This window comes from Neovison vison, chromosome 9 (genome assembly GCF_020171115.1).
Source record: "Neovison vison isolate M4711 chromosome 9, ASM_NN_V1, whole genome shotgun sequence".
Lineage (NCBI taxonomy): Eukaryota > Metazoa > Chordata > Mammalia > Carnivora > Mustelidae > Neogale > Neogale vison.
In genome coordinates, this window is record NC_058099.1 from 60,697,050 (window position 1) to 61,707,500 (window position 1,010,451).

The 1,010,451-nt window shown below is 38.7% G+C and overlaps 1 protein-coding gene, 1 non-coding gene and 3 pseudogenes across 9 annotated transcripts; 3 read left to right on the forward strand and 2 right to left on the reverse strand.

The window, feature by feature from the left end:
- Window positions 1–480,775: 480,775 nt before the first annotated feature.
- Window positions 480,776–957,079, reverse strand: KDM4C (lysine demethylase 4C). Of its 8 annotated transcripts, none has more exons than XM_044265695.1 (23): window positions 956,857–957,074; window positions 919,256–919,416; window positions 912,128–912,303; window positions 892,139–892,253; window positions 859,857–860,050; window positions 845,715–845,764; window positions 816,129–816,232; window positions 811,609–811,746; window positions 677,602–677,795; window positions 674,510–674,748; window positions 672,146–672,459; window positions 667,001–667,133; window positions 642,380–642,561; window positions 640,518–640,731; window positions 638,531–638,607; window positions 616,897–616,952; window positions 614,612–614,720; window positions 547,300–547,485; window positions 528,453–528,503; window positions 525,964–526,134; window positions 488,929–489,048; window positions 485,636–485,728; window positions 480,776–481,789 (listed from the first exon to the last, which is right to left on the reverse strand). In XM_044265695.1, the coding sequence occupies exons 2-23, from the start codon at window positions 919,397–919,399 to the stop codon at window positions 481,613–481,615; spliced, it is 3,237 nt and encodes a 1,078-aa protein (XP_044121630.1). In that variant the 5' UTR covers window positions 919,400–919,416; window positions 956,857–957,074; the 3' UTR covers window positions 480,776–481,612. The 8 variants fall into 8 exon arrangements, with proteins under 8 accessions (XP_044121630.1, XP_044121632.1, XP_044121631.1 ...); XM_044265697.1 differs by having other exon boundaries at window positions 667,025–667,133; window positions 956,857–957,073; XM_044265696.1 differs by lacking the exon at window positions 956,857–957,074 and adding an exon at window positions 956,473–956,491.
- On the forward strand, window positions 689,153–689,489 carry LOC122917609 (annotated as a pseudogene).
- Window positions 841,210–841,316, forward strand: LOC122917853. The gene has a single exon (XR_006386481.1). It is a non-coding gene; the product is annotated as a U6 spliceosomal RNA (small nuclear RNA).
- On the forward strand, window positions 900,687–908,814 carry LOC122917000 (annotated as a pseudogene).
- LOC122917817 lies at window positions 902,122–902,315 on the reverse strand (annotated as a pseudogene).
- Window positions 957,080–1,010,451: the final 53,372 nt, after the last annotated feature.

A 1,010,451-nucleotide genomic window follows, 5' to 3' on the forward strand; every position in this document is an offset into this window, starting at 1 on the left:
GCTCCCTGTCAACACTCCTGTATCTTGCACTGAGTCAAGAAATATCCCTAGTGCAAACAAATAACATTCCAGTCTGAAGCCATGCACATCTGCACAATGCAAACCCATCCATGTTTATTCCCATGAAACCCACCAAAGGATGATAGCTTAATACAGTTCTCTGTATGAGCTAAGCACATTTTTATCTCTGGCCAAGATTTGACCCTGGGATGAATTTTCTTATATTTTTCAGACCCTCGGTTCTCTATTTGGCCACTGGATTCCACCTTATCATTCACTTCAAGGACATTATGGAAACTATTAAAGTAGAATTCTTTGAATTTTTACTGGTTGAGAAATTTTAAGAAATTTAATTGTACTGGGATAATTAAAAATGTATCAGAAAGTAGGGTAAGGAATTGAGAAAAGGGGTTATATAATGAAATAAGTAAGCCAATTCATAGGTGAATTTTGAGTGTCCAATTGTTTTAGGTGGATGAGTTACTGTAAACCATTAGTAAAAATCATAATACAGAGAAAGCTTTTCAATTTAATGACATTCATTTCCATGCTCCTGCAACTTGTCTTTCTTCTATGATAAATGTATTCTGTGGTGCACCATTTTGTTTACAAAATGACACACAAAAGCAACAACACTGGAGAGCAAAAGCCAGGAGAGTCACAACCTTGAACCTGAAAGTGAGCTTTGAATGGACGCTTCTTGGAATCTGGCCAAAATCTGATGTAGTTTTCTTTCTTTTCAATCCAGTACATTTCCTCCAAAATATGAAAGCAGGCCACATGTTAAAAAAAAAAAATGGAATGGAGAGCCCCTGCAAGTGAAGACTTAAACCTTCATTCTTTTTGACTATTGTGACTTTTAACCTCAAGAAAAATCTCAGGTACCTCTGGTTCAAAAAGACAATGCCATGACCACTTCAAATAAGCCAAATGAAATTCTGTGTTCAAAGTCTTTACTCACACAAATGTTCTGAATGTCAATCAATAGTCAAGAATTTATTCAGGGTGAAAATTAACACCTAAAACTTCACCCCCTTAAACCAACCTCAGTACATCCTTCCCAGTAGCAAGTATAATTTAGTTTTTATTATTGCCTCTGGGTCCTGCAGTGTAGTGAAAGTCCAAATGTGTGTTCCATATTTTCAGCTACATGCTATACATTAACCAAGGGAATATAAAAATCTTAAGTGTATACAATTAACTCCAAGCATTTTAAATATTTTAATTATAGTTTTAGTTAAGCGAAGCAGTTAATAACTCTAGAGTGTATATACAATGATCCTACATATCTGAAATTCAGTGCAAAACGAATGCCAATTAAAGATGAGGAATAAAAAGCAAAAGCTTCAGAAATTATGCAATGATATGTATTTGTCTGTCATTGAATGCCTCTGTATCTGCATACAGTTAAAGTAAAGGCAGTAAAAGAGAGAAAAAACTTGATCTTCTTAAGACTTAATTAGGTCCCTGTCTAAATAAGACAAGTGTTTTTGGAAGTTGTGCTTTCTTCTCAAGCCAGCAGAATCTTTTTTTTTTTTTTTCCTTAGAGTTGGTAGAAGCAGAGGCCTAACTAGCCTGGGATATGGGGGTTAAGTGTGATGAGATAATCTGTCAATGGTGTCTGTCACATAAAACTGATCATTCAATGTATCTTGCAGTCTGAGTGAGTGCAATTCATATGGATACCCTGATACTTTGACTCCCCCATATATCGTCCACCAACTTTCTACCTGTCCTAAAGTATCCTTCCACATAGAGTTATTCCTTTGCCTGTGATTACTAAACATGGCTGACCATCAGATTCACCTATGGAGCTTGGTAAGCAAGAGAAACCCAGACCACAACTATCCTAGACTTACTGAACCAGAATCTTTAATGCCAGGGCATGGGGAATCTATATTTTTATTTTTATTTTTATTTTTATTTTTATTTTTTTTTTATAAGTATTTTTTTTTTAAAGATTTTATTTTTTTATTTGAGAGAGAGACAGTGAGAAAGAGCATGAGCGAGGAGAAGGTCAGAGAGTGAAGCAGACTCCCCATGGAGCTGGGAGCCTGATGTGGGACTCGATCCTGGGACTCCAGGATCACGCCCTGAGTCGAAGGCAGTCGTCCAACCAACTGCGCCACCCAGGCGTCCCAAGGGAATCTATATTTTTAACCAGTTTTCCAGATGTTTGTGATATAGTCAGTCCAGCTGACTTAGTATTTGGACGCTATTAGTTTAGAAAACAAAGAGCAAATATAGAGGAAAAAAAAGAAACTCTTCTGAAACACAAAGAACAGAGAGGGTTCCAAACCCCATCATGGTAACAGAGATGAGTTCATCAGATGAGATGGTTGTCACCTTGAGGGGCTCACAGAATGTTTCTCTCCCAGGAATCACAAACTTAAATGCCTTTACAGCAGGCAGATAATATAAATGAGTGAGGTCAGCTGAGTGGACCATATATGGCTTCTTCAGACTATATTTCATTTCTCAGTTTTGATAGAAACATAGGAACAATAAATATCTCAGGATCCTCTTAACTCTTAGAAGAAAAGCAATATTGAAAGCATGGTAATAAAGAGCCACAGGTACTCAGCTACAGTGTCCAGAGGATTGGGAGGGATGGGGACTTTGGCATCCAAAGAGTTCCTAATACAGCTGCAGTGAATGGCTACACCCAACTCCCATCAATTTTAGTGAAGGCACAGTCTGTGTAAAAGGAGTAGAATAAACAAGAACAGTTGAAAACAGAGAGGGAGAAAAACCATAGGGGACTCTTTTTTTTTTCCAATTTATTTATTTTCAGAAAAACATTACTCATTATTTTTTCACCACACCCAGTGCTCCATGCAAGCCATGCCCTCTATAATACCCACCACCTGGTACCCCAACCTCCCACCCCCACCACCACTTCAAACCCCTCAGATTGTTTTTCAGAGTCCATAGTCTCTCATGGTTCACCTCCCCTTCCAATTTACCCAAATTCCCTTCTCCTCTCTAATGCCCTCTTAACCGTAGGAAACAAACTGAGGGTTACTGGAGGGGAGGTGGGTGGGAGGAAGAAGTAACTGGGTGATGGGTATAAAGAGTGCACTTGAAGTAATGAGCCCTGGGTTTTCGATGCAACTGATGAATCACTAAATTCTACCTCTGAAATTAATAATACAGTGTATGTTAATATAAAAACATAAATAAAATAAAAAAAGAGGAGAGAGAAAATTAAAGAAAAGTTAAGCAGGAACAGGGAAACATTCTATTAAATTTGAATCTAACCTAATAGGAAGGGAAGACTTGTCCTACTATTCTTTATAGAATAGAAACAAAGAACGTAATGCATTATTATATTGAGATTTTGATGAAAGAAAGTGGGATTTGGAATTAGCTGAATCTGATAATAAATCTCAGCAACCAAATTATTGAACCTTAATCTAAGTCTCAATGTTTTCACTTTTTAAATGGGAGGTAATATCTGATTTGTATGGTTGTTTTGAGGGTTTAATGTGAAAATGCATATGAATGCAGTAAGCACATGTCCTGACACACAGCAGGTACTTAATGAATAACAGTTTTTCTTTGTTTCTTTCCTTGAACTTCTTAGAGTTGGATCATAAAACACTCCCATATTAGCTTCTTTATATCTATGGTGCTCTACAAAGACTTTAGGAAACTGGTTGCTTTATCTCAACCATTTATGGCATTTATAAAGCTGAGCTAACTCAGGCAGTGCTTCCTAAAATGTGTACAGTCTAAGATTTCTCCCAAGTATTTGAATACAGTCAGCATTAGAAGATGTTTAGTGATTTTTAAAATTTTTTTTCTTTTTTCTCTCTTTTTAAATTTAAATCCAATTAGCCAACATATGGTACCTCATTAGTTTTTTACATAGTGTTCAATGATTCATTAGCTGTTTAGAACACAACATCAGGGCCCTTCCTTAAGGCCCATCATCCAGTTACCTCATCTCCTCATAACCTTCCTTTCCACAGCTCTGTTTGTTTCCCTGACTCAAGAGTCTCTCATGGTTTGTCTCCTTCTCTAATTTCTTCCCATTCAGTTTTCCCTCCCTTCCCCTGTGGTCTTACATGTAAGGGAAATCATATGGTAATTGTCTTTATCTGATTGACTCATTTCACTTAGCATAATACCCTCCAGTTCCATCTGTGTGGATATAAATGGCAAGTATTTATTCTTTCTGATGGCTGAGTAATATTCCATTGTATGTATGAACTACATTTTCTTTATACATTCATCTGTTGAAGGACATTTCAGCTTCTTCCACAGTTTGGCTATTGTGAACATTGCTGCTATGAACATGGGAATGCATGTGCCCCTTCTTTTCACTGCATCTGTATCTTTGGGGTAAATACCCAGTAGTGCAATTGTTGGGTTGTAGGATAGCTCTATTTTTAGCTTCTTGAGGAATCTCCAAACTGTTTTCCAGAATGGCTATACCAACTTGCATTCCCACCAACAGTGTAAAAGGGTTCCCCTTTCTCCATATCCTGGCCAATATTTGTCATTCCCTGTCTTGTTAATTTTAGTCATTCTAACTGGTATAATGTGGTATCTCATTGTGGTTTGGATTTGTATTTCCCTAATGGCAAGTGACGTGGAGCATTTTTTTTTTTATGTGTCTGTAAGCCATTTGTATGTTTTCTCTGGAGAAGTGTCTGTCCATGTCTTCTGTCCATTTCTGGACTGGATTATTTGTTTTTTGGGTGTTGAGTTTGATAAGTTCTTTATAGATCTTGGATACCAGCCCTTTATCTGTTGTGTCATTTGCAAATATCTTCCCCCCTTCCTCAGGTTGCCTTTTAGTTTTGTTGACTGTTTTTTTTTTGCTGCAAAGCAGCTTTTTATCTTGATGAAGTCCCAGTAGTTCATTTTTGTTTTTGTTTCCCTTGCCTTTAGACACCTGTCTTGCAGGAAGTTGCTGTGACTGAGGTCAAAGAAGTTACGGCCTAATTGGTAATATAATTTTAGAACAATAAGAATTTATGACTTATGTTCCTCTTGATATAATCTGGAATTTATCTGGTCTTTCTCACTTGGCCATCTCACACATAAACACACACACACACACACACACACACACCCCTCAGAAAATACATGACATTATTAATTATTACCAGGTCTCTAGGATTTAATTTGCCTTTGTATTTCTCTTTATGGTATTTTAGACTTTTGTTCTCTTTATCCCCAAATAAATAGAAGTGGTAAAAGAAAGACTGTGTTCTCATAAAGAGGAAGTAAATTCCCAGTTTGCTGATCCGGGAAAACCAAGAATACCAATAGCAATGCCCATTTGATCAATTTATTCACAAGCACTAACTGAGGGATTACCATGGGTCAGAAACAATGTTTGATTCATTCATTATCCATGAGGAAATGGACATATAAGGCACTATGCAAACAAGCAATTTCAGACAGCTTCTTCAGGAATCAACACATATCTGATGACTGTAAACATGCTGCCTGATAATTTTCATGAAGGTACCATGATCACACCTTGATAATTATGCTCTTCATGTCTGCTCTATATGATGTATACTCGCTAGAATTAGAAACTAAAAAGGAAACAAAAGAAATATGGTATTAGGGGATGCCTGGGTGGATCAGTTAGTTAAACAGCTGTTTTTGGCTCAGGTCACAACCCCAGGGTCCTAGGATCCAGTTCAGCATTGGGCTCCTTGCTCAGCAGAGAACTTGCCTTTCCCTCTTCTTGCTTTGACTGCCACTCCCACTGTTTGTGCTCTTTCTCTCTGACAAATAAATAAATAAAATATTTTTAAAAAGAAATAATGGCATTAGATACAGACTCATTGTGTAATATTGTATCCAATCCTTCTCATCTTCACTAGGCTGATAGACTTCTTCCCTCTAGAATTATATTGGAATATGTCCAATATAATTGTTATTCATCTATCATTTACATCTTTCTTCTATTTTTCTTCTCTCTTTCCACTTAACTTAAATCAATATCCTTTCATACTGTGACTGAGATCCCTAGCTCTTCGCCAAAATGACTTCCTATTCTTCCCGGCAAAATAACTAAACTACACATCCCAACCTCCACTGAGGCTGAGTATGACCATGTAACTGAAGTCTAGGTCTCACCTGTACAATATCTACATCTGGCTCCTTAAAACCCTTCCACATACACCACCATTTTACATCCACAGTTCTAATATATGCCATGCGAATCCTCAGTGATGCTTAGAATGGTCTTAGAAGCCACATATTGAAAATTTAGAGCCATCATTATGCCTGGGTCACTGAATTTTTTCATGAGGAAGAGATGCCCTACCAATACAAACATATTTCCTGGACAAGAAATAGAATTGTTGTTGTTTAAGCCGCCAAAGTTGGCAATTCACTTGTTCCTACAGCCTAACAAGCCAACTTAATATATATTATTATTTAAGTGTCTCCATTCCTTTAGCACAATTGTTGAAAATCAGTTGGTCATCTAAGTGTGAATCTATTTTTAGACTCTATACTATTCCCTTGATCTATATGTGAATTCTTACACAATGCCATAGCACTTTGATTACTGTAGTTTTATAATAAGTTTTAAAATCTATTTGTGTAAGTCCTGCAATTTTTTTCTTCTTAAAAAAAATGTTAGGGGCTCCTGGGTGGCTCAGTGGGTTAAAGCCTCTGCCTTCGGCTCAGGTTCCTGGGATCGAGCCCTGCGTCAGGCACTCTGCTCAGCAGGGGGCCTGCTTCCCCCTCTCTCTCTGCTTGCCTCTCTGCCTACTTATGATGTCTCTCTCTCTCTCTGTCAAATAAGTAACATCTTTTTTTTTCCAATTTATTTATTTTCAGAAAAACATTACTCATTATTTTTTCACCACACCCAGTGCTCCATGCAAGCCGTGCCCTCTATAATACCCACCACCTGGTACCCCAACCTCCCACCCCCCCGCCACTTCAAACCCCTCAGATTGTTTTTCAGAGTCCATAGTCTCTTATGGTTCACCTCCCCTTCCAATTTATCCAAAAGCACATACCCTCCCCAATGTCCATAACCCTACCCCCCTTCTCCCAACCCCCTCCCCCCAGCAACCCACAGTTTGTTTCATGAGATTAAGAGTCACTTATGGTTTGTCTCCCTCCCTATCCCATCTTGTTTCATGGATTCTTCTCCTACCCACTTAAGCCCCCATGTTGCAACACCACTTCCTCATATCAGGGAGATCATATGATAGTTGTCTTTCTCGCTTAACTTATTTCGCTAAGCATGATACTCTCTAGTTCCATCAACAGATGAATGGATAAAGAAGATGTGGTATATATACACAATGGAATACTATGCAGCCATCAAAAGAAACGAAATCTTGCCATTTGCGACAACATGGATGGAACTAGAAGTAAAAATCTTTAAAAAAAAAAGTTAAACCATCTTAGTCCTTTGTCTTTGCATATAAATTAAAATATTTTATTTATTTATTAGAGAGAGAGAGAGAGAGAGCACAAGCAGAGGGAAGTGCAGGCAGAGGGAGAATCAGGCTTCTTAAGACTTGATCCCAGGACCCTGGATCAATACCTGAGCCAAAGGCAGATTTTTTTTTTTTTTTTGGCATGGATTGGCAGATGTTTAACTGACTGAGCCACCCAGGCATCCTTGCATATAAATTTTAAAATAAGTTTGCCAATTTCTTTTTTTAGCCTGTTGAGATTGCACTGGGTATCTAGGTCAATTTTGGAAAATTGCTATATTGAATTATTGGGTACTTAAATTCACAAAAAAATGTGGGGGAACCCATAAATATATATATATATACATCATGTGCATTCTTTTCTGGATCTTCTAGAAGAAATCAACCTTATATACATACATATCTCCTCTTTAATTCCCTCCTGCAGTCTTCTCTAGTTCTCAATATGAAGGTTTTGCACATCACTTATTAAGTCTGCACCCAAGTATTTTTATTTGGTTGTGACCTTTTTATTTTATTTCTTTTTCTAATTGACTTTTATATTGATCATGAATCCTGCAAATATGCTATTGATTTCAATATAACTTTTTTGTTTATTCTCTATCATATATAGATAGATAGATATAGATAGATAGATAGAGAGAGAGAGAGATAAAGGTATGTAGCACTATAATACACTACATGCATGGAATACACTTAAACCCAGTGTAAGAGCTGCAGAGATAGGAACCTACTTGTGCAGTTTCTATCTTCCCTCCTCCAAGTTAGTATAACTGCCTCCGATCTTTCCTTACTACCTTCTCAGTTCCTATTTATTTATTTATTTATCTTTGGCTGAACTTCTTAGTCTATTTCATGCATGTGGGGCTCAGGGATCAGAGATATGGGTAGATAGAGTTTAAGGATGTCTTCACTGGTTCCTTCCCTTATATTTCCTTACTCTTTCCAGCATTCTGTTTCCATTTTGTTTTTCTCGTTTTTCTAATCAAAATAAAGAGTCATATTGATATGAATACACTAATCATAGGAAATCTTAACACGCCTCTTTCAGAATTAGACAGATCATCGAAGCAGAAAATCAATAAAGAAACAAGAGCATTGAATGACACATTGGACCAGATGGACCTCATAGATATATACAGAACATTCCACCCTAAAACAACAGAATACTCATTCTTCTCAAGTGCACACGGAACCTTCTCCAGAATAGACCACATACTGGGTCACAAATCAGGACTCAACCGATACCAAAAAACTGAGATTATTCCCTGCATATTCTCAGATCACAATGCTTTGAAACTGGAGCTCAATTACAAGGAAAAGTTCCGAAGGAACTCAAACACCTGGAAGCTAAAGACCACCTTGCTTAAGAATGCTTGGATCAACCAGGAGATCAAAGAAGAACTGAAACAATCCATGGAAACCAATGAGAATGAAGACACTTCCGTCCAAAACCTATGGGATACAGCAAAGGTGGTCCTAAGGGAAAAATACATAGCCATCCAAGCCTCGCTCAAAAAAATTGAAAAATCCAAAACACACCAGCTGTCTCTACACCTTAAAGAACTGGAGAATCAACAACAAATCAAACCAACTCCACACATAGGAAGGGAAATCATCAAGATTAGAGCTGAGATCAATGAGGTAGAAACCAGAGATACAGTAGAACGTATCAATGAAACTAGAAGCTGGTTTTTTGAAAGAATCAATAAGATCGATAAGCCACTGGCTACACTAATCCAAAAGAAAAGAGAGAAAGCCCTAATTCATAAAATTACGAATGAAAAGGGAGAGATCACAACTAACACCAAGGAAGTAGAAACAATCATCAGAAGTTATTACGAACAGTTATATGCTAATAAGCTTAGCAACCTAGATGAAATGGATGCATTCCTGGAAAAATATAAACTACCAAAATTGAACCAGGAAGAAATCGACAACCTGAATAGACCGATAACTAATAACGAGATTGAATCAGTGATCAAAAAACTCCCAAAAAACAAGAGCCCAGGACCTGACGGATTCCCTGGGGAATTCTACCAAACCTTCAAAGAAGAAATAACACCTATTCTCCTGAAGCTGTTTCAAAAAATCGTTTTTCAAGCTGGGAAGATGGCAGACTTTCCCTCTTGTATGCCACTCTCTGCACTGTAAGGGTTAGACCCAGTTTAAAAGTAAACGAGATGAGAGGAGAAGGGAATTTGGGTAAATTGGAAGGGGAGGTGAACCATGAGAGACTATGGACTCTGAAAAACAATCTGAGGGGTTTGAAGTGGCTGGGGGGTGGGAGGTTGGGGTACCAGGTGGTGGGTATTATAGAGGGCACGGCTTGTATGGAGCACTGGGTGTGGTGAAAAAATAATGAATAATGTTTTTCTGAAAATAAATTAATTGGAAAAAAAAAAGTAAACGAGATGGGAATGACATGTGTAGTTCTCATCACCCTTCCTCCAAGGGTACACTTCCCCGTAGAGTGCCTGCATCTGTTCATTCTCCAGGACCGTCAAGGATGTGATTTTTGTATTGTGACCAAGTCATATAGTTGTTGCATGGAGCATTCATCTCATAAAGGTTTAGTTTATCATACCCAAAAGAGGAAAATAGTCAAATGTCTTAAAGCAAGGAATTTTTGCAGCTAAGGTGACTTTAGAGGTCATCCAAGTGAATAAACTTAATAAACTTAGACTCAGAGTGATTAATTGATGTTACCACAGGCACATAACTACTTAGTGATGAAAACCATTAAATAAATATATGGCCTGGTCCTATCTTAGTGAATGATGTGCCAAAAATAGCACTGTATCCTGTTCGGTTAAAAGGGGTTGAACAGTAGAGCAGGCCACTGGACAATTATCCTCATGAGGAACTAATGAATCCCCCTGAAAAGGTATTCTTAAGATACCTTAAGATACCTTATCTCAGGTATCCTAAGAGAAAGAGAGCTAAGACGAGTAGGTCTGGTCCAGTGTGTTGGTGTGATTACCCAAAGTCACGTTCCTTCCAGACTCCTAAGACTCATATCTGAGTCCCGTGACAGTTTGGGCTGTTAATACAAACAGAAAGAGTTTGGAACAGAAACCACATAGCTTTGTTAGTCTTCTAAAACAAGGTATCAAATTGGCAAGTGATTAGGACATTTTCTTTATTTTTTATTAACATATTATTTGTTTGTCTGTGATTCACAGTCTTACACAATTCACAGCACTTACCATAGCACATACCCTCTCCAATGTCCATCACCCAGCCACCTTATCAGTCGCAACCCCCTCCCATCCAGCAATCTTCAGTTAGTTTCCTGAGATTAAGAGTCTCTTATGGTTTTTCTCCCTCTCTGGTTTCATCTTGTTTCATTTATCCTCCCCTTCCCCTATAATCCTTTGTTTTGTTTCACAAATTCCTCATGTTATTGAGATTATATGAGAATGATCCTTCTCTGATTGACTTATTTTGCTTAGCATCTATGCTCTTTCCATAGTTTGGCTATTGTGGACATGTAGCAGAGTTCCACTTCAAGCAACAGTGTGTGCAGGAACAGAGGTTGTTAGAAGAAAGGGCAGTGGTATCTCTAGGATAAGGCAGTATCAAGTGGAGACAATCTGGAACAAGGAAAGGAGGAATGTCACTGGAGAAATTTGGTTTTGAGCACATTGACGAGGACCCTTAGAAGTAAGAGTTTCTCCAAATCAAACCCCTCAGATTGTTTTTCAGAGTCCATAGTCTCTCATGGTTTGAAGTGGCGGGGAGGTGGGAGGTTGGGGTACCAGGTGGTGGGTATTATAGAGGGCACAGCTTGCATGGAGCACTGGGTGTGGTGAAAAAATAATGAATACTGTTTTTCTGAAAATAAATAAATTGGAAAAAAAAAAGAAGTAAGAGTTTCTCAGGGACCTCAAAGCCAAGACGGTGATATAAGATGCATGAAACATAAATGTTTATTATCAGTGTGACCCAATTTCAAGTTTCTTGCTGATATGGCCTAAGTAAGCATAGGTTACAAATATATATATTAGTCAATTGACCAAATACAGTTGTCAATTGGGGGGATTAGGATGAACAGACAGAAAAGATGCAAGGGATACTTTTAAGCAAAGGAAATATTATATATAAAGACATGATGGTAAGAATAGGCAAATATAATTAGAAGCAGTGTCTTTTGGTGACAAAAGTTTCCCATACAACATTATCCACACCTTTAGGCCATATCAAAAATGACTAGCATTCATTCCAATACATAAGTATCCTGCTACTCAGATATCTTTATTGGTATAAACATAAAGTTCATATGCATGGAAAATACGAAATTCATCAAAGAAAGGCTAGAGACACATTCTTTAATATTTCAAAATGTAGGTGGAAATGTTTTATTTGTAGCAATATGAACACTATTCATGTAGGTCAGTAATGGAGTTCATCACTGAAGCAGGGAGACCACTATGGGAATCAAGGGAATTTAAGCCTGCATAGTGGACACAGTGAAAGCTGCTTAATGGAAGAGCCTTGAATATGAGGCTATAGCATTCAAATTCCATTCAGTAGGCAGTAGGGAGATTTCTGCTGTTTCCTGAGCAGGGGGACAGTGTGATAAGTATGCTGCTGGGAAGAGATAACATTAGTTCAGTGTGCAATGTGAAGGAAGGAAAGAGGATCCCTGAAGCTTTTTTGGTGACTCATAAAAGAGATAGGACCAGGACTGGGATGGTGGCAGTAGGAGTGAGTACAGAAAGCATAAATGTTGAGACCTGGGGATGGGATACTATCATGATTAGTATCATAGCTTCTGAAAAGCAAGCCTGCACACCATCCATTTTTGTATCCCAGGAATCAGCACAGTACTGGTGCATAGGGCAAGTGGCAACCAAGATGATTTCTAGAACATTTCTGTGTTTCTTATAATCATTTTCCCCTTTCCTCATGAAGATGCTTTGCTTTTCATATGGTGCTTGTTTGTGAGCACAGAGGCCAGAAAATAATTGGGGGATGTGCAGTCTCTGCCATGTGTTTGTCTAATGCTCTTAAAAGGGAACACATTTCAAAGATCCCTACATCCTTTTTTTCTGCCATACTTTTAGTTTCTGTCTCTCTGGTGCTTCCACCAGAGTTTTGTCATCCATGCATTTGGTTCTGCCTTGGAATTTTCATAGCAAGTCAGTTCTATCAACACCCTTACCTCCTGTTAAATGAATATCTAAGATGTTATTTTCTGGCAGCTTATCTGATGGTGCTGAGATCAAGGCACTGTGATTTTCAGCAATAGGAGGTTTGATTCCAATATGACATACAGTAGGGCTCCAGCATCATCAGAATCTCCCTGGTGGCACACTGCCAGCCAAGCTGGCCTCATCCGACTTTCTCTCAGCTTGCTGCTTACACACCCTCAGTAGCCTTAACATCAGGAAAATTCACACACAAACACACACACGCACACACACACACACACAGAAGAATGGGCTAGGAGGATAAAATAATCACTTAGAATCCATGAACTGAGATAATAGAGTAATGATTATGGATTGAGTCATTTGTTTTTGCTATCAGTGGACCGTTATTGTTTTTTAAAATTTTTTAAATTTTATATTTTTTAAATTTTTATTTATTTTTTTAATTTATTTTCAGTGTTCCAGAATTCCTTGTTTATGCACCATACCCAGTGCTCCATGCATACATTCCCTCATAATACCCATCACCAGGTTCACCCAACTCCCCACTCCTCTCCCCTCCAAAACCCTCAGTTTGCTTCTCAAAGTCCACAGTCTCTCATGGTCAAATCATGAGCAACTGTGGACCACTGTTTTTGAAGTGCTCACCTAACTACAGCCAAAAATCTCCCTCTGATGAGATGGGGATATGGCTTCATGGCTAACCTTAGCACTGGCATCAGTTTGCCAGCACCTGCACTACCATCACCACTGTCATCATTGCAGCTGTTTTTTGTTTTTTGTTTCTTGTTTTTCTGCATGCACAGAGGTAACCTCTCTTGTGTAAAAGACTGTGTTTCAGTACAGCATCATTAGGGCGTCTCTCTATTAAATATGAACCCCCAGGTAGGTCAGTGAAGGCGCTATCACTGATTCAGGAAACCACTATAAGTATGAAAAAATAATGAGTCTAGATGTGCAGAAGGTGCTCTATGGAGAAAGGTCTCAAATACTGAGCCCTACATATAGAGAAGAAGGCTGACTATCCAACTAAAGATAATATAACAGAGAAATATGGTACTAGAGATGATCATCAGTTTACTTCTGCTCACCTTCCCTGATCTACTCATACATCAAAATGGGAGGTCCTGTATATCAAGTGATCCCGAACCACATCACAGCTAATGGACCTAACCAATGACAGTCTTTCTACCAGAAATCAGAATGGGAACACAGAGACTAAGACAAGGAGACATGAGCTGAAAAGTAGTCTACCCAAAGAGACTACTTTGAATTGGCCCTGAAGAGGCCATGGGAAAACAAGAGAAAAGGAGAAACCCAGACTGCAGGGAGAGCATGAAGCAGATATGCAAAGAATGACAAGGATTAAAAAAAAAAAGTCACACAGCTCCAAAATGAAAGCCAAAGGTCTTGCAGCCTTTGCAGTTCTCCCAAGGACTAACAATACTTTCTACAATTGGGTTCTATTGGAAACTGTGGGGATAAATGTATTCTTACCTGAACTTCTTCACATGGGATTCTTTCCTTATTAATAAAACTTCATTAACTAAAGGAGAAACTTTGAAATTTATTGGTGTACCATATGAAAGAAGGGAAGACCATGAGAAATTAGTCTTCCTTCCGGTATTACAAACTCCTGAAAGAAAAGAACCATATGTAATTAGCTATTATATTCCCCTAAATGCTTAACATAATGCACAGTATGTGCTTGGTAAACGTTTGTGTTTGAAATCAGTTGTTTCGGGGCGCCTGGGTGGCTCAGTGGGTTAAGCCGCTGCCTTCAGCTCAGGTCATGATCTCAGAGTCCTGGGATCGAGTCCCGCATCGGGCTCTCTGCTCAGCAGGGAGCCTGCTTCCCCCTTCTCTCTGCCTGCTCGTGATTTCTCTCTCTGTCTAATAAAAAAAAAAAAAAAAAAAAAAAAAAGGAATCAGTTGTTTTTAAGCCACTGAGATGAGTATGTGTATGAATGAATACCAATCCACTTTGTTAAGTTGTTTATTTCCAAGTTGAAGAAACTGAAGGTTTTGAAGTCTGGTGAAAACAAAAATATACAAAGATGAAGACAAACAAAGATATATCCCATCAGAGTAAGGGAAGGTCCGAACCTTTCTTTTTTTTTTTTTAAGATTTTTATTTATTTATTTATTTATTTATTTAGAGAGAGAGAGACAGAGTGAGAGAGAGCATGAGAGGGGAGGTCAGAGGGTGAAGCAGACTCCCATGGAGCTGGGAGCCCAATGTGGGACTTGATCCCAGGACTCTGGGACCATGACCTGAGCCGAAGGCAGTTGCTTAACCAACTGAGCCACCCAGGTGCCCCCGAACCTTTCTTTTTTGAATCAACACAGCATTTCACATGTTGCTGAGCATAGGGCAGCACTCGGGAAATAAGTTTGTGGTCTGTGATTAACTTTAATGAAACAAGATGGGATAGGGAGGGAGACAAACCATAAGTGACTCTTAATCTCACCAAACAAACTGTGGGTTGCTGAGGGGAGGGGGGTTGGAAGAAGGGGGGTAGGGTTATGGACATTGGGGAGGGTATGTGCTTTTGGGTAAATTGGAAGGGGAGATGAACCATGAGAGACTATGGACTCTGAAAAACAATCTGAGGGGTTTGAAGTGGCGGGTGGGTGGGAGGTTGGGGTACCAGGTGGTGGGTATTATAGAGGGCACAGCTTGCATGGAGCACTGGGTGTGGTGAAAAAATAATGAATACTGTTTTTCTGAAAATAAATAAATTGGGAAAAAAAATAATAAAATAAAATGCACACCAATGGTCCCAATTGATCTCACTTTAGAATGAAATGTTTCCTGAAACAGATCTAGAAATGGACCATTGCTCACTATCCCTCTACCTCATCTAAGCCACCACCACGCTTTCCCTCCTAATACCCCAATGGCTTCCCTCTGCACTCATTCCAGTTCCTGTTCAATATCATGCTTTCTAGAAAACCTTCCTTGCCCACACAACAAAAAGTGTCACCCCATTTTTCTCCTTCTACTCTATTTTTCTACACTGTGCTTATCACCCTCTGATACTACATGTATCTAATAGTTTATTTGTTAGTTGTTTTCTCCAGTAGGATATATCTTTCATATAAGAGGATATCTCTCTGGTTTGTTCACTATTATAACCTCAGAACTCAAGATAATGATTAGCACATTATGGATGCCCAATAAATATGCTGAATGAATGAACAAATTTCCTCTAAAGAACCAAAAGGTCCTTGAGGAAAAACTGTATTGATACAGTACTTTCTCCATAGCAGGTGCTCGGTAAGTGCTTATCATTACATAATTTTTAGGCATTATCATACTCTTCTTAGACTTGTGAATTCAACAGTCTGAGACCTTGCCACAGACATGTTTAAGAACACTGGGTAACTTGAAATGGATTTTGAGATCTGTATGAAAAACAAAGCTTGGAGGGAGACAAACCATAAGTGACTCTTAATCTCACAAAACAAACTGAGGGGTGCTGGGGGGAGGGGGGTTGGGAGAGGGGGCTGGGGTTATGGACATTGGGGAGGGTATGTGCTTTGGTGAGTGCTGTGAAGTGTGTAAACCTGGCGATTCACAGACCTGTACCCCTGGGGATAAAAATATATTATATGTTTAGTTTATAAAAAATTTAAAAAATATTAAAAAAAAAAGAAAAACAAAGCTTGAGAATAACAGATCATGTCAATCTCCTGGAAACATTAACAGAAAGATATTACATAATGGTGACTGAGGATGACTCAAAGAACATGCTCCTCTTTTTCACCACCAGATCCGGGTTTATATCCTTCTTTTCTAAAGCAGGACATGTGTGGGTCTCTCCGCCAACCACAGTCACTTAAGCATAATAATCTGATCCTTCATCCTTGACATGTGTTCTCCCCAGGGCTTTAATGGCTCATAAGTCATTTCACTACCACCCCAGCTCACTCATCTGGGAGGTAGGAATTTTATCACTCATGAACCAGGAAAAGAAGTAATACTACTTCAACTCCCAAGGCAGAGGTTCTCGCCTACGCTGCACATGAAAGTCCTTCGAGAAGCTTTTACAAGTCTCAGTTGCCAGGCTGCCCTGAGCCCAATGAAATCAGAACCCCTGTAGGTGTGGCCCAGGCATCAGTATTTTTAAAGTTCTCCTGGGAATTCCAATGAGAAGTCAGGGCTGAAAACACTGGAAAGGCACTGTCTTTTGGGGAAGGGGGGTGGAATCTCCAGGATTCAGCATAATATAGGGCTATTCCATCCAAGTTCATACAGTCTGATGAGGAAATAGATAGAGATTAACTTTCCTGAATGACTAGGTGACTATTTCTCTTTCAGATTCCAGCAGAGACAACAGTTTTCCCTTTCATTTCATAGATTTTTATTTTCCCACCAAATATGACTGTAGACTACATGATATGGCCACAAATGTTATATACACATGTGAGCACAGAACCCTACATGTAATCTCTGCTTTCTTATCTCTATCCCTACCTTTACCTACCTTTCCCCTCCTTCTCAGGAACAGCATTTCTACCTCTTTCTCCACAGACATCTATATCTATATCCAGAACAATATTATTGGGTTGGCTGGAGACAACAATGAGAAATTCATGAAATTTCTCTGTAGGGTCTTAGAGAAAATACTGTGGGGACTTTGCCCCATAACTCTAACCCCATCTCTAAGTTCACCTGCATCTGGAACCAGCAGCTCTCCTCCTATATATATGTCATTCTATTTCTATTTCGGTAGGTGTTTTTGTTTTGTTTTGTTTTGTTTTGTTTTGTTCCCCCTCCCCAGTATCACAGGAGTTCACCCAACCTCCATATAGGGAAGGTTAGAAGTGTCAGGGATTCAATGACCCGAAGGCCATCTCAACCAATAAGAGATGGATCAACCCCAGCTTCCCTATTCTTTTTTTTTTCCCCCAATTTATTTATTTTCAGAAAAACAGTATTCATTATTTTTTCACCACACCCAGTGCTCCATGCAAGCTGTGCCCTCTATAATACCCACCACCTGGTACCCCAACCTCCCACCCCCCCCCGCCACTTCAAACCCCTCAGACTGTTTTTCAGAGTCCATAGTCTCTCATGGTTCACCTCCCCTTCCAATTTACCCAAATTCCCTACTACTCTCTAACGCCCCTTGTCTTCCATGCTATTGGTTATGCTCCACAAATGAGTGAAACCATATGATAATTGACTCTCTCTGCTTGACTGATTTCACTCAGCATACTCTCTTCCAGTCCCGTCCATGTTGCTACAAAAGTTGGATATTCGTCCTTTCTGATGGAGGCATAATACTCCATAGTGTATATGGACCACATCTTCCTTATCCATTCATCCGTTGAAGGGCATCTTGGTTCTTTCCATAGTTTGGCGACTGTGGCCATTGCTGCTATAAACATTGGGGTACAGATGGCCCTTCTTTTCACGACATCTGTATCTTTGGGGTAAATACCCAGGAGTGCAATTGCAGGGTCGTAGGGAAGCTCTATTTTTAATTTCTTGAGGAATCTCCACACTGTTCTCCAAAGAGGCTGCACCAACTTGCATTCCCACCAACAGTGGAAGAGGGTTCCCCTTTCTCCACATCCTCTCCAACACATGTTGTTTCCTGTTTTGTTAATTTTAATTCTGAAGTACATTCAACATAGGCTCTCAGAAGTCCCCAAGAGGACTACAACTGCCCACAGCAATTAATGCATCCTGTTTATCTCCTGTACCTTCCCTGTGTAACCATTCCCATTCTCTGTCTTGTACTTCCCAGAATAATTTGTCAAATAAACTACCTACACCCAATTTCTTATTTTATGGTCTGCATTTTCAAAGAACCCTAAATAAAACAAGTTTCGGACTCTGTTGTCCTGTCTTTCTCTACTTCCTCCTATCAAATTTCACTTCCCAGAGGGTCAAGAATTATAGCAGATTAAAGAAGAAAAATATGCACTATAAGAAAGAAAAGTGAGATTTCCAGGCTCTCTTTTCATTTATCAGCAGTACTGGATTGGAGAAGGTGGAGAAAACTAGAAAATCAAAATGTCTTTAGGTTGGAAAGGCTCAGAACCAGATTCCATGCATGAGCAGCCCCAGGAAGCCACTGGAATCTCCTATGGTTGGAGAATGATATGGATTCCATACTCACTCATTATAGACACATTCCATTGTATCTTTCTCTGAGTCAACAGGAATGGCAGTAAAAGTTTAAGTGCTTGCTGTTCTTTGTGGCAAAGACTATTTCTTAGGCTAACAAAGGATAATAGGAAAGTTTCTGGCCCTCTTAGTGAGGAGACTGAAGTTCCACTGAGAGCAAATTGAAGTTTGCTGGGAGCCTCAGTTAAACAGAAGCTTAAAGTTCTGTCTGACACACCAATTCCAGAACATGAGATATAAGCTCCAGCTGAATCTAAGTCCTGACACAATTATAGTCAATTGTGTAGAAGTTCACAGGTTTATTTAAAATTTTATCTAAAACACTACACATTCAAACACAAATGCTTGACATTTAGTATTTTAAATATCTAGCACATCATATTATTCCTAAATGTCAACATAGCAATAATCTTTATAATCACATCCTGGTTCTAAAATAATTTTGGAAAATTTAGTTGGTACTGATGAAAATGTGGAGAAATAGAGATTTTCCTACTTTGATAGGAGTATATGTGTATTGGTGCAATTTCTGGAGAGCAATTCAGCAATAGCTATAGAAAATGAATGTGCATTAGTTCTTGGGATGGGAAAAGCAATGATATAAAAGTTAAATGGAAGCAAGATACTGAAGAGGAAAGAATGTGGATCTGGGTTAAACTTATGACCTCATTGTGTGACACTGAATACATCACTTTAATCTCCTGATCTTCACTTTCCTCACCTCTAAACCAGGAAACACAATTCCTACGTTCTTTACCTGTTGTGAAAGTTAGAAAAAGTGTACAAAAAGTACTACTCTAGAGTCTGTCACTTTAGCAGAACAAGTTAGAGATGAGGGAATTTTTGTCTTTAAGGAACAACAACAAAAAATGTAGTGTAACAAAGGCTGGGTAGAACCTAAGAAAATAACTCAAAAGTTATTACGGTTGTTGAAGGGACTTAAACTGTCATGGGGAAAGATTTGAGCAGGAGGACTAAGACCTTACATTTATTTGTGAGAGCTTTATAGATATTTTTTATTTTCTGAAATAAAATAATAAAAAGAAACCACCAAACAGATATAATATTCATGATAGCCCATACATCTTAAATTAATATATATTTTTTAATTTCTTAAATCTTGCTCACCAGAAACTTTTCAGTATCCCTCCTTAATTTCAATAAAAATGTTTTGGTTATTGTTGCTGTTACTTTATCTAATCCATCATCCAAACATCTAATGTCTTTCTGAGGTTGGAAGTGTCAGGGATTCAATGACCCCACGGGCAATCTCAACCAATAAGAGATGGATCAACTCCAGCTTCCCTATTCTCAATTCTGAAGCATTCACTTCAGAAATGTTCCTTTTCTACAGTATGGATTTCAACAGAATTCTTTTTTTTATGCACTGTTTTTATTTTTTTTTAATCAGGGATACTGCATGCAGCATGATATTCAATAATTTATAAATTTAGGAATATTTGAGTTCAACAAAATTCTTAAAGAGTAACTTGTGTGTTTCAGGTGTAAGAATTTGAGAAAGCAATATTTAACTATCCTGTCCCTATACCATCATAGGTCCAGGAATTACCCCCAAATTCCATTTCTCAATACTTACACAAATTCTCAATTCTATCCATAATAATTGCATATCACAGAAAAATAGAACAACATTTATCTCTAGTATGGCTTTATCAGCAATTTGCCTACCCCAATCAGATACACACACAGGCACTTAACATTTATCAAACACCTACTACAGGAGTCTGGTAGGCTCTGTACTAGTCAGGGTTCAGACAGGGAGGCAGAAGCATTGTGCTTGCTGTGGGATAAGGACTTGATCAGAAGAATTAGACCTTACACAATTATGAGAGTAGCTGAAAAAGAAAACACTTGGAGGAAGACTTAGGAGAAAAGACACTAACTCATCCTCCTGAAGTACTGGTGCAAGTAGACAAGCCGGGCTTCTGGGGAAATCTGAGAAGCCAGGTACAACCAGCAGCAGAAGTTTGCGAGGTATGGTCTCTGTGTAGCTACTGATCCTGTGGGTCCATAGCCAAGCATCTGGTAGAAATACCCAGATAACAGGCCCAGCAGTTGGAAAGAAGAGCTGGATGTAAAATAAGAGAGAATGAGTACAAGCTGGGCAACTCTGTGCATGTTTGTCCCCCACTCTGAATCTTGCAGAAGCTCCTGTTTTGGCCAACTATAACCTTAAACCATTCAGGAAAGGAGATTCTTGGAAGTGTTGTACCCACCTAGATGAGCCAATCCAAAAAAGTTCAGACCTTGTCACTTTCTCACCCATATATAACTTTTTAACTGTAAATGATTTCCAAATCAGGGTAACAGCAAAATGATGCTTCTACCTAAAATGATGCAACTATCCTTAATATAATTAACAATACATAGCATTACCCCCCTTGGGTATACACCAAGTACCCTCTTTGTCCAATTGTAAATATTGTTCATTCTTCTGAGTCACAATCCTTTGATATCTATGCCTTAAGCAGTATTAATATGTTTTATGTTGAGGCGTATGAGAATGGGAAAAAGAAAAATGAAAGAAAAGAAATAGTATTTTATATATATATATACACACATACTTACAATGAAGTAAGGAAGAAATAACTACTAGGGTCTTTATTTCTGTAAATTGTCAGGCTATCATAATGGATTTATAACTACCCACTTCCATTGCCCATCTATCCTCTCTTTATGCTCAGCAAAAGCCTTGAATGGTCATGATTCTTTGCCTTATGGCAAGGATGGACCAAAACATTTGTTCCTTCAAGGTCTGTTTCATTAGGAGACATTCCTCTATTGAGTTGTTACTGTATTTCATTAATATAAACGTAAAACATGGAGGAACATTGAGGCATCCAAAGAACTTCTTGCTTTCCAAACATGCTTCTCCCTGCCCACATTGTGTTGAAGCAGCCCAATTTCTCCTTGATAATCATGATCTACAACACCTCTAATGCAATGACCTTCTTCTTTGCCTGCTAGTTCACTAGAAGGAGGTAACAAATGACCAGGTAATAGTCTCAACTTCTAGTTTAGTGTGCCTTTGTACATCCCCTGTAAAAACAGGCTTCCTGTCTTCAGTAAGAATTCTAGATCAACAGAGCTCAAAGTTGTGGAAACAAATTTTGCCAGTGGATTATTAAGGGTAACAGGAAGAACTATTTCCATTTGTCACAGATTCATAGCATACATTTATCCTAAAGAATTACACTAGTCCTGAAAAATAGTGCTAAACACATGGCACTATAACTGAGTTCTCAAAAGGACAGTCTACCATTCTCTCAGATCAATTACTTCAGGGTGATAATGATCACAGACTAGTGAATTTGGTATTTAATAATTTCCATGATGGGAAGTAATACTGTATGGAAAACTTTAATACTGAATAAGGCATTTTGGAAATCTTTGAGTGGTAATTTTGACAGAACCACAAACAGATAAGATAAATTCATATCCAGGATTTATGTCTATTCTACTGAAGGCAAAATGTTATTCCTTCCATGATGTAAGTGATCCAATGTAGTCAATCTTCCACCAACAGGTTGGTGATGTCCCTTGAGAGTACTGATATGTTGTGGCCTCAGAGTTGGTCTCTGCTGCTCATAGATTGGGCACTTCGCAGTCTCTGAAGCCAAATTGCTCTTTGTGAGCACAAGTCTATATTGCTGAGCCCACGCATTTTCTCCATTTCTGCCATCATTGTCACCTTCATCATGAGTCTACTAGGCAGGAGGAGGGATGGCTGTAGAAAGACGCTGACTAATATCCTAACATGAGTCATCATGTCCACCTGGTTATTAAGATTCACCTCTGCTAAGATTACTCATTGGTAAATAATCACATGGGACACAAATATTTTTATCCTCATGACCCTTTTGAAGAGTTCTATCCACATATTACCTCTGAGTTACTGGACATAATTTTTCCTTTGTGTTCCTTCCAGGTCTCTGACTACATACTCAAACCATCAGCTACTACCCATGAATCAGCACATCCATATATTTGGCCATTTCTCCTAGACAAAATGAACAACCAGATGCACTGTTTTAGAACTGAAAGAGGGACCAGATGCAGTAACTTCTCCCTCTCCTTGAAAGGGATATTGTTGAGAGACAAATCTGTACAGCCTTGGGGGCTCATCTCCTTCCGCTTTTGGAAGCTTAGCAGAGAGCTGGCTTAACTCCATTGAGCCAGCCTGCAGAGATAATGCCTTTGGCTTATTTTAGCATTCCATTTAGCAGGCAAGGTTGTTCACTGAGCCCTCCATATGTAGACCTTCATCTCTTTTATGTATCTTTACTAGCATTTCCTGAATACTGTCATACTTCTTTTTACTACAAGTAATCAGGAACTCTCTACCTCTTCTTAGGCTAACTTACGTAATGGGGTGAGTAAGCATGAGTTCTTTTTTTCACATTTAGCTTTCTGGCTAAAGAGAGATTGTGCTGGACTTCACAGAATAATGAAAATTCAGGGGACTGAATGTATTCTACAACTTCTCTGATTTTTTTCTCATAATAAACCCTAAATTATATCTACACTCTATGGTACTATGCTGAATACTCTTGACCCCTTTCATAGCAGACAACTCAATATGCTACAAACCACTGGGTGGCTAAAAGCTTGGTCAAATTAACATGTTCCTGCATTTTTGTGGGAAATAATTCTTACATTCTGGCACATATATGTCTAGGAGAGTGTCTGCTTCCTACTTAACAAATCCCAAACAACATGATGTCATCAACATCGTGAACCAACAAGACAAGATGTCCTTTAGAATGGAGAGGCAGGAATGTTCCTGAGAAAAAGGTTATGATAAAGGAATAAATAGATAAAATGGTTCTATAATAGAGAAGTGTATTGCTAGTTACCAGCTGAAACCAAACTGCTTCTGGTGATCTTTAATAATAGGTATTTACTAGGTTACTAGCTGAATAGTAAATTCCAAAGGGGTGTGTTGGTTAGATCGAGTAAAGAAACCATATCTGCAAGAAGTTAAAGATGGATTCCCCACCATCTGATTAAGTTTGTGGTAATCCACTCTCATTTTCCAAGATCTGCCTGCCATCTGCATGCTCCAAAAAGACAAATCGGACTGGGATGTAATAGCAATCACCACCCTTGCATCTTCCTGGTCCTTGATGGTAAGGAAAACAAAAACAAAAACAAAAAACTCTTCAATCCCACCAGTAATACAGTACTGATTATGAGTTGCTGATTTAGTAGAAAGAAGTTCTAGACAAGTTTCCATTTTGCCTTTCCTATCATAAAAGACTTCACTCCATACATCAGGGAACCAATATGGGGATTCTATCAGCTGCTTACTTGTTTATTTCAACTATACTTTACATGACCTGGAAAATAACTATTGTTTGACATAGACTACCAGTGTCCCATTTGTCAATGACAACAGGATAACTGATGCCTTTAAATCTAGTCATATCAGAGTTCTATTGCTATATGAATGGTGTATTCTTCTGGAACCACTTCTAGTGGTACCAATATTTGATTCGGTGTTCAATTAGTAGTGATATAGGATAAAAGATTTATTATAAGAATTGGACTTTATATAACTGTTGGAGGAGCTGGAGTAGTAAAAATCTGGCAGAAGGAATGGAGGATTTGAAGAAGTGACTAATTAGTCTTCTCATAAAACTTACACAGGTGAAAAAGATGGAGCTTTCAGGGAAATCTGATAAACTAGGTTTCTTCAGTCACTGAAGTAGAACTCCAAATAGGAAATTCTTTGTGAGGAAGATAGAAGCTGCTGCACCTGTGTAGCTACTAATTCGGTGCAACTATAGCCAAGCATCTAGTAGTGTGCCTGGGATCACTGAGGGTCAACAGAACAAGAAAACAAGAGGAAGAATGGACTCAGAATGAAAGAAAAATACAAGCTAGAATTTTCCAGGCAGTTTCATATTTTTCCATTACCATATCTGGCCCTGAAGTTATTCAGAGAAAAATGACAGCTTCAGTTCCACTTCTCAAATTCTTTTTTTTTTAACTTTTTTAAAAAATTTATTTATTTTCAGCATAACAGTATCATTATTTTTTCACCACACCCAGTGCTCCATGCAATCCATGCCCTCTATAATACCCACCACCTGGTACCACGACCTCCCACCCCCCACCACTTCAAACTCCTCAGATTGTTTTTCAGAGCCCATAGTCTCTCATGATTCACCTCCCCTTCCAGTTTACCCCAACCCCCTTCTCTCTAACTCCCCATGTCCTCCATGCTTTTTTTTATGCTCCACAAATAAGTGAAACCATATAATAATTGACTCTCTCTGCTTGACTTATTTCGCTCAGCATAATCTCTTCCAGTCCCATCCATGCTGCTACAAAAGTTGGGTATTTGTCCTTTCTGTACATTGACTTTGTATCCTGCCACATTGCTGAATTGCTGTATGAGTTCTAGTAGTTTGGGGGTAGAGTCTTTTGGGTTTTCCATTATAAAGAATCATGTCATCTGCAAAGAGAGAGAGTTTGACTTCTTCATTACCAATTTGGATACCTTTTATTTCCCTTTGTTGTCTGATTGCTGTTGCTAGGACTTCTTCTAACAAGAGTGGTGAGAGTGGGCATCCTTGTCGTGTTCCTGATCTCAACAGGAAGGACGCAAGCTTTTTCCCATTGAGGATGATATTTGCTGTGGGTCTTTCACAGATAGATTTTATGAAGTTCAGGAATGTTCCCTCTATCCCTATACTTTGAAGTGTTTTAATCAGGAACAGATGCTGGATTTTGTCAAATGCTTTTTCTGCATCAACTGAGAGGACCATGTGGTTCTTCTCTCTTCTCTTATTAATTTGTTCTATCACATTGATTGAATTCTATGCAAGTTCCTCTTTTGAGCAACTCTAATCTGGAACCATGGAGAAAAGGGGGTCTGTGAGTTGTAATTCCCAGCTTAACCAAGTTGACAATAGAACAATGCAACATAATAACATTGATTCAGGATACGAAAGAGAAGGGGGAGCCAGCAGAAAAGGCTGAGAGAGAACAGTCGGTGAGAAGATGCGAAAATGAAGAGGATGTAATTTATTAGGCACCATATACACAAAAAGTTCCATAAAAAAGGAGTCATCAGTAAGGAAAAGTGTAGATGAAAACTCAGAAAATGAATTCCAAGAACTGGTCACAGGATTAGAGGACATGAGAATCTTTGTGAATCTTCAGGAGAGTGGAGTGTTAGTGGTAGTGGTGGTACAAGGAGTTTCACTACAAAAAGTTGTAGAGTAATGGAATAGTAATATATACAAATATGAAATCATTATGTTGCACACATAAAATTAATATAGTGTTATATGTCAATCATATACAAAGACAAAATACGTACATACATACATACTAAAATGCTTAAAAAATTAAAGATTATCAGGATATTTTAACTTTTTCCCATAACTCCACATTGTTTTTCTCCATCTGTCTTAAATGACTTTAAATCATTTCCTATATTCAAGTTATTTTTACCTTTACATTGTATATCTTTTAAGACTTAATAGTAACATTTGATTTATGATTGTTCATAACAATTGCCATAATATAAAAAATGGAGTAGTAGCTAAGGATTTGCTTTAGATCAAGGAAGTTTATTTTTTTACTTATTTATTTATTTAAATGCAAACTCCTATGGTATTTTTATTTTTGGATGCTGATTAAATAGAGAGGCAATAATTAATAATTAAGGAAGGGATGAGAAATAATTGAAGGAGCATAGGCAAAGGAAAATGGAATGCAGTACATATGTAAAGGGGTTTGCCTTATTAGGCATATGGGCAGTCGATCTACTTTACACCAGGAAGGAAAGCTGAGCACAAATGCAGGTCAATTGGCAGATTTGCTGTTTGGGGGAAGAAGAGGCCATTCCTTTGTCGTTGCTTCTACTTTCTCAGTGAAATAAAAGTCAGGGTCATTAGGTGAAAATGACAAGGGAAGAAGAAATAAGAAGTTTCAGGAAAGATGAGAAATGATGAAATGGCTGTATAAATATAAATTGACTAAGGGAATCATATTCTCGTGCTTGGTAGAGTCTCTTGTTAGATTTGTGGGCACAAATTTAAATTGAGACCAGTCACGTTGTTTTTGTGTTTTTCTGCAGCCATGCTTCCTATTGAAGTACAGAGGGCATCTTCCTAGTCTTAAAATAATTTGGCTTTATTTTTTCCAAGAATGCAATGTTACTTCCACTAAATTCAATCTCAGTGGGGATTTATGAACAAGTACAGATGTACCTTACATAGTTATTGAACCAGGAATGGAAGGTCAGGACTCCACGTTACTCTTTCCATCTTTCTCTCTCTCCCAACTAGATTTTTTCTTTCTTTTTTCACACTTGGTAGAAAATGGTTGCCCCAGCCCAGGCAGCTTAACCTCCCAGTGGCAAAGTCTAGTGGTGGGTAACTGCAGGCTCGATGTACCATTCCAGATTGCTAAGGGGAAAGAAATCAGATTACCTTAGCTTGGTTCAGCCCTTGGGAGAGAAACCTCTGAGGAGGAAAAATTCACAAAGAAGGAAATTCACTGACCCAATTCCTAAAATCCTCAAGAAGAGTAGTTTGATATGGTTCTGGCAATTTATGGGCAACCCAAAACCTTTAGTACTGCAGAAGTGGAATATTGAAGTAAACTTATATTTCCTAGAACTTCTTGTAATTATGGAATTGAGTTTTAGGGATAGAAGTGATTATGGAATAGTTATTTTTGCTTTCCAATGAGTCCCAGTAGACTTCTAATCTTGCATCAGTACAGCTAAAAGTTAAGGAATAGCTGTCATCTAAAACGAAATGAAAGTAGGCAGAAGATGGGGCTACTTTCAAGAAGAAGTTGCTTTATTTAAGCAAAAGTTATGAGTCAAGCTTTTAAGGTCAGAACAGGTTAACATACTTTGTTAATACTGAAGACTGCCTTTTGCCATATACCTTTCAAATGAATATTTGTTTTGAGTTTATCTTTTTAGTTAAAATAAATAAGTTTTGCTTTGTGTAGGAAGTCATATGGGACAGTAGAAAAATGAGGATAGAATTAAGAAATTTGGTCTGTCTAGTCCTGGCTTGGCACTATCACCTGTCTGGCATTTATTAAGTTGTCTGAGCCTTCTGAAATACCATATCTTCAAGGGTCCCTCCAGTTTCAAATCCTGTGATCTGAGAAATTCCCTGAGAGAATGGTCCTGGGAACATAGTAACCTCAGTAAGATACAAGGACTTTTGGTAGTGTTCATACTTAATTTGCAGTACTGTTGCATCCAGCAACATCCAACAAGTAAAACAACCCAGAAGCCTGTTTGAAGCACACAGTGCTTATGCTGTGATTTCTGAATAAATAACAAAATTAAATGGTGAAAGCCTCTGTATTTGATTTAGATTAATAGCAGTGGGACAACATTTTATATTTAAGATGTGAAATCATCTTAGAAATACAAAGAATTTTTATCTGTTTGGTCTTTTGTTGTTTCTTAATGAAATATTATGAGTTTTAGCAATACAAGACAATTAAATATAATTTTTAAAAAGTACAAGACTTTTCTCCCAGTACCATGAAAGCAAGGATGTATTTTTAGCAGGCATAATGCTGATTTAGCAAGTAACTACACTGATTTTCTAAAGCATATAAGAACAAATGGGAGAGATATGTAAGGGTCTTCAAAAATGTGGGATGAGGATGGTTATTTGAATCCCAATGCACTAAAAGAAATATCTTCTTACACTACCATTCAAAAATGCAGATGTACAAGTATACCATGTTAGTTTTTTAAATTAAAAAAAAAGTAGTTTCTCAAGATACACAAGAAAATAAGACCACATGTGTTCTGAAAAGACTTAATTTATCCTCTTGGCTACAACTACATCCAAAACTATGTCTGCCCAGCATCTCTGCTATTATTGAAGACAACCAAGATAAAACAGCTCCACAGCTAGCCTCAAGAATATAACTTCAAGTTAGAAAATACTCATTCACCAGCCCTTTCTCTGTATTAAGTTAAAGCTGGTAAAACTATTAGGTATCAGAGTTCTCATGGAAAGTTCCCTGAAACATGTAAAGTGCTATTTGAAAGTAATGTGAGCATTATTTAGACATATGTGGCCAGTAAACCTCATTTTGGTTCAAGTCAGAGGGAATCAGACAGGCAAGGTGGGAGAGACAGAAAGGACCTAACCCAGGACTGATAATGACTGTCTCCAAAGGCATATTCCTTGGAAAGCAGCCAAGGTCCTGAGAAGCAAGAAACTGGAGAGTCTTCCAAGAACACTCCATCACAGTGGTAACTCAGGAATGTGTTGAAACATTGGATGGATGCCCCAATCTGCTCTAGGATCAGGAGAAAGTGAAGCATTAATATTAATAATAATATAAACATTTGTTAGAATGACTTGAATGAGCTGAAAGATGATTTTTGAATATAGGCAGGCCACGTGACAATCTGAACTGCATGTGTAAATAAAGCCACAAAGCATTTTAGCTTTGCAATGCTGAATCCATAACGACAGACTAAGGAATCATTTTTCTGTATGATAGTCCAACCATATATTGGGCCGCCGCCATATATGTGAAGATGATTACCAATCACTGCCAAGTAGAGGAAGTCCTTTTATAATGATGGACTAAAGGTACTAAAGAACTTTAAGATATTGAAAGTGGTTTCAATAAACATTGAACTCTGGACAGGAAGGCTATTGTAATAATTATAATGATAAAACTGCTGTAAATTTATACCAGTTGGCTGACTTCACACCTTCTCTAATGAAAGAACCAGTTTTCACATACATGAAGGGGTGAACACCTAACTTTGTGACTGACTTAAATTTCAGGGATGGGGAAAAGTATTCAAAGGCATTCTAGTCATAGGATAGTTGGATAGGAAAGGAGGAATGGAGGTATCTTTTTCCTATTTTAGAGGATTCGGGGGTTTGTTTTGCTTTGTTTTGTTTTGGCAAGGCCCTCTTTCTGTCCATGAGAGACAAATATTCCACTCTAGCCTGCAGTCTCTTCATGACTTAATGGATTCTCTATCTCACTGAGGAGTAAGTCATGAGCCCAGCAGGGTCTATGATTATATGTTGAGAAAAGTAGCACATGTTTGGATGAGTTATTTTCTTCCTAGCCCCACCCTCAAATCCTGTGGAAAATCCACAGCCAGAACTATGAATCATTTCCTATAGTTCCAAGAAGGTATGGCCTGCAGTATTTAATATAGGATAAATTCTTCTTTGTTGTATTGTTTGCAGTCATTTCACAGCTTCTTGAGTTGAGAGATTGGTTAAGTTTACATAATTCTCCAATTCCAACAAGAAGAAGTTAGGAAAGAATGCCAGGCTGAATCATCCACTGCTGATTCTCCAAATTAATAAAAGGTGAAGCCAAGCTGGTGCTAATGAGAAACTATGTGTCTAAACAGAAACTATGTCATTTATGCATCCAGCAAGCATTTGCTATGTGAACAATGTTATTTGATACTTCATTGATTATCCCTGCTTTTCATCATCATTTTTAGATTTGGGTGTGTTTCTTCTCCTATGCATTAGGAGAACTTCTTTACTAGAAGAGAGTGGGTGAAGCCTATCTCATAGATCTTTGATACCTGTGACTCACCATCCTTTTCCAAGAGACAATATTAAATTCCCCAACTCCTCAATGATTCCTATGTGACTGCTGTTATCACTGCTCCACAGAGTTCCAACTCTTCTTTGCCTCCTTGTGTTCTTCATTTGTGAAACACACAGGCAGGCACAGGCATGTATGCGTTCATACACACATACACTATAAAGAACACTTTACACATATTTCTTATTTACCCTTTTACATAACCCTTGAGCTAGGTACTATTTTTGCCCTTTTATAGATAAAATTCAGTGAATCAATGTGCCATACCCACACAGATAACAAGTGGCAAAGCTGAATTTGGCCCTAATTGGTGTTTTTAACCACCCCACTCTCTTAATTGTCCTCTGAAATATGTTGTCTGGGCTCTTATTTATCAGGGAGAAACTTGGGTCTAGAGAGATGAAACCAACTTTCTCAAAAGCCCAAGACTTCCTGAATCTTCCTGAATCTTTGACTGGAGGTTTCTTCCTGATTCAGTGTTGCTTTCTTCATTCCTATTTAACTATTGAGGCTCTTATAGAGGGCACGGCTTGCATGGAGCACTGGGTGTGGTGAAAAAATAATGAACAATGTTTTTCTGAAAATAAATAAATTGAAAAAAAAAAAGAGAAGAGAGTATGCTATTACCACAAAGGTACAATATATGTTACTAAACACAGCCAGAGTAATTAAATAACAGCAGCCTCTTTTTTCTGCATTATACAGATCAATAATCTGTACAGTAATCAGTAATCACAGGGAAAAAATGTATGTGACTGTGGACAAACATCAAGGAAGACCTGGCTAGGTGTTCTGACAGATTTCAAGGAAGACAGCTATTCCCTTTCTCTCTCCCAATACCCTCTGAAACAGAAGTGTTGCTTTTCTTAAGTAAGACAAGGCACATTTGTTTGAGGCAGTTACTGGGGTCTGAGTGATATGAAATAGGACACTAGGAATCATTTATGTGGTGAATCAGCCAAAGGGCTAAATGGGCAGCCCAATGTTTCCTGAGAGGTGAAGGGAGAGACATTGTTCATCTTCCTGTAAGCAGAAGAAAAGTCTCAGAGTTGACCTTCTTCTGTGTGTGTGTGTGTGTGTGCATGTGTGTATTTCTGTGTATATGTACACATGCACATGTGTGCATAAGTTTTAAGGGTAAAGAGGTATAGAAAGAAAAAATACAAGAACTATCTGAGGCAAAGAAAACTCATCTCTGCCATGGTTTGTCTTCAGGGAATTTGTGATTCTTTCAACATTTTTGTTTAGGATTTATTTTGGTATATAAAATTCCATAATTAAATGGGAAGAGCAGAGTATGTTAGGACATGAGACAAGAATCAACTTTAAGAGATAGAAATGTCTAAATTACGGAAGCAATGTTTTTTTTTCACACATTTTGCTTTACAACACATTATTTCTATAGTACTTACCAACAACTTTCATATGTCTATGAAGTCTGTGCTAAAACCACACATGCACACGTGCACACACACACACACACACACACGCACACCATTCAAGACCCATCATAATCCATTATAGCCTATCATGTCCCAGGCCCCCACACTACAACATTACATGCCTCCAGCATCCTATATCCTATCAAGACAGCAATTTCTGGTTGTTCTCTGAATGCCAAGCCTTTTGGCATCTCCTCTTCTCATGCTGTTTCCTCTGCTTTGAACGTCCTTTCCCCCTTTTCAGACTAGAATAGTCCTACACACATTTCAAAGCCCAGCTTAAGTACCACCTTTTCTGTGCACACTACAGCCCACCCCAACTACACTTGATCTCCACCCCATGCTTCTCCCTTTACAGATAGAAGCACATAACCCTGATGAATGAATTATGGATGACTATACATGCCTGTTTCTCCACACTAACTAAGCTCTAACTCTGCATATTTTAAATTCCTCCAGAGCAAATACTGTGTTTTGTACATCCCTGTATCCTGCCTATCCTACCCCCACTTGCCTTGTTAATGTCAAGTCTTTCAAGTAGGTTTAGTGAATGATGAGTGAATTGATGACTGTTTGATTGACTGAATTGAATTGAATTGAATTGAATTGAATGAACCACATTTACATATCTGTTCCCTAGCTGCAGAAATGAAATACATTGAACTAATCCAACCCTTGCCTGAAAGCAAGTCCTTGGCAATGATTTCTACCTGATCCTCTTCTCTATGATACAGAATGAGATCAAGCATATAACCATTTGAAACCCCCACCCTAAAGTTTAACTTCTATGCTGATTCTTTTCTATTTGCCCCTATAAATCCATTCTCTGTCCTGTCCTGCTCTGCTCTGTGTTCTAGAAGACCAAACACTAGGAAATTCATCTCCTGGGTTCTTTTGCCCTATATCTTTCAGCTAATGGGAGGCCCTGGAAGAACCACAGAGGATGGGAGAAAGAGGTCAGGATGTTTATTTCCTTCACTAACTTTGTTGAAATGCCAGTACCTGCTCACAGTTCCCGTCAGTCAGCTCCGCTTAAATGGTATATTAGTTTCCTGTGACTGCTTTAACAAATTACCACAACACAAATATATCCTTTTACGGTTCTGTAGATCAGAAATCCTATGCAGGTCTCAATGACTGAAAATTCGGATATTTGCAAATCTGGGTTCCACACTGGAGGCTCTAGGGGAGAGTCCATTTCCTTACCATTCGCAATTTCTAGGGGTTGCCCACACTCCTTTATTAAGGGTCCCTTTGTTCCTTCTTCAAAACCAGTAATGTTTCATCTCTGACCCTTCTTTTCTCATCACATATCTCTAAACATAGCAGAGAGAGGCTCTCTTCCTTTAAGGACCCATGTGATGCGGCTGGGTTCATGGGCATAACCTAGAATAATAATCTCCACATCCTGAGATCTCCAACTTCAATCACATATCTGAACACTTTCCCCTCTATTTGCTCCTTCAGAAGCAAATAGCTTCTAGAAGCTTCTAGAATAGCTTCTAGAAGTGGTGATGGCTCTTTGATATTGCTAATTTCTAGAGCCTCAACATTTCATGTTGGTTCCTTCACCCTACCCTCAGCTCTAAAAATAGTCTCTTCATTAAATTCTCTCCAACTAACCCTTCAAACATGCCATATGATTCTTGCTAGGATCCTGACTGATACCACTCACCCACCAGAGATAAAATGGTATGGCTGAAGTCTGGCTATAACTAATGATCCCATTAACCTATAATAATCCTTAGCAGAGTCCGAATCATCAGCTGTCTGGGTGAATTAAGACTAATTCTACCCACCACTTACTTTCCTTATACATCCGTGTGGCTTAAAAGTTGAGATGGATTTTCATATTTGGGAAATACAAAGAGATTAATTCACTCAAGATAATAGCTGAGCACCTCCATTACTTCACATACTATTTAAGATCACTTAATTCTTCCTCTAAAACCAAAAGAATGGAGCATTTCTGCAAGAAAATACATAAAGCCAAGGTTCTGTTGTCAAAGCAAGTGAAGTTCCCTCCAACACATTCTCCCTATTGAAAAACTTACTCCTCATCCTTCTACTCAACACACTGATTCGTGATTGAGAACAACTACTTTGGCAAGGCACATACCTGGGTTTGAATCTAAGTTTTATGACTTGGAAACTATTTAACATCTTTGAGACTCAGTTTCCTTATCTATAAAGTGAAGATACCATCCACAGCACGGTTGACAGATTCAATGTGCTGTATAGATCTTCACATCGTGCCTACTGCCTGGTAAACTCAATAAATTATTAGGAGTTGTATTAAATCTTGCCCATTTTTTAAGGACAAGGTCAAGTCCTCACTTCCAAAAACCCTTCTTAGATTCCTCCAGACTTCAAAGATTTCCCTTTCTTTTAAATTATTACAAACCTTATAAATAACACAATAATTATTTAGCACTTAAAAAGGCTAGTTTCCTTTGGAATGGGAGCTATGTCTTCTGCTGCTTTAGCATCTCCCTTTGGGCCTGACCTGGTGGTGGGTATAAAACAGACACTCAGGAAACATTTGTCAATTTATCATCTTCTAGATGGGCTGCTATCATGAAGAGTACATCTCCTCAATCTTTCCTCCAGTTGCTTTGGCTCCATTTATCATTCTGAAGTCAGAGAAGAAGGTAATATAGTATTGACGGAAATATAGTCCCTCCACCGTTGCCTTGTCGAATCACAGATGTCTCATAGTTTTCTAAGTCATGAAAAGTGTTTGTATTTTTAAATGCCTTAATACTAGACCATGAGTCAGGACGTGTGCTATAATTTTGAGTTCAGGAAAAGTAGCATCTTCTATACTCCTTATATTAAGTCTGGTTATGCTGTAAGAACAAATAAGCCCATGAATTCAGTTTCTTAACATAAAAAGACTTATTTTTCTCCTGTGCAAAATCTGTTGCTGACCAAGGTGACCAGGGCATCTATCCTCCATGCAACCTATTAACAATCCAGGCTAATGAAGATTCTCCATCTTCAAGCAGCACTGTCTGGAATATACTACTTCCTAACTTGTCATAATATGAAGAAAAGAGAATGCTTGAGAACCTTTGTACTGACAATTAAACCCTTAGGTGAAACTTATCACTTTAGCTTACAAGGCAATGGTGAGAACAACAGTCACATGACTCTGCCTATGGCAGAGGGCATGGGAAATTGTGACCCTTCTATTGGTCTGGAAGGAGTGAACCAGATACAGTTGAGCACTGAAGTCCCTACCACACTCCTTAAAACACCTGACCAACTCTACCTTGAATGATGATTTTCTCTGCTCCTAAACTGCAGACACCTGGAGGGCAGAGATTCTGTTTTATCCAACACTATTTCCACTCCCTCCAGTGCCTCTGCAGCATAATTCCTGATGCACTACTCAAGCATAATTATCATTTTTTATTTAACAAATAGTTATTGAATGCTTACCATGTGCTTAGCATTGTTCTATGAGAAAAAGATATGGCCCTGGACAAAATATACACAAATCCCTAACCTCATTATACTTATATTTTAGGGTTGAAGGAGAAAAAAAACAAAAAAGTAGACAGAAAGTATGCTAAGGTGGTTGTTGATGAGTACTATAGAGAAAAATAAAGCAAGGTAAGAGCTTATTATACATGTGGCAGGGGTGGAAGTGCATAATGTTGTGTGGAAACCAAACAGGGTTTGAGTTCTGAACTGCTTGTAGTAGCAAGGATAAACAAGGATAAAGATATAGCAAGATTAATCCTGAGAGTGTCAAAGCAGCCTAGGTGAAGAGGCTGTTAGTGTTACGGAATAGGAAGCTTGGAGGGCATCCCAAAGGAAGCCTGAGAATAGAAAGAAGAGGTGCAGTCTTACCAGAATCAAGAATTTAGGGGTTCCCTTTTTTAAAGAGATAATAAGGGGGGGCACAAAGGGAGAGGGAAAGATAAAATCTTCAGCAGGCTTCATGCTCAGCATGGAGCCTGATGCAGGACTCAATCTCATGACACCGAGGTCAGGACCTGAGCCAAAACCAAGAATTGAATGCTTAACTGACAGAGATGCCCAGGTGCACCGGGGGTCTCTTTTTACTCCTTCAAATACTGATGTCATATTTAGAAAAGAGCTGTAGTTTCTGATCATCCACTTGACTTGTCAACAAAGGCATGGAAGTGAATGAAAACATTTTAACTGGAACTTGTGGGTAAATTCAATTGGCTGTCTCCCATCATACATTTTCAGTCATTTTTTTTTAATTTTTTTATTTTTTTTCCAATTTATTTATTTTCAGAAAAACATTATTCATTATTTTTTCAGCACACCCAGTGCTCCATGCAAGCCGTGCCCTCTATAATACCCACCACCTAGTACCCCAACCTCCCACCCCCCCGCCACTTCAAACCCCTCAGACTGTTTTTCAGAGTCCATAGTCTCTCATGGTTCACCTCCCCTTCCAATTTACCCAAATTCCCTACTCCTCTCTAATGCCCATTTTCAGTCATTTTTTTTTTAAATTTTCTTTTCCTTATTTGACTCAAATAGAAATTCCTAATAGCATTTGTAGAGCCCATTAAGATGTCCTTTCTTAAGGCTATTAGCTGCTACTGCACACTCTCTTCACCCTAGTGTGAAATTTCTGCCTTATGAATTGATGCGAGATACTTGAAAAAACCTGTGAATTAAAAGCCCCTTTGAAGAATACACCTACTGTGTTGATGTTTCTTTTATTTTTTTTCTTTCATGCTTTTATCCTCTTCACTCCACCTAGATAATCATCTGGACCAGGGTGCTTAGGAATGCAACGTTGATATATATCTTTTGTAGATTCAACTATCTATGGCATGTGGGTGATCTTTGTTCACCTCCTGATAACTATGAATTTTTTCTTTAAAAGGATGGATCTTCAGAAGCTCTGATCCTTTTTATTAATACCTATAATACCTAAATCCTCTTCTCAGTGAGAAAAGGAGAGTAGGGAGGCAGGAGGTCCAAGTTCAGTCTCTGAGCTCTAGATAGTAAAATTCCTTGTATGCTCTTGAGCTCAGTTTCTCCTTCTGCAGTCAAATGCTCTACCACTGAGCTATACCCCCAGTTTCTCCTTCTGAAAGGTTAAGTTGATAGGTTTTAATCCTATTAGTAAATCATAATTATCATCAGTCTTATAGTCATTATTGTGACTTTTTGTTACTCTATGCAGATGTTACACTAGGTGCCTTATATGCATTACCTTTTGTTCTTTTCTTAATAGTGTAGCAGGCAGATAGTATTATCTTCACTTTATAGATGAAAAAACTGAGACTCCCAGAAGTTAATAATGTGTCCAAAATTATACAACCCCTAAGAAGTGAAAGTTTCACTAATGTATACCAAGGGTCTGCAGTAGCAGGTACTAAGGTACTAAATAAACGTATTTTATAGTGTATTATGTATTTGTGTGTAACTAACACAATCAAATACATATTATCTGAGTTAGTCTATGCTCTAAGTTCTTAGAAAAATGGTAGCTCCTATACAGACAAGATCATTTTAATTTCTAATCTTCCATACCAAACCTATTTGCTGACAGTGTTCATTCACAATTTGTCTTAATTGTCTATTAGTGCTAACAGTGGATAATATACACAGGGGTTCCTGCCCTTACTGACTTTACTATTTAGTAGACTAACTTGAGACTCCATTAAAGAATTTTTAAAAGGATTTAAAAAATTGATTACCTTCAATCAGCCCAGGCCTTCTGTAGACTAGCAGTTCTCAGCCAGGTAGTTTAGTCCCCCAGGGGACACTGAGCAATGTCTGGAGATATTTTGCATTGTCACAACAAGAGGAGGGTTGTTATTGACATCGAGTGACTAGAGGCCAGAGATGCTACTAAACAGCCTACAATGCACAGATCAGCTCCCCATAACAAAAGAATTATTCAGCCCAAAATATCAGAGTACAGAGGCTGAGAAATCCTGCCCTAGACAAACTAGAAATGGCACAGAGGAGGCTCATCTTCCTGATCTATCTGTCAGCATCACCCTCCTCACCCTACCGTGACTCCTACGTAGACAGGCAAACATATTTCCAGGGCCTTTACATTCAGCGCTCCTCTGGGATGCCTATATCTAACCACAATTCATTCTTCATAGCCTTCTGACCCTTAAAAAAATCAGTTCCCTTTTGATCCCATTCTCAAAGAGGCTTACAAGATGATTCACTAACCAATCTCATATACTAAGTACATTTAACTTAGCTTTAGCTTAAAATGAGTCATACTGTCCCATTACTAAGTGAATGGATGAGACCTAAAAAAAAGCTTAGAATAATATTTTTTCTATCATTCCCCCCTCTGGAGTATAATATTTTATTTTCATTGACCAAATGGAGCCTATCCTCCAGCCTTGTCATCTAAAATGAAAATATCCCAGTGGGCCCTCCCAGATAGCAGGTGGATGGTATAATTCAGTCAGAAGATAAGGAAAAAAGTTTAATCTCCCCAAATTGCCAAGAATTTTCCCCCTGATTAGGAAAGAGAATTCTGAAACTCTGCATAATTTAAAATATACTTCATGTGCTAATGGAAAAGAACTGAGAATAGAAATAAGTCTTTGCTATAAATAATCAATGCCATCAAAATGTCATGATAGAATGCTCCTCTGATAGGGACAAAGACAGATAGTTTTCTAGGGTTTTATCTGGAGAGCATCAGGGTATGCACCAGAGTGACTTCTTACTCATTTTGCTGATTTATTGGTTTGGATATCTGTCTCCAACTACTTCTACCAAAACCTCTACACACACACAGACACATTATATATGTGTATATACATATATATATATATATATATATATATAGTGTGTGTGTATGTATATATACATATATACATATATGTATATATGTGTGTGTGTATATATATAGTGTGTGTGTATGTATATATACATATATACATATATGTATATATGTGTGTGTGTATATATATATATATATATATATATATAATAAAGAAAGGAAGAAACAAACACATGAATAAAGTAACTGCATAGCCATCTGTGTCTTTCCAAACAACCCAAAATTGAGTGCCCAAAATGCAATGCTGACTTTGGTCCTGGGATTGCAAAAATAAGTAAAACAAAACCCCAGTTCTCAAAATACTTTGGGAAAGGAGGGTTCCTTAGCCTTCTGCTACACATTTGAATCACCTACAGAGATTTTTTTTTTTTAAATATAAAATGTATTATTTGCTTCAGGGGTACAGTTCTGTGATTCATCAGTCTTACACAATTCATAGCACTCTCCATAGCATGTACCATCCCCAGTGTCCATCACCCAGCCACCCTATCCCCCCTCCCCTCCTCTCCAGCAATCCTCAGTTTGTTTCCTGACATTAAGAGTGTCTTGTGGTTTGTCTCCCTCTCTGGTTTTGTGTTTCATTTTTCCCTCCCTTCCCCCATGATCCTCTGTCTTGTTCCTCAAAATTCTCATATCAGTGAGATCATATAACTGTCTTTCTCTGATTGGCTTATTTCACTTAGCATAATACCCTCTAGTTCCATCCATATTATTGCAAATGGCAAGATTTCATGGTTTTTTTGCAGCTGTATAGTCCCATCTTCTTTATCCATTCATCTGTTGATGGACATCTAGGCTCTTTCCATAGTTTGGCTATTGTGGACTTTGCTGCTATGAACATTCGGGTGCACATGCCCCTTCAGATCACTACATTTGTTTTAGGGTAAATACCCAGCAGTCCATTTGTTGGATCATAGGGTAGCTCTATTTTCAGCTTTTTAAGGAACCTCCATACTGTTTTCCAGAGTGGCTGCACCAACAGTATAGGAGGATTTCCACCAACAGTATAGGAGGATTCCCCTTTCCCCGAATCCTCACCAACATCTGTTATTTCCTGACTTATTAATTTTAGCCATTCTGACTGGTGTGACATAGTATTTCACTGTGGTTTTGATTTGCATTTCCCTGATGCCGAGTAATGTTTGAGCACTTTTTCATGTGTCTTTGGCCATTTGGATGTCTTCTTTGCAGAAATGACTGTTCCTGTCTTCTTCCCATTTCTTCCTTTCTTTTTTTTAAGATTTTCATTTATCTATTTGACAGACAGAGATCACAAGTAGGCAGAGAGGCAGGCAGAGATAGAGGGGGAAGCAAGCTTTCCCGCTGAGCAGAGAGCCGGATGTGGGGCTCAATCCCAGGACCCTGAGATCATGACCTGCGCCGAAAGCAGAGGCTTTAACCCACTAAGCCACCCAGGCACCCCTTCTTCCCATTTCTTCATTGGATTATTAATTCTTTAGGTGTTGAGTTTGATAAGTTTTTTTTATAAATTTTGGATATTAGCCCTTTATCTGATATGTCATTTGCAAATATCTTCTCCCATTCTGTCACTTGTCTTTTGGTTTTGTTGACTGTTTCCTTTGCTGTGCAAAAGCTTTTGATCTTGATGAAGTCTCAATAGTCCATTTTTTAAAAGATTTTATTTTTTTTATTTGACAGAGAGAGAGATCACAAGTAGGCAGAGAGGCAGGCGGGGCGGGGGGGAGCAGTTTCCCTGAGCAGAGAGCCTGAAGTGGGGCTGGATCCCAGGAACCTGAGACCATGACCTGAGAAAAAGACAGAGGCTTAACCCATTGAGTCACCCAGGCACATTTTTGCCCTGGCTTCCTTTGCCTTTGGTGATGTCTCTAGGAAGAAGTTGCTGTGGCTGAGGTTGAAGAGTTTGCTGCCTATGTTCTTTTCAAGGATTTTGATGGATTCCTGTCTCATATTGAGGTCTTTCATCCATTTTGAGTTTATTTTTGTACGTGGTGTAAGGAAATAATCCAGTTTCATTCTTCTACATGTGGCTGTCCAATTTTCCCAACACTATTTATTGAAGAGACATTTTTTCCTTTGGACATTCTTTCCTGTGTTGCTGAATATGAGTTGAGATTCTAATTTCTGGGTTCTCTATTCTGTTCCATTGATTTATGTGCCTGTTTTTGTGCCAGTACCATACTGTCTTAATGATTACAGCTTTGTAACAGAGCTTGAAGTCTGGAAAGCCACCAACTTTGGTTTTCTTTTTCAACACTCCTCTGGCTATTTGGGGTCTTTTCTGGTTCCATATAAATTTTAGGGGAGAGACTTTTAAATACTTATATCCAAGCCCTTCTCCTCCTCCAAAGCAATTAAATCAGAACTCCTAAGGATAAGGTCCATCCAGGCATCAATAGCTTTGAAAGCTCTGCAGATGGTTCCATTCAAAGTCAAAGCGGGGTCCCACTGGCTTCTAGTCTAGTGAAGGAAAGTAATGAAACCAAATGCACTGAGAAATGTCTGTAGGGTACCTTGAGTAAAGGAATGAAGGGGAATTGCATTTATTTAGCATCTACTCCATCCAAGGCAAGGCACCATGTGTTTTATGTTCGTCTCATTTCATTCTCATGACACCCTGAGGAGGTATTATTATCCACAGCTGAAAGATGAGGAAATTAAGGCACAGATGGCAGAGACATCGTCTTTGCCATAAGGAGCTTTCAAAAATCACAAAGAGAAGAACATAGGAAAAAAATATAGTGAGAAAAGGAAGAGAAACTCAAATGGAACTCAGAAGACCTGGGTTCATGTCTAAATATTACTAACTATATGAACTGGGCAAGTTACTTAGCCTGTCAAGGTCTCTGAAATGAGAGTGATAAAGTTAAAATCTAAAATTCTATTATGTTAACAAAGGTACACTAGAGACAAAAGTCAGTACTATGGTAGTTGTAATCAAAGAGAAATGACAGAGATGCCTGGGTGGCTCAGTTTGTTAAGCCTCTGACTCTTGGTCTCAGCTCAGGTCATGATCTTAGGGTCCTGAGATGGAGCCCCTCATAGGCTCCCTGCTCAGTGTGGAGTCTACTTGAGATCCTGTCTCTCCTGCCCCTGCCCCTCCCTTAAATAAATAAATCTAAAAACAAATAAAACAAAAAGAGAGATGACAGATATCACACATGGAGGGCTAGCCACTAGTCCAGCCATTAGAGGCATTAGAATCTGGCTGATCTTCCCACATTTTACAACTGGCCCTTGAACTTGGGAATTCAAAAATCTATTTGTGAGGACACTGGTTTGACTCTAAGAGATTAACACATAATAACTCAAGATTCAAGAGTCTGATATATAAACCACTCCCCCAAAGTATTGCTGCATAAAGAGAGAGATGTTTCTATCAACTTTGTTTAGGATAAGGTCACATGGTATATGAATCAAGTAAAAAAAGTTGGTGTTAAGAAATGCTCTTCCTAGTCTCTACAGCATTATTTACTTCTTTTGCCCTACAAGGGCTGTGACCATTTCCTATACCAGAGTAGATAAACACTATTTTCTTATTTCTCTCTGTGAGAGTTCTTTTGCTACATTCTATGAACACTGCCTCTAGCAATATTATCTTTCTATAATATAATTGTTATTTCAGCTTTTCATTAATCACCTTCAGATGCTTCACTATAAAGGCTTTAGTTTATACTTGATTGTGTTGCACCTTTGGTCATACACTTATGATACACCAGGTTACAGTTTCAGCTGTGTTAGTAGACTCATGTGTCCAGTGCACATCAAGTTCCTGAAAAAAACTTAGGAAGAAAAATAGAACTGAGAAGATGTGGTGACAGAGGGGCTTCTCTGGGCTCAGCCAACAGTGGCCTTACTGCCGTGGGCAAATCACATAATCTTTCTGAACACAGAGACTCCTTTGTGAAAGAGCAAGAAAAAGACTACCACTATAGCTTTTTGCATATGAGAAAAATAAATAATGCATTAATTTAACCCTCACACAATAAACACTAAGGAACTTAATATGCTTTTCTTTATTTTTACCTGATCATCTCGATTGGATTTGAGAATCTCAGACTATCTGAACCTCAGATTTACTCCAACAAATTACTGATCTCATTGGCGACACTTAAATTCTCCTGTAATGCACTTTCAGGAGTTAACTTTATCTTGACATTCCAGAGGCATTTTACTATTTCCCTTAGGTTCTGACAACCCTCTGTATAGAGCTGTACAATTTGCAATTATCTTGTATGGTTTCTTATGAACATAACGATGTCTGTAGGAAAGAAGCAGATTATATTGTTATTTCCACTTCCCAGATGACAGATAAGTGACACAGCAGGTACATGATGGACTCAAACCCCTTTCTCTTGATTCTAAGTGTTTTCTCCATGGAGCACGCTGTGAGTTCTTTGATTTTGTCCAATTTTACCAATTATTATGAGACTCTAGGAAGTCATTCCATCCCTGGGGTTCTGCTTTCCTCTCTAAGGAGGAAGCTAATAAGTTGTTTCTCCATGATGCTTAGCTTTGGTCAAATGTTTTAGGGCAGTGTTTAAGGCATGAGGCAGAAAAATGGAGAAAAACAAAAAAAATAGAATATTAACTAAAATTGATTAAAGAGTCTATAAATAAGTCCATGTGCATGAAGTTTAAGGGTTACAGTTTTGGGGTTTTTTGGTGGTTTTTTTTTGTTTGTTTTTTATATAGAAGAAAACCAAACAACAACCTCATTAAATTTCTTTCTCTACATGGAGGGTTAGGACAAGGAACAGTGAACTGTTGTCCTCTGAACTAGACATTAGAAGATATGCAACCACAGGGATTTAGGTCAGAGATTCCTTACTACAAGGATGATTAAACTTAAGAACAGAACTCAAAAGGCAAGTTTTTTGGGTAGTCACTATTCCTACTGATGTTAAAAGCCATCATCTTCATGGGTGGAAGAAGAGGGGCATAGTTGATTGAAAGACAAATCTTACTCCCACCTTGAGACATATCAGCATATCAGAGTAGTATAGGTGGGGGCAAAGGGATAGTTTTTAAAGCATATTCAATATATTTGGAAAATATTATATATTCAATATATGTAATATATATTAATTATATATTCAATTAATTATACTTTAATTACATATATTGATTATATAAGTTATATAGTATATGTTGAAATATAATTCATACATAATTAGGGGCACCTGGGTGGCTCAGTAGGTTAAAGCCTCTGTCTTCAGCTTAGGTCATGATCTCAGGGTCCTAGGATAGAGCCCCACATCAGGTGCGGGGGTGGGGGGGGTCTCTGCTCAGCGGGGAGCCTGCTTCCTTCTCTCTCTCTCTCTCTCTCTGCCTGCATCTCTGCCTACTTGTGATCTCTGTCTGTCAAACAAATAAATAAAATCTTTAAAAAAAAGAAATATAATTCATACATAATTATATATATTCAATATATTTCAATATATCTGGAAAACTCAAACAGCCTTATTTTCATAATGTAAACTTTAAAAGTGAAGTATAACAAAGATTTGTATATACCATGAGCCAGGAAAATCCTTTTTTTTTTTTTAAGATATTTATTTATTTGGGGTGCCTGGGTGGCTCAGTGGGTTAAAGCCTCTGCCTTTGGCTCAGGTCGTGATCCCAGGGTCCTGGGATCTAGCCCCACATCGGGCTCTCTGCTTAGTGGTGAGCCTGCTTCTCCCCTTTCTCTCTGACTGCCTCTCTGCCTACTTGTGATCTCTGTCTGTCAAATAAACAAATAAAATTTTAAAAAATGTATTTATTTATTTTAGAGAGAAAGAAAGAGTGGGAGGGGGCAAGGAAGAGGGAGAGAGACTCTCAAAGAGACTCCCTGCTGAGCTTCAAGCTCCACCCTAAGATCATAACCTGAGCCAAAATCAAGAGTTGGACTTGAACCTACCAAGTCACCCAGGTGCCCCTGAGCCAGGAAGATTCTTAATGGAGTAGAGGGTGAAAGTCAATACCTTGTATTTATAAAATGAGAACAGGAGTGAACAAGTTGAAAAAAAAAATTCTTTGACATCATGTTTACAATAGCAAATAGAATCAGCTTGGAGGTAGGAAACCAGACTAGGGATCCCAAGCTTGTCCGTATCAGGGGATCTACCACCAACCTGGAGGAATACCTGCTTTCTCTCATCCAGTAATCCAACATTTAATGAGTGCCCAAGTACACCAGACCTAAAGTTGGGCACTCAAGGAAATGCAAATAAAACACAATCTTTGACCTTAAAAAAAGGCTACAGTCTAGGGTTGGAAACAGATAATGACATAGGTAACAATAGGGAGTGGAAACTAATAAGAGCAATAGGTCCCAGAGGAACAAGGAACAAAGAGGCCTTGGGGTTGAGATTTACTGAGTAAAAGCAAAGTTTACCTTTCCTTGCACCAAAAATAAAGAATATGGGTTTGGAAGGAAATAAAGAAAATGGAAAAAATAACAATAATAAAACAAAAACAAAATACATCTCAATTCCTTCTGTCTAGACATGATACAGTATCACTTAGCTCAAGCAAATTTATAATCAGATATATAAAAAGTCATACACTGAGTATTAATAGAGCTATAGTGTATTTACCAAGCATAGAACCATGGAAACTCTTCCTTAAATCTAGGCTGTGAACATATAAAGTAAATTTTTGGCCACTTGAAACTGCTTTGGATATGCATATTTTAAGGAAAAATCTGAAATGACCCTATTTCCTCCCCCCTGTGAGAAACAGATGCATGGAAACTTTCAAATCTTAAATTTACTCTGTGTTGGAGTTATTCATGTGCAAAAATAATCTTAAGTGGTTTTTATGGCATAAAACTGAGGGTCTGCTTCTTTTTCTTCTTCTTTTCTTCAGCTGCCCAAGTATCAGAAGCAACTGAACAGATGTTTCCTCAACATTGAAAAACCCAAAAACCTCACCTTTGAGAAGAAATCAAGCATGAAAATTTAAAGTCCAAAGGACAATTTTTCAGCAAGTTCCAAGCATCTGAAACAAGAGAGGGAAGCCAGTGACTCTGAAATATCAAGTGCAGGATCCATGTTGGCAAAAAACCCGATGGTCAACCCACCATAATTATTCAGGTTATATAGTATATATTCAGGTAAGAGGACATCGTCCCTGCCCTAAAGTGGCTTGGATCCTAAAGAACAATTAAACAACAATATCAATTTGGGGCGCCTGGGTGGCTCAGTGGGTTAAAGCCTCTGCCTTTGGCTCAGGTCGTGATCTTAGGGTCCTGGGATTGAGCCCCACATCAGGCTCTCTGCTCCGTGGGGAAGCCTGTTTCCTCCTCTCTCTCTGCCTGCCTCTCTGCCTACTTGTGGTCTCTGTCTGTCAAATAAATAAATAAAATCTTAAAAAAATATATCAATTAGTGAAGGCAAATTCAGTGTCTTACTTTTTTAATGCCTATGTTTTTGAGAAGTTGGAGGCAAATAGTGATGTACATTCTTGGTCAGTCTTATGTGATAATTAAAGATACTATGTGTGTTGAAACCAAATTGAAGAATGCTCAACATACTGTGTGTTAAGTTAGAGTGGAAGGATATTCAAGGTATGACCTATGTATTATGTGCAAGTTGAAAGATGCTCAAGGTACCACCTGTGCATGAGTTTAATTAGTCATATTGTTAATTTTATGTGTCAACTTGACTGGGCCACGGGGTGCCCAAATTTTGGTCAAACACTGTTATGGGTGTTTCTTTGAGGGAATTTTTGGATGATATTACCATTTTAATTGGTAAAGTAAAGAATATAATGTGGGTGGGCCTCATCCAATCAGTTGAAGGTCTAAAAATAACAAAAAGATCAATTCTTCCCCAAATAAGAGAGAGTTTTCCAACAGACTTCCCTTGGACTTCCTCTGTAACATTGGCTTTTCCTGCCTCATGGCCTTGGAATAAGAACATCAACACTGCCTGCCTAATGACCTTTGAACTTGAACACTTGCTCTCCCTGGGTCTCTAGCCTGTTGGCCTACATGTAAATTGGACTTGCTAGTCTCCATAATCACATGTGCCAATGTTAATAAAGCTATCTATTATCTGTCTCTCTCTGTGTGTGTATGTATCCATTGATCATCATTCTATCTATCATTTCTTATTGGTTCTGTCTCTCCAAAGAACTTTTTTTTTTCCCCAATTTATTTATTTTCAGAAAAACAGTATTCATTATTTTTTCACCACACCCAGTGCTCCATGCAAGCCGTGCCCTCTATAATACCCACCACCTGGTACCCCAACCTCCCACCCCCCCCCCCCGCCACTTCAAACCCCTCAGACTGTTTTTCAGAGTCCATAGTCTCTCATGGTTCACCTCGCCTTCCAATTTACCCAAATTCCCTACTCCTCTCTAACGCCCCTTGTCCTCCATGCTATTGGTTATGCTCCACAAATGAGTGAAACCATATGATAATTTACTCTCTCTGCTTGACTGATTTCACTCAGCATAATCTCTTCCAGTCCCGTCCATGTTGCTACAAAAGTTGGATATTCGTCCTTTCTGATGGAGGCATAATACTCCATAGTGTATATGGACCACATCTTCCTTATCCATTCATCCATTGAAGGGCATCTTGGTTCTTTCCATAGTTTGGTGACTGTGGCCATTGCTGCTATAAACATTGGGGTAAAGATGGCCCTTCTTTTCACGACATCTGTATCTTTGGGGTAAATACCCAGGAGTGCAATGGCAGGGTCATAGGGAAGCTCTATTTTTAATTTCTTGAGGAATCTCCACACTGTTCTCCAAAGAGGCTGCACCAACTTGCATTCCCACCAACAGTGGAAGAGGGTTCCCCTTTCTCCACATCCTCTCCAACACATGTTGTTTCCTGTTTTGTTAATTTTGGCCATTCTAACTGGTGTAAGGTGATATCTCAATGTGCTTTTAATTTGAATCTCCCCGAGGGCTAATGATGATGAGCATTTTTTCATGTGTCTGATAGCCATTTGTATTTCTTGATTGGAGAAGTGTCTGTTCATATCTTCTGCCCATTTTTTGATGTGTTTGTCTGTTTCGTGTGGGTTGAGTTTGAGGAGTTCATTATAGATCCTGGATATCAACCTTCTGTCTGTACTGTCATTTGCAAATATCTTCTCCCATTCCGTTCTCCAAAGAACTTTAATACAGATGTTAAGGTACTGCCTGTATTTTGAGTGTGAGCTGAAGGATACCTTTCACATCACTCTCTCCTTTCTACATGTTTCCCCACAAGTTAGGACTTTCCTTTTATTCAGCCTAGTATGAAACCCCTACAGTTAATCAATCCTAGATTGTATTCAACCTAGGATTGTAATCAATCCTAGATTGAGCATATCTAATACACATATTACATCAAGCACAATACACTTATGAAAAAGAACTAGACAAGCACATGAGAGAACAGAGTTCCAGTTTCTGCTCTGCTATAATTCAAATGGATTAATCTTGGGAACTCTCTAAAGTATCCTTTCTGGGGTTTAGCTTTGATCAGTAAAATAGGAGTGTCTGAAGAAACAATGTATAATTTCTCGTATTGGGCAGAATATGAAAAAGTGCTTCAAAAGAGTCAAAAAGAGATTCAAGGAGATGCAAGGAGACACAGATATCATACTTTTATTGGTGAGGGGGAACTAGAGAGACTTCTGAAAGGAGGGAGTATTTGTATTAGGCCAGGGAACTTCAAGGCTGAAGGTGGTTCAAGAAAATTTGAGAAAGGCATGGTCACCATGGAAAAAGGAAGTGTTCTGATGACCACTGTCAGCAGCCTCCAAGTGACACAGAGGGACTGGGAGAGATCTAGTGGTTAAGCATGACAGGGAAGAACTTGAGCACATGGAGCAGAATGTTTTATGTTAATGGAGACCAGCAAAGGGAAACAGAGTAGGCCATATTCAAGGACAATATGATCAAGATGATAAATTATGTAGACCTGGAAAGGGAAGAATCTGGTCTTTTATCCAGCAGAGTGCTACAAGTAATAAAAAAAAAAAAAATGAACTGTAGAATCTCACCAACCAAAAAAAAATGAACTGTAGAAAACCAAAAAAAAAAAATGAACTGTAGAATCTCACCAACCAATAAGGAGACTAGAAGTGGAAAGAGAAATGGTAAGGGTCTTCTTTTATTTAAAGTGGAGAAAGAAACTTCACATGAAAATGTTCTTCCCTTGAAGGCAGGGAGAGGAACTGAGGCAGAAAAGAACAACCCACCCTATGCATCAATGAAGGGGCCACCAGAAAGGCAAGGCTCACTCCCAAAGTATGGTAGGCACCAAGATGCCTAAGGAAAAATAGTGGCTTACTGAAATATGCCAAAGGTACTTGTCAGGGAAAGGGCAGAATATGGGACTAGAAGAAGCTTTGTAGAATTCTGACATGTCCTTGGAATATAAGCCCTCTCCTTTCATCTCTGTGCCTGAAACCCCATTGAATATTACTGCAAGCCTGAAGCCTGGAGCCTGCCCTGTTTCTTAGATGGTGTGATCCCGCCTGCCATTTTCCCTCTCTTCCAGGGACTGCTGAACTTCCAACCCTGGAAAGCAAAATTCCTCCCATGCATGAGCCAAACTTTACTAGTATCTGTAATGCCAACAGTAAGATTACTGCCTGGAACACATTAATTCCTCATTGTGTTTCCTGGCAGGAATTCACCTAAAAGAATCACCTTGACTATAAAGTCATCTCCTTGATTATTCAATTATTTGTTTATTAAATGTTTACTATGATCCAGGCTCTGTTCGAGGCATCACATACACAAAGATGATTGAAAGATGATCCACAACACTCATCAGCTATCAGGCTTGAGTTATATAAAAGCAGATGAATTACTGTTTGGGTTATGGCTAGCTTCGAATAAAAATACGAGCAGAAACTATCTAATTCCTCTCTCCATCCATCTATGCATTCATTAACAATTCAGCTGATGCATATTCAGTGCCGCATATACTAAGAGTTTATATAGATGAAGAAGACATGAGTGCATGTGCTAGAGAAATTCTCCATCACAGTCACAGACAAGTGCAACACACAACAGGTGCTAATAAATGTATGTATGAAGAGCCGTGGGCATCCAGAGTAAAAACTAGGCTACTGAAGTCAAAGGGAGACTTAGAGGGAAAGAAACACAGATTCATAAACAAAATGCACATGATTTCCAAAAAAAGCATTTAGTCTTTTCTTTTTCAGTTTATAGAATTCTTAAGCACAACTTCAAGGAAAAAAAAAAAAGGAAAAAGGAAACAGTAATGCTGCTTCTTATCAAAGTGTGTGGGACTTTCAGAGAGTGAGAAACCCAGAGTCCGCTACTCAGCTTTCCTCCTGGGCCATGTGTGCCTCTGAGACCCACCACAGCAAGTCTGGGGCCCCACAGTGTGAAAATCACTGCTCTCCTTGAACAAAGAGTAGCAGACATGCTTCTTGGTTCTTTCCCAACTTTTTTGGCTGACTTGCTGGGTCACAGACCAAGCACTGTCTGACACACCTGTGCACTTGTGCCCTCAACAGGAAATGAGGAAGCTGACAGGCCCAATCCCACTTGCCTCCCAGCAATCCTGGGAGGCTAAATTAAGTACCCACCCGGTTAGTTTCTTGAGCTTCCAAGCTTCCAAGAAAAAAGAAGGAAACTTCATGGGGTTGGGGTTGAGGCCTACCTAAGGTCTCATCAACACCCGGGCTTCGATAATCCCAAAGAAGAGGCAACCTGAGTGAAACACAGTGCCCCAATTACCGAAGTCAGCAGTACTCCTCTGGAATAGAGAGACTTTGTTTAGACATTTTAGTCCAAGGCAGAGCATTTTCATGTAAGAGGGATAATTTAGGAGTCAAGAATATAGTGATTTAGTTGAAAGTAGAAAGAAAGAGATAGAAAAAAATATGCCTTTTAAAAGATCACCTCTTCTCCAGGGGTGTACATTCAATCCCCACCCAAACTGAGAAAAGCAATTTAATTGCTCATAACATTATTGACTTTATCAGGCAAACCAGCTTTACCAAACAAGTGTGTGCCTGAGGACTGTGGTATCACAGGAAGTAGATTTTGCTGTGTGACTGTTTCCCCAGACCTTTCTCTTTCTGCTTTGGTGACATGATGCTCCCCATAATGAGGCTCCCTCACATCTCTTTCCTTCACACATTTTCCACTCAGCAACAACATCTCCCTCAATTCTGGCTTGGGATTTAGGGTATTGTTTTTGTGATATAACTTATTTAAAATAACTAAAGCATGAAAATCAGTAAGTAAAATTAAGCAATTGCTTCTGGACACAATTTATTCTGTTTTATATCAAGCCAGATTTTCCTGGAAACCTTAATTTTTTACCTTTCAACTCTCAGGAAAGGGTCTTCAGAAAGTTTGGAATTCCATAAAACTTAATAAAAAAAGACGTTTCAAACCAAGATCATTACACAAATAGTGATGGTTCTTGATTCCCCATCTCCATTCCCCCAACTCCGTTTTCCTAGCCCAGGGATTAGTCAGCCTGATTTTGTACTCCACTTGTGTTTATAAGGAGAGCTTTTATAGGAGCATAGCTATTTTCATTTGTTTCTTTATTATCTGTGGTTACTTTCACACTGCAATGGCAGAGCTGAGTAGCTGCAACAAAGATTGCCTTCCTCTCAAAGTCTGAAACATTTACTATCTGGCAGTTTTGCAACCACTATATCCAAATACCTTTGGACATCTCAATATGCATGCCTTGTAGCCTCCTAAAACATGTTCAGATTTGTCATTACCTTTTTCTCAAATCTGTGCCTTCTCTAGTGTTTCTTACTTCATTAAATGTCACTACTATCAACCAGTCACCCACATGTAAAGATTGGGAGTCCAGGGGCGCCTGGGTGGCTCAGTGGGTTAAGCCGCTGCCTTCGGCTCAGGTCATGATCTCAGCAGGGAGCCTGCTTCCCTCTCTCTCTCTGCCTGCCTCTCCATCTACTTGTGATTTCTCTCTGTCAAATAAATAAATAAAATCTTTAAAAAAAAAAAAAAAGATTGGGAGTCCATTCTTGTTTCCTCCCTTTTCCTCGCCCTCAAAACAATGAACCAGTAAGCCATGACCAAGTAATTCTTCACCCTGAAGCTAGAGTGAGCTTTCTAATACATAAATATGGTTTATGTTGCTTTCCCACTTAAAATATTTTAATGCACTTCCAGGTTATGCTGGTTCCTCACTTAAAATATTTTAAGGTGTTTCCATTTTTTTTGGCCATAGATAATTGAATGTTCTCAATCTGACTTTTTAGAAGCTAGGCATAATGTGGCTCTTGTCTTGTCTGCGAGTCTCTATCCACCAGTCTTCCTTGTTGCTGTTAATTCCTTAATAAACTCACGCAGGCTCTGTCTTACCTCTGAAACTTCTCTGCATGCTATTCCGTTACTTAGAACAATCTGCCCCTTGCAGATGTTTTCTGTATCAGTCCTCAGAGTATGCTAAAAAGTACCAGGTGGTGGGTATTATAGAGGGCACAGCTTGCATGGAGCACTGGGTGTGGTGAAAAAATAATGAATACTGTTTTTCTGAAAATAAATAAATTGGAAAAATAAATAAATAAATAAATAAATAAATAAAATCTTTAAAAAAAAAAAAAAAAAGTCACTCCTTGAGGAATACCTCCTCACACATCTGGACTATGTTTGATCACCCTACTTGTGACTCTATGTTTCCCCTGCTACAATGATCACCATTCCTTACTGTTAACACCTGTTAATTGTCTGTCTTCTCAGCTATACAGTAAGTCCCCTGAGAGAAGGTATCTTATCTGTCTCATTTTTTTTTCAGAGTACTTGGAAATAGAAAATTCTGAGTACTTAACTTATTGAGTGAGTAAGTGAATCCCTCTTACTCCAGGAAACAGAAGCTTTACAGAGTGAAGGGAATTCAAAGTAACTGTTATAGGGGAAACTCAGAGAGCTCTGACTATCCTCCCAATACTTTTTTAGAAGAGTGGACTGTACAAGGCTGAGGTTGTTGTAACATGTAATGCTCTCGCAAGGAAGGGAATTGTAAGCATGTTATCCTGGGTGTGAGAAAGAAAGAAAGAGGAAAACTGATGAGATAAGAACTGGGTGGCGCAGTTGGTTAAACGACTGCCTCCGGCTCAGGGCGTGATCCTGGAGTCCTAGGATCGAGTCCCACATCAGGCTCCCAGCTCCATGGGGAGTCTGCTTCTCCCTCTGACCTTCTCCTCGCTCATGCTCTCTCTCACTGTCTCTCTCTCTCAAATAAATAAAAATAAAAAATCTTAAAAAAAAAAAATTTAAAAAAATTTAAGAATAGAAAAGTCATGGTACTACACTGGTCTTCAAGCAGTACTACTAGTGATAGATGGTACTATGATATCTTTTAAAAATTTAAGATTAGACCTCATTCTATAAGCTTGAAGATGCATTTACTATGTAAACTTTCTTTTAATTAGTCTCTTTCTCAGCTAAGCCAAGTTAAAAACAAAACTATATACCCAGATGTACTTACAGGACAGGTAAATCATCTGCTACTGCTAGTTGTACTTATAGTAGATTCCATGATGCCTCTGAACATTCATGGTTTCCTATAGGACTGTACTGTCAGATGTGTACTTGGAATTAAACCCTTTCCCCAAGATATATGGAAGAAGTAACCGTAACTTTTTAAAGTAAGTACCTCAAGAGCTTTGTGGTTTGCATTTACAGCTAAAAATATCACCTTGGTCTTCTGATTTAACATAAAAGGAGTGAATGAATAGAAAAACTAGAAAAGAAAAGCAAAATGAAACAAAACTCATGAATACACATTAAATGTGCTTTAATTTTGATTAAGTCACTGAATGGAAAGAAAAAGAAACTATTTGAAATGAATCTTCACTTTTCAGAGTAGGGCATCAAGAGGTAATTCTAAGGTTGATATGTCAAGAAATAGAGGTATGTACAAGCATGTATTTACAGATATGGAGACTATTTCTAGAACCAAAGAGACTAACAGTTCCAACTAACTATCTTACTTGAGAAAGAAGCTGTAGAAGACAATAATAAGAAAACTACAAAATTCTCCCCATAGGTTTTCAACTCCTGAAAAGGTATTGACACCATTAACACAGAAGTATTTAGATTAGAGTAAGATTTACATTAGATTAAGTTCAAGATTAGAGTAAATTCACTGAGTTCACAGTCAGGGTTGGGACAGAACCCCCACCAACTCTCTTTTGTGTTGGAGAGAAGGGGCCTTCCCAGCACAAAGTTGCATCCCCTGCCCCGCCCTTGTTAATTTATTAACTTTGGTCCACCGAATCTGGGAAGGGAGCACTGTGCCTCTCACCTGCAGCCTTCTGCTTCTGCCTGAGAGGGCAGAAGCCTTGGGTGTGGTGGCCCAGTTGGAGGTTGATCTTGCTGTTTTTGTTTCTTGTTTTTGTGTTTGGGTTCTCTGGGATTTTCTGAGAAAAAAAAATGTGAGCAAAGCAGAAGGAGGTGGGGAAAATGGGTCCATACCCCAGTATCCCCTGCCCCACCCTTTCCCTTAGTGGTGGGAAACCCTTACTTTGCAAAGTGAATGTGCCCCTTTTAGACATCTTAAGTGACGTCTAAAACCCTAGTCTTCAAACACTCAGATGCCCTGGGATCCAGAGCTTTCAAGGGCCTGTGGACCTAAATACAGCAGGGTTCACACCCAAAGTAGAACCACCAAGAAAGAGAAAGACTTCGGAGCAAAGAAATCTACAATTTACCTCTGAACACCATGAAAGATGCTCTGAACAATATCTTTGATATGGATAGATTTTTATCACAGTCACTCTTCTTATATTTGGAACTACTTGATATGTTAGAGGATAGAGGTTACTAGAATGGAATTGGTGATTAATCAACTGTGAGTCATGATACACTAGATAAAACAGAAATATCTTCAGGAGAATGTTATGAGCATATGGACCTTCCTTAATGCACTGGGTATAGATGCCATCAAATCCTAATGGCTGAGGACCTAACTGAGTGGTAGAGTGGATCAGAACATTTTGGTTGGCTACTGCACATAACCTAACTCCTAGACAAGATGGAACCTATTCAAGTTTTTAGACAGCTGTACATCTTAGATAAATTCTACGTAAGCCTCTTGGTGGTTTTACTAGGTTGTTCTCCTAATTCATCTTCATACCAAAACCAACACAGCAAATATCTCAGAGTATCTGATTGTTCTCAAAAATATTACTAGTGATATGACTTATTCACAAATTCTTTGTAACCTGAAAGAGACTGAAGCAAGCTGAAGGTTCTGAAGAGTCATAACCTCTCAGTGCATCTCTTCCAGACCTAGAACCAAGGTCCATGCATATGAAAGATGTTTGCACTTGAGCACAGTGGAAATGAAAAGATATCCAAAGATGAATGGCAGTCTCTGAGTATGAGGGAGACAACACTCACCAAAGTACTCAGGAAGTACTTCTCCCATTTGTTCAAGGTAAGTATATTTCAGACTGAGAGTTATAACCTGTTAGTGGATTATAAAACCAAATTGTTGTTTATTTTATTTTGCATTTTTAAGGATTTTGTTAATTTATATTAATAAATACTTATATTTAAATTTACTCTTTTGTGTTTCTATTTTTCACAGATACTAAAGGTAAATATTATTTTATAAATTTTTCAGTTATATATCATATGTCTGTCTACTGCATTATAATATAAAATATAATTATTACTGTGGTCATGGTGTTTATGAAGCACTGTATCTGTGTGGTTATGTTATAGCCTCCCTTACCCACTAGATAAGGCTACAGAGCGACTTCAGTTAATAGATACATGATCTCTTGTCCCATGTACCGGGTTAATTTGGATGAAAGTTGGTTCCTAAACTCAACTGCCACGGAGAGAATAATTAAGAAAAAGGTATCAGCTAAGAGAAGATGCTGAAAGAATGTTTCTATTTATTATAAGCACTTATGTACTATTTGATGTATTACCATATACATTTATTACTTTGATAAAATAAAAAATTCCCATTTCATCTTAATCCAACTAAATTAAACTCTTATTTAACTACATTCTTCCTCATCAGTAGCAAAGAGGGATATGATAATATGACAAAACTTTAGTATAGCTAAATGTCCTAATATCAAGGAGTGGAGAGAGTCTCTCAAGGCAAAGAGGCAGATTGCAGGCAGAGAAGTACAAACAAATTAGCCATCTTGGCTTTAGTCAAGTCTCCAGTGAAGTTCATAGAGAGAATCCTGGAGTACACATATGAAGAGATCATGGGGAGAGTCCTATCAGGTCCTCAAGAGTATAGAGCAAGATAATTTCTTTTCTTTCTTCTTTTTTTTTTTTGATTTAAATTCACATTAGTTAACACATGATGTATTATTTCTTTCAGCCGTAGAATTTAGTGATTCATCAGTTGCATATAACACCCAGTGCTCACTACATCAAGTGCCCTCCTTAATGCCCATCACCCAATAATCTCATCCCCCCACTCACCTCCTCTCCAGAAACCGTGTTTGTTTCCTTTAGTTAGAGTCTCTTATGGTTTGCCTCCCTCTCTGTTTTTATCTTATTTTGTTTTTTTCTTTCTTTCTAGTGTGTTCATCTGTTTTATTTCTTAAATTCTATGTATGAGTGAAATTGTATAGTATTCATCTTGCTCTGATAGACTTATTCGTTTAGCACAGTATACTCCTCTTCCATCCATGTTGTTGCAAATGTCAAGATTTCATTCTTTCTGGTGGCTGAGTAATATTCCACTATATATATACTACTTCCTTTTTATCCATTCATCCATTGATGCACATCTGGGCTCTTTTTGTATTTTGACAATAGTGGACATTGCTGCCATAAACACTGGGGTGCAGGTTCCCCTTAAAGTCACTATATTTGTATCCTCTGGATAGATATGTAGTAGTGCAATTACTGGATTGTAGGGTAATTCTAGTTTTATTTTTTTGAGGAAACTCCATATTGTTTTCCAGAATGGCTCTACCAGTTTGCATTCCCACCAACAGTGTAAAAAGGTTCCCCTTTCTCTGCATCCTCACCAACATCTGTGGTTTCTTGAGTTGCTAATTTTAGCCATTCTGACTGGTGTAAGTGGTATCTCATTGTGGTTTGGATTTGTATTTCCCTGGTGCCAAGCAATGTGGAGTGTTTTTTCATGTGTCTGTTAGTCATTTGCATATCTTCTTTGAAGAAATGTCTGTTCACATTTCTGATTGGATTTTTTTCTGATTTTCGGATTCAATTTTTTTTTCTTTGATATTGAGTTAGATCTTTATAGATTTTGGATACTAGCCCATTATCTACTGTATCATTTGTAATTATCTTCTCCCATTCCATAGGTTGCCTTTTAGTTTTGTTGATTGTTCCTTTCACTGTGCCAAAGCTTTTTATCCTGGTGAAGTTCCAATAGTTCATTTTTGCTTTTGTTTTCTTTCCTCTGGAGAGATGTATAGCAAGAAAATGCTGTGGCCAGGGTCAAAGAGGTTGCTGCCTGTATTCTCCTCTAGGATTTTGATGGGCTCCTGTCTCCCATTTAGATATTTCACCTATTTTGAATTTAATTTTGTGTATGGCCCAAGAAAGTCATCTAGTTTCCTTCTTCTGTCATGTGACTGTCTAATTTTCCCAACGCCATTTGTTGAAGAGACTATCTTTTTATCTTTGAATATTCTTTCCTGCTTTGTCGAAGATTAGTTGACCACAGAGTTTAGGGTCTATTTCTGGGTTCTGTAGTCTGTTCCATTGATCTATGTGTCTATTTTTGTGCCAGTACCATACTGTCTTGGTGATTACTTTACTGGAACTGTGATGCCTCCAGCTTTGTTTTTATTTTTCAACATTACCTTGCCTATTCAGGGTCTTTTCTGGTTCCATACAAATACAAGCTCTGTGAAAATGCTGATGTTATTTTGATAAGGATTGCACTGAATGTAGATGGCTTTGAGTGGTACAGATACTTTTTAAATATTTGTTTTTCCAATCCATGATCATGGGACGTTTTTCCATTTCTTTGTGTCTTCCTCAATTTCTTTCATAAGTGTTCTATAATTTTCAGAGTATAGATCATTTACCTCTTTGATTAGGTTTATTCCTAGGTATCTTATGGTTTTTGGAATAATTGTAAACAGGATCGATTCCTTGATTTCTCTTTCTGCTCCCTCATTGTTGGTGTATAGAAATACAACAGACTTCTGTGCACTGATTTTACATCGTGTGACTTTGCTGAGTTCCTCTATCAGTTCTAGCAATTTCTGTGTGTGTGTGTGGAGTATTTGGGTTTTCCACATAAAGTATCATGTCCTCTGCAAGGAGTGAAAGTTTGACTTCTTCCTTGCAGATTTGAATGCATTCTATTTCTTTTTTTGTCTGATTGCTGAGGCTAGGACTTCTAGTACTATTTTGAACAACAGTGGTGAGAGTGGATATCCCTGTTGTGTTCCTGACTTTAAGGAAAATCTCTCAGGTTTTCCCTATTAAAGATGATATTAGCTGTTGGTTTGCTGTATATGGCTGTTATGATGTTGAGATATGTTACATCTATATCTACTTTGTTGAAGATTTTTATCAAAAAACAATGCTGTACTTTGTAGTATGCTTTTTCTGTATGTATTGAGAGAATCATATGGTTATTATCTTTTCTTTAATATGATATATCACATTGATTGATTTACAGATGTTGACCCATCCCTGCTTCCCAGAAATAATCCCACTTGGTCATGGTGAATTATCCTTTTAATGTACTACTGGATCCTATCAGCTAGTATCTTGAGAATTTTTGCATCCATGTTCATCAGGGAGATTAGTCTGTAATTCCCTTTTTTGGTGCAATCTTTGTTTTGGGGATCCATTTTGGCCTCATAGAATGAGTATGGAAGTTTTCCTTCCATTTCTATTTTTTTGAAACAGCCTCAGAAGAATAGGTATTAATTCTTCTTTAAATGTTTGGTAGAATTCCCCTGGGAAGCCATCCAGCCCCAGACCTTTTTTTGCTGAGAGATTTTTAAATTACTGGTTCAACTTCTATGTTGGTTATGGGTCTGTTCAAGTTTTCCAGTTCTTCCTGTTTCAGTTTTACTAGTTTATATTTCTAGGAATTTATCCATTTCTTTCAGGTTGCCTAATTTGTTTGCATAAAATTTTAATAGTATCTTCTTATCATTGTTTGTGTTTCTATAGTGTTGGCTGTGATCTCTCCTCTTTCAGTCATGGTCTTATTATTTGGGTCCTTTCTCTTTTCTTTTTGATAAGTCTGATTAGGGGTTTTATAAGTCTTGTTAGTTATTTCAAAGAACCAGCTCCTAGTTTTGTTGATCTATTCTAAGGTTTTCTTTTTAAATTCTATATCATTGATTTCTGCTCTAATATTTATTATTCCCCTTCTCCTGATGGGTGTAGGCTTTATTTGCTGTTCTTTCTCCAGCTCCTTTAGGTGTAAGTTAGGTTGTATATTTGAAACTTTTCTTCCCTGTCCTTTAATCTCTATGCATGTGTTGTCCTTCCAAATTTTTTCTTGTAGTTGACTTCAAGTTTCATAAAATGAAAATATGCATGGCATGATCTCAGTCTTTGTAACGGTTGAGTTCTGATTTGTGAGCCAGTATGTGATCTATTCTGAAGAATGTTCCATGTGGAATTGAAAAGAATGTGTATTTGCTGCTTTAGGATGAAATGCTCTGAATGTCTGTTAAATCCATCTGGTCAAGTGTGTCATTCAAAGCCATTGTTTCCTTGTTGATCTTCTACTTAAATGATCTGTAAATTGCTGTGAGTGGGGAGTTAAAATCCCCTACTATTATCATATATTATCAGTGAGTTTAAGTATGTTATTAAATGATTTATATAATTGGCTACTTTTATGTTAGGGGCATAAATATTTACAATTGTTAGAACTTCTTGTTAGGTAGACCCTTTTATTACAATATAGTGTCCTTCTTCATCTCTTATTACAGTCTTTGGTTTAGAATCTAGTTTGACTGATACAATGATGGCTACTCCAGCTTTCTTTTGATGTTCAGTAGCATGATAAATGGTTCTCTACCCCCTCACTTTCAATCTGGGACTCTTTGGGTCTAAAATGCATCTCTTATAAACAGCATATTGGTGGGTATTGTTTTGTTTTGTTTTGTATTTTATCATTCCCGATACTCTATGTCTTTTTTGGAGCATTTAGTGCATTTACATTCAGAGTAATTATTGAAAGATATGAATATAGTGTCACAGTATTACCTCTAAAGTTGCTATTCCTATAGAATGTCTCTATTCCTTTATGGTCTTTGTTACTTTTGGGATCTCTCCTGACTCAAAGGAGACTCTTTAATATTTCTTACAGAGATGGTTAAGTGTTCACAAATTCCTTTGGTTTTTGTTTGTCCTAGAAATTCTTTTTCTTTCCTTCTATTCTGAATGACAGCTTTGCTGAATAAAGTATTCCTGGCTGGATATTTTGTCTATTCAGTACCTGAATATATCATCTCAGTCCTTTCGGGCCTTCCAGGTCTCTGTGGACAAGTCTGCTGCCAGCCTTACGTTTCTACCCTTTTGGCTTAAGAACCTCTTGTCCCAAGCTGCTTTCAAGATTTTCTCTTTATCTTTGAAATTTGTCAGTCTCACTATTAATATGTCACAGTGTTGCCTTTTTTTTTTTTTTTGAGTTGGACTCTGTGCCTCCTGGACTTAAATACCTGTTTCTTTCCTCATATTATGGAAGTTCTTAGCTATAATTTATTCAAATAAGCCTTCCATCCTTCTCTCCTGCTCTTCTGGGAATCCAGTATTATTTTGTTTTATGAAATTTCTGAGTTCCTTTCTGAGTTTACCTTCATGATCTAATAGTTTTCTGTCCCTCTTCTTTTCAGGTTCATTGTTTTCCATCATTGTATCTTTTTATATCACTGATTCACTCCTCTGTTTTGTCCCTTTTTGTTTTTATGTTCTCCACTTGGGACTGCATCTCAGTTACAGCACTTTTAATTTCAACCTGACAAGATTTTAGGTTTTTTAATCTTTATACTAAGGGATTTTCTAGTGTCTTCTATGCTTTTTTCAAGCCTAGTTAGTATGCTTATAACAGTTTTAAATTATAGTTCAGATAGCTTACTTATACCTGTATTGATTAAATCCCTGACTCTGAGTATTATCTCCTGTTCTTTTTTTTAAGGTGAATTTCTCCCTCCCATCATATTGTCCAGAAAACAAAAGAAGAAAGGAAAAAAAAGAAAAAGCCAGCAGCAATACAAACACTAAAGAAAACTAGATCCTGGGTGTTTTTTGGTCTGTTTGTTAAAAGAAACTAGATTCTGGGAGGGATCTAGTAACTGAGAGTTCCAGAAGGGAGGGATAATGGGGTAGCCGGGTGATGGGTATTAAGAAGGGCACGTGTTGTGATAAGCACTGGATGTTATATACAACTAATGAATCATTGAACACTACATCACAAACTAATGATGTACTACATGTTGGTTAACAGAACATAATTTAAAAGAAAGAAATTAGATTCCAAAATAAGAAAGAAATATATATAACAAATATATATTAGATATATATAATTTTATATATGTATAAAATACAATACAATAAAAGGAAACAAAAATAATATATATAAGGTATATATAAAAATAAAAAATAATTTTAAACTAAGAAAAATAAATGAAAAATAATAATTTTTTTTAAAGGATAAACATACAAAAGCAGATAGATACTATTTTCCCCTAGAGCTGAATCTCTGCAACCCTCTATGGTCAGTAACTTGATATAAGTGAGTTATTTGTGATGGTACTCTGGACCTGCTACACCGATTCTCAGGTATACGTGTCTTAGTAGAACTGTGCCTTCAATGGTGGGGAGGCAGAGCTTGATGTAAGCAGCTCTGCTGGGTGATGCTGTTTTGCTTCCTGAGGGCTTTCAGTACTGACGGGTGGGATGAATATGGTGGTGCCCAGCCCTCTAGACCCAAAGCTGAAAATTCATGCCCCCACTCTTCAGCTAGTACTCACAGAAGAGTAATCAATCACTATTGTCTCCTGGTTTCAGTCAGAACTCTTTGTTTCCCCTGCCTGTGTCTGAGCTTTTTTATCTCAAGCATGCAACTGAGTTTCAGAATTCCAAATTTTAAGGATTCCCATGGCACAGACCCATACTGTTCTTCCTGGGGATGGTCTTATCATGCTTCTGTTATTTGTTGGAGAGTGGCACTTTGCAGCTTATGGAAATACAATGCAGAATCTGGCAGAAATCTGGCAGAAATCTTATCAGCCAGCTTCCGCACTCTAAGCTAGGGAACAGTGCAACACTCAGACATCACCCATTCTTCTTGTGACCCAGGGGATCCTCTGACCACAGTATCATACCTGAGATTCTGCCCCACTTCACACCTTTAAGCCAGGCACATCCCTCATTGATAGTAAACTTCTAAAAGTTCAGATTTTTTGCTTTGCTGTTTATAATACTTTGCAGTATTATGCCTCCATAAGCAGGCTCCCTCCTTGTGACCATATCCACAGTTATATCACACCAGATTTAAGTCTCCTTACCTCCTACCCTCCAAAGGGTGGTCACTTTTCTGCTTGCAGAATTTCAGTATTTGTTTTCTCAGAACTCTCAGTAATTTCTTGGGTGTTCAGAATGATTTGATAACTATCTAGCTGTATTTGAGGGATGAGACAAACTTAGGGTTCCCCTACTCTTCTGCCATCTTAACTCCTCCCAAAGAGAATTTCTTATTGCACAAATGATCACAGTAGAATCAATGGGAATGTCATTTATTGTTAATTATCCTCATTCTACAGTTTAGATACAAGCAGAGTATAGATGGATAGAGCAAAACACCTCAGAACTTTAAGATACATGACCTAGGAGAGTGAAAATACAGAGAATAAATATGTAATGAATGAGGCAAGTATGTAGAAATGAACTCCTTAGGCTGTATCAATAAATACTGGGATGATATGGAGCTATTCCTGTCCCCATCTAGTGGGTCTTCCTCAAACTGAGGATTATAGAAAATTGGTGTTTGGAGGTTGAAAGAAATAGAGACTGGGAATCCCACCAAGACTCTCCCCAGAAAGTTGATAATCAGGCTTCATAGGAAGATTTGTCTGCTCACAAATATTATTTTGTCTACAACCAAGACTGTCCTATCCATTCAGGATAATCTGGCTAACAAGTGGTCAATGGAAAAGATTAGTGCCTAAGACATAGTTCACGGTGGCAACTACTATAACTGATATAAAAGGCAGACATTCAAATTATCCAGGCAATGCAATGCCTACCTATACCATGAATGATCTCAATGGTAAGCTAGATAGCTTTCAGAAGCTTTATGGCTAAGCTTGTTCTCAGAGCTTGAGTTTGGTGGCTTTAAGTGACTCTCAAAATGGAATTAATAAACCAAAGAGAATAGTGAGTGAAGTGTGAGGAAAAGCACCTTGATCTCTTTCAATTTCCCCATCATTTGCTTTCACTCAGTCTTGATTTTCTCTCTCTTTCCACTCCCTTCCTCACTGGTAGAACTGTTTATAAGAAAGGGCTTTCACACTGCCTTCAGCTCAGGTCCTGATCTCTGTTCAGCAGGGAGCCTGCTTCCTCCTCTCTCTCTGCCTGCCTCTCTGCCTGCTTGTCATAAATAATCTTAAAAAAAAAAAAAGAAAGGGCTTTAAAATGCATAAACATTTTATACACAATTTAGAAAGGATTGTTAGGGGCGCCTGGGTGGCTCAGTGGGTTAAAGCCTCTGCCTTCGGCTCAGGTCGTGGTCCTGGGGTCCTGGGATCCAGCCCCACATCGGGCTCTCTGCTCAGCAGGGAGCCTACTTCCTCCTCTCTCTCTGCCTGCCTCTCTGCCTACTTGTGATCTCTGTCTGTCAAATAAATAAATAAAATCTTTTAAAAAAAATTAAAAAAATAAAAAGGATTGTTAACAGACATCTATAATTTCATTTCAAAGCACCCATTGGCATACCAGCTTGACACAAATGTACAGAATCATGCCCAAACCACATTCTTACTACATATTCATCTTCCTGGAAATATATCTACTTTCTAGTCAAAACTATTTCATGATTCTGTTATTTAACTAAAGAGTCTTCCCTTGTTATTTAACTAATGACCTTACAAAATTTTTTGTTTTTGTTTTTGTTTTTTAAGTTGTCTCTGGGGAATCTAGTGAGGAAGAAAGACCCCTTCCTCACTGGTAGTATTATTAATAAGAAAGAAAGAAATAATTTCTTTAGATTGCTTCTATTCTGCTTAACTAAGGAATCCTGGATTGCATGGAATTGTAGAAGCATCCATCCCATCCCATCAGTATTTATCTACCTATGTAGTAATCTGGTGCCCCTGAAACAAGAATAAACAAAAAGCTTACTCTAGTAGAGAAGACAGACACAAGTCAAATTATCACAGACCTATACAACTAAAGTCAGTAATATGAAGAGAAAATATGGCAGCTTCTGATATCTGGAAGGCTGACAGAGCTGTCCTCAAGTAAGAGATGTTTGAGCTGAGATCAAAGTATGAGTCACAGTATAAAAAGCAAAAGAGAGCAAAGCAGAATAACTTTTCAGGGAGAGAAATAAATTGCTGCACAGGTTCTCTGGATGAATTGACAAAGGCTGATATAATTGGACACAAAAGACAAAGGGAGAATGTGATAGAACCTAAGTAGGGGAATGAGGCAGGGACCAGAGTATACATGGCCATAATAAGGAGTTTAGGCCTTATTGTAGAGGGAGTAGGAAGCAGCCACTGGCAAGATCAAATCTGTTTTTAAAAGATTATTCTGCTGCACTATGGAGAATGTAATAGATGCAGAACAAGAATCAAACCTTTAGAAACACTATTCCCTAAAATAGTATTGTGTTCCCCAACTGACATCTTGGCCAAAACACCACCCCACACATGCACACACACACAAACTCAAAAGACAAGAATACATGCTGTAATGCAAAATAAAAGCCATCATACAATATTATAAAATTTTTTCTTTAATCCCTAATTGAGCTAAATGTAAATGGGTGCTGCTATTTTTCCTCACTTCTTTTCAATCCCTTCTGTATGTGTATGTGTTTGGGAAAAGAAGTGTGTTCCCAACTTACTTGTACCCTAAGTACAGGCTCAGTCCACTTATCGGGTAACTCATTATTTAATAGAGGGAGGCAGTGGTTCAGGTGGGAGATGCTGGTGGCTTCAATGAGGATGGTGGTGATGAACTATTTAAGAGGTAATGAACTATTTAGGTGACAAATTGCTAGCTGGAAAATAAGGGAAAGGAAGGAGGTCAAAGATTACCCTCTGACTTTGGTGGGCAGCTGATGAGTAATGTCATTTCATAAGACAGAGAACAGTTGAGGAAGACTATATTTAAGAATGACTCTTAGTGATGGTCTTGTCCAAGTTCAAGAAATGGATGGCATTGAGTGCTTCTCTTACCCATGGTAGACATTGACTGTTAACCAGGGCAAACATTCTTTCCTGCTGAGCCTTTGAGTCAGTACTTCAGATAAGGCCTATTTGCCATCCCAGTTCAAATGTAAGCCCCTTATTTAGAAGGTAAATAAATTAAGACTCTTTTTTTTAATATAGTTCTACAGAAAATACCTTTGAATAAAAGTATCCCTTTGATTACTTTATTTAATTTAAAAAAATTTAATTAAAATATTTAACATAAATTCTACATATTTATATTATGTTCCTTTTACTTATATCTATAATTTAAGAAATTCACCTGGATTCAACAGTAAATGTAAAGGTATTGCTTGAATATAAATACCAATAAATATCAATAGAAGTATAAATAAATGTGTTGCTTGAGTATAAATATGAACCAGAAGGAGTCAAAGAATGTTCCATGCTTCTATCTGATATCTGATATCACAAGACTGAGTGTTACTGCTAGAAATCATCTGCTCCATTACTTTGAAGATGAGGATTGAGTTCCAGAGAGATGAAACTTCTGATTTAGAGTCACAAAGTCTGTTAGTGACAAACACCAGACAGAAACCAAATCTCCCAAGTCCCAGATCACTGCATTTTCCTGAAAACCACACTACCTCCAAACACACCCTCTAACCTGAACTGAAAGGCAAGTATGAAAAATTAGGGAACGGTCAAATGGCTGGACTATTTATAAATATTCTCAACCATTGTATGAAATTCCCTAATAGTAACAATAATACTGCTTTAACAGAAGACCTTCCTTACTCTTTCTATTATCCTAGCACTACTGTCAGCTAATACTGCCTGTCCTATAACCTACATTGAGGGTAACAAGATCTGTACTTTCATCTCCTTACCAGTTTGTAAAGTGGGGTGAAGTATAATAGAATTATGGGTGAGGATAAAACTCCATTTAAGAAAATTCAATGTTCATGTAACCAAACTTACAAAGAGACAAATTAGGGGAGATTTCTCAAACAATACCAGATTTTCTTATAGGTTTGCTTTTAATAGCATGCTCCATTAGAACTTTCTAAATATTTATAGCTCATTAAGTATTTGACATGAAGACAGGGGGTGGAAAGAAAGAGCCTTAAATTAGAGTGTTAAAATATTCAACTAACTGATGGAGAGGAATTTTTTAAAAATAAAAACTACTTCATTTATATTGTAAAACAATGGAAAATATAATTTTAAGCATAAAAATAAACTCATATAAGTTGAAAATGTTTGTTCCTTGGGGGGTTGGTGAATGAAAAACTGATGGTCTGATCCTTGCATTTTGTCCATATCCACTGCAATGGGTTCAAAGGCAGACAACAATCTGAAAGAGCTCTAAGGTAGTGCTCTAAGAATTTACTGAAATGGCCTTGTTTTTCACTTTTGGAATCTTTATTGCTCTTGTCCTAACTGCTTTAAGATCAGAAAATAATGTTATATCAGTTAGTTGTATTTGACAGAGATGTGCTGATTTGATTATTCCTTTTATTAAATTTCCCTCTGAAGTAATACATATATTCAGTCTCAGAAATACAATCTGAAACACTCTTTTTGTAGCATACCTGGTCTTCAAACCACACTCCTCTGCTTTAGGCTTTATTAATCATACACAGCTTTTGGTCCATAATAAAGTTTAGAAAGTTTCCAATGAAAAATGAGGATAAAAAATAACTGGCTTTTTGATGCATGTTTTATTTGACAGTTTCTAAATTTGTTGAAGTAATATGATGTAACCACTTTAGGAAACCAAATAGGAAAAGTGGATCCTTATCCAGAAGGGAGAAGCCTTGAAGTTTAAGAAAATTTGCAGCTTATTCTTCATTGTGAAATAGTTCAAAAACACTTGTAGGCAAAGTAAGAAAAGAAGGGGCTTGGAACTCCAAGTTGGAGGAAAGTTGGCTTGTGTGGGAAAGAAAGAATACTCCAGGACACCTAATGCTCAAAGCACATGACAAGTCATGGGAACTAAATGCAAAATGTGATCCTGGACAATATCTGGAATAGAAGAAAGAGAATGCATAAGAAAGAGAGACTGAGAAAGGGAAGGATTGAAAGAAAAAAGAAAGAAAGAAAGAGAAAGTGAAAGAGAGAAAGGGAAGAAAGAGGCAAATACTATAAAGGATATTTGGGCTAATTGCTGAAAATTGAATAGCACTGTACCAATGTCAAATTCCTTGAATTTGATAATTATGAAAAGTAAAATAATATGTTTGTTCTTTGGAGATACATGTTGACATATTCAGTAGTGAAGGGCCAAGAAGTCTGCAACTTATTGTCAAAAGTTTAGAAAAAAACAATCATCATAATAATGATATTGATGGAAATAAAAGTGATAAAGAAAATACAGCAAAAATCTTAACAATTAATAAATGTAGGTGAAAGGTATACAAATGTTCATTGTATTATTCTTGCAACTCTTCTGTAAGCTTGAATTTGTTCAAAGTTAAAAGTTCATTTAAAAACCATATAGCAGAGATATATTAAGGAGGTATATAACCCTTGTAGTTTAAATATAAGTTTAGAGCATAAGAAAAATCAAAATAAATACTTACATGGATCTCTCTCCTCAAATTATTTTAAATGGTTTATATAGACACAGAAAATATGTTAATGCATTCAAACAAAGATCACATAGATATTGGCTAAAAATACTGACTTAGGAATAAGATTGTGTGGGTTTAAATTGTGTCTCTATCATTAATAGTTATATGAGTATGAGTGTGGTCCAATTATTTAACTACCCCATGACTCAGTTTCTTCATCTATCAAATAGAGATATTTAATCAGTATAATTTTGTAAAAATTGAATGGAATAATCTCCAGTGCATGCTTATATATACCTGTCACATAAGCATTCTATAAGCATTAACTATTTTTATTTTAAAATATAAAGTAAACCAGAAAGTAAACCATATAAAGTAAAGTAAACCATAGCTAAAAAGGATATCAGTAAAAGATGAAGACAATCAATTCCAAGGAAAAGAAGATGAAAAGACAGAATGGAGGAGAAATAGGAGACCTTACTTTTGTCTGATTCCAGGAATTCAGCTACATAGCAATCAAATCATTCTGAACACCTGAAAACTCAACTGGAAATCTAAGAAAAGAATGGCTGCAACTCTACAGATAGAAAAGCAACCATTTTCTGAAAGAATAACAAGATGGGAAAACTCACTTCATAAAAGAGAACGAGAGGCAGTACTGACTGCCAGGAATGTAATCAGGGTATAGATATAGGTAAGATGTCAGAAATAGAGTTCAGAATAAGATTATAAAGATACTAGCTGGGCTTGAAAAAAACATAGAAGACAGTAGAGAACCCCTTTCTGGAGAAACAAAAGAACTAAAATCTAATCAAGTTGAAATAAAAAAGGCTATTAATGAGATCCAATAAATAATGGAGTCTCTAACTGCTAGAGATAAATGAGGCAGAAGAGAGAATTAGTGACATAAAAGACAAAATGAGGGAGAATAAAGAAACTGAGAAAAAGAGAGATAAACAACTGTTGGATCAAGAAGGGGAAAATGCAAGGGGTGCCTGGGTGGCTCAGTTGGTTAGGCCGCTGCCTTTGGCTCAGGTCATGATCTCAGGGTCCTGGGATCGAGTCCCGCATTGGGCTCTCTGCTCAGTGGGGAGCCTGCTTCCCTCTCTCTCTCTGCCTGCCTCTCCATCTACTTGTGATTTCTCTCTGTCAAATAAATAAATAAAATCTTAAAAAAAAGGGGGAAATTCAAGAAATAAGTGACACCATAGAGCTAAAATTATTAGAATAATTGTGATCTTAGAAGAACAGAAAGGGGGGGTGGAGCAGAAGGTATATCAGAGCAAATTATAGTGGAGAACTTCCCTAATATGGGGATTTGGAAACGCATTCAAGGCCAGGAGGCCAAGAAACATCCCCTCAAAACCAGTAAAAATAGGTCAACACCCCTACATATAATAGTGAAACTCACAAATCTCAGAAACAAAGAGGAAATAATGAAAGAAGCACTGACAAGAGGTCCATAACCTACAAGGGTAAAAATTTTAGATTTGCAGCAGACCTATCCAGAAACTGGGAAGACCAAAAAGAACTGGCATGATACACTCAGGGTGCTAAATGGGAAAAGTATACACCCAGGAGGAACACTTTATACAGAAAGGTTGTACTCAAAATAGGATAAATAAAAGTCAGACAAACAGAAACTAAAAAAATTTGTGATCACTAAAACATCCCAGCAACAAATATTTTAAAAAGATCCTTTCAGTAAAGAGAGAACCCAAAAGTAATATAGACCAGAGAGGAACAGGGCAAATATACAGAAGCAGTGACATTACAGGTAATACAATTGCACTAAATTCATATCTTTCAATAGTTACTCTGAATGTAAATGGGCTTAATGCCCTCGATCAAAAGACACAAGGTATCATATTGAATTAAAAAAGCAAGACCCATTTATATGCTGTCTACAGGAGATTCATTTTAGACCCAAAGACTGCTACAGATCGAAAGTGAGTAGGTAAAGAACTACTTATCATTCTACTGGCCATCAAAGTAAAGCTGGTGTAACAATCATTATATCAGACAAATTAGATTTTAAGCCAAAGACTATAATAAGAGATGAGGAAGGACATTATATCATAATTAAAAGGTCTGTCCAACAAGACGATTTAACAATTGTAAATATTTATGCCTCTAACATGGGAGTAGCCAATTATATAAACCAATTAAAAGCAAAATTAAAGAAACACATTGAGGGGACAAGATGGTGGGGTACTAGGAAGAGGCGTCTTTTCAGCTGGTACCCCAAAGTGAGCTGATTACCTACCAAAGAACTCTGATCACCCATGAAATCAGCCTGAGATCAGAATTATACACGTCTGGATCTCTACAGGGGCAGAAGACGCCAGTGAACAGGTAAAGTGGAATGGGAACAGTGGACTGATATCGGAAGATAAACAAAAGGGGGAGGGAGCCACCAGAGGCGACCGGTGCAAAAGTAATACCCCGATACGAGCGAGAGTGCCCTGCGTCTGGGGACCAGCAGTAACTTGGAGACTGGCTGAAAGCACTCCAAAAGAGCAAAGGATCTCGGGGGCAAATTGTGGGAATCGGGGCGGCTAGGGACAGGGGCTTAAGTCCCCGGTCCCAGACGGCCTCCCCGGCGTGGAGGCAGAGAGAGTGCGGCGGAGAAACCGGCTCCTGGTCCCTAAGCCGCCAGCGCGCCCCAGAGCGCGGGGGTTCCGGCTCCAGTGAGGGGATGGGAACTGCGCCGGTCTGCAGAACGCGCACTAGCCCTACCACAAAGCTTGAGATGCGCGCGCACGTCCCTCCAGCTCTCCTGGGTTTCTAAGGCCCGGGGGCGCTTCTTGACCCCCGCCATTGTTTCAAAGTCTAAGCCGCGCGCGCGCGAAACTCTTCCCCCGGACAGAGGCGTGCAAAAGCCCAGCCTGCGGCTTTCGGACCAGCGCCCCGTTCTCAGTGCCCCAGACACGTGCCCGACCCACAGCCGCCTCTGAAAAGAAGTGCACGCAAGCCGGGCACTCCCAGCCCGGGCCGGCGGCAAAATCTCAGTGTGCGATCGCTGCTTGGAACCTCTCTGGTGGTCAGGAGCTCCCAGACAGCCGCCACTGCCTTGGCTTTGGGGACGAGCAAAAGATCCTGCGCCCCCAGGGTCTTTAACTTGGAACCTGCACTGCCAGCATCCAAGGGGGAATTTATTCAGCTTCTGCACCCAGACTGAGGCTTCTCTCTGTGACGGAGATCAGGAAGTGTTCCAGGGTGCACCTTGACTGCACCAGAGTTGATACATCCAGCTACATCTGTTCAGTCTTCTCCCACCAAAATGACTAGGAGGAGGAATGCCCAACAGAAGAAAAATACAGAGGATGGACCTTCTGCAATAGAGCTAATGGCTATCAACATAGACAATATGTCAGAAAGAGAATTCAGGCTAACAATTATCCAGGCAATAGCTAGGTTGGAGAAAGCCATGGATGACCAAACAGAATTGATTAGGGCCGAACTGAAAGCGACCAGACAGGATGTTCACAATGTTAGGGCGGAGCTTAAAGCTACCAGGGAGGAGGTCCACAATGCTCTCAATGAGTTCCAATCCAATCTAAACTCTCTAAAAGCTAGGGTAACTGAGACAGAAGATAGAATTAGTGATCTGGAAGACAAACAGATAGAGAGAAAGGATCAGGAGGAAGCCTGGAACAAACAGCTTAGATCCCACAAAAGCAGAATCAGGGAAATAAATGATGCCATGAAGCATTCCAACGTCAGAATTATTGGAATCCCTGAAGGGGAGGAGAAAGAAAGAAGTCTAGAAGATATAGTGGAACAAGTCCTTCATGAAAATTTACCCAATCTCGTAAATGGAACCAACGTTCATGTACTAGAGGCTGAACAGTCTCCACCCAAGATTATACATTCCAAAAAAACATCACGACACCTGATAGTCAAATTGAGAAATTATAATTGTAGGTGTAATCTCTTGAAAGCTGCCAGGGCAAAGAGGCTCCTTACTTACAGAGGGAAGCCCATCAGAATAACGTCAGACCTGTCCACAGAGACCTGGCAAGCCAGAAGAGGCTGGCAAGATATATTCAGGGCACTAAATGAGAAGAACATGCAGCCAAGAATACTTTATCCAGCAAGACTGACATTCAAAATGGATGGAGAGATAAAGAGTTTTCAAGACTGGCAAGGCTTAAAAGACTATGCAACCACCAAGCCAACACTGCAGGAAATATTAAGGGAGGTTCTATAAAAGAGGAAAAATCCCAAGAATAGCATTGAACAGACATATAGAGACATTCTACAGAAAGAAAGACTTCAAAGGTAACTCGATGTCAATAAAAATGTATCTATCAATAATCACTCTCAATGTGAATGGCCTAAATGCACCCATAAAACGGCACAGGGTTGCAGATTGGATAAAACGACAGGACCCATCCATATGCTGTCTACAAGAGACCCATTTTGAACCTAAAGATACACGCAGACTGAAAGTGAAGGGGTGGAGAAGCATCTTTCATGCCAATGGGACTCAAAAGAAGGCTGGGGTAGCGATTCTCATATCAGATAAATTAGACTTCAAACTAAAGACTGTAGTCAGAGATATAGAAGGACACTACATAATCCTTAAAGGGACTATCCACCAAGATGATCTAACAATTGTAAATATCTATGCTCCCAATATGGGAGCAGCCAATTACTTAAGAAAACTGTTAATCAAGATAAAGAGTCATATTGATATGAATACACTAATCGTAGGAGATCTTAACATGCCTCTCTCAGAATTAGACAGATCATCGAAGCAGAAAATCAATAAAGAAACAAGAGCATTGAATGACACATTGGACCAGATGGACCTCATAGATATATACAGAACATTCCACCCTAAAACAACAGAATACTCATTCTTCTCAAGTGCACACGGAACCTTCTCCAGAATAGACCACATACTGGGTCACAAATCAGGACTCAGCCAATATCAAAAGACTGAGATTATTCCCTGCATATTCTCAGATCACAATGCTTTGAAACTGGAGCTCAATCACAAGGAAAAGTTCCGAAGGAACTCAAACACCTGGAAGCTAAAGACCACCTGGCTTAAGAATGCTTGGATCAACCAGGAGATCAAAGAAGAACTGAAACAATTCATGGAAACCAATGAGAATGAAGACACTTCGGTCCAAAACCTATGGGATACAGCAAAGGCGGTCCTAAGGGGAAAATATATAGCCATCCAAGCCTTGCTCAAAAAAATTGAAAAATCCAGAACACACCAGCTGTCTCTACACCTTAAAGAACTGGAGAATCAACAACAAATCAAACCAACTCCACACATAAGAAGGGAAATCATCAAGATTAGAGCTGAGATCAATGAGGGAGAAACCAGAGATACAGTAGAACGTATCAATGAAACTAGAAGCTGGTTTTTTGAAAGAATCAATAAGATCGATAAGCCACTGACTACACTAATCCGAAAGAAAAGAGAGAAATCCCAAATTCATAAAATTATGAATGAAAAGGGAGAGATCACAACTAACACCAAGGAAGTAGAAACAATCATCAGAAGTTATTATCAACAGTTATATGCCAATAAGCTTAGCAACCTAGATGAAATGGATGCATTCCTGGAAAAATATAAACTACCAAAATTGAACCAGGAAGAAATCGACAACCTGAATAGACCGATATCTAATAACGAGATTGAAGCAGTGATCAAAAATCTCCCAAAAAACAAGAGCCCAGGACCTGACGGATTCCCTGGGGAATTCTACCAAACCTTCCAAGAAGAAATAACACCTATTCTCCTGAAGCTGTTTCAAAAAATTGAAGCAGAAGGAAAACTTCCAGACTCTTTCTATGAAGCTAGCATTACCCTGATCCCCAAACCAGGCAAGGACCATACCAAAAAGGAGAATTTCAGACCAATATCACTGATGAATATGGATGCTAAGATTCTCAACAAGATCCTAGCAAACAGGATCCAACAGCACATTAAAAAGATTATCCACCATGATCAGGTGGGATTCATCCCTGGGCTACAAGGATGGTTCAACATTCGTAAATCAATCAATGTGATACAACAAATTAATATGAGAAGTGAGAAGAACCACATGGTCCTCTCAATTGATGCAGAAAAAGCATTTGACAAAATCCAACATCCGTTCCTGATTAAAACGCTTCAAAGTATAGGGATAGAGGGAACATTCCTGAACCTCATCAAATCTATCTATGAAAGACCCACAGCAAATATCAACCTCAATGGGAAAAAGCTTGAAGCCTTCCCATTGAGATCAGGAACAAGACAAGGATGCCCACTTTCACCACTCTTGTTCAACATAGTATTAGAAGTCCTAGCAACAGCAATCAGACAACAGAGAGAAATAAAAGGTATCCAAATTGGTAATGAAGAAGTCAAACTCTCTCTCTTCGCTGATGACATGATTCTTTATATGGAAAACCCAAAAGACTCCACCCTCAAACTACTAGAACTCATACAGCAATTCAGCAACGTGGCAGGATACAAAGTCAATGTGCAGAAATCAGTGGCTTTCTTATACACTAACAATGAAAATACAGAAAGGGAAATTAGAGAATTGATTCCATTTACTATAGCACCAAGAACCATAAGATACCTGGGAATAAACCTAACCAAAGAGGTAAAGGATCTATACTTGAGGAACTATAGAACACTCATGAAAGAAATTGAAGAAGACACAAAAAGATGGAAGACCATTCCATGCTCTTGGATCGGAAGAATAAACATTGTTAAAATGTCTATACTGCCTAGAACAATCTATACTTTTAATGCCATTCCGATCAAAATTCCACCGGCATTCTTCAAAGAGCTGGAGGAAATAATCCTAAAATTTGTATGGAATCAGAAGAGACCCCGAATCCTAAGGAAATGTTGAAAAACAAAAATAAAGCTGGCGGCATCACCTTACCTGATTTCAAGCTTTATTACAATGCTGTGATCACCAAGACAGCATGGTACTGGCATAAAAACAGACACATAGACCAGTGGAACAGAGTAGAGAGCCCTGATATGGACCCTCAACTCTATGGTCAATTAATCTTCGACAAAACAGGAAAAAATATACAGTGGAAAAAAGACAGTCTCTTCAATAAATGGTGCTGGGAAAACTGGACAGCTATATGTAGAAGAATGAAACTCGACCATTCTCTTACACCGTACACAAAGATCAACTAAAAATGGATAAAAGACCTCAACATGAGACAGGAATCTATCAGAATCTTATAGGAGAACATAGGCAGTAATCTCTTTGATATCAGCCACAGCAACTTCTTTCAAGATATGTCTCCAAAGGCAAAGGAAACAAAAGTGAAAATAAACTTCTGGGACTTCATCAAAATCAAAGCTTCTGCACAGCAAAGGAAACAGTCAAAAAAACAAAGAGGCAACCCACGGAATGGGAGAAGATATTTGCAAATGACAGTACAGACAAAAGGTTGATATCCAGGATCTATAATGAACTCCTCAAACTCAACCCACACGAAACAGACAAACACATCAAAAAATGGGCAGAAGATATGAACAGACACTTCTCCAATCAAGAAATACAAATGGCTATCAGACACATGAAAAAATGCTCATCATCATTAGCCCTCAGGGAGATTCAAATTAAAAGCACATTGAGATGTCACCTTACACCAGTTAGAATGGCCAAAATTAACAAAACAGGAAACAACATGTGTTGGAGAGGATGTGGAGAAAGGGGAACCCTCTTACACTGTTGGTGGGAATGCAAGTTGGTGCAACCTCTTTGGAGAACAGTGTGGAGATTCCTCAAGAAATTAAAAATAGAGCTTCCCTATGACCTTGCAATTGCACTCCTGGGTATTTACCCCAAAGATACAGATGTCGTGAAAAGAAGGGCCATCTTTACCCCAATGTTTATAGCAGCAATGGCCACGGTCACCAAACTATGGAAAGAACCAAGATGCCCTTCAACGGAGAATGGATAAGGAAGATGTGGTCCATATACACTATGGAGTATTATGCCTCCATCAGAAAGGACGAATATCCAACTTTTGTAGCAACATGGACGGGACTCGAAGAGATTATGCTGAGTGAAATCAGTCAAGCAGAGAGAGTCAATATCATATGGTTTCACTCATTTGTGGAGCATAACCAACAGCATGGAGGACAAGGGGCGTTAGAGAGGAGTAGGGAATTTGGGTATATTGGAAGGGGAGGTGAATCATGAGAGACTATGGACTCTGAAAAACAGTCTGAGGGGTTTGAAGTGGCGGGGGGGTGGGAGGTTGGGGTACCAGGTGGTGGGTATTATAGAGGGCACAGCTTGCATGGAGCACTGGGTGTGGTGAAAAAATAATGAATACTGTTTTTCTGAAAATAAATAAATTGGGAAAAAAAAAAAGAAACACATTGATAATAATACAATAATAGTAGGGGACTTTAACGCCCCTCTTACCGCAATGGTCAAATCATCTAAGCAGAAGATCGGCAAGGAGACAAGGGCTTTGAATAACACACTGGACCAGATGGACTTCACAGATATATTCAGAGCGTTCAATGTCAAAGCAACAGAACATGCATTCTTCTGAGTGTACATGGAACATTCTCCAGAACAGATCACCTACTGGGTCACAAGCCAGGTCTTCACTGGTGCCAAAAGATTGGGATCATTCCCTGCATATTTTCAGACCACAATGCTTTGAAACCTGAATTCAATCACAAGAGGAAATTTGGAATCAATTCAAGTAAATGGAGGCTAAAGAGCATCTTACTAAAGAATAAATGTGTCAACCAGGAAATTAACGAATTTTTAAAAATCATGGAAATAAAAGAAAGTGAAACACAACTGTTCAAAACCTTTGGGATGCAGCAAAGGCCATCCTACAAGGAAAGTACATAGCAATAAAAGACTTTCTCAAGAAATAAGAAAGTTTTCAAATATACAACCTAACCTTATACCTAAAGGAGATGGAGAAAGAACAGCAAATAGAGCCTAACCCACAGGAGAAGAGAATTAAAGATTAGAAAGAAATCAATGCCCTCTTACACTGTTGGTGGGAATGCAAGTTGGTGCAGTCTCTTTGGAGAACAGTGTGGAGATTCCTCAAGAAATTAAAAATAGGGGTGCCTGGGTGTTCAGTGGCTTAAGCCGCTGCCTTCGGCTCAGGTCATGATCTCAGGGTCCTGGGATTGAGTCCCGCATCGGGCTCTCTGTTTGGCAGGGAGCCTGCTTCCCTCTCTCTCTCTGCCTGCCTCTCCATCTACTTGTGATTTCTCTCTGTCAAATAAATAAATAAAAACTTAAAAAAAAAAAAAAGAAATTAAAAATAGAGCTTCCCTGTGACCCTGCAATTGCACTCCTGGGTATTTACCCCAAAGATACAGATGTCGTGAAAAGAAGGGCCATCTTTACCCCAATGTTTATAGCAGCAATGGCCACAGTCGCCAAACTATGCAAAGAACCAAGATGCCCTTCAACGGATGAATGGATAAGGAAGATGTGGTCCATATACACTATGGAGTATTATGCCTCCATCAAAAAGGATGAATATCCAACTTTTGTAGCAACATGGACGGGACTCGAAGAGATTATGCTGAGTGAAATAAGTCAAGCAGAGAGAGTCAATTATCATATGGTTTCACTTATTTGTGGAGCATAACAAATAGCATGGAGGACAAGGGGCGTTAGAGAGGAGTAGGGAATTTGGGTATATTGGAAGGGGAGGTGAACCATGAGAGACTATGGACTCTGAAAAACAGTCTGAGGGGTTTGAAGTGGCGGGGGGGGGGGTGGGAGGTTGGGGTACCAGGTGGTGGGTATTATAGAGGGCACGGCTTGCATGGAGCACTGGGTGTGGTGAAAAAATAATGAATACTGTTTTTCTGAAAATAAATAAATTGGAAAAAAATCATATAAAAATAAAAAATTAAAAAATTTTAAAAAAAAGATATAATTCTGAAAGCAGCAAAATAAAATGAGTTCAGCTGTGTATTGTTCTGAGAATAACTTGATCCAAGAATAGAACCTGTAGTACCTAGAGAAATAGGTGAACAGTAGGTCCTTTGAATACTTCATTCTCTTAACAGGGCTTTGTTAAAGATCAAATGACAATGATTTACCCTGTGTCAAAGACCCAGAATGGAGATGTTCTGTGTTGCTTCTGGAAAGTAGATCTTTATGGTTAGAAACAGGGCTGGGACTTGTGTGACCCTAAAAGTGAGTATCTCCTTAAATTCTGTGCCCTGGGTGCCTCTCTTGCCTTACCCTAGTCTCAGTTCTGTTTATAAAACCAATTAGTTCAAGAATAAGAATGTATAAATTATAACCACCATATTTTTTATATGTGACAATTGTTAGGAAGAGACAAAATAATGCCTCTCTTTTTCTCCACCAAAAACAAAACCATTCAGAGAGAAGATGGGGAAGACTGAGGATCAAGAATACCACCTTCTTGTTTAGTTTCCAAAATATATGAAGAACTTATACAACTCAAAACTTTAAAAAACAAATAATCCAAATTAAAAATGGGGAGAAGACCTGAACAGACATTTCTCCAAAGAAGACATGCAGATGGTCAACAGATACATGAAAAGATAGTCATTGTCAGTTATCAGGGAAGTGCAAATTGAAACTGCAATGAGATATTACCTCACATCTGTCAGAATGGTTAAAATCAACAACACAAGAAACAACAAGTGTTGGTGAGGTAATGGAGAAAGAGGACCCTCTTACACTGATAGTGGAAATGCAAACTGGTCCAGCCACTGTGGAAAACAATATAGAGGTTCCTCAGAAAATTAGAAATAGAACTATCCTACCATCCAGCAATTACATTACTGGATATTTACCCAAAGAATACAAAACCACTAATTCAAAGAGTTATATGCACCCTTATGTTTATAGCAGTGTTATTAACAATAAGAAGCCCAAGTGTTTATTGACTGATGAATGGGTAAATAAGGAGGGTATATATATATATATATATACACACATATATTTATATATATGTGTGAGTAATATTTCATTATATATCTGTATATATATGTATATCTGTATATATATGTATGTATATATTATATATCTGTATATATATATACAGACATATATAATGAAATATTACTCACACATAAAACAATTGAAATCTTACCACTTGCAATGATGTGCTAGAGAGTATAATGCTAAGTGAAATATTAGAAACAAAACAAATGAGCAAAGGAAAGATAGAGAAGGAGAGAGAAATCAAGAAATAGACTGAACTACAGAGAACATACCAGGTGGGTGGGAGAATGGGTGAAATAGGTGATAAGGATTAAGGAGTGCAGCGGTTGTGATGAGTACTGAGTATTGCATGGAAGTGTTGAACCACTATATTGTATACCTAAACTAATAAAACACTATATGCTTCAAAAAAAAAAGAATACTACCTTTTATTTAATGATTACAATTGAAGTAATGATTAATTTCCTGGTCAAAAATTCAAATGCTTTCTAACAACAGATCACTGTTGCTTCTCTTAGTGAGACCTCAGAAGGTGTTGCATTTTCTTGTTAAGAAGTTGTATCTCCACAAACAACATGGATGTGTATGTACATGCTGTACTTAGACACACACCTCTTATGTTCCATTAATGTTCTTTTAATACTGAGATCACAAGTTGGGAGGAAAAGTATCAAAAAGGAATCCTATCACCATATCATGATGCTATTCCCCCCCCAAACCCCTGAAACAGAGGTGCTTTATGACTGTCCTAACTACCATCTAAGCTCACATATTCCTTTCAGGGACAAGTGAGGTGGGGGCAACATAGAAACAATGTTAGATTTTTTACACTACATGACAAACTTAATGCTCAGAGTCTAGTTGAAGAAGGACAGGCTAGTTATGCCCTTCTCCCCTTTCACAGTGCTTAGATCCAAGATCCACAGGTCATTCAGACATGCTGAAGCAGCATTCCAGTGGGAAGCAAATTCTGGTGTGTGGTTTTGTGGTCCTAATGGAAAAAAAAAATCAAGAACCACTAAGAGAAAAAAAATCATGAAAGACATTGGGTTTTCACAATGTTGGGAGAAAACTTTTGATGAAATAGAACAGTCTAAACCTTCAGTGTTCTGGATAGAGACTCAGTAAAGATATCTTTAATATCTTATATTTATTCCAGTTGCAAAGGAAGAATCTTAATGGTACCCAGAAATGTGTAATGATCTACTGCCCTCATGTTTGTCCTGTTTGGCAATAAGGAACTACCAATTTAGAGTTACATTTTCAATAGATTAGCTCTTTAGCTAGAAATTATATGAGTATGTGTGTGTCTTTATGTGCTTGTTTGCTTTCATTTATTCAGATCATTTCTAAATATTGCCATATGGTAATTGAGTTGTAATGTTGCAGCCTCTCTGAAAGGAAGATGGAGTATGAAACCGGTCTCTAAACAATTCAGCCCAGCCGGCATAGGCCATAAAGGGGAGGGAAGAGGCGGGAAATATTCTATTTACCATCTCTCCCCTTGGAAAAATGCCGTTTCTAGGGAGGTCAGATTCCTACACTTCAGTGCCAGTCAGAATTAGAACAATCTATTCAAATGTCCTTTATGAGCCCAGAACGACTGTTGGAGCTCTGTAGAAATTGTGTGTATCAGCAAGTATTTGGAATAAAACAGCTGTGCCTGGTGGTTGCTTTACTCAGTTAACGCCGTTAATGGCTCAAACACAGAGGAAACAGGAGCCTAGGAAACACCTTCCCTTTCTTACTTGAAAGCCTCCTCCACTCCACACTTGAAATGGCTCTTTCTGCGCAGCTTTAGCAGGGCGGTGAGTGTGTAGAGGTGCAGGTTCATGGTTGGGGGGGAGGGGAAGAGTGCTGTGCATGTGCTTTTCTGCCCTTTCCCATTCTTTATAACCTTCCCTTATCCCCACCCCACCCTGGAAAAATCAGACAAGATATTAATGGTGTTTGTTTGTCTGATGTTTGTTTGCTTGCTTTGTTTGTTTTTAGCAGAAAGGATAGACAAAGAAGACATACTGTAAAATTTTGCTTATTTCCTTTCTAGTACATGCTTTAAAATTCACAGTGGGGTCACTGAATTTTCCAATGTCTAAGTGACTTCAAAAGTTCCAGTCATCTTAAAACAAAACAAAACATAAAACACAGAGAGATCTTGGTGCTTTTGAAACAACAACCATGACCAAGCATTGAAATAGAAATCCAAAAACAACAGCTGGGGATCAGGGAGGGGCAAAGAGGCTGGGGTAGGCCAGGGCTTATGTTCCAGGAAGATTTCTGAAGAGCCCCTTTGTATATATATGAATCATTCTGGGTGATAAAATGTTATCTGCAATAAAAGGCATTCTCACTTGGTTTCTGCATGCTAATGATCTCCTGATTCACATTCCCTGGGCTCAGAAAGATGGTCGAAATATCTCTTTAAACCCAAGCCAATTCTTCTCAGTAGTTGCTGACAAATATTTCAGCTGGAAGACCTGATTAAGTAGTAATTGCTAACTGGCACCCAAAGCCTTAATGCAACTTCTAGACACAAACAAACAGAAAGGCAATAGACCACTCCTTCTTTAACAAGGTAGCTTTGTAACTGAGTCCAGGCTTATTCTACTCACAATATAACGGGCCAGTAAGTCAAGAGGTAAGGTGTTGGGGTAAGGAGAGTGGCTTTATTTGGAAAGCCAGCAAATCAAGGAGATGGCAGACTGTTGTCCCAAAGAACCATCTTCCTAAGCATGATATTTGATCTTCTTTTATGTTAGCAAAAGACAGAAGTGTTAAGGGGTTGGATTCAAATGGTGACTGACATTTGTAGACATCCGAGAGAGGTCCTGTAACTTCTTTTTTCTTGTCAGTTGACCTTTGCTTATTAGAATCTGGCAATGTCCTTCCTGTAAATTTTAAACACAGCATAGTCATTCCTGTGCTCACCTCTCCTCAGGTGAGGTAGGTTTTGGGTGAAAAGTGGTTTTTGAAAATATTAGCTGTAAGCAAAATTCCTTTAATGATTAACATTCCCTTGTACAGAACTAAGCACAGGTTTATGAGCTATAGGTCACAGTAGCAAGAGTAATGGAGGCAATAAGGATTTAGCCATGCTAAGTTTCTCCCTATTACAGTTGCTCAGCCTCACCTAGCCAGCCAGGTCTCCTAGAAGGACCATGCAGACCTGGCTTCTGCCTTTAACCATTTACTTCCCCATTACTGTTTAATAGGCCTTGGTGAACTGAATGGGGAATTTGTTAACTATTCCTTTATTTCTGCTATTCCTACAAGGACAGCAAAAGAACCAAAAAAAAAAAAAAAAAAAAAAACCAAAAAACTGCTTGTCGCTTAAGTAAAGTTATTTGGACAGGTGTCTGTCAATCTATATGGGAATAGTCCACCAAAGGAAATAAAATGGCTATGAATCAAAAGAGGGATAGAAGCAGGAGTCATCTTTTGTTCCTCTCACCCAATGTATTTATAGCAAAAATCACCATCTACCCACTCGTGCTCAAACACATTAACCTTGAAATCTGTAGCTTCATGCTTTCTCTTGGAAATTAAAATAAAGCATGTTTGTGCCCTGTTCTCTTTCCATATGCTTCTCTTGTCTGCCTATTTGCCCCTCCAACTTGTTCTTTCTTGGAAAATGTACTTAGAAGGTAAGAACATAGACTGAAGTATTCTCAAGTTAGAGACTATTTGCAAGGACCTAAGACTACTCATGAAAAGCAGATCTACAGGATATAGTATTGGTTTTTTGTTTTGTTTTAAAGGTTTTACTTATTTATTTTGAGAGATAAGGCATGTGCAAGTAAGGCAAGTGGGGAGAGGCAGGAGGAGAAAGAGAGGGAACCTCAAGCTGACTCCATGCTGAGTTGGAGCCCCACAAAGAACTCAGTCCTACAACTGTGAGATCATGACCTGAGCTGAAATCAAGAATTGGATGTTCAACAGACTGAGCCACTAGATGGGCAGAAAAGGCATACAGGTGCCCCTAGTGGTGGTGTTTTTTGTTGTCATTGTTGTTGTTTTTAAGTGAATAGGAAGCATTAAAATCAATCTAGGAATATGAATATGTGCTATACTCAGCATAAATCAGACTTACCTAATCAGTTATCTCAGATCCTGCATCTTCTTCCTGGATTTTCTATCTCTGCAAATGGAACCATTACCTGCCCGGCTGCCAAGATGTACTCATGCTAGTCAACCTGGTTTTATACTTTTCACCTTCTACATTAAGTTATTCAGTAGAATAAAGACTACTTCCAAAATGTCTCAATTGTATTCCTTCAATGTCCTCTCCAGAGTAGAACCGGCCATAATATTTTCATATCAGGCAATGTTCCAGGAATCATTGATAGCTCCATTTGAGTTATTAAGAATTTACTGTGTATTCAGAGCTTTATGGGTGTCTTAGTCACTTTGAACTACTATAACAGAATACCACAGACAGGTGGCTTAAACAACGAACATTTATTTCTTACAGTTTTAGAGGCTAGAAGTTCAAGATCATGGTGCCAGCATGCTCTGGTTGTTGGTGAAGGCTCTCTTGCTATTTTACAGATTGCCACCTTCTCTTTGTACCCTCTCATGGCAGGGAGAGAGAAAGAATGCACTACCTTTCTCCCTCTTCTAATAAAGACAATAATCCTATCATGGCAACTCTCATGGCCTAACTACTTCCCAAAGGCCTCACCCCCAAATACCATCATATTAGGGTTTGGACAAATGAACTTTGAGGGAACACAAGTATGCAGTCCATAGCAATGTGAAACTACAAAAAGTAGATCATACTTTTATCTTGTCAAGCATGTATTTGTTTGATAGGGCTCCCAGAACAAAGAACCATGGACTGGGTGGCTTGAACAACATAAATTTATTTTCTCACAATTCTAGAGGCTATTAGTCTGAATTCAAGGCATCGGCATATTGGTTTCTTCTGAGGCCCCTCTCCTTGTTTTGTAGATAGCCATCTTCTCCTTGTGTCTTCCCATGGTCTTCCTTACATATTTGTCTGTGTCCAAATTTCTTCTTAAAAGATAATAGTCATATTGTATTAAGGCTCACCCTAACGACCTTATTTAACCTGAACTACCTCTTGTTAGAAGCCAGTAGAGGGACAGTAAAGTATGTCTAAACTGAGATAGCACCTTGAGACCAGAAAACAAAGCCAGTGACCCATACAGTTTATACAGAGCTTTACTAAGGGTGACTTACTGAGAGGGAGAATTGGATGGGTGATGATCCAGGCACTACACAACTATTCTCCACAAAGTCTGGACTTTAACCCACAGATTCTATAGTATGAGAGGATGTGAAGAGGGCCTTGTGGTGAGATCAAAGGGTCTAACATTTAACAGGCCACCTGTGTCTGAAGGTGGGGTAAGAAACTATGTTATCTCTACTAGTTATCTAAACAACTTTAGAGAAGACGAGAGCAGCCTTCCTGCCTTCTAGTCAGGGCATACATTAACCTCCACAGGACCTGGAACATGTAGCCCCTAGGGAGGTCATTTCATTGCACAGGCATTAACAAGATGGAGCGCCCAAGGCAGAGTCAGTATTATCATCACTCCTACATCTCTTTAAAGGTCCTATCTCCAAATACATTCACATTCTAATGTACTGGGGGTTAAAACTTCAACCTATGAATGCAGTAGGGGTAGCAAGACATGATTCATCCATAACAAAGCCTTTTCACCTTTCTCATCTTTATGTTGTCGCTTATTTTCACAAGTCTTAAAGATAATTTCTGAGGATAAAGAAAAGCATTAGTATTGGACTAATGAGAAAAACTGGAACCCAGAGAATTTGACTGGTACTCAAAGTCACCAAGTTGTTGATAGCCAGAGCCCAGATGTGACTATTCTCTCTTCTCAAACAATGCCATCTTTCTCCATTGCAGATTAAAATTCTGTTGCTGTGATTACATCATACTCCACACAATAGCATATCTTATACTATTCATTTTGAATGTCTTGTAAGCACTCCCATTATTTTTCTTAGTTCTAATTCTTGGGTGTCCTTCAGTTTTCTCTGTTAATTTCTTTCTTTTTTTTTTTTTTTCTATTTGATGTGTGTGGACTCTCCATCCTCACACATACCAAATTTCAAATGGAGCATAAAGTCATCATTTTATCTGCTATTCTTCTTCTGTGGTATTATTGTTGGAATATCAGCTTATCATCATTGTGTGTTACTCATTGAGAAATTCTACATCCTACATGCTTAATAAACTTGTAATCTACTCTCCCATTAATCCTCCTAGCTCCAGGAGGAGGAGATGACATGCATTATGATTTCCATTTCCTGAATGGAGAAACAAACACAGAAATTATAGTTAATTTTCCTATGACTATGTTCCGGAGCCAAGGGGCCAGTCAGTTTTTTGTATAGTAATTCTATTATTGCAGGTGCCTGGAGGTGAAACCAACAGTAATTTAGAACAGAGGGAGACTAACTGGTACTCATGCATTTGGGATAGGCAGACAATTGGAAAATAGCTGTGAAAAACTCACCTAATAACTAATATAATAAGCATTATAAGTTACTGTGTACTCAAATCAGGCATTACACTGAACTCTTTATTTCCTTTCTCCCTAATCCTTGTAATACTCAGATAAGGTAGTTAAGTCTAGTTCAGTATACTATTATTAAGGAGAACATAAACTTCCTGAAGGAAAAGACTATTTAATCATGTTCACCAGTTTAGAGATCTCTCTGCCCTGGACCATAAACAGTTTCATCTTCAGGTTCCAGTGAAAAATGGGAAATAGAATGCAGAAACCTAGGCCACAATAATAAAATTATAGTACCCCCAAACAGACTGACATCTTGCTGGGCAACATAGCCTTGGGTAAGTTATCTTATATAAATCTCATGTATACAACAGTGCCTAACCCACTGTAGGTGCTCAGGAAATATTTGTTGATGATACACACAAATGAGTGAATGTCTACTTTGTGAGGTGAAAAGGCAAGAAGACATCACTCTTGTCAAAAAGCAATTCACTATTATAGAAGCTATGGGTGATTATTGCCTATAGGTGCAGAGAAAAAGTCAAGATTTAACTTAGTACACCCTCATTCCTAGCTTAACTATCTACCTTTTTTCTAATAGCCACATCTATAGCAGGCTTACAATTAAATTCAAAAAGATTTAGGAACTTTATTCTTAGGGAAAGGTGAATATGGCCTAATTTTACACTGAAAAGAGGCAACTTACTCAGTAAATCTGCTTCCTATTCTGCCAAGAAATATTCTTTCCCAAAGTAAGAACTAATTGTTGATTCCTGTACAATTAGTTCTGTGCCAGGAATCCTAGGGACAGTTTGAGAATCTCAAAAACATTTACAAAACTTTCTCATTGAATCTAGAACATCTCAGAAAGGAAAATATCATGACAGAGAGAAAATCCATGGGGGGAGAGATGTCCTTTTGAGACAATGAGAGTAAGTGGATTACTGCATGGCAATTAAATGTAATGAGGAAGAATTTAAAATTCCCTGTGTGCACTGAGAAATAAACAGCTCAAGATAGGGTAACCATGCTGAGAACAAAGTCAAATGCCAAGCTAGTATCTCTTCATTGACTTTTATTACCAACAAGATTCTCTAACTCAGGATAATATACAAAACAATTAACATTACAGCACTGAATAATGAGCAATCAGAACTCACTCTGCCCACATAAAAAAATAAAATAATTTGGTCGTTTAGGTGCCTGTTGACTATCAGATACCTAAAAGATCTGCTTCATCTTCTACTCTCTTCAATTCTATTTCCAGGATAATATCCTGGCTCCCTGGCTCCCTGGCTCCCTTGGTGACATCAGAGAACCTCTCCTATTGTAATGAGGAAAGACCTCTTCTCTGGGAGTCAGATGACCTTCTCATAAGGTTCTATGACCTTATGAGAATCATTTTTCTTATATTCCATTTCTTCTTTGGTAAAGCAACATCAAGCTGGTGTTTTCCAGCAAGAGTTCTATGGGCATTGATGGGCAAGTAGCAATTGTTTCAGGTATGGGTTTGACTTGCACATGGCAGGACATTAAGCATCCATGGTCTCTGGGTACTAAGTACCAGTAGTAGCACTCCCTGGTTATTGTGACAACCCTACATTTCCCACAAATTTCCACTTTGAAAATAAGTGGAAGGCCTTTTTTAGTGTTAATCTTTCAATATTTCTCACATGCATAGTAATAGTTCTATGCCAGTGAATTCTGTTTTATTTAGCACTAGACTGTGGTCTTTGCTTGTTTTCCACAATGACAAGCTTACTGTTGCACCAGGTCAAACATTTTTGAATAGCTCCTTTACAGAGATACCAATAAGATCTTGCCATCTAGGTAAATGCTATTTTACAGTGAAAAAAGACTCAGCAACCCCATCAGGCAAGATGTAGAGCAAATCAGTGATTCTAAACTTTTTGGAGGTATATCAGCAGGGTTCAGCTACAAAAAACCAGATATTCATCTTGGTATTTTTTTATATTATTTTTATTTTATTTTTATTTATTTTTAATTTTTATAATTATATTTATTATTATTATTTATTTTAAGAATGTAATAAGATTATATTTTATACTTCCACACAGAGATCTTCATGAGATACACAATACATTCACTTGTGAAATAGGGACTCTGTAAGTGGGTTTTCTAGAATAGCAGTTGTCAAGAACTTTAGCTTGCATATTTCCTAAAGGAATTTTGAAAAAACCCTCCTCATTGTTTATAAGTCCACATCTTTTTTTGTTTGTTTGTTTGTTTTTGTTTTGTTTTGTTTTCCAATTTATTTATTTTCAGAAAAACAGTATTCATTATTTATTTCACCACACCCAGTGCTCCATGCAAGCCGTGCCCTCTACAATACCCACCACCTGGTACCCCAACCTCCCAGCCCCCGCCACTTCAAACCCCTCAGATTGTTTTTCAGAGTCCATAGTCTCTCATGGTTCACCTCCCCTTCCAATTTACCCAAAAGCACATACCCCTCCCAATGTCCATAACCCTACCCTCCTTCTCCCAACCCCCCTCCCCCCAGCAACCCGCAGTTTGTTTCATGAGATTAAGAGTCCCTTATGGTTTGTCTCCCTCCCTATCCCATCTTGTTTCATGGATTCTTCTCCTACCCACTTAAGCCCCCATGTTGCATCACCACTTCCTCATATCAGGGAGATCATATGATAGTTGTCTTTCTCCGCTTGACTTATTTCGCTAAGCATGATATGCTCTAGTTCCATCCATGTTGCCACTTGGTATTTTTAAGTAGGGTGGGACTTAAGGAGGGAGTTAAGGAGTTCTCAAATTTTAGAAGATTTAGAGGAACAGGTTCTAGGGTGGGCCTCTAGAAATGACTCCTAGAAAGATATTTTTTTAAATGGTCCATGAGAGTAGCTTTTATCTTTGCCTCTGTTGGAAAGATGGGAACTAAGAAGACCACCTCTGGATCTGTGGACTTCAAGAACATACTCTCTTGTAACAGTGATCCAAGATCAGAAAACCACTTTCTTCTCTACCACTGTCATCACACTGCCTTCTACTTCCCGTGAAGTTATTAGCTGGTCCCTGGAAAGATGAAGCAGAAAAGTTCAAATGACTACCAAAACAATTCCAGTGGAAAACACCCAAAGCAGCAGGAATATGGACTCTACCTTATTTATGCCTTCCACTTACCTGGAAGAACTGAATTTACACCCAACACCACAGCTACAAGAAAGTTTGAGAAATGTAGATTTTAGCTATCCAAACTGCAGTGCAGGAAGGCACAATAGAAGAAGCTTGATGCTAAGTGTTAATCTGCCATATACATCATAGACAGCATGGGACTCTGTCATAAGATAAAGACTATGGACTCTCCTTGGGGGGAGGAATAACAATGTACATATAAAATTTTGCATACACTTTCATTGTATTTACAAATCTCCCCAAATCCACATTGGACCCTAAGAATCTTTACACTAGGGCAGTTTGTGAACTTTGATCTGACTGACGCTTTGGGCTGAGTAAGTCTTTGAGGTGGGCTGTTCTCTGCATTGCAGAATTGTTACCAGCATCCCTGGCCTGTATCCACCAGATGGCAGAAATATGTCCCTACCACTCTACACTGTAGTTATGATAGCCAAAAATGTTACACACAATTTGCCACTGGTTGAGTCTACTTAGCTCTAAATATAATATAAATATAAATTTTGTGAGGTGGCAGCCTTCCTTGATCAATGGAGTCACATAGAGAAACACCATGAATGGCAGTAAGTAAAATTCTTACAGGAATATAAATAAATGCAATAGCATTGATGACAGGTTCAAAAATAGATCAGATAGGGAGTTTAATATTGTTATTATGCAAGTAGACCATGGGATTCAATTCAGAAGTCCTGTGTGTTGGTAAATTTTATGTCAGCTTGACTGGGCTATGGGATGCCCAGACATTTGATCAAACATTATTCTGGGTGTGTCTGGAGGGTATTTCTCAAAAATATGAACATTTAAAGAGATAAAGCAGACTGTTCCTCCCAATTTGTGTGAGCCTCATCCATTGAAGACCTGAATAGAGCAAAAAGACTGAGTTAAGAGGAAACTCCTGCTCTCTGACATCTGGAGCTGAGAGGTATTGGTATTTTTCAGCCCTGAGATTCACCCTGAAACATTGGCTCTTCTAGGGTCTCAAGCCTGCCAGTGTATAAACTGGATATTACAGCTTTAGCTCTCCTGAATCTCAGGTCTTCAGACTCACAGTCAAACTATAAGTCCATACTCCCTGGTCTACAGTTTACTGATAGGATATCTTGGGAATTGTCAGCCCCCATAATCATACAAGTCAGTTCCATATAATCAATCAATCGATCTCTCTCTCTCTCCCTCAGTCTCCTTCCGTATGTGTATACACACACACACACACACACACACACAAAGATACATTGGCATACTGTATATATCCTGTTGGTTCTGTTTCTCTGGAGAACCCTGGCTAATATGGCCCAGTTTAAGTGTTAGCTCTACTGACCAGTCTGTGAATATCAAAGTCTATTAACCTCTCTGAGCTTTAGTTTCCCCACTTATAAAATAGGAATTATGGCAATACCCATGGCACAAGATTACATTTAATTGAGGCAATGTAAACTGGAGAGTACTTTTTCCATATAATTTCTAAGACTTTTAAAGCTTTTCCCTGGGGTTTCTCCTTCCTACCAAAGCCACTTTGAGTTACTGGGTATGAGTACCTCTGGCTGCGTTTTTCCTCCCTCCTCAAAGAGTGGAATCAATTTACTCTGCTCCACTTTGCTGAATTTTAAGCCTTCTGATCCACGTGGAAATTCGATGAAGATTATTTCTATTTGGCATCATTTTTAAGGATGAATTTAGAATTGTTAAACATTCAAACCTTAACAAGTTTTCATCTTCTGGAATAAGTTTTTGTTTTTGAATTGGACACTATTAAAGAAAACAATTATTGAGGACCAAAAAAAAAAAAAAAAAAGTCATTTTTCTGCCAAACCATAAGCATTAAAATTGCTTCCTATCAATGGAAACAGTCCAAGATTTGAAAAACAAATCCCAATGAAAAACGACAAAATCAAGTTAGCAATTTCTTCTTTTAGAATTTTTTAAAGACACTATTTTTTAAATGAAATTCTCATCTTCCAGCAGAAGCCATTATTTCCACAAATCAATGCTTACTGCTGAAAAGAGAAAATGTAACGGATGAACATTGTGGTAAAAGCAAAGGAGCTTTCAAACAGATTTTAAAAGGAAATTACAATTCAGTAAATTCTCCTTCCTATCTTCTGTCTGCATTTCCATTCTCTACTTTTGCTAACTTCAAAAGTCAGATTTTCAGTCCCATTTCTCATTCTCTTGTCTTTACAACATAAGTAAGTTTTTTTGTTTTTTGTTTGTTTGTTTTTGTTTTTTTATGCAGAAGACTTTATATTGTGAGAAAGAGGTTCCATCTCTGGAATTAAAGTCTAATTTGGAGTGCAATTGCAGGGTCATAGGGAAGTTCTTTTTTTGAAAAGGATGATGTATTTTGTCAAATGCTTTTTCTGCATCAATTGAGGGGACCATACGGTCCTTCTCTCTCCTCTTATTAATGTGTTCTATCATGTTGATTGATTTGTGAATGTTGAACCACCCTTGCATCCCAGGAATAAATCCTACCTGGTCGTGATGAATAATCGTTTTAATGTACTATTGGGTCCTATTAGCTAGGATCTTGTTGAGAATTTTGGCATCTATATTCATGAGAGATATTGGTCTGAAGTTCTCCTTTTTGATGGGGTCTTTGCCTGGTTTGGGGATCAAGGTAATCCTGGCATCACAGAATGAGTCTGGAGTTTTCCTTCAGTTTCTATTTTTTCTTTTTTTTTAAAAAAAAGATTTTTTTTAAAGATTTTATTTATTTATTTGACAGAGAGAAATCACAAGTAGATGGAGAGGCAGGTAGAGAGAGAGAGGGAAGCAGGCTCCCTGCTGAGCAGAGAGCCCGATACGGGACTCGATCCCAGGACCCTGAGATCACAACCTGAGCCGAAGGCAGCAGCCTAACCCACTGAGCCACCCAGGCGCCCCCAGTTTCTATTTTTTGATACAGCTTCAGGAGAATAGATATTATTTATTCTTTGAATATTTGGTGGAATTCCCCAGGAAATCCATCCACCCCTGGATTCTTGTTTGGGAGATTTTTGATCATTACTTCAATCTTGGCACTGATCATTACTTCAATTTTGATCATTACTTCAATCTACTGGTTATTTGTCTATTCAGGTTGTCAATTCCTTCCTGTTTCAGTCTTGGTAGTTTTTATAGGTCCAGGAAAGCATCCATTTCTTCCAGGTTGCTTAATTTATTGGCATAAAGTTGTTGATAATAATTTCTGGTAATTGTTTCTATTTCCTTGGTGTTAGTCATGATCTCTCCCCTTTCATTCATAATTTTATTAATTTGAGTCCTTTCTATTTCCTTTTGGATAAGTCTGGCCAGTGGTTCCAGTTTCATTGATCTACTCTACTATGTTTCTGGTTTTGTTTCTTTTTTTTTTTTTTTTTAGATTTTATTTATTTATTTGAGAGAGCATGAGAGGGTAGGAAGTCAGAGGGAAAAGCAGACTCCCCATGGAGCTGGAAGCCCACTGTGGGACTCCACTCTGGGACTTCAGGATCATGACCTGAGCTGAAGGCAGTCGCTTGACCAATTGAGCCATCCAGGTGCCCCTCTGATTTCTAATTTATTGATCTCGACTCTAATCTTAATTAATTTTATTCTCATGCATGGCTTAGGCATCGTTTGTTGTTTTTTTCTCCAGTTCTTTAAGGTGTAAAGTTAGTTGGTGATTTGGGATTACTATTTTTTTGAGTGAGGCTTGGATAGCTATGTATTTCCCTTAGGACTGCTCCTGCCATATCCCATAGGCTTTGGACTGATGTGTTTTCATTCTCATTGTTTGGGTTCTTTGATTTCTTGGTTGACCCAAACATTCTTAAGCAGAATAATTTTTAGCTTTCAAGGGTTTGAACTTCTTTCAAACTTTTTTTTGTGATTGAGTTCCAGTTTCAAAGCACTGTGGTCTGACATTATGCAGAAATAGAGAATAATATATATAATAATATATAATAGAGAATAATAATACTATTAACGTATTATTATCAATATGTCTCTTTATTTTGGTTAACAGTTGGCTTATGTGGTTGGCTACTCCCATGTTGGGAGGTAGATATTTACAATTATTGGATCCTCTTGTTGTGTATACCCTTTAAGAGTCATATGGTGTCCTTCTGTATCTGTAACTACAGTCTTCAGCTTAAAATCTAATTTGTCTGATATGAGAATTGCTAACCAGCCTTCTTTTGAGGTGTGTTGGCATGAAAAATCATTCTCCATTCATTCACTTTCAGTCTGGATGGATCTTTAGGTTCAAAACGAGTCTCTTATAGACAGCATATGAATAGTTTCTTTTTTTTTTTTTTTTAATCCAATCTGCAACCCTGTGCCACTTCATGGGAGCATTTAGACCATTCACATTAAGAGTGATTATTGAAAGATATGATTTCATTGTCATCATGTTGCCCATCAGGTCCTTGTTCCTATAGATTGGCTCTGTGAATTTCTGTTCTATATCACTCAGGGTCTTTCTTCTTTTATAGAGACACCCCCCCTTAATATTTCTTGCAGGACTTGCTTAGTGCTCATGTATTCTTTCTGTTTCTAAGGGTTGTGGAAGCTCTTTATCTCTCCATCCATTCTGAATGACAGCCCTGCTGGATAAAGTACTCTTGGTTGCATGTTCTTCTCATTTAATGCCCTATGTCTTGCCAAAACTTTCTGGATTGCCAGGTCTCTATGGACAGGTCTGACATTATTCTAATATTCCTTCCTCTGTATGTAAGGAATCTCTTCCCCCTAACTGCTGTTAAGATGATTTTCCTGGTTCTGAGATTTGGGAGATTTACTATTACATGCCAGGGTGTTTGTCTGTTCTCCTTGATCTTAGGAGGGACTCTCTCTGTCTCTAGGACTCGAATGCTCATTTCATTCCCCAGATTAGGGAAGTTATTGGTTACAATTTGCTCAAATATATCTTCTAGTCCTCTCTCTCCACCCCCTCAGGGATCCCAATAATTCTGACATTGGAACATTTCATGGTATCATTTATTTCTCTAATTCTATTTTCATGGATTTTAAGGTGTTTCTTCCAGGCCTCCTCCTGTTCCTTCCTTCCTATCAGTTTGTGTCCTAGATCACTAATTCATCCTTCTGTTTCATTTACCCTAGCTGTAGAGTATGCGGTTTACACTGCATCTCATTTATAGCATTTTTAAGTTCAGCTTGATTAGTTCTCATTTCTGCCCTTAGAGAAGCTATGCTGACCCTAATGGTTTTCTCCAGCCTAGCTATTTTCTTCATAACTGTTATCCTGAAGTCTATCTCTGACCTCTTGCTTATGTCCATATCCATTTGGTCTGTGGGAGAGGTCATTTTCTCTGGGTCTTTTCTTTTTTTCTTTCTTTTTTTTTCTTTTCTTTTTTTTAAATTTGACAGATAGAGATCACAAGTAGGCTGAAAGGCAGGCAGAGAGAGCAGAGGAGGAAGCAGGTTCCCTGCTGAGCAGAGAGCTCAGTTTGGTGCTCGATCCCAGGAACCTGGGATCATGACCAAAGCTAAAAGCAGAGGTTTTAACCCACTGAACCACCCAGGCACCTCTGGGTCTTTTCTTTGTTGGGAGTTCCTCCTCCTAGTCATTCTGTTGAGTTGTGATTGGGTGGATGTACATCTGAAAATATCAACCACAGTCCAGGAAAGTACACCCTGGGAAAGTTCATAACAATTGGAAGTCACCACCAAAAAAACCCGGGCCAAAATAAAACCCAAGAATAAGATTTATAAAGTACAAAAACAAACAAACAATAACAAAAATCCCCACACTCAAAAACAAAAAACAATAAAAAGAGGGTGGGATGAAGGGAAGGTGGTTATAATACCTTGATGCGGGCAAGGTAAGGTGTTTCAGTTCTTCCTGGGTGTATTTTATTCTCTTTGTTAGAGAACACTACTTCCCAGAGATACAGGGAAATTAAAAAAAAGAAATATATATATATATTTTTCAAGGTAGTATTGAATAGGGAAAAAAGGACTACATTGATATATATATATACAAATATCTTGTATATTATATCTATATATATAAAAAGAAAAAAGAAAATATATGTGTGAAAATGTTCAAGTTAAAAGGTTACTGTGGAATAGGTTGTATTAAGCATCTAGTTGAAATAAGAAGAAGAAGAAGAAGAAGAAACATGAGAAATAATTAAAAGAGAGAGAGAGAAAAGTTGTGTCTAAGAAATACATGGGCCATGAAGCAACACCAGGAGTTTAATATACTATTTTCCCCTGGTGTTGGGGTTTTACAGTTTTACAGGGACCCTGGGGTTGTTATCCTCCTGTTCTTCCGGCTTGTCTTCTGGGAGAAGGGACTGCTGCATTGTTTTTCAGTCAGTCTTGCTTGGGCAGAGTTGCCCTGTTCCCTATCAAGAGACTGGGCTCTGTAGAAACCTCTTTTTGGGGCTTTTATTCTCTGGAAGCTTTTGTTCTCTGTTGGCTTTTCATGCCTTTTCAGAGGATCAAAGCAAAGGAAAATGTCCGCACCCAGACCTCCACTTCAGAGGAGAGAAGCCACAGTCTGCTCCTCTCTGAATGGTCCAGAACACACAGACTCCCCCTCTTCAGACTTCGTTGAATACCACAGCTTCCCACAGGAGGTGCACACCCCCAGCAATCCTCTCAGGAGTGGACCCCAGTCCCAGCTTGCCTCTGCCTCCTGTGCTTCCAAAACTGGAGTGATCCCAGTCTTGGTAAGCATGGGACCCTGGCGGCAGTGGTGGCTGGGCCTGGGTCTGGAGGCTCGGTACATGCTGGCTCCCCTTGAGCATGGGGAGTGGCGGCAGCTGGCCCCAGGTCCTCTGCCCAGTTCCATGCCAGGTCTTCTCCAGGGCCAGTGTGGGTGTGGGCAGTGGGCAAGGGCAGTGGCAGTGGTGCTTCCCCCCCCATCTGCGGGCTCAGGTCTGTGCCTGTGGCTGCCCTATCTCAGCATTTACCCCTTAAGTCCCTGTGTTCTGTTTGAGTGCTGTTATTATTCCCTTCCCATCCCACCACCACCACTCTCCAAGCTATCACAGGTCCCCAGGCACAAGACATTTTTTTTTTCTAGGCTATTACTTTCCAATGGCTAGCTTCTGGTGGTCTTCTCTCCCTTCTGTTTATCCTCCGACATCTGTCCACTCAATCACAACTCTATCCTTTGTACGTCTCACTGATCATCCTCTGCCCCTGCAGATATCCAGATATATAATCTTACATCTCAGGCTGATTTCATGGGTGCTCAGAGTGGCATGGTAGATATCTAACTAAATTCAGGGGACCTGTTGAAATGGAGTCCCCCACTCCTCCATCATCTTGCCTAGCTTCCATGAGCTGTATGATCTTGAGTAAATTATTTGACCTCACTAATCCTTGATTTTTCTGCTCTGTAAACTGGGCATGATAATGGTACATATTTCCTTAGGTTACTGCAATGTTTAAATGAAATGATGTTCATAGCAACATGTCTGACACACAGCAAGTGTCCAAAAACACTAAAGAAACAAATACATACATGAACCATACCAAGAAATTTCATTTACTTGCATTTCTTCTTCTGTTTTACAAATTTTCCTTTTAAATAAAGCTGTTGGATGAATTCTTTGGGAAAAGACTTTGTGAGCCTTGATAACAAGATTGAGCTAGACAAATTGATAGTCTTCAAACTTAGTCATGGCCACCACTTCAGTTGTTGTGATTGAGGTCTATCCTACAAGGGTATCACCTACCCTTTCTGAACTTTGATATTTCTGAACCTCAGTATTCAACTATCTGGCCCCTGCAAATTCCCTAGCTCCATCTCATGCCTCTTTCCCTTCTTGTTCTCTATGCCAGGATTAAGAGATCCTACCACCATCACACACACATACCCCCAGACTAGGTTAGTTACCCCCCCCATTTATTCTACTATTTCTCACACTTTAATGTAACATTATTTCTCTCCGCTGTAGTGACTGAGTCTGTGTGTTTTCCATTCTGTCCTCAACATTTGTCACAGAGTAGAACATACTGGTTGTTTGGTGAGTAAATGGCTGGTATGGAGATCCTCATGAAACCTTCCAATCTCCTCCCCATTTTGCACATACAGCACAAATCTTCAAAACATAGTCTTGCACAGTCCTAGCAAAGAGAGTGCCTACACTGTTTGAGAACACATTTTTCCATGAGCTAGTAGGAGGGAGCTAAGAATCATATTTAAAGAAAATAAGGATCCTTGAGTTTCATTACTATAAGGTTAACCCTCACACAAAGGTGTGAGGATTTCCAATTTAAGGATGCAGCTTAGAGAAGTAATTTGCCCATAGTCACATAATCAGTAAATAGAAAAGCTGGAATCCAAATCCTAGAATTTGTGACTTTTAAGCAACAGACCCTTCAATTTTCACAACACCATCCTGTCTGATTTAGATATCATAAAAAAAAAACAGAAAAATTTCTGAATATAGATATCCCAAGACGTATGATGTGCAGCAGTGCCAAAAGATCAATGCCAAGCCACATCTACAGATAAGAAGATTGAGCGCCATGTATAAACAGCAGTGTCCACAAGGGTGAGATCTTATAAGCAAAGGAATTCTCAATGCCACAGTGCTCTTTTAGCATGACAGTTTAGAAGACTGAGAAAAGGTGAGCCTCACTTTTAATCATTGTTTTATCACTTTAATGTTGTGTGATTATGTGCTAGTCCCTACCCCTTTTGAATCTCAATATTTTATCTACAAAGTAGGAATAATCTACCTGTTTGTCAGGGGTAGTGTGAGGACCCAGGGACTTCATATGTGTAAAACTGCATAATGCAACTCTGGAGGCTATTGGATACTCACTTTGTTCCCCTTATTTTTGACCAGTAGTTCCTTATAAGAAATTGTCTTCTTTCGTGAGATTAAGAGTCACTTATGGTTTGTCTCCCTCCCTATCCCATCGTGTTTCATGGATTCTTCTCCTACCCACTTAAGCCCCCATGTTGCATCACCACTTCCTCATATCAGGGAGATCATATGATAGTTGTCTTTCTCCGCTTGACTTATTTCGCTAAGCATGATACACTCTAGTTCCATCCATGTTGTCGCAAATGGCAAGATTTAGTTTCTTTTGATGGCTGCATAGTATTCCATTGTGTATATATACCACATCTTCTTGATCCATTCATCTATTGATGGACATCTAGGTTCTTTCCATAGTTTGGCTATTGTGGACATTGCTGCTATAAACATTCGGGTGCACGTGCCCCTTTGGATCACTACGTTTGTATCTTTAGGGTAAATACCCAGTAGTGCAATTGCTGGGTCATAGGGCAGTTCTATTTTCAACATTTTGAGGAACCTCCACGCTGTTTTCCAGAGGGGTTGCACCAGCTTGCATTCCCACCAACAGTGTAGGAGGGTTCCCCTTTCTCCGCATCCTCGCCAGCATCTGTCATTTCCTGACCTGTTGATTTTAGCCATTCTGACTGGTGTGAGGTGATATCTCATTGTGGTTTTGATTTGTATTTCCCTGATGCCGAGTGATATGGAGCACTTTTTCATGTGTCTGTTGGCCATCTGGATGTCTTCTTGGCAGAAACGTCTGTTCATGTCCTCTGCCCATTTCTTGATTGGATTATTTGTTCTTTGGGTGTTGAGTTTGTTAAGTTCTTTATAGATTTTGGACACTAGTCCTTTATCTGATATGTCGTTTGCAAATATCTTCTCCCATTCTGTCAGTTGTCTTTTGGTTTTGTTAACTGTTTCCTTTGCTGTGCAAAAGCTTTTGATTTTGATGAAATCCCAAAAGTTCATTTTTGCCCTTGCTTCCCTTGCCTTTGGCGATGTTCCTAGGAAGATGTTGCTGCGGCTGAGGTCGAAGAGGTTGCTGCCTGTGTTCTCCTCAAGGATTTTGATGGATTCCTTTCTCACATTGAGGTCCTTAATCCATTTTGAATCTATTTTTGTGTGTGGTGTAAGGAAATGGTCCAATTTCATTTTTCTGCACGTGGCTGTCCAATTTTCCCAACACCATTTATTGAAGAGGCTGTGGGTTGCTGGGGGGAGGGGGGTTGGGAGAAGGGGAGTAGGGTTATGGACATTGGGGAGGGTATGTGCTTTTGGGTAAATTGGAAGGGGAGGTGAACCATGAGAGACTATGGACTCTGAAAAACAGTCTGAGGGATTTGAAGTGGCGGGGGTGTGGGAGGTTGGGGTACCAGGTGGTGGGTATTATAGAGGGCACAGCTTGCATGGAGCACTGGGTGTGGTGAAAAAAATAATGAATACTGTTTTTCTGAAAATAAATAAATTGGAAAAAAAAAAAGAAATTGTCTTCTTTTTTTTTTTCTTCTCCCAATTTATTTATTTTCAGAAAAACAGTATTCATTATTTTTTCACCACACCCAGTGCTCCATGCAAGCTGTGCCCTCTATAATACCCACCACCTGGTACCCCAACCTCCCACCCCCCCGCCACTTCAAACCCCTCAGACTGTTTTTCAGAGTCCATAGTCTCTCATGGTTCACCTCCCCTTCCAATTTACCCAAATTCCCTACTCCTCTCTAACGCCCCTTGTCCTCCATGCTATTGGTTATGCTCCACAAATGAGTGAAACCATATGATAATTGACTCTCTCTGCTTGACTGATTTCACTCAGCATAATCTCTTCCAGTCCCGTCCATGTTGCTACAAAAGTTGTCTTCTTAAAGCAATACCTACCTTTGACCCTATGGGTGATCTCTCTGCTAATTAATGTTAGCATAAGGACTAGTTTGGCTTGTTGGTATCTCAGCCCTGTGAAGGAGTGAGAGGTTGGCAGAGGTAGTTAATCTTTCTTCCAAGTTGGCTTTGTACCAGAGATAACATGGAGTTTAGAAGAGAGAGAACACATTGGAATCCCATGTGCTCTGATGTAGGCTAATCCAGACCATGATGTCTGAAGGGGTCCCCAGATTGTGAAACCCAACCTTCTTCAACCTCCCCAAAAATATGCTGGTGGCTGTGTGGTCCTAGGCAACATCACTAGAGCATTCATCCATCTCTGGCCCCAGAGCTCCCAAGGCCAACTGGAAACCAAATTCCCTGACAAGGTTTAAATGAAAGGACCTTAAGTTTGAGCCATCAAGTTGAAAATGTGAGGCCTGGTAAAGACTCAGAAAAGGAACAAGAAGGAGCTTCTCTCATTTGATGATCTTTCCACTGAAGAAATATCTTTGTCACTCTAGTTTTTAGGAGTAACCTAATAAAGCCTCTGTAATGGAATTGGTCTCCACACATCAGATGCCTATTGATTTCATTAGTAATTCTTTAAAAGTTTCAATTAAAAGTGAGAAAGAAAGCAAAGCAAAATTGTGTCTAAACAGTGGGAGAACTCAGATCCAAAAAATGTGAAGCTGGAATGTTCAGCCTTCCTAAAGTGTGGTAGGATCAGAATGTAACAGAGCCAGTCAATTATGTCATTAAGACATCTCACTAAGGGAAAAAAAGAAAAGAAACTGGAAATTATTGACAAATGCAAGAAGACAGTGCATAACAAAAATGCTATTTCCTCAGTCCTTCAGGAAAATATCCTGTGCCTTTCTCCCTCAAGATCTGTATCTATCTCATTTTTTTAAAAGTTAGAGGCACCCAACTCCATACACTGACTTTATTTCTTTACTTATTCAAAATGCATACTTATATATTTAGTTTTAGTTCCTGTGTTAACGCTATAGAAAAAAATTGTGAACAAAAATAGACACAGTCTTGTTCTCAAAAAGTTCAAATTCTAATCAGGAAGCTAGACATTAATCAAATAATCAGTTTCATGAATGTTTGATTACAGATATGTAAGTGTTCTGAATGAAGAGTTCTGGTGATATGAAGGAAAATTGACCGATGCTGGAGAGGGTGTCATTAAAGGTTTCCCTAAGGAAGTGACTCATGAGCTGATATCAAAAGTATGAGTAATGAAGCAAAAGTGTATCAAAAGAGGGCTATAAGACGGGGGGGGGGGTTGGGGTACCAGGTGGTGGGTATTATAGAGGGCATGGCTTGCATGGAGCACTGGTGTGGTGAAAAAATAATGAACAATGTTTTTCTGAAAATAAATAAATTGAAAAAAAAAAAAGAGGGCTATAAGAGAAGGATGTTGTGTAACTCACCAAATATCAAGAAGCCCTAGGAATCAGCTCAGAAACCATCAGGAATTAAGGGAAACTGGTGGCAGAAATACTTCTGGACCTGCAACAACTCCTATTCAGTGATGCAACCACTGAGGCCAGCAACTGAATTTCATTTTTACTTTGTCTTTTTGTCACTATTTCCAGGTTCAAACTGTGGGTGGGAACATCTAATTGTACAAGGTTAGGTAGGGTGTTCAAGGTAAGGAGGCCCTTCTTCTATTGACACACATGATGGGAGTTCCCAAAATTAGAAGGGGGTAAATTCCAGAAAGCAAAAAGGAAAAACAGTCTATCACTGAGTCAGAAAGGAGCAGAGAACCCCTGAGAATAAAAACAGGATGCACAGTACCCTCTGTCTGAAGTGTAGAGACTGAGAAATGGATGAGGCTGGAAATCTGGGTAAAGTGGCATGGGTTCAGTGAAGACCGTATAAGGATTTGGGCCTTTACCTCAATGCAATAAGCCACTGATGAATTTATGACAAGGGAAAGGCATATTTAATTGCATTTGAGAATGATAATTTGGAGTACAGAGAACAAAGGACAGGAGAACTGGAGTGTGAGATCGGTGTGGTAGACGCTGTTGCATGCATCCCAGTTACCCTCTTTGGGACTGAGATGCATTCCCCCAGCTACACAAGTGTTGGCTGTTACAATTTACAGTTTAGAACCCTCTCTGAGAGTGGCTCTTGGCTGAAGGATGCTGCCATAGCAAAGTTATGTTCCCCCCTGGGGACAGCTGGCGGCATCAGATGAGTGAACAATGTCGCCCCAAAGGCTTTCGTTTCTATTTAGGCTCTCGAGTTCCCTATGGAACTTGAGCTGAGGCCTTGTTACAACTACATCACAGCTAAACTCTCCTGCTGAGTCCTGCTACCCTTACTCCTCACAGGTAGTGACCCCAGAGCACACTTCAATAATTCCCTTGTACACAAATCTGCATCTGAAAGTTTGCTTTCTGGGAAATCCAACCCAAGTCAGCAAGGCAGTCAGAAGATGGTAAGAACGTGGCAATGAAAACCAGTAGCTTCAGCCATGGTGGTGATGGATATTAGCGAGAGAAATGTACTGACTGAACTTTTTTTTTTTTTTTAAGATTTTATTTATTTACTTGGCAGAGAGAGAGAGAGAGAGAGAGACATCACAAGTAGGCAGAGAGGCAGACTGGGAGGTGGGGGAAGCAGGCTCCATGCAGAGCAGAGAACCCAATGCAGGACTCGATCCCAGGACCCTGAGATCATGACCTGAGCCGAAGGCAGAGGCTTTAACCCACTGAGCTACCCAGGCATCCCTGACTGAACTTTTAAAGGCCGAAGGGCCCCAGAATAATAATGAGAACAGATCATATGCAGAGTCAATGAAAGAAACTCACTAATCCCTTTCTGGACTAGATGTTTCCGAATTCCCTAGTGCTTAAATATGAGAGAGGAACAGTCATTCTTGAGCACACTGGCCCACAACACAATTTCAAAAGTTGTCCCCATTCTAATAACCACTAATGCTCCTGCTGCAGTCGGCATCTGTCACAATGTATATGATGTGTTGGGAGCTCTGCCTCCAGAGCTCAGACCCTTAAGTCTAGAGCAGCTGTTCCAGTTCAGCCTCTCCTGTCTGATGCTTTGTAGCCATACCACTAAATTTCCAAAAGTCAGTTCACTTTATGGCTTCCCCTCCCCGTCCTGTTTCTCTTTTTAGAGCTGCTGCTGCCCAATGCAGAGGCTGCCAAGAGGCTTAATTCCAAACATGGGGCTTTTAAAAGGTGACAGATGAGATGATGTCATGGCATTAAAGGTAAAAAGCTCTTTCTTCGCCCAGAGCGGTTTAACTAATAAAATTAATTTGCCTGTTTAAAATTTAAAATAAAGACAAGATGTTTCGATTTTTCAATAAAGAAGTTTGGCAGGAATAAAGGGAGTTATTTGCATGCGGATGGGCCTGGAGAGGAGCCAAAGTGCAGACATATCTTCCTGATGCCAAGCAGAAGAGTTTTGTCCCTTCCCTTCCTTCTGCTGGATGTGAGGGAGATGTAGAGATGTAGCTTTCTCCAAGGGACAAATGGGCAGGGTAGGGTGGGACCTTATGTGCTGGCCACTCACTTGGCCCTTTTGAGCTGTTAAGAAAAATGATCAATTCAGAACCATTCGCAAGAGTCATCACATGGGCCTAGTGGTGATAATCCCCCAGTGACCTGCCTCAGCTCTCTTTGCCATTTGTGGCAACCATCAAACAGATGAACTTTGCAAAGCCTCATGAATTCCTGGCAGCTCCAATGTATTACCCCCATTTCTTGTTTTCTCTCCACACTATCAATGGACTCAGCATTTCCTCCACAGCCAGGAGAGCAGAGCTCAATCTCAAAGGGGCAATTCCAGTTTCCACCCTCTGTTTCCACCTTCCAGCCTCCCCATAAACCATAGTTTAAAGAGATGGTTATCGCTCTCCACTGCAGGATGATATTGACATTGTCAATATTGAATTTGGATTTAAAGTCTTGAATATTGAAAAAGTCCAGAGCCTTGGAGGGACTTTCCAAATGACCCACTCACCCCTAATATCCCATATTTCACCAGTATATAATTAATGTGTAAGAGTTTATAACACATTCTGCCTTACAAAGTACTCTTACATACATTGAATTTGATGCACATATTATTATTCTATTTTACAGGTGAGAAAAGTGATGATCCTAGAAAAGATGAGAAGACTGAAAATTTTTTTTTGCACTGTATGCATTAGAAACTGTGTGGAATTCTCACTACATTACCCAATATTCTTCAGAACTAAGGAGTTGCATCTCATTTATATACAAGGAAAGGGAGGCTTGGCATTTTTGTGACCACCCATACTCACAAAATTGACCTCGGATATGTACTTTGGCCATGCTGGTTTGAAATTCCTCCCCTACCCTGGCTGAGAGTTTATTTCATTTTCCTGGTGGACAGATAAATCTATTTCGTCCATTCGCTCCTTAGCTGAAATGTCTAATAGGCTCCCCCTTGCAAGTATCTACTTTTGTGTCCCTGTTAAACACAAAATATCTTTAAAACACCTGGAAGTGAAAGTTATTCACACCACAGTTCTCATCTTCATTTGGCATCAAAACAGGGAATAGATCCAATATTGTCATCACCATCATCACCACCCCATTTCCCTATCATTATCATCCTTATCATCATTTTCTTCATCAAATCCTGTCTTTGGAGCTCCCTCAAGCACTTCTCTTTCCTTAGTGGGCATTTTTTAGGACACAAAACAGACACGGTCCTTGCTTTTGAGTTGCATTTTGTGGTAATGTTCAGTAAGAATTCAGTCTCTAGAGCTGGCTGAAATCAATGAACATTTAGAATAAGTGACTTAGGGAAATTCAATGGTTGAACCAAAGTAATAGGAATCTGTTTACAAGACAACCCTCATAAATACTATAAAATGAATATGCTGTTCAAAAAAGGAATTAATTAACATTTAACTACTGTGCATTTTTCTATCCATTAACTAAACATCTCTACAAATGGTTTGTGGAATGGACAATTTATTCTCACCCATTTAGTTTTCATCACTAATCGTGGAAGTGAGAGGGGCAAAATGCTTGATACATCAGCAAAACAACCACTCAGCCATGGTTCAGAAAAGTCCAGTAAGGAGTGTGAACAACACAGAATTGGATATAACCCTTTCTTCACAGCCTCCTTTCCCTTCATGCTCACTTTTAGGATAGGAGCACTTCCAGGAAATGCTGATAATTACCTGGCATACCCAACAAGGCAAGCTGCCTCCTCACCACCTAGCAGAGTTCCTTCTGTATTGTGTACATGTAATAAATACATGTTGAATTAATTAACTAATAATTAATATCAAACTCACCTCTTCTAGTTGCTCTGATAAAGCTCTCTTTGCCAACATTATTTGTTATTCCATATTCCAATTTCCACTGTTTTTCACCCAAAAAAAGCAGCTCTGAAATATGCCATGGGGCAAGAGTACATTACTTCCCCATTCTCAGTTTTTCACCTCATTAGCATTCTGAAAATAGACACAATTGCCTTGCATTTGTTCCACCTCCTCAAACCCCCAAAGCACTTCTTTCTGTCTCTCCAATGCTGCTTGCTATTGGCTTTCTTTCCCCCTACTGACTGTGAATTGGAAGACAGGGACACCATGTGGTGGCATCCTCTGCTACTTACCCAAGAATGTGTCCATAGTGGGTACTCAATGCAGGTTGTTCTTTTCTTCTTCTTTTTTTTTCCCCCCAATGGAAACATACATTCTCTAGAAACCTAAAGTTTCTCTTTATTGGGACATTGGAGATACAGCCTTTCCCAGGAGCAGAGAGACAGACTCCATGACAATGAGCTGACCCTTCCCATCAGATATGCCAAAGATTCTGCCCACTACACTGTTAGTGAGGCCAGGGTGACAGACAACCAATGCTGCAGTCCAGTCTTTCAGGCTTTAAAAATCTAAGTGATAACCCTGCAAACTGAGTTAATGGAGTCCACATCTCAAAATGATTTATATGAGTTGTCTGGGCAAAATACAAAACAAGCCCATATAAGAGGCACAGTGGTTTGGTAGAGATCAGGGAGGTCTGGAAAGTGGGGCAGAGGAACTGATTAGCACCATTTCCATTAACTTACAGAGAACCATTAGTGTTCTACTTAAGGACAAACAATTCTCTTTGGCCAAATTAATTTATTTCCCAGGTTAGGCTTTGTGATGTGTGTCTGTGTGAAAGTGTGCTAGTGTATGTAGAAGTCTTACTCGTTTCTGTTGTACAGTTGATTGTGCATGTGTCTGGGACTCATTACATCACTGAAAATCAAAAGCATCTGGAAATTCATGGGGCACAAAGACAGATTTCATTACCAGAAACATTAGAGTCATGGCCCATTGGGAGGCAAATTGTACAAAGATAAATTCATGAAGTATTTGGCCTTTGCCCCTTTTGAGCACCCTGTCAAGCTTATAATTCCCTCTAATTTTGGTTTCTACCACCCCAATATCTTTTGATTCTCTTGTTCTCATTCAATCCCTCCTTACTCAAATCATAGTCTTCAACCCACCTGGAGAATATAAATGTACTACAAGTTTCTAGAACACTCTTCTTTTCCAGCCATGTAATTTCATTGGGTAAAATCACTGAGTCCTGTTATTGTCCAGGATGTACTTCCCCAATCACATCTTCACCGCAAATCCATCATGACACAAACTTATTCCTCCTCTTGTGTTTCTATTTCAGTTGTTGACACAGGCAGGCACTCAGTTTCCTGAGATGGAGACTCCAATCTGTCTTCCATTTCTCCTGCGCTTCCAGTCTCTGGTCAAGTGAAACTGACTTTCTATTATGAACTATGTTTTTGTCTAAAAAAAATGCTTATTGTGTGCCAGGAACTGCTGTAAGCTTTACAGCCCTATGAGGAAGTTATTATAACTACCCCCATTTTAGAGGTAAGGAAATTGAGATGTTGAGAGTTAAAGCAACTTTCCCAAGGCCACACAGTTTGTAAATGGCAGAGCCACAGTTTGTAAACTCAGTCATCTTGGTTCCAGCAACCTAGTTCTTGAATCATATACTCTGCTACCTCTGTATACCCAATTCTGCCTGGTCAAGTCAGTGTCTTTCAATTAACAGTATCTCTTTATTTATCCTGTATTTGCAGAGCAGATTTTTCTTTCAAAATTACAAACTGCTTTTCTAATATCTGATGTAATTCAAGTAGATCTACTATCCACTAGCTAAAATCCAAACTTTCAAGAACATCCAACATCTTTGAAAATCTCTCCCTAGTCTACCTCCCAATCTCATCTCCTGTAACTATTCCCAACCAAACACCCTGCCTCTGTCCCCCAAACTTATTGCCTTTCCTTGATGTAGTAATATTTTTTTTCTAGCAAGAATGTGTTGAGCATCTAGGTGTATCAGTCTTTGCAATAGACACTTTATACTTTTTTTTTTCCTCTCCAGTTATCATAGCAATCTTACAGTATAAACATTATTCTTATCTCCTTGCCAGTGAGAAATTTTGGGCTCTGGAGAATTGAAACTTGCCCAAGGCCCCATTGGAAGTGGTGAGTCAGGATTTAAATAGAGAAATCAAAATTCACACCCTTTTTCCTACCAATAAATAAGTGTATATAGAAGCATCCTAATAATTCCTGAAGGTGTCCTCTGGGCCGCAAACTTCCCCTTTGACAATATTGCTGTGAGTTCATTGAAGAGTGTTCTTCAAAGAATACAAGAAAGGTCGTGGTTGTCGTAAGGGGATGGAATAGCTAACCCCCAAGGAGGAAGGAATATTGAGGAAAGGCTAACCTAAGCAGTGATGGCCAGTACTTCTGGCAACCTAGCTGCATAATCAGGAACTCTGATCCCAAAGAAACATTAGTTAATCATGATCCAAAACCAACCAACCAACCAGTGAGTAATTGATCTTATACCCTGAGCTTTGTAGCTTAAATCAGGATGGGAAATGCTCATTGCACTATGAACTCAACAGCCAGAATGTAAGTTTAAAAGCACCGTTAGAAGTTCTCCTAAAGTTTCCTTTGTCTCCTGCTGCATAAAGGAGGAAACACAACTGGCTCCCACCAATTGTGCAAAATATCCTCACATTGTAAAAGGAAGGGAAATAAAAGGGAGCTCATGAAGTTTATCTACCTGAGGCCCCTGAGCCTCCTGCTCCCCTCCTCCTCCCTCAGTTAAGCTGTACACTTCATCAACACTAGAGGGCACTCTACCTTCTAGTGGTCAAATGTGTATGGTTTCCTTCCCAAGGTGGAATTACGGAGCCCAGACCTGATGAAATCTCCTCCTGAGGGCTCCAGCCCCAATAAAGACCACCCTGACTATTATTTTTCTATTGAAAACCTCTAAGATAAAAGGTCAGGTACAGGGTATAATAGAGGAAGGGGACTTTGGAGTCCTTCTGACCATGAATAACAAACAAATAACTCATCCTCCTGTTCCATTACCATGTCCTCTTTTTACCTAAATTCCAACTTCCCACAAAGGGATCAACAGAAACAAATGCAAGTGGTGAAAGCTCACTTCAGTTCCAGAAATTGATCCTGGAACTCAGTTCCTTTCTTCCCACTTCCAACATCTACCCTTGGATAAAACCTGCCAAGCCATTGTCCTAACTATAATCCTTTCATCCTGACTAGTGTTAGGGAAAAAATGAGAAAAGGTAAAGGAAGAAAATGAATGAACTTTTATAGAGTGCTAAATATCTATGTGCTAGGTACGTTTTTGTAGTGTGTATCTGTTGCACATATGTCCTCTCAATCTTCACAGTAATCTAAATGAGGTCAATGGTATGATTCCATTTTATAGATAATAAAATTGAAGCTCCAGGAAATTAAGAAACATGCTTGATCCCAGCATAGATATGAATGACAGAATGGAAATTCAAACGGGGAAATATTTCCAAAGACCATTCTTTAACCCAGGAGTTGGCAAACTTCAAGATTTGGAAACTGAGGTTCTGTGTCATTGAAACTAAGTTTTTAGTGTTAGCACAACCATATGTACACTTACAAGCTGAAGAAACCAAGAGATTTGACTTACATATCATTCAGCTGAAGCAACGGACAATTGTAACTCCTTCCCTCAGGAGTTAGAAAATAAAATATTTTCAAGGTGTTTACCTTTTTTTTTTTTTTCTTTTTCTATAAGGTGGCTCTGGCAGCTTGGTTAAGTTTCGTTCCACTCACCCTGTGTCTATAATAATAGAACCTATAATTCTCTGTTACCTTAGGTCAAAGAGTAACAACTCCATGTATAAGCCAACCTGGCTTCTCTCCTGCATCATATGCTCTTTCTTGTGGTACAGTATCTGTAGCTTTTGTAGCTAAGTACATCTCGATTTAAATTCCAGTTATTATCTTTACAAGTTATGTTGTGTGGGTTTGAGCAATTTCTTTAGCTTCTCCAAGTCTCTGTTTCTCAATCTACAAAATAAGTAATAAAATATCTGTGTCCTGGTGAGATAGGGTACATAAATTATGTTGTATGGTGTCTTCTGTTTACCCAATAACATGCTTTCTGCTCAAAACACCCAAATGAATCATTGGTCTTATGGTGAAGGAGCCATGAGTCATCTTACTCTTCAGATTTATCTGCCTTTTGACTACCTCTAACCCATGTCCTCAGGGCTGGATCAATGACCAAAGGGGTTCCATCTCATCACCCCTACTGTTTCTACCTCCTCACCTATCTCTCACTTCCTGGGGCCTGAGTATTTTTTTTCTTTTTTTTTTTTTTTTTTAGAATTATAAGAGGGAGAATCTACTTATAAATTAGCAAGTGTAGTAACTATAAAATGACACCATGATGGAGTTCAGCTGTTTATACTTGAAGTTAAAAAGAAAGAAAGAAAGAAAGAAAGAAAGAAAGAAAGGAAGACTCACTAAATATTAGGTATCAGCAGTAGGCTACTATCTCACCCACTGGGTGAGCTCTAGACTCAGGATGTCAGAAGACACTCCAAAGCCCCTGTCTCCTCTTCCTCATTTGGTTAGTTCCATAGTTACAGTAATGGTAGATGTGGTGATAGTAAGGATGTAGCAACTATTTGTTAATCATCTGCCATATTTCACAAGTTGTGTTAGCCCTTAATATGGAGCATCTTAATCCTCTACAACTCTATAAATCAGCTGTTACTATGTTCATTTTGAGGGTGGATACTGAGGTTGACTTGCTCAATAGCTCATATATAGATGAGACAGACTTTGAATTTAGTTGTGATTTAAAACCCATGATCTTTCCTCTTTGCAACACTGCCTATCTTAAATGTAGGGCTACCACATCTTTCTTCCCCTTTATTTGTGCCCTTTTTCTCCTTATTTCTTCATCCTCATTTCTTTTCTTAAAAAGAATAGTAATCATTTCTTTAAAATCTCTTTGTTCCATTTTCTCATTTCTTTTTCCTCCTAAGAACACATTCAAGAAGGGGTGCCTGGGTGGCTCAGTGGGTTAAAGCCTCTGCCTTTGGCTCAGGTCATGATCCCATCGTCCTGGGATCGAGCCCCACATCAGGCTCTCTGCTCTGCGGAGAGCCTGCTTTCTCCTCTCTCTGCCTGCCTCCCTGCCTGCTTGTGATCTCTCTCTCTGTCAGGTAAATAAATAGAATCTTTAAAAAAAAATTTTTTCAAGAAATCATTTTTAACTATATCAAAACATTTTTTATTGGTGTTCTGCAAAAATGATAGTGGTGTCATGCCAGACACTGAAAAGCTGGTATATTATAGAAGAAAACTACTCAAACTGCAGACTCATGCTGGGTTGCCGCTCACAAATGTTTCTTTATCTGCAACCCTGGGGTTATGAATGACAACTCATAAAAATTCTTAGAAAGGTAAAGTTATGGAAAAAAGGTTGAAATCCACATTTACTTATTTAACCAATATACATTAAATTTGTATTGTGTTGCAGACTCTGTAGGAGGCACTGGGGGGTAAAATAATAATCAAGCCAGGATATCTGCCCTCATGGAGCGTTTAATCTCCTGCAGAGAGGAAAATGTAAATTGGTAATTAAAATACAATAGCTCGAATGTCATGACAGATTTGTGCAGGGTGCTATGGGAGAAGAAAAGAAACATCTCAGACACAAAGAAGATATTTATCATGATTGCAAATATGCAGTTTGGTCCGAGTCTAATGAGAAACATTTGTCTCTACTCCATGTGGTATAAACTGGGCACTTCACCCAAGGGCTGATGAGTTCCCCACCACAATGATCTACTCACAATGGCTAACAAGTTGGTGCCAACATGCAACTGGGAGCTCAACCAGGATGGGTGCCAGAGATCTCAATTCCCCTTACATGGATTTTTCTGTGTGCCCCAGGTTTCTTCAAAGTATGGAGACCAGGGTGAGTGTCCAAGGATAGAAGGCCAGAAAGAAGTTGTATCACCTCATATGACCTAATCTCAAAAGTCACATACCCTCATTTCCACCTTTTTCTGTGAGTCATGCTGAAGATGGGAGTTCCTTTCACTTCTTCCCCCAAAAAATCAATCACGACAAACATGAATCACTTCCAGAAAAAAATTATTTTAAAGGACAATGTTATGCCCCAATAATGGGCCCGTGATTAAAGGAGCAAGACTGATATAAAGCGAAGGTCAAGCAAAGCTTTATTTCGTGCCAAGCATCAAGAATCTAACTGAATGTTCAGGGACGCACCTCTTATAAGAGAGGGCAATCCTTGTCTGTTTCACAGTCTAGCTTTTAAGGGCAAAGCCCATGTGGTAGGGCCTGACCATGCACAGGTGACCAATGAGTTACAATTTACCCTAGCAGACATTTGACACAGCCTATTACACCTTGATTAGGACTGGCACCAAAAAGGCTCCCAAAGGGCGGGGGTCCATACTCCTTGGTAGTAGCTAGGGAGACAGTATGCTACCTCCCACTGACTGATGTCTCCACCTGGCCTGACCCAACCTTGTATCTGGGCTTTGTTACCTGGAGCTGGTTTTCAGGACTTATTTTTAAGTGAATCCCTTGGGAGAAGGGGAGCAGGGACAGTTTAAGGATTAAACAACAAGGTTTTTGTTTAACCTCAATGAAAGCCTCTTGCTAAAATATAAAAATATAAAATAGGTCCTTACAGACAAAAAAATAATAAATATGCTTAATATGCTCAAAACATTAAATGAAAGGATACAAATTGACAAGATGGCAGGGGAGTAGGAGGAGGCGCCTTTTCAGCCGGTACCCCAAAGTGAGCTGATTACCTACCAAAGAATTCCATTCACCCATGAAATCAGCCTAAGATCAGAGTTATACACGTCTGGATCTCTACAGGGGCAGAAGACGCCAGTGAGCAGGTAAAGCGGAGTGGGAACTGCGGACTGATATCAGAAGATAAACAAAAGGGGGAGGGAGCCACCAGAGGTGACCGGTTGGAAAGTAATACCCCAATCCGAGCGAGAGTGCCCTCCGTCTGGGGACCAGCATTAACTTGGAGACTGGTTGAAAGCACTCCAAAAGAGCAAAGGATCATGGGGGGAAATTGTGGGAATCAGGGTGGCTAGGGACAGGGGCTTAAGTCCCTGGTCCCAGGACAGCCTCCCTGGCACTGAGGCAGAGAGAGTGCCGCGGAGAAACCAGGTCGTGGTCCCTAAGCCACCAGTGTGCCCGGGAATGCGTGGGTTCTAGATCCTGTGAGGGGATGGGAGCCACACTGGTCAGCAGAACACCTGAGACCAACTACAAAGCCTGAGATAATGCGTGCACGTCCCTCATGCTCCCCTGAGTTACTGAGGCCCGGCCAGAGCTCTTTGACCGGCTCCATTGTTTCAAAGGCTAAGCTGCGTGCCCCAAACTCTCCCCTGACAGAGGTGCGCAAAATCCTAGCTTGGTGCTCTGGGACCTGCACCCCGTTTTCAGTGCCTGAGACACGCGCGTGACCCATAGCCACTCCTGAAAGAGGTGCGTGCAAGCCGGGCACTCTTAGACCCAGCAAGACCAGACACTCCCAGCTCAGGCCAGTGGCAAAATCTGTGTGCGATCGCTGCTTGGAACCTCTCTGGTGGTCCAGAGCTCCCAGACAGCCGCCACTGCCTTGGCTTTGGGTACAAGCAAAAGGTCCTGCACCCCCAGGGTCTGCAACTTGGAACCTGCTCTGCCAGTGGCCAAGGGGGAACTTATTTAGGCTCTGCACCCAGACTGAGGCTTCTCTCTGAGAGGGAGAAAAGGGTGCGGCTTGTTTTCCTCTAAAACTACAAAAACCATCAAAGGCGGTCAAGGAGAAAGAAAAAAAATGAACAAACATAAAAACTGCCAGAGAACAAAAGCCTGAAAAAAAAACCAGTTTCCTCAGAGCCCACCCCCTTGAGGGGAGCGGGAGGACTTAACTCAGGAAACATCATTGACTGACAACCCACGTGGCAGGCCCTTCCCCCAGAAAACAAACCAAGAAAGAGGAAGAAAAACAAAAACAAAAACAAAAAAACTACAAGAGAATAACCACTACTTCATAGGAAAACTTGTATTGTTCACTTGTTCCCACTATTCCGGTTCTTTTTTTTTTTTTTTACACATAGGTAATTTTTTTAACCTATTTACCATCATAGCGAGCTGTACAGTATATCAAATTCCATAATACCCTTCTAACCTGAACATTTTGATACATACACCTATGTTTTTCTTTTGCATTTTTATTTTTTGAATTCCTTTTATTTTAATTTCAGTTTAGTTTAGTCTAATTTATTCCTTTTTATTCTTATCCTCTAAAATTCATATAGAGTTAAGCTTCAAAGTAACCCCCTTTCCCCAATCAATACTACTCCTATAGGTAAACCAATTTTTAATCCCTTTTATCTTAGGAAAGTTGAGTCCTTTAACAAAAATATCAAGATACATCCAGGAAGAATCAAAACAACCTTCCTCGCACACACTGAGAATTTATAAGAACTCTCCCATCTTCTTCTTCTACCAGTGTTTCTGTGTTTTTGTGTTTGTCCTGATAGCATATAAATCTTACACTTAGGGTTCTTTTTGACACGGTTCTTCCTTTATTTGCATATATATTTTTTTTTTCTCTTCTCATATACTTGTATCAGTCTTTTTGGCTCTTTTTGTTTGTCTACTTCATAAATCTTACCTTGGGGCCAATCTGGGCTGAACCTTCTCTTTCATCGGCCCTTTCTTTCCTGTTTCTCTCTCTTTTTTTTTTCTTTACTTTTCTTTTTTTTTCTTCTTTTTCTTTTCTTTTGTCTCTCGTTTGGGTGGGGAATCCTGATTGCTCAGAAATGTTCCAAGGTGCACCTTGACTGCACCACAGTTGATACATCCAGCTACATCTGTTCAGTCATCTCCCACCAAAATGAATAGGAGGAGGAATGCCCAACAGAAGAAAAATACAGAGGATGGACCTTCTGCAACAGAGCTAATGACTATCAACATAGACAATATGTCAGAAAGAGAATTCAGGCTAACAATTATCCAGGCAATAGCTAGGTTGGAGAAAGCCATGGATGACCAAACGGAATTGATTAGGGCTGAACTAAAAGTGACCAGACAGGATGTTCACAATGTTAGAGCGGAGCTTAAAACTACCAGGGAGGAGGTTCACAATGCTCTCAGTGAGTTCCAATCTAATCTAAACTCGCTCAAAGCTAGGGTAACTGAGATAGAAGATAGAATTAGTGATCTGGAAGACAAACAGATAGAGAGAAAGGATCAGGAGGAAGCCTGGAACAAACAGCTTAGAAGCCACAAAAACAGAATCAGGGAAATAAATGATGCCATGAAGCGTTCCAATGTCAGAATTATTGGAATCCCTGAAGGGGAGGAGAAAGAAAGAAGTCTAGAAGATATAGTGGAACAAGTCCTTCATGAAAATTTTCCCAATCTTGTGAATGGAAGCAGCGTTCATGTACTAGACGCTGAAAGGTTTCCACCCAAGATTATACATTCCAAAAAAAATTCACGACAACTGATAGTCAAATTGAGGAATTATAATTGTAGGTATAATCTCTTGAAAGCTGCCAGAGCAAGGAGGCTCCTTACTTACAGAGGGAAGCCCATCAGAATAACGTCAGACCTGTCCACAGAGACCTGGCAAGCCAGAAAAGGCTGGCAAGATATATTCAGGGCACTAAATGAGAAGAACATGCAGCCAAGAATACTTTATCCAGCAAGACTGACATTCAAAATGGATGGAGAGATAAAGAGTTTTCAAGACTGGCAAGGCTTAAAAGACTATGCAACCACCAAGCCGACACTGCAGGAAATATTAAGGGGGGTTCTATAAAAGAGGAAAAATCCCAAGAATAGCATTGAACAGACATATAGAGACATTATACAGAAAGAAAGACTTCAAAGGTAACTCGATGTCAATAAAAACGTATCTATCAATAATCACTCTCAAAGTGAATGGCCTAAATGAACCCATAAAACGGCACAGGGTTGCAGATTGGATAAAACGACAGGACCCATCCGTATGTTGTCTACAAGAGACCCATTTTGAACCTAAAGATACACGCAGACTGAAAGTGAAGGGATGGAGAAGCATCTTTCATGCCAATGGGCCTCAAAAGAAGGCTGGGGTAGTGATTATCATATCAGATAAGTTAGACTTCAAACTAAAGACTGTAGTCAGAGATACAGAAGGAGACTACATAATCCTTAAAGGGACTATCTACCAAGATGATTTAACAATTGTAAATATCTATGCTCCCAATATGGAAGCAGCCAATTACTTAAGAAAACTGTTAATCAAGATAAAAAGTCATATTGATATGAATACACTAATCGTAGGAGATCTTAACATGCCTCTCTCAGAATTAGACAGATCATAGAAGCAGAAAATCAATAAAGAAACAAGAGCATTGAATGACACATTGGACCAGATGGACCTCATAGATATATACAGAACATTCCACCCTAAAACAACAGAATACTCATTCTTCTCAAGTGCACACGGAACCTTCTCCAGAAGAGACCACATACTAGGTCACAAATCAGGACTCAACCGATACCAAAAGACTGAGATTATTCCCTGCATATTCTCAGATCACAATGCTTTGAAACTGGAGCTCAATCACAAGGAAAAGTTCCGAAGGAACTCAAACACCTGGAAGCTAAAGACCACCTGGCTTAAGAATGCTTGGATCAACCAGGAGATCAAAGAAGAACTGAAACAATTCATGGAAACCAATGAGAATGAAGACACTTCGGTCCAAAACCTATGGGATACAGCAAAGGCGGTCCTAAGGGGAAAATACATAGCCATCCAAGCCTCCCTCAAAAAAATTGAAAAATCCAGAACACACCAGCTGTCTCTACACCTTAAAGAACTGGAGAATCAACAACAAATCAAACCAACTCCACACATAAGAAGGGAAATCATCAAGATTAGAGCTGAGATCAATGAGGTAGAAACCAGAGATACAGTAGAACATATCAATGAAACTAGAAGCAGTTTTTTGAAAGAATCAATAAGATCGATAAGCCATTGGCCACACAAATCCAAAAGAAAAGAGAGAAATCCCAAATTCATAAAATTACGAATGAAAAGGGAGAGATCACAACTAACACCAAGGAAGTAGAAACAATCATCAGAAGTTATTATCAACAGTTATATGCCAATAAACTTAGCAACCTAGATGAAATGGATGCATTCCTGGAAAAATATAAACTACCAAAATTGAACCAGGAAGAAATCGACAACCTGAATAGACTGATATCTAATAATGAGATTGAAGCAGTGATCAAAAACCTCCCAAAAAACAAGAGTCCAGGACCTGACGGATTCCCTGGGGAATTCTACCAAACCTTCAAAGAAAAAATAACACCTATTCTCCTGAAGCCGTTTCAAAAAATTGAAGCAGAAGGAAAACTTCCAGACTCTTTCTATGAAGCTAGCATTACCCTGATCCCCAAACCAGGCAAAGACCCTACCAAAAACGAGAATTTTAGACCAATATCACTGATGAATATGGATGCTAAGATTCTCAACAAGATCCTAGTCAACAGGATCCAACAGCACATTAAAAAGATTATCCACCATGACCAGTTGGGATTCATCCCTGGGCTACAAGGATGGTTCAACATTCGCAAATCAATCAATGTGATACAACAAATTAATATGAGAAGAGAGAAGAACCACATGGTCCTCTCAATTGATGCAGAAAAAGCATTTGACAAAATCCAGCATCCGTTCCTGATTAAAATGCCTCAAAGTATAGGGATAGAGGGAACATTCCTGAACTTCATCAAATCTATCTATGAAAGACCCACAGCAAATATCCTCAATGGGAAAACCTTGCAGCCTTCCCGTTGAGATCAGGAACACGACAAGGATGCCCACTTTCACCACTCTTGTTCAACATAGTATTAGAAGTCTTAGCAACAGCAATCAGACAACAAAGAGAAATAAAAGGTATCCAAATTGACAATGAAGAAGTCAAACTCTCTCTCTTCGCAGATAAAATGATGCTTTATATGGAAAACCCAAAAGACTCCACCCCGAAATTATAGAACTCATACAGCAATTCAGCAACATGGCAGGATACAAAGTCGATGTGCAGAAATCAGTGGCTTTCTTATACACTAACAATGAAAATACAGAAAGGGAAATTAGAGAATCGATTCCATTTACTATAGCACCAAGAACCATAAGATACCTGGGAATAAACCTAACCAAAGAGGTAAAGGATTTGTACTTGAGGAACTACAGAACACTCATGAAAGAAACTGAAGAAGACACAAAAAGATGGAAGACCATTCCATGATCTTGGATTGTAAGAATAAACATTGTTAAAATGTCTATACTGCCTAGAGCAATCTATACTTTTAATGCCATTCTGATCATAATTCCACCAGTATTCTTCAAAGAGCTGGAGCAAATAATCCTAAAATTTGTATGGAATCAGAAGAGACCCTGAATCACTAAGGAAATGTTGAAAAACAAAAATAAAGCTGGGGGCATCACGTTACCTGATTTCAGCCTTTATTACAAAGCTCTGATCACCAAGACAGCATGGTACTGGCATAAAAACAGACACATAGACCAGTGGAACAGAGTAGAGAGCCCAGATATGGACCCTCAACTCTATGGTCAATTAATCTTTGACAAAACAGGAAAAAATATACAGTGGAAAAAAGACAGTCTCTTCAATAAATGGTGCTGGGAAAACTGGACAGCTATATGTAGAAGAATGAAACTCAACCATTCTCTTACACCATACACAAAGATAAACTCAAAATAGATAAAAGACCTCAACGTGAGACAGGAATCCATCAGAATCCTAGAGGAAAACATAGGCAGTAATCTCTTCGATATCAGCCATGACAACTTCTTTCAAGATGTGTCTCCGAAGGCAAAGGAAACAAAAGCAAAAATAAACTTCTGGGACTTCATCAAAATCAAAAGCTTCTTCACAGCAAAGGAAACAGTCAAAAAAACACAGAGGCAACCCACGGAATGGGAGAAGATATTTGCAAATGACAGTACAGACAAAAGGTTGATATCCAGGATCTATAATGAACTCCTCAAACTCAACACACACGAAACAGGGAAATATATCAAAAAATGGGCAGAAGATATGGACAGACACTTCTCCAATGAAGACATACAAATGGCTATCAGACACATGAAAAAATGTTCATCATCTCTAGCCCTCAGGGAGATTCAAATTGAAACCACATTGAGATATCACCTTACACCAGTTAGAATGGCCAAAATTAATAAAACAGGAAACAGCATGTGTTAGAGAGGATGTGGAGAAAGGGGAACCCTCTTACACTGTTGGTGGGAATGTAAGTTGGTGCAGCCTCTTTGGAGAACAGTGTGGAGATTCCTCAAGAAATTAAAAATAGAACTTCCTTATGACCCTGCAATTGCACTTTTGGGTATTTACCCCAAAGATACAGATGTCGTGAAGAGAAGGGCCATCTGTACTCCAATGTTTATAGCAGCAATGGCCACGGTCACCAAACTATGGAAAGAACCAAGATGCCCTTCAACGGATGAATGGATAAGGAAGATGTGGTCCATATACACTATGGAGTATTATGCCTCCATCAGAAAGGATGAATACCCAACTTTTATAGCAACATGGATGGGACTGGAAGAGATTATGCTGAGTGAAAAGTCAAGCAGAGAGAGTCAATTATCATATGGTTTCACTTATTTGTGGAGCATAACAAATAGCATGGAAGACAAGGGGTGTTAGAGAGGAGAAGGGAGTTGGGGTAAATTGGAAGGGGAGGTGAATCATGAAAGACTATAGACTCTGAAAAACAATCTGAGGGGTTTGAAGTGGCGGGGGGTTGAGGTTGGGGTACCAGGTGGTGGGTATTATAGAGGGCACGGCTTGCATGGAGCACTGGGTGTGGTGCAAAAATAATGAATACTGTTTTTCTGAAAATAAATAAAATAATAAAAAAAATCTTTGTATAAAAAAAGGATACAAATTATTAAAAATTTAGAAATTTAAAAGGTATAAGTAGACACAAAAGAAAAACAATTAGAAATCTTAGAAATAAAAAAATGTAGTCACTGATATAGAAATTCAACAAATAGAATAAACTCCAGATTGACACAAAGAATTAGTGTGATATAAAATAGTACGAATAATTCAGATAGAGTTCAAAAACACAAGGAAATAAAATGCGATATGGAGAAGGTTTGGGGAGGCTCTAACATATATCTACCAGAATTCCAGGAAGAAAAAACAAAAGAATTTCAAATTAACTGTAAGTAGAAAAACACACTAAATTTCAACAGAACTTCCACAGCCATAGTAAGCTTGTGAATTTGAAGAGTGGGGAGTTGCCTTAGGAGTCCCCAAGGAAAAGAAGAGTATATAAAATATATATAAAACCCAGATAGAAATAACTTCCAGGAAGAAAAATTGCATACTAAGTGCTCAATGCTGAACATAGGTCTGGGACTTACTATTTTATAATACTACCAAAAAAGAGTCTTAAGAGTGAGCAAAAATAGAGGTTTCACTGATGCCTCTGCTAAGTAGTTTGGGTGAAGATTTGAACTAAAGAAGGAAGAGTTCCTCCTTGGAAATGTGGCATTAGAGCAACAGGAAGAAATATGAATGAAAAAAATTAGATATCCTGCAGAAAAAGAGAGAGAGAGAGAAAGAAACACAAGTTGCACCGATCCTTTCCCCAACACCTTCATCAACAAAAAACTATCTGTTAAGGAAATGAACTTCACTATTCTGGCACAAGAGAGTACTCATCAGTGATGAACTCGAACTCTGAAATATTTTGGAATAGGAAAAAACAAAAACAAAGACAAAAACAAAAGCTCAGGCTAACTCTGTGTGAAGCCATAATAAAAGGAAAATAAAAAGTGAGACTTAGAACATTTCTGCTGATTTTAAGCTCCTGAAAGAAAAATGACCATGAGATAAAAACCACAAACAAGTATCCCAAACTTAATTAAATTTCTTCAAACAATTGGAGATATAAAAATATCCAAAATCAGAAATTAAAAAATTGAGAACAAAAGTGAAAAATAACAAAGAAATGCAATGAACTTCAGAAAGAAATTAAAGGAAACATAAAAAAATCTTCAAAATAAAGAAAAAAATGACAGGGTATTAAATAAAACCAAATAGTTATAAGGGCAATGAATAAAAGCAAGACAACAACTAAAAGAATACAAATAAAAAAAAGTAAAATGGGTCAGAGAGAAAATGGTTGAAAAGCAAAGAAAATTCAATGTATGTATAATTGGAGTAATTAAAAGGAAAAGCATATGTATAATCTGGAAAAATTTTTCAGAAATAGGAGAATAAGAAAATCTGTATATTGAAAGGGTCCACCATGTACCTTGAAAAGTTGGTCAGAATATAAAAAAATAGATTTTAAAGACAAAAGTTTCTCAGGGCCACCAAGCAAAAGGAACTAAGTAAACAATCTGAGGGGTTTGAAGTGGCGGGGGGGGGGGGGAGGTTGGGGTACCAGGTGGTGGGTATTATAGAGGGCACGGCTTGCATGGAGCACTGGGTATGGTGAAAAAATAATGAATACTGTTTTTCTGAAAATAAATAAATTGAAAAAAAAAATCCACACAGGACAATTCAAAAAAAAAAAAAAAAGGAACTAAGTATTATAAAGTATTTTAAAAAAGTATACAAAATTACACATGCATCAGATTTCTTAAGAGAAATGTACAAAAACTAATAGCACAGTTAATCTCCCCACAATTACTTATTAACTACAAAAGGAAAAATAGTAACTATACAGTGAAGAAATTGGATAATACCTTAATGAAATCACCACAATTAACATCACCTATCAGGGGAAAATAGAAATGATGTCACTTCAGATGTAATACCCTAAGAATAATACAGTTTATTATTTATATAGTAGCTCCTTCTAAAGATGCAAAACGTGATTCTAATCATGAGGAAACGCCAGAGAAACCATCAGAGACATACTTTAAAAAAATAGCCTGATTTTTTTTTCCAAAAATGCCAATGGTACGAAAAACAAAGTAAGGCTGAGGAACTGTACCAGAGTAAAAAAAAAATAAAAATAAAAACCATTATAACTAAATGCAATATTTGATTCTGACTTGGATCTCAGAAGAGCAAAACAAAATTACTGTTAAAAGCAATTATTTGAACAATTGACAGAATTGGACAGACAATACATTCATTATATTCTAAGTGAAAAAAGAAAACCAAGACAGGAAACAATCAAAAGTGTAATACAGGAAAAAAAAAAAAGGCAAATTATCAGAATAGAAATTGATTATGTGACCTGTAGTGGTCTGAGAAATCCTGAGAAGAGACAGAATATAAATGAAGCCTTTGAGGAAGGATGGACTTGAGGTAAGCTGCAAAGGAAAAGTAAGGTTTTTCTGCACAAATACACCATCACTGTGAGCAAGGAGGTATGGAGAAACAGAGCTCACATGGTAAATTTAGAAGTCTAAGACTCAAGTGAAAAGTCATTGATGGGGAACAACAGAGAAATTATTTGATGTGTATGTGGGGAGCACCAAAAATTTCAAACAAAACTTCAATACATATCAATTTGATCATACAAACATAAGAGGTTATAAATATATTTTTTTAAATTTGGGAATCTTTAAACAGCTTGCCCAAATCTCTTTCTCTTTTTCTTTAAACAATCAATTGTATTTCTATGTATCAGCAAAAAGTAGAAGATTACATTTAAACATATTATCAATAGTATCATAAAACATCAAAAAATAGAAATAAATCCAATGAATCATGGACTAATAAGTAGTTTATTTCAATAATGTTTTGTAAAGAAGATTTATTTATTTATTTATTTACTTACTTACTTACTTACTTATTTACTTACTTATTTTGGATATTTCCAAGACGCTTTATTGTTTCCAATTTTTTTCTCTTAAGACTAAATCCTTGGGGCGCCTGGTGGATCAGTGGGTTAAGGCCTCTGCCTTCAGCTCGGGTCATGATCCCAGGGTCCTAGGATAGAGCCCCACATCAGGCTCTCTGCTCAGCAGGGAGCCTGCTTTCCCCTCCCTCTCTGCCTGTCTCTCTGCCTATTTGTGATCTCTGTCTGTGAAATAAATAAATAAAATCTTGCAAAAAATTTAAAAAAAAAAAGACTAAATCATTATTGGGACTCCTGGGTGGCTCAATTGGTTAAGCATCTGCCTTGGACTTAGATCATGATTTCAGGTTCCTGGGATTGAGTACCTGCATCAGGCTCCTTGCTCAGCAGGGAGCCTGCTTCTCCCTCAGCCATCCTCCTACCCCTCTTGTGTGCTTGCACTCTCTCTCCCTTTCTCTCTCTCTCTCTGAAAAATAAATAAATAAAATCTTTTTTTAAAAAGAGAAAAAGACTAAGTCTTTATATGGGAGATATCTCTCCACTGATGTCCAAAAATCTTTCTGTGATGGTGACAATAATATGTATCTGCAATGTCTAATACACTAACCACATTTGGCTAGTGAAACGCAGCTAGTATGACTAAGGAATTGAATATTTAATTTGATTTAATTTTAATTGCCGTAAATTTAAGTGGCCATATGTAGCCATTAGGGACTTTGCTATATTTCACAGGCATATACCAAAGCTCTCTCACAACTGGCATGAAAGATCTAGATGTATGCCATCATTCCCTTTTTAGCCTCTCAACATGTAGACACAGCTTCACCACACTCCTCCAACCCTTATTTTTAAAGGAAGTAGGGTATTGCGTAGAGTATGACAGTTTTAGTGAACTTAGAAAGTAATTAGGTCAGGGTTTCTCATTTGTAAAATATAAAGGTCAACTTAAAGGAACATGAGGATTGAAACTCTTGAAAACTAAGCAAATATGTGGAATTCCAGTTTTTTTCCTTCTTTCCTTAAGCTTATCCTCTGCCTGCTATAATGAAGTCTGCAGCTCAAGTGATCAAAAGCTTGAAGCAGCCTTCACAATGGCCTCCCACTAAAGCTCCGGCAGAAAGGACATGGGGGGTCATTGGGCTGGCAGTTCTTTCACTGTGATCTCAGCTCCTTAAGCCCCATTGAAGAGTAGCAAATTAAACTGCCCTTCTAAAAATTCAGGTCCCAAAATTTTGGCACATTTAGGTTTTTCCTTGGATATAAAAATTCTTCAGGCCCTTATGCTCAAGAAAGTACATTTTCTTTCCTAAAAATAAGTGAGCAGCAGGTGCCATACCAAACAAGTCTTAAATTATTTAAGTTGCAGTTGGGAAGGCTCCATAATGTAATTCATTCCAGTTACTGCTCATTTGGAACTGGGGGAGGCTTTTGATCTAGCTGCATTAATTTCAGATCATTTCCATTGGACAGTTATAATTTTGTTATCAGTCTTTGTAAGTTGAACTTATAGTCCATTTGGAGTAATGAGCATGCACAAGCACATACACATCCCTATCAAAGGTCAACATCACTCAGTGCTACTAAGAATAGGTAATATTCAATATTTAAGGGTTAGTTCTAATTCCTTTCCAACGTTCCTTATGACATTTTATGACCTGGCTCTATTTTATCACTGCTAGAAAAATGCCATAAATAATTAGTTGGGGATGAGCAAGGGAATGTACACAGCCAAGCCAAGCATTTTGTGCAAGATAAAATCCAAATTCTAAATATTTCTGTTCCCTATTGTTCCCATCAAAACATGCCAGCAAGTCCCATGTTGTTTTGCAAATCAGCATTACTACACCTTCAATATACTTAAGTCCCCAAAAAGGATGGCCAAGTAGAATAGACAATAACAGGTCAAACAAAACCTGTTGTTTTCTTGAAAACATGCTCACATTAGTTCAGATTATACTTGTTTATAACTCTGTATCTGATATTAACATGCAAATGATATATAAGAGAATATCAAATAGGAAAAGTTAGTTGCTGCAACCTATGGAAGGCTGAAGATCTAGCCTCACAGTCTTGGATGACACCTGCAGTTTTCATGGACAGGGAGCAAATTATACTGGAAAAAGAGACCCTATGGAGACATTTTGCTAATGAGCACAAGCTCCCACTTGAACTTGGAATGAGTGACAAAGGTGGCAAGTGGAGACCGGAGGAACTCGTGGGGGTAAGGCAACATGGAATGCTTCTGTTTCCTCATACCACAAATCCTACAGAGGTGATATTAAATCAATTTATTTAGAGTTTCAACTTTATTCATGTATAGTTTCCTCTCAAAATGCCTTTGTCTGTACCCCACACCTGAAGTGACTAGCTCTGAAGCATTTGAATGAATATTTCAATTCCAAAAGTGATTGAAAATAGTTCCATGATTTGATACAAAGTAAAAATTTAAATCTCACTAGTTATGTCATATACAAACAAAAAGTATTCAGTTCCATCACTGCCCTCCTCTAAAATGAACACAATCCTAATTCTAGACAACACAAGGTCCTTTTGCTAATTCGCATAATGGCACTGCATAAGCTAGTGATGGTTTGGCTGGTTCTGCTTAGAGATATCTCTTCCAGCAGAATTGGCCTCCCTGTTGCTCTAACACAATAGACCACTGGACAAAGAATATACTAATAAAATATGGTCAACATCATTTGAAATCGGGAAACTGAAAGTCATGATTCAGCTGTGGTGAATCATGTTATTTCCCCAAATTCTTTACTCCTCCCAGGATTCATTCACCTCCTTTGCCACTTAACTTTCTGGTTTCTACCACTAAAAGAGAAGAGTGTATTTCCCCAAACCCTGACATCAGGTTGAGATGCGTGAATTGTTTTGGTCAGTAGAATGAGGGAGAAATGACAGTGTCAGTTCCAAGCCTATATTTAAGAAGCTTTGTGTATTTCCACATGTCCTCTTATGCCTCAGGCATTGCTGTGAGAACATCCTACATCTTGCACACTGGTCCCAAACATATGATGAACCATGTGGAGCAGAGCTGCGCCAGTAACTGCAGACTGAGCGCCTCCCCAGCCAAGCTGGACACCTGCAGTCGGTAGATCCACACAGCTGAGCACAGAGTAGATCAGTCAAACCCAGTAGAACTTCTGTTGTATGAGCAATTCTAAGTGATTGCTGTTTTAAGTCACCATGCGTTATTTGCATGTGTGTGTGTATGTGCGTGTGTGTTGAGAACTGTTAAAATCTAACCCCTAGAAAACTTCATTTATACAATACAGTACTATTAACTATAATATGGAGTAAGAAAAATAGGGAGATATTTGTCAAAGGGTGCAAACTTTCAGTTAAGCCATTGTGTTTTGCAGTGGTCTGACATACAAGATTATCGTCGCAGCAGAAACCAGTATCAACCTCCACAGGATTCTCACATCCAGTACTTCAGGTACTGTCCGTGGGGCTGTGGTGCCCCATGGACATGACCATCTGACAAGAACTGTGGTTTGATGGCAGACTCTAGCAAGGCACAGGGCAAAGGAGCCTGTTGATGATATCTGTACTTGACAGCTTTTCAGGACAGAGATCAAGGTGGAGAGAGGGTCTGAAAGGGCATAGTTTAACCAGTACATCAGGTCACAGGAAGCAACTCCCAAAAAGATACTGTCTTAGCCTACTGATAGAGACATGCTCACAAATGTAATGATAACTCTTAACAAGAAAAATTCCCCCGCCCCCCTTGGAATATCCTGGGCATTTGGAATCTGAATCATGTTAGATTCAGATTTCCTGGGAGACTCCCCTACAAATCCGAATGGTATTAGAGAAGATGAGCCCTTGCCAGGATGCAGTAGGCTGGAAAGTGAAGTATAAATGAGGAATTCTGGGCTCTTTCCACAACTTTCCTCCAGGGAAAAAATGCAGGTAATGGTCCTCAAATTATCTCCCTTCTAGCCCTGCTTGTTTATGGTCAGAAGAAGTTCTGCCAAAACACCCCATAAAGGAAGGAAAAAGGACATGATGACATTATTTCTTAGCTAAACTGCTACGTAAAGTCTTAAACATCCTCAAATTGGACTATTTTCATGCTAGTTAAAACAGTTGGCACAGGATATTTTTCATGACCCTATTGTACTAAATCTTTACCTCCAGATTTTCCTGGTGGGAGGTGAAGTTCATTGCTTCCAGTGGGACCTTATACTTTCTGCCAACATAATTGTGGGCTGTGGTGCCATTTGGAAATAACAATCATCTTCTTTGGGTTGAACATGGCTCCAAAGAGATAGTGATATTTTGGCATTTTCAGTTCCTTGTTTCCAAAATGCATTAGCTTGTATGCATACATATTTGCTTTCCAATTCAAAATGATGCTTTTGGTTATAATCCAAGTAAGTTTTCCATCCTTGCCTGCAAACTCCAAATGATTTCATTGCCATTATTTTCTTAGCTTCATCTGTGGTTGAGAATGCAAATAAAATTTCAGGTCCTTCCTGACATTTCTGATTCTCTCAAGGTTTTATTTATACTAGCATAATAGGGATTGATTGTACAATAGGATAAACAACCTTCAACTTATGTAGGAATGTTTTCAATATCCCATTTCCCATTTGCACATGTTCTCAATAAGTAACTCATCAACTAATTCTTATTTTCTGTTCTCTTTAATGCTCGCCTTAGGGCCTGTTCTTTTTCCTGATATTGCAAGGTAGTAGCAAATAATGTCACAGTTAAGATTTCAAAGGCACAACATTATAACCTTCTCATCTCTATTGCCTATAATGAAAATCTATATTGCAGCTGTAGTTTTCCAAGAGACTGTCTCATAATTAAATGATATCCTTTTTAAAAATTTATCTTCTGCATTTTTCTTTTTATATCTGAATCCTCTACTTAAAAATGTTTGATGGCATCCAGTCCCTTTTGGGATTAATGCCAACCTTGAATGGGTAATGGGGATTAAGGAGGGTACTTGTGGTGATAAGCACTGCATGTTATATGGAAGTGATGAATCACTGAATTCTTCTCCTGAAACTAACATTACACTACATGTTAACTAACTGGATTTTTTTTTAATATTTTATTTATTTATTTGACACAGAGAGAGAGATCACAAGTAGGCAGAGAGGTAGGCAGAGAGAGGAAGGGAAGCAGGCTCCCTGCTGAGCAGAGAGCCCAATGCGGGGCTCGATCCCAGGACTCTGGGATCACGACCTGAGCCGAAGGCAGAGGCTTTAACCCATTGAGCCACCCAGGCACCCCAACTAACTGGAATTTAAATAAAAACTTCAAACAAACAAACAAAACAAATAACAAAAGAAACTGAAACAAACAAGCCCAATCTTCTCACTATGCCATTGATGCATTTTACAAACATTTATTGGGAGCCATCTCTGTGACAGGCACTATTATAGGCATAGAGGACATTGTAAATACCATTCACAATGAGCTCCTTGCCTTTCAACAACATTCAACTTTTCCTCAACCACTTGATTTTATTAACTATGCTGTCTATCAATGCACACTTCCAAATCACTTCTTCCCATTTTCCTAGAAATGCCTATTCCTCCTTCAGTGCTCTCCTAAACCAACCTTCTGTGAGCATCTATCCCAACCCCTCTGGCATAGTTCAACACTCCTTCCTCTGATCCTACAGAGCAGAGTTCTTCATCTTTATCATATCCCTTGTCACACTTTCTGAGATTGTAAATATGTCTGCCTCCTCCAATCTGGAAGATTCTTGAGAGAAATGTTGGAATTTTGTTCATCCTATGTATCTAGCACAGTGTATGTGCTCAAAGATTTGCTCAATGAATGAATTAATGAATCCAAAAGGTGGACAACAAAGCCCTAATTGAAACTCTGAGACTAAGTTCTTTCACCCAAAATTAATTACTCATCTGAGGACCTAATGTTTAGCATGGTGACTGTAGTTGATGTACTATATTATGATTAAAAAATTGCTAGCACAGTTGAACCTAAATATTCTCACAAAGAAAGAAAGAAAGACACAGTGAATATGTGAGATGATAGATGTGTTAACTAACTTGATAAAGGGAATTCTTTCACAATGTATACGAATATCAAACATGTTGTATGCTTTAAATATTTTATAATTTTATTTGTTAATTATGCATCAATAAAACTGGAAATTTTATTCATTTATTCATTCATTCTTTTAAAAACATAATTACTGAGCTGGAACTAAAAGCCATTATTAAGACCACGAATTATTTGGAGACTTTTCAGCTCAAGGTGACAAGCTGATAAACTCAGTGTGGAAGGAATTACAAATCCTAACATGTATATTACTTGTTCCATATCCATCCTGCCCACAGTATAGCCACAGTGGCTATGTCTTCTGGAAAACTCTTCAGCAGAAAGGACAACCTCAAAGACAAGGGCAGAAGCCGGCCACAAGGCATCCTAACCTCTATGAACATGTGCACTGGGTCATTGTCTCTCCAACCAGACAGTAGGATTCTCCAAGAAAAGAGATTATATCTTGAACTTCTACATTTCCCTTTCCCCTAATCCTTTGTTGCACACAGGATTAAACACAGTTCATGCTTAATAGAATTATTTTATAGAATAAAATATTTCTGGATAAGAGAAAAGGAGGACAAAATTGTGTTAGTTAAGGAATACCAGCTGCTGTAACAAATACATCCCCAAACATCAGGGGTCTCATCACAGGAGAAATTTTTCTCTCACTGTGTAATAATCCAATGCAAGTTTACTACTCAATACACAGCTTTCCTCTAGGCAATGATCCAGAGACCCTGACTTCCCTTTTGTGGTATCACTAGCAGGAGCTACAGCATTTTCTTCATCCCTCCAGTGGAAAGGCAAAGAAAACCTGAAGGGGACACACCCCTTGTTTAAAAGCCTCAGCCCAGAATAGCACACATTACTCCTGTTTCTGTTCCATTGGTAAAAACTAGTGGCATGACACAGGACTCTTTATTGAGGAAGGGGCAATAAAGAAATATACTCCCATGAAATCAATCCCATTTCTCCAGAAATGAAGCTAATTGTGACCATAAATACAACCTTCCAATTCATCTATCATTTCTATATAACCCACTTCTCCTGCTACGATTGCTACTTAACTTCTGAGACTCTCCATTATGAATAAGAGCTTTGATTTGACAGTACAGAGATCATTCTCTCAAAGATTATTCTGGATAAGGTACAGCATTTTCCAAATTTTGTTCAGCAAAACACTGTCATATTCATGTAATAAACTGCGTTTGAAAATCCAACATGCTGTATTTCCTTCTTAGATGTTCATATGCATTTTAACACAAAAATTTTGAGTAATGCTATAGTAAAGAAATCTGTTCCAGTTTGTTCAAATAAGCATTCCTCAAACTTATTTAACCACAAATTTTATATTTTTAAGAACACCTATTAACCCCAAAATGCTGTGTAAGAGGACAAAGTAATAAAAATAAGAGCATTTACCATTCATGTGTTAGATACATGCCACCTAGTTAAGTGATAACAAACCCACACAAAGTGGGACTCATTTAATGATGAAGAAAATTAAGCTCAAAGTATGAAAATATCCATTAAATATTGAAGTTCCATCATTAAAATGTAATCTGTTGGGGTGCCTGGGTGGCTCAGTGGGTTAAAGCCTCTGCCTTCGGCTCAGGTCATGATCTCAGGGTCCTGGGATCCAGCCCCACATCAGACTTTCTGCTCAGCAGGGAGCCTGCTTCACCCCCCTCTCTCTGCCTACCTCTCTGCCTACTTGTGATCTCTCTCTCTGTCAAATAAATAAAATCTTAAAAAAAAAAAAAAGTAACCTATTTGCATCATTGAGAAAATTGACCAAGGGATTATGTATGTCTGTCCTTTTAAAGATGCCATCTATGAAAATAACACAAAAAATGTCCAAGTCCCCGCTTAATGTCAGATGCACAGTGGGGATTCACCCAGAGATCTGCAAAGCCAGTTCAGCAAAACTCCACAAGAAATGAGCTTGTAACTTTCTACCCATAGTTTTCTAGCCAGGCTCTCCTGACATATGATGCAGTAGAAAGAATGAAAGAAAAACAGAGGGAGGTCCCAAGCCCTAAACACAAAATTTCCCACAGAAAGAGGTTGCTCCCTCTGGGACCAATAAGGTCCAGTTCCCCAGAAGTGCTGGGACTATATGGAAACTAAATTTCTACCAATAGCCTTGCCAGGTAACAGTAACACCTCATTAAGTTGCATAGGCTTACTCTTAAAATTCTTAGGTATTCACATGGGGAACCGAAAGAGTAGACATTTTGTTCCCATTTACCACCCCCGTCTCCTAGAAATGCCTGGATTTCCTGAAATTATGATTGTGTCATTTCCATCTTGCATTCATTTTGGGAAAGAAACTGTTCAGAGGATTGGAAAGGTCATTTGATCAGAAATCAGGGTATCTTGTCTCTAGCCTCAATTCAGCCAATAACATTTGTGTGACTTTGAACAAGCCTACATTAACAACTATTATTAGTTTTTATTACTGCTTCTATTTTCATCTGCTAGATATTATGGTAAGAAGTCTTCATTTATTATCTCATTTAATCTTTACTTCCCTTTAAAGTGGGCCTTTATCATCCTCATTTCACAGGTAAGAAAACCGAGGATCAGAGAGACCAAATAACTTGCACAAAGTCACACAGACAGTGGGAGAACTTTGGCTGTGTGATTCCATGATCCATGTGCATGGATTTGAAGACCCACAGTCTTAACCAGTTCTCCACACTGACTCCCCTTGGGCTTTTCTTTTTATCCCAGAGTTGAGGGGTCTTTATTTTATTCTCTAAAGCTTCTTCCTACTAAAATCTTCTGTGGTCTTAAAAAAAAAACACACTTTAAAATTGTTTACTACTTCTAGGACGAAGCTAAAATTTCTGGTAACTGCCATTAAATGGGCATTAGTAGCATTCTGGATTATGACACGAAATCTTAGATATTAACTCCTGTTACATGGGATTTCCGTTATTAAATATTCACATGGGGAAATGTTTGTGGATCAGTAAAGCAAATGATGTCAATATTGTTATTTCTCCAAAAATTTTACTCAATCAAAATGGTATACACAACAAAGGCAATGTAGGTTTACTGTCAATATAATAAGGCTAAATAAAGTCTCCAAGGAATTTTTAATCAGTAATTTTTATATCTTTTTTTTTAAAGAGGGTTCTCCAATTGTATAAGCTTCAGGATCCACGAAACTCAGACCTATCACTGTTTAGTGGCTTCACACTCAGTCTGACTTGGATATAACTCCTGCTTCACCACTTAATAGCTGTATGACCTTGACTGCATTACTTTACTTCTCTGTGTTTCGATTTTCTCTTTTGAAACATGGAGATTATAACAGAAAACAGATCATGGGATTACTGTGTGGATTAATTAATTTATTACAACAAAGCCCCTAGAACAGAGCACATGAAGTGACCAATAAATGTAAGTTATTATGTATATATTTATTAATTTTTTTATTTCTTTAAAATCTATTTATTTTTTTAATTAATTTTTTATTTTTTATAAACATATATTTTTAACCCCAGGGGTACAGGTCTGTGAATTGCCCGGTTTACACACTTCACAGCACTCACCAAAGCACATACCCTACCCAATGTCCATAACACCACCCCCCCTTCTCCTAACCCCCCTCCCCCCAGCAACCCTCAGTTTGTTTTGTGAGATTAAGAGTCACTTATGGTTTGTCTCCCTCCCAACCCCATCTTGTTTCATTTATTCTTCTCCACCCACTTAAGCCCCCATGTTGCATCACCACTTCCTCATATCAGGGAGATCATATGATAGTTGTCTTTCTCCGCTTGACTTATTTCGCTAAGCATGATACGCTCTAGTTCCATCCATGTTGTCACAAATGGCAAGATTTCGTTTCTTTTGAAGGCTGCATAGTATTCCATTGTGTATATATACTACATCTTCTTTATCCATTCATCTGTGGATAGACATCTAGGTCCTTTCCATAGTTTGGCTATTGTGGACATTGCTGCTATAAACATTCGGGTGCACGTGCCCCTTTGGATCACTACATTTGTATCTTTAGGGTAAATACCCAGTAGTGCAATTGCTGGGTTATAGGGCAGTTCTATTTTCAACATTTTGAGGAACTTCCATGTTGTTTATGAGAGTGGTTGCACCAGCTTGCATTCCCACCAACAGTGTAGGAGGGTTCCCCTTTCTCCGCACCCTCGCTAGCATCTGTCATTTCCTGACCTGTTGATTTTAGCCATTCTGACTGGTGTGAGGTGATATCTCATTGTGGTTTTGATTTGTATTTCCCTGATGCCGAGTGATATGGAGCACTTTTTCATGTGTCTGTTGGCCATCTGGATGTCCTCTTTGCAGAAATGTCTGTTCATGTCCTCTGCCCATTTCTTGATTGGATTATTTGTTCTTTGGGTGTTGAGTTTGCTAAGTTCTTTATAGATTTTGGACACTAGTCCTTTATCTGATATGTTGTTAGCAAATATCTTCTCCCATTCTGTCAGTTGTCTTTTGATTTTGTTAACTGTTTACTTTGCTGTGCAAAAGCTTTTGATCTTGATGAAATCCCAATAGTTCATTTTTGCCCTTGCTTCCCTTGCCTTGGTGATGTTCCTAGGAAGATGTTTCTGCAGCTGAGGTCGAAGAGGTTGCTGCCTGTGTTGTCCTCAAGGATTTTGATGGATTCCTTTCTCACATTGAGGTCCTTCATCCATTTTCAGTCTATTTTTGTGTGTGGTGTAAGGAAATGGTCCAATTCATTTTTCTGCATGTGGCTGTCCAATTTTCCCAACACCATTTATTAAAGAGGCTGTCTTTTTTCCATTGGACATTCTTTCCTGCTTTGTCAAAGATTAGTTGACCATAGAGTTGAGGGTCTAATTCTGGGCTCTCTATTCTGTTCCATTGATCTAAGTGTCTGTTTTTGTGCCAGTACCATGCTGTCTTGATGATGACAGCTTTGTAATAGAGCTTGAAGTCCAGAATTGTGATGCCACCAACTTTGGCTTTCTTTTTCAATATCCCTTTGGCTATTTGAGGTCTTTTCTGGTTCCATATAAATGTTAGAATTATTTGTTCCATTTCTTTGAAAAAGATGGATGGTACTTTGATAGGAATTGCATTAACTGTGTAGATTGCTTTAGGTAGCATAGACATTTTCACAATATTTACTCTTCCAATCCAGGAGCATGGAACATTTTTCCATTTCTTTGTGTCTTCCTCAATATCTTTCATGAGTACTTTATAGTTTTCTGAGTATAGATTCTGTGCCTCCTTGGTTAGGTTTATTCCTAGGTATCTTATGGTTTGGGGTGCAATTGTAAATGGGATGGACTCCTTAATTTCTCTTTCTTCTGTCTTGTTGTTGGTGTAGAGAAATACAACTGATTTCTGTGCATTGATTTTATATCCTGACATTTTACTGAATTCCTGTACAAGTTCTAGCAGTTTTGTAGTGGAGTCTTTTAGGTTTTCCACATATTGTATCATACCATCTGCGAAGAGTGATATTTTGACTTATTCTTCGCCAATTTGGATGCCTTTAATTTCCTTTTGTTGTCTGATTTCTGAGGCTAGGACTTCTAGTACTATGTTGAATAGCAGTGGTGATAATGGACATCCCTGCCATGTTCCTGACCTTAGTGGAAAAGCTTTCAGTTTTTCTCCATTGAGAATTATATTTGCGGTGGGTTTTTCATAGATGGCTTTGATGATATAGAGGTATGTGCCCTCTATCCCTACACTTTGAAGAGTTTTGATTAGGAAGGGATGCTGTACTTTGTCAAATGCTTTTTCAGCATCTATTGAGAGTATCATACGGTTCTTGTTCTTTGTTTTATTCATGTGTTGTATCACATTGACTGATTTGCGGATGTTGAACCAACCTTGCAGCCCTGGAATAAATCCCACTTGGTCTTGTAAATAATCCTTTTAATGTACTGTTGAATCCTATTGGCTAGTATTTTGGCGAGAATTTTTGCATCTGTGTTCATCAAGGATATTGGTCTATAGCTCTCTTTTGTGATGGGATCCTTGTCTGGTTTTGGGACCAAGGTGATGCTGGCCTCATAAAATGAGTTTGGAAGTTTTCCTTCCATTTCTATTTTTGGCAGAGTTTCAGGAGATTAGGGATTAGTTCTTCTTTAAATGTTTGGTAGAATTCCCCTGGGAAGCCTTCTGCCCTGGGCTTTTATTTGTTTGGAGATTTTTAATGACTGTTTCAATCTCCTTACTGGTTATGGGTCTGTTCACGCTTTCTATTTCTTCCTGGTTCAGTTGTGGTAGTTTATATGTTTCTAGGAATGCATCCATTTCTTCCAGGTTGTCAAATTTGTTGGCGTAGAGTTGCTCATAGTATGTTCTTATAATAGTTTGTATTTCTTTGGTGTTAGTTGTGATCTCTCCTCTTTCATTCATGATTTTATTTATTTGGGTCCTTTCTCTTTTCTTTTGGATAAGTCTGGCCAGGGGGTTATCAATTTTATTAATTCTTTCAAAGAACCAGCTCCTAGTTTCGTTGATTTGTTCTATTGTTTTTTTGGTTTCTATTTCATTGATTTCTGCTCTGATCTTAAGATTTCTCTTCTCCTGCTCTGCTTAGGGTTTCTTTCTTGTTCTTTCTCCAGCTCCTTTAGGTGTAGGGTTAGGTTGTGTACCTTAGACCTTTCTTGTTTCTTGAGAAAGGCTTGTACCCCTATATATTTTCCTCTCGGGACTGCCTTTGTTGTGTCCCACAGATTTTGAACTGTTGTATTTTCATTATCATTTGTTTCCATGATTTTTTTCAATTCTTCTTTAATTTCCTGGTTGACCCATTCATTCTTTAGAAGGATGCTGTTTAGTCTCCCATGTATTTGGGTTCTTTCCAAACTTCCTCTTGTGGTTGAGTTCTAGCTTCAGAGCATTGTGGTCTGAAAATATGCAGGGAATGATCCCAGTCTTTTGATACCGGTTGAGTCCTGATTTAGGACCGAGGATGTGATCTATTCTGGAGAATGTTCCCTGTGCACTAGAGAAGAATGTGTATTCTGTTGCTTTGGGATGAAATGTTTTGAATATATGTGTGATGTCCATCTGGTCCAGTGTGTCATTTAAGGCCTTTATTTCCTTGTGCATCTTTTGCTTGGATGATCTGTCCATTTCAGTGAGGGGAGTGTTAAAGTCCCCTACTATTATTGTATTATTGTTGATGTGTTTCTTTGATTTTGTTAATTGTTTTATATAGTTGCTGCTCCTACGTTGGGGCCATAGATATTTAAAATTGTTAGATCTTCTTGTTGGACAGACCCTTTGAGTATGATATAGTGTCCTTCCTCATCTCTTATTATAGTCTTTGGCTTAAAATCTAATTGATCTGATATAAAGATTGCCCCTCCTGCTTTCTTCTGATGTCCATTAGCATGGTAAATTCTTTTCCACCCCCTCACTTTAAATCTGGAGGTGTCTTTGGGCTTAAAATGAGTTTCTTGGAGGCAACATATAGATGGGTTTTGTTTCTTTATCCATTCTGATACCCTGTGTCTTTTGATTGGGGTTTTAGCCCATTAACATTCAGGGTAACTATTGAGAGATATGAATTTAGTGCCATTGTATTGCCTGTAAGGTGACTGTTACTGTATATTATCTCTGTTCCTTTCTGATCTACCACTTGTAGGCTCTCTCTTTGCTTAGAGGACCCCTTTCAATATTTCCTGTAGAGCTGGTTTGGTGTTTGCAAATTCTTTCAGTTTTTGTTTGTCCTGGAAGCTTTTAATCTCTCCTTCTATTTTCAATGATAGCCTAGCCGGATATAGTATTCTTGGCTGCATGTTTTTCTTGTTTAGTGCTCTGAATATATCATGGCAGCTCTTTCTGGCCTGCCAGGTCTCAGTGAATAAGTCAGCTGTCAATCTAATATTTTTACCATTGTATGTTACAGACTTCTTTTCCTGGGCTGCTTTCAGGATTTTCTCTTTGTCACTAAGGCTTGTAAATTTTACTATTAGGTGACGGGGTGTGGGTCTATTCTTATTGATTTTGAGGGGCGTTCTCTGAATCTCCTGAATTTTGATGCTTGTTCCCTTTGCCATATTGGGGAAATTCTCCCCAATAATTCTCTCCAGTATACCTTCTGCTCCCCTCTCTCTTTCTTCTTCTTCTGGAATCCCAAATATTCTAATGTTGTTTCGTCTTACGGTGTCACTTATCTCTCGAATTCTCCCCTCGTGGTCCAGTAGCTGTTTGTCCCTCTTTTGCTCAGCTTCTTTATTCTCTGTCATTTGGTCTTCTATATCACTAATTCTTTCTTCTGCCTCATTTATCCTAGCAGTGAGAGCCTCCATTTTTGATTGCACCTCATTAATAGCTTTTTTGATTTCAACTTGGTTAGATTTTAGTTGTTTTATTTCTCCAGAAAGGGCTTTTATATCTCTGGAGAGGGTTTCTCTAATATCTTCCATGCCTTTTTCAACCCTGGCTAGAACCTTGAGAATTGTGATTCTGAACTCTAGATCTGACATATTACCAATGTCTGTATTTCTTAGGTCCCTAGCCTTCGGTACTGCCTCTTGTTCTTTTTTTTTTGTGGTGAATTTTTCCACCTTGACATTTTGTCCAGCTAAGAGTATATGAAGGAGCAAGTAAAATACTAAAAGGGTGGCAGCAACCCCAGGAAAATATGCTTTAACCAAATCAGAAGAGATCCTAAATCATGAGGTGGGAGAAAGGGGATAAAAAGAGGTTCAAAAAGAAAGAAAATAAAAAAAAGAATAGAATTAAAAAAAGAAAATGAATAAAGAAAAGTATAAAAAAGAAAATATATATATATATTAGATAAACTAGTTTAAAACGTTAAAAAAGAAAAGGGTAAAAGTTAAAAAAAAATTTTAGCATTAGAAGAGAAAAAAATGAAAAAGAAAAAAATTAAATTAACTGCAAGACTAAAAAATCACAGGGAGAAAGCCATGAGTTCCGTGGTTTGTTTTCTCCTCCTCTGGAATTCTGCTGCTCTCCTTGGTATTGAAACTGCACTCTTTGGTAGGTGAACTTGGTCTTGGCTGGATTTCTTGTTGATCTTCTGGGGGAGGGGCCTGTTGTAGTGATTCTCAAGTGTCTTTGCCCCAGGAGGAATTGCACCGCCCTTACCAGGGGCCCCGGGCTGAGTAATCCCTTCGGGTTTGCTTTCAGGAGCTTTGGTTTCCTGGGCGCTTTCCGTAGAGTTCCAGAGGACGGGAATACAAATGGCGGCCTCCTGGTCTCCGGCCCGGACGAGCCGAGAGCCCAGGGCCCCACTTCTCAGTGCGCCCTCAGAGAACAGCGCCCACTTACTCCCGTTTGCCTGACCTCCGGCTGCGCTCCGAGCTCACCGAGCCTGTGGCCGGTTCAAGGTAACACCGAGCTCTGAGTTTACTGTCGGCTCTGTCTCTGTAGCCGGCTTTCCCCTTCCAATACCCGCAAGCTCTGTGACACTCAGACACCCCTGATCCTTCTGTGACCTGCGGGACCTGAGGCCACGCTGACTCTGCGTGGGCTTTGCCCTGGTTTAGTCTCTGGAGCGATGTCCCTCAGCGGAACAGACTTTTAAAAGTCCTGATTTTGTGCTCCGTTGTTCTGCCACTGGCCGGGAGCTGGCCCCTCCTCCCGGGGTCTGTCTTCCCATCGCTTTGGATTCACTTTCCCGCCAGTCCTACCTTTCAGAAAGTGGGTTTTTTTTTTTGTTTCTAGAATAGCTGTTCTTCTTCTCTTCGATCTGCCGATGGATTTGCAGGTGTTTGCAATCTTTAGATAAGCTCTCTAGCTGATCTACTGCTAGCTGAAGTAGTCTCAGCCTGCTACTTCTCCGCCATCTTGACTCCTCCTCTATATTTATTAATTTAAAAGCATACATAAATGCTGACAGCATATATACCATTTGAGCAAAATTTGATTATCTGAATATGTATACACAATTGCGACTTTCCCTAGCAAGAGTGCCACTGTTAACAATCACCATTTAAAGAATTACTTTCACTCAGACCTAATAAGGATGCATACTCTGATTCAAACTTTCTACAATATATTCGCCATTGATAGACTTAGCTGTATCAAATCACTTTAATCTAGTTGGCCTTAGGCAAGGGCTACTTTGGGGTTCTTTACTTTTCTAACAAGTCCTTGAATCAGCTCTCCTGAAGGCTGAGTTCCTTGGTTTTTGGAATTAAAAATCCACTATCTTTTGTCCAAAGTTACATACTAAACACATTTTACTTTGGTTTATTTTCCAGTTTAGTTGGCAGCATACTAAATTACTCATTTTCTCCTAACCTTTATAAGTGCAAATAATGAGGATGACTACCTCATTGGCTTGGCATTTTATAATAATGCATCTAACTTTTATAACATTGTTTATGATACAGTCCAGACAAGCACTGCTATTCCATCTTATACCAAAGAACTGGAGTTCATAGTAGTGACATGGCTTGTCCAAAGTAACAGAGAAAATTAGTAGGGAATGAGAGACATGTATTCAAGGGGACAACACATTTTTTCTACATAATGTATCAAACGCATGAACAGAAGTAGACCAGAAAGGATATCAATAAATGCATGTCATACTCTTCTCATGATTATTAATAATTTGAGGCATTGCAACCTCTGGGAAATTTCTCATTTGATAAGCACCATTGCAAAAGCCAGCTTTCTCTTTCTCTATGTATAGATATAATGGAAATTGTCTTGTGAACATTATTTGTGTAAATTACTTGGAACATTATTTGGGGAAAACCTCCCACCAAAGAGACCTCCTGTCCAGACTTATGACCATGTTAGAGAGCCTGCTGTTATTCCTCTTGGGTTAAGACATTACTGATAAAGGACAGTTAGTTTTCAGGTAGAAAACTCATTGAACTAGTCAACCATTTAATAGCTACCAAAGACAATTCTGTATTAATGCCAAAGAAGTAGGCACATTAGAACTATAATAAAGAAGGAGACATGACAATTAAAAAAAAAAAAGGGTTACAGAATTTAGATTTAAAAGATCTGAGTTTTAATCCTACTTTGTTTATTTTTCCACTCTAACATGCTGCTTCTGAACTTAATACAGACCTTTTTAAGGCACCAATTACTGCTGTCACATTCAGATTAGTATTCCTGGATCTTTTGACCTACAGACTTATTTTTTCTAAATACTTTAATCAATCCCATTAGTGATCTTAAAGAAAAGACAAATAGCACACTGATGAAATTTTCATCTGATTTTTTTAGGAGGCAATAGAACATCACTGAGGACAAATAAATACTGCAAACTCTCTGGCAAAGATATATTAAGTTCTAATTTAGGAGGGAAATGTGTATTTCCATAGGAGACAAATCTAAAATGCCAGTGATCAGAAGAAGCAAAATAAACTTGGTCATAAAATCAAAACACATAGGCTAGGAAAATGAAAACATATTTGCCATCACCAATAACTAAAGAAGCTGTAAAACCACTCTAGGCCAGGAAGAGTTTGATATCATAAAATAGTACCCCATGAATCAAGGCCCTGAATAAAGTCATTATTAACAGGAAGAATGACTTTCAGCCTAAGAACCAAGAACAGGTTATCACATTTTGGAGCAGAAAAAATAGTAAGAAAACTTGTAATTGTCACAGTAATACTACTGTTACTACTCAAAACAACAACAATAGTAATAATTAAAAATAATAAAGCCATCTGTCTAATTAGCACTTTACAATTTTGAAAGCACTTTCACATACATGATCCTCAAAACAGCTTGTGATAAACAAGAAAATAATTATAATTCTGTTTTCAGGAGAGAAGATTAGAAGTTAAGATGGGGAAGAAATTTCTACAAGGTTCTTTAATTCATGAATCCAATGCCAATACAGCAATTCAGAATTTGATTACTCCTTAAAAACATTTAGTCCAACTCCCTCTTTTACATATTGGGAAACTGAGTCTTAGAGCAAGTGACTTTCTCTAGGAGAATGGAGTTAATTAGTTGCAAAGCAAGCATTTAAACCCAAAGATAAGTGAATTATCTTTTCACCAAACTCTGTTGCTTCCTAGATGGTCTTGAAAGGAAAGGATGATTAAATAGGTCCAGGTTGGTTATGAAATTTTTCAGGAAGAGTTTTAATGTTAGATAAGAAAGAAAGATTATCACTAAAGTATTTGCAATAGTAGTGACACTTGCAGTGGAATAAATGGATGCAGTTTTGAACACCTCTGACTCAGAAAGATATAGATCAAATAGGCAGAGGAGCAAAAATGACACCAACAATGTGGGCATTGATTTATGAAGATAGTCTGGAAGATTATAAGCACTAAATATGCATGACTTGGCTAATGACTGAGGAAAGACAAGGAAGTCTATAAATATTTGAAGGGTACAAATGCTATAGAGGAATCAAAAATATTTTAAAAGTAAGGGGGGAAAAGCTAACACTGTTAGATTAATAAAACCCAATGAAGAAAGGGAAAAATAAGAGTTGAACATAAGGAAATACTTAAAAATGAGATTTATTATTTCCTAGATTTCTTTTCCAAGATCAAAGGTGAAATCTATCATTTGGAATATTTAAAATCTGATTGGACTTGAAATACCTAAGCCAATGACACAGGAAGTCATGTTCCATGGGTACATGGAGCTGGAGCCCATGCCCTCACAAGGCTTTTCCAGCTCTCAGTTTTGTAGTCTTGGAACCACAAAACATTGCTTTGGTTTGCATTCATTTTGAGTACTGAGGCTGTGGAGCTGTGTATGGGAAGAATAATGGACTCTCTGAGTGTTTAACTTCTCTGCTCAGTGCAGGGCCGTAGAGATGAGTTTGCCAATTCAACCAAATAGGAGGAAATCCAAATTGACATTATAACACTGTTTCCCAAATAACTGAGATAATTAAAAATAGCAGCTTCGTGGGGCGCTTGGGTGGCTCAGTGGGTTAAAGCCTCTGCCTTCGGCTCAGGTCATGATCCCAGGGTTCTGGGATCGAGCCCCACGTCGGGCTCTCTGCTCCGCAGGGAACCTGCTTTCTCCCCTCTCTCTCTCTGCCTGCCTCTCTTCCTACTTGTGATTTCTCTCTGTCAAATAAATAAAATCTTTAAAAAAAAAATAGCAGCTTCGTGTTGTATTAGGTATGTATGACCTGTTTTCACTCAGTGTCACCCATTCTCCTGCTCCCACCTGAACAATCAAGTAGGACTAGCTCTTGCACCAGCAAAGAACATATAAGAAACACCCTGGCAGAGTAAAAGGTCATATCATTATCATTGCCTCCTTGCTGGTAATTTACATATGTTGTCTAGTTTGGTAGCCCAGGTGCCAAGTTCAGAGGTATTCTATGCTCACCATTACAAGATTCCTGTTTGTCCTGGGCCTGCCTTATCTTGTTCTCAACACCTATGCCCTTCTGGATCCTGATTCTGTGGTCAACTATTGCTCTGCCCTACTTCTTAGTACTCATGTGATTTGATATTGAAATGTAGCTGTGGTAATAAAAATAATATTTTTATTATTTTATTTTATTATTTTGTTATAATTACTGTGGTAATAAAAATAATAGAACTGAGAATTAGCAATATGCCTGCTAAGTGAGGAGACAAAACAGTTAAGTATTCAGAAGTCCCTTCATGTTCTAAGCTTGAAAGGCTTCTGTCTGCCTTTCCTAGAGCCATGACTTTGGCTGCTTACTCCTCCCTTCCCTAGACCATGTCTATATTGCTCTATATTGTATGTCTATACTTATGAAGCACCATACCTGATTTGAAGTGAGTGTTTAATAAATATTGGTTAAATGAATAAATGAATTCTGTACTGCTTGGTTCACTGAGGTTTAACCATCCTACTCTTTATATTTCCAATCTTGCGTAAACTCAGGCACTGGAGGGATCCTGACTGTACCACCTGGAATATTGACATTCAACTCTCTTTAAATAACATTATTTCCCAGAACCTGGGAACAATTTCCTAGTGGTTAGGCCCTACTTACCATACTGGAATTATGTAGACTCTGGCACTAGCCTTCATAAAACCCTAGTTTAGGGTTGCCTGGGTAGCTAGTTGGTTAGGCATCTGCCTTTGGTTCAGGTCATGATCCCACAATCCTGGGATTGAGCCCACATCAGACTCCTTGCTCAGTGGGGAGCCTAGTTCTTCCTCTGCCTTTGTCTGAGGTTCCCTCTACTTGTGCTCTCTCTCTCTCACTAACTCTCTCTCTGTGTCAAATAAATAAATAAATAAAAGCTACAATTAATAAAAAAATAAAACCTCAGCTTATCCCATTACTTTAACCCATGTGATTTGGTTATGTGGTCACTTCCAAGGTTCTCTGTGGGTTAATGTTCCAGAGCTGACCCTTCCAGCTTCCTCCTCCCCAAATACTTATGGAATGCCACCCTATCTCCCAGCAGAAACCATGTCACTTATGAAAACAAAACACTTTTTTCTTTTAAATCTTTTTTCTCTCCTTTTCTTCTTCCGGAGACTCATTTGTTCTTTTAAAAACAAAAAGATTACTGAGATTCTCAGTTAGAATTCTGGTTACCATCACATTTCAGACAATTCATTAACAATGTGGTATGGAAAACCACTGAAGATCATTACAGCTGTAGTTGGAAGCCAATGTGCCGGGATAATGAAAAACAATTCTGCAGTTCCCCATGCTCTGTTAGTTGTGTTTGTCATAAATGAGTTGTGGAGATTTGGAGTGAATGATCCATATCATATTGAACTGTCCTTTTTTATCGCTGACAATTGAAGGTGACTGAGAAGCAGGGCCAGTGTCAGACTGTATCTAATTGGAAACCTTCTCTCATTAATGTCTGATGTTGACTTGTATTACTTGATGAAATTAGGACCACAGTAGAATGGATTTATTATACAGAATGAGCTGGTTGAGCTCTCTTCCATTCAGTGTTTTTTTAACCTCACCCCACCCCTAATTCTGTGGCAGAAGGGGCTCAGCAGAGCAGGAATTTTGAGTAAGGCAGGTCTGAGCACAAACAAAACAAAAATGGTCATGTAGTAAAGGAAATTGAAACCATATGGACTTTTATACCACATATGTTTGAGCAGTTCTTGGGGACTGCTGAGGAACCATAGGACCAGGGAGACCTCTGGGAAGTCACCTTGGCACCAGAACTCCAGGGTTAAGTGCCCCTAACCCAACCGAGGCAGATGAGAAATTAACTTTCATGTAAAAGATATGATATGGTGAAGAACACCAACATCCTCCATCTATCCTTTCCCAGTCATTTGCTGCCCTGATAAAATGCACTCTTGAGGGTTCTCTTTGAAGGTCTGGGTCCTTAGGTGAGGTATTATTTCCAAGAGAAAAGAATATTTGGATCAAGGAATGAGAATTCTACTCTAGCTATATTCTCTCTTCCTTGACCCTGAGATCAGAGGAATCGGGGATGGATAAGGGGAGGTGAAAATTAGAATAAGAAAAACTTTAGACCTTCCAGCAAAGAGACAAAACAAACTTGCTTTGAATAATGAAAACATACCAATGTTCACAGTATGATTTTTTAATAAGTATATGTTAGTGTCATAGAGGCTAAAGGACTGAAGTCTGATTTTTGAAGAACCACAGACAGACCAACTGATTTTTTTTTTTGTTCATAGCTCTGTCAGCTTACAGTAAACTAAGGCTGAAATAGCAACCCATTTTCTGAACAATTAATTGATCATTTTGCAAACGTAAAAATGCTTTCAAAAACTTAACAACTCAAAGTTCAGGAACGTCATCTGGAAACATCACAAACCATTACCTACAGATTTATTTTATTTCTCTAAATCCCTCCTAGTATTAGAAATATGGCCTTTTAGAATACACATGTATTGATTCAGAGATATAAACAGTTATCTTCAGTTTCAGAAAATGAAGTAATGGTTAATTTAAGATATCTTGATGCTTAATTAATGCTCAGAGCCTTTTCAGTCTTTGATTCTTCTAACCTTGAGACACTATGATCTAGCAGAATTGAAGATAGAAAGGGGGCTTGGTCCCCTCTACTGGTATTGTGATACAATAAACTTACTCCTCTGGGCCCCTTCATCCTCTTTCCATGTCTTTTTCATTCCTCTCCACCCAGTGTCAGTCACCAGAGCCCCCCAGCTATGGCAGTGCATAAGAACCACCTTTCCCATCTCAAGTTTTTTTAATGTTTCCTATGTCCACTTTCAAACCATATTCATCATGCACTTCTTGGTAAGAATTAACTCTCTTAACAAACTCTTTTCAGAATATTAGTGGCACTATCATATGTAATACATTGCTATCCTAGAAACATCTGGAAGTAAACAGAACCACTAATTCATTGTGGAAGGTCTCTTATTACCTCTATGGAATTTCTTCCTCAAGCAGCAATCTGGACTCAATGTTATAACATTGATTACATCTCATTGATCACCTCCTGGGTTTTAGCAAATTACAGATTGTTAGAACCTCAGTTGTATGTCATAATTTTTCAGGTAAGAAAATGGAAGCCTATAGAGTAGTGACCTGATACCCAGGTCACTTAAAGAGCCAGCAAAAGAACTGGCTCCAATGCTCAAATCTTGACTCCTAATCCAATGCTCTTGCCACCATAACACATTAGTGACTCCACTCTCTACTCTTTCAGACCCCAAATACTTCACTCAGTGCTACCATGAAACTTCTCTTGGACAAAGGAGAGTTCTTTGACTAAGTAAAATATGATAGAAAGGACACTGCCATGTTAGTCCAAAATCTCCACTGTTGTATCTTGAATCCAGAATATCTAACTGATATGCTCCAAAGAAAACTCAATGCAGGAATATTCCATACCAGGAAAACATACTGAAATGTTGTGCTCATGCTAACACATTTTTGCATTGCTACTTCCACTACTAGCATCTTTGCCAAAGATGTCTTTGTAGAAAAGGGAATCAAACAGGGCTACGAAAACATTATAGGTAAGTAAAGTAAGCAGGATTCCATCTAAGAATGAAAAAATATATTAATATGAGAAGAACTTCCTATAAACTAGATGTGATTGGGGGCCTCAGAAGAATGCCCTCTTAAAGGGTCTATTCACACAGTGCTTAGTGGATACCGAACATCTGACCAGAGAGAAAACCATTCAGTCAATCAACCAGATGTTTAGTCTATCCTCTGCCAAACATCTGGGTGATTGATGGGATCATTTTCTTTTCATTAGGGAGCTTGGCCACAGTGACCCAGATGTGCAATCACAGCATGAGAACATGGCATGACAATGACAAATATCTTGACCCACCAGGATCCCCAGAGTGAGACATTTTTCAGGTCTGTGTAAGTCAATTCAACATCACTTTACCTTGAGATTTGTTGGCTGTTTGTTGTTCTGAAACACTTTGATATCGGCACATCTTTAAATCTCTACTTCATAAAAAGCGGAGGTCTTGAGTTGAAAAAGAACACCTTACTGACATTCAAGGATAGGAAGCCATTGGCTGAAAGCTGTACCGGTTTCCTCCCAAATTGTCATTAAGTGACCTTCCTCTGCTGTTTCAGCTGCTGTTGGGGAAAAGGTGCCGACATTCTGTTGGCACTGGCCTGGAGAATCATAATGAGTATAGAACTTGGCTCCATTATAAAACATAATCCATCTGACAAAGGGAAATCATTTAATGGGCACTCTCTTAATTATAATAATTTGGAAGAGAAAGAAGTTGAGGACAATAGCAGAAAGCATAACAAGGTCAGTTAATGAGAATTTTGTCTTTGAACTCCTTTCTGGTAGACCGGCATCCCCAAGGGTTTGAGAGAAAAATCATTTACCAATATTTTCTTCATCAATTCTAGTCAAAGGCAAGGAAGAAAAAAAGGAATAAGAGAATAGGGACAAGTAAAAAAAAAAAAAGGAAATAAAAGGCTTAATTTTCTTATATATTGAGAAATAAAAGGATGGCTATGACAGAATCTTCAGAAAATTAGATCTACAACTTTGCTAAGAGCCCATCCCTTTAAAGAGTAGAGTACTATCATAGTTTGCCTTCCTTGCTTATAGTAATAATGGTAATGCTTTACAGGTGTTCAAAATTTTGTTGTTTTCAAAGTGCTTCCATACAGATGACTTCTTTTGATCCTTGCAGTTTAAAGTGAAAAATTCAATTTAATGGAAACAGAAGAGAAAATATAATCAAGTATGTGCTCTATGCTTATTACTTTCCAGACACTTTGCTAAGCACTTTCACATGGCACTGTATTCAGGCTATGCAAGCCCAGGGCATATATGTTTTTACCTCCTTTCTAACTAAAGAGAAGATTGGGCTAGGAAAGACCAAATAATTTGCTCAAAATTACCCAGCCCATGAAGGCCTGGATTGGAATTTGAACCCAAGTCTTTCTCAAAGCCCACACTTTATTATGCTATGCTGTGACCATAGTTAATAATACTTTAAATTTTCCAAGACAAAACAATGCAAAACCTTCACTATAGCATTTATAAGCCGAAATGTAATTTAATTTAATTAATGTAATTTTAATGTAATCTAATTTAATGTAATCTATTTAGTAACATACACACACACACACACACACATAAACACACATATAATTGAACCATATTTGACATTAGACCATCTCTAGAGAGTCTGAATAAAATCAAAGATAACCAGTTTGCTAACATTCATTTAGCCAGTCATTGAAAAATCTATAGAACAACTACCACGTACTTAGTTATGTATATTGTGCTAAGAACAAAAAAGAAATGGATGATGATCCTTGTCTTCAAGAAAAATATGATTTAGTCAAAGAGACTAATTAATATCCTGTATATAGTAGTACTTAAGTTAATACTTGAATTTTTCAGATTGACATGAGAAACTACTATGCAGAGTAAGATGGAGTAGAGATATAAGTTTTAACTTGTTTGTCCATATGATAATTACTCTATAAATCTGGATAAGATCAAAAAGTACAGGAGTGAGACCTGAGGAAAAAGAAAGTAATTTTTTAAAGTTCTATCCCATCTGGGGATCTCTCTAAGATAAAATTGGAGGTTAGTTCCAGGTCACATTCCAGGACCTATAAGTAATCAATTCATAGCAACTCTGTGTAAAGGTGTTATTACCTTTATTTTACAGATGAGGAAACTGAAGTAAAGACAGAATTTAAACAGTGATCTATCTAATTTCAAATATTAGACTCTCATAATCTCAGAAAGACAGAATTTTAAAAGATTAAAAAAATAAGTATATTTTGGGTGAAGGTTTCAGAAAATCTGGGAAGTAAGACTGAGGGAGGCATATTTGTTACACAGAGGAGTTAGCTGGATTGAAATAAGAGCCTACACTTTAGGAAAATAATGTGGGTGAGTTAGGCAATAGCCAAATTTCAGAGGGCCTGAAAGAAAAACAAGATTTTGCTATAGGAAATGAGAAAGCATTGTCAATTCTTGAGCAGAATCTTATTTGATTAAACTGATATGGCAACAGAATGCATTGGAGTGAAGAAATTTAAGAAAGAAAGAAACCAGGTTTTTTTAGAAGGCCATTGTAATAATAAACTCTTCTTAATAATGAGAGCAGTCCATTCAGAACAGACCTGTGCCCACATGTAATGCACAGTTCACTCCAGATGCCTTGCTAGCCAGATCTAAGGAGGGAGGTTGGGTGGAACCTCACCACTGAGAGGAGTTGATTAGTACCTTTTAAATAAGGTTTATTGAGGCATAGTTTATATATAATAAAGTTCATTATTTTAGGTGTAGAGTTTTATTAGTTTAAATTTACTCATTTACATGAATGGGTATAGCTTTATTTCTTTCATTCTAATTTTTTTTTTTAATCTAAATCTTAAGTGAGGATTTGAGTCTCCATGTCCAGGAAGACATTTTCTGAGCACCAATTAGCATGTACTATGAACCCAGGGTAAAATCGCTGAAGCAAACTCTCTCCTTGAAGTTTTTATTTTCATTCCTCTATTCTTTTCTGAACTACCTGGCAGCCCATTACAGTTGGCTTTCAGAGACCATCCCTCTGTCCTCAAATGTTCAGCCATCTCAACCTTGCTCTAAGCCGATCATGAATGCCTTCTGACCCTCAACTACATAAAAATCATGGAATCCATCCCTCCTTCTATTGGGCACTAACATGGTCCAGTCTAAATCCATTCATCTCCCACTTAGCACAGCTCTCCCCATGCATTTAACACAATTCCTTCCTCCTTTTGAAACATTTTTCCACCACAATCACTACTACCACCACCACCCACCCCAGGCTATAATGCTATTTCTCTTTGGTTTCAGATCTAAACCTTGTTTCGCTTCTTCTTCCTGACTTTTACAGATTGAAATATTCAGCAGCTTAGGCCTCAAATCTCTTTTCTTTATCTACTCTCAACTCCTAGGTAATCTTCCTCAGTTCTATGGCTCTAAATACCATCTATACACTAATGATTCCCAAATTTGTACTTCCAGAAATAATCTCTACCTTGACTTCAGACAAATATATGAAAGTATTAGCTCAACATTTTCACTTGGATGTCTAAAGGTTATCTCAAATTTTAACGTGTCTGAAATCACACTTTAATACATCCCCTTTCTCAATATGCTCCTTGTACTTGCATAATCTCAATACATAGCAACTCCATTTCACCAGATGTTCTGGCCAAAACTCCTTAAATTATTCATGCCTCCACTCTTCTACACTTCACACCCAATCCATCAGCAAATCTTTTTAGACTACCTTCAAAATAGATCCAAGCCCCCTCCTGCCTTAAGGTCTTTGCATTCACTAATGCAATAGTCTTCCTCTAGATATATGTATGGGTCATTCCCTTATTTTTTAAAGATATTTACTCCAAGATCTCCTCTTCAGAGAGAACTTTCCTAACCATGTTATGCTCAATAGTTCCATCTTCCAGCTATTGCTCTATATGCTTCATTATTCTTTTAACACTTATTCCCATCTAATCTATTATTAGATCAAGATGACATGATCTTATATATAGAAAACCCTAAAGACTCCACCAAAAAAACATGTAAGAAGGTATTAGTGTACCTTCAGTGGTTGATGATGTCCTACCTATATCCTTGATCATATCCTTGGTGCAGCCCCGGAGGTCACCACAGGTACTTCCCTTATAGCCAATGGCTTTCTTTGTCTCTCTGACAAATGCTATTATTGCTTTTCTCTAGCAATGGAAACATATTCAGCCTATGTGCAAGGCAAGTCAGAAATTGTGAGCAATTAGCACCCTAGGAATGAAGGAGGGATGAGAGTTTTGTCCCCGACATTTTGTCCCTCAAAAGGAAAACATTGAGTAGCCTTTCATGCTGACTTCTTGAGGGCCCTCAGTGGGATTCAACCACAGTTACCCACAGTGGTAACCCACTCCTTAATGTACTCTTTATTGATTTCCCCACCTTCTCTGATTCACTCTCTACTTCATCATTGTGCTTCATGAAGTTACCTCCTAAATAAACTATTTGCATCCAAATCCATTTTTCAGGGTCTGTTTTTTGGAGAACCAAAATGAAAATACATTTTATATATTTATTTGTTTAGTATCTGTATACCCCACTACAGTGTAAGTTCCACCAGAAGAGTAAAGGGGTTTTGCTCTTATTTGTACCCCTAATATTTATGTGCCTGACACATAGAAAGCACTTTATCACTTTTCGTGGAATGAATGTGAATGAATGAACCTGATCTCCATTGCATTCAACTTTATCCCCTGTGTTTTCTTGTCATTGGACTGCAACATCATGAATTGGAAAATCTGTGCTATCATCATGACAAAGAAGACAGAATGAAAGAAGGCAAGTGAGACTGGGAGAGCTGAAATAGAGAAGAAAGAAAATCACATGCTTTCTCACAAGTCTTTCAAGGGTCACAAAGGCAGGCCTTAGATAAATAGTACCCAGATCTTAACTGGGTCAGGTTACAACAGGGTCACTGAACTTGGACACATCAAAAGGGCCACATACCCAGAGTTGCAGTAGTCTCTATTACTGGATCAGTAGCATGGCCAGCTGGGAAAAGAAAGTTTAACAAAGTCCTTTTCTTCTTCTAGTGCTTTCTTTCTCTGGTCACTGACCTTTCTCCAGCATCTAAGGCATAGTCTGCTTCTGAATGGCAGGCATGATCTGCTGGTCACTAAGCTGAGAAGAGGTAAGAAGCAGTGTATGTATTTGTTCTCGACCCCAGTGGACACCTTTTTATTTAGGATAAATCCATTGTTCCAAGAACACAGGCAGGGCCCCACTCAAGTAATAAAGAAAAAGTGGTTGATTGAAATGTCCCAGAAAGACATCTGTACTGAGAATATAAAAGATGAGTGCTTTAGGATAAACCCCATTAGTGTACCTTCAGCTTCACACACATGGTTGATACACCTATTCAACATTATACTACAAGTTCTAGCCAAAGAAGTTAGACAAGAAAAAAAAAAGGCATCCAAATCAGAAAGGAAGAAGTAGAATTGTCTCTTTTTGAAGATGACATGATCTTATATATAGAAAACCTTAAAGACTCCACCAAAACAAATGTAAGAATGAATATATGAATTCAGTAAAATTTTAAGATATGAAATAAACATATAAAAATCAGTTGTATTGCTATATACTAACAATGAACTATCTGAAAAAGATATAAAGGAAATAATTTCATGTAAAATAACAGCAAAACAGTTAGGAATAAATCTCACCAAGGAGGTAAAAGATACTAAAAATTTAAATCATTAATGAAAGAAACTGAAGACACACAAATAAATGGAAATATATCCTGTGTTCATGAATTAAAGAATTATTGTTAAAATAGCCAAACTATCCAAAGTAATCTACAGATTCAATGCAATCCCTAACAAAATTCCAATGGAATTTTTTGCAGAAATAGGAAAAAAAATTTGAATGGAAAAATGAAAGCTCCCAAATAGACAAAACAATCTTGAGAAAGAACAAACCTGAAGGCACCACATTATATATATAATATATATAATATATAATATATATTATATATATATTATTATAACATATATATATTATTATAACACTGTAGTAATCAAACAGCATGGCATTGGCATGAATCAACAGAATACAATCAAGAGCCTGGGGGGGAGAATGCACATGCAGTTAACAAATATTAAACAAGGGAATTAAGAAAGAGTAATCCCTATTCACAATAGGGAAAAAATAGTCTCTGCAGTAAATGAGGTTGGGATAGCTAGATAATCAATAATCACATCCAAAGCATGAAACTGGACCCCTATCTTACACCACATACAAAAATTATTTCAAAATGAGTTAAAGACTTAAATGTAAAACCTGAAACTCTAAAACTCCTGGAAGAAAAATATAGAGGAAAACTCCTTGACACCGGTCTCAGCAGTAATTTTTTGGATATGATGTACAAATCACATACAATACAAGGGAAACAAGTGGGACTACATCAAACTAAGAAGATTCTGCACAACAACAGAAATGATCAACAAAACAAAAAGGCAACCAATAAAATGGGAGAAAATGTTTGCAAGCCACATATCTGATAAGACATTAGTATCCAAAACATGTAAAGAATTCATACAATTAAATAGCAAAAAAATTAAACAACCTGATTTAAAAATGGGCAAAGGACATAAACATAAATATTTTCCAAAGAAAACAAAGAGTCAAAGGTACACAGAAATGTATGTAATTCAAAATCACAATGAGAGATTACCTCACACCTGTTAGAATGGCCATTAGCAAAATAGATAAGAAATAACAAATGCTGATAAGGTTTTGGAGAAATGGGAACACTGTGCACTGTTGGTGGGATTGTAATTTGGTATGGCCATTATGGAAAACAGTATGGAGGGTCCTCAAAATATTAAAAAATAAAACTAACATATGATCCAGCAATCCCAGTTCTGGGTATATATTAAAGGAAATGAAATTACTATCTCTAAGTGCTATCTGCACCTCCCTTATCCTTTGCAGCTTTATGCACAATAGCCAAGATATAGAATACAACCTAAGTTTCCACTGATGAATGAATAGAGAAATGTAATATATTTCACTATATATATATATACACATATATATATAAAAGGAACTATATAATAATACATATAACAGATATTATATATAATATATAATGAGAAAAATATTATATATATTTATCACATATTTATATATTATATAATATTTCATATATATCAGAAGATATATATATATATCAGAAGGAAATTCTGCCATTTGTAGCAAGGTGGATGAACCTTGCGGGCATTACACTAAATGAAGTAAGTCAAACAAAGACAGACAAATATTGTTTGATATCACTTATATGTGGAATCTGAAACATTCAAACACATAGAGGGATACCTCTGTGGCTCAGTTGGTTAAGTGTCTACCTTCACCTCAGGTAGTGATCCTGGGGTCTGAAATCCAGTCCCACATCTGGCTCCCTGCTCAGTGGGGAACCTGCTTTTCCGTCTCCCTGCCTCTCATGCTCTCTCTTGCTCTCTCCCTCTCTCTCAAATAAATGAATAAAATATTTTTAAATAAATAGACATGGAAACTCTTAAGTACATGGTCAAAGCCCTAAATGACACTCAAAATAACATTTCTCTATTAAACACTAAAGTAATACAAATATGTAAAGCAGCTTTACAAAACAGAACGGGATTAGATGTTTTAACTGTTACACAAGGTGAAACTTACACTAGCTAAAAAACAGAAGGCTGTATATACAGTCTAGGTTACTACAAAATACTTCTGGGTTTCTAACTGACATGAATACTCAAATTGGTGCTTTAAATAATCTCTTTGGTGACTGCTTTAAACTCCCGGACTGGAGGAAAATTATCAAAGTTCAACTATCAAAGGACTTTTACTCAGATTTCTCTTTCTCATTACAATACTAACCTTATTCTGTTGTCCTTTCTGGTGTCTCCCTTCCCAGTGTCAAGACTCTTTCACTGCCATAACTTCCAGCTGATAGATGATCCCTTTTACTCAAGGAGGTTCAAATACGTTGACTGCTTTGGATTCAGCTGCCTCCCCTTTCTATGCCCTTATTCAGCAGGAGGAAGTTACAGAAGATGAGGCCTTCCACCTTGAACCTTAAAAATCTAAGGGTCAAAATTGTTCAGGGAGAAATGATGAGGGAACAGAAGGCAAGGGGAAGACAAAGCACAAGCTGACACCATACGATCTCCCCCCACTGCACTCCTGGGTGGGACCCCTGTGACTTTCTTCCAGGAATCTCCCAACCATCTTAATGTTAATGCCTTGCTAGAGTGGAAAACAACCTTAACCTGACAATGGAAAGGCCTCTGGTTATCTCTTTAGCATATGAAAGTTCTTTTGAAACCTCCCTTTTTCCTTACCTCCCCCAACCCCTTCTTATATAATCAGCCACCCCTCATAACCCTGGTGCAACAGCTCTTTTTGCCCATGGGTCCTGTCTCTGTGCTTTAATAAACCACCATTTTGCAACCTCCGAAAACAAATAAATAAATTTAAATAAGAATTAATTAATTAATTAATTAATTAATACATACGTTCAAACTCAGAGAAACAGAGAGTAGATTTGTGGTTGGCAGGGACTGGGGAAGGCAATGCAGAAATAATGGTCAAAGAGTACAAACTTTCAGTTTTAAGATAAGTTCTGGGGATCCTCTATACAGCATGGCAACTACATATGTGAAATTTGCTAGGAAGTGTAATAGATCTTAAATATTTTCACTCCAAAAAAATAAAAAAAGAGGCAAAAACAAAACAAAACAAAAAACAAAAGCATGGTAACTCCATGAGATGATAAATGTGTTAGCTAATCTTATCATCATAACCATTTAACTCCTCTATATGTGTATCATATCATCACATTTTGCACCTTAAATTTATATTATTTGTCAATTATATCTCAAAAAATCTGGGAAATAACAAACAGATGGCTGGTGAAAATTGTGGCAATTTTCTTTTCTTGAGATTGTGTCTCAGATATTTCAGTGTCTCCAGTGACAGTTGTGAAGTCCCAGGTAGAGGAATGGACAGTTAGAGCTGAGAGTGGTCACCAGCAGTCACTGACACTGACAGGTGGTACAACCCTGGAGAACCCCTTTCACATAACCAAATCTCAGCTTCAAAATCATAAAATGAGACAAATATGTCCTGTCTCACAGCGTTGCTGTCAGAATTTTTAAAAATCACATAAAGAAATGTCCTGGCACACCAAGGCACTCAACACATGTTTGCCAAAGTGCTAAAATGCTCCTCGTTGCTGCTCCAAATACCACCTGCATTAGGTGGAACCACTGCTTGCTTCCTGTGAGTTCCACCCTCCCAGTCCTAAAATGTTTCCTCTTTCAAGGGAACTGGTGATAAAGAAGCAAGTCTGAGAGTCTGAAAAGATAGTAAATAGAAATGAATGTGAGCAGGAGATGGGAAGGGAAGAGGGTGTCAAAATCTGTGCCTGCGCATTGTCTGTCTGAGAAGGCCTACTCCTAGAGCACAGAGCTAAAGACCTTTTCTCTTCCTTCCCTATACTACTACTCTACACCAGGATCATACAAATTTATGGTCATAAATACCAATTCCAGGGATGGCGGAGAAATAGCTGGCTGAAACAACATCAGGTAGCAGGAGATCAGCTAGATAGCCTATCAAACCATTGCAAACACCTACAAATCCAACAGCAGATCGAAGAGAAGAACAGCAATTCTAGAAACAGAAAATCAACCACTTTCTGAAAGGTAGGACCAGCAGCGAAGTGAATCCAAAGCCACGGGAAGATAGACCGCGGGGTGAGAGGCCGGCTCCTGGCAAACGGCGGAGCAATGGAACACAAAATCAGGACTTTTAAAAGTCTACTCCACTGAGGGACATTGCTCCAAGGCTAAACTGGGGAGAAGCCCATGTGGGGCCAACGTGGCTCTAGGTCCTGCAGGGTTACAGAAGGATCAGGGGCATCAGAGTGTCACGGAGCTCACAGGTATTAGAACAGGGAAGCCAGCTACAGAGACAGAGCCGAGGAGTGAGCTCTTAGCTCAGGGTTACCTTGAACCGATCACAGTCAGGGTGAGCTCAGAGCACAGCCAGAGGCCAGGGAGACGGGAGTGATTGGGCTCTTTTCTCTGAAGGTGCAATGAGGAACTGGGCCCCGAGCTCTCAGCTCCTCCGGACCAGAGACTGGGTGGCCGCCATTTTCATTCCTGTCCTCCAGAACTCTATGGAAAGCGTTCAGGGGACAAAAGCTCCTGAAAGCGAACCCAAGCAGATTACTTAGCCTGGCCCCTGGTAAGGGTGGTGCAATTCTACCTTGGGCAAAGAAACGTGAGAATCACTACAGCGGACCCCTCCCCCAGAATATCAAGAAATCCAGCCAAGACAAAGTTCACCTAACAAGGAGAGCAGCAAAATTCCAGTGGAGGAGAAAGCAAAACAGGGAACTCATGGCTTTCTCTCCATGATTCTTTAGTCTTGCGGTTAATTTAATTTATTTTTAATTTTATTTTTTTCTTCTGCTAAATTTATTTAACTTTTACCCTTTTCTTTTTTAACTTTTTTTATCTAGTTTAACTAATATATATATTTTTTTCTTTTTTACATTATTTCTTTGTTTTCTTTTTTTAATTATTTTTTTTGTTTGGAACTTCTTTTTATCCCCTTTTTCCCTCCCACGATTTGGGGTCTCTTCTGATTTGGTTAAAGTGCATTTTCCTGGGGTCTTTGCCACCCTTTCAGTATTTAATTTGCTCCTTCATATACTCTTATCTGGACAAAATGACAAGGTGGAAAGTCACCACAAAAAAAAAAAAAAAAAGAACAAGAGGCAGTACCAAAGGCTAGGGACCTAATCAATATAGACATTGGTAATATGTCAGATATAGAGTTCAGAATGACCATTCTCAAGGTTCTAGCCAGGCTCGAAAAAGGCATGGAAGATAAGAGAAACCCTATCTAGAGAGAGAAAAGCCCTTCTAAAGAAATAAAAGAACTAAAATCTAACCAAGTTGAAATAAAAGAGCTATTAATGAGGTACAATAAAAAATGGAGGCTCTTACAGCTAGGGTAAATGAGGCAGAAGAAAGAATTAGTAATACAGAAGACCAAATGACAGAGAGTAAAGAAACTGAGCAAAAGAGGGACAAACAGCTACTGGACCATGAGGGGAGAATTCAAGAGATAAGTGACACCATTAGACAAAACAACATTAGAATAACTGGGATTCCAGAAGAAGAAAAAAAAGAGAGGGGAGCAGAAGGCATATTGGAGAGAATTATTGGAGAGAATTTCCCTACTATGGCAAAGGGAACAAGCATCAAAATCCAGGAGGTACAGAGAGGCCCCCTCAATATCAACAAGAATAGGTCCACACCCTGTCACCTAATAGTAAAATTTACAAGTCTTAGCAACAAAGAGAAAAATCCTGAAAGCAGCCCAGGAAAAGAAGTCTGTAACATACAATGGTAAAAATATGAGATTGGCAGTGGACTAATCCACAGAGACCTGGCATGCCAGAAAGAACTGGCATGATACATTCAGAGCACTAACAAGAAAAACATGCAGCCAAGAATACTATATCCAGCTAGGCTACCATTGAAAATAGATGGAAAGATAATAAGCTTCCAGGACAAACAAAAACTGAAAGAATTTGCAAACACCAAACCAGCTCTACAGGAAATATTGAAAGGGGTCCTCTAAGTAAAGAGAGACCCTACAAGTAGTAGATCAGAAAGGAACAGAGACAATATACAGTAACAGTCACCTTACAGGCAATACAATGGCACTAAATAAATATCTCTCAATGGTTACCCTGAATGTTAATGGCCTAAAGTCCCCATCAAAAGACACAGGGTATCAGAATGGGTAAAAAAACAAAACCCATCAATATGTTGCCTACAAGACACTCATTTTAGACCTGAAGACACCTCCAGATTTAAAGTGAGGGGGTGGAAAAGAATTTACCATGCTAATGGACATCAGAAGAAAGCTGGGGTGGCAATCCTTATATCAGATCAATTAGATTTTAAGCCACAGACTATAATAAGAGATGAGGAAGGTCACAATATCATACTCAAAGTATCTGTCCAACAAGAAGATCTAACAATTTTAAATATCTATGCCCCCAACCTGGGAGCAGCAGACTATATAAACCAATTAATAACAAAATCAAAGAAACACATCGACAATAATACAATAATAGTAGGGGACTTTAACACTCCCCTCACTGAAATGGACAGATCATCCAAGCAAAAGATCAACAAGGAAATAAAGTTCTAAAATGACACACTGGACAAGATGGACATCACAGAAATATTCAAAACATTTCATCCCAAAGCAACAGAATACACATTCTTCTCTAGTGCACATGGAACATCCTCCAGACTAGATCACATCCTGGGTCATAAATCAGGTCTCAACTGGTATCAAAAGATTGGGATCATTCCCTGCATATTTTCAGACCACAATGCTCTGAAGCTAGAACTCAATCACAAGAGGAAATTTGGAAAGAACACAAATACATGGAGACTAAACAGCATCCTTCTAAAAAATGAATGGGTCACCAGGAAATTAAAGAAGAATTGAAAAAATTCATAGAAACAAATGATAATGAAAACACAATAGTTCAAAATCTGTGGGACACAGCAAACTCAGTCCTGAAAGGAAAATATATAGCGATACAAGGCTTTCTCAAGAAACAAGAAAGGTCTCAAATAAACAACCTAACCCTACACCTAAAGGAGCTGGAAAAGAACAACAAAGAAAGCCTAAATCCAGCAGGAGAAGAGAAATAATAAATATCAGAAAATCAGAGCAGAAATCAATGAAATAGAAACCAAAAATACAATAGAACAAATCAACGAAACTAGGAGCTGGTTCTTTGAAAGAATTAATAAGATTGATAAACCCCTGGCCAGACTTATCAAAAAGAAAAGAGAAAGGACCCAAAAAAATAAAATCATGAATGAAAGAGGAGAGATCACAACTAACACCAAAGAAATACAAACTATTATAAGAACATACTATGAGCAACTCTACGCCAACAAATTTGACAATCTGGAAGAAATGGATGCATTCCTAGAAACATATAAACTACCAAAATTGAACCAGGAAGAAATAGAAAACCTGAACAGACCCACAACCAGTAAGGAGATTGAAACAGTCATCAAAAATCTCCAAACAAACAAAAGCCCAGGGCCAGATAGCTTCCCAGGGGAATTCTACCAAACATTTAAAGAAGAACTAATTCCTAGTCTCCTGAAACTGTTCCAAAAAATAGAAATGGAAGGAAAACTTCCAAACTCATTTTAAGAGGCCAGCATTACCTTGATCCCAAAACCAGACAAGGATCCCATCAAAAAAGAGAATTATAGACCAATATCCTTGATGAACACAGATGCAAAAATTCTTGCCAAAATACTAGCCAATAGGATTCAACAGTACATTAAAAGGATTATTCACCATGACCAAGTGGGATTTATTCCAGGGCTGCAACTTTGGTTCAACATCCGCAAATCTATCAATGTGACACCACACATGAATAAAAGAAAGAACAAGAACCATATGATACTCTCAATAGATGCTGAAAAAGCATTTGATAAAGTACAGCATCCCTTCCTGATCAAAACTCTTCAAAGTGTAGGGAGAGAGGGCACATACCTCAATATTATCAAAGCCATCTATGAAAAACCCACCACAAATATCATTCTCAATGGAGAAAAACTGAAAGCTTTTCTGCTAAGGTCAGGAACATGGAAAGGATGTCCATTATCACCACTGCTATTCAACATAGTACTAGAAGTCCTAGCCTCAGCAATCAGACAACAAACAGAAATTAAAGAAATTGGCAAAGAAGAAGTCAAACTATCACTCTTCACAGATGATATGATACTCTATGTGGAAAACCCAAAAAACTCCACTCCCAAACTGCTAGAACTTGTACAGGAATTTAGTAAAATATCAGGATATAAAATCAATGCACAGAAATCAGTTGCATTTCTCTACACCAACAACAAGACAGAAGAAAGAGAAACTAAAGAGTCAATCCCATTTACAATTGCACCCAAAACTATAAGCTACCTAGGAATAAACCTAACCAAAAAGGCAAAGAATCTATATTCAGAAAACTACAAAGTACTCATGAAAGAAATTGAGGAAGACACAAAGAAATGGAAAAATGTTCCATGCTCCTGGATTGGAAGAATAAATATTATGAAAATGTCTATGCTACCTAAAGCAATCTACACATTTAATGAAATCCCTATCAAAATCCCACCGATTTTTTTCAAAGAAGTGCAACAAATAATCCTAAAATTTACATGGAACCAGAAAAGACCTCGAATAGCCAAAGGAAGATTGAAAAAGTAAGCCAAAGTTGGTGGTGGCATCACAATTCTGGACTTCAAGCTCTATTACAAAGCTGTCATCAACAAGACAGTATGGTACTGGCACAAAAACACACACATAGATCAATGGAACAGAATAGAGAGCTCAGGAATAAACCCTCAACTCTGTGGTCATTTAATCTCCAACAAAGCAGGAAAGAATGTTCAATGGAAAAAAGATAGCCTCTTCAACAAATGGTGTTGGGAAAATTGGACAGCCACATGCAGAAAAGTGAAATTGAACCATTTTCTTACAACACACACAAAAATAGACTCACAATGGATGAAGGACCTCAATGTGAGAAAGGAATCCATCAAAATCCTTGAGGAGAACACAGTCAGCAACCTCTTCGACATCAACCGCAACAACTTCTTCCTAGGAACATTGTTAAAGACAATAAAAGCAAGGGCAAAAATGAACTATTGGGATTTCATCAAGATCAAAAGCTTTTGCACAGGAAAGGAAACAGTTAACAAAACCAAAAGACAAGTGACAGAATGGGAGAAGATATTTGCAAAAGACATATCAGATAAAGGGCTAGTGTCTAAAATCTATAAAGAGCTTAGCAAACCCAACACCCAAAGAGCAAATAATCCAATCAAGAAATGGGCAGAAGACAGGAACAGACATTTCTGCAAAGAAGACATCCAGATGGCCAACAGACACATGAAAAAGTGTTCCACATCACTCAGCAACAGGGAAATACAAATCAAAACCACAGTGAGATATCACCTCACACCAGTCAGAAAGGCTAAAATTAACAAGTCAGGAAATGACAGATGCTGGCGAGGATGTGAAGAAAGGGGAACCCTCCTACCCTGTTGGTGGGACTGCAAGCTGGTGCAACCACTCTGGAAAACAACATGGAGGTTCCTCAAAAAGTTGAAAATAAAACTACCCTATGACCCAGCAATTGCACTACTGGGTATTTACCCTAAAAATACAAATGTAGTGATCCGAAGGGGCACGTGCACCACAATGTTTACAGCAGCCATGTCTACAATAGCCAAACTATGGAAAGAACCTAGATGTCCATCAACAAATGAATGGATAAAGAAGATGTGATATATATATATATATACACACACACACACAATGGAATACTATGCAGCCAATAAAAGAAATGAAATCTTGCCATTTGCAATGATGTGGATGCAACTAGAGGGTATCATGCTTAGTGCAATAAGTCAATCAGAGAAAGACAATTATCATATGATCTCCCTAATATGAGGAAGTGGAGATGCAATGTGGGGGTTGGGGGGATAGGAGAAGAATAAATGAAACAAGATGGGATCAGGAGGGAGACAAATCAAAAGTGACTCTTAATCTCACAAAACAAACTGAGGGTTGCTGGGGGGCAGAAGGGTCAGGAGAGGGGGGTGGGGTTATGGACATTGGGGAGGGTATGTGCTATGGTGAGTGCTGTGAAGTGTGTAAACCTGGCGATTCACAGACCGGTACCCCTGGGGATAAAAATACATTATATGTTTATAAAAAAGTAAAAAATAAAAAATAGAGATGGGGCACCTGGGTGGCCCAGTGGGTTAAAGCCTCTGCTTTCAGCTCAGGTCATGATCTCAGGGTTCTGGGATCAAGGCCCACATCGGGCTCTCTGCTCAGCAGGGAGCCTGCTTCCTCCTCTCTCTGCCTGCCTCTCTGCCTACTTGTGATCTCTGTCTGTCAAATAAATAAATAAAAATCTTAAAAAAAATAGAGATGGAAAATAAATAAATTAATAAATAAATACCAATTCCTGATTGATGACATCTGTGATGCTGTGTCTCCCACTCTTCTCCCCAGGTGTGAAAGGACAGCTTCCTCAGACATGTCTGACTTCATGCTCCTCTGCTTTCACACTGGGCAAGGTGGGTTGGGAGAAGCTGTGGAGAGAGAAAGGGAGGCAGAACTGTTGATGGTTTTCCCACTGCCCAGGCATCTCTGTGTCCCTGTGGAAAGGACACATTGCACTCAGTGGAGGAACAGCTATGGGCCATGGAAGGATAATGGAAATTTAAGGATTTCTCATGGACTTCCCTTCCAGGGTGGAGGAATCTCTTGAGGAAGGCAGGAAGAAATTGGCCTACAGAAGTACCAAGTCTATGACAAAGTGGCTTAGCTAGTCAAAGACCCATCCTATGTTAGAATTTCCTAAAATTACTTTCAGGGCTTTAAGAAATCAAGGAGAAAGAGGGTATAAGAAAGAGGGTTTCTTCTGTGCAAGAAGAAACTTTCCCAAAATTACACAGTAAATGTACCTCTTTCACTTCAGCCCACCATTCAAGAAATTCAGTTTGCCAAATATCCCCCCTCCCTATTGCAGTGAGTCATGTGTCACCCAGGGCAGGCCATTTTGCCTTCTGAGGTAGGCATTTTGGTTGGACTCTGCATGACACTGCTTGATAGTCAAGTGCATCAAAACAGCATTATTAATGGGTATGCATAGGCAAGTGCTGGGGTCTGTCTCCACTCATGATAGGGGAATGATCATCGAGAACAAGAGATGGAAAAGAGCCCCTTGCTGGGTAAGGGGCAAATTGACATTGTGAAAAAGACAACTGTAAAGACATCATCAAAATATTATGAACTAGGATTCCTCTCGAGAAAATCCACAAAGCATAAACTGTGTGCAGCTCGCCCTGTTAACTGTAACAGAAGACAAGGTCATGCTTACAATACCATAAGCTCAGAGATCCTAGAAGACGTTCCCTGGCCTGTAGAAAATGTCACTAAGAGAGTCTAAATGAAAAGGCCAAATATCTTTGATGGGGGAGAATTCAGTCAGAAAGAGAGTAAGGACCTGTTCTCTCCTCCCCTGCTCCCAATTTCACAGCCTTCCACCAGGTCCCCAGTCCTCATGCCCTTCCCCCTGGGTGCATGCTCCATAACACCTGGCTTTCCAGTACCACAAATTTCAGTGCTGCCAGGCAACACCCTTTGTAGTAGCAAGAATACAGTACTTGGCATGGCAGAGCTTCAGTTAAATCATGGCACCCACCTTCACAAGGAAGGAGAGCAAAGACAAGTCACTTAACCCTCTGAATTTCAGTTTTCTCACCTGAGACAAGAGAAGGTTTTTAAGAGAATTAAATGACATATCACCAGAAAGTCAGCCAACACTGCTCAATGAATAGTCTCAGCTATTGGATTATTATTTCTCTTCTGATTCTGAAGTTTTATACAAGCTTAAGTGTTGAGCTGTCTGAGGGGGATGAAGAGGGGTCATAAACTGGCAGAGCCACTCCATGCTCATCCATCCTCTGATAGTGTCTGGGTCCCAAGAATCCAGGGATCCATGACCCACATTATCTCTGAAGAAGCAGGTCCAGAATTAGGTTTTCAAGTTCCTACCAGTGTGACTGTGGCAATGGGCATGGAGAAAAGGAGCAAAGAAATTTTTCTATAAATGGAAGACAGAATCATACACAGCCCCACAATAGCCTGGGGGCCAGTGTGAGGTCTAGGCTTTGGCCAGCTTCACCATGCAACACTATGAGCTACCAACCTCACTGTGAGGCAAAGGTCAAAGCCAACTGACATCCTTTTATCAAAATATCTAGGCTTGTTTAGGGCACTACCCCAGGAAAAATCCCTGAGGGGCCTCAGTCTGCCTTGTGGATAGAGTGAAGAAAGTACAAAGGAATGAAGCAGTGAAAATGGTTGCTAACCCCCAGATAGATTAAGGTAAGGGACAGAACTAAGTGGGAATTCACAAAATGGGTTCAATCATCAGTCCTCCCACTTATAGGCTGGTTTAAGTCTTTTGAGCCTCAATCTTTCTATGTATAAAATGGGATGACTACTGTTCCTTCTACTTCTAAAATGAAGTCTTAGGATAAAAAGGATGATAAGATTTTTTTTTAAGTGAGTAAGCCAGTTAAAATAGTTTTATGGGTCCCACAGGGCTACCTACTCTGTTGCAGAGTACACTAAAGGACAGAAATTGCATTGGTCCTCAGTTTATAATTTCATCCTCATGTTAAGGGCTGATAGAATAGTCTAATACAATATGCAATGATAGAATGAAATCTGGACTAGGAATCAGAAGACCTGACTCAGAAACCTGGATCCCTTTCCTCCAGCTGTGCATCTTTTGGCATGTCACCTGAGCATTAACATCCCCTTTTGACTACTCCTCAGTTTTATAAAATGCAGTCATGAACATGGACATATTTTGCACCGGTATAGCCTATACAAACACAAGATTTCACTATTATCATTGTCATCCTTTTGTTGTGACTTACTCATCAAAGCACACCACAATATTTCTACCAAACCTGGATTATAAAATGTTCCTGATACCATTGTACATTAATTGAACATAACATTGTGGTCAAAGACCAATCCACCTCAGCCTTGGACAATTTTCTCAGTCCCAGAGCTGTGAGTCTAAATGTGACAGGTAGACAAGTCATAGCCATGGAGAGAGAGTGACATCTACTCTCTAGGGATTAGGAGTCCATTGAGTAGCAGAGGAATTAAGAGCACTCCCAATTAGTTTGGGCCATATTTAGAGGTACTTTGTGGCAGAGATCTCCCAGAAGGAGCTGGTCTCAATAAGGTTTAGACAAAGGAATCACAGCAGTTTGGTCAATAGACATTAGAGTATTCTTGCAAAGGTGGTAGACTCACCAAACAGCACAATAAAAAAACTTTGCCCTACCTCCTACTCCCAGCCAAGAAGCCAGCAAGGAGCTCAGAAGCTGAAGTCTTCAGGAAGTACTGAGAGTCAGAAGCTTTGTAGTACCGACCTTAGGTGGCTATGTATGTCATCCTGAGGCTGCCCAGGGTCCTTTGCTATGGTGCCTATGGCAAACCTGTTGTCCCTGATAACAGGGCCCCATTAGCTAATCTTCCTTTAACACTGGAACTGGTTGGCCACCCACCCCAATCAGTCAGTCAGGTAGCTCTTAACTGGTTATGGTGCTGGTTAGTTCACTCAGATCAAAGGCATGATCTAAAACCAAAACCAAGTCTATGCGTACACTAAATCCATAAGCTGGGAAACTAGTAGAAGCCAAGTTCCTAAAGCCAAGAGAGAAATTCAACAACTAGCCAAGTAAAATGCACAAGCCAAATTCAAGAGCTGAGATGATAAATCCAATACCTGAGTTGCCAAACCAATACTGTATTCAAAGCCACCTGAGGCCCATAGCTGGTTGGAAAGTTTAGATCATCATGGGCAGTAAAGCTCTACCACAAAGAACAGCCAGGAGAATGGAAGGAGTTATTTTGAAGTTGCCATGTGCTTAGCTGCCCCAAGTTTACTTTCTTTTTTTTTTCCCCAATTTATTTATTTTCAGAAAAACAGTATTCATTATTTTTTCACCACACCCAGTGCTCCATGCAAGCCGTGCCCTCTAAAATACCCACCACCTGGTACCCCAACCTCCCACCCCCCCGCCACTTCAAATCCCTCAGATTGTTTTTCAGAGTCCATAGTCTCTTATGGTTCACCTCCCCTTCCAATTTACCCAAAAACACATACCCTCCCCAATGTCCATAACCCTACCCCCTTCTCCCAACTGCCCTCCCCACAGCAACCCACAGTTTGTTTCGTGAGATTAAGAGTCACTTATGGTTTGTCTCCCTCCCTATCCCATCTTGTTTCATGGATTCTCCTACCCACTTAAGCCCCCATGTTGCATCACCACTTCCTCATATCAGGGAGATCATATGATAGTTGTCTTTCTCCGCTTGACTTATTTTGCTGAGCATGATACGCTCTAGTTTCATTTAGTCCTTACATTCATGAATAAAGTAAAGAGATCAGCAAGAAATGTTACTATGTGACCAGCTCCATTTTCTTCTCTTCCTATTCCTAGACTAGAAGGAAATGCATCGAAGTGTTGCAAGAGGGGATAGAATACTACATTTTATAATCCATAAAAATATATAAGGCACTTTAAATACATAAAAAGAAGAATGTTTACCATTAAGTATGTTTTCCCTGCTAGGTAGATCCAGTAAATATTTCCTAAAGCGCTTTGGACAGTACTGATATGCCCAATTCCAGTGCCACATACCTCTCCTGACAAAAAAAAAAAAAAAAAAAAGAAGGACCTGTCTCCAAATAATAATGATTCAAGCTACTGTAGGAAGATGGCAGGACTGTATTTCTTAAGTAATCAGGACTTTTGGATCCCTTCAAATTATACCCCAAGAGCAGGCTTCCCATTGGTCAAATATACTCCTTCTCTCTGATTCTTCAGACTGAGGAAAAAAGGGAAAGAAGAGAAATCAAGGAGATGGTTGTTAGTACATGTTTGACCTAATTGTGCACCCATTGGATGAATATCTCCACTGAAGGAATGCATCTCTGCGACCCAAAGCATAACTTGAGAATAAATGGAGAAGAGCCTAGAGAAACATTTCCTTCACTCAGCAACTTCAGTTAATTCTACATGTACAACCAATTCTGCTAGAACACTTGCTTTGAACACTTAAATTTGTCCCAATATGATTGATATAATCAAAAACAATTTGAGCATAACATGAATTTCACCTTTGCTTATGTGTGACTTTATGGGCAAGTAACACTAGGTAAATGTGGAAAACTGTACCTAGCTGAACCAAGCATAGAGATTTACAACACACACACATACACACACATACACACACACTCCTCAAACATCGACTCATTAATGGAGTTCATTGTGTGTTATGAGCCACACCCATACACATCTGGTATTACGTCTTTCATCCTATTTCCAGTCCATTTTCTTCCATTACTTCCATAGCTCACAGCTGCAACTCTTCTAGTGCCCAACCCCAGAAGCAAATCTAGGTCTTTTTCAAAGTGAAGGGTCATATATATCGTGGTATTTATATTTAGTACTCATATAATTTATTGTAGTATATTATATGTAGTATCTTTATATCTTTATTATTTAACTCTGCATAAAATTGTGCTACTCTTCTATTTGGTTATCTTTCTTTTATATGTCATTGATCAAGTTTTTGAGTGTTATATCCTTGTCTCTATTCTTCCACAGAAGTTCTGTGATTTTTTGCATGACTTTGCACATCACAGCAATTTTTGGGAATGTATATGTCACATTATATAACTGTACAAGGCTTTGCTCTACATATGATGACGAAAACAGACACTACCCAAATAGTGGGTTCATGCAGGAACTCCTTCCTGACATTACTTAGGAAATTTATACTTTTCTGAATGTCAAATCCCGATAAAAATCAAATCCCAAGAGAAATTGGGAAAATAGGAGAAAGTGTTAAAATTCTTCTGTGAGAATTAAAGCTTAACAACTAATTTGGAGATATTACTGGCTCCATGGAATGCACTGACACATGGAATCAAGTCATAGTCAATGTTTCTAGGAACTGGAAGAAAAAATACATGAGGGAGAGAGGTCAAGATCTAAACTCTTGATCCTGCTTGTGGTCATTGACCATTTGTCAGAATGTGTATCACTGTCTAGCTGCGTACATCAAAATAAATACTACAAACATTTAATTTATTTAATATCAGTAAGCACAAGTTATGCTTGCATGAAAATAAATGTTACTAAGTTTATATGGGTAGTATAGTTTATACAAATCCTATGAGTGGTGCTCAAAGAAATAAGTTTTAGAAGAAAAATTAGTCTTTAATTGGCAATTCACTCTTTATGCTGCTAGGAGACACAGAAACTGTTATTTGAACACTGTATCTTAATTATGTTACTGGTGTTTTCCAGTGTTTGATTATTCATTACAGATTATATTTTTTGGTAAGTGATACTAAAATATTTCTTACATTAGCTCGTAAATATTCATAGTAACAAGTAAACAGTATGAGAAATATTTGATATATGTTTTAAGAATAACTTATGATTTTAGGCATACCTGAAAATGTCTATGAATTCTGACTTCTCATTCCAAAATCTTGAAGATTAATATCTGTCTGAAATTTAAAAGTGCTAAGTCCAGGCATGGTACTCTGCCAAAATAAAGCCTGGGATCTATGAAACCTGAATAAACATGTTCATCAGAGACACATTATGGCCTTGAAATGAGGGGTTCAATGTCCCAGGAACCATATGCCATACCCCACAGTTGTTTTCAAATTTTTCTTGGCCAATTATCTGAGATAACTAGGGCTAGAATTCAGGATTTGTTTATCAAAATATATTATGTATATGCATGTGTGGTGGCAGGCTGTAGATGGGAAATCTCTGAGGCTTCCTCTCATTTTGATGTGAATCTAAAATGCTCTAAAAAGTAAAGTCTATTAAACACAAACACAGAATCTCAGGCTTGAGATTTAATGTGCAACACACATACACAGAGATACCAAATTATAAAAAATTCCTTGGTTTGTTAAAAGAGCAGCTTCCCTTGGCCCACATGTCCCAGTCCCAGTATACATGATGGATGGAGGCTTCCATTTCTCACTCACAAACACGCATCCAGCTCTTTATCAGAGTCCCTTAATCTCAGAGGAAGAAGGCATTTCTTAGCAAGGCCTGTTTGAGGTTCACAAAGACTCAGCAGCCATAAATCAAACATTGGTGGCATTAGTGCAGTCGAGGAATAGTGCTGCAGGTGACATTTTCCTGACCCTGCTGAGAGAGGGGCAAGTCTAGAGTTTAATGAAATGAAATCTCTTCGTGGGGAACACAAATAAGACTGCTGGAGTAGTGCTTTCTTGAAATGACTTTCAACTGGCTTGTGAGAAGGTTAAGCCCCATCCCCAAATCCAGAGGCAGAAGTAGCCTTAATTCTCCGTCTAGAGAGATAACCAAAGGAAAACTGTGTTTGAAGCCCAGAGCTCTGTGCAAAACTGACTAAAGCTGCAATTCCTTGAGGGCACTGAGGGGGAAAAAAGAAAGAAAGAAAGAAACAGAAAAGAAACAAACAAAGGAACATGACTTCAGAAAGAACCCAGCTCATTTCTTTCTCCTGGGCAGTACTTTACCTCCACAGGAAAAGTGAAAACTCATCATTGAAGATGAACTGAGAACAGGACAGCGTGGTCTGTCTTCAGTACTCTAGATTCAAAGTTGACTTCTCTCCAACTTGTAGATGAATTAAGTTGTGAGTGGATGGAAAGATGTTGTGGTTATCTATACGGTGCAATTATCTAGAGAGATGTATCAAAATACTCCAATATGGACAAATGCCCATTGAGTTGAACTTAAATTTCGAACCTTATATCAAAGATGTTTGTTTGTTTTTGTTTTTTAGCCACCAGACAATTTGATCCTGGATAATTACAGATTAATAAGGTACAAAGGCAGAGGTGGCTTCTATAACAGAATTTTTTTCTCCCTTTCTTCTCACTATCTGGAAAGTAGCAAAAGAACAAGGAGGAGGACAAAGAACATTTCTAATGTCTTGACACTACCATTGGTGAAGAAAGGAGTCCCCATCTTCTCAATGTTCTTTTCTTCTAAGCTATATTAGGCTGGTCCTAATGGTTTTACTCGATTTGTAAAACAAATATTTCTGAAGTTGAAATAGTCCACCTTGGGAAGACATGCTTCAAGTTTTTATCCTCTCTTTTGGGTATGTTCCTGAACTATGAACTCTATTCAAATGGTTGCAGATGTTAAACTGTGTGGGGGGGGGCGGGGGGGTTGGTCCTATCTGCCTTTAACTTTTGATAAGGACTCTTTACCATGACAACTAGTTCTTGGTGACTTTTACAGATAATATTACTCTGGGCCTTCTCTTGACTCCTAACTACACTTAACTTCTTTGTTATCATATATAACTATATAAGAAAGTGGTATGAACCTTGAAGAATTCATCAGCTCCTTTTGGAATGCCTCCTAAAACCTCCTGTACCTAAGAGTTATGAACACTATCGATTTTACTAAAGACTTCTTAAGAGAGATAGAGAAGGAATATGATGTCACTAGTTCTATATTCTGCTCCACACAAAAACAAGATTATCTTTGGGCAAATTCTTCACTTCTGCTTACCTGTATCTCCTTCTTCCTCTGCTGGCTTTGCTTGACTCCACTTCCCTCTCCGACCTATATTTTAAAAGTGCCTTCTTTCTTCTGGATGTTAGGGACCTGTGTACCACCTGGACTTTCCCCAACACATGCTTCCCAACACTTCTTCTTGACATTATTCATCTTTCTCCGGAAAACAATTTTCATACTACTGCTAAAAAGATAAAAATTTCTTCTTGTTAGCTCTGATTTATTTTCCTTCCCAATTGGTGATACTTGTCATAGAAAAAGAAAAAGATTAAAACCCCAGTCAGCAACCTGAGGCACAGATCTGTGTCTGGAAACTTATGATTCTCTACTCATGGGCCTTAACACAATTTCCCAAATCATAAAATTGTGAACTACTGCAAGGGAAAATACACCTAGACCAAAGGAAAGAATGACACATCTGATGTCTACTGTAATAAAAAATAATATTTGACAATAAAAAACCCAACCATGTGATTTATGAAAAGGAGGCTTCACTAGGGCTTTTTAAACCTAGAGCCTAAATTTGACTGTACATTTTGCTTTAGGGTTTGGATTTAGTTCACAAAAATTGGATATGACTGCTAAAGCTTTAGAAAGTTTTTGTTTATTTATTTTTTCTCTTGAATTGTCCCAATGGGACTGGATATATAGAGTGAAAATTGCTTGTTTGATTGGCCAGCATCCATATTCTTTTTCTGCAACAATTTTACCTTAATTTTTCTTTGTGGCATTCGCCTCTTCTCCCACTTTTTGCCACTGCTGTATGGAAAGGCATTGAGACTTGAGCTAATTTGCCTAGCCCAGCCCCTTGGCCACAGGGGTTAGTCCAGAGATTAGCACAGAACCCAGTTAGAGCTGAATAAGACATTTGTATAGGTTTTGGGGGGAAAAAAACATTCTTTTTTCCTCAGGCCATAGTAGAAGGAGTGTCTGCTGTAGCCGCCTCAATTATGTAAGGGGAGCTAGGCTGTGGATAAATCCAAAACCTAGAGGAAACAGAGCTCACATATATCTTCTGGCATTCGGTCTGAACCCTGAATCAAGCCACTCCTGAAGCCTGACTTCCCCAGAATTTTTAATTACATGAACCAAGAAGTACATTTTTACTTAAACTAATTTGAGTTTCTTTTGCTTACAATATAAAAAGTCCTCACAGATACAATGTAAGTCTATAGCATCTAAGAAAAGAATTCATTCAGTACATGTTTGCTCACTCATTTATTTTTTAAGTGTTTAATGTCTACCTATTAAATACCAGGAATTGGAAATTTAAAAAATGAATATTACCCAGATCTTGGCCCTCAAAAAGGGTAAGAGAGAGGTGTGAGGATATACAATACTATGAAACATGAGAGATAGAGGGAGGTAATATGGGAAGATAGAGAACAAAGAGATTATTTCAGTTGAAAAATGTCTTTAAGATGTTTAGCAGGCAGGGAGGGAACATTCTAGAAGGAGCAAATTGCACAGGCAAAGATCCGTTGGTATGAGGCAGCATAGATCTTCTGGGGAATCACCAAGAGTCTGAGGCTTCCATATGGGTTACCACTCTAAGCACAGAGAGCTGTGGTTTGGAATTCAATTATAAAGGGATTTGTACATCTGGTCATCAGAGGATGTCATGGTCAGATCTGAATTTGAGAATAATGTAGGCAACATCCACAAGAGGCACGAGTGGGCTTCCTTTGTCTAATCTCTCCAAAGCTGCCTGGCTCCTGGAGTTCCTCACTGAAGCTGGAGTTACCCTTGTCAGTAGGCCTCTCCTGTCTCCCTTACTCTACTGCCAAGAGGGATTATAAGGTGGATGCTGACACTGTCCTGTGCTATTGTGCACTTCAGATATTCATCTGTGCTCTGGAAAATGGCTTGAAATTCTCCATGGAGAGTGCAGACAGAAAGGTCAACAATTATGCAAAATGAATAATGGGCTTAGAGCAATCAGGCCACGCAGCTGCTGCAATGAATTCTCTGAAACCCACCTGCCAAGTGTCTGTGTCCCTGCCCAGTGGCCCAGCCAGGCTTCTGCAGCCAAGTCCTTAGCTAACTAGTATTCCTAGACAGCTAGGGGAGATTTGAATGAAAGAAGAAAAGCCAACGAAACCACAGTTCTGATCATGGAGAAACATCTTCTTAATGCTTCCTCTAAAGCTCAATGAATGACCTATTCTCAAAGAGGAGGGGCCACACAAGGAATGAAGAGTCAAAAACCAACTAGGGAGCAGCCAAGCTTCAGTCTGCAACCACAAGTTCCTGAGGCAGTTTTTGTTCTGGGAGGACACAACTTAGTCACAGCTTTCCCTGGGAATACCAGTCAAGTAGGATCCCATTGTTGCATGTCTACTATGTGAAATATGCTGGGGAAATGCAAAGATGAATAACACTCAATGCATGAAGGCATGAAGACTCTTTACTAGATAAAGCTCAGCCCTCCAACCAAGGTTTCTGAAGTTCTGCCAAAGGCCCAGAACAAGAAAGGGCACATCTTTCTGTGCCACTTTTATTGAAAAAGTTACTAGGCAATGCTGATAGCCAGTCCAGGGACCATAGTTTGTGAACCACTGTCTGTCTAGACAGCAGACAAGCGTACAGCTTTCAAACCAACTAGGTTGTTGGAATCCTGTCTTTTCCAGCTACACCCTGAGTAACCTAAAAGTAACTCCTGTTTCTTCAGACCTCATCTATAGAATTAGGATATCAATAGCACCAAATTCACAGGATTGTCCTGAGTTAAATTAGTTAATGCATATAAAGTGCTTAGAACAGTGCCTGGCACATAATCAGCTCTCAAAAGAATGTTATCTCTTGTTAAATGTTAGCTAATATTGTCCCATTTAATTTTCCAAACAACCCAGATATATAGATCCGCTGGTCATTTAATATATAAGGTAGCCGGGGCACAAGGGGTTAAATGTGTTGCCCACAGCACAGAGCTGCTAAATGGCAAACTGGGAATGAAGCCCAGGGCCCCAGAATTGAGAGGTAATACCTTTACCCTCAGCTCAGTTCCTTCCCAGCACCCAGAGCAAAGACAGTGTCTCCATGAGGCCCACAGGATCATAAGAGGCAGGGGCCTGTTAGCCTGTTAGCCTGCTGTAATCCTAGGTGTTTGCCTAGAACTCAAGTGTGAACTGGGCTCTTCTGACTCTAGCATCCTCCCATTCTTCATCTGGCTACAGTTGTGCCAAAGAACAAAGGAGATCTCCAATTCCATCCAGACCGGGACACTCCTGTTCTGTTGGAAGCCCTGGCCTGCACATGATTACCCTGAACTAGGTCTGGAAGTCTTATGAAAACACTTACTAGCAGTAGACTAGATGTTTCACCTATATTTTCTTATCCAATCTCCAGTATAGTTCCGTATGTGAGGGCTATTATTTTTCCCATTTAACAAATGAGGAAACTGAGGATTAACAAAGTTGAGTTAAGCCATGAGCAAGAAGAATGCCAAGGCAGGGCAGGTCTGAATGTTTTCCAAGTTTTTATTCTTTCCAATTCCATCATCTTGCCTCTTTAAAAGGTATGAGAAGTAAAGCCTGAAAGGGAGCACTAGAAGTTAGTGCTTAGAGCAAAAGACTTGAAATGCCCAAAATGTGGTTTTATCTCTTTGGCAATTTTGGTCAATTTCTCTGAAAAATATGAATAAGCTTAAGTAAATCACACCATTCAGGCACAGATGCATTTGCAAATGTACTCTTGCCAATTTGAAACAGGAAAAAGCTATGCAAGTCTTGCTCTCATGTGGGTGGCTTTTATGAGAAGAGGGAGGGAGACTTTTATGAGAAGAAAGGCAGAACTGGAGTGGCTTTGACCCCTTATCCTTAAAAATAAAAAGGAAGAATAATCAAATGTACGCTGAAAATGTAACAGCAAACAAGCTCTGAAGTGACATTTGGACTGTGTGGTTTTCTTCCGGCTGTGTGACAATGAGTGCCTGTTCAGCTGGCTTTTCCCAAAGCCAGAGAAAGGTCTCTTAGCTAAAATGTCACAGTGCATCTTATTTTCCATTTTCAGCAAGCGTTCCAAGGGGAGACTGACACCCTACCCTGCCCTCACGCACCACTTTGAAAATCACAACAGCAAAGCACAAAGAAAGGTAAGAAGGAAGGGGACAGGTTGCAGCTAGCTCAAGACATCTGACTTCCATTTGCAGAGGGTGTGAGCTCTGGGTGCGGAGAGGCAGGGAGGATGAGAGAATGGCTGTGACTAAACCCCAAGTGAACACTTCTGAGAAGTAACAGCAGAGACATTCAGCCCTTTTTGGCACAATCATGTGATGCTCTAGAAAGTGATTGTTAGACTTATATTTAGAATTTAGAAGATTTTATTGCCCAGTTTAGTGGTTATAACTAAAGTTCTTTGGTCCAATGAATAGCCATCACTCAGTGACCTAGAGTTTGAGCTCTGCCTCAAAACAAAGCATGACCCTCCTTCTTTCTAACACTTCCCCACCCCCCAATTTGGACATCCAGGACCACATATACTCTGGCCCCTACCAACATCTCCAGCCTTCTCTCTCACTACTCAATCCCCATTCTGTATTCTGCTCTGGATTTTGTGGTTTTATTATTAGCAACAGAGGATCCATCCATGTAGTTCCTTCTTCCTAGAATATCCTTTCAACACCTCACACCCACCTTCCACTACCTTCATCTCCTTAACTCCTACACATCAATAATCCTTGTGAATCTGGGCCCTATTGTCTAATCTCAAGTGTATTTATGGCCAGTGAAACATAACCCAGAACCAAAATGTACTTCCAAAATTACTCAAGTTTTTCATTTACACAACAAATCCTGATACTGTCATCTTCTTCCAATAGAATTATTACAATGACCAACCAACTGGTTAATGCATGTGCTAACTTCCCCCATTTTATTCCACACATTACCATGTCGCCTGCCACTGGAGTGATCTTTCCAAACACGAGTCAAGTTTCATCTACTGACTTTGAGTCTTATCACCCAGCTACACTTAACACATTTCAATCTCTAAATGTTTCATCCATTCTCATATGCCTATGCTTTTGCTTTTGTCGTTCTCTTGAGCTGGATTAACATATTCCCTTCTTTGCCTGTCCAAACTCTAATCATCTTTCAAGACCCAATTCAATTCCTTTATAAGCATTTCAACATCAGACACTGTCACTTTCTCCTCTGTTGCTTCTGTTGCCCTCTCTTATAGGGCTTGCAGCATAACTTACAATACTGTTATTCGTTTGTACGCCTCCCTCTTCCTCTAGAGAAAGAAGTCCTTAAAGTCAGGGGTTTCTAGTTACTCCTCTCAGGGTCTCTAGCAAAGTGGTATGTATGGCTGGTGCTCATTATATATTTGCTGAATTTAAAATCATATAACATTTGGGGTGCCTGGGTGGCTCAGTGAGTTGAGCCACTGCCTTCAGCTCAGGTCATGATCTCAGGGTCCGGGGATCGAGTCCTGCATCGGGCTCTCTGCTCATCAGAGAGCCTGCTTCCCCCTCTCTCTCTGCCTGCCTCTCTGTCTACTTGTGATCTCTCTCTGTCAAATAAATAAATAAAATCTTTAAAAAATCATATAACATTTTAGTATTTACATTGTAGTCTCACACACACATTCACTCACTGTTCGTTCTGACAGGTTTATGAGAAATATATTATTCCAACTTTAAGATGAGAAAATTGAGGCTCAAAAAACAAGTGACTACTCTGAGGTGGCACAGCCTGTCAGTCACTGACCTAGACTGGTGAAGCAGATTACTCTTGCAGCTCTGAACTTCTCTGATTCTATAATTTTATTCAAAATTGTTTGCCAGAAAGGAGAGGAGTATAATTATTTCATTACATGCGTGCAGAGAAAAGAAGGCTGGCAAATCGTCTTATTTGCAAAGTTGTATTATGCCCCATTGGAAATGAACACTATGAACATTAGCTCCAAAAGTATAACCTAACAGCAGCTTCTTTTATTATCATTGCTCAAACATTTGGATAGTAAACAGGAACACCTCATCTAACATATGTTCTCAGTCAAACATACATCCTCTCTGCAAATTTTGTGGGGTTATCTTTATTGGGATTTATTTATTCTAATTCTAATAAGTGCAGAAAATAATGAACAATACTGACTATGGAAAAACAGTTTAATTATGTAGACCAAAAGTGTTCTTAACCAGATAGCCATAAAGGCTCAGTGGCATTCAAAAGCTTCTTTACAAAAATGGGGGGTCCTGGCATAGGTATATGCATATATTACCTCCTGGCATATTAAAATGAGAGCTAACTATTATAGAACTATTTTACATAAAGTCCCCAAGATGGCAGAAATCTTTACCTGTGGCTTGAGAATGTCAAAATCAGTACAATAAAGAACATGTGGAGGTATGAAAAAGAAATTTTTGTATTCTGAAGATCTTCATTTGAAACCCCTCTCTGCCACCTACTATCTGGGTGACCTGGGACAGCTAGTTCATCTTTCTGAGTCCCCTCATTCTGATCTTTCTGTGAAATGACCATAATATTGAACCCAAGTTTATGTTTATTACTGGGAAGATTAACTGATAAAACCTAAGTAGCAAGAAAATTCAGAATATTGTACATACTCATTTAATTAAGACACATTATTGTCGCTCTAGTTGCATAAGGATGTAAACCTCTCCTAAACATGGGTTTCCAATGAAAGCTGTAGGTAAGTTACAGAAAATTTGAGAAGATGTATTCATCCTTTATTTCTATTCCAGACTCTAAAATTCTCATCCTGAAGTATCCTTTGGATTTAATTTTCCTGGTTTCTTAAGAACAAAAGTCCTAGGATCTCCAGGTACTCACTTCTGCTGTATTAGGAACAGAGAAATTCAAGATAAGGATGGAGGAGAGGAAGAATTAAACTACAAAGGATGTAAAGCAAATAGATGTTTTCTCCCTTTTTCCACTATATAACTCTTCCCAGTCAACTTAATCTAGATCCAACTAGAACAGTATTTCCCAACAGGAGTTGATTGGTTCCCCAGGGGACATTTGACAATGTCTGGAGACATATTCAGTTGTCCCACTGAGGGGTGAAACTGCTTTCTAGTGGACGGAGATGAGAGATGCTGCTAACCACCCGGCAGTGTGTAGGATAGTCTCCCCTCAATACCCACAATAAAGAATTATTTGATCCAAAATGTGATTGGTGCCAAGGTGGAGAGACCTTGAAAGAATAGCTATTATTAAACTGGACATGGGAAAAAGAAAAGGGCCTTGATCCAATCCAAGCAAACCTATTGGTAAGATTTGCTCTAGGTGTAAAGACCTTTACTAGAAGCTAGAAAAAGTGATCCAAGAAGTTCAGAAGAGCTTAAAAGCAAGAAAGGAATTTGGCAGTTGGGAGTCGATATTTATGTGGAAAATTCATGATCAGGACTCTGATTCCCCTAGAATTAGATTCACGGGATTTTTTTTGCAATAGGATACAGTAACAGTTTATGTCAGAGAGAATTTGTAAAAATTGCAGGTTTTAGGGAGTAATTAAAAGAAGTCTTTATATGCAAATTACCAGCTTCACTTAGCTAGAAACTATCTCTGGGTAGAATTGCCTAAAGGGGGAACTTTTAACTGTTTTAAACATTAATTGAAAAGTTAACTATTTCTGACTGGGAAGTAAATGGACAAGAAGTTTAGTTTGAGGTCATAGTCTTATTTGGGGGGATGGAGTTGTGGGATTTGTTTTTCTATACTCTAATCCCCAGTGCTGTAATGTGATGCTTTGTTTTGTTTTGTTTTGTTTAGCTTCTATCACAGAAAAAAAAAAAAAAGTAAGGAGTAAGAAATGGGGAAGGAGCTAAAGATCAGGTGGTAAGTCTCTATTCCCCTGGGGAGTTCTTTCTCCAGAAAGGGAAAGAGACTAGGAAAGATTTTGTGAGATAAATAGCCCGGGTTGTCTCTCTCATATTCTCCAGACTCTTCTAGCTTCAGAACACAGCATCAAGGTGACAGACGCATAACCAGCACCACTAATAGCTGGTTGACTTGATTAGGGAGAATTTTGAAGTTAAAATGTAGGATCTCAGAGCCAAGAATAAAAATTCAAGTTCTTAAAATACCAATGGTTGTTAGAGATCTGACATCAAATAGGCTAGGTATAGTTGGTCATAAAGCACATTCCAGAATCATGTTAAAACAGTGTTGGACATGGAGCATTTAAAGACTTACAGTATCTACAATGGACACAAAAAAAGCACAACACTACGGCCTGCTGGACCTTCTCAGCTAAGCATAACACATGGATGAGGAGGGGTTTATAAGACCCAGTCACAAGGACCACAAGGTATGGCAGATGGATACATACATCTGAGCAAACATTAGTAGAATTGACTTAAAGTTGAAATGGGGCACAGGTAAGAGGCAAACAAAAATTTAGGAATCAGACATACTTGTTTTGGATTTGGAGAGAGTCTTGGAAGGGCAGTAAGGGCTCCTCCTGTTGCAGGAAGGCCAACCTGACTAGCTCTCCGTGTGGCCACTGACCACTAAGGACTGGTGGAGAAGGGAAGGGTTTATAGGAACTCCCACAGAAACTTGAGCTATTATGGGGCTGAGTGAGACCATATCCAGAGATAGGAATATTAGATTGTTGGGATTCAGAGACCAAGTAGACAAACAGAATAAGTGGGTGAGGTATTTTTGTTCACTGATTTAACAAATATTTATTCTGAATACTAAGGAATACAATCAGACCCATAGAGGACTTCATAGAACCCTAAATCTATTGGGTTGTGGGGAATCCCAGAATTCTGTCAACAGGAAAGCTTTCAATAGGTTAAAAAAAAAAAAAAGTGATCTAGTAGTAAACGAGCATCCAATCATGGCAGATGGAAAATCTTTTACATTTATTGAGCAACTACAATGTAAACTCATCTATCAATCCTACAACCTTATTACAATTACACCATTGTATTGATTAAGAACACTGAAGCTCAGAGACATTAAAAACAAGTTTTCACAGGTGAACAGAGGCAGGAGAAGTTCAACTTATCTTTAGCTCCAAAGACTGTTCTTTCCTTTCTCTGCATTGAACTGAAACTAGAGTTTCTTGCATAGGAAGGCATCAGGAAGGCCTGGAGGTAAATGATAGGGACTCACCCAAGGCATTTTCTTTGGGTAGAGCATTCTAGTCCCCGAGGCATGAGTAGAAAAGGCCAACCCCAACTTTTCACAGAACTAGAACATTATGTAAAGAATCAAGAGTCCTTGGGGCGCCTGGGTGGCTCAATGGGTTAAAGCCTCTGCTTTCAGCTCAGGTCATGGTCCCAGGGTCCTGGGATTGAGCCCCACATCGGGCTCTCTGCTCAGCGGGGAGCCTGCTTCCTTCTCTCTATGCCTGCCTCTCTGCCTGCTTGTGATCTCTGTCTGTCAAATAAATAAAATCTTAAAAAAAAAAAAAAGAATCAAGAGTCCTTCAAGTAAGAAGGAACAAGGCATGATCCAGTTACTGAGTGAGCCTGGGAGAAAGCCAATAGAGAGGCGAGAGTAAAGCTAAGCCACCAATCTCCTGACCTAGGTCTTACATCCACCTGAGAGCATAATTACTTAGGGTTGCCAGATAACAGATAGTATGCCCACTTAAATGTGAATTTTAGATAAATAATCTTTTTAGTATTAGTAACTTTTTAATATTGTGAGGGATGTGCATTTAAAATTGTTTCTTTACCTGAAATTCAAATTAAACTGGGCATTTTATAATTTTGTTTGCTACATCTGGCAACCCTAGTAATTGAGCCCAGACATGGGCTGAGCCACAGATGAAGACAAGGGGCCTCAGCTATGAAGGAACCTAGGAGAATAGCTATTGAAATAACACCTCATCCCCATTTTCTTACTTAAAAGTTTTTCATCATTACAGTTTAATAATTACAAAAAGAAGACATGAGGTAAGACTCCAAATGTATTCTTAATAATTACCAAAAAATAGGAATGGCAGGCTTTATCATGATAAACATGATGAACATTGATCTGAACAACAGTCAACTCATCTTTGGAATCACTATGGAGGGGGGTCTGTGCTGGAGCTTTTAGAAGTACAAAAACAGAGGGTATCCTCACTGTACAAATCGTACAATGCCTGCTCTACTGAAACTATAATCTTTGGTGGTTTGAGTGTAGGGATATTACAAATTAAGGGGATTTTTGCAGTCTGTCCAGCTGATCATATATAATGGTCTTTCTCTAAGTCAATGTCTTCCAAGTTCCCTGCAATGATCTTACAAATGAGCTTTGACAATACAATCTGTTGCTGAGTGGGTCTCTCTATACAACCTTGCACAATTTGGCACATGTTCTGCTGCCCAGCCCCTCCCAGGACAGCCTCCCCTAGCTTAGCCCACTCTGGTTATGGTCTCCTCTTTCAGTCCTAGAACTCCACAAGCTTAAGAGCATTTCAGTCCTACAACACCACCTGCTTAAGAGCATTTGTCCAGGGGCGCCTGGGTGGCTCAGTGGGTTGGGCCGCTGCCTTCGGCTCAGGTCATGATCTCAGGGTCCTGGGACTGAGTCCCGCATCAGGCTCTCTGCTCGGCAGGGAGCCTGCTTCCTCCTCTCTCTCTCTCTGCCTGCCTCTCTGCCTACTTGTGATCTCTCTCTGTCAAATAAATAAAATCTTAAAAAAAAAAAAAAAAAAGAGCATTTGTCCAAACTATCCACCTCTGTGCAACTCTCTGTCTCTGGTTCCTGGCATGGCTCCTTCTTTTCCTGAAGGTCTCCCCAAACAGGTCTTCCTTAATAACTGCATTATCTCAATATCATCCATCTAAGAACCCTGAAAATTACCTTCACTTTTATCAATTTATAAATTGATACTGATTGTCCCCTCTTGTCAAGGGCAAGCACCATCTCTATTTCACTTCCCACTCTATATTCAGAATATAACATAGTGTGTAGCACAAAATAGGTTTTTAATAAAATGAATATGATGTGTAAAAAAATGAGTGAATTATCAGATGAGTTAGTGAGTCAATGAATGAATGCATGTATCCTATCCCTGCAGCTACATTTTATTCCTAATTTATGATTAAAACAAGATCTCAGCTTATTTTAGCATATCTTAATTGCATTCATGCATGATCAATTCATCTAGTCATTTATCTTTCCATCATCTGAGGGCCCCTTATGTATCAGACACTATGCATATTCTGTCCTCTTGAACTGTGACAAACCAAATTCAACTCAAAGTAAAATCAGAAAACATGTAACATGATGGCAAACATCACGGGCTATCATGGGTCAACAATGTATTTTACATAAATCAATTCCTCTTCCCACATGCACTTCTCAAAACCCATGTTCATTAATTAGAACTTTTGCCTCCAGCGCCGGTGCTTTCTGGCTCAAATTTGAAATCTTTTCAGAAGACGGAATTGCCATAAAAGGCTTCAAGGTAGAAATGTACAAAACGAAGGAAGGAGGTGTTCAGATGAGACATGAAGAACAAGCAGAAGACAGAGTTCCAAGGAATTGTGCTGTCATTTGCTGGAGCCAACCTGATCAAACTGACAACTTTCCCCTAACACCCTCTGTAATCACAGAACCTGACCTTGCACCTTTCTTCCTTAGTGTTAGCAACATGGTAACCACTGAATGTCTTGACGATCTCTAGCCTAATTTGTAGAAGTAATTTGTGCCTCTGTTTTCCCAGCTTTTCCAAGCCTGATGGCCCCCAAGTTCTCCTTAGAAAAACTGTAATGGCTTAACTCTAACCTGCTATCTGTTGACTTCAGCATTCCATCAAGTAAAGCTCTCTTCCTTTCCGGCAGCCTACCTCTTGGAGAACGTTTCAAGATAAACAGGACTGGCCTCTTAATGGGCCTGAATCTTTATATCCTAGAATAGGTGTTTCAGAACAGAAATGAAAAAGAAAATTATGAAAAAGTAAGTGAAAGGGGAAAAAAACAGAGCTGCTGTGAAGGTCACCAGCATATTTTTGGTGCAGGATTGCCCTAGGTGAAATTATTTTAATTTACCAATTTGCAGAGATAAAAAATATCCCACTGTGAGAACCACAGATTCACAGTAGCGTGTGGCACTGATGAGCTGCACCATATGATAAAGCAAATTGAGATCCGGCATTTGCAAGACCATTTCATTGTGGGGGGAAAATCATATGAAGAGTTATAATATGGTTAATGGCATTGCAAGGCTGGTCTCACTAATTTTACAATTCTCTTTTATGCATAGGTTATCATACTAATTAGCTACATATGGAATATTTGTCATTTTAATAGAGCGATTTTGCATTTCCCTTTGCTCTAGTTCGGCAGCCTCCAACCTGATGTTCAGAGGTTCCAATAAGTTTTAGCACATCAAATGTTTTGGATGATTTGAAACAAGTCACCTTGGAGTGAGAAACCTTTGAGGATGGCATGGTGGAAAGAGGCTTGACAAACACATGTGTCGATTAGGATGGCAGTATAGATGTCAGCAATTAATCTCTGAAAGTGTTTCATTAGAAATGGAAATACAGAACTACCAGCAGCCTTATTGTAAGGATTAAAATAATCCCTCTCACATGTCTAACATATAGTTCAAAAAGTGGTCCACATACAGTAATAATAAAGCATGATTTTTTTTCTGTTCTTTTGATGGTTGCAAGGTTCATGTAAGTAGACCTTGTAAGGAATCAGAAAATTAAAAGATATTGGTAAAAATAGCTTCATACCCCAGAAGTTTCAAACCATTTTTTTACTCCTTTCCCACTCTTCTTGGATAAATCAGAGGCTTTGCAACTAATGGCAGTGTAGTAGAAACTGATGCTTCTCAAAGAGGAAGCCAACAATTTGCCATAATGAGAAACAAAACTTTTAGATGAGAAAATAAAAATCACTGACCTTGTTTTCAAATCCAAGGCACATTTAAATATGCTACTATCCTCTGGACACTTTCTGAGAAACTAGATCTAGGACTACCTTTTAATCACATGTACATGTAGGTGACATGCATCATGGAAATGGGAGAGTTTAGAATGCTAGGTTATAAGCCTGTATTGCTGTACAGTATTCTACTAATGTCGAGTATTATTATTGTTGTTATTGTTAAACTAAAGGTGGAATCTGGGAAATCTGCCAACGATAACAATGATTATTATTCCTAAAGTACTAACAAAAGCAGGAGGAGATAAAATCTTTTAAAAAAAAAAAAAAAAGGGACGCCTGGGTGGCGCAGTTGGTTAAACGACTGCCTCCGGCTCAGGGCGTGATCCTGGAGTCCCGGGATCGAGTCCCACATCAGGCTCCCAGCTCCATGGGGAGTCTGCTTCGCTCTCTGACCTTCTCCTCGCTCATTCTCTCTCTCACTCACTGTCTCTCTCTCTCAAATAAATAAAATAAAATCTTTAAAAAAAAAAAAAAGCAGGAGGAGAAAACTGCAAAAATGTGGTTCACTTACATAAAACTCATACCCATTACCATTGTAACCATTTGGAGAGCTTATCATTTATCCTTAGTATTTTCCTCCAGAAATTAATACCAGCATGAAATCTGAAAATGCAATATAATAAAATAGGGGCTGAGCTACATTCTTGACAATTATTGCTTATGAAAATTTTGAAACTTTCTGCTGTCTCATCCTGAGATTCTCCACCTGTCTCAGTACAATGTGGATACCCAAGAGCTCTCATCTCTATCTTTGTTTCAAGTGACTCCATCAGTGTTTATTTTCTTTTTTGGGAAAAGCGGTTAATCAATGTCTCCTTTCCCACACCATTAATGCATATCTCCTTACACGAAGAAAATTGGACAGAAGCTTTAAAAACATGGCAGAGAAACAATATGTAGTAAATCCCAAGTACAGTTTTCTAGGCTAAAGGGGATTAGTCTACAGTTTAAGCTATAATGGAAGTAACCACTAGACGCAAAAATCCTTTATGATTTTGTCCCTTACTGTTTCTGCCTCACATATTTGAACCCTCAGTAGGTCCTGAAAGGAATCCTCCTTGATTTCACTCTCAGACATTGAACAGAATCCCAATGTTAGAACATTTTTTCTCCTCTGTCTTCAACCAAGTAACTCTTATCTATCTTTCATCTTTCAGCTTAGCCATTCCTCCAGAAAACCTTCCTGAACTACTGCCTGCCACCACTGACCACCACAACCAAGACTGGTTTTAGTATTCTTCCTATGTGTTCCTGTAACAACAATCAGAAAGAATCTAGATGACCTTTTAACAAATCTGTTTCTTTTTCTAGACCATAAACTGCTGTGAGCAAGGCCTAAATCTGCCTTTCTGTTTTGTTTGCACCTTGCAGAGAGCAAGCACACAATACAAATTAGTTGAATTAATGAGTTTTAGGAATCCCATCTTGAAAGCATTCACAACAGATAAGCTGATTCTCCAAGAGTACAAAGCAAATTGTTCATCATCCAGCTAATTTCAATGATGTAGGCTACCTAAAAGGATAATTTGGCCTTGGATTACAGGGTTTGCTTTTGATAAAACTTATCAGCCATCACCTTATCACTACTTTCCTTTGCTGTGTAGACACTGCCCTGACATTATCTTTTTATGATTTAGTTTCTGATCAAAACAGGAACAACCAAGATATGAGAGCAAGAATGTACTGGCTTTGCCATTAACCTTGGTGGCTTACTTGACACCTCCCCCCTCAAGCTTCCAAGTGCTCTGTCACTGTCCACCCTCCCCTAGCATGTTCCCAGAAGGCAGATCAAGACTGAATGTAAAGGTCCAGAGTGAATCCTTGGAGCCATACACAGGACTGTCATGGGGATAAATAAGAGTATTTTTATAGCTAAATATTTTTGGCCTTCAATATCACAACCTCTTCACATTCTATCACTTCCCCTGAAATATTCATGTTGGCTTCCACTGTTCCTCTATGGGTCTGAGAAGCAGGTCAGCTCTCTGCTTAGATTTTATAACCCCATGCACAAACTCCTGCTAACCAAACCCAGAAGGTCAATACCTTTTGAACCCAACTTCAGCTACTCCCCTAGCAGGCCAATTAAAGAGCCCACCTGCTGTAGATTGTGTTGCCTCCCAGAATATGATCACATATGGATTCTTTAAAGGGGTGGTGAGGGAGTGATGAATGGCAAAAACACATGTTTATACTTAAACCTGTTATGCGTAAGAGCTTTCAACTGTTGGGTAAGAGAGTTTCAGTGGGGTAATATGTGTGTATCTGCTGCCTATAAGAATGATTGTCTGTCAAGTGGTTTTGCAGACTGCACAGATTCCCTAAGGGAAGTAGGGAAAAAGCAGAGGGATTGTAACTTGGAAACCAGAACAAGTTGAGGATTCATTCTCACCTTGTGACATCTGCAGTCTGGGAATGGGAAAGCTGCAGAATGATCTCATTCACTTGAAGCCTGAGACTCACACCTCCTCCCTTTCCCCTCTGCATATCATCTGTCTGCTTTTAAAGGCAAAGAATCTGACATGTACTTCAAAAACCTCAAGTGATGCTTGCAAAAGCCAAAGTCTCTGGTTCAATGACTGGATCTCCAGAGAGAAGAGCTGGAGCTTCAGCTTTGCTTTCTGTGTCTTCCAGACCATGCAGGAAAAGGCATTAGTAGTCATTTGAGAACTGTCATTGGGGTTTTTCTCAGCTACTCTCAGTGCCTTCCTTCAGGTTCCAGAGAGCAGGCACTTTGGTCAGGAGCAGAGGTCACTTGGTCTTTTTAACTAACCCTCTAAGCCTGGTAATCCTAAGTGAGTAATCCTTCGTTTTTCCTCCTCACAAAAAGTTCATCTTGCATTCTGTATTAACCGTATACTTTGTATAAGTACCCAAGATACACAACTGAGACAAATCTTGTTTCTGCCACCAAACCTATAAGAAAAAAGCACAACAGTTTTACCTTACTTTGCCAGCAGGAGGAACATTATAGGATTTCAACAGGTCCACTTACCCTTATTTCCTTTTAAAAGTAGCTTGGTGTCTATCCTTACAATAAGACAAGTATTTGTTAGGGGAAAACAAAAACAAAACAAAACAAAAAATAGGAAATTCTAAATAGGAGGTTAAATGAATTAGTGAAGGTAAAGAGATAGAGTGCTTTCCCGTCCCCAGCTCTTCTATTTCCTCAGATCACTGGTTCAAAGTCTCAGGTCAATGGTGCCACTGAGGTCTGAAAATAAGCCTCATTTTCTTAATCTATAAGGCAGAGGGAGTGAGAGTGGAAGGACTAGATGATCTTTAAGGCAGAGCATCCCAACTGCTGTACCACTCTGGTATGTCTCAAATAGGTCACAAGTGTGCCATGACTTTCATCAACCTTCATGATGACTGGGCATGGTCTTGGACAGCAAGAGCCTCTAGGCCAGACATTTCCAACCTCAAGCATGTTTCTCCATTTATTCCAGGATGTTGTAAAATTACCTACATTTTATATGTTTGCTGTGATGTGAAAAAATGTTAGAAAACACTGGTTTAAAGTCTCTTTCAACCCTGTTATTCAACTATTCCCTTGAGGGACATTTTCATGGAAACCTAACCAGATCTCTCTATATATAACACAATAAAACATTAGAAGAAATAAAGAGTAGATGCAAAAGCTCCCACTTAACTCTTAGGAAGGTTCTAAGCCAGGCAGGTATCCTTCCCTCTATAGAACAAGTAAACTGAGGAGCTCACATTCAGTAGGGACTGAATGTTCAATTGCAGAGGGAAGAGATCATTTGGAAACAGAAGTATGTGGATACTTATATTTTCCTTTCACCCAAGCATCAGGGAACTGGATTTCCTCAAAAACCAAGGGCTATAGCAAATGAAAGAACCAGCTCAAATTAAAAGAGCCGCAAACACCAGGAACACTTCAAGAACTGAGAACAGAAGAGCACCTCAATCCCAGTAGAAGAACTGTACCGCCAAGTGGGAAAAAGGTGCTTCCAGCCATAAGCAACAGGAATTGCTACAGCAGAGCCATGAAGATAGATGGGAGTAGGGACATCAAGGTGGAAAAACAAGTGTAACACTTTGAAAGGTTCATATATGTGCCAATGGGATAAGGTACATGCAGGACTTGGGAGGCCTTCAGATTCACACTTGCCATCATGAACCCAAATAAAAAAGCTGAAGGCACAGAAAATATTATCTCTTATTATTATATGGAATTTTTTGTTATTCACTAACTGTAATTTGTTATATAGTTATTATTTGTTAACAAATTAAATATAACTTGTTAACTATAATTTGTTAACTATATTTTCGTTATTTGTTAATTATAATCTTGCTTAATTTTAAAAGACATGCATACTCATTGTGGGAAACCTGAAGAAAATGGGAAAGTGTAAACAAGAAAAACACATTACCCTTCCAAAATTCATCGTTTACGCACCACACCCAGTGCACTGGGTGTGGTTTACGCACATCACCCAGTGCACTGGCTGTGGTGTGTAAACGATGAATTTTGGAACACTAAAAAATAAAATAAAACAAATTTTTAAAATAAAAATAAACCACAAAAATTAAAAAACAGAAAACAAAAAACATTACCCTTAATACTACACAAAGATTGTCGTTCTTAATATTACATGGATAAACTAAGGTCTATTAGCTAGTTCCCTATGATACTGAACTGGGTTCTGAGCTTTCTAACTTAGAGGCCAAACAGAGTTCCAGACAAGGCTTTGTCAGTGCTTATGACCAGCACAAGGGAGGCAGCACAAAGGGAATTGTTCTCAGACTGGCTCTCTGTTAGTTTCTCTCTTAGTTGGGAAAAGGGTGATGCCTAAAACTGTAGAGGTGAGATTTATAATCACCTGTGCATTTAAAGGTCATGCTTCTTCCTGAGTCTCATGTCTAATTAACATGTTAAATCTCCACCCTCGGATGAAATTTTTAGTATTATAATGAGGGAAAAAGTCCTTGAAAGATCAGTGCTGGGGTCCATCTTGGCACAGACTGCCTTAGTCTGGGCTTTGCAACTCTTTGTAGTAAGCATTCTCCTTTCAGTAAGCATTCTCCCTCTCCATTCCTGTGAGATATCCTACTCAAGAGGTGTAGAGTTTCTGCCTTTTTTTTTTTTTTCTTATGGAGACACTCAAGGAACACTGGATTTTTTTGGTCAGGGTTGGGGAACCCCTAGTCCGAACCCTGCTCTGTTTCATCTATACGCGATTTTTTAATTTTTTTTACCTTTTAAAAAAATTAACATATATTATTTGTTTCAAGAGTCCAGGTCTGTGATTCATCAGTCTTACACAATTCACAATGCTCACCATAGCACAAACTTTTCCCAATGTCCATCACCCAGTCACCCCATCCATCCCAATCCTCTCCCCTCTAGCAACCATCAGTTTGTTTCCTGAGATTAAGACTCCCTTATAGTTTGTCTCCCTCTCTGATTTTGCTTTGTTTCATTTTCCCCTCCCTTCCCCCATAATTCACTGTCCTGTTTCTCAAATTCCTCATATCAGTGACATTATATGATAATTGTCTTTCTGTAATTGACATATTTCGCTTATCATAAAACCTTTAGTTCCCTTCACATCACTGCAAATGGCAAGATTTCAGGGGTATTTTGATGGATGCATAATATTCCATTGTATACATATGCCACTTCTTTATCCATTCATCTGTTGATGGACATCTAGGCTCTTTCCATATGTCCATAGCAATGGACATTGCTGCTATAAACATTCTGATGCACATGCCTCTTCGGATCACTACATTTGTATCTTTGGAGTAAATACCCATTAGTGCAATTGCTGGGTCACAAGGTAGCTCTGCTTTCAACTTTTCGAGGAACCTCCATACTATTTTCCAGAGTGGTTGCACCAGCTTGCATTCCCGCCAACAGTGTAGGAGGGTTCCCCTTTCCCCACATCCTTGCCAACACCTGCCATTTCCTAAAGTGTAAATTTTAGCCATTCTGACTGGTGTGAAGTGGTATCTCATTGTAGTTTTGATTTGCATATCCCTGATGCCTAGTGATGTTGAGCAATTTTTCATGTGTCTGTTGGCCATTTGAATGCCCTTTTTGCAGAAATGTCTGTTCATGTCTTCTGCCCATTTCTTGATTGGAGTATTTGTTCTTTGGGTGTGGAGTTTGATAAGTTCTTTTTAAAAAAATTTTATTTATTTATTTGACAGAGAGAGACACAGCAAGAGAGGAACACAAGCAGGGAGAGTGGGAAAGGAAGGAGTAGGCTTCCCACTGAGCAGGGAGCCTGATGTGGGGTTTGATCCCTGGACCCTGGGATTATAACCTGAGCCAAAGGCAGACACCCAATGACTGAGCCACCCAGGTGCCCTGAGTTTGATGAGTTCTTTATAAGTTTTGGATATTAGCCCTTTATCTGGTATGTCATTTGCAAATATCTTCTCCCATTCTGTTGGTTGTCTTTTGGTTTTATTGACTGTTTCCTTTGCTGTGCAAAAGCTTTTTATCTTGTTGAGTCCCAATAGTTCATTTTTGCCCTTGCTTCCTTTGCCTTTGGTGATGTTTCTAGGAAGAAGTTGCTGTGGCTGAGTTCGAAGAGGTTACTGCCTGTGTTCTCCTAAGGATTTTGATGGATTCCTGTCTCACATTGAGATCTTTCATCCATTTTGAGTTTATTTTTGTGTGTGGTGTAAGGAAATGGTCCAGTTCCATTCTTCTGCATTTGGCTGCCATTTTGTCCAACACCATTTGTTGAAGAGATTGTCTTTTATCCACTGGACATTCTTTTGTCAAAGATTAGTTGACCATAGACTTGAGGATCCATTTTTGGACTCTCTATTCTGTTCCATTAATCTAATGTGTCTGTTTTTGTGCAGCTTGAAGTCTGGAATCACGATGCCACCAGCTTTGGTTTTCCTTTTCAACATTCTTCTGGCTATTCAGGGTTTTTTCCGCTTCCATACAAATTTTAGGATTATTTGTTCCATTTTTTTTGAAAAAGTTGATAGTATCTTGATAGGAATTACATTAAATGTGTAGGTTGCTCTAGGTAGCATAGACATTTTCACATTTGTTCTTCCAATACATGAGCATGGAAAGTTTTTTCATTTCTTTCTGTCTTCTTCAATTCCTTGCATGAGTATTTTATAGTTTTCTGAGTACAGACTCTTTGCCTCTTTGGTTAGATTTATTCCTAGCTACCTAACGGGTTTGGGAGCAATTGTAAATGGCATCAACTCCTTAATTTCTCTTTCTTCTGTCTTGTTGTTGGTGTAGAGAAATGTAACTGATTTCTGTGCATTGATTTTTATATCCTGACACTTTACAGAATTCCTGTATGAGTTCTAGCAGTTTTGGGGTGGAGTATTTTGGGTTTTCCACAAAAAGTGTCATATCACCTGCAAAGAGTGAGAATTTGACTTCTTTGCTGATTCAGATGCCTTTTCTTTCTTTTTGTTTTCTGATTGCTGAGGCTAGGAATTCTAGTATAATGTTGAATAATAGTGGTGATAGTGGACATCTCTGTCATGTTCCTCACCTAAGGGGGAAAGATCTCAGTTTTTCACCATTGAGAATGATATTCCCTGTGGATTTTTCACAGATGCCTTTTATGATATTGAAGTATGTACACTCTGTCCCTACACTGTGAAGAGTTTTGATCAAGAAAAAATGCTGTACTTTGCCAAATGCTTTTTCTGCATCTATTGAGAGGATCTTGTTCTTTCTTTTATTAATGTATTGTATCACATTGATTGATTTGTGGATGTTGAGCCACCCTTGCAGCCCAGGGATAAATCCCATTTGGTCGTGGTAAATAATCCTTTTAATGTACTGTTGGATCCTAATGGCTAGTATTTTGGTGAGAATTTTTGCATCCATGTTCATCAGGGATTGGTTTGTAATTCTCCTTCTTCATGAGGTCTTTGTCTAGTTTTGGGATCAAGGTAATGCTGGCTTCCTAAAATGAGTTTGGGAGTTTTCTTTCCAATTCTATTTTTTGGAACAGTTTCAGGAAAATAAGTATTAATTCTTCTTTAAATGTTTGGTAGAATTCCCCTAGGAAACTGTCTGGCCTTGGGCTCTTATTTGTTGGGAGATTTTTTCTTTTTTTAAAGATTTTACTTATTCAGTTGACAGAGAGAGAGAGATCACAAGCAGGCAGAGAGGCAGGCAGAGAGAGAGAAGGAAGCAGGCTCCCAGCTGAGCAGAGAGCCCAATGCGGGGCTCGATCCCAGGACCCTGCGACCATGACCCAAGCCGAAGGCAGCGGCTTAACCCACTGAGCCACCCAGGCGCCCCTTTTTGGGAGATTTTTGATGACTGCTTCAATCTCCTTACTGGTTATGAGTTTGTTCAGGTTTTCTATTTCTTCCTGGTTCAATTTTGGTAGCTTATACATCTCTAGGAATGCATCCATTTCTTCCAGGTTGTCAAATTTGCTGGCATATAGTTGCTTATAATATGTTCTTATAATTGTTTATATTTCTTTGGTGTTGGTCGTGATCTCTCCTCTTTCATTCATGATTTTTTTTTCAATTTATTTATTTTCAGAAAAACATTATTCATTATTTTTTCACCACACCCAGTGCTCCGTGCAAACCGTGCCCTCTATAATACCCACCACCTGGTACCCTAACCTCCCACCCCCCCGCCACTTCAAACCCCTCAGATTGTTTTTCAGAGTCCATAGTCTCTCATGGTTCACCTCCCCTTCCAATTTACCCAAATTCCCTACTCCTCTCTAACGCCCCTTGTCCTCCATGCTATTTGTTATGCTCCACAAATAAGTGAAACCATATGATAATTGACTCTCTCTGCTTGACTTATTTCACTCAGCATAATCTCTTCCAGTCCCGTCCATGTTGCTACAAAAGTTGGGTATTCATCCTTTCTGATGGAGGCATAATACTCCATAGTGTATATGGACCACATCTTCCTTATCCATTCATCCACTGAAGGGCATCTTGGTTCTTTCCATAGTTTGGCGACTGTGGCCATTGCTGCTATAAACATTGGGGTAGAGATGGCCCTTCTCTTCAGCACATCTGTGTCTTTGGGGTAAATACCCAGGAGTGCAATGGCAGGGTCATAGGGAAGCTCTATTTTTAATTTCTTGAGGAATCTCCACACTGTTCTCCAAAGAGGCTGCACCAACTTGCATTCCCACCAACAGTGTAAGAGGGTTCCCCTTTCTCCACATCCTCTCCAACACATGTTGCTTCCTGTTTTGTTAATTTTGGCCATTCTAACTGGTGTAAGGTGATATCTCAATGTGGTTTTAATTTGAATCTCCCTGAGGGCTAATGATGATGAGCATTTTTTCATGTGTCTGATAGCCATTTGTATGTCTTGATGGGAGAAGTGTCTGTTCATATCTTCTGCCCATTTTTTGATGTGTTTGCCTGTTTCGTGTGGGTTGAGTTTGAGGAGTTCATTATAGATGCTGGATATCAACCTTTTGTCTGTACTGTCATTTGCAAATATCTTCTCCCATTCCGTGGGTTGCCTCTTTGTTTTTTTGACTGTTTCCTTTGCTGTGCAGAAGCTTTTGATCTTGATGAAGTCCCAGAAGTTTATTTTCGCTTTTGTTTCCTTTGCCTTTGGAGACGTATCTTGAAAGAAGTTGCTGTGGCTGATATCAAAGAGATTACTGCCTATGTTCTCCTTTAGGATTCTGATGGATTCCTGTCTCACATTGAGGTCTTTTATCCATTTTGAGTTGATCTTTGTGTATGGTGTAAGAGAATGGTCGACCTTACCTGATTTCAAGCTTTATTACAAAGCTGTGATCACCAAGACAGCATGGTACTGGCATAAAAACAGACACATAGACCAGTGGAACAGAGTAGAGAGCCCAGATATGGACCCTCAACTTTATGGTCAATTACTCTTTGACAAAACAGGAAAAAATATACAGTGGAAAAAAGACAGTCTCTTCAATAAATGGTGCTGGGAAAACTGGACAGCTATATGTAGAAGAATGAAACTCGACCATTCTCTTACACCGTACACAAAGATCATTCATGATTTATTAATTTGCGTCTCTTCTCTTTTCTTTTTGATAAGTCTGGTGAGGAGTTTATCAGTCTTATCAGTTCTTTCAAAGAACAAGCTCCTGGTTTCGTTGATCTGTTCTACCTTTCTTTTGATTTCTATTTCATTGATTTCTGCTCTGATCTTTATTATTTCTCTTCTGCTGGGTTTAGGTTTTATTTGTCATTCTTTCTCCAGCTCCTTTAGATGTAAGTTTAAGTTGTGTACTTGAAACCTTTTTTTATTCTTAAGAAAGGCTTGTATTGCTATATACTTTTCTCTCAGGACTGCCTTTGCTGTATCCCAAAGATTTTGAACAGTTGTGTTTTCATTTTCATTTGTTTCCATGAAGTTTTCAATTCTTCTTTAATTCCCTGGTTGACCCATTCATTCTTCAGTAGAGTGCTCTTTAGCCTCCATGTATTTGAGTTCTTTCCAACTTTCCTCTTGTGATTGTGTTTGAGTTTCAAAGCACTGTGGTCTGAAAATATGTAGGGAGTTATCCTAATCTTTTGGTACCAGTTGAAACCTAATTTGTGACCCCATATGTGATCTATTCTGAATAATGTTCCATGTGCACTAGAGAAGAATGTGTAGTCTGCTGCTTTGGGATGGAATGTTCTAAATATATCTGTGATGTCTGTCTGGTCCAGTGTGTCATGTAAAGTCTTTTATTTCCCTGTGGATTTTTTGCTTAGATGATCTATTTCAGTGAGGGGAATATTAAAGTCCCTTATTATTGCTCTATGATTGTTGATATCTTTCTTTGATTTTGTTATTAATTGGTTTATATAATAGGCTGCTCCCATGTTAGATGCATAGATATTTAAAATTATTAGATCTTCTTGTAGGACAAATCCTTTAAGAACGATATACTGTCCTTCCTCTTCTCTTATTATAGTCTTGATTTAAAATCTAATTTGTCTGATATAAGGATTGTCACCCCAGCTTTCTTTTGATGTCCATTAGCATGATAAATTGTTTTCCACCTCCTCACTTTAAATCTGGGCATCTTTGGGTCTAAAACTAGTCTCTTGCAGACAGCATATCAATGGGTCTTGTCTTTTTTATCCATTCTGATACCCTGTGTCTTTTGATTAAGGAATTTAGCCCATTTACATTCAGGATAGCTATCTAAAGATATGAATTTAGTGTCATCACATTGCCTGTAAAGTGACTGTTCCTGTAGGTTGTCTCTGTTCCTTTCTGGTATATGTTACTTTTTAGGCTCTCTCTCTGCTTAGAGGACCCCTTTCAAGATTTTCTGTAGGGCTGGTTTGCTGTTTGCAAATTCTTTTAGCTTTTGTTTGTCCTGGAATATTTTATCTCTCCATTTTCTGATGACAGCCTACCTGAATAGAGAATTCTTGGCTGCATATTTTTCTTGCTTAGTGCTCTGAAAATACCATGCCAGTCCTTTCTGGCATGCTGGGTCTCTGTGCATAGGTCTGCTGCCAATCAATTTCTACTATTATAGATTACAGACCTCCTGAGCTTGGGTCCCTCTCCTCAGTAAGTCCTCAGAGAAAAGCAGTCAATCACTCCTGTCTCCATGGTCTCCACCCACACTCCGTGCTCACCTGGCTTGTGACCGAATGTTTCTCTCTCTGGCATATCACCTGTTTGGAGTTTCCAAACCCAGCAGATTCGCATCATGCACTCCAACACAGCTCCTCTCAGGGGAGAAAGGGGAGTCTTCCCAGCTCTTCCATTTGTTTGTTCCTGCTTGAAGAGTAGTGGTCCAGCTATGCCACAGATCATGGTGTATGGAAACCCCAAGCTGAGAGCTCACTCCTTGGCTCCATCTTTGCAGCTGGTTTCCCCACTCTGATACCTGGGAGCTCTTCCACACTCAGGAACTCCCAGTCTTTCTGTGACTTCAAAAGTCCTGAGACCACACTGTCCCAGCAAGTGTTCCACCACCTCTCTCCCCCCAAGTTAGCCATGGGGGTGACATCCTTCACCTGGGCAGACTTCTGAAAGTTCTGATTTTGTGCTCCACTCCCAGTAGCTGGCTGATGGAAGGTCCCTACCCCTTGTGGTCTATCTTCCCTAATATCATCTCAGATTCACTTCTCTGCAAGTCCTGCCTTCCAGATGGTCAATTTTCCCTTAATAGAATTGCTTCAATTCTTTTCCTCAATCTCCTATTGAGTTTGTAGGTGTTCAGAATGGTTTGATAACAATCTAGCTGAATTCCTGGGAGCAGTTGAAATTTAGGTCTCCTACTCCTCAGCCATCTTGCCCCATTCTTCTCAAATATTTGATTATTACAAATAACACTTCCATAAGATATTTTCCCCTATCTTTGTTTGTTAGGAAACAACTATCCTTTGTCCCTATTCCTGATTATTTATTTAGGATTAATTCTTTTCTGAAATAACCTGGGTAAAATATATAAACTTCTTAAAATCTCTGAGATATACAGTTAAATGAAATGCTTTCTGGATATGTACCAATTTTTACCAATATGAAAGAGCTCTTTTTAAGTGCCCCTGATTTAGCATTGATTGTAACCACTCCTATACCTTATCTCTGCAAAATTGGTGTGATATCTCCTTGTGGTTTTAGTTTGTTTCAGGTTGAAACTTCTTTTACATGTTAACTACCAGAAATGGAATGACAGAAAAGAAATGTACTGTGGCCACTAAACCCACTAGGGGAAGAAAGAAGTTGTGAGAGAGGGAGGGAGTAAGGAAGAGCTTGGATTTAGTGGTCAGCAAACGATAGCCTGAGAGCCAAAATCAGCCTGCTGCCTGTTGTATGGCCCATAAGCTAAAGATGTCTTTTACATTTTTAAATGCATGAAAAAAAAAACACAGAATAAAAGGAATATTATTTTGTGACATGTGAAAATATGAAATTCAAATTTCAGTCTCCACAAATAAAGTTTTATTGGAAAACATCCATACTCATTATTTGTGTATTGTCTATAGCTGTTTTCACACTGCAACAGCAGAGTTGAGTAGCTGTGGCAAAAACAGCATGGCCCACAAAGCCTAAAATATTTACCATCTGGCTCTCCACAGAAAAAAATGTTTGCTGACCCCTGATTTAGGGAATCACTTGCTACCTGCTGAGAAGTACAACAATGTTTAGGTTAGTAAGATGTGTTGTTTCTCGGAGTCCACAGTCTCTCATGGTTCATCTCCCCTTCTGATTTCTGAGAAACAAACTGAGGGTTTTGGGGGGAAGGGATGGGTGAGGCTGGTGGTAGCTATTAAGGAGGGCAAGTATTGCATGAAGCACTGGGAATTATATGTAAACAATGAATCTTGGAACACTACATCAAAAACTAATAATGTACTGTATGGTGACTAATGTGACATAATTTTAAAAAGTGTTTGCATTACTCAGGTATCTTAGTAAAAACATCAGTTCATCTAAGATACTCCTAGTGTTCATCTTTTAGAAGAAAAGGATTGCAAGAGAGCAACACTAAGCAGAGGTGAGCATTGTTCAGATGTATAATGATGGAAATTAAAAAGGGGGGAAACTGTATTTTTCTTATTAATTTGTTTCAAAGCACAAAAGACTTTGAAACTCATTCTGAGCCTTGGAATTATTTGTTTGCCTTATCAACATAATATGCTCAAATTGAATTCACATCATAAATCTTACTAGAAAGTTACAAATATGTGCACACACTATATATGTGTATAAACATTACTATATATATTTACATATAATATATATTATATAATTATTGTTATATCCTAGAAGAGAGTAAAATTCATAAATTTGCTAAACAGCAGAACAATGAATGCAGAAAGGTCCCAGTCTAAGTGGGCAATACAAAATTTAGACTTTAAGGTAGATCCTGCCATTAACTTGACATGTAACCTTGGGCAAAACATCTGACATATCTAAGAGGGTTCTGGAATCAACTTCTTTCTTCCTCCAACTCAGAAAATGAGAATAAAGGGAGCATAGGTGGCTCAGTCAGTTAAGCGTCTGCTTTGGGCTCAGGTCAAGATCCTGGGTTTCTGAGTTCTAGCCCCAGACTTCCTGCTCAGATGAGAGCCTACTTCTTCCTCTCCCTCCACCTTACTCTTGCTCTCTTTCTTACTCTCTCTTTCTCTCTCAAATATATAATTTTTTTTTAAATGAGAAGAGTACCAACAATTACACTCACCTCAGAGTTTTGTGGAAGATCAAGTTTAAAGGGGGATGTTAAAGTCTTTGAGCTCTATCAAAATACAAATTAAAATACAAATTATTATTCATTAATGCTTAATTGTGTTTAGAATATATTGCTTGTATCAGGATTATATTCAGTTGACTATAAGAGAAACTCAACCAGCATGGCTTAAACCAGATTTAAAAAAATTTTTTTTTTCATTTATCAAATCCAGAAGCAGACAGCTCTAGGCTAGATCCATTGCTTGAGGAATTCAAAAGGACACTGGTTCCTTCTAGTGTCTTCTTCTACAATCCTTAGCATGTGGCTTTGATCCTCATAGTTACAAAATAGTGACCCCCACCTACAGGCACCTGTGCTCCAAACAAGAAGAAGTTTTGCCTACTGAAGCAATGGCTTTCCTAGAAGCTCCATCCAGTAGAAGTATATAGCAACTACAATATTAATGAAACCAATTGTAATAAAACAGCACAGTTAAAGGTAAACATTAAATTTCTGGTAGCAAAATAATATAATAAACATAGAACTCCACTTTTTTAAAATGAGGGAGGAGGAGGGAAGTAACATAATGTCAGAATGGACAAGGTTACTTAATGATCTAGGCAAGATTTATATACATGAAGACCAGGAGAACTGCACAGGTCAATGCATAGGTTTCAAAAGAGACTGGTCATTTGAAAAGTCAGTATTTTCATCTTTTAAAGTGAGATAAGGGCTTTGATATCAAGGACAAGATAAAGGGCTGAGAAAGGCATCTGAAATGACTGCTGACTATTAGATATTTAACCCAAAAATACAAATGTAGCGATCCAAAGGGACACCTGCACCCAATGTTTATAGCAGTAATGTCCACAATAGATAAACTATGGAAAGAGCCCAAATGTCCATTTCCACTGACAGATGAATAAATGGATAATGACGTGAGATATATATATATATATATATATATATATATATGAACATATACACAATAGAATATTACTCAACCATCAAAAAAATGAAATCTTGTCATTTGCAATGATGTGGATGGAATTAGAGGGGATTAGGTAAGTGAAATAAGTCAATCAAGGAAAGACAATAATCACATTAAGAAACATAGGGGCAAGGAGGTAAAAATAAAAGAAGATGAAATCCGAAAGGGAGACAAACCATAAGACACTCTTAATCACAGGAAACAAACTAAAGTTTGCTGGGGGAAGATGGGGTAACTGGGTGTTGGGCATTGAAGAAAGAATGTGAGCACTGGGTGAAGTAAGCACTGGGTATTATGTAAGACTGGAAACCACTGAACTCTACCTCTGAAACTAATAATATACTATATGTTAAGTGAATTTAAATAAATTAAAATAATAATAATAATAATAATAATGATAATAATAATAAAATGACTGCTGAGTAGCTAATCAAAACCTGTTGGCATTCCTGGCAGATCTTTCTATACTTTTTGTTCCCATTTGTGTCACTAGCTTGCCTCTTATAAACATCTTACTACTATTTGGTTTTTCTTCTTGTTCAACTATTGAATAATGTAAGACATTTTCTTTTGACATATGAATTCATATAACTTTCATTGTGGTGATTGCTAAATTATTTCATGTTTTCCATTAATTTTCTTTCCCTTTGCTTCTTTCTCTCTTTCCAGTCTTCCTGCTGGAATGATAACATTTTATTCTTCTTCTTACCTTCTCTATTGGTATCAAAACAGACATTTTATTTTTATTTTGAGTTACCCTTAATTTTTTTTATGTTTCACTCAATAACTTGAGTCAATATTGTTTATTTGACTCAATAACGTCTAAAACTAATCACTATCTTCTTTCCCATTTTAATTCCTTCAAAATTTTATTTATTCATCCAACAGAGATCACAAAGAAGCAGAGAGGCAGGCAGAGAGAGAGAGATAAGCAGGTTCCCTGCTGAGCAGAAAGTCTGATGTGGGGCTCAATCCCAGGACGCTGGGATCATGACCTGAGCTGAAGGCACAGGCCTAACCCACTAAATCACCCAGGCACCCCTTCTTTCTCATTTTACAAGGACTTAGGAATGCTTCATTTCAAATCACTCCTCTTCCATGTTGTTGTTTAATATTTTGGCTCCACCTGGTTTTCTATTCCTAAAACGAGGCTCTCCAACAAGATTTCTATTTTTACAGTTAACACTTATTTAGATTTCTTTAGATTTATTCATATGTATATTAATATATATCATTCTTTTTGGATTCATTTCCTTTTTTTAACTGAAGAGTGATTTTCATAATTCCCTATAAAAGTCTATAAATAATAAATGCTTTAATTCTTTCTCTGAAAATATCTTCATTTTATCTCATTTTTATGTGAGATATAATGTTTCCCTTGAAAAACTGGAAGATATTACCCCATTGTGTTGAGCTATCCATTGCCACTGTAGAGAAGTACATATATCTAATCATGATTCCTCTGTCAGAGAAAATTTTTTTTCCTTGGATTGATTTTAAGATCTTTCCCTTTGATGTTTCTAGTTTCCTACATTGTGTGTAAGTTTTTATTTATCCTGTTCAGGACTTAGGGTTCCCTGTCAATTGGAGGATTTAATTCTTTTTTCAAATATGGAAAATTTCTTCTAGGATATTATTTGGTGGGACAGGGGTGGGGAGGATGGAGCTTTTCTTTACTCTTTCTGTTCCATCCTAGAAGAACTCACATAAGATTCACTTTATACTTTCTCATTGTCTCTCTCAGATCTCTTAGCTGCTTTTCCATATTTTCTATCTCTGAGATTTGCATTTGCAAATTTCCTTTGTGTTAGGGTATTGATTATCTTCTCTCATACCATGTGTGAACTCAGATTTGGTTGAGTTTTTTTAATTGTGAACTCAATTTCACTATGGGTTGCTTACCTTTGGGAGTCCTATGAGCCCTGTACTCTGAGTATGTCTCATGGGACCATTCTAACTTCCTTCTGCCAAGATCCCTAACTTATCAGTTTTCTTGGGTATGTTTTTATGTTAATTTCTTGTCTGGAGTTCCTATACAACATGAGCTATGTAAATTCAAACTTTTTGCTCACCCAGGCTAAAAGCCTTGGATTCTGATTTCTACTGGAAAATTGTTTTGACATAATAAATCCCCTTGAAAGAGCCCAGCAAACATCTACTTACCCAGACATTCACTAGTAATTTTGATCCTTATGTATGTGACACAAATTCATGTCTTTTGCTTTATCTAGGTCAAGGTCATCTGCCCCATGTAAGCATGACCTATCCTTATGGTCTATATTTATATCTGCTTTACTTATCACTTGAGTTTTCACTTCTCTCATCCTTTTTGTGAGGTGAGAACAAGGCAGTAAACTTACATTTGAAAAAATAGGATTTTAACACAGGATTCTAAATAAAATAGTAAAATTCTTTCCTCTTAAGCTTTGTCGCATTGTTTGTTAAACTGATTTTAAAGGTCAAGTATGTTTCTAGCATTTATTCCCTTCACTCCAGTGTTAGTCTCAGAGATGTTTACTCATCTCAGTGTTTTTCCTGGGTCTCCAAATTCATTACCAGCAAACCATCATTGTTCCAACCCCAGTTTTCTTCTATCTCACTCTCAATTTCTCTCTCTCTCTCTCTCTCTCTCACACACACACACACACACACATTCAAATCAAGGGCACTAGCTATAGTTCTTACTTTAAGTAGTAATCAGGGATGTATACAGTTTCAAGAAAGATTATCTTCTTCTCTTCCCATAATATCTCCCTTGGCATATGCCCTTTCTGATCTTGCTTTCAGACATTAAATTCCACTTCCTCTATCTCAACTGCCTCTCAATACCATCTCCTCTTGTGCTGATAATGCTATAAATGGTGCTGCAGTTCCTAATCAGCTGCAGGATCCAAGTTCTCATATCTCCATCAAAGACAGAACTCTTTCTGTTCCCAGGGGAAAGGGACTTAACCTCTGATATGATACAGATAGTCCAGCTGCCCAGTGACTCCACTTCTTTACATTCATTCAAAGGTAGCTTTGAACCTGCAGGTTAACTATCTCCTCTGTCATGATATTTCTGACATGTTCCCCAGTAATTGGCCCATTGGCCTTAACGGGAAATAATTGGCAACGTCACTAGCTTCCCTCCTTTGATTCTAGTGCATCCAGAGCTAAGGTGACCATATTACTTAGCTTCCAAAACTGGCATAATTTTAATCATGAAAGAGGGCGCTACTATAATTATGCCAGGATGACAGGCATAAGCCAGGACTATACTGTACTGCCTAAACTTTCTTTATATCCCCAAGAACTCTAGCTGCTTATGTTGACGTCCTAAAGTTCCAGATACACACACACACACACACACACACTATATTCACACACACAACATATATATACTTATGCAAATTATGCCCCAACATGACAATAACTCTACAAGGAAAGTGGGTTCTCTACTTGTATTTTCTATGACAGGTTCTATTTGGTAAGCCTAAGGGACTATATTAAACAAATATGAAAAATGATACATCAGGTAATAAGGCAGAAAGAACAAAAGAGCAACAGGAACAAAGAGAAACCATAATCTCATCAGTTACAGAGCAACAGTTTAGGCCTCCTCTTCTACAGCTGCTTTGACAGAATGGTGCTATGCCAGTTTGCCAATGACCTAGACTCAGAGATATTAGGAGAGTAAGCTTCATGAGACACTTTACTACACTTACTGCCTTAATGTTTTTGAGGATACAGTTTATTATTCAACAGTTTCTTTATAAGCTCTCATAGGACAAATTTCTCACCATTCTGTCATAGTACCAAAAACTTAGGTCTATCATGCACAACTGTTTTATATGATGTTTACTTATCATGTGACTATTTATCCTTTTTGTTTGGGAAACTAAGATCAGACCAAAATCTGTCGACTCTAGAAAATTAATGTATGTATGTATTAATGCATGTATACTTTGTATATCAACTCCTCTCTGTTTTATAATTTTCTGTCTTTGTTTTCCCTCTAACCTGATTTCCTCAACTATTTTTCATTTCATCTTTAAAGTTAATGACACTTTGGGGCACCTGGATGGCTCAGTTGGTTAAGTGTCTGACTCCTGATTGCAGCTCAGGTCATGATCTCAGGATCCTGCATGGAGCCATCAGTCTTCAGACTCATCAGTCTTCCTGCTCAGTGTTAGGAGTCTGCTTAAGATTCTCTCTCCCTTTCTCTCTGCCCCTCCCCCTGCTCACTTGCTCTTGCTCTCTCTCTCTCTTTTTCTCTCCTTCTCCCTTCCTCTCAAATAAATAAAATAAATAAAATCTTTTTTAAAAAAGTTAATGGCACTTCAAATTAAATAAAAATTCTGTTCTTTACCAGTGATTTTTCCTTCTTTGTCATTTTAAACTGTTGTTATTTTGAGGATGTTAGGGATATAAGCTCTATTAAAGCAGAAACCTATTCAAAGATATACATGGCACAGATTTGGAAAGGACTTTTCACTTTGTAAATGAAAGCATGGCAGGAAAAAAATCAGGTATATGTGTCAGCAGGCTTAACTCAAACAGCTCTCCTTATCAAAGATTCTTCATTAAAAAATCTCACTTGACTAATTTCACTTTCAAATGCCATGAACACTGTCACAAATCATTTAGAGTTTCTAGAAGTAGGAATCTGTTATGAGGAACATGCTATAATGATTTGGACACCATCCTGACATTTTATTCCCTTGGTATAGGATTTCTGACAAGCTTATGCTTAATGGGGAAAAAAGTTTATAATAAAGCTGAACACTGCAATAATTGACTATAGTGTAAATAGAATTTCCCAGTGTACTCTATTTCTACCACCTTTATTTTTCTTTTTCTGAAAATTGTTTATTGGCCTTTAGATTCAAATGTGGAGCATGGCCTTTATTACCTTGCAGAAAGATATTTCAAGATGTGCTATATAAATCCCCTACTGTCCCTCTGTTTCCTCTTCCCAGCAACTCAGTCATCTGTATGATAAATAAGCACATGCTGGTGTTAGAGTTTAAGTAGCAATGAATTTCACTTTATTGCAATATTTATGAAAGCTTTTTAAAATGTGGCTAAGTCTTTTTAAAACGTGGAAAGTCTTCTCGTGGGTTGCTATCAATATTTCTTTTTTTTTAAGGTTTTTTTATTTATTTATTTGACAGAGAGAGAGAGAGTGATCACAACTAGGCAGAGAGGCAGGCAGAGAGAGAGGGGGAAGCAGGCTCCTTGCTTAGCAGAGATCCCGATGTAGGGCTCGATCCCAGGACCCTGAGATCATGACCTGAGCTGAAGGCAGAGGCTTAACCCACTGAGTCACTCAGGTGCCCGCCTGCAATCAATATTTCTTACCATGAGATAGAGAATCCAAATCTTCAGAGTTTCTTTCCACTCATGAGACCTACACAGCCTTCTTGACAAAGGATCCCAGTTTTAGTAATCAGGGAGACTCTTTACATCATGAATACTTTGTGTGGTTCTGTATTATTATTAAAGCTGGGATATTTAGTGTTTTGCTCTCCACCTGCCTTTGGCTGGAAGGGAACATGCAGCCAGGAAATTTAGGCCAAGAAACCTGAGTCACAATAATTACCATTTCCAGGCTGCAGTGCTGTGTTTTCTATTAAGCCTGTAGAGCAATTAGCAATGTTTTATAACAGCTGTGAGAATTGTTGCTTGACCTCATCTGATTACAGTTCTGACACTTTTAAGAACAAATTCGTAAACAGTGTTGGCTTCAGAGGCCCTTTCAGAGTTTGTAGGATAGGAGCTGGCCTGTGGGGAAGGAGAATCTTTGTCAGAAATGGGCTCAGAGGTGGTCCAGGTTGGAGAACAAATGATCCAAGAAAAATGTTGTCTTGTTAGCATGCAAGGACAGCTGGTTTCCTTGGGCTGAGACTCAAAGGCAAAGCCCATGTCAGCATTTGACAAACCTAAAAACATACTACCCAGGCAGGTCCAAGGAAGAAAAAAACACAGCCTTCTTATTTCTGGAAATAAATTGAGAAAATAATTACCAGGTGGAGGAAGAAGGACCATAATGTAGCTCTTCAGTTTTCAATGAGTTAGTTGAAATTTCATTCTTTACAAGGAGTCCTTTGGGTACCTTTGCTACACCACCAAAGTGGACTTCTGGTTCCAACATGGGCCTGTCTGATATGCTGAGAAGAGTCCAAATGTGGTATAGCGGCAAGGTGTGAGAGATGGCTTGGGAGCCAACCAGAACTAGGGCTGAATCCAAAATTTCCTGTGATTTGTCCATGGATAAGTCATTTGACTTCTCTAAGCTTTAAATTCTTCATCTATACAATGAACCATTTTTCAAATACCAGCCAAAGAATACAAAGTAGTAAGGAGGAAAAAAGGCAGATTAAACAAGAGGTTAGCAAACTACATCCCATGGGCCAAAATCAGCATACTGTTTATTTCTGTAAATCAAGTTGTATTGGAATATAGCCATGCCCATTAATGACGATAGGTAACTATTTTTACAATGCAAAAGCAGAGTTCAGTAGTTTTGGCAGAGAACTATATGGCCACCAAAGTAAAAAAGTATTTACTATCTGGCTCTTTACAGAGAAGGTCTGCTAACCTCTGGACTAGACCATTTAGGATCTGACCTACAAGGCTAATTTGACAAGCACAATCTTTGAGGGGATTGTCTGTATCAGAGGTTTCAAGCACAATGTTATAGTGCCCTGATATTTACACTTAGTAATAAGATGTAAACCAGGGGCACCTGGGATAAGGTGGGTTAAGCCTTAAGGCTCAGTGGGTTAAGCCTCTGCTTTCACCTCAGGTTGTTATCCTGGGGTCCTGGGATCAAGTCCTGTATCAGGCTCTCTACTCAGCAGGGAGTCTTCTCCGCCCCCCCGCCTGCTGCTCTGCCTACTTGTGATCTATCTCTCTCTCTCTCTCTGTCAAATAAATACATAAAATTTTAAAAAATAGGTGTATCCCACATAATTTGATACTTGTAATATTTAAAGTAATAAAATTTGCAAATAATTTTGTTTTCTAAATTAGAGTAAGTGCAAAGTGATTCATGCAATAGTGTTACTCTCACTTTCATTCTAACATAGTTTTTTAAGAGAGAGGAAAAAAGAAAGGGCCCTGCAGTTACTGTTGTAGGTATCAACACACCACTAGCTGTGCCAGGGGAGTGTGTAGCTTGTCATTCCACATATATATTAGGTATCAGAATTCTTTCTACTGCAAGAAAGATAATGCCCAGATAAAAGTGAGTTAAGCAAAACAGATCTGTGTGATTCCACTTGACAGGTATCTCAGAGGTGGATGGATCTAGTATTGGATCAAATGCAGCAAAGCTACTGATGCAATGTCTTCAACACTCCTAAACATCTCATCCCATACTGTGATGCTTGCACATGCTTACCTGATAATGTTCAAGGCACGAAGAAGGGAACAGGCAGAAATGGGATTTTCTTCTCCCTAGTCTATCTTGTTAGTGAAATATATATGTGAAATATATATATATATATATATATATATATATATATATATATATATATATATATATTTGCAGATACCTGGATTCTTTTTGCTGTATTGGCCAGAACAGAGTCCTATGCCTAACCCCTAGACCAATACTTACACACAGAAAGAAGACTGGTAGTACTTGGTTAAACTCTTCATGATTCATCCCCTAAAAGAGAACACACTGTTGACTTAAGAAGGAAAAAAAGGGGGAAATTCTGCAAAGGTAACTAGTGCCTCCATATGCGGTAGCTTGAGAAGTGTTTTAAAGATATTTGCCTTGGTAGTATTGTGGAAGAAATATCACAAACTTTTAGAGAGTGTGTTTTTCTAGGAACACAGCAAATCCTTTTTAAGGATTTCAAAACTTAGGTCATTCTAAATCACCAGCTAAAGAAATACATTAGAGCAGTGTTTCCCAAAGTGTGCTCTCTGAAGCAATGTTCCCTATGGCAAAATATAGGCAAATAGATTTGGGAAATATTGCATGCTGTATCTTCACAATGTAATTTTCTCTAATGCAAGTTAACATAGAAAGGTCTCTGAGAAGCTCTGCAATAAATAACATGTTCAGTTTGGGTTTGACTTACACATTTAAAGGGGTTTTTATGAGGGTTTATGGGAATGGGAACTCCAGAAAACTGACCTGAATTATTTTCCCTAAAGATGAAGTGGGTGAGTATATTTTTGACAAATGAAGTTGGAATCCACCCATTTACCTCCAGAAGAGACTGAGAGATTTTTTTCCCCTTCAATCACCAGGTGACTACATACCTGGGTCCCAAACTTTCTCTGCAGCATCTTCTCTGAAAATGGTCCTAATAAAGACAACACATAACAATTGCAAGCATACAATTATTGACCCATACCTGGGAGTCTCAGACAATAGATTGAACACATCAGAGGTAGAATACAAACAAAAATACAATTGCATGCTAGTTTTGCACAGATCTTAACTCTTATTAAAGCACATACTCTTCCTTCCTTGTTGATTTAAAGGTCCCTTCTCTAAACTGTGGGTTAAAATTAGAGGTTGGGGATGCCTGGGTGGCTCAGTTGGTTAAGCGGCTGCCTTCGGCTCAGGTCATGATCCCAGGGTCCTGGGATCGAGTCCCACATCGGGCTTCTTGCTTGGCAGGGAGCCTGCTTCTCCCTCTGCCTCTGCCTGCCACTCTGTCTGCCTATGCTTGCTCTCGCTTCTCTCTCTATGACAAATAAATAAATAAAATCTTTAAAAAAAAATTAGAGGTTGATGGTTATGGTTTGAGTCCCTCTTCTCTAAGGCCTCTGTTCTGAGTTCAAATAAATTCCACCCTTTTTAAGCAGCTGCCTTCAGCTCAGGTCATTATCCTGATATCCTGGGATCGAGTCCCACATCAGGCTCCTTGCTCAGCAGGGAGCCTGCTTCTCCCTCTGCCTCCATCTGCCAGTGCTCACTCGCTCTCGTTCTCTCTCTCTCTGACAAATAAATAAATAAAACCTTAAAAAAAAAATTCCATCCTTTTGTCCTGGATTTAGCTGTTTCTCCAGTGATCTGCCTCACCCCACATTTGTTTTTCCCATCCATTTGTATGCTTAGTAGAAATAATATGAGGTTTGGAATTAAATAAACCTTGGCTCAAATCCTGCTTTCCTATATCCTAGCTCTGTTACCTCTCTGAGCTTTAAGCCACTCATCTATAACAAGCAGATAATACTTATCTCAAGGTACTGTTTTGAGAATTATATGGTAAACATATGTAAATTGCCTATCATCAGTTTGGAACTAAAGTAGGTACAGAATAAATGTCACTTACTTTCCCTTATTTGGGTTATGGCTATGAAGAATAATAGCAAACATTTACTGAATGTTTATGGTTTGTCATGCACTGTGCTAAATGTGCTATACTAATTATCTCATCTAATCCTCATAAGAATCCTATGAGGTAGATGTTATTATTATCTCCATACTATACACCAGGTAAGAATTCTAAAACAGATCTGTTGAACCCTATAGCTATGATCTTATTCCCTGAACCACAGTGGCAGAAACCATAAGCTCTCCATGAAAACCTATTCTTCCCTTCTTCCATAATACTTGGACTTCTTCTGAAGCCCTGCTGGACTTCATTTTCCTGCCCCCTTACAAATGTAGGCCGAATGGCTCAGTTGTCTCCAGTGGAATGTGAGACGTCATGTGTGTACCTTCTGGGCTGGAGTTTCCAAGTGAGCAGGAAGACTTCTCACATTCCTGCTATTTTTCACTATGTGGGTGCAGGCAGTGACCAGTAAGTCCCAGGGCATGGATGGCAGGGCCACAAGAAGTTAGGACTATGGATCTCTGAATTGCTAAATAGAGAGGAGCTCTTTGCTTATTTAAACATCTACTTTGGCCTTTTACATAAGCAAGAAATAAGCTTCTACTTTGCCGGGGCCAATTTGTGTTGGTATCTATTTGTTGAGTAGTTTAGTCTACCCCAACTACAGTAGCCATGAAGACTGATCGACTGTGCACACATTATGACTTCTTATAATTGCTGTTGGCATAATAATTTTCACAACTAAATTTGGGTCCCTTTGTTATGTTCTTATCTAAAAAGACTTTTATTTTCCTACTCTCTTTTCTTCTGTTTTTGCCACAGTTCCTTCCAGGCTTCCCAAGTCCATTTACTTTCATTTCCCTTGAGGCCAGTTTTTTCCACATCACTCTCTCTGTTCTTCCCACTTAGCTCATACTTAGCTTCGTCCCATTCCAAAGCACCATCCTTTCTTTTGTATGATCAACTTGATCCTTTTACAACATGATAGAATATTTGACAACTGTGTCACCATGGCACCTTTATATTGTTTCCCAAGGCCAACTGACAGCATTTAAAATCCTTCCAGTGGTAGAGTCAGAGAAGGAAATATGTGGGAGAAAAGTAAGAACGCAGTGAAGAAGGAAAAAAAAAAGAAAAAAGAAAAAAAGATGGCCAAAATGTGATCTCTCCTCACAAGTAACTTTATAGTCTAGGAAGAATGCAGTAAAGACTGCCAAAGGCTTTCACTAAAAGATGAGGAGCTACTAAAAACGATATATAGAGAGTAAAAAACTTCAGATCATAGAAAATAAGGTTTGAAACTTCATCTTCAGTCCCACCGAAAGATAAATTCATGATATGTGTACAGAGTACTTTCAACACTAAAAAAGAAAGATACATGTTTTTAAAAATCCATTGTGTGTTTACAGAAACCACAGTATATTATCATGGGCTTGGCCCTCGATGCTGTTCTGCTATGGCAGAGGAGGACAAATGGGAATAATTCATTTGAAAGGTCATCTTTATAGGAAAGCTTTGTGCTTGGTGGCTCCATGTGGGAGCTCAGCTAAGAGCAGCACACTGGGGAGCTACTGTGGCACCTCCACTTCGGGTGGGAATAAATATTGTCCTTCCATTCATTTTAGATGGAGGACACTGAACATAATTTAATACTCTTTTAAAACTGGTGATTGTCTTGTGGTTTAATAACAGTGAATCCCTCTAGGTGTACTAAGATACAAATGACATTTGCCCTTAGGTTTAATGTTTCTCTCTTACTGTCTTTTGAGTTCTGGTGTCTAATTGGATCCATTTTTCTGCCAGACCAGCAATTATTATTCTTATCAGTTTTTGATAATGACTAATTCAAGTAGGTCCACTTCTGAAGTTAAAATTTGGTTCTTCTAGAATTATGTCAAATGTAAGGGGACCCAAAGTGAGGCTTTAAGGCCCTTTTCTATGAAAAAAGGCATGTGATAATGCTTTAGTTGATAGGAAGAAGGACCATTTCAGCAGGTAAACCCTTGTAAGTGACTCTTATTAAGTAACCAATCAAATCTGAAGGGAAGGAAAAACATTTATAATGACCCTAAAATCATCATCATCATCATCTTCATTATCTCTACTAATTAATAATTAGTAGTATGAGGTGATATTTTCCCAGGATGTGTAGTCATTCACCTTAGGTTTGAATCCCGGTTCTAGTTTTGTTGTTATTGATGTTGTTGTTTAAGATTTTATTTATTTATTTGACAGAGAGAGTGCATAATCAGGAGGACCAGCACAGGAATAGAGAGAAGCAGACTCCCCACTGAGCAGGGAGCTCAACACAGGGCTTGATTCCAAGATTGGGATCATGACCTGAGCCAAACGTTTAATGGACTGAACCACCAGGAGCCCCCTGGTTCTAGTCTTCTTACTTTTTGTCACCATGGAAAGTTTTCTTCTCAGAATTTTTTTGTTTTTAAAGTAAGACATCTAATGTTTCTTTTTTTACTTTTTTATTTTTTTTAAATTTTAATTCCAGTTATAGTTAACACAGTGTTTTAGTATTAGTTTCAGGTGACTCGGCAATTCTATACATTACTCAGGGCTCATAATGATAAGTATGCTCTTAACTCCCATCACCTATTTCACCCATCCCTCCACCAACCTTCTATCTGGTAACTGTCAGTTTGTTTTTTTATTGTTAAGAGTCTTTTTTTGGGGGGGTATCTCTTTTTCTTTGTTCACTTATTTTGTTTCTTAAATTCCACATATGAGTGAAATCATATAATATTTGTCTCCTCTGACTGATTTATTTTACTTAGCATTATGCTCTCTATAGCTATACATGTTGTTGTAAATGGCAAGATTTCACTCTTTTTATGGCTGAGTAATATTCCATTACATATATATGTAATCTATATGACATTTATGATATATATATGCATATAATATATCATCTCATACATATTACTTTTTCATTAGCCATTCATCAATCAATGGACAACTGGGATGCTTTCATAATTTGACTAATGTAAATAATGCTGCTGTAAACATAGGGGTATATGTATCTTTACAAATTAATGGGAGAATTCTTTGGGAGAATACCCAGTATTGGAATTATTGGATCATATGGTAATTCTGGTTTTAATTTTTTGAAAAACCTCCATGAGGGTTCCTTTTGCTCCACATCCTCCATCCCCCACCAACATCTTATATGCCCAGAGTAAATCCCACTTAATCATGATGAATAATCTTTTAATGTATTGTTTTATTTGGTTTGTTAGTATTTTGTGGAGGATTTTGTATGTATGTTCATAAGAGATATTGACCTGCAGTTCTCTTTTTTTTTATAGTGTCTTTACCTGGCTTTGGTATCAGGGTGATGCTGGCCTCATGGATTCTTGTGTTTTTTATTTTAGCCATTTTGACAGATATGAGGTGACACCTCATTGTTGTTTTGTTTTTCATTTCCCTGGTGATTAGTGATGTTGAGCATCTTCATGTGTCTGTTGGCCATCCATATGTCTTCTTTGGCTTTCATGGACTCATGTCTTCTGCCCATTTTTTAAATGGAATTTTTGTTTTTTGGGGTTTTGAGTTGTACAAATTATTATTTTTTTACAAATTACTTGTATATTTTGGATACTAATCCTTAGTGGATATGTCATTTGCAAATATCTTCTTCCCTTAAGCAGGTTTTCTTTCAGCTTTGTTGTTTCTTTTGCTGTGCAGAAGTCTTTTATTTTTTGTAATGCCAATAGTTTATTTTTTGCTTTTGTTTCCCTTGCCTCAGGTGACATATCTAGAAAGACATTATTACCACCAATGTCATAGAAATTACTGCCTGCGCTCTCTTCTAAGACTTTCATGGTTACTGGTCTCACTGGTCCTTAATCTATTTTGTGTTTATTTTTGTGTATGGTGTAAGAAAGTGATCCAGTTTCATTTTTTTGCATGTTGCTGTCCAGTTTTCTCAACACCATTTGTTAAAGAAACTGTCTTTTCATTGCATACTCTTGCTTCCTTTGTCAAAGATTAATGACCATATAATTATTTCTTATTTCTGGACTTTCTATTCTGTTCCATAGATTACTATGTGTCTATTTTGTGCCAACACCATATTATTTTATTACTACAGCTTGGTAGATAACTTGAAATCTGGGTTACTTGCACATTTGTTCTTCTTTTTCAAGACTTCCTTGGCTATTTGGGGTCTTTAGTGCTTCCATAAAAGTTTTAGGATTATTTCTTTTAGTTCTGTGGAAAATGCTATTGGTATTTTTATAGGGATTGCATTAAATATGTATATTGTCTTGGGTAGTATAGACATTTTAACATTTGTTCTTCTAATCCATGAACATGGAACATCTTTCCATTTGTGTCATCTTCAATTTCTGTCATCAATGTTTTATAGAGTATAGGTCTTTCACCTCTTTGGTTTTTATTCTTAGGTATTTTATTATTTTTGATGCAACTTTTCCTTTTGCTCCATGAAAACAATGGTATTGTTTTCTTAATTTCTCTTTCTGCTGCTTCATTATTGGTGTATAGAAATGCAACAGAATTCTATACATTGATTTTGTATCCTGTGACCTTACTGAATTCATTTATCAGTTCTAGTAGTTTTTGGGTGGAGCCATTAAGGTTTTCTGTATAAATGTCATGTCACCTGCAAACAGTGAAAGTTTAAGTTTTCCTTACCAATTTGCATGCATTTTATTTTTTATGTTATTTATTTATTTATTTATTTATTTGTCTGGTTGCTGTGGCTGGGACTTTCAGTACTACAGTACTATGTTGAAGAAAAGGGGTGAGAGTGACATCCTTGTCTTGTTCCTGATCACAGGGGAAAAGCTCTCAGTTTTTCACCAATGGATATAATATTAGCTGTGAATTTTTCATATAAAGATTTTATTATGTTGACATATGTTCCCTCCAAACCTAGTTTATTAAAGGTCTTTATCATGAATGGATGTTGTACTTTGTTAAGTGTTTTCTGCATCTACTGAAATGATAGTATGGTTTTTATCATTTCTTTTATTATGTGATATATCATATTGATTGATTTGTGGATATTGAACCATCTTATATCCCCAGAGTAAATCCCACTTAATCATGATGAATAATCTTTTAATGTATTGTTTTATTTGGTTTGTTAATATTTTGTGGAGGATTTTGTATGTATGTTCTTAAGAGATATTGACCTACAGTTCTCTTTTTTTTATAGTGTCTTTACCTGGCTTTGGTATCAGGGTGATGCTGGCCTCATGGATTGAATTTGGAAGCTTTCCTCCCTCTTCTATTTTTCAGAATAGTTTGAGAAAAATAGTCATTAACTCTTCTCTAAATGTTTGGTAGAATTTGCCTGTGAAGCCATCTGGTCCTAGACTTTTGTTTGTTGGAAGTTTTTTTTATTCAATTCCATTGCTGGTAATCAGCCTGTTCAAATTTCCTATATTTTCCTGCTTCATTTTGGCTATGCGCTTCTAGGAATTTATCCATTTCTTCTAGGTTGTCCAATTTGTTGACATATAATTGTTCATTACAATTGTTTTCATTTTTATGGTATCACTTGTTATTTCTCCTCTTTCATTTCTTTTTTTAAAATTTTTATTTAATTTAATTTTATTTTATTTTCAATTTATTTATTTTCAGAAAAACATTATTCATTATTTTTTCACCACACCCAGTGCTCCATGCAAGCCGTGCCCTCTATAATACCCAGCACCTGGTACCCCAACCTCCCACCCCCCCCGCCACTTCAAACCCCTCAGATTGTTTTTCAGAGTCCATAGTCTCTCATGGTTCACCTCCCCTTCCAATTTACCCAAATTCCCTACTCCTCTCTAACACCCCTTGTCCTCCATGCTATTTGTTAAGATTTTATTTATTTATTTGACAGAGAGAGAGATAACAAGAGAGGGAACACAAGAAGGAAGAATGGGAGACAGAGAAGCAGGCTTCACGCCGAGTGGAGAGCCCGATGCGGGGCTCCATCCCAGGACACTAGGATCATGACCTCAGCCAAAGGCAGATACTTAATGACTGAGCCACCCAGGCATCCCTTTCATTTCTGATTTTATATATTTAAGTCATCTCTTTCTCTTTCTCCTCTTTCTCTCTCTCTCTTTTTTTAAAATGAGTCTGGCCAAAGGTTCATCAATTTTGTTTATCCTTTCAAAAATTACTTCTCAGAGCTTTAATTAATTTCTTTGGAAAGCAATGATAATACACACCCCATAGGGTGTGGGCTCATGATAAGAGTTAAATGCGGCAACATATGTAAACATGCCTGACAGATAATTGGTGTTCATTTTCAGTTGGGAATATCACCTCTCCTACTGGATGCAATCATGGTGGAACTGTCAATAAAACTGTCCCATGGTAGCTATGTGTGCAATGTGAGGTCAATTGCACTCTTTCTTTCCTGGAAATCTGAAACATGTGTGTCATAAAAGATGAAAACAGCAGAAAGTAAGTCTTTCTTTTTTTTTTTTTTTTAAAGATTTTATTTATTTATTTGACAGAGAGAGATCACAAGTAGGCAGAGAGGCAGGCAGAGAGAGAGAGGAGGAAGCAGGCTCCCTGCTGAGCAGAGAGCCCGATGCGGGACTCGATCCCAGGACCCTGAGATCACGACCCGAGCCGAAGGCAGCGGCTTAACCCACTGAGCCACCCAAGTAATGAAAGCTCCTGGAAGAAGAAATCAGGAGGGGAGATGAACCATGGGGACTGTGGACTCTGAGAAACAAACTTAGGGTTTTGGAGAGGAGGAGGGTGGGGGGTTAGGTGAGCCTGGTAGAGGGAATTAAGGAGGGCATGTATTGTTCCTCTTGGAACACTGAAAAAATAAAATTAAATTTTAAAAAAATTAAAAAAAAAAAAAGAAGAGCTTGTCTGTCCTTTAATTCCTCATATCTGGTTTTGCAGAGCAATCCTGGATTCTGCCCTTGACAAGATCCAACTATCCAGCTTTGCCTTAGAATCTGAAACCTACCCAGTCTCCTTGCTACAAACATCCCCTTTCCCTTTGAGTTAACCATTAGGAAGTGATATGCTTAGATTCTGGTGTTTACTCAGTGTTCTTGGTACAAATATCCTTTTTCTCCTCAGTTAACTGCAGGGAAGTTTTATGTTTGAATACAAAGAGTACCAACTGAGACACTATGCTACCTTCTGTGAAGATAAGCTAGTACTCAAAAAAAGGCACAGACTATGAAGTTATCTTATTTACCCACTCCTCGAAGGCAAAGGAAAAACAATCAAGCTGGTCTCTACCATTATATAAAAATGTTGGTTTTGGGGGCACCAGGGTGGCTCAGTGGGTTAAGCCTCTGCCTTCGGCTCAGGTCATAATCTCAGGGTCCTGGGATCGAGCCCCACATCGGGCTCTCTGCTCAGCAGGGAGCCTGCTTCCCATTCTCTCTCTGCCTGCCTCTCTGCCTACGTGATCTCTCTCTGTCAAATAAATAAATAAAATCTTTTTTAAAAAATGTTGATTTTTAAAGATAGTGGTGATGGAATTCCTAATGGTATAAAAATGGTCCCATGTTGACACCTGGAAGCTGAAACAAATGTCTTGCATAATACAGATATTTTTCTTCTTAAAGGTCAAAAACAATAGGACTGTGAACCCAAGAGAAACATTAAATGACCACAAAACGCAGAGGCTTGTCCTCTTCCAGAGCAAAGCTCAGAAAGCGTCATAAAATATGCTAAGGTCTATTTTGTTGCAGAAACAATTTATAAGAACCACTCAGGAATAGAGCCTGGATAAGAAGAGTCAAAGCTGCAGTGTTGACAAATAAGAAAGTTCCAGGATATGGGTCCCAGCGTGGCTAAGCCAGGGTAAGTTTCTACCCATTTACATCAACTAAAACCTGCCTTTAAGTTTGTTTTTAATAAGCATGCATCATGAGCGAAAGGAAGCTGTTAGTAGATGCTGTGACCCACAGTCCCTGGAAATTCAAGCAAGAAAAACAGAAGACAAAGCAAAGAGTGAAAAGCGGAGATCCAAAAGTACAAATTAGGAATCCCCTGAATCCAAGTGAAATTTTAAAAGAAACATAAAATTTTAAAAATTCGGGGAGGAGTTAAGATGGCGGAGAAGTAGCAGGCTGAGACTACCTCAGCTAGCAGGAGATCAGCTAGAGAGCTTATCTAAAGATTGCAAACACCTGCAAATCCATCGGCAGATCGAAGAGAAGAACAGCAATTCTAGAAACAGAAAAACAACCACTTTCTGAAAGGTAGGACTAGCGGAGAAGTGAATCCAAAGCAACGGGAAGATAGACCCCGGGGGGAGAGGCCGGCTCCCGGCAAGCGGCGGAGCAACAGAGCACAAAATCAGGACTTTTAAAAGTCTGTTCCGCTGAGGGACATCGCTCCGGAGGCTAAACCGGGGCGAAGCCCACGCGGGGTCGGTGTGTCCTCAGGTCCCGCGGGGTCACAGAAGGATCGGGGGTGTCTGAGTGTCGCAGAGCTTGTGGATATTGGAACGGGAAAGCCGGCTGCAGAGACAGAGCCGACAGTAAGCTCGCAGCTCGGAGTTGCCTTGAACCGGTCGCAAGCTCGGTGAGCTCGGAGCGCGGCCGGAGGTTAGGCAGACGCGAGTTACTAGGAGCTGTTCGCTGAGGGCGCACAGGGGAGCGGGGCCCTGGGCTCTCGGCTCCTCCGGGCCGGAGACCAGGAGGCCGCCATTTGTATTCCCGTCCTCCGGAACTCTACGGAAAGCGCTCAGGGAACAAAAGCTCCTGAAAGCAAAGCCGAGCAGATCACTCAGCCCGGCCCCTGGTAAGGGCGGTGTAATTCCGCCTGGGGCAAAGACACTTGAGAATCACTACACCAGGCCCCTCCCCCAGAAGATCAACAAGAAATCCACGCAAGACCAAGTTCACCTACCAAGGAGTGCAGTTTCAATACCAAGGAGAGAGCAGCAGAATTCCAGAGGAGGAGAAAACAAACCATGGAACTCATGGCTTTCTGCCTGTGATTTTTTAGTCTTGCAGTTAATTTAATTTTTTTCTTTTTCATTTTTTTTCTCTTCTTCTGCTAAAATTTTTTATAACTTTTACCCTTTTCTTTTTTAACGTTTTTTAACTAGATTATCTAATATATATATATTTTTCTTTTTTATACTTTTCTTTATTCATTTTCGTTTTTTTATTCTTTTTTTTCTTTCTTTCTTTTTGAACCTCTTTTTATCCCCAAATCAGAAGAGATCCTAATCTCTTCAATCTTTTTTTTCTTAATTCTTTTTAAAATTCTTGATTGAATTTTTAATTCAATCTCTTTTTTTTAATTCTTTTTTTCTTTTTTTTCTTTCTTTCTTTTTGAACCTCTTCTTATCCCCAAATCAGAAGAGATCCCAATCAGAAGAGATTGGAAGATCCCAATCAGAAGAGATTGGGAGATCCCAATCAAGGGAGATCCCAATCAGGGGAGATCCCTCACCCACTCGTGAGGGGGGAGAAATCCCTCACGATTTGGGATCTCTTCTGATTTGGTTAAAGCATATTTTCCTGGGATTGTTGCCACCCTTTTAGTATTTTACTTGCTCCTTCATATACTCTTAGCTGGACAAAATGACAAGGCGGAAAAATTCACAACAAAAAAAAGAACAAGAGGCAGTACCGAAGGCTAGGGACCTAATCAATACAGACATTGGTAATATGTCAGATCTAGAGTTCAAAATGACAATTCTCAAGGTTATAGCCGGGCTTGAAAAAGGCATGGAAGATATTAGAGAAACCCTCTCGGGAGATATAAAAGCCCTTTCTGGAGAAATAAAACAACTAAAATCTAACCAAGTTGAAATCAAAAAAGCTATTAATGAAGTTCAATCAAAAATGGAGGCTCTCACTGCTAGGATAAATGAGGCAGAAGAAAGAATTAGCGATATAGAAGACCAAATGACAGAGAATAAAGAAGCTGAGCAAAAGAGGGACAAACAGCTACTGGACCATGAGGGGAGAATTCGAGAGATAAGTGACACCGTAAGACGAAACAACATTAGAATAATTGGGATTCCAGAAGAAGAAGAAAGAGAGAGGGGAGCAGAAGGTATACTGGAGAGAATTATTGGGGAGAATTTCCCCAATATGGCAAAGGGAACAAGCATCAAAATTCAGGAGGTTCAGAGAACGCCCCTCAAAATCAATAAGAATAGGCCCACACCCCGTCACCTAATAGTAAAATTTACAAGCCTTAGTGACAAAGAGAAAATCCTGAAAGCAGCCTGGGAAAAGAAGTCTATAACATACAATGGTAAAAGTATTAGATTGGCAGCTGATTTATCCACAGAGACCTGGCAGGCCAGAAAGAGCTGGCATGACATATTCAGAGCACTAAACGAGAAAAACATGCAGCCAAGAATACATATCCAGCTAGGCTATCATTGAAAATAGAAGGAGAGATTAAAAGCTTCCAGGACAAACAAAAACTGAAAGAATTTGCAAACACCAAACCAGCTCTACAGAAAATACTGAAAGGGGTCCTCTAAGCAAAGAGAGAGCCTACAAGTGGTAGATCAGAAAGGAACAGAGACAATATACAGAAACAGTCACCTTACAGGCAATACAATGGCACTAAAATCATATCTCTCAATAGTTACCCTGAATGTTAATGGGCTAAATGCCCCAGTCAAAAGACACAGGGTATCAGAATGGATAAAAAAACAAAACCCATCTATGTGTTGACTCCAAGAAACTCATTTTAAACCCGAAGACACCTCCTGACTTAAAGTGAGGGGGTGGAAAAGAATTTACCATGCTAATGGACATCAGAAAAAAGCAGGAGTGGCAATCCTTATATCAGATCAATTAGATTTTAAGCCAAAGACTATAATAAGAGATGAGGAAGGACACTATATCATACTCAAAGGGTCTGTCCAACAAGAAGATCTAACAATTTTAAATATCTATGCCCCCAACGTGGGCGCAGCAAACTATATAAACCAATTAATAACAAAATCAAAGAAACACATCAACAATAATACAATAATAGTAGGGGACTTTAACACTACCCTCACTGAAATGGACAGATCATCCAAGCAAAAGATCAACAGGGAAATAAAGGCCTTAAATGATACACTGGATGAGATGGACATCACAGATATATTCAGAACATTTCATCCCAAAGCAACAGAATACACATTCTTCTCTAGTGCACATGGAACATTCTCCAGAATAGATCACATCCTCAGTCCTAAATCAGGACTCAACCAGTATCAAAAGATTGGGATCATTCCCTGCATATTTTCAGACCACAATGCTCTGAAGCTAGAACTCAACCACAAGAGGAAGTTTGGAAAGAACACAAATACATGGAGACTAAACAGCATCCTACTAAAGAATGAATGGGTCAACCGGGAAATTAAAGAAGAGTTGAAAAAAATCATGGAAACAAATGATAATGAAAATACAACAGTTCAAAATCTGTGGGACACAACAAAGGCAGACCTGAGAGGAAAATATATAGCGGTACAAGCTTTTCTCAAGAAACAAGAAAGGTCTCAGGTACACAACCTAACCCTACACCTAAAGGAGCTGGAGAAAGAACAAGAAAGAAACCCTAAGCCCAGCAGGAGAAGAGAAATCATAAAGATCAGAGCAGAAATCAATGAAATAGAAACCAAAAAAACAATAGAACAAATCAACCAAACTAGGAGCTGGTTCTTTGAAAGAATTAATAAAATTGATAAACCCTTGGCCAGACTTATCAAAAAGAAAAGAGAAAGGACCCAAATAAATAAAATCATGAATGAAAGAGGAGAGATCACAACTAACACCAAAGAAATACAAACTATTATAAGAACATGCTATGAGCAACTCTACGCCAACAAATTTGACAATCTGGAAGAAATGGATGCATTCCTAGAAATATAAACTACCAAAATTGAACCAGGAAGAAATAGAAAGCCTGAACAGACCCATAACCAGTAAGGAGATTGAAACGGTCATTAAAAATCTCCAAACAAACAAAAGCCCAGGGCCAGATAGCTTCCCGGGGGAATTCTACCAAACATTTAAAGAAGAACTAATTCCTATTTTCCTGAAACTGTTCCAAAAAATAGAAATGGAAGGAAAACTCCCAAACTCATTTTATGAGGCCAGCATCACCTTGATCCCAAAACCAGACAAGGATCCCATCCAAAAAGAGAGCTATAGACCAATATCCTTGATGAACTCAGATGCAAAAATTCTCACCAAAATACTAGCCAATAGGATTCAACAGTACATTAAAAGGATTATTCACCAGGACCAAGTGGGATTTATCCCAGGGCTGCTGCAAGGTTGGTTCAACATCCGCAAATCAGTCAATGTGATACAACACATCAATAAAAGAAAGAACAAGAACCATATGATACTCTCAATAGATGCTGAAAAAGCATTTGACAAAGTACAGCATCCCTTCCTGATCAAAACCCTTCAAAGTGTAGGGATAGAGGGCACATACCTCAATATCATCAAAGCCATCTATGAAAAACCCACTGCAAATATCATTCTCAATGGAGAAAAACTGAAAGCTTTTCCACTAAGGTCAGGAACACGGCAGGGATGTCCATTATCACCACTGCTATTCAACATAGTACTAGAAGTCCTAGCCTAGGCAATCAGACAACAAAAGGAAATTAAAGGCATCCAAATCGGCAAAGAAGAAGTCAAATTATCACTCTTCGCAGATGATATGATACTCTATGTGGAAAACCCAAAAGACTCCACTCCAAAACTGCTAGAACTTATACAGGAATTCAGTAAAGTGTCAGGATATAAGATCAATGCACAGAAATCAGTTGCATTTCTCTACACTAACAACAAGACAGAACAACAAGACAGAAGAAAGAGAAATTGCACCCCAAACCATAAGATACCTAGGAATAAACCTAACCAAAGAGGCACAGAATCTATACTCAGAAAACTATAAAGTACTCATGAAAGAAATTGAGGAAGACACAAAGAAATGGAAAAATGTTCCTTGCTCCTGGATTGGAAGAATAAATATTGTGAAAATGTCTATGCTACCTAAAGCAATCTACACATTTAATGCAATTCCTATCAAAGTACCATCCATCTTTTTCAAAGAAATGGAACAAATAATTTTAAAATTTATATGGAACCAGAAAAGACCTCGAATAGCCAAAGGATATTGAAAAACAAAGCCAAAGTTGGTGGCATCACAATTCCGGACTTCAAGCTTTATTACAAAGCTGTCATCATCAAGACAGCATGGTACTGGCACAAAAACAGACACATAGACCAATGGAACAGAATAGAGAGCCCAGAAATAGACCCTCAACTCTATGGTCAACTAATCTTTGACAAAGCAGGAAAGAATGTCCAATGGAAAAAAGACAGCCTCTTCAATAAATGGTGTTGGGAAAATTGGACAGCCACGTGCAGAAAAATGAAATTGGACCATTTCCTTACACCACACACAAAAATAGATTCAAAATGGAATTAAGGACCTCAATGTGAGAAAGGAATCCATCAAAATCCTTGAGGAGAACACAGGCAGCAACCTCTTCGACCTCAGCCGTAGCAACATCTTCCTAGGAACATCGCCAAAGGCAAGGGAAGCAAGGGCAAAAATGAACTTTTGGGATTTCATCAAAATCAAAAGCTTTTGCACAGTAAAGGAAACAGTTAACAAAACCAAAAGACAACTGACAGAATGGGAGAAGATATTTGCAAACGACATATCAGATAAAGGACTAGTGTCCAAAATCTATAAAGAACTTAACAAACTCAACACCCAAAGAACAAATAATCCAATCAAGAAATGGGCAGAGGACATGAACAGACGTTTCTGCCAAGAAGACATCCAGATGGCCAACAGACACATGAAAAAGTGCTCCATATCACTCGGCATCAGGGAAATAGAAATCAAAACCACAATGAGATATCACCTCACACCAGTCAGAATGGCTAAAATCAACAAGTCAGGAAATGACAGATGCTGGCGAGGATGCGGAGAAAGGGGAACCCTCCTACACTGTTGGTGGGAATGCAAGCTGGTGCAACCACTCTGGAAAACAGCATGGAGGTTCCTCAAAATGTTGAAAATAGAACTGCCCTATGACCCAGCAATTGCACTACTGGGTATTTACCCTAAAGATACAAACGTAGTGATCCAAAGGGGCACGTGCACCCGAATGTTTATAGCAGCAATGTCCACAATAGCCAAACTATGGAAAGAACCTAGATGTCCATCAACAGATGAATGGATCAAGAAGATGTGGTATATATACACAATGGAATACTAAGCAGCCATCAAAAGAAACGAAATCTTGCCATTTGCGACAACATGGATGGAACTAGAGCGTATCATGCTTAGCGAAATAAGTCAAGCGGAGAAAGACAACTATCATATGATCTCCCTGATATGAGGAAGTGGTGATGCAACATGGGGGCTTAAGTGGGTAGGAGAAAAATCCATGAAACAAGATGGGATAGGGAGGGAGACAAACCATAAGTGACTCTTAATCTCACGAAACAAACTGTGGGTTGCTGGGGGGAGGGGGGTTGGGAGTAGGGGGGTAGGGTTATAGACATTGGGGAGGGTATGTGCTTTTGTGTAAATTGGAAGGGGAGATGAACCATGAGAGACTATGGACTCTGAAAAACAATCTGAGGGATTTGAAGTGGCGGGGGGTTGGGAGGTTGGGGTACCAGGTGGTGGGTATTATAGAGGGCACAGCTTGCATGGAGCACTGGGTGTGGTGAAAAAAATAATGAATACTGTTTTTCTGAAAATAAATAAATTGGAAAAAAAAATTTTAAAAATTCTTTGCTTTAATCAATAGATGTTCCAAAAGAAGTGGTATCACATGAAGTCTGTGGAAACAAAATTATTTCTAATGCATAAAAGGCACTGGTTCTTTGTAGTAAGTCAGGATTACCCCTTCTTTAATATCAAGAAATTGCCTCAAATAGCCTTCCTAGTCTTATTTATTTATCTCCAGCTTGTTCCTTCTCCCGTTTCCCACAGCTAAACTTATCCAGTTTCTACTATCCACTAATTGCCAATTTTACTCATTTCCATGCAACCAAAATTAAGAAATAGAAAATATATACCCCAGCTACCTTTTTCATCCATTATCACTTCCTTCCCTTCTTTCTCTGATGAGGATCCTCACCTCTTCACCATATGCAGCCTTCTTTCTTTGAAGGGGCATCCTCATCTCTTCACCATATGCAAACCTTTCGCCCAGGCTCTTGACCAATGTCCTTTTTCTCCTTTACATCTCTGCACAGGAGGTAAACCTGGCTCTCCCCTGAATCCTTTCTCTCCTTTTTTCCCCTCATTCTGTATTTCTCTTTATATTGCCCCTCATATGCACATGCACACCTCTGCACACACAATCTACAGATAAAATTGAAGAAATTTTATTTTCTTCTTCTCCTATTCTTTCTGGTAGTAGAACATGACCTGATATAAGGCAAAACTCAAATCTGAAGAGGAGACAACCATTCTTTTAGGGTAATGAGCCACAAATCCTTTACAAGGCAGGGATTATTCAATGCTAAAGGTCAGATTTTGTTGTAGGTTCTGTACCTAGAGGTAGGGCCAGCTACATAATTTGTGGAGTCCAGTGAAAAATGAAAATGTAGATGCCTTGTCCAAAATCCAGGAGGAAAAGTACTATTAAAAGTAGTAAAATATATGGGTGGCTCAGTGGGTTAAAGCCTCTGCCTTCTGCTCAGGTTACGATCCCAGGGTCCTGGGATTGAGTCCTGCATGGGGCTCTTTTCTCAGCAGGGAACCTGTTTCCTTCTCTCTCTCTCTCTCTCTCTGCCAACTTGTGATCTTTCTCTCTGTCAAATAAATAAATAAAATCTTTAAAAAAAAACAAAAGGTAGTAAAATATAAAACTTTTTCCTTTCTTCAGTGGCTTTTTTTTTTCCTGATCTGTATTATAAGCTTTACTTATTATTTAATGTAACTGTCTGTTAGGCACAGTGATATTCATTGGGAGTGTATAAACCCTCACAGATTCTCAGGGACCTTGTCCTATGAATCATGACACAACCTAATAACTTTTGGGTTCCCCTCCTGCCAGTCACTGGACTGACCTTCTTGGGCTGGAGACAAGGAAGTCAATCTTTCCTTCCTATAGGAATGTATTGTATCCTTCATGCCATGACACATTTAGTACCTGAATAAGAGGTGGCCAGGAGGCTCACCCTCCTAAGTTGCCTACCACACTATCATGGCACTCTGCATACCAGAATCCTGCTTTCCCTAAACCCAGGCCCCCAGGTAAGGAAGTATAGGAAATGGCAGCAGCAGCTGAGCAGTAATGAGGAAGCAAAGACTGGGTAAGTTGCAGGCACCAAGAAGCAGAAAGATTGGGCCACCAAGGACCTATTCCAGGAAACTGAGGTAACAGAACCAACATGAGCTAAGGCTTTGAGAAATCTCGAGGCTTTTATGCTCCATTTTCTCATCAGACTTAACTTGTAAAACCCAAACTCAAAGACAAAACTCATTACGAATTTTAAGACAGTGATAACAGAAAATTAAACCCAAGCTTAGGGTCCTTCCATGCACATACTCCCATGTGACAAGTCTCTGAAGCTGGCCCTTCCTGGAAACACACCACTGCATTAGCATTTCACACCAGCTTCTTGATCACCCTCATGATATAAAACCATGTCTCAATAACCCCATATCCAATTTTTCTCCCACTTAATCCATACTCATTCTGTCAATAGACCAAGCTTTCTGACTCACAAGTCTGGTTATATCATTCCTACTTGAAAATGATTTCCCCCTGTTTTCAGAATAAAATTGCATGAGAATTGCAGGAAAGATAACACATACTACCTATTTTAAACAGACAGAGTTTTAATCCAAGAAATTAAAGGCTTACAAATTAATTAGGACTGAAGGAGTGGGATCTAGCCCAGTTCTCCAGGAATTATTCTCAGAGATACAACAGCATTTTCCCACCAAAGCTACTGCTGCCTCAGCCACAAACAAGAACACAGATAGCCAAGGCTCCAACTCAAACTGTTGACTTCAAAATATATTACTATAATTGTAATTTCAGGATCAGAAAATCTCTACTACCATGAGAGGCTCTCAATACCCACAAAAAACTAGAGATAAGACCTTGGGAAAAATGCAAATTATTCACCATCATGACTGCAAAGAGATATAGCCAGAAGCAGCAGAAATATAGGCTCCATTTCAGTTCTGCTTTCCAAATCTCATGGGAAGACATCTTACTGGTGAATCTATCTATTGTAGGAGATTCAGGAAATTCAGATTTTCAGGTTCTTTGACTCTGAAGTAGAGAGAGGGTCACTAAAGGAGGATAGAATTAAATAAAGCTACTCCCCATATGTACCAAAAATAGCCATCTAATTCTCCAGTCTTCTTAGTCATTCTCCCCATTATTCCTTCCTTCCATTCTTCAGTTCATCCATGCCGATAACTTGTTTTTCTCCTAAAAGGCTAAATACTTTAGAATCTCTCTAAATTTGCCTACAATATCCATGAAATGTCCTTTCCTTCATTTTCGTACTATGCAACTGCCACTCGTTCTTCATAGCTCACCTCTTCTGAAATTCTCAGAAATAATTACTTTGTTTTCCCTAAATCCTTTAACCATTTATTCTATTCCACTGTCATTAAATCTACTCATCTTGTGTTATGGTGTTGGCACACCCTTGTTCTTTTACATCTCATCTACCTAGCCCAGGGTCTAAAATACACCAAAAAAGTATATTGACAAAATGAATCTGTTGAGCAGAGCTAGAATTCTTTCAAATCAGACTTGTTCATAAAGTGAGGTAGACCTATATATACTAATACATTTATAAACAGGTTATGAATGCTGAATCCACTAGAGCAGAAAAAAGTAATTACAGAACAGAAAAGATAGTTGATATCTCATAATAAGGGGATAATATAAGCATAAAACCTCTCTCTTACTCTCTTTTCTCAGAGGACTCTAGAATATGGAACTCATCAAGCTTAAGTACCAAACAGAAGTAAGTCAAGTGCTTAGTCTGTTATTTATATATCTCCCTCTTGTGGTAATAGGGAGACTTCATTTTCTTTTATAGTAGTCATAATTAGAATTTAATAGAAACAAGGCACTCTTCATTTAAAAAAAAAAAATTAATCCAACAAGTTTTGTTATCTGTGTCTCCTTAGAGTTTTAGTCTTGAACAATACAGATAAGAAAAATATATATAAAACATTCTAAGGGTGCTTGGATGGCTCAGCAGGTAAGCTTCTGCCTTCGGGTCAGGTCATGATCTCAAGGTCCTGGGATCAAACCCCACATAAGGTTCTCTGCTCAGCAGGGATCCTGCTTCACCCTCTCTCTCTGCCTGCCTCTCTGCCTACTTATGATCTCTCTCTCTGTCAAATGAAATCTTAAAAAAAAATTCCAGTGAGTCCTTTGCTCTCAGTGACTTCTGGTACTTGATGGTTTTTTTCCTTTTTCAGTACAAATATTTCAATAAAGATGCAGAGATGTCAAATATTTTATGATATGAAGTTTCTTTCATATGTATTTTTCTTTGAGGAAATAAGATTCTTCCAATGCCTTAACTCTCCCTTCTGAAATTAACTTTGTAGGCAGACTATTATATTGGAATTTCATTCAAAAGGAATAGTCCTCTGGAATTCACCACAAAGATAATGTGGTTTTGGTGAAGGTCAAGTCCATCATACCCCATGAAGCCCATACCACAGTCACCTCTGCCAATTCAGGTTCTCTTTCTCTGATTTTTTTTTTTTACTGTACTTCAAGTTTTCTTTCAAAAATATTTACTGATTATCTTCTATATTCAATACACTTTCCAGGACAGATATGAAATAAACCAACATTTGGACCTTAGGACTTTACCATCTAGTAGAGGCTATAAACCATGTGCTTAATAATTGTAATATAATGAAAAGAATGAGAAAAAGAAAGATTCAATGGTCCTTAAAATAGGTAAGAGGTTTATATGTAAAAGATTTTCAAATGTTTCTACTACCTTAAGTTTCTAAAATCATATTTTGGAAGAGCTTCCCAAATGATTCTGATATGAGCATCCCCCCTTTCCCTTTAAGAATCACTGAAATGAACCAGGTGGTGGGTATTATAGAGGGCACGGATTGCATAGAGCACTGGGTGTGGTGAAAAAATAATGAATACTGTTTTTCTGAAAATAAATAAATTAATTTAATTTAAAAAAAAAGAATCACTGAAATGAGAGTAGTTCAAAAGATACAGATTACTTCCTGGATGGGGGAATAGGGACTGGGATGACTTTAGGAAGGAAATGACAATTAGTTCTGAGAAGCAAGGTACAATCTCCAATATGTACAAGGACCAAGCAAGTCACATTAAAAACAAAAAAAAATTGAAACATTCTAGGTCAAGTTGTGAGAGGGTACTGGGTACTGTGGCTACCTAGAAAGCACTTGTTCCTTTTTACATGGGAAAGCCACTTCTCAGCTCCAACCAACTGTATCATGCAGGAGAATAAGTCTAACACTGCTGTATCTTCCAATTTTTCAAGTGATATAAATTTGGATCTTTGTGTTGAATTGGCAATTAGGTCAAAACAGTTTAAAACACTAGGTAGCTCCACGGTGTACAGACAAAACCAAATGCGTGTGAATTACATTAGGCCTCTAGGCTATTGGCCATTAACTGAACTGATACCATTTCAGACTCTGTGCCAGGTGCTAGAGTATATACTAGGCCCAAAGGAAATTGATAAGAAAACAGATGATAACTGTAAGGTATAACCAGGGCCTGACAACACACTGAGAACACAAAGAAAAGGGCATTCGTTTCTGAAAGGATTATGGAAAACCTCAAAGAGGAAGGGACATGAGGGTTGAAAAATAAGCAAGCATTTTCTAGGTGGGCAGCTGGGAAGAGACAGGCAAAAGAAACAGTGTTTGTAAAGGTTAAACAATATCAAAGCATCTCAGGAAAACCATAAAGTCCACCAGGGCAATATACTTGATTTTCCCCCTTAGTGCACTTTATCCAAGGTTACGGATAGAAGATTATCCATAAATATTTCTTGACAAATTTTGAGACTCACAAATATAAGATATATTAACAATAAATAGTTCTCTCTAGTGATCTGCAGGAATTATTCCAGCCTCCAAAGAGCACAAACCCCATGACTCATTCCAGTGCTCCATGATGTAGTAAGACTCTTACATTAAGAGGAAAAGGAAGTTAAGATCATGAAATTCCCTCCCCAGAGCCACATGTAGGTAGTCTTCAATTGCTCACAGGTTGATTATCTACTAATGAGAAATTCATATTCTTTGCAGTGTTCTCTCCTTCCTCTTTTATTCCTTTTTGTCTTGCTACCTGATCATATCACTTGCCTCAGAAAATCTGTTAGGAGCCAGACATCCAGCTCATCCCTTTGCAGCATATTAACAGCTTTGAAATAAGAGATGAATAAAGGCATATCAAACTCACCAGTGATTTCTGCGTTTTCTGAGAATTTTGGCCATCATATTCTTCTGCCCTCCCCACCTCCATTACTTTGGATGAAATGAGTCAGCTAAACATTTTGAAGTCCAAGAAGACTTCAGATTGCCTTGTCAATAAAATGATTTCAAATTATAATTCCCTTTGCCTCAGAAATCAAGACTCCTAAGCAGAAACATAGTATCTTCACTTAAGCTGTGGACAACTGTACTCATTCCCATGAGGGCCAATATGGCTAAACACTTTCTAAAAGGAATGGATGTGATTACAAACCATACTTGTCTGCAAGCACAGAGTTCAGAAATTCAGATTATTTTATATGATGAACAAGGAATGGAAATAGGAAAATACATCACCATGCTATATACTATGGAGAAATGGTAAGGAGCTATGCAAAAGCATAAAGGGTGAAAATCATGCTCTAACTCCTGTTTTCCAAAGGCTATTAGCCTATCTGGGCTAGGGAACAAAAGGAAAAACTTTCTTTCCCAAATTGTTTCTTGGCTCATAAATCTCATTCAAGGAAAATATTTTTCTCTCTTTCTATTCCCTCTCCAACCCCCAATTTATATAGTCCTCTGTAATTTCCCTCAACATCATTTACTAAGTATATCATAATATACTCCTTCCCTGAGGCCACCATTTCAAGAGACACCTTCCCTTAATCTGGGAAATTTTTAAATAAATCTCCCCATTTGGATTTTCTTCCCTCAATATATTTAGTGTTAGAAACACATTGGTGAAGGTTTTAAAAGCTAAAATTGTACTTTGAAACATCAATATGTTTGGGGTGTAGGCTTATGGTATAGAATGACTCCTGAGGGCAAAGTCAATCACCTCTGGTTTGTTGAGTCTCTAGAACTATTTTACAAATGCTTTTGTTAAAATAATATCCCTCTTCTCTCCCCCCGCCAAAAGCTATGCCAAACACTCTCTCCTTTCATGTGGTTTTGGAGGAAAATTCAGTCCATATATTTTTGCCTTATTTAAACTCAGATCATTACAGGTTTTAGGTGCTTCTTGTCCCACAGCCAAGACCCTTAGTTATCTTCATAAAAAAAACTCTGAAAAACAATTTGAGGGGTTTGAAGTGGCAGGGGGGTGGGAGGTTGGGGTACCAGGTGGTGGGTATTATAGAGGGCACGGCTTGCATGGAGCACTGGGTATGGTGAAAAAATAATGAATACTGTTTTTCTGAAAATAAATAAATTTGAAAAAAAAATCAAATCGAATAATGAGAACTTGTTTGAAACTCAAATCCTCACATGTGAGGCAAGGTTATATCGTGAAATCAACATCTCCTTATTTCTATTTGTTTTTGTCTAAGCCAGGGTTAGCAAATGATAACCTGTGGGATAAATCTGACACACTGCCTATTTTGTATAACTTATGAACTAAGAATGGTTTTTCTATTTTTAAATGGTTATAAAAATAAAAAATTTAAACACACAAAGAATTATATGTGACACTAAATGTATGTAACCTACAAGCCTGAAATATTTACCATCTGGCCTTTTACAGAAAAATATTCCCACCACTGATCTAGTCAAATAAACATCCCTCCATTTTTTAGGTCCTTGTCAAATATCTAAACTCCACTGCCATCTATCTTTACTTATAGTGTAAACAAATCATAAAATGGAAGAAAGTTGTTTTATATTTGATTTTGTGATATGTATTGGGTATCTTATCTTAATTTGGCTTCACCCACAAGTAAGCCATGAGACAAAGTATCATGTGCAAGGGGTTTATTTGAGAGGTGATCACAGGAGGTAGAGAGAGAGAGGTAGGCTAGGGTATCAGCCAATACAGGATGTGTTATCATGCAAGTTTCCTATTGTAGGGAAATGAGGTTTTTTTTTTTCCAATTTATTTATTTTCAGAAAAACAGTATTCATTATTTTTTCACCACACCCAGTGCTCCATGCAAGCTGTGCCCTCTATAATACCCACCACCTGATACCCCCACCTCCCACCCCCCCACCACTTCAAACCCCTCAGATTGTTTTTCAGAGTCCATAGTCTCTCATGGTTCACCTCCCCTTCCAATTTACCCAAAAGCACATACCCTCCCCAATGTCCATAACCCTACCCCCCCTTCTCCCAGCCCCCCTCCCCCCAGCAACCCACAATTTGTAACCTGCAGGGGAGCACCAGCTGGTGTGGGATGGGCACTTTAGAGTTTTTCTACATGTGAGGCAAAGGAGAAAAGGGACTGACACAACAACTCTCATCAGATCTGGTTGAAGGCTGCTTCCAGAAACTGGTAATTCTCTGCAACTTCCAGCCTGTAAGCACACCTGCAGACCTGTGGTTTCTAGGCATCAGAGGAAGACACCAGACAACAAAATGTAGGTGCTAATGGTTTGAAGAGATACAGGTGGGCACTAAGAACATCTGTAATCCTCCATCTCTTACGATGCTCCACATTTTAAATGAACTCTTTACCATCACTGCTTCTCCAAGGTGGTCACAATTTCTTTTATTTTCTACAGTTTTATTGGGATACCATTGACATTTAGCATTGTTTAAGTTTAAAGTGAATAATGAATGTGTTGATTTAATACATTTGTATATTGCAAAATGGTAACTACCACAACAGTACCGCCATCTGATTTCTAAAACCAAACTTACAACCAGGAGGGTTAGTGAGAAACTAATGTTTCTATTTCCACAAATGACATTTTCATCCCTCTCTTCCACCACCCAGAGTGAATTCTCCTCCCCCTTAGCTAGCAACTTTTGTTAATTTAGATCACTTTCATCCCTTAGAGTCTAAACTTCTGGTTAACATACCCTAATAAGCTCTTATTACCAGGCTTACCTGTCCATTCACAATGAACACTTGACTACATCTAGAGGCAAGCCAGTAAATTCCCTAAGTTCCAGATATAATCCTCCTTGTCCCTATTACATCGCAGCAATCTCTTCTCTACATGATAATCAGCATCATCTATGCTTGACAGCATAGTATAATGTAGTATGATATAGTAGAGTAGGGTAGAGAATGATATAACTTATTTGGTGGCCCATTTGTCTACATGCATGAAGAGCCCACAGTGTCCAGGCTGCAATTATAGCTTTAAGATTAGTAGAACAGTTAATGTGTCTTCCAGAAGAAGTGTCATTTACCTACTCTCACTGGAAACCAGGCCCTCTAATTCACTAGAGACCAAATTTGTGAGGATAAGAAGCACAAATTCCCCACAAAGGTCACTGGGAATGGATGGGAATGAACCATGCCTACTTCCACATCTTGTTTCCCAGACTCATATTCATTAGTTATCAAGGACACAACACCATATAACAAACATTAGTTCAAAATATGTATCACATCATGAAAGACAGTAACCCAGTACTGAAGTGTGTATTCATCAAGGTGGCTCTTCAGCTATGTATTAAAATGACACTGCAACAATTCTACCAGGTAGTATCTCTTGAGTGAGGTGATCTATTTTAAGGCCAGTGGATCCTATGGTGGTCATGTGCTCATTGTTACATCTTCCCTTTAAAATGGATTATTTGATTCAAGGGAATGAAGGATCTTATGATGGTAAATCAGACAGTAAGTACATGATCCCTCTTAGTCTTCAGACAAAAGTGGTAACCAAGCGACTATAGCAGAAAAGATCCATAGTCTAAGTGTGTCCCCCAAAAATGTATATATTGAACTACTAAACCCCAAAAGTAATGGTATTTGTAGTTGAGACCTTCAGGAGATACTTAAGTCATTACGGTGGAGTCCTCATGATTAGGATGAGTGCTTTTGTTAACGAGATTCCACAGATGTCACTAGCTCCTTCCACAATCTGAAGACAAAGCAAGAAGCTACCAACTATGAACTAAAAAGGCCCTCACTTGATTATGCTGCAGTCATGATCTTGGACTTCCAGCCTCCAGAACTGTGAGCAATAAATTCCTATTGTTTATAAGATACCTAATGTGTATTTTGTTACAGATGCCTATACTGACAAAGGGCAAACCTATATTTATAACATATACCAATACAATACCACAGAAGAATTAATATCTATACTCTCCAGTTGGAAGGGCGTCCAATGTAGTCAAATTTCCAATAAGTGGCTAATTTAATTCTTCAGAGAATGGTACCATATGAGAGTTCAGCTTTGGTCTCTACTACTCACAATTTGGACAATCTGCACTACCAGTCAGATCAGGCTAGGTAAAAGGAGCTCATGTTGTTGAGCCAACCCACAACCTCCATCTCTGCCACCATGACTACTTTTGTATATTATGCAAGTATGAATGGCCACAAAAACAAAATTTTGCTTACCTCTAATGGACATCTATTCAACCAAGTTATTTAGTGCCACCTCTATGATGGACACTGTCTGGTAGGCATTGATACAAGGCACAAAGTTTTGAACACTTTGTGCTACTCTCATTGGACTATCTACATGCCTCTTTTCTATATCTCTTTGTCCCTAGTTTTCAAATCTTGCTCCTTCCAGGCTCCTGACTAATCTACAAAAACCACTGATAATTTTTCCAGGAATTTATGATCCTTACTTCAGGACATTTATCCCTGTCCACCAATTTAATAACCAGATGTAGTGTTCAAAGCTCTGCCCACTGAGAGACTTTCCCCTCAGCACTGTCTTCCAGGACTATCCCTGAATGTGGCTGTAGTGCAGCAAGAGTCCATTCTTAATTGAGGCCTGTATACTCTCTTCCTATATTAGTTGGTTATTATGAACTCCTGAAGCCATAAGCATGAGTTAAAGAGACATCAGTACAATAGGACTAGGTAACATGAGGGTCTGGGCCACCTGTACACTCAGCTGTGCCTGCTGGACATTCTCGGGCCTGATCCTGAGTATATAATTTCCATTATACAATGGCTTGCTGCTGTGTTTTCCTGACATTATTACCTAATAGTTCTGACAATATCCAACTCATCATGAGAAGCTCCAATTACATAATCATTAAATGTCCTCCATAAGGCTGAGAAGCATGCCAGGAACTGCATCTCAAACAATGAATACTTTTCTACTGCAGATGGCATGGCTTAGCTCCAGGGTTCTGTGCTGTGACTCTCCTATTGGGACTTGCCAGAGACCTTGTCAGAGATACCTCTAATAATTTGGGATCTGTTGAGTCATATGGTCCAATCAGCTACACTTGTACTAAAAACTGATACTACTGTAGAGACCCCTTTTTCTTTGCACCCTATTCAAAACTGGCAACCTCATGAATTGCATGACAAATGCATTGGAACATTTCAAAATCTAGTCTGTGCTGTCTTCAAAATCTGCCTACCAAGTTCATGCCTAGATCTTAGAGGTAGGTGGTACACTTGATTTGGGTAGAGTTTATCTCCCATCCAACTGTGTGCATGTGTCTTACCAAACCATCCAGAATACCCTCCACTTCCTGTTCCCCAAGTCCAATTAACATGATACTACAAAACTAAAACAAATAAGATACCACAATATTATAACTTCAGCAATAATATGCCCCAAATTTTAATATAAACTCCCATTGCCAAGTTTTAAAAAGTAATTAGAGTCCAAAAATCAAATTTCCATGGAAGTTAAAACCTCAAATAATTAAGCTTGAAGTTATATTACTTTTCTCTTATGAGGTAAAGGTCCTTGAAAACTATACTAGTTGTAATTCATTCTCCCCTATTTCCTTTTCTTTCTTTCTTTCTTTTTTTTTAAGATTTTATTTATTTATTTACTACAGAGAGAGAGCTAGAGAGAGAGAGAGGAGACAGAGAGAGAATGAGTACAACTGCAGGGGTGAGCGGAGGGGCGGGAGCGGAACAGAAGGAGAAGAAGGCTCCCCACTGAGCAAGGAACCTGATGGGGGACTCAATTCCAGGGCCTTGGGATCATGACCTGAGCCAAAGGCAGACTCTAAACCAACTGAACCACCGAGGAGTCCCTCTATTTCCTCTACTGATCAGTTGAGTTGCATGGGAGTTCTCAATGCCTGGGTAGAGTTAAGAGCCCCTTAACACTGACAGCACGGTGACTCTCACTGAAATAGATGTAGTTTCTTCAGGACCTCCAACTTTATATTAATTCAGTGCTAAGTCTTTATTGGACCTGAATTCTCAAAGTAGGCCATGCACTGGCCTTATACCCACCATGTTTAGAAAATAAGCCAGCCCCCTCCAGGAATTTATCCATCTAACTAGCTAGTCAAGAGCAGCACCAAGATGAAAATCTTTTGCAGGCTGCCCTTATGCACTCTTACCCACCATGCTCTCCTTACCGGTTTTAGTCTTGCCAAGATGCTGACAAATCTATGCCAGGTGTCTGAAATATGTGATCTATGAACTTAAATTCATTTGGACATTAAATTCATCAAGAGATTAATTTTGACACTATACATTTGGCACGATATATTCAACCATATCTTGAAAAATACATTGTCTTTTCCCTTAGGGGATATAACAGTTTTCTCTGAAAAACTGCAACTACTGTCACCAGATGTTATTTGTTTGTTTTTATTTTTTTTATTCTTTTAAAGATTTTATTTACTGATTTGACAGACTGAGATCACAAATAGGCAGAGGGGCAGGCAGAGAGAGAGGGGGAAGTAGGCTCCATGCTGAGCAGAGAGCCCAATGTGGAGCTTGATCCCAGGACCCTGAGATCATGACCTGAGCTGAAGGCAGAGATTTAACCCAGACACCCACCAGATGTTATTTGAAGAAGCTTTCTTTTCTATCTGGTATATTCAAAGTCTCCTAATTTCCTTTTTCCCTTTGAGGCTTCATATTCTGGCATTCCAGCAATAGACTGAGTAGAGGTTCTATCTAATAACACAGAATCTGTGCTCTCTTATGAGTAGTCATTTTCAGTTTTATACCACAGTTTTGCTTTACCTTTTTCTGACTCTTAAAAAAAAAAAGAACTCCTAAGGCCTAAGAAACAAACTCCCAGCTAATGTGTTTCCCTTATTTGTAATCAATTAACATAGAGTCAACCTGGGACAAAATGGTGGTTGATGACTCTTGAGACTGCATACAAACCACTCCAACCCAGCTGTAGCATTCTCACATCAACCTCCTCAGCCCTGACTTCAGAATGGAACTGTGGGCAGTGATATGCTGTCTATCTAAACATAGGGCACTGGCAGATTAAAGGCAGCTTCTTTGGTATTCTAAAATACATACAGAACTCAGCTGGCTTTTCTTTACAAACAGCAGATACTGTTTTGCTTCCAGTGCCTAAAAAGTCTGTATTTGAAAAGACACTTCTCACTATATTCTTGAATTGGTTTCAGTTATACCTGAATGACTCATATTCATGCTGCTGCCTGTGTAGGGAAGTGTTTTCAGCAGGCTTAGGTAGCTGTTTAGAGGGGAAAGTGAGATGTGTACTTCCTACAATCAGATTTCTACTAGAAAGCCTGGGCTACACATGCTCAGTTTCACTTTCTAAAATCACTGATCTTAAAAGTCACCCCTTCTCCACATCATTGTGTGAGAAGTCAGTGAAGGAGGCAGGAGGAGAGTCCAGAAGGGATACAAAGAATGGAGGTTCCCCCATATGGAAGGAAAGTCTATGATTAGGAACTACACATTTTCTCCTAAAAATGACTAGGAAAATTCCTGGAAAGAATAGTGGAAAATACGGTTTTACTATTGCTTAAAGATTTAAAGTCCATGACATGAAAAAGAGTCCCTATGCTCAGGACAAAATAAGAAGAAACACATGGATTAGGTCAGCATCTACAGGAGGTAATAACATATCTTATCTCTAAATCACACACACACAGACACTCCACCCCCAAAAGCTGTTATAAATTCAACCAGAACTTAAAGTAGTCAAGGGAAGGAAAATAAATAAGAGGACAACAATTGGGTTTCCCTTATTTCTTCAAAATAGGCAAGTCATAGAAACCAGAACTGATGAAGAATAGCTTCAGCCAGTGAATTATAAGATGATAGTCAAGATCAAACATATTTCACCAACATGTGGGAATTACCAAATCCCCTATCCTCACATTGTCCTTTTTATCACGTGGTAAAGGGAAGGTATTAATTCCTGCTGTGTCTACTTCACAAGGCTGAGTGAAACTCAAAATGAAATAAGGAAGAGCTCTGTAAACTGTAGAATGAGCCACATGTGTTCATTAACATTCCTCTTTCCCATGCAAAGAATAAGGTTGGTTTCTTCATTAGTTGCATGGTAGTTGCGTGACTGCAGGGTTTCAGGCTGTGCTTTCCCATCTGCCTAACCTAGCAAAAATTTCCAATTCACTTCTAAGTACAAAGACTTTGGCCACCATGATTCCCTGCAGTGGATCCTAAAACAGATTTTCCCAATGCTCTCTTTCTTGTCCCTTTCCTTGAAATAGATTGAAGTCTGGATGATCCATTTGTTTAGTTTCTTGGCATAGTACTGGCTCTTTACTTTCTGAATCTCATAGGGTCCACTGCAACCTTCCATTTTTTCCCTTTTGAGTATAAACGCATTAAAAATGACCAAGGGTAATCACAACTTACCCAGACATGGTAGACACTCCATATTAATTATCTCATCTAATCCTCACAACATTTCTCAGGAGGCAAAATCTCTGTTTTGAAAATGAGAAAACTGTGGAAAGTTAGCAATAATTTGTAAGTTGTGCATGAGTGCTTATGCACAAACACACACACACACACACATACACACAAGGTATATGGTGGATCTGTAGAGACTTAGTGAAGAGTCACTGGTACTTCTCTTGTGAATTAATCCCAGGTAGAGTCTCATTAACCCATGTGCTAATTCCATATGGCCATCTAACCTGCTTCCATACTTGGACTAAGTAATGATATCTCATGGAATCCTTAGAGTGAATCCACATTATAAGAATTATCTTCCTTGTATTATGCAGGGGAAATGTTATTTTAAAAGTTGGCTGCTATTTGAGCCAGATGCTCTCAGAGGACAGCAGAATTTCCCTTGAAGAAAAAAATGTTCTTTTCATGGGGAACCTCTGTTTATTAAAGGTATAGCTATAGTCTAGTCTGGGTGAACAATGAGAAAAAAAATCAACTCCTCTTGTTCTTTTTTGTCTTTGCTTACAAATTTTCATTAAAGGAGAGAATCTTGGCCACTGGAGATTATTTCATAATTCTTTAATTTTACATGCAAAGAAACTAGGAACTAGAGATATTAGGTTGACATTCCCAAGGTTACACAGCTAGTGAATGACAGAGATCCTTTCACTACACCAAAATCTCTCCCATTCAACAACCTTCACAGTGCTCTGCAATAGGTGTTCAGGGGAAACAATATGGAAACACATTCCCTAAATATCAGGGTCTCGTATATGGATAAATCAATAACTTACACAGTATAATTAAAAGTATGGTAAGATAAATGCCATCTCACAAAAAAAAAAAAAGGTAAATACTATTGTGGGTATTAAAAAAGCTCAGTTTGGGTAGATGTTCCATGGACAAAGATGCATTTAAGACTAGATTAGATAGGTTTTTTTTAATGTTATTCTTAATTGCAAACAACAAATGAGTCCTATTCAATCTGGTTTAAGTATGTAGAAAATTTTTTGTTCATCAACAAAAATCCAGAGGTAAAGAAGACTTCTCAGTTGGTTGGCTCAGTGGCTCAACAGTGTCAACTATTACATTAAAATAATATTTCTATTCCACTGCCCTCACTACCACCTGCTTTCTAAGTGCATTGCCCATAAGATGATAACAACTGGAGCTTCCTTGTTCACAGTGGGAAATAAGTACCTCTGTTCCAATGATAGGTGAGAATTACTTCTTTTCTTCCTTATTATGCCAAAGTGGGTCACGTCATACCCACTCTGGTCACTTCAATCATGGTCCATGAACCAATCACCATTCAGCCATTCCATCCCTCCTATATAATATATAATGTTCTGTCATTATACAATAAGGTGAATGGGATGCTAGGGTGTCAAAAATACCACCTTTTTAATAGGCTTTCACAAGAAAAGCTAGGAGATGAGACAATCTTAATAGAGAGAAGAGCAAGAATAAAGGCATAAAGAGAGGAGAACTCAAAGTGTGAGCATCTGAGTCTGCCTTTAGCAGCCTTTAGATATACAAAGTGGGGAGAGAAAAAGTTGTAATGATGGGTTTGGTTGACATTATTAAAGGGACTTGAGCATCAAGGTAAGATAACTAGTGTTAGTCAATGGGGATTTTTGAAAGTTGTGGCATTTTTTAACAAGAAAGAGACAATCAGAAAATTACTTTAGAAATCATTTTTAGAACAGTTTGGAGTGAAAAAAGATCATTTAGATGACTAATATATTATGCAAGATTAAATGCACTAAAGCCCTAAATTTAATTGAGTAATTATAGGTAGGGAAGAAAAATAATAATATAAACATTGACGAGGTAGAGTCTAAGGGACTTTCTGAGTGATTGGATGCAAGTAGGAAATAAAGGCAAACTTGAAAATAACTCAGAATCTCAGACATATGTGGGAGTTGATCAGAAGATATTGAGGAGAGAGATTAATCAGTTTTAAAATTCTAAGGCATTATATGGAGACTTCTAGCACATAGTCAGAATTCAGGTCTGAGAGTGTAGAGAGGTGAAAATTGAATCAATAAGAGCTTGCCATAGAGAGAGGGAGAGACCAGTGGAGATAACAAACGGGCCCAACACACAATCTCAGGTGCCTTCTGCATCCTATGGCTAAGCATGGACTAGGAGTTAGCTGAAGTGACTGAGAGGACAGAGCAGCAGAAGGACAACAGGACCTATTGCAAACATTCCCAGATGAGGCTGTAAGGTAAAGTATATTATGCTGCACAAAGTTTAAGTAGAATGAAGAGGGAGAAAGGCCTGTTCCATGAGGTGATCTGAGTATCTGGTGACATTTCAGAGAATTTTTAGCAAAAATAAAATCATAGAATGAAAGTGTAACTTAATCAGGTGGTTAGAAAGGTTTAATGCTACTTTCTATGAGTTCTGTTATAACATAACATTCTGATCTGTGCCTTTACTTGCATATTTCACCCTCATCTCTGAATGTTTCAAGAGATTTGGCCATGTTCTCTCTACCTTTGGGCTCCCAATATGCAACTCAATATGCAATATGCAACTCTTGGAAGTCCTAGGCTTACAAGGGAATGTGAAGCAAAGGGAATAAATATTTGATTAAATGGAGCAGACAAAAGAAGTGGGCTAATTTACAGAAAAATTGGAAATGCAAGTGAGTGTAAAAATAGCATATAGGTGGAGGTGTTAACCTTGGCAAGAAGGAGGCACACTCAGAAAATAGAAACATTTGAAAATAGGAAAGGAGGTTTGAGAGGTTCCTCTGGGCAACCTCAGTTCTCGAAGTGTGGAAAATAAGTGAGAAGTAGGACAGGAAGGAAGCCAAGGGGAGTGAAGCAGTTCTGTCCAGAAAATGTCAGAATTCAAGTCAGAGCTAGCCACTGGTCTTCTTCCATCATTGGCTAGACCTATGGTACATTCTTCTTTTAATCTTTTTTTTTCTATTTTTTATAGTCTTTCTGCTTTCTACAGAGTTGCTTCCCCATCCTTTTCAGTGTTTCTAACATTGAAGCCTTAACCCTCTGTATGATGGTATTTGGAGATGGAGTCTTTGGAAGGTAATTAGTGTTAAATAAGGTCGTAAGGTCGAGACCCCAATTCAATGGCATTCATGTCCTTATAAAAGGTGGAGGAGACACCAGAAAGACCCCCACCCCACTCTCTCTTCACACACAAGAAGAGGAAAGATCATGTGAAGATACACCAAAAAGGTGACCATCCACAAACCCAAAAGGAAGATCTTACAAGAAACTTAATCTTCCAGTACATTGATCATGGGCATCTAGCCTCCAGAATTATGAGAAAATAAACTGCTATTGCTTAAGTCACCCAGTCTGTGATAATCTATTATGGCAGCCCAAGCTGACAATTATAATCACCAAGTAACAGGATTTCTTTGCCAGTCCTGGAAAATGTCCAGGATCAGGAGTGTTTAGAACTGGGTTCTATCCCTGGGCCCAGACTAATTCAGAAACATTGGACCCATATCTTGACCTTTCTGAGCTTTAGGTACAGCATCCAGAGAATTAGGACACTGAATTAAATCATCTCAAAGACTTCTTTCTAACTCTTCTGGTTATGATTCCAAGAAGCAGTTTCAGTTTAGAAGGTTCATAAATATTGTCAAGTCCCCAAATGGAGACCATATCATCTCCATTAGTAAAGACAGATGTTCAGTCAACTGGCCTAAAGGACTTTTAAATACTCACCTAGTGCAAAGATTCTGATAGTTTATAAAGTTGGTGGCAGCAACTGAGAAGGTTTAGTTAAGACAAAAACCTGGAAGGAAAACGTGTCATTCAGAGAAAACACCACCAATTTTTAAAAAGTGAATTGCAGCCTTCTTGTCCTCTTTCCTTTGCAAACTATGATTAGGCTGTACTTTGCTTGAGTTTACAGTAATGATACCTTACACTCAGCCCTGTGCATTCTGAAGAGTGTGCTTGAAAGTACTTTACCAGCTTGTAGAACACAGCCCTTTCCTAGCAGGGTGTACTGTCTGGCCTCCTCTGCTTTGCCCTTCCTCCATGGTTAGTTAATCAGCAGGAATGCTTTTTAAGGCAAGTAGGCTAGGAAGAGAACTTTAAGAAGCACATTTCCACTGACAAAAAAGTTACCATGGTCCTAGGAAAATAAAGAAGAGCATTCCCATTGACTGAAGGCTTAAGGTGTGCCACATGTAATACTTGATATTTTCACCTGGGTTGACTCATTATAACTTAATTCCTCATAAATTACTACTAAGATACCCTATAAGACAGACTAATCTACTGCTCTGTATCTCCCTTTACTAGGATTTTATTTTATATGCATTTGGTTCCATTAACCAGTCTCTCCCTCTCTCAGTGTAAATGAGGCAAGTGAAACCACCATTTTGTAAGGAGTATACAAGCTCATAATGAGCAAAATGGTAGCACTTTACAATCTGGAGTCAGGGCAGACACTATTGCAGAGGGACTTCTCTCTCTACTAGAGATGAGGAGCAAGGAGGCATGGGAGAAACGCTGGCTTTGAAGGCAGATTGAGTTTCCAGGATAGACAATGTACTAAATACAGATTTCAATGACTGAAAAGTTGTGCACAGAGTTAATACTGATCTATTTATTTCTGGATTTTCCCAAAGTTTACACACAATCACTCCTTTGGGGCACTTCTCTTTTCACAGACATTCCACGTTACACAGAATTGTGTATGAATTACATTGGTAAATAGTTAAGTATAAAAATGCTTCCTACATTTCTATGTAACTTCCAAGTCTTCAAAGTATTTTTAAGTGCTTTCAAATGTATATATGATAAAGCTCATTGTTCCATTTTATAGATGAGGTAAATGATGTATAAAAAAGTTCAATGATTTGGTCTAAATCACTAATCTATAAAACACAGATAATTCTCAGAAAGAACACAATTTAATAAGAAATTTCAACCCAATAATATTTTAAAAATTTTTATTTAGGCTTAAAAAGAAAAATAGGAAAGAAATCATAACCATATAGTTAAAGGAATTTTCACAGAATAAACACACTCAAAAAGCCACCTCAATGATTAAGAAACAGAACATTATCAGCACTTCCAAAGTTCCCCTCATTCCCCTTCTAATCAGCACTTGTAGGAATCAATGCTAAGGAAATATTCAGAAAGAAAGATAGTGACCTACAGATGGAGATGTTTATTACAAAGTTATTTATTATAGTGAATAATTAGAATAATTCTAAATACTCACCTCTTGGAGAATGGTTAAATTAATCATGGTACAGTTATAGACCAGAATAATATTCACATTTGGCCTCCCATTCAAATACAAAAAGTGAAAAGAACTTAGTCTTACTCTAACAAGAAATACACAGATAAACTACAAAATCATAGTTTTGAAAAATATATTAAAGAACTTAAAATATTTAAAAAGAAACTAAAATGCACTAAATGTTAGAAAGCAATGGCCTTTTCTACAAGAGAAGAGAGAGGCCTACAGCTGCATTCATCCTTGCAGAGATGCAGGAGAAACAGGAAGCTATCTTAGATGAGGGTGAGGAGACAGAAGCTGTATTTTTAACAAGTTTAATGGCTGCATGTGAGCTACCATGAAAAATTAAAGTCCTGATGAAGTACCAGCCACAGAGTAAGGCCATACCCAGCTGCCAACTCTTTTACCAGGCTTCTCAAAACCAAAGATTTACTATGCTGATAGCTGGAGTGAGGGAGGTAGAGCTAAGTTAAATCCTACATGAGGCACATGGGACATTTCTTAGGTCCAAGGTGGTGGCTTACTGAAGGCTAGAAATAGGCAGGAGAGCTAACAGAAGTATTTCAAGATGCTTCAGGAGGCAATCCAAGCCTTTGCTAGTACCCTCAATCCCCCTAAAGCTAGGAACAGGTAAAGAAAGAGAGAGAGCTCTCCAGAATTCAAAAAGCCAGAAATGGGACTAAAGAACAAAGGGAATCCTCCAGTGATGCAAAAATCTGTTTTTTAGGTAGGTAAAATAGAGATATTAATCACAGTTCAGAAATCTGGTACTGTTTCCAAAGCAGAGGAAAATCACTAGAATCTTATTAATACTCAGGTCTCAGGATCTGACAATAAGTTTATAAATGTCTTCAAAACATTTGAAGCCAATGAGAAACGGAATTCAACTAAAGTTGCCACAAGTTCCAGGCCTAGATAGGTAAAACTGGACAATTACACAGTGGATTTATTCAACTTCCCATCCTAGAAAACTGACAATAAAAGGAGGTACCTTTGGGAGGGGCAGTAAATATTATTTAATTCAGTCTCTACTATTCTTTTTCTTATAATATCCATCATATAATCAAAGATTATAAAGCATATAAACAAAGGATAAATTTGACTCATGGTTAAGAGAGGAAATAGTCAATAGAAGCAGTTTCCCAAATAATAAAGATTTGGAATTACCAGGAAATAATTTTTAAATAGTTGTGTTATATATTTAAAAGAATATGTGGGGAAATGTGGAAAAAATGCATTAAAAGATAAGAATTTCAGAAGATGGATGGAGATTATATTTGAAAAATGGAAACACCAAAAGAAGAAAACACAAGAAAAGAAAGGAAGAACTTATTCTAAGAGCTAAATACCAGAATTGTTGTACTTGAATACAAGTAAATAAAAATTATCCAAACTGAAATACAAAAAAAGTATGAACTGAGCATCTGAGTTCTATTGTACAACCACCTAACATAAGGGTTATTGCATACACACATAAGAGATGACACAGGATGGGGTGCCTGGGTGGCTCAGTGGGTTAAAGCCTCTGCCTTCGGCTCAGGTCATGATCCCAGGGTCCTGGGATCGAGTCCCGCATCGGGCTCTCTGCTCAGCGGGGAGTCTGCTTCCTCCTCTCTCTCTCTCTCTGCCTGCCTCTCTGCCTGCTTGTGATCTCTCTCTGTCAAATAAATAAATACAATCTTTAAAAAAAAAAAAAGAGAGATGACACAGGATCTAAGCACAAACTAACTTCATGATTCCAAAACTCCTCATCACATTTAGGACATATAAAAGAGAATGGAAGCCTTAAATAGAAAACTATGGGAGAAAAAGTTATTTGGGGTAAGTTATTTTCTTTTGGAGAGAGAAATTCTACATGGTTTACATTTTCTTCTTGTGAGAGAGGTGGATATAAAGAAATGTTGCAAAAAAGAAAAAAGAAATGTTGCACCCTAACCTTGTAAGAGAGTCCTCACAAAAGTTATACATAAATAGTTTGTAAAGATAAAGGTTAGTCAGTTCTACTTCCAACTACTCTCACCCTCAACCCCCAAACAATGCAGAGGTAGAAAGGTGCCTGCCCCCTATCTCAAGGACATGGGCTCTGTAGCTTCGGAAAATGGTGAAAATATTCCTATCAGGTGATATTTTACTGCCTGGAAAATCCATAGGGACAGCAATGGGTTGCCTTGTTGTTTTGTTGGAGGTAAAGAGAAGGGATTAGGTATCTTGTACTTCTAGGGCAAAAGACACAGGCATGTTTCCACAAAAGATACAAAGAGCCTTGTTTGATATAATTGCTATAACAACTTTAAGTCATTGTTAACTTAGACTATTCACTATGGAGTTGCCTTCCTTTAAAGCAGGTGAACTCTGTGCCTAATTGTTGGTACGGTGAATATCCAGAAGAATTGGCTATCATTTCCAATAAGCTCTTTTGGGCTGTGGCAAACAAACTGAGCTGCCCGTAATTTAGGACATTTACCAGACAAAATCAATAGACATAGAAGAAAGTAACAACACCTTCAAGCTTCCCCCCCCCAACATATACTGGAGCCCTGCTACCTACAAAACACAACACTAAGTATTTGGGGATTACATGGACACAGATATTGTTCTTTAAAAACAAAACAATACATTACCAAATGAAATTAGCACCTTAAGATAAATACCAATTTCTCTGGTTATTTAGGAAAGGAAGACACAACTTCGCTGAGCCTATTTTGGAAGTATGGTGGTGGCAGTGGGAAGATGGATGTAGCAAGTGGGAAAAGTAGAAGAAATCAAGAAGGCTTAGTGGAAAAATTGGCATTTGACCCAAATTAGAAAGCTGATACATTAGCAAGAACACAGTGGCAAGGAGAAAGATTGTCCTAACAGAAAACAGAATGAAACAATATGGTATCTTAGAAATGGAGTAAGTTTGGGGCACCTGGGTGACTCAGTGTGTTAAAGCCTCTGCCTTCAACTCAGGTCATGATCCCAGAGTCCTGGGATGGAGCCCTGCATTGGGCTCTCTGCTCAGCAGGGAGCCTGCTTCCTCTTCCCTCTCTGCCTGCTTCTCTGCCTATTTGTGATCTTTGTCTGTCAAATAAATAAATAAAATCTTTAAAAAAAAAAGTAAGAAAGAAATGGAGTAAGCTGTGGTATCAGACATATCAAACTTAAAATCCCTACACCACTACTTTATACTGTGTGATCCTGGCAATTTATCTCACTCCTCTTGCTCTCAATTTCATGATATGTAACATGGGAGTACTAGCCCTATAATCATCTGAATATTTGTGTTGCCCCCAAATTCATATATTGAAATCCTAAGGCTTAATGTGATGGTATTCAGGGGTGGGGCCTTTGGGTTGATTAGATTATGAGTAGGATTAATGCTTCACAAAAGAGGCTCTGGAGAGGTCTCTTCCAACCTTCTGCCATATGGGGGCACAGTGAGAAGTCTATAACCTGAAGGGCCCTCATTCAACTGTGCTGGCACCCTGATCTTAGACTTTCAGCCTCCAGAACTGTAAGAAATTCTGCTGTTCATAAGCTACCCAGACTGTGATGTTTTGTTATAATAGCCTGAATGGAATAAGGCAAGCCCTAGTTTTTAAGCATGGTATATAAGCACCCAGTAACAATAGTTCTGGCTGCTATTAATTTTTAATAAAGTCATGGATGTGGGGAAATTCAGAGGTATATAAGAGGGATTGTAAATCATGCAAACAATAGAGGGGAAAAGGAAATAAAAAAAAAAAAAAAAGAATAGTATCCAGATCATGGAGCACTGAATTTGGAGCCTTATTTGGTAGGCAATGGAGAGACTTACAGGGCTTTCAGAGGGTTCTGAGCTGTACTTCAGGAGATATAATCTATAATGTTTTATGTTATTGTACAACATATTTTACCTACTTCTTGTGTAGATGTAGAAGCCACCTCACATTCTCAAATCCAGGACAGATAATACAAACCAGTGACACAGGCTCAGTGATGCCCATGCAACTCAAGAGGGCAACCAAAGAGGGAGTGGCCCCTATCTAGCTTCAAGGTCATTGATTCCATGTGAAAGCATGAGGATATGTGGCCAGATTGTTCTGGCTTTTCGTGGAAAATGTGAAGCTTTATGTGACATCTCCCATTTTTTGTATGTTATATGTTTTTAAACAACACTATTTGATCAAACATATTGATGGGAGTAAACTGTTTGAGATCTCTGACCTGGAGTCTCCCATATCTTAAAAGGATCTTTGATTTACCTTTTCACAATCAAGTTTCAGAAAATGTCTATCTTTGTTGTTTTGGCTTTTGTTTTCCCCAAACAATAAATATATCTGCTCTCAAATGTGAATGCAAACCTCTAGAGAAGCAGAAATCTTGCTGAAACCTTCAGAATTCCAGCTTTTTCCTGCTTTTGGACATTATTAAAAAAACAATTGGGCTTCAGGCTCAATGAGATAACTCTGTTATAAATTTCAACATATCTTCTCTGATAGTTTTGGGGCCTGAATCAGCATTTGGCAGTTGGAATATGAAGTTGTTTATTATTTTACTATGTAAGATTATTTTGAGGTTTTTAGGAAAGGTTAACCTTCAAATGACTTCCAAAATTCTCCATGATGTCAGAGTATAGTCATGTTTTATCAAGGTTTTGTCACCTTTGTGCCCAAGATGTAATAAGAATAGAGCTAGCATTCATTGAGTGTCAAACAAACAAACAAAAATAGTAAAATAATAAAGATCAGAATAAAAAAAATCAAGAATCAGAAAACAACATAAAAGATTAACAAAACCAACTGTTGATTCTTTGAAAAGATAAAAGCCATTAGCTAGACTAATTAAGAGAGAAAGAGAGCACCAAATAAGTAAAATTATACAGTGGTGAACTGAACATAATAAAAAAAGAAAGAAAGAAAGGAGACGCTACAACCTATAATGAAGGATTATAAGAGACTACTATAAACAACTATACTGGAAACCTAGAAAAAATGGCTAATTCCTAGAAACATAACAAACCAAGAGTGAATCAGGAAGAAATACAAAATATAAACAGACTAAGTAAGGAAAATGAAAAGCCCATCTCATCCCCCCCAAAAAAGTCCAGGACCAGATGGTTTCACTGGTGAATTCTACCAAACTTTTATAAAGAATTAATTAATGCCAATCCTTCTCAAGCTCTTCCCAAAAATTAAAGAGGAGGGAATACTACCAAACTCATTTTATGAGGCCAACATCACCCTTATAACCATGGCCAGATAAGGGTATTACAAGAAAAGGAAAACCACAGGCCAATATCCATGATTAATATATATTGATAAGGAGGAGTAAAGATGGTGAAGTAGCAGGCTGAGAGGACATCAGGTAGAAGGAGATCAGCTAGATAGCTTATCAAACCATTGTGAACACCTACAAATCCAACAGGAGATCGAAGAGCAGAAGAGCAACAATTCTAGAAACAAAACTGACCACTTTCTGCAAGGTAGGACCAGCAGAGAAGTGAATCCAAAGCAACAGGAAGATAGACCACAGCGGGGAGGGGCCGGCTCCCAGCAAACAGTGGAAAAAGGAGCACAAAATCAGGACTTTTAAAAGTCTGCTCCCCTGAGGGACATTGTTCCAGAGGCTAAACCAGGGTGAAGCCCACATGGGGACAGTGTGGCCTCAGGTCCCACTGGGTCACAGAAGGATTGGGGTGTCTGAGTGTTGCAGAGCTTGCAGGTATTAGAGAGGGGAAGCTGGCTAGACACAGAGCTGAGGAGTGAGCTCTCAACTCGGGGTTACCTTGAACTGTAATCTGTGGCACAGACCCCTGCTCTGTGAGTGGGGTCCCCACAAGATCCGGGGAGACCCCCCCAGAAGAACCCAGGGATCTCTGGGGTTCGGAGACTCCAGGCAGAGCTGTGTGCCAGAGACAGAGACACTTGGTCACAGGCTGGGTGAGCTCAGAGCGCAGCCGGAGGCCAGAGAGACAAGAGTGACTGAGCACTTTTCTCCAAGCACGACCAGACGCTGGGGAGTTGGGAGTGATTGAGCGCTTTTCTCCAAAGGCCCACTAAGAACGGAGGCCCCAGCTCTTGGCTCCTTCAGGCTGGAGATTGGGAGGCTGCCATTTTCATTTCCGTCTTCCAGATCTCTACAGAAAGCATTCAGGGAACAAAAGCTCCAGAAAGCAAACCCAAGCGGATTACTAAGCCTGGCCCCTGGTAAGGGCGGTGCAATTCTGCCTCAGGCAAAGACACCTGAGAATCACTACAACAGGCCCCTCCCCCAGAAGATCAACAAGAAATCCAGCCAAGACCAAGTTCATTTACCAAGAAGAACATCAGAATTCCAGAGAAGGAGAAAGCAAAACATGGAATTCAGGGCTTTCTCTCCATGATTCTTTAGTCTTGTAAAGTTAATTAATTTTTTTAATTTTATTTTTTTCTTCTGCTAATTTTTTTAACTTTTACCCTTTCCTCTTTTAACATTTTTTAATTAGTTTATCTTAACAATACCTTCATTTAAAAAAATAATCTTTTTTGAACCTTCATTATTATAGTCATATTTTATCCTTCACTGTATCTGACTTCATTTTTTATATACACATAGGGTTTTTTTCTTCTAAAAAATTTGGGGTACCACTTCTTCTAATAGATCAAAATATACCCTAAATCTCACACTGGGCTTGCTCTGGTCTCCAGCTTGAGCAAATTATCTCCACCTTCTTTTTCTTTATTCTCCCAACCAACTTACCTTATCAACTCCTTTTTTAGAAATTTAAAAAAAAATTATTTTTATACTAATATTCCATCCCTTCATTGTGTTTACCCTTATATATGTTTTTCATTCTTTAAAATTTTGGGAGATAGTTTCTTCTAAAAGACCAAAATATTCCCAAAATTAAGTGGGTGACCTAGTTCTAGTCACCAGTCTATATATATATATATTTTTTATTCTCTGTATTCTTTATTTGTTTTCTTTTTTAATTTTTTTTTTCTCTGAACTTTTTTTTACCGCCTTTCTTCCTCCCCCTCCCCCACGATTAGGGGTCTCTTCTGATTTGGTTAAAGCACATTTTCCTGAGTCTTTGCCACCCTTCTAGTATTTTATTTGCTCCTTCATATATTCTTATCTGGAAAAAATGACAAGATGGAAAAACTCTCCACAGGAAAAAAACAAAAAAAGAAAGAAAGAAAAGAACAAGAGGCAGTACTGAAGGCTAGGGACCTAATCAAAATGGACATGGGTAATATGTCAGATCTAGAATTCAGAATGATGATTTTCAAGGCTTTACTGGGCTCTAAAAGGAATGGAAGATAATAGAGAAACACTCTCCAGGGAAATAAAAGCCCTTTTTGGAGAAAAAAGAACTAAAATCTAACCAAGTTGAAATCAAAAAAGCTATTAATGAGGTGCAATAAAAAATGGAGGCTCTTACTGCTAGGATAAAAGAGGCAGAAGAAAGAAGTAGTGATATAGAAGACCAAATGACAGAGAATAAAGAAGATGAGTAAAAGAGAGACAAACAACTACTGGACCACGAGGGGAGAATTTGAGATATAAGACTAAACAACATTAGAATAATTGGGATTCCAGAAGAAGAAGAAAGAGAGAGGGCAGCAGAAGGTATATTGGAGAGAATTTCCCTAATATGGCAAAGGGAACAAGCATCAAAATCCAGGAGGTTCAGAGAACCCCCCTAAAATCAATAAGAATAGGTCCACACTCCATCAGCTAATAGTAAAATTTACAAGTCTTAGCAACAAAGAGAAACTCCTGAAAGCAGCCCGGGAAAAGAAGTCTGTAAAGTACAGTGGTAAAAATATTAGATTGGCAGCAGACTTATCCACAGAGACCTGGCAGGCCAGAAAGAACTGGCATGATATATTCAGAGCACTAAATGAGAAAAACAGGCAGCCAAGAATACTATATCCAGCTAGGCTATCATTGAAAATAGAAGGAGAGATTAAAATCTTCCAGGACAAACAAAAACTGAAAGAATTTTCAAACACCAAACCAGCTCTACAGAAAATATTGAAAGGGGTACTCTAAGCAAAGAGACACCCTAAAAGTAGGAACAGAGACAATATACAGTAACAGTCACCTTACTGGCAAATCAATGGCACTAAATTCATATCTCTCAATAGTTACCCTGAATGTAAATGAGCTCAATGTCCCAATCAAAAAAAAAAAAAAATGGATTCTGATAATCCATTATCAGAATGGATTAAAAAAAATCAATATGCTGCCTACAAGAAACTCATTTTAGACCCAAAGTCACCTCCAAATTTAAAGTAAGGTGCTGGAAAACAATTTACCGTGCTAATGGACATCAGAAGAAAGCTGGGGTGGCAATCCTTATATCAGATCAATTGGATTTTAAGCCAAAGACTATAATAAGAGATGAGGAAGGACACTATATCATACTCAAAAGGTCTGTCCAACAAGAAGATCTAACTATTTTAAATATCTATTCCCCTAATGTGGGAGCAGCCAACTATATAAACCAATTAATAACAAAATCAAAGAGACACATCGACAATAATACAATAATAGTAGGGGACTTTAACACTCCCCTCACTGAAATGGACAGATCATCCAACCAAAAGATCAACAAGGAAATAAAGACCTTAAATGACACGCTAGACCAGATGGACATCACAGATATATTCAGAACATTCCATCCCAAAGCAATAGAATACACTTGTGCACATGGAATATCCTCCAGACTAGGTCATCCTGGGTCATAAGTCAGGTCTCAACCGGTATCAAAAGATTGGGATCATTCCCTGCATATTTTCAGATCACAATTCTCTGAAGCTAGAACTCAATCACAAGAAGAAATTTGGAAAGAACACAAATACATGGAGACTAAACAGCATCCTTCTAAAGAATGAATGGGTCAACTGGGAAATTAAAGAAGAATTGAAAAAATTCATGGAAACAAATGATAATGAAAACACAGTGGTTCAAAATCTGTGGGACAAACAAACTCATAAAACTCAGTCCTGAGATGAAAATATATAGCAGTACAATCTTTTCTCAAGAAACAAGAAAGGTCTCAAGTACACAACCTAACCCTACACCTAAAGGAGCTGGAGAAAGAACAAGAAAGAAAGCCTAAACCCAGAAGGAGAAGAGAAATCATAAAGATCAAAGCAGAAATCAATGAAACAGAAACCAAAAAACAGACAAACAAACAAAAAAACAACAGAACAAATCAACGAAACTAGGATCTGGTTCTTTGAAAGAATTAATAAGATTGATAAACCCCTGGCCAGACTTACCAAAAAGAAGAGAAAGGACCCAAATAAATAAAGTCATGAATGAAAGAGAAAAAATCACAACCAACACCAAAGAAATACAAACAATTATAAGAACATATTATGAGCCAGCAAATTTGACAATCTGGAAGAAATGGATGCATTTCTAGAGACATATAAACTACCACAACTGAACCAGGAAGAAATAGAAAACCTGAATAGACCCATAACCAGTAAGGAGATTGAAACAGTCATCAAAAATCTCCAAACAAACAAACGCCCAGGGCCAGATTGCTTCCCAGAAGAATTCTACCAAACAATTAAAGAAGAATTAATTCCTATTCTCCTGAAACTGTTCCAAAAAATAGAAATGGAAGGAAAAGTTCCAAACTCATTTTAGGAGGCCAGCATCACCTTGATCCCACAACCAGGCAAGGATCCCATCAGAAAAGAGAATTACAGACCAGTATCCTTGATGAACACAGATGCAAAAATTCTCACCAAAATACTAGCCAACAGGATCCAACAGTACATTAAAAGGATTATTCACCACGACCTAGTGGGATTTATTACTGAGCTGAAAGGGTGGCTCAACATCCACAAATCAATCAATGTGATACAATACATTAATAAAAGAAAGAACAAGAACGATATGATACTCTCAATAGATGCTGAAAAAGCATTTGATACAGTACAGCATCACTTCTTGATCAAAACTCTTCAAAGTATAGGGATAGAGGGCACATACCTCAATATTATCAAAGCCATCTATGAAAAACCCAACCACAAATATTCTCAATGGAGAAAAACTGAGAGCTTTTCCGCTAAGGTCAGGAACATGGCAGGGATGTCCATTATCACCACTGTTATTCAACATAGTACTAGAAGTCCTAGCCTCAGCAATCAGATAACAAAAAGTAATTAAAGGCATCCAAATCAGCAAAGAAGAAGTCAAACTATCACTCTTCGCAGATGATGTGATACTATATGTGGAAAACCCAAAAGACTCCTCTCCAAAACTGCTAGAACTTATACAGGAATTCAGGAAAGTGTCAGGATATAAAATCAATGCACAGAAATCAGCTGCATTTTTTTACACCAACAACAAGACAGAAGAAAGAGAAATCAAGGAGCCAATCCCATTTACAATTTCACCCAAGACCATAAGACCATAGGAATAAACCTAACCAAAGAGGCTAAGAATCTATACTCAGAAAACTATAAAATACTCATGAAAGAAATTGAGGAAGACATAAAGAAATGGAAAAATGTTCCATGCTCCTGGATTGGAAGAATAAATATTGTGAAAATGTCTATTCTACCTAAAGCATTCTACACATTTAATCCAATTCCTATCAAAATCCTATCCTTTTATTTTCCAAAGAAATGGAACAAATAATCCTAAAATTTATACAGAACCAGAAAAGACCTCAAATAGCTAAAGAAATATTGAAAAAGAAAGCCAAAGTTGGTGGCATCACAATTCCGACTTCAAGCTCTATTACAAAGCTGTCATCATCAAGACAGTATGGTACTGGCACAAAAACACAAACATAGACCAATGGAACAGAATAGAGAGCCCAGAAATAAACCCTCAATTCTATGGTCAACTAATCTTCAACAAAGCAGGAAAGAATGTCCAACGGAAAAAAGACAGCCTCTTCAACAAATGGTGTTGGGAAAATTGGACAGCCACATGCAGAAAAATGAAATTGGACCATTTCCTTACAACACATATGAAAATAGACTCAAAATGGATGAAGGACGTCAATGTGAGACAGGAATCCATCAAAACCCTTGAGGATAATACAGGAAGCAACCTCTTTGACCTCAGCCACAGCAACCTCTTCCTAGGAACATTGCCAAAGACAAGGGAAGCAAGGGCAAAATTGAACTATTGGGATTTCCTCAAGATCAAAAGCTTTTGCACAGCAAAGGAAACAGTTAACAAAACCAAAAGACAACTGACAGAATGGGAGAAGATATTTGCACACAACATATCAGATAAAGGTCTAGTATCCAAAATCTATAAAGAGCTTAGCAAACTCAACACCCAAAGAATAATCCAATCAAGAAATGGGCAGAGGACATGAACAGACATTTCTGCAAAGACATCCAGATATCCACAGACAGACACATGAAAAAGTGCTCCACATTACTTGGCATCAGGGAAATACAAATCAAAACCACAATGAGATACCACCTCACACCAGTCAGAATGGCTAAAATTAACAAGTCAGGGAATGGTAGATACTGGCAAGGATGCAGGGAAAAGGGAACCCTCCTACCCTGTTGGTGGGAATGCAAGCTGGTGCAATCACTCTGGAAAACAGCATGGAGGTTCCTCAAAAAGTTGAAAATAGAGCTACCTTATGACCCAGCAATTGCACTACTGGGTATTTACCCTAAAGATACAAATGTACTGATCCGAAGGGTCACGTGTATCAAAATATTTATAGAAGCTATGTCTACAATAGCCAAACTATAAAAAGAACCTAGATGTCCATCAACAGATGAATGGATAAAGAAGATGTGGTATATATATATATATATATATAACGGTATACTATGCAGCCATCAAAAGAAATGAAATCTTGCCATTTGCGAAGACATGGATGGAACTAGAAATTATTATGCTTAACAAAATAAGTCAATCAGAGAAAGACAACTATCATATGATCTCCCTGATATGAGGAAGTGGAGATGCAATGTGTGTGGTTTGGGGGTTAGGAAAAGAATAAATGAAACAAGATGGGATCTGGAGGGAGACAAACCATAAGAGACTCTTAATGTCACAAAACAAACCGAGGGTGGCGGGCAGGGAGGGAGAGGGTGGTGGGTGTATGGGCATTGGGGAGGGTATGTGCTATGGTGAGTGCTGTGAAGTGTGTAAACGTGGCGATTCACAGGCCTGTACCCCTGGGGCTAATAATACATTATATGTTAATTTAAAAAAATTTTTTTAATTATTTTAAAAATATAGATGGATAAAATTTCAACAAAATACTAGTAAACTAAGCCTGACAGCAAATTAGAAGGATTATATACCATGATCAATGGAATTTATCCCTGTGACTCAAGGATGGCTCAACATACACAAATCAATAAATATGATATATCTCATTAATAGAATGAAAGATAAAAGTCAGAAGATCATCTTTAATGATGCAGAAAGGGGTGCCTGGGTGGCTCAGTTGGTTAAGCATCTGACTCTTGATTTCAGCTCAAGTCATAATCCTAGGGTCCTGGGATCAAGTCCTGAGTCAGGCTTCATGCTCAGCAGGGAGTCTGCTTCTCTCCATTTATATATTATCTCCAAATAAATAAATATTTACTCTAAGAAATACATTCACTCTAAGATCAGAAACAAGACAAGGGCACCCACTTTCACCACTTCTATTCAACACAGTACTGGAAGTCCTAACCAGAGCAATCAAGCAAGAAATAGAAACAAAAACATTAAATAAGAAAAGAAAAAGTTAAATTGTCTCTGTTTGTAGATGATATGAACTTATATATAGAAAATTCTAGATTCCACACACACCTAAAAAAATTATTAGAACTTATAAATAAATTTAGTAAAGTTGAAGAACACAACATCAATACATAAGAATCATTTGCATGCACTAGCAATGAATTAGAAATTTCATTTCTTGAAAAAGAAATGAAAATAATTTCATTTACAATAACATCAAAAATAGTAAAGTGCTCAAGAAAAAATTTAACCAACAGGTGAAAGATCTATATGCTAAAAACTAGTGGAAACTGATGGGAGAAATTGAAGAAGACACAAATAACTGTAAAGATATCCCATGTTCATGGCTTGAAAGAATTATCACTGTTAAAATGTCCAAACTATCCAAATAATCTATAGAGTCAATGCAATCCCTATCAAGATTTCAATAGCATTTGTTACAGAAATAGGAAAAATAATCCTAAATTCATATGGAACCATGAAACACTCTGAATAGCCAAAGCAATCCTGAGAAAGAGGAACAGAGCTGAAACACATCATGCTTCCTGATTTCAAATTATATTACGAAGCTATAATAATCAAAGCAGTGTGGTATTGGCATTTTAAAAAACTGCATAGATCAATGGAACAGAATAGAAGGCCAGAAATAAAAACATACATATATGGTCAATTAATCTACAACAAAGGATTTAAGAATATATTATAGGAAAAGGACAGTCTCTTCAAACTGGAAAGCCATGTGCAAAAGAATAAAACTAGACCACTATCTTCCACCATACACAAAAGTTAACTCAAAACAGCTTAAAGACTTGAACATAAGAACTGAAACCATAATACTTCTAGAAGAAAATAGTGTGGAGGTTCCTTTAAAAATGGAAGATAAGAGGGCACCTGGGTGGTTCAGTGGGTTAGGGCCTCTGCCTTCGGCTCAGGTCATGATCTCAGGGTCCTGGGATCGAGCCCCGCATCAGGGTCTCTACTCAGCAGGGAGCCTGCTTCCTCCTCTCTCTCTCTCTGCCTGCCTCTCTACCTACTTATGATCTCTGTCTGTCAAGTAAATAAATAAAATCTTTTTTAAAAAATGGAAGATAAAACTACTATATGATCTGAAAATTCTACTTCTCAATATATATCCAAAGAAAATGAAATCACTATCTCGAAAAAGATACATACACTCCCATGTTTATTACAACACTATTTATAATAGCTAAGCTATGGAAAAACCTAAGTGTCCATCCACAGATGAATGGATAAAAAAAAAATGACTGATACACACATACACACACACATGCACACAAGGATTATTGTTAAGTCACAATGGATTCTGCCATTTGTAACAACATGAATAAAACTTGAGGTTATTTTGCGAACTGAAATAAGTTCAAAGAAAAGCAAATATGGTAAAGTATCACTTATATGTGGAATCTGAAAAAGTCAAACTCATTGAAACAGAGTCATTACCAGGGGTGGTGGGTGGTGGGTAGGAGAAAAGGGAAGATGTTGCTCAATGGTACAAAGTCACAAAATGAATAAATTCTGGGGAGTTAATGTACAACACGGTGATTAAAGTTAATAATATTGTATTATATACCTGGAAGTTGCTAAGAGAATTGTAGATTTAGAATTTCTCACCACATAAAAAGAAAAATTGTTACTATTTAAGGTAATGGATGTGTTAACTAACCTTATTGTGGTAATCATTTTGCATTATCACATGATGAATAATCATCACATTGTATACATTAAACTTATACATTATTATATGTCAATTATATCTAAATAAAGCTAAAGGGGGGAGGGAACACCGGCTGTGTAGATCACAATCCAGTAACTGGATCTTATAAATTAAAGTGTAAAAATTCAAAGAGAAGGAAACAGACCCATGATTTTAAATATGAAGTTTCCTTTTTGGCTACATAATTGAAGTCTAGATTGAGGAAAGAAATAGAACTTCTAGTCTACTGGGAATCAAGTTTTCACTTCCCCAGAAGCATACAAAGGTTGGCAGCAGTGAAAATAAAATAATAGTAATAATAGAGGGAAAATAAAACTGCTTCCCTTTGGCTCTGATATGTGTATGTATGGACTAAAACTACTAGATACATCATTTTATTTCTCTTGAGGATATTTAGAACTATAATCCTATTATGTCTCAAGAGGCTTTAGCATCATATACCATATAAAACACACACACATACATAAAGTCTCACTTTAGGTAGATAAGACACCAGAAGTTGGAGATAGGGTGTTAAAAGTTCAAGTTCAAGTTTGTCTCCTATTCCCAACTTACGGAATCTGGGACCCTATGAACATCTCACTGTGGTGTTTTAAAATCACCCAAGAAGCCTGGCCTCCAGTCAATCAATTTTTATGAACGTAGCACAAGCTGAAAAGCAAGAATAATAAATGCCCAACTCAGGCAAGAGATACTCTAATGTTGCAGGTCTGCAGTCTTGGCAATCAGGCCTTGGACCATCTCAGTGATTCTAGCTTTTAGAAGTGAGGACAATCTGTGGGATGACTGGCCCCTTAAGGACATGCACAGTAGTCACACATATTCCATTAGTCCTTTCTATCTAACACCACTGAGGTTTCTCTCTGTAATAGCTGTAGTAACCAGTCTGGTTCATTCAAGATGGTGTGAAAGAATTACAGTTGAAAGTTAAGGTTGTAATGGGTTCTGAGATCATGAAAAATACATTTGCCAAAGGTCAGCTCCAGCCGTAACACAAGGGGCTCTGGATACTACAGGTGTAGCAATTACTTGGTTTCAAGATGCCCAAAAATAATCAGACACTGTTTCTCTGCTTTTAGAATTGCAAAAGCATCCATAAAATACTTGAAATCCTTAAACCAACTGAATGAGAATCAGGGCTTTGTATGCTGGAGTCTTGAAAATTAGAAATTTCTACCTCCAGTGTGTCAGGCAGTAAGGTGTCAGACATGTACAGACTGAACAGCATCCATCCCTGACCACTTACTTAAGTATTAGTCGACATGTGTTTATTGAGCACCTCCTAGTGCCAGGCACTATGATAAATGCGAAGATAAAGACAGTGGGCTTCCAGTGAGATCTTAGTCTTCTAGAAGAAATGAAGGAAATACATAAAGATTATAATGTAAGGGAGGATATATTTAGATCTTAGAAGTATAAATTGTGAGGTCTTAAAAGATAAATGGATTTTTTTATCCACAGAAGGGAAAGTAAGGTGCACTCCAGGCAGAGAGAACAACTCAGAAGAGGAGAAAAAGTATAGGATTTGTTCAGACAACACTCTGTAATCCACTGGGGGTGGGGGACAAGGTTAGAGCTGTGTATGGAAGCATGATTTCTCCTAAATGATAACCTGAGACAAGAATTTGGGTTAATATAGCTTAATTTGGAGTGATTCCAGGAAACTCAGGAAAGGGAGTAGTGAAGCCAGCCAGGACAGGGAAGGAAAGACAGTGAAGGGTGTCCTTATCATTTGTCACTGTGGACAACTGGAACATGTTCCTTCTAAAGACCTACTGAAAGACCATGTAGAACATTGTTCAGAATTGTCCTCACAAGTGACAAGGAAGCTGAGATAGCTATCTACCAACTCCCTTCTCTCAATGGTTGAGGGTTAATCTTTCAGGGATGTTAACTCCATGGCACTTACAGCTAAGCATGTTCCTACAGCTTGGAAAGCCCTCAGGTAATGAGACATGAGGGGTTGAGACAAGAAGCCTTTTTGGTGTAGAGTGAATGGTCTACTGAAGCTGTAGATGACCCTACAAGGGGAGAGCCACTAATAGAATCTGCTACAGGGAGTATAGCTAAAACACCAAATAATGAAGCAACACCAAAGACCTTGTATTCCATTCATCTGAATGGAAAAAATTCTGAAAGGAAAAAAATGAATTAACTATGATACATTTCTTAAGAAGAGTCTGGGCTTTACTATCTCATGTGTAGCCACCAAAAACTTATGAGGAGGTAAGTAACCTGACCAGACCATCAGTCTCATAGTGGTGAGTGCCATGGACTGGCAGAGATATTTGACATGAAAAGACATTGAAGAAGGGCCTGCACTAAAGTGGTGATGATGGGGAATGGAAAGGGATGTGTGTGAGTGTGTATGAGTGTGTGTGTGTGTGTGTGTGTGTGTGTGTGTACACACACGCATTTACAGGACAAAATAAAGCTGTCAAGATGTGCCTGCTGATCAGATAAAAAAGATGAAGGTGAACGAGGATACAGGAAATTGAGATGTATGGCCTTGGGAAATGCTAGTAGCATAAACAGAAACAAAACAATCAGAACAGTGAAAGGTACGGAGAAGAGATGTTCATTTTTTTTTCCTGTGTTGAACTTGAATTCACAATACTACTCTCTCTTGTTATGCATCATCTTGCTCAGTATTCCAGTTACTTGCCCCAAATTGGACCACTGGGCCTCTGGCAGTTTGTAAACTCTAACGGCCATTTCCAGGTCTTCTGGGCTCACAGAAGCAGAACTAGGGGTCTAAGCCACATCCATTGACATCACCTAACAATGGGACATCAGCTCACAATAAACACCAGGCTTTAAAAAAAGAAAAGAAAAAAAAGAAAAACCTGGAAACCTGGATAGTCTTTCTTTCCAGAAAATCATAATCCTGTTCTTACAGGTCTGCAGGTCTGAGCAGAATATAAGGTTTCTCCCCAAATGTAGATTAAGACTCAAGCAAGAAAGAACACCTGGCTTTAATGACCTGGGCAACTGGGAGTCTTCCTTCAAAAGTGGTGCCACAGGTGGTTCCCACATGTGCATCTGTCAACATAAAAATACTTTCAATCCTTGTCAGAACATTTACAGCATTGCCTGCTTCTATTTGAACCACAAAGGCAATTGAGAGAATTGAGGATTTTCCCCCCTCTCTCCTTTCTGAGGTTCCTTGTTGCTGTTTGCTTGTTGGTTGGTTGGTTTTTAAATGGGAGGTGGAGAGCTACTCTCCACAAGATTTGGCTTAGAAACTCCACTAAGTCACCAGTGGCATCAGGAGCGTGGTACAGATCCATAGTGATAGTGCTTACTCAACGTTTTTCTCAGAAAGGGAGGTGTACCCAGGGGGTTGCAGCCCCACCTATAGGATCTCCTTGGGAAACCACAATCACAGTGTATTAGAACACTGAGGAATTTCTACCAAGGGATAGCTTAGTAGGGTGAGCCCTAAGATTAAACCACAATAACACACAACTGTTAACTAATGATTCAGAAATTGGGAGCAGAAGAGGCTATATTGATAAATGAGATTAGGTGAAGGAGGTCTAGCCTGAGGGAATACCAACTGGTTGATGAAATCCCCTCTGGGTGCCAATGGGATACTGAGCCCTACTTTGGCCTCGTTGTCCTAGAGCCAACTGGCCAAACTGAGCTTTCATCTGTACTTTATCCACAGCCAGCTTAAATTCCTGTTGGGAGAATTGTGATTAGAGCTAAGAGTGCCACCTACAGACCCTTTAGTGCTAAATATGTATTAGAAAATCTGAAGAAAGCCATTTCTAGCCACTTTTACAAGATTCTAGTAGATCTCAAAGTATCACTGGCAAAGAAAGAGTGTGTGTGTATGTGCACGCGTGCACACGTGTGCACGCACCCCACCACATGCATACGTGCCCGAGCTTACTGGGAGAGGGAGCAAGTGATAGACCAGGAGAAAAAAGTGATTAGAATTCTGGACCTGAAGGTGGCTGGAAGAGTACTGGTGACAGACACTGGAGAATTCAGAAGAGGGCTTTAGGAGAAAGGGTGAGCTCACCCTAACCCTGTCTTCCATTTCCACCAACACACTTAGTCTGAGCCCCTAGTGGGGAAAATTCTCAACTCTTTTTGTCAGCATTTAAGGCACATCTTTGAGGACTCTGAACTCCTGGAATTTCGTGATAAGTAGTTATAAAGCTTCTACCTCCATGTTTCTTACAGATTTACTGTGACTTCCAGTGGCTAAGTGAGTGACATGGCTGGTCCCTTCCCCTGCTTATCACTGGTTGCCACAGCCTTGCCACTACCAACCATCTTCAACACCCCATCACAGCCTACTGTCAGCTACTAATTTTCTCAAGATCTAGTCTTTTCTTGAAAGAGCACTAAGCATCAAACTTCAAATCCTCAAGGCCTTTTTTTTTTCACCAGTTATTTTAAAGAGTTAACATTTAAGCCAGAGTTAATACTAAAACTGGAAAAATAGAAAAGGTATTTTGTAACATGGCTTCTCCTGTGAATCCTCAAATTACATCACATAAAATTTGTCTATATATGTTCAAGTTTATCACAAATACTAAATTAACACTTGCCTTTCTATGTGTTATAATGGGAATAGTCAGACAGAACTCAACTCTGCTCTCTTTTAAGCTATGTGATTTGGGCAAGTCATTGAACTATCGTAAGTATCAGGTTCTTAATCTATAAAGTGCCTCCCTCACAGGATGAGTTACAGACTTAATGGTTAACTTTAATGGTTTACTTTATCCTTAAATAAATTCAGTGCCTCACATGTACTAAGTGCTCAGTGAATGTTAGATGTACTCTTGATTCTTCTCCTTCCAGTTCAGTAATTATTTCTGAGCCAGCTTGCTTAGTGGACTTCACTATGTTTCAGGTAGCTTCTTCCAATGACTCTTAGGTCATATTTCCTCTTATTAACAGAAGGTCATTACATTAGTTAAATACTTTCTCATGCCTGTCACTGACATCTTAATTTAAACACAAATTATCCTGACTTCAAAAGCTTCCTTGTAAAACAGATGAGAGGAAATTGTACTCTTCTGATCACAGGACCACCATTCAGCAGGTACTGGCTTTTCTTAATGAAAAGCACCAAGACAGTGTAAATAAGGAAAAATATTTGCCAGAAACTAAAGCATACAAGAGGGGCTAACGGGAAAGTGAGTTATAATCACACTGTTGATTCTTTTTCCCTTTTATTTCTCCTGGGAGTCGAGTTCATTTTCCTGGCTCTCAATACAATGACACCATAGTGGATGCATGCATATTTTTAGAAGAGCTGTATTATTGTTGACCTGGTACATGTGCTGCTTTTAATCATCCAAGTCATGCCTGGGTGATGGGCCTAACACAATAGGGAGTCTCTGACTAGACAAATAAGCCATTTCCTGAAATCTGCAGGAACATAATCAAGCAGGGGAATTATCCAAAATTCCATCATGAGCACAATACTTATCTTCTTGAGTCAGGAATGAGGGGATGTTTCTCAATTTATTTCCCACTCCCTCCACCCCTTTCAAAATCTAAATAAGAGTGATTTCCTCTCCCAGTGAAATCAGACCATCCATTTGCTACATACGGTTTGAAGGATGATGTGGAGGAGGAAATGAGGGATGAGAAAATGTGAGCTCTGTCCTCAGAAGCTGACTCTCAGCTAGAGCAGGTAAGAACAAAGTGGGGAGGAAAGGAGGAAGCTCCATTGTCACCGGCTCCTGACTCAAAGCCGGAGCCTCTTGTTCTGACCACACGACTGTGACTGAAAACAGCTAAGTATAACCCTCTTTGCTTTCTGTAAAACCTTTACCTTCTACCTTTAAAGGCAGTTGCAGGCAGAAGAAGATGGGGGTGGAATCACCAAAGCTGATTCAAACTCAAAGAAGCTGAAGGAGAGGTTTGGTAAGAGAATCAAGGCATGGAATGGTAGCATGCAGCTTTCAGAGCCATGAGCCTGTGGTGTTATGGCCATAACAAGGCACCACCAACATGCTTACTCTTCTGATCTTCCGAGATGGTCAGTGAGAGACAGGTAGGAAAGTTGGAATTTATAGCTTGCCTGTGGGATCTGAATTCACAAAAATTTCACTTACTTGTGGAGCATAAGGAATAACATGGAGGACACTGAGAGATGGAACAGAGAAGTGAGTTGGGGGAAACTGGAAGGGGAGACAAACCATGAAAGACTGGGGACTCTGATAAACCAACTGAGGGTTTTGGAGGGGTGGGGGTGGGGTATTGGGTGAGCCTGGTGGTGGGTATTATGAAGGGCATGTATTACATGGAGCACTGGGTGTGGTGCATAAACAATGAAGGCTGGAACACTGAAAAGAAATAAAATAAAATATAAAATTAAATTAAATTAAAAAAAGAAAGTAAATTACTCTAAGATCAACAATAACCTCACAGACTCAGAGTCCCCAGCTAGTGTTCTAAACATTCATTTGTTGAGAACTGAATATATATTTTCCTGTAAGAACAGTGTCCTTTGTATAGTTAATTCCAGGCTGGCCTTCATAATCCATGTTCAATCCTGAGAAGCAGAAGCAGTAGCAGAACTCCATTGATCTCAAAACAAGATACTCTCTGTCCCCACAGGAACAAGCCACAAAGTACCAAGACTCTAGAGTCATGGGATACACATGGATGTCTTCCCTGAATCTGTTGTACTTGATAAGTATTTTCAAACATGACATGTAGATGGTATATGAGATGGAAGGTTAAATTCACACGAACCTTTAAAATAAAACCTGCAGGTACACAAAAACTATAAATGGCAGTTTACCATGATTTCTTTATATAAATTTGTACTGTTTGAGTTGATTTTCCCAAAAAACATGTCTACATTTATTTGGGGAAAAATACATTTTTAAGTCAATAACTGTATTTTATCTAAGAAATCTCTCTAAGAAATCTCTCACAGAACAAATTCAGGCTGTATCCCCAAACACAGTCGATTCATTGGCTCCCCTCCAACACTGAAGTCTTTCCATGAGCAAGCCTGAAAAATATGGAGATGGCAAGATCCCTGGACAGAATGGACACTTTGAAGAACTGTGAAAGGCCCAGCTTCATCACATACCATTTGACACTGACCATACTATCTCTGATTGCTTATTTATCCAGTAGACATTTAATGAACACTTACTATGTGCTGGATACTGTGAGCTAGGAAATTCCTCATCCATAAAAGGGGATAGTAATATAGCATACAGTATTATTAAAGTCAAATAAAGTACTATATGAGTACTATACACATACTATACACAAAAGCATTCCATAACTATCGTTTTACACTGTTTGGGGATACTTTACAATTTGAGGTATTTTATGGATTAAGAAGAATTTTCTGATTAATCTCTGAACCTAACCATTATGTACACTTTCTATGCAGAGCACACTATGTTAGAGTATCAAGGAATATAACTTCCTCTCTGTGTTTCTTCCTTTTTCTTCCGTATGACCTATAGGAGTGTCCAGCCAAGAAAAGAATGAGGCTACATTCCCATGAACTCAACAGGTACTGATCAAATTTTAGGATCAAAAAAGAAAACATATCAGTTCAAAGGACCCTCCTGATTTTCTAGGGCCCCATAATAAATCCATTACTCTTCCACTATATCACAAACCAAATCTTTACTTGGAAAGGATATATCAGGTGTCAAGTGTTTGCAGTCATGAGCAGTCTGAAGAAAAGAGAAGGAAAACAAACAGAAATGGAAAACTTTTCCACTGACATGTGTCACTGCCTTTTGAGTCAAGGTAGCCCTAACTCCTGCAAGGGAGACCACTCTTCAATGAGAGAAAAAAAGAAAAGGAAGCAGTAAAACAACACCCAAACTAAAGAAAATGGTTGTTTTCATCTCAAAGAAAGCTTTAAGAAACTGGAGCCTAGAGCCACTGGAGGAGACTATCATGAAGGATGGATCTGGTTGAAACGCACTGTTAGAAAGGGATGAGTGAAGATAATCTCCCCTTAGGCCAAAGAAAATAACAGAGCATTTTAATTTTTTGGTTTTAAATCCTTAGAAGAGTTGTAGGCTAATAAATAAAAAAGAAAAAAAGCCTTTGACAAAAGCATCTAGAAGCAAAGTAACCAATATCATGGTTAAGTTCATTCAAAACAGAATGAGGAGACTACTTCTTGACCACATCTACAAGAGGCCACAGACACAAGCCCTTTTCTCAAATGAACTCATTTATTAAGCCCTTGCTACATATGAAACAGTGGAAAGGTGCTCAGGGAACTGAAATGAGAATAGATAACCCCTGAGCCTTATTTGTTCACTATGCACTGGGAAAACAAATCCTACCAAAATAGCTTTGCAGAAGGGAGTCTATATTGAGAGTTATCAAAACATGCTATGGAAGTACATAGGGGACAGACATTAATTTTGAGAAATCTGAGAGAGCAGACTGAAGGAGAAATATTTTAAGATGATAAAATGAAAGGATAACACAAGTTGATGAAATTGCAGAGATTAGTTATTTGGTAACTAAAACACCAATAATTGGTTAAAATGCCCAGCCATAGAAGAAGGAGCCAAAGGAGAAAAGAGAGGGGGTGGGGAAAAAGAAAGAAAAGAGAGAGGGAGAGAGACAGAAGGAGAGAGAAACAGAGAGAAAGGAAGAAGAGGGTAAGGACAGAGGAAAGGAGGGAAGAAAAAAATAGATTAGCAAAACATACTTGCACCAATTAGCTGCACCAAGCTTAGGCAGTACGAATCTCCTCAATTACCCTCAGGTTACTCGCCAATTTAGAGAGAAAGGAGGTTTAGCAGATACTGTTGGTTAACTCTCCTACATCTATCCTCTTCCTTCCTGTTTTGTTCAAGTAGCTTTGACCCTTAACACAAGCCGCCTCATCCAGACCCACAGGAGTGGATTCTGATTGGCCCAGCCTTTCAAGTTGCCTCAGCCCTCCCCCAACCAGTGGTTTGTTCAAGAATGAACATGTGACACAATTCTGGCCAATGATACTGCAGGACTTGGAGCAACAGAAGAGACCATTATTTTCCCTGTCTGTGAATATCATCTTGTCGGGATTTGATACTTGGAGCTCTTTGTAGAGCAGGAAATAGAAGAAGGCGGACTCACAGCTTCACCAATGAACTAACCCACCCTGGAGTCCCTGCCTCTCCACTTAAATGTTCTTACCACTTCGGCCAGCTGCTCCACATTTATGTTACTTGTACTGAGGGAATCCTAACTGATACCAGGATTTATATCTTTGATCTGTTTTGGCCAGGAAATGGGCACAAACATGGACTCTAGGATATGATTCACTGTCACCAACTTCTCACCGAGGCCCAAATTTGGTTATGATCAGAGTCCTCCACACTCTTCTCTGCCATCTCTCACCTGTCATTTGTCTACAGGTTCATGGATATGGAGGACTCTCACGTGGGATTCAGCTGGCACTGAGCTTAGACAGAAAAGGGCCACCATGTAGGAGAATGGAGAAGAAAAGAGAGGTGAAGTGGTGGCCAAAATGATTGCACAGGCTGATGAACAAAACCATGGTGTCCAAACCCCTGACCCTCAGCAGCAATGTCTCCTCCTGGCATATGGCATGTAAACACCTGGACTATCATACACTCATCTACCACTTCCTATTTCCAAAAACTTGGAAACATGATTTCACATATATCTGATACTCAAGAAATACTCATGAACTAGGTGGAGCAGGTATTTCTACCTCCGTTTAATAGATAAGCAAACTAAGATCCAGAAAGATAAAGCGACCTTGGAAAGCCACACAGTTGGTGTTGATGGGACCTGGACTTTGGATTCCCTTCCCAAAAAAGACCAGGAATATAACAATATACAATACAAACATGTTAAATATATTTAATAATAATTAATATATTTAATTAAATACAAATATTAATTACAAGGGATTCAGGCCATGGGTAGTTCTTACATGCTAATAAGAGAAAGAGGAGAAATACACTGGAACAAAATATAAAAGACGCACCAAAAAACTTTAAGGGAAATGTTTTACTCTTGGATCATCTGATATGTCACAGAGGAAACAATTTTCAACATACCATATTCAATAGAATTCAACAAGCTTTTACTTATTTTTTTTTAAGCCTCTATGATGTAGAAGGTATCCCATGGGCTGAGTCCTAAAGAATACACTTACGTGAGACAGGGAAGCCTGGAGGCAGGGAGAAAACCGCAGGCAGAGAGAACAGTCTATGTTACCACAACAGAGTTATTAATCAGCTTGTGCAGAGGAACTTCAACCAGCTTCATGTTACTGGAGCACTGGATGCAGCAAATGCCAAGAAAAAAGCACAAAAGAGAAGCACAAGAAAACCACTGTCTGCCAAAGGCTCAGTCCTGCCCTCCATGGATAGTCAGCTAAAGAGTTTGGTCTCTCTTCATGATTCCATGGCCTTCAAACTTTATCTGCTTATATGCCCATTAAAATAACTTAAAAACTGTGTGCCTCATGTCTGCAATTTAGTTTCAATTGCGGGGCTTGATCCCAGAACCCCAGGATCAAGATCTGAGCTGAAGGTAGGTGCTTAATGATTGATCTTCCCAAGTACCCCTATATAATTCTTTGAAATCTTTGAGTTTAAAATTTTGTCACAATAAAAATTTGTGGAAAGAAAAATCCATATTGCCCCTCACACATATTTAAAGTTTTTCAACATAGATTTATTTTTTAAATAAAAGGACATAGAAAATGTTAAACATCGTATAAAATGAAATGAGAAATAACTATTTATGAAACAAATATTATACCTTATGATTTGATAAATAGATTTTAACTACCCTGTTGATAAAGCATATTAACTCTGAAACAAATCACATAAAATATGCATCCTTAGTTTGTATACTATTGTCTGGGAAAATGTGATAGCCCCCATGCTTTCCAGTTTCCTTCAGAAGAGTTAACATCATTAACCTCAGATCAAGATCTGAGCTGAAGGTAGGTGCTTAATGATTGATCTTCCCAAGTACCCCTATATAATTCTTTGAAATCTTTGAGTTTAAAATTTTGTCACAATAAAAATTTGTGGAAAGAAAAATCCATATTGCCCCTCACACATATTTAAAGTTTTTCAACATAGATTTATTTTTTAAATAAAAGGACATAGAAAATGTTAAACATCGTATAAAATGAAATGAGAAATAACTATTTATGAAACAAATATTATACCTTATGATTTGATAAATAGATTTTAACTACCCTGTTGATAAAGCATATTAACTCTGAAACAAATCACATAAAATATGCATCCTTAGTTTGTATACTATTGTCTGGGAAAATGTGATAGCCCCCATGCTTTCCAGTTTCCTTCAGAAGAGTTAACATCATTAACCTTCTACTGTTTCAGCTGATGATGAAAATACAGTGATTAACCATTAAAGGAAGTCTTTTCTAAAAACCAATATTTCAATTTATTCCTTTATTTGATATTCAGAGGTTTTTATATCCTAGGACAATGTACCAAAGTAAGATTCAGGGTGGGTAAAAAACAAACAAACAAACAAACTATCTTTCTTTTATAAGAGGTAGAAGAATCTTGTGATTGCAGGCTCATTTGTATATTAAAGACCTAGAAATTGATTTTTTTTAAATCCATTCAGGGTGTCTGGGTAGCTCAGTTGATGTGTCCAACTCCTGATATTGGCTCAGGTCATGATCTTAGGGTCATGAGACTAAGCCTTGCAGCAGGCTCCATGCACAGCAGGGAGTCTGCTTGAGATTCTCTCTCCCTCTCCCTCTGCCCCTCCCCTTCATGCTCTCTCTCTCTCTCTAAAATAAGTAAATAAGTCCTTTAAAAAATAAATAAGTAAAAAATAAACAAGTAAACTAAAATCCATCCATGCACATGTACCCTTTTGTGAGTCTGTGTAACCCCATTTGGAGACTCTTCTCTAAGTGGGAAGTCATCACCTATAAGATATGCTGTGAAAGAACAGCACTGGTTCTAAACCATAACTCTGGAATGAGTGTGGAAGACAGATTTATGGGGTCAAGAGTGGAGGGTTCAGGGATACCAGCTAACACAATATTGCAGTCACGGGATCTGAAATAGGAGGGAAATTTTTGAGCAGGAACTGAGAAAGAATCTGAGAAATACTTTCAAAGGTCAGTGCTCAGCTGGACTGATGACTGACCAGATGCAGAGAGAAAAGGAAAGAAAAAGTAAAGACTGACCGTTTTACCCATTATGATAAAATAAACATACTCTATAGAAATTTAATATGTGGGGGCGCCTGGGTGGCTCAGTCAGTTAAGTGTCTGCCTTCAGCTTGAGTCATGATCCCAGAGTCCTGGGATCACGCCCCACATCGGGATCCTTGCTCAGCAGGAAGCCTGCTTCTCCCTCTCCCACTCCCCTGCTTGTGTTCCCTCTTCCACTATCTCTCTCTGTCAAATAAATAAATAAATTCTTTAAAAATATTAATATGTGTACAGTCTGGTGAGGATAACACATGTTACAACATTATAAAAATTTCTGCAACCATTGATGGTAGCTTTTTTTAAATGTGACAGTTCAAAAAATAAAATTAAAATTAAAAAAATAAAATGTGACAGTTCAATCTAGAGACTATCCTTCAATGCTGTGGCCTCCATCTCATGGGATCACATGTCCAAGAGCTGACTGGGTCAGGGAAGTGCCTGCAGAGTCCCAAGCTACGGTCAAGGCAATTGGAAGAATATGCAGTGAGGATTAGGGCAAACAAAGTATAGGCCCAGCTCTGCTTCTACTCCTTCCTGTGTGACTTTAGAGAAATCACTTAACTTCTTTGGCCTTCACTTATATCATCCAGAAAGCAGAAGATGTCAACAAGATGGTCTGCAAAGTCCCTTGCCTCCCTAACCTTATTACAAATCTCAAAAATCAATGGACTCTGGACAAGCCAACTCTATAAGAGTAGTGAGAGAGTTAAGAGTTGAGTGAAGAATTTGACAGATCATGAAGATGAATTAGCTGCAGGGAGAGTCAATAGGTGTAAATTGCTGTAGGCTTGGGGGCTTTCTGCAGCCCCTAGTCAGCACCTGGAGGAAGAAGGTGCTAATGATACTATGGGGACAGAACTGCTGATAGTTATTAAGCAGCAGGCAGTGGAAAACCCAAATTTACACTAATGTAATCTGAATCAGTGCCAATATCAGCCCAATGAAGGTCCTCAGGGGTGGGTGACAGCACTCTGAGAAGTTGAAAATGATGGCTAATAATAATGCATGGAGTTAAACTAATACATGCATTTCTTTCTTTTTTTTTTTTTTTCTTTAAAAAGGCCCCACTATACTAGCAGGTGCTTCTACCTAGAAAAAGAAAAGTGTTCATTTTTTCCAATGGTCTATAAAAAGATGGGCCTATCTTCTTTTTAAGCAAGTAAAAGAAAAAGCACTGGTACAGCTCTTTCTTATTCTCCACAAGAGCTCACATTTGGACTCAAGGTGAGTTACCGGAAGCAAACCAAAAGGAAGTCTGGGTTATCCAATGGAAGGGAAAAAGAAACACAGAGCCAATAAACTGAGTCTGGAATCCCAGATAACTAAAGAATAGTTCAACTAGGACCAGTCCCTCCTGGTGAAAAATCCATTAATTCAGGGTAAGAGACCCAGACAGACCAATCTCCTGACTCCCCTGGGGATAGGCAGAGCTCTCCACTTCTTCAAGATCTGTGATCTCACTTAAGCACAACTCTGTGATCTCCAACTGAATCAATTCCATTTCCAAGTATATACTGCATGTGAATTTTCTAGGAAACAGGGAAGTACTATATTTCTCTAAGTAGTTTTTGCTATTATTATAACCATTCACACCCCCCTGGAGCCCTTCAGACCAGCAGGGACACTGTTCTAAACACTCTACACATTCCGTTGTCACCTAGAACCTTTCTTCTTCTCCACCCAAGTCCCCATACCTAAACCAAGTTCATCCTTCAAATCTCATTCTCTTTGAAGTCACCAGCCCTCACTCCAACTCTAAGCTATTATTCTTATAGACCATGACTAATAATTTAGAACATGATTTTATTATTATTTTTTTTAAAGTCCTTATTTTTATCAGCAAAATCAATTCAAAGCACGTAAATAAATGTGGTTGGGTGTGGGGTCCACTTCAGATTCTTTTTTTTTTTTCTCTTTTTTTTTTCCAATTTATTTATTTTCAGAAAAACAGTATTCATTATTTTTTCACCACACTCAGTGCTCCATGCAAGCCGTGCCCTCTATAATACCCACCACCTGGTACCCCAACCTCCCACCCCCCCGCCACTTCAAACCCCTCAGATTGTTTTTCAGAGTCCATAGTCTCTCATGGTTCATCTCCCCTTCCAATTTACCCAAAAGCACATGATTTTACTAATTGTTTTCATTCTTAACAAAACAGTTTTGTGATTGTTTACATTCTTGCAGCTGAGGGACATCTCCTACCCTTTATTTTAGCCCCTTATAATCCTAAGAATAGTTAGAAACTTTTGTTAACACTAACACAGCCTGTTTCCCAGGACTCCAGAGTGGCAGGCTTATCTCTCCCTCCTTCACACCTAGAAGTAAGTGTGGGTGTGGCAGTTCCTGAAAGGAAAGTAACTTGCCCCAGCATCGAACTAACCTCCACCATGCCTGGTTCAGCCCTACTTCACCTCTTAACATCTCATATATCTCTCAGAGACAGTCTTTCAGAGGGTCCTCCTGCAAGAACACAGAAGACCAAGCAAGACTCCAGCCTCAGGGAGTCACAAAGGAAGAAGAGGAAAAAGATAGTGACTAAGAATGTGGAGGCTAAGACGTGTTCCCACTGTGGAAAGAGGAAACGTGACTCCCACAGGGCAAGGACAATCTGCAAGACAGCTGGAAGAGTGCCCATGAATGAAGGCACCTAGAGAAGAGGACAGATCATAGTTTGGACATTAGGAAATTGGAAAAGTAGAAGAAATCAAAATTCAAGCATCAGGAATTTAAGAACAGTCACCAGAAAACCCATGAAGTAGGACATGCCTGATCCATAGTCATTTCAAGTCGTGTCACCTTAAAAGCACAAGTATGATAGAGTAAGGGAGGAAGAAGCCAATTTTCCAGAATCATATTATCAGTCACTGAGTCATCTAAAAAATGTGTTTGTCATTGGTTAAAAAATAAGGGTACCTGGGTGGCTCAGTTGTCTTTGGCTCAGGTCATGATCTCAGGGTCCTAGGATGGAGCCCCGCATCAGTCTCTCTGCTCAGCAGGGAGCCTGCTTCCCCCTCTCTCTCTGCCTGACTCTCTGCCTACCTGTGATCTCTCTCTCTGTCAAATAAATAAACAAAACCTTTTTTTAAAAAAGTAAATTAAAAAATAAACACAGGGCGCCTGGGTGGCTCAGTGGGTTAAGCCGCTGCCTTCGGCTCAGGTCACGATCTCAGGGTCCTGGGATCGAGTCCCGCATCAGGCTCTCTGCTCAGCAGGGAGCCTGCTTCCTCCTCTCTCTCTCTGCCTGCCTCTCTGCCTACTTGTAATCTCTCTCTGCCAAATAAATAAATAAAATCTTAAAAAAATAAAAAAATAAAAAAAAATAAACACAATCTGTGTCATCAAGCCTCCAAATTATGTGTGGAAAAAAAAACATCCCATTTATTATAAGAGGTATTCTCCTGTAGATGATGCATAGCAAGTAGGATACATAACTTGTAAATAACTCATTGTATATTATATTACCCATCATAACTTATTAGCCAATAATAACTTAGTAGCTTACATGTATATGAAGCCAGCTTCAATAGCCTATGAAGTTACAATGTGCCAGGCACTGTTGTAAGTCATTTGCAAATATTGACTCCTTAACTCACACCAACCCTGTGATTAGCCCCACTTTACAAATGAGGAATCTAAAGCACTGGCAAAGTAAATGTCTCTCTTAATGTCACCCAGATGGGACCAAGATTTGAACCCAGCATGTCTGACTCCACAGTACTTAGTCTTAGCTGTTTCTTCCCAACCCTGTGTCATTTTGCTTATCAAGTGGAATTTATAGCCAGGTGACATAGAGATGACAACAGCAGCAGCAGTTTATCTGCCATTTTATGTCCCCTAACCCAACAACCAACATCCAGAGCCTAGTTCCCTGGGTCATCCCAATCTGGAACTCCTTAGTCAACTCTATGCCCTACTCCCAGAAAGCAAAATATAAAGAAAGAATTTTTATAGGTTTATTGGCATAGTGTAGATAAATAATCTAGAACATTCTCCATGCCAACTCTTTTTTTAAATCATTATTACTGCTGATAGAGATCCTCTTACTGACAATGAAAGAAACATGTTTCTCCTTCCTTCTCCTTGTCCACCAAGCTGGCAAAGCATTCACTCCCTACCCTCACCTCCCAGGGATGTGGCCTATAAGAAATATCTCTTCCCCATGGACCCACTGAAATCTCTCAAGATCACAGAAAAGCAAGGATCCTCAACATCCCAAAGCCTCAGCATCTGTTCATTGATCAGATGACCATAAAAACATAAGTGAAAATTTTAAAGTTTTCCAAAACAATTTCAAATACTTTGTCAAATCCACACACTGGGGAATGGCAAGAATCTACAGAACTTACATTCTTGCTTAATTTGGCTTAATTTTCATAAATGGATATTATGAAAATACTGTTTAGGAAAAACAGACAATCTGTTTGAAAATCAGAAAAATCCTCCCTGAATCGGAGGAATCCTTTAGATTCCTAGAATTTCAGGAGGGTAATGCCATTGCTACTTTTCTGGACTTGTACACACTTCTCTGCTCCTTCGACAGCCTCTCCTCCTCATGTTGCTTCTTCCCTTCCTTCTTTCCCAGACTGGAACCAGCCAGAGCAGTTGTGCCTCCCTGGGTTATTCTCCATTGCTTTAGTATATATGCCTTCACTTTGGGTGTGTGAAAGTAGTCACTGAGATTATGTCATTTACTCTGCTTAAACATGAAATAGACTCTACTGGACTGAGTGTAAAAATGTGCTTTTGAAGAAGGAGTCAGTGGAGGCCTATATTTACAGGACATTTATTGCTGCCACTTTATGGGGAAAATTAGTCTTTTATGTTTTCAGTAATGATTCCCCAGGCCCTCTTTTCAAACCACCATGATCATAAATTCCTTGTTTTTACAGCAGGGCAAAAAATGTGCAAAAGCATGCTCTTCCTCACTCAGCAACATCATCTGGTAGCGGATGGAGAGGCATCCTCTCTGGAAAGAAAACAGCCTGCTGGCTAGGGTCACAATGCCAGCAGGCTGCTGGGCCATCCTTGGCTACATCTCCCAGGAGTGGGGGTAGTGCTATTTAACTGAGGGAGCCCATCTGGACAGCACACATTTCTTAGAAACACAGCTGGCTCTTTAAAGAAAAGAAATCCCAAGCAGACATTGGGAAAGGAAAGACCATCTCAGGCTCTCTGGGTTTTACTGGGGTCGAATGATGCTAGCCAGATACTATTTGAAGAGGTTCCCCTCATGCAGGGCATCTGGCCTCAGTACATCCTGTTTCTAAGTGAGCCAGAAATAACTGCTTTGAAACCTGGAGAAGGTTCTCAGATAAATCCAGCTATGGATTGTGTTCCCTCCCAGGTTATGCTTTGCAGGAGCAGAGTACTTCCTGATTCCACACCCAGTAGCCTGGGCTCCCTTCCCACCAGGGTCAAGCAAACTCTGTATCTGAGCAACCTCTACCATCTCACCCAAACTTAGTCATTTTAAACTTCCAAAACATGACTCAAAGACATGCAAGAGAAAATAAAACCAAGATTGCCTTATGCTTAAAAGTAAATCACTTCCTATTACATAAAGGGTGGAGAGAGGGCAATGTTCAGTGGAAAGCTAGTGAATTCTTTCTTATGGCCAGCTTTGTGTTTTCAAGATAATATGATTAATACTAATGTCACAAATGTGGGAGTGGTATTGACCAAGAATCAGCTCTACTTAGAGAAGATTATTCAAATATTCCAATCATATGGTGGTCTTACCAAACTATAGAGTTGGATTCCACGAGTCTGAGGTGAAATCAAAGATTCTGCATTCCTGGCAAGCCCCCATGAGAAGCGGGTACTCCTAGTCCAGAGACCATACATTAAGCAAATAAAGGGGTCTTGGGTTGAGAGCTCTGGCTTTGGAGTTGGACAGATTCAGGTTTGAATTTGGTTACTTATTCCCCTTAGCATATTGCGTAAATTCTTTAATTTCTGAGCCTCTGTTTTTACATGAAAAGTAAAGCAAATAGTAATACTACTTGTCCATCTTTCCTTCCCATAGCTGATATGAGTTTCAAGCAGCTCTGGAAGTTCTAAAATACTTATGCAAATGTTAGTTATTTCTTTTGACTCCTTTCAATTATACTGTTTTATGTACTGAGTTACTCCCAGAAATGCCTTTTGCAACATATTGCAAAGATAGAATAGACAAGGAAGAAATTCCAAGAGGTTCTTTTTCTTCCATTGTCCCCTCAAAGGCCAGTGATAAAACAGGCAGAGACAAATCACCTGTCCATGTTTTAGAGAATTTTTATAGAAGATTCTACTACCTTTCTAGGTAGGCTGTTCAATTTCAAGGAGAAGTAAGCACTTTTTTGGTTGGATCATTACTCATCTACATGATCCCTATCATTGGTTTATTCAATAAAATCATCAGTTATGTCTTCAATTTGGTACTGACTATTCATAATGGTAGATGGGTTTTTCCAGTCTCATTCAATACATGCTATTCAATTACGGAGAAAAAAAAAAAAAACATGGGCCTTAAGATCACATATATCAAGTTTAAAGCTAGAGTCTACAGCTTACTAATTGTGTTGACCCTGAACAAGTGGATTGACCTCTCCGAGTCTCAATTTGCTCATCTGTAAAATAGGACTAAGAATCTGTATCACACAATATTTGGGGGACTATTTGAAGAAATAATAAGTAAAGTTCCTAAAACCTAAAAGATGGCCAGTAAATATTAGATCCCCCCACCTCTGTTCTGATTCTGTGCCAGAAAACAAAGAACAAGTTATCACTTTCTAGATGTGTTAACAATTAAGCAACTTTGCAAATACTCTCTATTTATCAAGAAATTCATTAGGCACTTTAAAAGGATTCACTCATCTAATTCTCAACAAGGATTTCACTATTATTTTCCCATATTAGAGATGAGAAATTTGGGTGTAGAGAAGTATCTTAGTCCAGTCCCCACAGCTGGTAAGTGGCAATGCCAGGATACAAGGTCCAGAGAAAGCTAACTTCAAGGCCCTCACCCTTATCCATGTACACCTGACTCAACCTCCTCCTCAGAATAACCCTTCACATGGAGGTGGTCACAATTCACTGTCGACCATCTCTTTTTCTCACTCTCAGGGTGCTCTTACCACTGTCTAGCATGCAGACTGATAGAAAAGATGTTACATTTTGGAGTCCACCCCATAGAGTGTTGTCTGCCATTAGCACACTTTGTGAAAGAGCTACAGGCCAAGAGACGTTGCAACAGAGTGAATAAAACAACAGGTCTGGGAAGCCCAGAAATGAACAGTATGTCAATATGACCTTATAGCCTTCCACAAATATCACATGTTTTTTTCCTAAAAAATTATGCTTTTTAACTGAATAGATGGGAAACTAAACTGAAGAAAAACTTCTAACTGTAAAAAGAAATGTCTGGTTTCAGGCCACTTTATGGCTATAGAATTTGTGTTTAAATAATAACTCTAAGAACTCCCTAGATCTTCCTCTCTCCTACAAAGACAACTTCACCTTAACTTTTCTTTCTCAAGTGGCATTTAAGAAAAGTGAAACGATTTCTAACAATGGTAAATTTTCATGGCCACATAGGTAGGGAAACTGATGGAGATACAGGTCAACCTGACATTGTTGAGGTCTCAAAACTATGTGAAACAGGGACCAGTGTCCAGGTACCCAGTCCTAGAACTCTAATCCCTAACTGACTGATGGCTTGGTTGATTGATTGACTGATTATGCCAACGTGTATTGAGTGTTAACCATGCATCTTATACTAGACCAAGTGCTTAACATACTTCACTCATTTAACCTTTCATAAAATATTATGGCTAAATGTCATTATTATCCCAATTTACAGATGAGGAAACCAAGTGTCAAAGCAATTAGGTAATTTTCTCAAGCATAGCTAATGAATCATCTAGCTCTGACTGATTCTGAAGACTGAACTTTTAGCTATTCTGACAACTGTCCCTAGACTTCCTATTTTTTCTTTTCGTCTCTTTTCTTAAGCTTGTATAAGGCTATCACACACACACACACACACACACACACACACACACACACACTCTCACACCCCAGATCATAGGCACATTCACTGATTCAAGCTAAAAGTAACATAATGGACTTTTTAGTTACTCTCCCACTCCTGTCCTATTCCCAGAGGTGAGATATGACTGCTCTCTATTACCCTCCCCTCAACTCCTAAACTCTAAGTGTGCCAAGAGTAAATCATGAGTCAAATCAAGGAGTTGCTTGAATAAATTCTACAGCCATTATAACATCAACACATGGAAGCTAAATCCAAGATATGGGAGCTTTCCTATATCAGTCTCTTCTCCTGCCAACTAAGTCAACAGACGTCCCGCACAGACCCCTCACTTATTCCATGTTATCCTCATTTTCCTTCTCATTTGACCACTTCTGCAAGATGACTCGTGATATACAAAAGTGCTGATTCTTAGAAGTAGTACCTAAGTTCCTTAGCATTTTAGCACTTAACGTGAGGTCACTTTATCATGATGCCGCTTGAATGAATGTGAGCAATTGACTCACACTTCTGGATCACTGTGCCTTCATCTCTAAAATGGGGCCATAAATCCCACATTAGCTTATAACAAAGATGATGCCTAAACTCTAGGGAAATAGTAGATATGGGAATGCTCTGAAGACTCTAAGTGCTGTACCATAATAAAGCAACCTAGGATTTATTAAACCCTTACTGTGTTCCAGGTACTACACTAAGAAATTGAAATGAAGTTTCTTATATAATCCTCCCCCAAATAATTGTGAGGCAGAAATTACCACAAGTGAAACAGCTGAAAGCAAGCATTATAAAGTAACCTGCCCAGCACCACAGAGTTAGTAAACAGGAATGCAATCATGTTTGTTGTCCTGCTGCATAGTACTTGTTTCAGGAATGGCCACTTCAATCCTGTCATAAAAAAAAGAAAAAGAAAGGAAGGAAGGAAGGACGGAGTGAAGGAACTGTGTGTGGAGGGTGTCCATTTCTACTGCCTTTGTTCTGAAATCAGCCTGGTTCATTTAGACATTAGGGGCTTGTGCTACACAGTGGTTTTCAATCCTTCATGCCCACTGGAACAGCCTGCGGAGCTTTAAAAAAACTGACAACTGGGATTCCCCCCAGGTGTTCTAATTTGATTAGTTTAGGGTAACACCTGAGCATAAGGCTTTTTAATAATTCCCAGGTGACCCCAATGTTCAACCAAGATGGTAAGTGACTGTGCAACACTGCCAGAGCCCTACAAAGACAGAAGTTCCCAGGATGCTCAGATATGGGTTCTGAATGCTCCCTTCCCAAGTGGGAAGCAGAGAGGTGGGGTGAGATGGGGGAAGTGAGAACTGGTAAAGTACTGATGGAATCCAATATTCATTGCTGAATTCTGAATGGCAACTTTCTTGGCAGATACATAATCAGTCAAGTCCCAGCTATAAACCATAGAGCTCTCATTTCCTCAGCAGCCTTATATACTCTGAGTGCTTTTCAGCATTATTAACCTCCATGATCAAAATAGATAGGGAGGCTTAAAGCAAGAGAAAACCTCTTTACATCTTCTGAATTGCAAAGCCACACAGCGAGAAAGAAGTTAGCCTGCATGTGAGCATTTGTGCTTGAATCAGACAAATACAGAGCCTGGACAAATTCACTTTGTGTACATAATAGGTTCAAGAGGCCTGTGGATTTAAGGAAATAAATGTGTCATAATTAGACTTATTGCCATTAGTATAACAGCATGCTTTGTTTGAACACTGCTCCATGTAAATAATGTTGTCTCAGCTTCTCTTAAGCACATTTCTAGGCAAAAATTAGGATATGTAGAGGAAATATCACTCATTTAGGATTTCCCAGCATCAAAACTCCACTCTGATTTGGGTAAATCACAGAATTGGTAGGAGACAGAGTTCAATTCCTATTGGGGAAATTAGAGAAAAATAATCCTGCTTTCTCCTTCCAGGAAGCCAGAGTGTGGCTGTGTGACTTGACTTCGCCAAACAGATGCTCCCACCCCATGCTTTCATGTCTTTAGGCTCAGTGGGTTAAAGCCTCTGCCTTCGGCTCAAGTCATGATCCCAGGGTCCTGGGATCAAGCCCCATATTGGGCTCTCTCCTTGGCAGGGAGCCTGCTTCCTCCCCCCTCTCTCTCTGCCTGCCTCTCTGCCTACTTGTGATCTCTGTCTGTCAAATAAATAAATAAAATCTTTTAAAAATAAAAAAAAATTAAAAGAGAAGAATGTAAAAAATGAATGAATACATGATGGAAGAATGGATGGATGGATGGATGGGTGAATAAGAGTGTGGAATCAGTCAGGGATTTTTCATGGTGGCTGTAGTAGATTAGAGGATCCAGAAACAGTGAAACATGTGTCTAAGAGAGACATAACCCACAGTATGGTAAGTGTCCACTGACTATGGTGCCAGAAGCAGTAGAGAGTCTCCAGCTGGCAAACAAGGGTCCTCAGCAGGATCCTTCCAAGATAGTGCTTCAGCCATGCCTTGTGCTCCTTGATTACACCTGAACCTGTTATCCAACCTGCTGGATTCCATAAGCTATTGTCATTGCCTCCCAAGAAACTCTTCTTTTCCTTAATGTAAACAAAGTAGTCTTCTATGGTTTCCAACCAAGAACTCTATTAGTGCAGGGTGATATAAGGGGATCAAATTGTTGCTCCTTTAACTACTAGTTAACCAGAAATTACCCACAAGGTCCCTATACAATTCATATTTTTATATTATGGCAATATCTAATATTATCTCTATACCTTCTCCAGCTTCTAATCCCTCACTTGCAAAATGCAACTCTGTGCAGATTTTATTCTCTATTCTTTTCCACCACTATGAGAATTTTGGATGCAATATACCTAAGTGGTGAGTAAATCAATTCAAGTTATGATTTAAGGAGTAGAGTTAATTTCCTAGTCTGAAAAATGGAAACAAAAATAGGGTACAGTCTAACTCAGAGGTCATAAGATGGGCTAAGTAGCATGAAGCAAGCTGTTGAAGTACCAAAATTTAGTATTCCATTTTTTGTCTTATAGATAATTCTAAACTCGATATCTGTCATATTTGGTCCTTGGATACAGTATTCAAGTGCACCACATCCAAAATTATCTTCCAACACTTTTGTCTGACATCTTTTCTACGGGTGGGGAAATACAGTGTTTTGATCTAAAAGATCTTTTCTTGGTAACTGAATTGAAGGTGGGATAGGAAAAGAAATCCAAACCTCATTCTTCAGCCTTCTGGTGTACTATATAAGTGTGTCAAGCTGCATTTCAGATTAGGAGTCCATGGAAAAGGTTATCATAGATCAGCCAAGGTGCTAACATAAATGTCACCAAAGGAGTCAAATACAGAGGATGCAATATCCCCTAAACCAATAACTTTTAAGCTAAAGACCATCACTTCATGTCCACAGTCCCTGATGATCTCTCACTCCCAAAGTACTTATTGTCATCCATACATAACAAATGGCTCCTGAGTTGAAAGGAAATATGGGACAGCTGAAAAAACTGGGGTTTGGGAGCAAAAAACCCAAGTTTAAATGCTGTTTTTATTGCTGTTAGTTTTATGACCTCGAACAAATTTCTTAACCTCTCCAGTGCTTTGTTTCTTCTCTAAAATGTATACATAAAGTTATATAAAGTGCCAGCACACTGTTTGGCATATAGTGAGGGAAAATGGTTGAGCCCATCCAGAAAGGGTAATTAAGGAGGCTTAAGGAATATCAACCTGTATTCCCTTCATGCAAGATACATTTATTGTCTGCTTATTGTGTGCAAGATTGTACACACATATATACACAAAAGTAAATAAGACCTAGAATCTGACCTCAAGGATCAGTTGATGATTAAAACATTGGCTACAATTGGGTGGTATATGTAAGTGATGAACCACTGAATTCTACTCCTGAAACCATTATTGCCCTTTATGTTAACTAACTAGAGTTTAAATAAAAAATTGAAACAAAAGAAAAATTAAAAAAAAAACAAAACATTGGCTACAGTTTATAATCATCAGAAATGTATTGATAGAAATCCAATTTTCCCCATCCTCTCAAAAACAAAACAAACAAAACAAACAAACAAAAAAAAAACAAAAAACAAAAAACCTACCCCTTCCCACACCCCCACAGAAAACTCAAACTCCTCTTTAAAAATCTAATAATGGCTATTTGTCTAATTGCTCTACAAAATTCAGCCCAAGAATCCCCTTCTCTGTAATACCTCTCCTTATATACCCCCTCCACATCCCCAGGCAGTAGTATGCTAATAAATGTTTAACAACTAGTTCTCTGAAGATCGTGGAGGGGGAACCCTAATTTGTAGTGTTTCCCAGCTGATATAGTGCTAATATTCCTTCCAAGGCTGACTTTAAGTTACCTACATGACAGCACTGAACACATAGTTGGGAAAATATTTGCATAGTTAGCTCTCATGAGGTGATAGAAGCTGACTGCAACACACCACTGTGACCTCATGTCAAATCAACCATTCTTTCACTTGTGTCTTACTACACTTGGCACTGCCCTACCCAGTGCAGCATTTAAATAGATGTCTATCCCATCTGCCTCCAATAAACTGCAAGTTACTTCAAGGCAGGAACTCTACCAATGCTTTATTATTATAACTCCAGCATGCAGCATACACCTTAGCCCAGAATAGGTCTTCAGTGAATGCCTTTTGAGTGAGTGATGTCATAGGAAGCTATCCATCCTCTTTGGCAATCCTGCAGTCTTGGAGATATAACGAACTGGTCTTATTAAGTTCATGAGGTTTGGCCTTAGCTGCCCAAACTCTTCTTTAACTTCCCATGTCCTTTTTTTTTTTTTTTCCAATTTATTTATTTTCAGAAAAACAGTATTCATCATTTTTTCACCACACCCAGTGCTCCATGCAAGCCATGCCCTCTATAATACCCACCACCTGGTACCCCAACCTCCCACCCCCCCCGCCACTTCAAACCCCTCAGATTGTTTTTCAGAGTCCATAGTCTCTCATGGTTCACCTCCCCTTCCAATTTACCCAAATTCCCTACTCCTCTCTAACACCCCTTGTCTTCCATGCTATTTGTTATGCTCCACAAATAAGTGAAACCATATGATAATTGACTCTCTCTGCTTGACTGATTTCACTCAGCATAATCTCTTCCAGTCCTGTCCATATTGCTACAAAAGTTGGGTATTCATCCTTTCTGATGGAGGCATAATACTCCATAGTGTATATGGACCACATCTTCCTTATCCATTCATCCGTTGAAGGGCATCTTGGTTCTTTCCATAGTTTGGCGACTGTGGCCATTGCTGCTATAAACATTGGGGTAGAGATGGCCCTTCTCTTCACGACATCTGTGTCTTTGGGGTAAATACCCAGGAGTGCAATTGCAGGGTCATAGGGAAGCTCTATTTTTAATTTCTTGAGGAATCTCCACACTGTTCTCCAAAGAGGCTGCACCAACTTGCATTCCCACCAACAGTGGAAGAGGGTTCCCCTTTCTCCACATCCTCTCCAACACATGTTGTTTCCTGTTTTGTTAATTTTGGCCATTCTAACCGGTGTAAGGTGATATCTCAATGTGGTTTTAATTTGAATCTCCCTGAGGGCTAATGATGATGAGCATTTTTTCATGTGTCTGATAGCCATTTGTATGTCTTGATGGGAGAAGTGTCTGTTCATATCTTCTTCCCATTTTTTGATGTGTTTGTTGTTAAAATGTCTATACTGCCTAGAGCAATCTATACTTTTAATGCCATTCCGATCAAAATTCCACCGGCATTCTTCAAAGAGCTGGAGCAAATAATCCTAAAATTTGTATGGAATCAGAAGAGACCCCGAATCGCTAAGGAAATGTTGAAAAACAAAAATAAAGCTGGCGGCATCACCTTACCTGATTTCAAGCTTTATTACAAAGCTGTGATCACCAAGACAGCATGGTACTGGCATAAAAACAGACACATAGACCAGTGGAACAGAGTAGAGAGCCCAGATATGGACCCTCAACTCTATGGTCAATTAATCTTTGACAAAACAGGAAAAAATATACAGTGGAAAAAAGACAGTCTCTTCAATAAATGGTGCTGGGAAAACTGGACAGCTATATGTAGAAGAATGAAACTCGACCATTCTCTTACACCGTACACAAAGATCAACTCAAAATGGATAAAAGACCTCAACGTGAGACAGGAATCCATCAGAATCTTAGAGGAGAACATAGGCAGAAATCTCTTTGATATCAGCCACAGCGACTTCTTTCAAGATACGTCTCCAAAGGCAAAGGAAACAAAAGCGAAAATAAACTTCTGGGACTTCATCAAAATCAAAAGCTTCTGCACAGCAAAGGAAACAGTCAAAAAAACAAAGAGGCAACCCACGGAATGGGAGAAGATATTTGCAAATGACAGTACAGACAAAAGGTTGATATCCAGGATCTATAATGAACTCCTCAAACTCAACCCACACGAAACAGACAAACACATCAAAAAAAATGGGCAGAAGATATGAACAGACACTTCTCCCATGTCCTTTTTATCTTTCCTGCTCTTCCATCATGAAGGGCAACCAGGAAATGTTCTAGCAGCAGTCATTTATACTTCTGAATGGATTGAATGTTTTGTTTCCAAACATGCCCTGCCTTAGGTCTCCCTGGACAATGAATCATTGTCCTTAATTAGGGTAATTTCAATGGCAGGAAACAGGAGTAAAAATTTAGTGGCAGCCATTCATTTTGTATGCATATAGAAATAGCCTTAAAGAAATATCTCTCCTGAAAAATATCAATTTAGTATTTGCAAATATTCTTGAAGTCTCAAAAGCTAATGACATTTTGAAATCCATAGCATTTTTCTGTAAACTAAGACAAACTGACCACTCACTAAAATCACCTTCCAACCTAAAATGTACCAGTAGAAATACATTAATTCAACTTACTCCTTTTTTAAAGGTCTGGTATCTACCAACCACACAGGGATCTTGAAACTCTTATTTTAACTATCTCATCCTAAAAATAAAACAATCCTCAAGCATGTTTCATTTCATATAAGAGATGTGTCCTTGACAAATGATCTGATAATCAAGTCACATATTAAGAGTGGTAGGAAGGAACATTGGTAATAATTGCATAATGGACTGAGTGTTTGTGTCCCAGTGAAATTCATATGTTGAAACCTTAATCCTCCATGTGATGCTATTGGAGGTGAGGCTTTTGGGAGGTCATGAAGATGGAGCTCTCATGAGTGGGATTAGTGGCCTTGTAGAAGAGACATCAAAGAGGCGATCGTTCTCTCCACCGTGGGAGGATACAAGGAGAAGATGACCACCTGCAAACAAGGAAGAAGCCCCTCACCAGGAAACAAATTGGGCAACACCTTGACTTTGGAATTCCCACCTTCCAAAACTGTGAGAAATAAATTTTAAGTTTTTGTGAAGCACAAAAACCCCACATTGGTAATAAAAATAAAATGATTAACATTCTAACTGCTTACTATATGCCAGTCACTAAGGAAATTGCTTTATGTAAATTTACTCCTTTACAACCAACCACAGAGCAAGGAAACCTTTGATGACATAAATAATTGCTACTCAAATTTCTCTGCAACTTTGAAATTTTGTCTTGGGCTTTTCTAAAGCAAGGTTGTCATTTCACAGCTCTGGTGCAGGTAGACTGAGAGCATGCAAGCCTTTGTGTATTTATGTATTTATTGCACACTCCACTCTTCAACTAGCAAGAGCCAGGCCAAGCCCTAGGAAGTATTAATTTAAGGCATGACATGAAATAATATCCACATGAATGGATTATCTCATATTCAATCACATTTGTTTCAGTATTTATTTAATTAAAAACACAGCTATATTTATAATGGCAGCCTGTGCCTTCCAAGATCCATAGCCTTATTTCCTTCTGGAAGCACTCACTGAGGAGAAACTTTAAGTACTTCTCTTCATAGCCAAATATATCTTATTTTCATTAGAGTTGCCTCAGCACATAGACATTCACCATAACCTTATTGATAATTGCACCTGATTAACCACAAACTGCAATGGAAGGAGGATTGAATGCTTTTTATTAATTAACATAGTCAAGTCAAGGAAAACAGCCTACATGAGGGATAGCTTGTATAAAAATAATTGACTCATTAATCTTAACCATATGAACATGTTCGCATTAGCAAGGTCAGTCGCTAGAAAGGATTCAAACTGGAATAGCACATTCACGCAAGCAGATTTTGTAGTTATTTCATTTGGAGTAGCATGGAATTCCTTAGAACAGTGAAAGGTTTTCAGAAGGACACAGTCACAGAAAGGCGAAAGTTTCAAAACAGTGATCTTTCTTTTACCTTTTCAAGTTGTCAGGGCACTATGGGGGAGAGTCACATTCCAACTTTTACTCCTGCACATAGACAGTACTTGCACCCGAAAAGCAAGCCCATGGACACATACTTCCTCGTGCTGTGATACTTCCGATAAAACCACCACATGCACCTCAACAGCAGCAGAAGCGTGCATGCCAGGAGCTGTGAGCCAGACACACATTGCATCCTGGGGACTATAACTGGTTGGGAAAGGAATTGGGGTACAGGAGCATTTAAGCCTGGAAAGCAGTCATTTAAAATAATAACAAAAGGAGGTACGTCTTCACACAGCAGGTGGTAAACATGTGGAACTTGTTACTCCCAAAGACTTGAACAAGCCAAGAAATGTGAATAGGTTCAAGAAGGGTTTGGAAAAATTATGATGCCCAATATCTTACTGGTTGTTGAAGAGAGTTTTGAGGTGTCTGGGTGCACTCCCAACTTTTGATATTACAAAGGCAGCAGCCATCCTCCTTTGCAAAGCATCCCTGTGTCCAGCCTGTTCAAATGGTGGAGCGAACCATTGAACTGACCCTATATGGTCTCTCTTTTGCTCTTGTATTCTTAAAGGGGGCCTTCAGAGGAGCGCATTGGCAGAGGTATCAGAGAACTGGACTCTCGTACAGGCCTGGCTTCTTAAAAGCTGTGTGATTGCAGGAATGTCTCTAAAACCTCCACAAACCCCGATGAAATGAGCTTGCTTGTATTGCTCCTCCTGACATCCTAGTATTACTGTGAGAATCAAGTGTGATAATGTTTACTAAATTATAAAGGACTGTGCACAGGTAAGGGTAACATTTTTAAATATTTTATTTATTTATTTGAGAAAGAGAACACAAGCAGGGGGAGGAGCAGAGGGAGAGGAAGAAGCAGGTTTCCTTCTGAGCAGGGAGCCCAACATGGGGCTTGAGCAGAGGATCCCAGGATCATGACCTAAGCCAAAGGCAGACACTTAACCGACTAAACCACCCAGGCACCCTGAGGGTAGCATTTTTAATAATCTAGCTTAAATAACCATAACCTGGATGCCTCACAGGCAAATTGTAGGAATTCCATATCCAAGAGAAACTAAAATCAATTAAAAAAAAATCCTTAGATGGTCATGACATAACTGATGTCTAAAAGGTTCTCTTTTCCTCTCCAAGGCCCCACCATGCACCATCATCACTGCTCCAAATCTGTTGTCTTCATCCCACCAAGCTTCAGACCACCTATCCTGGCCTCTTCTCAAATACTCTCTTCAAGTTTAGTTTGTTTCCCCTTCATCCATTATTCCCACTAGCAAAACAAAGTCTGGAACCTGAACAAATTAACAGAAGGGTGTCACACCTGGGGAAATTTATGTTAATTTTTTGCTCCTCACAGTTATTTCTAGTCTTAGAATGCAATGATATATTATAAATTTCCACTGTTTCATGTGAGTAGTGGGTCACATGGGAGCAGGGCTAAAAGGCAAACATCTCAAATCAACAAATGCTTGCTGAAGTATCTGCTGTTCTATGTCACCGTGGTGGTGGCAAGGGTCAGGGAAATTCACATCAACTCAGAAAGGCTACATCCCAGGGGATCACCAAAGCTGATGCTCTTCAATCTCACTAGCACATCTGTACACCCACAGTGACTCGTTCATATGAATGTGCTAATCCAGCGATTCTGACCTTGCTCTGATCACCATGGAGTGAGGGCTCCAATTCAATGGCTTTGAACTAGAAAAAAAAAAAAAAATTCAGTGTTTGAGTCTTAGTCCACCATTGAAAAGCTGTGAGACCTCAGACAAGTGTCTTATCCTCTGTGGGCTCCCATTTTCTTATCTATAAAATGGAGATTACAGATATGCATACCTCTCATTGGACTAAATGGAATAACGTACATGAAGAACATGAGAGCTGGGGCTGGCACAAAGTAAGTACATAACAAATGAGAAATGTCATTCTCACAGATCTCTGAGGTTCCACATAGATCCATAGTGTGCTACAGAACTGGAAGTGTGCTGGGTGGCATGAAAACAACAGCTGCTACAACTTGCACAATGCCATCTCCAATGATATAAGAAATGACTACCCAGGGAACCACCAAATAGTTGACTCTTTCTTCCAGTGTTCCACCTCAGCTGGCTGTTCAAGGTACTGGAAAACTGCTTTTGCTCCAGAGGAGACCATACCCTGGATCTTCCCCTAGAGTCACTGTGGCAGGTGGCATTTGTCTTGACTTCCACAAACTGTTGTTCTCTTCAAGGATCATTGCTTGTCTAAGCCACGTATTAATTTCTTAATATTCTGGCATGGTCTCTCTGTGATCGTTATAGGCTCTCATGTAATCAGATCACTCTGGGCCTATTAAGTACTGTATTTGCTTAACAGCCAAATACTCTCTGTGTAAACATTCGGTGAAAAGGAATTTTTTTCAGTGAGCTATATTAGAGGTCACTGCTTACAGAGTCTCATTATTTTGTGAGAAGCCCATGACTTTCCCACCCACATCCCTCACATTCCAGGAGGGTGGGAAGATGTCACCAGATACCCACCAGGGAATCCTTTTACCCAAACCCCACAGCTCTTAGGTCTTCCAGAAACTAAGTTTTCACCTTCATTATCTGAATAATTCAGAAATTATCATTCACTTTCCTCCAAGAGAAAAATAATTGTTCCCATTGTAGCTAGTGTTGTAAAATATTCCATGAAAGTGAAAACCGTTTTTATTTCAGGAGCAATCAGATGGCATGTAAAGAAACAGCAGGGGTGAGTGGGGATTCATTTCAGTATCTCACAGCCATTTATATTGATTTTTCCAACTTTGTACAAAAGAAAAGATTTCCCAGCTGAGTTGAGCTAAAAAACGGCACATTTAACATGATCTTGAGGATCCAGAAGGCCATCTTGTATAAATACCTTTAAGAATGTACAATACAATTCTTTAAAATGTGTGTCTACAAGAGAGCAAACAGTTTATCCAGGGGGGGTGGCATGTAGTGGAAGCCACCTCCTGCAAGGTAACAAGGGAAGCCCTACAGCACATTTCATGGAATCATTGTACAACTGTGACAACTAATGAGTCATGCCCTTCCTATCTCTCTCCTCCCTTTGCTGTAAACCTCACAACTCTTGAGAAGAAAGTGAGAGACCAATACAGCAGGGAGGGGACAGTGTGAACATGGAGCACTGGTCATCATGGGGGCACCCTCAACCTAAACTCTACAGAAAGTATTTCATTTTGAGAGGCTGGATTATCAAAGAAAACCATTTCAGAGTGTTGCCAAGATAACAATGAGAACGGTTTTATTTATCTTAACACCTGCTGCTAGAACAGCAGAAAAGCTCATGATCCCATGCTATGTATAAGGACTTGGTGGCAGAAGAATACAAAAGTGAAGAAGGAATTAAGACTTGTACCAAAGGAGCTCAAGTGGAAGGAAGACAATAGGGAAAGAGAAATCAAGACATACATAGCAGCCTCGTTAACAAACCTGTTAATGGGAGTATAAAAACTTCTTGGTGTACTAATGGAAAACTTCACGGAGAAGATGAAATTCAAGTTGGGTTTTCAAAGGATACTTGGAAGAAAAGTAAAATGACAGAGGTGATGCCACAGCTTTTATATCAATTTTCTGAATGAGGAATGATGCCCTCACCATGATAAAGCAGCATAAAGAAGCAAATTTGGGAGGAAAATTAGTTCAGTTCAAAATGAATATAAAGTCCCTTACTCTATCCATTTGATGCTATCCAAATGACATTTAGAAATTGAGGCCTCAGTTTTGAGAACCTAGTTTGCACTCTCTTGGGTACAGTGTGTGTATAAAGAATCATTTTCTGGGCCCACATAATGTGGGCAACATGGACATTTTTGTTTCTTGGAGGCTAAGCCTGCAGAGCCATAGCCTTTTGTTGCTATCCTCTGATATTTGATTTAACTTGAAGGAATTTCTCCATGCCTACCATGACTACCTTTTCAGGGTTGTGGTAGGAAAAACTATTGAGATAATTCTTATCTTACATTGGCTTCTCTAAAAGGCACTTAAAAAAACTGAAAAAGTAATCCCTCTACCTCTTCCTAAAATGTTGGCTTACACTGATGCTGTGGTCTAAGACTTGAGGGAGGGAGGGAGCTTTCACCATGGTTTTAGTGGAGAGGGTCAATGTGAAGGCTTCTTAGTAGTCTGGATTAGAAAGAAAAAACACCCTACAAATGGACAAAGGCTAAAGCAGCTTTATGGAATTAAAAACAACGAAGTCTCCTTCCAGGACGGAGGACCTTTCAGGAATCACAGCAATTCCTGAAGGGCTTCTGTGAGTCTAGTGGAAGATGGGAAGAGCCTCCAAAAAGACCCAATCTTAGCAGTTGACGGTAAGTGAGAAATGTGAACGTGTTCTGTGCATTATAAAATGCTATTTGAATGGAAGGTATTATTACTACTCAAATGCCCATCTGTCCCAATTAGGAACCGCTCTCAGGAAAGCTGCTTATTTCACACATTCACACAAGGTAGATAGAAGCTAATGCATAGCCCCTTCAGGTTTTGTGTCTTATTAAAGGAATTTCTGACATGAATGAGCAGGTGATTCTGTGACTGGCTAAGTGTATGTGTGTATGGACCTGTACATGGTAATATATAATGGACAGTTAGTGAATCTTCTTTGACTGAGAGCATAATATGGCTACTAGTGAGGCTAATTATGGAGGAGACCACAAGTAGAAAAATAGGCAGGACATGCTGTGTTCAAGCTCAAGTCACTATGTAGCCACCGTTTTTTTATTTCACAATGAAATAATATATATAAACAGACCCTAACTTTAACAACGTGTGTGTGTGTGTATGTGTGTGTGTGTGTTTGACAGTGGGAGATTTGTGTGCTCTACTTCTCTAATGGTTGTTATGTTTCGCATTCTTCATTTTGCCTTTAAGATACTATGTTCTTTGTAGGTGGTATTTCCTGCTAGCCTTACTTTCATAAGGAGATTAATGGAGATGGTCCTTGGGTAGTTAATGGTCTTCCTGCAAACACACAGTATCCTTAAGGCAAAATGAAGAATGTTAAACATTAACAGTCACTAAGGAAGTATAGAACACAAATCTCTCTCTCTCTCTCTCTCTATACACATACACACACACACACACACACACACACACACACGTATTCATCCCCACCATTCCACCCCTGCCCACTTCTAATCAAATGGCAAGTGGATTTAGGACAAGAATCCCAGGACCCTTACCAGAAGACCTAAAACAAAATGGAAAAAATAGGTCGTCCTGCTTGCTGCTTTCAGCATTCCCCAGAGAACTCTGTGCCTTCCGACAGCGAGCATGTCTGCTTCTATTTCTGACTCTTCCTTTAGGAAGCCCCTCAGGGCTTGGCTGCTCTGTTCCAAGAGTACACAACCCAGGGCGCTCTGGCAACTTGCTCCAGTTTCTATATTAGACTCAGCATTTGTGTATTGATATGCTTCTCCCTAATCCATTTTCCATCATTAAGAAGCCTGATACTGGCAGCCAGAAAAATCTGCCACCTTGGTTCCCTCTTCCTGCCAAGACCCATCCATTCAATACTTATACTGGAAAAAACAAACAAACAAACAAACAAAAAAAAAACAGAAGAAATGAATACAACATTTACAAACTATAGAATGAGTTATGTGTCCATATAAGAAAAAGCGCATTATCCTTTCCTTTCACAATCACCTTATTTGAGTTTGAGAAGTCTCTTTCTCTGAGTTCACTGGCTTACAACAAAGCCAAACAGTTGTTCCTGTCCCTTTCTCAAGGACAGACATTCCACTTTAAGAACGAAATAATAGGCATCTTTTGGCTAAAGAGAGTCATTTACCTTTAGCAGAGAATATCTGATCTCATATATTAATCTGTACTTAAGGCTATATTGAAATCTAATTTTGTATCAGTCAGTCCACTTATCCATCAACAAATAGTGTGAGGGGGCAGAGAGATGGAAAGATTGCTAATCTTAACTTGGAGTTGCCAGGCTGGACAAGGCCCAGAGACAGACTGCCCCCAAAGCAACTGACAGAGAAGCCTGCCTGGCTGAGGGAAAGGGAGCCCAAGGTAGAAGGACAGGGGAAATCCTATTGGTGAGAGCTGAAAGCCCACCTTCCAACACACTGTCCAAGAAAACAGCCACACATGGAGTCAGAGGCCACTGTCAAGGGACCCAGCAGCTGATTACAAGTATAAACATTCACTAATAAGTCAAGCAGAGAGAGTCAATTATCATATGGTTTCACTTATTTGTGGAGCATAACAAAAAGCATGGAGGACATGGGGAGTTAGAGAGAAGGGGGTTGGGGTAAACTGGAAGGGGAGGTGAATCATGAGAGACTATGGACTCTGAAAAACAATCTGAGGGGTTTGAAGTGGGGGGGGTGGGAGGTTGGGGTACCAAGTGGTGGGTATTATAGAGGGCACTGATTGCATGGAGCACTGGGTGTGGTGAAAAAATAATGATACTGTTATGCTGAAAGTAAATAAATTAATTTTAAAAAAGTATAAACATTCACTGAAAAATATTCATAAGACTTCAGGACCACAGGGAGCCAAAAAGACAGATCAATCTATCTTCCTTCCTTCCATTTCTCCTTCCCTCCTTCCTTCCTTTCTTCCTCCCCCTCCTTCCATTCTGTCCTTCCTTGTTTCCTTCCTTCATTTTACTTGGTAGTTTTATGTCCTTGATTCTATTAACATTTGTGTTGGCTTCAAAGGAAAAAATAAATCCCCATGGTACAAACAGCAGAATCATTAAAACAAGGAAAAAAAGAATAGGAGATGTGGAACCAAGATATAATATTGGGAGGAGAGATCACTGTAGCAGAAAATCTAGGGTAAGTATATTTATCACAACTAACCTATAATCTAGCTTTGAGCTACAGACATAAGGAGTTACAAACACTCATTAACTACTGAAAATAAAGCATAACAAAAATTTAGTGCTAAGGAAAAAAAGTTACGTAGCTATTCAAACTGAAACCAGTACTTCCAGAACATACCTACCTGCCAAGCACCTCTTTTAATGCGCCCAGTAAGCCTGCCATGTGGTCATTACCCCGTCTACTTTACAAGTGAGGAAACAGGCTCTGGTAAATAGAATGATCAGAACATTAAGCAATTTCATGGACAGTTTACTTGATGACAAGTTGACATGTGCCACAAAACTCTTCATTTGGTCAAAGGCCTGAAAGGTGCAAAGCCACCAACAATACCACATTCTTCAAGAAGCTGTTACCAGAAGTGAGTAGATGGCATCTGAGTACTATTTGGGCTCTATGCATGAGCACAACATATCACAGAACCACATTTAGAGGAGCATTTTACTATTTCTGCTGGTGTTTATTCTGACATCCAGGAGCAAAATCTATGAAACAGGAAGCAAAGCCTATGAACTCTCTGAAGTCTTATCTGAAATTTTGCTTTGCACCAGGGCAGGAGGAATTGTTAAGTCTCCATCTGTCATGCACCAGTCTCCCTGGAACTTCCTGGTAATAGTGAAACAATGATTCCTGAGTCCTCCAAATGTGGTGGGGGGTACGGAGCTAGGTGTGACCTGACCAAGTCTGGCAGGTCAGCTATTTTGCTGCCATCTGTCTCCTTCACATAAGAATTTATTTGATCCTCATGGCAATCCTGGGAAATAGATAATATGGTGGTTTTCAATCCCATCTTGTCAATCAGGAAGCCGAGGCCAGGAAAAATTAAGATTTTTCCATGAGCCAGCATAATCACGACAAAACGTGGAACTTCTGACACTGAAGCCTATGCTTTGCACTCTACAACCCACTCCCACTCCCAGTAAGAAACACCCTCTTGGAGAATGAAGGACAGCACTGCATTTGTTCAGAAAATACAATTTAAATTGATTATATGTCTGAAGAGCTATATGCCTGCCTGATAATAATTTGCCTTCTCTTCTGTGTTCTCTGAGCAATAATTTATGGGCCTCAGAAAGCTGACTTACACAACTGAGCAACTGAAACTCCTGCAATTAATTTTACACTTGTGCCATGCTTCCTGCATTTCCACTATTATCTGGTTCTGATTTTCTACTTCCTGTTTCAAAACCTAGACTCACTCAAAACCAGACACCTTCTTTGTTGGTTTCGCCCAGCTTTCTAGTCTCAACCACCTTCAGAGACCTAACAAGTCACTGTTCCATTTTGCTAGAAGTCCCAGGCTTTGTCTGACAGACAGATACTTGACAGCTGCCCCACCCCTCCAACAGGGAAAATTTAAGACAGGATCCCGGAGAGTCTACAGACTTTGCTTCCTGCCCTAGCTTCATAGATTCTGCTTCCAGATATGATTAAGCAATGAGAGAAATTCCAGAGTTCTGAAAATATACTGTCAACTGGGATGACAAAAAACAGATGCATGGAGGCTCAGTTTCATAAGGTATCTGGTAGTGGAGTTAAGAAATTTTAACAAGGAATGGAAGTGGGGAGTAGGAGCAGAAGAGATAGAGGAAAAGGCCATAAACTAGCTGCCTTGAGTTTCTGGTTTGGAAGCAGTAGTTAGAGAATCACAGAGATATCATATTCCTTTGTCCCTGTTAAAAACAGTGAAATCTAAAGGTCTAAGGAAAAGGGTACACAGATATTATTTTTCAGTGCAGGCAGACTGCACTGTTGTACTCATAATGGTCTTGGGATTGAGAAAAACCTGAATTTTTATCTTGTTATAGCAGTTCTAAACAGATATGAGGGAATCAGGCGCTAAGGTTTTCTGTGTAATAGATAATAATGGAAGAAATGTGATATTTATTTTTAAAATAAAAATTCACCTAGGGTTTATCCATCTGAAAGTATTATAACAGCTACTGTGACAATGACAACTCAAGTCACCCAGACTTCACTTGTTGCTACAGGGCCAGAGTCCTCTATGAAATAATCCCTTATTATCCCATCTATCTCTAGGAGTCCCAGGGAAGGTCTTACACGTGCTCACAAATTAGTACACTCCTTCCAGGAAGCTCTGTCACCTCTGTCACCACACCAGAGCCCTCAGCTTGCTACGCCTTGGCCTATGGTCACTGAAGGAAAAGATGACACTTATGTCTCTGCTATGCAAGACCCACTCAGAAGAGCCAGCAAACAGTATCTCTCCTGCTCCTCTGCCTTGTGGTGTTTTTAGTGGAATAAATTTGTCCCATTTTACCCACATCCCTGTATCTCCAATGAACCAGAAATAAATTCCTGAAATTGGGCCAGAAAGAGATAGATTTGATTTGGCAGCCTTCAGATTATACCTGGAACATCCCTTTCCTCTGACAACCAAGGCTTGAGTACAACAAAGCCACGCGCTTCACACCAGTGCCTTTTTCCCCAAGAGGTCCCCCAGCAGAGTTCTGGCACACCACCTCACACTCACCAGTCATTCACTTGACAAATCCTTACTCAGTACATACTGTGCACAAAAAATGAGTGAAATTCAGCTTTCTAAAGCACTGGTTCTCTTTACACCCTCTACAAATCCTAGGCATCATCTCTCCTTCCAAAGCGTAAGAGTCTGCCAGCAGTCACGGGTAACCACAGGGTTATATTTCCAGCTGTATCACCATCTGAATGCATGTAATATTAATCATTCCACACTTGAACATCTCTTTTCTAAAGAAGTACCCAGAGGCCCACAGGCATCGCTATACTTAGAAAGCAGCTACAGGCTTTGGGGGAAGTAAAACAATCCTGCCAACAAAAGACTTGTCCATATCAATATGAAAGAGAATAGTCACAATTATTAAAAAGTAGGCATTATCAGAATCACACACATGTAAAATAGGATAAAAGTGACTACAAAGGATAGATAGAATTTCACACAAATTTATACAGTGAAGGGAAAGGAAAAGAACATTAACAATTTCTTCTCTCTCCTTGAAAGGTAAATGAATGCACCTTGTCATTTTCTCCTGTACACCTTGGGAGGGAGTAATTTCAGAGGTATGTATTTACAGTTCCAAAGGTCAGAAGGCCCATGATTTTGCATTGTAAAATCAAAAGGTCAAGCCTCTTATTGAGCCTATTATGTTTTCAAGGAGACACCCTAAGAAAGGGAAAATGAAAAGAGAGTCACCTGTCTCCTGAAAGAAAATTTCATCATTTTATCTTATGAGGCCTGAGGGTTTAGATTGTAAAAAGGACCTATATTACCAAATTGGAAATCACTGGATTTATATGGGCATTAGTGTGCTTCTGTGCTGGATGTTTTACACAGATTATTTATAAAACATCATGCTTACAGATTTTAAATTTCCAAAGAAGAGCACATTTTCATTCAACACCCGTTTCATCTACAGGGTACTCACTGACACCAAACAAAAAACAAGCCCCAGCGGGAAATGATGGTTGGAGAAGGAAATAGGGATATGGGGTTTAACGGGCTAAGAAAAGCAAGGAATGACAAAAAAAGATGACTTAGAAAAATACCCAATATAAATTTTGCTGATTTCATAAGCTTATCAAGAATTAACACTCTGGTGACAGATGGTAACTACACTTGTGAGCAGAGCATAGCATACAGAGTTGTCAAATCATGATATACCTGGAACTAATGTAACATTGTGTGTCAACGATACTTCAATGTAAAATTTTTTAAAAATTAACACTCCCTTCAGTATATGTGTGTACTCATGTTTAGGCACATGCCACATGCATAAATCTCAAATGAATACCTATTTATACTCTTTATCATCTTATGACAATATAATTTACTGAAATAGTACTAAATGATTTGGCTTTTCATTTTGTTCTTTTTCTGATGTGCAACAATGAGAAGGGATGAGAATTACATGTAACTTGGTCACACATTTCCTCTGGTCACCTTTTTCCTCACTTTGGTACATTTGTAGGGCCCACAGCAGAATTAGCTTGAAAAAAACTTCCTGTTCAGGACTTTGTAGAGCCTGAGAGGATCTCTACCTCCATAGGTGCTTGAGTCAGCCACTCAGTAGAGCCCTGGCAGGTTGTGGGGAGATGGCAGCTTCTTAACTGCAAACCACAGCTCAGATGCTGCCTTTTGAGAGAGCCCCTGTAGAAGCTGAATTTCCCATGATGCATCCAGAATTAGCGCTGGAGCCAGAAGTACAGTCAAGTTCACAACATCTACAAAAACATATCCGTGGAGGGTATCCAGTTTTGTTTTGATTGTTGGTTTTGGCCATCACTGGAAATAACACTTCAGTGGATATCAACCCTCATTTTGACTCTTCCATTACAATTTTGCTCAACAGGTCATGACTCCATAAAAATGAATAGGCACCTAAGCCCCAACGACCACAAACTGAACCATCTCAGCACCTTATGACTTGTGTTTTCTTTGCTTTTCAAAGACAAGCACTTTAGCCCCAACTGCAAGAATTATCAGCTGAAGGCAAGCTGTGCTGGCTGATGAGGGTGGCTCTGCTAGGTCACCTCTCACCTCAGATAACACTGGCCAAGCAGTCACCTGAAGAGGAAGCCAGAGGAAGGGCTTCTGTATCAAAAACATGCAGTGAAATATTTTAAAAACAAAATTTTCCAGCATTTAATTCTTTTTGACAAATAAATTCTAATATCTAGCAAAGCATTCCCTTCACTTTCTGTTAGCACAGTTCCTTTCTAGAAATAAGAGTAGAGGATTTGCAGCAAGCAGGCCACACCAGGGTCATTTCTAAACATTCACTTTTGCCTGCTGAGGCATACCATATGCGGGAGTTTGAAATAGAGGACATATTCTCTAACTAATGAAAACTGCACAAGCCCAAACTCATCCCTAAAAGTAATTTCCTAAACAAATCAACTCAATCAGAATGATCATTTTCATTTTTCTAACATTTAGTGTTCTTTTCAAAGAAGACATGGTGATCTATGATTTTATCTGGGTGCTGGGATTACAGAAGGCAACTTTTTTTTCATACTTTTCTATAATTTTATCAAAACAAAACAGTGCATGCATTTTTGTAGAAAGGTTTATTTTGTTTTGTTTTGTTTTTTAATTTTGGATGTTGGGGGGCATTTTATTTATTTTTACTTTTAGTGTGGCTACATGTCCCAAAGCTCACTGTCTCGAGCTGTCTTTCAGGCTGAGAGAGGTCTCAAGAGTCACCTGAGCCAGCCAGATTTTCAACGCAACCAGTTATGGAGCACACGTTAGCTTTATTGCCTTGTCTGGCTGTAATTTAAGATAGACCTCAAATCTGTTGAATCAGATACCCAGGGGCAACTCAGAAAGGAAGAGGCTCACCAGGTTTATTGCATTCCCTGGAAAGAGGGCAGAATGACTGAGCACAGCCAGGATACACCAAGGGCGACACTTTTATATGGGGATCGGCAATTTAATTTGTCTTTGTATTTTATGAATTGCAGGCAAAGAGATGTATTTGCAGGAAAATACATGGGCACTTTTGAAAGCGATTAATTAAGCATGCAATTTATATGAAAACAATTTACTGCAGGACATTATCAGAGCACCCAAAATGCACATGCAATTTCCTTGCCTTCTAATTTGTGGACATAATTTATTTTGATTGTGCAATTAGGAAAGTAGACCTTTATTAATTTCGGTGCAAGTCTAAAGAAGCAAGACAAATTTAGCAGTGAAAGAGTGTGCCTTAATGGAAAAGAGGGAGGTGTGGCCTTGTGCTCTTGCCTTGTAGACAACTCTCTGAATCCAAAGCCATGGAATTATATCTATTTCTGCTTTTGATTTTCTTCAACAGGTCATTTAACCACACTGAGCCTCAGCTTTTTCTTTTACAAAATGGAGCTGAAAAATCCCTCCTCCTGGATTGGCATTTAATGACAGCTTTAGAGGGCCTGTCATGGTTCACTTAGTCTGTTGGTAATGGCAGGCTGCCCCATGCCTGGCCTCGCTATGCAGACTCACTGTTCCCCAGACTTCCCCTTTAAGGTAAATGCAATTTCACTGCATGCAGCAAGTTCACTGCAGTGCCCCCACCAACTGACTCTAGGCCCACAGCTGTCAAGAATGAAGAAGGCAGACAATGGCCTGAAACAGATTTTTGTTTTATGACAAGCAAACTGCCAATGTGGAAATGGAGCCCATGATCTCATTAGCCCTGTCCTACAACACAACAATAAATTAATCCAAATCACCAAAATTTCACTAGCTACTTTCAAATGATACAACCACCAAAAGAATAGGTACTTTTTTAAAGTTGGGGAAAATTATCAAATCATCAACAGAAAAGTCTGTCAGAGGTCTGACAGCAGCATGAAGAAAACATTCACTGGTCTCTGGTCCCACTCCTTTCCCTCACACTCACTGACCACAGTAAAGAGGAAAAGGATGAAAGATATCAACTTGTGCTAGATACCATACTAGACTCCCTTCCTGTGTTGTGCTACACCAGGGTCATAACAGCACCATAAAATAGGTATATTTAGGGGTGCCTGGGTGGCTCAGTTGGTTAAGTGTCCGACTTTCAGCTCAACTCACAATCTCAGGGTCATGGGACCAAGGCCTGTGTCAGGCTCCATGAAGGATGTGGAGTCTGCTTAAGATTTTAAGATTCTCTCTCTTCCTCTTCCTTTGCCCCTCTCCTCTCTGCTCCTCCCTCAGCAGTCTCCCTCTCTCAAAAGAAGAAGAAGAAGAAGAAGAAGAAAAAGTTTGTTTATTCCCATTTTGCAGATGGTACTAAGAAAAGTTACGTGAGGCTCAAAAAGGTTAGGTGGAATCCAGACTATAATTCCATGCTTTTTTAGTAGACCCCACAAGCTGTGAGCTCCGCCAGGAATGCAGAGAGGTAGGGCAGTGTGATCCCTTTACTCTTGTGAGCCTTCCCTTTAGCAGCTGAGCCTTAAAAAGATAATTAAGCCACTTTCTGAATTCCAGGTGACACTTAGCCTGTGTGTGTTGAAAAGCATCACTTTCACTATTCAGTGTAAGTCTGCAAACTTTCTTTGGTTTTTGATACTCCACTATCTTCAATATTAATAGCACTTGATTGTTTCCCAAGCATAGTCACAATCATTATTCATGTAGGTAACCCAGAATTTACCAAACTGGGCTCAAAACAAGAAATTATGTTTTTCTTTCATATACAAATTACATACAGTGCCACTGATTCTCCACATACCCAGATTAGCAGAAAATCTGTTTTCTACATTCATACAAAGAACCTCCCTCCTGTGTGTGATCAGAATTCCCAAATAAGCTTACTCAGTCTTTAGGTTCAGTCTGGATTCTCTTGCTGTAAGAGTAAAAGTGATGGCCTAATCAAACCAAGAATTGCCTTGTTCACTGTCAATGTTGACACTATTACCAAACCAGGAAGGCACTACGAGGAAACAAAAGGTTTGTTCATTTGAACTGGCACTAGGAAAACTTGGGAATTAGAAGCAATGCCCATTTCCTTCCACTGTCACTGTTGTTTCTAGAACACTATGTCATCACCCAAATCAGAGAGGTTCTTAAAGCTGATGGCCACTGTGCCATCCCCTATAGTGTCTCCTTAGACCGCACTATCAGGTTCAACCATGGATGTCCCCACCCAAACTCAACCTGGAGTTCCAATTATTATACTCCTAGTTCTCTCATCTCATCTTTCCCCAGTGCAGACTGTATCCTGGAGCAGTTTCTAGCATGAATCAGGAACTGTACCCAGGAGTTCACTCACCAAGAGTCACTGCCTTTGTGCTGACTTGGGACTGTGTATTCACATATCTCCCTTCCTTAGGGCAATTTCTTCTTAAAGTTCTTGCCAACATTTCTGGAGCTCTAAACTAGAAGGGCCTTACCACAGTCCATCAGAACTTCATAGTCTCCTGGGAAGCCTTGTAAAATGGTGGAGACATACAAATAGAATAGGGTTTTGCAGATGTCTAAATACCTTAAAGGAGTCACTTGGCAGCCCATCCCAGAACCAGGTGAATCTGACCAAGAGTGAACGAATTTTCTCTCCTAGAGAAACAAAACTGCTTACAACTCTCAAATGACAGCTATATAAGAAGTAAGTAGAGCTCCAGTCCTGTATGCCTGGACACTTTATGAACAAGCTTTCTCCCTCTATCTAAGACTGTTTAGAGTACACATTCATGAGAAAATGAGAGATAAACACATACAAATCTCTTCAGGTGATGTGGTACAATACAAATGATGATTATCCTGATGTCAGAAATAATATCACACAGGAATCACTCACCTCCTACCATGACACTGTACAGATGCTCCGGTTATGGTATCTTATCTAATCTTCACAATAACCTTACAAGGTAGATGCTACCATCAATCACAAATGAGAAAACTTGAGCTCAAGAAGGTTAAGCGGCAAACATAAATATTAGGACTAGGATCTGAACCCCACATGTGTCATATCCAAAAGTCTGTTGTCTTAACCATTTGTAAATTTTTAGTTAGAAACAGCAAGTTCAGATAAAACCTCTATAGCACCCTTAGATCAAGCAATCATTAGCTGGATGTCCTTTGGCAAAATATACTTTCATTGGTGATCAACTTCCTTATATGTAAGTTGAACTAATAATAATGACATTTTCCAGGGTTTTCTAAAGGGAAAAAGGTGCAATAATGTGAAAAGACTTTCATAAATCATAACACACATAAAACATGTGTTATATTTTCAATTTATGTCTTGGTAATTTGGGTGATAAGTGGCCATTACTGTTATTACGAGGAGTGCCTTCATGCCCAGATGGCTTGGTGAGATAGAAGTAAGAGATTTCTAACATACCTAAAATAATGGACATCTATCTGTGGCTGCCAAAATCTTGATAATTCTCCACATTGTGAAACCTACCTTCTCAACATAGAATTTTAAAAACTCCTGTCCTAATATCATTTGCTATCAGAGAACAGACTTGTGGTTTAGGTCCTACCACACAAACCCACATGTAAGAGAGTGATCTGAGGAGATAGAATGCAGAATAAGTGGTACCCTGGTCAGTTTTTCTCATTTTCTCTATTTTCTATGAGCACCCTGAAAAATAAGCAATATCACTACCACTCTACAGCTGAGAAATCTGAAGTTTCAAGGTTAAGTGAATAGTGTAAAAACATATAGCCAGTTAATGCAGAGACCCAGCTTCATAAAATGCCTCTCTGCTTCCCAAGCCCACCACCTCCCCACTGTAGCACTTTGAAATGGAATGTAGACTTAGACCCAAGAATTTCCAGGGTCCTGATGATCAGCCTTCCCATAGAAAGGAATTAACCACTTTAAAAGATTTATCCACTGATGTCTAATGACCTCCAAAAAAACAGCTCTTGATACATTTTGGTGTCCACATAAGAAATTTTTCATGAGCAAGTTTATTTAATCTGAAAGAATAAAGATTGATTTTCCTATTACTCATTCTAGTGGTTTTATGTATTTAAATTGCAAACCATCTTCAGAGGCAGTTCTAAGTAATGAAAGGTAAGTGGTATCTATTTAAGGACCAAAGCAGTCAGATTTCAAAGAATTGTCATTGTATTTGTTAAACAATATCATATTTGAAGTTTCCTGATTTTTTTTTAATTTTAAGGAAAGTGACACTGAAAAGCCACATGTTTTTTTGTTACCATCTGTGGGCCAGGCAAAAATGAAAATGCAGGTGTACTATGTAAGAAGGGAGTCACTAAGTGGGAAACCCTACCAGAGGTCCAGGAAGGCAACTGACTCTCTCTCAGTGGCAGTGGCTCCGGCGATGGGTAAAGATTCTCAAGCCAGGTGTCTTCCTTTTTTTTGCCTTCACTTTACAAGAAGTAAATAATACAACAAAAAAACTTTGTCCAGGTCAAATAAGGTATTTTGGGGAAATAAAACAAACCATTCCACAAGCACAATCATTTTGACAGGAGTCCTCGAAGTCGGTCAGCCATTTCTTATAGTCTAAGAATCTGGAAATCTAGGAATGTTAGCATAAAAAAGAAAGACATGAAGTATGTTGCAGTAATATGCAGCATTTCCTTGATTCTGAGATATTATTGATTATCAGATGCCTCTTGGGGTTATTAACAGCTTTTCATAGAAACAAACAAACGGGACTGGAAGAGATTATGCTGAGTGAAATAAGTCAAGCAGAGAGAGTCAATTATCATATGGTTTCACTTATTTGTAGAGCATAACAAATAGCATGGAGGACAAGGGGCGTTAGAGAGGAGTAGGGAATTTGGGTAAATTGGAAGGGGAGGTGAACCATGAGAGACTATGGACTCTGAAAAACAGTCTGAGGAGTTTGAAGTGGCGGGGGGGTGGGAGGTTGGGGTACCAGGTGGTGGGAATTATAGAGGGCACGGCTTGCATGGAGCACTGGGTGTGGTGAAAAAACAATGAATACTGTTTTTCTGAAAATAAATAAATTGGAAAAAAAAATAAAATAACTTATGAGGAAAAAAACAATGAAGTCCCAGAATAAAGCTCCTTTTATAAAACAGCTACATCATCAAGCAGATTATATTCCTGACTCTGAATTGAAGGAGTTTGTCAGCTTTCTTTCTTTCCCCGTATATCAGCCCTGTTGGGCTTCAGTCCAGAAAGCCTCTCTGCTTTAGCTCACTTCATCTCCTACTGACCTTTACTCCCCAGATGTGCATCTCATGTAACAGGTCTGTTCACTTGACTCTGAACACTTTGATCAAACACAGAAGAGAAAGGAATTAAAAGAGAAAGCTTCCTTTACACTAAGCAAACAGCAGAAAATCCTCATATTTCAGAGTCTTTTGTTTTCAATAATATAATTTTTCTCTCAAACTTACCTATTTAAAAATTATTTTTACCAGTAGCATGGAGTTCTGAAAGTTCCAGTTTGAAATTAATTTTATACTTTATAAGATTTTAATTGCTATAACATTTTGTTTCATCCTTCGTCTTATTGAATATCTTATTGCAAAAATATTCATTTGTTTTCAGCTCTGGTAAAACTATAAACCTTATAGTGTAAAATTTAAATGGCAGAGAGCTTCCTTCTATTTTGTAATTTAATGTGTAAATAAAGTCAAATTTTAGCAACTAGAAAAAAAAAAGAAACAAACAAACGAAAGAAACATTTCAAATGAACATGTTGCTTTTAAAATGGACTCCGAATTCCTGAAGATAAAACATTTAAAAAAAAAAAAAAAAAACTTCTCTTAGAGTCAACCCAAATGACTTTTACTGAGAAAGGCTAAAACATTGATAGTCTGTCATTTTCTGTTTATTCTTTTTTATTAATTAAGACTCTGCATTACAAGTAACTAATTTAAGCATTAAACCAAAGGAAGGTTTTATTATAAGGATATATAGAGGTGTCTCATTAAATCCAAAGACAAAAACATAGTCAGATCTTAATGAGACAGAAGCTAGCAACTGGAAAATTGGAGAATCTGAGGAAGTACCCTCTCTGCATTTCTTGTGACTGCCCTTTTCTGCAGAACTTCTTTATCCTTGCCTTTTTCTAGAGACACGCTTCTTTCTTTTTCATCCATATGTCAGTATTAGACCACCACTATAAAGTTTACTTCTCTAGGTTCAAATGCCCCTATTACAAGGAAAGAAATTTTATTTTCTAAGTTAAATGTCCCTTATGTCTTGGATATGAGGGGAGAAGAGTACGGGAAGTTGGGCAACATATATAGATATGGTTCCAAGGACCTACCATGTGAATGCAAAGCAGGGGGACATAATCTCACAAAGGAGATAGTGGCCCACAGGCTAGGCAATCTGTCCACCAAGCTCATGTCCAGAACTCTCTCTAAATTCAAAGCTGCTTTCTCTGCCCAGCAGCTCACACCACCCAGATGCAGAGCTTGAGAAACAAGCAAATGACTATATGTTTACACATTGAAATACCACCTTACACCAGTTAGAAGGCCAAAATCAACAAGACAGTAAACAACATGTGTTGGAGAGGATGTAGAGAAAGGGGAACCCTCTTACACTGTTGGTGGGAATGCAAGTTGGTGCAACCACTTTGGAAAACAGTGTGGAGATTCTCAAAAAATTAAAAATAGAACTACCCTATGACCCTGCAATTGCAGGGAGAAGAAGAGGAGAAGGGAGTTGGGGGAAATAGGGATGGGAGACAAACCATGAGAGACTATGCACCCTGAGAAACAAACTGAGGGGTTTGGAGGGGAGAGGGGTGGGGGATTGGATAAGCCTGGTGGTGGGTATTATGGAGGGCACGTATTGCATGGAGCACTGGGTGTGGTGCATAAACAATGAGTTCTGGAACACTGAAAAAAATAAAATTAAATTATTTTATTTAAATGACTATATGTTTAGATACCCTCCTGAGGATGGACAGTTGTTCACAGCGGCAGTAAGTTTCAGGCATCAAACTTGGATGTCATACCATCCATCCACGAACACATCCTTTGAATGAATGGTGGCATTTGTAAGAGTAGCATCCATACAGTTTTGCTCTTTCAATTACTAATAAACTGAGACACAGAAGCTTTTGCTTTATTATTGAAAGACCCTGAGATTTTGCCAATGAAGGCTAGAGTACCTCGTATGATGAAAATATGAAATTACAGCCCCCAAGCCCAGTGGTCAGCACTTTGCCCCAGAACCAGCATCACAACTGCACTTGAGATTCATTACCCGGGGCTGACACCTGGACTTTCAGTCTGAGCTTTCTACTTTTGTGATCTTCCCTAAAAGTTCAAAGAAAAACACACCAAAACTCTGATAGACATAGAGCCTAGGAAGATGAGCTATTTTCAACATTCAGGGTAAACATTACCTAATTTTAATGTCTGGCATATTTTTGACATGTAATTTGTTTTCTTTTATTACTTAGGGGGAAGGTTGTGTTTTCTGATCTTGAATGATTACTGTTATTATCCTGGGAACTTTTTCTTACCTTTATTTTCTTTCTCCCTTTGTTTAGGTTTTCAAAAATATCTGTAGGGATACTAATGATGCTAGAATCAAGGTAGGAAGAAATCAGTAGATATTCATTTGTCTTGAAAGAATCCTTCTCACTGATCTGGCCCCACATGCATGGTTCTCCCAAAAAGCTGACTGGAACGGAGCAGCTGTTGCCTTAGGCTGTCCGGAGGTTCTCACTGCCTCCAGCCTTCCCTTTTGCTCCAGAAAAGCCAATCAACGGCAGAACTTTGCCACATTCTCAGACCTTTACACCCTGCCTCAGAAAAGGAATTAGGCTTCCTTGAATCCCAAGAAGCCTTAATTCTTATGAAAGGGAAACCTAGAACTCCCTGGAGTTGATAATTGCCCTTTGGATAGAGGTCCTTTATGGAAATCAGTGGTTACCTTAACAACTGCTTTCAGGGAAGGAAAAGAAGACAGTATTGAGAGAGCCTGTCACATGGAAATGACTACAATAACCAAAATGAGAGTAGGGAAAACATGGAAGAAGAATGAAGAGTGGAGATGTGACTATGAGACTACATGTATATAGCACATTTTGGTCCTGTTGAAAAAAGAGCTAAATCTTGATTCCTCAAAGGCAATTTGTTTCCCTTGCTGTATTTTCTTCCTTCAAAGTTGAAGTTATTGTGCTCAATAGGTATGCTTGCTCAACTATAATCATGATCTGAGGGGTGTGTCATCAGTCAACCATTTCAGAAGTGACCCCACAGAGTGGCATTGTCCTAATGAATTTCCAAAATCCACTACTCAGAGCTGGGCTTACATTGACTGAACTCTAAGTCTAAAACCAGAATATATGAAACCAGAATACCAATTTATTTATTTATAGTGAAACAAAATGCCAAAAGGCTTATACATCAGTCCACCGGGCCAGGTATTCTCTTCCTATAGATACACTAACTACCAAGGGAACTAAATAGTAGTAACAAAGTAACTTGGTGAACATAAAATCAAAACAAGAAGAGTTTTATGAGTTGGATGCTTAACCGCATCAGCTTGAAATGACATGTTTTTATCTCTATAATAGGAAGACCATGAGACCAGATATATGAAATCGCTGGGCAGATTCTCTCTCTCCTACTCTCCCATCCTCTTACCCTCTCCTTCCCCCTCACCTGTGTGAGCATGCACTCCCTCACTCTCCCTCACTCTCTCTTCTAAAATAGCTTTAGTCATTTTCACACCTTGGTATAGACTTTCTTTTGATATGTTAGTTTCAGTAAATTTTTTTGTCTGGTCTTATAGACAAAGAGACATTCTCTTTCTTTTAGAAAGATTCATTACCTGTTTGTCTTACATGTTTAACCTTCAGACAGCAATCTTATTTCTTTTATTTCTAGATTCTTGGAGGATGCCTTATTATACATATTGGAACTTGAAATGCTATCTGTTTGTGCTGTTTTGGGCATTTAAGACCCTTGGCATCCATTCAGCCTTCCTATGCTTGATGTTTTGCATCCAAGAGTCAGAGAAAATTAAGGTCAACAGCCTATCTTAAGCCTTTGGAACGCAAGGTGCTCTGATGATCTCACATGGGTATTTGTGAGTCTCTCACTTTTTCCTGAAGTTCAAAAGGGGGGTGACTGGAAAGATCAATATGGGATAGTCAACTGGGCTTCTATGTAAAAGGCACCTGGAAGAGCAGAGACAAGAATACATTTTTTCATGGAAATGAAATGGATGAAACTGGATATCAATGATTGGAAAGGGAAATACTTAGGGCTTAAGAAGATCAAAAGGGAACAAAAGGGTAAAAGGAAGGTAGTCCTGATGGTTTCAACGTTCATGCATTCAGTTTTCAAACAACTCACATATTTGTGTTTGTGTGTGTGTGTGTGTGTGTGTGTGTGTACATACATTGTAATCCTATTGCCAAACTTGGATGTTCATAACTCAGGTGACAAATAACTTCTTCAAGTCGCTTCTCAGCTAAAGTTTCCATTTCATAAGCCTTGTAATATTTGTGTACACAACACTATTTATGCAATTATTCAAAAATTTGTGGGGGTGCCTGGATGGCTTAATTGGTTAAGTGTCTGCCTTCAGCTCTAGTCATGATCTCAAGATCCTGGGATCCAACCCCACATCCTTGGGCTCTCTACTCAGTGGAGAGTCTACTTCCTCTTTTTCTCTGTGCATTCTCTCTCTCTCTCTCTCAAATAAATGAATAAACTTTTTAAAAAAAAAACTGTGTATTTTTCCATATTATTTTATAAGTAAGGGTAAACAAAAAAAATAATTAAACAGCTGACATTAGCTGTAAAAGGTACTGTTCTCATAAATTTAATTCAGTTGAGACAAAGAGGGAACTCATCAGGCATGTCAATGGCAGAAAATCATTTACCTGAATTGCATTCCTGCTGGATATGAGCCAGCTGACCGTGAGTTCAGTTACAAAGGAAAATAACAAAAAGGAAAGAACATATAAATAAATAAAGCTGGGAATGTAATACTGAAGATCATATTAAAAAGGAAAAATATAACTAGGAAGTTTGAAAGTATTTTTTGCTTTATGACTGTGATTCCCTTACAAGGTGTGCCTGTTGTTTAAGTTCCCTATATTTCACTTTCTTACATGTTTTCAGATATACATTAAATTTAAAAGACAGTTTTTCAGTGATCTCTGGAAAAGAAAAAACATATTAGCAAAATATCTAGAGGCCTTGAAACTTCATTGCTATTAGCAAGGAAAGGGATGAAGTATGGGTGAGCCATGTCAGACTTTCTGTTACACTCTGCCGGCAAAGCACTGCTTAAGATGAGGAAAGTGAAGGAAAAGTACTTTTGCCTTAGCAATGGTGATTTGATTGTGTTAATAAAGGTTACACACCAACTTTGTTATCACAGCAGCCAGATTGCACTGTCTCTCTGGAGACGTGCTCACACCAGGAATAACACAAGTCAAACAGAGAGCCTCTTAAGAGCACTAGTCTCCTAGCCCTGTGTCACTGATTAATGAGTCCCTTGGCCTCAGAATCTGAAAGCTGAAAGATAGTAAGAGACAGTAGAACTGCTAGAACCAGCATCACCATCTGTCCGAAGATTACTTCTATACTTCCCCTACATTATGTACCCAAATCCCAAAATTACCACATCTCAAACTCTGTTCACTTAAGTAAAAGCATAGTATTCTCATGAATAGCAGTAGTCATGATCAAAGAGAACTGTAGGAAATTAAGGTACAAAGAAGTCAGACCAAAGAGAATTCAGGCGTCCCCAGACCTTATATTATTTTTTTGCTTTAGTTTGTGTGTCTCTTGAAAAGATAGAGTTCCAATGTTATATTTTCATACACAAAACACAAGCCATGTTATCACTACCCAACATTTGAAGACCACATTATAATATCAGATATTGGGATATTTGGAGAAATGGGAGCTCCTATATATTGCTAGTGGGTATATAAATTAGTAGAAATGCAGGAGTGCAATTTGGCAATATTTACCCAATGAATATCCTTAAATAGTAAAAATGAATGAACTAGAGCTAACTCTATCACCATGCTTATATCTCAGTTAAGGTTGAGTGAAGAAAATTGCATAAAGTTACACATAATGTAACACCAATTATCCAAACTTTAAGACATTGGAACAACAGCCTCCATTTTAATGGAAACACCCATGTGCAATGAAGGTAGACAACTAAGGAAGAGAAAGTATAAGCTTACTTCAAGATGATGGTTTTCTTGGTGAAGGGAGGGAGAGAAATGAGACTGGAAAGAGGCCAAAAGGAGTTTGAACTGATTGTGTAATGTTTTGTTTTTTAAGAAGGAGAATTCTTAGGCAACTATGGCAAAATGTTAAGATTCGTTTAAACTGGGTGATAGCAGATTGAGAACACATATTTACTTTTTTTCCCTCCTGAAGTTCACTAAAATGATAATAAATGTATTTTTGAGGCATAAATCTAAAAGGATAAAGATAATAAGAAAGAAAACAATAGAAACAAATTTGGGAAGCTGGAAAGCAGGTGGGATGTCTGACTTCAGAGAACTGAGAAAAGGGAATCCTAGGCTGACAGTAGGGAAGGAGAAAAACAATTTGATTTTTACTTTAAGCCCCCAAAATTTTCAAACACGGTGATAGGAAATACTGGAAGTGTTGGTCAAAGTGGAGCTAAAGTACGATAATGGGCTGAAAGTCTGTTTTAAAGGCAAAGAGAAACTTAGATTCCTATCCCTCTCTGAGCAGCTTAGTGAATGCCCTTCTTTTCTTTTTTTAATTTATTTTTTATTTATTTTCAGCATAACAGTATCATTATTTTTTCACCACACCCAGTGCTCCATGCAATCCGTGCCCTCTATAATGCCCACCACCTGGTGCCCCAACCTCCCACCGCCCCCCCGCCATTTCAAGCCCCTCAGATTGTTTTTCAGAGTCCATAGTCTCTCGTGGTTCACCTCCCCTTCCAATTTACCCCAACTCCCTTCTCCTCTCTAACTCCCCATGTCCTCCATGCTATTTGTTATGCTCCACAAATAAGTGAAACTATATGATAATTGACTCTCTCTGCTTGACTTATTTCACTCAGCATAATCTTTTCCAGTCCCATCCATGTTGCTACAAAAGTTGGGTATTCGTCCTTTCTGATGGAGGCATAATACTCCATAGTGTATATGGACCACATCTTCCTTATCCATTCGTCCGTTGAAGGGCATCTTGGTTCTTTCCACATTTTGGCGACTGTGGCCATTGCTGCTATAAACATTGGGGTACCGATGGCCCTTCTTTTCATAACATCTGTATCTTGGGGGTAAATACCCAGGAGTGCAATTGCAGGGTCATAGGGAAGTTCTATTTTTAATTTCTTGAGGAATCTCCACACTGTTCTCCAAAGAGGCTGCGCCAACTTGCATTCCCACCAACAGTGTAAGAGGGTTCCCCTTTCTCCACATCCCCTCCAACACATGCTGTTTCCTGTCTTGTTAATTTTGGCCATTCTAACTGGTGTAAGGTGATATCTCAATGTGGTTTTAATTTGAATCTCCCTAATGGCTAGTGATGATGAACATTTTTTCATGTGTCTGATAGTCATTTGTATGTCTTCATTGGAGAAGTGTCTGTCCATATCTTCTGCCCATTTTTTGATATGATTGTCTGTTTTGTGTGTGTTGAGTTTGAGGAGTTCTTTATAGATCCTGGATATCAACCTTCTGTCTGTACTGTCATTTGCAAATATCTTCTCCCATTCCATGGGTTGCCTCTTTGTTTTTTTGATTGTTTCCTTTGCTGTGCAGAAGCTTTTGATTTTGATGAAGTCCCAAAAGTTTATTTTCGCTTTTGTTTCCTTTGCCTTTGGAGACATATCTTGAAAGAAGTTGCTGTGGCTGATATCAAAGAGATTACTGCTTATGTTCTCCTCTAGGATTCTGATGGATTCCTGTCTCACATTGAGGTCTTTTATCCATTTTGAGTTTATCTTTGTGTATGGTGTAAGAGAACGGTCGAGTTTCATTCTTCTACATATAGCTGTCCCGTTTTCCCAGCACCATTTATTGAAGAGACTGTCTTTTTTCCACTGTATATTTTTTCCTGTTTTGTCGAAGATTAATTGACCATAGAGTTGAGGGTCCATATTGGGTCCCTCTGTTCCACTGGTCTATGTGTCTTTCTTGGTGACCACAGCTTTGTAATAAAGCTTGAAATCAGGTAATGTGAAGCCCCCAGTTTTATTTTTGTTTTTTCAACATCTCCTTAGCGATTCAGGGTCTCTTCTGGTTCCATACAAATTTCTTCAAAGAGCTGGAATTAATGCCCTTCTCTTCTCACTTGAGAACTGTTAAATTAATTCTCTGAAAAAGGTAAAATAGAGGGTCCTTCTACTAGAAGACATCCAGTGTAGGAGGAATCATATTGAAAACAGGGCTAAGGGAATTTTTATATGTTGAATTTTGAAACCCAGAGTTCTTTTCCCTCACTGTTCCCAGAACAGTGGTAATAAGTCTATTACTCTCTAGACAATACCTTGAGAGAATTTTCTCTGAAGAATCTATCCCAAGACATGGTTGGTTGGTTGATTTTTACAACACTTTGTAAACATAAAACCTATTCTCAGTTCATGGAACATACAAAACAAGCCACCGGGACATCGTTTGCTGACTTTAGTGTACTCAACAGCAATACTGGCAGCCAACTGATAAAGGAGCAACACATTCAAAAGTCTGAGGGAAAATTACTTTCAAATCAGAACTCTATACTCAGTCAACTATCAATTAGGCTATCAGGAGAAAGGTATTTGGGGACATGGAGGGGTTCAAAAAATTTTCCTTCTAAGTACCATTTTTCAGGACACTCCTGGGGCATGTGTGCCACCAGAAACAGAACATAAGTTAGAAAAGCAAAAGGAAATGTCATTACAAAATCTAGGATCAGCAAAGAGAAAGATGAAGGAAATCCACAGTATGGTAATAAGGATAAATGTCAGCAGAGAATACATTCCAAATTAGAATAGGTTCAGGTCTTCAGAAGAAATTTCTTCCAAAGACAGAATTAGTAGAATGCCTAATATAACTAAACATACTGATTTTAAAGCAATCTTATTTTGTACTCTATCTTCTTTCTTGTGGCTGAAGGAAAAAATAGGAACATACAACAATGGGGTATTTTGTAATCTCACTTCAGGCCAAAGAATATTCATATTAGTAATTCAAGTCCTTTGGCTACCAGAGACCCCTAAGCAGGCATTCTAGTTCCCTTTGCAGAAGTCTCTCAAACTGCACACCGTGTATAGGAAATGACATAATCCATATGGGTGAGATTTTTTGGCTATTCCTTGTACTGGTTAAAACTCAGTGCTATTCATGAATGAATGACACTTAGCATATGATCATTCTCACCTTTCACTTATCAAAATCCTCTCTCACACTTCTTAGAAGGAATGCTAACCCTATGCACTGTATTTATTACAACAGTAATCAGGTCACATAATCTGCTACATCTATCCTCCATTACATTCTTTTTAAAAAAAAAAAAAATAGCAGGTTGTTGAGATGTCCCTGAAGATACTATATAGATTGTTTAGGTCATTAGCACAAGTCACATTTTCATACTATCCTCTCAACAATGAATCTTTCTCATTGAGATCTTCTAAAAATAAGCTGTTTTTCTGCTAAACTGACACTCACCTAAACTCTTGATTTCTTCCATATTTGATTCATGCATTGAGATTCCTTGGATTCACCACAATCTATTCCTGGAAAACTGTAAGACAACTTCCTCATTTCAATAAATATCTCACTTTTTTCTGCCTCCAGCTCCCTCTTCTGGACCCAAAAGGCCACAGAGAATTTCTTGGCCCCTATTTCCTCTCTTCTCATATGTTTTCATTGTTTTTTCCCTTTTTCTCCTCAATTTTGTCCTTTTCAACTTGTCCCTCTCTTTCTTCTTGGAAGTTCTTTTCCAATTAGCTGGCCCAATGCTCAGAGTAAAAAACCGCCATAATCTATTCTTCATGAGCTGTCCCTGCTGTTGCTCTTTCTTTGCTAAATTCTGTAAGGCTTGGTAATTTCTTCAGTGCCTTTGTCCTTCATCTCCCCACCCCTTTCCTCTCTTCCTCTTGTTTGCAATCTACTCAGGCAGCTGTCATTGATCATAAGGCAATTAATTCTCTTCCTCCATGAGTCTAGCTGGGATTGCTCACTCATGGCTACAGTCTCTTGACCATCACAACAAACAAATGAGGTTGGTATTATTATCATCACCCAATTTTAGAGATAAGGAGATTAAAGCACAGAGAGGCCAAATAACATTCCCAAGCTTGTAAAGCTAGTAAGTTGCTGAGACAACAGGCAAACCTAAGCCTATCTAACCCCAAAACGTGTCAGCATTCACCAGTACCATGCTGCTGATGCATGGAACAGAACTACGGCTTCTTTGTGGTTCAGTAGTATCATTTATAATAATCTTCAGAGGATTTTGTTTTAAGATGCATTTAAATTCCAATGCAGCTCTGCTGCTTTAGAATAATAAGCAGGGGGTTTCTAGAGGATATTAAACCTATCTTGGGGGATATTGTGTTACATTCCTAAGGGGAAAGAACATAATTATAATTATAAACACACCCCAAGAAAAGAACAAGATCATCACCTGATGATTTTTTTCAAGCCCACATAGAGCCTATTAAAGTTCCTATAAATTACTATACAGAATAAGCCAATGTTTATCTTCAAGAACAGACACATTTTGGTTGTTTTTGTTTTAAGCAAAAGAGATTCAATCCAGAAAATGAGAATTTCTCACTGATAAGATAACTTGGAGACATTTATCCAGCAAGGGCAAAGGACAGAGTAAATCTAAGGAACTCCACTATAGTAGTAATGAGCAGTAAGGCCAGGAGGCACAGACGAAATGAAAAAGGAAACTATCAACATGGCTCCAAAAGAGGCACAGTAATACAACACAGAGCACAGGAGAGGCTGTTCATCTTGGCAGGACTGAGTCAGAGAAGAAAAGGGAAGCACTTCCCCAAAAAACACAGTCAGGGACCTAAAGGCAGAGGAAGAAGAACAACATGTGAAGATGATAAAATGTTCACTTGCCCAAGAAGTAGACTCAACCAATGACAATTTTACCCAGGATTCAAGGAGAAAGTGCAACAGAAATTATAGAGAATCTCTGGCTTGAAAGAAATTCTATATGAAAAGCTATAATAAAATCACAGAATTTTAAATAAAAAATTCAAGAATGTCTCAATCATTCTAATTTTATAATAGTATAAATTCTATATTGTAGAAAAAAAGGCAACTAGATTTGATATCAGAAGACCTAGAGAAAATAAAAATGGTAAATAATTTAATAAATAGTGAATTACTATACAAAAGTGTTTTCATCACAATGGTTATCTTTTCAATCTTCATTTGACCACAAAGAAGAAAGGGCAAATGTTAGTGTCCTAATTTTGCCAATGATAGAAATTAGGCTTAAAGAGGTTAAATAAACTGTATTCACCAGTAGATGATAGAGAAATGAGACTATTACTCAGATAGAAGCTTTCTTATTTCCAGCTGCAATACATTTGCTATTTTTTTCTTTGTAGATTAATTTATGAGTATAATGGAAAGAGACTTTGGTGAAAAAAGAGGTGAAAATTGAAAGATCTCAGCTAAAACAGAGAAACCAAGACCAGAGTTATTTTTAAAGGGGAGTCAAATAGAATAATCAGATGCCATCTTTAAGTTTATAAGCCTAATTTTAAAAGGATTAAACTACTTGCCTAGGAAATTGCTTTCTCTGAAAATCTTCTTTCCCTCCAACTAACTGCTTTTTATTTATTTATTGCCTGAAGAGTTTAAATAAAGATAATAAATTGCATGATCAATAGAAACAACAAAGTTGCTTTACTTAAAGCCAATAAGATTATAGATTTTCCATGAATAATTGAAAAGGCCCAACAAAGAGGTTTAAACCCTCCTGTCTCTGCCCCTCTACTTCTCTGCAGTTTTTATAAAGCCGAATTCCTAACTCTTCACATGGGAAGCAATCACATCCATCCAAGTCAACCATCCCAATAACCAGGAGGGTTTATTTATTGCCTGCAGTGGGGAGCCACAGCAAGTCATGTGGCAGTAAGAACTCAGGAAGAAGGCAGAAGCTCCAGGATGCTTAGAGTAATCCACAAGCCTAAGGGGATGGGAGCCTACCAGTGACTCATTAGCCAAGATCCAAGGCTGAAGATAAATATGTATAAAACTAGGCAATTTCTTTTTGAAAATTATATTTCTTTACTCTCAAATCCTCAAACCTCCTCTTCCTCAAGGGGTATCAGATAGTTTTCCTAAGGTGAGCTTTTGTTGGCACACTTTTTTTGAATGTTGCCATTATTTGTTCCATACGTACATTTTTATTATTATAGTAAAAACACATGAGATCTACCCTCTTAACAAACTGTTAAGTATACAATACAGTATTGTTAAGTCTAGGCATAATACTATACAAAAGATCTCTAGAATGTATTCATCTTGCATAACTGAAACTTTATACTTGTTGAAAAGCAACTCCTCATTTCTCCCTCCCCTTAGCTCCTCTGGCAACCACCATTCAACCCTCTGTTTCTATGACTTTAACTATTTTAGACACCTGATACAAGTGAATCATGCAGTATCTGCCCTTCTGTTTTTGTAACTAGCTTGTTGCGTTTAGCATGTCCATCAATGGATGAATGAAAAAGCAAATGTGGTATATATATTCAATGGAATGTACTCGGGTTTAAAAATAAAAAAGGAGGAGTGCCTGGGTGGCTCAGTCATTAAGTAGATGCCTTTCGCTCAGGTCATGATCCTGCACCATGGGATCCAGCCTCACATCAGGCTCCCTGCTCATTGGGAAGCCTGCTTCTCCCTCTCCCATTCCCCCTGCTCGTGTTCCCTCTCTCATTGTATCTCTCTCTGTCAAAGAAATAAATAAAATCATAAAAACAAAAAAAGGAAGAAATCCTTCCATATGCAACAACATGGATGAAACTAGAGGACACTATGATAAGTGAAGGATGGACTTATAGTTTAGGGAAACATCTCACATGCTCATTCCAGCAACAATGAGCATAAAGAAAACTTTTCTATATACATAGCTTGAGACTACAAGATTCTGACAGAAAAAAGTTTGTAAGAACTTCAGGCTGCTGTGGCACTGTATATGGTTCAAGCTGCCAAAATGTGGTCAGTTTGGTAACCAGAGTCTATGCCCTGCAGACTTCTCTTCACCTCTTTCTCTCATTCTCCCCAATAGTAGCAAAAGAAAGCAATAAACTAGAAAATAGAAGCTATGAGTCCTAGTTTCAGCTGTGCCAAGGACTGGATGCCCTTGAGGAAGTTGTCTATACTGTCTCAGCATCAAGCACAGTGAATGGCACATAGCAAATGCTCAAAAAGTGTTTGTTGATGAAGGAATAAATGAATTTGATCTCAGAAATTCTCCATTTCTTCATTAATATGAATGAATGTTACACTAAAAAATAGGAAAGTTACACTAGATCCCTAAAAATCTCTAACTCTAAGATTTTAAAATATTAGTAGCACTACTTTTAGGCCAGTGTTTTATGGATACTATAATTATGTTCAGATAAGGCAGAGTTCCCATTCTGACATGATGGAGTAAACTGACAGACCAACCTTCACCCAAACAACTATTTAAAGGCTCTGGAGAGCAGGCAAAATCAGAAAGATTTTAAAGATGTCAGAATTTGGGAGAAGAGACTAGGACATAATGAGTATTCCATTTTTAGGTTTTATACTGAAAGCAGACCACAGTATGCAACATAGAGAATCAAACTCAAAAGAAAACCTTCCATACTTCTGTACTGAAAAGCCAAAAGGCAGAACACAAGGAACTATAGTCACTACAAAGTAAAGCAAAATATCAGAGGGGAAAAAAATCCAAAAAATATAAATGAAGAAACCGCAAATTGTGGTTATAAATGCTGCCTAAGTGTCTGGAGAACACTTCAACAATGCATACTAGGGAAGTTTGTAGTTAAAGCTAAAAGAACTGAACTGACACTTAAGCTTTCAGAACATAAGGGTTTGCAATTTGAGTCAAGCAAAATTAATTGCCCGCTAAAACAAAAACATCAATATTCTCTGGAGTAATGTAGCAAAATCCAGAATGTTCCCAATATAATATTCTAAAACTCCCAAGATATATTCCATAACTACTCAGAAAAAAAAAAAAAACCAGAAAAGAACTAAGAAAGTGTGATCCATGTATGTGAGAAAAGACAATTCACAGACTATCAAGATGATCCAGATGTTACAATTAAGAGCCAAAGACTTTAATGCACTTACTATAACTGTTCTAAATAAAGGAAAACATAATAATAATGAATAAAAGAGAGGAAATCTGTGAAAGAGGAAACATACAAAAGAACCAATTAAAAATTACTGAAATGTACAATGCCTGAAATTAAAAATTAGATGGATGGACACAATTGTAGAATGGAGATGAGAATGGGAAGAAACAGTGGACTCAAAGATAGATAAATAGAAATTACCCAATCTGGAAAAAAAAATGAAATTGAAAAAAAGTTAAAGTATTAAACATCTGTGGACTATCAAAAATTCTACCACATGTATAATTGGAAACCCAGCTTGAGGTTAGAGGGAAAAATAGGTTAGAACATATATCTGGGGCACCTGAGTGGCTCAGTGGGTTAAACCTCTGCCTTCAGCTCAGGTCATGATCTCAAGGTCCTGGGATCAAGCCCTATATCAGGCTCTCTGCTCAACAGGGAGCCTACTTCCCCCTCTCTCTCTACCTGCCTCTCTGCCTACTTGTGATCTCTCTTTCTGTCAAATAAATAAATAAAATCTTTAAATATATATATATAATATATATCTAAAAAAAATGGACAAAATCTTCCTAAATTTGGCAAAGACTTAGAGAGATTGATAGATGAATGAACTCCACACTGAAGAGTTACAAAGAAAACCATGCCTAGGTATAATCAAGCTGCTGTAAATCATAGCAAAAAACAAGCACTTGAAAATATTCAGAGAAAAAAATGACACATTATATACAAGGAACAATTATTCAAATGACTAGCAATGTTTAAGCAGAAAGTAGGAAGACCAGAAAATAAGTAAAACCCTAGTAATATGAAAGACTAAAATCTGTTAATCCAGAATTCTATACACTATGAAAATATCCATCAAGAACTAAGGTGAAACAATGACATTTTTAGATAAAGCAAGTTAAGGAAATTAGTCAATATAAGACCCCCACTATTAGAAACAAACAAACAAAAAAGTACTTAAAGTTTAATGAAAGTGGTACCAAAAGGAAAATCAGATCTTCAAGAGAGAATAAAGAACATTAGCTATAGTGAATATCTGGACAAATAAGAAAACCCAGTTTTGGGGCACCTGAGTGGCTCAGTCATTAAGTGTCTGCCTTCAGCTCAGGTCATGATCCCAGGGTCCTAGGATCAAGCCCCACTTGGTGCCCCACATGGGCTCCCCGCTCAGCAAGAAGCCTGCTGTAAACAACCAATCCTATCTACTTTACATATAAAAGGAATTTGTTTGAACAATTTATATCATTCATTACCAACAAGGCTGAAAATTAGATTTGGAGGCTCTGCAACCAGGAATAACACCTCAAAAGCATATTCTAAGTTTGCTTTCACAAAATGAAAAGCAAACAAACAAACAAACAAAACAAAACAAAAAACCACTACCACCTCTGCTGGGCACTGATACCAGTTTGCCCTGCTGATACCGCTGCTTTGACTTTGGGCTCTATCTAAAATAGCTAGTAGTTTCTCTAGATACTTACATAATGACATCCAGTTCTGCCTCTATCACCTCAGCTCACAAGCCAAAATTCTAACTTTAAAAGAAGTGAGCACTGTCACATAGGATGAAGAGAGCCTAAAGCTAAGAAAATACTCTCAGGCCAAACATCCAAAAGTGTGACAAACTATTTACATGAGGAAAAAACTCACTTCTCACTCCATCCCTGGAACTGGATAATTAGTAATAAAACAATTAGCAACAATAGCTTGTTGCAGATCAACACTCCACCTCCCACTCTCTCTCTTCTCTCTCCCTCCCTCTCTCCCTAACTGAAAAATCTGGACATGGGGGTATTAACAGTGTAAGTCATCAGAGAACTACAGAATTATTTCAGTAAAAGGGAAGTGCGGAGACAAAGCTGTGGCAGGAGGGTGAGTCCAACACTTGACACCAGTTTTCCCCTTAAGTCATTTGTTGATTTGAAAGCTGCATTTCAGAGGCTGAGAAGGGAAACTATTTCAAAGATCTAAGAATGCAAAAAAAAAAAAAAAATTGGAGTTCAGGATCCACCAAAAAGAGAGAGATTCTGGTAAACCCTAAGTTTTAATTTGGGGTCCCCAAAGTATATACCCTTGAAGTAAAGGTGAACCAAAAACAGAGCAGCACTTAAAAGACCAAAGCCCAACTTTGGATCAGCTCATTTCCTGGTTATAGTAAGATAATTTGTTCTCTATTTTAACTGCTACCAGAAACAAAAGTAATGGAAAAATATAACATCATTCAGAGCTTCAAATTACCTTTGGTGTTAGTTGTGATCTCTCCTCTTTCATTCATGATTTTATTTATTTGGGTCCTTTCTCTTTTCTTTTTGATAAGTCTGGCCAAGGGTTTATCAATTTTATTAATTCTTTCAAAGAACCAGCTCCTAGTTTGGTTGATTTGTTCTATTGTTTTTTTGGTTTCTATTTCATTGATTTCTGCTCTGATCTTTATGATTTCTCTTCTCCTGCTGGGCTTAGGGTTTCTTTCTTGTTCTTTCTCCAGCTCCTTTAGGTGTAGGGTTAGGTTGTGTACCTGAGACCTTTCTTGTTTCTTGAGAAAAGCTTGTACCGCTATATAGTTTCCTCTCAGGACTGCCTTTGTTGTGTCCCACAGATTTTGAACCATTGTATTTTCATTATCATTTGTTTCCATGATTTTTTTCAATTCTTCTTTAATTTCCCGGTTGACCCATTCATTCTTTAGAAGGATGCTGTTTAGTCTCCATGTATTTGGGTTCTTTCCAAACTTCCTCTTGTGGTTGAGTTCTAGCTTCAGAGCATTGTGGTCTGAAAATATGCAGGGAATGATCCCAATCTTTTGATACCGGTTGAGTCCTGATTTAGGACTGAGGATGTGATCTATTCTGGAGAATGTTCCATGTGCACTAGAGAAGAATGTGTATTCTGTTGCTTTGGGATGAAATGTTCTGAATATATCTGTGATGTCCATCTCATCCAGTGTATCATTTAAGGTCTTTATTTCCCTGTTGATCTTTTGCTTGGATGATCTGTCCATTTCAGTGAGGGGAGTGTTAAAGTCCCCTACTATTATTGTATTATTGTTGATGTGTTTCTTTGATTTTGTTATTAATTGGTTTATATAGTTGGCTGCGCCCACGTTGAGGGCATAGATATTTAAAATTGTTAGATCTTCTTGTTGGACAGACCCTTTGAGTATGATATAGTATCCTTCCTCATCTCTTATTATAGTCTTTGGCTTAAAATCTAATTGATCTGATATAAGGATTGCCACTCCTGCTTTTTTCTGATGTCCATTAGCATGGTAAATTCTTTTCCACCCCCTCACTTTAAGTCTGGAGGTGTCTTCGGGTTTAAAATGAGTTTCTTGGAGGCAACATATAGATGGGTTTTGTTTTTTTATCCATTCTGATACCCTGTGTCTTTTGATTGGGGCATTTAGCCCATTAACATTCAGGGTAACTATTGAGAGATATGATTTTAGTGCCATTGTATTGCCTGTAAGGTGACTGTTACTGTATATTGTCTCTGTTCCTTTCTGATCTACCACTTGTAGGCTCTCTCTTTGCTTAGAGGACCCCTTTCAGTATTTCCTGTAGAGCTGGTTTGGTGTTTGCAAATTCTTTCAGTTTTTGTTTGTCCTGGAAGCTTTTAATCTCTCCTTCTATTTTCAATGATAGCCTAGCTGGATCTCTACCATTTTTCTTCATAATGACTGACATTAACTGAAAAATTAGACATTGCAAGAGACAACATTATAACACAACACAGATGGAGAAAAAAACAACAGTTGATAAAATAATAAAAAAAGGATAGCCATAACGGCCATAACAAAACATTAAGTCCAGCTGAACAGATAAGAAATATTCAAATGATAGATTTAAGCTCAAATGTATCAGTAATTGCATTAAATAAAAATGAATTAAACCTTTAAAGGCTAAAGATTGAGGAAAATAGATTTAAAAAATAACTATACACTGGGACATCTGGGTGGCTCAGTCAGTTAAGCAAGTGACTCTTGGTTTTGGTTCAGGTTAAGATCTCAGGGTCTTGAGAGAGAGCACCCTACCCAGCTCTGTTCAACATGGAGTCTGCTAGAGATTCTCTCCCTCTCCCTCCCTCTCTGCTCCTCCCCACCATGGGTACTTGCACATGCTCTCTCTCTATATCAAATAAATTAATTAATTAAATCTTTAAAAAATATATATAAGGGAAACCTGGGTGGCTCAGTGGATTAAGGCCTCTGCCTTCGGCTCAGGTCATGATCTCAGAGTGCTGGGATGGAGCCCCGGATCGAGCAGAGAGCCAGTTTCCTCCACTCTCTGCCTGCCTCTCTGACTATGTGTGACCTTTCTCTCTCTCTGTCAAATAAATAAAAAATATCTTTTAAAAAATATATATATAAGACAGTTATAGGAGATAAACTACAAAGCCACTTACTTGAGGTATTATTGACACGTGAAAAGCTTGACATAGTTAATGTACACAACTTGATGAATTTGGAGGTAAGTATACACCCATGTAACCATCATCACTGCCAAAGAATAAATATACCCATCACCTATAGGAGACACATCAAATAGCAGGATATAGAAAGTTTAATAGTAAAAGGATGCAAAAATAAAAGCTGGTGTTATTATACTAAAATCTAATATATACAAATATATAATATATACTAATATAATAATACTCATGTACTAAAAACTAATAACAAAGCAATCTCTAAAATAAGAAATATTAATAAACATATAATATCTCAAACTATAATATTCAGTTTATTAGAGTATAAAACTTGATTAGAATATTGAAGATATATATACGTATATATACATATATATATGTATATCAATGAATCACTTACAGATAATTTATAAAATCAATTACAGATCCTTCTCTACCTATCTGAGAAGACAGGAGGTCCTCCCAGGTCCTACCCTGTTTACAAACTTAGTACAATCTAGAACATGCACTGAAGTTCACCTGAGCGCCCTAGAAAAAGAGTCCTTACTCCGGATATTCCCTAAGTCTTAAATTTTACTTAGTAGAGTAAATTCCACTATTCTTGACAGTGGAATGATATTTTAATTCTGAAACCATTTTGTGTTTTCTAGGGTAGAGAAAATTTAAAAATATATTTACTATGTTGAGAACCAGAGCATTTGCTTAAAGAAAGGGAAAGAGAAAAATATATAGGAGCTGATAAGGGTCTATTTCATTTTAATTTTGAGTTATCAACAAAAATATAATCCTAACGGTACACTGAAAAGACACTAGGAGAAATAAATCTCAATAGCGATGAGGCACAATTAGAGCTAAGCACTTGTACTATACTCTAGGAAAAAGTCACCAGTGCTCCTAGGAGAAGTGGCTGATTCCAGGTCTGGAAAAATACAAGATGATCCTGGAATATCGTGTACTAAAAAGTAAGTAAGTACTTAAAAATCAGTGAGGCCAGATGCTGTCCCAAGGGGAGAGCCACTGGTTGTAATTGACAGTAAAAAAAAAAAAAAAAAAAAAGATAGCAATGAATTAAAATACATGGGAAAATGTAAGTCCATCATGAGATTCAAAATAAAGTGGAGGGGTAAAAAAAAAGAGAAAAACTCCTCTCTAAGGAAGAATATCAGCTAAAAAAACAAGGAACAAATGATAAAATGTAAAATCACCACTCTGAAATACAATATAAGTACTGATTCAAGCAAAATCATCAGTAAAAGTCAAAGTGAAAAGAACAAAAGTTTTTTGGATAACAAAATACTCACATAAACTCAAAGTAATCTCCTATCCAAATTCACTTATTCGTTACAAAGGAAAAAAATGAATTTTTACCAAGGAGAGCTAGGATGGTCACAATTCTGGCAGAGGCAAAATGATAGGAACAAAAAACATGAATGGTTGTCAGGGACTCAGAGAGGGGATGGTCTGACAGCAAAAAGACAGGAAAGAATTTTGGAGGAAGATGAAACCATTCTTTATCTAGATTGTGGTGGTAGTAACATAATTGTACATAGTTATAGCTTTGACAAACTCCTGTATACCACAAGGAGTAAACTTGTAAAATATTGATAATTATGTAAATGATCCCTCAAAAAGTCTGACTTTAAGAAACAAGGAAATCAACTACAACAAACCAGAGAAAGGTAATGAACCCTTTTAGATTGGGGGAGATTAAAAGAGACACTACTGCCAAATGCTATGGTGAACCTTGATTGGATCCTAGATTTGGGGGGATGGCGAGAAAGAGCTACAAAAGACTTTTAGGGACAATTGGGAAAATTTGAGCTTGGACTCTGTTGATAATGGTATTGAATTAATGTTTTTTCCTCAGGTACAGTGATAGGGCTGTGATTTCATAGAAACTGGTCCAATACTTGGGAGGTATACCCTATATATTTAGGGGTAACTTGTAGTGGCTGCGACCTTCTTTTTGATACTTTGTTGAAAGTATGAGTGTAAACACAGAAAGGAAGGGTCTTTCCAGTGGGTTTGAAAGATATCAAAATAAAAATAAATTATTTTTGTTAAACCCCAATAATGCACAGCGGCAACCACCATCTCTAGACTTCTTGCTGGATGCTGCGGCTTTGCTAGCCCATCCTCCTTATTCCTCCAGTTCTTCCCTTTCAGAAGTTCCACCCTTGCAGCTCCTTATTTCTTATTCTCTGATCATGCCTTTTGGTTGGCAGGAAACCATTTGTTTCCAAGGCTGTTGATCTCTGCCATGGCCCTCCTCTTTCCTCTCCCCTGAGCTAAAGCCTGGCCCATACAGCTTGGCTATTTTTAAGTAAAATCTATATTCTCCAAGTATCTTTAACAGAGTCAAATGGCATCTAGGTCTCTCTGGAACCATCTACCTCCTCTTTAAAAAGCTTCTCATTCTGCCTCAGCCCTCTTTTTTGAACTGAAAGTCCATTCACCATCTTTTCCTCCTTTAGCTCATGGGTCTGGCTGCCTGGCCAGCCAAGTCAGAGAGGATTTTTCTTCTAAGATCTCATAACCCCCCTATCTTCTGATTGCTCTCCTCCTTTGCTCCCTCTCACCTAAATGTAGCTGCCAATTTCCCTGTTTTCCTCTCAACCTTTTCTCATTCTCAGGCTCACAGATGCACCAAAAGTGACTCTTTCTCATCAGGATATCTCTGCAGACATGATGTGGGTGAACAGGTACCTCGAGAACAGAGAGATGGAAGAGAGCCACAGGACTATTCCGCAGCCTGACATGAGTACCGCCATCTTGGGATGACCAGCAAACTTTCTCTATAAATGACTTTTTAAAGCACTTAGAAAATATCATCTTGATTTTCCTTTAAAGTGTGAAAGTGAAGAGGATAACCTTCTCTTTTTAATATACTCTCCCTGCCTCCACTCAAAAACACATCTATTATAATTGTTGTGGTGATTTTGTTAATGAAAGAATATGCTGAGAAGCAGCCATTAGACTGAGTATAAGCTATTTTCCGTGGTTTCCACACACAGCCCAGTAAACTTGGCCAGATTGTCTGGCAGGTTGGGTACCCAGCACCTCCTGTGCTGTGATCATCACTGATATGAAGCTGATGATGCTCAGTTATTCTAAATCACTTCCCTAAAAAGATCCTAATATGACCCTCTGAGCAACTGGCAGCTCTCTAGTTTTCTGCTTTTCTTCTCACAAGTATATCTCTACCTTATTCTTGGCTAGATTTTTCATCGAGATATGTTCCGGTGGCTTTGATTCCACTTATAACTTTGGGATACTTGCTCTCAGAGAGGTAGGCATGTAATTTATTTGACAAACCAACATAATTTCTTTGAGGCAGATCTGCTTTCCTTCCAGCAATTTATAACTTTTCATTGTCATCAGAGCAACAGGAACATATATTTATCAAACTAACATTTTAAATACTTTTTTTTAAAAGATTTTATTTATTTATTTCACAGACAGAAATAGGCAGAGAGGCAGGCAGAGAGAGAGGAGGAAGCAGGCTCCCTGCTGAGCAGAGAGCCCGATGCGGGACTCAATCCCAGGACCCTGAGATCATGACCTGAGCCGAAGGCAGCGGCTTAACCCACTGAGCCACCCAGGCGCCCCATCACTTAGGTATAAGCAGCGGCTTAACCCACTGAGCCATCCAGGTGCCCCTCAAATTAACATTTTAATGTGGAAAAATGGATCAGAATAAGTTGATAAAATGTTAGTGGTAAAATGGTTTTCAAACTTGCTAATCACCAAAGAAACAAATTTAAAACAATTGCGCATCATTTTTAGCCATTGAAACTACAAAACCTTTTGTGAAGGATAATATTGGGTGTCAGCAACGGAGGCAGCAGTGTGGGGATGCCTGCTCAAGCAACGCAGCTGGCTTAGTGAGGACAGAGCATCTGGCTGCAGAATCTTAGTTCTTACACTACCCTACATTATATCTCTTAAGATAACATTTAAATAAATCATAGTATGATTATAAGATGAAGTATTAATTAAAATTCAAACTCTCTCAGAATAATTAATGATATGGGAAGTATTTATGGCATTATATTACTTGAAGAAATCAGGATACAAAACTGGGTATGCAGTATGATCCAATTTATTTTAAAATATGAACACAGAGATAAAGGGGCATGTTTGTGTGCATTGAATTACATGCCAAGTGAAGATTCCCTGGATTTACATATCAAACTAAATTGGCTTAAACAACTAATTCCATGCCCTATGGAAAAGTAAAACCCCTTCTCAGATTTCCAAAGAGTGATATATTGAGTCATCTCAGCTCCAGAATCCTACTCTGTTCTGTCCTGAATCAACCCAGAGTTTAAGTTTTTAGTTTAGCTCCTCCTTAAATTTCCATCAGTGGTGGGCAGGGGGAGGAAGCGAGTGGGAATCACACAAAGCATTCAAGAGTATAATAGAATCAAGCATTTGGAAGATGGAGAAGAAGTTCATTTAACAGTATGCAAACCATTTCAAATTGAACACAAAGTATTACCATTTTTTAAAAATTATTTTTAGTCAGCCCACTGGCTATTCGCCTGTTAAATCACTGAGCTGCGCATTTCATGGGCCCATTTTTCTTCAGCTTCCCTTCTCTCTACCTCTCCTCCTTCAAGAACAATAAAATAAATTTTATCATTTTCCATGTAAGCCACTTAACTGTCCACTTTGTAGCTAAGATGCTGGACAACAGTCTTCTCTGGGACCCGCCTCCTATCCCAGGCTGCTTATCAAGGTATTTCCCAAATAAGGACAGGCCCTACCCTAAGAATAATCTTGATCTATCAGCTATTCAAATGGTTGTTCTCAATCTTGGCTTCTCCTTGGAATTTCTGGGAAATGTCATTTTGTGTGTGTGGCTTTTAAAATAAATATTACTTCCTGGGCCTCTCTGGAAAGTCTTAGGTTATGATTTTGGCACAGATTTATTTTTAATATCCATGTGATTCTAATGCAGCAGAGTTGAAAACCACCATGCTGAAATAAAGACACTCATATTGTTACACATATACCATACATCTTTGATTCCATGCTACATGTTTTTTCACAGCTTGATATTTTTTTAAATTAGGATGCATTTAATAATTTATATCAAAAAGAACTTATAAGCTGCCAAATAGATTAAATTGTGACATACTTGTCATTTCTTGCAATGCATATGGGAACAGTGCCCAGTCTCTCCAAATATATCATGCAATCTTTAAAGCTGGGAGAATTTGGTGTGACTGATTCATGCATTATGAAGAACTATTATTTGGGCACTGAAAATCCATGAGTAAAAGCTTCTGGCTGAATTTCAAGAGAAACTTGTGATGTGTAATTCAATAAAGAAGAAATTATGAGTTTAACCAAATAGAAAATGCAGATAAAATCCTGTTATTTTTTTCATATATTTTGATATTAGACTGTAGATAAAGATGTCTCAGGGGTCAACATTTGAAGCACATATAATGGGAAATGGCACATAATAGGGATGATCTGTACAGCTATGGTTGGCCAAAAGTGATTTTAAATTAACTTTGAACTCAGAATGAAAAAGAAACTTGGTCTCAATTTTGTGAGAAGAAAATGGCATGTAACTGCCAATTTTTAAGTAAGAAAAAAATGTATCATTATTTGTCTTGAAATACAGTAACCAAACCAAACTGGATTTTATAACAGATAGTGTATCTTAGAATTAAAGAACTATAGTACACATAGATATCCATAATCCTAAAAAAACAACTGGAGTGAAGCACATCAAAATGTTAGCAGTCATTATTGAACAGACTTACGGATGATTTTTACTTTCTTCTTTATGTTTTCTTTATTTCCAAATTTTCTAATAAATATAGATAAATCTCATAATAAGGAAAAGCAAGCAATATTATTAAAACAAATACATGAGCAAAGGCATATCATTTTCTACCTCTTAATTCCCTTAAAAAGCTCATTGATCAAAGCTACAAATATCAAAATAAAAGAGATAAGAAAGGCAAAAAAAATGCATTTTGGACGATTCAAACCATGGGCCTTTTAACCACAATAATACCTTTGCTTTTTAAGTAAAGTCCACATGTAAAAAATTGTTGACTTTCTCCATACCTCTGCTCCACACCCTGAACAATCTTTAATTAAACCCAGAGCCCAGTTTACTGGAATGATGTTAAATGTGCCAGAAAAAAGTAAGCTAAGAAGCTGTCCACCTTCTCCCTTTCCACCATTTCTCACACGAATGGCATGCTGTGAAACACACACTTAAATTGATTGGTATTAATGCATGCATACGGATTCTAAAATGTCAGCAAGATGCATTTGCTTTCAAGTTATATTAATTCTGCTGATTACAAAGAGCTGGGTAAATAAATCTTAGTTTTTCACAAAATTTGTTTTAAGGTCTTTTCTCATACATGCTCAGAATTTTCTTTCTTTACTGCCTTACCTTCATTTATTTATTCAGTGCCAGGCACTGTTCTCGGCCCCGGGGAAATGGTAATGAACAAGACAAGAGGTCCCTGCCCTTGATCAGCTTATGTGCAAGTAGGGTTAGAAAACAAGCAAAGGAGGAAATAACTGCATTAAATATAAATTTTTTTAAATGGATAAAGAATACCTGGGCCAGGGGTAGTACAGGGGAACTGGAAGCAGGTGACTACAACAATTAGGGATTCTCTGAGGAAGTCATATTCACAAAAGAGTAGGATGCTGAGGTAGTCCTGGGACGCCTGGGTGGCTCAGTTGGTTAAGCAGCTGCCTTCGGCTCAGGTCATGATCCCAGGGTCCTGGGATCGAGTCCCACATCGGGCTCCTTGCTCGGCAGGGAGCCTGCTTCTCCCTCTGCCTCTGCCTGCCTCTTTGTCTGCCTGTGTTCGCTCGCTCTCTCTCCCTCTCTCTCTGGCAAATAAATAAATAAAATCTTTAAAAAAAAAAAAAAAAAGAAAAGGAGGTAGTCCTACAGGATCTAAAGAACATTCCAGACTGAGGAAACAGCAAGGACAAAGACCACAGTCAGGCTGAGCTTGGTGCATGCATGCAACACAGGGAAGGTCAGTTTGTCTAGAACAGCATGGGGAAAGAAAAGTGGTATAAGTTGAAATTGAGAAATAAGTAGGAGCCAGAATATGCAGGACTGCACAGGTTGGAGTTAGATTTTATTCTACTTGTTCCATGAAACCTTTGGAGTGATCTGATATGATTTATGCTTCTTCTAAAAAATGTATAACATGGAATGCAGAAATGTACATTATTCCTCTCTGTCCAGTTCTTGAATTTAGAAATAAACTGGAAATAAGAACATTGGACAAAAAGTCAGAAACCTGGAATCAATTCCTATCTCTTCTATCTAGAAACTGTATTACCTCAGTCAAAATACTTAATCCTCTGGCCTCAGTTTCATTACCTGTAAAGTGGAATACTACAACATAGCCATGAAATATACATGAGATGAGGGATTTAAAACTACCCATATAGTGGATGGTTAGGATGTCAAGTCTCCTCTTTCTTGCCCTCCTTCCTAGGAGATACAGAGAAGGGGGATTCTGGAGAATGAGCACCTACAGGGCAAGTTATAATTGCTAATGGAGAACGTGAAGCAATGTGAGTGGATCCTTTGTTTTAGTCTGGGATCCTCTGAGACAAGGATTTGAGTTTTCTGGGAGATGATCCTAGAAAACCAGTAAAGAGAATAGAGCAGTGGAGGAAGAGAGAGATGGAAGCAGATGAAGAGAGTATTACCAAGCATGGCACCACTATGGGCAAAGGGGGCCTCACTCATATCAGGAAACTTTGGAAAACAATGCAGAAGACATCTTGGAGTTTTCCCACCTGAGGGGCGAAGGAGCTTGGCATTTATTCATCAAGTCCATAGTCCCAAGGGCTAATTCTCCTATACTTCCAGTTTGCCCCAGATTTCGACTGACAAGGCTCCCATGGCCAGAGAGAGACCTAAGCAAAGATTTGCAGGTCCCAGCAACAGAAGCCATAGAATAGGCATGCTTAGAAATGGTAGGTGCCAAGAGAATGTGGCTGGAGCACAGCACCTGCCACATCCTTAGGCTCGGACCCAACATTGCAAGGCCCTGGAGATATGAAGGCCTTTTCTCATTGTCAGAACTGCAACATGATTTTTTCCAGACTGTGACAACACCTGGGAATACTGTGTGTGAATGATGATGCTTCTGGCCACACTACTAGGGACCCCCTGGGAAGATTTAGCAAAAGGGCTAAATCTCTTCTCTGGACATTACATTCCTCCTCACACCTGCAGGATAACCCGCAGTCCTGGCTTTCTCTTGGACCAGGTTTGCGGATTTTTAGACACAAAACAGGAATTCTAGTCTTGAGGGAAATTTTCTGTAAAGAGTCTTCCTGTTTAGGAAAAAGTTAAAATCAATACGCTTTGAGAATAGCCAGGCTTTGCTAAGTTTGGTCAGTGGGTGGGATTTATTATTTTGCCAGTATCAAAAAGCCAACACTTATTGAGAGATTTTACCATATGCCAGGGAAGAGAAGCACATAGCTAACATCATGTAAATGAGACTTCTGTACAAATGAGAACTATGAACTGACCTATAATGTAATCAAATAGGACATGACAGAGACAGCTGTCATCTAAGAGAACACTACCGCATTTGAAATGACATAATGTAATCCGTGGTTGAGCATTTTTAGTATGTCTAGATTAATGGGCACCTGGCTCAGTCAGTTAAGCATCTGCCTTCAGCTCAGGTCATGATCCCAGGGTCCTGGGATCAAGTCCTTCCTGTTGAGCAAGGAGCCTGCTTCTTCCTCTGCCTGTTGCTCCTCCTGCTTGTGTGTACACTCGTTCTCTCTCTCTCTCTGATGAATAAATAATAAAACCTTTTAAAAATATCCCTAGATTATTAATACTTGTCTTAATTTACTGAGCATTTATTATGAGCCAAAAAAGTGATAAACCCTTTCTCTACTTTAGTACTTTTGAACTTCACAACAACATTGAGAGAAAAGTATTGCAGTTCTTGTGTAAAAAGATGAAGAAACTAAAACTTCAGTCAGATTAAAGTACTGGCGTTTAACCTACACTTTTAAATTTCTAAGTGGTAATCAAGTGTATAGCTTGCCCTGGGAACCTGTATAGAGAGATCCTGATAAAAATCTGTACAATTAGCTATGGAATTATGTGTTGCAGAACTAATATAACATCCTTGGGCTCTGTCCAATCATTGCATGGGGGAAAAAGCCTGGAGGAATAACATTTATTAAGTATCTTATGGGCCGGTGGAAGCTCATTCACACATTTGGATACTCCATGAAGGATGTCATTTAATATGCCTAAAACTTTATATTCCTAAAACTGAATGAAACATAAGACTAAATACCATTTCAGATTAAAAACACTCACAAGTCTTTGTCTCCTCTGATTTCATGAGGAAAATGAAGACATTGCCTAATGGCATAAAACCCAAAATATCTTATTTGATCCCTCATTTTCATAGAATAAAACAAAGGAACAAAAAAGAATCTTTTAAGTAATTTTTTTCTTTTATCTTTCAAAGAGAATTATGTAAGTTTGATTCTCTATGGATTGGCTCAACATTAACTATACCTCATTTTCCTTCACTAGAGAATAAAAGTGTGAAAAATAACCACAAAACATATCCCCATGCTTTGCAAAAAGGAAGCTTACTAATAAAGATGAAAAGAGATGTTTTAACAGAGCAAGATGCTAAGTAATGAATTCTCTCCTTTAACAAACGTTAACTATTCCCTAGATCAACCTTTGTTTCTAGAGGAAGCTAAGCATGTCAAATCCAGTCAGTTCCATCTGTTGACCACTTCCCTACATCTCCCTTTCCTTTTCTCACTCTTTTTCACCTTCCAAACCAGTGCCTTGTACCTTCCTTACACCTTCACCTATCACTAAAGTCAAAGACCCTGCACCCATTGTCTGTCAACAGACGTCACTCCATCACACATGCCATCAGTGCAGTTGCTCTGACAGTTGAGGTCAGACACAGGTGTCTCCTCTGCTTTAGCTATCTTCTGCTGCACAGAAAATTATTCCAAAATTGTGTGGCTGTTGGCAGACAAGTCTCCATTAGGCCCCTTGTTCTTCTTGTGAGCAGAAGCACTGACAGCTTTTAGTCCAGATTCTCTTTTCCAGGATATTTGTATAGCAAACAACCTCAAAAGATGGAGACCGTGTATCCCCCTGGGCCAGAAGCCAGAAGTGTCTGCTGTCCAATATAATAAAAATAACATAGCTCTCCAGGGTAAAGTTTGAGCAAATTTTCTTGAAGCCCTCTTATAAAAGGTTGGGGTTTTCTAAGCTGAGGGTCCCTCAGCTGTGAGGCAAACCCTCTGCGTGTGTAGTGTCTACCTGCCCATCGCTTTTTCATCCCCCATTGGACTTAGGAAGCAAGAGGAACCAATGCAAACATGTGCTCACACTGACTGCTTTGTTATAAATGTACAAGTCTTTTGTTCCTGACTCAAGACTCCAATGACTTTTTAGATTACAAATAGGGTAAGATCTCAAATCTTTCATGGGTTTTGACAGTTGTTTCAAACAACAAAAATTTATTTTCTCATAGTTTCTGAGAGTAGGAATCTGGAATTGGCTGCCTGGGTGATTCTGGTTGGGGGTCTCTCATGAGGTTACTGTGAAGCTACCAGCAGAGGCTGTTGAAGTCATCTGAAGGCTTAATCGGGGCTGAAAGATACAGCATCAAGAAGGCTGACTCATATGGCTGTTGGCTGGAGGCCTCAGTTCCTCACCACACAGGCCTCTCCACAGAGCTTCTCAATCCTCAAAACATGGCAGCTGGTTTCCACCCAGAGCAAATGATCCAAGAGAGAATGAGTGTGGCCAAAATGGAAATAGCAGGATCTCTTATAATCTAACACCAGAAGTGATATACTATCACTCTGCCATATTCTGTTGGATACAAACTTCAACCACAGCACACTATAGGAGAAAACTGCACAAGGGTGTGAATGTCATAAGACAGGGATCATTTGGGCCATCTTCTGTTTTCAGGTGAGCACCTCACTCACACACAGAATCTGACTGGATTACCAGATGCTTTCCAGCCAGGGACATGTAGAACTGAAGAAATGATGGCTAGGTAGCAAGCAAGATGGTGGAGGAGTAGGAAGCTGAAATATCATTAGGTCCCAGGAGTTCAGCTAGATAGTTATCAAACCATTCTGAACACCTACAAACTCAACAGGAGAAAGAAGAGAAGAAGAGCAGCAATTCTAGGAACAGAAAATCAACCACGTTCTGGAAGGTAGGACGTGTGGAGAAGTAAATCTGAAGCTATGGGAACATAGACTATGGGGGGAGGGCCTGGCTCCTAGCAAGCAGTGTAACAGCAGAGCACAAAATCAGAACTTTTAGAAGTCTGCTCCACTGAGGGACGTCACTCCAGAGGCTAAGCAGGGGGTGGAGCCGTGCAGGGACAGTGTGGTCTCAGGACCCATGGGGTCACAGAAAGACCAGGGGTGTCTGAGTGTGGCAGAGCTGCCAGGTATCAGATCCAGGAAGCTGGCTACAGAGACGGAGATGAGGAGTGAGCTCTCAGCATGGGGTTACCATAAACCGTGATCTAAGGCACAGTTGGGTCACTGCTCTTCGAGCAGGGACCACATAACTAGAAGAACTGGAGAGATCCCCTCCTGCTCCAGGAGTAGTGACACAGGACCGCATGGCAGGAATCTGCTGGGTTTGGAGACTCCAGACAGGGCCGTGCACCAGAGATAGAAATGCTCTGTCACAGGCCAGGTGAACACAGAGCATGGCCAGAGACCAGGAAGATGGGAAGGATTGACTGCTTTACTCGGAGGGCACACTGAGGAGTGGGGTCCTGAGCTCTCAGCTCATCTGGGCCAGAGATTGGGCCTCCAAAGCTCTAGGAAAGTGTTCAGGGAACAAAAGCTACCAAGAGCAAACACAAGCAGATTACTTAGCCTGGCCGCTGGCAAGGACGGTGCTATCCACCTCAGGTAGACATTTGAGAATCACAGCAAGAGACTGCTCCCCAGAAGATCAGCAAGAACATCCAGCCAAGACTAACTTCATTGATCAATGAGAACTGTGGAACTCCAGAGCAAGAGGAAAGCAACACATAGAATTCATGGCTTTTTTTTCCATGATCCTTTAGTCTTGCAAAGTTAAATTTTTTTAATTTTATTTTTTTCTTATTCTATTTTTTTAACTTTTCCTCTTTCCTCTTTTAACATTTAACCATTTTATCTTAACAATATATTAAAAAATCTTTTTAAATTTTCATTGTTATAGGCACATTTTATCCCTTTGTTGTATTTAACATTATTTTTTGTATACATACAGGTTTTTTTTTTTAAATTTTGGGATAAAATTTCTTCTAATAGATCAAAATATACACTAAATCCAGTGCATGGCTTTGTTCTAGTCTCCAGCCTGATCACATTCTCTCCTCTTTTTTTTTTTCCAAGAAAAAGTTTAACTTATCAACTTATCAGTTCCTTTATTAGAGTCTTTTTTAATTTTCATCTTTACAGTCATATTCATACCTTCATTGTGTTTACTCTTATTTTTGTATATATATATATCTTTCTTTCTTTAAAATTTTAGTATATGTGCTGCCAAAACGAGCATGCTTTCTTTAAAATTTTGAGAGTTTGTTTCTTCTAAGAGACCAGAATATACCCAAAATCAAGTGGGTGCCTCTGTTCTATTCACCAGTCTAATATACATATTTAAATACCTTATATATAATATATAATATATAGTCTAATAATATACAGTTTAATATACAGATACATATATTATATAACAACATATATTGTTGTTTTTATTTTTTAATTATTTTATTTTATTTTATTTATTTGTCATTTTTTATTTTGTTTTTATTTTTTATGTTTATATGTTTGATGTTGTATATATATAGTTTGTTGTTGTTTTTATTTTTTTGTTTTTTGGGGGGGTTTTGTGCTTATTTACCATTTATTTTTCAATTTTCTATTTCATTAATTTCTGCTTCCCACTTCCACTATATTTCTTTATTTTTTTATTTCTTTTCAGAGTAACAGTATTCCTTGTTTTTGCACCACACTCAGTGCTCCATGCATTACGTGCCCTCCTTAATACCCACCACCTGGCTCCCCCAACCTCCCACCCACCACCCCTTCAAAACCCTCAGGTTGTATTTCAGAGTCCATAGTCTCTTATGGTTCATCTCCCCCTCCAATTTCCCTCAACTCCCTTCTCCTCTTCATCTCCTCATGTCCTCTGTGTTATTCCTTATGCTCCACAAATAAGTGAAATCTTATGATAATTGACTCTGTCTGCTTGACTTATTTCACTCAGCATAATCTCTTCCAGTCCCATCCATGTTGATTCAAAAGTCGGGTATTCATCCTTTCTGATGGAGGCATAATACTCCATAGTGTATATGGACCACATCCTCTTTATCCATTCATCCATTGAAGGGCCCCTTGGTTCCTTCCACAGTTTGGTGACCGTGGTCATTGTTGCTATGAACATTGAGGTACAGATGGCCCTTCTTTTCACTACTTCTGTTTCCTTGGGGTAAATACCCAGTAGTGCAGTTGCAGGATCATAGGGAAGCTCTGTTTTTAATTTCTTAAGGAATCTCCACACTGTTTTCCAAAGTGGTTGCACCAACTTGCATTCCCACCAACAGTGGAAGAGGGTTCCTCTTTCTCCACATCTTCTCCAACACTTGTTGTTTACTGTCTTGTTCATTTTGGCCATTCTAACTGGTGTCAGGTGGTATCTCAATGTGTTTTTTTTTCTTCAATTTATTTATTTTCAGAAAAACAGTATTCATTATTTTTTCACCACACCCAGTGCTCCATGCAAGCCGTGCACTCTATAATACCCACCACCTGGTACCCCAACCTCCCACCCCCCCGCCACTTCAAACCCCTCAGATTATTTTTCAGAGTCCATAGTCTCTCATGATTCACCTCCCCTTCCAATTTACCCCAACTCCCTTCTCCTCTCTAACACCCCTTGTCCTCCATGCTATTTGTTATGCTCCACAAATAAGTGAAACCATATGATAATTGACTCTCTCTGCTTGACATTTCACTCAGCATAATCTCTTCCAGTCCCATCCATGTTGCTACAAAAGTTGGGTATTCATCCTTTCTGATGGAGGCATAATACTCCATAGTGTATATGGACCACATCTTCCTTGTCCATTCATCCGTTGAAGGGCATCTTGGTTCTTTCCATAGTTTGGCGACCATGGCCATTGCTGCTATAAACATTGGGGTACAGATGGCCCTTCTTTTCACGACATCTGTATCTTTGGGGTAAATACCTAGGAGTGCAATTGCAGGGTCATAGGGAAGCTCTATTTTTAATTTCTTGAGGAATCTCCACACTGTTCTCCAAAGAGGCTGCACCAATTCGCATTCCCACCAACAGTGTAAGAGGGTTCCCCTTTCTCCACATCCTCTCCAACACATGTTGTTTCCTGTTTTGTTAATTTTGGCCATTCTAACTGGTGTAAGGTGATATCTCAATGTGGTTTTGATTTGAATCTCCCTAATGACTAGGGATGATGAACATTTTTTCATGTGTCTGATAGCCATTTGTATGTCTTCATTGGAGAAGTGTCTGTTCATACCTTCTGCCCATATTTTTATATGATTATCTGTTTTGTGTGTGTTGAGTTTGAGAAGTTCTTTATAGATCCTGGATATAAACCTTTTATCTGTACTGTCATTTGCAAATATCTTCTCCCATCCCATAGGAGAAGATTTGTTTTGTTGACTGTTTCCTTTGCTGGGCAGAAGTTTTGATCTTGAAGAAGTCCCAAAAGTTCATTTTCACTTTTGTTTCCTTTGCCTTTGCGGACATATCTTAAAAGAAGTTGCTGTAGCTGATATCAAAGAGGTTACTACCTATGTTCTCCTCTAGGATTCTAATGGGTCCCTGTCTCACGTTGAGGTGTTTTATCCATTTCGAGTTTATCTTTGTGTAAGGTGTAAGAGAATGGTCAAGATTCATTCTTCTACTTATAGCTGTCCAGTTTTCCCAGAACCACTTATTGAAGAGACTGTCCTTTTTCCACTGTATATTTTTTCCTGCTTTGTCGAAGATTACTTGCCCATAGAGTTAAGGGTCCATATCTGGGCCCTCTACTCTTTTCCACTGGTCTATGTGTCTGTTTTTATGCCAGTACCATTCTGTCTTGGTGATCACAGCTTTGTAGTAAAGCTTGAAATCAGGTAACATGATGCCGCCAGTTTTATTTTTGTTTTTCAACATTTCCTTAGCAATTTGGGGTCTCTTCTGGTTCCATACAAATTTTAGGATTATTTGCTCCAGCACGTTGAAAAATACCAGTGGTATTTTGATCGGAATGGCATTAAAAATATAGATTGCTCTACGCAGTGTAAACATTTTAACAATGTTTATTCTTCCGATCCAAGAGAATGGAATGGTCTTCCATCTTTTTGTGTCCTCTTCAATTTCTTTCAAGAGTGTTCCATAGTTCCTCGAGTGCAGATCCTTTACCTCTTTGGTTAGGTTTATTCCCAGGTATCTTACGGTTCTTGGTGCTATAGTAAATGGAATCAATTCTCTAATTTCCCTTTCTGTATTTTCATTTTTAGTGTATAAGAAAACCACTGAATTCTGTACATTGACTTTGTATCCTGCCATGTTACTGAATTGCTGTATGAGTTCTAGTAGTTTGGGGGTGGAGTCTTTTGGGTCTTCCATATAAAGAATCATGTCATCTGCGAAGAGAGAGAGTTTGACTTCTTCATTGTCAATTTGGATACCTTTTATTTCTCTTTGTTGTCTGATTGCTGTTGCTAGGACTTCTAATACTATGTTGAACAAGAGTGGTGAAAGTGGGCATCCTTGTCGTGTTCCTGATCTCAACGGGAAGGCTGCAAGCTTTTTCCCATTGAGGATGATATTTGCTGTGGGTCTTTCATAGATAGATTTGATGAGGTTCAGGAATGTTCCCTCTATCCCTATACTTTGAAGCGTTTTAATCAGGAACGGATGTTGGATTTTGTCAAATGCTTTTTCTGCATCAATTGAGAGGACCATGTGGTTCTTCTCTCTTCTCTTATGGATTTGTTCTATCACAGTGATTGATTTGGGAATGTTGAACCATCCTTGTAACCCAGGGATGAATATCACCTGGTCATGGTGATTAATCTTTTAATGTGCTGTTGTATTCTGTCTGCTAGGATCTTGTTGAGAATCTTAGCATCCATATTCATCAGTGATATTCATCTGAAATTCTCCTTTTTGGTAGGGTCTTTAGTTTGGGGATCAGGGTAATGCAGGCTTCATAAAAAGAGTCTCGAAGTTTTCCTTCTGCTTCAATTTTTTGAAACAGCTTCAGGAGAATAGGTGTTATTTCTTCTTTGAAAGTTTGGTAGAATTCCCCAGGGAATCCATCAGGTCCTGGGCTCTTGTTTTTTGGAAGGTTTGTGATCACTGCTTCAATCTCGTTACTAGATATTGGCCTATTCAGGTTGTCAATTTCTTCCTGGTTCAATTTTGGGAGTTTATGGTTTTCCAGTAATGCATCCATTTCATCTATGTTACTTAACTTATTGTCATATAACTGATGATAATAATTTCTGATGTTAGTTACTTCCTTGGTGTTAGTTGTGATCTCTCCCTTTTCACTCATAATTTTATTAATTTGAGCTTTCTCTCTTTTCTTTTGGATTAGTGTGGCCAATGGTTTATCAGTCTTATTTATTCTTTCAAAAAACCAGCTTCGAGTTTCATTGATATGATCTACTGTATCTCTAGTTTCCACCTCATTGATCTCTGCTCTAATCTTGATTATTTCCCTATATATGTGTGGAGTTGGTTTGATTTGTTGTTGATTCCCCAGCTCTTTAAGGTGTAGAGATAGCTGGTGTATTCTGGATTTTTCCATTTTTTTGAGGGAGGCTTGGATGGCTATGTATATCCCCCTTAGGACCACCTTTGCGGTATCCCATAGGTTTTGAACCAAAGTGTCTTCATTCTCATTGGTTTCCATGAATTGTTTAAGTTCTTCTTTGATCTTCTGGTTGATCCAAGCATTCTTAAGCAAGGTGGTCTTTAGCTTCCAGGTGTTTTAGTTCCTTCCAAACTTTTCCTTGTGACTGAGCTCAAGTTTCAAAGCATTGTGTTCTGAGAATATGCAGGGAATAATCTCACTCTTTTGGTATTGGTTGAGTCCTGATTTGTGACCCAGTATGTGGTCTATTCTGGAGGAGGTTCCATGCGCACTTGAGAAGAATGAGTATTCTGTTGTTTTAGGGTGGTATGTTCTGTACATATCTATGAGGTCCATCTGGTCCAATGTGCCATTCAATGCTCTTGTTTCTTTATTGATTTTCTGCTTCGATGATCTGTGTATTACTGAGAGAAGTGTGTTAAGATCTCCTACTATTAATGTATTCATATGAATATGACTCTTTATCTTGATTAACAGTTTTCTTATGTAATTGGCTTCTCCCATATTGGGAGCATAGATATTTACAATTGTTAGATCATCTTGGTGGATAGTCCCTTTAAGAATGATGTAGTGTCCTTCTGTATCTCTGACTAGTCTTTAGTTTAAAATCCAATTTATCTGATATGAGAATCGCTACCCCAACCTTCTTTTGAGGCCCATTGACATGAAAGATGCTTCTCCATCCCTTCACTTTCAGTCTGGGTGTATCCTTAGGTTCGAAATGGGTCTCTTATAGACAATATATAGATGGGTCCTGTAGTTTTATCCAATCTGCAAACTTGTGTCATTTTATGGGCGCATTTAGGCCATTCACATTGAGAGTGATTATTGATAGATACGTTTTTATTGACATCGTGTTACCTTTGAAGTCTTTCTTTCTGTAGATTGTCTCCATATTTCGGTTCAATGATATTCTTAGGACTTTTCCTCTTTTATAGAACCCCCCTTAATATTTCCTGCAGTGTCGGCTTGGTGGTCACATACTCTTTTAAGCCTTGCCAGCCTTGGACTCTTTACCTCTCCATCCATTTTGAATGTCAGTCTTGCTGGATAAAGTATTCTTGGATGCATGTTCTTCTCATTTAGTGCCCTGAATATATCTTGCCAGCCCTTTCTGGCTTGCCAGTATTTTCTGGACAGGTCTGATGTTATTCTGATGGGCTTTCCTCTGTACGTAAGGAGCTTCCTTGTCCTTGCTGCCTTCAAGAGGGTCAGCCTACAATTACAATTCTTCATTCTTGCTAGTAGGTGTCTTGAGGACTTTTGAGAATCTATAATCTTGGGGGGAGACTGTTCTGCCATTAGTACATGAACACTGGTTCCATTTGCGAGATTGGGAGAATTTTCATGGAGAACTTGTTCCACTATATCTTCTAGACTTCTTTCTTTCTCCTCCCCTTCAGGGAGTCTAATAATTCTGACACTGGAATGTTTCATGGCACCATTTATTTCCCTGATTCTGTTTTCGTGGCTTCTAAGCTGTTTGTTCCAGGCGTCCTCCAGATTACTAATTCTATCTTCTGTCTCAGTTACCCTAGCTTTTAGAGAACTTAAATTAGATTGGAACTCATTGAGAGCATTGTGAACCTCATCCCTGTTGGCTTTCAGTTCTGCCCTAACATTGTGAACATCATCCCTGGTGGCTTTCAGTTTGGCCCTAATCAATTTCATTTTGTCATCCATGACTTTCTCCAACCTAGCTATTGCCTGGATAATTGTTAGCCTGAATGCTCTTTCCAACATATTGTCTATGTTGATAGCCATTAGCTCTGTTGCAGAATGCCAATCCTATGAATTTCTCTTCTGTTGGGCATTCCTCCTCCTAGTCATTTTGGTGAGAGATGGCTGAATGGATGTAGCTGGATGTATCGACCGTGGTGCAGTCAAGGTGTACCCTGGAACGCTTCTGAGCAATCAGGAGTCCCCACCCAAATGAGAGAAAAAAGGAAAGAAAAAGAAAAAAGAGAGAGAGAGACAGGAAAAAAAGGGAAGATAAAAGAGAAGGCTCAGCCCAAATGGGCCCCAAGGTAAGATTTATGAAGTATACAAACAAAAACAGACAAACAAAAAGACTAATAAAAGTATATGACAAGAGAAAAAAAAAAAAAAAAAATATATATATATATATATATATATATAAAAGCAAAACAAACAAACAAAAATAGAACCTCATCAAAAAGAACCCCAAGTATAAGATTTATATACTATCAGGACAAACAGAAATACACAGAAACACTGGCGGAAGAAAAAGATGGGAGAGTGGTTATAAATTCTTGGTGTGGGCAAGGAAGGTTATTTTGATTCTTCCTGGATGTATCTTGATATCTTTGTTAAAGGACTCAACTTTCCTAAGATAAAGGGGATTAAAAATTGGTTTACCTATAAGGGTGCATTGATTGGGGAAAGGGGATTACCTTGAAGTTTAACTCTATATGAATATTAGAAAATAAAAATAGATAAAGAATAAAGTAGACTAAACTAAACTAAAATTTTTTTAAAAAAATTTAAAAATAGAAAAGCAAAAGAAAAACACGGTTGTATGTATCAAAAAGTTCAGGTTAGAAAGTTATTATGGAATTTGATGTACTGGACATCTCACTGTGATGGTATTAGGTAAAAAAATTGTCTATAAAAAAATAATAATGATGAACCAGAATAGTGGGAACAAGTTAAAAATAAAAGTTGTATCTATGAAGAAGTTGTGTTCTCTTGTCGTCTTTTTTTTTTTTTTTTCTTTCCTGGTTGGTTTTCTGGGGGAGGGGCCTGCCACGTGGGTTTTCAGTCAATGATGTTCTCTGAGTTAAGTCCTCCCGCCCCCCTCAAGAGGGTGAGCTCTGAGGAAACCGGTTTTTCTTGCTTTTGTTCTCTACAGGTTTTATGTTTGTTTGTTCGTTTTGTTTTTTCTTTTTCCTCTCTTCCCTTGACAGTTTTTGATGGTTTTTTGGAGATTTAGAGGAAAGCAAACTGCACCCTGACCTCCCTCTCAGAGAGAAGCCTCAGTCTGTTCCCGTCTGGGTGCTGCAGAGCACATAAGCTCCCCCTCAGCCACTGGCAGAGCATGTTCTGAGTTGTGGTCACTGAGGACACAGGAAATCCTGCTTGTACCCAAAACCACAACAGTGATGGCTCTCTGGGCAGCTCTGGACGGCCAGAGAGGTTCCAAGCAGTGATTGCACACTGAGATTTTCCCACTGGCCCGGGCTGGGAGTGCCTGGTCTTTCTGAGTCCAAGAGCATCAGGCTGGCTCCTGCACCACCTCTCTCAAGGGAGAGTGTAGGGTGCTTGCATCTCAGGCTCTGATAGCACCGCATGGCCCTTGTGTGGAGAGTGCAGAAAGGCTGAGCTTCTGCTGGCTGGCAAGGTTCCCAGCCCCTCACAGGACCCCATGTGCTCTCAGGTGCGCTGGCAGCTCAGGGACCAAGACCTAGTTTCCCCACCACACTCTCTCTGACTCAGCACCAGGGGTGGCTGTTCTGGGTCTGGGGACTTAAGCCCCTGTCTCTAACAACCCCAATTCCCACAATTTCCCCCCAAGATTCTTTGCTCCTTTTGCATGCTTTCAAACAGACTCCAAGTTAATGCTAGTCCTCAGACATCCTCAGACGCAGGGCACTCTCGTATTGGGGTATTACTTTCCAATCAGTTGCCTCTGGTGTCTCCCTCCCCCTTTTGTTTATCTTCCGATATCAGTCCAACGTTCCCACTCCTCTTTACCTACCCACTGGCATCTTGTGCCCCCGTAGAGATCCAGACGTGTATAATTCTGATCTCAGGCTGATTTCATAGGTGATCTGAGTTCTTTGGTAGGTAATCAGCTCACTTTAGGGTACAGGTTGAATGGTACCTCCTCCTACTTTACCCGCCTTCTTGTCTGGAAATCTGTTTTTATTTTTTCCTCCCTTTCTTCTCCATCCGGTTTTGGGTCTCTTCTGATATGGTCAGTGTATATGTTTCTGGGGTCTTTACCACACCTTTAGTATATTAAGTATATATTTAGTATATTTATATACTATATAATATACTACATATAAATATATTTAGTATATTTTAGTATATTTAGTATAATTAAGTATATATTTAGTAAAATAAATATTAGAATTATTTATTCCATTTCTTTGAAAAAGATGGATGGTACGTTGATAGAAATTGCATTAAATGTGTAGATTGCTTTAGGTAGCATAGACATTTTCACAATATTTATTCTTCCAATCCAGGAGCATGGAACATTTTTCCATTTCTTTCTGTCTTCCTCAATTTCTTTCATGAGTACTTTATAGTTTTCTGAGTATAGATTCTGTGCCTCTTTGGTTAGGTTGATTCCTAGGTATCTTACGGTTTGGGGTGCAATTGTAAATGGGATGGACTCCTTAATTTCTCTTTCTTCTGTCTTGTTGTTGGTGTAGAGAAATGCAACTGATTTCTGTGCATTGATTTTATATCCTGACACTTTACTGAATTCCTGTACAAGTTCTAGCAGTTTTGGAGTGGAGTCTTTTGGGTTTTCCACATATAGTATCATATCATCTGCAAAGAGTGATAATTTGACTTCTTGTTTGCCGATTTGGAAGCTTTTAATTTCCTTTTGTTGTCTGATAGCTGAGGCTAGGACTTCTAGTACTATGTTGAATAGCAGTGGTGATAATGGATATCCCTGCCGTGTTCCTGACCTCAGCGGAAAAGCTTTCAGTTCTTCTCCATTGAGAATGATATTTACGGCGGGTTTTTCATAGATGGCTTTGATGATATTGAGGTATGTGCCCTCTATCCCTACACTTTGAAGAGTTTTGATCAGGAAGGGATGCTATACTTTGCCAAGTGCTTTTTCAGCATCTATTGAGAGTATCATATGGTTCTTGTTCTTTCTTTTATTGATGTGTTGTATTACATTGACTGATTTGCGGATGTTGAACCAACCTTGCAGCCCTGGAATAAATCCCACTTGGTCGTGGTGAATAATCCTTTTAATGTACTGTTGAATCCTATTGGCTAGTATTTTGGTGAGAATTTTCGCTTCTGTGTTCATCAAGGATATTGGTCTATAGCTCTCTTTTTTGATGGAATCCTTGTCTGGTTTGGGGATCAAGGTGATGCTGGCCTCATAAAATGAGTTTGGAAGTTTTCCTTCCATTTCTATTTTTTGGAACAGTTTCAGGAGAATAGGAATTAGCTCTTCTTTAAATGTTTGGTAGAACTACCCCGGGAAGCTGTCTGGCCCTGGGCTTTTGTTTGTTTGGAGATTTTTAATGATGTTTCAATCTCCTTACTGGTTATGGGTCTGTTCAGGCTTTCTATTTCTTCCTGGTTAAGTTGTGGTAGTTTATATGTTTCTAGGAATGCATCCATTTCTTCCAGATTGTCAAATTTGTTGGCGTAGAGTTACTCATAGTATGTTCTTATAATAGTTTGTATTTCTTTGGTGTTAGTTGTGATCTCTCCTCTTTCATTCATGATTTTATTTATTTGGGTCCTTTCTCTTTTCTTTTTGATAAGTCTGGCCAGGGGTTTATCAATTTTATTAATTCTTTCAAAGAACCAGCTCCTAGTTTCATTGATTTGTTCTATTGTTTTTTTTTTGTTTCTATTTCATTGATTTCTGCTCTGATCTTTATGATTTCTCTTCTCCTGCTGGGCTTAGGGTTTCTTTTTTATTCTTTCTCAAGCCCCTTTAAGTGTAGGGTAAGGTTTTGTACCTGAGGCCTTTCTTGTTTCTTGAGAAAGGCTTGTACCACTATATAGTTTCCTCTCAGGACTGCCTTTGTTGTGTCCCACAGATTTTGAACCGTTGTATTTTCATTATCATTTGTTTCCATGATTTTTTCAATTCCTCTTTAATTTCCCAGTTGACCCATTCATGCTTTAGAAGGATGTTGTTTAGTCTCCATGTATTTGGGTTCTTTCCAAACTTCCTCTTGTGGTTGAGTTCTAGCTTCAGAGCATTGTGGTCTGAAAATATGCAGGGAATGATCCCAATCTTTTGATACCGGTTGAGTCCTGATTTAGGACCAAGGATGTGATCTATTCTGGAGAATGTTCCATGTGCACTAGAGAAGAATGTGTATTCTGTTGCTTTGGGATGAAATGTTCTGAATATATCTGTGATGTCCATCTGGTCCAGTGTGTCATTTAAGGCCTTTATTTCCTTGTTGATCTTTTGCTTGGATGATCTGTCCATTTCAGTGAGGGGAGTGTTAAAGTCCCCTACTATTATTGTATTATTGTTGATGTGTTTCTTTGATTTTGTTATTAATTGGTTTATATAGTTGGCTGCTCCCACGTTGGAGGCATAGATATTTAAAATTGTTAGATCTTCTTGTTGGACAGACCCTTTGAGTATGATATAGTGTCCTTCCTCATCTCTTATTATAGTCTTTGGCTTAAAATCTAATTGATCTGATATAAAGATTGCCACTCCTGCTTTCTTCTGATGTCCATTAGCATGGTAAATTCTATTCCACCCCCTCACTTTAAATCTGGAGGTGTCTTTGGGCTTAAAATGAGTTTCTTGGAGGCAACATATAGATGGGTTTTGTTTCTTTATCCATTCTGATACCCTGTGTCTTTTGATTGGGGCATTTAGCCCATTAACATACAGGGTAACTATTGAGAGATAGGAATTTAGTGCCATTGTATTGCCTGTAAGGTGACTGTTACTGTATATGGTCTCTGTTCCTTTCTGATCTACCACTTGTAGGCTCTCTCTTTGCTTAGAGGACCCCTTTCAATATTTCCTGTAGAGCTGGTTTGGTGTTTGCAAATTCTTTCAGTTTTTGTTTGTTCTGGAAGCTTTTAATCTCTCCTTCTATTTTCAATGATAACCTAGCTGGATATAGTATTCTTGGCTGCATGTTTTTCTCGTTTAGTGCTCTGAAAATATCATGCCAGCTCTTTCTGGCCTGCCAGGTCTCTGTGGATAAGTCAGCTGCCAATCTAATACTTTTACCATTGTTTGTTACAGACTTCTTTTCCCGGGCTGCTTTCAGGATTTTCTCTTTGTCACTAAGGCTTGTAAATTTTACTATTACGTGACGGGGTGTGGGCCTATTCTTGTTGATTATGAGGGGCGTTCTCTGAACCTCCTGAATTTTGATGCTCGTTCCCTTTGCCATATTGGGGAAATTCTCCCCAATAATTCTCTCCAGTATACCTTCTGCTCCCCTCTCTCTTTCTTCTTCTTCTGGAATCCCAATTATTCTAATGTTGTTTCGTCTTATGGTGTCACTTATTCACTTATCTCTCGAATTCTCCCCTCATGGTCCAGTAGCTGTTTGTCCCTCTTTTGCTGAGCTTCTTTATTCTCTGTCATTTGCTCTTCTATATTGCTAATTCTTTCTTCTGCCTCATTTATCCTAGCAGTGAGAGCCTCCATTTTTTATTGCACCTCATTAATAGCTTTTTTTATTTCAACTTGGTTAGATTTTAGTTCTTTTATTTCTCCAGAAAGGGCTTTTATATCTCTGGAGAGGGTTTCTCTAATATGTTCGATGCCTTTTTCGAGCCCGGCTAGAACCTTGAGAATTGTCATTCTGAACTCTAGATCTGACATATTACCAATGTCTGTATTGATTAGGTCCCTAGCCTTTGGTACTGCCTCTTGTTCTTTTTTGTGTGGTGAATTTTTCCGCCTTGTAATTTTGTCCAGCTATGAGTATATGAAGGAGCATGTAAAATACTAAAGGGTGGCAACAACCCCAGGAAAATATGTTTTAACCAAATCAGAAGAGACCCCAAATCGTGAGGGGGGAAAAGGGGGATAAAAAGAGGTTCAAAAAGAAAGAAAGAAAAATAAAAAAAAAAAAGAAAAGAATTAAGTAAAGAAAACAAATAAAGTATAAAAAAGAAAAATATATATATTAGATAAACTAGTTTAAAAACATTAAAAAAGAAAAGGGTAAAAGTTTAAAAAAATTTTAGCAGAAGAAGAGAAAAAAAATGAAAAAGAAAAAAATTAAATTAACTGCAAGACTAAAAAATCACAGGGAGAAAGCCGTGAGTTCCGTGCTTTGCTTTCTCCTCCTCTGGAATTCTGCTGCTCTCCTTGGTATTGAAACTGCACTCCTTGGTAGGTGAACTTGGTCTTGGCTTGATTTCTTGTAAATCTTCTGGGGGAGGGGCCTGTTGTAGTGATTCTGAAGTGTCTTTGCCCCAGGCAGAATTGCAACGCCTTTACCAGGGGCCGGGCTGAGTAATCCGCTCGGGTTTGCTTTCAGGAGCTTTTGTTCCCTGAGCGCTTTCCGTAGAGTTCTGGAGGATGGGAATACAAATGGTGGATTCCTGGTCTCCAGCCCGGAGGAGCAGAGAGCCCGGGGCCCCACTCCTCAGTGCGCCCTCAGAGAACAGCACCCAGTAACTCCTGTCTGCCTGACCTCCGGCCACGCTCCGAGCTCACTGAGCCTGTGGCCGATTCAAGGTAACACCGAGCTGTGAGCTTACTGTCGGTTCTGTCTCTGTAGCCGGATTCCCGTTCCAATACCCGCAAGCTCTGTGACACTCAGACACCCCCAATCCTTCTGTGACCCTGCAGGACCTGAGGCCATGCTGACCCCGCGTGAGCTTCACCCCGGTTTAGCTTCTGGAGCAATGTCCCTCAGTGGAACAGACTTTTAAAAGTCCTGATTTTGTGCTCCGTTGCTCCGCCGCTTACCGGGTGCCGGCCCCTCCCCCCCCGGGGTCTATCTTCCCGTTGCCTTGGATTCACTTCTCCGCCAGTCTTACCTTTCAGAAAGTGGTTGTTTTTCTGTTTCTAGAATTGCTGTACTTCTTCTTTTCAATCTGCCGATGGATTTGCAGGTATTTGCAATCTTTAGATAAGCTATCTAGCTGATCTCCTGCTAGCTGAAGTAGTCTCAGCCTGCTACTTCTCTGCCATCTTGACTCCTCCCGGGAGCAGCCAATTATATAAACCAATTAACAAAATCAAAGAAACACATCAACAATAATACAATAATAGTAGGGGACCTTAACACTCCCCTCACTGTAATGGACAGATCATCTAAGTAACAGACCAACAATGAGATAAAGGCTTTAAATGACACACTGGACCAAATGGATATCACAGATATATTCAGAACATTACATCCCAAGGCAACAGAATACACATTCTTCTCTAGTGCACATGGGACAATCTCCAGAATAGATCACATCCTGCATCACAAATCAGGTCTCAACTGGTACCAAAAAATTGGGATTATTCCCTGCATATTTTCAGACCACAATGCTCTGAATCTAGAACTCACTCACAAGAGGAAATTTGGAAAGAACTCAAAGACATGGAGGCTAAAGAGTATCCTACTAAACAATGAATGGGTCAACCAGGAAATTAAAGAAGAATTGAAGAAATTCATGGAAACAAATGAAAATGAAGACACACTGTTCAAAATCTTTGGGACACAGCAAAGGCAGTCCTGAGAGCAAATTTTCTCAAGAAATAAGAAAGGTCTCAAGTACACAACCTAACCCTACACTTAAATGAGCTAGAGAAAGAATGGCAAAGAAAGCCTGAACCCAGCAGTAGAAGAGAAATAATAAAGATCAGAGAAGAAATCAATGAAATAGAAATCAAAAAAACAATAGAACAAATAAACAGAACTAGGAGCTGGTTCGTTAAAAGAATTAATAAGATTAATAAACCTCTGGCCAGATTTATTAAAAAGAAAAGAGAAAGGAACCAAACTAATAAAATCATGAATGAAAGAGGAGAGATCACAACCAACACCAAAGAAATACCGATAACTATAAAAACATATTGTGAGCAACTATACGCCAGCAAATTTGACCATCTGGAAGAAATAGATGAATTCCTAGAGAAATATAAAATACTAAAACTGAACCAGGAGGAAATAGAAAACCTAAACAGACCCATAACCAGTAAGGAGATTGAAGCAGTCATCAAAAAATCTCCAAACAAACAAGAGCTTAGGGCCAAATGGCTTTCCAGGGAAATTCTACCAAACATATAAAGAAGAATTAATTCCTATTCTCCTGAAACTGTTCCAAAAAATAGAAATGGAAGGGAAACTTCCAAACTCATTTTAGGAGGCCAGCATTACCTTGATCCCAAACCCAGGCAAAGACCCCATCAAAAAGGAGAATTATAGACCAATATCCTTGATGAACACAGATGCAGAAATGCTCACCAAAATACTAGCCAATAGGATCAAACAGTACATTAAAAGGATTATTCACCACGACCATGTGGGATTTATTCCTTGCTGCAAATTTGGTTCAACATCCACAAATCAGTCAATGTGATACAATACATTATTAAAAGAAGGAACACGAATCATATGCTATTCTCAATAGAGGCTGAAAAAGCATTTGACAAAGTACACTATCCTTTCTGATCAAAACTCTTCAAAGAGTAGGGATAGAGGGTACCTACCTCAATATCATCAAAGTCATCTATGAAAAACCCACAGTGAATATCATTCTCAGTGGGGAAAAACTGAGAGCTTTTCTGCTAAGGTCAGGAACATGGCAGCAATGTCCACCATCACCACTGCTATTCAACAAAGTACTAGAAGTCCTAGCCTCAGCAATCAGACAACAAAAAGAAACAAAAAGCATCCAAATTGGCAAAGAAGATGTCAAACTCTCACTCTTTTCAGATGATATGATACATTATGTGGAAAACCCAAAAGGCTCCACTCCAAAACTTCTAGAACTAATACAGGAATTCAGGAAAGTGTCAGGATATAAAATCAATGCACAGAAATCAGTTGCATTTCTCTACACCAACAATAAGACAGAAGAAAGAGAAATTAAGGAGTCAATCCCATTTATAATTTCACCCAAAACTATAAGATACCTAGGAATAAACCTAAACAAAGAGGCAAAGAATTTGTACTCAGAAAACAATAAAGTACTCATGAAACAAATTGAGGAAGAGACAAAGAAATGGAAAAATGTTCCATGCTTCTGGATTGGAAGAAGAAATATTGTGAAAATGCTTTCTCTACCTAAAGCAATCTATACTTTTAATCCAACCCCTATCAAAATACCATCAATTTTTTTCAAAGAAATGGAATAAATAATGCTAAAATTTATATGGAACCAGAAAAGACCCCAAATAGCCAGAGAAATGTTGAAAAAGAAAGCCAAAGTAGGTGACATCACAATTCCAGACTTCAAGCTCTATTAAAAAGCTGCCATCATCAAGACAGTATGGTACTGGCACAAAAACAGACACATAGATCAGTGGAACAGAATAGAGTGCCCAGAAATAGACCCTCAACTCTATGGTCAACTAATCTTCAGCAAAGCAGGAAAGAATACCCAACAGAAAAAAGTCTCTTCAAGAAATGGTGTTGGGAGAAGATGGCGGAGAAGTAGCAGGCTGAGACTACCTCAGCTAGCAGGAGATAAGCTAGAGAGCTTATCTAAAGATTGGAAACACCTGCAAATCCATCGGCAGATCGAGGAGAAGAAGAACAGCAATTCTAGAAACAGAAAAACAACCACTTTCTGAAAGGTAGGACTGGCGGAGAAGTGAATCCAAAGTGACGGGAAGATAGACCCCGGGGGGAGGGGCCGGCTCCCTGCAAGCGGCGGAGCAACGGAGCACAAAATCAGAACTTTTAAAAGTCTGTTCCGCTGAGGGACATCTCTCCGGAGGCTAAACCGGGGCGAAGCCCACACAGGGTCGGCGTGACCTCAGGTCCTACGGGGTCACAGAAGGATTGGGGGTGTCCGAGTGTCGCAGAGCTTGCGGATATTGGAACGGGAAAGCCGGCTGCAGAGACAGAGCCGACAGTAAGCTCGCAGCTTGGAGTTGCCTTGAACCGGTCGCAAGCTCGGTGAGCTCGGAGCGCGGCCGGAGGTTGGGCAGACGCGAGTTACTGGGAGCTGTTCGCTGAGGGCGCACAGGGGAGCGGGGCCCCGGGCTCTCGGCTCCTCCGGGCCGGAGACCAGGAGGCCGCCATTTGTATTCCCGTCCTCCGGAACTCTACGGAAAGAGCTCAGGGAACAAAAGCTCCTGAAAGCAAAGCCGAGCAGATCACTCAGCCCGGCCCCTGGTAAGGGCGGTGTAATTCCGCCTGGGGCAAAGACACTTGAGAATAACTACACCAGGCCCCTCCCCCACAAGATCAACAAGAAATCCAGGCAAGACCAAGTTCACCTAACAAGGAGGGCAGTTTCAATACCAAGGAGAGAGCAGCAGAATTCCAGAGGAGGAGAAAACAAACCACGGAACTCATGGCTTTCTGCCTGTGATTTTTCAGTCTTGCAGTTAATTTAATTTTTTTCTTTTTCATTTTTTTTCTCTTCTTCTGCTAAAATTTTTTATAACTTTTACCCTTTTCTCTTTTAACGTTTTTTAACTAGATTATCTAATATATATATTTTTCTTTTTTATACTTTTGTTTATTCATTTTCTTTTTTTTTAATTCTTTTTTTTTCTTTTTTTCTTTCTTTCTTTTTGAACCTTTTTTTATCCCCAAATCAGAAGAGATCCTAATCTCTTCAATCTTTTTTTTCTTAAATCTTTTTTAAATTCTTGATTGAATTTTTAATTCAATCTCTTTTTTTTAATTCTTTTTTTCTTTTTTTTCTTTCTTTCTTTTTGAACCTCTTTTTATCCCCAAATCAGAAGAGATCCCAATCAGAAGAGATTGGGAGATCCCAATCAGAAGAGATTGGGAGATCCCAATCAAAGGAGATCCCAGTCAGAGGAGATCCCTCACCCAATCGTGAGGGGGCAGAAATCCCCCCTCACGATTAGGGATCTCTTCTGATTTGGTTAAAGCATATTTTCCTGGGATTGTTGCCACCCTTTTAGTATTTTACTTGCTCCTTCATATACTCTTAGCTGGACAAAATGACAAGGCGGAAAAATTCACAACAAAAAAAAGAACAAGAGGCAGTACCGAAGGCTAGGGACCTAATCAATACAGACATTGGTAATATGTCAGATCTAGAGTTCAAAATGACAATTCTCAAGGTTATAGCCGGGCTTGAAAAAGGCATGGAAGATATTAGAGAAACCCTCTCGGGAGATATAAAAGCCCTTTCTGGAGAAATAAAACAACTAAAATCTAACCAAGTTGAAATCAAAAAAGCTATTAATGAAGTTCAATCAAAAATGGAGGCTCTCACTGCTAGGATAAATGAGGCAGAAGAAAGAATTAGCGATATAGAAGACCAAATGACAGAGAATAAAGAAGCTGAGCAAAAGAGGGACAAACAGCTACTGGACCATGAGGGGAGAATTCGAGAGATAAGTGACACCGTAAGACGAAACAACATTAGAATAATTGGGATTCCAGAAGAAGAAGAAAGAGAGAGGGGAGCAGAAGGTATACTGGAGAGAATTATTGGGGAGAATTTCCCCAATATGGCAAAGGGAACAAGCATCAAAATTCAGGAGGTTCAGAGAACGCCCCTCAAAATCAATAAGAATAGGCCCACACCCCGTCACCTAATAGTAAAATTTACAAGCCTTAGTGACAAAGAGAAAATCCTGAAAGCAGCCTGGGAAAAGAAGTCTATAACATACAATGGTAAAAGTATTAGATTGGCAGCTGATTTATCCACAGAGACCTGGCAGGCCAGAAAGAGCTGGCATGACATATTCAGAGCACTAAACGAGAAAAACATGCAGCCAAGAATACATATCCAGCTAGGCTATCATTGAAAATAGAAGGAGAGATTAAAAGCTTCCAGGACAAACAAAAACTGAAAGAATTTGCAAACACCAAACCAGCTCTACAGAAAATACTGAAAGGGGTCCTCTAAGCAAAGAGAGAGCCTACAAGTGGTAGATCAGAAAGGAACAGAGACAATATACAGAAACAGTCACCTTACAGGCAATACAATGGCACTAAAATCATATCTCTCAATAGTTACCCTGAATGTTAATGGGCTAAATGCCCCAGTCAAAAGACACAGGGTATCAGAATGGATAAAAAAACAAAACCCATCTATGTGTTGACTCCAAGAAACTCATTTTAAACCCGAAGACACCTCCTGACTTAAAGTGAGGGGGTGGAAAAGAATTTACCATGCTAATGGACATCAGAAAAAAGCAGGAGTGGCAATCCTTATATCAGATCAATTAGATTTTAAGCCAAAGACTATAATAAGAGATGAGGAAGGACACTATATCATACTCAAAGGGTCTGTCCAACAAGAAGATCTAACAATTTTAAATATCTATGCCCCCAACGTGGGCGCAGCCAACTATATAAACCAATTAATAACAAAATCAAAGAAACACATCAACAATAATACAATAATAGTAGGGGACTTTAACACTACCCTCACTGAAATGGACAGATCATCCAAGCAAAAGATCAACAGGGAAATAAAGGCCTTAAATGATACACTGGATGAGATGAACATCACAGATATATTCAGAACATTTCATCCCAAAGCAACAGAATACACATTCTTCTCTAGTGCACATGGAACATTCTCCAGAATAGATCACATCCTTGGTCCTAAATCAGGACTCAACCGGTATCAAAAGATTGGGATCATTCCCTGCATATTTTCAGACCACAATGCTCTGAAGCTAGAACTCAACCACAAGAGGAAGTTTGGAAAGAACACAAATACATGGAGACTAAACAGCATCCTTCTAAAGAATGAATGGGTCAACCGGGAAATTAAAGAAGAATTGAAAAAAATCATGGAAACAAATGATAATGAAAATACAACGGTTCAAAATCTGTGGGACACAACAAAGGCACTCCTGAGAGGAAAATATATAGCAGTACAAGCTTTTCTCAAGAAACAAGAAAGGTCTCAGGTACACAACCTAACCCTACACCTAAAGGAGCTGGAGAAAGAACAAGAAAGAAACCCTAAGCCCAGCAGGAGAAGAGAAATCATAAAGATCAAAGCAGAAATCAATGAAATAGAAACCAAAAAAACAATAGAACAAATCAACCAAACTAGGAGCTGGTTCTTTGAAAGAATTAATAAAATTGATAAACCCTTGGCCAGACTTATCAAAAAGAAAAGAGAAAGGACCCAAATAAATAAAATCATGAATGAAAGAGGAGAGATCACAACTAACACCAAAGAAATACAAACTATTATAAGAACTTACTATGAGCAACTCTACGCCAACAAATTTGACAATCTGGAAGAAATGGATGCATTCCTAGAAACATATAAACTACCAAAATTGAACCAGGAAGAAATAGAAAGCCTGAACAGACCCATAACCAGTAAGGAGATTGAAACAGTCATTAAAAATCTCCAAACAAACAAAAGCCCAGGGCCAGATGGCTTCCCGAGGGAATTCTACCAAACATTTAAAGAGGAACTAATTCCTATTCTCCTGAAACTGTTCCAAAAAATAGAAATGGAAGGAAAACTCCCAAACTCATTTTATGAGGCCAGCATCACCTTGATCCCAAAACCAGACAAGGATCCCATCAAAAAAGAGAGCTATAGACCAATATCCTTGATGAACACAGAAGCGAAAATTCTCACCAAAATACTAGCCAATAGGATTCAACAGTACATTAAAAGGATTATTCACCACGACCAAGTGGGATTTATTCCAGGGCTGCAAGGTTGGTTCAACATCCGCAAATCAGTCAATGTGATACAACACATCAATAAAAGAAAGAACAAGAACCATATGATACTCTCAATAGATGCTGAAAAAGCATTTGACAAAGTACAGCATCCCTTCCTGATCAAAACCCTTCAAAGTGTAGGGATAGAGGGCACATACCTCAATATCATCAAAGCCATCTATGAAAAACCCACTGCAAATATCATTCTCAATGGAGAAAAACTGAAAGCTTTTCCACTAAGGTCAGGAACACGGCAGGGATGTCCATTATCACCACTGCTATTCAACATAGTACTAGAAGTCCTAGCCTCAGCAATCAGACAACAAAAGGAAATTAAAGGCATCCAAATCGGCAAAGAAGAAGTCAAATTATCACTCTTCGCAGATGATATGATACTCTATGTGGAAAACCCAAAAGACTGCACTCCAAAACTGCTAGAACTTATACAGGAATTCAGTAAAGTGTCAGGATATAAGATCAATGCACAGAAATCAGTTGCATTTCTCTACACCAACAACAAGACAGAAGAAAGAGAAATTAAGGAGTCAATCCCATTTACAATTGCACCCCAAACCATAAGATACCTAGGAATCAACCTAACCAAAGAGGCACAGAATCTATACTCAGAAAACTATAAAGTACTCATGAAAGAAATTGAGAAAGACACAAAGAAATGGAAAAATGTTCCATGCTCCTGGATTGGAAGAATAAATATTGTGAAAATGTCTATGCTACCTAAAGCAATCTACACATTTAATGCAATTCCTATCAAAGTACCATCCATCTTTTTCAAAGAAATGGAACAAATAATTTTAAAATTTATATGGAACCAGAAAAGACCTCGAATATCCAAAGGGATATTGAAAAAGAAAGCCAAAGTTGGTGGCATCACAATTCCGGACTTCAAGCTTTATTACAAAGCTGTCATCATCAAGACAGCATGGTACTGGCACAAAAACAGACACATAGACCAATGGAACAGAATAGAGAGCCCAGAAATAGACCCTCAACTCTATGGTCAACTAATCTTCGACAAAGCAGGAAAGAATGTCCAATGGAAAAAAGACAGCCTCTTCAATAAATGGTTTTGGGAAAATTGGACAGCCACGTGCAGAAAAATGAAATTGGACCATTTCCTTACACCACACACAAAAATAGATTCAAAATGGATTAAGGACCTCAATGTGAGAAAGGAATCCATCAAAATCCTTGAGGAGAACACAGGCAGCAACCTCTTCGACCTCAGCCACAGCAACATCTTCCTAGGAACATCGCCAAAGGCAAGGGAAGCAAGGGCAAAAATGAACTTTTGGGATTTCATCAAAATCAAAAGCTTTTGCACAGCAAAGGAAACAGTTAACAAAACCAAAAGACAACTGACAGAATGGGAGAAGATATTTGCAAACGACATATTAGATAAAGGACTAGTGTCCAAAATCTATAAAGAACTTAGCAAACTCAACACCCAAAGAACAAATAATCCAATCAAGAAATGGGCAGAGGACATGAACAGACGTTTCTGCCAAGAAGACATCCAGATGGCCAACAGACACATGAAAAAGTGCTCCATATCACTCGGCATCAGGGAAATACAAATCAAAACCACAATGAGATATCACCTCACACCAGTCAGAATGGCTAAAATCAACAAGTCAGGAAATGACAGATGCTGGCGAGGATGCGGAGAAAGGGGAACCCTCCTACACTGTTGGTGGGAATGCAAGCTGGTGCAACCACTCTGGAAAACAGCATGGAGATTCCTCAAAATGTTGAAAATAGAACTGCCCTATGACCCAGCAATTGCACTACTGGGAATTTACCCTAAAGATACAAACGTAGTGATCCAAAGGGGCACGTGCACCCGAATGTTTATAGCAGCAATGTCCACAATAGCCAAACTATGGAAAGAACCTAGATGTCCATCAACAGATGAATGGATCAAGAAGATGTGGTATATATACACAATGGAATACTATGCAGCCATCAAAAGAAACGAAATCTTGCCATTTGCGACAACATGGATGGAACTAGAGCGTATCATGCTTAGCGAAATAAGTCAAGCGGAGAAAGACAACTATCATATGATCTCCCTGATATGAGGGAGTGGTGATGCAACATGGGGGCTTAAGTGGGTAGGAGAAGAATCCATGAAACAAGATGGGATAGGGAGGGAGACAAACCATAAGTGACTCTTAATCTCACGAAACAAACTGTGGGTTGCTGGGGGGAGGGGGGTTGGGAGAAGGGGGGAAGGTTATGGACATTGGGGAGGGTATGTGCTTTTGGGTAAATTGGAAGGGGAGATGAACCATGAGAGACTATGGACTCTGAAAAACAATCTGAGGGGTTTGAAGTGGTGGGGGGGTGGGAGGTTGGGGTACCAGGTGGTGGGTATTATAGAGGGCACAGCTTGCATGGAGCACTGGGTGTGGTGAAAAAATAATGAATACTGTTTTTCTGAAAATAAATATATTGGAAAAAATAATAAATAAATAAAAATGTTATTTCTCTTCCATCCAAAAAAAAAAAAAAAAAAGAAATGGTGTTGGGAAAATTGGACAGCCACATGCAGAAGATGAAACTGGACTATTTCCTTATACTACACACAAAAGCAGACTCAAAATGGATGGAAGACCTCAATGTGAGACAGGAATCCATCAAAATTTTTGAGGAGAACATAGGCAGCAACTTCTTCGACCTCAGCGGCAGCAACGTCTTCCTAGGAACATCACCAAAGGCAAGGGAAGCAAGGGCAAAAATGAACTATTGGATTTTATCAAGATCAAAAGCTTTTGCACAGCAAAGGAAACAGTTAACAAGACCAAAAAACAACTGACAGAATGGGAGAAGATATTCACAAATGACATATCAGATAAAGGTCTAGTATCCAAAATCTATAAAGAACTTATCAAACTCAACACCCAAAGAAAAAATAACCCAGTCAAGAAATGGGCAGATGACAAGAACAGACACTTCTGCAGAAACATCCAGATGTCCAACAGACACATGAAAAAGTGCTCCACATTACTCGGCATCAGGGAAATACAAATCAAAACCACAATGAGATACCACCTCACACCAGTCAGAATGACAGATGCTGGAGAGGATGTGGAGAAAGGGGAATCCTCATACACTGTTGGTGGGAATGCAAGATGGTGCAGCCACTCTGGAAAATGGTATGGAGACTCCTCAAAAAGTTGAAAATAGAGCTACCCTATGACCCAACAATTGCACTACTGGGTATTTACCCTAAAGATAAAAATGTAGTGATCTGAAGGGGCACATGCACCTGAATGTTTATAGCAGCAATGTCCACAATAGCCAAACTATGGGAAGAACCTAGATGTCCATCAACAGGTGAATGGATAAAGAAGATGTGGTGTATATATACAATGGAATACTATGCAGTCATCAAAAGAAATGAAATCTTGCCATTTGCAATGACATGGATGGAAGTAGATGATATTATGCTGAGCGAAATAAGTCAATCAGAGAAAGACAATTATCATACGAGTTCTCTGATATGAGGAATTTGAGAGGCAGGGTGGAGGGCTGTGGGAGGTAGGGAAGGAAAAAATGAAACAAGATGGGATCACGAGGGAGACAAACCATAAGAGACTGTTACACACACACACACACACACACAAACCTGAGGGTTGCTGGGGGATGTGGGGCTATGGAGAGGGTGGTTGGGTTATGAACACTGGGGAGGGTATGTACTATGGTGAGTGCTGTGAAATGTGTAAGCCTGATGATTTATAGACCCGTACCCCCGGGGGAAATAATACATTATATTTTAATGAAAAATAATTTAAAAAATAAAATAATGGCTAGGAAGAAAGAGATAGAACAAAGGCTTGTATATTGTAAGAGTTTATTTCAGCAAGAAGAGAAACCTCTGGAAAGGTTCTAGCAAAAAGCAGTGGAGTTTAGTACCCTTTCTCCACGAAGAGCAGTAAAACTCAGAGGGGTTTGTTTTCATTTTATTTCCAAGACATTTGACATATTCAATCTAGTCTTTAGGAAAATAAAGAGTCACATTGCTACCCATCTCCTTTCTTCTGAAGAAAGCAACAGTATTTTTTTTTCCTTTAATACTCCTCTCCCACCAACGATGTCATGTTCCCATTTGGCTAGCCTATGAGACAGTGGAAGCTTTTTTTCCTCATTTTTTTTCATGAGTGTTTGACAAGGCCACCCAACAATGCACTCCTATGCCACTGCAGAGTGGACACTGTCACTTATTTCTGGTTCCAGTGGAAGTACATCCAACAGTGAAATCATGTGCAGTGAGGACATCTGAAAAGGAAGGAGGAGCATAGAATGTAAGGGGGCAGTATATGCATGTGTATATGAGCATGCAGACAGGTTCTAAAGAGGAGTCAGGGAAAAAATGATCAATATATAATGCAGTTTTAATTCATGTTCTCTTGTTCTTCACTGCAAAGGAAAATTTTTAGTTATTAATGCCAACTGCAATTTGCAAACGCTACCATATAATGTTAAAATGTTTGCCTGGAAAACACATGAAAGTGTTATGCATATATGTATGATATGTAGGAATGATAATAGAGGGCTCTAGAGACTTTTAGAAATAAAAAAGAAATGGTCTTCATTTTAGCAAAATAAAATAAACATTTTTTAGCATATTCTGTATGCCAGAGTCTGGGCTAATTTTGTTCACATTTAATCTTCATTCAGAACAGCCCCTAAGTAGGCAAAATCATCCCATTTCACAGGAGAAAAGAAAAAGTGGCTCAGAAAGAATGTACCTTACATAACACAGTGACAGATTCAGGAGTACATGCTCTTATAGGTCTCACTAGCTCTTTGACAAAATAGGGATATCTGTTGCTTGAAATGGTAAAGAGGAGAAGTGCCCAAGTCTGAAATCTTTATTGAAAGCACTAGCGTTTCTATAGTTTGGGGAGGACAAAACAAGTGAAATAACTTAGAGTGAGGTGGTTTTCGTATCATCCTGAGAAGGAGCAGAGTGCACATGAGTTTACACAATCTCTTCATCTTCAGAAAAGCACTCCAAGAGCTTTTCCTCTTAACTGCACTTTTAGTGTGCTTCAGTCCTTGAAAGAGGGTTAGGAACCACCCAAACATGCATGAAGGAAAGGAAGCCCCAAGTCCTCCAAATGACCCAAGACACATGGCCAGGATTCTATTTCCTGGAACCAGGAACACCAAACTAGACAAGAGTCTATGGCTCCCAGCGCCATCCCTTGTAAACCATCTGTGGTTGGTGCAGGGTATTTGACTTTAGTCGCTTTCTCTTAGCTATCCTAGTGTCTTACTGGAATGTTCAAAGCACATTAACCATGGCTCACATGGCTAACTCATGGCCATGTATGGAAAAGTATCTCTTATTTGAGCAATAATATTTACATTGTTACCAAAAGGAAATGAGCTATTTGGGAGCATCAGAGAATACATGGAGTTGAGAGCAAGAATGGAGTGATGTTACATGTGATGCTGTTCTAACAAAAATCATTTAAAGACCCTAAAACAAACAAACAAACAAAAAAGATTTTTCTCCAACAGGGGAAATAAAGTGGGAAGGCCTAACTCTTCAAACACGATACAAAGTGTACAATGTACAGTACACAGGCATCTGGCTAATGAAAATTTCATGTGCACAGTGGACTATCTCCTTGAGAGAAGGGTGATACAAAGGATGATCCAAAAAGCATGCACTATGGAGTCAAACAGACCTGAGTTTGAATTTTAGCTCAATATTACTTGTATGACTGAAAATTTATATAAAGTCTCCAAGTCTATTTCTTTATTTGTACAATTAGAATGATAATACCTACCTCTGGGCTCTGGTTATCCCTATCCATGAGATAACACACGCAAACTATCTCATACAGTCTGGTGTATGCTAGGTCCTCTGTAAATCACAGCAATGAATTCCATTCATTCATTTTTCAAGTCATATGCGTAAATCTGTGGGTTACACTTTCAAGAAGAAGCCTTTAGGATTCTGAAACCACAAGCAAACTAAGTTTCCAAAGAACCACATCTTTCAAATTGAATTGGATAAGTCATAGAGTATTTAACAGGGTGCTGGTCTTGAAGAGAATAGATTTAATTTGGTTTAGTTCCTTTGGCATTTTCAGGTAGAAACCACCACAAATTAATTAGCATGTCTTCATTTGCTTGAGGATGATTAATAATACTCAGGGAAACAGGTTTTACATAATTCATCAGTTTGACACAACCCAACACCTCTGGAGTTCTGAGAACTTCCAATCCCAGCTGGTCTGTGACACTTTAAAACTAGCTACAAAATACAGAAGGGTGCTATTCTTGTAAGCACTACATTAACTATTGTTCTGAAGTGAGGGGAGAGAAATATAATCACAATCTTCAAGGTTACTTTCCTTCCAGTTTGGGGTAAAAGGGTGTAAACAAATCCTCTGTGCATGAAACAGCTTTGACTAGGTCTCCAGTAATTCACTTGGTTCACTAAAGCGTCTGAGCATCTACTAGGTAGAGGCATCATTACATGTGTCTTCTTTTTCTCCTCCCCACCATTGGTCTGTATGAACCCCCAAGTAGTGGGGCTGACTCTCTTGATATAAGCAAAGGTGTGTCTTTTCATACTGTGAAAAATGTCTTCACCCTAAGCACACAGAGTTTTCTGAGTGTTCTGTCATGCACAAGGTATGAGCCAAGGCATTGGAAGCATGGACCATCAACAAACAACCAAGAAGCAAAAAGTTTGATCAGCATTTCTGAAACCAAATTGGAATGCCTGCTGCCCCAAATTTTTCATTATATACTGATGGCCTGATATCCAAGAGATTACTGATTATGTTCTCCTCTAGGGTTCTGATGGATTCCTGTCTCACGTTGAGGTATTTTATCCATTTTGAGTTTATCTTTGTGTACGGTGTAAGAGAATGGTCGAGTTTCATTTTTCTACTTATAGCTGTCCAGTTTTCCCAGCACCATTTATTGAAGAGACTGTCTTTTTTCCACTGTATATTTTTTCCTATTTTGTCGAAGATTAATTGACCATAGAGTTGAGGGTCCATATCTGGGTTCTCTACTCTGTTCCACTGGTCTATGTGTCTGTTTTTATGCCAGTACCATGCTGTCTTGGTGATCACAGCTTTGTAATAAAGCTTGAAATCAGGTAACGTGATGCCCCCAGTTTTATTTTTGTTTTTCAACATTTCCTTAGCGATTTGGGGTCTCTTCTGATTCCATACAAATTTTTGGATTATTTGCTCCAGCTCTTTGAAGAATACCGGTGGAATTTTGATCGGAATGGCATTAAAAGTATATATTGCTCTAGGCAGTATAGACATTTTAACAGTGTTTATTCTTCTGATCCAAGAGCATGGAATGGTCTTCCATCTTTTTGTGTCTTCTTCAATTTCTTTCATGAGTGTTCTGTAGTTCCTCAAGTAAAGATCCTTTACCTCTTTTGTTAGGTTTATTCCCAGGTATCTTATGGTTCTTGGTGCTATATACTGATGGCCTTAGGAATGAATGAGAAGAAGAATCCCATGAGAGTATTAAGAGCAACAACTGTCTTAAAATATTTAGAAGAGGGTCAGTGAAAGAAATGTGAATTTTAAAACAAAATAATATTTACCTTTCTAGGTCTGAGAGACCCTGAATTTAGCCAACAGATAAAATTAGAGGTCACATGGCCATCTGTGGAATTCAAGAGAGAAGTCGTCTGCTCTATGTAAAAGGTTGGACAAATGGTCTGAAAACCTCTAAGATCCATTCCAAAACTAGGATCCTAGGAATCTAACTGGAATTTACAATAAAGAAGAACTTTGAATTCTTCACTGAGACCTGCCTTCAATTTGACTGTCCACTCTCAATTCTGGTTATTTAGCTAGCATTGTTAAGTCTACTGTTTATGTCACTTGTGACTCAGAATTCTTTGCAAGATGCTAACTTGGATAGAAAGGTTTCCTAGCCAAGATCATCAATGCTATTTCGAACTCTCTTGATCCTAGTACCAGACGCCAACTCAAACTACTGTCAATCTAAGAGGGAATTCAGTGGAAGCATATTCAAGTATCTCACAGTTTTCAAGTGTAGAGAGGCTTAGGGAAGGGGCAGAAACTAAAGTCTGAACCATCAGGAATCTTGGCAGTATCCTTTCTCTCTTTCATTTTGACCTTTCCAAAAATCAGTCTCATTTTTATTCGTTTTTATAGAATAGATTTCCCTAATTCCCAGTCCACATGGCAAGAAATGCCATGCCACCTAAAGTGACATCATGTCAGACTCATTGACACTAGAGAAGACCCAGTCGGCCCAGATTGAGTCACATCAATTCTGGCCACGGAGGTGTGAGGGGTGAGGGGTTACAAACATGGCTGCTGAGGGCCCATGCCTGTGGAAGAAGAGAAAAGATGTGAGAAGGAAAGTAGTTCTCAAGAAGGGAGCTGGAAAAAAATCCTTAAAGAAGTCCACTAAAAATAGATTCCACCAAAACAATAAATATTTCATGTTTTCTTCAATTGGGTAAATAGTACAGGTTGCTGTTGCTTCTGTTTGTATCTTACCTCTGAAAGAACTATGTCAATCTTACAGATGCATCAACTTCTCATTTTTTTAAAGTGATATCTGAAGCATGTTTTCTTTCTCTATTTAAGACTTCACGTTGCAAATAATCAATATTTGCCCTGAGGAAATCTTAGGGCTATTTTAAAAACCAGAATCCTATAATCCTCTGGTGTCTTATAGCTCTAGGAAAAACAAGTTACCCTCTTAAAAGAACTGTCTCTGGCTGTTTCTTCTTCTATGACGGGAACTTGTCTTAATGACCCCATGTCACTGGATGGGGTGCGCTCATCTAGAGAAAATGGAAGCAGTTATTTTTTATTTCAAAGCCATCCAGGAAAATACTTCATATATAATTTTCCACTGTCTCACTTAGAGAAAATGTGTTCTATCCACAATAACCATTGATCTCAATGTCTTTTTGGTGGCTAAAGGCTGGGAGAAAGGGAATGAGTTTATCTAGACAGACTACTATTAAAAAATTTCAACCTAAGCAAAGAAAAAAAAATTTTAAACAAAACCAAATGCCATTTTTTTCCTAACAAAATAATTTGCTTTCAAATGCGTAAAAGATAAGCACTTTACCAAAGAATATATACAGATTACAAATAAAAATGTAAAAAGTTCTCGATGTTATTAGTCATAACAAAAATGCAAGTTAAAACCATGATGAGACACCACTAAATGCCTATTAGAATGGTTAAATTTTTTTTAAAAAATGGTAATATTAAGTGATGTCAAGGATGTGAAGCTCCAGAAATACAAAATGTGCACCCACTTTTGAAAACCATGTGGCACTTTCCTATAAAGTAAAACATTAACTTACCTACAGCTCAGCTATCCCCCTGCTAAGTATTGACCGAAGTGAAATAAAAACTTACAGTTCACTTGAAAATATGTGCGCAGGTGGTTTTTTTGTATAACTACCAAAACCTGGAAATAATCCAAATAACCCCCTACTAGGAGTTGGATAAGCAAATTATGGTACATCTAAATAGAATAGAATGCTTTGCAATGAAAAAGAAATAAATTATTGTTATATACAACATTATGGATGGATCTTGTATGCAATATTAAGTGAAAGAAGGTTCCAATGTTAAGTGAAAGAAGTCAGACTAATAAGGCTACATATTATATAACTCCATTTTAAAGACATGTAGGAGAAGGCAAAACAGAAAACAAATCAGTCTGAGGGATTAACTACAAAGAGGCACACAATTTTGGGAGTGATAGGACTATTGTATATTTGGTTTCAGTGTGAGTTACATGACTATATGCGTTTGTCAAAACTTACAGAACCCCACTCACACTTAAAAACAGTGGATTTTACTATATGAAAATTATACCTTAGTTAAAAAGAAAAAATACACACTTATCAACAGATGTAGTGTAGTATATATTAATTCCTCTTCAACTGCACTCATGTCCACTTTAGAGATTCTCACTGAACAGTATTTTTAAACCTCATAGCAAGTCCAATGCACCTTCAGTGTCTTTGGCTGCTTCTGTGCATTTGTGAAATCAAAGCAAAAGCTATTCCTTTAGCTTAACTGTGTTCACCTCCAGAGCACTCTTTCTGAGACAAGAGCCCTTTTTGTCTTGATGGATTTACCACAGAAATGGAGAGAGGCCAAGCATGTCCCATGGGCACTCCCAGAGCTGAAGTCTCTCTTTGCCGTGTTAAACTCTTCACGTAAATGAGAGGAAATACCTGTCTCTTATTTTTTCTGCTGAGTAAATTTTCCCCAACCTGCACTTGAATTCAAGTATCTCTAGTCCAAACAGCTGGAGACAATGCAGAGCTGTTATAACCTGCATTGTTCTGTACCACCCCCAGAAGGAACTATCTCCCAGCCACAGAGAAAGGAAGGGCCGGCCCATCAGTCATCCTCTGGGTGACTTATATGGGCTCTATTAATATCACAAGATGCTTCCCTTCAGCATTCACCTCTTAAGAGTCCATTTTAATCCCAATAAATATTCACAACTGACACCTTCCATATGCCACCTAGGCTAAAATGGAACTAATGAGTGCTTAGGAGATGATGTTTTAAAATGATGCACTGCATAGAAACCAGTACAAATCTCTGCTTTATTGCAGGAACAGAGGTTAGCATTAAGAGGACTGCCATTTGCTTCTCCAATTTGTAACACCATTAATTACTCATGTGTTTTTTTAATCTGTCTCTAAAACAGAAGCATTGCAAATCTACAATGCAAGGATTCCCTAAATGAGGACTTGGGATAAACCCACACTCCCTGGAAATACTGGTTCCTGTTCAGTCAAGGAAGGTAGAGCACAGAAAACAGACTCTGCACCTTGGGGACCCCAGTTTAAATCAATTGGAGATATGCAGGTGTGGGATAGAGGGAAACAAAGACTGAAGCTCATTGTGGAAATGTCAACACAGAAGAAAGTCACTGTGAACTGTCCCTATGGAAGTTAGACAAGTCTCAGACTTTCCATCAGGGTCCCTCTGGCTGTGCTAAACTAGCCACAGCCCTAATCAAATATAAGTGCTGACCTTCCGCCAGCCACAGCATGTCAGCCCTGACATCAGAATCCTCCTGTCCTCTGACCCACAGGGATGCTGCGAGCAGTAATTAATGTCCATTAAGTGGCTAGTCATCCTTACTCAGCTGCTTTCTGTCAAGTTCTAAGCAGACAGCAGCATACCCCATGACCCAGAGTACCTCATCAGACCATTTCCTTCTCTGGGGAAAGGAGGTGACCTCAGCTCCAGCTGTCCACAGTTCAAAAGCCACAGACACGAAAGGGCCTCTTGCCACCATAAATAGTGTCCCCAAGATGGAGCTGAGCCCTGATATTGGTGCCTGAGTGGGGCAGGCCCAGAGAAAATGGCTGTTGCATGGTAGTAGTCTTCAGAATTCAGAACAGTTAAACCAATTTAGAGAGCTCTGTTGGATGGAAATAATGCCAAAACATTCTTAGTGCAAGCCCAGCCAGAGCATAAATGATGATCCACAATGACTTTCTCCTGCTTTCCAAACAACCAGCCCTATTCCCCTATACCAAAGCTCTGAATTCATGAAGCCCTGACTGGGACTACTGAATACCAAAAGAGCTGAAACAATTTGAAAGGAGAAGCTAACATTTGTTAACTTCTACATGTTGCCAAGTTCTTTAATTACATCCATAGCATAGCACCTGACACAAAGTAGATGCCAAAAATCTGAAGCTTAAATAAGACTTGTCGAATGAATGGGGTGAATGAATTCCCATTTAATTCTTGCAACAATTCCAAGTTAACAATTTACACCTGAGGAAACTAAGGCTCACAGCACCATAGATTTCATTGTAGTCATGAAACTATTTAAGGTTGAAGGGAGTTGAAATAGGTTTTTTTGACTCTTTAGAACCATGACTCTTTAGGAACCTTTGCTAGTTCCTGACTCTGGTAGTTCTTCTTGTTAACACTGGTGTGGCATGGTTGGTGTTACTTACCTTATTAAAGAGACCAAGAGTTGGCCTCCTCACTCAGATAATTGGGATGAAAATCCCCAGAGGCTTCTCCTCCCATCTCTCCTACCAAGGATTGGTCATAATATTCCCTTTATATATAATTACCTGTCCATAGGTGAGGAAAAATATTCCACTTTCCTTTTTGGAGAGACTTTTGTTCCATCATCTCTAGGTCTCCACAGGAGCCAATTTATATACCCCCTCTCCATAGCAGGCAATAATTTTTATTGAAACAGACAGTAATATTCAAACATGGTTCCTCTCTCCTCCCTTCACCCACACCTCTCTACAGGAGAAGATGTTTGTCCATTGCAGAGCCCAACCCATCAAATCACATGCTGGTGTGAAGAGGAAATAAAAGTGGAAAACCACTTCCACCACGTCTTTCATATGGCCTCCTGCAGGCAACGGTAAGAATTTCTGTTTTTTCAGAAGTAGTAAGTACCCAGAGGACCTTCACTGCCTTCCCATCCCCACTCTGCCCTCCCCTGGGCCAGTCCCAGGCTTTCTGAAACGGACTCTGCTCCTGCCTACAGCCATTGTCTGGAGCTGTTAGAGTCTGCTCAGCAATGCCAGCTCACCCACAGGTGCGAGCCACTGTGCACACTCCAGAAGCGGCCGTAGGTCCCCTCTGCATTCTCTGATTTGGCTTTTCCTTGATCTTTGGCAACTAAGGGACCCCCTTTAAGGAAGCTACTGGTCTAATCCAGCTTCTCTATCAGTTCTCTAAGGCCTACCTAAGCCCTGAAGCTAAAGGTTAGGTGAGACGCAGGTGCTCATCCCTCCGCCCCCTCTAAGGTTCTAGCCAGCTGACACTGCATGTGACGTCTTTAATACCAGCTTCAAAGTCTGAGCACCAGTCAACAACATTTACCCCATCTCTCTCAGAATATAATTACGTATATTTTAGATTTTATTTTGCTTCCTGAAATGTTTCTGTTTATTTGGCAGGAGAGGAGATTCTATGTTCTTTAGGTTTCTTTATTACAGATTGGAAGAGTTCCTCATACGTGTGTGTGTGTGTGTGATTTCTGGAAGCTCTACAGAAAATGTTTTACCATTCAAAGTATTCGCCTTTATTACATGTCTCCCATTTTCAGCTTTGAGTTTCATCATTACCACTCTGGCTCTCTGTAGCTTGTACTCAGAGTGGTGGCCTGGCTGTGTGAGGGGAGGAGGGTACCTGGCAATCAGCAACTCTCTACTTGGGCTTTCAGCCAATGCCCTTGGTTTCCGCTTTATACTTCACCCCTCCCTCCAGTTTCCCAGACTTGCTGAAGTTCTACACAACAGAGTATTTCCTCCTCCTTCTAAGGACACTAAGTTGCTACTGCCTCCAAACTATTAAATCAGCTACCAGTCCACTCTCCAGCTTCCTACACCTGTGGAAAGTTTCCTTCTTCAGTTGCCTTCTTGGCTCTCCTCTCTGTACTCGTGGTTTTGTATCTATCTTACTCCTCTACGATTGTCTTACTGGGGTTTGGAAAGGAAGAAGAAAGTTGTTGCATGGCTATCTTCCAGGCTTCTACTTCATGCTTACTAATGTGGGGCCACAAGCGAACAGTCAAGAAAGAATTCTTGAGATGTTTTCATTGCAAAAAGATGCTTTTATTACAGCACAGAGACAGGACCTGTGAGCAGAAAGAGCTGCACTTTCGCTCTGTGAAAGCTGGTGGTTAAATGCTTAGTTTTCAAGGGGGAGGGGACATGCAGGAAGTATTAAATCATAAACGTTTTCTTTAAATTTCTACTGTAAAACTACTTTCACAAGACTTCTCTGGTACTTATCATTCAGCTCAATATTAACTATCAGTGAGATACGCAGATAATCATTGGATCCTCTAAGGTTGTAGCAACCAGCACATAGTTGAGCCTTATTGAAACTATGACATCTATAGGTCAGTCTCCTGGGCTCAATTAGGTGAACATTCTTCTGTCCCTCATCAGTTACCTCTCCAGTGCTGAGAGAACTAAACCAAATGAAGAAGGAAACAGGGAGCTCCAGAATGTGGCTCTTATCACCACTTCCCATATCCAGAGTTCTCAGGGAAGAACAGGAGAGGGCATCCCCAGTGACTCCTCCGTAACACATGGCAGGAACCCTCTGCTTCTCTATGGGATCCAAAGCACTGTCAGTCCCATCTCTTTTGTGTATGCCTGACCCATCATGGTGAACCGACCCTACATTCTCTCAGCTTTTCACCACAGACTTTGCCACAGGGATTGGGACTCCTCCTGCCAAGAGCACCCAACATTCTAGAATTTCTCTGGTGAGTATTCAACAGACCTGCCCATGGCCTTGTTTTCCTTTGTAGTTCCTCACCTATGTCTTGTCTTTAGTTCTGAGCCCACTTGGCACCCTCAAAGGTGAGAATCAAAGATCTGTCAAGGGAACCAACAACACTGGCCCGAACTTTTTGAGATGCCAAAAATCGCTGGTGTCACTGTTTCACAGAAAAGGAGAACGGTAGACTCCATTTTGGCAGAACAAAATCAGGCCACCAATAGTGTACTCAGCTTGTGGGAACATATCTCATGGACAGATAGAAGGAAGATTTTTGGTATAGCTCTCTCCAGTTATTACAACAGTGCAGGGCCTGGACAAGGATATGGGGAAAATGCCTGACATAGAGGAACTATTTTAAAGTGCATGTCTGAGAAACTTCAAAAAAATTCTTCTCTCTCCTCCCTCACCTTTCCACCTCTCTGCTCTACTCTTCTCTCTTTTGCTCTTCATTGTCCCCTTCCAATATCTTTTTTCTTTCTTTTTCTTTCCTCTTTCAAAACGTGACAAGATTATCTGCTGCCTGATAAAAATCTTCCACCAAGCTCAAGCCCTCAGAGAATATTTTCAACATGGCCATTTTCAGGCCATGGAACTTAGAATCTACAAAGGAAGTGCTGACAAAAGCCTTAAGTAGGGCAGCCCTGCACAGCCCCAGCCTTGTTTAATCAGCTTGCTGAGAGCTGGGCCCAGAAAACAGGATAATCTCAGTCATAAAGCTTTTCACTCATCTTTAACCCACCTACTTCTCGTCAACCTATTCATAACAAGCAATAAATGAAGCCCTGTCACAAAGCCCCAGACCTTGGTGCAGGATTTTACTTCACTGAAGCAAGAGCTTTCCACATTAATGCCTTTTGCTTTTCTGTCATATGCTTCTTGTAAAAGACATCCTGCTCTCTTTGGGGAGAGAAATAAGACAAATGGCTTGGATAGTTGAGATTTACTGAGTTCTTACTCTGTGCAGGGCTCAGCATTTTATATGCATTATCTCACTTAATCCTCATGACGACCCTAGGGGAGAGATCCGATTATCATCCTCTTTCACACACAAGGAACCAGAGATGGAAGAGCACACAGAGAGTATGTGGTGGAGTCAGGATTTGAATCCCAGCGTTCTGGTTTCCAGCCTCTCATTAATCACTACCCTGAACTGGTTTCCTAAGCATGGAATTCGAAGATGGCCCTCAGTCCAAGTCCTTCCCAGCCATACATGTAATGGCATCCTGGCCCCCACAGACCTGAGTGTGCAATTGCAAAGACAAGCTATGCTTTGTCTTGCTCCCTCTATCTCATCAGGGGCCGAATTATGTGCAACCCTATTCCTGCTTGAGAAAGAGCAAAGCTTGAGATATGAATGTGGAAGTTACCAACAGAGAGATGACATTGGAAATCAAATGAATAGATGTGGTTGCCCAAACGCAGAGGCAGGAAGGGGCAAACCTGGTAAAGATAATTTAAAAAAGAGGAGTAAAATTGGTACTATGCAAAGAAGACTAGGAATTAGCAGTAGAGAGGGAAGAAATGAGAACCCCTTGTGATGGAAGAACATTTGACATTGTGGGTCAGAGAATGAGGGCATCCAATGTTAAGGTCTGTGGACCCCAAAAAACTGCCTTTATCATAGCCCTTGAGTGCAGTATGTGTATGGTTGTATGTATCTGTGTGTGTTCAGATCCCTCAACTGTCCACATACCCACCTCCCACTTCTCACCTGCCTTGCCGTTCCTATATTGCACCAGTTGAATGTGTCAATCAAAAAAGAAAATAGGACACACTTTCAGGTTCCTCAACACCACTTTTCCTTGCCTCCCTTCCCTTTCCCAGCAGCCACAGCCTAGAGAATTCCAGGCATGAGTACATAAAGGGCAACAACATCACAAATGACTGACTTACGATGCCCCCACGGGCCCTAAGTTAAGACTACCACCCCTTCTTCCTGACCTCACTACTCTCTAACTCCACTTGAGACACTTGTATTTTAGAAGATTTGGAGGGAGCATTGTTTTTTTGTTTTCAAAAGAAGGAAGGAAAACCCTGGAAAAGGTGATTAATATCATTGCTGCTAATTTTCCGCCAGCACTTATCGGCACAGCAGTGAGCCAACTCAGAGAGTGCCAAAAGTAATCTTGAAATTCTCCAGCATCTCACTCCAGCAATAAAACACAGATTTATGTGGTGCAGCCCATAATAGAAGATGGAATAAAATCATCCTAGATGACTGAATCACGGTGTTTCTGGTCGAAGAGCTTAATAACTGAACTCTTTATCCCTCCAGGGACTGCTCAACCATTTGTTTTCATTTCTCTGACATTTTGTCAAAGTCACATAATCAGATGTGCTGCCCTTCTTCATGGTCTGGGCCTCAGAGGTCAATGTGCTTCACAGTAGGGTCAGGAGACCCTCTCCTAGGTCCTGCTCTGTCTTGCACTAACTCAGAGACCTGAAACAAGTTGCCCCATAAACACCACTAGTGGTCTTTCATGCCACCTTGGAATGTCTTCCAGGCTCACCCATACTCCACCTCCTCACTCCTCACTTTTCTGCCCCATTTGATCCCACACCTAGGTTCCTGTTCTTCATTTAGCATATTCGGAGCCTGGTCCTAAGCTACTTCTGCAAGAAAACATCTCAGAAATCTAAATTGTTTTTGGAGGGGAGGTGGTTGGGGGAATGGGGTAACTGAGTGATGGGCATGAAGGAGGGCACATGATGTAATGAGCACTGGGCGTTATATACAACTGATGAATCACTGAACTCTGCCTTTGAAACTAATAATACAGTACATGTTAATTAATTAAATTTAAATAAAATATTTTTTTAAAATCTAAGTTACTTTTAAAGCTATGTTTTAAGTATGTTTCTTCCTTATTGTCATCTGAAGTAGCTTTGGGTTTATTTGGGCAATTTGGGGGTGAGTTTTTTTTTCTGTCCCTCTGCTATAAGGTGGAATAATTTCTTTTTCTTTCCTCTTGCTCTATACCTCCTTCCATCTTTTTCTTCCCATGTCTTTTTCTTCTGCCTTCTTCTTTACTTTCTGATTCCTGACAATTACCTGGACATGTTTGACACTCTTTGACAGGCATGGCTTATTTGCCTGGTGACAGTCAAGGATAAAGAGGACACTTACCATTTTACACACAGTGACAGTTCAAAGTTGTGTAAAATCACCAAGGAACAGATGAGGAACCATTTAAAGCAGTTTATATCTATAGCATGAGCGTACGTGGAAATGAAGTGGTGGCATACACAGCTAGAGCAAAGGAATGCATTTAAGAGTGCAATATTTGACATATCTGAAGAAAAATGGCGAAAACTTTTGGAAGCATTTCTCTGCATGAAGATTCCTCTTCTTGTCTCAAAGTGAAAATGGATTGCAAAACCCAATTAAAATAATAGGCGGGGGGAGAGCAGCTCTTATTAAGTATCAGGAAACAGCAGAGGGCAATGTGCCTGAGTTCCATCACTGGCAAGGAATGCAATTACAAATATGAACAGAACAAACCACACCTGTAGACACACACCTGGTAATAAAGCCTCCACAAAGCTTGAACATAATGCACATCTATCCAGGAAGACTCACAATTCTCCAGAAATCCTTTATCCATCCTAGTGTCCAAATGAAACTTCCAAATTACCATGGATCCAGGTCAGGGGTAGATTAGCAAGATATCAGGAGTAACCATAAACATAATGAGGGAAAAAAAAAATCTAGAACAAAACAAGGAGAGGGATATCTCCCTAGTAACATTGGTTAAGCACTTCCTGTAGGAGAAAATGAGAAAATAAAATCCACAGATATTGAGATGTTATGTATACTGTATGTATTTTATAGCAGTTTAGGAGTGTCTTTTGTTACTCCTAAGGAGCCTCCTTGACTGTACCTGAGTTTATACTAATGAGATGACCCATGAAGGAAGGGCCTAGATTGTCTCAGTATGGGGGCTTGTCACCACAGGAAACCACTGTCTGAATACATTGTTGGAATTTTCAGCCCAACTCCACCAACAAATTTCCCAGAGGAGACAGGTACTGAAGACTGAGTTCAATCAGGGGGCCAAAATTTTAATCAGTCATACCCACTGTTTTAGCCTATTCAGGCTGTCATAACACAATACCATAGAGTAGGTGGCCTAAGAACACAGAATTTCACAGTTCTGGAGGCTAAAAACCCAAGAGGAACGTGCCAGATGATTCAATTCCTGCTAAGGGCCCTCTTCATGGCTTGCAGATGTCTCTCTATATCCTCACCTGGCCTTTCCTTGGTGCATACACACAGAGAGAAAAAGCAAAAGAAAAATCTTCTTTCTCTTCTTCTTCTTAGAAGGCCACTAATCCCATTATTAGGGGTCCACCCTCATGACCTAATCTAACCCTAATGACCTCCCAAAGGCCCCATCTTCAGGTACCATTACATTGTGGTCTGAATTTGGAAGGGATGCAAGCATTCGGTCCATTACTCCTACATGATGAAACCCTGTATGAAAGGTCTGGAACAGGAAGGTTCAAGAAATTTTGAAATTGGTGACCACGAGATGTACTGGGAGGGTTCGGCACAAGGATAGGACCAGGAGTGCTGTGTCTGCACTTCCCCAGACCTTGCTACCCTATTTCTTTCTTCACTTGGCCATTCATTTGTATCCTTTGTAATAAACCAGTAATTGTACATATATTGCTTTCCTTTATTTTTTTAAGATTTTATTTATTTATTTGACAGACAGAAATTGTAAGTAGGCAGAGATGCAGGCAAAGGGGGGGGGGAAGCAGGCTCCCCGCTGAGCAGAGAGCCCGATGTGGGGCTTGATCCCAGGACCCTGAGATCATGACCTGAGCCTAAAGCAGAGGCTTAACCCACTGAGCCTCCCAGGTGCCCTCATATAGTGCTTTTCTGAGTCCTGTTAGTTATTCTAGCAAATTACTCAACCTGAGGGGTGGTCATGGGAACCCCCTTAGCCATGAGATCTAAATAGTAACCCAAGATTTAGTGTCAGAATTGAACTGAATTATAGGATACCAATGGGAGATTGATGTTAGAAAAAACATACCCTCCCATTACCTATCCTAACAGCTAACAAAAAAAAATGATGTTTTTACCTTATGACTGCCCAGTGTATTAGGTATAATTCTAAGATGGTCCCAAAGTTCTCACCCCTGATGGCATGCCTTGTATAATCCCCCTCTCCTTAGTGGGGGCAGGACCCATGAATTTACTAGTGTTTTCCTTCTGTGATTAAGTTTTATTATGTGACAATAGTGAAGGGGTTTGGTTTTTTTTTTTTTAAACACCTTTTTTTTTTCAATTTATTTATTTTCAGAAAAACATTATTCATTATTTTTTCACCACACCCAGTGCTCCATGCAAGCCGTGCCCTCTATAATACCCACCACTTGGTACCCCAACCTCCCACCCACCCCCGCCACTTCAAACCCCTCAGATTGTTTTTCAGAGTCCATAGTCTCTCATGGTTCACCTCCCCTTCCAATTTACCCAAATTCCCTACTCCTCTCTAACGCCCCTTGTCCTCCATGCTATTTGTTATGCTCCACAAATAAGTGAAACCATATGATAATTGACTCTCTCTGCTTGACTTATTTCACTCAGCATAATCTCTTCCAGTCCCGTCCATGTTGCTACAAAAGTTGGGTATTCATCCTTTCTGATGGAGGCATAATACTCCATAGTGTATATGCATAACATCTTCCTTATCCATTCATCCATTGAAGGGCATCTTTTAAAGATTTTATTTATTTGCTTGACAGAGAGAGATCACAAGTAGGCAGAGAGGCAGACAGAGAGAGAGGAGGAAGCAGGCTCCCTGCCAAGCAGAGAGCCAGATGTGGGACTCGATTCCAGGACCCCAAGATCATGACCTGAGCCGAAGGCAGAGGCTCAACCCACTGAGCCACCCAGGTGCCCGTGAAGGAGTTTTTGTAAATATAATTAAGGTCCCCAATCAGTTCATTTTGATTTAATCAAAATGGAGATTATGCTGGGCAGGTCTGACCTAATAAAGTTAGCCCTTTAAGAGAAGGTCTATAAGTCATTGACAGAGGAATTCTAAGATTCTCCTGCTGCCCCTGAAGACATAAGCTGCCATGTTGAGAGAAGCTCTATGAATGGACCACATGGCAAGGAACTGAGGGGCCTCAGGGGCTGAGAGTAGACCCCAGGTGATAACAGTGGAACAAGACATCAACCTATAACCACAAGGAACTATATGCTGTCAACAACCTGAGGGAGCTCGAGAGAGGGCTCTGGGCTCCAGGACTTAACACAACCCAACTAATCCTTTTACTGCAGTCTTGCCGGATCCTAAGAAGAGGACCCAGATAAAACGTGCCCAGACTTCTGACCCATGGAAACTGTGGGATCATAAACATTGGTTCTTTCAATCTGCTAAATTTGTTATAATTTGTAATGCAGCAATAGGAAACAAATGCAACCACGTATCACACACACTGATCAATTTGTCATTCCCCTGCTTCCCGCTTCCAGTGCCGCCCAGTCTTTTTATGATGCCCTCTTCAAGATGAAGCATAACAAAAGCTTTCGACAGGTGCTCAACACCATGATTTGCACATAATATATGATTGATAACTTTGTTGCTTGAATTGATATTATATTGTCATGATTTACAAGACAGTATTAGCAAAATATTACCATGGTTTACCTCAGCCCTTTAACATATTCTACTCTTAAAATAAGAATTCTTTGTTGTATAATGACTTATTAAATACCATTTCATTAAAATATTATTTTCAATGTGGGGAATAAATTCCATATATATCTTCTGAAGACACATGGTTTGATATTTTTTAATTTCCTGAGCTTTTTGGACTCTACCACTAGATAACAAAATAGCAACTATGCCTCAGTTAAAACGTTGACCCAAATTACAATTCTAACTTCTCTATTCAAGAGTAAAATCAGCAGCTTTTTCATTGAGTCCTGATTTAACAGGTAGTCCAACAGACCAAGCACTAATGGGGAGGTCTGAACCATACCAGAGTCGTAAGTTCAACCATGGATTACTTTGTCCATTACTATTCCTGACAACTCTCTCCCAAGACCTCCACCACTAACTGCCCTGAAACCAGAGCATGGCAAGGAATGTGTTCTGGTTATTTCTGTGTTCCCCTTCTCTCATTCACTTTCTACACATCTTTGTTATATTACGTCATTTGGATCATGTGTCACACTGAGATAGTGAGGGGGTTCATGCCTCTCATAAGTTTGCTAAAATCAAATGCATCAATGAACAGGAAATTATTTTCAAATTAGAAAAGATTTCCATGAATGTGACAAAACTTTTTTTAGTGAGCAACCATTTTTTAAATTTTTTTGTAAAAATTTTATTTATTTATTTGACAGAAGAGAGACAGTGAGAGAGGGAACACAAGCAAGGGGATTGTGAGAGGGAGAAGCAGACTCCCTACTGAGAATGGAGCCCAATGTGGAGCTTGATCCCAGGACCCTGGGATCATGACCTGAGTCAAAGGCAGATGCTTAATGGCTGAGCCACCCAGGTGCTCTGTGAGCAAACATTTTATAGTGTAATAGAAGTTCAGTGTTAAAGAATTTTATTGGGGCGCCTGGATGGCTCAGTGGGTTAAGCCTCTGCCTTCAGTCCAGGTCATGATCTCAGGGTCCTGGGATCCAGCCCCGCATTGGGCTCTCTGCTCAGCAGGGAGGTTGCTTCTCCCTCTCTCTCTGCCTGCTGGTCTGTCTGCTTGTGATCTCTTTTTCTCTGTCAAATAAATAAAATCTTTAAAAAAAAAAAAAAAGAAGAAGAAGAAGAACTTTGTCAAACCCTTCCACCTGGATATTTGATCTTTTCTGAAGCCCATTTATTCATCAAAATTGTATAAAACACCAATAATGATCTGTACCCTAGGAAAAGCCCTTGCAAGTAGTCTCCAGTGACAAGGAATTCACTATGTCTTGAGGGACTTCATTCCATTTGGTGTAGTATTTATTTGTCAGAAACATCCCCCTTGTAGTAAGAGCTAAGAATCCTCATCAATATCTAGACTTCAGGGGTGAAAAGTAGTGTCAAAGGTGTTAGGCCACTAGCAAGAAGATATGATTGCACACCTGAAGCAATAGTGAACAGTATGGGCTAGTATATTCATGGTGTGGATACTGATTAAATATACTAATAAAAGCTGAAAGAAACAATGAAGTCTTCACAGAGGAGGTAGAACTTAAATGAAGCCTTAAATGTCAGTCAGAATATGAGGAGTGAGAAGGCAATTTTAGATGAGATGAAAAAAGGAATGGAGTGCACTCGTGGGAAAAAGGATGTGTTTGACAATAGTGGAGGATACTGGAAGCTTGACAAAGGAGTTTAAAATTGATATGGTGGGAGCCAGAAAGCCTCTTAAGGTCACTAAAGCTTTATTAGTTTCATTCTCACAGGATCAGTTTTTATCTGAAGAAGAAGTGGGTGTTCTTCACCCCCAAGAAGAAAATAGGGACACAAAATAATATAGGTCCAAAGAGAACCATAGGCAAAAGGCCGGTTCTGGAGAAGGAATTGAAACAAGACCAAAGCCTATGGTTGTTGAGTCAACTATTACTTGCTTTACAAATTTGTCTAAGGAAGTTGCCAGAAGCAAGTGGTCTTCACTGGTCACCTGTTCCTTTGTGCAGTAAGGCTTCCTGAGGTTTGTGAAAAATCATTTGTTCTCTGCACTTTGCCAGGAGGATTGTAATATTTTTATGAGCTCCATTATCCAGAAAGCAGAATTCCTAATAGTACAGACACCAAAAATAGATGAAATCTCTTAATTAATATTTATGGTTTATGTATACATTTTCTGAATATGCCTTAAGGTGAGGTCTCTTTGAGTTAGGACTGGGACCATTCTGATGCTCCCCCAAATACCTTACTCTAGTAGGATACATGTAAGTTATAGCTAGATAAAATTATTGAAACACAATTCTCTCGTACCCCATAATACTGAATGAATAAGGTTTTTTTTTTTCATTTTTTTTGTGTTATGTCAGTCACCATACAATACATCATTTGTTTTTGATGTACTGTTCCAAGATTCATTGTTTACATGTAACACCAAGTGCTCCATGCAATACATGCCCTCCTTAATCCCCACCACCAGGCTCACCCATTTTTCCCACCCCTCCCCTCTAAAACCCTCAGTTTGTTTCTCAGAGCCCACAGTCTCTCATGCTTCACCTCCTCCTCCGACATCTCCCCTTCACTTTTCCTTTCCTTCTCCTAATGTCCTCCATGTTGTTCTTTATTTTCCACAAGTATGTAAAACCATATGATAATTGACTTTCTCTGCTTGCCTTATTTCACTCAGCCTAATCTCCTCCACTTCCATCCATGTTGATGAAAAAAATTGGGTATTCATCCTTTCTGACAGCTGAGTAATATTCCATTATATATATGGACCACAACTTCTTAATCCATTTGTCTGCTGAAGGCATCTCAGCTCTTTCTACAGTTTGGCGATTGTGAACATTGCTGTTATGAACATTGCGGTACATATGGCCCTTCTTTTCATTACATATGTATATTTGGGGTAAATACCCAGTAGTGTAATTGCCAGGTCATAGGGTAGCTCTATTTATAATTATTTTAGGAAGCTCCACACTGCTTTCCAAAGTGGCTGCAGCAACTTGCATTCCCACCAATAGTGTAAGAGGGTCCCTTTTCTCCACATACTCTCCAACATTTGTTGTATCCTTCCTTGTTAATTTTTGCCACCCTAACTTGTGTAAGGTAGTATCTCAATGTGGTTTTGATTTGAATTGCCCTGATGCTAATAATGATGAACATTTTTTCATGTGTCTGTTAGCCATTTGTATGTCTTCTTTGGAAAGTCTCTGTTCATGTTTTCTGCCCATTTTTTTGACTTGATTATCTGCTTTTTGGGTGTTGAGTTTGAGAAGTTCTTTATAGATCTTGGATATCAGCTCTTTGTCTATAGGGCCATTTGCGAATATCCTCTCCCATTCTGTGGGTTGTCTCTTTGTTTTGTTGACTATTTCCTTTGCTGTGCAGAAGCTTTTGATCTTGAAGAAGTCCCAAAAGTTCATTTTCAATTTTGTTTCCCTTGCCTTTGAAAGAAGTTGATGTGGCCAATGTCAAACAGGTTACTGCCTATGTTCTCCTCTAGGATTTTGATAGATTCCTGTCTCACATTGAGGTCTTTCATCCATTTTGAGCTTATTTTAGTGTATGGGGTAAGAGAATGGTCGAGATTCATTCTTCTGTACAATAGTGATCTAATTTTCCCATCGCCATTTATTGAAGAGACTGTCTTTTTTCCACTGGATATTTTTTCCTGCTTTGTCAAAGATTAGTTGCGGGTCCATATCTGGGCTCTCTACTCTGTTCCACTGGGCTATGTGTCTGGTTTTGTGCCAGTACCATGCTGTCTTGGTGATCACAGTTTTGTAATAAAGCTTGAAATCAGGTAATGTGATGCCCCCAGCTTTGTTTTTCTTTTTCAACATTTCCTTGGTGATTAGGGGTCTTTTCTGGTTCCATAAAAATTTTTGGATTGTTTGATCCAGCACTTTAAAAAATGCCAGTGGAATTTTGATTGGGATGGCACTGAAAGTATAGATTGCTCTAGGCAGCATAGATATTTTTAAAATGTTTATTTCTCCAATCCATGAGCATGGAATGTTTTTCCATCTTGTTGTGTCTTCTTCAATTTCCTTCAGGAGTGTTCTGTAGTTCCTCAAATATAGATCCTTTACCTCTTTGGGATGAACATTTTTAAATGTTATGTTGGCCAGTTTTAAAAGCTGCCAAATCAGGGAAGCCAACCCAGTTTAGATCAGCTCTCATCCAGATTAATTTACTCTTAAAGAGAGGGGTTTTATAACAGAGACAGATCAAGAGGGTTTTACTATTTTTTCATTCCCTAGAGAATGCAGTCTCAAGCCACAGGACAGTCTCTGTCTCTGTCATCTGAAGTTGTGGTCTTCATGTTATCCAGATAGGCCTGGACTCCAGACTGCAAGCACTTTATTTGACCTTTGGGAGAACTCAAAGAGGCAGCACCCAGTACCTATAGCTAAGCCTCTATAAGCACTGCAGAGGATGGTGTGCATTCCCCCTGTTTCCTCAGAGTGAGTATTAAGGGCTCTCGGGCCACCTAATCACAACACCTTTCCTCTCCAAAGAAGGCTGAAGGGTGACATTCTATCATCGTTATCTTAGCTCATTTGAGACATGAAGAGCATGTTTTTAAACCTTTAATAGAAACAGAAAAACATTCAGGCAAGCATAATTTGGAAACAACAGGTGATGTTTAACAAAGATTTTCAGACAATACACATTCTCTTCATTTAAAAAAAAAAAAGTATGGCTTTCTCTCTGGGAGATAATTCTTGTTGTATATCAGTTTAAAGTAGTACTCCATAATCAGTCTGATAACCTTATAGGTTGCCATGAGAAACAAAAGACATTATATATGTTATAGGCCTCTGTATATTTCCAAAGATATCCCTTAAACTCAATTCAGTCACCTGTGCTTCCCAGAATTTTAAGTCATTTTCTCCCTTTTTTGATAATTTAAACAATTACTTAGCATGTGTTTTCTTTTACATAGAACACTGTGGGTTGGGGCGCCTGGGTGGCTCAGTGGGTTAAGCCGCTGCCTTCGGCTCAGGTCATGATCTCAGGGTCCTGGGATCGAGCCCCGCATCGGGCTCTCTGCTTGGCAGGGAGCCTGCTTCCCTCTCTCTCTGCCTGCCTCTCCTACTACTTGTGATTTCTCTCTGTCAAATAAATAAATAAAATATTTTTAAAAAAAAAGAAACTGTGGGTAAAACAAGGAAATTTTGTAATTCTCATGCTCAAATGTTCAAGTTGCAAACAGGTGTGCCAGCAAATGCAGTGTAAAAGAGTAAATGGTGGGAAAGATGGCCTGTACTGCAGAAGGGAAGGATTTGGGAAGGCTTATGCCATGCCCCCTTTCCACAGATTCTGTGATCTCAGCAAGAGAAGGGATTAGCTCCTCTGGGGTAGAGCAACAGAGCAGAAGCACCAGCAGAAAGTAAAGAAGATTCCCTTGAACCAGGCATATCTCAGGCAATCTCAAAAACACCCAATGCAGATGCAACACTCACTCTCTCCATTTTACTCTCTACGTCACTGCAGCTTGGATAGGAATAGAACCTGTCTGTACACATATAAAGTGGAGAATCAGAATTCCAGCCTAGAAGTCCAGCTCTGGATCTCACCACTGATCTCAAGATACCACAAAATAGGTATGTCACAAATATTTCCTAGCATGATACAGTCCAATAGAAATATAATGTGAGTCACATAGTAATTTTAAGTGTTCTCATGGCTACTAAAAAGTAAAAAAAAAAATTTTTTTAATTAAATATATATACATATGTATACACATGAATTTAATTTTTGTAATATTTTATTTAACCTAATATATCTAAATTATTTCCATTTCTCCATGTAATTAGTATTAAAGAAAAACTATTGATGAGATACTATATCCTTTTCTCCATACTTAGCCTTCCAAATCTGATGTTTATTTAGTCTTCACATCTGTTTGGACTGTCCACATGCCCAGTGCTCAATAACCACATCTGAGTTGTTAACAGTACAATTCTGGTACATGAGAGGTAAGATAGCAAGAAAACTGATTTTCAAGAGATTACAAAGATTAGATCCAACTAGAATAAAAAGAATCACACAGATCTAAAATACTTTTTTATACTTGCTCTCTTTCATCCTTGTGGTTATAAATGACAAATTCTACTGAGCATAGTTTTACACAGTTGACGGATACCACCTACTACTAAGATTCGTAACTTGCAGGGTTCTAGTTACTCCATTTTCACATGACATCCCCTAACAACATCTGGTCTCCTTGAGCGAGGGGAAGGGCCTGAGACAATCACAGTTAATTAGCTTATGGCCTAAATGTTTCCTGCCCTCTTTCCAATTTGCCAGATTAAACATGTGAATTAAATTAAATGTGTCCCTTTCCACTCAGACTTACTCAAGATCCACGCCCAGGCTTAAAGCTTCCTTTCTTGCCAACAATTGCCTCCATTCCTTGGCTATGCTCTTGAACTACTTAAGTGAAGATGAGAAGGAATGAAAGGAAAACTTGTTGGTTAAGTTCCATTCTTGTGTCATTACAACTAGCTGTATCCTTTAAAAGCAAGAAATAAATCTCACATCCACGACCTGGCAGGTTCAGTCACTATTGTCCAGGAAATTTGGAGCTTGAAATACACTTACGTATCTCTCAAGCCTTAGGGATACTCCTAAGAGAATTAATCTTCACTTAAGTCATGTCCTCTAAAGAGTGCTGTCAGGGAAATGCATTCTTAAACTAGGCAAGTGTTGAGTTAGGGTTTTCTGTTCTCAGTTCTCACCCAGAATAAAGCTATTCTGCAACCCATCAAACTCACCAGATCCTTCGTTTATACCAAAACGTAAAGCATTATACTTCAGTGTTCTGTTCTCAAATTTGATCAAGTAGCAAACTCCCTGAAAATCATGGTGTCCTTCCCAGAATATCATGAAAAATTGCCATATAAAAATTAACATCAAGGGGCGCCTGGGTGGCTCAGTGGGTTAAGCCTCTGCCTTCGGCTCAGGTCATGATTTCAGGGTCCTGGGATCGAGCCCCACATTGGGCTCTCTGCTCGGCGGGGACCCTGCTTCCCCCACCCTCTCTGCCTGCCTCTCTGCCTACTTGTGATCTCTGTCAAATAATTAAAATCTCAAAAAAAAAATTAACACCTATCATACAATTCTATATTAAATCAGATAACATCTTAGATTCTAGTTCATACAAACCATAGCATACTCTGACTATAAAAAGAATTAAAAGGAGAAAAATTACAATTGATAAAATCCCATCCTTTGAGTTAACAGTTTTATTAAGACTTGATGAAAATGGCCATCTCCAGATGGATAGCAGAATGCTCACACAATGAGTTTTCTCCTGGAACTTTAACATAATAATTTATAGGTTACAGGGTCTGCCATTTTTTACAGGCTTTATCTTTTAACAGGATCCAAGACATTATGTTTGGCAGTGACACGATATCAAGTTTTAGCCATTAGTAGAAGAGAATGGTTTCATTGACTTGTGGTCGGTGGTAGCTCCCAGAATCACAGCATCAGCAACAAGAGGTATGCCGATTAAGAGCCAATGCCACAATTCCTAAGAACAAATCCCCCATAGTTTTCCCAGTTTGTTCCATTGAATCCTGTCCGGTCCAGAATAGGACAGAAATGAGAGGAGGGTCAGCAGAAAAAAGAGACCTGTGGCTGAGACCTGAAAAGCGATGGTCCTGTGTATGCTGTTCTCACTCCCAAAACAGCCTCCACTCAGCCTTCACACATCCATTGCTTATGTCTCCCAGAGCCTTTGCATCAAGGCCCCTGCCTATAGCCAAGGTAGCAGAAGCCATAATTACAATGATTCAAAAGTGGCTGACAAATGTTAACTCTTTTCTTTTCCAAATTTTATTATGGAAAAGATTAAATATATGCCAAATAGAACACTAGAATCAACTGCACATACCCATCACCCAGCTTCATTAAAATACATGGTCATACTTATCCACCTATATTCCTACTCAATTGCCCCACACATACACTATATTATTATGAAACAAATCCCAGACTTTATTATTTCAAAGGTGAATATTTCATTATGTATCTATAAAAATATAAAGTTTTTAAAAATATAACCATAATACCATAATGACATTTGAAAAAGTTAATAATTCCTCAATATCATCAAATATTCAGTTAGCATTCAAATTTTTCCTATTGCTTCATATATTTGTTAGTATTTGGTTTGTTTAAATCAGAATCCAAAAAAGGTCCATATATTGTATCTATCCCTATGCCCCAATATTTCCTGTAAACTAGAAGGCATGATTATGTTTAGGTTCAATTTTTTTGGCAAGAACAGTTTATAGGTGGTGCCTTGTACTTCCTATTGCATCCCATCAGGAGGCACATAGTGCCTGAAGTTACTATTGATCAAGAGTCCAGGTGTTGCCAGCCTAATTCATTGATTATAAAGTTCCCTATCAGCTTTTCAACTACTGCTCTTAGCAGGCATTGATGTTAATTGCTTAGATCAATTATCTCATTAAAGATGGAAATACTGATATTTTAAATCTTATATTCTCCATTTCAATCCAGTTAGTCAAAACTGGAGTTTTCTATAAGGAAACACTTTCTCTCAATAAATAGTTGGTTGCTCTGATGGAAAAAAAAAAAGTGACAGATTGAGTTCTTTGCTCTTATTTACCTATTTTTTTTTCCAATTTATTTATTTTCAGAAAAACAGTATTCATTATTTTTTCACCACACCCAGTGCTCCATGCAAGCCGTGCCCTCTATAATACCCACCACCTGGTACCCCAACCTCCCACCCCCCCCCGCCACTTCAAACCCCTCAGACTGTTTTTCAGAGTCCATAGTCTCTCATGGTTCACCCCCCTTCCAATTTACCCAAATTCCCTACTCCTCTCTAACGCCCCTTGTCCTCCATGCTATTGGTTATGCTCCACAAATAAGTCAATTATCATATGGTTTCACTTATTTATTTACCTATTTTGAGAATAATGGATTCATTCCCAAACATCTCACAAAGGTGACCAATTGTGCTGCTTATCATTGTAAGTCAGGTGTATTAACATATCCTATGAACTTCATTCAGTCTATTTGCAGTTATATATTTTTTGTGATTTTCAAATTGTCCCATCTTTGACCAGTCAAGTCCTTCAAGTCAGCTCCTAAATCTTTTAATACAGTCCCCAAAGTCTTTAATGGTTTTCTTGCTCTCTGGTGTGAAAAGATGTTTCAGGCTCACTTTATATATTTATTCTTCCAAACCTGGAGTGGAATTCACCATTTCTACACAAACTCTGTTGTTTCTTTTAGAAAAGCTATGGTTTTACCTCTCTCCAACTCTTGTTTCTCCTTATTCCACCAAAGAACCTGATGAAGAAACATGGAAGTGCTACAAGGACAAATCGGCAGCCATGTGGTGATGATAGGTGGGTACATCTGACCCTGAAAGAACTTGTGTCCAGCAAAAGTCAATTCCACAGGAATTGATCAAGAGTCCATAATCATGGACTTTTCCATGATCATTTCCATCTTTAATGAGATAATTGATCTAAGCAATTAACATCAATGCCTGCTAAGAGCAGTAGTTGAAAAGCTGATAGGGAACTTTATAATCAATGAATTAGGCTGGCAACACCTGGACTCTTGATCAATTGAACTCCATGTTCCTGAAGCTGGGAAGCAGCTTCAGCAGCTATCCTGCTACCACCAGATCCTGAAGATACCAGAGGAGAGTAAGAAGAATTACATCCTTGATGACATGGTTGAGCTAATGAATCAACCAATCTGGAAGTCACCATACCTCTGGAACTCCTGCTAGGTGCAATAAAAAAAATCTCCTTACTGCTTACCTCCATTCGGAACCATGGTTTCTGTTACTTGAGGCCTAGTCCCTAAAGGATACACATCCTCCTCTTTAGAAAATAACTGATTATTACATAAGTCACCCTTTGTTCCCTCTTTCTCCATGCCCTTAGATGGTTCACTTCCCTTGAGCATCTTGGGGAAGGCACTTTTTGGAAGCCTCTTCCACCTACTTCCACATGAGTTCAACTTCAGCTTGGTTCTCTACTCAGACTCACTCCCAGCTCTGGCCCAAACATCTAAACTGTTTTACTGTTAGTCATGAACTAGAAAGTCTGGCCATGTCCTCACCCTTCACTCCTACAATGTACCAGCACTAGGTTGTGAGTAGCAATCTTTTTTTGAAGGTTTAGGCTGAACAGAGAGCAGTTATGACAAATACAGAAAAAACTTTACACTAGCTATCAGACATCCTTGTTCCAAGAAATTCACTGGTCATTCCCTCCCCATGGAATTTCTCACACTACACTCCTTGAAGGTTCTTAACCTGTTACCTAGCACCCCCTCCTTGCCCTCTCTCTGTACCATACCTACCTTCTTCTCTTCCAGGTTCTTCAACCATCTGAATGCACCAGCAGGCAGCTCTAAACTTCCTGTTATTTTACTGTGCAGAGCACTTACCTAGTGTTTGTTTAAAATTCAATTCCACCTTGCTTTCAACAACAAACAGGCTCATAAATGCATTTTCCTAAATAAAAGAATAATTCTGGCTCTGAAAGAAAAATTAATTTTACCTTCTTCTTGGGTCATTCCACTCAAATTCAGCCAGCTAGAAACAACCATTGATTTTATTATTAAAACTTAAAATGGTAATAATGATACCCACCTTATAGCACTGCTAGAGAGCTTTGTCAGTGAGTTTAGGAAAATCATTTTATCTCACTGTGCCTCATTTTTCTCATCTGTAAAATGAGAATAAATAATAACAACTATCTCATAGTCAACAGGGTTGTTGAGGTGATTAAATGTTGAGGTGTTCTCTTTGGTAGCTAGAGAACACAAATTATCAGACCCTTATAAAAAGATCTTCACATACTGCAATACATGTTGTCTGCAAATTTATTCTAGTAATAAGCTCTCTTTCTCTCTCTCTCTCTTTCACACACACTCACACAAATACACACAAAGGGCTTTGAACTGTTCCTGGTACATAGTAAGTACTCAAGACATGTTACGAGCTGCTGCTGCTTGTGTTGTATTTGAGCAGACATCTTTGATCTAAAAAGATTATTGGACATGATTCCATGGGATAGAGAAGAGCCCCTGTAATACAGGGTTATTGTGAGGCCTGAATGATGTGTATAATCTGAAACAGCACCTGGGATGTAGTGACTAGTAAAGCCAGGCTTTTGATGCTGAGAAGATCAGTAATAGTGTATGTAAAGTACCTGCACGAGGCAGGAGATCAATAATGTGAGATCCTATCATTTCACTCTCAGGGAGGTTATGAATTATATTATAGATGGGGTAAGAGGGAGCTGGTATTTTTTAAAATGCCCCATGTTCACCCCAACAGAAGATATCATTTGTTATTGTCATTACTCTTGTTACTACTATTAACAGAAATAGCAGTAATGTGGAGCAATGGCTGAGCAGCTGCATAAGCCAGGTTCTGTGTTCCTATTCTGAGGGGAGGTAGAGATATCATTCAGCCTCTGCCCACAAGTGTAAGCCAGAAGGAAGAGCCTCAGGTCTCACTGCTCAATCCCACCCCCGACTTCCATCTTGCACACCAGTGGGGACTAAGCCACCCTCTGGAAGAGTTTGCTGGGGATCAGCTTTCCACAAACAATTGCCACCTGCCACAGTGAGAGAGTCAGCAGGAAGTTCACAGCATAAGACCCCTGGGCAATACTGCTTCTCAGGGATACAGGGATAATAAAGAAGCAGAGACCAACCCTTCCCTCAGCTCCCTCCCCAGTTTTATCTAGGCCACATGACCCAGCAAGCTCTGCAGCTGTCCCAAGAGTTTAGAATGGATGTGGAAGTGAGAACTAGAAAATACTACTGAGCCCTGACCCCAGTCACTAAACATTACCAAAGATATGGACTCTCAACTCTATGGTCAAATAATATTTGACAAAGCAGGAAAAAATATACAGTGGAAAAAACAGTCTCTTCAATAAATGGTGCGTGGAAAACTGGGCAGCTATATGTAGAAGAATGAAACTCGACCATTCTCTTACACCATACACAAAGATAAACTCGAAATGGATAAAAGACCTCAACGTGAGACAGGAATCCATCAGAATCACAGAGGAGAACATAGGCAGTAATCTCTTCAATATCTGCCACAGCAACTTCTTTCAAGATATATCTCCAAAGACAAAGGAAACAAAAACTAAAATGAATTTTGGGGACTTCATCAAGATCCAAACCTTCTGTACAGCAAAGGAAACAGTCAACAATACAAAGAGGCAACTCACGGAATGGGAGAAGGTATTCACAAATGACAGTACAGATAAAAGGCTGATATCCAGGATCTATAAAGAACTCCTCAAACTCAACACACACAAAACAGATAATCATGTCAAAAAATGAGCAGAAGACATGAACAGACACTTCTCCAATGAAGACATACAAATGACTATCAGACATATGAAAAAATGTTCATCATCACTAGTCATCAGGGAGATTCAAATCAAAACCACATTGAGATACCACCTGACACCAGATAGAATGGCCAAAATTAACAAGACAGTAAACAACAAGTGTTGGAGAGGATGTGGAGAAAGGGGAACCCTCTTCCACTGTTGGTGGGAATGCAAGTTGGTGCAGCCACTTTGGAAAACAGTGTAGAGATTCCTTAAGAAATTAAAAACAGAGCTTCCCTATGATCCTGCAACTGCAGGGTATTTACCCCAAAGAAACAGAAGTAGTGAAAAGAAGGGCCATCTGTACCTCAATGTTCATAGCAACAATGACCACGGTCACCAAACTGTCGAAAGAACCAAGAGGCCCTTCAATGGACGAATGAATAAGGAGGATGTGGTCCATATACACTATGGAGTATTATGCCTCCATCAGAAAGGATGAATACACAACTTCTGAATCAATATGGATGGGACTGGAAGAGATTATGCTGAGTGAAATAAGTCAAGCAGACAGAGTCAATTATCATAAGATTTCACTTATTTGTGGAGCATAAGGATTAACACAGAGGACATGAGGAGATGAAGAGGAGAAGGGAGTTGAGGGAAATTGGAGGGGGAGATGAACCATAAGAGACTATGGACTCTGCTTGACTGATTTCACCCAGTCAAGCAGAGAGAGTCAATTATCATATGGTTTCACTCATTTGTGGAGCATAACCAATAGCATGGAGGACAAGGGGCGTTAGAGAGGAGTAGGGAATTTGGGTAAATTGGAAGGGGAGGTGAACCATGAGAGACTATGGACTCTGAAAAACAGTCTGAAGGGTTTGAAGTGGCGGGGGGGTGGGAGGTTGGGGTACCAGGTGGTGGGTATTATAGAGGGCACAGCTTGCATGGAGCACTGGGTGTGGTGAAAAAATAATGAATAATGTTTTTCTGAAAATAAATAAATTGGGGAAAAAAAAAAAGAGACTATGGACTCTAAAAAACAATCTGAGGATTTTGAAGGGGCAGGGTGTGGGAAGTTGGGTGAGCCTGGTGGTGGGTATTATGGAGGGCATGTATTACATGGAGCACTGGGTGTGGTGCATAAACAATGAATTCTGGTACACTGAAAAGAAATTTTAAAAATTAAAAATTTAAAAAAATAAAAAGATGTGTGTCAAGGTACCCAATAGTGTTAAATTCCTCAGAAGCGATAACTGAGCCACAGGGGCCCAGGATCAGAGAAAGATATTTTCTGTCTTTCCCATAGGAGTGCTGAGAGAATGTTTATGGCATTTACATGGAGACTTACAAGTTCAAACCTGGTAAGAGAAAGTGGGTAACAGCATCAGATGTGCGCCAGTGTGGGCCTTGAGCAGCAAGATGGGTCCACTAGGGTCCAACCATGGGGCCACTTGTCTCACTTGGTGAGACAAAGACAAGCCAGGCTCCAGACCCACCATGCAGGGGCTCGGGTTTCTGAGTAGCAACAGGCTGGTCTAATCTTGCCTCCAAATATCAGAAAATAAAACATCAGGAAGTTGGGTCAACTAAGAACTAAAAATTGGAGTAAACGTCTTAGAAACAAAGACCCTATGAAGTTAGTTCACTTAAGGAGTTTCTCAATCGTTCTGTCAAAAATATCGACACAGAGACAGGGGAGAGGGAAGCCTGATGCAAGGATACTGGCTACTCAGAGGACTGACCATTATGCTAGATTAGAAGCCTCTTACAAAAGGAACTAATTAAATGCTTCTGCACTAAAATGATTGCATGGCTATTATCTGCCCACTCAGAGAAAGTGAGAACCACAAAGTCCAAAATGCAGCAAACAGCAGGCTTAATTGTCTTCTGTAAGGAATGGCTTTTGTTTTGCTCAGTGCTCCATCAAAAACACTTAAGTGTTAATGTACCCTATATAATCTATCGGGCTAGCTAACTAGTTTAATCCATCACACACCATGTGAAAGAATAAAAGCAGGTTGGTAGTGACAAGTTAATAGTAGAGGCAGGAAGTAAAATGGAGAAACACAGTTTGATTGATGGTACTACTATAGACGGACTCGGTCTGGTTTTATATAGTGGCCAATCAAAGCAAAATAGATCTAGTAATTTAAAACTTTAAATATGTCTCCTCAATTAAAAATTTAAAAGGCCAGTGGATGTATTGCATTCCAATTGAACAATAAAAATTCAATTACAGCCAAGTCTCAAATATCTACAAGTCGATCTGCCACAACAAATCTTAATTTCAGCTCCTCAGTGGCCTGATTATCTGTTCTGTCAGCCTAAACCCCTTTGTGGCAAAAATCTCTTTGATTTTATCTCAACTTCCTTAGACCATGTGGAGGAGTACAAAATGGTGCTTTGGATCAGGAACATTTAAAACCAAACATTTCAATGTGTTTTTTACCCACAAAGACTACAGGAAGTGAGAGGCACAAATCTTAGAGGATCGAAAGGGATCTACTTAGTTCATGTCTTGCTACAGCCTGAAAATAATAATGTCATCCATCCCCAAGGCTGTGAAGAAAAACCAGTAGTCTCATGGAGGCAAGGTGGGAAACGTACATGGCTTTCCAGAACTTGTTGTTCATTACAGTGGGGACATTACTTTCAGTTGAACCCGCTAACCAAATCTGGAGCCCTCTTTTTCTCTTTTGTAGCTAGAGAGCACAAATTATCAGACCCTTGTAATTAGATCTTCACATACTGGAATACATGTTGTCTGCAAATTGATTCTAGCAATAGACTCTCTCTCTCTCTCTCTCTCACTCACACACACACATACACACAAATGATATGCATATAAGATTAATCACCGCAACACATAGGAAATAATCAAAACAATCAAAAATGTCCATAAAGAGGACTGGTTAAAGTATGGTGCATCCAGCAATGAGATGTTAGCAGCTATAAAAATAAGAAAAACAAATGGCAACTCTTACTCTGTGTTAACATGAAATGATCCCAAATCATATTGTCAAGTTTCTTAAAAAAAAAAAAAAAAAAAAAGCAAGATGCAAAAGGGTACATATGCTATAAAACCAGTTGTATAAAAAGGTGCAGCTCCACACCCATACATACACACATACTTGCTTATATATGCATAGAATATCTCTCAAGAAGTATCTAAGGGTAAGGCCCGATAACCTTTGTTGCCTGTAAGGCAGAAAACGGAATGGATGGTAACAGCACTGGAGGCATTTCTATTATATACTTTCAAGACCTTTAGATTTGAATATGTGAGAATATTACCTATTCATAAATGAATTGTATAGTTAGCCCTGTTAATCTCTGCTACTATCTCTCCCATCCTTTGTTTCTTATCAATTTAGTCACTTGAGGTTCTCTGTGTGTACATACACCATGACCCCCCGGTGGTTCTATAATCTTCACACTGAAGACATCTCTTTAATGAGTGGTTCCTGATATAGATAGATACTTTCCTGATATAGATAGGTACTTCCCACAAAATATAGTCATTCACTTCTCCTAAGCATAACTCCAGACCCAAGTCTGGATTTATGCCCTTTAGAGCTGCAAATTGGGATTTCCTTTTTGGATTCTCACAGCCCATCCTAGAGTTCCAGGGCTCACTCAGTCCCCAGAGGAGTTGTCTTGACCAAACCCCAGGCCAGCAGAGAACTGAAGAGTCTGATAGTCCACTTCTGCTATTGTCTCCAACAGCCTCAGGATGTTACAGAGGAGAATGAGTCCAGCCAGTTTTATCAAGGCTTTGCGTGCTATGCTGATGCGTACTGCCCTAGTCTCTGTTCATTTATTCCCTCCTGTTCCCCACATTAGGACACCCTACCTGAGACCTCCTGAATCTGCCACATCCTGCCGAGCTCTGCTCACTATCTCAGACTTCCTTTGGTGGGTTTTTTTGCTTTTGTTTTTGTTTTTAATCCCTTGGTGTCTCCTATCAGTGGAACCAATTAGTTACCTTAATGTGAATCTCAGGAAGCAGGAGTTAAGTACTTAGCCCCTCCTTCCTGAAGATTCAGGACTCATGCAAACTCCCTATTAATCAGCTCTGCATACCTGGCAGTCCAAAAGGAGGTACAAAATGTCCTCATACCCTCCTTGAGCAAAGAGTGTTTCCTCATCTTCAGTTTGCCTAGCTATGAAGCCCCCTGCAAATGACTCTTATCTGAACAACAAAAAAGTCAGATCCAAAGTGTGATATGCTGTCTCTATCCCTAGACATAGGTTAACACAAGCCTTACCTCTCACTCAACGACCCCAGGGATCTCTCACTTAATCTTTGCTTAAACAGACCTACTTCTTCAAAAACAAATGCAGTTTAGGACATCTACTAATGATGTCACAGCCCATAATGAAAAACAAAATATTATCACAAAAGAGCATTGAGAGTATTGAGTCAGACCTTCCATTTCATAGTTATAAGGAATATCAAGATTGTGCCAGTCCACTAAATGATCTTCACATCAAAGTGATCTGAATTATTTAATAGCCAGGGTGGAAACAGATCTGTGTTTGAAAACTATGTCCTCAATTCACTAGCTGCAACCTCAAACATCTTAATCCACATGAGCTTCAGTTTTCTCATCTGTAAGATGGGGATTGTTCTGAGGACTAAATAATTCAGAGCCTGTGGAGTGTTACTAGTACATCACCAGCACTCACTTGAAAACCTACATCAGCAAGGCTAATGCAATAATTTATAAATTGGATTATACTGTAGGGATTTTATCCATTGAAATATCTATGCACTGTGCTAAGACTACAGGAGATTCAGGGAAATGAAAAAGGGCTCTCTGACAAATACTGCTGCCTGGCTGAGCCAAGGACTACTCCCAACCAATTCTGCCTTGTCCATTTGCCCCCTAAGAGGTAGTAGAGTTAAATACCCATTTTCCCAGGCTTTATTAGAGTTGTGTGGCTGAGTCATGGCTCTGGCCAAGAAGACAGTAAATCAAAAGTCCACCAGCAGGTTTGGGAAACAAAAGGCATAGAAATAACTGCCACTGCTTTTTTCTTCTTTCCTGCCCCTACTGTTGACTCAGTGACTAGAAGGACAGCAACCCTTTTGCAACTATGAGGCAACATGAGACCTCAAGCATAAGGGAAACAACCAGAGAACTGTAACAAAATTTGTTCTGATATCAGTAAGCCAACAAACCAACCCTAGCAGCTGCCTGCCTCTGGACTTCTTATTCTATGAAGTCATTCAACTCCTATTTATTTCAGTGCCTTAGTAAAGCTTTCTTCTACTGGTAGCTAAACACAATACTGAGTATTATAGATGTTGCCCTCAAGGAACCCCTATTCTAGTGGTAGAAATAAGATATGTTTTCAAATTTCCAAAATACAAAGTGGGAGTTATGAGTATGATTTGACAGAACACAATAAATTATATGAAAATCATAACCACATTTATCCAAATATTTTAGGGTATGTTGGTAGAGGCATTGTATATTTAAGTATAGTACTTTATTCCATAGTCAGCATTCTAAAACATAAATACATTACTGCATATAGCAGAGCTCTTCAGGAACTACAAATGAAAGGCACATTGCTTGGAAAATATCCAATTTTGCATATGCTTATCTTTTCAGATATATGAAAACCATAAATCAAAGGGATTTAGAAGCACTGTGTAGAGAATCTAACAATGTCCAAGGTTATAAAAAATCAAATTTTCAAATTTACTGCATAACATGTATTTGGTTTGCAATTTTCCCAAGCATTTCATTGTGAAACACTGCATAGATATGAGCAAGTTTCATATTTGCCTAATACTGTGGATAGAGCAAATACACAAATTGAAGAGCCTGCAGATACCTTCAGTTACTAAATTTTTCTATTGTTGTTGTTCTATGTGTTGGCTTAAGTGACATGTTTAGAGTATATAGCATATTGTGCATATACTGTACCAGCAGTGATTCTGTTCTGCAGTATGTGTACTATTAACATAATGTCTGATACATAGGCATACCTTTTTCAATGGTTTACTACATAATTTTTAAAACAATGGAAAACACTAACACTAGTTTTAAGAAATTTCAATTAAGTTTGCATCCAAAATTAGCATCATTATTACCATCAGAGACTTCACTAGGTCCCAAGTTGACTGAGCTGGAAAGGCTATGTATAATAATGAAAAGAACATTGAGTTATCTTCAAAAGACTGATTGAAATCTCCCAAAGTTATCTTCAAAAGAACTTGACTGGAGTTGTAGCTCTGGCTCAGGAAATTACTGGCTGTGCAATTCTTGGCTATCATTAACCTCTCTGAACACCAGTTTTCTATTGGTAAAGTGTTGAGAGTAACATTCACCTCACAGGTTATCCTTAGAAAGGTCAAATAAGAAAAAAAAAACTGCTTTAAACTATCAAGTACTCCGGCAACTAAGGATATGTACTCTCCCGGTTCCACTACTGAACCTGTGTGCATTTATTTTGCCTAAAAATTATAGAAGCATTATTTTTTCCAGGAAAATGTGTGCTCCTCTGTTAAAGGAAATTGCAAAAACATAGTAAAAAGTAGGAATTCTGTACACTTTTTATTTATACTTTCATTCAGCTAACATTTATCAAGTGCTGACCATTGTAGCACTAATTAGAACCCAGGGTATAAAGGTAAATAGAATACACTTTCCTGACCTCCAGAAGCCCAGGGTTTTGTAGGGGCTAAAACCACACACACATGTGATTATAATACACTGTGAAGCATATGAATAATCAAAGGTGTTCAGACAGCTGGTGAAAGGGAATTTGAAAAGATACATGCATCCCTATGTTTGTAGCAGCACTATTCACAGTAACCAAGATGTGGAAGCATCCCTAGTGCTCACCAATAGATGAATGAATAAAGAAGATGTGGTGTAGCACACGCACACGCACAAGCACGCGTGCGCGCGCGCACACACACACACACACACACACACACTATGGAATATTACTCAGCCATAAAAAAGGAAATAAATCTTGCCACTTGCAACAACATAAATGGACCTAGAGGGTGTAATTCTGTGAAATAAATGGGAAAGTGAAATAAATCAATTAGAGAAGATAAATACCATATGATTTCACTCACATGTATAATTTAAGAGACAAAACAAATGAACAAATTAAAAAAAAAAAGAAACAGATGAAAAATAGACAACAAACTCGTGGTTGCCAGAGGAGAGGTGGGTGAGGCGATGGGGGAAATAAATAAAGGGATTAAGACTATGCTTATCTATGGGGCGCCTGGGTGGCTCAGTGGGTTAAAGCCTCTGCCTTCGGCTCAGGTCATGATCTCAGGGTCCTGGGATTGAGCCCCACATCGGGCTCTCTGCTCAGCAGGGAGACTGCTTCCTCCTCTCTCTCTGCCTCCCTCTCTGCCTACTTGTGATCTCTATCAAATAAATAAATAAAATCTTTTAAAAAAAATAAAAAATTTTTTAAAATTTTAAAAAATAAAATAAAAAGACTATGCTTATCTGATGAGCACTGAGAAATCTATAGAATTATTGAATCATTGTTCTATATACCTGAAACTAATATAATATTGTGTTAATTATACTTGAAAAAAATTTTTTAAATACTGAGAACTGTATTTCTGATATATATTTTTTATAATAGGTGAAAGGAGGTCCTTTGAATCTCTTAGTTACAATCTGAAACGAGAGTGAACACCAGACAGGAGGGAAAATTACTGAGTAAAGGCAGATTTCCTCTATGTCATAGTTTTCTTAGAACCTGCACTTTAAGCAAGGCTTCTCTAAGAGTTCATTTCAAGAGCTTCTTTGGAGCTTCTCAGATGAGGGTATGGTCTTGGTCAACTAAATCCCTAATGCAATAAACTCTCATAAAAGAGAACATACATAATAAGTTGCAATGTAGTCCTTCACTTAGTTTTGGTTGGTGAATTCTTTGCTTTATGAAATACTTCAGTGATTCAGTGGTCCCTCAGACCTAAAGTCAGGATTGGATAGCACCGTATTCTCAGTCCTGAGCTGGAATCTTTCTTCTCAATGCAACTACATCCAGCCAACTGGAAATCAGAGCAGGTTTAATGTACTCAATAAAGATTTCCTGAGGGCCTACCAGACACCAGACATTAAGAACAAAGCTAACTGGGACATAGTCCTTGCCTTCAAAGTCCTTACAATCAAGGAGTGGACAGCCACATGATTAAATTGCTCCAAAAAAGCATTAAAGAGGCTATAAAACAAGTACAGCAGAGACGTGAGGGTTAGAGAGTTAAGATATCTTAGAAGTTCAGGAAAGGATAAGTGTTGAAATATAAGTGGTTATTCACCAGATGGCCAAAGGGAGAGGATATTCTGGGTACCAGTATACACAGACACATAAAACTGTGAAAAAATGCTGGTGTGTTCCGTGAACCACAAGGAGAGGATTTGAGGTAAGAGCTGACATCAAGGAAAAGTCAGACTAAGACAGTCCTCGAGTGCCATGTGAGGATTTCGGACTCAGTGGGGATCTACTAAATCTGAAGGATTCTAACCTAGTTTTAAGATTAGATAAGTGTTGAGGAGGGTTTCAGGCCTGGGTCTGCTACAAAAAGGATGCTGACTGCTACTTCAACAGGACAGGAGAATATTTCCAAGCTGTTCATTACTTCCATTGCATCTAACATTTACAACTCGGAGCCCATGTCTAAAAAGCAAAACTGCGATAGCCACTTGATTAGATCCCCAAGTGCTAAAGAGATGGCTTTTAAAATGTTTCCATGTCTCAGAAACAGGCAAAGGCAAAGCATCTTCCTGGAAGTTCCCTAATCCTAGAGTTGTGATAGCTGATCAGAGTTCAGGGCGATCAATCAGAAAGAAGTCCACTGAAAAGGTACTGTTGCTGAGCACCAATGGAGAACCCAGCCATCTCCTATCTCTGAAAAAACTGGAAACTGTGCCAAGTGATATTTACATTGTTAGCTTCTCCATAAGAAAAGAACAATTTTTTAAAAAAAAGAAAGAAAGAAAAAGAAAAACAGTTCTTAAAAATGAAAAATTTGCTCCTTGCAAGGAGAATCTTTCACCAAAGCTCTCTAAAAACGAAGGCCCTCTTAATCTCACACCAAAATTTCAAATGCAAGTATAAGCTGGGGGAAAGTTTAGACTAGAACTCAGCATGACACTTTTTTTCTGCTTGGTGGCCTAGAGGAGCTCTACAGGAGTGGCTAACGTTGCACTGGATAGCTGGGTCTACTGCTTTGTGGTGTCTGGTGGCCCCTAGTGGAAGCTCAAGTCTCCTTCCTGTCCCACTGTCCAGCCCACCTCCAAAGAGAACTAACAGCAAATCAAATTTAAAGGTACTTTATTAAGCAGTTGAACTAATATGTAGGACACTAATTCTGCCAATAAATGAGACACTTACAATATGGTATCTCTTACTAGACTTTGTATAACACATAAGAGTTATTTTGGCCACAAACTGAGGGGAGCAAATGGATCTTTATGTTTCTATCTCAAACCCTTCTTTCTGTTGGTAACAGAAGCTTCATCTTAAACAGGGTAAGCTCGGGCAAACCAGAGTTTCTTTCTGTGGCTTTGTGCAGAGAGCTTTATCTGTCACACTGAGTCTTATAGAGCTCCTTTGATAAGGAGGACTTATCTCATCTGTAGTCACCATCACCTTTGCACCTCACATCCCCTAGGATGATAGTACATCAGCCCCAGTCCTGGTTGCCTGTGAGTATCTTCCCTGACATTTCTGGAGATGTCAAAGCTCCCTGTGTGGTCACCACATCTGAGTCCTCTTCTGCCCCCACTGGTCCCTGCTCAGAGAGGTGAGAGTTCTTCTCTAAGGTAACACTGCAGGGAGGGGCTTCCAGATGTTCTCCCAAGCCACCCTGCTGCTGTGGGAAAGGCAGTCGGCCATTTCAGTTTCTCTTTGCAGAAAGACACACCATATACCATGCTGCATGGTGCAAGAGAACTGCAAGGCTTAACATCTTCCTGGGCTTTCCTAAGAAGAGAGACATAGATCATCTCTGTCCTAGGACCTCCACTGAAGTGTAGTTGCCTCGGTCATTGCCCAAAACCCAACATCCCAACTCCCTACATCTCTGCACCTTATGCCCAGGATGCTTCTTCATTCTAGATGGGTGGATGAAGCTGGCCCGTGTCCCCCACCTCTCATTTCTGGCACACTGAACTCTAAAGCTTTCTCTCACTTCCTCCTTCATGGCTCTTATTTGTCATGAGTTTTAAAAAGCAAGTACTGCTTTTTTGCTCTTTTTGAGGTTCTTATCTGCTGCAGTTCTAAGGCAAGGTTAGCCAATGACTGAGCGGGAGAGACCCGAAGGTCGTAAGAGTTAACTGAATGAGAAACAGCTGTTGATATATTCAAATATTACATTTTCCAACCACATTTGTTACTTCATGAAGATGGAGAAGTGGGATGTTTGGGCGTCCTCCTCCCAGGAGAGAACTCATCCCAGTCTTTCCGTCTCTCTGTCTTTCTCTCTGTCTCTCCCCACAGGCTCCCAGAGGCCGAGGACTCTTCTGAGGAGATGCACATTCACCACTTATTCTTCCCACCAAGCAGCTGATGTATGAAGGTATCAACGACTTGCCTGAAAATGCCTCTGCGGGAAGGTCAGCTGAGCTAGTTCAGCTCTTGATCTTACATACAAAAAGCAAAACCTCTCTGGCTTCTTCCTTCCTCTAGCCCAGACAAAAGAGAGCCACCATGTAGTCTACTCTAGAGCACCAGAATTTTGCAAGTAGGATTAAGCTCCAGAAGTTACTTTTTACTGAGAACATCAGCAGGCCTCCATGCCGGAGTTGGCATTTACCTTGGCCTTAGGGGATGGGAAGGACATGGCAAATGGAATTCCAGGGAGAAGAATCAGCATGAAAAAAAAGGTCAAGAATTGGGAACACATGTGGAGGGACAAGGGGAAAGGGAAGTTTAAAAATGACCCGAAGTTTCCATTCCAGGGTTATCAGGCAGATGGTGAAGCTCTGAACAGACCCAAGGCTTGTCATTTAGCATTTATCTTAAGCAGCCATGTGTTCTATTTTTCTTTATATATCTTGCCTTCTTGAAAATAAAGATCACCTTTGATTCACTCATTTATTCATGTGTCTTCCTTACAACCTTAAAGGAAATAATCAGTATACACTGTAATACCTGGGAATGTGCCATGGAAGATATCCCTCAAACTGTTCTTTGGTTTTTCTTCATTAAAGAGAATGTTGCCAAAATTGTAGGTTGCTATGTTTTTCTCAAACTCTGTTTTAAGCTTTGTAGATTAAGGAAAAATCTATGTTATTGCTTCCCTACATTTTAAACTATAATTTGTGTGAGATTAGTATTCCTTAAATCATGAACCTTTAATGATTTAACTTTCAAGATATTATTGCAACCCTTCAAAAATATTATTTTTCAGGGTCCTTTGACTCATTTGCTATTCACCTTATCAACAAGGGAGCTTTTCCTAACACACACACACACACACACACACACACACAAAATGGGGCTCTACCTGTAAATAGATTCTAATAAATTATTTGAGTTAACCTGGAAATACAGAAATGTCTAACTGCCAAAGCACATCCTGATTCCATTTTTTATAGTCAAATGACATACAAGAGAGAAGCAAATGAAAATGCCCTTTCATTTTGTCTGAAACACAACACTACCCTCTGCTTTTTTCATCATGCCAGAAAATTCGCTTCGGCCAATCTGACTGCAGTTCACCTCAGCAGGGTGCACTGAACTGTGTTCCCCTCAGAAGCCTTCTCTTCCCATCTTCCCCCCATTTCCCAAGAGGCTAGGATTGTTTCTTGCAGGAAATACAGCCCTCAGTCTTATCCTCCTGCTTCTGCCTCTCTATTACACATGCCATTAATCAAATCAAAGATAAGAGTTAGTGTATATTCCGTGCAGGTAGTTACTGAGAATTTGGGTAAAGAGCATAGTGATTTCTGGAGAGTTTTGAAATCCTGACTTAGGAACAACTGAAGAAACTAGAAATTAGGTCTCTAATGCTAACATTAAGCTGCCACTTACCTGCCCTGGTTTTACTTTACTTAGAGAAAAAATAAAGCTTCTAAATTATTTAGGGCTTCATGGAGGAGGTGGGATTTGAGCTCAAAAGTTTCCATAGGGGGAGATGCTTCTCTACTTGATCTGCTTCCTGGACAATTGGCATTTCCCCTTTCTTTCTGCGAGGTTGAGGTTGCCACGGTCAAGCCTGTATAATTCAGAGGCATCCCCACTCCCACAGACACCCACATTACTTGAGCTATTTTCCAACACCAGCTTCCTAAAAGAGACTGAAAATGCTCACAGCTCTCAACTTCTAAGCCCAAGCTTGATGCAGTGGTTTCTCTGGGTCCCCTTTGCGAGAAAGGACAGGGAAGGGCCCAGGGGAGAAGCAGAAATCTCTGTGCCTAACGCAGTGATTTACTGTAACCAACCTGGAACCATTAAAGCAAAACACAAACACATTTCAGGGCTCCATTCCCCCTGCTTCTCACCCAGCACTGGGCCTTTTCAATGTTTACTGCGCAGCCATCTGTGAATATCTTTGTGAAACTAGTTAAAGCCTTTTATGAGACCCTAAACTTCTAGTTACACTAATTTCCCCGCCCTACCCCCACCCCACCATGAATTAGGACTTGAGTAAACAAAAGGCAGACTTGAGAACGGAGAGCAATTGTGTGGTGTTAAATGGTGCGTTTAACAGAGCCTGCCCACAGATTTTTCCGTTCCCATCCCTGGGTGTGCAGGCAACGCCAAAGCCTATATAATGGACTCTTTATGTGGTACTTGGTTAGAAAAACGTATTGACAAAGAATCACAGACAAATCATGGCCATGACCTTTAGTGCTCAAACAAGATTTTCCTTGGGAGTGATTTAATTGCCCATGCAGCTTGCTGGCTGCACACATGAGTGGCCTTTCTGCCTTTCCAAAGGCCATGCCCAGGCCAGACTGGTTTGCCTTTCCTGTGAATGTTTGGCGGAGCGCTGCTCCTATAACGAGCCTCCGTTGTGCCATGTAAGGATAAACAGCGCATGGCATCCAGCTGGACTCGGTGAGCTCGAAAGATTGCTTCCCAAGCACCTGCTGCCCAAGGCGACCTTGGATCTGACAGTGCGCCTGGCCTCAGACTCCTCATTCAGAGGACCGGGGCAGATGCCCATGCCAGGCCTATGGTCTGCAGCAACATGGCAGGACTCCGACTACCAGGTGTCAGAGTGGGGCCTGGGGCTGCAGGGTGAGGCAAAATATGCTTCTCCTGCCCTTCCCAATCCCTAAGTTCCCTGCTTGACTTCCCTTCACCTGAGCTTCTTTTGGCCTCTTCACTGCCCTGGGAGCTCTAGGATAACAGAAGCCAGACACAAAAGGCCAGCTATTGTGTGATTCCATTTATATGAAATATCCACAATAGGCAAACCCACAGCGACCAAAAGCTGATTATAGGTTGCCAGGACCTGGGGGAAAAGGAGAATGGGGATGGACTGCTTAATAGGTGCAGTGTTTCCATCTGAGGTAAGGAGAAAGTTCTGGAACTAGAAGAGAAGTGATAGTTGCACATGATTGTGAAGGTACTAAATGCAACCAAACTTTGCACTTTAAAATGGTTAGAATATAAGTTTTATGTTATGCATATTTTACTACAATTTTTTAAAATATGATTGAAAGTTATAATGGGGGAAGGAAAAAGATGGATTTCCTTACTCCTGAGGCCCCAGGAGACAAAACTGAGACAAATAAGACAGTTTTCTGGAAGCAGATTTCGGCTCATAGTGTAAGTAGAGAAGAAAAGTACCATTTAGAATAAGCCTACTGTGAGCCAGGCACCCCTGAGACCTCATTTCTTTGAAGCCCACAACTCTGGGGGGTTGTCCCAATTCTAAAGCTGAGGAAATGATGGCTCCAGGAGCATTTTCCCAAGGACACAGATCTAATAAGAGGTGGAAGTGAGTTTGAACCTAGGCTTTCCTACTCTGCAAGCCATACCTTTTTTAATACATTGGTGCTCTGCAACTAATCTTTTTACCAAAGCACCCCTAATGTTCCTTAGGACAAGTGAAATCATGCATCAGGGTGAATAGGCAGATCCCAAAGAAGTTGCTGATTATAAGCCTCATGTTTTAGCTTACAAATTCGTATAAATTTCACATGCCTACTCTATTATTTTATATGAGATTTTTTCTTAAATATTTAAATAAGTTTCTGTCTAAATTTGCTAGTGAAAGCATCACTCTGGAAAGATGGTCTGTGTTTATCTTAGAGCCTCCCATCCCCCCTCACATACCTCAGAGGTCAGCTTATTCCTTTGAGAAGCTGGTACTAAACTGGCTGCTTTCCTAGATGGAAAGGGGAAGGAGAGGGGAGTGGTAGGGAGGTGGGGAGGCACAGTCCTTCATTCCTTCTCCTGATGACAATTGGATTTTGCTATCTTTAGGGATGTTGCAACTTCAGCTGTTTACAGAGAAATGAAAAGCAAGAGGTCTTATTATTTCTTCTCAAATCACCCCCTTTGGATAGCTACTTACCTGATTGTACATGAAGTCAGTGTCCCCCTAAAAGGCATTTCTGGTGGGAGACTCAATAAAGCATGACACTAGACTTGCAGGAGTTACATATGAGAGTGGACTTCACCACTGCTTACTTCTCCGGGGAGAGTCTGATGACACTGACTTGAATGATTTTAAATAATGACTGAGGCTGGATAGGGAAAGAAATTTCACAGGCTTCAAGAAAGTGAAAAGAACACTAAACTGACAGCCAAGAAAATTCTGCCTAGCACTGTCCCTGACTCAGCTGATTAAATAGGACAAGGCAGTCTCCCTTTTTAAGCCTTACTTATCTATACTTATCTTCCTCTTCCCATCTAGAATGCAATTTATATGAGGCAAGTATATTTAGTCCGGAACATTGGTAACAAATGACAGAAATCAAACATAGACTAACCTCAGTAAGAAATGACGATCTTGGCTCTGTTACGAGAGCAGAGAGATAGCCCACAGGATAGAAGTGGCAATCTGGCTTTGGAAAGGTATCTAGAGCTGCTGTCTGGGGACTTCTGAAGAAATCTCCCTCTTCCAACTAAAGGGAGGATGAAAACTATAGTGGAGGGAGGTCGGCAGCAGCAATGTGGACAACAGGGGATGCACAGTGCTTCCTGAAAAAGTTGCAGGGCCAGAACTTAGATGAAAGTAATCCAGAGCAAGGGCAATCAGAAGAAAAGCAATGCCAGCTGATTTCAGGAGAAGAGGAACCTCAGAGGTCACCATTATATAAAAACAGAGATGGCACATTGATGAGCAAGATGAAAATGACAAAGAGGATAAAGATATGGGCCAGGAGGGTGATGATATGAATTGATCTCATAACAGTCTCAGAAGGACCAACCCACAAACACCAACAATGTTACCCAGATTTGCCAGTCACCATCTTTGGCCCCATTAGACCAAATAACACTAAAAGAGAGCTCATTAGTCAAAAAGAATTGATAAATGACAAATTCAGAAAAACCTAATACGGGTTATAGTTCCTGGTGATTTTCGAAGTTCAATTCAAACTGTGACAGAAGTCTTTAGAATAGCATCCCTGCATGAGGTCTCATCTATCAAAAAACAGAGTAACATGGACAAAGATTGGGGTTGGGGTGGGGAATTTAAGTCATCAGAATTATTCAGAGTAATCAAATCAATCGTACATGACACTGTAAGTTGCCTCCCTTTCTCCTTGTTGGTGAGTGCAGAATTTTTTTTGGCTCTAGTCTTTTAAAGGAAGGTTTTATTTATTTATTTGTTTGTTTGTTTGTTTATTATATCTAGTTAGCCAACATACAGTACGTCATTAGTTTTTGATGTAGTGTTCAACAGTTCATTAGTTGTGTGTAACAGCCAGTGGTGAGTCTAGACTTTGTTCAGACATTTACCATTCCATGTGATCATGGAAAAGAGTGATTCACAATGGATTTATAGGTTTAATACAATTATGATAATTCTATTCTCCCTTGATATTTGATCCAATCCTGGTCTCTGGGGTGGGAAGGGACTTGGAAAAGGTTCTCTCTGCTAATAAAAAGAAGACCATCAAGGGACAATCCCTTCATTGTCTAGACATTGGTAGCTAAATGAGATGCCTGGAACTGAGGCAGTCGTTTGGTAAATAAGAGAATATTAGCCTAAATACCTAGTTTATATGCCAAACATAACATGTAAAAATTCTACCTCTCCACCCAGATCCTGACTGATATTTGTGAGGTGGAGAATCATTCCGCAACTGTTCTGTTTTGTTTGTTTGTCTGTTTATGAGAGGGAGAGAGGTGTGGGGGTAGGGCCAGAGGAAGAGGGAGAGAGAAAATCTTAAGCCGGCTCCATGCCCAGCACAGGGCCCAACATGGGGCTTGATTACACAACCCTGAGATCATGACCTGAGCCAAAACCAAGAGTTGGACACTTGACTAAGCTGACTAAGCCACCCAGGTGCCCTTCTGTTTTAATAATAGTAATAATACAATCATATTCTTGTTGGCTTTGTTATCATTACTATCCCCTCTGTTAATATAAGAGCAAAACACTGAACTGGCTCCCTGACTTTTACTCTTTCCTGCCTGTAATTATTCTCTGTAAAGTAGCCAAACTAGTGCTTTCTAAATTCAAATTTTTAAAAATTTTATTTATTTATTTATTCACTCATTCATTTATTTATTTGAGAGAGAGAGAGAACACAAGTCGGGGAAGGGAGGGGCAGAGAAAAGGGAGAAGTAGACTTCTCACTGAGCAGGGAGCCTGACACCAGGCTGGATCCCAGGACCCTACGAACATGACCTGAGCTAAAAGCATAATCGATTGAGCCTCCCAGATGTCCCTAAATTCAAGTTTAATAATGCCATTCAGATGCTTGAAACTCTCCAAAGTCTTTCCTGAGCACCTAGATAAAATCTCATCCCCAGGTCAAGGACTGTAAGCCTTATACAGTCTCCAATCTCATTTTACTCCACTTTCTGCTTCCTACTTCCGTTTCTACCACCAATTTTTTTTTTCTGCCTTTAACGCACCAAGCTTTTTCTCATCAGGGATTTTGTTCTGGCTTTTTCTTCTGCTGGGCTTCTTGCTCTCCAGATCTTCACATGTCCTTCAGACATCAACTCAAGTATCAACACTCGATGAAGTTCTCCCTGAACTTCATCAGGCAAAATTAGCTATCTCCCATACATTGAGTCAGGCTTTATCACATCACCTTCAGTGTTATTTCTTCATAGCACTTATGCTATTTGCAGTTATCCTGGTTATTTATTTGCTTACTAATCTGTTTTCATTCCCTCTCCCTAGCACAGAAAAAACAAATAAACAAACAAAAAAAGGACTTTGTCTTATTCCCCATAATTTCACCTACCCTTAGAAAAATGTCCCTAACATCATCAATTCTCAATAATAATTGTTGAATGAATGAAAGGAAGGAATGAAACAAAAAAAGAAAAAGACGGGAAGGAAGGAAGGAGCTAGAGAGAGGAAGGAAGGAAGCAAGGAAGGTAGGTAGGTCTGTGTAGCCAAGCAGACCATAGTTTCAGGGCCTGAAATTAGGGATTTAAAAGATCTCCAGATTTAAAACATACTGACCTCTAATTTATTTTATCAGAATGAGTCCTTGTCTATACAACCAGAGCAACGAAAGAGTCTATATGTGCATATATGGCTTCATGTTGGGAGAGGAGAGACAGTAGACTTTAGCTACCCACTTTGCTTTGGAAGCATCTCAGGCTAACTATTGGCCAATGTCTTTCCACCATTCCAGAGTATGCTCTGTTGTCTATCAAAGTCTTTTTCCCCTCAGCCATCAGGGAAAGATGGCTGCCTTCTATCATAAAGGCAGCCTCTATTTCTTCTATTCAGATAGTTATTAAACCACATGAGCAGCCTTTGTGATCACAACACCAATACACATGTGGATGAACCACAGTCAGACTGGCAGTATAATGGCACAAGAGAGGAAGACCTACTTTGGTGAGGAGAGATCTGTCATCTTCCATATAAACGGACAGTAACTTACAAAGAGAAAAACATGTTCTTGGCTCCAGATTAGTCTTTAGTGGTGCATTTTTGAGGAATAATTATATTGGTGTTTTTCCTTTCCCCTAATAAGTTCATTTACAAAAATATTGAGCATGCATTACACATCGACATAAATAATTCCCCCCATATCTTTGTCCTCCAAATTTTTCAGTTAATTAAACTAATTTGTCTGTTTTTGTGAGTTGGAAACTCTTACTGTCATCCTTTCCAATCACTACTTATTTAAATTTCATCCTTGGCCAGTTTCATGATAATGTTTATCTGCTCCAGAGGATTTGAAATGAGAGTAACACACAGGAATCCCATTTAAATTCTTTCTTGAAGCTGAAAAAAGCCAAGAATCAACTGGCCAGTTAGATAACACAATTTCCCTTGTAGGATATTTGCTTAAGATAGCTGGGAGCTAATTTAATTCCAGAGTTGCTTATTTACAGTTTTCTGTGAGGGATTCCCTGCAGTTAAGAGTGAACTGGGTAGAGATTCTAAAGAAACATTCTTCGAGACCATTCTCTAAAGCAGGTTAAACACGTTATTTCTAAAGAAAATAAAAAGCAGTACAATTTGCTGTCAACATTCCACTCTGGACAGTTCCCAAGTAGAAAGACATCTCAAGACCACTTAGATTCATGTTTGGCATTTCATTAATTCATTTGGAAAGAAATGACTCTATGATCTTGACTCTTTGAAGTGTTTGCTTCAAATGCTCAATCTGTGCTGGACTGCCATGAAGAGCAGAAGAGAACCATCCAGAACCTACGGAGAGGAAGATCAATGTTCTACATTGTTTTGTTTTTGTGTTGAGCTCTCAGTTCCCTAGCCATGCCTGTGCAGCATAATCTAGCCCCTGCCTACCACACCTTTTCAGCTTCCCTTGAGCCTCACTTCTCCATAGCTCTCAACCACCCACCTAACCCAATTCCCTCAACCCCTCCACATACATCCCACCCCTATCCAGCTACCCTGATGCCTTTGAGGTCCTTCACCAAGCTCATTCTAGCTCAGGCACAGATTTCAACCCAAAGCCACTTCTCTGAGCTGCCTTCCCCAACATTCCCCGTCTACTTCAGGTCCCCTGTACTCACCTGCAGAGCTCTCCTGTCTCCTTCTTGCCACTTAGCACCATCCTGACTGATTAGTTATCTATGAAGGATCTTGCTTAAAGGAAGCCTCCTTCTCCTTCTAGGTTGTAAGTTGCACAAATAGCAAAGACTGGGTCATTATTGTTCACTGCTATGGCCAATTCTTAGCACAGGGACTAGCACACAGAAGGTGTTAAATAGGTACTTGTTGACTCAATAACAAGTTGAAAGATATTGAGTAATTCCCTTAAACTCAATGATCCCTTCCATATCAAAGATTATATGATTCTATAACTCTGTGCAACACAGAAATACAACAGCTGGAACAAGCCAACACCTGAAAGAGGGATCAAGGAAATTGGCCTGGTAAGGAGATAAAGGTGAGTAGGGAGCAAACAATCAGCTTTAGCAGCTACTGTTTCCCTATACTGCGTTGTTTTGGGATAGCTTATCTCAACCCATTATCACAAAAGTCCTTCAGCTTAGCTCATCACTTGTGCCATTATGTAGATTAGAAAATTGAGGCCAAACAGATAGTAACAGGTGAGGCCACTTGAATCCAAAACTTGATCATTTGCAATATACTCAAATTTAGATCTGAGCTTTTAGTTGAAGAGAAGGAGAAGTGGTATAGAGACTGAAAAGAAAGTGAGAGTGGGAAGACTTCTGTTTTGTGGGGGGTTTTTTCCAATCTCTATAATTTGCCTGTTCTCTCATATTACACAGCTCCACACCCCTCCTTCCCAAACACACATGCATACATAAACACACACTTAACATTGCAGATATCCCTCTGAGAAAGTCATTTCCTGAATTCTTGGTGCTCACCTCCATAGCTGACTTGGTGCAACTCTAACCAGAAACTTTGGACCTCTCTCTTCATTGTTACCCCTTCTCCACGTTTTTCTTGGGTCTCTTTTCAAGCTTTGCATGATTTAACACTCATTTGTGTGCCTGTTAAGTCATTATCCCCATTTCATGTTCTGAACAGAATTGCACTTTTAATAAATTATAACAATCAGCTCAATTGAGTTTGAGGATAGGCCTCGCTTTTTGTTCCCACAAAGCCATCTTTGTTCCCACCTCCTGGAAGAGGGATAGACACAGTGTTCTACTCCTGCCAAAAATAATTCAAGCAAAAACAAGACACCACAGAAAAGCAGACAGCACTCAGTGTTGCTGAAACAAGCCCAGGGAGCCTGGAGGGGGATGAGAATAAGGAGGTTAATGCTACTTTGATGTAGGAGCTGGGGCCAGATTCAAGGTCTTCCTCTACTGTTTCCACCCCCTCCAGACTGTGGTTTTAAGGATCTCTTCCTAGAGATGAGTCTGTGAGCTCCTTTCCCTTGAGCCCTAGAAGTCTTCACTTTTTTCTTCCTTCTTTGTTTATTGGGTTTGGTGAGCTATATCTACTCTACCCATAGGGCACGGTAACTTTGCTAAGGGTTCCAGACCATATCTAGGACAGGACATGTGAACCTCCAACACAAACTCAGAAATGAAAGCAGTGGACGTTGAGGTCCAGTTCTCCACAGGAGAAAGTTCAGCCTTTCAGCCAGAACCACCACCAACACCAGGGGAAATAGGAGAGGCACCCACATTGTGTTCTCTAGGCCTTTTAGAAGCCAAGGCTTTGTTCCTTCTGCCACATACAACTCAACCTGGGGGAAACACGATCCTGTACACATCAAGGGGAGAGGCTTCATCAGAAAGGAGTGTTCCCACAAATGTTACCACAGCAAAACAGGAAGAGTCTACAATGTTGCCTAGCATGCTGCTGACATATTGGGCAAACTTCTTGCCAAGAGAATTAGTCAATGTGTTGAGCAAATTCAGCCCTCTAGGAGCCCAGATATGTTCCTGCAGCATGTGAAGGAAAATGACCAGAAAAAGAAGAAAGCCAAAAGGAAGCCAAAGAGAAAGGTGCTTGGGTTCAAGTGAAGCATGGGCCTGCTCTACACTTTGTGAGAACTGATAGAGAGAGGCCTGAGCTGCTAGAACCCCTTCCTATGAATTCATGATGAGCATAAAAAAATAAAAGACTCCTGGACTGTGAAAAAAATTTCTAGAAAAAATTCTTAAACAAGTTTACTAAAACTATAGAAGATACATTTGTATTAATATTTGTATTAAATAGAGTAATTCTTTTTAAGATAGGTAATATATTTTTACAAATTAAAAAGATAGATGCTAAGTGTCTACTTCTGGTAATGCATGTCTGAGGACCATCCATCAGACCAAACACACGAAAGTGTCAGAGTCACCAAAATCTGACAGAAATTGGAGAGGTGTTAACACTGGGAAGAATGAACCCTTAGCAAAGTTACCTTGCCTTATGGGTAGAGTAGATATAGCTCAATAAACCCAATAAACAAAGAAGGAAAAAGAAAGTGAAGACTTCTAGGGCTCAAAAAAACTGGTAAGGTTTTTTTAATACAGCCTTGCAGGAAGGCAGTCCCCAGTAAATGTTGCAGAGTGGCAGGGTTCTTGTCTCACAGAGTCAAATAATGAACATCCTCCACAAAAAGGTGAAGTGTAAGTTTATTAAGGGAAGGTGAGAACAGAAAAGAAAAAAAAAAAAAAAAAAGCTCTCCAGAGTGAGAGGGGTCCTGAATGGGTTGCCACTGTGGGCTTTTATGGTTGGTCCTATATGGAAATCTGACCAGGGAACTTGGTAAATTTCATGTCAGTAACATGACAGATTTATAAGTATTATTAGAATATCCTGTCTCTATTTAAGATGAACACAGTGTTCTTGTAAATATCGTGAGGATAAACAAAGTATTCCCTTCTCTCAAGTTATTTCTTCACAGCTGAGACTTCTGTGAGCCTGATTTCATAGTCTCGTGTGTGAGCCTAGTCATGTAGCCCCCTACCTGTCTCTCCCTATCTAGCTTCAACTGTCCCTTACTCATAACCACCACTTGGGGTGCTGAATTTGGGGCTACTACAACTGAAAAGTGAAGAGGCAGACTGGAAGATGAGAAGTCTAGGGAGGACCCAGTGGCTATATGCTCCTTCATTCACTGCTCTGGCTCCTGGGCTGGGAGGACTCAAAAGCTAAGATTGCTCACTGGAACACCTCCACATGACCTGTCTGCATGGCTTGGCTTTCTCAAAGCATTGAGGACTCAAGGTTATCAGCCTTCTTACATGAAGATTTGGAATCCAAGCAAAAACTTACAGCTAAAAATCAGAAGCTGCATTGTTTTTCATAACCTAACTCAAACTCACATACCATCTTATTTGTTCCATTATATTGGTTACAAGTGAATCACAAACCCCCAAAATTCAAGGGGAGGGAAATTAGACTTCATACTTGATGGAGTGTGGTAAAGTTCTAGAAAAAAGATACCTTAAGACCATTTGGGGAAAATACAGTCTGTCACAAAAATCAATGACTTAAGATTCCACCATGACAAGTCAAAAGGGAAAAGCGAGATAAACCCAAGGACATAGAGAGGAGAAAATAAAAAGATAAGAGCAATTGTAAATAAAATAAAATAACATAAAAACCAAAAAGCCAAAACTTGACTGTTTGGAAAACCATTATAAAACTCCTATATCTCCAACGTGACCAGCTAAGAAAAAAAGAGAGAAAATAGAAAAAAAAAAAAAAAAAAAAAAAAAAAAGAATGAAGGTGAAAGAAGAGATATAATTACTGATTCTACAGACATTAAAAGGACAAAAAGGGAAATTATGAACAAGTTAAAATATTTTCTACAACTTAGTTGAAAGTACAAATTCCTTGAGAAATACATCTTACTAAAATGATGCAAAATAGGAAATATGAAGTCTCCTACATATCTATTAAAGAAATTGAATCTATTATCAAAAACTTTCCCACAAAGAAACCTCCAGGCCCAAATGATTTTACTGATGAGTTTTCATAAAGATGCAAAAAGAATTAACATAAATGTTAACACAAACTCTTTAAGAAAATAGAAAGTAATAGATTGCTTCCCAATGCATGTATGAGGTTTATGTAACCTTGATATAAAGTTTGATAAAGAAATTCCAAAAAAAATTACAAAATAATATCTCTCACAAACATAGAAAATAAACTCCAATGAAATATTGATAAATCAAATACAGCAATATTTAGAAATGGGAATACATATCATGATTAATTAAAGTTTATCTCAGATATGCAAGAATGGTCTAACATTGGAAAATCAATGTAATTCATCATATAAACAGATTAAGGGAGAAAAATTCTTAGGTCCTTTCAATAGACACACAAAAAGCATTTGACAAAATTCAGTGCCCATTATGCTAGAATCTCTCAGCAAATTTAGAACAGAAGGGAACTTCTTCTACCTAATAAAGGACATCTAAGAAAAAAAACAAAAAACCTTTATTATTATACTCAATGTTAAAATATTGAATACCCATATGATCGGGAAAAAGTCATTTTTATTACTTCTTTCAAGTATTGTCCTGGAGGTCCTAGCTAGCACAGTAGGCAAGAAAACAGAAAATAGATAGAAATAGATCCTTTATATCTATAATGATAGAAAGGATCAGAAAAGAAGTAAAACTGTCTCTAGTCACAGATGACATCATTCTTCACTTAGAAAACTCTGTTTTTTGATGTTCTACACAACAACATCAGAACTACTAAGAGAATTTTTCAGGGTCAACATACAAAAATCAATTATATCTTCATATATTGTTGGCAAATAAATGGAAAATAAACAGTTTTAAAAGTCTATTTATGTTAGCTTCAAGAGTTATAGAATTCTGAGGAATAAATGTATCAAAAGATGTGTGAAAAACAATCTGAGGGGTTTGAAGTGGCGGGGGGGGGTGTGAGGTTGGGGTACCAGGTGGTGGGTATTATAGAGGGCACGGCTTGCATGGAGCACTAGGTGTGGTGAAAAAATAATGAATAATGTTTTTCTGAAAATAAAAAAATTGGAAAAAAAAGAAATATTACTAATACAATGATATTAAGCACAGTTTTCAAGGAAAGCCAAAAACTCTCCTTCTCTCGGATTTAAAAATTGTTAAAATATCCATCTGAGTATAAGATTTGGTTGAAATATGGAGTAGAAATATTCATTACTTACATATATGTTATGCTTATCTTTTATATGTGCTTAAATTTTATTTCAAAATAAAGAAAAAATAAGTGAAAAAAAGGTAATATTCTACCCATTTTATGATAAATTAAAAAAAATTAAATACAGTATATAATTTAACTACAAAAGACAGTAACTGTTACCATAATAAATTAAATCTAACAATAAAAAGTATATTAAACATTTCTGATAAAAAAAAAAGATGTGTGAGACATAAAAACTGCAAATTACTGCTGAAAGGAACTAAGGAGAAAGACACTAATAATGTGGAAAGTTTTATAATATTTAGAAAAACATGTTAAAAATATATCGTGTTCATTGATCAGAAGTTTACATTGTTATGGTGCCATTTCTTCCAAAATCCTGGTAAAAATTCCAATATTTTCTGTAGAAATTAACACACTGGTTCTCAATTGTATATGGAAATACAAAGTACCTAAACTAGCCAAGACAATCTTGCAAAGAGGAACAACTTTAATAGTATTTATACTGATCAACTTCAAGATTTATTCCAAAGCTATCATAGTCAAGACAGTATAGTACTGGCATACAAATAAAAAATAGATCAATGCCAGACACTTATAAAATCATTTTCTTTTCTTTTTTTTTAAGATTTTATTTATTTATTTAAAGATTTTATGTATTTATTTGACAGAGAGAAATCACAAATAGATGGAGAGGCAGGCAGAGAGAGAGAGGGAAGCAGGCTCCCTGCTGAGCAGAGAGCCCGATGCGGGACTTGATTCCAGGACCCTGAGACCATGACCTGAGCCGAAGGCAGCGGCTTAACCCACTGAGCCACCCAGGCGCCCTAAAATCATTTTATTTTCAACCAAAGAACCAAACAATCAATGGGGAAAGAAAGTTTTTTTTTAACAAATGGCCCTAGCAGAGGACAGGAACAGACATTTCTGCGAAGACATCCAGATGGCCAACAGACACATGAAAAAATGCTCCACATCACTCGGCATCAGGGAAATACAAATCAAAACCACAATGAGATACCACCTCTCACCAGTCAGAATGGCTAAAAATTAACAAGTCAAGAAATGAAGATGCTGGCGAGGATGTGGAGAGAGGGGAACCCTCCTACCCTGTTGGTGGGAATGCAAGCTGGCGCAACCACTCTGGAAAACAGTGTGGAGGTTCCTCAAAAAACTGAAAATAGAGCTACCCTATGACCCAGCGATTGAGCTACTGGGTATATATCCTAAAGATATAAACGTGGTGCTCCGAAGGGGCACGTACACTGCAATGTTTATAGCAGCCATGTCCACAATAGCCAAACTATGGAAAGAACCTAGATGTCCATCAACAGATGAATGGATAAAGAAGATGTGGTATATATACACAATGGAATACTATGCAGCCATCAAAAGAAATGAAATCTTGCCATTTGCGACGATGTGGATGGAACTAGAGGGTATTATACTTAGCAAAATAAGTCAATTGGAGAGAGACAACTATCATATGATCATATGGAACTAGAGGGTATTATGCTTAAAGAAATAAGTCAATTGGAGAAAGACAACTATCATATGATCTCCCTGATATGAGGAAGTGGAAATGCAATGTGGGGGGGTTGGGGAGTAGGAAAAGAAAAATGAAAGAAGATGGGATCGGGAGGGAGAGAAACCATAAAAGACTCAATCTCAAAAAACAGACTGAGGGCTGCTGGGGGGGGGGTGTTGGGAGAGAGATATGGACATTGGGGAAGGTATGTGCTATGATGAGTACTGTGAAATGTGTAAGCCTGGCGATTCACAGACCTGTACCCCTGGGGATAAAAATACATTATATGTTTATTTAAAAAATAAAAAGTTAAAAATTAAATTAAATTTTTTTAAAAAGGCCCTGGAACAATTGGATATCCATATGGGAGAAAAATATCTTAGACTCAACCACTTCTACACACCATCCATAAAAGTCACTTAAAAGAGATGATAAATCCAAACACAAATGCTAAAACTATAAATCTTCTATAAGAAAAAAAGGAGAATATCTTCACAAATCATGGCTAGGCAAAGATTTCTTAAAGAGGAAAGAAAGCAATAGCCATAAAGGAAAAATGATAAGGTAGACTTCATCCAAATTAAAAATGTCTGCTCATCAAAGTCAATGTTACAAAAATGAATAGGTAAGCCACAGACTGGGAAAAAGTCATTTCAGAGCATATGTCTAACAAAGGACTTACATCTAGAATATATGAAGTACACCTTGACCTTAATAATAAAAAGACAACGAAATTTTTCAAAGTGGAGGAAGCATAAGAAATAAAGACTAAATTTAGTATAGGACTCTAGAAAGAATCTGGAACAGAAAAAGGACAATAATAAACTGATCTATTTGAATCAAGTCTATAGTTTAATTAGCTGTACTGTGCCATTCATTTCCTGGTTGTGATCATTACACAGTGATTTCATGTGATGTTAACCAGTAGGAGAAGCTAGATGAAACATAGAGAGGAACTCCATACTATTTTTGCAACTTTCCTGTAGGTCTAAAATTAGTTCAAAATAAAAAGTTTTTTTAAATGGATAAATGATTTGAACAAACACTTCCCAAAAGAAGATATATGAATGGCCAGTAGCACATGAAAAAGTGCTCAAGTAACTACCAGTTAGAAAAAGGTAAATTAAAACCACAATTCTAATTCACAACCAAGAGAATAACTAAAATGAAAAAGATCGATAACACTCAGAGGTGGCAAAGATGCAGAGGATTTGCACACACAACACTCACACATGTTGGTGAAAGCATAAAAATGTCAAATCACTTGGGGAAAGGTCTACAGTTTTTATAAAACAAAACATACACCTACCCTATCACCCAGTAATTTTACTCCTACATATTCATCCACCCAAATGAAAGCATATAGCCACAAAAAGATCTGCACTGGAATGTTCACAAGAGTTTTATTTGCAGTAGTTCCATACTGGACACATTTCAGGTGTCCATCAGCAGGAGAAGAGCTAGGCACAGTGTTATAGTCATATACTGTAAGACTACTCATAAATGAAAAGGAACAGACCTACGAATACACTCAACAGTGTGGATGAATCTCAAAAACATTATACTGAATGAAACAAATCTTGTACAAGAGAATAAAAACTACATCAACATATTTACATTAAGTTTTAAAGCAAGAAAAAATTAACCTATAGAAAAAACAAAATCAGGGGCGCCTGGGTGGCTCAGTAGGTTAAGCCGCTGCCTTCGGCTCAGGTTATGATCTCGGGGTCCTGGGATCGAGTCCCACATCGGGCTCTCTGCTCAGCAGGGAGCCTGCTTCCTCCTCTCTCTCTGCCTGCCTCTCTGTCTGCTTGTGATCTCTCTCTGTCAAATAAATAAATTAAAAAAAAAAAGAAAAAACAAAATCAGAACAGTGGTTGCCTCCGGGGCTTGTGGCAATGGTCATCGATGAAGGAGGAGCATGAGAAATTTTCTGGGTAACAACAATGTTCTATTTCTTGATGGGGGTTTTGGGTTATTGCACTGTATGCATTTCTGTTGGTTCACAAACTGGTCCCCAGACATGGAGGGCAGGGAGAGACCAATGGAAGAGGTAAGCCAGTCCAGATTGGTAGGTGGCAGGCCTAACAAGCAAGGAAGTGTACTTAAGAGTAAGAGTCTTGTCTTGGGCTGCCACAAGAGAAGTAGCTCTCTTCACCCACTTGCTAGAATCTTAAAAATTTATGTCTAGACCTTAACTGAATTCAGTCATAGTTACTGTATGGGTGGCCTCAGTAATACATTACTCTCTCATGGCTCCCACTGTGGAAAAGAGTGGGTGGAATATACATTCCAAAGACAAGGGGAGAGGGTAAGGACCCTCTAATTTCCCAGGTCCAGCTGGCAGGTCAGTCAGAGGTCCTGTTCTCTCAATGACCTTCTCCCCCAATTTGTCAAAACTTACCAAAAGATACACTTAAACTTTGTATACTTCATTACATGTAAATTTCACTTAAAAAAAAAAAAAAAGGAAAAAAAAAAACCACACCAGTCAGAATGGCTAAAATTAACAAGTCAGGAAACCACAGATGTTGGCAAGGATGTGGCGAAAGGGGAACCCTCCTACACTGTTGGTGGGAATGCAAGCTGCTGTAACCATTCTGGAAAACAGTATGGAGGTTCCTAAAAAAATTGAAAATAGAGGGACCCTACAACCTAGCAATTGCACTACTGGCTATTTACCTTAAAGATACAAAAGTAGTGATCTGAAAGGGCACATGCACCTGAATGTTTATAGCAGCCATGTCCACAATAGCCAAACTATGGAAAGAACCTAGATGACCATCAACAGATGAATGTATAAAGAAGATGTGGTATATATACTATGGAATGCTATGCAGCCATCAAAAGACCCTGAAATCTTGCCATTTGCAATGACATAAATGGAACTAGAGGTTATTATGCTGAACAAAATAAGTCATTCAGAGAAAGGTAATTATCATATGATCTCTCTGATATGAGGAATTTGAGAGGCAGAGTTGGGGGACGATGGGGGGAAGGGAAGGAAAAAAATGAAACAAGATAGGACTGGGGAGGGACACAAACCATAAGAGACTCTTAATCTCAGGAAACAAACTGAGGGTTGCTGGAGGGTGGTGGAGGAGGGATGGGGTGACTCGGTTATGGATATTGGGGTGGGTATGTGCTATGGTGAGGGAATTGCATAAGACTGATGATTCACAGACCTGTACCCCTACAGCAAATAATACATTGTATGTTAATAAAAATTTTTAAAGAGAACTATAAACAGTGAACTCTAGTTAATGATAGTCCTGCTAAAGTTTAAGAATGAAGTATGCTGATACATTTATTCTATTTTGAAATGCATTTTGAAATGAATTGATAGATGGGGCATAGGTAAATAGATATGTGAAAAAACAAATACAAAAAGTACATTTTTAAATGGAGATTGTGATCCATTGTATAATTCTTTCAATTTTTCTGAATGTTTGAAATTTTCACTGCTGGGAGAAAAAAGATTAAGGCAGAATTTTTTTTTAATCTTGAGCATTTTTTTCATTTTTTATTTAAATTCAACTAGCCAACATATAGTACATCATTAGTTCCAGATGTAGCATTCAATAATTTATCAGTTGCATATAACACCCAGTGCTCATCACATCACAAATTTATTTTTTAATATGAAATCATTTTGCAGTTCAGATAGTGTAACACAAGTTTGAAGTTAATGATAACTTCATTATATAATAAGTATTTCTTTGCATAACCATTTCTTTGCATGCTGTGTCAGTATCAATTCATTGACAGACAGTAATAACTAACTGACTGAGTTTTCTCTGCATACTTGCATTATTCTAAGTACCTGGGATGGGTTACCTCATTTAATCTTCACAGCAACCAGTCCCACCACTAACCCATATGGCAACATATTGCAAGTTAGAAAACAGCATTCCTTCCTTGAGAGATTTTACTGCTGTCTGCCAGAAAATTGTCATTAGAACTCCACACATCTACAGTGGCTCCAAGCCGAATGATGCCCCTGATGTTGAGCAACGCATGGCAGCTTACACAGTAGTAACTGGTGGCCCCGAGAAGAACCCTGTGAAATACAATTCCTATCACCAGGGTTAATATTTAGCCAATGCCACAAACAGAGCAGTCAAGGTTCTTAAAATATTGAAATATTTGCTGGTGGTAAAAACTTTAAACTTGAGACCAACCATGTGTCTGTGCCTACTCTGATCCTGCAGGCTCATTATTTAGGACCTTCTTGATTCCCCATGTTCAGCAACTAAAGGATTAGTAGAACAGAGAGCCCCAGATCCTTGCTCCAGGCCATGGCCAATGTCTACTGTGATTGTTCTAATTGTTCAGTACCTGTAGAGATTATTAAAGTTTAACAGTATGCTTGATTATCCCCAGCTTATGCTTATGGCTCAGGAAACTGGGACCCACAAATATAAATTATGAGAGCTTTCAAAGGTAACAAGGTGTAGAAAAGAGATTTGAACTCAGTAGTCGGACCACAGAGTTGGCTACCATACTTAATGGCCTCAATCACAAAACTTTCCCTGAGAGGCTCTCCCCAAATTGTTTTCCTTACTTTGCTTCATCAGCCCTGGTGGCCAGTTCCATGGATTATCCTAAAACAGATTGGCTTTCGGGTGACTCTAACTAGAAGAAATGCCAACAAGAGGTGCTAAGTGAACAGTCTGCTCTCAGGAGGCCTTTGGGCAGAAATGCTGGTACGTGAGTCTGGGTGCACTGAGGCCACATGCACAGCTCAGGCTCTCTCTCTGACCAAGGAAGGCTGGAATACATGCTTGCTGAGTCCAATTTAACCTGCAGTGGATCTGCAGCAACTTCCAGATGTCTAGGGTACATGTTGCTGTTGACAGTGTTTACTTTTTTTCTTTTGTTAGTCACTATACAGTACTTCGTTAGTTTTTGGTTTGTGTTCCACGATTCATTGCTTGCATATAACACCCAATGCTCATTGCAATATGTGCCCTATTTAATACCCATCACTGGGCTAACTCATGTGACTTTGCCTCCCAAGAGCTCTGGGGTCCTCAAATAAAAAAGACCCCAGTAGCCCTTTGCAATCTGTCTCTTTCCTGGGAGTGGGTGGGTCTAATGAGTCTTATTCTAGTTTTTCCTCACATTAATTAAAGCCAGATCTGTCTAACAGGAGAATACAGGTGTGATTGCTTCCCTCAGGAATTGCACACTGAGCTGTAGGTGATAATTAACACAGAAGGAACAAGAATAACCAATACAAGAGTCTTTCTTATCCTTCCCAAAACAAGACTAGGTCAATTATTTTTAGGATAATCTTTGTAGTGGTTACTATTTCTTTTTAACCAACATACCATGCACCTTTCTTAGAATAACTGGTCACAAAGATGGTCTTGGGATCATCAGAATAGACCAATCAAAATCCTTCCTTGAGATCTGTTCCTTCTGTGATTACAAAGCCAAAGATTACAAAGCTTATACAGGTCATATTCCAACTCTACCCCATGGCCCATTAGCGTGCTCTAGAAATGAAGAAAAACAAGCTCGGCAGAGAGAGAGAGACAAAGCCAGAAATAAAGACAGGAAAACAGAAAGCCCTAGAGCTTTCAACTTCCTTACTTGGAGTAACTCCAAGAGTCAGCTCCTGACCTTCCCACAATTTGGCTATGAGAGTCTATACAACCTCTTTTGGCTTAAGTAAGTTCAGTTGGGTTTCTATCACTTATACTCAAAAGAATTTTGACTAATTGCATCACACTCCTCTAGGCATTCAGAATCCATCTGTGAATGAGGCAGGGGTGGGAGGATTAATTCCTAGTAGCATTTAGAGTAGAATCGGGCCTTGAAAGATAATAGAATTTAAGTAAGCAAATTGGGGCAGGAGCAATCTACATCAACTGGAGCAATGCAACCTTGACAGTAATAAAAATTATTCAGCAGCTACCACAATGCCTAGTGAATAGAAAATTCAGGGGGCAGGGATGCCTGGGTGGCTCGGTCAGTTAAGCGTCTGCCTTCGGCTCAGGTCACGATCCCAGGGCCCTGGAATTGAGCCCCATGTCAGGCTCCCTGCTCAGTGGGGAGTCTGCTTCTCACTCTTCCTCTCTATATGCTTCCTTTGCTTATGTTCTTTCTCTCTGTCTCCAATAAATAAAATATTTCTTAAAAAATAAAAATAAAATAAAATAAGAAAGCTGTTAGGGCCATACAATTATATGAAATAATCCGTATAAAAGACACAATCGGCCTTTATTCTACTGGGGGGGCACAAATGTTAAAATTAACAATTTTTTTCAGCAATATAAAAAATAAAGCTGAAGTTTGCCATCTTACAGAGAAATCTAACACTCCTCTGTCTGAGTAATCCGTACCTTCATCCTCTAACCATTTTCATGCCTATGAATAAATGGATAACTTCATGAAAAAAAGAAGTAGTTGAAGAGTTATAACCAGGTGTGGAACAGAAAAAAACTATAGTCAATGAAAAGCCATCTGCTCTGCCCAGTGAGTAGGTTAGTTAAAATGAGTGGGTACCTGTAGAATGTTAGTCGGGGTTGGAGGGGGTGATCCAAACCCATTAGCGAAGCAACCAGAGAGGAAAGGATGAAGACAGGACATATTTGAAAGAAAAAGAAAAATAAAAAAATAGATAGATAGATAGGGTATGAAGGATAAAAGAGAAGAGAATTGGAAAGACCTTGAGCCATTATATATGATATTTCCCAACAGAATGTCAGTATCTTGTTCCAGTTGCATCTTCCAAATAGGAGAAATGGTAAATAACATTCTCTTCTGAAATTCTCCAGAAGTCAGCCACCCTGAACCTTGGTGCTAAAACAACTGTCATTGTGAAGGGCTTTGTCTGGCCTTGTGTTCATAAAAGAGGAGAAGAGATGAGAATTACTGCTTGGAGCTCCTTTGCTGTTACCCACAGCCTGGCAGTAATTTATCATGTGTGCACAGCTGCCAGCTGGGTTGTTTGTCTTTGGTATAAACCTCCTATCTCCCACACTGGACCAAACACAGCCTCGAAAACTTCCCTTCTGTGGGGCAAAATATGTTCATGCTTACTAACCGACAGAATTTAAAAAAAAAAAAAATCCCAAGTTGCTATAGGAAAAATACCTACCTTCTTTTGGACAAGCCCCACCCCTGCCCCACCAACACCTGATCAATACCCCCTGTACCCACTGAGGTTTGGATTGTTGCCTATGGCAAAAACTGCTGGGAGTTGACCTAATATCCCTCTCCTCCTGCCATGCTGCCCTTACTCAGTAATAGAATATGTGTGGTCTAACTAAAAGTTTACATCTCTCAACCTCCCTTGGAGCTGGCTCCATGGTGGGTATGGTCTTTTTGCTCTTCCCTCTGTTCTACCTTCTGAAAGTCAGAGAAGAGGACAGGAGTTTAAAAAACTTTCTTAGACTATGAGATGACATGGGGACTGGCAACCACATGCTAACAAAATAGGGCAGAAAAGTAAGGGTCCCAGGTCCCTGAAGATAGACCCATGGCCATGACAACTTGGGACTGCCTATCATTGGGTGTCTATTATCAAACATTTAGGCTAACTGCATCTGACCCTGTTGAGATGACTGCTTCATAGATTTGGAAACTGAGTCTCAGAGAGTTTTAAGAGATCTACCCAAAGTCTTATGTCTTATCGGTGACCTGAAACCAGTCCCTGATTGTTCAATGCTTCTACATCAGAAGGACTTACAGACATGGTTTAGTTTTTCCCTCTCACCATGCCCTGAGTTTCCTCTAGAGAAGTCTTACCACCACACACAGGTGCTTCCCAGCAAACATCAAATATCTGTTCTGCCCTGTGAGAAAGTAACTCATAAACTATGCCACCAAAAGGTGAGAAGCCATGAACCAGTGTTCTGGCCATAAAGTTCTGTGGGTAAGCTTCAGAAACCATGGCAGACCTTCTCCATCCACACCAGAAAAAATGGGAAGTCTGAGCAGTCTTCTCAAAAGGAAAAAGAAGAGACGTCATCACTAGAGTTTGTAACTGTCCCATTGACAGGGCTCTGAGGGCCTTTCACTTGTTCTAAGAAAAAGCCACAGCAACAACAAATTGAGTGCTACACACCCACTGATCCATCCAAAAACAAGGACTGCAGCCTATGGTCAAAATCCCAGACACTAAAATATTCAGCCTTACTAAGGGAGTATCTCCATCTTTAAATCTTTATTGTATTATTTTGTATAATTCTCTCTACTTGTTTGTTGTGATTATAAAACAATTATCAAAACAACTTATATTTTGGGGGTTTTTTTTCTCTTTTGTCTTCTCCCTTGACCCCATGTTTTCCTCTCCCTTAAATTCATTCATTAAAAAAAAAAATCTGTTGGAGACATATATGTTAAAAAGGAGAAGGAGAAAAAAGAGAAGGGGAAGAGGAAGAAGAGAAAGGAGGAGAGAATAAGGAAGAGGGGCAGGAAGAGGGAAAGGAAAAGTCCTCCCATTTGTGCCAGCAGTTGTTGAAGATCTGGGAACTGACCCTACTTGCAAACTAACCAGTTAGGCTGCCACCTTTTCATGGATGCTGCAAGATTTGTAGGTCAGAGACAAAGGATTTTATTACTCAAGGTAAGCAGCATGAGCTCTATGTTTGCATTGACTCCCCTTAAACTCCAAGGCACAGAAACTCTCATGAGATTTAGAATAGCCCAGATGGCTCTTGTGCCTGCAGTGGGTTTGCATCATAGCTCAGGAACCCTAATCTTAGAAAACCCCCAATCTTATAATGGGGCTAATAGCAAACCTGTCTAACCTTTGCCCAGAAGGAGACATTTTTCTTATACTGATCAAGAAGCAATGCTACCTTCTGCCCCTGAAGGAGATACTGTATCTTCTGAGGCTGTTTGCTATACAAATATTCTTGAAAAGATCCTCCAGCACAAAAGCTATCAGAAGACATGCAGAAACATGAAGAACCCATGAAGAATGATCTCTCAACACTCTTCACTCTCTCATGAAACCATATTTCTTTGTTTCTTTTAATGCTAATTTCAGCTTGGAAGTAAAACCATAGTGATTTTTTTTTTAATTTTTATTTTTTTTATTTTTTAATTTTTTCTTAAATTTTTTATAAACATATATTTTTATCCCCAGGGGTACAGGTCTGTGAATCACCAGGTTTACACACTTCACAGCACTCACCATAGCACATACCCTCCCCAATGTCCATAACCCCACCCCCTTCTCCCAACCCCCCTCCCCCCAGCAACCCTCTGTTTTGTGAGATTAAGAGTCACTTATGCATAGTGATTTCTGATGAAAATCTGCCTCTCCACAAAATTGTAAGTTTGCAAAAGTTGTTGACACTTCCTACTTCTGTTACACGAAGCTCAGCTCCTAGTAAGTGTCTAGCACACTGTAGGAACTCAACAAATCAATGGAAAGCCTTGCTAGGGGCAGCTGGCAAAACGCAGAGTGCCCAGTTTGATGTTCGGATGTGACATAAAGTTAACGGGGCTTAAAGCATGCATAGGAAATTTGCATCATTATCTGGCAATGTCTGCACAATCCTGCCTTTTTCCTTTGCTTTTTTGCATTCTTTCCATCAGTGTATCAAAGCACCAAATCATCTTTTTTGAGGGTTACATAGGAAATTTATTCATCTTTAATTTGAGCAAACCATCATCTAATTAAACAATTTAGATTGAATATGCTGATACAGACCTTTTTTTTTTAAAAGAATAATTACAAAGGGACTTCAAGAGGATAATTACAAATGGGAAATATTGAAACTGAAATTTCTATTTTCTTCAATTACTGAAACCCCCTCCTAACAAGATCCTGAAATAATCTATATTTAAGTATTATATGCCATGAGGTCTTTCCAGGCATCAGGGAAAATATAATTAAGGTATTGGTGAGGCATTGCCCCATTCCCTCTCAGGCATGCAAATTTGGGATCTTCTGGACTTCAAAATGTTACTCAAACTATTCTACAGGAATTAGTCCTCAAATGGGATCTCTGGAGGGAATGTCTGGACCCTCTGACCACTGCAATCAGCAACACAATTGCTCTGCCTTTTTTTAATAAGCTGAAAAAATTCCCAGTCTTCTGACTGGGGGTAAAATTTCTAGAGCATTTCTACTCAGTCCCTAGGATTTCCTCAGGAAGTGCACTGGGGAAATGGTCTTTCTAGAAATCTAACTCAGTCTTATACATCAACTTTCTCAAAGTACAATCTGGAGCTCCCAGGGCTTCCCTAGTGGCTGCAAACACTTAAAAATACAAGTCATTTGTTTAGATATCAGAATGCTGCTCAATTCAAGAAACTTCCAATATTTACCTGCATCAGAGGGCTTCCTAACAATAATCCACTGAGGGGCACCTGGGTGGCTCAGTCGTTAAGCATCTGCTTTCAGTTCAGGTCATGATCTCAGGGTCTTGGGATCGAGCCCCATGGTGGGCTCCTTCCTTGGCGGGGAGTCTGTTTCTCCCTCTACATCTATGTCTGCCTCTCCTCCAGTTTGTGCTCTCTCTGTCAAATAAATAAGCTTTAAAAAAATATTAAAGGGGTGCCTGGGTGGCTCAGTGGGTTAAGCCGCTGCCTTCAGCTCAGGTCATGATCCCAGGGTCCTGGGATCGAGCCCCGCATCGGGCTCTCTGCTCAGCAGGGAGCCTGTTTCCTCCTCTCTCTCTACCTGCCTCTCTGCCTGCTTGTGATCTCTGTCTGTCAAATAAATAAATAAATAATCTTTAAAATAAAAAATATTAAATAAAAAAAATAATCCACTGAATGAGTTACTGAAGGTGACTAAAGTTTGGTATTCACAAATTTAAATTAGCAGATCACCACAGTTTATAAAACACACTAAGTCAGCATTCTGAGAACAGTGGCTGCCACGCAACACTTGGAAATGTCACAAAGACTACTGCTCAATCAGTGATGAGCATGCTGTGGTATTGTTGCCAAGGGAACTAGGGAGACCCCAGGCCCTGAGGCCTCAACCCAGCCCACTGCAAAGATACTGTTGAAAAGGCTTTTGGTCTCACCATGAGAAAGAATTCAAGGATAGTCACAACACACACACACAGCTTACAAGCAACACAAGCAGGAAAGATTATGAAAGTAGAACTACACTCTCTAGATGTGAGAGCTGGTAAACTTAAGAGAGAGCTTTCTCACCCTGGGGTTTGCATTTCTATGTTTCAATTGTAAGGGTGGGGCAGACTGAGTGGAGTCATCCAATCAGTAGGCCGTATGTATATCCACTGGGAAGGTTGGAATTCAATTGGCCACCTGTGTAGGGGCGGGGCTTAACCACCCCCATAAAGGTTGCTCTGCCAGGCTGCCAAGGGGGGCTGCTGCAGGAGAGCCGGGGCTCCTGCAGGAGAGCCGGGGCTGCTGCAGGAGGGCCGGGGGCTGCTGCAGGAGAGCAGCGGCTGCTACAGGAGGGATGGAGTCGGCGGAGAGCGGTGAAGTCGGCGGAGAGTGGTGGAAGTCCGCGGAAGGCGGTGAAGTCGGCAGAGAGCAGTGAAGTGGAGCGGAGAGCGGTGGAAGTCGCAGAAGAGCAGGGGAGTCAACGGTGTATAGAAGAGCTGTAACAGCTCTTGTAAGAGCTATAACCGCGTTTGGCGGTCCAGCCTGCAGCCTCCGGCGGCCCCGAGCGCCGCCGCCTACAGCTTCCAGCCTCCGGCGGCGGCCCCGAGCGCCGCCGCCTGCAGCCTCCGGCGGCGGCCCCGAGCCATCGCCTGCAGCCTCCAGCCTCCGGCGGCCCAGCAGTCCAGTCGTCTGCGGTCCAGTTGTCAGCGGTCCCTCAACGCCTGCGGTCCTGAGACATCTGCGGTCCAGTTGTCAGCGGTTCCTCGACGCCTGCGGTCCTGAGACATCTGCGGTCCAGTTGTCAGCGGTCCCTTGACGCCTGCGGTGCCAGCGGCCCTGCCCCGCACTCCAGGACCCTCAGCAGTGACATAGTGAGAAACGACCTAGATGTCAGCAACCTCATTGGGAGTAGGCTCGCTGGGGTCAAAGTTGTCATCTTTTATAAAAGAAAGCCCTGACCGGTCAGTGCGATTCATGATGCTTGGCGCGAAATAAAGCTTTGCTTGACCTTCGCTTTGTATCAGTCTCGTTCCTTTGATCACGGACCCTAACACAATGACAGTTTTTAACTAGGAAATGGAATTTCATCACTTGGAACAGGGAGTCCTGGGAGCAGGGTTTCGTGCCTTTTCTTCCTTTTTTGCAGGGGTTTCCTGTCATGGCCCCGGCCATCTTGGGCCTGTCAGATTTGATCTGACTTGTTGTGGAATGCTGCCAAAGACAGGTCTCTGACTTTCCAGATAGCTGGACATGACTTCCTCTTTGCTGACCCACAGCGATACTGTTAGAACCTAACTGCCTTCAACAGTATCAGGCATCATCAATAATGTTTTTTGTTGTAGCAGAGTGTGATTAAGAGGAGGAGTCAATGAACCTGGATTTGAAATCTTATCTCTCCTATACTAACTGTGTGACCTTATCAAGGGACTTATCTTCTCTCTGTGTCTTCATTTCCTATGTGTAAAGTGGGGATGATAATAATAATAATAATACCCACCTCATGGGTTTGGGGTGAAGTAAGACAAAAAACATGCAAAATGCTCAGCACAGTGACTAGTGATGATACTTGATAAATGAAATTGTAAATACATGACTTTTTCAGTTGTCAATGTTCTTATGCCATTCATTATTTTAATGACATTACTATAAGGTGTGACTTATTTTCATGCTTGTGTTGTATAGTCACAGTATTATTGCCATTTTGCTTTTAAACACTTGCTATGTTGTTACATCTTAGTCTCGCTCATTTGTTTTACCAAGTTCACTTTCTACCGGAAAAAGAGAAAAGGTGGGATTGAGGGGCTCTGAAGGCCGCTGATGCAAAGGTACCACCCCTGTCCCATCTGCCCCACCCTGGTGAGCAGCACTGAGATGCCTATGGTCTCCTGCTGTGGGCCCCAGAGGCCAGAGCAGGAGAGGGAGCCTGCTGAGCACAAAGGGGACAGGCCAGCAGCCTGTACTCACAGCATATCCCATACACTCTGTCCTTAGGACTTGGAACCAAATGCCAGACAGATGCCAGCACTGGGGGAAACCAGAGGAAGGTCCTGATAGAGCCAGAGGAATCAGTATGACTTAGGCTTCAGAAAGATTCTAAAAAAAATCATTCCTTTTTATTTTTGTTCAGGAAGATTCACTGACACAGCTTTTCTTTAATTCCACTGTCATTCAAATTACCAGCTTAAAAATTGGGTTCATATGGAATAACACGGAGGACATTAGCAGAAGGAAAGGAAAAGTGAATTGGGGGATCTCGGAGGGGGGAGATGAAGGATGAGAGATTGTGGACGCTGAGAAACAAACTGAGGGTTTTAGAGGGGAGGGAAGAGGGGGATGGGTGAGCCTGGTGGTGGGTATTAAGGAGGGCATGGATTGCATGGAGCACTGGGTGTTTTACACAAACAATGGATCTTGGAACACTACATCAAAAACTAATGATGTATTTTATGGTGACTAACATAACACAATGAAAAATTTAAAAAAAAAACAAAAACAAAACAAACAAAAAACTTGGGTTCAGAAAGGAAAAAGTCCTTCGGTTTCCTTCCCTGTCACTTCCTCATGAAGACCTCATGAAGTTGAGCTGGAGGCACCATAGCTTTCAAGTTCAGGAAGATCTGGTTTCAATACTAACTGCTACTCTCTTGTTATGAAACCTAGGCAAGTCACTTTGCCTTACTACGCCTCCATTTCCTCATCTGCAAAAAAAGGAAAATAAAGCCTAAACCACAGGATTGTCATGATGATTCAATAGAATCATGCACGTGAAAGCAACTAACCAACACCTTGCTGGTCCATTAGAACTTTTTATGCACATACAACATGCATGTATACAACACTCACACTATGTCCTATCAGTTTCATCTGATCATGTGACTCAAACTGGTTCATTCAGAGCTGATCAAGCCCATGCTGGAATAGTGTCCCAGATTCCCAAGATGCTGAAAGACAGGTGAAACCATGAATGAGAGCCTCCAGAACCCCATTCTTCCCTCTTACACAGAGCCATGCTAAGGTGATGAGGCTGACTGTTCAGTCAGCATAGAGTTGACCCAGGCGATGAATGGCAATTCTCAAGAGTCCCTGGGAAGCTGCACATTGTCCTAGTCTTGCCACTCCCATTCCAAGTACTTCTCTTCTTTCAGGATGGCTTTGATACAATTGAGCTCATCCTTTGGAATACTCCCAGGGGCGATAAACTTCTGTCCTTCTTGGGTGAGTACGACTTTAACAATTGCTTATTTTGAGATGACTGTTGATTCACATGCAGTTATAAGAAATAATGCAGAGATATTCTGTCTACACTTTACCCAGTTTCTCGTCAATGGTAACATCTTAAAAAATCATAGCACAACATCACAACCAGGATATTGATTTTGATACATTCAAAGTACAAAACATTTCCATCAGCATAAGGATGCCTCATGGGGCCCTTTTATGGCCAAATCTAACTCCCTCCTATACCTACCCTCTCCTTAACCCCTGACAACCACTAATTGGTTATCCATTTATATAATTTCAAGAATATTACATATACAGATGCATGTAGTATGTAATCTTTAAGATTGGCTTTTTCACTCTGCAAAATTCCCTGGAGATTTACCCAACTTATTGCATGTACCAATAGCTTACTCTTTTTCTGCTGAGTAATATTCTATTAAAGGGTTGTACCACAGTGTCTTTAACCATTCAGCTATTGAAGGACATCTGGGTAATTTCTAGTTATTGGCTATTATGAATAGAACTGCAACTAGCATTCATGTACAGATTTTTGTGGGAACATAAGTTATGATTTCTCTGGGATAAATCCACAAAAGTGCAAATGCTAAGCTGTATGGTAGTTATATATTTAGTTGCATTAAAAACTGCCAAGTGGTTTTCCAGAATGACTGTATCATTTTACATTCCCATCAGCAGTGTATTAGTGATCCAGTTTCCATGCATCCCCCCAGTCACTATATTTTATTTTAGCCTTTATGATAGGTGTGTAGTGATATCTCACTGTGGTTTTAATTTGCATTTCCCTAATGGCTAATGATCTTGAGCATCTCTTCATATGTTTATTGCCATCTGTATATCTTCTTCAGTGAAATGTCTATGCGTGTCTTTTGCTCATTTTCTAAATGGATTGTTTGGGATTTTTTATTGCATATAATTTTTTATTAAGTAATTTGAGCTAAGTGTTATGAATGCCTTGAGTAGTATCATTTTTTTGTTTGGTGCAGCAAACACACCAGTAGCTACATACACACAGTATATAAACTCACACAAACAACCGAAAATGTATCTGTAAATCAATGAGCCTCTTTTTCTTATAAAGATCTCAAAAGGGCTCAGAAAAGTTGCCAAAACATACTGCTGAGGTTCTCAACCTGTTATAATCATGGATCACTCTGTGAATCTGATCAATACAAAGACGCTCTCACCACAAAAACACAAAAATGTGTGAAATTTTACCTTTAATTTTATGGGATTTCTGGGGCCATTGAAGCCAGCAACGAAATCCAGGTTAAGAAAATCTAATTAAGCATTATGCCTAAGTGGTTGACTAGAAGTGGCTCTGAAGAACTCCACACTCACTCAGAAATTAGAGCTTCAGTGCAAGTTTAAATCTTCCAGCAGTGGACATCAGTTTCCTGTGAGTCGAAATTATGTTGTGGCTCATTACTGAGATGCTCAGGCCTGCCTCCATATCTATCTGACTCAGAAAGTCTGACACGGAGCCCGGAAGTCTGTATTTCTTCCAGTTTGCAGGCTGGGGCGGGGAAGCTCAGCGGGATTTGGCAAACTTCAGTACGCACCATCCTTCCCTAATAACAGACATTTTCCTTTTACTTAAAGTACTCAGGAAGGAGATTATACAACCTCCAGAGTGTAATTCCCTTTCAGTGAAAAAGGAATTTTCCCTTTAGACTCTGACCTAAATATGTTCAGGATGTCCCTCATTTCCTATTCTCAGGACAAATGCATCTTTAAAGTGCCACCAAGGACAGTTTCAAGTCCTGAAGTCTGGTTTGGAGACAGCTCTCTAGGCTTCACTCTCCTGAACCAAATCCCTGCAAGGGGCTTCTAACTTTCCCCGTCATATTCATTTTCCAAAGTGAGCATTTGGTTTCTCTCTGCTCTATCCTGTGCTGTAAAATCCTACCCACCAGTTATAACATCATACTGAATAACTCTCTGGCTACCTACAGAAATCTGCTGACTCACCTCAGATAGATATCAATGAGGTGTGCTGGTTTACTTGCACAGAGCTGTGGGGTGCATTAGATTAGGATCCACAGTCACCAGTGACTTCTAAAGGTCAAATCCCAGCTGATCTCAAATCCCAGTTCTTCCTTAACTAGCTGGGCATCATTAGGTATATTTCTTAACCTCTCTGGGCTTATTTCCTTATTTAAATGAGAACAATGTAATACCATTATCTTCACACAGAAAGTTGAGAAGATTGGATGAGATAGTATATACATAGTTCCTGGCATAAACAGGACACTGGGCAAGTATTAGCTCCCCTTCTTCTCCATGAACATTGACTTAATGATATATTTTCACTTGAAGTAAGGTTGCCCTAAACTCTGGGTGGGTTCACCTGACCCTCTGCTTCTCTCCTAAGGAGACCTCTTGCTCGACATACCTCTTTTTACTTCTCTGGGACACCCTGCAATAAAAGGCTGGACCCTCTTCACCCTTAATGTTGAACTGGGAACCTCCCATGCACAGATCGGGTGGGACTTTCGGGAAAAGGACAGAGAATAGAGCATGTAGGCTGTAAGTCAGGGGGCAAACTGGTGCATTCACAGCTTAATCATGCCACTCCTCCAAACTGACAACATCTGCTGTCCCTTTGGCCCAAAGGGAGCGATTTCCCCTGACAGTCACCAAAGTAGAATCTTGAAAGAGAGAACCAGACTATTTCAGAAAGCAGATATTACTCACACATGTGGATCCCCCAGGCACCAAAGAATGCTCCAGCCACAGCTCCCCACCACTCCCCTGTTCAATGTCATGCCCTGCTCCAGCAATATTATTCTCCTTGACTTAAACACAGAATAAATATTTCCTCTCCACTGCTCACATGCATAACTCTTTACTAGGTGCAAGGACTTCACATTCAGCAGCATCCTTGACATCTCTCAAATGGCAAGTCCTTAAGGAGGCTTGAGATATTAAAGCCTTGGACTCCAGTGCTAGACTACGTGAATCAAAACCCAGCTCTACATCTCTCTAATTAGGTGACTTTGGGCAAGTCACTTAACCTCCCTATACCTCAGTCTCCTCATCTGTAAAGCAGAAATGATACCTACCTCATAGGGTTATTGTCAGGATTAAGTGGTAATATGGCCAAGCACTAGAATACTGCCCAGTGTCTAATAAAACACTATACGCATAGTAGCTTTATTATAGTATTTATTACCAGGAACTTGACACCCACAGGAAGGGCTGATGATGACAAGAACAATAACAGGACTAGGCTCTTTCTCTGTGGTCCCAACCACTGCTTCCTGTGCTGCTGCAGCTGCTGATTCTGATTCATCGTATTCCAGGCCAGGCACTCTGAAGGCTCTGCGAAAATGATCTCTTCTCCCCACCCACCTGATACAATCTATCTTCAGTGAGCAGAAAACTTAGGGGTGGCATCATTTTTGCAGACTGTGGAATGATTCAAAGACCCAAAGGCTGTGGCATTTCTCTTCTAGGTCCTGCTTTGGTATTCTCCTAAGGGCATGGTTTATCCCTGCCCATTAGCAGTTGTCCACTTAAAGCACTTCTATATCTGGGGCTACCCCCTCTCCATTTTGCAGCCTGCCAACGTGGCAGAGAAGAGTGCAAGCTCAGAAGCAAGATTGCAGAAATTCAAACACTGTGTAGCCTCTTCTCTGTGCCTCAGTCTCTGCCTCTGAAAAATGCATACACACAATACTGCTTCCATCATAGGGTGGTTAGGAAAATTAAATGAAACAGTCCATATAAACATTGCAGGTAAAGCACAGTGCCTGGCACATGGGGGGATACTCAACAAATGTTGGCTTTATTACTTCCTCAATTCTCCCATCCTCACTCAGTCCCAGCTACATTCTTACAGCATTGGAGCTCCTTGATTTTGATGCCAGTATGAGGTAGGATCATCACTCCATACCCACTCCCCCAACATACACACACACACACATACACACATGCTGCCTCGGATACCCTTTAGAGGCTAGATGACTCCAAGCAGAGATGATCATGAATGGGTGCTAAGGAAGCCCAGCACTCCTTTTTCTGCTCGTAAGTGACTGTTTGAAGCTGGCATTTCTGGGGCGTGGAGGAGTAGCTGATCCCTTGCTGAATGGGCTCTCATGATAGGGTCTGTATCTCACATCCCCCTCACAGGGGTCCACGGTGCACTGTGACTTAGATCAGCTGTTGTTTTCCAATTTCTTCAGTCGCCCACCTGCTGTCTAAGCTAATTTAATAGCCTCCATAGCACTGGGGAGCCGGATGTTCAGATGTTCACAGGAGTGGGGAGGATGTTCTGAGACAACCCAAGTGAGGAAAGTTAGCACTGGTACAGCCATACATCCAGGCATTAAATAAAATAAGCACATAGATTGCAAACCCTAGAGGCTCTTCCACTAACATCCAATTAGCAAACGTGTCCCTATAGGGAATATCTGCCTTTCCATGTCTTCCTATGAAGTGATCCATAACATTAGTAAGGGAATTCAAGCCCTTGCTCTCTGTGCCCTGGCGGTCAGAGTTCTGTGTTTTTGACTGGGAACTGGAGGGTGTAAGGGATGAGTGTGGGTGTGTGTGTGCATGCACATGTTCCTATTGGGGGAGGATTGGTAACAGGGCGTTCTAATAAAAGATGCATTAAAAAATAGTAACTCTCCCCTCTAAGCACTCAGCAGTCCATGAAGATATTTACTCAGGACTCTGTCTCCCTGAATTTGGGAATATAGGACAAATGATGTGGAGGAAATTTAAATTGGCTGCTCTGGTCATGAAAAATCTGTCCTGCCAGTGACATGGATTCAGTTTTACTCCAATTGTCTCCACTGTGCAAATATGTGTTAGACTTGGGCTCCACTTTATATTTCTCTGTGACTTTTCTAGAGTCCTTTAGTCAAAGGCACATTAGGCTTGGTTTTCCCGTGTGGAATAGTGTATCCATAGGTCCCATCATCTTTGTTCTGACTAGAGGAACTTTAAACCTAGCTCTTCTACTCATTACCTCCCCTCTGATCCATGGCCATGACCATTTCTCCCTACTTGTGGGGCTACTTGCTTACCTTGCTTGTTTGACTCTCTTCTGTGCATGCCTCATCTTGCCTGTCAGACTGAGTTCCCAGGAGGGAAAGGCTGTGTCCTCACTCTTATTTCTCTCCCAGCATCAGCACAGACCAGGACACTGAGAAGGTGTTCAGTGAATTTAGTGCATTGACCAGTTTCTGTTTCTCTTGTCCCAGTGCTTTTATTTCCAGAAAAGTCCCTAAGAATTCTCTCCATTAGGGACCTGAAAACACATCTGTCTTGACATAGTACTCCATTCCAAAATACTTCTGTGACCTACCCACCCACCCAGTCATCCCACTTAGAAATTAGGCCTCATCCTTGAGATCTGATGATTCAGAATAGCCTGGTTGTGCTGTGATGACAAACCAAAATGGCCTAATCAGAATGATTTAGTTTTCATTTATACTATGTGTCCATCATGGATCAGCAAAGGGTTGATATATATTTCATATATCACTCCTAATTATAGCCCATGGGACAGAATTAATCACAGACCCCACCTAATTTCAAGAAGACTGGAGAATGTAGGAACAAGACAGAAGTTGAGTGACAATATTGTCTGCAATATTTCCCTCTGCCCCCAGCTCCCCACCTCTGATCTATCTTTCATCTCAATGCATATCCACTCTACCTTCCCCTTTTTTAGAAAATTATGTCCATTCCTTCCCATCCCCAAAGACAATGCGTTTTTCAAGATACCTTCATTGCCTTTGGTGTTGACCCCAACCCTAAGCTCCTCTACTCAGAGCAGACAACAGATTCTTAAAACACAAATCTGAAAAGAGACAGACTCTTTACATAGAGAACAAAGTGGTGGTTACCAGAGGGGAGGTATGTGGGAGATGGTTGAAATAGGTGGAGGGGATTAACAGTACACTTATCGTGATGAGCACTAAGTAATGTATAGAATTGTTGAATCACTATATTGTACACATGAAACTAATATAACACTGTATGTTGACTACACTGGAATTAAAATTAAACACACGCACACACACACACACACACACACACAAGTCTAATGATGTCAACCTTCACTTACAACATTTTAATAGAGCCCTTTACCTACAGGATACCCAGTCAGCACAACCCATGGGCCCATCCCATAGTTGCTCTGCCTACCTATTCAGGCTTATCTCCTCACACCACTCAAGGTCAAGACCAGGCTGAAATCCAGCCCAACCCATGTGCTAAGCCTTGATCTCTGGTGATGGGCTGTATCTCCTTGGCAGAAAAGGTGTCCCTTTTTCCCTGTGCTTCTATTTCTAATTCAGACAGATGTAATGTATGCTGACAAGCTGCATTTGCCCAGAGAGCAGCACATTGTTCTGTCCTACACAAAGGAATTGGCTAACAGCATAAACTACTAACAGTTCCCCAAATTCAGCACCCCATTTATCACCTCAAGCATTGACACAAACTAGCACTCTGCCAGGAATGACCACCCAGCCCACTACACTCCATACACTGGCCTCGTGTGATCTTTATCCTTGAGGACCCTTCTGACATGACTTCAGATATTCCCAGTCAGAGGTAATCATTTCCTTGGTTTTAATTTGGTTTCCTCCAAAAACAAGTCCCAAGACAATGATTCAGCCCTAGTGGTTTATGTGGATCCCAACAAGCATAAACAAAGAATGGTGAGAGTGAGATAGGTTAATGAATAAGTTATTACCATGGACAACTGTGGCTTATTCCCATGGAGAAACCTCTGAGGAGCCATGAAGAATATGATTACCAAATAACATGGAAGCCAGAGTATTTACCCACTGACTCCTGTTCCTCATGGCTTAAGGTGTGTCTTTGAGAGCATTAAATCTCTTGCATATCTTGGATCTCCTGAATGCACTGAGCAAGCTCCATGTTACTGGAAAAAGGCATCAGGCAGAGAGTCAGGCATCCGAGGAGGCTCTTGGCTTGGTCCTTAGGGTTCTCAGCCTCACACTCTGAGGCATTCTTTTCCACCAGAAATGGCTTGCATAGCTTTCTTGGAGTACTTCCAGCCTCCTTCCTTCTTGCTTCCACTTTAAAGAGCCCTCTTCTCATTTTGAGTTACCTCTATTGATTTCAAGTTAATACATTTCTTTTAAAAATATATGTTTCTTGGGGCACCTGGCTGGCTCAGTCAGTAGAGCAAGCAACTCTTGATTTTGCAGTTGTGAGTTCAAGCCCCACATTGGTCATAGAGCCTACTTCAGAAATAAATAAATGAAAAAAATTTTAAATATGTTCCTTATGCGTCAAATGATATTCCACTCTATTGAACAAATTCCATATTCAAATTTCTTTCTATAATAAACCCTTTTCTACCCTGTAACAAGCTGATATAGGATAAAGCTCATAAAAATCTTAGAAGCTGTCTTCAGCCAAGAACACATAAAAGGCATACCATTAACATCTATGAGACTATAAGACACATTTTAAGTGCTTCTTTTAAAAAAAAGAAAAAAAGATTTTATTTCTTTTACAGTTGAGAGAGAGGGCCAACTCACAAGCAGGTGGAACAGCAAGAAGAGGGAGAGGGAGAAAGAAGCAGGTTCCCCTTTGAGCAGGAAGCCCAACGCAGGACCCTGGGATCATGACCTGAGCTGAAGGCAAAGCCTTAACCAACTCAACCACCCAGGTGCTTAAACCACCTTTAAGTACTTGTAAGTTCTTAACATCAGGTTTTAGAATCACACCCTTGATTGTATTGTTAACCTAAGACAATATTTTACTGCCCTAAGTTTGTTCCTTTCCCTAAGACCATTTCTTACTTTGAGGTCTTTCTGCAGACTTGGTTAGATCCTCTATATTTCTTCTAAATTTTGCTGAAAAAATGTAACAATTCCCTTTTTACCTTATCATACACTGCTAAAAGAAGCCAGTTGGCAAATTCAGTATTCTTCCTGCATCTCCTTAACCAAATCTACTATTTCATTAGATACATTTTGTGTTTTCCAATTACTGCAAACAATGTTGCCAACTTCTCACTGTAAGGGTCTGCCCCTCCCAGAGGAACTTGCTTGTGGACCCTGAATGTAAGGGTGGGGCAGACTGAGTGGAGACATCCAATCAGTAAGCCGTATGTATATCCACTGGGAAAATTGGAATTCAATTGGCCACCTGTGTAGGGGCGGGGCTTAACCACCCCCATAAAGGTTACTCTGTCAGGCTGTCAAAGGGGGGGGCTGCTGCAGGAGAGCAGCGGCTGCTACAGGAGGGATGGAGTCTGCGGAGAGCCGTGGAAGTCGGCGGAGAGCGGTGAAGCGCTGCGGAGAGCGGTGGAAGTCGGCGGAGAGCAGGGGACTCAACAGTGAATAGAAGAGCTGTAACAGCTCTTGTAAGAGCTACAACCGCGTTTGCAGTCTCCAGCCTCCCGCCGGCCCCAAGCCGCCACCTGCAGCCTGCGGCGGCGGCCCCGAGCGCTGCCGCCTCCAGCCTCCAGCCTCCAGCCTCCAGCGGCGGCCCCGAGCGCCGCCGCCTCCAGCCTCCGGCGGCGGCCCCGAGCGCCCCGAGCACCGCCACCTGCCGCCTCCAGCCTCCAGCCTCCAGCCTCCAGCGGTGTCCCAGCAGTCCAGTTGTCAGCGGTCCCTCGACGCCTGCGGTCCTGAGACATCTGCGGTCCAGTTGTCAGCGGTCCCTCGACGCCTGCGGTCCTGAGACATCTGCGGTCCAGTTGTCAGCTGTCCCTCGACGCCTGCGGTCCTGATGCCTACAGACCCTAGATGCCAGCAGTCGGTCCTGACACCTGCAGCCCCTAGATGCCAGCGGTCTGGAGGCGTGAGCAGCCCTGAGATGCCAACGGCCCCTAGACACCAGCAGCCTTGCTGCAAAATGCCTCGCCACCCACAAGTGGCCTTGTCCGCAGTGGTGGCTTCCTCCGGGTAGAAGCCTGGTCAGAGTAGCATCGTGGGGAGCAGAGTCTGTGTCATCTGGGTTGTCCTCCTTGTCATTGTTGCTTCTTCGTCATTGGGAGTGGCCTCATCCAGGAAATGGTCTTGTCCAGAACAGCCTCTTCTTGGGAGCGGCCTTGTCCGGGGAGCAACTTCATTGAGCAGTGGCCTTGTCTTGGGAGTGGCCTCTTCTTGGGAACGGCTCCAATCATGGAGTGGCCTCATCTGCGGAGCAGCAACGTCATCTAGAGCGGCCTCGTCCAGAGTGGCCTTCTTGGAAGTGACCTTGTTGGGTTCATCGTCACCGCCTTTTCGTAAGAGGTAGCTCTGACCGGTAGTTTGATTCCTGATGCTTGGCGCGAAATAAAGTTTTGCTTGACCTTCGCTTTGTATCAGTCTCGTTCCTTTGATCACGGACCCTAACACTCACCACTACACACCATGGGTTGCTTTTTCTCTATTCTCCAATATCCACTTTCTGACTGTCCTTCAAACTTTCTCCTTGAGACCCTTTGAGCCTCTGACAGTCCCAAAATCAATGTCACACAAATGATGTGGAATAAGAACTTGACATTACAGATTAGACCTTAAGCAACTGTGGGAGAAACCAGTGAATTACATGTCCAGAAGGGGATAGGAGGATCAGAGAAAGAAGCTGCAAGAAGCTGGTGGAGAAGCCAATGGAAGGCTGTATATCTGGGGGGTCTGGGGTTGCTGTAGGTCAGCAGGGCCAGCAGGCTGAAAAGCCAGACATGAAATGGGGAGAGACACGAAAACTTGCAACCCATACAGACAAACCTGAACCCATAAGACAAACTAAACCCACCTGTGTCTTTCATCACCTCTACCTCAAAGACATGTTTCTCTTACCACAAAGATGTGCATATATCTGGTTCAGGAGACTAAAAGACAAGATTCTGCAGGTGCCAGATCTGCAGGCTCAACAAGCAACAGATCATGACGGCACACACCACCCCTGAGCACACCTGCTGCTGTTAAGTCCTGCCTTCCAAACCTCATGCAAATTTCTCTTGTCCTCAGCCCTAACCCACAACCCACAACCCATAACCATGCCAGGAAGGAAACCGAGAACCACAGATACAGCTCAGCTAAGTCAACAAACTATAAAAGCACCACAGAGGCTCTTAGCACGTGGGTCCTGTCTTAAAGAAAACACTTGATAAATGTTAAATATTTATTCGTATTCTTACTACCTAGCCCAAAGTTCAACACATAGCAGGTGCTCCAGTGATGTTTGCTCAACAGAAACTTGATTTAAATACCAAATTGATAGCTACTCCTATAAAACATGTCTTTCTTTTAGTAAAGAGATAAAAGTCTTCTGCACCAACCTAATATTTTATTAACTTCCCTCTTCGTGGGACAGTTTATTGTTTAAAACTAAAGCCATCTGCATACTACTTACTCCCCAAAACAGCAGCATTAAAATTCATTCAAACTTAGCAGTCATAAGGATGACCTCATGGTGTTACCATTTTCAATGGGGCCCGAATGAGAGGGCAGGATCCATGCTTGAACACTTTCTCTTCATTAGCACTTCTGTTCCTGCATTCAGCTCTGAGCCCCACCTCTCTGACCCTACTCAGACAAGGGGAACAGAGTGATGAGGTGATAATGAGGAGAAAATGTCCCACCCTGTTCTGGGCCTGGCTAGTTCAAAGCAGGACCACAGGGACAAGACTGTACCTGGCTGTTTTAAGAGCTTTCTTCATTTGGGAAGCAGCATGATGAAAATTCATCAACATAATGAAGAGGAGGCTGCAGCAGCAGTGAAGGTAGGTAAGAGTGTAGATAACAATGCGCTAGCCTAGGCTCACTGGATAAACTCAGATTCTTGCTAGGATAGGTCCTTTAGAAAATCCTAGCATTATCTCTGCTGCTCAACAACACTGAGTACATGACTGTATAGGAAAGAAGGAAGGAAGGAAGGAAAGGAGGGAGGGGAGAGAGGAAAGGAGGGAGTAAAGAAATGAATGGAGGAAGGAAGGAAGGAAGGAAGGGAGCAAGAAAAGAAAGGAAGGGAAGGAGGGAAGGAAAGAAAGAAAACAGAAGGAAAAGGCTTTTTCCAGGACACAATAAGTGAAAAGAGATCTGTTCCAAACCATGTCTTTTGCTGTTGTTGTTGTGGTTTGTTTGACTGATTTTTTTTTTTTTTTTTGAGAAACTTCACAATTGTTCTTTGGACAGCACTCATTCTCTTCTCCAAGGCATGTAGAATGTCTACAATATACTAGTGTTTCCCTAGACTCCCAGACCTAGGCTTGAGAGAAAAGTAACACATGAAAAAACACTTGCTCTTTCCAAGGTGGTTCCCCCTAACAATCCAAGGGTTCTGCTAGTGCAAAGGAGGAGAGAACAAAATTTCGGTATGGGAATAACAGTCTGCTGTAGCCCTGAGAAACACTTTCAGAAAAACTCCCTCTTGTCTTTCAGATGGAAAAGGTCCCCCTCCACCTATAGTGCCTCTAGGCCAGTTTGATTCCATTCTCTATCTCTCCTGCCCCCGTATTTACTTCCCCTTCCTACTACTCTCCTTCTCTCTTCCCACTGACTTCTAGCCCCATCTGCCCCTCTGTCTCCAAGGTGTTCCTATCTTATTTGGTCTCTGAGCAATCAAATGAGGCAAAAACATTATCATGATCCAATTTTTAGACAAAGAAACTAAGGCCCAGAAACGATAGATGACTTACCCAAGGTCACTCATTTAACTTGCAACAGAAGCAAGATTAGAGAAAAACCAAGACTTTAGACTTTAGATTCTTCAGACTCTTCTTCTAACTCTTCTGAAAGGACCCTTACCCACTATGAGTCTGTATGTGAGGGTTCATGTTAAAGGAAGGACAAACCTTTTCATTTACCCACAGTTTAGCACTGAACATACCTTGAACATATTCTTCCAACACCATAAGTGCATGTGTCTCTAGGTTATAAGTTAAACTGCTGAAGAGTTGTGTTCCTATGGATGGTCCACAAGCACACCCCAATCTTGAAGCTCTAGCAGAGTTCCCATGTATCTCTAAAGGGAGCTTTTTTTTTTTTTTCTCTTTTGACATATAGTGTGCCTATTGTGAGCAGTTCACTAAATAATTTTTTCATTGACTGTTGGCATCTACTGTATCCAAGATTCAATGTCCGTTATACAGAAGAAACAAAATGAATGCTGAGATATGGTCTGGTCTTTGAGTCTACAGTATACTTGGGAAGATGTCTGAGTAGACATACATTCATTAGGCCAAGTCATAATAGAAAGGATGCTCTCAATGCAGAGAAGATTTCAGATGATGAAGCAATATTTCTGTAGGGAGTCATTAGTAAAGTCTTCATTGAAGAAATGTAACCTGAATAGAGTCCTGAATGATGAACAAGATTCTGGTAGACAGAAAGGTAAGATCCCTGCAAGCAGAGAGAATAGTATAAGTAGTGGCCAGAGTTTAAAAAAAAAGTCAAAGAGAAGAGCAAATATTGTAAATTGGTGGTGGTGTTAGGATATTGGGAATACAGTAGGAAAGTAGAACCAGAAAGTGAAAAACCTTCAATACCAGAGTCTGAGGTCTGGAATTTTCCCATAGACAATAGTAAGTCATTAAGGGTTCCTGAATAGTGTGAAGAAACTATCAGAGCAAGGTAAAAGCCACTATCCAGGATCCAGGGAATGAAACTTTCTACCTCACGTATTCTGGAACCTGGAACTCATCAGTGTACCAGAGTGAGCTAGAATTAGGAAAACCAGAATGCCCTTTATTAACTTACAGTTAAAAAAAAAAAAAAAGAAATGTCTACCCAAGTAAATCAAGATTTTCAGGTGCAAACAACAGAACTAACTCTAGCTAGTTAAAACAAAAAGTCAAATGGTTACAGGTATTGTGAAATTCACAACATTTTGAGAAACTCAGAACCAGTGAATCAAGCTCAGAGACTCTAGAGCCAAGACCAGAACCTAAACGTCACACCCCGTTGGTGGGGTGGATGCAGCAGCCAAGTTCACTCAGTACACACAGAGCAGGGGGCACTGAGCATGGCACGCCAACCACAGAATTTTACTGCTAGGAGTTTTGCTGCTGCTACTACTCCTAAAAAGCCCAATCACCTCCTGCCATTCTATCTAGAAAAGTAGATTCTGAATGTGATCTTTTATGTGGCCCCTTTCCCGGTGGAACTTGATTGAATGTGGCTTGGGACACAAGTATGGCTTGGAATGCAACTTTTCCTACTTCTGATGAAGTTTTAGAGTATCAGTGAGGTTCGGTGGGGTGGAATCTGCAGCCAATGAACAAGAAAGAATTCTTGAGACATCTTTTGTGCAAAATAGTGGCTTATTAAAGCCCGGGGATAGGACCCGTGGACAGAAAGAGCTGCTGCCCCTGGGTTGTGAAGGGTGGCAGGTTATGTATGATGGGGTTGGAGGAGGTAAGCAAAAAGGGAGGTTTCAATAGAACTTTCATATGCTAAAGAGGACCTATAAGATACCAGATGTCTTGAGGCCTTGTCATTGTCAAGGTTTTTCCCTTCAGCAAGGTATTAACATTAAGATACTTGGGAGATTCCTAAAGAATGTCACATATGTCCCATTCAGGAGTGGGGGTGGGGGAAGGTTGCAGGGTGTCAGCTTTTGCTTTGTCTTCAGTCAGCCTTTTGTTCCCTCATCACCTCTACTGTTGGAAAGAGCAAATCTTGATGAGAAAAATCACCAAAATGTAAGAAGGGGAAGTCCAAAAGATGTAGGATGGCATGGATTATGAAATTATCCTCTGCAGAGCATGATCTGGAAATAGGTTTATCTTGTCATACCATCAGAAACTTCTTGTTCTGGGCCCCTGGGTGGCTCAGTCTTTAAGTATCTGCCTTTATCCCAGTGTCCTATGATGGAGCCTCCAGCTTCCCCTCCTCTGTGGGGAGCCTGCTTCCCCCTCTCCCTCCACCTGCCACTCCCTTTGCTGGGGCTCTCTCTGTGTCAAATAAAATCTTTTAAAAAAGAAAGAAAGTTCTTGTTCAACATGAAGTTAGAGAAAAGGAACTCCTATGTATGACTTGAATTTTTTCCTTGCTCTAGTAACCTGTTGAATTCAATGCCACAATTCATTCATCCAATAATGAACATTCACTCATTTGGTTTGCCCCACACCACATGAACTCCCCAGAGCTCTAAGGAGGGACCCTACCATCCTCCCTTTGTCAGCCTTCTTTAGGGACCTTAGCTTTTCTTCCTTTATTCTTCCCTTCCTAGTCTACCTCCCAGGCCATATCTGTTCTTTTATTTGCAATCCACAGAGCTAGTATAATCTTTCTGAACTTGGCCTGAAGAGAAGAAAAAGCATTTTTCCTATTAACATATATATCTCTAGGGCAAAGAACTTGAAATCACCTTCCACATGCCAGAGTGAGTCCAGCTTTGACAACTTCTCTCCCAAAGCACCAGTAATAACCTCGACTCCCTGCAAAAGCTATAACTTTAATAAAAAACAGGTCACACATCAGACACCAGTATTGCCAGAACATGCAAACACACACGTACTCTCTGTCACTGATAACTCATAAAAGAAAATGAAATTTCCAACAGTATCCCTTTCCACCAGTTTCCCCCAAGGAATTCCTGGGGAAGAGGGAAAAAAGAGGGTTTTTAAACGCCCTCAACCCTCCCAACACCATGCGCAATGTCATGGGTAGAATTCTGATCCCTGGAGAATAACTGGGACACACAATCTTTGTGTCTTTACTGAAACACAGTTGAAGGACAGGTGATGAGGTGGTAGAAAAGGCACATATTCGAAGTCCTGCTTTTGTCTTTACTGACTGTACGACGTAAGGTCTCTTCCTGCTCAGTCTCAGTTTCCTCCTCTATAAAATGGGCACGAGATCCCTAGCTCACAGAGTCGTTCTGAGACATAAATAAAGAGATCTAAGCAAATGGTACCTCGTACTATCCTTGCTGTTGCTGATGTTTTACCACCATCCCCTTTATTACTGAACCAAAGGATCCTATTGGCTCAGAGTTGAAAACAGAGAGATCCTTATGCCCATCCTGTGCGTTCATCTCTGATAGAAAAGCCACTTCCTTGTCATTTGGGTAATGGAAGCATTCAAATTCTATTGAACATAATGACTAGCCTGCAAGTGGACAGGTGACAACTCACATAGGGAAAAGTCAAGCACTCAGGAGCCCTGTGTGCAGGCTTGACCCCTTCTCACCCCTCCTCACTCACACTCATTGCCTCCCCCAGCCTCTCCTTACCCAGAGACTTGCTTTCTCATTATGACCCTTCTGGAAGTAGAGGGGACTCTCCCTCACTCTCTGCAGAAAACAGTGACTGTACTTATGCATTACCCCCACAGAAAGTGAAACTGCATGGCTGGGAGAATCCCATCATCACTCCACCCCCTAATGAGAGAGATTGTTTGCAGGCAGATGAAATTAAATTGTAAGCTCTATTGACTTCAACAACAGGTGCCATTTGGGCAAACCCAAAGGGGGCCATTGAACTGTCAAAAAGATTTAACTCTTCCTGACACCACAGCGTTGGGTAATAGCCTCCCTCCAGTTCTGCTGCCAGAAACATCGCCACTGGAGATCCATTTCACTGTGTTCTTGCCCTGAAATCCTTTTTTAAAATGTTAATCCTCAGGGAGAGGAAACAGACAAGTCAATCATGCTAAGGTGGCTGTGTAGAACCTGAGTCCCGATCCTAGATAAGTTCCTTGGCCAAGTTTCTTCTCTGGAAAATGAGGAATGCTGAGAATTATAGCCATATCTAAGTCTTTGGGGAAGATTAAATGAGAAGTTATATAGGGAAGATACTTAGCCCAGGACCTAGTGCAATGTGAGTGTTGCACAATTCATTCATCATATAAGGAATTTCTTGAGCTTCCTCTCTCACAAACACTCTTGTGCTTAGAAAAATGCAGACCCATGAAACTCGCCCCAAGATCCCACAGCAGGAGGTCGGGGCTGGGCCTGTGATTGCAGGCCTTTAACAACCCTCCGCTAATTTGTAGTCAGACCGTCCTCCTCAGAATCCACCCCACCCACACCACAGGGCCAATCCTAGGGTCTGGCTGATAGAGGTTACATCCCCCCTCTCTCCCCACAGGAAGAGCCTGAGGAGGACGCTGAGTGGCTAAAGGAGTGAACACTAAAGAATGTCAGGGAAAGGAGTGATAAATCTTCTCCAAGCTGAAATGAGCGATTTGCAATTTGCCTCCTCCAGGCTGAGGCCTTGCTTAAGGAGATGGGTGAGTCGGGATTGAGAGTTAACTTGGGGGAAGAACTGAGAGAACAAATAACAGACTACACAAAAGAAAGCGTTTTTAGAAAACCATTGTGCGAATACCAGACACCAGCCACAGGCCCCGAAATTCCAGTTTAAAGCAATTCAGTTCCTGTTCCATTCAGCAGGCAATGAATTGCAGGCATTTGCACTTCTGTGGTACCTTTCACGCCAGAGCTTCAAAGCCCTTTTCAAACACAAATCTGTTCAGCTTCATAACCTCTCTGAGAGATTTGGCAAAGGGATAGTGGGGATCACTTCCCTCCCTACCTCAAGGGCAGCCTTTTGGGTGGTGGGAGACAGGAGGTAGAGGCAAAGGCAGTTTAACAGTCACTTAACCAGGCATCTTGACAGCTCACAGGAGAAGGAGCCACGTGGGATCAGACGTTTCTGGGACACCATCTGAGGCACGGAATTACAGAATTACCTGGATATCCACCTCTTCCTCTTCGGCTTTTGCATCTTCTCTGTGTAGCCTAAACAGTGTCTGGTGATTCAGCAGACACAGAGAGTGCCTACCCAATGTCATCCTCACTTCCTCCTTGTAACCAAACCCCAAGTTTTTCTGGGGTGACACAGCCCAAGGGGGTAGACTATGATTCCTTTAAGCCAAATTAACAATCCTCTTCCCATTTTTCTCAGCCTTCCTTGCTGCTGTGAGAGACTGTGTAACTTAGGTTTGGCCAGTGAGATGTAAGGGGAAATACTGCTGGGGTTGTGTTTGTCAGAATTTGCTATGCTGCAGTAACAAATTACCCCATCTCAGTGACTTAACACAACAGAACTTTATTCTTCTTTCACATTATAATTGCAATGCAATCAGTGGGGACACTACTTCACACTCACCAGGGAGCCCAGGCTTATGAAGTCTTTGGCATATTAGAATGGAACAATCTAAATCAGGGTCTCTAAAGTCCCCATGAAAGAAACAGAAAAGGTTGCATTTAAGAATATTGGGTCTGGGTGGCTCACTGAGCCTGGGTGGCTCAGTGGGTTAAGGTCTCTGCCTTCGGCTCAGGTCATGATCTCAGGGTCCTGGGATCAAGCCCCGCATCGGGCTCTCTGCTCGGTGAGGAACCTGCTTCTGCCTCTCTCTCTGCCTGCCTCTCTGCCTACTTGTGATCTCTGTCTGACAAATAAATAAATAAATAAATAAATAGAATACTGGGCCTCAACTTCCTATGCTCAGTAATGACACGTCACTTTCACAGTCACACAGAGTCATGTCATGGTCACGGGACACTAATCTAACAGGCTTGAAAGTGCAGGATTACACAGAGAATGGTGAGTGACACTGCCACAAAGGTGACCTCATGACAAAGATGATGTCTCCTGTTACTTCACAAACCCTCATATGCCATTCTTATAGGAAGACCTTACAGATGGTGATCTGGAATGTCTCTCATTTGAAGCTAAAAGTGCTTAACCAAGCTAGGTTTCTGTCAGCCCAGCACCTGTACATCTACAGAGTATCCTACAGTTGTGCTGGTAATACTGGGAATCGTAACAAAAATGGCACTGTGGGAAATGGGCTAGTCATTTCTTTACTCAACAAGAACGGCACATCATTTCCATGCCTGACTCTGTGCTAGGCGCTGGAGGCTCAGAGTAAATAAAACGGGGTTTATTCTTCCTTGAAAGTATCATGGGATTACCAAGAAACCAGGAAGGACTTGCAAAAAGCAGCCTGCTGATGTTACGCATTCTAAGCAAGCACCGAAAATTAATTCCATTCACAACACAACCCCAGACCAGGGACCTGCTCAATAAGAATTTGTGGGAAGGGGGCAGGGGATGGAATTAATGGCCACTTTAATGGCAACTTTAGAGGCTATTTCAAGGAATTGAAGTCTTTGACAAAAAGGGACAATCAAAGAGAAAAAAATACTGGCATTTTAGTCATCATCAAATACCCAGTTATCTGGAATCATAAAACAGAAAAAACCTGCTTTGAATACTTGTTGCCAAGTTCACCTCCCTCAAGGGAGCACTTAAAAGGCCCCCCGTGGAGCCATACCCTCTTTCAGTTCCTACAGATGCCCTCCTTGTGGGCCCTGCCAATCATCTCAGTTACCAATGTGTCTTCCTTAATCTGAGCTGTAACTTGATATGTCAGGAGTGTGAAGAACAATTATCCACTTGAGTATTACATAACTTCAGAAGTCTCTTGAGATGAAATGTATGCAAATGATAGTGTCTATTATTGGTCTGATAACCATTCTTTAATTCTAACTTAAAAGAGAAGAGATTTCCAGACATCATGATGCATTTGATCCAATGAAACATTCAAATAACTTTATATCACTTGAGTGGTAATTTATCTTCTCTGCCTGGAGCAGCAAGAGGTTTCAGTTCAGTAATAATGAATTTATGTCATTTCTCCCAAGTTGGTTTCTTTCAGCTGGAGCACAGCTATTCAAATCTGTGCAGTCTTTTTAGCGTGGACCTGCTCTGGGCATGAAGCTGTTCAAAAGATCCCGAGACGAAGGTTGCCACCTACCCTGATAATTTTTGTGTCCAGGTTAGAAGTCACAGTTCACAAGAAAGGAAGCCAGTCTTTGATCAGAGATATGCAGTGAGAGAAAACAATGAGAGGGAGAAAGGAGAGACAAACAGGAGGCCTGCTGGGACAGATGATGGGGGCCCTGAAAAGCACAAGCCATAAGTTGACAGGCCATGCTGTGCTTTCGGAAGACAGAACCCTCCCCGTTAAAGCCAACACCTAGGCATCTTCCACTCCTCATCACAGTCCCCTGGATATCTCTGCTCTTCCCTGACTTGCTTTCGATCACAATGCCTCCCAGAATCTGAGCCCGATCAAAGCCAGCCAGTCCAGAGAAGGCTAGAGTCACGTGGCACCTGGTGAGATAATGCCTGTTTTATTTGAATACGGAGGAAACTGTGTTAATAAATGCCCGTGACATTTAATGATGTGGCTTTCATTTTGAACACATCATTGCTCGATATTGAATCCATCCATTTTGATAATAAACACCAGGGCCACAGAACTCTCGCTTTTCACCCACAAATAAATAAATAATAGGGACTTGCTCTGTGTGCTGGGAATGAGGGAGGATTGCAACTCCCCTGCATGCGTTTGCATCTTATGAACTCTATTCAGCCGCATGGCCTCCCATTCGTCTCTCTGGAAATCCAATTTCCCTCTTGCAGCTTCGTCTGCCAGTTTTCTAATTTTCACATCAAACTGCATATTACTCATTGTCAGGCTGGTTGTTCTGGAAGAATCGTTAGAGTCTTAAACCCTTTACCAGTATTTTCAGTCTTGCCGCAGATGGTTGCCAGGCATCCTGTTTTCCAAAAGAGCGCTAACCACCCGCAAAGAGCTCAAAATTTCAAACCTACGTTCTCTTGGCCCAGGCCAGGGCCAGTGAGAATAATACTCTCTGAAAGTTAAATCCAAATTCTTTAATACACAAAACAGTGTACCACCCTGTGTACCACAGTGTACACCCCTTGCAGTGGACTCAGGAATGTGTGATTCGTTTTTCCATCCAGCACTTAGCACGCAATAGACCTTTAATAAATCACTGATTTTAAAAAAATGAATAACAACTAAATGAATGGTATGTTTTGTTTTGTTTTGTTTTGTTTTTTAAGATTTTATTCATTTATTTGACAGAGAGAGACACAGAGAGAGGGGGAGCACAAGCAGGGAGAGTGGGAGAGGGCAGGGAGAGGGAGAAGCAAGCTCCCCGCTGAGCAGGAAGCCTGGGCTCCATCCCAGGACCCCAGGATCACGACCCGAGCTGAAGGCAGATGCATAACAGCTGAGCCACCCAGGGGCCCCTGGATGGTATGTTTTATACAAACGCACTTCTACAAGATTACATAGATACATGTTACACACATACCAAATCAAATTTCATTGCATCTAGTACAAGTTCATCTTTATCTAGTGTATTTATGCTAACAAAAATAAATTTTCTCTTTATTTTAAAAAATCACTAATTATACTTTAAATGGTAGCTTTAATTGATATAATTAATTTGTCATGAACTAATCCTCAACAACATACCAGCTTGGACTCTCCCCAGATCTGTAGCTTCCAAATCTGTGCATTTGGTTCTAGGGTTCTGTTCATCCCATTTCCAAATTCTCAGGCTGATGGAAGGGTCTAACACATTTCCTTTTTAGGGCTGGGGTCCATCATGGAAAAAGATATCTCAGGCTCACTGCAGCCAGAATAAAGAGGCTTGACTGGAAATCCGACTCCGTAGGGGTCATTTGGATACTCTCATGGTCTCCAAATGTGTGCCGTTGCTGCCACATTCAGAGGATGAGCAGGCACCCAGAGGAAACCGCCTTTCTAGAAACCCCATTCCACGGACATCTCTCCTGTTCCTGGAAAATTCCTCCAGGCCAGGTATAAGCACTAATGGACCAGAGAAAATGTTGACTTTCCTTACAGTTTTCCAGGAAATGAACTATGAAACAAGTGCTTTCTTCCTTAACAGAATCAAACCTCAAAAACCTGAGGTTCATAACAGGTAAATGCAATTCCTGACCCTGAATGCTATGCTGGAGGGGGGAAAAACGCTACAAAGGAAATCCACTGATGTCCTGATAGGAACTAAAGTTGAAATTTGTTATGAAAAGAGAAAATCCTAATTCTTAGGAAGACTGTCCATGTACATATACTATTCTAATGCCCAGAGCTTTGATACCTATTGACTAAATAGATTTAGCCCAAGGGCCACAGTATGCTGACCCCTGAACCAGATAATTGGGTTTATGGGATCTGGCTTTCTCCCATTCAGTTGGGGTCCCCTGGAGGGAAGTGTCCCTGCTGAGCACCTGCGGCAGAATTCACCTGTAATAACCCCTGCCACTCTGGAACTCCCGCAGCACTATCCATCCACAGTGATCGACATCAGTAATCTCCACTCCCTTCAGGAGTAATCACAGTGGGAAGTCCTCTAGTTCATAGGCTTCTGCAAGTCAGCCTAGAAAACGCAGATGACAATCTCTACATTCATGTGGGACACAGAAAGGAATATCATTACACATGCCAGTCAGGAAAGGAAAGGGGGGAAGTTGCCCCTCCATGCACACACAGGAGAAGCCCGCTCCTCAGAAATCACAATCCAAAACTGCACCATGAATGTTTTGCTTATTTAAAGAAACAAAGAAAAAAAAAGTAAGTTTCTACTTGGGTCCATTGTCCTATCTGAAAATGACCATAGAAGAAAGAAATGGAGAGTATGACCACATCAAGAAATGGAGTGTAAGAGAAACAGTGGAGATGGGTAAGGATGGGAAGTAGGGTAGGGAGAGAAGAAACCCAGCTGAAGTTAAAATGCCTTTTGCTGCTGCAGAGTCGTCACTGGATTGTTGCCCTCGCATGCCCCTGCTGGTACCTTGATGCTCACAGTCATCTGGCTTCTGCCCTGTCTCATTACACTTCCTGCACTGTGTTATGGGTTCCCATGGAGAAAACAATGCACCTGCCCCTCCACAAGCTGTCAGAAGTCCCCAGAGAGGGGCAAAGAGTTGGAGCTCAGCCAAACCCCTTGACTAACACAGAGCCTCCACCTGCCACTGTCCAGCTGTCTATCCTGTCCCAGAGCACAGAGCAATCCTTAAGCTAATGGTGCTGGCCCAGAGCCCCAGGACCTCTGCTTCTTGAGAGTCAATTTTATTTGGAAGATAATGAATCCCCAGGCAATGCAAAGAAGCAAACAAGCAAGCAAAGAAATAAACAAAAAGGTTGGAGTATCTAGTGTGGCTGAATTTGGGGTGGTGCTGGGGTAGGTGAAACCATCCAGGTGGAGGTTATAGACACTTGGCAGTTCCCTCTGATCACATCCTCTCACTCACTCTTGCCTTTGTCTTTTGGATTCCACCCAGGAGAATTGAAAGAGCACCTACTGTGGGCTTAGCAAACATAGAGGTGAATAGGACAGGTGCAGCCCTCCCCTGTGGAGCCTATCTTCAGTGTGGGATCTAAACAGCAAACAAGCAGTGCATCAGACAGAGCCGTGGTTCCCAAACCAAGTGAACATCTCGGGGGCTTGTTATAGTCCAGGTTTCAGGGTCAACCCAGAGTGTCTGATTCAGGAGGTGTGAGGGTGGCCTGAGAATCTGCTTTTCTAACAAATGTCCAGGTTTTGTGAATGCTGCCTGAGGACCAGACTTTGAGAACCACACATTATAGCATGACTAGCGTCATGCAGGTGAAAGTACAGGGTGTGATGGGAGCATGTAAAGAAGCATCCTATCCAGGCTCAGTCAAGGAAAGCGTCAGTGGGCATAAGCCAGGTAAAATGTCCTCCAGGCAGAGAGAAAAGCCATGCAAAAGAGTAACTGCAGTCTTGAAGGGAAGCTAAAATCCATTCACTGTGGCTGTCATGCAAGGCCATCCAGGGCCACGGTGAGAACCATGTTAAGGAAGCAGTATCTTCTTTGGATTTACCCGCATACCCAGTGGAAGCACATTGTAAAACTAGGAAAAGTAAACGTCCATTTCTGTGTAAGCACAGAGGTTTCGTTGCAAATAAATAGATAAATAAATAAATAATAAAAATAAAACAAAAACTCTCTGACTTCAGGCATTGTGCCTGTTTCCTTCCTGAGATTCAAAATGTGGCACCAAATTGCTCTCCCTTTAAAATGAGACAGACTACTGTTTCCCTTCTAACAAACAGAATGTAATGTTACACCATTTTTGAGGCTGGATCCCAAAAAGGATAGCTTCTTCCTAGGTTTCTCTTTCTCTTGAATCACTCACTACGAGGGAAGCCAACTGCCGTGTTGTAAGGACCCCATGCAACCTGTAGAGAGGCCCCATCTCGAGAAACTGAGGCCTTCCACACGCAGCCATCTCCAACTTGCTAACGACATGAGTGGCCACCTTGGAGGTGATCCTCTAGTTCCAGTCGAACCTTCAGATGATAGCTGCCCTGACTGACAGCTTGACTACAAGCTCATGGAAGATTCAAGTCAGCACCAAGATACCCCCAAAATCCTGAACCATGCAACTGTAAGAATAATAAATGTTCACTGCCACTTTAAGTCCCTAAGTTTTAGAATAACATGCAACAATACATAAACTAATAAAGATAACCCTTGTAGTCATATCAAAAAATATCAAGAATCTAGAAATAAATCTAACAAAATGTGTCTAAGAACACTGCAAGGAAAATTAAAATCATTAAGAGATATTAAAACATCTAAGTGAATGGAGAGAAGTACATCACATTCATAAATATGAAGACAACTGTCAAGATGTTGATTCCTCTCAAATTTGTCCACAGATTTCATACAGTTCCAGTTAAGGCCAGCAATGTTTATCACAGAGCTTGATAAGCTGACTATAATGTTTATATGGAAGAATAAGGCCCAAGAGTCATCAGAACCTTTTTAAAGAAGCAAAGGAAAGAAAGAGCCTTCTCCCAGCATCTATCAAGACTGAATAGGTACCTGGCTTAAAGCCAGTATGATCTGAGAGCATCTCAAGGATTCAGCCAGGAATTCCATGCTCTGTCTACAGGATGTGAATCTGAAAGGACCTAGGCTTGGTGGCTGGTGGCAGCCATTTTATGACTCTAAGAACCTGACTGAGAATGCCCTCAACAGAGGAAAATGGGGGCCCAAAAATGAGGGAAAAAAGCAGTTAGTTAAAACTGCTCCTAAAGCAGTTCTACCTCTAGATTTTCAGTTATATAAATGAAAAATTCCCTTTTGGCTTTGGAAGCTTGGATTGTCTTCTAGCAGTTCCAACTGGTAATATTCTGACTGATAGTCTCACCCACTTGTCTACTTGTCAAACAATCTGAAATTCTACCATTCCTTAGCATTGCTAAGGCAGCCATCTTCAAACAACTGTCCGTGGGCCACATCTGGCCCATGGTCTATTTCTGTAGATACAGCTGCATTGGAACACAGCCATCCTCATTCATTCACACACTGCATGGTGCTTGCGTGCTAAAATGGCAGAGTCGAGCACTTGCAACAGTTCACACGGCCCACAGGTCTCTGATCTTTACTACCTGGTCGTTCTGAAGAACGACCATGTCGTTACATGAGAATCATCCTGCCTATTTAAATTTACTCTTCCCAGTCCCACATTCTGAAGAGCTCGAGAGGACTTTAAAATATGGGGAAAGAAAGGTTTCCTGAGGGTGACTGTGGAAACATCTCTCGTAATCTTTTCAAATGAGTGTCTGTTCCTGTGGACTAATTCGAAAGTTATCTTCCTCTTGATGAAGTTCTAGAACCTAGGTGAGGTTTGGTGGGCTGAGGTCTGGAGCCAATGACCAAGAAAGAATTCTTGAGACATCTTTGGTGCAAAATGGTGGTTTATTAAAGTACGGGGACAGGACCCGTGGGCAGGAAGAGCTGCTGCCCCGGGTTGTGAGGGATGGCAGGTTGTGTACCTTGCTGTTGGGGGAAGGTGAGGGGAAGGAAGGTTTCTATGAAGTTTTCATATGCTAAAGAGGCCTACAAGGTGCCAGGATGTCCCAGGCCTACCGGAGGCCTTGCCCTAGCAGCTGGATCAATGTTGTCTTTAGACCAGTCATTAACATTAAGATAGTTGGGAGACTTTTTGGTGGGATGTCACAATCCTGCTATCAATCGTCTTTCTTAGTGAGATTTAGGACATTTGTAAGCCAAGGGAGACTCATGTCTAGCAGGATTGTGAGCTCTGCAAGTTAACTATTTGCTTATTGTTCATGGCAGTCAGGGCAGCCTGAGGGATGCTACACATATGACTGAGGGGAAGCGGATGGAGAGGGGGGTGCAAGGCGCCAGCTTTTGCTTTGTCTTCAGCCAGCCTCGTGCTCCCTCATCACTCTCAGGCTGGTCTTCTTTAGAAGATCACTCATCCCCATTCATCCTCCACTGCCTGCTCCCCCCCCCCACCCCAGCATCCCCTCCACTCGCCCCCAACACACACTTTTCCTAATTGGGAGCTACTGCTCATTTCCCCAGTGTCTAATGACTGTGGAGCAGTGAAGGTCACTAACAGGGCTGAGAAAGCAATTTATCAGCCTTACCGTCCATCCCACTGAGAATTCCCCAGAGCGGTGGAGGAGGCAGATCTGTACATTGTGTGGCTCAGGGATGACCAGACAGAGCTTCAAGATCAAATAGCTCGTTCTCATCCTTTGAGGCAGAACCGCTTCAAGGAGACCAGCTTCCTGGGTCAGTGAGATCCTGAGATGCCCACATCTGCCCAGTGTATAAATGATGTGTGCTGAGGAAAAGCCCACGGCTAAAGATGCCTTCCCTTTTCCAGGGCAGAGGCAGCTATGCACCCCAACCATTGCTCCCTCCTCTACCATCCAGCCACAGGCTTTTAAATCTGACAGTACCAGGGAATTTCATGTTCTCAAGATGGACTTTTATGCAGAGAAAAGGACATTCAGAAGTTACTTATGTTTTTGTGAAATAATATTAAATTTATTCAAGTAAATTGAACCTAATCCTTCCTTGGGCTTTTATGTTCAACTTATAAACTTTATTATTTTATATATAATTCCAGAAAATCTGACAATCATCTTTAGGGGCCTTTGGTTAAACCCGATCCCATTTTCAAACTTAATTAAGCATAATTTTAAATAGCAATTATATATTTAATATATTCTATTCTATTCTATTTTGTTAAATTATTTTTTGTTTTTGTTAAAATAACTCATGCACATAATTCACAGTCAAATAGTACAAATATGCTTGTAACAAAAAAATGATTCCCTTGACCCCCCACCCTCAAACCCCCTCTGCTTTTCCAGAGATCAACTACTCTTCTTCTTCTTTTTTTTTTTAAGAAATTTTATTTACTTGACACAGAAAGAGAGAGAGAAAGAGACTATAGGCAGGGGAAGTGGGAGCGGGAGTTCCCTGCAGAGCAGGGAACCTGATGCGGGACTAGATCCCAGGACCCTGAAACCATGACCTGAGCTGAAGGCATATGCTTTAACCCACTGAGATACCCAGGCGCCCCTATTTTTTTTTTCTTTTTAAGATCAACTACTCTTGACCCCTTCAGCCATTTCTTTTGGAATATTCGCCTCTCCATATATACTGCTAACTTTTGGTAGTGCAATTTGACCCATTTCTCCTGATCTATAGTAACAGATGAGGACTTGGCTTTCTCATGCCACCTTTCCCTTTGCTTCTCCAGACCACTGTTTCACTACAGTGATATCAAGATCTTTGTTTGAAGTAATTCTCAGTGGTCACATTATTTGTCTATGTAAACATTATTCTAAGCTGAGCTTTGTAGGGCACTACAATTGTTTTATTTCTTATTTTTTGCTTTCCCTGAACTTCACAATTGCTTGCCTTTTAAAAAAATTGCTTAGTTTTTTGTTTGTATATTTTGCTAATTCTACCATAATTTCTACAAATATCTCAATACTGTATTTCATAAATTTTATCATGTCAGGTCTAACACTGACTTACTGCCTTTTTACCCCCTTTGAAACCTCCCTCCCAGAGAATTTCATTCTCCTTCAACCTGGGTTGGTTTAGGTCTGCCACATAGTACCACCCATGACTTCTCTTTACTGTCATCCCAGAAATTCCCTTTGTCTTCTCATGGGTAGGAAGCCTGTTTCCTGGAACTCAAGTCTTCCTGCTTCTTGAAAGAAACAGGATCTCATGTCTTGAATCGCATGTCTCCCTCTATCCCCTATTCCGCTGGAGTACATCCTTTATTAGTTTAGCAGATTTAGAAAGAGGGTTTGCTGGCTAGTGATGTGCTGATGTCAATTTGTCTACTGCTTGGGTCTTAGGGGATATCCTTCCTGCATGGTGTTCCTAGTATCTCCCTTCACTGCCATCCTGATGATTCCCTCCACTGTGTCTTGTGCTGGACCACAGTTTTCTGTTCTGTACGAGTTATTATATGTTGTCTATTATATAGAACACTTCAGAATTATTTCTTCCTATTTAAATCCTAATCATCCTCAAATGTCCAACATTCTTGATGAAGTTCTAGAACCTAGGTGAGGTTCGGTGGGCTGAGGTCCAGAGCCGATGACCAAGAACGAATTCTTGAGACATCTTTGGTGCAAAACAGTGGTTTATTAGAGCATGGGGACAGGACCTGTGGGCAGACGGAGATGCTGCTGCACCGGGCATGTGAGGAGTGGCTGGTTATATACACAGGAGTTGGGTAGGTGAGCACAAAGGGTTGTTCAGAAGGGCTATTGGGGCAAAGAAGACTGTCAGGATATTGAAGGCCTGGTTACTATCAAGCCAAGGCCACTTTCCCTCTAATGAGGCACTAACATAAAGACAATTGGGAGTCTCCTGGTGGAATGTTACATTCTTGCTATCAAGCGTCCTTGTTAGTGAGATTTAGGTTTAGAAGAAATTTAACTTTATTTACTTTTCTTTACCTCCGCCTCCCTCAGTTTTTTTATGGAGGGGAGGGTGACGTTAGGGCTTGAGGAACTGAGTTATGTGTCTTTGGAAATTGGGCTATTGATAAGGTAACTTCTTTGTTGTAAATCTCAAGGACATTTGTAAACCAAGAGAGACTCCTGCCTTGCAGGACTGTGATCTCTGCAAGATAACCATTTGTCCTTCTTCTAGGGTAGTCAGGGGTGCCTGAGGAATGTGACATGTATTACTAAGGGGAGCGGGTGGAGAGGGGTGCAAGGTGCCAGCTTTTGCTCTGTCCTCAGCCAGCCTCCTGCTCCCTCATCATTCTAATACAGAGCTGAGTGATCTACTTTCTTACCCTAAATGAAAATTAGAATATAGGACCTTGTTTTCTGATGGGGTGGACTAATTCCCTTACTTCAATGATCACGCACATCCTCCACTAACTTCCTAAGAATGTGTGCTTAGGAACTAAAATGTGTAGATATTTCTGTGCCTGAAAATATCTCCTTTCTTCCTTCACATTAAATTTTGGTTAATCTTGATAGAAAATTCTAAGTTGGAAATTATTTTGAAGTCATTGTTTAGTTGTCTTCTAGTTTCCATTATAGATGTTGCAAAGATTCATTCCACTTCAGTTATTAATTCTTACTATTATTTCTTGAAACCCTTTTTTTTTATTTCTAGCAGCTATGTATCTGTACAATTCTGATAATGTATAGTGTTGTAACTCCATGTAGATTATTTTCATTGATCCTGCTGGTAACCTGATGAGCCCTTTTAATTCAGAAACTCCTATCTACAGATCTGGGAAATTTTCTTAATCATATTTTTCATGATTAATTCAGCTGTTTTTCTTTTCATTTCTTTCCTTCTAGAACTTTTGTTATTTGAATGTTGGTTGCCCTATTGTTTTCCCCTTCCCCATTATTTTGTTTATCACCTTCATTTCCTAATCCTTTTGATTTCTTTCATTAGTGCTATCAAGTTTTTCATTTCCAAGACCTCTCTTTTTTATTCCCTGAATGTTCCTTTTATCCCACCTTGTTCTTTTTTCATGGATGCAGTATCTGTGCTTTTTTCTGATTGTTGTAACAATTATGTTTTTGTCAGTTTTTTATCCCTGTGTAGTCTCTGCACCATCCCACTGGCTGACTTCTTTGTGTTGGTCTCTCTTTTTCATTTTAGAGCCATTTCTCAGATGTCTGGCAAACCCTGTCTGTCTGCCCATGTCTGGAAGTGAGTAAAGAGCAGATTGAAGTCCTGAGCATATGGGTGAGGACCTGCCGACTCTGAGTTTCCCTTAGGTGGGTTTGTGTGGGCCACACATCAAAAATCTCTGATGCCACCATCCCAAGGTCTTTATTCTTGGATTGGTCAGATTTCCCAGAGTATACACTTCGAATGGGGAGAGGCTTAGCTCTCAGTGGTTCTTGGAGTTGAGTGGGAGAGAAAGACTGGGGTGGGGGTGGGGAGGTGTGGGATGCTGTGGGGGTCATGTGCATATATTCATTTACTCTTTCTTCAGTACACGCATGCTGTCACCTTCAGCTTGGTGTTCTCCAATGCAGAGTCCCTCTGATTCTTCTTAGAGTAGAAACTCTGTGTGTATTGTGCCAGGGAGAGGCATTTACCTGGACGCTTGTGATCCCTGACTACTTTCAACCAAGGCTTCTTTTTTGGCCACTACCTCCCACCTTCCTCCCCAGTTTCAGCTCTAAGTCTTTTGAGAATTCTGTGTTTTAGATCAGGATATTCTTGGCTTTTTTTCATTTCAGGCTTAAGATTCAGATTTCTAGCTTATGCTAAGTAAACTAACAGTCATCTGTCTGCTTTTCAGCTTCCAAAATGTATTGCCATTGTTCCTTGCAGATTCTTCTCCCCATCCTTGTGGGCTTCTATTGAAAAAAACAAACAAAACAAACAAACAAACAACAATAAAAAAAACCTTTGCTATAGTTTTATTGGGACTTCAGAAGAGAAGAAGTGATATGGGGTGTTAGATCCACCATCATTACCATCCTGTAGCCCTTTTAAGTCTACCAACTGTCTGATTTAGTTTATAAAACTAAGTGCTCACCCTTGTAAAGCTATCAAATTAAGTCTTAATTTTTACATGTTGCAATATTATTTATAAAATAACTTCAACTTAAAATCATAAATTTAAATAAGTTAACTGAAATAGACATATTAAATTAGAATTACCAGACAGGTCTTTATTCTAATAGGTTAGATTATTTTTAAATTTTGTAAATAATAAAATTTTCACAGATCCCTTAATGTAAAAATATTAATAATGTATATTTAGTTTTCTTTAAAGATTCTACTGTTAATTATATATCTGAAGTTAAAAGATGCTCATTTTATAATTCCAAACAATTTTGGGATTATCTTCTCAAGTACTTTCAGAGTTGGCCTTTTTTTTTTTTTTTTTTTTTTTTTTTTTGCTGTGGTTCATTAACTACAGAAGAGGTTCCTTGTGAGATGACAACTGAATTTTTTTTTTTTAAGATTTTATTTATTTATTTGACAGGGAGAGAGATCACAAGTAGGCAGAAACGCAGGCGGGTTGGGGGGAGCAGGTTCCCCACCTAACAGAGAGCCTGATGCGGGGCTTGATCCCAGGATCCTGAGATCATGACCTGAGCTGAAGGCATAGACTCAACCCACTGAGCCACCCAGGCGCCCCAACAATTGAATTTTTGCCACAGCATTGATGGGACACATAGATTCCCATGTGTCTCTGGCAGGGATCATTTCTCAATTCTTTCATCTCCTTGGACAAAATTTGCCATATCTATCATATATATATATTTTTTTTATTTTGCATTTCTTTGGCTTTTAAAAGATTTAAATTGTTTTTATGTGTAACCCTAAACACCTTTGAACTGGAGGAAATTCTACAGTCTTTTTGTCTTTGCACAATTAGGGCTAAGCCTCTTCTAGGGAGTAAAATGACCTCCAATTACCCTTTTGATCCCCTCATTGGTAGCAGCTTGTTATTCTGTGAACATAATTAAAGGCAAAAGCTAGAGGAGCTAAGGCAAAAATGAAGATTCAATATAAAACAGTGTCTGAGAACATGTGATCTCTGTCTCATCCTTTCACGTGTAACCCCAGGGGGCTTTATTACCAAATGTAAAATGTGCTTAGAGGGGTGTGAATCCACCAAGCTTCCCACTGGAGGATTGAGGAAACACAGGAAGGGAGTTAAATGCCTGTCTACTTGTCAGGCTGTGACTCAGTATAGACCAAATGCACTAACGGAGCCAAAAAGAGAGAAAATGGGCACTACCCCTGATGTCATCTTCATGGAAACCCCACAGAAGCTTGATGGAAAATAGCTTTATGAAGGGTCAAAGGTGGTCTGTGATGAGCAAAAGTTGGCTGTCAAGGCTGATTCTGAACACTGAGAATGTGCTAGTTATGTTTGCTAGAAGATTGAGACCCCGGTGGGACACTGATACCAACTTGTATACGTACTGCAGAAAAAAAAGATCTGGCAAAACTAGCTTTAGTCTCTCTATGACAAAGCAATTTATGGAGTTGGTCAAAGTTATGACTATGAAACAATCAAAGCCACAAACAATTCCATGGAGGGAATCCGATTCTGAGTTAACAGTTTGTCTACTGATTAATGTCCACTCCTCTTCTAATGACCCAACGACTGCCTCAGCACCTTTAAAGTATGTCTTCTCTATGTAGTGCTTTTTTTTTTTTTTCTCATAATTTTGGTTTATCCCAATTTCAGTTGGTTAATGATCCCTCATGTCTTGTTGGATGCATACTTTCAGTCGCAGATCTTCTCCATTTCAACTTCCTAAGGGCAAAAACCTCACTGCCCTTGCTCTTTTCTGTCAGAGCAGAGTCTCTAGGACCACATAAAATCATGGGCCACTGTTTTTAGCCAAGGTTCTATCTGCCTCCACTCCTGGCCCAGTAAGCTGTCACTGGCATGAGAACATGGTACTGAGTTAAAGCATGGTACTAATGTAGGGCTGTTTGTTCTAGAAAAATGGAAGGCTATGATAGAAGGATATGAATGGAAGGACCATGATGGCTATTTCTGATCACATGGCTTGGAGGCCAAGGAAGGAAAAAAGCCTGCCCTCTCTCCTTTTCATCAAGAAAAGCATTCATAAGACTGAAAGATAAGATCTGTAGGAGTGTCTGTAGGTGAACCAGAAACAAAGAAACAAAGATTTTCTTTATCTGCTTTTACTTATGCTTAGGGAGAAACATTTAGGGTTCAAGGCTTGGAAAGAGATATCTTTTGGATTTGAAGACATTTGGCTAATCAGAGATTTTGCCCAGTGACATTTCTCCTCCTCGTTGCTGCTCTCATTTTTAAGGGCTTGGGATATTTTCTAGTTAGAATGACTCTGGAAATCCTATAGGTGCCAGGCTGGACCCGAGGTCAGGAAGAGGGAGCTTCCTGCTTAAGGCTTGTTCTAATTTTAAAGGAGAAAGAAGGAGCGATGCCTCCAGGTTTCTCTCTAAATTAATTTCACTGAGCTTCCCATGGTGGGATGTTGCAGGATTCAGGCCAGAAGTGTTGTCAGAATTAACAATTAAAATATTTTCTTGTGGGCTCTCTGGAAAGCCAGTAGGTGAACCATGAAGTACATTGTTGTGATTGACGTGCACATGAGTTTTGACCAAGATAACTATCACCATTAATACATGACTAGCAAATCACCCTTTGCTGTTTGAGCTCAAGGATGGCATAATGAAATTGGAATTTGTGTCCCCCCAAGTCTCTGGGCCAAGGCAAAAAAGTGCTCCTGATGCGGGCACTTGGTCCAAGGTGGGCATGTCGGGCTTCTGGTAAGCTCACTGCAGCTTTTCTTCTCTCCAGCAGATCCTAGTGCTTTCACTGATTGCTCCCAGGGCCTCATTGTTCTCTTACATAGATTTCCTCTAACACAAGGCCAGTGGAGAATAAAGGAGAGGGTCCCTCCCTTCTCTTCCTGCCCACTTTCCTGCTACAGATAGAGTTACAAAAGCCTTAAAATACTTCAAGTCCTATTAATGATGGATCTTCATTAAGAGCGGCTTCCCTTTATTAATTCACCACATTGCACTGTCTTGGGCATCAGTCCAGCCCAGTTATTCCCTCTCACTGGCCATCAGGGAAAGACAACTGCAGTTGAACAGAGACCAGTTTGTTCTTCAAGGCTTAGAGACTTTATTTACATCTCAATGATCTCTCCCCAAGAAGAAGAATAAAAACAATAATAATTAAAAGAAGGAGAGAGTACTATTTACTGAGGCAGCTGCTGTGCCAAGCTTTGATGCACATATTTTATTTAATCCTCATAATGGCCCAATAAACTAGATAGTATCTCCATTTTAAAAAGACACAGAGATGGTAATAAGTTTGCCCAAGGTTACTCAACAAGTATAGAGTAGAGGCAGAATTCAACCTCAGGTTTATCTAACTCCAAAATAATTGCATCTTTATAAAAATAATATATTCTTATTAAAATATCCTTGTCCTAAGGAAAGGATGAAGAAGACAGTGAAAAATTACATGTAATTTCATTGGTCAGATATAATCACTATCTATTCTTTTTCCTTCCTATGCAACCACATAGACAGATATTAGTTCATATATCAAATAATTTTTAAGCATCTCTGAGGTCCTGTTGTAGGTCCTGTTCTACATGCTGGGGTATGCAAAGTCTCCCTCCTGAAGGAGCTTATGTTCTAGTGGGGGAATCAGAAAATAAATAAATATATGAATAAATTTATGCTTTAATATATGCTAGACATATGCCATATACAGCTATGCAGGTTGTGCACTGAGACTTCCAGGGGTACAAATCACACTGCAGCTAATGTGAATGACCTTCATAGAAGCTGGACACAACTCCCATACTATACACAATAGATAATAATGGGAGACAGGAATGTTCTGGGCATCATCAAGGAAGAGCAAAGAGGCTGCCGTAGGTGGAAAGTAGTGATCCAGAGGGAAAGGGTGGGAATAAAGGTCAGATCCCAGGGCCTTTGGGCATGGTTAGGTCTTGGGGTTTTATTTTGTCTGATGGAAGCCACAGAGAGTTGTAAGCAGGGATGGAGGTCTTAAAAGGACAGTTCTGGCTGCTTTGTAGAGAAAACAGGCAGTGAGACCAGATAGAACTAGAAAGACAATGATATGGGTAGCAGAGACCCAGTTAAAGCTGCGTAGTGATGAGAAGGAATCAGATTCAGGAAGTTTTAAGATGTTGCTGGCAGAGCAGATTTTTGGATAGTACCATCAAGGTTTGCTGATACTTTGCTGTGAAATGTGAGAGAAACACGGGAGTCAAGATGACCTAAATGGGTAGAGGGGGAGCATTAGGAGTTGTGGGCACTATGGGGCATATGAAGTGGGGAAAGCCACAAGTTCCACTTGGAAGAACCAAGTTTCAGATGCCTATTAAGCATGCAAGCAGATATATGTTGAAACTGGAGATATCATTCTGAAATTGACAGTGTGTATATGATGTTTAAAACCATACACCTGAATGAGATTCCCTATAGAGAGTACAGAAAAAAACAAAGAGATCTGGGAGCTGGACCCTAGAGCAAAGGAACATTAAAAAGTAAGGAAAATTAGGAGAATCTGAAAAATCATCTAAGAGGCCACAGAAGTAAGGGGAAAGCCATCAGGGTCTCCTGTCCCAGAAAGCAAGTAAGAAAAGTGTTATAAGCCGGTATGATCAGCTGTAACAGGCTGCTGAAAGGTTAAATAGGATGAGGTTAAATAAGACTGAACATTTGATTGACAAAGTAGCACCAAATAGTTTTGGTGGAACAATAGGAGAACAACATGATCTGAGTAAACTTAAGAAAGAGTGAGTGGAAGGAAGTAGAGGCAAATATAAACCATTGTTTCAAAAAGTTTTGCAATGAGAGGAAGCAGAGAGAAGACAAGGTAGGATATGGGGAAGTCAAGAAAGGTTATATATTTTATTTTAGCTTTTGGATGAGTAATAGTATGGTAGGTTTTTGAGGTGATGTTTATAATCCAGTAGAGGGAAGGGATAATAATGAAGGAAAGGAGATAACAACTGGTCCTATGCCCTAGACGATGAATGAATAGAATTTTGTGCACAAGCAGAGAGATAGGTCTTTGCTAGGATAATGGACATTTATTAATTGTAATAGAAGAGAACATACAGAAATTTGTAATAGGCTGAAATTTGTAATTGGCTGTATTATAATGATACTACTTCACAAATAAACTTAGATCAGTACCATGGACTTAGCATATTTCAGAGAATGCCTCTTCCATAATTTATTTATTTATTTATTTTTAAAATTTATTTGACAGGCAGAGATCACAAGTAGGCAGAGAGGCAGGCAGAGAGAGAGAGAGAGAGTGAAGCAGGCTTCCTGTTGAACAGAGAACCCGATGCGGGACTCAATCCCAGGACCCCAGATCATGACCTGAGCCGAAGGCAGCGGCTTAACCCACTGAGCCACCTAGGCGCCACCCATAATTAATTTTATCAATCCCCTCTTCTTGGACATGTACGTTGTTTCCAATTTTTCACTGTTAGAAATGATGACATGCCTCCTTATCTCCAGTACTCTGACTGTGTGCTGACTGCAGGTCACCCCAAGTCAGTTCTCAATGTGCAGCATCCTTGCCCAGGCACAATCCCACTTCTGAGACTGGAACTCTGCTCTACATTCAAGATCCAGTGCATGGGTGGCAAGAATCCCTTGGTCCCCTACTAATCTTGTCATTTCCATCACCCTCCGCTTCCACCAGCCAGAGGGATGTGCCCGTTCTGTGGCAGGTAGGACACAGGAGAGTTGAAACAGACACTGCTTCTCTCCCCTCTGGAATTCATAAGTGCTAAAAAATTTGGAAAGTGCCATGAGGCCATAGCCTCTAGCCCCAGAAGTTTTGAGAACATTTTTAGGCCCAGTTGTATTAAATATTTTCCTTTAAGAAACTGAGTTTTAGAGATGTAATATGTGAAGGCAGGGAAAATCTAATAGCTTGCTCTGAATTTCACAGCAAAGCAAAAAGACAAGCTAAGAATTCCTCTCTGGCCTGTCTGACTCCAAGCATACCCCTCTCCTCCCTTTTCACTGCATGTGTCTCACAATCTCCCTCTCCTTGCCCCCATCACTAGTCCTTCCTAGGCTTCCCCAGACATAACAGCAAAGCAATCTCCCTCCTGGGATCCAACTTCACTCTGAGCCAAAGCCTAGGGACTCTTTCAAGTCAAGGCCAGAGCCCTTCCAGGTTTATCTCCAATCCTTCCTTCATAAGCTCTGTGAAGCTACACAGGCCACTTCCTAGTCCCCTAATATATTCTCCAATTTCCTGTCTCCTTTCCTTTCTTCATGTCTTTCTTGGGGTTCCATCTGCTGGGATCCTACACATTCTTTAAGGCCTGATTCATTTGTCACTTCCTCCAAGAAGGTTTTTTCAGTGTCATCAGCCTTCCCCACCTCAGAACTCCTAGAGCACTATATCTGTTCTTGTCTTATGAGCCACAACACTTACCATCTCGTTTGGTGGTTGTTTTTCATATATCTTATCTCTTCTTCCACCAGACTAGAAACTCACAGAAGGAAGGGATCATAGCTCAATCACCTAAGTAACTCTTATACACCTGCCCAATATCAGGCACAAAATAAGTCCTTGTCATAGGTTTTAAGGATGGATGAATGGGTGAATGAATTCCCTACCTATTTCTGGCTTGATAACTTTTTTGATTAATGTATTTTGTTTTACTTAAATTCTAGAACCTGTCCTTACTGGTATGGTTATACAGAGCTATCCCTAAGTGCCTGGAAATTCTTCATACAATGTCCCTCTTCCATTTCTGTTGCTGTTAGCAGCCCTTTTCCTCCAGCCCACCCTCATCCTATCCTCTTAACGTTCTGACTCTAGGTGTCCCATAATTATCTCACTCAAACATTCCTGGCTGAGAAGTCAGGTAATAGGTACTTAAAATATAGTCTTTGCCAGGGGGATCTGAATTTTAATAGGACACTCCAAAGACAGAAAGTATATAGGTTTCTAGTAATGAAATTTTAGACACCATGATGGAGATGGGGAGAAAGCCTGTCTAACTGCCTGCTTCCTGGCTGGTAAGAGTGGCCCTGTGGCCAGACTCCCTGTGAGGGAGTAGGAATTAACATGAAGAGACCACATCACTGCCTCCCACCCCTACCTTGACCCAGGAAATGAGGGCAGAACATCTCAGAGCTAATGTCTCTGCAGATAGATACCTTTGGCCATGCCACAGACCTCAGCTGGCATCACCTTAGAGCTGCAGAGGTCACAACCCCCAAAAGCAGTACCCTCAAGAGTTAAAGAACACTAGCTTGGCTCAGTCCCTGCTCTAACTGGATATCTAGAAGCCAAGAGCAGGGTTAGAGACCATTTCCAGAGACCTAGTAGATAGGGCAGGCAGATAGGCCTTCTGGACCCTGTCCCCAGAAGTAGGACCTCAAAGTGTCCTTCCTAGTTGAGTTTCCTGAGCTTGAGAAAGGGTAGGAAAAACAAGCTAGGAAACATGAGTTGCTTCTATCCTTAGCAACTGAGCCCCAGACTATCTCCCGGGATGAAGTACCCCTTGCCTGAGTCAGCCTGGTCTTCCCTAGCATCACACTCTGGCAGTCAGGGTCAATCTTCTGAGCACCTGCTCTGCACTGATCTTTGGGTTCAGTAAGGCTTTAGGGCCTTCTTCACTTCAAGTAGGGCAGTAACTGCTAATGAACAGAATGCATGGGGCTGGATTCTAAATCTGATTCCATCGTTACTAGCTATGTGACCTTGAACAAAATGTCCAAATTTCACTAGCCTTCACTTGCTATAAAATTATCCTAAAACAGTACTTACTTCACTGACTTAAGATAAGAAATGTAAGGCACCCAGTACAGTGCCTGGATTTATAAAAGGAGTTCAAGTAATGTCAGCAGCTGTTAAGAAAATTACAGTCTGGCTCTGGGGACATTGAAAATGAAACTTAGGCAACAGACACAGGAGAGAGAAGTGACATTCTTAACACTCATATACAACCACTAACATCCCACTTTTGGATCTGTACCCCTACCATTGTCTGTGAGAGCAGACACCAGCCACTGATGACTGCTATTCTTCTGTCCTGGAATTTAAGACCCTCCAAAGCAAGTTCTGATCTTGCCTTCAGTCTTCATCTCTCAACGGTCTTCCAACAACAGCACCTGGCCACACCTAACCACTCCCCAACTGTTATCTATCCTGTCCCTGAGTTCTTGGCTGTCAGTGTTGCCACTAGCTCCAACGTCCTCCACATCAATCAAGCCTAAATCCTAAAGCCACCTCCTACAGCAAGTCTCTCCAACTTCCTACATGGAATACAACTTGTCTTCCTTTTAGCTTCTACAGCACATTTAAGGTTAGTGAATCCAGAAGGCTCCCTATTTTGTCAAGATTTCTTTTGAAGAATAAGCACATCGAAGGCCTAACAAATTTTCTACCACGATTAGAATACTCTGAATATAATGATACACTGACAAGGGACACAGGACACAATGAAGCCTCCCCTGCTTAGTCATCAGACTCTGGGCCACAAGTTTTGTTCCCAACAGCAGGCGCAAGCCTTCAATGACTACTTCCAAGCTACCTATGGCTTGGGGGGAAGCAGAGATCCTTCTATCTAACCCTTAGATCACTTTCTTTGCTGGCAGCCCGGATATATCCCGGCTGTCGTCACAGCCACCAGATGCTCCTCTCACTTTCCTGCTTTACTTTTCTGGCTGTAAAGCTGCTCCCAATACCTGCTTCATTTGCTGTCCAGACCAGTCTCCATGCTTCTCAGATATTTTAAACATATTCCTCTGTCTTTGATATGTCAGAACCAGACATCCTTGGGCACCGCTCAGATCAAGCCCTGCATCCAGGCTATGTTCACCCCTGCAAAGCTCTCTGCCTTGGGCATTTGTCAAAGGAAGCACAGGCAACTTATCTCGATGGCTCCAGTGGCAGCATTATTGAGAGCCTTATCCCTACATCACTGCATATCTCCTATAAGAGCCCACATGAGATATTTCTTTATAATTTACTGCTAAGAAAAGCTCTTCTGTCTTCCCTGAGGAACTTTCCATAATTCTCTCTGATCATAAAGATTATGTAACAGTTCATGCCCCAGTTTTGGTTTTTAGCTACCAGGAGCTTGGCAGCGGATTTGAGGCCCTGCTGAAGGAACTTGGCTTTCTGTACAATTCCAGGGCTCCTTCCTCTAGGGTTACCTCTTGATGTCTAGAATGGTTCAGCCTGTTCTGCTTGAGTTCTTTGATTATTTTACTTTGAGCTTCCTTGGGTGCAGGTTCCATCTGTTCTCTCCATCACTGGCAGGTTTTTAACCATCCTAATAGAATGGTACCCCACACAAAGTTTTCCCATCTTCTCTACCTCTTTGCTCCTGGACCTTTTTTGTTCTTAAGTTCTGTTCTTCTGGAAGGCAGTGTTGGAGTTCTAGTATTTCAGATAAAAATAAAAAGAGAGAATTGTCAAGTTACTTGCCTTTCCTCCTTTTAAAAGAAAAATCAGTTTTATTTTTATCAAATGTATACCTGACCAGAGTTTAGAGGCAATAGGTCTGCCTGTTTTTAAAAATAAATAAATAAAAATAAAGCCAGCAATTATTTACTTCATTATTCTTTCCCCAAAGGCAATAATATTTACCTCTTTTAATGGATTCTTTTGGTATTCCTTTAGATAATGTGCTTATAGATTATTATACCATTTATATTATGGTATTTCTTTGGTTTTCATTTCTAGGTATTGGCTTGCCACTGAGGAAGATGAGGATATAAATCTCACTGGCCACCACCACTACCACCAGCTCTCAGAAACCAACAGAAAATTTTGTGCCCCCCCACCTCCGCTATTCCAAGTCCTATTGTGATTTTAATTAGATCAATTTCAGTTACATTATTATGATTATAAAAGCATGTAGCTGAGCCATGTAATACACAAAAATTACTTTTCCTTTCCAGCACAACTTTTTATTTTTCCTGAATTTAATATATGTATTGTTTTACATTTGCTTGCTTTTTATGTACTTCATACTAATTCAACCCAAATCTGCCCTCCAGTTGTGTATCTCTCCTCAATACCTTCAAGCACCTTAAGGATCCTATTGTTTTCATCTTCTGAATGAAACCTCTCCCAGAGTCTTTTGAACTGCTCGAATCTAGATGGTCTTATCTCAAGATCTATGTAGCAGCAGTAGAAAGCAATAACAGCAAAGGGAAGAAACTGATATTTGAACCTTATAAGAGCCATGGTGGAAGGGTCAGCCAAAGAGAATCATGGTATTAGATGGAAGACAGCTTCTGACCAACTTAGAATTATGACCAGCATAATTCTCTCTGATTTCTGATAGAGAGGAAGCATGGGGAATAAAAATTATCACCTCAGTTTCTTCCTGCTGATCCCTTGCCAGCATCTCTAGTGGTCAAACCCACTTATAAATCCCCCAGCAAGCGAGCCCAGGTAATGTAGTATGGTAATGTAGATCAGTTTCCTGGGGCACCAAGAACAGATGGAGAATAGAACTGAAGAAGTAAACTAAGAGTATCTAGCAAGCCATATCTTTCTATTTTGGTTTACTCTGTTATTTTGGTAGAGCCCATTCTCCAGTAACTTGATAAGAAACGGCACATGACAGATAAATTACTTAGGTGTTTATAAATCTTGAAAATACCTTTTTGTCTCAAGCTAAATTAATAGTTTGGCTGGATATAGAATTCAAGTTTGAAAATAATTTTGCCTCTCTATTCTCTTGTCCTCTAGATTTCATCATTGTCAAGAAGTTTCCTGCCAGTCTAAAAGTTTATTCTTTATGTAAAATCTGGAAGCTTTAGGGTGCCTGGGCGGCTCAGTCCATTAAGTGTCTGCCTCCAGCTCAGTTCATGATCCCAGGGTGCTGGGATTGACCCCATGTTGGGCTTCCTGCTCATTGGGGAGTCTGCTTCTCTCTTTCCTTCTGCCCTCCCTGACACTTGTGTGCCCATGCTCTCTCTCTCAAATAAATAAGTAAAATCTTTTTTTTTAAAAGTCTGGAAGCTTGCATGAACTCTTAGTTTTTCTACCTACGTTCTTAAATTCCAAAATGATGACTTTTGTATGGCTCTTTTTTCATTACTGAATACTGAACTTAGTTGATCCTTACCCTTTAGAACTTATCCTCTAATTTTGGGGGAATTTCTTGAATTATTCCCTTTATGATTTCTTCACTGTTTTCTCTTTCTGGAACCCCAATAATTTGTATCTTTAACCTCAAGGACTAGTTCGTTATCTTTTTGTTTGCCTTTTCTTTTAGCTTTTACATTGTTTTAGTTTTTAGAGATTCACTTAACTTTATACCAATTTTCAAGTACTCATAGATTCTCTGAATGTTTCTTTTTGTAGTGTCTTGTACTTGTTTTCCTGAAGCTCTTAATAGTAGGTAGGTTTAAAGGGGGAAGGGGTTGTTTGTTTCTCTAAGTGCAATTAATTTTCTCAAACTAGTTTTCTTGTTTGTTTTGTCTTGTCTATGATTTTCATATTAGATGCTCTAGTGATCCCTCACACACATACAGGTGAGATAGAAGCTCAGTGCACCTCAAAAGGGATTGGCAACTCTGGACTTTCCTGTTGGGTAAATGTCTTGACCATTTTGTCAGAGACTTTTCCATTGTCAGAATCTTCAGATGTTTTCTTTTGGGCTAGATTCCATTCTCCTGCTTATAGACTATAAGCTTAGTTGCCAGTACATTGAAAACTAAGTAAGGGAAGAAAGCAGAGTCTCAGTTAATCTGTGATCCTTCATTTAATATTCTTGTTTCCAACATGGTTCTATTCTCAGTTGTGCCTATCATTCTCTAGCCCAGTTCTCTGTCTTATATTTTGCAGAGATCATACCTTCAATCTTCTCTTGGGGCAAAAAAATGCAGTCCTCCTGATACAAGGGATTGGAATAATCTTTGAACAATTTTCCCATTTCCAGTTCTGTCTTCACCCCCACTTCCAGACAAACGGAATCACTAATTCTGAAGCCTTTGGGGGAAAATGCTGGGTTGTCCACTGCATTGTTTCTTCATTTGTATTTAAATAATCTTTCAACAAGTGTTTTTATTTTCAACCCTATCCTCATGCCCATTTTTAGATGTATATGGAATCACTAATTCCTGTGCCTTGCAGGGACAGGAAGGTTCTGTGTGTTCATTATTCTATGGCTTTCTGCCGCTGCCAATTTAGGACTCAACTTCCTCAAGTCTATCAAATCTTTTTCCATCCTATGGCTATCTAGCTTTCATTTTTTAAAACACCATCTTCTCTCTCATTTCTAGGTCTTTGTATTTTTATATTATTAAAAATCATTTTATTATAACTTTACTAAGTAAGCTTAAGAATAGGGAAGAGAATAAATGCATGTACTCATTTCTCCCATCTTCATCTGGGAATCAAGCAGCTATTTCCCCAATCCAACCCTCTACCCCACACCCCGGCCCTCAACTTTATTGTGGTATAACTGACAACGAAAATTGTAAGATAATTAAAATGTCCATCCTGTGATTTGATATACATACGTATTGTGAGTGGATCCTTATCATTTACTTAATTAACTCATCCATCACCTCACATATTTATCTTTCTATTTTTTGTTTTTTGGTTGAGGACATTTAAGTTCTGTTCTCTTCACGAATTTCCATGATTTAACACATTTTTAGAATTATGATCACCACATTTTATATTAGATCCTCAAAACTTATTCATTTTGTAGCTAAAGTTTTTAAAGTTGGTTAAAAGTTGGTTAAAAACCAACCTTTCCATATTTCCCCCACACCCAAGCTATCACTCTGTTTCTAGGAGTTTTACTCTTTTTTAAAATTTATTTCACATATAAGTGATACCATGCAGTATTTACCTGGTTAATTTCACTACCTAGTTTATTTCTCTACCTGGTTTATTTCACTTAGAGTAATGGCTTTCAGTTTCATCTATGTTGTTGCAAATGGCAAACATTTCTTCTTTCTCGTGGATAAATAATATTCCATTGTATATACATTGCATATATTCAACTATTGATGGAAACTTAGGTTGTTTTCATATCTTGGCTGGTAATTGCTTTTTGTTGATAGGGCCAAATAAACATAGTGTAAAGAGTTTAAATAAATGTGTCTTGCTTGTGCACTTTTTGTACATGGGGCAGAATGAGAGGAGGTAACATACAGTGGTATTTGTTTCATAAGATTTATCAGAAGTTCATTAAGAGAGCACAAATAACATTACTCTAGAGTTCTACATCACATATTTGAATATTATTTCCCAGTTCTCAAAGCATTTCCCCGTATTTATCCTCTTTGATCCCTGAAACAACTCTAAGTAGTAGACAAGGTAGGTGTTACTATTCCCATTTTACAAAAGAGGAAAATGAAACTTGTAGAGATCAAATGACTTATCCGGAAGAGTCCAGGTTAGTGGCAGAGATGAGACTCCAACACAGGTCTTAAAATGCCAAAGCTAAAGCTTTTTTTTAGGTCTATATTTTCTCCAAGTGGTAATATTTCTGTTTTTATAAGTGACACAGGATGGTGTACAACCCAATAGGATTGCATCCGTCTCCCACATAGTCCCCAGACTGGCCCAGAAGGGTCTGCATTGGTACCATCTGTGGAAGAGTAAATAGTCGTAAGATTTTCGGGCCCTAACTCCAAGAGATTCTGATTTATAAAGTCTGGAGTGTGGACCAAGAATCTAGATGTTTTAAATAGCTCCCTAGATGACAGTGGCATATAGCTTGATTGAAAACCACTGCTCTGAAGGGCCTGGAAGTGGTCTAGAGTTGTCCCCAGTCTTCAAGTTGGGGATAATCAATGCCAGTTCCTGGAATGTAACAATTTAACTGTCTAGACAGCAGTCATCCCAGCATGCCACAGTCTAAACTAATAGTTTCCTCCTTTCTGTTTCTCCCCATGGCCCTTGACAGAGCTCACTTCTGTCCTCATTACCTGGCTGCCCACTCACATCATGGAGACTCCCTTGCCATTTTCTTCAGCTGCTCCATTTCAGCTTGTGGGACTTCAGGGACTCAACTTCCTGAAAAAATTAAATTAAAAAACTTCCTCCCAGATAACTTAGGACCTCGTGTGGAATTTAGCTCACCTAGGAGCCAGAGGGAAAGAATAATAAGCAGTTGTATTCGTTATCTGATTGGCGGCCCAGAAATGTTATTCCTGCCTCTCAGGTGGCCTTCTAGCAGAAAAATATAAACTACAAATACCTTTAGGTTAAAAAAGGAGCATCTTGGCGTCATAATGCAGGTCTATATGTATATGAATGCACAGTAGTGCACAGTGGAGGAGGCCTTTTTTCTAGAACCTGAAGGTCCCTCAGCTGAAGAAGTTCAAAGAATAGACAGGGAGAAAGAGAAGAGAGCTGTATAGCAAGAGCCCCAGCATTTTATTTACCACTGAGAATAAAAGAAGACTGAGCCATTTGGCAGGCCAATGGGAGAGACCAGCACACACATTTTAGCACGAGAGACAAGAGCCCTTCTGGGAAAGAACTGCCCTAAGGAAGGAGCTGATACATGAATTTGTAAACAATAACTCAGCCAGTGAAGGACAGACATGACCGAGTGTTGTGTGAGATCCTCACCAGATCAGACAGGCATGACCCAGAGTACCTACAACTGCAGAGACCTCTTTTAAGGAATTTCTTCTACATAAGTCACTTTTGCTTGTAACACGAAACCTCGAACTCCTAGTCAAGCAAATGGCCTGGAGTAGAAAACCTAACCTAAGAGTTAGGTTGAAAGGAGAATATGAGAAAGACTGGTACAAGAGCTCTCAAATGGGGAAGGAGCAATTAAGCCAGTCTGATTCTTCAAGAAACTTATTTAATCAAGGCAACAAATATTTTTTGAGTACCAACTATGTGTAGACATTTTATTGGATTTTTTAAAAAGATTTTATGTAATCCTTACTCTCAGAGTGGGGTTCGAATTTACAATCCTGAGATCAAGAGTCTCATGCTCCACTGACTGAGGCAGCCAAGCATCCTAACGTTTTATCTTTAAATTGTATTGAATAAATGTTTCCACTGAATGTATTCTGTGCAAGACACGTAAATTTTATAAATATTTATTTAATTCTCCTAACAACCCTGCAAACTAGCTGCTATTAAGATGCCCATTTTTGAAGGTTAAAAAAAAAAAAATACCCTCAGTGCAGAGAAAGCCTAACTAATTTGCACTTAGTTTTTGTGGTAGAGCCAGTCTTTTAAGTTCTGTGACTATATCAATAAACAAAAGAGACCAAAATTCATGTCCTCTTCAAATTTACTTCTACTAATGATTTTGGCCTGGACATTTGGAGAATCAGTGGTACTAGGAAGAGAAGCTAAAAAAATCAAATGGTGAAGGTCAGCAGCAAAAGCTATGTGGCAGCAGAGGCCTTAGAAGGAAGTGTGAAGGACATGGTTGCAGATGATAGAAAAAACTAAAGAGCAATGAATTCAGGGTGAGGGCCCATTGGAATAAAGAGATCCCAAGAACTCTCTCATTCCCAGCCATGTTCATATCCATGAGGTCCAGATTCTTAGCTGTGTTTTGCACACTCTTAACTCTGCAATAAAACCACCACAACTGAAGTAATCTAAGTGGATTTTTGCTCTTCACATTTTTAAGAGCTCCCAACATTCAGCCCTATGGAGCCCTAACCCCTCACAAAAGCAAGGACTATAAGAAACAATACCCAAAAAAGGCAGTGTACACAATTCAGTCTCCTTGACAGGTTAAGCATATGAAGTTGCACTATGAGATGAGCAAGACACAGGAGACACCAGGACAGGAGGACAACTCTTTCTGCTTCAGGGAAGTGTCAGGGCTAGCAGAGTGATGTCACCGGGTGTCAACCTCAGCTGAGAATGGTGGTGGCTGTCCTGGCTCTACAACTCCCAACCTCAGGCAGCAGTGGGGTCCCAGTATAACCTCACTACATCTCAGAGGTTACAATAGTGGTATCATTCACACTGGTTTCTGAGCATAATGTGGGGGTAGCTTCAGCATTATCAACAGGACGCAGAAAAAATTTCCTCTCTCTTAGCGTGGAGGGCAGTGACAGCTGAGCATGCTGACATTCTTGAAGTCATATTGGAGAACACAGGAAAATGGCAGTTACCAGGTAAAAACCAAGAGCATTTATTTATGAGCACATCAAGATGCTCCTTGAGGACTCTCAGAAGTAATTGGGAAGCACTTGATAGGAGTCTGGAATATTGCAATAGCATTTCATACTTAAGACATAAGTATGCTCTTTTTTAGATTTTCACTGAAAACCCATTTAACAATTCAGGCTGATGAGACCAACTTGAACAAGAATGATTCTTTTGATGTTCTGTTGCCTCACCTTGGTCAATGCTGTGTTGTACAGGGAAGGTGATGTTTATTACTAAGACTGTGCCAAATCCCTCTGGTTACCATTCTCACCTCAGCTGTGTCTCAGGAAACCACATTCCAGAGCACTGAGTCAGTACTCACACTGGTAGGGAACATTCCACAGGAAGCTTCAGCAATTCTGATGCAAGCTGAAGAGTTTTCTTGGCAAGGGCTGGCTTATTGGAATGCAGTCCATTAAGCAGGAAAGATGGCCGTAGTTACAGAATGGTAAGCTCTTTAGAGCTGGAGGTCCATAGGAGTAGCCTAATCGCCTCACATCACAGATAGGGGAATTGATAGCAGTGTTTTGTGACTCCGCAGGAATTTCATGTGACCATGCCCTTCCCCCACATCAAGTTACCAACTCCTCCTGCTCTTTCCAAGATGAGGGCCAAGCCTCCCAAACACCTAAGAAAACTGGTTTTCTCATCTTACCTCCTCTTTCCAGTTGAGTAAGATGAAACTTGGAAAAGCTTATTGTTGACCAGAAACACTAACCTAAGTTAGGTGGACTGTGTAGTTTTCAGCACATAAAGCAAGGACTCCGAGGTTGTAAGAATGAAGATGAAGATGCAGACCATGAGAATGGTGATGGTGGTGATGATAAAGACTAGGAACAGTTGGCAGCGCCCACTTGTTAAACTGGCCAATATGTTGATTACTTGATATATATTCTCTCACTGAATGCTTAACATCACTGTCAAGAAATAGGTATTATTATGCCTATTGTACTGATGGAGAAACTGAGGTCAACTGTGAAGAGACAAACACCAAGTCACAAAGTTATTAGTGGTAAAGGGGAGCTTTGCACTCAAATCTGCATGACTGTAAAGCCCATCCCTCCTTACTTTTTGTTAGATGCTGCTCAATATTCATTTTTTCATCTCAAAGAGGGAGGGAGGGAGGTCAGGTGTGTAAGAAGGTAGGCCACACTGGGCTGGGAGAGTGTTTCTACCTTAGTTCTTTGTAACTGATTACCACTGGCCAATTCCCTTTGGCTCCTTGTCCTCACCTCCCTCCCACTCCACCTCCTTGAAGGTCGCAGACATTTTGTGTTGTTCTGGGGGGAAAAATTGGCAACTCAAAGGTCTTATTAAATTACAAAAATATTAGTCTCTTATTCAGTGGAGGGAGAAAACGTAGAGGCAGAAAGAGGCCTAGAGAATCAGTCTTGAGGAAAATCAAGTCAACCACATTTCCCATCCTATTCATTTTCTAACCCATTGAAATGGGATTCTAATTGCGTAAAACAACTAATTTTGTTCATTAAGGTTCAATTAAATTAATCTGAATTCAGGATAATGGCATTGTTGAACAGCCATATTAAAGATGAAACATAATCTCTCTTGACTCCATTTCCTTTGACAAAATAAAGTTCAGCTACTAATGAGCTTGTGCTACAAGGTCTCTTATAAACGGCAACAAAGGGTGCAAATTTGTGAGCAGCAATTTTTATTATCATCAACAACCATTTCCTTTGTTATCAAAATATGCAGAAATTATTGTGCGTCCTTTTTTCTCATTCTGGCTTTGATGGGAGGAGGCATTAAATAAATAGCTTCATAATCATATCACCCTGGAGTTACACAGTGAGAGCCAGCAGGGGGTGGTCTCAAAGCTTTGAGGCAGGACATTCTGTGGACTAGGCAGACATTTCAATTTTCAGCTTTTAAAGGCCTCAGAGAATCGTGTGCCCTCCCTTCCCCACCCCCAAAGTCCAAGTCTCTTTTTCTGGGCAAACAAGAAGCATTACTTTCTACCTAGGTAGCCTAGCCCATGGCTTTTTCTGACCTAAGGAAGAACCTGCTCTCTAGAGTCAGGAGAGCAATTGGCAGCCTGTCTAAGTAGTATGAGTCAGCCTCTGAGAATGAGCCTTCCCACCCTCTGGATATACCAGGCCCTTTCCATTGGTAGCCACCAGAATGGCTCAGTCCCGCCATTTCCCTCCTCAGCGCCGTGTTGTGTTCACAGTTAACCAGTTCACAGTTGGCAGAGTGTCTGCCCCTGGTCAGTAGTGCTGAGACTTTCAAGCCTGGTAGGGTTAACTTACTATCCAAACCTAAGACAAATGCCATCAGTCCCCGGTGACAGCATAAGTGAGTGGCATTCAACCAAGCAAGTGGCTGGCATTCGACCAAGCTTAGTGAGGGTGTTATGTGCAGGGGATCTCAGGGAATATGGAGATGAGTAGGGGCCTATATAGCAGGGGTGAACAGTGGGTATAAAATAAGTGGTCCACATCTTTATCCAAAATCCACAGGGCTAGATTTATTTTGTGTGAGTTCAGAGTTTTCAGTATTTTAGAAAGGCAACTTCATATCTAATATCCCATATTACCTAACACCCAACATGACTGTCCTATAGTGGTATGTTTGAATGTTCATATTAAGTGAAATAAATAATATAAAGAGCCTCCTAGTAGTTCAGGTCAGGTCAAGTTTCCTACTAAATGATTTAGGAGTTATAAAAAAGAATCTTCTAGGAGCAAAAGAACAGCCACCAGGAGAAGAAAGGGCCCTGGGAGGGAAAGGGATAATGAGATCATCCATAATATTCCTGCAAGGGGCCAAGTTGCCGTGAGCTGAAAGAACTGACCTCTATGGAGGGCCTGAGGACTTAATGGGGTGTGAAAGTCCCATCAGTGAGTGTAGGGCCAGGGATTGATCTTTCTCCAAAGACCTGTTACAAAAGGGCTGTGCTCTAGTATTCCCAATAGCTGTTAGAGCTGAAGGCCACACTTCCCCACAGTCTCCTGGGCTCTACCTTCAAGGGCAGCTCTTTGGCCAGGATGTGCCTTCCCCTTCACGCCTTTGTTACCAATATGTCTTCCATGAAGAAGACCCACCATGGCCACCACCACACTCGCAAACCTGACCAAACCAATCTCTCAAGTCTTCATTTGGTCAAGTGTGTATAGTCTTCTCAAATGGGTGAGTATATTTATGTCCAGAAGAACCCTTCATACTCAAAATGTAGTCTCACAAAAACATTCTCTTTATGCCTCTCAGTTTCAGAAATGTTCTTTAAAACACCATAATATATGAAAACAGAATGAAAACTGTTGAATTAAAACTAAGTAATTCTGTAATTAGGGAGTAGTGGTGGCTGCAAAATATACTAAAACACACTATATTGTACATTTTAAAAGAGTGAATTTTATGCTATATGTACTATCAATTAAAAAAATTAAATAGTTAAAAGAAAAAGCTTATTCAGTGAAATGACCTTCAGCTCTACTCTATTCTCATGACCATACCCTGAACCTTATCAACACTCAAGTGTAGAAATTATCAATGAACCCCTCTTCCTCTGACCATTGGTTCTAAACTTGAAGTCAGACCTTGAAGAGGTCCTTTCATCCTCTGTCCTGCAGTTTAACAGTTGTCTGTTTCACATTGATATTGCAACATACTACACAAACTTAGAGGCTTACAGCACCATCGTGAATTTTTTTAACTTTCTGGAGGCCAGAAATCTGACATGCTTCAGCAGGCTAAAATTAAGGTGACAACAGGGCTGGTTCCTTACAGAGGCTTTAGGGGAGAATCTATTTCGCCTTTTCCACCTCCTACTAGCCATCTACATTCCTTGGCTTCTTCTGATTTCTGTCTCTGTCTTCAAAGCAGATCACTTCACCCACTTTCTTTAACACATCTGCTTTTCAGTCTCTGAACCTCCTGCCTCCCTCTTATAAGGACCCTTCTAATTATATCAGGCACATCCAGGTAATTTAGGATAATCTCCCCATCTCAAAATACTTAATTTAATAGCAACTATGAAATCCCTTTTACCATGTAAGGTAACATATTCACAGGTTTTGGGGATTAGACTGTGGACATCTTTAGTGGGGGAATGGGGTACTAATCAGTGTCTTATAGCCATCCGTTTCCTACATCCCTCTTTTCTCCCAGTCAATTCCCTTTTGAAATCAACTACCTTCCCTTTTCAACCCAGACTAATGGGGAGGAAGAAACTATTCTCCAGCGACTTTAATTCTCTCATACCCTTTTCCACACACTGAACCCACTAGAAATCTCCTTCCTGAAACAATTCTATAATTTCCTTTTCTGCTCTTATGATAAAGAATTCAGTCTCTGTGGATGAAATCTCCAACCATTTCACTTCTGTTCTCAATCTGTTTTCCTTCTTTCAGGATTCTTCCATCAATTGTTCTCTTTAGATCTTCAATTTCTAGACCCCGCCATTACCAAGAAATTATTTTCTCTCATCTTAAAGAAAAAGTGAGGACTCTTCATTCTGGACAATGGGGAGAAGATTTAGTTCTCCATACTCTTCCTGGCAAAGCTTAATTAAAAGTCATGGACATAATAGAACAACCGTAAGAAGACTATGAAATGCTGAAAGAAGCAAGAAGACTTCTGGGGGCTTCAAGATTTAAGAACTACATAGGAATGTAGTTGAATAGCAATGTGTTTGAACAAGAATGTTTTCTCTGGAGTTTTCTTCTTATCTCCCATATATCCTGGATTTGGAGATGGAGAAATCTGAAAACTGGATCTACCAAGAGGCATAGTGGTTACAACCAAACCAAAACAAAAACACTTAAAACCTGCTCCCTATAGTCAAAGGACCCAGAAAGGAGCAGCACAGCAGGGCAAAATCCTTTTTGACAATATTGTACCCCAAACATAATGAATGGTCCCTGCCTGTATAGTCTCAGGAAGAGACCAAATGTAGAGTTTGGATTTCTGTCCCTCACATGATGGCAGCAAGAGAGCTAGGGCGATACTCTCCCCTCACCCTCAGTGTTGTGCTGATGGAGACCGAATGAGGAATCTGGACTTCCACCTTCCAACCATCCTGAAGCCTGGATGTCCTGGGTGGCATTTCCCTCCCTGTCGGCATGCTATTAGTGGAGACTGAGTGTTTTTTATGAATAGTACGAGGCAGTTCCTCACTTTTTCAACTAGAGAACAGAAGGGTAACCTTAGAGAACAGAGATCTACAGAAAGGAATTCTATAAATATGCACAAGAATTTGGTGACTGACTCACATAGGAAACTGATTTACATTAATTCACCAAAAAGTTTGAGAACTGAACTAAAGTGGAGAATAGTACCTTCGTTTGCACAGTGGACTCTGGGTAGCACACAAAGCAGATCAGAAGAGCTCTGAAAACTACACTGTCACTGGAACCACAGCCCACAAAAGTAGGCCAGGACCTAAGCACTAAACCAAAACAGGGTGACTGCCATGACTAATGGCAAAAAGAATATAGATATAATCCAAACTCTTCTAACATAATATTCAAAATGTCCAGGTTATAACTGAGTCATTTGCTATGATGAGAACCAGGAGAATTACTTGAATGAGAAAAGACAATCAACACACTGTAGTACCAAGAAGAATCAGATGCTGGAATTATCTGACACAGATTTAAATTAGCCATCAGTTAAAAAAAAAAATTAAAAAAATAAAGTAGGCATCAGAAAAATGCTTTCATGTATAATCAATCATGCTCTTGAACAAAAGAAAAAATAGAAAATTTCAGTGAGGAAATAGAAGATACAAAGAGAAGAACCAAATGGGAATTATAGAGTGAAAAACACAATAACCAAAATTAAAAAATTCGTTCAGTGAGCTCAATATTATTGAGTTTGGAGATGACAGAGGATGGAATCTGTAAATTTGAGGACAGATCAATAGAACTTACCCAATCTGAACAAAGAGAAAATAAACTTAAAAAAATCATTATTGGGGGTACCTGAGTGGCTGAGTCAGTTAAGCATCTGCCTATGGCTCAGAACATGATCCTGCGGTCCTGGAATCAAGCCCTACTACAGTGGGCTTCAGTGCGGAGTCTGCTTCTCCCTCTCCCATGGCCCCTCCCCCCACTCATGCTCTCTTTCTCTCTCTCAAAAAGCTTTCATTTCTTTAAAAAAAAATGATCGGAAACCCATGTAACAACAACAACAAAAGACCCATCATTTCTGTCACTGAAGTCCCGGATGGAGATCTTAAAGAGTATGGAATTAAAAAAAAAAATTCCAAGACATAATGGATAAAAATTTCCCAAATTTGGTGAAAGGCCAAGAGGTTAAACAAATCCCAAATGAAATAAACCCAAAGAAATCAAAGTCAAGACACATTATTGTCAAGTTCCTGAAAACTAAAGAAAAGAAAATCTTGAAAGGAGAGAGAAGGGGAGGGGGTGTGATTGAGGGAGGAAAGGAAGTGGAAGTGGGCAAGAGAGTGATGCCTGTCTAATAGGGAACACTAATTTTTTTTTTTTTTTTTAGATTTATTTATGAGGGCACCTTGGTGACTCAGTGGGTTGGGCCTCGGCCTTTGGCTTGGGTCATCATCTCAGGGTCCTGGGACTGAGCCTTTCATCAGGCTCTCTGCTTAGCAGGGGAGTCTGCTTCCCCTCTCTCTGCCTGCCTCTCTGCCTACTTGTGATCTCTGTGTGTCAAATAAATTTGTTTTTAAAAAATATTTATTTATTTATTTACTTAATTTACTTGACACAGAGAGAGAGAGAGAGGGAGTGCGAGCTTGCACAGAACACAAGCAGGGGGAGAGGGAGAAGCAGGCTCCCCACCCCAGGACCAGGACCTGAGTTGGAAGATGCCTACTGTCTGCATAAGGACTGAGCCACCAGATGCCCCTAGGGAACACCAATTTGAATGTTAATAGATTTCTCATCTGAAATCACTTAAAATGCTCTCCCCAAGGTCACTGTTGGCCTGCTCAGAAACAAAGACCTGATCTTGCTTGGACTCTGCAGCACTTTCTCTGTCAACCACTTCTCATTATTAAGAGCACTGTCTTCCCTTGCTGTCCCAGACATCAGAGTGTCCTGGTTCTTCCCTTTCAGTATTCAGGCCCAGGCTCTTCTTCTACCCATCTGTTTAGCTTTCCCAGGCTTCTGATCTCTTCTCACAGGACATCTTCTCTCTCTCTGCCTTGCCCACCCTTCACCTCGATTTTATTTAAGTCAGGTTTACTGAGGTGATCCTTATATCTAGTAAAATCCACCTATTTTAGTGTTCAGTTCTATGAATTCTGACATATAGGCTGTTGCCACCACCACAATCAAGAAAAGTATTTCCACCCCCCCAAACTTCCTTCGTACCCCTTTGCTGTCCAACCTCCACCAAATCCTTGGCAAGCACTGATCTTTTTCTGTCTCCACAGTTTTGCTTTTGCCAGAAGGTAGATTCCATGTATTTTTAAAAAACATCTACCAATACGGGTGCCTGGGTGGCTCAGTGGGTTAAGCAGCTGTCTTTGGCTCAGGTCATGATCTCAGGGTCCTGGGATCAAGTCCCACGTTGGTCTCTCCGCTCAGCAGGAAGCCTGCTTCCCTCTCTCTCTCTCTCTGCCTGCCTGTCTACTTGTGATCTCTCTCTCTGTCAAATAAATAAATAAATAAAATCTTTAAAAAAAAATCTACCAATAAAAATGATGCCTTCCTCATTTATACCCCTAGTGCTGACCTGTCTTTTGAACTTCAGAGTTGTCTATCCAGTGTCTTTTGTTTGGGTTAGGTTTAGAATACTTTTTTTCTTCATGCATCAAGGAGGTTAAGTGATTCAGAAGTTACTTAACCTCTCTAAGCCTTAGTTTCCCTCCATGAAAGAGGGTAATGGTACTTTGTTGATTTCTTGGGGAGGTTAAACAAGGTAAACAAATGCCACTAAGGAGCCTACCAGGCTCAGGATTCACAATAGATACTCAAGACATCATTAATAACAGTGGCTCTTGATGAAGTTCAATTTCTTCAAGGGTCCTACACCTACTGAGGACAGAGCGTGAAGTTTCTGAGTTGTCAGCCCACTTGCTGGAGAGTTCAGGCTTCCTCAGAGGCCAGGAATCCTTCTCCCGACCAGTCAGTGCTCTATGTCTCTACAACAGACTGCGTGAAAGAATGAGTAACATTAGTGACTGCAAATCTGAATTCTCAGAAAGAGTTTATAGTACGATTGAGTTTTGTAACCAACCAATTACAATTACTTTATGTAATGAGAATACCTCTACTTAGCTTCAAGTTTATGAGGCTGATCAATATCTGAAATGATGTTTCATTTCAGATCCCTTTTACTTAAAGGAAAAAAAAAAGTGCCAGTGTTATTCTGCAGCATATACTACTCCAATATGATTACTCATAAGACCTCCCAGTCATTTATAATACCATGTGCACTTCAGCCTTGTTTCACATTGGATGGGTACAGGGAGAAGTGGCAGACCCATTCACTCCTACATCTTTTTGTTTTCTGAGTCTACATGTTTTCATATACTATTAGCCAGTAGCAATTTATAATGTATTCCAAGAAGCCATGTGATATTCTAGTGGATGCTTCTTCTCAATTTTTCTCTAGATGAAATAAACAAAAGTACCATAATAAAAGTAAACTGACAAGAATCACACTGTTCTCATTTCACACACACATAAAGGAACTAAAATGTTGTGAAATATGCCAGGCAGTTTTTATTAATCCTCTAACCTCCAGAGAAAAGGCTGGCAATTAGATTTACATTAGAATTGTCATAGCTAGCAATTCTTTTAATACCAGAAGCTAGCCTTCAACTGATTTCATGTTACACATACACACTAAAAAATGCAGTTAGTGTAACGCAAAGAAATTAAAATTACAATTGAAGTGTCACACAGTAAGTAAAAAAGCTTTAACAGTCTGTCTGGTCATAGAGCTAATAATGACTATGCAGAATGCAGTGAAACAAAGATGTCTTTCTCAAGAGCTAGAGTGCATCTGGGGCGAGAACTGTTTTGTTGAGGCGGCCATATACAGCTGTACTTGGTTATAGGAACATTAGTTAAGTGAGCCTATAAAAAAAACCAGCTGTATTTGAGATCACATAGGACTCTGCACATTTCCTCCCTGTGGCAGCCAATCAGAAATCTTGCTGACAGGCAAACTTGTATAGAATGAATGATCCTATTTAGATTAATTCTTCTTAATGCCTTACACAGGCTTACTCCCCTGGCATATTGTGGAGAAGACAGGTCAGTTCCATTCAAAACCTGGAGGTAGAAACACAAGCTTGATTATGTGATAATATATATGATGATACTGATATGGAATGTGGAGTGCTCAATCCTATAAAAGTACAACTGGTGGACTCTTCCCCAGCTCGGAGTTCAGGCATGAGGCACTCTGGAAAATGAGCAGTCAGCCAGCAGGTGGTCTGAAGAAATGATTTTTTTTTTTTTAAGATTTTATTTATTTATTTGACAGATAGAGATCACAAGTAGGCAGAGAGGCAGGCAGAGAGAGAAGGAGGGAAGAGAAGAAGGAGAGAAGGAGGGAAGCAGGCTCTCTGCTGAGCCCGACGTGGGCCTCGATCCCAGGACCCTGGGATCATGACCCGATGGCAGAGGCTTTAACCCACAGAACCACCCAGGCGCCCCTGGAGAACTGATAATTAACTATGGTTCTGTTATTACAGTTTCAGTTCTTTACATCCTCACTCTTTGCCATGAAACTCTGAAATGCCCTTGAATCCTTGGCTCTGGACTCTGGCCGATAGGATGTTAACCAGCACCACAGAGCAAACTGAAATGTGCCTACTTGGCTGGGCTCACTTGCTCTTCAGCTTCTGCCACTGACATGAAAAGAACATAGCTGAGCTAGCTCACTGGGCCCAGTGGGATGATGGGAGACATGTGGAGCAGACCTGTGAGTTAGCCTAAGTCAAGGTCAGCACAGCTGTCAAGCCAAGCCAAGCCAAGCCCAGTTTAGACCAGCCAACCTGGCCACTGAGATTTTGCAGTTGTTTGGAATGCAGCGTGATGGTGACTCAAGTTAACTGAAGCAGTCACTAAGGACTCTGTGACCCTGAGCAATCTTTTCCTGTCTGTCCTCCACTGCTCATCTATAAAGTGAGGGGACTAGAGGGTCCATATAGCCTTTTCTAAAGGTCACTGGGGACAAGGAACCTGGGATGAGAAAAGCTCTAGACTCTAGGTGCTCAGAGTTCTTTAAGGCCTAGAATAAGCTGAAGGAAACACTTGATCTGACACTGTGGGCAGGCAGAGGAGCCTTTATGCCCAGTGACATGTCTGAAAGGTCTGGCAATGTGTCTAGTTATATAAAAAGTCTGTGAACGAAGAAGGGCCTGACAAACTTTTTAGCCAGCTCCTAAAGAAAACTTGTTTTTCTGTTGATTTAAACATAAACCAAAAAGCAAGTCAGGAGACAGAATTGGAGAAAATGGAAATCTTTATTTTTAAACACTAGTACATTTTCAGGCTGTTTTAAAAAGGAAAAATCATATTAGTTGAAAACTATGCATCAAAGCATATTTATTTAAACTCTAATTTTACAAACACATAATGAAAGAAATATATTTTATAAATATCTACTCAGCATATTATGGAAAAAAAGTGTTTAAAAATAACAGCCCCAGATCTCCCTCTTTAAATATATAAAATTCCCATACAATTCATAAGAATTCTTTCTCAAGAGCCAAAAATTTCACAAAGGCCAACAACTCAGTTCTCATCAGACACAATCAAAAGTAATAGGGATATAAAAAAATGTAAAAGTTCTGTACAAGGGAAATTATAGATAGCACACGGGTAAATCTCATTACCATACAGGCCATTTGTATTTTAAAAATGTTTTATAAAAACCACCATTTAAAACAAATAAGTGAGAGTCCTTCCCTGACTGTGGAAAATATATAAATTATTACCCTCTTACGTGGGCATCAGGGCTCCCACTTGCTGGGGTTGGGGAGAGAAGTCTCCATGTGTTTCCTGACTAAGGGCACAATTAGGCCACAATTGAGGACCCACCTCCTTCCTCAGTGGCATTTTTTTGGTGGATGATTCACTATTATTTCCTTTCACTTAGAAAAATTCTTTGGGATCATCGAAGATAACTGCTCACAAGTGAAAGCAAGACTAGGGGAGGACTTCGGATTGTCCAATTAATAACACTTATAATCTGTGGTCTGGATGACCAAACTCTGGAAAGCCCAATTTTCCACTGTCAGAGACACACCCCGTCACCTACCCCAGTGAGACACATCACATAGCCTCAAGGTTGTCCCTTCATCTTTCCTTTTCGGGTCCACGTTGCTCTGTTGCCTGCAGCAGCGTATGCAGGTTACTGTCTCTTCTGACATTTTTTCTGAAAAGAGCTCTTCAAAAAAGTGCGATACACAGGATCATCCACATATTCATTCTTAAACCTGGAACTCAGCACCCTTTGTCTCTTTTTCTCCCCTTGGATTATGTCTGCTCCATAAAATGTGTCTTCAAATCGCATATCAGAGGCTGTGGACTAGAAAGAGCCAGTGTCACACTGCGGAAAGCATGGCATTTGATCATGACAAGAATGGACAAAGATCTGATCTAGCCAGCTTGGAGTGGCATGCAGAGGCCAGGACACTAGCCCAGGATTTGCTCCATCCAGGCTCCTGCTTCCATGTAGCCCCAGCTTTCTTCAGGATCTCCCACCCCCAGGGACCTTCCCCCAGCAGAAGCAGAAGTAAAGTCTTCTCATATAAATCTCCCTCACTTGTCATCTCCCCTCTGGCTCTTGCCCAACCAGGATTTTGACAACTTTGTCAACAGTCATCTTGGTATCCAAGCTCTCTAGACCTGTATAACTTGGCAAAATCCTACCCCATATGCTGGTCAGATAGAATTATTTACAGTTCCTGGCCACACCTTACTGGCTCGTGCCTTTCTGTCATTAGATGTACTTTTTTTTTTTTTTTTTAAAGATTTTTATGTATTTATTTGACAGAGAGAAATCACAAGTAGATGGAGAGGCAGGCAGAGAGAGAGAGAGGGAAGCATGGACACTATCCTGTTTTCTCTGACACAGGAAAACTCGAGGATCCTTCTTTTGGTTCCTATAAGACTTTATGTATCAATGCAGAATGAGATCAGTGGCAAAGATGAGGGGCAGTTAACTTTCTCTCCACTGGGGATTCCTGAATCCCTTGAGGGTGAGGATGTTACAGAGTGAGTACTGATCTTTACATGTCCTCCATACCAAGCAACACGCCTGGCCCTCAGTCACTGCTCAATTAAGTGTTAGCCAGGTGAAGGAATGTGGGTTTCTTCTGTTACGCTCAGGTAAAGCCCACATTAAGACACAGTTTTTGCTTCCTAATTCTCTACTATTTTGTCTCCTAAAATGCATTTCCAACTGGTTTTCACTGAAGTGGATCACTCCAGATGATGCCAAGGCACAGTGCATCTCACTGTCACTGAGGCCACCTCCTCTGGTTGGTGACAGGGGCAGAGTTCAGCTTTGAGAACTTGAAACACATGGTCAATCATGAAGAGGAGATAAACAATGGAGAAGTTACAAAGAAGCCTAAAAACTAAATGCTCCCTGCTAGCTCATGAGATGGTTATCCAGGGTCACCGGCTACCTGCATGGACCCCCAGACACTACCTTGCTTCACTCGGGAAGAAAATAACTAAAAGATTATGGGTTTGCTTGGCACATTTTTGTTTCATTCATTCTTGGCAAAGTACTTCCTCTGAGTAATCTTTTCCTTTTATAAGTGCTAAAAGTTACCAAAGGAGAAAATAAAACATCTATGAAAGTGTTGCCGCTGTGTGAGAACAGCAAAAGGCAGCTTCTCAAATATAATAATAAAACCGATTTACCAGCAGCTCTACTTAATTATGCACCGTTGCCATGGTTATTCTGTGAGACAATAAAAGGTAATGGGGCCGTTTCTGAAGTTAGTGGGAAAGAACCCCCACAAAATCACCGAGGTGGACTGCTGACTCTTTTGAAAAATTTCTTCCCAAGTCAGCATGTGTCTGGGTGAGCAGCAGTCATTAAAATATGAGGCCTCCTGTTTAGCAGTGAGGCTGCTAACCTACCCTCCTTTAAAAAAAACAAAAGAGATTTCTCTAATCATAAAATATCTTCCATCAATGAGATTTCTAATTAGATTTGTTTCACCAACTGGAAAAAAAAAACAGCAGTCATAGATAGACCAATGAAGGGCCAGAGGGTTATTATACGACCTGAAGGAAAGGCTGGACTGCTGTAATAGGAGCACATAAGTCTTTGATTCAATAAAAACAGAGGAGGCGAGCTAGATTTAGTGACTGTGAGCCTTTGTTCCTGAAGATATTTTTTACTAGGTTCAATTGTTTGACACAGAGGTTACACTCAGATAATATATGTGATTTACATATTTTTTACAGACTTTTTTTTTTTTAAAGATTTTTTTTTTTAATTTGACAGACATCTGGGGCATCTGGGTGGCTCATCAGGTTAAGCCTCTGCCTTTGGCTCAGGTCATGATCCCAGGGTCCTGGGATCAAGCCCCACATCAGGCTCTCTGCTCAGCAGGGAGTCTGCTTCCACCTCTCTCTCTACCTGCCTCTCTGCCTACTTGCGATCTCTTTCTCTGTCGAATAAAAGTAAAATATTAAAAAAAATTTTTTTTCCTCCGAGAATTAAAAAAAAAAGTTAGATGTTGGTGTGACAGTTCAGAGAAATGGATCTTAGGACACTCAGGAGCTAGGTTCAAACAAAGCTGTGCAAGAAGGCAACCTGATATTGGAGACAAATCTATTATGGAACAAAGAGATTGTGATCTGAGCAGAAAGTAAAAAGTGTTCTTTTAATATGATTAAGAAATAGTATTTGAAATCTATAAGACCCAGCCAATGCTTAATCAAACACGCATTAGAAAATCAAAGACCTGAGAGACTTAGGCCTACCTACTCCATTGCCCATCCTTCAGTCTCTAGGTGAATGAATGAATGAATGAATGAATGAACGAAGGAGAGGGAGCAATGAAGGGCAGGAAGAGGAGGGAGAATTTAGGGAAGACAGAGGCACAGCATGAGTGTTGCCATCTTTAGCATCTTGAAGAAGAAAGTTGTTCCTAAGAGACTTTTAAGACACAGGGCATGGACAGAATTTTTAGATCTTTGTTAGGAATTAGCCAATGTCTACAATAGGAATATTTGATTTTTGTCTTTCCCTGCAGATTACCTGGTGGCTAATCTATTTTCGGGTGTGTGGTTTCCCTACATGTCACATTTCTCACTGGATGGGCAGCAATGCTGTTATTGTCCCTCTGCTCTTCACTACTTCACTGTGAAAGACCTTCCTCTCAAGGATGCGGCTCAGGAAGTTAGTTGATACTTGGTGCAGTTACCCTGTCCCCAGGACCCTACCTGATAGGAAATGGAGCTCAATATACAACTGAAGAATTAAGGAATCCAAGGATTTTCCAAATTAAGGTAACTCTATAACTGCAGAAAAAGTATTATCATAAGCATTCACTGAAAACTAAGTATGCCGTTTATTCTGAAAAAATATATATATATATATATTTTCATTTTAGTTAGAAAAATCCCATTCATTCATATTTCCCTATTCAGGATTTATCATTTTGCAGATGTAGTAGATGCAATTCTAATGAGTAAAATTGACTTCATTTCAGGGTCCACTAAATATTTTATGATGCAATAATGAAAACTAAGTTATTGTGAATTATATTTTTTAACAACTTCAGTTTTGAGTATTTGTCCATGTTTATTTGTCTTTTAATGGCATGTATAAAGCCTAAAACTAAAAACATTCTCTCTTTTTTTTTTTTTCTTTTTTAAACAGCTTTAATATTCCCACACCTAGTTTTGGGGCTTTTTTTATTCCTTTAGTTAAATAGTGAGAGCCTGGTTTAATTATGAACTGACAAAAACATTAATGAGTTTCTGGAAAGATGTTAATCAATATATGATAAGGCTATAGAAAACCAAATATTCATTTATACTGTGTCCCCTTTAATCTACTACTGAAAACTTCCTGTAATGTTGCCTTTGGTGACAAGATTATAAATGCCTGGATGGTACCTTTGTATGTTCCTAGTGCCTTGCACAGAGTACGTATTCAACAACTATTCTGGTATGCCAATAAGTATTAGATCATTTTACCTCATTAGAAAGGAAAACAAGGAACCTGCACTGGTTTCTTGTTTGGGGCCAATTTGAGGTTTGCCTAAGTAAGGGAAAAGTTGCACTGGCCTTCTTGAAAATCAATCCAAAGGCCTAAGTACGTTTCCTGCTGGGCTTGGGAAACAGAGGGATAGGATTTAAGATTCACAAGGCAGATCCCTGAGGGGTATTTGCCAGCACTTACAAAACGAGCTTTCACTCTCTTGGGTAATTCTTCATCTAAAGTATAGATATCCTCTCTCTTCATTGCTATCTGGGATCCATCTTCAAATTCAACCTAGTGGGAAATAAGATATCTTGATATATATGTACACACACACACACACATTCATACATAAAAGTGTTCACCATTTTTTCCCAAGGTTCCAATTAACTCCATAAAAAAAGGGAAAAAAGGACTCAAGCAGAACAAACAAGAGAACCAGCCAACAGCTAAGGAAGGAATGAAAGCTCTTTGCCTTATCAAACTAAGAACAATATATGTTTTCAAACAGGTCAAAATTCTTGAAAATAAGTGTCTTGGAGTATGTGATATGAAAACTTTATCTTTACCCCAAAGCAAAAACAAAGAAATACATAGCTGCTGCTCAAATGATTTCTCAGAACATGAGACTGTGCCCAATTTAGGATTAAGACTGGCTGGGCCTGTATGTATGGTTTACTTCTTTAAGAGGCTCTAATACCACATGAGGAAGAAAGGATGATATATTTACTCTTATACAATAATCTTCCCAGATAAAGTAATTTCTCAAGTTCTTAGATAACTTTAACTTTCAAAACTCACTTTTGTCAAATTAAACCATTCAGCCAGGAAAATCCCAGGTTCTGAAGCTTATAACATGTAAACCACAGCAATCTGTGAAAACTTTCATCTGAAATGAAAATTCAAAACTTTTTCTTCAAGCTAATCAAATGGCAGCAAATAATTTCATAACCATTTTTTTCAACATTTTAGGAGATTTTGTCAGAAAAAGTAAACGACACTGGCTAACAGAAACCTAGAATATTTGGGGGGAAATTCATCAAATGCCTGATTCAGGCAATTGTTCTTGGTTTAGGTTTAACACATGACCTCTACCAGGAGGAAACAACAAAAGGGATGCAATCAGGGCAGAAAATCTATTATGTTCTAATCCTGAACAATTTATTATGTTTTTGAAGTCCCCAAGTTGTCCATCTGAATTCTTTGCATGTAAGCTATAAAAATAGACTTGAACTTCTGGTTAAAAGGTAAGTGAAACCATGCAGCTATACTACGTTAAAAAAAAAAAAATCTGCTGGAGTTTAAAAAAAATACAATAAGGATAATATATATAATTAAATTTCTTATTCATGTACTACTTACATTTGACTAAGCTGAAACAATAGGGTGGAATTAGGTCTCAGTCACAGGAGAGCTCCCCTGTTACCTCCCAGAGGGCTGAGATGAGGAGGCTTCTCTTCCTGGCCTTGTTCTAGTAGAATGGTTTCTTTAATATTTAATTAGGCCAAGGTGTCATCTCATTTGTACAGTTTGATAGCATAGCTAGAACTACTTGTGCCTAACTTTCTTCTGTTTTACATAATTTGAAAATTCTAGAGAGAGAGAAAGGCAATTATAAAACTAAAAAGGAGTATGGTAAGATGACCAATCATTCCAGGACCAACAGGTCTGCTAGGATGCAGGACTTTTAGCACTAAAATCAAGGACAGTCCCTAGCAAGCTGGGATGGTTGTTCACTCTAGTTGCGGCAGAGCTGAGAGTAAATTCTGGCCCTTCCCTTCACCAGCTGTGTGCTCTTCAACAAATTATTAAATTCATGTAACCTTTTTATCCTCATTTGTAAAATGGAGTCAAAAACATTTATCTTACAGGGCTACTGGGAGGGTCAAAAAATGCATACACTTACGATACTTAGCACTGTGTAATAGGAATTTTTTTGGTTACATCTATTTTTATGAACGTCTTTCCTTATTCAATAATGAGATGGAATAATTAGACACAAAGCACAAAATAATCCTAAAAGAGCCCTTGGTTTAATGAGGAACTTTAAACTACTTGCACTTGAGAGACAACTTTAATATTAGCCTTAACTTTTTCATTGAGTCTATAAATATGCTTATAGTTCTATGTTGATAGGCCATCATAAATTCAACTGACATTAACACACCGATTACTAATTAGCCTGAATTTCAGCATGTCCTCATTATGATACTTTTCATGTAGCTAATAGCTTTGCTACATGTATAAGATGCTTCACTTTTGCATTTACTGTTTAATTAAATATAATTATTTCCTTTTGAATGATGTAATAATGCTTTTTTTCTGGGAGTCTCCAGTATGATCAGTCTGTCTTGTGATTTTTGCCTAATTCTGGGCATTCTGACACACAGAAGCTCCAGCCACTTAACATTATGACAAAGGGGAAAATAGCCTTTACACACACGTGCACACATGCGTATAAATGTCCTCCCCTCTCTACTCACCTCGGGCTTTTCTAGACCTTAAAAAATGTCCAAGTTTCCTAAACCTCTTGGAACCCCTTTAATTATAGCATGCTGTGGTTCTTGGTACAATGTCTTATAATGTGCTCTCCCACTAAAGCCCCTGCCCCTTACCAGTCTTCGAACAATTTCCCTGCTGAAACTGGCAGTCTTATTCTCAAGCTGTTTTTAACTTAACAGGCCTGAACCTTCTTAGTTTTTTCTTCTTTTACTTCAATCTTCCTGTTTATACTCTACTGTTTAGCTTGAGAACAGTGATCTCTGCCATGGTGTTACTGAAGCACTATGATACATGATTCTAATATGACTCTATGATTCTAATAAATGTGTTCCTTTTTAAAGCCTAAAGGAATATAAATGTACATCTGCCATCTGTGTTGTTTTCCTTGTTAGAGTTTAACTCATTTTCATTTCTGATAGGGATAAAATATTTTCATTATTTGATTGTATATATACTCTTTAGTAATATGTAGAGTTCCCTAGTGAACAAATACCCAACTGATTGCTGGACTTATCATGAACTAAGCACTCGTTTAAGCTTAGGTGGCCACAACTGTGTCAATACATAATTGATTTAGGTTTGAGGAGACACCCAATGGGGGTATGTCTTTCAGGCAAAAGCCACCCATTCAGGGGCTGCTGGCTGATGAAGAGCCATCATTGTCTTGGCTTACGGTGAGATGAAGCAGCCAATTAGTCTCTCTCCAAATGATGTACACACAAGAAAGCAGCCTACTATCTAGTTGCTTATCTTTGTGGCCTAACTATATTCTTTACAATTAAACCATCCATCAAATGCTGTTAGTTTTCCAGTGTTGAACTTGATAATAAAACTCCAGTGTCTGGGTCATTAGACACCAAATCTTTGCCTCCTTTATAAAATAAGAGGTGCTCCAAATTCATGTGGCTTATTGATCAGCAGCACAGTGGATATCCATTTGCCCTCTGGCTTCTATTCATCTCAGCAAACATCTGACACGGGACAGCGCTCACCTGGTACATGTGGGCAACATTTGATCCCAGATATTTTGCCCCATAGAGTTTGCCATCAGGCCACTTGACTTGGACGACTTCTCCCTCAGCAGGAGGGCCCAGCTTCACACAGTCTCGGCTCTGTGGAAGAAATAGAGATGGGCTTTTCAAGGCAAGTGTCTAAGTGACTGCATTTAGAACTTAGCAAATGATGAACTCCTGGCAATTAAAAGGAGTTATTGCCTCTGTGTTTTATGGATTATGATCTTGCATGGGTGTTCAGGGGAAGAGATATGAGCCAAAGGAGTACTTAAAGATTTAGCCTACATCATAAAGTTGCAAAGGAGCTACCATAAGCCAAGCAGGAAAAAAACAGCAGCATTTACATTTGCTACTTGACAAAGACTCTTTCAGAAGGTAACTAAAATATGCATGGAAACTCCTTTAGCTAACGAAGAGACCAGCTCATGATTTACAACACCTGACATTTATATAGCATTTTGCAGTTAACCGACTGCTTTAACACACAACTCATCTGATCCTGAATAATCACTCCAAGAAGTAGGCAGAGATTATTAATTATCCCCATTTTACTGACAAGGAAACTGAGCCTCCAGGGGGTTTGTTAGCATCTCTGGAGGAGTGAAGCTGAATAGGAGAATAAGAGTTGGGACACACAGGTGGAAATGGAGCCAGGCAGGAACAGAGTGAGGTCTAAGCCAGCAGGCTGTGACAAAACAGCAAGGGAAAAGGAAAGCAAGAAGCACCGGCAACCTGGCAGGCAAGGCTAGGAGGGGTGTGTGCAGTTTGGCAGGCCTCTTTAGAAGATCCCTGCACCTCCCTGGAGGGGCATGCTTCTGCTGGCCGCCCATTAAGTGAGCACCGTCTTCCTTCCACGGGCATCTATGGGTGGCACCCATAGCCAGTCTTTTCATCTCATGTCTTCTACTAACAGTGTCTCCTCCTAAGAGAGTAGTTTAGACCAAACCCCTGTAGTCCATCCTGAAAGGTGCTTCATTTTTTGGTGGGGAAGGGCAGTAACAGGTCTCATAAAATGTTTTCACAGACACAGTTTGCAAACTCTTAAAATTTGTATGTACTGGGTATGACATAGTAAAATTTTAATACAAATGAATTAAGTACTTGATCTCTTTGGTAAAATTTTTGCACATTTAGCAATTTGTGTTCTGCTAATACCGGTACTTTACTGATGAGGCCAATCTGACTGATGGAAATGCACATTTGACCAATCAAGCTATAAATGCAGACTGGGAATGGCTCTATGGTTTAAATGCGAGGCACACACAGGAAATATTTAGTTGTTTATGACTAGAAATCCACCATCTATTACTTTTCATTATTAGTAGAAATTCTGTATTATAAAGGAGTGGCCATTTTATTGTCAGGTTTGTACTATACATGAGAGGCTCAGCTATTCATTCTGCTCACTGCAGAAACTCCCTTCCATTTAAAGCTATGGGCAAAGAAAAATTTGCACAGAGGTTCCATAGAATTGACAGTCTGCATCTAATTTAGTTAAATAAAAGTAAGTTTCTCCTTGGCCTTCTGTACTATTTGACCTCTGGACATGCAGAATCGAAAGGGTGGGCTGTAGAAATGTATTCCATATATGCCCCTGGGGTCATCATCTTACTTGGCATTTCCCTTCCGAAGATGTCCCTGGTACTAAGAATGCTGGAGCGTACAGCTTCTCTGTACATACTATCCAGTCTCCTAGGCTGGGAAACTCCGTCAGCTCTCGGATGACTAAGGTGAAACCTGGAAACTTTGGCGATAGGAGTAGGGAGCAGGGAGGAAACACAAGAGTGTGTGTCTTCCCTCTTCTAAAGTTTTCTTCCACTTGGAGGAGCTCCACTGGGGTAATGTTCCTGGCTTCTTTACCACTCTCATTCATCCACTCCTCCAAGAGAATAAGCAGCGGCTGAATTTTGTTGCCGAGTTCTGAAGGAGATGGCATTTTCCAAACTATGTACCACAGGGCCCTGGGGCACCTCAGCAAACTTGCAGGGGCTCTGTGGGATATTTTCAGGGGAAACACAATGACACTCGTCAGACACCAAGTTTACCACTCCTACTCTTAACCTGTTTAGACCTAAGTTACTTAATAGATGGAACTGTGTAAAAAAGATGTGCTGAGATACCCAGGGGCTGGGAGCCAGTCAAGTTTGGTAACTGGCTTTACTCCTCATGTTCTCTTTCTCTTTGGAGCCACCCTGTGGACAGAAAACTCAAGTTCTGCTCTGCTCCTTCCCTGGAGAGGAGCTGGCGGTATCCTGTACCCTTGTCACTACGAGGCCTGTCTAATCCTCAGGTCCAGTATTAGGAACCCTATTTGCCCACAGACATAAACTACACACTACAACATCTGCTTTGTTAGTAATGAAGATCTTTTCAATCTCCAAATCCTGACTCTATTGCTTTTCTTTAGGCAAGATAATTCTATTTATTGGGTCCTTCAATTCCAAGAGAGGGAATTCAAGGACTTGGGGGAACACAGAGGATGCACTCCCTAGGAGACTTAGGTCCTTACTTTATTTATTTATTTATTGACAGAGAAAGATCACAAGCAGGCAGAGAGACAGGCAGAGAGAAAGGAGGAAGCAAGCTCCCTGCTCAGCAGAGAGCCTGACGTGGGACTCGATCCCAGGGCCCGGAGATCATGACCCGAGCTGAAGGCAGAGGCTTAACCCACTGAGCCACCCAGGCACCCAGGTCCTTACTTTAAGACATCTAACCTTTGACAGAGATTGTCTAACCTTTAAAATAATTCTCCAAAACAAATCCTGGACCTGAAATTTTAAGTACCATATCATCAAAGGTATGGCAATGGCCTTGGAAATGTGGCCTAAGCAAAGTATGAAGATACTTGAGCAATTTATCATAAAAATATAGCTTTATTAATAAACTAAACACATGCAACTTTACCAAGTGAGAAACAATTCTTTTTTTTTCTTAAGGTGTTTGAAAATGAAATGTTTGAGATACAGTTTTATATCTGTCTCACTGCCAATTTACCTTTACTCACAAGCCTTAATTTGGCACTGACAGTGCCTGACCTCAGAGCAGCTTACAGCTCAGTCTCTACCCAACTTTGCTCTGTATCAGTCACAAAAAAATCACTTCATACTCTTTCATGTCAAAATCTAGGAAGGACACACTTCAGTTTGCTTTCTCAGTCTTACCTTCAGAACTCTTTTTTTCTTTGTTCATAGTAAAGAAGAAAAAAGAAAAATAACCAACTGCATAACAACACAAAATTGTTCTGTGAATCTCCTTTTCTCGTCCTCCATCAGGAGACATCCCTCTTAGCCTTGAGGGCTACCTTCTCATTCTCTGCCAGGTCACTTAGCTGGAAGTAGTTTTATTCTGATTTGTATAAAACTTCATTTAGTATTATTCACTCTTTATACCCCAGCTACTTTCCAAATGGATTTAAAGTGGCTCATAGTAAAACATAAAAGAATGTATTTCTGTGATATCTAGTTTCCTCCATAGAGAGATGATCAACTCACCAGCTGTCTCAAAATTTTGAGTTTGCCGGAAACTTTCTATGACTACATGGAGTAAAAAGCATTCAAATAGGAATGGAAGAAGAAGCATCTGGGCTGATGAAAAGAAGCTGAAAGGTTTGCTACTGAGGTCTTTCTGGTCCCTCCAAAGCAGGAGTCTCGCAAATTCTCACAATCATTAATCTGGTATATATTTACTGACCATCTGTGTGAGACCCTGGAGGATGGAACAATATCTAGCCCCCTAAGTTAGAGACAGAGGGCATCTTGTCCACACCTGGAGGCCTGTCACACTGAACCCCATATCTGTATGGTGTGAGTGCCTCAGGTCCTTGAAGGGAGATCCATGTGGAGTATGAGTATGAGTTGCCATGATCACTTCAACCAGAAAGAACTTCTATTTGATTTATGGACTGAATAAGATTTACTGACTGAATAATCTGAGTAAGATTTCGTATTTTTTAGAAAAAAGTTTCTCTTAAAAATATAAAGTTTGATAAATAAAATCATGAGGGGATTTAGTTTGTGAAAAGCCCCAGTGAATGGTCTTCCCCCTCTCTTAAAGGTCTTCAGCTGGCTCACATCTCCCTGGCCGGTGCACAAGGAGCATATCTCCTTAAAGTGTGGTCCGAACCACTGAGGCACACATTCAAAAAGAGGATTCCAGCCTCCCTCCCCCCACAGCTCTATGTGACCCATGTGATTTTTTTTTTTTTTAAAGCATTCTGGTATTTGAGGTCTATTAAAGGATGTAAAGGATGTAAAATGCTAAAGAAGTCTTTCCTAATGCAGTTCTTAGTGTGTTGCTGGAGCAAGTAAACACCTTTGCTGGAAAATTATATGCATTAAAACCTTGACTAATGCATTTTTTCCAGTTGCTGTCTAGACCCTCAGAAGCAGTTTGGCTTCACCTGACATAAATAGTTGTTTACTGTTTGCCATACTGCCTCCAGGGATGTATGAACTCCCTTAAAGCCTGCCAGAGCCCTGTCCACAGGGACACTGCTGTCTGGAGCTGCCGCTAATCCTGTAGCTAGAGTCCTAAATAGATGATGTGAAAATTAAAGACAGAAATCATAATCACAGTCAAGGGCAGGCTTCTGGCTATGATTAAAGGGCTCTGATAAAAGGACTGGGATGGGTCATCAACCCAGGCGAGAGCACAGTGTCATATCACAGTGCTGCCAAAGTCAGGGCTGACTCCCATGCTTGCTCCACCAACTACAGAGAAAAGCGTGACCACCAGGCTGATTACTGGAATTCTGAAGTCACCACAGTCTTGGAACTCTTACTGGGGCCTCTGCAAGGACCTCTACGACTGGCTGTGCTTGAATGCTGCCCGTTTTGCCATGTTCCCCCTGACCGAGTCCCACCTCTACTCCTAACAAGTGTAAACCACAGAGCAGGCAACCCTGTCTGTCAGTCCAGCTGTAGCACAGGAAGATGTGGTCCTTGAACTCCCAGTGGTTAATGGGCATAGAGTTTGGAACTTCTGACAGTCCCCCTTGGGGAAAGTGCTTAAGTGACGGGGAGCAAACGGATACCAGCAGCTGCTGGCATTTTGAGGGATAATCACCTGCTCATTAATGGACGCTGGCAGGGATTAACAAGACTGACTGATAGCCATGTACTAATTGTACTAGCTATCTATCATTTGTTTGGCTGCCCAGCATCTGAACCCTCATCTCCCCTTCGGATTCTCAGTGGGAGGCAGAACTGGCCGGCCATTACAGACACTGGAAAATGCCAGATACCCCGTTACCCAGCTTCCCTGGCAGCAGACATGCATGGGGCTGGCCAATCGGCTGCACCTGCTCAGAATGTAAACTCAGTGATCAGAGACACAGAGAAGCAGCAGAGAGAACATTCTCAGAGTGCAGCAGTGGCAGCCGTAACAGCAGCACCCATGCACCAAAAGCAGAGCCCAGGGCCAGGCTGACCACACAAGGGGAAGCAGCTGTGTCCTTCCTGGACTGGGTCTATGGCCTGGTCCTGCCCATGTTCCAACTGAGCAGCCTCCCTTGTTGGCATACCTGGAGAGTCTGTGGATTTCCTGATAACTTTCACTAAGTTTCTTTAGTGCTTCAATCAGTTACAGTCACTTTTTTCTTTTTTAAGATTTTATTTATTTATTTGACAGATGGAAATCACAAGTAGGCAGAGAGAGGAGGATGCAGGCTCCCTGCTGAGCAGAGAGCCCAATGTGGGGCTTGATCCCAGGACCCTGGGATCATGACCTGAGCCGAGGGCAGAAGCTTTAACCCACTGAGCCACCCAGGCGCCCCAGTTACAGTCACTTTTTGTTGCTTACAACCCTAAATGGTAAGTAACTGCTGTTTATGATGGCAGATCCCTCTCCTTACAAAGCAGAGATTATTACACCTTTCATTTAATGGTGGAATATAAAAGTGGAGGGCTTCCCAGAGCACCCAGTCCTCATTCAAAGTGTTTACGAGGAAAGCCATCTTTCAAAAAGAGAAAGAATATGGGGCACCTGGGTGGCTCAGTGGGTTAAGCCTCTGCCTTCGGCTCAGGTCATGATCTCAGGGTGCTGGGATTGAGCCCCGCATCAGGCTCCCTGCTCAGTGGGGAGCCTACTTCCCTTCCTCTCTCTCTCTGCCTGCCTCTCTGACTACTTGTAATCTCTGTCTGTCAAATAAATAAAATCTTTAAAAAAAAAAAAAAGAAAAAGAATATATTCATGGACTACCTTCCTAATCACAAGTCTTGGCTCTAGGTCATTTATGAGTGTCCCAAGTTTTCATTAAACACCACAATCTGAAGATGTACTCTCTTTAGGGATATCCACAAGAATAGACCCCAAGCCAAAGAGGTGAGTCACCAAGTATCTTGATCAATGGTAGTCTGTCAAGGGGACTCTTTTGAAGGAATAAACCATATTTGGAAGGGTTAAATCCTGGACTATTTGTTATATAGAAGTCATATTTAATATTACCCTTCATGTGAAGATAACAAAGATAGAAAATTAATATTATTTTTCTTAATAATTTTTTTTGTTCTGAGCATCTACTATAAATTCAGTAGGGGAAATTACAGAATTTTAAAAGATAGGAAAAAAACCCCATTATTTTCATCACCTAGAAGTAAATGCTGTTACCACTCTGTCAGAATGGCTAAAATAAAAAACACAAGAAACAACCAGTGTTGGCAAGGATGTAGAGAAAAAAGAACTCTCACATAGTGTTGGTGCAAACTGCTGCAGCCACGGTGGCTTTGGAGATACCTCCGAGGTTAAAATAGAACTATTCCCATATGATCTACTAATTCCATTACTGGGGATTTATCCAAAGAATATGTAAACACTAATTCAAAAGGATGTATGCACCCTGATGTTTACAGCACCATTATTTACACTAGCCAAATTATGGAAGCAGCCCAAGTGTCCACTGACTACTGATGAATGGATAAAGAAGTAGAATATACCTATGCTTCTATGTGTTTTTTAAAAAGACCTTCTTAGGGGCGCCTGGGTGGCTCAGTGGGTTAAGCCGCTGCCTTCGGCTCAGGTCATGATCTCAGGGTCCTGGGATCGAGTCCCGCATCGGGCTCTCTGCTCAGCGGGGAGCCTGCTTCCTCCTCTCTCTCTCTGCCTGCCTCTCTACCTACTTGTGATCTGTCTCTGTCAAATAAATAAATAAGGGGGGACAAGATGGCGGGGTAGTAGGAAGAGGCGTCTCTTCAGCTGGTACCCCAAAGTGAGCTGATTGCCTACCAAAGAACTCCGATCACCCATGAAATCAGCCTGAGATCAGAATTATACACGTCTGGATCTCTACAGGGGCAGAAGACGCCAGTGAGCAGGTAAAGCAGAATGGGAACAGCGGACTGATATCGGAAGATAAACAAAAGGGGGAGGGAGCCACCAGAGGCGACCGGTGGGAAAGTAATACCCCAATACGAGCGAGAGTGCCCTGCGTCTGGGGACCAGCAGTAACTCAGAGACTGGTTGAAAGCACTCCAAGAGCAAAGGATTGCGGGGGGGGGGGGGGAAACTGTGGGAATCGGGGCGGCTAGGGACAGGGGCTTAAGTCCCCGGTCCCAGACGGCCTCCCCAGTGCGGAGGCAGAGAGAGTGCGGCGGAGAAACCAGCTCCTGGTCCCTAAGCCGCCAGCGCGCCCCAGAGCCCGTGGGTTCCGGCTCCTGTGAGGGGATGGGAGCTACGCCGGTCTGCAGGACGTGCGTTAGCCCTACCACAAAGCTTGAGATATGCGCGCACTTCCATTGAGCTCTCCTGGGTTACTAAGGCCCGGGGGGGCTTCTTGACCTGCACCATTGTTTCAAAGTCTAAGCCGCGCGCCCGCGAAACTCTTCCCCGGACAGAGGCGCGCAAAAGCCCAGCCTGCGGCTTACGGAACGGCGCCCCGTTCTCAGTGCCCCAGACCCGCACCCGACCCACAGCCGCCTCTGAAAAGAGGTGCCCGCAAGCCGGGCACTCCCAACCTGGGCCGGCAGCAAAATCTCAGTGTGCGATCGCTGCTTGGAACCTCTCTGGCGGTCAGGAGCTCCCAGACAGCCACCATTGCCTTGGCTTTGGGGACGAGCAAAAGATCCTGCGCCCCCAGGGTCTGCAATTTGGAACCTGCACTGCCAGCGTCCAAGGGGGAATTTATTCAGCTTCTGCACCCAGACTGAGGCTTCTCTCTGAGACGGAGATCAGGAAGTGTTCCAGGGTGCACCTTGACTGCACCAGAGTTGATACATCCAGCTACATCTGTTCAGTCTTCTCCCACCAAAATGACTAGGAGGAGGAATGCCCAATAGAAGAAAAATACAGAGGATGGACCTTCTGCAACAGAGCTAACGGCTATCAACATAGACAATATGTCGGAAAGAGAATTCAGGCTAACAATTATCCAGGCAATAGCTAGGTTGGAGAAAGCCATGGATGACCAAACAGAATTGATTAGGGCCGAACTGAAAGCGACCAGACAGGATGTTCACAATGTTAGGGCGGAGCTTAAAGCTACCAGGGAGGAGGTCCACAATGCTCTCAATGAGTTCCAATCTAATCTAAACTCTCTCAAAGCTAGGGTAACTGAGACAGAAGATAGAATTAGTGATCTGGAAGACAAACAGATAGAGAAAAAGGATCAGGAGGAAGCCTGGAACAAACAGCTTAGATCCCACGAAAGCAGAATCAGGGAAATAAATGATGCCATGAAGCGTTCCAACGTCAGAATTATTGGAATTCCTGAAGGGGAGGAGAAAGAAAGAAATCTAGAAGATATCGTGGAACAAGTCCTTCATGAAAATTTTCCGAATCTCGCGAATGAAACCAGCGTTCATTTACTAGAGGCTGAACGGTCTCCACCCAAGATTATACACTCCAAAAAAAAATCACGACACCTGATAGTCAAATTGAGAAATTATAATTGTAGGTATAATCTCTTGAAAGCCGCCAGGGCAAAGAGGCTCCTTACTTACAGAGGGAAGCCCATCAGAATAACGTCAGACCTGTCCACAGAGACCTGGCAAGCCAGAAGAGGCTGGCAAGATATATTCAGGGCACTAAATGAGAAGAACATGCAGCCAAGAATACTTTATCCAGCAAGACTGACATTCAAAATGGATGGAGAGATAAAGAGTTTCCAAGACCGGCCAGGCTTAAAAGACTATGCAACCACCAAGCCGATACTGCAGGAAATATTAAGGGGGGTTCTATAAAAGAGGAAAAATCCCAAGAATAGCATTGAACAGATATATAGAGACAGTCTACAGAAAGAAAGACTTCAAAGGTAACTCGATGTCAATAAAAACGTATCTATCAATAATCACTCTCAATGTGAATGGCCTAAATGCACCCATAAAACGGCACAGGGTTGCAGATTGGATAAAACAACAGGACCCATCCATATGCTGCCTACAAGAGACCCATTTTGAACCTAAAGATACACGCAGACTGAAAGTGAAGGGGTGGAGAAGCATCTTTCATGCCAATGGGACTCAAAAGAAGGCTGGGGTAGCGATTCTCATATCAGATAAATTAGACTTCAAACTAAAGACTGTAGTCAGAGATACAGAAGGACACTACATAATCCTTAAAGGGACTATCCACCAAGATGATCTAACAATTGTAAATATCTATGCTCCCAATATGGGAGCAGCCAATTACTTAAGAAAACTGTTAATCAAGATAAAGAGTCATATTGATAAGAATACACTAATTGTAGGAGATCTTAACACGCCTCTTTCAGAATTAGACAGATCATCGAAGCAGAAAATCAATAAAGAAACAAGAGCATTGAATGACACATTGGACCAGATGGACCTCATAGATATATACAGAACACTCCACCCTAAAACAGCAGAATACTCATTCTTCTCAAGTGCACATGGAACCTTCTCCAGAATAGACCACATACGGGGTCACAAATCAGGACTCAACCGATACCAAGACTGAGATTATTCCCTGCATATTCTCAGATCACAATGCTTTGAAACTGGAGCTCAATCACAAGGAAAAGTTTGGAAGGAACTAAAACACCTGGAAGCTAAAGACCACCTTGCTTAAGAATGCTTGGATCAACCAGGAGATCAAAGAAGAACTGAAACAATTCATGGAAACCAATGAGAATGAAGACACTTCGGTCTAAAACCTATGGGATACAGCAAAGGAGGTCCTAAGGGGAAAATATATAGCCATCCAAGCCTTGCTCAAAAAAACTGAAAAATCCAGAACACACCAGCTGTCTCTACACCTTAAAGAACTGGAGGATCAACAACAAATCAAACCAACTCCACACATAAGAAGGGAAATCATCAAGATTAGAGCTGAGATCAATGAGGGAGAAACCAGAGATACAGTAGAACGTATCAATGAAACTAGAAGCTGGGTTTTTGAAAGAATCAATAAGATCGATAAGCCACTGGCTACACTAATCCGAAAGAAAAGAGAGAAATCCCAAATTCATAAAATTATGAATGAAAAGGGAGAGATCACAACTAACGCCAAGGATGTAGAAACACTCATCAGAAGTTATTACGAACAGTTATATGCCAATAAGCTTACCAACCTAGATGAAATGGATGCATTCCTGGAAAAATATAAACTACCAAAATTGAACCAGGAAGAAATCGACAACCTGAATAGACCGATATCTAATAACGAGATTGAATCAGTGATCAAAAACCTCCCAAAAAACAAGAGCCCAGGACCTGGCGGATTCCCTGGGGAATTCTACCAAACCTTCAAAGAAGAAATAACACCTATTCTCTTGAAGCTGTTTCAAAAAATTGAAGCAGAAGGAAAACTTCCAGACTCTTTCTATGAAGCCAGCATTACCCTGATCCCCAAACCAGGCAAGGACCCTACCAAAAAGGAGAATTTCAGACCAATATCACTGATGAATATGGATACTAAGATTCTCAACAAGATCCTAGCCAACAGGATCCAACAGCACATTAAAAAGATTATCCACCATGATCAGGTGGGATTCATCCCTGGGCTACAAGGATGGTTCAACATTCGCAAATCAATCAATGTGATACAACAAATTAATAGGACAAGAGAGAAGAACCACATGGTCCTCTCAATTGATGCAGAAAAAGCATTTGACAAAATCCAACATCCATTCCTGATTAAAACGCTTCAAAGTATAGGGATAGAGGGAACATTCCTGAACCTCATCAAATCTATGAAAGACCCACAGCAAATATCATCCTCAATGGGAAAAAGCTTGCAGCCTTCCCATTGAGATCAGGAACAAGACAAGGATGCCCACTTTCACCACTCTTGTTCAACATAGTATTAGAAGTCCTAGCAACAGCAATCAGACAACAGAGAGAAATAAAAGGTATCCAAATTGGTAATGAAGAAGTCAAACTCTCTCTCTTCGCTGATGACATGATTCTTTATATGGAAAACCCAAAAGACTCCACCCCCAAACTACTAGAACTCATACAGCAATTCAGCAACGTGGCAGGATACAAAGTCAATGTGCAGAAATCAGTGGCTTTCTTATACACTAACAATGAAAATACAGAAAGGGAAATTAGAGAATCGATTCCATTTACTATAGCACCAAGAACCATAAGATACCTTGGAATAAACCTAACTAAAGAGGTAAAGGATCTGTTCTTGAGGAACTATAGAACACTCATGAAAGAAATTGAAGAAGACACAAAAAGATGGAAGACCATTCCATGCTCTTGGATCGGAAGAATAAACATTGTTAAAATGTCTATACTGCCTAGAGCAATCTATACTTTTAATGCCATTCCGATCAAAATTCCACCGGCATTCTTCAAAGAGCTGGAGCAAATAATCCTAAAATTTGTATGGAACCAGAAGAGACCCCGAATCGCTAAGGAAATGTTGAAAAAATAAAGCTGGCGGCATCACCTTACCTGATTTCAAGCTTTATTACAAAGCTGTGATCACCAAGACAGCATGGTACTGGCATAAAAACAGACACATAGACCAGTGGAACAGAGTAGAGAGCCCTGATATGGACCCTCAACTCTATGGTCAATTAATCTTCGACAAAACAGGAAAAAATATACAGTGGAAAAAAGACAGTCTCTTCAATAAATGGTGCTGGGAAAACTGGACAGCTATATGTAGAAGAATGAAACTCGACCATTCTCTTACACCGTACACAAAGATCAACTCAAAATGGATAAAAGACCTCAACGTGAGACAGGAATCCATCAGAATCTTAGAGGAGAACACAGGCAGTAATCTCTTTGATATCAGCCACAGCAACTTCTTTCAAGATACGTCTCCAAAGGCAAAGGAAACAAAAGCAAAAATAAACTTCTGGGACTTCATCAAAATCAAAAGCTTCTGCACAGCAAAGGAAACAGTCAAAAAAACAAAGAGGCAACCCACGGAATGGGAGAAGATATTTGCAAATGACAGTACAGACAAAAGGTTGATATCCAGGATCTATAATGAACTCCTCAAATTCAACCCACACGAAACAGACAAACACATCAAAAAATGGGCAGAAGATATGAACAGACACTTCTCCAATCAAGACATACAAATGGCTATCAGACACATGAAAAAATGCTCATCATCATTAGCCTCAGGGAGATTCAAATTAAAACCACATTGAGATATCACCTTACACCAGTTAGAATGGCCAAAATTAACAAAACAGGAAACAACATGTGTTGGAGAGGATGTGGAGAAAGGGGAACCCCCTTCCACTGTTGGTGGGAATGCAAGTTGGTGCAGCCTCTTTGGAGAACAGTGTGGAGATTCCTCAAGAAATTAAAAATAGAGTTTCCCTACGACCCTGCAATTGCACTCCTGGGTATTTACCCCAAAGATACAGATGTCGTGAAAAGAAGGGCCATCTGTACCCCAATGTTTATAGCAGCAATGGCCACAGTCGCCAAACTATGGAAAGAACCAAGATGCCCTTCAATGGATGAATGGATAAGGAAGATGTGGTCCATGTACACTATGGAGTATTATGCCTCCATCAGAAAGGATGAATACCCAACTTTTGTAGCAACATGGACAGGACTGGAAGAGATTATGCTGAGTGAAATAAGTCAAGCAGAGAGAGTCAATTATCATATGGTTTCACTTATTTGTGGAGCATAACAAATAGCATGGAGGACAAGGGGCGTTAGAGAGGAGTAGGGAATTTGGGTAAATTGGAAGGGGAGGTGAACCATGAGAGACTATGGACTCTGAAAAACAGTCTGAGGGGTTTGAAGTGGCGGGGGTGGGTCGGAGGTTGGGGTACCAGGTGGTGGGTATTATAGAGGGCACGGCTTGCATGGAGCACTGGGTGTGGTGAAAAAATAATGAATACTGTTTTTCTGAAAATAAATAAATTGGGAATAAATAAATAAATAAATAATCTTTAAAAAGACCTTCTTACACATAACATAATTTTTTTCACAGCTACAAACTTTATTTTCTTTTACATGGAGCACAACTGAGCTCTCCAGAGAGGCAGACTTTTTTGAAGAGCTCAGTATTACAGCTCATGCCCTGCTCCTTCACTCGTTCCACAGCATTTGGAGGGAAGAGGTCTTCCTTTTTATTGTGGTAAAATAGACATAACATAAATTTTACTATTTTAATCACTGTTAAGTACACATTTTGGTGGCTTTATGTACATTCACAATGTAGTACAACCCATCACCACCTTCCTCTCCAGAAATGTTTCATCATCCCAGTTTAGATATAAAACTCTATATCCATTAAACAAAAACTCCCCATTCCCCTCTACCCCCAGCCCCTGGCAACTACCACTCTACTTCCTGTCTCTATGAACTTGACTTTCTAAGTACCTCATTATAAATGAAATCATATAATATTTGTCCATTCGTGTACATTTATGATTTTGTACTTGCCATTTATTGCCTATAATTACGATTATCTTCTTAGTTATTAATTATCTTTTTAAAACTCCATTTTACTGTGTGAATACATGCAACATTATGGCTATTTCACAATTAATTAAACCACTTTCCCATTGTAAGATATATAGGTCATTCCAATTTTCTCCTATCATCTATAATGCTATTATATACTTTTCTCCATGAATCTTTGTCCAAATTACTGACTCTATTCTTAGAGTTTTAGAACAGGAATAGGTTGATAAAAAGGTACATAAACTATTTATAAAGTTAATTTCATTAAGCTTTGAAAAATTCAACATCAGAGTCATTTCTCTAGTGCAATAAATCTTAACCACCACAGAAAATTCTGATTCAGTCAATCTGAGGTATGGTCCTAGCTAAATGCACTCCTGAACAATATGATGCCTGGCCATGTTGATAATTGCTGCTTGAGATTATCTCCAGAATACACTATACCTCTACATATAAAGAAAAAACTAATTCCAAGCTGCTTCCTTTGTGTGTAGCTTTTCTACAGTGAGAGATATCTAACATACCTGAAAGAAAATCTGAAATACCCCTGCACTGAGGTATCTTATCTGTGCTCTGTCCCAGTTATAAAACACTGTCACTGTAGCCTGGGGGATAATGGGTTCAAGCCAACCTGCCTCCACACTGACACTCCTCATTCTGGGAAAAGTCCAATTCTGATGTCCAACTTTCCTTTTTAATAGTTTTTTCTTTTGTAAGGGAAGCACAAACACACACCCCTTCTCCACCCCCAAGATGCTCTGGTTGTCTCTGTTCAGCTGGGGCAATGCCTCAATATTCCCTCAAACAGCTAGATTCTTTCCCAGCAGTCACCCTTTGCCAATGCCCTGACACTTAACCACACCTGTCTTCTAAAACATAGTGTTTTCTCCACAGAGAGAGAAAAAAACAACAACACTGACACATATTTGGTGAATTCCTGAGGGCTAAGTTTAGCACACACTTACCCTTTTGCCAAAAGCCAAGAGTGGATACCATGCCCAGTAATACTGAGGTGCCAGAGACAGAGGTTGTTTTATGTTTCTAAATGTTACCACAGCATTAAGCCTCAGTTAATATATTTCTAAAAGAAGTGACACTATTAGAAATAGATGAGATTCTGGCAAGCAAAGGCTTTAAAAGGCACAGAAAATACCAAGTTAGGCATTTTGTTTTGAAAATTATCTTTCTAGTTCTTTTAAGTGATAGAGCATAAGAAAAGTCATTAACTAGAACCAGAGGTGACCGTGAGGGGCTGACCTAACAGAAATGGCATATGAGAGAGGGACACAGAGGCAGTTAATGGCGGGGCTCTGAAATGCTAACAAGGATTCTTGGTAGCGGAGAGGATTAATGAAATTGAAAGACTCGCCTGGGTGGCTCAGTGGGTTAAGCCGCTGCCTTCGGCTCAGGTCATGATCTCAGGGTCCTGGGATCGAGTCCCACATCGGGCTCTCTGCTCGGCAGGGAGCCTGCTTCCCTCTCTCTCTCTCTGCCTGCCTCTCTGTCTACTTGTAATCTCTGTCTGTCAAATAAACAAATAAAAAAAAAAATCTTTAAAAAAAAAAAAAAAGAAAGACTCATTCACTTACCAACTACCCACCTTTTGAGAGTCCCACCCCCCCCTTCCCAGCCTTTTCTCCCTCCCTTTGGCATATATTCTTTACTGTGCCTGGTTCTGAGCACTACCCTAGGAATAAGAGTCCTTCTGAAGTCTTTTCTTTCAAGGAATTCAAGTCCAGTTAGGCATTCAAATATTCCCATGAATATCTACAATATGAGGTACCGTATATAATAACAGGTAGGTGGCTGGAATGCGGGAACTCTGTCCACGACTCACCCTTCTGTGACATCAACTGTATCAAGGACTTTCTCCTAGTGGTTAACCAAAATTCCCCATGTCTTTCCCTCAAAGTTAAGTCACCCTCCACATATACTCAATTAATCAAAGAGCCCTGATTCAGGACTCTCCTGCACTCACTTGGCTAGGTAAATGTGAACACTTTGTAAGCTGTGGTGAGAGCAGCTATGTAATCCTTAAAGACATGTCAGACAGAGCAGCAAGCTGGTAGCTCCAGCAGCGCTTTTGGGGATCACTGTTGGAGGCTTGGGCACTAGCAGCTTGATTTTATTGGGGCACCCACAGTTGGAGAAGCAATCCCAGTGAATATGCTGAGTGGGGTGGCCAAGTCAGGAGGACAGAGCTGTAGCCCTGACCCCTTTCTCTACCTCTAGAGATTGTTCTGGAAGGACGTCACCAACGATTGCAGGGCCAATGCCCCGTCACACCAGGAACCCCAAACGGGAAATCTTTCATGTTCATCTTCTAATGAGTATGGATGGAGCCACAGAGTATAATGCTAAGCAAAAAAAAAAAACAAAACTAAACTAAACTAAATAAACAAAAACAGAGAAAGACATTACCATATGATTTCATTCGTATATGGAATTGAAGAAATAAAACAAATAAAGGAAAAAAGATAAACCAAAAAACAGACTCTTAACTATAGAGAACAAACAGGTGGTGACCAGAGGGGAGGTGGGTGGGGGATGGGTGAAATAAGTGGGTGAAATAAGATGTATGAAATAAGCCCAGAAACAATTCCCCAAAAGGGAATCTGCATGTTTCAAGTTTTTAGTACTTCTTCTTAGATCTTCTTTTAATAAAGTTTTGGAGGATATATCATTTGAATGTGTTACTGGGAATCTTATGCTTAGGGACTTCTAACTAATGGATTAACTGAAAAAAAAAAAAAAAAAGAAAATTACTAGCTACCGCCACCACTAGTAACAATCAGAAACACAGTCACATCACTACTTGAGTGTTTATTATGTGCTAGACACTATACTAACTGCTTTATACATTGTATTTCAACAATTTTGGGGTGCCTGGGTGGCTCAGCGGGTTAAGCCTCTGCCTTCAGCTCAGGTCATGATCTCAGGGTCCTGGGATCCAGTCCCGCATTGGGAATCTCTGCTCAGTGGGGAGCCTGCTTCCCCCACCCCCTGCCCCCGCCTGTCTCTCTGCCTACTTGCGATCTCTGTCTCTAATAAATAAATAAATAAAATCTTTTAAAAAGCTTTTTTTTTTTTTTCCCAACAATAGTCCTGGTATTTAGTATTACCTCCATGTTAGGGTTAAGGTAACTGGTGTCAACTCCCTTGCCCAGGCTTGCATAGCTATCTCTACACATCAAGTTCTTACCACCATGGAGGGACAGCCAACACCATTCTGGACTGACTGCATCTTCATCCTGTTTTTCCTGCAGACACTAAGGCATAAGCACACTAGGACTGGAACTCTTCATACTCAAATAAGGAGAAAACATTGCCATCTATAGGGCAGATCTTTTCTCCCTTTTTATAGTTGTGGCAAAGGCTAAGAAACATGAAGGGAACAAAATATTTTATTATGTCAATAAAAATTTATGCTGCAAAACAGAAAGACAGTCTTGAGGTGAATTTCACGGTCGTGGTTTCTAAAAATAAATATCAGTTCTCGGGGCACCTGGGTGGCTCACGGGGTTAAGTCTCTGACTTCAGCTCAGGTCATGATCTCAGGGTCCTGAGATCAAGCCCTGCATGGGGCTCTCTGCTCAGCAGGGAGCCTGCTTCCCCTTAACTCTCTGCCTGCTGCTCTGCCTATTTATAATCTCTCTGTCAAATAAATAAAATCTTCTAAAAAATATAAAAATAAATATCAGTTCCAAAAGCTGGAAAAAGAGGAGGAAAGGAAAGATAGGGGTAAGCATTATGGGACAGGAAGACTTTCCTGTGCTCACATTGCCATAATAGGGGCTTTGCAGTCAGAAGAGCAGTGCCTGGCCAGCGCTGGCCTCTTGTGGATTCGCATTCTGCTCCACAGTGTATGTTCTACTTCTCAAAGCAACTGAAGCGGCACAGAGCACAGCTTCCAAGGTCTGGGGTCACGTGCCTGGGGTCAAAGAAGTGACGGGACCCACACTACTCTTGATGCACTGGTTTCTCATCAATCAAATGCATATAATAACATGACCTTAAAGGAGTGTTGGGAGAATTAGAACTAAAATATATTTAAAAGGAGAGGAGAGGGAAAGAGAAAGGCACAGCACAAGTAACTGGCAACTGGTGAGTTTCAAGTGAACTATGACTGGATTTAATTCATATCAATGAGGAACATCTGGAGGATGATCGCAAGAGGACAGAACACCTTGGGAGCAGATGAACCTTAAGATTTAAAATTCTGAGGAGAGGACGCACTAAGAAGCCAAGAACCTACTACAAAAGATGATCAGATAAGGTTATCCTAACTAAGGATCCAAGGGTCAGTAAGCAGATGTCATCTCCCATCTAGGTAAGAAGGACAATTACATGCCCCAGGTAAACAGGCCAGTAAGTGGACAAGTGGGGCAGTCATTCACTCAACACCTAATTTCAAGCATTTCTTATATTCTAAGAAAAACAGATGTGGCTATTTCATGTAACTCATTAGTGTAAGATACAGACATTGAAATAAAAAATAAAAATAAAAAAGGTAAGTGTGAGAACTCCTCTGTCATAGAATTACAGTGCAAAGCACTTTAACAGAATGATTATTAGCACACTACATGGTTATCATATTCCAGAGAGCTTCAAGATGCCTCAAGAGATAAGAGAACTAAAATGAAAATTTGACACAAGAATCTGAAAGGATCCAGATAGAGAAAACCAGAGAAAATGAGTCACAAAATAAAGAGTTCTTAGAATGGTTCAGATCTTTTTAAAAAATAATTTTATTATAAAAATAAAACATGCTCATATGGAAACTATAAGAAGGTGATAAAACTGAAAATCATAATCACCTATGATTACATTCTCTAGAAATAATCAGTAACATTTCAATGCATTCTGTTCGAGGATTTTTCCTTTTGCACATTTATACTTTTATAAATAATTGGGATAATATTATATACACCAATTTTTCCATTTAGTATATTGTACCATTAAATATCCTTTGAGAACATGATCTTTTTTTATTATGTTAGTCACCATACAGTACATCATTAGTTTTTGATGCAGTGTTCCACGAAATCATGATTTTTAATAGTTGCATAAGTAATTCACTTAATCTTCCTCCTAGCTGCATTGGTAAGTGTTCAATGGCTAGATGAAAAGAACAAGGAGTTGTCACGCTTGCATGGTCAGATTGGCTTTAAGGCACAGTGTTCTCACATCTAAGAGTAGGACACTGTCCAAAAAAATTTCATATTCAGGGGTGTCTTGAAGGAAGAGCACTCTGAAAACCACTTTCTCATTAGATCATTCATTCCTTCCCACAGCAAATAGGTGAGGTAGGAGGACAATTTTGTTTGGATTTGAGAAGATTCAGGAGGAGGCTGTGTCTTCACAAACGTGAAGAGCTGTGAGTAGGGGCTTATTCAGTTTTGTTCTAGAAGTCAAGAACAAGACTGGTTCTTTGGGTGGTTCAGAGGCAACATTTAGGCTCCACGCAAAGAAGCCAATGCCTCATAATAATTAAAGCAACAGTTTTGTAGTGAACTCCCTGTCACTTGCAGTGACAAATGACTCAACAATGGACTTGAGGACTGAATGACTCAATCCTCAACAATGGACTTGAGGATCACTCACCACAGCCATGATACAGGAGACTTCTGCAGTGGGTGGCAATTTGAGGGAGTCACAGAGGAAAGTCAGGGGTGGTTTAAAGGCTGTGGCGGGAGGGGACTTACAGCTTAGCCTGTCTTACATATGTGGAGGCCCTGAACTGTGCCAATGGTTACCAGAGCTTTTAGACAAGAGACCCCCTGGCTAAGATTCTCTCACTGAGCATCCTGTCCAAGCCTCACTGAAGTTACAGTGGATTAGGGTTAAAGTTCCTAAATTTCTCAAACTCTTCTCATGTGCCAGTCCTCCTTTACCAAAGTACTGGGAATGGAGTATGCAAAGAATAGAAATAAGAATCAGGCACAGTTGGACAGTTATTTCCTCTCTTGAACTGACTTCAGTCACTAGGTGGCCGTGCTCCTTCAGCTCTTTACAACATCGGCTTCTTCCATGGTCACGGAGACCGAGCATCCTTCTGGATCAATACCCCAAGGAAACCTATTCATAAAGCACAACCTCGTTCTCTGAGGGGCACACAAGGAGCTCTGTTTTAACCTAACCAGCTGTGTAACTTGCCGGGGGATGAAGCAGAAAGCCTAGAAATGATAGACAGACAGGTGTGTGGAGAGCCTATTGCCATGGAAATGGCTTTTACAAAGCTTCTGTGGTAAAATGTACAACTGCAGAAAGATATCATGGTGTGTAAAAATATGTCAAGGATTAATTACTCCTGGGCTGAAACCCAAGATTAGCTTGGTCCTCTAGTCACCAAATGATGTCGCAGTTTATAAATGTCATGCCATGTTGCAGTGTGTGGCTGTGTACCCAGATCAACCGCCACCTTCCAGCTCTCAGCTTCTGCCAACCAGGCCCAGCATGTGCTCCTTCACAACGACCCCTTACGTGGTCATCAAGGCCTGGGATCCGGAATGGGGACTCTGAGCGCCAAAGAGTGGACATAGATGCCAGGGTCACATTCTGACACTTATAGTCAGACATGAGTCAGGATAACCCATTTGCTTTTTCCCCTGCCAGAGTCAGAAGAGGTGTAAGAGATCCCCCTAGGACAATGTCCCCATTTTAAAGAGAAAGACGGAACAGTGAAACGACTTGCATAGAGTCGCAACTCACCAAGAGATGGCTAGCATTTAATTTAATTTTGCATTTTACAGCCTAGCAGTGCAAGATTTTGAGCAAATGAGCAATATCTGGAGAGAGGATTTCACATACAGGTTTAAACAGGAGAAATAGGAAGGGGTGAAGGCAAATGAAAGGATTTGTGAGAACAGGATTTGTCAAAAAAAAATGTCAGCCCATATTATATTAAGTTCAGAAGACAAGTCCTGAAGGATATGTATGTAGCAATGAAGTAATTCAGAATTTCCTCAAGGTTGCAAATGTGCCTGAGCATAGCAATAAAATGTGAGCAATCCCGATCTACATATAAGTCACTTCTTCTATCTGTTAATTTCACATGTCCTTCTTTTCAGATTTAATGCAAATGCATAAACTTAAACAATCATGTTCATAACAGACTGTCTTATGAAGAATAGGACGTGTGTAATTACTACCAACCTATTTCTGCAGAGACTAGTCTGCCACAAATGGCAGACAGATAAATAGATGGTTGAGGAGAGGATAATGAATCAATATATTTACTCAACACTATTACCCTTAAAGAGAAGTCAGAAATTTCAGAAACTCCCCAAATCAATCTTGTGTTGTCAAAAAGACTATCAAATCAAAATAATCTTAATGTGGGTGCCTGGGTGGCTCAGTGGGTTAAGCTGCTGCCTTCGGCTCGGGTCATGATCTCGGGGTCCTGGGATCGAGTCCCGCATCGGGCTCTCTGTTTGGCAGAGAGCCTGCTTCCCTCTTGCTCTCTGCCTGCCTCTCTGTCTACTTGTGATCTCTCTCTGTCAAATAAATAAATAAAATCTTTAAAAAAAAATCTTAATGTGAAATTAGGGAGAGTTTTGCTGTTTTTATGCTCCCAGACAAGAATGAAAATGATATGTAGATAACACACTACTGTCAGATTTATCCAAACAAGAGCTTTTAATCCAAAGACTTAAAAATACATTAGAGAAGGGCAGTGAATTTAGCTGGACTGATCACACTCAAGCCTGGAATGCTTGGTTCAGCATTCCATCGAGGATTCTGTTGTGTCCTCTTTCTGAGAGTTAACAAACTTTTGAAATGGGAACCTCTTTGTTCTTTTCATGTTGGTTATTAATCTTTATTTGAAGTCTGATTCTTGAAATATCTGACTTGCTTAATGAACACTGAGTCATCAGTCAATTAATATTTCAATTATGATAGGTCTTTTTTCAATCTCCCCCCAAAAAACACATGAAGTTTTGTTAGCATCCTCATTACTTTCCTTGAAACATGTAGCCACAGTTTTGAATTGATGTAGATCTGTAAGTACTGGCAACTGTGAACCAAGAATATGCCAAAGGGAGGAGGACTACAGGGTATATGGACATCTTAAAGAGGGGGTCAGTGGATATGATGCCGCCACCAGAAGAGCTGAGCCCAGCTTTTATAGGTTAAACTAAGAGGGGAATAGGTGTGGGTAAAACCCCAGAAACGATACGGTGGAAAAAGTATATATGGACGTAGAGGAAGAGAAAAGGGGATGGCTTTCTAGGAAATGGTTTTAACATCCCATCGCTAATAATGAATTAGCAATAATGTTAATAGTACATGGGATGCCAACTCCTGGCTTTAGCGAGTCAAATTGTGCCTAGTGCACTCAAACAAAAATCTGCATGGACATACGCACTTATAAACCTTGCATCTTCGTTTTTTAAATCCTAGGAGGATATACAAAGCAGCAAGTGGGGCTGTATCCAGATGTGGGGTACTGCAGGGACTTGTACTTTTCTTTTCATAGCCTTCTGTATTTCTTGAATGTTAGTCAGTCATGGTTACATAATACAAAACACTGTGCATATGTGATTGTTAAATATTAGCTGCTAATTCTTACTACTGCCAACCAAACACATTTTTTTCTATTAACGTAAATCACTGATCCTTTGCCCTTAAAGCAAGGTAAATGAATTTCCAAAACGAGGGATATTCAAGATTCTGGAAGGCCACACCATCCATCTCCTTTGTAAATGAGAGCTCTTCTCAGGGCACACAGCAGATGCATCACCCTTACCCTGGTTCATAACATGGAAGCTCTGGGGAAAAGAGGCACAAGGAACTAAAAGTTCCAGAGTGGGAATGAATCACCCAGGCTACATGCACAGAAAACAGCGGTTGGGGAAGCAAAATCAGGTAAATGAGTGCTGAAGACAGCTATGGATTAAAAGAAGTTAGGACGCACTGTACGGTGAGGCCAAAGTTTATTTATGCACAGTTATGCTCAATTTAAATGTTTGTGTGTCAAGATGGAAGTTCCATAAAGGGTAAACATGGCTCATCAATTTTGATGTTGTCATGTTGAAGAATTACTTGGGCAAACATTCACGGTCTTATCAAATGGGTGAGAGAGAGGTAATTGTGTGTTTGTGTGTATTGCAGAATGTTCTTTCTGAGTGCCAGACCATGACGTTTCTGAAATATGTCCGTTTTCACATTGTGGCATGGGGACTTTTCATTCAGCATCCCTTCAATTCTGAAGCAAACAAAAACCAAACAACAACAACAACAAAACCAAACCCAGGCTTTGCACACCAGGGGTCTTGGGATGACACTAAATGCAGTAACTGTTCGACATGGGAAAAGCTAGGAAGAAGGAAAGAAACTCCAATTATGGCCAGGTTTGAACTCATAACCTTGGCCCTAAAACCTGGGCTTCTTCTAACCTTCCTTCGTTGATGGATGTGACCTTCCATTTGGCTAAGCAAGTCAGAACCCTGGGGATCACCTCTAACTTTTTTCTTCCTCAGTCCCAGTATCATGTCACCTTTGAGTCCTTTTCCAGTTCTTCCACTGCTCCTTAGTCCACGCTGCAACATTTCTCCCCTGATTCACTGAAATGCTCTCCTAACTGGCTTCCCAGAATCTACTGTGTCCCACTCTCCAATTCATCTTCTCTCCTCAAGCCAAAGAAAATACTTCATAACAAATTTCTGCATGTTGAATTCTGCTTAAAAGCATCAATGGCTTCTCCCCACTCTTAGAATAAAGACCCAACCCTATAACATATTTTTCAAAACCTAACCTAGTCTGGTGCTTTCCTCCTTCTCTGGGCTCATCATTTACCTCTTTCAGCAACTTGAGCAGACCATCCTTTCTTCCTGTGACAGCTTCTGTGCATGCTTTGTTTGGGATACTGTACCTCTGTCCTTTGTTTACTTATTGCTCATCTATATGAGGCATTTTTGGTTACATGTTCCTATAGGATTATATTCCTATCAACTCATGGCTCATTTCAATTTCAACTACATTTTTATTCGTGTGACTGTTGTATGTTACTCTTTCCCTGTTCATGGTAATTTGATAAGAGCAAAAACCATTTCAGTATTATTTCTTACCATCATCATAGTTTTCTGGGCCCAGCACAATGGCTGGAATGTAATGGGAGCTGACTATAAATACATTTTTATGGTAATGCTACCACTTACTGAAGAGTAAGATACCCCTTGACTAGGGAATCCATAATGCACCTATGCAGTTATCCAGATGTGGCTAATCAAAGGCCTGGCCCTGCAGCAGTTTCTCCTCTACAAGAAGGGCCTCCTGGGGAAGCATCAGCCTTCCACATCCAAATAAGCCCCTCATGCCTAGACAAGAAAAGGGACTTGAGAACCAACACAACTGTTTCCCCATCCTCATTAGACTTCCCCTGGAGGGAACCCACCTGTAGACATTGGTTAGATATTTGCTCTTTCAACTTTAGAAAAAGACAAAAACAAAGCATAACATGAAACAAAATTCCACAGAAACATAACTAATGACATGGGATAGAGTTTCAGTACAAATTTTAAAAAGGGGGTGGATTACTAATATTAAAATAAATTTTAAAATTAAATGGAATGTTCAATTTCATATACAAATAAGAATTCCTTGCCCAGAAAGGGAATAAAGTAGCTAGTAAGAAGAAGCCAAGTTATAAAGCCACTATTAGTAGCCTTGTATAAGGCTTGTTGCATGATAATCTCCACAGGATAGGTCTTATCTCATTTCAGAATCTCACTGTCAATGGTGCTCAGGTTTCCTTTCTTTCAACTGCTCTCTTCCAGTCCCTCTTTCAACAGGGCTGCAGATACTGGCTGAGGAGAATGCAACCATCCCAGCCTGACTTGTTTACTTGTTTTGTACTAGTCACTACCTATGGCATAAATCAAGTAAACTGTTTTAGAAGATTAAATCTTTTACTCCCCACCAAAAAGAGGGTATCACAAACAAAGGAATCATTAGGTCAGATTATTATTATTATTATTTTTTGGTCAGATCATTTTAAATTAAGGGCTAAAAAGTGTAAATATAAGCATGCTTTAAAAACAGTAGTCTATAAATATATCATTATAACTATCTAACTGGAAATATGCATAATTACAACCCTCCTTCCCTTTAACTGAGTTGTTAGCCATCAATCTGCAGAAGGCATCTTTTTCAGGCACCAATCACATCAGCATTAAGTACTGTTGGAAAACCCTGCTTGCATCTGAAAAACTATGTACAAAATATTATTCAGCACATTATGCTATTATAACATTCAGAAGGAGCGAAACATTCTTTATGTTTAATGGTATTGGATAAAACATCTAAACCACAGAAGACTTGCAAACATAATATCCTCTATCTTACAAAAGCCAAAAAATCAGATGGCGCAAGGCAGCCGATCTGCAAAAACACATGCAACCAACAAATATTACGGCAGGTTACAGCTTCCAAGTTCTCCACTCACTTCTCAGTGGAGAACATTCTCTAACTGAGGTTAGAGACTGAGGAAACCTGAAGGAAAAACACACTCTGTTCTCTCTCCTTACCTCATTCTTGCTCTCCTTTTACCCACAGACTCTAATCTCAAAATATCATTTGGTTAGTAAAATAGAAGGCAAGATTTATTACTCGTTCTCTCTCACTCATGAAACTTGGCTAACCTCTTTCAACTAAGGTATGAAAAGGAAATAATAAAATGAGGCAGTGTCAGTTCACCAATAAATAGATAGTACTGACTTCTAGATAAATATTTACTTATTATCAAACATAATCTAAGTTTATTACCAAAATAATTTAAACCCCATGGTCAAATAGGAACATAAGCTCTGGTGATATATGAGCTCAATATCTTCTGGGATGGGACACCAATTTATGTGCTAGGTCCCAGTGTGTTAGCACCTGGGGTTGGCTAAAGGTGAAAGATAATGTAAAGGGGCTTATAAATAGGAATCTCCCTGTTGACTGTTTGCCTCAGGAAGCTCTCTGTGTTCACTATATATTTCAGAAATTGCAGAATGTTGTGCTTACAACTGTGCTACAGGAAGGGTCAATTCCAGAAAATTTAAGGCATATAAAACATGCATGATCATACCACACTCAGGGTCAGTATCAAGGTTTGAGATCAAAATAAAGTTTGAGCGAGGAAAGATTTTAAACTTTGAAACCTCTAATCATAAATAGCTAGTGCGCCATTTTTATTTAAAGGGGAATAGAGGGTCAATAATGAATGGTGACATTCTGATACTATGATGTGAAGCAACAATGTCAACTGTCCACAGATTTATCAAAGGAAATTAAGAATTTTCATTATGTTTATATTTTCTATTAAATGGAAGTCGATTCAGCCCTACTTTAAGATTTAGAAATGATGTCACTAATATTCACAGTTTGGAGCTGAATATTCATGGGGGAACCTGTTAAGGCCACTAGAGATATCTCTCAATAGTCATGCTCTCTGGTAGACACAGGTAATAGCCGCTGCATTAACGCCATGGGTCTCAGACCTCTTTTCACAGTACATAAAATTTACTTCATCTGAACCAGTGGTTTCAATTTTTTTTCATGGCTATAGACTTCCTTCTTCAAAGAAATCATATATGAAAGCCCAAACACTAAAGGCTTGAGTTTTTGCAAGGACTACTACTAGAGCACAGCCCCGCCATAAGGACTGAATATTCGTTACTTGGAAAGGACATGAAAGTTACAATACAAAAGTGACTCAAATTTAAAAACAATTCTTAGCATTATCGATTTTAAAATAACATACTAATTATCTATGGTATGACTTAGAATAAATTAACTCAAAATGGATCATAGTTCTAAATGTAAAACCTGAAACTATAAAATTTCTAGAAGAAAGCCTAAAAGAAAATCTTTGTGACCTTAAGTTAGCCAAAGAGTTCTTAAGACATGACACCAAAAGCATAATCCGTAAAGAACAAATTGAAGTTAAATTGGGTTTTATCAAAATTTAAAACTTTGGCTCTGCAGACACTAGTAAGAAAGTAAAGCTAAGACACAAACTGGGAGAAAATATTTGTAAATCCTTTCTGACAAAAGATTTATATATAGAATATTTTTAAAGACTTACAATGCAGTAAAAAATATAAGTAAAATATTTGAATAGGCCTTTCAACAAAGATGATGTCTGAATGCCGAATAAGCACTTAAAATGATGCTCAAAAGTATTAGCCATCAAGGAAATACAAACTAAAATCACACTGAAATCCTACTACACACCCGCTAGAAGAGTTATTATCCAAAAGACTGACAATACCAGGCTTTGGTAAGGATGAAGAGAAACCGTAAATTCACATATTTGCTGGTAGGAATATAAAACTGCACAGCCACTTTGGAAAATAGTTTGGCAGGTTCTTAAAAGCTGAACATATACTTACCATTAACTCAATATTCTCACTCCTAAATATTTATCACAGAGAAATGAAAACACACATCTACACAAAGACTTGAAAGCGAATGTTCATAGCAGCATTATTCATAATAGCTCCAAACTCAAAATTATCCAATGTCCATCAACCAGCAAATGGATAAGAAAAATAAATTATACTCATACAAAGAAAAATTATTTAGACTAGGAGAAAAAGTATAAAATATATAACAAACTCCCAAAGCTGAAGTGGCCTTACTGATAAGTGGTATCTCCATCAACCTGGTCTCTACCACTGTAATGTCTGCACAGCCACCTGACTTGAAAATTGAGGAGCTTCCCAGAATAGAATGTTTCTGGGAACAGCTTTTTTCTTCAGTATTTCAGACCCACTTTGGTATTTTATTTTACCTCCAGAAGACACAGGATCACTTCTACATCTATGTTTATACATCTTTGAATCGTCCCGTGGTGCCTACCACAGCGCTGAATAAGTAATTAAAAAAGAATGAATGTTAATAGGGACTCCTGGGTGGCTCAGTCAGTTAAGCATGTGCCTTTGGCTCAGGTCATGATCCCGGGGTCCTGGGATCGAGTCTCGTATGGGGCTCCTTGTTCAGTAGGGAGCCTGCTTCTCCCTTTGTCTGCCACACCCCCTGCTTATGCACTCTCTCTCTCTGACAAATAAATAAATAATTGTTTTTAAAAAATGACTGATATAAATTGGATATTCCCAAACGTAGGGTAGATTTGGTTCATGGCACCTGCTACTCTTGGGCTTAAGCTCTATGCCAAGAAGAGATGGTGAAGTCCTGGATTAATAACATTGCCCTGTTCAAGGTAGTTATTTTGATTTTGTTAGACTGGAGATGAGATGTTACATACCTTGAGCCCCCTTGGGAAAAAAAAGGATGGAAGGAAATACCAAGAACCTGTCTCCTGGGAGTAAGTTCCCAAACCAATCACCTTGAGATAATTACCAAAAGAGAAATGAGAGAAACACTGTCAAGTGAGGAAAGTATATATTTGAAGAAAAATGTAACTGACATTGTGCCTTCAGGGCAACTAGTTAATCTCCTACATGAGATATCAGGGTGATGACAAACTTTTTTCTTCAGAGGATCACCAGTGCTAAATGGAAACTGTCAATATGATGGCTGAAGAATTGGGAGTCAGTGAGATACATATAATTTATAAAAGTGAAAGGGAGTCCAACTCAAATAAGGGCTTCAACATTTCATTCACATGCCTAGGCTTTCATGCAAAAAGCCACATAAGAATTACACACAAGTGAATAAAATCGCAGGGTCTGGTAATAAGTACCCCCACTAACGTGAGACTGTTCATGAAACCTGTAAGAGCAGTTAGGGCCTCAGTGAAGGGCACACTGTTTAGAAAATTGATCGACAGATGAAAGCTGACCTCAGTTAGGAGCCCTTGACCAGAAACTGTGCGTTTAGTCTTCAAAGGCACAAGCACACTCTATTACTCTGAATGGTCTTGAAGTTCTTTGATTATTTTTTCTAAATAAACTCCTGGCCAATATAGTAATATTCCCCCTCATTTGGGTAGATTCTATTTATTTACCCATCAATTAATGAAGTACAATTTCTCCATTACAAATCATGTTTATAAAGGTGCAGTAGTGTATTTCATAAACATTGAACCTCTTCAAGTGTTGTTTCAGAAGAATATGAAGTACTAAGCTAATACCTGATTAACGAGTTATGAACATTAAATACTTAAAAAAATTACAACTGTAAGAACAATATATATTTAAAAAAAAAAAGAACCATATATATTGAATCTATAATCATGTTAAGATTTCCAAGGAAATTTGGTTACTTCAATTTAAAAAGCTTAGGATTTGACCTGTCAAATTTATGTAATATATAAACACTACAAGGGAATAATCTTTTGCACTTATTTTTATGCAAAAATTATTAAATTTATGAATAAATCTGTCAGTTGAATTTGAAGACTTTGAAAAGTAAACTTTAAATCGAATAGCCTAAAATCTGAGAAACAAACTGAGGATTTTAGAGGGGAGGGAGGGTGGGGGTTGGGTTAGTCTGGTGATGGGTATTAAGGAGGGCACATATTGCATGGAGCACTGGGTATTATACACAAACAATGAATCATGAGCCACCACATCAAAAACTAATGATGTACTGTATGGTGACTAACATAACATAATAAAAAATTTTAAAAACATTAAATAAAATTAAAAGCAATAACAGATATTCTTTTACATGATAAAAGGCTTCCAAAAGAGTAAAAGTTAATGGGAATTTGGCAAAGCCTACACCTCACAGACTCTCAGCTCCACAGTCCAGAAAGAGAACCAAGGGCACCACTCTTGAGCTGTTAAATGCCATATAGGCCATACCTGCAGCAATCCTAAACCAACCAAAGTTCTCAGAGATCTCTCTGGCAAATTTCCATCATTTCTAGAAGAACTAAGACTGTCAAAGGAAGAGGAAGGTAAGGGGCATCAATCTGGAGCAAACATAACCTAGATGGTCTGGGATGGGGTGAGATTTCCACCTTTCTTAAAAAAATCTAGGGGCCAATAAGAATTTTAAAAAGCTTCCCAGGATCTCATGGCATAGAATGTTTCTGGGAACAACTAAGAAGTTTATTCAACTCCCTCTAATATTCTCTTTTGCCTCTGGAACATTCAGAGTCACCCCTACACTTACTTTGCTGAGTGGGGCCTTGTAGAATGCTGACTACTGAGCAGCTCCCACACTATGTCCATTAAAGGAGGTGCAAGGTACTCTACCAGAGCTATGCTAAGTGACAGCGAACAGAATTCCTAGAAAGGTACCCAAAAGCATGGAGGCAATAAGAATGGAATGCAGAGGGCCAACCTGCATTCTGGACCTAGCTGTGTCACCACATAGCTTGAGAAGCTTGAACAAAGCTTTTTCAAAGCCTTTTTTTTTTGTGACCTGGCAAGTATCATATCTGTGAAATGAGCATGAACTTACTTTGGAACGGTTTTGTTATAAAAAGCCACTGAAATAACACTTTAAACACCCAGAAGAATACAAGCATAAATGCAGAGAATCAGGTTCTTTATTATAAAGTCCGAAGATGCTAGGACTGCTTTACAGCAATGGAAATGGTAAGCTGGTTCTGAAATATTACATGTATGTACGGGGAATCCATTTAACTAATAAGTAGGAATAGGATTCTATTCCTACTAACATACTTTCCAACCAAACTTCATCAAGACCAGAGAAGGGCAGCATAAACTAGATGAGGAGTTTAAAGGAAAAAAAAAAGTTCTACAGACTGAAGTTAATATCCTAAAAATTTGATTTTGTACCAACTCTGTGTCAGGTACTTAGCTCATTCAATCCTTTCAATAATCCTAGTGGTAGAAATTATTATTCCCTTTTTAGTGGGGGAAAAACACTGAGGTTTGAAAGCTGAATTGCCTATTACCGGGGAAAAAAATAACTAGCTCTAAGAACCTCAGTTTATATGGTACCTCCCACAGAAACTAAAGGCCATGACAATTCATCCCAAGAATCCTGAAGAGTACAGTTCCTATGCTTATTTTACATTTCAACAGAGGCTGAAAGATGTAGCAAGTCTTCATGGAAATTTCAGTGATGGACCCTTGTTGTCAAATTTCTAAATGGTCCTGTTTCTCTTCTTACACCCGGTGGTGAATGTTATGTGTTTGTCCTAGAGCTATCCAGATCTCCCATACAATTCTCCTCCCTTGAAATGAGCTCTAAGTTCAGATGAAAGGAAGCAGCCATCATTCTTGTGTCCACATGGGCCTGCTAGAAGATTCCAAGTTTTAGCAGCAGCTAAAAGCAGGCCCTGGAAGTACTCATTGCCTTCTCTCAGATGGGCAACTTTCATTCCCATCAAAATAGGAGGAGACAAAAAAATTCATCAGGAAGTGTGTCGCAATTTCACAGACTGACAGATGGAGGCATGTAGCAATACATCTTTTATTACTTCCCTTGACACCTACAGATTGCATACTGAGTTCAACTGGGCTGATAGACACATTCTGCAGGTGTATTGTTGAGAGAAAAAATTTTGAACATTTTCTAGCTATCAAAGAAATAATGTACCTAGGTATGGGAAGAAATTTCCTGGTAGTCCAAAGAATGTTTCTCTCTCCAAATACTCTCTAGTTATGTAATCCTAACACTGGCATTTTAATGCCTGGTAAGTTTATTTTCAAACATGGATAGGCGAGCCTGCATTAGAGGCTTCACTTCTGCTGTGTTTATAAAACACAAGAATCTACAACTAAAGGACTGCAACTTTATTCACTAAAGCCCCAGGCTGCATAAGGGACTCTATTTTATGTCACACATAAATATATAGCTTGGGATGATTGAACTTGATTTTTCTCAATTTGATTTTCAAAGTTAAAAAACTGAAATTGTGCTGTATCCTTACAGCTGTTGTAGGTAGCAAATACCCACAGCTTAGAGAAGCTAGCGCTCCACTAGCCAGTAACACTGATGTCATACTGCATTGCTGAAAAAGCCTTCCCAGAAGCATTCATACCTGATAAGCATATTGTGTGGATTAGAGTTACAGAAAAACAATAGAAAAAATCATTTTCTAGCCCAGTGTCAGATGCCAGAGGTATATTAGTGAATGAAAACAAAACTTCTCTAACTAGAGTGTGGAATGTATTTAGTATTTCCACCAAATTATTATTCTGCCATCCTCAGCAAGATGTGGAGACAGCAACAAACCTGATGACATTTTTTTTCTCATCTGATGACTAAACTCCCCATTAGGGTGCTAGGCAGGATCCCCATCTCCCAGAGGACAGTTCTGGTGTAGATGGATATCAAAAGTGGAAGTGGGGGGGCGCCTGGGTAGCTCAGTGGGTTAAGCCTCTGCCTTCCACTCAGATCATGATCTCAGTGTCCTGGGATAGAGCCCTACATCGGGCTCTCTGCTCTCTCTCTCTGACTGCCTCTCTGCCTACTTGTGATCTCTCTGTCAAATAATAAATAAAATATTTAAAAAAGAAAACTGGAAGTGAGATGATTGCAGTAACTAAGGGCCTGAAAATGGTGCTATGAGTATATTTACATTATATTATATACAGGAATAAGTATAATTTATATGTAAATAGATTTATAATATACTTAATTATACACTACATTATATCTTAAAACACAACATCAAATTCCCCATCTCAAACCAGTCTAGTTGACATACTACACTACAAAGGCATTTAATCATGCAGCTTTCCTCAATTTCAGAAAGAAACACAGATGGAGCCAATCCTTGGATCAACCAATCCTTGATGATCTTTTAAATTTTAAAAGTTTGCCTTATAAAATCCAGGGAAAGCTAGATGATGACAAGGACAAAGTATATGGCTAATGGAATGGATCCATAGTGTGCTATAAGCCAAGGAAACAATGTGGCTGCTTTATGGAAAAGGAAACTACACTCTGCCATGGAATCAGAGCTTCTCATCATGTGACAAGGTGAAGAAGAGTCTTTGGTAAAACATTATTCTGGGTGAGTCTCTAAAGGTATTTTGGGATCAGTTTAATATTTGAATTGATAGACTGAGTAAGGCAGACTACCCTCCCTACCCTCCCTGTTTGAGTGGGCCTCATCCAATCAATTAAAGGCTGAACAGAACAAAAGACTGACCCTCCCCCCAAGGAAGGGGAATCCCCCCTCTCTGACTTGCTTGGAGCTGGAACTTGGCTCTTCTGGGCTTTACACTTGAAATGAAACATCCGCTCTTCATGGATCTCACGCCTGCAGGCTCCCAGACTAAGACTACACCATCAGCTCTCCTGGATTTTAGGCCTTTGGACTTGGACTTGAAACTAAACCATTGGCCCTCGTGGGTCTCAAGCTTGCCAACTGCAAATCTTGGGGTCTCCCAGCCTCCGTAATCACGTAATGTCCCGTATCATCAATATGTGCAATTTAAGAAACAGATGAACACAGGGAAAAGGAAGGAAAAATAAAATAAGATAAAAACAGAGAGGGAGGCAAACCATAAGAGGCTCTTAACCGCAGGGAACAAACAGGGTTGCAGGAGGGGGTTGGGTGGGGAATGGGATAATTGGGTAATGGGCATTAAGGGGGCCACCTGATGTAATGAGAACTGGGTATTATATACAACTGATGAATCACTAAATTCTACCCCTGAAATTAATAATACACTATATGTTAACTAAATTGAATTTAAATAAAATTTTTTAAAAATTTCACATATGTAACATATATACACACACAATCTTTATACATATAGCTTTTTTATATATACATAGTTTTAACATATTTATTATATTAAATACAAACACACAACCCTTATTTGTTCTGTTTCTCTGAAGAACCCTAACACAACGCTGGAAAAAACTCTTCCCTATAGAGCCACCAATGTAGTAAAGCTGGGGATATCTCATTCCTCGCCAAGATAACAAAGATGAATAGGCCACAGCAGCCATAAAATGGTGATACTATTAGAAAGTATGTGATATTTGCGGTGCCTGAGTGGCTCAGTCAGTTATGCTTATGGGTCTGCTTTCAGCTCAGGCCATGATCTCAGGGTCCTGGGATTGAGCCCAGCATCTGGCTCTCTGCTCAGCAGGGAGTCTGCTTCTCCTTCTCCCTCTGCCTGTCTCTCCACCTTCTTGTGATCTCTCTCTCTCTGTCAAATAAATAAATAAAATCTTTTTAAAAAACTTTAAAAAATAAAAGTGGTATTTGGAAATAAAACATGATTGAAATATTCCTACTTCTATAAGAGGCCTGCAACAAGGAACCAAAAATGCAAGTGATCGGAAGGGGTATGGCAGGGTATTAAGGGAGACACAATCAGACGAAAGAGAAGACCTGCTCACAGATTATTATAATTTATTTTCCCCTGCAGAAATGATCATTCACACAAATCCAGGCACATGCATCTGCTGCCCCTCCCTCGAAGGCTCGACTTGTGACCACACACACACACACACATCCTGCTGCTAAACCTCAAATCCTTTATCAAATGTGCCACATAATAGCAAATCAAGCTATAAAGAGTTTTGCTTCTTCATTCTTACTGACTTGCTCCTGAACAATTCTATGAATTTTAGGACCTGTGTTCTTCTCACAACGCCCACACATACTTAAAATCATCTTTGTATGGGTTTCACAGAGAGAGGAAACAGAAGGTGTCAAAGGAGAGATTTTTAGAATTAAAAAAAAACTTCCAGGATCACAGACATTCTTTTCCAATATACAAGGCTAAAGACATTTTAGGAAAGCTTAAAACCAGCTGGGTATGGTAGAGACTTGTGAAGTGAAAGGGAATTTAGGATTCATTAAAACACTACCATGGATAAAGACCTAACTATTTGCTCAGAAGTCTCCCATCCCACCCCACAATGCCCAGGAAAAACTCAACTCTGCCAGCTCAGTGGTCACCTGCACAAAAGAAGGCAGTTCTTAATTGAGCATGGACCTGGGCAGGGCTGAAAGCCAAGGCCTGGTCTCTTGCATCCTTCTCTGCTTTTCTCGCCCTTGCACATCCCTCCTCCTACTTTCTTCCTGGGGTTAAGAAGAGGCTCCAGAGCCAGATTCTGGGTCTGGATACTCTTCCTGACACTGATTAGCTATGTGTGACCTCGGAGAAGTTATTTACCTCCTAATGCCTCAGTTTCCTCAGCAGCAAAATGCAAAAAATAGTAGTGACTAGCATGTGGGGTTGTGAGGATGAAATCAGTTCAAGCACAACAAACTCTTGATGAAGTACTGGCCCGCGTCATGTCCGTGTCAGCCTAACTAATCTTGTGGAGTCCATTTTTCTGGACCCAGCAGGTGGTAAGTTGATTTTGGTTCATTTATTGCATTTCTCACATGGTATAGAAAGTACCCATTTACCAGCCTGCCTCCCCTGAGACTGAGCAGGAATCACACGAACATTCTCATTATCTTTCCCAGCACCTAGTGGTGGCGCACAGCAGGCTCTCAGTAACTGTGGACTGAATACTTCAAGACACTAATTCTAGGGTGCCTGGGTCCTGGGTGGCCCAGCTGGTTAAGCATCTACACCTTCAGCTCAGGTCATGATCCCAGGGTCCTGGGATCAAGTCCCACATTGGGCTCCCCCTCCTCTGTGGGGAGCCTACTTCTGCCTCTCCCTCTGCCTGCCACTTGGCTTGCTTATGCTCTCTCTCTCTCTCCCTCTCCTCCCTCTGTGCCAAATAAATAAATAAAATCTTTAAAAAAAAAAAAAAAAGAACTAATTCTAACCAGGAGAGCATGTCACCTCGGCTGCTGATTATGGATGGCAATGGCAATGCAGTAAAGTGAAGCTCCAGGTAGAATTCTGCAATGAAACACAGTTCACCATTTGGCTATATAATCAAATCCTCGAATTTCTTTATTTGTCTAAATTCATTTGCTTTAAAAATCTTTCAAATAAGGTCACTTTGTTTACATACTTGTGCCTCTTAATGGCACTGAAAAGAAAGCATAACAAAGCTGACTGAATCAATGTTACTTTTGCCCCAGGAGAACAAAATTCAAGAAATATTTATGAGCAGTCTCCTACAGTTACATTTAATTATCAATTGCACATAACACATAATTATTAAAGAATCATTAAGAAATGTCCTTCCAAGTATAAATAAGAGCAAGGCATCAACAGACCCAAGATAAAGCAGAGGTTACAACAACATTTTTGAGGCCTGGCTCTCCCCAAATGCCATTTCTCTTAACTACAAAAGAGATAACAAGATGACCACTAGAATAACCCTGGTCTCAGGTATGTGATTTGACCTTGGTTTCAAAAAACCTTCTGTGGAAAGTATTCTTCTTGTGAAACATCCTATTAAAAAGCAAGCCTATGAGACACGTTCACTAGTTTCTCTAAGTCCCAAGGTGTTAATGGAGGGGACAGAAGAAGGAGACAGACAGACATGAATACGCACACACCTACTCCTCCTATACAGACCAGACAAGTTAAGATGATCAGTAAAAGTCACCGTCTCTTTCCTGTGTGACTTTTGTTATTCCCATATGACACATGCACAGAGGTTTCTGTTGAATCACAGATATCACTGTTGGGTCAGATTAATAAAAACCATATTTTCCAGTTAAGCATAAGGAAAAGGAGGTAATAAAAGAATTCAAATATGCTCATTCTCTGTAACAGAAAAGAATAGGTGAATTTGCATTTTATGTTTTCTGGACACATACACTTCTTTTTTTTAATAATTTTTTTATTTTTATAAACATATATTTTTATCCCCAGGGGTACAGGTCTGTGAATCGCCAGGTTTACACACTTCACAGCACTCACCAAAGCACATACCCTCCCCAATGTCCATAACCCCACCCCCCTTCTCCCAACCCCCCTCCCCCCAGCAACCCTCAGTTGACATATACACTTCTCATTTAATTAAAAGAATTTGGGAAGATGAGTCTAAGTTCATAGGACGCCTATGAAGAACACTGAGAACCTCCTAGAAAATAATACTTCTTTGCAGTGCCGAAAAGCACACCTGGATCAATTATTAAGTGAAATGTGTTACTCCAAAAGCCAAAAGCAGGACAGCTGAAAGGTACGGCTGGTTTAGTTATACAAAAATGAACTGGGTATGGACATTGGGGAGGGTATGTGTGATGGTGAGTGCTGTGAAATGTGTAAGTCTGATGATTCACAGACCTGTACCCCTGGGGCAAATGTTAGTAAGTTAAACAGTTAATAAGTTAACTTATGTTAATAAGAAAAAAAAGAAAAGGAAAAAAAAATGAACTGGGGAGCAGGGACCCCAGGAATTTACTCACCACTATATCCTCAGGGAATGTGTCTCTGCTGAAGGAGCCATCATCAAACACGACCTCATAGAAGGTCTGCGATGTCACAGCAATCACCCTGCAACTATAATAGCGGGTGTTCCGATGCTTTGTGATGACCGTCTGCCCCACAGAGATACCCTTCTCACCAGCCTTGGACTTCTAAAAGAGGCGGCACAGAAAAAGGAGAGAAAAGAAACAGGAGAAAGATAAAAGGTAGGGACAGAAAATAAAATATATATTTATTTAGGAAAAAAATTCACATGCTCATGATATATATTTTTAATTTCTAAACTTTTTATTGGGGAATAATTTCAAACGTAAAGGTTACAAGTATATGAGTAGTACACAAAGATACCTACATACTGTTGACCCTTTACCCAGATTCATCTGTTATCAATATTTTTAACATTTTGCCATTACTTTTTTGCATGTTGTCTCTATTTTATATACATGTATATTTATATATTAAAAAGTGTGTGTTTGTGTGTATATATATATACACACACACATATATATATTCTGCCCAGAACAATTTAAGAATAAGCTACATATATCATGGGCTTTTACTCCTAAATACATCAGTTGTGTATTTTCTAAAAATTAGGATTTCCCTTTACATAAACACAGTATTGTTATAGTTACTAACTTCAGTGAATCTAACATGGATACAATACTTTAATCAACAATGTATGTTCTAATTTATCAACTGAGCCAATAATGATATTCATGGTTTCTCCCACTCCCCCACCCCACACCTGCTCTCAAGTGCAAGGTCCAATCAAGTCAGGTACTGCACTTAGCTTCTGCTTCTCTTTAGCCCCTTCTAATCTGGAACATTTCCACAGCCATTCTTTGTCTTTGTGATCATGAGTGCTACTTCTCAAGAATACAACACTCCCTTCTCCCTCTTTTTTTAATTGAGCATTTGCCTGATGTTTCCTCATGATTAGATTCAAGTTCTACATTCCTGGTCAGAACACTACAAAGATAATGTCATATTCTTCTTAGGATATTACTTCTGGAGGCACATGTCTGTCTCTCTGCTCTCAATGGTGATCTTAATTTTGATCCTAAACGAACTGTAGTCCAATCTCTCCACATTACAATCACTGTTTTTTCCCTTACAACTAAGAAGCAATATGTGGGAGAAACTTTAATACCATGCAAATATCCTGTTCCTATATACATCTGCTTAGGTTTAGCATCCATTGATGAGCTGCGCCTGATCTAATCTTTACTGTGCTGGTGGCGATACGCTGCGTTCTGCTGCTCCGGCACTCCCTCCACATACACTCGCTGGCACTTGCTATCTGTTAAGCAAGAGTCTCCTACTCTCCCCACATCCTGCTCTTATGTGGGGGAGGGGAAGACAAGGTAGAAGCCTGTAGAAATGGCCTGGGGTCAGACTATGGGGGTGGGGTGGGGAAGGGAGAAGGGTAGCCCTTTGCCATCCTAAGGAGTCAGGACTTATCCTATGGGCCCAAGGAAGGCACGGAGAGGTTTAAATATAGAAGAAAAGTGATCCAGGTTTACATGGCTATAGGTGAAGAAGGTGAGTGGGGAGCTTATTACACCTGGCCAGGTGGGAGATGAAACCTTGGAGTAAGGAACTAAGGACAAATGCTCATGATTTGGATGGAGGGGCGACGCCCTCCCAACAAGCATGTTCCTACAGTCTCTTAGTTGTAGAGTGAGCTCTGACATCTAGTTTCTCACATGCCTAACAAAACAAAATCATTCCCCAGTCACTGCTGGGTTGTTTGGGGAATAATCAGGTGTATAGCATCTAATAGTTATAGTCAGTTAGGTGTATAAACATCTCAATAAAAGACAACAGTAAGTAAGTGCACTATGTTTGAAGTAGAAAACATTTGTTTTATTTATAAGTTTTCTTTTTAAGTTTTCTGTTTGTCTATTTTAGTAATTTCTACCCCCAACATGGGGTTTGAACTCATGACCCCAAGATCAAGAGTGGTATACTCTCCAACTAAGCCATCCAGGTACCCGTGAAGTAGAAATCATTAATAGCTAGGCCACAGTATGTTATATGTGCTGAAATAATTACCTAATTTCCTATTTCATTTCTTCACCCAACCCCTTCAAATATATCTAACCTTTCAAAGTAAGAAAACAATTCAAATGTAATAATGAAATGTGAATAAAAGCACAGTCTGTAGTGATATAACTCCAAAATTGGGCCCATGACTGTTCCGTAAGACTGTACCATTTACAGCTAACCGTAGGAGGCAAAATTTACAACCTGTGTGACCATACATAGTGGCCCTAAGTGGCAATGGCAGCACTTTCTGCAGATGTTGTCCCTCTCTGTCAAACTGACTTAAAAACACTCATGCTCAGGACTGCAACTACTGTATTTCATTATGGTATTAGTTTCCTTGTGCATATTTTATTAAAATTGGAATTAACCCTGTAAGGAAACAATGGTTTGGATTTGAATTCTAAGCTCTGCTACTTACTAGCTGTGTGATCTTGTGATCTTGAACCTTTATCAGCCTCAGTTTGTTCATCTGTAGAAGGGATAATACTTACATTAAAGTTTTGCTATAAAAACAGGATAAAATACATCAACTACCTAGACTCATGGGCAACTGTTAACTGGTTTCATTTTTGTAAGTGGAGAACATACCTAGGACGCTAGCCCCAGGTTAATAAGCCACTCTTTTCTGCTGTCCCTCAGTAATTGGCATGTATGACTGCAGCACCCTGATTTCACATAACAAAGCTGAATCCAGCCCCAAACCATCACTGCCTTGCTCTTTACTTCATCTACTTCTGATTCTAAGTCTTGTCAAACGTGGCCACAAAGCTATGGTCCTTAGGAAAGAAGGCATATGGAGGCCTCCTCCCCTAACCCCAATGCTCTGAAAGCCTGTGTTTGCAACTCCCTTAAAACCCTGCCCAAATTACAGTTTCATTGACTATTCCTCCTACAGCAGAGTAAAATCCATGCATCAGCACCAGGCCTACATGCCTTTTTTTTTTCCTACAGTACCCACCACAGCATGAAAAATACTAATGCCGCTGGATAAACAACAAATGAATGAATGAAAGAAAGAATAACTTTTAAAAATGAACAAACTGTGAGAGTGGGTACAGATATATTTTCAAAATGGGAGAGGACTGATTCTAATTCATGGCCCAGAAAAGAGGAAAACAAAGGGGAGTTATAGGAAGATGTTACTCTTTCTTGGGGTGGATAGGCATGTATGTGGGTTGGGGGGGGAATAAAGAAGGTTTATGGTGAAATTCACAGGGTCTGGAAAGTGGAAGTGGTCAGTCAGGGAAAGAGAAACACAATACAGGTTGATAGAGGAAAAGGCTGACTCTAGATTATAATCACCTTTTTCTTACATAGGACCTGAAATTTATGCAAACTAGCTGGCTGGGAAGATGGTCAACACACAAATTAAATGCCTTCATCTAAATAAAAATTTCCATGAGCTTTAGGCATGACATTTCATGGGAGTATTAAGGAAAACAGATTTTCCCCATAATGCTATTTTGATAGGCTTTCTGATTTGTTTTTGCAGGGAAAATTTATTGACAAGCATACCCATAACTGATTATACATTCTCAAAAATATTTCCTGTCAGAAAAGCGCAAGAATTTATTGATGTTAACATTGTCATTTCTGATCAAAGAAGACAGACGTTATGCAAGAGGTTCCATCAGATTATAGAAATGGCTATGGTATTTTGAAGATTAGTACACAAGGTAAGGCTGTGGAAGTTAAATTTCCTTTAACATGCACTAAGCAGAAATGAAGAGTGGTTTAAGGGAGAAAAAAAAGCACAACTTCTTTTAAAGAAAGCTAGAGCCACTTTGAAATGCTGCGGATGGAGAAAAAATGTTAAGTAGGAAATGTTACAGATATTTCACAAAAGCATCAGAGAGTTTTTGGGGCACAATTACATAGGTAGAGTTACCAACACACATCCATATACCTGAGTTAATTAAAATTCTCCCAATAACACTGTGACATAGTTGTTATTTTCATTAAATAGATGAAGAAGCTGAGGTACACGTCAAGGACTTTTCCAAGATCTCAGAGATGGTGAGAAGCTAACATGGGGCTCACAGGCAGGCACTCTTCTATCTTGAGTGCCCTGGTATCATCAACCATCAGAATAAACGTTGACAAAAATCAGAGGAGAAATAAAACCTACCAGGAAGTGGACCTAATGGAATTAACACACATGCCTAAAGAAGTTACATTTTGGGGGCGCCTGGGTGGCTCAGTGGGTTGAGCCTCTGCCTTCAGCTCAGGTCATGATCCCAGGGTCCTGGGATCGAGCCCCGCATCGGGCTCTCTGCTCAGCAGGAAGCCTGCTTCCCCTCCTTTCTCTCTCTCTGCCTGCCTCTCTGCCTACTTGTGATCTCTGTCAAATAAATAAATACAATCTTTTTAAAAAAAGTTACATTTTTCTTTTCCTTTCTTTTCTGATTTACTGAGTACTTCCTTTGTTCTACATACGCACTGAGAAATTTCTCAGGTAAGAAATAATTTTTATCTCCTCGGTATACTCAATTCAACTAGCAACTAGGATTTGGAGTTTATCTGGATATGAAAAATGTAGAATGTATAATTGCACATATAGTCCATTTTTCCATATGTACATGTAACACACATATACACACTGTGGTAAATTGCAAAAAATACCAATAATCTTTACTCATTCTTGTTTTTGCATCTGCTGCAATGAAACCTTGAAGCTCCTTCTATCAAGAGCTGGACTCTATTTCCTCATCCCTCAAATCTGGGTTCGTCTTGCAACCTGTCCTACCTAGGCCAAAAGAATACAACAGAAGTGTGCCAATCCAATGCCTTTGTTCAAGAAGCCTTGCACCCTTCTGCTATCATCTGAACAAACTTAATTATCCTACTAACAGATGAGAGATCACATGGACCAGAAGTCACATCTGGGGCCCTAGACATGAACCCAGATAGAAAATGGTAAGTAGTTCTACAGCTGACCATAGATGAATGAGGCAATCTGCTTGGAAGGAAAGAACCACCCAGCTGAGCCCAGCCTAAATGTATGACCTACAGAATCACCAGCTACAGTATTCTCATTGTTCTAAGCCACTACAGTTTATTTGCTCTTTCTTGTACTTCTCTGTACTTTCTATTATGTGTTTATTTAATTATTATTGAAAACACTAAGTGTAATAAAATTATAAGAGTCCTTGCAAGTTTCTAAATTCTTTAAACAACAGTCAGGTCTACTTAACTGATGTGCTCAAAAAAAGCTGAAGTCAAATTATTTAATAAGCAAAGACAATGCTCTCATTTATCTTTCTCTTAAATAAGATAAAAGAAGGACTTAAAATGTACACTTTGTAAAGTGGAAGGACACATAAATTTAGTTAAAAAATTTCATCTGAGTTAACTTCTATTTCTTATATTTAGGCCAAATGTGATATAAAAAAGGGCATCTTTATTTTGTTCTTAATAATCATTACTGATTCCTAAGACATATTACTTCAGTAAAATGAACACATTTTGTTCTCAGGTTTTCTTAAAAAACCAAGAACAGCAACAAAATAAAAACAAAAACAAAACCCCTCAACAAAGCTTTTTGGGACTCACTGCTATACCTGTCTTTCCTATCGTACTAAGTCACCTATAAGGGGCAGCACAAATAATAGGATCCAATTGTTTACATGTAGAAGAGTTTTCTCTCCACTATGTTGCTTTCAGGTGTGGGCTTAGAAGGGAAAGAGGCCCTTCTTACATAGCTCTCTAACTTTCCCAAGACTCTACTGATGTTGAAAGTGACACTTGGGGGAAAAAAAAAAAGACTTCTAACTATCAATGATCACAAACTGAATAAGGAGAAACAGATGTTCTTAATACCTGGATTGGCTCATCAAAGGCACACCAACATCCAATAGGCTAACTACAAAAAATTTAAAGAAAGAAAGAATAGGGAAAGGAAGGGACAAAACAGGATGAAAGAAATCACCATTACCTGACAAGTATACTATGGCCATAAATTCCAAGCCAAAGAGCCAAGAACCAGCTAGCAAGTGATGCAAAGAGGAAAAGTAATGCAAGGACGGACATAGAAAAAAGTGACACTTAAACAAGCAATTACTGAGTGCTCCTTACAAGTAAGACACCTTGCTAGGTGCTGAGGATTAAATAAAAGAATGAGAAAGTCCCTTCTCTCAAAAGCTGGTAGGAAAGAGAGACATAGTTGACCAAAATGCAAAGTATTAAGAATGCCCAGTTGAAGGCACAAAGGGACCCTTCACAGACTTCACTACAGGGAACTTCTGAACCAGATTGGGGGGAGCCAGGAAGCACTCATGTACACATGTCAGGAAGGCAGTCTGAGTCCAGTGATTAATGCCATGAACTCCTACCATTGGCTACCTTGTGAGCCTGTGGGCACCTATTCAGAACGGTGGTTTTAAATGCATAAAAGAAAACAATGAAAGATTACAGAAGAAACTAATTGAAATAATACTGAAAAAACAAATTTGTGGTACAATATCTTTGCCTCTTTAATAATGTATTAAATACTAATATCTAGTGGCAGATCTAATAACTATTACTATCCTACTTTCAAAGTTGTGAAGAACATAAGCAATATTTTGAAATCTCTGTTACAATGATAATGTGATTTCTACTGTGGACAGAGTCTCAGAAACTGCTAATACCACCACTGCCTCAAAAGTGACAGACTTGTTAAATTCTAGCTAGAGTTGATGGAATACAATTATAAATCTTTTCTCATCCTCTAACAGACAAATTTTCCTTGATATTAAAATATAAAAAAGATTTTATCACCTGGAATATTTAAAGGCACTAACAACCTTATAAAAAATTACAACAATATTATTTATAGAATGGTGCTTGTATATACGGAAGATAAAAGGGCACAGTGAAATGAAACTCAAAGGAGGCATCCCTGTGAAATTACAGAGGCATTATGGCTAATTCTGGGGTGACCTAAAGTGACACAAGAACCTAACTTTAGTACTGAGGTTGGAATGTACACTGCATTCTCCAATATCATCTCTCCCCATTGGGTTTTTGAGAGCGGAGAGCAGTTGGTTCACATAAGACCTCTAAAGCAAAGGTTCAGGGAAGAGTCCTATGTGGAAGAAGGAAGGAAGATTCCTATACTTTGCCAAGATGGATCTTCTCTGGTCAGACCCAGCAAAGTCTCAGCTGCAAATACACCTTGATGAAGGGTCATCCACCATCTGACAAGATGAGTGATGGTCAGAAATGTCATCTTGGGAAAATCCCTTGTGGAGGCCAAGAAAAACAAGGCTGTACCCACCTCGAGTCCAGCCCTGAGATAAGTACAGCCATCTTGGCAAAGCAAAAGCTGACACCTTGCACTCCCTCTCCACCCACTCCCCTCCCCTTGGTAATATGTGTGACATTCCTCAGCCACCCCTGGCTGCCCTAAAAGAAAAACAAATAGTTAACTTGCAGAGATCACAATCCTGCAAGACAGGAGTCTCCCTTGGTTTACAAATGTCCTAGAGATTTAATAATAGCACAATTTCCAGAGGCGAATAACTCAGTTCCCCAAGCCCTAATGTTGCCCTCCCCACCATAAAACTGAAGGAGGCTGAGGCAGAAGGAAATGGAAATAAAGTTAAATTTCTTCCAAACCCAAATCTCACTAACAAGGGCATTTGATAGGAGAAGTGTGAAACTTTATCTCTAAACCTCCAAGATAGTGTCAGCAATCATTCCCAAGCATATGACCCACTGATATACATCTAAAGGGTCTCACGAGATTTTTATTACTGGTAATGAATAACCTTTCTCCCAACAATAGCTAGCCCCTCAAGGTCCTGGAGACCTTGCTTCCAAATTTTCTGAGAGACTTACATCATTCCCCTTTGTCCTCACCCACCGACGAGTCCACCCTACTCTGCCTTTAAAAACTCTGACTGTAATCTGGTTCAGGGTCCAAGTCTACTCCACTGTGTCGGGTGTACTTGGGCCCAAGCTTAAGCATGTCACCTCAGGGTCCAAGTCCCTACTCTGCTGTGTTGGGTATACTTGGGCCCAAGCTTAAGCTTGTCAAATAAACCCTCGTGTGATTGCATCGGTGCTTAGCTCCTTGGTGGTCTCTCAGACGCGAAAACTCGGGCATAACACCCTGACTGGGTTCTCCATCTATATAATAATGTTTAAAATAGTGTAAATCTGAATATAATTGTGTATGCAGAGCCAGCAAAGCTGGAGAAGTAACTTCTCCAATAAATAGGCCAAAATGGACATTCCCATTTCTCTCCAGAACTCCTTTACCTTCTCAACTTAATTATTTCTCCCTAATTCCTATGGTTTAATAACCCATGAGATATTATTATTGTATTTTTTAAAAACCATTTTATAAAAATCCCTACAGGGATCTGAGTAAATAAATTAATACACACTATTCTTCTTTTACCAAACTCATGCAGTAGAAGTCACTCATATAAAGTTACCTTGTATAATGAAAGCTTTCTTTGTAAAATTACAGGCACTAGGTAAAAATCTTCTACCCAGAAAAACCTAAATCCCTCAGGCTTCATGAAGAAATAATTGCTCTATTGGCAAAAATGCACATGCAGACTCATAAAAATGTCACAAGTATTTAATTTTCTACATGTATGTTTGTTCACGTGTACTTTTATTTCTTGTGGGTTTTTAAGTACAAACATACAATACAGTGGGAAATGGTGGTAAGCAGTTTTCCAGAAGATTTAAGGTCTTATTCATTCTAATGTCTATAGAAGATACTGAGAAAAAACTAATTCTTTTACATTTGAGTCATTAGCTCACATCAGAGGTCTTATTTGGTAGGTAAGTGAAGAGGACTGGGACAGAAGAAACATCTCTAGATGCTCACTCTGTTAATGTAGGAAACTCTCAACAGGTCGGCATCACCTGCTTTTTATTCTGAATAGTAAACAACTTACTTCAAAAACAGCAAAGAGGAAAGTTCACCTCAGTTAGACTGGTGGAGTTGGAGGAGTATGAAGTCTCCCACTGTTAAGATGGAACTTGACACGAGCAACTCCTAAGTCACGTTCAAACTCATTAGTTGCTAGTGAACATGGGAGTCCCTCGATGCCTGCCCCAAGAAGCTCTACCTTGGGCTTTTACATTTCAGGGGCTCTTCAGGCTTCTTGGGTAGCAATAATGGAATGTGGAGAGAACTACAGGTACAACAAAATCTCAATCATTCACAGCAGGCTCTGTAGGTGTAGAAATTAACAAGCTGATTCTAAAATTTACATGAAAATGGAAAGAAACTAAAATACTCCAAGTAATCTTGGGGGGAAAAAAAATGTTGGAGGAATTACAACTTGGAGGGAAGGAGAAGGAGAAGTAATGGCTCAACTATAGGGTAATACAACTTAAAAATTACCTCAGAGGGGGCATTTTCAACAGAGAGAAGCAAGCATCTCTAAATGGTATTCTTCCCAAAAGGACTTCTAAATCTCAACTACAGTTGGGGAATGGGTTAAAAATAGCTAAAAATAGATGCCAAAAAAAAGTTCTTATCAAGGAAATCCAAAGTAAATCAGACTAATTAAATGGTTTTGTAGTTTTCTGTGCCACCAAAAAGGAAACCCAGGTAAATAATGACACCATATAAACTAACCCAAGCCATAGTCTCCAGTTGGAAAAGTGACTACCAAAACAGTAATCTAAATGAAATGTCACATATGCTCTGACCCTGATGATCTGGTAAACCTCTCTGAAGTGCAATTTTATCATCTATAAAATGTGTACAATCATATACCAGGGAGGTTGTGACTGTGAGGACCAAATGAGATAATGTAGTTATGTATGAAAGGGCACAGTAAACTACAGAAGGCACTGTACAAATATTAGGTGTTACATTAAATTTTATTCACCTTATCTACTTTGATACACTGTTCCCAACAAAGGAGGGTTGTCCCCCTGAATAGAAGAGAACATCATGGTGGGATAGGCAGTTGTGGTTCCATAAAGATACAGTAGTTATATGAGCATAAGTGAAGGGGAGGAAGAAAGGGGGGGGAGCAAGAAAGGAGGAGAGAAAAGAAGAGAAAGAAAGAAGGGGGGGATGGAGGAGGGAAGAGAGAGAAAGACACAGCAAGTGAGAAAGTGAGAGATTAATCTAAAGTGAAGCTTCCTAGCCTTCTTTTGAAATTGCAGGAGAAATAGCCATAGGGACAGTTGAAGAAAAGCTGGTCAAAAGTTTTCTACTGCCCATCACAACAGCAGAAGTGCAGAATCTGCCTAGCTACCCCACCAATGTTAATCAAAGAGGACAAACCCACAAAATCTTTCCATTATTAATCAAGAAAATATCCATCTACCTCTCTATCTAGTGTTAATTAAATGCATCTATGTGCCTAACACCATGCTTGAAAGAGAAATGTGTGGGGTTCCTTTGGAGGCAGGAAGGGATGGCAAAAAAACTGAGAGGTTCCATAGAAGGAAGCTTTCCTTTCCAGTTTCATGACTGTAGCCCCCATGTTCTCTTAAATATCACCTAAAGTTAATCTCTGTGGTCCCCACAGCCTTGGCAAAAGCTACTTCTCAGTATCTGGTAAGGGCACCAGTCTATTCCAAACACATGACAGATATAAATAATAACAGATTTGAAGGTAAAATTAGAAAATATTGAATATAAGGGTTTGGAAATTTTGTATTTTCTTCTAATTCCTGAGAAGTGTATGAGGAAAGGAGGGACAAACTTAACCAAAAGCCTTATCTAGTACTCAAGGAGGGACTAACAAAATGGAAAGTAACTGATTGTAACTGATTACAATATCTAATGCCCACAAAAAAAGAGCATTTCATTCCTTTGCCTCCTGCCCCATTCAAAGGCTTCTGAACACCCGATCAACTCAGTAATAGCTCAGAGAAAAATTAAAATAATGCTTTATTTAAAAATGTAGAAAGAGTAATTTCTTACATTTCTTCAGGTACTGCCCTCTAAAATTTCACAGATCCACTACACACAGTGGGGGATAAACAGAGAGAATCCATGAGATCTCACAAAGAAAACAAGCCAATTTCAGATAAGGAATGGTCAAGGAGGGGGCGTACCTCAGTGGGTTGAGCATCTTACGCTTAGTTTCAGGTCAGGTTGTGATCTCTGGGTTGGGATCAAGCCCCACTTTGGGCTCTGTGCTCAGTGCAGAGTCTGCATGGGACTCACTCTCTCTTTCTCTCCCCAGTTGCTTGCGCAAGCACATGCTCTCTCCCTCTCTCAACTAATAAAGTAAATCTTAAAAAAAAAAAAAAAAGGAAATAAAATGGTCAAGAAACCACCTAATTTTGCCTAGAAAGAAAAGAAGTGCTGATTTGCAGCTGTGAAATCATCAGATCCCAAGATGGCTACCAACATCCTGTGGAAAAGGACAAAGAAGCTGGATAACCTCAGGCTGACTGGCTTCCTGCCAAGAGACCTCACAAGGGCTTTTTAGTTAATCCAGAGTTTTATATAACATGTTTGTTCAAAGTGGACATGTAATGTTGACCTAGAGAATAGATTTTTAGATAGAAATGTTGGAACTCTTTTAATTGCCATTTCTATTGTTCATAGTAAATAGTCTTAAAAAGTTACATTTTCATTACATTTTGTCAGTATCTATGGATTTCATTACGACTATGACATCTAATTGCTGTTTTCTACATGAAGGAATAGAGAAACGCTGTCTCTTATGCTTTACAAGATGCGGGAATGTCAAATAACCCTTTCCTGTTGTCTGTCTGTTGACAGATTCCATTTGTATTTCTCCACCTCATCTGAGGTGTAGAAATGTCAATTTAACATCTAATGTCAATGTTAAAATATGGGATTAGTGTCACTACTTAATTTTCTTAACAAGCTATCAGACAATAATGCATGCTTCAATTATTTTCTTTTTAAAAAACAATTATAACTTGTTGAAAAGCTTAACATTTTCTGGGTACTGGGATATATCAATTCTGTGAAAATATGAGCAAGCATTTTACATGGAAACACACCTATACTGAAAAATGAAACGAGGTAAGTGGTTCTTGGAAAGACTTGATTTCCTCAGTATGTGTAGTCCCTGAAGTTGGCAAGTATCAACTGTGCCATGTAAACATTCCTTCATGCAGTACAAGCGTGATGGGAATAACAGAGCCAAGGAGGAAACGAACAATGACAAGTTTCTCCTGGGGATTCTGCTGAGTCTGCTTTTGTGATAAAAACCAAACACCTGTACCAAGATGCATCTCTTTCTTGATTTTTTTTTTTAAATAGAATCAGGATTCATTTGTAGTTTTACAAGGCCAGAATAAAAAGTTCAGCAATACATTCTTTTCTGTGAAGCCACACATTATCACACATTTTGAGAGAGATGAATATAACCAAGGCTGTCAGATAAGAGATCTCCTACTAATCAAGACTCTATAGAGGGTAACTATTAACACTCACCTTAAAAACACGTTAGGCCTCAGCCCCCCACATGGCTTCCAAATTATTTCAGGGGCTCCTGAAGTATTGCCTATTTGCAAAATAAATAAGGTGTCCCACAAAATATATGTTCTAACATTTTTTCAGTGCATTTGGATATTTCCAGGAAATACATTTGAGATGCTGTTCTTTTATCCAACCAGATTAAAGGATCAGAAATTTAAAGGATCAGAAAGTCTGGAGAAAGGCTACTCTAGGGGAGGAGATATTTTTCTGAACCCCCTGGGACCTGACTGTGCTTTCTACTCCTGGATGATGATGTGGTTTGCTGACCCTCTATCTGATTCAAGAGCTGACTGCTTGCAAGAATTTCCTTAAATGGAAGGGCCCAGACTCTCAAAAGTAAATTTTTTTCTAGAATGGACATGTAAATCCTTAATACAGAGCAACTGTATGGTCACAAAATATGACCTTTATTCAGACCCAACAGCAGCCAACTCCATGCAGACATTGCCACAACTCTGTAGCCCCTCATAGGGAACAAGGTAAAAGAGAAGAACCACTGGCATTCAGCCTCTGCTCCAACTACATGGTCTCCCTATTCTGATCAGTTTCTGTATCCCTGCTGATTAAAACTTGAATAGGCAATGGAGGCATCTGTTCTCTCTTCCCACAGATTAAAAATCCCTTGGAGCACTTCAGTTAGTATCAGAAATGTATCTAAAACACCTGCAGATGATGCTTGAACTGCGGCTGGTGCAAAGACCCTTCCCAAGTGGCCAGACTTGGAAAAAGATCTGGAAAAGGGGGAAGGACAGATGAGTAAGCTGAAGATGGCTCAATTTGAGGCACAAGAGCCTCTGGCCCAGAGTCTATGAGGTCCTGTGGGAAGCTTCTGGGGATAGTATCAGTGGAACTTCTCCTCTATGCCCCACAGCCAGGGCCAGTGATTCAATAGCAGGGCTGTCCTACCTTCTGCTGTGGGTCCACTCAAGCCCTTTTTCTCCTGACAAAAGGCATGGCAGAGAGAAGATCTACACTCACTGATCCCCACCCTGCCTGTGGAAAAGGCTATAGAAGTAGAAGGAGGAAGCTAAATGTGGGGTATTGAATAGAGGGCAGAGAAGTATGAAATAGGACATACTTTGTTTTCTTTATAAAATTAAGAAAAATGATGTCTTCACTGGTTTTACCTGATAAAGTGAACAAGAGGACAATTCCTTCCAAAAGTAAATATTCTAAAATGTCTGTTCTAAATATTTCTTCTCCTAGGCAAACCTGGTGTTAACTTTATCACTGGGATACATGGATTGAGATCTCAACTAAACATTTCTATTGATGAAAGGGTAAGGGGTTTCTTTTATTTACTATATGTTTGATTGAGGAAGACTGATCAGACTCAGGCCTGAATCACTGTAGTATTTTTTTTTATCCTTGTTAAGAATTTTTTACTCCAGATCTTTTCTTGGGTCAGAATTCTGGTTTTCAATCTCAGTGCAAAGTCAGCAGGGCATGTAGAAAATTTATTCTTATGTAGAATAAAAAACCATATACAAACACCAGATAATTGTCCATAAGTCTGAGAAGAGTATGTCGGTCATAGCAAATGTAACTGAACAGAGAGGGAGTTAGCAATATCTAAACTCTAATAAGAAAAACAACATCCACCAAAACAAACCTACTGCCAACAAAACACAAAGACACCCAGATCTGGGAGATAGGAAGAGATCATTCAGATCATTGTTAGATGAGTGCTAGCTAAATTCTGGTTCTCTTCTATAAAAGATTGGGAGAGAAACTAAAAGTGGACAGAGTTGAGCTACAGAACTGAGCTCCAGACTAAAGGAGGGAAAATTTTAAAAAGGAAAAAGAAAGGATGGATTCAATCCATTGCTGAGTTTGATATGTCAACCCTGTTGGAGCCAAGGCAAACTCACTGGCATTAGAAGCGCACACTTAGAGCAGACAAAACTCATAGCTATAACCTCCTCTGTGAATTCTACCTGACTGCCTTTAATAGAGTTAGCAGCTTCCTTCTTTCAGTTCCCAAAACACCCTTATCTTTATTTAGCCTATCTTATTATGGTCATAGAGCATAGTAGCTAAGAGCCTGGGCACTGAATCAGGTTGCCTAGTTTTGACCATTCTTCCCTTTACTACTTATGTAATATATAAAGTTATAATTTAAGTACCCCTTGCCTCAGTTTCCTCAACTGTAAAGAGGGGTTAATAGTAGTACCTACTACAAATGGTACCTTGAAGATTAAATGACATAATACTTGTAAAGCCTTTAGAACACAACTCATGTTGAATAAATGTGTATCATTATTTTTTCAAAAAAGTACATCTGTGTACAAAAGGTGTGTGAATGAGGGCAAGTCATGGGGAATGTTTAAAGTTAGGCTAAGTTTAAAAAAAAATTGTGTTTTTATTTCCAGGGCACTCCATGGATCCCTGTATATTGAATTGAACAGTTTCAAAGCAATCTAACTGAAGTTCTCCATAACTAACCTTTGTACCTAGATTATTTTTTATAAGCTGACTAGATAAATGCTAAGATAAGAAAAGAGAGGCAGGCAGTATGCATGGCCAACCTATTATCAAACAGTTTATCTCCAATACCAAAAGTCTTTAAAAAGTGGTCTTATTTTCCTTGGGCTCTTTTCATTTAAATATCTTGGAGGGGTCATAGTTTATGAGGTTTCTACCCTAACCCCATCCTTTCTTCGAAAAAGTTTAAAACATTTTCAAGTTTGGTGAACCATTCATTATCCTGAAATGATAATGAGTGGAAGCTGAGAGTCAGAAGGTCACCCTCCAGAGAGTAACAGGCCCATAAGAAATTAAAAGAATTTTAGACAAAACATCAAAATTTTATATTTTTCTAATATCCTAAAAATGATGGTATCAATGGTATCATAATATTTAGTGCCCTATATTTTCATTGCTTTACTGTTCCTTAAAGGAAGATAAAGATTGTTTTGGTTTCTTTTTAGAAGAGAGGTGCTTAGGTGATGATTGAAAGTGGGCTATTCTAGACGTATAAACATTGAAACCAATCCCATGACACTTGATCCAGTGGTTCAAACAAAAAAAGAAAACAAAGATCCCTAAAATTTTTATCAGCAACATAATATAAACATGTGTGGTATGACAACCTATGCTGAGACATAAAAAGACCAGATAATGGTAACAGGAGGAAGTATATTAATAAGCCCTTAGTATATAAATTAGAATATATAAATAAACTTATTAAAGGCAGAAAAAAATTGGACATATCAACATAAACTCTTGATCATTTGAAAAATAATTATTTTCCTGCTCTGTCACTAATGTGGCCCCTTGGCCAAAGCAGCTGGTGTTCTCATGAAACAAAAACAAAAAACACCCTTCATTCCAAATTTGGTTTCTAATAGTGAGCAACTTTAAAAAAGAACACGGGATCCTTGATGGGTAGCTGATTCCATGTTCGAAACAAGGAAATCAAGATGATTTTGCCAGTTTCAAAGATGTCTGCTAGTGGTTTTAAATTAGGAAAATAAAGTCACCTTGAAGAAGCTCAAAATGGTCAAAGTGTGACAGAAGCATCAAGAAGAAAATTAGTCAATTGGTGCCCACTGAATCTACAAAAGCTATAAACCAAAATGATGCTCAAAAGGGTCAAATAATATAAAGCACAGTCAAGCAAAGTCCTACCTACTGATGCGAATTAAATAAATCGTGCCTGATTACAAAAATATAATCCTATGGCCACCCATCAAGGGCCTGAGGGGCACCATATGGTAAAATGCAACATATGGTGAAATGTAATTCTGGTCTTCAACCCAAAATTCCTATTGGAACTAAATGGATTAAAAATCGCAAACCAGAGTCAGGGATAGACTCCAGGAAAACAGATTTCTAGAACTGTAGAACACTGAAGGGAGATATTACTTAGGTACCCGTCTGGGAACTGAGTTGATCCTCTTCTTCTAGTAGAATATGTGGTCTTCTTGACCTTGATGCTGACTTAAAAATAGGACTCCTACATGTCTATAAACATTTTACTAAATGAAAGACATGGATAATCAGTTTTCCTGAGTGAGTCCCAAGTATAAACACGTGTGGGACAGCGATATATCTTTTGTTTCAGATCTGGCAGCACCTTACACACAGGCAACTGCATATGCGCATTAAGGAGAGAGAGCCCAGGGAAGCTTTGTTAGGATAGGTTGAATATACTTCCTCCCTCTCTAGTCAAACCATTTCTTCTACATTTCTATATCCTTAGCTAATTAAATGGAAATTTATAGTGGGAGTATTTGTTGGGTCTCTCCCTATCCATCCACAATCAACCTGAAATACTGCAGATTCATTATAATTAATGAATTCATATAAATGTGTTTCCAATTTCTCGAAGGTTTTTTTGTCATTATGTGTTTTTTTCAAAAACCGATACTTGAAGTATAATATGCTATACCCCTGTGACTAAGAACTATTCTAGGGCTTACAGTTTAGGAGCTTTGATCATCCATTGTTTCACATGTAGGTAAAGTGAGAATTATTTTTATATACCAAGGGAAGATTTTTTTTTTAGGTTAGTTTCGACAGATATTTTCACCTTGGTACCACCAAAGTTTAGTTATAGAGGAACAGATTAACCAGATGTGCCATCTCGCTCTGAGCCCTTCACCAGATCCTGCACAACGTGGGTCCCTGTCCTGAGCCACACATAGTGATGGCACAGAAGGAGTTGTACTGAAGCTTGTCTGGGGAGCTGGCCTGGAGACCAGGCTGAGAAAAAAAAAGTAAGTGCCAAACAAAGTCTCAAGTTCTAGTACAAGGATGAATGCCCAAATAAGACTGGGAGGATTCCTAGAAGGGTAAAACAAAAAAAACAAGAGGACCTTCCAGAGTAGGTGGTGCTAATAAAGAAGCCAATAGAACCACTGCCTTCCATTATCCACATCAATAACAGTGCCTTGAAATAAAGGGCACATTTGAAATATCTGATACAACGTTGACATAAAGATGCTCAACAAATACAAGTTCTTTTTCTTTTCCACTAATCTCATTCATTAGCATTAAAAAATTATTGTAACAAATTTATACCAAGCAGCTTCTATGGATGGCTAAGTGCTAGTCGAAGAGAGAAAATATTAATTAATCCTAGCTTAAAAATCTAACTAAAATAATGACCTAGCTGAAAAAATATAGTTAAAATAATATGGAATAAAATAGTACACAAAAGAGTAGGAAAACATTTGTCCACTAAGGTGTTTTCTCTACACAAGTTCTTCTTTTTTTTTAATAGGTGACTGTCTCTATGTTAGTAGCCAAAACTTAGAAAATTATGAAGAAATTTCTCAAATGTCACATTTTTCAAGAGGGGAAGGCACTGAGATAAAAATGATGTACCTCATATAAGATACTTTATTAAAAAGGGCTTTGTTCATTGCAATGAATGAATGCATAAAGTGCAAGTGATTTCAGTGTTCCAACACTGGAGTATATTGAATATTCTAATCAAATATGAAGGTTTGTTGATATAATTTCCCCCCCCCAAAAGATCTGTGCATGCATCTTCTCACCTCCATTGTCCTCCATTATTCAGGTGTCTCTTCCATTGGACACCCCCTAGTTTACTCAGGTGTGAAGACACAGACCTTGTGGTAGCTTTAAGGAGGTATATAATTGATGAGTAGCTCATTATTTGTTCCCAATTTCAAAATCATTTTACTATATATTATGTTCTTTAGTTTTTCCCTTTCCTACAAACATCTGTGCAACATCCACATAAGTGGTTAGGAATACATCCAATGGAACCTTCCAAAATAGAGCCAGGAAAGAGGTCACACTGAATCATGGCAAAGGGTGGGTGGTCAAGTACCACAACAGTATAACATAAACACACGTGCACACATACACATGCACACACAAATTAAATCTTACATTTGAAAGATAGCAGGTGCCAGTCAAAAAGTATGCTTGACAAACACACTGAAAAATACATATAAAAATTTAGATTAAAATAACAGGGATTAGCTGTGCACTTCTGTAACATATTAGTATCCTTAAGACTTTGGAAGCTACTCGTTTTTTCAAATACGACTTTTTTTTTTTTTTTTTTAAAGATCTATTTATTTCTTTGAGAGAGAGAGAGTGACAGAGAGAAAGAATCCCAAGAAGACTCATGCGAAGCCCATCTTGGGGCTCAATCTCACAACCTGAGCTGAAACCAAGAGTCAGATGTTTAACCAACTGTGTCATCCAAGCACCCCTTAAATACTACCTTTTCAATTAAAAGGATGCTTACTGTCTAAAGGAAGAATGCATTATAATAAATCAGATGAGATTTTTAGACTATTATCCAGAATGAGTTTATGCTCAAAGCCCAGTAACCTTGAAAATCTAGTATATTTAGAATATTTTTGGCATTAAAGGAAGAGTAGGAGTTGCCTTAAATCAGTACTTTGGGTGCAAAAAAACCACAAATAATTGGGAGAAATAAAAGAATAAAGGAAACAAAAACCCTTAAGTGAGTAAAAATGTAGATCCTACTGAAGCAACTTCATTTCACCTAAATTATACAGGCATCCTCTATTCTGTCAAATGACTGGTAATGCCAGGTTTGCCTAAATTTTATTTTACAGTTTTCACTGCTATGATTCAGCAATTGCCCACTACCCCCAAATAATCAGGTATGGTGAAAATATAGTCAAACTGTAGTTCCAGCTTTTGAAAGCATAACCCCTGGCATATTCAGTTTACACAAAAAGAAATACTGGAATTAATTTGAACTTTTTTATGCTTGAAAGGTAAAGCATATTCAATGCAATAGGGGCAATTCATGATGCTCTTAACCAACATTACCAGCGTTTGAATTCCTTCTGGTTAGTTGTCATTTTGGGGAAGAAGCCACACTGAAGTCCAACTGAAGAATAATGAATAAGTAACAGCTACCAGGAATATATTTTGGAAATTCAGTATTCACAGTGCGTCCTGCTAGAGAACTTTGCAAAGGCAATTTATGAACACTAAAATTTTACCTTCGTAAGGAAAAATTACCATTTAATATAAATTATATGATGTTTCCCCATGTTTGACAAAGTGTACCGAACTTAAAGTAGATCCACAGAGGAGAGTGAGTAGATGTTCTTTTTGATCATCATTTATGAAACACTTAGTGACATAAACTTGACTGAACCACCCATCATAGTCAGGAGGAATGACATCCTGATTAGACACATGGATCTCTTTAATAACAACTTTAATATAATCACCAGTAACCACAGAGCTTTGGAATATTAAAATAAGAATGTGTGAACCCAAGCAAAGCTTCAAATGAACACCTCTAGCTCCATTCAAGGCTGGGAGTTTGGAATTCAACAAATAATAGAGAATGGGCTGGAAAAGCATTTATATTCCAGCACCTGTTGCTCATTAACAGAATCCACTTGGGCAAGAAACTGAAACTTTTAGTACTTAGGTTTCTTATCTGAGAAGCAGGGATAATACTAGTCATGTGGCCCAGTTCACAGAGAATTGTAACACCAAAGCCAGCAACAGCAGCGGTAGTAAAACAGAGTATTAAAACAACTTTCATTTTCTGAGGGCTTATTCTGTGGACTGAAAACAAGACAGTGAGATAGGCATGCCTTTGTTTGTAGACAAGGAAGTTGAGGCTCCAAGATTAGAACTTGCATAAAGTTGCACATGTGTTGCTGGCAAAGTCCAAAAGCGAACACAAACTACTCTGACTCAGGAGGTCATGATCTGGTTCACATCTCAAAATGCGTTCCCATGTGTCATCTAATGAGGTAATGCTATTGACCATACATTGTAAATGGCAAAGCACCACAGTAATGCAATGTGTTATTGCTGTAATTTTTAAAAAAGTTGTTAAAATGTATTTTCTGCTGAATATATAATACTATTCTTAGCAAAAGCCCATTAATTCAAGAAACTAAGGAAAAAGCATGAATGGATATGCAACTTGTCACCTAAAACATGGAAAGTAAAATAGATTTGACAGTTGGTGATGTCATCTCATACATTTGTGCATTTACACACAACTGAACAAAGTCCCAACCCACAAACATCAAGTATCTCCCAAGACACCAATGGAAATTGCTGGAATCATTAAAAAGTCAAGAGACTTGTTGTGTATGGTCATGGCTTCCCAAGCCCAGACTGACAACCTGGCAGGCTGCTCACAGGAGGTTATTAGACACATAGGACAAGTATGTTAGGCTGCAAATAGTCTGTGGCCAAGCCTCCCAGGGATAGCAAAGGGCAGAAAGTTAGCAAAACTGCCTCTTGTTGGCAGCCAAAAACAATTACAGTGAACTGGAAAAGTAACAAAGGCATATCAACCATCTCCACACTGTCCTAATTTTTCTAAGCATTTAAACAAATGAAAGATTCTGTTTGCCAACAACAGGCAAACTAATCTATAGTTAAATTTACATGTTATTTACTTGCAAACACCCTTTGCCCAGAAAAAAGTTTGGTCCTGAGTGAAATAGAAGAGGCAGAAAAAAGTGACCTCTATACTTCTCTTCTACATTTCTGCTTTTCTGCAATTGTCCTCACTTAGCTTATCCCACCTCAGGCAGCAAGGCCCCAGAAATTTGTGACCACTTGCCCCCTTCCCTTTACTGTGGTACTGCTCTTTGTTTCTTCTAGAAGAGATGAAATAAAACCCAAAGGCCAGAATGTACAGGTATGAGGATCAGGACACTGATGGGTCCTAGGCAAATACTAGTAAATAATAATGTATAATCCCTGCCCTCGAGGAACTCATAGCCAGGACACATCAACAATGAGTAACACTACCGAGGAAAGCATGCTAGCCCTGGGAAGTGTACAGGAGGGAACTCATATTCAGTCTTGGCATCAGGGAAGGAAGGGAGGGCCTTACCACATTTGGGTTGACCTTATGTCGGAAGCATGTGATGTTCACCACGTATGGCCAGTCATCAGGCTCCATTAGCACCCCAGCAGCATGAGCACACGTAACATGGAAGGAGGCTGGGCAGCGGCCATAGGAACACTGGATACAGGCTCCAGAGACCTTCTTAACCCGGTGTCTGCAGAAGATGCATTTCTGGAGGGTTAAAACAAAGAAGAACATCAATTCAAACTGTAACTCAGATGATTTCCACACTTCATAGAATAATAGCTATTAGAGAGGCAGAAAACTGATTACATCAACAAGTCTTGACCCCTCTGGGGCCCTAGTGGTGAGAGCAACTGTGACAATATAAGTTGTATATTTTTAATGAAACACACCGATATGGTCACATGTTACCAAACATATGTTGAAATACTTCCTATGGTTATGAAAGCCCTTCTGCATATGCTTCTCTGGACACAGTGAGGAAAGATCCCAAGGGTACTCCTGTATATCACTTGCAAATGCTCAAGTTGCTTTTTACCTCCTGCATGGCAGGACTTTTGGTACATAAAGAGATAGAATATGGGTTTGGAAGACAGGTACCTACTCTCCTAAATTAGATGAGGTCTTCAGAAATAACCACAGCACAGAGGTGGTCTTAGTTTTCTATTTACAAGGAACTGCAAGGTGTTAATGGTCCAATGTGGAAACTAGGGGCTCAAGTGTTTAATAATACAAATCTGAACCCTTCATGACTGACATAAAAATATGCTTCCCAAAGTGAGAAAATTGAAAATCACCCCAAAGGGCATAATTTTGTTGAGTAGCTATAGCTGACTTTGCCTGGTGAAGAGAGAATGAAAATAAAACAGCAATAATGATTACCACAATCTAAAAATTAAATTGCATACAATTAGCCCAAGACATTATCAGTGTATTTGTTATGAAAGACAGGAAAAATCGAACAGCTTCACTAAATGTATAATTAGTGAATACTTGATAGTTAGAAAAATGGTTGTAGAACAACATAGGGTAGGTTCGGAAAGCAGAAGAAACAGAATGATAAAAAGCTTGACTTTTCGTTCCTAAGGATGAAAAACGTCTGCAATCTGATCAAATATTGGTGCGGCTGCTCTTCTTTTATAGGTACATTTTCTTTCCCGGGACAGAAAAGGTACTTAAACTCAATGCCTTCTGGGGATCATAATATTTTATCACGGACCTGTAAGAATCCATGTGAACTTAACTTCTAACTCTTCTTCGCCCTCATATCAGATCAGCAACTTTAGTCTTATAGATTCTGCACCTTAACCTTGTCCTGATCTCTCCCTGCCCATCTATACCACCTGCCACTGCCTCTGCCCATGGTACCCAGCATAGTAATATCCTCCTAACTGGTCTTTATTTTATTCCATTTCTATTCATCTTCCCCAGGCCTGCCAGTATGATCTCTTTACAACATAAATCCAATGTCACCCCCTGTTTAAATGTCCTTCATTGGCTTCTCCTTATCTCCAAAACTTTCTAGAAAAAAAGGAACAGCATGAGACAGATGTGGAAAGCTTATAATAGGCCTTATAGTCCATCTGAGCAGTCTTATTTCTCACTAGTCTGCATAAGGTGCCACATTCTAGGCATTTATCTGTTCTCCCTATACATCTAGATTCAATGTACAATTAAGTTTTTTTTTTAACAGCCAAAAAAGTTTTAATGGAAGAAATGGCATTATAGATGGGCCTCAAATGTTGAGTGAAGTTTTTTTTATTTTATTAATTTTTTCAATTTATTTATTTTCAGAAAAAGCAGAGTCAATTATCATTATGGTTTCAATTAAGTATTTTTAAGTGGGACTTAAGTATGTGGCTTAGTTGATTAAGAAACTACATACACACACAACCACAGAACTGAAATAAGACCCATTATTATCAGAATAAAAGCATTACTTAATATCTTGGTGTCTTGGCAATTTTTTAAAAGAGTTTATTTATTTATTTGAGAGAGAGAGGGAATGCACAAGCAGGGGGAGGGGCACAGAGAGAAGCAGACTCTCTGCTGAGTAGGGATGCCCAGAGGAGGCAGAGAAGGGGAAGGGGGAGTTCAATCCCTAGACCTGGGGATCATGACCTGAGCTGAAGGCAGCTGCTTAACTGACTGAGCACTCTTGACAATTCTTATTAGCAGTTCCAATACATTCTTGGTAATTCTTGGCATTCTAATATTTTTTGCCAGTTCCAACTTTTTGAAATGTGATGGCAGGTATAATAGTGAAAACTTGTATCAGGGGCCTCAGGCATAATCAGACAATCTTTAAAGAGCCTAATCATACTACATGGAGGTCAGCATTTAACTACGTTCAGATATTGATAAATATGAGAGAAAAAAATGGTTTCCCATTTTCTTAACTAAATAAGATTCTTTTAAGAATAGGCAAGAACTAAATTTGCTGTGGGTTTTTCATAGATATATTTTATGAAGTTGAGGAATGTTCCCTCTATCCCTATACTTTGAAGAGTTTTGATCAGGAACGGATGCTGTATTTTGTCAAATGCTTTTTCTGCATCAACTAAGAGGACCACGTGGTTCTTCTCTCTTCTCTTATTGACTTGAAAAAAAAAAAGGACAAATCTTTCCAATTGGTATGGATATCAATATTGTTTATAAGGAAAAATGTCTTGAAAAACAATTGTCAATTAGGACAATTTGGGCAGTGTGTACTGTCCAGTTCTCCATACATGGCATGAGACCTATTTTTTCTTTCAATGACTGCCTAGTATTTTATTGTATGTATTTATATCTAAATGGTGCAACAGCATTTCTTTTTTTCTCCCAACATTTCTTTTGTCTTAAACTAATCCTCTGTTGATATGTTTAGAGTCTTTCTAGGATTTTTTTTTTTTTTTCTGTCTGTTCGGAGCTATTTCAAGCTTTCTGTAGACCTCTTAGTTTACTTGTACAAGTCTACCCAGAATAAAGTTTTAAGTAAAATTTTTTTAAAAAGTAGGAAAGAGTATTATGACTTAAGATAGTTAATGAATTGGTAACTCCAGCATCTTCCACCATTAACTGCCTCATTAAACAGAGGCCCTCCAGAAAAGGCAAAAGAAACAGAGATAATACACTTAAACACAGTGAGGATTCAATCCTTGGAATCCAGTAAGGGAAGGGCTCTCCTTCCCCAGAAGACGAGAAATGGTCACTTCTAAGGATACAACCAGTATCCTTACAAATTCAACCTAACTGCAGACTACTATAATTTGATGTGTTGGAAGATATTTATTCACAGAACTAGGAAATATGACTTAAACATCAACCAGGTTTTTGAGGAAATGGAGAAATACATAAAACCGAGTAGAGGAACCATTCTGTATCTTTATAGTACAGTCTGCATTGTATTTCCAAACCCCATTTTCACTGGCTTGCTACTAAACCAGTTGTTCTGTACCTGGGATGAAACATCTCTGGCAATCTGACACCTACCCATGTCTGGGCTATAGAACCTAATTTAGCAGGGCAAAGACAAGGACAAATAGATAGTTCTTGAGGATGTTACAATGGAATAATCACTATAAAAGGCCAGAGAGAAAGTGCTATGTGGAACTTGAATGACTAGTGGAATGAGTTATGCTTGGAGGCAAGACAGGGAAGAAAGCCTTCAGTAAACACATGGCTGACTGGATCAAGATGGTGGACTTAGTCTGTGCTACAACTTTCTCAGCTCTAACCCCTACGTAAAGATAAAGGAAAATAAAAAAAGTCAAGCTACCCACTGTTGGACAAGTCCATGGCCTATCCTGTCCCAGACATCATCAGCAGGTGAGGTAATCCTATCTGATCTGAATCAGAGTCCTATGATCTGACTCATCACTCACCAATAAGCCAAGCAGATTCTCATTTGGGCTGAGGACAGAAAAAGTGTACCCTGGATGCACAACTAAAGTACAATCAGATACTTAAAAAATCACAAACATTGGGGGCACCTGGGTGGCTCAGTGGGTTAAAGCCTCTGCCTTCGGCTCAGACCATGATCTCAAGGTCCTGGGATCCAGCCCCACACCCGGCTCTCTGCTGCCAGGGAGCCTGCTTCCCCTTCTCTCTCTGTCTGCATCTCAGCCTACTTGTGATCTCTGTCTGTCAAATAAGTAAATAAAATCTTAAAAAAAAGAAATCACAAACATTGGAGGGAAAACAAAAATAACTGAGAGATGCTATGATTCTCAGTAGAAGAATATCTGACCTAAGGAGTCAGGTAGGTGGAAGCACAAGATGAGTTAAAAAGAGGTACAGTCAGGTGGTGGGTATTATAGAGGGCACGGCTTGCATGGAGCACTGGGTGTGGTGAAAAAATAATGAATACTGTTTTTCTGAAAATAAATAAATAATAATTAAAAAAAAAAAGAGGTACAGTATATGATATGATAGAGATTCCAAAATATATCCCATCAATTAGGAAAAAAGTAACAATTACATAGCTAAGAAATTAAAAAAGTCAAAAAGAAGATGTGAATATTGGATTTCATCCTATTAAAGATCAAATTAGTAACTGGAAGATGGAACCTACGGATTGTCCAGAACACAGAAGAAAAAAGAAAACAGAAATGCTAAGCAATATGGAAAAAAGATCCAGATGTTCTATTATCTTTCTAAAAGGCATCTTACAGGAATTAAAAAAGAGAAAATAACAGAAATTTTCCAGACCTGAAAAAAAGCCCAACAAGTAGGATTAGTTTAAAAAAAAAAAAATCACCTAGCAACATCTTAGACCTCGAAATAAAAAGAGAAAAATCCCAAAATCTTTCAGAGAAGAAAAGAGAAAAATCAGATTACCATCAGATCTCTAATGTGCAACAGTGAATGATAACAGACAATGAAACAATGTCTTCTGTTTCTGAAGGAAAATTAAATTTGGTCTATATCCAGCAGAATTATCATTCAAATGTGAGGGCAAACATAAAGAATTTTTTTTTCTTTTTCATATACAAAGATACAAAGATGAGGAGTATATGTGAAGTGAAGAGCAACCAAAATGCTAAATATGTAGATAAGTCTAAATGAATATCAACTTTACAAATAATAATAGTAATGTCTTGGGTTTCAAATATAGAGAATATGAACAAATAATGACTGAAGCACATAAGGAAAAAGTGGTAAAAGATGCTTAAAATGTTCTAAAGCTGTTGAACTGTCTGGGACAGGAGTAAAAGTATCAATTAACTAAGTGTGGAAAACAAAACAGAATAAGGAAAAATAATAAATTCAAACAAAGACAAGAAAGGAAGGAAACAGAAGCAGAACAAACAAGGAGCAAAGGGAAAGAACAGTGTAAGTTGGCAGAACTAAACCCAAATATGCCAGTATATTATGTATAAACAGACCAGGGGTAGTAAACTTTTTCTTAAAGTGCCAGATAATGAGTATTTTAGGCTTGTATGGTATAGAGTCCCAGTTGCAACCACTCAACTCTGCCATTGTAGCACAATAGCAGCCACAGATAATCTGAAAATAAAGACTGCTGTTGTGTTCCAATAAAACTTTATTTGTAACAGTGAGCACATACTTTAGTTTGCTGACAACTGCTATAGGCCATGGGCACACATTTGAAATTATGGGCAAATATTTGAAGTTAGTATGATAGAATTAGTATTTAAGAATGATCACTCTAAGTGATAAAGAACAAACTGAAAGTTGATGGAGGGAGGTGGCTGGGGGATGGACTAGATGGGTGATGGCACTTGTTATGATGAGCACCGGGTATTGTATGCAAGTGATGAACCACCAAATTCTACTCCAGAAACCAATACTGCACTGTATGTTTATTACCTAAATTTAGACTAATATAAAATGATCACTCTATCAGCAAGATAGATCAAGGTAGGAAAACAAACTGTCAGGAAGCCACGTAAATAGGGAGGCAAGGATGATGAGGAGAGTTGGATTATGGAACTAGCTATTGGAAAGAAGGTAGATTTTTAGTTTTTTATTCTTTTTTTTTTTAAAGATTTTATTTATTTATTCAACACAAAGAGAGAGATCACAAGTAGACAGAGAGGCAGGCAAAGAGAGAGGAGGAAGCAAGCTCCCTGATGTGCAGAGAGCCTGATGCGGGCTCGATCCCAAGACCCTGAGATCATAACCTGAGCCGAAGGCAGAGGCTTAACCCACTGAGCCACCCAGCCACCCCAAGTTTTTATTATTGTTGCCCTTTTTTAATAGAGATTTTATGCCTTCCTCTAAACAGAGCTGCTCACTTAAGATAGACAGACTTGCCTTCTGTGGGAAAGAACCTCTCTAGTAGTGGCCTTAGTGTGAAAATGGATGGGGGTAGGGGCAACACCAATTCCAGAGGGAGAGGGATAGTAGAGAACATGTGAAGAGAAAGATTATCAGGCATTTAAAAGCAGAAAGAGTTAAAGAGTTCAGAAAGATAGGGTCATTCTTCCTGCAATTCAAGAAAGTGCTAGTGTCCAACTGGGAAAAGGAAGAGGAGCCAGTTGGTGGATGACGGTTAATGAAGGCTTTGAAAAGTCAAGCAAGGCAGCCTGGAGGACCATTATTTCTGGTATTTTAGAGGTGGGGTTGCCATCCAGGGAGGCCACTGCAGCGCAGCAGGAAAACGCTAGCACAGATAACACTAGATTGACTTTAAAGTGTCCTTTACCTCTGTGGTTTTCTAGGAAGGACACCTGGGATATAAAAGCTGCTCAGTCAATGTCTGCTCAATTAAACTGAATACAAACAAGTAGATCAGGGTGAAGGTACAGACCTGCTCATGTTTCCTTAACAATTTAAAGAAAAAAAAAAAAAAGGCCTTCATTATAGAACTATGCCACAGGAATATTAGAGCAGGTCAGAGTCACAGGGATTCCTGCTTAAAACACAGATTGCCCACCCCACCCCCAGAGTTTCAGTGTCCCTAGCTAAAAGGCCACTGAATTTGCATTTCTAACAAGTTCCCAGTGGTGCTGATACTGTTGATCCTGGGATCACACTTTGAGAACCAAGGGTTGAGGGTTAAAGAGTTAAAGGATGTTGATGCTTCTGAGAGCCTGTAGGCTAAGGCAATTCAGGAAGTACAATGATTTTTCATCTATTCTACTGTGTCAAGGGCTGAGAGAATTCTCGGGCGAGTATGATTTATAGAGCACTATACTTTCTTGGGGGACTGGATTTCCATACTTATTCCAATGGCATAGGCCATTAAGGCTCCTAATGGATTGAGGAATTAATGAAGTATCTGGCAATGAGGCTTTGTGTATCATTAGATTCCTTGAGCACACAGCTTGGCAAAGGGCATCAAGAAATGATGAGCTGTGAAGGAGTTGGAAGTTCAAAGCACATCCCATCCCCCCTTTTTTTCTTTTAATATAATTTGTAGTATGATTTTACTGCTGTATTCACAATGTTATGATTCTTTTTCCTTCCATAAATAGGTAATTCCAAAATAGGCACAATGCTTTTTAATTAGTGTTTCACTCTAAGACAAGTAATAAGCTAATGATAATGATATATTAGCTAATTCCCTTTTCCTTTTGCTCTCCCAAGACACTTTTTACAAGCACCACACAGCAAACTAACATTCCCAACTCAAACAGGGAATAATAATGTTAGACTCAATGGACAACACTACTGCTGAGGCTGAAACTTGCATTTTACGCTAAGACCTTAAACACAGGTTTTAAAGGAGATCCTTCCCACTCTCTTTCAAATCTACCTGTAAAATTTATGTTCTGTTCATCAGTATTCATTAAGTCAATCACTCAGGTGCCAATACTGGCCAGCACTGGAGGAATACTGAGATGAAGCAGTCTGAGTTGTTCAGCAGGAAGCTTACAGTGCAGGGGAGGAGACAGACATGTAAACACTTTAGGAGGAAAAGCACCTTAGAAGGAAAAGCAGGTGCAACAGCTGTCATTTGAGAGGAAGATTCAGAAGGAGCAGAAAGAGGAGTAGATCGATACCAAGAGAAATCAGTTTACCCAGAGAGCTCAAGAGCAGCTGGGGAAGGAGGAGAAAGGGAACACAGGAAACTGAGATCCAACATGGACTGACACTACAGGGTTAGGCTGCTTTTGTGAGAGGCAGCAGTTAATATGCCAACACATACCACTCACACCACAACTGACCTCAGCCATCTAAGGATATTACAAATAGCTGACACTATGAAATGGTACAGTGAAACTCAATTTTGAATACTCATGCGTCAGCTTATTACGTTTAAGTCCTGTGTTTCCCCACCCTCCTCATGAAAAGTTATTTCTACACTTCAAGTTCAGAGCATTAAAATATATGGCTTATGGTGTCAAGTGTGTTGAATTAAATCCTTATTTATGATATGTATCAGAAGCCATTTATCTCATTGCTTATTGTTTGGTGAGATTCACCCCGCAAAAAATGAGAAGCTAAGAAAAAGTCAACTAGCAGGATAAAGAGGAAAGGGCACAGGAATGAGCTCAGCCAGGCCAAAAGACAGAGCCAGCAGAGGTGGTAGGGATCAGATCAAAGGCTACACTTACTCAAAACAAGGCTAGATAGTCATCGTTGGCCCTGAGAAATGTAAAATAAGAAGCACAAAAGAACTCTAGAACTGGAAAAGCCACTGTAGTTCAGACATAAACTGACAAATTAACAAGTGACTCTTAAAAAGTACTATGTCAACTGCCCAGTCACACTTTTATTTTGGATCAGAAGATACACCACTGGGAAGCTCATCAAATAGGAATCCTTCTGGAAGCACTTTTAATCCCAGCCCCAGAACACTGACCACATATAGCAGGTGATCAATAACTACTTCCTGACTAAATGAATGACTGTTTCCTTATTATAGATCATATGTTAATTCATTCTTTCAGCCATTTCAATACCTATTAAATAGCTTTCATATAATAGACATTTTGCAAAATGTGAAAGGAGATATAAAAATGGAAAAGATACTATCTGTGTATTCAACCAGATTAATCTGGCATATAAGAATAGCTGTAACAGGGGCGCCTGGGTAGCTCAGTGGGTTAAAGCCTCTGCCTTCTGCTCAGGTCATGATCCCCAGCGTCCTGGGATCGAGCCCCACATCCGGCTCTCTGCTCAGCAGGGAGACTGCTTCCCCCTCCCTCTCTCTGCCTGCCTCTGCGCCTGCTTGTGATCTCTGTCAAATAAATAAATAAAATCTTAAAAAAAAAAAAAAAGAATAGCTGTAACAAAAGCTCTGCAGTGGTCATCACGATAATCAAGAAGAAGTGCTATTGGATTTGGATGGAGAGAGGGCTGGAGAACCAAGGTGAGACCAACAGGTGTGCCTCAGCTGGTTACCTTCCTCCAACCTAGTTCCTTCCATCATTCTTCTACTGAGAAGGTCTCAAAGAGGAGCAAAAGAGGATGAACTTCATGACAGCCACTCAAGGGACACCCCATACAGGACAAGAAAGCAAGTATGATTCTGCTTGGATGGCTAAGGTCATGTAGCAGCAGAGCTCAGGCAGGTGACCTGTGCAACCCTCTGAACTGAGGGCACAAGTCACTGAGTCTAAGCACCACTGGGTCATTTCCATCAGGCTGACTTCCGAAGTCAGAAGTTTCCTGTAATTTATTTCTTGGAGTTTAGAGGCAACGTGCTTCTGCACCAAGTCAGACACCGCCTTGGAGTGTGTTGGGGACATGCTACACACTGGCTGAGCCTGCAGCGGCAAGGATATAGGTCTGCCACATGGTTCAGAGAAACTGCTGGCAGGGTTTAGAGAACTCGGGAAGCTAGCAAGAGCAGGTGGATGCTTTGTACTCACCTTGGAAGGACAAGCAGGTCTAGCCAGTGCACATGTGGTAGCACGAGGAAAGAGGAAGGACAGCCTACAACAGATGTAACAAAGCTCAGAGGTGGAAAACATGAGGCAAAACTGAGTGAAGAAGTGTGAGCAAACTAAGGAATGACAGGCTAGAAGGTGAGATTTCAGAAGGATGGTCCCTGACACAAATCTCACCTTCACTTGCCGAGAGACTGACAAAGGCTTAATAGTGGTGACTAATTTTTAGATGGAAACAGAACTGCTATTTTATTACAATTTTCTGAGTGACTTAGGTTTAAACCTCAGGCAACCAAGCAATTCTCCCCAGCAGCCCACCCAGAACCAGAATAACCCTGCGCGCTTATTGTTCAGGCATGGCTCTTTCCTTGTCCATCTTCTGCTCCTCCAGGAGTTGGACGAATTCTACTGATCTTGTTATCAAAGGTACCTCACACAGCATACACAGTATCTGGGGAGTACCCTGACCAAACACCACACTTCTCCTGACTTCCCTACATGTATTTCATGGTAGTTGGAAGCATGGACTGGGAAGTCAGACAGATCTGATTTTGAATGCTAGCTTGGCACAGGTACAACACAAGGGCAAGTCACGGAGGAGGAGGGGGTCTGATAAAACAAAAGTGGAGAGAAGGTCCTGGGGGAAACAGGCTAACCTCGGAATGCTTTTGCCTTCCTTTCCTACCCTCCTTGACAGAAAACAGAACTTCCCCTCTGCACTTACTTCCTGGGCTGCGCAGAAAACCCAAACATAAAAGCATCATTTGCAAATAAATTAAAGGCAACATCACAATCTCCTGTTGAAAGAGGCACTTCACTGATAGTATAGAGGAGCATTTGCTGAATCACAAAATAGGCAATGTTATCTATGCTAAGAAAAATCAATCACTTGCTGAATCACAAAATAGGCAATGTTATCTATGCTAAGAAAAATCAATCACTTATCATTTCTACTTCTCTAACAGCCTGTTTGGGTTCCGTCCTTCATTTCAAGTTTATTTCAAATTTAAAGGGCAAAAGGGGCATACAATTACAGCATACAGAGAGCTTTAGAACAAATCTTATTCTGAATACTTATTAAGTATCCCTAAATATCTTTTAGCTGATGGGCGGGAAAAGCAAGCCTCCTAAATCACAAAATAAACATTCTCTAACTACTTCTGTATTTGCATTTTTATTTTTTATGTTAATATTAAAGACCACCTGTTTCCTAGAGGAAATTTCATTATTTGAAATTATTGTTTACAAGAGATCAAGCAGAAATTCTTACTCTCTCTGAATAAAGCATTTACTTGAACTCAAAATTACTGAATTATTTAACTTAAAATTTTTTAAAAGACGCGCTGTCCTTTTGGTAGGAGCTGGCCCTGCTGAAGTCACTGATACATGCTCTCTACCCTCCTGAAAGAAACCCAGATTTGTAAAGTTAGTTATAACTTAGGTGGATTTCTAAACTCTATAGTTTTTACATCTCTCTGAATTAATGACCGAAGTGGTAGTATTTTAATCATTTAATTCTCAGTATTGAATTAAAAAAGAAACGCAATTTTCCTGTTTCACAAGATTTTGGAAGGTTAGCTCACAATTTCCATCGCTCCAAGGACAGCCCCCCTCACCCCAAGAAACTTTATTTATTATGAGTATCAGATATGATTTGGTACTGGCATTATCAAATCAAGGACTATAAAACATTTTCTATTTATTTCTGGCCTTGAGCGTGAAGGCCTAAAGATATTTGACCGAAAATTAAATAAGACAAAGGCAGAGACTAATTATCCTTAGGAGTATTTGTCAAAGGCTGCAGTGTTGCTTTGTTTGATGTTTTTTTAGAGACGTGTATATGGTTTCTTCAATCTCTGTTTTCTATGTATTCACTGAAATTGCATTCATTGGTGAGGACTGCGATGGAACAATAAAAACTAATCTACAATGAGGGAACTGGGTCCCACAAATCAGGTTCTAAGTACCTCTTTCTTATCCAACTTCCCACATGAGGTTTTTAACAGTTTAAATGAACATTTATATACACCCCTGCTGCATATACTTATTTCATTAATGGTACTTATTTGAGTGGTTGGGAAAAAGAAACATATAGAAGCCTCATCATTCTTCTTTAAGGGCTATACAAGGTGCTGTGCTGGGACATGCTTCCTGTTCCGAACACCCAAGGCTCTGGCATACATCTGACCCTTATTAGAGACTGTCACCCATGAAGTGTTCTATCTGTGGCCTGCTCCGAACTCTTTGCCTCTTGTCTTTCAATTACACCAATCTTAGACCACACTGAGAAAATTTATGCTTAAGTTAAAATACCCCGGGCAACATGTCTCCAAACAACCCTGAGGAGGCAATGATGAAAAGTTATAAAGTCAATGAATGCAGGGCAGATGTGTCCTGGTGACCTTTCAGAAGAAGAACCTCTCCAGCAGGACAACCATGGTCCTGAAAAGAGCAGATTCAAGGTGTGAACACAGACTGTCCAGTGCAGAGCCCATCCTGTCTTCTGCAGCCCCATAACCCACTGCCTTGCTCTGTTCAGGTTTCTACAATGGTTGCTTCAGGAGAAAAGTCACCTAACAGTAAGTTTGAGGCTTTGTCTTCTAGAATAGACAAATTTGGGATTTCTAATCTCAAATGGCCCGTAAAGTCACTTAGAAATTCTTTTTATCTTTCCCAGTTTAGGAGGTGGACAAAAGGCAGCTAAATAGGCTCTCATCAAGGGTCTGGGACTGAATCCTAATGCTGCCCCCAGTGTGGCTCTGCATTTCTGGATTATTTAGGTAGAGTTCCTTTGAGGGATAGTAAATGATCTATTTGTGGGTAATTCCTCCAAACTTAGTTGCTACATTGGGCAAATAAAGCAACAAAAGCAACTATTCCTCATGAAGGTGTTCTCAGGGTTAACGGAAATAACATATATAAAAAGTTTTTCACAGTACCTGAGACATAGTGAGAATTAAGCAATGTTGTCCCCTTTGTTCCCAAACCTTACCTCTCTCCAACCCCAGCCCAAGTCCTCACATTCTAAAAACAACTGAACCTCTTCATTCACCCAGACAACAGGGACCATCGGGCATAACATTCCTCAACTCTCCTGCCTTCCCCTCCATCTTTGGATCCAAAATTCCAAAATATTTATATTCACAATTACTCAAAAATCAAGTAACTATGACTTTGTCACATTTTGTTATATAATACATTGGCAGTAAAGCATGTTACCATACCACGAGTTAATTTTAAAACTATTTCAGTAAGTGTACTTTAGTATTATTGTGTCCTATATAATCCCGTATATTTTATTTTAAATACTTAAAAACAATTTTCTAAAAAGAGATCCATAAGCTCTACCAAAAACTGCCAAAGGAGCCCATGGAACTCCTGACACAAAACAATTAAAAATGTGTACAATCACTATGAACACAGTGATTACAACCATTCACACAAATGAACAGAATTTCAATGAATAAGCAAAAATGACGAATATCATGTTTAGGTTTGTGGAATCCTGCGTTTTTCTTTTTCTTTCTTAAGGTTTTTGTTTTGTTTTTATAATAATGACAAAAAAAGGACAGGATATGAACCATAATATCTTCAGAGCTATTTTTTCCTCTCCTATCATTTCAGAGTCAGAACTAGCCAACTTGCTCCCACAATGAACCAAAGACACCTTGTACCACCCTCAGTTTCCCTGTCGTTGCAACTAGCTATGAACAGGTCATAAGAAAGGTGTAGCTGCAACAGGGGAGGTAAGTCAATTCCAAACATGCAGATATTCTTCATGATAATGACAATACCTTAATCTACATTGTGTACAACGTTTTTCTTTTGTGAAAAATTGGGTGACCAACCTTAAACAGATATTAGACCAGCCCAGCAATGAACTCTACAGCCAAAGGGTTAGAACATTAACTTCTTGCTAGGCCACTCTTAGTTATCCTTGGTATGACTCTTATAATGAGCATTTCATTCTCCTTCCATCTCTTAATGGATTTCTCAATATTTAAAAATTCCATTTTTGTGAGAACCTATCAAACAGAACAATGAATTACCCAAGCAGATGTGTGAAAGAACATGTTCATACTCTAAAAGACACTCACTGCTTATATTATGGTTCATTGGCAATCGTAAAACTCAAGTGTGGTCTTTTATCATTCACATTACTTTCCTAAAACATGAAGATGATGCGGTCTGTCCGGGAATGCACATGCTTCCATTTCTCTCGTGTGCACACCTCTGTGGAGAGAAAGAGACCCTTTGCTCCTCTGTGCAAGAGAGGTCCGTCAAGCTTCAAAGTGGTAAAATATAAACTGATTTGTCTCAACATATGTACATCTATGTTTTAGTGCTACAATTTTGAGGCCAAAGTGGTACTTTTCAGTGGTAAGTTACAAAGAAAAAACATTCTTCTTTGGAGTCCTTTTCATGGGCCCTGATCAGATTAATACAAAATGAGGAAAACAGAAGAGTTCAAGGACTCCCATTTTTGTTGTTGTTGTTGTTTTTTGTTTTGTTTTGTTTTAGTTTTTTTGTAATAAAGTAAGATTTGGGGCTCATAATGCTTGCTGGTATTTGAGCAATTTTCAGGCTAATGCAAACTTCTTACCTCTACCTGCCAGAGTAGAGGCACTGGCCCGGGATTGGAGTTTTGAGTTCCAGCTCTCCCATTAAGGAGGAGCGATCTTGAGTGGGCTCCCCTGTGCCTCTAAGCCTCAGTTTCTACAGCTAGACTTGTCAGGATCTCAGCGGGGATTAATAGGATAATGGGTACAGAAGTGCCCTCTAAACATAAAAGGTTACAAAATGCCCATTGTTACTATTTTCTTTAAGAAATGTGTGGAAAGAAATAGAATGTGGTGATATGTTAGTTCCTTTCAGGTTGCCAAAGCAAAAGCCACAAGCACTTGGTATACGACACAAATGGGGCAGAAAATCAAATCACACTGTTTATCAAGGGAGTGGACCATCAAGGAACAAAAGATTGTGATTTTTAAACAAATCTTCACAAAGAGTATAGCAGCATTTGCTGAGCCTGAGGCTGGAGCCCCTATGGCAGAACAAGCATAAACAGCTCTTCTCAAATTCATCTCTACCAAGTCCCCTTGTTGGGCCTGGCCTCACTCAGAGCTACGTGATTTTTTTTCCGGCCAACATCTTCCCAGGTGTGAGTTGATATGTTCATTCTTCAGTCCCAGCTTCCCATTTCAATGGCAGGTGTGATGACCACAGCTTAACTTTTTATTACCAGTGTATGTTTTTGAGATTTCTTTTTATGAACCAGAAGGAGAGGGGAGGCAACCCTTTACCAGATTCAGGGTTTGAATCTAGGACTTTGAAATATTTTCATTTTTTTCTGCTATAGCCATGTTTAGTAAGTTATTTTTTAAAGCAGGGTTACTAATATCATGTATCTACTTCACTATGTAGCTATCACTCATCAAAATATAAGAAGCTAGATATCTGGGCTCACAGACCCTTGTTCAAGAACAGGGAGTGTGTATTCCTCCTTTCTCTAGAAGGGAAAAACTCTTCCTTTAAATGATTTTAAGTTTTTCAGTTAAACAAAACAAAACATCTATATTATTAGGGTGGAAAAATTATCCTCTTCTATGATTAGACTTGTGTGAAGTTTGACAAAGTGTCATACAGGGTTTTCCTATTTCTCTGTTGTGGATTCAGGTTTGTATTAGGTTAAAGCCATTCCCACAAAAGTGACAGACTGAAAGCTTCTACTGAAAACCAGAAAGAGTTACCTGTTCAGGTCCACTTGAAATATTCATGAACTCAGCAGAGAACTGGTTTAAAAGTAGAGCCCCCATACAGGGGAAGTTTTTGGGTTTCCTCCCCCCAGGTTTAGGCTTCATGATGGTCTTTTCACAACTTGGTCCACTTGCTCATAAGATGCTTCTAGCCCTACCAGGACTATATTTTACCTTGCAAACTTTTACCTCATGAACAAGAACAAGATACACAATTAATTTTTCCCCTGACAGGTAAAGTGTAATTATCAGTAGCCATATATGAGAAATCATGACAGTGGGTGGATATTGTGGTATATGCCTATTTTTTGGAAAGTGGCAGTTGGGTATGCTGGGCATATATAAAGAAAACATAAATTCTTACATGAGTCAAATCTGTCAGTGGAAAGGGGATACACAACATACCTCAAAGTCATGTAAAAAAATGGCTATTGTTTTGACTGGTCCACTATACTGCACCTTTTGTAGAAAGACAGAACAGCCTCATAAAAAAAATCTAGCCTGTTCCAAAACCATTCCTTCATTTGATCATACCAGACACTAATGCAAAGGAAGCTTAACCCTTCTGAAAACATTTTAAACCTGATCAAATTAAAAGCAGCACCAGAGGGATTATTATTTTTTTAAAGCAAGAACCCACAAGCAATTTTCTTGACTAGAGGGAAAAATGCAAAGAAATCCTTTATCACAAAATAGCTTCTTGACTCTTTCCACCAATAAACCTTCCATCCATCCAAGAATGCCTATCCTCCTTGCTGATAACAAGCTGTAGAGATAAATATTTTATTTTTTCTATAAAACCCCAAATGATGTTTTCAAATAAAATAAAAATAAAACTACTACATGCCACTGTCAAAATGGTCCTAGAAGAGGTAAATGTCATTTTAAAGGCTGTGTGTTAAAATATTTAGGAGAAAGAATGTACTTGTCAAAGTTCCCAAAGAAAGCTCGGAAGAGGTTGTAAGTGCATCTATCAAATTTTCATCTACCTTAAGGCTGACCTACTGGGAAGCCACAGAAAGCCTGGCCTTGTGTTATGAGGGAGCTGGAGGTTCAGAGTTCTGGACAGCAAAAAGGGTCACACTCAAGTACAAAGATGGGGCTTCAGATAGATTTTGCCAAGATTCTCCAGGAAGGCACCAGCACTGGATGGCAGGAATCGGCATCCTACTTTAAGTCACAGTTCAAACTATAGAACTGAACCCATCTAATTGGACCATCAACCTTCCTTAGGAGAATTCTGACCTCTCATGTCAAACCTAGCAAAGTAGTACCCGTCAAATATCAAAAAAAGGCCAAGCCAGCAAAATACAGGAAGGATTTTTTTTTTAAATCTAATTTAAATAGCTTCCATACCCTACCCTTTGGGAATTATATTCAGTAACTTTTTTTTAACAAGGAAAATTTGGTTTTAAGGAGCTTATGGGAACATTTAACTTGGACTAGAAAGGTTATTTGCTCAGTGTTAGGCTAAAAGCCAAAATCCACTTTTAGCCAGAGATGATTTTAATATTATACCTCACAAGAGTACTGTCATGTGAGCAGGCGGCTGCGATAAGCAATGTAGTAAAGTTATGACTTCCCCCAAAGACTCATTAAAATGTATTCTTAAGTATAAAAAAGTTCAGAAAATCCAAAAGGAACCCGTCTGTACTATCTCAGAAACAGTAAAAATGGTCTCCAACTTATCACTTCTTTGCTCTGCCTCCTCTACACATACCAGTAAGTAAATACTGTGAAGAACTTGATCCTGATGCAAAAGAGGATGAAAATGCCTTACAGTTGTGTGTCACTGTGATGTTCTGTATAAAATTTTTCCTTTAAATGTGTTATGAAGGAATATATAACAAATTTGAATAACTGTAAAAAAATAATAAACCTGTGAAACTCCATGATATTTTTATTCAATTGGTAAAACATGTAAAATTATAATCATTATCTTGAAGACAAATAGCAACTTTTTCCAATTTTAATTTTTACAATTTCAAATTTTAATAACTCTAATATTTTTCTTCTTCCTTTCTGTTTTGGTTTTTAACTCATTAAAATTTCTCCCTTCATTGATTCTTGAAAACTTTCTTCCACCTCTTCAATTAAAAAAAAAGAAAGAAAGAAAGAAATGTAATGACTTCATTTAAGCCAAGCAAACGTGCTTCAGAAAGCTTGACCAAATATCGACTTTCTTACCGGATCCTGCAAGAATGTGAAAGCACACTTGGAAAGGCAGTCCAAGCTGCTATGGAAACGACATTCTTTTTTCATAATAACAATACTCCTGGCTGAGGACTGCTGGCATGCAAGCTCCCAATCCAAGCCCATTGACAGCTTGTGGAGTGGACAGATGAGGCGTGGAAAATATTTTAAATTAGTTCATTTATCTTGTTGAGACACAGGAAATGGCAACAAATTTCTCACATAAAAGAAAGAAGAGAGGAAGACAATGCACCTCTAGCAATGTGTAGCAAATTTAGCCCATTAAATCAAACCCTTCAGACTATTTCCTACTGCCTAATAATAGCCACATCTCATATCCTGAGGAAATGTTTTATGATCAAAAGATCCAGAAGGATGGCTAGAAATCACTGACTGTGTACAATTATCTGATGGATTCAAATTCTGGAAGTCAAATAATTTTCAATTCAATGTTACTTGACTGATCCCAGGTAGATCTTGGACCAATATTAATCCTGATTAATAAGTCTAAAAAAACTACAATAAATAACTGAAAGTTCTTGAAGGGGAGCTCAAAAATGCCATTTGGGGCGCCTGGGTGGCTCAGGTGTTAAGTGTCTGCCTTTGGCTCAGGTCATGATCCCACAGTCCTGGGATTGAGCCTTGCATTGGAATCCCTACTTGGCGGGGAGCCTGCTTCTCCATCTCCCCACTCCCTGCTTGTGTTCCCTCTCCAGCTGTGTCTCTCTCTACCAAATAAATAAATATATATATATTTTTTAAAATGCCATTTAGGATGAGTTATGTATGCAAAGATCATTTTTGGATAGGATGTGAACCTCCCCTAAAGTGAATGGACAAAACAGCTTTGTTCTAGGTAACCATTCCACTCTTGACACATCAGGAACTTATGGCTTCTTGTTTTCTTCCCGCCTGAATGTCACGGCACCACCAGCACAGTGGTCTGTCACCCACTGCTTCATGAGTCCTTCCCAGAAGCAGTGAGTAGGGGCTTCAGGCCTTTAAGTAGAAGCAAGTGGACACAAGGGAGCCAAAGATGGGTCCTAGGATCCACTGGCAATCAGGGAATCATGTAAGGTAATTTCTGATTCGTAAGTCTAAACAGGAGCTCAGAAATCTGTATTGTTCATATGCACTCCCAAGCCAGAATTGGAAATCACTGTAACATCCCAAACCTGCCTCCTTTACAAACTAAAAGCAGATAGAACTTTAAAAATCTATGTGCTCCCTTGTACAATTTTAAGTAGACACATAAAATTTCTTATAACTTTAAATCATTATAAAAGTCATAATTCTTGTGTATTAAACATTGACATTTAGAAACAAAATACATATCATGGGGTGCCTGGGTGGCTTAGTTGGTTAAGCATCTGACTTGGTTGCGGCTCAGGTCACAATCTCAGGGTCATGGGATCAAGCCCCATGTTGGGATCCCTGCTCAAGCAGGGAGTCTGCTTGTCTCCCTCTCTTTCTGCCCCTTCCTCTGCTCATGTGCTTTCTCTCTGAGCTACCCTATGACCCTGCAATTACACTACTATCTTTGTATCCCAAAGATACAGTTGTAGTGAAAAGACAGGCCACATGCAAACCAGTGTTCATAGCAACAATGTCCACAATAGGCAAACTGTGGAAAGAGCTGAGATGTCCTTCAACAGACTAATGATGGATAAAGAAGATGTGGTCCATATATATAAAGGAATCAGAAAGGAAGAATACCCAGCTTTTGCATCAACATGGATGGGATTGGAGGATATTATGCTGAGTGAAATAAGTCAACCAGAGAAGTCAATTATCATATGGTTTCACTTATTTGTGGAACATAAGGAATAGCATGGAGGACATTAGGAGAAGGAAGGGCAAAATGAAGAGAGGGAAATCGGAGGGGGAGATGAACCAACCATGAGAGCCTATGGACTCCAGAAGACAAACTGAAGGTTTTAGAAGGGACAGGGGTGGGAGGATTGGTGAGCCCAGTGATGGGTATCAAGGAGGGCATGTATTGCATGGAGCACTGGGTATTATTTGCAATCATGAATCATGAAACACGACATCAAAAACTAATGATGGAAAAAAAACAACTAATGATGTACTGTATGGTGACTAACATAACATAATAAAAAATAAATAATTTTTAAAAATTATCTCTAAATACCACAGTGATTTGATACCTCTACTATCCTTGAAGAAACATAAAAGAACAGGTGCTTCTTTAACAGGTTTTATAGCATTCCTTCTTCCCTTTCAGCTTACATTGCCTATATTGTACTTTCTTCACAGAATTTTATATGGTGATATTTTTGTGTTTAAAACCTCCTTTAGGGGGAGGAGTCAAGATGGCGGAGAAGTAGCAGGCTGAGACTACTTCAGCTAGCAGGAGATCAGCTAGAGAGCTTATCTAAAGATTGCAAACACCTGCAAATCCATCGGCAGTTCGAAGAGAAGAAGAACAGCAATTCTAGAAACAGAAAAACAACCACTTTCTGAAAGATAGGACTGGCGGAGAAGTGAATCCAAAGCGACTGGAAGATAGACCCCGGGGGGAGGGGCCGGCTCCCGGCAAGCGGCGGAGCAACGGAGCACAAAATCAGGACTTTTAAAAGTCTGTTCCGCTGAGGGACATCGCTCCGGAGGCTAAACCGGGGCGAAGCCCACACGGGGTCGGTGTGACCTCAGGTCCCGCGGGGTCACAGAAGGATCGGGGGTGTCTGAGTGTCGCAGAGCTTGCGGATATTGGAACGGGAAAGCCGGCTGCAGAGACAGAGCCGACAGTAAGCTCGCAGCTCGGAGTTGCCTTGAACCGGTCGCAAGCTCGGTGACCTCGGAGCGCGGCCGGAGGTTAGGCAGACGCGAGTTACTAGGAGCTGTTAGCTGAGGGCGCACAGGGGAGCGGGGCCCTGGGCTCTCGGCTCCTCTGGGCCGGAGACCAGGAGGCCGCCATTTGTATTCCCGTCCTCCGGAACTCTACGGATAGCACTCAGGGAACAAAAGCTCCTGAAAGCAAAGCCGAGCAGATCACTCAGCCCGGCCCCTGGTAAGGGCGGTGTAATTCCGCCTGGGGCAAAGACACTTGAGAATCACTACACCAGGCCCCTCCCCCAGAAGATCAACAAGAAATCCAGGCAAGACCAAGATCACCTACCAAGGAGTGCAGTTTCACTTGAGAATCACTACACCAGGCCCCTCCCCCAGAAGATCAACAAGAAATCCAGGCAAGACCAAGTTCACCTACCAAGGAGTGCAGTTTCAATACCAAGGAGAGAGCAGCAGAATTCCAGAGGAGGAGAAAACAAACCACGGAACTCATGGCTTTCTGCCTGTGATTTTTTAGTCTTGCAGTTAATTTTTTTTTTCTTTTTCATTTTTTTTTCTCTTCTTCTAAAATTTTTTATAATTTTACCCTTTTCTTTTTTAACGTTTTTTAACTAGATTATCTAATATATATATATATTTTGCTTTTTTATACTTTTCTTTATTCATTTTCTTTTTTTTTAATTCTTTTTTTTTTCTTTCTTTTTGAACCTCTTTTTATCCCCAAATCAGAAGAGATCCTAATCTCTTCAATCTTTTTTTTTCTTAATTCTTTTTTAAATTCTTGATTGAATTTTTAATTCAATCTCTTTTTTTTTAATTCTTTTTTTCTTTTTTTTCTTTCTTTCTTTTTGAACCTCTTTTTATCCCCAAATCAGAAGAGATCCCAATCAAAAGAGATTGGGAGATCCCAATCAGAAGAGATTGGGAGATCCCAATCAAAGGAGATCCCAATCAGAGGAGATCCCTCACCCAATCGTGAGGGGGGAGAATCCCCCCGCATGATTTGGGATCTCTTCTGATTTGGTTAAAGCATATTTTCCTGGGATTGTTGCCACCCTTTTAGTATTTTACTTGCTCCTTCATATACTCTTAGCTGGACAAAATGACAAGGTGGAAAAATTCACAACAAAAAAAAGAACAAGAGGCAGTACCGAAGGCTAGGGACCTAATCAATACAGACATTGGTAATATGTCAGATCTAGAGTTCAAAATGACAATTCTCAAGGTTATAGCTGGGCTTGAAAAAGGCATGGAAGATATTAGAGAAACCCTCTCGGGAGATATAAAAGCCCTTTCTGGAGAAATAAAAGAACTAAAATCTAACCAAGTTGAAATCAAAAAAGCTATTAATGAAGTTCAATCAAAAATGGAGGCTCTCACTGCTAGGATAAATGAGGCAGAAGAAAGAATTAGCGATATAGAAGACCAAATGACAGAGAATAAAGAAGCTGAGCAAAAGAGGGACAAACAGCTACTGGACCATAAGGGGAGAATTCGAGAGATAAGTGACACCATAAGACGAAACAACATTAGAATAATTGGGATTCCAGAAGAAGAAGAAAGAGAGAGGGGAGAAGAAGGTATACTGGAGAGAATTATTGGGGAGAATTTCCCCAATATGGCAAAGGGAACGAGCATCAAAATTCAGGAGGTTCAGAGAACGCCCCTCAAAATCAGTAAGAATAGGCCCACACCCCGTCACCTAATAGTAAAATTTACAAGCCTTAGTGACAAAGAGAAAATCCTGAAAGCAGCCCAGGAAAAGAAGTCTGTAACATACAATGGTAAAAGTATTAGATTGGCAACTGACTTATCCACAGAGACCTGGCAGGCCAGAAAGAGCTGGCATGACATTTTCAGAGCACTAAACGAGAAAAACATGCAGCCAAGAATACTATATCCAGCTAGGCTATCATTGAAAATAGAAGGAGAGATTAAAAGCTTCCAGGACAAACAAAAACTGAAAGAATTTGCAAACACCAAACCAGCTCTACAGGAAATACTGTAAGGGGTCCTCTAAGCAAAGAGAGAGCCTACAAGTGGTAGATCAGAAAGGAACAGAGACAATATACAGTAACAGTCACCTTTCAGGCAATACAATGGCACTAAAATCATATCTCTCAATAGTTACCCTGAATGTTAATGGGCTAAATGCCCCAATCAAAAGACACAGGGTATCAGAATGGATAAAAAAACAAAACCCATCTATATGTTGCCTCCAAGAAACTCATTTTAAACCCGAAGACACCTCCAGACTTAAAGTGAGGGGGTGGAAAAGAATTTACCATGCTAATGGACATCAGAAAAAAGCAGGAGTGGCAATCCTTTTATCAGATCAATTAGATTTTAAACCAAAGTCTATAATAAGAGATGAGGAAGGACACTATATCATACTCAAAGGGTCTGTCCAACAAGAAGATCTAACAATTTTAAATATCTATGCCCCCAACGTGGGCGCAGCCAACTATATAAACCAATTAATAACAAAATCAAAGAAACACATCAACAATAATACAATAATAGTAGGGGACTTTAACACTCCCCTCACTGAAATGGACAGATCATCCAAGCAAAAGATCAACAGGGAAATAAAGGCCTTAAATGATACACTGGATGAGATGGACATCACAGATATATTCAGAACATTTCATCCCAAAGCAACAGAATACACATTCTTCTCTAGTGCACATGGAACATTCTCCAGAATAGATCACATCCTTGGTCCTAAATCAGGACTCAACCGGTATCAAAAGATTGGGATCATTCCCTGCATATTTTCAGACCACAATGCTCTGAAGCTAGAACTCAACCACAAGAGGAAGTTTGGAAAGAACACAAATACATGGAGACTAAACAGGATCCTTCTAAAGAATGAATGGGTCAACCGGGAAATTAAAGAAGAATTGAAAAAAATCATGGAAACAAATGATAATGAAAATACAACGGTTCAAAATCTGTGGGACACAACAAAGGCAGTCCTGAGAGGAAAATATATAGCGGTACAACCTTTTCTCAAGAAACAAGAAAGGTCTCAGGTACACAACCTAACCCTACACCTAAAGGAGCTGGAGAAAGAACAAGAAAGAAACCCTAAGCCCAGTAGGAGAAGAGAGATCATAAAGATCAGAGCAGAAATCAATGAAATAGAAACCAAAAAAACAATAGAACAAATCAACCAAACTAGGAGCTGGTTCTTTGAAAGAATTAATAAAATTGATAAACCCCTGGCCAGACTTATCAAAAAGAAAAGAGAAAGGACCCAAATAAATAAAATCATGAATGAAAGAGGAGAGATCACAACTAACACCAAAGAAATACAAACTATTATAAGAACATACTATGAGCAACTCTACGCCAACAAATTTGACAATCTGGAAGAAATAGATGCATTCCTAGAAACATATAAACTACCAAAATTGAACCAGGAAGAAATAGAAAGCCTGAACAGACCCATAACCAGTAAGGAGATTGAAACAGTCATTAAAAATCTCCAAACAAACAAAAGCCCAGGGCCAGATGGCTTCCCGGGGGAATTCTACCAAACATTTAAAGAAGAACTAATTCCTATTCTCCTGAAACTGTTCCAAAAAATAGAAATGGAAGGAAAACTCCCAAACTCATTTTATGAGGCCAGCATCACCTTGATCCCAAAACCAGACAAGGATCCCATCAAAAAAGAGAGCTATAGACTTATATCCTTGATGAACACAGATGCAAAAATTCTCACCAAAATACTAGCCAATAGGATTCAACAGTACATTAAAAGGATTATTCACCACGACCAAGTGGGATTTATCCCAGGGCTGCAAGGTTGGTTCAACATCCGCAAATCAGTCAATGTGATACAACACATCAATAAAAGAAAGAACAAGAACCATATGATACTCTCAATAGATGCTGAGAAAGCATTTGACAAAGTACAGCATCCCTTCCTGATCAAAACCCTTCAAAGTGTAGGGATAGAGGGCACATACCTCAATATCATCAAAGCCATCTATGAAAAACCCACTGCAAATATCATTCTCAATGGAGAAAAACTGAAAGCTTTTCCACTAAGGTCAGGAACACGGCAGGGATGTCCATTATCACCACTGCTATTCAACATAGTACTAGAAGTCCTAGCCTCAGCAATCAGACAACAAAAGGAAATTAAAGGCATCCAAATCGGCAAAGAAGAAGTCAAATTATCATTCTTCGCAGATGATATGATACTCTATGTGGAAAACCCAAAAGACTGCACTCCAAAACTGCTAGAACTTATACAGGAATTCAGTAAAGTGTCAGGATATAAGATCAATGCACAGAAATCAGTTGCATTTCTCTACACCAACAACAAGACAGAAGAAAGAGAAATTAAGGAGTCAATCCCATTTACAATTGCACCCCAAACCATAAGATACCTAGGAATAAACCTAACCAAAGAGGCTAAGAATCTATACTCAGAAAACTATAAAGTACTCATGAAAGAAATTGAGGAAGACACAAAGAAATGGAAAAATGTTCCATGCTCCTGGATTGGAAGAATAAATATTGTGAAAATGTCTATGCTACCTAAAGCAATCTACACATTTAATGCAATTCCTATCAAAGTACCATCCATTTTTTTCAAAGAAATGGAACAAATAATTTTAAAATTTATATGGAACCAGAAAAGACCTCGAATAGCCAAAGGGATATTGAAAAACAAAGCCAAAGTTGGTGGCATCACAATTCCGGACTTCAAGCTTTATTACAAAGCTGTCATCATCAAGACAGCATGGTACTGGCACAAAAACAGACACATAGACCAATGGAACAGAATAGAGAGCCCAGAAATAGACCCTCAACTCTATGGTCAACTAATCTTCAACAAAGCAGGAAAGAATGTCCAATGGAAAAAAGACAGCCTCTTCAATAAATGGTGTTGGGAAAATTGGACAGCCACGTGCAGAAAAATGAAATTGGACCATTTCCTTACACCACACACAAAAATAGATTCAAAATGGATTAAGGACCTCAATGTGAGAAAGGAATCCATCAAAATCCTTGAGGAGAACACAGGCAGCAACCTCTTCGACCTCAGCCGCAGCAACATCTTCCTAGGAACATCGCCAAAGGCAAGGGAAGCAAGGGCAAAAATGAACTTTTGGGATTTCATCAAAATCAAAAGCTTTTGCACAGCAAAGGAAACAGTTAACAAAACCAAAAGACAACTGACAGAATGGGAGAAGATATTTGCAAACGACGTATCAGATAAAGGACTAGTGTCCAAAATCTATAAAGAACTTAACAAACTCAACACCCAAAGAACAAATAATCCAATCAAGAAATGGGCAGAGGACATGAACAGACATTTCTGCAAAGAAGACATCCAGATGGCCAACAGACACATGAAAAAGTGCTCCATATCACTCGGCATCAGGGAAATACAAATCAAAACCACAATGAGATATCACCTCACACCAGTCAGAATGGCTAAAATCAACAAGTCAGGAAATGACAGATGCTGGCGAGGATGCGGAGAAAGGGGAACCCTCCTACACTGTTGGTGGGAATGCAAGCTGGTGCAACCACTCTGGAAAACAGCATGGAGGTTCCTCAAAATGTTGAAAATAGAACTGCCCTATGACCCAGCAATTGCACTACTGGGAATTTACCCTAAAGATACAAACGTAGTGATCCAAAGGGGCACGTGCACCCGAATGTTTATAGCAGCAATGTCCACAATAGCCAAACTATGGAAATAACCTAGATGTCCATCAACAGATGAATGGATCCATAAGATGTGGTATATATACACAATGGAATACTATGCAGCCATCAAAAGAAACGAAATCTTGCCATTTGCGACAACATGGATGGAACTAGAGCGTATCATGCTTAGCGAAATAAGTCAAGCGGAGAAAGACAACTATCATATGATCTCCCTGATATGAGGAAGTGGTGATGCAACATGAGGGCTTAAGTGGGTAGGAGAAGAATCCATGAAACAAGATGGGATAGGGAGGGAGACAAACCATAAGTGACTCTTAATCTCACGAAACAAACTGTGGGTTGCTGGGGGGAGGGGGGTTGGGAGAAGGGGGGTAGGGTTATGGACATTGGGGAGGGTATGTGCTTTTGGGTAAATTGGAAGGGGAGATGAACCATGAGAGACTATGGACTCTGAAAAACAATCTGAGGGGTTTGAAGTGGCGGTGGGGTGGGAGGTTGGGGTACCAGGTGGTGGGTATTATAGAGGGCACATCTTGCATGGAGCACTGGGTGTGGTGAAAAAATAATGAATACTGTTTTTCTGAAAATAAATAAATTGGAAAAAGAAAAAAAAATAAATAAATAAAACCTCCTTTATTGACCATTCTACCATAATCCTTTGTATAATAAAAATATGCAGAATAGTTGAAATTTCAGTTAATTTTCCTCTGATAAGGCTCTAAGTTAAGAAAAAAAACCTTCTGAGTTTAATAATTGCACTATAAAAAATTGTAACTAAAAGCTATGTATAAATAATGGTAATTATTTAAAATACTATTTTTTTGGAAATACATCTCCTTTTCTGTTTTTAAAGATTTTATTTATTTGACACAGAGAGAGAGATCACAAGTAGGCAGAGAGGCAGGCAGAGAGAGAGGGGGAAGCAGGCTCCCCGCCAAGCAGAGAGCCCGATGTAGGGCTCGATCCCAGGACCCTGAGATCATGACCTGAACCAAAGGCAGAGGCTTTAACCCACTGAGCCACCCAGTCGCCCTGGAAATACATCTCTTAACCAGATAAACAAAAGAAGATTTTTAAAAATTAGCTTATGTAAATATATTTCACACATTGCTAGAGTGAGACAAGTTTCAAGTGTCAATTTAACTGTATTTTTCTTCTTTAAAAAAAGCATTCACATAACAAGTAGCACTGCAGGAATTTTGTTGCAGCAATATCCCTCAATGATTTTGAATTCCTTCCAAGTCAGATGCCCAGATACATACCTGCCACCATCTAGCACAATCAAGTAACTAACATCCTCTGGGTATTCCTTCAGTTTTGTCCAAAGTAAAGGAAAAGAACCATCTGAATAGCAAATAAATACATGTCACCCTGTCAGTACATTCATTACCTTTGCAACTTTACTTATTAAGACCAGTATTTTGTACCCTTCCTCTGCTTAGTATGCCAGAGGTCTTCCAACTTGGAGCAGGAACAAGATCCCACCATGCAATTAGAGATGGGGGTGAGTTAAGTGGGAGACTGACTGAAGGGCAGGAGGCCAGGACACCCTGTAGACTGTAGGCCTGTTTGTAGGCAGATGAACTTTAGGGCAAAGTATGAATTATCCTTGTACCTGTCCTTATGAAGGTACTCAGGATAGGCGCACCAGTTCGAAGGTACCTGCCAGATGATCCTGTAGTCCATAATCCCAGCGGTCTTCTGGTGGCACCTACAGTTACCCAAGGCGAAGAGCACTCTGACAGCAGCTCAGACAGGAAACAGGGCTGAACAGGGTGGTGCCCAGCACAGTGCTGACTTCACAAGGACAGGGTGGCAGGTGGGGTGGGGGGTACTAGAACTGAGAGGATGGTGGGCATCTCTCTTAGAGTAACCTGTCACAGCATGGACTCTCCCAATTCCATGGTCTTCCCCAGCCTCACGTTTCCAGAAAGAAATTCCATTGAGAACACAGCACAAAATGTGGATAATTATTCCCCTCTGTGACAGAAGGCATACTTACTCAACAGAGTAATACTATTCTGGTGCTACTGTTGCAGCAGTCAATGTACCTAGGACTCACAACCAAAATCCTGTGTGGTCTAACTCGGAAATTCACAATTAGGGCTAGTGGAGTTTCAAAATACAGAAGTATCTACCAATTTTTAAAGCTTCTCCTGCTTGCTCTGGGATTCAAATGTACTAGAGATAAACAAGTTTTTAAAATGAAAAATAATCAAAGAAAGAAAAAAGAAAAAAAAGAAGTTCTTCCACCACATGCTCCATTCACTTCAGGAGGGGTTAACATATAACTCAGTGGGGAGTACCGTTATCTATAAATGCTAAAATTATCTCACCATGCAGTCTGAGAAGAAAAACACAAGAGAAAAAGTTTTTAAAAGCTCAAACTCCTATGAGCAGAGGACAGACATGGGACCATAACCCTAACTCCTGCCTTTCTGCATCTAGCAGGAGCTTTTACTTTGACGCCACCCTTAAGCAAGATTAAATGTCATCTGGGGACCCAGAGCTGCTCAAAGGTCAGCCAGCATGACTCCACATTCTATAGCATAAAAGTCAGGTTAAGCATAAGACCAGAAAGAATCTATTCTTCTCTTCCTTTTGGTTGTTCCTCTTAGTTCTCTCTGTACAATTAGAGTTTGTTAGAAACAACTTTTGGCTCTTTGAAACAAAGGAAGTAAAAGGCAAGAAAATCCTAGAATATTAATTTTGGAACTGAAAGGATCACTTACCTTAGAAATGAGGAAAATGAGACCTGAAGAAGAGAAGTTTTTGTCCAGGGTCACACAACCATGGCCAGGATGCCCATGAAGGCCCTGGTGCCCTCCTCTGCCACACTGCTCCAGGGCTTCTGCCTCACTCTGTTTGGCCCCAGCCCCTCCACTGCTCCTGCCCCCGCTGGCTTCTTTCAGATCACTGATGTGCCTAGCTGCTCTCCCCTTCAGGGCTCTTTTTTTTTTTTTCCCCCAATTTATTTATTTTCAGAAAAACATTATTCATTATTTTTTCACCGCACCCAGTGCTCAATGCAAGCCGTGCCCTCTATAATGCCTACCACCTGTTACCCCAACCTCCCACCCCCCCCGCCACTTCAAACCCCTCAGACTGTTTTTCAGAGTCCATAGTCTCTCATGGTTCACCTCCCCTTCCAATTTACCCAAATTCCCTTCTCCTCTCTAACGCCCCTTGTCCTCCATGCTATTTGTTATGCTCCACAAATAAGTGAAACCATATGATAATTGACTCTCTCTGCTTGACTTATTTCACTCAGCATAATCTCTTCCAGTCCCGTCCATGTTGCTACAAAAGTTGGGTATTCACCCTTCAGGGCTCTTGAATACACCACTTCCTTTACCTGCATAACTCCCTCTAACTCCACCTTTATCATGGCTATACCTACACGTCTTCTAGCTCTTAAGTATCATTCCTTCAGGCCCATCCGTTCTTGACCCTCCAAATTAGCTTAGTCTCCCTGATAGATATTCTTGTAGTACTGCACTCTTCATAATTAATCATTTTTTCACATCTCTCTCTACCTAGACCTATGAACTCCAAGAACATTGGAACCAGTATGCGTTCATCCATGTTTTTATAAGCCCTTAAGTATCACCCCTTATAAGTAACTGCTCAGGACATAGAACATGGTATGTTCTCATTAAATATTTACAGATAAATTTAGTAAATATTTACTACATGTCAGATACTGCTTTGAAGATGTTATATATTCACTTAATCCTCTGAACTCTAAGGGACAGGCAACAACAGTATTTTGATTTTACAGATAAAGAAACTGAGACACAGAGCATTTCAGAATATTCACCAATATCACACAGTGCATAAGTGGAATGGTTATTTAAAATACACACTATGTGTACTGGGTAACATTTATGGTAGCAGCTTCATGAATGGTTAGGAGACCTGAATTAGGACATAATCAATTCTTGGAACAACTATTAAAGAACAAGTCCATTATGCTCTACTATAGGACATTATGGGAGCATTTTCCAAAAGCATATAATAACAGACTTTATATTATTACTTTTCATGCTCCAGTAGCAACAATATCCAAAACCTCAGTGGCTAACGACACCAGTGTGTTTCTTGCTCATGCTGAATGTTGGTTGTGACTCTGCTCTGGGACTTCTTTAATATGGGATCCAGGCTGAGGGAGCAAGTTCTATCAGAATCATGCCATTCTCCCAGATGGTAGCATCACGCAGGGTAAAGCTTCAGTTTAGTAGCACACAGGTCATTACCACTGACATTAAATTAAAAGCCCCATGCTCCTTATTTTCTTTCCCTACATTCCCCAGTACATTAGAAGAAACCAACTAACTCCATTAAGCTTATTTTCACTAAAATGCTCATGGCACTGAATACTTGGGTCACTTAGAGCATGTCTTCCCTAGGCACTTGATTATAGGGACCTAAAGGGGATGATCTGAGTAACTTTTTGCTATGGCTATACCATGGGCTGCCCGTTGAATCCTTCCTGTAATTCTTTAAGGCTTTTTAGTCCTGTCTTGACACAATGCTTTTACTCATTCAACCCTCTTCCCAGTTGAAAAACCCCTTACTGACCTGGACTCAAATTCCCATAGAGGTACAGTAGAAAGACCTCTCCTATCTTTCCTTTGAGAGAAGGGATGATAAGGAAGAGATATAATCTAACAATCTTAGTGTTTAAACAATACTACTTTGTCTCCTGAGTAACTTAACCTCCATCTGCCTTGGGCACTTTGCATGTGATAATTCATGATTCCTTATGTCTTTGGATGTTAGAAATGATTATATCATTTTATAGGTAGCAAATAATAATAGACACCTAAAGGTTAAGTATCTTGCCTTCAGTCTCACAGACAGCAGCAGAACTAGGACAAAAAGATCCCTCCTGGTATTCTAACCTTTGCACAGAAATGTTAATCTAGACTTTCTAATGATTCTGAGCTAAAGTAAAGACACAGCCAGAGTAAATATCACCAACCCCTTTCCCTTGATATACATATATCCACACATACTAAATACATATATTTTTATGTGTGTGTGTGTGTATTATATAAATATATACATATGAACAAACACAAAACACTGACTCAGAATGGGGGGAAATATTCTTGAACTGTTGAGTACTTGTAGGCTGGTTAACTGACAGAACTTCACTTACTTGATAAATAATTAATCTGTCCTCACTTCTTTGGGAAAATACACAATAGGGAACTGCAGGTCTCATCCCTGTTTGAGACTGAACCCTAACAATGGCAAGGAACATAAATATTAAATAAGGGAAAAGCCTCTAATGTTTGGTGCTATATTTTATCACTTCTCTTAAATCTGACAATTTCCTTTTATTGCATACAACTTGATCATTCATTCTGTTGAACAAAGACATAAGCCCCTATTGTCAGCTCTCTGTTTTGCTACTGCAAATGCTTGACAAAATTGCCTGTTTCATTTTTTATTCCCTGTAGATCATCCTGCCCTCAAGGAAGTGGCTCTGAAGCAGTGTGAGATCCGGAGCAGAGTGTGACAACCCAGCAGTCTCGAGATGAAGTGTCAAGTCAGCAGACAATACTGGTTACAAGAGCAAAGCACACTCTCACAGAAAAAGGACTGCCTGCAGTCCTCTGGAGGCATGCTGGGACTCACAGGCAGGAAGCAGTCAAAGCTCTGCCTCTGCAAAGGGATATAAGAGAAGCACTATCCCTTCCATCATCAACCTCAGAGAGGACCCAAACTGCAAGGCTCTGAAAGAACCAGTGAGCATTTATGGAGTCACTCTAAATGGGATGCCTTTGCCCTGGGTGTCTTACATTGATCACAGTATCAGTAACAATGCCTGACTGGGTCTCCTCTTAACTCCTCCTGAATCTTACCTGCTAGGGATCCTGAAATAAACACAGGTGAGCACACACTATTCCTAATGGAGTGTTCGTCTGAGTCCCTCTATGCTCTTCTAGTGGACAAGGGTGGAGGGGAAATCTTCTAACTGATCCATTCATTCATCACGTAAACCTTTTCTGGGTATGGACTCATTCCCCACCTGAGGCTCTAGTGATGCAAAGACAAACAGGCTAAGTCTCTGCTCTGGAGGACAGATAGAACTTCCAGAGAAGGAAGTCTCTGCAGTATTTCTTTGATGACTCCATTCTCAGATCCACCATGATACCATTCACAGGGAGAAGAGTCAAGCCAAGTGAAAGGTACCTGATGTTTAAACATCATCTACCCAGATACCTTCCTAAAAAGTCTCTTTAGCCAGTAATTAGCTCTTTCACTCCTGCCCTTATCCAATCTCTAAATTGGATCAAAATCTCTAAACAAGTGCAAGAAATTTGGAATATTCACCTTATCCCTTGAGTTTCTGAAGTAACACAAGCCATTCCTTATTAGTACTTGGCCTACCTTCTACTGATTGCCTCTCTGAACTCCTCTCCAGAACTTTAAACACTTGTTTTGCAGACACCGGAAACCCAAAGGATTTCTTCCATCAATATGGAATATTTCCATCATATTTCCTCATATTTCCTCATAAAATTTCCATCGTATTTTCTCATGCAAAGCAATTATTCTACTTCCCAGATTTCCCCATTACCCCTGCAGGCTCTGGGCCGTGGGGTGTGTTCAATTTTTTTTTTTTAAGATTTTATTTATTTATTTGACAGAGAGAGACCACAAATAGGCAGAGAGGCCGGCAGAGAGGGAGGGAAGCAGGCTCCCTGCTGAGCAGAGAGCCCAATGCGGGGATTGATCCCCGGTCCCTGAGATCATGACCTGAGCTGAAGGCAGAGGCCTAACCCACTGAGCCACCCAGGCACCCCGTGTTCAATGTTTTTCAACAGAAATGTCATGTGTGATTCTGGCATTTATGGTTGTCAACATCTTCAAAGTGGATGAATGCCAGGGACATACTCCTGGAGATGCTTTCAGTCACTGGGGCAGTACCACCTGTGAGAGCTGATGATTTCCTCTGATCTTTTACATATCTGCATGGAGGATATATGCTCAGGTTTCCCTCTGTTGTTCCTTACTTGCAGTGGGTTTGGTGTGTTGTACGGGGCAAAAGTAGGAATGTTTCCCTTAAAACTTTATTTAAAACCCTATAGGCATCAGCCTTCCCAAACCATCAATTTAGGGAATTGCATTGTTAGACTAAGTCCTTCCCTTAGCACTTTAGTCATCGAGTTATTCTTCAATTTCTTCCCTACAAACATTTGGCAGGTCCCGAGGTCCATCCCATATCTATGTGTCTCTTCAGCACATAAAAGAGATTCAGGAAAGGAGAAGGAACAATAAAATTGCAGGTTTACTGGCAGCATTAAGTGAAGTAATCCCACTACGCATACACTTTTCTTACAAGAAGATCACTTACTCAACCTTTCTATTCACCTGCCTGATGAGATCTACAAATATTTTAAGACGGTAATTTGGAAGAGTTATAATAGCAGAAGTTGTTCAAGCTGTAGCATTAGTCTCTGTCGTTTGCTTTAGGTTTGCCCTGGACATTTAGCTCATTTACACAAGTGAATAACTAACTGCCTATTTATTAATCAGGTCAACAAAGACTCGTTTAAACTACCTATTAGCAGTCGTCCTTATATAGTTGTAGTCTTCAAATGTTTTTGCTTATATTTCCCCAAAAGACTTTTGCATATGTTAAAGTTAAACCTTATACATTTATTTGAGGATTAAAAAAATTAAGGGGTATTATTTTCCAACATAGAATTCCAAGTTATAATTATATATGTTTTAAATATATTTTACCAAACTTTTGAGACTGCAGATTAAATATAATTTATGTTAAGTATCTGGTATATATGTATATACATATACAACCCAATGGACAAAGGTAACCATCATTATCAAACCAATCGGCCAAAACAGTTTTATTTTCTCTCAGAATAAGTCGAATTCATTTTTAAAATAAAATAAATATATTAATATGTATTCCCTTATCAAGCATCTCATTTCTAGATTCTAAGAGATAACAAAGAGTATATAGAGTAGAATATAGGCCCCCACTATACAATACCTTAAATCTAATAGAAATTCATTTCTGACTCACATAAAAGTATCAGGCTGGCAAATAGTTCAGTGGGGCAGAATTTCTCCACAGTCATTCAGAGACAAAAGTGCTATCAATTCAACATTTAGGTTCTAGGGTCTCAATCTGGGTCAACTCCATTTCCAGAAACCATAAGGAAGAGAATATATGAGAGTATTAAGAAACCAAACTTGGGAGTCATATCCATCACTTCTGCTCCCATAGCAGCTTTAGCTGAGCTCCAACCTGCAAGGGAGATTGGATTATGTGGACCAAAGCTATGGACCAAGGAAGAGAAGACCACGGGATTTAATTGGCAGCTAGTAGACAAGGTCACGACTTTCTCAATAAATTAATGCCTAGATTAAATAGTGTGCTATTTACTTCAGTATTTATCACCTAATCTGTCTTTGTCTTGCTCTCTTAAGATGACTATCCCTTTGTTTATCTACTTGAAAGTAATGTAATTATTCTATAAAGCAAAAACAGTAGGGGAAAAGAGAACCAGTAGCCCATTCCAACACTCATTCTCCTACAGATCAATCTAAAGAGAGAGTACATACAAAAGTTGAGAGTTTGGTACTTACTTGACTCAGAACTATCACTGCACTGGACTTCTAAGAGAGTCTTCATTTAACTCTATGGCATGTGGACTACAGTTTTAGTCCCTGACATATAAAGTATCAGAAAACATACAGGATCACAGAGTTCTTTTCTTCTTGAGATTTTTATTTATTTGTTTATTGAGACAGAGAGGGGGGTGGATCGAGAAAGTGAGAGAGTGAGAACACAAGCAGGCCTGGGATCATGACCCAAGTCGAAGGCAGATGCTTAACCGACTAAGCCACCCAGGTGCCCCTAGGATCACAGAATTCTAAAGTGCAAAGTACCAGCGCACTTTGCAAGAGGTTAAAAATGAGCTAAAGGGAAGATGTCCAAAGTAACTCTCACAGAGGTTAATGCACACAGTGGGGCCATTCTTTACTCTAGCAAACTCAATTTTGCCTTAGGTGTAAATGGGTATTTCTAGCTTTTTATCCCACATTGTGTAGAAAGGAGTTCACATCACAGGCCTGGGACTGCTATTCACTGAAAATCCTGCTTAGAAGGTTGGCCCTGGCAGTTGTCTGAAAACTTGAATTTCAGGAGTTCCACCCATTCTCTAGTAAGAGTGACTGACTGTGCTGTTTGTACACTGTTTGTACTGTTTGTACACTACAAACAGTATGGTTAATGCTTGCTTCCCTTCCAGGAGTCTGAAATTTTGGCACATGCTAGGCAGAAAGGGTACCATATACGTGATTAGTTCCAAGTAAAAACTGTAGGCACCAATTCTCTGACAAGCTTCTCTGGTTGGCAACATTTCACAGGTACTGTCACAACTGGTTCCAGGGGCCATAAGGAGTGCTGTGTGACCCCCAGCTAGGAGAGGACTCTGGAAGCTTGCCCCTGGTTTCCTCCAAAACTCGTCCCCAATCCTTTTTTGCTTGGCTGACTATGCTTTCTATCTTTTCATTGTAATCACAGCTGTGAGCACAACTATATGCTGGGTCTTATGAGTCCTCCCAGTGCATCACTGAACTTGGGGGTGGTTTGGGGACTCCTAACACACAGGTAAATTATGTTTGACAAACAAGAATAGGCTAATTTCAGAATATTAAGAAACAGTAAGTAAAATAGAAGTTTTAGTACATTTTGAATTCAAGTTCTTTTTTGGGATATGGAACCTCTAGAAAACACTGAAGGCAATTTATATTCAATTTAATTAAGCTACATACTTTTTAAATGACAGACAATAATGAAAAGCATAAAAAATATTGATCCCGGTCTTAGCTAGCAAATAAAACAAGAATTCCCTGAAAATTACTACCGAAGACATCAAAAGGGAACCTTCCATGTTGAAAGGAATCATTAATAAGAAGATGAATATGGAATTGTGAACATTATTAAGAAAAAAATGTGTCCAGAATTGAAAGAAAAAAAAAATTGCTCAGAGTAATTGTGCTCAGAACCAAAGAGAAGAAACCAGTGGACACTACCATGGCTATAGTTTGTCCCATATCGTTCCTACTGCGGTCATAAAACAAAACATCATATAAAAGGCCAAGGTATTTAAATAACATTTTCTCCAATTTTATAAACTCTATCTCTTTTCCTCTGATTTTACAAGCAATACAAAGTTTTTATAGAAAAAGTACAAAGGGGTACCTGGGTGGCTCAGTGGGTTAAGCCTCTGCCTTAGGCTCAGGTCATGATCCCAGGGTCCTGGGATCAAGTCTCACATTGGGTTCTCTGCTCACCAGGGAGCCTGTTCCCCTCCCCTCCACCACCTGCCTGCCTTTCTGCCTACTTGTGATCTCTGTCAAATAAATAAGTAAAAATCTTTAAAAAATAAAAAATAAAAAATGCAAATTACAAGAAAGTACATCTAAAAAAAAATTTTTTTTTAAATCACTCAACATACAGGGCACCTGGGTGGCTCAGTTGTTTAAGTGTGTGCTTTTGGCTCAGGTCATGATCCCAGGGTTTTGGGATTGAGCCCCTTAGCAGGCTCCCCGCTCAGTGGGAAGTCTGCTCCTCCCTTCTCCCTCTGTCCCCTCTCATGCTCTCTCTCTCAAATAAACAAAATCTTAAAAAAAAAAAAAAAAAAAACAGAACCCAATATATCCCGTCATCCAGAGACAACCACAATATGGCATTTAGAGTCTTTTCACTGTTCATTTAAGAAAAAAATTAGGAATATTCTGCATTTCTAATGTCTCTTAAACTTCTTTTCTCATCAAAATGCAGTTTATAAAAAATAAAACTAAAAATGGAAGAAGGACCTAGATGTGAGACCTGAAACCATAAAAGTCCTAAAAGAGAACACAGACACTAACCTCTTTGACATTAGCCATCGCAACTTTTTTCTAGATATGTCTCCTCAGGCAAGGAAACAAAAGCAAAACTAAACTATTGGGACTACATCAAAATAAAAACATTTTGCATGGTGAAGGAAACCACCAACAGAACTAAAAGGCATCCTATAGAATGGGAGAAGATTTTTTGTGAATGATATATCTGATAAGGGGTTAATATCCAAAATATGCAAAGCTCAGGGAGCCTGCTTCCCTTCTTCTCTCTGCCTGCCTCTCTGCCTACTTGTAATCTATGTCTGTCAAAAAAAAAAAAAAGTATATGACTTAACATGAAAAAAACTGCAAGCAATCCAATTAAAAAATAAGCAGAGGAACTAAATATACATTTTTTCCAAAAAAAGACATACGCATGGCCAACAAACACATGAAAAGATGCTCACCATCACTTATCATCAGGGAAATACAAAACCAAAACCACAATGAGATATCAATTCACCCTGTCAGAATGGCTAAAAATCAAAAAGACAATAAATAACAAGTGTTGGCAAGGATGTGGAAGAAAAGGGACTCTCAGGTACTTCTGGTGGAAATGTAAATTGGTGAAGCCACTGTGGAAAACAGTAAGGAATTTCCTCAAAAAACTAAGCATATGGGAAAACTGGACAGCTATATGTAGAAGAATGAAACTCTACCATTCTCTTACACCGTACACAAAGATAAACAAAATGGATAAAAGACCTCAACGTGAGACAGGAATCCATCAGAATCCTAGAGGAGAACATAGGCAGTAATCTCTTCAATATCAGCCACAGCAACTTCTTTCAAGATATGTCTCCAAAGGCAAAGGAAACTAAAGCGAAAATAAACTTTTGGGACTTCATCAAAATCAAAAGCTTCTGCACAGCAAAGGAAACAGTCAAGAAAACAAAGAGGTAACCCATTGAATGGGAGAAGATATTTGCAAATGACAGTACAGACAAAAGGTTGATATCCAGGATCTATAATGAACTCCTCAAACTCAACCCACACGAAACAGACAAACACATCAAAAAATGGGCAGAAGATATGAACAGACACTTCTCCAATCAAGACATACAAATGGCTATCAGACACATGAAAAAATGTTCATCATCATTAGCCCTTAGGGAGATTCAAATTAAAACCACATTGAGATATCACCTTACACCAGTTAGAATGGCCAAAATTAACAAAACAGGAAACAACATGTGTTGGAGAGGATGTGGAGAAAGGGGAACCCTCTTCCACTGTTGGTGGGAATGCAAGTTGGTGCAGCCTCTTTGGAGAACAGTGTGGAGATTCCTCAAGAAATTAAAAATAGAGCTTCCCTATGACCCTGCAATTGCACTTCTGGGTATTTACCCCAAAGATACAGATGTCGTGAAAAGAAGGGCCATCTGTACCCCAATGTTTATAGCAGCAATGGCCACGGTCGCCAAACTATGGAAAGAACCAAGATGCCTTTCAACGGATGAATGGATAAGGAAGATGTGGTCCACATACACTATGGAATATTATGCCTCCATCAGAAAGGATGAATACCCAACTTCTGTAGCAACATGGACGGGACTGGAAGAGATTATGCTGAGTGAAATAAGTCAAGCAGAGAGAGTCGATTATCATATGGTTTCACTTATTTGTGGAGCATAACAAATAGCATGGAGGACAAGGGGCGTTAGAGAGGAGAAGGGAATTTGGGTAAATTGGTAGGGGAGGTGAACCATGAGAGACTATGGACTCTGAAAAACAATCTGAGGGGTATGAAGTGGCGGGGAGGTGGGAGGTTGGTGTACCAGGTGGTGGGTATTATAGAGGGCACGGCTTGCATGGAGCACTGGGTGTGGTGAAAAAATAATGAATACTGTTTTTCTGAAAATAAATAAATTGAACAAAAAATAAATTAAAAAAAAAAAAAACTAAGCATAGATACACATTACAACCCAAAATTCCACTAGTTGGTATTTGCCCAAAGAAAATGAAAACACAAATTTGAAGTTATATGCCCATATGTTTACTGTAGCATTATTTATAATAGCCAACCTGTGTCCATCAGTAGAGAATGGATAAAGAAGATGTGGTACATACATGAAATAGGGTATTATTCAACCATAAAAAAGAATGAGATTTGCCATTTGCAATTACATGGATAGACTTAGAGGATATTATGCTAAGTAAAACAAATCAGTCAGAGAAAGACAAACACTGTATGATTTCATTTACATGTGGAATCTAAAAAACAAAACAAATGATTAAACAAACAAAAGACAGAATTAGACCTACATATACAGAGAAAAAAAAGATGTTTTACTGGGGGGATGGGCAAAATGGGTGAACAGAATGAGAGATACAGGCTACCAGTTATGGAATGAATACATGATAGGAATAAAAGGCACAGCACAAGTAATATAGTCAATGATATTATAATAGCATTGCATGGTTACAGATGGTAGCTACACTTGTGGTGAGCATAGCATAATGTATACGAAATGTTGAGTTCATATATTGTACATCCGAAAGTAATATAATATTGTGTGTCAACTATACTCAAATAAGCAAAAGAAAAACATATATCTCCCAGACAGAACTTGAATGAGTGACAGTTTCACCAAAACTCAAAATATGTTCAGTTGCTTTGATGTGCTACAGCAAGGCAAGATTCAGGCTGAGATACAAAGTACATTCCCCAAGAAACAAGCCTCTGGGTATGTGAAATGCTGTAGAATTACTTCTGAGATTCCTATTAAAATCACTCCCTGCTATGGGAGGTGATCCCAGGATGTACCAAAATCATTAATTCCATGTACCTTGGAAAGTTTTTGATTCCAATCATCATTTTTGAGGCTGTAATCAGATATATGTTGGACTCAATTACCAAAGGAAAGAGAGATTCCAGGATAGCATAGTACACTAGGCAAAAGAAGTAGCTTTAACCACAGAGTAGGTCAACAAACAAAAATAACTGAGCACAAAGTCCTAAGATTCCAGGGGGAAATGACAGGTGACATATTATCTTAGAAAAAATCCATGGATTGACTCAAGCAGGAGCTCAGGCTGTTGTGACCCCATTCTAGAGATTATGCTGGCTATTCCCATCTAAGATGAGAAACAGCATCTTAAACAAGATTTGGGGTGCATGCCAGTGCAACTTTCCTAGTGAACTGCCATTTTCACAGTGAGCCTTCAGTATTATTTTTATTTTTCAGTATCTAGACTCCTTAATGTGACCTAAAAAATTCAATGTATCATAAGTTTCAAAAGCCCAATATGCTACACATTAATGAATATTAGTGTACTTAGCAAGAGCTTTAGAATAATACATATGAATTTAATTCCAGTTCAACTACTTCCTACACATATATCATAAAAGAATTATTATGTATCTCAATTTCCTTAAAATCAACTGTTTCTAGTAAAAATGAGTTAGAATAAAGCCTAGCATAAAGTCTGAAAGCAAGAACTTGTGCGATTTGTTGTTTTTACTGATGTTTCATTACAGTAGGATGCCTTACAACAGGGTCTAGCAAAGGGGGAACAGAAATAATGAATGGATACAGAAATGTCAAGGACCACAAGGATGATTGATGCTTGTGATGGCACTGGGCAAAGTACCCAGTGCAGGGTACACATGCCCTAATTATTTTTTCCCCAAAAGCTACACTGCTACTATTCCTTTCTATGAGGGGGAACAAGTGAGGATTGACTTGTTTTAAGAATACTAACCAGACAAATCATAGCACCCAAGATCTAATAAAAATCTCCTCCAAATAAAATTCTTTAAAAATAACTAAATAAAGTGTACAAGAGAAGGGGTCTCTCTTTTCTCTACTGGCTGGCTTGTCCTTCCTGATAAGTATGATCAAACTGATGATATGGGTTTGTTAAATAAAAAAGAAGGCATTTAAAACTGAGCATAAACAGAAAGAATTACAACTAATTTATTACACACAAAGAGGTAGGAAGCTCTGGGATCTGTTTTGGGGGAACCCTGGCAAAATACCCAGATGCAGAATTGTTTCACTGACAGTCTCCTCACTGCCTATCATGTCACCATCACAACCGGGGTGCTTTCTTCTGGGGTCCACTGGGGAGAAAATTATTTCATATCCCTTCTTTTGCTTGAAAAGAGGGTAATCTGTTCATTGCCTCACAAATACAAAGATGGGAGACCTTCATTTTCAAGGGTGGAAATCATCTATTCACTATATACAGTAGAAGATATTGTCGGATGTCCCAAGACCTCTGGAAACCCCCAAATTCATGAAAACCCATTGAACACATACCTTTCCATGTAAAACATGTATTCTGATGGACAGAAGAAAAGTTATGTTCACATGTCAATGCTGGTTGTGTACACATGTCAAAGCTAGGGTCACTAGCTAATGCCTTATACAGCAGCCACAAAAGACTCAGCAAGACTACTAACTGAAAGGATTTGGCCTTTTAGAGTTACTCACAAATAATAAAAATTGCAAAGGGTGGATAGATGAAATGTTCATGTCCAATTTAATATGTACCTGGAATGCTTTAAAAGTATCTGCATTTTTTTCAACATAAAGGAAATAATGTGAGCTTGACATGCATAAATTAATCTCAGGAAACAAACAGGATTGCTGGAGGGGAGGGAGGTGGGAGGAATGGGGTGGTTGCATGATGGACATTGGAGAGGGTATGTGCTATGGTGAGAAAAAAAAAGAATTAAAAAAGAAGATAAAGATGAAAATAATAAATTAAAAAAATAGTAAATATTATCTTTAAATGAAACTAAAAACAAACAAACAAACAAAAAACAACCACAATGCTGAAATCTTAATTGTACATAACTTTCTATTAACCAAAGTTTTCACTCTGGTTGAGTTCCAAGAACAGCTTATATAGAAATTGCTTATATACATAAAAGATTCAGATGTTAGGAAATAAACCCAATAATGACATCCCTCTTTTCTCTATAAAGTGAGCTCCAGTACAATCTTTTCATTTGAGGGCAAGATTCCTTTGGAGTTTTTCAGATAGCAAATCCCTGTCCAGAACTGTCTTTTTAAAAGCTGTCAAGGTTAAAATGCTGTTTCTGGTTAACAAAACCCATGTGCCCACATCACCATGAGTCCGAGTTCTGAGACACCTGCCACTAGTGGAGTTTATTTAGATGATAGATTTACGTGTGTCTATGAACCTCTCTGAGGCTTTAGCTGTCTCTGACATACCAACTGTTTGTCAAAGCTTTCCAACAGATCTGACAACAGGCGAGAGTGAACTGGAGTTTTCGGGCATTGCAAGTCTAATGACACTACGTAAGAATATTTTTAAACTTAAGAATACTTTTGATTCTCTGGCAACCTACTTCTCACAAGGACTTAAATAACACAGACATAATTTTATAGTACTATATATTTAATGTCCTCTGAAATGGAAAACAAAACAGAATAAAACAAAAACCAGGTTATATACCCAAACTGAGATGATTGTCTTCATGGAAAATACTGGAAACAATTAACTTCAACACATCAGTGCTTGTTTTAAACCTTTAAAAAGATCAAGGAGCTACCTAACTCAGTGGAGAATTCAGCCCAGATAACACGGGATTTGGGTCAGGAGGTAAGATTTAGCATAGCTTTTTGATTTCTTTCTATATAACATAACCACTTTAAACTTCTGATTTCTTATTTTTAAATACGAATCAAAACCATCACTTCATGGTTGTTACTTACTGAAACTTACTCACTGCCAGCCAATGTGCCAATATAACAAATATTTCATTTACTCCTCCTTGAGATGATATGTTGATGAAGCAGTGGAAACTAAGATTAATACCTTTCTTACAAATGATTTTGGGAGTAGGATTTTAGCTATGGAAATAACTACCTGAGGTGAGAACTTTCTGAACGGAGGGACATCTATGTGAAAAGCCTTCTGAAAGTCCAGTGTTGTCAGGAAGGAGAGTAAACATTTGAGTTTGGGGTGCAATGTGAGCAGTCATGGACTTTACCTCTTACTCCCCCAAACCTTTCCCTTTCTACTTTCATCTCCATTCTTTCATTTCCTCTCCTATTTTTCTTCACATTTTCCTTCTTATGCCACTGAGTTATCATTAGTTTTGTTAGTCATTTCTGTAGTCAATCTAGTAATATATTTTTTAATGATTTTATTTATTTATTTTCAGAGAAAGAAAGAGAGCACAAGCAGGCAAAGTGGCAGGCAGAGGCAGAGAGAGAAGCCGGTTCCCTGATGAGCAGGGAACCCAATGTGGGACTTGATCCCAGAACCCTGGGCTCAGGACCTGAGCCAAAAGCAGTGGCTTAACCAACTGACCCACTCAGGTGTCCCTAAATGTTTTATTGTTTTTAAGTAGTATCTATACCCTACATGGGATTTGAACATACAACTCCAAGATAAAGAGCTGCATACTCTTCCAACTGAGCCAGCCAGGTACCCCTTCAATTGGGTAATATTAAAGGTAAAGTTTTACACTTAATTTTTATTCTTGGCTGTGGCTTCTCTAAACAGTAGGTAGGGAGAGCAGGAATCTCATTCAATCATTCATGTACTTCATTAATAGAATGACAAGACATTTGGCGGATCTTAAAAAAAATCAGTTACTACCGCCATTTACCCATGCTCATTGAATTTCTTCATTTTGACATTTGGAATGCTGGGCAGAAATCCCATGCATGGTGTTAACACCCACCATGGACCTTGCAAAGTTTTATACATAATTTTAAAATTACAATGTAATTAACTGTAGTAAAATTTATCCTTCATGTGTACACTTCTATAAATTTTGATGGAAAAATTCAGTCATGCAACACCCTCCACAATTAAGGAATACAACAGTTCTACCAGTACAAAAAATTCCCTTGGGTCCTTCTGTAGTCAACCACTCTACCCCTACACAGTTTTTGCACTAATCTGTTTTTTATCCTTATAGTTGTTTGGGAGATGGAGGATAGGGGGTTGTTTTGTTTTGCTTTGGACTGGTTTTTTTGTTTTTGTTTTTGTTTTGTTTTGCCAGAATGTAATAAAATGGAATTATACAGTATGGAGTCTTTGAGTCAGGTTTCTTTCACTTAGCATGCTGCATTTAAGATTCACCCACACTGATGATATCAGTCGTTTGTTTCTTTTTTTTTTTTTTTAGTCGTTTGTTTCTTTTTAGTGCTGAGTGTTATTACATTGTAAGGATATACCACAGTTTGTTAAGTTATTAACCAGCTGAAAACAATTGGGCTGTTTCCAGATTTTGGTGATTATGAATAAAGTCACTATAAATGTGAGAACATAAAATTTCATTTCCTGTTCTTTTCAATTTATTTATTTTTGAGAGAGTGAGTGAGCAAGCATGGGAAGTGGAGAGACAGAGTCCCAAGTAGACTCTGCACTGAGTGCAGCTCCCAAAGCAGGGCTTGATCCTACAATTCTGAGATAATGACCTGAGCCAAAACCTAGAGTTGGCCACCCAAGTGCCCCCAAATTTCATTTTTTTAAGATAAACTCCTAGAAGTGGGATTGCTGTGCAGCATGGTAAATTGCACATTTAGCTTAATTTGTAAGCCTTTTTTCCAGCAGAGTTGTACCATTTTGCACTCCCACCAGCAGTGTAAGTGAGCTCCAGTTGCTACACATTGGCATCACTACTTGGTATTGTCAGTTATATTGATTTTAACTATTCCACAGATAGGTAGTGGCATTGCATTGTGGTTTTACTTGCTTTACCTAATGGATAAGGACATTAAGTATCTTGTCATGTGCTTAGGTGCTATACATATTTGTCCTCTGGTGAACTGTAAGATCAAATTTTGCACAATTTTTATAGGGTTTTATGTCAAGTGTCAATAGTTATTTTTACTTTCACAAATGCTATAAGCCAAATACATTGCTAATATTTTTGTTTGATCTTCCAAAAGGAGGATCAGAGACGTGCATTTCCTTGTAATAAAGTTATAGCTATACACATGATAAACCTACACAGAACTAATAAGCACATACCAATTTCCTGGTTTTGATACTGTGCTATAGTTACATAAGTGTAACCAAAGAAGGACAGTATAAGAAGGGCATAGAAGAATATACCATCTTTACAACTTCTTGTGAATCTGTAATTATTTAAAAATTGTTTCTTTTAAAAAATTAAACATTTGCAAACTTTACCGGTACTTAATCATTTTTAATGTTTTATGTATGAGAAAATGTGTTCCAATTCTCTTCAGGACCAGTAAGCACTACCTTTAGTATAATTCAGGTAACTGAATTATATTAAAAAAGAAAAAAAGGGGCAAGGAGTCAAGATGATGGAGAAGTAGCAGGCTAAGATGACATCAGGTAGCAGGAGATCAGCTAGGTAGCTTATCAAACCATTGCAAACACCTACAAATCCAACAGATCAAAGAGAAGAGCAACAATTCTAGAAACAAAAAATCGACCACTTTCTGAAAGGTAGGACTGGCGGAGAAGTGAATCCAAAGCGACGGGAAAATAGACCGCAGGGGGAGGGGCCAGTTCCTGGCAAGCAGTGGAAAAAGGGAGCACAAAATCAGGACTTTTAAAAGTCTGTTTCGCTGAGGGACATCGCTCCAGAGGCTAAACCAGGGTGATGCCCACGTGGGGTCAGCGTGGCCCCAAGTCCCGCAGGGTCACAGAAGGATCGGGGGTATCTGAGTGCCGCAGAGCTCACAGGTATTAGAGTGGGGAAGCCAGCTACAGAGACAGAGCCGAGGAGTGAGCTCTCAACTAGGGGTTACCCTGAACTGTAATCCATGGCACAGGCCACTGCTCTGTGAGTGGGGTCCCCACAAGATCCGGGGAGACACCCCCTGGAAGAGCTCAGGGATCTGCAGGATTCAGAGACTCCAGGTGGAGCTGTGTGCCAGAGACAGAGACACTTGGACAGAGGCTGGGTGAGCTTGGAGCATGGCCAGAGGCCAGGGAGACAGAAATGATTGAGTGGTTTTCTCTGAGGGTGCACTAAGGAGTGGGACCCCAAGCTCTCGGCTCCTTCAGGCTGGAGACTGGGAGGCTGCCATTTTCATTCCCACCCTCCAGGACTCTTCCGAAAGTGTTCAGGGAACAAAAGCTCCCACAAGAGAACACAAGCGGATTACTTAGCCTGGCCCTAGGTAAGGGTGGTGCAATTCTGCCTCGGAAAAAGACACTTGAGAATCACTACAACAGGCCCCTCCCCCAGAAGATCAACAAGAAATCCAGCCAAGACCAAGTTCACTTACCAAGGAGAACAGTGGAATTCCAGAGGAGGAGAAAGCAAAACATGGAATTCATGGCTTTCTCCCCATGATTCTTTAGTCTTGCAGTTAATTTTTTTTTACTTTTTTTTCTTCTGCTAATTGTTTTTAACTTTTACCCTTTCCTCTTTTAACGTTTTTGAACTAGTTTATCTTAACAATACCTTTCATTAAAAAAAAAAATCTTTTTTGAAACTTCATTATTATAGTCATATTTTATACTTCATTGTATCTAACTTTATTTTTTGTATACACATAGGGTATTTTCTTCTAAAAAATTTGGGGTACTTCTAATAGATCAAAATATACTCTAAATCTAGCTCCAGGCTTGTTCTAGTCTCCAGCCCGAGAAAATCCTCTCCACTTTCTTTTTCTTTATTCTCCCAACCAACTTACTTTATCAACACCATTTTTAGAAATTAAAAAAAAAAATTTGTCATCTTTATAGGCATATTCCATCCCTTCTTTGTGTTTACCCCATATATGTTTTTCATTCTTTAAAATTTTGGGAGCTAGTTTCTTCTAAGAGACCAAAATACTTACAAAATTAAGGGGGTGACCCTGTTCTAGTCACCAATCTAATATATATATATATTTTTTTCCTTTTTTATATTTTTTCTTTATTTGTTTTCTTTTTTAATTTTTTTTTCAGAACTTCTTTCTATCCCCTTTCCCCCCCACAATTTGGGGTCTCTTCTAATATGGTTAAGGCACATTTCCTGGGGTCTTTGCCACACTTTTAGTATTTTATTTGCTCCTTCATATATTCTTATCTGGAAAAAATGAAAAGGCAGAAAAACTCACCACAAAAAAAAGAACAAGAAGCAGTACCAAAGGCTAGGGACCTAATCAATACGGACATTGGTAATATGTCAGATCTAGAGTTCAGAATGATGATTCTCAAAGTTCTAGCTGGGCTTGAAAAAGGCATAAACAATACTAGAGAAACCCTCTCCAGGGAAATAAAAGTCCTTTCTGGAGAAATAAAAGAACTAAAATCTAACCAAGTTGAAATTTAAAAAAGCTATTAATGAGGTGCAATAAGAAATGGAGGCTCTTACTGCTAGGATAAATGAGGCAGAAGAGAGAATTAGTGATATAGAAGACCAAATGACAGAGAATAAAGAAGCTGAGAAAAAGAGAGACAAATACTGGACCATGAGGGGAAAATTCGAGAGATAAGTGATGCCATAAGAAGAAGAAACATTAGAATAATTGGGATTCCAGAAGAAGAAGAAAGAGAGAGGGGATCAGAAGGTATATTGGAGAGACTTATTGGAGAGAATTTCCCTAATATGGCAAAGGGAACAAGCATCTAAATCCAGGAGGTGCAGAGAACCCCCCTCAAAATAAACAAGAATAGGTCCACACCCCATCACCTAATAGTAAAATTTACAAGTCTTAGCAACAAAGAGAAAATCCTGAAAGCAGCCCGGGAAAAGAAGTCTGTAACATACAATGGTAAAAATATTAGATTGGCAGCGGACTTATCCACAGAGACCTGGCAGGCCAGAAAGAACTGGCATGATATATTCAGAGCACTAAATGAGAAAAACATGCAGCTGAGAATACTATATCCAGCTAGGCTATCATTGAAAATAGAAGGAGAGATTAAAAGCTTCCAGGAGAAACAAAAACTGAAAGAATTTGCAAACACCAAACCAGCTCTACAGGAAATATTGAAAGGGGTCCTCTAAGCAAAGAGAGAGCCTAAAAGTAGTAGATCAGAAAGGAACAGAGACAATATATAGTAACAGTCACCTTACAGGCAATACAATGGCACTAAATTCATATCTCTCAATAGTTAATCTGAATGTAAATGGGCTCAATACCCCAATCAAACACACAGGGTATCAGAATGGATAAAAAAACAATACCCATCAATATGCTGCCTAGAAGAAACTCATTTTAGACCTGAAAACAACTCCAGAATTAAAGTGAAGGGGTGGAAAACAATTTACCATGTTAATGGACATCAGAAAAAAGCTGGGGTGGCAAACCTTTTATCAGAATAATTAGACTTTAAGCCAAAGATCATAATAAGAAATGAGGAAGGACACTATATCATAATCAAAGGATCTGTCCAACAAGAAGATCTAATAATTTTAAATATCTATTCCCCTAACATGGGAGCATCCAACTATATAAACCAATTAATAACAAAATCAAAGAGACACATCAACAATAATACAATAATAGTAGGGGAATTTACCACCCCCCTCACTGAAATGGACAGATCATCCAAGCAAAAGATCAACAAGGAAATAAAGGCCTTAAATGACACACTGGACCAGATGGACATCACAGAAATATTCAGAACATTCCATCCCAAAGCAACAGAATACACATTCTTCTCTAGTGTATATGGAACATTCTCCAGAATAGATCACATCCTGGGTCATGAATCAGGTCTCAACCGGTATCAAAAGACTGGGATAATTCCCTGCATATTTTCACACCACAACGCTCTGAAGCTAGAACTGAATCACAAGAGGAAATTTGGAAAGAACCCAAATACATGGAGACTAAACAGCATCCTTCTAAAGAATGAATGGGTCAACCAGGAAATTAAAGAAGAATTGAAAAAATTCATGGAAACAAATGATAATGAAAACACAACGGTTCAAAGTCTGTGGGACACAACAAAGGCAGTCCTGAGAGGAAACTATATAGCGGTACAAGCCTTTCTCATGAAACAAGAAAGGTCTCAGGTACACAACCTAACCTTACACCTAAAGGAGCTGGAGAAAGAACAAGAAAGAAAGCCTAAACCCAGCAGGAAAAGACAAATAATAAAGATCCAAGCAGAAAAACAAAATAGAAACTAAAAACAAACAAACAACAAATGAATTTTAAAAAACCTAAAAAACAATAGAACAAATCAACAAAACTAGGAGCTGGCTCTTTGAAAGAATAAGATTGATAAACCCCTGGCCAGACTTATCAAAAAGAAAAGAGAAAGGACCCAAATAAATAAAATCATGAATAAAAGAGGAGAGATCACAACCACCACCAAAGAAATACAATCAATTATAAGAATATACTATAAGCAACTCTATGCCAACAAATTCGGCAATCTGTAAGAAATGGATGCATTCCTAGAGACAGATAAACTCCCACAACTGAACCAGGAAGAAATAAAAAACCTGAACAGACCCACAACCAGTAAGGAGATTGAAACAGTCATCAAAAATCTCCAAACAAACAAAAGCCCAGGGCCAGATGGCTTCCTAGGGGAATTCTACCAAACATTTAAAGAAGAACTAATTCCTATTCTCCTGAAACTGTTCCAAAAAATAGAAATGGAAGGAAAACTTCCAAACTCATTTTATGAGGCCAGCACTACCTTGATCCCAAAACCAGACAAGGATCCCATCAGAAAAGAGAATTACAGACCAATATCCTTGATGAACACAGAAGTGAAAATTCTCACCCAAATACTAGCCATTAGGATCCAACAGTACATTAAAAGTATTATTCACCATGATCAGGTGGGATTTATTCCAGGGCTGCAAGGTTGGTTCAACATCTACAAATCAATCACTTTGATACATTAATAAAAGAAAGAACAAGAACTATATGATACTCTCAATAGATGCTGAAAAAGCATTTGACAAAGTACAGCATCCCTTCCTGATCAAAACTCTTCAAAGTGTAGAGATAGAGGGCACATACCTCAATATTATCAAAGACATCTATGAAAAACCCAACCACAAATATCATTCTCAATGGAGAAAAACTGAGAGCTTTTCCACTAAGGTCAGGAACATGGCAGGGATGTCCGTTATCACCACTGCTATTCAACATTGTACTAGAAATCCCAGCCTCAGTTCGATGCCTGGGTGGCTCAGTTGGTTAAGTGGCTGCCTTCAGCTCAGGTCATTTTCCCAGCGTCCTGGGATCGAGTACCATATCGGGCTCCTTGCTCAACAGGGAGCTTGCTTCTCTCTCTGTCTCTTCCTGGAACTCTGTCTGCATGTGCTTGCTCTCTCTCTCTCTCTCTCTCTCTGACAAATAAATAAATTAAAAAAAAAAAAAAAAAAGAAATCCCAGCCTCAGCAATCAGACAACAAAAGGAAATTAAAGGCACCCAAATCAGCAAAGAAGTCAAAGGTGTAGGGTTAGGTTGTGTACCTGAGACCTTTCTTGTTTCGTGAGAAAGGCTTGTACCGCTATATAGTTTCCTCTCAGGACTGCCTTTGTTGTGTCCCACAGACTCTTTGCAGATGATGTGATACTATATGTGGAAAACCCAAAAGACTCCACTTCAAAACTGCTAGAACTCGTACAGGAATTCAGTAAAGTGTCAGGATATAAAATCAATGCACAGAAATCAGTTGCATTTCTCTACACCAACAAGACAGAAGAAAGAGAAATTAAGGAGTCCATCCCATTTACAATTGCACCGCAAACCATAAGATACCTAGGAATAAACCTAACCAAGAGGCAAAGAATCTATACTCAGAAAACTATAAAGTACTCATGAAAGAAACTGAGGAAGACACAAAGAAATGGAAAAATGTTCCATGCTCATGGATTGGAAGAACAAATATTGTGAAAATGTCGATGCTTCCTAAAGCAATCTACACATGTAATGCAATCCCTATCAAAATCCCATCCATTTTTTTCAAAGAAATGGAACAAATAATCCTAAAATTTATATGGAACCAGAAAAGACCCCAAATATTGAAAAAGAAAGCCAAAGTTGGTGGCATCACAATTCCGGACTTCAAGCTCTATTACAAAGCTGTCATCATCAAGACAGTATGGTACTGGCACAAAAGCAGACACATTGATCAATGGAACAGAATAGAGAGCCCAGAAATAGACCCTCAACTCTACGGTCAACAAATCTTCGACAAAGCAGGAAAGAATATCCAATGGAAAAAAGACAGCCTCTTCAACAAATTGGGAAATTGGACAGCCACATGCAGAAAAATGAAACTGGATCACTTCCTTACAACACACACAAAAATAGACTCAAAATGGTTGAGGACGTCAATGTGAGAAAGGAATCCATCAAAATCCTTGAGGAGAACACAGGCAGCAACCTCTTCAACCTCAGCCACAGCAACGTCTTCCTAGGAACATCGCCAAAGGCAAGGGAAGCAAGGACAAAAGTGAACTATTGGGATTTTATCAAGATCAGAATTATTTGCACAGCAAAGGAAACAGTTAACAAAACCAAAAGACAAGTGACAGAATGGGAGAAGATATTTGCAAATGACATATCAGATAAAGAACTAGTATCCAAAATCTAAAAAGAGCTTAGCAAACTCAACACCCAAAGAACAAATAATCCAATTAAGAAATAGGCAAAGGACATGAGCAGACATTTCTGCAAAGAAGACATCCAGATGGCCAACAGACACATGAAAAAATGCTCCACATCACTCGGCATCAGGGAAACACAAATAAAAACCACAATGAGTTACCACCTCACACAATCAGAATGGCTAAAATTAACAAGTCAGGAAATGACAGATGCTGGCCAGGATGCGGAGAAAGGGGAACCCTCCTACACTGTTGGTGGGAATGCAAGCTGGTGCAACCACTCTGGAAAACAGCATGGAGGTTTTCGGAAAGTTGAAAATAGAGCTACCTTATGACCCAGCTATTGCACTACTGGGTATTTATCCTAAAAATACAAACATAGTGATCCAAAGGGGCACATGCACCCAAATGATAGCAGCCATGTCCGCAATAGCCAAACTGTGGAAAGAACCTAGATATCCATCAACAGATGAATGGATAAAGAAGATGTGAGATACACACACACACACACACACACACACACACACACAATGGAATACTATGCAGCCATCAAAACAAATGAAATCTTGCCATTTGTGATGACATGGATGGAACTAGAGGGTATTATGCTTAGCAAAGTAAGTCAATCGGAGAAAGACAACTATCATATGATCTCTCTCATATGAGGAAGTGGAGACACAACGTGGGAATTTTGGGGGGGTAGGAAAAGAATACATGAAACAAGATGGGAGCAGGAGGGAGACAAACCATAAGAGACTCTTAATGTCACAAAACAAACTGAGGGTTGCTGGGGGTCAAGAGGTCGGGAGAGGGTGGTGGGGTTATGGACACTGGGGAGGGTATGTGCTATGGTAAGTGTTGTGAAGTGGATAAACCTGGCGATTCACAGACCTGTACCCCTGGGGCTAATAATACATTATATGTTTATTAAAAAATTTTAAAAATTTAAAAATTTTTAAAAACCCTTAGAAAATGCAGACTGAAAATTTTCAAAATGGGTGAGATAAGCAAAGGCATGTGAAATGTTAGGGATACTGGGAGATTCACAGACCATAGGAAAGGAACAACACCACTACCTTTAAGACTGATATTTTTATAAAACAATTATATTTTTATAAAACAGGCTTACATGCATGTATTTGACTATCATGTATATGCTGGAGAACAGTCTGGCAAATTAAGTTAAACATGCAATTTACCATCTTGCCCAGCAATGTTATTCCTAGGAATATACCTAAAAGAAATGAAATCTGGGGCACTTGGGTGGCACAGTGAGTTGGCCAACTCTAGGTTTCAACTCAGGTCATGATCTCAGGGTTGTGGGATCAAGCCCTTCGTGGGGCTCTGTGCTCAATGTGGAGTCTGCTTGGGACTCTGTCCATATATGACTATCATATACATAGTATGCTATTGAAATACACTCTTAATGATAACACAGGATAGAAAAATGCTGCATTTTTCCAGGCTGTTTTCTCCATAGAAAAAAGTCAAGAATCATTACTTCAATATATGGAACATCACCACTTCTGTGAAGTGCCATGGAGCTGAAGACGGCCTTCATTTGTGTATTTTATACACTTACTTTTTTTTGTAATCTTCGATGAAAAATGCATTACTTATGTAACTAAAACAGTAAGTCCTTAAAGAAAGGACCAAGAGCCATACATGATCTATATATTAAAATTCTAACATTAAATTTAAAAATAGAGCTAAATGATACAGTTTAGACTTATTGGCTACAGAGATGCCCTGCACCTGTGTGTCTCAGGCCGCTAACCTGAACTCTGAGCTTGGCTTGTCATTTTCTTGAAACATCTCTGAGAGAAACAGAATGTGATTAAGGATGAACACATCATGCTAGCTTGTTTGCTTTCCCCAGTGCAGGTGGGCTGTCACCCTCTGCATGCACAGCAAGCTGAGGTTAAAAGGCTGTCATGCCTTATCTATGCAGAATGTACACTGCAGTGGTGTCATGTGCCAAAGCTCTGGGGCAGGGAGCCCCAAATCAGTGTGTGGCAAAGAGCAGAGATGTGTACTGCTGTCACAGACAGGAAAAGAAGACTCAGTAAGTTCTAAGGCTATCACTAAGATAAATGGAATTTTGAAATTAAATGGTGATTGCCCCTGTCAAATTGAGAAGCCTGAAAATGCACATATATTAACCATTGGACCAGCCAGAGAAAGGAGTGATTTTCATGTTGTTGGCTTTTTCATTTTCACCTTATAAAAAAGGATTCTTAGAAAAACAGTACTGAAGAGTTAGAAATACTAATTTTTTTGTTGTGTCTAAAAACATTTGGGTCATTAATCTCCCTCTTAGTTCTAATCTGAACTCACTAAAATTCTTATTTGGAAAGGGATAATACTAAAGGATAATTCTCTCTGAATGGCCTCTTTCCAGAGAAATTTTAAAGCAAATTTCTGCAGCAGTACTGAGTTCATGCCTTTTACTGTGCAGTATAAAAGAAATAACAACAAAATCCCTCAATTCTTTAAAAACAAAACCAGAAAAGACCCCAAATTGCTAAGGAAATGTTGAAAAAGAAAAACAAAACTGGGAGCATCATGTTGCCTGATTTCAAGTTTTACTACAAAGCTGTGATCACCAAGACAGCATGGTACTGGCACAGAACAGACACAAAGACCACTGGAACAGAGTAGAGAGCCCAGATATGGACCCTCAACTCTGTGGTCAAATAATATTCGACAAAGGAAGAAAAAATATCAGTGGAAAAAAGACAGTCTCTTCAATAAATGGTGCTGGGGAAATTGGGCAGCTGTGTGTAGAAGAATGAAACTCAGCCATTCTCTTATACCATAAACAAAGATAAACTCGAAATGGGTAAAAGACCTCAACGTGAGGCAGGAATCCATTAGAATCCTAGAGAACATAGGCAGTAACCTCTCTGATATCAGCCACAGCAACTTCGGGGACTTCATCCAGATCAAAAACTTCTGCACAGCAAAGGCAAGAGTCAACGAAACAAAGAGGCAACCCACAAAATGGGAGAAGATATTCGCAAATGACACTACAGACAAAGGGCTGATACCCAAGATCTCTAAAAAACTCCTCAAACTCAACATACACAAAACAGAGAGTCATTGTCAAAAAAAATGGGCAGAAGACATTGAGCAGACACTTCTCCAAAGAAGACATACAAATGGCTAACAGGCACATGAGAACATGTTCATCACCATTAGCCATCAGGGAGATTCAAACCAAAACCACATTGAGATACCACCTGACACCAGTTAGAATGGCCAAAATTAACAAGACAGTAAACAACATGTGTTGGAGAGGATGTGTAGAAAGGGGAACCCTCTTCCACTGTTGGTGGGAATGCAAGTTGGTGCAACCACTTTGGAAAACAGTGTGGAGATTCCTCAAAAAATTAAAAATAGAGCTAGCCCTATGACCCTGCAATTGCACTACTGGTTATTTACCACAAAGATACAGATATAGTAAACAGAAGGGCCACCTGTACCCCAATGTTTGTAGCAGCAATGGCCACAGTCACCAAACTGTAGAAAGAACCAAGATGCTCTTCAATGGATGAATGGATAAAGATATGGTCTATATATACAAGGGAGTATTATACCTCCATCAGAAAGGATGAATACCCAACTTTTGTATCAACATGGACAGGACTGGAAGAGATTATGCTGAGTGAAGTCAAGCAGAGAGAGTCAAATATCATATGGTTTCACTTACTTGTGGAGCATAAGGAATAACATGGAACACACTGGGTGAAGGAAAGGAGAAGTAAGTTGGGGGAAATCAGAGGGGGAGATAAACTATGAGAGACTGGGGACTCTGAGAAACCGACTGAGGGTTTTGGAGGGGAGAGGACTGAGGGTTGGGTGAAGCCTGGTGGTGGGTATTATAGAGGGCACATATTGCATGGAGCACTGGGTGTGGTGCATAAACAATGAATTTTGGAACACTGAAAAGAAATGAAATAAAATGGGAAAAAACAAAACAACAAAAAACAGTAATTCCAAGACATGGTGGTATTTGAAACAGTCCATATTATAAAAAAATTTTCATTATTATGAATGTTTTATTATTCATATTTCATTGTGTTGTGAGCTATGACTAATCTGAAATTTTATAACAAGCCACTATTTTAAAATAAAGCTTTTAAAGATGTTTATTATTTCTAAAATTATCTCAAACTAATTTCATATCTGAAAGATGTATACATTTTTAATATTTTTATCTATTTGTTAGACATTATCTACATGAGATAAACACCCTGACATTAGAAAATAGAAGAGCCTATTTCAACCCCTCTGTGAAGAAATACCTTAGACCAATGTTCTACTCTAGCCCCTTCCTTCTGCCTTTCAAAATGACCCAAAGAACAAACCATATCCTTGGAAGTTCTACTTCTAAATCCTTCCAGAATAGAAATCCCAAAAGAGGAATGACTCTATCCATCTCATGCACCCTGTCATCGAGCACCAAATGCGATGCATGATCAGTTCCATAAGTATTTATTGACTAAAAGATTGATAAATGAATGAAAGAAAACTCTTTATTCCACAATTTTCCTCAAAACCTTGAAAAAGACAGGCTGGAATTCCCAAATTATGTAATAAAAGACAATTTTATTACATTTCAAGATATACTTTGTAGTAGAAATTATTCTAAGTTGATTCCCACAACAGTAAAGAAATCTATTATTCTTCCATTGCCCCCAAATCAAGAGCTGTCAAATATAAAGCTGTGACATCATTAAAACTAAGAAAAGACAGCTGAATGTATCTGTGGGTCATTTTTTTTTTTTTTTAACTATAGCTGCTGACTTATTTCATTTCACACCACTTAGAGTTTTAGAATTAAATATAGGTCAACAATCCTAAACACATCAACAAGTGACACTCATTGAAATAAATCACACCAAATGGCCAACATATTATAAGCTAGTGTGACACTACCCTGGTTTCATAAATAAAAAATGAGAATTAAACTTTCATAGTAAAATATTTCACCAGACTAGATTGCAAATTTTGACATAGTCAATTTATCACTGTAAAAATCAGAGAAGGCTCACTTGGCTCTGGTCAGAAAGCTCATTAGTTTATTAAAATTATACTCTTGCCAGAGTGTCACGATTATTTTTACTGAAAAAAATCTGCTATTTAGTGAAAAGATTTCACAATATTTTCTTGCTTTGTCTATAGAGAAAAAGTATTTAATTTAAAACCAATTAATTTTTAAATCAATCAGGAACAACAGATGGCTCTAGGAAAATAATGTTTAACTGTTAATTAACCTTAAGCACTACTCCTTATAATGAAAAGTGGTCAAATATTTTGTTTTGAAAGAAAAATGAAACATATTTTATATTCTGAATGAAAAAAATCATGATTTAAAATTTTATCCTAAAGGCAGTTTTATCTCAAAAACTATTGATAAAAAGATGATTTTAAACTAAAATTAACTGAAATTGTAACAAGAAGCAAACCTGAAATAAATACCTTATCATGGGTTTGAGCAACCCCATGTGATTTTTACAACAAATCCTTTTTCACATTGTGGCCACACATCTTGGCAACAAATCCTAGAGTAGACTATGTGTCTACTGGTTGCAGGACACATTTATTTTTCATGAGAACATTATACTTTCTTTCTCATTCACCTTTTTGCAAGTCAGACTACTTCATTTCTATAGGTTTGGTTTTCATTTTCAATATGTTTCTTCTTCTTGCCCTAAGAGAGAATCTAAATAAAACTTGTGGTGCTGATACCACCTTGCTTGACTGTTACACTTCAAAGAAGAGTTTGGAGTGGCAGATACGATATTATCGTGAACCAAATGCACATCCAGACAAAGCCCAGTTGCTCACTACCACCTGAATGGCTGCCCAGTAATAGTCACTGACTGTCACATGCCTCTAGCCCTAAAAATCTAGGAGCAAGCTGGTAAACAGCTACATACCCATAAGAGGTGGGATTCTGGCACATCTCCCCCTGAGCCACACCAGATGAACTACAAGTACTTAAGTGCCAAATGTACTTCCCCCTAAACTTTGTAGTGATAAGCCCTATGCACAGCATGACCTCCACCTGAGCTACTTATGCCAGAACCCAGCTTCTTCCACACCTAGCTTACCCTGCCTCTGGTGGTTTACCTCTCTCCATCCCCAGGTTCATGCCAACATCACTGAAACTCCAGGCCTGCTCTCTTGAATACATTCTCCACTCCAGCAGCAAAATGCCCTTCTGAAATATGAATATGATCTCACTGTTATACTTCATAATTAAATACAAAATCCTCCAGGATAGCACTGTCCACTAGAAATACAATATAAGCCACACATGCAATTTTTATTATTATAGGAGCAACATTAAAAAACAGGTAAGAGAGGAAAGAATGGGAAATTATTATTCAGTGAGTAAGCCTAATTTAAGGAAGATGAAAGAATTCTAAAGATACAGGGGTGTGAGATATAAACACATTTAATGCCATAGAACTATACACCTAAAAATGATTAAAATGAAAAGTTTATGTTACGTATATTTTATAATTAAAAAAGAATCAGGAGGCACCTGAGTGACTCAGATGGTTAAGTATCAGCCTTTAGCTCAGCTCACAATCTCCAGGTCCTGGGATCGAGTCCTGTGTCAGGCTCCCTGCTCAGCAGGGAGTCTGCTTCTTTCGCTGCTTCTACCTGTCCCTCCTGCTTGTGTCTGCTCTCTCTCTTAAGTGAATAAATTAAATCTTTAAGAAAGAGAAAAAGAGAAGAAAGAAAGAGAAAAAGAGAAGAAAGGAAGAAAGAAAGGGAGGGAGGGAAAGAATCAGGTGAAATTAATTTTAAGGATATATCTTAACTCAAGAAATCCAAAATATTATCATTTTGACATGTAACCAGTATAAAAATTAATGAGATATTTTGCATTCTTTTCTTCATACTAAGTCTGAAATCTGCTGTGTATTTGCACTTACAGCACATCTCAATTATGATACTAAATTTTCAAGGGTGTTTGAAATGTGCACCTACCAAAATTATAGTTGTGTTTCATGTGTTTATGCTGCGTCCAGTTTTTAAATTTAGCTTATTTAAAATTAAATAAAATTTAAAATAAAAGGGGAGTGTGAAATTTTAGTTCCTGCCAACATTAGCCCTTTGCCCACTTGCTTCAAGCTATGTAAAGGAGTGGAAATTGATTGGGAGGTGTCTAAGTCAGGGTTCACTTGGAGAAGCAGAACTGCTGTGAGGACCATGCAACAGAGGCATATTTCAGGCTAGGTATTACACAGGCCCTGCATGCTATTGCTCATCATCTCTGGTTAGGCCTAAACTTCTGGAGGATCAGTTGGACTAGCAGTGGGAGGTATATGGATGTGAGTGAGAACAAGAAAAGCCCCCAAATTGTTTAAATTCAGTTCTTTGATAACACCAACCACATTTCATGTGCTCAACAGCCATAAGTGGTTGCCATGCTAGACAGCACAATTCTATCTCATCTGAGGCTTCTTTTCTCAAGATTCACCTTTCCCTCTCTGTACTTCATGCTCCACCTGTACTGAAATTTCATTTCCTAGACTTCACAATTTCCTCCCACTTCTAGGCTACTAAGCATACCGACCCTTCCTCCAGCTAGCTCTTCTCATCTTTCAGGTCTCAGATTAAGCATTACTAAGCAATGCTTCTTTTAGGAAGTTTTTCTCCACCTCTATATTACCAACCCTAATACCTCAAATCTAGTAAGGTCCTTCACTGAATTCCAGATTTCACTACAATAGATCTTCACATACTGCTTTGCAATTGCTTGCCTAATGTTCAATGACTTCTATTATTCTGTAAAATCTATAAAAATTGAAATGAAATAAAATCTATCACCTAACCACATAGCAAATCCTAAATAAATATCTATTGAATAAATGAATAAACATGAGAGATCACCAGGAATCTACTCCCTCCAGAGCAGAAATTATTTGCTCTGTTCCTGATTGGTCAAAAGGCAGCTCACAGAGACCAACTTTGAAGGCAACTGTATTCCAGTATTCCATTATTCTTACTTTATCCTCACAACCACCCCAGTTTATAGATGATGTTCAGAGAAGTTAATATGCATGGCAAGCATGGCTAAGTGGAGGATACTGGACTCAAATAGTCTTAATCTCAATGTAATAGAGACTTAGAATTGCATGATCCAAACAGTAATACAGATGAAAGCTAAGACTCTTTCATATTTAAGTCAGTAAGTTCAAACTATGACTGACTAAAACTATGCTGATACCTGTATGTATGAGCTCATGTTAGAAAATGACATCACTGGGCACCTGGGTGGCTCAGTGGGTTGAGCCTCTGCCTTTGGCTCAGGTCATGATCTCAGGGTCCTGGGATCAAGCCCTGCATCGGAGTCTCTGCTCAGTGGGGAGTCTGCTTCCCCCTCCTCTCTCTCTCTGCCTGTCTCTCTGCCTACTTGTGATCTCTGTCAAATAAATAAATAAAACCTTTAAGAAAAAAAAAGAAAATGACATCACTAAATTGAGAGAATATGCCTAAAATATACCAGAGTTATATGTTAAATAACTTATTTTTTGTGGATATTTAAGAATGCCTCTTTGAGGGAATAAATAACCTAATTAATACTAAAATATTAGAACAACAAATAATAATGAATCGACTGTTTTACAATAATGACTATATCTCTCAAAAATTAGAACCTCCCTGCTGTCATTCACTGTTGATCCAGCCAAACTCTGTTATTTGTTTTAGAGCCATAGAGCAGCTGCCTCCGTTAGGCATGTGTTTGTTCAAACTGGCCCAGTCGATGTTGGAGTGGAGGGGGTGATCCCATCTCTGGAACCCCAACACCAGCTCACTAATTCAATTAAAAGATCTCCAGTAATCACTACTCACACAGACAAGATCAGAAAAAAAATGAACCATTCAGCAATGCAAGCTACAAAATAAGATTACGCTCTTACAATATTCTTAAGTCATGACTAACATGAAGTTCTACTTATCTAATTATGTTTTAAGAATTAGTCCCCAGGAAAAATGAGTTCAAAACTAAAAATTTAAAGATTCCAATCAATTTCCTTTTGCCTCCGAGTTTTCTTTCAGCAGATAAAGAAAATCCATAGTAACAAGATAACATTTCATGCATTTACACATTTTCTCCTATAGATGTCTACAGCCTTCAGAAAGTATATTATTTGTAGTCATGCCTATCTGACATTTTCCATTTTGCTCAAAAGATTTTATGGTTTGGTATTACAGCAATATACAAATTTGACAGCTTGCAATAGGATCTAGTCCCTGTAGCAAATCATTCTGACAGTTAAGAACTATACAGCTACTAATATACATTTTTTTGCAATAAACTTATTTAAAAATCTTACAAAGTTGAGGATACAATGTATGTTGAAATTCTGAAGAACAGCCTTAATGATATTATAAGTTTCATACTTAAGTTATTAAATAATAGAGCTGAACATACTATACCATATTTCATTTGCAGTATAACTTATTTCTCCTTCAGTAGTTCCCTTTATTAAGGCAAATATTTCCTCAACTGCATTTACACAATAAAGTTACTCATCATGGTCAATGTTTAGTATTTTCTTAGAATTCCTCTTGTTCTTTAAAAATAACTGAAGATGTGAATAAAACAGTACATGCGTTAATGTGGAACATAATGACATTTTTTGATTGCCTTTCCAATGCATTTTTTTCCTTTTAAAGTGATGAAAGATAATCAATTACGTTTTTGTATTTCCCGAAATGCATTAACAGAGGCTCTGTCAAATACACTCATGATTCCTCTAGAAAGAAGGTGAAGCTGTTCTCTAACATTGCTGTAACATTAACTAAATGGCGCTGAGGGTGATCTTACAGCGCGTAAGGCAGACCCCATCCCTATCTCTCAGTAATTCTATTTTTAGTATTCAATACATCTGATAATGTAAGCCAGTTAACAAGAATAAGAAGTTAACAAGAATAAGTGCCTTATTCTAAGAAACAGGAAGTCTGGATGTATTTTTTTTTCCTTTGATTCAACTTTCAGCTGGAATACCTCAGTGAAACCACTCTATTTTCAGAATTGATGTACCTTTCAAAACTATAATCTCTGGCTTTCAAGTTCACTATTATTTGCCTTCAGGTACAAATTTTAAAGTGTATAGAGGCTTCTAAGCAGAATAGTTGGTCTCAGCCAGATACTGAAAGGCTTGTAGCTCAGTCATCATTGCAGTGTAAATTCTTTTTCAAAATAATGTTCTTCACTCAGGGAACACTTGTGCCTGTGCTTGGTTCACTCGTCAAATATATATCAGTGGTCACTGAAAGCCTGGGGGCAACTTCAGCTATTCTAAAATTCATTTCTTCCTCTATTTGGTTGCAAAAATAGAATTTCAAATGAAAAAATCTTAGGGATGTCCACACACATAGAAACCAAAGGCACTATGCTATGCCATTGTAAGGATGGTTGTATGGTCAATGACCAATGTTTCTATGCAATGACAGCTATCAAGATAAACATCATATGCTCTGACATATGTAATTTACTATTTAAGTATTCTTACAACATTTCTATTTGAGAACTTCCTCTCCAAACAGAAAATTTTTTAAACTAATGGCTGCATTGATGGCCTGCTCCAATTTTCCAAGATTTCTTAGAATCCATAAGCCTGCCTTGCTGTTTTATTTATATCAATTCCACAGATATTTAATTAATTTAATCTTCAAGAAGTGAATGATATATGTAATAAACATTTATGGTAAGTGCGTAACGAACACCAGAACTTCATGCTGTTTTACTCCTTTTGTTAGGTTCTTTTTTTTCCCTTTTGTTAGGTTCTTAAAATGTTCTTCCCTTAAATTTTATAATCAAATTTAAAGATTTTTTTTGGTGATCTGCTTCCAAATGATAACATTGATACTGAAGATCATTTCAGCAGACAATACTGCTGTCTTCTGTGTGATTCTACTGTAAAAAGAATATATTGTTTGTCCTCTCTAAATTTCTGTCCTTAACCCCTCTTCCTGATAATTTTTACCTATATTTTTTCCATCATGTAAATAAAAAGAAAAGACATTCTAACTTCATGTGTGTTTTATCTCTATTTCCTTTACTTTTATTCTCAACTTTGTACAATTCTGCTCCTCTTCCAGAGATACAATTATGACCAAGACTAACTAATTATATTAGTACAGAGAACAAGATGGAAGGGATTAGGGAAAAAAAAATGATTGAGTAAATTCTAAAATCTGTATGATGTGAAATCAGGTTTCTTTGTTGTTGTTGTTGTTGGGTTTTGTCTTCAGGTATACCCATTGCCTATGACTTCAAACAAATCCCTAGCCTGGCTATCCCTGAGCATAGGATCAAGTGTTAGGTTAGGAATGTCTTCAGCATCCTACTCCTCCTGTGTCCTACCAGCTCACTAATTCAATTAAAAGATCTCCAGTAATCACTACTCTCCAGTGCTCTGATGGTCACTGGATAGTGGACAAGGTATTGGAAAATTTTGTTTAGCTTTTAAAAATTAATGTATTTTATTAAAGTATTTAAAATTACCAACCACACAAAATGAAATACATTGTCTTGAAAAGAAGTCTAGTGTCATCATTGCTGTCCATTTAATTATCTAATAAGCAGAGACCACACCTGTGATGTTACCAAACAAGATAGCTGGATGAGATAAAGGTTCTTCATAAAAGTGTCTTAAGATCAACATAATCCACTGATGAGCACTGGAATTTCCATTTGCTGCCTCTTTTTTTTTAAAAAATGGTCATTGTAAGTAAGAGGAAAAATCTACTAAAGTAAATAAATCTTCTTATATTCTCTACAAAAAAAAAATTCTTCCTACACAAATAATTGAACAGAAAGGTATTTCAAAAGCTGCAAGTTGAACCAGTGAATAAATAAAAGGCTAACAACAGTATTAACAAAACATTCAAATGCCTCTGCATAAATTCCAGTATTCCATGTTCTAGAAAGACTAATAATAATGACTATTTTTTAAAATATACAGCTTTCATACTTCAGAAGACATTTTAAACTTGTTTGCCATCAGCTGTTCTTTAAGCCTCTTGCAGTTACTAGCTGTTACTAGTGTTGCTTATTACTTATACAGAAAAACACTAACTTGCCCCAAGGGAAAACTGTTCTTTTCCTATGACTAAATGAAAACTGAACTAAAAAATTGCCCTCTGGAATTCAGCATTTTGAATGTACAGCCAGTAGTAAGCACTTTCCCTTTCTTGGTGCCATCTATCCATCTCTCTCTTTTACATACATACATACATACATACATACACACACACACACACACACACACCCGACTCTGAATAGGCACTTGTTAGGGAGGTGATTTAAGGGCAATGGGATGAAAAACTGGTACAGCAGCACCACCTAGTGGGCACGGGGCAGAGGCTCAGAGTCCCCCTTGCGGCTGCTTCATCAGTCAATGCTTGCTTTAGGAACCACTTACAAAGACTTGTGCATAAATTTACCACAATTTTTTAAGAGGAAACCATAAAAAGGCAGAAGCCATTGGTACTGTGTGATCAAACTCTCCAGCCACAGTAATTTTAAGTCAGAAGCAGAAATAATAAGTAACAAATTGCTGCCTTTTATTCCATGTTTACTCAAAATTACCGTGTGTGTGTGTGTGTGTGTGTGTGCATGTGCACACACTCCCCCCCACTTGATTACAATTCAAGGTTGTTCAATTTTTATAAAAACAAGTAATGTTAAAATAATCAAATTATATAATAAATTATACAGTTGTAAATACACACCTGTTGCTGAGTTTCTTATTTGCAAATAAATTCAATTTGCCAAAATAAATTCTGATTACTTTTAAAAACAATTAAGAATTTCCATTCTCTCACAGCCTCCAACTTATTTCTTTCAACTAAGATATTCTGTCTGAAAATGACAGAAGTTAAAATATCCTCTTTATATATATGTCTTCCCTATAGACCAGTGGGTGGGTCTTCAAATGGAAATGATATTGTCTCCCGAAAATTATCTGGCATTGTCTATTTGGTCAGGGATGCTGCAATCTACAATGAACATGAAAGTCACCCAGAACAAAAAATTGTCTAAAAGGTCGATAGAGCCTAAGTTGAGAACATCCACCTAGACTCTAAGATGCTAAAAGACAGGAACAATGTCTAATTTTAAAATGTATACTAAGTACCTGGCAAGGTAAGGTAATAATGGTTTGGTGAAATAAACTAATACTTACATCTAACTTTGGCCATGTACCAATAGATTACTTAAACTTTAACACAATATTAATGTCAGGAAAGCATACTCTTGACTGTACATATAGGGCAGAGCATCCCACACCACAGTCTGATCACTAAATGAGAAAGACTGGTCACAGATGCTATCTGATGGGAGATTCACCACAGTGATGGTGCTTTCTTGACAATTCTTGGTAAAAAAAGTCATCTAAACTTTTGGTTGTTGCCCACTTTCAAACTGCAACAGAATTTTTGAGTGTTTTTTTTTTTTTCCCCCAAAATGAAGTCTCTCTTTGTATTTTCCCACTTAACCACTGTAAGCATTTTGATAAGGACCACCTGATAAATACCAAGAAACTCTCCATGCATATAAAACTATTAAAAACAGAAAAAAATCTGATCTATAGCCTGCTAATTTCACCCAAATATGTGAATGAACAGCTCTATACTGCCATTAGAAGTAGACTTTGGGTGATCTTAAATTCAGTAAAAACATATGCTTTTCAAGGTATCAATTGTTTAAGGGTGTAAGACATTCTATAAAGAACATGTGATATATATAATCAAGATGAAGCATAGCACCAAGGAGAAAACAGTAAGCTTTGCCACTTCAGATGTCAAATTTCTAAATATAACTTTCTGAATGGCATGGAAACAATCTCACGTTGTCCTTCCTTCCTGCTGTTTCCTTAAAACCCCTTCAGGACTGGTGTAACAATAAATCAGCATTCACATACTAGATTAGCCAGGATATAGCTCCTTAAAGGAAAGCATCAAGACCATTAAACTGGTAACAGAAGTAATCTTTCAGGATAGAGAACCAAAGACATTTTTAAATGCACTGTTGGAATTTTTGCAGATACATACTACTTGTAAATTAGAAAAAAATTAAAATATAAGGCATTTGTTTATATTTGTCAAACTAAACATTAAATTCTTCAACATGTGAAGAACTCAACATTTTTAAAATATCCCACCTCATAGTCTTAATTCTGGCAAACATTTTTTGTTTGATTCTCATTGGTATGTGTTTGTGTTTTTTTAACTGGTGACCAAGATGCAAGATTTCAAACTTTCCTATGGAAGTCCAGGAGCTGATGAACTTTTTGCTCTCTTCTGAATCACTGTGAGCTTTAAAGCCATTTCAATGACCCATTTCATTCACAAAACTTCCATTACCACATCCTGAGCACCGTGGTGCTACCACTCAAACCTGCCAATGACAGTCATCAGGTCTGTGGAGGACCACATATTTTCTAGTAATATGAAATTCTTGATGCACCTATAATGGAAAACAACAGTGTATACTTTCCCGTCTCTGAGAATAAAAGACTATAGATTCTAGGTGCCTGTGACAGAGGTCCAGAGACAATATACGCAGCTCCCTGATGGGGAAGAGACTGGTAGAAAGTTATAGCTACAGTGCCCAAAATATTCTATAGTGGAAAGACCTCGTGTTAAAAATAACAAGTACTGGGGCGCCTGGGTGGCTCAGTGGGTTAAGCCACTGCCTTCAGCTTGGGTCATGATCTCGGGGTCCTGGGATGGAGTCCCACATGGGGCTCTCTGCTCAGCAGGGGGCCTGCTTCCCTTCCTCACTCTCTGCCTGCCTCTCTGCCTACTTGTGATCTCTGTCTGTCAAATAAATAAATAAAATCTTTAAAAAAAAATAAATAACAAGTACTGAAGAAATTTTAGGGAATGAAGTCTGCATGTAAAACACACTCCAGTATTTTAAAATCATGCAATGAAATGTTAGAGAAAATTACTATTTAAATATGAAATCTAAGGGCCTAAACTAATGCTTTCTTGGCTCACACTTTAACTCCAGTTGAGGGATGAAAGGCCTATCCTTGGAATGAAAAATATTCCTAACAAAGAGAAGCATTAGGAAGATTTTATGAAAGTTTCTAAACTAGTCAGAAGATAATCAGCCGAAGAGTTTGGCAAATTAAATGACCTATATCTATTCATAAATGAAAAAAAAATTCCTTGGTAATAATAAAAGTTTTTCTATTTATCTAGAAATCTTAGTTAAGAAATGATGGAATCAGGTTAGGTGAATCTGCTAAGTCAAGAACAACCAAAGAGAGGCCAGAGAGAAAAACTAAACAATTTAAATACAGACAGACAGGTCAGGTATATTACTAACAAACCTCACCAGACGACCTATGCTTTGAAAATTCACACTATCCAGAAAAAGTAGTATTCCTTTGCCTCATTTCAAACAGAACTGAGGAAGGTTATATCATACCTACAATATAACAGGAAAAGAATATGTACAGATAAGTAGATTTAGGCTAAAGGAAGAAAAAAGGTAGAATAATGAAATGATGCTAAGAGAAAAATTATCTTGAGAATGTGACATTAGAAGAAATATTCAGAACTTGAAATTAACACTAACTTATGAGGTTAAAAAAAAAAAAGAAGAAGAAGCAGCTTTGCCACTCACCAATTTTAACCTCTGTAAAGGGATTCTGCCTACATCTATCTGTGTCCTCTCTGGGACATTAGTGAATCGAACTTCTGGGACTGCAACAGCACACATGACATGGGCCCACCTACAGGAAAGGAGACATGAAACATGAAAAAAAGTTCCCTAAACTTAGATACTGTATACTTCAGCTAGGCAGTGGCAATTCTCACAGAGCGTAAATACACAGACAAGAAAGAAAGCCAAAAGCCTAAATCTGTCACAAACAGACTCTGAATTTTAAACCTCTTGGGTGATACCTGGAAAGATTCAGTACCACACCTGCTTACCACTCCAACATGAAGAACGGAGTGAAGACCGAAGACTCGATCCTATCAATGTACAGTATTTTTCCACACTGGCTCTACAAAATACTGAAATATAGGTTTCCTATTTCATTTGGTACTGAAATATAACAGGTGTTTAATATACTTAAGCTAATTAATATGTAGCAAAAGATTAGTTCAATTAATAAAAAGTATGAAGTGGGTATAGCATATAATCTTTTTACATAATACAAGAGTCGCAAAAACTAGAACAAACAGTAAAGTTGTCTGAAAGTATTAACATTGATTAAGTCTTTAATTAAATTGTTTCTCATTGCAATCCTACTATAACCAAAAGAACCCAGAGATAAGGAGGAATGAAATTCAGCTGGTTTTCTCATTTCTTACTTAAAGCTGAATTCTGAATTACCCAGAAAAATGACATCCCCATTAACACTATTTAGTTTATCAAAAATGTCATGCCCCAAGTAAATATAAAGACTCTTAAAGTTTAAAGACATCTTAAAGGAATTATCATATCCATAAGCCTATTTTTACGTCGAAAAGAATGTCACTCAGACAACATGAGACTCCAACCTGCCTTCAAAGACCACAGGAAGAGAGGACAAGTGTCAACCCCATCAGGGCATTCTTTTAAATCTAATAAATACTATAATCCTATAGTAAACACTATTCCTTCCCTTCCTAGCCCAAAGGTAGAGAAAGAAGTTCTTACCATCTCTGTCTGCACAGGAACCACCTAAAGCAGTTCACAGTCTACATGACCTGTGCAATATCCTAGACCTCACAACACTTTTTAGTATAAGTGCCAATCACATTAACTAGGGCTGTGAAAAAGGAAGATCCATAGTTAAGTAAAAATTAGTCTGTTAGACTAAACTTTATCAACACAGGAATGATAAATGCCTTCACTTTTCCTTGTAAGCAATTTGAAACATGTGCAGATGCTCATAGTTATGTTAATTTGATCATGACATTATACACCAGGGGTCCCAACTCCAGCACCCTCAGGGCCAGCCGGGAGGTAAACAAATATACTGGTAAATCACGATAACATGGGGATCATCTGTCCCATCTAGGCCAGGTCCTCATCCCAACATGTTATTGTCAAAAAGAGATGCACAATTATTTTTCAAGTACAGATAAAAATTTTTGTATAAAAAAATTTGTATAAATCTCTCAACTTTTAATTTGCATCAAATTTATAAAATGGTGTTTTAGTCAACTAAAACATATCTTGGAGCTGGATTTGGCCCTTAAATGCCAAATTACCATCTCTGCCTCTATCATTTCTACATTTTCCTATTTCCAAAGGGATATTTAAAATGCTTTGGCCTCATTTTAAATACTAAAATTGGGTCATGAAAATAAAATTCATGCAAAAATGTATTTCAACAACCACATTAAAAACCAGATTACCTTTGTTTTATGTTCACTTCTGACTCTCTTTCAAGATTCTCTTCATATTCTTCAACTGTCCCCCTTTAAATTGTAAAATCAACATTTTTCCTCCCTATGTTTCTATTTTAAGAACATACACTTTCTTGTTAATTTGCTAGTTTTAATAGTAAGTTGTTTTGTTTTAATGTTAAGACTATGATTGATTTTATTTATCTGAAGGTAACAGATTTCACTGGTTTTGAGGCACATTGTTTTTATTAAACTAATAGGATTCATCACATTAAACACTAGGATTCCAATGGCACCTAGATGATATGGGGTGCCTTCACCTTCAAACCGCCTTTAGTGAAAGCAGGGTGTCAAAGACATGAATGGAAGCAAGGCTTAGACCACCTTCAACCAGGAGAGGTGAACGAGCTGTCAGTAACAGTCTCTGAAGACCTGCAAGTAATCCCAGCCTCAGGTCTGGACAACAAAAGCTTTGAAACAATGTCAGCAAACTGTCCACACAGAGGTTCAACACTCTAGAGAGGAGAAGGAAACAATAAAATTGAACACAATTAACACATTACTTACTTGTTGTTCTTTGTTTCTTTAAGAGCACCCCCTCTCAAATTGCAAAGACAACACTCCTAGGAGGAAAAAACAAACAAACAAACAAACAAAAAACACACACAATTATCAGACTCATTTAACAGACATCATTACTATTTATCTAAATATTATCTAAATACCCCATAAATTCCAATTTTTTATTTTAAAATTAAAGCCATCAGGAACTTCATAAAGGTCTATCTCTGGGCAGTTCAAGAAAGGAAAAGAAAAAGAAGGGAGGTAAAGTGAGAGTACGCACAAAAATATTCTTGATATACATATATCCTAGAGGGAATCATCATTACCCTGGTATCATGTTCACCTGCCATCTCCAGGGGAGAAATACGACACAGAGCACTTGGTAGCCTGGAGAGTATTTACTAGAATTCTAGAACAGAGAATACATATATGACTGAATTCTGTTGTGCTCTGGGAAACCGTTCGTGTATACAGAATAGCTATAAAATAGAGTATTGGTGGGGTTCATTCTGCAATTAATGACTGGCAGGAAGCTCTTTTTGAAAGATATTCTTTTCATAAAAATATCATTTAGGCCTTTCTGTCAGTGGGCAAACGGTGTTGGAAAAACTGACTGATAAACCCAGGCTATCCACCCCCAGAAAAAGGTACCATGAAATGCTTTCCTTTCTTCTCCCCACATAAGTTTATATTTTGAGCATTTCTGTGTATGTCTTAGATTGGCACAGACTGTTGCACTCCAAGATGACTGACTCACTTTACCACAAATACAGAATTTAATTATCATTTTTCACTACAATTCTATGAAAAGTCCATCAAAAAACAAGACCAGACAGCAATGCAATGCCTTTTGCTGACCTAAAATTTTTAAATTAAATACCTAAATTTTTTCAAATTTTCAACCTTACTTTTATTTTCAATGTTAATAGAAGTCCAATTTATTACATTAATAAATTTTTTTAAGTAACTACACATTATTTTGGGTTTTTTTTTCCCCTCTCCAAGCAATACATATAAAATTTATTTGTTCTTCAAGGTGATCTTCTTTAACTAAAGTTTTGCCTCACTTTATGAAGAATCCCTTTAATTTATCTACTGTTAATAATGGGGTGTCAAACTCTATAGCTTTAATTATTCTGAGGAGAGCAATACCAAAACAACTGAGGAGAATAAATATACCAGCATAACTCCTAACAGGCAGCAAAAAAACCCAAACAACCAGAAATGTTCAATGGTTTTATGTGTCTAGAAACTCTGAACATTCATTTGAAATTTCCTGGGTTACTATTAAAAGTTAGAGTAGCAAAATTTGCCCTGTGTTTGAATATACATCTGAATCCATAGTAAGCCCAGCTCATGGAGATAACTTGATGGATTTTCTCTGTAACAAAGCCAGATTCTAGAACCCCTTGACATAATAATTTTGATGAAGCACACAATGAGAGTATAAGTTCAGTCCAAATATTAAAAATGAGAAATTCAGTAATTCAAGTTATTCAATAATATCCAAATTATTTAAGAACAATTTCACAAAACATGACTGATTTTAAGAGTTTTCCATGGGGCGCCTGGGTGGTTCGGTGGGTTAAAGCCTCTGCCTTCGGCTTGGGTCATGATCCCAGGGGCTTGGGATCAAGCCCCACATCGGGCTCTCTGCTTAGCAGGGAGCCTGCTTCTTCCTCTCTCTCTCTGCCTGCTTCTCTGTCTACTTGTGATCTCTGTCTGTCAAATAAGTAAATAAAATCTTTTTTAAAAAAAAAGTTTTCCAGTAGTTTATCATAATTTCTGCAGAGAGAGAGAAAATGAAAATAAAACATGAGGTAAAATATTTTCATTGACTATAAAAAGATGTCAGTAGCGAAGTGAGAATGCAGCAAAGGAGAGCCGTGGATGGCGAGGAGCTCAGACACTAAGAGCATTAGATGCCTGATTAATGAAACTAGGAGTGAGAAGAAGCCTAAAGGGACAAGCTAGCAGAGTTAAATACAGCAAAGCAGCATGGAAGCAGCTTGAAAGCACCTGAGGAGGATCATTAAAAGGTACATGTGCTGCATAGCACCACCACAACTGGAGGAGACAATCCTCTCAAATAGAATACACAGACTCAAGATTTTAAAGGAGGTTGAGAAGATTCCACTTGTCATAATATGAAACTGCTTTTTTTCTGGGATTACCAGTGACCTCCATGTCACAGAAGCTAATGAATAATTCCAAGTCCTTGGTTCACCTGACCTGTAAGTGGCATTCAGCATTGTTGATCATGCCTGACAGTTTCCACCTGTGGCTTCTATGACCCATCATGCCCCTCACTGTCTTCCACCTCTTGTTGATCCTCCGCTTGCTTTAACAGGTATCTCTTTCACACTCTTTAAACACTACAGTTTTTGTAAGAGACCCCACTTGCTTCTCTATCTACACCTGCTTGTGGGGCGTTTGACTCTCAAAAGGCCAGTGAGTGACTCAAACATTAATTTCCTAATATGTCTGACTGACATTCAATAGGCATCTCTAACACGCATGCAAAAATGAATGATGTCTCTTTCTCAAGCCTGTACTTCCCCACTGTTTCCTATCATTATCATCAAGCATCCTTTCTAGCTCATGCTGGAAGATATAATTTCCCTATCATACTAGATCCAATTAACTGAGTACAATCCCAAGTCCAAATCTGCCGCCTTCTCTACATCATCAATGCTGCTACATTAATGGATAGCTCCAGCATGCTTCAGCAGACCTAAACTACTGCAACAGCCACCTTAGGTCAACCTAGAACACAACTGAATGGGTTTTAATGCTACTCAGTACTTAACGTGGTCCCAAAAGGCCAGGATCATTAGGCCTGGACCTTGTCCAGATTCACACTGTACTATTCTCCATGCATAGACACCCTGTGCCCCCAGATACATAGGACATACCCTACACCATTTGTTATTTATTATACTGAACACATCCTTGACATCTCAGCCTAAATGCTGACTCCTCAGAAAAGGCTTTCCTAATCCCCTGGCCCAGTTACTTCTCATTCATTACTCTTCTTAACTATTTGTGGAATTCTTTTTGCTGTCCTGAATAAACTGTAAGCTTGATGAGTGCTATGGAAATACTTGTCAAGTTACTCTTTCTCTACTGTGATACCCAATAGAGAATACATCCTCCACATGAATTTGTTACATAAATGAGAAAATAGTAAAACAGGACAAAGTAAAAATCTTGAAAACTACCAAAGGATTAAAAAATTGCAAAGATCATTTTCACATACTGGGACACTAAGAAAAGGAAGTTGCAGACTCTGGTGTCTTAACAGGGAGTTAAAAAAAAAAAAACAATGATTTGACATGGAGCTATTTTTGCCATAATTTACTTGAAAAATCATACTTCCTAGTTAAAGACAAAAAATACCCATGACCAAGCAGTTACTTGTATGATTTACATAATATATATGATACCATGGTTTCTGTTCAATTCACTCAATTTTGAAAAAGTAAGTAGGAAAGAAAAAGTCATGTCCAGTTATGTCACTGTTTTGAGTCACCATCCCTCCTCTCATGGGTTGATCTGTCACAAGCACAAACATGTCAACCTGTCAACTCATTCATTTGTAAATGAACTTGCACTAAATGCCTATGCTTATAACCAACCCAATAAAAGCAATATTACACAGGACGCTTTTTAACGTTTCTTTCCTTTCTTAAATAGTACCTTATTGTCAGGCAACAAAATTGATAATTCTAAAATTTAAAAGGTTATTCCTTACCTGAAAAGTACCCCAACTTTTTTTAAGAATCCATATAATGCATGATACACATAAAGGTTGATACCTACCAAATACACTAATTGTACTAGTATTGGTCATCTTCTAGTTCACTGAAAAAATTGAACGAGAATATAGGGGTGATAGAGCACCTTCAGGACACTGATTTATTAAATTGGTTATCAATAATAAATATTTTCTCTTAGAAGAATAAAAGCTATATTAAAGGCTTAACTCATTCTGGATACCCTGCCAGAAACATCATATCATTTACCTCCCTTCCTTAACATGAATTTATTAGGTAATTTATATTCTACTTCACTGATGAGGAAACTAAGATTGAGATTAAGAGATTAAGTAATTTTTCTAAAATCATCCAATCCCAGAGCTATCAAGCTTCGTCTGTAAATGGCCAGATATTTACTAGTTTAGGCTTTGGACTACACAGTTGTTGCAACTAAACTCTGACACTGTAGGATGACACGTAAATGAATGGGTGTAGCTATATTCCAATAACAACATTATTTACAAAAACCGGCAGTGAACAGGATTTGGCCCACAGGCTTCAGTTTTCCAACCCTTAACCTACCAACAAAAGTAGAAATTGCAGTTCAAGTACGGGTCTGCCTGAGCACAAGTCCATGCTCCTTTTCACCGGCATCTTCTATCTCAGTATAAAGCAAGGCACAAGATTTCAAAATAGAATGCCCAAATAAACAGGAAAAGGTGCCTTCTCTGGGAAGCTCACAATTTAGGAGGTGAGAAGACCTATGTGTACTTAACCATACTATGAAGAATATAATGATAAAGGGTATAACTAAGACCCCATTTCCTCATTTCTATAAATGACTAAGAATTCATTTCTTTAAAAGATTTTATTTATTTCTTTGACAGACAGAGATCACAAGCAGGCAGAGAGAGAAGGAGAAGCAGGCTCCCTGCTGAGCAGAGAGCCCGATGCGGAACTCAATCCCAGAACCCTGAGATCATGACCTGAGCCAAAGGCAGAGGCTTTAACCCACTGAGCCACCCAGGTGCCCAAGAATCCATTTTTTAATTAATCCCCTTAAAAGAACCCATATCATAAAAAAATGTGTTATAAGCAGCATATACTATATAACTATTTGTGTTCCCATTTGTTTCATTCACCTAGCTAATAAAACTCCTCACTGGTATCAGATCATTAAATTTAACTCCACTTCTTCCTTCAAAGAATGATACCATTTGAGGCAAAAAGTAACATTTTAGTTTGTCTTTGCAGTCTAACTAAAGGCTACATGAATCCAATTTAACTCACAGGAACAACAGTGACACCAGAGAACCAGGCTTTATCCTGATATTTAATAAAGTACAGATGGTCAAGGTTCAAAATCATAGTTTGGCTATGCCTCAGATATCTTACCTATAAAGGGAGAAAAATACTACTTCCCTAAATGAGTTAGTAAATGTAAAGCGTTCCAGAAACACAATACAAGAACAGTGGTTAGATATGTGAAAAGTTAACTGATTCTAGACAACTTATGCATAATATCACCAGTGAATGATCTGGGTATAGTGGTTTAGCAGAGAATGAAATAGAGATCTGTCAATAACTCCCCTGAGGTGTAAAAAACAAGCAGCAGACGTGGAGAGAAGAAAACAAAACAACACAAAACTCTCCAGGAACCTCAAATGCAGGCAGCTGGACTCTAAAGCAAGAAGAGATCTTCTATAATTCTAAAAGCCGCCAACTCAGCTGTGGAAAGCAGGCAGATGCGATAGTTTCCACAGTGGTCAGAGAACAGATACTGCTGAAGAGAAAATCCTGATCTTATCTTCAAAACATCCAAAACTAGAGTGGACTGAGTTTAACTAAAGCTGCAAAAAAGCCCAGACCCAGCTCAGCTACAAATCAGACTGATCTCACTCCTGCTCTAGAAACCTGACAAACAAAGGACCATGCCCTTTCTGAAAATAAGATTACCTTCATTTGCTACAAAACAAAATATCCAGCACACAATTTTAAAAAAAGCCCAAGGTACACTAAAAAACAAGAAAATATAATTTATGATTAAGAAAGTTAAGAATCAATAAAATCAGACACAAAAATGAACAAGATACTGGAAAGATCAGATGGAGAGTTTAAAATTGCTATGTTCCAAATGCTAAAGGAGCTAATGAAAAAGATAACATATGAAGAGATAGAATATTTTAACAAAGTCATGGGAATTATTTAAAAATCAAATGTAAATGGTAGAAACAAAAGAATGTGACATTGATAATGTTGAATTCAATATATTTCAAAGCAGACTGGAACTGTGAGGATAAAACTTCAATGACTTTAAAGACATGAATAGGAACAGAAGGAATGAAAGCAGCTGTAAGAATGAAGAGAGACCTAAGGGAAAAAAAACCTGTTCAATTTCTGTATAATTGCAGTCTGAGAAGGAGAGAAGGAGAGAGTGGATGAGAAAAATAATTGGAAGAGAAAATGGCAGAGAACTTTCCAAAAGCAGTGGGGGAAAAAAATACAAACCAAAAACCACCATTGTCAACCCAGGGTGCCTAGGCAGCACAGTCAGTCAAGCATCAACCTCTTGATTTCAGCTCAGGTCATGATCTCAGGGTTGTGAGATCAAACCCTGCATCACACTGTGCAATAAGTGTGCAGCCTGTTTACTAGTCTCTCCCTCTTCTGCCCCTCCCCACTCTCTTAGAAAAAAAAAAAAAAAGTCAACCCACAGACCCAAGATGCCCAATAAACCCCAACAGATAAATACAAAGTAAACACATCTAAATATATAATAGTCAAAATTGTGAAAACCAAATATAAAGAACATACTTAAAAGCAGAGGAAAAAAACATTCAGTAAACAACTAACCAGAAGCAAATGCCAATGGAACAGTATCTACCAAAATACTGAAAGAAAAAAGCTGGCAACCTGGAATTCACTTCCAAGGAAAACATTCTTTGAAAATGAAGACAAAATAAAAACAATCTCATAGAGACAAAAAATCTAAAAGAATAAAGGAAAATGATAGCAGTCTGAACCATGGATTTGCACAAAGGAATGAAGAACAGTGAAAAAGAGTAAATACATGGGTAAATATAAAATAAATTTTTTGTATCTTCAAAAAACACACACATCCAAAGAGAGAATGAGAGCAAGAGACAAAGAGAAAGAGACTATAAGTTTCCTAAAAAGCCCTGACTGTTTCAAACTGAAATAATACTACTACAGAGTATAATGTATGTAATGGTAAATGTAAGATAAGAACAGAAAGAGAGAGAGATTTAATGAAATCAAACTGTTGTAAGGTTCTTCCATTGTTCATAAAGTAGGATGATATTGCTGGAAGGGGGGTCTAGCACCTATCAAAAAGTCTCAAAAAATTCCCAAATATTGGTTTGAAGGGGTGGGGGGCGGGAGGTGGGGGAACCAGGTGGTGGGTATTAGAGAGGGCATGGATTGCATGGAGGACTGGGTGTGGTCCAAAAACAATGAATACTGTTATACTGAAAATAAATTTTTAAAAAATTCCCAAATATTAAGTTCTAAGGAATATAAGCTGACAGTCAAAATTCCAAAAACATGCAAGAAAATATGATTCTCTGAGAAGAAAAAACATAATGTAAAACTAGACAGATGAATAATATCTTAGGCACAAGCTGTAAATAAGCCCTTTCATATGTTTTAAAATTAAATGCATTAGAAATATAAGTAAGAGACTATAAACAAAGGACAAATCAGATTTTTAAGAACAACAATATAAAAATTTCTACAAGCAGAAAAAATGGAAATGGAAAAATTAAAGAATATGTCAAATAGATCACTCTTCATTGAATAGAGAATTAGAAAAAAAAAGAAAGAGGGGCACTCGGTGGCTTAGTTGGGTAAGCATCTGCCTTTGGCTCAGGTTATGATCCTAGGGTCCTGTGACCAAGCCCCATATGGGGCTCCTTGCTCAGCAGAGAACCTGCATCTCTCTCTTTGTCCCTCTGCAGCCCCCCTGCTTGTACCCCCTCATGCACTCTCATGTTCCCTCTCTCTTTCTGCTCAGCAGGGAGCCTGCTTCCTCCTCTCTCTCTGTCTGCCTCTCTGCCTACTTGTGATCTCTGTCTGTCAGAGATAAATAAAACTAAAAAAAAAAAAGAAAAAAATGGGAGACTGTCTTAACAATGTTTAGTACTCTGTGGAAAGAGCCAAGATGCCCTTCAACAGATGAATGGATAAAGATGTGGTCCATACACATAATGGAATGTTTCTCAGCCATCAGAAAAGGATGAATACCCAACTTTTGCATCAACATGGATGGGACTGCTAGAGTGCTAAGTGAAATAAGTCAACCAGAGAAAGTCAATTATCATATGGTTTCATTTATTTGGGGGAATAAAAGGAATATCATGGAAGACATTAGGAAAAGGAAGATAAAAATGAAGGAGGGGAAATTGGAATAGGAGACAAACCATGAGAGACTACGGACTCCGGGCAACAAACTGAGGGTTTTAGAATGGAGGGAGTTCGGGGGGGATGGGTGAGCCTGGTGATGGGTATTAAGGAGGGCATGGGTTGCATGGAGCCCTGGGTATTATACACAAACAATGAATTATGGAACACTACATCAAAAACTTATGATGTACTGTATGGTGACCAACATAACATAACAAAAAAATAAGAAGAATAAAAAAAAAAAAAAAGAAAACCCACAGACAAGGAAATCAAATCATTTTCTATTAAATATGTGTAATTTAAAATTAATGTAACAGTGGAGGGTTAGCCTATTTTCTTTACTTAAATGAAAATTTTAAATGAGCACTATGATTTCTTCCAGAGTCTTTCAGTGTCTCAAAACTCCTTTGTAATCTAACCTCTGGAGACACCCAAAAAGAACAAAATAAATAAATAAAATTCAACATTCAGGGCTCATTGCCAGCCTCATTTTATCTCATGTTTAATGAACATGCCTTTTCCAAGAACAATAACACCCCAGTGTAAAATGACTCACCATTCTAAAGATTTAGATATATTGCTAGTGAACCAATGTCTCCTAAAACAAAACTAACAAATACTAAAATGCCTGTCACAAAGTGATTATTCTATAAGATAGCTTTTATGCTTGTCTCCCAAGTACAGCATTAAAGGAGCCATTCTGTTATACTTACCCACCCCCCTTCCCCCCCACAGCGGGGCAGCTAAAAGCTGAATGAAAAAATATAAATTAGATCATATATTGAACATTGTACCTTTCCTGCTTAGGTCCCTTTCCCTCACCTAATACCATTTACAAAACTTCCCTTCTAGCATTACTAAGTATTTTTAAAATTTGGTTTCATAAAAAATCACCACTGCAATGAACCACAAGTTTACCAATTTACAACGCGGAATGATTTCTTTATGGCTCAGTTATTAAACCATGAAAAAGAGTGTTTGTAATCAAAGTGCTGACACAACATTAACAACAGTGGTGAGAAGGACATTGTTATAATACAGCTATTGCAGCTGTTTGTTATTCGCGGTGGAAGGAAATCATGTTCCAGTGGCTCTTCTATATAACATCAGTTAAAGAAATGCCAATACCAACATTCTCAAGCTGCCTCATAAGCTCTCATTTTAGCTGACATATCCATAAGTACCACTAAAGCCAATTTTCAGTGCTATAGAAAATTATGAAATTGAAGTATTTCCCCATACCTTTACTTATGAACCATGTTCATAACAGAAATGCAAAACCATAAAATAGGGCTGTCTGAGCTTGGAAAACAAAGAGTAATTAATCACATTAACAGAAAGATAGCTTACAAAGTGCTGATCAACACAACATGGAAGAAACCATTTCTGGAGATATGGCTCATTTATCAGGGTTGAGCAGAGAACAGGATCTCACATAAGGACAGGGCTGGCATGAATTCTGAGTGATTAGGAAACTAAATGACAGGTTTCCTGCAGTCATCTTTTGAGTGGATATTCCACAGGCTCCAGTGAATTTCATACTAGCAAGTGAATTCTCCAATTTAAATGCCCACATCAATTTTGTACTGTAAGTGAAAACACATATTCACTCAACAAATATTGGTTAATCATCATGTTCCAGGCACTGGGCAACTTCAATGAATGACAAAGATCCAGCCCTCAATGAAGTTACCTTCTGCTGGGATAGCAGACAAACTAAACCAGTAGACTATTTAAGTGGTAGAGGATGTCAAGTGCTAGGGGAGTGAGCCATGGAATAATCTACAGAAAGTGATGCCAGCAGATTCTGGCCTTTTCTAATAGGAAAGGGGATCAGAAATTTAAGAGGAGGAATAAGACTTCATAGGCCATGGAAAAAGTCAACAACTTTATTCTGACTGAGATAGTGAGGTTCGAACACAGCAAGACCTTAATTTGACCTATATTTTAATTGGATCATTCCAATGGCTGTGTTGACAACAGACAATAAAGGTTCAAGAGGAGAAATTAAAAATGCCAAGTGAAATAAGTCAGTTGGAGAAAGACAAATACCATATGATTTCATTCATATGTGGAATTTAAGAAACAAAACAAATAAACAAAGGAATAAAAAAGAAAGACAAGCCAATAAACAAACTCTTAACTATAGAGAACAAACTGATGGTTAACAGGGGTGGGGGGTGAATAGGTAATGGAGATGCACTTGTTATGATGGGCACTGAGGAATGCATAGAATTGCTGAATCACTATATTGTACATCTGACACTAATGGAACACTGTATGTTAACTATACTGGAATTGAAATTAAAAAAAAAAAAAAACTTAAAAAAAAAACCAACCAAACAAAAAGAGGACAGTCAGGCATGTGAAAGGAGACACTGTTCATGAAGTTGGCCATAGTGCTCCACAACCTAGGAGAGAGGCTGAGCTAGACACTGATAAATACAGGCCATCAATGACTAGCTGCTGTTTAAAAGCATCAAAGCTATGGCATGGATGAGATTACCAAATGGGTTAATACAGAGAAGAGGCTCGCGTTTGAGTTCTGGGGAATGAAAAGAAGTGGCAGTAAATAAAGAGGAAAAGCAGGAGTGTGTGGGGCTCTGGGAGCCAAGAGAAAACAGTGCTTTAAACGGGAGACAGTGATCAACTGACGGGAACAGAAATTCTATAAAATATAGGCAAAGCCTGTGACTCTGTTAAACTAACAGAGAAGTGGTGGGGGTGGAGAAGAACTTGAAGGAAGAATAGATACATGAATTAATAAAGACAATTCTTTTAAGGAGTGTTACTATACAAAGAGGCATGGAGAAATAGGGTAGAGCTGGTAAGGAAGAAGGATCAAGAGAGGTTTTATCAGTTTATTTGAAAATAGAAGGAACAGCAGCTTATTTGGATAATAATGAGAATCACCTAGAGAGGGGAAACCTGCTGGTATGGGAAAAAAAGGGATGAATCATTGGAACTATGATCCTGTGTAGAAGAGAGGGGGTAGCCAAAGGTAGAAGCAGAGATATTGTGGCTATGATGCAGATGGAAACTTGAAGATCTCCAATGATGGCTTCCTGTTGCTCAGTGAAATGTGAAGTAAGTTCACAAAGTCAGAGTAAGGATGGGGGAGAAGAATGGAAGCTTCAGGTGACAGAGCTATGAAACAGTCCACCTGGACAGTGGTAGAGGGACTGCATGATGGGAATGCAGCATGAATTACTCGCATCCCTGAGGACACACCAATAGTTACAAGCTGAAAGCAAGAGCAATCTGCATGGTGGGTGTTTCTCCACAGCCATATTCAGCTACAGGAATGCAGGTGCAGAGCTGATACATAATGGGATTTACCAGGATTGAGTTGTACGAACAGTAACAAAGTAAGCAAGTGGAAGGAGAGCTGGAAGTGTGCTCAAGGAAACATATTAGCTAAAAACAATAGTAAGGACAAGAGCGGAGGGAGAGACTGAAAAGCTGGAGCAATACTGGGAGTCACAGTGGGGTAAAGGATTCCTGGACTCCAGGAACTAGACACTGTGAGTTAGTACGAAAGGAAAAAAGTAGTCTGAGAAAGATGCCTCATGCTTCAGACTGGGCAAGGACACTGCCAGTTAAGAGTGAAAACAAATGAATGACCCTTTCAAAAGGCTTTCTACTGAATACTATATTAGTTCTATATTATTGCAGTAACAATTTACCTCATACTTCATCACTTAAAATAACACCAATTTATACAGTTCATTAGGTCAGAAGTCCAAACTGGGCCTCACTAAAATCAAAGGCTAAAATGAGGTCAGTGAGGTCATTCATTTCTGGAGGCTCTCTAGCTTTTCTTTGCTCTTACTCTAGCTGTAAGGGGTTGCCTGCATGCCCTGGCTCATGGCCCTCCTCCACTTGCAAAGCCTGCAACAGCAGGTCAAGAGTTTTTCACTTTACTTTATTCTGACCTTCTCTTCTGCCACCCTTTTCCATAGCCAAGGCTGTGTCTACATTGGGTAAACCCAGATATCATAAGCTGATTAGCAACCTTAATTTCATCTATTACCATAATTCTGTTTTTTATGCAACATTGACAAACACACTCATAGGTTCCAGGGATTAGAACATGGACATCTTGGGAAGGGGGTGTGTACTTACTACATTATAACTATTTAAATGTCATCATACAACCATTTGTATGAATGGAATATAACAGAAGAATATAAAGCCATACATACTGTTTATTTCAAATTCAATTTTTCCCTGGATTTATCTTCCTAATAACACTGCTTACACCAATATAAAAACTAATTTGAGATTTGCAGAGTATCTATCTGATACAGGGTAGCAAGGCAAGCACATGAGCAGTGGCAAGAAGCACCTCTATAATTTAAGACTGGTCAGAGATCATCCACATGAAGCTTAATGCATTTACATAACCATATTTCCAGGAACCTAAGCAAAGTACTTCAAGTTGAACATATACCTTACTTTGTTAAAACAGTACAACATTTGGCTTTCAAGTAAAAACCCAGCTAGTTTATTCTTTCTTCCCAGCATCACCTTCTATAACAAATAGGAAAGTACTTGATTTCTTCATCCTGTCACTGGATTAATTTTTGCTATTCATAAGAAATGCCTGCACTGCACTTCCCCCCCACCCCCAGGGTTCCCTTTCCTCATTGCTAAGGAGATGTGCCTTGTAGCCTGGTGACCTCCAGGCATGCACATCCTGGTGTGTAGTACAGTATGTTATGCTCCCCATAATGTCAGTCATTATTCTTCCTGACTTCACTTGTGCTCTCTGGTTGAAGCACTTAAGATTAATGAGGCATTTGTTCTCAATCAAGAAGCTATTTATGAATATAGTTCCACTTAAAATAAGTTGTGTAGACTTCTCTTTCTCTCTGTTACCAAGTGGAGGGAGGGAGGAAGAAGAAAGTAAAGAAAAAAAAAATGATTTGGGACTTTTTAGCCTGTAAGCAGTTCCCTAACTGGAAGGCTTCCACATCATAGCTATGTTGTCAGGATAATTGATATCCTCAAATGTGCTGTTCTATTTGGTTAAATTTAAAATAATTATTACCACCCTGGCCTTTGTGAGCCAAGGTTTAAGGCTGCAGCTATTTAGAACACTCTGCCTCTTCAGGAAGCAAGAAGTAACTGTGAAGCCAAATGTATTTCCTCAAATGGGAGAGTGTGGTCCCAGCTAGTGGCTTACAGGGACACCTCAATGGAGAGGAGTAATTACATAAGCAACCACTTGACTACAAACCGCCACCACGCACTTCTGAATGCCCTGCCTTTAACAAGAACAGAGCCTTTCTTTTTCTACTAGTTTCACTGTATATGAGGATCAAAATCAGCCTTTTAGGCTGACAGCCTCCTATCACCTGGTCTTAAGTGTCTCAAGGAATTTAAAAAAAAAAAAAAAATATATATATATATATATATATAGCATAAAACACATCACAGGGCACAGCAGTGCCACCATGACCACTCAAGACCATAAGCCAAACTGATCTAAAAATCAATGGCTCTGATCTACAAAGCCACTTCAGAGCTCTTCCTAAAAGAAAAATGTCAATGCTATTGTCAGTTGGGAAATTGGATTCAGAAGATTATCCGGTTCTGGGGAAGGTCCTCTGGGCAGAAACGAGAGTAAATATGAAAGGGTAAAGAAACTGCTTTACTCAACCATTCTGTAATGCTAATTAACCTACATTAAGTAGATAACAAATTCTAGTATAATTACGCTAGAAGTTAGTGCTGGATTAACTTTCAATGGAAACAAACAAAAATCATTCAAAAACCTTGTTCAAAAACTAGCCAGTTGCTTAGCCTTCTTCCCACTCTAAAAACAAGAAACAGATAAATGAGTCTGGGCCTGGAAATCTAAAGGCCAATGTACTGCCATAAATCCATGCTCTCTTACCATATTGTAGGGGGAATCAGGGAGCAAAAGACTGACTCTCTAAAACCCTGGTTCATTATCTGTAAAAGGAGATTTCTGACAGAGATGAAGAATTCTTTAGTCCTTATCAGTGTTACATTTTATGGAAGCTGTATGCTGATTATATTAGTTTATATTTAAATCAACTGTTATTCTGAATTTGTAAGTCAAAAGCTGAAAAATAAAACTCTACTTTTCTAAATAAAAGACTTCAAAGAGTATAATGATTAGCAATTTCAAAAATTGGTTATCAGTATCATTATTTTTATCTGGGGAACTAAAGAGGGTAAGGGTTGTGTTATGTGGCAAAGGTCATAAACCTTAAACATACAGACATTCTTTAATAATCTCCAGCCTAAGAGAACTCTTTATTATGGAGAGAGGGAAATCACTACCTTGAGATTCAACAGAGCTAAGTTAGAGTTGCTTCATAACAGAGGGACCTCCACCTATAAGACCCAGTCTCAATGCAAAGCGGGAACCAAAGGTTACCCAATAAACCACCTTCCCAATCATCAGGCAGAGTAAAGAGAAAGTTACACGGGTTGGTACTTAACTGTTCTCAAAGATCTGACAAGCTACCACTTCCAAGAGGTCAATCATTTTTACCTGAAACCTAAAAGCCGACAGATTAATGTAAACTCCAAATCAGGAGTTCAAACAAATGCATACCAACAAATGACTTAGATTCTTCCAGTCTACAAGCTTTAGCAACACCATGGGAGTGAGTTTTGTAAAGACCACCTCAGGAATTTCTAGAACTTAACTTTGTGACTATGATTTATGCAGAAAAGAAGAGTTCATTTTCTTTCAGAAGTCAAAATAGATATGTTCAGCCTCGGAGGGCATGAATGGCAACCACTACCAAATCTATAGATATCACTTACTTATAGTCAAGCAGTAAAAAAATAAAACACCAAAATGTTTTCTTTTAATCACTGCAATTCCATATTCCATTCTTTATAAGAGGAAAGGAAATGCAAATCCCAAATTATCATTAAAGAATAACTTGTTCATATCTATGTTACTCCATTAAAAAAAAACAAGAAAAATAAAAGGCATAGTAAATAAATGTGAAAACATATTTCATGTTTGGGTTTTGATTTCCTGAAGCCATTTTGGGGGAAAAAATGTTGTTATTACAGATATGTCACACATATACAATATAACTTTATTATTCTACGTAGTACAATAAATGCTATTCAATAGATGTGTGCAATTACTTAGTTTGTACATTTCATTATACAAAATGAAAATTCCAACCTATAAAGTGTTTTTTTCAATTTTTCATTACAAAATCTGCTTTTTCATACAATGGCAAATATTTGCCCAAGAATATAATATACAGCTATTTTTTTAATACTGTATTACTTGTAAGCAAAAATACTGAAACAAATTCTTCTAAATTAAGTGTAACAGGATATACTGAAATAAAAAAGAATTTAGATAATGCATATTGTCATGCATTCCCAAGTAGCAAGTAGATAAAGTTATAGTAAGACCTTGAGGTCACTGGTTTGTTAAAAATTTTCTTTAGCTCATAAAAACTACACTGATCTGTCCGATAATTATCAGTGCCACTTGTATTCTTATACTTTGCTGCTATTCAACACCTCTGACTAGTTTAAGAAGTGCATGATAAATTTAGTATGCTTGAAGGTCCCCAATTCTTAAGGAAAGCTAATTAAAGCAAAATGGACATACAAAGCAACACTGAATCAAGAGTTTTTAGAGTCAGAAGAGATCTTAGATATAATCTCTAATAGAACCTTCTCATTATATTGCTTTTAAATCTTTCTTTAATTTGGATTTTGTTTAGATTTTAAGTATGTGAGCTACTGTGCTTACCTGCCCGAGAATTATTTAAGGTAATATAAAAGCTCCATAGCAAGACATAGCACAAATGATACACACTTTATTTGAAATTGGTCACACTGACAATGGAAAACTACAGTACAGGCTTAATGCTGCCAAGGACAGAAGACTGGCAACTTATGATTTGTCAAAGTCATAAATCTGAGTATGATGTGACTTTCCATGATAAGCTACCAATCCTTAGACGCAGTTTTCACCACCACTTATGGCACTAAAACAAAACTTCACAGCCCCTATCCCCTGAAAGGTCCCTGAATAAATATCCAAATTACCTAGACAGAAAAAAATCACCAGACACCTACATAATCTATAAATTTTAAGAAAAGAAAATCTTATCCATATTCCCTTTTAACCTCCTTAATCTGATGATATTTATTTTACCCTTTGGAATTCTATATTATAAATTCTTCAAAAGATAATATGGAGAATCCCATTTTTACTCTACATAATATAAACCATATAAATTATTATTATTATTATTATTATTATTATTATTTTAGAATAGTAGTAAGTATTCAGGTTACTGGCCCATTCCAGACATCTAACAAACATCTTTCTTCATAATCAGAAGTGTATCCTTAAAGGAGTAGTCAGGTATTTCACAGAAATACCCAGAATGGAAAAAATTTTTTTCAGTGTAGGGATAAGAAAGAAAAGGTGGGAAAAAAGAACTTCAAAGAAAGCAATACATATTCTATGTTTTTACAGTGAGAATACTAGCATTTTTAATTAGTAGTGACTTGTAGTCATTATACAGTGGAAAGAAGCAGATTAGAGAAAAGTATAGCAAATTAGGTCAAAAGTGATTAGACTCACATTAAAAATCAAAATAAGAAACACATGGTAGAATCAGAGTATTGACAGTCTATACGTAAAAACAGAACTTGGTAATGTTTGGCATGTGCTCTCAAGTCATATGGTAACAGAGTAAAAACTGCTCCAAAATCCATTTTATAAATAGTCACAAAAAGGTCGAAAACAAATAGCTGAAAATAAAATAATCCAATAGAGCTGAGTTATAAGCCATAAACTCGAACATAGCTTTCAATCAGTTGCATCTATTCACCTGAGCTGTACTGAAATAGGAAAATCGGCACAAAAGCAGTTACATTTAGTTAGAATGATGGGATGTACAACCTAAATCTCAGGACAGACAGGTATTTGGGGGGTTCTTTATTTCATTTCATTTGAATTTGGATATAGAGCCAGGATCCTAGATTCTAAGTTGGGGTACAATCCAAAATTTGTAACCTATCTCTTCCCCCAACCCATTCAATTAAAGCTGCAAAGAAGAAGCTGAGGCTTCTTTCTTGTTTTAACTGACACAAATGGATAAAGTAAAGAAACAATAGCAAAAGGAAACACAGTAAGCACTGAGCAAGACTCTGGAAACAGTGAGAGCACCAAAGGCCACAAAGGTCTGGCCCATTTCTCTGTGATCACAACCTTCTTATTTTATGTTTCACACCTTCAGAAATGATCCAACACCGCACAGGTGATAAGGGTGCTACAGAGGTAAATGAGACAAAGCTCCGGCCTCTGGTTACTTAAAAACTATCACAACAGTTGGGGCCAGAGTGATGTCCCTTGTTAGAACTGGTAAATCAAAAGATAGCTGTCAGCATTGATTCCAGCTTTGCATGCATCCTCAGTTACCTTGCCAGGGCTGACAGTGACAAAACTGACTACTTTCCAACATTAGATGAAATAATACCTACAATGCCTTTGCTTCTAAAATTTAAATTATTGATGCTTATCTCCATGATACAGTTGCTATTATAGTCTCCTTTTCCCCCCAGCTTTACTTAAATATAATTGATATTTTAACATAATGTTAAACATAATGTATAACATAAAATGTACAACATGATGATTTAATTTATGTATGTACACTGAGAAATATTACCAAAATAAGATTAGGTAGCACATCCATCACCTCACATAATTTCTTTTACTTATTTATTTTTTGTGGCAAGAACTTTAAAGATCTTAGCAATTTTCAAGTACAGTACTATACAAAAGAGTATTTCTAACTATAGTTATTACTATGCTGTATATTAGATTCCCAAAATGTATTCATTTTAAAACTGGAAGTCTGTACCCTTAACCACCTTTACCTATTTCCCCCATGCCCTGCTCCCAACAATCAACAATTAACTTTCTACTCCCATGAGTTCAGTGTGTTCTTTTAAGATTACACATATAAAATAGAGTATACAGTGTTGTCTTCCCCTGACTTATTTCACTTAGAATAGTGCTCTCAAGGTCATTTATGTTGTTGCAAATGGCAGGATTTCCTTCTTTTTTATAGCTGAATATGAAATTCCAGTGTGTATCTTCATATACATATAAATACACACCTCATTTTCTTTACCCATTCATCCATCAATGGAAGTCTTTAAAATGGATCTTTTTTTTTTTTTTTTTTTAAAGATTTTATTTATTTATTTGAGAGAGAGAGACAGTGAGAGAGAGCATGAGCGAGGAGAAGGTCAGAGAGCGAAGCAGACTCCCCATGGAGCTGGGAGCCCGATGTGGGACTCGATCCCGGGACTCCAGGATCACGCCCTGAGCCGAAGGCAGTCGTCCAACCAACTGAGCCACCCAGGCGTCCCTAAAATGGATCTTTAAAGAAGAGAACCACCACACTCAAGTCTCACATATACCTTAAAAAGATAAATATAAAGTATTTCAGGCTACCCTCTTCTTACCCTCCAGGTGTGCAAAATACTCACCATAAAATGAAACAGAATTAGCTAGAACAGTCACATCTGTTGTATTAATATATATCCCAAGCAAAATATGCTATCGGAATATTTTGCATTCACAATGAATAGTAAGTCTTATTTACAAATACATTTAAAAAGAAAATCCCAGGAAATAATTAGGAATTAGAATTAGTGATGTACAAACTAGCAATCAAATGTTACCTGACCTCCCTTGCACTGTTAGATTTCCATTAGCTCCTTTGGAGCCTCCACTGAAAGGAGTTCCAAGACTTCTCTAGAATCTAAAAACTGACAATGTGAGATTGATTCCTGAAGAAGTCTAAGGATACTTTTAAAATGCAATCATCCAATCATTAAGCATTGCCTTCGGCTCAGGTCATGATCCCAAGGTCCTGGGATGGAACCCTGCATCAGGTTCCCTGCTCAGTGGGAAACCTGCTTCTCCCTCTCCCACTCCCCCTGCTTGTGTTCCCTCTCTCGCTGTCTCTCTCTCTGTCAAATAAATAAATATTTTTTTTTAAAAAAATGCAAACATTCCAGCCACAAAATCCAAAGAATCATAATTGTCTACTAAGAATTAATATTGTAGCACTCACATCCACACTGAATAAGGGAATTAAAACAAAACATTGATACTATCACTTACTTCTCTGCAATGCTAAAACTGCAACTCATTGATTTCTCAGGAGGAAAAAAATAGGATCTGAGCTTCATAGACAAAGTCCACTCAAATGGATAAGTTGAAAAAACAATTGGTGCACTATGAATTCAGATCATTTCAATTTAGAAATAAAAACAGTCTGAGGGGTTTGAAGTGGCGGGGGGGGGGGTGGGAGGTTGGGGTACCAGGTGGTGGGTATTATAGAGGGCACGGCTTGCATGGAGCACTGGGTGTGGTGAAAAAATAATGAATACTGTTTTTCTGAAAATAAATAAATTGGAAAAAAAAAAGAAATAAGGTATTACGTGGGTCTAAAAAAATCACTGTAAAACTGTATTCAAGAGTTTTCATTTCTTTTTGCAAACTTTAAGAGATTTACATGGTATCAGTAATAAAACACAAAAGATATTTTCTGAGGGTGTGAGGGATTAAGACTAATAGGAGCTTTAAATCAGTTCTAAAGGATTACTAATCTAGTATTTCCTTCTTAAGACATGCTAAAGGAGAATAGTATAAGCTATCACAAGCAGCATTAGAATCAGGGTGGACAGCCTCGGCCTGGTCCTGGCTCTGCCACGCAAAGGACAGAAGTCAAGCAGTAATTGTAGATGGAATGAAGAATTCTTCATGCCTTGGTGAACGGATTAAAATATCTCTAATCTTGAAACCTATACTTCAGCGTGAATGAGAGGACATCACTGGCTACACTGATTCTACAAAGCTTTAATTTGGCTCATACAACAATATAAGAACTGCATGGTAAATAAGAACTGAATATAATTATTACTTCAAGACTTCCAGGCTGATTTTAAAATACTCTGTATTTATATAATTTTTGTTAATATAATAATCACATTGAAGGAAATACAAAAATGTTTTCTGGGATCCCTAATGAAAGAATTCTTAGATTGGAGATATTACCTCTAACACCAAACAGAACAGATTATTTGGGCTATAAAGAATGTCCATACTTTCCCTCATTTTTCCCTTAGTACCTAAAGTGAATGCCAGCAAAAAAATCATTCAAAAGGACATGGGGAGTTAGAGAGGAGAAGGGAGTTGGGGGAAATTGGAAGGGGAGGTGAACCATGAGAGACTATGGACTCTGAAAAACAATCTGAGGGTTTTGAAGGGGCGGGGGGGGGGGGGGGGCGTGGGAGGTTGGGGAACCAGGTGGTGGGTATTAGAGAGGGCTCGGATTGCATGGAGCACTGGGTGTGGTGCAAAAAATAATGAATACTGTTATGCTGAAAATAAATAAAAAATAAATTTAAAAAATAATAAATAAATAAATAAATAAATCTTTAAAAAAAAAAGGACATTCTCAGACATCTTTAATTTACAGTCACCATATGTCTCTTTCAACACTGAGAGCTAAACATTTGTATCATGACATAAATTTTTATCATGCAAGGCATTTTCCCTTTATTGTCCCTCAGGATTTTAACTCTGGTTGCAAAGAAATTCAATTCATTGTCATTAGAGAGCATTGAGAAACAAAGTAAATGCTACTATTACAACTGAAATCACCTACTCTGAGATTAAGAGTGAGGGATACAATGTTAAGATCTAACAGGTCCTAACTTTCAAAAATGATCTGATGCTTCTTGAAAGAGAATTTTTAAGAAATATCAAAGTAGCACATAATTAAATGGAAAAATAGGTGACATGGTGAGTTACTGTAACTTAATGCTTGGATGTAGCTAAAGTTTCAACAGGGTTCATTAGGAAAAACAAGGTAGATGAGGAGGAATCTGTGTTCCCTAAGCAGGGTATCACTTGTTGTTGAAAGAATCTGTCCCAAGTTTACAGTAATGCCTGGCAAGATCCCAAAGGTTCTTGAAGTATGAATGTATGAATGAATCAGTGGGGAAAGACCTCATACCCGTGGAAAAGTTATGTTTGAGCATGGTTTTGTCAGGGGTCAGGGAGGATCCTCACCTTGAGCGTGACTTAGAATATTTATTTTCAAAAATTGCAAAATAGACCTAGGCGGGAAAATGAAGAAATATTTTAGACTTGCTCTGATAAACTGGCAGTCTCTGTAGGCTCCTGAGTAGAGGAGTGACACTTAGATATTTATTTAATATTTCTATGATGAATAGAGCCATTAGATAGGATGATTTGAAAAGAGAAGATCAGAAAAATATTAAGTATAGAAGTAAGTGCACACAAAACCATGCATACAGCCTTACCTTACTGATAGATTAAATGTGTTCACAGTGGAGAGAGTAAGCAGAGGGGTTAAAATATATTAAAATAGGCCACTTACTGCTGTCCATGCATTTCTTTTGCAACGGGCACATAGCCATCCATTACAGATCTCGTGAGAAGGGATACCATAGCAACCTATAAAATAATAGTATGGATCCATGAATTAGGTCTTTTGCATTTTGGTAGTATTATACATTTTAGCACTGAATAAATAAAATCAGAACAACTGCCCACCATAATAGCATTTTTTAAATATTTTATTTTATTTTTTTCCAGTGTTCCAAAGTTCATTGTTTATACACCACACCCAGTGCCATAATAGCATTTCTGATTCTCACTGCTTAAAACAAAACAGAAGTAAGGCTGTCTTCAGAGATACTTTTGGTTCTCGTGCCTTATAAAAGGATATCAGTCTCAGGAAACATGAGAATATGGGTCTCAATCATTACTAATACTCACAATAATTATCTGATAATTCTTGAATGGGCAAAATAATTAAAATATAATTTATTGGGCCTTGTCCTTTACTCATACAAAAAGTATTTCAAAATAAGCTGCAATTCATGAAAGAAAATTTAGGGAAGCTTTAAAATAATATAATAAATAAACTTTGACATATTTTATAAATTAATATAATTTAAAATTACATTTCAAAAATTATGCTTAATTAGCTTTAATCTCAGTGACAGGACAGAGGATGCACAATTCAGTTAGTGATGAAGAGGTATCTTCAGTTCCATTTGTCTATTCAATACAAGCCTGACTCAAAATAACTGTGTAAGGCAATAGCTGATGATCCAAATATAAGCAGCAATTATACAGTACCAACAAACATGTGTTACTCTGACTGCCTTTCAAAGGGCTTTGAAAGATTTAAAGAAGTAATTTTTAATATCAAATTTCTATAACATTTAAATGAAAGAGAAAATAACAGAAATATAATTACCAAAGAAAAGCCTATCATAGTTAGCCAAGACTATAAAATGTTTAGTTCAAGCACATGTTTATGAAATACTACAGTTAAATTGTATAGCTTGTACATTCAGGAATCAAAATTAAATTAAATCCCAGTTTTCTTGTGAAATGATGCATTGACTGTTATAAACTTAGAAAAATGTGAGTGTGTGTGTGTGCGTGTTACAGATTGATAAAAGTAAAGAAGGTTGCTATATTTCAAACACATTATGTAAAATCTGTTGGGGAAGCTGACGGTATCTAATCAGTCAATAAATGATAGACACCAAGACTATTTCAACTCTAATGTTAGACTGGTGTTTCTCTGGGGTAAATATAGAAGGTAATGCCTCTATTATAACCATTCATGCTACAGAGACTATACATAACTATGTTAGCATGACATATGATTTGGCAAGATCTGGAATACTAAAATGCTTTAAAATAGACTTGCAGTAAAAAATAGCTCCCTTTTCACATTTTAAAGGATTTACATGGCAGGCAAATAAAAAATTATGTATTTGCCATGTATCCCATGATTTGAAATTACCAAATTATGGCAGGTATGGACCATCTCAGGACCATCTCGGTCCCAGGGAAAAACAAATGTAATGACTGTTCTGCCCTTGGAAGGCAACACAGATTTCCTTACCCTCCCAAAGAATAAAAATTAAACTCTATAATTAAATTTAACAATAATTCCCCAAATCACTGAAAAAACTGTCCTGTCTCTTTGAAAAGTACAAAGAAAAATAATCATGAATTAATATCAGAGGTAAAAATTAAGTTTTTACAAACTATCTCTTAAAATAAGTAAAATTCAAATGTGCAAAAGGAGCCTCAAAATGTCCCCACATCTGTACAACAAACAAAACAAAATTGCTCTCCACTGATACTGTACAAAACTGTAGAAAAAGGGATTATTATACTTACTCATACTTTTATCAGAAGAAATGTGAGAAAGAATGATCTAACCATTAAGAATGCCAATAGTTCAATGCAATAGATTTGGCAGGGGACAAAAGGGTGAGAAACAAAGACTATGTGAAGCACTGAAAAGCCAGTGATTGATGAATGAGAGATTCATTTACTTGCATGAACCCGTACACAGCACTTTGCACAGGAAATCAGAAGACTTGTTCCATCCTCTTCCAGAAAGGCATTAGGCGGAGAATATTCTATACTTTCTTCACTATAAATAAAACACATCTCTGGAATGAGGGGCTTAGACTTTCCTCCTGGAGTAACCACTTCATCTAATTTTGTCTCCCATCTAGAATCATTTTCTTCATTGCTGCTATCTGGCTGAAAAACACAATATTCCCACATGCGTGAAAAACATGCAAAAAAGTTCATCATTTGTTCTGGTCACTCAAAGCCACTAATAGCTGTTCCATTCACTAACTTCCAGCTTCTGTTCTTCCTATTGTTTTCCTTGATATAACTATTAGCTTTTTATTAATGTTCCTCTTCAGGCTCCCATCCAGAAGCTAAGCTGTAGAAACAGGAGGACATTCTGTATATCTGCTTGTACGAAAAAGTTGATAACCTGCTAAAACTACATTCTTACATAAATAATTCAGGTAAAGCATCAATTTTTCTGAGGAATTTTTATTTCTTTATTTACACTAAGTTAGCAGACTTGGTTTCATTTACTGAAAATTTTACCTGGTTACACTTGAAGGAGTATTTTCAAAGACCTCAGTTTTAATCTTTGCAACAGTTTTTAGAGAATTTTTGAAGGCTTTGCCTCACCACAAAGTTTCAAAACCTCAAGACAGAAAGATCTGGCAAATGTCACTAAATAAGGAAATATAATGTGCAAAATAAAATTGTCATCCCTTACCAAAATATATGAGAAACATTTAACTTAAATGAAACTCTAATTAATGAACTATCTTATCTCCAAAGATCTTATATTAAAAAGTTTCCCTATATCTTATAAGTTTAGTGAGAATTTTTTTAATTATTGGGGAAATACACAGGCAAAATATGATATACAAATAAGAGTCAATAAAAAGTTAAATTTTTCCAAGAAAACACAGAAATTCAATGACTAAACAGAAAATAGTTTCTCAGTCACAAGGGCCCATCAAAGACAAATGAGTTAAGTTTACTTCCTCTATTTTCAAAGCTGAACATGAGGCATATCACCCAATTTCATGCCCTGAAATATCTGAACAAAAAAGCATTTACTTTACATGAACTCTAAAAGAGAAGCAATCTTAAAATACTTCTGATTCCATTATTGAGACTATAACTCAGGATACAATGCTCACATCAATACGCTTTATAAAAATATTATATCTTAAAGCAGGTCATAAAGTTCCATCCATACTAGATTCCTGAAGATCACTTTGTCTGAGTTTGTGTTAGAAAATGTGGCCCTCAGTAAGCTAAAATGCCATCAGGATGACATATATGGAATAACACCGATGACAATACTATGCACAGCTAGCTGATGAGGGTGAACTGAACAATCCAGTTTGTGTTGAGTCCTGCTGTATCTTACACATGTTCCACGTGGGAAGATAAAGAGAAACATTTTAAATGTGGGCACAGAGTTGACAATTATTGAGAGCGATATTTTCAAACACAAAACAGACTAAGGCCAAGTTCCCTCTTTGCAAAACTTCTACTACTGTTAAGCTTTAAGTTCTGTGTTTCTTTCTGAAAAAGGTTGGAACTGCTCCTTGACTGAAATGAACCAAGACTGACAAATAAACGAATCACTTATTTTAAAATGATAAAGCACCCACCACCAGAGAAGTGGCTTTCTAGTAACACTCAAAAATTCTGTTTGCTATTCTATAACAGCCATGTAGCTACATAAGTACTGATGTCTCCCTTTCCATGTACACACATACCTTACAATGATCCACCTGTGTTTCTACAGTCATACAGAAAGTGCAGCAGTAAAGAAACCTGGCAGTGACCCCGCCACCATTATTACCTTGTAGTAGGGCATGAGGAGAGCACAGATGGCACAGTGTGGCTCCATTTTGGCCATGGCTGCATTATACTCCTGTTCAGCCACAAAGTTTGGGGACTTTGTCTGCCAAAGGTGGACCAAAGGCTTCGCCCAAGACTCTGTTTCTTCCACTTCCTCCTCAACTGATGGAACCTCAGGCAATTCTTGCAAAACAAGGCACATAAAATGTGAGCATGGGACCCAGAGAAAAACAACCCTGGTTATAAAAGAAGCAAACATTCCAAAGTATCATTGATATTAATGTCAGACAGGAAACCTATTTTATCTTTCAAATACATTCTGAGAGAAGCAGAACAAAATGAATGTCCTTTTTATCCTCCTCATCTTCAAGAGCTAGGTCAGATCTGATGGCCAGACAATGAGCCTCCTTTTGAAACCCTCCCCATCCCTGCCAGGAATAACTCCCTCCTTCAATTTCACTACTTCTGTATTCCTACTGCTACCACTAACATCTCCTATGGTAAAACAGCTCATATCTGTAAAATTTCCTTCCAGTTAGCAGAGGAATTTGCTGGCCCAATAACTGCCTTACCAATATTTTTAGTTTCCTCACCTAATACTGTTTATGGCTTAATAAAAATGTATTAATTGAACTTCATTTAATTAACTTTTGGGTTCAAGAATTCATGACAGATAACATTTACAGAGTAGCTATCATGTGCCAAGCAATACACTGCCATTACATGAATATGAAAAATAATTCTTATTCAAATCTTATTTGTTAAGATAATACTCCCAGAGGGTCAAATCTCTTAAACATGTATATCTATTAACATGCAAGAGGCAGAGATCTACTCCACAAAAATATTACTTTACAAAATTTTATAGGACAGAAAAATACAGAAAGACATAACAGGTTAAGAGGAAAAAAATTCTTAATGCCTATAGTAGCGGACAGTATATCAGAACAGGTGACAGCAATCACAGCTACATCTAGTACTTAACATCTACAGCTGTGACACATTCTAAAACTCCTCACCACTAGCTGTCATAGTCTAACAAATAAACACTGTGGAGCAATGTCCTCAAGTCCCAAGGCACAGGTGTTTCTGTGAATCAGTGTGCTCCAGGCCTTACCTTGTTGACTTACCTGATTTTTAAAAAGTCAAAACAGATTTGCTGAGATGGAAAAATAAGAAGAGCTAAATGAAGCTGAAAAGAACTCAAAAGAAATCAAATGCCAACTGAGTGAAAGGGAATGTTCCTGCTTCCATGTTGGCAGTGGTGGTATTATTATTATTACTATTATCCATAATGGAAAATGCTTCGTACTCAGCCAGGCAGTGTTTAAAAACAAAAGGTAAGAACCTTAGCCTATATTTGCAAGGAAGTAATATGCCACTAAACAAACGCACACTGCTTCCCCCTCAGTCCCCGTACAATACAGAATAAAGGGCTACCTATGAAGACTTAGATTTGACAAATGAAAGGCAGGAGTTGAAGAGCTGACCGGGAATTTGAAATACCATTAAGTCCTTAACTCACAAGCTAACCTCTCCCACATACATACTAAAAATGGGATCTAAACAAAAAGAAATCCTTTAGGTTTGAACAGCTACTGCCTCTTCCTGACACAAAACAGATTTATCATATCACTTGCTTTATTATAAAAGGTTGAAACACACAAGATAGATGAACACTTTGGCTGGTCATAAGTTAATGTGGGTAGTTCTCAAAACATTTTCAGGAATACAGGAAATACTATTTAGTTCCGAAAGCCCTAACAACAAAAAAGTAAAGGAGGGCTATTTCTAACACGGGAACCAGACAGGAGGGTGTGGGCAAGCTATGCCAAGCCTTGACCTAGAATAGCCTGATTCAAATTGAGCTTTTCTCAAACTTTCTCAACAGACCAGGGAGAGAATCTTGCTCTCCAGATGTCCTGCCCCAAAGATGAGGTTGTACTCTGGCCCAACGAGTATTTATCTTATTTGGGCAATTTCTGCGCCAGAATATATAGTGAACACTCTACTGTGTAATCCCATCAATTAAAAGTAGCATGGCAGCAACACTGTACAGCGCCAAGTACAGGGAACTGTTAGTCCAGAGACCTAGCTTTAAATTCAAACCCTTTGATTCAGAAGGCCTATGGCTTTGGGTAAAACCGATTCTCACATAGTGAGAATTCCTTTCTCACTTACTTCAGAGGGCTTTTTTTGTTTGTTTTAATATTAAAATGAAATACTAAGTGTAAAACTTCTTTTTTTTTTAATCTAAAGTGCCGGACTTCTTTTTAAAGTCCACAGTGGCATACAACTATATATATTACCGTGTAAAATCCATCCAGTCATCTTGTTTTCATTTGCTCTTTTTATCAATTAAATGCTGCAATACTTCATGAGGCAGAAGAGAGTGCATTTAATCACAAGCATATGATGATTATTCACATTTTAATTTAGCTTTAAAAATCAAAAACACTGGCACATTCTTGAAAGTAAATATTCTTTCTTCCTAAAACTTCTTCATCACCCCCTCCATCTCCAAGAACTCCTGCTTACCAAATTGACCCCTGGCACGTTCAAGGATAGACTAATCTGGCTATTGTTTTTCTAGATTTGTAACATTCATTTAACTATAAATCTCAATTCTGTAGGGAACCAAGAATGTTGGGGGGAGAGGGAGTCCCTCTGGGATATCTAAAAACGTTCATCAACTCACTATTTCAAATGAAAACTGTCCCTTTCAGTAAATATTCCTATTCCTGGTAGCATTTTAATAGACCTTCATCTACTTATGTAAAACAAACATACAAACAAACTTCCACTTCCAATATACAGAAGAGGAAAATATTTTTTCTATTGCAGCTTTTAAATGTTTTGACATTTGGCATCACTATACGTAGGAATTTCCTTTCCTCCTCCCTTTCTTCAACTAGAGTTGACTAATGAACCTCTAAATGCGTCACTGTACTTTCATTAGTACATAAATTATCTCACAGCATGATGTATTTTAAAACATGCCATGTAATAGAAATAGATCCTTACATATTTTAAACATCAAATTAGTTCAGGGTGCCTGGGTGGCTCAGTCAGTTAAGCATCCAACTCTTGCTTTCAGCTCAGATCATAATCTTAGGCTTGTGAGGTCCAGTCCCACATCAGGCTCCAGGCTGGACACAGAGCCTGCTTAAGATTCTCTCTGCCCCTCCCCACCCTTTCTCTTCCCATAAATAAATGAATGAATGAATGAATGAATATATATTAATATATATATTTGTATATATGTATATCTGATATGTATGTATATATACATATATGTTTTGATATATATTTGTATATATTTGATATATATGTATATTATATGTATATTTAATATTGATTATATGTATATATGTATATTTGATACATATGTATCAAATATACATATATACATATAATCAATATTAAATATACATATCTGTATATATACATATATATATCAAATAAGTTCTCACAACATCCTCATAAAAGAAAAGGGCAAGGATAGATATTATCAAACATAAAAAGACATGAACACTATAGGCATTTAATGAATACCAATGTTTTTATTACTAAAATTCTATCCTTTTTATATCAGCATACAAACAATCAGAAGATTGTGCACAGTTCTGAGTCTCATCCTGAATGCCAGTTTGCTGTAGATTCAGGAACGAGTGAGGCAAATGAAAAATCCTTTGGTATGAGTGCATCAAACTTTGGGAAATCTGTGAAAACACTACCAGCAGTTACTGTATTCCCAACAAGAATGAAAGAAGAGCTAATAGTGTACCAGCAGATCTCAAAGTAAGGTCTATGGACTCCCAGAGAAATACAGCACAATTTCACAAAGTCTGTATAGTCAAAAATACCTTCATTATAACATGAAGACATTATTTGCCTATGTCACCCTGGCAACAATTTCATTAAATCTGTGACAAACATGGGATACATGCATGAAGTACTTCTGCTGCACAATAAAGTTCAATAGTTGTCTTGGGGAAAAGTACATGTGCAATTAGTTGAACTGCAAGTTGAAAAAGCTGTCTCTTTCACAGAACATCATCTTTACTTGAAAGAATAATTAACAGACAAACTATAGTAAGTCAGACTTGGGTCTGGCAGAAATTTTCATGAACGTGAACAGAGAAAGCCTGTCATTTTAATAAAAAAAAAAAATTCAGAGTATTTGTTGACAGTGGCAAATCGAGCTTACAGTTAACTTAGAATTCTGGAAAATATTTTTCCACTACTGTAACCTTGACAGCTTCTCAATACTTAAAGCTGTTTCTGATGGGACTGATGGTGATAATATCAAATATAACTTTTAAATATTATATAAAGAGACCTATACAATTTGGGTATATTTACAAATGCATAATGTTCCAAAATCATGCATGTGTAGAAGGGTTGCTCAAAGTGCAAGACAGACCAGTGAATCTTGAGCTTACTAAAGTACAAAGAGTTCATTGATGTGATTTCAGGTTCCACATTGCAACTAATCCTTAAAAAACTAACACATGCCGACTTTGGTGTAATGTCAAAGGAGAATACCTATAATTATCTGAAAAGATTATTAAAATATTTTACCCCTTCCAAGCACATATCTATGTGAAGCTGGACTTTCTTTACATACTTCAACCAGAACATAATGCAGCACACTGAATGTAGAAACAGATACAAGAATCCAATTATTTTCTTTTTTTTTTAAGATTTTATTTATTTATTTGACAGAGAGAGATCACAAGTAGACAGAGAGACAGGCAGAGAGAGAAAGAGAAGCAGGCTCCCTGCTGAGCAGAGAGACCGACGCGGGACTCGATCCCAGGACCCTGAGATCATGACCTGAGCCGAAGGCAGTGGTTTAACCCACTGAGCCACGCAGGCACCCAAGAATCCAATTATTTTCATTAAATCTAATATTAAACACCTTTGGGAAAAAATGTAAAACAATGCCACTCCTCTCTGTTTTTTATGATTGGGGATATTGTTATTTTTTATGAAAAAATTATAACTATTTATGAATTTATTATTGCTACTTTTAAATGAATTAATACTTTTTAAATGTTTCATATTCTAACTTCCAGTCAATAAGTATTGATAAGGTGAACCCATAGAAAGGGAAGGGAAAAAGAGAAAGAAGAGAAAGGACATGAAAAGATCAAATGAAACCTCTTTAGGGTCATCAAAACATTTAAGGGCATGGGGTTCCTGAGAACAAAAAGGTTGAGAATCATTAACCCACACATGACTATATAACATTCATCAAAAATATTAGTACCACAGAGTTACTGTTGAACAAATATAGCCCTAACAAAACTAGTGCAGACTCTGTTCTCATAGTCAGGAAAGAATTTTGTAAACTGCTTACCTTAATCAATTTGTGATTAAAATCAATTTTGTGATTTACACAAAAAGAAAACAAGTCAGTTCCTTCATTAAGGTCTGCAAGTTTTGTTAGCCATAGTAGGAAAAAATTATATGTCAATAGAACTTCATTTTCTTTTATCTTGGTGAGTCATGAAGGCAATCTAAACTCACAAAAATGAGTTGGTGCATTCATGAAGGCAATCTAAACTCACAAAAATGTTCCTGTTACTCTATAGTGGATAAAAGACAGTTAAGAAAAGCAGGAGCACAACACAAAGTAGTTCCTTAAATTTACATAAGCTCTTATATAGAATTCGTAGAAGCAGGTTATAACACAGCTCTAGACACCATGTTCTCAGGAACTTTGTCCTGAATAAGGAAATGTAAGCAATGGCTTAGGTGGTCTCCAATGAAGGATGTCCAGCTCTCTAACAACCACTACTATAATGGGGGAATGGGAAAAAGACATACTACCTTGGATAAATATACTGAAGTAACCTGTTGAAAATGTTACTGCCATAACAAACAAACCTCAACAAATTAAAAAAACTGAAGTCATACCACACATCTTTTCTGATCACAATGCTATAAAAATTGAAATCAACCACAATAAAAAGTCTGGAAAGAACAAAAATACATAGAAGTTAAGTTAACCAGGTAACAAAAAGAGAAATAAGACAGTACATGGAAACAAATTAATATGAAAACATAATAGTCCAAAACATTCAGGATGCAAGAAAAGCAGTTCTAAGGGGGATTTACAGCAATACAGGCCTACCTCAAGAAGTAAGAAAAAATCTCAAATAAACCACTTAACCTTATACCTAAAGGACCTGGAAAAAGAATAACAAAAACCTAAAACCAGCAGAAGGAAGGAAATAATAAAGATTAGAGTGGAAGTAAATTATATAGAAACTAAAAATATAGTAGAACAGATCAATGAAACCAGGAACCGGTTCGTTAAAAAAAATTATAATAAAACTCATAAACCTCTAGCTTGACTTATCAAGAAAAAAAGAGAGGGGACCCAAATAAAGAAAATCACAGATGAGAGCAGAGAAATAACAACCAACACCACAGAAATACAAACAATTATAAGAGAATATTATGAAAAATTATATATCCACAAATTGGACAACTTAGAGGAAATGGATAAATTCCTAAAACATATAAACTACCAACACTGAAACAGGAAGAAATAGAAAATGTGAACAGACTGATTACCAGCAAAGAAATTGAATCAGTAGTTAAAAAACTCCCAATAACAAAAATCTAGGACCAGTGGCTTCACAGCCAAATTCTACCAAACATTAAAAAAAAAGTTAAGATGGGTAAGGAGGGCACATGTCCTGATGAGCACTGGGTGTTATATGCAACTAATGAATCACTGAACACTACATCAAAAACTAATGATCTACTATAAGTTGACTAACTGAACATACTAAAACTGAACATAATAAAAAGAAAATTAATATCTATTAATTTAATAGTCAATATCTATTCTTCCCAAACTATTCCTAAAATAGAAGAGGAAGGAAAACTTCCAAATTCATTCTATGAGGCCACCATTACCCTGATACCAAACTAGATAAAGACATCAGAAAAAAAGAGAACTGTAGGCCAATATCTCTGATGAACATGGATGCAAAAGTCCCCAACAAAACACTAGCAAACAGGATCCAACAATACATTTAAAAACCATTCACCACAACCAAGTGGGATTTATTCCCAGGTTGCAAGCATGGTTCAATATTCACAGATCAATCAGTGTGATACATCACATCAATAAGAGAAAGAGTAAGAACCATATGATCATTTCAACAAACACTGAAAAAAGCATTTGACAAAGTACAACATCCATTCATGTTAAAAACCCTCAACAAAGTAGGTTTAGAAGGAACATACTTCAACATAATAAAGGCCATCTATGAAAAAACCACAACTAACATCATTCTCAGTGGGGAAAAATGAAGACCCTTTTCCCTAACATCAGGAACAAGACAAGGATGTCCAGTTTCAGCCCTTTGTTCAACACAGTATTGGAAGTTCTGGTCACAGCAATCAGACAACAAAAGTAAGTAAGTAAAACACACCCAAATTGGCAAGGAAGAAGTCAAACTTTCACTACTGGCAGATGATATGATACTCTATGTAAAAACCCCAAAAGACTTCATCAAAAAACTGCTAGAACTGATAAACAAATTCTGTACCGTCAGAGGATACAAAATCAATTAGAGAAATCTGTTGCATTTCTATAAACCAATAATGAAGCAGCAGAAAGAAAAATTAAGAAAACAATGTCATTTAAAATTAGAGAAAAAAAAATAGATACCTAGGAATAAACCTAACCAAAGAGGTGAAACACCTGTACTCTGAAAAGTATAAAACATTGAGGAAAGAAAGGGAAGAAGACACAAAGAAATGGAAAGATAAATATCTTATGGATATGCTTATGGACTGGGAAAACAAGTATTGTTAAATTGTCTATACTACCCAAAACACTCTACATTTAATGCAATCCTTATCAAAATACCAACAGCATTTTTCATAGACCTAGAACAAACAATCCTAAAATGTGTATGAAAGCACAAAAGACCTCAAATGGCCAAAGCAATCTTGAAAAAGAAAAATGAACGAAACTAAGAAGAAAGAAAGAAAGAGGGAGGGAGGAAGGAGGGAGGGAAGGAAAGAAAAAGGAAAGAAAACTTGGAGGCATCATAATTCTAGACTTCAAGTCATATTACAAAGTTGTAGTAATCAAAACAGTATGGTACTGCCACAAAAAATAGATACAGAGATCAAAAGAACAGAGTAGAAAGCCCAGAAATAAATCCACAGTTATATAGTCAATTAATGTCAGACAAATCAGGAAAGAATATCCAATGGGAAAAAGACAGTCTCTTCAACAAATGGTGCTGGAAAACAAATGGTGCTGGAAAACTGGACAGCAACATTCAAAAGAATGAATCACTTTCTTACACCATATACAAAAATAAATTGAAAATGGAATAAATTCCTAAATGTAAGACCCAATATCATAAAAATCCTAGAGCACAGGTAGTAACTTCTCTGACATCAGCCATAGCAATGTGTTTCTAGATAGGTCCCCTAAGGAAAGGGAAATGAAAGCAAAAATAAACTATTGGTGCAACACGAATAGCTTCTGCACAGCAAATAATCAATAAAACTAAAAGGTAACCTATAGAATGGGAAAAGATATCTGCAAATGACATATCTGATAAAGGATTAGTAACCAAAATATATAAAGAACATATAAAACTCAACACCCAAAACACAAATAATCCAACTTAAAAAAAAAAAAGTGTCTTTCTCTAAAGAAGACATCCAGATGGCCAACAGTCACAGGAAAGGATGTTCATCATCATTTACCATCAGGGAAATGCAATCAAAACTACATTGATGTGTCTCACACTTGTCAGTGGTTAAAATAAAAAACACAAGAAATAGCAAGGATGTGGAGGAAAAGGAACCCTCATGTACTACTGGTAAGAATGCAAAGTGGTCCAGCCACTCTGGAAAACAAAAGGGGATTCCTCAAAAAGATAAAAATAGAACTATCCTAAGATCCAGCAATCACACTACTAGGTATTTACCCAAAGAATACAAAAATACTGATTCAAAAGGACATATGTATCCCAATATTAATAGCAGCATTATGAACAATAGCCATATTATGGAAAGAGCCCAAATGTCATCAACTGATGAATGGATAAAGAAGTTGTAGTGTATATATATACACACACAATGGACTATCACGCGGCCATTAAAAAAATGGAATCTTGAGGCGCCTGGGTGGCTCAGTGGGTTAAAGCCTCTGCCTTCGGCTTGGGTCATGATCCCAGGGTCCTGGGATCAAGACCCGCATCGGGCTCTCTGCTCAGCAGGGAGCCTGTTTCCTCCTCTCTCTCTACCTGCCTCTCTGCCTACTTGTGATCCCTGTCTGTCAAATGAATAATATCTTAAAAAAAAAAAATGGAATCTTGCCATTTGCACCAATGTAGATGGAGCTAGAGTGTATTACACTAAGCAAAATAAGTCAGATTAAGACAAATACCATATGGGTTCACTCATATATGGAATTTAAAAAACAAAGGAGCAAAAGAGAAAAAAAGGAGAGAAAGAGGCAAACCAAAAAACAGACTCTTAACTATAGAGAAGAAAATGATGGTTCCCAGGGAGGATGGGTCAAATGAGTGATAGGGATTAAGGAGTGCACTTGTTATGATTAGCACCTGGTGATGTATGGAAGTGTTGAACCTCTATACTGTACACTTGAAACCAACACAACAACAGTATGCTAACTAACTGGCATTAAAATAAAACTTACAAAATTAAAAATTAGGGGCACCTGGTTGGCTCAGTCAGTTGAGCATTCAAGTCTTGATTTGGGGGTCATGAGTTCAAGCCCCATTTTGAGTACCGGAATTATCAACATGGGTAATGTTTTTAAAAATTAAAAATCAAAAAATGAAAAAATAAAAATTTTCTGACTTATACCTAAGAAATCAAACTATACCTCTAATTCTAAATATTTCTGGCAGAAATAAAAGCTCATGGAGAAACGTAGTATAGATAGATATGCACACAGAACATAAGAATAGTGCTCAAGAAGAAGTAAGAGGTAAACCAAGAGTATTTGATTTACATATGTGACAGCACTAAGAGACAGCTACACTTCTGCCACTTAGATAAAATCACAATAAGCAGCCTCTCATAGGCAGTTTGCTTACAACTCACCCCATCCTTCATCAATGTATCTTAAAAACATGTTCAAAATAATCCTCTATGTTTCCTGTTAAAATCATACTTGCTGTGATACTGTGATATAAAAAGAAAATATTTGGTCTTTGATCCAATTCCTGACAGGAAGCTTCCAAAATTTTAGGAATTTCCTAAATGATATGGGTGAGAAGAGCACCACTGGGTGAAATATTTGGTCTCAGTTTCTAGTTCCTGACACAAGAGCTTCTAAGACTCCTGGAATCTTAGAATTGATAAAAGTGTCTTGCAGGCTAATAAGAAGACTGGTAACTGGGGGTCCCCAGATAGCTCCAGAATGGGGGAAGGTTACTAGAAAGCCCAAGGGGTGATTAGAGGGTGGGCATTTCAGCCCCACCTCTGACCTTGGTGAAGGGGAGAGGGGCTGGAGATTAAGTTAAATTGCTAATTGATGATGCTTTATTCAACCATGTGGACAATCAGGCCCCCATAAAAGCCATACATGCAAAATGAACTAAGTTCCTAAAAATAAGAATAAAACCATAAAAGTCCTAGAAGAAAGAACAGGCAGTAATTTTTTTTTTACATTGGCCGTAGTAACATTTTTCTAGATAGGTGTACTGAGGCAAGGGAAACAAAAGCAAAACATAAACTATTAGAACTCCATCAAAATAAAAAGCTTCTACCCAGCAAAAGAAACAATCAACAAAACTAAAAGACAACTTGCTGAATGAAAGAAGTATTTGCAAATGACATCTAATAAAGAGTTAGCTTCCAAAATAAAGAACTTATAAAACACCCATAACCCATAACACAATTAACACATATAATCCTACTGAACACCCATAACACAAATAATCCAATTAAAAAATGGGCAGAACACATAAACAGACATTTCTCCAAGGAAGACATCCAGATGGTCAACAGACACAGGAAAAGATTCTCAACATCACTTATCATCAGGGAAATGCAAATAAAAAGTACAATGAGCTATATCACCTCACACCTGCCAGAAAGGCTAAAATCAAAACCCAAGAAACAAGTGTTGGTGAGGATGTGGAAAAAGGAACCCTCACACACTGTTGGTGGGAATCAAACTGATGCAGCCACTCTAGGAAAACAGTATAGAGATTTCTCAAAAAATTAAAAATAGACACATGATCTAGTAATTCTACTACTGAATATTTACCCAAAGGATATGAAAACACTAATTTGAAAAGATATATGCACCCCTATGTTTATTGCAGCATTATTTACAATAGCCAAAATACGGAAGAAGGACAAGTGTCGTCCATGGATAGATGAATGGATAAAGAAGTTGTGGTATACACACACACACACACACACACACACACACACACGAATACTACTCAGTCATAAAAAAGAGAATGAAATCTTGCCATTTGCGATGATATGGATGGATCTAGAGAATATAATGGTAAGTGAAATAAGTCAGTCAGAGAAAGAGAAATACCATATGATTTCACTCATACATGAAGTTCTTACCTATAGAGAACAAACTGATGATTATCAGAGGGGAGGGAGGGAGGTGGGAAAATGTGTGAAATAGGTGACGGGGATTAAGAGTACACTTATCATGATGAGCACTCAGTAATGTACAGAATATTATACACCTGAAACTAAATAACACTGTACATTAGCTATACGTGAATTCAAATACAAAAATAAAACCTTGAACAACAGGGTTCAGAGAGCTTCAGGGCATGAAGGCATGAATGCTCTGCACTTACTCCCCCACCCCATACCTTACCTTGTACACTCCTTCTTTTTGGCTGTTCCTGAGTTGTAAATGTCAAGTGTTTCCCTGAGTTCTGTAAGCCAAACCTGAGAAGGGAGTTATGGGAAACCCCAGACTTTATAGCACACTGATCAGGGGTAAAGACTTGAAATTGGTGTCTAAAGTGGAGGCATCTTGTGGCACTGAGCCCTTAATTTGTGGGGGCTGTGTTGACTCTGAGTTGTTAGTATCAAAAATGAACTAAATTGTAGGACACCCAACTGGTGTTTGGGGAGTTAAGGAAATCACCTCACTGGGAAAAATGACCCACACATTTGCTGTCAGAAGTATTTGCACTTGGAGTACTGGCCCTCTCCTCTAGACCATAAACAATGTTGTTTTTCAAAGACTGAATCCAGTCACAAAGGGATAACTAGAATGTGTCTTGTCCATATGTAACTATAAAGTCTGAGGGCCAGTAGCACATCTGATGCTGGCTATTTAAATGAGCATAAGATTTTCTAAATTGCAAGGTTCCATAAAAGGTTATATAAAATACCTGCCACAATACTGGTGCTACCCATTACTACAGAAGACCTAGGGCTTCAACAGATGATGGTTCCTTCCCTTCTAGGTCTCCAGCATTTACCTGGAGTCTGCATAATCTTTGCAAACATCATCCAGAAAATTATCTAAAATATATGCCCTAAATATTAAATTTTAACATGACAAGACAAATTGGAACAGGAAGGGCCAATCTACATAGGTACCCAATTACCTCTTATTATATAAACATTTCTATCAAAAGATCCATGTTTTCAGAGAAAAAAAAAGCCTTTATTCTGGCATTCATTCAAAAATATCACTAAATATTATCTATGATAATAAAAAAGATTAATCTCCTTTACAAAAGGACCCCCCCAAAAGTGCTCATTTAGAAATATATAAATAAATTATGGCGTGGCCATATTATATCATCATTAGAAAGGATATTTTGTGGGGTGTTTTTTTGTTTTTAACTAGGCTCCATGCCTAGCATGCGGCCCAATGCAAGGCTTGAACTCACAGCCCTGAGATCAAGACCCGAGCTGAGATCAAGAGTCAGGCCTTTAACCAACTGAACCACCCAGGTACCCCTAAAACGGGTAAAGAGCATTACTGAAATATAATAAATATGAATACATATATAACATAATATTAAAAGAATATTCCATTAATAAATTTAAAATATACATACAAAACTATATGATGTCAATTCTGTAAAATACATTTAAAAGTGTGGAATAAAGGAAAGGGGATTTGTAAGTTTTTGTAGTTAAAAAATATGCAATTTTTAACATTAAAAAAATACCCTGCAGTCAAAATAAGATTAGGTAGCTCCTATGAACTGGGGAAAACAGTTTTAAAGCAGATGCATGTCAGATTTATTCACTGCTCAGTACCGTCTTTTCAAACAAATTATGCTTGCGAGGTGCAAGTAGATTTCTCAACAGAAAAACATTTGGGCCATCGTTGAAGGGCTGTTGCCAGGACTTACTGATGGAATCCAACAGATGGGAAAAGCCATCTACTCTACTACAGTATGACTGTCCCATTACCAGTCACCACAAGCATTTTGCTGCTGGGGTATGTGCCAGTGCTGTGTTTTGGCTGGTCAAGCATTATTCTCTGCTATGAAGAGCAGAGCAGCATCTGTTATCTTTCAGGTACTTGAGCAAAATCTCAGTCCTGGGAGGCATTATATATGGTTTCAAATGTCCTGGAAGAAGTTGTTGGGGGAGGAGGCTGAGGGGAGAAGAACAAGGGCAAAAATGAACTACTCAAACAAATTCAAAGTTGGGAACTTTATCGTTCCTATACAGACTACTTAATAATCTGTATACAAACTGAATTTAATGATTCTAGGAAGTGCTGAGTTTCAAAGGTTTGTAAAGCTGTGTTCGAAAGTACAAAATAGAAAAAAAATTATAGGACTTTAAGGTATGGTTTTACTAGGAAGTATTGACATTGAAGAAAAATTAAATTATATATTAAGGGAAAATGAAATCCCCTAAAATGCTAATATAATAATGGATAACAGAGAATTCTGTTTTATTTCTAATATACTTCTTTTTTAAAAAAAAATTATTTCTTTATTTTAGAGAGAGAGGGAGGGAGAACATGGGGTGGGGGAGGAGGGGAGGGAGAGGGAGAGAAACTCAAGCAGACTCCCACTGAGCACACAGCTTGCCACATGAGATTATGACCTGAGCTGAAACCAAACAGTCACACACTTAACTAAATGAGCCACTAGGGCACCTGAGCTCTAAAGCACTTCTGAAACTAAATGAATAGACACATAGCCTTACTCTTTATATATAACATTACAATAACAGAGATGTCATAATCATTTCAAAAGAATGCATTCCAACTCGTTCAATATACTGTTTTAAATGACATACTTTTTTTTTTTTTTGAGGTTTATTTTTTTTTGGCATCTGGTGGAGCAGTCAGTTGAGCATCCGACTCTTGGTTTCAGTTCAGGTCATGGTCTCAGGGTCGTGGGATTGTGCCCTGTATCAGGTTCTGTACTTGGTGCAAGTCTGCTTGAGATTTCTGCCCTTTCCCCTCAATTCTTTCAAATAAATGAAATAAGGAAGGAAGGAAGGAAGGAAGGAAGGAAGGAAGGAAGGAAGGAAGGAAAGAGAAAAAGAAAAGAAGTTACGAAAGAAAAGAAAGGAAAGGGAAGAGAAGAGAAAGATTTCAAAGTATACTCCTTCAAAATTCCTATTACACAAAAATGTGCTGATAGTTATAGTACATCTGAGGAGGAGGGTTTCATGGACAATTTTGGCATTACCAATGTTACTTAACTAGTTAAAGAATGTTAGCTCCTATTTCATAAATGTACAAATTCCCACAATACACATGGACAGGAAAAGGGACTGTGTTCACTGTGTTCACTTCAGCTTCTTTTATCAGGATAGGAACTGTTATCAGGGGTTCCTAAGGTGATAAGGTAAAAATAGAAACTTGAAACTAGACAGGATTTAAATCCTGTTATATACCAACCACCAGCCTTGTGGCCTTGGACAAATGAAATAAAGTCTCTGAGCTCAGTTTCCTCAATAGGAACAATGACAATAATACTATCTACCTTCAAGAACAGTAAATATAAATTACTAACAATGTATACAATAGCAAGAAATCAGCATGGTCAGTTCTCTCATTATTGTAGGAATAGGGAGAAGAAAACTCCGAAAGGAAAGCTGGCCTATCTTTGGAAAACTAGCTAGCAACATGGTAGCAAAAGGAGCTTATTATGAGCATCAAATAAAGGACAGGTGAAAAAGTGAGAATATGAAACTCACTGTGTGCTAGGCAATATGACAGATGCTGAAAATTGGAAATAAAAATAAATAGTTCTTTGCTTTCAAAGAGTTCAAAATTTCCCATGGGAGAAACCTCCAATTTCCAACTGTTTCATTAACAGCATTTATAAGACAAAGTCAAAAAGTAGCTGAACAAGATCTCTGAGCAAAGAACCACTAGCATGTTATAATCTATATTGTAAGGACCTATTTAGCCAGAGCGGCCCCACCTTGGTAACAGCCATTTTGTTGTTTGCACACTTATTCTTGATCTTCATACGTAGTTTCACAACCAAACAAAAGGTAGAAATAAAAATGCAGAAAACATGGTACAAAATACGGCTAATTCAATGGCCTATTGGGTTCAGACATCTTTGTCTCCAGGGAAAAGGGACTGTGTACAAGTGTAAGAAAATGTAGAGTAATAGATTAAGCTGTATGAAATTGCAGTTTCTGTGGAGAAAAAATCAAATATCAGCAATTTCATACATTTCAACCCAATACAGTAATTTATTTTTCCAAGAATGGAATGAACCACATAATTGTAGTATCAAAAGCTATCTCTCAGATATTTCTACCAGACTTCAAGAGTAATGATACATACATGAATTCAAAAGAATCAAAGTCTTGAGTATCATTTTACAAACCCAATGCTTTTAGCACACTCAGATGCTTAGTCATAAGATTTCATGCCAACCACTGTTTAGGAAAAAAAAAAAAAGAATATTTCCAGTACATATACATATATATATTATATTTATAGGCTTTATTAAGAGTTTTCTATGAAAACAAAAAAGTTCTAAGACTGATACTAAAAAGTACAGAAAGCAACCATGTAAGTTAAAAGCTAACATTTTTCCCTGTGATTCAATCAAACCCTTATGAAGCCACTAGCATAATAAGAGCAAGGTGTTTTTGATTTTTATTCCCCATACTGCCATAAAAGTCAATGCCATTGGGGCTTTCGATAGAATTTACTGACAGAAAAATCAAGCTAAACTGAGAATGCCCGACAATTATTACACAGCTGAGTGCTAGATAAAATATCGATTAAATCTGAGTGCCAACAATATTTAATGTTTTATGTCCACATAATGCAGGAAAACACTGGCTGTGACCTATCAACAAGCATTCCAAGCCAATCTACATAGTAATCTGCTGAATTTGCTGTTTTATTGCTTAAACAGACAAAAATACAACTGTGCTTATCATGAAAGTATAATATTACCTCAAGCTAATAAGAATTGATGGAAAGAGAAGAGATCATTATGTAAAAATTAATAACATTTGGAGAATGACATGCAACAGCCATAAGACAGCATTCTTTTTTTTAAATTGTAGGGAACTTTTTACAGAGGGGAAACACTGTCAATGGAGGGATGTTTCTATACTTCACTATTTTGCTTTTCTTTTTTTTTTTTCTTTTTTTTTATTTTCAGCATAACAGTATTCCTTGCTTTGGCACCACACCCAGTGCTCCATGCAATCCGTGCCCTCTCTAATACCGACCACCTGGTTCCCCCAACCTCCCACCCCCCGCCCCTTCAAAACCCTCAGATTGTTTTTCAGAGTCCATAGTCTCTCATGGTTCACCTCCCCTTCCAATTTACCCCAACTCCCTTCTCCTCTCTAACTCCCCTTGTCCTCCACGTTATTTGTTATGCTCCACAAATAAGTGAAACCATATGATAATTGACTCTCTCTGCTTGACTTATTTCACTCAGCATAATCTCTTCCAGTCCCATCCATGTTGCTACAAAAGTTGGGTATTCATCCTTTCTGATGGAGGCATAATACTCCATAGTGTATATGGACCACATCTTCCTTATCCATTCGTCCACTGAAGGGCATCTTGGTTCTTTCCACAGTTGGCGACTGTGGCCATTGCTGCTATAAACATTGGGGTACAGATGGCCCTTCTTTTCATGACATCTGTATCTTTGGGGTAAATACCCAGGAGTGCAATTGCAGGTTCATAGGGAAGCTCTATTTTTAATTTCTTGAGGAATCTCCACACTGTTCTCCAAAGTGGCTGCACCAACTTGCATTCCCACCTGAAGTGTAAGAGCGTTCCCCTTTCTCCACAACCCCTCCAACACATGTTGTTTCCTGTCTTGCTTTTCAATGAAAGGCTAACATGAGGCAAGAGACTACATTATACCATCTCCTACTATCATTCAAGTTTGAATGAAACTTCAGGGTTTGAAAGAAACTTTGGGACAATTAATGAGATGAGGAATCATGATGAGCCTTAAAGAGATGACATGATTTTGTTCTCCAAGGCCACACAGCCATTAACAGCCAAGGAAAAACTAAAACAAGGTTTCTGGTTGCCACCATAAACAGTCATGTACTCATTACAATCTGGCAAAACAGAGAAACAAATGGGTGCTTTCAATATTTAAAATAAAATTGTTATCTACTTTAATACTTAAATAATATTTGTAAAGTTTGAACAGATAAAAGACATCACTATTATATTTGGTCAGCATATCCACTTAATCCTTAAAATAAGAGAAATAAAATGAAGACTAGAACATCTACACAAATTCTGTTAGAAAGGAGCGAGTTACAGCATGCCATGGACTGACAGGCATAATTCTCCCCTAAAACAACCATCTACCAAAGTTAAAGTGAAACAACCAATTTTTAATCATGTCCTTTTGTTAGAAGGACAATTGCAAAGTATCCAGGAGCCAGCTTGTACACTAGGAGTACTTACAATGACTGAATGACCCAGGCTAAATTTCAGAAAATACTATAGAAAGTATCAGGCAATCCCAGAAGAAAACAAAAATCTCTAATAAAGTGAATCAGCAGGTAGTTCCAGTTCCCCACATGGGAAAATGTGCTTCAGACCAATTCAGAATGTGATTGCATTATAAACATGAGAATTGTAACAAAAGGAACGTGAAACAGAGAAAATCATTTGGGAAAGTAATCAACTTTTGTCAGACTTGCATTCCTGTGATTCTCCTTACTTAATTATACTTAAATGCATACATTTTATCCTTTAAAATAACTAAAAACCTAGGTTAAAAGGGTTAAATAATGGTCAAACACCAAGAATAATCTCTAATTAAAGCAGCAATTTCCATCTCTTCTATCTCTATATTTAAATATTTAATCCTTTGCTAAATGAATCATAATATTAATAGAGACAGACTGTCTAAAAAAATAAATTGCTGTAACATTGCCTGAAATACACTCTTAATCTAACCCTCAAGGCATGCAGACATTACAAAGATAGGGATCTGGCGTCTATAATTTCAAAGAGATGTTTAGCAGCTCATTACCTACTGCACTTGCTGAACTGATAATTTATAAAATTATATCAAAAATTCAGATTAGATAAAATTAGAGCCATAGCAGGGCTTTAATCTGACCTGAGTCAGAGTGAATCTTGTCATTTTTCAAACTTGTAGGTGGGGTCACCTTTGCAGTTGGGTAAACATGGTAAAGATGGGTATCTGTGTCTTTCAATCTTTCTGTATAATTATTCTAGAAATCATAAAATTACAGTTGAAGAATTAGAAATAAAAATTTGGTCCACTGGGGATGAGCTCTAAATATCACCACATTTCATTTCAGGGTATTTAAAATGCCAAAAATCCATTCCTGAGCCTATAAATTAGAACTTCCAATAATTTCTGGCCAATTCTTACATTTCGCCAATTCTTACATTTCACCCAAGAAGAAACTGAGGCCAATCTCAGTCAAAAAACTGATAAGGAGGGAGGGGAGTGGGACGCCTGGTGGCTCAGTAGCTTAAGCATCCGACTCCTGATTTCTCAGGGTCCTGGGATCAAGCCCCATGCTGGGCTCCAGCCCCATGCTGGGCTCCCTGCTCAGTGGGGAATTTGCTTATCCCTCTCCCTCTCCTTCCGCCTCTCTCCTGGCTCAGGCTCTGTCTCTCTCTCAAATAAATAAGTAAAATCTTTATTAAAAAAAAAAAAACACATAAAAACAAAAACCTGATAAGAGCCAACTAGGCCAGGACTTTAGTCAGTCTATTTTCCAGTAATAAGCCAGATTCCACTTTAGAGGGGGTTCAAAATTTTTGTTAATTGCTTCTGCTAGATGCCTTAGAAACATTAACAGCTGGGATCCACTTTTACTTTAAATTTCTGACTTGAGATCTTGGCAGTCCTATGGTTAAGAATTTTAAGGGTGACTTTCTCTTATTAACCTATCTCCTTTTCCCATTCAAGCCTAGACCCAGGTGGCAAGCCCTCTTGTCCTCTGCCTATGGTCAGTTTTGGTTATTTTTCTCCAGTACACCCTTAACAGAGGGTATAGACTTTTAAGAGTCCATCTTTGTGTGTCGTAGGGAATCCTGGAGGTCTTAACTCTGATTTCCAAGCTTCCACTCTACTCCCAGCATATTTAGCCCAAACAGACACAGCATTAGCTCTCCCCTACCAATCTGATGTCATTTCTCTCTGCCTATGGGATTTGACTGCTGGACTCCAGGATCATGACCCGAGTTGAAGGCAGTCACTTAACCAAACTGAGTCACCCCGGTGCCCTCTATTTCTCTTTAAAATACATTTTTGCTCATATTTTTTAAAAATGTGATCAAATATGAAAAACTACCAATATTACAAAACTGAGCACCTGATAACAATTAAATATTTTCTCACAAACTTTCTACTTACTTTTTAAAGTCTCCAGCAAAACTCCATTTGACAGCATCAGTATGTCATCTCCCACTGCCACCAACAACAGTGGGGATCACTGCGTAAAGTATTACTGCATCAGCCACTACCATGTTCATGATGCCTCATGGTGCCTCCCGTGTGCTTATGGGGCTGTCCTGAGTGCACACTTGCTTGAGAAACATTAACCTTATCAATTCACCAAGGGAGTTAGGTGCACAGTAAGTACAAAAGCAGTGAACGTCTTGGAAGTCCACAGTGGGAAAAGCTGGAAAATTTACATTGGAAACACATGTAAATTTAAAAGAAATACACACATATATACAGGATGATAGCTTCAGAGATCAAAGAATGAATCATGAGGGTTCAGGCAGTGAGGCTGACAAAATTCATGTCCAGAATATTAGTATAAGAGGAGGTCTGGAGTCTGTGTCAGCATGATTAAAGCACTGCTGATGAAAACCCTAGTCCACAAAAGCATGAGGAATTCAACATTTTTGAATCTGAACGACATCAAACTAGGAAAGAAGGCAACAAATACATATATACACTGCAGTGCTAGCCAAGTCACTGTCCCAGTGGGATGTCATTATTCTGGGGGCCCTCAGTTCTCCAAGGCTTTGGCTATGTCTACAACGTGGCAGCTTCATGTTAACTTTGAGGATGTCCTAGGATTTGGCACAGTGGTAAAGAAGATTCTGATACAGTCAGAATACAAAACTGGATTAGCTGATATATATATATATATATATATATATCTCCAGCTAGTTAAAACTGCATTATACATTTATGCATACAGAGAATATTTCCTGGACAAGAACTTGCATTTTCCTTAACATGAAAGCATATATCATATTAAAGTATTTGACTAATGGCTGATTTCAAAGTTACTGATGACCAGCACTTTCCTGCTTTTGGATCCATGGATGATTTAAGCCGCAGTGGTTAACCTTGGACTAGGAAGGGAAGGCAAGATGAAGGGAGTAGGGAGACAGACAAATGATGAGCACAATATAAAGTGACAAGTGGCATTCTAAAGCTAAGTAAGTATGTATATAACAGGACAGCAGAGGTAGGAAAGGAGAAGTGGTGAGCAGAAAATGACTCAAGAAGGAAAGGGTAGCACATGTAAAACAATAATTGGGGGAAGTGCATGGAAGTAAAAAGCAGTAGATTACATTCAGAAGGAAAAAAAAGTTGTCTGAATGGATGAAAAGGAGGATTTGTGGAGGGTAGTTGAGAAGAATGAAGCTAGAGAACAAAGCTGGTACTGGGTCATGACGGCCTTAATGTCACTTACCCTGTATCAAAGCTGAAATATTAGGGGAAATATGTGAGAGCTTTTGAGCCCCCATCTTCACCAATGAAGGAAAAAGAAATACTGTGGCAGACTTCTGAGCCTGCCAACGCTAGCTGGTTCATCCCCTCACTCTCAGTACCTTCTGAGGCAAGAGTGTTGTTCTTGGAGCATGCCTGGTTCACCCATGCGACACACACACACTCTCCTTCCTACAGACACTCAACCACAAAGCATTGAAATTGGATAACAGGAATATGCCATTATGTTGACATATCACAAGAAGAGGACAGGTACATATAAAGAATGCCTCAAAAATAAAATGATCCACCCAACCTTCTCTTTCAAGTTTATGTTTTAATCCAACATTTGTATAATTATTTTAATGAAGAGAAAAAATAAAGAATATTAATCCATGTTTCAGGATCACCTTGTACAGCTGCCCAGCTTAAGGAAAAATGTAACTGAAAAACATTTCAGTTAAAAGAAAACCAGAGGCAGCTTAGTCATTTCTTTTCAATTATAAATAATAAAATACTCAGTATACATTTAAGATTTTTTTCACTAAAAACAAAACAAAAACAAAGAAGAATTAGGTAAGAGTTTTTATATAAAGATACTATATTCTAACAGCATTCTTTTCTTATGTATACCACGTCTGCTCTACCACCAACAACCAGTGTTTTGCTGGTTGAGCTGAGAGTCAGGAAATCCTTACAGATTCTATAATTACTGGATCTGCCACTAACCATAATGGTCTCTATAGTTTCAGGTCATTTGAATATCAAAGAGCCACTTCACTGTACTTTTGAGAAGAGCAACTTAGGGGTGACTCTTATCTCTTGGCTGCACACAAATTCCCAGAGATGCTGGATCAGTATTTTTTCTTTTTCCTAGTTTTCTGTTAAGGAGTCAAATTCCAACTTCAACAGAGAAATGCTCTTTCACCAGCAGAAGACTCAACTGTTGTTTAGAGATACAACTTCTCAGATGCTCTAATCTAGTTAATGCTCCTGACTGAAATATACCTACTTGTATATGAGGAATGCAAAAGGAGCCTAGTAGTTTGGGTAGAAAAATTCCCAAAAGAAACTAGATTTGGAGTTGTGTGCTCTCAATGAGCACTAATCCCACTCTTCATCATTTTCTAATAATAATGATGTTCATTCACTTCCAACTGCATGACACAGAGGCAAAAGCAGAGGTAACAAGGGCCCCATGATATAAATACAGTTGACCCTTGAACAACTTGGGGGTTAGGGTGGCCAAACCCCCATGCAGTTGAAAATCCACATATAACTTTGAACTCCACCAAACCTTAACTACTAATAGCCCACTATTGACCAGAACTCTTACCAATAACATAAAGAGTCGATCAACAGGTGTTTTGCATATTATATGCATTATATATGGTATTCTTACTATAAAGTAAACTAGAAAAAGGAAAATTTTATTTTTAATATATTTTTTAAAGACTTTATTTATTTTTTTTGTCAGATAGAGAGCATAAGCAGGGGGAGCAGTAGGCAGAGGAAGAAGCACGTAGAGGGGAAGAAGCAGCTGAGCAAGGAGACTGATGCAGGACTCAACCACAGTACCCTGGAATCATGTCCTCAGTGGAAGGAAGATGCTTAACTGTCTGAGCCACCCAGGCTCCCCGAAAAGAAAATTTTATTAAGAAAATCACAGAGAAAATACTTTTTACAGTACCATATTGTATTTATTTAAAAAATTCACTTATAAGTGGACCCACACAATTCAAACCTGTGTTGTTCAAGGGTCAAATATAATTTACTTCAGGATGCAGAACATTCCCCATTGTTAGTATGGCAAGTTGTAAAAATATTTAGTCATCACTAAAATTCTCTGATTTTTTTATTTTCGATTCTCCAAACTCCTCAGAGGACCCTTTTACTATGTCCTCAACATATTAAAATACAGTGTATGATTACAAAAGCTACAATTACCCTAGTGTTTCAGCAAGACATTTAGCCTTAAATCCTTGAGATGACTTTGTTAAACCAATTCACTTAAAAATTTTGTACACCATACTGATTGAAATCAGAACTGTTCTCCATGGAGAAACTCTGGGCCAATTTATGATGGCCCACAACAAAATAAACTACCTGGGGGTAAAAAAGGACACAGGAGAAAGTAGTTTTCCTTACATGTTACTATAATCCATTCCCTTCCAAAAAACTACACAATGATGGAGAAGCGTAATTAAAATTCAAAAGTAATGTACAGTAAGCAGTAATCACCTTATACAGAATTGTCCTTTATTTTGAAACTAAGGGGAAAATGGTTTGTTCTGGGTACAATAAAGAGGAGAAAGAAGAAATGAACATGATGACATATGGAAATAAACATGAATACATGAATATGTTTCACTACTTGTATTACTAGAGACAGAATTCCACCTTTGGCTGGTGTTCTGGAAATTCCTATAGTCATTATCCCATCCCTCCACTAATGATCTTTTTTCCTAACTAACCATGGGATATAAAAGAAGACAGTGAGTAAAGAAGAAAACAATCTATTACAGATGTCTACTTGGATGACTGTATTCAAACCAAACAAGAGGCCTAATCCCAAGGTTCACATTACTCCATTGACAGCATCTTCACAGGCACAGGACCTTAACAGTTTGCACAAGTAAAGGACAATACTTTGAAGAATGGCTTTTTATAGAAAACCTGCTTAAATTGGTCTTTTTAGAGAAGGAAAAAATAAGCTTCCCTCCGCCAATGCTATGAGACAGCTTACAAGGAAGAAACAGCTAGTCAGTGGTCTGATTTTTAATCGAAGGCAACAAAAATGCATTTTTGGAAAAAGAGAGAAAGAGAGGTAAAAAGGGTAGCCAGGTAAAACAAAATATAAATATTACACCCCGGAATAGTAACTGATTGTAAATGAAACTACTTCACATCAAGCAAAGTCAATAAAATCCAGTTAAGGAGAAAAGTTGTTTTACCACATACCAGGCATAACAGGAAATGGAGGTACTGCACATAGTTTCTTACTTAATTACTTACTTACTGAATTACTTACTGAATTCTTACTGAATTACTGAATAATTTTAAAGGACTCAAGTTAAAAATAAAGACAATGCTAAGAAATCTATAGCATGTTAACTTCATGATTTGACACCTTTAGAGAAGTGATTCTCAACTTCCTCTAGAGTATCTTAAGGTGAATGTCAGAAAAGACCAATTTTATCCCATCATATGAAATGGGAAAACTTTGACTAGAAATATAGCTAGCTTATATGATGCAAGGATTTACCCTTAAAATCCAAATTCCTTTTGCCTGTTAACTATTTCTTATAACCTCCTTATGGTATGCATGTCTTTGCAACTCGGTCAAATTTCCTATCAAGCAATTTTTAGATAAGTTTGTTATAAAAAACAGACAGAATGAATGTTGACTATCATTCAGTATACAGAGAATAAACACTGCCAAATCCCAAGCTCACCTTCATCACTTGTCACAAGCTCACCTTCATCACTTGTTGCCTGCTGCTTCACCAGAGTCAGTGGGGATCTTGCTGGAGGCTTACTCAGTGGATGGCGCCAACTTTTAGCAGTTTTGGTTTCTCCCTCTATTCTCTGGTCACAGAACAAAAATGGAGAAGAAACACAGTTAAAGACTTGCTTTGAATAAAAAACCATGGTTCACAATGATTTATGATAATTTAATTATAAAGAATTCTTATACTTATTTACCTCCTTGGGAATTAATCCTTAAAAAAAAATCTTAAACCTATAAGTCAAAAAAAATAGGAATCCATTCTATTAGTTATTTTACCAAGAGAGCAACTAACTAGCCTTCCACTGCATATTAAAACACTATCTGTGGTGCAGGGTAGGCTTATCAAACTTGCAACTAACATAGCAGTTAGCAAGTTTTCAAAATTTCTACCAAACTCATCTAAATTTAGGACTACATATTCATAACTATATAGAACTGTGGCACTTGGTCACCTCTATGCTGGCCACATGTGAAAATCTGGCAGGTCATTTTGCTTTCTATGTTTAATCAGTGAGCCAAAGTGAGCCTGTAATACTTTCTCCCATTCAGAAATGAATCCCCACTTCTCTGAGGATCAACTAAGAAATTTAAAGATTTTTTTTTAATATAGTACATTACTGTCAGCTCGAAAGCACTTAAATTTTATAAAGAATTTTTTTTCCAATTTATTTATTTTCAGAAAAACAGTATTCATTATTTTTTCACCACACCCAGTGCTCCATGCAAGCTGTGCCCTCTATAATACCCACCACCTGGTACCCCAACCTCCCACACCCCCACCACTTCAAACCCCACAGACTGTTTTTCAGAGTCCATAGTCTCTCATGGTTCATCTCCCCTTCCAATTTACCCAAAAGCACATACCCTCCCCAATGTCCATAACCTTTCCCCCTTCTCCCAACCCCCCTCCCCCCAGCAACCCACAGTTTGTTTCGTGAGATTAAGAGTCACTTATGGTTTGTCTCCCTCCCTATCCCATCTTGTTTCATGGATTCTTCTCCTACCCACTTAAGCCCCCATGTTGCATCACCACTCCCTCATATCAGGGAGATCATATGATAGTTGTCTTTCTCCGCTTGACTTATTTCGCTAAGCATGATACGCTCTAGTTCCATCCATGTTGTCGCAAATGGCAAGATTTCGTTTCTTTTGATGGCTGCATAGTATTCCATTGTGTATATATACCACATCTTATGGATCCATTCATCTGTTGATGGACATCTAGGTTCTTTCCATAGTTTGGCTATTGTGGACATTGCTGCTATAAACATTCGGGTGCACGTGCCCCTTTGGATCACTACGTTTGTATCTTTAGGGTAAATTCCCAGTAGTGCAATTGCTGGGTCATAGGGCAGTTCTATTTTCAACATTTTGAGGAACCTCCATGCTCTTTTCCAGAGTGGTTGCACCAGCTTGCATTCCCACCAACAGTGTAGGAGGGTTCCCCTTTCTCCGCATCCTCGCCAGCATCTGTCATTTCCTGACTTGTTGATTTTAGCCATTCTGACTGGTGTGAGGTGATATCTCATTGTGGTTTTGATTTGTATTTCCCTGATGCCGAGTGATATGGAGCACTTTTTCATGTGTCTGTTGGCCATCTGGATGTCTTCTTTGCAGAAACGTCTGTTCATGTCCTCTGCCCATTTCTTGATTGGATTATTTGTTCTTTGGGTGTTGAGTTTGTTAAGTTCTTTATAGATTTTGGACACTAGTCCTTTATCTGATATGTCGTTTGCAAATATCTTCTCCCATTCTGTCAGTTGTCTTTTGGTTTTGTTAACTGTTTCCTTTGCTGTGCAAAAGCTTTTGATTTTGATGAAATCCCAAAAGTTCATTTTTGCCCTTGCTTCCCTTGCCTTTGGCGATGTTCCTAGGAAGATGTTGCTGCGGCTGAGGTCGAAGAGGTTGCTGCCTGTTTCTCCTCAAGGATTTTGATGGATTCCTTTCTCACATTGAGGTCCTTAATCCATAGACCAATGGAACAGAATAGAGAGCCCAGAAATAGACCCTCAACTCTATGGTCAACTAATCTTCGACAAGCAGGAAAGAATGTCCAATGGAAAAAAGACAGCCTCTTCAATAAATGGTGTTGGGAAAATTGGACAGCCACGTGCAGAAAAATGAAATTGGACCATTTCCTTACACCACACACAAAAATAGATATAAAGAATTTTTTGTCTTGTTCTCTCCAAATGCTATTTTCCTTTCAAAGGTATATGAGAAGGCCATCCACACCCTGACATCGTCGGATAGAATCTACTTACAAGTTTACTTGCCCAGGCACTCAAAAAACAAACAAACAAACAAACAAAAAAACCCGGACTTTAAGGGGGTAGGTATTCAGAGAAAGTGTTTGAAACTAATGGGTTTGCAACAACAATTGACTAGGAAAGAAAAGAGTTTCAGAAATATACCTGTAAACAGAAGAAGCAGTGGCTGGAAGTAGAGAAATTCCACTGGCTTCTGACACCAAAACAGGATTATGAGAAAATATGTGACAACATTTTAATCAAAGCTGGGAGTAAGGAAAGGATGTCAAAATAATACAAGGCACACCTGGGTGACTCAGTCAGTTAAGTGTCTTGTTCTTGACTGCAGCTCAGGTCATGATCTCAGGGTCATGGGTTCCAGCCCCATATCAGGCTCTGTACTGGGCATGGAACTTGCTTAAGATTCTCTCTCTCCCTCTCCCACTACCCCTCCAAAAAAATAATATAGCATGGAATATATTTGTGGTTTATACTAGCTAAAAATTAATATGAAATACTTATCAAGTCTTCACTTTGTGCCACATTGTTGTAAGAACTGAGCTACAGCAGGAAAAACTACACCAGGTCTCAGCTTTCAAGGAATGTGCATTATAGAGGAGGAAGGCACAGACAATAAACAACTAAATGTTCACTAGTTATGTTCACTAGGTACTATTAAGAAATATGCAATAGGGGCACCTAAATGACGCAGTCAATTAAGCCTCCAACTCTGGGTTTCAGCTCAAGTCATGATCTCAGGGTTGTGAGACTGAGCCCTGCACTGGGCTCTGTGCTCAGCATGGAGTCTGCTTGAAATTCTCTTTCCCTCTCCCTCTGCCCCTCCCACTCATGCATGTGTACTCTCTGTTTCTCAAATAAATAAATAAATCAGGTTGTTTGGGAGGAAAAAAGGAAATACTCAAGAAAGAAAAAAAGGACAGAACAAAGGAACAGAAAGAGATGGGAGGGAGCTATTTTACATGGGGTCATCAGAGAAGGCCTTTCTGACAAGGAGACATTTTAGTGGAATCTTGAGTGCCCTGAGGGAACTCTGTGGACTCAGAGGACCATCTAGAGCAGCAGGAACAGCATGTAAGGTGTGAACATACTCAGTGTATTCCAGGAAGAGTATGGAACCCAGTTATAGACAGATAGACAGATACTGTTCAAAAGTAACATATTTCTTGGAAAGACTGACTAAAGCTGACTGCTGCAAGCATATACACAGCATTACGCTTAGTACTAAGAAACACTGGTCAAAACCATATAACTACAAAATGGGTCTGTACTGCTTAGAATGGCTGCCTGACACCATGCTGCGAGAAAAGAATATCACACAGTTGATTCTGAGAAAGAGCAAATCAAGTCACTCAGGCCTTAACAGCGGTGTTTGCTTTCAAATGCAGGCAGTCTTTGTTCAGTAAAATGATAAGGATAACGGTTAAAGGCACAGAGGGTAGAATCACCTCCATTGAAAACAAGGATATAGAAAAGTTCCTTTCAGTTCCACTCTAAAGAATATGAGTAAACTTAATATGAACAGGCATTTGACTCATTCACCATTCCACAAAGAATCACAGTATCTACTCAGCTGCATTTAATCCCTATGTGAAGTTAAGTTTTAAATTTTGCTTATTATTAAGTGAATACTATTTTCAAATTTCCCTTAGCAACCATTTCAAATAAATTAGACCATATTTTTCTATTTCTCTTGTGTTTTTCATAAACATTTAATAGTTCACTAGGATATACAATCATGCATAAGATGGTAAAAGTTATTGAATCAAATTAGCAAATTATATTTTATTTTATGTTTTAAAACTACTATGAACTGATTATTCCAAGCAGATTTCCTTATCTAATCTCCCTTGTTACTCAAAGATGTGAAAATGCCTGCAGTGACACAAAATGAGCAAGAGCAGTAAGAAGTGGGTCTGTTCAGTGGCTAGCTCAATTTATCACCTCCAACAATTGATACTCTCCTTATTTGTGCCCTTGAGGTACTTCATCAAGTTGTATAGGTCAACACAGGGTAATGAATTCTGACAACCACTACACACAACTGGAGCTTGTCTGGTCCATTCATAATCTTAGGATTAAAGCAACAGTTTATACTGAAAGCATATACTATAAATGCATAAGAACATATGAGACATATTTATAGTTTCTCTATAAATGCGAAGAGTTAGAATGGGGTACCTGGCGATCAAGAGAAGTCTTGAGTTTTCTGAAAGGCAAAAGGCCTGTTTCTGGCAGTGGGTGGGGCCAGAAAGGTCAACCTGGTCCTAGAATCAGAGCCCAAGAGGAGACAAGGGAAAGCCATGACCAGCTGAGTTAAAATAGAGGTTGTGGGAAGCCTGGGACCCAGAGGTTTAACTGATGGCAGGAGGAGGTCAGAGTTCCGCAGGTGAACCTTTTCCAGTATGGTTAATATTACAGGTAACAGAACCATTCTGTAATAGATGTCGGTATCATTATGAAATCCTACTATAGTTTTCCAAGAAAATACTATTGCGGGAAAATGGGGACACAAAATCTTTCTGTATTATTTCTTACAACTGCAATGAACCCATAATTATCTCAAAGTTCAATTTTAGAAAAAGTTAAAGAAAATTAAACTATAGCATGTAGCCAAAAATTTCATGCTCTCTGAATTATCACCATGTGAACCAGAGTTCACAAAAGGCTTACCTCCCAGTCATCAAAGGAAATATGATTAAGACCTGTTAATGGGAAATGTTATTTCTACCCTAAAGCAAGATTTCAATGCACAGCATGTTTTCTCCAGAAAGTACTCTCACTACACAATAAATACAGTAAAAACAGACATTGCTACATACACCAGGGACTTTGAGGCCATTTCTCTCTCCACTGGAGACAGCTAGTACTTCCCCAGGTTCGAGGCCATTCCTGTGGCTCTCCACATCACTCTCTTCTCCCTCTGTCAACACACTGTTACTCTCTGCCACTGAAGAACACGACTCAGGTGACTTTGGCCATGGAAGCTTGGGTGAGTCTGATTCCTTGGATGTCAGATTGCCACTAGATATAGAATCATCAGCTTCACTGGGATTTGAAAGTAGAATTACACCATAGGCTTGGTCATCCTTAGTTTTTATTTCCTCTGTTACAGATGTGCTTAAGCAACTGTTTCCTGAGGAGTCAAACAAAAGACTGTTAGTAAATCTTACCCTGCATTACTACTCAACAATAATTCTCAACTAAATTTCTGTTTTTCAACTTCTCCTCTAAACTCTCACAGACATGAATGGGAACAGTCACCATAGCATCAGGAAGCCTTCATATTTATTAGTTTGGCAAAAGAATATACTTACCAACAAAATTAGAGCTTAAAAAAAGGTTACACTTTGACCAATGTCAAAAGCCAATGCAATAATAATTACCCAAAGCAATAGCAATTTGAAATCTTTCTAAAAATAGGAATTATATTCCAGTACATGATGCTAAGAGCTGCTACTAATAAAACATTCCAGCTCAGAGGATCTATGGAAAAAACACTGTAAGGCTGTGTTAGATCCAAATAAAAAGTATGTCATACACTAAACCTGTATTGCATGCTGATGGGAAATAAAGGGAAAGGTTATCATGAGCTCATCTCTTCCACTGCCATCTCTATTTACTCTTCTCTCTCCCTTACAAACATTCACAGGCATCATTTCACCATCATATGTTGGCTTTGATACTGAACGCACCCAAGTTTTGTACCTAAGTGTTCTGCAAGGTCTCAAACCCTGGACGTCAAAATACAAGCAATCATGTATCAATAGAACTAATAAAACTGGGTGCCATTGGCCTCAACCACCCAGTAATCTATCAAGTAGTTAAATAAATCCAATGTAATTAAAAACTATGGTAAGGGACTATTAAAAAAAATCCAGGGGTGACTGAGTCAGTTAAGCGTCTGCCTTCAGCTCAGGCAGTGATCCTGGAGTCCTGAGATGGAGGCCACAGCGAGCTCCCTGCTATGTACAGTTTAACTGTGTTCTTTGCATTGCTTGCTATTCCTTTCTCTACCTTCCCCACTCTTGCAATTTTCTATCCATTCATCACAAATTAATTCAGATATCACCTAGTCCATGAAACCTTGCCCAGGACAGCCTCTGGACTGTTTGGAGTTTTTTCCTTGGTATATCAGTAATACCCTGGAACATCTCTATTATGGTACTTACCACACTGGATTGTAACTGTATGTTTGCCTAGCTCTCCAATAAAGTATGAAGTCACTAAAAGAAAGTCTATTATTTAAACTCTATTTAAACACAGATATCTCAAGAGCAAAAAGTAATGAAAGTGAAGACATAGGAGAGAATCAAATTAGGACTATGAAAAGGACTTTTTCTTTTACTCTAAGTGGAATAAGAGTAGGAAGAAGGTAGGGACAAGACCTCACCTACATCTTTTAAAAGGATCACTCTGCCATATGGAGAAGTGACTAGCATGGGTGAGTAGGGTAGACCCTGAAAAAACAGAAAAGAAGCAATTTCTGCCAACAGTTCCTCCTTGAACAAGGAGGAACCAGGGGTAGATGGCCAGATTTGGGGGAGTCCCACAGTTGAAAGACAAACTGGATGAGCAGTATGAGAAATTACCAATAAGCTCAATTAGTAAAAGGACAAAAACTCTGACAAATATTAAAGAGGTAAAACATTACAGCAATTTCAGAGACATATACTATAAAAAGGAAGAAAGCAAACTAGTTGAGACTTACAGGTTATGACTTTAGTACAGAGAAACAGCAAGGGAACTATACATACCATTTCACAAAACTGAATGATTATTATTATTCTTTTTTAAAACCTTTATCTTTATTTTCTTCTTAAAATTAAGTTGAAAGCTAAGAATCTGCAAAGCATTATCTATAATTGGTTTTTACTGTTCCATGTGAATTTAACAGAAGCTTTCCAAAAATGTATTGTATATTATAAATTGAGTTGTACCCCTCCCCCAAAAGTTTTCATTTTAGAATTTTTTTTTTATTAAACCAAATAGGCACTGCTGGCTGTCCCCTAATTCCATCACACATAATTGATGCTCCTGACTTTTACAACATTCACTTGGCCTCCTTACTGTTACTTCATAGCTTTAGATGCCTTACTGTAAAGCTATGTGAAAAGGTAAGATACGTGTCATAGAACACAGAGCGAAGACATCAGCTTACATGTGAAACATAGTCAGTTTCTCACCTGGGAGTTTGACATTATCTGATGAATTCTGATCTAGCTGCTTTCTGCTAGGTGAAGCCTCTTCTTCTGAAGGTAGTTCTGTGTTCCCCATCTTCACTGTTTTTTCTGGTTTTCCATTGACCTTGAGACCTTCTGGGTCTGGGTCAGGGGTAAGGCCCTCTGCCCCATCAACTGCAGGTGACACTTCTTCATTTCCCTCATTCTTAAGCCTCTTAGAGTGAGAACCAGTGCACTGGAAACTATTAACAAGAGAAGCTGTGGTCAGAGCAGGACATTTGCAATTATAAATGTTATTTTCACTTACCGAAAGTAGTGAAAAAACTGATAGCTTTCTAATTATTATGCAAAAATAATCTTCACAATTAATAAATCTGAAATTGAAATCTCAACAGTTTTAATAACAATTTACTAAAAATTAAAATTAAAACAACTGTAAGTAACTGATTAGTAAATATTATTGGGGAATATTGCTAAAATTTTATAACAGTATTAAAAGAAGTCTGAAAATAAAAAAGTGAAAAATTATGACATGGGGATAATAAAGTCATAAATGTTTTTTAGGTAATAAAGAAAGGAAAAGGAAAAGAGGAGATTTCTATAAGCTGTTGTTAAAGTCTGTGTATATTACTTACATTCTAAGTTTCATTTAATTCTGAGTATGCATGAAAATCATCAAAATTAAATGCCAAATCATTATTAGCTAAAGGAATTAGAAGAGGAGACAGGCTAACTAGGAGACAGGCTAATTGTATTTAACATCTTATATCTACTTCTTGTTTTCAGAATAAACACTATTTTAATTTTTTTCTCAGTATTTTTCAGGAGGTCACTTGATGGCTTTGTCATAGATGCCTTTTGTATAACACACAACATTTCCAACACTTTCATTTAAGAATTACAACTCAAATCTAAGCAACGTGTATTTCCATGTCCAAACACACACACACACACACACACACACACACACACACACACAAAACCTGTTCACTACAGGAAGTCAGGGAAGGCAGGTTTCTGAGGTGAAGGTGGTACCAAGGATAACCTATGTAAATTAGCTTTGGCTGCTATTGGCAGTAATACTATCATCATCACCATTATTGCATTGGCCAGGTGGGAAATCTTCACATTATAAATAAGATGCACATGTAAAATAAGATGGCTGATTTCTCTTCGAGATTTCAATGAATGATTCACTTCATTACATTTCCTAGATAGGGTATTACTTAAGGGAGATCAGCAAATGCCATGATCAAGTCACAAGCCTGGGCATAATCAACGAGCCCCTTAACATGAGGCCATCTAACTGAATGAGCAAAGTCCATTGATTATTTTAACCTACTAAAAGGCATTTCAAATCTGTTCAATGTCATAGATCTATGTTCTCTGTCAACACTAAAGGGTCACTGTTTTTAGTAACTAGGAGACCAGATCATGCACCTAAATAAAGTATTGTATTTTCTGTCCATTAAAGAATAATTCTCAAGATGTTCTATTGGTATTTCTTCTGGACTCAGATTGTCTAATGCCTCCTCACCTTTTTGGCATTGACTCTCTAATCAGTATTTCCCTAACTTTTTTAAATACAACCAACCCATTATAAGTTACACATTTTAGATAGTGATACAACACACTCATACACACATGTTCACACATCAGGAATTAATACTCGCCCTTACCACAGAAAAGAACTGCAATACTTTTTACTCTATTTTGCATCTTAATTTTAAAATGTTGTAACTAGTCTACTGAATTTATTTGAAAACTAACAGTTTGAAAATCACTGCTGTAAACTATAGGGTAAAATAAAAACACCTGAGTTTTAGTTCTGTTACTAATTCCATGCCTCAGGTATTTATTTCTCTTACAAAATGCAGAAGTGTGACTCCATGTTCTTAAGTTTCCTCCACTCACTACCATTTTAAAATAGCAGAATATAGATGTCAGAGTAAGAAAATAAGCATCAGAAGTATGGCCAAAGATTTAAAATCACATTGCTATTTAGTTAATGGCCGAAAAAACCCCAAAAACGAAAACTAGAAATAAGATATTGACCCAAACACAGGGGATTAAATACATGCAGGCATTGAGTATTATGTTGTACGAAATCATTTAATTACATGAAGAACACTTACAAAACCGGTCATCAAAGGGTTAACAGAGCATAGCCCAGTTTTGGAAAAGTATATTAGGTTATATAATAAGCACATATATAAAGGGTATCCACCAAATTTTAACACTGGATGGTGATGTTATAAGTGATTTGGGACTCCTTCACTATTCTTTTCCTTATTTTACAAATATTCTCCAGTGCCAAATATTAGTTTTATAATATGAAAGAAAAACAATGAGTAATATTGGAGAATAAACGTGTAATATAAACCTGGAAAATATAAGAGCCTAAAAACTTTGCCGAAGGACCTGAGAGCAACATAACACATGCTCCATCAATGGGTTTTAAAATAGGAAGATGCGCACAGATGATCTAAAAACTTCTGAAATGGCTCTGGCCACAAAAATGGAATATAGAATAAAGTTCACATGGACAACCATGTTAAACAAATACCACCTGCTCTGCTTTACACCTTGTAAAAGAATAAAACCAAGTGTATAAATTGTAGCAAAATATAGGTATCCTGATGAGTAAAGTATCTTGAGTGAAGAATGAAGAAATGAAGAAAACAACTAAAGTCAGAAAATCAGTAGCTAAATGAAAAGGTTCGACATCAAGTTATTGAAGTTGATAAAAATATGGAGATGAATACAGAGCACTAATTCAACCTTAATGTACATTAGTAAGGGGTCTAGGAAGTCCCAGGACTGTTCTTTTTGGCATGTATAGCATGTCAGGAATATTCTCAAGCACATTATATATCCCTTCCTATATTTTACTTATTATACTTAAGAATTATAAATTATAATTTATATAATTATAAGAATTATAAATACTTTGCCTCAGTTTTTTTCAGTAAGATATTAAGTAAATTTATGATGATAAACAGGAGAAAGCAAATGAATAGTTTCTGAGAACATCACATTCAATGACCCATTTTTATTGAGTAGGTACAAGTGGGATGGGGGGAAGAAATCATTACCTCCTAGATGCTTTTCTTACTTTCCTCCTCCTCTGCAGCCATGCTTTTACTTCAGGTGTGGATTCTGGAGTAGGCTTTGTGTGATCAATGGTGTATATATCCTTTCCTTGCTTCCAAAGCTGATATCTATCTGGCTGAAATTTCCTCACAAAGATATCCATTGAGATTTTCACCATGTCTTTCCTGCAGGTGCACTGAAACAACAGGGTTGGTGTGCTTTAAACATTGTACTGGCTACATAAGGTCAAACTAAGTTATACTTTGAATGTACCATACATGAATACTCACTACAAACTTGAGGATAATGTTTTACATTTTCAATATAAATTGTAGCAAGTGATAAATTCAATTTTTTTCTGAACAGAGGTGACAACCTATACTTTCACATTTACAAATTATAAAATGCAGTGTATGGTTCATTGAGAACTTACTGCAAAAACAACTAAAAGGAAAGCATATATATATAATTGTTTATTTGAGAGAGAGACATCAAGAGAGAGCATGAGTGAGGAGGAGGTCAGAGGGAGAAGCAGATTCCCCATGGAGCTGGGAGCCCGAAGCGGGACTCAATTCCAGGACTCCAGGATCATGACCTGAGCTGAAGGCAGTCACTTAACCAACTGAGCCACGCAGGCACCAGGAAAGCACACTTTTGTAAGATTGCCTGGGGCAGAAGAATTACCTTCTCATCATGAATATGGACCAAATGCTGAAAGGCCCATAAAACTGAAAACCTGGATTACAATGAATAAAAATAGCCAATGTATGTTTGTTTAGAAAAATTCAACCAATAGATTGAGATAAATTTTAATCACATGTATTTTAATCACATGTATGTTTATTAATAAATATACTCTCCCAGATTAATCAATAATTAGAGCAAATGACTGGCTTCTCTTCTATGTCCTACCCATAAGACCCCCACCATCATCACTTTAAATATATAACTAAGAAGAAGAAATAGTGTTAAGGGGAAAAGTTCAAAGAAAAGATTATTTTAAATCTACTAGGACTTTGATTATCATGAATACATAGTCAGCAGTTCCACCTTATAAAACAAGTTTCCTATAAAGACTTCAACAGGTTAAATTGTGTCTAGGCCAACATTCCATTAACAGGGCAGTTATCATGCAAACAATCCCTAACACACCTAACAACAGACTGGTTGACTTAACAACAGCCTTGAAACAATAAGTCTCTCAATATGTTGGTGATAAGATTATCATCTCCATCCAAATTAATTTCAAAGCTTAATAATCTCCAAACTGTATTATCTATCCCTAGAGTTCAAATCTTGACAGGTATAATGTTTTAAAAGTTCAGAAAACACCTTATACTCAACATGCCTAAAATAACTTCTTCAACTGCAAACAAACATTGTTATGATATCATGATTCTTCCATTCTTCTACATTCATAGTCAACATTTCCCAATCCCTCCCTTCTCGTCTACTCCTAAAAATCCTGTCTGTCGTCACCAATAAGAAGTCCTTCCTTTAAAATGTCTCCTGCATTAAGTCCTTATACCAGGATCCTTCCATCTTCACTTTCAGACACTGAACTCTAGCATAACAAAGCAAACTCACTTCTTTATCTGCAGTCACTCCTAGCCCCAATTCATCTTTACAGCTGTCACTTTAATCCTCCGCAAATACCTTATAACCCTTCCTTTCTGAGTTCGATAAGCTGTAATCTATGCTGCTCTGCTATTAGAATAAAATCTAGACCCCTAAGTCCAGCATTCAAGGGATCCAACATTTGACTCTACCAGTGAGATTTCCGAGTTTCTCTCCCATTACCACTCCTTTTCAACCCAAGGAGCATAATCACCAGAAGCCAAATGTGCAGATGCTTCCTTAACTCAGTACTTCTGCTCCTACCACAATGCCTTCCTGATCACTGTTCTATTATTACCAAAAAAAAAAAAAAAACTTAAACACTGTAAATTGTACCAACTATTTTTCTGAATGCAGTACTGTTTATCTACAGCTCTGCTTTCTATTATTAGTTAAGTATAGAAAAGGTCTACAACATCTTGCTATAATTATCTTGGCCTATAAATACAGAAAAGGGAAATGTGAGAAATTTTAGCATATTTTGGTTTAAGATGCAATCTTTCCCCTAAAGGAAGAAACAGAAACTGGATTCATCAGCAGAAACTTTCCTATTTCCTAAAGTGTTACCAATATTTGCTTCATGAAGAAAAATAAGGGAGTGAACAATAGTGACACAATTAGTTTCTTTGGCAAGGGAGAATTTTGTCATACCTATCTTACTTTCCCATTCCCCCCTTACAGAAGTCAGATTTTGTGAACATGCAGCAAGATCTACCACTCATTTGACTGCTTGACTCACTACAAAGAATTAAGTTCTATCTCCAAGTTAAAATACTCAGAAAGAAAGAGACAAAAATATCCAAAATAATGCAAGGAACAACATCAGAGTCAAAAATAGTAAAATTCAGCAGCACAGAGAAATCTACTTTTTTTTTTTTGAAGAAATCTAGTCTTGTTAGTATTGAAAAATAGTAACACTCATCTAAACCCTTCAGGAAGTTAAATGAGGTCATTTTAAGAGAATGCACTACATAAATTTGTTAGTAGGAAAGAATGACATTAACAATCGCATTTGGAAATTAAGAAACTTTCAGACTACATACTAATATAAAGAGCAATAATAAGCAATAGATAATACTTTTTGAGCAAACTATTTGTGATATCAAGTCAAAATACTAAAAAGAATGGCTATTCTTCCTGCTCCTTTTAAGAACATACACATATGGGTTAAAAATGCTAAGCCCAAATTTAAAGAGAATTTTCAGGAGTCTGTATGCATTGAATTCTTCCATATTTCACTACCCTAAGACTTACTATATAGAATCACGATTATATGTTCCTATCTCACAGGAAGTCAAATCATGCTATTATTGATACTGAAAACCATCAATCTACTTTAAAGATGAAAATGCTTTAAAAATTAGCAACTTTCTAAGACAGAAAATACTAAATTAGTTGTCTCAATTGCAAAACTGGAATTTTTACATAACCACAATAAATAATTAATAAAATAAGAAGTTAATACTAAAACACCCAAACCGAGGTATTACTTTTAACATATTTTCTTCATGACACACAGGATGGCTAATTAATTATGAAAAAAATACTTTCATGTGCAAATATCTGATAAGGAAGGCTTTGAAGGTATGAAAAAATGTGTGAAATGATTCTGCTTTTCATTCTGTTTATTAACAATTAAAGGAACTAAGTAAAGAATGCCTTAAAATAAGACAAGTCTAGTAGCAACTTGATGGTGGCTGTCACGGTTATTACGAGGGTATTACAGGTTGAATTGTGACCCCCTCAAAAGGTATGGTGCTGTGCTCACCCCAAGTATATCAGAATGTGACTTGTTAATGCAGAAGTAATGACTTAAGGTCATACCAGAGTAAGGTGGGCTTTAATCCAAAAGGATTGATATCCATATCAGAAAAGAAGAGACAAAGACACACAGGGGAGAAGGCCATATAAAGACAGATGCACAGATTGGAGAAATATGTCTATAAGGCAAAGACCACCAAGGACCAACTTCCACTACCAGGAAAAGGCAGGGAAGGATTGCAAAGGGAGGAAAATCTTATTGGCACCTTGATTTTGGATTTCCAGCATCCATTACCATGAGACAATACACTTCTGTTATTTTAAACCATCCAGTTTGTGGTCCTTTGTTACAGCAGTTCTCAGAAATGAATATAGCCTTAGAAAACTAATAAATGTTTGGTATTGTCAAGTGCATTACTGCTATAACAAATACTTTAAAAATTTGGAAGTGGTTCTGGATAAGAAAAGAATAAAGAAACCTTCTGTGATCATAAGCAATACATACATAATCATGAACAGAATGTCACTAGACATGTAAACTTTGCTAAAGTGTTTTGTTAAAAAGGTGTTTTTGCTAAGATCTTGGATGACAATGAGGAACACGGTATTGAACACTGGAAGGAAGGTGATCCTTGTGACAAAGTAGCAGAACTGGGTTCTTCTGCTGGGTGGCAGAAGAAAGTGATGAGCTTGAATATGTAGTTGAAGATATGTCCAAGGAAAGTATGGAAAGTGCAGGCTATTTTCTTTGTTATTTATCATAAAGTAGGAGGAAAGAAATAAACTGATGAAGGAAATGCTAAGCAAAAAGGAAAATCTCAGCCTATCCATTTAAGTGTGCACTGCAGACTGGGCCAATGGTTTGGAGGGACAAACATCTGCTAAGGAGATTTGACATGTGAATCAGGGATGAACTCAACCATACCAGCAGAAGCCAGAACTCAGGATGTAGTTATCCTGGAAAGAAATATGGAGGACCTTCCTGTCTGATGGCTTGCATGGCCATGATTGCACAGAAAGCCAACACATTTTTTGAGATCTTTATGCTGGCAAAATGCTGCTAGCTTGGATGGAAAGGGATAAAGAGACAGAATAAAATGAAGGAAGAAAGACTCCAAGGGCAAAGTTACAGTAAAGAGAACTGAGCCAAGGGAGACAAGATGGTGGGGAACTAGAAGGAGGCACCGTTTCAACCTGTACCTAAAGTGAGCTGATTACCTACCAAAGAACTCTGATCAACCATGAATCAGCCTGAGATCAGAATTATACACGTCTGGATCTCTACAGGGGCAGAAGACACCAGTGGGCAGGTAAAGTGGAATGGGAACATCGGACTGATATTGGAAGATAAACAAAAGGGGGAGGGGGCCACCAAAAGCCACCCATTGGAAAGTAATACCCCAATAAAAGAGTACCCTGCTACTGGGAACCAGCATTAACTTGGAGACTGGTTGAAAGCACTCAAAAAGAGCAGGATCGTGGGGGGAAATTGTGGGAATCAGGGCAGTTAGGGACAGGGGCTTAAGGCCCCGGATCAAGGAGAGACACCCCTGGCACTGAGTCAGAGAAAGTGCAGCGAAGAAACCAGGTCTTGGTCCCTGAGCTGCCAGCATGCCTGAGAGCGCCTGGGTGGTGGCTCGCAGGAGGGGCTGGGAGCCTCCCCAGCCTGCAGAATCAGAGCCTTTTTGCACTCTCCACATAGCTCTGCGCCCTGCTATCAGAGTCTGAGTCACGCCCCACACCCTCCCCTGAGAGAGGTGAGTGCAGGCACCAGCCCAGTGCTTTCGGACCTGGAAAGACCAGGCACTCCCAGCCCTGGCCAGCGGAAAAATCTCAGTGTGTGATCACTGATTGGAACCTCTATGGCAGTCTGGAGCTGCCCAGACAGCTGCTGCTGTCGTGGTTTTGGGTACAAGCAAGAGTTCCTGCATCCCCAGGGACTGCGACTGGGAACTTCCTCTGCCAGTGGCCAAGGGGGAATTTATGTGCTCTGGAGCACCCAGAGGAGAACAGATGAGGCTTCTCTCTGAGAGGGAGGTCTGGGTGCAGTTTGCTTTCCTCTAAACCTCCAAAAACCATCAAAAGCTGTCAAGGCGGAAAAAAAACAAACCAAAAAACCTCCAGAGAACAAAAGCCTGAAAAACCTGTCTCCCCAGAGACCACCCCCTTGAGGAGAGTGGGAGGACTTAACTCCAGAAACACTGTCTGAAAATCCACACGGCAGGCCCCTCCCCCAGAAAGCCATGGTGGTGGGGTGGGGAGAACAAGAGAACAAGCACCACTACTTCATAGATACAACTTTTTTTTTTAATTCGTTCCCACTATTCTGGTTCATTTTTTTTTTATGGATAATATTTAACCTATTTACCACCACAGTGAGATGTCCAGTACATCAAATTCCATAATAACCTTTTAACCTGAACTTTTTGATACATATACTGGTGTTTTTCTTTTGCTTTTCTATTTTTTAATTTTTTTTTTAAGATTTTTATTTTTATTTATTTGAGAGAGAGAGACAGTGAGAGAGAGCATGAGCGAGGAGAAGGTCAGAGGGAGAAGCAGACTCCCCATGGAGCTGGGAGCCTGATGTGGGACTCGATCCCGGGACTCCAGGATCACGCCCTGAGCCGGAGGCAGTCATTTAACCAACTGCGCCACCCAGGCGTCCCTATTTTTTAATTTTTTTAAATTTTAGTTTAGTTTGGTTTATTCTTTTTTTATTTCAATTTTTTAATATTCATATAGAGTTAAACTTCAAGGTAACCCCCTTTTCCCAATTAATGCGACCCCAAAGGGGAAACCAATTTTTAATCCCCCTTTATTTTAGGAAAGTTGACTCCTTTAACAAAGATAACAAGATACATCCAGGAAGAATAAAAGTAACCTTCCTCGCCCACACTGAGAATTTATAACCACTCTCCGATCTTTTTCTTCCTCCAGTGTTTGTGTATTTGTGTTTGTCCTGGTAGTATATAAATCTTATACTTGGGGTTCTTTTTGACGAGGTTCTTTTCTTGTTTTGCTTTTATATATATATTTTTCCCTCTTGTCATCTACTTTTATCAGTCTTTTTATTTGACTGTTTTTGTTTGTATACTTCATAAATCTTACCTTGGGCCCGTTTGGGCTGGGCCTTCTCTTCTATTTTATCTTTCTTTTTTTCCCTTTCTCTCTCTCTCTCTCTTTTTCTTTTCTCACTTTCTTTTTTCTTTCGTTTGGATGGGGACTCTTGATTGCTCAGAAGCCGTCCAGGGTGCACCTTGACTGCACCATGATCAATACATTCAGCTACACCCATTCAGCCATCTCTCACCAAAATGACTAGGAGGAGGAATTCCAACAGAAGAAAAATTCAGAGGATGGGCATTCTGCAACAGAGCTAATGGCTATCGACATAAACAATATGTCGGAAAGGGAATTCAGGCTGACAATTATCCAGGCAATAGCTAAGTTGGAGAAAGCCATGGATGACAAAATGGAATTGATTAGGGCAGAACTGAAAGCCACCAGGGATGATGTTCACAATGTTCTCAATGAGTACCCATCTAATCTAAATTCTCTAAAAGCTAGGGTAACTGAGACAGAAGATAGAATCAGTGATCTGGAGGACAAACAGATAGAGAGAAAGGATCAGAAGGAAGCCTGGAACAAATAGCTTAGAAGCCACGAAAACAAAATTAGGGAAATAAATGACAACATGAAACGTTCCAATGTCAGAATTATTGGAATCCCTGAAGGGGAGGATAAAGAAAAAAGTCTAGAAGATATAGTGGGACAAATTCTCCGTGAAAATTTTTCCAATCTCGCGAATGGAACCAGCGTTCATGTACTACAGGCAGAACGGTCTCCCCCTAAGATTATAGAATCTCAAAAGTCCTCGAGACACCTGATAGTAAGAATGCGGAATCATAATTGTAGACAGGCTTTCTTGAAAGCAGCTAGGACAAAGAAGCTCCTTACATACAGAGGCAAGCCCATCAGAATAATGTCAGACCTGTCCACAGAAAACTGGCAAGCCAGAAAGGGCTTGATATATTCAGGGCACTAAATGCGAAGAACATGCAGCCAAGAATACTTTGTCCAGCAAGACTGACATTCAAAATGGATGGAGAGATAAAGAGTTTCCAAGACCAGCAAGACTTGAAAGAGTATGTGACCACCAAGCCGACACTGCAGGAAATATTAAGGGGGGGGGTTCTATAAAAGAGGAAAAGTCCTAAGAATATCATTGAACAGAAATATGGAGACAATCTACAGAAAGAAAGACTTCAAAGGTAACACAATGTCAATAAAAACGTATCTATCAATAATCACTCTCAATGTGAATGGCCTAAATGTGCCCATAAAATGACACAGGGTTGCAGACTGGATAAAACGACAGGACCCATCTATATGTTGTCTACAAGAGACCCATTCTGAACCTAAGGATACACCCAGACTGAAAATGAAGGGATGAAGAAGCATCTTTCATGCCAATGGGCCTCAAAAGAAAGCTGGAGTAGCGATTCTCATATCAGATAAAATAGATTTTAAACTAAAGACTGTAGTCAGAGACACAGAAGGACACTACATAATTTTTAAAGGGACTATCCAACAAGATGATCTAACAATTGTAAATATCTATGCCCCCAATATGGGAACAGCCAATTACATAAGAAATCTATTAATCAAGATAAAGAGTCATATTCATATGAATACATTAATAGTAGGAGATCTTAACACGCCTCTCTCAGTAATACACAGATCATCCAAGCAGAAAATCAATAAAGAAACAAGCACATTGAATGACACATTGGACCATATGGACCGCATAGATATACACAGAAAAACAGAATACTCATTCTTCTCAAGTGCACATGGAACCTTCTCAAGAATAGACCACATACTGGGTCACAAATCAGTACTCATATGATACCAAAAGACTGAGATTATTCCCTACATATTCACAGATCACAAGGCTTAGAAACTGGAGCTCAATCACAAGGAAAAGTTTGGAAGAAACCCAAACACTTGGAAACTAAAGACCACCTTGCTTAAGAATGCTTGGATCAAAAAAAAAAAAAAAAAAGAAAAAAAAAGAATGCTTGGATCAACCAGGAGATCAAAGAAGAACTGAAACAATTCACGGAAACCAATGAGAATGAGGACAGTTTGGTCCAAAACCTATGGAATACAGCAAAGGCGGTCCAAAGGGGAAAATACTTAGCCATCCAAGCCTCCCTCAAATACACCAGCTGTCTCTACACCTTAAAGAGCTGGAGAATCAACAACAAATCAAACCAACTCCACACATAAATAGGGAAATAATCAAGAACAGAGCAGAGATCAATGAGATAGAAACTAGAGATACAGTAGAACATATCAATGAAACTAGAAAATGGTTTTTTGAAAGAATCAATAAGATCAATAAACTATTGGCCACACTAATCCAAAAGAAAAGAGAGAAAGCTCGTATTAATAAAATTATCAATGAAAAGGGAGAGATCACAACTAACACCAAGGAAATAGAAACAATCATCAGAAGCTATTATCAACAGTTATATGCCAATAAGTTAAGCAAACTAGATGAAATGGATGCATTCCTGGAAAACTATAAACTCCCAAAATTGAACCAGGAAGAAACTAACAACCTGAATAGACCAATATTTAGTAACAATATTGAAACAGTGATCAAAAACCTCCCAAAAAACAAGAGCTCAGGACCTGACAGATTCCCTGGGGAATTCTACCAAACCTTCAAAGAAGAAATAACACCTATTCTCCTGAAGCTGTTTCAAAAAATTGAAGCAGAAGGAAAACTTCCAGACTCTTTTTATAAAGCCAGCGTTACACTGATCCCCAAACCAGGCAAAGACCCCACCATAAAGGAGAATTTCAGACCAATATCACTGATGAATATGGATGCTAAGATTCTCAACAGGATCCTAGCAAACAGGATCCAACAGCACATTAAAAAGATTATCCACCATGACCAGGTGGGATTCATCCCTGGGTTACAAGGATGGTTCAACATTCCCAAATCAATCAATGTGATAGAACAAATCAATAAAAGAAGAGAGAAGAACCACATGGTCCTCTCAATTGATGCAGAATAAGCATTTGACAAAATCCAGCATCTGTTCCTGATTAAAATGCTTCAAAGTATAGGGACCGAGGGAACATTCCTGAACTTCATAAAATCTATCGATGAAAGACCCACAGCAAATATCATCCTCAATGGGAAAAAAGCTCACAGCCTTCCCATTGAGATCAGGAACACAACAAGAATGCCCACTCTCACCACTCTTGTTCAACATAGTATTAGAAGTCCTAGCAACAGCAATCAGACAACAAAGAGAAATAAAAGGTATCCAAACTGGCAATGAAGAAGTCAAACTCTCTCTCTTCGCAGATGACATGATACTTTAAATGGAAAACCCAAGACTCTACCCAGAAACTACCAGAACTCATACAGCAATTCAGTAATGTGGCAGGATACAAAGCCAATGTACAGAAATCAGTGGCTTTCTTATACACTAACAATGAAAACACAGAAAGGGAAATTAGAGAATCGATTCCATTTACTATAGCACCAAGAACCATAAGATACCTGGGAATAAACCTAACCAAAGAGTTAAAGGATCTGTACTCGAGGAACTACAGAGCACTCATGAAAGAAATTGAAGAAGACACAAAAAGATGGAAGACCATTCCACGCTCTTTTACAGGAAGAATAAATATTGTTGAAATGTCTATACTGCCAAGAGCAATCTATACTTTTAATGCCATTTCGATCAAAATTCCACCAGATTTTTCAAAGAGCTGGAGCAAATAATCTAAAATTTGTATGGAATCAGAAGAGACCCCGAATTGCTAAAGAAATGTTGAAAAAGAAAGATAAAACTGGGGGTATCACATTACCTGATTTCAAGTTTTACTACAAAGCTGTGATCACCAAGACAGGAGGGTACTGGCATAAAAACAGACACATAGACCACTGGAACAGAGTAGAGAGCCCAGATGTGGACCCTCAACTCTATGGTCAAATCATCTTTGAAAAAGCAGGAAAAAATATACAGTGGAAAAAAGACAGTCTCTTCAATAAATGGTGCTGGGAAAATTGAGCAGCTATGTGTAGAAGAATGAAACTCAACCATTCTCTTACACCATGCACAACTATAAACTGGAAATGGGTAAAAGACCTGAATGTGAGACAGGGATCCACCAGAATCCTAGAGAAGAAGATAGGCAGTAACCTCTTCAATATCAGCCACAGCAACTTCTTTCAAGATGTCTCCAAAGGCAAAGGAAACAAAAGCGAAGCTGAACTTTTGGGACTTCATCAAGATCAAAAGCTTCTGCACAGCAAAGGAAAGTAAATGCTTAAAATTTAAAGAGGCTTACTCTCTTTCCTAGAAATTATTAATTTCCCAACAAAGTATCCCCAGTATCATAAAATAGTGAAAGTAAATGCTTAAAATTTAAAGAGAATTACTCTCTTTCTTAGAAATTATTAATTTCCCAACAATTATGAAAAAGACCCAGTACATCAGATTTATTGAATTAGAACAATCAAAAAGTGGGAAGGAGCCAATGATGGCAATTCTTGTTTCAAAGATTTATATATGACCAAATGAAATATATATTGTCATTTTCCACTGACACAGGAATTCTTAGTGTGTCTTTAACCTAAGAACACTATCCTTTGTAATAAGAATACTAGAGGGTATTATGCTAAGTGAAATAAGTAAATCAGAGAAATACAATTATCATTAAGATCTCTCTGATATAAGGAATTTGAGAGGCAGGGCATGTGGTCATGGGGGTTAGGGAGGGAAAAAATGAAACAAGATGGGATTGGGAGGGAGGCAAACCATAAGAGACTCAATCTCATGAAACAAACTGAGGGTTGCTGGGAGGCTGGGGTCGGGGGAGGGATAGGTTGGCTGGGTGATGGAAATTGGGAAGGGTATGTGCTATGGTGAGTGCTGTGAAATGTGTAAGCCTGATGATTCACAGACCCTGGGACAATAACATATTATATGTTAATTTAAATAATAAATAAAGACATGCATATTAAAAAATACTAAGATATTACATACTGTCTTTTTTCATAATCATTATAAATTATATTTAACAATAAAAATGATTCACTCCATTTGCCTCTTCCAGGGATGGCATCTATAGGTATTCAGAATGCTCCAGCATTTGACATACTTCATAGGCTGTCCTACAATACAGCCTCTAACAAAGCTAAGCTGCCCAAACCCTGGTAACAGAATTGTTTACCTTTATACCAAGAAGGTTTGGAGGTACCAAAATCCTCATGAGGCATCTGCACAGACTGACTTTGAGGAGTTACTGCTATGAGATCTGAAGTTTTAATGAAGTTGTCTAAAGTGAAAAAACATGTCGGCAGGGCATATGGGGGTTCTATGTTGCTTAGAGTGTCCAGGACAGGATCAAGCTTGCTTTCCTTGTTGAGGAAACACTTCCTTGTGAAGTGTTAAAGACACAGAGAGAGTCAGAAAGCAAAAAAAAAAAATTTGAAGCTTTCTTAAAAATGAAGCATTTTAAAAATGAAGTTTTTAAGTAATAAAAAATTAAGAGGCCAAAAAAAGACTAATTTTAAAAACACAGGCAAACATATTAATTCTTGTTTCCTTCAGAAATTAAAATCAATAATTGGAAAAGGTAGTTTTTAACATCCTAAGTTTATGTCAAAATCTAGTCCCCCTAAAATATTATTATCAAAAGTTAATTATTTCTAAGGCACAAATTGCCAGATAAGAAATCTAGTAACCCCTTAACCCATTCCAAGAGATAGCAAAAATGTCTTACATCTCCAAATATATAAGCTATAAAAATAATGTACATAAAATGAAAAAATGCCAGATATTCAATGGAATCACTGTCATTGGCTTTGAGAGCCCAAAAGTTTGTACGTTACAAGCTGTCCTTTGAAAGAGTATTTCATTAATAAAGAACAAAGGGAAGAGAGAGATTTTCCAGTTCACTGTTTTCTAACAACCTACATTTTTTAGCTTTGAAGTAAGAATTAAGAAAAATATGTTATTAACATAATTAGACAAAGTTATTCATTATTTCTACATTAGGTAGCAAAGATATTGCTAAGTATGAGGCATAGCAACCTCTTATTTAACCAAAAATGTGACTGATGGTGATAACTAATTAAGACCCAAGTCAGTAACTAAACCTGAAATGTAATTTTATTCTAAATTATCAAACTACTTTTTATAGTAACAGATAATTTAGTCCTCAGTAAGTTCAGATACTTCACTAAAAAAATGTGTAGACAATTCTAGGGGTAGAGCAGCAAGAGAAATCTTAACTGCAGAGTTTGGGTATTAAATTGACAAGGCTGTAATAAGTCCTTCTTAAATGTGGTTTGTGACCAGCTGATGTACAACCTACCAGGGTTGCTTCTCTTTCATTCTTTCCCATTCTTAGAGCTTTTTATCTATTTTCTTTTTTTTTTAACTTTAATTTTTTTCAGTGTTCCAAAATTCATTATTTATGCACCACACCCAGTGCTCCATGCAATACGTGCCCTCCATAATACCCACCACCAGGCTCACCCAACCCCCCACCATGCTCCCTTCCAAAACCCTCAGTTGGTTTCTCAAAGCCCCCAGTCTCGTGGTTTGTCTCCCCTCTGATGTCCCCATCTCAATTCTCCTATCCATCTCCCAATGTCCTTCATGTTATTCCTTATGCTCTACAAGTAAGTGAAACCATATGATACTTGACTCTCTCTGCTTGACTTATTTCACTCAGCATAATCTCTTCCAGTCCCATCCATGTTGATACAAAAGTTGGGTAACCATCCTTTCTGATGGAGGCATAATACTCCAGTGTATGTATGGACCATATCTTCTTTATCCATTCATCCACTGAAAGGCATTCTGGTTCTTTCCACAGTTTGGTGACTATGGCCGTTGTTGCTATGAACACTGCAGTACAGATGGCCCTTCTCTTCACTACATCTGTATCTTTGGGGTAAATACCCAGTTGTGCAATTGCAGGGTCATGGGCTAGCTCTATTTTTATATTTTTGAGGAATACCCACACTGTTTTCCAAAGTGGCTGCACCAACTTACATTCCCACCAACAGTGGAAGAGGGTTCCCCTTTCTCCACATCCTCTCTAACACATGTTGTTTACTGTCTTGTTAATTTTGGCCATTCTAACTGGTGTCAGGTGGTATCTCAATGTGGTTTTGATTTGATTCTCCCTGATGGCTAATGATGATGAACATTTTTTCATGTACCTGTTAGCCATTTGTATGTCTTCTTTGGAGAAGTGTCTGCTCAATGTCTTCTGCCCATTTTTTTGACAATGATTATCTGTTTTGTGTGTGTTGAGTTTGAGGAGTTCATTATAGATCTTGGATATCAGCCCTTTGTCTGTAGTGTTATTTGCAAATATCTTCTCCCATTCCGTGGGTTGCCTCTTTGTTTCATTGACTCTTTTCTCCGCTGTGCAGAAGCTTTTGATCTTGATGAAGTCCCATTTTTGCTTTTGTTTCCTTTGCCTTTGGAGACATATCTTGAAAGAAGTTGCTGTGGCCGATATCAAAGAGGATACTGCCTATGTTCTCCTCTAGGATTTTGATAGATTCCTGCCTCACAGTGAGGTCTTTTACCCATTTCGAGTTTATAGTTGTGTATGGTATAAGAGAATGGTCGAGTTTCATTCTTCTACATATAGCTGCCCAATTGTCCCAGCACCATTTACTGAAAAGACAGTCTTTTTTCCACTGTATATTTTTTATATTTTTATATATTTTTTCCTGCTTTTTCAAAGATGATTTGACCATAGAGTTGAGGGTCCATATCTGGGCTCTCTACTCTGTTCCAGTGGTCTATGTGTCTGTTTTGTGCCAGTACCATGCTGTCTTGGTGATCACAGCTTTGTAGTAAAGCTCGAAATCAGGCAATGTGGCATTTTATCTATTTTCAACTTAGTTATAATCAAACCTTAAACAGTCTTCTCTAAACATGTAAATAATAATTTGCTGGCAAATTTGATAGCAGTAAAGCAAACGAAGTTACTAATAATCCACCAGCACACCTGACCTTTTTTTTTTTTTTAAGATTTTATTTATTTATTTTACAGACAGAGAGCACAAGTAGAGAGAGAGGCAGGCAGGGGGGCGGGGAGAGAAGCGGGCTTCCTGCTGAGCAGAGAGCCCGATGTGGGGCTCGATAACAGGACCCCGGGATCATGACATGAGCCAAAGGCAGAGACTTTAACCCACTGAGCCATCCAAGCACCCCTACACCTGACTTTCTATCTTCATCTCACATCTACATAAACATCCACCTACTCAATCAATATAAATGGAATTTTCCACCCATCATATCAAACTTACAGAAAAAAAAAGGTAAAGCTCTTCAGTAAACTCAACATAGTTAATTCATTAAATCTGTAGTGTTCCAAGATTCCCAAGATATTCTCTGCTACATTTACACCTATTTATTTCTCATTCTATGAATGAAGAAAAATATTTTGCAAAATGCACTCAGATTACAATTAAGATTTCTAATCAATATTTTCTGGCATTATGTTTCAATTAAAAAGCCACATTTTTTATGAAATTTAATCAATTATTTTAACAGAAATGTGGCCTCAACTAAAGGGATATTAAGAGGGGCGCCTGGGTGGCTCAATGAGTTAAGCCTCTGCCTTCGGCTCAGGTCATGATCTCAGGGTCCTGGGATCCAGCCCCCTCTGCTCAGCAGGGAAGCCTGCTTCCCCCCTCCCACCGCCTGCCTCTCTGCCTACTTGTGATCTCTCTCTCTCTCTGTCAAATAAACAAATAAAATATTTAAAAAAATAAAAAATAAAGGGATATTAAGAAACAGTAAACAAAGACAATCTTAGAAAACAGATGCATTATGTAGTTACTGAAGCCAGCATTTACTGACAGGATATCATTCTACTATTTGTAGAAGTATCGAAACTAAAAAGATACTACAAAAATTGCTGAAGGAGCTTTTGTTCTTTACCTGTTCAATAGATACAAACAATGCATATAAATATTTAATGTGCTATGAATATGGGGTGTATGTATCCCTTTCAAATAGCATTTTTATATTCTCTCAATAAATATCAAGTAGTACAATTGCTGGGTCCTAGGGTAATTCTATTTTTGACTTTTTGAGGAACCTCCATATTGTTTTCCACAGTGTCTGCACCAGTTTGCTTTCCCACCAACAACAGAAAAGTGTTCCCCTTTCTCCACATCCTCGCAAACACCTGTTTTATCTTATATTGTCCATTTCAGACATTCTGACAAATGTGAGGTAATATCTCTTTATAGTTTTGTTATTTAAATTCAATTAATTAACATACAGTGTATTATAAAAGGTAGAATTCGGTGATTCATCAGTTTTACATAATACCCAGTGTTCATTACATCATGTGCCTCCTTAATGCCCATCACCCAGTTACCTCATCTATAACCACCCTCTCCCCTGCAGCAACCCTCAGTTTTTGTTTCCTATGATTAAGAGGCTCTTAGGGTTTGTCTCCCTCTGGTTTTGTCTTGTTTTATTTCCTTCCATCCCTAGCTCCTCTTTATGTTTCTTAAATTCCACATATCAGTGAGATTATATGATAATTTTCTTTCTCTGACTTATTTCCCTTAGCATAATCCCTTTAGTTCCAACCCTGTCGTTGCAAATGGAAAGATTTCACTTTTTGACAGCTGAATAGTATTCCATTGTGTGTGTGTGTGTGTGTGTGCGCGCGCGCCGGTGTGTGTATGAGATCACCTCTTCTTCACCTGTTCATCTCTTAATGGATATCTGGGCTCTTTCCATACCTTGGCTATTGTGGACATTGCTGCTAGAAATGAAGGGGTGCAGATGCCCCTTCAGATCACTACATTTGTATTTTTGGGGTAAATATCTAGCAGTGCAATTGCTGGGTCATAGGGTAGCTCTATTTTGAACTTTTTGAGGACCGTCCATACTGTTTTCCAGAGTGGCTAAACAAGTTGCATTCTCACCAACACTCTGGGGGTTTCCCCTTTCTCACACTCTTGCCAACATCTGTTATTTCCTTACTTGTTAATTTCAGCCATTCTGACCAGTGTGAGGCGGTATCTCACTGTGGTTTTGATTTGTTTTTCCCTGATGACAAATAAGGTGGAGCACTTCTTTATGTGTCTGATGGCCATTTCTATGTCTTCGTTGGAGAAATATCTGTTCATGTCTTCTGCCCATTTCTTGATTGGATTATTTGTTCTTTGGGTGTTGAGTTTCATTAAGTGCCTTAGAGAGTTTTGGATACTAGGATTTTATCTGTAAAGACATTTGAAAATATCTTCTCCCATTCTGTCAACTGTCTTTTTGTTTCATTGACTATTTCCTTTGCTGTGTAAGAGCTTTTTGTCTTGAAGTCCCGATGGTTCATTTTGCCTTTGAAGGATTCTTGTCTCACATTTAGGCCTTTCATCCATTTTGAGTCTATTTTTGTGCATGGTGTAAGGAAATTGTCCAGCTTCACTCTTCTGCATGTGGCTGTCCTATTTTCCCAACACCATTTGTTGAAGAGACAGTGTTTTTTCTATTGGATATTCTTTCCTGCTTTGTTGAAGATTAGTTGACCACTAATGACCACTAAGAGTCCATTTCTGAGCTCTCTATTCTGTTTCATTGACCTGTCTCTTTTTGTACCCACACAAAATTGTCTTGATGGTTACAGCTTTGTAATATAGTTGAAGTTTGGAATTGGATGTCACCAGCTTTGGTTTTCTTTTTCAATATTCCTCTGGCTACTTGGGGTCTTTTCTGGTTCCATACCAATTTTAGGATTATTTGTTCTAGCACTGTGAAAAAAAAAACTTGATGGTATTTTGATAGGTGTTGCACTAAATGTATAAACTGCTCTGGGAAGCAGAGACATTTTAACAATATTTGTTCTTCCAATCCATGAGCATGGAAAGTTTTTCCATTTCTTTGTGTCTTCCTCGATTGCTTTCATGAGTGTTCTATAGTTTTCTGAATATAGATCCTTTGCCCCTTTGCTCAGGTTTATTCCTCGGTATCTTGTGGTTTGGGATGCAACTGTAAATGAGATCAACTCCTTAATTTCTCTTTCTTCTGTCTCATTTTTGGTGTATAAAAATGCAACTGATTTCTGTGCACTGATTTTATATCCTCTCACTTTGCTGAATTCCTATATGAGTTCTACCAATTTTGGGGTGAAGTCTTTTGGGTTTTCCATATGGAGTGTCATGTCATCTGCAAAGAGTGAGACTTCAACTTCTTTGCCAATTCAGATGTCTTTTATTTTGTTGTTGTTGTTGTTGTCTGATTGCTGAGGCTAGGATTTCTAAGTATTATGCTGAACAACAGAGGTGAGAGTAGACATTCCTGACGTATTCCTAACCTTAGGGGAAATGCTCTCAGTTTTTCCCTACTGAGAATGGTATTTTTTGTGGGCTTTTATGTTACTGAGGTGTGTTCCCTCTATCCCTACACTATGAAGAGTTCTAATCAAGAAAGGATGCTGTACTTTGTCAAATGTTTTTTCTGCATCTATTGAGAGGATCATATGGTTATTGTCCTTTCTTTTATTAATGTAGAATATCACATTGATTTGCAGATGTTGAACCACTTTTGAAGCCCAGAATAAATCCCACTTGGTGGTGGTGAATAATCCTTTTAATGTACTATCGGATGCTATTAGCTAGTATCTTCAAGAGTATTTTTGTACCAAAAAACAAAAAACAACAACAACAACAAAAAAAAAAGTATTTTTGTACCTGTGTTCATCAGGGATATTGGTCTATAATTCTCCCTTTTGGTGGGGTCTTTGTTTGCTTTTGGGATCAAAGCAATGCTGGCTTCCTAAGAGTTTGGAAGTTTTCCTTCCATTTCTGGTTTGTTTGCTTGTTTAGTTTTGTTTTGTTTGAAACACCTTCACGAGAATAAGTATGAATTCTTCTTTAAATGTTTGATACAATTGCCCTGAGAAGCCGTCCAGCCCCAGACTCTTGTTTCTTGGGAGATTTCTGATTACTGTTTCAATTTCCTTATTGGTTATAGGTCTGTTCAGGTTTTCTATTTCTTCCTGGTTCAGTTTTGGTAGTTTATACCTCTCTAGAAATGCACCCATTTATTCTAGATTGCCTGATTTGCTGGCATATATTTGCTCATAATATGTTCTTATCATTGTTTCTATTTCTTCAGTGTTGGGTGTGATCTCTTCTCTTTCATTCATGATATATTTGGATCCTTACTCTTTTCTTCTTCATAAGTCTGGCCAGGGGTTTACCAATCTTCTTAATTCTGTCAAAGAATGAGCTCCTAGTTTCACTGACCTGTTCTACTCTTCTTTTGGTTTCTATTTCATTGATTTCTGCTCTAATCTTTATTAATTCTCTTTTCCTGATGGGCTCAGGCTTTATTTGCTATTCTTTCTCCAGCTCATTCAGATGCAAGTTATGCTGCGTATTTGAGACCTTTCTTGTTTCTTGAGAAAGGCTTATAGTGAGAAATACTTCCCTTTTAGGATGGCCTTTGCTGCATCCTAAAGGTTTTTAGTTATGTTTTCATTTTCATTTGTTTCCATGATATTTTTTAATCTTTATTTAATTTACTGGTTGACCCATTCATTCCTTAGTAGTATGTTCTTTAGCCTCCATGTATTTGAGTTCTTTCTAAATTTTCTCTTGTGATTGAGTTCTAGTTTCAAAGCAGTGTGGTCTGAGAATACCGGCAAGGCATGGTCCCCATCTTTTGCTACCAGCTGAGACCTAATTTGTGACCCAATATGCGCTCTATTCTGGAAAAAGTTCCATGTGCACTTGAGAATAATGTGTATTCTGGAATGCTCTGAATATACCTGAGAAGTTCACCTGGTCCACTGTGTCATTCAAAACCCCTATTTCCTTGTTGATGTTCTGCTTAGATGATTTGTCCATTACTCTGAGTCCCCTACTATTATTGTATTATTATCAATGTATTTCTTTAATTTTGTTATTAATTGGTTTATATAATTGGCTGTTCCCATGTTGGGGGCATAAATATTTACAACTGTTAGATCTTCTTGTTAGATAGACCCTTTAATTATGATATAGTGTCCTTCCTCATCTTTTATTACAGACTTTTGTTTAGATTTTAAAACCAAATGGGGAGCAATCCCTACCCCAGCTTTCTTTTGATGTCCATTAGAATGATAAATGGTTCTCTGCCCCCTCACTTTAAAGCTGGCAGTGTCTTTGGGTCTAAAATGAGTCTCTTGCAGATAGCAAAACAGGGTCCTGCTTTTTTATCCAATCTAATACCCTGTGTTTTTTTTTTGATTGGAGCATTTAGCCCAATTACATTCAGAGTAACTACTGAAAGATATGAATGTAGTGTCATTATATTACCTGTAAAGTCACTACTTCTTTATACTGTCTCACTTCCTTTCTGGCCCATGTTACTTTTAGGCTCTCTCTTCGCTTTAAGAATTCCCTTTAATATTTATGGCAGAGCTGGTTTAGTGATCACAAATTATTTTAGTTTATGTTTATCCTGGAAGCTTTTTATCTTTCCTTCTATTTTGAATAACAGCCTTGTTGGATAAAGTATTCTTGGTTGAATATCTTTCTCATTTAGCACCCTAAATATGTCAAGTCAATCCTTTCTGGTCTACCAAGTCTCTGTGGATAGGTCTGCTGTCAGTCTAATGTTTCTATGCTTTAAGATTAAGGACCTCTCCTCCCAAGCTGCTTTCAGGATTTTGTCTTTGTCTCTGAAATTTTCAAGGTATTGACCTATTTTTACTAGTTTGGGGGAGGAGGGTTCTCTGTGCCTCCTGGACGTGAATGCCTGTTTCTTTCCCCAGATTAGGGAAATTCTCAGCTATAATTTGCTCCAATATACCTTTTGCCCTTCTCTTTCTCTCTTTCCTCTTCTCCTGGGATCCCAATTATTCTAATATTGTTCCACTTGTCTCTCAAATTCTCCCCTAGTGATGCAGTTGTTTATCTCTCTTTTTCCCAGCTTCTTTATTCTCCATCATTTGGTTTCTCTATCACTCATTCTCTCTTCTGCCTCATTTATCCTAGCAGTTAGAACCTCCATTTTTTACTGCATCTCATTAATAGCCTTTTTAATTTAGATTTGACTGTATTTTAGTCCTTTTATTTCTCCAGAAAGGGATTCCCTAGTGTCTTCTAGGCTTTTATGCTTTTTTCAAGCCCAGCTAGTATCTTTATAACATTACTGTGAACTCTAGTTCTGTCATCTTACTTATATTCATACTGATTAGTTTCCTGGCAGTAATATTGCCTCCTGTTCTCTTTTCTGAGGTGAATTTTTCCATACTGTCATTCTTGTAGAAAGTGGTTGCTTTTCTATTTGTAGAATTGCAGCAATTCTTTTCTTAGATCTCTGGTTGAGTTTGCAGGTGTTCAGAATGATTTGATAGCTAGGTGGCTCAATTCCTGGGACCAAAGAAAACAAAGGTCTCCTACTCCTCTGTCATTCTGGACTCTCCTCTTTTATTATAGTTTTGATTTTCACTTCCCTGATGATCAGTGATGTTGAGCATCTTTTCATGTGTTTGTTGGTCATCTGTATGTCTTCTTTGGGAAAATGTCTATTCATTCTTCTGCTGATTTTTTAATTGGATTATCATTTTGGGGGTGTTTGGTTTTATAAGCTCTTTATATATTTTGGATACTAACACTTTACTGGATATGTCATTTGAAAATAACTTTTCCTATTCTTTAGTTCTGTTGCAGAAGCTTTTTATTATGGTGAAGTCCCCATAATTTATCTTTGTTTTTGTTTCCCTTGCCTCAGGAGATATATCTAGAAAGATGTTATGGCTGATGTCAGAGAAATTACTGTCTGTGCTATCTTCTAGGATTTTTATGGGCTCAGGTCCCATATTTATGTCTTTAATCCATTTTGAACTTATAGGAGCATTATCTATAATAGCCAAATTACAGAAACAGCCTAAGTGACCACTAACTGATGAATGGACAAAATAAGTGGTATATAACTAAGTGAGATATATAGATATAGATATAGATATAGTTATAGATATAGATATATCACTCAGTCATTAAAAACAAATGAAATCATGCCATTTACAAAGACATATATGGAGCTTGAGAGTATCATGCTAAATGAAATAAGTCAGTCACAGAAAGACAAATATCATATGATATCACTCACATGCAGAATTTAAGAAACAAAAGAAACAAAGGAAAAAATAAAAGAAAGACAGGCAAACCAAGAAACAGACCCTTAACTATAGAGAACAAACTATGATTACCATAGGGGAGGTGAGTGGAGGAATGGGTGAAATAGGTGATGGGGATTAAGAAGCACCAGGTATTGTATGTAAGTGATGAATCACTATATTGTACCCCTCAAACTAATATTACACTGTATGCTAACTGGCATTTAAATAAACTTTTTTAAAAAAGCATTTAATCTATTGATTAACTGTAAAAATATAAAGGGATCTATTCATATTGAAATTCCTCGCAAAAAAATTCCAAAATATGAGCAGAATATTCTTCTATAGAATATAGAATATCATCAAAATTTTCATTACCAGTTACAAATATGAACAAAAATTCAGCTTCTTTGAAATACTCCAAACAGACCAGCATTTCTTCATGGGTTCAAAACTAAGTGTACATTAGAAAAAGGAAAATATAGAATCAATATAATGAATGTAAATTAATCTAATATACATTAAGCTAAAGAAATCAGACATGAAAACTCTGTACAGGTTATTCTACCAGAGTAATGAATATGACTATGTTTAATATGATTAGTAAGCCGTAGTCACATTGCTTTATATGCCTGCTGAAACTTGTACTACAGCTCTTCTGTTTATTAGTTAGGTAAAAGTGAATTGACTTCTTCATATAAAAATGTTTTCCTACCGCTCTCATAGGAGTTTAAAAATCAAAAAGTATGTAAATATACTTGATCAACTAAGCTCTTTCCATGTGATTATAATTGTGGTCTCCCTGACTCTTTACTCTGGGGTTGGGGGGGGGGACCTAAAGTACATTCAAAATGCTGTGATAAGGCAAAGAAATTTTTTTAAAGATTTTCCTTATTTCAGAGACAGAGAGAGTTTGAGTGTGTGGGAGGGCAGAGAGAGAGGGAGAAGCAGACTCCCCACTGAACAAGGAGCCTGACACTGGGCTTGATCCCAAGACCAGGAGATCATATCTGAGTAGAGGGCAGACATAACCAACGAGCCACCGAGGTGCCCCAAGTAAAGAATTTTTTTAAAGTTTAGTCTGAATTCAAATAGTTATATTTTACAGAATTGATTTTCCAAGATGTTAGAATCATAAGATTCTTCAAAGAGCTTAACCAAAACCTAAAAAAAAATTTCTACCTAATAGTAGAATAGAAAAATTCTGTTCCTGCAGGTTCCTATCTATTGCATATCTATAAACCCATCACTGTATACTTGAATGGACCCTTCATCCATTGGTCACATATATCAATTATAACATTGATTTATTTAATTTATGTCCTTATTCAATTATTACTCATTTTTACATGTACCTTCTGACCCAAATAATTTTGGGAGAAAATTTTTATGATTACCTGAACAATTTTTAATAATTATTTAATTAGAGGAAACAGAGTTTTAAAATATTTAGATCTAATTAAGATGAAAAATATTATTTGAATATTGCTTTTTTTCCCCCTGGGTTACATTTTATATAGTAATATCAGCCAAAGACAGATGATAGTCTTTCACCAGAGTACATGGAAAAGTAAACTATATAATTACATTTACACTGACTGAGCAGAGGGAATAAAGAAACACAAGTCTAAGATCAATATTAATCAACAAAGTCAGTACATAAAGAGTACAAAGGCCATTTCCTTTGTCCTTATATTCACTCATGAAGCAAGGTCTGCATGAGGCCTAACCATCCCTCGTTCCCCCCAGACTGGTCTGCAGAACTCACAGAACCATGATTTTGTCAAGGCGCACAATATACCTGAAGGCTTCAGGGATCCCAGAAAACACACCCATAGAAAATTTCCAAATGTTTTGTTCTCACAGATGTAAAGAAGAAACTAGCTTTAAAAGTTCCCTAGAGACCAAAAAGACATTTCATAGCCATAGTAAAAAAATAAAAATATATATGATACGAGAACCAAAGTTCTTATTCTAATTTTAATAAATCATTATTGTGAATTGATTCAAATACTTTTGCCTCCCTGCCATTCTATTTTAAACATGAAAATATACACTGTATTTACTGTCTTACTGAGAAATGCATTCTAGGTTCCTGGAAGGCCAAATATTCAAGATACCTGAAAGTATTTCAATAAATTACCTGTTTTTTTTTTTAACATATGAGAAACAGAGGCTCAGAGAATTTAAATTAACATGGTAATGTCACACGGCTAACAAGTAATACAGCCTCTGCCTGATTCAAACCTAGAACAATTTCCATACTCTACTGCAGAAATTCCAAAATCAAACCATTTGGAATACATCTTAAATAGGTCTTAATTTAAATGTAGGACATATTTTTCCATCTCAAACTTCTTTTTCTATGACCCCAAACCAAATTGAAATTATAGTTGAGAACAAATGTCTGGGTCTCATTATTTTTGCTTTTTATGCATGTTATCATGCTGTGTTGACAGAGTTTATCCAGTCTAGCTAAAAATTTTCCAAAATACATTTCCTCCACTCTCTCTACTACTAATAGGTTCAGATTAATTTCTTCTGAATATTTTCAGGCTTCACCATGCCAAGATATGTCTCCCTTATAAAGGAAGGCAATTATAAAGCAATTTAAGGTATGGGACTAGAAACTTTATCTTTCTGTCCCATGGGAACACTGTTCAAACAGACCAAGAAAAACTATGCAAAAGAAGGGGAATGGATTCAAATAGTTTGCTCCAGGGGTCTCCAAAAGATTCTGTAGAAATTATTTTTAGAATTTCTGCTTCTTACCTGAGTATCTGATATAAAGGCTATGGAAGTTCAGAGTTACAGATATTAAACAATCCACTCCTGCTGTGCCATGTAAAACACAGCATGAAATTGAACTCTTTAGCATTACGGAATAGATGAAGTTATTTTGTTCTGAATTCATGCATTGCATTTCACATTTTTTATGGATGATAAATTTGGGTAAGACCAGATTAAGAATAGGAATGGCTTTGTAGACTCTTAGGGATCTAAGTGTTTTATGAATATAAATATTTGCTCATAAGAGTCTATAAAATCACATATCTGAGCCACAAGAAATGGCATGGAAGTATACAACATATAATCTTTCTCTTATAATGCTTAGATATTTTTACTTCCACTTTTGAGAGTCTTTCAGTGGACATAATTAAAAGATAATCCTACAGCTTAAAAAGTAAATCATCTTCTCCAATCATCATAATTCAAGGACAAGAAACTAAGCAAAAAAAAAAAAAAATGCTAAGTGACTCGCTGGATGTCACAAGGATAGTGAATTCAAAAATATTCAAATGACATAAGATTCATCCTCCCTACTAGCCTCCGTGAGATTTTCAATTTCCCATTCACTGAGCAACCACTGAGTACATAGGAATATACTGAGTAATGCAAGGGGCTGAACACAGAACTAGCCATTTTCCAGGGCTTGCAAAAGAATGCTGGTCATGTTCAAAACCAACCACCTAACTCATACAGAAGATGTTCACCTCATCTCCTCTTCTGCAGAACTGGAGATGAAGGCAGCATCCCCCAATCTTCGTCCATATTTTTGCACAGTTCAAACACTAACATCAATGTAGGAAAGTATTAATGAAGAAATACTATTTTTTATAAAGGGGAAGGGAGAGGAGTAAATGAGGAAAAAATTTAATGGAATGGCTGTAAATGCATAATATAATCCCCATAATAGAAGCCCTGAATAGTATATAGTCAGAGTACCCTTGCTTGGTAAAAATAAAAATAACCTGCTAACAGCTTTCAAATAAATTTTGGATTACCATATTTTTAAATTCTATATGTCATACTGAATTTTGAATGCAAGTCTCAGGAAAAATAAAACCTTTATTTATTTAACAGCCATGTTATAAGCACTATCCCAAACTCAGTGCACTCTGATCACGTGTTTCTTGCCACCTAAAAATCCTTGGTACTATTTCCAAACCAGGATAAAACCTGATGAAAGCTAACTAGACCAAAAAGTTAATGCTTTTTGGGAGAACGGTAATTTATTTTAGGCTTCCTAATTTTAACAATTGGTCAAAAATTTAATACCAAATATTAAAAAGATAATTTTTAAAATTTTAAAATTTTAAATTTTTAAATTCACTGACAACACATTTTCTTTCAGTGACACTTCTTTAGAAAACTACATAGTGAGGCACCTGAGTGGCTCAGTGGGTTAGGCCTCTGCCTTCAGCTCGGGTCATGATCTCAGGGTCCTGAGATCGAGCCCCGCATCGGGCTTTCTGCTCAGCGGGGAGCCTGCTTCCTCCTCTCTCTCTGCCTGACTCTCTGCCTACTTGTGATCTCTGTCTGTCAAATAAATAAATAAAATCTTAAAAAAAGAAAAGAAAACTACATAGTAACACTGTAAGTAAATAATTCAGCATTTCAGATTCACTTTATCTGGTAATTTCTGTGTTTCCACTCAAGTGTGAGACTATGTTGGCACAGCTATTATCTTTTCTCTGTTATTAATTTTGTGAAATTATTTAAAGCATAAAATACAGTAAATATATTCAACATGAGCCAGAAGGAAAGCAAAGAGAGGACAGAAAACACAAAACGGATAATAAGTGTTTCTTCAATTTCTCCCTGGCCAAATTTAGAACACCATTAATAGGATAATATATGGAAAAAGATTTCTTATAAGAAGATATTCATTATTATTTTATGGAACTGAAATGAGAAAAACAGGCCTTAAATCAGATTATGGTCAACAGGGATCCAACATGAAGAACTAACCTCCATGACTCTTAGTTAGTTGACTTCAGACTCATGAAGAGAAAAACAAAGTTGCATTACAGCAATTGATGACATGTTACGAATAAATCAGGCCAACAATCTGGCAACACATAATAAAACTTTTAAATAGGTAATAATTTTTAAAATATCAATAATCTGTGACCAACAACATAACAACTGGAAATTTATCATAAGGAAATAATGATTAATTAATGTACCAGTGTATACTTAAGAATGTTCAACTTAGCAGTGTTATCAGAAATCTAAAAAATGGAAAAAAAAACACTTTCTGAAACAGAATAGTCCTTAAAAGAAATCTTTCTATAATTTATGGGAAGATACTTAATGCCATGGAAAAGCATTACTATTAGGTGAAGAAAACAGGTTTTACATACTTATGATCATATATTAATATCTATCTATCTATCTACCTATCTATCTACCTGTAATAAACTTATACATGTGAGAAACTTACTAGTATATTTCCTTATCTGATTGGGGGGGCAGCATGGGCACAGAAATAGTGGGTACAACTAGAAGTGTGCACAGAAGGAGGAGGTTGCTGGACTAAAGCCAAACACTTGGGAGTAAAAATATCCATAAATAGATGGATCCCTTTCTTGTCTTGTTTTTTTCTTTTTAGATGGATCCCTCTCTAAAGTGACATAAAGTTTCTCCCTCACTCTTGATCTCTCTGTATTTCTCTCAAACCCAAAGGGTTTCATTTCCTAGCACCTTGGTCTTTTCCTTCCAACAATCTGCAATCATGTGTTTGAGTGATTAGTTAACATCTGTTTCCCACACTAGAACCTACTATGTTCTGTGAGGGCCAGCTTCAGATCAGTTTTAGCACTGTATATTCACCACCAACACATAGTTCATGCTCCATAAATATTAGTAGAATGATTACCAAATCACTAGAGTATTGACAGTATAATACAAGAAATAAGACAAAAATTTAAATTAAAATCTAATGTTAACCTCATTATATTCGATTTAATGATTTGTTTCATTTCTATTTATATAATGTACTTTAAAATTGAATTACCTGATCAGTATGTTGAACCTGTAATTAGAAGACCTTAAATTATTTCATTAGTAAATAGGGGGACTCTGCCTTAATTAATGAGAAACATGTCATAAATGTTTAAAAAGCACTTTTTTTTTTCCAGGAAATGACATGTAGCTACAAACTATAAGTCAGAGTTCTAACTCTATGTCCATTGTCTAAGAAATTGATTAATTCAAATAAAATATAAAATTGTCATTGCTGTAATGAATCATTAACAAGCTGTAGACAAGAAATTTCTTTCACTACCCCAGGGGCAATGGGTCCAGAGATAAAATCTAGAAAGTGGTTTGGTGGAATACACCCTATTTTTACTCTGTAGAAATTCATTAATCAGTCTAAATGTAAAAGGCTACATAAGAAATGCAATTTTAATGATGTACATTTCCTCATATTCACATGTACTCATACTATATTTAAATCCAAACTGGACTGAGTCCAAAAAGTAATCATAAATACAGCCTATATCTGCCTCATGTTCTGCCAGGCCTTGAAAGACCACTTTAAAACAACTCTATTCAACTGCATTCTGGTGCCAAAAAAAGGCTCCACATTTGTACAGCTTATATAATAATCATACTAAAGATTAACCTATACGTGTAATACAAGTAATAAGAAATTCACTAACTTCCTCAGATGTGCCTGCCTATAACCATCCATCAACTGTCAACAAATAAAAAAGCAGGAATGTTCTGTCTTCACTAGTGAATAAATACAAGCTGTAGTAACTACTTATTAAATCAAAACACAAAAAATCTTTCCTCACAGATTCAGAGTGATCCTAGAGTTGAAAACAAATGACAGGGTTAGTGCAGGCATTCACCATTTTGATTCTGGTTCACTTTGTGTCCCAAGAGCTATTGCTGACGTATGCTGGGAGGACCAGGTAGGGGTCAGAACGACTTTTTACAGCAATGAACAATTATCACACACCAGGTCTGCTCACCCTTTGCCTATTTACTTTGTTCAAGAAAATAGGAATAAGTTGAAAATGGCTTCCCACTATTCTAATTCTGTTTGGGAAATCCATTTTGCTGCTAAATTACTACACCTGAGCCATATAACCCCTGGCCCAAGACTGTAAAAGTGCAACTTCCTTTCACAGTGCAGAAAATCATGAAGACTATCCCACCTCAGACTTTTATTTCCCCGCTCTGTGAAATGTATATTGAAAAGAAAACCAATATAAGGCCCAGTTCTTTAATCAAATATTAAATTACATCCATTTTCAATTCAGTTTAATACTGTGCTGCTGCAATTATGTTCACAATAACAAGCTGCATTCATTCTACAAACATTTTGAGGCTAACAGAAGCAAAGAGGTACAACTACAATAACTGAACATCATAAAGAGCTACATGAAAAAGGGCAAAAATCTGAAAAAAAGTTTTCAACTTTCGCCACTGGTTAAGTTTTGTGGAACTTATTAACAGGGCTGTTTTTTACTTATTTTTTTTATTTCTTTTCAGTATAACAGAATTCATTGTTTTTGCACCACACCCAGTGCTCCACGAAATACCCACCTGGCTGGGTATTACCCACACCTGGTAATACCCACCACCTGGTAATACCCACCACCTGGCTCCCCCAACCTCCCAACCCTGCCTCTTCAAAACCCTCAGACTGTTTTTCAGAGCCCATAGTCTCTCATGGTTCACCTCCCCTTCCAATTTCCCTCAGCTCCCATCTCCTCTCCATCTCCCCATGTCCTCCATGCTATCTGCTATGCTCCACAAATAAGTGAAACCATATGATACTTGACTCTCTCTGCTTGACTTATTTCACTCAGCATAATCTCTTCCAGTTCCATCCATGTTGCTACAAAAGTTGGGTATTCATCCTTTCTGATGGAGGCATAATACTCAATAGTGTATATGGATGAATGGATAAGGAAGATGTGGTCAGTATATTTTTTCCAAGAAAAAAAAAATTTTACTGTAATTGGTATGGCAGAATTAAATCATTAAGTTTTATTGCCACTTGTCATTCCTAAGACTTCTCTTCATTAGGATATTTTGACTAAAAAGAACGTACCTTGATTTCCCCTCCAAGGGTAGGCCATGTTTTTTTAGGTGATGCTAGATTGGCCTACCAAGCTTTCCATCTTAATGGCAATAGTGATTAGTTTAGGGATAGGCACATATGACCCAAACAAAGTCCATGGGATTCACCTTATTAGCCTAGAAAAGCCAACAGCCTTCTTTCCTGCATCACAGGAACAACTGCCTGAGAAGGAAGCCAAGTGTGATAGAAGAACCAGAGATAAGATAGTATGATCAGAACCACTAATATAGATAGATCGATAGACAATAAATATCTAATATATATATCTGAAGATATACATCAAGGATATCTTGGAGGTAGCCCCTTTTTTTTCTGCACCAATAAGAGTTGAAAGGAAACAACTTTTGAGAATGTTTACCCATTAAGAGCTTTTTAGGGCAGAATATGCACACTTAATCTATATTAGATGGAAATATTAAAATAATCTATAAGCATAAAAAGGATTTTTAAATTCAGTTCTCTATAAACTATTACTGGAAATGCATCTATAGTTGAAAATAAAGCATAACCATTTGCATTTGACTTAGAAAAAAAAGGATTTTTATAGTCAGAATGTGATGGAATGGGTTATCAGGTAAGATAGACATATACTGTGAACCAAACACAGATACAAAGGTTAAATTAATAGGACAATTAGCAGGGCACCTGGGTGGCTCAGTGGGTTAAAGCCTCTGCCTTCAGCTCAGGTCATGATCCCGGAATTCTGGGATCGAGCCCCGCATCAGGCTCTCTGCTCAGCAGGGAGCTTGCTCGTGCTCTCTCTCTCTCTCTCTCTGCCTACTTGTGATCTCTGTCTGCCAAATAAATAAAATAAAATCTTTAAAAAAAATTCTTTAAAAAAGAAAAGACAATTAGTAACAGAACATTATATGTAAGAGTTTGCCAAAACAGAAAACCATTTTGGATTTCATTTTTACATATATTCAAAACAAGGTCAATTAACATATTTAGAGTCTTAGACCTAAAGGTAAACAGATACATTAACTCCATGTCAAATAAATAAATAAAATTTAAAAAAAAGAAACATCAAAACAGCAATTAAATATTGACTAAGCCAATACAAATTACATATTCCAATGTCCCAGAAATAATACAAACATTTTAAACACCCAATGTTAAATACATTGCTTTAAAAGCCTAATCAAAAATACCATCTCACTTTACTACTCAGATCTAAATTTTAATGTTATTTATCTATTTATTTATTTATTTATTTTTAAAGATTTTATTTATTTATTTAACAGAGAGAGATCACAAGTAGGTAGAGAGGCAGGCAGAGAGAGGTGGGGGACCAGGCACCCTGCTGAGCAGAGAGCCTGATGCAGGCCTGGATCCCAGGACCCTGAGATCATGACCTGAGCCAAAGGCAGAGGCTTATCCACTGAGCCACCCAGTTGCCCTAAACGCTAATTTTAAATAAAATGTCAGAAATATGGCAACCTGTAACCATAAAATCACTAAGTGCCTGAAAATGAATGACATATATCAAAAGATAATATTACGTTATTGGCATTGAACTACAAAGGTTATTAGAATCTCAATTTTAATAAAGAAACCTGACTTTATTTTGGATTATTTCCAGCAATTCAAACAAAGTAAATGTGTTATCTTTTTTTTTTTAATATTCAACTATTCTTTTCATTTTTTTTTTTAAAGATTTTATTTATTTATTTGTCAGAGAGAGAGGGAGAGAGAGCAAGCACAGGCAGAGGCAGAGGGAGAAGCAGGCTCCCTGCCGAGCAAGGAGCCCGATGCGGGACTCGATCCCAGGATGCTGGGATCATGACCTGAGCTGAAGGCAGCTGCTTAACCAACTGAGCCACCCAGGCGTCCCTCTTTTCATTTTTTTTAATGAAATAGTTTAAGTTAATTATTATTTGGTAGCAGTAATATCCAAGAATATTGTCAATCATAGGCCAGAGGTTCTTCCTCTAAAAAGGCCGAAATGAGCAGAACATGAAATTGCTACAGTGGAGGCAGCATGAAGAATTTTCTAATGAAGAGTGTTTAAATGGTATCCATGGTTTCCTTTGCCCAATGGCAAGTTATTCATGGTATTTTTTCATTTATGTTTTTGACTAAAAAGAGCACTTTGATTCTCTGCTAAAGACAGGCCATAATTTTTAGGTGACACTAGAACAGTCAATCAAAGATTGCCTCCAATGTCAACAGTGATTGGTTCAGCAATGAGCACATGACTCATAAACTCCTATGATACCAACATTGCCTTGATTCCAAAACCAGACAAAAATACCACTAAAAAAGGAGAATTACAGGCCAAAATCCCTGATGAACATGGATGCAAAAATTCTCAACAAGATACTAGCAAATCAAATCCAACAGTGCATTAAAAGAATTATTCATTACAATCAAGTGAGAGTTATTCCTGGCCTGCAGGGGTGATTCAATATTCACAAATCAATCAACATGATATGCCACATTAATGAAAGAAAGGATAAGAACCATATGATCCTCTCAACAGATGCAGAAAAAGCATTTAACAAAATACACCCTCCATTCTTGATTAAAATCAACAAAATAGATTTATATGGAACATATCTTAACATCCTAACAGCCGCATATGAAAGACCCACAGTTAATATCATCCTCAGTGGGGAAAAACAGAGCTTTTCCTCTGCGGTCAGAAACAAGACAGGGATGGCCACTCTCATCATTACCACTTAACATAGTATAGGAAGTCTTAGTTTCAGCAATCAGACAACAAAAGGAAATTAAAAGTATCCAAATTGACAAGGAAGAAGTCAACCTTTCACTATCTGCAGACAACATGATACTCTATGTAGAAAACCCAAAGACCCCACCAAAAAAATCTCTAGCACTATACATGAATTCAGCAAAGTTGCAGGATATAAAAATATACACCAACAATGAAGCAGCAGAAAAAGAAATCAAGCAATTGATCTCATTTGCAACTATACCAAAAACAGTAAGATACTTAGGAAAAAACTAACCAAAGAGGTAAAAGAACTGTACTCTGAGAACTATAGAACACTTAATGAAAGAAACTGAAGAGGACACAAAGAAATGGGAAAATATTCTATGCTCAAGGATTGGAAGAACAAACATTGTTAAAATGTCTATATTACATAATCCCTATTAAAATACCAATAGCATTTTTCACAGAGCTAGAACAACTAATCCTAAAGTTTGTATGGAACCACAAAAGACCCCAAATAGCCAAAGCAATTTTGAGAAAGAAAAGCAAAGTTGGAGGCATCACAATTCTGCCCTTCAAGATACATTCCAAAGCTGTAGTTATCAAGAAAGTGTAGTACTGGCACCAAAAACAGACACATAAATCAATCGAAAAGAACAGAAAACCCAGAAGGGACCCACAACTATATGCTAAACTAGTCTGTACAAAGCAGGAAAGAATATCTGATTGAAAAAAAGACCATGTCTTCAATAAAAGAAGACATGCTGGGAAAACTGGACAGCAACATGCAAAAGAATGAAACTGGACCTTCTTACACCATACACAAAATAAATTCCAAATGGATGAAAGACCTAAATGTGAGACGGGAAACCATCAAAATCCTAGAGAAGAACACAAGAAGTAACCTCTCTGACCTCGGCCTTAGCAACTTCTCACTAAACACGTCTCCAAGGGAAACAAAAGCAAAAATAAACTATTGGGATACCATCAAGATAAAAGCTTTTGCACAGCAAAGGAAAAAAAAAAAAAAACTAAAAAGGCAGCCTATGGAATGAGAGAAGATATTTGCAAATGATATATCTGATAAAGGGTTTGTATCCAAAATCAATAAAGAACTTACCAAACTCAACACCCCCCAAAAAATGAAAAAATCCAGTTAAGAAATGGACAGAAGACATGAATAGATATTTTTCCAAAGAAGATATCTAGATGCCTAACAGACACATGAAAAAGATGTTCAACATCACTCATCATCAAGGGAATACAAGTCAAAACCATGGTGAGATATTACCTCACATCTGTTAGAATGGCTAAAATTAACAATACAAGAAAAACAGGTGTTGGAAAGGATGTGGAGAAAGAGGCACCCTCTTACACTGTGGTGGGAATGCAAATCGGCACAGCCACTCTGGAGAACTGTATGGAGGTTCCTCAAAAAGTTGAAAATAGAGTTACCCTATCACCAAGTAATTGCACTTCTAGTGCTCTACTATCTTTTACCCAAAGGATACAAAAATACATATTTGAAGGCACACATACATCCTGATGTCTATATAGCAGCAGCATCAACAACAGCCAAGCTATGTGAAGAGCTCAAATGTCCACTTTCCCTTGACTGATGAATGGATAAAGATGATGTGGTAGTGTACACACACACACACACACACACACACACACGCAATGGAGTATTGGTCATCAAAAAGAATGAATTTTTGCCATTTGCAACAAGAGGGTATTATGCTAAACAAAGTAAGTCAGTCAGAGAAAGACAAATGCCATACAATTTCATTCACATGTGGAATTTAGGAAACAAAACAGATGAACATATTGGAAGGGGGGAAAAAAGGAAAAATAGGAAGAAAACCATAAGAAACTCTTAACAATAAAGAACAAACCAAAGGTTAATGGAGGGAGGTGGGTGGAAGATGGGCTAGACACATGAAGGGTATTAAGGAGGGCACTTGTTATGATGAGCACTGGGTATTATACATAAGTGATGAATCACTAAATTCTACTCCTGAAACCAGTATTATACTATATGTTAACTAACTAGAATTTAAACAAATATTTGGAGAAAAAAGATATTCTCTTATATTTTCTTCTAAAAGCTCTATATTTTAGTTTTCTCTTTCATGTCTAGCTTAGTTAGGAATTCTAGATGGTGGGGATCAAGGTTCACTTTTTCGCCAAACACTGAAGACTCTTCTCCTGAAGGGATTGCTTTGGTGCTACTGAGAAAAATTAAATGCCATATATGTGTGAGTCTATTTAGGGTTCTTTTCTCTTTTCTATTGAAGAAGATCTAGATCTACATTGAGAACTTGAGCTACATGCAGATATAGTCTTCATAAACAGTCATATCCTCTATAAATAGGAACAATTTTCTTTCCTTTTTTTTAAATGCCCATCATTTCTTTTCCTTGACTTAATGCAGTGGCTATAATCTTCATAAAATGTTCAGCAGAAATGATGAGAGTGAAAAATCTTGCTTTGATGTATATCTTTGGGAGGAGCTGCACAGTATTTCACCATTGAGTATATTTATTGTAGGTTTCTTATACTTACTTTACTGACAAAGTTCCCTCTGAGAGATTTTATCTGAAATGGCTATTGCTTTTTCTGCATTTATTAAAATGATCATGTGGTTTTTACCCTTTATTCTGTTAACATGGCAAATTGAACTGATTGGTTTTTCAAATGTGAAACCAAACTTATTATAATAGTTAATTTTACATGTTAGCCTGACCATGGATCCCCAGATACTTGGTCAGACATTATTCTGGGTCTGTTAAGAATGTTTCCAGATGAGAATAACATTTGAATCCGTAGACTAATTAAAGCAGACTGCCATCTGTAAGTTGGGCATGCCCCATCCAATCAGTTGAAGGCCTGAACAGAACAAAAAGTCTGACCATCTCAGGAGTAAGAAGGGACTTCTCCTGTCTAGCCATTGAGGTGGAACATCAGTTTTTTCCTGACTCTGAACTAGAACTGAAACATCAGCTATTGTTGGGTGTCCAGCTTGCTGACTACATGTCCTGAGACTTTTCAGCCTACAATATTGATGAGTTAATATCTTATGATAAATCTCTACACATATACACCCTTTAGGTTCTTGAGGAACCTGACTAATACACTTGTGTTCTGGAGGTAAATGCCACTGAGTCATCAATTATCCTTGCTTTACCATAGTTCAGCTGTAAAATGTATCTCTATTAAAGAACATGAAATGGATGTGTGATTCTAGGTATTTCCCTACAAGTTGCCTTATGATTCCTATGCTTGCACAGTGAAAACCACCCTTATATTTTACTTCCTACTAACAAATATTCTCTCATTAAAATGATGTAACTCCCAAGTGTAGTAATGGAGATAGAAGCCAGATAAAGAAATCTCTTAGAAATTCCCATGTTTCTGGACGCCTGGGTGACTCAGTCAGGTAAGCAACTGCCTTCAGCTCAGGCCATGATCCCAGCATCCGGGATAGGGTTCTGCATCAGGTGCCTTGTTCAGCAGGAAGTCTGCTTCTCCCTCTGCCTCTGCCTTCCACTCTGCCTGCTTGTGCTTCCTCTCTCTCTCTCTCTGACAAATATATGAATAAAATCTTAAAAAAAAAAAAAAGAAATTCCCATTTTTCTAACATTGGCATTAAGAAACAGAGACCAAGGGGGCACTTGGGTGGCTCAGTGGGTTAAAGCCTCTGCCTTTGGCTCAGGTCATGATCCCAGGGTCCTGAGACTGAGCCCCACATAGGGCTCTCTGCTCAGCAAGGAGACTGCTTCCTCCTCTCTCTCTGTCTGCCTGCCTCTCTGCCTACTAGTGATCTCTGTCTGTCAAACAAATAAATAAAATCTTTAAAAAAAAAAAAAAAGAAAGAAACAGAGACCAAAAGATGTAAAATGTGGATAGATATAAAATGATTATTTAGGAGATAAAATCAGGCAGAAATTATATTAAATAAGCCAGTCTTCAATGATGTGAAGAAAATCTGAACTAAAACATTTCTTTTGTCATAAACAAAACTAAATAAGATTCCCTTAGTCAATAAAATATCAACAGAGTTATACTCCTAGTGTTTAAAAATTTAAATCATTAGCTCCAACAGATTGCAATGAAGTTTTTTTAATCATTTCCCAAACTTTCAAATATTCCTCTGGACTTAGAAAGAGCTCATCTAGGAACAGTTGAAAAAGTGATAGCAAGAAAAAGTAAGATTTTAAAAAAGGAATAGGAATATCTCAGGGAAAGGAAGTACCATCAACTAGAAGAATGTACAAACAGCTGCTTAGGGAGACAAGGAAGACTGAGAGGTGACAAATGGATTGCTGCTCTGGAAGACTGTGTGGGAGGACAGACAACATGCTACCTTACAGGGAAAAGAACAGATCTCATAAATTTAAAAGCAATGAAATCATCACTATCAACTCAGAAGTTGTTATTCTTCTCTACTGTTATTCCTATAAGACATCATGTAACTTCCTATGTATCATTACATTTCCTGGAAACATCCTCATCCTCTTGCTATACCAACCATCTTTATCGAGCTAACATCCTTCATATTTCACTTCAAATGCATAGAGAATAGGTCAGCTCCCCCTACTACAATCTGCTGCCATGAATATGTGGCACAAATAATGGTTGCAATCAAGTACTCAGTTGTATAGCTATTAATAATTATAAAATGCCAGTTGCTGAGGCAACCCATGGACTGGGAGAAGATATTTGCAAATGACAGTACAGACAAAAGGTTGATATCCAGGATCTATAATGAACTCCTCAAACTCAACACAACAAAACAGGCAAACATATCAAAAAATGGGAAGAAGATATGAACAGACACTTCTCCCATCAAGACATACAAATGGCTATCAGACATATGAAAAAATGTTCATCATCATTAGCCCTCAGGGAGATTCAAATTAAAACCACATTGAGATATCACCTTACACCAGTTAGAATGGCCAAAATTAACAAAACAGGAAACAACATGTGTTGGAGAAGATGTGGAGAAAGGGGAACCCTCTTACACTGTTGGTGGGAATGCAAGGTGGTGCAGCCTCTTTGGAGAACAGTGTGGAGATTCCTCAAGAAATTAAAAATAGAACTTCCCTATGAACCTGCAATTGCACTCCTGGGTATTTACCCCAAAGATACAGATGTCGTGAAAAGAAGGGCCATCTGTACCCCAATGTTTATAGCAGCAATGGCCACGGTTGCCAAACTATGGAAAGAACCAAGATGCCCTTCAACGGACGAATGGATAAGGAAGATGTGGTCCATATACACTATGGAGTATTATGCCTCCATCAGAAAGGATGAATACCCAACTTTTGTAGCAACATGGACGGGACTGGAAGAGATTATGCTGAGTGAAATAAGTCAAGCAGAGAGACTCAATTATCATATGGTTTCACTTATTTGTGGAGCATAACAAGTATCATGGAGGACAAGGGGTGTTAGGGAGGAGAAGGGAGTTGGGGTAAATTGGAAGGGGAGGTGAATCATGAGAGACTATGGACTCTGAAAAAAAATCTGAGGGGTTTAAAGTGGCGGGGGGGCTGGGAGGTTGGGGTACCAGGTGGTGGGTATTATAGAGGGCATGGATTGCATGGAGCACTGGGTGTGGTGAAAAAATAATGAATACTGTTTTTCTGAAAATAAATAAATTGAAAAATTTTTTTAAAAAATGCCAGTTGCTAACTCTTATTTGTGAGAGGACAAAGATTGTGATTATCCTGTTCATCACTGCAACTCTCAACCAAAGTGGTCAATAAATACTTTTTGAATGAATAAATTGAATGACAAAAAATGCATCATTTGCTATATTTCAATAATAAATTATTATCACCAAAAGCATCAGTCTGCATTTATTTATTTGTCACTTCCATGGTGTAATAGGAAGCTGGTATAATTATCATCCCCACATTAAAAAAAAATGAGAAAACCAATGTACAGAAAGGTTAAGTAGCTTGGCCAAGGTCCCTCATGGAGCGAAGATTCAAACCCAGGCAACCTGGTTCTATATTCATTACTAATTAATTATCAAAATAATGCCCAAAAACAGCTACTGAGAATAAGTATCCTATAAAATATTTAAAGGTCTAGGATTTCATATTTTAGTTCAGCAATTCTCACATATGTATAGTGAATTAAGGAAAATCTCAGTAACTGATTCTTGATGCTGAGCTCTTTTTTAGTAACGGAAAACACTACATAAAATTTTAAGGAGAAATAGATAAAGTTTTCATGCTACCTACCACTTTTACATATTGCTATCCTGATGCCCAGAGGATGTGCTGAAGTAGAAATGAACAAATCCATGTCAAGGTTAAGGTAGTCGGTAAAGCAGACGTCCTTTTTTCTTCCCTTACTGGAACAAAGAAATCAGCATCCTAACCGAATCTACCATGTTGACTACAAAAGATTAACTATGTAAAAACATCAATGCTAAAAACATTTATAGAATATTTTTCCTTTAGTAAATCAAACCCATTAAAATGACCACTGTGCATACTTTGTTTCAAAAAGAAACCATAAAGTGTCATCTTCATATGACCCAATTATGTGATTAACATAATTGAAATAGTTGAAAACTTCAACTATCCTTAACTTATCTGAATTTTAGTGGATTTAGTGCCAAAGTTCAGTTTGTATTTCTGAACACTAGAAAACTGGAAAAGTTATCTACTTTTGGTCTTCAAATGCATTAGATATAACTTTTTCTTACCCTACTGCTAACTAGATAAAACACTACTACAAGAAGGGGAACTTGTGCTTGCTATACTATAAATATTTCTAATTCAGGATGTTGATGTAGGCTCACTCAAGTTTTTACTGGGTACAAGACATTTATAATATGCCTAATAATCTCCAGTTCTTTTCTAGCTTTTCTCCGCCAATTTATTTCATTTTTTTCCATACCATATGCATAGCTCATCCTGTATCTCACCATCAGTCCATGTTCCCCCACCACTGACCTAAGTAAATAACAGAGTGAATGCTAGCAAACATAACCTAGCCAACAGATGATTTCTAAATGAACTAAGAATGCCCACAATCATTCCACGGTCTTTGATTAATGCATATACTCATTCAGGAATGCACAGAAACTGCACTGATGACATCTTTCAAACATTATGGGCTAGTAAGGGGAAATGCTTAAAAAGATAGCAATTTTAGGGCACCAGGATGGCTCAGTCAGTTGAGCATCTGACTCTTGATTTTGGCTCAGGTCATGATCTCAGCGTCATGAGACTGAGGCCCACATCAGGCTCCACACTCAGTGGGGTGTCTACTTGAGATCCTCCTTCTCCCTCTTCCCCTCCCCATCCTCATTCTCTCTCTCCCACCTCTAAAATAAATTTTAAAAATGTTTTTTGTTTTTTGTTTTTAAATGATGGCAATTTCTACATAGGAGAAGCAATAACATGGAAAAATAACCGTGGCTATAAATGGATGACAGAAAAGTAACATTAAATACCATTAAAGATTAGTTGGTTTTTCTTTTTGTTTTTCTTTGGGGCAGTACACACCTTTACTCGCACATTACACCCACGAGTTTGAATTGTGATAATAAAGATTACTTCTATAAATAATTTTGAACTTAAGTCACAGTCTAAAATAAAAGAAAAAGTGTTTTATGAATTACTAATGACTTATACCATATTCTTTCTATTGAGAAATAGTTAAAAATGTGACCTTCTATACATACAGAAATTTTATAAACTTTTTTTGACAGTTTGTACAATCAATTTCTCTCTGATAGAAAGTAGAAGGATAAATTTCAGTAGCTGATGTGCTAAATTTGTAAGCAGACCACCTGATTCTTCTCTCTATACTGGAACAGAACCTTCAATTCATAAGCTCCTGTTCAGTACTGTACATATGTAGCAATATGATGGCAGGACTGTACTATGTAATTACTGCTAGATAATTATAAAACCATCCTTTGGTATTTCGTAACTATTCAGCACTAGCAATATTTAACTTTAAAGAAAAAAAAGAAACAAAGAATTTTACATACTGCCTTTAGTAAACCAAAAATGTTTCAAATGTTTGAAAAGTAGTGATTCTGATAGAACATAAATAAATGTGCTGAGTGAGGTAAGAGACACTGTAATGTGGTCTGGTGTCAGCCTAAGAGAAAGACAGTGAATTTGAGAGTGCTCTGAAAGATACCACTTCTTGCACAGCACCCTTTGTGACTCATGCTCAGTTCATTCTACTGTGTGTATTTAGTACTCATTTCTCTGTATGTCTCCCCTACAGGTAACACCCATAAGCACAGGTGGTTCTCAGTCACAGGGCATTTGCCCCCCAATGGTATCTGAGAATGCCTGGAGACATTCTGGTTGTCCAGTGGGCAGAGGCCAAGAAGCTGCTAAAAATGACAGTACTGCTGAGGTCAAGAAATCTTACAGTAGTCTGAACTACCAGAGGACAGGGGCTGTCCACTGCTTGCAGCACTGTGCTCAACCGTACCCCCAGGCACACGGTGGGCACTCAAATGTGGGACAAATTGTTGTATGTGTACATGAAAATTCATGTCACTGTGAATTTATAAACCATCGTTTTCTATATGACACTCTTTAAAGAGTTTCCTTTTCTTTCTGCTACTGCCTCCGAGCTGTTATGCAATGAGACAGGGAACATATCTGTGATTAATGTCAAAACTGCAGTTCTACCCTGGAACAGAGAGGTTAATGGGGGAAGGCACACGGGCCAAGATTCCAGTTCCTCCATGCGACACAGGAAAGCTCTTAACCTGACAGGGACATCTGGTGACTTGAACCAGATGACCTCTCAGACCTCTGATTGAAAGGATTACTTTAATCATTTTTACATCTAAGAACATTCACCTCATGTAATAACTTTCCATGTGGGCTACCCAGCTTTTATTATGGCAGTTGAGGCCCTGCAGTATTTTACACCTTGGGCTCAGCTGCTGTCAAGTCTGCAGTAACCATAATCTTTAGGTCAAGCTTTTATTTCACTATAAAAGGCTTTAAATATGAACATGCCTGGTGATAAATTAGGGTGACAGGCATTTCCTTTTATTATGATTCAAAGGAAGACATATATATCTATCACGTTGTTTGGTGTAAACAACTTATGAGTGCAGTAATAATTCATATAGCCTAACTAGACTACAATTTCACAGAATTAACATACCATGGCTATAAATTACAAGTCACTTGCACTTCTTGGAGTTGTCTTATGAACTCTAATAGGAACTCATAAATTGAAACAAATCTAGAGAATGACAGTAGCTGTGCACTTCTTCAGTAAATCTGACCAGTGTAAAAACCCAAGAAATGGCTTTTCTAGTTGTTCAGAGTAAATTTGTGGCTGTGTTATCTGGTGGCACTATGTTACAATAACTACAAACAAGATAAAGTCAGAATGCTTAAAGTTCATTAGGCAGGTAAAATTTCAAAAATAACAGGACAGGGCATATTCTCTAGGAACCCATGACTGATATCATCATCTAAAATACAAAAGAAAATGACAACAATACAATGAGACAGACCAAACACTCTAAAGAGAGAGGGGGCAACTGACACCCTCTCCTCCATCTGTGGCCACATGAAGAGAAGGGACCCAAGACTGGAGGGTGAGACTCTGCGGGCACTTTCAAAAACTATAAAGCCAGGAGAAAGCTTGGGTGCTCTCCAGCGCTCCTATTCTCACCTGTTTCTTTTAGAGAAAGTATCTGGGGGTAGAGCTATCTCAGGTCAAGTTATTTGGTCCTTGGGTTCCTGGATAACTCTGAAAAGGGATGAAAAAGCATGAGAATGACTATGCATGATTTATTCCAGGTGTTACGCTTTGAAAGGGAAGCATAAAAAGGATCTTATGATTTCCCTCTAGGACTCTATAATACCTTCTACAAAACTCTATTTTCTTCCTCTCTAGTGATGTTACCATATGAAAGAAACCATAAACTTTTATGACTGAACTATTCAAGGGAAGAAATGATACCTTGCTCAGAGCTATATTATTATTTGTCCTTTGCTATTATCCCTATAATTAAGTGATTTCCACTGAAAATACTCTTTTGGTAGTCCTTTGTAATTGTGTTATTGTTGTTAATTGTTTGGCAAAGTGGGGAGTTGACAAGGAGAGGACAGAACTGAATCAGTTTGGAAACATCTAGTTGGAAAAAAAAAAAAAAACTTTTCTTTGCCCTGCAATGAAAAGAGAATCTATAACCAATTAAAAAAGGAAAAGGCAGGGGCACCTGGGTGGCTCAGTGGTTTAAAGCCTCTGCCTTCAGCTCAGGTCATGATCCCAGGGACCTGGGATCAAGCCTGTCATCGGGCTCTCTGCTTGGCAGGGAGCCTGCTTCCTCCTCTCTCTCTGCCTGCCTCTCTGCCTACTTGTGATCTCTGTTTGTCAAATAAATAAATAAAATCTAAAAAAAAAAAAAAATAGGAAAAGGTTTTGCTACAGCAAAACCCCAAATGTTGCTTACAAAATCAGGACTAGCTGGACTAGCTGAATGCAACCAATGCTTGCCTATCCACAATCATTGTTTCCCTCGGACAAGAAATACACTTGGAGGTCAGACCATCTGATAACCCAACATCTCTGTGGCCCTCAAACATGGATTCTGTAGCTTTCTAGTGATAATACTTTTATTATTACAACCATAAACATATGTACTGTCTGCACTTTACTATAGAAGAATGTGAGGTTTAGAAGGGCTAGATGGTTTGTATAAGGTTGTCTAGTCATTAAGGAGCAGAGCCAATGTGTAGACTGAACTCTCTGACTCCAAAACTGAGCACATACCACCCTGTCATCATGTCACCTCACCTGACATAGCTCTAGGACACCCGGGTTTCATTTCCTACAGAGTAAAACCGTGCCTCTGTTATAGAATATCTATCACACCACACATTGAGTTTGTGAGAATGAATACCCATTCACAGAGGGATGCATGAAGAGATCATCTGCAATACAAGACCCTTCTGGGAAGGAACCATGGTTCTATGCACAGAAGAATGAAATGGCCTTCTGAGAAACAGTAGTCTCCGTGTTATATCTCTTATAATGGTGTTGGGTTTAAGACCCACAAATATTCTTCAGTGACATGGCTGCCACCACTGCTGGTGCTGCCATTACTGCAGAGAAAAAAGTTTTTCACTGATTTCATTATGGTTTTGACACATTCTAGATTGTCCAAAATGCAGTCTTTTTTTGTCTGGAAGGGATAAGGTCCCAAAAGAAAGACTACAATGAAGAATGGGGAAGCAAATGCCAAAAATCTCCATGAAAATTAGGACACAGATTTCCGTCTTGCAACTACTCATTTTGTAAAGAAAATGAATGGTAGATTTAGTCTGAAATATTTATAATAAAATATATTAAAGGATTTGTGATAGAAAAAAATAACAAAAGTGATAACTGGTGGTATTTTGCAGAGCATTATCTTTCTAAGCAGCTGTATGCCAGAGAGAATGTGAACTTGCGATTTCAGGGCATTACAAATAAAAGAGCCTATACCAAATTCATTATTTTCTAAGTCAAGATGCTGCAACCTGAAAAATATCACAAACAAGAGGTCATGCTTCGTGCTAATCAGCCCTTCTATGAAGTGAGTTAGGAAAGCTGGCAGGTCCCTCACCTGTCTTAACCAAGGATGAAAGTGCAACATGTACTCACTGTGAGAAAGAGCACAACTTAAACCATCCTAGCCCTTAAGATACCATCTCAAAACTACAGTCATGCCTGAGGATGCTGGAAATGGTTGTGGTACTAGGGACACTGCCTCAGAGCACTAGAGAGCTCCCAATGAGGTCTGCAGCCAAAGAAAGGGACACCACTTCATGTGCTCCAGTAAAGGGAAGAAACATATCTTTGCAACCAACAAGCAGGTCAGCAGGTTCTCCACCTAAAGCTATGTAGACATTTGAAAATGTCAGGTTCCTGAACTTGGTCAGATCTCACAGACCAAGGGGTCAGCAATCTTTCTTTAAAAAATTCCAGAGAGTAAATATTCCAGGCTCTGGGAACCATGTGATCTCTGTCACAACTACTCAAGTCTGCCATTGTAGTATAAAAGCAGCCATAGATAACACATAAACAAATATACACAGCTGTACCCTAACACAACTTTATTTACAAAAATGGCAGGAGCCATAGTTTGCCAACCACTGACTTAGAAAAACGGGTGAGGTAGCATTTGACTCTTTGACTAGGCGGTCCAACACAAAATTAAAATCCTGAGTTACCAGCACCCACATCACCATTTTTGAAAGAACTAAAGGAGGCTCTGGAAATAAGGCACAGTCAGAAGTACTATAACTCTGGTATCTCCAACCCAAACTCAGGGCAGCTGGCTGCAATGTGCCATATTATTCACATTATAAAGACTAAGAATAATTTTGTGTTAGATAAAAATGTCACTGTATCCCTCCTGAGGTTAACCTTGACTTGCCATGGAAATTAAAGTTAATACATCAAGTTATAAGACAGTTTGATATAAAGAGAGTATTTTTCCCTACAACTGAGTCAATTGATTTGGTACTGTTGGTAAGCTAAATGCAGAAAAAAGTCAAAAATTATAACTGCTTCACAAAACAAAAAGAGGAAGCCGAAAATTTTTCAAGTGCTAAATTTTAAAAACCATTGTGCCACTAATTAGAAGCTGGCTGCACTCTCCTTTCCAGGAGACCTGCTTGATAAGAATGTAGCACAAATTCCATGCAAATCTGCCTGCAAAAGAATAGGAAAGCTGACTGATTAAGTGAATACAGATCAAAGTTATCCCGCTCAACTCTTGGAGACCAAGCCTTTACACTCAGCTCTGTGAAACCTGAATCATGGTCCATTGCCCTCCATGTAAAAGAAAGGGCAAACCAAGGACAAGCAACAAAATGGTGGACAGTTTTACCTCCATTCAGAGATGAAAAATAAAAATGTCCCAACTTACACAATGGTGCATTGAACATTTCGTCTTTCTGTGCTTTATCCCACCCAAATAACGGAATGATTACTTGTCTCATCACTGACTGAAAATTATCCTCTTAAAACTCTTCTGTCCATTCCTCCTACGCCATAGAAGAATTTCTACTAAAATATAGGGAGACAACCTAAGCTCAACACTAGAAATCCAGAGGTTTCCACTACCCAGTTACCAGCACGGCCCTTTCAAGCCTGCATGTACTCAATCTGTTTCTGAACAGGAGGCCCAATCACCCAGCACTGAACTTCCATACATGTATGTTTGTTCCCACTAGCAAATTGAGCATTCCCAATCTGCAAAAAAAATTCCCTAACGCCTCCTGAGCTAACTAGAGATGAAAGCAAAATAAAATTAGGACCAGATGCCAGCTTTCAATTCTCAAGTTGCCATACTCTGTCCCTTGCCAACTTAACCCAAAATTAAAGGGAAGAAGAATTTTCTGATTTCCCCAGGTTCTAAAAAACCCATGAAACAGGAAGAAGGCATAACCATTCTGACCACTTAAAGATTCTGAATGAACAATAGTTACTGGCTCTGAGTCTCCTTCTTTGGGGCTTAGGTAATCTTTAAAAATTGCTTAGAATGGCAAATCATTTAAAGTAGACATTTTTAACCTTGTAGAAATTGCTGTTTACAATCTGATAAAAAGCTATGGAACCAAACTCCAGAAAAGTACACACACAGACATTTACAAGAATTTTTCATATGATTTTATATGGCTCACAGATCACTAAGTCCTCTCCTTAGACCCCAAGTTAAGTACCCTTGAAAAGAAGGATAAAAGATCATATCCTGTATATTTTGTCTATCTTACTTGGCAAGATAAGTGTAGCTACCAGAATAATTCATTATCACATAATACCTTTAATTTTATTCAGTATATGTGCAGGAATTCTGCAGAGTTTAAAGAAAGCATGGAGATAAATAAAAGCAGAGCCCCACTTTCCTAGGAACATAAAAACAAATGTAGTCCAAAGGCATTTACATGACCAAGTACTAAAAAGAGATTGAAATGAAGGCCCAGGAAAAAGCCATACTACATGGGGAAGCGTGCTTTTGCTTTTTAAAGTAGACACTGATATTAGTTCATAACCAAAAGAAAATAAAGGGACTGAAGGCCGGGAGAGAACAATTCCTTTAGAAGTGATGTTGCCTGGTCAGCTCAATATGAAAATAGAATGAGGTACAGTGAGTGTTTAGGTAAGAAAAGAACACGGAGGGTCTCTGTGGAAAATACTGCCTGCAGACCACCTAACAGCTATGCCTGAAAGTAAACGGTGCCCATACCAGGAGCAAGGTGAGATGGCGGTACACTAGGAAAATCAATGTGTTTACAATCACCCAGAACTAATTCAATAGCAGCACTTAAAGACTCTCAGTTCTCTCAAAGTTTACTAATCATATCTGAGGATCAGTAAGCAAAGGTCAGCACAAATCAGCAAAATGTATAACATCATACACTGAGACTTTTATTTGAAACAAAAGGTTGCTCTCTTAAATACATATTGTTTTCAAAAAGAGCTATCAAAATCAATTTTGTATTTCTTACTCCAATAAAAGAAAGCCTGATAGTCTAGGTAGCTTAGGACTGTCTCCAGAGCAATTTGAAAAACAAAGGGATTTGATTCGATTATTACTTTGGAAGGATTGAGTACTTCTCTTGAAAATGAATGCAAATAGCCAAGTTAATTCAAACCATAGGTCAAAGCAGAATAAATCATGCTTAAATCTCTCAATTTTATCTTCAAAAAGTAAAGGCAGGGAGTTTTACTCCATTGTGGTTCAAAATGGCTGAGTAAGCTAAAGTGATTAAATAAACAGACTATTAAGTGCCATCAGTTCAATCAAGTGAGAACACTCTGGCTGTCAACTCTTAGTGAAAGGAAGATGTTTGATGCTTTTCATAATAAATATCCATTCATAAAATGTGCTGAAATGAACAAAAAAGATCTATTGCCAATTCCAGCTATTTCACAGAGAAAAGTTGGCAAGAAATTTCCTAACATCTAAAATAGAAAAGAATCAATTAATCATGAAAATGCCTCCAATAATGTGCTACATTTTGTTACATATTATCACATTTATCCTGATGCCTTAAACCATTTATAAAGACATCATATAAAAATGCAAGTACTTGTCACCTCAGGAAGCAAAAATTTTTAAAAAATACATGTTAGGTACCCACCCTAACTACAAAATTAAAACACGCTTATTGGAGTAATGTTGAAAAATAACAAAGGATACCATCAAGAAAATAATAACCACCTAGGAAGAAACCCATTTAATGTACTTCTTGTACACTCATCATCTAAATGCACTTCTGTCACGGGAACAGTACTTCACATGATGTCTGCCTTGGCACACACTGAACAAGGTCCCATAGCACTAAGTATTCACCTAACAACAGTGTTGAATGATTCCACATTCAAGTATTCTTCTTCTATGTAACTGCACCATGATTTATGTCACTAATCCTCTACTGCTACACATTGTCAGCTGTCAGGTTGTTTTGTTTTGCTGTTTTAAATAATGTTATGTTGAACATCTTTACAAATAAAATCTTGCATATATCTGTACCTATTTCTTCATATCTATTTCCTTAGCTCTGATTCTTAGAAGTAAAATGCCAAATCATAGAATATGCACATTTTTAGAGTTTTTCAGACATTTTCTCAAATTTCCTTTCATTAGATTAGACCAATTTACAATGTCACTGGCAATACATGCCTTAAGCCAAATCAGGTGCATCTTTATAAAGACTTATATTTCTTAAAATATGAACTAAATAACATCATAAAATCATATTACCCTACTCGTACTATTAAAAGGATAAAGAGGAAGAAAGAACTAAATGTGCTTAAAATGATAAAATGTGTCAATTTTCATAAATTGTGTAATAACATAAAAATTTAAATAACATTGCTGGTTATTGCTTTTATGACTTTATAGCCAACTTACATACAAAGTACATGCAAAGTACTGAATCCAAGGGGTGCCTGGGTGGCTCAGTCAGTTAAACATCTGCCTTTAGCTCAGGTCCTGATCCCAGGGTCCTGGGATCCTGGGTTCAATCCAGGATCCTTGTGGATCCTTGTGCCCACTCCTTGCTAAGCGGGGAGTTGGCTCGTCCCTCTCCTTCTGCCCCGCCTGCTGCTCAGGCTCTCTCTTTCTTGCTGACTCTATCAAAATAAAAAAAAAAATCTTTTAAAAAAGTGCTAAATTTAACTAAATCACACAAATGTTATTTTATTTGTAAATGAATTTGTCACTACACTGCATGCTTATTTTATTCTTAAATGTATAAAATATGTGAATGATAGTCAAATTCTTAATGCAGTGTTTTGTCAATGTTATTTCTAAATTGTATACTTATATGTCACTGCCCCCATGAAAATGACCTGTAGCACTCAACTGACATGGTCAATTCTGGTTTTAAGAGATACTTAACAGCCTCCACCATAAACAGGCATTGTTGACCCCACCCAGTTCCCAAGACATTCCTCAAGTTCTTAGAAACCCAACTCCCAGTAACAAATGAGATGTAACCAGTGATGCCCATATCTCATAATATGTATCAATCCCCCCATGAGCAGCAGCTGAAGATAATTACATCATGGCTAGAAGAAACTGATGTTGGAGTTCTGAGTCCAAAAGAAAAGATTCACTACAGGGTTTTAATTCACAGCTCAAAGGCATATATATAGGTGGCTTTGGAATTGTCATAAATGAACTATCAAATAATATGAACCCTGAAGGCTAGAAAAAGCCCAAAATACTGAGGACCTGATGGAGAATTGCACATTAAATGAAATACAATATTTGGAGAGAATAAAAAGATAAAAAGCTTCTTCTGTACCTTCAACCCATTAATGCAAAAGTTGAATATAGGGTCTTAAAATCTAAAAAGAATAGCAATTTATCACATTTAATCCCTTTTCGTTAAAACAACAAAAAAGAGTGAGGAAAGAAAAAAAAGGGAAAATTAATATATATCGTCATCTTTTTTATAACCATTTGCCTTTCTACAAGTCTACTTGTGTAAATGTACATGTACGTGTGCCTACATACATATTTGACCCACAGAATAATTCTACTGTTTACATTATCAAATAATCAACTGTAAGAAATTACTATTACTGCTGCATCTCTTCCTGAGCTAATGAATGCCATCTATAATGGCTACAGAATTCAGGCAGTTTTGCAAAGTTAGTCATATTAAAAAGAAATAAATTTCTGTCACAAAACAGTTAACTTTCTTTAATGCAGCTAACTGGTAACTCTTAAGATTACAAATTCAAAAGCTGATACTACAATTAATATCCAGTAAACTTATTTCCTTCCAGAGGTAACCATAAAAATGGGGATTTATTTTATAAAGCTAAAACTCAACTGAATAAGAAATGCTATAGCGCCTCTCCTAGAGAAAAAACAGGAAAACAAATTATATTTGGAAACATAAAAATCTGTAAATCTATAATGAATAAGTAACAAACATGGGATGGAGAGACCAATAAAAACAGTGAAAACCTCCACACAAATGCAAATGATTATAAAACTATATAGCAGTGGTTAAGTCCTGACATATACATAATTTCCTAACAAGTTTGTAAAAAGCACCAATAAACAGTCCACACATCTAGAGATTCAGACTTACTCATTCTTGGTCAGGGTCCCAAAACAGATTCTAACAAACCACCATATTAGAAGATGATAAATAGGTTAGAGATAAACTGGTTAAAAAACTATTTTAAAATACAATTTCAAGTAAACAATTTGAAACAAGAAGACATTAAAAAAATTAAGTTTGCAGGCCGCCTGTGTGGCACAATTGGTTAAGTGCCTGACACTTGGTATTGGCTCAGGTTATAATCTCAGAGTCCTGAGATAAAGCCTGTGTTGAAATCCCAGGAGTCTGCTTAAGACTCTCACTCTCTCTCGATAAGTCATACCATAAAGCGAAACAATTATCAGAATAATTGGGATCCTAGAAGAAGAGAAAAGACGGGGTGGGGGGCAAATGATATATTGGAGCATATTATAGCAGAGAAATTCCCTAATTTGGGGAAGGAAACAAGCATCAAAATCTCGGAGACACAGAGAAACCCCTCAAAATCAATAAATTAAGTCAACACCCTAACATCTAACAGTAAAACTCACAAATTGCAGAAACAGAGAAAAAATCCTGAAAGTAGCTCAGGACAAGAGGTCTGTATCCGACAATGGTAGAAACATTACATTGGCAGCAGTCCTATCCACAGAGACCTGGCAGACCAGAAAGGATTGGCATAATATATTCAGGGTACTAAACAAGAAAATTATGCAGCCAAGAATGGTTCATCCAGCTAGGCTGTCATTGAAAATAGAAGGAGTGATAAAAAGCTTCCACGACAAATAGAAACTAAAAGAATTTGTGATCACCAAAGCAGCCCTACAAAATAGTTTTGAAAAAAAACCTCTCTCTTTCTTGAATAAGTAAAATCTTCTTAAAAAAATTTAAGTTTGCTCTCTGCCTCACACCATACAATGAACAATTCTAGAAAAGAATTATAAAATTAATAAATGATAATCTAAATGACTGTGGCTATAGTATTCTAGGTAAGGAAAGCCTCTTTGAGCATATAACACCAAATGTTGAACATACAGGTTTAAAAGAAAACTGGCACATATGACTATCCCTAATTAAATACAAAGCTCATATAACATAGCAAGAAAACACTAATGAGAAAATAGATTTAAAGGACAAACAGGAGGAATTTTTTTAAAACGTAAAATGATGAATAAACATGAAATGTTCAATCTCTTGTAGAACCCAAAGAAATGCAAATGGAAGCAATTTCCATTTTTCCTCACTAAAATTAGAAAAAAAAATAATGTTCATATCTAGAGCTATTTACAGAGAAATAAGCATACGGATAATCAGTTGCAGAAATTATAGATTGACATTCTTGAGAGAAAATTGGCCCAAGACAGTGAAAATAAACATCTTCCAGAGACTGTCCTGGGAAAGACCTAGAAATGCAGTCACATGGTTATATCCTTGTTAATTTACAATAGTAAAGGATTTTTTTTAATTTTATTTATTTATTTGACAGAGAGAGATCAGAAGTAGGCAGAGAGGCAGGCAGAGAGAGAGGAGGAAGCAGGCTCCCCGCTGAGCAGAGAGCCCGACGCAGGACTCGATCCCAGGACCCTGAGATCATGACCTGAGCCGAAGGCAGCGGCTTAACCCACTGAGCCACCCAGGCGCCCCAAGGATTTTCATTTGATTCTGTTAAAGGCACTGACCACCTCCATTGAATTTTCCTTCCCCTTACTTTACATTACATAAGGTGGCATTAGAGTAGCTGCTGGAAAACTGGGATGTGGCCAAGAAGCTGCCAAGTTGGGATGCATTTAATATGCAATGAGAGGTAAAATCTTAAATAAAAGTAATGACAAGGCTGTAGGATTACCTGGTAATCCAATTAGTGAGAAAAAATGAAAAAGACAAGTTTCTGTCTGGACATGAAAATACTGACATTAACAACAACAAAAAGTAAAACTCAGAATGTACTACTTTAGTGACATACTGGTTAATGAGCACCACCAATTCAAAAAATATGTATTCATATGTATTCACTGTATGTACATGCACATTCATAAGCACACTCCCATAAACACTTTGAAAGCCTAGAAATATTACAGCTTGCATATGAAAGAGAAATGAAAGAGGTTTATCCCAAATCTGGACATCAAAGCTAAAAATCTGCATGTCATTACAAATAATGAGTTGTGACAATTAAAAGAAATATATATTTTTTAAGATTTATTCATTTAGGGGTGCCTGGGTGGCTCAGTCATTGGGCATCTGCCTTCGACTCAGGTCATGATCCCAGCATCCTAAAATCGAGCCCTGCAGCAGGCTCCATGCTTGGCAGGAAGCCTGCTTCTCCCTCTCTCACTCCCCCTGCTTGTGTTCCCTCTCTCACTGTGTTTCTCTCTGTCAAATGAACAAATAAAGTCTTAAAAAAAAAAAAAAAGATGTATTCATTTATTTTAGAGAGAAAGAGAGCACATGGCCGGAAGGGGTAGAGTGAGAGGGAGAATCTCAAGCAGACTCCATGCTGAGCATGGAACCCAATATGAGGCTCTAGTTTATCCTGAGATCATGCCTGAGCCAAAGCCAAGAGTCAGATGCTTAACCAACTAGGTCAACCAGAAGTCCCTAAAAGAAATGTTTTAAAACTAAATAACAGAAAAAAATTTAAACAATGCTGCAGCAAAGAAATGAATCATCTTTCTATACTCCCTAAAAAACATTACAAAATTACCGGGATATGAAGTAGAGATCAATGATAGGCAGCCAAAACAAGTAGGAAAATGTGACAGAAGGGTGTCATGCACCCTTCTATATAATTAATAAAAAATAAAGGCAAAAAAAATATATAAAAATATCTTAATAGATTTTAAATTCTACATAATTTTTATATTATTTTATTTACAAATATATATAGGCATCAGTAACACTTATTTTTGCAGAGAAAAACATTCTGTAACTTACTACTGCTTTTTGCTTATGATTTTAATTATGATATTTTAAACATGAAATAAAATATTTACTCAAAAAAAATAAAGGCAAAATATAGTATTAAATGATATTAACAGATCCTACTTTGCATAATCTATTGCTTTAAATTTTAAAATATAGTAAGTTTTTAAAATACAGATTTTATTTCTTTAAGTACAGACTGTTAAAATTGTTATACCTATGGTATTAATTACAATTACCTCATAATTCTCCAATCATTAGTAATAATGTGCACCCCTGGTTATAGGAGCAACATAGTAAAATCATGTTCATCCAATGACAAATAAGTAGACATAATTCATTTGTACTAAGAAATTCACAAAAAGTTACGTCATGTTCATTTACCAAGTGAATTGTCATTCTAATGATGTAAATTTTGCCATTAATTCTAACAGAAATGACATATCTCCAACAAACGAAATATCTTAAAATCTGTGGGTTCCACATGTGCTGCTGCTGCTTCTGACTTATCTGATATTAAGTGCATTTAGATACTCTACTCCCTTACTGACCAAGAAAACCTCCTTTTCAATGTACTTTAACATTTCTGAAAGCAAATAAAAGAACACATTTTGCCTCATTCAAGACCACAACATGTAAAAGTTCATTTTTGCTATCTTCAAGAAATATTAGTATCTTAAATTAAAACTCAAATTTTATTTAATAAAACATTAGATTTAAGCCATATTGAAAATCTGAAAATATAATTAAACATATACTATCATTTCCAAGAATTATTCAAAATCATCTAATTTTAGATTCTCAGATTATAAATTTAATAAGTACATAATTAATCTTAGCAAGTAAATCCTCCTTAAAAGGTGACACCTGTTGTTAAAATTGTTAGCTTATTTACTTTATTTTATTAACATATAATGTATTATTTGCTTCAGGGGTACAGGTCTGTGTCATCTGTCTCACACAATTCACAGCACTCACCATAATACATACCCTCCCAAATGTCCATAACCCAGCCACCCTATCCCTACCCACCAGCCCCCAGCAACCCTCAGTTTGTTTCTTGAAATTTTTTTTAAAGATTTTATTTATTTCTTTGACAGACAGAGATCACAACCAGACAGAGAGGCAGGCAGAGAGAGGGAGAGGAGGAAGCAGGCTCCCTGCAGAGCAGAGAGCCCGATGCGGGACTCGATCCCAGGACTCTGAGATCATGACCTGAGCCGAAGGCAGCGGCTTAACCCACTGAGCCACCCAGGCACCCTGTTTCTTGAAATTAAGAGTCTCTTATGGTTTATCTCCCTCCCTGGCCCATCTTGTTTAATTAATTCCTTCCCTGCCCCCAACAACCCCCCACCCTGCCTTTCAGATTTCTCCAATCAGAGAGATCACATGATAACTGTCTTTCTCTGACTGGCTTATTTCACTTAGCATAATACCCTCTAGTTCCATCCACGTCATTGCAAATGGCAAGATTTCATTTCTTTTGATGGCTGCATAGTATTCCATTGTATATATAGACCATATCTTCTTTATCCATTCATCTGTGGATGGACATCTAGGTTCCTTCCATAGTTTGGCTATTGTGGACATTGCTGCTATAAACATTCAGGTGCAGGTGCTCCTTCGGAACACTACATTTGTATCTTTAGGGCAAATACCCAGTAGTGCGATTGCTGGGTTATAGGGTTAGCTAATTTACTCTTACACTATTTTCTTTTTAATCATGAGTTCAAGAAAGAAACCCCTAGGCAAATGAATAGCAATACAAAATACACCAACGATACTTTTACATAGTTTGTAATCCCAAAATCATTTTGAGTTTATGCTGCCCCAAAATAGTATTTATATATTATTTTCACAGAGTGTCAGGTAAAAATGGTTTAATTATTTAAAAGGAAGGCTGGACTAATTCTAACTAATAAAAGAGAAATTAGAAAGACCTTTTATTGTTCACCTAAATGAGCTGACTAGAAAAAAGAAAGCTGGGGTGCCTGGGTGGCTCAGTTGTTTAGGTGGCTGCCTCCGGCTCAGGTCATGATCCTGGAGTCCCAGGATCTAGTCCCACATCAGGCTCCCTGCTTGGCAGAGGGTCTGCTTCTCCCTCTGACCTCTCCCCTCTCAAGCACTTTTTCTCTCTCTCATTCTCTCTCTCTCTCTCAAATAAATAAATAAAATCTTTTAAAAAATAAAAATAAATTAAATAAATAAATATAAAAATTAAAAAGAGAGAGCTTGTGTGTAGGTGCGTGTAAACTGAAAATGAGAGACCAGAAAAGACTACTCAGGGATCAGGATGGAGCAAGACAAAATAAAACATCACTGCACAACTGTGCTAAAACATGGACAAAAATAAGAACACTATACAAACTACAATAACCTAATATAATAACCTCAGTTCCAGTTAACATGAGTACAATGCTACTTCTTTACCAATTACAGCTTTGACCTACGCTATTCCTCTTGCCTTATAAATTATTAAGATATCAGATCATAAAATTGCCCCCACTTTCTGCCATATCTAATCCAAACCAAAACACTCTTCCATTGAACTCTCCCAAATCACCTAAACAACCCCCAATCCAATAGTAAGTCTTTACTAAGTATACATAATTCCCCATGCTGTGATGTTGCCTCTGTTGCAAAGAGGCAAAAGATTCCACTTTATTTGACTGTAAGCTTGCTCCTATAGTCTGGTTTAGAGGGCATCTACAGAAAATAATATTGAAGTTAATTTTCCTATCCAAAAGTAACCCATATGTTCTGGAGGGGAAAAAAATGAACAGAATTTTCACAATGACAATGAGTGCCAAAATACTTTCATGTATTTGATTATACCCTAATATAGGCTAAAAAGCAAAAAAGACATGAGTCAAACTCTAAAGAATCACCGTTCCATCACTGATGTGCATGAAATCCTGCAAATGAAAATCAATTTGTAGAAGGAAGTTTAACACACTGAATTTCAAATTCCTTTAAAGGCTTAAAACTATCACTGCAATATTAACCACTTCCCGGTACCACCCAGGCCTTCTGAATCTGCTATAAATTCAAATGTAAAGATGTAAATTCAGAATACAGAGTCAATTCATTAACACTCTCTGTTTGCAGGTAATTTAATTTCATTTTAGAGAAAGCTTTAAACATCACAATTCAACAAAATAAAGCTTTAAAACCGTGCCATTTTTTCTGATATACGTAAATTTAAGCTAACCTGAAAGAATACATTGCAACATTTTACATCTAAGCCAGGAATGACTGAAAATTAGCAAGGGTTAGGTAAAAATCAAGTTTAGACTTTAACACTGCCAAGTACAGGTAAGTGGATCTCAAACTTTAGAAAATATGAGGAAACACCTGGGAAGTTTGTTTAAAAAGCACAGGTTTCTCTCAAGTATTCTCAAGAATCTGGTTCAATGAAGACCAGAAATCTTCACTTTTTATAAGCATTTCAGCTGGTTCTATTACTGAATGCCATATTTTCACATACTGCACTGAAATACCCTTTAATAGAAGACCAAAGTATTTCTACTGGGACAGGTAATTATGTGCAACTCTTTAGTCCTATCTTATTTTATCAAAGAAAGAACAAAATTTTTAAAACAATTTTTTTCAAATAAAGATGACTTTAAAATGTTCTAAAATTTCTAAAGTAAAGAAAATTTACTTCTCTTAGTATTTATGCTCTAAAAATGTCTATAACTTTTGCTCTGATTAGAGGAAATCATGTTGAATTGTTTGAAACTTGGACTATAGAGATAAGCACAAAAGATTAAAAATCTCCTGGGGCACTTGGGTGGCTCAGTCAGTTAAGTGCCTGCTCAAGTCATGATCTCAGGATTCTGGGATCGAACCCTGTCTAGGGCTCCCTGCTCAGTGGGGAACCTGCTTCTCCCTCAACCTCTGAGCCCCCCCCCCAAACTTGTACGTTCTCTCTCTCTCTCACTCTCTCTCTCAAATAAATAAAATCATTTTTTAAAAGGATTAAAAATCTCCTGAAATTCTATCACAGAGGTAACTACTTCTTAGTATTTTAGAATATCGTTTTTCCCCTATATTTATATGTTCCTCACCTGGAACTTTTTATTTCACTATATAGAATAACAGGGTAAAATTGTCAAAAGAAAGGTAGATTGTCACTAGATATAGGCCTTCATTTACAAAAGTACATAATCATATTAATAACAAAATACACAGGGGCGCTGGGCAGTTCAATGGGTTATAAAGCCTCTGCCTTCGGCTCAGGTCATGATCCCAGGGTCCTGAGCTCGAGCCCCGCATCGGGCTCTATGCTGCAGGAAGCCTGCTTCCTCCTTCCTCTCTCTCTCTCTCTCTCTCTCTCTCTCTCTGCCTGCCTCTCTGCCTACTTGTGATATCTATCTGTCAAATAAATAAAATATTTAAAAAGAATAACAAAATCCACAGACCTAAAACAAAGGAAAAAGTAGCAATTAGTTCATAAGCCCTAAAGAAAGAAATACCGTAACTGAGGGAAAGCACAATGAGGCATAGCTTATGCTACACATGCCCATGCCTTCTTGGGAGAAGTGATAGTCAATGAAGTTCAGGACACATGAAATATAAATGGATACTGTCTTGTGTATAAGAAGTAGACACAAGATTCTGTACCTAACACCTATATTACAACAGTTTTAATGGCTGTAGGAATAATTACAGAAGGGGAAGGAAAAAAAAAATCTCTAAGGACTAAAAAAAAGAGAAAGATAAATAAAGCCAACAGACATAATAAAAAAGGGAAAACAAAACTAAACACAGATATATTTTTGATGAATTATAAAAAACTAGTTTCATCGTTAAGAATTAATTAGTTCACTATTTCCCTGAATCTTTAAGGTAATTATATTTTCCCTCAAACACAACATGGCCAAACCTATTCTAAAGGAGATAAAGTATATACATTCAGAGTAACTACTCTGCAAATATCTACAATCCCTTCAAAAAAGGACTTCAAAAAGGACTCCATGTCACCTGGACTCAAATCTGTAAAGGAACAGGGGTCATGCAGGTGCAGAGCAACATTGTGCCAAGCCCACTCCAACACAGATAAAGAGAGCTCAGGAAGGAGGTCAGTGTGCAAGTCAGGAAGGGAAATCCATCAGCAGCATCAAAGCAAGGAAAAAAAAAAAACAAAACAAGCTACAATGCATACACACTAATATTCAACTTCATTATAATGAGTTATCCTTCCATAAATTCTAATGGAAGATAATTAGAATTTTCATCACTTCTTAATTTCCTTGGAACTTAGAAAGCTTTATTACGCACACAGATATCTTATGCATACAGGTGCTCAGTAGAGGCTTGCTTGCTTATTTATTTATATTTTAATTTCAGCAGAATTAACATATAGTTTTAAATTAGTTTCAGGTGTACAATACAGTGATTCAACAATTCTAAACACTCAGTGCTCACTGTGGTACGTGTACTCTTAATCCCCCCACCCAGTTCCCCTCTGGTAGCTATCAGTTTTTCTCTCTCTATTTAAGAGTCTGTTTCTTGGTTTGTCTCATTTTATCCATTTATTTCTTAAATTCTATATGAACGAAATCCTGTTATCTTTCTCTGACTTACTTCACTTAGCACTATACTCTCTAGATCCATCCACGTTGTTACAAATGGCAAGATTTCATTCCTTTTAATGGCTGAGTAATATTCCATTATATATGTACATTCATATGTATATACCACTTCTTCTTTATCTACTCATCAATTAATGAATACCTACGCTGCTTCCATAATTCGGCTATTGAAAATAGTGTTGCTATAAACATAGGAACACATGTTTTCAAATTTGTGTTTTCATATTTTTTAGGTAAGTACCCAGTATTGAAACTATTGGATCATATGGTAGGTCTATTTTTAATTTTTTGAAAAACCTCCCTACTGTTTTCCTAGAGTGGCTGCACCGGTTTTCATTCCCACCAACCATTCATGAGGGCTCCTTTTCTCCTGGTCCTTGCCAACATTTGTTGTTTCCTGTGCAGACTTTTTCAGTTTAAACCTGATTACTATCAATTGCTTAAAATATAGAAAACCAATTTTCAAAGAACCAGATTAAAATAACAGTAATAAAACAGAACAAAAAATAAAAAGGAAACAAATAAAAATAAACCATATTTAATTATCTAGTTGACTGAAGGAGCAACAAAATTGGAAGGGAGCAATTCAAATAGCCACAGAACCAGGTCACACAAATAAATGCAGTGCACCAGGGCATCCGTAAAATAATGGGGCAAGCACAGGGAGAATTAGGCCCCCAAGTACCTCTATGTCTGACTAGAGAAGAGCAAGCTGAGAACTGAGGAACTGTAGAGAGCTTATATGGTCTGAGGGAGACAACCTCTGCTTACCTCCCAGCAAATACTGCCCCTCAGGGAATGTGAGAGCAGTGTTTTCAAATCATCCTGGCTTTTAAGTGAACCTATGACTCCAGAGTTTTATGTAAAATCATCTGATATTTAAACATTGACAATTTATATAATTCAAACATTTCTAAAACACTGTGAACCTCTATTGTACATGTACACATTTAGTCATGGCCTACAGGCTGTTAGGTACTGATTACTGATTGCTGGCCTTCTGGTGAATCTGCTGTGGTTTCAACTTGAGAATAACCATGGCAAGGAATAGATAGCCATCTCTGGCTCTGCTGCCATAAGGATGAATATGAGGTGATACATCTGATAAGTTAGTCCATTTCTCTCTCTTGCTTCTCTTAGCTAGGAGCACATTCTGCTTTCCTGCTAACACCCAAGGGTAAAACAAAATTAGATTATTGTCCCATGAAATATATGTAGTATTTTTTTAAGTTTCTGTATTCTATTCTATATTCTATACATGAATATGTTCCATTAATCTCACAATGAATTTGTTTTACATAACTTATGCTATTGTACCTTTGTTTCTAAAAATAAATACTTTTGAAAATAATCTTTTAAATATAATATTAAGACATGGAAAGCAGAGAAAACTATTCTGGAAGACAGCAGGAAGGACAATCTTACAGAAAGAAGCAAATGCAAAATCAGCTACCACAAAACAAAACAAAATAAGACAAAATCAATTTCAAATAGCAGAAATTGCAAATAGAATAAAGAAAATGCATCCAGTATCTTATGCTGGACCCATGGTGCACCAAAACAGTAAAATTTTACACATCTTAATTTTGAAATATATAGATAAAGGATGCTGCCTTTAGGGATCTGTCCACAGAAAAGGAAATTATATCCAACTTATATTTTAAGATAAAATTCATAGAAATACAGTAACTTCATTCTTCATCAGTCTCATCTAAAATAGGAATGCATTTCCTTAGCTGTCTATGACACCATTCGTCAGAGAAAGAATAAAATTTATATTCACACCATCATTAGATTAGTTCTTTCCACCATGTCCTACAAATTACTGATCACTGTCCAGCAGAGAAAGGAAAAGCACTTCCATCCTCACTATATCATATTAATTAATGAATTAATTATACTAATATTAAACTAACTCAACATAAGAAACTTTTATTATGAGATTAAAATCTTAAATCATGTACTTAACAGCAAACATATATAAAGCAATACTCTAATTTCTATGAGGAAATAACATGTGCCATCTGAGGAAAGAAACCTACTGTTAATGAACATGTACAGGAATGGTTTCAGAGCTGAAGACCATTTGGAGACCGAGTCTGGATGTGCTTATGGATAGAGAATAAGCCCCACAGGTGAAGACCAAGAAAATGGAGTGGGGAAGGGCAGTAAGGATATATGACTGAATTTGGAAAGGAGTAGAGATCTCCTCTCGGGCATGAATGAGGGTATCAGTCTGAATAGGACAAATATTCTGAGGTTTCAAAATCAAGTAAAAGTTGGAGTATTATATAAAGCTCATGCAATGAAGAGAGCCAAAGAGAAACTAAAATGATCATAAAGTAATTAATTTCTAGAAAAGTGGTAGAGTTATAAATTTAGTGATGTATGGATATTTATGTGCCTAGAAAAAATGAATATTCTGTTTAAACAAGATGTTGGTGAAATATATAAAAGAAATGAAAACTTACGTATTTAAATGTTGGCTATACTTTCCCACCATTATCTCAACATAATTATGAAATTTTAAAGGTGAAATGATTTAAAAAATATTTCTGCCATGTGTATGATTTTAAGTCTCTCATATTCAAGTATTTATTTGCATTAGTATTAATCCTCAAGCATTTGGGTCCTATTTTGTTGGGGTGGAACTGAAAATTGTCACGATTCCCATAAAGGCTTTTTAAAAAGTTGTACTCCTCTTGTTCTCCATAGTGACAATGATGGGTAGTAACTGCTTACATTTTGAAGCTCAAACAATATTCAGATTGAGAACTGTTATCTCTAGGTGACAGGAACAAGAAATGTAGTTTCTAACTATAGGATAAAACTTAAATCTCTTCCTCAGAGTTACTGTGTGTGTGTGTGTGTGTGTGTGTGTGTGTGTGAGGGGAGAAGGGAGAGAAAGAGGGAGTGTGAGCGCATGGTCAGGAGATGATGGGAGTCACTTGACTATCACATAATATTCAAATATACCTTTAAAAATATAATTTATGTGGGGCACCTGGGTGGCTCAGTGGGTTAAAGCCTCTGCTTTCAGCTCAGGTCATGATCCCAGAGTCCTGGGATCGAGTCCCACATCAGGCTTTCTGCTTGGCGGGGAGCCTGCTTCCTCCTTTCTCTCTCTCTGCCTACCTGTGATCTGTGTGTCAAATAAATAAATGAAATCTTTTTTTAAAAAAAATTCTCTCCCTCTACTCCTCCCCACCTCTTAAAAAAAAAAAAAAAATATATATATATATATATATATATATATATATATATATATATAAAATTTGTGTTTAAAACGTCAAGGAAAACTCGTCTATTAAACACACATTGATGTCTATGCATCAACTTTAAAATATCTCTTCTATTTCTAAAAAATTATACTCAATGTAATGAGGTATAAATAAATTTAACATCAACACCCTCTAAAGAATGTTTATAACAAAACTGTAACATCATTGAATTTGACATAAGAATGAAAGAAACTAATGGCAGAACTGAAAAATAAAACACAAATTTACTGTGAGTAACAGGTTTATGTATTCCAATTAAATGAAACATGAAAAAGTTAATTTCAATGAAATAGCCACCATTTTATTATTGGTATATCTGGAAAAATAAAAGCTTCTATAAGGGGCATCTGGGTGACTCAGTCGGTAAGTGTCTGCCTTCAGCTCAGGTGGTGATCCCAGACAGCTAGGACTGAGTCCCGCATTGGGCTCCCTGCTCGGTGGGGAGTCTGCTTCTCCCTACCCTTCTCCCTGACAGTCTCCCTGCTTGTGCTCTCTCTTTCTCTGTCAAATAAATTAACAAAAAAAATTTTAAGTCTATATAAGAAAAACAAGTTTAACTATCTTTCTTCTTTCCTCAGACTCTCCTTCTTCTCAAAATCTACAAAAGCACAAGTTGTGTGGGGCACCTGGGTGGCTCAGCCGGTTAAACATTCAACTGTTGATTTCTGCCCTGGTCATGATCTCAGTGTCTCATCAGCTCCTCGCTCAACCTGGAGTGGGCTTGAGATTCTCTCTGTCCCCCCGCCCTGCACTCCTGTGTGTGTTTTCTCTCTCTCTGTGTCTCTCAAATAAGTAACACTTTAAAAAAAAAAAAAAAAGCACAAGTTTTGTAGAAGTAAAACCATTCCAAATACATGATAGAAGACTGACAAACTCCTAAGACACACACAGCTCTTCAAAAGGCTCTGCAGTGCTGTGATGATTTGTAGTTTTCTGGATTCCCAAGGGGAAGCTATAAAAATCAGGGAGACTGAAGACAGTGCCTGCTGAAAAACCGAACAGATGGCTTAGTCAACTAAAAAACCAGCAGTTTTGGAAGCCTGTTCTCATTTAAAGTACCTTCCAAAAACAGCTTGGTGTGGTTGGTTTCAATTTTCTTTTTCTTTGGCATTGTTAAGCTATCTTTCCAGCCTTTAGATAGAGGGAACAAAGAAAATATTAACTTCCTTTACAAGAGAACAAAAGACTTACTGTTTCATTTTGTTCTCCTGAAAAACTTTTAGACCTGAGTTTTACTCACTTAGAAAAAATCATAACCTTTCTTTTCCAGCTGCAGTATTCTCTAGACAATCATAAAACAACTCTGAAAATGGGTGTTATGGCATGGAAGTAAAGAAATAAAATAAATATATTTATTAATATATACCAAATATATAAATATTATATATATTCAGTATATTGATATATCAATATACATTTGAACCTTGAACAATGGGTCTGAACTGGACAAATCCACTTATATGTGGATTTTTTTTTCAGTAAATACAGTGTGCTACAATAAATGTATTTTCTCTTGTGATTTTCTTAATATTTTCTTTTCTATAGTTTACTTTATTATAAGAATACTATAATACATATAACATATGAAGTATGTATTAATTGGTGTTACTGGTAATGCTTCAACATTAGGCTATTAGTAGTCAAGTTTTTGAGGAGTCAAAAAGTTGTATGTGGACTTTCAACTGCTTGAGACCTCTAACCCCCATGTTGCTCAAGGGTCAACTGTATATTAAATTATGCATACATACACACATACATCATTCAAGCAAACACGGAAACCTCTGGCTACACCTTTGGTGGAGGAGATCACACACACAAGATTTTATGTAGATTATATTAGCAATTTGTAAAAGTGTTGAAAGAAATAGACCAACATAAATTTGAAACATTTATTCTTTGGCAGAGAAGGAAAAAAAAAGAAGGGAGCTGCTCCCAAGACTTAGGAGATGATGCACTATTCTGTGGGGAGGAGTTTCAGTGTGGGACATTTATGTAGGCACAACAGGTAAGAAATGCTTGCTCTGCTACAAGAGAGAACAATATCCAATGATACACAGTACTACAGCAAAGATTGTTTTTAGTCACAAGAATAAACCTATTATGTTACAAATAAGAAGGCTAAGTATTGGGCATTATCCCCAAAGCAAAACCTGACTTCACTAAGTAACCTGGCAAGGTAAATACCCTCCTCAGGGGTGTATTGCTATGTAAAATATAAAGAATTTCTTAGGCACCATTCAACTATTTACCTTTCCACCAATGAAAGGCCATTTATTTTTAAAAGCTGATTTGTATTTTTTGTTTTTAGAGTTTCAAACTTTCTCTGAAACTCAACTAAACACACATGCACGCGCGCGCGCACACACACACACACATAGTAAAGGGAAATATAAAAATCTATGTACGGATTGCCAGTTGGACCTTCCTTAGAAAACAAAACATCCTGATCCCATCCGTTTTCCTGTTTTTAGGGAGTCCTTCCTCCTCACCTCCCATTAAAATCTCAGGGTCTTGTACTCCTCCTAAATGACACCTAAATTTGAACTGTCATACTGAGATTCAAAATAAACACAAACACATAAGACACACAAAAAACTGATCTTCAATTGCTAATGTATAATTTCTAAGTCAAACAAATACATCTTAACATTTAATTCATTTAGAAGCACAAAATCAGGGTTACAGTCTTCCACTTAAATTCTACTATTTCTGATCAATGTTAAACCATAAAAGCACATGAAGTTTACAGTGTGAGGTACAAAGATTATCTCCCTAAAAGGTATTTTGAACCACAAGGCTAGCAAGAGCCTTTTTTTTTTTCCAATATATTTATTTTCAGAAAAACAGTATTCATTATTTTTTCACCACACCCAGTGCTCTATGCAAGCTGTGCCCTCTATAATACCCACCACCTGGTACCCCAACCTCCCACCCCCCCACCACTGCAAACCCCTCAGATTGTTTTTCAGAGTCCATAGTCTCTCATGGTTCATCTCCCCTTCCAATTTACCCAAAAGCACATACCCTCCCCAATGTCCATAACCCTACCCCCCTTCTCCCAACCCCCCTCCCCCCAGCAACCCACAGTTTGTTTCGTGAGATTAAGAGTCACTTATGGTTTGTCTCCCTCCCTATCCCATCTTGTTTCATGGATTCTTCTCCTACCCACTTAAGCCCCCATGTTGCATCACCACTCCTTCATATCAGGGAGATCATATGATATTTGTCTTTCTCCGCTTGACTTATTTCGCTAAGCATGATACGCTCTAGTTCCATCCATGTTGTCGCAAATGGCAAGATTTCGTTTCTTTTGATGGCTGCATAGTATTCCATTGTGTATATATACCACATCTTATGGATCCATTCATCTGTTGATGGACATCTAGGTTCTTTCCATAGTTTGGCTATTGTGGACATTGCTGCTATAAACATTCGGGTGCACGTGCCCCTTTGGATCACTACGTTTGTATCTTTAGGGTAAATTCCCAGTAGTGCAATTGCTGGGTCATAGGGCAGTTCTATTTTCAACATTTTGAGGAACCTCCATGCTGTTTTCCAGAGTGGTTGCACCAGCTTGCATTCCCACCAACAATGTAGGAGGGATCCCCTTTCTCCGCATCCTCGCCAGCATCTGTCATTTCCTGACTTGTTGATTTTAGCCATTCTGACTGGTGTGAAGTGATATCTCATTGTGGTTTTGATTTGTATTTCCCTGATGCCGAGTGATATGGAGCACTTTTTCATGTGTCTGTTGGCCATCTGGATGTCTTCTTGGCAGAAACGTCTGTTCATGTCCTCTGGCCATTTCTTGATTGGATTATTTGTTCTTTGGGTGTTGAGTTTGTTAAGTTCTTTATAGATTTTGGACACTAATCCTTTATCTGATATGTCGTTTGCAAATATCTTCTCCCATTCTGTCAGTTGTCTTTTGGTTTTGTTAACTGTTTCCTTTGCTGTGCAAAAGCTTTTGATTTTGATGAAATCCCAAAAGTTCATTTTTGCCTTTGCTTCCCTTGCCTTTGGCGATGTTCCTAGGAAGATGTTGCTGCGGCTGAGGTCGAAGAGGTTGCTGCCTGTGTTCTCCTCAAGGATTTTGATGGATTCCTTTCTCACATTGAGGTCCTTAATCCATTTTGAATCTATTTTTGTGTGTGGTGTAAGGAAATGGTCCAATTTCATTTTTCTGCACGTGGCTGTCCAATTTTCCCAACACCATTTATTGAAGAGGCTGTCTTTTTTCCATTGGATATTCTTTCCTGCTTTGTCGAAGATTAGTTGACCATAGAGTTGAGGGTCTATTTCTGGGCTCTCTATTCTGTTCCATTGGTCTATGTGTCTGTTTTTGTGCCAGTACCATGCTGTCTTGATGATGACAGCTTTGTAATAAAGCTTGAAGTCCGGAATTGTGATGCCACCAACTTTGGCTTTGTTTTTCAATATCTCTTTGGCTATTCGAGGTCTTTTCTGGTTCCATATAAATTTTAAAATTATTTGTTCCATTTCTTTGAAAAAGATGGATGGTACTTTGATAGGAATTGCATTAAATGTGTAGATTGCTTTAGGTAGCATAGACATTTTCACAATATTTATTCTTCCAATCCAGGAGCATGGAACATTTTTCCATTTCTTTGTGTCTTCCTCAATTTCTTTCATGAGTACTTTATAGTTTTCTGAGTATAGATTCTTAGCCTCTTTGGTTAGGTTTATTCCTAGGTATCTTATGGTTTGGGGTGCAATTGTAAATGGGGTTGACTCCTTAATTTCTCTTTCTTCTGTCTTGTTGTTGGTGTAGAGAAATGCAACTGATTTCTGTGCATTGATTATATATCCTTACACTTTACTGAATTCCTGTACAAGTTCTAGCAGTTTTGGAGTGCAGTCTTTTGGGTTTTCCACATAGAGTATCATATCATCTGTGAAGAATGATAATTTGACTTCTTCTTTGCCGATTTGGATGCCTTTAATTTCCTTTTGTTGTCTGATTGCTGAGGCTAGGACTTCTAGTACTATGTTGAATAGCAGTGGTGATAATGGACATCCCTGCCATGTTCCTGACCTTAGTGGAAAAGCTTTCAGTTTTTCTCCATTGAGAATGATATTTGCAGTGGGTTTTTCATAGATGGCTTTGATGATATTGAGGTATGTGCCCTCTATCCCTACACTTTGAAGGGTTTTGATCAGGAAGGGATGCTGTACTTTGTCAAATGCTTTCTCAGCATCTATTGAGAGTATCATATGGTTCTTGTTCTTTCTTTTATTGATGTGTTGTATCACATTGACTGATTTGCGGATGTTGAACCAACCTTGCAGCCCTGGGATAAATCCCACTTGGTCGTGGTGAATAATCCTTTTAATGTACTGTTGAATCCTATTGGCTAGTATTTTGGTGAGAATTTCTGCATCTGTGTTCATCAAGGATATTGGTCTATAGCTCTCTTTTTTGATGGGATCCTTGTCTGGTTTTGGGATCAAGGTGATGCTGGCCTCATAAAATGAGTTTGGGAGTTTTCCTTCCATTTCTATTTTTTGGAAGTTTCAGGAGAATAGGAATTAGTTCTTCTTTAAATGTTTGGTAGAATTCCCCTGGGAAGCCATCTGGCCCTGGGCTTTTGTTTGTTTGGAGATTTTTAATGACTGTTTCAATCTCCTTACTGGTTATGGGTCTGTTCAGGCTTTCTATTTCTTCCTGGTTCAATTTTGGTAGTTTATATGTTTCTAGGAATGCATCCATTTCTTCCAGATTGTCAAATTTGTTGGCGTAGAGTTGCTCATAGTATGTTCTTATAATAGTTTGTATTTCTTTGGTGTTAGTTGTGATCTCTCCTCTTTCATTCATGATTTTATTTATTTGGGTCCTTTCTCTTTTCTTTTTGATAAGTCTGGCCAAGGGTTTATCAATTTTATTAATTCTTTCAAAGAACCAGCTCCTAGTTTGGTGATTTGTTCTATTGCTTTTTTGGTTTCTATTTCATTGATTTCTGCTCTGATCTTTATGATTTCTCTCCTCCTGCTGGGCTTAGGGTTTCTTTCTTGTTCTTTCTCCAGCTCCTTTAGGTGTAGGGTTAGGTTGTGTACCTGAGACCTTTCTTGTTTCTTGAGAAAAGCTTGTACCGCTATATATTTTCCTCTCAGAACTGCCTTTGTTGTGTCCCACAGATTTTGAACCGTTGTATTTTCATTATCATTTGTTTCCATGATTTTTTTCAATTCTTCTTTAATTTCCCGGTTGACCCATTCATTCTTTAGAAGGATGCTGTTTAGTCTCCATGTATTTGTGTTCTTTCCAAACTTCCTCTTGTGGTTGAGTTCTAGCTTCAGAGCATTGTGGTCTGAAAATATGCAGGGAATGATCCCAATCTTTTGATACCAGTTGAGTCCTGATTTAGGACCGAGGATGTGATCTATTCTGGAGAATGTTCCATGTAGCAAGAGCCTTTTAATAAGAAGAAATTGCAGATGGGGGCGCCTGGGTGTCTGTTAAGTGTCTCCCTTCAGCTCAGGTCAAGATCCCAGGGTCCTGGGATAGAGCTCCCCATCAGGCTCCCTGCTCAGAGGGAAGCCTGCTTCTCCCTTTGCCACTTCCCCTGCTTGTGTTACCTCTCTTGCTGTGTCCCTGTCAAATAAATAAATAAAATCTTAAAAAAAAAAGAAAGGAAGGAAGGAAGGAAGAAATTACAGATGTTACTCCTTTCGCAGGAGTAACTTTAACTGATGATGGTGATGATGATGATTTTTTTAAAACCTGGAACGTTTCTTTTTAAAGCCTAGAAAACTTTTAGTTTCTTTTTTTTTTTTTTTTTAAAGATTTATTTATTTATTTGACAGATCACAAGTTAGGCAGAGAGGCAGGCAGAGAGAGAGAAAGGAAGGGAAGCAGTCTCCCTGTCGAGCAGAGAGCCCGATGTGGGGCTCGATCCCAGGGTCCCAGGACCCTGGGATCACGACCTGAGCCGAAGGCAGAGGCTTTAACCCACTGAGCCACCCAGGCGCCCCTTAGTTTCTTTTTAAAAGCCCCCCAAAGTTAGGTAGTTAAGAGATCCTTAAGTCTTATAAATACAATGAACATCAATAAACTTTCCATTCTACTCTTTCCTATTAATTATAATAATAAATTAGTTACAGTATTCAGCTTTTCCTATTTCTCCAATGAAAGTAGCTATGATCAGTGTGCCTAGATGGCTCAGTCAGTGGGGTGTCTGCCCCTGACCTGGGTCCTGATTCCAGAGTCCTATAATAGAGGGAACATGTTTCTCCTTCTCCCTCTGCCAGCTGCTTCCCTTGCTTGTGTGTGTGCTCTCTCTCTCTCTGTGTCAAATAAAATCTTTAAAAAAAAAAAAAAAAAGGTAGCTATGATCACTATACACTCTACATAGCAAAATGGCCAAATATTTTAAGTAACTGTATAGATCTGGGTCTAGAATCTGTACTTGAAATCAGGTCAATAATAATAGGCATTTAATCAAAATTTCTTCATTCCTATCTGCTGCACACTGTGCTAAAATCCTTACATAGGTACATCCCACAATAACTCTATAAAAGAGGTATTATTACCTCAGATAAGGAAACTAAAGCACAGAGGAGGTAAGTACCTGAATAAGGGCACACAGTGATTAGTTTGCAGAAAAGGGAGTTGCTCTCAAGCATTTACTCATAACCACTACACTCTGTACCTTCCAAAATACCACTCCCCCACAAAGATTTCTATGAACTGGCTCCCAGAGATTAGACCCTCCTATTCTCTAAATAGTCCGGACAAGGGTCATTCTCATTCATCAGAACCAGTCAACTACTGCACCAGGAACAATGCAAGAAAATGCAACAGAATGGGCTGAGCAATTTCAGCTGGGAAATATTAGTTTAACTTAAGATGTTATTATCTCAACATCTCAAAGGAAATGGTGACATCATGAAATAAAAAGTCAAAATATTAAATATCTAGTGGTAATGTCTTTTTCTCAAGCCCTGTTACATATGGATAAATGTATCTATGCACTGATTTACTTAGCAAATCAAAATCAAGTGATGTATTACTGCTTATATGTACATATGCAAGCACATACCTACAAATCTCCATTTTTATAGCACATACAGTCTTAAAAATAGATATAAAGCTACATAATTGAGAGGGAATCATCTAACTTAAGTAAAATCACCAATTTAGTGAGTGATGGAGTTTTAAAAGAAAACACACAAACATATATCTGGATGGTCTGAGATCACAAGGTATCTTTTTCTTATGTTGCTAATTTATTGGTTTATTTCCTTTCTCTCTAGGATTTGAATAAATGCCATGTGTTGGAGCTACCTTCTGTCTCTAATCCAGTTTTCATTTCAAAGCCAAAATAAATTAAATAATTTACTTTTTAAAATCCAAATAAAATATGTGAAATCTGAAACATAAGTATACCTGTCTGCCTATGTACTTCAATAGGTTTTATTAAACAAGACACTGAGATTTTTAAATTATTACTATTTACTCTTTGTTCATCCACTTTTCATAAAATTCAAGGTTTTTTTTTTCCATTTTCCATTTAGTTTATTTCTTTTCAGTGTTCCAAAATATGTTGTTTATGCACCACACCCAGTGCTCCATGTAATATGTGCCCTCCATAATATCCACCACCAGGCTCACCCAACCCCTCACCCCCAGTCCCAAAACCCTCAGTTAGTTTCTCAGAGTCCACAGTCTCTCATGGTTTTTCTCCCCCTACAATTTCCCCCCACTCACTTCTCTCCATCTTCCAATGTCCTCCATGTTATTCCTTATATTCCACAAGTGAAACCATATGATACTTGACTCTCTCTGCTTGACTTATTTCACTCGGCATAATCTCTTCCAGCCCCATCCATGTTGATACAAAAGTTGGGTAACCATCCTTTCTGACGGAGGCATAATACTCCAGTGTATATATGGACCATATCTTCTTTATCCATTCATCCACTGAAGGGCATTCTGGTTCTTTCCCCAGTTTGGCGACTATGGCCGTTGCTGCTATGAACACTGCAGTACAGATGGCCCTTCTTTTCACTACATCTGTATCTTTGGGGTAAATATCCAGTACTGCAATTGCAGGGTCATAGGGAAGCACTAGTTTTATATTTTTGAGGAATATCCACACTGTTTTCCAAAGCAGCTGCACCAACTTGCATTCCCACCAACAGTAGAGGAGGGTTCCCCTTTCTCCACATCCTCTCTAACACATGTTGTTTACTGTCTTGTTAATTTTGGCCATTCTAACTGGTGTCAAGTCGTTATCTCAATGTGGTTTTGATTTGATTCTCCCTGATGGCTAATGATGATGAACATTTTTTCATGTACCTGTTAGCCATTTGTATGTCTTCTTTGGAGAAGTGTCTGCTCATGTCTTCTGCCCATTTTTTGACGTGATTATCTGTGTTGAGTTTGAGGAGTTCATTATAGATCTTGGATATCAACCCTTTGCCTGTAGTGTCATTTGCGAATATCTTCTCCCATTCCTTGAGTTGCCTTTTTGTTTTGTTGACTCCTTCCTCTGCTGTGCAGAAGCTTTTGATCTTGTTGAAGTCCAAAAGTTCATTTTTGCTTTTGTTTCCTTTGCCTTTGGAGACATATCTTGAAAGAAGTTGCTGTGGCCAATATCAAAGAGGATACTGCCTATGTTCTCCTCTAGAATTTTGATAGATTCCTGCCTCAAATTGAGGTCTTTTACCCATTTGGAGTTTATAGTTGTGTATGTGTAAGAGAATGGTCGAGTTTCATTCTTCTACACATAGCTGCCCAATTTCCCCAGCACCATTTATTGAAGAGACAGTCTTTTTTCCACTGTATATTTTTTATATATTTTATATATTTTTTCCTGCTTTTTCAAAGATGATTTGACCATAGAGTTGAGGGTCCATATCTGGGCTGTCTACTCTGTTCCAGTGGTCTATGTGTCTGTTTTTACGCCAGTACCATGCTGTCTTGGTGATCACAGCTTTGTAGTAAAGCTTGAAATCAGGCAACATGATGCCCCCAGTTTTGTCTTTCTTTTTCAACATTTCCTTAGCAATTTGGGGGTATCTTCTCGTTCCATACAAATTTAAGATTGTTTGTTCCAGCACATGGAAAAATGCCAGTGGAATTTTGATCGGGATGGCATTGAAAGTAAAGATTACTCTAGCCAGTATAGACATTTTAACAATGTTTATTCTTCCAATCCATGAGCATGGAATGGTCTTCCATCTTTTTGTGTGTTCTTCAATTTCTCTATTGAGGGTTCTGTAATTCCTCGAGTACAGTTTCTTTACCTCTTTAGTCAGGTTTATTCCCAGGTGTCTTATGGTTCTTGGTGCTATAGTAAATGCAATCAATTCTCTAATTTCCCTTTCTATATTTTGATTGTTAGCGTATAAGAAAGCAACTGATTTCTGTACATTGATTTTGTATCCTGCCACACTGCTGAATTGCTATATGATTTCTAGTAGATTGGGGGTGGAGTCTTTTGGGTTTTCCATGTAAAGTATCATGTTATCTTCGAAGAGAGAGAGTTTGACTTCTTCATTGCCAATTTGAATGCCTTTTATTTCTTTTTGTTGTCTGATTGCTGTTGCTAGGACTATGTTAAACAAAACTGGTGAGAGTGGGCATCCTTGTCGTGTTCCTGATCTCAAAGGGAAGGCTGTCAGCTTTTCCCCATTGAGGATGATATTCGCTGTGGGTTTTTCATAGATAGATTTTATAAAGTTGAGGAATGTTCCCTCTATCCCTATACTTTGAAGTGTTTTAAAGATTTTTTTTTTTTTTTTTTGAGAGAGAGAGAGCACACAGACAAGGCAGAGTGGCAGGCAGAGGCAAGGGGAGAAGCAGGCTTCCTGCAGAACCCAATGAGGGACTTGATCCCAGGATGCTGGGATCATGACCTGGGCCAAAGGCAGCCACTTAACCAGCTGAGCAACCCAGCTGTCCCTACTTTGAAGCATTTTAGTCAGGAACGGATGCCATATCTTGACAAACGCTCCCATAAAATGGCACAGGGTTGCAGATTGGATAAAATGACAGGACCCATTGTCTAGAAGAGACACATTTTGAACCTACAGATATATCCAGACTGAAAGTGACAGGATGGAGAAGCATCTTTCATGCCAATGGGACTCAAAAGAAAGCTGAAGTAGCGATTCTCATATCAGATAAATTAGATTTTAAACTAAAGACTGTAGTCAGAGATAAAGAAGGACACTACATCATTCTTAAAGGATCTATCCACCAAGAAGATCTAACAATTGTAAATATTTATGCCCCCCATATGGGAGCAGCCAACTACATAAGACAATCTGTTAATCAAGATAAAGAGCCATAGTGATATGAATACACTAATAGTAGGGGATCTTAACACACCACTCTCAGTAACAGACAGATCATCCAAGCAGAAAATCAATAAAGAAACAAGAGCATTGAATGACACATTGGACCATATGGACCGCATAGATATACACAGAACAACAGAATACTCATTCTTCTCAAGTGCACATGGAACCTTCTCCAGAATAGACCACATACTGGGTCACAAATCAGGGCTCAACCAATACCGAAAGAATGAGATGATTCCCTGCATATTCTCAGACCACAAAGCTTTGAAACTGGAACTCAACCAAAGAAAAAGTATGGAAGGAATTCAAACCCTTGGAAGCTAAAGACCACCCTGCTTAAGAATGTTTGGATCAACCAGGAAATCAAAGAAGAACTTAAACAATTCATGGAAACCAATGAGAATGAGATACTTCGGTCCAAAACCTATGGGATACAGCAAAGGCGGTCCTAAGGGGGAAATACATAGCCATCCAAGCCTCACTCAAAAAAACTGAGAAATCCAGAATACATCAGCTCTCTTTACACCTTAAAGAACCAGAGAATCAACAACAAATTAAGCCAACCCCAAACACAAGAAGGGAAATAATCAAGATTAGAACAGAGATCAATGAGATAGAAACCAGAGATACAGTAGAACACATCAATGAAACTGGAAGCTGGTTTTTTTAATAAATTGCAGGCCAAACTAATCCAAAAGAGGAGAGAGAGGACCCAAATTAATAAAATTATGAATGAAAGGGGAGAGATCACGACTAACACCAAGGAAATAGAAACAATCATCAGAAATTATCAATAGCTATATGCCAATAGGTTAAGCAACCTAGATGAAATAGATGCATTCCTGGAAACAAATAAACTTCCAAAACTGAAACAGGAAGAAACTGACAACCTGAATAGACCAATATCTAATAACGAGGTTGAAGCAGTGATCAAAAACCTCCCAAAAAACAAGAGCTCAGAATCTGATGAATTCCCTGGAGAATTCTACCAAACATTCAAAGAAGAAATCACACCTATTCTCCTGAAGCTGTTTTAGAAAACAGAAACAGAAGGAAAACTTCCAGACTTTTTTTATTTATTTTTTTTTTTTTATGAAGCCACCATTACCCTGATTCCCAAACCAGGCAAAGACCCCATCAAAAAGGAGAATTTCAGACCAATAACCCTAATGAATACGGATGCCAAGAATCTCAATAAGATCCTAGCTAATAGGATCCAACAGTACATTAAAAAATTATCCACCATGACCAGGTGGGATTTATTCCTGGGATGCAAGGGTGGTTCAACATTCACAAATCAATCAATATGATAGAACAAATCAATAAGAGAAGAGACAAGAATCACATGGTCCTCTCAACTGATGCGGAAATTCAAGCTTTATATCAGGAATATAGATTCCTTATGGCAGGAATCAAGAATTTTCTTTCATTAAGTAATTATCTGCAAGAAGTTATGCTGTTCAGTGACAAAAGAAGTAACACAAATGAGAGAGAGATACATTAATGCAATATATTTAATGGCCCTTTTATAATCTTTTGTTTTATACCATACTTTCTTAAAAAAAAAAAAATGGTCCTGGATGAATAAAAAAACATAGTTATAAAAAACTGGACAAGTAGGAATATAGGCACACTTCAAATATTTAAAAAATCCTGAATATTAACAATTAGCCTCAACTTGGTCATAAAATACTAAGTTTTAGAAAAGTATCAAGTCATATTCAATTATAGTTCTCTGTAAAAATTAGAGGAGGATATATACCGGTACTGAAATTAAATTTTAGAAAAAATTATCTATCTGGTTTTAACACTGAGTTTCACAATAGGGAAAATCTGGAAAAATTCTAATTCAAAGGACCATTCATTCTAAAAACAAACATGCAAAAATCCTTGCCATCACTTCAATCTTTACCTTTCTGCCAAGCTTTTGCGTTCTTGACTAAAATGTTTCTCTTGAGATTTATACATTGCCTTACATGTATATTAAAACTATACATAAGTAAATATTAAACAAATTACCATCAAGTTCAAATTCACTGAAAGCGAATTTATTTCCCCTGTTTAAAATTTATTATTAACATAGCATTCTTTTTAAATTTTTGCATGGAACTTTAGCCAAAAGTTATTTGCAGAACCAGGTTCAAGAAGAAGAAAACTGTTCATCAGAATCATTTTTTTTCCATAAGGAAAGCCAACCCTGAATATGGTCCAAGCCACTCCTTTCTTAAATCTGTTTCATTTAGACCATTGATCGCTAGCCTCCTCCCCCAGCCCCCCAGCAGTGCATGCAGCAGATAACTAGGATCTGCTTCAAATGGTAATGCTGGTATTTATCTTTCCCTAAGGCACTTCCTGCAGAATTAAAGAAACCAAGGGATTTAGAACCTCCCCACATAACTACCTGTCAGAATCTACTAAAGGCTTTCTAAAGTTAACATCCTAATGTCTAATGTTCCCCTAGAAGAATTTCAGAATGTGTTTTAGAAAAGTGGTTTCAATTTATGCTGGTAGTCTATCCTATGCCTTTTAAATATAGTATTAGGAGGTGAGATTCACATTTCTTATGGAATTAAAATACTTTGAAATTTTACTACTGAAGATGTATGTAAATGAACTACACATCCTGTACAATAAGGGAAAAAAACCAAGAATAAAATAAACTGTCTTTTCCTTAAATTAGCTCTTCAGCTAATGGGAAAATTAATAGAAGTCTGGATGAAGGGTGGTTACAAAGTGTGGTAGTACAGTTAATACCATCACCACACAATTGACATTTGGGGGGCCAGATAATACTTTGATGTAGGGTACTGTCTGTGCATCCTATGATGCTTCTTAGCAGCACCCATAACCTCTTTTCACTTAGATGCCAGTGACATTTCCCCATTCGTGACATTCAAAAATGTCCCTGGACATTGTTAAATGCCCTCTTGAGACAAAATCATTTCAGGATTCAGAATGGATGATTTAGCAGAAATGGCCACAAACAGGTCACAGTTTGGATCTGCTCCTTTGGGTGTGCATCAACCAGGGAGACACATTTCACCTCTTTGTCTCATTTTCCTTCTGCCTCAAATAAGTGATGTAAGTGTTAAATGAGAGGTCTGAAAAGTGAGAACAGCAACTGATAGTACTGTATACATTGTAGCATCTCTCTCTATAGACTCTCTGTGCCACTTTTTCTAAGTATTTTTCATAATTTCAGTAAACATACAGTGTTCAATCAGTTTCAGGTGTATAATATACTAATTCAATAATTCCCTACATCACCTAGTCTTCATCACAAGTGCACTCCTTAATCCCCATCAGCTATTTCCCCATCCTCCTACTCACCTGCCCTCAGGTAATCATCACTTTGTTCTCTAGAGTTAACGGTCTATATCTTGGTTTGTCTCTCTCTTTTTTTTTCCCCCACTTCCCTCACTTGTTTTGTTTCTTAAAATCTACATGTGAGTTAAATCATATAGTATTTGTCTTTCTCTGCCATATTTCACAGAGCATAATATACTCTGGATCTACCATGTTGTTGAAAAAAATTCTTTGTTACAGTGCAGCAATATTCCTGTGTGTGTGTGTGTATCACCTCTTCTTTATCCGTTTATCAATGGACATCTAGGCTGCTTCCACAATTTGGCTATTTTTTAATGTTATGTTCAACATAATTTGGCTATAGTAAATAATCCTGCCATAAACACACTGATGTATGTATCACTTTGAATTCGTATTTTTGTATTCTTTTGGTAAATACCAAGTAGTACAATTGCTAGTTCATAGGGTAGTTCTATTTTAAATCTTTTGAGGAACCTCCACACTCTTTTCCACAGTGGCTGCACCAGTTTGCAATCCCACCAACAATGTAAGAGGGTTCTCCTTTCTCTGCATCCTTGCCAACGTCTGTTCTTTCCTGTGTTGTTCATTTTAGCCATTCTGACAGGTGTGAGGTGTGAGGTGGTATCTCATTGTAGTTTTGATTTGTATTTTCCTTATGGTAAGTGAAGATAAGCATCTTTTCATGTGTCTATATATCTTCTTTGGAGAAATGTCTGTTCATGTCTTCTGCCCATTTTTAATTGGATTAGTTGGTTTTGGGGTGTTGCGTTTTAGAAGTTCTTTACATATTTTGGATACTAACCCTTTATTGGATATGTCACTTGCAAACATCTTCTCCCATTCTACAGGTTGCCTTTTAGTTTGGTTGACTGTTGCCTCGCTGTACAAAAACTTTTTATTTTGATGTAATCCCAATAGTTTATTTGTACTTTTGTTTCACTTGCCTCAGGAGACATATCTAGAAAAAAGTTGTTACAGCTGATGTCAAAGAAGTTACTGCCTACATTCTCTTCTTGGTTTTTTATGGGTTCAATTCTCACATGTAGTTATCTAATCTATTTTGTATTTATTTTTGTATATGATATAAGAAAGTGGTCCAGTTTTATTCTTTTGTATGCTGCTGTCCAATTTTCCTAATACCATTTGTTTCTTTGGAGTTTTTAAAACTTTTTTTTATTTTTAAAGATTTCATTTATTTGATGGAGAGAGAGCATAAGCAGGGGGAGCTGCAGAGGGGGAGGAGAAAGTAGACTCTCTTGAGCAGGGAGCTTGATGCAGGGCTTGATTCCAAGACCCTAGGATCTGACCTGAGCTGAAGGCAGACACCCAACTGACTGAGCCACCCAGGCATCCCCCCACACCAGTACTACTTGAAGAGACTTTTTCCCATTGGATATGCTTTCGTGCTTTGTCAAACATTATTTGACCATATAATTGTGCATTTATTTCTGGGTTTTCTATTCTATTTATATCTGTGTCAATTTTTGTGCCAATACCATACTGCTTTGATCACCACAGCTTTGTAATATAACTTGAAATCCAGAATCATGCTGCCTCCAGCTTTGCTTTGTCTTTTCATGACTGCCTTGGCTCTTTGCAGTCTTTTATGGTTCCATACACATTTTAGGATTATTTGTTCTAGCTCTGTGAAAAATGCTCTTGGTATTTTGATAGGGATTGCATTAAATGATTGCTTTGGTTAGTATAGACATTTTAACAATATTTGTTCTTCTAATCCACAAGCAAGGAATATCACTCCATTTCTTTATGTCATCATCAATTTCTTTTCATCAGTGTTTATTATAGTTTTCAGAGTACAGATCTTTTACCTCTCTGCTTAGATTTATTCCTAATTTTCTTATTATTTTTGGTGTAATTCTAAATGGGATTGTTTTCTTAATTTCCTTCTACTACTTCATTATTACTGTATAGAAATAGAACAGATCTTCTGTATACTGATTGTGTCCTGAGACTTACTGAATTCATCTATCAGTTCTAGCACGTTTAAGTTTATAGGGTTTTTAATATATAGAATCATGTCATCTGCCCACAGTGCAAGTTTGATTTCTTCCTTGCCAATTTCGATGCCTTTTATTTCTTTTCATCATCTGATTACTGTGGCTAGGGCTTCCAGTACTATGTTGAATAAAAGGGATGAGACTGGACATCCTTGTCTTGTTCCTGACCTTAGGGAAAAGGTTCTCCATTTTCCCCACTGAGACTGATAGCTGTGGGTTTTTCATAGATAGCCTTTATTATTTGGAGGTATGTTCCTTCTAAATCTACTTTGTTGAGGGTTTTATCATGAATGGATGTTGTACTTTATCAAATACTTTTCCTGTGTCTTGAAATAAACATATGGTTCCTATCTTTCTTTTATTGATGTGATGTATCATGTTGATTGATCTGTGAATACTGAACCACCGCTGCAATCTAGGAATAAATCCCATGTGATTGTGATGAATGATTTTTTTAATGTATTTATTAGATCTTATTTATTACTATTTTGTTGAGGATTTTGTATCTATGCTCAACAGAGACACTGGCCTATAGTTCTCTTTTTTTCTGGTGTTTTTATCTGATTTGGATATCAGGGTAATGCTGGCCTCATAGAAAGAATTTGGGAATTTTCCTCCCTCTTCTATTTTTTGGAATAGTTTGAGTAGAATAGGTATTAATTCTTTTTTAAATGTTTGGCAGAATTCCCCTGGAAAGCCACCTGATCCTGACTTTTGTTTGTGGGAGTTTTTGGATTACTGATTCAATTTCTTTGCTGGTTATTGATCTCTTCAATTTTTTTATTTCTTCCTGTTTCAGTTTTAGTAATTAATATGTTTCCAGGAATTTATATATTTCTTCTAGCTGGTCTAATTTGTTGGCATATAGTTTTTCATAATATTCTCTCTTATTATTCTATTATAATTATTTGTATTTCTATGGTGTCGGTTGTTTTATCTCTTCTCTAATTTGTGATTTTATTTATTTGGATCCTTTCTCTTTTTTTTTCTTGTTAAGTCTGGCTGGAGGTTTACCAGTTTTACTGATTTTTTTCTCAATGAACCAGCTCCTGGTTCCATTGATCTGCGATCTAATGTATTTTTGGCTTTTATATCATTGATTTCCACTCTAATTTTTATTATTTCTCTCCTCCTGCTGCTTTTAGATTTGTTTGTTGTTATTTTTCTAAGTCCTTTACGTCATGTAAGGATAGGTGTTTGACATTTTTCTTGATTCTTGAGAAAGGCCTATATTGCTATCAAATTCTCTCTTAGAACTGCTTTTGCTATATCCCAAAGGTTTTGGAAACACTTTCACCTGTTTCCATGTACTTTTCTATTTCTTCTTTTATTTCTTGGTTGACACATTCACTGCTTAGTACCATGTTATTCAACCTTCATACATCTGTGGTCTTTCCAGAATTTTTTCTTGTGACTGACTTCTAGTTTTGTAACATTGTGGTCAGAAAATAAGCATAGTAGGATTTCAATTTTTTTGAATTCTTGAGGCATGTTTTGTGACCTAGTATGTGATCTATTCTCGAAACTGTTCCATGTGAACTTGAGAAGAATGTGTATTCTGCTATTTTAAGATGGGATGCTCTGAATATACCTGTTAAGCCCATCTGGTCCAATGTGTCATTCAAAGCCATTGTCTCTTAGTTGATTTTCTGTTTAGATGATTAGTCCATTGAGGTAAGTCAGGTGTTAAACTCCCCTGCTATTACTGTATTATTATCAATTAGTTCCTTTGTGTTTGTCATCAATTGCTTTACGTATTTGGGCACTCCCATGTTGGGTGCCTAAGTATTTATAATTGTTTTATCTTCTTGTTGGATTGTCCCCTTACTATGATATAGTGTCCTTCTTTGTCCCTGGTTACAGTTTTCATTTTAAAAGTCTAGTTTATATGATATAAATATAGCTATCTCAGGTTTCTTTGACATCATTTGCATGACAGATGTTTCTCCATCCTCTCACTTTCTTTTTTTTTTTAAAGATTTACTTATTTATTTTATAGAGAGAGAAAGCATGAGCTTGGCAGGGGAGTAGAGGAAGAGAGAATACTAAGCAGACTCCATGATGAACATGGAGCCTGACAAGAGGCTTGACATCACTAACTAAGCTGAAACCAAGAAACGCTTAACCAACTGTGTCACCCAGGTGCCCCTCCACCTCCTCACTTTCAATCTGCAGGTGTGTTTTCACCTTAAATGAGTCTCTTATAGATAGGTCTTGATTGGTTTTGTCTTGATTTACTCTGTCACACTATGTCTTTTGATTTGAGCCTTTAGTCCATTTACATTCAAAGTAATTATGCATTTTATTATTTGTTTTATGGTTGTTTCTGACAATATTCTCTGATCCTTTCTTCTCTTTCTCTTTTTCATGGTTTGCTGATTTTCTTTATATATATATATATATATATATATATATATATATATATATATGGATTTTTCTCTTTATTCTTTGCATATTAGTGGTTTTTGATAGATGGTTACCATTAGGTTTGTAGAACAACTTCTTCTGCATTTGGCAGTCTGTACTAAGTTGATGGTCATTTAAGTTTGAACCCACTGACTCAGGAGTGTCTCCAATGTGTGCCACATGTGCTCTGTTGTTTTGTCCTGGTATCTTTATCCTTCAGGCCTCTTTGCCTATTGTGGGCAGTCTTTGGTCCCTGGCCTGAATGTGACATGTTTTAACTAGGTATGCTCTGGTCTGCTTGTGAAATAAGACTTGTCGCCATTACCATTGGAACTGATGCTCCACAAAAAGTCTCAGGTTGGGGCGCCTGGGTGGCTCAGTGGGTTAAAGCCTCTGCCTTCGGCTCAGGTCATGATCCCAGGGTCCTGGGATCGAGCCCCGCATGGGGCTCTCTGCTCTGTGGGGAGCCTGCTAACTTCTCTCTCTCTCTCTCTCTCTGCCTGCCTCTCTGCCTACTTGTGATCTCTCTCTGTCAAATAAATAAATAAAATCTTTAAAAAAAAAAAAGTCTCAGGTTGTGAGACAGGGTTTTGGTGGGGGTTTGGGCTGTTCTTCTGGGGGAGGGGATCTGCTGCACTGGGACTGAGGCAAGTTGTCTGGGAAGGGAGGCACCACCAAAGTGGGGGTGGGGTGGGGTATGGTGTGGTATGCTTGGTATAAGATAGCAAGTGTCAATGCTATGTTGGTTCCATTCATAGCCGTGTGCCTATGCTAAGGGGTGAGGAAGGGAAATGGCACTTGCTCATTCCTTTGCTCCTGGAGAGGTATCTCTATGAACAATGCCTCTCTGGAACACACTCTGAGATAAACAAATAACCTCTCCACTGTGTGACCCATGAGCTCTTCAGATCACTATTTTCACACTGTATGTCCATGGGTTTTTTGCTTAACTTCTTTCCAAGAGCAGCCCCAATGTCCTCCAATGCTCTTCCCAAGCCAAGCCCAGACCTTTAGCCTCACTGGTTGCCAGAACTCACAAAATTCAGCCTCCCTCACTTTCCAATCCAATTACTATTGGGATTCGTTTTCCCCCATGCACTGCCCTGTGTGCTAGTCTGTCTCTCACCCTCCTCTGCAACTGTGGCTCCCTCCCTACTCTGGTGGCCACAGTCCATTTTTCTTCCAAATCATACCTCCACACTTCTTACCTTCTTAATGTGTCCTCGCCTCTACCTTTAATTGTGGAGTTTTTTTCTGCCAGTCTTTCACTTAATTTCTGTGGTATTTAGGATGATTTTATAGTTATCTAGTTGTATTTGCAAAATGAGGTGAGCAGTCCTCCTACTCTGCTACCATCAACCCCTCCTCTCCCCAAGTGTACACTTTTTCAACAAACTTTTTCCTGAGTGCCCTAGACTAAGAGATTAAAAAAGAAAGGGATGGAGCATTGCTAGGGCCAATATTGTAAGCCATGATAATATGATCCCAAATCTTAGTTCCCAAAGTCTATGCACAAGAGAACCAGGATGGCCCACTTGGTAACTGAAACCATCACGTACTTTCCTCTCTCTGTACTCTGGCTACAGCTTTTGTCTGATGGACAACACGACCCCACCACTTGAATAGCTACATACCTGTAAGAATCCAGAATCCCTCATGAAGTATTTTCCTAGTGGCATCCAAACCATCCCTATTACCCAACCCCAAACACCATGGCAGAGTCTCTCTCATATTACTCCTACTCTTCTTCAGGGCACGACTGATTTATTGATGGCTACACACATGGGAATTCATTTCCCTGCTAAACCTCAGGTACTTTTTCTGTTCTCATGCACCTATGTCTAGCCTGCAGTATTAAGCCAGGGACCTGGTCACATTATGACTTAAGATTTCTTTGTAACTGTTAGTACCTTTAGAGAGTTAATAGTCCATTTTCTTATAAGCTGATATAATTCTCACATATAGCTCCACAGTAAACATTTTTCCCAGATAAGACTTCCATTAAGATATGAGCAGTGCTTACTGATATCCACAGCCCCAAGAAGGCTAATATTCAATAATAGGATTCACTGATATGGAGGAAATTATTATTAAACGTAAATATTTACTTGAGGGCCATTTACTGGGTATATAGAAGTATCTTTATTAACTAATGAAGTATATTTCTTAATAAAGCACTAATTACTATGACCTTAAACTTCAAATCTTACAACTCTATTTGTGTGTTTCACTAATTGTTAACCAATATTTTTCTCATGAAAATTATTTTGTTCAATATATACAGTTTCAAGCAACTATAAGTGAGGTGATGGTAGTTTCAGCCTGGAGGTGGCAAGAAGGAGGGTAGGGCATGTCCTATATAGAAAAAAGTAAGTATCCAATGATGTCTGCTGCACTCATTACAGGGATCAAGGCCTAAAGGGTGTGTAGGGAGATGGGGGGGAAGGGAGACAAAGTAATCCAAACATCTGCAGAGTCAGGAAACTGTAATTGCAGGTGTTATCCTGAAGGATTCTGGCATAAGACAGTAGTCACAGGCAAGGACAAGATTACAGTAGTGTATTTCAATATGCATTCAGAGGGCTACAGGCATCAGAATACTCTTAAGATGCTTGCTATGAAATACAGCTACAGAGGAGTAGAGGCCTGCTTCTACATTTTTTTTAAAGATTTTTTAATTTATTTGTTTGACAGAGATCACAGGTAGGCAGAGAGAGAGAGAGAGAGAGAGGAAGCAAGTTCCCTGCTGAGCAGAGAGCCCGATGTGGGGCTCGATCCCAGGACCCTAGGACCATGACCTGAGCCGAAGGCAGAGGCTTTAACCCACTGAGGCACCCAGGCACCCTTGCTTCTACATTTTTTAATAGGAATTCCAGATTTCTTCTGTACGTGAAAGTGGAAGAACTACTAGATTAGCTTTATCACCTTATTAGAACAAAGGGATACTAACTGCATTAGACATACAAGTAATTACACTGTGTAGATCTCTTTAAAATATATTTTTAAGTAAATGCCACTAACATAAATAGCTGCTTTATTTTCTAGGCATTCTCTGTATTAGGTGCTCAATAAAAAAATGAAAGGGTCTATATAAAAAGATTACAGAGAAATTTACAGAAAAAATTCATGTAGACAATTCTGTAAATACTGACAGAATGGGGCAGAAGTTATTCTCAGGATGTGAAAATTCAACACACATATCCCAAAAACCTTACTTCTGCTGCCCTAGAGTATTTCCCATCAGTGGCTATATCTGACCCATAGAAGATCCCAAGAACTGCTGACTCTGGTTAATTTTACTTCTGTGAGGAGTCTTGGAAAACAGATATTCTAGCACAGCACCAAGGAAAATGTCTTTCTCCTCTGACAAACTGAAACCAATTAAGTCAAAAGCATCACATTGATCCAATTATACCAGGAAGAGTTAAAATGAGACTAATATCCCCAAGACTCTCAGGACTCATTAAGAGTAGGTAACACTCTTCAGGGGCCAGTGAAATTAATGACATTTCAAAACTGAGACCCTTATGAGCCACTAAATAAAGAAGTGGCAGAGGATTGTAGAAATCAAGTGATGCTAATCCTTAAAAACTAAAGAAAACATTTGAAAGAAAAATCTCTGTAATTTCTTTAAAATAGTAAAGACGGACTTCTTACATATTTTCTGGCACCCACAAAATATCCTTCCTTCTTACATATCTCAAATTTGGTTTGCAAATCTGACTAAGATACCAGCTGGTTAACTTCAAAACAGGTAATTCATGGGCTTCAGTTTCTTTCTCCATAAAATGGAGCTGCTGAAAAGAGTCAACTCAATAGAGAGGACAAAGTTCCTGGACCAATGACTGGGGCAGAGTAGCCAAAGTAGCTACTTGACTAAAGGAACAGCCTCTACACTTAATTTCTATCCTATTCTATAGCTTACATACACTACCTCCTTACCGAACTGTTGAAAGGGGTGAAGGGGGTGTCAAACAGGATAACATGTACACTGCTTTGTGAAAAGTAAAGCATTACACTCAAATGTTAGCTGTTATTAACTTGGAAATGGAAGAATAAACACAATTAAAAGAGATCTGACACCCAGGATAGGTAAGTAAATAGTAAAAGGGCATTTAGTTTCTTTAAATGAGTTCAAGTCTCTTTCATTCCCTCAATATTTATTGAACAAAAGGCAAGGGCCAAGCATTTGTCTTCAGTGACCTACAAGGGATATTAGACATAAGCAAACACAAGAAAGAAAAGTCTAAGCACTGTAATTAAGGTAAAGATAACTAGGGATTTCACAGTAGACCGAGATTACTTCAAGCTTAGGGTAAGCAGATAAATCTTCACAAAAACGAAGCAGCTGAAATGGCCTTGAAGTATGTAGAGTTCTGATAAAGAACATATTTCAGTAAGAGCACAAGGCAAAGCAGGGAGATGAAGAAGCACAGGTGTGGGGTATAAGGTAATTCATTTCTGCTAAAGCACAGGGTATAGGCAGTGCTGGGCCAACAGCCTGGAAAACAGGCTACCGACAAGCCGTAGAGGGCCCTGCATGTGTGTCTCAGGAAACAGAGACTTAAAGAATCCTGGCAGCTATGCTTCCTTGCTTAAAATCCTTTCACGAAGGAATTTCAGAGTTTTGTATTCTTAGAGTAATCTGACATATTTTCAGAGGAAGGCTAGAGCCAAGGGTAACCATCAACCTCCAAGGTGGTTAAAAGGTGAATGTTGAAAAAGAAATGGGTACGAACAATGCAATAAGTAAAGTGACAAATCATGGGGTATAATGAAAGAGGCACCATTAACACAGCAAAAGACTCCAGCTTTTATCTGCTACAAAGATGTAGTATCCTTAATGGAAAAACAGCACATGGATGAGTGAAGTATAAATGGTATTCCAGGATACTTAAGTAATGCGCAAGATGATCACAGGAAATATTGACTACAATCTTGGGGAAACTACGACACCCAAGTGCACACTGTGAGAGGAGTCATTAAAAGTAAAGCCAAGCAGCCAGCACCTACTATCTCAGCATTTTTGTGGGCACAGGACATACAGCACAAACAAGACAAACAAAAGTGCCTGCTCACAAGGGACTTACCTTCTAGTAAATGTAAGACAAATAACTAAATCAATAAGGACCTTAAAGATAAAGAATAGGGCCAAGGGCAGACCTCTGTGACCTTCTAATATTCAGAGGCCTAATAAAGGAGAATGAGAAATAGCCAGAGAGGAGAAAGAAAACCAGGTGAGTATGGTGTTAAATGGACACTAAAGAAGCTCATGTTTCAAGGATGGAGAAGTTACATAAAACGAGGATGGGGAACTCACTAATGGCTTTGGCCCAGAGAAGACCTTGATGGAAGCTATGTTAAAGCCCAGTGTGTGAGTGTGTTAAAGCATCAGTGTGAGGTGAGGAAATAGAGAAGTAAGTATGGTGACTCCTTCCAAGAGTCTGAGAGTGTGGTAACCAAGATGAGGTAGCTTTCCAAAATGGGAAGAGTGGCCCCATGCTACTGAAAGTCAAGTAAGATGAGAACAAAGGTTAATACTGAGTTTGGGTAAGGTATAGGCCAATCACTCAAGCAGTTTTAGTGGAGTAGTCAGACAAAGTAACAATAAGAATGGAAGCAGGGAGAGGGTGATGGGGTTATGGACATTGGGGAGGGTATGTGCTATGGTGAGTGCTATGAAGTGTGTAAACCAGGCAATTCACAGACCTGTACCGCTGGGGCTAATAATATATTATATGTTTATAAAAAATAAAAAATAAATTTTAAAAACTCAAAAAAAAAAAAAAAGAATTCCTTGAGAGGGCCATCCTACAGAGAGGATGGAGGGCCACCTCAAAGGGAAGCTTCTTGCTTTGGAGGTAAGTCTGATACATCTCATATTCTAATTAATGATTATCTAATAATGTCATCAGTTCTTCTGTCACCATCACCTGAGAGCCTAGGTAAAAATGGTCAGGTGTGTTCTTAAGTATAAAGCCTGAAGAGTGTATTTTCTTCAAATGGTAATGGTAAAAATTCTACACTGACCTTACTGAGAAACTAGTTACCCAATATATTTCCCACCAATCATATAAGTAACAACTAAGGAAAATAAAGACACATATATTTAATTGCACATACCAATAATATTGGCATGTTTATAAATATAAAATTGGGCAAGGGCGCCTGGGTGGCTCAGTGAGTTAAAGCCTCTGCCTTCAGCTCAGATCTGATCTCAGGATCCTGGGATCAAGTCCAGCATTGGGTTCTCTGCTCAGCAGGGAGCCTGCTTCTCCCTCTCTCTGCCTGCCTCTCTGCCTGCTTATGATCTCTGTCTGTCAAATAAATAAACAAAATCTTTAAAAATATAAATAAATAAAATAAAATAAAATTGGGCAACAATTAAGAGGCAACAATACAACTGAGAATGACCAGATCATCTAAAAAGCATTTATGATGCTAACTACAAATTCTAAAACCCTATAATATAGTTCCTCAGGTAAGTCATAACATTAAGAACACTGTCTAATAATTTGAAAACTACTGAACATATCCCAATTGTTTTACAATTCTAATCTATATCTGAGATAAACAATGTTTGGAGGCATTTGATTTGTTTTTCCCAGCATGTATTCTTAGCACCAAACCTTATCCACCCTAGATTACAGAATGAGACATAAAGGAGGGTAGAAGTTAATACTGGAAAGATCCTGTGGCTTCTCATTGAGAGGCAGATAATCAGTTTCATATTGTAACTGTTGCTATGAGCCACTCATGAAATAATTCTGATTATGCAAAAATCGACTATAGCTACAAAAAATGAAAACACACACTTAGAGAATAAGATTCCACCTTTCACCTTATATTTCCCTTCCCTTCATTTTCATTTTGATCCCTCTTTTGCTGATTTTCTCTCTACATCTCCTTCTCTAATACCACTTCATACTTGTTTCATTTGTGAACCCCCCTTATATTTGCTCATTTAATTCTCATATCAACACATTTTACACATATTCACATATTAAATGATGAGAAAATTAAAGCTGAAAGACATGAGTGGACCTATCAAACTCTGACAAGGTCAGTTTTATTTTGCCACTACCACCACAGATGCCTCTCCCAGTTGAAGTCTATCACTTTGAGAAGTATTTTCTTGTAAGACCCAATGCCTAATACCCACTTGCCATCACAGAGGATAAGTTGCTCACACAAAGGAGAAACCTGGCTTATCAACGAACCACCATCAGAGAAAAAGACTTTATTTTTACTATCACCAGCTGGTCACAAGGTCACTTTTAAGAGCAAAATGAAGACATACTGCCCATACGGTTGCTCTTACCACAAGATTTTATCATTAGCAATGGCTGTTCTTAGAAAGTGTTCATTGTAATCCATTGAAGGGAAATTCAGGGTCCATTAAGGATCCACCTGCAAAGTTCCACTTCAGTGACTGGTAATCCCAGTACTCTGGGATGACTGCAGCTCCACATTAAAAAAAAAAAAAAAAAAAAATACCAAAACAAAAAACAGTGCCTTTCCACATCCCAATGCCTTTTTATAAAATATAAACCTTAAATTTCTCAAGAAATGGTAACACATCATTTCAGCTACCATAAAATCAAAAGCAAAAACAAAACCTGACTTTGAACTTGAATTGTAATTGACAAAATTTTGAATCTCAAAGAGATTTGAATCTCAATAAAAAAATAAATAATTCACGTTAACTGGGGGCTGGGGAGAAAGGGAACTACAATGATCTACTGTAAAAATTTCTTTAAAAACATGTTTTATGACGGCAACTTTCCAAACAGGGAAGGAGCCCATGATAAACCATCATTCCACTATATCAGGTGAAGAGAGTTCTGGAATTAAGCTTATCCTAGACAAAAGAAAGCGAGTTAGCCCAAATTATTGAAGTTTGTATCTCTTTTATCTGATCCACATATTTTTCTATGGTAACCACATCATACAGTAACATTTATTTCACAATTATTCCATCAGAAACCCTTCCACGGCTATCATGTGAGATATGTCATCAACAGTGACAGCCCTGCAATGTTGACATATGATCATAACAAGTCCCAGGGAAGCACAACTCAGGCATCCACAGAGAAGTTTAGAGAAGAAACAATGAACAGTCTGTGATCAAGAACCCATACTCCACAAGCTTCAAAAGGAATACTGAGCCCTCAAGAAAAGTCTTAGAAAGTCAAATAGTAAAAAGAATACGGGATTCCTTGAATGCTCATTGTCATATGCCTTGTTCATTTCAGAACTTCAAAAGCAGCATACCCAAGACTCGCTAACACAAAACATGGTATCAAAATATGTTTTTAAAGAGAAAGAACTAATGCCAGACACATTAGTATGAGTTGAAGGCCTTACTCTGATCAACAAAAATCTCTACCACGCATAATTTTTAACTTAAAAAAATTGATACTGTACACAACTTACTTGTATCTATATCAATGGCAAAGCAGAATCCAGAGACCAAAAGAAAAATTAGTTTAAAAAATATATATTTTCAGTTTTTATATTTAATAAAAAAACCCTCTCATAAAATCCAAAAGAGTTTTCTGGGTCAACATAGTATGAATTGGCCCCAGCAGAAAACAGGTGAAATGTTAAACACTGGAATAATTTGAGGACTGAATTAAGGGACAGAACAGGTATAGGTAGGGCATAGAAAAACAGAAGAGACAGAGTAGGACCTGGGGCCAGATAACAGCAGAGTTTTCACTAAAGCTAAGTCTGAAATGCCTTGAGAAGACAGTAGAAGACTACCTGGAAGGCTGGTCTAAAGCAATTGCTGTCACTGGGCCCTCATTCTCTTCCCATCCCCATCTCAGCCCTACCTTCCTGCGTCCTCCTTGGTGCAGAAAATTGGGCCTAATGTTCGAGAAGCAGAGGGGTAGTAAAGGAATCAAAGAGGTGAGGAGTACCTGTGTCTGGAGATGACGTATGTTGGCTAAAGAGCAATCATGTAGCACTTGTGTACCTAGTAAGATCTTTAAATATTAATATACATGAAATGGGAAGGCATGATAAAGAGATTTCAAGCAGAAAGGTGTACAATCTGGAAAAAGGTTTTAAAGGTGTCCCTCTGGCCTCTAAATTAAGAACTGACAGGAAAAGGGAGACTTTGAGAGTCACTAGGACAATTCAGGCCAGTGATAACAGTGGTTGCACCAGAGATGTAGTGGCTAGAGTGGTGAGACGTGGTCACTTTCCCATAGATTTGGAAGATGGAAAATCGTGGAGATAATGGATTTGTAATTAAAGAGAAAGGAAGACATCACTGAAGACTCCAGAGTTTTGGGTCTAAACAACTAGGGGAATGGAGTTGTAATTAAAAAAGATGTTGAAACTGGTAAGAGCAGTTATTGGACTTAAGTCTGTGAAGCCTATTAGACATCCAAATGGAGTTATCAGCCTGGATCACTTCATAGAAGTTTGAGGGTTCAGAGGAAAAGTCTAGAATAAAGATATAAATTTAGTAGTCAGAAGAAATCAAGAGATGGATGATATTTAAAACTGCAAGACTGAATTTAGTCATAAGGGTGCAAATGTAGACAGAAAAGAGGAACCCAAGAACTGAGCCCTAGAGTTCTTCAATGGGATGCTGTTTCAGAGATAGAGGAAACCACCAAAAGAGACTGAGAAGGACAAATTGGGTAACATGGAAGGAAATCAGAAATGTGCAGTGTTCTGAGAAACCAAGGAAAGAAGATCTTCAAGGAGAATAAAATGCAGTTGTATCACATGCTGCTAATAGGTCAGGTGAGATGAGAATTAAAAAATAATACAATTTAGCAACAATGGGTTATCAGGGATTTTGACAAAAGCAGTTCTGGGAGCATAGAGAGGGTCAGAGAGTGTGGCAGTTAAAGAGATACTGGAAAAAAAAGAAGCAATAAAAGGGGGGGTTATAAGCATGATGAGAAGAGGGATTACGAGAATCCTTCAGATAGGAGAAATAACAGCTTGTAGGAAGATAAGAATGATCCAGTAAGGAAGGAAAAACTGACAATGCTGGAAGAAGACTGAGGAACTGGTGAAGCAGTGTTTTTGAAGGTGCAAGGGGGACTGGAGTTATGTGCACAAGTGGCCTCAAGTAGAAGCAAAAACAATTTATCCAGAGTGACAGAACAGGAGATTGAGTATATGGGCTTTGGTGCTGTTAGGAATCTGTGAAGTTCTCTCATATTTTCACTGAAATGAGAAGAAAGGCATGTAAGAGAGAATGAGGATGAAGACAAGAAAGGGATCTAGAGGATGTGGCTGGACTGCTTGGCATAATAAAATGTCCACCTGAGGTCTTGGATCTGGAAAGAGCAGTTGGGATAGTTGTGTGCTTGTCCCCAGCCACAGTAAGGCTACACAGGGACAAGCATGGAGAGCAGGGAGATAGGTGAGCGGAACCAGATGCAGGTGTGACAAGTAAGAGAAGGGCTATAGTGTGAAAAGAAAGATGACAAAGATAGATATAATTTGCCGGAGAAGAAGTGAGAGCATGAGGGGAATGAGCAACCATGAAAAGTATGATCAATGGCTTTTTAGTTACTGCTCGAGTTCAAAAGTGTACTGGGATTAAGGTAGTAGAAGGAATGAACTGAAGAGACAAGGAGTCACCTTGTCACAGGATGAGATTTCTGAAACTGGAATTAAGAAGACAGTGCACATATTAAGACCACTGGAATGACTGACCTAGATAGGGTGGAGACAAGATCACTGGAAGAAAGAAGTCAAGGCAGGAGCCGCCCAGCAATGATGGCAGGCGCCTCCACTTTATGCCTAATCTCTCATATCCGCAAGTCACTTCAGTCAATGAAATAATATGAAAATAACTCATATTACTATAAATGATTTAACCCTCTTGCATTAAACAAACAAACAAAAGGCTTGATGACCTAACTAATCACTAATTGTAAATATGAATACTCTAATTATATCATATCCCAAAAATCAAAGAGACAAATAAATGGAACTGGGATGTTTCCACTGTAATTTGCAATCATATGGCCACCCACCAAGCATAGGAAAACATGCTGCTTTACAGTCATTTGGCCAAAAAGGAAAATACTCAAGGTGATCAAAATTTCTTAAAAATACAGACTTATTTACTTTTAATTGAAAGAATTACTTTTTAATTAAAGAATAGTTGGCAAACAATATTACATTAGTTTCAGATACATAACAGTGATTTAAACTCTATATATTACGCTATGCTAGCCACAAATGTAACTACCATCTGTCACCATACAAGGCCATGACAACACCATTGATTATATTCCCTATGCTGTTCCTTTCATCCCTGTGACTCATTCATTTCATAAATGGAAGCCTGTATCTCCCAATTCCCTTCAACCATTTTGTCCATATCCCTAAACCCCTCCTGTCTGGCAACCACTAGTTTGTTCTCTGAATTTATGAGTCTGTCCCTAAATACAGTCTTATTTTAGAAGACACAGTCTTCTTAATAAGCATGCAATATTCAATGCTTAAAATAAAATGAAACATCCTGCTAAAAGCTCTTCATGGGACAGATCTGGTTTTATTCATACTTCATTCCCACATATGAATTACCTTGCATGTGACTGGAACTCAATATGTATTTGCTGAATAAATGTCAAAAAAAGTTTAATTAGTCAAAAGAACTAGCCAAAAAAGAAAAATGCTCTTATTAAAATTGTAAATATAATTATTATTGTATTTTCACCATTGTGTTTTATAAAGGTTCATATTGAAACTTTTCTCAAAAATGGTCAATGGCTCCCTGTCACAAAAAATTAAAAGGTCCAAATTTCTCTGTGTAACAGTCAAGGTATTTCATAGCTTGGCTATACCCACCATTTTAAAAGTACTTCATTTCAAAAAAAAAAAAGTACTTCATTTCAAACCACAAAGAGACAACTATCAAAAACATCCTGTCGGGGGGACAAGATGGCGGGGTACTAGGAAGAGACGTCTTTTCAGCTGGTACCCCAAAGTGAGCTGATTACCTACCAAAGAACTCCGATCACCCATAAAATCAGCCTGAGATCAGAATTATACACGTCTGGATCTCTACAGGGACAGAAGACTCCAATGAGCAGGTAAAGCGGAATGGGAACAGCGGACTGATATCAGAAGATAAACAAAAGGAGGAGGGAGCCACCAGAGGCGACTGGTGGGAAAGTAATACCCCGATACGAGCGACACTGCCCTGCGTCTGGAGACCAGCATTAACTTGGAGACTGGTTGAAAGCACTCCAAAAGAGCAAAGGATTGCGGGGGGAAATTGTGGGAATCCAGGCGGCTAGGGACAGGGGCTTAAGTCCCCTGTCCCAGACTGCCTCCCCGGCATGGAGGCAGAGAGAGTGTGGCGGAGAAACCAGCTCCTGGTCCCTAAGCCGCCAGCGCGCCCCAGAGCGCGTGAGTTCCTGTTCCTGTGAGGGGATGGGAGCTGCGCCGGTCTGCAGAACGCGCGCTAGCCCTACCACAAAGCTTGAGATGCGCGCGCATGTCCCTCCAGCTCTCCTGGGTTTCTAAGGCCCGGGGGCGCTTCTTGACCTGCACCATTGTTTCAAAGTCTAAGCCGCGATCCGCGAAACTCTTCCCCGGACAGAGGCGCGCAAAAGCCCAGCCTGCGGCTTACAGACCAGCGCCCCGTTCTCAGTGCCCCAGAAGCGCGCCCGACCCACAGCCGCCTCTGAAAAGAGGTGCCCGCAAGCCGGGCACTCCCAGCCCGGGCCGGGGGCAAAATCTCAGCGTGCGATCGCTGCTTGGAAGCTCTCTGGCGGTCAGGAGCTCCCAGACAGCCGCCACTGCCTTGGCTTTGGGGACGAGCAAAAGATCCTGCGCCCCCAGGGTCTGCAACGTGGAACCTGCACTGCCAGCGTCCAAGGGGGAATTTATTCAGCTTCTGCACCCAGACTGAGGCTTCTCTCTGAGACGGAGATCAGGAAGTGTTCCAGGGTGCACCTTGACTGCACCAGAGTTGATACATCCAGCTACATCTGTTCAGTCTTCTCCCACCAAAATGACTAGGAGGAGGAATGCCCAACAGAAGAAAAATACAGAGGATGGACCTTCTGCAACAGAGCTAACGGCTATCAACATAGACAATATGTCGGAAAGAGAATTCAGGCTAACAATTATCCAGGCAATAGCTAGGTTGGAGAAAGCCATGGATGACCAAACAGAATTGATTAGGGCCGAACTGAAAGCGACCAGACAGAATGTTCACAATGTTAGGGCGGAGCTTAAAGCTACCAGGGAGGAGGTCCACAATGCTCTCAATGAGTTCCAATCTAATCTAAACTCTCTCAAAGCTAGGGTAACTGAGACAGAAGATAGAATTAGTGATCTGGAAGACAAACAGATAGAGAGAAAGGATCAGGAGGAAGCCTGGAACAAACAGCTTAGATCCCACGAAAGCAGAATCAGGGAAATAAATGATGCCATGAAGCGTTCCAACGTCAGAATTATTGGAATTCCTGAAGGGGAGGAGAAAGAAAGAAATCTAGAAGATATCGTGGAACAAGTCCTTCATGAAAATTTTCCGAATCTCGCGAATGAAACCAGCGTTCATGTACTAGAGGCTGAACGGTCTCCACCCAAGATTATACACTCCAAAAAAACATCACGACGCCTGATAGTCAAATTGAGAAATTATAATTGTAGGTATAATCTCTTGAAAGCCGCCAGGGCAAAGAGGCTCCTTACTTACAGAGGGAAGCCCATCAGAATAACGTCAGACCTGTCCACAGAGACCTGGAAAGCCAGAAGAGGCTTGCAAGATATATTCAGGGCACTAAATGAGAAGAACATGCAGCCAAGAATACTTTATCCAGCAAGACTGACATTCAAAATGGATGGAGAGATAAAGAGTTTCCAAGACCGGCAAGGCTTAAAAGACTATGCAACCACCAAGCCGATACTGCAGGAAATATTAAGGGGGGGGTTCTATAAAAGAGGAAAAATCCCAAGAATAGCATTGAACAGAAATATAGAGACAGTCTACAGAAAGAAAGACTTCAAAGGTAACTCGATGTCAATAAAAACGTATCTATCAATAATCACTCTCAATGTGAATGGCCTAAATGCACCCATAAAACGGCACAGGGTTGCAGATTGGATAAAACGACAGGACCCATCCATATGCTGTCTACAAGAGACCCATTTTGAACCTAAAGATACACGCAGACTGAAAGTGAAGGGGTGGAGAAGCATCTTTCATGCCAATGGGACTCAAAAGAAGGCTGGGGTAGCGATTCTCATATCAGATAAATTAGACTTCAAACTAAAGACTGTAGTCAGAGATACAGAAGGACACTACATAATCCTTAAAGGGACTATCCACCAAGATGATCTAACAATTGTAAATATCTAAGCTCCCAATATGGGAGCAGCCAATTACTTAAGAAAACTGTTAATCAAGATAAAGAGTCATATTGATATGAATACACTAATCGTAGGAGATCTTAACACGCCTCTTTCAGAATTAGACAGATCATCGAAACAGAAAATCAATAAAGAAACAAGAGCATTGAATGACACATTGGACCAGATGGACCTCATAGATAAATACAGAACATTCCACCCTAAAACAGCAGGATACTCATTCTTCTCAAGTGCACACGGAACCTTCTCCAGAATAGACCACATACTGGGTCACAAATCAGGACTCAACTGATACCAAAAGACTGAGATTATTCCCTGCATATTCTCAGATCACAATGCTTTGAAACTGGAGCTCAATCACAAGGAAAAGTTCCGAAGGAACTCAAACACCTGGAAGCTAAAGACCACCTTGCTTAAGAATGCTTGGATCAACCAGGAGATCAAAGAAGAACTGAAACAATTCATGGAAACCAATGAGAATGAAGACACTTCGGTCCAAAACCTATGGGATACAGCAAAGGCGGTCCTAAGGGGAAAATACATAGCCATCCAAGCCTTGCTCAAAAAAATTGAAAAATCCAGAACACACCAGCTGTCTCTACACCTTAAAGAACTGGAGGATCAACAACAAATCAAACCAACTCCACACATAAGAAGGGAAATCATCAAGATTAGAGCTGAGATCAATGAGGGAGAAACCAGATATACAGTAGAACGTATCAATGAAACTAGAAAATGGTTTTTTGAAAGAATCAATAAGATCGATAAACCACTGGCTACACTAATCCGAAAGAAAAGAGAGAAATCCCAAATTCATAAAATTATGAATGAAAAGGGAGAGATCACAACTAACGCCAAGGAAGTAGAAACAATCATCAGAAGTTATTACGAACAGTTATATGCCAATAAGCTTAGCAACCTAGATGAAATGGATGCATTCCTGGAAAAATATAAACTACCAACATTGAACCAGGAAGAAATCGACAACCTGAATAGACCGATATCTAATAACGAGATTGAATCAGTGATCAAAAATCTCCCAAAAAACAAGAGCCCAGGACCTGACGGATTCCCTGGGGAATTCTACCAAACCTTCAAAGAAGAAATAACACCTATTCTCCTGAAGCTGTTTCAAAAAATTGAAGCAGAAGGAAAACTTCCAGACTCTTTCTATGAAGCCAGCATTACCCTGATCCCCAAACCAGGCAAGGACCCTACCAAAAAGGAGAATTTCAGACCAATATCACTGATGAATATGGATGCTAAGATTCTCAACAAGATCCTAGCCAACAGGATACAACAGCACATTAAAAAGATTATCCACCATGATCAGGTGGGATTCATCCCTGGGCTACAAGGATGGTTCAACATTCGCAAATCAATCAATGTGATACAACAAATTAATAGGAGAAGAGAGAAGAACCACATGGTCCTCTCAATTGATGCAGAAAAAGCATTTGACAAAATCCAACATCCGTTCCTGATTAAAACGCTTCAAAGTATAGGGATAGAGGGAACATTCCTGAACCTCATCAAATCTATCTATGAAAGACCCACAGCAAATATCATCCTCAATGGGAAAAAGCTTGCAGCCTTCCCATTGAGATCAGGAACAAGACAAGGATGCCCACTTTCACCACTCTTGTTCAACATAGTATTAGAAGTCCTAGCAACAGCAATCAGACAACAGAGAGAAATAAAAGGTATCCAAATTGGTAATGAAGAAGTCAAACTCTCTCTCTTCGCAGATGACATGATTCTTTATATGGAAAACCCAAAAGACTCCACCCCCAAACTACTAGAACTCATACAGCAATTCAGCAACGTGGCAGGATACAAAGTCAATGTGCAGAAATCAGTGGCTTTCTTATACACTAACAATGAAAATACAGAAAGGGAAATTAGAGAATCGATTCCATTTACTATAGCACCAAGAACCATAAGATACCTTGGAATAAACCTAACTAAAGAGGTAAAGGATCTGTTCTTGAGGAACTATAGAACACTCATGAAAGAAATTGAAGAAGACACAAAAAGATGGAAGACCATTCCATGCTCTTGGATCGGAAGAATAAACGTTGTTAAAATGTCTATACTGCCTAGAGCAATCTATACTTTTAATGCCATTCCGATCAAAATTCCACCGGCATTCTTCAAAGAGCTGGAGCAAATAATCCTAAAATTTGTATGGAACCAGAAGAGACCGAATCGCTAAGGAAATGTTGAAAAACAAAAATAAAGCTGGCGGCATCACCTTACCTGATTTCAAGCTTTATTACAAAGCTGTGATCACCAAGACAGCATGGTAATGGCATAAAAACAGATACATAGACCAGTGGAACAGAGTAGAGAGCCCTGATATGGACCCTCAACTCTATGGTCAATTAATCTTTGACAAAACAGGAAAAAATATACAGTGGAAAAAAGACAGTCTCTTCAATAAATGGTGCTGGGAAAACTGGACAGCTATATGTAGAAGAATGAAACTCGACCATTCTCTTACACCGTACACAAAGATCAACTCAAAATGGATAAAAGACCTCAACGTGAGACAGGAATCCATCAGAATCTTAGAGGAGGGACGCCTGGGTGGTTCAGTTGGTTGGACGACTGCCTTCGGCTCAGGGCGTGATCCTGGAGTCCCGGGATCGAGTCCCGCATCAGGCTCCCAGCTCCATGGGGAGTCTGCTTCGCTCTCTGACCTTCTCCTCGCTTGTGCTCTCTCTCACTGTCTCTCTCTCTCAAATAAATAAATAAAATCTTTAAAAAAAAATTAAAAAAAAAAAAAAAGAATCTTAGAGGAGAACATAGGCAGTAATCTCTTTGATATCAGCCACAGCAACTTCTTTCAAGATACGTCTCCAAAGGCAAAGGAAACAAAAGCGAAAATAAACTTCTGGGACTTCATCAAAATCAAAAGCTTCTGCACAGCAAAGGAAACAGTCAAAAAAACAAAGAGGCAACCCACGGAATGGGAGAAGATATTTGCAAATGACAGTACAGACAAAAGGTTGATATCCAGGATCTATAATGAACTCCTCAAACTCAACCCACACGAAACAGGCAAACACATCAAAAAATGGGCAGAAGATATGAACAGACACTTCTCCAATCAAGACATACAAATGGCTATCAGACACATGAAAAAATGCTCATCATCATTAGCCCTCAGGGAGATTCAAATTAAAACCACATTGAGATATCACCTTACACCAGTTAGAATGGCCAAAATTAACAAAACAGGAAACAACATGTGTTGGAGAAGATGTGGAGAAAGGGGAACCCTCTTACACTGTTGGTGGGAATGCAAGGTGGTGCAGCCTCTTTGGAGAACAGTGTGGAGATTCCTCAAGAAATTAAAAAATAGAGCTTCCCTACGACCCTGCAATTGCACTCCTGGGTATTTACCCCAAAGATACAGATGTCGTGAAAAGAAGGGCCATCTGTACCCCAATGTTTATAGCAGCAATGGCCACAGTCGCCAAACTATGGAAAGAACCAAGATGCCCTTCAACGGACGAATGGATAAGGAAGATGTGGTCCATATACACTATGGAGTATTATGCCTCCATCAGAAAGGATGAATACCCAACTTTTGTAGCAACATGGACGGGACTGGAAGAGATTATGCTGAGTGAAATAAGTCAAGCAGAGAGAGTCAATTATCATATGGTTTCACTTATTTGTGGAGCATAACAAGTATCATGGAGGACAAGGGGCGTTAGAGAGGAGAAGGGAGTTGGGGTAAATTGGAAGGGGAGGTGAACCATGAGAGACTATGGACTCTGAAAAACAGTCTGAGGGGTTTGAAGTGGCGGGGGGGGGGGGCGGTGGGAGGTTGGGGTACCAGGTGGTGGGTATTATAGAGGGCACGGCTTGCATGGAGCACTGGGTGTGGTGAAAAAATAATGAATACTGTTTTTCTGAAAATAAATAAATTGGAAAAAAAAAGAGACTATATTAAAAAAAAAAAAAAAATCCTGTCATGACTTTACTCAAGCTGCAGATTTCCTCTTTCACCCTTAAACTTCTGAACCACCAATACTAGAATAATCTCATCCAATCTCCACCAGCTCAAATATTAACTCTCTCACAAAGCATTTCAGATACCCATTATGCTGGAATTAAACCCTTCCCATCCAGTACTCCCGTGTTACTTTGTGCTTTTGTTAGCATTAATCAGTGATAAACAGCTCAGCCTGGGGCATATTCAAATACTAAAAACTGTCTTTGGTGGCTTCTCACACCCAGCATAGATCCTGTCACTACCATGAGCTGATCATGTCAGCTTTATTAACCAACAGCTTAGAGTGGAATCTGAACATGTTTATCTGGCCCTCTCCTTGTTCTTCAAGAGCTATACCTTGAATACAATGTATACCCACCAAGATTAAAGCCAAAATAAGGCCCAAGGAAGATATGTAAGTTGCTGTACCATTCAAGGAAAGAAAAACAAAATCAAGAGGTCTTTTTATTCTTGTGACAGACAAATGGATTTCTTCCCACACAGTTTTTCATCTTAAAGAGTTAAAAACAATACAGGATGCCTAGGAGGCTCAGTAATTACGTTCCCAGCTCAGTTTCAGTTCAGGTCATGATCTCATGGATGGTGGGATAGAGCCCCTCTTGGGGCTCTGCACTCACTGGGGGGGGTCTGCTTACAGATTCTCTCCCTCTACCTACACCCCCATTCACATGCTAGCTCATACATTCTCTTTCTCTCTCTCAAATAAATAAATCTTGAAAAAGTTAAAAAAAAATCAAATCTTTGCAATCAAACAGCATAAAAAATGGCAAGTACAATGAGGACAATGACTTCTCAATGACTGGACTACAACAATCATTTTCTATCTCTTTTGAATTGAAAGAGCATTTAACCCCTAACCTCAAAGTGGCAAGCATCTCCAATTCTTCATCATGGCAGTAGCTAAAGGAGTACACTAAACATGACTGCTTCAAAGGAAGGTCAATTTGTTTCTTATCCCTTTTTACATGCAATCCCCTAATCCCCTCATGAAGATGTGAAGACCCTAATACATGCTCATAGGCAGATGAGAGAACAACTGTTTTGCAAAATCTAAACAGCAGGAACAGATAATGTGCTTCTTGCCACAAGAGAAAATAAAAGATGATACATTCTAGGAAATCAGTAAGATGATGTATCTTAAAAGCAGTAAAGAAAGCTTATAACTTTCCTAAACTTTAAAAGCACCTCATAAAAAAATTCTATCATTCTAGATGCTTTCAGAATTTTAATTTTGAAAACAGAATTTAATTAACTCCAGAATTACATATCTGTGGTCCACTCTCATCAGTAACAATCCTTACAACACAGAAAAATAAGTAGCAAAATCAAAAAGACACAAAGAAATCTGAATAAATCTTATTTTTTATGTTAAAGGGCAGTCATAAATTAGCCTAATACCTCTGCATTCCTCGTTATAAATACTAATTTTACCAAAAGTATACAGCACACCATAAGAAGGCAGGAAATAACATACTCTTTTCTCACATTCTTAGACAAACCTATTTAGAATAGGAAAATAAGAAGTGTCATAAAAAGATCAGAACAGGGCTCTAAACTGCAAATAAAGACAATGTAACAAAATTCAAATGGAATAGGAGAAAGTGTGGATGAAAGAGTTCTTAGCACCCTGACCTTTAATTTATTACCTATACACAAGTATCATGCTATCTTTTTTCTCTACAGTTAACAAGTTATATGTTTCAATTAAAATGCACAAAACTGACATAAGCTGGCCTCAAGGGATGTCAAATACAGCTGTTTGTTTTTCATAGTAACCTTGGGAATTTTCAATTCTGCATATATATGTTATCATAATACAGTAAAAAAGTTGCCCAATTTTTCCCAAGTGTTAGCTTCACTGATAAGAAGGAAGGGAAGGGAAAAAAGAAGAAAGGAAGGCAGGCAGTAGGCAAGCAAACAGGTTGTCAGAACACTTATGAAGCTGAGATAGCATCCCCAAAGAAGCCTCTGCCTTGCCATGAAGGAAAGTGAAGTCTGCTGACACACCCCTTCAAAAGGAGGTGTGAAATAACATTCCTTTACCTGCCTCTAACCAATCCCATTGGAAAGCACTTTGGACACGACATGTATTCATCCACAGCTGGCCCAAAGCATGGACTGAAAAAGAATATACTTCATAAAAATCCATTTTGTAAACTTGAGCCTAAGTGTATCAGATTCCAAAACTGTTGCATTACATTACCAAAAAAAGTGTATTTCACCATATGCTTTAAGAATACTTAAACAGCTGGGTTGTTTGTTTGTTTTTTTAAGTTTTAAATGAATTTGCATACACTTATATTTTAATACTAGTGAAATATTTTCATTCAAGAATTTTTATTTTTCCATTCATATCCCTGAGCAGCTAACTTTAAAAGAATACAGTCAAACTGTATTACCTAATAAGAAATCTGAACATTTACTTTTCCTAGTATGAGTGCTGGTCTTTTGTTTATTTGAAAAGAGAAGTGGGGTGCCTGGATGGCTGGTAAGTTGAGCATCTGACTCCTGATTTTAGCTCAGGTCATGATCTCAGGGTCATAAGATTAAGCCCTGTGACGGGCTCCGACCTCAGTGCAGGGTACACTTAAGATTCTCTCTCCCTCTCCCTCTGCTCATCCTCCTGCTGATCAGCGTGCTAGAAAGAGAAAAGAGAGAGGGAGGAAGAAAGGAAGGAAAAGAAAAGAGAGAGGGAAAGAGACAGACAGAAAGAGAGAGGAAGGGAGGAAGGAAGGAAGAAAGAGCCTTAAGAAAAAAAAACAGAGAAGTGAAACTGTCAGTTACTGAACTAAGGTTCTATCGCAAGCATATGAATCTTCACATTCCATTCCTTTTCAGAGGAAGTACTGAAATAACCAGTATTGTGTTTGCTTTTTATGGTTTTATTGTTTTGTTAAATTTCTCAGTATACTAAAAATATCCACTGATTTGCAACAAATAGAAAAGCTATCATATGAAAAAAACTTCAAGAACAGAACTTCGTAATTCTTAAAACACCAATAGTAAAAATGTTAGTAAGAAAATGTATTCTTTCCTTCTTATTTCTATATCGAAGTTAGTACACAAAGAAAGGTAAAAATTCCACTGCAACTCACAGGGAATACACATACATACCTTTGAGGGCAACTAGCATTTCTGAAGGTACTACTACATGTTACCCTGGTTAGAATCAAGTTAATGGGGAAAGAAATACCTCCTCCCATAAGCAAAAATGTCTTTGGAGTATGGCAAAGCAAAAATTAGTCAACACACAAAGCAGTCTCTCATTATACACCACTGATAACCAATCTTATATAGAAGTTTTCTGAACCTTCAACCTACTCCATTCGCATACATTAAAGTGCATTTCTATTTTGATCTGTTGTACTTGGCCACAGTATCTGTGTTCCTTCTGCAGTGAATTCTGATATGGGAAACAAAGGCAGAAGAAAAATTATTAAATTCCCTTACTACCCAGAGCCCACTGACAAGTCCTTGAAACAGAGTGACATTCTTCTAGGGATTCAACTACCTCAATGTTAATACGTTGTGAAGGGCAAACTGTAATCTTAGCCCAACCCACAGAATGCTGCAAGTCTACTTTAACGTATAAAAATTCCTTTAGAAATTGCCTTCATCTTTAAACTCTCAAGATATATGTTGGCAATCATCACCCAAGCATATGGCCCACCAATACACATCTGAAGGGTCTCATGACTAAGGTTTGATTAGATGGTAATAAATGACCTTTACCCCACAATAGCTAGCCCCCTCAAGGTCCTAGAAACCTTGTTTTGAAAATTCCTTAGAGACTTAGTGTTATCCCTAACCCCCTCCCAACCTGAAAGTATATAATGGGCCACTCCGTATAACCCCATTGCAGCTCTTTCTGCCCACAAGTCCTATCCCCATACTTTAATAAAACCACATTTTTGCACCAAAGTCTCAAGATTTCTTCCTTGGCCGTTGGCTTCAAATCCAAACATCTTTTCTACATCAAATTCCAGGACTGTGTGGGCTCCTATAACTCTGCCTCAGAGAACAGCAGCTCACAGGGCACTGCAAGGTATGAGCATACAGCACCACCTGTTGTCTTGTAATCTGTAGAATAACCCCAGAAGACAAATAGGAGGCCTGTTAACCTGCACATGAGGGGTCACGAATGCTGCCGGCCATAGCTGAGCCCTGCCATATACAGTGTTCATCAAACGGGGAAAAGGCACCACAATTCCCAAAAAAGGGCTATAAAGAAATGAGGGATGGCAGGAAGGGAAGAGTTGAGGTGGAACAGGAGGAGGAATAAGGCTCACAGATTATAGGAAAGCACTGTGCAGGCCCCTCCTTGTTCAACCTGAACCTTGAGAAAACCTATTCCCACAAGTCATCCGTACCTGCCCATTCGGTCCCAACTTCCTGGGGAAAACCTTGCAAAAAGAAAGATCAGCTGGCAAAGAATTCCAGAACTACGTTCCTACCTTATTCATTCACAGACTTTTAAACTAGGAACCTGACCCAGAGCCCCAGACAAAAGCTGGGGAGAGGCACTGAAGAAGAGTCACATCACCTAAGAGCCCAGAGCTGGAGAGGGGTTGAGTTGGGTTGAGGTTTCCTCTCTCCAGGGTCAGTGTCCAGGAGGTACACCTGCCCTTAGCCCTAGGTCATGTAGATTCAAAAATGCACCTTTTAAGTATCTCAAAGAAACCTCCACAACAACAAAAAAATTAATATTCCAAATATAATAAATTACTTTAGAGATCCTGGAGATTTATCAAATCCCCGTTTTTGCTTGAAATATGAACATTTGTATACAATTGCTAACATTATTAAACATGCATATTTATCTAGCACAGGAAGGAAGTAAAATATACCATAAGAAGGATAGGTATGAATTCTAATATTCCCTAATATACTTGTCTACTTTCTTAATCAGGATATGCAATATATCAAAATCATTAACTTAACAGCTCATAGTTATCACTATAAATATTAGATACAGCTATATGTGCTCAGGGATTATTGATATTTACACTCCTCTTTGAAGCTGAAAACAAGTAATTTGGCCAAAGTCTCAGATCTAGCCAATCATGTATATCCTGATTTATCAAATTTTTCCTCTGGCATATTTTCCTCAACTACTGCTCTTGTCTTTTTGCCTCCATTTTAAAAGCATTCACCAGTAGATTTACACTTAATTTGAAGTAAATTCAGTACTTTGAAATCTATAACTAAATGAAAAATACAATCAGACAGTTCTTTTTAAAAATAAACTTTTAATCTTTTAACTGCACATGTAACAGTTGCTGTAGAAATACAACAATAAAACTGCAATCCCATCAAAGATGATGATGTTAAATAATGAACACCCCTCTATTATTTATAATACATGTGTATGTTCTTTCCTTTTTTAAGTAGCCTCCATACCCAGCACAGAGCCCAATGTGGGGGGCTTCAACTCACAACCCTGAGTTCAAGACCCACACTGAGATCAAGAGCCAGTCACTTGACCAACTGAGCCACCCCAGTGCCAACACAAGTGTACTTAAAAGGAAAATATCCTATTTTGTAATCTACTGTTAATCCTTGACAGTATGTTATAAATGCCTATCTATCAATAATTACACACCCACATCATTTTTCACACTGCTCAACACATCATGGATGGATGTGCCATAAATGAGTCAACCATCCCTCAGTGTTGGACATTTATTTACTTACTATCATTTTTTCAGTTTCATAATCAACACTATAAGGATTATCCAAATAGGTACATTCTGGTGCAACTTTCTCTTTTTCCACAAGACATATTCCCAGATGTGGAAAGCAGGATCACAGAACACACTTATTTCCAAAGCTGACAGCCTGGGCATCCTGTAGGTTGTATTAATTTGCAAAGGCATTAACAACACTGGATGTTTTCTTTTGTCTCCTTTGCCAGAAACAACATTCATCGTTCGGCATTTCTACAACTACTAATAAGATTACATTAAGATTATGTGATTACTAGCTACTGTATTTTTTCTTCGATGAATTGCCTTTTACCTAGTGGGTTCTGTTTTGGTTTGGTTTGGGTTTTAAAAGGGTTTTTTTTGTTGTTTATTGTTTTTTTTTTTTTTTTTTGAGAGAGAGAGAAAGCATGAGCACACACAGGCATGCATGCATTCTAGCTAGTGGAGGAGGGTCAAAGAGAGGTGAAAGAGCGAATACCAAGCAGACTCTACCTCTCCTCCACACCCCCACACAGGGCCCCATATACAGCTCAATCCCACAACACCTGATCATGACCCAAGTGGGAAGCCCAACTGACTGGGCCACCCAGGTGCCCCCAATTCTTCCACTTTAAATGTGGACTGACCCTCAATTGCACCTAATATTTCTCCTCTACAAAATGGGAGTAGTAAATACTATGTCTCTTACATAACAGTTGTAAAACTTAGATGAATTTGTGTAAGTTTTATACCTGGCACAAAGTAAAGACTTAATGAATTTTAGCTTTGATAATTATTAATAAATTAAGATTGAGAGGTTTCTGGGGCACCTGGGTGACACAATCAGTTGAGCATCCAACTTTTGGTTTGGCTTAGGTCCTAATCTCAGGGTCCTGGGATCAAGCCCCGTGCCTCCAGCTCATGGTTCAGTGTTGTGGCCTTGAGCTCCCCCCTCCCTCATGCTCTCTAAAATAAATGAATCTTTAAAAAAAAAAAATTGAGGACGGACACCTGGGTGGCTCAGTCATTAAGCGTCTCCTTTCGGCTCAGGTCACTATCCCAGAGTCCTGGGATCGAGGCCCCACATCGGCTCCCTGCTTAGCAGGAAGCCTCCTTCTCCCTCTCCCACTCCCCCTGCTTATGTTCCCTCTCTCTGTGTGTCTCTGTGTCAAATAAATAAATAAAATCTTTTTTTTAATTGAGTAGTTCTTTTCTTCTTTAAAGATTTTATTTATTTATTTATTTATTTATTTATTTTAGAGCGAGAGCACCAGCCACATTGTGGGGAGCAGTGAGGGGCAGAGAGCAAGGGAGATAGGAAAGGAGAAGAAAAGTCTCAAAACAGACTCTGCACTCAACTCAGAGCCCCACAGGGGCAGATCCCACCACCTTGAGATCAGAACCTGAGCTAAACCAGTATAGTAACACTTAAGTGACTGAACCACCCAGGAACCCACAGAGGTTCTTTATATATTCAAGTGGCGTTGCTTCTCAAACCTGACCACTAAAGCACACCTAATGGCAAAGAAACACTCATAGCCCCATAGCATCTAAAAAAAAAAAAAAAAAAAAAAAAAAAACCCAACCAGCATCTCAGATGTGCCAAATTTCCTTAAAATTTCCAGTTTTGTTTTAAATATTCTTATAAATTTTACATTCTGCCCCAAGTTATATCAATATTTGACTAAATATGTTTTCAGTTTATTTGCTATTAAGTAATATTTAGGAAATACAACTACAGCTTAAGGAGTTTACATAGTACAAGTACAGCTTAATATTAACCCACTATCTCTTATGTAATGTAAGTGATATACAGTACTTGTTTATTTAGTTTGCAACTTTTCAAATCTCACGGTCTCTTCCTTCATGGAATCCACCAATGGATCCCGCTTGGGAAGTCCTCCCAAACCAAGGATCAGATAAATATTCTCCCACATTTTCTTTCAATACATTTAACATGAACAACTTCAGCCACATAAAATTTTGTTTTGATGTGACAGGAATCTCAGTTTATTTCCGCTTACCTGCCACCCATCTTCACCCTCTTTTGCTCTGTCAAAATTCCCTAAAATAATGAAGCTTTCAAAATGTAAGCACATATTTAGATACTTGCTTCATTAAATGATTAACTGCTATATTAAAAATACAAATAAAATCATACTTTGGAGTTTTAATTTTTTTAAGATTTTATTTTTAAGTAATATCTACATCTGACGGGGGCTCAAACTTAAAACCCCAAGTGCAAGAGTCTCATGCTCTACTGACTGAGCCAGCCAGGCACCCCTGAGTTTTAATTTTTTATTTTTTTTTCTGAAATGATTTTTATTTTATTCCAAATCCTTTCTTTTCTATTCCAATTTATGTTGCTATTTCATCTTATATAATTTTCCAAAGTCTTTTACCTCATTTTTATTTACATGTTTACATTTTTAATTATAATTGTATATATTTAAGGTATTTTATTTTTTATATAAAAAAATTGAAGAGCATTCTATAATTTTGGGTACAGCTTTTAATAGAAGAAATCTTTGAAACACCTGGCAGTATTAAAGATCCATCTACATCTTTGGTGATTTTTCATGGCCATTACTGAATAGTTTGAGTTTGTAAAATAAAATTTCTATCCCCAATACACATCAATGCCAGTTGATGTGCTAGATCAGATAGTTACGACATGGCCAGATTAATGAACTGCAGCAGTAAAGCAATGTGTTTAACTCTCAAGCCTTTCTGGTCTACATTAGAGAGAACAAGTGCTGATCTTTGCAGCTCCGTGTCCCCTCTTCCTGTATCTGCATATGTAAATCTGTTCTCTTACCCACAGCCACATAATAAAGGACATCCCCTTCCACAAATGCAAAGCTAGAGCGAACACTTTTCCTTTGTGTGTACCTATCCATCAAATTCAAGAATTATATTCTTTACTTTCATATATGTTGAAGTATCTTTTTGCATTTTCCAAATGTCTCATGTTCTTGCTTTATTTTATGAAGAAGGAGGTCAATTAATACAAAAAAAAAAAGAACAAAACAAGGGATATTTTAGAACAGCTATCTCAGCATTTGAACTTTTCTCCCAGTAGTACAGTTTCTGTCTCCCTGTATGATTTACTCAATTAAAATTTATTCCAGAACTACAGTCCTTTAGCATGCTCTGGACACAGCCCAGATGGAAACCAAAGAATAAATATTTTGACCTATTTAAAGTCCCTCTGAACCCAGACGATAAAAATGCACTCCCCCACTAGGTACCCTCCACAGTTTTATTCTGAAGGACAGTTAATAGCATGGCTGGCATGTATGTCAGTGGTAGCTGCCCAATAATGATAGGATATCAGATCTGCCCCAGAAGTACAACTAGTTCCTGGGGCACAGCTGGGAAGCAAAATACAGGAATGCACTGACATACTACCACAGCACAATTTCACATGATGGGGACCCCAAACTGATTTTAAAAGTTTAATAAATGTCAACACTTCATGAGAAAGAGAAGAAACACTTATTACATCACATGCAGGAGTTACTATTTCAGTAACTTATAATAATTACCTCATTTAGTCCTTACAACTAAACTATAATATAGTATTATTATACCAACTTACAGAAATCTTGCCTAAAATGATACTTTCTATAAATGACCAACCCAACTCAAGCTCAAGCAGTCTAAATTAAATGTCTTCTCTTTACAAATTAATGCCACTTAATGTCCCCAACTAAGCTCTTTACCTTCACCTTCCAAAAGCTTAACAAAGAGCAAGTTCAGCAGGTCTGAGTTATCTTAAGAGAGTGTCTGTCCTAAATGTTTGATAGAAGCTTCCATTTCTAAAAAGACTACTTCTTCACCTAGGAGGCCCACGGATGTGCTCTTTCCTTTTTCTTGTAAATAAAAGCATGACATGATGGGATCTCCGTGGGGTCCTTCCACTGAAACCCTTTCCCAGCTACACCTCGTTCAAGTCCACCTCATTGTGGAAGAAATGAGACCTGTAGGGTCTTGCACACACTGCTACTTGTCAGCTTGTAAGTTTCCCTCAGCAAATTTTATTTTATTTTTGTACTGTGTGTGTAAACACACACTGCTCCTTGCACAGCAGTTGCACTATACAATACGAAGGGACCAAATCCATGAACAACCCGCAATAATTTGGGGCGCATTATAAATTTATTTCACAAAAAAAAAGCACTTCAATTTGATGACATTTTATGCTAAATGCTCACACTTCTTCAACATAAAATGAACATTTCTTTTAAGAAACAACTAATCTAGAAGGATTATAAAAAATAGTACAAATATCCCTTACTACACTAAGTTACATTCATTTTTATCATCTTCTATTCCATATGAAACATATCAATTACAAATTTGTAATCAATTAATATCTTTAAGGTCTTCATACGTCAAATTAGGTCAAATGCTATTAGGGAAACCCACTCTTACCAAGACTGCAGGAAAAAAATTTGTGAAGAGACACTGCCCTCTGCTGGTTAATGATACACACTGTCCATAAATCTTTAATTTGAGAACAAAAGTAATGAAATGTATTAATATTTAAGTACCATGGTCTATAATGCTATTTACAGAGTCTAATAGTGAGTTTTGATTATATGAGAATGATAAACACATGTACACATTGTACATGTCATAGCAAGAGCCAATACACAATTTCAGGCTCTTCTACTATAACAAATATAAAACATTACATTCAATCTGCAAATATTTTCAAAGCAAATTTCCATTTTCACTCTTTCAGCAATTTTTTAAATAATGTATATCAATGCTGTTTATTTGCATTTTAGGATCAATGATGAATGTCACCTTAGAGATCAATTAGTAACTACAGAATAAAGTTTTAAAGCCTTAAAAGTACTATGAACATGTACAGACACATATTTATCACCCTCCCCTACACTGAAATTTTGGTACAAACTGAATATCTTGAAGTTGATAAATTTCAGAATATCTCTACCATGTGCCTATAAGACACATGTGAACATTAGTTTAGACCTCTCTATATAAACACTACTGAAAACTATAAAGATAACTTTATTGAATTCTAAGTAGTACAGAATAATACATGAAAACAGCCTTGTAAAAAAAAAAAAATCCAACAACAGAAATGCATAAAAGGTGAGGGTCCCTGTATTATACACCTCAAATTCACTCCAGTGGCTATAGGCCAACATAATTAACCCTTTGTATCCTTCATTTTGTTTTTCTATTTACATATTTTTAAGATAGTTTTTTAAAAAGATTGTTTCACACTATACAAGACACTTAATCACCTTGATTTTCACTTTACAATAGATTTTTAAGATCTTTGTCACAACAGTGCATAAAGATTTAACCCACTGGTTTTAACAGCTATACAATAGAGATACTCTAAAAATCTAGTCCACCCTCTCTACTGTTAGTAACGGTATTTTCACACTAGTGAAATAAGAGGAGTGCTATAAGCATCCTTGTTTAACTGGCTGCAAGAACGATTACTAGGACTCCTAACTTTTTTTTTTTTTAAGATTTTATTTATTTATTTGACAGACAGAGATCACAAGTAGGCAGAGAAGCAGGCAGATAGAGAGGAAGGGAAGCAGGCTCCCTGCTGAGCAGAGAGCCCAATGCGGGACTGGATCCCAGGACCCTGAGATCATGACCTGAGCCGAAGGCAGCGGCTTAACCCACTGAGCCACCCAGGTGCCCGAGGACTCCTAACTTTTATCATAAATCTCATACTGTCTCCATGAAATAAAATACACATATTATATAAACAAATACTATTGAGTGTAGTTTTTATGTTTGCCAAAGTAACACTTAGAAGCAACATTATATTAAAACTCACATGAGTCTACAACTGTACACAATAACTATATAAAAATAGATAATTTTCCAGTGACTTAAAGAGAAACCATTAAAAACCAAAAGCTAAACCTATACAGAAGGGAAAATGCACATCATATATTTGTGAAAAAATTATGTATTTGTATGTTTTTGACTATTTAAAAATATTCAGCCTCCATTAAAGAACCACCAAAAGCTCACAAAAATAGTGAGCATGTAACACACTTACAACCATACAGTATTCCATTGATCTTTCCTTTTTTTTTTTTTAAAGATTTTATTTATTTATTTGACAGAGAGAGATCACAAGTAGGCATAGAGGCAGGCAGAGAGAGAGAGGAGGAAGCAGGCTCCCTGCCGAGCAGAGAGCCTGATGCGGGACTCAATCCCAGAACCCCGAGATCATGACCTGAGCCAAAGGCAGCAGCTTAACCCACTGAGCCACCCAGGTGCCCCTGATCTTTCCTTTTTATATGACTCTTACTTTATACCACAGTTAAAAATCCCCAACTGAAAATACAAATAACTCTATAAATAGCACATTTCCTTGAAGTTCAACCTAGCTCATTTGTGTTCAGTAATCCATACAACTCTATGATTAGTTCTGCTGTGGGCTTAAACCATAAGATACAAAATGGCATAAAGCAGGCTAGCTTTCCCAAACTAACACTTAGAAGCAACATTATATTAAAACTAAAACTAAAACAACACTATATTAAAACTCCTCCCTTCACTTAGCTATAAATTTACTCTGAAGGTTTATTAATGAACAGCACAATCACAAACACCCTAGCTGTTATTAGATCCCTTCCTGTTAAATTTACTGAAGCATATATGCTACTGTCTGCATATCTCCATACATATGCTTTGTAAAACCACAGATCTGCATATTGAAACTGGTTTTTTGTAAGTTTTCCCCACTTGCAAACTGCCCAGTCCCAAAAGTCTGTCATCCTCTGTTAAATGTATAGCTCAGTACTTGAATGAATATTTAATCTATGGTTATGCCTTGACTTTCTGTTGAATGCCCATTTCCCTCTGTGTCCTATTTCTATTTCCCCAAAACTGTAGTTTCCTCGCCCTTTGGTTTCCCAGCTTTTGACTATGTGTTTGGCATGGGTTTGGCTTCATAGTTACCACATCTTGGAATAGCAGCAAAGAAACACTTTCTCTGCCTTTGCTTCAGAGATAAACCCATTAAAGCAGAAGGCCCAGAGATGCTAATTTGCCCACTGAGGACCACTTTCTCCACAGACCCTACTGACTGACTGAAACAATAGGAAGCTGGGAGCTGGACACTTGACATTCACTGAAAAAAGTTCCTTCCATATTTGTGCTTGTTTGGCTTTATCCTGTGGCATTTCCATAAATAAGAAGCATCATTTATTTACTTCAAAGCTGAATAATTATAAAGTCTCGGAAAATACATCTAATCCAATCTGCTATGGTGTCAATCAGTTACAGAAGGTAAATGGAGAAAATAAAGTGGGGCATAGAGGGGCCAGAGGCTCTCTTAAAATGAATAAACCCAAACAACACTATTTAAGTGTACTAAAACTAAACTCTATCTATGGAAAGTCTAGGTTTATAAACCTCCCAACCTAAGAATGTTTCTTTCAGACACAGTGATTTGCACAGCCCAAATTTTCTTTGTAAGTAACCACAACAGCTACTCAGTAGAGTATCAACTTCAGACTCTCCACTTCACAAAGAGTGTATACTTTTGTAAAATGGATCTGCACTTCCAGTTCCTTTTCTTCATTTTTGCATAAGCTATGTGACTAGCAAGATCACCAATATGAACAAAAAGTAAAGCATAACAGGAACTAAACAAGAATCTGTGCTCAGCACTAACCTCAGTCCAGTGCTGAGTAGCTGCATAAATCAGAGACTGATTTAGCTTTGCCACAGACACCATTCATCTCAACAGCACCAGCAAACACATCTGTACAGTAATTGGATGAAAATGTACCATGAACTGTTCATAAAGAATCTATACTATAGAAATGCCTTCTAAGATGCATTCCACTGACGTTTACACTATAGTGTAAACTATGCACAAATCTAAGAACAGCAGTTTATCCAGTAAGGTATCTTGGTCATGCTTACTCAAACTATACATTTTAGGGCTTGGGATTCAGCATTAATTACGAAGGTCATGGGTATAAGCAGCACCAAAACTCAGGAAACCTCTCCAACATTCTTTCTAGTCAGATGTGAAATACTAAAGCATGAAACACATTTTCTAAAACTTATGAGCATGTACCTCAATGAATGTCATTTTAGAGAAATAATCTAATATTTCAGAACTTGCAACATTCAACATCAAGTAACTTACCAGAGCCACTTATGGAGACAATATGTAACAGAAAAGAATTTCACACAGAGGAGCTGAGGAAGGTTTGGAATACTGCTTTCTTAGAAATTCTTTCCTTCATCTATTCCTTCAATCCCTTGCCAAGACAGCCTCCAATGTGTGTCCTTACTGGCAGATTATTGCTGCATTTTGTTCCTCAACTCAACTCTAGCATACCCCCAAAATAGAAAAGTTTGCATTAGACTTTTAAATATAGATGGTATATGCTCTTTGGTTCCTGGATTTTAAGAATGACATAAAATTAAGGGGTATTTTAAGCACCCTCTGCTCTCTTGCAACAATGGGCAATAATTTCCTAGTTGTCTTAATTTGTGTGCATGTTTTAAATCTAGAGTATCCTTTATGATTATTGCAGTTGATATTTTCTTATTTTATGTAGCCCTTCTTTTTTTTTTTTTTTTTTTTTTTAGTTTTTTAAAATTTATTTGACAGAGAGAGAGAGAGAGAGACATCACAAGCAGGGGTAGCATCAGAGGGAGAGGGAGAAGCAGGCTCTCTGCTAAGCAGGGAGCCCGAAGCAGAGCTTGATCCCAAAAGTCCCAGGCATCATGATCTGAGCTGAAGGCAGATGCTTAACCGACTGAGCCACCCAGGCATCCCATTATGCAGCCCTTCTTGCCTATAATGTAAATTTACAAACCAGGCTGGATTTTATCCCCACTTTGTGTCATTCCTATTTCAATTTCCCATTATCACAGAACTGTTAACAAAAGTCATTTAGTTACTTTTTCCTATCATGTATTCCAAATTCACTGGAATAATCCCTTATGAGGCCAAAGAAATGCAATTCTAAAGAAACTTATTAAAATTTACATGACCAATCCAACCCTTCAAATATGAGAGCACAGTTAAAAATGTAGTTATTCGATAAGACAAAAACAATGATGGCATTAACTACATTACAGTATGAACTGTGGTGGAATAAACTGAGATAGTGGGTGCAGGCAGGGCCCATCAACAAAGATAAGACTGGAAACGTGCAAGTGCACCAGGTCCACATAGCCATCTGCTCTGCATGGAGGGAATGAAATAGAGCAATGAACTAAGGCATTTATTTTCAAAGTCCTAATTTGTTAACAAGACCTTTGCAATGAACTCTCGTGTACTACTATGGTTCTATGATGCCCCTCCAAAAAAAAAATCCACCACAAACCACCTGCCATACTGTATGGGGACAAGTTAGAAGATTTTCCTAATAAATGTCTATACTTTAAAAATGTTTTACTTGCCTATGAAAGAAACATTAAAAGGGAAAATGTTAAAAGGAAAGATACTAGAAAATAATGTTTATAATATTAATCAACTTTGTGTGGGCTTTTAAGAAGATAAAGACTTACACTGATATTCTTGAAGGGATATGCAAGTTATTACAGGCTTTACTTTAGGGAAGAGATTGGAAAGCGTGTCATTAAATATTTTTCTGTAATCTACTTCTTTTTAATATATGGACATATATTCATTTTTCTTTTATTTCTATATATCTTAACAATGAGTATTTGGATAATAATATTAAGAGCCATAGTGATTTCCTTTCAAATAATTTTCTGTAAAATTAAGAGGATTCTAGTACATGGACACACCATAATTTACTCAATGATTCCCATTTATCATTGGACATTTTAGTTATAATTCAACTTTTGCTGACAGAATTGGACTACAACAATCACTTCTGTCAATGAAATTTTGTCTGCATTTGTGATTATTTCCTAGGAGTGGAAGAATGGGATAAGGGCATGGAGATGTCAAGCACTATTAATGCATACTACCTACCCACTTTTTAGGATGCTTATAACAATTACACTTCCACCTAACAGAAATGCAGAGTGCCCACTCTAGCAACTACATTCTCAAGAGCAATGGGAATTTTCCTTTAATCTTTACTAATATGATAAGAAAAAGAAATCCTTCACTATTACTTTGAATAATACTAAGGTTTGGAGCGCCTGGGTGGTTCAGTGGGTTGAGCCTCTGCCTTCGGCTCGGGTCATGATCTCAGGGATCTGGGATCGAGCCCCGTATCGGGCTCTCTGCTCGGCGGGGAGCCTGCTTCCCCCTCTCTCTCTCTGCCTGCCTCTCCGCCTACTTGTGATCTCTGTCAAATAAATAAAATCTTAAAAAAAATTTTTTTAAAGAAAATAATACTAAGGTTTGAGCAATCTTTCAATTTTATTTACCTGCAAAGAAACAGGTTTTCATGCTATTCTAAGAATTATCAGAACAGTCCAAATTTTAAAATATTAACACTTACAGGATGACTCAAAATATACATTCCTAAAACTGGAAATACTCTACCAAGAGTCACTGGAATTATTAATCGTTATGAAAATTGTAAATTATACAATATCTGTTACGAAAATTTAAAAAGTTGCTGGAAACTACCTACTTTTGTATCTTAACTCAAATAAAAACCTGGAGTATATGAAAACCATATGTGGACGACAAGAGTCAAACTGAGCAGGAATCTCTAATATCCATAATGATTTTCTTCCCAGGGATTTACAACACATGGTTTTTCAGATTCAACACAGGGCCCAAGAGCTACAGCATGCTTTTGAAGACATAAGCAGCCTATCCAAATACCTCTCCTTAGCACTCTGGCCCACAAAACCCTAAGCACTGCTGGGTGATATCACTTCTTTTCATACTGCCCTCATGCTGGCAGAAAGAGTGAACGAATATGAGATATAAGTAGAAATATATAAAGCAATCCATCTGCCCAGCCTGCTGTTAGCACTTATCCTGAAAATACTATCCCCACAGCCACAGTTTCTCAGTGCCTCAGATCTGAACTCTGCCAGCCTTCTCCAAATTAGTATCAGGGAGTTCCCTGACTTAGAAGTTTTAAAAATGTTTTCAATGAGAGAGGCATGGTGCTACATGACTGCACCAACTACAGCTGCCATCCTCACCACAGGCTGATGAGGGGAGGGTTAAAGCCTTCCTCACAGGTAGGAAAAATGCAGCTCGCAGAGAGAGGTTACACAGCTGCCCAGCACAGAAACAGAATTCTAACATAGGTCTGTGTGATTGGGTTGGTTTTTGTTTACCTGCACTCAAATATGCCATCAAAACTCCTGTTAAGGAAAGAAGCACCACAGAGATGGAGCAATGAACACTTGAATCTCTGACTGACAAAGTTATGAAAAATAAAACATTGGCCTGCTTTCTCTAGACTTTGGTTTTAAAGAGAACCATTTCAGCTCTCTAATCTGGTATCCAAAGCATGGACTTCAAGCTAGGCCCAGTCCCCTTATGTCTGCAGGTTGCAGACTTCAGTGCTTCCTTGTCCCCATCTAGAGAGATGAGCCTCCCAAGACATATAGGCAAGATGGCGTTTTTCCCCCATCTTCACCAACCCAATCCTCCTTTCTGTTGGGCCAGGAACTGGCCCACTGAACTGATCCATCATCACTGGAAAAAGAAACCGATTCCCTTAGACCAATCACAACCACCAATGAGCCAAGGTCAATTCCTCAAACTGGAATTCTGGAAGAAAGACACATATTTACCTAGTACATGTCTACCTAGTACTCACCACAACTTTTCAAGGCTCCTTACATATTTATTTGTATTTATATCTCAAAACAACTATAAAGAGGTTATAATCTCCATTTTACATATGAGAAAAGGGAGATTTGGACAGGTTAGTTAAGTACTTACTCCAATCACACAGCTAGTAAAAGGAAAAGTTTGAATTTCAGTCAGTCCGACTAATCCTTGAACTTGTACCCCCTCACCACTACACAATAATGCTTCCCTTCTACATATCGAAAGTAAAGGTCTGCATGATTATATACAGAGCCTGAGAGAGATTCAAGACAAAGTGTATTACTACCCAGAGGATCTACCACATCCACACATTGTGTCACTCCCTTGAGTGTGACTCAGATAGCAATCCTATGTGATCACAGAGGATCTGCTTGAGCTCTATTTTTTACTTTTTTTGTAATTTTATTTTTTGCAGTGTTTCAAGACTCATTGTTACGCACCACACCCAGTTTGAGCTCTATTTTTAATTAAGCATACTGAAAGAAGATGTAAGATATAATTAATTTTATAAAACTTTGATATGACAATGGAAGTTAACACATGCTAATTTTTTTCCTTAAAATGTTTTTCTAGCCTTTTCCTAAAAGGTTATAAAATATCAGCAATAATAATGAAATATATGTACATATGCAACTCTCATCTCCGTCCCCCCAAAAAAGTGATATGTATGATTACACAACAGACAATTCTCCAATATTAAGATTTTGCTTCTTCACATTTTTTTAGTTCTTCATATTTTTTTTAAAGATTTTATTTATTTATTTATTTGACAGACAGAGATCACAAGTAGCAGAGAGGCAGGCAGAGAGAGAGGGGAAAGCAGGCTCCCTGCCGAGCAGAGAGCCTGATGCGGGGCTCGATCCCAGGACCCTGGGATCATGACCTGAGCTGAAGGCAGAGGCTTTAACCCACTGAGCCATCCAGGCGCTCCATAGCTCTTCATTTTTTTAAATGACATTATAACTCTGAGTTGAAATTTCCCCTACTTAACGCTTTATTCATTGCTCATACTCTAGTATAATAATAATCAGAATATTAAACAATAATAAGAGCTACATAAAACCATCATAAAAATTGCACTCAAGAATCAACAAGGCATACAAGTATTGATATTGTCCTCAGTTAAAGACAGCACATGGAAAAATGCAAACTGATCAATACAAATAAAAGACGAACTACAACGCCTGGAAGAATTAGCTGTAAGCACTAAATTTTGTAGATAGTGCCACAGAGAATGTATTGGTGCTCTAAGCTATTGTAGAAAATCATCCCTCCACAGAATCCAGAGTGTCCAGAAGACACTCTTGTTCTGCCTTCCTTGTTTTAGAAAGAGGCAAAAACTATTAATGGCCATAGTTTATAGAGGATAAAATTATAGTAAATTAAAAATAACAGGTATGGCTAAATGAGGGAGAGAACTAGGTACTAGGCTTCTATATTATATGAGACTTTTTCAGGGTCTGCCTAACTGGGAACACCTTTCCTCTTTGAATTGGCTAACACTCTGATTCTTCTAATTACAAATGTGTAGAACTATTAAAACAGTAATAGAGAGTAATCATGGGTTTCATCACCTATTCTTTATTCCCTTTGATATTTAAATATCAAAATCTTACTCAGCAATATGCTTTCATTATTTTGAGCTTTTGGCCTGAGTATGGTCCCTGGCTCTGGCAGAGAGTGCTCTTTGGGGAAACAGCCCTAGTGGGTAATTTCCAGGCTATAGTTATAACCAGCAGTCCTAAAAAGAGGTATGTTCTATCACCTTGCTCAGAGTACAGGAAGGATAGATTATGGATCCCCTGATTAAGGTTTAATTATAGCCACTGACCTCAGTGAAATCCCATTAAAACTTTCTTTTGATTCAAAACTGTCCTATCAAATGATAAGTAAGCAAGACTCCTATACCACAGCTACAAATCAGGCATCTGCACATGTTGCTCTTGTTTCATTAGCAGAGAAGGTTATCTCAAAGGAAAGGGAACAATGACTTTGGTTGGTATGCCTTATTTAAGAAGCCCTAATTTGGGGCGCCTGGGTGGCTCAGTGGGTTGGACCGCTCCTTGGGCTCAGGTCATGATCTCGGGGTCCTGGGATCGAGTCCCGCATCGGACTCTCTGCTCGGCGGGGAGCCTGCTTCCTCCTCTCTCTCTCTCTGCCTGCCTCTCTGCCTACTTGTGATCTCTCTCTGTCAAATAAATAAATAAAATCTTTAAAAAAAAAAAAAAAAAGAAGCCCTAATTTGGGGAGATGACTGAGTGGCTCAGCTGGTTAAGTGTCCGGCCTTGGCTCAGGTCATGATCGCAGGGTCCTGGGATTGAGCCATGGGTCCTTGCTCAGTGGGAAGTCGGCTTGTCTCTCTCCCTTTCCTTTTGCACGCCCCCCCCCACCCAACTCATGCTCAGATGCACACTTGCTCTCTCTCGTTCTCTCAAATAAATAAAATCTTAAAAAAAAAAAAAAAAGTCATGCTTACCTCATCCACCAAGAAAGAAAAATCAGTATGCAGCTGGGCCAAAGAGTTCAGATCTCACCTGAAGAATTTTTCCCAAGTATTCCTCTAAATAGCTTTTTCTTTAAGTTACCACATTTTATCAAAAGACTACACAGATCCTTTGAGATAGCCACTATGTAAGAGAAAACAATCAGAAATCAAACCATAAAGTTATGAAGTGAATCAAAGGACCACCAAGAGGATCAACTGCTGGGAAGCAGCAGTGTCCATATCCAAATCCAGCCCCACAAGCTACAAATGGTGCTCCTTTTACCCCTGGTCATTTACTCATTGGTCATACTAAAGCACTGATATAGGCTGCCTCCTAGCTCATGTGTGATCACATGTCTACCGACAGCTTTTGACAGCTTTTGAATGAAGTTAGGAACAGAACCACTATTTTAACATGACAGTCTCAGCAAGGCAGAATGATACTCCCAAAGAAAATCAGCTTATCACTGATAGAGGGAGAACTGACTGTATTCACAGGGTCCAAGTTTTTTGTCTTCTTGCATTATCCCCAAACTTTGGAAACCATTTCCTTTTCTGCCGTGATGTCTTAAGCTTTACCATATAAGTTGATATGATGAGTTAAGTAGTGAAAGTGGATTTCAGATTCAGACTGGAAAGCTACAAGTTCTTGAGGAAGATTTTTAAATGTAGTAAATTTATATATTACATCTGTAATTATTCTGTTCTGTGTAACAGAGCAGTCAGTGAATGTTAGCTGAAAATGTAAAAAAGAGAACACTATTTATGTAAGAATAAAGCAATAAAATATAGGCAAGATTCCTAGGTTTGAATCCTGGTTCTGATGTTTTTAACTAAATGGCCTTGGGCAAGAAGTCATTTAATCATTCAATAAATTATATCTTGTGCATCTATTACATGATAGGTAAAGAACACTAAATGATATTATTAATATTATTGATACTAATGATTTTTTTCCCTAAGATTTTATTCATTTATTTGACAGACAGAGATCACAAGTAGGCAGAGAGGCAGGGGGGGTGGGGGAAGGAGGCCCCCACTGAGCAGAGAGCCCAATGAGGGGCTCGATCCCAAGACCCTGGGATCATGACCCGAGCCGCACGCAGAGGCTTTAACCCACTGAGCCACCCAGGCGCCCTGATACTAATGATTTTTTAAATCCCTACTCTTACAGATCTCTCAACCTACTGCAAGGGAGACAAACAAATTAGGACATTATCAGCAGTATGCCAGACAGTAGTAAGAAGAAAAATAAGCTTAAAGGGGTACAAGGATTATAGGAGGAGGGAGTAGGAATTTCCATATTATTTCCATATTATTTTAAATAGAGTATCTATTATATTTGATAATTTATATTCACCTTTGATAACCCAAATATACTATTGTATAATTATATTATTATAAGAGAGTAAGAGTTTTCTTTATTTTATACTATTTTTCCATAATGAAAAAAAAAATAGGAGAAAAACTAAGAAGGAATATTTTTTAAAAAAGGATCCCCTAAACAATTACAAATACAGTACATTGTATAAAAAGCTCATAGTTAACCTTAGAAATCGCTATATACAAAAGCTATATACTTTTACCTTTAACACTCGTCCTCCTCTAGAAGATCTTTTCCAAAACTCTCTTACCCAATTCTACATATGCCCAAAATACCTATTAATTCTCATAGAAAAAGGGCTATTAATAATATACTTGAAAGCTGTTACACATCTCCAACTTACAAATGGATTCTACATTGATGGTTTAGAACCTAAAATACTTTTTAGTAGAGAAAAAATATTATATGATGTTGAAGGACCTCAATCCAAACAACAAAGGTCTATTTAATTCACTAAAGAATTAAAAGCATCACTTTTAATTGGCTTTCAACGCAAAGCATCCACCAGATTCAGCTATGGGGATTTTTAAAAGTCAAACACTTATAACCCCTTACCAGAGATCATTATCTTACTGGTCTGGGTGAGGCCAGGGTTCTGTACTTTTAAAGCCCCACAGGGTTGAGGACAGCTTCTGGAGACTCTTAGCTCCAAAAGACAGATCGCATCTGTCTTATTTTACTTCTTTAACCACAGCACAGAACCCGGCACAAATAGAGCCTAAACATGTCATTAACTTCCCCAGCCTTCTTTACAGTTACGGCTAGCCACGGAATATAAAAGGAAGTTTTCAGATGGATTTAAGAAAAGATTTTCCTCCCGAACAGAGGAAGGTAGGTGAACCACCTTCTTGTACTATCTCCTCTTCTTCCTGTCCTGGGAGAGAACATGCCTGAAGTAAGCACTTGTGAACACTCTCCCACTAAGGCCAGTAGGACAGAAGGATAGGAAGAGCAGGGGACCTCATGACACTGCTGAGCAGCTATACCAACCCTGGGACCCCAACCCCTGAATCCCTCAAGTGCCAAACACCTATATGGAACAAAGCCTTCTGTAGAATTTTTTACTATGTATTTACTATTATAAACACTGAATAAATCTGGAAAAGGTAAAAGAGATGGTTAAGAAAAAAGTCCCAAAGTTTCAAAAGTCCTGCAATAGAATTTGGTTCTTAATAATCATAAAAACAGGTAGGTGTGCCCTCAATTTCATTCTAACTCCCCAATTAGGGTGCAAGTTCCCCTTCACAACTTACACAGTAGACAGGATCATTCTAAATCCTCAAGAATCTTAAAAATCGGGGCGCCTGGGTGGCTCAGTGGGTTAAAGCCTCTGCCTTAGGCTCAGGTCATGATCTCAGGGTCCTGTGATCGAGCCCCGCATCAGGCTCTCTGCTCGGTGGGGAGCCTGCTTCCTCCCTCTTCTCTCTCTACCTGCCTCTCTGCCTACTTGCGACCTCTCTCTGTCAAATAAATAAATAAAATCTTTAAAAAAAAAAAAAAGAATCTTAAAAATAATTCCACAAATCTCATAGCAGACTGGCACCTATTTAATCCACCGTAATCAGGGAGATGAGTCCAAAAGGAAATAGCACACTAGGGGGTCAATCTTCTGCCTCTGATCCCAGCCCCACCGTGCTCATTTTATGCATCATTCCTCTTCTCCTCCCTCCTCTATTAGAAAAAGGGGTTGATAGAGGGCAGAAGACATCAGATTATCTATGAACTGACACTATCACAGAAATGGCAAGAAATAAAATGAATCAAGTGCCCTGGACAAGGCCCAGCATATCATGAACAATCAATCTCACCAATCATTACTATCGAACTCATATGAAAGTAGAATAATTTAAAAACAACAACAAAAAAATAATTTTTAAAAAATAATTTTTTTCTCAGTAGAGTATGTAAGTTATTCAAAGAAGCCAAATTACTTTTTTCTTTTTTTTTCAAAGATTTTATTTATTTGAGAGAGAGAACCTGAATGAGAGGAGAAAGTGAGTAAGAGAGAGAGCACAAGCTGGGGGCAGAGGCAGAGGGAGAAGCAGACTCCCTGCAGGGATCCTGATGCAGGGACTTGATTCCATGATATCTGGTATCATAACTTGAGTTGAAGGCAGATGCTTAACCAACTGAGCCACCCAGGAGCCGGCCAACTTACTTTTTCTTAAAGTACTGACTTAAACTAAAGCCTCAAAAACAGACATTACATTGATTTCAGTTTAGCAACTAAACATGAGGTCATAAATCATGTAACACAAATCCCAAAATTCAGCAAATTTAAGTTAGCAATAAATAAAACCAGGCTCCCTAGCTCTGAGGGCTTGAGGTCCAGATATCTCTCCTGCAGACACAATATTTACTAATCAAATGGCTTTCTACTATACAACTTGACATCCCAGATTTTCTGAATCCCACAATTCAGTACTTTATCAGAATAAAATGAGGATATAATATGATTATTTTCTTAATACCTCTTCCACATATATAAATACTAACTCCCCAGTCAGAGTACAAGCTCCAAAAAACTTAATATGATTTTGTTTCTCTATGTTGTACCACCAGTGACCAGGAAATAGAAACAAAGTAGAGGTAAAAAGAGAAAATGAGAATATAAAATCTTGTGCTCCTAAAGTTCATATTATATAGGCCACATCAGACATTCAAAACTAGAATGCAGGACTATTAGTCTACATTTCCTTTCCTTCACATGCTATAAGAATACAGAAATTCTGTGATGTAAAGCACATTAAAATATAACATAGGGACTCACCACGAAAATGATTCCTGATTGTTTTTAAAAAGACTGCCCAAGATTCTGGATATTTTTGGAAGGGTGCTACCTGATTTAAAAATAAAAAATCCAATTCTAGAAAAGGATTAAAATATAAAATGGAATGAACCTATACCACAGCTCTTCTATGTAAGACAATTTATTAATTGAAATCCACTCCAGATTAAAGGGAAATCAGTTTCAAAATTCTATTTAAGGATTCAAATGACAGAAAGCTTTAAACTTATATTATGAAATGCCCCTAAAGTTCATGAGAGAACATTCCCAGCTCTGCAGTATAATTTTTCAACTTTTTGGCATATCATCTTAATAGATTATCACTTAAAATAAAATTAATGCAAAATAAGAGGTATCATTTTGGAGCCACCAAATATTACCTTTCCTTCCAAAAAGATAACATGATTTATCGTGCCATAGATAAGTCTCTCATACTGCACATGTGGTCATAAATACACTACTTCTGATGGTGTAAGCTAGATATCACTGTCCCCAACACAATGATTCTTTTTTACTCAAGAAAATCAGTACAGTAAATAACTTTTCTTCCCTTCGAGACAATCACAGTGCTTGAGGCTGCTGCGACACAAAAACAAAATATCTTCACAAATGTCTCCGAACAGTCAAGCTGAAAATCTAAGCCAAAGTTTCATTTAACAGCCTGTCAGTTTTTTGATGTGAAGCTAATGAATGCAGTGGCAAACAAATCCATCAAACCTAAGATCAAAACAACTGCACTTCATCCTACCAAACAGAAAAATGAAATACAACCTGCAGGCCAGCTCTTTGATCCAGCCTAGCCAGGAAGCAGACCTGTGAGTACCATCACAGCTGCTGCACCGAAGTAATCATGGACTTCATTCCACCACAGAAGGAGAGAAAGCTCCAGAAATGGAAAACATTCATCTCAAATATGCATCAATATCTTATTTCAATTGCTAAAGTGTTACATAGTTTTACATTTCTACCAGAAAAAAATATAGCATTTCATTCTAGATTACTCAAGTTCAAAACTATAAACATGCCTAAAATAAATAACTAGATAGTATGTTCTATTCATACTACAGTTTTGAAAATGGAGGTTTATTAAAAGCCCCTCTGTTCTTTATGAAAGCTCCTTGAAGACAAAGAAAACACATCTTTCTTCTTTGTAAAAACACAGGCACAATTCCTGTTGCAAAGGAGGAACTCACTGAGCACTCTCTAAAGCTGAACTCTGCCTAACTCAGTAGGCAAATGGGCATGTAGCTATCTATAACATTCCTCTCAATTTTTCTTCAGTGAAAACCTTACTTCTGATCAATGTAATGGGGGAAATTACATAACCCCCTTCTTAGGTCGGTGAGTTCTCTTAAAGGCAAGGCCTTTCTGTTCTAGAGTATAATTTTCTGAATAAAAATCACCAATAATTCCAATATTACCAGTGACCCTGGGGTTATCTTTTCAAGCCCAATGTTTTTGGTTTCTTTTGTTTTAAACAAAAAACTGAGTTTTGAAGGAGGAGGGGCAAGATGGTGGAGAAGTAGGAGACCCTGTTTCAACCAGTCCCCTAAGGTGAGCTAATTATCTATGAGAACACTTTGAACACCCATGAAATCAGCCTGAGATGTAAGATTATACACTTCTGGATCTCTATGGAGGCAGAAGGTATCAGTGGAGAGGTAAAGCAGAGTGGGAATGCCTGGACTGATATCGGAGGATAAACAGAAGGGTGAAGGAGCCACTCATTGGAAAATAATACCCCAATACAAAAGTTCTCTGTGGTTGGGGACCAGCATTAACTTGAAGTCTAGTTGAAGGTACTCAAAAAGAGCAAAAGAGCTTAAGGAACAACTGGTAGAATCGGGTAGTCAGGAACCTAAGCCCATGGACCCAGGATGACCACTGCCAGCGACCACCTGTGCCAGAGAGTGTGGCAGAGCCTCCGCAGTCCCTGAGCGCAACACCACTGGGCTGGACACACTCCCACCCTCGTGTGAGACAATCTGGTATGGGCGCCAGCCGGCACTCGCTAGGTCCACACCCTTCTGCACTCCCCTGAACTCCCCAAACTGTGAGGGGGCTGTGAGTGCACTCCCCCCAAACCTAAGGGAGCCTGGTGTATGCACTAGCCAGCTGTCTCTAGGACCAGCTGAGGATCTGGTCGGTCCCAGTCTGCACTTGAGAGAACCCGCTAATCTCTGGTCCGGATCCCTAGGCAGTGGCAGCCTTCTACAACCTGCCCAACAACAATGTCTGGACCCCAGACAGCAGTCCCAGCAAAGGCAGACACAGGAAGCAGGCTCCCTGGACCAATACTGCTTGAGGTTTTAGTGGCACGGGAGTGCAGAGACAACGGGCACCTCCTGTGACCACTGAGATGGTGGCTGGGGGCGTTCACCACCTGTGGGAGGTTGTGCGGTTCAGCAGACATTGCAGAGGGGGCATCTGTGTGTTCTGGACCACCGAGAGGGGAGCAGACTGAGGCTCCCCTCTGAGGCGGGTCTGGGTGCAGTATACTTTCCACTAAACCTCAAAAAGCCACTAAAGAACAAAAACCTCTACAGAATAAAAGCCTGAAAAACCGGTTTCCACAGAGCCCAGCCACTTGATAGGGGACAGGACTCAACCCAAGCAAGACTGACTGAAAAACAATGCAGCAGGCCCCTCCTCCAGAAAGCAGGCCAAAAGAACAAGAGGACAACCTCCACAGGGTCCCCATAAAACAGTAAAATCCTAACATGAGGGGAAAATAATATATTAAGCTCCTGGTATTGTCCTAAAACCTGTATATTTCATAGGTACAACTTTTTTTTAATTTGTTCTCACAATCCTTGTTCTTTTTAGCTTTTTTAACCTACTTACCATTACAACTAGAGGTTTAATACAACATATTCCATAATAACCTTTTAACTTGAACTTTTTTCTTACATAGACCTGTTTTTCTTTTCTATTTTTTTAATATACATATAGATATAAGCTTCAAGGTAATCCTCTTTCCCTAATCAATACTACCCCTATACATAAATCAGTTTTAATTTCCCTTTATCTTGGTAAAGTTGAGTCCTTTAACAAAGATACCAAGATACACCCAAGAAGAGTCAAAATAACCTTCCTTAACCACCTCAAGGATTTATAACCACCCTCCCATCTTCTTCTTCTGTTAGTGTTTCTGTGTATTTGTTTTTGCTGGTGTTATAGAAATCTTATCCTTGGGATTCATTTGGGCTGGGTTCTGGGTTTTTTTGTTGTTTTTTTTTTTTCCTTGTCATTTACGTTTTTTGGTCTTTTTGTTTGTCTGTTTTGTTTATAAATCTCACTTTTAGGGCTCATTCTGCTGGGTTTTCTCTTTTCTCTCTCTCTCTCTCTTTTTCTCTTTTTTCTTTCTTTTTGTTGGTGACTTCCAATTGCTCTGAAACGTTCCAGGGTGCACCCTGCCTGGATCGTGGTTGATATATTCAGTTATACATCTCTTCAACTACCTCTCACCAAAATGACTAGGAAGAATACCCAACAGAGGAAAAATTCAGAGACTGTGCCCTCTCCATCAGAAGTATTGAATATGGACATAAATAGTATGTCAGAAAGGGAATACAGGGTAACAATTATCCAGGCAATGGCTAGGTTGGAGAAAACCATTAGTGACAACATAGAATCTCAAAGAGCAGAAGTGAAAACTGCCCGGGAAAAAGTTAAAAATGTAATAAATGAGACCCAATCTAATCTAAATACTCTAACAGCTAGGGTAACCGAGGCAGAAAATGGAATTAGTGATCTAGAGGACAAGATGATAAAGAAAAAGGATCAGGAGGAGGCACGGAACAAATAGCTTAGAAGTCATGAAAACAGAACTAGGGCAATAAATGATGCCAAGAAACATTCCAAAATCAAAATTATTGGGATCCCTGAGGGGCTGGAAAAAGACAGAACTAGAAGATAATAGATGAACAACTACTGGATGAAAATTTTCCCAGTCTGAGAAATGGATCAAGCGTTCGTGTCCTAGAGGCAGAAAGAACACCAACAAAGAACACCTGCCTCAAGGCACTTAATTATGAATCTCATGAATTATAATTTTGACAGGAGCTTCTGAGGGCAGCTAGAAGGAAGAGATTCTTTATGTACAGAGGAAGGTCCATCAGAATAACATCAGACCTGTCCACAGAAACCTGGCAAGCCAGAAAGGGCTGGAAAGACATATTCAAGGCACTAAATGAGAAGAACATGCAGCCAAGAATACTTTATCCAGCAAGGCTGACATTCAAAATGGATGAAGAAATAAAGAGCTTCCAAGACTGGCAAGGTTTAAAAGAGTATGTGACCACCAAGCTGGTACTAAAGAAGTATTAAGGGGGGTTCTATAAAAGAAAAAGAACCCAAGCATGACATAGACCAGAAATTTACAGAGACAATCTATACAAACAAGGACTTCACAGGCAACATGATGTCGATAAAAACTTATCTTTCAATAATCACTAAATGTGAAGAGCCTAAATGCTCCCATAAAATGGCACAGGGCTGCAGATTGGATAAAATGACAGAACGCATCCATATACTGTCTACAAGAGACACACTGGGAACCAAAAGATACATCCACACTGAAAGTGAAGGGATGGGAAAGCATCTTTCATGCCAATGGGCCTCAAAAGAAAGCTAGAGTAGCGATTCTCATATTGGATAAATTAGATTTTAAACTAAAGACTGTAGTCAGAGATAAAGAAGGACACTACATCATTCTTAAAGGATCTATCCACCAAGAAGATCTAACAATTGTAAATATTTATGCCCCCCCATATGGGAGCAGCCAACTACATAAGACAACTGTTAATCAAGATAAAGAGCCATAGTGATATGGATACATTAATAGTAGGGGATCTTAACACACCACTCTCAGTAACAGAAAGATCATCCAAGCAGAAAATCAATCAAGAAACAAGAGCTTGGGCACCTGGGTGGCTCAGTGGGTTAAGCCTCTGCCTTCAGCTCAGGTCATGATCTCGGGGTCCTGGGATCGAGTCCTGCATCAGGCTCTCTGCTCATCAGAGAGCCTGCTTCCCCCTCTCTGCCTACTTATGATTTCTCTGTGTGTGTGTCAAATAAATAAATAAAATCTTCAAAAAAAAAAAAGAAAAGAAAAGAAAAGAAAGAAAGAAACAAGAACTTTGAATGACACTTAGACCAGATGGACCTCATAGATATATACAGAATGTTCCACTCTAAAACAATGGAATACTCATTCTTCTCAAGCGCACATGGAACTTTCTCCAGAATAGAGCACATACTGGGTCACATAGCAGGGCTCAACTGATACCAAAAGATTGAGATTATTCCCTGCATATTCTGAAATCACAATGCTTTGAAACTGGAAATCAACCACAAGAGAAAGTTTGGAAGGAATTCAAACACTTGGAAGCTAAAGACCTCCCGCTTAAGAATGTTTAGATCATGATATGGTGAATGCTGTGAACTGTGTAAGCCTGACGATTCACAGACCTGTATCCTTGGGGCAAATAATACATTACCTGTTAATAAAAATAAATAACAAAAAGAAGAAATGAAAAAGGAAAAAAAAAAAGTATGTTTGGAACAACCAGGAAATCAAAGAAGAACTTAAAAGAATTCATGGAAACCAATGACAATGAAGACACATTAGTCCAAAACCAATGGGATATGGCAAAGGGGGTCCTCAGCAAGAAATACACAGCCATCCATCCAAGTCTCACTCAGAAAACTGAAAAATTCTGAATTCACCAGCTCTCTTTACACCTTAAAGAACTGGAAAACCAACAAAAAATTAAGCCAATGCCACGCACAGAAGGCACAGAAGGGAAATAATCAAGATTAGAACAGAGATCAATGAGATAGAAACCAGAGATACAGCAGAACATATCAACAAAACTAGAAGCTGGTTTTTTTTGAAAGAATCAATATGATAGATAAACTTCTGGCCAAACTAATCCAAAAGAGGAGAGAGATGACCCAAATTAATAAAATTATGAATGAAAGGGGAGAGATCACAACTAACACCAAGGAAATAGAAACAGTTATCAGAAATTATTATCAGTAACTATATGCCAATGAGTTAAGCAATCTAGATGAAATGGATGGATTCCTGGAAACCTATTAACTTCCAAGACTGAAACAGGAAGAAATTGACAACCTGAAGAGACCAATATCTAGTAATGAGATTGAAGCAGTGATCAAAAACCTCCCAAAAAACAAGAGCCCAGGACCTGATGCATTCCCTGGGGAATTCTACCAAACATTCAAAGAAGAAATAATACATATTCTCCTGAAGCTATTTCAAGAATAGATACAGAAGGAAAGCTTCCAGACTCTTTCTATGAGGCCAGCATTACACTAATCCCCAAACTAGGCAAAGAGCCCATCAAAAAGGAGAATTTCAGACCAATGTCCCTGATGAATATGGATACCAAGATTCTCAACAAGATCCTAGCTGATAGGATCCGACAGTACATTAAAAAGATTATCCACCATGACCAGGTGTGTTTTATCCCTGGGATGCAAGCGCGGTTCAATATTCACAAATCAATCAATATGATAGAACAAATCAATAAGAGAAGAGACAAGAACCGCATGGTCCTTTGAATTGATGCAGAAAAAACATTTGACAAGATACAGCATCCGTTCCTGATTAAAATGCTTCAAAGTATAGGGATAGAGGGAACATTTCTCAACTTCATAAAATCTATCTATGAAAAACCCACAGCGAATATCTTTCTCAATGGGGAAAAGCTGGCATATATCCAAGATCTATAGAGAACTTCTCAAACTCAACACCCAAAAAACAAATAATCAAGTCAAAAAATGGACAGAAGATATAAATAGACACTTCTCCAAAGAAGACACACAAATGGCTAACAGACACATGTTCATCATCATTAGCCATCAGGGAGGTTCAAGTCAAAACCACATTGAGATACCACCTTATACCAGTTAGAATGGCCAAAATTAACAAGACAATAAACAACAAGTGTTGGAGAAGATGTGGAGAAGGGGGAACCCTCTTACACTGCTGGTGGGAATGCAAGCTGGTGCAGCCACTTCGGAAAACAGTGTGGAGATTCCTCAAAAAATTAAAAATACAGCAAGCCTATGACCCTGCAATTGCAATCCTGGGTATTTACCCCAAAGATACAGATGCAGTGAACAGAAGGGTCACCTGTACCCCAATGTTCATAGCAGCAATGGCCATAGTCGCCAAATTATGGGAAGAACCAAGATGCCCTTCAACAGAAAAATGGATAAAAAGATGTGGTCTATATATACAATAGAGTATTATGCCTCCATCAGAAAGGATGAATACCCAATTTTTATATCAACATGGACAGGACTGGAGGAGATTATGCTGAGTGAAATAAATCAAGCAGAGAGAGTCAATACCATATGGTTACACTTACTTGTGGAGCATAAGGAATAACACAAAGGACATTGAGTGAAGGAGAGGAGAAGTGAGTTGGGGGAAATCAGAGGGGAAGACAAACCATGAGAGATTGTGGACTCTGAGAAACCAACTGAGGGTTTTGGAGGGGAGGGGGCTGGACGGTTGGGAGGGCCTGGTGGTGGGTATTAAGGAGGGCATGTATTGCATGGAGCACTGGGTGTGATGCATAAACAATGATGCTTGGTACATTGAAAAAATAAAATCTTTTAAAAACAGGGCTTTGTAAAGCTCTTTTCTAAGTCATCAAATTAGAAATATTGGTTTGTAATATATAAAATATAACCAGTACAGACCCACATGCTGTACCACATTAATTCTGTCCCACAAAGAGACTCTGTCTTGGAAGCTTTTATGTATTCTTACCCATGTGACAGGCAAAGGAGATCTCATTCCCCCTAGTCCTTCAACTATGAAAAAACCATGCCATTATTTTTTAAATTATCTGCCCCCCTCAAAAGCACAACTCATCCCTTGTGAATAATAACTATTTCTTTTTTTTTAATTAGAGACTTAAAATATATTTTTTCAAGTACATGTGTTTGTAGGTACCCTAATCCCAAATAACCATAAAAACATAAAGTCATAAAACTTTGGGTACTTGAACGGGAAATATTTATAGATAGATAAAACTTACAGGACCCCTCAGATGCTACTATACATAAATATAAAACTAGCCCTGAGTATAATAATAGCTATCGTTTAGAATAAACTAGATAAAGCAAAGAATTCAGTAGGCAAAACTTCGTTAGTTTAAGAATTAACTTAGGCATCCTCAAAGCTAAAAGTTTGTTTGGTTTTTTCTAAGATTTATTTGTTTGTCAGAGAGAAACAGAGCAAAAGCAGAGGGGAGCAGCAAGCAGAAGGAGAAGCAGACTCCCCGCTGAGCAAGGCGCCTAATGTGGGACTCCATCCCAGGACCCTAGGATCATGACGAAGGCAGATGCTTAACTGACTGAGCCACCCAGGCATCCCAAAGCTAAAAGCTTCTAGGTGCAGTTCATAACTAATCCATTATACATTTGTTCCCAGCAAAACACAAAAATTAACTGTCCAACTCACAAATTTTCCCAAGATTAAAAACTACACACACACATGCATGTACACATGCATACAATACAGTATTCATATTGCTGTGTAAAGAAATAAACTTGAAGATCAATAAAAATGTGTCAAAAAAATTACAAAGACCCCAAAATATGCACAAAAATGCCATCATAGCACCCTGCAATATAAGAGAACTTATTTAATGAGACTATTCAAGAAAATATTAAAACTGAGGGATATAAAAAAAATAAAATAAAATTGAGGAATATGATTTTAAAAAGCATAAGTATGTTTTAGTGAAACATTCAAAAATATATCCGTTATAAATTTAATTTCTAATTCCTGTATAAAATAACTGAAATTAGTTACATCTACTCACAGAAGACTCTTAATATATCACCATGTCAATTATTGACTGGAACTCTCTGTGGTAGAGAGTTTACTGCCCTAACCTTCCCATCCCCACCAACAAAGATATGCATGTCTCAATCCCTGCAATTTGTGAATATGTCATCCTATATGTCAAAAGGGATTTTGCTTGCTCTGAAATGTAGAAGACCACATGGAAAGACCTGAGAGATACCTCTAGGAGCAAAGACCTAGATGACAGGCAGCAAGAAAATGGGAACTCAGTCCTACAACCTCAAGAAACTGAATTCAGCCAACAACCTGACTGAGCAAGGAAATGGATTCTTCAACAGCATCTTCAGTAAGAAATGCAGCAGCCCTGCAAACATTTTGATCTTTGCTTGGTGAGACTAATATCAAACTTATAACCTATAGAACCATGGTAAGTGGGTATTGTTTTAAACCAGTACTTTTATGGTAGTTTGCTCCAATAGCAATAGAAAACAAATACATTCTCAGAGGAGGAGAACCACATCACCAAAAGTAAGGGAAAGGTAGAGGCAACACCTAAAAACATCTCAAACACATGCAATTAAAACAATTTTTAACCAACTAGCCAAAACTGCATCATAGTCATTGAACAATTTTGTACCTAGCAAAATATCAGAACCAAAACAGTCATATTCTTTAACTAAATTGAATGATGTAAATCAACACAGCATGAGTGGATATCCACATACCTAAGATTTCTTCCCCTCATAATAAATCTATGGGGTGGAGAGGTATTTCTAATTTATAGAGGAAGAAACTAACAAAATAAATAAATGACTGTCCTAATGATATATGGTTAGCTAGAAGAAAAATGGGACCTTAGACCCCTGCCTCCTCCACTATGGCATTACCTTTCTGTGAAAGCACTATAAGTAGCTGGTCAAGAGACATACTCTGAGTTTTCTATTTTTTTATTAGGTTTATTATAATATGAAGGATGTGTAATGGGAAGAAGTAGTTCAGTTCTGTTCCTTTCTAAATTACCCCTCAAAAACAGAAATTACTCAGAACAGAAAAAGTCTTCTAATAGCAGGAGGTTTCCTTTTTTCGCAAGTTCACACAAATGCTTCCTAGGCTGTCAAAGGGCTATAGTTTCATTTTAATATACTATGTAATTCTCTAAATACACATCTAAATTAAACCCAGTGCTCTATTCCCTGAATATATTTCTATCCAAGTTCACCCAGTGGTTCTATATGCAAGCTTTATCAATGTAGAATGAATAACACTCATACTGTGGCCGAGAGACAGCCATATAAGTTGTATGTGTCACTTTCCACTAAATCTGTGTCAATTTTACATACTCTGTAAAATACACAGTTTCATTTAGAAGCTGCCCTCTGCCAGCCTGTATTTCTGCCTTCAAAGCCACAGGAAAGAAAGCAACCTAATGGAAGCTACCACCTCTTTGAAGATGTCTTCTATTTAACACCACAGGGGGAGATTAATTAAATTAAATAGAAGTTATGGCCTGTGAATGAAAATACACAGTGTGTGAACTAAATTAAATATAACTGAGCAGGAGATGCAAAATTTTATACCAAATTTAACATAAAGATATATTTCTTGTTAAAGCATGTTTTATATTACTTTCAAGAAATTCATGTTTGTACTAAAGGCAATTTTAATCATTTCTTCTTACCATCCTCCCTCAACATCTTACTACAGTTTTAACAGAAACTTTCCTCTGTAAGTAGCTGTTTTCTAAGCCATGGACTAAACTCAATTTGGACAGAGCCAAGACTACCTAATGTGGAGCCACAGGGAGCCACTAAAAAATCTCACAAAAATACAACTGGTGGCTTTAAGAAAGAAAGCAAACATCAGCTGCATAAAAATTACCTCTGCTCCACATTAATCTCAAAACAGAGAACTATAGCTATAAATGATAATATAGCCCATATAAAATAAATATACCTGGTCTGAAATAAGTTATCATGATACACAACATCAATGAAGGAAAAAAACTGTCGCATGTGATCTTAGGGTTTCCTGCTACAATAACCAGAATACACATTTATTTTTGAGGCATAACTTACCAATTTAGCAACTTTCCCATAGTCAATCCATCGAACTGTAGCAAAATTTGTAGATTCTGCACAGTTGAAACCATGATTAAATCCAGCATGGTAGCCATATGGAAAAGTGATCATAAATTCTCCAGCCTCCTGAGTGATCTGTAGAATAGAAAACATATAATATTTTCTAATTATAAGACTTTCTAAGTTGCAAATACTATTAAAATATATTTCCAAGGGGTGCCTGGGTGGCTCAGAGGGTTAAGCCTCTGCCTTCCGCTCAGGTCTTGATCTCAGGGTCTTGGGATCGAGCCCCATATCGGGCTCTCTGCTCAGCAGGGAGCCTGCTTCCTCCTCTCTCTCTGCCTGCCTCTCTGCCTACTTGTGATCTTTGTCTGTCAAATAAATAAATAAAATCTTTAAATATATATATATATATATATATATATATATATATATTTCCAATAAAGAAAAGAAAAAAAAAGGCCATGATATCAGAGCTATCTAATATAAAAAAAGTAGCCCCAGATCTTTACCCAATCCATTAACAGTTTTTCAGGGAACATTAAAGACTTTTCTAAACAGGGTAGGACCCTGTTTACGGCAATGTTGTTCAATCATTCAATCCATAATCAAAGATATTATATTTTATATGAAGATGTTTTTAAGTTATCAAGTAAATTTGTTTTAGCACTCAACCTGCATATTTTAATACTTTAAAATTCATATTATTGTAGTTCTGTAATGGGACCTATTTTGACTTTTTTTTTTTTTTTTTTGCAGTTACAGCTACAGAAACTCTAATAATGCACCCTCAATAGGGTTTACTATGGACTCTTTTGCTAAATAGTTGGCGGTATTCACCAAATTATTCTTTCATAATACTCAGAAAACATACAATTAACTATATTCCATTTAATAGTAAAATTTCTATCAAAGAACTCAAATATGTATGTATGAGTGCATCTTTAAATATAATTAAAGAAACTTGGGTAAACCAGTCAGAACTTAAAAGCAAACATGAGAAATACATTTATTCCATTCCTATTTTTTAGGTTAAAGAAATCTGGCTTTTTATAACCACCAAAACACACAAATCACACCATGAGCTATAGAAAAATAGTAAAGCAAAATTTTTCTGCTCTCTTTTAAAAATTTACCTATACTATGATGGATTATCAAATGTATTACCTATGCTTCATTTTGTCACCATGGTTCAATTCAGTCCTAAAATGCTGAGAAATGAATCTGGGAGTACGTATGTGTACGTAGACATACAGGAGACATACTGTATAAATACAGACGCTCACAAGGCAATTCAGTTGCCATTTTACGTATACAAAAATGTTGTATGTAGAAGTATTTTCTTTTACAACAAATCTGAAATTTATCTCATCGCCCTCGGGCCCATGACAGCCCAGAAGGTGTTCTACTACAATGAGCAGCACTCCGCTGCCACCTGGCAAGCAAAGAACGACTTCTCAGTGTTCAGCCTGTTTCCAGTTCCATCATTCTGAGCCACATGACAACACAGCCTGGTTCTCCCCTTTCCTGGTCTAACTGAATTTGATTAATTATAATTGGGCTTGGAAACTAGGCACTTCCCTGTACTATGTGATAAAACAAAACTCAAGCTAGTCAACTATTTCTAACGCTACACATATGGGTAAAGAGGGTAGGGTTGCTGCCACTGGGATAAAGTAACTACCTTCACTGTGCCATTGAATCCCACCCACAATCCTTTTCTACTCTACCTAGAAACCTCTGTTCTTGCCATGTTGAAAAAGAGTACCTGTTCCCATTGAAAGGGACTCTAAATTTTATGCTTCTATATAATTTCCAGAAACAGTGAGTCTCAGTTAGCCAAAATATTTTTTGGCTTATTTTACTGCCTCTGTGTAATATGTACATAAGAAAGCACGGTGACAGAAAAGAACAAGTCCCTTTTATTAAAAGACTAAACAATCATCACAATTCCATATCACAAAAGAAGTTGGAAAGGAAAGTACACGTAATCTAAAAGCAGACATTATCAGTTTATTAAACATATATATATGTGTGTGCATATATATATATAATTGCAAATACATTGAAAGAAAAAGGAAAATAATGTTACTTTGACTGTGAAATGATTGCCTAAAAAGAGGGTCAAAATGAGGAGAAAGAGGGCTATGCAAAGCCCTTTTATAGATCATCTCTTTTCATCCTCATAATAGTCCTATTAAGTGGGTACTATTATTATCATCATTCTCCAGCTAAAGTAGCTGAAGCTCAGAAAAATTATGTAATTTCCCCAAGTGACAGAAACAGGAATGAACTTGGGAAGTTTAATTCAGAAGCCTACACTACTGTGTCCCATGATACATTATCATCATCAGAGAATAAGTTCCTTGAGGAGTACAGAGTCATCACATATTCTTCGTCAACATGGAAAGGGAAATGGCAGTATTTCACATAAAAAAACTGCAAATGTCAATCAGATGGTGAGGCACTGGTGTCTTCAGAAGCCATGAAATGTCCCAACCTCAAGAGATCAAAGGAGAACCTGTCATCTGGTGTTTTACCAAGTAGTACTGAAAAGCCACAGCCCAGAAAGGGGTGCAGGGCACCTGCCTCCTTCTCCCCAGAGCTTGGAAAGGAGCTACAAGCTCCAAAGGCCTCCAATCCTGGGGAAATGAACCAATCCCACACTCTGCTATTTCACAGGACCCTCTCTTCAAAGACCAGCTTGATCAGTATCTATCACCAGCCCTAAAATCATTAAGGATTTTCTGTTCTTGGGAGACTACTCCATTCATTCTCCTCTCTCTTCTAAAATTCCAACTTAAATAGAAGTGTCTAATTAAGTTAATGCCAACCACCTAAAAGAAAGACTCACTGATGATGTGTCTGAGACTGAAAAGCCCAGTGCCTAGAGGTATCTGTAAGTAAGACAGAACCTGACAGTGGCAGTGGCCCATCTGGGGGACACGGCCCCTGCCCTCTGTACCTGTGAGTGCTGTAGTCCATCACCAGCTTCTCTCCACACACAGGCACATCCCCCACAGTATACATCTCAAAGACCTGCTTTTTGTCAAGGCTAAGACTATGCGAGTAAAACAGTGGTGAGAGCATCCCTGTCACACAAAACAAATATGTCTCATCTCATGCATGAATACAGCGTAGACAGTTTGTGAGTGAGCAGCAACCACCTCCAAGTTGGAGAATGACTCCTCGTCCTTACAAAAATTCTACACTGAACAAAGCTGGGGGTGGGGGGATGTGCTTTCAGGGCTGGGGATTAAGAAGAGGTAAAGATTTAGTCACAAGTGAAAAACTTCTAAAGTGAAAAACAACAAATATTATGGGAAGAAAAGTCAAATTAAAAAGTGAAGAAAAAAAGATGAAGAGAGTGTAGCTATTTATTAATATGTCCACAAGTAGCTAATTCCTAAATCCTCTTCTAACTGAGACAAGCTTTTATTTATCTGGTCAAAAGCTTTTTGTCACTTTAGCTTCTTCACATAAAAGTTCTCCTGTTCAAAAAAAAGTTCTCATGCTCATAATAATTCTGACCCAGTAACTACCCATGGGCACAAAGAAAGAGGAACCTAGTATGTACTGAGCCTTACAGAACTTAATCTTCAGAAATATTTCAAAGAAGCAACTTCTGATTATTAAATCATCAGGCAATTTTATTCATAATGAACGCTCAATTGTATTATGTCTGAAGATGTTTAGAAGCAACATACTGGTATCGTAATCATAGACTCTAACCAACCAAACTAACGATAATTGTTCTGAGTTCTTTTTTCTTAAGATTTATATTTACGTAAGAGAAAGAGAGAGCATGCCTGTGCACACAAGTGAGGGGAGGGGAAGAGGTACAAGAAGACTCCCTCCTGAGTGCCTAGCCCACGGGAGGGGCTCCATCCCAGGTCTCTGAGATCACAACCTAAGCCATAGTCAGATGCTTAACTAACTGAGCCACCCAGGTGCCTCTGTTCTGAGTTCTTTTTAAAAAATAGATCACACATACATAAACTATGTTGTTCATATAAAAGTCTTTAATGTAGAAGTGCTACATCTTATTTTGTTGAATGTCCTGCATTTTACTTTTAGTATTATTATAAGTGAACTATAACCAGCATGAAATTATAGTAAATGTACCCTGAATTAAAAGTAATTTCATGGGGCACCTGGCTGGCTCAGTGGGTTAAGCTGCTGCCTTCGACTCAGGTCATGATCTCACGGTCCTGATACTGAACCCCACATCAGGCTCAGCAGGGAGCCTGCTTCCCCCTCTCTCTCTCTGCCTGCCTCTGCCTACTTGTGATCTCTCTCTCTGTCAAATAAATAAAGAAAATCTTTTAAAAAAAAAAGTAATTTCAAATTAGTACTCAGATAAATAATTGTTATGTTATAAAACATGAATTTGCATTTTTCTCCCCACATCCTAAAAACCCTATTTGAAGTCAAGGATATATTAGTTTGTGTTAAATCTGTCTTACATATAAATACTATGCACACAAAATGAATGTTAAAAAATAATACTAATTTACCTTATCAAAGGGAATACCATATTTCTTCAATACAGACGGAGATATCAGTGTCATCTTGTGGCGAAGAAATGCATCACACCCTTGAGAACTGCTTGGGAAAAAACCTAAATGGAAACAATGAATATAAGTAGTGATGTGCCAATTATGATAAAATTTCAGATAGATTTTTTTAAAGCTTATGTTTTAGTATTCTCACAGAAAGACAGTTCTATGCAAACATATATCAACTCCATAAAAAAAACCCTGGTACTAAAAATTAGAGTCAGAATTCTTAAAAGCTAAAGGATACATCTTTATATCACTAAAGGCTGACCTTCCTTACAAAAAGAGTGACCAAGAATTGTTTTCATAAGATATAAAATTACTAAGCCTTACAAATTTCAACTTACAAATTTTAATTCAACCTAATATCTGGTAAATGGAGAAAATAATAAAGATGGTTAGGAAAGGTTAATACACATTTTAATACAGAAATCTCTCATTTTAAGAAAGACTCCTAGAGGTGATCGTTCCAAATGCCTGGCAAAAGAAGAAACAGCAGTTCCCCACCTTTCTGTGTTTCTTTCTGATCAATGTAATACAGTTAACTGATACTGTAGATGCTGCTGCTATTAAAAACAGGAGTGCATATGTCCCTTAAATTAGTATTTTTGTGTTCTTTGGGTAAATTTCACTCATACATGTAATTTAAGAAACAAAACAAGCTAGCAAATAGGAAAAACAACAAAGAGAGGCAAACCAAGAAACAGACTCTTAAATATAGAAAGTAAACTAATGGTTACCAAAAGGGAGGTGGGTGAGGGGAATAGGTGAAATGTGTGATGGGGATTAAGAAGTGCACGGGTGTTGTGATGAGCACAGGTGGAAGTACTAAATCACTATATCGTACACCTGAAACTAATATTACACTGCATGTTAACTAACTGGAACTTAAATTAAAAGGTTAGCTTTGATGAGCACAGGTGGAAGTACTGAATCACTATATCGTACACCTGAAACTAATATTACACTGCATGTTAACTAACTGGAACTTAAATTAAAAGGTTAGCTTTGATGAGCACAGGTGGAAGTACTGAATCACTATATCGTACACCTGAAACTAATATTACACTGCATGTTAACTAACTGGAACTTAAATTAAAAGGTTAGCTTCGAAAAAAATATCTTTAGGAGGGGAGTCAAGATGGTGGAGAAGTAGCAGGCTGAGACTACTTCAGCTAGCAGGAGATCAGCTAGAGAGCTTATCTAAAGATTGCAAACACCTGCAAATCCATCGGCAGATCGAAGAGAAGAAGAACAACAATTCTAGAAACCGAAAAACAACCACTTTCTGAAAGGTAGGACTGGCTGAGAAGTGGATCCAAAGCGACGGGAGGATAGACCCCTGGGGAGGGGCCGGCTCCAGGCAAGCGGCGGAGCAACGGAGCACAAAATCAGGCTTATAAAAGTCTGATCCGCTGAGGGACATTGCTCCAGAGGCTAAACCGGGGCAAAGCCCACGCGGGAGCAGCGTGGCCTCAGGTCCCGCAGGGTCACAGGAGGATCAGGGGTGTCTGAGTGTTGCAGAGCTTGCAGGAATTAGAATGGGAAAGCCGGCTACAGAGACAGAGCCGACAGTAAGCTCAGAGCTCGGGGTTACCTTTAACCGGTCGCAGGCTCGGTGAGCTCGGAGCGCGGTCGGAGGTCAGGCAGACGGGAGTTACTGGGAGCTGTTCTCTGAGGGCGAACTGAGAAGTGGGGCCCTGGGCTCTTGGCTCCTCCGGGCCGGAGACCAGGAGGCCGCCATTTGTATTCCCGTCCTCCGGAACTCTACGGAAAGCGCTCAAGGAACAAAAGCTCCTGAAAGCAAACCCGAGCGGATTACTCAGCCCGGCCCCTGGTAAGGGTGGTGCAATTCCGCCTGGGTCAAAGACTTGAGAATCACTACACCAGGCCCCTCCCCCAGAAGATCAACAAGGAATCCAGCCAAGACCAAGTTCACCTACCAAGGAGTGCAGTTTCAATACCAAGGAGAGCAGCAGAATTCCAGAGGAGGAGAAAGCAAAGCACGAAACTCATGGCTTTCTGCCTGTGATTTTTTAGTCTTGCAGTTAATTTAATTTTTTTCTTTTACATTTTTTTTCTCTTCTTCTGCTAAAATTTTAACTTTTACCCTTTTCTTTTTTAACGTTTTTTAACTAGTTTATCTAATATATATATATTTGTTTCTTTTTTATACTTTTCTTTATTCGTTTTCTTTTTTTAATTCTTTTCTTTTTTTTCTTTTTTTTTTTCTTTCTTTTTGAACCTCTTTTTATCCCCTTTCTCCCGCTCACATGTTGGAACCTCTTCTGATTTGGTTAAAGCATATTTTCCTGGGGTTGTTACCACTCTTTTAGCATTTTACTTGCTCCTTCATATTCTCTTATCTGGACAAAATGACAAGGTGGAAAAATTCACCACAAAAAAAAGAACAAGAGGCAGTACCAAAGGCTAGGGACCTAATCAATACAGACATTGGTAATATGTCAGATCTAGAGTTCAGAGTGACAATTCTCAAGGTACTAGCCAGGCTCGAAAAAGGCAGGGAAGATATTAGAGAAACCCTCTCGGGAGATATAAAAGCCCTTTCTGGAGAAATAAAAGAACTAAAATCTAACCAAGTTGAAATCAAAAAAGCTATTAATGAGGTGCAATCAAAAATGGAGGCTCTCACTGCTAGGATAAATGAGGCAGAAGAAAGAATTAGTGATAAAGGAGACCAAATGACAGAGAATAAAGAAGCTGAGCAAAAGAGGGACAAACAGCTACTGGACCATGAGGGGAGAATTCGAGAAATAAGTGACACCATAAGACAAAACAACATTAGAATAATTGGGATTCCAGAAGAAGAAGAAAGAGAGAGGGGAGCAGAAGGTATACTGGAGAGAATTATTGGGGAGAATTTCCCCAATATGGCAAAGGGAACGAGCATCAAAATTCAGGAGGTTCAGAGGATGCCCTTCAAAATCAATAAGAATAGGCCCACACGCCATCACCTAATAGTAAAATTTACAAGCCTTAGTGACAAAGAGAAAATGCTGAAAGAAGCCCGGGAAAAGAAGTCTGTAACATACAATGGTAAAAATATTAGATTGGCAGCTGACTTATCCACAGAGACCTGGCAGGCCAAAAGAGCTGGCATGATATTTTCAGAGTACTAAACGAGAAAAACATGCAGCCAAGAATACTATATCCAGCTAGGCTATCATTGAAAATAGAAGGAGAGATTAAAAGCTTCCAGGACAAACAAGAACTGAAAGAATTTGAAAACACCAAACCAGCTCTACAGGAAATATTGAAAGGGGTCCTCTAAGCAAAGAGAGAGCCTACAAATGGTAGATCAGAAAGGAACAGAGACCATATACAGTAACAGTCACCTTACAGGCAATACAATGGCACCAAATTCATATCTCTCAATAGTTACCCTGAATGTTAATGGGCTAAATGCCCCAATCAAAAGACACAGGGTATCAGAATGGATAAAAACACAAAACCCATCTACATGTTGCCTCCAAGAAACTCATTTTAAGCCCGAAGACACCTCCAGATTTAAAGTGAGGGGGTGGAAAAGAATTTACCATGCTAATAGACATCAGAAGAAAGCAGGAGTGGCAATCTTTATATCAGATCAATTAGATTTTAAGCCAAACACTATAATAAGAGATGAGGAAGGACACTATATCATACCCAAAGGGTCTGTCCAACAAGAAGATCTAACAATTTTAAATATCTATGCCCCCAACGTGGGAGCAGCCAACTATATAAACCAATTAATAACAAAATCAAAGAGACACATCAACAATAATACAATAATAGTAGGGGACTTTAACACTCCCCTCACTGAAATGGACAGATCATCCAAGCAAAAGAAGGAAATAAAGGCCTTAAATGACACACTGGACCAGATGGACATCACAGATATATTCAGAATATTTCATCCCAAAGCAACAGAATACACATTCTTCTCTAGTGCACATGGAACATTCTCCAGAATAGATCACATCCTCGGTCCTAAATCAGGACTCAGCCGGTATCAAAAGATTGGGATCATTCCCTGCATATTTTCAGACCACAATGCTCTGAAGCTAGAACTCAACCACAAGAGGAAGTCTGGAAAGAACACAAATACATGGAGACTAAACAGCATCCTTCTAAAGAAAGAATGGGTCAACCGGGAAATTAAAGAAGAATTGAAAAAAATCATGGAAACAAATGATAATGAAAATATAATGGTTCAAAATCTGTGGGACACAACAAAGGCAGTCCTGAGAGGAAAATATATAGCGGTACAAGCCTTTCTCAAAAACAAGAAAGGTCTCAGGTACACAACCTAACCTTACACCTAAAGGAGCTGGAGAAAGAACAAGAAAGAAACCCTAAGCCCAGCAGGAGAAGAGAAATCATAAAGATCAGAGCAGAAATCAATGAACTAGAAACCAAAAAAACAATAGAACGAATCAACGAAACTAGGAGCTGGTTCTTTGAAAGAATTAATAAAATTGATAACCCCCTGGCCAGATTTATCAAAAAGAAGAGAAAGGACCCAAATAAATAAAATCATGAATGAAAGAGGAGAGATCACAACTAACACCAAAGAAATACAAACTATTATAAGAACATACTATGAGCAACTCTACGCCAACAAATTTGACAATCTGGAAGAAATGGATGCATTCCTAGAAACATATAAACTACCACAACTGAACCAGGAAGAAATAGAAGGCCTGAACAGACCCATAACCAGTAAGGAGATTGAAACAGTCATTAAAAATCTCCAAACAAACAAGCCCAGGGCCAGACGGCTTCCCAGGGGAATTCTACCAAACATTTAAAGAAGAACTAATTCCTATTCTCCTGAAACTTCCAAAAAATAGAAATGGAAGGAAAACTTCCAAACTCATTTTATGAGGCCAGCATCACCTTGATCCCAAAACCAGACAAGGATCCCATCACAAAAGAGAGCTATAGACCAATATCCTTGATGAACACAGATGCAAAAATTCTCACCAAAATACTAGCCAATAGGATTCAACAGTACATTAAAAGGATTATTCACCACGACCAAGTGGGATTTATGCCAGGGCTGCAAGGTTGGTTCAACATCCGCAAATCAGTCAATGTGATACAACACATCAATAAAAGAAAGAACAAGAACCATATGATACTCTCAATAGATGCTGAAAAAGCATTTGGCAAAGTATAGCATCCCTTCCTGATCAAAACTCTTCGACGTGTAGGGACAGAGGGCACATACCTCAATATCATCAAAGCCATCTATGAAAAACCCACCGCAAATATCATTCTCAATGGAGAAAAACTGAAAGCTTTTCCGCTAAGGTCAGGAACATGGCAGGGATGTCCATTATCACCACTGCTATTCAACATAGTACTAGAAGTCCTAGCCTCAGCAATCAGACAACAAAAGGAAATTAAAGGCATCCAAATCGGCAAAAAAGAAGTCCAATTATCACTCTTCGCAGATAATATGATACTATATGTGGAAACCCAAAAGACTCCACTCCAAAACTGCTAGAACTTGTACAGGAATTCAGTAAAGTGTAAGGATATATAATCAATGCACAGAAATCAGTTGCATTTCTCTACACCAACAACAAGACAGAAGAAAGAGAAATTAAGGAGTCAATCCTATTTACAATTGCACCCAAAACCATAAGATACCTAGGAATAAACCTAACCAAAGAGACACAGAATCTGTACTCAGAAAACTATAAAATACTCATGAAAGAAATTGAGGAAGACACAAAGAAATGGAAAAATGTTCCATGCTCCTGGATTGGAAGAATAAATATTGTGAAAATGTCTATGCTACCTAAAGCAATCTACACATTTAATGCAATTCCTATCAAAGTACCATCCATCTTTTTCAAAGAAATGGAACAAATAGTTCTAAAATTTATATGAAACCAGAAGAGAACTCGAATAGCCAAAGGGATATTGAAAAAGAAAGCCAAAGTTGGTGGCATCACAATTCCGGACTTCAAGCTCTATTACAAAGCTGTCATCATCAAGACAGCATGGTACTGGCACAAAAACAGACACATAGATCAATGAAACAGAATAGAGAGCCCAGAAATAGACCCTCAACTCTACAGTCAACTAATCTTCGACAAGGCAGGAAAGAATGTCCAATGGAAAAAAAAACAGCCTCTTCAATAAATGGTGTTGGAAAATTGGACAGCCACATGCAGAAAAATGAAATTGGACCATTTCCTTACACCACACACAAAAATAGACTCAAAATGGATGAAGGACCTCAATGTGAGAAAGGAATCCATCAAAATCCTTGAGGAGAACACAGGCAGCAACCTCTTCAACCTCAGTTGCAGCAACATCTTCCTAGGAACATCGCCAAAGGCAAGGGAAGCAAGGGCAAAAATGAACTATTGGGATTTCATCAAGATCAAAAGCTTTTGCACAGCAAAGGAAACAGTTAACAAAATCAAAAGACAACTGGCAGAATGGGAGAAGATATTTGCAAACAACATATCAGATAAAGGACTAGTGTCCAAAATCTATAAAGAACTTAGCAAACTCAACACCCAAAGAACAAATAATCCAATCAAGAAATGGGCAGAGGACATGAACAGACGTTTCTGCAAAGAAGACATCCAGATGGCCAACAGACACATGAAAAAGTGCTCCATATCACTCGGCATCAGGGAAATACAAATCAAAACCACAATGAGATATCACCTCACACCAGTCAGAATGGCTAAAATCAACAAGTCAGGAAATGACAGATGCTGGCGAGGATGCGGAGAAAGGGGAACCCTCCTGCACTGTTGGTGGGAATGCAAGCTGGTGCAACCACTCTGGAAAACAGCATGGAGGTTCCTCAAAATGTTGAAAATAGAACTGCCCTATGACCCAGCAATTGCACTACTGGGTATTTACCCTAAAGATACAAACGTAGTGATCCGAAGGGGCACGTGCACCCGAATGTTTATAGCAGCAATGTCCACAATAGCCAAACTATGGAAAGAACCTAGATGTCCATCAACAGATGAATGGATCAAGAAGATGTGGTATATATACACAATGGAATACTATGCAGCCATCAAAAGAAATGAAATCTTGCCATTTGCGACAACATGGATGGAACTAGAGCGTATCATGCTTAGTGAAATAAGTCAAGCGGAGAAAGACAACTATCATATGATCTCCCTGATATGAGGAAGTGGTGATGCAACATGGGGGCTTAAGGGGGTAGGAGAAGAATAAATGAAACAAGATGGGATAGGGAGGGAGACAAACCATAAGTGACTCTTAATCTCACAAAACAAACTGAGGGTTGCTGGGGGGAGGGGGGTTGGGAGAAGGGGGGTGTGGTTATGGACATTGGTGGGGGTGTGCTTTGGTGAGTGCTGTGGAGTGTGTGGACCTGTTGATTCATGGACCTGTACCCCTAGGGATAAAATTATATGTTTATAAAAAATAAAAAATTAAAAATATATGTATCTTTAATATTGGGGTGCCTGGGTGGCTCAGTGGGTTAAGCCTCTGCCTTTGGCTCAGGTCATAATCTCAGGGTCCTGGGCTCGAGCCCCATATTGTGCTCTCTGCTCAGCAGGGAGCCGGCTTCCCCCTCTCTCTCTCTGCCTGCCTCTCTGCCTCCTTGTCATCTCTCTTTGTCAAATAAATAAAATCTTAAAACAACAACAACAACAACAACAAAAAACCTTTAATATTGTGCACCTGGGTGGCTCAGTTACTTAAATATCTACCTTTGGCTCAGGTCATGATTCCAGGGTTTAGTCCCTCATTGGGCTTCCTGCTCAGTGGGACCCTTCGTCTCCTTCTGCCCTCCCCCCTAACTCATGCTCACTCTCTCTCTCTCTCTCAAATAAATAAATAAAATCTGTAAAAAAAAAAAAAAAAAAAAAAAAAAAGGTAGCTGCTACCAATTCCTGAACCAAATTCCCAGACAGCTCCGGTCAAATGCTGGAAACCTGTCCCACCAGTCTGTGTGGGAGCAGTGTTTTGAGCAGTCCTTTAAATGAGGAAGCTTAAGATGCAGCAACCCTTTTGCTCAATAGTTTATCAAGGACCAAAACACAGTCATTTTTCTCCACCACTGACTTCATCCCTGTAGTTTTTGTCTGAGGCAGACTCATTAATTCAGCCACGCAAGCTACAGGAAAATGAACATGCATGATGCCCTGCTCTTTGCCTTACTTACTCAGAGAGAAACACTACCAACGCAAAGCAAGTGCAAAAGCAAGAAGGGGAAGTGGGAAAGCAAGAAGGGAAAGAGACACAGAGAAAAGACAGAGAAGAATCTTAGAGAAAGAACCCAGAAAGAAAACAGAACTCACCAAGAAGACAAGGTGATGCACATGAATAAAGTGGGTAGAGGCACAGAAGCTGTTTAACTCCTTCACTGCCAAAATGAAGACAAAGCCACTAGAAATGTTACTTATCTAACACTATAGCTCACTACATGCAAATAGTTCAAGATGTGACCAATTTGACAAAAGGATTACCAGTATTCATTAACTATGAACAATTTTAACCTCATAGAAGTGTCTCACAATATTTTTAACGTAAATCAAAACCACAATGAGATACCATTCTAACACCAGTTAAAATGCCTAAAATTAACACGACAGGGAACAACAAATGCTGCCAAGGATGTGGAGAAAGGGGAACCCTCTTACACCGTTGGCAGGAATGCAAGCTGGTACAGCCACTCTAGAAAACAGTATGGAGGTTCCTCAAGAAGTTAAGATTAGAGCTACCTTACAACCCAGCAACTGCACTACTGGGTATTTATCTAAAGGATACCAACACAGTAATCCCAAGGGGCACCTGACCCTCAATGTTCATAGCAGCAATGTCCACAATAGCCAAAATGTGGAAGGAGCCAAGATGCCCTTCAATAGTTGAAGAGGTAAAGAAGATGTGGTTCATATTTACAATGAAATATTATTCAACCATCAGAAAGGATGAATACCTATCATTTATATCCATCACATGGATGTAACTGGAGGGTATAATGCTAAGTGAAATAAGTCAGTCAGAGAGACAGTTATCATATGATTTCACTCATGTGTGGAATATAAGGAACAGCACAGAGGATCGTAGGTGAAGGAAGGGAAAACTGAATGGGAAGAAATCAGAGAGGAAGACAAACCATGAGTGACTCTTGAGTCCGGGGAAACAAACTGAGAGTTGTGGAAAGGGAGGTAGATGGGGGGATGGAATAATTGGGTGATTGGCATTAAGGAAGGCATGTGATATGATGAGCACTGGGTGTTATACACAATTAATGAATCATTGAACACTACATCAAAAACTAATGATGTACTGTAAGTTGGCTAATTGAATTTAAATTTAAAAAAAAAAAGAGGGGTGCCTGGGTGGCTCAATGGGTTAAGCCTCTACCTTCAGCTCTGGTCATGATCTCAGGGTCCTGGGATCGAGCCCTGCGTTGGGCTCCCTGCTCAGGGAGCCTGCTTCCCCCCTCTCTGCCTGCTTCTTGTCTACTTGTGATCTCCTTCTGTTAAATAAATAAATAAATATTTTTAAACAAATAAATGAAAAAGAAAAAATATAAATAAATAGGACTTATTGATGCCACCATGGAGTATATGATCATCAGAAGGACACAGATCAACTAGCCAGGAAAAAGCCATTAGGGTATAAGGAACCACCTGCAAAAGGTAGGATGTTCTGCTTAAACATCTGCATCTGAATTTTTTAAATAGCTGGAAATTTTTAAAGTATATGGCAAAGAAAACAACAGAAATACTATCATTCCAGGGGCTCAGTCGGTTAAGCATCTGACTCTTGATTTCACTCAGGTCATGATCTCAGGGTGGTGAGAGTGGGCTCCATGCTGGCCATAGAGCCTGCTCAAGATTCTCTCTCTCCCTCTCCCTCTGCCCCTCTCGCCCCTCACCCTGCCTCCACAGTCATGCCCACTCTCTGTCTCTCTAAAAAAGAAAAAAAAAAAAGAAAAAGAAATACTACCATTCCTTACAATACCAATAGGAATAAAAGGAATCATTTTGTCCTATATGGTCACTTGAGGCAGCCCTCTGTATATGGTTAGTATATATTATATATAAATAGGAAATAGAATATTATACCAAATAAACGACCCTATGAAAAAAATGCAGATTTCAGTGAATGGAGAGAAAATACCACACTAATGTAACGGCCATATCTACACACTAAGACATGCTGAGTCTTACACCACAGACAGTAAAGCACAGGAGGGAGGTCCCCAAACACACAACCCATGGAAACATTTTTAATATTACAATTCAAATGGATTTATCAAACTTCTGAAATCTGTATCTCTGTGCATCCTAAATGAATTGACTTTTAAATTAAAATCAATGAAGAAAGAGGAGTCTATTCAATTTTCTTTTGATACAGATTTGTAATCAGGACCTGAAAAATATGATGACTGGTCATAAGTTAATTTAAATTGGAAAACCACTGAAGTAGTAATTTGCAGCGTATTAAAAACTTTGGTTTAGAATTTGTATTTACAACAGGCTATCAGAATTACATTTTACACTACTGGAAAACACCTCATAATCAGCACAAATTATGCTCAAGCATGTGCCTCAAAATGAGTTTTACCTCAAAATATCTGCAGGAATACATGGTTCATATTCGCCTCACCACACAGTCTATGAAAAGTATTTTATCAACGTATAAACAACCCAGTATAGCCAGAATACTATTAGATACAAAATGATAGTATTTTTAAAAACTCAGAATTACGCTGGCTGAAGAAATGTTGGTGTATTTAATAATAAGTAAAATAAAAAAACAACTTTGGGGTCACTTGCATAAAGAAACAACAGTAACGTGGATAGAAAAAATAATATTTAAGTAAAAATTCAACCTAAGACAATTAAAGTTTTTGAAGAGTCCCCAAGAAAAAAGATAGTATGTGTTAAAACTTCTGCAAACAAGTTCTTCAAAATATGCCTCTCAGAATCATTTTTTCTACTCTAATATTTGCTTTCTTGACATTCTCTTTTCTAAGTTTTGAATAATTTATTTAGATGAAGTACTCTCTGGAAGTTATATTTTAATGTTACTACTGTAACAGTCCATAAAATTTTCCAGTTTACCAGTCACACAGTGCAACTATCTGCTCTTCCACAATCTTGGAAATCAAGAAGTTCCAATAAAGAGAAAGTTTTAGGGGCGCCTGGATGGCTCAGTGGGTTAAAGCCTCTGCCTTCAGCTCGGGTCATGATCCCAGGTTCCTGGGATCGAACCCCACATCGGGCTCTCTGCTCAGCAGGGAGCCTGTTCCCCCCCCCACCTGCCTCTCTGCCTACTTGCGATCTCTGTCAAATAAATAAATAAAATCATTAAAAAAATTAAAATAAAGAAAAAGTTTTACATTGAACCTTCAATCATCTAGTTATGGAAATAACAGCTAGCATCCCAATGCCACACCTCACACCCCATGGTCTCTAAGTAATATGCTGTATGTAGAACACACAGAATAAACCTGACTCATAATTCTGTAGGATCTACTCCTGTCACGTTAGGTCACTTGTTTTATTCTTACATAAAAACAAACACATTAAGGGAACAAGATACAAAATCTGCATGAGTGCTGTAGGGAGATAGGGTTTCAGTCTCTTTTTTTAAAAGATTTTATTTATTTGAGAGAGAGCATGCAAGCACATGTGAGGGGGGGTGGTACAGAGGGGAGGGAGAAGCAGACTCCCCACAGAGCAGGGAGCCCCACGTGGAGCTTGATCCCGGGACTCCAAGATCATGACCTGAGCCAAAGGGAGATGTTTAACCAACTGAGCCACAAAGCCACCCAAAGTATCTTCTTCTATAGGGATATTTTGGTAGGAGCATTTGAGAGTCAGACTACAAGGTGCAAACTATGCTATGGGATTCCATATAAATCTTACTCAGTCCCCTCTTACTGGTGCTTAACACACATACTTATTTGAGCACCAACCTTCCTCTCTCTTTTAACACTCTTGACTAACACATACTTCTTCAGTGGTATAAATTGGAGAGCTAAGTTTTAGACCAAAGAGCTAATTGTTGGAAATATTTTTTATTATCTCTATAACTTTTATTTCTTTTCTTGTTTTACTGATTTTTTAGTGTATTATGTTAGTCACCATACAATACATCATTAGTTTTTGATGTAGTGTTCCAAGATTCATTGTGTTCCTTAATACCCATCACCAGGCTCACCCACCCTCGCCCCTCTAAAAACCTCAGTTTGTTTCTCAGAGCCCACAGTCTTCCATGGTTCATCCCTCCTCTGATCCCCCCCCCTTCACTTTTCCTTTCCTACTCCTACTGTCCTCCATGTTATTCCTTGTGTTTCACAAGGAAGTAAAACCATATGGTAATTGACATTCTCTGCTTGACTTATTTCACTCAGCATAATCTCTTCCAGCTCCATCCGTGTTGATGCAACAGTTGGGTATTCATCCTTTCTGATGGCTGAGTAATATTGCATTGCATATATGGGCCATATCTTCTTTATCCATTCGTCTGTTGAACAGCATCGTGGCTCTTTCCACAGTCTGGCCACTGTGGACATTGCTGCTTTGAACACTAGAACACATATGGCCCATCTTTTCACTACATCTGTATCTTTAGGGTAAACACCCAGTAGTGCAATTGCAGGGCCATAGGGTAGACACATTTTTAATTTTTTTAAAGATTTTATTTATTTATTTGACAGAGAGAGAGAGATCACAAGTAAGAACAGAGATAGGCACAGAGATAGGGAGAAGCAGTCTCCCTGCTAAGCAGAGATCAGGGCTCGATCGATGCAGGGCTCAATCCCAGGACCCTGGAACCACAACCTGAGCCCAAGGCAGAGGCTTAACCCACTGAGCCACCCAGGAACCCTATTTTTAATTTTCTGAGGCATCTCCACACTGTTTTCCAAAGTGGCTATACCAACTGCCATTCCCACCAACAGTTTAAGAGGGTTCCCCTTTCTCCACATCCTCTTCAACACATGTTGTTTACTGTCTTGTTAATTTTGGCCATTCAAACTGGAGTAAGGTTTTATTTGAATCTCCCTGATGGCTAATGATGACGAACATTTATTCATGTGCCTGTTAGCCATTTGTATGTCTTTTTTTTTTTTTTTTTTTTTTTGGACAAGGGTCTGTTCATTTCTTCTGCCCATTTTTTTGTGATTATCTGTTGTGTGTGTTCAGTTTGAGGAGTTCATTATAGACCTTGGATGTCAGCCCATTGTCTACAATGTCATTTGTGAATATCTCTTCCCAATCCGTGGGTTACCTCTTTCTTTTGTTGACTATTCCCTTTGCTGTGCAGAAGTATTTGATCTTGATGAAGTCCCTAAAGTTCATTTTTGCTTTTGTTTCGTTTGCTTTTGGAGACATGTCTTGAAAGAAGTTGCTGTGGCCAATGTCGAAGAGGTTACTGCCTATGTTCTCCTCTAGGATTTTGATAGACTCCTGCCTCACGTTGAGGTTTTTAATCCATTTCGAGTTTATCATTGTGTAGGGTGTAAGAGAATGTTCAAGTTTCATTCTTCTGTACATAGCTGTCCAATTGTCCCAGCACCATTTATTGAAGAGACAGTCCTTTCTCCACTGGATATTTTTTCCTGCTTTGTCAAAGATTATTCAACCATAGAGTTGAGAGTCTATATCTGGGCTCTCTACTCTGTTCCACTAGTCTATGTGTCTGTTTTTGTGCCAGTACCATGCTATCTGAGTGATCACAGCCTTGTAATAAAGCTTGAAATCAGGCAACATGCTGCCCCCAGTTTTGTTTTTCTTTTTCAACATTTCCTTGGCAATACGGGGTGATTTCTGGTTCCATACAAATTTTAGGATCGTTTGTTCCAGTACTTTGAAAAACGCCAATGGTATTTTGACCCAGATGGCGTTGAAAGTATAGATTGCTCTAGGCAGCACAGATTTCTAACGATGTTTACTCTTCCAATCCATGATCATCTTTTTCCATCTTTTTCCAGCTTTCCATCTTTTTGTGTCTTCTTCAACTTCTTTCATGAGTGTTCTGTAGTTCACTGAGTATAGATCCTTTACCTCTTATTCTTAGGTATCTTGTGGTTTTTGGTGCTGTTTTAAATGGAAACAATTCTCTAATTTCCCTTTCTACAGTTTCATTGTTAGTGTATAAGAAAGCAACTGGTTTCTGTACATTGATTTTGTATCCTGCCACACTGCTGAATTGCTGGATGAGTTCTAGTAGACTGGCGGTGGAGTCTTTTGGATTTTCCACATAAAGTATTATGTCATCTGTGAAGAGAGAGAGTTTGACTTCTTCTTAGCCAAAGTGAAGACCTTTTATTTATTTTTGTTGTCTGATTGCTGTTGCTAGGACTTCTAGTACTATGTTGAACAGCAGTAGCGACAGTGGGCATCCTTGTTGTGATCCTAATCTCAATGCAAAGGCTCTTAGCTTATCGCCATTGAGAATGATATTCGCTGTGGGTTTTTCGTAGATAGAGTTTATGAAGTTGAAGCATTTTAATCAGGAACGGATGCTGTATCTTGTCAAATGTTTTTTCTGCATCAATTCAAAGGACCATGCGGTTCTTGTCTCTTCTCTTATTGATTTGTTCTATCATATTGATTGATTTGTGAATATTGAACCGCGCTTGCATCCCAGGGATAAAACACACCTGGTCATGGTGGATAATCTTTTTAATGTACTGTCGGATCCTATCAGCTAGGATCTTGTTGAGAATCTTGGTAGGAGCATATTCATTCATATTGGTATCCATATTCATCAGGCACATTGGTCTGAAATTCTCCTTTTTGATGGGCTCTTTGCCTAGTTTGGGGATTAGTGTAATGCTGGCCTCATAGAAAGAGTCTGGAAGCTTTCCTTCTGTATCTATTCTTGAAATAGCTTCAGGAGAATATGTATTATTTCTTCTTTGAATGTTTGGTAGAATTCCCCAGGGAATGCATCAGGTCCTGGGCTCTTGTTTTTTGGGAGGTTTTTGATCACTGCTTCAATCTCATTACTAGATATTGGTCTCTTCAGGTTGTCAATTTCTTCCTGTTTCAGTCTTGGAAGTTAATAGGTTTCCAGGAATCCATCCATTCCATCTAGATTGCTTAACTCATTGGCATATAGTTACTGATAATAATTTCTGATAACTGTTTCTATTTCCTTGGTGTTAGTTGTGATCTCTCCCCTTTCATCATAATTTTATTAATTTGGGTCCTTTCTCTTTTCTTTTGGATTAGTCTGGCCAGTGGTTTATTGATCTTATTAATTCTTTCAAAGAACCAGCTTCTAGTTTCATCGATGTGTTCTACTGTATCTCTGGTTTCTAACTCATTGATCTATGCTCTAATCTTAATTATTTCCCTTCTTGTGCATGGGGTAGGCCTTATTTGTTGTTGATTCTCCAGTTCTTTAAGGTGTAAAGAGAGTTTGTGTATTTGGGATTTTTCAATGGTTTTGAGTAAGGCTTGGATGGCTATGTATTTCCACCTTAGGACTGCCTTTGCTGTATCCCATGGGTTTTGGACTGAAGTGTCTTCATTGTCATTGGTTTCCATGAATTGTTTAAGTTCTTCTTTGATTTCCTGGTTGATCCAGAAGTTCTTGAGCAGGATGGTCTTTTGCTTTCAAATGTTTGAATTCCTTCCAAACATTTTCTTGTGATTGAGTTTGTTTCAAAGCACTTTAGTCTGAGAATATGCAAAGAATAATCTCAATCTTTTTGTATCAGTTGAGACCTGATTTGTGACCCATTAGGTGGTCTATTCTGGAGAAAGTTCCATGTGCACTTGAGAAGAATGAGTATTCCATTGTTTTAGGGTGAAATGTTCTATATATATCTATGAGGTCCAAGTGTCATTCAAAGCTCTTGTTTGTTTTTTTTTTTCTGCTTAGCTCATCTGTCTACTGCTAAGAGTGGTGTGTTAAGATCCCCTACAATTAATGTATTCTTATCAATATGTCTCTTTGTTTTTATTAACAGTTGTCCTATGTAGTTGGCTGCTCCCATGTTGGAGGCATAAATATTTACAACTGTTAGATCTTCTTGGTGGACAGAGCCTTTAAAAATGACGTAGTGTTCTTCTGTATCTCTGACTATATCTTTAACTGAAAATCTAATTTGTCCAATATGAGTCGCTACCCCAGCTTTCTTTTGAGGTCCATTGGCATGAAAGATGTTAATCCATCCCTTCACTTTCAGTCTGGATGTATCTTCAGGTTCAAAATGCACCTCTTGTAGACAGCATATGGATGGATCCTGTCTTTTTATTCAATCTTCATACCTGTGCTGTTTTATGGCAGCATTTAGGCTGTTCACATTGAGAGTGATTATTGAAAGATACGTTTTTATCGTCATCATGCTGCCTGTGAGGACCTTGTTTCTATAGATTGTCTCTGTAAGTTTTTGTTTTTTTTCACTCTTGGAGTCTTTCTTCTTTTATAGAACTGCCCCTCCAATATTTTGTGTAGGATCAGGTTTTAGTCTTTGCCAGTCTTGGAAGCTCTTTCTGTCACCATCCATTCTGAATGTCAGCCTTGTCATATGAAGTATTCTTAGCTGCATGTTCTTCTCATTCAGTGCCATGAATATGTCTTTCCAGCCCTTTCTGGCTTGCCAGGTTTCTGTGGACAGGTCTGATGTTATTCTGATGTTCCTCCCTCTGTACATAAGGTATCTCTTTCCCCTAGCTGCCCACCAAGACATTTACTCTGATTTTATGATTCATGAATTTCACAATGACATGCCAGTAGGTCTCTCTACCCTCGTTGATCTTGGGGGAGTGTCCTCTCTGCCTCTAGAACACAAACATTTGTTCCATTCTCCAGATTAGGGAAATTCTCAGTTAGGATTTGCTCAACTATATCTTCTAGTCTTCTCTCTATCTCTACCCTCTCAGGCATCCTAGTAATTCTGGCATTGGAATGTTTCTGGCATCATTTATTTCTCTAATTCATGTTTCATGGCTTCTAACCTGTTTGTTTCAGGCCTCCTCCTGATCCTTCTTTTCTATCAGTTTGTCTTTGAGATCACTAATTCGATCTTCTGCCTCATTTACCTTAGCTGTTAGAATATTCAGATTTGATTGAATCTCATTGATAGCATTTTTAAGTTCTGCCTGATCAGCTCTCACTTCTGCCCTTAGAGATTCTATGTTGCCACTAATGGTTTTCTCCAACCTAGCCATTGTCTGCACAACTGTTACCCTGAATTCTTTTTCCAACATCTTGCTTATGTCCATATCCAATAGTTCTGTGGCAGAGGTCACACTCTGAATTTTCCCTCTGTTAGGTGTTCCTCCTCCTAGTCATTCTGGTTGAGAGGTGGTTGAGAGGATGTATAGCTGAAAATATCAAACACGATCCAGGCAAGTTGCAACCTGAAAAGTTTCAGAGCAATCAGAAGTCACCACCAAAAAGAAAGGGAAAAAAAAAAAAAAGCCAAAAGGAGCCCCAAGGGTAAGATTTATAAAGTACAAAAACAAAAATGAACAAACAAAAAAGCTGACAAAAGAAAAAGAAAAAAAGAAAAACGCTGCCAAAATGAACCCCAAGAATAATATTTATAAAGTACAAAAAACAAAAACAAAGAGCAACAAAAGAAGAAGAAAATTAAAAAACACAAAATAAAAAGGTGGGGGGTGATGGGAAGGTGGTTATAATCCCTCAATGTGGGGGAGGAAGGGTACTTCAGTTCTTCCTGGGTGTGTCTTATCACCTTTGTTAGAGGCCTTAACTTTCCAGGGATACAGGGAAATTAAAACTGGTGTATATATATAGAGGTAGTACTGAATAGGGAAAAAAGGACTACATTGACACTTATATCTATGTATCTATATCTATATCCATATAAAAGAAAAAGAAAAAAATGTGTATGTATGAAAAAAGTTCAAGTTATAAAGTTACTATGTAATATGTTGTATTAAACATCTAGTTGAAATGGTAAGTAGGTAAAAAAATTAATTAAAGAAAAAGAATCATGAGAATGAATTTTAAAAGAGAGAGAAAAAAGTTATATCTAAGAAATATACAGGCTGTGAGGCAATACTGGCAGCTTAATATATTGTCTTCCCCTGATGTTGGGGTTTTCTAGTTTTATGGAAACCCTGTTGTGATTGTCCTCTTTTTCCTTCCACTTGTCTTCTGTGGGAGGGACCTGCCTCATTGTTTTTCCATCAGTCCTGTTTGGGTGGAGTTGCCCTGCTCCCTATCAAAGGGCTGGGCACCATGGAAACCGGTTTTCCGGCTTTTGTTCTCTGGAGGTTTTTGTTCTATGGCAGCTTTTCCTGCCTTTAAGGAGGGTCAGAGCAAAGTAAACTGGCTGCACCCAGACTTCCACCTCAGAGGGAAGCCACAGTCTGCTCCTTTCTGAGTGGAATACCTCCTCTCTCAGAACACACAGACCCCACTTCTGCAAACTCTGTTGAACAATCCAGTCTCCCACAGGTGGTACGCACCCCCAGCCACCATCTCAGTAGTCACCTGAGGCCCCATTTGTCTCTGTACCCCCGTGCCACCAAAATCATGAGCAATACTGTTCCGGGCAAGCCCAGTCCCAGCAGCTGCCATTCCCAAACCACTGACTCAAGTCCCCGGCAGGTCCTCTCATCCACCTCTGAGGCAGAGGCATCTGTGGTGGCTATGGCAGCTGCCAGGCCCAGGGACCACTGACTCAAGCCTATGCCATAAGCCCTCACCCCTACGACGGTGGAGGCTGTGGAAGTGGCTGTGGAAGTGCTGCTGGCCGCAGCAGCCACCAGCCCCAGGGACTGCTGACTGTGGCCTGCACCGATGGGCAGTGGCTGCAGCTGTCCTGGGACTGCAGGCATAGGTCTACACCTGTGGCCACCAGGTCCCAATAATTGTCCCTTAATTCCCTTTGTTCTGTTACAGTGCTGTTATCAGTTCCTTCTGGTCTCGCAGCCACCAGTCCCCAAGCTATTGCTGGTCCCCAAGCTCAGGGCACTTTAACATTGTGGTATTACTTTCCAATGGGTTGCTTCTGGTGGCTCCATCCCCCTTCCGTTTATCCTCCGATATCTGTCTACACACTCCCAACGTTTTTATACCTCTCCACTGGTGATCCTCTGCCCCCATAGAGATCCAGAAGTGTGTAATCTTATATCTCGGGCTGATTTCATGGATGTTCAGAGTGCTCTGGTAGATATCTAGCTCAATTCAGCAGACCAGTTGAAATACAGTCTCCTACTCCTCCACCACCTTGCCCCTCCTCCTGAAATATTTAAAACCACTTTGTCTACATGGCCAGCAAAACAAGAGATAATAATAGTTGTTAAGAACTTGCTGAGCCTTGCTGAGACATGGATTCCAAAGACAAATCCAACACTCATGTAGCTCTGACTAGTCATGTGATCTCTCAGCTCCTCAGTTTCCTCATCCATAGAGTTATCTTCCTTCCTGGATTGTCTTTTTTCAGCTTTACTGAGCTATAATTGGCATGTAACATTGTGTGAGTTTAAGGTATACAGAGAAAGAATTTGATTGATGTACACATTATGAAATGATTACCATAGTAAGTTTAGTTAACATCTATCACCTCAGAATTTTTTGTGTGTATGATAAGAACTTTTAAAATCTATTCTCTTGGCAACTTTCACATATACAATACAGTTTTAACTATAGCCACCATACTATATAGTCCATCCCTAGAACTTAACCTTCTTAAAACTGTAAGTTTGTACCTTTTGACCACCATTACCCATTTCCTCTCCACCTTGTCCACCACCTCTGGCAACCACTAATTTGTTCTCTGTATCTATATGTTTAGTTTTTTTAGATTCTACACATGAGATCCTATTGTCTGACTTATTTCACTTAGTATAATGTACTCAAGATTCATCCATGTTGTTACAAATGGTAGAATTTCCTTCTTATGGCTGAATAATATTCTACTGTCTTCATATATAACACATTTGCTTTATCCATTCAAATGTCAACAGACACTTTAGTTGTTTCTATGTCCTGCCTACTGTGAATAACACTGCAATGAACATGCGAGTGCAGATATCTCTTCCAGACAATGATTTAATTCCCCTTTGATATATATCCAGAAGAGGAATTGTCAGATCATACAGTAGTTACATATTTACTTTTCTGAAGAAACTCCATACTGTTTTCCATAGTGGCTGTTCTCACTGGATCATTATGGGAATCCAACAAGATAATGCTCAAAAAACTTATCCATAGCTAAAAGGTGGAAGCAACCTAAATGTCCATCAACTGATAAATGGATGAACTAAATGTGATATATCCACACAATGTAATATTATTCAGCCATAAAAAAGAATTAACCACTGATACATACTTGAAAGTGGAAAAGATGAGAAGTAAAAGAAACCAGACATAAAACATCACATAATGCATAATTCCATGTACACTAAAATATCCTGGATTAGTAAATTCCTAGACAGAAAGCACACTAGCAGTTGTGAGGGATTAGGGAGAAGCAGGAAAGAAAAGGCAGGGACCAATTAATACATACAAGGTTTCCATTTAGGGTGATGAAATTCTCTTGGAACTGGATAGAGGTGATGATTGCATAATAAGAACATACTAAATATCACTGAATTGTACACTTCAAAATGGTTAATAGTTTATGTTATGTGAATTTTATCTTGATTTAAAAAAACAAACTGTTGGTATACTTGACACAGAGTAAATTTCAGTAAATAGTAACCATTCTTTTTATCCCTATTACTCACTTCTACCCTACTGACTCCAGTCCTCATGTTAGTTCAACAAATCTTCCTTCTCCACTACCTCTGCAGCCTGCTACCTAAGAAGAGGGAATCACAATTCCAAGAGACCTAGAGAACTGACTGGGGTGCTATCATGAAAAGCCAATGGGTCCTAAGCCTTAAAACCTGCCTTACTCCCTTGGGCCCTTTAACCTAAACCTAACTGTTCCAGTCACAAAGTAACAAACTTCCCCCTCAAAAAGGAGTTCTAACTGTCAAGCACGACCTGAGTTAAACTATACAGGTTTATTTTTAACCTTGTGTTCACCTGTAGATTCTTCCATCTGTTCTCTAACGCTGTTGTTTTAAAATTAAATATCAAAACTCGGGTCTGGATTCCAAATGACCACTCACAACTGGGCTTCAACGTAAAAACCCTGTAGGCTAGAAAGACCAAACTGAGAAGACAATCACTTCTTTTACACTCTAAGCAATGAATACTGGTAAGGACACCACTTTACAACTTATTCCCTCCATACCAACTCTTCCCTACAAGTGACACATTAGGGCTTCTGTGACAGGTAAATCAGTGAACTCCCAATGAAATGGTATGTGATTTGGAGGTAGGAAACTGAAAGAATAGTTTGGAAAAACAACCTATGTTTCCACTAAACTGTTAAATAGTAAGAATACAGAACCTGTTTTAAATAAATATTCAAAATAAGTAAAACTTTGATCTGTTTTTAAAAATAAATATTTATTTTGAATATTCAATATTTAAATAAATATTCCAAACATTTAAGTAAATATTCATAAACAAATATTCAATATTAAATAAATATTCAAATTAGAACAAACTGTAATCCTGCATAGGCTCCAAGGAGCGCAATAGTTTGTGTATTTCAAGAGGAAACTAAGAGAAAGGAAGAACAGTAACAAAAACTTTTAATAGGTTGCTTATGTAACTTGATTATTTATTTATTTATTTAGTTTGGTCGTGAAGTGAACTATGTTCTCTTTTTTTTTAATTATAGAAAATGTCAAACATAAAGTAAAAGAGTATAATAAACCTCCACGTACATACACGCCATCCATCTTCAACAATCATCAGCTCATCGTCCATCTTGTTTCTTCTATATTGCCACCCATTTTCTCCATTCTGTATTATTTTTGAGGCAGAGCCCACACATTACATAATTTCATCTAGAAATACAAACTTGATTTTTAGAGTCTATACCTCATTTGTACTATCTACAAAGATAGGACACTGCTAGCTGCCAATTCCTTAGCAAACTAAAGATAATACTTTTGTTTACTTTTTAAGATATCATATAGTGGGGCGCCTGGGTGGCTCAGTGGGTTAAGGCCTCTGCCTTCAGCTTGGGTCATGGTCCCAGGGTCTTGGGATCGAACCCCTGGGCGAGCATCGGGCATCGGCTCTCTGCTTGGCATGGAGCCTGCTTCCTCCTCTCTCTCTCTCTCTGCCTGCCTCTCTGCCTACTTGTGATCTCTGTCTTTCAAATAAATAAATAAAAATATTTTTTAAAAAAAGATATCATATAGTGGCAAGCAAGAAGGATAGTCTTTGGAACCATTATTCCAATACAAACAAAATGAAAGAGGGTGAAAAGCTAGCATTATAAAAAGCATGTACTCCAGAGATCCCAAAGGAGCCTCGAAGCCCTAAAAGTACCCCATAATAACCTTTGCTAAGACAATAAAGTACTGCAAGGAGTTGTACAGCATGGGAAGTGCAGAAACTCATAAGAGTTTTCAAGGACCAGGTGCATCCTTTGAATACAGGTGCATGTCCTGTGTACAATGGAAAAGTGATCATAAGTGAGAAGCATTATTCTAAGGGAAAAAAAACACAAAAGTTTACATACTATAAAATTCTATTTTTATGACACTCTAGGGACAAAAATCAGATTTAGTGGTTGCTAAAGGCTGTGGGGAGGGATTAACTGAGAAACGGCACAAAGAAATCTTTTCGAGGAATTGGAAATGTTCTATATTTTGATGATGGTGGTAGTTCCACCACAGTACATATTTGTCGAAACTCACTTAACTGTATATTTAAAGGGAGTGGCTTTTATTGTAAGTATATTATACTTCAATTAATCTGACCTCCCCAAATAATAATTAAATGTTTTTCAATTGTTTTAGAAATAAAGGAGATATGCTCTAAAAATATGTGCTCTTTCTTTCAGATGAAAATTTTTGCAAACTGTCAACTGGTTTACATTTTCTAGTATATTAGCTGTTACTAAGGAATTCCTTTTATTTTTTTTTTTTTTTTAAGTAGGCTCCATCCCCATTGTGGACCCCAAGGCAGGGCTTGAACTCATAACCCTGAGATCAAGACCTGAGCTGAGAGCAAGAGTCAGACGCTTAACTGACCGAGCCACCCAGATGCCCCACTAAAAACTCCCTTTAAATCCTAATCTCATATGACAAATATCACAAACACAAACACATGCTGTTGCTATTAAATCACCAAAGTTGCAGCATTGAAAAAAGGTTACAAATCAAAGTTTAGTAACTTTTTCTATGGATCTGTAAACACTATTTTGGAGAAGCTTATATTAGTTATTAGTCATTTAGGAAAGAAACAAAGAAGGGAAGAAAGGAATGAGGAAAGATGAAGAAATCAGACATGTAGAATACATCTCCACATTAGCAACAGAAAATTTCATTCAAATATAATTTAAATTTACCCAAGAATACTTTGATACAGTTTTTATAATGGTTTTTGTTATATTCATATAACTAATAGGCTTAAAAATATATTGCAAGCATACAAACAAATGGTAAGGAAAAGAACACAGAAAAAGGATATGGAAGGATTGCTTCTGTGGGAAATGTTTATAGATAGATATATTGAATTTACACATGAAATTTCTTAACAACCTTATTAATGAAAAGAACCAATGAGTACGTGGGGAGAAACCCGGTAATTTTTACCCACACCCCTACGTATGACATCAACTTCACAGGTTTAAGTTATAGCTGATGTTTCTGTGCGTTCTACTACTCACTGTACAATTAGTTACTCAGGAACGGGTAGAAAATTACCACATTGCAAGCTCCACTCAGCTCTAAATGTCCACAATCTACCAAAACAGGCTTCACTCTGCTCCAAGCGTCCCATGATCTATCAACATCCGTAATAGAAGAGACAGAGCTCCATGGAGCACTCCAGAGGAGCACCAGGAAATTCAAACTGATCACAATCTTGAGAAGGATAATGGTTCTCCTAAACAAGTGCCTTATTTTATCTCCTGAACACAGTACACCACGTAAGGGTCAAGCTTTTTCCATTTCATTTCCACACAGGCATAGATCAAGGACTCCCCAGGCCAAGTACTTTGGGCTCAAACAGGTCAAGGTCAAGTTATTCACAATCTTCCTGGCTCAGCTTCCACCCAAAGAATCAAAGTAGTCTTAATTTCCCTCCACAGTAATTCCCCCCTGCTGGCTGATAGTCCCTTCCTGAATTTTCCCTTCCCAATCTCTGCTGTCACTTCTCAAAATTGTCTATCACCCTACATTAGAATTACACTAGCTTGCTGTATGTTATGTATTACTGACCAATGCCTAAAATCCTAGAACACAGCCAGACATAAAATATTCAGATATATTTAAACACAGACCGTGGTATCTGACATCAAATTATGAGGAAAGTAAGCTTAGGGACTGTTGAATCATTCTTAATACAATCAACTGATAAAAAGATGAAAATAACATACCCTGACAAACCATACATTGATCTCCATGCCTAGGGCATGAGTTAGGCACGAAGGCAGAGAAATATCACTGAATTTCTTCATTTTTTATGGCTTAGGGGACTCCTTAAAATTGATTATTTATAATCAAGGGTATTTTTATTTATTAGCCTTTCACAGCCAGGCATTTTAATATAATAGTTACAGACCATCAGCTAAATGAATGTTTAAGGGAATAAAGTATTTATCATTTGGAGAGCAGATAAAAGTACATTTTCTTAATCCCAAGACAGAGGTATGAGAATGGGTCAAGTTAGAATCAGTTCATAAAATTAACATGACTTGTTATTTATTGCTGCTCTTCTAGTCTCTTGACAGCAGGTTCACAATCTCTTTTAGGTCAAACCCTCTGAAGGGATCTGAAGATTGCTTCCCAGAAATACACACATGTGACCAATTTCAAGTATAATTTCATAAAGTCCACAGAACTGCCTACATCCCTCCCACAGACGCTTGTCCACCTTCTAGAACAGGGATCCCTACAAATTAGGCTAAGACTCTTGGTTTCACAGGCTTAAATTCAAGACTACTAGTCATTAAAACACACATACCCCAAAACTAACTATTAAAAAAAAATAATCCGTGCTCGCTTCGGCAGCACATATACTAAAATTGGAACGATACAGAGAAGATTAGCATGGCCCCTACGCAAGGATGACACACAAATTCTTGAAGCGTTCCATATTTTTATGAAATCTTGCCATTTGCAACAACGTGGATGGAACTAGAGCGTATCATGCTTAGCGAAATAAGTCAAGCGGAGAAAGACAACTATCATATGATCTCCCTGATATGAGGAAGTGGTGATGCAACATGGGGGCTTAAGTGGGTAGGAGAAGAATAAATAAAACAAGATGGGATTGGGAGGGAGACAAACCATAAGTGACTCTTAATCTCACAAAACAAACTGAGGGTTGCTGGGGGGAGGGGGGGTTAGGAGAAGGGGGGTGGTGTTATGGACATTGTGGAGGGTATGTGCTTTGGTGAGTGCTGTGAAGTGTGTAAACCGGGCAATTCACAGACCTGTACCCCTGGGGATAAAAATATATTATATGTTTATAAAAAATAAAAATTTTAAAAATTTTAAAAAAAAATTAATCCTTCATAATAATGACTCTTCTGTTCCTCCTTCCCGAATGTTGTTTTAAAATAAGTCACAACTAAAATACCTGCTAAGAAGAAGACATCCAAATGGCCAACAGATACATGAAAAAGTGCTCAACATCACTCAGCATCAGGGAAATACAAATCAAAACCATAGTGAGATATCACCTCACACCAGTCGGAATGGCTAAAATTAACAGGTTAGGAAATGACAAATGGTGGCAAGGATGCAGAGAAAGGGGAACCCTCCTACTCTGTTGGTGGGAATGCAAGCTGGTTCAACCACTTTGGAAAACAGTACGAAGGTTCCTCAGAAAGTTGAAAATAGAGCTACCCTCTGACCCAGCAATTGCGCTACTGGGTATTTACCCCAAAGATACGAATGTAGTGATCAGAAGGGGCACATGTACCCAAATGTTTATAGCAGCAATGTCCACAATAGCCAAACTATGGAAAGAACCTAGATGTCCATCAACAGAAGAATGGATAAAGATGTGCATATATATACAATGGAATGCAGCCATCAAAAGAAACAAAATCTTGCCATTTGCAACGATGTGGATGGAACTAGAGGGTAGAGGGTATTATGTTAAGCAAAATAAGTCAGTTAGAGAAAGACACTTATCATATGATCTCTCTCATATGAGGAATTTGAGAGGCAGGGCAGGGAGGCTGTGGAGGGTAGGGAGGGAAAAAATGAAACAAGATGGAACCAGGAGGGAGACAAACCATAAAAGACTCTTAATCTCAGGAAACAAACTGAAGGTTGCTGGGGGGTGGGTGGTAGGAATAGGATGGCTGGGTTATGGACATTGGGGAGTGTATGTGCTATGCTGAGTGCTGTGAAATGTGTAACCCTGATGATTCAGAGACCTGTACCCCTTGGGGCAAATAACACATCATATGTTAATGGAAAAAAATAAAATAATGAAATAAAATACCTGCTATGTAAGTATAAGAATTCACTTTTCTTACTGCCATCTGAAACAAGATTCCTGCTGATCATTCCACTTCCAAACTCAGTTGCACAAAACCCTAACTCATATTTTCTTTTCCCAGTAACCAAAATTTTGACCACAGTAAATCATCTTCAATTTTTTTAATATTGGCCGGCATTTTATCCATAATAAAAGACTAATGGGATACAGTCCTTTGTAAAAAAATTTAGTCATTCCCAATTTACTTCAGTCCATACTTTGCTTAACTCAATAGAACAGCAAAGATATTGTCTTATTTCTAAAATAGATGAGATTCAGACATTCTAAAAAGTGAAAATGTTCAAAACTGTCATTCATGATTTAATATTATACCTCTATTCTCCCTTATACTTTCCATTCAATTGTATCAAACCAAAAATTAGAAAGAATGTAACAGCATTATAAGCAAACATAACAAGTATAAAAATTGCAACAATTCACTTGAGTTTTTTTTTATTACACTTACATCTACACAATTTGGGGGGGAAAAAAACCTATAAAAATGAGAAAGCAGCTGAAGGGCAAAATCAAACTCCTGTCTTTATTAGATGCAGGCTTAATGTCTTTGAGATAAAATATTTGTAGGTGCCACAGTCAATCAAGATTTCAATAGAAACCAAAGATGAAAGCATTCATGCATAAAAGGCAAGTGTGATAATTATGATGTGCAGACAAGATAATGGAAAATATCCTTGGCTGCTTTTCATTTTCTGTATCAAGTGCTGCCTTGACCTAGACATCCTAAAATGTTCCATCACACTTACTGCATTATTTTATCATTTTAATTATTTAGCAGAATCTAATTAATTTGGTTGACATATGCTCAGTTAGGATGAGAATCCTCTACTGTCTCATTGGGTCTTTTCCCTGTGTCATTTCTCAAAATAATCCTGCAAAACAGGTTTGAATAAATGTGCAATTGATTCAAAGTTCTTGTACATCCTTCAACTTTATTAACCTCTTACTGATTAAACAAATGGTACCCATTTTCCTAGAATGTCATTTTCAGACAGTTTATGTCGAAGTTTTTGCAGACAATTTATAGTAGAAATTTTAGTGTGTGACTCCATACTGTAAAGTTTACATTGGCTCCAGGTCTCTGGTGGTGAGGCAGATAGAAAATGGTGGAATAATTATTATAGAGAAGAGTATAGTTCAGCATGCAGATTTAGCACAAAGTTCACTGCCTGTGTATTTAAGGATTATGGTAATCATTTTCTCAGCCGCACTCTAATCTATTCTTCAGAACCAGGGTTCATCCACCTTAATATTCATGAAAATAGTCCCTAACAAAGTTCAAGATTACAATTACATTGCTATTATTACTACAATGTATTACATTATAAAAACACTAAGGCTTTATAGTTATTAGCCTGCCAAAATTATAATAATGCTCTGACAAATGTGATACTGTAAGTGTTCCTTCTAATACTCTTCTATAATTTGGGGGAAAGTAACTTTTAGATAGCATTAACAATTTCTGTTCAGAACTGTCAAGTCAATAAAAGGGGTTTTTCAGTGTCCCCCTTTCATTATTAAATGAAAGCATATGTAAGACAGGAACAAAAATCCTTTCCCACTAAAAGGCAAACTAAACACACCAATTTTTAAAACAAATCAGCACCTGCCTAAAAGGACAATGGTCACTGAGGATTTGATCCTGGATAAAAAGCAAAACGTCTTACACTCAAATGCAACTCCACCTTCCCCTAGAAATAAGTCACTACCAGCCTACTTATTCCTTGGTAAGCGTGGCTAGCAAAACAGATGATGTTGGCAGGGGGTGAATCAGATTCTCCTCTCTTGTATAAACAGGTATGGTAAGGTTTTCTTCTGTGTCTTAAAGACAGAAAAGAGGGGCACCTGGGTGGCTCAGTGGATTAAGTATCTGCCTTCGGCTCAAGTCATGAACTCAGGGTTGGATTATGCCCCCACACTGGGGTCCCTGCTTAGTGGGGAACCTGCTTCTCCTTCTCCCTACTGCTCCCCCTGCTTGTGTGCACATGCTCTCACTCTCTCTCTCTCTGTGTCAAATAAATAAGTAAAACCTTTAAGGGAAAAAAATAAGAAAAGAGGAAGGCACTTTCTGCAGATACAAGTGGGTACAAAATGAACCCATTAATAGAGTTCTTCATTCTGGCCCTTACGAAGATAGACAAAGCCACAAAAAATAAAAATTCAAATTCCAGTAAGGTATGCTTAAATTTGCCTGTCTAAGAAGGCATACAAGCTCATGCTTATCTGGTTATCTGGGAACAGTCATCTTTTTTTTTTTTTTTTTAAAGATTTTGTTTATTTGTCAGAGAGAGAGAGCAAGAGCGAGCACAGGCAGACAGAATGGCAGGCAGAGACAGAGGGAGAAGCAGGCTCCCTGCCGAGCAAGGAGCCCGATGTGGGACTTGATTCCAGGATGCTGGGATCATGACCTGAGCTGAAGGCAGCTGCTTAACCAACTGAGCCACCCAGCTGTCCCTGGGAACAGTCATCTTAATACTTCCAGAATAGCAATCCCAAACCCAGGGGGCCAAACCAGGAGTCAGAAGGAGATATAACACAACCCTTAGTGAAATAACAGGACAACATGAAGAGTATGCATAAAATACCTGCACCCTGAGATGCAGCATCAGTACTCTTTGGAATTTAACTAAAGAGTATAACTTAAAAGAAAGAAAAATATTATTAGCACAATAATGTTAAGAAAATGTTTTTTATATATATGTATATACACATATATATGTTACATAAAAGAAAAAATTGGAAATAATCAAAATAAGTTAAGTGCATCACTTGATGAAATACTAAGCAGCCAACTAAAATAATCATGAAGATTATACAACAGGGAAAAATAGTCACATGGCAATGTGAAAAAAATTAATTGTTCAATTAGGAAAACATTAAAAACTCATTTACTTGGAAAGAGTAAAACTAATGGTGACATCCTATACCGTAAAAATACCACAATAACAAAGTATCTATCCAGATGAGAAACAAAGAAAGCAAGTTTACCTTGAGCTAGTCTTTCAAGTCGTTTTCCATGTTCCGGGGGTATTGCATACCTAAAATTTTAAACATAAATCAAAATTTTAGGTTTATAACTGCTCAGCTAGTATCCTTAAATAACGTCATTTAAAAAAAAAAAAAAAGCCAAATTCCACTTGGACGAAATGAATGGAGATTAGAAAACCAATCGCAGAGTCATATACCTGGGACACTAGACAGAAGAAAAATAAACTGTAAACCACCTATTTCAGTGTCCAACCTCAGCATCCCAACTACATTTTTACTCATTAGGAAACAAAGGTCCAAGACCAGTAAACTACTTTGGACAAGGGAGGCAGCTAGCCACAGCAGGGAGACTAGAACCTCTTTTCCAACACTCACAGCATCCCAGAAGTTTGGCCTGTTTTTAAGAAAACCAAAGTAGTTGTGCTTTCTTTTAAACCTTTTAAAATGTTTTTAGGGTGCCTGGGTGGCTCAGTGGGTTAGGCCACTGCCTTCGGCTCAGGTCATGATCTCAGGGTCCTGGGATCAAGTCCCGCATCGGGCTCTCTGCTCAGCAGGGAGCCTGCTTCCTCCTCTCTCTCTCTGCCCGCCTCTCTGCCTACTTGTGATCTCTCTCTGTCAAATAAATAAATAAAATCTTTAAAAAATAATAATAAAATAAAATAAAATGTTTCTATTGACAAGCAGGACAGAACACAAAATTATTATAGCAATATTCATACTTCCACCAAACCTTTCTAAGAACATTATACTTTCCAAATAGATTTTTTTTTAAGATTTATTTACATTAGAGACAAAGAGTGAGCACATTGAGAGCGAGCACAAGCCAGAGAAGGGGCAAAGGGAGAAGGAGAAAATCCTCAAGCAGACTCTCAACCGGGCAGAGCCTGGCACACCTAAGATGAAATCAAGAGTCAGAAGCTTAACTGACAGAACCACCCAGGCACCTCTCAAATAGATTTTAAATAAAAGATTACCAGCAATAAAAAAGCACTGTTTATTGATTTTTATGATTTTATGACTTTTAAAATCTTGATTATAGAAAAAAAAATTTTCACCCTTGAACAAAAATACTCATTTATAGTTCCCAATATTTTCAAAAGTGAAAAACTTGAACTTATCCACTGTGAACTTACTAACAAATTTTAAAACAATCATCTCACAGGCTGCCTGGGTGGCTCTGCTTGGAGCCCACTTAAGATTCTTTAGGTGGGGGGGTGGTGCCTGGGTGGGTCAGTGGGTTAAAGCCTCTGATTCAGTTCAGGTCATGATCCCAGGGTCCTGGGATTGAGCCAGAAATCCTGCTTCCTCCTCTCTCTCTGCCTGCCTCTCTGCCTACTTGTGATCTCTGTCAAATAAATAAATAAAATCCTTAAAAAAAAAGATTCTTTCTCCGGGATCCCTCTCCCTTTGCCCTACCCTTCCTGCTCACTCATTCTGTCTTAAAATAAATAATCAGAACAAAACAAAACAAAAAACTCCCAATTTATTACATAAATAATAAATATTATAAGCAGTTTAATGAGGAAATTTAAGGATATTAAAAATAAAGTGATCATTTCATGTTTTAAGTAAAAATGATGTTATTGTTAAGACCTACATTTGCTATGTTTACTAGCTCAATATATATAAAGTACAAGTTAATTTTTACTAAAATAATTTTTCTCATTTTACTTAACACCACACTTGGTTGCATTTAATGCCATTGATAACACATGCAAAACTTAATTGGATCCAATATAACGAGGCAATTTTCTAAAAGAAAATTCAACCATATATCCTGTTCCCTAACGCACTGTTAATGAAATTATTCCAACTGAATTGGGAAGATAAAATTTTAGCATAACACAGTCATCCAATTTATTTATACACTGGCCACTTCTTACCTGTTTTTAATCCCAGTTTACATCACCAAATGTACCCAGAAAAGGGAAAAAAAATCTATATATGCCCCAGATAAGATGGTCATGTCCCAAGTCCTACACATGTCCCATGTCATACACACATACACACACATATGTACACACATACGTGCTTGCATACATGTGATGGATATATGCTTGCCCACAAATGGCTGAACACAGATGGGGATATACATTGAGATTCACTTTTCTGAAAATTGGCATCAAAGTTAAAGCTCATTAATCTGAGGTTCAATCATATATTCAAAGAAAATATAAACCTATATATAAATTATAAATATACACATAAGTATAAACATACATATAAGGATAAAAATATATTAGACATAGTCTTTCAGTTAGTCCACACAACAGCTTTGTGAGAAAATCACACGGCTATCTTCTTCTTACTGTAAAGTCATCTTCTGAAGGGATACTTGTGAAACTTCTTGAGGCTAATCACCAGAAAGATTTTCTGCATACATTACACATATAACAAAAATTCTTTAAATTGGACCCATGACCATAAGGCACTAAGTGTGTCCCCTTGATGCAAGGGGTGTAAAATGACGATTACAGGTGTGCTCCCCACTCGCTTCCAAACTACCTTCTACAGTGTGCTAAGAGTCATCTCTGCAAACTGCAGTGGATGGTGACAAAGCCCTGGACCTTCAATGGCTGACTGTAACCTGAAGGACAGAAGCCAAACTTCTCTGAAGGGCACACAGGCCTGCTGCAATCTTGGCAACTTTTCTGATGTCCCTATCAAACTTGCTCTTTGGCTTTAACAAATCACTTGAAGTTCTTTCCGGTGCCCTTGCTACTTCACACCTCCACTATTTTCCATCCCCGATTTCTTGGCTTTACATGCCCTCAATTTTGTCTACTCAATAAAAACACACATTCCGGGTTCCTAAGTGGCTCAGTTGGTTAATCAACTGCCTTCAGCTCAGGTCATGACCCCAGAGTCCTGATATCAAGTCCCACATCCAGCTCCCAGCTCCATGAGGAGTCTGCTTCTCCCTCTGACCTTCTCTCCTCTCATACTCTCTCTCTCACTTTCTCTCAAATAAATAAATTAAACACACACACACACACACACACACACATACACACACACCTTCTTCCAAGCTCAGCTTGAGTCACCCCCAAGGAGAGCTTCCCCCTCCCTGTTTTGCTGCCTCACCCATCAGAATACAAGCCTCCACCATGGCACTCAGAATTTAATTTTTTTTTTTTTTTTTTTTTAGAATTTAATTTTTTTTTACCTTTTTTGCCTCCCTCCTCTCCTCTCAACTAGACTACTATCTAGCTGAACTCTGCCTGGATCTCTCTGGGCAGCTAAAATGTTCAAAACACTATCATATAATAAGAACCTTAATTCCTTACTACCTGGCTTTCAAGGACACCCCCCCCATACATACACACACAAACAATCTAGACTTAGTCTTAAATATCAACAGTATGCTTTCAGTAGACTAGACTATGAATTATTCTGTTACTCACTCCTCACCTCAAATAGGCCCCTCCATTATAATTCAAATCCCAAACCTTCAAGCCCAAACTGCACCTCCTTGAAGCTTTCATTGACCATTATAAATCTTAGCAATCTCACCCTTCTCTTTCTCCCAGTACCTTTCTGTTATATTTTTCATGTAGTATTTACCATCTACTACTTCCCAAAGCTAGATGTTGTTCGGTGTGCATAAATCTGAGTTCTATGAGGGAGAGAGCTTACCACAACCCAGAAATTGAATTACCTTTTTAACATACCTTGTATAGTACCCAGTTAATAGCCAGGCACTTTACTATCTACCACGATTGCTTGGTTATACAGCTAATACTTAATTCTTTTAAGATATGAAAGTGACTTGCCCTTCTTTGTATTCTTTGAAACCCACCAAATAAGATGCCTCCAGTACATACTGGTTTGGTGAAATTATTAATTGTTCATTTAACCTTTAGGACAGTGTTTTTGTTTCAGATATAATGTTTCAGATATAATGAATACTGCCAACAATTCTGCTAATATTTAGAAACTATGAATCACTAATGAACTATGAACACACTAATTAGATAGTTACAGGGTAATGTTTTATTTAAAACCAAAAGCTTTTATGAATTCAACAACAAAAAAAAAAGATCTAATTTGAAAGCCAAGGTAAACATTAACAATCCCTCCGAGCACATCTTTTGGTGGTTTACTCAAAGAAGAGACCTAAAATGATGTTTTCCTGATAGGTAAATACAAACACTACCTTGAATGAATAATATTTTTCAAAATGTAATAGATCCATTTCTCTGATACAGGTTTTCTATATGAAGTGGTCCACTGTATTTCTCTTTTCAAGATATGCTCAGTCCCTAAGTCCATTAGAAGCTCATTTATCAGCACTTCTCAAAAAGAAATTCCTACTTTTTAGATCACTCCCTGAAAGTCTCCCTAACTTGGTGGGGATTGGGTGCATCGCTAGGGCTGCCACTAATATGCTTAGAAATAAATGTTCTCACCTTCCCCCACCCCCTCCACCTACACCTCTGCCACTGGGCTGTCTGACATAGGCAGCTGCCTGAGTCCCTTTGTCACTCTCACTAACGGGGTGCTGCTGGTGCCTCCTGCTGGCTCAGCTTCAACCTACCCTGTAACATCCAGGGCAGTCTTACCAGTCCAGAGCACAGAGAGCAGAACCTCTTCCAGGTCCATGCCATGTTCAAGTAGATCAGTCCTGAAAAAGGGCTGCTCTTTACTCCCTTCCCTTAACTGAGACTGTGTGTGAAACAGCCCTTTCCTCCTCTTGTGTTTACATTTCTTCTTCTTGATGTTTCCTCTTGCAGTCATCTCCCAAAAAGAATCAAGCTCACATTCCTAAGGACAGTTTTCTGACAGATAAGTCTAAACTGACCCTCCCCCACTTTTACCTGACTTGGTCTCTATTGTTACTAAGGGACTGAAAGCTCAGTGAAAAGATTAACTGACCAATAAATAGTGTAACATCATCACAGCTACCATTTATTGAGCACCTACAATATACCAGACCTCGTGCTAAGATCCTGTAATCCAAGTTCTACTACTACTACTTCCATTTTACTGATGAGGAAACCAAGGCTTAGAATTTACTTAAGCAAGAAGGATAATACAGGTGGCACCCAACACGAGACCAATGTGTCTCCAAAGCCCAAGATGTGTTTTCCACCCCCTTATTCCATTCCTGTTTCCTCACCAATCACCACAAAGATGTCAACCGGAAGGAAGTGAAAGGGGCTAATAAGCACCCCTCTCCCCATAGACAATGATCACTGCAATCACTGGAGGGTAATCTAACTTTTGGAAGAAAAAGTCTTCTGCCTGCTGCTAACAGAACAAAGTTCCAATATTCACACAGAATACTTACTTCTCCCAGCTACCCTTCCTACCTTCATCCACTTTTAAAACTCACAATTGGAAAAAAAAGAAAAAATCACTAACCTCTCCAGCTAAAATTACAGTGTGCATCAAGCAAAAGACAACAGCATTTTAAATAAAATGTAGCTATGAAAAATAAAGCCAGTAAACCACTACTAAAGTTTCCCTTTGGTTCTTGTTACAAAAACTTGATGAATCAAAAAGTACCTATTTATATTTCACAAAACTCAGTATTTCTGAAGTGGTTAATTTACAATATGCTTTTTAATCAAGGCATATTTCTAAGTGTGTCAAAAAGAAGTCTGAACAACTGTGGATTTTACATGTGTGATTATGTTAACATTTTCATATTACTGATGATATTAACATGTTTTAATATTGTGCATTTATTAAAGTATATGCATTCATATTTTAAATTACTACGTCTCATTAGTTAACTGCAGAAAATATAAGACTGCTTATATTCATTTCCAGTTCTTAAAAACAGATAAGACGTGAGAGAAACAGGATGCTGTGGTAGGTGCCAGGCTCCCCCTTCCAGATGAGGCCCTCACTGCATTCTCCAAAGGAAGACTTCTCACCTCACCTCACACCCACTCAACATCATGTTCCCTCCCTGAAGATCATGGCAGTGGTGGCCCATATACAATGAATAATACATACGTGAATATAAAAGCCTGATCCCCTTGCCTCAACCTGGAGCAATTCAGAAGGCATTCTGAAACTTCTGTCCTTTCTTGAAGGGATTAGCATGGTTCCTGGCACATGAAAAAGGACTTCACTAAGGGCCATCTAGGTGGCTCAGTCAGTTAAGTGTCTGATTCTTGATTTCAGCTCAGGTCATGATCTCAGCTCCAGCTGCCTATGGGGTCTGCCCATGGCTCTACTGCAGTTTAACTTCCCCCTTACTACCCAATCCTGCCTTCCATCCCCTCACAGGTGTTGTCCAAGACACCTCTGGCACACAAATCTGAGTTTCAGTGTGGGCTTCCTGAGCTACAATGAACATGTCTGTAAGAGGTGTCCCTTAAAGCTAGGCATCTAAAAGCATGGCCTAATGAACAAGATATCTGAGCTGAGGCCTTACAAGACTAAACAAAACAAAACAAAAAAAAAAAAAAACCCTGAGCAAAGGAATTCAGCCAGAGCTTAGCCCCACACTTACGGCATCTTATGGCCTATTTCCTAAAGAACAATTAAATGAAAAAGAGAAACTCTACAAGCCACATCTGCAGACAGTCATAAGTCAGGAAACTGCAGGAAAAAAGAAATCCTAACGAGGAAATTTCATTGAATAACTGAGCATTAAAAATATAAGCATCTCTTTTTAATCTGGGATTCAAAATACAGTTCAATATCCATATACATGTAAATTAATATCCACAGCAATCATAAAAACCAAGTTATTTTTGTCTGAAATCATTATAAAACCTAGTAAAAACAGTAACTGCACAAAACTTGATTTTCAAGAAAGAATATATTTCGTGGTACTTAATCCACTGAACATTTTCTAAGATCTAAGTGTGTCTTACACATTACTAATGGGTTTTTTCCCCCTGAAATGAAAAAGATACTATGAATTATTAGTTGATACCAACTATAGGTAACATTAAAGAAATCTTTGTTCCTTAATACTGATCTCTCCAAAATACTCAACAGATATCACAGTAAACAGTAAAGGGATTTTTCCAAGACTAGAGGATCAAATGACTGATTTTCAAACTGTTTTCCATGCCGGTCCCTTGTCTCCTCCCCACCTCCCCCTTCCTGGGCCCAGTGTTTCTTGATGAAAGTGCTTCAGGAAAAGAGTTACTGAGGGACAGTATCCTACCAAACACATTTCAGCCAGGTCAGCTCTTCCTTTATTTTCAGTTTTATATATTGACCTTCTGAAGAAATTTTCACTTACAGAAAGTCTGAAAACTTCTGTCCTTTCTTGAAGGGATTAGCATGGTTCCTGGCACATGAAAAAGGACTTCACTAAGGGCCATCTAGGTGGCTCAGTCAGTTAAGTGTCTGATTCTTGATTTCAGCTCAGGTCATGATCTCAGGGTCCTTGGATTAAGCCCCACATCAGGCCCCAAACTCAGAGGGAGTTGTTTGAAATTCTCTTCCTTCTGCTCCCCCCCAACCACGTGCGTGTGCTCACTCACTTTCTCACTCTAATAAATAAATAAATCTTTAAAAAAAAAAAAAGAAAAAAAGGACTTCACTAAATGGAATGGAGTCACCAAAAACAAAACATACTTCACCACCCTAGTCAAACCCTACTCCTTGAAAAATAAACTTACAAAGAATGAGTAAATTTGAGATCCTAGAAGTAGGACATAAATCTCTTTGCAAGCCTACCTGTAGATGTGCAATCTCACACACATATACACAAAGCCATCTTCCTATATGCTCAAATCAAAGAATAATTTTTACAAAACAAATAACTAAGTAATATGTATTTTCTATAAAGCTCTATCTAAACAGTAAGATTAAAACAGTCTGAAAAGGAAGGAAGAAATATGGGGAAAAAAGATAAGCTAAGCAAAATAATTGGTGAACTATGACATTTGCCATGGTAATTTGTGAAACTAACAGGACTAATGCTTATTTTCCATTAACTACAAAGTAAATACATTTGCATTAACCTTCTGATTTTTCCCTAAGAGTTATGGATTCGATTCAGCAATTTCTTTTCATCTGAAGAGGGCTCTCTGGTTCTTGTTAAGTGATGGTGGTGGCTTTACGTGAAAGAATAGCAGCAAGTAAATAAGAGGCCTCCTGGAGGAATTCACAAGCCCTTGCTATGCTTTCCAGGGGTATCAAGAGTATACAATATAAGTTTAAAGTTCCTATATGAGAACCCACACTTACCATTGGTTAGTAAAAAGGCATTACATCACATCAATTCAGGGAAAAGAGTGAGATTTGCTTTGAAAATCACAAACACTAGAGCTCACTGATGCTTCCTTTAGGGAACTCTGCTGAGCAGGGGTCTATGAGACTCCATGGATTGCAAGCATGTGGATGTGTGCCAGTATGGTGGTGTTTACTCCCAAGTCAGGCTCAGGTCTAAATAAACTATGATCCACTCTATCAATAAAAATTTTTGCTCTCACTTACCCTTGTATTTTCTTCTTTCTATACCCAGTAGCTGAGTACAAAATGAATACCTTACTTCTTAACTATCTTCCCAATTTCTTAAAACTTTTGCAATAGTATCTTAAAAACTATACGTACATATGCCTAAAAATAATCAGAAAAGCTTATGCAATTAATTTCACTAATAGTTGGTTAAGGTATTTATACAAATCTATTTTTCCTATTTAGAGAGTAGTAACAGTAATTAGTAATAGTAATCAAAACCAGAAAGAAACTACTTAATTCCAAGAGTATTTTCTCTATATAAACCATCAAAAGGATACAGCTTTTACCATTATCTAATTAGTCTTAATATTTGAAGTTAGAATATATTGAGTCTAAACTTACTATGTAGACAAGCAGGAGTTAGTACCATGGGTTGCTAATTCAATGTATCATTAAATATTATAAAGCTGTCCAATCCCTAAAGCCATGTTCTGCATTAGGTGTTTAAAGAAATAACCTCAATAAGAAATTCCTCAGTAAGACTGTTTATTTAACAAATATTGAGTGCCTACTATGCGCTACAATCATGCCAGATACCGTGCCAGGTATGGGAGATATGCTAGTGAACTAGGGTCCCCTGATCTAGGAGCTCAGACTTTGATAAAGAAGATATATATTAAACATGCATGGGTTGATTTGATGCCAACTTGTTTGTTCTTTTAAAGAGAACTGAATTCTAAAAGTCAACAATAATTGAATACTTATTTATTAGTAAACAGCATTTCCTCTATCCAGGAAGAAAGGAAGAAGAAAAAGAGCAAGGGGTAAGACGGAGGGGAGTGAATGGAGAGAGGGAAATATTCAGAAAAAGGGTGAGACAAATACCCAATTAAGAGCACCTGATCTCTGGACTGAGCCATGCTTCTAGCTTATTCCAACCATATACACTAGCAGATATCCTTTTGCTTAAACTAGGTTTGTGTCATTTAGAACCAAGAATTCTTATTAATATATGATCTATGTGGTCTTAGATAGGACATGCAATATGTATTTAACTGAAATTTATGAAATATTATTGACTGAGCACCTATGATATATCAGGAGCTGTGGCACATGCTTTATACACTGTATTTTACTTCATCCACAAAACCTTAGAACCTTTGGAGTGTTTTAGGAGAAGAAACAGGCATGAACGTTATATAATAACTGCCCCGGTCACATGCTCAGTAAAAAGTAATGTCAGAACTCAAAACACAAGACTCAGGTACAAAAACCTCTTGCTCTTCACACAATACTGAAAAAATGATCTAATGAAAAAGCATCAAACTAAGTTTAAACTATCTATCCTGAATAATCTGATACTTCTTAATGCTACATGGTACTTTTATAAAACCTCACAGTTGAATAAAATTTAACGAAGTCCAAAATACTACAGCCCATTCTTAATTTTTCTAAAAACATCCAGGAGAAACTTCTTGCCTGATTTTAGACATTTTCATAGCTTAAGACAAGTCCTCTCAAATCTGACCTTTCTCATTCTCTAGAGAGTAAGTCTGGAAGTCTCTTATTCACTGTGTTTGGACACAGGATTTGAGGAACCATCTAAATTCTACATCTCCCAGCAATTAACCACTATCACATATGACATTTGAAAGGGAGAATTATATTTTATTTAGCCTTGAAAACCCTACTGTATTATATAGAGATATATCCTGCCAAGTTCAGGCTTAGTCATTACTAAGACCTAAAAATGATTTATTTTCATAAGGTTATTAAAATAATAGTAATTGGAAATATTTGTATAGTACTTTACAGTTTACATCGCACTTTTGCAGAAAATATATCCCTGGACCCTCCTAGCAGTTCTATAAGGAGACAGAATAAACCATGCCTCCATTCGGCAGTTAAAGAAATTCATGATGAAAAAAGCAGTTATTTGCCCGAGTCATTCAGCCGGTAAGTGACAGACTGAGATTTTAAAACAGGCCTTCTGTGGGCACCTGGGTGGCTCAGTGGGTTAAGCCGCTGCCTTCGGCTCAGGTCATGACCTCGGGGTCCTGGGATCGAGTCCCGCATCGGGCTCTCTGCTCAGCAGGGAGCCTGCTTCCTCCTCTCTCTCTCTCTCTGCCTGCCTACTTGTGATCTCTCTCTGTCAAATAAATAAATAAAATCTTTAAAAAAATAAAAAATAAAAAAAAAATAAAACAGGCCTTCTGGCTCCAAAGTCAATGTCCATTCCAAGAAAATAAATACTTTACCAATGGCTGCTAAAGCACTTTTCCATCTGCTTATTTAAAGCATTCTTTCTCCCCTAAACCTTTATGCCAGAAATGTTTAAATAAATCATCATCTCCTCTAACATCTCTTCACTACAACCCTGGTTCATGAACTCTTACTCAGCAAAATCTGCCACACTCAGTGCCCAGAAAAGTATGTCTCAAGGCTTCTACCTGGATCTGTGCATCTGCAGCTACTCAGAAATCCCAGGAAAATGAGTGTTCTTAATTAACTATACTTTGGACAAAAATCTTTATAAAACGTTCTATATATTTCCTTGTTTGCCATTAAACAAACTGTTGCAAAACAACACTCTCCTGATACAAACAAGAATTATGTACAGAGCCTCAGTCCTATAGCCAGGCCTTATGTTAAGTGCTGATGATTCAAAGGCAGACACAGACCCCAACTTCAAGGCAGCACAGGAAAGTGTGAGGAGATAGTCAAAAGGACCTGGTGCAAAAACAAATATCTAAAGTAGGGGCAGCAGATAGTCCAGAAAGCCTCTGGGCAAAAAAGAAGAGATATGCAGGCAGAGAACACTGTAAACATGGAATTAAGGAGGAAATCTTAGGCAATTTTGCAACAATCACATCCAAAAGCTGATGGCTTAAGGGTAGAATTGAAGAAGTCAAAATTCAACACCAGCCTATAAGGCCTGAAGGAAAAGACACATTGCTAGTTTCAGAGATGTCAAGCACAGGTGAGAGCACCCCTGGAGGAAAGTAAACACAACTATCCCACATACAACTCAATAAGAAGAAGATAGCAGAAAACAAAACCAGTGCACGTACATGCATGCACACAGAGAACCTTATGTCACCTCCTCATATTCTCATTTCCTAGATAGGGTAAGCCCTGAGCTGGGCTCCTTGCTCAGTGTGGAGTCAACAGGAGATTATCTCCCTCTCCTTCTTCCTCCCCTTCTGCTCCTCTTACCCCCAACCACCCCACAGCCCTCTCTAAAATAAATAAAATCCTTCAAAATAAACAAACAAAGGAGTATAGTTATTTGTCCAAAGCCACAAACGTTAGTAGTAGAATAAGTAATAGAGCCCAGATTGCTGTCCCTTGAATCTAAGCTCTGCCAACAGACACTGTCTACCTCCCATATTTATATAAATTTGTACTGCTTCTACTGCCTTTCAAAGCTCACTTAAAATATATCATGATGAGTACTAAAATGAATTTTAGTGATAAAACAATTTACCTCAAAATTATTTATGCTGAACTAATATAATCTTTCATAAATCTACTTGGAAATATCCTTAGAGTCATTTATATCATTCTTTTCTACAGTAGTTATCTTAGAAAGTGGAATGTAGATTAGTGGTCATAACTCACTGCTGGGTTTTATTATTTTATCATTATAAATAATGGTCAAGGTTAAAGATAACAGTGACATTATAAATCTACCTTTAATGCATATAATGAAGTCTATATGTCTATAGTAACTAATAGAGTAATTAGTAATATAGATGCTAGCAGAAAGAAATTCTTTGAAAATGGGCATAATTATTCTCATTCATGAACAGTGGTACTCTTTCACAAAGCCACAAGACTCTAGAATCAGTTTTCTCCCTGACCAGAATACTCTCCCCTAAGTGATCTTTAGGAGATAACATAATTCTGTTCAGGAAGTATGGCGGAAAGGATCTTTCTTGATAAGAAAGCAGAGATATCATCAAAACTCCTCTAATAGTAGGGGGTGGGGGAATAAAATAAACTCCTCTAATACTATAATTTCAAATTATTGTCCTGGGCATTCTCATTAGCTAACATCTAAAACACCTCCAGAAAAATTTTGTTACTAACTTTTCCGATTTCTTAAAGAAAATAAAGTATATAGTTGCCTATACACTAAATTTTACCAACATGGGTTGGATTTACCCATTTCATTTAATTTTGTTCACACTGAAAGTGAACATCAGAAAGAGCATGGAGGTAATTATGCGGCTGAGAGACTGCCCAGGTGCCTAGGAATTGCTTAAAATATTACTCTAAGTCTCTCAAAGTTAACTCCCAAAAGTACTAAAGCATGACATTCCAACAGATGTTATGGTGGTGTTGAAGAAACATGACAAAGACCCACATGGCCATAAGCATGTGCTCAAAACTGGCCCTCAGTAAACACCTATGTAATGAATAGTCCCATCATACCAGTCTGTCACAAAGGCCTCTCTGGGTCCTAGACCACCTATTAAAAATGTTTTATTTAAAATATTTAAAATTTTTATTTATTCCATTTAGAGAGCAGATTGCTAAGGATTTATGAAATGAAACATGTAAGTAAAACACCTTTAATATATGTTAAACAGCTTCCCCCTTTTTTTAGATCATAAAACTCCATAAGAAATCAGAACTGCCTGGATTTTTCTTGTATGCCCGAGGAACTTTGCTCTTTTACCTAAAACTTGTCTTCCAACTAAATGTCATTTGTGATTATTAGGAACTTTTGCTATATTTGAATTTTTTGAAGAAAATTTACAACTTCATACTCAACACATGAAGAAAACCTCAAGGGCAAGTAATAATGGCAAAATGGAGGTAGAAATTATCCCCAAATTACTGCATCTCAATACCTAATCAGCAGGAGAACTTGGAAAGAGGCCATTATCCGTAACTAGGAGGCAGGAAAGCTACTGGGTTGACACAAGCACCTGAAGAGCAACCTATCATGTTCACATCCATCAGAAACATCATCTTTCCTGTATTGGTCAAGGTCATATCTCATATGCTTCTGTCTGTGTTTTCCTGCATATATGTGTATTATAGAAAACAGAATTGATAATTAAATTTCCCTAAAACTAAAACCCACAAAAACAAGTTCAAAACATGAAACTGGCTAACCACAAAGGATCCCAGGATAACTGACAAACTAGCAATTATGTATGTGTACTAGCAAGTACAGAAGAATATACTACATGATGTATTTTACAAAGCCGCACATCTTTAAGTCATTGCTCAGAAAGACAAAGGAGGAGGCTCACAAACACAGGAAACTGCAAGTTAAGAACACATATTAACAATAACACTCTTTTCCCCTGCCTATCACCCAAAGAGCAAGAGCAGGCCTCTTGATTGATCCCTCCTTTCCTACTCTTATCATTTATTTAGAAGAAGCTGGACCAGAGTATCATTACTGTTACCTAATACCCAACATCAATGAAGTCACCTTTCACTCTTAACTATTTCTAGCATACCTTCCAACAAATGCTCAGAGAAGAAAAAATGCCTAACAAATTCTTTTATCAATCCATGCCCCACAAAATGATCTGCAAGCCACTTTAGATACACCAGTCACCACTAGCTTTACGGTTTTGAGCAAAACCATGGGCAAAATGGAACACAATCAATTATTACACTCAAAAACTTTCAATTCACATAAATCTGAATTCACCAGATAAGGGAAGAAAATCCTCTTCAGTAGGTTCATATTGCCCAAATTTCAAAACTCTTAAGCAAATGAATATTAAACATGTAACTTGCCAAGACTTGGGCTCTCCAAAGTGGAGATAATTAATGCTGTAGAGGTCCATATCCTCGGTGTGCCATGCGAATGTGGTTTTCCACATGCCAAAATAGAGATAAGGGGTATTTACACCCTCTATAGAAATACCGCACTCTTCCTCAACCACATCCAAGACTGTATTTAGGCGAGCTATGTTCCATTCATCCACACCCTGGAACCAGGAGAGAGAAAAAAAAAAAAATCAAACATTAATAAGCTAATAAAGATAACATTTACTAATCAAACTGTCATGTGACAAAATTATCATACTGTGTATTTTAATTCACTGAGAAATGAAAAATAGAGCAATCATTATTCAGGTGATATATCAATTATTAATTATCCAAGATTATTACTGGCATAATGTAGCTCTATATGAACATAAGTATGAAAGTATAGCAAAAAAACTTCCTGATCCAAATGCAAGTATAAGTTAAATCCCCACCCCTCACCTGTTGTTTGTAAAAAAATCACTGATTCAAAGAATATGACTTGAAGTGAGCTTTTCCATGTTTGGCACACATGCCTTTTATTTGAGAAAGAAGGTAGCGTTTTCCTTTTTAATTTATTTGTACATTATTTTAGAAGTCATGTTCAATGTCAGACATTATCTCAAGATACCAATGGCAAAATATTTCTTTTGGGCTCCCACTCTCATCCCTATTCATTTCATTTTAGCACGTGATACATCATTTCCTAAAAATTCCACCTCTAATTATGGGGAAAACTCATCATTCTTCTAAACCAGAGATTTTTGTGCTTTTACTGTTCCTTCAACTAAATATTAACTTCTTATGTTGATGGGAAGTTTTAAACACAGAATAACTGATTAAAAAATACTTAAAAAATAGAATCACTGATACTAGGAAAAGATTCTGGTTTTATTAGAACTTACCAATTACTCAATTATAACTTATAACTGCTTAAGATCTTTTAAAAAACTGTGTATTTTTCCTTTTATAAGAAATACATGCCTTTCTCATAATGAAACATAAACATTAGAGATTGGGCCCATTCGATGCAATCATGAGGAAACTGCAATCCCTTTAAATCCAATTCAGTCTCCTCGTGGTGCTATTAAAGAAGTTCATTAAATGTGTTCCCTCTATACTGATAAGACCTTCTCCAATGACTATGCCAATGACCACACAGACTACCACATCTAATATTTCCCTTAGACACTAAAAACTTCCAGGGTTGTTCTGTTTTTATACAGGTCTGTAGACAATTCTCTAATCAGTGTACTAACTTTACTTCCTCATGCTTTGGGTTAGGAAAGTTATTCATGCAGCAGTTACTGAAGTTCTGCCTCAGGTGACGTAATTAAAAGTCCCAGGGAAAATAATTTAATTCCCAAATTCCCCTAAGCAGCCACTCTATCTACAACTTAAACCCCACAGTGGAAAGTGTGCATTTAGAAATTGGTCGAAGTATCTATTTAGAGAAGATCCTAGATTCCAACTTATGAGACCTCATAAAAATTAAATCATATTCTATAAAATGTTTTATCACACTCTATTTATAGTGATGCACTCTCTCAACTCTAGTCCAATCAGACCTCAGTCCAATCACTCTAATAATAGAGTCCAATTTGAAAGTCATTACTGAGGCAATGAATCTAAAGTAAAAAATGAGCACCATATTAGAGGAATCATTTTAAAACTGAATGAGCTTGAAAATTTAAGAACAAACTATTCCCCTGAAATTCCTAAGATTCTTTTCTTTATTTCTAACTGATATTATCTTTCAGGAATAACTGAAGCTAAATCCTTTGACATCCCTTGACCTGCAGCTCTAAGAGGAAGAAAGTGAAGAAGAAAGAATACTGAAAGAAGACCTAGATTATAGCCCAAGCTCTGCCACTGACCAGGGCAAAAATCACTGAGACTTTCTGTGCTTTCAGTCTGACTTCATGAAAACATGAGAGCTACAGTATCTTCCTAGAGTTGCTCAGAGTACTGAATAGACTAACAGACACAAAATCTTTGGAAAATAACACCTACTATTTCTTAGAACCTATGAAATAGACATCTCCACTATTCTCTAATAAGTCTGACTAGAAAGCCTCCTCAAACTGAGACAAGTGATAATAAAGTCCTGTGAAATTCTTTCCATTAATGGTTCTTTCCATAAATGGGCAAGTAACATATTTGCAGTACTTTCTTCTGGACAGAGCCACAGTTGCCATGATGCTGAAATTCAATTTATTTTATTAAAACAAAAAGTCGTAATATTTCAACTAAAAAGGTTATATTAAGAGTAACTGACATAACACAGACTAAGAATAAATCTTACTGCTTCAAAATTCCTTCTCCAATTTGTGTCCTCTACTACTGACTGAACTACCTAACAGCTACCAAGGACAGACTCTGCTCAAACACTGAGAGTCCAGGTTGTCCTCAGAGAGTTAGAAAAGGAGTACACCAGGGCGCCTGGGTGGCTCAGTGGGTTAAGCCTCTGCCTTCGGCTCAGGTCATGATCCCAGGGTCCAGTGATCGAGCCCCACATCGGGCTCTCTGCTCAGTGGGGAGCCTGCTTTCTCCTCTCTCTCTGCCTGCCTCTCTGCCTACCTGTGATCTCTGTCTGTCAAATAAATAAATAAAATCTATTTTAAAAAAAAGAAAGAAAGAAAAGGAGTACACCTAGTTTGTCATTTAGACAAACTGTTATACCGTACTCTACTCCATTACACTACACATACCTACATACTATACCTATTCAAAACAATCCTGTAAAATATGTAACATTATACCCAAATGAGCAAATGGAAAAACTAATACTCCTAGCTAGTAGTAGGTGGCAAAGATAAACCTAAATTTGCTTCCTGACCTAAACTCCATGCTTTCAGTTCTGATCATCTTAAAATAAAATGTGTCATCCTCTTCTCTCAGCCTCCTCAACAAAGATCCAAGGAGCTAAAATTTAGGACAGGCAAACCCATAAAGTCCCCAAATTCTTCATACCCATAGGGAGAGACATCCTATACACACACTGGCAAAGCTTAAAATGCAAGCCTGCTTCACTTTTGTGGAGGTGGTAACAGAACTCATTTAGTGTAAAAGCAATCTCAAAAGACATTAGCTATAAACAAGCCCCACATGACAGGACGGAATTTGTCAAACTATTCAAAGTTTACAGCCACTAAGTCTGAGCAGAAAGTCTGCACACCAGCCCAAGTTCATAGCCAAATACCTTTTCTCAGATTCCATCCCCTCAAATAAAGCTCTCCCACATATCTTTCAAGAGATGCTTGAGCATCTGTTTTGTATATTTGTAATTCACCTGACTTCCACTAGGCAGACATTACCTGCCAGGTCCCACTCCCTTCACTCCAATCACCCATTTGGCATTCTGGGCCTGTCCCGCTCCATTTGTCTATTTACCCTGTATCTGTCAGGTTTTCTGCTCACAATTGGCCCATGATCTGTGCAGATACACATAACTGAGAAGTTTATGAAGGATTTCTCCTTTCAATCTCTGTATCTTCCACCTATCAGGAATCTGATGGCAGTTTGAAAGAACTCTTAAGTCTTCATTACCATAACCAGAGTCAGGTGCTGTCTGAAGACCAGGCATTGGATTTCACAGAGGGAGTAACATCAGAACAGGAACAATACATTTATATATCTCCAGAAAGACAGTACCAAGTTTGAGTTCCTGGCCCTTGTGCTCTGGGCCTGTGTCCCTGAAATAGGCCATAGCCGGGGCAATAAGCAACCTCTCCTCAGGACTGTGCACATCTGTGACTCCCCCTACAGTGACTGCACTCAGTCACTAGAAGACTGAAGGATGACACAGCATCAACATATCATGTTAGAAACCTCACCAATAATAAGCCACTCCCACCTAACACAGAGAAATAATGAAAAACTCATAGAAAACCAGTTTTTTCCCAAAATATTTCCAATGGGACATTAGTCCTACCAGTAGATATAGTCAGACTTTGGCTTCTATTTCTCCTCCTCTTAGAGAGTCATAGAGCTGACAGGTACTCCAAAGCATGTAAGAGGTCCTTTATAAGAGAGTCTGTTTAACTCTGCCTAACTCCAAATTTACCAAATATCACTTAACCATGGAATCTTGTTTATATAATACATTAAAATTCCATAAAATCATGCTGTGTAGGGGGTGCCTGGGTGGCTCAGTGGGTTAAGGCCTCTGCCTTCGGCTCAGGTCATGGTCTCAGCGTCCTGGGATCAAACCCTGCATCGGGCTCCCCACCCCCCACCCCTGCCTACGTGTGATCTCTGTCTGTTAAATAAATAAATTAAAAATCTTAAAAAAAAATCATGTTGTGTGGGGCAGCACATTCAGGGAAGGATTATAGTAAACTGCTCCTTAAATGTCTCAGCCCAAAGAACTCAGTAGTAAAAGAGAAAATAATTTGAGCTACAACTGTGATGGCATTTTAGACCCCAGGGTATGTGATGGATGGCTGGAATATGGTTCCATCTATTGTCATAACACGCATATGTAATTTGATTGTGCCACCTAAAAATACATAGAGAGAATGTAAATTTAATGCATTTAAAACCTTCCCAAAAAGGTATTTCTAAATGAAGACAAAGAGATTAAAACTAGGAAGGAAAGACAGAAGACATGACCAAATTTTTAAAACTATCAAACAAACTGATGACCAGAGAATGGGTTTAAAAAAAAAAAAAGCATATAAAAATGAAGGCACAGGGCACCTGGGTGGCTCAGTCAATTAAGCATCTATCTGCCTTTAGCTCAGTTCATGATCTCAGGGTGCTGGGATCAAGCCCGGCATCTGGCTCCCTGCTAAACAAGGAGTCTGCTTCTCCTTCTGCCTACCCCTGCCCCCGACCCACTTCTGCTCTCTTTCTCTCTCTCAAATAAAATTTTTTTTTTAATTTTTATTTATTTCTGAGAGACAGAGAGGGAGCACAAACACAGGGAAGGGCAGAGGGAGAAGCAAAATTCCTGCTAAGCAGGCAGACCCATGCAGGACTCCTTCCCAGGACCCTGGGATAATGACTTGAGCCCAAGGCAGATGCTTAACCAACTGAGCCACCAAGGCAAACCTCAAATAAATAAAATCTTTAGGAAAGAAAAATAAAGGCACATCCACTAAAGCCTACATAAAGGTTGTTCTAAAACAAAAGACAAATTAGTAAACTTACGAAAATCAAGGTTACACACTCTTTTTCTGCCCTCACTCAGCAAATAGCAAAATGGAATAAAGAATCTCTATCTCAAAGAATGACGCGATCTCAGAAAAGCAACATGCTGCACATGGGTCAAAAGCTCTCTAATAAAATGCTGGCTCCAGCACTTAGCAGGGTTATAGGATCTGATGGCTTCTCAATGGCCATTTGTAGCAGAGCAGCCAGCTGGGCCCTGACAAGACTGTGACCACTTTGAAACAGCCATAGTAAAGGTCCAGTGTTTAATGGAACTACTTTCAAAAATTATATCTTTGTCAACAGAAGTGGGGTCCTAAGACTTCCCAAAAATACATAAATCCAGACTTGCCTACCTTACAGGAAAACTGCAAAGGTAAGATTACAAAATACATATGAAAAAAAAAATTTTTTTAATTTCCTTTCTAACTAAATTTTTCTTTCAGAAACATGGGAAGGGGTTTCAGTACCACAGCTTGTTAAAGTGGTATTCCCTGGGGTTCGGGGCCCACCTCACCTCAAAGATAATTGTCGCAGCATGTTCCAAAGAGCACAGCACGAAGTGAAGAGCTACGTGATAAAGCAGGAATTACAAATTCAGGTGCTCAAAGAGCACAGCAGGTAACATCAGTGAGTGAAGCAGCCAGGTGTAAGTCAAAGCGGGATAGGAAAGACCATTTGGAGACGTTACTCATTTCCCAAATGGGGAGACCTACCCATTTGGAGACACCTACTACCCTTTCTAACAAGGACAGCCATTACTCAGCTCCTGTCTATTGCTGTCACTACAAAAGCTGCCAGATCTTCTGATGAGCCCCAAATCCAAATGTTATGGGATATGAACCAACTTTTAAAACCATGTGGATCAAACAAAATACATCTGTGACCACTTCTGCAAAAATACAGTAGGTATTAAAGAGTTCACACTTATTGCAATAATTTATATGTGATGAAGAAGAAAGAAGTTTTGGATATAGGCTATAAATACAAAGTTAGTGACTGTGAGCTTGGGACAGAGACACTGCTCAGATTTTTAAAACTAATCATACATTTGCCCTCAACTCTCCAGTAACCAGAGTGAGATTGTGCAAGTGGCATGACAGGAATCTACTCTCCATATACACATCGTCCTCCCATTCCATCACTGTGTAGAAATCCAATACGCTAATGAACAGAAAGACACAAAGTAAAATGGGAAAATGTAAAGCCTGAGTAATTATGAAAACTGAATAACCAACTGCAGATAAGTGGAAAGAAGCACATAGGTTTAGACAAAACAGTCCTGAACAAAGCTATTTAACTTCTTCAGACAAGCCTCTGTGAAGCAATAGCCAGGATAAGAGTGAAAAGAGGGCAGAAGAAAGCTGTGCAAGAAATAAGCCACACCAACACACCTGCCAAGTGACAGGCAGTGACAACATACATACCTGCCAAGTGACAATTCTGTGAGCTGTACTGCACCAAGGTCAACCTGACTATACATTCTGCTTTGTCCACAAAGTAGAAGAGTTAAAATCACTTGCCTGTAAGTATGAAAAATTGCTACAATATCAACAACAATTATGTGAAAAAAGCCCTGGATGACTGAAACACTTCCAACTGAAGACTCAAACCAATGAAGAATTTCTTCATTCTGTTTTTCGTATGGTTGGCTATAGAACAATAACTGATAAATTGACACACTCACTATTATTAATTATATTTTTATGGCACCTTTCATACAGTAGGAGAGTCTATATGGTTCTTGTTTTCCAAAATTAGTTCTAAACACTGACCTGCCAATCTCTCACTTGGGCTTTCCACATCTTCATTGTCGTCACTCCATTATATTCTATCCTCAACACTGTCAACATCCAAACACATGCTTCTCTCCCCACCCCCCATGTCCTGCCATCATTTTCAGCACCTTCAATGCTGAAGGTGCTACTTTCCAAACAATGTCATGAGCCCTCAATCTCATGCCCATGCACATGCCCAGTTCTGAAACAAAGTGATATATGCAAAAAATCTTTTAAAAAATTAGTAAACAAACTTTAAAAAAAAAAAGAAAAATAACATTTTCTTTATATCTGATATCCACAAAAAAAACTAGTGCAAGTATTTGGCAATTATTTTATTAATGCAGAGACCTAAAATGCACTGAGATAATCTCCATGCTAGCAAAGCACCCTCGTTTTACAGATGGAGGTAAGAAGCTCTGCAAGTTAACAGTAATTTAACTCCTTGTTTGAAATTTAGAGCCGTCTCCTCAGTAGCGAATACACTGTCTGTCCAGCAAATCAGAATTCTTTGTAATCAATCCCTTCAGAAATACTGGAGTTGGTTCCATTCTTAAACTCAGTATTAAAATATGGTATTTCTCATTAGCACATAATATGTACTATGCAGTATTTTTTTAAATTTTTAGGTATTTTTACCTAAACCGATTAGATAAAAATACTAATTTTTAAGTATTTTTTTAAAAGATTATGTTTTCCTCATTTGGCTTTTACCATTCCTTTTAATGACCCTGTCATAGCGAAGCCAACACCTAACAACAGACCATGCACCAATCTCCACTAATTCACTGGGAACTTAGAGCTAGGCTAATGTAAATTACTGCCACTAATTCACATGCCTTTAACAAGCCCTTAAAATCTCAAAGGTAGGGCACCTGGGTGGCTAAGTGGGTTAAGCCACTGCCTTCGGCTCAGGTCATGATCTCAGGGTCCTGGGATCGAGTCCCGCATCGGGCTCTCTGCTCGGCAGGGAGCCTGCTTCCTCCTCTCTCTCTCTCTGCCTGCCTCTCTGCCTACTTGTGATCTCTCTCTGTCAAATAAATAAATAAAATCTTTAAAAAAAAAAAAAAAACTTTAAAAAAAAAAAAGGTCTCAAAGGTAACGCACACAGAGAAAGAAAAATAAAACTTGGTCAGTGCTTTAAAGACTTTAAAATTCAATCCATTTTACACTGTGTGAAAATTATACCCTTCCATAACTAACATGAAAGCTCTGGTCCACATTTTAAAATAAACTGAAGATTTCCTACAGATCTTTACACAGTAAGAATAAAATTAGACCCACATGAAATTCATTTTGCTTCAAAGTTCACTACAACATGTAACATGATAGTCCTTTTTGTTTCTTTCTTTCCATAAAAATATCTCACATTCTCTGAACTTTCTAGTTAAAAAAGTTAAAAACAGAATTACCTCAAAAAGTTAAAAACAGAACTACCCTACCATCTAGCAATTGCTTTCTAGGTATTTACCCAATATAAAAATACTAATTCAAAGGCATCCGTGTACCCTGACCTTTAGAGAAGGGTTATTACAATAGTCAAATTATGGAAACAGCCCAAGTGTCCATCAAGTGATGAATGGATAAAAGAAGATGTGGTATGGGGTGCCTGGGTGGCTCAGTCAGTTCAGTGTCTGCTTTCAGCCCAGGTCATCATCCCAGGGTCCTGGGATCAAGTCCCACATGGGGCTCTCTGCTCCTCGGAGAACCTGCTTCTCCCTCTGCCTGCCACTCTCCCTGCTTGTGCTCTCTCTCTCTCTGACAAACAAATAAATAAAATCCTTAAAAAACAAGAAGAAGAAGACAACGACGTGGTATAAAAATAGAATGGGATATTACTCAGCCATAAAAAAGAATGAAATCTTGCCATTTGCAATGACATGAATGGGATTAATGAGCATAGTGCTAAGTGAAACAAGTCAGTCAAAGACAAATACCATATGATTCTCTCATATGTGGAATTTAAGAAACAAAACAAATGAGCAAATGGAGTGGGAGAAAGAGAGAGAGAGAGAGAGAGGGGCACACCAAAAAAAAAAAAAAAAACTCTTAACTACAGAGAACAAACAGATGGTTACCAGAGGAGAGGTGGGTAGGGAAATGGGTAAAAGAGATGAAGGGGATTAAGGAGTGCCCTTGCTGTGATGAGCACCAGGTGTTGTATGGAAGTGTTGGCTCACTATATCGTACACCTGAAACTTATATTATGCTGTACATTAACTAACTGGAATTTAAATAATTTTTTTAAATTTTTAAATAAAATAAAAATAAAACAGACCTCTTTTCCCTTTTACATTTTTATATACCAAAATACTTACAATTTTATAGCAGTGCCTTTTCTTTCTAAAAATCTGGACAATAACCAACCTAGAACAAGTTTTCAAAGAAACAAAATTCTTCAACAAAAGTACCATAGAAAAAGACAAACTGTTCACCTTAAAAAGGTAATTATGAGTATGAAAAGGACAGAAAAGAAAAAGATAGAACTGCCCAGTCAAATAAAAAAACTACAGAGAGCTTGGGATGCCTGCATGGAGTCTGGACTATTAAGGGTTTCAGGTTATGTTAATGTGTCCCTGGTTCTAGGCAGAAGCAATCCCAGCTCTCCTGGGAGAAAAGCTCCCTCCATTTAGACCTATAAATTTTTCACAAATTAAGATGAAGTCAAAGCATATAACCAAAGATTACCATACACACAGGGAGGCGAGGCAACACTGGACAAAGCTAGCTGACAAAGCATTTAGAACCATCCCCCAGCAAGGGCTGCTGACATTAGAATTACCAGAGAGACAATAAAGAACATGATTTAAAGAAATAAAATACAGAATCACAAAAACAAGCTCATAAAATAAACTATTTAGAATGACCTGTCAGACCTGGAGGAAAGGGTGGACTTCTAGAAAGGAAATACATCATCATTAAATTAAAAACTCAATTAAAGGGTTAAATAAGAGAGGTAGTTAACCAGAAGATAAAATTTAAGGCCTTACCATACAGTGCAATACAGAAGGATGAAGAGATAGAAAATCTGAAAGTGAAGCAATACTTAGAACAATAGTATGTCTCAGGAGAAATAAAAATTCTAAAACCAAATTAAATGACAAAGGCTAATAAAAATCAATTACATTAAAATTAAAATCTACGTTCATTGAAGACACTGTAAATAAACCTACCTCTAAAAATTATGATGTCAACTTTAGTTAACCTTAAATATGCTGAACTGAATCTACAAAACAGAAATCTCAGAACTTTACTAATGCTGCAGCTTTTATTTTCCAAATGGCCAAAATACCAAAATGGCTATTATATTTATGGATTAAAAACTGCTTATTAAGGGGTGCCTGGGTGGCTCAGTGGGTTAAAGCCTCTGCCTTCTGCTCAGGTCATGATCTGTCCTGGGGATCGAGCCCCTCATCGGGCTCTCTGCTCAGCCAGGAGCCTGCTTCCCTTCCTCTCTCTCTCTGCCTGTCTCTCTGCCTACCTGTGATCTCTGTCAAATAAATAAATAAAATCTTGGGGCGCCTGGGTGGCTCAGTGGGTTAAGCCGCTGCCTTCGGCTCAGGTCATGATCTCGGGGTCCTGGGATTGAGTCCCGCGTCGGGCTCTCTGCTCGGCAGGGAGCCTGCTTCCCTCTCTCTCTCTCTCTGCCTGCCTCTCCATCTGCTTGTGATTTCTGTCTAATAAATTTTTTAAAATAAATAAATAAATAAATAGATAAATAAAATCTTTTGGAAAAAAAACTGCTTATTAAGACTTTATTATTACACCTATTCTTGAAGATGATAATATTCTATGTGGCCAAATATATAAGCTTATTCTAGACTTACTTCAGTGTTCTTCATTTTATATTTAACTCTTTTTTTTTTTTAAAGATTTTATTTATTTATTTGAGAGAGACTTCACAGACATGTTGAAAGTAAAAATAGTATTTTGTCTATATTCCTTTTCAAGTATTTCTAGGTAAGGGATTAAAAAAATGAACCACATTTCTGAAGTAATAAAATATGAAATAGGTCTCTCCAAGGTCAGATGATTAATGTTTTTGCTATATACCTCTTTATTCATTATTTTCTGATCAAAAGTTATTAAGTATTTTTATGTTTATAAATATGCTTTCACAGCATACCTTGTACACATGTAAAAAGTATTCACTTTTGCTGCTCACCTTCTAATTGACAAAGGAAAAAAAACAGTGAAAATTACAAAAACTGTGGAATATAATAATAGTAGGGGACTTTAACATCCCCTCCTCACTAAAATGGACAGATCATCTAAGCAAAAGATCAACAAGGAAATAAGGGCTTTAAATGGCACACTGGGGGCGCCTGGGTGGCTCAGTGGGTTGGGCCTCTGCCTCCGGCTCAGGTCATGATCTTAGGGTACTGGGATCGAGCCCCACATCAGGCTATCTGCTCAGCAGGAGCCTGCTTCCCTCTCTCTCTCTGCCTGCCTCTCTGCCTACTTGTGATCTCTCTCTCTGTCAAATCAATAAAATCTTTTAATTAAAAAAAAATGACACACTGGATCAGATGGACATCACAGATATATTCAGAACATTCCATCCAAAAGCAAAAGAATATACATTCTTCTCTAGTGCACATGGAACATTCTCCAGAATAGATCATATCCTGGGTCACAGGTCAGGTCTCAAATGGTACCAAAAGACTGGGATCATTTCCGGAATATTTTTGGACCACAATGCTTTGAAATGTGAACTCAATCACAAGACAAAAGTTAGAAAGAACTCAAATACATGGAGGCTAAAGAGCATCCTACTAAAGAATGAATGGGTCGACCAGGAAATTAATGAAGAATTTTAAAAATTCATGGAAACCAATGATAATGAAAACATAACTGTTCAAAATCTCTGAAAATCTCTGCAAAGGCAGTCCGAAGAGGACTTGTATAGCAATGCAAGCCCTTCTCAAAAGACAAGGAATGTTTCAAATACACAACCTAACCCTACACCTAAAGGAGCTGGAGAAAGAACAGCAAATAAGGCCTAAACCCAGCAAGGGAAGAGAAATAATAAAGATTAGAGCAGAAATCAATGAAATAGAAACCAAAAGAACAGTAGGACCAAAGAAACTAGGAGCTGGTTCTTTGAAAGAATTAGTAAGATTGATAAACCCCTAGTGAGATTTATCGAAAAGAAAAAAGGACCCAAATTATTAAAAGTATGAATGAAAGAAGAGAGATCACAACCAACACCAAAGAAATACAATCAATTATAAGAACATATTTTGAGCAACCATTCACCTGCAAATTAGACAATCTGGATGAAAGGGATGCATTTCTAGAGACCTATAAACTACCAAAACTGAACCAGGAAGAAACAGAAAACATGAACAGACCCATAAACAGTAAGGAAATTGAAGCAGTAATCAAAAATCTCACAACTAACAAGAGCCCGAGCCAGACAGTTTCCCAGGGAAATTCTACAAACATTTAAAGAAGAATTAATACCTATTCCTATTCTCCTGAAACTGGTCCAAAAAACAGAAATGAAAGGAATACTGCCAAACTCATTTTATGAGGCCAGCATTACCTTAATCCCAAAACCAAAGACACCATCAAAAGGGAGAATTACAGACCAATGTCCTGATGAACATGGATGCAAAAATGCTCACCAAAATACTAGCCAACAGAATCTGACAGTACATTAAAAGGATTATTTACCACGACCCAGTGGGATTTATTCTTGGGCTGCAAGGCTGGTTCAACACCCACAATCAATGTGATACAATAAATTAATAAAAGAAGGAACAAGAACCATAGGATACTCTCAACAGATGCAGAAAAAAGCATTTAACTAAGTACAGCATCCTTTCTTGATTAAAACTCTTCACACTGTAGGCATAGAGAATACATATACCTCAATATCATCAAAGCCATCTATGAAAAACCCATACTGAATATCATTCTCAGTGGGGAAAAATTAAGAACTTTCCCCCTAAGGTCAGGAACATGGCAGGGATCTCCACTATCACCACTGCTATTCAACATAGTACTAGAAGTCCTAGCCTCAGCAATCAGACAACAAAAATAAATTAAAGGTATCCAAATTGGCTAAGAAGAAGTCACATCTCAGTCTTTGCAGATGATACTTTATGTGGAAAACCCAAACTACTTTACCCCAAAATTGGCAGAACTCATACAAGAATTCAGTACAGTGTCAGGATATAAGAGCAATGCACAGAAATCAGTTGCATTTCTAAAGCCCAACAACAAAACAGAAGAAAGAGAAATTAAGGAGTCAATCTCATTTACAATTGCACCCAAAACCATAAGATACCTAAGAATAAATCTAACCAAAGAGAAAAAGAATCCGTACTCAAAAAATTATAAAACACTCATGAAAGAAATTGATGAAGACACAAAGAAGAGAAAAACGTTCCATGCTCATGAATTAGAAGAACAAATATTAGGAAAATGTGTAAGCTACCTAGAGCAATATATACATTTAATGCAATCCCTATCAAAATACCATCAACTTTTTTCAAAGAAATGGAACAAATAATCCTAAAATTTGTATGGAACCAGAAAAGACCCCAAATGGCTAGAGGAATGTTGAAAAAGAAAACCAAAGCTGGTAGTAGCATCACAATTCCAGACTTCAAGCTCTATTACAAAAGTGATTACAAGTAATCATCTAGAGAGTATGGTTCTGGCATAAAAACAGACACATAGATCAATGGAACAGAATAGAGAGCCCAGAAATGGACCATCAACTCTATGATCAACTAATCTTAGACAAAGCAAGTAACAATATCCAATGGAAAAAAGATAGCCTCTTAGACAAATGGTGTTGGGAAAATTGGACAGCCACGTGCAGAAGAATGAAACTGGACCATTTCCTTACACCACACACAAATATGGGTGAAAAAATGGGTGAAAGACCTCAATGTGAAAAAGGAGAACATAGGCAGCAACCTCTTCGGCCTCATCAACTTCTCCCTCGACATATCACCAAAGGCAAGGGAAGCAAGGGCAAAAATGAACTATTGGGATTTCATCAAGATAAAAAAACTTTTGTACAGCAAAGGAAACAGTCAACAAAACCAAAAGACAACTGGAAAGAATGGGAGAAGATATTTGCAAATGACATATCAGACAAAGGGCTAGTATCCAAAATGTATAAGACTTAACAAACTCAAACCCAAAAAAAACAAATAATCCAATCAAAAAATGGGCAGAAGAGGGGCACCTGGGTGGCTCAGCGGGTTAAAGCCTCTGCCTTCAGCTCAGGTCATGATCCCAGGGTCCTGGGATCGAGCCCCGCATCGGGCTCTCTGCTCCATGGACAGCCTGCTTCCTCCTCTCTCTCTGCCTGCCTCTCTGCCTACTTGTGATCTCTCTCTGTCAAATAAATAAATAAAATGTTTTTTTAAAAATGGGCAGAAGAGGGGCGCCTGGGTGGCTCAGTGGGTTAAAGCCTCTGCCTTCGGCTCAGGTCATGATCCCAGGGTCCTGGGATCGAGCCCCGCATCGGGCTCTCTGCTCAGCAGGGAGCGTGCTTCCTCCTCTCTCTCTGCCTACCTCTCAGCCTACTTGTAATCTCTGCCTGTCGAATGAATAAAATCTTTTTAAAAAAAAAATGGGCAGAAGAAATGAAGAGCTATTTCGGCAAAGAAGACATCCAAATGCCCAAGAGACACAGGGAGAGTGCTCAACGTCACTCGGCATCAGGGAAATACAAATCAAATACACAGTGAGACGCTGCCTCAAACTACTCAGAATGGCTAAAATTAACGAGTCAGGAAACAACAGGTGTTAGCAAAGATGCAGAGAAAGGGGAACCCTCCTACACTGTTGGTGAGAATGCAAGCCAGTGTAAGCACTCAGGAAAATAGTATGGAGGTTTCTCAAAAAGTTGAAAATAGAGCTACCTCCTACAACCCAGCAATTGCACTTCCAGGTATTTACCCCAAAGATACCAATGTAGTGATCCTAAGGGTCATGTGCACCCCAGTATTTATGGCAGCAATGTCCACAGTAGCCAAACTATGGAAAAAGCCTAGATGTCTATCAACAGATGATGGATAAAGAAGGTATATATCTATAATGGAATATTATGCAGCCATCAGAAAGAAACAAAAATGAAATCTTACTATTTGTTATGACATCAATGGAACTGGAGGGTATTATGCTCAGCAAAATAAGTCAATCAGAGAGGGACAATTATATGATCTTACTGATTTGAGGAATTTGAGAAACAAGACAGAGGATCAAAGGAGAAGGAAGGGAAAAATGAAACAAGATGAAAACTAGAGAGGAAGACAAACCTTAAGAGATTCTTGGTCTCAGGAAACAAATTGAGGATTTCTGGAGTGGAGGGATAGGGGGTGGGAGGGATGGGGTGGCCGGCTGATGGATATTGGGGAGGGTATGTGCAAAGGTGAATGTTGTGAATTGTGTAAGACTGATGAATCACAGACCTGTACCACTGAAACAAATAATACCTTATATGTTCATTTAAAAGAAAAGATTATATACTGCTGCAGGAACATAAATTAATACAAATTCTTTGAAAAACTAGTCAAGAGTATGTGATGAAGTTGAATACTCTAGGCACAGGCACTTCCATTCCTAGGTAACTGCTTTAGGGAAACCTTTGTACATGTGCACCAGGAACCACACATACGAATATGACCATAGCAATAATATTTATTTGTATTTCACTATTTTTATTATAGATGGTAAACATACAGTGTTTAATATTAGTTTGAGGTATACAATATAGTGATTCAATAATTTCATACACTGCTCAGTGCTCATCAAGGTAAGTGTATTCTTAGACCCCTTCAGCTATTGCACTCGGAAATGTTTATTACTAAAAGAAAAGAAAAAGAAAGAAAATGTCCCTTGGCAAGATAATAAAAAATAAAACATATATTCACCAATTGGAATAATATACAGCACTGAAAATGGTTGGACACTACTTCACACAGTAATATTAATAAACCTGGGAAGCCAGGTTGGGTGAAAAAAATCAAAGTCTCAAAAGACTACATAAGGTGATATTATGCATTAGGTCAAAAGAGTCCAAACTAAATCAATTTTTATTTATTTATTTATTTATTTGATAGAGAGAGATCACAAGTAGGCAGAGAGGCAGGCAGAGAGAGAGGGGGAAGCAGGCTCCCTGTCAAGCAGAGAGCCCGACGTGGGACTCGATCCCAGGACCCTGAGATCATGACCTGAGCTGAAGGCAGAGGTTTAAACCACTGAGCCACCCAGGCGCCCCAAACTAAATCAATTTTTAAAGAATAGATGCATCTCTGTGAAAACTATATTTTTAACAGGCAAAAAGTCAAACACAAAATTCAGGCCACCCTTGGGTGGTGGGGTAAGGGAGCAAGGAAGGGCCACAGAAAGAGTTGTCCATGGGCAGTATGTTAACATTCTAGCTGCTGGACTGCATAGTGGGTTTGAGGTATTGAGTATATCATTGTGCTTTAAAACTTAAATACCTTGCACACAGAAATCAGATATTACATTCCAAAAATATGACAAGGAAAAAATCATGATACAGTAGGTATTCCTAATTCACACTCCATACCACCAATTCTGTCACGGCAGTGACAAGATGATGGTCTGTTTATTAAAAACAAAAGGAGTATTTTTTAAAGCAGTAATCCCTAAACAAATACCCTTCATGGTTCTGTCAGTCTTTGACAGATGATTAGAAAGTATAAATTGCTGGGCTGGACTCATGCATAAATGACAACTGCAGAACAGAATAGAATTCTTCCCAATCCTACTGGAATCAACTACTCACTATCTCATTACAGACTCAAAATCTTTGTCTTATTTTGCTATAATATTGCCACCAACAGCAGTTAACATTTATTCAATATACACTATGCAGACCATGAGGTGTTTCATTTGTCATGTCATTTTTATCCTATGAGGTAGATACTAAAAGCATCTATCATCAGTGCCATTTTATAGATGAGGAAACTGCATCAAAGAGAGATCATATAACTTACCTAACATCTTACAGTTCATAGTCATGGAGCTGCATTCAAGAGCGAGAATGAAAACTTGAACCCATGCTAGCTCAACTAGTCTGAAGCCACATGGCCAAATAAGGAGCCAGAAAGTCAACTCTAAACTGCCTAGCTTTAGATAATCAAGAAGGGGAAAACCCTATCCTCTATCCTCTAACCCTAATAACTGGAAAGGAAAGTTAGTAATTTGGTGATGATGCTTTTTCTTTTTATTCTTTTAAAGGACTACCTATCAAGAAGATTTAGAAATACTGTCTTGGGCCAAGAGCAGGACTAATAGATTGACTTAAAGATCTGCATTCTATTAAGAAAAATCACAGAAATTGGGATGCCTGGGTGGCTCAGTTGGTTAAGCCGCTGCCTTCAGCTTGGGTCATGATCTCAGCATCCGGGGATTGAGTCCCACATCGGGCTCTTTGCTCGGCAGGGAGCCTGCTTCTCCCTCTGCCTCTGCCTGCCACTCTGTCTGCCTGTGCTCGCTCTCTCTCTCTCTCTGACAAGTAAATAAAATATTTTTTAAAAATCATAGAAATAATAAACAGAGTTCTCAAATTTATTTTACACATCTACACATGTCTGTTGCAGAAAATCCTAAAAGGAACCTGAACCATATGAGGCCTTATTCTCCTTTAAAGAAGATCAAATATCTCCGCATTTAATAAAACAGTAAAATTCCATACTCAGACCCTGACTATACTTTTAATATAGTAAAAACAAAAAATATTTGCTAATGTATTCATACTTTCTAGATTAAGAAACCCCTTGTGTTATTCAACTTTTCAAAGTGTATTATACTGCACTGTAACACAATATTTCAATATCATTGCATCTTATAATAAATTTTTATGACGGAAAATGACTAAGTACTTAGCATCTATTTTCACCATCTTTACTATTTATTACTAATTCCAATAAAATCTCAATTTAGATAAAGAATTTATCTGTCTCTCCCAGTTCTTTTTTTCCCAGTTCTATTTTTTCTTCTGCGTATCCCAATTGTTTTTTCCACCTTGCTTCATTTCTCTGTTGCTATAATTTCCCACTTAAAGCAATTTTAGATTTAACACTCTCCTAACACTTGGCAGAGGGGTGGACTCAAGTTTCCCTTTAATTATTCATAAAATAAAAACAATCTAAGGTATTTCCAATGATCTCATCTTCATTCTTCACAGTGTAAAGTTTTGGATCATATACAAAGGCTCAACAGTATTCCCTCAGTGAAAATGGGAGAACAAGAATTATTCTGAATATAAAACTACATTTTCTCACTGTAAAACATTTGGAGACTAAACTCATTTATAGACCTGCAAATAAGAGAAAACCATTATATAATCTTGGTTATATTTTTCTCTAAAAGGGAATATTTTAAATTAGAACATAATTAGAATCAGAATCCTGATTTTAGTGGCTCTAATTCTGTTCCAGTGACCCCAAATGCCCACTGACAGGTGGTGACTCACTTGGAGGAACCCATTCTAGAAAGCTAGAATTAGCTTTCTAGAAAGGTCCTCAACATTCCCATTTCAGGCAGACTAGCTGCTCTCTGCCCATGTCAAGTGAATGATTTATCAAGGGAATTCTACCCATTCTACTGGAAACCCAATATTGGCATTTCAAGATCCTAGAGATACATCTTCTTTAAATTTTATTTAAATTCAATTTAGTTAACATATAGTGTATTGTTAGTTTCAGGGGTAGAATTTAGTGATTCATGAGTTCCATATAACACCCAGTGCTCATTACATCAAATGCCCTCCTTAATGCCCATCACCCAACCACGCCATTCTCCCTTCCATCAACCCTCAGCTTGTTTCCTACAGTTATCAGTCTCTTACGGTTTGCCTCCTTCTGTTTTCATCTTATTTTTCCTTCCCTTCCACTATGGAGTGAAATTCCACACAGGAGTGAAATTATATAGTATATGTCTTTTTCTGACTGATTTATTTTCCTTAGGATAATACCCTCTACTTAAATCCATGTCAATGCAAATGGCACAATTTCATTTGTTTTCATGTGTGTGTGTGTGTAGCCACTTCTTTTTTTTTTTTTTTTTAAAGATTTTATTTATTTATTTGAGAGAGAGAGACAGTGAGAGAGAGCACGAGCGAGGAGAAGGTCAGAGAGCGAAGCAGACTCCCCATGGAGCTGGGAGCCTGATGTGGGACTCGATCCCGGGACTCCAGGATCACGCCCTGAGCCGAAGGCAGTCGTTTAACCAACTGCGCCACCCAGGCGTCCCAGTGTGTAGCCACTTCTTTATCTATTCATCTGTCAATGGACATTTGGGCTCTTTCCGTAGTTTGGCCACGTGGACACTGCTGCTATACGTATTGGGGTGCATGTGCCCCCCTGAATCATTATGTTTGTATCCTGTGAATAAATACCTAGAAGGGCAATTGCTGGGTCATGGGGTAGTTAGTTCTATTTTTAACTTTTTGAGGAACCTCTATACTGTTTTCAAGAGTGGCAGTACCAGTGTGCATTCCCACCAACAGTGTAAGAGGGTTCCCCTTTCTCTACATCCTCACCAACATTTGTTGTTTCCTGAATTGTTCATTTTAGCCATTCTGACCAGTGTGAGGTGGTATCTCATTGTGGTTTTGATCTGTATTCCCCTGATGCCAAATGATGGTGAGCATTTTTTTCATGTGTATATTAGCTATTTGTATGTCTTCTTTGGAGAAGTGTTTGTTCATGTCTTATACCCATTTCTTGACTGGATTTGTTTGTTTGTTTGTTTTCGGAGGCTGGGTTTGATAAGTTTTTTATAGATTTTGGATACCAGCCTTTATCTAATATATGATTTCTGACTACCTTCTCCCATTCATTACATTGTCTTTTAGTTTTATAATTGCCTCCTTTGCTGTGTAAAAAGCTTTTTATCCTAATGAAGTTCCAATAGTTCCTTTGTGCTTTTGTTTCTCTTGCCTCTGGAGACATGTCTAGCAAAAGTTGCTGCACCAAGATCAAAGAGGTTGCTGCCTGTGTTCTCCTCTAAGATTGTGATGGATTCCTGTCTCACATTTAGGTCTTTCATCCATTTTGAGTTTGCTTTTGTGTATGGTGTAAGAAAGTGGTCTAGTGTCATTCTCCTGCGTGTGACTGTCCAATTTTCCCAATGCCATATGTTGAAGAGGTTGTCTTTTTGGATCTTTGTCCATTAGATATTCTTTCTGTTTTGTCAATGATCAGTTGCCCATAGAGCTGAGGGTCCATTTCTGCGTTCTCTATTCTGTTCCACTGAACTATGTTTCAGTTTTTGTACCAGAACCATACTGTCCTGATGATTATAGCTTTGAAATACAGCCTAGAGTCTGGAATTGTGATGCCTCCAGTTTTTCTTTTTCCTTTGCTTTTTAAAATTTTATTTATTTATATGACAGAGAGAGAGCATGCATGCACAAGCACAAAAGTGAGCAGAGGGAAAGGGAGAAATAGACTCCCCACTAAGCAGGGAGCCTGACGCAGGCCTTGATCCCAGGACACTGAGTGACAGGCAGATACTTAACCAAGTGAGCCACCCACAAACCCTTGCTTTTCTTTTTCAACATTATTTTGGTTATTTGGGGTCTTTTCTGGTTTCATACACATTTTAGATTTGTTCCAGCTCTGTTAAATTTTGATAGGGATTGCACTGAATGTGTAGATTGCTTTGAGTAACACAGACATTTTAACAATATATGTTCTTCCAATCCATGAGAATGGAATGTTTTTTCATTTCTTTGTGTCTTCCTCAATTTCTTTCGTAAGTATTCTATAATTTTCAGAATACAGATCTTTTACTTCTTTGGTTAGGTTAATTTCTAGATATCTAATGGTTTTTGGAAATAGCAAGTGGAATTGAATCCTTGATTTCATCTTCTGCTGCTTCACTGCTTATATATAGAAATGCAACAGATTTCTGTGCACTGATTTATATCCTGCAACTTTGCTGAATTCCTGTATCAGTTCTAGCAATTTTTGGATGAAGTCTTTTGGGGTTTCTAGATAGAGTATCATGTCATCTGCATAGAGAAAGTTTGACTTCTTCTTCACCAATTTGGATCCCTTTTATTTCTTTTTGCTGTCTGATTGCTGTGACTAGGACTTTCAGTGCTATGTTGAACAAGAGTTGTGAGAGTGGATATCCCTGTCGTATTTCTAACCTTATGAGAAAAGCTCTCAGGCTTTCCCCATTGAGGATGCTATTCACTGTGGGTCTTTTCATATGAGGCTTTTATGATGTTGAGGTATATACCCTCTATCCCTACATGGTGGAGGGTTTTTATCAAGAAAGACTGCTGTGTTTTGTCAAAGGCTTTACCTGCATCTATTGAGAGGATCATACAGTTCTTTTCCTTCCTTTTGTTAATGTGTATTACACTGATTGATTTGTAGATGATGAGTCACCCTTGCAGCCAGGAATAAATCCCTTGCTCATGGTGAATAATCCTTTTAATGTACTGGGATCCTATTAGCTAGTATCTTGGTATGAATTTTTGCATTGATGTTCATCAGGGATATTGGTCTGTAATTCTTTTTGGTGGGGGTCTTTGGTTTGGGGATCAAGGTAATGCTGACCTCATAAAATGAATTTGCAAGTTTTCCTTACATTTCTATTTTTTGGAACAATTTCAGAAGAACAGGCATTAATTCTTCTTTAAATGTTGGTAGAATTCCCCTGCAAAACCATTTGGCCCTGGACTCTTTTATCTGTTGGGAGATTTTTGATTACCGCTTCAATTTCCTTGATGGTTATGGGTCTGTTCAGGTTTTCTACTTCTTTTTTTTTTTTTTTTTTTTCCCGCCCCCAGGTTTTCTACTTCTTCCTGCTTCAGTTTTCATAGTTTATTGTCTCTAGGAATGCATCCATTTCTTCCAGATTGTCTAATTTGTTGGCATGTAATTGCTCATAATATTCTCTTATAATTGTTTGTAGGTCTTTGGTGTTGGTTGTGATCTCTCCTCTTTTATTCATGATTTTATTTACTTGGGTCCTTTCTCTTCTATTCTTGATAAGTCTGGCTAGGGGGTTATCAATCTTATTAATTCTTTCTAAGAACCAGCTCCTAGTTTTATCAATCTATAATACTATTTTTGTTTTTTAATTTCTGTATCACTGACTTCTGCTCTTCTGCTGGTTTTGCTTTATTTGCTGTTCTTTTTCCAGATCCCTTAGGTGTAATGTTAGGTTGTGTATGTGAGACTTTTCTTGCTTCTTGAAGAAGGTCTATGTTGCTATATACTTCCTTTCTGGAACCACCTTTGCTGCATCTATCTTGGGGATACATCTATACACAGTTACTCTGGTTTATTCACTCACCACTGAATTATGAACATTTTCCTAACATCTATTCTAGTGTATGTATTACTTCATGTCTACAACAGTTTGTATCATTATTTTCCTTTGTAACACATACACTGTTTTACAGTCTCTGCTGTAATTAAAAAAAAAAAAAAAACTGGAAAATAATTTGGTTACATATACATTGACCCGTATTTCTGATCATTTCTAAAACACTCTAGAAGCCAAAGGTGTGAATCAACAGTTCCTTTTTCACAGTAGAATTACATGATTCTTTCTATTTATAAAATCTCTCTTAAAAAAAAAAAAAAAAACTGCTCCATGTCTTTAAAAGCCATGATAAAGATGAAATCTAGATTATATTCACCCTCATTTTTTTGAAAATGGGCAATAGTGGTGCCAAGGTAGGAATGGAGCTTCAAATGGACATGTCTTATCAAAGTACTTTTATGAACTTGCAGGCAAGGCCAGGGCTGCAATGGCAACAGAAGAATCTTGCTTCTGATGATACTAAACATGCAGTGAAGACCCAGGAAGATATTAACCCAAGAGGGGAAGAGGACCAGAGTACACAACTCAGTACAAAGTTCTAATTATCCCTCCTGGCAACAGTGTAGAATAGTAGAAAGAGAAGAGGAAAAGGGGCCTCCCAACTCTGTCACTAAGTGGGTGTCATCTTAGATAAATCCTGTTCCAATCTGAGGATCTTCATCTAAAAATGTATTGGCTCCATCAGATAGTTCCCAAGACACCTTCCAGGTGAGATCATCAATGATTCTATCATCACCATTCAGCAATAAAACTCTGGTTTTTCATCTCTGGCCTTCATGTTCTGGCCCCTTCAGTAATTCCTATTGTTGCTTTCCTAATTCTTTCCCAAGAGGTATCTGCCCCTCTGGGCCTACTGATCATCTAGTACCCAGAAAACAGTATCCTCACCCCACACCATGGCTCATATGTCTGATGGCCTCTATACCTTTAATTCTCACCATAATCTCGGGGATTGTGTCAGTCTCCAGGAAATTTAACCTTTTTATACTTTTAAGGTGCAAAGTATTCATGCCAGCCTTGGAGCACCAAGTTTGCACTAGATGTGTTATTTATCCCTTGGGTAAACCTTTCATGACTCTCCAGTTAACCAGTAAGCACCTTGTACTGGCAAAGACCTGATATCCTGACACTTATCACATTTCCACAAACCACTCAGCAGCATGGGACTCTACACACACTTCTGATTATCAGTTTAACACTGTATTGAACATGTAAGTATACCTTAAATACCTTAATTAATTGTAAAGTTTAACAGTTGAGACATAAAGAGAAATTAAACAAAAATTACTAATTCTATCTAAATCCTTTCAAACCCAAAATAATTTTCAACATAAGATCAAACAGTTTTTCCCATGAACATGCTGAGGTCAGTAGCTGCTTATCTCAAAGTGGCAGCCTAGCCTGTCCTGGGGCAATTGCATTCTTCACAAAGTTCTTTCAGAGACAAAATAGATGTTCCCGCAGTAATCCCACCTAACCGTCTCACATGCAATACACCTGAGGGCAGTGGCCATTTTGAGGTCATCCTGCATCTGGGATTTACATGTCTTCCATTGTCAGTTCCTCTATAATCCTGGCATGCTGTTCTAGCAATAGCCCTCTAAAAACACAGCTTCCAGAACTGATGGAACTAGAATGATTCTAGATGAAATATGACTACTGAATTGGAAGAACCATCATCTCCCCTGTTTGATGGCATAATATGGGATCACTCACTGAAGGTCAGTCACAATATGCTGGCAGAAATTGAGTTTTGACTAACTCACAACCTCATTTCAGAAAACCAAAATCTGAAAGTCAAAATTCTATACACCAATATCTTTTTCTTTGCACCAAAAAATGTCTGGAATGATGACATTTTACCTTGGATGTGAAAATTACACACATAGTGTTCTGCCTTCAAATTGTTTCTTATTTCAAGAGAAATGATATACTGACATGACACAAATAAAAAATGGAAAGGAAATGCGTTAGTGACTCAATTTAAACTGTTAAACCTCACTGGGAAACCCTCTGTCTTAGATAAATTTGTTGTTCAATTGCACCATCTGGTGGATAAAGGTATTTAAACTCCCCCATTGTGAGAAGAAAAAATATATATCATTTATAAGGCTAAAGATCTCACTAAAACTAAAATTTTAGTATGAAAAGATTCCCATGCTTTAGCCAAAAGCTTTCTTATAGAGAGGCTCTTGATAAAATTAAAATACCGCAAAAAATCTAAAGCTCGTAAAACTTCACTATTAAAGAATCCAGTTCACCTTCTTCAAGAAATGTTGTTCATCATGAAAAAAACATTTTTAATCTGAGAAGAACCTCAGAGAGCAGTTAATTGACTTCCCTTTACTGATGAATACTCCAAGGCAAAGACAGGGCTTTCTTGAAAGTCACAGCTAAGGATAGAAGGCATTGATTATATATGTAAATAGATCGAATATCCTGTATTGTTTAATATGGCCTTCTATTTCAAGAGACTGTATGGGAAAGGCAGGAAATAAGTCAGTCAGTGTCTGCTGCAAAGTGCCACTCTCATGAGTTGACAATGATCTGGCCACCCCACTATGGACTAAGGCCTACCCCAACTGATCTCTGTAACACCAGGAGTTGTCATACCCTTCCTGCCTCTACAACCTGCCTGCATCCTTCTTCAATTTAGATTTAAACTCCTCTCCCCCTCCCCCAGAGAAAACCATCCTACCAATAAAAATAAGACAGATAAACACCCAGGTAACAATATCTAGAAAATATATCTAAGTCATGGGTAATCCTTTTATCACTTAAGAATCCAAAAAAATGACACAAGGAATGAAAAAACAAATAAGATGGATAAGATAAATGTTAAATCACCCTGTTGAAGAACATCTATCAACAGGGGAAAGTGTTCACAATGTGTTAAAATAGGAAAGGAAAAGAAAAGCCAAATACGTTCACTACAATACCTTATTTGTAAAAAAACAAACAAATAAAAAACAAGCAAAACACAGTTCTCAAGCATTGAGTAGAGAAAAAACATTGGAAAGAAATACACTAAATATTGTTGATAGCTAGTGTCTTTTCCAGGATTTATGAGTGATTTCAATTTTTTTTCTCTTACACAATGCTTTCCAAATTTTTTATCCTTAACATTTATATCAATAAAAGGGTACCTTTACCTTAAACATTTATGTATTTATACTCATATACCATAAAGAAAACTGGCAAAAGAAACTGGAAAGAGGACCCCAAATACATACCCATCTACCCAGTACGTAAATAGTAGGGGAAAAAAATTTTCTAGCTCTCATGAAAAAATATATAGTATAAGACACTGTATTTTTGTCTTAAGGCTTACCAGTTTTTCAAAATGTTTTGAATTTTCTATCAATTCTATATTAAGAAATACCTGGATAACTAGCAAATTAACATTGATGGATAATCTCAGAAATATAATTTCTCTAAAATATTTTATATATTTTGAGACTTAAGGACTTGAGTTCACATCCTACGTCCATTTTCTGCTTGTAATATTTTGCCTAAATTATATGACAGAATATATGGCATGATGTTCCCCAAAGAATTCACAGCTTCCATGATGAGAACCACTGTCTCCTAATGTGGTTCGGTCTTTGACATATATATCTGCATATATACTGATGCAGAAGGTCAGTAACAAGAATGTTACATTGTTATTTTGTCTTAAAATCCCTGCATCATCTATGTAGACTGCAATCAGAGAAGTAATCTTTTGCTAAATATCATAAGGTAACAATTTTTCAAGTGTTGTCTGAGGACCACGGGAAAACACCCAGCTCCCATTAGGGTCCATGGCATTAAAACCGTCTCCACAATTACACCAACACATTATTTGCTTTACGCTCTAACAGTAGGGTCAAATTTTCCAGAGGCTATATGACATCACCACAGACTAAATGCAGAAGCAAATATATGAATCCAGAGGTCTTCTATGAAGCTAGACATTAGAGATTTGAAAAATGTAAAATAATGCCACCCCTTTCACCAAATTTTTTGTTTCAGAAAGTAGTCATTTTTTAATAAAAATGTGTATGTTATTATATAACGGGTTATTCTTAATGAATTAAAATACTTTTAAATAATCTGTTTCAGTTTTAATTTCTAATAAAACAAACAAGGATAGGTATAACCTACAAGAGAAAAGCTCTTTGAGGTCCACAATAAATTATTAGAAGTATAAAGGAGTCTTGAGACCAAAAAGTTTGGCTATTCATGTTCAGAAAAAAAACACACACTGGGAAAGATTACTCTAACCTGGACCTCTTCTTTCTTTTCAAAGCACTTTTTAATTGCTGTGACCAGTCCACCTTAAAGACCATTATCTGACCACAGTTCCTAAAGCATGACTGTGATCTATCACTTCTCTACTAAAATGATCTCAAACAATTCAAAATGTAGAAAGTGATAACCAAAAACATGTAAGAAACTCCATGGTTTGTCCTCAGACTATTTTTTAGAAGTCATACACTCATCAATTCTATAATTATTTCGCTGCATTTTTTACAGCAGACACTATGATAGGAGCTGGGACTGAAGAGTCTATGAGAAATAACACCTGCCATCATTGGGCTAAGCATCTATTGAGGAAGAAATAGTCACATAAATACAGATATCCTTAATTTTCTATACTATTTTTTCAAATTTGCCATAATTATATGTTTTTTACCCAAAATCACTATCTACATCAAAAACTCTCTAAAATGACTCTGAATGTCTACCAACAGAATCATTTTGGCTGTACAGAAATCTAGGTAAGGGAATGTGGATAACAGCTCAGTTGTATCTCAACTGTTCTCTCTAAAGGATTATGCCAATCATGCCTTTTGCCCATATTAAATGTACCTCTGAGGACCAATGCTATCATTATTCCATTTGTAATGAAAATATCTTCTGAGAAAGTAGAAATGTGCAACAAAAGAGCATAAGAAACTTAGAAAAGTCCACATATCAGAAAGAGTTGGAAGTAATGGTGCATACTGAGGGAAGGAAGCATATAACACATTATCTCCACATGTCCCTATCTATTAAACACAGCAGTGTTGGAAAGCTTAACTGTAGTTACCCAAGCCAACACAATATCTGAGAAACTAGAGAAATTCCTTGTACAGTGGACTGAGCTCCACTCGCAGTGTAGGAGACCACTGAGTACCAGGCTGGTACAGGGGCAGCACTTTCAAAGACCTAGAAGCACCTGCAAGTGTGGGGAGAGGGAAAACATGATTTAGTGAATAAATTAAATCTCAAAGCAAGTCTGAGAGATTTATGAGCAGTGATATATGGCACAAGGTGAAGGTCATTGGTGAAGCAGTTTTCCCTCACAGTGAGATGGGCTATCTTCCTCCAGAGAACTGCAAAAAACTGCCATTAAAAATGATGACACACACGGGACGCCTGGGTGGCTCAGTTGGTTGGACGACTGCCTTCGGCTCAGGGCATGATCCTGGAGTCCCGGGATCGAGTCCCACATCAGGCTCCCAGCTCCATGGGGAGTCTGCTTCGCTCTCTGACCTTCTCCTCGCTCATGCTCTCTCTCACTGTCTCTCTCTCTCAAATAAATAAATAAAATCTTTAAAAAAAAAAAAAAGAAAAGAAAACTTTAAAAAAAAAAATGATGACACACAAAGGAAACTGACAGTCTTAATGCAATACCATCTCACAGGCTTATTTCAAAACAAAGAAGTACCTGGACGTAAAGCATCCAAAGAAGGCTAACTTGCTCTTAAGTGAGAACTATGATGGTGTGCATAAGCTAAGGTCCTTGCTGGTACACTACTCTGACAACATTAGCTCAAAGGGACCACTGCAGACTGTACTGCCTGTGATGATATGAGATATCTGAATCAGAAAGCCTGGGCGGTGGAGGAGGTGGGTGAGGCTTAGGAGCAGAACTCTCTCTCACCATTTAACAAAGGGAAAATCTTGCAAAGAAGACTCTCTTGAAAACAGACAATATTCTTGGGAATCCTTCTGGTGTAACAAATTATGAAGATAATAGCCAGGATATGGAACTTCATTTAAACCTCCATTTAATGAGCCATTATCATCATTAAGACATTATACTATATGACAGGTGTTGCTAGAAACGCAGCCATAAATAGCACACAGAACACAAAACTGACTGCCTCACTCTCACTGTTCTGGTATAAATAATGTTAATGCCTGTGCTTCACACTCTGTCTTCAAAGGTCTGTGGAAGTATACTCGGCTACTGCCTATCTCAGAAATGTCCTAGCTTCTGCCTTTCCTACAAATACCTGTTGACTTGCATGACCCTAGCCAAGTTGCATCATCCCACACAGTTACAGGACATTTTCTCCCTGTTCCTCTGCACCCTTTATGTCTCTTCTTTTCTGTGTTTGTTTCCTGAAGTAACTCATGCTTCTTTTAACAGAAGGTTAACTTTTTAAATATATAGTTAGCAAAGGCTAGTTAAAACTTTCTTTATAATGGACGAGTCCAGGGAACCAGGCTCAGTTGGTTAAGTGTCTACCTCGGCTCAGGTCATGATCTCAGAATCCAGGGATCCAGCCCCGTATCGGGCTCTCTGCTCTACGGGAAGCCTACTTCTCCCTCTTCCTCTGCCATCCCCGCTCATGCTCTCTCTTTCTCAAATAAAAAATTCTTTAAATTAATTAATTACATGATTAAAGTTAAAATATATATACATACATATGTGTGTATGCATATATATATATATATATATATATATAAATGAAATACACATATAATGAACAAGCTCTTAGTGAAGCATAACAACAACAAAAATCTTAGATCTCAGATCTTGGGACTCTGAAGCTTATGTTACTGTTACCAAGGAGTCATCTAGGGCCACCCTAGAATGCAGGTTGTTCTACTTCTAACTTCAGGAACATCTTAAATTACAGAAAATTCCTGATATAATTAAACACCTCAATCTCACTGTCTCAAGGTATCAGTGTAGTCAATATATATGAATCCCATTCTCCTAAGAACATTCAGAATTTTATTTATATCCCATCTATCTCAAAAAGGTTTTGAGCATCCTTCCCTGAGTATGTAAGTATGCCTAATTATGTATTAGGGATTGTTAAACCTTTTCTGCAAAGGGCACACAATAAATATTTTAGCTTTTGTGGGCCATACAATCTCTGTCACAACTACTTAACTCTGCCACTGTGGTGAAAAAAAAACATAATATGTAAATGAATTAATTAGGTTATGCTCCAATAAAACTTTATTTATAAAGACAGACAGACTCTGACTGCAACCCCTGCTCTGCATCATGTCACCACATGCCTTTGATAGTCTTGGTATTTCAATTTTAAAAATAGTAACTTGTTTAAGTCATATGACTGTTACTACTGCCACAGGCTACTGCCCATGGTACAGACTGATACTCTTTTCATATATCCTAATATATCAAGCTCTGAAAGAAGCGGCAGAATGAAAGAGGAGCCAAGACTTGTGCCCTGGGATCTCCAAGCCCTTTTCCCTTTACTATTAGGGCTGACTGTTCTCAACTAGTCCCTCATGAACACCCTCACCCCTAATTCCTATTTTGTATCCAAGCCTGATCATCACTAAAATGGCACCTATCTCGTTGCTACTGAAAAGATTTGCCTGGTGTTGCAAGACAAACATGTGAGCAGGAGGGGCCACTATAGCACCATAGGTCTGAGCTCATATCCACAGCCCTGTCTGCAGCCTGGGGCAGATCCCTTCCCCTAAGAACCCATTATTCCAGAGCAGCCTCACCCTCCTCAAACTGTTGCTCAGAAAAAAGCCTCAGAATTCAATAAAAATACAGAGACTATTATGTGTGATCTTACCCTCAAATTTGTCTAGCTCCTGTCCCATCCTCCTTTCTGTCTCCTTTACCTGACTTGAACTTACTCATCTAAGTCCAGTTCAGATCCTTCAGTGCCAAGGCTGCTCTAAGTGTCTCTCCTCCCAGCTCCCTAGAACTCTATACTTGCCTTTATGGCCAAGCTTATTACACTTTAGTGCCCCTCTAAGCTTATGAATTGAGAATGAGGATCCTTATTCATCTCTGCACCCTGCACAAATTGTTCCTCTTACCTCCCCATACCCTCTCCAAGAACTTCCAGCCTCACCAAAAAAAAAAAAAAAAAAGGGACATGATTTTTTGATCATTCTACTAAAATTAAAGGAAATGGCCATAACTAGAAATTAGGGGGGAAGCAAACTACAATTTGATGACTATTAATTCCTTCCAAAATAATGCCATGAACCATAACAAACCAGTTCCCAATACAATTTAAGTATTGAGCCAAACAGTTAATTCAAGGACACAAAAGTAAAGAGCAAAACAATACATGGGCTTTTTCAATGCACATTCATTGTGATGATTTCAAACACTGCTGACAGTCATGGGTCATTAGTACACTCACTCTTCACTCTCTTTAATGCACTCTCTCTCTCTTGTTACTCTCCATCTACCTAAAGGGGGCAAAAACAAGTTGTTTTTCATTTGTTTTAATTAAGGTATTGGGAGTATGATTGGTTTTGTTTACCAGCATTAGTTTACAACATCTCACTTGTCTCTCTTTATGCTACAAAAGCTTTGAAAATGTCACCTCAACTCTGGAGCTACTAAATGTTCCTGCTGAGCCACACAAATTCCATAAAATACTATTATGCCTTGTAGGTCCTACCAAAATGACAGATTCCTGACTTTAGAATGTGGAAATGATGAGGATGTTTACAGACCAGTGGATTTTGTTCATTGGATTTTATTAAGTAACATTACTCAAATCTGAATTCTAAAGTCAATGTTCCCTTAAAACAATGCCAATATGTAACTGGTTTTCAAATACAAGCAGTACATTGATAAGCACAGCAAACCAAAGTCCATCAGTCTCTTCTGTGCCATCAACAATTATTCCATTTTACTATCAAATAGGAAAAACTAGTTCAGGGCATTTTTATGTTAACTGTTCTGGAAACTGTCCCAAATATGCTACTTCTAACTCTTAATTATATATGCAAAAATTAACAGAGAGGTCAATGATCCCAAAGGATGGTTAGAAATAAAAAAATACCTTAAACTGAGTTTTATTTTATTTTAGAGCACTAAGACAAGCAAACTCTCAGTCTAGAATCTGGATGATTTCTCAGTTCAATCTTCCTCTTGGAAGCCTAAAAACTTAACAGTATCATACAGAAGAAACCAGAGAGATGGCATAAAATAAATGATTAGTTCAGGGGAAATTTATGATTGACAACAACCTAGTTTCACACATTTCTACAACTATGAGATTAACTATATACAACTGTTTTCTTAAGACTGGTATGGAAGATATCAGGGCGCCTGGGTAGCTCAGTTGGTTGAGTGTGCAACTCTTGATTTTGGCTCAGGACATGATCTCAGGTCCTGAGATCTAGCCCCCAACCCCCATGGGCTCCATGCTCAGCAGGGAGTCCACTTGGGATTCTCTCTATCCCTCTCCCTCTGCCCCTCCCCTCCCTATGCATGCATGTGAGCTCTAAATAAATAAATAAATAAATCTTTTTTTTTAAAGAAATACATAAATAAAAATTTTCACAATTTGTGGAAAAAAGGAGACTAAGCCTATTCAAATGTAACTTTTTTAAATGACTAGGGAAAAACTACTAGAAGAATACATATTAAAATACTGTTTTTTGCCTTAAGTTGGTAGTATTATGGATAATATTTCCTGTTTTCCAAATATCTTTATAATGTGTTTTGCTCGAAAAAATTTTAGTATAATTTAAAGATTAGCCAGATAACCATTTAATATACTACTGTTGAACAATTTCAGGTATTTGTACCATTCATTGGTTTCAATCTGAAAAATACCAGCAACAGAAATCCTACAGATATGTCTTGATTACCTCTTATCCTATGAGGAATCATGGATCACACACAGCACAACAAAGAAGTAATTTTCTAGTGCCTAGAACAGTAACAAAAATGGGAAATCTGCCTTTACAAAACCCATTACAGTATAAATATACCTCATCATATATGCTCCCATTAATGTCTGCGCCGTAGATAGGTGCCACAAAAGTTAAGTTCTTCCAGTACTTGCGCTCCAAATCTTCATAATCCAAGTATCTTGGAGTACAGTACCTGCAAAAGGTAAATGAAAAGAGTACAAACCAATTCAACAGTATAAAATTTTCCCCACCCACATCACTTACATTACTTTCTAAACAAAATTTTATTAAAATGAAAACAATGTAGCAACTCATATTGTCAAATCTAACAAGTAAATACACAAATGTATTTATCACGGATCTCTGGATACTGTAAATACTCCCAAATAACTCTATACAGTAACTTCATATATTTTACTAATAAGGAAAATATTTTCAAGAGCATATCAAATATAGAAGGAGAGGAGTTAAAAGTTCACCATTTTACATCTGCAAATCAATGAGATACAATACATTAATAAAAGAAAGAACAAGAACCATATGATACTCTCAATAGATGCTGAAAAAGCATTTCACAAAGTACAGCATCCTTTCCTAATCAAAACTCTTCGAAGTGTAGGGATAGAGGATACATACCTCAATATCATCAAAGCCATCTATGAAAAACCCACCGCGAATATCATCCTCAATGGAGAAAAACTGAGAGCTTTTCCACTAAGGTCAGGAAATATGGCAGGGATGTCCGTTATGACCACCGGTATTCAATGTAGTACTAGAAGTCCTAGCCTCAGCAATCAGACAACAAAAATAAATTAAAGGCATCCAAATTGGCAAGGAAGAAGTCAAACTATCACTCTTTGCAGATGATATAATACTGTATGTGGAAAACCCAAAAGACTCCACTCCAAACCTACTTAACTTTACAGGAATTCAGTAAAGTGTCAGGATATATAATCAATGCACAGAAATCCGCTGCATTTCCTTACAACAACAAGACAGAAGAAAGAGAAATCAAGGAGTCAATCCCATTTACAACTGCACCCAAAACCATAAGATACCTATGAATAAACCTAACCAAGGAGGCAAAGAATCTATACTCAGAAAACTATAAAGTACTCATGAAAGAAATTGAGGAAGACACAAAGAAATGGAAAAATGTTCCATGCTCATGGATTGGAAGAACAAATATTGTGAAAATGCCGATGCTACCTAAAGCAATCTACACGTTTAAGGCAATCCCTATCAAAATCCCATCCATTTTTTTCAAAGAAATGGAACAAATAATTCTAAAATTTATATGGAACCAGAAAAGACCTCGAATAGCCAGAGGAATATTTGAAAAAGAAAGCCAAAGTTGGTGGCATCACAATTCCAGACTTCAAACTCTATTACAAAGCTGTCATCATCGGGGGTGCCTGGGTGGCTCAGTGGGTTAAGCCTCTGCCTTCGGCTCAGGTCATGATCTCAGGGTCCTGGGATCGAGTCCCGCAACGGGCTCTCTGCTCAGCAGGGAGCCTGCTTCCTCCTCTCTCTCTGCCTGCCTCTCTGCCTACTTGTGATCTCTCTCTGTCAAATAAATAAATAAAATCTTTAAAAAAAAAAAAAAAGCTGTCATCATCAAGACAGTATGGTACTGGCACAAACACAGACACACAGATCAATGGAACAGAATAGAGAGCCCAGAAATAGACCCTCAACTCTATGGTCAACTAATCTTCAACAAAGCATGAAAGAATGTCCAATGGAAAGACAGTCTCTTCAACAAATGGTGATGGGAAAATTGGACAGCCACATGCATAAAAATGAAACTGGACCATTTCCTTACACCACACACAAAAATAAACTCAAAATGGATGAAGGTCCTCAATGTGAGAAAGGAATCCATCAAAATCCTTGAGGAGAACACAGGCAGCAACCTCTTTGACCTCAGCCACAGCAACTTCTTCCCAGGAACATCTCCAAAGGCAACGGAAGCTAGGGCAAAAAATGAACTATTGGGACTTAATCAAGATCAAAAGCTTTTGCACAACAAAGGAAACAGTCAACAAAACCAAAAGACAACTGACAGAATGGGAGAAGATATTTGCAAATGACATATCAGATAAAGGGCCAGTATCCAAAATCTAGAAAGAACTTATCAAACTCAACACCCAAGGAATAATCCAATCAAGAAATGGGCAGAGGACATGAACAGACATTTCTGCAAAGAAGACATCCAAATGGCCAATAGACACATGAAAAAGTGCTCCACATAACTCGGCATCAGGGAAATACAAATCAAAACTACAATGAGATACCACCTCACACCAGTCAGAATGGCTAAAATTAACCAGTCAGAAAATGACAGATGCTGGCGAGGATACAGAGAAGGGAGAACCCTCCTACAGTGTTGGTGGGAATGCAAGCTGGTGCAACCACTCTGCATAGAGCATGGAGGTTCCTCAAAAAGTTGAAAATAGAGCTACCCTACGACTCAGCAATTGCACTACTGGGTATTTACCCTAAAGATACAAATGTAGTGATCCGAAGGGACACGTGCACCCGAATGTTTATAGCAGCAATGTCCACAAGAGCCAAACTATGGAAGGAACCTAGATGTCCATCAACAGATGAATGGATAAAGAAGATGTGGTATGTATGTGTGTGTGTGTGTGTGTGTGTGTGTGTGTAATGGAATACTATGCAGCCATCAAAAGAAATGAAATCTTGCCATTTGTGACGACATGGATGGAACTAGAACGTATTATACTTAGCAAAATAAGTCAATCAAAGAAAGACAATTATCATATGATCTCCCTGATATGAGGAAGTTGAGAAGCAACAAAGGAAGTTTGAGGGGTAGGAAAAGAATAAATGAAACAAGATGGGATCGGGAGGGAGACAAACCATAAGAGACTCTTAATCTCACAAAACAAACTAAGGGTTGCCGGGAGGAGGTGGATCGGGAGAGGGTGATGGGTTATGAACACTGGGGAAGGTATGTGCTATGGTGACCGCTATGAAGTGTGTAACCTGGCAATTCACAGATCTGTACCCCTGGGGCTAATAACACATATGTCAATAAAAAATTTAAAAATTATATTTTAAAAAATTATCAACCAAAAAAAAAAAGAAACTCACCATTTTACCTTTCAAATTATTTTCTAAACTCTTTAACCAATTATTCTATACTAGTAAATTTTACAGACTTACATGCAAAAGATAAAACATCTATAGGAAAATTGACAAAAAATAATTTCACTCAAAGTCCAGGAAAGCAGGAAAAGCCAAAACTAGAAGCAATCAACATGATCATTAGAAGCAGAATGACCTGGGGAAAAGTCCAGGAAACCAAAATAAGATACTTTACCAACATTAGTTTGGAAAATGGTTAATATATTAATGGTAGGAAAGAATGAGACCTCTCTTACACAGCTGGAGTCAAGGTATAAAGTAGTACAAACTTTCCAGAGTACAATTTTTTACACATATCAAAACCTTTAAAAAATGCATATCTTCAACCCTAAAATCCAACTCTGGAAATTCATTCTAACAATGCAGAGGCATATACAATGATACATGACCTGTGGTGTTTGTTCCAGCAATAATTGAAAACTCAAACTAATGTTGCCCTACAACAAGGGCTAAGTTAAATAAAATACAGAATACAAAATAAGGTAGATCTTTCTACATATTGATATTAATATTTTTCCACAATGAATTAAGTAGATTACAGAATGGTGAATATACATGTAAAAAAATCTATAATTGTATTCAAAAGGACAAAAAGAAATTTATACCATATTATTAATATTAATGGTTATCTTTTACATTGGAATTACAGAAAAGCACTTACTTCTCTGTGTTATTTGGACTGTGAACAAATAATCTTATATTAATACACATACACACAAAAATACCAGTATTTCTAAATGAAAAAAGAAATCAACAAAGCAAGAGAGTAACGATACAGGTTTTTTAGCAGCAAAAAGAGTGTTTAGCAGCAGTAGAAATCCCCATAAAGCCTACTGACATTTTACTATAGATTTAATAACTGTAGAACAATCAAAATCAACACCCACTGTACTAGGACCCCAAATTAGTTACCTAAGCAGTAAGCAAGAAAACCAAACAAATTAACAACTTTATTTGAAATATAAAATAACTTGCTGATTTACCCAAAACATTAAAATCTCAACAGGACAGCCAAAATTTTAAAAGATGGGCATGAAAGCATCATTTACTCCACAGTATTCTACCACTTCAATTAGTAGGTTTCAATAGTAATAAGAATTGTAGGCAAGCTAACTAGAAGCCAGACTCAGGTGACCAAAAAAGGTAACAGAGATACTGTTTATTATATCTTACAGACAAATTTGTTGGACTTTTTTGGATACCAAAGTCTTAAACTGTTTTTCACTATAACAGACCCAAAGAATCTATCACTATATACCACTCAATCATGGATCAATTTTTAACTACCTATAACTCTAAAATAAAAAAGACACGTGATTTAGTATTAGCTACTGAGTTAAATACTAAAATCGTGAATATAGTATTTGTTGACTGAATGAATAATGATTCTAGACTTGAAAAAAGTGACCAGTTCACTCAGTTGGTACCCAATTCTAATGAAACTTGGCTACAGATTCCATCCTTAATAGACCGTCAAACAATTACAACTGTCCCACAAATCCAGTATCAATTTGCTCAAAACCAATCCACCATTCCTTTCTTTCAGAACCTTTTATTCACTATATAGCAATTGTTAGAGATGGGTCTCTAGGACCAGCCTGCCTAGAGCTTTGAATCCAGCTTTTGCCATGTGTAAGCTATGTAATCTTGGGCAAGGGACTAATTTTCTCTGGACCTCAGTTATCCCTCTATAAAACGAGGATAGTAACAGTTGAATTAGTGAGGACTCCATTGCATAATTATATAAAGCACATAGCTCCATGCCTAGAAGAATGTATAGATCAGCAATTTAAGTGATACAAGAGAGTATATTACTTACCTCCATAAAGTTTTATAGTAGAATTATCTTGGAGGTCTCCAGATTTTCTTTTTTTTTTTAAGATTTTATTTATTTATTTGACAGACAGAGATCACAAGTAGGCAGAGAGGCAGGCAGAGAGAGAGATGGGGGGAAGCAGGCTCCCCGCTGAGCAGAGAGCCCCATGAGGGGCTGATCCCAGGACTCTGGGATCATGACCTGAGCCAAAGGCAGAGGCTTTAACCCACTGAGCCACCCAGGCCCCCTCCAGATTTTCTTTGAACTAAGTTGTGTTATTAACCAAATGAGCATGTTATCCTGTTTACTATTTACACCAAGCACATGATGCACTGTGTACCTATGCAAAGGCATATACTGAATCAAAGTAAACAGACGAACAAAGGAAAAAAAAAAAACAAAACAGGAGAATGCCTCCTGCCTCCCATGAAAATTAACTCCATCTCAGGACCATCCTATAACCATAATGAACACCATTTGCCCAAGTACAACTGTAAGTGAGCAAGCAAAAGCCTTGGATTGAAGCTTAGAAACCCATCTCACTGGCATTTGAAATAAATTTCCCACATGAAACTGGCAGAGGAAATATAAAAAGAATTTTCAAAAGTATCTTTTTTCCTAGGAATCATTTTATTTTTTCTTTCTCTCCAAATTTTTATTAAAATTCTAGTTAGATACTCTAACTATTCTAACTAAAAATTCTAGTTACATATAGTAATATTGGTTTCGGGAGTAGAATTTAGTGATTCATCACTTACATACAACACCCAGTGTTCATCATAACAAATGCCCTCCTTAATACTCATCACCCACCTAGCCCATCCTTCACCCACCTCCCTCCATCAACCCTCAGTTTGTTCTCTAATGTTAAGAGTCTCTTATGGTTTGTTTCCTACTTATTTTTCCCTACCCATATGTTCATCTGTTTTGTTTCCTAAATTTCATGTATGAGTGAAATCATATGGTATTTGTCTTAGCATAATACACTCTAGCTCCATCCACATCATTGCAAATGACAAGACACTTTTGATGTGAGTAATATTCGTGTGTGTGTGTGTATGTGTGTGTGTGTACACCACTTCTTCTTTTCCCATTCATCAGTCAATGGACATTTGGGCTCTCTCCATAGTTTGGCTATTGTTGATAATGCTGCTGTAAACAACAGCATACATGTACCACTTCAAATCTGTACTTTTGTATCCTTTGGGTAAACAACTAGTAGTTCAATTGCTGGATCATAGGGTAGTTCTATTTTTAACATTTAAGAATTTTTTATTTTTAGAGAGAGAGAGGGTGCATGTGCATGGAAGGGAGGGTCAGGGAGAGAGGGAGGAAGAATCTTTTTTTTTTTTTTTAAAGATTTATTTATTTATTTGAGAGAGAGAGACAGTGAGAGAGAGCATGAGCGAGGAGAAGGTCAGAGAGCAAAGCAGACTCCCCATGGAGCTGGGAGCCTGATGTGGGACTCGATCCCGGGACTCCAGGATCACGCCCTGAGCCGGAGGCAGTCGTCCAACCAACTGAGCCACCCAGGCGTCCCAAAATCAAGTATCTTTTTTTTTTTTAAATTTAATTTATTTATTTGACAGACAGAGATCACAAGCAGGCAGAGAGGCAGGCAGAGAGAGAGAGAGCTGGAAGCAGGCTCCCTGCTGAGCAGAGAGCCGGACGCGGGGCTCGATCCCAGGACCCGGGATCAATGACCCGAGCCGAAGACAGAGGCTTTAACCCACTGAGCCACCCAGGCGCCCAGGGAGGAAGAATCTTAAGCAGGCTCCATACTCAGCCCAGAGACAAACATGGTGCTCCCTCTCACAACCATAAGATCACGACCTGAGCAGAAATCAAGAGCTGGAGGCTTAACCGACCGAGACACTCAGGTGCCCCTATTTTTAACTTTTTGATGAGAGTAAAAATTGAACAGCTATACGAACAAAACAAGTGCCTAGAAAAATAAATTCCCTCTAAAAAGAAAACTGATACTACACTAGAATAATCACATGGGCTAGAGATGATGATCCAAGTGTCTCTAAGACAAGAAAAAAAGGTCTTCAAGGCTCTGTTCTCATCAATATTTTGAATTACCATGTATTATTAACAATGATCATCTGGGAGCCAAATTATATATTTCTATAATGTTTGAATTTTCAAATAAACATGTATTACTTTTGTAACTGATAAAAGCATTTCTGACCATTCTTCAAAATTCATCTCAATGGCAAGTACAAAACAAAATTACTCCTTTCCTGATTATCAACCATAGAAGTCTTATTTTCTTTTGAAACCCCATTGTACTTTGTACCTCTCCTATGGTAATTATAATAATTATTAAAGGTACTAATAAGCATTTTCTAGCAAGTATAATCTGATTACTTTCAAATTCAAATTGTCTCCCAAAATACCAAAGTAGCCAAGCAGATGTTCCACTATATGAACTAATCTATTTAATTAACACTTTAAGAATGACTCTGGAGGAGCACATGGGTGACTCAGTCATTAAGCATCTGCCTTTGGCTCAGGTCATGATCCCAGGGTCCTGGGATCAAGTCCCACATCGGGCTCCCTACTCAGTGGGGAGCCTGCTTCTCCCTCTCCCATTCTTCCTGCTTGTGCTCCCTCTCTTGCTATGTCTCTGTCAATTGAATAAAATCTTTTTTAAAAATTTTTTAAAAGGATGGGACGCCTGGGTGGCGCAGTTGGTTGGACGACTGCCTCCGGCTCAGGGCGTGATCCTGGAGTCCCGGGATCGAGTCCCACATCAGGCTCCCAACTCCATAGGAAGTCTGCTTCGCTCTCTGACCTTCTCCTCGCTCATGCTCTCTCTCACTGTCTATCTCTCTCAAATAAATAAATAAAATCTTTAAAAAAAAAAAAAAAAAAAAATTTTTTAAAAGGGTTCTGGAAATGGGTGCTAGAAGATAAACAACAGAATACAACACACCATTTATACTTTTAAAAAGCTAGATAAGTCTGCTTCCACAATCCTGTTTCAATTGCATTATACTATAGTGTAATATACATTATATATATAATGTACATTACAGTAAATGGCTAAAAGAGTCCTTGAAAATTCTGAATGCAAACCAGTCCAGTCTACGATAAAAGTTTCGCATTCTCAATTAATGAGATCTTAAACAATGAGATTTACTAATGCCTACCAAAAATTCAAAAGAAGGGACTCACATGAAATATAAAACTTTCAGGATGAGTCCAAAATGGCAGAAGAGTAAAAGACAGAATCTTCAGCTAGGTAGCTATCAAACCATTCTGAAACCGACAAATGCAACTGGAGATCAAAGAAAAGAAGAGCAGCAATTCTATTGACAGGAAAGCAACCACTTTCTGCAAGGTAGGATGTGAGAAGAAGAAAATCCAAGGCAATAAATGGGAAGATAGATCGCAGAGGAGGAGGGATCCTCCATCGGCCAGCTACTGGCAAGTGACAGAGCAGAGGAGCACAAAATCAGAACTTTTAGAAGTCTGCTCCAGTCAGGAATGTCATTCTGGTGGCTAACAGGCAGGGGTGGAAGGGAGTAGAATCCTTCTCGGGACAGTGTGGTCTCAGGACTCTCAGGGTCACAGGAAGACCAAGGCTACAGGAATGTGGCAGAACTCCCAGGTATCAGAGTGGTAAAGATGGCTGCAAAGAGTGATCCAAGGAGTGGGCTCTCAGTGCAGAGTTGTGTGTTACACAGCACAGTCCAGCCACTGCTCTTCAAGCAGAGGCCCAACAAGAGGCAGATCCAGACAGAACCCCCACAGCACAGGAGCACGCTACAGGAATCTGTGGAGTTTAGAGACTCTAAACAGGGCCATGTGCCAAAGATACAAACACTTGGTCACAGGCCAGGGGAGCACAGAGTATGGCCAGAAACCAGGGAGACAGGAGTGAGTGAATGCTTTTCTCTGAGGGCTCACTGAGGAGTGGAAACCCAAGCACTCGGCCCCTCCAGGGCCTGAGATTGGGAGGCCGCCATTTTCTTTTTTTTTTTTTTTTTTTTAAAGATTTTATTTATTTATTTGACAGACAGAGATCACAAGTAGGCAGAAAGCAGGCAGAGAGAGGGGGAAGCCGGCTCCCCACTGAGCAGAGAGCCCAATATGGGGCATGATCCCAGGACCCTGAGGCCATGACCTGAGCCGAAGGCAGAGGCTTAACCCACTGAGCCACCCAGGCGCCCCATGGGAGGCCGCCATTTTCATTCTTGTCCTCTAAAGTTGCATGGAAAGCTTTCAGGGAACAAAAACTACCCAGAGCAAACCCTACAGATTACTTAGTCTGGCCCCCAGCAAGTGTGGTATAACTCCCCCTGGAGCAAAGACATTTGAGAATCACTGAATAGGCCCCTCCCCAAGAAGATCAGCAAGAACATCCAGCCAAGAACAAGTTTAAAAATCAATGAGAACTGCAAAACTCCAGAGCTAAGGGAATACGACACATAAAATTCATGGCTTTTTTCCCATGACTCTTTAGTCTTTCAACTTTAATTTTTCTTAATGTTCTTTATTTTTCCCTTTTTCTTTTTGAATTTTTCTTCCTTTTTTGATTTCAACCAACTTCTCATCAATTCCTTATTTAAAATATTTCTTTAATTGTCAATTTTACAGTCATATTTATCCCCTCACTGTATTTAACCTTACTGTGTATGTGTATGCGTGTGTATTTTTCTTTCTTTAAAATTTTGGGGTGCCACTTCTAACAGAACAAAATACACAAATCTAGTATATGGCTCTGTTCTATTCACCAGCCTGATATATTCTTTTTTCTTTTTCTTTTACCCATGGATTCGGGTCTCCCCTTATTTGTTTACTGTATATTACTCTGGGGTCATGTTACCCTTTCAGTATTTTGTTTTCTCATTCATCTATTTTTCCCTGGACAAAATGATAAAATGGAAAAACTCACCTCACAAAAAAGAACAAGAGGGGCAGTACCAAATGCCAGAGGCCAAATCACTACAGACATTAGCAACATGTCAGTACAGGAGTTCAGAATAACAATTATAAAGATACCAGATGAGCTTGAAAAAAACATAGAAGACACCAGAGGATCTCTTTCTACAGAAATAAAACCTAACCAAGTTGAAATCAAAAAGGATATTAATGAGGTGAATCAAAAATGGAGGATCTAACTGCTAGATAAAGGAGGCAGAAGAGACAATTAGTGATATAGAAGACCAAATAATGGAGAATAAAGTTTTCAATTAGCAATAATCGCGCCTCAGATAAACCTCATTGGCTACGATACTGCCACTGTGCAAAGCTGATGGAGAATAAAGAAGCTGAGAAAAAGAGAGATAAACAACTACTGGATCACAAGGGGAAAATTTAAGAGATAAGTAACACCATAAATCAAAATAATATTAGAATAATTGGGATTCCAGGGGCACCTGGGTGGCCCAGTGGGTTAAGCCTCTGCCTTCGGCTTGGGTCATGATCTCAGGGTCCTGTGACCGAGTCCCCCATCAGACTCTCTGCTCAGCAGGGAGCCTGCTTCCCCCTCTCTCTCTGTCTGCCTCTCTGCCTACTTGTAATCTCTCTATGTGTGTCAAATAAATAAATAAAATCTTAAAAAAAAAAAAAAAAAAAAAAGAAGCATTGGGATTCCAGAAGAAGAAAGGGTGGGTTGCAGAAGGTATATTGGAGCAAATTTTAGTGGAGAACTTCCCTATTTAGGGAAGGAAGCAGGCATCAAAACCCAGGAGTCACGGAAAAACCCCCCCCAAAATAAATAAAAATAGGTCAACACCCTGACATCTAACAGTAAAACTAACAAGTCTCAGAAAAAAAGAGAAAATCCTGAATGCAGCATGGGACAAAAGGGCTGTAATTACAATGGTAGAAATATTAGATTGGCAGTAGACCTATCCACAGAGACCTGGCAGACCAGAAAGAACTGGCATGATATATTCAGAACACTAAATGAGAAAAAAACACAGCTAAGAACACTATATCCAACTAGGCCGTCATTGAAAACAGAAGGAGAAATAAAAAGCTTCCAGGGCAAACAAAAAATTAGGAATTTGCAACACCAAACCAGCCCTACAGAAGTATTGAAAGGGGTCCTCTAAGCAAAGACAGAGCCTAAAAGTAACATAGACCAGAAAGGAACAGAGAAAATACACAGTAACAGTCACCTTACAGGCAATACATTTGCACTAAATTCATATCTTCCAATAGTTACCCTGAATGTAAATGGACTAAATGCTCCAATCAAAAGACACAGAGTATCAGACTGGATAAAAAAAGCAGGACCCATCCATATGCTGTCTGCAAGAGGCTCATTTTAGAGCCAAAGACACCTCCAGATTTAAAGTGAGGGGGGTGGAAAACCATTTACTATGCTAATGGACATCAAAAGAAAGCTGGGGGCAGGGGGCAATCCTTGTATTGGGCAAATTAGATTTTAAGCCATAATAAGAGATGAGGAAAGACACCACATCGTACTTAAAGGGTCTGTCCAACACGAAGATCTAACAATTTTAAAGATCTATGCCCCTAACATGGGAGCAGCCAATTATGTAAGTCAATTAATGACAACTTCAAAGAAACACATCAACAATGATATGATAATAGTATGGGACTTTAACATCCCCTCCTCACGAAAATGGACAGATCATCTAAGCAAAAGATCAACAAGGAAATAAGGGCTTTAAATGGCACACTATGGGCGCCTGGGTGGCTCAGTGGGTTGGGCCTCTGCCTCCGGCTCAGGTCATGATCTTAGGGTACTGGGATCGAGCCCCACATCAGGCTATCTGCTCAGCAGGAGCCTGCTTCCCTCTCTCTCTCTGCCTGCCTCTCTGCCTACTTGTGATCTCTCTCTCTGTCAAATCAATAAAATCTTTTAATTAAAAAAAAATGACACACTGGATCAGATGGACATCACAGATATATTCAGAACATTCCATCCAAAAGCAAAAGAATATACATTCTTCTCTAGTGCACATGGAACATTCTCCAGAATAGATCATATCCTGGGTCACAGGTCAGGTCTCAAATGGTACCAAAAGACTGGGATCATTTCCGGAATATTTTTGGACCACAATGCTTTGAAATGTGAACTCAATCACAAGACAAAAGTTAGAAAGAACTCAAATACATGGAGGCTAAAGAGCATCCTACTAAAGAATGAATGGGTCGACCAGGAAATTAATGAAGAATTTTAAAAATTCATGGAAACCAATGATAATGAAAACATAACTGTTCAAAATCTCTGAAAATCTCTGCAAAGGCAGTCCGAAGAGGACTTGTATAGCAATGCAAGCCCTTCTCAAAAGACAAGGAATGTTTCAAATACACAACCTAACCCTACACCTAAAGGAGCTGGAGAAAGAACAGCAAATAAGGCCTAAACCCAGCAAGGGAAGAGAAATAATAAAGATTAGAGCAGAAATCAATGAAATAGAAACCAAAAGAACAGTAGGACCAAAGAAACTAGGAGCTGGTTCTTTGAAAGAATTAGTAAGATTGATAAACCCCTAGTGAGATTTATCGAAAAGAAAAAAGGACCCAAATTATTAAAAGTATGAATGAAAGAAGAGAGATCACAACCAACACCAAAGAAATACAATCAATTATAAGAACATATTTTGAGCAACCATTCACCTGCAAATTAGACAATCTGGATGAAAGGGATGCATTTCTAGAGACCTATAAACTACCAAAACTGAACCAGGAAGAAACAGAAAACATGAACAGACCCATAAACAGTAAGGAAATTGAAGCAGTAATCAAAAATCTCACAACAAACAAGAGCCCGAGCCAGACGGTTTCCCAGGGAAATTCTACAAACATTTAAAGAAGAATTAATACCTATTCCTATTCTCCTGAAACTGGTCCAAAAAACAGAAATGAAAGGAATACTGCCAAACTCATTTTATGAGGCCAGCATTACCTTAATCCCAAAACCAAAGACACCATCAAAAGGGAGAATTACAGACCAATGTCCTGATGAACATGGATGCAAAAATGCTCACCAAAATACTAGCCAACAAGAATCTGACAGTACATTAAAAGGATTATTTACCACGACCCAGTGGGATTTATTCTTGGGCTGCAAGGCTGGTTCAACACCCACAATCAATGTGATACAATAAATTAATAAAAGAAGGAACAAGAACCATAGGATACTCTCAACAGATGCAGAAAAAAAGCATTTAACAAAGTACAGCATCCTTTCTTGATTAAAACTCTTCACACTAAAGGCACAGAGGATACAAACCTCAATATCATCAAAGCCATCTATGAAAAACCCACACTGAATATCATTCTCAATGAGGAAACCTGAGAGCTTTTTCTAATGTCCATTATCACTGCTCATATTCAATATACTAGCAGTCCTAGCCTCAGCAATCAGACAACAAAAAGAAATAAAAGGCATCCATATGGGCAAAGACAAAGTCAAACTCTTACTCTCTGTAGATGATATAATACTTTATGTGGAAAACCCAAACTATTCCACCCCAAAATTGGTAGAATTCATACAAGAATTCAGTAAAGTGTCAGGATATAAAATCAATGCACAGAAATCAGCTGCATTTCTATAGCCCAACAACAAGACAGAAGAAAGAAAAATTAAGGAGTCAATCTCACTTACAGTTATACCCCAAACTATAAGATACCAAGGAATAAATCTAACCAAGGAGACAAAGAATCTGTACTTAGAAAACTACAGAACTCTCATAAAAGAAACTGAGAAACACACAAAGAAATGGAAAAACATTATACACTCATGGACTGGAAGAACAAATATTGTTAATATGTCTATGCTACCTAGAGCAATCTACAGATTTAATGCAATCCCTATCAAAATACCATCAACTTTTTTCACAGGAATGGGACAAATAATCCTAAAATTTGTATGGAACCAGAAAAGACTCCCAAATAGCCAGAAGAATGTTAAAAAAGAAAACCAAATCTTGTGCATCACAATTCCAAACTTCAACCTCTATATCAAAGCCGTAATGATCAAGAAAGTATGGTACAGTGCAAAAAGAGACACATAGATCAATGGAACAGAACAGAGAGCCCAGTAATAGACCCTCAACTCTATGGTCAACTAATCTTCCACAAAGCAGGAAATAATATCCAATGGAAAAAAAAGATCAGTCTCTTCAAAAAATGGTGTTAGGAAAATTGGATAGCCACATGCGGAAGAATGAAACTGGACCAAAAATAGACTCAAAATGGATGAAAGACCTCAATGTGAGACAGGAATCCACCAAAACCCATGAGGAGAACACAGGGAACAACCTCTTTGACTTCAGCTGCAGCAACTTCTTCCTAGACACATCACCAAAGACTAGGAAGCAAGGGCAAAAATGAACTACTGGCATGCTCTCTCTCTCTATGTGTGTCAAATAAATAAATAAAATCTTTTTAAAAAGATTTATTTTTATTTATTTATTTATTTATTTGGCACTTTATTGACACTATTGACACTTTTTTGACACTATTGGCACTTTATCAAGATCACAAGCTTTAAACAGTCAACAAAACCAAAAGACAACAACCAACAGAATGGTAGAAGATATTTACAAATGATATACCAGATAAAGGACCAGTATCCAAATCTATGAAGAACTTATCAAACTCAACACCCGAAGAACAAATAATCCAATCAAGGAATGGGCAGGGGCGCCTGGGAGGCTCAGTGGGTTAAAGCCTCTGCCTTCCGCTCAGGTCATGATCCCAGGGTCCTGGGATCGAGCCCCACATCGGGCTCTCTGCTCCACAGGAAGCCGGCTTCCTCCTCTTTCTCTGCCTGCCTCTCTGCCTAGTTTCTCTCTGTCAAATAAATAAAATATTAAAAAAAAAAAAGAAAGAAATGGGCAGAAGACATGAACAGACATTTCTACAAAGAAGACATCCAAATGGCCAATAGACAAATGAAAAAGTACTCACCATCGCTCAGCTTCAGAGAAATACAAATCAAAACCACAATGAGATACCACCTCACACCAGTCAGAATGGCTAAAATTATTAAGTCAGGAAATGACAGATGCTGGCGAGGATGTGGACAAAGGGGAACCCTCCTACAGTGTTTGTGGGAACATAAGCTGGTGCAGCCACTCTGGAAAACAGCATGGAGTTTCCTCAAAAAGGTGAAAATAGTGCTCGCTTCGGCAGCACATATACTAAAAAGGTGAAAATAGAGCTACCCTATGACCCAGCAACTGCACTACTGGGTATTTACCCCATAAATACAAATGTAGTGATACAAAGGGGCACCTGCACTCCAATGCTGACAGCAGCAATGTCCACAATAGCCAAACAATAGAAAGAACCCAGATGTCCATTGACAGATTAATGGATAAAGAAGAGTGGTACACACACACACACACACACACACACACACAATGGAATATTATGCAGCCATCGAAAAATGAAATCTTGCCATTTACAACAACGTGGATGAAACTAGAGGGTATTATGCTAAGCAAAATAAGTCAATCAGAGAAAGACAATTTCCCTATGATCTCACTGATATGTGGAATTTGAGAAACAAGACAGAGGATCATAGGGGAAGAGAGGAAAAAATGAAACAAGACAAAACCAGAGAGGGAGATAAACCATAAGAGATTCTTAATCTCAGGAAACAGACTGAGGGTTGCTGGACTGGAGTTGGTTGGGAGGAATGGGATGGCTGAGTGACGGACATTAGGGAGGGTATGCATTGTGGTGAGCGCTATCTATTGTGTAAGACTGATGAATCATAGACCTACATCCCTGAAACAAATAATACATTATATTTTAATAATTTTTTTTAAAAAGCCTTTTCCACGCTACCCAGGAAAGGGTTCATATGATATTGTTTTGCCTTCCTGCCGCAACTTAGAGGGAAAATTTCACAATATCTGGAGCTCTTGATGTTCTGCAAATGAAGGAGGAGGATGTCCTCAAATTCCTTGCAGCAGGAACCCACTTAGGTGGCACCAACCTTGACTTCCAAATGAATAGTACATCTACAAAAGGAAAAGTGATGGCATCTATATGCTAAAACTGAAGAGATCCTGGGAGAAGTTTCTGCTGGCAGCTCATGCCGCTATTGCCACTGAAAACCCAGCTGATGTCAGTGTCATATCGTCCAGGAATATTGGCTAGGGAGCTGTGCTCAAATTTGCTGCTGCTACTGGAGCCACTCCTATTGCCAGTCGCTTCGCTCCCTAAACCTTCCCTAACCAGACCAGCCAGGCTTCCAAGAGCGAGACTTCTGGTGGTTACTGATCCCAGGGCTGAAGACCAGCCTCTTACAGAGCTGTCATATGTTAACCTACCTACCATCACTCTGCGTAACCTACCTACCAACACCTCTGTGTTGTGTGGACATTGCCATCTCTTGCAACAAGGGAGCTCACTCAGTGGGTCTGTGGTGGATGCTGCCAGAGAAGTTCTGCACATGCGTGGCACCATTTCCCATGAACACCCATGGGAGGTCATGCCTGATCTCTACTTCTACAGAGATTCTGAAGAAATTGAAAAGAGCAGGCCACTGTGGAAAAGGCTGTGACCAAGGAGGAATTTCAGGGTAAATGGACTGCTCCAGCTCCTGGATTCACTGCTACTCCACCTGAAGTCACAGACTACTCTGAAGGTGAATAGGTGCTCTCTGTTCTTATTTAGCAGTTCCCTACTGAAGACTGGAGTGCTCAGTCTGCTACTGAAGACTGGTCTGCAGCTCCCACTGCTCAGGCCACTGAATGGGTAGGAACACCACTGAGTGGTCTTAAGCTTCTCTTCCAGAAAGGCAAACAAAATGGAAATAAAGTTGCCAGTAAATAAACAGTTTGTAAAAGTCAAAAATATATACATATAAAACTTCCAATTCCTTTGGAATAGACACAATGCTCCAGAGCTGAAACTTTACACACAGAATTAAAATTCTTCAACCATCAAGTACTGACTATGTCAAATATAAATTTAAAATTTCAAAAATATATCAACTAAATTCATCCAAAGAGCTTACCCAGGGAATTTAGATGGTGATGTTTTTTGATCAGCACATTGGTTGATTTGGGTTTTTTTTTTTTTCCTAATTAATGTTTTGGTCTTGAGCCTTAACTACCATATCAGAAACATTTTTTTAAAAAGGGAATTTATGGGATGCCTGGGTGGCTCAGTTGGTTAAGCCGCTGCATTTGGCTCAGGTCATGATCCCAGCATCCTGGGATCGAGTCCCACATTGGGCTTCCTTGCTTGGCAGGGAGCCTGCTTCTCCCTTTGGCTCTGCCTGCTACTCTGTCTGCCTGTGCTCACTCTCTCTCTGACAAATAAATAAAATCTTAAAAAAAAAAAAAAAGGTAATTTAAAGGGATGTCTGGGTGGCTCAGTCAGTTAAGCATCTGACTCTTGGTTTTGGCTTAAATCATGAGCTTGGGGTCCTTGGATCAAGCCCCGTGTCTAGCTCTGCATTCAGTGGGGAGTCTGCTTCTCTCCCTCTCTCCCTCTCTCTGCCCCCACCCCAACTCATGCACACAAGCTCGCTCTCACTCTCTCTAAAGTAATTAAATAAATCTTTAAAAAGAAAGGTAATTTATAATAACAACTGTAATGGTCTCTATTCTTTTTTAAAGATTTTATTTATTTGTCAGACAGAGAGCGAGAACACAAGCAGAGGGAGTGGCAGGAAGAGGGAGAAGTAGGCTCCCCACCAAGCAGAAAGCCAGACGCAGGGGTTGATCCCAGAGCCCCGGGATCACGACCTGAGCCGAAGGAAGACGTTCAACCAACTGAGCCGCCCAGGCCTTCCATGAGATAGTTTCTAAATATATTCACAAATTCTTTAATACTCCTCCCTTCAAGAAGTGGAGCTTAATTCTTACCCCCTGACTACGGGCTGCCCTTTGCAACTAGCTTGTAACAGATGGAATATGGCAGAAGAGACAGTCAAAAAACAGATCATAAAAAGATACTATGGCTTCCCACCTTGGTTACTCTCTAGGATCATTTGCTCTGGAAGAAGCAGGTTGCCACAACATGAGAAGCAATCCATGAGGCAAGGAACTCAGGACTCTAGCCAATAGCCACGTATGGGGAACTATCTTAGTAAAGGCTCTTCCAGTCACAGTCAAGCCTTCAGATGGCAGCAGCGCCCCCTGACATCTTGACAGCAACCTTATGAGAGGACCTGAGCCATAGCCACCCAGCTAAGTCACTCCCAGATTCCTGACTACCAAAGCTGAGATATTAAATAAATGCTTGTTGATTTAAGCTATAAGGTTTGGGGTAATTTGTTACACGGTAATAGGTATAATTACAATAAGGCTAATATAATAATGGTAGCCCTTCAAATCTTTCAAGGATTTCCTTTTCAAATTACTCATCTTCCAAATATGTAATTTATCATTTGAGACTTAAACACTGTCAGGGGTATTGTGTGCTGTGTAGCACTGGAGGCTGGCACAACCAAAGGTGTAAAGGGCAGAGAAAAAAGCTCACCAATCTGACAGGTCCTTTCCCAAGCCCCAAGGGCAGCATGGGACTTGGGGACCAGTGAGCACACTGAAGGTTCAAGAAGAGCCTCTGCTGCCTGCAGTGTCTCACCCTGCCCCATGCCAGGCACAGCTGCCTTGCCCCCAGCTGCATCAAGTGGAGGAGGCAGAGGCAGAAGAGGGGGGCATCACAGACCCAGGCTGTACCCTCCATGCCCAGGGGATTTAGACGTTACTATCATGAACAGCCACTGCCTCCGTCAGTTCAGCTGCTGAAGCACTGGGGTCCTCATGATCCATGTGGATGCTGCGATCCACCACTGCATTGGGTGGTGTGTGGCTATGTCATCAATGGGCACACCAAGGCCATGGTGGTGTCTTACTCAGGCAATAGGCTGGGGTACGTAAGGCATACAGTCAATCCCCACAGCAATGGACACTGTATCACCTCTATCTATTACCTAAATCAGAACTGGGACATCAAGGTGCATGGCAGCCTGCTGCCAATCTCCCCAGAAGACTGGCCTATAGCAACCAACATCAAGACACTCCTTGATGGGTTGCTCATTTTCTGGCCTGATCAGTGGAACCTCCATGAGGTGGAACCAGCTGATGCCACCAGGTATGCCATCACTATCTGGTATTTTGATGCCAAGGAGTGGACAGCAACCAAAGACAAGTTATCAGCTAGCATCCAGAAAGAAAGGTGTCCAAGTACCTGTTACAGCCAACTACACCCACATTGTGGCCAGCCCCAGAGTTGCAAGGACAGATAGCCTGCACTGATTTCAGGAGAGCCTCTGGCCCTGTGCTGCTGGCCCAACAAACCACCAGACTCAGTGCCTGCTCCTTTTCTGCCACCGCTGCTGCTTCCAGCTTTGCCTCTGTCTGACAAGTTTAGAGGGCTCAGCCTAACACTGAGGACAAAGAGGGCAGAGACCTCTCCTGTCCTGTGATGGGAGCTGGGATTATGCCTTGAGAAGGAGCCAGGATTGGGGCCTGTGGTTTACCCCATCTGGCCCTGTTCCTCTCAGGTATAGAGAGCTGGGAAGAGCCACTGCCACCTCCCACCAGGATGCAGGCTTGGGGGTTGAGATGTCATGGCCTCTTGCTTGTAAAGCGTTGTTGGTAGAGTATTCCCAAGCCCCTTACTCCTCCAGCCCAAAATGTGAAGTGACTCTCCAACCCCTATGGCCACAGCACCTTTTGGACTACGCTGTCATTGCATGGGCCGGATAAAAGGTGCTGAGGAGCATGGGTGTCAAAAGTCCTATCAGCCAAGAAAAAAAAAAGTTTACCCCAGAGCTGAAAAAAAAAAAGACTTAAACTTTGTGTACAAAGAAAATTTGCCAAACAAATGTGAATCATGTGTAAAATCAAAAATACTCATGGCAACTAAAAGATAGAAAAAAACCATTTACAGATATGACTAAGATGATAAAATGAGAAATAATTTCCTTAGCGGTAAGCTAAATATAAGCACACAACCACATGAAGAACAGGAAACAGAAACTCTTAAGTGAAAACTGAAAGAAGATGTGCAGGAGACTCCTACTTCTCATCACAAGCTCCTCTGTCTACTTGATTTCTTACCATGTACATGTATATCTTCAAAAGCAAAAATAGCAAAGTGTATGCACTCACTTGCCACTGTTAGCCAGCTGCCTGAACTCCTTCACTGTCATGGCTTTTTTCTGGATGTTGTATTGAGTGAAGAGTCCTGACTGCCCAGTGACCATCTGCTGAATCGGTGCTGGAATAAGCAAATTATCAATGTCATCATAGCACTGCCGTGGCTTCCATTCCCGAGGAGGAATCACCTAAAAATAAAATAATAAAATAAAATATTATCCAGAAAATATTCCAGGTAGTCATTTAGCTTTGATATTCCAACAGAAGAGAAGTGAAGAATTTCTCAGCATTTCTATAACAAATGTGTAGAAGAACTGTGAAGATTCAGAGTAAGGGAAATGCCTTGTATTCTCCTAAATAATCACCTTACTTTGATTTTTTTTAACAACAAAATTTATTGAGCATTATTCCAAACAGTACTTTTATTATCTTATTTTTTAGCTGATACTAGTAGCCTCTCAATTTTAAAAGTAAAATTGAAAGACACACAAAATAACTTGAAGTTCAATCATGCTTATATTAATACAATAAAAAAATAAGCAAATATATGTTTAGTCAGTATTTTTTTTTTAAATACCTCTCACACAACATGGCAAATAGCAGAGTGGTGTGCTAGTAAATGTTTAACAATCAGTTTTCTGGGAAGGTGGAGAAAACCTTGAATTTGTAACTCTCGCCTATCTCCATGATGTAACTACACCCATCACAGCTAATTTGAGCTTACCAACATGTCATCATTGAACAGGAAGTCGAAAAGAGACATACATTATCAATGTTTTTGTTCCTGTATGAGGTTGTTCAGCACACCACTCTTTTTTTTTTTTTTAAAGATTTTATTTATTTATTTGACAGACAGAGATCACAAGCAGGCAGAGAGGCAGGCAGAGAGAGGAGGAAGCAGGCTCCCTGCTGAGCAGAGAGCCCGATGCGGGGCTCGATCCCAGGACCCCGAGACCATGACCTGACCCGAAAGCAGAGGCTTTAACCCACTGAGCCACCCAGGCGCCCCAGCACACCACTCTTTTTAAGATTTTATTTATTTACTTGACAGACAGAGATCACAAGTAGGCAGAGAGGCAGGCAGAGAGAGAGAGGGAACCAGGCTCCCCACTGAGCAAAGAGCTCGATGCGGGGCCTGGATCCCAGGACCCTGAGATCATGACCTGAGCCAAAGGCAGAAGCTTAACCCCCTGAGCCACCCATATGCCCAATTTACCAACAGTATTTAAACACTTAATTATTACAGTGAAAAGATCAATAAACAGTAAGACCAAAAACATATACGCTTATGATTAAAAATTAGAAGGGACAAAGTTATTAAGTCATGATTTACAGCTGGAATATATTCACCTTTAGAAACTGTTTCAATTTCTTAAGAAAAACTTTAAAAAATTAATTGCAAAATATATATAGCACACATCAATATATGCATGATTACAAATATGTAACTGTGAATTATAAAGCTACACCAGAGTACCTCTATGTGCCCTCCAAACATATTTATCTCTTGCCCAATCACAGCATTTATGGTACGTATTATCACAGCATTTATGGTATGCATTTCCCTGCTAGGGTTTATATGGTTTCATTGGGTGCCTGAGTATGCATCCCTAGCACCGGTTTTTAAAATGAATGGAAATATATATAATATAATCCATATATACACATCTTCTTTGAGGTTTATCTTTTATGTTTCATTCAGTATTTCTCTGAGATTCAAATATGACGGTCTATATAGCTGAAGTTCACTGATATTCACTCCTACTGCACTCCTTCATACAAATATTTATTCATAAATGGGGAACCATTTAGTGCTCACTTGTTTTTTTCTGATTATTTTGTTTGTTATTTCTGATTATTCTGTTTTTTTGCAAATAACACGGCTATTAATATTGTTGTGTGCATTTTCTGCTGCATATAAGCACACCGTTCTCTAAAATAAACACATATCTATGGACACTCCCAACAGTGAAATTATTGGGATGCTGGATATGTATAGATCAAATTTAATAGTTATTACTAAATGTTTGTCAAAGTGGTTGTACCATTTCACATTCCCACCAGCAATGTATGCAGTCTTTTTCTTTGGCTCCCCATATTCATCATTACTTTGTATTGTCGATCATTTAAATTTTAGCCTTTCTTAGAGGTTGTGTAATGATAGTCAAATGTAGATTGAAAGAATATGAAAAAAAAAAGTGAGCTGTCAATTCTAAAGTTAATTTAATTTTCATCAGCGATTTGGAGATATTTCACATTTTATTTCCACCAAGGTATGTTAGTTTAAAATGAGAATAGATACAATCATATTATATGCTGTTGAAAACACATACTCAATACTTTAAAAGAATTTGGATAATTGTAACAAATGCATATGGATAAACACACCAAATTGTCTTCAGGACATATTGAAAGGGGGAAAAAGGTTGTAAATACTAACTTGCTCTTCATCAGAAATAAGTGCAAATGGGGCGCCTGGGTGGCTCAGTGGGTTAAAGCCTCTGCCTTCGGCTCAGGTCATGATCTCAGGGTCCTGGGATCGAGCCCCGCATTGGGCTCTCTGCTCAGCAGGGAGCCTGCTTCCTCCTCTCTCTCTGCCTGCCTCTCAGCCTACTTATAATCTCTGCCTGTCAAATAAATAAAATCTTTAAAAAAAAAAAAAAAAAGAAAGAAGTGCAAATAATCCAAAAAATTGAAACATGGATTGATTCAGGCCATTGTTTAGAAACAAATATATCTATAATCAAAATTAATATTATATTTTGAGTTGAATATTTTCCTATCTGTGAAAAAAGTTTTGTAGCAGTTTTCTCTTCTAAATTTAGAGAAGCAATGAATGTAACAAATTTATGAAAATTAAACATTATCTTTATAAATATTTCATGTATGTGTTCATTTACTTTTGATAAAAGTGTTCAGACAGAACTTTAAAAATTTGTCAACTTCAGGTCTATAATAAAAATCTTATTTTTAGACTGTAATTTTAAATCTCAGATTTTCTTACATAGGAAATGGCAGGAAATAGAAGCACAAGATACTTAGGACTTTAAAAGATTCCAAAATTAATCTTTTACATAAATGACTCTAACTGAAGGAAACCCATTCCTCCAAAGTTTACCTTCTTATTGTATCAAAATAAAAACAAACATTTTATTTTGTATCACCATTTCCCCAATCCCAGCCTGAGCCCTATACTCAAAAGAAAATTTCTGACTGAAACCTGTATTTGCCCTACTTATCTTGAAATAAGTTGCTATTATCACCATCTAAATACTGAGGAAGAAGGAATAAGAGGAAGAGCAGTGCATCTTGTAATCTTTCTTCAGGAACCTTGAGGACATAGATCACTGCCTATACTCTCCAGGCTATTCACAAAACTATGTAATGTGCATAACCTATGGCCCAGGACAGTCTATGTCCAGATTACTGTCATGTAATAATTTTACCCACTTCATATGTAATAAAGTTTCCTCATAAACTTTCTCCACGGAAACAATGTAAATTTTACATTTAAAGAGACTGTGAATCTTCACTTTGCAAATTTCACAACTACCTTTTAGATAGAAAGTCTGGGGTCAAATCTCTCATTATGGAAATAAAAGTTAAATCTAAAGTATAAATCTTAAAAAATGTTGATTAAAAAAAAAAAAGACAGACTATAATCTAACGCCAAAGTCACTACTACTGGAACTACTCAACCCTCTTCTCCAAATCATAAATTAAGACCAATTCATTAAATGGTGCATTAACAAAGAGTCTCATGGGTGGCTCTGTCCCCAGGGCTTACTCTCAAAGCAAACTAGCAGCATTAATACAGTTTTGATTTTGACAACTTGATTTGTGCAATTTTATACATTTGCTCTTGCTGCAAATTCCAGGGAAAAAAGGAAAGTAGGTGAAACTGACTTTATGTGACTTAGTGTGAAAGGTAACAAAAATGGCCCAAAAAACCCACAAGAAACAAAAGAAAACAAAACAAACAACAACAACAAAAAACGAGTTCACTGTACTCCTAGTAGAAGCAAAAGAAAATTATCACGAGACTGAATAAATGAGTATCTCCAACTTTGTCAATAAATCTCATTCAAAAAAAAAAGTCTGGGGTGCCTGGGTGGTTCAGTAGGTTAAAGCCTCTGCCTTCAGCTCAGGTCATGATCCCGGGGTCCTGGGATCGAGCCCCACATCGGGCTCTCTCCTCCTCAGGGAGACACCTTCCTCCTCTCTCTCTGCCTACTTGTGATTTCTGTCAAATAAATAAATAAAAATCTTAAAAAAAAAAAAAAAAGTCTAGACTCAGGTGTGTTTTGTTCAACATTCAGAAAACTAATTGTGGTTCTCATTAACCTCATTCTGTTACAGAATGCCAGCAGTGGCACAGGTGTACCCTTGGGAGGATGTGTGCTGCTTTTCCTTCCCATGTTACTAAACGTGCCACCCTACCACAGCACACGCCATAATCTCAGTGGAACAGAGTAAAATCTATGTTTTCAAGGAACAAAAGGGGAGAAGAGCAAGACAAAGGGCTGCATTCAAAGCCCAGAGAAGGGGACAACCAGTTACCCCCAACTTTCCTCCACTCAAATAAAGCCCAAATCCTTGCTACCCCACTGCTAGTTTATGATCAAAATTACATGTGTTAGATAATCCTGAAATGATAGTCTCTTCAACTCAAAAATGATTTTTCTCGAAGGGGGCAGTAGGGAGATGGTTTTCCGCCAGATCAAAGATATTGAAGTGCTGAGGTTCCAAAAGTGGGTTCTTTAAGAACTCAATAAATAAATTAAACTAAGGATCCCTCATCTGAGAAATTCATTATAAACCTCTTAACTTTTCTCTTTGTTTCCTCTTTTATCTTCCTTTTCTGTCACTTACCCACCCCTAATAAACTTTCACTCAACTTAATATCCCCCAAATTTTAAACCCTTCCTCGGAGGGACTTGAACCATACAAAACAAAACGACAGACCTCAGGGGACAGATAACAGCACAGTCGAATTGGGTTATAAGATGCAGGAGGACTTGAATACTAAAACACCCCTGCCGTTCTGGGACTTCTCTCTTCTGATATCTGCTCTTAATGCTACTGGACATCCCGCTGGATGTGGGAATTCCAAGAAGAACCCATGACCCAGCCACAGTCAAGCAGGCTCTGGCAGGGTTCAGGATTCATGAGGTGATGCTGACAAATCTACAGAAACCCAGATTACAAGCTTAACGTTTAGAATAATAAAATGAAGTAAGTACAATAAAACATACTCTTCTGAGGGGACTTTTTTCCCTCCCTCACCCCTTAGCCTCTTACGAAGTAAATTTTTAATTGAAATATATTTCCAGGGACGCGTGGATTGCTCAGTTGGTTAAGCGTCCAACTCCTGATTTCAGCTCGGGTCATGATAATCAGGGTCATGGGATGGAGCCCCTTGTCAGACTCTGCAGTCAGCATGGAGTCTCTTGTTCCTCTCCCTCTGCTCCTCCCCTCATTCACATGCTATCTCTGAAATGAGTAAATAAAATCTTCTTTAAAAAATTGAAGAAAAAAGAAATATATTTCCATTATACAAGGAATAGTAATCCATCTCAGGTTGTGATCAAAGGATGAATTATATAGAGTATCTCTCTTTCAAAGTTCTAACTTTGGACCTATGGGTGCAAACCCGCAGTGCAATCTTCAGCGCCTTACTGTGACCCTCAGCATATCACAACAACCCCTGACAAGACTCCCCATTTCCACTCCGTCAGCACTCTTCTCAGTCTGTCCACTCTGTCTCCCCGCAATATTCATTCTTCATGTAGGAGCCATTGTGACACTTTCAAAATAATGTCACTGGGATGCCTGGATGGCTCAGTTGGCTAAACGACCAAGTCTTGATTTCAGCTCAAGTCATGATCTTAAGGTCCTGGGATAGAGAATGCCCTGTGGCTCCTTGCTCAGCAGGGAGTTGCTTGAAAATTCTCTCCCCTGCCCCTGGCCACCCTCCCCCCTCCGCCACTGCTGACTCATGTGCACCTGCACACTCTCTCTCAAATATATAGCTTTCAAAAAAACAGAACAAAACAAAATAATGTCACAAAAATAACAAACACACAAATAGCCATCATGTCTTTCTCTCATCTGCTTTAAGCCCATCAATGATTCCCACCGCACTTCAAATAAAACCCCCAATGCTTACTAAGCCCAAGCAAGCCCAGGATGATCTGGCCCCTTCCAGGGCTCTTACCTTACTTACCAACCTCTTCCTCTGCTCACTGAGCCCCAAATTCACAGACCACCTTTCTATTCCTCCCACACATGAAGCTCAGGTCAGCCTTCAGGCCTCTGGACTTGCTATTCTCTCTGTCCCCACGTCTTGAAAAAGTTGGTTTCTTTATATTTTGGGGGCCTCTGCTTAAATGTCCTTATCTCACCACCCTAAGAAGCTACCTCCAGAATATAAATTCAACAGGGGCAGAAATGTGGTCTTTACTATCCCATCTCCCAGGACATGGCAGTACTTGGTATGTAGTAGGCACTCTCCACACTTGATAAGCAAGTAACTGAAAAGAAAACAGAATACACAAATCTACAGAGAAAGAAAATAGTGGTCAGCTACAGGTGAGGGGATAGCAGGGAACAGAAAATGACTGCCAACGAGTACCAGTGAACTGTACATTTTAAGTGGCCAAATTGTATGGTATGTGAATTATATTTCAGTGAATCTGTTATATTTGTAAAAGGGAAAAAAGAGAAAGAAACAATTAGAAGGAAAAGAGAAGGTAGAGAGAGAGGAAAGGGAGGGGAATAGTTAAGCTTCAGGTTAATAACTGTCCTCTATGAGAAAGTGATGAAAGCTATGAATACTCTCACCTCTGTCTGGAGCCCATACATGGATCTCTTTAGTTTCTAGAAGCCACACGTGTTCAAAAAAAAAAAAAAAAGAAGAAGAAGAGGAAGAAGAAGCCCTAGAACACAACCTAGCATAAATAGTTAAAAGAAAAAATAAGACAATTATTCTTTGAAGATAATAAATGCTCTGCATGAATTAATGAAAACAAATTTTATGAATATTCTCTGGAATAAACCATTTCCCATATTATGAAGACTAAGAGCAAAAACGAAAGGCCAAGTGATTGTTCTTGGTTTAAAGGATGTGAGGATAATCACCTTTGCAAGACCTGCTCGATGGGCTCCTTTAGACTCCATGTATGCGAGGTATTTGTTGAATTCCCGGAACTCCTCCATGGAGGGTCTGAAGGTCATGATCTTACAGCTGGGGTTCAAAGGACTCTCCACCTCCGCCACCTCCATGATGGCTGGGGCAGTCTCTGCAGAGGAGATGATGCAGTCATCAGCACTGAATTCCTGTGTGCTTAAGGCTGGTGGTCATTTCTCCCAAACAGCATGTAAGCACCCCAGTCCCAGCAGAAACTCTTCTCTTTTAGTTACTTACCATTCTCATTAACACCCCATTAGGGAGACTTCCTCATCTCTCCCAAACTCTTGGGAAAAGAACCTGTTTTTAGCCATTCCTCCTCCCAAGTTCCTATTCCTGCATTCAAACACTGACCTGATTATATTGCTCACCTCTTCAAAATCCTTCCTAGTGAGAATGAATTTTCTAACTTTCCAAGTTTACGGAAGGTGTTGTTCCTATGCACCAGTTCTGAAACAGACTCTCATACACACGACTGTATAAAGGCCTAACCTTGGATGAGTAGTGAATGGACAATGCCCAACATCCCCAGCATAGGATTGTTCAGTGTCCTAATACGCTTTCCTATAACAACTTACAAATTACCCATTCTGCAAAACTACCAAGTGCCAGGCTAAAATACTAGAGATAGAAAAAAGGGTAAGATTTGTCTTCACCATCCAAAGTCACTATCTAGAGGTGGAACAGACTTCAATACAAAACTATACACAGGCAGGGGTAATTAACCCCACCTAAATTACTCAGAAATGACTTCAGAGTTAAGACTTAGTAGAAGGTACAGGGGTTTGCCAGATAAGAGAAAGAGCACTCTGAGCAGTGAAAATATCTGGAAATATTGTTAAAGACAGAATTTAGTTTGCCTAGAGCTCAGAAAGGAAAGATTACAGGATATCAAAGTAGAAAAAAGGGGAAAAATATAAACTTAATCTTGCTGACAATAACCAGGATGATTCCCTCAATATGTACTGAACACTTCAGACATACAGAATGAAAAAATTAGTAAGAAGCACTGGCCTGCCTGCCCCAGAAAGGAGTCTTATCTCCATCCCACTTCTAAAACCAATAATTGTACCTGGTATCTGACAATCCAAACAACAAATAGTCTCAGAACAAAACTCTCCTTTTTTTTTTTTTAATAAATTTAATTTGCTTGACAAAAAGAAAAATTGGGAAGAGATGAATACATAAAGATGAAAACATGCTATGGGATAATAAGAGGTTAAAATGGATCAGGGCTACAGATAAAGACATGCGCATCATTCATAAAGGTTTAAATAAGCATTCTCTCACCAAGTACATGTGAGAAGAATCAAATTAATCCTGCCACCCACTAGGAACTTAAATATAAAGGAGAAAATCTGCATGGATATAGGTAAGTTAATACATGACATAAAATACTGTATATATATATATATATATATATATATATTTTTTTTTTTTTTCAATTTAAATTCAGTTAGCCAGGGAACCTGGGTGTCTCAGTCATTAAGTGTCTGCCTTTGGCTCATGTCAGGATCCCAGGGTCCTGGGATTGAGCCCTGCATCGGGCTCCCTTCTCCCTCTCCCTCTCCCCTGGCTTATGTTCCCCCTCTAGGCATCTCTCTCTCTGTCAAATAAATAAAATCTTTAAAAAATAAATAAATATAAATAAATAAATAAAGTCAATTAGCCGACATATATTACATCACTAGTGTCAGATGTAGTGTTCAGTGATTCATTAGGTGCGTATAACACCCAGTGGGGTAACTGGGTCATGGGCATTAAGGAGCACAAGGGTTGTGATAAGCACTGGGTGTTATTCTGTATTCTCTTTGCCTCAGGGAGGAAGCGTGCAAAAGGAAAAACTTTCCAAGCCACCTCCCCACCCACTTCCCTTCACACCTATACAACAGATGCGCATGCCCAATGCTGGGCTGCAGGATGAAAGTCTAACCTCTATACGAGACACACATAATCCTTTAGAAGCACCTAGATCAAACCTTTACATAACTTTCATGGCCTTGTCTACCACTACAGCCTGCATTATATTTTAAGCTCCAACAATGCTCACTGATTTGTGCTTCGAAACAAGTAGAACCCTCTGTGCCTCTGCCTAAATCATTCCCTTCCATAAGGGCAGCCTTTAACTGTCTCCTCACCTACTCCTGGCCACTGTTAAGATTCTCAATCTTACCCAAGTAGGCCTAGGTGAGCCAGCCTGTGTGTTTTGACTTCCTTCCCTGCATTCCTCATAGTAGCTGCCTATCACAGTGGTTGGCACTTCTGACCATACACTGAACTCTAAACTCAAGGGAAAAGCAGGCTGTCTCTGTAAACCCTAACTTCCAGTCTGAGATCCAGCCTGGTTTGTAACATCTGCTATAATAACTATTTGCTAACTGAATAAAGAAATAAATGCCAAAATGTTAAAATATTTACACAAAATGATACCAAATGCAGGAAAAAGGAAAGCACTGATCTCACACACAGGAAAGTTACTTAGAAAACAAACCCATTGCTTGACAGGTAAAGAATAATCTGAGCAGTGAGAAAGGAGAAGAAGCTCCCGGACTACCTTTGTAGAAACATTTCGTACCTGGAAGGCAGCTTTACTTTTACCCTGGCCAAAGAACAAGGGTGTCATGCATAGCTCTCCCACAGAGGAAAAACCCACTAGAAAAGAAACTCAAAATTCATCCAGTCACTCGAAGAACCATTACTGAATGCCTAACTGCTGAGTAGGCATTCAGGAGGGAATGAAGAGAAACCCTAACAGGAGGGGAGTGAAGCAAACAATAAATAAGTCAGAAGCACGCTGAAGAAGAAACCAAGGAGTAGCTATTTTATACAGCGTAAGTGAGGAAGCATTTCAGACGCCTGAAAGAGGTAATAAATCATGCAGATAACTGGAGGAAAAGCATTTTGTACTAAAGCAACAGCAAGAAGTCTCTTGGGCTCTTCGAGGAATAGGAAGGATGTGAGTGTGACTGGAAGTCATAAAGCAAGAGAGTGGAGAGTAGGAAAACGGAGAAAAGGAGTTTGGGGGAAGTAATCTGGGACTCTTCCCCTTCATATACATTCTCATTCTTGATACTCTAACGTGTTTCCTTTCAAGAAGATGACAGTGTTTTCTAAGGTAACTCTTCCAGAGGATTTTAAGCAGAGCACTGAGCAGGCTCATCATTCTGACTATTGTATCAAAGACAAGGTTGGAAGCACAGAAACAATTTACACCAATCCAGGCAAAATAAAATGGTGACTTGGACCAGAAGTAGGCAGTGAGAAGTGGTCAGATTGCAGATATATTCAGAACAAAATTTCCTGATAGAAGTGAGAGAAATGTGCAAGTCAAGATTTCTGGTCTAAAATACAGAACAATGGCTCTGACAAGAAACTGAAGCAATGAGACTGTTAAGATATGCAGCAAATTAGTAGCAATCAGAATTAAATATCTGCCCTTGACCTAGTTTGCTAACTTGTCTGTGAAACATACTTTGCCTCCTCCTTGTGTCACTATTCACTGATAACACAAACCCAGTTCTACCTACAAATCAGGCACATACACTAAAGACTTAGTTAATTTATGTTTCAGACCCTTTTCAATCTATAAAGTTAATATGTGATCACTATAAAATTTGAAATATGCTAAAATTTCGAAAAATTTAATGTTAATCCCACGACCCAAATCTTTGCCAACATGACAGGCAATAAAAAAAAGAAGTCTATTGTTAAGTTTCTTTTTTTTTTTTGGACATCAATAACCATTTTCATTTTATTTTTGGGTTGCCTCCTTATGTTCTCTACCCTTTAAAGGTAGTTTATAAGTTCACTATTCCTTGAGTTTTTCCTAATCCACATCTATCACTATTAAACCTAATCATGCTGCTACAATCAAATTCCCAGTCACCCTTCTTTCTTTTACCTTTAGTTCTCTGAAGCAGAAGAGTAGGTTTAAAATGCTCTTGCAGGGGCACCTGGCTGGCTCAGTGGGTTAAAGCCTCTGCCTTCAGCTCAGGTCATGATCCCAGGATCCTGGGATCGAGTCCCACATCGGGCTCTCTGCTCAGCAGGGAGCCTGCTTCCCTTCCTTTCTCTCTGCCTGCCTCTCTGCCTACTTGTGATCTCTGTCTGTCAAATAAATAAATAAAATCTTTAAAAAAAAAAAAATGCTCTTGCAGTGTTTCCCACTCAGAGAAAGACTTATACTTTGGGGAAAAAATACCTGTGATTTTCAGCTGGAGGTGAGGTAATTAATAATATTTTTTTAATGCCACACCTCTTACAGACAGTCCCCAAAGTGAGTGACAATAGCTGATGACAACTTTGTTGTTTTGCTTCTAGAGAGCTAGTCGTCAATGTTTTTTCAGACCACCTAAAACAGCCAAATTTATAGTAAGCACCCTAAGAATTTTTTCTTAATTAAAGATCTTTTTCAGCAAGTGAAGGAAAGTGTGACACTAATTCATACTTATATAACTCTCCCAAGCTTCTGTTCTGAAAAGTTGTACTTTATCATGAAGGAAAAACATGTGCTCTTCTTATCTTAATCATATATCTTTATTTGGCAATAGAAAAGAAACTGAAGTAATGCTTTGCTGCTAAATATAAATCTATATCCTATATAACTTTCCTGTGTACACCTATATTTCCAAATTGTGTTCTCTTATTTAAATAATTTCTGCGGAAAATGTAAAAACATCATTCTTATCTTAGGATTACTCGTTTCTTAGACAATGCCTGCTACAGAACTGGTATGCAGTGCTTATGGTCTCTGAAGAGAACACTTAAAGATCAACTATAAAGTACAACCCTGGGAGATAAAGCACTCACCATTTAAGCAGATAATATATTAAGCTAAAAAGAAAATGAGCCAAGGCACGATTACTAGCTATGCCAGTGTTAGATGAGAACACTCCCCCCATGATTCCTCATGTGGACCCGCTGGAACCCTGGAGGCCATCCTTTCCAGTCCTCACTCACTCCTACTTCCCTACAGTAAGATTTTAGAAGAAACTGTCCAGCCAAGGCCCAGATGCTACAGATATGACTACCTCACTCTCCTTTCAGTTCCCAAGTGCCACGTCCACCAGAAGGAGGGCTTGGACCTTGCCTAAGGTAGCTGGAAAGCTGGCATTTCCATTCCAACACTGTAATTCACCCAGTTAGGTCTCACAGTGAGGCAATAAGGTTCTTCTTACATAGTGCTCAGTCAGGCATTGTTACGATTTTAATTGTGTCCCCCAAAAAGATGTGTTAAAACCTGAGCCTTAATACAGGTGAATATGACCTTTTTTGGAAGCAGAGGTTTTGCAGATATAAGCAAGTAAGATGAGATCATGTTCAACACCTCATCCAATATGACCGGTGTCCTTATAAAAGGAGAAGAGTCAGAAAAAGAGGAAAGAATAATGTGAAGATGGAGGCAGGCAGACGAAGTCACACAGCTGCAAACCAAGGAATATCGGCCAATACACAAGGCTAAGACAAAGGCACAGATCTTCCCCCAGATCCTTCAGAGAAAGCATGGCCATACTGACACTTTGATTTTGGCTTTTTACCCTCTAGAACTGTGAGAAGATCAATTTCTCTCATTTTAAGCCATCCAAGTTTGTGGTTAGTCATTATGGCAGCCCTAACAAACTAATACAGGCATCAGGATCAGACTGATGGGACCCTGGTAGACTGCCACATTCTCCAACCCCAGCCTCACCAATACTAAAGCCTGAAATACTCTGACCTTCCATCTGACTCCCTATTTCTCAAATGGGTGGGAAAGTGGCGGAACACTCCAAAAATGCCACATTAGCCATTAGTATGTCTAACCAGGAACTGAACCACGACAGGGTCATCTGGCTTTAAAGTCTGCCCTTTTCTGTCATCCCAGGACTTCACAGGCCTGGAGCCCTAAAATGAAAAGGAAGACAGCAAAGAAAAGCCCTCAGCCTATTAATCATTTTTTGCCTGAGCTAGACTCATTCCTCTCCCAGGCAGCTCTTCTTGAATCATCTTGGTCCCATTCAACCTTGCTCCACCAGCCTACAGAGACCAGAAGTAAAAATGGGAAGGTGGACTCAGGGAGATAATTCTGGGACAGAAGAGCCAAGGCAACAAATGAATTTGTACAAAACTTTCTTTTATTACACAGATAATATATGGGTCCCAGGAGAAGGTTTCTAAAGAGAGATGATCCAAGTAAACATCTAAATTCTCTCCAACAATCTGTACCGGCCAAAACGTAATCCTGATCACACCCCTCTTACACCCTTAGTGGATGTAAGGCAGAAGTCATCCTCCTGGGCAAACTGAGCAAGGCTTCTCCTCTTGATCACCAAAGATCTGGCAAGATTAACAGATACTGGAGCACTGAGGCTATCATCTCCTCAGACTTAAGTACGCAATAGAGTGTGTTGGAACCATTAAAGCTGCCAAGTATTCACTCTTGGCCCCACCTGGCATGACATTCATTTCCAGGGTCAGATTATAGCCAGGTCTAGACTTCAGTGGGTCAGGAGAAGAAATTTTCCTTTCATGAAATGCTCACAATGTAATTAATACTAGCTGCAAACCCTAAACTTCTCAGCACTAACTCTTACAGCATATAACATCTAATTTATATGTCCCCTTCAGTCTTGAAACAATTTTTCAAATGCACTGAGTCAGATATTAATTACATATGTCATTTCTTGGTTTTCCTTTCTCTATCTCTTAAACTTCCATAGTAACCATCAATAGGGGTCTGGCTGAATCAGTGTATTACTTCTGACAACACAGTATAGGCAACATAAGAAGAATGAGAGAGATCTCTAAGTAAAGATCTGGAGTGATTTCCAAATTACACTGTTAAATTAAAAAAGCAAAGTGCAGAACAGTTTATAATATTCTACTTTTTGTACAGGAAGCAAGATCAAACCCATAAAAATGGTTACCTAAAGGAAATGAAGACACAGATAAGGAAGCAAAACTTCTGTGAGTATAGCCCTATATATAGTTTTAACTTTGAAATCATATAAATAATTTACAAAATTAAAAAGAAAAAAAAAAGACCTCAAAACTGAAAACAAACTAATTATATAATAAGTCAGTGGCATAAGCAAACAAGGAAAAGAAATGCTTAAGTAACTGTGAGTCAAAGTGTTTAGGCTATAGATTCTAACAGGATATATTTTGGAATATAGAACAATTTTTAAAAGATATATATAAACTGTATTTATTTGTCAAATTGTTAGTAGTAATATTATTGATATTGGATCTTTTTTAACTATTACAAGTATACTATAAGATACAGCAAATAAGTAATAATGCTAATGCCATTGGGGATCAAGATTCTCATTATAAGGAGACACCAATATAAAAGTCTTGATTAAAAACTTAATCTTTCACTAGAATTGAAACAGCAATATGAACTCAAGATTTTTTTCTCTCAAAATATTTATCTCCTAGTACTGCCCACTTAAAAAGGCATGGAAATAATGACAAGACAGTAGCAAAAATTATACTTTGCACAAAAATTATGGCCTCTAAATACCATATCTCAATGAAAAGAACCAGGGATCTTTGTAGAAAAGGCTGGTTCCAAGTTTGGGACAAGAAATATATAAGATGTGTTTAGAACATGTTTGTGCCAGAAAGAAAGCAAGCTATCAAAGACTACTGAGGATACATATCACTTCAAAATTAACATCACTGCTAAGAAAATTAGATAGAATGTGCCTCCTGATAAGATGTACTAAGAAGGACCCATCTACTTACATGGCTATCCTACCAAAGGTAAATAATTTATATCTAATCATGAGGAAACATCAAGAAAGGCCAAATTAAGTGATATTCTTACAAATAAAGAGGTTATACTCTTTAAAAATGTGAAGGTCATAAAAGACAAAAGATTAAAAAGTAGTTCCAGATTTTAAAAAGGCTAATGAAATATGTGATCCTTGGATCCTGTACCAAAAAACAATTTTTTTCTCTTTTCCTATGATACAAAGAATATCATTGGGATAAATGGTGAATCTGAAAAAGATCTGATCAGATAATATTGCTGTCTCAAATTAATTTTCTGATCTTGATAACTATACTGTGGTTAGAGAATGCTCTTGTTTTTAGGAACATAAAATGATGTGTTTACAGTTAGAGGGGCATTACATATATAAGTTACTTTCAAATGGTTAAGAAAACATTATGCACATACACACACGCACACACACATACACCAAAGAATAAATAAATAATAAGCATAGAGGAACTATAACACTTAGGAAATCTGTATGAAGTGTATGGGGAAACATCTTGTTCTCTTTTTAGCAAATTTTCTGTAAGTCTGAATTTATTTCCAAATAAGTCAAGAAAACATAAACAACTAATGGGAGTCATATCAAAAGGACATGGGAACTTTGGAGAAAACAGTCACAGTGGCCCCAAGCAGGTGTCAGAGTCTGAGTGGATGAAGAGAACATCCTGCAAGCATAGCAGCAGCAACACTAGGAGACTGGATACATACTGGCCTATAACGGGAGCCAAGTTCTTCCCACTGGAGAAAGGAATTTACAGATATGGAGGGGGAGGAAATTAGAACTGACCTTTGGTAATAGATTAGAATTTGGGAGCACAGGTATAAGCTCGCAATGTGTATGTGGGTAGATATGTGAATGTGTATATATACATGTCCATGGATATGTACAGATACTTCCTTAGCTCTGCCCACTGAGAGGTCTTGGGAGCTGTAATACCACAGTACAAATGAGCTCTCAAATCTTGGTTTCTAAATACCACCATCCACTGAAAGGAACCAGGGCTTCTTGGACTGATTCCAGGGCTGGGGAGAGAAAGTACAAGGTAAGCCAAGAACATCTTGTTGTGTGCCAGAAAGTAAGGAAACACTCAAAAAACAAAAGGGAACATGTCTAAAGGACATAAAAGCCACCTTGAAAGGGCTTCCATTGGCTAAATCTGGGGGAAACTGAGCATCAAAATAAAGGATAGTAATCAATATCATCAACTAAATAAAATAAGAAACTATGAGTCCACAGTGAAGTAAATACAATAAAAAGTTATTAAATCTGTAAGTATATGATATTCCTTTTTTAAAAAAGCGTCATTCACCATTAGAATATATCAACATACTACCCTAAAAGTGTATAAATAAAGAGAAGGAAATAAGCACTTATCTTGCTTTTTCTGGAACAACTGCTATTTTAGGGTAAGTAAAGAACTGATAGCAGAAAGTTCTTTATAGAAAAATTCCAACTAATAAATGTAGTAAAAATGACAGAATTATATCATCCCCATTTTTTTTTTTACAATCCCTAGTAGATAATATAGGGAAACATCATCTCTGGCTGCTAAAATCATGAGGTGACAAGTTAACAGGAAGCTTTATAATGGAGGAATCAGGCTCAGGCTCATTAATCACTGGAATAGACAGACACGACTTGCAGCAATGGAAAATACATAGCATCACCTATTAATTGTTTTTACCTTAAAAAAGTAAATCTGAATCTAAACCAACCCATAAACCATTGAATCTAACCACCAGTTGTCAGGAAATAAGGAACAAAGTAAATACCACCACAGGAAAATAATGGCCAAATCTGGAATATGAGACAGCCTTCATTCCAAATGCCAATAGAAAAAAGGAGAGTGAGGTAAGGGTTGGGAGCAAGGGACTGTTACAGAATAAAAAGGACATCATACATATGAACAAAAACTATATGCATCAACAACTGGTCACCAGAAATTTTTACAGAAAAGCAACAGAATAATGTAACAAAGCAGAAAAAAATAAGATTAAAAAAAGCAAAAACACAGAGGGTGCCTTGCTGGCTCAGTCAGTGGAACATACAGCTCTTGATCTTGGGGTAGGTCCTGAGTTCAAGCCCCATGCTGGGCGCAGAGCTTAATTAAATTAAAAAAGTATATTATAAATGAGCAGTACAGTAACTAGAATAAAGAGTCTTCAATATGTTTTATATGTATGTATACACATAACTATATTGTTACAAACCTGAGAATGTATGTCCTCATTTAAAGATTTTATTTATTCATTAAGGAGGCCACAAGTGCACAAGCTTGAGCAGGGGGAGGGGCAGAAGGGGAAGGAGAAGGCTAAGGAGAGAATCTCAAGTAGACTCCCTACTCAGCAGGGAGCCCCACCCAGGGCTCCATCTCAGGACCCTGAGATCATGACCTGAGTAGAAACCAAGAGTCAACTCAGCTTAATCAACTGAGACACGCAGGTGCAGGGAGAACGTCCTCATTTAAAAGGCATGAACTAGAACATTGAACCTTTTAGAGTCAATGTTTAAGACTTTTTCTAACTGCCGGCCTTATTATTTTCAACTTGCAAAGTTCAATGGCAGAATGTCAAAGTTCTTTTAACAGCAGTCAGATTCCACTAAATAGGCAACTATTAGAAAATGGGGGTGGGGGGAGAGCCTGGGTGGCTCAGTGGGTTAAAGTCTCTGCCTTCAGCTCAGGTCATGATCCCAGGTTCCTGGGATCCAGCCCCACATCGGGCTCTCTGCTCGACAGGAAGCCTGCTTGCCTCTCTCTCTGTCTCTGCCTGCCTCTCTCTCTGTCTCTGCCTGCCTCTCTGCCTACTTGTGATCTTTGTCTGTCAAATGGATAAATAAAATCTTTAAAATAAAAAAAGATTTAAAAAAAGGAAAAGAAAATGGGGGGTGAAAGACGGGGAGACAGTCTCTACACTCAGTCATATCATGTGCCACACAATAACCACCTAATTGTTAGAAATCCTACTATCCTTTGCCCCTGGAATAAAGTTTCCATTCATCTCTACTAATAACATGATCACAATCATATTGATTTATTAGTCCATGCCCAAATCCTTAGGCTGAAGAGCTAAACAAAAAATCACTATAGCCAATGATAGTTACTTGGCTTTCCAGCACTTAAATTAAATTTACATCATAATGGTAATCTCAACCAAAGAGAATAACATTTTACTAAAAATTACTCTTGGGGTGCCTCGGTGGCTCAGTTGGTTAAGCGTCTGACTCTTGACTTCAGCTCAGGACAGGAATTTAGAGTCCTGAGATTAAGCCCTTTGCTGGGCCCTGTGATCAGCTGAGAGTATGCTGGGAATTCTCTCTCTCTCTCTCTCTCTCTCTCTCTACCCCCCTCTACACAATCTCTCTCTCTCTCCCTCTCTCTAAAATAAATACATCTTTTAAAACAATTACTATTACAATAGGAGTTGAAGAAAATCACCTTGTATATTTCTCTCAACTATCCCACTTAAGCAGGCAGGTAGAGGAAAGATCATACCTTAAGGCCAGATGGAACTGGGTTGTTGTCTTTTTTAGTAGGCACCATGCCCAACGTGCAGCTTGAACTCATTACCCTCAGATTGAAAGTTACATGCTGTATAGACTGAGGCAGCCAGGTGCCCCCAGAATTGGATTCTAATCCCTCCTATCTATCTCCCCCACTTAATGAGTGACCTCTGGAAAGTTACTTGAACTAGACTTCTATTTCCCCATCAGTATAATGGGATACCACTCCTCCCCCTACAGCATTGTGATAGGGACTCAGTCAGTAGCTAAATATAAGAGACTAGTACATGGTCAGGCTATATAGCAAGCACACAGATGTTGGCTTAAAAAAAAAAACAAAACTATTCAAATTAAATCCCTTCTATTACCTTCTTCTCCACTGCTTATACACATGCTCAAATCTCTCCCATGTAATTTTTTAAAAGATGTATGTGTTTATTTGAGAGAGAGAGCACAAGCCTGTGTACATGCAGATGCGGAGGGGACAGAGAGAGAGAGAATCTGACCCATCACGACCTGAGCTGAAACTAAGAGTTGGCTGCCAGACCCACTAAGTCACCAGGTGCCCCTCCCATGTGATTTTTAAAGGTTCTCTGTACACATTCTCCCCCCACCCAGAAAGACTCCAGCTACAGCATTCTCTCTCCAACCCCTCATAGACAAACCTCAACAAAGAACAGCCCACACTCATTTTGTCCACTTCATCTATTCTATCATTGACATCTCCACCCACCAGTGTGCTGAAATCACTCTGAAAAAGTTTGCCAGTGACTTTCTAACTGCTTTATACTATATGTTGTCTTTAGTCCTCTTATCAGTCTCTTTGCAGCATTTAAACCTGGATAGCGGTCCCTTAGTACAGCTTCTGCAGACTGGGGAGAGGAGTGAGGGGAGGTGGGAGGACAACACACACACACCATCCTCCCCTCACTCTATTTCAGTTAACTCTACCCTCCACCCTGAACTTCCTTCTGTGCTCCTCCAGAGCTAAACCCTTCAGTACTGGTATACGACAAGATTATTTCTAGAGTTGTCTTTCCTTTCTACCAGACACAGACACCATGGGAAATTTCATCCAACTATCCTTATCAATGGCTCAGAAATACAAAACAAGGATGTCTCTCCCCTAAATCCAAGTCCAATAAATCTAAGCACCTACTAGGCAGAGTCATTTGGAGATGATCCTCAAACTCAACAGAGACAAAACTGAATCCAAAAGTTAATAGGGATAAAAAGGAACCTTTGCTCCAAAATCTGCTTCTCTACCTAACAGTCCCAATCCTGGTTCATTCAATTCATCCATGGTCCTGCACCAATCCTCAAAGAGCTTACAAGTGCAAGAGAAAACAAGTATACAGATGGCTCTAATACCACAGGCCAGGTACTGCAAAAAACGGAAGCACACAACACCACCATGGCCTTTAGAACAAGAACAGAAGAATCCAACCCTTTAACAGGGTAAAGGGTAAAGGGGAAGCAGAAAAGGAGAGCATCCCCTACACAGGCCCTGACCTCCACTAAATGGCCTGCATCAGAATCCCAGGAGCCATCCTCAGCCCTGCCTCACCACATCTGTGTGGGTACCAGTTATATGTGACCTCCTGAACATCTTTTATATCCATTCTCTAGTGTTTCCAAAGTTACTATCTTAAATCAAGCTTTTCTCCTTTCTTTCCTACGAAGACTACACTCCTGTAGTCTTTGCTGATTTACTCACCTTTAGTTCATCTCCCTCAATTCTCTTCTATACAACCACAAAAACACAAAACTTTCCTTTTTTTAAGGAGGTTTTATTTATTTATTTGAGAAAGAGAGAGAAAGAGCAAGCACACCAGGCAGGGGAGCGGCAGAAGGAGTGGGCGCAGCAGACTCCCTGCTCAGCAGGAAGCCTGCCTTGGGAATCAATCCCAGGACCCAGAGATCATGACCCGAGCCAAAGGCAGACCCTAAACCAAATGAACCACCCCCGAAGAGTCCCCAGAACAAAATCTCTTGACACAAAATGGATCATGCCATCTTTATTATTATTTTTTCTTAAGATTTTCTATTTATCTATTCGAGAGAGACCGAGCGAGCATGAGGATGGGGCAGGGCAAAGAAAGAAGAGAAGAGACTCCCCACTAAGCAGGGAGCTGGATGGGGGGCTTGATCCCAGGACCCCAAGAACATGACCTGAGCCAAAGGCAAATGCTTAACCAACTGAGCCACCCAGGCAACCCATACCATCCTTATTTTAAATCCCTTAGTTGCTCAGTACTATTTCAGCATGGAAGCTACCTCCATGATCTAGCTCCTCCTTCTCCCCCCATCCTCAAAGATCCCTTTGACCTACCTGAAACCTTTGCTTCATTCTTTTTTTTTTTTTTAAGATTTTATTTATTTATTTGACAGAGAGAAATCACAAGCAGGCAGAGAGGCAGGCAGAGAGAGAGAGAGAGGGAAGCAGGCTCCCTGCTGAGCAGAGAGCCCGATGCGGGACTCGATCCCAGGACTCCGAGATCATGACCCGAGCCGAAGGCAGCGGCTTAACCCACTGAGCCACCCAGGCGCCCCACCTTTGCTTCATTCTAACCAAAGTTTCCAACTGGTGCCAAGCTATTTCCCTCCTTCAGTGTACTGTATTAACTTATGTGTCACATGTATGACACTACTGTGTACTTCCTGTGAGCTATATATCTACAAAGTACACCCTCTTATTTAAACCTAATAGCTCAAAATAAATAAATAAACCTAATAGCTCAAAAATAAACAAACAAACCTAATAGCTCCATTGAAAATGACCATAAATATCTTTATGTCACCAATAATGAAAACTAAAATGCCTGTACAGGGTCCTATAGCAAGAGCTAAGGACAAGATCTGAACCTGATCGGAGATTCTAACACTCATATTTGTAACTACTGCACTATTTTCTTTGCCTTTCCTCTGTAAGTTCTAGAAAAACCCATCTTTCAAAGTTTATCTCACATGTAGACTGCATTATGAAGCCTTTCCTGGCAACACTCCCTACAACTAATAGTGCCATTTCTTTAATGTTCTCCTCACCCTCTTTCCATATATACAGTCATCCTTCATTATTCCTGGATTCAGCATTGGCAAATCCACCTATTTCTAAAATTTATTTTTAACCCCCCAACCAATAATGGTGGCATGTGTGTATGGTCATTCACAGACATGCACAGTGTTGAAATACTTGAATCACCCAACAGGCACATCCCTTCAAGAGAGGTCAAACAAGGCAAAACTATACCTTTGCAGTCTATTTAGTGCCAGTGGTTTTTGCATTTTTGTGCTCCTACTGGTGATTTAGCTGCTTAACACAGCCCCCAAGTTCCTAAGTACAAGAAAGCTATGATGTTCCCTATCACAAACACACTTTGTGACATAACTTTAGGCATCAGTTATATCACTGCTGGCATGAGTTCAGTGTTATGAATCAATAATTATATATTAAATAAGGTATCTTTAAAACAGAAACACACAGGGGCACCTGGTGGCTCAGTGGGTTAAAGCCTCTGCCTTCGGCTCAGGTCATGGTCTCAGGGTCCTGGGATGGAGCCCCACATCAGGCTCTCTGCTCAGTGGGGAGCCTGCTTCCTCCTCTCTCTCTGTCTGCCTCTCTGCCTACTTGTGATCTGTCTGTCAAATAAATAAATAAAAATCTTAAAAAAAAAAAAAACAGAAACACACATAATGGGTACCTGGGTGGCTCAGTGGGTTAAGCCTCTGCCTTCGGCTCAGGTCATGGTCTCAGGGTCCTGGGATGGAGCCCCGCATCAGGCTCTCTGCTCAGCGGGGAACCTGCTTCCTCCTCTCTCTCTGTCTGCCTCTCTGCCTACTTGTGATCTGTCTGTCAAATAAATAAATAAAAATCTTTAAAAAAAAAAAACAACAGAAACACACATAATAGGTGCCTGGGTGGCTCAGTGGGTTAAGCCTCTGCTTTCAGCTCAGGTCATGATCTCAGGGTTCTGGGATTGAGCCCTGCATGGGCTCTCTGCTCAGCAGGGAGCCTGCTTCCCCTTCCCCCTCTGCCTGCTTCTCTGCCTACTTCTGATCTCTCCCTCTCTCTCTGTCAAATACATAAATAAAAAAATCTTTAAAAAAAATAAATACACATAAAACAAGGTGATACATAGATCATTTGAAAAAATGTGTGATCAAAGCCTCACAGGCATCTAATCCTACATTTACCTTCAGAGCAATGGTTCAGTATTCACTAATTCAGTATTCTCAGTGACTTTATGGAACATAACTACCACAAATACTGAGAATCAATTATATCTTAGCCCTTGTAATGAGACCATTCACAAAAAGCCCCCACCCCTCAGCCCATGGAAACTATCTTCCTCCCCACCTCAAGAATTTCTCCCACTGACACCCAGGAGTCCAGGCAGTCAATGCTTCATACTGCAATTGACCTACACTCTCCACTGGCTCAATCACTCCCTCAGGAACTCAGAATTGGAGAACAGATGAAGCCCTGAAGGGCTGGGGCTGCCAAGGTCCTCCTTTTGCATAAACAGAAAATGGCTGAAGGAAGGAAATTAGCAGATAGAAGTATCATACAGAGAATGCACAGCCTGAGAGAGAGAGATGATTTGAAAGGGAAAAGGAAAGGGGGGGGGGAGCCTCAGTCATGCGAAGCATAATCCAAGTCATAAAGTAAACACCTGAGGAGTATGCATCTTCAAGAGACTGGATAGTCTGAAGAACTGAAAGCTCACGGCAACAGGCGTTCCAAATATGATTTAAATTTTTCCAATGAAGAATGAAGAGACTTGAATTCAGAAGGAGGCAGAGTGTGCAAAGAATTGGCAACCACAGGGTACTTTTCTTGCTGGAACGGAGCTAGCACAGGTAACTTAGCTCTTAAGAATAGTCCTAGCACTATTCCTGATCTCTGTATGAAAACTAAGATGGCATGTTCATAGAACAAACAAATGCAGCAGCAACTTCCTGCTCCCCAGCTTTCTGCCACGGTGCTATGATCCCAGACTATGATTCTTCAGTTTCCTATTTGTAGCAGAAATGACAGCTCTCTGGGCAGCACCTCCAGCAGTGGTGTTCTGGGAGACATCCCAAGGGATGAGCCCCTCAGGACCCAGCCAAGAGCCTGCTCTCCAACCTTCAACAACTACAGGATCAAATCCCTTTTTGCTTAAGTTAAGCAGGGCAGTAGACATTACCTATAATTGAATCATGGCTGATGAAATTATCAAACATAAACCAATAATAATGATGAATAGAAAAGAAACCTGGTATACAAATACCAGTAAATCAAATGAAGGTTTTATTCATACCTGTTTGCCTTTTGAGTAATCCTTTCTAACCACCAGTTCCTTGGTGCATCTTCATAAAATTAACTTGAATGACTCAAAATTCATTTTGTAATATTGAGTAGAAATTACTAACTGAGCCATTAAACAAACTAGCCAGCCACCCAGGGCTACTTACTCTTACTGGCCTACTACAGGAGAAGATCCCAATAAACTACTTAACAGATTTACCAGATAAGGGATACATACTATATATTCTCTCTGAAAAACACCACTGCTACAAAAAAATACAACACAGTGGAGACTAGCAGACTCTGTTTATTATGTCTAAGTACCAGTTAAACTACAAGCTTAGCAATCAAGTGTTTATTTGCAATCCAGTTTATGCCACTTTTGCCAATTATCTGATATAATTAAATAGATGAAGTGTGAATACAACAGTGTTATTGTTTTTATAAGATTTAAGTTGAATCTGGGCGCCTGGGTGGCTCAGTGGGTTAAGCCGCTGCCTTCGGCTCAGGTCATGATCTCAGGGTCCTGGAATCGAGTCCCACATCGGGCTCTCTGCTCACCGGGGAGCCTGCTTCCTCCTCTCTCTCTCTGCCTGCCTCTCTGCCTACTTGTGATCTCTCTCTCTGTCAAATAAATAAATAAAATCTTCAAAAAAAGATTTAAGTTGAATCTTTTGGAAAGATCCAGTAAAATGAAATGACTTTGGGGGGGGGGGCTGTCAAATAAAGTGTGGGAACTGCAACACAAAAGATTAGGGGATAGAGGGATTTGTAAAATCTAGGATTCCAGCTCATATTACTTCAAGTGTTTAACTCTCACTCTACTAAAAGGAAAAAAAAAAAAAAAAAAAAAAACACACACCAGAAACTGACTGAAAGTGGCAGCTGCTGTATTGTAGGTGTGGTTTATGCCAAAGAGGAAATGCAGGACTCCAATCTTTATTCAAAGAAAAGGCTCTGCCCTACAACAAAAGATAGACAAATGATTGTGTAAGTTTTGTTTTATTTTGTTTTTTAAGATTTTATTTATTTATTTTACAGACAGAGATCACAAGTAGGCAGAGAGGCAGGCAGAGAGAGGAAGGGAAGCAGGCTTCCTGTGGAGCAGAGAGCCCAATGTGGGGCTCAATCCCAGGACCCAGGGATCATGACCTGAGCCGAAGGCAGAGGCTTTAACCCACTGAGCCACCCAGACGCCTGATTGTGTAAGTCTTAGGTAGAAATAAAAATAATAAATGTGTGTATCATTTTTTATGATTTACATCTTTAACAAAAATTAAAAACTATTCAGTACCTTGGGAAAGAACCATTCTGTGTATTTTAAAAATGAAAAGACAAAAATTGTCAAAGTCTTTCCCTGTGGCTAAACATAGCTATTTCCTTCTTTCTTCCATACTACCAAGCCCTCCATTCCTGCTTCAGGAGAAAGTTAAATCACTGAAGGAATGTAATTTGTTGATAGTGTTATCTTTTCTAACTTTTCTTTAGAAAAAATTTCAGGGGCACCTGGGTGGCTTGGTCTGTTAAGCATCCAACTCTTGATTTCCACTCAGGTCATGATCTCTGTGTGATGCAATCAAGCCCAGCATCAGGCTCTGCCCTCAGTAGGAGTCCGCTTGAGATTATCACTCTCCCTCTCCTGCCCGCCGCCCCTCCCACCAGGCTTTCTCTCTCTCTCAAATAAATAAAATCTTTAAGGGACGCCTGGGTGGCTCAGTTGGTTGGACGACTGCCTTCGGCTCAGGGCGTGATCCTGGAGTCCCGGGATCAAGTCCTGCATCAGGCTCCCAGCTCCATGGGGAGTCTGCTTCGCTCTCTGACCTTCTCCTCGCTCGTGCTCTCTCTCACTGTCTCTCTCTCTCAAATAAATAAATAAATAAAATTTTAAATAAATAAATAAATAAATAAATAAAATCTTTAAGAAAAAGAAAGAAAAGAAAAAGAAAGAACGTCAATCTTACAGAAAAATTACTGTACTAGAAAAAAATTTAAAAGCCTGTATACACTTTACCCAGATTCATCTATTAATCTTCTACCCTATTGCTGCCTTATCAATTTTCGTTCTCTCTCTCTCTCTCTCTATGACCCACAATTTGTTTTTCTGAACCATCTGGGAGTAAGTTACATATATCGTGGATCCCTAAAAGTTTTAATGTACATTTCCTAAGAAAAGGGGTCTTCTCTTGCATAGAGACAGTGAACTTTTCAACTCCAAAAAGATTAAAAGACACAATACTTGTATCTAATTTCTGTGTCTAATTTTGTCAAGCAACTAATATACATGATACCCTTCTTTTCCCTCTAGTAGGGAATTCAGTCTAGAATTAGAAAATGCATGTGGAAAAAAAAAATACATGTAGCTGTCATATCTCTTTAGTATTCTCTCATGTAAGATATTTCCAGAGCCTTTGTCTTTAATTTTTTAAGAATTCAGTCATTTTAACATTTAAATAGAACATGTTTTTGTTTTAAATAGAACATTAAATAGAACATGTATTTGTTTTAAGTAGAACATTAAATAGAACATGTATTTGTTTTAAGTAGAACATTTTCCATTTTGGTATAATATTTTTTAAGCTGAGAGTTTTTCCTTTTGTTACTGGCATATAAAAATATCATTAATTTTTTGGGGCGCCTGGGTGGCTCAGTGGGTTAAGCCACTGCCTTCGGCTCAGGTCATGATCTCAGGGTCCTGGGATCGAGTCCCACATCGGGCTCTCTGCTCAGCAGGGAGCCTGCTTCCTCCTCTCTCTCTCTGCCTGCCTCTCTGCCTACTTGTGATCTCTCTCTGTCAAATAAATGAATAAAATCTTTAAAAAAAAAAATCATTAATTTTTTAAATTAATCTCATATCCAGCTACCTACTTATAATCTCTTTTCCAATAATTTGTCTACAGATTCATTAATGATTCTTTGTAGACTATCATGTGAAAATTATCTGAGAATAATGCTTTTTTGTTATTTCCTTTACAATACTTATTCTTTTTATTTCTCTTTCTCATCTTACTGACCTGTCTCAGACATCCTAATGCTGTAGAGAACTAGTGACACGGGAATGTCTTAATATACAGGGAATGAAGCACTACATAATTGCTAATGTTAAGTCACAGTAACCCTCAAACTAAGGAAACTAAACAAATTCAATGTTCCTAAACACTCGTGAACAGTGAGTCCACTAGCCCTCTGAAAACAGGAAGGAAAATGCTCTGGTGTTTCATAAAGTTCCAGCTTTTATTCTTAGAGAATCCTTTCTACTTTGTTGATGTTTTTTGGATAGTAATAGTAGTAAGTTTTCTTCGATACTTTTTATTTTAGGAAATTAAAAGTTGACCCAAAAAAGGAAAGAAAAGCCTATGTCAGTTCAACTGATTTTTTCAAATCCCTAAGTCTGGGAACCAGTAAAATACATGATCTCTGAGTCCTTTAAGGCCCCAGTGTTATAAGTGAGAGAGACGAAGGAATAAAGTGTAGAGGGGTATAAGGCACTAATTATTTACATTAACAAAAATCAAGTAACTTAAGTTCAAGTCTTTATTTAATCAATACTTTTCTGATTTCTAAGCTTTTAACTGCACCATGCCCCCAACTTCTACTTAAATAGATAAATCTTCAAAATGTAACATTCTTACTGAACCATTCTCTCAGTAAAAATGGCTTCCAATTGCAAATCACTGTAACTAACTTCAACATGTGATGTAAAACTAGTCCCATCCCATCGTTTTCTTTGAAAGCATGATTCAGATCTTACTACCTATTCCTTCTATCTAAATCATTCATTCCTTCAAGTGACATTCTGTTTCTATAGCTAAATACAAAGATTAATCAAAGAATTTGCCTAATAAAATCACTTAATTTCAAGGACATGGAGACAATAAGAAAAAAGAAAAAAACAACTCACCTATCTTAGGTTAAAATAAGAGAGCCATCTCAAAATGCAAAACACTGGACCTGACTACTGAAAGAACCACACCCATGACAGAAAAGGTAACAGAAGAGACCACAAAGTTGTCCAAACTCTGAGCATAAATCCCTAAAGAGGTATCCAAGGCAAAGCAAAAGAAAGATCTCTCTATTACTTAAAGGCAGTGGCAGCAAACAGCACTTAACATATCAATCAAAAAGATGACAAACTTGGGGCACCTGGGTGGCTCAGTCAGTTAAGTATCTATTCTTGATTTCAGCTCAGGTTAGGATCTCAGGCTCTTGAGATAGAGCCCTGCTTCAGGCTCCACAGTGAGCGAGGAGTCTGCTTTACTCTCCTCCTCTACTTCTGCCCCTCCCGCCCACTCATGTGTGAGAGCTCGAAATACTCTCTCACGTCCTCTCTAAAATACATTTTTGAAAAATTGTAACAAACTTAATCAAAATCATATAGTTTTTAAAATATAATTATAGGCATAACTGAGATTTTGCTATAGTGATTAAATAGGCAGGAAGGGAGAAAGGAAGGTTTTGGATGCTTGAAATATGCTTCCATCTAACTCTGGGTACAGAATCTAAAAGCAAAAAGAACTCCTCCCAGAATAACTGCCTAGCTTGACCATAATCAGAAGGAAAACGCCAACAGTCATAAAGATTGTTCAACTGACCAGGAATTCCTTCCCCTTTGCCAGAAACTGAAAATCCAGAAGGCTAAGAAGTCCTAGCAAAGTTGGCAATACAAGGCAGTATGTATCTTGGAGCTAAATTCTAGGTACAAACCTAAGTGTTCTAAGAGTTCTTAGGAAAAAGAAAAGACCACAGATGGGCACTGCGGGAAAGGGCAGAGTGAAGAGGTGAGTGTGAGACGGTCAATGTGTGAAACTTAGCAATGTCTGTGTTTTTATTCGTCACAACAGGAGGACTGCTACTGGCATCTAGTGGGTATAGACCAGGGACACTGCTTAACATACAATGCCTAAGAAGACACCCACAACAACAAAGAATTATTCAGCCCTGTCGAGTGTGCAGAGGTTCAAAACCCCTGCCATGGGGCCTGAAGAAACTATAGCATATGTTCAATAACAGACATTGTATGACAATATTCACAGTAGCATTTTTATAACAGCTAAATATCAAAAGCAACTAAAACGTCCATTTACAGGAAAATCAATAAATAAGAGTATATTCAACCAATTCACAGCAGTGAAAATAAAACAAATGAACCAACCAAAGCTATTCTCAACAATAAACATATGAACATCAGAAAGTTTAGTCTTAAACTACTCAAAGCACATGTCTATTTTTACAAATCCAAAAAATAAAATTTAATCTCTTCTTAAATGATAAATGCATATAAAATAAATCCATCTTTCTAAAGCATGGGAATACTGGGTTGCCTGGCTGGCTCAGTTGGTGAACCATATGACTCTTAATCTTCAGGTTGTGAGTGTGAGCCCCACACTGGGCAGAGAGTTTAAAAAAAATACTAAAATATTGTTATGTGAGATCGGGCCCTGCACCAGCTCTGCACTCAGCAGGGAATCTGCTTGGGATCCTCTTCTCCCTTTTTCTCTCCCCGCATAGGCAGGGATTCTTATAAATCTTTAAAAAAATAGTAATAATAGATAAAGCAAGGGAATATGAACACAAAAATCGGGACAAGATTGCTAAAGGAAAGCAGACGGGATAGAAGAAAATCAAATAAGTATATCTGGGTGAATTCATAAGACTGTATCATGTCTTTTGTATACCTCAAGCACTAAATAAAATTTTTAAATTGATGAAACAACCAATACAAGTGATAAATTTCTGAAAATACCTAGGAAATTGAAATATACTTTGAATTAAACTACAAAACTCTTTATATTCTATGCTAAAACTATTCTTTAATACAACTTTTCTGTAATACCTAACAATCACTTCCAGCTTTTCATCTTGACAATTCCATATTTTTGTATAAATGTACCAAATAGGACCTGCATGGCCAATGAAGACTCAACACAGAGCTTCAAAAGTTGTTTTCTAACTATATTTTGTGACATTATTTTAATTGAAAGTCTGTGATTGGATTATGTATTTGTATTCAAGTACTTAAAATGGCAATGAATTGCTTGGGTCTCCTCTCCTTAGTCTTACTCTGTTATACCACCAATAACATAACTATATTAACTAAATATCTTTAAATTTACAGATTAAATGAACAAACACTCGAGCATGGCTCCTTTGGTAAAATAACTGACTTTTAAATAATCATCAATTATAACACCCACAATGATTTTAGCATTAAAAGGTAATTTGTGTAAAAAAATCATTTGTACACTAGGATAAAAATCTTTTCTAGCTATATGAATTAAGCATCCTACCAATACCCTTTGATCTGGGAGGAAATTTTTATATAAATGCATCATTAACAGCAGAAGAAAAGAAAGTTTACAAACAGCAGTAATTCTAAGTAATAAATCTTTTCACCTAGAAAGTAGTTTGTAGTGTTTCATAAAAGCAATTTCTCACATTGCAATGCAGGGAAATTTCATATCAGATCTTACTATTTAATTGTCAAAGGTACAGAGAACACAATCAAACAAACAAACAAAAAACTCAGTAAGTATAAATGCATACACTTTGGAACTAAAAAATAAATTCTAAATATGGATACTACATGGAATCATAAATTACCTGATAGACAATGATAACAAGGCAGAGAAAGGATTATCTTGGCCTTAAATTTCTTTTTTAAGAATGGAAATACTAATTGTTTTAATTCTTTACTCCTAGACTCTTTCTAAATCTAACTATTTTAAAGCCAAACATAATCTCTAACCCGTATATCGATAAAACATCTAAGCATGGAACAAGAAAATGTTTGGTGGCTTAGTGGATTAAGCCTCTGCCTTCAGCTCAGGTCATGATCCCAGGGCCCTGGGATGGAGTCCCACATTGTACAAACTGGGCTCCCTGCTCAGCAGGGAGTCTGCTTCTCCCTCCCACTGTTCTTGTGTTCTTACCAGGCTCTCTCTCTCCTGCTCCCTCTAAAATAAATATATATTTTTTAAAGATTTTATTTATTTATTTGACAGAGAGAGAGAGATCACAAGTAGGCAGACAGGCAGAGAGTGAGAGGAGGTTCCCCACCAAGCAGAGAGCCCAATGCGGGGCTCGATCCCAGGACCCTAAGACCATGACCCGAGCCAAACGCAGAGGCTCAACCCACTGAGCCACCCAGGCGCCCCTAAAATAAATATTTTTTAAAAGTTATGAAAAATTTAAAAATCATTTTTAAAACATGCAAATTTGTATCTGATTGAGATTCACGACCTTTATGAAAAGAGCTAAGAAGAGAAACTACAGAATTTTCTAAAATTTGAGTTATAAAAGAAAACTTCATTCCCTGTTAATGCCAACTTTAGGAAAATCACGGAACTATACTAAAATATGGGTCCAGACAGGAGCAAAAAATTATGCAATCAATGCCAACTAACATTTCTGCATGAATAGGGAAAAAAAAAGATTGTTCTCCTATGACTGTGAATTTAGAAACCTTATTTGTTTTCTAAATCCCTATTATTATGCAGGGTGATTGATAAGGACACTCAAAACAGCCAAACTTGCATTGCACATTAATTGTGACTTCCTACCAAGAAGTCTGCCAGGCTTGGATTGTCTCCTCAGTCAGAAGACCTGAGAAAGAGGAAATGCTCCCTGGCACAGGCAAGACCTACCAGAATCTCCAGGTTCCAATACCCAGACTCCAGCCACCTACTGCAGCATAATGACAACCACAGGCCTGCATCACCCACTGCGCACCCCAAGCCCCCGTGGAAGGCTTGCTGGCCAGCCCCTCACCTGGACTTTCAGACTGTACCACCTGCCCCATCCCTGGAACAGATAAGCTCAGTGCCTGTGATGGAATCCCTATCAACTACCATCAGCTTTACAGTGAAGCCCATTTCACATTTACAACTGAGATTACCTACACTGTCTATCAGAAAAACTCATGAGAAGCGAGGTAAATCACTTATTACTATTTTCAAGCATAAGATGTCTAAAATTTGAAAGATTTTGAAAACATATTTAAATTTAATTTTGTATGGAAACTTTGAAATTATTTCTAAAGATTCATAATCACATAAGCCACACATAGTATCAGCTATACTGAGAGGGAAGAAAAAAAGGTTGGAAAATATCAGACACAATAATCTGACATAATGGAATAATCTTGCTTATTCCATTATTAATGAATGCAAGGAACACTATTTTAAAGAACTGTGACAATTTGCACATTTTTTGGTAACTACCTGTCCAAAAAAACAAGCTTGCCGGAAAAGGATTTACTATATTCTCATCCCATATGCAATGATGGCATAGTACCTTGCACTGGTATTTGTAAATCTTTTATTCTTTTAATCTTAATACCAATACAGGGTTTCCTTAACATTCGAACTGCATCTATAAACACATGAAAGTATTTTCAACATCTCTTTAGATGAGTTTACCCTTCTTTGAAATCTCAAATACTTAACCAAACTATAATAATCACAAATATAATCATGATACGAACACAAAGGAAAATCATTATGTTACTCCATGCTTCTCCTTGATTTAAATTATGATTTTAATAAATATAAAACCAAACCCTCATTAATGTTCATGAAAATAAACTCATCACATTTTGTTTGTTTGATTCATAACTTTTCTTTGTTGTTTACATCCTGGTCTTTTGCAGAGTAGTATGGGCCATCTGCACAAACTCTTTCAACAGTATTATACTAAAGACGATCCTCACTGACAACTCTTTGAACACTGAAACCTTATTAAATGAATCTTTTTTAAAAAACTGTATCTGGGGCGCCTGGGTGGCTCAGTGGGTTAAGCCGCTGCCTTCGGCTCAGGTCATGATCTCAGAGTCCTGGGATCGAGTCCCGCATCGGGCTCTCTGCTCAGCAGGGAGCCTGCTTCCTCCTCTCTCTCTCTGCCTGCCTCTCTGCCTACTTGTGATCTCTCTCTGTCAAATAAATAAATAAAATCTTTAAAAAAATAAATAAATAAAAAACTGTATCTGTTTTGGTTCTTTACTATGCTGTAACATACAATACTTCATTTTCATTCTTACTAGTTTTCTGTGCTATTAGCCAGCTGTGATTATTCCCATTTGAGAGATGATGAAACTAAGGCTCAGAAATGGAAACCACTCCCCTGAAGTCAAACAGCAAGTAGATGCCATGAACTGACTGCACATTTAGTATCCCCAAAACCCAGACCCCAAATATAAATGACCTCTTTGCTAGGCTCTTCAGCTACCATAATAAAGCAAACCAAAAGCCCACTAAATCAAGAATAAACTTTTTTTTTTAAGATTTTATTTATTTATTTGACAGAGAGAAATCACACGTAGGCAGAGAGGCAGGCAGAGAGAGAGAGAGGGAAGCAGGCTCCCCGCTGAGCAGAGAGCCCGATGCGGGACTCGATCCCAGGACCCTGAGATCATGACCCGAGCCGAAGGCAGCGGCTCAACCAAAAAAAAAAAAAAAAAAAAGAATAAACTTGCAGTACCAAGCCCAGATGGTTTCATAGAATTATGCTCAATATTTAAGAAACATAATCCAATATTATTTAAGCTATTGCTAAGCACAGGGGGGAGGAAAAAAAAAAAGCTCTAAAGTCCTTTAAGAAGCACGCCTAAATGGCCCAAGAAAACTGCAGAACAATTTTAAGAGTATTGACGAAAATTATTTTTTTAAATGAGGAAGCCGGCAACCCTCTCAGGCCCCCTTACTCTTCAGGTGCTTTGTACTATCACTCACTATCACTCAACAAACTTTGCTTTGCAGCCTACCACAAAGAAAAAAAAAAAAAGAAGAAGCAAAATCCAAAAGCACATTAAAATAATAACCATGGGCGCCTGGGTGGCTCAGTTGGTTGGGCGACTGCCTTCAGCTCAGCTCATGATCCTGGAGTCCTGGAATCAAGTACTGCATCAGGCTCCCTGCTCAACAGGTAGTCTACTTCTCCCTCTGACCCTCCCCTTTCTCATGCTCTCTTTCTCTTTCATTCTCTCTTTCTCAAATAAATAAAATCTTTAAAAAAAAATAAAATAATAAAATAATAAGCCAGGACTAAAAATTCATTCCAGAGTACAAGAATGCACCAATACTAGTACATTTGTTATGTAATTTTTGTGTGTGTGCATGTATATGTATGGATTAATATACATAAATGTGTATCTGAACATACACATATTCTCTAGCTTGGTTCATTGAGAAGGCACGGGAGCAACATCCCAATATCAATAACCACCTGGCTTCTAAATATTTGGGGTAAGAAAAGTTCAAGATGAGCATGCATATCTCACTGTGCCCAAAAGGGAGGGAATGCCCAAAGAATGACAGGACATGTCAAAAGCACACAGAACCAAACATAAAGGATTCCCATTGAACAAAACTATAACAATTTAAGTGTCAATATAAATAACAATATTAACAGATTATAACTCATTGAATAGAACAGGAAGCCATAAATCCTAATTGATAAAGATAAATAAATTAAAATTAAAACTTAAGCAAGTATTTACATAGTTTTTCAAAACAAAACAAAACAAAAAATAGAGTAGAGAAGCACAGAAGAGTCTAGCGTAGAAGATCTTAAGCAATCAAAGTGAACATTACCAATAACAGAACAAAATGAAATTATGTACCACCTGATAAGATGTAATAAAAAGAATAGAGTTCCGGGGCGCCTGGGTGGCTCAGTGGGTTAAAGCCTCTACCTTTGGCTAGGGTCATGGTCTCGGGGTCTTGGGATCGAGCCCCACGTTGGGCTCTCTGCTCAACAGGGAGCCTGCTTCCCTTCCTCTCTCTCTCTGCCTGCTTGAGATCTGTCTGTCAAATGAATAAATAAAATCTTAAAAAAAAAAAAATAGAGTTCCACCTCTGTGATATTCCGGCCAATGATGCCTCAATATTCTAATCACAAGGGGCACGTGGGTGGCTCAGTGGGTTAAAGCCTCTGCCTTCAGCTTGGGTCCTGATCCCAGGGTCCTGGGATTGAGCGCCACATCGGGCTCTCTGCTCAGCAGGGAACCTGCTTCTCTGCCTGCCTCTCTGCCTACTTGTGATCTCTGTCTGTCAAATAAATAAATAAAATCTTTAAAAAGAAAGAAAAAGAGAATCAAGGAAAGACTAAAGACTACCTGAGAATGAAGGGATGCTTAAAAGACCTCAGAACAAGAAAATGTAATGCATCATTCTGGAATGGATACATTTGCTACAAGAAACATCACTATTACAATAGTGATACAGTAAAAAAAAAAATCTAAAGATTGGGTGAAAGTACTTATCGGTGGTAACTTCTGGATTTTGGTGGAAATATTGTGGTTTTATAGGAAACTGCCTTTTTGGAAATATCCACTGAAATACTGAGAAGCAATAAAGCATGTAGTTCTTTGTACTATAACTGCAACACTTCTAAAAGTTTGAGATTGTCCAAAGTAAAGTAAGAAAATTACTTTTAAAATAAAATAAAAAGGAATAAAATTTAAGAAAATATGCAAGATCTCTGTAAAGATATTTTTTTAATGTCCTTTCTAAGGACTTAAAAGAACATTTAAATGGAAAGGCATACCATATTTCTGGGCAGGAAAAGTCAGCATCTGAAAGTTATTTCTCTAAGTAAGTCCATAAATGAAAGACATTCCTAATAAAACTATCAATAGCTTCCTGGAACTTGATAAATTGATTCTAAAGTTAAATATAATGAGGGAAAATAAGAACAGACTGAAAAGTCCCAAAAACATGTTATAAAGCTTCAACAATTAAAACACTGAGGTAAAAATTAAAAAAATAAAAAATGAAACACTGAGGTAATGGTACATAAATAGACCACTATATAGAAACAGAATCAAGCTAAATGACTTTTAATATTGCACTGGTTAAATAAATTATGGTAGATGCATAAAATGTAATTACTGTGGGATCATTTTAAAAATGAGCTCTGCATGTATTCATATTTTTTAAATCACATTCGAGGGAAGCTGGGGTGGCTTCATCGCTAGGCCTTCAGCTCAGGTGGGTCATGATCCTGGGGTCCTGGGACTGAACCCTGCACCCAGGCTCCCTGCTCCATGGGGAAAATGCTCCTCCCTCTCTCTCTGCCTGCTCCTCTGCCTACTTGTGTGCACTCTCTATCAAATAAATAAATAAAATCTTTTTTAAAAAATCACATTCAAGTTACAGTGTTAAGTGAAAACATATTCAGAACAAGTATAGACACCACAATTTGTATTAAAAAATGTATACATATACATATACAAGCTTTATAGAATATCCTATATAGAATACGTAAAATATCTCTGAAAAGCCCTAAAAGAAACGGGTTTAATGGTGGTTAACCAAAATGAAGAAACTGGCTGTCTGATAGCAAAAGTGAGAATATGCAATTTTTACCTATTTATATCTTCTCTTTTTTTAAGATGTTCTTATTTATTTGAGAGGGAGCATACATTGGGGGGTGGGGGGAGCCTCAGAAGGAAAGAATCTCAAGCAGTCTCCCCACTAAGTGAGCACAGAGCCAGATGCAGGGCTTGATCTCATGACCCTGAGATCATGACTTAAGCCAAAATCAACAGTCCGACACTTAACCCACTGAGCCACCCAAGCACTCCCCCGTTTATATCTTCTGAATTGTATACGTTGTTGTATACTTTGCATTGCCCACTTAAAATAATATTTTAATATACATTTATACTCTAATGATTTTAATAAGTTAAATTATCAAAAAGGAATGAATTTACCTATCTCAGGTCCAAATTCCTCCTACTAATGCAAGCTGCCCTGAATGTTGAGAGTTCTCAGTAAAGTGTCCAACTATCAAGGTGATAGTGCCTTTTGAAAGTTAAATAAAAACAGAATGGGTGAGATAAGCAGCCTGGGGGGGGGGGAGACTGTACCATCAGACTTCCCCTCAAAGGGATACCTGTGTGCTTTCTAAGTATCTGATGCATTTCCAAAACACAACAGAAGCAACAAGGCTAATGTTGAATCAGAGACAAATACCCTTAGGTCTGGTATTTAAACAAATGTCTGAGAAACTAGTTAGAATATGGAGATAAAGACAGAGCCAAAATAAAGAATTTGACTTCTTTAACCTCTTCAACAGGAGAAAATGTACCTGCAGGAAGAATATTCTGATGAGAAACGTGAATACTCTCAAGGGTCAGAGAAGCCCCACAGGTAAAAACTAGTTTAGATTACTCCCCAACGGGGGCACCTGGGTGGCTCAATCATTAAGTGTCTGCCTTTGGCTCTGGTCATGATCCCAGGTCCTGGGATAGAACCCTGCATCGGGCTCCCTGCTCCATGGGGAGCCTGCTTCTCCCTCCCCCACTCCCCCGGCTTGTGCTCCCTCCCTCACTGTCTTTCTCTCTCTCTGTCAAATAAAGAAATGAAATCTTTAAAAAATACAAAATAATAATTAAAAAAAAAAAAAAAAGATTACTCCTCAACACTATCCGTGTCCATCTGCTGGGATCTGCCTGTCACTAAATGATGTGCTTTCCCAAGAAGCAAGACTTCCTAGAAAGAGCCCTGAAGAATGGACAAGCATGCTTTGTATCCAGGTCCTAGTTCTTCTTATGAGTCTAATTACGGAGTGACACTGAGAACATTAGTCCTTTAATGCCTGACATGGTCGAGATCAACTGGGAAAGTTCAGATTTCTGAAACTCCCATGCTAAAAATGAGAAAAGAACTATAAAATCTCCTAAAAGTACTATCACTCACACACACAAACACACACATCCCCCCACCAAAAGTCCTATCTGTCCAACAAATTGTCCATACTTAAGACATTTCTAATTTCTAAAGTTTCCAATTATTTCTCTAGAAAATAGTAAATCAATAGTTAGTATAACTATTTTGTATGGCTATCAAATACATTTTCAAAAGCATAATTTACTAAGGTTTGAATGCTAAAACACTGAACAATTTCAAACATAGGTTTCAAAAAATTTACTGATGCGTGATGATTATACATTTAAACTATCACTACAGAGGTGCCTAGGTGGCTCAGTCTTTAAGCCTCTGCTCAGGTCATGATCCCAAGGTCCTGGGATAGAACCCCTCATTAGGCTCCCTGCTCAGCAGGAAGCCTGCTTCTCCCACTCCCATTCCCCATGCTTGTGTTCCCTCTCACTGTCTGTCAGATTAATAAATTTTTAAAAAATCTTTAAAAAGGGGCACCTGGGTGGCTCAGTGGGTTAAGCCTCTGCCTTTGGCTTGGGTCATGATCTCAGGGTTCTAGAATTGAGCCCCGCATCAGGCTCTCTGCTCAGCGGGGAGCCTGCTTCCCTCTCTCTCTCTCTGCCTGCTTCTCTGCCTGCCTGTGATCTCTCTCTCTGTCAAATAAATAAATAAAATATTTTTAAAAAAATTTTTAATCTTAAAAAAAAATAAACTATCACTATATGTTTCCTTCAATTTTGTTTGTTAGGTCCCACTATAACCTGACAAAATTAACAGAAAGAAGATGTCCCTGCATAATCCCTAATTCATCCAAAATCCTTTCTATCCCTTTAATTCATGCCACACAGCAGGATGTAATAAGGGATATTGGGATTTTCCAAATTATCATGCTTTGGGCAACCATCAGTTAAACATTCATTATCAACATGCATAAGTAGGGCATGAAAAGATACAGTTCTATTTCAGCAATAAAGATGAAAAACAAGGTAAGCTTTAATAATGTAGACAGGGAAGAAAAAAAAAACAGACCAGGAGAAGAAACATGGATCACTGTGCAGTGGAAGACTATGAAGATTGTGAAGGTGAAATGCACATCCCACTTTGACAGGGGTCCCCAAAACACAGCCACTAGAAATCTGGGCACTATCCAGCATTTAATAAAGGTATTATTTTTACTATTTTCAGTACCTAAATTAATGTACAGGAAATTTGCTTTTCAACTAGTATCCCTAATTATAAATGCAACAATGCTCATTCTAAAAAATCTCTAAGAAGGAAAATAAAAATTACCAGTAATTTCACTATCAAATTAGCATTCCAGTTTCTTTTCTCTAACATATGTACATTTATAAAAACACAATGAAACACAACTAGGGTCCTGTGATGTATAAAATTTTGTATAATTTTCTTTCATTAAACATAGGTTTGGAATAATTCTAACATTTTAAAATATTCATCCAAGATACAAATATCACATCACAGTGTGCAGTTAAATAGCCCTTATGCTAGATATTTAGGTTATTTCTACTATTTTGTTAGCAAAATAGATAAGAGATCAGTATTTCATTGATGGAGACCGAAGAGCCCCAAGCCTTCCTTGCAGAGGTTCTGGTGAAGTGAATAAATGAGAACCACAGCTCTAGTGATCAGTTCTTATCTACTGAATATGACATGACATCCTTACCAAGCCAGGCTCCTTAGTTCAGCCCTTCACAAACACTTGTTTGCCTTGATCCCTTTGTTACCATTTTTGGAATTTAGTTTGGTTTGAAACAAATTGAGAAAATAAAAGTGATTAGAGGCCAGCCTTACCAGTGACTTACCACACACCTGCAGTGAGCTTTGCCAAATAGGGTAGAAGAATATTGGCTATCTGTGGCCCAGAGAAACCTAGAGGACAAGATCTAAGGTATAGAGTCTGACTTAGATTTTTCTCAACCTGACCTTAAGCAACTCTCCTTTGAGACCAGGTCAGAATTTCTAAGCAGAACTAGCTTTCAGGGATATAATAGTAAAGGTATAGGATAGCTATACGCACTTGGACTTCCAATCAGACAAGAATTAGAAAATAGCAATTGTGTTTCAAAAGGCGGGGGAGGACTTAATGTAAGCAAAGCATTTTCCTCATATATCCTTAGAGCTTGTTGTTCATACTGCAGCCTGCAATCCTACCCAATTTGATGGATTATATCAATATTTTTATAATATGTGATATGGAACAAGACAGAAAATATCAGAGTACAGCACAGTGTACAAAGCAGTATCCTGGACTTAGAGAAGTGAATGAAAATACTTGGGTCCCTGCCCTTGTAGAATTCTTACAGTCTAGAAACTATCAAATAATCACATAAATAAAGAGCAACAGTGTAACTAAACATTCACGCTCAAAACAATCCTTTTCTTGAAGTGTTGGGAATTACTGATCTATTGTATTCATTGCTATATGCTTAAGTGCTGTGGAAGGAAACAATTAGGTAATTAAGATAGATTATCATTAGGAAAGCTGATTTAGATTGGAGGAGAGGTGCACGTGACAGGTCAGGATTCTTTAAGCAAGTACATTCAAGCAGACACTGGAATGATGTACCAAAAAGAAAGTGGGAAGAAAGTCTGACAGAAAACAGCACCTTCAGTCAGCAAGGGCCTGTACACTTTAAGAAAAAGAAAAGCCAATGGGCAGAGAGGAAAACTAAAACCATCTAGATAAGGTTTGGAGGTTGCTTCCTTCAGACAGGAAGAGATAATGCAAGAATTTTAAGTCTCCCCACAGCAATGAGAATGATCCAATTTGCATTTTAAAAGATCAAGAATGGAGCAGAAATAGGAAGGAGTCTGGAGTGGCTACTGAGATGATACCAAGCAGAGACTAGAGGACTGATCTAATATATATTTTGGAAGCAGAAATGATAAGGTTTGGCGACAGTCTGGATGTGATGAGATACCTGGGATAACTCACAGGTTCCCCCCAAGTGAGCAGTGAAATGGGATGAGATCCATGAGAAACCCAGAGAAGCAGTGCTGAGAGGAAAGATCCCAGTTCACCTAGTTACAGTTAACAAATAAAGATGTCAAATTAATAACTATTATTGGATGGAGATCTAAAAAAAGAAGTCAGCATCAAAAGGGTTTATGACACATGATTCTGCTCTGTAAGTACCCTCAATAATAAATAACACAAATGCAAAAAAAAATCTACGATAAATTTTAAAGATTCTATGGAGCAACAGCTTATAAATACCATAGTAGCTAAAGCCACAGTGTATCTGAAAATGTAGAGCAACAGTGTAACAAAACATTCATACTCAAAATAATCTTCCAGGAAATGGTAGAGAATCACTTGTCCATTGTGTTCATTTGCTGTATGCTCCACATCTAACACAGCACATGATACACAGTACGTGTTAAATTACTTACTGAAGAAATATACCCACTATTAGGCAGAACAAACTACCCAGCAAAAATAAGACCATGCAAATAACAAGTAACTGTGCAATGAAAAGCTCTGTACTATGAAGCATACAAATGTGATAGAACAAAGACATTTCTCAGAGAAAAAGGAAAATGAGTTATCTACACTATCATAGCCTAATAGTATCAAAGCTAGATTCTGTTCCTTAGAATCAGCTTAATTTCAATACCAGAAATTCCATCCCTAGACAACCAATGGTAAAATATGCTCACCTTCCCTATCATCCCTAGATATGAGAAAGAATTAAAATGTAATAAAAGTTTGATATTTAAAGCTACAGTAAAATCTTATCTAGTTTCCTAAAACAAGAGAGTAGAAGGAATTTTATTATAATAAAAATGGCAATTACTGATGATTTTTCTTTATTCTCTTGTTCACGAAAGTCATACTGATACATAGAGAATTCAGAAAATGCACACAGAAACAAACAAGAAAAATTACCCATAAGTTCATCACCCAGAAGTAATTAACCACTTAAAACATTTTGCACAAAACTTTTTCTGTGCATACATACATGGTGGTGGAGAGTAAACAGTAATCCACGACTAATCGTATAATTGTTTAAGACTATGAAGGAGATTACAAAATACTGCTATAGCAAGTGTACAGTATAGAGGTAAGCCCAACTTGAAGAAGTAACAACTGAGCTAAGTAAGCTATCTGAAGGATGAGATGGAATTAACCAGAAAAGAAGAACAGGTCAGGGTAGCAGTCAAGGTAGAGGGAACAAGAAGGTGAGCAAGGTACCAGCCCCACCTAGCCAGGAAATTGGGGGGGGGGGGATTTGGCTGGGCAAAGCCTTACTGAGAGAGCTGAAAGGACTTGATTCTCAGGGAAAGGACTGGATTGTTCCAAAGGGCATGGAGGGTGGGGAAATGAGAATCTTTGAGGATGTGCAATACAATATTTTAAAGATAATAACATAATATTTTAAAATTTATATTTTAGTTTCCACAAAACCTTCTAGATTGGTAGCAAGTGAAGAAAAACAGTGACTTTAATTCTTGCACAACTCCCAAAAAATTCATATTAGAAATGGAGGTGAGCAGAGGAGTGAGTGTGTGTGTGTGTGTGTATAAAATATAAAATATATAAAATAAATTTATATTACTTTAAAAGACCAAAAGACCGGCATTAGACACTGAGTTTAATGATAGTATGGAATATACCTGTTTTATCATCTCTAATAAATATATAACAAATTAGTATCAAGGGAATAATCATTTGCTGTATGAAGAAAAACTGGCTAAAATAAATGGATGATCTTAAAGACACCCAGACAAGGAAAAAACATCACTATCCATAGGACAAAGCCCCACACAGAGACTTCTGGCCTCCAGAGAAAGGAACCTGGTGGTGGAGCAGAGTAGGTCCCTCAAGGGCCTGGAGAGAGTATCCTTCAACCCTAACTATCCATTCTTCATCCATCTATTCACTCAAGAAAAAGATTTAACCCAGCAATTCTTACTAGGCATATATCCAAGAATAAAGAAAATCACACATACATACTAACTAGTTTGTGAATATTCATAGCACATTATTCATAATAGCCAAAAAGTACAAACAACTCAAATGCCCATCAACTAATGAATAAGCAAAAAGTGATATATCCATACAATGGAATACAAATCAGCCATAAAAAGGAATAAAGTACTGATAGATGCTACATGATGGATGAACATTGAAAACATTATGCTAAGTGAAAGACTCCAGTCCAAAAAACCCACTTATTGTATGGTTATACTTACATGAAATGTCCAAAATAGGTACATTCATTGAGACAGAAAGCAGATTAGTCACTGGTTGGGGCCAAAGGAGATAGGAGCTGAAGAGAAAGGGACAATAACTGCTAATGGGAACAGGGCTTCTTTGGAGGTGATAAAAATGTTCTAATATTGATTCTGATGACAGTTGCACAATTCCATGCAATACTAAAACCACTGGATTGTACCCTTTAAGTAGGTGGATTATGTGGTATGCAAGTTATAAAATTGCTACTTAAAAAGAAAGAGGATATTTTATTTTAGCGCCCCCAAGAATTATGGTAAATTGCTAGAAATATAGCAAAGAAAAAAAAAAAAAAGAACCTGTTCTCAAAGCCCTAACATTCTAAAGGGGGAAGGGGGGCGGGAACCAGTCAAGAAACAAAGACAAAACAATGAGAAAAAGAAAGAGAAGAAATCACAGACTACCCAAGTTTAGTTAGGCACCTAACTTAGGCCTGGGTGGTTCTGGTGTCAAGCAGAGAACTCAAAATACCAGATTTTCATCCTTCATTTGAAATTTAAATCTAAGCAACTTTTTAAAAATTATGTACCTATTCAGCTTATTAAAATCTTCATTCTTATAGAAAAGTTAATAATGGATTTTTTAAAAGCATTTGTGCACCTACAAGGTTTAAAACATATTTTTAATTTTAGACAAGCAACCGATTAAAATCTGTTAATAGTCTCCAATTTAAATTGTATTGTACCACCAAGTTCGTGGAGTGTTGTAAAGACTGTATGCAAACTTTTCATAATGCCTTAAATTGGGAGAAAGGGGGCCTAAAAAAACGGAATAGCCGTGTAATACATCCCAAAACAAAGCATGGGGGGGGGGGGGTGGAGGAGACCAGCAAGGCAGAATTTGAGTAATGATCATAAAGGAGAACTAAGTGTTTCACGGCAAAAATGGACCTTTAAGAATTAAAGCCACTAATTTCCAGCCACAACACTCAGAAATTATATTAGCAAATGTTACCATAGAAACGGTGAAGCCGAATTTCCCGATGAAAAATAAAAATTCCTGCACATTCAAGGGAGTGAAATAGGTCAAAACTTGGTCCGAACGTAGGTGGAACTGAGCCTACCATAAACTTACACCGAGATAGGGTGAACCAACGCCAACTTCTAACCCACATTTCCAAAGCAGGTCTTGATAAACCGCCTTGAGGGTAATTTACCAAGTTTAAAAAAAAAAAAAAAAAGTTTGTCCTCTCTTCTCCTGGAGCAGAAACCTTACAAAACCCTCCTGAGCATCGCCCACACCAAAGCCAGTCCTTGCAGACCTGCACCGGGCAGTGTAGGGCAAGGCTGGCTCCGAGTCCACCCGGCTTAAAGCATCTGAATCTAGCCCCGTTGGTTTCATTGGCTCGCCTCGAGGAAAAACCCAAGCTCGAACCCAGAGCTTCTGCCTGCCTAACTCCCCCCTCCACATCCCTACCCTTCGCCACGTCCCGTGCGTGCCTGGCATTCCACGTGGAGCGATCCAACTCATTTATTAAGCTCCCACTGTCTACACCGCATCGTGGTTTCAGGCACTGCAAGAAGAGATGGTCCCTTGACGAAAAAAACCAAAAGAGCAGCAAGGGGGCTGCGGACGAACCCGGGGAGGCGCTGCCTGCCTGCGCCGAGATGTTCTGGAGAGGAGCCCCTGCTTTCACCGAAACCCCCGGGTCGTGACAGTTCCAGAGAAGAGATGGCACCGAGAGCGAAGCAGGCCGTACCTCCCTGGAGTCCCCCGCAGACCAGGCTTTAAGGGGAATGGAAAGGAGTCGGCATCCCTGGACCACCCGCGCGCTGCTCTGCCCGAAGGAGGGGGACCCAGACTTCGACCCCCGGGAGAACGGCGAGCGCGGGGATCGAACCCCCAAGAGGGCCGGAGCGGACTGTCACTGGCTCCCGCCTCTCTCCGCTGCGACTATGGCCGGCCACTCTCTCCCCAGCAAGACATCGGCGGCAGTCGTGGACCCAGCGTCTCTAGCGCCGCGTCTCCGCTGCCCCGACCGCCGGCACCCCCAGCGGCTCCGAGCAGAGCGGGGCAGTGCCGAGAAGACCGCCCGAGCCCCTCCCCCCACCATCCCTCGCCCGGAGTCCGGAAAAGCGGTTACCTGGCGCGCGGGGTGGACCGGGATACTACCCAGAGGAGGAAGATGAGGAGGAAGAGGGTGGCCTCCGGCCCAGGGAGATTTGGGAAATTTGGAAGACTTGTTCCGCACTGGGTGACAGCTGTTCGCTGCGCACGCGCACCGGGCCCCAGACGCCTGATCACTCCGCCGCTCCTCACCCTCCCGTCGAGAGGATGGTAGGCAGCGGCGAAGGCGCGCGCACAGAGCCTGCCGGCTCTCCCTACGCGAGGGCGCGCGCGGTGTCACGTGACCACTGGGGCCCGACACTCGGTGGGTCACGTGAACTTCGAAACAGTTTAGAGATGCCTGGCACCTTCTTGCTTTGGGATTAGTCTTCCTCGCTGTTCTTAATGTAGATTTGCTGTGGTGCATCTTGTTCTCTGGGGAGGGGCATGCCCACTTTTTCCCAGACGGGAAGACACTTAAGAAGGAAGGAACAGGTGCACAGAACCTTGCCCGGAAGTGCCTACCGGGTTCCCGCTGGGCTGGACCTGAGGGAGTCCACGCGCCACACGTCGTCCTGGGCCGCGAGGCGGGCCTATGGCGGCCTCCGGCGCGCGAACGTCAGAGTGGCGTTGCCAGGGGTGGGGCTTCGGAATGCTCTGCGGAGCCTGGCTAGGATGTCGGGGCTCGCTGCTGGGCAGCCGTGACAGCGTCTTAATCACCGGGGCTCCTGCGCCTCCCAACAACAATGGGAGATCCTGAGTGCGCCAAAGGGGTCCACCTACCAACATTTTAACAAGCAACTCTCAAGCAGAAGTCCGTGTTCTTTGACTAGAAGAGCGAAACTGTCCCATACTCCAAGCACCTACGTGGAGCCCATCCAGGTGTGCGCTGGAGCTGAGGAGAACCAAGGGTGGCCACAATAGGAATCAAGGCTGGGGGAGCTCTCAAAAACTAGGGACTGGCAGCAGTTTGGCCTGAACTGTAGTAACAGGAAGTGCAAGTGTCTCCGGATCCCTGAACGTACTTAAATTAGCTTGCTACTTCTGGTTACTGTGGTTACTGTGGTGCTGTAACTCCGCCCTCCAAGGTGTCAGAAGGAACCGCATAGACCTTTTAAGACTTTGTACTGCCAAAGACAGATGGTTAACACCAGATGTTTTGCAAAGCTCAACAATTTTTAACTTCCTGCAGAGTACCCAGCTGGGTCCCTTGTAGCGTTCCCCTAACGCCCTCTTAGCTAAGACTAGGCAGATCATTACACTCCTGAGCACCCGTGGGCTAATATGCTGAGGTTCCTATTACAATCCACTGATTTCTCCTTTTTAAAGTATCTCAGCAGGTCCACTTACCACACCCTTGAAGCCTTTTCTCCCTGGGAAGAGCATATCGAGGTCGGATGAAATGTGATTAATTAAGTAAGGCTAGTGTGATTATTGGGCCACCACATTTATTTAGTTATTAAATTAGAAACAAGGTTTATGCTCTGTTACCCATATACACGTCTGAACTTGCCTAACACATATACTCAACTAGGAAATCTCCAAATGTGTATGCTATGAGGATCCCAACCGTCCTTACAAGTCAGTTGGATATGCTAAAACAATAAATATATAACCCATTTATTTAGAGCTTACTATGAGCTTGACACTGTTTTAAGTGCCTCACAAATATTAACTAAATTTATCCTTATAATAATTCAATGGGGAGTTATTGTTATTATCTCCTTATTTTAGATACTAAAACTGAAATACACAGGTTAAGAAACTCGTCAAATAGCTACTAAAATCCAGGGTACTTAGGAAGCCATATGCTGTATCAGACTGGCAACCTGGTACACCAGAATAAAAAGTCTGGAAATCTGAATTCCAGTCCCTTTACAGTTTGCGGATGTATGATGTTAAATAAATAACATTTGTTAAACACAGTAAATCAAATTTGGGGACTTTTTTAAACTGAAAAATTAGAGTAAAATACCAGCCTTGCTGACTTCAAGCATATTGAACATCAAGGAAGATAATGTAAAATGCCAAAACACTTCAAAACCTGGATAGCACTGTTAATTTATTAGTGACAGTTTTGGGAATCGAACTGAAAATCAAATGGATTCATGGCACTGTTGAGTCCCTAAAGAATCAAATATCTGTATATTGTGAATTACAATAATAGTTAACATTCTAGCCATATAGTAGATTAACTTATTTAGATCCAGTTAAGAACTCCAATTGCAATAAGATGGGAGTTGTATAATGGATACAAAGATTTCCCTTGAAGCTTATATGTTATGTGAACTACTTTTTAGATCACTTCAGAGATAATTGTTGTAAACTTCTTTGTGTATAATGCAGCAAACTGATACACTACTAAATAAGATCTAATTTTGAATATATTGAAGTCCATTCAACTTCTGCAAATATAAGGAATTAAATAATAGTAATGCTCATTAACATTTATATTTACCCTATTACATATGTATGTTATTTATACAGGTATAATACAAATCACAACCAATAATTAGATATTTAGATGATGTTTTAAAGAGTCATGGTGAACAGGAAAGGAAGTAGCTAAAAAAAATCAGAAACCTTGGTGTCTTTTCTTCTCTATGTCCTGTGCTGTGAGTTTAGGCCAATTTATCTCTTACCTGGATTATTATATAATGGATTAATATTAAATAATTCTCCTAATGCTATCTTTACCTCCAGTGCTTCTTCACCTACCCCTTTCCCTTCCAACTCATCTTCTATAGTGCAAGTCAAAATTATCCTCCTAATGTAAAAATGGAATCATGATTCTATCCAACTGAAACACTTCATTAATTCCTCATTATTATCAAAGATTTTTAGACTTGGCTGAGAAGAGTATGGTGGCTAAGGGTATGCAGATAGACTTTGAAGTGACTCAAGCCTCCTATGTAAGCACAATATTCAATCAGTTTGGATACCATTATATTTGTGTTTGTTTTAATATAAGAAAAATACCTAAAATTACTTGGCAGTTAAATTATTTAATTTTCCTATCAAAAGATTTGAATAAAATTAAAGGGGAGATATGTCTAGTTCTCCCTGGGCTATTGCCCTAAATTTGCACGTGTATGTGTTTGGGAGGGTGGGTGTCAGGGGAACAGGTGAGGTAGTTTATGGTTTTCACATCAAGGAAAACATTGGAAATTATTTATGATACATGAATCATAACACCATTTGAAAACTATTCATTTTTAACAAATGAAAGTAAAAGAATAAACATAAGCTGAAGATGCAAACTCTGCATGTAGTTGTTAGTTTCAATCCATCCTCATTTTTTTTATTATTGCTGTTTATTATTACTTACACTATGTTTCATGGATAGTGATACAGCTATGAACAGGACAGATGTGAAGTTGCCTTCATTGAGCGCACAGTCAAGCCAAAATGAGAACCAACAATACACAACCAAAACATGGCTCAAAATAAAAAGACAGAAACAAACATCGGTGATGATGTGGAGAAACAGAAACATCAATGGAAATACAAATATTATATGCATCAAAAACATATAGAAGAAAATCTGTAGCAGCATTAATTGTGAAGTCCCAAATTGGAAACAACCCAAATAGCCATCAATAGAATGAAGATACAAATGTTGGTATATTTATACAATGGAAACAATGAAAATAAATGAACTAGTGCTATCTAAAATTGTATGGCTAGAGCACCTGGGTGGCTCAGTTGGTTAAGCAGCTGCCTTCAGCTCAGTTCATGAACCCAGGGTCCTGGGATCCTGGGATAGAGTCCCACATTGAGCTCCCTGCTCAGCAGGGAGTCAGCTTCCCCTCTAACCTTCCCGACTGCTGATGCTCACTTGCTCGCTCTCTCTGTCTCTCTCAAATAAATAAACAAAATCTTTTTTAAAATAGTAAGCTAAATATCACAAATACAGTGTTAAGTGAAAGAAGCTAGACACAAAAGAGCACATGCTGTATGATTCCATTTACATAACATTTAATGTTAGATAAAATTATTATATGATGTTAAAAGTCAAAGTAATGACTACATTTGAGGAGGAGAAAGGGGGCAGAGTAACTGGGAGGAAAAAGGTGGGGAATCTCTGAGATGTTGGTTATGCTCTATTTTTTTTTTACCTTGATGATAATACTTGTGATAATTCATCAAGCTCTATACTTATGATGTGTGCACGTTTCTTTTTTATGTGTGGCATTTAAAAAACTTTTCAGGGGCACCTGGGTGGCTCAGTGGGTTAAAGCCTCTGCCTTTGGCTCGGGTCATGATCCCAGGGTTCTGGGATCGAGCCCCGTATCAGACTCTCTGCTCGGTGGAGAGCCTGCTTCCTCCTCTCCCTCTGCCTGCGTCTCTGCCTACTTGTGATCTCTGTCAAATAAATAAATAAATAATCTTTAAAAATAAAAAAATAATAAAATAATAAAAAATTTTAGAAAAAAACTTTTCAAACACTAGTATGTTAATTTTTGTATTTTTTATATCAACTTTCTTACTCACCTTTTGACAAATGGACCACCCAGGTTGATTTAACTTGATAAACCAAAGGATAAAACTTCTGAACCTTCCCCCCTCCTTTTCCATAACAATTTTTGTAGTATTAGAAGTGGAAAACTTGAAGACAAAAACCAGTGGATGGGAAACCGAGCTCCTTTTTCCTTTGGTCCTATTGACCCATAAGATTTTAAGTAACTGAGAAAAAAGAAGAAGAAGAAGAAAGAAAGAAAAGAGAAGACAAAAGAAAATAAAAGAATGAATTTCTGTAATTGAAAGGGGTTTTTTCTCTTTTTAAAAAATATTTCTTTCAGGCGGGCATTTTCCTTTTTTTTTTTTTTTAGATTTTGTTTATTTATTTGACAGAGAGAGATCACAAGTAGGCAGAGAGGCAGGCAGAGAGAGAGAGGAGGAAGCAGGCTCCCCGCTGAGCAGAGAGCCCGATACGGGACTCGATCCCAGGACCCTGAGATCATGACCTGAGCCGAAGGCAGTGGCTTAACCCACTGAGCCACCCAGGTGCCCCCATTTTCCTTTTTTTAATCAACGTTGTCAATAACTCAGAAAGAAACATTCCATTACAATAATTACAATAATTTTATTAGGATAAGTAATTTTTTAGCTTTTCCAGCCATGTTACAAACATACTAATATTTCAAATCCTTTTTGGCTGCAGGCAATTGTTATATTAAAATTGAAAAATATAAAACAGACGATTTTGTAAATATTTTCTTCACTTTATTTTGCTGAAATAATTTCAGATAGTAAAGAAAGCAGCAAGTCCATTTATAACAGCATATGATAATGCCATCTGTGTGTTAACCAATGATGTTAGTGTGTAGACCAGAGGGTTTACTGGGGAGATGCAGCGGCTTACACATGGAAGCCCCTGGACAAAATTATCTGGAGTAATAAGTAACTTATCACACACTTAACTATCAAATGCCTTATAATTTCCAGTGTATTGTATCCTTGGATTCCAGAATATTAGACCAATCTATAAAGAAGACCTATTAACTATCTCATTCAACTTTTATTAGAATGTGCTAGGAGATATTCTCATATATTCTCATATGAATTATAGAAAGGAAAGTGTTTATTTGGCGGAGAAATAATTGTGACTTCATCCCATTCAGAATCAAAACAAATTCTAATGTTTTTTTAATGCATGCATATACTTTGTTTCATTTTTTCAAAGGTTAATTCTTACTTTCCATAAAAAATTGATTTGGGGTCTTCAGCAAGTTAATCGTAAATGAAAGACAGGTGGCTCTTGTTTAGGTGTTTAACTATGTTTTAAGTACTTACTACCACTTCGGAAAATTGGCATTACCTGCTCAAATTGAACATATGCATACCCTGTGACCTACTGCTTTCCCTTCTAGGTATATACCTAACAGAAATTCATGTATATATGCATCAAAATACATATTAAGATACATATTAACTTTAATTACATAAGATAAGATACATATTAATTTCTTTGAAATTACCAAAAACATATTACCAAAGATAAAAGGTGGAAGTCAATGTTTATAGCTTTAAAACCATGGAACAAGGCCATTATTTCAGGTAGAGGCCAGGTATATTTATCTCAGGCCTGCAGTGGAGGCCTTCCATGAATAAGGATTGAAGTAAAGTTTTATGCTCACGAAGTGGAAGAAAGGTGGTTCAAACTGATGAGGAGGAGACAGAAGTCCTGCTGGTAGTAGTTTGTGAATGGGCATACTGAGAAGGGTTGGGATTAGTAACCAGAGTCTACCAAGCTAACCATTGTGAGGGATGAGGAGGAATTTTTTTGGACACTGATTAATACATCAGGGTTCCGGAAGCACATCACTTCCATTAATGGTCATAGGGTACCCGTAATTTCACAAGATATCCTTCATCACCAAGGGGTACTATACCCCTCCACCCTTAAGCAATGAGCTTAAAAGAACCCTTCACTGAGGGAGACATGAGCTATTGTATTGCTATTTTTTATAAATTCTCTCATTACAATGGAAAACAAAGCACTTGACATCTTGGGAATGAAATTAATGTATTAGTTGGAAAGAGACCATAAAATGTCTTCTTGGAGTTGCTTTAACAATCCTTGACTTCCAGAGTATGAGTATTACCAATTTCTTTTTACTTTTCCTTTATTAATTTCTGTCTGGCTTGCTTCATCTCTCCAGCAAAAGCTCTTTGTATCACAAACAAAGATCCTTTATCATGGGCATTCTTGTGCAGAATAAAATGTTGCCATATATTTTCATATCCTACAGTTCACCTCTATTTTATTGATTTACTGATTTTAATATTTTCCTTTATCTGTACCTAACTACCCCTAATCCTTCTTTTCTGCTCACTTTCTTCCAGTAAGGTATTCTGTCTGATGAGTGAGTTCACTTCTCGGCTTTGCAATACATTTTCTAAAGGTCTTGCACTCACTGCAACTAACAAGTACTGTGTGCCACCTTCCTTAAGTTCTCTTTCATTCATGCATAATTGACATCTATCACTCACCTAAAGTTGTAAATGGTTTCTCTCCTTGAACTAATGTTAATGCAGCTTAGGCCTTTGTCATTTCCATTCCCTGCTGTGATAAAATGGAAAATATGATTGCAAATTCCTCCCATGATCCTACGCAATATGACTTTATGCTTCCTCCTATCAAGAGGTTGTTTATTTCTTAGAATCTGGGCTGATCTTGTGACCTGCTTTGGTCAACAGATTGTGGCAGGAATGATGTTATGTGACCCAAAGCCAGGTCTTAAGAGACACTGCAGCTTCTGCTTTCATCTTATAATGTTGCCCTGACACTATCATATAAGGATGCCAGTTTAGCTTACTAGAGAATCGGGGGTCACATGTAAAAGAACTGAGGCTCCCAATGGATAGTCAGCAGCAAATGCCAGACATGTAAATGAGGTCATGTTCCAGCCCAGCCACCTTTCAGCTGAACACAGGAAACACCAGCAGATAAACTTTCAGTCAACTCAGAAAATCATGAAAAAAATAAATCACCAATGCTTTTTATTTTTTTAAGATTTTATTTATTTGACAGAGAGAGATCACAAGTAGGCAGAGAAGCAGGCAGAGTAGCAGGCAGAGCGAGACGGAGAAGCAGGCTCCCCGCCAAGCAGAGAGCCCGACGTGGGACTCCATCCCAGGACCCTGGGATCATTACCCGAGCCCAAGGCAGAGGCTTTAACCCACTGAGCCACCCAGGAGCCCCTAAATCACCAATGCCTTAAACCATTAAGTTCTGGGGTTATTGTGCAGCAATAGATAACTGATAGAACTGTCTCCTCTTTGCCTTTCTCACCTTGGTGATTCCCTGACTCTCCATTATCTAATTCAGAAAATACAATTTGGGTGTACCTGGGTGGCTCAGGTGGGTTAGTCATCTGACTCTTTGTTTCAGCTCAGGTCATGATCTCAGGGTCATGAGATTGAACCCCAAGTGGGGGCTCGAGCTCAGCACATAGTCTGCTTAAGATGCTCTCCCTCTCTTTTGCACTTCCCTGTATTCATGCCCTCATTTTCTCTCTAATAAATAAATAAATAGATGAAATTTTTAAAGAAAATACAAATTTATTCCTATTATTTTCTTCCTCGGTTTCAGAATCGATCTGCATAAGACAATTATTCAAAACTTCAGCATCATAACTTTTATAATCAAGAGATTATTTCTTCTGTTTCAGAGACCTCTGGTACACTTTCAGGTTTTCCTGAGCTTGACATTTTGCTCAGCTTCCAACTTCCCCTTCCTGTAGCGTGACGGGGCCCACACTTAACTTTCTCTTCAATAGTTAATAGCTTCATTAAGAGCTATCTTATCTCTAAGAGGTTTAACAAAATTTTTTTAATATTTATGAACTTTTTTTTAAAGATTTTATTTATTTATTTGACTGAGAAAGAGCACAAGCAGACAGAGGGAGAGGAAGAGGCAGGCTCCCCACAGAGCAGGTGGAGCCCGATGTTGGGTTCAATCCCCGACTAGGATCATGACCTGAGCTGAAGGCAGTTGTTTAACCAACTGAGCCACCCAGGTGCCCTGGCTTACTGAATTCTTACTCATTATTTTTCTATGAACTTGAAAACCTTTTCTACAGATTTCTTTTCATTTTCTTCTTAGTTTACACCATAACAAGCATTTTTCCCCCACTGGCTTTATATTATTTTTTCAATGTTTCTTGATTTTAGCCAGCAATTCATCAGAATGTTTAGATGCATTCCTATCTTGTTGGCTAGTCTCTTCAAGTGAATTCTTGTTTGTGAAGATTTTGTTGATATTCTGACGCCTTTTCAGGAATTTTTTTTTCCCCTTCAATTAAGTCTATTCTTTCCAGCAACTAATATTACTAGGTATGTTCTGCTCTTTTTTTTTTTTTTTTGGAATGAACAGACCCAAGGGCAAATGTTATAGCAAGAAGCAATGAGGACAACACCCCAGAGCACTACTTGTAAATTCCACAGGTCACCACTGTCTAGATTGCTCCAGCAGTGCAGACCCGGCTCTGAGATCCAAAGGGCTCTTGACTAAATTGTTGAAGGGAAGGCCCTGTTTCTAAACTAATTTTTGGAGCAGTGGTTCTTAAAGTTGAGAGCAAAGACTCTCAGGAGTCAGCAAGATTAAAAAAAATTTTCTTACTGTCTTTGTTTTGGTTTTGGTTTTTTATTTTCTGGGATTTTATTTACTTATTTGACAGAGAGACAGCGAGAGAGGGAACACAAGCAAGGAGAGCAGGAGAGGGAGAAGCAGGCTCCCCACTGAATCTAATCCCAGGACCCTGGGATCATGACCTGAGCTGAAAGCAGATGCCTAATGACTGAGCCACCCAGGTGCCCCTAAAAGTATTTTCTTAATAATACTAAGATTTTACTTGCCTTTTCCACTATTATTAACTCTCATCCACAGGGGAATTTTCTGAGGCTACAGTTAGGAGTGATTTCACTTCAGCTGGGAAGGCTAATAGAACGTGTGTTTCTATATTACCGTATTTAAAATGTTTGTCTTAAAATCTAATATAAATATTGATGAGTATACTCACAAAGATAGTTTTCAAGAGTGTTAAGAGGCTTCTGTGACAAATACTTTGAATGCCACATGAGTAACAAACATACAGTAAGAAAGACTAATTTTCCTTAACTCTCAACTCAGGATATTCCTTTAATAATCGATCCCTCCTTGAGGTGCCCACCTTTCCTTCCTTTGTGTGTTCTTAAGGGTCCAGAATTGCTGCTGTCAGGAGTCCCCAGAGTAGGCTGCTCCAGGCACACCAGAGGGGTCAAAGGCAAAGGGGCAGTGAGGGGCAGGTACAGGAAAAGGAGGGGCCTGGTCTCTCTGCCCTGAGCTAGGGCCACAGGGTCCCTCCACCCCTATCCTCCCCAATCTTCCTGGGCATTACCACCTCTCCTCCTCCTCCCTGCTGCTGTCTCAGGGTCTCAAGGACTCTCCTGCTAACCCTCTTTCATGGACAATAGGGATTGCCTTGCAGGGGCGGGTAATGATGCAGTGTATCTGCTTAGTAAAATAAAAAACTTTTAGTAAAATAAAAACTGAGAAGTTGCTTTTCTAATTGCAGGAGTTTCAGTGGTAACTCCAAATAAGCATTCCAAAAACTATCTCACATTCTGCACAACTGAAGACTTTGGGGGCAAATAGGATTGAAGTAGACCACTTAGAACCTATCCAGAGCACTAACAACAGGGCTGCTTGCACAGTTAAAATTCCTCTAGAGTTTGTGGCTGGCTGGCACCTTTAGTGGATCTGGAATCTCTTAGTGGATCTCTGATAAAATAACTAACCCACCCATTTTTTTTTCCAACAAAAAGAGGGCTTCTGTAGAATTTTTAGCTTTTTCTTAAAGTCTTCTTACATTATAAGGTTTCTTTCTTTAATTGCTCCTGAATATTAACATGCAAATAAAAATTCCACTTGAACCCACTATTATTATACTGGCATGGGCCTATTTATCAATGACCTATGAGCTAATCCTTGCTAAAGAAACAAAGTACACACACACACACAATAAGAAAAGAAAAGAAACAAAGCACAGTTATAGCAGAAGAGACTGACACTTCAGTTTGCTTTCTTCCATTTTCCTGCACTCCTCTTCCCCAGATCTTTTGCCAAATATTCTCTATTCATTTCTCACTTTGCAAAAGCTAACCCGCTCCTAGTCTTTTTTTTTTTAAAGATTTATTTATTTATTTATTTGACAGAGAGAGATTACAAGTAGGCCGAGAGGCAGGCAGAGAGAGAGAGGAGGAAGCAGGCTCCCTGCTGAGCAGAGAGCCCGATGCAGGACTAGATCCCAGGACCCTGAGATCATGACCTGAGCCGAAGGCAGCAGCTTAACCCACTGAGCCACCCAGGCACCCCCGCTCCTAGTCTTTTAAGGAGGTCACATGTGGACTAGATCCTGAGTTCTTCTATGTTTCAAAATAAGTTTTTCCAAAGACTGTCCTTACTGAGATTGCAGAAGTTGGCCTGCTTCCCCACTCCCCATCCTAGAGGTGACATAATCCATTAGGTGAAGCCACTCTTTTAGTGGTCAGACTTGGAGAGGATTTCATGTTAATGAGTCTCTTAGCTACTAGGTCCACCCCCAGTAGTCAGATGAACAAAGATTGGCCACAGAGTCCATATAGAATACAGAAATCTTGTATTTTCTCTTGGCCTAGCTTCCTGTTAGTAAAAAGTGCAAACAACAAAATAAAATAACTGTAAGAGAAAAGATGAAAACTCTAGGTAATCCTTGTCACCAATTAACTCAGTAAACAGATATAAAATGAATAGCCAAGATGCCCATGGTAATTGTATATGAGGTATGTATGGCTTGCCTGCACAAAGTACCACAGTCATGCCATTGAAAAGGCAGGAGTCCCTACCACTGACAGAACCATTTCTGTCGACCTAATTTCATTAGCTATACTTTACATAAGAGGATTAATTATCTAGCAGCTGTATTGTTTAGTCCTCTTGATCCCTTATTTTCATATTGGGTAATCCTTTGTCAACACCATTTTCTCTCTAAGAATGTCTCTTGATGAAAGCTATATCCATGTTAGACGGTATTTCAGCTTCACTAGTCTTTTTCAGATCTGGATGTAGCATAGGCTCAATAAAACCACTAGGCTAAATGTTCCAAAAAGGCTAACATCATGAAAGATTAAGAAAGACTGCAGAAGTGTTCCAAATGGGTGGCTCAGTGGGTTAAGCATCTGGGATCAAGCTCCGAGTCAGGCTCCCTGCTCAGGGGGGTTGAAGGAGCCTGCTTCTCCCTCTCTCTCTGTCCCTCCCCTCTGCTTGTGCATTCTCTCTCTCTCTCTCTGTCTCTCTCTCTCTCAAATAAATAAAATATTTTTAAAAAAAGAAGTGTTGCAAATCAAAGGAAGATTAAAAGATATGACAACTAAATGCAATATGTGGTCCTAGACTGACAGATAAATAAACAAATATATGCTATAATGGGCATTATTAGGACAATTCAAGAAACTGGAATATAGACTGTAGAGCAGATAAAACTGTAGAGCACTGATAAAATTAAAATATTTCATCAATGCTAAATTTCCTAAATTTGATAACAGTACTGTAGTTATTTATATGGGAGAAAATTCTTTTTCTTAGAACTACACTAAAGTTTTCGTGGGGAAGGAAACATGACATACAAAACCCAGCTTCAAATGGTTGAAAAAATGTAGACAAGGTAGGTGTGTGTGTGTGTGTGTGTGTAGAGAAAGAAAGAGAAAGAAAAGGCAAATATGGCAAAATGTCAAAAGTGGTAAGTCTAAGTAAAGGATACATGAGACTTCTTTGTTCTAGTCATGCAAATTTTCTGTAAGTTTAAAATTAATTTTAAAAAATTGGAGAAATAGGGACGCCTGGGTGGCTCAGTTGGTTGGACGACTGCCTTCGGCTCAGGGCGTGATCCTGGAGTCCCGGGATCGAGTCCCACATCGGGCTCCCAGCTCCATGGGGAGTCTGCTTCGCTCTCTGACCTTCTCCTCGCTCATGCTCTCTCTCACTGTCTCTCTCTCTCTCAAATAAATAAATAAAATCTTTAAAAAAAAAAAATTGGAGAAATAAATAAAATCCTTAAAAAAAATAAATAAGGGGGGGTGGGGGTGCCTCAGTTGGTTAAGCAGCTGGCTTCAACTCAGGTCATAATCCCAGGGTCCTTGGATCGAGCTACCTGTGGGGCTCCCTAGTCAGCTGGGAGCCTGCTTCTCCTTCTCCCTCTGCCCCTCCCCCCATTCATGTTCTCGCTCTTACTCTCTCTCAAATAAATAAATAAATAAATAAAATCTTAAAAAAAAAAAAAACACCTGGAGGGGTAGCACCTGGGTGGCTCAGTGGGTTGAGCAACTGACTGGTGATTTTGGCTCAGGTCATGATCTCATGGGTCATGAGACTGAGCTCTGAGTCAGGCTCCCAGCTCAGTGGGGACTCTGCTTGAGATTCTCTCTCCCTCCGACTCAGCCCCTCTTCCTGCTCATGTATTCTCTCTAAAATAAATGAACAAAAATCTTAAAAATAAATAAAAATTACAAAAATAAAAGAACTGGAAAAAAACACCTAAAAAGATATATACCAATTTACATTCCAAATATCTTTTCTAGAAGGCTCTTTAGTTATATGTATCAATATCCCTAAAAAAGTGCATTGCCGGGCGCCTGGGTGGCTCAGTGGGTTAAGCCGCTGCCTTCGGCTCAGGTCGTGATCTCAGGGTCCTGGGATCGAGGCCCGCATCGGGCTCTCTCTGCTCAGCAGGAAGCCTGCTTCTCTCTCTCTGCCTGCCTCTCCATCTACTTGTGATTTCTCTCTGTCAAATAAATAAATAAAATCTTTAAAAAAAAAAAAAAGTGCATTGCCTTTAAACCAGCAATTCTACCTTAGGCATTTTTTGTAAGGAATCAAGGTAAAAGTCAATTATGTGTATGAGGCCTTAATCCTTCCATTATTTTAATAGTTAAACATTTTTTTGAAGATTTATTTTGTTGTTGTTTTTTTTTAAAGACTTTTATTTATTTATTTGTCAGAGAGAGAGAGGGAGAGAGAGCGAGCACAGGCAGACAGAGAGGCAGGCAGAGGCAGAGGGAGAAGCAGGCTCCCTGCCGAGCAAGGAGCCCGATGTGGGATTCGATCCCAGGACCCTGGGATCATGACCTGAGCCGAAGGCAGCTGCTTAACCAACTGAGCCACCCAGGCGTCCCTATTTTGTTTTTTTATAAAGATTTTATTTATTTATTTGACAGAGAGAGAGAAAGAGATCACAAGTAGGCAGAGAGGCAGGCACAGAGAGAAAGGGAAGCAGGCACCTTGCTGAGCAGAGAGCCCGACGTGGGGCTCAATCCCAGGACCCTAAGACCATGACCCAAGCTGAAAGCAAAGGCCCAACCCACTGAGCTACACAGGTACCCCTGAAGATTTATTTTAGAAAGAGTTTGCACACACACACACAAGCAGTGGGGAAAGCCAAAGGGAGAGGGACAGGGAGAGACAGAATCCTCAAGCAGATTCCCTGCTGATTGCAGAGCCCAATACAGGACTCAGTCTCAGGACCCTCAGAGACCCTAAGTCGAAATCAAGAGTTGGCTGCTTAACTGAGTGAGCCACCCAGGTGCTCCAATAGCTAAAATATTTAAACACTAAATGTCCATAGTTTTGTTCTGACTAAATATAGAATTCCATGCAGCCATTATAATTTTGTTTAAAAAAAAAAAAGAAAAAAAGCTTGCTGTAATGTATATTTAGTGTCACAGAAAACACTAGCCAAAATACTACTATGTTAAAGAAAAAGTAACAAAGCAATATCTGTGTTTCAACCTTTATTTGAAATTTGTATATATTTACAAAGAACAAAATTTTAGAAACACAAATACCCAAATTTTAACTATGGTTCCTCTCATATGTTAGGATTACAAAGATGTATGTTTCATTTTAAATTTGTGCTTTTCCATCGGCCTTCAGCTCAGGTCATGATTTAGGGGTTCTGAGTTGAGCCCCACATCAGGCTCCTTGCTCAGAAAAGAGTCTACTTGTTTCTGTCCCTCCTGTCACTTGTGCTCACTCTCTTTCTCTCTCTCAAATAAATAAAATCCTTCAAAAATAAAAATTAAAAATGTGTTTTGACTTTTCAAAATCTCTGAATTCCATATATATTACTATGGTGATTAGAAAAAAAATTGTCCCCATGATACTCTCTGATATGGGAGTTTGTATGATGGTTTCATACTTCACACAGTTAATGATATAGGGTTGGGTTTAGGAGAAAAAATATTAACATTGTTGGTCATTTCGTGTAGTAATGGATGTTTAACAAATATGCATAAGTTTATTTGTATTATAAAAATGAACTCACACAGTGAGTTCAGGTTCAGGGTAAAAAGGAGTAAGCACATTCTACTATGTTTCCTCCATTGATCTAACTGAAAAACCGTAGGTAGAATGTATGGAATAGTCTGAGAACTATGAAAAGTAAATAATACCAAATAATACCAGGAATTGGGAAAGAACAGAAATCAGTACCAAAGAACTGAGCTGAGTTTGCTGTCACCTGCCCCTCCCGGCCCCCACAATTACATCCCCTGCTGCCTAGTCTCAACACAGCCCAAAACCAGGAAAGACATGTCTATGTGGACAGAGATAGCTCTAGAAGTCCTCTAGTTTCAGCTAGTGAAGAAGGAAAGAATTCTCTTAACAATGACAAGTTGCAAAAGGCACCTAAAACCCTTAGAGAGGTGAAACTTGCTCTCCAGTTGGATAATATGTGGTCCGAATAGACTGGAACAAACAACTGTTGCTTTTTCCTTTCTCTCTCTCTCCCTCTCTCTCTCTTGCCAGCAACTGATTCTGGATAGCTCAGGGAAAGTATGCAGGAAGAGTAACGTAAATAAAGCCCTGCTTTCTGGTGAGAGGACCACAATGGAATCTAGGCAGCTGAAAAATACTGAACAGATCACAGAAGAGGAGAATTTTGGAAAAATGCCCCCCCAAAGTGTTTCTGAACTCTTAAGCTTGCCCCTGAGCTGTACATGTACATGAATGGATCTGATTCTAAATGGCATTGCAAAATCTTTGACAACTAAAGCAAGTAACAGTTTTCTGCCTGTGCTTCATACTGATCACATGCAGGACAGATCCACACTGCATTGCAAAGACTTTGAAAATGGAACTGACCTAGAAACTATAACTCACAGGTACACCTGGCTGGCTCAGTTGGTAGAGCATGCAACTCTGGATCTCAGAGTTGTGAGTTCAAACCCCACGTTGGGTATAGAACTTACTTAAATAAAATAAAATTTAAAACTAAATTAAATTTAACATTAAAAAAAGAGAGAGAGAGAAACTACAACTCACAGAAGGCTAGAACGAACTTGCAGTCTGAGCCAAACTGGGTGAATTGCCCACTAAAACAAAAATATCAACATATAGAATTGAAATAAGACACAAAGTCTCAATGTTATATTTCAAATGTCTGGGATACAAACTAAATTTATTTGACATATGAAGAACCATGAAAATCTCAGTTTACATGGGAAACGACAACAAATATATGCCAAAACTGAGATTACACAGATGGTGGAGTTATCTGACAAAGATTCTAAAGAAGCTATCGTTAAAAAGTTTGCCAATAAGTAAGGGCAAACACTATTGAAACCAACTGAAAGGTAGAAACTCTTAGCAAAGAAAATTCTTAGCAAAGAAGATATTAAAAAGACACTAAATAAAAATTGGGGGGAGGAGGATATGGGAAGAGGGTGAAAGAACTGGGGATATGTTGTTGGTCAAAGGGTGCAAACTTACAATCACAAGGTCAGTAAGTTCTGGGGATCTAACACACAGTACTGTGGTTGTAGTTAACAATACTATGCTATATACTTGAAAAAGTTGCTAAGAGACTAGATCTTAAATGTTCTCAGTACCAAAAAAGAAGTGATAATTATGTTGCATAATTGAGCCGTTCACTAATACTATGGTGGTAATTATATTGCAATGTATACACTACGAAATCAACACATTATATGCCTTAAACTTACACAATGTTATATGTCACTTATATCTCAAAAAAAAAAAAAGAAAAGAAAAAGAAAGATGAAGAGGATAAGTTTTAGCAGGTTCCCCTGTGAAGTAGTCATTTCCCAGCCACCCTCATAACCAGGAGCAATAGCCCAACCATTCAAACATTAGAGAATTAGAATTTATCAAAAGGGTGAGAAATTAAGGCTCCTGATGATGGATAGTGAAATTTGAAGTAAAACTGAAACATTTCCCCCTAAGTTTAAACTGCCCTAATGAGATACTTACATTTTTAAACATCTCAGAAGAGAGATTTAAACTTTGAGAAGAAAGATACATGGATAGACATTTCAGAAGAGGTGAAAAATTGCAACTCTGGATCTGGAAAGTAGAGGGAACTTGGTAAATTCTTTACTGGATGTGATATTTCACTTAAGCACATACTTTGCCATAGCTAATGCCAGCTATGGCTGGCAGACAACTGTGCACCTGCCCAGCTGGGGTAGTGGAAATGGGTCATGAGACATAGGGCAAAAGAGAAAATGGCATGTTAGTTAGTTACTCATAGAAAAAAGTTACTAGTTACTAATTACTAATTACTCATAGAAAAAAACAAATATTCTAAGATAGTACCATTCTTTAAGCAATTTAGGCAAAATGTTAATTTAAAAAAAAGAAACGTGAGAACTGAAAATACGATAACTAAACAAACAAAAACACCTTACAGAAGAATGTAAATGATGTGGGAAAGAGTCAATGAACTTAAGGATAGATCAATAGAATTTACACAAATTGAACAACAGAGAAAAAAGAGATCCCCTCTCAGCCAAAAATGAACAGAACCTCATAGGTCTATGAACAGTACCCAAAGGACTAACATTCATGACTAACATTCATGCATTGGAATTTTAGAGGAAGAGAAAAACTGCCTTACTATATATGTATAAAAATTTACAAAATTTGGCAAAAGACAGTAACCTAAAGATTCAACGAGGTCAGTAAACCCTAAATAGAAAAACACAAATAAACGTGAATTTAAATTAAAATTGCTGAAAACTAAAGATAGTCTTAAAAATAGTCAGGGCTAACAATGCATTGCTAACAGATAAACAAAGATTCAAATGACTGTGGAGGCAAGTATAAGATTTTAAAGTGGCAAAAAGAAAAAAAACCAGAAGAGATGTCAACTCAGAAACCTATATCAAGTGAAAGCATCCTTCAGAAATACAGATGAAATACAGATTTACTCAGATAAACGGAAACCAAGAGAATTTGTTGCACAAAAAAAAACCGCTCTAAAAAAAATTTTTTTAAGAAAAATAGAGAGCTAAAAAAAAAGAGAGAGAGAGAGAGAGCTTGCACAAGGGAGGGGGTAACAGAGGGTGAGGAAAGGAGAGAATCTCAAGCAGGTTCCATGCCCAGTGCAGAGCATGACAATTCAGGACTCAGTCTCATGACCCTGAAATCACGACCTGAGCTAAAAGCAAGTCACTTGCTTAACATCAGTTAACATCAGTTAACATCAATCATGACCACTCAGGTGTCCCTTCTCTAAACAATTTTTTTAAAGATTTATTTTTTTATCAGAGAGAGAGAGGACAAGCAGGGAGAGTAGCAAGCAGAGGGAGAAGCAGACTCCCTGATGAGCAGAACTTGATTCCAGGATCCTGGGACCACAACCTGAGCCAAAGGCAGACGCCCAACCAACTGAGCTACCCAGGTATTCCTCTAAATAATTTCTAAGGGAAGTTCAAACATAAGGAAAATAATATCAGATGGAAACAGGGAACATCAGAAAGGAAGGAAGAATAATATAAGTGTGAACTGAATAGATTATTATTTTCTTGATATCTTTAAAATATGTTTGATGGTTGAAAGCAATAATTAAAACATTGTCTTCTGAGCTATCAATGTATATAGATGTAATATATAAGATAACTATAACATAAAAGAGGAAAGGTAAAAGAATATGAATGATGGGTCCATTTGCAATGATAAAATGCTGATTCTAAGGAAACTGAAAAGTGAGGTATGTATATCATAACCTCTGAAGTAACAACTGTATGAAAAGATAAAGCTGAAAATGCAATCAATGTATAATGGAATACCAAAAACTGTTCTCATTTTCTAAATGATAGTTGGAAAGAAATGATACAGGAATGAGAAACAGAGAAAATAAACAGAGAACAAATAATAAAACGATAAGGAATTGAGGAGTGCCTTGGTGGCTCAGTTGGTTAAACAGCTGCCTTTAGCTCGGGTCATGATCTCAGGAGCCTGGAATCGAGTCCGGAATCTGTCTCCCTGTTGGGCAGGGAGTCTGCTTGTCCCTCTCCATCTGCCTGCCATTCCCCTTGCTTGTGTGTTCTCACTCTGTCAAATAAATGAATAATATCTTTTTTTAAAAATAAGGAATTAAAATTTAAATATCAATAATTATATGACTCTAAGTGCTCCAGACATATTAATGAAAAGATACAGGCTGTCATAATGGATTTTTAAAAATGACCCAACTATATGCTGTCTACTAGGAAGTCACTTCACATATAATGATACAGGCATGTTAAAATTTAAAGGATAGAAAAAAAGGTAAACACTAATACAAAACAAAGCTAGAATAGCTATATTCATGTCAAAAGTAGACTTCAGAGCAAAGAAAATTACCAGGTGGGTATGTTAGTTGCCTCTTGTTTTATAACAAATTATCTCCAGAATCAGTGGCTTAAACATATTTATTTTCTCACAGTTTCTGTTGATCAGGAATCTCAGTATGTATTAGCTAAATTCTGTGCTTCAGGGTCTCTCACAAGGCTGCAATCAAAGGTCAGCTAGGCCTGTGGTCTCATTTGAAGTCTTAACCAAAGAAGGATCTGCTTCCAAACTCACTCATGATATTGTTAGCAGGTTTCAGTTATTCCCAGGCTGTTAGACTGAGGGCCTCAATTCCACACTGGCTGTTTGCCAGGGGCCACCCACCCGCTGTTCCTTGCCATATGAGCCTTTCCATAAGGTTGCTCACAACAAGGCATCCTCAGACTAAGTGCACAAAACAAAAACAAAAACAAAAACAAAAACAAAAAATCCAGAGAGAAAGTGCAAGCAAGAAAAAAGTCCCAGTATTTTTTTTTCTTTTTAGATTTTATTTATTTATCAGAGAGAGAGGGCGAGAGAGCAAGCACAGGCATACAGAATGGCAGGCAGAGGCCGAGGGAGAAGCAGGCTCCCTGCCGAGCAAGGAGCCCGATGCGGCACTCAATCCCAGGACGCTGGGATCATGACCCGAGCCGAAGGCAGCGCTTAACCAACTGAGCCACCCAGGCGTCCCAAAAGTCCCAATATTTTATAAAACTAATCTTGGAAGTGATCGCCCATTATTTTTGCCACACTCTGTTCCCAAGAAATGAGTCACCAGGTCCAGCCTATATTCAAGGGGTGGGGATTACATAAGGGTGCAAGTAACAGGAGGTGGGAATCATTAGAGTGATTTCAGAAGCTCGGTACCACTGAAAAACATTACATAATAATAAAAGACTCAATTAATCAAGAAAACATAAACAGCCCTAAGTCTGGGTAAACCTAAAAACAGAGCTTCAAAATATATGAAGTAAAAACTGACAAAACTGAAAGGAAAAATAGAAAAATCCACAACTATAGTTGGAAGTGTCAACATTCCTATCTTATTGATTGATAGAACCAGTAGACAGATATTCAGCAAGGATACTAAAGAACTGAACATTATTAACCTGGATTTAATTGACATTTATAGAATACTCCAGCCATCAACAGCAGAGTATACTTTCTTTTGAAGTGTAAGTGAAACATCCATCAAGAGAGACATAAAATTTGTGATAAAACAAATTTGTATGCATGTGTGTGATAAAACAAATATTAATAAATTTTCCCCCACACCTTCCCTGCCCCCAAATCTTAATAAAATTAAAGGAATTAGAATCATTCAAAGTATGTTCTCTGGCCATAACAGAACTATAAAAATCTCTAAACACTGGGATATTAAACAACATACTTCTAAATAATTCATGTATCAAAGAAGAAATCTCAAATTTAAAAAGATCTTAATTTGAATGAAAATGAAATTTGAGTGAAATTGGAAAGAATTTTAAACTAAATAAAAATATGTGATAAAATTTGTAGAATGCAGTTAAAGCAGTGTTTAGGGGAGTTTTATAGCATTTACTGCCTGTATTAGGAAAAAAGAAAGGTTTAGTATCAATATTTCAAGTCTCGGGGCACCTGGGTGGCTCAGTGGGTTAGGCCGCTGCCTTTGGCTCAGGTCATGATCTCAGAGTCCTGGGATCGAGCCCCACGTCAGGCTCTCTACTCAGCAGAGAGCCTGCTTCCTCCTCTCTCTCTGCCTGCCTCTCTGCCTGCTTGTGATCTCTGTCTGTCAAATAAATAAATAAATAAAATCTTTTAAAAAAATATTTCAAGTCTCACGAAAGTTTAGGGAAAAAACAGAAAAATAACAAAATAATCCCAAAGCAATCAGAAGAAAATAAAGAATAAGAGCAGAAATAAAATTGAAAACAGAAAAATACAGAAAATCAATATAACCATAAGGTAGTTCTTTGAAAAGATGAAAACAATTGATAAACGTATATATAGCAAGACTGAAAAAGAAAAGAGACAGAACACTTGAATTACCAATATCAGAAATGAAGGGGATTACCACTACAAAATGGAGGTTTGTACACAATTTTTAGCATTTCAAAAATTGTAACAGACAGTATGGAGTAGATGAAAAAGCAGGAGCTTTGAATTAGACAGCCATGGTTAAATATCCTGGGCTTTTATTAACCAGCTGTGGTATTAAAGCCAATTACTTCACGTTCTAGGTCTCAATTTTCTAATCTGTAAAATGTGTATTGTAATATATTTTTAAAGATTTATTTATCTATTTGAGAGAGAGTGTGTGAACAGAGGACCAGGGGGAGGAGGAGAGGGAGAGAGAGAATCTCAAGCAGACTGTGCAGAGAGCAGAGCCTGACTCTGGGCTCGATCCTTCCACACTGACATCATGACCTGAGTCAAAACCAGGAATCAGACACATAACCAATTAGGCCACTCAAGCACCCCAGATATTGTAATATTTTAATTCAAAAACCAAAAGATGAGGCTTAAAACAAATTAAAGTAGGTAAAGAGTCTAGCACAATAGAAAGTACTAAACAACAGATAGTTTTCTACTCACACTTTCCTATCAGGAATGACACTTACCAATAATAAGGAAACAAGGGGGTTATGTTTCCTTGTTTTTATTACCAATTATGAAAATTTATTAGATAAGTTTTATATTCGAAGTTTTCCTGTACCACTTTACCATGCTGATCAAAAGCTCTATTTTACATATCAAGTCTACCTAGCATCTCTGTCTCTGTCTCTATCTCTATACATAAGTATGATTCAAACCAAATGGAAAACCAAATTCAATGCTACTTTTGATCATTTTGTTTCATAATTCAAAATTACAAATACTGTGTCCATGAGGGAATGGTAACAATAGGATTAACATGTCCAGTAATATGTAATTTACAAGGCCCACACTAGATGGCAGATGTTAGACAGGATTTTCTGGCTCACAAATTATTCAGGGTTTTTCTATAATCCTGCAGCCTAGACACTTGATACAGAATCCCGAATTCCTCTTTGTAGGTGGTAGTTGTGATATTTTGATAGTTGAGATATTTGTAAACCTTATTGCCAGGTAGCCAAATCATAAGGGGCAAGTATCTGTGAAGGTATTGGTGGGGGAAGAAAAGGAATAAATACATACCAATCACTGAAATCCAAACAGCCAGATTCATTTCTGCAGTATTTTTATTTTCTTTAAAAAAAAATACAACTATATGCTATATTTTATCACTGCAATTTGGGAGAGAGGATATACTAATTAGGAATCTTTCTGAATCATTTTTATGACTTCAATCACTTTTTTAATGCAACTGCCTGTATCTTTTCATTTTTTCTTCCTCTTTTTTATTTTAACCATATTTTCAATTAAGTCTTTAACGAGAACACACTGTGGAGGAAGAACTTTGTGTAAATGGGGGGTGAGGGAGGTGGATGTAGGGGAGTGGAGAATAGGTCATACATTCTAACGCACTGAGCCACCCAGGTGCCCTTAGGTCATACATTCTAAACAACTCTCTCTCCTTAAGGACACAATAGCCTTTTTTTTTTTTTTAAGATTTTATTTATTTATTTGACAGAGGGAGAGAGTGTGCATGAGAGAGCACAAGTGGGGGGTGGAGTGAGGGACAAGTGGACTCCCCACTGAGCAGGGAACCAACTCGGGGTGGGACTCGATCCCAAGAATCGGGGACTCTGACCTGAGCTTAAGGCAGATGCTTTGAGGCACCAAGGTGCCTCAAAGATGCTAGAGTGTTTAAAGGAAAAGTAAGACTACAGGAATACCACAGTGCAGGTAGAAAGTGAGACATGTAAAGTTTTATCAGATGTAAAAGAGAGGATTATCTCATTCTGGAATGAATAGTGAAAAGGGAAGGAAGTGACACATATTAAGGAGTAACTATATGGCAGGTATTGAGCTAGGTGGTTTACGTGCATGATTTAATTTCGTATCACTTTTATATCAGGCCACACTGAAGTATACATCTTAACTTCAAATGGAAATTATAACTCACAATGTGCAGCCACCTTCCCCTTGTTCTTGGGGATAAGAGTCTAATACCCATTTAGGGGTTTAGGCAGAAGGAAAAGGCTACAGCATAGAGGACTTCGCAGTCTTTAAGTTGGTGCTCCAAAGGAACCACTTCTACCCCATGAGCCATAAGCAAGGGGCCACGCCTGACCTTGCCTCTCTAACCCTGCACCTACCATTCTTCCCTTCCCTTGCTCTGCCCTACTCCTCATGACCAAGCTATTCTTAGGTCTCTGAACCAAAGATCAATGTATTCAGTTAAGGCCCAGGTTCACATTACATTACTTGTACTTGTTATCAATTGGTCTGATGCCTTCCTAATTAACTAGAATGCTATCCTACAAATTTATTTGTAGATGAACCACCATAAAGAAATTATTCTAGAAACTTTCTAAGGAAAGAGATACATCAAATTATAAAAGAATATAATCTATTTTAGTTTTAAATTAAGTATTCAACAGGTATTATGTTAAATACTAAAAGATTAAAATGATACACATGGACAAGGTCCAGTTTGATTGTGTCATCTGAACTTTATAGTCTTGTTACATGTACCCAGTTCCCACTCTAACCTCACCAATTCCCTCACCTCTATTACCATTTTCTTGCGTGTTCTCCAAGAATTTTAATTAATACAAATATATTCATGAATATACAAATATATACATGCTAGTAACATATGGGAACTATAGAATTGTTGCTACATCTACTTTTTTTTGACAAGGAAAAACTTTTTAAGTTTCAAACTCGATTCATGTGGAGTGCCTGGCTGACTCAGTTAGAAGAGCATACAACTCTTAAATCTCAAGGTCATGAGTTGGGCCACAAGTTGGGTGTAGAGATTACTTAAATAAATAAAACTTTAAAAAAAAACTCTCAATTCATTTGGTATGTTTCAAAAGGTAAATATTTTTCTTCATTATCAATTTTAAAAGTTAGAAATTAACTTCAAACAAATAAGGAAATAGCAAACAAATTACCATAAAAGTCACAATCACATATACATTACATCCTAGAAAAGAGAGACAAGTCAGGTTCCACTATGACTTTCATGAGTTTCATCAAATACTGGACCTATTGAAGGGTGGAGAGAAAAGGCAAATTTCAAAAAGTAGTGCATGTTTTTATTATTATTAGTATTATTATTATTATTAAAGGTTTATTTATTTATTTTAGAGTGAGAGCGAGCACAGGGAGAGGCAGAAAGAGAGAGAGAGAGAGAAAACCAGCAGACTCCTCACTGAGCTTAGAGCCCAATGAGGGACTCAATCTCAAGACCCTGAGATCATGACCCGAGCCAAAACCAAGAGTCTGATGCTTAACTGACTGAGCCACTCAGGGGCCCCAACAGTGTATGTTATTAAATGAGGCATTTGCAATACTCCTTCCTAAGAGCATCAGATGAGGCCTATGTTTTCCAGACTAAATCTAGGAAATGGAATCAATCTGTCCTCTGCTCAAAAGCTGCTCCCTGGTTAATGAAAGAAAAAACAAGATTTAAAAACAACAACAAGGGTGCCTGGGTGGCTCAGTGGGTTAAAGCCTCTGCCTTCGGCTCATGTCATGATCCCAGGGTCCTGGGATTGAGCACCACATCAGGCTCTCCACTCAACAGGGAGCCTCCTTCCCCCTCTCTCTCTGCCTGCCTCTCTGCCTACTTGTGATCTCTGTCAAATAAATAAATAAAATCTTTTTTAAAACAACAACAACAACAAAACAACACACACACTGCCAAAAATAAATAAATAAATAAACACTAAGATGTCCCAGATATTTTCCAGACAGGAACCAGCGAGTAGCTTCAAAAATTGGGAGCCTAGAATTACTCTGTTCAAAAGTCATAATGAGCATGCCCTACTTTTAAACACATAATTTTTTTCTAACAATAAAAACCAAAACTAATTCTGATCACTTTTCTGACATAGTGATTCAAATTTAACTAGTATTTAAACAGAGTTGGGAGGAAGAAGGAGGCCATACTTATGGGCCTTGGGCCTTTTCTCACACACGTGCATATGGGTGGGTACAAAGCATTTGTCTTAACTGCTGTCAAGTTAGCCAGAAAGATTCAGCTGGTAAAGAAACAGTGAACCCTTCTTAGATGAGGTAGTGTATTTCTTACACAGAGAGCAATAGTAAGATCAGCAAGGGTGCCAGCTCCCTATGTCCCTTGCTCTGCCCCTCAGCAGCAAAACTAAAGAGGTCAGATAACAATGCAAAATGGGCAATGTGGAGCTGTTTCTGAGGAGCCAACTTCATACTCAGCATTTTGGAGTATAATATCATACATCTGTACCCTAAAGTAGGGGGAAGTGGGGAATTTCGAGGCAGAAACTTGTATTTCACTAGAACTTGGAAGGCAATGAGAAATTGCCTCCAGGGAGAATGAAGATGTAGGTGAGAAATGGCTGTGTTTCTTACAAGCCTGCCATTCTCTCCTGTTCTGAGAGGATTATGAAGAACTTTAGCAAAATTCAAATGAACTGAGCATAAGCTTTTTCTATGGCCTTGTGTATATGGATATATGGAAGTACATTTGCACAGAGCAGTTTCCATACAACTCTACCCCCTAACATTTCACATCACGAACCAAGAACAATTTTTACAACAGAGAAGAGAAGAACTCTTTTTATAACAGAGGCCACGCCATCAGATATCCTAATAGGCAATGTAGATTCAACAGTGAGTTAAATTTAGTGAGTTAAATTTATTGCATGTGCAATAGTATATAAATAAGATGAGGCTAAAGGAAATCAGCTCAATGTCCAGAAAGCTGATCTTGTTCTGCACTATTGAGTGCAGGCTGTTAACTCCTGGAGTCAGCAGCTACTGGAAGGTTTCTGAAAGTTCTTAGATTAAGATTCCCCATTGGCCATTAGTGAGGTTGAGGGTGGCAGTGACAGTCTACATTAAATTGGCCATATGCTCTGTAGATAAGAGCTGAGGGAGATTAATTGTCCCTTGCCAACCCCAACCCTCTCCAGCAGCCAAGACTGTTCCTGTGCTGCTACCATATGATCAGTATTAGTCCCCACAGCAATAATGTAACCCTTTGACCAGAGCTCCCCATATCTCATACCATACGCTCAGGCTTATTTCTACGTAGCTCAGCAGTTTCTTTATTGTCTACCGTTTAACACTCCAGAATATCTCCCATCTTCTGGGCGAAACTAGGAGCACTTTAGAGTTGTCATGTCATATCCATAATCGTTATCATTATCAAGTAACAACCCAAATCCAGCAAGCTTAGTTTGGCAGCAAAACAGAACAAAACACCAAGTTAGACTCTGGCTCTTCCTTGCTATTCACAAATCCCAGTAGCCCAGTTTCCCAGGAGGTAGATGTGGAATGGGGAAAAAAAAGAAAGAGAGTTAATTACATAGTTCATTTACCAAGACCAGTGCCTGAAATGATGTGTCCATAAGCTTTATTTACTATCTGAGTATATAGTTAGCAGTTTGGGCATGTGTGTCAGGTTTCATTGGTCTCAGATGCTAGAATCACTAGAGTTTATTTCCAGGCCAAGTCCTAACTTGTACATGGATTTCCATGCCTGTGTGATAGTGTATCCAGGTGGCCATAGTCCTTACTTGGGAAGTTCAGGTCAAACAGTTTGTTGATTCCATTTATGTTTATCCTCCAACAGTCCTTACCTGTCGGCATCCACAGGGGTTATGAACAGAGGGCATGGGTCTTGTGCAAGCTTCTGCATAAGGTTTGGCCCTACAAAGCCTGAGACCTGATCGTCCAATTTTCCTGTTGCCATGTCCCAGACTACACTGCTGGCCTACTGACTAATGTCACGAGTCAGTGAAAATGTAACTTTTGGGAGGCATTTTTAGAGCAAGCACTGCAATTCATACATATGTGTGAGCAGAGTTCCCTTTACCATGCATAGTTTTCATTAGTTTTCTTTAGAGCTGTAGAAAACACTCACCATGTAGTTAGTTGTACTCACATCTAAGCTTTATTACAGTGCAAGGATACAAAACAAAGTCAGCACATGGAAAAGGCATATGGGGCAAAGTTTGGAGGAAACCAGCCACAAGCTTCCAAGAGTCCTCTCCCAGTAGAGTCACACAGGCCATGCTTATTTCCCACATCAACAAGTTGTGATAACACATGTGAAATGTTGTCTACCAGGCAAGTTCATTAGAGACTCCATGCCCAAGATTTTTATTGGAGGCTGGTCATGTAGGCACCTTGCCTAACATGTACGAAAATGCCAGATTCCCAGGAGGAAAGCAGGTATACGGCATAAACCACATTGGTTGCACAGTTTAGATAAAATGGTGGGAACCATTTGCAAATGGTGGGAACACTCCCAAATCAACTTTCAGACACCTACCCAAAGGCCAACCTCATAAGCAGGTTTTTCCAAGAATAAGCAGGCTTCTGGTCCTTTGCCGAGACATCTTTACAGCAAAACTATTATCAGCAGGACCTCAAGAGCAACCTGCAGTATTAATATCAATTATGCCCTAAATTTAGGAATCCTTTAACCAGTTAAAACAAATCTCCTTAACCATATATAGACCTACCTGAGAAAGCCAAATGATTTCATCCTGGTTTCAGTTTTAATCTTTTTTTTTTTTTTCTTTTCAAACTTGGCCCAAGGCATCAATTCAGACATAGCCAATAAATTGAAGCTCACCTGGGGCGCCTGGGTGGCTCAGTGGGTTAAGCCGCTGCCTTCGGCTCAGGTCATGATCTCAGGGTCCTGGGATCGAGTCCCGCATCAGGCTCTCTGCTCAGCGGGGAGCCTGCTTCCTCCTCTCTCTCTGCCTGCCTCTCTGCCTACTTGTAATCTCTCTCTGTCAAATAAATAAATAAAATCTTAAAAAAAAAAAAATTGAAGCTCACCTGAAAGCCTTCCAGGGCTGAGGCTGTGTCAGGACAGGCACGAGGACACAGACAGGGACACCTGGGTGGCTCAGTCAGTTAAGTGTCTGCCTTTGGCTCAGGTCATGATCCCAGGGTCCTGGGATGGAGTCCCACCTAGCTTTCTCTGTTCAGTGGGGAACCTATTCTCCCTCTGCCTGCCACTCCCCGCTGCTTATACTCTCTTTCTCTAACAAATAAATAAATAAAGTCTTAAAAAAAAACAAACAAAAAAAAGCACACAGACAAGAAGAACAATTCCAGAGGGTGCTTGTGGTATACATGGAAATAGAGAGTTTGCAACTCTTGAGACATGCCAAGCAGGACAAACGTTAGGCAGGCAGTACAGGTTAAGAGGGCTCTCAGCATGGCATTCCACTGTAGGGCCTCCCACCCTGGGTCCTCGGTCTAGTCCGAATCATGCAGTTCAGTCCATGGTTTCAGAGGGACTACCTGAGGCAGTCAATTCCAGTTTTAAGTGTCTGTAATATCAGTTCAACTGTGTGGACATTGGAAGGTATTTTGAAGGAAAGTGCTGGTGTTGGGATCACCTCCTGCCATCTCATGGTCAGTGCTGGTCAGGTTTGAAGTTAGGATCAACAAGTTAGAATTCAAAGTGCTCACAACTTAAAAAGGCACACAGTGAGTTTTCATTTAGGAAGGGGACAAAGCCTACAGGAACACTTCTGTAAAACAGAGATAATTAATGCCCTTCCCCTTCTCCACACCCCAGGTGCTAGGATTTTATTTTTTCCTCTATCATTACAAACTATGTGTGTCCTTTTTAGAAATCATAACTTAACATTTTTTCAATCATCCCCTACTCTCATCTAGACATTTCATCTGGAATGGTTGTAAGCAAGAGACACAAAAGCATTTTCACAAAATCATTTTTATATAATTTAACTAGAAAGAACCAGAAGACATCATATTCAGAATTGTCCAGAATGAAGTTTTGAATTAAAAAACCTTTTTCAGGGATGCCTGGGTGGCTCAGTTGGTTGGAGCCAACTGCCTTTGGCTCAGGTCATGATCTCAGAGTCCCAGGATCAAGTCCCGCATCGGGCTCCCAACTCCACGGGGAGTCTGCTTCTCTCTCTGCCCTTCTCCTCACTCAAGCTCTCTCTCACCGTCTCTCTCTCAAATAAATAAATAAATACAATCTTTAAAAAAAAAATAAAAAACCTTTTTCGTGAGTTTACTCATGAGAGTTTCATAACCTCTCATCCTTTTGGTCTTGATCGTTTACTATGGAGCAGGCTAGAAAAGATCAATCTCTTTCCAGGGATAGCTGCATTTAATAAATGAACTGCCTTACTAAGATGTATGTACCAGAAGAAAGGGAAGGGAAGGAGAGAGTCAGGTTACCAGAGCACTGTTGCAAAATGTAACTAATCTGGAAAGCCAAAATCAACAAATCACCAAGTCATGGGGTCCAGGGTTTCATCTGTCAGTAATGGGTAAAGGGATCACACTCCCTATGATATGCCCTTCCTCAACTTGTAGCTTTTGTAGTAATCATAAATTAGGATCACAATCTAATCTCTGTATCAAAGATACATTGCCAATCCAGTAGCTCAATTTCAGGAATTAGCCATTTTCTTTGGGTGTTTATGACCCAGATGGTCCAACCAACATCCAAGATGTTTCCACAATTTTGTCCTGAATCTGCAACTGTCCCAGTGTCTGGGTTTTGTTTTTCAAGTGGAACAACTTTGTCAGATTTTATTTTCGCAAAGCTGGGGCTGAGGTTGAAACTCCCCATGCCGGAAGTATCTAGTATCAGCTTAAGGTCAGGTCTAGACAATTAGCGTTAGGATTCTAAAAGAGCCAGGGCTTTTCCTCAGCAGCAGCAAAGCTGACAGACTGCAAGTCCAAACCATGTTCCAAGTCTAACTAACAAGCAAGGCTTTATTATACCCTTTTTATCCTAATCGGGGTTAGAGTCCAAATAGACTAACTCAACAATATGCACCTCACTTTGGAAAATCATCAGGCTTTATGAGTCAGATACCTGATTTAACAAATCTCGCTAGCATCTAAAATCTGCTTTGTAAACTCCGTAAGTGTATTTCCATTTGGAAGTCCCTCTCTATTCATGCTGTTTCCTTTTTTCAGAGGTTCCAATAGGTAATATATATATATAAATAAATAACTATATATATATATATATATAGTAAACTATATATATATAGTAAATATCATCACTTACAGAGGCTTATTTTGGCTTCAATTCTCAAAAATTTAAAATTTCAACTCACTCAGCAATGGCAAAAAGCAATTGTGTGTCGCACTAATACTTTTTCTTTGCAGCTTTCCCGATTGAGAAGATCCCTCTAGCATTTATGAAATTATAAGCATATTACCTCAAATTTTTTCATCCTACACCCAGATGCAATAGCCACAAAACATAAAGCTACATTTTAAAAAATCTGTCCTCCACCATTTCAAATGGATTTTTTTCAACCCTCTATGTGAATTTAATATTTACAGGGTTAACGTTATAGCTACCACATGAGAATCAGCTGGAATGTGGGTTGGGAGTGTGGCTGACATAGTACTGATGGTAACTAAGCTGAAGAAAAGCTGGAATCATAGAGGTCAGGGTAAGAGGGAGGGAGAGATCAGGGGGCATGGAGAGAGCAACTCTGTCCCAGTAAACACAGGTTTGTACTTACTTTCAGATTTAAGTGGCTGTCCACTCAGTTTCAACAAATGAACTAACAACTGAGACACTATTCAGACACCTCTCTAAGCCTCCAAATACTAATAGGAAATACATATTATTAGATCTTGGGGAGTCTTCTCATATCACTTAACCCAGCACACACAGTCTATTAACAGGTATGACAAGAGCATACACTCCAGGGAGTTATGATAGGCCCAAGTGGTTCTTTCTTCCAAAAGGACTGCCTAACCTTAAATTAAAAAAAAAAAAAAAAAAAAAAAAGACTTTCTAGCCTTAGCAGCCCCAGGTTGAATGCCAAATGTGGAAAGTAAGGCTGGCAGAGTGACAACCAGGGTATAAGGTCATTAGGAGCCAGCATGGAGCAGTTCCCCCTACAACTGCAAAAATATATTTGATTTGATTTATTTAGGTAATCTCTACACCCAATGTAGGGCTCAAATTTACAACCCTGAGATTAAGAGTTGCACACTCATCCAACTCAGCCAGCAAAATTAAATTCTAAATTTTAATTTGATTTATATGTCACTTTTAGTCTGATGATACTGCTGCAGAAAGTGCTCTGAAGGCACTTTCAGAACAGTACTCAACTGCAGCTAGCCTCAGTTCTAGAGGCTACAAGGCAGCTAACAGTGCTTTGTCAAACACAGCCTTCAGGTCACAGACCAGCACTTCATCAGCTGGTGCAGTGACAGGTGTCTGTGTGTCACTGGCAAGCTTCTCAATCATGGAGAGTCACATTTCTGAGATCAATTTCAGTTCCAACAAACAAGGAGTCTTCAGACGATGGAGTATCTTAAGTACCCACTTTTCTTTCACATTTTCAAATGAGGGCAGAAGACTACTAAATTATAAACTAGAAATACATGTGTTTGTGAACAGATAAGGGGTTATTCTGTCAAATTTTTCTTGCCCTGTAGGATTCAAAAGTCCAAAGGTATATGGCTCTCATCAATCACAATCACAACTCATCAATCACACAGTTGTCAAGTTTTTGACACATTCAGACATTAGTTTCATAGATATCAAGACTTATCTTACCAACCACACCAACCCTCACACACAATTGTCTACATTGCTGAAATATTTTTTAATCCACCTGAAATATCCCAAATTTAATTTTGAACTCAGATTCTCCACAAGACTTTAAGGACCTAGGTGTTTTTATCAGCCTCAAGTCTGCCCAGTAGTAAAAGAGATGGAAGAAGGGTGTAGGCCGAGGAAGCTCTCACAGTGGAGGAGGTGGGTCAATGTGCCAAAAAGCATTGAAGAAAAAGTCTTAATAGCAGGACGGGTAATGGTCAGTTGGAAGCTCACTCCATCAGGCTGGCAGTCGCAATAGGAACAGAGCGCACTGGCAGAAACGGCCCTTTGGTTCCTGCCTTCCCTAGCTGCTGATGCCTCCACAATGTTATGGTAGTGTTCAGAAACTGTCCGAAGGCCTTTACCTTCGCGCGCACCCCACACACCCCGGCAGCGACTTTCTGGAAGGACAGGTCAAGACCCTAGCTAAAAAGGCGAGCGGGCCATTGTACAGGTAACAGGGAGCTAGCGTTCTCCGTGGGTCCTGTGACCTGCAGGAGGACCACAAAAGGTGCAGAAGGACGTAGAGCTGGACGGTCAACCGCAGCGGCGAGCACCTGACCCAAGGTGCTTGGAGCAACGTGAACCTGCATAGCCTAGAGGGTTCCCCGTTGCTCCCTCCAGCTCCTCCGCGCTTCACTCCGACAAGCGCCCCCTTCTCATCATTTCCCGCCGCTGAGGCCGAGGAAATCCTGGCTTCCGCAAGATGAGGAAAGATCAGAGAGGAGAGAGGAACGGACGGGAAGCGAGTGGACGGACGCACCACCCGGTGGGCTGGCCGGGACCGAGCTTACCCGGGCTCCCCAGCCTCGCCCGGTCCCGCAGAGACTGTGACGTTGGAGATGGGCTCCGCCCATCGCGGCGGCAGAGTCTGCGGCGGCGCGAGTCCTTCGGCAACTCCTCTCCGCCTTTTTGCTCGAGTTGGAAGACCTAGGTTCTGCCAACCCCTTATTCTGGACTTTGCAACACCCGCTGCGTTTGTCCGCGAAATTGCCCTCATTTTGCGCCACGAACGAGGGAGCGCGTGCGGAGGGCCGGAGGTTTGTCAGGAACGCAGAGGCCGAACCAACCTGGGCCTGCACTGGCATGACGAGAACTGTGGGTGCCTCCTGGCCCCAAACGACTTACCAAAGCTAGTTTGCACCAGTCTTTTGTAGTTGAGCATTAAGCACCCCGCCCAAGGTGTCCCAAAAAGCCGCACAGACCTTAGCTTTGGTGCTGAGCGAGACCAGCACGAGTTCGACAGGACTGAAACACTGGAACAATCTGCAGTGTTGCAGCTGGGTCTCACCGGGGCCTTGACCTAGCATCTTCCATGCAAAGAATATTAGGTCTCTCCATTTACTAATTTACTAATCAGTGGATGCGGGCTGAAACCAATTGCTTCGTTTTTATTTAAAATCGCTGCACACTGATTGGTGTACTCTCTTGATCTCTGCTTCTTCAGTAACTCAGGGTTGCTTGGTGGTCTCAGTCCCACGCAAGAGTTTGCCTGTTTACTTGGTTGTAAAGATATTGTGGGGATATGATTAAACCAAATATAGTGGTCATATTGGAAGTAAAAAATATGGTTTGCTCTCTACTCTTCCCACATTTAAAAAATTTCTGAGATGCGCCATACTTCTGTGCTTAATTGGGTGTATTATTATGTGTATGAGACCTCCATCTCATCAGGAGTTAAAGTGACACAGTAGAACTGTTAACATTTATACAGGTCTTGTTTGCCAGACACTGTTGTAGGTGCTCTGCTGGTATTAGCACCTTTTATCTTTAGTGAAGTATTACCGAGGGAAGTACATGCTGTCATTCCCATTTTACAGATGAATTGTTGCATGGTGAGATTAATTTGCTCAATTCTCTTCTCCTGGTGTAATGGGAAAGGACAGGAAGTCTAGAGGCCTATTCCAGGCCCATCTTCACTATTTACCACTTGTGCTATGTTTGTAAGTTACAGTTGCTCAACAACTATAGTTGAGTCTCTGTTTCTTTACCTGAAAAGTAAAGGTGCTACACCAGTTGTGTTGACCTCCTTTAGTTGTTATGCACATCAAACAACAATGTTCTTTAATGAAACAAATGGGGTTGCTGGAGGGATGGGGGGGTGGAGTGATAGACATTGGGGAGAGTATATGTTGTGGTGAGTGCTGTGAATTGTGTAAGACTGGTGAATCACAGACCTGTACCCCTGAAACAAATAATACATTATATATTAATAAAAATAAATAAATAAAAATAAAAATTGGAGAATTTTCAAAACTATAAAGCACTATATGAAATATAACATGTTATGTATTATACTTGTTTCAGTCTTGACTATTGGAGTAGGCCAATTAGGAAATTAACTAAATTATTACCCAGACAAGTGTAATATGTCCCTGAAGTAGAATTACCATTAAATTTGAACTGTAATTAAAATTAACAATATTATTGCCAGATAGAGTAATTCATTTAGTTCTGATAATGAATTATAGTTGCAGGGTAGCTACAAGATCCTTTTGAAATCAATTATGTAGATGAATTACCTTTGAAATTACCTCAGAGACACTACTTGTTTAAAAAAATAAGTTTCTCAGAAACTTTTGGGGCGCCCATCTGGCTCAGTTGGTAGCACATGTGACTCTTTGGCCATTAAAAAACAAAAAAGTTTCTCAATTACTCATAATACTAATAATATATCAAATTACAGAGTCAGGTTTTGTTGAAGTCCACTGGACTCCAGCAAATATATTCTGAAACAGTAATCATTTCTTTTCAAAAATCCTACAGCATGCAAAATGTGTTTGTTCATCCCTGTGAGTTTCCAGGAATAAATGATCAGAAATTACTGCTACACCAGTAATACACCAGATATTCAGAAGAATTTTTTGTATAATTGTATAACGTATACAATTTTTGTATAATTGTATAACGTATACAATTGTATAACAAAACATTCAAGAGAATGTTTTGTATAATTCAAAACATATTACTACATGTTACTACAAGTGCTAAGAATAATATCTGAAATAAATGCTTTCATTTGGGCCAATGAAAGCTCAATGAAACTCAAAATGTTGGGTTTCATGTTCATGTATTTAGTTTCTTTCTTGGGTGAAAAACAGTGCAATACAAAATCTGCAGAGCTTTATTTCAGCATGATCTAAATTATCCTTTAGGGGCGCCTGGGTGGTTCAGTGGGTTAAGCCGCTGCCTTCGGCTCAGGTCATGATCTCAGGGTCCTGGGATCGAGTCCCGCATCGGGCTCTCTGCTCAGCAGGGAGCCTGCTTCCTCCTCTCTCTCTCTGCCTGCCTCTCTGCCTACTTTTGGTCTCTCTCTGTCAAATAAATAAATAAAAACTTTAAAAAAATAAATAAATAAATAAATAAATTATCCTTTAAAAACTGCTACTTCGGGTACCAGGGTGGCTCAGTGGATTAAGCCTCTGCCTTTGGCTCAGGTCATGATCCCAGGGTCCTAGAATCAAGGTCTGCATTGGGCTCTCTGCTCAGCAAGAAGCCTGCTTCCCCCCCCAACCCGCTGCCGCCTGCCTCTTTGCCTGCTTGTAATCTCTCCCTCTGTGTCAAATAAATAAATAAATAAATCTAAAAAAAGAAAGAAAGAAAGAAAGAAAAACTGCTACTTCAACTGTAAACTTCCACATGTTCTTCTTTGTGATTTCCAAGTGATGAAATATCAAGCTGTATACTTAAAGGAACAGAAGCCAATGATTCTGACTGGGGAAATTTAGGATTACTTATCAGGCCCATTACCCATGGGTGAATGAGACTGGTGAACAATGTATTTTTGAAATGTGTATTTTTAAATGTAAGAATGAAAGAGCATTTGTTTTTAAGTATAATTTAGTAATAGTGTTGTTAAGCATTCTTTGTCCCCTTGTAAAATGGCTCTTCAAGTATCTAGATAAGGCAAAATACTTTCTAAACCAATCACCTATAACAAGTGTGGGTATTCATCTTTCTGCCACAGTTATCTCTGTTTGGTCCTTGGACCTAGCAGATACCAACTACAAACTCAGTTGGGGCTATTGGCTACAGGCTTCACGGTTCCTACATATGGGCTTACTTAGGCTTCCTTGCTGCAACAGCTTAAGTCAAAGCAGGAGAGTTCAAATAGGACAGTCTTTAAGGCGGTCCTCTATTGTAGCTAATACCAACCATATTTTGTGATATAAGAATCAGTTACGAATTGTTTGGTTCAGAAATGCATGATGCCAGGGCAGAGCAAAGAGAAAAATACTGCTTGATAAAACTGCTAAACCTAAATACCAAAGGGAAATTTATACGTTATTTTGAAACGTGTTCTAACAAAGCAGCCTAAGGAAAGAATGCTAAGAAACTTCTACCTTGAAAGGGAAAGGTGAATTAATTCCTCTAGCCCTAGGAGGGGTTGGTAATCAAGGACCCTGAAGAAAGAACAATCTGAGCTGAAGGGCTTTAGGTCTAAAAAAGATGAGGGGTGGGGGGTCATTTAATGTACATAGTGTTCAGGGCCAAACGGGTGATCCACGTTTACACATGAGACGCATGTACTGTCTTTAACTTGAGAAATAGGTACCAGAAAGGTGAGGTGGAAGAAGGTCTAATGGATTTCCACAAATGAGTCAGAGTCATTTTTTAAAAGATTTATTTGTTTATTTGAGAGAAAAAGAGAGTGAGTGAGAAAGCACAGAGGGAGGGGGAGAAGCAAGTTCCCTGCGCAGCAAGTAGCCTAATGTGGGGCTCCTTCCCAGGACCCTGGGATCATGACTTGAGCTGAAGACAGACGTTTAACCAACTGAGCTAACCAGGCAACCCATGAAGACGAATTCTAAACAACTAGTTTGTGATGAAGGTCCTCCTGGTGGATCATATTTTGTATTGTATTTTGGATCAATCCAAAATAAAAGTATTATCTTCAGAAGAGGAAATTGGAAAAGCTGACCCCAGGGTCTGGGGAATATCCTGGGGGAACTCACTCTCTGGGGATGGTGATTTCGAATATGATCCCTCCCATGGGGCGAGGGATAGGGCTGGGTCTGGCATTTAGTGATATCTGCATGCACCAGCACTCCACTGGATAGGGCTGCCAAATCCAGTTCTCCAGAGAGCTGCAAGTCTTAGGGACTGAAAACCCATCAGGCCTGGTTGGACTGTAAGCATCCACACTCACTCAAGGTGACAAAGGGCATATCATAGCAAACACAAGAGGAAACATCCATCCATGTTCCAGGGATCTCAGCACCTCCTGGCTGCCTGACTCCTTCCAGACTCTTTACCTGCATTACATGATGGGAAGGATAGTTAACCTGGGCTTGTATGTCTGGACCTTGGAGGGGAAAGTAGCAAGAGAGAGGTGGCATAGTACTGAGGGTTCAACTTGAAGATATTTTTTTCCACTAAGGTGGTGGCAGATTGCCCACATGTGGCTAGAAAGACCTGGATGCCAATGCCCCTGACTTCATAAGGCCTCATGTGACCTGCTGGGTTTGAGGAGCCTCATGTGACCCTGCATCTACTAGGGAGAGAGCCATCAGGCCAGGTCCTATCAAGTCACTTTAGTCAGCTGATAGTCTGACCTAAGTTCTTCAGGCAGCACCTGAACTAAAGCCATTGACACCAAAGCATCTTGCTTCCTTGTTGGACTGACCAGTCCTGCAGCTAGAAGATTCAAATTGGAAATGGAGCCTAGTCTGATTCCTCTAGCGTGGGAACCAGCTGGAGTCAACACAGCATGAGTAATGGCTTCCACACCTGAACATGGGGCCTTCCAAAGCAGTGACATCATCGGTGTGAGCTCCGATCCACCAGTTGCAGGGCTCACTAGTCTTGGAGTTCTGGAATGGAGATGGTGTTATGTGGCAAGTCTCCCTCAGCCCTGGGGTCTCTGCAGCCTCTGGAAAGTGGTAAGATCATAGATGGACATACATATCCTTTTGGATCTCTTTCAAGGGGGCACTTCAGGGTGCCTGGGTGGCTCAGTTGGTTAAGTGACTGCCTTCAGCTCCGGTCAAGATCCAAGAGTTTCAGGACTGGAGTCCCACATTGGGCTCCCTGTTCAGCGGAGAGTCTGCAAAATAGGGCAAAAAGGCAAAAATATTGTTTACACCCTCACAAAACTAACTTTTTCCTACACTAGCACACAATTGGAAGTATTCTTTTTTTCTGGAGGGGGGAGCATTCTTAATAAGGTATATAATATCAGGGTTCTTTCTTTCTCATTTTATTTTTCAATATCAGGCTTCTACCTAATTCTACTTAGAAGGCAGGGTGACATGAGTGATTGTAATAACAGCAATGAGTAATAAACATAAACTTAGTTTCACACATTTTGGAAAAGTTATTTTTTTTCTAAAGCTTTCAGAGTTATCTTCCAAAATCAAAAGGCAAAAATATTGTAATTACATAATGTAAAGATTTTAAGCCAAAATTATTTCAGGTTGAATAATCTTAATTTCTGTAAAATACAATTAAATCTTATTAAATATTGTTATAAAAATAAAATTAACAGGGCACCTGGGAGGCTCAGTCAGTTGAGCACCTGACTCTTAGTTTCAGCTCATGTCTTACTCTCCTGGCTATGCAATCAAGCCCTGTCTTGGGCTCCATGCTCAGCATGGAGTCTGCTTCAGATTCTCTCTCCTTCTGGCCCTCCCCTGCTGGAACACACTCTCTAAAATTAATTAATTAATTAATTAATTAACATAATTTTAGTATTCAATGTCGTCCTAGTTGCAATGTTTTCTTTTCATCTAGTTGCCAGTGTTAACAACGTGTTTCATGTATATTAGGTCTTGGTGTACATGTGTAGGACTTTATAGATAATACGAGTTAACATTCATAAATGTTTTCACAGCTGTTGCAACTGCTATGCTAAAGTAATTTGCGAGTAATTCTGGAACTACTCGTTGGAATATGAAGAGAAGCAAGAAGCTGATGCTCCACACTACTTGCGAATGATAATTTTCATGTAAGAATCCCTTGTATTCACGATATCTGAAAGGATTCGACAAAAAATGTAACTTGTTATGATATCCTACTTAAGGGTTTCTGTTACTCAAAACCTGTCCATTCCCTGAAGCAGTACCCATCTCTGATGTCGGCAATGAACAACTGGGGAGCCATCAGGGCATTTGGATGCAATCACATTTTCTTTTTCTTTTTTAAATATTGATTGATTGATTGATTGATTGATTTTAGAGAAAGAGCAAGCAAGCGAGTGAGTGAGGGTGGGGAGGGGCAGAGGGAAAGAATCTTAAGTAGACTCCCTGCTGAGCACATAGCCCAATGCAGGGCTAGATCTCATGACCCTGAGATCATGACCTGAGTGGTAATCAAGAGTTGGTTACTTAAGTGATTGAGCCACACATGCACCCTGGGATGCAGTCACATTTTCTTTCAAAGACAAAGAACAAAAGATGTCTTGAAGTGTTTATCTACCTGAGATCTAATGGGTATCAGAATATACCACTGTAAAATACACCATCTTGGCATAAGGATTACTTTGAGCTGAAGGCAACTGAGTAGAAGTATACAAAAAGCTTTTGTCTCTCCATTTCCCTAAAAGCAGGACATAAACTCATAAAGGCGTTCCCCCTCTTCTCTCCACCACAAAGAAGTTAATTACCAGAACCAACTCTAGACTCTTACTAGTCCGGAGACTGCACCAAAGGAATCTCCATAGCAAATTTTATTAATTTTATGTTTCATTAGTTCCCCATGTATTTGCCTTCCCACAGTTTGCTCCAAGAAACTCAAAGAAAGGTCTTTGACCTTTCCTTTGTCTTATCACTTCTCTAAACACTTATTGTTCTTTTGTCAAGATGCTATTTAAGCCACGGGATGCCTGGCTGGCTCAGTCAGAAGAGCATGCAACTCCTGATCTCAGAGTCATGAGTTTGAGCCAATGTTGGGTGTAGAGATTATTAAAAAAATAAATAAATAAATAAATAAATAATTAAAAAGATGCCATATAAGACCAAGTTCTAACCATTCCTTTGAGTTACTCACCTCTGAGTATTCCCACATATATACACTATTCTCATATAAATAAACTTGTTTTTCTCTTGTTAGTCTGTCTTTCATCAGTCTAATTCACATGGTCCCAGCCAGAGAACCTAAAATGGGTAGAAGGAAAAGAACTCTTCCCCCTAGCTTAGAGGTCTTAGCAGTTTAGTGTTTGTGATATGTGGGGACCACTAAAGTGCAGAGCCCTCTCAAGGAGGGCTAAGAGTAAATACTGCCTTAGTTGGTTCCTATGATAACCACCAAGTACAGGCCACAACCTCCCAATGGACCATGTAGTACAATGTAATGGTGGTTAAAAACATGGCCTTGGAAAAATGAATCCCCAAATAAATCTCAACAACTCTCTTATGTTGCCATTAATTTAAGACTACCCTGTACAGACTCAAGCTTCCAGATTTCCTTCTGGGATTCCAGGAACTATTTGATACAGATCTTCTACCAAATTGCCTCTATATATGACTAATTACCTGATGCATTATCACCAAAAGCCTGTAGCCATTAGGAGGGCACACCATAGAAAAGATGCATTCAGAGAACTTAGCTACCCTCTAAAAGATCTGTGCTCCAATGGAAGCCAACTTCTCATGTTAAGTGGACCTAAGTCTGCTCCCCAGATGTGTTTTGATGAATTTAACACCTTTACTGATCCAAATCTAACTTTTCAGTAACAAGAAATATAAGAAAATAAGGTAATTTCACACTATTCAAAAGAAGCCTAAACTAAAGGCCAGGAGTACAAAATTTGTTTCAGGGATCATTTCTATAGTTTGTTACTAAAACAAAGAATCTTGGGGTACCTGAGTGGTTCAGTGGGTTAAGCCTCTGCCTTTGGCTCAGGTCATGGTCTCAGGGCCCTGGGATCTAGCTCTGCATCAGGATCTCTGCTCAGCGGGGAGCCTGCTTCTTCTTCTCCTCTCTGTCAGCCTCTCTGCCTACTTGTGATCTCTCTGTCAAATAAATAACAAAAATCTTTTTTAAAAATTAAAAAAAAACTAAAACAAAGAATCTTAGTGTAACAGGAGGTATTGAGTAAACACTATAATTTAAATATACGTAAGGGAAAGCCGCTCTATTTTAACAGGTTGTCTCTGTATTACAGATAAATGCTTTCCTCTCTAAAAAGATCTTATAAAAGAAATAAATTAAAGCAGCTCGATAAATCAACCCAGTCCATGGGTTCTGTCCCTGTGCTTTAATAAAGTCACCTTTTTTGCACCAAAAAAATTAAATAAATAAAATTTTAAAAATAATAAAACAAAATCAAAAACTAAAAGAGCTTATAACATTATAAATGTGTTATAGATTCTTAAATTAAAATATATTAAATATATATTTACATATTATATATTAATTTACATTAATATATAATGATTTATATTATATATTAAATATATATTAAAAATATATTTAAGGTCTGAAGAACAACTGCCAACTGGTCAATTAAAATCCATATATACATGGCACCTGGGTGGCTCAGTGGGTTAAAAGCCTCACCTTTGGCTCTGGTCATGATCCCAGCATCTTGGGATCCAGCCCGCATCAGGCTCTATGCTCCATGGGGAGCCTGCTTCCTCCTCTCTCTCTGTCTGCCTCTCTGCCTACTTGTGATCTGTCAAATAAATTTAAATAAATAAATAAATAAACAACCAGATATACAGATATGTCCATATACATATTACATTTTCAAAAGTAACATCATGAAGCTTCAATTCATAAAAATGTATGAATCATAAAGAATTTGTTTCTGAACATTTTGTCTGAATGTATTTGTGGATTTATTTAGCCAAGAAGATAATTTGCCAGTGTGAATGACTGTGTCTGATGCTTAATATTCTGATTTAAATTATTTTAAAGGTTTTGTTTGTTTGTTTGTTTGTGAGAAAATACATGCATAAGAGCAGGGTGAGGGCAGAGGGGGAGTAAGAAGGAGAGAGAATCTGAAGCAGTCTTGGCACTGAGCACAGAGTTCGACCGGGGCTCAATCCCAGGACCAGCGATCGTGAATCCACCCCAGCCAAAACCAAGAGCAGAAGCATAACCGACTGAGCTACCCCAAGGGGCTGTGGAATTAAATTATTTTATAGTTAACTTTACAAAAACACATCATAGGCTCAAGAAGAGAAATTTAACTCTGGGTTGATAAGAACAAGCCACAGGCAAGGAATAGATAAAAAGTTTGGCCCTAAAGCCAGACTCTTAAAGGGGGAAAACTATGATTTAAAGACTCTTACCTGCCTTGAAGGTGATGGAGTGCGAGACCACGGAACCTCGTTCCTTAAATGAATGCATGGAGCAGAGGCCTCACCAATCCATGTTAGATTGTGATGTGAACAATAAACAAAATTTTATTGTGTTGAGGACCCTAAAATTTGGGGTTATCTAAAACAGTAGTTTACCTGAAAAATTCACACAATTATTACAAACCTTATAGAATTGTCAGGATTCAAGTTAAATAATCTTGCCTAAGAAAAGCAGCTCAGGTTTTAGAAAGATGGATATCAAATCAACAAATTCTCTTTTCTTTGCTAAATGATTCACTAAGGAATCATACTGGTTCTTTAAAATGTTTATTCCAAATTAGGGAGTTTAGTGCTAAATACCTAATTTCAAGACATTGATTAAATAAATTAAATAATGAACCTAGGAAACTTAGTATTTTGCTTTAATTTTAAAAAAATGTACTGTGTTTTTGCTTTAATTTAAAAATATTAACTGTGTGTTTTCTCTATTGTGATTAATACATTTGTACACAAGGCAAAATTGAGACCTGGAGGCATGGCATATTTGGATGGTTCCATGAAAGAATCTGTATTCCTGAAGTAATATGGAACAGCTAAAGGTTTAAGTACATGTAACATAAAATATGGGGTTTCAGTTGAATGTATTACAATTAAAGTATAATTTTTAAAATTTCATATATTTTATGAATTTGTTTTGGTAAAACTCATGTGAAAAACCTAGAGTTTTTAACTCAGAATTTCATACACTTTGGTTCACATCTTAAAAGTACAATTTGTTAAATAAAATCTTTAAAAAAAAAAGTACAATTTGTTTTAAGGAAATAATCCTGCAGACCAATGAGGGAATTTAGAGGTTTCTCTTACCGCAGTGGTTTCTAAAGTTGCTTAAGCCTTGGAACAGTTTGTGAAAGCAATAAAAGAGGTTTGTAAGGCTTCCCCTGGATTTCAAAAAGTGTACTAGGCCTTGTGGTATAAGCATTGACTGTGAGTATGACAGATATGGGTTCTTTAGGCAACTTGCTCTTTGATAAAAGGCCAGTTACTTCACCTCACTTTCTCATATGTAAAAATAGTGGTAGGGGGTTGCCTGGGTGGCTCAGTAGGTTAAAGCCTCTACCTTCGGCTCAGGTCATGGGATCAAGCCCTGCATCGGGCTTCCTGCTCAGCCAGGAGCCTGCTTCCTCCTCTCTCTCTGCCTGCCTCTCTGCCTACTTGTGATCTCTCTCTCTGTCAAATAAATAAAATAAAATATTAAAAAAAAAAAAAAGCCTCTGCCTTCGGCTCAGGTCATGATCCCAAGGTCCTGGGATTGAGCCCTGGATCAGGCTCTCTGCTCAGCTGGGAACCTGCTTCCTCCTCTCTCTCTCTGCCTGCCTCTCTGCTTACTTGTGATCTGTCAAAGAAAGAAAGAAATAATCTTTAAAAATAAAAATAAAATAGTGTTAGGACTATTTAACTCAAATTTACATTGTCAATTATACCTCAATAAAGATGAGAGAAAAAAGTAAAGAATACTTAAAAGATTGTTGTAAGATTTTTATGAGATAATGTTTGTAGAGTGTGACATACTGATAATATACAATAAATGGTTCTTCTCACCCTCTCTCCAATAAAAACTACAGGTAACATTTACTATCAATAAGGATGGATGACATAACCTGAATTACCTTTTTTCAATTGCTTTCATCATCAGTTCAGTATCAGATCATTTCCTTCAGAAATATTATTCCACTGTTATTATTCCAAAGTCCTGTTTTGACAGTACTCTATGTATGTGATGAAAACAAATTGAAAACCTTATTTTTCTTTCTTTCTAAAATTTGTTCCTTTTGGTAACCGAATTATCTTAGAATCTGTTGCATAACCGTAAAACATCAGTAAAAAAGGAAACAAAAGCGAAAATGGGACTTCATCAAAATCAAAAGCTTCTGCACAGCAAAGGAAACAGTCAAAAAAACAAAGAGGCAACCCACGGAATGGGAGAAGATATTTGCAAATGACAGTACAGACAAAAGGTTGATATCCAGGATCTATAATGAACTCCGCAAACTCAACCCACACGAAACAGACAAACACATCAAAAAATGGGCAGAAGATATGAACAGACACTTCTCCAATCAAGACATACAAATGGCTATCAGACACATGAAAAAATGCTCATCATCATTAGCCCTCAGGGAGATTCAAATTAAAACCACATTGAGATATCACCTTACACCAGTTAGAATGGCCCAAATTAACAAAACAGGAAACAACATGTGTTGGAGAGGATGTGGAGAAAGGGGAACCCTCTTACACTGTTGGTGGGAATGCAAGTTGGTGCAGCCTCTTTGGAGAACAGTGTGGAGATTCCTCAAGAAATTAAAAATAGAGCTTCCCTATGACCCTGCAATTGCACTCCTGGGTATTTACCCCAAAGATACAGATGTCGTGAAAAGAAGGGCCATCTGTACCCCAATGTTTATAGCAGCAATGGCCACAGTCGCCAAACTATGGAAAGAACCAAGATGCCCTTCAACGGATGAATGGATAAGGAAGATGTGGTCCATATACACTATGGAGTATTATGCCTCCATCAGAAAGGATGAATACCCAACTTTTGTAGCAACATGGACGGGACTGGAAGAGATTATGCTGAGTGAAATAAGTCAAGCAGAGAAAGTCAATTATCATATGGTTTCACTTATTTGTGGAGCATAACAAATAGCATGGAGGACAAGGGGCGTTAGAGAGGAGTAGGGAATTTGGGTGAATTGGAAGGGGAGGTGAACCATGAGAGACTATGGACTCTGAAAAACAGTCTGAGGGGTTTGAAGTGGCGGAGGGGTGGGAGGTTGGGGTACTAGGTGGTGGGTATTATAGAGGGCACGGCTTGCATGGAGCATTGGGTGTGGTGAAAAAATAATGAATACTGTTTTTCTGAAAATAAATAAATTGGGGGAAAAAACGGTCTTTGTGTTGGGAGAACCACAGGACTAGCATGTTAGGACATATTCTCAGAAATGAACACTAGATGGCAGCTTTTAGACAAGATCATCTGGGTAAAATGACCCATTTCCCCCCTCCCCTGACAAAATTTAAGCCGTCTTCTCTGAGTGGGGAATCTTTCTTACTCAGAGGATCCCGCTTCCCCAGGGACCCTCCCACTTCCTTCCACCAAGACAGCAGTTACTAACCTAAAAAACGAAGCATCTATAGAGAACCCTGAAGAGGAAAGATTAAATAAAAAACGGAAATTGTGGGCGCCTGGGTGGCTCAGTGGGTTAAAGCCTCTACCTTCTGCTCAGGTCATGATTCTGGGGTCTTGACATCTTGCTCAGTGCGGAGTCTGCTTCTCCCTCCCTCTTTGCTCCACCCCTCCCGCTAGTGCTCTTTCTCTCAAATAAATAAAATCTTAAAGAAAAACAAACAAACAAACAAACAAACAGAAATAAACAACAAAAAACCTACCGATAGGGGCGCCTGGGTGGCTCAGTGGGTTAAACCGCTGCCTTCGGCTCAGGTCATGATCTGACCTGATCCTAAAGTATATGAGTTTCCTAGGACTTTGTAGTAAATTACTATAAGCTGGGGGCTTAAAACCAGAGAAATTTATTCTCTCATAGTTCTGGAAGCTAGAAGTCCAAAATCCAGGTTATCAGCAAAGCCATACCACCTCTGAAGGCTCTAGGGAAGAATCCTTCCTTGCCTTTTCTAGCTTCTGGTGGTTGCTGGCAAATTTTGACAGTCTTGGCATATGACAGCATCACTCCAATCTCTGTCTCTGTCTTCACATCTTCCATCTGTGTATGTCTGTGTCCAGATTTCCCTTTTATAAGAGGGACACAAGCTGCCCTAATCCAGCATAACCTCATTTTAGCTTGACTACATCTGCAAAGACTTTATTTTCAAATAAGGTCACACTCACAAGTTCCAAGTGGACATGAATTTGGGAGATATACTATTCAACATAGCACATAAAATTTGTTTTTAGTTTCCTGATTTTCTGCTTTAGGGCCTGTTTCTAACTAAACCTGGAATAATTGCAATGAGCAGAATTACTCTTCCAACTTCCTTCTATGGTCTTTCATTTTCATCTACTCCATTTGTGAGTGGCTGAAGCACTTTACTTATCTTGCCTAGTGAAGTATTTCTGTCTTCATGTTTTAACAGAGCTTGGGCCCTAATTCCCTATTGCCTATTTCAGTGTATGCACAAGTTTTTCATTACTTTTGTTCTTAGCTTCAGAATTCATCTCCTCAAGATAATTGCTCCAATTCTCTTTGCCATTCTCTTTGTAATCAACAGATTTGTCCTTTTCTTTTGGAGACCTCTTATGTACATTCAAGGTTTTACTCAGCTCAATGTGGCTGGCTTATCCCAATTCTCTACTCTCTGTAGATACTGCTCTATTTTCCAAAAACCTGAATCTTTTCCCCTTGCATTTTATTTTATTTTTTTAAAAAGATTTTATTTATTTATTTGACAGAGAGAGATCACAAGTAGGCAGAGAGGCAGGCAGAGAGAGAGAGAGGAGGAAGCAGGCTCCCCGCTGAGCAGAGAGCCCGATGCGGGTCTCGATCCCAGGACCCTGAGATCATGACCTGAGCCGAAGGCAGCGGCCTAACCCACTGAGCCACCCAGGCGCCCTCCCCTTGCATTTTAAAGAGCTCACATTTGATGATCTCTTTAATGACTTCTGCTTCCTTGATGCTGTGGTCCAAATGTTTGTGTCTCCCCCAAAAGTTCGATATGTTGAAATCCTAATGCCTGATGTGATGATATTAGAAAGTAGAGCCTTTGGGAGGTGCTTAGGTCAGGAGGATACATTTTGGTACCTTGATCTTGGACTTCCCAAATTCTAAGCTGAGAAATAAATCTCTGTTGTTTTTAAATAACTAGTTGGTGGTATTTTGTTATGGCAGCTGGAAAGGACTATGACAACTAGTGACCTTTTTTAGTTCTATAAATTGTAGTGATTTCTTACATTTTATGTTCCTAGAAATTTGTAACATTTTTCACATTTCTTCACCACTTCTTTCTCAAAGTCCATCTTAAATTCATTGTCCTCTGCCCTTGCCTACTTTTTTAAAAATCCTGGTTATAATTTTAAACCCAGCCTTCTTAATAGTGAGTTGTATTCTGAAGCATATTCCTAAGTGACCATGAATCCTAGGATTTCTTAGCTCCTGTTTTTTTCTGTTAATGTTTGGACACATTCCTAGGAATTTCTGGAATTTTTTTTCTAGTGAGGTTTATTTTCAACAATTTGAGGTTTATTATCTTGCATAATCTATTTTACATAGAAAGGAACTTTCTCCAGATTAAAATAATACATTCACCAACCTCCATCAAGGCCATGATAATGAGAGGCTTCAAGGCCACTCCATGAACATTAAATCTAGATGCAAATACTACATGAAGCATAGCTGAAGTTAACTGTTTCCTTCCGGTGTATTCTCTGCCTTACCTAACTTCCTTTGTGGGTACCCTAGTGGCCAAATCTTCCTTAAGTCAATTTTTGGAACTGACGTTCCAACATGGGACACCCTTTCCCTCTATGTTTGATTTGAAAAGGGTTCTTGAACTGCTTCTCCTGTCTGGGTCTGGGGTCAAAGGCAATGGAGTGGAGGGGGTCAGGACCAGGGAAAGGAGGAAGAGGGGGAAGCTGGGCTCCTGGGGAATGGCCTTTTCTTTGGTCTCTTAGTGTTGTGTCCTGTGTCCATCTACAGCCACCACCTTTCACACCCCCCCCCAATTACCATCCCCCCCAGCGTCTTCCATCCCCACCTCTTCCTCCCCTGGCATGGTCTGCAGCCTCCTGCCATTCTCCAGCTTCCCTCTATCCCTCTACCCCTCCCACTAAAGCACATCTGCTCTTCAGGTCTATGTGCCCAAACTTCCCTCATGAATAAATAAAGATAGCCTTACCTGGGGAGGGGATAGGGAGAAGACCTTATTTTCAATAGAAAAAGCCCTGGGAGACCTTGGTTTTTCTTTTTCTCGTCTATTCACTGCCAATTTACTTTGCTGTTACTTCTACTTCTTGTTTTTCTCATTGTCAGTCATCTGTGTATTGGTTAGAAATAAGTCTACACCATTTATTTATCTAATGTGAAGCATAACACATACACTGAAAACAGCATAGAACATTTTACCATTTAAATAGTTTCAATATAGAAACTCTTTAAATACTATCCAACACAGATACCAACTGCCCCCTCTCTCCAAGATCATAACCCATCTCTCTCCTCTGGAGATAAATTCTACCTAGATTCTCATAGGAATCACTTTCTTGCTTTACTTACCCCCTTTCAGTATCATTACATTAATGTGCATACCTAAACAGTACAATTTGGTTGTAACTATAATTGAAGATTATGTATGTGGACTTAAACCCCATGCATTTTATGTCTTCTTTCTCTCAACATTGTGATATTTATCCATTTGGATTTAACTGTAATTTGTTCCTTTTCATTTACATCGTTTTCTGTTGTATGACTATTGCTTCTCATGTTCATAGATAAAGGGACTATTTGTTTGGGGCTATCAGGAACATTCCTGTCCATGGATCCTGGCACACAGGTGCTTAATGTATCACTGTTAAGATACAAAGTTTAATTCATAAGGTCTGTAGTAAGGCCCAGAAATTTACATTTCTAAATAATCCTGGGAAATGCTGAGATTTTTGGTCTGTAGTCTACTTTTGAATAGCAAGGGTCAGTGTATAGCTGAAAGTGAAAGTGCAGGAGCACAGAGTATCTGTATCTTCAGTTTTTTAGGAAATGTCAAAACTATAAAATTGTTGCATATTTACACTCTTTCTCTGAGTGTTCCTATTGTTCATCATTCTTGACAACATTAGTTATTGCTAGATTTTTCTTTGTTAGATTCTTAACATTTGTCAATCAGAGGAGTGATTTAAATTTGCATTTTTTGGATATTCATGAAATTGAAAGCCTTTTAACATTTATTATCCGTTTGGATTTTCTCTTTTTGGGAAATGTTTGAGGTTCCCCCTACCAACACCCATTTTCTTTTTCTCCTTGAAAAAACTGCTGTCCCTTTGACCACTGTTAGGGAGGAAAAGCTTCCTCGATCCTTTTAGGTTTCATAACTGGAGTTGACTTAACTCGGCAAAATCAAAAGCAAAACATCAGAACTTTTGCTTTTCCATTTTCCTATGAATTTCTCTGATAATCAAACTGATAAAGGTTGTTAGCAAGAAAAAAAAAAAGGTTTAGTCATATACATATGGCATTACCCAAGGAAGAAGCTAGCTCACGGAACAGAGGCTTATACACTTAATTTAGTAGGAAAAAATGGCTTCTATAGGAAGAATAAATAGATTTATTAGGATAAACAAATAGTTTTTTTGAAGAACAAGAAGAAATTTTTGAGAAGATTTATGCTGGTGGGAGTGGTCTTTCCTTCCTTTTCATGGTCATGAAACTCTTCCGGGAAAGGGATTTATGATACATTTACTCTTGGTTTCTCTACTGGGGTAGACTCGCACTGAAGGAATTCTGGCAGCCTCACTTCCCAGAAGTATCTGCTTTTAGTCAGGTAAGGGAAGCTCTCAGAAGGCTTCTTTCTACACCTATTTATTCTCAAATGTCTTCAGCTTAAAATAATCTCCATACTGACCCTGGGTCCCAAAGGGTCCCTACACCATCTTGTAAATTTCCAAGTATTTTTTTTTTCTTCCTGAGGTTTCTTTTTTGCTTTTATTTATCTTTTTAGAGAGAGGGAAAGAGAGCACATACACCATGAGCAGGGAGAGGGTCAGAGAAAGAGGGAGAGGGAGAGAGAATCTTAAAGCAGACACGTAACTGAGGCACCTAGGCACCCCTCTTCCTGAGTTGCTTCTTGAAGTGCATCAAGCTATCTAGTTAAATTAATCACTTGGTTGTTACTCGACCTTTATTTTTAGACCTCTTATACTATGAGTGCTTTCAAAAGTACTCAATTTTTAAAATTATTTTTATTTATGAGCACTGGGTGTTATACACAACTAATGAATTGTTGAACACTACATCAAAAATGAATGATGTACTATATGCTGGCTAACTAAACATAATAATAAAAAATACATACATACATAATAAATAAAATAAAATAAAACAATAAAAAGCACTGTACCTGTGGGGGGTGGGGAGAAAGAGACTTTCTGGTATCCATTTTCAGTTGAATTAAATACTAGGCAGGTAAGCATTCTTATTTTAGCTGACTTGTTAGAGATGCTTTTCAGCAATCTGAGAATGAGTATAGTATATTGTGCTACTTTCTGAGATAAATTTCATAACTTTTTGAAAAGAGGCCTCCTTGAGTTGACTTAACTTGGTGAAATCCAAAGCAAAACATCGGAACTTTTGCTTTTCCATTTTCCTATGAATTTCTCTTGATCTGGGGGGAAATATCAGGGTTATGGATTCTTCCCCACCCCCATAGCCTTACAGTTTTTTTCTGTCTCTCATTTGTTTCCTTCCTTTTGCCAAATACCCCTCCTTTTTCCATAGCTGATGGAAGCTCAGACTGAAACATGCTCCATTGTAGCAAATATATTAAGCTTGGCAGAAAAATTTCCTTTCAGTTTTCCCAGTCATATTGAACACATTATCTCTGTTGCAGGTCCTTTTAATAAGAGGCAGAATGTATGTATTTTTATAAAGATTTTATTTATTTGCAAGAGAGCAGGAGAGCACAGAGGGAGAAGCAGACTCTCTGCTAGGCAGAGAGCCCAATGTGGAGCTTGAGTCTATTTTTAAAAAATATTTTATTTATTTGAGAGAGAGACAGTGAGAGAGAGCATGAGTGAGGAGAAGGTCAGAGGGAGAAGCAGACTCCCCGTGGAGCTGGGAGCCTGATGTGGGACTCGATCCCCAGACTCCAAGATCATGACCTGAGCCGAAAGCAGTCGCTTAACCAACTGAGCCACCCATGCGCCCCAAGGAGCTTGATTCTAAGACTCTGAGATGATGAAAGGCAGACACTCAACTGACTGAGCCACCCAGGCACCCCCAGAATGTATATTCAAAGCTAATGAATAAAGCAAATCATTAGAAAAATGGGCCAAGATTTGCACTGAGTTCCCAGAAAAGACTATAAATGGCTCTTAAATACAAGATGCTCATTTTCTAAGAGAAATGAAAATTAAAACTATTATGTGATACAATGACAATCTTATCACATCATCAAATTAAGTATGTATGCTAATGTTTTGTTGATGAGTCTATGGGGAAACATACACACATTGCTAGTAGAAATTAAATCCATACAACCCTTACAGAAGGCGGTTTGGCATTTATTTATCAAAATTTCAAATGCATATAATTTTTGACACAGAAGTGGTTTTTTTTTTTTAAAGATTTTATTTATGTATTTGACAGAGAGAGAGAGAGCGAGCACACAAGTAGGCAAAGCAGCAGGTCGAGGGAGAGGAGAAGCAGGCTCCCCACTGAGCAGAGAGCCGATGCCGGGACTGGATACCAGAACCCTAGGATCATGACCTGAGCAGAAGGCAGAAGCTTAAACAGGTGCCCCCAGAAATGGTCTTCTAGGAATTTATATTGTCATAAATTTGCATAACTCCAAAACAACTTTTTCATTACAACATTGTGCATAATTAACAAAAGACTGGAAGGATCCCAAATGTCTATCAACAGGGCACTGGTTTAAAAAAAAAAAAAAAAAAAAAAAAAAAGGCAACATTGTATATCCATACCACAGAATCTGTTCAGCTATACAAAAAGCAATGACACTGTATACTCTCAGAGCTCTCAAAAATGCTTTTAAATGAAAAAAGCAGGAGGCAGAACATTATATATATTAGGTCACTGTGTAAAACAAAGTAGACAAGTAAGTGTATTTCTATTTCCTTGGCTATGTATAAACTACCAACTAGCTATGTTTGGGATGGGGTGCACTGGAAATTAAGCAAATAGGCTTCAAGGATGTGACACAGATTTTTCACTATATACTTTTCTACATTTTAATTTTTTAATTATATGAATATAAAAATTTTTACCAAACTTAGATTAAAAATACATTGGATTTTTTGGGGCAGCTGGCTGGTTCACTCAGTTGAGCATATGACTCTTACCTTATGGTTGTAAGTTTGAGCCCCAGGTTGGATGAGAGATCACTTTAATAAATAAATAAATAAATAAAATATTTTTTAAAAATAGGATTTTTTAAAAATTACTAAAACTCTTACCCTTAATAGAAGTTTTGAGAACAATTCCTCAGAATTGTTTGCTTACCTATGAAGGAAAAGCAGATCTGTTTATAATTTCTGATGTGATGAAGTGTATTGAATGCTTTATTTCATGGTTTTGTTTTGTTTTTTAAGCAGGTTCCACACCCAGCACCAAGCGCAAGGTGGGACTTGAAATCAGGACCCTGAATTCAAGCACTGAACTGGGATCACCAGTCCCTTCACCAACTGAGCCACCAAAGTGCCCATATTTCATGGCTCAGAGTGAAAAAACATTGGTTTGCATTGCAGACTTATCAGCAGCATTTGCACAGGGCTAACAATCTGCATGTCAGATAAATCAGTATTTGATACTTAAACCTCACATAAAGGAGCTACTCATGCATTTAACAGAAACATTCCTCAATATGCTAGACCGGTTAATAAAAATCTTTTCTAAATGTTAAACTTCAGTAAAAGACAAACAGGCAGCTATTTATTTTTAAGCATTTCCTTTAAAGTATTACTTTTTCATGACATTTGAAATGATCAAACAGCTTCCTCCTCTCTATTTTTTCAAACAGGAATTCCGCTGTTGCAGAAACATCACTGTGAGATGGTCTTCTAGTCGCTAGTAAAAATATTCTTGTTCTTGGAGCGCCTGGCTGGGCAGTCGGTAGAACATGTGGCTCTTGATCTCAGGGCTCTCAATTTGAGCACCACCTTGGGTGAAGATTAAAAATATGTATGTTCTTAAATAATTTTAAAATTTATATGGAACCAGAAAAGACCTCGAATAGCCAAAGGGATATTGAAAAACAAAGCCAAAGTTGGTGGCATCACAATTCCGGACTTCAAGCTTTATTACAAAGCTGTCATCATCAAGACAGCATGGTACTGGCACAAAAACAGACACATAGATCAATGAAACAGAATAGAGAGCCCAGAAATAGACCCTCAACTCTATGGTCAACTAATCTTCGACAAGGCAGGAAAGAATGTCCAATGGAAAAAAGACAGCCTCTTCAATAAATGGTGTTGGGAAAATTGGACAGCCACGTGCAGAAAAATGAAATTGGACCATTTCCTTACACCACACACAAAAATAGATTCAAAATGGATTAAGGACCTCAATGTGAGAAAGGAATCCATCAAAATCCTTGAGGAGAACACAGGCAGCAACCTCTTCGACCTCAGCCGCAGCAACATCTTCCTAGGAACATCGCCAAAGGCAAGGGAAGCAAAGGCAAAAATGAACTTTTGGGATTTCATCAAAATCAAAAGCTTTTGCACAGCAAAGGAAACAATTAACAAAACCAAAAGACAACTGACAGAATGGGAGAAGATATTTGCAAACGACATATCAGATAAAGGACTAGTGTCCA

What these genes read in the sequence shown, in the direction of transcription:
- KDM4C (XM_044265695.1), bottom strand. Translation starts at nt 919,399, where the DNA reads ATGGAGGTGGCGGAGGTGGAGAGTCCTTTGAACCCCAGCTGTAAGATC. An exon ending in ATGGGAGCATATATGATGAG is followed by an intron (nt 860,051 to 892,138) that starts GTATATTTATAC and finishes TCCTGGTTCCAG; the next exon opens with GGTGTGGATGAATGGAACAT. An exon ending in AAAGAAATGCATGGACAGCA is followed by an intron (nt 616,953 to 638,530) that starts GTAAGTGGCCTA and finishes TTTTCCTCCTAG; the next exon opens with GAGTGTTGTCTTTGCAATTT.